At 38.1% G+C, this 1,153,433-nt stretch overlaps 21 protein-coding genes and 6 long non-coding RNA genes across 75 annotated transcripts; 18 read left to right on the plus strand and 9 right to left on the minus strand.

Moving 5' to 3' along the window:
* The first annotated feature begins 37,995 nt into the window (after positions 1-37,995).
* Positions 37,996-45,455, plus strand: HOXB13 (homeobox B13). The gene is made up of 2 exons (XM_034415524.2): positions 37,996-38,860; positions 44,580-45,455. Exons 1-2 carry the CDS (start codon positions 38,164-38,166, stop codon positions 44,861-44,863), a joined length of 981 nt encoding a protein of 326 aa, XP_034271415.1. The 5' UTR covers positions 37,996-38,163; the 3' UTR covers positions 44,864-45,455.
* Positions 45,456-94,778: 49,323 nt separating this feature from the next.
* On the plus strand, positions 94,779-95,474 carry LOC132711795 (uncharacterized). The gene is made up of 2 exons (XR_009622542.1): positions 94,779-94,846; positions 95,394-95,474. It is a non-coding gene; the product is annotated as an uncharacterized LOC132711795 (long non-coding RNA).
* Positions 95,475-104,642: 9,168 nt separating this feature from the next.
* On the minus strand, positions 104,643-135,221 carry LOC132711824 (uncharacterized). 3 transcript variants are annotated; one of them, XR_009622564.2, is made up of 6 exons: positions 134,738-135,221; positions 132,625-134,413; positions 132,414-132,524; positions 109,043-110,295; positions 106,543-106,688; positions 104,643-106,447 (listed from the first exon to the last, which is right to left on the minus strand). It is a non-coding gene; the product is annotated as an uncharacterized LOC132711824 (long non-coding RNA). The 3 variants fall into 3 exon arrangements; XR_015733786.1 differs by having other exon boundaries at positions 109,043-109,180; positions 132,414-134,413; XR_015733785.1 differs by having other exon boundaries at positions 132,414-134,413.
* On the plus strand, positions 106,238-110,069 carry LOC148114079 (uncharacterized). Its single transcript, XM_087892059.1, has 2 exons — positions 106,238-106,796; positions 109,983-110,069. Exons 1-2 carry the CDS (start codon positions 106,238-106,240, stop codon positions 110,027-110,029), a joined length of 606 nt encoding a protein of 201 aa, XP_087748185.1. The 3' UTR covers positions 110,030-110,069.
* A 5,190-nt stretch (positions 135,222-140,411) lies between the features above and the next one.
* Positions 140,412-148,148, plus strand: HOXB9 (homeobox B9). Of its 2 annotated transcripts, none has more exons than XM_034415526.3 (2): positions 140,412-141,418; positions 144,791-148,148. In XM_034415526.3, the coding sequence occupies exons 1-2, from the start codon at positions 140,905-140,907 to the stop codon at positions 145,024-145,026; spliced, it is 750 nt and encodes a 249-aa protein (XP_034271417.1). In that variant the 5' UTR covers positions 140,412-140,904; the 3' UTR covers positions 145,027-148,148. The 2 variants fall into 2 exon arrangements, 1 of the variants encoding a protein (XP_034271417.1); XR_004591093.3 differs by lacking the exon at positions 140,412-141,418 and adding an exon at positions 141,435-141,731 and having other exon boundaries at positions 144,791-144,881.
* A 5,637-nt stretch (positions 148,149-153,785) lies between these two features.
* HOXB8 (homeobox B8) lies at positions 153,786-157,106 on the plus strand. Of its 3 annotated transcripts, none has more exons than XM_034415549.3 (2): positions 153,786-154,873; positions 155,728-157,106. In XM_034415549.3, the coding sequence occupies exons 1-2, from the start codon at positions 154,447-154,449 to the stop codon at positions 156,033-156,035; spliced, it is 735 nt and encodes a 244-aa protein (XP_034271440.1). In that variant the 5' UTR covers positions 153,786-154,446; the 3' UTR covers positions 156,036-157,106. The 3 variants fall into 3 exon arrangements, 2 of the variants coding, with proteins under 2 accessions (XP_034271440.1, XP_034271441.1); XM_034415550.3 differs by having other exon boundaries at positions 153,837-154,873; positions 155,731-157,106; XR_004591097.3 differs by lacking the exon at positions 153,786-154,873 and adding an exon at positions 154,889-155,514 and having other exon boundaries at positions 155,728-155,834.
* Positions 157,107-157,175: 69 nt separating this feature from the next.
* On the plus strand, positions 157,176-164,217 carry HOXB7 (homeobox B7). The gene is made up of 2 exons (XM_034415552.3): positions 157,176-159,362; positions 163,108-164,217. Exons 1-2 carry the CDS (start codon positions 158,963-158,965, stop codon positions 163,359-163,361), a joined length of 654 nt encoding a protein of 217 aa, XP_034271443.1. The 5' UTR covers positions 157,176-158,962; the 3' UTR covers positions 163,362-164,217.
* LOC117664556 (uncharacterized) lies at positions 163,074-202,718 on the minus strand. Of its 2 annotated transcripts, none has more exons than XR_015733789.1 (4): positions 202,628-202,718; positions 167,785-167,917; positions 165,238-165,320; positions 163,074-164,077 (listed from the first exon to the last, which is right to left on the minus strand). It is a non-coding gene; the product is annotated as an uncharacterized LOC117664556 (long non-coding RNA). The 2 variants fall into 2 exon arrangements; XR_015733790.1 differs by lacking the exon at positions 202,628-202,718 and adding an exon at positions 184,546-184,932.
* HOXB6 (homeobox B6) lies at positions 165,872-177,896 on the plus strand. Of its 3 annotated transcripts, XM_087892068.1 has the most exons (4): positions 167,104-167,372; positions 167,761-167,874; positions 174,773-174,945; positions 176,989-177,896. In XM_087892068.1, exons 1-4 carry the CDS (start codon positions 167,104-167,106, stop codon positions 177,246-177,248), a joined length of 816 nt encoding a protein of 271 aa, XP_087748194.1. In that variant the 3' UTR covers positions 177,249-177,896. The 3 variants fall into 3 exon arrangements, with proteins under 3 accessions (XP_060547574.1, XP_087748194.1, XP_087748195.1); XM_060691591.2 differs by lacking the exon at positions 167,761-167,874 and having other exon boundaries at positions 165,872-167,372; XM_087892069.1 differs by lacking the exons at positions 167,104-167,372; positions 167,761-167,874 and adding an exon at positions 167,914-172,604 and having other exon boundaries at positions 174,568-174,945.
* On the plus strand, positions 167,153-246,750 carry HOXB3 (homeobox B3). Of its 17 annotated transcripts, none has more exons than XM_034415531.3 (7): positions 167,275-167,372; positions 208,596-208,795; positions 224,518-224,613; positions 226,994-227,044; positions 228,577-228,606; positions 238,422-239,027; positions 243,011-246,750. In XM_034415531.3, the coding sequence occupies exons 6-7, from the start codon at positions 238,553-238,555 to the stop codon at positions 243,775-243,777; spliced, it is 1,242 nt and encodes a 413-aa protein (XP_034271422.1). In that variant the 5' UTR covers positions 167,275-167,372; positions 208,596-208,795; positions 224,518-224,613; positions 226,994-227,044; positions 228,577-228,606; positions 238,422-238,552; the 3' UTR covers positions 243,778-246,750. The 17 variants fall into 17 exon arrangements, with proteins under 17 accessions (XP_034271427.1, XP_034271422.1, XP_087748187.1 ...); XM_087892061.1 differs by lacking the exon at positions 228,577-228,606 and adding an exon at positions 231,432-235,434; XM_034415536.3 differs by lacking the exons at positions 167,275-167,372; positions 228,577-228,606 and adding an exon at positions 167,153-167,241.
* On the plus strand, positions 177,942-183,579 carry HOXB5 (homeobox B5). Its single transcript, XM_034415547.2, has 2 exons — positions 177,942-180,922; positions 182,342-183,579. The coding sequence occupies exons 1-2, from the start codon at positions 180,277-180,279 to the stop codon at positions 182,587-182,589; spliced, it is 894 nt and encodes a 297-aa protein (XP_034271438.1). The 5' UTR covers positions 177,942-180,276; the 3' UTR covers positions 182,590-183,579.
* Positions 201,087-206,252, plus strand: HOXB4 (homeobox B4). Its single transcript, XM_034415548.3, has 2 exons — positions 201,087-202,952; positions 204,572-206,252. Exons 1-2 carry the CDS (start codon positions 202,544-202,546, stop codon positions 204,895-204,897), a joined length of 735 nt encoding a protein of 244 aa, XP_034271439.1. The 5' UTR covers positions 201,087-202,543; the 3' UTR covers positions 204,898-206,252.
* Positions 208,069-216,777, minus strand: LOC148114080 (uncharacterized). The gene is made up of 2 exons (XR_015733791.1): positions 216,328-216,777; positions 208,069-210,295 (listed from the first exon to the last, which is right to left on the minus strand). It is a non-coding gene; the product is annotated as an uncharacterized LOC148114080 (long non-coding RNA).
* A 3,971-nt stretch (positions 246,751-250,721) lies between the features above and the next one.
* HOXB2 (homeobox B2) lies at positions 250,722-256,899 on the plus strand. The gene is made up of 2 exons (XM_034415554.3): positions 250,722-254,165; positions 255,450-256,899. Exons 1-2 carry the CDS (start codon positions 253,793-253,795, stop codon positions 256,133-256,135), a joined length of 1,059 nt encoding a protein of 352 aa, XP_034271445.2. The 5' UTR covers positions 250,722-253,792; the 3' UTR covers positions 256,136-256,899.
* A 1,956-nt stretch (positions 256,900-258,855) lies between these two features.
* Positions 258,856-332,569, minus strand: LOC148114081 (uncharacterized). Its single transcript, XR_015733792.1, has 2 exons — positions 332,228-332,569; positions 258,856-259,144 (listed from the first exon to the last, which is right to left on the minus strand). It is a non-coding gene; the product is annotated as an uncharacterized LOC148114081 (long non-coding RNA).
* On the plus strand, positions 278,508-292,811 carry HOXB1 (homeobox B1). Of its 4 annotated transcripts, XR_004591102.3 has the most exons (4): positions 278,508-279,372; positions 281,804-282,604; positions 287,923-288,024; positions 289,119-292,811. XR_004591102.3 is itself a non-coding variant. In XM_034415555.3 (2 exons), the coding sequence occupies exons 1-2, from the start codon at positions 278,688-278,690 to the stop codon at positions 282,157-282,159; spliced, it is 1,041 nt and encodes a 346-aa protein (XP_034271446.2). In that variant the 5' UTR covers positions 278,508-278,687; the 3' UTR covers positions 282,160-282,984. The 4 variants fall into 4 exon arrangements, 2 of the variants coding, with proteins under 2 accessions (XP_034271446.2, XP_034271447.2); XR_004591101.3 differs by having other exon boundaries at positions 287,923-292,811; XM_034415555.3 differs by lacking the exons at positions 287,923-288,024; positions 289,119-292,811 and having other exon boundaries at positions 281,804-282,984.
* A 1,650-nt stretch (positions 332,570-334,219) lies between the features above and the next one.
* SKAP1 (src kinase associated phosphoprotein 1) lies at positions 334,220-777,326 on the plus strand. 3 transcript variants are annotated; one of them, XM_034415557.3, is made up of 12 exons: positions 354,483-354,613; positions 360,850-360,952; positions 393,005-393,030; positions 673,014-673,091; positions 675,267-675,350; positions 678,635-678,759; positions 681,988-682,051; positions 689,529-689,759; positions 726,073-726,126; positions 732,909-733,018; positions 772,523-772,637; positions 776,782-777,326. In XM_034415557.3, the coding sequence occupies exons 1-11, from the start codon at positions 354,562-354,564 to the stop codon at positions 772,619-772,621; spliced, it is 1,026 nt and encodes a 341-aa protein (XP_034271448.1). In that variant the 5' UTR covers positions 354,483-354,561; the 3' UTR covers positions 772,622-772,637; positions 776,782-777,326. The 3 variants fall into 3 exon arrangements, with proteins under 3 accessions (XP_034271449.1, XP_034271448.1, XP_087748202.1); XM_034415558.3 differs by lacking the exons at positions 354,483-354,613; positions 393,005-393,030 and adding an exon at positions 334,220-334,407; XM_087892076.1 differs by lacking the exon at positions 393,005-393,030.
* Positions 766,798-812,955, minus strand: SNX11 (sorting nexin 11). Of its 6 annotated transcripts, none has more exons than XM_087892077.1 (9): positions 812,617-812,885; positions 805,940-806,033; positions 804,243-804,312; positions 803,960-804,012; positions 800,992-801,078; positions 797,557-797,657; positions 796,312-796,410; positions 795,292-795,501; positions 766,798-767,162 (listed from the first exon to the last, which is right to left on the minus strand). In XM_087892077.1, exons 4-9 carry the CDS (start codon positions 803,981-803,983, stop codon positions 767,057-767,059), a joined length of 627 nt encoding a protein of 208 aa, XP_087748203.1. In that variant the 5' UTR covers positions 803,984-804,012; positions 804,243-804,312; positions 805,940-806,033; positions 812,617-812,885; the 3' UTR covers positions 766,798-767,056. The 6 variants fall into 6 exon arrangements, with proteins under 6 accessions (XP_087748203.1, XP_034271454.1, XP_034271457.1 ...); XM_034415563.2 differs by lacking the exon at positions 766,798-767,162 and adding an exon at positions 792,654-793,535 and having other exon boundaries at positions 812,875-812,955; XM_034415566.2 differs by lacking the exon at positions 766,798-767,162 and adding an exon at positions 792,654-793,535 and having other exon boundaries at positions 812,617-812,889.
* Positions 812,956-823,417: 10,462 nt separating this feature from the next.
* CBX1 (chromobox 1) lies at positions 823,418-837,116 on the plus strand. Of its 6 annotated transcripts, none has more exons than XM_087892071.1 (6): positions 823,512-823,702; positions 824,996-825,165; positions 830,668-830,838; positions 832,754-832,931; positions 834,007-834,101; positions 835,830-837,116. In XM_087892071.1, exons 3-6 carry the CDS (start codon positions 830,699-830,701, stop codon positions 835,972-835,974), a joined length of 558 nt encoding a protein of 185 aa, XP_087748197.1. In that variant the 5' UTR covers positions 823,512-823,702; positions 824,996-825,165; positions 830,668-830,698; the 3' UTR covers positions 835,975-837,116. The 6 variants fall into 6 exon arrangements, with proteins under 6 accessions (XP_034271461.1, XP_087748197.1, XP_034271462.1 ...); XM_034415571.3 differs by having other exon boundaries at positions 824,996-825,119; XM_034415572.3 differs by lacking the exon at positions 823,512-823,702 and adding an exon at positions 823,862-824,040 and having other exon boundaries at positions 824,996-825,119.
* A 2,612-nt stretch (positions 837,117-839,728) lies between these two features.
* NFE2L1 (NFE2 like bZIP transcription factor 1) lies at positions 839,729-877,238 on the minus strand. 6 transcript variants are annotated; one of them, XM_034415578.3, is made up of 8 exons: positions 877,088-877,238; positions 873,001-873,044; positions 867,951-868,150; positions 867,167-867,678; positions 852,314-852,532; positions 849,213-849,302; positions 848,266-848,427; positions 839,729-842,912 (listed from the first exon to the last, which is right to left on the minus strand). In XM_034415578.3, the coding sequence occupies exons 4-8, from the start codon at positions 867,674-867,676 to the stop codon at positions 841,599-841,601; spliced, it is 2,295 nt and encodes a 764-aa protein (XP_034271469.2). In that variant the 5' UTR covers positions 867,677-867,678; positions 867,951-868,150; positions 873,001-873,044; positions 877,088-877,238; the 3' UTR covers positions 839,729-841,598. The 6 variants fall into 6 exon arrangements, with proteins under 6 accessions (XP_034271469.2, XP_034271468.2, XP_034271467.2 ...); XM_034415577.3 differs by lacking the exons at positions 873,001-873,044; positions 877,088-877,238 and adding an exon at positions 871,381-871,872; XM_034415576.3 differs by lacking the exons at positions 873,001-873,044; positions 877,088-877,238 and adding an exon at positions 871,341-871,615.
* LOC148114082 (uncharacterized) lies at positions 871,991-873,104 on the plus strand. Its single transcript, XR_015733795.1, has 2 exons — positions 871,991-872,057; positions 873,026-873,104. It is a non-coding gene; the product is annotated as an uncharacterized LOC148114082 (long non-coding RNA).
* A 16,944-nt stretch (positions 877,239-894,182) lies between the features above and the next one.
* On the plus strand, positions 894,183-920,190 carry COPZ2 (coat protein complex I subunit zeta 2). 2 transcript variants are annotated; one of them, XR_004591103.3, is made up of 10 exons: positions 894,183-894,502; positions 896,249-896,317; positions 898,836-898,917; positions 900,216-900,307; positions 900,733-900,788; positions 902,474-902,551; positions 904,708-904,759; positions 904,886-905,013; positions 912,158-912,196; positions 920,114-920,190. XR_004591103.3 is itself a non-coding variant. In XM_034415583.3 (9 exons), exons 1-9 carry the CDS (start codon positions 894,359-894,361, stop codon positions 920,159-920,161), a joined length of 660 nt encoding a protein of 219 aa, XP_034271474.1. In that variant the 5' UTR covers positions 894,194-894,358; the 3' UTR covers positions 920,162-920,190. The 2 variants fall into 2 exon arrangements, 1 of the variants encoding a protein (XP_034271474.1); XM_034415583.3 differs by lacking the exon at positions 904,886-905,013 and having other exon boundaries at positions 894,194-894,502.
* Positions 920,191-984,648: 64,458 nt separating this feature from the next.
* CDK5RAP3 (CDK5 regulatory subunit associated protein 3) lies at positions 984,649-1,009,203 on the minus strand. Its single transcript, XM_034415584.3, has 14 exons — positions 1,009,050-1,009,203; positions 1,007,562-1,007,607; positions 1,007,292-1,007,423; positions 1,007,011-1,007,111; positions 1,004,696-1,004,744; positions 998,508-998,686; positions 997,840-997,976; positions 997,052-997,196; positions 995,556-995,681; positions 994,498-994,564; positions 991,678-991,766; positions 990,193-990,398; positions 987,153-987,324; positions 984,649-984,974 (listed from the first exon to the last, which is right to left on the minus strand). The coding sequence occupies exons 1-14, from the start codon at positions 1,009,053-1,009,055 to the stop codon at positions 984,843-984,845; spliced, it is 1,587 nt and encodes a 528-aa protein (XP_034271475.2). The 5' UTR covers positions 1,009,056-1,009,203; the 3' UTR covers positions 984,649-984,842.
* Positions 1,009,204-1,013,302: 4,099 nt separating this feature from the next.
* PRR15L (proline rich 15 like) lies at positions 1,013,303-1,017,501 on the plus strand. The gene is made up of 2 exons (XM_034415585.3): positions 1,013,303-1,013,428; positions 1,017,046-1,017,501. Exon 2 carries the CDS (start codon positions 1,017,072-1,017,074, stop codon positions 1,017,393-1,017,395), a length of 324 nt encoding a protein of 107 aa, XP_034271476.1. The 5' UTR covers positions 1,013,303-1,013,428; positions 1,017,046-1,017,071; the 3' UTR covers positions 1,017,396-1,017,501.
* Positions 1,017,502-1,030,078: 12,577 nt separating this feature from the next.
* PNPO (pyridoxamine 5'-phosphate oxidase) lies at positions 1,030,079-1,042,106 on the minus strand. 2 transcript variants are annotated; one of them, XM_034415588.3, is made up of 7 exons: positions 1,041,985-1,042,106; positions 1,039,816-1,039,940; positions 1,039,622-1,039,721; positions 1,037,475-1,037,528; positions 1,035,488-1,035,616; positions 1,034,296-1,034,366; positions 1,030,079-1,032,522 (listed from the first exon to the last, which is right to left on the minus strand). In XM_034415588.3, the coding sequence occupies exons 2-7, from the start codon at positions 1,039,836-1,039,838 to the stop codon at positions 1,032,357-1,032,359; spliced, it is 543 nt and encodes a 180-aa protein (XP_034271479.2). In that variant the 5' UTR covers positions 1,039,839-1,039,940; positions 1,041,985-1,042,106; the 3' UTR covers positions 1,030,079-1,032,356. The 2 variants fall into 2 exon arrangements, with proteins under 2 accessions (XP_034271479.2, XP_034271477.2); XM_034415586.3 differs by lacking the exon at positions 1,041,985-1,042,106 and adding an exon at positions 1,041,155-1,041,336.
* A 2,851-nt stretch (positions 1,042,107-1,044,957) lies between these two features.
* Positions 1,044,958-1,066,677, plus strand: LOC148114083 (uncharacterized). 3 transcript variants are annotated; one of them, XM_087892073.1, is made up of 8 exons: positions 1,044,958-1,045,065; positions 1,045,918-1,046,223; positions 1,049,316-1,049,378; positions 1,053,013-1,053,177; positions 1,058,888-1,058,980; positions 1,060,549-1,060,693; positions 1,062,712-1,062,774; positions 1,066,424-1,066,677. In XM_087892073.1, the coding sequence occupies exons 2-6, from the start codon at positions 1,046,124-1,046,126 to the stop codon at positions 1,060,611-1,060,613; spliced, it is 486 nt and encodes a 161-aa protein (XP_087748199.1). In that variant the 5' UTR covers positions 1,044,958-1,045,065; positions 1,045,918-1,046,123; the 3' UTR covers positions 1,060,614-1,060,693; positions 1,062,712-1,062,774; positions 1,066,424-1,066,677. The 3 variants fall into 3 exon arrangements, with proteins under 3 accessions (XP_087748199.1, XP_087748198.1, XP_087748200.1); XM_087892072.1 differs by lacking the exon at positions 1,066,424-1,066,677 and having other exon boundaries at positions 1,062,712-1,062,821; XM_087892074.1 differs by lacking the exon at positions 1,066,424-1,066,677 and having other exon boundaries at positions 1,044,960-1,045,065; positions 1,062,241-1,062,821.
* SP2 (Sp2 transcription factor) lies at positions 1,066,236-1,085,196 on the minus strand. The gene is made up of 7 exons (XM_034415589.3): positions 1,085,108-1,085,196; positions 1,080,220-1,080,295; positions 1,071,505-1,072,476; positions 1,070,799-1,071,120; positions 1,069,711-1,069,885; positions 1,067,137-1,067,330; positions 1,066,236-1,066,602 (listed from the first exon to the last, which is right to left on the minus strand). The coding sequence occupies exons 2-7, from the start codon at positions 1,080,280-1,080,282 to the stop codon at positions 1,066,502-1,066,504; spliced, it is 1,827 nt and encodes a 608-aa protein (XP_034271480.1). The 5' UTR covers positions 1,080,283-1,080,295; positions 1,085,108-1,085,196; the 3' UTR covers positions 1,066,236-1,066,501.
* Positions 1,085,197-1,153,433: the final 68,237 nt, after the last annotated feature.

Consider the following 1,153,433-nt stretch of genomic DNA (forward strand, 5'->3'; position numbering starts at 1 on the left):
GGGAAATGCCAGTATCATGCCTCCTGCACATGATACAGAAGAAGCCATGATCTGCAATGAGTGATTTTTGCAATGAGTGAAAAAAAGAAAGGTAGGGATATAATCCAAATAAGTTTCCTGCACAACTGCTGCTAGCAACTCACTTATCTTCAAAATTCATGCATGTTTTTTCAATCTTTTATTTAACATTATTATAGAATACTATGTAGGAGAAAGAACATACTCTTTCTCTGGAAAATACTGTTTGGTAGTTATTTGGAACAAACCAGTGGTGGGTTCCTCCTGGTTCGGTCCGGTTTGCCCGAGCCGGTAGCGGTGACGATATGATGTCACCGAACCGGTTCTCCCCCCACCCACCCACGTTATTCTTACCTTTTATTTGGTCCCACCCCCAATCTATTGCTGCGTCCTGAGTCCCAGCTGATGACTAGAGGGAAAAAAACTGTTTAAACTCTTGCCGCAGGGCTTCAAAGGGCCGTCCTACAGCTGATCAGTGTTAAAAGCAAACAAATGAGTTGGGTCGTAAGTGCGAGGACTGGTCGTAAGTGCGAGGACATTCCAGAAATGACTCTGACCAGGTAGCCATGCCCACCTAGTCACATGACCTCCAAGCCACACCCACAAAATAAGCCACGCCCACAGAACTGGTAGTAAAAAAAATTAGAACCCACCCCTGGAACAAACACAGTAAATCCAAACTAGGTAGCTATACAGGAAGCAGCAAATTTCATATCACTTATGTTTTCTACTGAGCCAAGGATGGGTAGAATGTACATTCAATTCAGCATTGGGGGAAAGTCCTTCATTGCAGCTGTATGGCTTATCCTCATTCCACTAACCAGAACATCACCACATCCAGTTCATCGTGCCTTGACTTTGTGACACTGCATTCACCCCATCCTCAGCCCACAATTAAAGACATCTTAAAAACATATTTAGATAGTCCAATTTTATGTCTTTTACTGATGCTCGTTTTGTCTTGGACATAGCGCAATTCATTAATGTTTGGAAGAGCATTAGCTTCGATTGCTAGACATGGATCAATTGAAACCAGATATGAGATCTGGTTGCACTACAGCCACTGTACCAGTGATTGTATTACATTTACATTTTCGCCACTGCTTCTACCACAAGATTAATGGGGCCAAATCTATATATATATATTTTAACTGTATTTTAATATTTGTAATTGATGTTTTTATTTGGCTGTTCACCGCCCTGAGTCCTCAGGGAGAAGGGCGGTATACAAATTCAAAATAAAATAAAAATAAAAATAAAAGATGCTTTGTGCAGTTTCTCTCCTTATTGTGTTATTACTTTATTTATTGAAAGTGGTAAGGAAATCAACATTTTTGCCTACGTGGTAGATTACTTCTAGGTGCTGTCAACAATGGCCACTTCTGGTTTGCACCCAGTTTCCTCTGCAGCATTTTTCAAGGACAGAGCTTGTTTGTTATCTATTGCCACCTCCCACTTCAGTCTTGTCCCATGCAAGTCAGCCTAACTGACTGGTCAAAGGGCAGAGAAGGGCATGAAGTGAAGTAGGAGACAACACCCCAATGTTTTGGGATTGTTGGTTTGTTGTTGTTTTTTTGCAAATTCTTCTTCACATCTCTGATATATTGCATTTCTTCTGTTTTATGCCATAACCCTCCTTTGTACCTGTGACTTGTCAACAAGGATGTATTTGAACATGGGCTTAATATTTTTTTCCAAAGAGTTTTTTTCCTAGACTCAGATTCAAAAACAGCAAATTCACAGATAGTAAATGTGGAGCCCCTCTATATCTGTGGCCAGCTAAGAAAGGCAGATCAAAATATTAATGTTGACCAGGATACTCCTCCAAAAATTAAGGAGAGTGATTGAAAATTGACACTTGGATGAAACAAAGCCAAAATAATCCATCAATCATTGTTCATTTTTTTTGTAAATATTTTTTTATTTTTTCAAACATAAACATAAAATATATCTTTCCAGAGTGAAGTCTTGATCCGGTCATAGATAGGTACACCGCTTACATTTCTTTAGCAGGCTCCAATCACAATTTTCCCATTACATTTTTTAAAATAACAATCAAAACATTGAAGAAAAAGAAATTTTTAACATAAATTCTAACATCTTAAACTAAACAATTCTATTATATCACCACAGATTTAATTTCCAGCTAAACTTAACTCATTTATATCCATGTATTAATTCAAATTATATCTGGTTCTTCTCCAGATTGCTTTCATTACATCTTTTAACATCAATATCAAAATATAATTTTTTTAAAAATATTCTAGCCTCTTAATCTAATTATTTACCTTACAATTTCATCACCACAAATCTTAATTTCAAATTCCATACAGCTCTATTTTTATTTCAGTTCATAGAGCAAAATTCTATCCATAATTCTCAATCTCTAGGCCCATTTCATCAAATCTTAAAATCAACCATTGTTCTTGACCTGTCCCAAAATAAGGGCAGACTCACTTATCAACTTTACTTCTAAAACAGAATTGTACTCACTCAATGGGGCAGCATATCTTATAACAGCATAATTTCCTACCAGCTCAAGAGGTGGTGAAATGCCCTTAGGTGTAGTTTCCAGACAGGCATACAGTGTCCTATCCTGTGCAAAGGTGGCATTAGCTAGCCCCAGATACTCTACCATGGCTCTACTTGGAAGAAGAAATCAGAAAATAATTATTATATTGGAAAATATTCACTTTGGCAAGGTTTTGATAGAACATGGTTCATAAACAATACTAACAAAGATCATATAGGTTTTGTTTTGCAGCAACAATCCTTGTTTTGATAATCCAGATAAAAAGGAGGAAAATAACAGGTGCTAAATACATGTGGAAATCACATCCATTTATTTACCTATTAATAAATGTAGTCAATGCAGTTTAAATTATAGAGTGATTTCAGTCATCTAGTATAAATTTAAGGGAGTCAGGATTCAACCTAAATCATCTTATTGTGATTATAGATTGGTGGGGTCACCTCCCCATATGTGGGATTCATCCCTGATGTCATTCGATATTAATTAAAGGGTCTTTAGGTTGATGGCTAGTGTAAAATCTTTCCCTGACAAAAAAAAATGCACATTCCTCTCTAGTGAAAGGGTTTTCCTCTATTCTTGTGCCAGCTCCCATTAATCTCTGACACCATTAAAAAGAGCCATTTTAAGATCTTATTTTTTGAGGAACTGGATTTTTTGAGAAGGATTCATGTGAGGGTGCTGGTCTGCTTCCTGTATCTCATCACCTGCTCTGGGCTCAGATTTCACACTAGAAGACTGTTTCACATTTTACAAGTACAGGAAAGATAAGCATCCCCCCCGCCCCCCCGAAAACCATTTACAAGGCATCAAGCCAAATGAAATACCAGCCTAAATTGCCTGGCTTGGCCAAATGTTCCCAGATTTTTTTTCTCTAAAGTAGAGATTATTCTGAATTTCAGCATCATCCTGAAACTAGCAGCTAGGTAGAAGCATGCCATGAAATACAAAAGTCACTTTATATAATTAAACTGAATCCATAACAATGAAAGTCTCACCAAGAGGTTCAAATTGATGATGTATAGCTCCCCAAATATATTAAGCAACATTTGTACAAAAGTATATGCTTCATGTGTACGCAGAACATATTTAATTACAACCAACTTTTATCCATTCTAACTTTCATTTCAACCCACCTGTAATTAGGAAGAAAAAGCATTTCTGGAGAAGCAATCTTGAACACCAGCATTTTAATTTTTATTCTCTGTGTCCCTCTGTCTCTGTCTCTGTCTCTCTCTCTCTCTGTCTCTCTCTCTGTCTCTCTCTCTCTGTCTCTCTCTCTCTCTCTCTCTAAAATGTGTTTGTGTGTGTGTGAATCTATGAATAAGATAATTCAAAAATTCAAGATCCTCACTCCTGAACCTTAAATTACAGAAGGTCAGTTTTGAGGATTGTATCTATAAAAGTAACTGATCCTTCTATTGTAACATTTCTATGAAGCAGAGATAGGGGATATTTCATACTATAGGCTTTGTTTGATTTTTTAAAAATCAATTTATATTTTAAAAGGGTTTCCAATCACACCTTTCTTCTAAAGTTTGTGCCAGGTAAATAAACACTACCACTTCTCACACCCACACCCACACAAACACACCCACACCCACACACAAAACATTGTAAGAACAAAGTCAAAAGTAACACGAGTTATTATTTAGTAAAATGCCTGAACGTCATTGGAAGTGTGTTTCCCTAAAATTTATACTGGAACCATGAACTTAAAAAACTAAGAATGTTACACTGCAACCCTGCTTTCACTTCAGTCCACTTTGGCGTTTTAAACCGTACCGAACCATCATTTGCTTCTGAGAAGAGACTCGCTTTGATAAGTCCTGCAAATATATATTACATCTGAATCCCGAACATAAAGCATTTGGGGAAAAGACGAGAGGGAAAAGTGAGAAATCTTTTATAACGAGCCGCGAATCAGCCCCTGAATAAAACACTTTTTAAAATGTACGTGTTTAAGGCAAATCTGTATTAAATCGAAATTTCTTTCTTCAAGTTCACGGAATCATTTACGAATTGTTCAGCATGGCATTAATAATTTGGAGTTCATTTTCATAATAGTCTGATTCAACTCTGCTGGAAAGAGAGTTGTATGCTGCTGTATGTATTATATGGTGTCTTGTTATGTCTTAGGTTTTATGTTATGTTATATGTTACAATTTATATAATTAAAATTTTATTTATTTATTTATTTATTTATTTATTTATTTGAAGCACTATTTAGATGATAAATTGGTGAGGAAGAGAGTTAAATAGAAAGAAGCGCCTGTTCTCAAAATCGAGGCTGCTGCGCGGGCGCTGCGGAATAAAAGGGAGAACAAAGTCTGCATATCGCCGAGTGACCAACACAGTGAAGATATGAATTCTTATCAAAGGATAAGCACTAAGCAAAAAGAGTAAAAAGTCTAACATACATTTATTCATGAGATGTTATGGAAAATACACACTTGTATTCGCGGACCGTTATAGGAGTGTGATTTAATTGTACTTTAAAGAAATCATACCCGGCAGCAATAATAGTTCTTTCTCGAAAGTCAATGGGTCGAACTGGATTGAACAAAAAACCGATAATTTTCTTTTTTGCCCAGGTCGAGTGTTCGCTGGAGAAAAGCAAATCGTTTTGTTGTTGTTGTTGTTGTTTACTTCTATGAAGGAGCAAGAGCTGCTTTCCTTCTTTTCTGAAGGAACTGGCCCCTTGCAAGAAAAATCCTTCCAAGAAAAATCAGCAGCAGCAGCAGCAGCCCAAATTGAGAGAAAAATGCAACGACTCGCTCGCAGGAAAAAAAAAGAAATAAATTTTCTTTAAAGCCCTGCTGGTAGGTACCTGGGAAACGGCAGCTCTATTTTTTAAAATCACGGTTATGGCAAAACGCCCGGAATTTCTCCTTGCTGTGCAGTAAATACTTGAGACAAGTCTGCAAAATGCCGGGAAAGGGGGGTGAGTGGGTGGGAGCATTTTATTTGCTCAATAGCATTTGCAGTAATCCACAATCAGCCCTTGCATTCCAACCTCTTCGAAATAATTTTAAAGGGGCAGCTGTATACAAATATTTTGAACAAAGACAAGTAAAGATGTATTTATCACAGGATCGACCTATAGTCAATTCTTTTAAAAGTAGGGGTAACAGTGGATGTGATTTGTTATTTTCTTAAAAATTCTAAAAAAATATTTGTTATCCTTGAGTCATTTCTCCCTTGACTTCTTTATTTATCAAGGATAGTTCAGGATCCAATTTAGAGACTTATCCTCCATAGAAACACTGAAAATTAAAGAGGATGGCAAAAGGATTTCATCTGCATTGCATTTAGGTTCTCTCAACTTTTTTATTTATTTATTTATTTATTTATTTATTTATTTATTTATTTATTCATAATCACAAAAATATGATTATGGGTCATGTACAATAAAAGCGAAAAACAATAACTACAACAATATGCTGAAATGAAAACATAAATATTATTATTATATTAAAAACCTTTAAAAGGGTAAGGACAGTGTGGATGTTACTACAATTTAGCCACCTCATTCAATTCCAAACAAGCCATTTGACTAGAAGATTTTGTCATAATTTATGAATACAACTATTTTTTCTGGACTTGGGTTTGAACAGGAGAACTTCCTGCTGTCTGCTGCTCCCTGTCTTTCATGGTTTGAGCCTGAGACATTTCTGTACATCTGCATTTCTTAACCTCAGCAACCAGAGAAATTCCAGGAGTTGAAGTCCACACATCTTGAAATTTCTGAAATTGGGAAATACTGATCTAGGCTACAAAAATCTATGAAGATCCTTGGCAATAGAAAAGAAAGCAAAGAATAGAAAAAGAGATGCAAAGGTTGTGTCTCTTCAAATGTTGAAATCTTCAAATGTTGAAATCTGTACAAATATATATAAAAGGAAGTTTCTTCTGAATTAAAAAAAAAAATAATCTGATAACCAAGCTATCCTAGATCAGGATCAAAGGACCACACCTAACAGAACACATCCTGAAATCCATGCCAGATCCAAGAGTTTCCTACGATCTTTCCCCACATGCACCCAACCATGGCCCAACATATGCTTTATCAACAACTTTTTTTCTGTTGTGTTCCTAGAGCTTGTCTTCATTTCCTTGCCCAAATGTGCCAGGTTTTAGTGGCCAGGTTGAGTCACCCATTATTTGGAAGTTAGTTGAAACAGAGGCAACGGTAGCAGGATAGAAGTTAGTGGTGGAAGACTAAATTTCATGTCAATATAGTTGACATTGCAGCTTCCTGATAGACTAAGGCTTATAGGAGCCCATGTGGTTTGCTAGATCCACCAATTTGAGCCAAATGCAGAAATGTGGGACAGATTAGAGGCTATAAACTAGTTATCAGGAGTTTCCTAGGGTGTGGTAAAAAAAGTCAAGATGACAGCTGTATGGGTGCAATCAAACTTCTCCCTGCCTTTATATGTATTATATGTGTGATTGACATAAAAATAGGTGGGCCTTCTATCACAGCATGTTAATTTTTTTGGCAATACCCTGCACCCAGCCCTGCTAAATGTATAGAAAAAGTTTGAAGGACTGTTCTGCTCAGGAACTTGTGATGAGCCCCACACTCAAACATAATTGTTTTTCTATTAAAAGTTTATTTCTAGCTTCTCATGCTTCCAGATCAACCAAAATCTTCACAAGGAAAACTCTTTAATTTTATTATCAGTTTTATTGATGGTATAATCTTGTGCACACCCATATATGGCTCATCACATTGAATGAGGTTTATTTCCAGGTAAGGTTTTATAAATTTATAGTCTTGAGCGTAATAAACTTTGTTAAAATATCCATACTGAATTTAAATAGATTTTGAAAGAAGATTGGGTTGCCCTCAAATTAAGCTTGGCTCCTGATGATCTCATGGAGTTTTCTTGCCAGTTTTGAAGAAGAATTTAGCTTCTTCGGAGATGCTTTCTTTTACATACCATCTAGCCTACAGTGCTGGATTGAGGTATTAATAAGGATAGATCTTTTTGGCCATAGTAGGCTAGATGCCTCTTGCTAAAACTTTAAATGTCCAGCTAACATACTTGAGGTTGACACCAATTCCCCTCTGATATAAATTAAAGCCACAAGATACTTGGTCTAGCAAGAGAATAAACTTCTGTTGCTTTAACCAATAAACCTGTTAAAGCAACAGGAAACATGGGATATGTATGGTAGTCCTACACACTTTTTTCCAGGCTAAAATATTTCTGCAGAATTGATCAGCTTTTTATCTTAAGATCTACAAATAATAAAAATATTGGCGATTCTAAAGCTACTTTCTCTTTTCACTCCTCTTCTCTGTCCACATTATAACAGTGACTAGGGTCACGTGTCATACCAACTAAGGATTTGCTTAACCATGCTTTTTTGAATAAACCTGAATTGATTTGGTGTGTAGACTGTGCCATAAACAAGACTTTTGAAGCTATAATTGCTGGGTTTTCTCTAAGGCAGAGGGTGGATTAGAATTAGGATGTCCCAATTCCCAGTTCATCCTTTCTCCATGAGAATCTACTGGTTATAAGGGACTACAACCATATCCCCAATTAGCATAAATGTGTGATGGCAATAGTTCCCCAACCCAAATAAAGGGCCCAGACTGAGAAAGGCTAGATTAGTGCAAAACCACAACCGCTACATTTTATATTATTAGCAAAATATAAAATGTTTTTATTTGACAGTAAATCCTGGCACTTAAAGTTTCATTCTTGGTGGGGGTCCTCCATTTGTTATATAACTGTAGCACATTCCAAGTGACAGAGAGATACAGTAAACATTCACTACTTTACAATCACAATAAAACAAGGAAAAGATGCCCTCGATTCAAATTTGATGCTTGGAAATCATGTGGGCACATTCATGCTTTGGGGGGGGCGGGGTGGGGGGGGCGGGAAGGTTTAACAAGACTAAAAGTTGACTATTACTCTCTTCTGGGATGTTTGTCTACTCCAACCCTAGTCTGCAGTTCTGGGATTCCAGATGGTCTCGTTTCCAAATATTGAGCAATCCCAGCTCTACTTCTATTTTGAGACCCAAAAAGAATGGCCTGATGCGCCACCTGCTGAGACTCTCATTCCAATAGATGCCCCAATGGTAAATATGTCACTGACATACAGCACTGTATTCATAAGGTAAAGGTTCCCCTCGCACATATGTGCTAGTCGTTCCCGACTCTAGGGGGCGGTGCTCATCTCCGTTTCAAAGCCAGCCCTGTTCAAAGTCATCTCCGAGGTCATGTGGCTGGTATGACTAAATGCCAAAGGCACATGGAACGCTGTTACCTTCCCACCAAAGATTATCCCTATTTTTCTACTTGCATTTTTTTACATGCTTTTGAACTGCTAGGTTCTCAGAAGCTGGGACAAGTAACGGGAGCTCACACTGTTACGTGGCACTAGGGATTCAAACCACTGAACTGCCAACCTTTATATCGACAAGCTCAGTGTCTTAGCCACTGGGCCACCATGTCCCCATTCATACCTTGATCCAAACTCTTAACTTTATGCTAGAGAAACACTTCTTTTCCTTTTAGTTATTTGTTCCCTTGAATCATTCTATCAATCACATCCCTGAGTTTCTAAGTGTCCATATGCTGTTTTCTCTGCAATAATTTATCAATTATATTAGAATTTGAATATTGTTTTGTGCATTGATGACATGCTACAGGGGGGGAAAAGACATAAACCTTTCCTCCATTGTCTTCCTGGCTGTACATTCTCCATTTTATGGAAGGGACTAAAGAGATAAAATTTCAGTCAGGCTAATAAAATTTAGGCCACCTGGGAATTCTAGGTGAAGATTTCCTTATTTCATCAATAAATAATCACAAACAACTCATTAAGGATTAGAAATAATATTAGGGTGGAGGGCAGTAGTTCCTGGCAGGGCTGTATTTCCCATGTCTTAGAGCAGTGTTTCTCAACCACAGCCACTTTGAGACTCTGGACCTCTGTCAACTCTGTCTACTCCCACAATTCCCCAGCCAATATGGGAACTCTCCCAAAATTTCTCTCTGATGAAATACATCTTTTGTGAAAGTTTGTCAAGTCTGAAGAGATTAATAATTGTTTTTCCTGCAATTTACTAGCATGGTTATCCGTCAAGGAAAAAAAGAATACCATAACATGAAATGGCAATAAAGGCAATAATATAGGTCAGATAAAATACAGTTAGCTCTTGACTTATAACAACAACTGAGCCCGAAATTTATGTAGTTAAGTGAGGTGGTTGTTAACTAAATTTTGCCCCATTTTATGACCTTTCTTGCCACAATTGTTCAGTGAATCACTGCATCTGTTAAATTAGTAACAGTTGTTAATTGAATCTGGGTTTCCCATTGATTTTTGCTTCTCAGAAGGTCACATAACCCCAGGACATTGCAATTGTAATAAATACGAATCAGTTGCCAAGTGCTTGAATTTTGATCATATGACCAGGAGGATACTAAGTGAACTGTTGTAAGTTGAGGACTACCTGTAGAAGACCAACAGCTTATTAAAAGTTACCACATCCCAGCATCAAAGATGAATAAATGTGAAGATCTGAAAGTACCTTGGAAAAGAAACAGTGATTCCTAAAGTAAAATAGACAAAAAGAGTATTAAGCCAATTTCTATTTTGGATGCACAGAAGAATTTTTCTTAGACTTGTTCCTTCAGAATTTTCTGTGCTGGAATAACAATTTACATGGTTTCTTCTTTTTAAATGAATTTTGGCATTTTTCTTTTTTTTTTAATTCTTTCAGAAATTTGATATTTTATACGACTTTGTGTCTCGTTCATAGCACATTAACTGTTTGCCAGAACTGTAACTAACATGAGGTTAGTAATAATGGAATGAGGCAGCAACAGCAGTGACTGTTACATGGAAGAGGGTTTTTTTGCAAAAAAAACAAGACAAAAGTTGCAAAATATATACTTTATTTCATTTGCACAATACTTTATGATAGTCCAAAGTTTCATCTGATTTCAGTTGCACATAAAGGTAGTTGTATATACTCCCATGTAGACATGAATGTGCAACTCTCCTCTCCTCTTTTAAGATCCAAGAGCTTTAAGACATAACATAACTCCAATATGTAATAAGTACTAATTCATAACAAAAACTTATCACATGAATAAGATTACATATTTATTATCGTATCATAGCGAAAGTACCTCAGGCTGCTATGCAAACCTTTGGATGTTTTCAACTTCAGGAAATATATTATTACATCATCATCATCATCATCATCATCATCATCATTATTATTATTATTATTATTATTATTATTATTATTATTGTTGTTGTTGTTGTTGAACAAATCCTGGCTCCCTGGATATCTAGATATCTGGGGGCAAATTTTGACTTAGGAACTTCTAAACAACTTGGTCCTCATATATTTAAGAAAATATGATTTCACTATATCTAAGATGGGTGGCATATACATTTAATATATTAAATAAATATATAGATAAAAATATTTAACATTGTCCAAATATATTTCAGGAATAACTAAGTAGCCTACTTTCCTATACAAGGTTGGTTCAAAAAATGATGTGAAGCAAGTTATCCCTCTTTCCATGACTCATGCATTGAGAAGAACCACCACCAATGGTACCCATGTTAATTTCCAATAAAATTGCATCAAGCAGGTCAAATACACAAAAACTATTTTCCGAACTTGCTGGAAACAGTAAAATTTCCAAAGTTTTAGTATGTAGGCACTACAACCAAAAACATTCTGATACATAAAGTCACAAATGGAATGCATTTCCTAACAAAAGGCACATAGAGCAGGATTACATTTGAAGATCTGAAAGCTTTAACTTCTCAAAGAAGAAGTCTTGGCCTAAAGATATAGACAAACAACATAATTTCCGATTTGTAAGGATATAAGGAAATTTTTATTAGATGAGACCCAAACAATAATTCACCATTTTGTTTTGATAGATCCAAATTTCTGTACAAAACTCAGAAGCAAGACATGCCAACAAATGATGCTGAAAAGGATTCCGTGTCATCTTGAAAGCTACTTATTGCTATCACAATTAAGATATTGGTTATCTATTGTAGAGGACATAGGGAATGGCCCTGGAGGACAGGAGGAAGAGTCACTATCAACTATCAGATAAGAGAGGCTCAAAGGTAGGCCAAGAAAATAACTTGAAAAAAACTCTCAGACAAACCCATCTCTAGTTCAGATGAAGTAGGCATGAGGGAGAAGGGAAGCACATTCAGATTTAGAAGATTCAGTTACTATACTTGTTACAATAAAAGTAGTCCTGATCTATATGTTATTTGTTTCTTAGACTGGTCTTCCTTGTAGGATTGAACATCAATCAACTGACATCAATCAAACAGCTTTTTCTTCTGTTCCTGAAGGCCATTCTCTATTCTTATCTTCAATGAGTTTGTACACTTTCCTTTAAATATGATAGTTACACATTTTACTATTTGATTTTACTATTTGAAGAGCAACTAAGATGATTAAAGGCCTGGAGACTAAAACATATGAAGAACGGTTGCAAGATTTGTGTTTAGCTAGTCTAGAGAAAAGAAGGACTGGGGGGGACATTATAGCAGTATTCCAGTATTTGAGAGGTTGCCACAAAGAGGAGGGAGTAAACTTATTTACCAAAGCACCTGTAAGCAGGACAAGAAACAACAGAGGGGAACTAATCAAGGAGAAAAGCAACCTGGAATTAAAGAAAAACTTCCCAATAGTGAGGACAATTAACCAGTGGAACAGCTTGCCTTCAGATGTTGTAGGTGCTTCATTAGTGGAGGTTTTTAAGAAGAGACTAGACAGTCACTTGTCTGACATGGTATAGGATCTCCTGCTTGAGCAGGGGCTGGATTAGAAGACCTCAAGGTCTCTTCCAACTCTATTCTGATTCTGATTATTAAGCAGCATTTTATCTGTCTTGAGTCTTCAATCATTCAATCTCATTAGTTGTAAATGGGAACATCTTCCTCAAGTTTTGCATCCTGGTGACAGTCAACCTTCCTGAATAAACCAGACAGAAAAGTAGCTTAATCTACTTTATTGAGTGGTCACAATAACATAATCTTGCAAGTCTGAAAGTATAGGAAAGCCCCCCTCTCTACTTTTAACTGCTTGACCTGTCCTCTACTTTTAATTGCCAATAGACCAGATCCTTCCTAAGTTTCTTTCACTGACTGTTAAGCCACTGGGACTTCTATCTATTTATCACATTGTTTTCTAAGCAGTTTCTCTTCCACTCATCCCCCAAGGTCATTCCCACATTCCTTTACAGTAATCTTATGAACACATCCATATGTAGCAGTTTTCTTGATAATAATATGGAAATGATTTTCCCTTGTTTTTTTTTCCTCCCCCCCTCCCCATCCTGCCTAAGCTGGATTTCCTGGTCTCTAATTCAAGAATTAATTAAATATTCAAGCCAGTTTAAATTTTAGATATCAAAGTTAGTTAAGTATTTGCTGTCATTTGCTATTTTGAAAAAATGAGAAAAATTCTGCATCCAAATTTCTTCCTAATGTGCAATTTTAAATACTTCTATAAATGACCCCACAGCTGCTTTCCTTAGCTAAAATTATAGTTTTTCATTATGAAGTATTCTGCCACTATGATTATTTGGGATTTCTACTGCTGAGTTTTTCTACTTGTACAATAACTCAATCTACTTTGAAGTATAGTAGAGCTTCAAATACTTTGTAGAGCTTCGTTGTCTTGACCGCTGTTAAAATGAGAGTTTTCCACTATTCGTGGCATTGACCATGAATAGGAAAAGTTTAAGCAGAGTCACTGAGCATCCATCACTTTGGCCTAAGTAGGCAAAATGAAGCCCTCTTTTAAAATTTACAGTAATACATTTATGTTTAATGGAATTCCATTATACTCTTATTTTCAATGTGATTTGCCGGATATTTGTCAAAACAAAAAAAATCATGTTGATGGTTGTGGCAGTGTGACTGACCTTAACAATGTTAGTTGCTTCTGCCACGACCATTTTCACTTTTTTTGACACTCCTCTTCCTCATTTCTTTTTTTTCATTCTTTACTCATTGGAAACTTTATCTCAATATATAAAAAGGCTTCAGTGTTCCTCCTCATTCCCTTCGCAGTTTCTGTGAGTTTGTGATTTCTGCATTTAATTGTTTACCTATGCTGTTAGATCATGCCTGGCCATTTCAGTTTCTTAGACCAACCTATGTCTAAGGTCAAGACACACCCTGAAAAAGTGTAAACTTTGCCTACTTTTACAGCATGAGGTGGAAACAGGAAAAAGATTGCTTTTGTCTTTCTCTTCCTTCCCTGGATCACTCTTTCAAACAAACAAGAATCACATGATAGGTGTATGCACCTTCCAGAAGCTGACTGAAAGCTTTTCCCTTTGACCTTTTAAAATTACTATTTGGCTGGCAGACTAGCTGCTGGTTTTATACATACACCTCTCTGTTGACATATCTCCAGCCATCTCTTTTAAAGGAGCCTGCAAACAGGCTAAAACTCTTTTCAGCTGATATTTGCTCAACACTGGTATTTGTGTTTGCGCCTCTGTGTTAAGCTAAGAGAAAGTACCTCTAAAACACTGTTATTTTTCAGGTTTCTCTTGTAAAAAGGATTTAGGATTTGCTTTGTCTATTATGTAAAAATGGAAGGGAGGGAAGGAGGGAGGGAGGGAGGGAGGGAGGAAGGAAGGAAGGAAGGAAGGAAGGAAGGAAAGAAGGAAGGAAAGAAGGAAGGAAAGAAGGAAGGAAAGTAACATAAACTAATAGTTAATTATATTGTTGTTTTTTGAGGGTCACTTTCATGATGAAATAGACTCCAACCTACAAAAGTTCACATCACAATCCATAAATTTCTATTCAACGATCCTCTCTCCTCTTAGACTAGAGCCCATAATATAATAAAGGGAAAACACGTCCACTGTTTTGCACTGCAAAGGCAACAAAAAATGTATTGACTGTAGCTGCTAAAAAAGGAAGTTTCCTTGGGCTACCCATATGTTTTGTTTATGTTGCATCTTTCATATCTTTTAAAGACAAATATATATTTCTAAATGATACTCTATTGAAGTACATTTCATGTTTTATTTGTTTATTTAAAAAAAGATGACAATGAACAAAGTTTAAGAAGTAAAATGCAGCTTTATGCTAGACCAAGGGGGGATGACGACTAGATTTTTCTTCATCAGTAAATCATAGAGAAATATATCAATGTGAGAAAGAAAGTTTATTGCACATTTATTGATTTAGAGAAATCATATGATAATGTGATAACTTGCATTATGGGATATTCTGTGTTAATAAGAGTTGAAGATAGACTCCTGAATGCAGCAAGAGAGTCTTATTATGTAAATTAAAGATGTGTAAAAATAAATCTATTCTTTAATGAATTTTTTAAAATGGAGCAGGTTTAATCAATCAGAGATATGTGGTGTTTCCTTGGTTGTTTAATTTATTTAGAAATAAACTTATAAGGAATGCTTGGGATAATTTTAGAAGTATGTTGTTTAGGAAAGTGAACATGTATGCATTTTTGTAAGTAGAGGATATAATTTTTGGTTGAGAAATTGAATGGAGTGATTATTTGCTAGATTATATAGTGCAACAAGACATATGGATCTGAACATTAAGGTATCAAAGAAGAAACTAGGTATGTTTTAACATGGACAATAGAATGAATGATAACAGGTTACATAAATATACTGAAAAACTAAAGTCGTTGATTGTAATTGTATTCCTTACTAAAGGAAATTTATTAGAGATGGGGAAAATCAGCAGATGAGAAAAGTAATTGTTCAAATGCTGGTAGAAATGTCATGTAATCTGTTGGGAAGAATAAAATAAATTAAAATAAGATGAGTATATATAAGAATGTGTTTCTCTTCACAGTGCTATATGGAATTGAGAGTTGAATATGTAAGAGAAACAAAAATAAGTTACATGCATTGAGAATAGATTATTTAAGAAATATTTTGTGTGTAAAACAAGAAGAAAAGCATTCAGAGCAACTGAATTAATGATTGATTGACTGACTGACTGACTGACTGTCTGTCTGAATAAATGAGGATTGTTTTTCAAAAGTGAGAGTATTTTGAGGTAGCTTGGAAATAAAAAGAGAATGGATGATTAAATTGCAAAATAAATATATGGAGGTTGACTGAATTGATTAAGAGAAAGAAAGACCCCAAACATTGTGGTTCAGCTGAGTTTCATTTACATATATGTAACAAAGAAGGGGATCTATTCAAAATTAAACCATTTAACATAAACTAAACTTTAACAAATTTAATTCAGAGGCTGAGACATGTATCAAGCATTCGTCTATATTATGTAGTAAGATACTATTTCATCTTTGGCTATGTAAGAAAAGTATTTTATTCCCTCTCCCGCATAACTTTTTGTGAAGTTTGGTTTACTAATTGTTTTAAAATTATTGGCATTAATCTGTTTTACTATAAAACAAGAATAAACAATCTTGAATATTTTAATGGTTGCAGATGAGTTATTTGTAACAAAAAAATAATAAAGGTAGGAAAATAAACAAGTAAACAAATAAATAATTTTTTGTCATTAACCATTAGTTATCCCTTAACAAGTGACTGCTCCATTTGTTGCAACCAAAGAAGCTATTTACCCCTTCGGAAATGGGCATTATATTTATGTATTTATTTCTAAATAAATACAGTAACTCTGAACAATATACAGATTGTAAATACTGGAAACAGAAAAGAAAGATGTTCATTTTACTGGAACTGATATAAGAACCTCTCACAAAAAATTTATATAACCCCTTCTATTTCAAAGCCTGAGGAAAGAGCCAGGTCTTCAGGACTCATTGAAGGGAACAAAAGTTGGGAAGATGCTGTTCGGGAGGACAGTTCCCATCAGATGGCATTGTTTAACAGAAGGGTCCTAGAGCATGCCAACTCTGAGGTAACAGGATGGTCTAAAACAATGGAGAGAGTCAGTTCTTAATTAATTAGGCCCATTTGTGGTAACTAACATCTTGAAGTGCACCAAATCTACTGAATGCAATTCATAAAGCAGAGGTATTACATGGGCAAAACGTGGCATATCCATAACTGCTCTCATTGTTGCATTCTGTACCAGTTGCACTTCTGAATGGAGGGCAGCCTCAGGAAAAGGGCATTGCAGTAGAGCACAAATGAGGAAGCCAAAGCATAAAGGACAAAGAAAGGACTCCAGGCATGGTGTGAATCTGAGTGAAGAGCGTCCGGGCTACAGGTATAATCTGTTCTTAAAGCAATATGTGAGAGTCCCAACTGGTTTCATCTGGAGAAGTTTAAACTTACTGAGAAGGAGAGATGGAGGTTTTCCATATCTGAGAGATACATGTAGATCTGGGAGATCCATCCAGCTATTCATTTTAATTCTGTTCCTCTCCATCCAGATCTTCACAGATTCCTGATACTAGGACAAGACATATATTGTCCTGGGGGGGGGGGCGGGCGTGGGGGGGGGACTGTCCTCAGAACAATTGAGTTTAGGATCACAGCCTGCAGTTTTTCATGGAAAGTTTTTAGATGGCTCCTACAATAACCTTTCAACCCCTGCGTTTTAAAACAATAAGCTGATTTCCTAGGGAACTAGGACAGCCACCCCATTCTTTCCTGAAATAATTGATTTAAGTCTTACTTCTTAATTCATTTTCCTATCCCTCCTTTCCTATTCAGCCAACAGAAAATAAAGTCGCAGCAACCACCCGACAAATATTGTCGCCGCTGTAAGGGAGGGAAGTCTATAATCCCTCTTTCCCCAAAACACACACACTCCCGAAGTGAAATCAAGCCCTTGCATCCTCTCTTCTCTCTTCTCCTGGAGAAGTAAAGTTTAGGACAGTGCCTTTTAAAATCAGCCTCTTTCATTGGTACCACCCGCATTTCAATCGCTTGCCCCCCTCGCAGTGCAAACTAGTCTCTGAAACCGTATGAATTAATTTCAATAACAGGAAAAGAGATACATAGTTCTGTATCAGATGTAGTAAAGGCGCATGAGGGTCCTTGGAACACTCGATGCCACAGAATGAGCTTTGCACGCACTCTAAGAAGGGAAGCTCGTCGACCGCATTTTGAACTCGAAGAGAAGTGGCACCTGTCGCTCGAAGACACATCTTCATTGCTCGAAAATATTGGGCTGTCGCTGTTTCCCTGTCTGACACACTCTAGAGCAATTACAACTTTGCGATGAAGACTGCAGTGTGGAAAGGCCTCGAGGAATGATTATTCAGAAGTAAACCTGCAGAGGATTGAGGCCGTTGTCTGCAAAAAACCCTCGGTTTGTGTTCTATAGTATTTAAGTGTTTGTGCTTGTAACTATGCCCGGACGATTAGCGCGGAAAATTCTCAGGATTTCCAAGAGGTCCCAAAGGTGCTTTTTTTCAAGAGGCAACTGGACTTTCTGGTTTTTCTTTGAAGATGTTTCGCTTCTCATCTGACTGGATGGTGGGGAGCTGAAGAAGCTTCTTGGATGAGAAGCGAAACGTCTTCAAAGAAAAACCAGAAAGTCAAGTTGTCTCTTGAAAAAGCACATTTGGGACTGCCATGGATGACTAAGAATGTCCAGAGACATTTAGGGGCATTCCAAGGAGCAAATTTTACCCCCAAGTCTTTATGGTTCAAATTCCAATAAATAATTTCCTTTTCTGAGTTTTTATTTTTTCTTTCTCTCAAAGCCAGAATGAAGGGAACGCCCAGTGGAACTAATATAGGAGATTAAGGAAATGTAGAGAGATTCCCTACATTTGATCTGTTATTTAGAAGGAGCAGATAAAAAATAACTTCCCCCTTCAGGGGTAATTTGTATTGTTGAAAAGGAGAACATCTGAGCATCCTGAAGTGAACCTAGCGCCTGTGCGCACTTCAGCCCGCGTGGATGAAAACTTCTGGCGCGTGCACACGAACGAATTCTGGGTCGCACTCGGTGATCCAAGTGCATTTCCTTGGCTATGGTCGGTGCAGAAGAAGTTGCAACAAAACCAAGTAGTGAAAAACACAAAAGAATTAAAATCTGCCCTCCCCTCCGGATCGTCTGTCATTTCAATGGCACCGCAGACGAAGATTATCCGGCCTCTGTCGCCACCAAATCTACTAGGCATCTCTAGTTTTCCTGTTCAGCTTGCAAAAACTTCGATGAGTGTAAGGGAGAAGTCAGACCTTGAAGATGGTCCCATCAATCCCAGCCAACAGGACCAATGCTAAGGCAGAGTTCTGTCCAAACATTTGGAGAATCTCAGGTTCCCTTAATGAGTTACAGCTTCATTAAGAGTATAACTCTCCGTCCGTTTTGTCAGGAATATGACTTTTGCAGGAGGTCAGTGTGTATGAGACAGATATTAGTTACTGTATTTTCTATTTCAACTTGGCATAGGAATATTACATTAATATTCACATATCCTACACCGTTTTTTTAAAAAATTGGATACATGAAGTGGGGGGGGAGAGGACAGGGTCCATCTCTTCGCTGCTTTTACCCCCTTCAAAAGTCAGCCCATTTCAGATTTAATCATAGGCATCCAAGTAAACAAATATGAATCCACAAAAATGAAATTGTATTGTATTTTTCTACAATGACAGGCTCTTGCTCTTCCTTCTTTCCTTCTTTCCTCCTTTCCTCCTTTCTTCTTTCCTTCCTTCCTTCCTTCCTTCTTTCCTTCCTTCCTTCCTTTCTTCCTAATTTGGAATCCAGCATCCCTAACATCTCTCCTGTCTAACCTGCGCATTTTAATTTTAATTTCCAAATGAGCCCCCAGTCAAAAAGCAAGAACAGAATTGTTTTAATCTAATATTTCTAAAAATATAGATTAGTCGTTCTAAGTACCTCTCTTCCAGGAAATATGCATAGTGAGTTATCTAATTTGGTACAATCCTGTTGTTTTGGATTACAATTTATATTTTTGCTGGCTACAGAATTAGGGAGCTTCTAGCCTTCTTTCAAAAGGAAAATTAAATAAAAGGATCCTTGTCTGCATTACTTTTAAGCTATCATTCTGATCCAATATGGTCAGTGTCTGTTTCATAGCTAGTGAGGTCTATCTATGGCACAACTATTTCAAATAAAATAAAATGGAATAGAAAGTTACTAAAAAAAAGAGATGACTTTCCCTCACTCCCCCCTCACTCCTCCCCCCCTCCTCCATCATCATCCCTAAAATCTAAACTTCCTCTCCCTCAGAAATAAATAAAGCTGTCCTTAGGACTGAAAGGAAACTAGGTCAGAAGCCTCAGCAGCAACTGCAAGGAAGAAGAGGTACAAAGTTGGTGCCAATGGATGGAGAAATGTATATTGGACTCAGGGCTTTCCAACAGCAGGGGTGAGAACAATTTAGTATCTCTTCAGATGTAGATATTATGTATATAATTTGTTTTGTCAAATTAAAAAGAATGCACATACATTCAAAATGCATACACACACACACACACACACACAACTGTAATGCAACACCAAAATTAGTAGGGAGAGAAGGAAGGCAGAATAAATGTATAAAATAACACATCTGGAGTCTATCTTAGATGGTCCCTATTTGGAGTGCTAATCTGTCAACATTGCCAGATTGTCCTATATTATTCCATTCCTGTGGTCCTTGGATATTCATTCCTCCCTTCTGCCGCAGTTAGCACCCGTGCCTTCAAAACATGTTCAGGCCTCACAGCACTTTTGTCCTTCTAAATATTTACTTCATATTTCAACAAGCCACACCGTTCCCCTGAGTTGCCCTTATGGATTTTAGAGGATTAAAAGATCATATATGGTCTTCATATACACGTTCAGAAACCATATACAGTCTTCTGGTCCCTTTTGTTGTTTTCAAGCCCCAACCTTTCAGGATTTACAGCACTGATTCTCTCACAGATTTTCATCTGAAAAGAAGATGTTCACTTTCCATGCCTAACAAAGTTTTCAAATAGAATTACAAACCCTTGCTACCTGCCAAATAAAATTAAAACAAAATTGGTTTGACATATTTGACCCAGCTTGACTTATGGCTCTTGCAGCCAAAAATAACCCCCCCAAAATGCATGCAATCCCAAGGATATATAGACTAGAAAACATAAGCTTAAAGATGGGGCAGATAATCCATTTTTATAGAAATACACTGGCCAATTCTTTTACCAAAATCCATCAATGCATTCAAAAGCTTATGTAGGGTCTGATAAACAGTCCCAATTTAACATTAGATACAAATTATCAAATTATCTTTGTTGTGTTCAATAATATGTCATGGTTTATGTTCAAGAAAATAAACCATATTATGATTGAATATGATGACTGAATTTACATAAAATACTAGGAGAGTAGAAGATTCCAACAATATGCTGAGTTACAAATAAACCAATCCCATTTTAGTCTGGGGGTATAATACTGTGTGAACCTATCCAATGAGGTTATCTAACTATAATACGTGACAGTTTATGATTTTAAGATTCCAATCCCATTCATACTAAATCCCACTTCAATCCCATTCATACTGAAAAGTCTGAATAAAAATAAATATGCTCTACAAAGCATATTCTTTGAATAGTTATGACTGTGGAAGTAATTTATTCCTTAAGACTGGAGTCTGTGGGTGTTAGAGAACATATAGCTAGTTATTATTATGAATGAGGTTTCTTCTCTAATCTTATACAAGCATTTATTTTATCATTAATTTGAACATCTTCTAACCTTCAAAATAACATTCTAACAATTACAAATGCCAGTTACTCACAATAATGGGACTTGGAATAAGTATTCTCATTTGTCACCAATTTGGAAATAAAAGCAGATTTATAGAAAACAGTTAAAACGTAATCAATCTTCCTTGAATCTCTTTCCACAGCTATTTCTTCCACAGCAAAATGAAACCTACAAGTGAAGGAATGTTTAGAAGAAAAACCACATTTACAAGGTACTATAATTGCTAGGTTTGAAACTTTGAAGATTTCATTCATGGACATCTGGTTTGAGATTGGCTTTCTCCAAAGAGTGTGAACTATTTTTTAAAACTTTCAGAGGAACACAGGTCCTAAATCTAATCTCAACTTTCCCAAACTAGACTAAAGCTCCTTTTATTTCCAAGCTAAGGACCATCAGTTTTTGACTGGTTTGAAGAAAACATAGGACACAATCCAACAATCTTTCAGCTCAAGAGTCAGATATAGAAAACACAGTCAAGAACTCTGCATTGAGAAGCACAATACAAAACTAATTCAGATTCAGAAAACATGCATTTTCTTCCAGATTTTGCATATTTTAAAACCAGCTGGAGTTTCTCAACAGTATGCAATCAACAATTGTTTATTTCTTGAGTTACTGAACCCAATTTAACAAAAAAACATAATTCATATATTAATATATCTTGATTTATTTGCTAAATATTAAGTTTTCCCATTATACTAAAGATAATATTTAAGTAAGTTATGTAAATAATTATAAATGAAAAAGGTCTTGCAGATGCTTTCTTTTCCCCATTGGGAAGAGCCAGTAGAAATCTGTCTAGATGACATGCAAAGTATTAATTGTAGTTTCTGGGAAGCACCAGGTTTCTTATTCCCCTTCCCAGCCTCTGTAATTACCAGATTGAATCTATGTTAATATATGGACATTTATTAAATGAAGTCATAACTAAGTGCATCACTATCTTCTGATCTGCATCTGCACCATTGACAATACAGTGTATCCCAATCCCATATTTCTTTCTGTCCAGGGATTCATGTAGATTTGTTCCTTTTCTTCTTTCTTTCTTTCTTTCTTTCTTTCTTTCTTTCTTTCTTTCTTTCTTTCTTTCTTTCTTTCTTTCTTCTTTCCTCTCTCCTTTTGTCATCCTTCATGTTAATATTATAAAAATTTCCAAAGATAATTAAGAGAAATTGATTCTGACCTTCCCAATCTGGATATCTTCCAAATTTAACCCCATCATAGATCTCCAGATAATAGAATGCTATTGTCATCACTCCACATATAATAAAAGTATTATGGTTCATTACAGCAGCTTTATTTAGATTCACATGGGGAATAACAGGCAAGAAATAATTGCCTTAAATACACTTGAGACTTTTTCCTCTTTTTTTATTTCAAGGGTGTTTATGAGAGTCTGCTTGCTGGCCACTGATTTGGCAAGTCCAGGGACTGGATCTTTTCAGTGATGGCCTACATTTTTAGAACTTTCTCCACATAGAATTAAATGGCTGTTTTAGTAGAAATTTCTGAAAGTGCTTCTATTTCTATTCTTATTTGGACATGATGGAAATCGGTTTATGGTGGATTAAAACAATTCCTCTTTTCCCAATTTACTATATTTTACTGTAACCAATGTAATGCTCTTTTAATTTTGTTTACGGTGTCAAAGAATTGTGAAAGACTTGACCTTTTAATCCATTCACTGATGAACTGAGGCTTTTTTATTAATGTTCTGTAGGTATCTTTAGAACAGACAACCTATGATACTATACATAGATGTTTTTTGGATTACATTTTCATCATCCTTGATTGTATACCATACTGGCTGGGCGGTTGGAAGTTGAGCCATGAATAAAGTTTTAAACAATTTATTTCATTTTTCAAAATATTTTAAATTTAAATAAACAGTAATAGCAAATAAAAAACTAAAATAGGATTGCAAAAACTAAACTAAATGAGAAGGAAAATCTATCTTATGTTATCAATAATCACTGATTTACTAATAAACTACTGTATAATCAACTATAATACTATTAGAATAAAATCTTATTGTAAAATAGCACAAAATCTCTGCCAAAATAGTACATATTGCTTCATCTTTTGATTAGTAGAAAATATTGTCTTTTTCAAAACAAAGAGATCATGCATTTCCAAAAACCATTCCTTAACATCTGGAATAATATCAGTTTTTTCAATTTTTCAATATTATACTTTTAGCCACTACTCGTGTTCAATACAACAATAATTCCTGAGAAACAAATGGTATATAATTCAATACCACATTAACATCTTAAAATTTAAAGATTTTGGCATAAATCTATTTGTATACATTAAAATATCATTCCAAAAGGATATCAGATAATCATATAACCTTATGTTCAATTAACTCTCACATTTGTATGCCTTGAACACAGACAATCTGATGTCTGTCCTTTCAAGTACATTATTTAGGAATCCAAAACCTTCTAAATACAATTTTTGATTAATCAACTTTATCCAAAATGTTGATTACATTCATCTTGCCCAAACCTAGTTCTTCCCTCTCTTCTCCCTACCCTACAATATCCTGAAGTCAGGCTGGGCCTATTGTTAAATAAATTAATGTAGTCACTTCAGATCAAGGATAATGAATTTGGAATAAAATCTCACCAGCTACCCTTTTGGGTTACCTCCTAGAATAAATTCTTCATGTTTGCCTAAGGCTCATGGCTCTGTTCTAATTGCCATCCTGTGTGCAGAGCTGCACTGGAGGTGGCCCTAATGTCTGTCTTTAAAGGTAATCGCCATCACAGCCATGATGCATTATTCTGAGGTCTGCCTTATAACAATGTTAACTGGCAAGCTGTCGGCTAAGTAGTAGTGCTGTTGTTACCAGAGATATGGTGTATGGAATTACCACATTAAAGGAATGGCAGAACGTCTTCCTACCTCTAGTGGTAAATCCTCAATCTTAGACATAATTACTCCTGAACTATTTCTGTCCGCAGAAGGAGATATCTCTCAACTGAAAAAATGGTATCTCTCAACTTCCTTGGGATATCAGATCTGCCATATGAAACTAGCTGCTAAGAGATATGGCAATCTCTAACACTTTATTGCCATCTAGTGGTCATCTGGATTATTGCAACCCAGTATCTATTTTTTACACCAGATTAATTATTGCTTTCAGTAGAAAGAAGCTTCCTATGTTCAAATGCCATAGTAATGTTATTACTGTGAAGTCCACTGGTTAAAATTTGAACACACACACACACACACACACACACACACACACACACACACATTCTATATATTTCTATATATTTTCTACATAGCCTCCAATGTGACTTAAATAAAAAATATACAAAAAATTAAAGTTGCTTAAATCTACATTACAGTGACAGATTAAAATAATAGAAGCATATTGACATTAATATACCTACAATCCCAAAGCTGCCCGATATTGAAAGTCTAGAGGATTGCATCGGTATTTCCTAGGAAAGAATTTGCCACCTCAGAGATTCCAGATGATAGTCTTCGAGAATATGAGAGCTACAACATTAGGGATTATTTTATCCTCAGGTTGTAGAGACAGGGAGTCAGATGAGAAATAATTATTTACTAGACCATATATTAAATGAAATTCACCAGCAGGAATTGAACCAAAAACTGCCTCAAACCTGATCCAGACATTAACCTATGCAAAATTGTATGCAATATGTATTAGAATTAGATGCATCATGTGTCAAAATAAGTGAATGGAAAGGAGAAGAAGGAAGAGAAATAGCTTCCTAGATTTTAAAAAATAGCATATATGGTAAATTATTGCTAAAGGCACATTCAAAACCTGAAAAACTCAAAGTTTATTGCAATTATTTATGACCAAAGTCTTAAAAAAAGATGGTTAAATTCAGGAAATTTTAGAAATCTGGCTTGGATTAACAGTGTGGTGTGAATGTGAATTTTTCATTAACAATTCCACAGCTGCAAATCACCTCTTTTGCAGAGGATGATCCATAAACCACAAAAGCATGCATCTTCCTACCCCCAATTTGCATCCCTCTCCAAGCATTAGAAAAGGAGGGTGCATGCTCCTGTCATGGATCATCTATTGCAAAAGGGTGTACTTAGGAATTGTTCATCAAAAATGCAAAAACAAATGAAACATATGCATGAGCTATTGTGCCACAAATTTCAGCTATTGTCATCTTTGAATACCACTAAACCTTCCTGAAAAAGAGGATTTCTCCCTCTTTTTCTTCCCCATCCCTAGTTACCTCCTTGTAGTGCAGAGCACAATTCTTTTGGCTCTCAAGCCCCTGATTAAATAAAAATTCTATTCCATTTCCACAGAAAACTTCCCCACGTGATTTAGAAAGTAAAACATTTTTCTGTTTGAAATGTGTTAAATGCTGCTGCATTTAATCCCTACTGCATTAAAGGGACTTCTTACACATTCCACCCAATGGGGCTTCTGGTTCCAAATCCAATCCTGATAGTAAGATCTGTACTTAAAATATTTTGTACCACATGAATAAAGGTGAGACTTTGAGACTATGATACTAACAGATGGAGATTTACTCCCATTTAGTAAGCCTGTGAGATTGAATGAAACATTTTCTGGCTTCCGGTGCATATATTTATGCATCCCAGGCCAATCTACTAATCTGAAAACTCAGTTGGTTTAGGTAGCATCTACACAACACACTAAGACATTCTGTTGCTTGAATCAGAATAACAAACAAACTCTCTCTCTGAAAATTAAGCTGTATAATACTCAAATCCAGCCAAATAGTTTTGGCATGTGAGGCATTCTTCCCTCACACTTAATTAAATAACTAACATTTTGCTTATTTTTCATGGCAAAAGAAATTTGCTACCCAAATCTGTTGTGTAAACCTATGCAGTGGTACCACTGGCCCATAGTAATTCCACAAGTGAGCCAGTACTGGCTTAATAAATTACCTTCTGCTATACAGTTCCAGAGCTTGGAATATAAGAAATGATATTAGTCTTTTACGGAATATGAAATGTACCCTTCATCATAAAAAAGCAAAATAATTTGAGATTAAATAATGTATATAATCAAACAATTTTCCTAGTTTAGAACAAACTGGTCACTAAATAGGGATGCTCATTAAATAGTAAACAAATTATTTCCACTAAACCTCCCTAAAAGAGGAAAGCAAAAAAGAGAAGATTGCTTTGAAAAGAATAGGTCTAATCATCTACTATTTTATAAATCTACATTTGCTCTCAGAATTGAATGTAGAGATGAAAATGTTTAGAAAATGTGACCACAAATGACATACTAAATGATTAGACAAATTCAACAACACTACCTGAAGTAATAAAACTACCTCAGCTACGAGATAGAGAAACAGAATTTATATGACTGCCCAACTCAAACAGTGTGACTTACAAGAGACTTTCAAGAAACAACCAAGACAAAAATAATACCAGATAACAACAACAATATGTTGAAAATTAGGGAGTGTCAGCAATATTTTAAAGTTGTTACCTTTATCCTTCAGGCAGCACAGATGTGTCCCTTGTTAAGATTTTACCATATTATTTTGCCCTCCTTCAGTTGTCCCATTTCTTTGGGTTTCTGGGACCTACCACAACAAGATACAAGTGGCATTTCTGAATGAAACAGTTCTTGAACAATTCCACTTTTATTTTTTTGGCAGATTTATGTATAAAATGTATACTTTCCTACTTTTTTCTATCTTTTTTTCTTACCAGATATTTTTAACAAAGAAAGACTGGAATTTTGACTTGGCAGAATTCCTTTTGAAATTATTGCTCATCTTCTCTAACTTTTAGGCATGTTGGATGGGATTTCTGGGAATTACATCCCAGAATACCCAGGCACTAAATTGAGGAAAGGTGGATTGTTGAATAGGACCCAACTATATTAAGAATCACTCTATTATTCTCCTTAGATAGGAGGTTTTTTTTTTTCTGAATTCAAAGTTAGAATTAAGGGAAGTCATGAGATGTTTCAGTTCATTTAATTCATTCAGTTATATTTCTACAAACCTTAGGAAAAATACTTAATGGCTGAGGATTTTGGAAGTCTGGGTGACACCAGATTGCTTGTTTGGTGTCAAAGCTATATTTAATTTCTTTTTTCTTCTTTTATGATTGAAATAAGTTTTCTCCCCTCTAAATATATACTGAATATTCAGACTTTCAGTAAAACTGGAGCAAATATTTTTATAATTGGCATTTGACATCTATTCTGTTTTTTCTTTTCTACTGAAATCAATTTTATTTAGGAAATATTTATTTAATTTAATAATTAAATTTAATTTAATATTTTTAGAAAAAAATATTCAGAATAGAACATCTCAGTGTCAAAATTTCTACATAATGTGAGGAGATACAAATGTCGAAATACTGTTGTCAGCCTCTTAAATTGCTCAACTTAAAATGAGTTCTAGAAAGCAACAGAATTTTATCCTTTACAATAATTATTATCATAACTTATAACTTTATTTCTAAAACATTGTCTGAATGCATCAGGAGGATTAAGCATCATTTAGAATATAGTTCACAGCAACCTTTCAAGAATTATTAAAAAATATAACATTAAGATACTATTATTTCTGTTATGAAATATTGTAATAATGCAAGTATTATTATCACCTCATTAAAAAGTCTAAGGGTGTTTATTTTTTGAAACAGGTAGTATTTTTAAAAGCAAGCCTTGTTTCATTTTAATCCCAGCAGAGCCCTTTGATTTTAGATCCAAATTATTTCCAGTTTGCAATTCATCATGAACAGTCATTTTATTTCACAACCTAATTCTACATTTGTTTACTTGGAAGTAAATTAGAGAGATATTTCCAGGTAATTATCTTCTGTTTGCATAGATAAGTGGATTAGCTCACCTATCTTTCTAAAGCTGCTAGGAAGAATCATGTGATTCTGTGATTTTATAGTCTTAGTCCAGTATCCTGATTTCAGTTGCAGACTGTCAAATGTGTGCTGGGCTCTTTCCCTTGAAGCACCTGGGGAAGCTGAATGGTGATGAAAATCTCAGTAAGTTTGAGAAATATTGAGATTTAAGCTTATTTTGTGCAAAAAATATCATGATCAAAGGACTGGCATTTACAATACTTGTGGACACCTGGTTTCTGATCTTAATTCTCTTAGTTGGTTTCAGGAAGTTCTCTAAAGATTTGCTGAAAAACAAGTCTCACTAGTTTCAGTCAAGTTTACTTTCAGATGAATGAATGTAATAGCATTAATCCTGTAAAATTACTCCAAGAACTACATGCAAATTAGATTGAAAACTTACATCACTCTTCCTCCCAGAACAGTTTCTATGGTTTGGAAACTGTTTCTAAATTCTATAATTCTGGTTTAGAATTCTGGGATTTGGTTTACCCTCCAGAATTTTGCAGTTTGCTCCTCATTGATTCATTGCAGTTTCCTTCTCGCTCATTCATTTAGGTTTTTTTTTTTCTTATGAAAATCTTCTAGATGGATAGATAGATTAGTTAGATTGGATAGATTAGATAGATTAATGGATAGATAGATGAAAGATAAATAGACAGACAAACAGAATGATAGATGATAGATGGATAGATAGATGATAGATGGATAGATAGATGATAGATGGATAAATGGAAGAGAAAGAGAGGGGGAGGGAAGGAGAGAGAGAAAGGGAGGGAGGCAGCCTATAGACACATACACTTCAAAATAAAAAAATAAAAAAATTCTGTACCCCTATGAATCTTAGACTCCCTCATACTTTCTCTGCCTGATTTCCATATATTTGTGGCATTTCAAAAATCACCTTTTTGAATCCAAGTTACATTGCAGTCCAACATATTGGATCACACTGGGAAGAAAGGCTGTTCTACATATTCTCCAATAGTTTTTACTTTGAATACTTAGACATTATAAAAATCGTGCATAGCTTTGTAAACTTTCATCTAGGAACATTGTTTTTTGAAGCAAATTTTGGGAAGAATGGATTAGAGCAAGCCTTCTGAAGAAAGTGCTGTTCCTACTTATGCTATGCACAGGTATTTTGGACAGTGATTGCCAAATATCTGATTTTCAGATTTAAGTACATCCTTATTAAATTAAACCTGAACTGCCAAATGTATGTGTGTGTATGACAGATTATAACAGTGGCAAAATGAAATTAATTACATTAATTATTAGACTGTAGAAGCGGCTCTGGTAAATCATATGTTTATTTCCAGTTACTTTATTATTATGTGCAGATGGAAGAGCCTAAGGGGAAGATTCCTTTCCCACATAAACTTTGTATTCGGTGAATTTAATTAATAACAAGACAGGATGAAGACAATTAGGAAATGCACAGTTACTTTTCATTAATTTATCGTCCAAAACACAGATTGTTTAAAAGGGAATCTTAAGATTTAAACCGTGAAAGCTTTTAGAAAGTAGAATGAAAAACTGAGAATATTCAAATATATTAATATATATTAATATTTGAATATTAATTTCATATTATATTTTACATTATAATTATATCTGTAAATCTAAACAAACAGACTCATAAATTTCTCCAGTGCATAGGGAAAATATTCTGCAGGAAACATCTTAATGGAAGTTTTCATTTATCAGTTAGGTATTTTTTGCAAAGAAAATATATGTCTGCAGGCGCTCACCCTTGAGTATGCAAAATGTTACAAATAAAAGCAGGAAATTGGTGTAAGGGTTATACCAACAGCTTGAATCCCATCTTTACTTCACTTTATACTGATGCAGCCATTTTAGCAGCAACATTCTTGCCACCCTTCCATTTTCAGAATTTCTCAGACTGCAATTGTCTCCCACTCTGCTTATACCACATACGAAGCTCCTTTCTTCTTCTTTTAATCGAGGTAACCTGCATTCATTAAGTTTCTGCCTTCCCAACCTGGTGCGTTTGGAAATTCGTTTTCCATCCTCCCCAGACTTCTCATGTTGGTTCGGGAAGGAGAGGAACACCGAATGGAAAAATGGTTTATTTTCTGCATGCTCAGAGTTCAGATCAATTAGAATTCAATGGGTAACTTTTCAATGGCAAGTGACTAATTTTTCTAGGGTCGCATCATTTTTCTAAATTAAGCAACACGACCAGGAAACTTGCTTTAGGAAACCAAATAAAATACATACTGTACTGAAAACTTCCCGCCCCGCCCCCAAAACAGATACACATTTCTGTGCATCCTATTCACAGGTAAGTAGAGGAGAGTTTAGGACTTAATGGTTCCTGGTTGCGATCTGATTACTTTCAGATACCTCGTTTCTGATTTAATCTGTTTGCATAGGAAAAGTGTGTTTTCAAGTTGGAAGAGACAGGAGATAAGTTTTTGTACTTCCAGTTTGTTTGGATTTTTCAAGATTGCATCTGAAAAGCATAACCTTTCAATCCGAAAGAAACCTAAGGGCAGACTGTACACCAGAAGCTTCGAAAAGTTATTTATTTATCAGATTTTAAAACCGCCCATCTCACTCTCTGTGTTATATTGGACCGAGGAGGGATAATTACCCTATACGTGGAAAATGGTTTCCCTCTCCAGCTCAGCTAGGAGAGCGTTGATTAAAATTGGCCTTGGAGATGGCCTTTCCCTCTGAGAAACCTGTAAAATAAGAACATGCGAGGGAACTTTCATAATGTTAACCCACAAACTGTAAAACGAAAGGACCTCCAAGCCAATCTCAAATGTTTATTTTGGCATGACGACTCAGAAAGGAAAGATCCAGTCTTAATTTCCTGAATCTGCTCTGTAATTCTCCGCTCGTTCGCTTGCCGTCTCCGTAGCCCTCCCTCGCAACTGCGAAGGCCAGGCAGGCATCTCGGCAAAGACCAGCAGCCTCTTGATTTCTATAGGGCTTCCTCTCTAACAATGCCCTCGCGTCGTAAACCTCCCCTCTGTGTCGCCATTGCATCTTGGAGCCCCCTCAACCCTCGGTTAATAGAATTGGGGCATAACTGCAAAACCTCTTCATTTGGCCGTCGGTGTTGTCTTCTTCTGAGCACATCGCACCATAACGACTTCTTTCCAAATCTCGTATGCCTCGCTTTACAATATCCCCATAAAATCACTTCTGGTTGTTTCGGCTTCCCCGAACAGATGGGGAAGGGGGAATCTTCAAAGTGCCCGGAGAATCTCCGGATGGGATTTAATGGGCAGCTCCCGACGGGGGGGAGCGGATGCAGCGGAAGGCAATAGACGCTTGACTTTCAACTTGACGTTGAACTCCCCTTCAAGGCTAAGGAAGGACGCCTCTCTAACCTTCCCGTTGCCTTCGAGCTAGATTGCCTGCAGGCTCTGATCAGGTCTCCGGCCCGAATATCTGAGCACTAAAAGTGGCCGCCCCAAAGGGAAATTTCCAGTTTCTGGGCACTGCTGCGTTCTACTCTTATCTTATGTGCCTAATGAAACGCACATTTTGGGGGCATACCATTTTTCATCCTTAGTAACGTACAAGCCACTATGAAAGAAATCCATTCTGTTTTTCTATCACAACTCATAACTTTTGGCTACAAAATCCGGACGAGCAAAGGGGGCAGTAAAGACGTACAAGACGTAATGGTCTATCACCCCATTAATTTCTGTTGGACACTAACTGAATAAGAGTGGATGAGTCAAAAACATAACATGCCTTTTTAAAGAAAGATTGTATTTTAGAGCATCATCTGCATACGTTTTCCCCATCGACTGGGATTAGGGCTGCAGTCAAGAGCCCATTTACTTGGGAGTAAAACCCATCAAATACAGTAAGATTAACGACAGAGGAGGTTAGGGCTGCACTGCTAGGCTCCCTGATAAGTAAGCATAACTGAAATCAAAAGAACTTTCTGTTGAGAAGACACATTTAGGATTTCTATTGTACAGTTCTATTTTTAAAATTTAAGAAGGAAAGTCTTAGGACTGTAACATTTTTCATGGAAGATGCACAACTTTGTTCCATAATTAGAAATGGGGAGGGGGAGGGATAGAGAGGTAATTTTGGAATGCCTTAGATTGTTAGAAGTAAAGAAAAATAGTTTAGTTAATCTGTTTTTGTAAATGCTCATGGAGGATTTGAAAATATATTTAAGTTCTGTCAGTTTGCACAGAGAAAGAAAGAAAAAGTGTTCTGGGTCTATAAGACAGGGGCTCACAAGCACAGCATAGGGAGAAGCAATAAATTATCCACTGTGAATTTGCAATCATAAGACCTAACTTATTCCTGTAACTGAAGCTTTTCCTAATATATGGTAAGTAAAGTGCAACATGCTGATTATATATTAGTATAGTCATGAAGGATGAAGGTAGAGAATTCTATAAATCTTCAATGGCCTAGACATTGCTAAAATAAATCATTTTGCTAATACACTATCCTTATTTCTGAAGAATCATTTGGTTAGGTTCAAATTATTATTTTTTCTTTTAAAAAATAAGGAGGAATAAGCCAATGTTCTTGAAAGTATGGACAATGACAGGGCAGGAGTGCACAAGTCTGGTAAGACCTTGCAAAACTGAATATGTGAGTCTCGGCCTGATCCCATTTCTCCAGGCAAACAAATGCCACTCATCGCCCCAACCATTTTGCCTTATTTTCTGGAGTGAGTAAGATTTGCCAGAGTTATTTAATGTCTTCTGCAGAATCTGAATCCATATATTCTGGCACCAGGAGCAGCATCTTTGTAGAAGCTGTCCATGAATGAAATCCTGTTTATATTCTTCCAGTTACAAAATAAAAATAATGGGTGTGTGATGAACAGCCTCCAAAGGATGAGACAGAGAAAGATGATGCTGGAGTTTGGTATTTATTTGTTTTATAATGATTTATATAAGCTCCCATATTGTAATACAGCTCTGTTTATGGTGCAGGACTGAATTGCATCGACCATCCACGATTATTTTGTGGCCTGAAACTTCATTTTGGTTGTGTGAAAGAGCTGATAGAAACAGGCTTTTGTTGTGGATTCAGCAGCACTGTTCAATTCAGGCAAATTCAATAATTGAAATCTATATATAACCCTACTATCTAACTCTACAGGTGGGTAGATTCACATAGGATTGGAATGCAAGCTTATTGGCAATGCAATTTTATGCACACCCTTTTTTTTGGGGGGGGGAAGGTCCTTTAGAGCTTTAACTTTGTACTTCCAAATAGCTAGAGAGTTTAATATTTAGACTTGAATGTCTTTGTACAACCCATGTCCTTTAACAAAAAACAACAAGGAATTGTAACATCTCAGAGACTAGCCGATGTATTATCTCATAACTACAGATATTGCCTCAAATAGATTTATCAGATTCTGTAGAGGTTTGGAGAGACAGGACTTGATCCCTTCTTCCACCAGCTGTCTGATATAAGATTCCTACCACCTCCTTTCCAGGAAGAAAATGAATCTCAAACAGTTTCTCCTCCTCCCTCTCCTCCCCCTCCCCCTCCTTTTAAATATTTTATTCTCTGCCAGTTCCAAAGTTGATTAGCTGCATAGTCCATTGTGTTACCTTGGTCAGCTCACTCATGGCTTGGAAAGGAATTATTTAAGGTCTTGACAAAAAAAAAAAAAGGAAAGAAAAAAGAAACAGGAAGGGGGAAGAGACAGATAGATGAAAAGAGGAAACGCTTTAATTTCTATTGACTTTACATCCAAATAAGCTCAAGCCATTGAGCTTACTTGGATGTAAAGGGAAGAATATTGTATGGGAAGAATGTTATCTAAATAACATCTGAAAATCAAAAGTTTCAGTTTTCAAGAAGATATATTGTTGATTAGTTTTACTGTTGGAGGTAATGGATCTCTGAGATTACTACCATAGTAATGCTTTTATACTGACAAGACTAATGTGTTATCTTCCTCGACTGCAGAAAGAAAAATCTAAATCTCTGACTTTTGGCTTAAAAATGTGCCGGGTTTGGTTTTTTTTAACCACTTACGATTTTTTTATTGCAGCAGTATAAATTAGAATGTTATCAACTTCTGGTTATACAAATGTGGTGCATCTATTTTGCTTAGATTACCACCCATTTTGCATGGGAAGAACTCTGGAACTTTCATGTGGAATCTGGAAAATCCCTTGCCGCTTTGTGCCCACTGCAGTAATTTCCAGAAAGAAGAGCAATGCTGTCCAGGAATGCAGAATGGTTGCAATCCAACGCATCTGGAAGGCATGGGCTGGGGAATTACTCTAGTGGGTCATGGACAGCTTTCCTCAGCTGACATCTTCCAGAAACATTAAGGAACAAACCCAGCCAATACTGACTGATTAATAGGGGACATCAAGCTAAGGAAAACAAGCACATTGTCTTCTGTACATTTTGCAACAGAACACATGTCTAGGGAATGTAATCTTTTGGCACCATTTCCTTACAACATGAAATGAAATAGTTACATCTTATGCATCACTGTCTTCAGCCACACTGCAGCACAACGTACTTGTGCTATTACTATAGCACAAGTAGGTTAAATATACAATATTTAATATTGCTATTAAAATACTTGTATTTTACACTGTCTATGAATGGTAAATAAATAAACATTCTCCCTGAGTAAATAAAATTTGTTATCTGTTTGAAATCTGAAAAACTATCCTAATGACTAGGATAAGTACTTATATATGTATATATCCAAATAAGAAACACAAATAATGTAATTCAGCTAACTGAAAAGAAAAAAATAAAAATAAAAGATGCATATTGTTTGTTTCTGTTTACTGTTTTTGAGGCTGACTTCATAAAAGACACTCCTGGTTATGAAATTAACCCATTTTCTGGGTTCACAGAAGACATTGGATCATAAGTAAAATCATTGGATCAGGACAAAAGGGGGAGGGAAGAGGAGGAGAGGAGAGGAGGAAGGGAGGGGAGGGGAGGGGAGAGGAGAGAAGAGGAAAGGAGAGGAAAGGAAAGGAAAGGAAAGGAAAGGAAAGGAAAGGAAAGGAAAGGAAAGGAAAGGAAAGGAAAGGAAAGGAAAGGAAAGGAAAGGAAAGGAAAGAAAAGGAAAGGAAAGGAAAGGAAAGGAAAACTAAACATAAGATACTATAAAAATGCAGACCATGACTTTAACAATCTGGTTAGGCATCTTATTCACCCTTAGCCCATCTGTCTAAGAAGAGGATGACAATTTAGTGCAGGATCAAATCCTCTCTAGCCACCCTGGGCATACTTGCTTGTAAGTATAACTTATTGGCATCAATTTCAAAAATTGGCCATGTGACTCTTTGGAAAATAAAAACAATGTAAAGGCAAGCAAGTAAATATTTGTCACAGCACACCATTGACGTTAATGAAGCTTACTTCTAGGTAACTATGCACTATAGCCTAAAGGGTTAGTTGAAATTGATTTATCTTCCTCCTCTGCTTTCTCACCATCCACCTCCAGTTTTCAAGGCAGAAGAGTGCAGCAGGCAATAGACACTGTTGGATGTTGTCTCTTCTGTATGCCAAATTAATTGTAAAATTAGAAACCTAGAAGCCAGCATCTATTTGCTGTTTCATCATCAAAACATGCTGAGTTTTGCTTGGCAATTTAAAGACAGAAAAGACTTTACTTCACAAGCATGCATTTGGAATTTGCGGGACTGCCATCACTTTAAAGTAATTTTTAGTTTTAATTTCAATTACTTTTGTTAGCCTTATGTTTACCTTTCAGTTGATTTAACTGTTATGGGTTTAAAGGAATTGTTGGGAGTTATATTTGATCTATTTATGAATCATCACAAATCTTATGGATTTGGAGGCAGAGGACATAAATCTTGTAATAAACAGAGAAATAAATCATTCCCTGCCAGCTGAATCCCTTCATTTACATCTGGAGCTTTTCACAGAGAAGCTTGCAAGTAAATAGCATGCAAAGTACCAGGCAAGAGTGAAAGTACAAGGAGAAAGTATATTAGGATAGTTATAGTTGGGTATTATCTTTCTCTTTTTGCACCTACCTGTTTTGGTGAATTTACTCTCTTTCCCTCCCCCTCCTCCTTGTGTGTGTATATGCGTGTGTATATGTGTGCATGTATCTCCTGCCCACAAGCTACTCTATACTAGCAATATTGTATGAAATCGAATAACTCCTAATTTATTCAGCAACTCCTCCATCTTCTCACAGAGAATAAATTTGGATCACTACCTGGATTTGGCCCACCTCTTTGACTTCTTGTGCCATTCATTAGAAAGCTTATTCATGCTAAAATATGGCAGAGTAATTAGTTGAAACAAGGATGCACCTTTGGATAGTAAAAAGGAAGGGGACAGGTAAAAGACACGAAGGAGATTTTAGTTGTGGGGAGGGATGGAACTGGGTTTTTTAATTTATTTTTTAAATTAGATTTCTATCCAGCCTTTCTTCCAGGAACTCAAGGAGGTGCCCTATGCTACCTCCAGAACTACAAACCTACGGTTGCATTGAGAGGAGATGACTGGTCAAAAGTCATCAATTACATTTTATTGCTTTCTGAGTGAGTGATATAAAGAGTATAAAGGAGGAATAAATCTGTAAGGATATTTCTGTTTTTGCTCCTTGCGTGATTAGCTGCAGCCAAAAAAGAGGCAAAGGCAATGCAGATACATAAGGAGATCTCTGATCTCCTCTGGTTCCCTGTGGTTTTTAGTTTCTTGAGAGATTAATAGAAATCAAGAAGACCAACTGTCCTCCATGCAGACAGATACTTTGGTGAGCCAAGAAATATAAGAAAGGGAGAGACAATTTTAGAAATCCAGCTGAATTTGCAAGGTGTGAGGAGCAGACTGATGTGAATGCAGAATACCCTGTTTGGCCTCACTTTGCTCTCTCCCCCTTCCTTTTTTACTACCCAAAGGTAGTCCTTGTTTCAACTAATTACCTGTCTGCAAGGACAGTCTGAGAGATTTCAGTAAATTGGCAAATCTGACCAAGACCTTGGACATGAAGGCATTATTTGAAATCGTAAAAGTCTCAGCTGCTAAATAAATACGATTGCTAGCCCTACACCAACATCTCCCCGCCAGTCGATTGCCCCAAAACCGTCCGCCTTTCAATTTCAGGGCAACCAATTACTCGTTCTCCCCTTCTGACAACTGGAGAAGGTCCCCAGGGATCTTTCGTTGTGTTCATTCAGCACTCCCTACTTCACAAACAAGTTGTAAATGTGTCAAACGGTTGCCTTCTGAAAGGCATTTCTTGAGGTGGAACTCAGGCGCCTATCTCCTTCCCATTCCATGGCGGCCAAAGCGAAAGTCTGACTCCTCAGACTTTCCTCCCCGATTAAGAGCAAAAAGGAAAACGATCTATCAACTATCGATCGATCGATTTGTCTTTCTGCCTATCCTCTTGAAAAGTTGTCACCGGGAGGGATACATTTCCAGGGTCGCCAGGATCCAAAAAGTACAGGGAACTGTTCACTACTTGGCCAAAGAATTAACAACTGAGACGGAAGGCAGAATGCTATAATGGAAACCCTGAAAACGTCTCACGATCCGAAGAGAGATAAAGGGTACCAAGTAGCATGCCCAAATCTTTCTTTGCTGGACGGGTAACTTTGGGGTTCGCCACCGTTTTTCCTTCTGCCCCTTGAATGGTACCCATTCTCTGGAGGGGGAGGGAACTTGGTATTCTTCCCACCCCCACAAGGGAAGGCGCCGCCACTACCACAGGCCGCCCCTTTGCCAAAGAGAAGACGGTCACGTGTGGGCGCTGCCCCTCCCGCTCTACTCCCCCCTTGCCACTACAGCATTTTCGCAATTGTTGCCCCCTCCCCCCGCACGTCCTCTGCCAACGCGCCTCAGCCAATGAGCGACCCGTTCTGGGAAGCCACGTCCTTCGCTTCGGGTGGGAGCGGGAGAGGGCAGAAGCGCTGCGGTCGGGCGCCCAGGCGACCCTCCTTCGGTTGCAGCCAGCCTTTTAAAGCGGTCCTTCCGGCCTTCCCCGCCTCCCAGTCCTCGCGCCCCGCTCGCTTCCATTCCCCGGCCAGAGCGAGGCGAGCAGCAGCCGCCCATGTGCCCTTCGGCCACCCTTTACTCTGGATGGAATCCGAGGCAGCCTTCGGAGGAGCCCGGAGGAGCCTGGACGAGGCTCCCGGTAAAAACCTGGATGGGTTGCTGAGCTTGCCTCCCTTCCCGGCCGGCGGCCCTTGCAGGAATGCAGCTCTCGCCGGGGCAGGCGGCGCATCCAGTCCCCCAGCGCACGGCCCCTCCGGTTACGCGCCCCTGGATGGGCCCCTGCCTCCCTTCGGCTCCGGGGAGCCTTCTTTGGCCAAACAGTACATCCCATGTCCGGCCGTCTCACAGACGCCTTCAGCCAGCAGCACTTCGCCCTTCCCTTACGGCTGTTTAGGCGGCGGCTGCTATTCGTACCGAGTGGCCCGCAGCGCCCTTAAGCCGTGTCCGGCCCCGCCCCAGGCCGCCTACACAGCCGAGAAGTACTTGGAGGTTTGCGGGGCTGCAGCCAACGCGCCCCCCGCCCCAGAGGATTATACGACCCGCCCCGCTGAGTTCGCTTTCTACCCGGGCTACGCTGGACCTTACCAGCCCATGACCAGCTACCTGGACGTTTCTGTGGTTCAGACCCTCGGAGGACCACCGGGAGACCCCAGGCACGAAACTCTCCTGCCCGTCGATCCTTACCACGACTCCTGGGCCTTGGCTGGGGGCTGGAACAACCAAGTGTGTTGCCCCAAGGAGCCCAACCCTCCAGGGCCCTTTTGGAAAACTGCCTTTACAGGTAAAGCTTGGTGCCTGGAGAGCAAAGAACACACTGCCACTCTCGCAGCTCTTGTGGGGGGGGGGCTGATGGTAAGGGGCTTAGGAACCAGTCCTGGAGCATCAGGAAAGTGTTTTGGGTCGATTCTGCTTGGAAGACCCAGTTTCCAGCTAGGGATGTGTTTTTTGTCCTGAGAAGCAGTTTTTTTAAAAATGTGGGAAAAGTAATTCAGTTAGGTAACATATTTGCATGGTAATTTCCCACAGATTGGGTAACTGGGAGGTAGGGGGGCAATTGCTGGCAACAGTCAGGATGTAATTTGTCCAGGATTGAATCCAGTGCCTCCATGAGATAGTAAAGGGTGCTTTTCCTCTTAGCATGAACACAAGTTTTCACTACAGAATTTAATTGAAGACATGTAAACTTCAACTTGGTATTTATTTAGTAGGCTTTGCCCTAATAAATCGTCTGTATAGAAGAACTGCAAACTAGAGGCAGAAGTGACATTTTGGAATTTTATATTTTCCATTCCTTGGTGTCTCTTTGGATGCCTTTGGTCTTCTCTTGATTTTTCATAATATTTGAAGAACCAGCTGTCCTGAAAACATGACTCATTTTGTTTTCCAAAGCATGGATATGACAGAGTGGCTTCAAACCCTTTTCAACAGTAAGAAAATTCTTGGTAGAGTACCTCGATATTATTAATCTGCTAGCAGAGTTTAGCCCAAATTTAAGACAGAGGCATGCAGGTTGGGGTATTCATTGCACCAAGGGGACTCTCTCAAACCATTTGCCCAGGAAGGAAGAGAAAAGGGAGTTTTGGAGATCCTGCCTCCCAAGATCTGCTGGGTTTTTAAGCATTGCTGTGTATACATCATCTAACTGATGCCACAGAAAAGAGGTTATAAAAACCACTGGGCTGCAATATTGCCCAGAACAATCTTTCCCAATTTAGTGCCTTTTTTGAGAACAACTCCCATCATCACCTGCAACCAGAATTTCCTGAAATGGCCAGAGCTTTATGACGGAGGTAGCTCAGACTAAGAATTCAAAAAACAGTCAAGACTTTCCTTGTGAAAACTATCCCTCCAACTCCCTATTCTGCATGATAGCCTGAAGATAACAATCCTGTCTTTTAGACTCCCTAGAGAGTTCTCTGATTTTGTGACTGCAAAATGTTTTCCCCTTCCCCTATGTGATGAATCTTCCTCCCCTCCCCTTTATTTCCCAGACTGATTTTAACAATGTCCCCCAAAAAAGGGGGGAGGAAGGGCACCTTAAATTGTTTTTTAAAGATAGTTTGGATCAGACAATCTTTCTTATGAAAAGAAAAAAGGAGGTGGGAGAGAATTTGGGGAGAAGCCTCTCTAAACAACATCCCCCTGCCCAGTGTTGTGATTCTCTTTGTGGTCTACAAGTGGCTGGGGGTGGGTGGGGGTTAAAATTATGTCTGATTTAGCCTTAAGAGATTGCGGGACCTCCCTCTTCCTGCTACTTTTAGTGCTGTCTCAAGGCCAGGCCAGCACAATTTATGGCTGCAACCCATCAAGCCATTACCGGCAGTTTAAGCTTGTAAAATTTGGTGAGAATTCTCAGGGAGTTCATGTGCTTCTCCATGCAACCCTGATTAGCAGTCACCAGGCAAGTGTTGGCTTAAAAGTTAGTTTGTTATTTTTATTGGCTATTCTGGAAGCTAATCTCCCAAGCCTAAATGATAGCAAGATAGCAAAACAGAACAAAAATAAAAATCTTTCAGTGAAAATCTCTGTATACTTCTAAATTTTAACATGCTTCTGTTTAAATTACCTCTGCATTAATTTTCTACTAATGTCAATGTATAAGAATATATATTTGCCCCAGCTCATGTTTAAAAGGTTATTACCAGCACTAGCCCAATATTTTTGAGTGTCAAGGGGGAAAAATGTTCTATAATGCAAGTGAATATTTTTATTTGAAAGATAATCAGTTTATTTTCAGTGCTGCTCTGACTAGCAACTACAAATCCAATAATGTTTTTTCCCATGTTGCTTAATTTTAATGTTTTTAAAAAGGCTTATGCTTTAACATGTTGCTTTTCCCCCACCCCCATTCAAATAAGTATTGACTCCTGAAATGTCATGGACAAATTCATGTAGTTGTCTAGGCAGGTTTTTTTAAAAAAGTGTTTTATCCATGCCATTTTCCTGTGATTAAGAGAAAGTGACTGACTCAAAATTATTCTGGGCCTAAAGCAGGACTAGAACTCAGGTCTCCCCAATTGTAATTCAGCATTTTAATCATTAGATCAAGATAACAGTCACTGCTTTAATTAACAATACACATATTTGAAAGAGTCTGCCCAAAATGCAGTATCAGGAAAGAAATTTGCCTGTTTCTATTGAGCTCAGTGTTGAAAATTCTTTCTCAACATTTAAATTAAGATTGACAATTCCTTGAAACAGTATTTCATTAATAGGTATCTGTTCTAACCCATAATATTAATTTCATTTTAGTAGCAATAAGAATTCCAGTATATTACCCAGGCAATATTTAAAAATACACTTTGTGCTGATATCATCATTTCATATTGAATTCTCTCACTTTTATTACTTTATAAAGTACAACTTTATTACTTTTAAAGTACAACTTTATTAAGCTTATCCAGTACAGTTCAAGATGAATATGATAACATATAAAAATACTATGTTGTAAAAATTATACACATTTCACAAGGTAACAAAAGTTTAGTATGTATCAAAGTTGTAAGTCACAATATAATGTTTTACAAATATATATATCCAATAGCTTACACCTTAGTGGTTCACCTTTCCAGAGATCACAAAATCACATTTCTTGAAAGTTTTTATTTTAAAATTGGCCATTCTTTGCGATATCTTACTTTGATTCAGTATTTCAAATTACTTACTATATCTATTATTTCAGAAAAAATAAAGGGTATAATAATGGGCTGTGCACATTAAAAAAAATCCATCAGAAAGGAATGGGATTAGTTAAATGGAGCATTTGCAGAACATTCTCTCTATTAATGGCTGTGGTCCCAGTGGTAGAATGAGGTAATTTTAGACTCAACTTATTCATTTTCTGAAGAGTGAAGAACCTTCTTAAACGGTAAGTGTGTTATTTTATTTATTTGCAAATGTAGTAAACTGATTGACTCTGTTATGACTGTCTTCTGATTGATTGTAGGTGATTTGAAAACCCATTTCTCTCCCGTACATCAATTCTGGCTTCTGCCACAGTCTTACTTTGAAAACATGACTGAGTTCCCCTCCCTCGACTGAGTTATTAAAACATATTGATACAGTTCTTGTTACTTGTTGAGGGATGTCTGTGTGTGTATGACTTCAAGTCCTGGTGAACTCCTGGTGATTGTCTGAACAGGTTCCTGAAGTTTTCCTGGCAAGATTTTGGAAGTGGTTTGCCATTGCCTCCTTCTTAGGACTGAGAGTGTGTGATTGGCCCAAGTCACCGAGTTGGTTTTATGACCTAAAATCTCCCAATTCCTAGCCTAGTGCTTTAACCACTACATAAAACTGGCTCTCATTATTGTTACTTACAGTTGCATAATTTTAAATAAATTAAAAGCTATTCACATTCTGTAATGCACAACAATTCATACTGCAGAAATGTGTGTTGCTTTTTGTTAATACATCACACCACATGTAGCTTACAAGAAGCATCTATATCCTGCATTAATATTTCAGCAGTACACATACTGCTGTGCAGTATACTTGCCAGCTTCTCTATATACTTGCAAGAAAGAGTGTTACTCCAGAGAGTAAAAAGAAAAAAAATGTATTAGAAAAAAGCAATCCTTGAATACAAACAAATCTTCCATATTATAGGCTTTAGTCAAGCATTTTCCAATATTTGTATGCAATTTAAAGCAATTTAAAATCTAATGAGTTACCATGCTTAGAGGATAAACACTGAAATTTAGAAAATTAATTAGTTCTGATTTTTAATTGTAAGAAGCATGAGTAATGATATTTAACTTAATTAATTCATTATGTGAACTCATGCTTTTTACAAAAAATACCATATATCATGTTCATGTGTTGTAGATTAGAATATCCAGTCACTGATTTAAATTGTATACACTGGCAATAATACATTTTATTTTAACTTATATAAGTGACAACTAAATTCCTAGAGTGAATCATTTCACATTAATGTCCAGATCTGTATTGATTTGTTTCATGCATAAACCATGAAAATATGAACACTGAAAGTAGACATTCTGAAATAATATTTATTTGTTGAAATCAACAGAAATAATTTTGAGTAAAATGTTTTCTCATTGCCTAAGCACATAGACATTTAGATTTTGCACATCAGTTGTGCTTTTTAAAAGGAGTGCATAGCTAGGAGTGACAGAAACAATTCTTATTTTAGGTTTATTTTCTTTCTTGTACTTGATTAAAAAATGCAGTCTGGGTAGTTTACAAGGGTAAGCTGGTGCGGACTATCTTGCAACATTAATATGGATTGTTTTGCTTTGCAATATTTAATATCAAAAGATTCTCCCAAATATACATTTATATAATGTAAATGTAAATATACATTTATATATTAATTTAGTTCGCTGCAAAATTGTACATTCCTGGATATGGAATTTGCCTTGTGACAGCACTATGATCTGTCTGGGTCCAAGATCTGTGTTGTTCTTATGTTTGGTTCTTTTCCTCGAATTTCAGTAAGAGAAGCAGTTTTAATAGCATTGTTAGCTACAATATACTCTTTCTCCAAAGAACCAAGGGGCAAGTATTGAATTTATTGAGCAGCAATTACCACAGCTCGAGTAGCTTTGTTTAAATTCAGTAATTCGGTGGAAGAAAAGAGTCTATTATTAATATTTGCTAATAATAATAATAATAATATTTGTTAATAAGGCACAGCCCCCATCACTTGTATCTGCAGATTTGTATGAATTAACAACTCCAAAGCCCTGGGAATACAATAGCATCGCTAAAACACAGGCCTGTGACCTTGAGTAATAGCCTAAAGGTTTATCCTGCTTTAAAAGTTTTACCTGGGAGTAAGGTCTTAGAGAAACAGATCTCTAAGGGCTTCACAACAGATCTTAGCTTCAAATCAATTCGCTTGCAAAGGTTTGAGCCCCCAACAAATATACTACCTAATTGGGACTCCTTTGTGATTTTGTTCTCTTTCATTATTATCAGAATAAATTAACCCCTATGCGTGGACTACTATGCATTGAGCTACTTTGCCTCGGGACAGAGAAAGTTGGAAAAATTTGGGGGTGGGATAATCGAAAATAACACTGATTACTTGGATGGGGAGGGGCGGGGGGAAGCCAGAGAAATTCCTCCTAAGCAAAGGCCGAAATACCCGTTTCCCCCAATGCTGAGGCCTTCTTGCAGCTATGGGCCTTGCTGCATTTTGCGCAGATGTTTTGACGAAAATTTAATATAAAAGGAGCAGGATTCCAGACTCTCTCCACCTCGGTCTTGGAGGATGGAATGTGAAAATAAGAAAAAATGATTAGGGGAGGGAGATAAACTGGGGGGGGGGACACAAACTAGCGAGCATGGGGGGGGGGGAAAGGGAGGTATTCCGACCCACCGCTGCCCTGTCCGGGGTCCCGGAGAAGCGGCCAACAAAGGGCTCGAAGGAGGTAGGGGAGGCTTTACTGAACATGTGCGCCTGCCAATCTGCCTGCTTGCCCCTCCACTCGCGGCTGCTTTAACCCGCTTCTCTCTTTCTTCCCTCCGGACAGACACTGTAAGTCAATCGCCACCCGAAGGCTGTACCTTCCGACGCGGCCGCAAGAAGCGAATCCCGTACAGCAAAGGGCAGCTGAAAGAGCTGGAGAAGGAATATTCCAACAGCAAGTTCATCACCAAGGACAAGAGGAGGAAGATTTCCGCCGCCACTAACCTTACCGAGAGACAGATCACCATCTGGTTTCAGAACCGGAGGGTGAAGGAGAAGAAAGTGGTGGCCAAAGTCAAAAGCGCCACCGCCAGCGGCAGTAGTGGAGGCGGTGACGACGCCTCTTGAGACACGCGCGAAGGAAGGAAGGTGGCCTGGAGGGAAGAGGCAAAGAAAAAACAAGGGGGGAGTAAGAACTCCCGCGGGGTCGCCCACGTGAGGCCTCCAAAGGCCCCCACCCTCCGAGGCCTTCTGCTAAGAGCCGGCGGCCCTATCTAGGGCCTCCGCTGATCTCTCGTCACCTTTTAAATTTGTTCTTAATAATATATTTTTAATTATTATGGTTGCTATTGCTGCTTTGTTTTCCCACGAAAAATTAATTAAATTAAATCACTGCGGGAACAGCCGATAATTTAAAAAACAAAACAAAACAAAAAAAAAAAAACCACACCAAGCGATACCCTCCTCGTTCTTTTCCTGATTTTATCAGAGCGGGAGGAGGAAGAAGAAGAGGAGAAGACGACACCGTGTGCAATTATTTTTCCTTTCTTTTCCTTGAAAAAGAAGGTGCCTTAGGGCTTTTATTCTGCGACCTTGCTTTCTTTGTCTGAAATTCAGTAATTCAGAGCTGCTTTAAGGGTGGGGGTGGGGAAGTAGCGAAAAGGCACCCAAGAAAAAAGAAAATCGACCCGAATGTAAAATAAATTTTCAGTGACCTCGATGGCTCGTTTGCTGTGGGATCCATTCGTCTCTTAGCTGAATGAAGATATAAAACAGAGGTGAATAATCTGTGTAATATTGTAGTGTATGTATGTACCCCTATACACACACACACTACAATATTATGCTATATACCTATATATATATACTGTGTGTGTACTCACCTATGGTCATCCATACTTACATAATCTGTTTTACGGAGGGGGTCAGATAATTGCCTATACTATAAAATTACCATTATATATTTTATTTTAAGACTTCGTGCCGCATATGAGGCCTGACTACCGCCTGAAGCTTTTGTTCTTGTTGATGATGATTCATACAGTATTTGCATACTACCAAAAACTAATTAAAAGTGCCTTTGAAGACACTGAAAAAAGCCGTGAGGGAATTTGCAATGTAATAAACACAAGTTACTGCATACCGAAGGAAAAGCCATCTTTAATGTTTCATATTATTTTTAATCCCCTCTTAGAGGTATCCATCAAAGTAAATTTTGTTGCTATAGTTCCGGGCTCAGATCTTGCCCTGGTCATTCTGGAATCATAACATTTTTGTCTATATATTTAAAAAGGGGACATAGAAACACGCCTACGCGCTTTTTTGCAAGTCGTGGGTTCCGCATCGTGCAACTTTTACGCTTCCCGCTTTCTATTGCCTTGAAAGTCTGCTCAGATCTTCAGACAGCTGGAAAGGAGATCCTTGCAATCCACGCGCCTTCAGAAATCGGGGGAGAAGAGCATTCGGCGATTTAGGAGCAGGTCCCATCATCTTAGTGGAGATTTACGGGGATTTATGGCGTCATTCAAAGGGTCGCGGAGCCCACAGAATAGCGATGATGTCATCGCTAAAACTTCCAATTGAGTGGTCTCCTGGTGACCACATGGAGTCTCCAAGTTGCCTTGGCAATAGGCAGGCTTTTTATTGCCGCAACAACGGCTGTCTGACGCTGGAAGATGCTGTAAATCGTTCGCCAAGAAGTGGCCATTCAGAGCAACTGATTTTTTCCGGTCAATACAACGAAAGAGATTTACGTTTCGAATATCTATTGTTTATATTGGATCTGGAGGCTGAGATTTTGAAATTGCCATGCCAAGTGTAGCATGAGGCTTGGTTAGCCTTCGGATCCCTGCACTTCCACTGGAATCCACCAGCCGCCCGCCCAAGCAAGCCAAACTCTGTGGGAGGAGCCTGAGAAGGGGAGTGAGGTGCTGCCCTCAAAGTCTCCCTAAACCGACGAAAATCTTTCCTAAAATTCTAATTTTGCAGAAGTGTTTAGAAACGTCTCTGGCGCTTACACTGATTATGATTCTATAGGAAAGGATACCCTACATATCTGACCGCACGTTGCTTCAGCGAAGAGTCTAATGCGAAGATGTGCAAGTATATCGCCTATTTATATATTTTTATATTGCATAGTACATTATCCAAAATAATACAGACATTGCATAAGCAGCACTGTATTTATTATTTGACACAATATGATCACGTAAAAACGAATGAATATGTGATATAAAATGCATGAGAAAACAAATATAAGACCGTGGTAACTTTTTTTTGAAACTTCCCGCCTTTTATTCTTTAGACTTTTCTTTCTCCGAAGAAACTTTAGAAACCTCAAAGAACAGAATGGAAATGGCTGGTTGGTTCATAAGCAACTTCCCAGACCACGTGGTCGCTCCTCGTTGGGGGGTCCAACTTCGACCTTTTAATCTGTAAGAGATTAAAAGATTTGCCGGTGGCAAATGACCGCCTCTTCTCCCACTCAGCGCGTCGATCATAAACCTCAAACAGAGGTCCCGGTTTCATTTTAGGGCTTCGATTTATTTCTCTCTGAATTGATAACCATACCCTTCAACTAGCAGGCTTACTTCGCACCCTCTCCGGGGTTGCTGTCTCGCAGAATTAAAATGCATAAAACTCAACGAGAGGTTGACGATCGCCAATAGAAAAGGCTCCGGGGCCAAGTTCAAGGATAGCTCTCTCGCGCCATGCCCTCTCTCAGAGATGCTCCGTAAGCCTCCAGGAGAGACTTAGACGTTTTAAAATGACTTCGCCTGTCAAGTGATTCGGATTTTACAGTCGGTAGCATCTGCTGTGCGTACTTACTTGGTAGGTGAGGGAGGGGACGAGGGGATACTCCGCCGTTATGCTTATAGCTTTTAACCATATGGTAGGAAGAATTACACTTGAAGCTGAAAACAAAGGAATGGGCAAACTACCAAGGGAAGCCAGGATTTTTTCGTCAATATTTTTTTTCTTCAGTTGAATGGTGTCGTCTCGGAGACTGCTTGGACAAGTCCCCAACTTTTCTTGGCAAGTTTTTTTTTTTTAATATAGAAGTGGTTTGCTATTGCCTCCTTCCTAGGGCAGAAAGTGACTGATCCAAGGTCATCCACCTAACTTTGTGCCTAAGGCAGGATCCAAACTCACCGTCTCTTGATGCCTTAACCACTACGCCAAACTGGCCCTGCATACTCCTCAATATGTACTTCTAAACTCGGGGAATTCGTAATCTTTATTTTATTGAGCATGATGATATGCCTGTTGATCCTCCGACCCAAAGACCTAGATATTTCTCCCCAGGCTTGCCGGAGATCAGCTAATACACATGTTTCGAGGCTTGACCCTAACTAAATCTGTCTAAAAAGAGGGATGCAGGAGCAAAAAGGAGGAACCAGTATATTTTGGACATGGAGAATACTGGATATCCTCCTCCGCCTCACTTTGGGATGATCTCTAGTTCTGAGTCTTCTGGAAAGGCCCTCATCTGTGAGCACATTTCCTCTCTTTCTCTTGTACCCCATATAATAAAAATGTCAGCCTGAGAATGCAAGCAGAAAGATTGGAGGGCGAGAGCTTACTTTAGAGATGCTTTTGCAACCAATATTTGCTATGTCCAGTAGCAAGGCAAGGGGAGAACCATTTTCCATCTACTTTAAATCATGATTTAATTTTGACTCTAGAAGTCAGGACTTGGTTTACTCCCAGCAGATAGGTCATTTTAACTTTTGACTCAGGTCTCTTGCTCTGGGAAGTAGAGGTTCTTAAAAGCCAAATAAGTTTAAGAGGTTCCCCATAGAGGAAAATGTAGTATATGTAGCTGTGGAGTCCTTGGTGCTCTCTGATCTTGTTTGCTTTCAGACTTTTCATTACCCAACTAGGTAACATCATCAGTGCTAGTGAGCTTGAGGTTGGCTCCCTGTTTACATAGCTTGTCCTGCCAGTGTTGATGGGTGTGGTTTTTAAAGGTTTGTTAAGGAAATGATGCTTGCTTTCAATATTAAGTCATGAGCGCCACCTTCCGGTTGTGAAGGTTTAGCACAGCCAGCAGTGTTTCCTTCCCTCCTCCCCATTCTCTTTCTTTTACTCCTTTTACTTATTGTGTTCCTAACACATTAATGAAGTTAGTCTACTCTACACGTATGTCTCCTTTTATGTTTCCTATCAATTTTGACGGATTAAATAAATCATTAAAAATTCCCTCCAAAAACTGAATTTTCTATTTTGTAGATCTGAATATAGGACAAAAATTAGGACAAACTTGATTTGCAGTGATTAATTTTACAAAACATGGAAATTAAATAGCCAAGCTTGCCCCTGCCATACTTTGAACTTAAAAATAAATAGTGAAAATTAGTAAGTTGCATGTTCAATAAGCTCTGTTATGTGTATTCTTCTCTCTCTCTCTTTTTTACAATAAACTTGTATGAATTACCTTTCGTGGACCTTCATGTGATTAATACCGTTCTGAACCAGGTGAACAAGAAATGTACCCAGGTGGATAACATTATATACATTAAAGAAGATGCGTTTATACAACATCACTTACCTATCCACACAATTTTAATGGGGGGGGGGGAGAGACAGCCTCTGTATATGTGAGATTTATTGTTTATTTCAATTTAGGTTGCTTCCAAATCAAATCAAAACCCAGCCCCATTCCCTTGTCTAAAATAAAATACCTTCATTGCTTGCCTTCTCTATTTCCAATTCATGGAATGTCCATTCGCCAAGTCTCCTTTTTGTCCCTGACTCAATTCTTCTAAAAAGGTGAATTCCTGAAGCCGAATGGAAGAGGCTTTGCCTTTTGTTCGCAGCCTGGAAAAAATAGGCGATTTGGAAGATATCAAACCTCTGTCTAGTTGTTTTTTCTAATTGCTGCCAAAAGAACCAGATGAACAAAATGGCTGGCATGCATCAAAAACACCAAGGGGAAGAATTGGGGGAAGGGCACGTCATCGGATTTACTCATGCTGATCTGAACAAGTGTACCAATGCTGATAATAATTTTACCATACCCTGCATAAAATTCGAACAACCCTACTAGCAAATCAAGTCCGCGATCGAAATTACCCATTTTTTCATTATCTGGACTTAAAAAGGGCTTAAGTTTGATTTTACTAGCGCGTTTTCTGTGTTCAGAGAGACCTGTGCAGAGACAAATGTTCAGCCAGCCAGGCGTGCCTCTACTCACACTTCTTCAGATGAACTCTGTTCAAATTCTGCTTTTAAAGCCCAATTAGTTTCAGCATCAGGAATTAATGCTACAGCAGAGTATCTCAGTTCATCCTATATTAACTTCAGAGGGATTGGCCTTTACAAGTTGGTGCCTCTAAATTCGCTAATGCTGATTCAGGATTAATGAGAATTGTAACAGTATTCTAGAAAGACTACTGGGTTAGATTTGGGAGTAGAGACCCTGTACCAGTTTATCTTAGAGAAAGCCTAATGAATCAAGGGAAATGTTGGTCTTTGTCTAGGCACTTTCTCTCTTCCATCTATACAAATGGTGTTTCATCTTTAAAGATTGCTTACAATTCAGGATCTTAAAGAAAAGTATTTTATACTGCAAAATCTTGAACACATTTACAAGGGAGTTAGTCTCACAGAGTTTAATAGCAATTAATTAAAGGAGGCTACATATTTAAGTGTATGTAAATCTACATATTTAAATTTTCTCTGAAATGTGTTATATCAGTATTAGTGTCACATACAAAAATCCCATGTTCTAATTTGAAAGAGCAGCAAATATCATCTAGGTAAATTCTTTCTGATTAGCCTGCATATTTGCAAGATTTGTTCATTGCCTAATAGCTTGTAAACATACAAGCTAACTCAATCATTATGTACAGTGGGAATTAGAAACTGAGATCTGGGAAACATTGCTATATACAACTTAGTGGAATGTTTATTGTGTATTCCCCTTTGCTTCTTGGAAACCAAAGTCTGAAAGATATTGGTAACATCTTTTTCTCTAATTTACGAATGTTATTAAAAGCCAGCTTTTATAAAAGGTGTTACTAGACTTTTCCTCCTGATTTTTGGATATTATAGACTAATGTGATTGGAGTTTAAAAAGTTTCTCAAAGTCTTCCTTCCTTCCTTCCTTCCTTCCTTCCTTCCTTCCTTCCTTCCTTCCTTCCTTCCTTCCTTCCCTCCCTCCCTCCTTCCTTTCTTCCCTCCTTCCTTCCTACCTTGCTTGACTTGAAATGAGATAGGTTCTTCCACTTCCTTCCCTTTTCCTCTTCCAAAGTACTTAGATTATTATGCATCTCATTCCTATAAATCACACAGCCTTTAATGACAGCTGTTTACCTTCCCTACTTGTGGAATACAGACATTGGTATGCATATAGATCCTTTTCTTTCTCTCCCCTCTCTTACCCATCCCACCCTCTTTCTTTTTTCTCACTCAGATTCACTTGGGAACCTGAGGTGGGGGAAGGAGCCAAGAGCAACTTTCCCAATGCTACAAAATGTTGAGGTGGGGGAAGGAAACCTATAAAAAAACCTTTCCTGCTGCTTGCGGAAGCATGCCTGAAATTCTTCTTTAAGGCCTTAGAAAGAAACAAACACACCATACTCATGCTTTCCCCTATACCAAAAGCATGGAAAGTGGCTGGGATTTGTCACAAAGGCATTTATGTTTTTCGTCTCTATCTCTGTGCTTCACCATCTTCTTAGCTATTTCTGCACTATTCAAAAATTATCTTTCCCTCCCAGTTCCCGTTTAGATGCCCCATTAACTAACCCCGATTTTTTCTTTTAACTCCTAGCCCTCCACCCAAATTTATGTTCCTGGGTGAGGTTTTGTAGAGACCTCCCACGTCCTAATACTCAAAGCTGTGTGGACAAAATAGGGGGCCTAAAATCAGTTCTTTTATTGTCAAGTTCAATGGCAAAACAGCAGTTGTTGCAGTTGTTTCCGGAGAAAGAGCTAACGTTCCAGTCTTTAAAATTAAGAGGGGGAGGGGAGGGGGGGACAAGCATGAAATGGCACAAGCATGAAATGTGTGTATGAGTGGGAGAGAAACTTAAATATACTAGTAAAACCTACTAGTAGTTTTTTTTTTTAATGGATGAAATATATTGTTTTAGCCTTTTTATTTGAAATTACCCAGTTAGTTTCTGGATGTGCTGGAAAACTGCCCTAGGTACAGAAATAATAAAAGTACTACCATAATCTATGACAATTTCTGCAACTCTTAGACATTTAAGTATGAATTTATTTATTGACATATTCCCTGCTTTTATACCACCTAATTTGATAAAAGTTTTGGAGAACTAAAAAGTTTATAACCTTCTATGACACAATTTGGCTAGTTTTAATAAGAACTATTTTTGCCTTGTTAAAATCAATCAGGGTGTAACTAAGTTTATCCTATTGCTCTCAATAGGATTTACTCTAATTATAATCCATCCCTAAATTCACAAAAGCTAAAACTAGGTTAACAAAACACAATTGCTGTGTCCACACAAGTTATGCCTTTCAATAAACATTATGGTTTAAGGCTGGCTTGTTTACTCAGCATTGGCCTCTTTAATATTCTTCAGGCCTAACTTTGAATGTTCAGTGAATCTATCTAACAAACTAATGTAACAGCGCTTTCTTCTTTTCTCCAACTAAAGAAAAAGTTTATCAAATATTCTACAAAGGTTTGTGCCCTTCATTTCAGTGAACTTGATATATAATCTTATGCATCTTCCTCTGTTCTTACATGAATCCAGTATTACTTCCAGTAAATTTTCAGTAATCATCTTTATTCTTTAATTTGTAGTTTACAGAGGCTTTAATTTTAAATGAATCCAAAAGGGACTGTTCAAGCTTTTGGGATCATATTTTTTGAAATGCTAGAAACAGTCATAATTTTAATTCAAATATATTTTTGGTAGAAAGCTTTTCCATATTATGTATTGCTAAACAAATAATTCTTATTGAAATATTAAACTGAAATAAATGGAATATCTTTCTCAGATTAGCCTGTACTGCAGCCTTTTTAAACTTTTTAAAATCAGATTAGCCTGTACTGCAGCCTTTTTAAACTTTTTTAAACCTCTGCTGAAGCTGCTATTTAATAAAGACAGGATCTGGGATCAGGACCCAATTTAGCAGAATGGAGTCCTTTCCCCTCAAACCTAAGTGAACTGACTTAGCTGTACACTACCACTTAAAGGAGCTTCTATCTCCCTATATATGTAGGTCCAAAATCTGAAATAACCTAACCTAGCTGTCATTCCTAGGTTTGATCTTGGGTTTGGTTACCATTTGGTCACTATTTCTTTGTGCTTGTTTATTTCATTTAACATACTTAGATTAGTCCCTTTTGCCTAGAGTGCAAATGGAAACACTTTGCTAACTGGATTTGATTGACCAAAGACTAGTTTGATGCAACTTTGGAGTGTTTGGAGGAGAAACCAAATTCTCAGTAGATTAGAAAGCAGATTCTCCCCCCCCCCCAAGTAATGTCAAACCACTTATGTAGTTTTGGTTTGCACACAGGCACACACAAACACAGCCCAACCAATAACAGTATCAGTAGAACTCCACTAGAAGACTTTCCTGTACCTTTGTTGACAATGTGAGTTCTTTGTGTTCAATATGCATGGCATTCATGCAATAGGTGTTGCTCATTCTGCTGGGATCCCACTCTAGATACATACTCCAAAATCCTGCCTAAATCTCCATTTATTCATTCCTTCTAGGAATTTTCATTCCTATCTTGCAGATTTCATACCTTCTCAGCTTTAAATATTGTCTATCTTGAAACTGACCTCAATCGTCTCCAAATCACCTTTTCTCTTTTCCCCAGTATATCTGGGTTCTCTCCAAAAACCTAAATTCCAGTTCTGCCTTTGATTAAATCTTCCCGAATCTGTACCAAACTTTTTTACCATGTAGTCTTCCCCCCAGATTATTTGACAATCTTGTGGTATCTGTGGCTTTGGGAAATCAAACATTTCCACAATGAATCATCTTATTGCCCGGCTGCCCTCCTTCCTCCCCCTTCCCTTCCTTTTCTTTGTCCCAAGTTCATGGCTACACCGTAAAAGGTTATACTGATTAGCGGGGAGGAGGTGGGCAAGAATTTTGCTACTGACCTTAAAATCCTCCTACTTGCCCGCTCCCTACCCACTAATAACACCCCCTCCCCACTTCAGTCTCCTCCAGCAAGTGCCTAGAGAGAACACTTAGAGAAAAGTGATCGTCTCCTGGGACGGTTGAGGGGGGGGGTATCGTGTGACCTTCCTCCTTTAGCACCAGCTTCTCATCAATACAAAACAAAAAAATGGAGAAATCCAAAAAATATAACCGGCCGGCTTTTTCTAAAAATAACATTGCACATACAAGCAAGACTATTACTGGCAGAGGCGTCAGAGCAAAGAGGAGGCGAAGCAATGGCTCTAGGACTTGTTCGAGATGATGCAAGAAATTTGGGCTATAGAATTGCCTGCTTCTCCTTCCCTCCCCCAGGCGAATGGTAAGTGAGAGCTACAAACCGCCTGTCCTGCGACAAACGGGGAGGGGGTGTCTCATTCACTGCATCATTGCTAAGCAACTGAAGGACGAGCCTCCGGGAAATTCTTCTGCGGAAACCTCCCTTGCGCAAGAAAATGGTTTTAATTGCGCAAAGTCCCTCCGTTTACTAACAAAATGGCAAATTTGAGCCTTGTTTATATTATATACAGAGTCTGTTGTACAGTAATGAATGGAAACGCGAGTGGAGTAGAGCTTTACGGCAAACTCAATGAAAGAGGTTGCTTTCCTCCGAGGGAATTTCTGAAAAGCCAAAAAGAGAAATGGAAAACTTGCCTACTTGTTTAAAGGGTGGAGGGGGGGGGTAGAATGAGCCCCACTCACATTTAGTTATGTTCGGGATAGACCACTGAAATCCTGGAGACTTTAGTAGTGATTCAGGTATTACTTTTAAAAAATTTTTTTAAAGAGTCTGCTCTAAATCCGTGTAGTCTGCCTTATTAAAGAGAAAAATACTGAAGGAAACTTCCCTGGATTTTTTCCAGACTGGCGTTTGTCCCAATTCTCCCTCTAATTTGCACACGCCACCAACTACAGGCACCCCTGATCCAAATAGAAACCTGTAAAGGGCCGAAATATCCTTTCTGCTCTCCCCCAGCTTCAGTTCTTCTCTGTGGAAGCTTTCAACCTTGCCAGAACACTTTCAAGCTGCCTGTTCATTCAGATCCCCTAGCTGGCTGCTTCCCTAAAAGAATCACTTTACGGTTCAGAAATTGTTTTTCCTGTTTGTCAGAGGAGCTTTGAAAATGTTGGTTGCTGCCTGAGATCCTGTGAGTGATCTTGTTGCCTCCTTAGAGTGCCAAGCGTGCTCAAGACAGGGATCCCAATGGAAGCACCCCAAGGCCTCTTCTACTTTCTGCTTGAAGGCATCCAGCCAAGGAGATCCATCCCGTGTCTAAGTAAATGGTTCCGTGGTCAAACCACTGTTTTAGAAAGGTTTTTCCCCCAATTTGATCTTTTATAACTTAAGTCCATTTCTGACCTTCATTCTAAGATGAAAGAGGACAGATCTTGACCTTCTCCAAGGTCACATCCCCACTTGTCTTCCCTTCTCCTCTCCAGCCAAAATATGCCCAGCTTGCTCAATCTGATTTCTGCGGCTAGTCATATCTTTCTTATTCCGGCAAAGTTTCTAAATCATCAACTTTTTACTTAATGGGAGTCATAAGGAGTCAGTAGCTAAGGGGGAGAGCAGAGTCCATGATCAGGCCCTGTAGACAGTACCCTTTCACATTTAAATCAGGAACTAGCTGTAAAGTACCTGATAAGTGAGCAAGGGGCCCGAATTAGGAGAACTTAGTTACCTTTGAAAAGATAAAACAAGGTAGTCAGAATTTGTCTCATTGATTTCAGTGGGACTTTTGTGCAATTTATAGGCTAGATTTGACCAATTGCTGCCTTAATTATTTGGCTTCAATAAATGCCCTTTTTTGTGTGTGTTCTTTAAATGTTAATAGTAATTGTCGATAACAAACAAAAACGTTCTCCCTCCCATTCCTCATATAGTGGTTTCTAAGAATTGAATGAATGTCAGATTTTAGATCAAAATAATACCCTAGAAAATAATTTTCTAGGCTTCATAATTAATGTAAATTAAATATTGAAATGAAGGGGCCTGAAACCTACAGATAATGATATGAATGAGCTTGGGATTCCCAACATAATCATGTGCTTTTTATAGGTGTTCTTCTTTCCGCTTCATCCTTGGTGTTATTTTTATATTGAAACTGAGGATTATTTAATTCAGATCCTTTTGTGTGAGGAGATACTATATTTATAAGAGAGTAGAACTGAATAAAAATAAAACCAATACAGCAAGTATAAAGTTAACAAAAAGAGTTTATAATTCTGCTCAGAAAGGCTAATATGATATCAAAAAGTTTCCTTCCGTCAAACCTTTAAATCACATTTAGCAATCTATACTTATTTGTCTTACTTTACATAACTCATAACCTTATCTAATACATAACCTTATCTAATTTGTTTTCTTTGCAGTGTAATGTGAAATTTAAATAGAGCTCATAACCTCTCCTGCAATTCAATATTCCTCTGAAATTAGAAGATAATAATAAAATTATGGTAGTTTTTAATGGGAGAAAGTGCTTTTTTAAAAAAAAGTGGCCAATTTAAACTAGGATGTTTTCTTTGCAACAGAAATCACAAATCTCCTGGATAACTTTTCAGGAGCACATTTAAATGTTTAGATCTGATTGTCAAAAACTGAATCACTTAAAGGCAGTTTGTTTGAATCAACTTGGGAAAGATCTGGAGGCTGAAGCTTTTTGGTAGCAAGAATGAAAGTTTAGCCAAATAATTGAAAAGGTTTTTGAATCTTAATCTTTCTGAAGGGGGAGAAAATGTTTAGAAAATAAAATATTATAATAAATAATGAAACTTTTAATAAAAATATTTTCTATCTTAGAAACTATATAATATATAATATCTTAGAAACTATGTTCCATATACATATCTATTTGAAGAAATATAAATATGTAAACATACAACCTATATAGTACATTCCTTCCTTGTACAAAACCCTTAGATCCGGGTTTTTTTCCCCCCAGCCTTCTGCTAAACAATTGATAGTGAGAAATCCTTGGCCATTTATTGCAAATAACAAAGAGTGATTCACTAGTATTTTTCATTCATTTCTGTTATATGCTTTACCTGTGAAATAACAACATCCTATATTTTATCATTACCACCCCATTTCAGTGTTTTCTCTTCTGTATGAGTCTATTTGCAAATATTCGTATTCACTGCTAATGAGAGTTAATGCATATCCTAAACAGAAATACTTGTGAATTAAAATTAGGCTGCAAGGAATATGAAATATTGTACTTCAATGTATGCCTCTCTGTGTATGCATGTTTCCCTATATTTTTGGAAGGCTATCTTGAATTTATATTGTTATCTTAAAATTATCCTGAATTGTACTGTATTAATAAATAAATTATATAATCAATAGATTGAAGGATGCCATTATTCCATTCACATAATATGCTTTTTTTTCATTCCCCCCCCCCATTTGTTTCAGCTCTTTGTCAATAAAGTAGGCAGCTTCAGTCATGTTCATTTAATCTGGAATACATCTGATTGAATTCAATTATCAATATTCTATATCCAAGTGAATGTATCCTTGCAGTCCCTTTCCACCTATACATATATTGGAATTCCACCAAATTCATTCTACCTTTCTTAAATCTAATCATTTTTAATATAGCAACCCTTAAAACAAGCTCAAAGCAGCCTTTAAATATCAGATCCAGATTCGTGGGTAGGCAGAGAGGAGAAGGTGTGGATTTGCTATCTTTTTCAGAAAACTAGAGAATGGACAAATTATTTGAGGAAGGAATGAGGGAAGGAGGCAGAGTGTGATTTCCTCCAAGTCTTGAGATTTTATTTATAAAAGAATGTAGACTAGAAATTAATTTTATGATGATGTAGTGGTTTAAATATTTATATCGAAAAAGCTTGTAAAATGCATCAGTCTTAGTCCAATTCAGATGGTATATATTCGATACAAATTATATGATGATTTAATTCAAGTACTCCAGACATAAAAGTGATAGTGAAACTTGAAAGCGAAAATCATTGTAATTACTGTAAATACTGTAATTAAAGCAAACTATATAAACTTTTTTTGGGGGGGGGGATTCTGGATTATCATGTGCCAGAGTTTCGGATCCTTGCGAAAGGCATCGTGATGATGAGAGTTAGAAAATAAAATGAACTCGTACGTTCAAAAACGAAAGGAGAAACAGTCACAGAACCCGGGTAAGAAAGAGGAGAGCTCAACCTACCTTGTTGCATACGCGCCGCGGCTTACTATCTGGTTAAACCTGTGACATCACAGCAGCCAATTAGAACACGGCATTTGTGTTTATCCTGAGTTTTATAACATTTTTGCCGAAGCTTACCGTGAGGGGATGAAGCAGGTTGTGAAAAACAGAGGGGTATCAAACCAGTGGATTAATGCAATACTTTCTTAATGTACTGAGATAATCCTACAACTTTTTCAGTTTCAGTTTTTGAATTGGCCAAGGTGCTAGAATATTTAACTGCAAGCTAAGAAGAGTGAGAAAGAAATTTTTATTTCTTAAATGTATTTAAGAAAACAATTGCTCTGAGATAACCATGACCTGGATGATTGAGAATCTCTACAAGCTCTGAGCTTGTATCCACCTTATTTTTTTGTTCTAGTTAATAATGATACTAGTATCAAGGGTTTGCCTGTAGGCTGGTTTATCATTTTCACTTGCTAAAACCGGAGATGGCTGAGATGATGGCGATGATAATGATGATATTAGAAGACTATTTAAGAATGAAGATCACCATCTGAAATCCTGCATGAAATCCTGAGGCATATAAATCCCAGTGTTTTTAGTAGAGGATTTTATTTTGCCAAATCCTATCTTATTCATAAAGGGTTATAGGAGCACCATCATCTTCCATTAGTGGCTGTTCAGTTCTCTATTGTATTAGAAAAATATATTAAGCTGAAAGAAAATTTATAGAGACTGGTAGAGCTAGTGTCAACAGAAAGAGAAGTTGGTTCTATACAAATCGTATGATTTGCTCAACCTTGAGTTGAATGAATCTTTTAATTAACAGAATTATTAAAAATAATCTGGCTAACAATATTAAATAGCTATGGAACTAACATTTTATCTTATGTTTAGAGGGAAATCATATTTATTCCCTAACATCACATAATTAAAATTTCCTAGCCAAATGCCTCTAGAAACAATATTTCCCTTAGTCTCTCTGTCACCCATTTCCTTAGACTAATGTACTGTGTAGAAAAAAAAATTTCTACAGATTGATTACCTGTACAGCTGTTGACTTAGCTATCTGTCAAATCTATTATGCTTACCCCAGGAAGAAAGCCTTAGTTATTTTTTTTATGATGATAGGAAATTACTGCATTCTGAGCTCTATCTGTTTTTTAGAGACTAAGAAGAGACAGAAATTCAAGCATACTTTATTATATTGGAACATTCCAGTAAATTCTCCTATTTCCAGTCCCTAATGCCTTTTAATAAAATTTGCAGCAATTGTGCCTTCGATTAAACTTATTGACTGTGATACTGCCACTGCACAAAGTCAGGGCCAAAATATCACATTTTCCTGAACTCTCCCTGACAGTTTTTAAAGAACATGTGTGCTCCACATAGCAAACTTTTTTTTCTCGATCAAACAATAGTTAGTTGCACTATCAGGACAACAACTGGAAGATATTTCAATCTCCCATACAAAAATGTGTTCAAATACAAAAATTGAACCCATATCCCATGTTCTACTAATATGTCCACTCTGTATATAATGGCAATTAAAATTTGCAACTTTAGTCATTACTGTACAAAGTTTAATTTCCCTCATGATGAGGAAATTATTGCTTTCCTTTAAAGTGGCTAATTTCTAAATGTACCATGGGTAGTGCCAACATTTTGCATCTATATCTTTAATCCACAGAGACCAGCTGGTGTTTTCTTCACAGTTTTGACTGTCTTTGACTTTTATGTAATCTATAAATACAAGTAGTCCTCAATTTACAACCACAATTGAGCCGAAAATTTCTGTTGTTAAGTGAGGCATTTGTTAAGTGAGGTTTGCTCCATTTTACTTGCCACAGTTGTTAAGCAAATCTCTGCAGTTAAGTCAGTAACACAATTGTTAAGTGAATCTGGCTTCCCCATTGACTTTGCTTGTCAGAAAGTTGCAAAAGGTGATCACATGACCTCAGGATACTGCAATCGTCTTAAATATGAGCGGGTTGCCAAGTGTCTGAATTTTGATCACGTGACCATGGGGGCGCTGCAATGATCATAAGTGTGAAAAATGGTCATAAGTCACTTTTTAAAACTGCTGATGCAACTTTGAATAGTCAAAAGCAAATAAGAACTTGCAAAAAAGAAAGAAAAAAGTAGGGAAAGCACCGACAGCATGGTTTTTCAAATTATTTCTCACCTCTTAGTAGTTAGAAGAACCAGCTCTACTTTCCTCTGTATAATAAAGTAATGTGTTACCTGTGTGTGTGTTGGGGGGGGACATTTTTGTGTACATGTGTGCACACAATTCCCAGGAATGTAATCATGGTGTATGCCTGTCAGTAGGTTCAGTGTGTTTTTTGCTTCTCTTGTATTACATTCCTCTCACCTTCTCCCTCTTGCTGTATATACGCATCAGTTGCATATACTCTGATCCAGGGGTGAAATGCTCCCGGTTCAGACTGGATCGGGCAATCTGGTAGTGATTGTGGCTGATGGTTCGGAGAACCGGTAGCGATGGCAGCATGAGGCTCCGCCCATCCACCCATGTGTTGTTACTTCCTGCTTTTAAAAGTTTTTTAAAAAAAGGCTCTGACGATCGCGCGCCACAGCTGTGATCGTTAGAGCCTTTTTTTTAACCTTTTAAAAGCATTTTTTACAACCTATTCACCCGAGCTGGTAGTTAAAAAATGCTTTTAAAAGGTAAAAAAAAAAGGCTCCGATGATCACAGCTGTGGCGCAAGATCGTCGGAACCTTTTTTTTTATGGGGATGGGGTGGGGTGTCCGTTTTTGCTCCTGCCAGAAATGGGAGGTATAGGCCAAAAACGGGGGGGTGGAGGGAGTCCATTTTTGAAAGAGAGAGAGAGAGAGAGAGAAAGAAAGAAATGAAAAAAGAAAAGAAAAGAAAAGAAAAAAGAAAAAAGGGAGGAAGGAACGAAGGAGAGAGAGAAAAAGGAGAGGAAGGAAGGACTACAAACTTGGCACTAGACGCAGCTTCATAGGATAATCCAGGGCTGGAAGGGACCTGGAGGTCATCTAGTCAACCCTGCTCCAGCAGGACATTGTTAGTGAGTTTCTGTCTTTTGATTCCCCCATCACATGATTACATAGCCACGCCCGCCCAGTCACATGACCCCCACCAAGCTACGCCCACAGAACTGGTAGGAAAGAAATTTAGATTTCAACACTGCTCTGAACTAGACCTCACCACCTGGAAAAAGGAAGGCTCAGAATGGGATGCTTAGGAGATTATTTTTTCTGGAACATTTTTCTCTGGAGCCTCTGGTTCAATTCAGTCCCTGGCAAATTTAGATTTCCTTTTGCCAGCTTGTCCTCCTGTATCCAATTGGGTCCCATTCTGTTCTGGTTTTGGAGTGTTATCTTGCCTATGGAGAGAGAAACAGATGGATGGAGTTCCAAGTTCTTTGCATTCCAACATTCTATTATTTGGAAAGAATAAAATAACAAGCATAGCTGGGTTGATCGTTAATGGAAAAAAATCCAACAAGAATAATTAGATGAAACTTTATATTAGCAAATATGAACCTTTTGGCGGATACCTGCAGTTGAACTTTGGATTTTCTCACTTTTTATCTATCCTCTGTGTAATCAATTGTATTAACTAGCCACAAATTAAATCCCTTCTCTTTCTTCAGCTCATATGTCCAGATCCAAGAGACAGAGTAAGCCACTAGGAATAAAAAAGGCTCGCTTCTTCTTGTATATAGGAAGATGTTCATGGAGAGCTAATTTTAGTTATGATACCAACATAATTTCATTTGGTTGTACAACTAAAATAATCCCCTTCTGCAACACTCCCCACACCCAAGTTGGGAAAAAATGATTAATTCAAAGCAAGATAACTCTTTCTGCAAAGTATGTTTTGCAGACAATATCCATGCACTAGCACAGAATTCTGCACACATGTTTGGCAAATGTTTGGTATTAATCTGAGCTCCATAACTGCTGATAATGGATATAAATCAATTTGCTCTGGGGAGCCATCCAAATATAGAAATCAAACCCCTTTTCATTCTAAAGGTTTATCCAGCTCTCATAAACCCTTTGATGCCTATAACAGAGATTTTTTTTTTTAAAATTAAGAAACTGTTAGATAATTGAAAAATTAATAGGACCTGCAGGAAATTGACAGTCTTAGTAATCATTAAAGAGGAAAAAGCCTGCCAATGTTACAGAATCATCCCAATCTAGTATATGAGTGCAACAGTGTATGAATTGGCAGATTTTCTGAAGCCATCTCTCCATGACATTGATATATCGATCTCCCCCTCTCTTTAATTTAATATAATTTAATTTGGTTTAATTTAATTAAAGGAGTCTAGGAGAAAATCCAATACTGAACATAACTCAGCAGGAAGAAGCTCTATTATATAGCAATAGCTTATCTGTTAACATATATTTATAAAGTTCACATGATGGATATAAAGTTAGTTTTTCTATTCTAAAATTATATTGGTTCCTGAAAAAGACAAGAGGGATATTAATGTTCACTGGTTAACTTCTGAAAAGAAAAGAGCTGAAATAAGGCTGTCTGTATGATGCTACAAACTTGGAATATTTGTCATTCAATTGTAAAGTGGTTCTAAACTAGTAGTTCCCAGCCCTAAAAAAGTAATTTCCCTCCCATTTTCAGTTATAAATGCCTATTCACTTTAAATGGTATGTCCTCATGATACTATCATCCTGAACCCAGCTTAAATTTGTTCTTAGTTGCTCCAGTCTTAAGAGTGTTTCCTCTTTTTCCAACACAATTTTGGACGTAATTAAGGACATTTCATTGAAGATACAGTTTGTGACACCACCGACAGGATCTGCCAAACTCTTACTGACATTTTAGGCTGCTGTGGGGACCCTCCCTCCCCTGTGATTGGTAGGCACTGCACTCCATGATCATTTGAGTTTGAGCTAGGGGAAACACAGGGTAGCAGTGGCCAAAGTAATGTCCACCTGGTGTATTCCAACTATAAATAAAGGCTTATGCTTTTTCTGAGTGAGCACTAAGCCTTTATTTAAAAATAGGGTCAGTGCTCCCTCTTCTCTAAGGGCCAATCCTCAAAGGTATGTGCATATCAGGGGTGGGTTCTACTCACTTTTACTACCGGTTCGCAATAGGGCTGCGCGCATGTGTGCTTTTCTGCACATGCGCAGAAGCATTCTGATGACATCGGGGTCAGTGGGTGGAGCCTCCCTCTGGTTTACTACTGGTTCTATAGAACCGGTCCGAACCCGGGGCAACCCACCACTGGTGCATAATATGCTCCAATGTCTATGTTCTTATCATTCAACATGGATCTGCTACATTCTTCCATCCTTATCTTCTCTTTCCCTTCTCTCCTCCTGCTCCCTCTCTGTAAATAGATGACATTGTGTGCAAACAAATGTAGACATTTGTGTTGCTCAGTCTTTGAAGAGATGAAGATGCTACCAGCAACTTTAGACAACCCCTCCCACTTTATTTTTTCTCCAGAATTTAGTGCTCTGGTTTAGTTTGGCTGAAAAGTCCAGGCAACCTGGAGGTACCCTTCTTTCCTGGCAAACCCTATCCATTTTATGGATCTTGCCATCTGTCAAAATTAATTTGCTCCCGAGCCTGATCCCACAAGAAAGAATAGATGCAGGTTTCAATTTGCCCCCTCCCCTAGAAGCAAGGGAATCCATAAACAGCTTTTCTTAACTTGCCTGGCATTAAATCTCTAAGGACAAGAGAACTTGCCAGTATAATGATTGAGGTGGAATAGGAACATTGGGGCAACAAATTTCATGTTGGCATATTATTTTGTCACTTCAAACTCTGGAATTTGTTTCTTGAGTTATGTTAAAGTGTAAAATTGGACAAATCAGTTTCCATTGCTGTGTTATCCACATATTTTATTCTATTGGAGCATCAGGGACCATGCCCTCACTAGTGATTTATAATATGTCTTATAGCATCATCATCCAACTACTTCTGTATTGATATATTATAATACAGTAATACTAATATACCGTATATAATACAGTATAATACAGTAATCCCCAATTTACAGTCATTTATTCAATCATTTATTCAGCAAATATTCGAAGTTATGATCCACTGAAAAAAATGACTTACGATGGGTCCTTGCACTTACAACCATCACAGTGGGCCTGCAGACATGTGGTCACAACTTGGGTGCTTGGCAATCAGTATGTATTTATGATGTTTGCAATAGCCCAAAGTCACATGATTGCCATTTATGACCTTCCTAGTCAGCTTCTGATAACAAAGTTAATGAGGAATCCCGATTTGCTTAATGGCCATATAATTTATTTTGCCTCCTCTTTTCTCTACAAAAACAACTCTGTGAGGTGGGCTGGGGTGTGAGAGAGCATGATTGGCCCAAAGTCACACAGCTGGCTTTCAGGGCTAGGGCAGAATTAGAATTCACAGTCATTCACAGTTAGAACTCCTGGTTTTAAGCTTGGTGCCTTAACTGCTAGATCAAACTGGCTCTCAATTCACTTAACATTAACGCAAAAGGGATAATAAAATGATATGTGAGTGATTTAATGGCTAAATTGCTTAGCTTCAATAATTCCAATCCCATTTGTGGTCATACGGATAGTCGAGGACTATCTGTAATGAGAACAGGCTTTTTCTTCCCAAAATAGTGCCTAGGGAATAATGTAAGATGCCATAAATTATTATTAAGAAAATGGTCAGAGAGAAGACATGTTTTCATGTTCACCAAAATTTATATGCAATGTTTCATTTACAGGTAGTCCTCGACTTATGACCATAATTGACCCCAAAATTTATATTGCTAAGTCAGACATTTGTTATGTGAGTTTAGCCCCATTTTACAACATTTCGTGCTACAGTTGTTAAGTGAATCACTGCAGTTGCTAAGTTAGGACCACTATTGTTAAATGAATCTCATTTCCTTACTGACTTTGCTTGTCAAAGCAGAGCAAAGCTCCCTGAACACTGCCACCGTCATAAATATGAATCAGTTGCCAAGCATATGAATTTTCATCACTTGACCATGGGAATGCTGCTATGGTTGTAAGTGTGGAAAACAGTCATAAGTCACTTTTGTCAGTGCAGTTGTAACTTCGAATGGTCACTCAATGAACTGTTGTAAGTTGAGGACTATTTGTATTTGTCTCTCACATCCATATTGTTTGCAAGGTAATTTCTTCAATATGTGTTTCTCTGAACCTACACATTTTTATGCATAGCCTCTGAAAACTGCATTGCAACATTCCAAGTCAATTTGGAGGATGGATTTAAGTGTTACGTTTTCTTAACAATGGAAAATGTATCCACATAAATTGGTGTTTCAGCTGCTGAATTTCAGTGGTGAAATATGTGCTGATTTAAGAATGCCCAAAATGGATGCTCTGAGTCATGTGTGTTGGAGATTTCCCAATTCCTGCTCTTCTAATTAATTTATATAACCAGAAGGAGCTAAGGGGGCAGGGCTGAAACACTTAAGAAAATACTACAGCCATTTTTGGTTGTCTCTGGTCTAATTCTGTAGGGTCTAATTCTGTGCACTCTGGGCTCTGGCATTGTTTATTGCCAGCATTTGATGTCCAAGTGACTATTTCCAAGAGAGTGTACAACTATCAACTTAGGGGAGATTTATATACCATGCCATTTGAAACATATTGTTTTTTTTCCCACTCAGTTGTGTCCAATTCATGGATACTGCTTGTACAACTCCTTGTAGTTTTTCTGGCAAAATTCTTCAGAACTTGTTTGCCTCCTCCCTAGGGCTGAGAGAAAGTGACCGGTTCAAGGTCAACCAGATTATTTTATGCTTAAAGTAGAACTAGAATTCATTGTCTCCCAGTTTCCAGCCAGATGCTCCAACTACTATGCCAAACTGGCTTCCATTTGACAGATCCTCAGAGACGGTGGAAGAAGCTTCAAAACTTCCTGCTCATGTAATCATCATCTTGATTACATAATAGTTCTCAAGATTGTTGGAAATGGTGGCCCTACATAATCCTAAAGCCAAATATCTGTACTTCCTACCACTGGAAGTTCAAAAGAGATCTGAACCAAATACATTGCTGGAAATCATGTTATGATTTAAAAAAAAAACATATAAGCATTTCAAAAGAAATATAGGCATGAGCAATGCTATTATCCCTTCATTGCACAAATTTTCCTTGTATATAAATAAGCCACAAATTCAATAGTTATTTAGGATGTTTTTGACAGAGTTGGAAGGAATCTTGTAGGTCATCTAGTCCAACCCCCGCCCAAGCAGGAGACCCTACACCAGTGATGGCTAACCTTTTTGCCATCACGTGCCAAAAGCGGGGGGAGCATGGGTGGGTTGCGTGCGTGCGTGCCCACACCCATAATTCAATGTGCCCTGCCCCCCTGCACATGCATGCGTGACACCCCCCCGCGCTCCCCCGCTTTTGGCATGCAATGGCTCGGTGGCCCATTTTTTTGCCCTCCCCAGGCTCCAGAGGCTTTCTTGGAGCCTGGGGAGGGCAAAAACAGCCTTCCACACCCCTCCCCCAGAAGCCCTCCAGAAGCCAGAAATGACCCATTTCCCGACTTCCGGTGGGACTGGAGGCCCATTTTTTGCCCTCTCCAGGCTCTCGAGGCTCCCCAGGAGGGCGAAAACAGCCTTCCCCACCCCCCTGGAGGCCCTCCGGAGGAGGAAACAGCCCATTTCCTGACTTCCAGTGGGCCTGGAAGACCTGAAAATCAGCTGGCTGGCTCACACATGCACACTGGAGTTGAGCTAGGGTAACGCTTGCGTGCCCACAGATATAGCTCCATAGGTTCGCCATCATGGCCCTACACCATTTCTGACAAATGGCAGTCCAATCTCTTCTTGAAAGCCTCCCCAGAACTTTTGAAGGCAAGCTGTTCCATTGATTGTTGATTGCTCTCACTGTCAGAAAATTTCTCCTTATTTCTAAGTTGAATATCTCCTTGATCAGTTTCCATCCATTATTCCTTGTCTGGCCCTCAGGTGCCTTGGAAAATAGTTTGACCCCTTCCTCTCTGTGGCAGCCTCTCACATATTGGAACACTGCTATCATGTCTCTCCTGGTCCTTCTCTTCACTAGACTAGCCATTCCCAGTTCCTGTAACCGTTATTCATATGTTTTAGTCTCCAATTCCCTAATAATCCTGGTTGTTCTTCTCTGCCCTTTTTTTAGAGTCTCAACATCTTTTTTATAGTATGGTGACCAAAATTGGATGCAGTATTCTAGGTGTGGTCTTACTAAGGTGTTATAGAGTGGTATTAGTACCTCACTTGATCTTGATTGTATCCCTTTGTTAATGCAGTTTAGGATTGCATTGGCTTTTTTGGCTGCCACTGCACACTGTTGGCTCATATTTAATTGGTTGTCCACTAAGACTCCAAGATCCCTCTCACAGTTACTGCTATTAAGTCCGGTTTCACCCAGTCTATATGTGTACTTTTGTTTTTTCTGCCTAAATGTAAGACTTTACTCTTCTCTACATTGAATTTCATTTTGTTAGATAGGGCCCAGTGTTCAAGTCTGTCAAGATCCATATGGAAGAGCCTGTAGTAGAGTGGACTAAAGCACTGTTATTAACAGATTATCATCTGCTGCTTGCAATTACTGCAAGTTCAAATCTCATCAAGCTCAAGGTTGACTCAGCCTTCCATCCTTTCTAAGGTAGGTTAAATGAGGACCCAGTTTGTGGGGGCAATAAGCTGACTTTGTATAAATATACAAAAGTATGAAGGCTATTGCTTAATGCATTGTAAGCCGCCCTGAGTCTCCGGAGAAGGGCGGCATATAAATTAAAGCAAAAAAAAAAAAAAAAAAAGGATCTTGAGCCTATCTTCTAGGGAATTAGCTATTCCTGCCAGCTTAGTATCATCTGCAAATTTGGTGAGTTCCCCTTTTATTCCCTCATCTAAGTCGTTTATGAAGATATTGAAGAGTACTGGGCCTAAGACGGAACCTTGTGGTTAAGGCATATATTTTCATTTATATCACTGGAAGTCCTTGACTTACAACCATAATTGAGCCCAAAATGTCTGTTGCTAAGCAAGACAGTTGTTAAATAAAATGGTACAGTTTTGTCCCATTTTACAAGCTTTCTTGCCACAATTGCTAAATAAATCAGTAAAGTTGATAAATTAGTAACATACCGGTATTGTTAAATGAATTTGGCTTCCACATTGGCTTTGAAGCAAGCCCATTACCTGATCCAGGGATACTGCAACTGTCATAAATATGTGCCAATTGCCAACTGTCCCAATTTTGATCACGTTAGCATGGGGATGCCACAATGTTCGTAAATGTGAAAAACAGTCATAAGTGACAGTAACTTTTTAGTAACTTCAAACAGTCACTAAACAAATAGTGTTAAATCGAGGATTAATTATGTTGTTTATTGTTTGTAGTATAGATAAAGAAGAATCAAAATTTAAACAAGAACATTTGAAAAGTTAAGGAGGTTTGGAATGGATATATTAAAGGTTACTTATAATAGAACTCTAGAAAGCTTTCATGCCAACTAAATTGAAATTTAAAATATTTACATACTCAATGCAAACTATTCGATAAAGTATATAAAACAGGGATACTGGAAATAAAGGAATAAAGATGGTAACATACAGGTAGTCCTTGACTTACAACAGTTCGTTTAATGACCATTCAAAATTACAAGTGATTCACTTAGCAACTGTAGCAAGAAAGATCGTAAAATGGACAAAACTCATTTAAATGTCTCACTTATCAACAAAAATTTTGGGCTCAATTGTGGTTATAAGTCAAGGCCTACCTGTATTGGTCTTTCAGTTGAAATAACAGAACAAGATCAAACTACTTTGATCTTAGGATATGCTACTTAGGATGCTCAGGGCAAAGTATGCAATGACTCTTATTTATTAAATTAACATGTTAAAATTATTATACTTAGTCTTTCAAAGGCTATTATACCTCCTGTCTTAATTAAGAGTTTTATATATATATACAATTAATAAACGGTTTCCATGCCTAGTATTATACTTTTAAAAATATGTCATATATACTTTTGTATACATACAAGATATATAAGGCCTTGAACAATACATCATAGTTTTATTTTGTGGGACATTTAGTTTTTAATTAACATTTTGGCTTGTTGTTTATTGAATTCATTGTTTTTGCTGAATGTATTATTGTTGAACATTGATTTGGAGGATTAAACAAAAGTAAAGCAATATAAATTAAAAGATTAAAATAGGATTACATAATTTTTGATGAGTGGGACTACAAGATTTCTAAATGGCAGAGGGCCACAATGGGTGACCCAGAGAGTTTATATATGGGCAAAAATGAAATTTAATGAGTTTTAGAAATATAAAAGTATACTCTCAAAAGATTATAATGAGGCTTTTAATAATAGCAACAACCAAAGGCATTTATAAGGACCAGAAAGATAAGATGATGGGTATAACCATGTGATCAAACCCCAACCTCTTTTTAATAGATATTGCACACATGTAAAAAAGGGGTGGAACTTTGATTGCATAGTGGCCCCTGACATCTTAAGTTTTTTGACCCCTCCCCTACAGATGCTCTTGGCAAAATTCCAGCAAAATTTGGACTTATTGCATGTATTTCATGGAAGGAAGAAACATTTATAAAGTAAGAAACAAGAAAGTAAGCAAGTATTGTTTACTTGCTTTTAACAAGAAATAATCTATTGGTTCCTGCTAAAAATATCCCAGCAATTTTTTATTTGAGAAACAGTATAAGATTAGGTAAATCTCTCTACTCTGATAAATCTTACATTCTTAATACATAAAATTGAATATTATTATTTTATCAAGCCTGGCAGGATTCTATGTGTTTTAAAAATGACACAATAAATATCTTTCAAGATATTTATTTCAATATCTTTCAATATAGACAACACAAATGATCCATTTTATGTTCAAGCTGTAATGTAATATAAATAATAATAATAATAAATGATATCTTTTTTAAAAGTACAGTACAAAACTTCACCACTGATTTTAAGTAGCTATACTACTGATAGTTAAGAGTTTAATATGAGGAGGGCTAGAAGAATGGGTTTATAGTACCTGCAGCAGTTTTGGTAAAGGTTATTCTCCCCTACATAAAATAAAGATTTTGGTCAAAGCATTTTACTGTATCTCTATGAAAATACAGTAGGTGTAAAAAATGTACAAGCAACAATTCATGAACAGGTGTTCCAGAACTACAATTCCCAGTAGCCCAACCAATAGGACTAATGATGAGTGAAGATGGCACTTTAGTAGTTAAGCACTCTCTGGAGAGTGATAGATATATCCATGACCCAGAGAAACTTTAGAAACAGGGACTTAAATAGAACATGAATACAGTATCTAGTATTAGTGAAGTGTATCAAACTATTTTTCTGATGGGAAAGAAGCCAATAAGTTTAAAAATTTGGCAATAGAGAAAGATAGATTTATTGCTAGCAAATTGCAGCAATGTTCAGCAAGAGAATGATTTGCAAAGCAAGTAATTTAAGCCTGTTTCTGAGGTTAAGTTCAGAGCAAAGGAGTTGCACATTTTGATCATTTAAAGCAGTGTTTCTCAAACTTAGCAATTTTAAGATAAATTTTAAATTTTAAAACTTAGCTATTTCAATTTAGCTCCCCAAATCCCCCAGCAACAGACTCCACTACTACTTTTACACAGCCCAGTCTTGCCTTGATAGCACCAATTTTCCTCTTGGCTTCATGACATTGCCGTCATATAATCCCTAGACTGGGAGTGCAATAGCCATAAGTCATCAATAAGTACTGTACTATCAATTTTAAAGTAGTTTTCCTCCCATTAAGCTGACCTACCTCATCACAATTTCAAGGATGTAAAATCTAATCTTGTGTGACCCATGATCTTGGAGATGAATTAATTGCTAAAACCTGATAGTTAAATACATAAATTAGGCAGCACATTTTAATGGTTATGTTTAGGAGAAATAAATCTGAGGAAAGTAGATATCTCTGTAGAGTGGGTGCATCTATTATTCTGAAGGAGAAAAAAGAACAACAAATTCCTCCCCCACACCCCAACATGTAACAATGTAGAAAATTTTAGCTCTTTTTTCTTCTGAACAAACCATTTTGGAGAAAGAGAAGAAAACATCAGCAAGCACTTTTATTACGTTGGTTTCAAACATCATCTTCCTACATATCTTATTAGGAATAAACAGTTGTCAAAGAGTAATTGAGTTTTACAAATAGGAACCCAAGCATGATTCTTTCAAACTTATTATTTTCCCTTCATATCAAAACAGGTCCATATGTGTTATTATTTATTTTCTCTCTGCATTTTGTTTATGCACTTTATTCTCTCTTGTTATGCATCTACATTAATCTCCATCTGGAAGGCACTCTTGTTTTTAAAAGATCTTTTTCTCTGGAGTAAGAGTTTGCATAAGTCCAAAAGAAAAGCAAAATTCACAAGAGACTGATATTATGTAGAAATTTAACTATGGCAAAAATCAATGCAATGTTGATGTATATTAGTTTCAAGTGCTTCACTATTTTCCATTTGATCCTGAAGAGCTAAAGGTCATTCTGTTCATATTTCCAAACTCAGCCACTCTGTGCATGGCTACGGAAAAAATAATGAGAATCTAGAATCAAGCAAGAATTGCCATCAAAGATTTTTTTGACTATACAAAAATCTCACAATATTTGCAATTGCATCATTTGGCAAATGATTTTCTTCAGAGTAGGTTTTGAGGAGATGCCTAACCAGCACAAAGTATATCCACACTCAACCTCTCAACTCTAATTTGCATATATAATATTGAACAATTACTTTAGTAGATGAATTCAGGGTTTACAAAATAGCACACAAATTTACAGTTTTTCGCAGGATATTTCATTCAGGCAAGATAATGGAAGTGTGTGGGGGGGGAGAAAGGGAGGGCAAAATTGAATATTATGACTGGAGCTTAAGCCATGTCTATACCAATTATAGCTGTAGAATCTGTCCCTCTGCTAAATTATCCACTCATACTTGAGTCAGCAGAAAAATATACCTGTGTAAAATTTATTATCTCTTAATTCATTCCTATCTTGCCACTATTGCCTTAGATTAACTGCCAAGTGATGTTGTCTTAATTTTGCATGTGCAAAATATGTTGTAAATCACCTTGATTCTTTTGAGGTAAGGCAATTGATAAATTTTTGCATATCTAAAAAAAGCAAAGCAATTGATTGGTTCCACTTCCTGAATCTTGGCAAACATAATCATTTTCCAGCCTATCATCTGCTCATATCTCATGCCTCAAATAGGTGAGTTTCTGCTTGCTGATCATTCCTCAAGGGAGCAGTCAACTTTTATTTGGTCCAGGATAGATTGATTAGTTTTTCTAGTAGTCAATGGTCATCTTAGTTTAGTGTTTCCAAATTCATAATTCAAAGACATCTAACTACTTTCTCTTGTTCTTTCTCTATGCTTTCACAGTCATACATTATCACAGGAAAGACCATTACTTTAATTATTCTGATTTTTGCTGTCATTGAAATATTCTTTTTTTTTCTCCAATTTTTATTTATAAATATAAACTAAACAGAACAATTTATTTTTATTTTATTTTATTTTAATTTGATTTATATGCCGCCCTTCTCCGGAGACTCAGGGCGGCTTACAATGCGTTAAGCAATAGCCTTCATACTTTTGTATATTTATACAAAGTCAGCTTATTGCCCCCACAAACTGGGTCCTCATTTAACCTACCTTAGAAAGGATGGAAGGCTGAGTCAACCTTGAGCCTGGTAAGATTCTGGTAACAATGAAATGTACAAAACATAAAAACATATAAACATCCATTTCAATACATGTCCAGTTTGTCGCAACTATAATATACATTTCTCTTTGTATTTTGACTCTTCCTTATTTGGTCATTCCCTTTTATCTATCTAATATTGATCTTTGTTAACCTATGTTTGTTCTTTGTTTCCATCATATTATATTTGGTCATTTTATTTACTTCCTATTGCTTCATCTCTTTCCTATCTTTCAACCAACTATACCACTTTTCCCATACTAAGTAAAAGTCATGTTCTTCCCTATTTTGTAATTCCTTTGTGAGTCTATCGAATTCCGCACATTCCATAATTTTATTGATTACTTTAGGTGGTGTTGGTATATCACTACTCTTCCAGTGTTGCGCGTATAGTATTCGTGCTGCTGTTATCATATGTATAATTAAATAGGTTGTTTCTTTTTCATAGTATCCATTCACTATGCCTAATAAGAAGCTTTCTGGTCTTAGTTCTATCTTTTGGTGTGTTATTTCCTCTATTTGTATTTTGATCCTTTGCCAATATTGTTTCGCCATTGGGCAGGTCCACCACATATGGTAATAGGTGCCTTTGTGGTGGTTGCATTTCCAACATGTTGATGGCGTGCCGGGGAACATTCTTGCCAATCTGGCTGGTGGCAAGTGCCACCTATAAAACATTTTATAGAGATTTTCTTTATAGGATACAGACATTGTCATTTTATAATTTATTTTCCATAGTTTTTCCCATTTGTCTAATTGAATACTATAACCGAAATTTTTTGCCCAGGTTATCATATTTTCTTTCACTACCTCTTCTTATAATTTATATCCTCGTAAGTAATTGTAAATTTTTTTGATCAGTTTGTCCTGTGTCCCTTGCAAAATTTTATCTAATTCTGTTTGACCTTTTTGAAATTCAAATTGAGCCAAATCTTAATTGTATCTTGATTTTATTTGTATATATGGCCACCAGTCAATGTCTGTACCCATCTCTTTTAGTTCTTGCCTCATTCTTAGTTCCCCCTGATTGTTTAACAGATCTTTATAAGTTTTCGTTTTGTTATAGTCCATGGCATTTGGATAGATCTGGGCTTCCATCGTTGACAATCACTCCGGGATTTTGTAATAATGTGCCTTTTTAATACTCTGCCATGTTTGGTATAATGTGTGTCTGATTGTATGTCTCTGAAAATATTCATGCCTTTTGTCTGTGCCCTCCCATAAGAAGGCATGCCATCCTCGCTAAAGATCGAATCCTTCCAAATTCAATAGTCTATGGTTTTTGAGTTCCATCCACTCCTTGATCCAAATTAATGCTGATGCTTTGTAATCGGGCAATGCCAATCCTCCTCTCTCTCTTGAGTCCTGTAGGTGTTTTAGTTTAATTCTTGCCTTCTTCCCTTGCCATATGTAGTCTGCAATTAGTTTATTAATATTGAAATATTCTTATTGTTTATTTATTTATTTTAAATGGGCTTCCTCCTTCAAATTAATTTCATCTATACTTTCCACCACATTGTTCATCTCTATCTACCGTATTTCCCCCAAAATAAGACCTTGTCTTATATTTCTTTGAACCTTGAAATTAGCGCTTGGCCTTATTTTGGGGGAGGTATTATTATTTTGGGGCATGTGGAGCAAGATGGGGCACCTCTTGCCATCTAACCTGATTTCCAGCTCTGCGTTTAAATATTTTAAGGGAGGGCTTATTTTCAGCAGGAGGCTTATTTTAGTGCATGTGCTCAGAAGCCCAATTGGGCTTATTATCAGTTTTATTTTCAGGGAAACAGGGTATACCTGAGACCAAGAAAACAGTCTACTTTACCCGTCAATTATAAGTTGACTGAATATAAAGACTTTGACATCTCAGTATTAATCCACATTGTTCACTTTCCATTTTTTTAGTTTTATTATTAATTTACTGAATCTTCTTTAATTTTGCCTAATAAAGCGGTATCTTCCACATGTTTTAAATTTTTAATGTTTCATCATCCAATTTAATTCCCAGTGATATTCTTTTCAATCCTGCCATTTTATAGTACTACTTGCTTTATAAATTGAACATCCTTATTTTAACTCCTTCTCTGTTTTGAATCATTCTATTTCTTCAAACACAGTTATTAAATTAGCTGCTTATTTACTGTAAAAGTTCTTCCAAAAACAAATATGATATTGTTGTATGCCCATTAGCCTTAATATAATCTATATTCTCATTTGAGGCACAACCTTCTCCCTCTCCCATGCAGTAAACACAAGGCTAAAATAAATATCTTCTTTGCATTCTCTTGCTTTTCCTTTACCCATTCTATATTTGCTAACTGATTTCATGCTCCTGATGCTTTTTTAAAAACCTTCCTGAAAACTGCCTCTTCTGCAACTTCAAGTAGTTCAAAGGGTACTTCATCTGCAGCTGGTGCTTTCCTATTTGACAACTGATTTATTGCTTTTCATACTTCACTTTCCAGTGGAGTCAATTTCTGAATATATTCTCTCTCTATAAATGTTTCTGTCATTCAATAATCCTGTTTGCAAAGGGCTACATTACAGTCTTTCCATCTTCCTGTAATCACATTTGCTCACTTTCATTTTCTTGTTTTATTCGTCTCCTTGTTAGTATTCTTGATTGAGATATTTTTCTTTATTCTTTTTTGCTTGACACTGAAGTCAGTCTTTGATTACTGAATCATTACATCATCTTGTTTTTGCTTATTGCCCAAAGTTTTAATGCTCACATTATCCCATGGGCTTATCTATGTAGTTACAAGGAGTTAAGAATGACTCAAAAAGAATCATCATCATCATTATCATCATGTTAATTTAATTCTCCAATGGCCCGTTTAGCAAGCCAGGGTTTATTTATACTGTTTGAAGCAAATCTTGCCTCTACAAAATTCTCTTTGTTAAACTTTATTAACCCATTTCCATTTTTTAATTTTCCTGATGCTCCAGCTTTTTTTCATTTCTCCAAATTTTATGTTCCTTGTCAATTTCAGAAGCTTTAAAAAATAAATATTCTACTAAATTTCACTTTCCAGTTGCCTTCACTTTTCTAAGTTTCTGGTCCAATATAAAGTACTAAAAGCACTTTAAAAAGAGGGAAGTAAATCAGAGGGCATGGAAGCAAATTTGTGCATAGCTGAAATGTCACAATGATGAAATTATACAAATTAAAAGTAGCATTAGGATAGAATTTTTGACTTCCGGCTGATGTCGCAACAGGATCAGTCACAGAGAGTGGATCTCCGCTGTCCTGGGCCGAGTTCTTCCCGTTGGTGGAGTCCAAAAGGAGCCAAAGCTATCCTGTAGGGGGTGGCAAAGCAAAGAGATGTGCCCTGTGAGGTTGCAGAGAGCTACATCTTTCCTGCCTGGCCCGGGGCTTTCTTTTCCCTCCCAGCCACAATAAGGAGAAGAGGCAGCCCAAAGATGGCTGCCATTAAGCTGGGACAGCCGAGAAACAGCTAAGACTGGTACTGGAGCTGAGTTAGTAAACCGGGTCTGGAACTGGGTGAGGCTTCCTTTTTACTCAAAATCTAACCCCAAAAGGAAAAATCCAGGAGAATTATTTGCTCAGAGTTACTTGTTAAGTAGCAAGTGAGCATTTTGAGAAAAATACTAGATTGGAAAGAAAAAGTCAAGGGAAGAAAACAAAAACAACTTTTTAAAAATACAGGAAATTGGATTCTGAAAGTGGGAAGGTGTTGTCTATAAAGACTGTAAAGTATATATTTATAGCTTTTAAGGACTAGAAAGCTAGGGAATTTGGAGGAATACTTCTGGAATTGACAAATTTTATTAATAATTGACTTTTTTGGAGTTTTTTAGATACTGGGCAATGGAATATTAGAGATATATTGAGCAATTTTAATATATTAATTTGGTATAAAATGACTCAGCAGGAGACAGTAAAGTTCTATTAAGAAATGTTAATGATGGCTAAAAGTTTTTTAGAAAAGAATCATAAGGAGATGATGGGATTGTACAAATATAAAGAAGTGAGTGTGGAAGATCCCCAACAAATAGTGGGAAAAGATGAACAAAATATTCAGAAAATAGATGAGAAATCAGAAGGAGTGGTGGAGAAGACAAATCAAAATAAGCTACAAATAAACAATAACAATAAAAACAATAACAATAAATACTAAGAATTGAATAGATAATTCCTTAAGAGCTTACAATAGCATAGAGAGAGAAAAAGACTTCCGAAAAATAATGAAAGGGTTATGGATGGGCATCCAAATGATGCAGTAGAAGGAGATAAGGGGTAAGGTAGAGGGAACATTCAGTTTATGTAAAAATATTAGAAAGAAATACTGGATTCCAAGAGAGAAATATAGAAGAATCACCAAAAAGTCAATAAATGATAAAATTCTAAAAAGGCTGAGAGATGACGGATAGAGACATACTATCTTGTAATACTGTGTTAGTATTATAAAATAATAAAAACAAATAGAAAGTATAAATTGGGGAAATAGTAACACATATATAGATATATAATAGAATTTATTATAACCATAAATATACTAAGGTTAGGAGGTGGAAGATTGTGATTAGGCATATTTAAATGTGTCATTATGATTAACTATGCAAAAAATGTATTGGAATTTATAGCTTTTACAGACTACAAATTCAGGGGACTCAGAGATATAATTAATTAACTAAATGTTATTAATAAATGGTTCTATTGGTGTTTATAGAAAACTGAGATATTGGAAATATGGTGGAATTTGAGTAATACTTAAAATATTATAATTGGTGACTTAACAGGAGTCAACACACTGTATGAAGAAATGTAATAGATGTTGAAATATATTTTTAGAGAAAGCGATAAAGGATTATAAAGAGAGAATAATATTTGTTTAAAGATAGATATGGAAGAACTCCAACGAATGGGGAAAAAAATAAGTACAAATTGGGAAAAAAAGTATTATACATATCGATACATAAAAGAATATATTATAATTATAATGAGCATGTTAAGGTTAGAAGTTGGAAAATATAAACTATGTATATGTAATTGTATTATTATTGTTAACACTGTGTAAAAAATGTACTGACACAGTCATTACACTGTCCACAAAATATGCCGGTTGTTAAAGGAAAATTGCAAATAAAACATATAGAAAAAATAAAAATAAAAATAGGAAGCGTATTAGTTAAATGGTTGATAAGTTTTTACTTTTCACATGTTATGATGACTTCTGGAGTTCCTTGCTTGTTTATTGTTTGTCCATCTGTAATATAAGTAATCACAATGATTATTCATCATTGCAGCTATTCCCATATGGCCAGCACCTGCAAAATTTGGGTAAATGCCAGAGCATTTTTCTCCAATCTGGATGTCTTCCAGATACCTGGAAGGAAATTCCTCAGTTTGCATTCCATTGCTAAGAATTCTAGGAGTTGAATGTTTACCTATTTGACTATCTGGTTATCTTGCCAGAGCAACAATGAGGCTCTTATTCCCATGTGGCATCCATTCAGAATTCATTTCATGGTCTTCGTTCTCTTCTAACTTTGCCTGTTGGATTGCCAAAAGGTTTCTTCACTGAGCTCAACTATCACTATGGTATTATATGAGACTCTGCCTTTCTCTTCTATTATTCATATAAATATTTCTTAGGTTTTTAAAAATCTAGATGTCAGATTATTACTTCAATCTTAGTATGTAGAAAGCAAAAATGTTTATTTCTATCTAAATCTTCATTTTTGCAATTGACTTTTATAGGGCAAAATATTAGTTTCATCTCAAAAAATTAAGATGTGAGATGTGATCTCTTCTCTTTTTTTTACTTCATATTATTTTTTTATTTCATAGTAGGGCTGTATTTCTACTATCCTTCTCATCTTTTCTACTACCTTCTCCTTATGATTATATTAGTTTATAGTTTGATAGCTTTTGCACCAGAGATAAATTTCTTATGTCACTTGGCTAAATAAAGTATTGTTCTGTTCTGTTCTGTTCATGTTTTATTCTTGCTCTAAGTAAGCATTCTCTGTTCATAATAGATCCACACCTTTACTTTATATACCTTATCACTTAGAATTAAGATTTGGCATAAATTTTGTTAATATATAGCGTTCTCAGTTTAAACATATTTCCGTTTCTCAGCTTTGCTATTAATCACACTTTTTCTTCATGTTCTGTAGCATCTTATTTTGCAGGCTTCTTCTAGTAATTTGTACCATGTTTAAATAATTCTTCACTTTAATCCTTTCCTAAATCTTCTAAACATCTATTTTGTCTTATGAAAAAGCCTTACTTTTATTAGTTTTTACTAGTTTAAACTTGCAATAACTGCATAGATCTTTTTTTATTGATATTTGGTGTGAAAACTACAAATGCAATATTTGGGGAGGACAAAAGAAACTAGAAAACAGAAGAATTAACCGTATCTACCATATTAAAAATAGGTCACTTCCATCTAGAGGTGGAATTTTAACAAGGAGCACCTGGCAGTTTCCTCTAGCATAACCAGCAGTTTATGGTTTTACACACCTTGTTAAATTTACCCAAGCACATCCATTTACTTATTTGCTTCTAATGATTAAGCTCTTTACAGATATTTCTATACAAATGGAATGTAGGTGGCTTTAGCCAAAGGACTAGATCCAGATTGAGTCATACTATACGTAATTGATTGGTGAAAGTGAATTTTGCTGACCCAGTTCAGGGAAAAATGCAAAGTGGGATAGAAAACTTGATGAATGGGATAAGCTATAGTGCAGACGGATGATGGGAAATCCATAAACAATGACAAAGATCTGTTTACAAAAAAATGCCTCTGTCTAATTCAGGGTGATTCTTATTTCCCTTACGTATAGCTTCCCTCACTCAGCAATCTCCCATGATTATCAGCAATGAGCAATGAAGCAATGAACGTTGGGGACATTTTACAAGTCTCATTCAGTATATCAAACTTTGGATACAACAGCCTTGAGTGGATTTAAAGATCAGCCTAAATCAATGTTTCTCAATCTTGGTTATTTCAAAATATATGGACTTCAGCTCCCAGATTTCCCCAGCCAACATAGCTGGCTGCATGATTCTGGAAGCGGAAATTCACACATCTTAAATTTACCAAGGTTGAGAAACACTGATCTAAATAATGATTTGCTTACTCAGTCCTTGGTGAAATACAGTGGGCTCAATTAAACAAAGTACAAACTACCATAGTTTAGTGTGGTATATGCATGAGCTGGCCAATTCATATGCATGCATATGTGCATGCATGTCTGTAGCAAAAAAACCCACAACTGAAGGAATGTGCATACTTATTGGTACCCTGGTTAACTCAGTACCATCAGGGAAGTAGAAGGGGAACTGAGTGAGAAGCGATGTACAAGAGATGTATCTAATTTAAAAGGCTAGAATTAACTCTACCACTATAGCCAAGCCCTCCTCAACACAGATACCCTCCATCTTAGGCCAGAGATTCCATTCAGGAAACTGAAGTCCACGTATCTTAAGGCTGCCAACTTTGAGACCAATAGAGATCGCAGGGCAAGTCTTAGGAACAATAGAATGAAAGCTCTTTTTTGCAGCTGCATTAACATGTATTCTTGCACTCCTTGAATTGGCAGAAAAATATAATGGGATAATTTGTATTGTCCCAAAGTCAAAATTTTAAACTTTTCCAGTACTAAGATTTGTGAGTGGTCCTGATTTAACAAATTTATTGCAGGATAATTTAAGGACAATGACTAGTGAATTTCTCTGGCTTACTTTCTGCTCTCATAATGGGAGAAACCACCACCAATTACTTTTCTTTAAGTGTAGTAGAACAGACATGGATATGCTTGGGTGAATGCCTAAGAAGAAGACTTTAGGTATGTATGCTGGTAATCTGTCACTTGGACTATTCTGAACACCCATCTACCAATTCCAAAGGAAGTAGGACTTTTTGTCCATCTGAAGTTTGTGAAATAACCTCATTAGCATCTTCAGGGATTTCCTCATGTTTTGCCTTCTAAATAAGTTATGCTTCAATTCCTATATGCATCTAGATGGCATAAGATTGTTCTAAAAAAGTGTGCCCACCCATAAGACAATTACGTCTTGAGCGTAAAATATCTAACTGCAACACTAAATGGATTATAGTTCCCAGCTAACAGGAACATAGTCCTTAGTTATGCTGCCTAGGAATTCTGGGAGTTATACTTTAAAAGCTCTATGTGATATAAATTAAAGAAGGAATAAAGTGATGGAACATAATAAATTATAAAACTGAAATGTATAATTGTATTCATAAAATAATTGTGGATGGAAAGCCAAGTTTTTTTAAAAAGAGGTGTTATGGTATTATAACAGAATTCCATGTTGTTCAAAAAATGGAATTTGGGGAGCTGAGATCAGAAGAAAATGTCATAAAAGTTAATTATTTCAACTATATAACTTTATAATACCTTCAACTTAATGTTAGGGAGTTTGGTTATGCCAGGTGGGGATGATGGAAGTAGTCTAACCCATTTGTGAACACCAGGTTTTAATTGATCTGCTGGAATTGCCATACTAAATTTGACATGGAGATTATTTTTATATTGAAGATAAATTGTAAAAATTAAATAAAACCTTAAACAAGAGGAAATGCGTTTGCAGATTGACTTAATAAATCAAGTAACACCCCCCTCCCCAAGTTATTGTCCTGTTGAACAAGTCTAATATAGTGTTAATTGTTTTCTTGGAAGCACCATTAATTTCAGTAAATTTATTCATAGGATTCCATCTTGAATAACTGTGATAAAAAAGATCAGTGTGTGTGTGTGTGTGTGTGTGTGTGTATTCCCAGGTCCAGAGGAATTCGCATAATTCAACGCTGTCAAACTCCCGGCCCTCAGGCCAGATGCGTCATGCGCTGGCAATGCCCACGCCTGAAATTGCCAGCACATATCAGGCATATCCGCATATCAGGCATATCAGTGCATATCCTTTAGGGAGGAAAAGTCCTGATATGTCACATGAGGCCACCATGACAACGTGAGTTTGACACCCCTGCCATAATCCTTCCAACAAGAGTGGGAAATTTAATCAAAATCCAGGTACACTTTATCTTCTTGTAAGTATGCAAAATCATATTGGATAAATATAATATTGACAGTGCAGAAAATATTTTGAATTACTAATGTTAATGAAACCTGAAGCTTTTCTTCTAGGTGTTATGGACAAACCAATAGAAAAACAGTTTGGGACATTATTTCTTTACATGGTGACTACTGTGAGGATTGTATAAGCACTGGAAGGAAAAGGGGTTTTTTCCTATGTAGATCAAGTTGTTAAATGGTCATAGTGGGGTGATATCTCAAATCACCACTTTAGGCTTGTCAGACATTTTGTGTTGTTTGTTCTGAGACTTATGGGAGACGGGGATAGCACTATTTCTGTCTTTTTGGACTTCATCGGCCAGCCACACCCATATTTTATGACTCCTCCCTGTAAAGGTCAAATATTTATTCTTTTAATTCATAGGTTCAAATGTATAATACTTTTGTAGTCAGGGTTTTTTCCTATGTAGATAAATATTTGATATATGTAGATAAATATAAACCCTGACTACAAAAGTATTATACATTTGAACCTCTGAATTAAAAGTATATACACACACACACACACTAGAATTCAAAGGGATGATTTTTTAAAATGTTTAATGTTAGATGTACTTGATGCTTGTTTTTTTTCTTTTTGTTCTTAGTTTTGAATGTTTGTCTGGTTTTTTTTCTTTTCTTTGTTTTGTATTTTATTTTTGGTATTAAAGAATAAATAAATATGGTTTTTAAAAAAGAGGAATTTTCACAATCAAATTCATATTATATAGATATTTACCATGGTATTTCCTTTTGGGAGTAAGCAATGCTATAAAGAGCATCAAAAAGACAAAATAAATTAAAGGCATAAGTTAAGAACAATAAAAGGAAAGATAACTATTGTTCCTATATCACTATTTGTTATCATGAACCCTCATTCAGTCATCACCTTCTGTCTTCCCCTGGATGGTACAATATTGCTGCTTTCAATAGAACTGTCCTTTGAGGTACATGTGCAATATCATAATGCAAATAAAATAGAGACACAGTTTACATTGTGAAGCCAAGACGCTGCTTTTGCTCCCCATCCTTTCTATCTCTCTTCTAAAAAGGATAGTCCCCATCTTTGCAGCAATCAAAAATCAAAATCACCCAGACAGAATTCTGTTGTCAATCAATTGTTCACTCAATCCAATTAACTAGCCAGGGATTTAGTGCGGCTCTAATTCTTCCTATATTCCCAACAAAATTTTCCAGACAATTTCTAAGCCCTCCAAAATTCTCTTGAGAGGAGCTAATCCTGGAATTTGAATAAGAAGTTTTCTCTGGTTTGTGGTCCAGAATTAAAGCTTCATTAAGTTTAAAAATGGATCACTTATTATTATTGACCTTATGTAGCCTACACTTTACTGCATTTTAAGTGGCAGACACAGTATTACTTCCTCCAATTTTATCTCCAAATACATAGAGAGGAAGAGACACTTCTGAAGAATCCCAAAACTGAGTAAAAAAAAAAAAGAAGCTTGAAGAAGGTAGCGGCAAATGTTGTCAGAAAACTTCATGCAAGAGTCCAGGAATCAAGCTGCACTTGGAGAATTTACATGTATTTATGTGCATGTGTCATCTTGTCCTTTCCTTCCTTCCTTCCTTCCTTCCTTCCTTCCTTCCTTCCTTCCTTCCTTCCTTCCTTCCTTCTTTCTCTCTCCCCCTCCATCTATGGAAGTTAATGGCTGGAAAAGGCCATTCTGCTGAAATACATATGTGTTTCATGTATATATGAGTAATTTATGCTATACAGTAGGTGGCAATTTAGCTCATTTGATAACTTATCATCATCCAACCAGTTTATGAGATTCAGAAAGCAGAAGCTCTTAATACGTCAGGAATAAAAAGTTAAGATAAGTCTAAAATAATAGTAAAGAAAATGAATGCACAAAGAAATTGCTTGTGTAACTTTGTTCTACAGCAGTATTATAGAGGTACAATAAAGAGAGAAAGAGACTAGGTTTTCTTTTACAATAATGCTCTGAAAATAAAGGCCACAAGATTTTAAGAACTTGCATTAGTTCACTGTACTCAAGGAAAGTACTCACATTTATGTATTAGCACATTACTAGCAGCTTTCTTATTTTTAGGGATATTTTAAAATGCACTTTAAAAATCTCTAAAGTGACTTAAGGCTGTGTTTTATTCTTCTCTTTCATTCACACAAGAACTCCCCTCCTTACATTTTCTAATGTCCCTAAAAATAAGAAAGCTTATTCTGCAGAAGGTAAGATTTTCAGATCTCTTTGCTTGTGTTAATTTCCCCGTCTCTACCAACCTCTGTCCATTACCAGCTGATGGTGGGGGGGGGCAGGAATGGGTACAGCGACCTCCTTCGCCCTTGGGAACTCGAAATATGATGAATTAAAAATAATATTATCACACCAAAGAAATGGGTTGTGGCTGTGGATAATAGTAGTAGTAGATTCCAACATTTTGGGAAGGCACACAGGTTGGGAGGACTGGAATACAACAAATAAACAATAAAGCATGGCCAAGCTTTTGACTGAACTGACTTGTTAGCTATTGCCTGCCTTCCTGCCTTCAGTATTTCATTAAGAGTAGCAGTTTATTATTAACAGGTCTTTTGAATAGTGGGAAGACCATTGTGTTCATGGAAAACTACATTCCTTCCTTCTTGATTAGCCTGTCTAAATTTAAATTATTCATCTTTTTAGCCCTTGCAGCACCATTTGAAAGTATATTTAAGTAACAACTCTATATTTTAAGACTGAAAAAAAAAAAAATTAAAATCCTCCTGCATAAAGAGAGAAAGGAAACGCTGAAAATTTCAGTTTCCCCAAAAAGTTGAATTTTTTTAGAGATATAATTTCATACTATAGGGATTTGTTTGGGTTATTAAGGAAGGGGAAAATCTCTTGTTAATATTTTCAGGCCTCTTTATTCTCTTTTTTCAGTTTTGTCTTGAAATTAAAATTGAAGGGATTGATTGTGACCATAGTTAAAACATCATTCAGAGGTTTGAGATCCTCCACCAGTTTCTTTGGTTTTTGGTGTTTACTGTGTTTACTGCGGTATGCATCTTCCGATTCTTACAGTGTGAAAACATTGCACATACCACTTGTATAAAACAACTAGTGACAGGGAAAATGTACTTAAAATTTCAGATGCTTCAAAATTCGTGGTTATTATATTTAATTTAAACAAAAAGCTTGGATTTGTGACTAAAGGGAACTTCAACTGTACAAATTAGTTAGGAAAAAGGAAAGTATATATATATATATATCCCAACATTTTCTATGCTTTGTGGTTTTATGCCTTTGGGTTTTCATAAGATATTTAACTCTGTTAAACTCTGAAAATGTTTTTATTTCATTGATTCTTTATATTGATATTAGTACACAATTTATCTGAAATAAGGTTTTGAATTTACACTGATATAAAAACCATGACTGAATTCACTATAGAATTTTAAAATATATTTAATTCATTTAATTTTCTTTAACCTAATCCAATTTTAACATTTTGGTGGAAAGACAGTGTAAAATGAAATATCTAGAGAAATATCTTCATAACTCATTTTGCTTTTCTTCAGTTACTGATTTTTGCTTAATTATTGATATATTTCAGAAGTGCCCAATAATGTTACAAATTGGAGACTTGAGCAACATCTGCATTCCTTTTTGTTCCAAATTTTGTATTGTATGTTGTATATAAATGGGAGTTTAATTAAATAATTATGTGGTATGAATACAAATTCTAAAGGTTAGCTTCAGGGCAGATTGCCTGATTGATGGCCAGTTATCTAACTATTTTACCTATCATATATTTTCTTCCATATTATAATTCTTCTTTCTTTTCCCTTTCCTTCTTTTATATGATTGCTTATAGATTTTTCACAACACTGTACCTGTTTGCATACTTAAAAAAGCAATTTAGTAATTTATCATAACATTTGGATGTTTTTTTTAAATGTTCAAAGACTTTGATTTGTACACAATTGTTGTGCTAATGGGAGTTTTGAGTGCTTTTTCCTCTGCTTAATAGGTTTCCTTCCAGACTGTCTTGCATATTATTACCCTTATTAATCTACATACTTAAAAAGACATAACAACATGATTAGCTTAGCTGGAGCCAGATTTATTGTTAAGTAGAGCAAACTTGTTCAAATGCTTGAGATTTACATAGATAAACATTAATTAAACATAATTAAATCATGTCAACTGTTGTCATGTATATGCAGAGCTTTTGAAAGAAATAACATAAAAACAGCACTTTATTCCTTTATTCCAGTTGAAAGTCACCTTTCAATACAATAGCTTATTTGAATACTTACCCCATCATTATTGCCTTGGTCCTTTTAATTCTTGTTATGACTGCATTGTTTAAAAAAATACAAATTCAGTAATAATATGCTTTTTTATTTAAATAATTATGAATACTTGAAATGAACTTTTTTTGTTGAAAGCATCTTGATGTTTTAAAAGAAATGGTTACTAGATAATCAAGCAAAAATGTTTATATATATGTGTGTGTGTGTGTGCATATGGGTATGTTATTATTTCAAAAGACACAAGTTTTGAATAATTTTTAAATTAATTTATTCTATATTGACAGCCTTTAGTGCACTGTGCCATGTAAAAGCTAAGAAACACTTTTTTTCTGAAATTACAGTCAGTTTACTAAGTAACTAATGAGTGAGGACTCTTAGTTGCAGAAAAAAAATGTTCACAGCAATAGATAAGTGTGTGTTTGTCTATACGTTTAATTTTTTTACATCATAAATGTCTGACGTGAGTTAGGTAGTACAAAACCCCACTATTCGTATTAGCACAGACACTCAAAACTCTCTTAACTGGAGGCTGCAGACGTTCGGGACCAGTTTTTGAAAGGATTAATCTTTTGTAAATAAGACCTGGATCTGGATTCCTATTTTTAAATGAATTTAAGGATTAGCCACCTTGAAAGGTGAGAAGGAAAAGCAAGGGATCTGCAACCCACAGAATTTTTGTGCTAACCTCGCTTGTTACTGATGCGAATGTCTCCTTTCCTTGGAGCTTAAGGAGCAGCCTCTCGTGCCGTAATCGGCGCTGGGTTTCACACATCTCTGGGCCACGACTCAGTTGGAAAGCGCGTCTCTAACTTTCCCAGCGTAAACTTAAAGGAAAAGAGGGAACCAGGAGCGGAAGGGGGGGGGGCAAAGTCTTATCCTCCTTTAGAAACCCGGGTTTCTCGTTTTTATGCAGCCGTCAGACAAACCCCTCAACCTATAAACCTTAAACCAGATTTCGGTCAACATACAGGCCGTGCTGTTGGCTTCTATTTACACACGTCTCCCTTTTTTACGGTGTGAAATAGTATTTTTTCCCCTCGGGGTGTGTTTGTTCAGTGAGAGCAGGGTTTTTATTTTCCTTTCAAGCTTTCTTTTCGGGAATAGTTTAAGGATGGTTGCAATCATGAAGGCAAGTTAAACCCAGATGAAAGGGCATCCAGTCAAGGACTCGGACAGAAACGTTAGGGGTGTATGTGTTTGTGAGTGTTGCCACAGGGAAGGGGAAACAACAATTTTCACCAAAGCAGAAGGCCACCTTGGCCTTGACAGAAATGACACTTCCAATCTTCACGGATGCTCTTTTAATTAAAGGAAAGGCTGTGATTCTGGGAACCACTAAGATACTTGTGACTTTCATTATTGTCTTATAGCATTTTCTCTCCTCCTCCTTTCCCCCTTTTCTCCTCCACTTCATTTTTTTTTCCCCTTGGTCCCTCCCGCCAATCAAGGACCACGCTTGCTTCAGGTTGGAAGACATGAAGACTTCAAAGGAGGTGGGGCTACAAAGCGTATCAGAAAGATCCAAGTGAGTCATCCATTAAAAAAAGAGTGGAGCTTCGTTTTTTATTTTATTTCTTTAACCACACCCTGCAGATTCTCCTGTAGTGATGCCTACTGTAGTTTTGAATTTAAAGAACAGATCCCAGTGAAAATGATAGAAATGGTGAAAAAATCTTTCCATTTTCAGTCATCCTGGTCAGAGAGCCATAAAAAATTGAGCCATCCCCGCCCTAGTAGAATCAGTAGTTTAAGTGGAGTTTTCAGATTATTGTTTATTTATTCTAGCAAAGATCAGAGTATTTGGACCATTGTGCTTCATGATGGCAGCATCTGTGACTCCCTCTCTGGAATACAAAGAACATTTAAAGCAGGACTTCACGCATCTGATAAAGTAAACTCCACAGACAATTACTGTTACTGTGGTACTGTTTGAAAGCAGTTAAACTCCTTAAATTTCCTGTTTGATAGAAAAGCCAAATATCAAACATTAAAATCCCCAGATTATTTAGGAGTTGTAATTGTAAAACACCTATAATCAAACTGAAAAGATAAGGAGAACACATACAAATGTGTTCTAATGTAAACTTATGTATATTTCTCCAGAAGGAGACCTGCAAGATTAGTGGGATTTATTGTTAGGTGAATTTAAAAATGGTATTAAAGACATCACATTCGTGTGTACCTTAAAGCTTACCAATCTTACTACAGCACATGTTTTCATGCACCATAATCTGCCTCATCATCTGCATAGAGTGATATTAGCCATTAAAGCAATACATGCCTTAGACTTCAAGGTGCCACAAAACTCTTTTGTTTGTTTTGCTGCAAAAAACAAAAACAGACAACCCTATAGAAAATTATAGGGTTTTCTATAGTAAATACTGGTAAATACTGTTTTATTTAAGTGACTTCACCGGATCTAACTAACTACATAATCAGGGAAAGCTCTGGCCCCCTCTTTTGTAGAGTTATTTTTGCCCTGGAATTAACATCACATTTATATATTTAACTGCTACGTATCCCCCCCCTCCTCAAATTAGGTTACGTTGATATGTATAAAGATTTGCAGCCAGAAAATAGCCATAGGTGGACATAACCAAATGATGAAAATTGGAAAGCCTTCAATTTTTTTCAATGCTAGCATAAGAAATATGATACCCTATCTCTTTTTATATTTGTTGAGCAAGACAATGTATCTTTCAAGATGGGAACTACTGGGAACTATGGTATATGACTCAGGTATGTATAACTCTTATAAACACTGAAAATCCTTAAAACAGCTGTTACAATTCAAGGTTCAAAGTATCAAACCCCTATCCATCTCAGAACTTTCAGGAAAATATTTTCCTCACTATTTTCAATTCCAGATTATGCCACAATCATGTGATTCTGGATCAACTTAATTATTTTCCTATTTATGCCCAAATGTGCCTAAGACCTTTCAAAGCTGAGGAAAACAGCCCCTGCTTACTATATGTTAACCCTATCATGCTTACAATGAGTGACATACCCATGAATATGGATAATATAGGTAGTCCTCCATTTACAACCACAATTGAGCCCAACATTTCTGTTGTTAAGTGAGACATCTGTTGTTAAGACAAAATGGAACTTTACTCCATTTCACTTTTACTTTCTTGCCACAATTGTTAAGTGAATCATTGCAGTTGATAAGTTAGTAACACGGATGTTAAGTGAATCTGGCTTCTCCATTGACTTTGCTTGTCAGAAGGTTGCAAAAGTTAACCACATGGCCCTGAGGCACAGCAATGATCATAAATATGAACCAGTTGCCAAGCATCTGAATTTTGATCACATGATCATGGGGATGCTGCAAAGGTCGCAACTATGAAAAACGGTCATAAGTCACATTTTTCAGTGCCATTGTAACTTTGAATGGTCACTAAATGAACTGTTGTAAGTCAAGGACTACCTGTACTCAAATAACTGAAAGGGATATAACAGATTCAAGGTAGATATTGGCAATGAATATAGCCATTTTTATGATGCCATTGTTTTGTACCAACTCTAGGAGGGGTGGGTAATACTTTAACTCAGCAGTGATGAAATTACTTTTCACTCTTTCTCTATTTGCAGTTTATAGGGGCCCCATAATGCCTTGACACCTCTATTCCTTTTTGATTTTACAGGGGTAGTCTCATCTAATCGTCCCCATTTTTATGTAATCTTCCCCAAATCTTATGTTGTCATCCACTTCCCTGTTTATTGCAGGTTTGCCCAACACCATTTCTAAATCTATAATACTTCACCACCCATTTTATGGTGATAAGATCATATGACCTATTTTGGATGTGATCCGGAGATGCATCTTTGACATATTGCTGGGCATAAACCGTTCCCTCCGGTCACAAGTCAACCTTCGCTGCTGCCATTACTCTCTCAGTCCTAAAATAGTAAGATGCATTCTCATGAAATTACTGGAAATTCCTACTATGTAAAAATTTGCCAAGTAGCTTACAGAAGTATAAAGATTTGGATACAAAGCCAAAATCTTGATTTAGCACAACATGTAAGTCAGTTGCTTGCAGTCCATCTAATTGGGTCAATCATAGAAACATTCCCCGGCATTGTTTTGTGCCATCACAAAGAGAGAAGAAATGATATTAGATTGTATTATCCACTAATTATACCTAGGCAGCTCCATTGTGTGCAGCTGAAACTATTCCAAATTTTTTTTGAAAGCCACTATAGATAGTTTGAGTGTTGCTTAGATAAATACATTATCATATTCTGTAGAAGTGAATTCAATGTATTATCTATGCTTACTCTTATTCTTGCACCACTCAGTTAAACCAATTCTAGTACTTAAAAGGGACAAAAAAAACCTTCTCTTTTTGTACTTTCTCTGTATGATTGTACACATAATTATGTCTTCCTTTAACTCTGTTCCTTTTAAAATAAAATAGCACAATATATCCTAGGCTTTGTACTAAGAATCACATGTGAAAATTTGGTACAGTGGTTAAACAGATCATTCTCAGTCTTTTTCCATGTATTGCTTCATACTTCAAATACAAGAAAATATGGGGTGTCCAAGGCTTTTTGGTTGCATCATCTGATCTGATACATCTGTGGTGTGACATCTTGATGAAGCAACAATGAAATAAGCTTATATATTACCTAATGAGAAAATATTTTTTTCTGTTAGAAAAAAAGGAATTGCTATGGTTGGCATAAAAATCAGCATTATCCTTTCCTTATTAATCAGCATATGCAATGTTGGACATTCCTGTTTCCTTTTATCGTTAATAACTCAATGCTGCATGGCAGCCAAAGCAGTGGGAGATGGGAACAAATTTGAAATACAGGGTTACTCGTTGAACGTGGCATTTTTCCCTTACACAACTTGCAATTGTCCCATCCATCTCTAATTTTATGTTCAAAAGGCAGTTTCATTTAGGGAGGCTTAGGAGGAACAGGCTTCTCTCTCATTTATTTCTGGTACTTTCTCATTCTCCTCCATCTTCACTATCTGACCTTAGAACTGATCACAGTTTGAGTCAATCCAAGATGCTTTCCTCTCTCAGGTGAAGAACAAGTTAACATCTTCTTCCTTGTTGCACATTTACAATCTAACAAGACAACCATGTTGATCTTATTGAGGCAAAAACAACCCTCATCACATGGCACACAAACACATTTCTAAAATAATCAAATGATTGATAAAGGTGTGTTGAAATGGAATCAAGAGAATTCTAGCCACAAGACAGTATTTAGTAATTGCTGAGCCAGTTTGATACAGCGGTAAAGTTGCTAGCCTAGAATGGAGGACACTGTGAGATCTAGATCTCCCTTATACACAAAAGCTAACTGGGTAAGTTTGGGCCAGTCACTTTTTCTCTCAGCCCAACCCATTTCACAGGGTTGTTGTTTTGGAAAATAGGAGACAGAGTATTAGATATGTTTGCTGGCTTGAGAAAGAGAGAGTGAGAGTAAGAGAAAAGGGATAAATAATTATTTATAAAAATAATGTGTTCTCATGATGGCTCTATCTATTCTAGCTAATGGTAGAGACGGTCCTGCACTGCTGATGCTAAATACAAAAGTAAACAGGAATTTATTATTATTATTTGTTTCATGCTGTACAATTGCCAACAAAACCTTGGTAGCATTCCTAATTATTTGATGATAAGAAATATTTTTTCTAACAAAGCTCATATGCTATTATTAAGTTTTCATATCAAGGAAACATTTTAACTTTGCTTGTATTATTCATCTATCCTGCCAATCAAAATTACTCTCTCTGGCTTATCTCTCGACTACAATGTAGATAAATCTAACTACTCTGAAGCAGAGCATTTCTTGCCACAGACATCTCAAGCTCTGTGATTTGTGATTTGCCATATCTCAGGTCCTGAGGTTTGGAGACATTCCTTTTCCTGGATTTCTGAGCAAATGAGAAAAAGTAACTTTTTGAGTCCTCAGAAATCCACTTCACACTTTTTCACCACTGTAAGGAACAAGACATGAATTACCTGAAGAGAATACTTAAATGGGCTTGTGGAATTTACTTTGACTTTTAGTAGCATTACAATATCCATTAATCTATGGTTGCCATTTGAGAAGGGAAAAAACTACAAAAGCAGAGTTTTTAAACATTTTCAGGTTGTAAGAGCTGTTGGTCAAAAATAATATATATCCTGGAATTCATGATCAAAAGGCATTTGCCTGTGTTCAAGTCATTTTTTAAAAAACTTACTGCATTTTATAAGCTATACACTATACTACTACACTACTTGTGTGTGTGTGCCTTAAAATCAGTGTTGACTCCTGATAATTGCCTATATTAGTCCTTGCAGTTTTCTTGGCATGATTTTGGAGGTGGTCTGTCATTGGCATGAAATGGCACTAGACCACAGTCATCTAACTGGCTTTATGCCAAAGGCAGGGCTAGAACTCATAGTCTGTAGTGGAATGTAATCTGGATTCCCAGGAGGGAAAGGATGCATTCCAGAAGAGCAAAGAAAAGAGGAAGAAGAAGATGGACTCATCTGAATTGTTGTGCTGGAAGAAGTTGCTTTGTGTTTGACAGACAGCCAAGAATGTCAATTCTTCAGTATTAGAGGAAATCAAGATTGGATAAAAAAATGCAAGGAAAGCAAAACAAAATGATCAGACTTTGAATATATCATGCCAGCTCATGTTTCTATGGAAACTATGATAATGCTGGGCAAGGGGGACAGGAAGAGAAGAGGCCAACAGCACCTGAAAAGGATCAGCAGTGGAAGCCACAGGACTACAACTGCAAGAAATTCAGCAAGGGACAAAACAGCTTGGAGAACTTCATTTTATTTTTATTTATTAAATGTATATAGACAAGCCCCCACCCACACACTGGGCAGCTTACAAAGTTAAAAATGCAGAAAACAGTACAAACCATCAAATCAGCAGGAATTGGCTACAATCCAAAGGAATATACTAACAAGGCATATTTCGTTGCCCCACCAATTTTGTTTCTGCGTTCCAGATCCTATTCCCAAATGCCACTTTGTTCCTGCTTCTTAGGGTATCATGTAGTGCAGTAAACTCCAGTGACATAATGGAATTTACAGGACTACTCTTATACATTACACAAATGTATCAAGTACTAATTGAAAGCATACATGGGCAAGTTCTGGGGCCCTACTAAATTCTGCTATTCTTTCATATTTGTCTTAAAAATTATTAGAATATGAAATATTGTTTCTTTAGTACACGGTCACACATATACTGTGCACATAAATATGTGTGTGTGAGAGAAGGTATGGTAAAAGCTTTATTTATTCTTTTGTCATTCACCCCCTCACACACCTTTTTTTTTTAAATCCCTGCTCTCTGAAACAGATTTTTTTTTTTTATTTGATTTATATGCCGCCCTTCTCCGGAGACTCAGGGCGGCTTACAATGCGCTAAGCAATAGCCTTCATTCTTTTGTATATTTATACAAAGTCAGCTAATTGCTCCCACAACTGGGTCCTCAATTTACCTACTTGACAATTATTTTGGAGCAATAGACCAAAAAAACAAAACAAAACTAGAGAATTTTGCTGCTTGAAGCTTTCCCTATAGGGACCGTAAAAATTCAAAAGCAATTAAACACTGCCCTCTACTGGAATTGGACATCCTTAGCATTTTGTGTTGCAGCAGCCAAGGTACCGTGTAGTTCCACTCCGTTTCCTCTTCGGTGATAAAACGTAAATCAATTATATTCTCAGAAATCCCCTTCGTTCTTTTTGAAAGTAGCTTTTTTAGTTGCTAGAAAGCTAGCAACTAATCCCTTTCTACCAGTTTAAGTTTGAAATGCACAAAGCCTTTCTGAATGAATCCATGAATCAATGAACGTAAGTACGGTAATTCCGAATTCTACTTAGAGACTTGGAAACACGAACTCAGAGATTCAAATCGGAGGGATTTCGTGGCGGCACAACAATTGCCGGAAGTTGGTGAAAGTTCTGAAAATGTATGGGGTTATTTAAATATGCCATGTTTTTATATTTACATTTGGCGTGGAGCATTGCATGTTGGGAGATGTAGTTTCCCGTTCCAGGAGTGATTTCTGAGAAGCTATGCAGTTTCGAGAGAAATAAAATAATATTACCATGCATGGGCTATTTTGGGAAATTAAAATTAATGAATATGGATCATTATTAATCTGGCAATATTCCAACGATTATAAACTTCGTTAACCTGATCAATAATTGCAGGTTTTTTTTACTCAGTAATTACTGAGTTAGATTAAAACGGATGTTGATTTCTGATGAGGATTCTTTGGATTAAAAACAGTACTGGGAAATTGGCATGCTCTTAAGCAAAATGTAAGGGTATGTACTGTCTACAGTTAGGGAATTCCTCTGGTCCTACATAAGTTCCATAGAAAGAAACAGCAGATATCTGTGGATCACCTTCTTTGGAAGTTTACCTATCTACAAATAAGTAAACAAATAAAAAAATAGCTGGGATGTTAAAAACTATGTCTTGTGGCCAGAGGTGCAGTGAAAGAAACATCTTGTACCTCGATTGCTTTTCTGACAATATATGTTTTGGTGACGGTTGTATCCACTTGTATTGCCATTTTAGGAGTATGGATGGTCACCTTGGCCTGTCACACCACACAGGAGCTGTTTTGTGAAGAATGCCCACATCATGCTTGCAAAATTCAAGTAATACAAAGGTGCCTAATCTCTGCAGTAGTTTGTAATCTGCAAGTACTTTTTTCACTTATAGTACATTTCCTGAGCCAAACAACAGACATAAATCCAGTAACAAATGTTTCATTTTGAATCAAGTTGTTTCCAGTTTTGTCTAATTGGTGAGAATCAGTTTTTAATTATGTGATTCTGAAAATCCTTACAAAAATATACATTTTATACACATTTCTCCTAATACACAATTTTGCTGCACAGTTTTGCCTGGCAATTTTCTTTGCCAGCAATTTCATTAATATAATTAATTTGGCTACGTGATGTTGTATATGCATTTTATATGCTATTTTCCCTAATGTAATTTTTAAAATTGAGAATTGTAATGTAAAATTCATAAAAATACTTTAAATATCATACTTTAATGATATTTTATATGAATATCATATAAAAGTATGAATGTCATAATATACCAATATCCTATAGGTGTAGTAAGATTTATCACTTGTTTGTATTTTATTATTTTTGATTGTATCTTACTATTTATGACTTATCACTTTGTTGTTTGTATGTACACAGAGAGTTTATGCACCGGAGACAAATTCCTTGTGTTTTCAATCACGCTGGTCAGTAAAGAATTGTATTCTGTTCTGTTCCATTCGTTCTGTTCCGTTCCGTTCTGTTCTGTCAACTATTTAAGCATTGGGAAGTATAACATGTTGAATTTCTTTCCAAACAGCTTCTGAATCCACAGGGCAAAGCCTGACAATTGTATACACTGATCATAGGGCTCCCTCTAGTGTTAGTCACATGCAGAACATGTAAATTATGAAAGTAGCATTATTTTCTTCTAGGCTGTTAAAAAAGTTAAATGTGTAGGTGAGTATATCTTCTCATGCTTTATGTGAATAGTTAAAATCCTTGCTACTATAAATTTCAACCTGCCATTAAAATAAAAATAAGAAAGGAGAGCCTTTTGTTAATCCACCCTCATATTTCTGATGATGATGTTATCCATTCAGTCATGTCCAACTCTTGCCAATTTTATGGACCAGTTGTGTTCACATCTTCTGATCTTCCACTATTTCTTTGAGTTTTTCTATGTTCTGACTGGTGTCAGCTTTTATGCTATGCAGCCACTGTGTTCTTCGATGGCCTGGTTTCCTGTTACTGCTAACTTCCAAACACAATTGCTTTTTCCAGTGAATTTCCCTGCATGATATGGTCAAAGTAAGTGAGACAGTTTCGTAATTTTGCTTTCTAGTGACATGTCTTGTGTATGTTTTCTCAGAAACCTCTCAGGACTGTTGATTACTTGTAGTTTATTGTGACAAAACTTTGCCAAACTCAGTATTCCCCTTATTCCCACAATATTTGTTTCATTTTGTTCTAAATTCCAACCCATGAATTAGACAGTCTTTTGTCATCACACTGCATCAAAGGAAGAAAAATACTTTTATTTTAGTAGTTCTCTTCTTTTAATTCATAACTATTCTGCTGTAAGTTCAAGGTGGGTCAAATTTACAATCCTTTGTCACCATTATCTTTCAGATTTGTTCAGATAACACACATTGCAGGAATGTCCACATGCATATTCTTAGTATGTTGGTCTCTGTACAACTTGAAATAAAATCTGAGTAGTTACAGTATCCTTGTTTTTTCCTATCCTTTTGAAAATAATGAAAGATGCTGAACTAGATTTTTTATTAAAAATCTGTCTGTGTCCTTGTTTCATTTCAATCACTTTCCCAATGAAGTAGGAGCTCTCCTCTCTGGGTCTGTTTTTATTCTGGTATCTTCCCAAGTTTGTCTCATTATATTGACTAAATGTGAATCTGTTTAATGCTGTTCAATAAATTGAAAACAAGGTGTTCTTTCATTTCAGGCTAGTTTTAAATAAATGCAATTAAAATATGTGAAGAGGGATAAAAAAAAAATCAACCTGGAGATGTCCAGGCAGAGTTCCCAAAAAGTAGAACTGAGCTGTAACATCAGCTGTAACACCCCTTCTTGATCATGGTCCCAATAGGTGGTTGATTCACTGCTGGCTAGTGATGTGCTGAAGGAAGACATCAGCAAGGCCAAAACAGAAAACTTATGGTGAGGCCTAGAATGACTATCACACAAAGCTGAACAAAAGAATTTGACAAGGAGGCCTAACAGATGAAACAGAGGCAGGATAGGAATTAACGGCCATCAGCCAATTTTCTGGTTGTTTTGTGCTGACACAAGGAAGGGTGGATAATGCCTTAACTCCATACTGGGAAAAGGCCTTAGATTGTTTTATGCCAAAGAAAACTTTGCTTTCCCAGGACCAAAAGCCAAAAGTGAAGTTGGCTGTGCAAGGCCAATGAAAGGACATAAACGAACTATTAGGACCCTACATAAAAATTCCAAACAACAAGATAATACTTTCACTTCCTCATCACATCTAATTAGGCCATAATTCACATTTTCATAAATTAATGGGTGGCAAGATGTTTCATATTTATGAACTAAACCCAGTTTTCTTTATTTAAATAGTTTCTTGCAATGTATAATACAAGGTTGATTGCCAGATGGCAGCTGTCTATCTTAGGTTACATTCCAAAACAATGTTCCTTGGGGTGTCCAATGTCCTTCATCCTAGAACAGGGGTCAGCAATCTGTGGCTCTGGAGCCGCATGTGGCTCTTTCACCCCTCTGCTGTGGCTCCCTGTCACTCAAAATATGCGTCACAACCGCCTATGTACGACACCCACCGGCACATTATTTATTGAGCTTTTCAACCCCTGGTAAGCCAACCATGGATAAATCCAAGAAAAGAAAAGTTTCAGAAGAAAACAGAATGTTTAATTCAACTACGTATGCTAGTATTGTGGCCGCTCAAGAAATAGTCAGGCACGGGAAGGGTTTTGTGGTTTCAGTGTTTAAGGTTGCAGACCGCTGGCCTAGAAGATCGCTAAAGTCAGTGCAAGAGGTATGGTTGTTTCCATTTTTCAGAGGTCCTATTCTATTCCTTGTCTTTCATTTCTAGAAATCATATTGAGAAACTGAAGATGCCAGCAGTAAAGATACCATTATTCTGCAATCCATTGAAGTTCTTTCAAAAGTTAATGGGAAATAATAATTAAAAAAACCCCATGCAAATGCCATTATCTAAAGTAGGAGAAAAGGAAGGCAGGAAAGCTAGGGGAAACAGTTCACCAGGTGATATGAGCAACTTGAGTGGGTTATGAACCCCTGAAAGCATGCTGTTCCCCTTAATCATAGCACTATGTATAAGTACTTGAAATTAAGAACTGTTACTCCAGTTCTTGACAGCTGGGTAAATCTGTGAGGGGGTCAGGATGGGCCAAAATAGCTTCTTGTTACAGATTGTGTACAGTTTTTATACTGGGAAGCATCCACACTTTTGTCTTTTGGCAAAGGAATAAGGAAATTTCCATGGTAGTAGCAGGTTACAGCTTGATATGCCCCATGTTGCTCTATCAGGATCTGAATTTGCAAGCAACGTAGGTCATACCCTAAATTCATTTTAATCAGTGGTTTTAGATAGGATAATTTGGAGAGAGGCAATTTTATATTGTGGGAGGAAGCACCATTTGGAATGTTTACTGTAGGTAACAAACTGTCTTGGGCTAGCCATGGACCATAATTCTTCCAGACAGGGAGTTAGCAGTATCCAGTCCTGAAAAGAACAAAGGAGCTACCTCTTCTTCATGCTGTGTTGTCTTCATTTCCTGATTTCTACTTGCATTCCAGGAAATCAGCCTGCCCCTAATACTCCAATTGCATATTCAAGGCAATGACATTTGACCTTCAAGGTCAAACTTCTCCCAATATAACATTTCTCTAACTGGCAGGAGAGATTTCCCTTCCCTTACAAATATTCAAACTGGCTTTTCTCAGTTAAGAAAAACTTCTATGGTAAGGCTTGTTATTTGGGGAAGGGATATAAATATTTTAAATAAATCCATTTCACACAAACAACTGCTTTACTGAAGATATGGTGAGACCCTTTGAGGTGGTTATGTAGTAGTTTATGACCATATTTTGGGAATACAGTTCATTTTTTGTGTGTGGAAAAGAATTCGTTTCAACCACAGTTGCCAAAAGACAATAGCATCATTCTCTTTAATTTAGGACATGGAAAACATACAAAACTTGTGATATTAGCTCTAAAATAACGCTAAATAGCTTTTTTTTTTTTTTTTTTACAAAGGATGAACCCATAATTTCCTCTGTTAACAGGAAAACAAAAAATTCTGATCCTGCCCACTTCTTGTCTCTGTTCTTCATCTCCTCCCACCCTGAGATGTCCCTTCTGCACTATAGAAATCAGATTTGACAGATGTTTGCTTCGCACAATCTAGTGGCCACCAGATGTTTCAGACTACAACTTCCCAGCATCTCCTGCAAAATATGGGAGATGCCATACTCTACCTCTGGAGGGAAAGCTATTCTAGATACCCAAAACAGAATTGCATTCCCTTTGCTGCAACTCTAACTGCTTGGGTGAGGGAGAACAAAGGAGGAGTTCCTTCCGCGGGCTCTTTCCCCCTTTCCTCAATTGTTTTGGATCAGCGCCTTCGCCTCTCTCTCTCTCTCTTTTTTTGTACCAGCAGATACAATTTCTGAAAATAAACAAACAATTAGAGAAGTTCAACATGGACCCAAACAAACCCACTTTCTCAAACAAGCGCTAAAGGAAGAGGAAGGGGAGATCTGGCCAAGGGTAGTAGATCCCGCCCTACAATAAAGAAGGGCGGGAGGCAGGGGGCGGCGGGGGGGGGGCAGAGACTTTGACATTGCACAGAAAAACACCATAAAACCTTTTGAGGGTAAAGCCTGGAGACCTAGACGGGCTTCAGATGTCTCCTTCGCTTTAAAATCGCCTTCTTCTGATTGGCGTTTTTGTGTCGGTGTTTTCTTTTTCTTTCTTTAGTTCTTTGTTCCTTTCTTGATTTATTTTCTCCCTTCCTTTTCCGGCGTTGGCTTCTCTTTTCTCTCCTTTGTCACCATCCCCCAAATCGGACCAATTGGTTCGTGTGGATTATTCCCATTTTTAGTTAGTTGTGTTGAAGTGATATTTTGTGGCGGTGGTGGACATACATATGAAAGTGGGGGGGGGGCATATTCTTCTCTCACTTTTGTTTTTAAAGTCTAAACCTAAAGTTTAAGCTTAAAGCCTAAGGAACCAGTTAATTAACTGCTTTGGTTTCGTTTCAAATATATACTTCTGGCCATGCCGATGTTGCAATGTCCCTCCCCAAAATCTGTATACAAGGGGATTTGAAATGTTGAAGTCCGTCATCTCTCGCGCGCACGAGTTTTCTCAAATCAAACCCTCTATCAGGGAGGAAAAGTGCAACATTGAAAAGGAGTTTTTATCTTCGCTGGCCATTCACCGTTTAGACCCATTCTTGATTTCTCAAAGTCTAGGAGAGCAACGCCTTGGTAAAATCGGCAGTAAGAAAGAAAGCCAAGTTTTTAGATGATCAGAGAGTCAGCTATCAAACTTCCTTCTTGAGAGATCGGACCTCCCAAGTCAGCCAGTGGTCTTATTTTGCCTTGCGTGAACAACTTTGCCTCTTTTAAAAGCCAAGAGCTTCAAACGTCATCGCTGATCTTCTTTTGGAACCAAAGCTAAAGAGATTTGGCATAAATGGGACGAAGGCTGGTTGAGTCAAAGGGCCAAGCCGGTTAAACTCTGAAGGATAAGATAGGAGTATTCTAAAAACAGCACTGTGGGATCATGTCCAGGTAGCAGAAGTCCTGATCTTATATTTCTTTTCTAGTCCAAGTTGCCATGACTGTGATCCCATTGATATCCAATTGCTACAAAATCCCTGAAAACGTTTGTGGAACCTTCAAGAATAAAAATGGTCATGGAATAAGCTTCCCTGAATTAGAGTCTAGTCATGGTTTTAATGATAACTGGGAAGTAAATTCAGGCAATTTTGTCGGAATCCAGCATGCTAAAAACCCCAAGAATAATTTATGTATCAGAGCTATCAAAATAACTATTTTGATTGTTTTCAAACCATGAAAAGTAAATAAGCGAGCTGTATATTAAGTTAGAGCAAGGATAAAAGAAATGAGATAACTAACAACCCCCTCTCCCGGAAATCAGCTTGATTAAATTCACTCAGGCAATTCTGGGAGGATCTAGACTCTAAAGAAGGAGAATGATATTGAAACTGATCCCACAATATCTCATAGGTTGCTAATGCTTGTAAAGGAGGCAGGAAGGATCTACTCTATTGTTTTTCCTAAACTATATAGATATGATGAAACAACCCTATGATCAAACAAAGTTATCCATCCAGGAATAATGAATTGCTGGATTTTGCTACAATTGAAAAGTGTCCTTAATATCAGTTAAGAATATTAACAGCAGCAGACTGTGGTCGCACTCATATGGAAGGAAGGCTCTTTGTCCATGTTCAAAAGCATTTGACTGCCTTTTAAAACTGGCATTGAACCCGTGTTTGTGGTTAAGAGTATTTAGGAAGTTTTGACCCAATTTAAGCCAGTTTCCCTTGCTTTTTTATTTTCTCCCAGAGATGGGGTACAGATATATTTTTTTTATTCAAAATTAGGGTGGGAGAAGAGAAAATAAATCCAGCTGCTACCACCATGTAATTCAGAGGGCTCCCTTTGAAAAAAGTACTGTACAGTAAATGACTCTAAATTTATTAATTAGTAATACTTGGGTACACTTTCTTGACCTGATGTTCTCCAGAGGTATTAAACATCAACTCCTGTTATCTGCAATAGGTACCAGTTTCGTAAAGGCCACTGTACTCAAAGTGCTTACTTTTAGTGCCCATGGTCTGAGAGCTAGGGACCGTAAAGTTTACTTCTCTCTCTCTCTCACATACACACCCCAAGTTCCCCATTGTAAAGGAAAAACTGGAACTAGCTATTGTCTGCATTACTGTGCGCAGTGAGCATACCTAGACCCAAAAGTGGGCATACTTAGATACAATGATAGTAGTGAGTACTTTTTAGATTTCTAGGACAGAGTTTTCCTTCAGTTGGTGTACTTCCTCCCTTTGTTCTTGGAGAGGGGAGAAGGATCCAAATTTCAACTGTTTTCTTTATTTAAAATAGTCTCCTTATTGCCCAGAAGGAGTTTGTTTTCCCTAGCCTTGCTTTCTCCACAACTTTAATCACCTCTTGGCCAGTAAAGATCCATTGGAAGGGAAGGCTGAGTGTTGCAGTCCATCATATTTGGAGGTAGGTTTAAGACCAAGAGAACTGTAATTTGATCTTCACCTGTACTTCATAGAGGCACTTTTTTTTTGTATTCAAGGCCTATGCAGATCAATGCCAAAGTTTCACTGAATTTCAGTGAATTCAAATCCTAAATTTGATCTTGTGGCTTGCTGCATTTATTTCCTAGTTTGAGCCCTTAAGGAAAAATTTCCCCAAAGGGAAAAAGACTTTGGATGGCATTTAGAATAATGTTCTCTGCATTCCCCCCCCACTTCCTCCCTCCTCTCTCACACACACCATAAATGTGCAAACATTATAAACATTTGTTTGTGTATTTCTGTGTAGGCAACCATTTTGTGTGTATGCTAATTAGGAAATTAGCATTAGTTAGATCGTCTCTTAGGCATACAGAACATTCCTCTGACTGCCCTTTAAAGTCTGCATTTGGTGAAAGCAGTTATGTTTCAGTACACATCAAGGTTGAGCCCCCCCCAAACTTTCTCCCAGGGTTATAAGAAAGGGAGCTTCCACATTACATTTTTGAGGCAAATTAGTGAGGTTAAAAATAAGATTCAGAAAATGGGATTCAGATCCAAATGTGATACAGACAGTCTTGGCTCATAACACATAAGATATTTCAGTGTGTTATGTGTAACTGCATAATGACCATGAATGCTCTTTAGGTATAATACTAGTAGTAAATCAAATAATTTATAATATATCACTATAGTTATCTCCTTAAAGACAAGTTCTCTTGATTTCAGTTTCTCCAGAGGAAGTCAATATAGGACTGTAACTTTACAATTCATCATATAGTTGGTTACTAAAAAGGAAATACCATTGAATTCAATGGAACTTTCCTCCAAAAATAGGGATACAGGATTGCCACCAAAATATTCTTACAGTTTTCAGGAAGGAGTCATATAAATTTTAAATTAACACCTGTAAAAAATGAAGTGCGCTTGATAGGTGCGCACTTAAAATTGTGTGTTTAATTTTCTTCCATTTTGAAAATCAAGATGTTAAAAGAAGTCAGTGGCTCTTTCCATTCTAGCCCACCCCACACTTGAGGGTAGAAAATATGGGAATTTTCTGAATTAATAGATTAGATCATTTTAATGATATTCAAACACTGATTTTTACTATCTATTATTTTCATAAGGAAATTTATTTTCATAAATTTCATAATTTATAGGTGCCATATTAACTTCAGCAGTGTTTTTCTTGAGAAATTAACATGATGCTTTTTTAGTGCTTATGTGATATAAGCCTAAATTCATTTATTCTGCAGTGCTGTATGTCTTGAGGCATTCAATGAACTTTCTCCCTAATCAACATCCTTTGGTCAAAAGTTCCTCAAAACATTTTCAACAAACAAACAAGCAAAAATAACCGTGCTGAACAATCTGTAACACACGGTTTTCTGTTCATATTCTGCAAAGCAAAGACTTTTGAATACAGTGTTGAATATGCCACAATATTTGACTTCGTATATAAAGATATTTGCCATCAGCTTAGCATTTAATGCAACTTGTTAGTCATGGTTTATATAGATGCATGAATCCAATTGAGATTTGCTCAGGAAACCATACTAACAACAAAACTTAATCATGATTTCAGTCTGACCTTGAATTCAAAGGGGAAAAAATTCAAAAGGAGAGAAAAGGCATTTAAAAATTGCAAGAAAGGAATGGGTTTAAAATGTAGGGCTGATCCACATTACTTTTGTTTTTTTGAGATGAAAAAAGGTCTCGCTCCACCAAAAAATTGTAATTGTTTGCATGATAGAAAATTTGCTGTCCAAAATCTACCATTTGCCAACCATGTCTAACAGTGGGATTAGCCTCTATAAATGAATGTGTACTTTTAAATGTGTGCCTTTCCTGTGTATCCTATGTAGCACATTTCACTATTATTAATCCGAATTGATATGGTTAATTAATTGATTGGCTGGTTTTACTTCATAGATTCTTTTGTTTGCTCAGCGTAGCAATATTCACAGCTTCTATGAACTTTAGGGTTCATTTCGCTATCATGGATTGAATGACTTCATTGACCTGTGCTTATCAGGAACTATTTTCCCATGAGATTGTGCCTTGTTTATGTAAAAGCAATTTTATATAAGTAGAACTTCCTTTCAGAGAAAGTTTGTTTATGATCCAAGACTGTTTCTTCCTGGAACAGTTGGAAAGTTCTGCGGGAAACTTCAGGCCCCTCCCCTAAAGGATCAGTAACAGTTTCAAGGTGAGGCAGTTGTTTTTCCAAGCCCAAGACAATGGAAGGAAAAACAGCCTCAGTTCCTTCATTGTTGTCGAACTGATGTTCCAAAAGGTTTAATTATTCCTAGAATTGGATTAGATTGCACATGTTTGGCAATGCTCAGTTAAACAAAACCTTAGAAAAGACAGCCCGAATTTCCTATAAATGTACATAGGGTGTTATTCCAAAAGATCAAAATAAATTATACCATTAGGAATGAGAGTTTTTCTAAGCACACAACCAAGAGCACATCTCACTTTCCTTGGAAATAAGTCTTACTTTGCTAAGTTGGGTTTATTTTCCTGCTAAGTGTAGGAAGAAGGTTAATATTAAATGGAGAAAAGATAAGCAGAAAATGAGTCTCCCTTTTCATCTGGTTCCAATTATTTTAATGGGAAATTATTCTCAATAGAACATGTCCTTCATGTAGTTTTTGGAAGTTGCACACATATATTTAATTGATGGATCAGTTTATAGGCTTGTAAATCATTGAATGCAATGAATAAGTAAGTAGATGGCTCTCAGACTTGTGCCTATGTTTAGAAAGTTGTTTAACACGTGCTTCAGACATTTCAGATTAACCCGCTACTTTTATTTCCATTCTTTTTTGTCTACATCACATTCTGGTTACAGAGAGCAAATAAGAGAAAGAGAGAAGGCAGTGATGGTGATCCAATGGAAGTTTTTAAGACAGACCACAGACTGGACTACAGCCTGAATTAAATGGTACAAACTTAGCCCTTCTTGGGCTAATACCAATTGTATAACTCTCTGAAGAACCATGTGAATTAACTGACTTATTTCTACATAGCAAGAACAATATGTGATCTGGTATAGGAAGAATATTGGACAGAAATCAATGGAAGCTGAATCCTCCAACTGAAAAATGGTCTTCTTGGCATCTCTTAAAGCACAACTTGATCTCCCTACCTTTTTTAAAATGCAAGAGCACATGCAATTAATTATAGATGTGCACATTTACACATTCAGTTGTTAAATACAATTATTTACATTTAACCATTGTTTGATTGCTTCAAACCCGTTCCTACTGCGCATCCTGCTTTCAGTAGCTGAGGAGGAATGGATAATCTGGACAAAGAAGGAATGGAAGAAATTGGCTTGTTTGTCCATTTAAAATATTCCACCAGGATGTGTGTTTTTTTTTTTTAAAAAACAGCTAAACTTAAACTTGATGGTGGTCCTGAGAGAAAAGGATGACAGACCGGTAGAATATACGCATTTGGTGGTGGTGTTTACAGCCATTGGTATGCAGTCTAGTCTTTCCATTCTAGGCCTCACGTTTGTGTCGCCGCCGGTTTTCTAAGAGCAGCGACGTGCAGAAGTGAGGTTCACAAAGGCGCAGATACTCAGACCAGGAATGCGGCACGGTAGATAAGGCCGGGTCAAGTGCCTATCAAAATGTTTGTGGCTCAGACAGGGCTGCGCAATTGGCACCTCCTTTAGATTACATGTCGGGTAAGTGGATGAGCGGCGGGAGGAGTGGCGCGACGGGGATGAATTGCAGCAGACGTCTGCCGCGAATGCACCCCCCACCCCCACCCCCTTTCCCGGCTTTCTTCCTTTCTTTTTAAAGAAAAGATGAATCCTTTGGCAAAGCAGTAAAGTTTGCCATTAAAATTGACACCGGGGGATGTCCGTAAAAGCCAAGTCCATCTAGGATTGGTTAGCCCGCCGGAAGTGGCTGGGAGCCCGGCGCATTTTCCAACAGATAAGTGCCCTGCTGGAGGCCTTTCCCTTGAAAGAGGCTCTTCCTCTCGCAGGCACGCACACGTGGGCACCTATCCTGGTGGGTGCAACCCCATTTGCTCTCCTGAGGATTTGGCTCTGGGCGACCTGTCGAAGGCAATAGCTGGGCTTTAGCACTAGGCGCACGGCATCCTCTGTTTGGGGAGGATTCGCCCTGCCGAGGGTTGAGGCGGAGGTTCGATGGGCAAAGAGGCATGAGTCACCCCTCGTCCGGACTTGGGTACCTTCCTCTCCCTTTTCATCATCCCGGTTGGCGAAGTTCTCCTCCTGATGACTTTTGCTCACATAAAAGCAGCTCTTCTTGTCTGTACGGTCCCGGATGCAAAGACCAGGATTCCTCCTGCTTGGAAGTAGAGGCCGATAAATTTTCTCCAAGTTGCCAGGGAGAAGGTCCTCTCCTAGAGCTGGAGAGGAAAGAACCGGTTGTTTTTATCCGCCAAAGTCGAACTCCGAAGTCAACTTTCCGGCCCATTTCCCTTCCAAAACTCTCTTTAACTACCTGTCCGAAACAGGTTTCTAGCCAAGCATCGTCTTCTGCCGATGGAAACCTATCCCGAAGTAGCTTCCCATCCTCTCCTTCATACTTTGCAGATGGAAGAAATTGCAAGATGTTTGTCCGGCTGAAACCTGGTTATGCACCTAGACCTGCGGGAAGCAAAAGAGAAGAAGGGGATAAGGAGGAAGAGGAAGCAGACAAGAAAGATGGCTTGCAAAAATCCTCCGACTTCTCTACACTTGATGAAACTTCACCAGGTGGGTCAATTACAGCGGGATAAGAAGGGGAAGAGGAGGTGGAATTCTGCAAAAGCAACAAGGGAGGAGAGGGAGAGGATAACCTTCAAAATAATTGTTTCAAGGTTTTTTTTTAAGTGTTTGTATGCTTTGACTCTCATTGTGCAGAACTTAACTACCGAGTTGTACATATAATCCCCAAAACTGGAGCTATGAGGCTAAAATTGTAAAAGCAAGTAGTCAGAAACAAATTTCCTCTTAGAAAATTAAAGGGGAGATAAGATTGGCTTTCTGATTCTGACAAGCAGGGTGAGAGGAAGGAGGCTGGTCAACTGCTACCCTATCCCCTCTGTGATCTCCAGGGAAGCAGCTGTTGAGGACCATATTGATATAAAAATACTATTTAAAAATATGCAATAAAAATGAGATGTGGAAACTAGAAAATGTGGGAGTGAAGGGAAAAATTTCAGTTAACATGCAGAATTGAAGATGATGATGATGATGATGAATTCCCAGGATTTGTTTTCAAGGCCTAAACCAGCTCTCTGCATTCCAGGATATGATGCAAAAATGAGACCTGTACTGGGTACAAAGAAAACTACAAAGGGCATCAATCTAAAGAGAGGCTCTCCTGTGCAAACTTGATAAAAATGCAGGAGAGCAAAATACCTGCGGCCCTGAAAATCTATGCCTTTCAGAAAATTCCTTTGATGCCCATCCTCTTCTAGTCCAGAGTCTGTTAAAAAAAAAAAGAATCTGGTATGTTATTCCTAAAGATATTTTCCTTGCCATTCACTATGATTGCATTCAAACAATATGCAGGCAATTGAATTAACTCAATTTTTGGCTTTTCATGATACACTGAGCCACCCACTATTGAAATGGGTTCGGTTTGCAGTACATGCTAATGCAAAACCCACCATCCACCCTTACCAACAGTTAGCCAGTTGGGCCAATGAATTTGCTATTTAGCTGACTTGGTTTAGTTATTGTGTGAATAACATCTTACAGACCTGGAAGAAGAACTCAAGTATCTTTAAACTTCCTCACAATATGTAAACATTTACTGCCCCTTACTTTCTATGTTATATAGTCAACTGAAGAAATAAAAAAAAAATCTGGATATTACAAATAATTGTAAAGAGCTTTTTAATTAAAACGTTAATGTCCACTTTTACAAATCATACCATAACAGTACTTAAGTATGCTTTAGTTAGGCAGGAATCTTTCATCCCAGCGGTGACTTGAAAATGAAATCAAAATGAGCTGAGCAATCCTAAGAAAATCATTCCTCCCTACCCAAGCCCTAATCAACCTTCAGGCAGCGGACTTGAACAGCTACCATTGCCCCAGGCCCAAGCGTAGGAGGCCGATTGCAATAGTGCAGTTCAAAATCAAAGAGAATTTTTAATTGCTGTTAACTTGAAAAGGAACTATTTGTCCCGCTCTCTGAGCAGCATTCATGTTTCTTACAAAACTAGAATCTAGAGCTGGGAATTTTGAAGGGCATTCAGAACTTTTTTTTTGTATAATAAGGGGATACAATATGTTGAAAATTGACTAGTAATTGTGATAATTTTGTAAATACAAACACACACACACATACAAAAAGAGATTGTGTAAAAGCAGTAAATAATATTTCAAATTAATAATATTAATAATAATAAATTAATTGTTATTAATTTATATAAATTATACTTTAATATTTATAAATATTTATAAATATATAATATTTATTTATGAACATTTATAAATATATAAACAAATTAATAATAATTACCAAAGGCAGCTTTATTTTGAATAGTTTATATCCTGTGACAATACCTTTAACACCATCAAACAACAAAATCTGCCTATTCCAGGTTCTTGGGAAGGAGTGACTGGGCAGACAAAAATGCCAAATTCAGCCTGAGCATCCAAGCTGACTGTGTGATGGACAATACAACCATAATAATAGTTTTTATGCGACCTGACTGTCAATGATTCTGGGTGATTGACAATTTTTAAAAAATATTTAAAAACAAAGAACAATTCAAAATTGATAAAACTAAAACAAAACAAAAAAGAACAATGACAAAGAATACAAACTCAGAGGGAAAGAGAAAAAAAGGGGCATCAGTTATCTTCTCCAAAGACCAGGGTAAAGAGGCAGACCTTTAAGGTCCTTCAAAATACCTGTAAGGCATTATCCAGGTATAGGTAATAAAAATAACTAATTCTTAATTTCCATTTCTAAGGAAATCTGTGTAAGTTTGGGCTGCACTTACTTTAGATTTTGATACGGCTGCTAGGTTCTGCGACTCTCTGGATTCTAAGTATAATCGGAAATTTGACTAATTGGGAATAATTGCTTTCCCAATTATTGCTAAGAGTTTTTGCTTCCTGGAATCCCAAGATTAAGTCTCCTGTGAAAGAAAGTAGAAAGAGAAAAACAGGCGGTAAGCAAGACCAGAGGGAAGGAGGAAATAATAATATCTTGCCTGCCTCCATTGTGATGGAGCTGATTTCTAAGGTGCCTCTCTTCTGGTAGGCCAGTTCAAGCTAAAAAGAAGCTGCTGCACAAGATCCTAATCCTAGTTACTTAAGAAGTAAATTCTATTAAATAGGATTCATTTCATTTGCAGGAATGAAATTCCTTTCATTAGGCGATAAACATTGGGACCAGACTGTAAGATGGACTTTCTCCTATCACCTTCCCTTCCCAAAATGAAAAACTGGAAGTAAAGTACAAGATATCTACAAATAAAGGGGTTTTCTTGTATGTTCGTGTTTGTGATCTATTTGTTTTACTTTCGATTTTAGTTTTTGTTCTTTGGTCTCCAAAATCTTTCTTCTAACAAAATCCTAAGAGGAAAAAAAAAAAGAAAAATTATGGAAAGAGCATATTATAAACATGTTAAGATTGATAAAAAGACACTTAAGGATATGGAAATATAAAACAAACTGCGAATTCAGCACTTCAGTTGGGCTGATTACATCAAGTTGGATTTCAACGTGAACTTCAGACTGCTCTAGAGCTGTCTGATTTAAAGGAAAAAAAATTGGGTGACATCATCCTCAGCTGTAGGTTACAATAGGAAATATGCTTTAATATATCATTCCTTATTTATTTAGAGATGAAATCAGTTAAATGTTTTCTTAGAAATCCTCCATCTCTTTCAGGTTTAAGAGAATGTTTTTAATTATCCTGATCTATGCTCTTGACAGGGATGCAGTGGCTCAGTGGCACTCAGTGCAGTGGTTCAGCGGAGTGAGCTCCCGTTACTTATCCCAGCTTCTGCCAACCTAGCAGTTCGAAAGCACGTAAAAAATGCAAGTAGAAAAATAGGGACCACCTTCAGCGTTTAGTCATGCCGGCCACATGACCACGGAGACATCTTCGGACAGTACTGGCTCTTCGGCTTTGAAACGGAGATGAGCACCACCCCCTAGAGTCGGGAACAACTAGCACATACATGTGAGGGAAACCTTTACCTTTACCTTTATGGTCTTGACTGAACGTCCCAAATTTTTGGAATTGCTGGCAAAATAAAAATTATAAGTTAGTTTTTTGTTACTATTTATCTCACTGAGGTTTATGTTACCTCTGTCTATTCAGAATATGCATAGAAACCTTGGAGCTAAAGGAATATAGCTGGTGCTATAAGTTCCCTTCCTCATAGACATAATTTATACCTTCGGCTAAAAAATTTCTCTACTCGCTGGTTGTTCTCCAAGCATTAACAAACCTGAAATAACCTTGGAATGCAATATGGTTATACTTGGTTAGCTAAAAACCAGTCTCTCTCGATCCAAACAGACTGGAAATAAGTTCCTCCATTATGGCTCCTCCAAGCGATGTGTGACTCAGCCATCCTTTAACGGGAAAAGGGGAGGAATCCAATTTAGGGAAGTTTAAAATGTTGTACAGATGGAGACCGCATTGGCTTCTTCGAATGAGTTGCTCAAAAACATTCTAGCAATTTATGGTGATGGAAGAAACATTCAAAGAAACAATTTTGCTTATTTTCTACCTGCTGTTAAATTACGTTGGTTTTTTTTTTTAAAAAGGGAAGGTTTTGCCCTTAACCATTTTGCTGCAGAATAACCAACAGCCTCATGCTTGCTAATTAAAGAAAGACTTAATTGCTTGAATCAGTAGCTTCCAAAGCATATGCAGAAAGCAATTTAATAGGATACTTTAAAAAACAAACAAACTACCATTAAAAAAACCAAACTACCATGAACCTTGAATCAAGCATAATTTCTTTCACTTTAAAATCTTCAAAACCTTGACACGTGTTGAATGCAATGCTATTGAATGGATCAATAAAGTGCTGTTTGAACAGTTTTAACAGCTGGCAGAATAGTGTTGGACTCATGTTAATCAAGAGATGTTTTTGATAAGTATACATAATCTGTCTCTATTTGCTTTAAAACATAAGTAAATATGCATGAATTTTAAATGCTTTCTTGAGTTATCTTCATAGTTTTCAGAGACGCAAAGCTTGTTTATCTATTTCTTAATTTCTCACCATACATCTAGATGTACAATAGCATTATAGCTACCGTCTTTAGGTCAGAAGGCAATTTAGTAAATAGGTTCTGGTCCTGCAAGGGAAGATTGAGACCTTGGATGAATATTTATTTGGAAGCAAGACTCACTTATTGTAATTCATACTGTCCAAATCTCCCTAAAGATAAAGTCTCCTTTGAGACAAGTTTGTGTCCTGGTAACTTCATGGACACATTAGTGTATTCTTTTTCACAACAATACTATCCAACAATACTAAATTGCCATTGCTGCTTTTGGGAATTTTTTCCCCTTTCCAAGTTTTCATTCCTGGTATTTCCTAGTGGTCTCCCATCCAAATATTAATCAGATCTGATTTTGCTTACCTCTTTGAGATCAGTTTTGGCTATGATATAGGAATGCAAATATAAGACAGAGTGGTGCCAAAAAGAAGCACATATAATAGTCACAGAACTGAAAGAAACATTAAGCATCTTATAATTCAACATCGTTCTTTGAACATCATACACATGACTTAAAGAATTTATCTTTGGTTAATATATGGCCTTTGTGTTACAAGTAGTGCAGGGCCTTTGGTTATCCTGATCTTTATCTTTGCAAACATTTTTTTGCACTTCTCCATCTTCTTTATTTTAGATAAATATTTCATCTCCTTCGTTAATTCAAATTTAATTTGAATAGGTTTTGGTCCTCATCCTTCCTTTAAAGATGTGCCCATTTAGGATTGGTATACTACAGCTTCACCTGTACATGATCCTTCAAATATAAAACCTATTGAGTTAAACAGAGTTTCCTCCTGCATAGAAGTGTGAATGCTTATAAAACCCAATCCTGTATCTCTTCATTTTGAAGCAACTTACTTCCAGCTGTACAGTTGACTTTATTTCTGAGTAATACTGCATAGATTTTCAATTCTGGGACTATAGCTTCAAAGGGGATCATAAACATAAAAAAAAAAATCAAAAATAATAAATACTCTTCAACTTGCTTTAAGAGCTGCTTTGTGAAGTCTTTTAGCTGCTACTATTAAATACACAGAGCTTTGATCTCAACCAGAAAAAAGTTCTTGTCCGATAAATAGATCCTGCTCTAGGCAGTTTCTATTTTTGAAAATAACCATTCATTTATCTAGGACTGGAAAAAAGATCAAAGAGTTATTGACATCCTAAATTTCCCTTGAAGCTGAATCTATCACTTTCTCTATCATACTTAATTGTAACTGCATTCTTCTATTGCAACGTATTTTTAACAATAATTGTTAAATTATTAACAATTTAATATTTTTTTGCATTAAAGGGAAGACTGATGCCCTGTTATAGTTCTTTATAAAAAAGAAAGGCTCCAAGGAATCACAAGAGAAAACTAAAAGTAAAACGAAAGCATCCTATTATGAGTCCCTCCATTCTCCTAACCTAAATGTACAATCACTACATATACAGGGCCTCTTTTGAGACAGTTTTAAAATCAGCCTTTTTTTTTTCACTGAAAACATTCTCTTCCTTGCAGTTGTATCTACAGTCAGAGATTCTGTACTAAATTTAAGGATTATTCCTGAAATCAAGTACAGGTTTATTATTTTAGACTGTAATAGATACAGGATTTATCTGGAAAATAGACCTATTAAACCTAATGGGTTATAATTCCTTGTAGAATTATTACAAGATTTAGAGTTCAACTTAAAAAAAAAAACTTAATTCATGAAAATGCACAGAAATGAAAAACCAAATATTACATCGTAAAATTTTGAATTTTAAATACTTAATCTTAAATATTAAATGTTTTAACATATCCTTTTAAAAATCATTAATTTAGTTTGAGAGAGTGCCGCCTAGAGGTCATCTTAAGTGTTAACTTGGACAGCAGTTTTGCAAACCATCAATATGTAAAACAATTGCCTAAAGGATTTGAAGTCACCCTTTGGAATTAACATCACAAGTAAGATGACATCAGAATGAGTTCTAATGAGAAATATGTAGCCAACCCTTAGGGCCTCACCTGTTTGCAATTTATTTTCAGTTTCTAGATCTATAATTTGCACAGGAGGTAGTGGTAATAGTAAGAAAACACTTCATTTCTATGAGTCTAGTTGCCTTGAATGTTACAATATTAATTTCCCCTTTTCCCCCAAGTATTGGCTTTATTGTCCTCTATAAGGAGGCAATACATCCACATTTTAAAAAGAGAGATGTTTAAATCTGTTCCTTTCCACTGCCCTACTAAATTCTTTTGCCAAACCAATTTTGCAGCCACTTCACTCTTAAAGCCATGAGTGGAACTTATTTGTTGCTCATTTTTTCCTATCAAAGTTGTAAAGGTACACAATGGCTATTGCTCTGTCACATGATGCTTACTTTAAACTATGTACTTTTTTTAACAGGGAGCAAACAAAAATCTAAAACAGGTTTCCCCACTGCCATACCCACCCTGCCATACTAGGGGTGGGTTCTAAATTTTTTACCAACGGTTTTGTGGGCGTGGCTTATTTTGTGGCAGTGGCTTGATGGTCATGTGACAATTCTTTAGGATTTAGCAGAGGTACTGGTCTACCAGGCTTTTAACTGCTTGGAGAGCTGTACCGGTCTACTCATTTGTTTTTGTACGCACCAGTCTACCCATTTGTTTTTGCAGGCACCGGTCTACTCATTTGTTTTTGGAGCACTGGTCTACCAATTTATTTTTGCAGGCACTGGTCTACCACCACACTGCCTTTTAACACTGATCTGCTGTAGGGCGGCCCTTTGAAGTCCCGCGGCAAGAGTTTAAACCGTTTTTTTCCTTCTAGCCAATCAGCTGGGACTTGGGAGGCAGCAATAGATTGGGGGTGAGGCCAAATAAAAAGTAAGAATAAGGCAGGGGGGGCACGATGGGGGCAGAACTGGTCATATCATCACCACTATCAGCTTGGCAGAACCGGACCGAACCAGGAGGAACCCACCACTGTGCCATACCCACTGGCTGTGTTAGATTATAGGTCTCCTAACTCCACACACCCCCGCCCCATGGCCAAAATCTGGGAAAGACTATTGGAACACATTTAAATAATGTGTTAAATAAACAACAAAATATTTTCAAAATATTGGAAAGACTTTGTGGAAGCATTTAAAAGCATAAAGTGCTTTTCAATTCTGTAAATTCCTACAGATTTTGGATGTGAGTTCCTAAAACAATAATTTGCCGGGACTTATAGAAATGTTATTGCTGTTTTATGCATCTAAACTTTTATTTAATTAATACTGTACTAAATAATCCTTATATGTGTCATAATATTATTCATATTGATTTAAAAGCAATGCTGATATTTAAGAGAATTAGGATCAGGATTCAATATCTTTGAAACCTAGCCAAATCACATCTAATGAACGAACAGTGTGTGTTTAAAGCTAAGTTTGTTTTATGCCATATATGTGAATTATATTTATTGTTTAGCAGAATAATCTCCAAGAGATAAATCCTTGCTTTCTTTGACTATGTGAAATAACCTAGAATTAAATTTTCAACATATTTCATTCAGATTAAAACGTGAGGAACATGTAACTTTCCATCTAGCTCTTGCTGAACTGTTGTCACTACTAGTCTAATAGCTGCTGAAGGCTATATTCCAAGCCCAAATGTGTAGACTTCAGCTCAGAATGTTCTCAATATTGACCATCCTGCCTGGAGAATTAGAAGACTTGAAATTCACGCATCCGAAAGTTGCTAAGATTGGAAAGTGCTATCCTCACAAATCCTTTTTAGTCTGGTTGTATAAATCTAACCTATGTGTACGATATAAAATATTAGAAATAAGTTACAAGGAAATTCTCTTCCAGTATACAATATATTGTCAGTATTTATGAAAATGTGGTTCTTTTTATTACATGAATATCAACATTGTTTTCTTTTGATGTTTATAGTTTTATTTTGTTTATATAATAATTTGTAGACTATTTTTTTTCTTCCCAAATGGAATCAGTTAAAATGAGTTGCAAAACATAAGCGCAAACATAAAAAATGAATAATTTATTGAAAACACCAAACTCAAAATTACAATAGGGAAAAAAAACTTAGAGAGCCAAAACCAAGACTCCAGCAATGGCGGCAGTATCTGTTTGAAAAATAAATATTTGCAGTTGGAAAGGATGAGAAATTGGATGAGAAAAGGAAGTGAGTTTCAAATAAAATGGGTAATTCTTCTTTTAACCATATTTTAATGTTGCCATTAAGTATTTCTCAAATGCAGACCATTAAAGAAAAGGAGACATAGGTGATCTTAAAGGATAGGTAGCTTTTCACAAAAAAAGATCTTATAATCAGAGTCTTTCAGATACTTATGCTACATTATTTAAAATTTCAAAAGTAACAGTATTATTTTTCACTGTTTGGCTTTGATTATTACTTTCAAAGAACCATCGGTGAAGATCAGGAACCATGTCAAGAAAATGGCTTGAATGTGACTATATGACCACCAGAAATCAACGTCAAGGTGAACATTATTTTAATGTATCTGCTAGAATAAAAACATTTTAAGATTTCAATCTTTGCCCCAATCAACATTTTAGCATCAGTATTCTGCACTACTTCAGATTTCTGGAAAACTTTTGGGGTCTGTTGAATGTGGAACACAGTTTAACAGTCTGTAAAATGTGTACCGTGTTTCCCAGAAAATAAGACCCTGTCTTATATTTTTTTGAACCCTGAAATAAGCGCTTGGCCTTATTGCCATGCGCTCAAAAGCCTGATTGGGCTTATTATCAGGGGATGTCTTATTTTGGGGGATGTCTTATTTTGGGGGTATGTGTGTAAGATCATACTTAGCATTGAATCAGAAGCACTAGGCAAACCAACCAAAGATAGGCTAAAAATTTTCAAGTCGCAGTTGACATCTAAACATCTAAAACAAGTCCAAGTCTCAAAAGCTTACACAATCTGCTTTGTGTGAAGAATAGTTATTATATGCAAATATATTTGCTTGGAAATTCTTAAGCACTGTCAAATATCAATAATAAAGCATGACAAATTGAAATATTACATCTTTAAACATAAAGCTCTAATTTAGAATGAGATTAAGTTCACCGTAGGCATAATTTAATTTAAATAATTCTTTCAGTGATTGCATTATCAGAATTATCATAGAAGAACTTTTATATGAATTTAGGAGAGTGGTACAATTAATTCTTTTTATAGAGCAAATCTTATGAACCAGAACAGTTTGAAAGCAAGTACTGTACTATAAGACTTGATATTGCTAATTTATTTTGGGAAGTATATGCACTATTATTGTATAACTATCTTTCCCAATCTGTGTACTTTCTGGATGGGCAGTGTAGACTTTCATTCCCAGACTTCTCAGCAATGAGAATTGAATGCAAAGAGTCAGAATAAGTTAGGTCATATAGTGAGTAGGCATTGAGTTATATAACAACATTACCCAGTTGCTGGGATGAAGAGGAATGAATAATAATTGACCTTCCACTTCTGAGAACATAAAATCAATGAATGAATTGACTTTCCATTTCTGGAAACGTAAAATCAAACTGTTATCCTTTGAACCTCTTCAGATTTAATTGAAGTTTATGTTACCAAAAGCTAGAGATAATTTTAGATGTTCTATTAAAGAAAAGTCAAGATAAGGCACACTGAATAATTTTATTGAGTAGATTTAAGATAAGTTACTTTCAGAGACTACAGCTTCATTATAATTAAATAATCTTTCCCTCCTATAAGATTTCACTCTAGATTAGCTGAATTCAGTATTTTCTGTTGCATGAAAGCAAACACAATCAAACCTAAGAAAAAAAATGATTAACTTTCATGGTTTGAACATTTCTTCTACATAACATATAATGTCAATGATGAATTCTCTATAATTTACGTATTACTTTTGTGACGTTGAATTACCTTTATTAACAGTGGAACTGGATGCTAATAGTTATTATTAAACTTGTGTTATTGAGATTTTTTTTGTTTGCTTATTGTTGTTACTTTGTTACCATAAGGTGGTCTAGAAGTGTAATAAGTAATAAACGCATTGAAAATTATTTGATTTCATCAGAAAGGGGAAAAACTGGCCAAGGAAGCCCTGGTTAACTTGGGGAGTTAATCAAAGATTATTAAAAGGAGTACAAATGCCCAGATGAATTCTTCATATCTCTCTTCATTGTAGAAAATCTAGGAGAGGAAGTAATGCTTGAGCAGACTTTCCCAGAAAGCAGAACTAAAGAACTGAAACAACTATCCTGATTAGATTAGCTTAGTAGATATGACTGAAGAATTGGCTAGCTTGAAAATCATACTAAATCAGAGATTGCTTAATAAATTACCATGTCTGTATTCGCAGAGAACATCAAGTCCTAAATTGGAATGGCTGAGTTCAGATGCTGCACTGTGTCAGAAACAAAGAAGTCACATTGTAGCTCAGATGGTATCCATTAAGAGTTAGGAATCCAAATGTGAATTTGCTTAACTTCTGACCAAAAAGAGAGCATACTGTCTTCTCTTTGTCCTAGGGTTACATTCCTTGGAAAGCTTATATAAAGCAAGATCAATTGAAAATGAAGAGTTGTGGATCATGGATTCTAATGTTGTAACCTATGTGCATTGACTGATATGTTTCTAAGTTTTAGAGCCTTTTTCTTAAACACTACATTTTTCAAACATGTTTTCTTCGTTGCCATATACTCTTCATATAGTGAAAGCATTTTTGTCATCTTTTCTGCAGCTGTATTTCTAATGTGCATCAGGGGTGAAATCCAGCAGGTTCTGACAGGTTCTGGAGAACTGTTAGCGGAAATTTTGAGCAGAAATTTTGAGTAGTTCAGAGAACCGGCAAATACCACCTCTGGCTGGCCCCAGATTGGGGTGGGAATGGAGATTTTGCAATATCCTTTCCCCAGGAGTGGGGAGGGAATGGGGATTTTGCAGTATCCTTCCACTGCCACGCCCACCAGGCCACGCCCACCAAGCCACACCATACCATACCCACAAAGCCACGCCCACAGAACAGGTAGTAAAAAAATTTGGATTTCACCACTGATGTGCATGATTATTATGACAAAGAGGTAGAATGCATCATGAATTATATTCACATTCTTTATTATTGTTGTCCACATAATGAAGAATTCTAGCTGATTTCCTGAGGTTAAAAGCTTATTCTAAGGCTCAGGATCCTTCACTCGCTTTAGTCCAACTAGGTTTCTAGTGTTACATAAGTCATTTTTCTTTTCATTTTGAGTAAGAGGGTTAGACACAACTTTTGGTGATAAAGTCCCATAGTAAGAGGAGCAGTTATTGCAGATGAAGAACTAGGTGAAAGATATGAGACAACACTAGGACAACTTTATAATAACACTAAGTGATAACCTGGCATTGCCTGGGTATTTATTTATCCAATCCTGTATTAGAAAGGAAGAGCAACTTCACCCTGAGCCCTGATTTCGGCAAAAATTAAATTAGTTAAAAATGTTTTCCCTGTGCCCCGAAGCATCAAGTAAAATGTTACTACCTTGTTGTTTTGCTAGTATTGATAATGGCCATACATTTGTCCTCAAGAATATGTCTGGACCAAACATAATTTCAAATGTAGGATTTTTCCCACTTACCAGAGAGAGCCCCCTTGTGGAGTATTGTGAAGCCGCTACCATGACAACTCCACTATGCTGTACAGTAGAACCCATTTTAAGGCAGTACAGTAGAAGCCATTTTAAGGCACAACAGGCTGTATCTTAACAGAACACACACCCTTAGAGGTCTTAGAGGTGTCTTACCCCCACAGTATTTTTTTCCAGAGAATAAGTATCTGTGTACTAAGTTTGGTTGAAATTGCTTGAGGTGTTCCAGAGTTATGCTGGAACACACACACACACACACACAGAGAGAGAGAGAGAGAGAGAGAGAGAGAGAGAGAGAGGGAGAGGGAGAGGGAGAGGGCGAGCGCCATTTATATATATAAATATAGATTTGAAATATGTGAGTGAGGACAGAAAAGGTTTGGCAGGAAAATATTCAAGTAATTTTGGCAAAAAGAAGTCTTGGCATATTTCTAGATCTTTGGTGCAAATTGATTTCACTGGTGTGAATCACACAATAAAAAGGATTTTTTAAATGTTTAGCAAATTCTTGTGCAAAAAAGTGATTAGTTTTTTTTTTCATGTTAAGCAAATTCTTGTGCAAAAAATGAATGTGAATGGCAAATTCACACAAGCCCAATTCATATAAAAGAAGGGAAATCAGTCTATAGAAAATGGGAAGGGGGTAGTTCACTAAAGAGCTATAGCCCAGCTTTTTTCAGGAAAGTTATTTTAAGTTAAAGGTAGTGAAAAACATTATTAATAATAAAATAGGGTTAGGTTTGTTCAAAAGAAAAGCAAAATAAATCAATAGACAAATACTCAGGAATGAGAGAAAAATGCTAGCTGTGTTATCAAAGAACAGACATAGCTATTCTACTACTGTTTTCTTTGACTTCTCCAACAAAAAAAGTAAATCTTCCACCAAGAAATTGCAAAATGGAGGATGTTGGGGAAAGATTGAATTTTGCAACTGATAAAAACATGATCAGCGATTTTAAAAAATTATTTTAAATGTATGTAAATTATAGTGTTGTAAAAATTGCACTCTACTACATTCTAATCTTACTACGGATTAACTGATGATCTGGTAGACTATTAGATTTTATTTTTGAAAATCCTAGAGGACCTGTGATCAGTCACAAGTGCCAGCTAACTGTAGGAATGATCTCTATTTTCAAGTATCACAGAAAGTAAACTTTAATAACCTATAGATAAATTAGTCAGACAGTGATACCCTGATGATTCTAGATCAGATAATTAAAGGCTTATTCTTTAAGCACCTTGAAAACAATGTTGTAATTAGATCAGCATGGAATTGTCAAGAACAAATCTTGCCAGGCAGTTAATTCATTTTTTTGATTGGATAATTTCATTAGTAGATTGTGGGAATACTGATGACATAAAATACCTTGACTTCAATAAACAAGCGACAGTAAACAAATACCCAAGACATGGTGCTGCTTAGCAAGCTAATTAAGTGTGTGCTGGATGACATGACAATTAAGTAGATGTATGGCTAACTCAAAGATCGTATTTAAAATGGTTCATTAATGGTTTCTCATCAAATCGGAGAGAGAGCTATCAAATTAAGTGACACAAGATTCAGTAATCAGTCCTTTGTTCTTCAATATTTTTAATGACTTGGTTGAAGAGGTAGAGGGTAAACTAATCATATCTTCAGGTAATACAAAATTGGGTAGTATATATAATCCCCAATTATAGGAATAAAATATTAAATGGCAGGGATGCTAAAAGACAGAAATGTCCTGATTGGTTGGAATCAAAAGCTGAAAATAAAAGAAGTGAAAGATGGAACTATTTACAACTTGCAAATCAGATATGCAAGTTATGTGTGGAGTATATGTGGCTTGGTAATAGTATCTGTGAAAGTGATCTTGGAACAGTTGATTTTAAGCCAAATATGAGCCAGCAATTTGATTTGGCTGCAAGAAAAATAGAAATACTACCACTTGATCATGCTCTAATTTCTCTCATATCAAGTCTGATGCTCAGAATTGCACTAGATATGTGTTCCGATGTTTCTCAACTTTGGCAACTTCAAGATATGTAGACTTCAACTCCCAGAATTCCCCAGCCAGTGTATCTGTGATTAAATTCAGAACAATGATAGGCTCATATTTTTTTTTTCTTGAAGTAAGTACTAGTACACTTAATTGTATTTAACAATTAAGCCATGGTTTCTCAAGCTTGGCCACTTTAAGATGTGTGGATTTCAACTCCCAACATGCTGGCTGGGAATTCTGGAAATTGTGCATAAGAGTTGCCAAGACTGAGAAACACTGAGTTAAACACATCTAGTGCAATTCTGAACATCTGAACATTGGACGTTATATGACAGAGCAGGATCAGAGAAGAAACAAATATAAACAGAGGGTAGAAATTAAATCCTAGGAAGAAAAACCAAAACAGCAGACAAAATAAGCATTTGCAATAAGCATTTGTATAACACTTTCTTCAAGATAATCAAGCAAAGCTGTATATATAGAAGCAAATTTGTCTCCTTTGTAATGTTTAATGAACAGAGAAGGGCCAATTCAGGTTATCCTGTCCAAGTCAGGTTGCCCTATACAAATTGTGATTTGATTAATCCTGAAGACATTGTGTAGCTGGATTTCTACAAAGTAAGAAATTGATCACTTTTCTCATCAAGGTGTTCTGATAGGTTGTGGAAAATATTAAGAACAGTTCACTTATTACACACATTAATGTGAATGAAGCAGTCACTTAAACCATATGAGTCTTGCAAAAGCGACCTTAGCTCTTGCAAGACTTATATGGTTATTTTAAAAACCCTCCTCCCTTCCATTGGTACCCTCAGCAAAGAAAGGTGTAGCCAATATTCATTCTGAATCATTGTTAAAAGAGTATTATTTTGCATATTTGACAATTATCCAAAATTAGGAGACATCTGTCGATATATATTTATTAATTTCAGATTTATAATGTAGTAGTTTGAATTGATCAGTTGATCATCAAAGGAAGGGAGGTTGATAATGTTGAATATTTGTTGAAATACCAAATAAGTGTAGAGCAGCTGTGAATGAAACAAAATTTATGCTTAGATCATTGATAACTAGACTGAAAACAAAGCTCTCAGTAACATAGTAATTTTACACAAATCAAGTGCAACCATCCTTGGTATTTGGGTGGGGCAACCTTTGGTTGTAACCTGGTAAACAACATGGAGTAGATGTTCAGGATGCTTCTTTTAAAACAATTAAAATGCCCGGTATCCTCCATTCCACCTCAATAATGGAATAGTTTAACTTTATTTTAAAACAAGATTTAAAAACTAGAGATAATCTACTTCAACAATTTTGTGAATGTAGCTAGCTAAGCAAATATGCCTAATTTGCTGCAGTCTAACAGAATGAAGTACATTCACTCATGAGGACAAGACTGAAGTTTTAGATCATTAGTCCTTGTCACTGATGGAGAGTTGAGTTTACATAATAGCTGCTGGGAAAGGACATTTCTCAGTATGGAAATACAATATTGTAATACAGTAATATTGAGGAGGGATAAAATTAGGAGGCTGCTTTGGGAACAGTTGCAGTTTCAGAATTTGGGAATAATAAGAAAATTTCTTCCTGTAGATTTTCACAATTAGATTCATGATGAGATAGATCAGGGGTGTCAAACTCACGTTGTCACAGCAGCGTCACGTGCAGAGGTGGGTTCCACTTACCTTTACTACTGGTTTGCAGATCACCCATGATGATGTCGTGGTGGGTGGGCGGAGCCTCCCACAGGTTTTACTACCAGTTCTATAGAACCGGATCAAACCGGGAGCAGCCCACCACTGGTCATATGACATATCGGGATTTTTTTCCCCTTTGCTAAACCAGGTTAAACCAGGCGTGGATGTGGCCAGTGTGTGATGCATCTGGCCCGCAGGCTGGAAGTTTGACAGCACTGAGATAGATGGTTTGTTAAATAGACTTTAAAGAGTTTTAACTAAGCCTGGGAAACAATTTGCATCTCAGAACAGATCTTTCAGCATTGGTGTAATATGTTCTTAATATGTTTGCCATCTCCATTTTGGCTGGTTCAGTCAGCTTAGAGTCAGTTTGGAGTAGTGGTTAAGAAATCTGGAAACCAGGACATTGTAAATTTTAGTTCCAGCTTAGAGGACTAAAAATAAACAGGATGACTTTGAGTGGGTTATTTTTTCAGAAGACTTCCTAGTCTCTAGGAAGCAGGCAATGGCAAACCACTTCTGAAAAACCTTGCCATGAAAACTGCAGGGACTTCAGTGGTAGGTTGTCCCTGGTCTGGTCCGGTTCTATAGAACCGGTAGTAAAGCTGGTGGGATGCTCCGCCCACCCACCACGACTTCATCATGGGTGATGTGCGCATGCGCAGAAGCTTCTAAAGAAAAGTTACCTCCTATGCTTATGCCACTCTCTGTACTATGGTGGAAATGGTGTCACAAAAGACATTTCATTATCTATTGAAATAGAAAATATTGGTTTCCTAATGAAAATACTGGTTTCCTAATGTATGAATAGGTACGAAATGCAACAAATATGTGAGCTTTTGCTTTAATGTAGCAAAAGCTACCAGTAGATTTCTGATGATGTGCAGATTAAGAATAATTCAACAACGGCAATTAAAATTATTCTGATTCCCAACAATTTGATAATAACAGGAACAGCATGCAAGGTAGAACTAAAGATTTCCTACCAAGGCTGGCTTTGAGGTACAATCTCAAACATATTTGGAGGGTAGTAGGTTGGAAAGATGGTAGGGAATCGTTAATTGTACTTCTTCATTTAAAATTTGCATCAATGTCTGCATATCCCAGCTCAGTTAGTACTTTACATGTGTTTCCAATTGGTGGATTTATTTATTCAGTTTTTGTGGCCACCATCTCAGACAAGGGACTGTGAGTGGCCAAGAATAAATTAAAAACAAAAACAAAATGAGTAGACAATTATAAGTTGACAAAGTTCCTCAAACCCCCCCCCCATCATCTAGAATACAAATGTTTCAATAAAAAAAAACTAGTAGGCTCCAATAGACATCCCAACACCACAGCCTATAAGGCAGCCATGTCTTTGGAGACTTGGAGAAGGTCAACAAGATTTGGGCCAATCTGAGCTCTGGGGAAGATGTTCCACGGGGCAGGAACAGTGACAGAAAAGACTATCGTTCTGGGTCCCATCGAGACACACTTTTTAATAGTTGAGACCAAAGCATACCTCTCTTGCCAGATCCTGAGACTGAGTTAGATAAACCAGAGAGAGATCCTGCAAATAAATGGCCCAAAGCCATCTTGGAGTTATTTATTTCATAAATTTGAATTTCGCCCACTTTTGCTTTATGATGAATGAGCAAGTTTATAAATATATGAGCCAAGGTGGCATAGTGGTTAAAGTGCAGTACTGCAGGCTACTTCTGCTGACTGCTGGCTGTCTACAATTTGGCAGTTCAAATGTCACCAGGCTCAAGGTTGACTCAGCCTTCCATCCTTCCGAGGTGGGTAAAATCTGGATCCAAATTGTTGGGGGCAATATGCTGACTCTGTAAACTGCTTAGAAAGGGCTGTAAAGCACTGGAAAGTGGTATATAAGTCTTAAGTGCTATTGCTATATCATCCTGGTACATTCATGGGTTATCTGAGAGTGAGATGGGTGGGTACATACATTTGACAAATAAAATAAATAACTATTTACATAAATAAATAACTATTTACAGTGCTGTGCTTAGGGTTGATTCAAGATTTTTTGCTGCTAGAAGCTGAGAAAGGAATGGTGCCTACATTTTCTCCATACAAATGCAAATATATTATATTCAAAGTATGTAAATGGTTTTAGCAAATGAAGGATAAATTCATACAGATATTTTTTTAATAACTCATTCTATCTCCACTTAAACAATGGGGTTCTTCAGGAAGCACCTATACAGTACAAATATAGCTTCCAAACTTCAGGAATATCTGTAAGGCTACAGTATATTACTATAACTAATAAGGTTAATCCTCTTTTTACTAGTCTGAGAATAAATCTGACTGAATTCATGTTTCAATAGAAATTATTTTAATTAAACATATATAGTGCTTTAGAACAATTGAAGAAAAATAATTGATGGGGAAAGAAATATATATATATATTTCTATATAGATTTCTGTACACATGCACCACTGGTGGGTTGCCCCCGGTTCAAACTGGTTCGCAAGAACTGGTAGTAAAACCAGCGGGAGGCTCCGCCCACTGACCCAGACATCATCAGGAAGCTTCTGTGCATGCGAACAAAGTGAGTGCGTGCGCGGCCCCATTGCAAACCGGTAGTAAAGGTAAGTAGAACCCACCCCTCACACACATAAATATATGTGTATGTGTGTGTGTGTGTGTGTGTGTGTGTGTGTGTGTGTGTATTCCTTTCCCCCCCAGTTATTTTTCTTAAATTGTTCTAAAGCACTATATATGTTTAATTAAAGTAATATATATATATATATATATATATATATATATATATATATATATATATATATATATATATATATATATATATATCAGGGCCAAAGGTCATATAAGTTTGCTTCCAAAAGTTAGTATTTATGCATAAGGATCATTATTTTATAAGATTACATTTGTACAGAATTTATCTTTCACATACTGCACTCCATCGGCACTGCAATCCAGTATGATATTTATTTTAAAAGTTCAAAAAAGTAATTTTACATAGAACTGTTCTAATATTGCCCTGTACATACCATTGATCACATAATTTATGACCACAATAAATTAAGGCAACTAAGTTTGGAATGCAAAAATCCAGATGTCTACTAGATGGCAGCAAAGAGACACAATGAACTCTAATTCTTATGTGCCATCTAAGATATCCAATTTAGTAGCTCCAAATAAATGCACAATGCGCAATTCAGTATAGATTCTTTCAAATCTGATGAATATGTTACGGAAATGCTAATATGTGAAGTTGACTGTTGATTGTTTTGATTAACTACTAATTGCATGGATAATATAGAGACGTAAATAATCTGGGTTATTATTCTCAAAGTAATATGGTAGATTTTGAGATTAACTCGGAACATATCTCTCCTTGGATAATTTTACATTAAATTAGAACCGTACAAGTACACAGACCTATTCAGAAAATGATCAGACTGACAGAATTTATGTTGTTAAGCTATTTTCTTGTCACAGTTGTTAAGTGAATCATTGCAATAATTAAGTTAGTAACATTGTTAAGTGAATCTAATTTCTCCATTGACTTTGCTTGTCAGGTCACAAAAGCTGATTACATGAATCCTGGACACTGCATCCATCTTAAATATGAAGCAATTGCCAATTTTGATCACATGACCAAAGGGATGCTGTGTGAAAAACTGTCATAAGTAATTTTTTTAGTGATGTTGAAATTTTGAATGGTCACTAAATGAACTGTTGTAAATTCAGGACTACTTGTATTTGTGCACAAACTTTGATGTGGGAAGCACTCAAGCCACACTTAAGTCATTAGTTAGAATAACTCATGGACAGATAACTAGTTCAGGTTTTATTGATCCCAAAAAGTCTTCCCTCAGTATGACTATGATGTGTGTTTGTGTTTTATTTTTATAGTTATAATGTACACTGAAGATGGCATTTAATTTTGTTGTACGGGGTGCAGTGACAATAAAGTAAAGTAAAGTAAACTAAACTAATTTGGATCTAATCTTGTAGATTTCCCTTATTACTATATCACCATTTTAAGTACTTTTTACAGCAACTTTTTTTTTTACAATTTAAGTGAATGAACTCGTTTCTTTGGAGATAATTTGACTGAATTTTCTTTTAAACATTATGCAGTGCAACTTGAAGAAGGCTGCACTTTTGTACATATCTAGGATTAAACCCCCTATATACATATATAGACACACAGACACATATCCACCTTAAGAAGGAACTGCTAGTTTCATTATGATTTGCATAGAACCTCCCACAAGACTGTGTCCTTATTGTGGTAGATTTGTGGTGCTATTCAAGAAATGTGATTATCATCTTTCTACATCAGCTAGTTTGGGTTTCTGCAATTTGTGTGTTGTAGAAGCATGGTTTTTATTCCTAATTATTGTTTGCCTTTAATCTCCCAAATCTGGACATTCATTTTACTATTAAGGTACTCAGTCTCTCTGGAAAAGAACTATACATTTTCTACTAAATTCTACCAAAGCCATTGATCAATGTATTAACAGTACCATTTGTAAAAAAAATGTCAGCAATTGCCCCCTCCTCCTCTTTCCTCCTAAAATCAAAAATAATGCATTGTTTTTCATAGTCAACAACATTTTTAGTGTCTACCGTGGTGCATTTGTCCTACTGAAGGAAACAATTTCAATAGTGGCGTGGGAAAAATGTAGGTGAGTTGTACATGTTTATGGTTTAAATTTGGGCCTTGACAGATTCTTTTTGAGCTATTTCCTAGCAACAATTTTCTATTATGGAATTAGAGCAAGAGAAACAATAAGAGTGCATGCGCAAAGGAGCATATTTGAGAACAAGCAAAATGGCCTTTCTGGGCAGGCACATGGGGGAAGTACCGTAACATTTTGGCACAGGAATGAACCACAACTGCTCTGTGAATTAGGTAGTTTCACGTTGTTGGGAATTCATTTTTAACACACAAGAACATAAAACTACCTGATTTACTCCAGTTTATTCATCTCAAGCTTTTTAAAATGTACATAGGTTATTCTTACAAAATCTAAATATAAAGAAAGGGAGTTTGTAATAAGCTGTAAAAATCTTTAGAACTCCTGAGAAGCAAAAGGGAGAGCAACTAGAATTGGTTTATTGTTCCCTGGAAACTGTACAGCAAATCTTGAAGTAATTGAACGTTTACTTCTCTCACCCCGTCCCCTCTGTATTTGCACAAGATGAAGTCACAGGACTTCTATTGAAGTATGTGCAGAAACCCATGGCTCTTGATTAGGATCTCCCAATCCGTGAATTCTCGGGGTGGGGTAGGTTTAAAAAGGGAGTCAGCCTAGCAATTTATAACCTACCAGATTAAGCAGCTGAAACGAGAGACACATTGTACATACAGCACCTTCCCCCAACCCGCTGGTCTCCAGACGTGAGTTGCACTGTAATTCTCAACATCCCATCAGTAGGCTGTGCTGAAATGGGGGTGGGTAACTGTGTCTGGAATTGGATTTCTGTGCATCTGAAGAAGATGGGAGGCTGTTCTGCACAGTGACAGCAAAACTGAACAGGCAATTCTTTGGCTAAAGCTTTTTTTTTAAAGAAAGGGGAAGCAGCACCTGCGCAGGAGAAGGTCCCTCCAGATTGTGCCTTTTAAGATTTTCTACAGGGAATTGGGGGGGGGGGGTGCTGATCCCTATGCCAATCCATCTTTTGCTGTCTGTTCCACGTTTAACTCATGCAACCAACGGAGTATATTGCTGCAAAACGTGTGCGTATTGCAAAATGAATTAAAAGGGCTTGTTGACATCTGGCACCATGCTTTGTCTCTGCCCTTTCCCAGCCCTGGAAGGCTCCTCTCCTCCACAGGAGCAGGTTAAAATATCCCCGTTGGCAAAATCTTGTCCTCTGGAGGCGTGGTGCATTCCTAGGGAATCTCGCCACTCAGAGAGGAAGCGCGCGAAGAATCAGCCGCTTGATTGTGGCTTGATCTTTGACAGGCGATCAGAGACCGGAAGTGCTCCTTTTAAAACAGTCCCCTTCTCCCGGATGGGGTGGCTTTTGTTTAGCGCCGTGCATCCCACGAGATCCTAATCCTGCGGCGCAATTCAGCGGGAGTGTTTCCTGCGCGAGCCTCCCCTCCTTCCACCTCTCTTGGCAAAGATGGCAATCGGTGCTCTGGTCCTACCCGTGCTAACTAGACGGTCCCCATCCGGATTGTTTTGAGCTTGCATTTAATTAGGGACAGGTTGCAAAAATTCACTTTAAGTTGAAAAAAAAAAAAAACTTAGTTTGCAACTTCTTGGGAATATTTGGACTCCGCCCTTCCAACCTCCCCCTCCCACACTCCATGGTTTAAGTGGATTTATTTCAGTTCTTAAGTAACCTTTTCTCTCTCTTCCTACGTCCCTTTCTCCCAATTCTACTGACAGTGTTAAGCCACTGCGTATTTCAAGCAGACTTACTCGTGGCTTAGTCTTTGTTCAGGATTTTTCAGCATTGAAAAGTGAATTCGATAAGATTGAAGTATATAAGACTCAGCTGTTTTTAAGGAGCTCGTTTTTCTATTCCTCCGTCCTGAAGTAGCACAACCTTTTGTAAATTTGTCAATAGAAGATCGACCAGGAAAGAAGATAGATGACAAAACCCACTATTCTTTAAGTAGACTGAGATCTGTGCAGGAGAGATTCCCCAATGGGCTTTATGAGCTTTATTTTGATCTTTTGTCAACTGGAACAGAAATGAACTTTCTCAAAGCTGGAGGGGGGAGGGATAAGGATAGATAAAAAAACCTCAAGCTTTATTTGCTGCTTTTGAAATATGAGTAAGCTTCTTTACATCTTTATTCCATTAAAAACATTTCATTTACAACTGACACAAAAAGGTAATCAGATCAGTATAAATCCAGGATTTGAGGTTGGAGCCAAATTTGCATTAGGAAATTTCACATTAGTCTTGTTTCCTTGGTGAAAACACATTTGTAATTCTTCTGCATTCAATACAATTTGTGTAACAGAAATTCTATCTGTTACACATACTTCTGTTTTCAGCATCCAGAAATATGTGCTGACCTGTAGAACTACAAATGTATTGTCTTCAAATCCACTTCTTTCAAAGCAGTACTTTTTATTTGCTATCTCTTACATACCATCCTAAACCAGCATTTAAACAGTAAGCACATGAGCAAAACTCTTACCTATTCCCATATCTATGATTTCTGAATTCAACTATCCATCCATCCATCCATCCATCCATCCATCCATCCATCCATCCATCAATAGGTAGTTTGCCTTGTCACCCTGGATAATAGTTATTTTCCATTTAAATCTGTATTCTGAAGATAGATTTGTGCTCTTCTATTAACAACTGGTAACTATTTGAAATTTCAGACTATGAGTTGATTTTTTTTTTATTGTAAGCCCACCAAATGAACTTTCAAGCTGGTCAATCACTTACGTGAATACCTAAGATCTTGATAGATAAAGTTAGATTTTTAGTTGTAGGGATTTGCCTCCAACTCTTTTGGCTTTATTTATTAATTATTTGTAATGTCTCCTGTTCATTCTGCTGAGGAAAGCCCTGAACTACTTCTCAAAGTCCTGCCCCTGCAAAGTCAAAAGCATTTTTACTCAGATGGCAGGAAAGTAGTCTACAGCAATGTTTCTTATGGTACTGTTGGCTTGCTCTTTGTCTACGCCACTGCAGTCAATTTTTCCCTTGGAATTAGAAACATTCAGGTTTAACCCAGATAATAAAGCTTTTTGATGTGATTTAAGAAAAATAGTATTCTTCTCTAAACTAGTCTCTACTAGTAGAATTTTGGATGATAAGCAGCTGGAATGGAACATGTTTAATAATAAAAACTTAAGTGTTTTGGAATTACGTTTCATGATAAAAATAAGTTTTTAGAAAATAAGTTAAATAAAAATCATTTGCTGAAAGCAGATTTTTTTTTTAGAGCAGACGTTTTCCTCCATGTAAAATAATATGAATTCATTTCTCATAATAAAATTGTTCTAGATCCAGTATAGGAGTACACTATTCCTTAATTCTACATATTTGTTGGATTTTTTTTACTTAGCATCTTCAAAGGAGACCAGTATGATGTGATTTTACAAACCTTGGCTTACTCTTGCCAAAACCAAAACAAATAACTCTGTTTACACTTCTATCCCATTACGTGGCACCTGGTTTGTATGGAGTTTGAGATTCTAACAAAAAGCAATCATAAAATCCTGGGAGTCTAGTCTGAGATGAACCAGATTTTGGGGCTTCTGTGTCCAAGTCTTGTATAGTTTCTAAGAACTGCAGCAGGGTTTGCACACCACAACTTCCATTCAATGTATGCCCTCTCTACCAATATTTTTTTTTCTAACAAGAATGTCAATTCATATTGCTCTAAGCATTCCAGTTATTCTAATGCACACCTGAACTCAGGACTTTATCCGACCATTGGTTGATGCAAGAATAATCTAAAGTTTGCTTTTAAAAAGAAACAACTGTAAAATATGTAAAGAAAGATGGTTGTCGCCAAACATTAATCTAGAATGAAAATTTTAACTGCATCTTTGTTCTTATTATATTTTTCAATAGCTTTCAATAAGTCTCAGACATTTCTAATAAATAATTCCACTACAAGGGTAGGTGGGGGAAACTTTCTGGTACTCTAGAAGGTAAGGAAGGCACTATTCTCCTTTTCTGTAGTCCGCAAACACGGATATGTTTTTCAGTTAATGAACATGAGTTCTTGAATGTCAAAACACATGAAAGTTGTGATGATCCTATAACTGCTTACCTGGGAGAGTGAATTTTTCAATCTGATTTACTTCTGAGTGTGTATGCATAGGAATGCATTTTTATTTAACAAGAGGGAAACTACTGCTTTATGGCTTCCTAACCTGGTCATTTGTCTATTTTCCAAGAAAGGGATACATTTATGCCCAGCAAAAAGACAAGGATGGGTGCCAGAAACGCTAGTATTTTGGCAGTATTTTCAATTTTAGAGGAAGAGAACAGCGGATACAGGAAAGGAAATGCCGTAGCAAAGAAAAGGATATCACATTTGTAGAGAAAGTTGTTCATATGATGCCTTGCCCTTTATCAAACTTGATTGTATAATCCAGAATTGAACTTGTTGAACTTGTTCTCAAATAACCTTGTTCAGATATAATAGAGCAAAACTATGATCCCTAGTTATGAAAATAAGTTACAAGGAAAAATTGGAATCCTCACTGGAAGTTTTATTTAAAACTTGTTAAGGATTCCTAGGATAGAAGTATGGTTACCCCAAAGCAAATAACATGGAAATCAGTGGGATTTATTTCTAAAACTACATGCTTCATATTGGGGCTGTAAATCTATGAATGTATATTGGCCGCAATTAACAACTCACTCCGGAACAGTCCAATTAGCAAGAGTAGGGCTTGGAGTAAATAGCTTGTAGATTGCAGAGCTGGCATTTGAATAACAACAGCAAGCCCTCACATTTCCCTGTTTGCACAGATTAATTCTAATAAATTAATGCATCCACATCTGACACGGCTCGACCCACAACCCAGTCAAATCAGAGCAGTTTATTTTAAGCAATTTGGAGTAATGCTCAGCTTCTAAATGCCTCTATACCATGATTCTGCATGTAACAGACCTGCTTCCTATGGCCTGCATCCTTAAATAGCCTTAGACAGTAAGTCCTTTAGTTACAACTGGAGCTAAAATATTCCTTCAAACTAAAGAATAGAAGAGTACACCTATACTCATGTCCTCTAAAACTACATTCAGGTAAATAATGAGTTGATACTAGGACAAGACCATACTAAGCAGTAACTTTCTTAAGCCTGTTGCTTTCCATTCAAGAAAAAGTTTAAGTCTTTCTGAACATCTCCAAGTAAGAAAATAAGATCAGTCTTACCTGAAGCTGAGTTCACTTCATAAAAGCCTACAATGCAGTCTCTGCAAACTGAAAAGTTCACACATTCTTGCTGGGGCCTAATGCTTATTTCTTCTTTCTTTGCCCTTTTTCCTACACACATGCCACATAAAAAAATAGTTTGATAAATCCAGTCAGTGGAATTCATCATTTTTCTTTCTATCCCTTGACTCCTGCACTCACAGTTCCTTACGTTTAAAATCTGATTTTTCATTTCATCCCATAACAGATGGTCCTTATGTCTCCAAATATTGCACAGTGTGAATAGAGGATTCAATTTGCTCCTTTGCCTCTTCTCCTCTCCTCCACTGTGTCACAGGGTACTGGAGCAATACTTCAAATATCAGTACGTATATTACCTGCCTCTCCATGCAAGCATCCTTTGATGAGGACATGCTAATGTGGCCAATCACTGCACATCCAGATTTGTTACACCAGTGCCTAGTCTTAAGAAAGTTTTAAATACAGTAATGTCTAGAAATGGGTCCTCTATATGTTAGAAAATTTTTGTAATGTTTTCTTCCTCTTTGCTTCTACCAATTAAGGTTACCAATCTGATAGCATAATCTTAGACACATAGTAAGAAATCTCAGAAATCTCTTTTCTTTAGTGGGGTTTACTCCCAAATAAATATGTGAAGAATTGTGCAGTAAGTGTCTTTTCCTGGGTTCTTAATGGAGATGGATCTCATGTTCATTTGCAGAATGGCCATATACACAAATTCATTCATAAGCAGAAGATAAACACAGGATCGTGGGTTAAGATATTTTTCAGTGGCTTAAAGGGGGAAACTGTTGTACCCATTATTCAAATGAATCAGAACAACAACAAAAAGTACAAAATGTATATTGCATCTCAAATCCTACTTGGAAGAAAGTCTCATCACAAATTTCAGAGGTTACCTCCTGAAATCTATGGAGTTGATTATGTTGCATTCTGCCTTGTAGTACTAATAGATTAATCAGAACTCACCTAAACTTTTTATTGGAATCAATTATAGTTGCAAATACACTTACGGTGTGCTTGTGTGAAGTAGAAATTTATGACTTCTACATAGTTAATCATTAAATTAGACCAAAGATTACAATGATGTTGCAATCAATAATAGTTTAGGTAATATAGTTGCTTCCTTTCTGAAACTGTATCCATTATTCTCCTAGTATTCTTTCTCATTCCATGAGCAGTAAAAGTAATTCTATCTGACTAAATGAAAGCTCCTATTCACCCAATTTTTCTGCAGTTATTATTCACAGCTAAACCAATGTAATTAGTGCTCCTTAATAAAAGGGATTAGCCCTCAACCTTCAGACTCATGGGTTTGTGGATTAAAGTTATTTAACTGTTGAAGGGCTTGGTTTATAAATTTATCTTTCAAATCAGGGGTTTTTGTCCTCTTCTCTTTGTTTTTCAAAGTAGAGTTTTTGTCTTCATCTCTGACTGACCTTGTCTAGATTCAGAAGCTAAGCAGGGTCAAGCCTGGTTGGTACTTGGATGGGAGATTTCTGGAGAATACCAGAGTCATAGGCTAGCCCTGTAAGGGGGTGGGGGGGGGCAGCCTTGAAAGACGGCAGTGGCAATCCACTTCTGAAAGACAAAACTGTGTGGATTGTCCATTAAGTCACCAGGAGTCAAGCTGGGCTCAAAGGCAGTAGTTTCAATGAAGGTGAGCCAATCTTATTCAATCAAAATTCAACATTTGCCTCTCCCTCCTCCTCCCTCCCCAAATTTTCTTAAAAGAGCCTTCTATCTTCTTCTGTGCCCAGATCTCAGGAAAAGATATCAAAGTGCTTTATTAACTGATAAGGAGATAAACCTGGCTTGGAACTTTCCTTTCCAATTTGAGTCCTCTAGCTTCAACTTCTGGGATCTTTTGTTGCATCTGCTCATCTGTTTCCTCTCTCTAGAAGGCACTTTCCCCTTGGCTCTTTTCTCTTCTCTGCACTTGTTTTCTTCTTCAAGAAACTTTTCAAACATTCAGAATCCTGGGTAGTATGAGAAATAGAGAAAGATTGTTTCCAACCTTCTAAAAAAAATTCTTACAAAGATATATTTTAGATAAATATAATACAGCTTTCAACCATCCCAAACCTCCCCTCTTTTCCTAAATTTACTGAACAAAGTTCACTGAACTTTGAAGTCTCATTCACAACCGAAAGGAGACGGTACAAAGATTTGTTTCTGAACTATTTACCCCCCCCTTTTTTTAAAAAAATATGGGGCGGGGTGGGTGGGTTGAATTGTTTTTTGGAGTTCTGTTTCCCGATTGATAATATTATTATTTTGAAAAAAATCAAATGATGTTGTACCTAGGAGTAATTTAATCTGTGAAGGAACAACTGCAATCGTCAAGAATTGACTCGATCCTAAGAGAAGGCTTTTAATTTAGAATCAGAAAACCCGGGAACTAGCAGACCGTCGGCTTCGATGTAAAAACGCCCGGATCTATCGCTTTAAGATTCCAGATCGAGCGCCTTGAAATTCGTCCTCTCCATTAATCCGAGCGTGTCAATGTCGGAGTAAGCGAAGGGATGCGAATCCTTTAGGAGCTGCGCGAATAGGTTGAAATCTTAGGCTATTTTTTCTGGGGAAGAAATCTCTGCCGAGGCGCAAATTTGTCAGAGTCGGTAGCCCTTCCCGGGGGAGAAAGTTCTTCATGGGTCCTTCGTCCCCTTAATCCAATTTGGCCTTTATTTGGCTACTTCGGATTGCAACTGAAGCCCAAATGCACTTCCTTGAAAGTTAGATCCATTATATCCGAAGGGAATTCTTTTGCAATCATCTGGATGGGGTGGGGGTGGGGGTGGGGGTGGGGTGTTTCAGGGAAAGTCACGTGTGTATAAACTTCCAGCTCCGGTTTTACAGAAGCTCCTTTCCTCTTTGAATAATTTAAATTTACCTATATGCAGTGTAGTCCTACACTGCCACTAAATTCACTGGATTCACTCCCAAGGTATGTAGACGGATGGTCTACATTTTGAATGGTGCTCACTTAAAAGTCTGAAAGACAAATTATTATTGGAATCTCCAGCACTTCCAATGAGCATTGTAATATTTGATAACAGTTTAATCAGGTAGATAGAAGCTGTTCAGAGATCCTGGTTGTAGTTGTTAGTTGTATGATATGAAAAGCATGGAAAAGGCAAACTGTTCGTTGGGAAAAGGGACAACTTTTTCCCACATGGTTTATAAAAAAAAATGTGGGGAGGGATTGCTAGTGATGTTTGTGATCTTTTAAAAGAAGTAATCACCAATTACCATTTATCAAGTATAAAAGTTAAAAAGTATTATAATCCCAAGTTTGCATGGTGAAATATCGTTTCTATGAAAAGTTGGTCAGACAGAAAAGGTATTGTCTCAACTGATAATGCAACAAACATAAATGAAAAAAGAAAGGGTGGGGGAGAAACCATGATTTGAAAGAAATTAAACCCCTAAATTTAATTAAGTTACTGGATATTTTCAGGAAAGTAATTCTCAGTATATGTAACACATTAAACAGAAGTCTAGAGATTGTGAAATGTGCAACTTGATAGTTATCAATTTTCTGAAATAAACATTGCTTGAACTTCTCTCCCCCAAAATAGTAAAGGTATTTTTGACAGCCAACTGTTGTCTACTTTGGGATAGATATTGTTCTGTGTTTAAAATGGAATGAGTCTTCTTAATTTTTTGGCTTTAAATGCCCCATCACTTTTTAAATAGGTCACAGATTTTGAAAGCCAGCTTTTAAAAAAAAAAATCAGAATGTCTTCTTTGCCTTAACAAGCAGAAATAAGTTTACACTCTCAAGCAAATTTGAGTATTTCAAACTTAGTCAAGAGATTTTTATTTATGTGTGCTGAGCCTTTTTGGCTTAAAGTTCTCTAGATTGGATAGTATCTGGAAATCTTGTTTAGTAATTACTCTTGTCTGTAATCTTCTTGCTATCCCTGCTGTGTTTAGTAGATGGCCTTGGAAAAATGCTTGAGATGAGGGAAGCTTGTTTAACACACCAGGGCTTTGGGAAACAGTTCTTCAGAAAGCAAAACTGTTTTCCAGACATTAGTCTGCATGATATTTTCAAAATGAAAAATGAAAAGTACCTCAATTTTTAAAAAATCTTTATATACTAAACGAACTAAAGTTGATCTCTCTATTTTAAACAGAATATCCAAAGAGTCTGTCTTGATAATGTGGATGGATGAGCACTGTGGCTTTTTTTTTTTTAATGAAAGAGAAGAAATTAAAATGAATATATCCCTGGATAAAACCCCCAGGACATGGGAAGGCAGATGGGTTTTGCAGGTCTTCTTGTGTGGTTTTTCCACTAGAGAAAGTTCTGGATTCAGTTTCAGGGAAACTCTTCTGATGACATTTGAGTATAAATTTATATACTCTACAAAATTATGTACTCAGCTGCTGGCATGCCTCATAATTATTTATAGGAGATGCCTGAGGATTTCCCAAGAATATATGCATTATAGGTAAAATGTGAAGAAATTCTCTTGCAAAAAAATAAATAAATACTGAACAGGTGTTTCCTTTCAATTAATTTTCAGTAAATTACATAGCTTTCTTCTTCTTTTTTTTAAAAAAACCTTCTAACCACTTCCAAAAAAGCTTGCTAATCCATTACTGATCTAAATTCTAGTCAGTGAGAAAGCCTGTCTTTCTATAATACCTTCAAATAGTCCATATATACTTTTGAATGCCCAAAGTGTAAGAGGATACTTCCAAATCTGATTTTGTAAAAATAAAAAATGCCATGCAACCGTATTTATTCTATGCTTTCTTTTTTATTTTAATTGTTGTGAAATGTCTATTTCACATAAAAATTCTGATTTATTTTCTAGTTTGATTATTATTAAACATGTTATTATTTAATATTATTAAATATTATCATTAAAATAAATCAAGGAAATCTACACATTGTCAGATGATCTTCCAAGAACATGTTCACAAAACTGAGTAGCAGTCACATTTTAAATAAGAGATTATTTAAAAGGAAACATTTTGATGCTTTTTCCTCTGCTTTGACTTAAAGTTTGCCTTAGAAGCAGCAAGAACAACAATGGTTCCTTGAGTCTAGAAGAAACTTAAAGAACCAACTTTATTAGCCCAAACCAAGCTGAATTGGATTATTCTGCATATTAACTCTGGAACAGAATTCTATTTCAAATGCTAAAGTATCATTTTCATATACCAGCTGTCAGATTTCATTCTAAAGGGTTCTATCCATCCATATTTACTCATTCTTCAGATTTCAGTCCTTAAATAGCCCACTGAACTCAAGGAGAAGTGCCCAGGTTTTTATTATTACTAAATCCATTGATTGCAGGGAGAAAAGGAAGACCTAGCTGAATTTGACTATTTATATTATTAGGTCAAAAATAATTTACATTTGACTGGACATGATCACAGCTGCAGTCCTCTAAAGATTTACTTGAAAATAATCTCAATTAACCTGCTTAGTGCAAAATATTTGTGCCTGAGGTTCAAACATAAAGTGTCTTCACTCTTCCAATTATCCACCTCTGCCTTCCTTTGAACTGCAAATAAAGAGCACAAGTTGGATAAGAACGGGGTGCAGGCTGGTTTTCCATGTGTTATTATATATATTACTCCAAGAAGAAATTAATTATTACAGCACTTGAATGTATCAGTTTTTCACTAGTTCAGATGACCCTAATTCTTGTCTCATCCTCCCCCATTTCTTTGTTTCCCAATACCTTTATTCTCAAATGAGGTCCCAGGATTTCTAAGGATTTTCTACTCGGGTTATTCTCAAAACTGTAGTGCCACGGCCCTCTTTTAATTAATATATTTTAATTTCTGCCAGAAAGAAAGGCTATTTCTGTTCTTCCTTTGAATGCCTCACTCTATCTATGCACGCATCTATCCTCCAATTTTCTGACCATTGATATATTTCTCAAGCCAGTTCAGATCTGCTTTACTATCTACCAACCCAACTATGGTCTTTGCAAACCCCACACTTACACACATCATCCTGGTCCATATCTTCATTATAGCCACTTCCACTCTGAAATAAGAAAATATATTTGAGCGAAAGGATGCTTCAGCATATAGTCTGTCATAGTTGTTATTGGGCTTCATTGCCAGAAGGACCTCTTCTAGAAGGACTAATGGAGTTCTCCAATGCCCCAGTGAGACCAATTACTCGGTCAAAGCCAGTGCTTAGAAAAGGGAGCTTTTTCTTCCAAAGTCACAGAATACAATCCCTTTTTCTGCATTCATATCGAATGTCTATTTGCACCGTTTTAAAGCTCTTTGCTGAAAACCTAAAGATCTCTCTTTTTCTTTTCATGTTGCTTTTATTTTTAGAAGAGTTGAATCTTGTTGAGAAAAAAACAACAACACAGGACACCCCCACCCCCAACACTTCCTGCTCCATTAGAAAGAAAACGGGATCTACCAGGTTACGGAAGAGGAATTTACGATCAGGCATTGTTGCGATGCTTGACGCAGACCGACAGCTAGCTTGGCAAGGCAGTTAAGCCGGAGCGTATTGGAATAATAAATCAATGCTGATATAACGAAAAATATTTACTTAGAAGTAAATGACACTAAACAATAATGAAAAGAGAACATAAACTTGCAATTATATGTTTTAGGATCTGTGCTGTCAATCTATACTCCACAGCCGCTGACCTGAACGGGAGAACTCTTCGGAAGCAAATGCATTGAGCGAGATTTAGTAATGGAAATCCATAAGGATCTGAATTGTGTTGGATTCATTCTGCAGCATTAAGAAGGTTGAACACCAGGAGGGCAAAAAGAGGGTTCTGTAAGGTTCAAGACATCACTCCCATCCCTGGCTTCTCTACCCCCCACCTCCAATACCCTCCCTTTCCACAGGCAGTAAATTCAAGGCTATAAAAATCAAAGAAAGCTAATGTAAGTTTTATTCAACTATTTAACCGTCTCAGGTCTAACGCCTTCTGTGAGGAAAGAAAAAGAAGCGGTACCGAATTGGACATTTTACAAGGGTAGTAAAATTAAAGTGCGTGTATATGGCGGGGAAGAAGGAGAGAGGGGAGGTGAGATTCAGCAGTGCAAATCCGTCTCCTCTCCCCCAAGCCTCCTCCGCCCCTCCATTGCTTTCCAAACAAACGGGGCTATTGCAGTCCGGAACCGGCATTTTTTTCTCTCTCTCTGTAGTTCACGCTCTGCCTGTTTAAAATCTTGACTATCAAAGCAACATATAACTCACAACGACTCTGCATGTAGATACACATGCTTAAAAATATATGGGAATGATAGATACGTGAGTGTGAATATATGTATCCGTGTGTAGATTTGCTTACCATATAAGCTACTGTTTTACTACAAGCTATAGATTTCATTCAGGCATCATCAGGTCACGCGCCTGTACATCCACACCGGCATATATAATGCACACGCGCGACAATGTTTAATATATAATCGTGGAGGGATTATATATACAAATCCTTGGCAGTTAATGTTGAACGGAGCACGGAAGGGGGACACGGGAAAAATCTTCCGGTATTAAAAGCTTTTGCAGTAGGTTACTCGCCATCTACAACCAGCTTTCAACGACAATAATAATGATAGTGGTAACCACCACCACCATGTGGAAAGCATCTCTCGCGTACGTGCATCCATACGCCTTGGACTTGTAAGCCGATTCATCTCCCGCCCTCTTCTGGAAAACTTTAGAGAAAAGAAAGCACAATTCATATTGCATTTTCCCGACTGAGATAAGTAGCCTTGACATATCGAAGGCGAGCAAAGGAGTCCAGAATGGCCGCTTATACATTTGGTAGTGGGGGCGGGAGGGGGGGGAGGAAGGAGAAATCCCCAGAAGAGCTTTAAGGAAGGAAAAGAGAGGACAAAACTCAGCATTTCTCTTTCATGTTTCGGGGGAGGGAATCGATCCCCCTCCCACATCGACATCGCTGCAGCATCCCTCCACCCCCAGCCCAGAGCCCCCACCCCTCCCATCCCCGTTTGCACTGTACGTTTCGCTTTCTGAACCCCCGACGTTTTGCAACATCGCCTCGACAGAACGCAATCCATCCTTGATATGGAATGCAGAGGGCGGTTGACAGCCTGGGCGCACACCCCACACACCCCCCCCGTCCGCCCGCCCGCCCCGCTCCGCCAGGATTGATTTACGCCTGCCCTGACGCTTTATCAGCCTCACGAAAAAAGTTTGACCAATCATTTTGCTGGAAGCTCCCAACCCGGCAGTCCCGACTGTACTTTTTCTTGGCTGGGAAGTTGATGCTGGAGGAGGAAAGGGGGTTAAGCGAGAGTGTCGCCTGGTTTGGTGTTTTGTTTTGTTTTGTGTTTTTTTTTCTCCAACCAGCTCCCCCCTCCCCTCTCCATATACTCTAATATCTGTACAGCAGCTTAACTAGAGATCTACTCCTTATTTTTTTATTGCTTGTTCGCTCGCTCGCTGGTTTGCTTTCCCCTTCATTGAACCGTGGTGCTCGTAGGATGTCCAAGAATGTCAATTTCTGGAACTCTTAGCAATTACTATGTCGACTCCATTATAAGCCATGACAACGAAGACTCTCCCGCCGCTAAATTCTCTTCCGGGCAGTACTCAAACTCCAGGCAAACTACCCACACTGAACACCTCGAGTTCCCCTCCTGTAGTTTCCAGCCCAAATCCTCCGTTTTCAGCGCTTCCTGGACGCCTCTGCCGCCACACACTGCTGCTACCCTTCCTTCGGTCTACCATCCCTACCTCCAGCATCAAAACATCCCTACCTCAGAGAGCAGGTATCTACGAAGCTGGCTGGACCCAGTGCCCAGAACAGAAAACATAGCAGCCGGGCAGGGACCAGTTAAAACAGAACCGCTGCTGGGACACCCCGGGGAGATCCGTAAACAGGGGACACAGGAGTACCACTTAGACCCTTCTGCTGGAAGGGAAGGGATCGCTTCCAGTCAAAGGCCCAGCTTCGAGGACAATAAAGTTTGTGAAGGAAGCGAGGACAAAAGCAGGCCAGATCAAAGTAAGTTATAAAAAGTGAGGAAGTAAACATCATAAAAACCTAAGAGGGGGTGTCATAAAAGACACAATGGGCAGGGGAAACTTTAAAAAAAAAATTTTTTTTTAAAAAAGAGAAATGTCCCCCTTCCCCTATTTAAGCCACTGGTGTTAATCTAGGGCTGGGGGTTCTGGAGTGGGTGGTTTGCTCGGCTTAGTGTATTGTTGAAAGTGATAAAAGCATGGAAATTGGACAGTGAGGGTTGGAAGAGACTCGATTCGACTTTGCTTGCAGCCGGTGGCTTGAGGAAGGGACGGTTGCTTCGCGGGATTCGGTTGTATGTATAAAATTTGGCGGTGGGGGAGGACAACGATAATAGATTGGGGGAGTATTGAATGAGCCTCGGTGTGTGTATCGTGTGCATGTTTGGAGAGAGACTAAAGGAAACGCGAAGGATGAAAATAGTGTGGAAACAGGGGTGCCTTTGAGAACTAAGAAGGGAGATTCAGTTCTCCAAGTGTCCTTATTTGCCTTGGAGGACCTCGATCCCTGGTAGCGTGCGCTATCTTCTTCCTTGTTTATTATTGTTTGGATATGAAATGTACATTCCGCGTGGCTATGAATATTTCAGAGCCAATGCCTTCCCTTGTCCCGCCCAAAAACAGAATAAATAAATAAAAGAAGCAAGCTTTATTAGGGGGTGTTTCTTTGTTTTAAATTTACTAAGAGAAATATAGTATAGAACTCTTAAGCTTAATCATGTTTGCTTCTGCAATTTCATCACTATTATCTCTCTTCTCTCTCCCCACCCCCTCCAAACACAGACACCTTCGAGGAAAAATATTGTGAAAAAAACTGGGGATAGGGCTGGAAGGGAGAGCGACAAAATTTAATTCGAATCCTCTTTTCTTTTTCTTTTTTCTTTTTCCTTATAATGCAAGGTCTTTTGCCTTGCCCTTTGCCCAATGCCGGGGATGTTTCCAATAAGAGAGTTGACTTCAGTATTGTGATATGTGCGAATTCCCTGATAGTTTCAAATCAGGATGTAGGTTATTTCATTCACAAGATGACTTCCCAAGAAGTTTATTTATTTCATTTCATTTCATTTTTGAAGGAAAGGGGGCGCCAATGATGGCGGTGATTTTTTATTTGAATTTTTCTCAAAATTAAAACCGGTGCATTTTGCTAGTGTCTTGATCTTGATAGTATTTCATGAACAACTCCTGCCCCGGAGCAGGAAAGAAAGATTTGTGTTGCAGAATTGGCAGAAAATCCAGATCAGAAGGAAGGAAACATTTGAAAAGAATGGGAAGATTGAAGAGAAAAACTTGTCTGCCCCCCCTGACTCCCCCCCCTCACCTTCTCACCAGCCCCGAAATGGAGAGACAGAGAGAGACCTTGCGAAGAAAAGGCTTAGTTCCTAGAGATCCAAACTGACCACCGGTGTCCGGCATCAAGTTCTGTGGGGTGAAAGTGCAGGGAAGGCAGAAATGGGGAAAAAGCAAAAGGAGAGAAGGACCCCATTTGCCCCAGACAGAAGCTGGGCTTTCCACCTCAGTGCAATTCAGCTTATTCCTGAACTTCTTTATTGACAGAAAAGCGTTATCTTGAGTCTAATACACACCCTGCTTTTGTATGTGCATGTATGTTTTTGTGTCTGTATTTATGAATGTGCATTTTGGGTTTAAGAATAGCCTGCTAACTAAATCTCCCTTCCCCCCCCTCCTTCTCCATACATCCACTCCCTCCCTCTTTTCTTCCTTCCTTCTCTTGTTTTGCTTTGTTGTCTTTTGTTTCCTGTTTGGGGAATTGTGCGAAATGAAAAATAAACTTGTTTTCCTGTGCCAAACCTCATGTTTCCATGAAATGCCAAGAAATCACACGCACATCCATATCCCTAAAAAGGGGACCATTGTGGAGACTGCCATTAAAGATAGGTAGCAGTATTAATTATTAACAGCAACGCCTCTCTTTAATATTTAATTTTTTGCTTATTAGAGTCAGCCACTTCTGTGAAGGAAGTAGTTGCTAAGATTAGGAAGAGAGTGGAAAGTAAGCTCTGTGTGTGTGTGTGTGTGTGTGTGTGTGTGTGAGAGAGAGAGAGAGAGAGATAGAGAGGGGGGGAGAGAGAGGGAGAGAGGGAAACAGAGAGAGACAGAGAGAGATTCAGAGAGAGGGAGGGAGGGTGGGAGGGAATGGATTTCATTTTACCCATGGAGAAATGGCGTCTGTACTCCCTCCTGCCATTCAACAAGAATTGAGGCTTGCAAGGCTGCTTTTAATTTCAGCAGGAGGCCAGGAAACCAGGCAAGAGCTGACTTTTCTGCTGCAGCACCCCCAGTCCTTTTCCTTGGTAGCAGAATTCCCTCTGTGTGAAAGAACCCAGTTACTAATGGATTAGGCTAGCTTGTCTTTACATGAACAGCACAACACACACAGACACACACTCACATCCAGCTGCCTTTTTGTTTTGTTTTGTTTTGTTTTGCCTTTGGTGGAGATGTGGCCACATCAGACCTACTATAGTCCTGTTTACTCACCTCTAGCATTTTATTGACTTGGCTTCTAGCCACAGTGCTTCTCCTTCTCTGCTCCTCATAAAAGGTCTCATGAATTCTCCAAATCAGGGCTGTTACTTCTGAAACTCTGCTTGGGGTAAAATAATATCCATAAGCAGAAGGGACTATATGCCACGGCTGGGGAGACTGTTGTGGCTTTCAAGAGAGGATATCCCCCTTCTCCGTTTGATCCCCTACTTTGCTGGATTAGGAAGCTCCATGATGAAAACACGGGTGCTCTAGACAACAGACAGGTAATTTGTTTCTCCCTTGTACCACAAAAAGAAAAAGAAAGAAAAAGAAAAAGAAGGAAGGAAGGAATTTCTATTTTATGTCAATACTGACAAAAAATATGCCTTTCACACCAATATTTAAAAGATATGTGTGGATTGTTTACCTATCCAAGTACCATATAAATAGATTCATTTAAAAATTTTGAATAAAGTGCCACTTTCCTCCTTCCTTCCTTCCTTCCTTCCTTCCTTCCTTCCTTCCTTCCTTCCTTCCTTCCTGTCTTTTATACCTAAATAAATATACTTTTCCATCTCTTAAATAAATTACTCATTTTCCTTTTCCCCCACCACCCTTCCTTTCCAAAGTCTTCTTTGTTATTTGCAGGTCAAACATGACTATTTTGATATGTGGCAGATATATTTTGTACATCTATTTTCCCAACATTATATTGTAGGTAAGACTTGGTAGGTCTCCACTGCACATGAGTTTGTCTTCAAATAATTAAAAAGTTCGTCTGTCCAAAGAGATTTTGAGAACCTTGGAGGATTTGGTGTCAATTCCTGAGTGACCCTGTTTTTTGGGTTTGTTTTTTTCCCCCCTCCAGGTAATCCAGCAGCCAACTGGTTGCACGCTCGTTCCTCCCGGAAGAAAAGATGCCCCTATACAAAGTACCAGACCCTGGAACTGGAGAAAGAATTTCTGTTCAACATGTACCTCACCAGGGACCGTAGACATGAAGTGGCCAGGCTTCTGAACCTGAGTGAAAGACAAGTCAAAATCTGGTTTCAGAATCGCAGGATGAAAATGAAGAAAATGAATAAGGAACAGGGAAAAGAGTGAAACTTCCTTCTTCTTCTTCTTCTTCTTCTTCTTCTTCTTCTTCTTCTTCTTCTTCTTCTTCTTCTTCTTCTTCTTCTTCCCCCTTTCTCTGTTCTACCCTAATTTTCATCCCTCCCAAACTTAGATGGTTTTTGATGGTCAATGACTTCCTTCTCAGCTTGAGATGACTTCAGAAGCAAGCAATCTAGAAAGAGGCCTCCTCTTGGGTGGCAGGCAAAGGATTCAGAAGACTACACATGCTTGTTTTCATTTGACATCCTCCCTACTTTTAAAATATATGTACTGATAACTCCAACAAGGAACAATAAGGGGGGGGGAATGCTATGCACAGAAAGGTAATTGTTGACAGGCAATATTCTGTAAGCATAGCTACTTTCTTCTGTTGGTTAGGCCTTCCCAAACTTGAAGTGTTCCAAACAGTGTGAGCTTCAGTGTGACCCCCCCTTGCCATAATAAATGAGAATGGGGAGAGTTGTGATGCAAGGCACTGGAAAGGCAGCCATTGCAGGAGGGTTGCTTTGAATGCTATTGATTAAGCCAAGAAAAGGAAAGGAAAGGAAAAGAAGGCTGACCTTAAACCTGCCCTCAACTAAGGGCATGTCCTCCCCCACCCATCCCCAGGCTGGAACTGGATTGATCCAGAATCAACAACTGTATAGATGCCCAAGTGAACCCAAATTCAACCTCCATACCACATTCTTTTTGTTAAGGTACATAAGATCTCTCCTCTATGGAGTACAAGGAGGAAAACTCCAGGAAAACCATTTATAAACCATGAACTTTTTGAGGGCTTGCATTCAGAAGGCATCTCTCTTTCCTCCCTTAGCCTGTTTGATGAGCAGCTTTTAGAAAGGAAAAAAAAAAAGGTTAGTCAGAACATTGCCCCAAGCAATGCCGAAAGCAAACTTTCACCAGCATCTGGGGAAGACCACACTCCCTGATTTGCTTATTCCTTTCCTTCTCTTTATTTGGCGTTGGAGAACTTTCCAGTTTGCTCGCATTTCTCCACTAAGACATTTTTAAGGAAATAAGGAGGGTCAGAAAGCAAAAGCCTTTTGAGCTGCATGTGAAGCTAGATATCTAAATTTGTAAAAGCAGGGGACTCTTTGCTTTTGGTATCTATAATATACTAAGGACAAGAGTTACCGGTATCCAGAAGGGCACTCAAAGTACCAAGCGTGACAGAGGGTCTCTGAGTCAACCCTCACTTATCCAGTTTCACAGAGAAGTTTTAATACTTGAATGTTGAGGGATCCACCTCCTTTCCTTGTCTTGGAGGATAAAGCCACATTTCACATTTATTCTAACGCAAACACAAAGTGATCCAAAAGGGTAGTTGATTGCTTTTGAGGTAGAAATTGCTTTCTTTGATTTTAAATACGTTTTATATCTCCTTTGTTTACAAACAGAAAAACAGTCCCATTAGATAAAAGGGGGGTTCCATGTCTTTGGTAGCCCCATTCTTCACTTTTAAATAATCAGGCTTGGGATTTTGTTTCCTTTATGATTATTGAAGTGCAACCCCACCGTTTGGAGGGCTTGGATGGAAGGGAGTTCAGGGAGGGGGGGTAGGTAAGTTACTTTAGTGCAAGAGGCTTATATGGTGTGGGAGGGCTGTTGTTTCTGTGGGGAGAACTGTTTGTGAATGTGCTCTTGTGAAGCTTCCTCTTGTTTTCTGTGGCTTATAAGAATGTAAAATGGGGCTTAAACCATTTTAAGCTTTTAAACAGTTGCAGAACCAGAAAAGGCTCCACATTTCTAAACTGATTTCCACTGCTATTATGCACTCCCACTTTTTAGATATAACACCATTCTACGGTGAGAAATTTTCATAACATAACAGGGGTGAGGAAGGGGGGAAATACTTGCCTAAATGTAAGGCTTTTTCTCTTTGTAGACAGGAGTCCCAGAAGAAAAATCTAATTTCATAGAGTGATGTACAGAATTTTTCTATCATTGTTTTTGTCTGCCGTCATTCTTTCAAATTTGATAGGCAGATTTTAACTTTACATTTCAAATAGCATTGCTTGGTTTGAAGGATTTTCTGAAATGGCAAGCAAATAAATCTTTTACTCCAGCACATTTTTTAATAATATTTTAGCGGGTTTTTGAAAAATTGCTTCCTGGGGGTGGGTGGGGGGAAACAAAAACTTGAAATGCCCACATCCTAGACAAGTTGTCTTGGATCAGGAGAGAAGGATTGCTGGGCAAATCCTCTACAAAGCAAACAAATTGTTGCTGTGGGAGAAAAATATAGGGTATAACCTAGGCTTAAATTCTGCTAACTTCATACTGTTTTCAAAACCAATTTTATATTGGGCTTTAAAGGAAAAAGTCGGAGCTTCTGCATTTATCTGTTTAACTTCTCCTAATAAAAAGAAAGCTGGAAGTATTGTTTGGTTTTTAGATAGCACTGCCAGCATTAGAGAGTCTATCGCACCAGCTAGGATATGGGAGGATTTGGGGTGGTTTGGTGGTTTATCCACGGCATTTATTTGCCTCCAGTAGTTCTCAAAGCCGACCAGACACCCTGAGCATTGCAGAAAACCTGCTCTGAAATTCTCTCCAGATTAATACGAACATTTTGTAAAGAAAAACATTCTCCACACATGTATTAGCATATTAACTGATTTTAGACATAGACGCGTTCCTAGACCTTATTAGTGAAGACAAGAGATGTTTTTGAAAGCTGCATTTTTGGTAATGCATGGATTAATAAGAGAAACTAGTTGATTTCATTAGAAAAAAGTCTCTTTGTAGAGGAAAAATGTTGAAAAAAATATTGTTTCTTCAGTTCTATAAGGTCAAAATGTATTTTCTACAGTTGTTTAATCCCACAGAATAAAAATCGATTTAAAGGGGACCCTGACCTATATCTCATTGTGTTATACTGCTTCTTCTAAAACTGCAGAAATATTTGCACTTGTGTTTGTTTTTCTTTAGTGGCTCTTTAGCGTGTATTATAAAGATATTTTAGGTTTGATTTGGTTTGTTGGAGATTCTCTCCTTTGTCCTTAGAAAAAGCTCATTCTCAGTGTATTTTTATTTCTTTCCGTGTGAAGTCGGCTCCATCTCTGAATCTCTTCAACAAAACAGAAATAAAGCAATTCTCTGTCTTTCAATTTAAAAGAGTCTTTCTTGTTACTTTTAGACCAGAAAACAAATCATAAAGGACTGATGAATGAATGGGAGAATATGCGTGAGAGAATGAATGAGATGTTTACCTGGTACAGGAAAGAGGTGTAGACACTGAAGGTTGTTTTCCCACAGGATGGAAGGGTGATGATCCAGAATTCTTCAGTTTCAGAGAAGGAAGGAAGAAAAGAAGGAAGACCAACTAAAAAATTTCCAATGCCCAGTAACTGTCTTGTAATTTTAACCAAAAAGTAATTCAGATTAAAAGAATAATATTTTAGATTTTGCCAAAGTCAATATCTGGATATCTTTATTCTCTACTCAAAAGAAAATCATGCATAGTTGCTTCCATTTTTGTTTATATCCACAATCCACGTAATTGTACAACTTCTTGAAAGATTATGAAGCCTTTTTTTAAAAAAACAAGCACATTATCTTCATTACCACAGACATGCATACGTGTATGTGTATGTACACACACACACAAATATATATATTCCAAAAGGAGAATGAAATGATTGCTAGATGCTGGATATTACTGGAGTAGAAGTGGGAGAGTAGCTTGTCATAAAAGAGAGAAGAAAAGTCTGTGCGGTAGGCTGCAATAAAAGAATATGACCGCCATAAAACTTTATAGGGTATAAATTTCTGAAGGTTAAGGAACTAAGCAACTGTAAAGCAAACAAGAGTAGGAAACTTTCAGAAGCTCCTAAATTACCAGAGTGTCTTTCTATGGTGGGGGAAGAGGATAAAGAAGGAGCAGGGATGTATTTTGTCCCAGAAATAAGAAACATTTTAAAAAAGGAGAAAAATTAAATAAAGGAGTGGGGGGGGGGGGAGAAAGAAAACATTTCTTAATTTATCCAAATCTTGTGGATTCTGTGAAAATCCTGTGTTCTGGATTGCTTCAGCCTTTGTCCGTCATTTCTTATCACTTTCAAGTTGCCAGCATCCTGGATCATAAACTCTCAGCAACATCCCCTTTTCTTCCCCCACCCCCACCCCAAATACCCTATCACCATCACCACCAAACGTAGACACACACTCCAAATCCTGGCCAGACGTCTGGTTTTGGAAAGCTTTTTCTGCCCTCTTTTTAATCTATCTACAGCCCAAGCTTTCCCTTCCAGAGCAGAATACTTCAATTGTTTTGTCTCGGGCTTTGAAACAATGGTGGTTTTTCAAAAGCAGAATCCCAGAATCTCTGTCATTTATTGTCCTGAAAACGACCGGATGGAAAGCAACGCAGTAGAACTAACCAAGAATTCTGAGGAGACAGTGGTCATTTTCCACTTAGAGTCATAGAAGAAATCTTATACACTCCTTCATGATTTATCATTGGTAACACTCGTTTAAAATGCACACAATGGAAAAGAAAAGATGGGATCCATAAAAGCATCACAACCAATCTCCCTAACCCATCTTTGCTTATTACCATCTATTATTTTTACGGGCGTCTTACTTCAAATGGTCGTTAGATGGTGCTATCACTCCATGGTAGAAATAACCAGACCGCAGTATCTTTCCCTCTTGAGTCTACAACACCTTGATTTCATTACGAACAATAAACGGAATTGTTGCTCGAAACCATTGTGAATAAATCCCCGAGCATAAAATATAGGACTAATCATGGCGATCTTTCTGGAGCGTTTCTTCTCAGAAGGTATAAATACTCGGTCCATTGGAAGGCGAGCAAAGAAGGAGAGATGAAAACTTGTCACACAAAGGCCGCCAGAAGATCCGCACACACCCCGAGCCAAAAAGGGGAGTTTGTATAATTGTTTCTGCGTAACTCCATTTGTCTTAACAGAGCTTTGTGGGAACAATTTAATGCTGAACTTGTTACCCAGAGTATGATTAAACGTGTGTGTTTGTTTGTTTGTGTGGGTGGGTGGGTGTGTATGTGCCTGCTTCCCACCCCCCTCTCTGCGTGTGATTTTAAGCAAATAGTTCTTTAACCGCATAAACGACACAATCCGAGCAATTTTCTTTGGCCCCGCTACTTGTTTTGTGATGTCAGAAGGATTTGATAGTTATACCGCTATTTTCAAAATGTAGGATTTATTTAGCTAGAGAGGAAAAATAGGTCACAAATTCTAGGAGATGTCATGCGTTGTCCAGCCAACAGAGATCTGGGCATACTTTGATGGGAATCATTGTAGATCATTATATAGTATGGCAATTTTATGAGAATCATCATAAATATCCTTAAATATTTGCAGTGTTGTCGAACAGTTTATTCTCCAGTGTATTTGTCCAGCTTTTGAAGAATGTGGAGGAATTGTCTGGCAACACAAATTCCAGAATATCTTGTGTTTGTGCTTAGTTACATTAGAAAAGGACAGGGACCTTCTACATGAATCAAAGACAAATTTACCTGTGGTTCTTTCAAAATACAGTTAGGACCAAGTAACTCCAACACCATCCTCTCTTTTTTTAAAAGGACACAGATGTGTGTTTGTAAAAGTATACATGAGTACTCATGCGCACCCATATTTATATACATGTTTCTCTGTGTGTAGGTGAAAGAAGTATTTTCCAATGTCCCATTCAAAAGCATTGTCAGCCCACAAAGGAACCCAATAACAAGGGAAAAAAGAGATTAAAAACTAGAATCAAACCCATTTTAATAAAGATATTTTATAAAGAAAAATATACAAAACCCCCCACAAAATGTCAGAAACAGTCAAAATTCCATAAACTGATTAAACAACACACAGCGGATTTTCTACATTGCGAAACTAAACTTCAAGGGAAAAAAGAGAGAGATTGGATGTGGGTAGTCAGAAAACAAGAAAACGGAGAGTCCCATCCTCCCTTTTCTACTGCAATTCCTGGCAATGTTCAGCAACTCTAAAATAGATAAAAGCTGCAATCTTTTAACCAGATGTACTTTGTGCTAATTAATAGAAAAAAGCCTTCTTTTTTTTTAATCCACTCACGGAGCTATAAAACAATGAGAACTTACAATTTACCAAGTGATGTATTTTGGGGCAAGATTTTCTAATAAATCTTTCCTCCGCTGGGTATTTGTAAATTATATTCTCACTTTCTCTAGTGGTTTTTTCCCCCCTTTCCCCTATCCCCTATAATAGAAACATTTGCCTTTCATCAGAGGCCCCAAGTACAGTATACCAATGATTTAATGCTGATGACAATTCTTCATAGGATATCAAACACTAAATTGCCCTGCACGTTGGTTAAAATGCTAACTTCCAGGATAACTCAACTATCTTATCTTGATTCTGGTTCCTCTTTCTCTCTTCTCTCTCTTTCATCCTCCCCATAAGCATACACACAGACACACACAGACACAGACACACACACACACACACACACACAAATGAGGACTAGGCGCATCCTGGTAGTAAGCATTTGCAGATTAACAAATGCCTTTGGAGATGTCAGCCAGGTAGATTTTTTTTTTTAATGCCAGCAAATTCTAAGTATTTGAGGACTGGTTGTAAATACATATTGGTTGTGGGGAATCATTTTTGAGAAAGCTTTTGGAACAATCCTTATTCAGAGATAATACCTATTATATTCAGTGGTGCAGGACTGCATTTCACAGGTAAATGTCAGAAAGTTTGTGGCTTAGTTGTTAAGGAAATACTGGGGCTAAGTTCTCAGTAAAGATCCCAAAGGTTGTCCTATAAATCTAAGAAAATATTGGAGAAGGAAAAAGCTGGCCCCTGTTTTGTTTTGTTATTTATGGATAGCAATAATCAAACTTTTTTTTTTTAAAAAAGCATTTCTTCCATTTAATGGACAGGAAAAGAAAATATAGAAATAAAAGCTCTATTTTTAAGCACTCATTTCAAGTATTTCAAGGAATTATTATCTTTTAGAGAGGGGAAAAGGGTTGGAGAAAAAAATAGCATTTAAACAAATGAAACAGACTTATTCTTACATTTAAAACATAATTTAAAGCCTTCTTCGTTTTGTTTCTTTCCTCCTCCTTCCCTCTCAGCTGAACACGTAGGTAATATGGCTTATTTTCCCCCACCAAAAGATATATCTCAGGATTTTGACTAAAAGAAGTACAGGACTTTGAAACGATTTCTTTTCAGAGGGCTCTTCTGTTTTGGAATGGAATTATTTGGATTCATCTTTGGGATGCTAACCAAATATAACTGTATGGTGGTGGGAAGGCGCTGGAAGAAGAGAAGCTGGAGTGCTGGGCCCTTTTCAAGATTCCCAATACAAAAAGTGAGATCACAGCACAAAAATCTGTAATTTCAGATAATGCAGAAATGACATCTCTCTATATCAGGGTGTGAAGGAGTGCCTGGAGAAACAAGCTTATATAGTAGGGAAACTATATTTGAGAATTAGGATTGGCATCTTTTGAAGCAGGGAGGACACAGAAAGCTCCAACAAAATAATTGCTGATAGAGCTAAAGGACTACTAGAATTTATTTTCTAGTAGTGGTCATATGGTGGTGGTGGGATTGTTGAGTTAGCAAAAGCTGAAAGCAAATTAAAGCGATGTCAGGAAAATAGGAAAAACTCCACCTTCCTCCCCTAATCTCACTCTTGTCATCCCCCATCGTCCTCCATTTTTCTCCAGCATCCTTCCCAGTTAAAAGCACCTTGTGGTTTGAACTAGCCTTTTTTGGGAGGGGGGGGGGCTACTTCTGTGGATGGCACATGTGAACGCTCAGTTAAGAAGACTCACAACTGTGTTGGTTGGGAGCTAAGGAGAGGTGGGAGATATCTTCCTCTCTGCTCTCTGGAACAGAAGAGGATGGGGGGGGGGAACATAACAGGAGAGTGTGGTAGGAGGGGTGATATCAGGGAGCTGAAAAGTCAATGTTATATATGAAAAACTATAATCATTTTAATCCAGTATTGACACCCCAACATCTTGCAATAATCGTGTTTAGGCGCCAATCGAAACCTGGGTTTTTATAGCTGTGGAAGAAAGAACTCATAAAAACCCTCTAACAGCTTTTTATGTAGTGCAATATAACCAGCAAGAACATCTTGGAGTGTGTGTGGTTTTGTTTTCCTTTTTTAAATATTTATTTGTTTGACTCTCTTTCTGTATGTATGTCTGTGTTTGTGTGTCACCACATCTTTTTACTTAGCTTTATTTTTTGTGTGCAGTGTAGTTTGTTAAACAGTTTAAGGCCCTATCTTTTTTGGGGAGGAGGCCGTTACAAATGGACCATTTCTTTCTTTTGGCGCTGATGCTTAAGCCTTTATCAATAATAAGGAAATTGATCATTAAAATGTTAAATCTGACTATCTCGTTTGTTTTAAAATATGTTGAGGCTATAGGACGCCGTAGGATTTGATAACTTGGTATTAAAATACCAATTACATTTATAGGAGGCTTTTAGAAAAAAAGGGATAGCAATTAAATCCGGCCTCTTTTTACAGTTTTCCAAAGCAACTCTGACATTTTCCAAAGGGCTAAAACTGCCTCGTTAAAATAAAATTAAAAAAAAAATGAAAATTAACGATGGGAGCAAAGCCTCTCTTTAATTTTTCAACCCTCCCCAAATATCAATCTTTTGGGTGGGCTTAGGTAGATGATTTGTCGCGAGGCGAAGGCGAGAGATATCTCATTAACGTAGATAGTTTAGCATATTTAATCTCTATATTTACCCCACCCACCCCCTCCCTCTCTCCCTCGCGCTCTCCTCTCTCTCTCTCTCTCTCACTCTCTCTCTCACTCTCTCTCTCTCTCTTTCCTTCTCTGTCTCCCACTCACTCTCCTTCCTGCTCGCAGGCTGTTCAGAGTCCGTGTGGAGTATGTGGAAACCAATAGGATGAGGGTTCCGTAATAGATGCAAATGATCCAGAAAAGACACTGCGAAATATGAACAAACTCATTTGCTCCGAAGTAAATCACGGAAAACTGTTTATGAACTGGCACCTCGCCTTGGAAATGTAAAGCGAGAACTTTTTTTAAGTGCCGATATATATACATATATATTTTAAGGGGGGGTTAAAGAAGAAGGTGGAAAAAAAGAAGAAAAAGGAGAAGAGAGAGAAAGAGAGACACACATACAGAGAGGAATAATAATAACAACAGTCACAAACAACAACAGCAGCAATTTTAAAAAGCGGAATCCGATACCATGTTCATTGGAAAAGAGTTTTGACTCCATCCTCAGGATTTTTTTTAAAAAAAATCTATGCATATCTGTATATATTCCTGGAAATCACAAAGATCCGTGGGTTGGCGTCTCTTCGTTATCTTCTAACATCCTGTGTTTTTTCATCTCCCCTAACCCTGGTACCTAGATCTAAACCTATTTAAAATAAGATATTTATATGACAATGAGCTCCTATTTTGTCAACTCCCTCTTCTCCAAGTACAAAACTGGGGACTCCCTGCGCCCCAACTTCTACGATTGTGGGTTCGCCCAGGAACTCGGAGGGAGACCGACCGTGGTGTACGGGCCGAGCACGGGGGGCACTTTCCAGCACCCCACCCAGATCCAGGAGTTCTACCACGGGGCGTCCTCTCTCTCCAGCTCCCCTTACCAACAGAATCCCTGCGCCGTAGCATGCCACGGAGATCCCAGCAACTTCTACGGCTATGACCCGTTGCAAAGACAAAGCCTCTTCAGCGCTCAGGAATCCGACCTGGTGCAGTATCCGGATTGCAAGCTAGCCTCCACCGGCCTGGGAGAGGACGCGGACAATTCGGAGCAGAGCCCGTCTCCCACACAACTCTTTCCCTGGATGAGACCGCAAGGTGAGGAGGCATCTCAGGAAGGGCCAGGCGTCCAGCCGCCGAGAAGGCATTTCCTGAATCCATAAAGCAATTTCGCCTTCCTTTTTTCCCACCTCTTCAACTATCTTTCATCCCCTCCCTCCTTCCCCCCTACCTCAACCCTTGGTTACTTTGTACTGTTTTATGAGCGCAAACTTTTGCACCTCTGAATTGCTTTATCGCTTAATTACCCTGAAAGGAACCTTTTCTCCTGAATGGAGAGAACTGGACTTCTCTCCCCTCCTTCTTTCAATCGGAGAAGCTTCCCCTAAAGTTTATGGTACTTTTACAACCTCCGAGACCCCCTTTTTGTGTCTCTCCTTGGCGTCCTCCGCCTCCTCCCTCCCTTCTCTCGCCGCTTTGGTTATTATCTTTTAAATCTCTGGAGATGCGAGGGGGGCAGGCGGCGGCGGCGGTTGTTTTAAGGGCCGGGGAGGGCTTTCTTGCCAGAAACCTGGGATGTCGGGAAGGGAATAATTTCCCCAAGAAAATGACAGGGATGGGAGGAAAGGAGAGAGCGAAGTGAGCTACCCAGGAACCCGGGTGAGGTTGGAGTTCGGGCTAACAGAGAGGGAGAGCATCTGTGGACCTCTTCGTCAGTGCCCCTCTCCATCCATAGCTGTGTAATTAACCTCCCCTTTGTACCGTACAAGAAGGGCAGTTCCGCCGCTGCCTTTGTGTGTCTGTCTGTGTGTGTGTCTGTGTGTCTGTGTGTGTGTGTGTGTATGTATGTGTGTGTGCCCGCGCGCGCGCGCGTCTTTCGTTCTCTCTCCCTCAGTCCCCTAACCTGGTGGCTGTGTCTTCTCAATCTCCTTTTTTATTTCCCCTCACCCCAGCAGCCGCTGGACGGAGGAGAGGCCGGCAAACCTACAGTCGCTACCAGACCCTGGAGCTGGAAAAAGAGTTCCTTTTTAATCCTTACCTGACCCGAAAGCGGAGAATTGAAGTCTCGCACGCCCTGGGACTGACCGAAAGGCAAGTGAAAATCTGGTTTCAAAACAGGAGGATGAAGTGGAAAAAGGAGAACAACAAAGATAAGTTCCCCAGCAGCAAATGTGAGCAAGAAGAATTGGAGAAACAGAAAATGGAAAGGGCTCAGGAGGTGGAAGAGGGCGGAGAAGCACAGACGGGGGACAAAAAGTAGGCGCTGGAAGACTGGACAGGCAAGCCTCAGAAAGCCGCTCCCCACCCCCGTCCTTCCATTAATTCCAGTTAATGTGAGCGGTGGTTCCGACGGGGGGAGGATAAATACTGTTTGGGGAGGGGAATCTCGCCTTTTATTGCTGTAAAACAATATAGCTGTGAGCGTCTTCTTCTCCTGATTGTCCTTTGATACATACAATGAACTATATATTTAAAAAAAAAAGAGACATCCTGGGGTCTTTTTAGCCTTGTTGTTTGTTATTTTTCATCTTCTGGCCAGTTAAGAATTAGTAATAGTGTAATGCAATAGCTTCTGTTAACCATGGCTGTGAAAAATTTCCCTCTCTCCCTCTCTCTCTTTTTTCTCCACCTCCCCTCCTTCTCTTCCCCTTCTCTTATTTGAGACCAGTGCTATGGAAATGATGTACAAAATATACACAACATTGCACTTTTGAAGACTTTCTTCCTTACTCCTATTTTTCTTTTTTCTCATCCCTCCTCTGAAACACCTCTCTCTCTCTCTCTCTCTCTGTGTGTGTGTGTGTGTGCGGGTGTCCCTCTCATTCCTTGTCTCTTTCTGCCTTTTTCTCGTGTTGTGGTTAAACTCCCCTTCTGCAGGTAGCTCTAAAAATATACCCAACAACATGAAACTGCCTATTTATGCTGTAGTTGTCTTCATTTTTGATTGTCACAGACCCTCTTACCTTTTGGATTCACATTTTGTTTTATTTATCTGTCTTTTTAAGTGTTTTTACCTTTTAAAAAAGAAAGAAAAAGGAAAACAAAATAAAAATAAAAAATGTGTTTCTCGTTTTCTCTCTTGCCTTTCCCATTTAGTTGGCATGCACACAGTGGAAGAAGTTGTAAAAAGTGTTTTTCCCTTCTGTTTTTTTTTTGTCTCCTCCCCCCTAGGTTTACTGTGAAAAAAGAGAATGTATACTGTATACGTGAATTACTTTATTGGGGGTGGGGAAACTAATGCTATATTTTGTTGTTCTCTCTTCACCTTGTTCTATTGTTGAAGCTGGAAACGGCAGAAGAAAGGAGTTAAAATAAAGTTTGCAAGCCACAATTTCCCCATGACATTGTTCTTTTTTCATTCTGCTTAACACTTCCTCCTGGACATCTAGAAGAGAAGGGTTGGGAAAATAAATACACATCCAAAACAGCTACTGCCATTCAGGAAAGCCTTCTAAGAGACACAGAAGAAACTTATGGCTTTCAGGGAAAAATACACCTGAAATTTTGGTGGAAGTTTGGGAAAAGGGAAGGAAGGCAGAGAGAGAAGATGGAGTTCTTTTCCTATGAAAGGTGTCTCAGACTTATCCTGGCTTCAGGTTAGGAGATTGGCTAAATATTTTTAGTTTCAGAAAAGTTATACTAATGATGTCTGCCTGTGCCTTTATTTTGCCACTGCTGAATTCCACCTTGTTGCTCCTAACAGGAGACTTAACCCCCCACCCCCCAGCCCAACAGACTCTGGAAGATTGTCAGTTTTGGTAACCCCCACCCTTCCATGAAGAACTTCGTGATATGTACATGCCCCTCCATATCCCTCCCCACTTTTCTTTTTTTGGGGGGGGCAATTTAACCTTGAAAAGAGGACCTCGGCCAATCTGCAAGGCCGGTTTTATTCTTATTTGTCACAGAGGGCTTTGATAAGTTTCAGTGCGCCTTTTAATCTCTCTTCCCTCTGCCCCCCCTTTTTTTCTGGAAGCTTTCCTTGCTTCCCCAACAAAAAAGCAGAGTAACCAGCTGGTCACATTTTCCTTCTCCCTATAATTGAGTCCAGCAGAAGAGCTGACACGCTTAAATAGAGATCTGTTGTAATCTTTCCTTCGCCCCCCCCCTTCGCTCCCCCTTCCGCCACCAGAAAAAGCAAAGCGAGCTCCGAGGCTCAACGCCTGTGGCAGTGGAATAAATTACATATAGAATTGAATGGCATTCAGAAGGGGAGCTACTGGAGCGGGGAGGGATGGGGAAGTAGCAACTGAAATAGTAAATAGTAAGTCTCCCAGTGCTCGGATGGGCGATGCTGGTGCGGGTCAGAGACTGTATCCTCGCGGGGGGTGGGGATGGGGAGCGGCGGCAGATGCCAGTGGAATGTGGGCTTATAAAACCCGCCCCGAGACCGCGAGTTAGGGCGGGCATCTCTCTTCGCTCTCTGACTCTCTCAAGCCCGCTTTTTCCTCTTGGGTACTAAGCAGGAGGGAGAACAGGGGTAGAAAGGAGAAAATTATATCTGTATGTGTATATCCAGTCTGGAGAGACTTCAAAGAGAGAGGGAACACAAAATCAAACCCGTGGAAAGAAATCTGCCTGTGTAATCCCTAAAGGCTGCCTTTCTTGCTTGGATCGACCAAGTGGGTGCGTTTCTCTGCTCCTGCATCTCACTTCTCACCGTTGATTTCGCGGCATTTCTTCTTCTCTCCTTGCCCTAGCTTGTAGCCACTACCCACTGCAAATCGTTCTTATTTGCTTTGCCACGCCGCCTCCCCCCCCTGCATCTTTCCCCTGCTAGCTTTACTTGAGAACTGATACAGCAGACGGTGGGTTCCTGACTCCGCGCGCATGATTTCGCTCCTTCCCGCTTCTAGCTTGGGAGATTCAGTATCTATCCTATCATCAATAATGCATCGTATTGTATAAATTCCGGCCACTACTCCATACATAGTGTTTTCCCCTTTTCCATATTACAAGGGGGGGGGGGTACAGTTTCAATTGGGGGGGGGAGGGAGAGTTAGAGGGGAGGAGGAAGGTCGGAACGGATTGGTGCTATTCGGATCACGTGGACTGGAGTCACGTGGCCAAGGGAGGAAAAAGGGGGTCCTTTTTGGTGTAAATCTGGAGTCTAATTCCGTAATATATCACGGTACCTCGTAAAACCGACACTAAAACGTCCCGGCCTACAAATCACCCGGCCAGATTATGAGTTCATTGTATTATGCGAATGCTTTATTTTCTAAATATCAGGCCGCAAATTCGGTTTTCCCCTCCGGAGTATTTCCCGAGCAAACTTCTTGCGCATTCGCTTCCAATGCCCAGCGCACCGGCTATGGCTCCAGCTCCACGGCCTCTTTCGCTGCTTCCATGCCTGGTCTGTACCCTAGCGGGGGAGGTATGCACCCCCAGCCCCCCGGCATGTATTCCAGCGGCTACGGTCTGGACACCAGCTCCTTCAACATGCACTGTTCCCCCTTTGAGCAAAACCTCTCCATGATGTGTCCGGGAGACGCGTCCAAGCCCAACTGTAACAAAAGCGACCAGAGGGACACGGACTTGCGGCACGAAAGCAACTTGCGAATATATCCTTGGATGCGAAGCACAGGTGAGATCCTTCGGGAGAATGGTGGAGGTGGCGGGAAAGCCTCGGGGAGAAACCAGGATCAGCGGCCGGGGAAAGGCGGGGGGGGGAGAGGTAATATTGGGGGTGGGGGAGGATAAGATGGTGCTGAACTCCTTTTATGACGTTTGCCTCCAAAGGAATCTCTCCCACCCCTCCCCCTTCTCTCGCTGAGATCCCCTACAAAAGTAATCCTTAAACAAACAAATGGTTAAATATTTATTTCTTCTGTTGTTTCTGCTTCTGGCTTCCTGTGTGCCGAAGACTGGCTGTTTTCGGAAAACCACGCTGTACTATTAGAAGGGAGGGTGGAAGAGAAGAAGGAGACAGACTATGAAAAAGTCGGTCTTGTTTCACTTTCCTTTCCTTTCCTTTCCTTTCCTTTCCTTTCCTTTCCTTTCCTTTCCTTTCCTTTCCTTTCCTTTCCTTTCCTTTCCTTTCCTTCCCTTCCCTTCCCTTCCCTTCCCTACCTTCCTTAGGGATTGCAAACACATAATCTCAGAAGTTTCTCTCAGATCCTGCTCTGGAGGTTGATTCTTGTTGATTTCAGAGCCATCAATTTCGATTTCACAGTAGAAATATTTTTAAACACACACACACACACACACACACACACACACACACACACACACGGTGGGGCTTGTTTTGTTTTCAAAAGGGCCATTCCATCAGAACAGGAATCCTAAGACACACACACACACTAACACACACACACACACACACACACTGCCCTTCCTCTCCTTAGGATGTGCAATTACAGATGCACTTCAGACTCACCAGATTCTGGAAATTGGAAAGAGAATCAGATCATTCCCCCCCACCCCTTATCAAATTAAAATATATGCGTATGTCAGATTTTGGAACGTGAATGTAGATAAGGGACTTGTGGAACCAAAGGAGTCCATAAGAGTAGAACAGATGCACCGGTTGAGCTTGTTACACCTAATATCCCCTTTCCCAATTGTGTGTAGTCTGTATTAAGTACCAGCAGTCTTACCTGCCTACTTTTCTCTGTCTTTTACCTAATGTTGTACTGTTGTTAGGAAAGGCAATGTAAGTTAAACTCTAAGGCACCTTGCAAAACCCAGAGGGAAGAAAGGAAGCTTCCATCACTGGGCTTTCTAAGCTCAACTGTCCTTAACCCGTTATAGCACCATTATCACATCCAGTAATAGCTCTGTGCTACTCTTGAGAGCCAGATTTCTCTTCCATGCTTGGTGGGATTGGTGATTCCCTTTCTTACTCCCACAAATCAACTCCATTATACCAATTACTGTTACAGGATCCCAGTAGAACAAGCACATTGTATTAAAACCAATAGAGGCAGACTTCTAAGGAGCACAGAAACTTCAAGCTTGAAGTGGAAGGGAAATATGTTTATGTTGCAATCCTATGCACTCATGTCTGAAGGGAAATAACTAGTATTTACCTATGAGTAATCATATGTAGGACCTACTGTAAAAGGTGATGTCTCTTAATATTGCCTTTTCAAGCTTATGCTTCTTAAGAACTAACAGGTGGAGGAAGGCATGAATCAACCATTGAGAGATCCTACCTCCCTAATAATTGAATGTAGAAAAATTGATTAGACTTTTGTTGGACCCAAATACTAAGGCTAGAGATAATGAGAACATTGCAAAGGACCAATTTCCCACATTCTTCTACAGCTAGAATGTTAGTGAAAGTGGTCATTTCAGTGTGAGAGGGAACAGTCTGAGGTTGTCCACAGATCAATAGGCAGAAAACTAAATGGATGTCTATAGGAATAGGAAGGGCTCCCTCTTTGGCAATTCTATCACCCATGACTATTTTGAAATCTGTCAATTTTCTAGTGATAGTCCAGTGCAGCTTTCCTCACTCCAATGCCCTTTGGATGTGTTGACTACATCTACCATCATGGTCAGCTACAATATAAGCTGTAGTCCCCGGCTTGTGGAGGCACCTGACTGATGCCCTGGTAAAGTTCTATTTAAAAGTACTATACGCCCGTGTAATTATTTGATACCTCTGGAATGGAAAGTGGGGATTGAGGCAAAAATTCAGGCTAGGTCTCTATCCAAATGGCATGAAAAGAGACCAAAGGGGATGAGGGGGAAACAAAGGCTGTGTGTGTATGAACATGAAGGCACGGTAGCTTCAGTAATTTCAGGGGCTACCATAATAGATTAACTTTTCTATTAGGTAATCCATAAACCATGGTTTAGAGATTGCTTGTCAAAGCCCAACTTTAGTGATTGTAGGGTGGGGTGGAGGAGAGGCAATCAACAAGAACTTTCTTTTTTCCCTCCACTTTATAGAAACCAGCAATATCAGCAGCTCCTGGTAGCAGGGCAAATTCTTCTTTATGCTTTGGTGCTGGAAGAAGACAAGACAATATTGAAGGACGGAGCACAAGCAGGACCACCACCACCCTTATTGAAAGAAGTCTGATGGCTTCTTTCTCCCTTTCGACAAATGCAATGAAAACTGGGGTTTATTTCCTCTGTCTCTTATCTCCCCCTCCCCCCTCATGCCCCCCATCTCCTGCATTTCCTTGCGCCTTGCCTGGAATTAGGAGATTCCACTGCCAAAGCAAAACTGGCCATTTACAGCCTTCCGTTCAGCAGAGTTTACAACTCACATCCCAGAGACAGCTTATTTTTTTCCCTCTTTATATCCGGCTTTATTGCTCTTTTTACAGAGTCAAAGACCTACACCCCCTCTCCCTTTTTTTGCTAAACAATAAACACACTAAGTTAATCAACACATTTCAGAGAGGTAAAGTGGGGGGTCTTTTAACTCTGGCAAGAACCGGTGATAAAATCCGTTTACTCAAAAGCCTTTAGTTGTATCAGGCCAGCAAGAAATGACTGCAGAATTGATTTCTGGTTTGAATCCAGATTCTTTGGATGCCGGAGTAAAATATTTGTGGTCAAAGACAGGACGCTTGCTTTGAGGAATTCCCATATCGACTAACTGAGCCCAGCAGCTTCCGAAATTCCTAATGAAAAAATCCAAATACCATTTTTTTCCCCCTCAGGGGAAGGCGTAGAATAAAATAAAACACAACCTGGAAAAGGAAGGAAGTAACTTTACCCTAACATTAACCTTCACTAACTTAAAGTTTACCAGATGTGGAAATTTTTGCAGGGAAGAAGCTTCCTTGTAATTTCATCCACCTCAATTCTTGCATGATTTAACTTTTATCACACATCTTATGAGAAAATAAGTAGCAAGCTTTTTATAGAACTTTTCATTCATGCTTGCGTTTTTCAACAATAATTTTTATTGATGTTTATTGGTAGTGACAGGAATCTTGACATTTAAAAAAATAATGCATTGAATATCCCTAAACAAAATTTGCATCACCATTAAATTTTCCCAAATTCCTTCAATCCTTGTCCTAAACTCAACCTGATATGCCTCCAAATAAGTATCAGTAAACTTAAATTGTGCATCTAATAATTGCATTATTTATTTGAACTATAGAACTGAATATTAAATTCCTGCCTACAGAAGCTGAAAAAGATTCAAAGTATGCCATATCATACTTTTCTATTAATTTGTTTTAATGGTGACAAAATACATACAGATTTTATATAAGGAAAATATGTTATTAAAACTAGGTAGTTTAAAACATATGTATATTGTGAATGTGCCTGCGGGTAAACATGTTAAAACACACACAGACGCACATAAAGAAGTGAAAAACCAAAATAAGCTTGTAAAATTCTATTTTATTATTTTTCAGGAACTGACAGAAAGAGAGGCCGCCAGACCTATACCAGATACCAGACCCTGGAACTGGAGAAGGAATTCCATTACAACCGTTACTTGACCAGAAGACGACGCATTGAGATAGCCCATGCTTTATGTCTTACAGAAAGACAGATCAAAATCTGGTTCCAGAACAGACGGATGAAGTGGAAAAAAGAAAACAAACCTGCAGGACCAGGCTCAAATAGCCAGGAAAAACCAGAGGCTGAAGAAGATGAAGAAGAGTGAAAGAAAAAGAAGGGATGAAAGTGGAAATGGAAGGGAGAGAATGGAACTGAATAGAAAGAGAGGGAAAGGAAAAAGGAAAGAAAAGAAAAGAAAAGAAAGAGGGAAAGAAAGAAAGTAATCTGACCGCACTGTTACACAAATTTAGAGGAAAATGTAAAAATTAACATAATAGACTATACATTGAAACAAGAAACAAACATCTAAGTAAACTGTTTCTTTCTTCTGCTTCTTGACACTTGGGAAACTACCTATATTAACATTACTCTCTTTTATTTTGTTTTTGTACAACAACAAAAAGAAATCTACCTATTAAATGTCTCTTTAGAATCAAATCTAGGTAACTGTTTTGTTTTTATGTGGGTATACATATAGTCCAAGTATTTGTAAATTTTCTTGTTTAAAACTTCTCTCTTTTTGATCCTCTTGTAATTTAAAAGAAATGGTTTATGAAGTAAAAATGTGGACGTGGTTAGCACTTTTCCTTAGAAAACCGTGAACTCCAAATGTATGAAGGGAACACAAAACTTAGCAGAAGAAGATTGTTGTATATAATTCTATAAGATTCCTGTCTTCCTCTTCGTAGGTTTGTGCCTCTACCGTCTGATTACTGGTGCTGTTTTTTTTTCTTGCTTATTTTATTTCATTCTGTTTTTTGTTGATGTATATTTTTACATGTTTGCCAATGGACCACTTCATTTTTACCGTCACTAGAGAATCTGAAATTAATATTGTGCTGAGTAAAACCAATGTATATGATAGATAGCAAATTCTTTAATAGTTTACCAACTTTTTTGATTTGTATTCTGTGATTACTATGCGTAGAAAAAGGGAAAATAATTAAAAATAACATTATGAATATTGTGTCCAGTAATGACTGTATTTTTTATTTATCTGTCAAACTTATATGGCGTTCATCTCACAGTGCGAAGTGACACTGAACTGCTTTACATGGGTAGGGGATATCATTTATTTAATCTGAACAGGGAAGCTTTCCTGTGTCCACCAACTGGTGCCTATGCTTTGAGAGAGCAGATTTCAAATATTCCTTCCCAATTCCTACTCCTATTTTCTTCCACGTATTGTTATGCATATTTTAAAATTCCTTTCAATTCTATTGCAAAAATCCAGCATCCTCCTCAGTTGACCACATCATGTTAAAATCACAAATTAATTTTATTCTCACTGCATATCGGGCATATGGGCTTACCAATGTCAGTAGTTTGGCCACTTTGGGGACAGAATGGAGGCTTAAAGTTTGTGGTTTTCTGCTTAAGGGTTCTACAAGACCCTTGGTTAAGAAAAGAAGAGAAACTCTGTTCTGCGAGTCCCTTTTTCTTAATCAGCTTCTTCAAAAGACAAAAGAACAGCAAAAAAGATACGCGGATGCTACTAATAATAACACTAACAAAATGAAATTCCAAACATGAATGTTCAGTTCCTTAGATTTATCTCAATTTGTACCTTTATTTAACCTTTCAGCTTTTTATAGGGGGACATCTATCTGTGGCAAGTAAAAGTTAACAATAAAAAATAATACAAATGAGAGTGATTTAACTCAGAAAGGCAACATAACTTTGTAACAAATTTCAGAAACATTCAACACATCATTTCAGTTTAGTTTTTCAGTTTTGTACTTTCACATCCTGGAACAGTAATTGCAGAACTAGAAGAGGAGTGGTATCTTAAATACTTAGTATTTTATTTTTTATGATTGAAAAATACAGAGTTGCTTTTGTTTTCATTGGTGGTAAGGTACTAAATGGTCAAAATGTAAAGATAAGTGACAAATAGGAAAAATCAAGGCGAAGCTTCACCCATCTCTTAATTAAACTTAAAGTAAAAATAAAGTGATGAGAAATAGATTATTTTTACTCACTCACACTTTCTGTAACATTATTTTGATGTTTAAAATTCTTCTTTCCAGTAGCTTTCAATTATATCTTTGGCTTCAACTGTACACTAATATTTCGGAGAAAGAATTTTTTAAAAATATTATTTATAGATTATGAAAAGAAATAGATAATATTTAGATAAGATCTTATTATATTGCATACAGTTACACTTATCCTCAACCATACCACACAGAAGAGATGTGTATTATTGGGCGTGAGTATGTGCGTGCAATAGAAAGATAGGTGAAATAGATACGCACATATAAAATTATCAAAATAAATTAGAAAATAATCGCTTTGCCCTGTTAATTGACGGTTGCATGACAAAAACATGTCAGTTATACCCGTCTGAATATATCCAGACAAATAAGGAGAGGGAATACTATAATTTCTTCTTTGAAATGGTTTGGATCTGAAAGACCAAATAAGCAGAAATCTATGTTCCCTTTTCAAGCAAAATAAGTCATTTCAGTGGATAAGTTCTAAGGACAGAAACAGAATTCCTGAACTGTCCTATCACTCACCTTATGAGATTTTGCTGCATTGGACCACTACTATTGTGTTCGTGGCATGTACCACTGCGGTAGTGTGTACGCCTTCAAAAACCTTAGTGCGCCTGTGCGGGTATACGCCCCGTCTTTCTTTCTTTCTTTCTTTCTTTCTTTCTTTCTTTCTTTCTTTCTTTCTTTCTTTCTTTCTTTCTTTCTTTCTTTTCTTTCTTTTTCTTTCTCTCTCCCTCTTTCTTTTTCTTTCCCTCCTTCTTGTATGTCTGTGTGTACACACACACACACACAAACACACACATGCATAGATATGTAAATATACATGTTCCACATGCATACATGCATGCAAATGCATACATATAATAACATCTATATGCCTGACTCCGTTAAATATGTTTCTTACGACCCGATTATACACTTGTTTCTTTTCTCCCATGTCTTGAAACTGGGGCATTTAATGTTTCAATTTAGTAGCGAATTTCCGGAAGAGAAATCGCGGGAGAGAATATTCTTCCCCACCCCAGTCCGATTAAGCTATGGAGAACTACTTTTGCTTTAAAGGAAACAAAACATAATTTAAGAACAAGTGCTTCTGTGCCTCCCTCTCGCATTTCCAGACTACTACAGGTATGGGGACAGTGGTGAATCCCTATAGCGAAAGAAGGGTGGAAAGCTTGGGAGGGCTTAGTGCAGAGAGGTGGCTTCGCAGAGGAGGTTCTTTTAACCTTTAATGAAAGAGGGGTCGTTTAAGGCCCCCCGCCGAGATGTGGAGCCCCCCCCCAATCTTCGTATATTCTTTTCTCTTCTACTCTCCCTCTTTTTTTAAAGAAAAGATGGCGGCTGAGAAAAAGACTGCTGTTAAAGCAGTCATGAAGAAATGCAATAAATTCCTTGTTGTTTTATGAAAATTTACAACTTTGTGATAGAACTTTATGAGTGGCTGGGTTCTGCGATTGGCCAGAGCTGGTCATGTGGACTGCTAACCGTGAACATGAACTTTTTATGATTTCCCATGTGGTTATTCTACCATTCTTTTGGCCGCTGTACCTTGGGTCGGATCACTGTCCTCTGTAGGACTGTCGTCTCTTTTAACATTTTTTTTTTACTTTCATGTATAAGCTCAATAGGGCTAAAAATAGAGGAGGAGCAGGGGAAGCGCCGGCACAAACACACACACACATACACACACACACACACACACACACAGTTTCTCTCTCATGCACACACACACACACTCGCACAGATGCACGCAGATATTTGGGACTCAGCTTAAATAGCTAATATTATTGATCCCCACCTATCCTTCCTTTTCCAATTCTCTCTGTACTGACTCGGGTTCTCTCTCGAATGATGGAGAGGGAAATGGAGAATCGGTGCCGGCTGGAGGCTTTGGTCATTTTTCAAAGAGGGAAGTTACTCCATTTTCTGTACAAAAGGACGCGGCAAAGGAAAAAGCTATCAGAAGTCGCAATGGACGGCTATCAGGTTGGGACAATATTTCTCAGCTTACATATAAAAGCAAACGCAATTCAATCTCTCCCCCCCCTCTTCCTCCTCCTTCGCCTCCTCCTCTTCATCCTCCTCCTCCCAATCCAGAGAAAGATGGGCGTCAAAAGGTAAGCTCACAATTTTCTAAAATTGAAGCTGATATTATTTGAAGGAGGCAAAGAACCGAATACAGATTTGCTTTATTTTTTATATGAATATATATAAATATATATATAAAATATGAAGTGGTAAAAACTATTGTTAAATGTATCATTGTATAAGAGAAGGAAGGAAGGAAGGAAGGAAAGGAAGGAAAGGAAGGAAGGAAGGAAGGAAGGAAGGGGGGAGGGGGAGGGCTTAAGGTATCCATGTCACCTAGAGAATTCGAGGTGTATACCTCAATAGTTACATATTTATATATATATATACATATATTTAACATATGGGGATAACAACCCCTTCTGTAGGCTTCTTTTCATTCTTTCTTTTACCCTTCAAATCTCTTCCCCATCCCAGGAAGAACGATTTATCGAGACTTACTTGTCAGCGAGCGAATCCACTCATTTTAAGAAGTTCTGTACAGCAGCCAGTTCGATTTAGATCCTTTTCTCCAGGGTGTTCTGTATGGACGTAGGTGATTTTTCTTCTAACGAACTGTTCCGTCTGTGTAAGGCTGGGAGGGTGAGGAGAGACAGAAGACAGAGAATGGTCACAACAGTTAATAAATACAATTAAGGGAAAATTTCAACTGCACTAGGTTTTAAACTAAAGATGTAAGAGACCCCAAAATTGTAATATAAGGGCGGTAACAGACTATAATCCACTGCCTACATTTGGGCGTTAACAGAAAATGCACGTGCTTGTATGTATGTGTGTTGCAAGATACGGCCCTACTGTATAAAGATGATAATAATGTTTGTACATGTTGTTCCATCAGTATTTAGAAATCTTGTTTTTCCTTTTGTTGCTCTATAAATAGTAATATTTTCTAATGGATTCTAATTGATATGCTTCTTTTTAAAAGAGGGAGGGATCCTTACAGAATAATTTAAAATGTTTCTTGGTTGATGTGTTCAATTAACCCTTTGCCAGTAAAGTGTTCAAGTATCTGAAAAATATTATTGAAAAATAATTACTATTACCTGGAACCGAATACTGCTTATACAGTTTGAAATGTATTCAACAGCTAGTTAAGCATTTTAAAAACAAAAATGATCTAACTTCCTAGCCTTTGAAGTTTCTTTATCAACGTTACCTTGCTGCAAATAAATCACAACGGCACAAAATAGAAAAGGGGGGAAATGAAAACGTGTGAATAATATGTCTTCTGCATTTTCCTATGTAGTTATGACTGTTGGATATAGATTTAATGTGGTCTTTCTGATTCTCTGTACTTTTCTTTTCTATCCACCAGACATTTGAGAGTTGAATCATGGTTGTTGTTGTTGTATTAATACAATAGGTTTTATTCCATTTTCAGACTAGTGGAATTTCTAAACGCTTGTTCTCGGATATTCATGTGTTCATTATGGCCTTTTTTTGCTCTTGTGGGGGAGTATCACTCTCAAGTTAAAAGATGGCCTGTAAGTGGGTTATGCCCATTTAGATAAAGGCCACTCGTGAAAGAATTCCTATTGCTTAAACAACACAGCTAAGTTGTTTATATGCGTGCAATTTCCCTCTCCCCAACCGAGCACCTATTCTTTTATTTTAACTGTTCGCCTTTTTACTCTTCCTCTGCCTTCTCATTCGGTGCTGTTTGCTGCCATCTACCGTCCAATTAAATAACTCTTCGAGTTGCTTTCCATGCTGTACAATGATTAATTTCCCATGAAAACTAGTTTAACTAGACCAAGATTTTCATTTTCTACAGTTAATGTATTTTTGTCATGTAATGGATTAGGCATGCCTTACAGAATCTGGAAACGGGACTGAAGAGAATTTCTACCCGTCTATTTTATTTAAGATTGTGTTAGTATATGTTAGAGTGCATTCATGGTAACAGATTATTCTTTTTAAATTGCACGAAGTATTTTTACAGCTTTCAGAATGTATAGGAATATTTCAGATGGGACCTGAGTGTGTTTGTAACAGTTAAAAAGAATATTTTTCCTAAGGAACTATGTAAGATATTTTGCTTAATTGTTTCTGGTAAACTGATAAAAATAAGGTACTTTTTGTCAATGTATGTCTGACAAACCTATTCCATTTTTCGACTAAAAGACATAGTTTGCTATTACTGTTCAAATTTTTTCTAGGGTTAGAGTGGGCTGGTCTGTAAGTATAAACCAAAATTTTATTAATCATAGACTATTGTGGAGTAGAACCTCCCCTCTTTTCTCTCTTTTTCTCTCTCACACACAAACTTAAATTATCAGAATCAGACTAAATATAATCATTTTATTTTTATGCCTCAATTATATGTAATTCTCCAGTTAATATAGACTATGATATTTATGTAAATATCATTATATTGGGGTAAATCCTCTTTCAGATAGAGGATTTTTGAGATACTTTTATTTTAGGATACCTCTCATTAAACAAAATAGCCAAGTGACAAATAGTTTCCACCTCTGTTACTTTTAAAGAGCTGGAAAACCTGTTAAAACATCATTTTGCAGCATTCTGTTTTTTTTTTTAAATCAAAGATTTCCAAAAAAATGTGGTGGCAGCAGCTAGTTTGTTTTGTTTTGTTTCTTAACTTTACTCCAAACACCCATTTCCCCTTCTAGTTAATTATTACCTAAACCCTTTTGATAAAGTAATGAAAGGTAGTTTCCCCATACTCTTTTTTTGAAAAAAATCCTCCGTGATCCCATTAAAAAGATAATTATACATTAGAGAGGAAGTCAGGTAAATTAAACACAAATGGCTGAAAATTAAAACTGAATGGTTATATGCATGAAAAGAGGAAATTGAGAGGATAAGACAAAATATTTGTGTGTGTGTGTGTGTTATGAGTTTTGTGCCTTTAGTAGGTTTTATAAGTGCCCACAATATAAACATCAGTTAGACTTGTGGTAAGACAAAAGAAGCTCATCTCTTGTGAATACTTTTATGATCCTAAATACATTTATGAGGCTATTCAATTCCCCTCCCTCCCTCCCTCCCTCCCTTCCTCCCTGTGTGTGTGTGTGTGTGTGTGTGTGTGTGTGTGTGTGTGTGTGTGCAGGGTGTGCTTAAAGGCCAATCTTAAGTTTATGGTATCAATTTTATTCTTCTGTCAAAGATCATGCTGTTTGCTGAATTCCAACACTCCCATTTACAAAGGAAAAATAAAATTCTTACTTGCTTGCCATTATATATCTTATTGAAAATTTTTTGATTGCTTAAGCTTGCTTCAACTCCCCCTCTCCTTTTGCCCCTAAATAATTCCCTGGCCTAACATCTGCCTAAAGAAATATTTAGGTGTAGGTTTTAATCCCTTCATTTATCTCCTACCACCAGCAGCAGCACTTTTCCTGGTGCTTTCTAAAGTTGGATTTTTGCTAAAGCAAAAAGACAGGAAAGAATGGAGAGGAAATAGGAGGGAGGGGATCAGAAACATGGGGCATTTTTTCAGTAAAACACCAGATACACACTTCTGTAAACAAATACTGTTAATCTTTATTAATTCTTCACATACTTATGCCATAAACTGGTCAAGATAAATTTTCTGAGCTTAAAGAAAGCCCTGTCAGTATCTTCTAACAATAACAGGGCATAGAAAAGAGTTTCTTTGCCCTACAGCTGACTCATGTTATTTTCAACTAATAAAAATATTAGTTGAAAAATATTTGCCCACCATAAAAGTTTGCCAAGGGACCTAAGAATAAGGTCCCCTATATTTTCACAGCAATAAGAGGGGGAAGGAGAAAGAAAATTATTAGATTTAGAAGAAAATAAAAGGAGGGTGGTGGGCTACGCATTAAAATAAATATTCTCAACTACCTATGGTATTATGTAATATCTGAGATGGGAGCTATAGAAATCAAACAAATAGATAAACAAATAGATAAATGGATAAACAAATAGATAAACAAATAGTTAGATAGATGATAAACAAACAAACAAACAAACAAATAGCAATAAACCGAGGAATTATTCTGGCACAAAATATTGATTACTGAAAACTGATCTCTCCCTACTACTAAAACATACATCCAACTTAAAAGGTAGAATAGCGTACAGTAGGCTTTCGGCTCATTTTCAGGTATTGATTTATTCTTTTTAAAAGCTATAAAATCAAAATACATGTGTTACACTGAAAGCAGTTATTATTTCCAGGATTTGGCACTGTGGGAAGTTTTTTTGTTTTCATATTTGAACAATAAATAACTACTAGCACAGGACAAATCAATCAGTGGATTAACTTTCGAGTTTACCTATTTTCAGATTTAAAGTTTCAAAAATTTTGCATCATTTAAAATGTTCCATCTGAATTGCGAAGTTTGAATAGTGAAACTTTTCTGCAATACACAAACAGGTTTGAAAAAGACTAGGCTTTTTCCATTGTAAAGAGTATACATTAAAGACTCTTTAATTATTTATTATATATTTCAATTTTAGCTATTTTCTGTTCCCTAAGCTATCCTTTACCAGACCAATGCCTCTTTGCCTACACTCACCCATCCACAATGTGTATTTCCAGTACCAGTTCTTAAGATTAAAAGTTCAGAAAGTAGCACATTTACTCACTTAACTAACCAAATAATCCATTTAGGGATTCTTGCCAATCTGTGAGATTTCCCTGTTATTAAGCAAGGAACAGAAGTATTGTGTGGATTTGAAATTAATTGGGGGGGGGGGGTGTTACTCAGATCCATTTTCTTACTCTTCTTCCGCCCAATTTTCTCCGTTTTTACATATCAGTAAAACAGATTAATTTAAAGTTAGAATGTACTCAGAACATAAAGGATCAGGGGGAAAGAATCAGCAGGAACACAAATCAAAGACCAGAGTAATTTGTGTGTGTGTGTGTGTGTGTGTGTGTGCGCGCGCGCGTGTGTGTAAGAGAGAGAAAAGAAAAGAGAGTGCCTTAAACAAACAAACAAAAATTATTCCCCCTGCTTGCAATTTCCTTTCATTCTAAGAGTTATATCATAGTGGTGTTGGGACCATGTGGGTTTTTATGCCATTAAAACAGAGGCCAACAAATTAGATAGTAAGCCAACATATTTTGTGGTTCCTTAAGCCTTGACAGAAAAAAATCGCATTGGTCATTGCAGGGATAGCATTGCCATGTAAATCCGGTCTGGGAGCAATTGAGGGTGTGTGGTGGAGAATTCTTATGAACAGATTGCACATCTGTAATCGAGGGATGATAGAGAGAGAGCTTGCATTACAGTTTCATTTGTCCAAAAGTGCAGGGAAATCCTGTGGTAGGTAAAGAGAATCAGGAGAATGGGTGAATTTAGAAAGAGGTGTGTATGTTTGTAGATTGGAGATGAAAGAAGTGAGCTAGGTAAACAGTGCTCCAAAGTTTTTGAGAATCGAAAACAGCACAGCTGTAATGGCTATTTTACGTGAAAAGATGGAACATGAGCTGGATGGATGAACGGATGGATAAATTGGTCGGTAAAACGGAGCAAGGGAGACAGAGATACACAGAGAGAATGAGATGACAATGGTGGGAAAATGATACACCCGGCAAGTAGCATTTTACAATTTGGAACTACTCCGAAGAAACTGGAACGTTGTTATAAATTGCTTGAATTCACAATTGCATAGAAAAGAAGTGGAATTGGGGAGAGGGGAGGAAAGGGGCACATCTCTTTTAAACTATCTGTCATAACCGCGCCAAAGGCAGGGTAATTTTATCGCTGGAGATCGAGGCTCGCCCGCCAAGTGTGAGAACTGGTGAGGCGAAGAGGAAGTCAAATGCCAAACTCCAGCCTTTGGGTCAACTTTTTCATTCCCTTCATAGTTATCTTTTTAAAAAGTTTTAAAGCAGATCAACGAATTAGAAGCGAGTTTAATTTTATTCCCGAATTTACTGCAAGCTCAAACGCACAAAAATAGAAAACCGGAATTTCCCCCTTTGCCTCCAAAATTCATATCAACCATCCTGACGTTTTTCACCCCGGGACTATCCCCTGCTTTAAATTTAATAATTTTTGATGTTAGGTGATCAATAAAGGCGGGGGGGGGAGTGTTTGGCAGTCAGACCAGCCGCTGCTTTTAACTCTAACCTGTCCAAAGATCCGGCCTGAACCGTAAAAACGCAAGAGGGCACCGTTCTTTGCGCAGAATGTCGCGGGAGCCGAGCTCAAACACCCGCAATGGCTCTCTCGGACTTCGGACACGGGGCCGCAAATTTACACGGGAGGGATTGGATTAGATCGGAGGGACAAAATAGGCGCGTGAGGGTAGAAACACATACCCGCGTGGGAGTAGGAGTTGGAGATGGGAGGGGTGTGCGGAGAATAAATCATAACCCCATCCTCCAGATGCCCAGTCGTACCTCCCGAGGAATTTAAAATTCTGAGCTCTGTCCTGAGCTCAGAAGACGCACCAAAAGACGCTCGCTGGAATTTATTTCCCTTCTCCAGATCCAGCAGTTGAGCGCTTGAACTGGCTGTACAGTAAAGGCTTCCCATTGCCCCCAATTGAACCCAAAGGTGTGTGTGGAGGAGGGAGATAATACGCCTTCCCATCCTCCTCCTCCTCCTCCTCCTCCTCCTCCTCCTCCAGGTACTTATATGAAAATCACAAACTTTTCAAGTTGAAAATATTTCCCATGGTTTCCTCCTCCCTCTCCAGGGTAGCAGCATGGATAAGATTGGTGTCATTTTTCATATCTTTCACTTTTCTCATGTTTGTTTATTACTACCAAATATGTGTATATATATATCCCCAAATAGCTTTGGATTTATCTTTTCCTAGATACTGAGTACGTGATAAAGGGGGTGGGGAGAGAAACAGGGGTAAAGAGTGGTGCATGGGGGGGGGGCGTTTCTGTTGTTTAAAGGTGATAGTGTTGGTGGCAGGGATGCTTTCACTGGTTTGTTCTGGGGGGTCCCCTGTGCAGAGCTAACCCCTCTAGGGTGCTATTTCGCAGCCTCCGACTCCTGCTATTGGTCAGCGCGTGATCAGATGGTTCTCTTCCCTTATGTCCCTGGTTGGCACGCGGCCATCCCCCTTCAGCTAAAACCCAATCTCCCATATACTGCTAATAGCTAAACCGCTTGGACTATAAAACGCAACAAATCATAAAGAGCAAGAGAAAGAACAGACGCTGTTCTTCTGGTTAACTATTATTATTGTTATTGTTATTATTATTGTTATTGTTATTATTTCCAATGAGTTCTTATTTTGTCAACTCTACTTTTCCGGTGAGCTTAGCCGGGGGTCAAGAACCGTTCCTGGGACAGCTCCCCTTATATTCCACGGGCTACGCGGATCCTTTAAGGCACTATCCCAGCACGTATGGAACTGGGGGCGGTGGGGTCCAGGAGAAAGGTTACGCGGGCGCGCCTTACTACCAGCAAACCAACGGAGCTTACAACCGGAGTCCAGCCTGCGATTACGGGACATCTGGTTTTTACAGGGAGAAAGAGACAGGCTGTTCTCTTTCGAGCCTAGAGGAGCCTGTTCAATTCGGCCAGGAACAAGCCCGGAAGTCAGAATGCTCACAGAGCAAGCACGTTTTCGGGGACAACGAGGATCAAAAGTGCTCCACGCCAGTATACCCTTGGATGCAGAGAATGAATTCCTGCAATAGTAAGTTGCTTTCCCCCCTCTCATTCTTCCCAATCACGTTAGGTGACAGATGGCTACCCAGATAGAGCAGGAAATGTTTTTCTTCTAATCTGAAGCTGCAGGCAGTACAGCCAGAAACTTCCTTCAAACTTTTTTGCACTGCTTACGCTGTGCTTCAAAGGCGCCGCCTGGCTTGTTTGTTTGTTTGTATGTTTGTCATATTATCTGCAGGAACTTCTCTAGAGTAAGTTCCTCTCTTACCCAACTTTCTGCAACTGAAAGCCCAGATATTTATTGACTGAGGGGTTCTCTCTTGTAGAAGGCAATGTTAGCTGTCACTCACTAGGGGTGATTTAGAAAGGTGTCTTGGCACTCGCACTCATCCGCGCGTGCACACACACTCACACGATGCAATTGCTATCAAACTGACCCCCTGTCCCCAATTGTTTTCAATATATCTGGATTTCAACTTCTTTTCCACACCTCTCTCTCTCCTCCTCCCCACAGTGATACAGACATGATACCCCTGTGCCAATTCAGCCAAAGGCATATTCAGCATATTCAGCCAGATGTATAATGTCAGGAGGGCTTAAATATTTGAAAAGAAAGAGCTACATTTTTAATGAAACTCAAGCGTAATTGAATGCCTGCCTGAAGAGGAAGTTATAGATAGTTTTTCTTTCATTCACTCTCCCCACCTTCTTTCTGATCAACGACTGCCTCCAGGTGCATAATTTCCATGAAAATTCATTTAAAGAATGATAAAGACCCAGCCACAGCTCCTCCTCCCATCCCTACATTCCAAAGGGAGGGGAAATTAAGGGAAATCAATACAGAGTGGTAGGTAGAAGATGGATAGGTAGATAGGTAGGTAGGTAGGTGTTTCAATTAAGTTCTGGAGACTAAAGCAATTAGAGCTGAATAGCGGAGGGGCAGAGAATATAGAAATAAAAGAGAGGACAGACTAAGAACTACATAAGGAAAGAAACTTGGTCAGAGGTGGCTGTCCAGAAAAAGTGAAGGGAACACAAGATAAAAAGAATTCTTAACTTTGGACATTAATTCTTTCCTAATGGAAGTGCGGGAAGGAAATGCACAGATAACTCTCTTAAACCAAATCTTGTCACTCTATTGCACACACACACACACACACACACACACACACTAATATATAGATAGATATACATATTAACCTTTATACCATTGCTCCTAGACACTCAATTGTGTGCAGGAGTGCTGTTACTTATCTTCGTTTAAATACCCCCCCCTTTTAAGTCACTTTTCGTGCTGCTGATTTTGAGAGCCCCACAGCGTGTTCAAAGCCTATTTCTCGGAGAACTGCAGCAGGCGAGGAATGGGATTTATTCCCAAGCAAGTGTCCCAGCGCAGCAATTTTAGTCCCTGTGAATACTGCTCAGGAGGGCACTCAGGAGAGTTTGCAGGGAGAAAAAGACCGAGAGAGTCTTTGGGTGAAGAAGCAGTTCGCTCAACTACCCACCCACCCCAACAAAACCAGAAACAGTAGGCTTCTGAGTTACAGCACTGTTTTCCAAAGTTTTCTCCTACCCTTCTTATTGAAAAAAGATAAACATGCAAGCAAACAAAACAGATTGTATGGTGGAGTTGCAAGTTTTCGAGCTGAGCTCTCTGGGCACCCAGTGGGACTCAGCTAGGGGCAGGCAAAGAACATCTGGGAAGTGTATCTCCAACTTTTCAATTCAAACGTGAAACAGAATTATTCTGGAAAAAGAAATGTTCCCAAAACACAAAGCTAAAACCTAATCAGATAGGAGTGGGTTCGATTTTCCCTTCTATTAGGTAGGACAGTGAGTTTTGATCGCTAAGGGTTGGAGACAAGAGAGCATGACCACTTGGAGTAGGGAGATTACTGCAGGGAAAGGGTCTTTTTCCCTCCCCCTCCCGCGCACACACACATATACACACGCACGCACAAACTCACAACAACACACTCTGGCGCGTAGCATAGACATTGGCATGTTGTATATGTGTAACTCCAGTAAATGTTCAGTAGCACACGTTTGCCTTCTTCTCCATCCCCACCAGGTTCCTCCTTTGGGCCGAGTGGCAGGCGAGGCCGGCAGACTTATACACGCTACCAGACTCTGGAGCTGGAGAAAGAATTCCATTTTAACCGTTACCTGACCAGGCGCCGACGCATCGAGATCGCTCACGCCCTGTGTCTGACGGAGCGCCAGATAAAAATCTGGTTTCAGAACCGAAGGATGAAATGGAAAAAGGAAAACAAGCTCCTTAACTCCACTCAGCTGAGCGCCGAGGAAGAAGAGGAGAAACCAACGGAATGAAAGAGCAGAACCGGGGAGGGGGGAGAAAGAAAGAGAGAGAGAGAGAGAAAGAGAGAGAGAGAAAAAGAGAGAGAGAGAGAATGAAAGCCGAGAGCCCGAATGAATGCAGAGTGAATGAATGAATGAATGAATGAATGGGGAAGAAAGCAGAATGTCAACAGTTGGGGAGCTCCAGAAATGACAACTCCTCCCACCCAAAAGGCACAACTGGGACAAACATTTTTGTAAAATATTTGAGACTGTATGGCGGTGTTGTCCTTTTACACCCTCACTTGCATTGGATTATTGAATTTGTCGTATCATAACCATGTTTCTAGTCCAATTTATTTTCCCACCCTCTTTATTGCCCCTTCCCTTTTCCACAGATGGGATTGTGGTTGTGTTTTGTTTTGTTTGATTTACCTTTGGGTGTCCTCCTTAGGATTCTTGTTAACCCTTGTATTTAAGTGGAGGTGCTGCAATATATGTGTCAGGTTTCGGGCTATTTGATTGTCTTTATTTTGTAAAACAGAAGTGTCATGCACGATTTTACTTATTTGTTTGCTTTTTTATATAAAATTAAGTTAATCAAGCCCTGGATTCTCTGTCATTTAAGGATTATTGTTTTAAGCAAAATTATATTAAAAAGGAACAATTGCAACCTAAAAAGTATGGTGGATTTTTTTAAAGAGTTTTTTTTTAAAATCGGTTTTATTTTATTACAATTTGTATAGTGTTGTATTTGTAGTTTGTGTTAGCTATGGAGATTTTAAAAGACCTATAAAAACAATAAAAAAGATAAAAACAAATACATTGAGAAAAACACTTGTTATGTTCATAATTTAGGATGTGTTTCCTTCTCCTCACATCGTTTCTGAGAAATATATCTATATCTACATGAGGTGTATGGTTGGTAGTAAAAAAGAAATTTAAAAATCTGCTTTAAAAAAATTGCAATTTCCTTAATAAGGAAACAATTCCTTAAACACTACAGAAGTTAGAGAATGAAAAATATATTCAACCCCCACCCCAGCACTTCCAGTTGCTTAGCCTAAACTTAAATAAAAGACCTTTTCATCAAGAATATATTGGAGCTGACATTTAACTTTAATATGGATTTTTTTTATTGTTACTGCACAAAAGAGTTATGTGGGGCGCACACCACACATATAATAAATCAAAGAAACAGGCATAATTCTCTGTCCCATTCTACATCTGCTAAAACATACATAACATTTTCATAGCCTTTCTCAAACGTTGGCTCAAGTTCCTCTTAGGTAAATCTCCCCAATCCCCTTTCCCAAGCCATCTAACCAAGCCTTAATATCTCACTCCAAATTAAGTTAAATTATGAGATTGTGAGCTATTAATGTTCTGTGATAAAAAGAAAAAGGGGTTAAATAAAGGAATTATTCAGGTGGTATTTAAAAAAAGAAGAGAACGCTGAATCTATTTTTCCTTTAACTCCCTTTCCTTTCCTTTCCTTTCCTTTCCTTTCCTTTCCTTTCCTTTCCTTTCCTTTCCTTTCCTTTCCTTTCCAACATTGATTACTTAAGGAAGGTTAACAGTTCTTTGCTGTTGTCCTTAGCAAACTCTTAACAGTTATCCCCCGTTTGTTTGTTTTTACTATTTTATATTATTTATTCTTTTTTTGAAAACAGAAAAAAGTGATGAAACAATAATTTCCTTTCTAATACACTCTCATCTCAAATGCCCTAGTATACATGCATTAATTCCTCCCCACCCCAAATACAATGAAATCATATACTCTGAAGTCTTGCAGCTGCATAATACTTATTCTTATTGCTACACTTTTTAGTAGCTGTGATTATTATGATTATGTACCAGTTTCAATATGGCTCATAATTTTCAATGAGCTGCAAGCTGGTTTTTGCAAATTCTTGTAGGTTGGCAGAAGAAGAATGGAAAAGAAAATAGTGACATGGCTGGACAAAAACAAAACATTCCAAATCCAAACCTGGCCCATCATTATAAAATTGATCATTACCAAACATTTTAGTAATTTATATGAACGTTGAGAAGCCTCTTCATTGGAAACAGTTCCCTCAAGAGATTGCCAGTTGTACAATTCATCATATTGCTGATTATTTGGGGGTAGGGGCACACATAATGTCAAGATAAGTGATTTTCCCTTCTGTTATTTGCACTGGTATTTTAGGTGTAGGAAAAGTAGTAGAAATAATACGATGATAATGATAATAATAATGCAAAAACATTCAAGCAAATTTTGATGTTGATAATGACTCCTAAGTAGGAGATGCAAATTAAAAAAAAAAAAAAAAAAGGGGGGGGGGACAGGAAAGGAAGAAGAATTGTCATCTTGATTTTCACCCGAATAAATTTTGCCCTGAATAACCGTTTCTAATATCAAAGCAAAATCATCACCGGGATTATTATTTGGTATTAAACAACTGTTATTCATAATAGTAATAGCAACAATTTTATACTGCATCTACTATAACAAGAAAATTTCTTTTCCGCATTAGAAAAGCATGTTCTCCTCTGGAAGAAAGAGAGAAAGTAGAGAAACAAAGACAGAAACGACACTTTTGGGGAAAAAATATTTTATTTCTAGAAAGGCAGAGGACACAAAAACTGAGCGCTTGACTGCTTAAAAAAAAAAAAAGGTGAGTGAGGTAACCTCCCTGTCGGCTACTTTTTTATTTGCCCAGTAGGTGGCGCACAATGCCAACAAGGAGCGATCTGTGCTGGTTGATTCCTCCCCCTTTTTTCCTCCCTCTTTGGAAGCCGCGCATTGACATGGGCCTAACGATTCTCGGATCGTCATTATTTGTAACCATAGAGCATGAATTGCCTCTTGAGGTCATCAGTGAGAATTTACGACTGGTCAACAAAAGCACGTGATTCCCAAACGCACCCCCACCCCACCCCCATATTTGGCCGCATACATAGCAAAAACGAAGTACAGTGCATCGCTATAATTCATTAATACATCATAAATCCTCAAGCACAGGGGTTATAACGACCACGAGCCCCACAAATCAAGCCCTCCAAAATACAAACCCAAATGAGTTCTTACTTTGTAAACTCGTTCTCAGGACGCTATCCTAATGCCCCAGACTATCAGCTGTTAAATTATGGGGCCGGCAGTTCCATGAACGGATCTTATAGAGATCCAGGCAACATGCACGCCGGCTCTTACGGGGGATACAACTACAATGGAATGGATCTGAGCATCAGCCGATCATCCTCCTCCTCCAGCCACTTTGGAGCGGTTGGGGAGAGCTCTCGCGCCTTCCCTGCCCAAGCAGCGCCCGAAAGCAGGTTCAGACAGGCGTCCAGCTGCTCCTTGTCTTCTCCCGAATCCCTTCCCTGCACCAGCAGCTCCAGCAGCACCAGCACCACCAGCAGCGGCGGCGGCGGCGGCAGCAGCGGCGGCGGTGGCGGCGGTGGCGGCGGTGGCGAAAGCCATGGAGGCAAGGCAGCCGGGTCTTCCCCTGCAGACCAGGCAGCCTCTGTCGGCGCGGCCAGCGCCACCGCGTTTGCCGAGATAGACGAGACCAGCGCGTCCTCGGGGCCCGAAGAGAGCGGCTCCCAAGTCAACAGCAACGGCGCCCGAGCTCAGGCGGAGCCGATCGCCACCTCCACGCCGGCCACGGAAGGACAAAGCCCGCAGATATTCCCCTGGATGCGAAAGCTTCACATTAGCCACGGTACAGACTTGTTCCTTTTTAATTTGGCTGGGGTGATCTATGCGATGTGTGCCTGCGCCTTCTGTCTGTCTGTCTCTCTCCGAGTCTGTAGTCTGTGTGTGTGTGTGCGTGCGTGCGCGTGTGTGCGTGTGTGTGTACATACATACACACACATACACATAAAATATAGGATTTTGGCAGGACGTATTTGCTTTGGCGACGGGAGAAGGAATCCACTCGCATTGTGAAACCACTTTCCTGTCTCTCTCTAGATGCCCTTTTCTATTTGCTTTCAGTGTCTTGTTTCTTTCACTGTAAACGTTCGATTCTTAAAGAGTATTTTCTTCTCTTTCAAAAAACAAAAAAAAAAAAAAAAACCAAAACAAAACAAAAAAACAACCACCCGTTTTTTTAAAAAAAATAAGAGTTTTATCAGCATGGCAAAAGTCAAGCTGCATTGATGGTAACAATAATAAGAGCGCTTGTAACAACCTTGTACCAGGAGAGCAGAAGGGTGGGAGATGGCTGAAAGTAGCAAGAATTGGAAAAACACAAGAAAAGAAATGGGAATGATAAGGCGAAGGGTTAAAACAGGAAGGCTGTTTGGGGCACAGATGTGCCTGCCAACCTCTCTTCCTCCCCCTCCCCCTCCGCCCCACATTTCCCCGTCTGCAAAGGGCGAAATGCGGCGGTGGCAAACTCTTTGCCTTTCCCTTCAACCCTTGGGGTAAAAATGAAAGAAGGGTGTGCGCCTCAGAGCTGGAAGCAGGAACTGCCTTCGCTTCGCACGCCGAGGCTAACTCTCTTTGGGTGGGAAAGCGAGCCCTTAAGGATTTCAGCGGAAGTCACTTCCAGTGAAATGTGGCCGAGACTGGAGGTGGGGAGGGTTAAGGTGCCTCGGAGAATTGCTTCTCAGTCTTCCAGGCGGCCTGTTTAGATCGCCAGTCGAATTGGACTGACGAGATGAAACAGGCCGAGGGAAGAGAGACACGAAGAGGCTGGGTTTCGGAGATTGTCTTCCGAGACCAGACTCCCTGAACTGCGAGACAGGCCCCCAGAGAAGCAGTTTCCTCCGAAGAAACCTGCGTAGAATCAGATTTGTTCTCGACTCCTGGAAATTATATATATATATATATATATATATATATATATATATATATATATTTAGAGGGCTGTAGGGAATGTGAGGAGAGTGGGGCATGGACTTAAATTAATTATAATTAAGGCTGGAGCCAGATTAAAACGAAGGATATTGACTTGGAGGAAATGGAGACGCAGAGAAGCCGTGTACTCAAATCGTTGGGGCATTTGTCTGCAGTGTAAGGCGACCGAGGAGGAAACAGTTGAAAGCGCGGTTTCTTTCTGTGCCTGTGATCTAAAAAGAGAAACCAGACCAACAAAAGGCATTTTTTCCCATGTCCTGTTGTTATTATTATTCAGATATGACCGGACCGGATGGCAAACGAGCCCGAACGGCGTATACTCGCTACCAGACCTTGGAGCTGGAGAAGGAGTTTCACTTTAACCGCTACCTCACCCGCAGAAGGCGAATAGAAATAGCCCACGCTTTGTGTCTCTCCGAAAGACAGATAAAAATCTGGTTCCAAAACAGGCGAATGAAGTGGAAGAAAGATAACAAACTCAAAAGTATGAGCTTAGCATCTGGTGGTAGTGCTTTTCAGCCATAAATTATATCAAGGAGGAATATTAAGAAATAGGAAAGAGGGGGCAGGAAGTAAGAAAGTTTAAAACAAGCAAGCAAACGAAAAGCAACAGCCAGATTTGTTTTTGTTAAGTTTGGAGTACTGTAAAGTGAAGCACTTTCCATTCAGCATGCTGTTGATTTTTTAATTATTATTATTATTATTAATAATAATAATAAACAATTTCATGGGTACTATTATTCCAGGATTGTGTCTTTTGCTGCAATCACCCCCTTTAAATTAAAATATAAAGTCCAGAGGCTTCTTTGATGCTTTAGATGTTCTAAATGTTTGTGTCCGTGCTATAATGATGCTTTCTGGAAGAAGTTAGCATGTCCTTTTCTTTTCTCTTTTCTTTTCTTTCTTTTAATGTGCTTTTTAAATGTTATAACTTATTTATAAGCCAGTATGGGGAAGGAAAGATGGGTTCTTAAAAGTTCACAACTTTGTGAGGAACCCTACCTCTTTTCCTTCTACTCACGTTGGGGGGCTCCTGCAGTTCAGTAGCAGGAAAAAAAAAAAGAAAAGAAAAGAAAGAAAATTAAAAACCATCAACCACAACAAACCTTTTTTTTTTTATAAAAAAAAAGAAACCCAGTATATCTCTCTATATAAGCTCATGTATCTGTCTTTGAAATTGTCAAGTCTGTGATTTGATTCCTGGCCTTGTTTTTATCCCAGGCCAGTTCTGCAACTTTCCTTCTTTCTTTTTTAAATAAATGTGAGTGAAGTTCACTTTAAAAGGGTATATGATTGGACCAACCATAGTATGTTTAAAATGTTTGTAAATACTAGAAATATTTCTACAGTGACTAATAGGAAGTTTTAGTGGGCAGGGTGAATTCAGTGTTTCTGTGTGTCTGAAATGGCATTTGTCATGTCTAGCTGCCTGTTCTCATCCTTGCCAAGACGCTGTTCGTATTGGTTTGTAGCCTTAACTTGAAGTCAAATAAACGTTTCTCCTGGCCAGAAAAATAGTGCCCTTCTTTGCATTTCTTTATTCCACCATTTTCACAAGTCACAGCATTAAAGTTACTCATCAGCAAAATCTACATTTTAAGAAGAGGCCCAGAGAGAAAGTGTATACTCTTCACCCACCGCTTGACCCAGCTTCCAGGTTCTCCTTAGGGGTCTTTGTTCCATTCCCCTAAAATCTCTAATGAGCCAAGGATACAAAATAATCTCCTGTAAGCGGTATTATATGCTGAACTAGCACAACTCAGAAAAAAGAAGAGAAACCAGTTGTTCAGTTCTCAAAAATTCCTTTTCTCCTTAGACTAAGGAGAAAAGAGCATTTTCTTGATTAAAAAAAAGTTCGATCTCATTTTAAGGCCTTTACTTTCAAGTAAATGTGATTCAGATTACAGCTTCAAAGACCACAGACCAAGCATTTAAGGAGCCACTGAAGTTATCACAGAATGACAACATGCCAGTGAAATTTTAGAACTAAGTACATATGTTATTATCTGTTCTGTTTGGTTCTATACAATCCTGCAAATACACACACACACACACACACACACACACACACACACACACACACACAAAATGCATTCAGGATGGAAAATCACAGTTGTCTCAACAGAGCTAAAATAAACAATGTGCATTAGCCAATTTTTCTTTTTCCCTTTAAAAATTAATCTGGTAATCTAACTTTCTTTTCTTTCCCTCCTCCCTTTAAATCACAGTGCTATGATTAAAGTCTGTTGCAACAGGGAAATAAGTAGTCTTTGAGATTCTTAAATTATAGCTTACAGCAATGTTCTCCTTCCCTCCCTCCCTCTCCCTCCCTCCCTTTTCTCCCTCTCTCTGTCTCTCTGTCTCTCTCTCTTGCTTTCTCTCTCTCCCTCCCTCCCTCCCTCTCTCTCTCTCTCTCTCTCTCTCACTCTCTCTTTCTCTCTGACACACTTGTAGTAAGTAAAATTGGTCTTACAAACTTACCCCAAACTCTTTGGTTACTTCTTAAAATGGTTTTGAGAGGGCTGGGGTGTGAGTTGTCATTTCCAAAACAACCCATTTTCTCGCCTTCTCTTGAATATACATAGACACACCACACTCGCCCTGTGCGCGCACACACATACATGCACGCATGTATATATTTTACCCGTAGTAAAGTAAGTAAGTATACCAAAAGTGGCTGTGACATTAAGATGTCAAATGGATAGGGTTTTATCTAGAAGTTAGATCGTAAAAATCGCCCAGACCTCAGCCAGATACCCCTCACTGGCTCTCAAAAGTCACGTGAGGTCCATAAAGTTAGTTTTATGGTTTTGGGGAGTTGACAATGTACAATATATTTCACATTCTCCAGAATGTTAAGTGACATTTTAACTGCCTGCTTTGGCTTGGAAGGGGGCAGGAAAGGGAGAACACTTTTCCAGGCAGATAAAGGCAGCTCCATTGCAGAAATAGGAAGCATTGATGGTGCACTGTTTACTCCAAAGAGGACTTAGGAGCTGCTAACGTTAAAGTAAGTTCTCTTGAAATACTATCTGCTTAAATGAGTTTTAAAGAACCAGGTTGTTACAGATGGGGCGGAGGGGGGGCGGGGAGCGGGGGCCTAGGGGGAGGGGTTTCCGTCTCCTTTAGAAACTTTCTTTTGCATAAAATCTCAGTGAGAACACTGTCGCCAAGGCCCCTGAATTACCTGAGTGTGGCCCACAATAATTTTTGTTTTAAAAGCATATGCCTTGCTGGAAACAAGAAAACAACAACAACAACAGAGTTAACTGTTAATAATGACATATTATTAGCATAGAGAAATACACCAATAGGGCTTTATATGTATTCACTCCAATTTATTAGCCTTATAAAGTACTTTGGGAATGTATTGAATTCTTGGGAGTGTTTTGATGTCAGAAGCTTAAGCATAACTGCTTAAGGACAGACTTCTATCAAAATGTGTGGGATTGACTTTTGTGAGCTACCTTTAGGAGTCAGAGGTGCAAGGGTGAGAATGGTTTAAACAATGTGTATTCCCTGAGACTTGCTTTATTATTGTTATTAGTAGTAGTAATCTGCAGATTCACAGTCTAGGGCTGGTGAAAATTTAATAATTAAAGTCCTAATCAAGGGTCTAAGAATTATTAAGGTAGCATCATAGATATAAGCAATTCCAAGCAGGGTTGTTGTTATCTTAAAAAGCTCTGTATAAATAATTTGACACTTTGCTTTTAATCCACACTTTCCCATTTCCTCCAGCTTCTACTCCCCCCCCCTTAAGCATTTGGTTTCAGGACTTTTTTTTTCTTGCTGTAACAATTATGTCATCCCCCTTTCTCTAGAATTCCTCTTTCCTTCCTTCTTTTTATCCACAGCATAGCGGCAAATATCCACTTGTTGTTGCCACAGGAAAGGCCACAGTTCATCAAAAAAAAATATCTTGTGAAAGTTTGTGGCCATAGAATAGAGTTTAGGATTTTCTGGTAGAAAATAAGTATGTGTACTTCTCCTTCCCTTTATTTACTTGGGCTATGTAAGCTATTTTGAGGGCATGCAACTCACACAAACATTGTGGGATGCATACAAGTACACTATGTATGTATGCCTTGTTTTATATTTAATTCACTTATGAGTTGAACTTCATTGACAGATACTTGATTCATAGGACAGGTTTTTTTAAAATCACTTCCGGAGCCTTTATAAAGACTAGATTTTTGAAATAGAAAAGGATGACACGGAGATCTGTTTCCCAAAAATATTTTTAAAGACTCCTATTTCTTTGATCTCCTCAAGAAAAGGAAAATTAGTAGATTAAATTCAAGGTAGCCTAATCTAGATGTTCACAATAAAAGTTTTTTTAAAAAATAATTTGATATTTCCTAATAAGGATCATCTAAGTAGAAAGTCCTGGCACTGAATTAATGATTTAACTTTAGAAGAGCTGGTTGGTGTAGTTATCTTTTTTGTCAGTGAAAACTAATATAAACATATTAGTCTATATTGGGGAAGATTGGGGAAATATCTGATTGGGATATTAAACTTTTTTCTTTTCTTTTCTTTTCTTTTCTTTTCTTTTCTTTTCTTCTCTTTCTTTTCTTTTCTTTTCTTGTCTTCTTTTCCTCCCTCCCTCCCTCCCTCCCTCCCTGGTTCATAAGAGCTTCCATTTGCAGTATAAGAGCATACAACTTTTTCGATCCATGATCTTGATAAAACAGGGCTTTAGGGTTTCATAGATGCCAATAGAACATGTTGTATAGTCCTCTGGTACCTAACCAACATACCTTGCTTGGAAATAAATCTCGTGTTTATTTCATGTGTTTATTTTCTAGTAAAATAGCATAGGATCTGGATTGTCATATTGTCGACCTAAATGGTTTGGGATTGTAGACTCAATTATCAGTAATTATCTGTTCTCTGCTTAACTTTGACCTCCCAAACCCACCACCTCAACTTTTCCCTTTTCAGTAAATGGTTCCCATTAACTTCAATTAAGATTATAGGAAATCAAAGAGTTCAGGAAGCTTTACTTCTCTATAAGCACCAAATTTCACTAATTTGCCACTGTAGCCCTTTACATTAAACCTTTCCCCTCAAAAGTACTGTATTGGTAGAAACTATTTCTGAATTTGAGCTGTAGAGTCATCTCAGAAATATGTTTACCATTTATTGGAGGTTTTTCTTCCAATAATGTTCAGAACTGTAGAAGACACCATTAAAAACAGTAACAAGCACCATCACACAGGGCAAAACCTTGAAAACCAGTACCTCTGGTTGATTTAAGAATTGAAAGAGGATAATCTTTGGGTGTAAGGGATCTTGTGCCAATTCCCTGCTGCTTTTTGGCTGTAAAGGTGAGAGAACTCTTGTCTTAACAATTTGTGGTGTTTACATTTTCTACTCATTTCCGCTCAAACCCTTCCCCCTTCAATCATTTAAACTAAGGTTTTATGACCATGCCATTTGGTAGACACATGTTTTGGGGGTTGTATAAGAGGGGGTAATTTCTATTGCTTCTTTTCTCCCCATTTAGACTATAAAGCATGTTGTTGGTTAAGGAAATTCTTATTGTTGCTTAAAATAATTCTTGTTACTAATTTTCTTATAAAAGGAGGTGATAATGTAGCCTTCTTTTTAGGAAATGTTGAGAAGATAATAATCTCTTTCAAATTTATTTTCAATGTGTTCTTTTTGTCACTGTATAACACACTTTTGATTATGTTTGTTTGTATCTGTATGCTCATGCAGTACGGAGAAGGAGGGAGGGCATACAGTGAGATGCGATCCAGCCATAGTTAGGTTCCTTGAAATCTGATTTCAATCAGAGAATGAAGTTCCACTGAATTCTGTAAAACATTTCTAAGTTAATGAACATAGCATTGGAATCTAAATCTCCTTTGAATTAAAGCAGGCTTGCATTAAACTCTTATACAAGTCTGCATAGAAATATATTGTACCTAACTGAGTGGAGCTTCTTAGGAAACAAATAGCATTGGGTGATTTGGATTGGAATCTTACAATAATAATAAATGCTCCAGTTTAGGATTAAATGTTATAGATTATGCACCAAATATGCAATTCTGTGTATGAAATACTATGATCTCTTCTCAGGAAGGAAAATAATGCATATGACATTATTTTCTACCAACACTAGCATCTTAAGGTAAACAATCAGATGATACTAACTAGAAGTGTTTTGATATTGAGTAAACTGTTGGCAACACTATCCAAGTCTTAAAAAGACATAATGTGATTGTGAAAGAAATATTCATAATCATTCCACAGGTTTAATTATTCTTACCCTCAACAACTTTTTTCTTACCATTCTCTACTTTGTTTTCTTCAGACAGTCATTTTTTTCTATGTTTCCAGCTTCTCTGTTCACTTCTTTGCATTTGTCCCTTATATGTGTACACTTGTGTCTTTCCAAATATAGCAACCACAGTGACCATATGCACAGTGAACTGAGAATTAAGTATTGCTAAACTCAGTATGAGATAATCTCAAGGATAGTGGCAAAAGACTGCACTGCGGACCCGCATAGCACTAATTGTTCCAACTAAGCTTGTTCCAACTAAGAATACCTGGAGTATCTCAAGAATCCAAGATCTGAACCAGAGGTTTTGATGTAAATATGGAGCATTGTCTACAGAGTGACCCTTCTCTTTTGTATTTGAACTAGCGCCAAGAAGGGATATCTGGTGTTGAAAGACAGCAAAGGTGGGGGCATTTGTGAACAAAGGGAAGTGGTGCTTTTGCTTCCTTCTAGTTCAGGTGAAGAAAATAAAGGAAAGGTAAAGTTTGAAAATGTTGCTGCAATCTTACATCATTCCATTCCAGCCCCTCCCCCCCCAAGGTAAATATATCTGAATAGTGTGAGTAAATAAGTGGTGAAACTGTCCTCATTTTCTTTTTTCTGCTACTTCTACATCTACTTCTACAATCTTTTCACTAAGTATCTTATTTTTAAGTCCCTTCTGTGGGACATTCATCTTATCCTGGTTACTTTTAATTCTCCACAAATATCTAATGGATCATAGCAATCACATCATAGTAAAGGAAAGCAAGAATTTATCTTTCTTTTGATTTCTTTCTTTCTTTCTTTCTTTTAAACTAATCATTCTTTTGAAAAAGACTGAGACAATTTGCAGAGCAGAATCAACAGGAAGACAATTCTATCTAGATAGCAGATGGTTCCTATGCAAAATTCCTTTCCTTGTTATAAACTGCACCATGCTATATCCTTAAAGCATTCAGTAGTGAATTGTTCTGGCATACAATATAAATAAGAAGCAAAAAACCTTGCATGCAGTCTATTTTTCTGCACAATAAAATTATCACAATCATAACTACTTTACCACAAGCAAAATCCTAATCCTCTTTATCTTTCTGAGGTTCTTCTGATGACTAGTCTAAGTTTGAAGGTATGGCATAGTGGAAGAATTTCTAAAACTGATGGAAGTATTTTTAAATCTTACATCTAAACATTAAAGAAATATTTCCCACGTGAAATATATTCAATAGGAAATATGGTGGCAAACTTCTATAGATGCTCTTGTTGCTAAAATGGCGATTTGCTATTAGTAAAGTGATTGGACTAAGATAACTAGCAATTGTAAATAAACTATGCATAGAAATATATAGTCATCCCCCCCCCGCCCCCGCTGCTGCCAGTTTTCCACCCTTGAATGATCCCGGACCATTTTCCTAAAGTAAAAATGGGCCAGTTTATTCATCACATTTTAATCTTTTTCCAATTAATGTTTCCAGTCCACCCATACACATTGTGAAGGGTGTAGGAGGGGGTGTTGAAGAAGAGGAGAAGGCAATCTGCTCCAAACCAGCCAATATACACCTCTCTAAGTAGTACATTTGTCAGGCAACAATAGCTGACTTCTTGACCACGAAAGGTCAGATCCAATGTTCTTTGAAGTCAATGCATAAACTCCCCTTGAACTCTATTGGCCTCATGATAACCAGTCTACCCTATTCATTGAAGGCGCATGTGTGGGTATAAACTATTGTAAGAATGCTTCTTTCATACTGGCTCACATACAAATACACAGTAGAAAGCTCACAGCCACAGTTCACAATGGCTTAGTATAACCCACATAAATATAAATATTTATACACATTTAAATAGATACAATTAATGCAGATTTACTGTGCAATTCACAAGCCACTGCCCTTTGGCTAAATCTGGAAAGGTACAATGAAATATTTGATTTGTGACTTGCAGACATCACATACCCTTCTTTGAAGCAATTGTCTTGAATGCAACTTTGTTCTAGTGATGGCCAATCAATGTGTAGGATATCACCTTCAGGCACCGCTCTGCATACAGATTGGGAGATGTTATACATATGTCCTTTCTCACACTCTTCTGTGCCCTCCAGAAATATAGTATTATCATTCTCGTTGTTTCCAGCCTGTTGTCATTTAGAGACCAAAAGAGACATAGGGACACATTTGTTTATCTACACCTATATCTGATATACAGTTAAGCAGCAAACAGTTCTGAGCTTCTTTGGAGACAGATAACTTACAGGATGAAGATTGGACAATATAGCTCTCATAACAAAGGGAACACCTTTCCTTAGTTTCTGAGTTGGAATTTCCTATTCAAAATTGGGTCCTAAACAGCCTATTTTTCGAAATCCTGTTGATGTGAGGAAGCAAATGAAACAAAAGGAATGTTATTTATCTCATTCAAGGATTTTGGCTTTCTAGCTGGTTTATAGGATGCTGTACAATGGCAGAGATCCCATGAAGTAGTTTTAAACATGTCGGTCTTTCTTTCTTTCTTTCTTTCTTTCTTTCTTTCTTTCTTTCTTTCTTTCTTTCTTTCTCTCTCTCTCTCTCTCTCTCTCTCTCTCTCTCTCTCTCTCTCTCTGTGTGTGTGTGTGTGTGTGTGTGTGTGTGTGTGTGTGCACAATTTGCTAGTTGTCCACAGACACAAACACATAGAGAGTTAAATACCCTGAAGATGGGCTCCAGCACTAATTTGAAAGCTTGGAAGACTAAATCTCTAGTTCTAGTGATCAACTCAGATTAGATCCTGCAAAAAACAAAAACAAAAACAAAACACACACACACGCACACATGATCACACACACGATCACACACACACACACACACACATTTAAGAACTGTCTATTTCCTTCACAGAGGGACTCTGGGTGGTATGCAATAAAATATTAAAAGCATAAAAATAGTAAGTAAAATTTAAAAAGAGGCAAGAAAACTTGTTAGGTGTGTGTGTGTGTGTGTGTGTAAACAACTTGCTAATAGAATTTTTAAAAAGGGTGCTAGTTGTGTATATGTTTAAATCCTCTTTATTTCAATAGGCGATATTTGCTTATTTCTCATTGAAATCAATGAGATTTCAATATATTTACCCTGAAATTGTCTTCATTCTAATTCTTTATATTTTTACTTTTAGAGATTAAACTTCAAATAACATTGCAGGACGTGAATAGAACTAAACACATGTTTCCCCCTCTTTTCTCTCAGTCTCAGTTTTTCCTGAATTCTCATCTATTTTCTCTTTTTCCCCCTCTAACATACCTTGTCACTGCTAAGGAAAGGTTACTGAATATTGCATCTAAAACATTTAATTAATAGGACAATAGTCAATGCTCATTTGTCCTTTTACTAAAAAGAATAATGGTAATACTATTTTTAAATTTGTTTAAATGGTATTATTTAAAATACAACATAGTTTTTTAAGGTGTGGAGTTCGGCTTTTTTCTTTCTCTTGTCCCCTTTTATATAGGGACAGAGAAAGGGAGAGGAGGAGGAGGAATTAAAATCTGTGAAAGGATTTTAATTAAGAAAATTAAATGAAAAGGGGGCACAAATGAGTTCTGTGGAGGGGCGGGAGAAGGGTGAGGAGGAAGCAAAGCAAAGCTATTCCAAACGATTAAATCGCCATTTTAACAGTGTAATGGGGTTTGCATACTGAAAAGTGGGGGACGGTTCTTATAGCTCATCAATAATTCATAGGCACTGGGGATCATTCCTAGGTCAGCAGACAGAGGTAAAGAGCAGGCATCTCTGAAGGGGAAGGACCTCCACTTCCCTGTACAAATGCAACGGGAAACTTCTCTTCAAGTGCTCTGGGAGTGTCCCATTTTAAGCCCTATTCATGTCACTAGACTTCCCCTTTCCCCCCTTTTTTTGCAAGCTTTCTTCCAACTTCTTTCATTCTTATCTTGCTGCATTGGTTGTTTATGTTTTTCTTTTAAAGTTTCCTTTTCCCCTCTAAGGCTTGTGTGTGTGATAACATCTTCAGACGCTTTCCTGGGCAGTTTTAGGCAAGTCCCTATCATTCAAGTCCCTATCGTTAAGTATCACCTTCAACCCCACAAACAATTTCCAAAACTGTAGAGTAATGGGAAGAACTTAGAATGTTGCAAACATTAAGGTTTTGCCTTGGAAACATCTCATTTCATCTCAGAAGTCCATTTCATAGGAAACCATCATTTTGTGGGAATTTGGGGACATACCCAGGGTTTCTTTGAAGATAAAATGAAAAATTGCCCTTCTCTCCTGTTGATAGTTGCAGCCCTTTAAACACCTTTTCTTTCTAACTGAGGAAAGCCACAGTTATGCCAGCCATTGCTTGAGATTTTACTTATTTTTCCTCTTCCTTCCTCTTCAACCCCCCCACCTTTTTTTGGTTAACCAACTGATTGCTAGGCAGGGTAAGCAGTTTTGAGAGAATAGTTCACTTAGGAAGATTTACTGGCTCTGCCAGTTTCTCTCTTACAATGTAGGTGAGGAAGATATGATCAATTTTGAGAAGATGGAGAACAGATCAAGCGATGAATTTGATTCGGCAGAATGCCGTTTTTGGGTGCAATTGACCTGTACTTGCCATGCCAAGATCCCATCCTTGGTTTTAAGTATCAAATACAAATTAACCATTGGAGAAGGTAGGGCTCTTTCTTGTAAGAAGTCAAGAAGTCCTCACTTGTTTCCTCTTTGAAATTGAAATTCAGACATTCTTTTCCTTTTCGAACAATTTCACCAAGTTGATCCTCCAAAACTGGCTCCCAGGCACCAGGTAGCCTTGGGAATAGCGGTTCCCCCCCGCCCCCCCTCATTCTACAGATGGCAAACTCTATGCAATTCAGCAGGTTTTTCCTGATCCTGTGAGCGGGCATACGATTTTACAATGCCAAGCCTCAGGGTTTTGAGGATGGATAGGCTGTTCCTGACAGGACTAATCTTCTGGAATTGATTTTCCACATTTTGTGAAAGGATTTGTTGTTTTTCACAAGAAACACAAACTGAAAATTTCTCCTAAAAATAACTTTATAGAAGTATCATATTGGTGGATTTAGGCTTGGGGAAAAAGAACTGGAGCTGAGGAAGACGAGTGAAACTCCGCGCTTGTAACAACGCGGTATTGCCAGCAGAGCTCGCTTCAGACCAATTCACAGCAGCTCTCCAGCCCTCCTCGGCGCTGCGCCTAGAGAGGGTCCTCCTTTCCTCGAGAAGCTTTGCCCTGAGAAGCCGGGTGGGTGGGTGTGAGGCTACTTTCCACCACTGCTGCCCGGCATTAAACAGAGGGAAGAAAAGCGACCTGCCCCCTACGATTCCAGCCGCCTCGTTCTTTCGACTTTTTTTCCCCTCCCAGAGGGCAAATATATTATGGAGAGGGGCATATTGCAAAATTGGGGAAGGAACGACGGCCGGAAGTATCGATCGGTATAGGTTCGGGAATCTGGCAAAGGACTAAGGCCGTCTAAGGCCGATTGGAGAGAGCAGCCATTATAGCGTTAAGGGTCAAAAAGGCGAGGGTCAAAAGTTTAGGTGGTGCGAGACCAGGTCTTGTGTTGGAGGCGGATAGACGGGATGTCAGCTCCAAAGAGGGCGGGAGGATGGGGGGGGGGAGGGAAGGGGAGGGGAGGGGAGGAAGAGGCTTTCTGGCGAGGGAGGAGGGAAGGTGAACGTGAGCGAAAGGAATTAGGAAGTGCAAAGGGAACTCCCGGCGTTAGGAGGAAACGTACCTGGGGCAAGTTGGACGGGCGCTTTTCTTTGGGGCTCTGGAGGATCTCCGCCCTCTCTCCCTCCCTCCTCTGCTCCGTTCCCTCGTTTTTCCAAGAAAAAGTGTCTCTGAACACCTTGGCCACAGCCCAGCGTCCTGAGCTTCCAGGGCAAACTCCGCGGAAATGAATGGCTTGGGCTGCTACCATCCCACGGCTAGCACGTTCTTTGATGGCAGCAGCTTTTAGCCATAAAACCTTGCCCTTGGAATGGTCATATTGACGTTTTTATATGAGCCACCTTACATGCAGTTTGACCAATTTAGTATCAATCCCATAGATTTAAAAAAATCAGCAAGCTGAGTTGGAATTCAAGAACATGAGTTGTTAGCAAGTATAACGTGTTCTAGATATAGAATGTAGAATAATATTAATATTACAATATTGCTGCAAGTCTTCCCTTGGTTAGAAATCTATGTCCTTAAGTGGTATTTTTTAATCACACAGAAAAATAGATTTGAAATTAAGAAATTACCTTTAATGGTGCATAATAATAATAGTAATCATCATAAATCTTAATTTATGTTGGCAGTAATGTTCTAAATCTTTCCCCACATTACTCCAAAATGAGGTTCCAAAGGATTTAGAACCTAATCCAGCTTCGAATGTATAGAGATTTAGAGCGGCAATTTGGAGGCAGTTTTCAGGGATTTACAGCAGAGTTTGCTAAACCTGGGTAAATTAACAAAAATTGAGTAAAAGTGATTTTTTAGGAGTGGGGTGGGGTGGGTAGGTAATACACACAGAACCATTACACAATCGGGACAGGGACATTTAAATTGACTTAATGTGTTTTACCTATATTGAGTAAAATGAACTTTCTGATAATCAGTGAAGGAAAAAGTTTGGAAAGTATTGCTTTAGAACAGGATGCAAGGGAAGAACTTCTGTAGGTACAAAAACATTCTTGAAAATAAATAAAGATTGCATTGAGTTATGGAATTTCTTTTTCTTCAACACATAAATATTCACTAAATATTCTTAGTTTATATATTAATATAATGTTCAAATATAAAGGGAGAATTCCACCAAGGGGTTGTCCCATACAATTTCCCAGTATGCTGAAAAAGTCATTTTGTGTCATTAATAGCGATTTGGTACATTTCCTCTATTAAACAAGAAATTTTTTAAAAGTTAAAAATTAAAAAAAAAATCAAAAATTCAGACCTGCTTACTCTTTTGTCAAATTAGCTTTTGAAATTCAATACTGAATATTGAACTTTTAATTTTGAAACTATTTTCAGTCAAGGTTCTCTTTGTTTATACATTTAGTTTGTGGATTTATATTCTCTCTTTATCTGTATTTAAGCAGATAATATTCTGTATTCCTGAATTTTATTTTTAAAAATGAATGCAGTTGCCTTATCCCGTTAATACCCTTCAGAACATATTGCCATTTAAATACAATTGCACACCAATATATGATGTAGTTAAATGACAGAGAAATTGAATATTCGATTGCTTGACAGAAGTACCTTTAAGATGCTAACCTAAGAATGGTCCAGGTGGGTTCTTTTTAGCTTTACACTAGGAATAGGTAACTCACATGCCTGTTTAGCAACTAGAGTTTCTGAATTTACATGGGGAAAATCCCTTCTCATTAGTATTGTTGCAGAATATACTTAGCAAAAATGAGGAATGAAAGAGGGGTGGATTAAATCCATTGTAAAAGGCCATTTAATTTCGAATGATAGGGAACCTTACTTCAACCTTCAAAAGAAAAAAATAATAGAATTATAATATTGAAAGAAAAAAACTCTTTGATTAAACTCAAATAATAATAACATCGCAACAACAAAGCAGCATTTCATTTCCATGTTTTTACTGTGTATTTATCAAACTTTGGATTTCAACCAATTTATTACAGTATACTGAAATCACTTATAGGAAGACTTGCTATATATTCTCTGCCATGGTTACAATCTCAAGTGAATATCAAAAATCTAAGTGAGTTAAAAACCATGTTTTTTTCACAAATACAAAAGTTAGAAGCAAATACTATTGAAATGATTCAATTTGTTTACAAAAAAGACTGTACAGGGTTATTGAGTGCCATTAAAGATAAAGAACCATTCCATTCTAGAGTCTCAGTCTCTCTTTCTCTCTCTCACCTTTAGGAGATGAATTGCTTGAGCCGAAATTTTAGTTTCCTTTGATTGGGTTATTAAAATTAAGTTGACCAAAGAAGTCAAGTACAAAATATTTATATTTAATAATATATGCAACATATTTAAGGATCTGTCTGGAATTAATTTCCAATTAGTGTTTTATTTCTCATGGAAATGTAAGAAAATATATTTGTGCATGTCGAAAAAAGGTAAAGGTTTAATTCTAATGGATGGCATAGGTTTTGCTTGGTATTTTATAAAATACCACTAAATAAATGACACTCTGTTTAGTTGGAACTTGGGTGATCCATTCCCTGGTACCTCTAATTAATTCAGTTATCTCTAAAGTGCAGTCATCTCTACTTAGTATGTTATTATGAAGGAATGTGTGTGTGAATGGATAACAGTCCCAAGTCTCTGTTCCTAGTATATAGGTTTACTTGGCTTCTAATAGGAACCTGTCCAATCTACCGCTTTCAGTTTTCATGCCCTCACATAACCCAGTCCTATAGAAATAGCCACTGAAGAAATATCAATTAGGGAAAAAAGGGAAGAAACCACTGAAGCTTGCTTGTTATTGGACAAAGCTTCTGTCCCATGTAGAGATAAAATGAAAGGGAATGGTTATTTCTACAAGGCAATCAATGTAATGACCTCTTCATAGCAATAATTTAATGGCAATTTGCCAGCTTTGTCAGTAACCTATGCAAAGCATTGCTCTGTTTGGGACCTGTAGAATAAGTGGCATATGCAAAAGAATAAATAAGATAGCACAATTAAAAAGGCCTTAAATCATTATAATACTAAAAATGTAACTTGGATGAGTTGGGCTAATACTGTGAAAGTTTCCACAAATATTATTTTCCTTTTGATTAGTATCTTTTAGAGGCATCTAAATATTTTGAAGGGGCCGCTGTACCAGATATAAATGAGATTTGACCTAAAATTTTTTTATTGTTTAGTGCCATTTTACTCAAATGTAAAGATAGCATATTTAGGAGAATTGTACAGACAATTCTCTTCCTTTCTGTTCCTCTTCCTCCCTTTGCTAGAGAGAGTATCACTCTCCTTCTCTGTGCCAAGTGTTTCCTACAATTCCTCCACTGTGACAAGTATACTTTCAACATAACCTCTAAGACCAAACAAAGAAAAAAAAAACCCTTCTCTTTCCCAAAAACAAAATAAAAAAGTTGTACAATTCTTGTCCTCTCTCTCTCTCTCTCTCATTGTCTTTTTGTCTGTACATATATTGTATTATATTGAGTGCATACTAATCTTATTATAAGTGTTGGGTGCATAATATAAGTGCGGATATACTGATATGGCTGTGCGTGTGGGCCGTATCCACAAGAATGTATTGTGCTATATTTAAAATATATATTAAAAGGGATGTATATTAAAAGGACTAAACAACAACTGCGGCCCCTATAAAGGGCAGGATTGCACTCATGAGCCTGGCCCTGGCATTCTCTCCACTTCTCTCCCATCCAAAGTAATGACCTGAGTAAAATTCAATATGACCGAGAGAACTATGCAAGCGTATTACAGAAATGCAAGGGGGAGAGCTTGGGAGTGGGGTGAAACTCAGGTCAGCGCGTCTAACAAATATTAAAATGTTGGAGGCGCTCGGGACACGCCTAGCTGTTTAACAAAGACTGACAAACTATGGAGATTAATACGAAAACTTGCCAGTATCCGAATCGAAAAGGCTCAGTTAGGCCTAAGGCTGCTTGAAAGCTAGTAGCCAAATATACTGTAAGCTTTAAAAGCTGAAAGAAATAAAAAAAGAAAGAAAGAAAGAAAGAAAGAAAGAAAAGGAGAAACACAAAGAAAGAGAAAGAGAAAAAGAAAGAAAGAGAAAAAGAAAGAAAGAAAAGAGAAAGAAAGAGAGAGAGAAAAAGACTTTTGGAGAAAATAATATCTGATATGGAGGAGGGGAAGATATAAGCGAAGGATCTACTTTTCTGGTTGGTATTAGGGTTGCATGGCAAGGGGGGGCTTGCGGCTGAAGTGGTTGGGATAGTCGGCTGCATTTTGTATCCTAGCTGGCAGTGAGCACACGGATTTTTGTAACTGTGGGAAAAGGGAACGCGGGGGAGTGACTTCGAGAATATTTAAGGAGCTTTGAGGACTATGAAATGGGAATTTGGGGTGAAGGCGCTTAGGGATCAATTCCTTGGATTCATACTGGCAAAGGGTGCTATGAATCGACCCTCCTCGGAAGTCAACATAGTTCTAGTCCGAAAGAGGACAGCCATAAGCATTGTGACTATTTTTGCGCAACCCACTCCCTCCGAAAATGGAAAAGGGCAAAAACTTTGTATATTAGAGTGACATTATGTACCAAGGTCTTAAGATGCAATGTTCTGGCAGGTGCTTTCTCTATATGTTGATGAGAGAGACTCCCCTTGGAATTCCCTTTTCTCACAGGATCCCGAAAAGTGAGCCCCTTTTGTAAGCAACCCTTCCCAACCATCCTCTCCCATCTACTTAATTTTATTGCATTTTGGAAACAGGAACCTTAGCCACGTTTGCGATGAGGTTGGTTTTTTTTTTTTTTTTAGCCTCATTAACTTTTCCTTTTGAAATGCAGAAGTCGCTTGACTAAATCTCTCTTTCCAAACTTCCGAAAAGTTAAGACACTTTTATTAGAGCAATCGAAAATGCTTCCCCTCCACCACCCAATTAAGCGCAGAAGGTTAGGGGGCGGGAAGGAATTGCGAATGGGCTGGGGTGGGGAAGAGACGGGGATGTTGTTGTTTCTTTTGATTTCGGGGTATGTGTGCTTTGGAAGAGCAAAGTGTGAACATTTCTGCTAAACGCTAGGGGTGCTGGTGACACTGGGATAACCCCCTCCCCCCATTTGTCTATTTGTACAAGGAATTTTTAAAACTTGTACCGACATTTCTGTTTTTGTTTGTTTGTTTTTTGTAAAAGATAGAATTATTTTCATTTTTCGTTTCCTGGAAAGCCTGTATCTTAAAGGAAGCCCATCTAGAATGTACATATAAACACCTCCCCTCCCAAAAACAGGCAAGGGAAAAATGGAAAAGACCCAAATCAGAAGAAAAACAAGAGTTAGTGTCTGAAAGATGTAACTAGTGTGCATCCATATTTGGTAAACTTTCTTGAAGAGAGCAGGAATTTCTTTTCTACTTTGATCACAAGAATTGAAAAAAGCTTACTTCGAAGTAAGCCTCACTCATTGATCTCTATTCTTCATTACGTTGGCTTTGATTTTTTTTTAAACTGAAGATTTGTAGCTTACTTCTGAATGCCCTTTTAATGTTCTTCTGTCAATGAGATTTGTATGCTTGGAAAGGTATATGTTCCCCATTATAAAGACAAAATGATATGTTGACACTCCATTTTTGGATGTAGATAGTCAATTTGGACATAGTTAAAAGAAAGTTCTGCTGAAAGTGCATTTAAAATATTTAAAATACTCTTATTTGTATTGAATAATTAAAATATTCAATATTATTATTGGAAATTTTATTTTTGGAAAAAAGGAACAAGAACACATTTCTTAGATGAGTTTTTTGGCTAGGAGGGTGGAGGGATATTGTTTGGTAGGAAGTTGGGAAGGAGGGAAAACCGGAAAATAATAATGATAAATTTAGTCACATTTCCTTTCAAATGTTTTGTTTTGTCTGAAATTAATACTGTATTTATTCCTGAAGTGAATAGTTTTGCTTTCCAAAATGCAATACATCCTACACAGTTTAGGTGAGAAAAAATTTGTATTAGTCAGTGAAAATTATTCCTAAAGGCATGTGTGTAGGATTGAATGTTGTGCTTACATGTTCTGCAGACAAAGAATATATCCGGAGAAGGCCACACAAATACTATATATCAGTATAAATATGTAGAATTCATCTACATATACTGATAATTTTATCCAAAGGAGCACACTTCAGATTCCAGTAGTTCAATCCTAACCTCAGAAGAAAATGAATAAATTGTTCTTCTGATAAATAAGCCTGGGTATCAGAAAAGCTTCTTTCTTTCTGCAGTAACAGTGAAAATCCTATGACCTACTTAAGAGTAGAGAACACTGAATTCAGAAAGGCTTAGGGACTATTAGTAACACATCCTAAAACAATACTGGAGTTATTTTATCTCTTTTAAACCTCTGCCTTCAGCTTTCCTCTTTCCTACCTAGGGAAGATGAATGGTTTACCCAGGATACATATTTTATTGTTTTATATTCCCATTTTGGTGGGAGGACTACAATTACATTTCTTTGATCTTTTCTCTTCTTCATTTTTCTGGGATTTAAAGGAAATGCGAAGGAAAAAGAACCACACCCTACTTCCCTGTCTACCTCTAAAATTGTTTCCAGATTTCTCTGCCTTTTCTTCTCTATTTCTCATTTTATGCAAATTAGTTGTCCTGATGCCTAAAAAATCTTTGTAATGTCTGGAAGTTATTCTTTAGTACCACAAAGTCATGCAAAGGAGTGATTTTCGTTCTAATGAAAGGATAAATCTTGTTGAATTAGATTCAAAATGAATTTCTTTTTACTTAATGTTTCTCTTTAATCCTCTTTTAACCCCTGGATTTCAGATTATGTTTCTAAAGATGCATGCCCTTTTGTGATGAATTATACTGTAATGGATTCTACTACAGATTCTGGCTAATTTGCACTATTTTACAAATGCCCACAATTCCATAGTTTCTTTTGAAACTGAACCATTGTTTTTCCAAATGCCAACCACTTTTGGCTGAAAACTAACATTTTTCTCCCTTTTTGGCAAAGGAGAAGGTCTCTCTGTCTTCTGTATGTACCCTGTAGATCCGAATTTGTGTAAAAGAAGCTGTCTCACAAATTCGCATCTAGGGGAATATGTAGTTGACACAAACCCTACGGAGCGGAGCCCAGCCTTAAAGAAAGAAGAAGGAGAGAAAGAAAGGAGAATAAATCGTTAAAGACATTTGTTTCTTAAGAAGATTTTTCCTTTTTTGTGTGTGTGGCCATTGGTGCACCTTCTTCGGTGAGGTTTTACATACATACATGTGTATACATATATACACATTTGTATATTTAAATATAAATTTATAATTTAAATTTATACAGTTATATAAATAGCACCTATCTTAGGTGTTTCCCCCCACTTTTTATTATCTAAAGTTTTTAATTTTTTTCCTATTGCATTGAAAGCTTATTGGGAAAGAAATCACAGTAGAAGGAACAGATCCCTGCCCCATGGAGTTTACAAAAGGAAAATGGGGCAACGCGGTATAATGAAAAGGGACACTCAGGATATGTGTGGGTTAGGGTATGTTTGTCGGTATACATACAAACACGCATGTACGTGCATTTGTTGTATATAGAAACCCTGTAACCTCTTTCTATACTTTTAAAAAAGCGGATTTGTTCAGTTAATGCCCATCACAATCTGATTAGTCCCAATTCTCTCTTCTTCTGCTTAAGGTTTATACGATTTTTATCTTGTAAACATGGGAAAGAGAACCAGTTTAAACCAGAATCTAGCTGTCATTTAAAGGATGGGTAACTCGAATTGGTTAATGATGTTTCTATCGATCCCAAATAACCTCTATCTATCTTTGCCACTGGTTTGACTCGCTCACAAAATTTAAGTAGAGGCAAGAAAATGAATATCTTACAAACCCATAGACCCCGTTCTTTTCACTCGTTTCATATTTGTTCTCAACAAACTTCCTTATTTGATTTTTAAAATTGATTTTAAATGAATCGAGGAGACGAAGAGACATTGGATGTATTGAGTTTTGACAAAATATCTGCGGACAAATCGGGCAGGAATGGGAGTTTAGGATTTTGTGCCTTCCTGATTTTGGAGAGATTATGGAATATCCGATTTTGATGTGTGTGTGTGAAATTAAAATATTACTATCGTTTTTAAAATATCAAAAAGGAATGCAGAGTGCCGATTATTCGTACCGCAGTGCAGAATCCTATTTATATCCCAATATATTTTACAGATAAAATAAATCCAACTGACTTCAAAGCAACTTGCTTTCAAGTTGAATGCGAGGTGGTAAACGGAAAGGCTAAAAGTGCGCCCCCACCCTTTCCTCCTCCTTGATTATTTCCTTATCCGGGAATCCCAGGCTACCCCTCCATTGGTTCATGGGGTCACATGGAGAGCTAACTTTGTTCAGTTGACGGCAAAAGTAGGAGGGCTCTGCGAAACAGGAAAACGAGAAGGGGAGGGGAAGGAAGGGCGAAGGGGGAAAAGGGGAGGGGGGCGAAGAAATAGGAATAAATTTTAGTATATTTTTGGGGTGTGCGTGTGTGTGAGTGAGCGAGAGTGTGCGTGCCGGCGCGCGCGCGCTCTTGCAATTCCAAAATTAATGGCCATGAGTTCTTTCTTGATCAACTCCAACTATGTGGACCCCAAATTCCCACCATGCGAAGAATATTCCCAGCACGATTACCTTCCCAGTCATACTCCGGAATATTTCAGCGGCCAGAGGCGACAGGAGAACTCTTTCCAACACGAGGCGTTGTACCCAGCGCGGTCCGCCTGTAACCAACCATCCTATCCTCCATGTCAGGGCTCTGGGCACCAGCCACCGGTCCTCTCCCCCAGGAGCCAACATGCTCCGGCTGGACTTCAGAACCATCTCTCCGAACCAAATCATACTTGCGAATCCATCACGCCAAGCCCACCGCCTTCCTGTAGCCAAAACTCTCTCAACCAAAGCCCTGGCAAAGAGCCGGTAGTTTATCCTTGGATGAAGAAGGTTCATGTTAGCACGGGTAAGTGAACCTTAAAGAGCTGTTCGCTTTATACTAACCTGCACCTCAAAGTCTCGTTGGGAAGAGAGGGAAAAAAGGCTTATTGCCCCCGTTGTAAAAGAACCATTCCCCTTGGAGATTTATGGTCTCCCTGTTTGCAGAGCGCTATAATTACATCCTCCATAAATTTTTATTGCTCTTCTTGGCCAACTGCCTTTGAAGTCCCTGTTAACATCCTTCTCCAGAATCTCTTTCTTCCTTTCCTTTCCTTTCCTTTCCTTTCCTTTCCTTTCCTTTCCTTTCCTTTCCTTTCCTTTCCTTTCCTTTCCTTTCCTTTCCTTTCATTCTTTCCACTGGAAAAATTTTGATGTGTGGGATTTTTAAAAGCTCAATTTGTACGTTTCTTTTCCCCCGAATCCCTCTCTTGAAAAGCCTCTCTCTTGACGGTTTTTCACAACCTCTTTTCAGAGCATTGAAGGTGGCTATATAGAGGAATTAGAGAAAAGACGATTTAGTATGAAAGAGTGTGTTACATGCCAGCAGAAACTTTATAGAACTTTGGGGTGCCCACTTAACTCTTCGGTACACGTGGATGAATATTATTTTGCTCTGGGGCACTTAAATTGCTGCCCCTGAGCTTATTAATGCTTGTTCACTGTGAGTGTTTTCGAGGTACTTATGCTGGTTATCAGTCCAATAAGACGAGATTTAACTGCACTCTACATTTCACTCCTATCTTTGATGGATTCGTTATGAGATAGTCGGCACGTGTAAATAGGGGCCTCTTTCTCTGATTTCTGCTTATAATTGCTGATAAATTTAAAAGTGGCCTGCTATCCATAATTTAAGGAAGAGAGTCTGCTGTCACTCTTTCTCAGCAGTGATACCAAACACTCTAACAATAGTAAATTAATGGATTTATTATAGATTAACTTTAAAGCCTTGTTGTTTAACTGCTTTGAAGAACTCAGCTACCCTGCTTTAGGGTGGGAATGAAGTGAAGTTTTTAAATTGCAGGATATATAAATTTTAAGGCTGTGCAAGGACGGAGGAAGAGGGGAGGTTCCAGTCTTTAATAGAGGAATTCAATGCCTCTATTAAAGGCGTTGAACTCCAGGAAGACAAAAAAATAAAAAATAGAATGATCGAACAGATATTCTACTTAAAAAATTCCAATTAAGCCTGTGATTCGTTCTCTGCACACACCCACACCCACGGATGTATTTCTGTAATCCTATCCTGCGTGGATTTATTCAAAAGTAAACTGTACTAAATGTAATGGGATGTGTCTAGTGGGCCGATAGAAATCTGAGTCTAGAATACCATCCTAGATATGTCAGTATGGCCCCGAGAGAAAGAAAGGAAGGAAGGAAGGAAGGAAGGAAGGAAGGAAGGAAGGAAGGAAGGAAGGAAGGAAGGAAGGAAGGATTCAAAATCTTGAGTAGGTTTGGGGCGGGGGACCTGCGGTTTGCGATTTGTTTTTGTGGTCTGCTTGACTATCACTTGCAAAAGATTGAGGGCAGCGAAGACCGTTCTTGTTTTGTTTTAAAGAGGCAGAAGAGTAACCTTCACACTCCCCCATTCCGCCCTTGTTCTTTTCTCCTCCCTCCTCCCCGCTTCTTTTGTGCCTCTTCTTCCAGTCAACCCCAACTACACCGGAGGGGAGCCCAAGCGCTCCAGGACAGCCTACACGCGGCAGCAAGTGCTGGAGCTGGAGAAAGAATTTCACTACAATCGCTACCTCACCCGGAGGCGAAGGGTGGAAATCGCTCACTCCCTTTGCCTGTCCGAGCGCCAGATCAAGATATGGTTTCAAAACCGGCGGATGAAATGGAAAAAAGACCACAAGTTACCCAATACTAAGATCCGGTCAAATGCTGCTGCCAACCTGCCGGTGCCAGGCGGAGCAGGAGGCCCTCAGGACCGAACCAATGGGCCGACCCCGAAACCCACCCCCAGCCTATAACCATCCTTGAGCGCAACCTGAGGGTGTGTGTGTGTGTGTTTGGGCGCGCGCACGCCTGTGCGCGCACGTGTGTGTGTGTGTGTGTGTGTGTGTAGGCGCGCGCGTGTGTTTGTGTGTGTGTGTGTGTGTGTGTGTGTTGGGGGGCGGGGTGTATATGAATGCGTGTGCTAAGAAGTGATTATGGAACGGAAGGTCGCTTTGTGGCTTTACTGTTCCCTGGGAAGAAAGATGGGGGCCATTGGGGATAGGGAGGGAGGTGGGTGGGATCACTATTTATACGAGGAAGAGGAAACAAAGGAGTAGGGGGGTGGTTTCTCACTGGCCGGGTTGTGTTTGGGGGTAGTTTCTCTGTTCTACTGTATAGGAGGTAGGGGTTTCCAGATTTGGCTAAGATGGATCCCTTCTTCATCCTTAATCAAGCCAAACTCGGGCCCATTTGTCATGTTTACTCTCCCGTACAAACGAAGGACCTTATGCCAGCCATTAGCTCGACAGCCAGAGTCATCTTTAATAAATGAGGCTTGGTTTCACCTAAGGAGGACTGGACTCTCTCTCTCCCTCCCTCTTCATCTTCCTTTCTTTCTGTCTCCTCTTTCGCACCCCATCCTTATTACTCCCTCTGCCCCCCCCCATCCATCCTCACCTACCACACTACCCATCCTACAGACAGAGGGCTGATCAAGACTACAGAAAGCTGTTTTAATGCAGTTATGGATGGAGGGAAGATTAGAAGTGGGGAGAGGGGGTAGGAGAGTGACATTTCCACAAACTCTCTAAGGATATAATTGGCTGGTGAATGTAGTAAGGAAAGAACCCAAAATGAACAAACAAAACGAGAAGAGCAACAAAAAATGGGGAGGGGGTCTTGAAATAATAAAGCCATTAAAAATGGGGGCTTCTTTGGGTTAATTACATAACGTGGGAAACATGGAAAGCCAAGAGTGCTGTGCATTTCAGTCCATAAAGTTGATTATAAGGCCATCTGCGTTCCAGTAGCCATTAAAATTGGAGGGGGGGCTTATAAATAAGGGCGCCCCTCTGGTGTCTTTATACCCGATTTTGGACCAAATAATGTATGCATAAGATGGGACTTCAGGGAATTCCCCTGGGAAGTGAAGGGAAGACATATATATGACCTCTGTACCTTCCCTGCATCCTTTTTTCACAGGCACAAATCCTTTCTTCCCTTCCCTCTAAGACATTCCAAAATGAGGTGATGCCACAGAACTCTGTGGAGGGAGAGAAGATGCCTCCTTCTTTTGCTTTTGTATAATTACTTCTTGCTGTTTTGTGTGATATCCATGCAAACATGTATATAGAATACCACAAAATAAAACATTTTATTGTGAACACGACTCTGCGTTTTTAGAATCTGTTAACAGCAGCTAGAATACTGATAGGGTTCCTTTGTTGTGATTGTTCACCTCCGCACTCAGTGTAAATTCCACCACTTTTGGATTGTAGCAGATTTTAACTGTCAATTTTAAAACCTAAACTTCTCTGACAAATGAAAAATGCTTGACCATAGGCTATACTTTCCTTTACTACAGCTCAGGCTTAGAAGGAATGATTTATTTTGTAAGTATGCATCAGAGTGGTTACATTTTGACTTTTAAACTGGTTCAAAAAAATACCACAGTATTAGATTTCTACCTGATAACTGATACTTAGAGGGCAGACTTACATTCTCCATGAAATTTATCCCTTCCCTCCACCCCCCCTTTTTTTTGTAAAAAAGCTACCTTCTTTAAGGTATTTACTGCATTTTATGATCATAATTTTTGCACAGATGTTTCTTGGTGTTTGCAGGTTTTTCTGTGTATTTTTATATTACAAAGGAGCCAGCCACTGCAATAGCTCAAACTCTGACAAGCAAATAGATAATCAAGAAGACAAATGACTTCTTTTGTGCTCCATAGCTCTTGTATTAATTTTCATTTTCTTTCCCATATAAAGTATCGAAAATACTGTTTAGGATGAAATAGCATTCCACTTCCAAGTTACAAACTCTGTGTGAGTGTTGTGTTTATGTGGGTGGATGGTGGTGATACAAGCTAGTGTAAAGAAAACTCTTAAATTCTTCTTAAAAGAGAGAGGGTAGAGAGAGAGAGAACACACAGAGTTATACCATTAATGTAGGTCCTAATTTATTTGATCATGTAGGTAGAATTCATCCAGAAATTCTCTACCAGAAGACCTGTAAAAATGAAGGTCACATTCATTTTAATGGAGTTTGTGCAAGAGAAATTCCGCTTGCTTTCTACCCTGAGAAATGCCTCAGAGAAAGTAATTTCCATGGGAGAGTTAACTATTCTATAACCTTCCTTTAGGCTATATTTTTTTATCCATTATTCAAACTGAGTGTTATTTTACTGCTTTATTGTATTATCAAAACATGCATCTCAGTAGGATTTATTCATAGTCCACATGTCTATTTTTAATTTAATTTTAATAGGTTGGATCCAAACTTGGTCATGCTTAGAGCAGATCAACTGAAATCAATGAGACTTAAACAACTCCTAACAAGCAGATCCCATTAGTTTCACAGAATCTACTATAATTGTATTGCCCATCTTTCATGTGACAGATAGACAGATAAATAAATAAATATTATATCAAAGTTGAAGCAAAAATTCCTGACCTCATGAGAATTTTGTTATATTTAAAGTCATTTAATTCTATGATAGCTCAGTTAATAATTGCAAACTTAAGTCTCATTGATTTTGGTGAGACTACTCTTAATGAAATTAAAATGGGTCAAGCCATACCCTCAATTAATCCTTTACTAAGAAATTTGAGATTGTTAAACACTGTGCACTGTCCAGTTAACCCACTGCTTTTTAATAGAACTACAACTCGAAAAACAGCCATAATGCTGTGAATCATGTACACCACCCAGGGTCATTCTGTGTGTGAGATGGAGCATTTCTAAATTTTATATATAAATAAAATAAATAAATAAACCTGCAACAGATCCTTTGTTATGGAAATCAATGGGACTAACTTATAAGTAAATATGGTGTCTCCAGGATGTCTTGGGACAGTTATATATGCATTAACAGAGTGAAGCACATGCACCATGCACCTACAGATAAGAGAATTTGTTTATAACAACACATTTAATTAACCCCCCCTCATTTCTTATGGATTAATACTTGAGGAAAATGTCAGTTCAAGTATTTGGTAGATTTTTTATTGTTTATGGAATATTCAGAACACATCTGGTGAAGACAGGCTTGAGGAAGGTTAAAAAAAATATATAATTGTATTCCATACTGATTTCATATTATAGCCATACTGAAGTGGAGCAAATGTTTTGTAAGCAATATTACGACCCCCACCCCCATCCCTGACTCCCCAGGACTGGTGGTAGCTAGACCACATTGTTTTAATTTCTCTTGATTCTGTGATGCTGGATGGGTTCTCTTCAATGTTTAGGGCTATCACAAGTCCTTCTCCCTTCTACCTTCCCCAAACAAAACTTTAAAGCATATACTGGTAAGAATGCAGCTCCTATAGAATCAAATCAAAGCTGGAGAGTGTGAATAGATTTTAGGGTGGGGATTTCTATAGCCTCCAAAAGTTCACAGGCATTGAAAGCAGACAGGAGCTGAGAAAAATGTGAGAATTATGCGGGAAAAATCATTAATCATTTCTTTTCTTCAAATACTTATCCTTTTCCTATTGTTATTCAACAGCAAACCTCTACAGACCTTCTGTTGGGAAAAAAAGAGAGCACCCGGGAGCCTTGAATCTTTTAAGATATCTTCCAGGAGATAATATTCTCTGAAATATACATTAAAAATTGAGCACATTTTATTTTAATGGAAGACTTGACTTCAAATATGAATATGACCAGCTTTAAACATCTGGAAAAAAATCCTGTGAAGCTAAAAAGGTAATATATGTAAAATAATATACCTATATATAGAATTATTTTAAAGCTTGGGTTGTTCTTTTGGAACTGCATATTGCTTGGGTTTTAAGAATGAAAGGGGGCAGAGACAATGTCAAATGTCTTCTCTTAAAATTGTGTCCTGTGAAGTAAAGAAGCTGGATTCTATGTCGACTTGTTCATTCCAAAGCAATGGCCTCCGAGTACTATGGTCTTACTTTTCCGTAAGTGTTTTCATAGAATTTGCAGTTCTGGATGAAGGCAGTTTTTATTTTCACCAAAAGAACAAAGAAAAAAATACAGTTAATTTAATTTGTTTCCTGATTATGTGAGATCTCTAGAATTTAGTTTTCTGTGCAAGGTTTATTTTGTTTTAATACAGTTTTCTTGATTTTGGTAGAGCTGATAACACAGAAGGCATCAGAATTAAGAAGCTCCCTGTTTTTATTTCTCTATAGATTTTGTGCTTCCTATAATTTTTTTTCCAGTTATAAGATCATACACTTCATAATTGCAATTTGGAGAAAGGAGGCGCAGCTAGTAAATTGCTTCTAAAATGCATGTGTCTGGTATGTTTTATATGAAGTTTTTAACATTTGTTGGAAGAGACATGAGCGATAGATTTTGCCTATCTATCTACCCATCCATCATCTATCTATCTATCTATCTATCTATCTATCTATCTATCTATCTATATCTATCCATCCATCCATCTCTATCTATCTATCTATCTATCTATCTATCTATCTATCTATCTATCTATCTATCCATCCATCCATCCATCCATCTCTATCTATCTATCTATCTATCTATCTATCTATCTATCATCTATCATCTATCCATGTGCATTTCAAGGTGGAGGACTTATATTAAACAAACACAGTTAAAATTTGACCCTGGTGAGCTGCGGAGTGAGTGCTGAGTTCATCCAAGGGACACATTTTCTGAATGATTAGCCCGGTATTGCAACTACAGAATGACCTCTCCAAACCCCTTGACCTTTTCAGGACTGGACATTGTGCCAAATAGTATGGCTCACACAGAAGCAGGGGTAGGTTAAATCAAACTCTGGAGATCAACCTGAAAACTCTCAGCAAAAACAGCCATTTCACAACACCTTTCCCACCCCCAGATTTCCTTCTGCTTCTTGTAGATCTTGTTAATTTTTCTGTAGTTGAATTATGTTGTCTGAAGGGTTTTTTTTGGTAGATTTTGCTGCTGGGGGCAGAATTCCAAGATAAGTCCTCCTTCACAATGAATGGGAGTTGTGGAAAAGTTAGGTTGGTTTGATTGATGGCAATTAATTTAATATGCTCTTATCTTACTTTGGTCTACTTGAATTTAATTATGAATAGAGACAATTTCTCTGTCCCAAAGTACCTGGATATTACTTTGTCATCATCAGATGTGGCAACAAGAATCACAGTGATGGTTGTAGAAGTAGCAATATTGTGGCTTTCCCTTGCTTCTCAGTTGGGTTGATTCTTTCACTTTTTTTCTTCCCTGCAAGAACAACAGACAGCATTTGATGACTGGATGTCTTTCATAACCCCCTTAAGGTTTGCCAACAAGAATGTAGAGGGAAGGTTTTTATCCTTCTCTCACTGTCTTCCTCATCCTTTTTGAGAAAGATTATCTCCAATACTTCACAAATGTTTTAACAACTCATTCTGTCTCTCCTGCCTGAAAAAGCTTTGGTGGTCCAGAGTTTGATAAATATATTTCTTGACTACTGAAGATAGCCAGGAGACTAGAATGGCAGTCTTACCATATTTTGTCTTTATTTCCCAATTTGATGTCCATTTTTCTCTGTTCCTTTTCTTTCCTTTCTTTTTCTTCTCTAATGAAATTGTGGAATGTCAGTTCAGAAATGCTTGTAAATGCTTGGAGATTTTACAAAATTTTGTAAAGAATTCAGGCATACATTCACCCATGAAATATAGCATCTTTATGTTGTTTCTGATACTCTAGCTATAAGGGAAAGTAGTAGAGGCACTTATTTTTCAAAGGAGTCTAAATAAATCAAATCAATGGATGATCTTAACCCTCCCAACCTGCAAGGCCAAGTGAGAGCTATAACTATGGAAATCCATGAAAGATTTGCCATAAAACATAAGACAGGCTGTAGACTAATCTTTGCCAATTGAGACTCCAAAATTGCTTTAAACTGGTCTAAGGCCATTTAAACCTATCTAAGTAAAAGGAAAGAAACTACAGGATTGCAGTCTGCACAGTTCCATCTAGGTACCTCAAAACCATGACCAAAATTGCTGCTTGCTTTGGGCTGCATAAAATGTTCTTTAAAGATTACCTACAAAGCTCCCTCCTCCTTCCATATCCCAAAGTTGGCATTCACAAGAAAAGCTAGCTTCCAGATAAGTAGTGATTAATAAAGGATTTTTTTTTTGCTGTATGCATTTTGTTGAATAGGGAAATAAAAAAAACAAAAACAAGAGAACCTCAGGCCAAATTCCAGATGTTTTGAAAGTACAAGTGATGGGAACTATAGCCCAAGACAGCTGGGGGATAGGCAATTGAGGCAAGCCAGAATATGTAGGAAAACTGATCGATGAGAGAGAGAACATATGTCCTCTACCCTCTCTCTCTCACACAACACACACACACAGAGTTCTGTTTGTCAGGCACATCTTATTCTTGTCTTTTGAAATACCATGAAAACTAGCTAGCGGGTGCCATGTGTAAAAATATGCCCTTGAATCCTCCAGAAGTGTTGGACTCCTGCCCTGTGCTTTGCTAATAGTTCTAGAAAGAAAACTTTCTAGATGCAGCCTACCAGTCTGGAGCCAAGAAGTTTTGGTGGTCAGGCCAAGGACACTGACTCACTCTCTCCCCTTTCTGCCATGTAGTGTAATTTCAGCCTCCCCGGGTGCTTTCACATGTTTTTTTTGTTTTTTTTTTTACTAAATTACTCTCTCCATTTACTTTGGAAATGATAGCTTAACACATTCAAAGGTGCATTCAAAGTTGGGAAATAAGAAAAAAGTTTGTGGGTGCCTGCACTCAACCCTGCTGCCTGTATGCATATATTTGCTTCAAACCAGGCTCAAAGCATGTATTTTCCCTTTCTTCAGATCTATGTCATGGTCCCTCCCTCCCTCCCTCCCTCTTTCTTTCTTTCTTTCTTTCTTTCTTTCTTTCTTTCTTTCTTTTTTCTTTCTTTCTTTCATAGGTCCTTTTTAAGGAGAGAGGAAGAAGTAGGTTGTTGAGGCTAGCCAGAGTGTGGGGTTTGGGAACATTCTCAGTTTGATCAGTAGCCCCCTTGACAGATTTATGATCCCCAATAAAACCAGTGTGTTTAAATTCGTAAATCAATCTGCCTTTCCCCCTATATAATGTTCATTTTATCTCCAGAGAGAGAAAAACCCTCTCGTTTCTCGCACCTACCAGGGTGAAGCAAAGACGCTTCCTTTCCTTTGAACTGTAAAAGACAGAAAGTCTTTTAAAATCAAAGTTGCTCTTTTTTAAAGAAAGACAGTGAGGGAGGGAGGGAGGAAGGAAGGAGGGAGAAGCAGATGGATTTTTTCTTCCTTCTTTGTACAAAGATTATAGAATCTTTTCTTGATTTTTCCTTGTTCTTTTTTATTTCTTATAAATAACTCTCCTTCCATCCCTTCCTCCCTTGCTCAGAAAGCTTGAAAATTCTATATTGTATACTGAGGTCAATTTAATTCTTTAAAATCCCTACTGCAGTTTTTTTTAATTAAAAAAAATGGTTACTTTTCAAATCAAAACTGGATTTCTCTTTGAATTTTACTTCCCACATCAAAATAAAATAGGATGAGAGACAATTGATATATTGATAGATTAGTAGAGGTGGATTAGGAATTACAATTGGCTACAACACTGATGTTTTTTGAATGTATGTTTGAGTGAAAACCACAATAATATTTAATAATATTGAATAAGCATATTTATATACATGGCAAAACCTTCTTGGACTAACATGTTTCTATGCAAATGAACTTTAAGGTCTTAGCCACACTTATAAGGAAGGGTTTCATGATCCAGCCATTATTTTCTATATTCTTTCAACCTGAATATTGCATTCTAAAAAAACCCCAAAAAACAATGCCTATTTATGACTCAAAATCAAGCAACCAACTCCCTCTCTTCCATTGTCAGCACCAGACTTGCTTCAGTAGAACCAGTGATGGTAGCCATCCTGAAAGGTTGAATACCTCATGCTTTTCATGATCCTTTTGTTACACAGATCTTAAGACCAAAGTGTTTTCTCAATCTTTTATTAAGTCCTGCATAAAATGCATTTCACTTTCAGAGAATTACTGCAGGTTACCATTGTCAAAAGCATTTACCAACCAAACAGAAAATGGAACTCAGTTGTTAAAGTATCATTTGTGTGTTCATCACAGACACATCTATGTGCATGCATGCACATGCATAAGCACACACACACACAGACAGAGAGAGACACAGATTTCTTTCTTTCTTTCTTGCAGAGAAAGTCCTTATTCCCCTCCCCCATCTCCTGCACCTTTGTTTGATTTGATTTTACTGTCTACTTACACCTCTAGTTTCCTGGCTGCTATCGAGCCTATTGTTTGGATAAAAGATATCATTATTGTCTTACCATCTGGAATAAGAGGGAAGGAGGGAATATTTTTTTAAAAAAATAATAACCTTGATCCTGTATAAAAGGGAACTGTCTTTTCTTGTATTTCTTATTATATACATAATACAACTGTTTTCAGACATTTGCACAAATACATAGGTATGCTTTAATATGGAGGATCATTTGTTCTATAGATTCTTCTAATAAATACAATTCCTGTTTGGGTTTAAACCTGTCCCTTCCAACTTGAACTCCCAAATTGTGTTTGGTTACAAGTGCAGTAATTCTCACCCTGACTGCTGAAAGCTAAATTAAATACTAATTTTCAGGCTTCCAACTCACGGAAGCTCATATTCTGTATAACTGATTATGGTCAGTTTGTACTTACTATTATGATTGTTGCTGTTATTATTTAATATTGACTTTGCTCTGGATATAGACAACAGATTAAATCCTTCTGGAATACTTAGTATTAGTGCTATAGCTACTGAGGAAAGGTAAGGGCACTCAGCATAGGTGAACATATAGAAAGAGAAAATGAGGAGAACAAAGGAATAAAAAATTAATAAAATAATGCAGGACAAAAAAAAGATATAAAGAAAGAAATTGAATATCTTTTTAAAAAGGTTTGTGAGCTCCTGAGAGTATTGAGCAAAAAGTATCTAAATGTGCATTTCCTTATCTGCTTAAATTTATGGATATGCTATTTGTAACATGTGTCTTTCTAATGAAGCCCTCCCATTGGTTTGCTAATGCTATATTCTCCCTCATATATTTCTACAAAACAATCGAACTAATGTGTATAAACAGAAATGCATACCTATGTATGAATGTACAGTATATTCATGTATATAGTGAAAGAAATGAGGCAAATGTATGTGTGTGTGTGTGTAGACAAAAGGACAACTTCAGCCTTCCAGGAGAAGGTCACAACGGCCCTTTCTCTGGCTAGGAAACGGGGGGGGGGATGTTGTAGGAGAGGGAGAGCTAGGGAAAGAGAACCCCATCCCTCCCCAAGTCATGTGATTCATTAAATAATTAATGCAGAGGTTGCAGAATAGATATGTATTCGTCAGGAAAATCGCAGACATGGACTCCTTGTGTCTGACGTGAAATTCAACTGTCCTTAAAAAAAATTTACCCCCTCCCTCCCTCTCTCTCTCTCTTTCTTGTACACAGACACACACACACAAACACAAAAGCGTATTCCAGAGGTGGGGGGAAAGGGAGAGAGAGAGAGAGAGAGAGAGAGAGAGAGAGAGAGAGAGAGAGAGAGAGAGAGGAAGTGTGTGTGAGAGAAAGAGAGAGAGAGAGGGAGGGAGAGAGAGAGAGGGAGAGAGAGAGAGAGCGCTGCAATAAAACATTTCTCAGGAAGCAAGAAGCCACGCCGAGGGCTGGACTTATTGTAAGTAGCGGGAGATCTCTTCTTGCCTCTCAGTCTGTATGTCCATGTAAATTTATTGTTTGTTATTAATGTTATTGTCGTAAAATGTGACAAATAGCCATCTTCATTTTCTCCCATTTCTCTTCACCCCGTGGTGGTGTGTATATTTATACCCATGTAGGCATTCATTGTGTGTGAGTGTGTGTGTGTGTGTGTGTGTGTGTGTGTGTGTGTGAGAGAGAGAGAGAGAGAGAGAGAGAGTATACATACACACATATCCTCAAACCTTTTCTTTTTGTCATTTCTCTCTCTCCCTTGATTTATTACAATAAACATGTCAGCAGCAACAGACCTTCTCCCATTGTGTGTGCGTGTGCGTGTGCGTGTCTTTGGGAGAGAGTTGTGTTGTTTATAGCACTGTCCGAGGTAAATCATTTCTCAAACGAAAATGATGTGTGATCTTTCAGAATTTCTCTCTTTCTCTCTCCCTCTCTCCTTCCTTCTCCCTCTCTCTCCCCCAGTTGATTATTTCAGACTATTTACTGTAATATATCAAAACCTAATGTGAAAACTGTATAGCTGGGAATCTTAAATTAAAGCAACTGTGATTACCAATTAAGAAGAGATTTGTATAAATTTTGAGCAATCCAGGAATTATGGAAAAATAACATTAAAGTACAGTTTGAAATCTTGGGGAGAGAAATTTTGTTTGCCAATTCTTAGAATTTTTTTTTTTTAAAAAAACACAAGATGGATCAGCGGGAGTGGGGGGGTGGGAGATAGGGGTTTGGCTGCCAGAGTTAAATTCTGTTATCTGTGCAAGAAGGACGAAGGGCCCAATCCATGGAGATGTTTGGTAATAAATGTCTCCGTTTACTTAAAAGTCTGGAGAAGATAGAAGTCCCTGTGGATTGTGCCTAAAGTGTTTTGAAAAATCTGACTTGAGAAATCAGACATAGGGTTTAAAGAACTCTTAATGTCAAATCTACAATTTATCCGGAAAGGACAATGGCAAACTAGCTGGGATGCAAAAATCTGCCTGAGTGTGAAATGTACCAAAACTTGCACCTAAAATAAGAGGTTGGGAAGGCTGGTTTAATATACTGGAATGAGCCGGATATATTTCTATGTGCGTGTGTGTGCGTTAATTCTTCATTCGAGGCTCCGGTAGAACAATAGACGGTCCCTTTCCAAATCCGCGGTAGAGACCCCGCGTTGAGACAACAATGGAAAACCCAGCATGAACTTTGTACCGGAGGCCTTCCCTTCTCCCTCGCCTCCAGTTTACAAATCATGTACTTGTTTCTGACAAGAATATTTTTTTCTCCCTTTATTTAAGGATATTTGCCCATAGGCGTATTCGTTTCTGGGCTGCGGAACAGCGATGCTCGGGACAGCACAGGACTCGTGTTCGGGACTCCTTAATAAGGCTGGCCTCTAAAATAATAAAGTGCTATAGCTTGGAGGATGGGGTGGGACTTTTCCTTGAAATCCCGAGGACTGGGCACTTGAACAGTAAACAGCTAAGGGGACTGAGGTCACCAACCTCTGCTCACTTACCTGAGAGAAAGATTCCTTAAATTTGCTAGGATTTCTTCCTGAACAGTCAATGCATACATATGCATTGTGAATGCAGGCGGTTGTTGTAGGCCTGATTCACTGGACTCAAGCAACCCCAAGCCTCCCGGATTGTTGCCGGCGAATTTTCTCTTGGCTTGCTTTCCTTTTCTTGGCTCTGTGGAAAGAAATTGAGGGGGTGGGGCGAGGGAGGGACTGCTGTAAAGCGCTTCTCCAGGCGCCATTGGCAGACAATGTATAGTCCTTGAAATCTCCGGCCAAAACAATCCTCGGCAGTTAATGCAGAGGGAAAAGCTGAAGAGCTCAAAAACTCCAAGCGAAGGTGGCCCTCCTTGAAATGCAGAAGTCCCAGAGCGAGGCTGGTCCAGCTCAGAGGGGAAAGTCGTAGAGCCCACCAGTGGCATTTCAGCTTGCTGGCTGACTCAAGGAGCTGGCCATTCCTCAAAGAGCTCAAACGGGGAAAGGTGAAAGTCAGACTGGGCGGAGTCCTTCAATGGGAAGTATGTTGCCACCATCACCAACAGTAACAACAACACCATGAGCAAGGCCAAGACTAGAAAGTCGGCCCGAGCAACTACTGGAAGGAAGAAGGAGAAAGCTGGCAGGCGAGGTTTGGAGGTTCCTCTGCCAGAACCCCGATTTGCTTTGCTCACCTATTGCCCTAATGATGCTCTTTTAGTCTTGTCTGCTAGGACAAGCCCCTAGATTAGGCCATTCGGTCAACCTGATGACTTCCATTAACCAGGAATAATGACAAGAAAGTATCTTCTTCCCCACCTTATTATTTCAAGGTAATATTTTGATTTGCGAATATGCAAGTGAGGTATAAAGGAAGGGAACTAAGAGAAAAATAAAGAAAAGCTATTTATGGTGCAATCCTATGCATGACTACTTAGAAACTGCTTTGTGAGACTTCCTTCAGTACAGTCCAATCTTGCTTGTAAGATAACAGTTCAGGTCTATTTTAAAAGTGCAAGTTTCTACAAAGTAATGTGATTTGACTAATTGCCCTTTCTAATTCTGCAGGAATTCTTGCATAATACACGGATCAAGTCCAGTTTCTCTCAGGGTTTTGGGGCATTTGACTTCTATTATGAAAAAGGAGAGGTGTGAATGGGCTCTAGAAGAATTGGGGTGATGAGAATGAGGGTTGAAACTGTTTTTCCTTCTGAGGTTCTTGCAGCAAATGGAAATCCAACCTCATCAAGCCTGGGAAACTTTAGAAAACACTTCAAAGAGTTTTTTTCTCATTTCCTTAGATTTGACTCCCAAGCGAAAACACACATTGATTTGGTTTATTTCCTGGGCTTAGGGCAAAAAATTCTCTGCTGGATTATGGCCAAAATATTTCTGAGATGGAAGCTAGGCAAATTTTGAAAAGGTGCAGAAGGTGCAGAAGATGCACAGTGCCTAGCACAAAATGAAGCAGCAAGGTGAATAACACAAACAGCCCTGGTAGGGATGTAGAGAGGTCAGTCCTTCCTCTTTTCTGTTCTTTCCAACACAACCATCCCCCACCTATAAATCTATTTCTTCTCCCCCCCCCATTCCTTTGTATCAGTTTTTCCTTCTGATATCATTTTCCTGGGGGAATCGACCTTGCCTCCTTTCCATCCCTCTCCTTTCCCATAAAAGCCTCACTGGGGTTTATTCTAACCTATATCTTTGTATTTGCTGGCCATCCTGCTTCATTAAATCATAACACATTTTCCTATTTGTGTTAATTATCGGTTTATTTATTGATTGGACACTATAATAACTTTGCTGCTGAAGTACTTTTCTGCAAACTGTAACAAAATCTGTAAAATCGTTATCATCTTCCTTTGTGTTATAGGTGCATACTTCTTTATTAGCTTGGTTGATCTCCAATACCCTGCTAAATTAGCACTACTGTTACAGAAGTTCAACATAGAAATGAGATATATACTATTTCACATACTTCCTAGTTTATTGATTACTTCTTCCATTGATGCATACAAGCAGACATCCACCTTTGTTGTTAGATTCAGAGTTCATTCCAAGTTTCTTTTTCTATCAACAGCACTTTAGAATTTTTCCATTAAACATAATTGAAAATAATCCTTCAGTGTAGGGGCTTCTTCCCTATGAATTGTTGTCCCCCCCCCCAAAGAGTAGGCTTAGGGAAGCATTCATTTCTTCCTCTCAATATTCTTTGAAAATTTGCAACCTTCATTTGGACAGGGTTACCTATGCAAGGTAACTTTCCTCTTAACTGTGGTCCAAAATAATAACCAAACTGAAACTAAATTGGCAGAGCAAAGCTACTAAAGAAAAACAATGTTTTCTTTGCAACATTTTAAAAATTCCTATTGGACTTCTTGGATTTTGTGTCTATAGAACATAGTTCCCCGGTTCTATATCCATTTAATTTTGAAGCAAGCCTCATTTAATATCCAAAGCATTTTTCCAACAGCTAAGATTACAATGCTTTACAGACTTATGCCCCACTGAGACAAATAGGCATATTTCTAACTATTTATACAGGATTACATTATAAGTGTTTTTGAAATCTCATCCTTAAGTTTAGTCACCATATTATAACAAAGGTAATTGTATTGAAATTCTTCTCCTGAATTATTTATAATCAGTATCTGTTTCTTAAATGCGAAGAACTAGGATAGCATACTTTCTTCTCCTAAGAACTGAATTAACAGTATAAGTGTATTTTAATAAACCAGCAATTTAAATAAATCTTCCTGCCCTCCTCCTAAACCACCTATTCTCAGTCATCCAGGTCATGGTTGTCCAAAGGTGCTTTTTCAAGAGGGAAATGGACTTTCTGGTTTTCTTTGAAGACATTTTGCTTCTCATCCAAGAAGTTTCTTCAGGTCCAAAGGTGCTTTTTAAAGAGGCAACTCTGAGCTGAAGAAGCTTCTTGGATGGCAAGCGAAATGTCTTCAAAGAAAAACCAGAAACTCCAGTTGTTTCTTGAAAAAGCACCTTTGGGACAATAGGGACTAAGATTCCTACTCAGTCTGTGTTTTTCAACTTTAATCTGTATGAAATTCAACCCCCAGAATTCCCCAGCCAACATACAGTACTTGTGGGGGAGTGGGGAATAGGAATTCTAGGAGTTGAAGTTTACATAGCTTAAAACTGCTGAAGTTGAGAACCATTGATCTAGATAAACTCGGGTCACAGCCTTCGTTCTTCAGCCTTAGTCTGAGAATAAAATAGGTCCTGTGCTGAGACATATGCCACCTATTGGGAGAAGCATTGGGACAAAAACACAATGTTAGAAACATATTAGCTTCTCAAAACATGGCAAATGTTTTTCTTTTGTTTCAATGTGTGATTTTCTATTATGTTAAAGAATCTTGAGTTTTATACTAAAATAATGTCAAGGGTAGGTAATCCAACAACAATTTGCCTTCTTGCCTGCTAACCTATGAAGAACAGTAGAATAACAGTAGAATAACAGAATAACAGAGCTGAAAGGGACTTTGGAGGTCGTCTAGTCCAACCCCCTGTTCAGATAGGAAGCCCTACTATTTCAGACAAATGGTTCTCCGGTCTATTCTTAAAAGCTTCCAGTGAGGGAGTTCCCACAACTTCTAGAGGCAAGTTGTTCCTCTGATTAATTGTTCTCATTGTTTAGGAAGTTTGTCCTCAGTTCTAGTTGCTTTCCTCCTTGATTAATCAGAATAAAGCTGATAGAGTAGGAAAATGTCTGAAACTCACTGCCTAAAAGGAAGAAGAGCTTGAGTAAGGGAGTTGTAGCAATAACATCTCTTTTAAGTTTCAATGGACATAAGCCACTTTCCAAATCCATAGGATATGATTCCTTTGAGATAATTTGCCAGAGATTCTAGCAATATGCACCTCAGTTTATTCCACTTGTTTCCAAAGCATATAAATATATTTTAAGGCCTTGGCAAAGTTGATCCATCAAATATTTCTGGATCACAGTACACCTTAAGGTAATCTTTCCCAACATACTAGAACACTCTACCATTAGCATCTGGAAATCTAGACTCTGGCTTAAGAAGAACTCCTGGGCTTCAGAGCCACACTAAACAAATCCAAACACAACCACAAGCCAGAATAAAGTGGAGAGAGCAGACATAGTTCATAGCTGACAGCTATAATTCTACCCGGTTCTCACTCTTTGTGTGCCCACAAACAGTTTTGTGGGCAAACTAAGAAACTCAGTAAGAGAAGCATTTTTCTGGTGATTGGTCTCTTAGAGACCAAGCAAACAAGGAGTAATTCCAAAATAAATACAGTAAAGTAATGCAGGGACTTCAGCATTAGATGCATTTGTGTGCTTCTCTTTAGATATGGGCAAATATTTCCAAATCAATCCTCTGACTTTCAGATAGCTTACTTCTAAGTAACTCTGAGACCTACATCTCCAATGAGAAAATAACAAGGGATTAAAGGGAGCCTACTCAACTTACTCTATTCACAAAATCATGATCTGACTTTCTAGTCCAATGACAGCGGGATGATTTCATATTAATGGGCTTTACAACCAAGTAAAGACTATTTAATACTGCAATTATTAAAAGTAGTCCAAGTAGCAATTTGGTCATCTGAGATCTATGTACTTCACCTTGCAAATTAGCACAATTTCTGTGTTTAATAAATGTAGCATTTGTGTAATAGCCCAAGGAACCATTCTTTTATTCCTTGGGTAGGATTCCATGAGAGGTTCTTTGCACAGATCCCACTTAAGCACAATAGAAGATAGTTAGAGATGCATTTCCAAGTCAGACATTACAATTCTGTGAGCTTTCTTAGAAATAAGTCCATTAACTTTAGTAAGACTTACCGGTACTCACAGGTAGGTTAATTTAATGTTGCAACTGTGATTGAAAAAATGCTGAAGAAGCCAAAGGGAATATTAACAGAGAAAAGCAAAATTGCTCTGCTTCATATAAAGTGATAAATTTATTTTTATATTAGAGTATGCCTTTTTAAACTAGAAGAATTGAAGTTAGTGTATCTGAGAATGAGTTACCAAGTTCCAGATGTAAGGCCATGACCCTGAGTATCTTGTATACAATTCAGCGGGAAGTTCTTGTAGGCAAGCTTCATCAAGTTGAATAATTCCCATTCAGTTCTACAAAGTTTGTGCAGGAGATTGCTTCATTGAGTCCTCCCTACCAACATTAAAACACCCTGGGGTGCTTTGCTTTGGGGTCATATTTTCCCAAAGTCTTGATTGATTGAATGTTTTAAGGGAATAATGAATTTGTTAAAAGTTGCAGAAGTAAGTATTCCTTAATGGAATCCTGGAAATAAAAATATCCTTGATTTGCAATAAGTCCACTTTGAATAGGATTTATTAAAGAATAAGGAAAGAAGGAAAGATGAAAGGTATTGCTGGATTATTAACAGAAGCAGACAAGTAAGTGACTGAAATCTGTGGTCCATTTGCTTTAATCCTGGAGTATTTGTGTTTAGGAAAACTAAATAATAATGTACCTAGTATGAGTATTAAAACATGATATGTGTTATCCAACATTGAGCAAAGTACATGTACAAGAAAGTAAATCATATATAAAAAGATAATATTTCCTTCAGTAAAGCAGAAAAGCATTCTTTGAGAAGAATGCTTTTTAAACACAGAAACTTTTTTTTTTAAAAAAAGGTTTACATTGCTCTCCTGTCCTTATTTCAAAGGAATTCATTTTCTTAAGAACAGTGAGGTCTACTGTGTTTGCATTTTACTTCCAGACATGAGAAAGGGGCGGGGGGGGGGAGGATAACAAATGAGCCACTCACTAATCAAAAAGACTTGAACCGGATTAACTTGAGATGGGTTCCAAATTTGGGGGTATTACAGGGAGGGGAGCTGGTGTGGTAAAATGGAAGACTAAAGCACCCTGAAGGATATTCTACAAAACCAGGAGAGCTCTTTGTTAGGAGACCACCACCTCTGAGCTCTTGGGGAGTCAGCGCCAGCTGCAGGCAGCTGCCGAGAGCAGGAGTTGAAGATGGGAGGTTGGCCTTCAGATCGCAGACTGCACATGAATCTCTTCCTTTGTCTCTGGTGTATTACCACCCAAAGACTAACATCTGAAGCAAGCCCATTTGAACCCTAATTCCAGGTTGATTTCAAAGTTAATCTGAGGAAGGAAGGAAGGAAGGAAGGAAGGAAGGAAGGGAGGGAGGGAGGGAGGGAGGGAGGGAGGGAGGGAGAGAAGGGAAGGATATTCATTTCTTAGCTAAAATAAAATTACGTGTGTGGTAAATATCACACAAGGAAGGCCAGTGGAGGAAGAAGTGCTTAACTGATTCATACAATAGTATCTTGTGCACCCCTGATAATGGAAAAACTGATTTAGAAAAGGAAGCTATTAAAATCATTATAGTGGGTGTTGGATAAATGGATGGAATTTAAAAAAAGAAGGAAGCCACTGCACTGTTCACAGGCTATAAAGACAGAGAAAAGGACGCCATGTAGGTATGCATGCTTCAGCAGATCGATAGATAGTTTGCTAACGACCACATTAAAATGTCGTGGTATGAGGCTTTCCTTCTTCAGGGGAATCTTTTGCTCGTCACCCTACCTTTGAAACATAAACCAGCAAGATCGGTTATCTAAAACATGAGCATCCGAGAGAGAATTTTCTAAATCTCTTTCCTTTTAATTGTTTTTGTTGTCGTTATGACTGTTAGTTACAAAAAATGAAAGCTGGATTATTCTTCGCTTTTCATTGACATCAATTTAAACAAATCATAAACACAACGAAAGAAAGAAAAAGAAAGAAAGAAAGAAAGAAAGAAAGAAAAGAAAAGAAAAGAAAAGAAAAGAAAGACAGACATATGGAATCAATTTCGTATCTTGATGTTGAGAGCCAGCCAGTTCCTGCTGGTCTCCTAAACCATAACCCATTTGGTTCTTTTCTCTCTGGCACCTCTTGTCATTCTGTAAAATCCCTTTCTTGCACGTTTTAAAGTCTTTATAAAGAGAACCAGCACTGCCTAGAGCATAGGGCTTTCCCCCCTTCTCCGGTAGAAGTGGGAAGATTTTCAAAGTCCTGCGTGTCTTCAACCCAGACCTGGTAAAAACTGGGTTTCCCTTGGAAATTGCAATTTTTTTTCTTCAGTCCAGTTGGAATGTAAAAAGGACCCCCCACCCCACCCCAACTTGGAAAAAAAAAGCGCATCCGTGCGGTAGGAATCAAAACTCCCCAAGCCACAAGCTCCACTGTAAGAGTTTAGCCGCAACATCTACAGAGCTCTATTTCCGCAGCCTCGCTCTTTCTTTCCGCTTCGCTTTCTTTGAATCCTTCTGAAGCTTTGGGCCGCTTTTCCCTCTCCACGGAAATCGTTACGCTGAGCATTTTTTCAGGTAAGAAGGTTTAATGGAAATTAAAAGAAAAACCGAATTTAATAGGAAAGCTCAATTCCGAAACAGAGAGGCAGCTTCGTCTGAGCTTGGCAGAGAGAGGCTTGGGCCGCGGAGATTTAATTAATAGCTCTGACAAAGCTTGGGAAGATGTCGATTGGTCGACCTGAATTCTACAAACCATTCCCCCCCTCCCCGCCAGAAAAACAAAACAAAACACAGCCATAATCCCGTCTTTTGATCAGAACAAACTGGATCCGATTCCGGTCATATATTAAATAAGTAATATTAATAATAGCCTAATAACGTTTGAATAGGGCTTTCCAATATAAATAAAATACGTGGGAGGCAGGTTGCTTTTTCGAAAGGGGATGCCCCCCCCCCTCCCCGCCATCCCTCTCGGTCCACATTTGTTAAAGGTTTAACGCCTCTAGGCTGTTTGAAAGGGAAAACTACAAACGCTTCTTTTTGGGAGGGGAAAGTCCGCTTGTTAAACAGAGGGATGTGATTTATGGCGATGAGAAAGTTGTGTTTATTTGAGGTGGCTGCTGTCGCGGCTAGTCTGTTTCCTAGAAGACCGAATCCGAATCTCTTCCTTCTCTCCCACCCACATTACTCTTTTTTGTGTGTTTGCTATTTGTGGTTAACAAATATCTTCCTGGTTTGTAGAGCCAGAAGGGACAAGAAAAGAAGACAAAGTTGGCTTGGTGGCCAATACATAAGCGATCCATTTAGCCTCTTAGATGTGGGAACACTTCACTAGCACAGTGTTTGCCTCTTTCTTTATAATTTGTAGGAATTAATTTGACCTATGAATATTCGGGAATGTCAGCCTGTCTATTTCTATACAGACGTACCTGGGATCAACTTTTAGAGGAGGCATTGATACTCCAGTCCTATGCCTATGAGAAGTCAGTCTCATTGATTTCTGTAAGATTTTCTAGCAGGTAAGTTACTCATAAAATTGCAATCAGAATCTTCTTACAAGGGAATGCATTTTGCTCCAGATCAACCCGCTGAGAGGTGGATGACTATAATAAACTGACTGACAATTTAAATCCATATAATTTTCTTTACCACTGGATAATCCTATATTTTTGAAAGATTGCAATGCTTGCATATCAAGTATAGAAAACCCTTATTTTCTGCTTGCCATGAGGGTCTCTTCTTTACCCCTCTTCCTTTCTTCAAATTGCTTCTTATAGATTATGTCTTCTACATTTCGGAGCAAAGAACTTTGCCAAGTTAGATCGTCCTGAAAACCAGAGTTTCATTAAAAAATATGAGCTAATTAAATGAATAATCACTGCTGAGGGATCAAATCAAAACAAAAAAGTCAGAATTGTTAAATAGATCAAGTCATCAAGTCATACATTTGCATCCTGGGCTGAGAATAGCAGTTATAAGAATGAGGATCTTGAGATGCTATATTATCTATAAACATATCCCTTATTACTTAAAAAGAAAACAAACTATCAAACCTTCAAACTACGTTGTTTAATATTTCCACTGGTAAAGTCAGACCATGTTGTGAGAGAATGGTAACTTGTTGAATGTATCTCTTCTTTCAAAATCTTCCTTGATGCAATGACATCCAAGAGGAAACCACGAAACCTTTAACTCACTGTAATTTAATCGATTTAATCATAAATCATCAACTTGATGAAGAACCAAAGTTTTCATTGATAGAAATTGATATTAATGGAGTAGCTGCTTCTTTAATTCACATTTATTGTTTTTCTCTGGTTTGAAGACAAATTCTGGGGGCATGATTGGGGCAGCATTTTTTAAAATCCTAATTGGAATGGTTTAGCTGGTAACTCCTCAAAGGACCACAAGTCCAATGACTTCAGCACAGCTTCACTGCAATGCTGAGGATCTCTAGAGTCACATTAGATCCTAATATATGCAGCACCAAAGATGAGATTTTGAATCTGGATAAGTGCTTCTCTTCAGAAGAAAAAAAGAAACGTGAAAATGTACTATTCCAGGCAAATGTGGGGGAGAAGAATTATATTTTAAACTTTAAATATATAATTGCAGTCTGCATTTATTTCCTCCTTTGTAAGTTTGTCTAATTTCTATTGCATACCAATGGCCAAGGCTTTTTTAATAGGATGCTTCAGCTTCCAAACAAGCCTGAGTAGAAGCATACTTTAAAGGATGACTTAACCCCAAACTCCTAAATCATGTCTCACAATGAGAGTCTGTTAAACATTGGCCATTTTGCAATGCTTCATTTTTGCAATTAAAAATTAACTCTTGGTTTCGGCACTTTCCCAGTCTGTTATGGATGCCTAGATTCTAATTAGCCTTAGGTATGCTGATGAATGCCCAGATCAAACATCCTTGAAGAATTTTCCAAGTAAAGCAAGAAAAAAAATGGGCCAAAAAACTGTTGGTTAATGTGAAACCTAGTTAGATGCAGAAACACATCCCAGCCCCAAAAAACAACAGCTTGGAATTAAGTTTCATTGGCCTCAGGGCAATTTATTTCTCCTTAAGCGAATGGAGGTAGAAATGAGTGGTGCAAGAAATTAGAAATATATTGGGATTAAAAACAGCAGCAAAAAAACAAAACAAAAAAAAACACTAATGAATGACTTGGAGCAATCTTAAACTTAGACTGACATGGTTTTCTAGATTTAATAGAGTTGCTCAGGAGAAAACTGAGTTGCAAAATCACAAATGAAGCAATAAAGAGCTGAAGGCCAGTAAGTTATAAACACAGGACATAGGTGTGCTATTCTGTGTTTTCTCTACCTCCACTCATTCTCTGCTATCCTTTCAATCATCCCCACTACATTGAACGAAGTAGAGAAGCCATAACATCCTTTGCTGCTGTTTCTGAGCAGTTCCCAGACCAGGGACATTGAACAGGGAACAGCATAAAACAGATATTTATTGCATTTGCCACTACATACTCGTTTATTCTTCCAAGGAGTTTATGTTCCTCCTTTATCTGGAAATCCATTATACTTGTTAAAAATAAAAGTCTGAACAGCGGTGGTCAATTATATGACTGGTTAAGTTTTTATGACAGATATAGATATATAGTTTTCTAGGCTTCTTTGGGAACAAGAGCATATAAAACTAAAATAAATAATAGATAGCAGATATTCTGTCTATCTCTGTGTGCAAGTGTGTATAACTTATTGATGCTAAGTGTAGGGAAAGTATATAAATGTTCTGGAGGTCTATCATATTTTTCAGGAATATCATTGTCTTAACTCTTGCCTACTTTGCCAACTCACAATTTAAGAATAATCAAAGTTGGGAAGTAAAATGCTTGCCTGTCTGAAAGGCCTTTCCTTTTTCATTCTCTAGGCATAATTCCATCCAGTGGGGTCAAATCATTGACTTCTTTTCCAAGAAGAAGTAAGTGGATTTCAAATTCAAACTTGTGTTGTTTTTTAAATATGTAGTTTGAAACTAATTCCATTTCCATTCTGTCAGAATTAAACATTCTTTTGTTGAGATTCTGTCTATTGGATTTTAGACTGCTCTTTCTATTCTAAGTTACACAATGTATATATACTGTGTTATAAATAATTAGTCATGTCTAATGCCACTTTTGCATGTAAATCAGTAAAGAGGTACATTTTGAGTATATGATTAACAAAACAGAAAGTTTAAAAGTAAATCATTTTGGCTTTTATCTTCTTCAGCTATTCTGAGGTGAATAACTCTCATGTGATGTTGGCCCTCTCTTTTTAATATGTCTGTCTGTCTGTCTGTCTCATTTCCTGTGTTTGACACTCACTGAGCTACCCAGTTCTGAACATACTGGTCTGTCTCTCTGTGTGAAAGTTCTTACATATCAGCATGGCCACCCTGCAGTCCTGCAGAAACCTTCGATTACAACTTCTATAATCTTCAGTCAGCACTGCATTATTTCCTGTGACTAAAGATACCAGTCAAGCTGGTATGTAAGAATTTTCACACAGACAGGGAGACCAGTACGTTCAGAGCTGGATAGCTCAGTGAGTATCAAGCACAGTAAATGATAGATAGATAAATGATAGATAGATAGATAGATAGATAGATAGATAGACAGACAGATAGATAATAAGAAGATAATAGATAGATAGATAGATAGATAGATAGATAGATAGACAGATAGATAGACAGATAGATAGACAGACAGATAGACAGCAGGCAGGTAGGCAGGCAGGCAGGCAGGCAGACATGATGGGATAGGAATTATAGTCCAACACAGCTGGAGGAGATCAAGTTAAAAACCCCAATATTTAGCAGTCTTACTTCCTTGCACAAATGCAGTGGATTGTTCCGTAAACTTACCTGACATTTTAGACATCAAGAGTGTGAATTTCACTTTCTAACTTCATTAAATCCTTACCAGATAGGTGTGTCAGGTCACATATCTCAATATATTTACTTTGAGGTAAATCACATTCAATTCAAAAAGATATTCTTGGTTTTTATTCTTGGTTACAGCAGGCTGTATTGCAATGTTGGTTAGATGAGCAGATCCCCCCCCCACCTGATGTAAAGTTTAAGGGAAATGAAGTTTAGATTGACCTCAAAATGCTACAATGATAAATGTTTTCTTCCAATATATGCCTTCATTAGAGGCCTTTCCTCATTCTTGAGATATTCTGAGTGGTGTTGAGATGAATTTTTTCCTTGAAATTTCAGAAGTAGGGACCACCTCTAAAAGCTGAGATGTTTCATTCCAACCAGAACAAAGTAGCATCCAGAGGGAGTAATGAGGGGCAATCTGGGGGAAAATGGGGCACTATTCTGGGATAAAGGAATAGAGCCCCATTTCTATGCTGGATCTCCCCTTTTTCCTGACTTTGTTGACAAGGCAATCCAGCTTAACGCACTGCAAAATGAGATGTCCCCTCTGGCATTTACCTCTTCCTCCCTCTTTTCTTTCCCCAAAGGCTGCTGCATCCTATTTCAGAGCAGCTAATGTAAGTGGAAGCCAAAGTATTTTACTTGTATATTTGAACTTTTATCTATATATTGATTTCTGCACAGTCCATACATACTGTGCACGTAAGTGAGTCATCTCAAATTTTTATAAATTATTGTTTGATACTTTAAATATTTTCTCTTCCTCCTTCCCCCATACTTTGAAATGTCTACAAACCCAATAGTAAGACTGACTAGGCTGTCATGTGGTAGGCCAGAGCCTAGATGGGAACCATAAAGAAAATTCTTCTTGGGAATTTAATTTTAATTCATAACGATTTAAGTAAAGGATTCCAAGGATTGGAGGAGGGAGGTGCCATCAATAGAAAAGTTATGATTCTGCATAGTATTAGACTTGTTATATGAAATTGATAGTATTTTATACCTTAAAGTCTAGTGCACATTAAGAAAGGACAACTCTACACTTTATTTTGCATTTTATCAAATGTATTATAGCTATGCTTGAGAAGAGCATTAAAACCTTTGGAAATAAGTCTCCTTGAAAGTTGGATGAGATTAGAAATCCAAAGATATAATCTTTGGCAGCGAGATTATTTCCCCCCCCTCTGAGCTCTGCTTTGAAAATGTTGCCAAGGTTGCTAACTGGTATTCAAATCTTTCCAGGGGATGGGGGTGCGATATGAAGGAAATTGGAATTCTGGGGATTTCTCCCTCTCCCTCTCCTCTCCCTTTTAGATGTTGTTGTGTTTATGTGTAATATTTTGGAAGTAATTCAGAACTACTTCTGTTGATTTGATCATTAATCCAGTGAGTTATTAAGCTTCTAAAACGAAAGGTCATGGGTAAGAAAGAGTTACAATTCAACAAGGAAAACAATTGGTTGAGATTGGCTTCTAGGTAGAATTTGTGTCTATCTTAGTTCAAAGAAGTTAAAAAGGGTCAGGTTTCATGGATAACATACCTACCTGATATAGATATCTTTCAATCACAGACATCTATTCATAAATCCTTTTAAATTTGGAACCATTCTAATATTATCATTAGAGATGTTCTTTAAGCAAGATCCAAAATATTTTTGTTCATGGATGTGTTTCATAATTACTTCAATAATCGTCTTTCACAATCTGACCCCCTACAAGGAAGAATCCAACATGAAAGATACCATGGTGAGGAAGATTGCCCCTCATTCCTAAAAGCTTTTGTTTCAGTAATGTTTCAGTAATAAAACATTTAAGGATTAGAAATATAAGCATATATAATATTTCCATACAGGGTTTGTGGATAAATGGGATTGAGATTTAGCAAAATTTAGGATGAGTTCCTGTAACTTAAAAGTCTGATTGACTTTAAGTTCATGTTTTGTCTCCAACTAGGAGTATTGCTAAGATTAGTTATAAATATAAGCCCTGTATTTATAATTAACTGAGACACAATCTACTTCCAACAAATGAAACAAACTATATAACTTCCATAGATGTTGTTTTCATATCCACAGAAGAAAGCTAGGATATAAAACAACAAATAGATAACATTACAGCAATTGCCACAGTAATTGCACTAATAAATAAAACAATAAACTGACCCACTCACATACCACTGGGAATAAATTATGTTGAGGAAAAGAAGACCAGGGCCACTCCTAAATAAGAGACAAAGAATTTGTAGCATTGTAGATATTGGAGAATTATAACTTCCAGCAGGCCTTATCACTGGCTGGCTGTGTCTGGAGGGAATTGGAGACATATTCCTCATCCCTGCACAGATGTGAAGGAACCACTGCAATATTAAATGAGGGAGCACCAGTTATTTTTACTGCATTTCCTAATCAGTTACTTATATGGTGTTTAATAGATGGATTCTGAATAGCAACTCTTCTGCACTGAATGAGATAGTAATACAAGAGCTGCAAGGCTCTTGTATATCAGCCATAAGGTTACTTTTTGCCACTGTCTAGATATTAATGCTGTAGATTATTACCTTAAGACAGTTCCATTTCAAATGTATTCTACTGAAACTCCAAAAAGCTCCAGCAGCCAGCATGCCTGTCCAACCTTCCTAGCCTCTCCCTGCCCCCTCCCCATATGGCTGGTTTACAACAGTCCTGACTACAACAGTCCTGACTATTAACAAACAATGATCAGTCACAGAGACTGGGACAGTGGGTGTTGTATATATTAAAAGGGCATAGGTAGGAGTATAACTCCTACCTATGCTGCCTTATCCTCACCTGTCAAAATCTAGCAGCTGTGATTTAAAGATTAAAAAAAAAGAACAATTCTCCAATTTACTTTGTAAAGGGCCCAGTCTACAGCCACTGAACCATTCTGAAACTGTATGGTTGAGGTGAAACCCTACATTTCACATTTAGTCATAAAACAGAAGCAATAATTGCCTGGGTGATTCTGCAGTTGCACATGAGGATCTCTCAAAGGTGCTAGAACTGAATAAGCTTTTGGAATGAGAAGTGAAACGTTTTCAAAGGGGAAAAAAAAACTAAGAAAGTCCTATGGTATTACTTTTTTGGAAAAGCACCTTTGGAACAATCATGACCTGGATGATAAGAGAATTTCCGTAGATAAATGTGTGGATTAACTTTCCTACACACCCTTTCAGCCATATTCAAGATATCCAGGAATGGATAGATGTATTCCACATTTCTAGTGGGCAATCAAATTGTCAAGGAAATGAAATGGAATAACAATATAGTAATTTTCAAATCTCCAGCTTTCTTGAGTTGCTTTAGCAAATGATGAACTCTATTAGCACAGAATTGGTATTAGCATTGCAATAATTCAGCTGTAACCTGTTGGATTTTTAAGAGTCTAGAAGCACTTTAAAAAATAGCCAATAATTTTATTTATAGAACGAAAGATTTCAGCTGGAAGCCAGAAATGGAGAACCCACGAGGATCTGGTATCCGTGGACTGGTGCCAACTCGGTGGCAGTTCAAACGGGCCGGCGCTTTTAGTAACAACAAGGAGCGCCCGGAATGAGGCTCAGATTGTTGCCAGAGGCCGCAGAACCGAGAAGGAGGTGCCGAGGCCTCCCGGCCGTGATTTATATTCTTGAGGTTGTGTGACATACGGGGATGCCGAGCCGGAGACTGTGGGTGGGTGGTTAGCGGACGTTTTTATTACAGATTAATAATATTAGCATTCAGAACGGGAAACGAGGTTACTGGAGCCAAGGAATGTTTCCCCAAACGAAAATATTTTAAAACGATCTCTCCTTTCATAAACGAAACCTTCTCCCCGTTTCAAAGATAGGTCTCTCGTTGTTCACCTCCCACTAATTCTGGGTCCATTACTTGGCGACGTCCTTTTCTCTTACCGTCACACGTGAAGGTCAACTGCCAAATAAATGTCCTTTTACACCTGAACGTACCGCGGTGAAATTATAGCTCTGTTCTCAGGCAGATTTTAAATTGAGAACGAGCGGCCCAGCCAATATTTTATCTGAAGAGTTCAGTCCCTGTCACAAAGGATCAAGAGCACAGGATTGTGTCCGCCCATTTTATGCTTAGAAAAATCTATCAGACTTCAAATTCGGGGATTAGGATTTACCTAATTCCTCTTTTCTTCCGCACGAAGATATTGTCTCACCTTCGCCTGCCGGAAAGCAACCACAAATGTTAAGAAACGCAAGTCTGCCTTGCGATTTCTTGTACTGTAAACGGGAAGAAGCCGCATTTGAGTGTCCGGGGTGGGGGGTGGGGGTTAAAGGATACATGAAGGCTTTGTTTCTCCTCAACGAAAATAAGTGATCTGGGTATCTGTTGTGCCATTTAAAAATTGAGAACTGGGCAATTCAATGCGCATAAAAAGTGTTAGGACAAAAAATCTCAAAAATCGCTTTTGGGTGATTGAGGATGAGTTAATCCAGAGACCCGCTGCTTTATTCAAATTAGTGGCTTTCAGGACTAAATATCGCGACGTGAGCTGGCGGCTTCAAGTACTGTACAGTATTGCGTTAATGATGGTAATAACAGCAACAATGAATTGGAAGTAATGCGGCTGAGAACAGAGGAGACTCTTAGTTTCTATTTGGAGTAATCCCTCCCCCCACTCCCATCGCAAACACATCTATTTTAAAGTAAAGGTTCTATACGTGCCCGCTTCCAACGTTTGCCCCTTGCCTCTTTCCCTTTCTTTAAACAGACCCCTCCTTTTTCAATTTGTTCTTTTCCATTATATCTTCTGGATCACTCGCCTGAGTTTTTAATAGTACATTTGTGACCTACTTGGCACACCCCAAGCTACTTCACTAGCACCACCACAAAGTGTGTAACCTTTAATTTTGCAGAGGAGGGTTGATTCATTGCCATAGCTTGCTTTGAGTTTATTCCTTCCAAAGCAATCCTATATATGCTACTCAGAAGAAAATGCCAAGGAGTTTTTTAGGATTTGTCCCCAGGTAAGATTTTGTAGGATTGCTAAGTAACTGCACAGTTATTCTGTGCATATTTATTCACCATCATGATCTATTGCATTCAGTATGGTTTAGTTCAAGAAAAGTGTACTTAAATCTTAAAGAAAAAAAAATCTGAAATAAAAATTGACCTGGTAAACCAAACTACAGATAATAAACAGAGGAAGAAATACAAATTTCAAATGTTAAATCTTGCTCTTTGTTTTTGAACTATCCTCCAATCTTGTCAGTTAGGCAAAGAGACTAAACTAGACTAAACTATATAAAAGTGCAGATTTTATCCTGGTAAAAGTTAGTTTACCGTCTGTGGTGGTCTAAAAGTAATTCTGCAGATGAAAAAAGATGTTTGGTATCCAATCTTGCAATGGTAGTCCAAATAAAAAAATAGCCTAATATTGCAAAAAAATCCTTCTTGGTTCCTTAAGAAAGCCTGACCAGAAAAAGCTAATATCCAAGTGAAGGTCCAAGAAGTTCATCTGTAATTTCTAGAACCGTTTGGTGCAAATCAAAGGTAAAGTTGGATTTAGCAAAAGATTCAGATGAAAAAAATTCTCTCTGCAAAAGTATCATAAAAAATTCCATGGGCCAAATATGATGTTTTCCGGTAGCCAGGGTCTATGAGGAAAGTAACCAGCCCATTCCAGCACTTCTTCCTTTTCTCAATGCCAGTTCTTGTGAATTCAGCAACCTAAAAGGCAGAACTGGGGAAGAAGTAACAATTGGTCTCTCATTTTGACATACTTACAGGACTAAAAATGTGCAGAGACCTCAACTTCTTCCTCCCACTCTCAGTAGTAATGGCAACTCTCTCTTTCCTGACAACAGCAAAAACTAGTGCGAACCTTTTGTCTTTGCAAGCAAAGCTCCCTTTGGACAGGACAGGGGTAATAAATCTTAAGTCACTTTGACATCATCTATCTATAGCTAAAGCTATAGCTATATCATCTATCTCTCTATATCTATCTATCTATCTATCTATCTATCTATCTATCTATCTATCTAATCTTATCCATCCATCCATCCATCCATCCATCCATCCATCCATCCATTGGTTTATTTTATTTTTCCCATTTCAAATTGTTTCATACATCCCCATTCCAACCTAATTTAGAAGTAATCTCAAATGGTTTTGTACCTTTGAACATGCACAGAATAAAATGATGGGCTTTCAGTAACACGCCTTTTTTATTTCTTAATACAGAGGCACCTCTTCCATGCTCAATCATACATTGCTAGAACATACAAACCCAATTACAAAATATGGCTTAATATATAAACTTGATTTGACTCTCCTTCTATTTTATACCCTCTTGAATGTTTAAATTTTCTCTTATACACGCACATACAAAACTTCATTACCATGATTCTGTTACCTTCCCTTGAAGAGTAGCCATCATAATTATGTCATATTCTCTATATATGACATCTAGTTTGCACCAGATGAAATAACAGAATATTGAAAGGCCTCTTCTGAAATCTCAGGAAAAGAGAAAAATGTAGGAAGAGGAAGAAAGAGAATAGGATGATAGAAAGAGGTGGGGGGATAGGATTCTCTTTCTGAAGATTTATTAGCATAACTTGACATGTAGTTGAGAAACATGTGGATCAATACAACTCCAGTTCTCCTGCTAGGCCTCTGTGTCCACCATGTCTCTATTTGCATATTGCTTTTTCCTTAACTGACACTGTCAGGAAGCAACCTTGGCGTTTGCCCAAGCTCTCCAAAGCCCACTCACTCACACTCACTCACACACACACACATCATCGCCTCTCCCCTTGCCAGATATAAAGTCTCTTTACGGTACATATATCTTTATTCTCTCCTCCCCCCCACCCATTCTCCCCTTAAATGGCAAGCAGGTTATTAGTATTAGAATTGGCACTAATATTAGTATTATGTTTAAACCTCTATCTAAGCATTGCCCTATTGAGGGTTTGATGTAAGCGGTTCTTTCTGTTTTCCCCTCCTTGGTACCCTGTCTGTCGGTTGGTCTGTCTATCCTTCTCTCGAGCTCTCTCTCCTCTCTTGCCTTCTGCTGTAAAGCCAGAGGCCATTGTTAACCGTGAACAGGGCGTAAGGAGAGTATAGGGCAGTCAGAATCCTCAACATCTTTGGAAGGCTGTCGAGAATCTTGTGATTTCTCCCTCTTCTCACCTTCCCCCTCCTCCCCAAACGGACAGAGAGAGGGGGAGAGGAGAGAGAGGGAGAGAGAGAGAGAGAGAGAGAGAGAACCGGAGCATCCCTCACCAGAGCTTCTATAGAGAGATTCCCCCCTCCCTTTGGCGTTATGACCGGATTTCTCTCTCTAGATATTCCTTGAACATTTTTTTTAACCAAGAGGAATGGGGGGAGCTCTCCTCGCTTATTGATTGCGTTGCTTGCTGGCTGCGAAAATATATTATGTCTGCTCGCCGCGCTGCTCTCGTCAGAGGCTAAGGTAAGGTGGACCGAAATAGGCTATCAGTTGTGAATGGCGGAGACCGTGTCTCCATGATTTATAGCTGTATGACTCGCATCGCGGTTCATGAAGAGTTCACAAGCTCTAAGCTTCCTTCCACGCAGCGACTCTCTCTCGCTCGCACGCTCTCTTCTCCTTCTTCTTCCCCCTCCTTCCCTTCCCTCCCCTTTTCTTCTACTCCCCTTTTGCTCTCTCTTTGCTATTCTTACTCCTTTATTTTCCTTCTCTTCATCCTTCCCTTTTTCACTCAGATTGTTTCTTTCTTTCTGTCTCCTTCTTTCCTTCTCTTTCTTTCCTTCCTTCCTTCTTTCCCCCCCCCTAATCTAGGGTCTAATGAATACAGTAGTTTTTTACTTTGAATTGTTATGTTGTTCATTACCATCTACTTTGGGAAACCAAGCTTTCAATTAAAAAAAAAAAAACTGATTAATTTTATTCTAGCAGAGCAATATAATTATGATTTTTCTCACCCATTATGGAAGTTAAAGGGAAAAAGGTTATGGATTTTTCCACCTTGGCCTTACAGCCTTCCTTCAATTTTATCACAAGCTTTTGGACTCTTCAGCTTGTTTTTGTTTTTGTTTCTTTAAATATACTTTATAAAAGACCTTAAGAAAAGAGGCATTTGTTTTGAAATATCCTTGGGAATAAAAATGAAACTTCCAAGTGGGCAAGAAACAACTTCAGGGTTGTGGTTGACATTTCAACAACTAATTGCAAAGGCACGATCTGATTTCTCATTCATTATTCCAATGGATATTTCTCTCTGTATGTATGTGTGTGCATGTGTTTAACTACCACAACAATTCCTTGGAGTAAATCATTTACGATTCCGCCCGTCTTAGACTAAGATAAATGACCGACATTTAGAAAGTGTTGAAAGATGAGGTACAAAAAGGGATCCAAATGTTAGCTACTGAGTGCATAGACTACTTTGGATTCCTTTTTTGGGTAAGAAAGGAGATTAATATTTTAAAGATGCAGCTTAATTTAAGCCAACAAAAGCTAAGGAGCAAAAACCCTTTGGTGCCTATTTTTCCTAGGCCTTCCAGCGCTCCCAGAAAATCCAAAACAAACTGGGAGGGCCTAAAAAGAAGATAATAATGGCTGAGTCAGGGTACTCAACCTTCCGCTTTCATCACATAATCCTTTTTTTTCTTTTCTTCTTCAAACCATTTGGAGAACAACGTTAGATTATCATGTTTGCTAAGAAATATTTCTTGGCTGCTGAATAAAAGCAGGGCAGCTGCCTTAATTCTTTCCAGGAACACCTGGCCAAGGAAGATTTTTAGATGCCTGCCCCTAGAGAGCAATGGCTACAGTTCCGAGGCCAGGGCAGAGAATGAAGAGGAAGAGGTGAGATATACCATAGATTTTGAATTGAATCAGTGTAGGGAAGGTTGGTCTATTTGTTATTCCCCGACAATGGAAAGAACTGAGTGGTGCCTTTCAATACTATTGTTTATGCCGAAAGGAAGAAAAATAGAACGAAGCTCTCTGGATTGAAATGAAGCACAGAAGGGCTGAAGAGAGAGAAAGAGAATTCCTTTCCAGAGATCCATGTTTTTACTCTATTAAATGTGTTATAGCTTTTATTATATTTATAAAATTAATTTTCCTACTGGTAAAGGGAGTTTTCCCTTTCTTTGGGAAACACATCACTTCCCATCTTAAATAAAATAAAATCCCAACATAAAAGTAAAAGGGAAACAAAAGCAAGGAACCAAATGGTATTGTGAGAAAAACGGGATTTGTTTTGTTCAAAGAGCAGTTGAGAAATGGGCTGTAGCTGGGTTTTAGGAAAGAGAGAGGCCAGCTCACACCTTGAGCAGCAACAAGACAAAATTTTAACGACTCAGGGAAGAGGAGTTTCCACAACCAATTTCAAACGCAGTCAGAGTTGCAAAAACAGCTTCAAAAGAACCAACATCAAAGAACTTGAGTTCATTCCTCTTTTGAAAGAAGCAGATTAAGTAAATCGAATCTGGAAATATTTCAGAAGTGTTAAAAATATTTTCAATATGTTAAATGTTTAATCTCAGAAGCATTTAAAGGTACGGTTAATTATAATTTTATCCAATTTATACTTAGGTTTGTTTTTTTCAAAGCTCCTCAATCCTGAATTGGAAAAATATTATATTTTAATTTTGTAGGTAACAGACACTTGGTAGTTCCATGCGGGTGCCTGAGCGTTGTTAAAAATACGCAAATGCTACTGAAATTCATTCCAAATAGATTTGCCAAGTGACTTTCCACTTTCTTTCATAGTTTATCTGTAATTTCCGGAATTTTAACTTGCAAGCCCCCTCCGGTCCCTGTTTTCTTCGTCTTCATTCAGTCCCTCTAAGAAGCAGTAGCGAGACTGAGATCTATTCATTTCTTTAGCACGTGGAAATAAAATACCTGGCCCTTGCACTGGAGCAAGTGTGCGTGCGTGTGTGAAAAGGCTGGTGTTTAGAGAGGTAGCTGGATTATACCCACGGCAGAGATTTTGGAGAATTGAGTTGAATGATCTAAAAGAAATCCTGCGACAGCGATATTCTCGGTCTACAGGAACTACATATATGGGTAATGGTGTAGTTAAAACAAATAAGAAGACGATCAAAAACAACTGAACTTTAGAACAACAGAAGGGGGAAAGGCCACTGAGGAATCGGTTTGGTGAACGGTTCGCCTGTACGAAGCCCCCTTTGTGTGTGTGTGTGTGTGTGGTGTGTGTGTGTCAGGGTGTGTGTGTGTGTGTGTGTGTATTATATGTATATATCTAGAAATCTTAGCCCAATGGAGAGAGGCGAGGTGCATCTCACAGCACCCGGCAAAAAGCTGGCGGCGGCGGCGGCGGCATCTGCTCCCTGATCCCCGCCCTCCTCCGTAGCCGGCCAGCTATTCATGTCACGCGCTTTTCAGCCGCTAAGATGGATTCGGAGGCCGAGCCGTATCATTGTGTGTGCCTTCTAACCTTTCAGGTCATCTTCCAAAAGACACCGGGGGAAGGGAAGGCCCCCTGTCACGTGACCTGGGGGGTGCCAATGTCCTTCCATGAGAGGGCCAACCGGAGCCTGGTAACAGCGAGCGAGCGCCTCGGGGAACCCCAGCCATGCAGAAGACCAGCTACTACGACACCTCCCCGCTCTTTGGGGCTTATTCCTATCCGGGGGCCAACGGCTTTGGTTACGAGGGCCCTTCTCCGCAGCCTTTCCAGCCCGCGGCTCATGTGGAGAGCGATTACCAGCGGCCCGCCTGCACCCTCCAGTCTCTGGGCAACGCGGCCCCACTGGCCAAGGCGAAGGACCTGAACGGGAGCTGCCTGCGCCCCAGCTTGCCTCAGGAGCACCACCCGCCCCCGCCCGTCTCACCACCCACCAACCCCATCACCGCCACCAGCGGGAGCGGCAGCACCACATCCAACAGCACCGGCGGCAGCAATAACCATAGCCAATCGGGGGCGGTCAAAAGTGTCCCAAGCAAATCCAGCCTGGCCTCTAGTAACGCGGCCCTCACCAAGCAGATTTTCCCCTGGATGAAAGAGTCGAGGCAAAACGCCAAGCAGAAAAACAGCTCCCCCTGTGCAGGTATCTTCTGCTTTTGGAAATAGCCCCACGCTCCCCATGCACCCACAGTGCCCATTACTCCCACCCTGGCACATACACAAGCAAGCCTGGTTTAGTTATAGAAAGCTGGTGGTGGGGTACAAGAAAGAGAAGTGGTGAAGGAGTGCAAGCCAATGCAGTATTTGCCTGTTTAAGAACCGGCAATGTTGGGCACTATGGGTGTTCTCCAACTACCCCCATCCCCACTTGAAAGGTTTAGGCTGGGGAGCCAGCCTGCTTGGCCCTGGAAGAACAACATTGGGGCAGCAACCTGGGTGGAACTACAATCCCCATCAGCAGAGTCATACTAGCTCAGGGTAATGGTGGCGGTCCTATTCTACCTATCCGGATTAGACGTAAGTAGGCGATTAAGATAGCTGAGGAAAAGGATCTGCTTGGAAATTAGATCTTGAGGGGTAAGCTTGTTATTGAGGTGAGAAATGGCTTGCAACAAAGGCAGGAAATTGTCCCAGAGACAGAGCTGAGAATGCCAGAAGGGAAATAGAACAAGGTATGGGTGCAGTAGGAGTGATTTTGTGAATTGTGCATGAACACAGAAGGGCTAAAGGTGGCAGTGGAGGAGCAAGAGGTTCCTCACTTCAGTTCTATGTATTAATAAATTCAACCTCCTTCCTACCTCCATTCCTTCAAAGGATATGGATTTTGATACTAATTACACATGATTAGTATCATCTACTTATATTGAAGTAATGATCTGTCTCTCAGACCTACATCTATGCAGAGGTCCTGCCACTAATAAAATTGGGACTCAAAACACTTCCCTTTTTGATGTTCAGAAAGTTAACTTCCATTAGTCCCAGCTGTTGGGCACACTGTAGGTTTCTACATGTGAGATGGTCATTCTGTAATGCTCTTTATTAAAAAAAAAGAGAAGAACATAAACCACTTCTCTGAAGGTAAAACACAATTGAATCCGAAAGCTTGCAGTTGTCTTTGTCTCATGACAGAGAGTCTTGCTGGTTTTGATGACTCTCCAAAGAGCTTCTATCCACCCTTCCACCATAGGGCTCTGTCATCTCTTTCCTCAGTCTGCTGGATGTAGAACATGTCTTCTTCAAACCAGACAGTCTGGGCAGAGCTGAGTTATGGTCTCCAGTTATAATGTCTGTTTTTTACACCTGACAAAATGTATTTCCATCAAAGTCCTGAGATGTGTGTTATACTCCATTTTATATGCCATTGGTTTAGCATGGATGCTCACTAATATCCAGCAGAGATTGTCTAATTTGTTGCAGGCATGAAGGCTACTGTTTCCCAATCTCCACCTTCTAATACCATATAAAATATATTTTGTCCATGTATAATGTAGTCATTTAATCCAAATCTTGCCTGGTAGGAAAAGAGGTTTGTTTGGGTTTTTTTGCTTGATATTTGAACTATAGAATTATTAGGGATAACAGGTTTTATAGAGGACAAAGTTTATAATAGCCACAAATGTCAATGGCTCCAGATTCATTTCTAAGCATGTTGGTGTCGAGATCCTAAAATCAAATAGAAGCAAGTGAGAATAATGTTATTAGAACTCAATTCTAAATATACTTAGGTTACAGTTCTTTTTTAGATATACATTCTTTGAAGTCAGTGACGTTCCTTTCCTAATATAAATAATTTTATTTGACAATTAAACTTCTTGTAGCCAATTTGCTATACTAAGTGGTTTTGAATCAGCAGTCCTATTCAAAGTTGTGTACTATGACACAGTTTAATTTGGATGAATAATTTGCATGAATGTGTTATTGCACAAAAGGTATAGAGCTAAGTCATGCTTGAATTAAGCAACCAGATTAATATGTTTGAGCATGTTAATATGGTCCCACTAAAAGGCAATAGCTGGAATCCCAGTGTGTCATCTATGTGCCTGGAGACATCACATCTGATAGACTTTTTACATTTAAAAAACCTTTCAATTAAAAATGAATTGGAAATTGGCATGCTGCATGAGCAAAGCACCATCCTCCAGCGTCACCTTTATTAACTCTAATGCCTTTGGGCCCCAATGGACTGCATTAGGTTGATTTATATATTTTTTAAGAAAATAAAAATGATAGGTGGCTGCAGCCCAGTACTATTTCTGGATGCATGTCCACTAGCTCAGAGTAAGGACAACAGCAAACAATGTTAAGTAGGGAGCACCCTACAGGGAAACAGCCACAGTGGATGGAGGGGTAGGTAACATTCTGATAAATCTGTATTGTTTTCCCCAATGGCAGTCATTTGGGGAAGGAATAAATTTCCAAGCAGCCATTCTGAGAGCACTCCACAGCATATTCTAAAATTCCAAATGTGCCACTGAAAACAAAAGGTGTGGAAACCCCTGGTATAGATTATATTCTAATTTTCATATAGTAATTCCTCTTGCTTAATCTTTAAATTCTTGAATAAAAATTTGCAAATGTTGCATCAACTAAATATTAATGGAATAATACCATAATAGAACAACTATATGAATTAGATCCAGTTTCACACATGCCTATAATTCAGAATTAAATGCAACAGCTTTCCTCCTTCACTGAAAAGTATAAATTTTAAGGAAATAACTTTGTAAATACAGCTTCATAAACCACTTGCCCTAAGGGGCATGTGAACTGACACCAACATTCACCAAATCTGCTTTAACTTCATCCTCAAATTCTGGTTTTGTCCCATGTAAAAACATTTTCTTAAAACTCTTACGCTTTCTTTACCTCTCTTCTCACTGCAAGATCACGGGGATTTTACCGTACATCACAACAGTGCAGGGAATGTTACAAATTTATTCAACAGATATTAACTATGGCTTCAAATTATCTGTGATTCCCCCAGGTACCATTTATCTCTGTATATATTCATGTATACACATATTTTGGGTATAGGTTTCTTACTTCATCCTGCAGTGGATAGACAATGGCTAAAATGATGATAATGAAGTTTCTTACAATGCAAATAAGGCAGAGAATAGGCGTATGGTTGAAGGGATGGTGGATTCTTGAGCAATAAAGTGGGGATTTTTTTCTGGTTCAGGTTGTATGTTGAAATCATTTGGAAAAAAAATACTTTTCATATTACACTTGCTTCTGTGATGCGGAATAAAAAGGATTTCTATAACGGGGGTGGGGAACTATTTATTATTAATGGCTCCCCCAATTGCAGTTTGAAATCATTAGTCCAGCTGCATTGCTTTAAATCTCTGTTAACATATTCTTTTGTATGTGTACCCTGGGTCTGAGTCTTTTTGCTTCACAGCCAATCTTTCTTGCAAGTCAGAATTGGAGGGTCGGGGAGCAATTCCCAGTTCCTTAAAAAACAAACACAATTCATATTTACTTTAAAGCACAAGGTAAATATCAGAACTTGGATTTATATGGAAACCTTGCTTCCCTTTCCTAAGTACATCTTTTGCATTTTTGATTGTAAAAATTTCTGGACACAATCCCATCAGAAGTTCTCCTATGCATTCCTTCCTTGGAATAAGTGGGAGCTTGCAATGGGCTTGTGCCTTTCAAAAGTGCAGTGTGTGTGTGTGTGTGTGTGTGTGTGTGTGTGTATACCCTGGAAGCAGACTTCTGAGTTACATCTCACAAAGCAAACAGACACCCACTTTTGTGGACTAATTCAGACTAGCACACCAGCCGAACTACATGCAGGGCAGGTCTATCTACCTAGATGCTTCATTTTGCCTTGCTAACCTCGCCCACATAATTTCCTCTGAAAGGGTCTGCTTCAAAATAATCGACTCCCAAATAAATTGCCCTGGATTTCTTTTCTGCATGACATGATCAAATTTTCATAAAGCGTGGGGCAGCTTTGGAGAACAGAACTCTTAATAAATGACATGATTATGGAGTGGGGACTGGGGGGAGAGTGTAGCCTTCTCGCCCATAGGAGGATTTATTAAGAAGCCTGTGCATTCAATTTTCTGCATGTAAGTAATTATCTTTGATTTCATTTCCCGACCTTCTTTCCAGAAAGCTGCAGCGGCGAGAAAAGCCCTCCAGGCTCCTCAGCTTCCAAGAGGGCCCGCACAGCTTACACCAGTGCCCAGCTGGTTGAGCTGGAGAAGGAATTCCATTTCAACCGCTATCTTTGCAGACCACGCCGAGTGGAGATGGCTAACCTGTTAAACCTCAGTGAGCGGCAGATCAAGATCTGGTTCCAGAATCGGAGGATGAAATACAAAAAGGATCAAAAGTCAAAAGGCCTTGGGTCATCCTCTGGGGGACCTTCCCCCACAGGGAGCCCACCCCAAGCTCTACAGTCCTCTGCAGGCTTCCTGAATGCCCTACACCCCATGACTTCAAACTACGAAGCTCCATCTCCACCCTCTTTCAACAAACCACACCAGAATGCCTATGCCATGCCCACTGCCTACCAAAACCCCATCAAAGGATGCCCCAGCCAACAGAAGTATGCCAACACAGCACCCGAGTACGATCCTCATGTCTTACAGGGTAATGGGAGTGGTAGCTACGGCCCCCCCAATATGCAAGGCAGCCCAGTCTATGTGGGTGGCAATTATGTGGATTCTATGCCCAACTCTGCTTCATCGCTTTATGGGCTGAACCCCCTTCAACATCACCAGCCCCCCAGCATGGAATACAATGGAGGCCCTCAGATGGCCTCCAACCAGCACCATGGGCCTTGTGAGGCTCACCCAACCTATACGGACCTTTCTTCTCACCATGCTTCTACTCAGGGTAGAATCCAAGAGGCACCCAAGCTGACCCATCTGTGATGAAAAGTAGGGCATACTCGGTGGGGAGTTAATAGAGAAGGGAGGTGGATGTGGGATTGGTGAGTCAGGGGACAGACTGGTTATGCAAAAAGAAATGGACAAACAAACATTTGTGTTGAAACCTTTTATGAAAGTCAAACCTATTGTTTCAGGGGCACAGTTTATGCATGCTGTGTCTTGCCATTCCTGCCAGATTTGACCCTAGGGTGATAAAGAGCTTAGGAGGCTTATGGCTAAGCCATACTCTCTGGAGTGGAAGTGTTCCTGTATATTCCCCTCTCAAAGAAAGGTGAATGCACCAGACAGCCTAGTGCCCTTCATATGATTGAGATAACAGTCTTTAGATTAAAATGAACAAATCCTAAGGATCAGCCCTGGTTGAGCTCTAAAAGGCCTGTTGTAAATCCAGGTTAGGAATGGCCAGACTAATGCAATCCCAAAGTGCAAAAAAGTCTATAAGGCTGTGGGAATCTATTCCTTTTTCTTCAGTGTGAGAAGTTACTTTAAGAAATGCATCTTAAACACACACTATCTTTTGTGTTCTTTAGGCAGAGGGAGCAGAGGGGGAGGGTCAGAGTAAACTTGCGCTTTCTTGGACCCACAACTCTTGTTGGTTTTGTGAATACACATGTGGGAACCATGTTTTTAACTAGTCATGATAACATCTTGAATGGAGCAGCACATTTTCATGAGATACAGACTTTCCACAGGCAGAATAGAGCATTTCTTCAATCTAAAGAAAAGCTGAAGAACTGCCTCAACTCACTATATATACCATAGGAAATTAACTTAAGTCCTTTTACATTTTTGGACTTAAACTCCCATCAGCCCCCATAAGCTAATACATAGAAAAGGGTTGTGGGAAATGCAGTCTGGATCATCTACACACTAACAGATGCATACCATTCTTCTATCACTCTCTTTTCATTACTGCTAAAATCTTAATTACTTCTAAGTAAATCTCTATCACATTGGAATTGAAATAATTTCAATGGGAAAAGAAGTCACCATTCTATTTGTTCACAAGTTGCATTCCCAGTCAGGAAGGTAATAAGGATTCTTAATGAGATTAGGAGCAAACTTCCCAGTCATGTGTATATGTCCTATACAGATCACAAAATAGCAGCCTATTTATACATAATAGATAGGTTCCTTAAATATAGATTGATTATTGATAGATTCATTAAGACTCCAATTTGATAGAAAGGGTTTGGACGTGTATAAGACTGCCCCATGAAAAAGACTTGCTGAAATCATTGATAAGATCCTTCCCCCACCCACCCAAAAAACTTTACAAACCATTTATTTCAATGCAGTTTGTGCAAGATAATTTTCTGCTGAAAGTTGTCTTGCTGTAGGATTTACTTCTATTCATTTCAAGTATTTTCTTTTCTTAAAAGTATGCAAATATTTTGTTTACAATTATAGAAGGGTATATAGGTGTTTGGAGACAATCAACCATGCAGGAACATATATTTACACATACACAACAGAGGGATTTAGTCAAACTCATTTTGATAAGGGGGAAAGGAAGATGTTACTAGTGAATTTCATCCCTTTTTAAAAAAAAATTTCAAGAATCTGTTTCAGATTTGTATTTCACATATGTATTTGGCCTGAGGTTTCGACACAAATGTTTTGAATGTATAAAAATGTTCTGATTCTTCTGAAATCAATTGAAATAGATAATTTCTGTGACATTTTTTTTTTAAAGTTCATACAACATGCACAAAAAGATCTGGGTGTAGATCTTAAATGCACCTCAATATTTCTTATATCTATGCTCTTCTCTCTTAGCTAAATACTAATCTTCACAATTCTTAAAAGGTTTATTTTACAAAGAAGAAAGAGAATTCTAAGGTATTGAATGGAAAACTGTCTTTTTCCATTCTCAGTGTATCTCCATCCATGTAAGGGTGTTTTGTCCAGTTTACCAACCCAATCCTTACAAATTATTATTCACTGATATATTCCCCTCCTTCTTCTTTAATTCTATCAGAGGCTTTGTTTTTCAGAATTGGGCAGTGGAGTGGTTTCTTTACCAAGTAAATTTAACAGCAAAATTGAGATTGCTTATGCAAATAAAAGTCTAACATCTGGAAGGAGAAAAATAGAGACCTCCCCTTTGTTCTTCCCATGATTATCTACCCTTCTTTATGATTTTGGTTTTAAGGTTGGTTAAGGACTGGGGGACTCTCTCACATATATAATATGTCTTTGCATTTGTCTGCATAACTTCTGTTGAACGTGAAAACAGGGTATATTTGATCAGAAACTGTTATGTCCTCCAAATGGAAGCAAAGTAAAAGATCCTTTGGGGAGAGGATTCCTTTACTGGTGCCTCTTCTTTGGCCTGACATTCTTGCACTTAGAGTTTACATTTTAATGGCTATATATACCAACATTTGAAGGACACACATTGGAATACTATTTTCAATGGAGGTGTGCCATGTTCCAGTAAACATTCATATATATAAATATATAAATATATATTATATTATATTATATTTATTGGTTATAGCCAGTTTTAAACTATTTTTTCTTTTGTTGCATTATTTATCCCCAACATTTATGTATTTATAAGGAAAATGTACTTTTTTTTATTTTAGTATTGACTTGTTATAAAGGACATTGGTCTTTGTCATTGTACAACCAAATTTTATTTTCCATTCTTCCTGCTCTCTCTGTTCTTTTTTAGTTATTGTAATTTAGGAAAAAGGCCAGTAGTTACCTTCGTACTTAAAATAATGTGTTTAGTTCTACTGGAGGCATGAAATCAGGCTGTAATTGTATAGTCCTCAGTTAGAAGAACTAGCTAATCCCCACCCCACCTAATTCTCCTCTTCCTTCACTACCACTTCCTTCTCTTTTTTGAAGCATCTTCCTTTGTTCTTTACAGTAGATAAGTTTATTTCTTTGCTGAAAGGGTTGTCTGTTGAACAATTCTTGAATAAACTTTCTGTTCTTAATTTATTCTTGTCCCATTTGTCAGATTTGAAAACAGGAAGAAAAATAAGGTATCAAATACTGTAGAATGAAGATGTTCAATTAAAAAAAAATAGATTTCTACATTTTTCAACCATTAATGAGGAAGGCATTTATCTGTCTTATCCCACCTTCTTTGATTCTGTTTATTCTTTTGGTTATGACAGTCACTGCTTTATTTTAGAGCTTATAAAAGGAGGACTATTCCCAGCTGATCATAATTATTTTAAAAGTTAATCAATGGGGGGGGGGGTGTTTCCCTCCCACTCTCCTCACAATGACCCCAGTCTCCCCCCATCCACTTGAAAAATCTTGTTCTAAGTAGTCTCACGCCAATTAAAATTACCCTTCATCTTCTGCACATACAAAGAAAGGTGATCATGTGCTGTCCAGACTAAACAGCCATTGGGCCTAAAATGAAAACAAAGGAAAATGATTAATCATAACAAAAGGCACAAGGGCTTTCTTGCTGAAATTAAGAGTGAGTGGGGGGAGAACTTATTGTGAAATTAAATCACTAAGTAAAGCAAGAAAAGAGTTGAAAGCAGATGCTGTTTGGAGCATTGAAAGTTAGGTGGGAGGGAGGGAAGGTGCTTAAAATAGAGACAGTTAAGAATTAAACTTGGTTTAATCTGCCTTGTAAACTCCCAACCTAGATGAGAATTTACTCTTTACAAAACTCTTACGAGACTGGAGCCTAATGTGAATGCCCTGTCAAATTAGAATATTACGTTTGTATGACAGAAGAATGATTCAGATCAGAAAAACATTACAAAAGAAAAGCTATTATTATTAAGAAGATGCTTTGTTAATTCTGCCATTCTAGGAAGGGATGTGGCAAAGGGTCCTTCAAGGCAGAATTTGGGGGCAGAAGGTTACCTCACCTGCATGATCTGCAAGAGGATCCCCAAACATTGCAAAATCAATAATATCACATGCTAAAATCAATAAGAGAACTGGTCTGGGATTAAGTTCAGGACTCCAAAATTGTTAAACCCAGAGATTCTAAAACTCTAGTATCAGCTAGGAAGTTTGTAGATTGTTGCCATCACTGCTGTTCTTCTATAGTATATTTTTAAATCATAGCAAACACTATCCTCTATGACTGAAGTCAAGTTTTTTGCCTTGCACTTATGAAATCTCTTGTGGGAGAGAAGAAGCTGAACATTTCATTCTGAATCTTGTTCTTTACTGGATTTGGCAAGTGGAAATAATTTTGTGTTTGGGGAATTTATGACTGGAAGTATTTTTTTTATTCAGCATAGTCAATGTGGGGATTTCATTTGTGCAACATCTATGACCCTCCCTGTTCAGAGTTATTTGTGTGATCCCTTGATAGGCCTCTGCACTTAGAGTATATTTCCTAAAGTAAAAACATAATGTAAAGTTAATGTTCCTGTTAGAAAGGGCAGTTGGGAACTGAAGTGGACTTTCTGTGGCACATCCCACTGTTTATTGGATGGTATAAAGAATCACATAGTACTTCTATGAATGTTCTAACCTTGAAGTTTAATTTCAAAACCCTTTTTCCAAGCAAGCAATTGAGACCTTGGGATCTGCCCTTTCCTCGGCAAGCCTATTGTCCAAGGAGAAAAATGAAAGGAGTGAGTCAGAAGCAGTGAGAATGATGACTTCACCCACTTCTTGATTCAACTCCATCCCTTGATGCAGTGGAATGTGGCCCCACATAGAGGAATATTCTCCATCAGAACAAAATGCCTGTTTATCTTTGGTCCCAAAAGTCTAACAGGAATATTGTATATTCACTGGCTAAATTAGAAAGGCACAACTAAATCAGTGGGCAATATGCTAACATTGGTTAGGATATGTTTATATATGAACAGTTTTGAGAACCAGATATGTTGGGTTAGTCTAAAATTCAATGTTCTGCATGAAGCTAGAAAATGAGTGAATTCAGTAGTGACTTTGGGTATGTTGATTGAAGACAGCTATTCTGGTATTGGTTTAAGTGAGCTGATACTACATATTTCCTGTAACAATCATATGCCATTGTTTTGTTCCCATCCCATTAAGTCCATCACTGTCTGTAATAATTCTGTGCAGGAGGAAACATATCTTTGTAAATCAAGTGCTGGAAAACAGTAGAAGAAGACTTCTGGCTTTATGTACTGCCTGTGAGGAATGGGAGCTTGGCCATTATAGAATAAAAGATGGTCAACTAATTAGATGCAACAGCAATTTTTTTGCTCTAATGTAGCTGATTAATACCAGTTTCAGAGAAAGGCATTTATCCAACTTCAGACTTGAGACTGTACAATCTCAGTGGGATGAACTGTAAATGAATTGTATGTTCTCTGATTTTATAAAGACATGGTTATAGGCCCAATACTACTGTTTTATGGACCTGCTACTATTTGTACTTCCCCTATGCCATAGAAATAAAGTGTTTAGGGTGGAACCATCTTAGCTGAATTCAGGTTGTGAATTCTTTCTGCAATAGCATCACTTCTAAAAGTTTTATGGGAAGGAACCAAAGCATTAGTTTGCCACAGCATTCTCCAACCTGATTTGTTGGACTGTAGTGCACATGAATCATACTGGTCACATTGATACAGAGATAGAATACTTGCTACAGTGTGTTGGCCATAAGTAAATATTTGCCCATATTAAAAAAAGGTCTCATCACATTGCCCATGTACATGCTATTTGAGCCACCTCATATGCTAAATATGTTGAAAAACTCTTACTCTGCAGATATTTTGATATCATGTGAGATAAAATATATACAGGACAAAGAGACCATAGGCCAGGTTCATAGAACTTTCTTCCTGCACTTCATTAACTTCTTACTGGAGTCGACAGGACTGGCTTGGCATAATTCTCCCTAGTCTATAGCTTCTTAAAAAGGCTGCTGCATATTGCTTTATATTACAGTGGATTGTTTATTGTAGTACAGTATAAGTATGATTTCAATTTGCTGTCAACTGAACTCCAAAGCAGCTTCATTGTCTTCAGCAGGATGACTAAAGACATTCTAGATGGCAACACTATTCTCACTGCTTTAAAGACATATCTTTGCATCTATTGTTGGTCTGGGGCTCTATCTTTAATGAATGTAAGGAGGAGAAAAATAGATTGCTTCCACAAACAGGCATGAATTCCAGGCCAGAGGGACTTAAAAAAATATTTGATTTTGTTTTGTTGGTATATTAAGTTCCACTGATAATTAAAGCTTTCATGCAATCATAAATAACATTTTTTTAAAAGCACCCGAAGCACCCTTTCTTGCATTCATGGTTGTAGCTGGGTTATGCTCATCCATCCAAGAAGTAATTTAATATTCTGTGGTGCTGTAATTTAAAAGCATAAGAGCGTGGAAAGTTTGATTGGGATCTGATCAAGCAACAATAGTCAAGAATGCAGTATCTCCCCCTCCCCCACGATCATTTCCTTGTCTGTGATTTTATGGATGATTTAACTGAACTAAAATATTGGCCCCCGTGTTATTCAGACCTTTGTGAAAGGGTTCCCTCAAATAAATTATTCTAGCAAAAAGACCTACTTACTGGCAAGCTACAACAAGAAAGAAATCTTAGAGAGTAAAAGTGCATTCTTTATCTTATATTAGTACTGCCACCATTATGTATAAATAAAGAAAGTTCCATTATGCTCAAAAACTTGGCTTTCAAAATCAAGAATTCAGTATCAGATTATAAATTTAAAATCAGTATTATTCTATGTGGGAGTGCCTCATATTCTCAGACACATTGAACTAAATCTATCAAACAGGGAAAACACTTTACTATTTTTAATACTTACATATTGCTCTTTTAGCAATTTATAATCCTATATTCAGAAATAATTCCTATCCAGTTAAAAGGCTGTTATTGCAGCCTGTTTCAAAATATTCAGGTCAAATGAAGATTAATTGGCCAGAAAATTTTAACTTTTGACAAAGCCCAAGAAAACTCACCTTTTAGCCATTCCTTCACCAATTAAAAAAAATCCCTCCCCTGCATGCTTGGTACATTTTTTCCAACAAATCTTCTCTATATTTAGTTGAATAAACTAACAACAGAATTCCATGTAAACAGATACTGAGAGCTATAATTTTTAAGATCTTCTCTTTTTTTATATATTAAAAACAATGGCAAGTGTTGTAAAAACAAAAATGCTTTCAGGAAAATTGTACAAATTTATTTTTCTTCTTAGCATTCAGTACTTTTATATCCCTAATCACTTGACTTTCATCCATTCTATTTTATAATATTTATATTTTTAAAAATATGCACTGATTTATAAAATAAACTTTTCTTTCATTCATAAAACTAAGTTTTCTCACAGTGAAATGTGTATTTAGATATTTATTTCTAAAACTTTCTAGCCATCTTAAAGTTATAGCTCTTAGGGCAACATACAGTTTAAAGAAAACTTTAGGTCATACACATACAGCAGATGATACCAATCCATTAGAATATTCTATAAAAGCAGCAAAAATTTAAAATAAGCAACAGAACAGAACTTAAAAGGCCATGAAAAATAGCAGAGTAGAATCAGATGGATCTTAAAGGGGAGAATATTCCAAAGCTGGAAGGGACTTCCTTTAAGGCTTCAGCATGTGAGGATATCTGGAGCAGGACCTCTCATGATAATCTCAGGGTTGGGACAGAATTTATTGCAAGTTAGTTATATTAGATACAACCATCTCTGTATCTGTGTCTAAAACATCAATTCATATAATCTTGCATCTGTATTACTACAAAACATTATTCATCATCACTCTAGATAAACCAGACAGACCAACAAAGTCAGTGGTTTTTAGTTGAAAACGAAGAATGGCACTAATATCGGCAGTGCAAATGCAGCTATATCAAATATGATCAGCTAAATGGACTTTATATGGAAAGGAGCATAGCATGAAAGGGAATTGAAGATGAAATTCTGTTGGCAACTTCTCTGCAGACTAAACTCAAGCACTGAAAGGAAACTTACAAGTACACTGATTTGTTTCTTTTTATTTTTTTTACCCCCCTGCTTTAGCAGTCTAATATAAATAGAAACACTCATTTTATTTCACTGTTTTTCTTTTACATTATGTCCCTTTCCAATTTGGAGGTTGTAACAGAAGTTAGTGGTTATTCAATTAAATAATAACCCAAAATAAAGTAATTTTACAAAGATGACTGTCACTTTGCAAAATGTAGAGAATAGATAATAACATTGCTACTCAGATCCATTGCTCTGTTGAAGTAGCATCCATTTCAATGGAATGTTTACTTTCAAATATGATGGTTTTAAAAAAAATAGGATTGAATCATGAGCAATGTTTCTCAAAATAAAATACATGCCATAATTTGGGGCAAGAAGTAGTAACTTTACTGCTTCCAAATAACATTTTCATTACAGATTTGAAATACTTAAAATTTAACAGTTCTACAAGACTCAGCAGCACAAACATCTTTCAAAATACTGGATTATTTTTGCTTTTGCCAATAATGTTAATTATTTACAGTACTGCAGTTTTAAGACCCCATCTGAAGTCTTCCCACATGGGCTTTTGGAAATAATGTTTTCCTCACTTAATTATTTCTCTCAGATTTAAGATTTTCATCCGACATGGATGTTTGAACTGACAAATATTCTAAGTTTTGCTTCTTCCCTCTACTGAAGTTTCCCATCTCTATTTTTTACTGTTTCTGAGGCTAGAGAGAAATGCAGCTTGAATAAACAAATGGTAAATAACATTTTAGGTTCTCAGATACACTTTGGTATTTATCTTTCTTAACCTCATCTCAATTTCCCACCCTGAACCTTCAAACTATTTTATTTAGTACCTTTACCAATCAAGTCCAAATTTGTGAAAAAAAAAATCTTCTTTCAGAAATTCTGATAAACATCCAAATTCTTTAAGAAGTAAGCAAAGCCTCGGCTGCCTGTCAGAAGTCTTTGGTGAGAAAAGATTGATCACTTTCCTCTCCCCCTCAATCCCTGCTCTTTACTTGCTCAGTTTGTGGGCAACTTTTAAAAAGAGGATGGGGGTGGAGGCCTACAAACATTCTTAGATACATCCTTAAGAACCAGTTTTGATATTTGAAGAAAAGCTTTTAAGATTAAATTGACGATTCCAGAAAATATTCATTTGAGAGGAGAAAAGTGATAAACTGTGAGGAGAGGGGAGAGTTATTCTTTCCTGTATTCTTAAAGAAGCTTTTTTTTTTAAATAGGTCCTGGTCCTGGGTTACTAATTCACATCTTTCCCCATCATCTCAAACATTCCAAGGTCTGCTCTAGAATGTATTATCGGAAACACTTTCCAAAGTCTTTTCATACAGATTTGAATTGGGCAGTTTGGAATGTTTTTAATTCAATCAGCTGTTTCACATGAGTTTGTTTCTCACTGTTTCAGTAGGGCTGGTTGTTAAATGAAAAGTGTCTTTAGAATAATGGGATATTTCTTCTGTATACCTTTCCTCTTTTTCAACACCTTTTCCCCCATCTTCATTCTTTCTTTTGCATTAGGCCTAACACCCAGGCCATTTGCCAGATAAACTTAAAAGACAAACTGTAACCTTCACTACCTGCTCATCACCTTCTCGCCCACTATTGCCTCCTCAGTCAAACGTTAAGGAGCATCTTCCTCTAGATTTAGCTTTTGTAATCAGGGTAAGAAATCTTCAAGCATGACAAGTGGGAGTATTATTGCTGTTATTATTGTCATGGTTGCAATTATTATTAGCTATGATGGGGGGGAACCCTAACCCTCTGTTTTCAACTAGAATGGCCCTGCTATTGGGCTAGCTAGGTCATGTGATGAGGAATTGGCTGCAATTTATCCCTGCTCGTCAGTTTAATAGAGCAAGGTCCCCATACGCCTGTTTTATCAGCAATATAAGATATTAAAAAATAAAAATAAAAAGGTGGGTAGAAAAGGGGGAGGAGACTGCAAATAATACTTACACTAAAAAGGATATAAAATATTGGAAGGGCCTGAAAGATCCAGCGTTCCTTCCCCACCCACCCACCCGCATCCCCCGCCCCCTCCTTTTGCACTGGGCCTCTGGAAAAAGCCATGAATTTTGAATTTGAGAGGGAGATAGGCTTCATAAACAGCCAGCCATCGCTAGCGGAGTGTCTGACGTCCCTTCCCGCTGTCCTGGAGACATTTCAAACTTCATCAATCAAGGAACCACCGACGTTAATTCCTCCTCCTTTGGAACAAACCCTCCTCGGCTTGGATCCTTGTTCCAGCAGCCAGCCTGCGCTGAGGAGCCAAAAGAAAGCAAGGCATGGGCAGGCCCAGAAAACCACGCTCCAGTCTTCTGCTCTGGGTGGAGAATTCCCCTGGATGAAGGAGAAGAAATCTTTTAAGAAAGCTAACCAGATCCCTGCCTCTTTGTCTCCCTCCTCTTCTGTGCCTGGATTTGTCCCGGCTTCTCCTGCAGGTCTGTAAAAGGGTGGGGGCGGGGGTGGGGAGGGTGAACATTTGGGTAGCTGGCAGGGTGGAGGGAAGAGACAAAAAAAATCTGCTATTTAAGAATCACTTGGAAAAAGGGGCAAAGGAATATCCGTCTTCCATTTCTAATCTTAGTTACTGAAAGATTAGGATGAATCCTTCCTTCCTTCCTTCCTTCCTTCCTTCCTTCCTTCCTTCCTTCCTTCCTTCTTTCCTTCCTTCCTTCCTTCCTTCCTTCCTTCTTTCCTTCCTTCCTCTTTTCCCCTGCCCAGCCAGTCTTCAGAACTAACTCCATTTCAATTTCCCCTATTTCACATCTTTTTTTATCTCTCTTGTATGCCATCTTCCTCTGTGATGACTGTTGATTCTAGGGATGAGAATGGAAGGCAATTTGGCTGCTGTGTTTTGGGAGGCATGGGGAATGGCATTGGCTATAAACTGCTCTGCTTCTATTTCCATTGTAGCGGAACGAGGAACAGAAAGAAGGCAGAAGGGAAAACCCAAAGTCTTTTTTTCCCCTTTCCCCTCTACAGTTCACCGAAGGAACCCTTCTTTAGGCAACCAGTCTAATGCTCCAAGGTTGAAACTAATGTCCCTCATCTACTAACCAACCTAATCAACCCATCTCTATCATGATGCCTTGAGGAAGGCAGGGTTTTTCAGGAGATATGAATCTAAGGACCTGGTCGAAAATCCCCCCCCCCCCAAATCGGCTAGTGGACAGGAGAGGCCAGCTTTTGGGGCTTTTCATCTTTTAGGTTGGTAATAGGGAGATAAATCTTTCAAGACATGTTGCCTTTTTCTCTCTGCTTTCTGTTTTTCTTATTCATAGTTTATGTTATTTGCTTACTTAGAGTTCGTTTTCGGTCACTTAGTTATGAATATCCTCCTCTTACACACATATATAGCGAGGTGAAGTACAAAGGAAAAGATAAGACACAGCGAACGAACCAGCCACTCTTGAATGTGGATTCCTCTATAGCTGAAGACAGCTTTTCCAGAATGCACCCCCACCCCACCCCGCCCGTATACGCATTTGGCATTAAGACCAAACCATTTTGTCTTGTGTGTCCCTGGGTCGAGGAAGACAGTGCCCAACAAAATTTAGCAATATGCCGAAACCATTTAAAATGGCTCTCTCCCCTCCCCTTTCCAATCCCGCAGCCCTACGTCCACCTCCAACCCTGCTAAAAAAACAAACAAACCCAGAGACGGGATCATTCGCTTAGCCGGTTGTGTTACTTTGTGTAATTTTGCTGTTTTCCTCCTCCAGACACGTGTTTAGACCACAGCGAAAAAGCTTCCCGACGGCTGAGGACGGCTTATACCAACACGCAGCTCTTGGAGTTGGAGAAGGAGTTCCATTTTAACAAATACCTCTGCAGACCCCGCCGGGTGGAGATCGCGGCTTTGCTGGACTTGACGGAAAGGCAAGTGAAGGTCTGGTTCCAGAACCGTCGGATGAAGCACAAGAGGCAAACGCAGCACAGCGCAGATCCCGCCGAAGAGGACCAAGGCAGCAGCCAGGAAACAGGGGAAGCCGAGAACGGCAGCTCTTCCTGCAGAGAAGCGCGGAAGATGCCTTGTCCCTACCCAGCCGGCAGCCACAGCCACAGCAGAGAGACTCGGAGTGCTCCAGCGCCTTACCCGATGCTCAGCCAGGGCAGAGCTCCTGCTGCAGAGCTCGGCGGAGCCGCCGGCGCTCGCACTATCTCCTCTTGCTCGTCCTCCTGCTCTGGCTCATCGCCGGGCGACGGGTTCCCGGAAAGTCAGAGGTCCCCTTTGCTGCCGCTGGACCCGAGCGGCTTCTCGGCGAATTCCTGCCCACAGGCCGCAGGAGAGCTTTCACCCAGCCTCCAGGGCTGCGCAGATAGCCCTTTAAGTTTCTCCCTAGAAGACCTAGACTTTTTTACCAGCACGCTGTGTGCGTTGGATTTGCCCCATTTCAATTTTCAGTAACCTCTCGAACCTCCAATTTATTATTTGCCTTGGGTAATATACCCCTATAAATAATACAAAGTGTATGCACACACCAGTTATGCCCAGTTAAGTGCAGTCATTTCAACCACGAAATTCCTATTCCCCCCCCCCCCCCAGTACTTCTTGGGGAAGAATATTTCCTTGGAGAGAAAGGTGTATCTCTTTAGTGAAATGATCACGTTAAATTATTTCGATCATTTTTTCCAAAGGGAATTTATATTTAAATAACATTAGGATTTTCCTTTATTGCACACTCTTTTGCAAATGCATAATGGAGCATTTGAGGTCAAGCAGGTGCCCTAGGTGTTAAAAATACAACATAATTGTATAAGGAGGTTTTGTTTTTCACTCAAGAAATTATGCCCTTTAGAGTTTGAAATATTTCAAACATCAGGTTCTTTCTTTTCCCATACCCGTATTTCAACCACCCCCCCATCCCATTTTGACAGAGTAGATATTAACAAATGCAGAACAAGAAAAAAAATGTCCTAATGAAATTCTCAGGAACCAAAGTAAGGCATTTAGATGTCTTAATTTAAAAAAGAAAGAAAGAAAGAAAGAAAGAAAGAAAGAAAGAAAGAAAGAAAGAAAGAGACAGACAGACAGACAGACAGACAGACAGAAAGAATTACCATTACCTTTTAGAAGTAGATTATTTATTTAAGTGTTTTAATAATAAAATGCAAATTATTTATTGTACATTATTTTCATAGATTAAATAAACGGCTTTATAGTCTCTAAAATGCCGCATTCTTGTTTTATAGGTATATTGAAAGAAAGAATCTAGTTTAGTTTTCTATCCTGTCAGTTCATTGAGATTTTATTCTTAGCAGTGTTTTAAGAATTATAGTGTAATATAAATTTTCTGGTATATTTTTTTATAAAAAGATACTGTATTTTTATCAGTTAATTTTGTAAGTTTTCAATACAACAAGAGATATTTTAGAATATTTGTAACAGTTAAAGGGAAATATTTTTAAAAAGCGGATTGAATAGTTGCAGATCACACATACAGACACACATGGAAGATATTATATACACTTCAGATTTGGGAAGAATTTAAATACCTGGAGCAAGACCAATTTGATGTCTCTGTAATATGCCTAGCATAGCTAGCATAAATCAGAAAGGAAGGGTAGAATGAAAAAAGGCAATATTTGTAAAAATGTTCGTAAAATGAACACGTATTGTCACCACCACTATCATCAACACAGCAGCAATTTTACGAGGTTTTTTGGAATCTTTATATTTTATTTTTGCTAACTTTGCTTTGTACCTATGGATTTCCTATTCACTAAAAAAGGCAGGAAATGAAACTGGAAAGAAGAATGGAAATACTAGTAAGAGAATGGTGTCCAGACTTTTGAATTCTGTTTCTCCAGGCTTACAGGAAAAAAAGCCAACTTTTCAAAAGTGGAAACATTCTGGATGATAAAAATACTTAATTAACCAAAAGTGGGAGGGGAAAAAAAAGAAGAAATATTGTTTTCACGAAACCAATTTTTGAACACTTTCCGTATAAAATGTCGATCTCTTGAGATCAATTCAAGTTAAAACAAACCGAAACAAAAGACTTTGGATAGACTCCTACGTGGGGAGGATTGGCTTGAAAGCAAGCAGCTGCGAATATGCTTCTTCGCCAATAGCGCTCACTTTATTATTTGCAACCCCGCATTTCTGAGATCAAAACCAAAAGAGTGATTTAAAATGTCTCGCGTTTGGGAAAGTTTGCTGGATTATGAAAGGGAAGCCCTAGAGAAGAAACGAAATGAAAACAGTAGCTCTCTGACAAACATATTGTTATACTCTCGCACACAGGCGGGCGCGTACACACAAATAAATCATATTACGTCTTTGTTAAGTCACGGGTATTTTCCCTAGCCTGGCAGAATTTTGGGAGGCATTCAAGTCGCAACGGTGGGCCAAAGTAATGGCCGATACCCGAGAGAGGAGCAGAAGGACGGAGAACCGGCGCCGGAAGGGGGATGGTGGTCGAGAATTGGAAACTCAAGATGGCGCAGGGACCTCAGCCTGCGCGCACGGGAGGGGGTTGGCGGCATTGCTGCAGACCCAGGCAGCCATTATAGATGGCAGAAATTGTTCTCTTACTGCGGGGGGAGCGTGGGCAGACAGGAATGCAGGCTGTGGATGAGCAGGCTGTGAGCTTCTGACATCCCAAATTCTCTATTCGTCAGATTGTGGCTCAAAAAGATTTGACAATTATGCAATGAGCTTAGATACCTAAGCGTTTCTTTGTTAACTGCATTTTAAGAAAAACGGGTATACATTTCCCTTTCCATGAAAATAGATATATTTCGTCTTCCTTCTTGCATTTAAAAAACAAACAAACCCTCAGAAAGGCTAATTAAAAGGGGTCCACATTTATGGGAGGAAAAAACAAACCCCTGTACCTTCGTTCTCTAAAGCCCTCTTGTATTTTGATAATATTATGTTTTAAAATTTATGTTCCAGCAAATTTTCTGCTCTGGGCAATACAATAAACTATCTTGCACTGGATATTAGTAAGCAGTAGGATAAATTCATATCCATTTTTCTATTCTGAAGAAGTAAAAAATGAATTCTGTAGCTGGGCAGAAGTAATCATGAGAAAGGAAGGTTTGTTTATTTTACACTTCCCAGATAAAGGGCAGTTTATTAAAACCAACCTTTTCACAAAAAGAGACAAACACACACAGAGATCATCTTGCTCTGGTTGGTATCTTTATTTCATTTTGCAGTAGTGTAGATTTAAAGATGACAGCTTTGTATTTGATCCTGCGTGGGATGATCTTTTCCATGGAAACAGTTCCCTGATTTTTGCCTGCTCTGGGAAAATCCTCTGCTTAGCAGTTGAGTAGAACAAACAAGAGTCTCATTTAGTGTGGACAAATCTGGCATATCTGCAGCAGGCTTTGACCCCAAAACTAGTTCTCGGTAATACAAGAGATTATGAGGTCTTCTTTTCAAATACCATTATTCTTCAGCACCCTAGAAGAATCAGTAATGGGATGTGTGAATACCCGAACATTTAAACCGATTTCACAAATCATGCCAATCAAGATATTTATTTGAATTCAAATAAATCAGAATTCAAGCATTTTCCATGGAGGCTTACTTGCATTTTAAACAGTTGAGTCAATCCAAATAGAATCAATTTAATTCAACAGTTTGGCCCAATACTATTGGAACATCTAAATCAATTCAGACTGATTTTCCAAATACATTTTGTAAGCTTACAAAATATTCAATTCAAATATCCCTGATAAACTGCATATTGTCCTATTTTGTTATTATATTCCTTCTTTCCTCCAGCCCTTTTATGGCCATAGTCTTGGCCTTCTCCCTTGTGGATTCATTTCTTACGGGACTCTGAATAGCAAACTGAGCATATAGAAGGTCTCATACTTTGGGGTTGTGCAGTCAAGGATTACCAAAGTTGCTATGAAAGTATTACTGCAGCATAAAGAGTAATTTATGAAATTTGCATGGATGAATCATATGAACAGTTAATTCATGTTCCCTTTGTCTTGGAGACTGGCTGCTGACATGTCACTCAGAAGCTAAATGTGGCTCCTATTTCAAAAAAGATTGTATATCTTGGTCTTCTACAGACAAGTATGTGGTATATAAACTACTGTTTCTTACTTATTCCTAAGTGTAAATGTAAAGACTTATATGAGTACAACTGGGATGTTTATGGAAGAATATACAAGGATACACAAATACAGGTAGTCCTTAATTTAACAGAATTCATTTAGTGATGGTTCAAAGATACAATGGCATTGAAAAAGTGACTTACAACCGACTCATACTTACAACTGCTGCAGCATCCCCACAGTCACACAATCAAAATGCAGGCGTTGGCAATGGGCATGTACTTAGGATAGTTGCAGCATCTTGGGGTCATGTGATCATCATTTGTGGCCTTCTCAGCTGGCTTCCAGAAGCAAAGTCAGTGGGGGAAGCTGGATTTGCTTAACAACTGCATGATTCACTTAGCAACTGCAGTGATTTGCATGAGAACTGTGGCAAAAAGGTCATAAAATTGGATGAAATCTACTTAACAATCACTTTGTTTAGCAACAGAAATTCACTTGTGATCGTAAGTTGAGGACTATCAATATTGCTTAATTATGTTTGCGCTTCCATCTTATTTCTTTCTCTATTTGACAACTTTTTTAAAAGGGAAATTAACAGTTGCATCAGTATTTATTGCAATTTATTCAAAGAACTCAGTTAATTCTACCCATGTTCTCTTAACACCAATTCTCTGAAGTTAAATAAGAGGCCTAAACTTGCCTGGCTGAAAGTCATCTTCAGGCTTTAGGTATCAGCAGTGTCTCAGATGTTTTTCTGTTAAACCCAACTGTATGTTCATGCGTGCATACATAGTTGTTTTTTTAAAAAGCCCTCTGCATATACAGTATTAAACTATAAGGTTTTCAATGCCAAAGCTGGGTGCTTGATCTAGGACAGTGATGGAAAATCTTTTGGGCTCCAGTGTGTCAAAAATTCAGCAACTGCCTAACCTGACTCTGCTGGCATGTCACCTCCACCCCTGAACAAAAGAGAAACAATTCTATATAATATCTCCCTATCACTGAACAATGGCATTTAATGTTCTCTGCTATTTTGAGACAAGAATCACATGCCGTGTAACTCTTGAATAATTGCTTAAAAATAAATATTTTTTTAAAAAAGAAAAACCCCCAATAAGTTTCAAAAAGAGTGGAAGGAACCTTTAGTAAAGATTGGGTAAGGGAAATAAAGACCTACAGAGTTGCCTTGAATGCTCAACCGTTGTAAGGCCATTGCATTACAGCAATGATCAGTGCTAAGTTTAGTATTACAAAACATGAGTTATTTAATTTGCTTTAAATGTATGTCTACTCCAAAGGGTCTCTTAGATGCTATTCCAAATTACCTAGCCATCTTGTGCATTTCAATTTTGCATATAGAAAAATATATATTATTTGCACTTCTGCCTCGAACAGCAGCATGCTTTGGAGCTCCAGACATATTGCACTAGATATTCTGGCAATCATTCTTAGGCATTCAGAGTGTACATGTACTTCATAAATGAACTCCTATTCATATTTACTTCAGAATAAATTGAATTTCTCTTAAATCCACTAAATTAAATGCATGTAATCCTGAATCTGTAGCCATAGGATTGCGTTTTTCATTATTGTACAAATAACATTTGCTGTACAGTTCATGTAACTTGGAAATATACTACTTTTAGTGACAGGAGTATAGTTAAACTTGCCTTCATATGCACATAATTATGATTAGTTTTTATATAGCCAATAATGGCAGCTGATAGTTCAGGGCTGAGCCTAGCATCAACAATTGTGTTCAGGCTGATCTTTTGATCAGTTTGGCTCAGGCTGATTCCTGACAAATATAGATAAGAAATCAGTAATGACCCCTCTCTGTCTGGTTCAGTCTGCAGCAATTAGGAAGAGAACTATATCACAGCTTCTTAGGAGACAGTGCCTAAGAACAAGATTTTGGTGAGAGAAAATTGTTGGAACAATCCTAAAGAAGCAAATATTTCTAATCAAGACAAAAACATAGTTACTTATTTAGCAGTAATTTTAGACTATGGATCTAATACCTATCTGAAACCAATTAAATACTCAATGCTGCTTGGGAATAAACACCAATAAAAGAAACCTTTTCTAAAAAAAATAAATAAAACAATGAGCCATAACTATATTCACATCCAGTCTTCCTTTGCCTACAGTTAATTTTTTTAAAAAATGAGAAATATTTTTTCTATAGGTTTTGGCAAGACTGTCTCAGCCCTGATATAGATGCCCAATTCATTTGCTTGTGTCTTTCTTAATCACTTGATGTTCTAGGTGGTCTTTTTTGGCATCCACTTGGATGCAGAGCTTTAGGTTTTAGCTTTGAAGTTCAAACCCAGCAGCTCTACTGCATAGATACACCTATAACACACTTAGAGATCTGCATAAGTAAAAATGACAGCTCCCTGTCTCCGATGTTCATACAGCCCTGACAGGAAAATGGGAGCTGCCACTTTACAAATGCAGTTATAGATACTCAAAGCTGATTATAGTTTGGGGGCAAGGATGAAGGGGTTAGGTGAAAAATATAATAGAAAAAGAGGAGGTTGGTAGAGAATGTGAAGGAGAGAATGCTATAATGCATTAGGTTCATGTATAACTCATGTTTAACTTTCCCTTAAGACCAAAATATGTGTTATGAAAAACCAATCCAAACTGCTATTAGTAGAAAGATGGAGTGGTGGAAAGCTGTTTATATACAGCCTGAGATACAGAATTTTCATGCCGTGTACTTTCCATGAAAGTATCTGCCTACAAATCCTATTGAAACAAACTGTATCATTATATAAGCATAATGTCATAGTTAATGAGATTTGGTAGGAATTTTTTTTTGAAGAGTTGCCATCAGGTTAAGTAGCCCTTAGTCACCACCAATAATCATAATTTCCCTTTTTTTAAATTTACTGCATTTAACCCAGCTCTTTAACTAAAGAAGCTTCCCTGAGCAGGGTTACCTACACAATTCAGAAATAATGCAATTTCTACTCATGAGAGTAGAGTTTAGATTCAGAAAGCAGGATTTGCATAATGGCAAAGGTGAAAGATACGATAATTGTATAAGAATCAGGCTCTGGATTCATAATAATAATAGTTCATTAGGATCATGAGGTCTTGACACTGGAGCCAAGCTTTAGCAATGACTGTTGCTATCTACCGGGAGGAAGATCACTTTCTTAAAGCTGTATTCAAATTTCAGAGAGATACACAAGTGCATTTAACAGAGATTAAGGTGGGACTTTCTGGTTGCCTAAATGCCTTGTCACTCATGCATTTATTTTAGAAACTGGGTACAAGTTTGGTATTGATATAGTCAATCAATGCTCCATAATGCTTCCATTTTGTGAAAAATTAGATTTCTAGTATCAATTTAATATATTATTGTTGTTCAATTTAATTTGATTTATGCTGTGTTAGTTACAACTCTTTAGTTTCAAGCTAAGTCAGGAATTTCAACTTAAAGTTATAGTTTATAAAAATGAATAAAATATATCAGACTTTATGATCTTTTAAATCTTTTCACCTATCTATTTACATTTCATTATTTGTACTTCTTTCTTTTGTTTCTTTTAGGATTTAGTAGAGGTAGATACTGCTAGTCATCAACTTATAACCACAGCAGGGACTGGAACATTTGTCATTAAGTGGTGTTATTATTAAGTGAGGCAACACATGATCTGATCCAACTTTATGAACTTTTTTTTTGCCAGAGTTAAGTGAAGCATGTGGCCATTAAATTAATCCTATGGTTCTCCATTGATTTTACTTGTTGGAAGCCAGCTGGGAAGATTGCAAATAGTGATCACATGACCCTGAGATACAACAACCATTGTAAATATGTGCCGGTTGCCATGTGCAATTTAGATCATGCAACCGAGGATATTGCAATGGTCATGAGTGTGAGGACCAGTTTTAAATCACTTTTTTCAGTGCCATCTTAACTTAAAACAGTCGCTTAATGAAATGGTCATACATCAAGCACTACCTATATCTCCTTTTGCTTAAATACTTTTCTAAAGATGTTCAATTAAAAAAAGAGCAATGTTTATGTTTATATTTTCACATCAGCTTCTGCAGCTGTTTCTTTATTAGTTGTCATTAGGGTTACCTAATGTGGGCTGGGAAAAAATATAGACAATCACTAGATAGCTGCAAAAGATAGTGCTTTTTGTATCTCATTGCTGTCAACTACTGATCATCCAGCTCATTGCAGCTGAGATATGGGGCATTATCCACCAGGAATGATTATATTTAAAATATAAAACTGTCAGCTACCATTGATTTCTGCCTTTCAATCCACTTGATACATCAGAATATTATTTTCTTCTGGTCTGTTGAATCTCCAGTGGGGTTGCATGGTGACCCTCAAATCTATGTTTCTCTAAACATGTGTTATATTTCCACAAGCTCCTGAATTAATGTAAACATTGAAATTATGAAGTGGGTCATATTTAATTTAACTGATGTTAACAGAACTCTAGGTACCCTCTCTAAAGTAATACCTTTCACAGTATCTTAGAATAACATGTTTGAGAATTCCCAAAACACTTTGGCAATTGTTGCCATAAGACATTTGTTGGCTGGGAACTCTGCATGTCACTGCCCCAATGTTTCTAGAAGGCACCAAGCTGAGGAAATCTATCTTGCAGGCCAAATAAATAAGGTATGGCATCTTTGCCTACTTATTTGGAAATAAGGTCCAGATCTTAGGGTCAGGTTCTAACATATTAGTATATCAAGAATTTGCCCAAGTTCTTGAGAAATTACTGCCAGCTAAAGTAAGCAGTACTGGCAAGATGGTAACTGTGCAAGAACTTCCTGTATTCTGATGCAGACTCCAAACTAAGAAATTGCTTTGCCAACTGTAAGTCAGGATTCACTTTATATTATCTCTGCAGACATACAGAGTATAGGAAAACCAGACTAGCCTAGCTTGTAATGGAATGATGTGCTTTTTTGTTCTGTTAAAATGCAACTCAAGGCCTACTTGGCCATTTCCTTATAAGGAAGAAGGTCCAGACAGAAAACTAAGGGAATTTGGAGACAGATACTTAAGAGAGGGAAAAAGGAGTTGATAATGGGACAGAGAAGAAAGTAGAAAGGAAAATCAAAGAAGCTAACCACCATATTTAAAGAGAAGCAAATGGACCACTTAGTAGCCTTAAAAGAATTTGGTTTATATATGTGTGTGTACATGTATGTATACTTGTATATACATACATATGTATGTGTGTATGTATGTATATATGTATGTATGTGTAGGTGCAGATGTAGGTATATGTACCATGTTTTCCCCAAAATAAGACATCCCCTGATAATAAGCCCAATCGGGCTTTTGAGTGCATGGCAATAAGGCCAAGCGCTTATTTCAGGGTTCAAAAAAATATAAGCCAAGGTCTTATTTTTGGGGAAACATGGTATATGTATATATTTAAAGAGAAGCAGCTTGTGTCTGGAGGAATTTAACAATAACATATAACGAAGAGAACATTTTAATTGTTTATGACCAATCGGTTCCCTAAATAAATTTCAAAATAAAATATGCACTCCAATCTAAAATACCGCTAGGAAAAAAATAAGTGGAATGTATTAATAGTTCAAGAGCTTTATAATTATTATTTTAGAGTGGTAATTGAAAGTTATGAAACTATACTTATTCCTAAAACAAACTTAGAAGACATCATTTCACTTCCAACCAACCAACCAAACCAGCTTTTATTATAGAACCTTCCTCAATTATCTTTGAGATGTATTGGATTATTTCTCATACAATCCTTTGCCAAAATCCTGCATGGAGGTTATGTATCTTTAGGGTGTTGGATTGAAAAAGATTGACTAACTCCAGTATTTTTACCTGAAAGCCAATGAAGAAGCTATTTCATATCATGGTAGCCAATTTTAATGAAGAAAGTAACAGATTCCCTTCTTAACTTCAGCTACAATGAAGTTGTATTATTGTTATAATTCCAGCTCCTTCATTCTCCTATTTGGACAAGCTGGTGGGATTGATGGGAGCTGTAATTCAGAAATATCCAGAGGGCTGTACCTCCCTTGCTCCTGCTAAAAAGAGACACATGGGAACAAATGGCTAATTTCTGGACAGCATCTGGCATTTCTCATGCCAAACTTGGGCATTGTCCAGAAGCCAGTAATATTAAATAAAATTGTGGGTAATGAATAGCTTTCTATGATATTTTAGACATGTTTGACCCCAGCAGGGAATTTGCTGGGAAGAAATGCGTGGTACTTAGAACAGAAATACATCTATTACATAGAAAGTTATGCACAAAACAAAACAAAACAAAACAAAACAAAACAAAACATACAATAGGCAGGATGCCAACAATGAGCATTTCTGTTTGGTCCATGACAGATTAAACTTCAAATTAAGTAACATTGTTAGAGAGCAATCAACTCTTATCATCATGGGTTTGAAAAGCAGCTGCAAAGGGATGAATTCAGATTTGGGAAGACACTTTTCTTACTGGAAAGTGATCAATAAGGAAAGAATTAAGCATTCCTACCCATGTCACTCCTCTGATTGAAGTCATATCCTGCAAGATTACTTTTCATTTTATAAGGACTTAGTTAATGCATTATGGATGCTGTAGTTTGCCTAAGGTATGGAACACAAACATGGTCATTTATTGACAGAGGGGCAAAAGTTTGCCTCCCTTGGATGCCATGATCACAGTCCCTGGTTCCAAATATGTGAGATCATGGTTGGTTTAATCATTCTGACTGAAAATTTTGTTATTAAGATACTTAGCAAACCATATTTTTCTGTAAAGCCAAATGGGATGATTATCTCCGATTATGTGATAAAAGTTCACTAAATTACGTGATCAAAACTATAAAATTCTTCACATACAGTGTTCCAGAGCCACAAAACACATTTTTTGTTTCATTCCTATTTCTCCTTTTGGGAGGATACAATAAGCAGATTACCTCTAATCCACAGTTTTTCTATTTTTAATAAACCCATACTGTTCTTCTTTTGTCATAAACATATATGCACAATATTTCTAGCTTTCGTGGTAACACAGTCACTGATTTAAAAAATGAGAATACACAACGCTATTGAAGAAAAATATTGTAGATCAAACTAGGAACAATTTCTATTTAATGTTGAACTAAACAGCCATACTCTCCGTGTATAGCTGGATTGGCTACATCAGTATGTAAGCGACTCCATCCCTTTGTTCCTCCCATTCTACTCCATCATTTAATCTGCAGATACAAAAAGCCAGCCTTCTCCACTCTAGGACCCTCCATAAGTGTTTGGCAAACCATATGGCACCAGTGGTTAAAATACTGAAATTGGAACAGAGAGAGCGTGGTTCCATTTCCATTCAATCAGGAAACCTTTTGATAGTTGTGATACTTTCTCTTTTAGCCCAACCTTTCTCATAGGGCTATTGTTGTCATGGGGATTAAATCAGGTAAACCTTCCTTGTATGCCACTTTAGATTTCCAGATAAAAGGCTAGATGTCAGTCAAACAATTCTTATAATGCCCTTTAGCAGACCAAAGTGTTGGGACTCGTAAATTGGAAATAACTGGCAAATCTCATGTTGGGGAGGGCTGCACTATAAAGAGGCAAAACTTCTGGTACTAAAGAATAGACCCTGTTGGGAGATAAGGGCCATTATAATGACAGACAATACATACATGTCTCCATTATTTTGCTTCCTGAAGAATGTTTTGCCAAGATCTTTAGCAGTCCAAGCCAAAGAACAGGATGGTGCCCTTTCCCCAAACTATGTACAGAAACTAAGTGCAAGAGTGGCTGAATTGTAGATCAACATCGGTGCTCAGGTAAAGGCAGTTTGAAGCGATAAACTAATTTAGGACATTCAGCAAATTTCATCTGGTTATACAACATGCTATGCATTAATATGGTTTAATTGATTAGGGGTAAATTGGCATTGTTTCTTGTAAGCCATTTTCTATGCTTAGTCTATAGAGTGTGATACCAAGAGTTATGGTCTACTCAATAAAACACAGTGAAGAAAACCATGATTTGTTTCTGTTGGATATCCCAGACACCATATAGCACACTTAGATGTATCTTTAACAGAGAGGAACAGCTAGAGTACATGAAGGCCACTACGTTTACACTGGATGTAAAAATTTCATCCAATGACATTTCTCACTCTGCCTAATGATAGGATTGGCCCAAGGAAACAGATGTTCTGTCTTAGGCATTAATAACTACTTATTATCTAGTTCAATAACTGCAAATAAGATATGGTTGATTAAAATCAGATATTTAGTCTGGTTCACATAGAACATTAAGTCATAAACTAAGGTTTACAACTGACATTAACAAGGTTCAGACTTTATTTATTTATTAAATTTCTATGCTGTCCATCTCAGTGATACAGTGATTCTGGGAACCTTACAATCTGATAAAAAATAAATCAAGTACTAAAATCAATTAAAATTGGAAGAATTAAATAGACTAGTTAGAAGACTTTATGCTAACTCAAACTAACAAAACAGTATTATGTTATAGTATAATGTATGAATATGGCCAAAATGCATAGTCCTGATCATGTCTGTTAAAGTATATTGCTTTTGGGCATTAGCCTTTTATTTGGGAATGTGCCAGCCCCTTATGTTGTTTCACACTTGAATTGGAAAGTTATTGGGGTGATTTTCACCTCTGGAAACAGAGACAAAGCAAGAGGGGTTAATTTTCCAAGACCAGTGCAAAGCAAGTGACACCTTATCAATACAAATCTCTAGCTAGGGCTCTTCTGCAGATCATAATGACCCTTCAAGTCACTACAGGTCTAGCCAGTATGCCACTCACAGGCACCAATCAATTCTCCACCCACGGAAAGTGACTTAATAAATGGGGGGCCTTGCCAGTTATTATCCTTGCTCACAGCAAACCCATCTTATTTGTCCTAATTAGCAAGACCAGAGTGTCAGAGGAAAGAAGGGAACATATTCAATAAAATCTAAATTATTGAATGACTGAAAGATTGCACCATTTGTTTAGCCCGATTTTTTTAGACTCTTCAAAATGTCAAATGCCAGAGGAAGCACATTTTCAATCTGATGTTCGCAGCAATCGGAAGATATACATTAAGCATCCAGTCACTGCCTCTGCATAAGATTGGAGATTATTAATGGGGAAATATGTAAACAAAGGAAACTAATGTGATGCAGTGACTTCAAAGCTGTATTCACCTGGTTAGATCTTGTAGGTGTTTTTGGACCAGAGTGCTATTTGACCAGATAAATATTGCATTTACAGATTCAATAAAGCAAATAAATCGAATCCAAAAGGGCTTGAAAGAAGATCAGATTAATAACTATAAGCCTGAAATAGAATTTATGAATGCCAGCTCAAAAGTAAGTGGCCCAGATCTTGGTACTATTCTATTTTCCTTGGCATTATTTGAATAATCAATGAATGGCAAGCTTACTGGTGAGCTACAAGTGGCATATTCATCCTCTTTCTATGGCCACAATAGCCTCACAAAATTATACTATCAATTTATTGTACTTTGTATTTTTCTTTTTTGGTAAAAAAACAACTTTTGGAAATCATGTAAGCCTTATTTTAGACTTAACACTGTCTCCCACAAGAAACAAATAATCCTTTAAGGGCTAACCCATGGGTCAGCAACCTGCGGCTCTGGAGCTGCATGTGGCTCTTTCACCCCTCTGCTGTGGCTCCCTGTCACTCAAAATATGTGTCACAACCGCCAATATGCGACACCTGCCGGCACACGATTTATTGAGCTTTTCAACCCCGGTAGGCCAGCCATGGATAAATCCAAGAAAAGAAAAGTTTCAGAAGAAAACAAAACATTTAATTCAACTACATATGCTAGTTTTGTGGCCACTCAAGAAATAGTCAGGCACAGGAAGTGTTTTGTGGCTCCCGGTGTTTTTTTTTTCTGTGGGAAATGGGTCCAAATAGCTCTTTGAGTGTTTAAGGTTGCAGACCTCTGGGCTAACCTTTCTATTAGAGACCCAGTTTTCAAGAGTGATTGATCATTATATAACTGCTCTGATTACTGAGGTTCTCAAATATATACATATATTTAAAATGCAAAGTGCTTAGCTCAATATGACCTACCTTCTTTCTTTGAGGAGTGTTGCTCAGGTGAATTCATGACAATTTGTTAAGACATTTGGAAGTGAATTTCTGAGGATAAGCAAAGTGATGCTTGTAGAGAAATTCTACTGGAAAGCTTTCCTGCTGTTTTTCATTCATTCAGATAAAACCACATTTGCTAATATACAGTAGTTTCCCCCGCCCAAAAGATAAAGTAATATCAGAGAAATGGGTGGAATGTGGCATTTTAAAAATTAGTTTAATTACAAGATGATTAAGGATTGAGTGTGAATCAGTGGTGGGTTGCCCCTGGTTCACAGTACGGTTTCACAGTAAAACCGGTGGGAGGCTCCACCCACCAACCCCGACGTCATCGAAATGCTTCTGCGCATGCAGAAAGGTAAAGATAAGTAGAACCCACCCCTGGTGTGAATATCTTATCATAAAACAGCCCTCAGCCATCCTAGTTTCCTGTGCTTCAATTAAATCTCAAGGAAAGGCATCATTGAAGGATTTTCTAACATTGGGCTTTTTTAGTACTGGTACAATGATCATTGCTAAAGAGCAGCCCTGACCATGGAAGTGTCTCCATCCATTAAAGAAGTTCTGAGAAATTCGCCATGCAGTTTGAAGAGCGCTAAAGGTTTTACACTCATTTAATGCCTTTATTAATGTCGGTAGTTATTAATGTAAAGTCAGACATTGTAGTAGACATGAAAGAAAAATGAAAATGGATTGTCCTCAAAAATAAGTTCAGCTGTAATTGATAGTGGGTAGCTCATCTAGATCCCTTCCAGGCTTTCCTTTTTATGAAAACAGAATTGTGGGTATAATAAGAGCCTAATCTGCACTATGTTAACTTATTGCTGTTGGTTTGCTAGCCAAATTCATCTGACAGTCTAGCTGTTTTTCCTACATGCGATACAATACCTAGTAATCAAGGAAAAATGCTATCAATCCCAGACAAATGTGTATAATTTTTTTTTAAAAAAATATGTTCTGCCTATCTACTCAAGTTAGTCCTCAAGAAAAACGTGTTGAGTTGGTTTTGACTTGTTGCCAGCTTCCATGAAAGAGATTTTGAAGAAAAAGTTCTGCCAAGAGTTCTGATCATCGATGCAGAAGTGTAATGAGGAGGAATAATGCAAAATGATTTATTGTGAAGTTTCTTCTCATTCTCAGTCGTGAGAATAAGAGAAACTTTAAAAAAAGATAATGCAGGGTATTTTTCTAACTGTCTTGAACCCAGACTAGATTCTTCAGTCCCTGAGCTTTCCTAAGGAGACTGTCGTAGAATTTTATACCACTAATAATAAAAAGTCTCACTGATTGCTTTTCTTCACAATAAAATTGGGGAGGGGAAAAAGCCTCATCAAGTCAAAGTGAGTATTAAGAGAGAGGTTTTTATCGGCTGCGCTTTAGGGGATAAGAATAATTAGTGTCACTATCGCCTCTCTAAATACACAAGTGAAAATGAAGCAGTAAATATAATTAAAGGCTAATGTCTAATTAAATATTTTTAGGAAGAAAAAAAGACTGATACTTGATGGAATACGCTATCTCTTTTAATTGCATTACGCTGATGGGATCCCATTATTTTTTTGATGTTTGGAACCTTCAAAATCTTCTCGAGTACACTAGCCAAAAAGAAAATAGCTAATTTGAAAGACAGTATCAAATGATAGAGGCACTAAGTGTGTCACAAATACCTTGTACTTTTCCACCAGTCAGTATGGCTTTTGCCTATTTTGCTTGGGAATTTTAAAAGCTGAAGCCCAACATAAATGAAGATTACTATGCAGTGAACAATTCTATTACATAAATAAACCATACACTTTAAATTAGTGTTAGAAGTGCTGAAGATAGAAAATGAAATCCAAAAGATATCATGTTACTACATACAGATTACAAAGATAGGAAAGAAAATTTTGAGCCTTATTGCTTTCTGAAAGATTAACCTATGACGGATTATAAAACATAATTTTCTTATTCCAAAATTATTGGAATTGGCTATTTCTATTCTACAATTTTTTAGCTGTGGATGTATTTTCCAACATGTAAAGCCATTAATGTATTAAAAAGCTTAAACTGATATTTAGTTGATTATTTTTAACTAATTAACTTTAAATACAGTTGCCTGTTATCCATCAACACTTTTTTGAGACATTTTGACCATTGCATATGTAATATTTTAGCTTTTTGGAAACTAGTTTCCTTTTTATATTTTCCATGTCTTTTAAAGACATTTCTTTTTTCTCAGTATTCCCTGTAATGTTGTATTAGGTTTGGATTACCGATCTGTTTAATGCATTTTGTATGTATTTGTGAAGTCAGGAGTTAAAGTTTGAAAGAGATTTTAGCTTTTTCATAAATAAGGAAAAAATGATCTTGCATGATGGAAACAGAGGAATGTGAGATAACAAGGTGAATCAAAGAAATTCCTGGAGATATAAATTCTGAGAATATGTTGGCACAACAAGCGTTTGTCCATTCAGTCATCAGGAATCAAGTGGAACAGTGTGCTATTGAGACATGTTAGAACTTAACTTTTTATATATAATTAGTTTACACATTTTAGAAAGTAAATTTATTTTTAATTTCCTGTTATAGTTATTGAGTTATACAATATAATCAAAAGCCTTAGAAATGCTTTTGAGGCCTAACCAATACAATTTACTGTTCTATATTGGAATGGATCCTGTGTTCTTTGATTAACCAATGCTCAGAATGTTTAGATTTGTTGACTACTTTGCATATTAGAAATGAAAAAATGCTATATTTTGTTATTTGCAAGTATATAGATCTTGGTGGAGAATTTTGGACAATGGGCCAAGCTAAATGACCATTTTAGAAGCTATGTTCTAGTTCACGGGTGTCAAACTTGATCACATCATGTGACATATCGTGATGTATCACAATGTTTTTTGCCTTTGCGGAGCTGGACTGGGTGTGGCCTATTTGTGACGCATTTGGCCCATGGGCTGCCACTTTGATAGGCCTGCGCCTAATCTATGAGCTGGCAGAAAAGTATATCAGTATAAGGACTGATAGAAATATAAGATCATAAGAGCAATTCATTGCTGTTCTTTGTTCTATCTCTGCAAAAAGGCCGGCAAGTGGTAGTACTGTCCTTACTGTTTTAATGCACTGGTTATTCCTCTCTGCTTGCATTTTCCCTCTGGCTGGTTGTCATTGCTAGTAGAAAAACAGCTACCATTTGCTGTCCATAAAGTGTAGTAGGTAAGGATAAATGAGTAAATGTGAGTGTTTCTGAATAAAGCATTAACCTTATGTCCAAAAAAATAACATGGCTGAAGGATCATAGGCATTGAAGAGGGGCACCAAGGAGGAAATTGAATTGACTTTACAATTAGACAATTTCTGAACATGAGTTTAGCAGTCTTCTGAAATTGCACTAAACCGGTATTCAAAAATCCAGTCCATCTGGAAGATAAGAGGTGGAGGGTATGGAGTGAAAAAGAAGGGGGTAATCAGCAAAGACTAATATCAAAAGGGAATTGTAGTACTGGCAGTGACTAACTAAAGCCGACAGTATAAAAATGACATAGGGTAAGAAAAATGAAGTTGTCCCCTTCCCCAAACTTATTAATGCAGTTAAAATGTAAAATTCCTTGGGGCAGGAGCAAGAGAATACCTTTAATATACTCACTGGTGACAGAAGTAGCAACATATAGCTGGCAGAACCCATATTCTTTTTCCCAGTTTAAATTTATCTTCTGAGCACAAAGAAGTAGCACTCTCTCAAGAGATCACTAGTACTATTTTTAAACACAGGTTTAGTGCTTTTTTAAAAGTGAAAAGCCCATGTTTAAAAACAGAGTGGTGGGCTCTTTGAAAAAAATCACTAACACTACGTATATAAGGACTCACATAACAACTGACAGTATCTTTGGAAAATGTCTGTCAGGCATTATGCATGCAGAGGTTTCTATGGAAGCCAGATGCCCAGTATTTCCTGAATCCCAAATGCCATGGAAGATGCAGTCCAGCAACCAGATGGAAGGAGCATGCAGCAGCAGCAGCCTGAAGTGCCTAACCACTGACTGCATCATAAACCACATAATCTGTGAAACTTGGTAGGTTATAAAACTTGTGTTGAAGAATAGGAAAAGCACCCCTTTAAAAGAAGAATTGCAAAAGGCTATTTTAAGCTGCCTCAACTATGGGCTGTGCATGAGACAAAGGACATGTATTTATAAAAACCCTTATTGGGGCATGGTCATGTCAGACTCTACACATATTAAATGAGAAAATAGTAAATTGCCTCATAAAGAAGAGGAGAGAGATCAAGAATATCTCCATCTTCCTTGGCTGGACTACTTTAGTTATCTTTTTAGTTAGTTCTTACTGCTCTTCCTGGTAGTGTAGTCTTCCCCAATAGGAACATCTCAACTTGAATGCTTTAAGTTCTGTATTTTTCGACAAGCATGGTTATTGCTAAGGAGATTTAAAGTTGAAATCCACACATATGTAAAGCACTCAGGTTGGATAAGCTGCAGATCCAGGGGAGAAACTGATGTAAAATATGACTTACCTCATTATAAGGTTGATGTCACAAGAAGAGCAAATAGCCAATAAATATATTGCAATATATCCATAAGAACTAGATGAACTTCTACTTTAGGACAGCACTGTCATTTGATACCATATCAACATTTAAGGCTGTCCAGATATTTTGAAATACAGCTTCCACAAACCCTTCTAAAATGGTTAATAATTAGAAAATTATTCAAATGATGATACTAATACTTAAACATATACTCTTCATTGATGCTCTGCCATTCATAATTGCCAATATTGTATTGGTTTTTGAAGGCACATATAATTAACCCTACATAATGTAGCTTTAAAATTAATTTAAATCTTTGTAATTTAATATTTAAAAATTTTGAAAATTTAGTGAGAAGGAATTTGGGTGTTCTTCTCTGAAGAGTATCTGAATTCAGATAAAATTCGTAACTGCCTGTTCTTGCCTGCCTTCAGAACGAACCTTTGCACCCACATTTCCTTTTTAAAAAGTCGTTATAAAACCTTTTTAGAAGGTGTCCACAGCTCTTTATGAAGGACCAGTTACAAACCTTTCTTAAGCAGAAAATAGACTTTTTTTTGTTCACTTGCAAGCATGCAGTGGCCGCCCAAGATTCTTGGGACACAAGATATTTTGCAAGGCATAAGAGGAGGTGACGGTGGAGGGTGGGAAAATCAGCACCATTCAGGAGCAGATGGTGAGCGGCCACTGGGCTCCAGAGGGAGGCAAACCTGGCGGTTCAGCAGCCAGTTGCTCGGACATGTGTGTGTGTGTGTGTGTGTGTGTGTGAGAGAGAGAGAGAGAGAGAGGGGGGGTGTGTGTGGATAGGAGAGAACTTTCTGGATCCAGAGATCAATCAACACTGAATGGTCTTTCCTGGATTATATTTCTGAAAGGAGAATTGTAATTACAACATATTCGAGGCGCCCAGGCCTGCTTTATATTTAGCACTTTAAACTGGACTAATGCAAACTAGTTAGTTTATGTGGCATGAATTTTAATATTCATAATTCTGTGAACCAAATGATTGCAGCAGGAAGAGCATGCCTTCCTTTCTCTCCTTAAACTATGCCCAACTGCCAGTATCCCTTGCCAGATGACAAACCATTGGTGGAGAAGATTGAAGGATTTAGGAAAAGCAAACCAACAAATGGAAAATCTGCAAATCGAGGAAGAGTTTGTTCGTGGGGCTAGGGATGGTGTTGCTGGACCTTCTGTTCCCTGCAAAACTGAGGCATTTTCCTGTTGAGTCAGAATTAAGATTTTATACCAGGAAATGGCACTCAGGATGTTGATTTAAACCAAGTGCTGACCATTTTCATCCTCTTTCTTGTATTCCCCTCCCTCCCTCCAATTCCTATCCTGCTTTTTTCGCTATGGTTTAATATGGAACCCAGAGCCCCGGTAGAATTTCCTTACCGAATGATTAGCCTTTCAGATTGCTTCTCCCAGCCTTTAAAAAACCTTCCCCCAACTGGAACAGGACTCAAAAGAACTCTTTGATTTTTTCCTGGAGTTTCTTAAAGCCTTAGTCAAATAATTCTTTAAAACCTTCCTTCCCCACCACCCCTTTAACTTCGAAAGCATTGACTGGATTTGATAAACAGTCCTGATTTTTATTTGGGCTTTAAATTGAAAAAAAAAATATTTATAACTTCTCCATGGCAGTAATTTGCCATCTCTTTTTAAGAGGCCAGGCTTCTAAAGGGAGTAGGGTGCAGGGTGGGGTGGGAAGGATAAATAGATACTTGCCATTAGTTTTATATTGCAAAGAGACTGGAGAGGGAGAGGGAGAAAAGAAAAGAATTCTCCCTGGACCCTTCCATTCTGCCAATGACAGGGCCATCATCCCTGGTAGCAAGCCTTCCCACTGAGGAAGGCTTGCTTCTCTCGAGAAGTCCCCTGGTAGCATTCAGATGATGTTACTATTCCTAATTCTTGAGCTGGACAAGGGTCTCATTGATGGCATCCACAGGTCTGGGGGCAGAAGCTTCCCAAGGTTTTCCCTGGCTTTAAAGACTTTGCACCTGAAGCTTTTAGTAATCCTTGGTTAGGAAATAATGAGGAAAGAAACAGGGATACAGATTTTCCAACCAAAAGCTTGTGATTTGTAATGCAGGAAACTTAATTTGGTCGGGATTTAAAGACCGGACTACACTACAAAACCTGAAGTTAACTCTTGTTACTGAGGGAATGACCCAAAATAAATTTATTATACATATTTTCTAGTGCAAATATTTTCTCATAAAATGCATTTTTATAAAAAAATGTAAAAGACTCTAATCCTTCCCGAGGTTTAATTTCAATTTTTCTCACTTGGTATGTCTTTCTTGATTTTCTTTCCTTGAACCCCTCATTTATTTCATTGTGTACAGACATCATTAGGATAGCCTCAGTGACACTTCTGTCTACAGTATATTATATGAAGATAAATCTCTCTGAGAGGTTGGTCTCCTTGTCTTTCATTTCCTGAAAGAAACTACAAAAATAAATGGGCGTTCTGATTCTCTCTCCAATCACATATACGATATTGGCACTCCATTTATATAGCCTTCTGGAGGACTCCAATGCCTTTCCACCACCCAGTTTCCCGTTTCTTCTTGGTTCTGCATGAGACATGAGTGTCCTTCATTTCTAGAGTTCATAAATGGGTAATTACGGACTTTCTTTTCCAAGGGAATCTCCTCCTTTGGCCCACGTGTATTGACAAAGAGGAAGAAGCTCAACCACTCTGGGATGCTGAATATAATGGAAAGCCAAGGCACCAACATTTATTTACTTGTTAGCACATGGAAGACAAGAGTAACTTACAGGCTGACGCCTACAGTCATTTGTTACTTGTCAGGATATTTACTGGCTGTACAGCCCTGGGGGAAAGCACCAGAGGTTGAAATAGGCCAAAAGTTCATTTAAGAGCCAGCTTCGCAACTCTGAGGATTTGGCTCTGATCAACATTTATCCGGAAGGTAAATGAAAAGGTGAAGTTTCTGTCTGCTCAACGAAAACAAAAACAGCTCATTTTCCTTTGCTTCCTAGAGCAATAAGCACCTATTTCAAAACACCTATTTTATTTACTTGCCATAAAAAAACGAAGGGACTCTTTGCTCTTCGTCTTGTGCAAAACAGGATTAAGAAATGGTGGCTCTGAAAGTGGCCTTTGGGAGTTGTTTGCTTGTCTTTATTTAAGTGTGAAGAATGATTTGCAACAATTAAAATTCCCCCCCTCCCAATAACAGAAAAATCAAAGTCCAGCAGCTACAAGCTTTTTATTGAATAAAAAAATAGAAGGGGATTGCAAATGATATCAGGGGGTAGAGATGGAAAATGGATGGCTAGTCAGAGCAAATAAATAACTAATAGATGGATAGGGTAGATCGAATTTCAATTTCATTTGCCTTTCTCTCCTTTCCCCTTTCAACAAAACACAATTGTGTTTCTAACTTTATTTCACAACTCATTAGAATGTTGATTGAATTAAATTGCTCTTAAGAACTCTGCTTCTAGACACAAAGGCGATATGCAAAGCAAAGCTATTTGGATTTTTTTAAGAGAAGGCAAAAGACATTTTAAGCAAACCCCATAAATGTTTAAGTATCTCTTCAGTGATTATTTTTTAATGAGGAAAAGGAACATTTTCTATCATAAAGAAGTCTTCAATACCTCTTACTCTGTTTCACACACACATACATTTCTTTCTCTGTTAGGTGAGTCCCTTATAGCAGAAATGGGGTGAAAGCTCTTTTTGTTTCAGTGAAGGAGAAAAGTTCTGATGATTTTTGTCACCGTCTTTTCTAACACATAGAATAGACTTTGAATAGTTTTAACTTTCCCCTTCTTTTCTTCCTCCCCCAACCTCTTTTCTATCACTTCCTTTTTCTACCCCTCTTCCAAAGTCTTTGAGGGAAAAACCTTTTGACGTATCCATGTTGTTAATCAGATCGATGGAGAAAAGTTTGATTGAAGTCCCTTTGTCATGCAAATGCCAAGGACTTGATGGATGATGGCAGATATCTGACAAAGTTTGGGAGGCATTTGCTCATTGGGCTTGAAGGGAACCACGTGGTTTAGATCCCCTTCCACCCCACCACCACCTTCTCCCATCCCCCATTCTGAAGCTTCAGGAAGGAGGGGGGGTTTAAGCCTGGAGATCCATAGATGGGAAGGGTGGTTCTCTTCATCTCCCTCTCTCTCTCTCTCTCTTCCCTTTTCCCCCCTGGTTAACTTTGACATACTATCTAAAGGTTGTAGGGCAGAAGGAATCCCCATAAAACAGGGCAACCCTCTTCCATCATTGGCAAAGGAACAATACCTAGAATGAACTTCTTTTTAGACTATGCAATTTGTAACCGTGGGATGAGCGCCTACCCGCCCAAGGAGTACCAGCACCTCGACCAAGGGACCACTTCCTACCCAGCCTGCTCAGGTACCACTCTAGCCTGTGACAGCTATCAGCCAGATGGGCGCTTTGGGGTGATAGGGGTGGGTGCTACTGGCCCCAATGCCCACCACCAACAGGGCCCCAGCTACCCTCCTCCTCTTCCTCACAGCCCAGCTAGCCTTGGTATCTCCTTCACCAGCTCCTCTCACCAAGGAGGAGGAGGGGGATACGCAAACTCGGGTTGCAACCCCAGCTTCACTAACCCTCAGTTCTACCATGGCTCCCCAGAGACGGATGGAGCTTATTTTCAAACCTCGGCCTACCCTGCCAGCTTGGCTGCAGCTTCCTCCCATTCCTCTTCCCATCTAGTGGGAAGTATACCTGATGCTTTTTGTGCAGCCACCCCGGGCCAATTCCCACCACACCAATATGGTTCTGATCAGGGGGGCTACTTGCAAGGGGCTTTGGGCAATCTTTCCCCACCTCTATCTGAGAACAAAGAATCGAGAGCTTGCCGGGCCCATCCATGTCCCACGGCGGCTGCTGCTGCTGCTGCCGCCACTGCTACCACCAGCCAGACCTTCGACTGGATGAAAGTGAAAAGGAATCCTCCCCGAACAGGTAAATCTCTAACACACCTGAACACCCAGAGAGATGAGTGAATGTTCATATTGCTGCCTTATCAGGATCCTATCAAAAAGGGGATTAGGAAGGGGACAAAGGAAGCAAGTGGGAATGAGGCTTCTGCACTGGCTCAGGATTCCCTCATCTACCTCACACTAGAGACTCCAGAGACATCTTCTGAGATGGCTGCTATTGAAAAGAGAATCTGCTCCTGGAAAGCAGGAATGTCACTCCATCATTAACTTTGGTCTGAGAAGGCAAACCATAAGATGGAGGGAGGGGTGGTAGGAAGAAGGAGGAAAGAAGGAAGTAAGGCCAGTTTGAGAATAGTAGAGATGGGAAACACTTATCTAAGTCCAGAATTGCCAAAAGGAAAAGAGAAGGCCAGACTCATTTGGTGATTGTGCAATTGATAGTTTTAGAAGTAATTGGTTCAAACTGCAGGAAGAGAGAAATGGAGGTATAATGATACATGTGAATTCACAAAAAAATAGGTGAAAGAGTTCCAGAAACTATGGTGCTGTGATGGGGCAGCTAATGCCATTGTATTATTTATTTTGTAATATGATAGATAAGGCAGAAAAAATAATATTTCCCAAAGCTGTTGAATCAGTAAAAAAATTCAGGTAGATCAGAGCAACTGCAAGCAAATGATAGATGCTTTGTAGAATTCTCAACATTTCTGACAATTCTGACTGAGGCTTATTACAGTGGAAGTCCCACCTCCCCCCCCCCAAAAAAACCCAACACCTGGAGGCAGAAGGTTGTCTAATCTTGATTTAGAGTTTGGGAAATGGAGAGTTTCTGAACATACAGGAGTTACAATAGCTGCTCTCATTTGATTCTGCTTCCATATTTTGATCATGGTTACCCAAAGAAATGTGGTCACTGGGGAGATTTAGTTTGTCTTATATTTCCTAGTGAAAATCAGAGTTGTCTTTTTATTCACAAGAACAGAATCCTTGTCCTAGATGGGCCCAGCCCTGATGAAGGAAACCTTCTTTCTACCATTATTAACCAGGGATTAAAAGCCAGAAAAAAGCATTTGCATGAAACAGATGAACATACATGCAGAAGAGCTGTTTGTTCATGGAAGACCAACCCAATTAGGATTTTACTAGGTGCTTATTCTTTGAATAGGGTCCTCTAATAGGAGTTGATTGAGATTAATTTTTATGCCATCACCTTCATCATTTGGGTTGCTTTTTGAATCCTTCAAAAGCCATACAGTAATCAATGATTCCCTCCCCTTTGAAATGAATTGGATTTATTTTAGACCTTGGCCCTCCCTAGAGTTGGTCCAGATTTTTCATTTTACCCAACTTTGATCAGATGCAGGGGAGGCAAATCAGGAACAGAACTAATGTCCCTCAATTCAGAAATTGGGATTGAAGTTAAGAAAGACCCTGGTCTGTACAGAATATGTTGAAACAGTTTGAGTGAGGTAGGTGAGTTCACACATAAGTCAAAGTGCAATTTATTTTGTATTGATATTGTAGTGGCTTGTGTGAACTGAGGGTTTACAAAGACTTGTTACATGGCTTATTGCTATGTAGAAATCCAATCATAGATAAGATATTGGACCATCAACTACCAGTAAAGCTGAGTTTCCTTCCTAATATTTTAGTATATAATAAGGTTGGTGGGAAATGTCTTTCTATAGACACAACATACTGTTGCCTCAGCATGAAACATATGGAATCTTGTCAGATCAGGATTTAGGATAAAAACTTTTAAATAGAGGCAGAAGTTTCTTTCAAGGCTAAACATTTCAGAGTGTCTTTTTCCAGGGCATTAAAAAGACTCTAGTGTTGTGGGCTGAAGGGGGTGAAGGTCTTATCAACCTGATCTGAGATTTTAAAAAAACTTTATTGTCCAATCTTTTCCTAGATCAGGTTATTTCCCTACTCATTCCAAATCAGCCTGACAGAGAACTGACTGATCTAGAATACAAATAACATTTTGTGCCAAAACCCTGCAGGAATTCTTTTATAAATATAAAGATCAGAACACAATCTGTATCATACAGATCAGAGCACAATCTTTCCTAAACCTAGAATTAGGGACTGAAAAATCTTAATGGGGAGTGAATGGATTGCCATGAAAGTTAAGCCCCCATTTCTGAAAGGCTCAAACTATGCCCACAATATATAGAGGAAGCTTTTCAAGTTGATGCCTTCCAAGGTGTGTTGTATCACGATTTCCATGTCAGCTTGTACAATATAATACATCTAAAGGTTACTAAGTAAAGTAAAGGAAAAGGTGCCACTCAACGTCTTCAAAGGGCTGGACTTTTGCGAGGCACATACCTGCTTCTATCTGGGTTTATATCAGATATTAATTAATATCAGCTGATTGCTGGTTTATTTTGGAAATAATTCTAACCAATGGTTTGATTGTTTCTTTCTCCGTTTCTGGTTCATCCCAGCAGCGAAAGTGACTGACTATGGATTAGCCGTCCATGCCAGCACGATCCGGACCAATTTCACCACCAAACAACTGACGGAACTGGAGAAAGAGTTTCACTTCAGCAAGTATCTCACTCGAGCTAGGCGGGTGGAGATCGCTGCTACTTTGGAGTTGAACGAGACTCAGGTAAAAATCTGGTTCCAGAATCGGAGGATGAAACAGAAGAAGAGGGAAAAGGAAGGATTGGCTGGTCCCCATCCCATTGCCGCGGCGGCTTTCCGCCACTCTACCAAGGAAAGCAGCGAGGCTGCGTCGTCGGACAGATCCAGCGGGCCCTCCACTCCCGAAGCTTCTCCGAGCTCGGTGTCCTCTTGAAGGGGAAGGAGGGCTAGTTAGGTCGAGTCCTGCCCACCGAAGTAACCTCCCCTTTCAAAGAGGCAGCTGCTCGGTTTGTAAAGTGAATAGACGGCCCTAAATTTATGGGCCCAAAAAGACAAACCCACCGAAAGAACCACGAACCACAAGCGCATATGATATCTATGCACACGCGCCCCTATTACGAAAAAGAAACGCGTATTTTCGAATGTAGAGATATAGGAACTTTTGCACAATTTTTTTTTCTGGATACTCAAGAGTTAGTTACAATTATACAAACGACTTCCAATAAGATTGCTCATAAAATGTAGATTTTGAAGTTCTCCCCCCTTAAGCTTGTGTTTCTACGCCTTTGCTGTCAGATTCATATATTATATGTTTCTTTGTTACTTCTAGCTTCGGAGTAGCAAGAATGTGAATGTAACATCACTAGAATACCAGCAAGGTATTATAATACCTCATTTTAAATATCTCATTTTCCTTCTTCCCTTCCTTTTTAAAAGCATGAAATAGAAGAGGGACTTTTCTACCGAGCTTTAAACCTTTCTCTCTTCTATGTCTTGCTATGCCCTTCTTTTATTTCTTATTCTCATAAGAACCGGAACAGTCTATATTTTAGTTTACTGCATCTAACATCTCAGGGACAATTTTTTTCCTTCTTCCATCTACTCCCTGAAAGTTAGGAAATACACTTTCAGTAATAGGAAATTTGGAGGGAGGGAATAACATTTTTTTTTCATAAAGAGCCAAGAGACTTTAATTACAGAGATAAGATTATTTTTGTCTGTCTTTTTTGCTGTTTGTTTTATATCCATTCTTACTAGTCTCACGGTAGTGAGTATTTTTTTTTTTAAATACTCACTACTGTAATTTTTTAAAAAACTAGTTTTTTTAAAAAAAATAGAGATGTATAGTAAGAGAAGAGAAACAAATGGCCTTGGACAAATAATTTTCCTTCCACCCAACTTCAATTTTGCATTAGAAGAAGATGATACCTCTGCATCTTAACTATTACATATCCACATTAATTTTTGGCTGAAATTGCTTTTATGTATTAGCTAGTCCATACTGACTGTGGGAATGAAAAATCCACTAAAGGGAAGTGAAAAAGTATGTGTTGTTTTTGATTTGCCTTTGAAGCCAACACCAAAGTTCTAAATTCACAACCATCACTGCATCAAGAGTATGATTGTGGGAATATGCCTGAATGCCCTATTTATACACTAGTGTCTTAGTTAGTTCATCCCTTCTTAAGTGGGTTTTAAGATAAAACAAAGGAAAAGGCAATTAATTCAGATTAATTTAGAAACATGCAAACCTATAAACTCACAGGTTTCTCAACCAGCCATTGAAAAACTTCCTTCCAAGGAGCCTGAGGATATAACTCTTGGAGGAGGGGAAAGGAAACCTTAAATCTGCAGGTGTGCATGCCAGTCCTACGGACTGAGTAGAGACAAGCCTTACTGAGTTCACTGACACTGACTTCAAATTAGAAGATGAGCCATAATGCCTGGGACTTCTTGGATGTCATATCTCAACACATGTAGAAAGCACTAAGATTTTCTACAGAAATTAACCATTTTGGAGAAGATATGCTTCAGGTCTCAGGTTTTGGAACCCAAATATTGAAATCTGCTTAAATCCATCAGCAGCCAAATAAAATAAGATGAAACCCCCAAATTCTACACATTCTTATTAGGGAAGTAAATTCCTTCCTTTGGACTTCATTTACTTTACTAAAAAAAAAAAACACCCCCGCCCCAAAGAATTGGTTTGAAATAATTCAGTGAATCCATTTCAACCTGAAAGGAGACTCCAATAGATTCCTTTGATATGCAAAGAATTTCAAAGAGGGGAGAATCCCAAAATATCTTTTCTTCTCTTTCCTGATATTCAGTCCAAATCTTTGTATATTTAAGCTAGTCCCATTTCCTTCAATGACACTTATTCAGATGACTGGAGCATTGCATCACTAAGCATGTCAGCTCTGAAGGAAGCCTCACTGAATTTAACAGGATTAGAGAGAGTGTGTCTAGGACTGCATCCTTATTGCTAGTGTATTCATGTGTGTGGGAAGGTGGGAGTGTTCTTCCAAACTGATGACCAAAAGGATGAAGGATATGCCCACCTTGGAGAATCATATTTTGACCTGTAAAGATGCTTTACAATCTATCAGCCTGTGAAACAGCTTGCTGCACAAACAGATCAAGGGTTAGAGGGATGCAAGTATAAAGCAAAGGAAGAGTTTCTCCAGGGAGGCAGTAGCTATCTAGTTCACGTTCAGACACTCACTATTGGAAGAGAATTGTTTTACTTGATGTATTAAATTGGAAAACAATTTCACTTTATAATTAGCAGAAATGATTTATAAAGCAGTGCTTGCTTCATATACTATATATAAAAGGCAGGAATCTCCCAGTTATGTATATCATGATGTCGCTTTTGATTTTTATGAAATAAATGGGATTTGTTAGTCATATCTAATTTTAGTTTAAATATGGCTCCAACCCTTTGAGATCTTACTTAAGACTTTATTTATGCAGGATGAATTTGGGTTGAATCTATTTATGTATACTAACAGATTCTCCTCTATTTATTGTATTTACCCTATAAACCTATCCTTTTTTCCTATGAATGTGGGTGGAAATGGAGCAGAGATGTTGGATTTCCCCCCCCCCAGTCCTACAAATATTAACTTTCAATACTCTTCCTCCATATTTTGCTTTTCATACTGGTTGAAAATGCTAAAAACCAGTAAAGAAGTAGCAAATTGGGGGCTGGGGGGCTGGTTTGGAATGAAACTTAAAAACTTGATTTTTTTCATTGCTACCTTTAATTAGTAGTATTATTTAGATTCTAATGCAATAATCTAGACTTTTAAGAAAGTGTCTCCTCCCCATGCTTTATATTTGGAACTAAAACTACCTCAAAATAAATAAAGTTTACTTTTTTCTCAGGACTTAGAACTAATGATTTGTTTATCTGCTCTTTTCTCACCCACTCCACTCCCTTTTCAGGGTAGTACCAATATCTCAGGAAAGGCCAGATCACTAGGCAACAAAGTGAGTTGCACTGTCCTGGGGGTCCCCACTTGCCATGTGTGTACATCTCACCCCTTACCAAGCAGGAGCAAAGGCAGTATAGTACGTTTTTCATTTGTATTTTAAGGAAAAAAATGTTGAACTGAACAAATGAAAACAGACCCAATATCTTAATTCCCTAGATAGTATCTTGCTTGGGGACCATCATTCCTAGCACAGCCATATCATGAATTGAGATTTTTCATACACCTCCGTGTCTTACCCAAAGTTGTCTGTCCCAGCAGTGGGGAATGTATGACTTTCTAAATGCTTCCTGGCATCCCAGACCATATGCCATGTTCTCTGTGACTAATGCAAGTTAGCAACATTTGCAGATCCACAGGTTTGCCTTCCATTATATTAACTAGAGGTGCTAGGAATTAAAGTTGGATCATTTATTTACTCAGTCATTGAACTGTGACTCAATGGCAGATATTAACAGCTTATTCAGGAGCATTCACTATGGTGCTACTATTATGTGAATAAAACTTTAGGGAAGAAATCAATGACTTTACTCAAGAGGGTGAGGTGGGGATGGAGGTTTCCAACTATAGAAAAGTTAATGTCACATTTTGAATGTGAATTAAGAAATATACTTAAAGTATCCCTATGGTCATGTCCAAGGCTAAAATCACTGTACCTTCAGTACCAACAAACATCAGAAAGCAAGAATAATTTCAGTGACAATGTATTGTTTACAGAAGACATTTCTGGTCTTTAAATGGACTGCTTAGGAGTTGCACTTCCCAAAATAGAACTATTACAAAATAGTTTGTCAATTAAGACAAATGCTTATAAATGGCTTGATTTAATAAATGTAAAAATAACATGCTGTATAAGCATTATGATCATTTAATAGTATTTCCACTTGGCCACATTAAGAATGACAATTTAGTAAACTTTCAGAGGGCTTGAGGGTTACACAATGCCCTGGGGCCTTAAAATTGTACACTCTGACAGAAAATGGTGTTAGTTTCTTTTGTCTTTCTCTCACTTTAAGTGGCTTCCATTTTCAGCAAAACTTCTAATGTAGATAAAGTTACTGACGAAGATGGATTTCCACACTGTACTTTAGATCTCATCTACTCATGGTTTTGATTTGTTAACCACTTTTTTTACAAAGCCCGATAGAATCAAGTAGCTAGAAAAGGTCATGCTTGTGTCAGCTTGTCCAGATACAAAACAACTCTTCTGGGCTTCATCTAAAATTCAAAGGAAATTGCTGGTATTTCTTTTCTTTTCTTTTCTTCTTTTTTCTTTTGCATATGTCAAGCTTTCCTTTCCTTCAGAAGCAGCAAAACTGGAGAGAATCTTTTCTTGTCCTCTTGTCTCCATTCAGTCTCAGGGTCACTGTTCCATTTTCTCCAGATAGCAGCTCTTGTCTTCTGTTAAATACCACTGCTTTTCTTAATCTCTGTCTTTCAGATTCAAGCCTTATTTATTATTATTTTTTTAGCTCTAAAGGAGCTCAAAATGATACAAATACCTTTCTGATCCATCTTGATTTCATAATTTATTCCTCTGAGGTATGCTAGGTTGACAAACAGGGATTGGCCCAAGGTTAATCCAGCACATTACACTATCACACTATCTCTCCTACATCTGTTTTCATAAAATGTAGCTAATATAGACATAGAGACATAAACAGAGTTCTGTAACTCCAAGAGACACACAAACAGGCACACATACACAAACACAGAAGCAAAACACCCCGCAGAGGAAACATTAGAAAAGAACACAGTGGTCATAGAATTTAATTGAATCTTTTATTTTGGTCAAAGACCAGACGTAACACAATGATCAAAGAATGCCAGTTAATTGTTGAAGGAGGAATTATGTACATAATTATGAATTATGTACATTTACCTATGAGTATTAGATCATTAAATGTGCAAAATTTCCATGTGAATAAATCTGCACAGAATTGTACTATTAAGCTACTGAAATTATTCTAAATCCTTGAATTCTATTTATTTAAATTGTTAAACAATGCCATACATTATTTGTGAGATCTGGCCTTCTTTTTGCCCATTATTTATTTTTTCTATTAATTCAGTTAAAATCCATTTTCATAAGCATTCCATCCAGTTATCTTCATTTGTTTTTTCTTTGCCCTTTTGTCCATCATAGTATTATTGCTTCATCTCATCTCGCTAATACCTCTCATTTTCATTTTATCTATTTTCTCATTATTTATTATCTCATCTTTTCTATTCACCACCTGCCTTATGTCTCCCATTCCTGTTTTCCTCTTTCCTAAAATAACAATGAAAATGGGGGAAATAGGACCGCCATACTCACTAAGTAGCTCTGTGTGCTATACAGGAGGGATTTTGTGTATAGATATCTGTGTGAGCACGAATGTGTAAGGCAAACATTTCTGACATGGATCTTGAGTTAAACTGTTAAAACCACAGTCTTTCTCAAAGCAGCTGCAGTTCCTTCATTATTACAAATTAAAATAAATTCCCAGGTTGTTTTTCTTTCTTTCTTTCTTTCTTTCTTTCTTTCTTTCTTTCTTTCTTTCTTTCTTTCTTTCTTTCTTTCTTTCTTTCTTCCCTCCTTCCTTCCTTCCTTCCTTCCTTCCTTCCTTCCTTCCTTCCTTCCTTCCTTCCTTCCTTCCTTCCTTCCTCTCAAAAGGCTTCTAAATAATTTATGACAGTGATTTGGCTGGTTCTTCTAGTCATGAAGATCTTCAGAAGGAATGTTGAGCAGTTTCCAGTCATTTCCTTAAAAGCGGCAGAGCAAGAAAAGACGTTCAAGAAACTGTGTGGCACCCTGGCAAGTATGTCAGTGACATCTGTTCTTAGCCCTTGGTGGGATTCCTCTCTCTTCCTTGCCTTAAAGCATTTGTTCTCGCCATGTGAAGCCTTTTGATCTCAGGAAACCACTTCCTATTTAAAGGGAAGAAAGAGAGGACTTTTGGTCAACATAACTTTTTCTCTGAACTAAAAGTTTAGCTTCCCAGCTTTTTTCTGGTGTTTGTGACAGTTTGTCTGAACAACAGGCAAGCATAATGAGAAATGGTGTTTTGCACACTGTCACTTTATATGCTGTTTCTTAAAGCAAACTCCTTAGAGTTTAATCAAAGAGCTAACCTTAAACAAGTCTCTGATCAGCCTGACAGTTGATGAAAATAATAACTTTTTGCTTGTGTAAAATGCATTTTGTTAAATAACAGCTATTTCTAGCCCACTTTTATTTATTACTTCCTTGACTACATCTTGGACAAAGACACCTTATTTCTTGTGTTTCATTATGAATGTTATAGTTGGTTGAATTAAGGTGCCAGATTTGGGTTGAAAAAATCCAGGTGACCCCTACATGGCAGCAAGTAGAACATTAGCTCTTTGCTGCTGTCCAGACATTGGCTGCTTGGATCTGGTAGCCTTCCTTGAAGGAATTTCAGAACACGAGTTATTTCCATATCTTCTGAGAATGGTGGGGGATGGCTAAAGAAAACTGGCACTTGTCTATCATAAAAGAAGAAACATGGCTGCCTTAGTTAACATATTGGGTTTTTGGAGGATGTAGCAAGAACTTGGAAGGCAGGTTTATATGTGATGAGAGGCAGTTTTGAGCAAGAACCTATCCTGTCTCTGGTACTACAGTCAATTTTATCTGTAAGCCCTTCAGTTCTGTCCCTCAAATAGGAGGTGTTGAGTTGACAGCTTCTCCTGAGCCAGGTCTGTCAGAAACATGTTTTGGTAATGATTACTTTCTTCATTAATTTCCAAACTGAAATGTCTTCAGATTTGAATTCTGAAATGCCAATAAATTTAGTTTTTCATTTAGTGTCATACTTAAAACATATAATTATGCATATCTACCACATTTCTACCAAAAGATTTATCAGAAGAAATGTGTATGTTTCTGCAGGACAACTTGGAAGAAAGTGAAATAAGGTACCCTAGAATATCTTTGTTAAGAGTGGAAGCTAACTTGGAAATTGGAATTTAGTTGATTTAGCTGCAACACTTTCCAGAGAAGAACTGCTTTCTCTACATTTATAATGCTTGGAGCTCATTCAGATGGCATGTGGTTCACAATAAATATACACATGTTACTCATTTATTAGATTGCAAATAACTTCCATCAAGACTGTATTGAATTATTAAGGATGGTGAATTTTTCTCTATTCAACATTTTTTCCATTAGAAAATGTCAAGTTTTACTTCCATTGTGATCATGAGAATAGGGTATAGAAACCCTCCTCAACTGAATGTGCCAAGACTATTGAATCCCATCATGCACAATGCATGTACTCAATTTACAACCATTCATTTAGTGAGCGACCAAAGTTACAATGACCCTGAAAAAATGACTTATCACTGATTTTCTCATGTACAACCATTTCAGCATCTCTGTGGTCACACAATCAACATTTGGACACTTGGCAATTGGCTCATATTTATGACAGTTTCAGCATCTAAGGGTCATGTGATCACTTTTTGTGACCTTCTGACAAGCAAAGCAAAGCCAATGGGGAAACCAAATTCACATAACAGCTGTGTTACTAACTTAACAACTGTAGTGATTCGCTTAACAACAGTGGCAAGAGTAGTTGTAAAATGGAACAAAACTAACTTAGCCAGCATCTTGCTTAACAACAGAAATTTTGGGCTCCATTGTAGTCATAAACTGAGAACTACTGTATTCTGGAAATTGCAGCCCTAATGCATCTGGAAGGGAAGACATTGCAGAAAGCTGGTATGAATTGTACTTGCCTGAAAATTTAAGTAAACTTGGAGAAAAATGTATGTATTTACAGGTAATCCTCGATTTACAACTTTTTGTTTAATGACCATTCAAAGTTAAAATGATTTATGACCAGTTCTCACACTTATGACCATTGAAGCATTCCCTACAGTCACATGATCAGACTTCAGGTGCCTGGCAATTGGTATATATTTGCGATGCTTGCAGCATCCTGGAGTCTTGGGATTGTCATTCGCAACATTCCTAGGGAGCTTCTGACAAGAAAAGTCAATGGGGGAAGCCAGATTTGCTTAATGATAGAATGACTCAATTGACAATTCTAGTGATTCATTTAACAGCCATGGCGTAAGGGTCATAAAATGGGCAATGACTCACTTAACAACTGCCTTGCTTAGCAACAGAAATTTTGGGCTCAATTGTGATTGTAAGTTGAGGATTATCTAGAAAACAAAATGTATTAAAATATAAGTGAAGTGATGTCTCCTAACACTGATCACAATACTATGAAATTTCTCATGTGCTGATTTTTTGTTTAAGCAGTAAATGTATCTCCTCAAGAAAGCAATCCTTTTTGAAACCCCTGGTTCTGTTTGATTAAGATAACATAACAGTGATAATTCTATGCGCCTGTTACTTCATCAGATTAAGTAAATCGGCTGACCGTTTCTGGCCCTTGCAACTGCAGGGAAGTATCAAAAGACAAAGTGCAGGGTTACTTTCTTGTTTGTTGCTCGCACAGGAATTCTTTAGCGGAACCCAAATTAAATCCCATGACTCACTCCCCACACCAACATACAGGGATGCAAATAATTCCCCTGTAGGTTTGAGCCTAGCCTTGCTGTACTTAGAATGAACTGGTGTCTTCTTTGTGGCTCAGAAAAATATACCTATCTTTTCTTCAGTTTACATATTAGTCTGACAGCTCCGTTTCAAATCTTCACGTGGTTTCATTCAATATTTACTCAGGTCTGATGGGTTTGCCTAGAGTTCTACTCTTCTGTCTGCCTTGTCCTGCTACCTCCTCTTCCTCTTGAGCTTTGGTTCACCGAAAGTTCAACCCTAAATGAATTCACCAAAGGACAGGCTTGGGCTGTCCAGAGGTCCAAGAATGGGGTCATGCATAGGTCTTCCCACACAACAACCCATGCTTTCCAAGGCCTGCCAGTCCATCAGCACTCCAGGCAAGAGGTCTGCTTTGAAAAATTATTTTGGGCTATAAGGGTGGGGTGGGGGAACAAACTGCAAGCTGGTAACAAGAGAACGCCAAACATATTCAGGGACAGGCTTTCAACAAACGGATCAGAGGTCAAGCCTACAGGGAAGGTGAGAAAAGTTCACAAATGTCCTTAATTGTAACAGAGCCCTAACCTAGGCGTTCTGAGCTTTTTGTAACCATGTACTGTACTGTACTGTACCATACAGACCAATATGATTGGTAGGGTGCAATAGCATAGGGTGTGTTTGATATGGTATATTTTGTTTACTCGGGTCTTAAATAATTGTTGATTTTGAATAGGAAGTAGAAAGCAAATATTACACACACACACACACACACATGTATGTATGTATGTATAGGTGTGGGTGTTGCGCGTGTGCACACACAGATAAATTGTATGTGTATTATATAGATAGATAGATAGATATAGATATATATAGAGAGATAAAGTTAGAGATATAGATAGATTGATAGATTGATAGATAGATAGATAGATATCCTCTGTCTGTCTGTCTGTCTGTCTATCTCTCCTTCCATCATTCTGCCTTGATTTAGTCCAGCCAAGAAAGAGAGTCCAAGATGTTGTTCTGCAGAAAGAAACAGGCTTGATCCATAGTGGTTGGGGTCACCAAGGGCAAGAACCAGGCTTACCTCAGAAATTCCCCTTTACTTTTATATAAGTGAATGACTGCTATTCATTCCTGCAAAAAAATGAAAGCACTGCAGTTGGAAAGAGTGGGTGACTAGGAGCTTGCTGACAGAGATCCAGTAGGCCCCTCTCCCTGAGCCTCCCTCCTTTATGATGACAGGTCTTTCACTAATGATATCATAAGCACTAGGATTGGTTTATGCAGCAAACTAAATTATAAACTCAGATTTGTAGAATATAATTGCTGTCTATTTGTTATGTGCTGTGTTCAATTAAATCAATAAATCATACTTGATTTTTGAGTGATATTTTACTTTGCAGAACATCTGAAAAGAATAAATTCCTACAAGAGACTCAGCTACAAAATAATACATCCTACTTTAACCTAGACTTGTGCAAACCTTGCCTAGAACATCTAAGTGGATATTGTACAACTGTTGGCTGAAATTGAGATTGCTACTTTCCACTGCTAAGTCTCTCCATTTGAATTAGCCTCTTATCTATTTCTGGGCCCAGTTCAGAAGTTCTGATATTGTCCCCAAAGCTATATATATAATATAGCATGTCTCCTGCTGTAGCCATCTGAGCTGGAGGGGGTGGTAGCCTAGCTGAGGAATGCTTTTCTTGAAGAGATTTTTCTTGATACTTCATTCCTTCTATTTTCAGCACTTTTACTTTCCCAGACCTTTTAATTAACTCTGAAACAGTCCTCATGCTATTTTAATGCTGTTTTTATTTATTGCCAAGTTTATAAGTGTTGTATATCTTAATGAATGGTGTTTTATTGATAGTTATAAACTGCCATGGGAAAAGGCATTTTGTACAGTATTGTAAATGTGAAAAATTAATCACTCAATCAAGTAAAAGTGATTAGTTTTGAAATTAGAGATGCCAGGACTCAAGTTTATCTGAATCACTCTCTTCTGCTTAATTTCATATGCTCAGGGTATATTTTTAAAATAATATTGAAAACCCACATTGATCAAAATTAGAGGCATGCATGTATTATTACTGATGTTATAATTATTATCCATGCTGAAAAATTTGACCAGCTCTTTTCAATCATTTATTGCCTGGTTGGATGGGAATGAATCAGTTTTTATGTTGCTCTCTCCCCCTCTCTCTCTCTCTCCCTCTCTCTCTCTCTCTCCCTCCCTCTCTCCCTCCCTCCCTCCCTCTCTCTCTCCCTCCCTCCCTCCCTCCCTCCCTCCCTCTCTCTCTCTCTCTCTGTGTGTGTGTGTGTGTGTAGGGAGAAGAAGTTGCTTTGAAATTTTCAGAATGGGTCTTATCACTTATCTTAATGTTATGATGTGGCTGGTGTTTTTCTCCTTGATTTATTAGCTGGAATCAAAATGCCAAACTACACTCTTGACAAATCAAAGATCCTTGCACCATTCATGTCAGCTGAATTTCCTATAATGTGAGTGACCTCTCTCCCTAATATTGATTATATATATACATATACAAATTAATAAATCCTGAAAAATAATCTGAACCTGTTCTACCTTTTAAACCTGTTAGAAAGCCAACACTTAGTCTGGGAATAAAGGAGGTAATTCCAAAACATGTCAGAGAATGTGCAGAGTGCACTTTTTTCACTACTTCATAATCACACTCTCTTTCTCCAACCTAGTGACAGAAAGGAAGGTGTGTCAAGGTCAGAGATGGAAATTTCTAGGCAAGCTTGAATTGTTTCCATCATTTTGTCTTTCCATCATAATTATATTTAAGCTCCCATTGTTCTTCCATGTTTAAATGCTTGAAAGCATTTCCTTTCTCCTAACTCTCTACTCCCACCCCCCATCCCACCTTCAACTATTATACACATACAAACACATACTGTGATGGTACTCTAGAAGACAAAACTCTTATTCTTCTATTATTGAAATTTTAGAAGGTAACCGTGTTGTACGATTTGCAACTTCTTTCACCTCTCAGCTGGAAGAACTGACGGATTTCATATTTATTTGCTAGTAGAGAAATGGATAAGAGTGGAGTAGCTGGGAGCAGCAGGGGAATTTTTGAGCAAGTTATAAAAAGAAGCATCCAGTTTCAAAGGCAAAATTCTTCTGTTTTCTCCTTCCAATTCCATGAACATGATCTGAGCACAGTTTCATTCAGAGCTACCACATGCTAAATACTGGAATTGCCTTAAGAAGCAACTCCTTAAAGCAAGCACTGACTAGGCATATTACAGTCTATAGGAATATAGATTGCATCTAGATATTGTCTCACGGTATTTAGATCAAAATTGATGTGATTTAAATTAGGCATTGAAAATTAAGGTCCTGGTCTAGAAACTAGGAGACTGTGAGTTTTAGTTCTGCCTTAGGCATGGAAAATCAGCTGGGTGATTTGGGTCAGTCATTCTCTCATTCTCCAACCCTCCTCACAGGGTTGTTGTTATGGGGAACATAGGAGGGAGAATTACTGTTAGGCATGCTGCCTTAAAAATCTAATAAATATATAAATAAATACATGTACTTCAAAAATATATAAACAGGTACAGAGTCTGGGCTTTGCATAATGCAGTAGACATAACTAATATGAAGTTCAACATGCTATAGGGATCAAGTCATTATTTTAGAATGGTGTGATAAACAAGTCCATCATATTGATACTGTATAAGTTGATTTGTTTAGGGATAATATGTGAACCCAGCTGTTTTATTTTCATAATTCAAGTTTAGAATTCAGAACATTTAAACAGTTCTGATTTACTCAGGCAAATGAGTAAATGAGGCCACCTGAGCAGGAAAGCAAAAGAGGACCTATTTCACTGAGAAGCAAGATATAAATTATTTTTTTGTAATAGATAATTTTTTTGTGATAAATGGCAGAAGTGGTTGCTTTTTGGTAAGAGAGAGAAAAAGGTTATGAAAGAAAACCCCTACAAGAATATGCATACAGGAATTAGAAATATCTAATTAAGTATCTGAATTTAAGAATACTACAGAGGCTTCAAAAATTGATTCATATTGGAATGTAAAGGTAAAGGTTCCCCTGCACCTGCGTGCTAGTCATTTCTGGCTCTAGGGGCAGTGCTCATCTCTGTTTCTAAGCCAAAGAACCAGCGCTGTCCAAAGACATCTCCGTGGTCATGTGGCCAGCATGACTAAATGCCGATGGCATATGGAGCGCTGTTACCTTCCTACCAAAGTGGTCCCTATTTTTCTACTTGCATTTTTTTTACGTGCTTTCGAACTGCTAGGTTGGCAGAACCTGGAACAAGTAACGGGAGCTCACTCCCGTAACGTTACGCGGCGCTAGGGATTCGAACCACTGAACTGCCAACCTTCTGATCGACAAGTTTAGCCACTGAGACACCATGTCCCTTTTTGTATTGGAATGACTGCATAATAATTAGTTATGTCTTTTAAAAATTAGAATATATTCAAATAATATTATTTATAAACCCTTTGAAATAAAGTTTAGGAATGTTTGGATACAAAAGTATATATCTAAGTTCAAGAAGCCGTCCCTGGATCCGGCAATATTGGCCAACTATCGTCCTGTCTCCAACCTTCGCTTTATGGCGAAGGTTGTTGAGAGTGTGGTCGCACGACAGTTTCCGCAATTCCTGGAGGAAACATCTTATCTAGATCCGTTCCAGTCGGGTTTCAGGTCTGGGCATAGCACAGAAACGGCATTGGTCGCGTTGGTTGATGATCTCTGGAGGGCTCGGGACAGGGGTTGTTCCTCTGTTCTGGTCCTGTTAGACCTCTCAGCGGCTTTTGATACCATCGACCATGGTATCATGCTGCACCGGCTGGAAGAGTTGGGGGTGGGAGGCACCGTGTTGCGGTGGTTCTCCTCCTTTCTCTCCGACCGGTCGCAGTTTGTGTTGGCAGGGGGGCAGAGGTCGACCTCGAGGCCTCTCATTTGTGGAGTGCCGCAGGGATCGGTCCTCTCGCCCCTTCTGTTCAACATTTATGTGAAGCCGCTGGGTGAGATCATCCGTGGCTTTGGGGTGAGATACCACCAGTACGCTGATGACACCCAGCTGTACATCTCCACCCCAGGCCACCCCAACGATGCCCTTGAAGTGATGTCCCAGTGCCTGGAGGCTGTACGGGTCTGGATGGGGAGGAACAGGCTCAAGCTCAACCCTTCCAAGACTGAGTGGCTGTGGCTCCCGGCATCCCGATATAGTCAGTTGACTCCATCACTGACTATTGGGGGCGAGTCATTGGCCCCCACAGAGAGGGCTCGCAATCTGGGAGTCCTCCTGGATATGCAGCTGTCCTTGGAGGAACATCTGACGGCTGTAACCAGGGGGACCTTTTGTCAGGTTCGCCTGATTCGCCAGTTGCGGCCCTTTCTTGATCGGGATTCCCTGTGCACAGTCACTCACGCCCTTGTCACCTCTCGCCTTGACTATTGCAACGCTCTCTACATGGGGCTCCCCTTGAGGAGCACCCGGAGGCTCCAGCTGGTCCAGAACGCAGCAGCGCGGGTAGTGACGGGAGCAGCATGGCGCTCCCATGTAACACCGCTCCTGCGCGAGCTGCACTGGCTCCCAGTTGTCTTCCGGGTGCGCTTCAAGGTGTTGGTTATCACCTTTAAAGCGCTCCATGGCATAGGGCCTAGCTATCTTCGAGACCGCCTGCTGCTACCAACGACCTCCCATCGACCCGTGCGCTCCCACAGAGAGGGCCTCCTCGGGGTGCCATCAGCCAGACAATGTAGGCTGGTGACCCCCAGGGGGAGAGCCTTCTCTGTGGGGGCACCTACCCTCTGGAATCAGCTCCCCCCAGAGATAAGGAGAATCCAAGACCTCAGTGCCTTCCGTCGCGCCCTTAAAACCCATTTATTTAAACAAGCCGGGCTGGCTTAAGATGAAATTTTTAACTGTTTTTAAATGTTTTAAACGTTTTTAATTGGTAAATGAGTTTTAATTGGGCCAAATTTATATATCTTTTAATTGTTTTTAATATTTGTTCTGCATGTTTTTTTTTTAATCTGGCTGTACACCGCCCTGAGTCCTTAGGGAGAAGGGCGGTATAGAAATCCAATATAAAATAAAAAAATAAAAATAAAAGAAGCTGATTAAATGATTTTCGATATGATAAACATCTCAATTGTTAAGAACTGAAATCTTGGTGTCCGAGTAAGGAAAATTATCCCTATCTTCCTTTTCCAGAGAGTTAAGATGGGGTATAAGTCTTACAAATTTCAGTAAATTCTGAGTACAACCTATATATTTCAATAAGTTTATCAAGAAAACTCCATAAAGGATTGTGCCTCATGAGCTGAACCTTGATCCTCCCAAACAATTGCCTGCTGTTACTTCCTCACTTTGCATTACATAATTCTAGTTCTGAATGAAAGAGGAAACGGAATGAAAATCTGGGGTTTGAGGGTATGGATATAACCTCACTTCAGGGAGATATTGCCTCTTGTTTCTACTTTTCCATAACTGTTATGAAGATATCCATCTCTCATTTTTTCTCTCTCCTTTTTCTCTTCTGCTTCCTCAGCAAACATTGTCAGCAGATCTTCAGATTGGGCCAGCAAACATAAGGCTTCCCTTGATGAATGAGGATTAACACTTTAAATCAATTCTCAACTGATACAAATTATTTTAGTGTGACCCTTTATGATTTACTAGGATTTTATGAGGTAGGCATTTATATTTTAAGACTCAATTATGAGCCTGGGCTGCCTTAAATGATTAATTCCCTCCAAGGACAAGTTTTATTATTATTATTATTATTATTATTATTATTATTATTATTATTATTATTTACTTTATTCATTAAACATGAAACTCAGTCAACTGAACATCCAAAAATGCATTACAAATACTATTGACTGGTGCTAATGGTTGATAAGGTTGCTGCCAGCATCCTAGGTATCAACCAAGTACCTTCTTAAGATGTACGATGTTCCAAGTAGCACAGTTTTTTGCAGTTCCACTAGTGTTATTGCAGGAAGCTACAATTTGTTGATGTATCTAATAATAATGATGTATAACAACAACAACAACAACAACAACAACAACAGTATTTTGATGATTCAGAAAATTTGTGAAAGATGAGCAGCTTGGATAAAAATAATAGAAACTTGCTATTTTAATTTTTTGGAAATGTGCAATATGTGTGTGCACACCCATCTATTACAAATAAACAGTGTGTTTATTTATACCCATGTACAATATATGTTTATCCCTCTCCCTCTCCCCCTCCCTCCCTCCCTCCCCTCCTCTCTCTCATCTATCTAATATTTTCCCCAAAACAATCTGTCCTCAACCTGGTCCTTCAGATTGCTACTATAAAGAAATCCACCCACTCAGCTGATGCATGTCCTCATCTTCTTCGTTCTACTTTTCTTAACATTAGAACCTTGTCTATTTGAGTTTGGCCATTTGCACCTGGAGTGATTTGTTTGATTATCTATTGCTTCATGTATGATTCCTGAAGACCCTGGGCAGCTTACAAAATCTATATAAAAGTAAAAATTAAAACTGACATAAAGAGGCAGCCTGGTCTAAAACAATTAGAACAACAAACAGTACAGATAATATAAATAACAGTACAACATGGGGTTGACTAATGGGCCACATCCATATTAACTCAGTCCTGGGATGAGAGCCAGGTCTTAAGGTTGCTGAGCACATTGTAAGCCGCCCTGAGTCTTCGGAGAAGGGCGGCATATAAATCAAATTTTAAAAAAAAAAAAAAGGGGTTTCCAGAATCTCAGGAGAGTGGGCATTCTCCATATTTCTGTGGGCCATGACAAAAATGGCAACTTTATTTGATCTTTTAGGTTAGAAGAATCTAATTGAAGGGTTGTAGACCAGACACTCTGTCCAAATATGCTAGACAGACAGAAACAATTGGGGAGAGGCAGTTCCTCAGATAGTCAGGCCTATGCCATGAAGGGCTTCATAAGAAATGATTAGCAATTTAAATTGCACCCCGAAGACTACTGGCAACCAATGCAGCTCACATAACAGTGATAATATTTGGGCATACATTGAAGTGACTGTTACTGCTCATGCCATTACCTTTTGTTTGTAACACTGCAGCTGATCTTCCAGGCAGCCCAAAGCTCATGTGAAGTTCATTGCAGTGGTCCAATTGTGAGATGACCAGTTTGAGTGACTTTATGAAGATCCTCATAGTTGAAGAAAAGGTGGAATTGGTGTACAAGATGAACCCATGCAAAGACCTGCCTGGCCATAGCTACCAACTACTCTTCAATCAGCTATAGGCTGAGGAGGGCCCCCAAGTGGTTCACCAGTTTTGAATGGGGAAGTATAACCTCATCCAAAATCAACAATGGAAACATTCCCACCACAGAGGAGCCAAACAGCCACAGACTCTTAATCTTGTCAGATCTAAATTGAAATCTATTCCTCTCCATCCAGAATGAAACAGCCTCCAGACACTGGATCACTACAGCATCAGTTTCACCTGTACAGCCTGGTGATATATACAGCTGAATATCATCAGCATTCTGATGATATCGAACTCCAGATAGACTTATGACCTCACCTGGTTTTGTGTAGATATTAAACCGAGGGAAGAGAAAACATAAAACCCTTAGGCACCCCACAAATGAGAGGCCATGGGCACATTCTCTCCTTTTCTACCAACTGAGATAGGACACTGAGGAAGAAGGTGAACCACTCTCAACCCATGTAGCTAATCCAGAAGGATATCACTGACAGTATTGAAAGAGGATGAAAGATCAAGGAGCACCAAGATGGATGGCTCATCCCAGCTCCACCAAAGGTCACCAATAAACATAACCAATGGGGTCTCTATACTGTACCCTGATCTGATTAAAATGGGTCTAGATAATCTGTTTCTTTTGAGATCGTCTACAACTGCTGTCTGACTACCTTTTCAATAACTTTCCCTCAAAATGGAAGATTGGAAGTCAGCTAATAATTATCCAGAATAGAGTGATCCAGGGATGGCCTCTTGAGAAAAAAGTGCAACACTGTCTCTTTCAAGGCTGGTGATACCATCCTATCTCTCAAAGAGGCTGTTTCCATTATATGGGCCAATCTCATGGACACCTCCCAGCCTGCATTAAAAACCCAGGGTTCTAACAGGCAGGTGATCAGACCTAAAGATTGGAAAACCTTATCCACATCCTCAGGAGTGACAGTGTCAAATTCAGTTGAGATAATTTCAGAAATTGGGCAGCTCTTCTGGGCCTATCCAGCTGGTTTAGGGTCTAAGGAGGGACTGAAAGTCATTGGTCTCCTGGGTTTCTAAACTAATACCTTTAATCAGTACACCAGACTGATATACATGCATGAAGACCTGTGCATGCACACATATACATATAGTGACCAAAAAGGGGATTAACATTTAGAATTTTGTGGAGGACTTGAAAATATTTATTGGGACAAAATTAAAAAGAACTGGGATGGCCAAGACATTCTATTGCCTGAGATTGTTCTCATCTCATTTACAGAATGAAATTGTCAGTAAGTTTAACCTTACTTAAATATTGGTAATGGATAATCTGAAAAAATGGCATGTACCCATAATTCTATTTGCTAACAATAATTTGCCTCCTGAAGCACTTATCTTCCTCTGTCTAATGATAGGGCCATCCCCTCCTCACCCAAAGTTTTAGGAAAAGTTACAGATATTTTATTCTAAGATACCCATTGCAACAGGTAAGGACCTGAAAATCTTTAGTAACTTTATAAAGTTTCCAGATTAGGTTCTACACTAGAGCTACTGAAGAAATACTGATTTCAGGAAAGGAAATCTTTCTGTCTTTCCCAATAATACTGTAAATATTATAGTTAAGGAAAGAACTGATTGCAACTTCAGTGCTTAAAAAAAAGAAAAGAAAGAATGTAGTCTCAACAACTTCTTTGAGAGTCAAAGAGGTTATCAAAATGTAAATGCCTTTGCTGGGGCTAAATGTTTGAGAAAGACCAGAAAACATTCTAGACATATTTATAGAGCCTGCCCTTTCCAGCTTCTGTATCTCTTTCATCTGAAGTTTCACAAGTAAAAGGTGTGATTGTAATCATCAAACTGATAATGCTAGTTTCAGGAAAGTCTATTGAAGTGGAAACCTGGCCAATGTCAGGTAAAAAAACAGGATGTGTGTATTTAATTTTATACATTCTTTCTTAAAATAAGCTCTAAGTAGCTGCAATAATATTCCTCCTAAGTAGCTAATTAATTTATTATATTCCATCTTTATAATTTTTATATATAACTCAAGGCAACAGACACACAAAATACTTCCTCCTCCTCCTAATTTTCCTAAGACAACAGCCCTGTGAGATGGGTTGAACTGAGAGAGAGTGCCTAGCTCAAAGTTAAGTCAACCAGTTTTCTCACCGAACGCACAGTCTTCTGGTTTCTGTTATGGGGTTGCAAGTATAATAGTTCTGGTTTCATAGTTTTATAAAGGAAAACTAACCAGGCTGATGTAGCATGAAAGACATTAGGCTAGAAACTGGGAGACTATGAGGTTTAGACCTGCTAAAGCCAGCTTCTTGGGACAGTCAGTAATCAGAAATGAGACAATGGTGAACATCTTCTGACAAATCTTGCCAAGAAAATTGTAGAAACTTGTCTAGGCAGTCTCTGAGAATTGGACACAACTAAATGGAAGAAAATTTAAAAAGGAAAAACATATTTTATTTCCACTGTGGCATCCAGGTTTTTATAATACAAGAGATTATTGAGTCCCATGCCTTAGATGTGGGGCTTAAACAGGAGTTTTGATAATCTGTTGTCCTGCAGACGTTTCATCTTCAATTCCCATCAGCTCCTTTATGGCCACTGACGAGGAATTGTGCAAACAGTCATCTAAAATATATTGAGGATACCCAGTTGCCTATCCCTGGCTGAAAGCTGTTAGCTGAAGCTTTTATTTTTCAAGGATTTCCTAAAAGCAAAGCATTTAATGGTAATATGACTCATGCCATTGGGAATACCTCTGAGGGGCAATAAAATATTTTTCTGCTAAACATAGGATCGAGGGATGAGCAATTTCAGTTGAGCTAACTGGACAAAATGAGAAGATATGGCAAAGCTTAAGTCAGCCTTTTCAAACCAAGTGCCTTCCAATTTTAAGATGCCAAAGTCAATAGGGCTGAGGGTTGAATTTCTGAGGTTTGGCAACGCATCTGAAGGACAGCATTCTGGGAAAGATTAATCTACATATATATGAATTTTCTAGAAAAAATAAACAGAGCAAAATTTATACTGAATAAAATATCAATGCTGCCCTGAGATATTAGGTAACTGCAGGCAAAAGGAAGAACTTTGTGCAAAATAACATTTGTTTGGAATCAGATGCATGGAACTCTTATAAGTGCCCATTAGCAAATGTGATCTGTCCAGATTTATCCATGGAAAATAAATATATTATTACAGATACCTGAAAATGGAAGTCTTGGTGTAGGTTCTTTTACAAAATTGAGCAAGGGGGTGGGGGAGAATGATAAGAAACTGACAATTTCCATCATATTTTGCCTGTAATTTCCTCAAGGTATTTAAATTGTCTTTGTTGAAATGCTATGTCAGTGACAGACTTTACCATAGAATCCTGAAACTGTGACCAAGACAACATTGTTTTTGGTGATACAGTCTTTTCCTGGGCTGGCATTCTCCAGAATGGCAGAGCTTTGCTGCTTTTGACATTCTGAAATCCTATTGCCTCTGGGGAATACTAGTTTTGGGGCTAGGATTAGAATAATGGCATGGTTGCTGGTCTGGTGGAAGCCCCTGAGGCAGGTTCTCACCCTGTTATCTGTTTGCTCCCTGTTGCTCCCAAGGAAGTGGACAGGATCCTAGGGAATATGCACACAAGCACCTGTGTTTTAGATTCATGTCCCTCCTGGCTTGTGAAAGCTGGAATACATCTGAGGAATATCTGGTGGTGATTAATGCTTCCCTACAGGAGGGGGCGGTGCCCCAGCACTTTATGGAGGTTGTGGTCCTCTTCTTAAGAAACCAACACTGGACTCCACCTGGTTGGATAATTTCCGACCTGTCTCCAATCTTCCCATTTTGGCGAAGGTGGTTGAGAAGGTGGTTGCGCGGCAGCTCCACAGGTTTCTGGATGAAATGGATTATCTCAACCCTTATCAATCAGAATTCAGGCCTGGATTTGGGACAGAAATGGCATTGGTTGCACTTTTGGATGATCTCTGGCAAAAGTCGGATGGGGTAGTGCATCCATTCTTGTTCTACTTGACCTCTTGGTGGCTTTCAATACCATCGACCATGGTATTCTCCTGGGGTGGCTTCGGGGGATGGAAGCGGGAGGCTTTGTGCTATCCTGGTTTACTTCCTTCGTCTGCGGCCGCTCTCAGTCAGTGTTGATAGGAGAAGAAAGATCCAGCCCTTGCCCACTGCTTTACAGGATTCTTCAGGGCTCGGTACTCTCTGCTCCTGTTCATATGAAGCCGCTGGGTGAGATAATCCATCACCACAGACTGAGGTATCACCAATATGCTGATGATACTCAGCTGTATGTCTCGGCCTGTGGTGAGTTAAGTGATGCTGTGTCCTCTCTCTCACAGTGCCTAGAGGCTGTTAGGGGCTGGATGGGGAGCAACGGGCTGAAACTAAACCCTTGCAAGTCTCTGGGTTTGGGATTGGTTGGCTCAGGGAGATTTGCCACCTTTGGTCTTGGATGGGGTGGCACTACCCAAACAGACACTGTGGTTTTCCTGGACTCACAACTCCTGCTCGAAGAGCAGGTGGTGGTCGTGGCCAGGAGGCCCTTTGTGCAACTGCAGGTTATGTACCAGTTACACCCTTTCCTGGACCAAGAGTCCCTACTCACAGTCACTCATGCCCTAGTCACTATTGCACATTGCAATAGTCTTGACTATTGCAATGTGCTCTACATGGGGCTGTCCTTGAAGAGCATCCAGAAGCTCCAGTTGGTGCAAAATGCAGCGGCCTGCATGGTTTTGTGCAGACCCCGGTGTGCACATGTATCACCTCTCCTGCATTGGAGCTGCATTGGTTGCCGATTTGCTTCTGGGTGCAATTCAAGGTGCTGGTTGTCACCTTTAAAGCACTTCATGGCTTGGGACAAGGTTATCTGAGGGACCATCTCTTGCCGGTCACATCTACCTGACCCATCAGAGCGGGGAGGCAGGGAATGTTGCGGGTCCCATCCCTGAGGGAGATACACCCAGTGGGACCCAGAAAAAGGGCCTTCTCCGTGGTGGCTCCCTCTCACTGGAAGGAGATTAGAATAGCCCCCACTCTAATACTCTTCCGGAAGGTTCTGAAGACCTGGATCTGCCAGTGGGTCTGGGAAACCCAGAGCGGGATGGAGCCCATTAAATGGCTTGTGTGATCTGCTGTCGCCTGAGCGGGGGGTGGGTGGGAGGTGGGGGTGATTTTGTTATATTATACTATATAAATTTATTTCATTCTTTTTGTTAGTTTTTATTGTTTTAAATGTGGTTTTATATTCTGTAAGCCACCTTGAGTCGCCATGGGTGAATAGGCGGCAAGATAAATTCAACAAACAAACAAACAAATAAATAAATAAATAATGCTCCTCAGTTCCTCAGGCAAGTCTGAACATCAAAACTCACGGAATTCTAACTTCAGTAATCAAATGGAAACAATCTGAATATTCATAAGGGTACCAAATACACTTTATCAAACACCAGCATCAAATATTTAGCTACTGAAGCTTCCATGGAGCCTTTTCAATATCATACGTTTTTTCTGTAGGCATAGTAAACCACTGTTGAGTAATGGCTAAATATCCTGAAGCATCTTATTTTTATCATCAGTGCTGCTGTTATCACCACTGTGTTTAGTTCTCCAAGCGACTAGGCAAGATAGAATCATTTTCCTAACCCCACACCTCAGCCTAAAGCTCTTTCACCTTAAAATGGCTGATTGTTTACAGAATGTGAAAAAGTCTTATACACCACCTGGTTTCTGTCTACAGTTACCCTGGACAAGAAGTGAAACTGCTGTTCCATTTATTCTATCCAGTTCCCTTTGGGTTTAAGATATTTCTGTTCTTTGTGAAGAAATAGTGAGAAAGTTTTGAGACAGAATGCTGTAAGCAATCAATATTCCCCCCAAATGCTCTAAAATAAATGAGGGGGTAAAAAATAACACATGTAGCAGTCAGGAATGTGGAACAGTTTTATGAAAACATCAGAAAGAACCTGTTGCTTTCTGGGGTCTTGGCTGTAGCTGACTGGGATCAGGATATGATATTAGTTCTTGTAAGATCTCCCTTGGCCCACATAGCCACTGGGCTTTCTCTTATCTGTCATCAGAGGAAGCAGGATGTTGAGTGGCATGGAACTGCACCCAGTACAATTTCCTCAAAATGATAGATTTTGTTCACACACAGAGACTGAGCAATCATTGTTGGAGGGGCGGTCAAGACAAAAAATATCTCTAGGGCATATTGATTACAGGCCCAGTATCTTTATTATGTTTTGCAAGGGAAAAGGGATAAAGGAGTTGTATTTTTCATTTTTCTTGTAATCATTCCCTTCTAGCACATGACTTTTGAATATAATTTGAAATGTTTTTGGTCCATAGTTGGTACCCTAACTGAGATGCACCTTTTCTATTCCTATTCGTTGTGCTCTGGATTGTGAGACTTTTGTATCTGTATTGTGGACAAGAAGATTATTATGGTTATTATGGAACTTTGAGCTCATAATGCCAATGGTTTCTTTTTTCAATGTTCCTCAATCTTCAATTCTAATGTTTTCAGCCACATCAGGAGTGAGGCAAGAAATTGTTTGTAAGGGACCTTTACTGGGCAGCTACAATCTAACAACAAAGCAGCACTAATGCTTTGCCCTGATGTATCTCATCCAGGCTGACAACTAGCTTTTGGAACACCTTGTTCTGCGGACAAGGCACAGATAAAAAACAAGCCCTCATAATGGACACTAAATTGTCACCAGATAAACTGTCAACATTAACATTTTCTGTGCTCCATCCAGACTCCTTTTCCATTCTAAATGGAATGGACTTATAAGAATGGGAGCAATGTGAATACTAATTGAGTAAATACTATTAATTGCTGCTTAAATAAAAATACATGTGTTGTGCAGCATTTACTTCATGTAAATTTCTGGTCTTGAGAAGTTGAATCCTTTTATGGCTGTATCCTTGAATATTTATCTTTAAAAAAAAAAGCAAAACAGTTATATATGTTAATTTTCAAATTCTTATTTTGATTTCGTTTTGAACAATCAAATATATTATATTAATAAGAGTGCTTTTTCATCTTTCATATATGTAAGTGTATATATGTAAGTAAGTTTCTATCAACAAATGGTGCTCAAGGTCATTTTGCTCAGGGCTTGAGGAAAGAATTCTCATTTAAAATGTGCACATTGTATTTTACCGTTATATTATGCACAATTCCTATTGATACTTAAAACAACTTTCTGAGTAATATCTGAATAGCTATGTATGATGATATTGCTTTCCAAATATCTGTGGAAGGATTGTGTAGAACAAGACAATGATTGTTCTATCTTGTTCTAGATTGCAAGCCACAGAATAAATGTCTTATGTTAGAGGAAGGCAAACTTAGGTTCAGTGACAGAGAAAGCTTTCTAAACCATAAGAATAGTTTGACAAACAGTGGAACCAACTACTAAGGTCTTTCCTTACTGGATTTATTCAAATAGAGGTTGAACAAGCATCTGTTACTTCTGCTTTAATTAAATTAATTTGGTCAGGTGTTTGTGTTTAATTTTATATATGTATTTTATGCAGTGGTGAAATCGAAATTTTTTTACTACCGGTTCTGTGGGCATGGCTTGGTGGGCATGGTGTGGCTTGGTGGGCATGGCAGGGGAAGGATACTGCAAAATCCCCATTGCCTCCCCACTCCTGGGGGAAGGATATTGCAAAATCTCCATCCCCACCCCACTCTGGGGCCAGCCAGAGGTGGTATTTGCCGGTTCCCCGAACTGCTCAAAATTTCCACTACCAGTTCTCCAGAACCTGTCAGAACCTGTTGCATTTTACCCCTGTATTTTATGTAATTGTTTATTAAACTTATTTCTATCCTACAACAATGAAAAATGACACTTGGCAGCTTAAATCACCTTTCTAACTTTAGAATTCATAGAAAATTTCATAGAATTTCATAGAATACTGCCCACCCCATTCCATTTTGGGGTGGGATGCAGTCTCATATAGACTTCTTCTGTGTACCCATACAGTAGAGGTAGCAGTTTTACCATGCTCTTGACAGGCCACTATAAAAAGGTGGTGGCCAACAAGTCACAGAAGTTATGAAGACATGGATTACCTACAATAGATACCTCAGCAAGCAAGAATCTGTTTTGTCCTGATAGACCGTGACTTTGCCAAGAACTCACAAGAGATGTGGGAAGTGGCTGTAAACTATAAATACTCACTTTAAAAATAAAGTTGCCCATAAATCTCCAGATATGCTGAGTGAGACAGTAGAGAGAAACATTAAACTTAAGACTGAAAATACTCCCCTGTCACCACGCAGGAGGGCTAGCTGAGCCGTCAGCCTGTCTGCTAGGCGTCTGTGTCTCCCCTGCTTTCTGTGGTTGCTTCTAACAGCTTTTAATTCACAAAACTGAAATGAAGCAATCAGTTTTCATTTCAAATGCAGCCAGGCTTTCAAAAGAATGAAGTCATTTCCCTTCTTTCCCTCCTCCCTATCTACATTTTTCTCCCTCTCTTTTCAGTCTCTCCAAAGTTCTTTTAAAAAAATATTGGAGAAGAGGAAGAAGAATAAAGAAAAGAAGGAAAAAACATACAAAAGATATTTCTCTGATGAAAACAGGCAGCTGGTAGTTGATTTATGAAGTGCTGAAAAGCATCTTCAGAACTGTCATTTATCTTAAAGTCTTCTGCCTAAGCAAACAAAGATACCTCCTCTTCCCTCCCCATACTAATTATAGTTACAGTAGAAACACAACCCTGAGGCCCATTAATGAGCAACTTAAAAAGGAAAGCACTTTGAAAACACATAAAGGCAACACCTATATTTAAGCATATATAGAATTCTGTAATATACTACGATACCTGATATATAAAGGAACTACACCTATGTTTGAGGTACACCAAAAAAAGAATGCAACGTATTAAGAAGAAAATATGGCCCAAATTTATATATATTATATATATATATATTTCAAAGATTTTGAATTTTAAATCAAAGATTGTGGAATTTTAGATGGCAGGTAAAACAAAATCCTGATTTTGGAATGTCCTAATACCATGAGAGATTGTCCCCTATGATCCCCCTCATCTCCTACAACCAGTGTAAGTAATCTAGTAGCTGGGGCCTGGACTTAATTTTTGGTGGGGCAAGGACAAGTGAATGTGGCAAAATGAGCAGATAGTATTATGCAGATGTGCAAGGCCTACTTTTTGATTTAAAAAAACAATAGAGAGAATGAGATTTTTATTCTTTAATTATTCTAAACCACATTAAATTTATAGAATGGCATTTTTCCAGAACAAAATGGCAAGAAACTGCATCACCAAGTTTTGGAGATTGTAGTCAGAGGGGAATCTAAGAGTTAGCTGATACTTTAGGAACAGATACTCTCCATCCTTGCCATAACATGTGGTTTTGGTTTCCTGAATCTTTCTGTGTGAAACCTGGTCTGCATGTGGGATTGGGGAGTTGGTGGTGACTAGATCATCCTTCCTTACAGAAGCTGGCCCAGATAGTTCTTTGATCTCATTCCTTTTCAATTAAAATTATTTAAACTCATTTGACAGCAACACTCTTAAATTATCAGTTACAAATAATGTGCACTGATCACATGGGATTTTCAACATAATTCAAAAAATATCATACATTGCATTTACACAGAAATGCTAAATAATGTTGCAATCCTATGAAAATTGGATGGAAAGCTACATTAAATATTGCCATTTTACTTTGGGAATCAATGTGCACAGAACTGCAGCATAAATATATAACTGAATGAGGACATTAGCTTTCACTTAAGAAAAAGAAGAACAAGCAACAGCAAAATTCCTCTCTGTGTGCCTTAATTTATATAAATGTCCTTCCTGATGCCTTTTAAGGGTTTGGGATTATATGTCCTGCCATTCTGTTACTATTGGACATGTTGATTGAAGTATGAAGTTTGTCTGATGAAAATATAGTCACCAAGCGACTAGGCAAGATAGAATCATTTTCCTAGCCCCACACTTCTGCCTAAAGCTAAGATGGTTTACAGAATATGAAAAATGTGCAGCCGGAACAATCTAGAGTTGAACATGCTTAAAACTGTAGAGTTGAGAGTGGATTTTAGGAGGACCCCGCCTGTTCTACCATTAGACAACACATTACTTATATTAGTCAAAGTTAGTTTCATGATATCGACAACTATAAGCAATAAGATTAGTCACCAGTTATTTTATAACGAAGAATTAGGGTAATGCTCTACTTAGAAGAGTTAGAATAACTTTATTGTTACTTTAAATGTACGCTAATCAGCATACATAAAAATGAAATTTCGTTGCATACAACTCTCAAAGGGTCACCATCCACAATATACACTACATAAACATGACTAAATGAATAAGTAAACAAGTAAATAAATAAAGTTAAATAAATATGCATATACTCACATACCCACATATATTAGTTTGTTGGTACCCTTGAAACAGAGTCAGACTTCTTCCTATTCCTTCAGCTGTGCTACCCTTCTTTTCCGTCACAACATCTGTCTAGATACCATCAGAGAGTTTTACAAATTGGAGAAGAAGGAGGATATGAACAAACCCCCTCCCTAAAACCTAGAGCTTCCTGCCATCTGTAGTAATATGGACCTGAGGTGGAAGTGGTATGCTATGGCTCCATGGAGCCCTGCAGCACCTCTTGAATATAATGCGCTTGTTATAAAGCTCATCGGGAATTTTCCAGCACACTGGGTAGCAATCATTGTCTCTTTCAACTGAGATAAGAAATAGCACTGAATCAGCAAGGTCTCCCTTGTGTCTGCCCCCTTTCTAAGCTTCCATCCTCCATGCTTGACCCCCATACTTATAGGAGCAGGTTCCAAATATTGGTAGTCAGATAAACACTGGCCTTCTTTTTAATATCAACTGATTTTAGCTATGGTTAAGAGATCAATTTTGAGCAGTTTCTAAGGTTGCATGTTATTGGGCAGGAATCACTGTTAATCACTTGAGCTCACTGGTTTTGTTGTTGTTGTTGATCCTTCTTATTCATGTTGCTCACTCATACTTGTTCCATCTGAGGAGCCAAAGGGAAAGTTTGGGCAAGTGGCAACCGAAAGCCTGGGCTGTAAAAATGCCAACTACTATGCAGCCACAAGGAATGAAAATTTTTAATTATCTCTGTTACCATTGAAGGGGTTATCTAGATTTCTATACTCGGTGAAACAAAGAATGCAAGAATTGCCTCTTCTCTTCAGGCAACAGCAGTGATCCAGTGACCAAATGAATGGATGATAATGTCAAGTGTGGGGTTATCTTTTACATGGTATTTTTCTAAAACTTGGATATATTATTTTTGGGAGATACTGTGCTATTTTGGGAGTGCTTTGGCTGTGGGTTTTTTTTTAATGTTAAAGCAAATGCAGGTTTTGTCATTTGTTGGATAAGACGTAGAAGGCATTATATTATATGGTATAGGGCATAATTATATATATGAAATAAGATAAACACCAATTTTTCAAATTTTAAACTATCTATGAAATCAGTGGTTGGTCTTAAGCTACTGTATGGTGTTTATTTTTGATGCAGATGAGGATCCTGATCTTATTATATACATGTGTTCCTGCTGACCTATTTCCTCTGTTTTTTCTCACTGATTAGCAGCCACAAAGAGTTATTTGATGTGTAAATTCTCTGAAATCTTGAAATACGATCATATAGTTGTCCCTTCTGTTCTATGTTACAGCAAGTTTGTTGTGGCCTTTGACGAAATGGACAGTTGTTATATGGCTTTCCTATATTTCCTGTTATAAACCTTTCCCTATAGGAAAGGTTTAAAGTAGATAAAAGATTTTATGGCTTTGCATAATGTAGGACTAAGTTTGAAATAGAATTACATAAAAATGTTGATCAACATGTTATTGCTAAAATGTATAAATCGTTATTGAAATATGAGACAGAAGAAGAACAAGTGACAGAATGAGTGATAAAATGGGCTAAAATTTTGGCTAAAATATATGGATCAATGGAAAAATATATGGGATTGAAATATACATTATGTTCTGTTTAAAACAGAATTTAAAAAACATTTTTTAATAAATAAAATGATGTATGCTAGTGTTTGTCTCTAGACTATATACAGGTACTTTGAATCTCTCATGGAAATGTGAATAACATGAAAAGATATTTTATCATATATGCAAGACATGTAAAAAAGCCAGAAACAAAAACAAAACTGGATACAAATAAATACACTAATTCAGAAGAATTAGTGTATTTATTTCGCCTCTCGCCTCTCCTGTTCAACATTTATGTGAAGCCGCTGGGTGAGATCATCCGTGGTTTTGGGGTGAAGTGTCATCTGTACGCTGATGATACTCAGCTGTACATCTCCACCCCAGACCACCCCAACGATGCCCTTGATGTGATGTCCCGCTGCCTGGAGGCCGTGCGGGCCTGGATGGGGAGGAACAGGCTCAGACTCAACCCCTCCAAGACCGAGTGGCTGTGGCTTCCGGCGCCCCGATATAGTCAGCAGGTGCCATCGCTGACTATTGGGGGTGAATCTTTGCCCCCCACAGAGAGGGCTCGCAATCTGGGTGTCCTCCTGGACGCACGGCTGTCTTTAGAAGAGCACATGACGGCCGTGGCCAGGGGGGCCTTTTATCAGGTTCGCCTGATTCGCCAGTTGCAGCCCTTTCTGGATCGGGACGCCTTGTGCACGGTCACTCACGCCCTTGTCACCTCCCGGTTGGACTATTGTAATGCTCTCTACATGGGGCTCCCCTTGAAGAGCACTCGGAGGCTCCAACTGGTCCAGAATGCGGCCGCGCGGGTGGTTATGGGTGCAACCCGTTGCGCCCACGTGACACCCCTCCTGCGCGAGCTGCACTGGCTCGCAGTGGTCTTCCGGGTGCGATTCAAGGTGTTGGTTACCACCTTTAAAGCGCTCCATGGCATAGGACCCGGGTACCTTCGAGACCGTCTTCTGCCACCAATAGCCTCCCACCGACCAGTCCGCTCCCACAGAGAGGGTCTCCTCCGGGTGCCATCAGCCAAGTTATGTCGGCTGGCGACATCCAGGGGGAGGGCCTTCTCTGTGGGAGCTCCAGCCCTGTGGAATGAACTGCCCCCCGAAATACGAAAGATTTCCGACCTCCGGGTGTTTCGCTGCGCTCTGAAGACCCTGTTGTTCCGCCAGGCAGGGTTACTAACATAACGTTTTAAATTGGGGTATTTTAAATTTCTGGGATTTTAATTGGAGCCTAATTATTTAATGATTTTAAATTTTAAATTGTTGTTGTGTTTTTTGTGTTTTTAAATAGGCTGTACACCGCCCTGAGTCCTTCGGGAGAAGGGCGGTATAGAAATAAAATTATTATTAAATTATTATTATTATTAAAAACATATTCAATTGAAACCAGAGACTTTTCTTTTAGGAATAATGGGCAAACAATTAGGAAAAATATGGAACTTTGTGTTTATTTATGATGACCAGGGGTGGGCTCCACTTACCTTTGCTACTGGTTCGCAACAGGAGTGTGTGCGTGCTTGCACGCTTTGCTCATACGTGGTGCTTTTGCACATGTGCAGAACATGCACAGAGCATCCGTGATGACGTCCGGGCGGGTGGGCAGAGCCTCCCGCTGCCATTACTACCGGTTTGCAATATCCGGACTGAACTGGTAGCAACCCACCACTGATGATGATGGAATTGAGATTACTATGTGCTCAAAAGGTTTGACACTATCCATTATAGAGGAGTCACTGGGGAAGATGATGGAACTTGCAGAGATAGCTGCAGAGATAGCTAAAATGACTTTCTTGATTAAAGAAAAGACAATATCTATTTATGGCTAACTGGAAACCCTTTGTAGACTTTGCATAAAATGGACGTTGACGTACCTGAATGCCCCTTTTCAGGATGCTGCGACTCCAATCCATTGGCTGGGTTCCTTCTTCATGTTGCTGGGAAACTGAGTGCAGATTTTTCTCTCTCCTCTGGCTGACCATGCCCACTCTGTGACACCCACGCCAGTCTTTCTTCACGAAGGTGCAGGAAACCATAAGTCTAGGAAACTGTAACAATAACAACAACAGATCAACAGGACTTCAGGAACAGGAAGCCCTAACAGGGTGGGCATGGATTGGAGTCGCAGCGTCCTGAAAAGGGACGTTCAGGTATGTCAACGTCCGTTTTCCAGCACGCTGCTCCTCCAATCCATTGGCTGGGATCTACCCAAGCTCAACATCCTGGATGTTGAGTCAGCGGGAGGCTGACTGCTTCCTGAGTCATGGAAGGTAGCCACTTGCTGTAAAACTCTACGGCCAAATGAAGCCTCCGCCGAGGCAAAAGAATCAATCTTATAATGTCGTATGAAAGAAGAAGCTGACGCCCACGTGGCTGCTCGGCAGATGTCAAGTACAGAAGCTTGTGTAGCCCAGGCTGCCGTTGTTGCTGCACTATGAGTCGAATGTGCATAAATTCTGCCCGGGATTGGCCTGGCCTTGATGTCATATGCGGTCAAAATGCAGGCTTTGATCCATCGACCGACTGTAGCTGACGACACCTTCTTCCCCATTGACGAAGGGTGAAAGGACACTAGCAAAGCCTCCATAAGTCGAAAAGATGCCGTTTGTCTAATGTATCAATGTAGTGTCCTCCTCACGTCCAGTGTTGACAACTCTTTTCTCAAGGATTCCGTGGATCGGGACAAAAGTTCAGAAGGATGAGCTCCTGGGCCCGGTGAAACCAGGAGTTCACTTTAGGTGTGAAGGAAGGATCTAACCGCATCACCACCCTGTCCGAATAGAATATGCAAAGGTCTTTACAGACCGACAAAGCCGTAAGCTTGGAAATTCGCCTCGCAGATGTGATGGTGAGCAGGAAGGTAAGTTTCAATGTGAGAAATTTAAGCAGGATGGAGCCCAGCGGTTCGAAGGGAGCAGAGGTAAGTGCCTGGAGCACCAGTGGCAAGTCCCAAGATGGATATCGATGGACTATCAGAGGAGATATGTTGGTGGCTCCGTGTAAAAACCCCTTGATACGAGGATTCTGTGACAGCGTTCGGTGTGGCTCACAAGTAAGTACTGTGGCGAGAGCCGTGACTTGTCATCTTAAGGTAGCCGAGGCCAGGCCTTTGGACAACCCATCCATCAAGAAATCCAACACATCCGGGATGTTGGCAAATGTGGGGTCCACATGGTGTGCTGAACACCAAATGCCCTCCGCGATGCTTGATAAATACGAGTTGTGGAGGGGTGCCTGGATGACTGAATGACCTCAATCACCTTGTTGGAGAGCCTGTCTTTCCTCAGCAGGACCCTCTCAAGTGCCAGACGGTCAACTGGAGCCACTGAGGCTCCGGATGGACGATGACCCCCTGGCTGAGAGAGATCATATGCTGAGGAATTGTCCATGGTGGAGAGACTGACAGGCTCACCAAGTCCACGTACCAGGGTCTGCGCGGGCAGAGAGGAGCCACCAATAGAATCTCCACTTGCTCCACCAACAACTTCCAAACCACTCGCAGTATCAGAGGAAGGTTGTGCACTGTTGGAGCCTTGTTGAAGACCAGCCACTAAAATTTTTGCCAAGGCATCTGATACCATTGACTGCAAGTCCAGCTGAGCGGCGGGTTCCTCTGGCCGGAGCCCTGCTGCCGTTGGAGTAAAGGTCACTTCAGGAGCACACCTGGATCACACAGGCTGGTCAATTTGAGACGCCAACAAGATATTAGGTAGGGACATTGAGACCCCCCGTGGTAGATTCTAGATTGGAGACAACAGGAGCCCGGTGGCCACAATAATCAGAGTTTTCCGACTGATGCAAGGAGACACTTTCTTTAGTCATAAATTGAGAAGAAGAGCCGGGATCTGTGACCCCTTCAGGACAGGTCAATGGGCCTGTAGCCTTTTTGGCCTTCTCAAATTGTTTTTCAAGTGCCTTGTGGCGCCGCAACTCAGATTTAGTATGAGCCGAGGTCTGTGAATGAGAGACTTTGGTTGTCCTGGCAGAGGCCTTGGCCTTGGCCCGCTTGTGCCCAGCCTGATGTTGATCTTGGATTATAGGAGGGTCAAACTCCTGCTCCAGATCCGAAGATAATTCAGAATCAGCCATCCTTGTTGCCAGCAAGAGAATAGAGATTGAGGCGGGCAGAAAGTGAATTGTTAGCTCCAATGTAGAGTGGTAGCTGCCAATTATCTACACCAACCAGTAATGGGGCCAAAGCCTATGCAGGGCCAGAAAGGCCTGACAATAGCAGTTAGTCTGCTCCAAGCCGGGCAGCTGCCCACGCCCTTCTATCACCCCCAAAACTGTCTGTTATCCAGGCACACTGGCAAGGCACTCAACGAGAGCCAGAAACGCCTTAACAGTTCAATTAGTAGCCTCATGCCGGATCGATACCTCAAATGTCGATTTGCGGATCCAAAATGGCAGCTGCCAGTGTCAAGTCCAACAAAATGGCGGCCACAACTGTCAAATGGCCTGAAAATGGGCCAGCTGTCCTCAGGAGATCGAAAATTACAGGGGCGCTGTAAGGCTAGCCTGGACCTCAGAGTGTGCCGGTCGACATCGGCAGTGACTCCGGAGCCGCCCGAAAGGGTTGGAGCTGAGGCGCTCGTGGCTGTACCGGCTCACCAGTAACCCAACGAGATGCCAGCGGCTAAACTGTCACAGATCCGCCCAGCCGGGTCGGAATCCGGATTGCTGCTTGAATCAAGCGTTGGTAACAGGAGCGGAACAGCCTGGAGCCCCAGACCCGTTACCGCCCCTCAGCAGCCACAATAATCCCACGGAGCAGCTCCTCGCACAGTAAAAAAGCACAACTTAAGAATTTAAAGAAATTAACAAAAATAACAAAAACTAAGTAAAATTAATGTCAGCCAAAGAATTCCAACGAGAGAAAAGCAGAATTGACAAGTTTCCTCAGTAACTGAGTGAGAAAGACTGGAGTGGGTGTCACAGAGTGGGCATGGTCAGCCAGAGGAGAGAGAAAAATCTGCACTCAGTTTCCCAGCAACATAAAGAAGGAACCCAGCCAATGGATTGGAGGAGCAGCGTGCTGGAAAACAAGAAAAATGCTCTTATGATGTAATTAGAAAAAAAATAGTAGAAAAACACGAGGTTTTTTTTTTTTTTTTGGTAATCATAGAGATAACTTTGTAATTGTATTTATATTGGTTGCAAAAAAAATCAGGAACTTCTTTGTATTTCTATTTTTTTTTGCACATGTGTTTTTTTAATTTTTCTTTCTCTTTGTTTTCTTTATTTATTCATTAGTTTTATTAGTTTTTATGTTCTCTTTAAACCTTTTAACAAAATTTTGACAAAAAAGAGAGTTTTTAATGTCACATATCTGCTTTTACAGATTGGGGGTGCGATGGAAATAGTGGTATTCAATGTTATTTGCTTTACTGTTATTCATAATCCAGATCTGGATTGAAGAATCAGATGATCACTAGATGGCAGCAAAGTGTTGGTGTTTTCTTTATCTCTTTGCTGCCATCTGTCAGTCATCCAGATATTTGTAACTCAGACCTGGTAGGCCAAAATTTTTCTGTGATGCAGAGGAGAAATATATACTTGATTTCAAGCATACCTGAATATTTGAGAATTTACAGAAGTATATGCAGGCATTGTAGAAAATAGCTGGTAATTTATTCTTTTGATCTGGGAACACTTTTCAGTTGTAGTTCATTGACATGCTTCTAAGCAACAGTGGACAGATCGGAAAAGCATTTATTTTCATTATGAATACTGATAACTGGTTCTTCTTATGAAATGCATAACTGTGATGGTATGTGGGAGTGACTTTGGAAGACAGGAGAAAGACTGCAATCCAGGCAATGTCTCATGAGTGGCAGTTCAATCTCCAGATGGGGAAAAAGCATGGGGAATGTTTCAGAAGGGGCTCTCCCTAGTTCTGGAGACTAAAAAGAAAGGAGGGGAAAAATTATTTCTGTCTTGCAAGGTACTGTTTAATGTAATTTTAACATGCTCTAAAGATAGTATTAATATTCCCAGTTGTGCTTCTTATCTGGACTACCTCACAGGGCTAACAATAACTTTGGTTATGAAAGCTTGATTACCCTTACTTGAGGTGTCTGAGTGCATCCATAATGATTATGTAGATTATGGCCATACTTGTCTTTATGCAAAATGAGGCATTTATCTTAAACAGAATTACCTTAATTCTACCAAATCTATAAAGGTTCTGGGCAATACATTTTTCTTATTTTTATTTCTCTGGGCACTTTTATAATCTTTTCTTACATCCATAATCGCATTAAAATCTCTGATCAAGCATACATTTTCCATTTTTTGTTCTATAATTTTCTCATGCACTTTTTTATAGAATTCTGATTGTCGACTATTTGGAGCATATATCACCACCAATAAAATAGAAGCTTTACTTCTATCATCTCTATTCTCCCTTCCAAGTCTACATATTTTAAATTACTCTCTATTTTTTCTTAACATATACCACAACTCCTCTTTTTTTTTCTTCAACTAATGCTGCATATGCTTTGCCTAACTTCTTGTATTGTACATATTTTTCGTCTTGTTTTCTTATGTGTACCTCCTGGAGGCACACAATATCTGTTTTTTGTTTCCAATTTTTTTTTAATGTTTGATGTCGCTTGGATGGTGAATTAAAACCGTTTACATTTAACGATAGAATTTTTAGATTCTGTTCCATTTCTTATTAGTTTTCCTGTTGTTTCTTTTTTGTTTCTTCCTGTTCCTTCCCCCCCGCTTGTTTGTACTCCTTCTTCCTCATGGATCTCTCCTTCCTCCTCTTTTTCTCCTTCCTTTAGAGGTCTTTCACGTTCTCATCTCTGTTTTCCTTTAGTGTTTCGTCCCACTTCCTCTTTACTGTTACTTGATGTTTCAATCATTTCATCATTTCATCATATAGATCTCTTGCTTTACTTTGTGAGTTCACCCTTATTTTCTTTCCCTGCCACGTTACCAACATTCCTTCCAGACTGATGGATGAGAAGCAGAAAGGCACTAGGACTGAGTGAACACAGTGTACCTGGTTTATGGATCAGTGTGCTTTGAGAACCCAGAAATTACTTTACTATGTTGTGTGAACTAGGCCATTATGTTAAGTCATAATATGATTAATTATTGGGGTATTACTTGTTAAGTAATGTTTAAGATTAGCATGTGAATTTAACCAGCATATCATGTAGTTTCCCTGCACCCTTGGCCAAACTGTTGGTGTTTGGGTGTGGTGGAAGATGTTTCCTTGTAAATCAGTTTTGCAGTGAAATTCAACTGCCAGTTTACTTGAAGGGAGATGACTGCATCTTGTCCTTTTCTCTAGATGTAGATTTATCTTTGAAAGTGATGTCTCTTCTATTGTTTGTTCTTTCTTTGCAGAAGCAACTGAGCACCCAAACTGTATTTGAGAAGAGGATGGCCTTTCATTTCAATTGGCCTCACTGTTGTGAAGGAAGATTACCTCCTCAGAAAAATGGAACACCAAGGTGGTTGAAGGAGATTGCCATAATGTCTTGCCTATGAACTTCCACGAGGCATCTTGCTAACTGATGCTATAAACATTAGAGTACTTGTTCTTCTGATCTGATCCTCCTACAAAATGGGAAATTACCTTCTATCAACAGGAAAGGCAGTAGTCTTTCCAGTTGTCTGCAGTGATTAGCAACAACTCTTCAGGTTTTCTGACAGGTATTTTTTACAGCCTTACTTGGAGATGGTGAAGCTGAAACTGGAATTGTCTACATACAAAGCTTGTTCTCTGTCAGTGAGGTATCACCCTCTTGACCATGTCTTTGTCTACCTTCACTTACACATTCATATTGTGGACAGGTCCAAAGCAACATTTTTTTGCGATTAAGCCATGCTGTCTGTTCATATACAAACACTGGCATAAGGTCTATTTTCAATCATTCCTGTCACAAACAGCCCACTGTAAAAATTCATTTCCTACACTTTTAATATTGCTTTGCTCTTTCCCCCCTCCTTTAATTGCTCTGAGACAAGTAGAGCATTTGTGTTAACAAAGCCATAGATTTTTGATCACATACTGCCCATGGACTCAATTGCACATAACAAAAATGCATGTTAATGCCTCTAGGTTTGGAGCCCAATCCAAAACACCAGATGCTTGTCAGCCACAGAGCTAGCTGGAATGAACAGATGAAAAGACATTGCCACTTCTGAGTGAATTCCATCAGATCATACACAGCTGCTCCTGGTGGCTCTGAAAGCACCAAATACTCATGAATAAATATTAAGCAACGGGTTGGGAGGAAGGGATTAAGCAGTCAAAGAACAAAAGGAGGAAAAATTGAAGATGCTGCCAAAAGAGACTCATTCTGGCAAGAATATATCAGCATTTTTATCAACACACAGGCACACAAGCACTTCACAGTTAAAGAATTTAGGATGGCTATAGGCAATGTATAGGGAAATAATACAATCCACTCACCTTCCAACTATCTGTGACTTTATGTAGCCTCCTAAATATCTTGGATGGATATAAAAGGGATATGCAAAAATCCCACTTTCCACCAGAAACCTATTACAATTTTCATTTTCTTTGACAACAGATGTACTATAAGAAAATCTGCATGGCTGCCAGATATTTTCCTCCAGCTACTCTACTTCTTTGTAATTCGGAGTCAATCAGATATAAATGCATGCATTCCTCTGGGTTGCACTGCATTGTGGATTGCACATTCTACATTTGCTGCATCCATAGTAACTACACTCCAAATGGGCAGAGCCCCTAATTTGATCTCTAATTCCAGTTTGAAGGAAGTCCAACTGCAGTCCTAAAATGTTAAAGCTGCTTTGCTGTGGCTCACTTCAGTTTATGGGCATTGCTACCATTAGATGGCAGCAAGGAGAATTCTTCTAGAAATAATCACTGGCACTGTCTAAATGGGTATTCGTGATTTTTTTTTCACAATTATGGTAGAAGAAGATTAAATATGTGTATGGTGCAGTTTTAATGAAGAAAAGATGGGCTTGTGCTTATTAATATACACCCCCTTCCTCTTATTTAATTAAAACATCATGTTTAGCTCAGCTCCAAATGTCTTAAGCCAGGGCTCCCAAAAACCACAAATCTAGCAGAGCCATCAGATGGACTACAACTTCCCTAATCTAACAAACTGGAAAGCACCAAAGGTCACTTTTTCAACAACAATGTCATTAAAGATTTCCAGAGATATAATGTCATAATACTAGAGCACTAAACTATCACCTAACTGAACACTTTTTCAGTTGGCACCAGTGATGATTCAAGCTTTACCATGGCTTGATACCCTATCCTCAAAAATGTGATCTTCAGTTTGAACTGTAATCTGAGGATCATTCTTATTTTTGTGAATAGACAGATATTGTTTGAAAAAAAATAACATTACCAGTGTTCATGTCTTCATAGCTGCCATATGTTGCAGCTGAGTAAAGGAGGTCCCTTGCCAATCACCTCAGCTCCTCCAGAGGAACTATACACGTTTAGATTTTTTTTTTAAATTCACAAATTGATTAGAATCAAGTACTGATTGATTGAAGTACTCTTTCTCTTTCTGTGCCTAACTGTGTCTTGTGTCTTGTTAATTCTCTGCAATAACCAGGAACAAACAATAGCTAGAAGGATTTTCAGAAAAGAACTAATCAGCCATTGGCCCTTAACTGGAATAATGATATAAGTGAAAGCTCCCCTGATTGCTTCTTTTTGAAAATAAAGGAAAACATATATTGAATAGCTGGCCCTTTATTCTCCCCTCTTCTGAACAACCTATCAAGTTATCAGATCCTTCTGTTTCCTAAAGGGTTATTCCTCCCCCTCCCTACTTTCCACTATTCTTTTTAGTTTTCTACACATCATTTCTTTAACAAATGAAATATGAATGCTTAATTTGTTCACCTTTGCTTAACTAGAGATGGTCTATTTTTTTCTGTTTGTGTGTGTGTGTGTGTATACTTATACAAACATACAGACACACACACAAACGCACATACACTGCAGTGGATATATTCCTGTAATTATATAGTAAAATTTTAATGCATTTTGATTTAGGAATAGTTGTTTTGAACATTTTATAAAATAACTCAGGAAAAGATCATTCAAAACCAAATAAATTCATTTCTGGATATGTTTGATAGTGAAAACACAACAACTATAGGAATTATGAATTGGCTCCTATTTGTTTTAGTTTATTATATCATATATTATATGTTCTGTCCCAAATAGAGGTTCCCAAGGTGATTTATACTGAAAACTATTAAAATATATTAAAAACCTCCACAGATTTTAAAAATAGAACATTAAAATATTAAATATCAAAGAAGAATATTTTGTTTGTTTTCATTTGCTAGATTTAAATACTGCTTTTCTTTGAATCAAATATAGCATATTACAATTAAAAACAATTGGATTTTATCTAGGAGATATGATAAACATGCAGAGGGGTTAAAGAAAGGGAGAATAATGTAAGAAATCAAAGAAGCAGCTCTAACTTAATATTCCATAATTTTATTTTGACTTTAAGCTTTATTCCACTGTGTCATTCATCTTGTCTCTATTATTTTGTCCCTAAAAACATAGGCTTATCCTTTGGATAACAGCCTACTTTTTGCTGTTTAATTGAGATCTTTCTAATCCAGGTGGATTTTAAGGCTCCAAAAGAGCAGAACATCATTTTCATGTGACTAATCCCTCTGTGTTATGAGAATATATTAAATACTGTCACTTTCTACCTCTGAGGTCATTTTCCAATGGCCAGGTGACAAGTGAAATGGGGAGCAAATATTCATTCATTTGTTTTATAATAAGCATATGAGTCCAACAAAATCTTTGCAGATCTAAAATATGCATGATTTGGTATCTGTTTTTTGAGGAATTACATCATTATTAGTCCCTCAAGGTTCTTGGTTCCCTTACTGCTGTTTCTTGTGTGTGCACCTGCCCTCCCCAAGCAAACAGGTAGCAAAACCAAAAGTATTCTCATTTTTGCCTTTTCCATGTGTGTACAAAGTGGATTCAGAAGGACAGGACTAGTAAATAGGCAGCGGAGAATGATATGAGGAGGCGAATTGTAATATAGCTCAGTGCATAATATGTAATTTGTATGCCAACCACACTGTTTTATCCCTAGTATTAGAAATAGATTATGGAGAGATTCTTGGCTGAAATGTTACCAAGCAGAGTAAATAAATATTGAAAAAGTATTATGTTTTCTAAAAAATTGGAGCATTCAAATTTAGGTAATCTGGAGGGCATCAGATTGGGGATGCCTGATTTAGAAAGATCTAGCAGCATAATCTCAAATGTTTTTTTCTTTGCGCTTCTTGCCACCTTCTTCTATCATTGTGAAGAACACCCCATGGTTTTCTTTTCAAAATGCAATGTTATAAATGTCTGTTCAGCTATAAGCCCGGTTGAGCTTCTTTTATTGCTGTATAGGATTTCTTGGAACAATATTATTTTGCAATAATTTACCAGTCCTCCTTTAACTGCTACATAGTATTAAGACATTGAATCTCTTGGCAAAACTCCAAACAATATTTTTAGCAACGTTTTTTAAAATTTATTTTAAACTCTCCATTCTCTAAGAAAACACAGATTTTTTTTGGCAGCTCAGCATCATGCAACTTCAACTTTGTGTTGCTCTGTTCAATTTTCTCCTCTTCCAAATCTTGTCAGGTTTAATAACAATAAATCAGCAGAATTGCTGCAATGCAACATGTTTAGCCTTTGCCTCTTACAGTCTCCCTTGTAAGAGTTTCCACATCTGGACTTCATTCAGTCCAAAGCGATGACAATCTCCAATAAATGTTAATGGGGAATCCTACACAGTCCATACATTGCTACCATAATTCAGTTTCTCTGTACACCTGTCAAATGTTATACAGATACATTGTTACTAGGAAGCTAAGTGAGGTACCATCTTAAAAATTTGGATTTGGGTATTATTAAGGATCTGTCAGAAAGGGAAACAGAGAGAACTGATTCACAGGGCAGTAGAACATTTTCTAATTGATATTTCTAGGAAATATATAAGAAAATTTAAGTAACTTATGCAGGAGACTTTCCCAACTGGTTATCTCTCTCTTTTTCCTTAATGTCAGTTTAGATTCTCTGCAATAAGAATTAACATTTGAATGCAGGGAATGAATCATCTCATGGGATAAATTTTAATATCTAGGTATTCCCTTCCAGTCCCACATAGTGGGGTTATCAATATATGACAGTTAGTGATGAAAACTCAGAAAGTATTTCAAGTGGTCAACAACTTTGCTAATTGGTAGAGGAACAACTTTTCTTCTGCAGCAATTAAGCTATTTAAGGTCAAAGTTCCTGGAATGCTGCTATGTGGATCTCAGATATGCATTTATAAAATCTTCTAAAACCTTGAATGAACACAAACATACAAACAAAATTCTTAAAATCAATAGTATATCTCAGCTTTTAACACAATTACCAGATTAGCACTACGATGCATCTCATAGCAAGGCTATATCAGTTTAGATTTTGCGCAAAACGAATCATCTCATTGATGCATTTCATTCTATATGATATACATCATATAGATTGATATACACCAATCTATTCTGCAAAAACAAATTAGCCAAAACCTAAGACAATGTGGATTGTTGATACCAATCCTACATGCTTTCAACCTAGAAAACAAAAACAAAAACTGTGGTGGAACTGGTAGAAGAGGAAGATTTGGAAGATGTTTTCTAACAGACCAGATTATTACACCATCCATCCAGATGGTGGCAGAGATGATGTAGAGGCTCCCAAACAAAGATTTTTCTCATATGGTAATTGCATATGTTGGGACTAAACTTTTAGCAATTCAGAACAAATAGTCTGTCACTGATTATGGAAGAAAAGGCATCAAAGTGAGGAAGTTTCTCACAATCTGAGAATCAAAAAAGTGATTCTCTATAATGTCTCTATCCTTTCTAGATACACCAGTTTTCTCCTTTATTGTATCTTAAGTAAAACCAAGGAGATGGGAATTGTTGCTACACCCAAAAGCTTCTAGATTGACCTCTCACAAGAAATCAAAAGAGAATTAACTGTTTTTATGTAGCTTTATCTTTAACTCTTTTGCTCAGAAAGACACCTGCACTTGGTATTCTTAGTCCAGGGAATTTATCTTCCCAGTGTCTAAACTTGCCTGCATGAGATTGTCTTTCTTTGACAGACCGTTGATCCCAGTAGAAACAATTTTATCCCATCTTCATCCCATAGCTACCTTGCAGCTTTATTCTGAGCATAAAGTAGGGGAAGGGGAACTGTGTACACAGCCTACTCTTTGTAGGGGGAAGAATGGCTTCAAAATTAAAAACATCACATTATTTAAAATGAAGGTTCGCTTAAAGTGCATCAAATTATATATAACAGATATTCAGATTTTAACAACAAAATAATAATTTCAAACATTTCAAACAGATATCTTTTAAAATGAACCTTAGGAGCAAGTGTGTCTTGAAAGGACAGTTTTCTTTTCCTCTGGTAACTTCTTACCTAATTTAGAATCAGATATTTTTATTTGTCTCAATTGATAAGAGGAGAAAGGAGCTTGGTCCTGTGTATGGTCATTGTGTACATAAAGCAGGTAATGAGGACAATAGAAGAAGGGGCAACCTCTATGAACTATATGATCTAACTCTGATAGGGAGGAGTTAAAAATAAGCTTGGAAGCAAAATAGGGATATACTAAAATTGTGTCATCAGCGGGCTCTTAACCATGTGAATAAAGTAAATTGGATTAGTAACTATTCAAGTTTAAATTGTAAAGAGATGGGGAATCCATTTCATATCCTTTATATTGTTTTTATTTGCATTATTACTGCAGGCCTCTGACTTCAAGTTAATAAAATCTAACTTGCCAGTTATTGTTGTCTGAAAATGAGTTATCTGCATCTTGAAAAATGAAAGGGAACAAATTGGATTGATTCAATATAAAGTTGAAAGCAAAATATGCATGTGCCTCTTCTGATAGAGAAAGGTTTTTGGTTTGTACTGATAGGGTTTATTTAGACATGTGTTTAAAATTCTACCTTAGTTGCTGGGACCACAGAAAATTTAAAATCAGAATCTTTGAAAATGTAATTCTTGGTTAGTTCACATTAGGCACATTAATTACTCATTAATTTCCAGGCACCTCTTTCTGGACATTAAACAGTGAAATCATATATGAAGAGAGGTACTGCTAGATATGGGGGTGGGGGGTGGGGGGTGGGGAATTTATTTCTGAAAATATGGCCAGGAGGACATATTTCTAAAGAATTATAAGTGTGTGTGTTTGTGTGTATAGATGCATATGTGTTTTTTTGTATACAGTATATGTCCTTGTATACACACACACACACAACCACATACACATTTTCTATAGCTGTGTGTGTCAAACGTGACTGGGTGGTGGACAATCATATATGAAAAATAAAATAGACGGACGTTTCATAAAACCTTAAAGTGGCTGCTTAAGACAGTCATTGTGCTGTACAAAATGGTAGAGTTATTCTTGTTTGAGAAATGCTGGCTATTGACATTTCTTCTCATTGTTATTGTTATTTGTTCTGCATAATAATCTTTGCTACTCTTAGTCACATGAATATTGGTTGCCTATTTAGCTTTGATTAACTCATATTTAGATAAACTATTGTACATTTCATATGAACCTTAAATCATATGTGTGTGTGTGTGTGTGTGTGTGTATGTATACACAAAGCCTCAAAAAGTAGGATTTTTGTTATAAGAAAAGAGTGGCAACTTAATGGATCTTTTCATTATCAGAGTGCTGGATTCTGTACCCAGCCAAACTGTATTTCTGGGTTTGCATAGAAAACAGAACAGGCAGCCAGTCAAACAGTGATTCAAACAGTGATATGGGTACTTAATTCAGCATGTAGTCAGTCATTCTTGTTTTCTGTAGGGAACTCCCCACTCATTACACTGAAAGAGGTTTGAACTTCTGCCTCATAGTTCTGTCCTAATGGCCTTACTGTGTGCAGCTCTGGACATTGCTCTCATTTCTACTGTGAAACACTTCCATTTCAGCTTGCTGATACTCAGAGACAATAAAAAGCTTCTTAAGGTACAGACTGAATTAAATAATTTCTTCAGTGTCTTCCTACCTAACATATTAATTTCAGATCCTGTTTATTTCCCCATTTCTCCCCATAGTGATTGAATCACTCAGCCTGTTTTTTAAATATATAGTTTAAAAAAACATTTGGCCATTTAATGAAGTTATAAGGAACTCCAAGAATGTTTTGCTTGTCTGTTTTTCTAAATAACTAAGATTCTGCCAGATTCTGCCTGAATGGCCAAAGGTCTCCTAGAAAGTTACAAAGATCCTGTTAAGAAGCTTTTGAACAAATAAGTTGAACAGAGATATGGAATGCTGGCATCAAAGATAGAATCTATGACTTGGTCAATAAGTCAGAAAAAAAATATCTGTCCCCAGACACCAAATCTGCCCTCCTCTCCTCCTCTCCCATACACCATGGCCTTAATTATGCTGGATGGAAAAGAAGAAAGATGAAATGCAACACATTTGCAAAACACTGGGCTAAAGGAAAGTGGCAGTAATCCCCCCCCCATGAATGATACTGTGTATCAGAAATATTTGTGTTACCTCTGCTTGAGAAGCTATAACATTGAAAGCAGGGACTTCACCTACTCATGAAGGGAATGCAACCAATATTGGCAGATAAAGTATCTGAAAGATCCTAGTGCTTTATGTTTTGCTGGATCTTTATTTTCTATGAAATATTTCAAAGTCTTCCAAAAGTGGGCACTCATGTTTATAAGTTTCTACCAAAAATGTTTCAGCTTGCCTGATACAACAACTTTGATGCTGACTGGAGAATGCAGAGGAAGTCACACAAACTCCCTGCTTCTAGTTTCACTCCCAACACCTGAGGCAAGGGAGTTAAACGGGAGTTTCTTTTCCTGCCCAGTTAAAATGACAAATTGGTACATGAGTGTTTAATGAAAGATGCTGGAAACGTTCATGAAGATCAGAAAAATCACCTCGTGGAGTTGACAGGCAGGCCATCTGCATTCCCACGTCCCTATTAATTCCCTAACGATAAACGACAGGATAGCCTAGAGGGTTAACAGCTTAATTCAATCTTCCTCAAACTCCCCTTCCAGGGCCCTGTCTGTATTTAGAATTAGAAAGGCATTTATAAAGTATTATTTGCAGACTGAGTATTTATTTTCATGTGGCTGTTTGTGTCAAATATCAATCACAGCCTTTGCTCTATCTTTGCTGTCACTCCCATATGAGGTCTTCCTTATCAGCACCAATGCAATTTTGTTGTGTATCACATCTTCTCCAAGGATACAAATGATTTGCCTCTTTGTGATAGCTCCTATCCAGATGGGTGACTTCAAAGATCTTACAGTACCTATTATATGACTATACTCACTAGTTACTCAATTTTATATTTCCTGGCAATTTACCCAGCCCAATATTTTGCAGGTTTAGTTGGGAAAGGAGAGAACTCCATGATGTTTGCATCTATGAAAGTATGCTTGGTACTGATCATCCTCAGCATCTAGATTACAGTATTAGTGACTCTATAACTGACAAATGCAATTATTGTGTTGTTTAAGTCTGGAAATATATTTTCAAATCAGAGCTAAATAGAGCTCATAGTTTTTCAGACAGTTCACTTCTTTGCTTCAACAGTTTAAAATTATTTTATTGTTGCTAAATATGTGAAAATCAGAAACTCTTGCAAATAGGCATATTACTCAGAGATCTTCCAGTGGCTTCCAAACTATCTTTCTAATAATACAGGTAGTTCTCAAGTTCCGACCTAAATTGAGCCCAAAATTTCCATTAATAATCAAGAGAGTTGCTAAATGAGTTTTATCTCAGCTTTCTTGCCACTATTGTTATGTGAAGGATTGCAAGTTGTTACATTAGTGACACAATCTGTAGCTAAGGGGAAGGGAATGAGGAACACCAGGATACAGTACAACTGAAAAGTAGAAGCTTCAGCAATTACAACAACGTATTGTGATAAATTATTTAATTATTTCTTCATTATTTAGTTGATTTATACTCAGTCATTCAGCTGAGATGACTTAAATCATTGATAAAAAGATATAGTATATAACATTCTATCCAACATGTCCCTTTCAGATTGGACTATAACGCCCATAATCCCTACTCATAGGTAGAATTATATACTGTCCATTTCTTTTTTAAAGTATAGTTTTTTAAGTATAGTTCTTTTTTTAAGTATAGTTCTTATCTACCATTCTGACTGGTTATGACTTTATATTAATTCTGTATTGCTTCAATTTTCATACATACCTATTAAGGATAGGGATGATGCTGTACATTATTCTTTTCTACTTCCCTTAATTACTCTTAATCTGGAGAGTAATTAATCAAAGTAAATAAAGACCCAGGTCTCGGCTACCTGGACTAATTGATCTAATGCCAGTGACTTTCTGTATACAGTAGTGGGCAAAATTGTGGAAACCTTTTGGGAAAAGTGTATTTTCTAAAACTAACTAATAACACCAATTTTTTTTGGAATAGTACCATAAAATTATATATCAATGGAAAGATAATTTAATCAAGAATGTAATGCAATCACTTTTATGAATGATTTGCTATTAGAATAGCAGTTACAGTATAAAGAAGAAAAATGAAACACGTAGAAAAAATGAGATACACAAAAATTATCACATTAGTTAATACTTAGTTCGGTAACCTTTAGCATGAATTACAGCCTTACAACATCTTCTCATGGAGTGAACCAAGTCTTTTAGTTCTGTGGCTATTATAATGTGAAACCAAGATTGAATGATTGCTTCTATTAACTGGGTTTTATTGCTGGGTCGCTTCTGACTAACAAGTTTCTTTAGTCGGCTTCATAGATTTTCTATGAAGGCCTGGGCTATTCCCAGGCCATTCCAGCAGTGGAAAATGATTATCTTGAAACTAAAAAAAAAGTGGTGTTATTAAACCTCAAAAATACACTTTTTCCAAAAGGTTTCCACAATTTTGACCACTACTGTAGCTATGGAGAACACCTTCCTTAGGTTGCAACAATTACTCAACTCTTCCTCCAATGTATATTGTGTATGTTATCTCTCCAACTCTAGGTTATGTAGGAATGTACCCAAAATACTTCAGGCATAAAATGTTTGCTATTATCAGGTTTTAGGGCTTTGGTTAGGGTGATTTTGGGGGTTCATCACTTCATGTACTACTAAGCTGAGCTTTGGCATTTGGTATAGAACCTAAGGTGAAGATCTGATTTAGCTGCTTGGAAAAGATCTATATAATCTTTTCCATTCTAGCGATTTTTGAGGGAAATATTTTCAAACCTTCCCTTATGCCATGTCATTTGAGTCACTTGCTTGAGACTCACCTGGAATTGTCGATTTAGCTAGAATCTACCAGTCCCCTGATTTCTGCTTAGATACATTTCTCAAGTTTATGAGACTGGAGCAATTTGTTTCTCTGCAAAGGATCTGATTGAATAACTACATTTATATTTCATTTTTTCTCAACTGAATTGAGGTAAGTAATCCTTGATTTTTGACCACAATAGGGACCAGAATTTCCATTGCTAAGACAGACAATTGTTAAGTGTCCAATTTTAGGACCTTTTTTGCCATGGTGAAGTGAATTACAGCAGTTGTTAAGTAGTGAATCATGTGATTGTTAAGGAAATCTGAGTTTCTCCGTTAACTTTGCTTGTTGAAAGCTGGCTGGGAAGGCTGCAAATGGCAAACATGTGATCTTGGAATCCTGTAACCATTGTAAATACATGACAGTTGCCAAGTGCCCAAATTTTGATCACATGACTGTGAGGAATGGTGTGATGGTGGTGAGGACTGATCATGTCACTTTTTTCAATGCCAGTGTAACTTTGGAGTTCAAAAATTTGTAATAATTTATCAAAGCATAAAATACAAAAATATAAAGAAAGATGAAAAAGATAAAATAGAGGAAGAAAAGGGGAATAGAGAAAAGAACAGGGTAGTGGGGGGAAAAACATTGATTTCCAACTATTTTGGGGGCAGTAGAATAACATGAAACCTCAACTTTTTACTTTTATATAATAATATATACTAGCCATTTATATAACATCAAACTATCTACTGTATTTTTCGGAGTATAAGACGCACAGGAGTATAAGATGCACCTACCTTTTTTGGTTGTTGTTTTTTTAAAAAAGTTTTTTTTTATTTTTTAGACAAACACACATACAAACATACAATGTATTTTCTTTGAACAGAGTATTTGGCTGGTTCACAAATTTAAACAGTGTTTAGTCATTTCAATTAAATTTACAATTTCTATATTTCCTTTTTGCCATATTTATTCCTCATCTATTTTTTTAAAAAAACCAATATTACCCTTCATTCTCATCTCTAATCTTAATCAAATTCAATTTTTCCCTTCAATTCTATATTATACCCCTTCCCATTGTCATCTATTTTTATATCCATCCTCACATTGGTTAATTATGTAATATTACAATTGTTTAATACAAATTCAACATTTTTATATAAATCAATTAGTTATATAATTATCTTTTTTGTATATTAATCAATATGAACATGAATATTCCAATTATTTCCATGCAATCCAATTTCTTACAAATCAATTAATTATATGTACCAATAATAATAATAAACTAAATAATTTCCCCTATATATTCCTCCAAACCACAACTTAACCATTTCTGCTTTCAACACAATATACAATTAATAGTATCTCAATTATTACAATTCCCTAGTTAAATGAAGCTTTCCCCTTATGTTACTCATTTTCACATCTTAAACTCTCCTAATAATCCAAAGTTTTGCCCATTTAGAAAAATATTCCAATTATTATTCATTTCATTTTTACAATCATGATTTCCCATTTATTTCTTACTTCAATTCTTACTTATTTCATATTTCAATTCTAAATATGTATAACATCTTTGTCTTTCATTTATTTTTCTCCCTTCCCATTTTTATTTTTGCCTTTTTTCTTTTGTGATTTAAAATCTTGAACTCTCCTCTTTTGCCCTAAATTTCCCATTGTTTGCACCTACCCTTTTTGGTGAGGAAAAAGAAAAAGAAATCTCTCTCTGTCTCTGAGCAATTTTGCCTCATTAGAACAAACAGCTTTACTTTCAGTTTTGTTTTTCAGCATAGCTAGGGGAAAAAAAAATCTGCTCCAGCACTCTTTCCAGCAAGCAACAGAGCCCTACACAAAACAGCTGAGAGCAAATCAGCTGAGAGTCGGGAGGCTGAACTAATCAACTTGTGCTAATTAACTTATGCTGAAGCTGAAAGGAGCTGTTTTTTCTTGCTGTTTGCTTGCAAGGAGGTAACTGCTGTCCCAAAGGGTGGGGGCCAGTGGGTGGGGAGGGCTACATTCGGTGTATAAGAAGCACCTAAATTTTCACCCCCTTTTGGGGGGGTAAAAAGGTGCGTCTTATACTCCAAAAAATATGGTAATTAGCAAAACCCTAAATCAAAGTTTCATTTTTTTCCACCTCAAGCACAAAGTCCAAAAACGATTTCCGAGTAGTAACAAAATTAATTGTATTTTTTTCTTTAACCAAAGCAGCCAATTTAGCCATCTCTGCTAACTCCATCAACTTTTGCAGCCATTTGTCGATTGTGAGATTCACATTGTGTCCATAAAAATGCACATATAATGCTGGTGTAACTTCAAACAATCACTAAATGAATGGTTGTATGAGGATTATTGTATTATACTTATCATCCAAATATATCCTCCCGATAACCTTGAGACATAAATTAGGCTAATAAGATACAAGTATACTTTTAATCATATTTAGCATGACAGTTTGAAATCCCACTGAGTTCATTGTATGCCGTGAATGACCAACTTAGAAACTAGTCTGTTGACATTAAACATTGATAGGGCATTTAAACCCAAGTTCCCTTAACTTCCCTGTCTCGAGATATGTTGGACTTCATCTCCCATGATCACCCAGTTATTATGGCCACAATAATTAAATACATCTGGACAAGATCAGATTTCAGACAGCTGCTTTATCTCTTTGCCCCTTAATAAATTTTGAGGTAATCTGAATGTTTACTTTTCCATTCCAGGTTTTTTTTTTTTTTTTTTTTTTACTCTACGGCTCCTTTTATCTGAATTTATTTTTAGCTTATCTCTTTGTTCTGAAACTGCAAAGTCTGAGGGTAGGGAAAGAGCAAAAGGTGGGCTCCTTCTGAGCTAAGTTAGTAAAGTCTCTTTACCTTTAAAGATGAGCCACCCATGGTGAAACAACTCTGACTCCATTTTGGCAGTGCAAGAGGTTTCCATAGAGACGGAAGTGCAGGTCACAACCTCTGTAAATGTAATCAGAACACTGGAGATGTTTGTGTGTGTGTAGACAGGTTTAATTCTCTCAGTAGTGGGAGTTCAGTAATGCGGTATGTTATGTATAAGCAGCACTTGGATGACTGACAACCTGTTATCTCCAAGATGGCTTAGCTCAGTGCATGGCTGCCAGTCCATCTTTTAGACCTGTCTTCTTGGCTGCTTTTTCATACACTAATTTCACCACTGAACCCCACTGGGCCTGCTTGTCAGCATGCAAGAGCTTGAAAATATAATAACCATTCCAGCTCTACTCCATTTGTCTAGGTTTACAGCTCCCTCTTCACAATGCCAATTTTATAAAATCAGATTTGGAAATACTTTCCCTCCTGCCCAATTGTTTCTGGGATTGACTGTTTATTTTACAAGATAAAGTGATGATGAGGGACACCGACACCACTGCCCCAGGATTGAGGCTTCCCTAACCACTTTTTCTTTCCTTTCCGTATGATTATTGTCCTTTTTTCCATAATTTCTTTCATCACTCTCTTGCCTTGACTAATAAGAGTATAAACCTCTTGAGGCTGTGATCTGTATATGAATGCTGCGTCTTCAATCTGTATGCATGCATGTTGCTTAATAATGGAAGTACTTGTGCTTGCAACTGTTCAGCCATACTGGAGCCAAATCCCACTTGTAGTTGTAAAACAGAGCTCGTTTATGTGGGGATTAAGGTGCTGGACTAAAAACTAAGTCCTCTAGTCCTCTTTTAGCCATGAAAGCTGGCTGGATGATTTTGGGCCGGTCTTGGCATCTTCTCTCTCTTCTAACCCACTACATAGGGTTGTTGTGGCAAAAAGAGAAAAGGGGGTGAAAACATTAAGAATGCTGCTTGGAATTACACAAAATCAAATTGGAATAAAAATCCAATATAAGAAGAAAACAATGTCTGATAAGTATTTCAAATACTATATGTTTATCATGGAACTTGATGTTGAAATAAAAAAACCCAAAGAAATTTCCAATAAAAAAAATAACTACGGTTTAATTATTTTTTTAATCTTCTAAAGTTTGTTTCTGTTTATAGCTCTACACAATCATCAGGATGTGCATTTGTACTTTATGGTTTTATAATTTCATATTGCCATTATATATGATAACACCTTGGAAATTCTTAGGGCATAACATGCTCATTGACTGCTTGATATTCTGGTGTTTTTTTTTTTTGGTTTTTTTTTTAGAAGAAATCCCAATGAGTTCAACTGGATTGCTTTCATCCTGGATAGGCTGGAAACCCCATAGCATTCAGTTACTTCTGAAGAGATATAGAGAGAGTTGTGCATTGTTAAGCCTTATGGGAAATAAGAGCAACAGATGCTTTAGATCCAACCAGCCATGGCAAGGGATTCTTGGAGATGTATTCTGAAATATCTGCCCTCTATTCCTGATGAACCATGCACTGTTGAGCATTAGTATACACTTCATGGAAAATTAATGGAAACTACAAGTGGTTAACTCAGTTATATTGGGCCTTTGATATTAAGCATACTAGTCTATGTAATCTGATTCACTACGCTATTTATTTACACTTTGCTTTTGTATAATTTGAAAGGAAAACTAGAAAAACAAACACCTAAAACATTAAATATGAGTTAGATGGGCAATTCTCCTACCTTTAATTGGACCCTTTCCATATAAGGCTGCACTAATTTGACTAGATTTCCTCGGCTCTAAATAGAAATAGGAAATATGGGATACAGAAAATGGGGAGAGGAAACACACTTTTCTATTTCTGGGTGCAGCTTTTGTGTAAAAAAATTGGTTGGCAGAAGAGAGGGGACCGGAATAGCAGGTGGATAGGAGATTTTTCCACCTTTGATCTCACACTGTCCTGTTCAGCTGAGTGGAATACAAAGTGAGGCTACCAGAAAACAAGCGTTTTACCTCCGCCGCGCCACCGACGGGGGAGAAGCACTGAGCGAGACCGACAGACTGTCACTGGCAAAATGAACTGTCACCTCCCATTTTTCAGAGGCGCGGAGGGATGAATTGCGGCTTTGAACCGCTTGGCCCGTGGTTGATTGAGTTCCGCTGTCTTCGAACCTCGGCGAACAAGGCAAGTTCATTTCAGGCTGACGTCCCCGCGCTGATCAATTTGGGAGCCCGAGAAATTAACCGCTTCAGAGCTGATTTCCTCCAGTTCGGACTTGCTTCTCCTCGCCAGACTGCTTTGGTCGTTTCGTTATTCAGTATAGCTGGCCAATGAGGGCGCCATGAGGGTGGTTGGGAAGATTTAAGGAGAGGGTACAGTGCCAGGCTACGAAGGACGCTACGAGCCATTCGGGTGCTATCAGGCATCAGCACGGAAGAGAGGCCTTCAGGGCGTGCACGGAAGGCAGAGATTGTAACCATCTTGTTTGGAGAAAAGCTACAGTCAGATGCTAGGAATTGAGGATGCACAGCATCATTTTCCTTTGGCATATTGATCCCTTGCTGGAAAACCTAAAGCTAAATTAAATGGGTCGATTACTGTTCCAGTATGGTTATGTTAGTATTTATCTAGCTTTTTAGGTTATGGGGTTTTTGGAGTGGTGGTGTATATTCCTCTTTTCTCCTTAAAGAACAGTTGATGAATGAGATAATTTAGGAAAGGTATCCAAAGAAATATTTTTTCCCTTGGAAAACATTCTTCTTAATGCAGATACTGTATGTAGATCAGGCTATGATTGTGAAAAGCACTCTGTTCATCTACCAAAGTCCTCTAATATTATTTCACAGACTTTGGGGGTTCATCAGTTACACTGAAGTAGATGAGGTAACACTCAGAAAGAATTGCACAGATGAAGATCTCTCTCTCTCCCTCCCTCCCCCCCTCCCCCCCTCTCTCTTTGGAAATTGGCATTATAATATCTTAGAATGCCCACACAATTTATGCTGTGCTGGCAGATTGCTGTACATGAATTTGATTTGCATATTAAAGCAACACAAGTGACACATCAAATTCATATAACTAAATTTGCCAGTATGCTAGAAATTGTTTGGATTAATGCTAATTTATTGATTGATATTTTTCCCTTTTGGGGTTCTTTGGAAAATAAAATATTGATGAGAATTTATCGAGAAATAGGACAAGGCTGAATCTTTCCCAATTATCTTTTTGTAACTATGGGAAGATACATTCAGGTCAAGACCAACCAAGTGGAAAGATGAAAAGTCAGGCACTTCAATGACTGAATGTTAAATATATTTCACATGACACTCTATACCAAAAATTAGTCAATGACATTTTATTTAGAAAGCTATATAAACCCAGTCAGTGTACTTCTTAGCTTATGCTTTGTTTATATCTTAATATGTGCTACAAATCCAGAAAAGTGAGTGAGTTGAGTAAACCATAGTTTAATTAATAATAAGTATATTGTGTGAACATAGATAGCATTTTTGGAGTGGACAGTGAGGATTGGAAAGATTCATAGCCCCTGAATCCTCTTTTAGCGAAACATCAGAGACAATTCTATGAATTCCTTCTCTCTAGTCATCTGTTGGGGAGGAAAGCAATATTAATACTATTGCTACACTGTTCAAAGTATACTGATCATAGGATCCCATTTTTTTTTTGAGAAAGGAAACTAGATAAAATATCAAGGATGCTATTAAAAGTAGCTAAGATTCCTCTCCCCCTCTAAAATTAGCACTTTTCAAAATCATAGAGAAGATGGAATAATAATGACAATTTAAGTGTGCAGTGTGAATACTTTTGTTCTGTATGGACATATTATCTTATAAATTATTACATGACTTCTATTAAAGTATATCAACATAGATTAAGAATGAAAACTATTAGTTGTGAAACCTATTTATTTTATGTGATTTGATACCAAGAATGAATAACTTGAATTGAAACTATAACTAATGCTGAAAACTTCTTTGTCTCTTGATACATTCTTACAAATGTTTTATGAAGTACGCCTCTTGTTTATTGGTACACATATGTTTTATAGATTTCTTTTTTATTTAATCAGTTACATAAGCAGAAAATAAAAATTATAAGGGTTAATTTTCCTAACACATTTAATCTTTAAACTCTGCCTTTCTATAAATTATCCTCTGGAATAATGAACATTAGTTTTAGTGTCATTTAAACATGTTTTACCCTTCTATATGTATAAAATGGTTTCTGTTTTTGCATATCTATACCTCCCTGTATTTCTGCAAACATATATGCACTGAGGAGCTAGCAAGGGTGTTGTGTTGGTTGGGTGTTTGCATAATGTTTATTTTAATTTTATTTATTTATTTGTATCCCATCTTTATTATTTTTACAAATAACTCAAGGGATGAACATATCCAGCACACCTTCTATTTTCCCTAAAACAACCACCCTTTGAGGTAGGTTGGATGGAGAAAAAGTGACTGGCCTAGATTCACCCAGCTGGTTCTCATGGCTAAAATGGGACTTTAACTCACAGTCTTGCATCTTCTAGCCTGCTGCATTAACCATTAGACCAGTGGTTCTCAACCTTCCTAAGGCCGCGACCCTTTAATACAGTTCCTCGTGGTGTGGTGACCCCCAACCATAAAATTGTTCCTAAGACCATTGAAAATATGTATTTTCCGATGGTCTTAGGCGACCCCTGTGAAAGGGTCGTTCGACCCCCAAAGGGGTCCCGACCCACAGATTGAGAACCACTGCACTAGACAAATGGACAAACTTGGAATAATATTGCAAGATATTCATTATTTATTTTACATATTTATTCTGTATTTCTGATTCCAGAACTTTCTATGAGATCAAGCAAGATAGCGATACATAGCTGTTGATCATTGGTTTGATTCACTGTGCACGTGTTTGTGCATTTGATTAGTTGTCATTTGAATATGAGTGTGGATGTATCAACTTTAATATAAAAATCAAATCTTCCAAACTTGCACTCTCCCACCAAAGGTTATTTTTTTCTGTTTTCCAGCTCTCCATATGTTACTCTTTATCAGTTAGACCAGAAGAAGAGCAACACCTGATCTACAGGTTTTATGCTGTATATCAGTTCTATTTTTGTGACTTTGGAACACCACAAAAATCATATTGCTGAATTCTGAATGAAAATTGAATGGTGTCAAACTTCACTAGAACAAAATGTAATTAGGTTTAAATAAAACTGATTATTTTAGTCCCTAGCATTCACATTTAGACTAATAATATTTCTCTTTCATATTCCCTAGGAATCTGAAGAATCATAATTTAGGAATAATTTAAGGGTAGGGATAGGAGTAATTGGGTTTCCAGTTACCTCCTATTTCAATTCTCATTATGATCCCTGGGGGAGGAGGGAACCTGATAATATTCTAATACTATTAAACACCTTCTTACAGTCCTAAAAAAAAAGTTGCGAGTTGTAGCCACAGACCCATTAAATAATGATTATTTTGTATTCTGGATTAAAGGAAAAAGCAACTGCAATTCCCATCCAGAAAAAAAAAGAATTATTTATTTATTTATTTATTTATTCAATTTGTATATCACCCCTCTCCAAAGACTCAGGGCGGCTCACAATGCATATAAAAAACATTTAAGAATTAAAAACATTAAAAACATTAAGACTCATTCATACCATTCATGACCGGATCTCGCAAGAGCAAGATCAACGGCCCCAGGCCTGCTGGAAAAGCCAGGTCTTCACCGCTTTTCGGAAGGCCAATAGGGTGGGGATGGTCCGGACCTCAGGAGGTAACTGGTTCCAGAGAACTGGGGCAGCCACAGAAAAGGCCCTCCCCCCCTGGGCCTGCCAGCCGGCATTGTTTAGCTGATGGGACCTGGAGGAGACCAACTCTGTGGATCTTATCGATCGTTGGGAGTTATGCGGTAGAAGGCGGTCTCAAAGATACCCTGGCCCTGAGCCATGTAGGGCTTTAAAGGTAATAACCAACACCTTGAATTGTGACCGGAGACCAATAGGGAGCCAGTGCAGCTCGCGGAGAATTGGTATAATGTGGGTGTACCTAGATGCACCCACGACAGCTCGCGCAGCTGCGTTCTGGACCAACTGTAGTCTCTTCTGCCTTGATGTATAATCTCTTCATATGTTGCCACTATTATAATTTTTAATGCGAAAGAAGAAGAAATTATTAAAGACCTAGAAAATTATATTAATTATATTTAACGAATCAAATTTACTAAATTTACTAAACTACAATTACTTATTTGATTTACTAAATCAATACATTTAGTATTTATCCTGTACTCACTCGCTTTAGGGAGAGCTATTCCAGCATGCCATTCACAGGTCAATACAGTCGTCAGCCACCAAATAATATGGATATTGTAAGAAAATAATAGACGAACCTTGGGGCTAGATTTTCTTTCCATTCTCAGTATGGCGGTTATACTCTTTGGATACATTTGGGATTAGGCTGCAAATGAAAAGTGCATTATCTAAGTAACTGTTGGGATTAGATTGTAAATGAAAAGTGTTATATCAAAGTAACTATTGTATTATTTATGTCTCATAATAATAAATACATGTCACTCACTCTTTTTCTTTTTAAGCAAAAGGATTTGTGGCTTTGGCATACCTAAATAGAGCCATTTATTATTTTTTATAGTCACACCAATATTTTATTATATAGAATTATAGAATGAGGGTAGGACTATTTAAACATTTAAATTTCTTCAAATATTTCCGCCTAAGTACTAGAATGGAGAGTAGTGTTTATAAAATACAAAACAGAAAACTGAATCCAATTACATTAAAGAAAAAAGATCAGTGTGGCATTGGGTTGCAGGTTGAGATGACTGTGGGGCAAAAAAAGGTTGTTTAAATGATTCCAGAGCTTTCAGTTAAATCAAGCCATATGCCATAACAAGTGTCTTGGTATGGAAGAACTCTGTAAAGGAAACAGAACAGAACAGTGGTTGATTTTTTCACAGATTGTAAAAAATGGATAGTGTGCTGGAATATTTGTTGACATAGGGCACTTAATTTATTTAAACCCAGTGTTAGCATAATAAGAAAAAAACCTTCTGTGCTTATTTTATGTTTGAACATAGCAAGTTGATATTTAACATTGTTGATTTAATAATCAGGAAGATTAATCGCACTAAGTCTATGATTTTTAGATTTCTACACTACATACCTAAGTATGATCTAAACATCAGTAATCAGGACCAGTTGCTTTCCGTTTCACATTACTCATGCTTTATATGCCAACTAATATAATATAGATTTAGAATGACTTTGTGAATTACATAAATGTGTTATTGCACTTTTTTTCCTCCTAGAATACATCTTGCTTTTGTAGGCCAACTGCACAAGACAAAAACCCGATGCAGTATTCTGCCCAATATTCCTTTATGTCTCTCTTCAATAGGGTTATCAGATCTGAGCTGCAAAAATTTGCATTATGACAAAATAGCAGGAAAATTTTGCATATATCTCTTTATTGGTATATAGTAATAATTCAAACTTTTCTAGCCCTGATTTAGCAGCCCTAATGTCCAAGGATGAATGAGAAGGCATGATTATTACATGGAAGAAGAAGGTCTATTCATGATGGAAAATGTTCTGCATTTGTACGTCTGAGTTTTGACTTTGTTCTCAGAAGTGCAATCTTATTTTGTATAGGAATGTAGGTTTGAAATTCCCAGGTACCTTTGGCTATCCTGCTAGGGCAAGAGCCGTGGTGCTGCAGTGGTTTGAATCCAATATTGTAGCCTAAGTCTGCTCACTGTTAGAGTTCAATCCTGACCGGCTCAAAGTTAAACCATCATTCCATCCTTCTGAGATCAGTAAAATGAGGAGCCAAATTTTGGGGGGCAATATGCTGATTTTGTAAATTGCTTAGAGAGGATAGAATGCTGTAAAGCACTATGAAATGGTATATAACTTTAAGTTCTGTTGCTATCCTGGAAGATTTTGCACTATTCAGGTGACCCTGAAGATACAGATAAACCTCCAATGACTTTCAAAAAGAGTGCTAAAGATCAGATGACTGCAAGGAATGTAAACCTTTCCATTCTTCACCATTCAGTCAGAACTGAAGAAACTTCTTGGATGAGAAGCGAAATATCTTTAAGGAAAAAACAAAAATCCAAAATTTGCCTTTTGAAAAAGCACCTTTGGGATATCCTGAGAGATATTATGCTAATATATAACAAGGGCACCAAATTAATGAAGATAGAAATAGGAATAATGTGATACTGGATATAATATTGGCAAAGGTAGTATTCTAGGTAACCAAGTTCCAGATGTAAGGACTTAAAAATCAGGTGTACCTAAATTAGAACATAGGAAATGCCTAGATGAAGCAACTAATTGAGCTGATATTTCCCAGATCTTTTTCTTCTCTACCACTTTTGTTCATAGTATTCTGCAAATACTCTATAAATCAACTCCTGCTTGTCGTGCTATAATGCTAGTTCTGTTCCTGATGCAAGTGTGAAAAGAAATTCTTCCTAAGCAGCCTTTAACAACATATATGGCATGGTAAACTTCCTCATTAAGACTCTGCCTTGTCAATAAAAAAGTCATTAGAGGAGATATTGGGAGAAAGTCTGCGGTGCTGAAGACATCCAAGGGACAAGGAGGTGTAGCTCCATTTCATATTCTGATGGCAAAGGGAAAGAATCAATAAACACTTCAGCTTTAAACCAAGAGCCATCTGTCAATGAAACGGTGGGGGAGAGGAATAAAAGGAACAAGAGCATATATTGTATCTTTACCTATTCTGGTGTGCATTTTCTCTGGACTTTTCCCTTTTGTCCCTCAAAAGCTGTGGCTAGTATCTGCACCCATCTCTCCTGATTTTCCTATTTACCTTTTCTGCTCCTCATATTTAGATACAGTTTGTCTCTTTGCTTTTGGTTGGCTAAAATTTTGGTTAGCTGAAGAAAAATAATATACCCATTTAGTAACTCATTTAATCTCCCCTTTCAACAGGTACATTGGAAAGAACATGACAATTGGGAATGTTTAGGATTCTTGCACCCTGTTTCAGTCTCTAGCATCTCCTACAGAGCCAGTTACTGAGTATGGCAAGGAGATTTTTTAAAAATCTGATGTTTGATACCAGCAAGAGGAGAGACTGATAGCAAATTCTACCTCTGATGTCCAACATCAGAGAGAAATCCACATAATCTCTGAACATCTATCCTAGGGTTTGTAAAATTTTAGAATAAGGATCTGGGCAGTATCTAATCCAGCATAAATATAGCTGAATAGTTCAATGGGCCTTACTCCTATTTAAGTATGTTAGGAGTGCTAGCCTCAAGCAATGTTAAAATATGTAAAAATATTACTTTTTGCAAGTTAATGTCTATATATTTAAAATATCAAACATGATTTTGTTTGATCTTCTCCACCATAAGTGGATTTTTCTTATTTGCTGAAATGAAATTTCCCCAGTTTCAAAAATGAAAACTGGAATCTTGTCAAAGTTTATATACTGAAAATTTGATTGATGAGAAGCTCTTAGAAAATCAAAAGTTTGCAACTATTATATAAGCTTTCAACTGCTCTAATACAGGTATTGCTTTGGTTTGTTTTTTTTTTCCTCACGGGAAGCATACTTTTTAAAAAGCACTACTAGCTATCACTCTCCTATTTGGACTACTGAAATTTATTCCATTAATTGCCCCCTCAAGAAGCATTGCCTTTGTGCAATTCTTCAGTAAGGTCAAGAAAAACATTAATCCTAGGTTCAAGATTTACAGGAAAAATGGTATTTCTAATATAGTAGCTGGCTTTGCACAATATGCATAAGCAAGAGAGTGAAAGATCTAATAATCGTATTTGCACAACGGAATAAGTTGCTTAGTTTTAACCTTAGGGTTCTTTTTCTTAATGGCACAATACATTGGATAAATCCATCCTGTTTAGTTTTTCATCAATTGAATTGTGTGAATTGAGAAAATGACTAATCCAGTTACGAAATTGCACGTATTATGCAAATTCAAATAGAAAGAGTCTGTTAGCAATAATAAAGAGGGAGACTTTAATTTGCAAGGATCACAATATAATCTCTATGTGTTCTGAATATAGAAATACTTTGCAAACCATATGGAATCACTCAGAGGTAGTTGTCACACACTTGGCCACCTAATAATGAACAGCGTTTCTCATATTACCATAATGTCTCCAAGATAAGAAAATATCACTCTTAGTACTTGGCACCAATAGGAAAGGGTTATATTTATACCTTTACAGAAGGTTTTCTCAACATGGAAACCTGAACAGCCAATGAAGCTGAATGGTAGAAGATACATTTGTACATGTAGCAAACAGTGCTTAGAAACTACCACAAGGTGTAATGATGGCAACCTAGCTGAGAGACTTATTTTCTTGGGAATAAAGAAGAAGTATTGTTTTGCCCTTATCTGTGACTTGCTGGCTTTCCAAAAATATCTGGCTGGCCACAAAGAGAACTGGACTAAATAAGCTGGACTAAATAATATGAGTGTTCCAATACTTAATTTTTGCATCTGTGATGTTCTCAGATCAATTGCTCAATTGACACAATTTATTTAAGTATATTTTAATCCTTACTTTCCATTTAAAAAGTACTTTTTTGAGGCAGATTAATTAAAAACAAAAAACAAAATTGTGTAGAGAAATATGTTTTTTGCATATATTTCTGTTGAAAATCAGGGAAAGAAGATATGTCCACAACCCTTTCCCTTCATTTAACTATTACTGTATTGGAAAGTTTAGTTTCCTGGAGAGATGAAATACAAGTTCCCCTGTTGCTGGGGTTCACTTCAATTAAAAATACTTCCCTTGCAGTGGAAACCACTACACCTAATCCTAGCTTATCTGGCACTTTACATATACTCAAAGGCACCTCTTTTCTTATTGAATGCTTTAGCCTTCCAAGGTTTCTGAGAAAGGTAAGAGTTGGCAGTTGTTGAAACCACAAGGAAGTGAGACATTGTGAAACCTCAAAATGAATGGAGATAACAAATCTCTCAGTGTGAATTCAAGCTGCATTCTACTGAAAAAAAAAATTGGAGAAATTGCTCACCATTATTTCTACAAAATAAGACACCTTAGTGCCCAGATCTAAATGGTGTCCCACATAGCATTAAAAATACATTATAAACTAAACTTTGTTATGTTTTAATGATTCTTCTTCTCAGATGGACTGCATGAAGCGAATTGCCAGATAGTTGCTTAATTGGGTTAGATTATCCTTTCTTCTGTGCAGGTATATACAAAATTGCAGGTATATAGCAAAGAATTGTTTGCTATTGTACTTCTTTATATCTTTCCTCAATTGTATTAAATCTGGATTAATATCAGAAATTGGCCACTGAGTTTGGTGCCTCAGTTTAACCTTGTCACACTTAGCTGTTAACCTTTTGGAAAAGGCTGGAAGAAAGCAGACATGCCAAGATTTGGATGTAGTCTGGACAGAAGAGGTGGGGGTGCCTTCAATACATTTGAGCATTTAGATATCCTTCCAGTTTATGACAAAGGATAAGTTGAACAAAAGTGTGTACCTCCCATGACAGGTCCTGGATCTCAGCCACAAAGAATACACCTCACAGAATCAGTTTTTGCAGCAAACCTTCCTGATCTGTTGATATTCTGATGGCAAAGTATTGCCTGACTTTTGATTATGTTTTTTTTTTTTAACCTTGCTGCTCTTTCAACTCTCTTCAAGTCTTTCCTCTCTCTCCTGAGCTTAGTTTCCATAGTTACCCCCAATCACATCTTCTGCATTTGCTGGGGAAAATTGGATTTCAAAATGAAGAGGAGACTTCAAAGGAATGTGTCTGTTTAATAGGCTATCACTAAAGAGAGAGCCTGGCTGTTGAACTCCAAGGAGCCTGAGCAAATAAGGTGGAGGTCTTATCATAGTATGTTTGGGCAGGCAGCCTGGCATCTCAGGCAAAGAACATATTGATGAGATATGGCAGCGATGTAGGAGGATTTGCCATTCACTACCAGTAACCAGAGGATGGTTTTTTTTGTTCCAATTGGTCCCTTCAATGATTCATTTCTAAAATGACAGGCACCAGACCGTTAAGTCTATAAGTGATATGCTATAACTTAAAAAAAAACGGTATACAAATGTAAGGGTGTGTTGGCTATGATGACAAAGTAAGGAAAAAAATACTTTGCATGTGCCAATATAATACCCATTTCAACTATTATGACTAAGGTCTGGTGGTAAAAAAAGTCCTGGAAAAAAAAACATCTCCCATCTTTATGCAAAAGTGGTGATCATAAATGTCACTTCCTTCCTCATTAAAAAGCATTCCTCTTTGTACTATTGTTATGTACAAATGCTAGATTTATGCACAATGGTTATATGTGTAATGTGTGTTTAAATATTTGGGGTTTGGAATGAGGGTGGATACTAGCCTCAGTAATAGACTCATTACTTTGCATCAACTGCCTGCTGCAGGTATTGCTATTGTTAGCTCGTAAGTAAACCCTTCTTAGGGTTATTGCAAATTTATATGTGACCAAGTTCACATATACTGTAATGTTAAACCTAGTTTGTGATTTGTTGAAAGAAATAGGGGATTGTAAAAGCCCCCATAGATTTATTAAAAACAGATCATGCCAAAGGAATCATATTGCTCTCTTTAACAAGGTAACTAGATTAGACTAGGGGAATATTATGGATGTATATTTAGATTTTATTTGCTAAAATAAACTACAGGCTCCTTCTGGAACTGGAATATGGGATAGATATAGGGATATATAGATATCCCCACAATCATAGGGATTTATAGTTGGCTGAACAACCATAATTAACATGTGGTCCTTAGTGAATCTATGTCCTACTTGGAAAACTATGCACTGGGATACTCTTTAACAGCTACAAAAGTGACAATAAAAGAATAGAAGGAATGCTCATATAATGTGTGAATGACAAAAAGCTGAGCTGCTTGTTAACACCCCAGAGGGCAAGCTCAAGATTCAAAAGAATTTTGATATTGATAATTTGGTTCTGTCCAACAAGAAGTTGTTCAGTGATAACATTCTGCACTTAGGCAGGAAAAAAAATGGATGCATAAGAAAGGATAGGCATTACATGGCTTAGTAGTAGTACTTGAAAAAAGGAACTTGGCTTCTTGACAGAACACAGATAAAGCATGAAACAGTAATATGCCAAAGCTGTCAAAGAAACCAAAGCTTCTTTGGGCCATATCAAGTACAGTGTGAAGTACATAGGAAGCAATAGTTGTTGCTATTTGCTGCACTGGTCAGATCTAGCTGGAATACTATGTCACCATCATACAAAAAGGACACTGAGGAACTGGAAAGAATGTAGAGAAGAACTCCAAAGTTGATAAAAGACTTGGAGGTTAAATCTTGTGAAGAATGGCTGAAGAAACTTGGAATGTTTAATCTAAAGAAGAGCAGACTAAGGGACATGTGATAACAGTCTTCCAATACGTGAAGGGATATTGTTAGGAAGAGATTCTGAATCCAGAGCGTCTGACGATAAGACACAATGTTTCCCAAGAAACAATGGATGGAAACTTTTCAGTGAGAGATCCAAATGTGAAATAAGGAAGAATTTCCTGACTTGTGAAAGTTATTAAACAATGCAACAACTTGCCTCCTGAAGTTATGGATGCTTTGTCACTGAAGGTTTTCAAGGAAAGGTTGGATAGCTATTTGAGATGGTGTGAGGATACCTGTGCTGTGCTGTCTTGGAATAAATAACCTGCAAGAGCCATTTCAACCCTATGATTTATGACTGACACCTGGTTCATGCAGTATGCTAAAATGATGATGATACTATCCATTCAATTGTGTCCAGTTCTTGGAGGTTTTATGGACCAGCTTTCTTCACATTTTCTGATATTGTATGGTTTCTATCACTTGTTTTATGCTCTACCCGGTGTCAGTTTTGATGGTGTCTAGTCACCATGTTTTTTTAGGGGCCTCATTTCCTTTTACCATTGACTATTCGAAACATGACTGCCGTTTGCAATGAGTTTGAGCACATGACATGGCTGAACTAATTTCTGAGTGAAGTGTTATTCATCAGGATATCAAAGATTATTGTTGTTCCTTCCTTGAATCTTTACTCTGATTTTTGATTCTTAAAGTTCTAGCTTTCTCATGATCACTTCAGCATACAGGTTGAATAAGAGTGGTGAAAGAATGCAACCTTGTTGTATTTCTTTCTCTTTCTTCAACCAATTAGTATTTCCCTAAGGTGTTTGCATATTTGCTTCTTGATTTGTGTACATGATTGCACTAACTTGACCAGATGAATTGGCACCTTCAGGTCTTCTAGGGCTCTCCACAACTTGTCATAATTAACATAAGCAATGACTTTCTTACAGTCAATAAAGTAGATGTGAATGTTCGTTTGATATTCTTGAGATTTTCTCATGATTTCGATAGATTTACAATATGGTCATAAATGCCACAACCTCCCTCTGAAGCCAGTATGAACGTCTGGTATTTCCCTTTTGATGGGAATGTCAGTTCCAGACATTACTGTATAATCTTAAGGAGAATCTTGCTAGCCTGAAAGATGAAGACAACTGTGCAGTAACTGTAGCAATCCTAGGAGTTGATCTTCTTTAGCAATGGAATGAATACTGATAATTTCCAGTTCTGTGGATGTATATTTCTTTCCTGTAGGCCCATGCCCAAATACAAGACAGTGAGATCCAGCTGAGTCCAATCCAATCCAATCCAATCCAATCCAATCCAATCCAATCCAATCCATTCCAATCCATTCCAATCCAAATCACTCAATAGATGGAATTTTGTTAAACTAAGATAGAAGTACTAAATATATATCCTGAGAGATTCTAGGAAGTGGCAACTTTAAACCTCTTCCCCCTTCCCCTATCGAGCTTGGGCAGTGCAGTTCCTTAATCTGGATTGCTTCTTGGGAAAGCTCTGAGTTGGCAAAATGCTCCTCCTTCTGTGTTCAGGTCCACATTCCATCACATTTCCCAATTTTTCTGGTATAACATTGTGATGGTTATGGGTGGTACAGGCCTCAGCAATTCTGTGGGGATAATATCTACAATATCAGTATTATTATTTGGCACTTGGCTGATTCCTACACAACAACTTCCTGAAGGATGGCTAGTTCTATTTTTGTTTCCCTTTCTTCATCATTCTGATGAGGCTGGGCCTCTTTGTTGACGGCATGCAGCTCTTTTGTATATTTTCGCTGTCTGATGCCCATTACATCATATTTTCCTGCTTCACTCTACCTTTTAGATAATAATATAGACATGACATAATATACAGATTAGATTATAATATACAACATCTAGGCCATGGAAACTTGGATGATTGCTAGATGGTAGCAAAGGGTGTGAATTTATGATAGGTGTTATGTATGTATCTATTTTGTGCGGGAAATTCAAATGTAAAGTGAATTCTGATTGGTTCTTGGTCGCCTCCGAAAGGTATATAAGGAAAGCTGTTGCCTGTGTTCTTTTGCTGAAGTCTCACCCTGAATTAAAGAGCTGTTGCCACTAGCTTGCTTGTGCCTCTCGTTATTCCTGCGCTACAACATTGGCGACGAAGGTGGGATAGAGGCCACAAGAAGCAATTCAAAAAGAGCTCTGAGTTTCAGCCAGGGTGACTAGCGAACATGGAGACACGGCATGTCTGCCTACGTTCTGCCAAAACCCTTCGACCCAACCCAAGAGAAGTGGGGATCGTATCTGACCAGGTTCGAGTGCTCCTTGGAAGCGAGCAAAATGCAAGGGCTCTCAGCAAACAGAAAAAGGGCCCTGTTCTTAAGCCACTGCAGGCCAGACGTATTCGAGATGGCCGAATCCCTCTGCGAGCCAACCCGAGTCCAGACGGTTCCCTGGGACGTCCCACAGGCCAACCTGAGAGCTCACTATGCTCCGGTTCTGTCCAAATTTGTACAGCGCTACGAACTCCGGCAATGAGTTCAAAAAGAAGGAGAGCCGGTCAGCGCTTATGTGGCCACACTTCGAAAAGCTGCAATGCATTGTGACTACAGAGATTTGGACAACGCACTGCTTGAACAATTGATTTGCGGGGTTCGAGATACCCGGTTACAAAGGCGTCTTCTAGCCAAGCCAGACCTAATGCTAGCCGGCGCGCTAGACTCAGCCCGAGCACACGAGGCATCAACGAAAGCTTCGGAAGCGGTGCAGTGACCAAGTTCAAGCAAAGACGGGCCGAAAACAGCCCCCGTTCACAGAGAAGAGGTGCGAACCAGCACAGAGGAAGAGTTGGACGAGGATGTCTTCCATACAGAAAAGAAATTGAGCGAACAAAGCCGCCGCCACGAGAACTGTCCTAGCTGCGGCGGGGATCATGAGAGACATTCATGTAAATACAGAGAAGCCATTTGCAGGCGTTGCGACAGGAAAGGCCACCTAGCACGAATTTGCAGAGCTCAATTTCCGCGTAGTCGAAAGCCATGTGACTACCGCGACCAACCAGAGCCGGCTCGTTCAAAACAGCCAATCAAAGATGACAGCGCGAGAAAACGGCGTGAACCTCAAAAGCGGGAGACCTACAGCACGAGAATCGGCCAAGCCAGCACAACCGACGATGAGAAAGTCTACACGAAAGTAGAAATCGATGGCAGACCGTGCGAAATGGAAATCAACACCGGGTCTACGTTATCGATCATGTCCTGGACAACACTCAAGGCGCTCCTGCCCAAGTTCCAGAAAACCCAGCTGTCCCATCAGAAAATCCGCCCCCTCGACTACCAGGGAAACCGAGTTCCCGTTGAAGGCGTAGGCACGTTCCGGGTCACCTACGGCAAGTTCCAGAAAGAGCTGCCCCTGACCGTTGTTAGCAAGCCCCTACCAAGTCTACTGGGCATGAAATGCTTCTGAGCCCTCGGCATGGGCTTCATGGGCGTTCACAGCATCAGTGGATCAAAGAAACCCTTCTCCACGAGTTTCGGGACATTTTTGAAGAGACTCTAGGCAACTACGTGGGGACCCCAATATCCTTTAATTTAGACCCCAATGTAGCGCCAATCAGACTGAAAGCAAGACGAGTGCCCTTTGCTTTAAAGCCCAAAATTGATGCGGAGCTCGACAAACTCATTAAGCAAGGAGTGCTAATTCCCGTAGATCATGCTAAGTGGGAAACCTCAATAGTCATGCCAGTCAAACCGGACAGCTCAATTAGAATTTGCGCTGACTATAAGTGTTCGATTAACAAGGCATTGCAACAGAGCGCCTATCCGGTTCTGATAGTCCACCATCTACTGCACTCCCTGGGGCCTGGCAAGCTATTCGCAAAACTAGACCTTGCGCAGGCATACCAACAACTGCCTGTAGATGACGCTACGGCAGAATCACAGACAATAGTAACTCACAGAGGTGCCTTTAAATGCACCAGACTTCAGTTTGGGGTCAGCATCGCCCCTGGGCTCTTTCAGAGCACAATGGAGCGCCTTCTACAAGGCCTCCCGGGTGTCGTCCCGTATTTCGATGACGTTTTGATTAGTGGCCAAAACGAGACTCAGTTAGGCCAGAGGGTTAGACAAGTCCTAACCAGATTCAGAGAAGCGGGACTTAAACTCAAATGAGCAAAATGCAAAATAGCGGTTCCATCAGTGGAATTCTTAGGCTACCGAATCGACGGCACAGGCATTCACCCCATAGAAAGCAAAGTCAGGGCCATCCGAAGCGCGCCCACCCCCAAGTCAAAATCCGAACTGCAGGCCTTTCTGGGCCTTCTCAATTTCTATACGATGTTTTTAAAACACAAAGCCACCGTTGCGGAGCCCCTGCACAGGCTCCTTGGAAAAAACATTCCGTGGGTTTGGGGCAAACGAGAAGTGGCTGCATTCAACGCAGTAAAGAGACTTTTGTCTGAGGACAGTTTCCTTATTCAATACAATGCTGAACTACCCCTAGTGTTGGTCTGTGACGCTTCCCCCTTTGGCGTAGGCCATAGACTGCCGAATGGGTTAGAGGCGCCCATCGCCTATTACTCTCGCACTTTGTCTAGTGCTGAAAGGAACTATAGGCAGCTAGATAGGGAGGCATTAGCGGCTGTAGCTGGGGTCAAAAAATTTCATGAGTATTTGTTTGGTCGCACCTTTGAACTCATTACGGACCACCAGCCTCTTTTGGGACTTTTGGCTGGAGATAAACCGACCCCGGCTGCTCTTTCCCCCCAGATGACCAGATGGTCCATTTTCTTAGCCGCTTATTCTTACAGACTACTCCACCGGCCGGGCAAAACCTTAGGACATGCTGATGCCCTCAGCTGATGCCCCTTGCCCGAATTGTTGGACAACCCGACTCCGGAAGCCCCGGTTTTACTTCTTGACATTGTTTCCCTGGGCCCCATCTCCTCAAACGAGGTGGCGAGGGTTTCTGCCAGAGACTCTGTCTTGCGCATTGTAATGGGCTGGGTAACGAGGGGTTGGCCTACCAAGGTGGACGGTGGTGACTTTCAATTGTACTTTAACAAAAAAAATGAACTGTCAATGTTGGGGGGTTGTTTGTTGTGGGGAGACAGGGTGGTCATTCCTTCACGGTTAAGGCACAGAGTTCTAGAAATGTTGCACGAGGGACACCCTGGTATTGTTCGCATGAAAGGCCTAGCTCGTAGCTATGTTTGGTGGCCACATCTCGACCAAGATGTCATTGAGTGGGTGGGGAAGTGCAGGCCCTGCCAGGAGTCCCACCCAGATCCTCCCATAGCTCCCGTTCGGGAATGGGAAAAACCAAAGGGGCCATGGGGGAGGATTCACATCAATTTCGTTGGCCCGTTCCATGGCCAGAACTTTCTTATTATTGTAGATGCATATTCTAAGTGGCTCGAAATTGCCTTGATGCCATCTACCACTTCTGAGGCCGTAATCAAAGTACTCAGAAAACCATTCACAACACACGGATTGCCGGACATCCTGGTATCCGACAATGGGCCCCAATTCACAGCAACTCAATTTGAGGGCTACCTGGCCGAATTAGGCATAAGACATGCATTATCTGCTCCTTTTCATCCGGCTTTGAATGGCCTTGTAGAAAGATTTGTAAGAACGGCCAAAGAAGCTCTTTCCTGGCTTGATGCAAGCTAGAATAGATGAGTTCTTAGCGGTACAGCACGCCACCCGTGCCCAACCTCGGGCCACAGCCCAGCCGAGCTCTTACTGGGCCGAAAGCTAAGATGCATTCTCGACTGATTGCATCCCAATTACTCCTCCGATAGCTTCACGGGAGAAGGGGGAGGACTAAGACAATTCCAAGTAGGAACACCAGTTTTTGCTAGAAGCTACACCAATGGGCCCTTATGGGTAGAGGGAACCATAGTAGGAATCACCGGTCCAAAGTCTTACACAGTTGATATAGGGCATGGTAAAATTTGGAGCAGACATATCGATCAATTGCGTAAACATTTACAAAATGAAAACTCTTGTCCTAACTATCAAAGTCTTCCTGACACAGCTACCTCAAGCCCGAGTAAGCCGGAATACTTATCTGGCAACCCAGAGTTCCAGCGCCGCCCCAGCGAGTCGACACTCTCAGCTGGAGATAGCCACACCTCCGGAGAAATCCAGGAGGTTCCATTGGCGGAGCCGGGAGAGACGGGAGGTCCCTCCGACTGGCTCGACGCCTCGCCAACAACTGAACTGCGCAGGTCAACCAGGATTAAGACACCCCCTGGTCACCTGTGTGATTTTGTATGTAAATATGTAAATAGATAGGATAAGTGCCTTCTGGGAGTGGAGGGGTGTTATGTATGTATCTATTTTGTGCGGGAAATTCAAATGTAAAGTGAATTCTGATTGGTTCTTGGTCGCCTCCGAAAGGTATATAAGGAAAGCTGTTGCCTGTGTTCTTTTGCTGAAGTCTCACCCTGAATTAAAGAGCTGTTGCCACTAGCTTGCTTGTGCCTCTCGTTATTCCCGTGCTACAACAATATGGTTTTCTGCCATCTGGTAATCCCTTGGAGTTTTGTAATACATATTGATAGTCTTAGGTTTGTGTGGTTTACGTATTGTGTGAATTTATCAATTTTGCTTGTAAATCATTATGTTTCTTACCACATTATGTAAACATAGCCAATTATGATATACTATAACTTCCGTTAATGTCACAGTAGATGCCTGAGTAGCTAATGTGAAAGCATCAACATGTGCAATGTGAACCTGCAAAAATGGTGAAGCTACTTCCTCTTGTTTTGTGATTAGTTCACCATCATAGCCATTTTGTGAATGGCAACCATGTTATGATCCACTAGATGCTTTTAACTTTCCAAATGTGCTCTGGCTCCAAAATGGTTGTTTACATGTTGCTTTATGGATTAGTGTTATGTGTAAATATGGCCATTGTGCTTTACTGAATAAATGACTATTAAAAGAAACAGTGATGTGTGAAGCAAGCCACAGAGTTAAATGGACTATACAAAGAGAAAATTAAATGCATAAGGAACAACCGTTCATGCATGCAATATAACAAAGAGAAGCCTGTTTATACCAAAGTCATAGATAACAAATTAGCAGATTAGTAATTTCTAAATAATATGGTGACAGAGTTTAAAAATGCTTGAAACTATTGAATTTTACCAATAAAATCAATATTTTCTAAGTTAATGAAGAAGAGTTGGCTTTAGTTTATACAGATACACAGGCTTGAAGTTTGAACATGTTTCCTCAGAATAATAACTTTTAAGAAAGGATATTACCTTTACCACCTCAGAGCCATCCAGCAATACATTCATAAACCCACTTCCTTTTTCCTTTTCTTTTTAAGCTCAAAAACAACCTAAAACAAAACTCTTAAAAAACTGGGTTACCTTTAGTTCACTGCAGCTGCTCATTTTAAAATATAAAGTCTTTGTCCTATTTATATTCATACTTACCAGCAGTATGTCTTGTGAAATACATGCTTTTCAATAAATGTGTTACTTTGCTAAAGTTATTTGCTGCTGCTCTTAATCTATTTAAATCTAAAAATGTAAACTGCAAAGACTAAGAATCTCTATTCATATCCAATGTTAAAAGCTTTGAGCATGTGTTACAAAGACACTTTCAAGATCAGACATATTTAACTACACAGGAAATCTGATATCAGAGATATTTGGAGCGTGTACAGATATATATATAATTTATATTTAAACTATACTGCTCTTTATAAATTAAAATATATTATAAATTGGATACATATTCCAAGCAAGATCACTTAGTTCAGGGGTTTCTAATCTTGGCAACTTTAAGATTTTTGGACTTCAACTCCCAGTATTCTTCTGCCATCTATGCTAGCTGTGGAATTCTGGCAGTTGAAGCCCATAAGTCTTAAAGTTGCCAAGGTGGAGACTCCTGGCCTAGCTGACCTTAGTTGATCCAGGAAACTAAGCAGAGCTACAGTAGATCTCATTATTGCTTGAGAAAGGGAGTCACCAAAAAAATCCCAACATGGTATATTAGATGGAGAAGTTGAAAAAACATCCCATAACGAATTGCAAAACCCTGGTGCACTGATACTCAGAAAATGTTGAGTCTGACAGAAAACTCAACTCAAGGAAATTATTTATTATTTATTTCATTTTTTAAAGCTCATCTACTCTGAAAGACAGAAAGTTACATCATCTCTAAGAAATGTTGAATTTTTTTAAATGAACCTCCACCACCACTACCACCAAGTGTTGGTTATTTTTGAATTAGATTACTTGGTGGATCTGTTAGAGAATCTTTGCAGAAGAACCAATGGGATGGTTCAACCAAGGGAACAGGACATATTCAGTCCCTGTTTTTGCAGAATTGTCTTTTCTGCCCTATTGCATGAATGTTGGATTTTCTGTTCTAATAAACAAGTTTAATTTGGTAATATTTAGGAAACATCCCAGATGTTAGGGTTTAATGCTAAAAAAAAATAACACTATACATCCAAACAACCGGCCCTTAAAAAGCAGCCTTTCTAAAAAGCTGGGCCCTTTTATGATATTCTACGGAAGTTTCTCTGGGCTGAGTCCAAACTTCTGTGAAAATTGTACACGCTAGAGACAGTAAAAACATATCCTTACTATCACTTTAGTTTAATCAAGGCAACATGGTTTGGATTACAGTGATGAGGAAGAAGGAAATGCTTCCTCCAAACAACTGAATTACAGCTGCATTTCTGACTCTTTCACAGGTGCCTGCTCAGCCTTTTCTGTTAGAGAAGGAGGGACTTGCAATTGTAAAGGAGACAAACAGGACCTTCCCTTTCTTTGTACAGTCTGCTGAATCTCCTTGCTTCCTTTTTCCTTCAGCAACTGCTAATAGTAGAAGAAGCAATAAATCCTAGCAGATTTTGTTTTGGTTCATTTGTTGTTTTTTTACTCTAATGAAAGCTGCAGCAGATATCCTTCCTGAGGACGTCCAGAAACTCTTTGGAGGTAACTATAAAGTTCCTTTCAATAACTAGGCATTTCGCCTATAACTCAGATGAGGGAAATAAAGGTCAAAAGATGGTGTCTTTAGTTAAAGAAACTTGAATACAGCTCCTCCTCGCTACACAATGTGGATTGTATATTATCTTGTTTTTAACCACTAATTATTATTGAGGTATTGGTAGATTCAATTATTATCTTATGAAGCAGTATCACATGGTTGACTTTTGGGAAAGCTGATTTCGTAGCAGGAACACTGACTTAAAATTGCAGCTTGATAAATAAATAGGCACCTCATATTTGAATGATGGTTATTACAAAAATGAAACTTGGGCATGAGTAGGTTAAAAAACAAGTCAATGTAAGGAATCCAAACTTTTGTTATAATAAAATCCTCAGATTACAATATGACTTACTGCTAAGTGAGATCATCAACCTGTCACTCCCTCTCCTGAGGACCTTAAAAATACTTATGGCTTCAGTGGAGATACAATCCATCTTGTAGTGATCTCTGGGTTGCCTGTGCTTCTTATATATGCTTCTTGGGAGTAGGTTCAATGAATGCCAACATATTTGAAATTGGGTTAAATAGGGCTTTTCCTTATGGCCACATTAACATGCATTCCTTAATTCCCTTTTAATTCTTTTAATCTGATTGGCAGAAAAGTGTGCTGACATATATTGCTTTTATCAAGTGCCCAACTAAGAATATTTAATATTCTAAGCCACCCAGAGTTGCCCTGTAATAAGATGGGCAGTTGATACATTTGATAAATAAATAAGAATGATGGAAGACCAATGTTCTTCCTTCAGATAGAACCAATGCATTTTATTTATTTTTTATTTACAAATTCTCAGGGGCTCCCATTGAGCTCAGTGAGATCAAGGTGGTAAATTGCTATATAGTGGAGTTTGTTAGAAGAGAGGTACTTGTGTGGTTCCAACCCCATCCCCCAACAAATTCATTAATAGATACTTTGACTGTAATTGGGTGATCATTTGCTGTTTCACATCCAAAAGCAGAATGATTTGAGCCAACCTTATACATGGATTTTAATCTGGAATATAGTTGAGATATTATGGAAACTGATTCTAATGCAGCCATTCAGTCTACCAGAGGCCCTGCAACAAATCCAAATATCAACTTTGGCCCCACATCAAGCCAAAAATACTATTACAGGTCCCAACAAGTACATAAATGGTTTGGGGTGACAGATGTCATCATCTGCTAACAATGCATCTCTACAGGACATATAAGACAATTTTGCTCAAAAGAATTAATGGACACAAGTTCATATGAGGACACATCTACTCAAAATAAGGACAAAGTGGTATTGGGGCATTTTAACCTCCCTGGGCACTCTCTTGCACATTTTAAAGTGATCCTTTTGTAAAAATGAGATTTTAACTGCACAGTTAATAAAAAGGTTGCTGAACTCACATACATTAAAATGTTTTAGGCTGAAAAGGTCTCAACAAATAATGGGTTTTTAACTGAGAAGGTAACATATAATCTGCCTCACATATAACCTTTATCTGCATAATCAACCTATCTCCATTTCCTTTCCCCAACTCTTTCCAATTTAAATCCTACATTAGTCAAGCCACTATCAAGCATTTGATGACTTTTAGTAACATTTATTAGTTGGAAAAAGTGCTATCAGACTCCTTCAAAGACAGGAAGGGTGTCTGCATTCTATTATTTTGCATTCTATATAAATTGTTTGCATAAATTCATTAAAAACAATAACAAAGCATTTCATTCATTGATTGTATGTGTGTGTATGTATTTAAATGTTGCAACGCACCTAATATTAGCTTATCTAATCTTTCAAAAATTGCAGAATGCTTATGTATTTTCTTTATTGATAATATAATGGTATGTTTTGGTCACTGACAAATATATGATAAAAGACTTAAAAGTTTACAATCATGCCATTAATGGTAACCTATGATTGCAAGTTTTGAAAAGAGTAAAAGTACTTGAGAAGTTACAAGATTAATTAAGATTAAAGCTACATCTAAGGAATGTTATATAGTGTATAATAATGTAATATTCTGTGGTCCAATCAAAAAAGAACTATAACAAGCTATAGTAGGATAAACAGTACTACATAACTATGAGTTAAGGACAACAGGACAGTTATAAGCTACCTAGGTCTGATTACTTCTAACAATGACTTCTCCACAAATTTTGCACAGTGCTGCATAAAACAGCAACATAATGTGTTAGAAATATAATTAGAAAGTGATATGGTGACATAAAATTACCCTGTATAGTCGGGCAATTTATAAGTAATGAAAAAAGATGAGTATTACAAGTATCTCTGTAAAATAAACAATATAGGAGGGTATGCTGGATGTTTTCATTTTTGCAAGGTGCAGTTGTTTAAAATGGGAGGGTACATATTTTCGAACCATGGGATACTACTGCTTAATGCTTATTCATTTCTGTTTCTTAATCTTTTTAAGCCAAGCCTCATTTAGGGTTATATAAACAATGACCTTGTAAGAAGTAGGTGACAAACTTGTTCCATTATGTAGAATTTCTCTAAACTAAGCCCTTTTGTAGCATCAGAAAAAGAATGAAAGAAAGAAAGAAAGAAAGAAAGAAAGAAAGAAAGAAAGAAAGAAAGAAAGAAAGAGAAGTGAGGAATGGATTTGATCATAAGGTTGGTGATCTTGACCACCTAATTGAGGGATGTCAAACACAAGGCCGTGGGCTGAATCTGGCCTGCAATGTGGTTAGATCTGCCCTCCCGGGCTATCCTGGAAAATGTAAGGGACTGGCCTGCATTGGCTTCCGCCCGGTCTACCCAATGTGAAGAGGAAACATTGGGCCAGGGTGGCTTTGGCCCAGTCTACCCAATGCGAAGAGGAAACATTGGGCCAGGATGGCTTCGGCCCAGTCTACTCAATGCAAAGAAGAAACATCCGGCCAATGTGGCTTTGGCCTGGTCTACCCAATACAAAGTGGAAACATGCCAGCAGTTTGGGGAGTGGTGTCAACTGGCCACACCCACCCAGTCAGCCTTGCCTGCCCGGCCCCCCAAGGTCAACCACAGCCCTAATGAGGCCCTCAATGAAATTGTGTTTGACACCCCTGATTTAGTTGCTCATCAAACGAGACAAGTCTAATCTTGTAAAATATGCTTAACACAAATAAACAATTTCATCAATAGACCTCAACTATTGCTATGTGTATTATCATCCATCCATTTAAGAATTTTAATTATAATAGTGAAATGTAGTACAAACTAAACTTAAACAAAGAAAAAAGAATAGAAAAGAGGGAAAAATGCAAGAAAAAAGAAAAAAAAATAGAGAAAAATAAGAATATAATAAAGGGAAAGAAAATATATAAAGTACTGACTTTAGTCCGCTCTAGTATCCCATTCTGAAATAATGAAATTGCCTATCTTTGCTTAAAAACCCAAATAGAATCTATTTCCTAAGAAAAGCTATTGATTTTTTTCTAATTCATTCCAAAAATCTTATTGTAAAAGTTTCAATATTTCAATTTTATCTGGATCCTTAGTCCTTTTATAATTTTTTAATATCAAAATGTTGCAGATGATGGTATATTTTAATGATTTATAAAGAAGGGATTTGTTAGACAAGGCCTTAGAGAAGGTGTAACATTTAGTTCATTTTGGTATTTGGTCTTCTGAATGCTAATCAAACAACTTTACAAAGATACATGTTGAAGGAAATAGGACTTTCAATGCCTTTAATTTATAAATTTATATTTCTCCCCACTCCCTTTTTAAGTTATATTCAGGTAAAAGTTTGACCATAACTTTGAACTGGAACGCTATTCTATAGTCTGTTTGCAATGCTAGCATACATTTGCAGAACATTTGACATTAAAAAATATCTCTCTATGTGTGTAGAATTGTACATACAAATGATGAGCAAGTTTCTAAAAATTAATAGCAGTATCACTTAGTCTCTTCTGATGCTTATACCCAGCTTCATGGTATTGATTTAACTTTTTCTCCCTTCATCTCATTTGTCAACCTACTTAAGTTAGTTTTGATTTTTGATATTTCTACTATAGTGTTAATTTTCAGTTGGTTTATCCAACTGAATATTGCAAGGATTTAGTCAGAAAAGATTTTAAAGAGTTACTTTATAACTTGATGACAAATACTTGATCACCATATGTGTGAATTAATGAGATGAAAGCTGCAGAGGCTTGTGGACATTCTTGTTAGTTCATATGTGCCAGAGTTGAAACAAGAAACTAAAAACAGCTTTTAAAAAGATTTTTAGCTCAAATATAAGTTTCAACATTTTGGGCTCTGGTTTAGAAACACTTTTTTTTTCTTACTGAATTATCTTCTCCATCTGAACATGTGGTCTTCTTTTCCTTTTTAAAATGGAGGATGTGATACTGTCAACTCATTTCATTTTGCTTCTTTTTAATGTTCAGTGCTTTATTGTTTTGAGCTGACATTTCTCGTAAACAGCTCATTTTCGGCACCTGCCACCTTTCCTTTAGCTTAGATTATTTTCTTGTTAGCTGACTCTTTTTAATTGAAGTCTTCAGATCTCCTTCTAAAGAAGGAGTCTTCTTTTCCTGACAAGTAGAGCAGGCTATGAATGGAGATTAATTGCATGTCATGCTCTCCTATTATCAAACTTGCCGCATTTTTTACAACCCAGAAAGTCTCTAGGCCTTCCAATAGTGAAGGCACATTCTATTAATATAAGCTAGAAAAACAGGCTGCAGTGTCAGCTACCATGTCTGTCTTATATGTCATCAGAAGTAATCATATTGTTTAGAAAACATAGATCAGAAATAGAAGTTGGATTGTCAAGTACTTCACCTACATATAGAGATGTTCATTTGTAAGTAAGAGTGTGTTACTTTACAACATCATCAGAATAATAACAAGAAATTAATTTATAAAAGAATAATTGCTAAGGCTTGAGGCTGCATGGAAAACTACTTCCTAATCTTGGCAGGTGTGAGGGGACAAGCTGTGTTTATTCAGTACTGAAAGAAATTTATTTAGTAAACATACTTAAAAGTATTTTCAGTACATCAGATTTTAACTCTAAGGTCCTCTGGCTAACAATAAACTAGGGCTAATCCAAAGCGCAGTTTTTAAACTGGCAGTCCAAAGGACCTTTTTCATTGGGTTTTTAAATATGACGTTCTGTGTCTTTCCAACTTTAAATAGGTTAAATTCTATTTAAATAGAATCTTACATTTGTAATTATATAATAGTTAATTTATTCTGTTTACAAGTTTTTCTAACCCTTCCTTCCCCATCCCACCTTTTAAATATATATTTGAATGAGAAGTACCAATCTTAGGTTGGGCAAGGCTGTTTCTGTCTTTCTTTGTTTTTCTCCTTTCCTGGGAAATGTTGGCATCTGAACTTGTTCACTTGTATTGTCTTTTCTGGATATTTTATAAGATCACAGATGTGCAGTAAAAATAAAGTAATTCAATTTTTTATGGTTTATGTACCACTCTTCCTGGTCTACTCTGCATTTTTTTTTGTCCAGGCATCCTATCTCATTTCCTATGAACATGGCTGATATCTGTGGAAATGTGAGGGAAAAGTTGTGTATTGGAGAAATTTGCAGAAGTGATTGGCATTTTTATTACATTGCATCCTATTGTTGATCTACTATAACACAGGAATTAGAATTAATTATGTACCTTTGGCTTTTTTATCAGTATAAAAAGTGTAGATGTACCAAGAAATAAGCCTTGTCATCCCTTTATATGTACATTTGGTGGTGCAAAACAGTTATTTATTGTAGAATAATATATGATCATATGTGATGAAATGGCTCAGATAGCAATCTCATATGCAGGAAATAAAATAAGTAAAAAAATAAGTTTCTACCTTTTATTTTTATTTATTTACTTTTCCTCCCTTCAGGAGCATTCTTTTTTTTTTTTTTTTAATGTGATTGATAAAATAATTCAAGAAATATTGAATTTTTGTGGACATTATATATCATAACAACAAACTAGATTTCTTCCTCTGTCTACACACATATAATATTTGTTTACTTCTGGTTTTCTAACTTGCTTTCTTTTATTTATTAATAAATTTAGCTTTGTTTTTTTCTTACTGTCTTTGTCAATGAATGGTCATTCACCTTTATTTTAAATGAGGTTATGTTTATTTGTCCTCAGTTTAATAATTTTCAGTATATTGTTCACATTTCTGAATAAAGTCTAATTATTTATTTCTTTGCAATCTTTTCCCCAACAGAAGTTGAAGATTATCTGGAAAACCTACAGAGTGAGAACCTTAGTGCTAGAGCACGGATACAGAGAGATGAAATCCTGTTTGATATTGAACAACTTAAAGAGAGGTGTGTACATCTGCATGTAATTCTCATGAGAGCAATTTCTGTGAGGGGAAGAGGACATTGTCTTTACTGATTTCACAATTATTTCTGGCAAGTTCATTAATCCATTCTCCTGTGTCTGACATATCCAAAAAAGATTGCTTCCATTGAGGCAATCCAGAGCTAACAATCTGATCGCCTTTTTCTATAGGTCTTTTGTGTTTTCCCAACCTGTGAGAGCCAAACTAGCATGACCAAACTATATGACCAATATATAACATGACCAATATATGAAAGTCATCAAAATACATTTTTAATAATAAAATATGGCTGCATGAGGAATGCAGGATCCTCTCTCCAACTGAAATTTAATTTCCTGAAGTTTGCCTCCTCAGTGTTTTTCTTTTCAAGCAGTGTTTAATACCAAGAGTGTGCTTGGATGAGAGAATTGTATTTGGATGAGAGAAAACTTGGAAATCCATCCTTATATATATTTTTCTTATGATTACTGTATATTAAATCCATACTTAAATGTATAGATCTCCTATATTCAGAAATACTTTGGCTTTTAAAATAGAAAAGAGGTAGGTAAGCTTGTTGTCTTCAAGATACTTCTGACTTCAACCTCCACTATGTATCTTGTATGGCAATGACAAGTAGTTCATAAAAACTTGGTGGGAATAAAATGTCTTCCTTTGGTATAGAACACATATGAACTGTAGAATAAGTAAAAAGAGTTTGCAGCCATGGAAATAATACAAATTGAGAATGCTTGCTTATTTTTGCCGTTTGTTCTATTTGTCTTAAGCAGAAAGTCAAATGTGTGCACAGTAGAAATATAAATTTTCATTTCAACCAAGCTTATTACTTGAGCTGACCTGACCTGCATCATGTACTATGCTTACTCATTTTTGAATGCATTTCTTATTTGTTACAGTGCAGTTTGTCTTTACGTAGCATATTATAACTGAATTCAATTGTATAGTAGGAATGCAGCCAAAACCTTTAACAATGTTAACGTATTGGTTGCTAGACTATTGGCATTAATAAGATAGGCCACTTAAGTTTTTTAGTGTTTGCAGGAGCAATCTGAGGTAATTTGAGGAAGCTTTCATTGGCAAATGGAAGTCTAATTTAGTGCCAATGTTTTTCTCCCCTAAGATTTCTTCAGACTCACATATCTCTTCAGAGCTGTAAAGATTAGACATTTGATATTATGAAATTACAATATATTTCCTTGTGGAACTGTGTCCAAATATTGCATTTTATGTTTGACTAGTATAGCCATGTAACACCTCTAAATGTGGCACAGGAGAAGGAAGAAGGTAGGCCTGTTATTGTGATGAGCTGTCTAACAGAGTCCGGGTATATGGAAGATGGAGCAAGACCTTTACACAAGAGAACTGGACTGTTACAAAAAAATCCTTAGTTGAGGGCAGGGGATAACATATATCAAGAAAGTAAGTCCACCTTTATGATGCTGCATATAAACTGAGATGGAGAACTGCTTTGGAAGGCTTTCAAAATTCTATTATATTTGCTATAGTGGCAAATATCTGTAGCTCAGGTGTAGGATGAGGGTGAAGGCTAGTTCTCCATGCTAATGGATTGGTTTCCGAACATTTCATTACCATGCTAGGTAGCATCTTCAGTGGAGTTTAGGGGATGTCAGTGTCAGTGTTCTCTTTATAAGGGCTTAGGTGTGAAGGGCTCAGCATTGATATTCAACCAACTCATGCAATTTCCCCCCCTCACACACACCAGCAATTCACTTCCCAACAACCCTAACCTGAAGCAATCTCCTTATCACAAGACCCATTACAAGAATCGGAGATGACTCACAGCTGACTCACAGCTGTCACAAGACCCTCACTTGACACACCCATACCTAAGTCCTTATAAACAGAACACTGACACTGACATCCCCTTACTCCACTGAAGATGTTACCTAGCCTGGTAATGAAACATTCGGAAACCAATCCATAAACTCAGAGAACCTTTACTTTCTTATTACTTATCTTATTTTGGAGGGGGGTGCAGACCTGGCAGATATTACAGAGATCTGGTTGGGCCATGGGGGGGGGTTTCCCCTCGTTGAAATGTGCCCACCAGGTTTCTGTGCATTTCACCAGCCAAGGGCCCAGGGGAGGGGTGGGGGAGTGGCGGCGATTATTAGGGAAAGTCTTAGTCCGAGGGAGACCACTGTTCCTCAGATAGCTGGATGTAAGTCTCTCCTCGTGAAGTGGGGCCATGGGAGGCAGATGGGTTTGCTGACTACGTACCTGACTCCCTGCCATGTGGTGGCAACCATGCCCGAGCTGCTCGACGTTATTGCTGGGGTGGCGGTTGATACCCCCAGACTTATTGTCATGGGGGATTTCAACCTGCCATCTGCAGGTGAGGCGTCAGAGGTGGCTTGGGAGTTCATGGCTTCCATGGCGGCCATGGACCTGATCCAATTAGTTCAGGGCCCCACTCACACAGGGGGACACACTCTGGACTTGATTTTTGTCTCTGGTCAGTGGTTGAATGATCTTGGTAGAGGGGATTTAGACATTAAACCCTTGTCATGGACAGATCATTCTCTTCTTCGCTTGGACTTTCCTGCCGTTTCCCCCCGCCGCAGGAGACGGAACTGATTAAATGGTTCCGTCCCAGGCACCTGATGGATCCTGAAAGGTTCCTGATGGAGCTTGGGCCATTTCCTGAGACCCTGGCACATGACTCGACTGAAGACCTGGTGGCCGCCTGGGAGAGGGCGGTCACCAGGGCTTTGGACCGTGTCGTGCCTTTGCGGCCTCTGACCCGATGCCGACCTCAATTGGCTCCTTGGTTCTCCAAGGAGCTGAGAGAGATGAAACGTCGGAAAAGATGCCTAGAGAGCATTTGGAGGACTAGTCAATCCGATTCCGACCGGACACTGGTGAGGTCTTATATCAAGACCTACCTAGTGGCGATAAAAGCGGCAAAATCTAACTATTTTTCCACTCTTATCGCATCTGCAGAGAACCGCCCAGCCACCTTGTTTAGGGTGACCCACTCCCTTCTTCGGGGGGGAGTGTGGGAAGATCCCTTGCAGGGTCAAGCTGAGGATTTTGTGCAATTCCTGCATGATAAAGTTGCTCAGATTTGGGAAGGCTTGGACTCTGACTGGGTGAGTCCAGGGGAGGAGACGAGGGTAGGTCTTGAGAATATTATCTGGGAGGAGTTTGATCCTGTGGCTCCCGAGGATGTGGACAGGGTTCTGGGTAGGATTAGTGCCGCCACATGTTTATTGGACCCGTGTCCCTCCTGGTTGGTACTGGCCTCCTGGGAGGTTACACAAGGCTGGCTCCAGAGGATTATAACTGCTTCTCTGAGTGAGGGTGCCTTTCCCGCTGTCTTGAAAGAGGCGGTGGTGCGGCCCCTCCTCAAAAAGCCTTTCCTGGACCCGGCTGAATTAGCCAACTACTGTCCGGTCTCCAACCTTCATTTTGTGGCGAAGGTTGTTGAGAGTGTGGTGGCATGACAACTGCCCAGGCACCTGGATGAAGCTATCTATCTGGACCTGTACCAGTTAGGCTTCAGGCAGTGGTACAACACAAAACGGATTGGTCGTGTTGGTGGATGATCTCTGGAGGGCTCGGGACAGGGGTTGCTCCTCTGTCCTGGTCCTGTTAGATCTCTCAGCGGCTTTTGATACCATCGACCATGGTATCATGCTGCAGTGGCTGAGGGGGTTAGGAATAGGGGGCACCATTTTACGGTGGTTCTCCTCCTTCCTCTCCGACCGCTCACAGTTTGTGTTGACAGGGGGGCAGAGGTCGACTTCGAGGCACTTTGCATGGGGAGTGCCGCAGGGGTCGGTCCTCTTGCCCCTTCTGTTCAACAGTTATGTGAAGCCGCTGGGTGAGATCATCCGTGGTTTTGGGGTGAGAGTCCATCTGTACGCTGATGATACTCAGCTGTACATCTCCACCACAGACCACCCCAACGATGCCCTTGATGTGATGTCTCGCTGCCTGGAGGCCGTGCGGGTCTGGATGGGGAGAAATAGGCTCAGACTCAACCCCTCCAAGACCGAGTGGCTGTGGTTCCCGGCGCCGTGATATAGTCAACTGGTGCCATCACTGACTATTGGGGGTGAGTCTTTACCCCCCACAGAGAGGGCCCGCAATCTGGGCATCCTCCTGGATGCATGGCTGTCTTTAGGAGAACATATGACGGCCGTGGCCAGGGGGGCTTTTTATCAGGTTCGCCTGATCCGCCAGTTGCGGCCCTTTCTGGACCGCGACACCTTGCGCACAGTCACTCACGCCCTTGTCACCTCCCGACTGGACTACTGCAATGCTCTCTACATGGGGCTCCCCTTGAAAAGCACTTGGAGGCTCTAACTGGTCCAGAATGCGACCGCGCAGGTGATTATGGGTGCAACTCGTTGTGCCCATGTGACACCCCTCCTGCGCGAGCTGCACTGGCTCCCAGTGGTCTTCCGGGTGCGATTCAAGGTGTTGGTTACCACCTTTAAAGCACTCCATGGCATTGGACCTGGATACCTTTGAGACCGTCTTCTGCCACCAGTAGCCTCCCACCGGCCAGTTCGCTCCCACAGAGAGGGTCTCCTCAGGGTGCCATCAGCCAAATTATGTCGGCTGGCGACACCCAGGGGGAGGGCCTTCTCTGTGGGAACCCCTGCCCTTTGGAATGAACTGCCCTCAGACATTTGTAAAATCTCTGATCTCCGTGTATTTCGCTGTGCCCTCAAAACCATGTTGTTCTGCCAGGCTGGGCTATCAATGTAAAGAGTTTAATTGGTTTTAAATGGGATTTTAAATTTGGGGTTTTATAAATTGGGCCTATTATTTAATAATTTTAATTATTTTTAAATTTTGTCTGTCTTTGTGTTTTTAATTAGGCTGTATACCGCCCTGAGTCCTTCGGGAGAATGGCGGTATAGAAATAAAATAAATAAATAAATAAATAAAATAAATTTCATTCTATTAGAATACTAGCAGTAAGTTCATTCCAGAAATCCAAATGGTTCTTTTCCAGCCTCAAAGGGTTTGACACTGTGAACCTTTCTGAGAAGTTACCTTCCTTAGGTTTTGCCTTTTCATTGGTCATTGATTCCAGAGAGATAAACTAAAATCCTTAACAATTGGTACCAGAATACTCTTGTGGCTTTTTTCTGCCATTATTTTTTCTTTTATGATTTGCCCTTTTTAGACTATAAGCTTCAGTGCATGATGATATTTTTGACAGAATTTACTAATTTAATAGATTGGAGAAATACTATGGACATAGTATAATTTGATTCTGGCAAATAACTCAGCAAATGATATTCTCACTTTTTCTTCTTCTTCAATCATGGAGAAAAGCCCTGATGAGTTTCTACAGTTTTTCTTGGCAAGATTCTTCAGAAGTGGTTTGCCATTGCCTCCTTTCTAGGGCTGAGAGAAAGTAACTGGCCCAAGATCAGCCAGTAGGTTTTCTGCCTAAGACAGTACCAGGTCTCTCAGTTTCTAGCATGATGCCTTACCACATAGTACACCAAACTGGCTCGAATTCCCATTAACACAATGGTAAAATATGGGCTACATGATGCAGCTGTTAAGATTAACTCATAATTAATTGAATGATTGAACCCAGTATTCATGAAAAGTGCTACATCAGCTTGGATGGTAATGTCAAAATGAATACCAAGGCTTTTATGCTGGGCCCTGTGTTTCTCAACATTTTTATTAATGTCTTGATTGAAAGGATTGCATCAAATATGCAGATGACACAAAATTATGCCAGCTTGAATAGCTGGCTGAAATAAACATGGAAATTTGATAGGGATAAATGTAAACGTAAATGTAAAGGGATACATGTAAATCTGGCTACCATAAGGATGAGTTCAAAGGAGAGCTCTCAAAACACCTGTTGGACCTAGAATCGTATTCAGTGGGGAATGGTTATAGTACTTGCTATTTTTAGTCTTCAAAGAGAAGATAGAGGGGGATATGTGAAGTAATTTTCAAGTATCTAAAGAATTGAAAAGAGGGAATGACCTTCTTTCTATTGTCTTAGAACAGTGTTTCTCAACCTTGGAAGCTTGAAGATGGGTGGACTTCAACTCCCAGAATCCCCCAGCCAGCGCTTCAAGCTACCAAGGTTGAGAAACACTGTCTTAGAAGGACAATCATCAATGGGTTGGCATTTTCTGTTAGTTCTGTAGGAACTGTTAAGCAGTAGAAAAGATTTTTTCAGGAAATTGTATCATCCCACCCCACTGAGGTACAGCAGTTACAAACTCATTATCCCTCCTTAATATTACAATAATCCCTTCAGCCTCTTATTTAATATTTTTTCAGTCATAAAATCCAGAAATCACTATTTCACTTTTTTTATTTTCAAGCAAAAAGTCTATTACAGATTTCCATTAAAGATAAAACTGTTTATTGTTCTGTCCTTGACCAAACAGATTACTTTTGTCATCTCTGCTAGTTCTACCATCTTCACAATCTATTCCTCTATTGGGATTCTTTTACTATTTCTCTATCTTTGTGAATATAATAATCTTGCTGCAGTTACCATATATAAAATAATGTTGTCAGTGTCTTTTCTGACTATCTGCAATCCCAATAAAAAGAGTTCCGGTATTAATATTAATGATTATAATTATTATAATCTTCCTTATATCATCACATCCATGTTTTCTTTATTATGTCACTTTTGTGCTTTTTCAGAAGATCACCAAACATGATAAAATGCACCTTTACTTTTTTCATATTTCCAACTTTGACTAGAAGTACGTTAATAGTGTACATCTTACATAATTCATTTGGTATCATATACCATTGGTATGTGATTTTGTAAAAGTTATCTCTTAAACTATAATACAATTTGAATTTTATCCACATTTTCTCCCATTTATCTATATATTATAACCAAAATTTGTAGGCCATTTTATCATACAGTCTTTAACTTGTTCATCTTCTACTTCAAATTTATTAAACGTTTATACATTTTTTGCTATCACATGTTTATGGTTTGCAGATGTGATTCATTTTCAAATTCTGTCTTTCAAATTCTCTTGAACAATTTTAAACTGTCCATTTCCTGTGTTACTAAGTCCTGATATGTTAGCCTGTTTTTTCTTTTCAGTAAAATGCTTGTTATGCTGAGACTGGTAAAGGTATTTTCAGGCACAACCTGGTTTATTTTTATTCCATATTCCTAATATGGCATTTCTCATATAATTATTTTCAAAATCTACAAAAATAACTTTATCATACCGTAAAAGCCCATGCCAACTAAACTCAAATTTTGACCTTCAAATTCTAACATTATCCTTAGGTTTGGACTAGAACTATGAGGCCCCTTTTAGCTTTATTCTAGAAAAAGACTGTATAATCTGCTTGGTGGTTCAGAGACTGACAGAGATAATTTTGGAGAAATTTTGTAGTTACAAAAACAAAACCATGCTTTAAACTGGGGAAAGCAGAAAGGTACAAAAACGAAATTGGAATTGGCTCCATCCTAACTATGGGATATAGGGGAAAGGAAGGGAATACACACAGGCTTTCAACATTCTGTTACTTACTGGACTATATCTGTAAGGTCAAAGCTGAGGGGTCTGTTTCCTGAGCTAGCTTACCTCATAGATATGATGGGTATGAAGAGCTATGGATAGATATGGATATCAGGCTTCTCCCAAATTAGGGTTAAAGTGGAAGCCTTTCAAATAGTTCAGTTGGAGCTTATCTGAATAAAACAACTATCACCAAAGTATAAGCAGTGGTGGGATCCTGTTGGTTCGCACAGGTTCTCCTGAACCATATGTCAATTTTCTGAGCAGTTCGGAGAACCGGTTGTTGGAAGAAATATTTTCCCACTTTACAGGGCTAATCCTGCAAGGAACACAGGAAGGAAAGATTCAAGTGTGCCTGTATTTCTAGCCTAATTCTTATCTTAATTGCTGCCCCTGCTCCTTTAAGTGTTTTCAGAAACTGCCTCTGGGTTAAGCTTTGTTACATTGTAACAGCCTTAAGGGTTCTTGGCAGTATGCCCAGATTTTCTGTCTGTAGCTGAGCTTCTCCGGATTACCCCCCCCCCTCCAGAGTTTTTTGTGGTACTTTTATTCCTGGGGCTTGAACAGCTATTTACAGAAGGGTTGGCATAGCCATAGAAGAAATGGCTGAGAGGTAGGATGCAAGCTTGGCATTATGTCTGATTTTTTTACTGCCTTTCTGAGGGCATGTGATTTTTCCTTAAATATGGATAATTACCTTAGGATATCTTGTGAGGTGAGTGAGACCAGATGGTATCTTTAAGTGGTGCAAATGGATCTAATGATTGCTTCTCCTGTGTGCTTTGTCAGTTCACTGAGCACAGGAGTCTCTTGTCTATGTGGATTCTTCAGTCATCCAGGTCATGGTTGTCCCAAAAGTGCTTTTTTCAAGAGGCAACTGGACTTCCTTGGTTTCCAGAAAGTCCAGCTGCCTCTTGAAAAAGCATCTTTGGGACAGGAGTCTCTTGCATTGCTTTAGAGTGGCCAAACTACATGATTGCTCACTGATAATAAGTGGATCCTCCTTCCAAATTGTTATAGTTTGCTCTCATGATAATATGGCATAGTAACATGGCACCAATTGTAAAAAGTTAGTGCCCACCCCTCTCCTAGAAGAATAAAATATTTTGAGAAATATTAAAAAGGAAGAATATATTTCCCTGGATGAGAAATGGAGAAATATGTTTTCTTAGAGGGAGAAAGCAGCCCCCACCTTCCTTAATAGCCCACAGCAGATGTCAGCACTTAAGAGATAAAGAGATAGATAGCTATATTCATAGACAAAAATTCCCTGCAGCAAGGTCTGAACAAAGACAGAATGGGATTAGCCCTCACTCAATAAGTTAATTTGTTAATTTGTCTCTTTAGCTGGGCATTTTGAAGCCCAAATATGCCCACCCACTTTTTGGAGAGCTTAAATGACCTCTCTGCTAAAGGGTTTCACTTTATGAGCAAGAGTTGGCTGTATTTTAACTATTTTAATTCCTCAATGTGCTCTGGAACCCTGCCTGATTTGTAACTCTGGGTTGCAGGTATTGCTGAGGAAAAGGAAGGTATTCAGACAGAATGGTTTAGCTTTCCATGACAGCTGTGACTCATTGATCTTCAGTGTGTATTTCCCCCATTTGTAATCTAATGATTGGTATTTAGGGCAACTTTTTGCAAGCAAAGAAGCTTTTTTTATTTTTATACAGGTAATCCTTGTACAGTTCATTTAGTGATTATTTAAAGTTACAATGGCACTGAAAAAAGTGCCATTGTGACTGTTTTTCACACTTACGACTGTTGCAGCATCCCCATGGTCATGAGAGGCCAGGTGAGGCTAAGCGCCCCTCGATGTGAGTGACAACAAGTTGGCCATGCCCATTCAGTCACATGACCACCCAGCCACACCTATCCAGGCGGTCATTAGGGCAGAGAACTGGTTGTTAAATTATTTGAAGTCCACCACTAATTATCTTATTATTTTAACTGGAAACTCTAAGGATTAACACTGAGATCTCCACAAAAAATTATGATCCTCCTGGGCAATGTACGGTAGTGTTAAGAGCTCAGATTTGCTAAAACCTGAGGAGTATTGTAGGAAAAAATCCCCCAGTCCTCCACAATAGAAATAGACATGTTCAGCCAGAATAACTGCATTTAAGAAAAGATAGATAACAACTTTCAAACTAACAAGAACTGAGGAAATATTTGGTTCAGGATAATTGAGCCTTCAAGGATACACATATTCATAAACAAATATTTTGGGTAAGGTTGGGTTTTAAAATCAAAATCTTATTAGTTAATTTGAAATGCTATGAAAAAAGATTATTTTAAGCAATCAATTCTATTCCATGTTCTAATTTGTGTATTTGTATACTTCTTGTACAAGAATGCATTCTAAAATTAGATATGCTGGAAGCTAAATAGAGTTTTGATATCAGAGTTGGGCAATATTTAATTACCTAAGTATTGCTGGATTCTAGCTGTGTTTAAGTGGTCTGGCAACATCTATAGTGTCATACTTTTCTATTCCTATTTTATGTTGTTACTGAATTCCAATAAATGAGTTGGGCCCATCATATTAAAAAACTGTGTTCAATTCACATGAACTTGCCTGGAACCTATTATTATTACATTTAAGATCCTTATTTCGTAGTTAGGGGGATGGAGAAACAAAAACAAGTATGTGCGATTTGGAATTCAAAATTAGGTTCCCCATTAAGTTTTGTAGACAGGCAATTGCATTTTTCTTCTGAACATCTAATGGATTAAAACATGTCTATGTTTTTCAGTTTCAAAGAGATGGAATATTACCTCACCTATTTATTGGATGGAAGGATAATTTATAAACATAATATCTCTAATAAATAATCCCAAATCACTATGGCTTTTACAGTACAAAATTTATATCCGTTTAGAGGAGCAAATTTAAATGTTATTTTTCTCTTTTTGGGTCATAGTTGGGTCATATTAATATACATAAAGATACTTAGCAAGATTACTAGCTTGAATACTGAGGCACATGTTATGTTTTTCAGTGTTCTGATACTTTTAATTCTTTATATTTTTAACTACAAGCGCTTTGAGATGTGAGAAAAAATGAGTTCTTAATAGTATCCATAAGAAACCACAATGATGTCACAATAATTATAAATGGGCCACATTACCATTTTATTTTTATTTTATTTCTTTTTTTAATCTTTAATTTTTTTATTATTTTTATAAATAATTTAAGGTGGGAAATATACCTAATTTCCTTTCCTCTTCTATTTTTTCGACAGCAATCTTTTGAGATAGGTTGAGCTGGGAGAAAGTGATTGGCTCAAGCCAGCTTTCAGGATTAAATTGGGACTAGAATTCAGTCTCCTGGTTTCTTGGAGAGCACCTTAAGCAGGGGTGGGATTCAGCCGGTTTGAACTAGTTCAGGAAAATCAGATGTTAATTTTAATCTGGTTCGCCAAACCGGTTGTTCCAAAGACTGGCTGACCCCTCCCTCCCAACCTGCCACATCCCTCCCAGGAGTCTCCACGTGGCTCATTTTGGATGCCAGGTAAGTACAGGGCACATGTGGAGGCTCTGGGAGGGTGAAAAACGGGCCAAAGGAAGTACGGAAACAGGCCTGTTTTCAGCCTTCAGAGGGCCTCCGGAACCAGGGGGAGGCCGTTTTTGAGCTCCTGGAGTCTCCAGGAAAGCCTCCGGAGCCTGGAGAGGGCGAAAACATCCCTCTACCATTGTGCAGGAGGCCAAGTAGGCCCAGCCCCCATGGCCATCAACTGGGCAGCGAACCGTTTGCTGAAATTTTTCAATCCTACCCTGACCTTAAGTACTATACCTTTATATCAATATCTGAATGCCATTATTGTATGGCTTTATGAATGACACAAATACGTAAATTATGGTATTTACATGATGACGTATTCCCTCTTTGCTTCCTTCCCACTCATATTCTTGTATATACTGCCTTACTAGAAGATCAGAGGAAAGACTAGAAGTTCAAGGGAAATTACTTTAGGAAACTGACTACAGGTTGGCCCTTGCAAGTGAAAAAATGTTTTGAAACCATCTTCTTCCTATTCTTTCATTCAGGTACTGTATAGGAATGTGCTTAGACTTTTTTAGATTTTAATAAATAAACAAACAAAAATTCATAAAAAACTTGGTGCAAACAAAGGTAGATTATTTCTTGCTGATGTCCATTATCATAAAATGCAACCTTGACAAATCCAACTTTTTAAATTCCCATTTTATGAATTGGCAATTCAGAGACTATGTATAGATTCTTCTAAGCAAGATGATTCCCTTAAGAAAATCTATTTTTTCTCCCATCTCTGATCCAGAAAGGAAAGTTTCTGTAGTTGGATGTACTGAATTAAATATGTAAAATGGAACTTGACTATGAATAAGGACTTGGTCTCAGAACCTCTCATTGATGCCTAGGTTGCATTTTTACACAAAGAATATTAAAGTACTACTATTTGCCTTTCCCTTGTTTGCAATATACATACATGCATTTTATATGCTTTCCTTTTTTTCTTCTTTTATAATTTTGTGCATTCTTTGTTTTTGCTTTTGTTTTATCTAGTTAATTAAAAAAATTAAAAATGCATAATGCCAATTCAGGGAAAGGGAAAACACTTTCATTTCTGACATACAATAGGGATTCTTCTGTGTCCCACATTTAAGTTCTGGGTACTAGTATGGTTACGTGGGTTCTATTTATGCATTCATTGTACAGAGGTGGAATATACTGTAGATTGCACTATGAAATTTCAATGGAGAGAAACTATGTGAAAAAGCTTGACGCAGTTCGTATAATTAAGATTCTTTAAACTGTAGTTGCTTTGTTTTAGAGGAGTGGCAGTGTAATCTCTGATGATTAACATTTCTCTGTTATAGGCTGGTTGAAACATCTAATCTTTATATCTCTATCTTTAAGTTCACTGAAATAGCAGACATTTTATCTTTCATAATGTCACAGTCAGATTATTCCTTGCAGAAGAACTTCTGTGATGCTTGCACTGTGGTCAAATCAATCTTTTCTGTTGCTTAATTAAGTAATTACAACTTGAGACGGTGTAATTAACAGCCCTGGTTGTTGTGAATAATGCAAAGCTAGAAGTGCTGAATGCAGGAGATAGATAGAAGCTTCTGGATAAATAAACAGGGTGACTTTTCTTCAGGTTAAAAAAATTTGTGGTTTCTGCTTTGTGAATGTGTTTTTTTTTCCCTATTGATGCAGGGAAGTGTGAATAAGTGCACAAAGGATAGCCCTGTCAAAAACTTCTTGATCATGCTGTATCTTCTTCCTTGAATATATTGCAGAAAGAAAGCTGTGTTGGTCTATGATAGCCGAAAATCAGGAAGAGTCAGATGACATCTTTTCATACTAATAAATTATAATTAAAAGGCATATGCTTTCATGAATCATGGCTGTATTTTAATCTCCCAAGATATTCCATTATAGATTCCAAAGCAGCCATTCTGGAACAAAGAAACTTCACCAGTACAATTGAAAGTGATACTACTGTACTTACATAAAACAAAAGGTTTCAGCCTATCTCAGACTGATACCAGTCTTAACAGGTATCATTTTTTGAATATGTTACTATTTTTATGATGAAATACTTGTTATCTGTCTCACATATAACCTTTATTTGCACTGATGCTGACTAGAAGCCAGGAGACTGTGTATTCTAGGCATCTCTTAGGCATAAAAGCTGTCTGGGTGTCTTTAGCCAATCATTTTCTCTCAACCCAGCTCACAGGATTGCTGTGGAGAATAAAAGTAGGAGCTTTCGGTATGTTTACCACCTTGAATTATAAATAAAAAAGTGGCCCGCTGATTTGGTGTCGTGGCTCCTCTGGAGGATTAATGTGTGTAGGGACTCTGGGATGTAGAGTTTCATCCCCTTTCATGCTAGGTCCTCTTTTTGTCAAGATGTGTTGGTTGTCATGGAACCAGCGATCTGCTAGTAGTTCGGTTTTGAATTTCATGGTTAGATTGCTTGTTGGTCTTGCTGGTTGTGGTGTTGCTGTCTGTTGGTCACTTGGACGGCTGTTTGGGTAGCGGGGATAATGGTATCTACTACCTCCTCCCATTTGCATTTGTACTGGGGCATGTGGGAGAGGGCGTCAGCTAGGAAATTCCTCCCCTCTGGGATGTGTTTTAGCATGAAATTGAATCAGTTGAAATATTGAGCCCAGCGGACTTGTTTGGGTGATAGTTTCCATGGGGTCCTAAGGGCCTCCAGATTTTTGTGGTCAGTCCAGGCTTCAAACATTTCTCCCCCCCCACTCCAGCAGGTGGTGCCAGGTTAGCAGTGACCATTTTACCGCAAAGACCTCTTTTTCCCATGTGGCCCAAAGCCTCTCTGTGTCCGTGAGTTTGTGGGAGGTGTAGGCGCAGGGCTGTAGTTTTCCTTGGCTGTTTCTTTGGAGTTTTTTGGAGTAGCACTGCTCCCACTGCCATGTTGCTGGCGTCTGCTTGAATAATGAAGGCTTGTTCATTAGGTCAGGATGCTTCAGCACTGGTTCCTTTGCAAAACGTTCTTTTAGTGTTTCGAATGCCTTTTGGCAGGTTAGGTCCCACTGTAGGGGGTGTCCCATATAGGGCTTTGTCCCTGGGCCCCCTGTCTTTAGGAGGTCTGTCATGGGTTTGGCAATCTTCACGAAGGAGGGGATGAATTGCCTGTAAAAGTTTGTGAATCCTAGGAAGCTTTGTAGCTGTATGCATGTGCGAGGGGGCTGCCAGCTTAGGATGGCTTGTATTTTGGTTGGGTCCATCTCTATACCTTCATTTGATACTCAGTAGCCCAGGTAGTCTAGCCGTGCATGGTGAAATTTACATTTTGACAGCTTGACATACAGATTTAATGCCAGACGTTTTTCCAGTACCTGATGGACTAGGGGTATGTGGTCTTCCATGGTCACAGTGTAGATGAGGATGTTGTTCAAGTAGATAAGAATGCCCTTATAAAGGTGCTTGTGCAGCACCTCATTTATTAACTGCTTACATCTCCCTCCCTAATGCGGACTCAGTAGTATATTTTTTTGAGGTCTAATTTAGTAAAGACTTTTCCCTTGGCTAGATGAGACTTAATGTCCTTCATGTGAGGGAGGGGGTATAGGTTGTGTACACATACTCAGTTTATTCCTCTAAAACCCATGCATAATTTCATGGTTCCATCTTTTTTTCTTTGAATAGGACTAGGGCTGCAACCTGTAGCTTGGCTGGCTCAATGAACCCCCTTGCTAGGTTTTTGTCTATGTATTTGTGCATTTCTTGAATTTCCCGGGCTGTCATGATGTACAGTTTGGGTTTGGGTAGTTTTACCGCAGGGATGATTTGGATGGCACAGTCCATCTTGCAATAGGGTGGTGGTGGTGTAGGGCGCCGCACTTGGCCTTGCTGAACACTTCTGCAAGGTCCTGATATTCTCCAGGGATCTGATTGGCCTTTGGGGTTTTGTCAGAAGTGGCTGCCAATTATTCTGCTGGGCCCTTTGGGGAGTTTTCCTGCATGGGCAATGCTCCTGTTTGCTGGTGCAGAGGGGGTTGGGGCCCTCTTGCTATCCTCAGCCTCTGGTTGCCCCCTTGCCACCAGATGGTTGGGCCCCACTTGGCTAGCCAGGAGAACCCCAGTATGACCACGTCTGTAATTTTGAGGGCTATTACAAATTATATTGTTTCCAAGTGGTTCACTAGCTCTAGCTTCACTGGTTTAGTCAGGTGGGTGGCGTAGGCTCCCCCCCATAGGGACACATCGACCTGTTTGAACCTGATCAGTGGGCCAGTCTTTTTGCTCTAACCCCCAGTTTTAGGACGCATGCCGATGCAATGTGGCCTATCCCTCCGCATCTGTAGTATTACAGCTGGCTTCATGGGAGAGTTGGTCTTGGGGCCAGTTGTGATGCTGTGGCCTCCTATCAGTCGGATAGTCTCTGGCCTGATTGTCCTCTCTTCTTGGTGTCCAGTTGTTTTCTCATATCTTTGGCGCACAATCCGCCATCAACTTTTATGGCTACTCAGAACCACTCAGAGTCGGTTCGGGATGTCCCAATAGGCCGTTATTTGGGCAATTTGCTTATCCAGGCTTAGGCCTTCCAGCAAAGTGGGTAGCCTTCCCACAACTCTCCTGAACTCATGGATGTGTTCCTTAATGGGTCGCCCTCTCTGCTTTAGGTTTCGGAGCTCATCTTCCATGTACTGATCCTCCTCCACCTCCTCAAATCTGACTTTTAGCTCTTGTAGGAAGTCGTCAATGTCTTGCAGCTGGGGGGCTCTCCTCTTGTGAAGGGCTGCTAGCCATTCCTTTGCTTCTCCCTATAGCCCCTCGGCATGGTATTCACTATGGCTCTGTGGGATGGATAGAGGTATCCGTAGCACTCTAAGAGGACTCCAGCTGAATCAAGAAATAGAGCTCGCTGGTCTGAGTCCCCATTGAATTTCCCCCTGAATCGGGTGGCTCGTTCAGCACTGCTCCTCCCTCTACATGTTGGCCCCATGTGCCTGGCTTGGTGGTCTCCCTCAGCTCTAGTTTGTAGAGAGGGGAGCGGCCACCTGCCTTGTGCGGCTTGCCTGTTGCTTGGGGGGAGGCACTGGCTGCATCCTTGGGCTTATTCTCCTAGTGGGTGGAGAAGGGGGGCTGCATTCCCATCTGTGTCTCCTCACTTCAAAGGGCTCAGTAGTAACCCCCCTCTCTTTTGGGCGGCTCAACAGTCCCTCATCATGAAGGGTAGCTTGGTCAAATTCCTCCCTCATCTGCTCTATGGATCTCCCCAAGGGTTCCATCAGAGTTTTTGGGAGTTTGGCCTTTTCCCAGTCCACATCCATTCCACTCTTCCTAGCTCACTCAGGAGTTTTCCCCAGCCTTGGAAACTAGGGTGGAGGAATTCAAACTCAGCTGCTTTAGGGACTTTTTTCCACCAATACTTATCCCTTTTTGTTTCAGTTGTTGGGGCAGGCGTCTTGGCTGTCTTGGTTTAGATGGTCAGGGAAAGTTGCACTCCAGTTCTGATTGGGCTGCTGGGTCCTGGAAGTCCCTGGGTGGAGGCAAGTTCTACTTCTTTTGGGTTGCCTGGAGCAGGCTCTGTTTGGATAGTCCACCCTCTGCCATGGTAGCTTGAGTTTCTCTCCATGCACCCTAGGGAGCAACTGGAGAGCCCAGGGCTCAGGAGTCCCGGTCATTTTGATTAGTTTTGAGAGAGTTAGCTTGCTGTCAGGGTTCCAACCGATGTCCTAATTAAATCATGAGCCCCAAGCCAAGCTTCAAAAGAAATCCAGTTATTTATTAGGAGTTTCATGTTGGCACGGACCAAGTGAAGCCAACCCTGACCTCACTTAATTTGCGTCCTGGTTCTGACCCTGTTTCCCCTTCCCCCAAGGTGTGTCATCAGTCACATTCTCCAATGAAGCAATTTCCGGCCACATGGATATGACCTTGACTTGGCCGGCTGGAATGTGCTTTGTTTTGACTGAAGTGCAAGTTCCTCAATGCAGCTGTGAGGCTCGATTCCCCATCCCCCTGTCTATGGCAACTTGAGAGCAGGTCAGGAATGCTTCGCGAGTTGACAGCCTGGGGTGCATTCGCCTCATTGCTATGGTAGCCTAGTTGGATTGTTGGTTTTGTCTGTTATAAACATGACAATTGGACACAGAGTTGTTCCACCAGTAGTTCATGTAAGAGAGTAGATCTTTTAAAAATAATCTTAGGCATCCTAAAAAGCACTAAACTGGGAGGTTGAATTTTGATGAGTTTATAATACGAACTAACTGACAGAAAAAGCTTTTTATTGTAGCTCACCAGGCATCACTTTGTCTATTTTTTTAGAGAATATTTGCATCAAAACCATTGTGTGATTGGGGAAAATCAAATTCTTCCCTCATTATTTCTATTTTTACATTGAGCTCTCCACAGTCATTGCCACATGCTTTATGTCTGTAAACTGAAAGGGTTAACTATGGATTTATCCCTGTTGATATTTGGTATAAGAATAGTGTGATCAAGGTGACTTAACCTAAAGCAAATCATAACTTAAAGTTACAGTTCTCTAGTTAAGGTGCTGTTCCATAGCATAAAAAGGAAATTGTTTCATTTCAGCACTCTTGTCATAATATCTAGTCATACTGGCCAGTGAATTCTGGGAGTTGAAGTCCATGTAAAACTGCCAAGATTTTGAAACTGCTCTATTCACTATCAAAATAATTTAATTTTGAAATGTGATGTTCAGTGGTTTTGGCAATTTGTATTTTAATTATATTTTAACTATATTTTTGTAAGGCTTCCTGAGGTGTTAAGAACATGAGTATTGCAGGGGTGAAATGCTCCTGGTTCAGAATGGATCGGGTGATCTGTTAATGATGGCGGTGGGTAGTTCGGAGAACCGGTAGCAAAAATCCTTGCCCCCCTCCCCGCCCATGCCCATCCAATCGCCTGGTCCCCACTTGCTTACTTGGCAGCTTGCTGCTTCTTTTGGGCTCGCTTGCTTTTCCTGCCTTGCTTCGGCTGCTGCAACTCAATCTGCCTGCCTGCAATCAATCCAGTCGGTGAGCAATCTGCCTGCCTGCCTGCCTTGTGCCTTCAATTTGGTAAGTAACTAGTTTTTTTTTTTTTCTGGGAGCTTTAAAAAAATAGTTAATTGGGTTTTTTTTTAAGGAGTTTTATTATTTTTTTTAGACATAGCAATTTAAAGTTAAGGAAGTTTTAAATTTAGTTACTTTTATCTAAAATATAAATAAAATAAAATAATAAAATAAAATAAAATAAAATATTTGTGCAGCTTTCTGAGATTTGGTGTGTTTCTGTAGTGTTTCACGCTAACTACACAAACACACAAAATCTCACAAAGCTGTATGTGGCATTTTGTGTGGAAAAAGTGTGAAAGTTGGTTTTTGAGCTTTTTGTGGCTGTGTGAGGTTCCTGCTTGTTGTAGGGGACATTTTGGGTGAAGTGCAGCTGCTTTTACATTGTGAGTCAGTTGTGTTATGTTGTGTTGTGTGTGTGTAAAGTGTAAAACTTGGTTTTTGAGCTTTTTGTGGCTGTATGAGGTTCCTGCTTGTTGCAGGGGCCATTTTGGGTCAAGTGCAGCTGCTTTTACATTATGTGTGAGTCAGTTGTGTTGCGTTGTGTGTGTGTAAAGTGTAAAAGTTGGTTTTTGGTACCTCTTATTGTTTTGTGTACTTTATTATTTTTATTATTTATTATTATTGATCATGCCCACCGGGTCACCTGACCACCAAGCCATGCCCACTGGGTCACCTGACCACCAAGCCACACCCACCAATTAAGCCACACCCACAGAACCAGTAGGGAAAATTTTTAGATTTCACCCCTGGAGTATTGTATAATTATGTCAAATAAATATGAAAATATTTGCTTCTAGCAGTAGAAATCTACATTGTACAAACAGAATGGCATTATCTCTCCTCATAAATGAAGATGACAAACATGTAGATAGCTCTACATATATACAAATTTAACATATTATTTATTCTGCTAATTAGTTTTGATTACACATAATTTAAGTTAGAGATCAAATAAATACAGTCTCTGATAAATTAATAAAAAGGACTCTGAAACTCATAGATTCTGTGAAGCTATGTTTTCTGATAGAAGTTTTATTGAGCTTTTGTTTAAATGAACTGAAGCTGGAATATCTTTTATTTTACTGGTTTTAAAACAACAACAACAAAAAACCCCACTTTAAAATTCTAAGTTTTTCAGTTTATCCAAATGTTTGTTTTTCAAATTATTCTTGAATATTCAGACATAATAATAAATGATAAAAAGGAATTTAAGAATAAGACATATCTCATTAGCTTAACTAAGGAATATACAATTTCCTAGCAATAAGGAGCTCATTAAATCAGATATTGTGATATTCAGATAAAAGTGGTATTTAAGAATGTGACTTTTTGATCAGTCAGGTAGCGGAGATCTCTATGTTAATAACCTATAATGTCCGCTGGGTTATCTTTAATTAGTTGCAGCATTAGTTTTTTATGATGAGCACTGATATTTTTTCTACCTGGAAATTGATACTTCTATTTAGCATAATTGTTCATGTTTTATCCAAGCTACTATGGTACTAATAGCTATGCTCCAACAATCTGTAAGGAGGGTTGTTTTACCACAATCCTTTTTGTCTTATTCCTTCTACTAGTCTTCATTTATGTTGTCCACCTCACTTTTTCTTGAGGAACACTCTATATAGCGTACAATGAACAGAATCATACTGTAGGTTTGGGCTGGATCTTCTTATAAATATAAACAGTTCTGTAAATAAGAGTTAGTAGAGATGTCTTGATACAATGCCTTTTTTTTTAAGATAGCAAAGGAATAGTGGCTGTGTTTCAGGAAGGAGGCTGGAGAGTCTATGATTACTTCATATTCTAGTTCCCCCCAAAGGAGAATAGGCAGGCAAGATATCAATCAATTAGAATAGAGCTGGAAGGAGATCTTTTAGTGCAACTCCTTGCTTAAGCAGAAGACTCTACACCATTTCTGACAAATGACTATCCAGTCTCTTCTTAAAGGCCCCCAGTTATGAAGCACCCACAACTTCTGAAGGCAAGCTGTTCTACTGTCAGTTTCCAAAAAGGCAGGAAAGACTCCAAACACAAACTTGGTTTTTTAATTCTTGTTTATTCCCCTTCTGGCACAAACTGACAATCACAGGAAAGAAACTCAATGAATTTCTTGTTAGGGCTACTTGCCCATGCTCCCCACCACCTTTTAACTACTCAGCACCAACCCACCCACTTACGTGCGTAGCTCCCTCCTACGTGACCTGGAAGTGCGAAGAAGCAGTCATCAGCCTGCCATCTGGCCCTTAGTTTCATGATGCCAGTTTGCTCAGCGTCCATGGTTCTGTCCCACCATCTGCCTCCCAGCTGGTTCAGCCACCACTCTTTGTCCAGGATGGGCTGAAACCGACGGGCTGCTTTCTGGCTGCTGCTGTCCCTCCATGGTTCTCCCTGATGATGTCAGCACTGAGCGACCACCTCTCAGCTGTTTGGCGGCCTGCATGTTCCTGGGCTTCCTGGGCTTCTCCGCTGCCCGGGGGTTGAGTGCTGGCCTGGCGACTTGAGTGGCGGCTCCTGGGTGGTGGTGCGGTGTGCCCCGGTTGGGTGGCAGCTTCGGGCTTGGCAGCTTGGCAGGCAGCTCCAGGGTGGCGGTACCTTGGCTGAATGGTAGCTCTGGGGTGGCTGGTGCGTCGGGGTTGACATCCACTGATTAATTGTTCTCAATGTTTTTAAAGTTTCTCTTTAATTCCAGGTTGCTTCTCTCCTTGATTAATTTCTATTCATTGTTTCTTGTCTTGCCTTCTGGTGCTTTGGAAAATAAGTTGACCTCCTTGTCTTTGTAGCGGCCCTTCAAATACTGGGATACTGCTGTCATGTCATCCCTAGCTCTTCTTTTCTCTAGACTAGCTATACCCAATTCCTGAAACCATTCTTCATAAGATTTAGTCTCCAGTTCCTTAATTCTCTTAGTTGCTCTTCTCTGCATGGGTCAATATAAAAGGGAAAAAGAATGATATTGCTATAGGCATATACTACAGGCAACCCAACCAAGCAGAAAAAAATAGATGAACTTTTTGCTAACCAATTAACAAATGTATATAAGAAACATATCACAGTAGTAATGGAAAATTTTAACTACCCTGATATCAAGTGGGAGATCGAACAGATTCCTAACCAATCTAGCTAACAACTTGTCATCCAAAAGGTAGAGGACAGAACTAGAGGGAAAGCTATACTGGACTTAATTCTTACTAATAGAGAAGAAGTGATAAAGGGAGTTGAAGCCAGAATTTTGGGGGAGTGTAACCACATCATATTAGAATTCAATATAATGCAAACACATGCAATAGAACATAATCCAACCAGTGTCTTAAACTTTAAAAGAGCCGTTTTTTAACAAACTCAGAGCTTAGGAAAGATTTCATGGATGAAAATGTCAAAGGGGAAAACAACTCAAGAAGCTTGGAAATCTCTGAAAAATACGATCATAAAAGTCCAGTCCAGGACAATATTACTGAAAAAGAAAAACAAGAAATCCATGAAAAAAACAACATGGTTACACAAAGATATCTCTGATAAACTGAAAGACAAAAAGGACAAGTACAAAAAATGGAAAGAGGTACACATAACTAAAGCAGAATATCAGCAGATAGCCCGAATCTACGAAGTCAGAATAGCAAAGGCTTAGAATGAAGTAAAACCTGCAGCAAAAATCAAAAGACAAGAAAAAAAATATTTCAACATATAAATAACAAGAAAAAAGTCAAGGAAACAATTGCAATGAAAGAAAACTTATTCTCTGTAATGTAAATCTTATTTCTTAGAAATACTGTTTAAATACTTAACGTTTAAGGAAATGAACTCTAAGTAGATGCTGAAACTCTTGAAATTTCTTATTATGGTACTTTGAAATATTGTGCATATGCATTTATTGATCAGTCATCATGTCTACTTCAGTGGTGTCTAACTAAGAAGTAGGAATTAATCTGTATATCAGACTATGTACAGCTGAATAGAATGAAAAGATTTCTACTTCCCAACTTTTTGAAATGTTCAATTAACACTCTTCTTTCTTCTCTGGCTCATGTTTTAAAATCCCATTAGTCTTCATGAAAAGTCTACAACGGAGGGGTTGAGGAAACAGAGGAAAGATTTGATTGCAGAATAGAATGCTACTCATTCAGTGAGTAGCTATGTGTCAACCCCAAAGGTGGGATATACAACTTTTTAAAAAATACTTTGGTTTTTAAGCAGCTTGTGAGGGTTACACTCCAGTTTTCAGGTTGGACTAGATGACCTCCAAGGTCTCTTCCAACCAGGGGTAGGTTCTACTTACCTTTACTACCGGAAACTACAAGATTATAGATGAAGAACCAGTTTTATTACAGGCCAAGCAGATTTCAATGCTTTATAATTCATAGTGCTATGGCTAATTTCAGCCTTTCCTAAATTTCTTCCATTCAAAATATTGACTGTAATTTTCATCAGTATTAGCTAGCATAGTGATGGAATAGTATGATGGGAGTTATTTTTCTGTTTTTTCTTATAGCTTACTAAATAATTTCCAAACTTGAAACTGTAAGTAATGAATACTGACTAGTTAGATTAGTTTCACATTTTCTCCACTTCACCCCAGTTACTGTGTCAGAAATGTACTTTAAATGGTTAAGACATCAATGACGCATTCTACGATTTTCCTTTGTACTTCCGGCCCCCTTTTCCCTCTTCCCTGCTTGTAAACCTGTTTAGCTTCAATTATTTTTCCTTGGGTGGACATTACAAGTTAAACCCAGATTTGTTGAGATCTAAGTTAAATACATGCTGTGTTGGTTTTAGTGTTCTCTGTTGGCCAGAAGTACAGGAGAGTGTAATTATACCTAGACTTTATGGATCTGTCTCATGGCTTGTTTATTTGAAACAGTTTTGCAGGGTAGAGGTTTTTACTAAATGGATTTCTTTACCTGCCAACTTTCTAAAATCCTTGGTGGCTCCTTGTCCTTAGTTTTTATATCACTGATGCTGTTCTGAGCTTGATAGAACTTTGCACTCAGAGCAAAAACCAAATGCTGACTGTATCCATATCTTCCATATCAAAGTAAGAAGTTGAACTTTGGGAAAGTATCAGCTGCAAAGTATCATATGTAAACCTCATGGAAAGTTTTTTTATGCTATTTGTGTGCAGCTTTCCTTTCATGTTAACAAGGATTTACTCAGGAAAATGTTCTACACTGGGGTCCCTAAACTCTTCAGCTTATTGATCGTTTCATGAAGTTTCAGATTGCTCATTGACCACCAAATATTTATTATATGAAAATAATTTTAAAAATACTATTTTAAATAATAGTAGTTTGAATAACAACATTGACCACAACAATAATAGCTTTAGAGAATCCTATGCTATACAATATTTTAGATGTTTTACCGTATTTGATAGATTTTTAAAGAAAACTTATAAATTCATTTTATTATTAGACTAGCTGAATACCCGTGGTCCACTACATAACTATGTGATCAGGCTTGATAAATCGACACTTACAGCTTGAAAATTAATTACCCTAACCCTACCCTATCCCCTTCTCTCCCTCAGCTTTGGCCCACAGAAGCCTATCCTATCTTATCCCCCTTCTCTCCCTCAGGCTTGCCTCATAGAAGCCTCCCCTATCCTATCCCCTGCTTGCTGCTGTGAAAGTAAAACTGAAACTCCTCTCCTCTGCTTGTGTTTTGCATTTGGAACATATTTTTTTCAGGTGGGGAGGGGGAGTAGAACTCCTTAGCATCAGAGGGCTGTTTGGACAGTGAAAAAGTATTTGCTGTGTGAGCAAGAAGGAGACAGGAAGGAGCCTGGCCATGGCTTAGCTCAACTGTTCTGTAGTAAATGCTTGCTGCTGTGAAAGTAAAACTGAAACTGAAACTGAAACTCCTCTCCTCTGCTTGTGTTTTGCATTTTGAACAGATTTCTTTTCAGGTGGGGAGGAGGAATAGAACTTAGCATCAGAGCTTGTTAATAATAATATAGGAAATACTAATGATCTGATGGTCATTTCGAAAAATCCTTTCTTAGTAAGCACCTAGAAGCCAAGAGGAACATACATGGCAAATTTCAAGTTTGTAGGCTTTACGGTTCTGGAGATTTTGTGATGATGTGTGAGAGAGGTGGGTTTCAGTAGGTTCTGACCAGTTCTGGAGAACCGGTAGTGGAAATTTTGAGTAGTTCGGAGAACCGGTAGTAAAAATTCTGACTGCCCCACTCCCATCTATTCTCTGCCTCCCAAATCCAAGTTGTTCGGGAGGAAATGGAGATTTTACAGTATTCTTCCCCTGCCATGCCCACCAAGCCATACCCACAAAACCGGTAGTAAAATTTTTTGAAACCCAGCACTGATGTGTAAATGGTTTTTTGCTTTTATATATATAGATTCATAGCATCAGGCTATTCAAGGCAGAAATATGGGTATTCTAAATCTAAATCATTATAGTATTTATAAAACTAAGCATGTGTTGTTAAATCTGCTGTTGGAAGTTAAAATATTAGATCAAGGCTAGTGGGAAGTTGAACAAATCAACTAGCAGTTGATATTTTATATATTAAAAAATCATGCCCTCTCATGAGCTGTGAATTGAGCTTAACAGTTGTGAGTTTGTAATGTTAGTTTTGTTTCCATCCAGTGCTACAAAATACTTTGCTTAATACACTGTGTCAGGGTTCCAAGTAATACACCCATAGCAAACAGAATTCCGAGGCAGGTAGATTCCTCAAAGAATAGTTTTATTGAATATATCATATTGGCACAGGCTGGCAAAAACTGATTCTGAATGTTCCCACAGATTTCACCTAATTAAAAGTTTTTCCCCTTTCCCAAATAATCAGTCACATGGTCCAATCATGATGCTGTCCAGTTGCTAGTAACTTCACTCCTCCTCTCTCCAGCCACCTGTGGGAATGTCTTGTGTTCCCATGAGTAAGTTTTTTGTTTTGCTTGCAAAACCCTAACTATTTCTATTCCCCCCTCCCTATCCTTCAGCTTCAGTGTGGCAACAATGAAGCTTCAAAATGGCTTCAGGGTTGACAGGTGCCCCCCCTTAATTGAAAAAGACGTACTGCAAAGAAAAGAAATCACAGAGAGGTTACTCAAGGTTCAGCCTAGCCTCCCCTTCCTCCCCCTAGAGGCCACTTAGATTTCTGGGGTATTCATCATGAAACTATTTGACCAACCTGTCTGCCATCACATCCCAACTCTTGATTCAGGTGGCTTCAGATAGTGAATATCCTTTCCATTGCACTAGGCACTGCAACCAGTCCCTATATAATCTATAATCCAGGATTTTCTTTACCTCGTAATGCGCTTGCACCGCTATTGGTTTTGGGGCTGCGAGATCTACTGGCCTGATGTGGGAGCCTACCACTGGCTTTAACAAGCAGCTGTGAAAGATCATATGCACTTTCCCTAACAAGCGAGGGAGTTTAAGCTGTACTATAACAGGGTTGATTACTTTCACTATAGGGAAAGGCCCTATGAACTTTGGTCCTAGTTTTTTGCAAGTGAGTTTTAACTTTAGGTACTTCGTTGAGAGGTAAACCTTACTGCCCATTCAGAAAGGCACTTGGAAGCTGCGGTGTTTGTTGGCTTGCATTTTATGGGTTTTTGCCACTTCTCGTAAAGCCCACTTGGTATTTTCCATGCCTCTTTCAGCGACTCTATCCATTCATTTAGTGACATGGATGAGGAGGGGTTCCCTGGGGAGTTCAGGCATGGGGATGAATTCCATGCCATTGGTGACCTGAAAAGGGGTCAGGCCGGTGCTGCTGTGCACCTCATTATTGTATGCCGCCTCAGTGAACGGCAGTAACTCTGCCCAATTAGATTGCTGATAGTTGACATACACCTCGAATACTGCTCCACCATTGTGTTTGCTCATTCCACGGCCCATTGGTACTCAGATGAAATGCTGAGCTAAATCCCTGTGAAGATCCAATGGACCTAATGAACTCCCTCCAGAATTTAGTGGTGAATTGGACTGTTTCAGGGTTGACACTAAGTTTTCATTATACAAAAGTAGTGAAGAATTGATTCCAATGAAATCATGATATGGATAAAGATTAAAAACCTCAATCTCCTCCCAATCTTAATTGAGTTTCTTTTTCCCACTATTTTAGCATTTATAAATAGTTACTCAAGGACAAATCATGTGAATATTACTTCCACTTTGGACCATAATTCTTGAAAAACATTTCATAAATACCTGTAAAATTTCCCCTTTTCTCTTCCTTTTTCTCCTCCTCTGTATGTTTATTCCACTTTTCAGATTATTCAGATTAATACAATAGACACAAACCCTATTCTCTGGCTTTACCTCCAAAAAGAGAACAGAAGTGGAAACTGTGAAGATAAAATGCTAGAATACAGATAAAATCAGGATATGAATTATAAAATGAGTGGGAGAAAAAATGAAATATCCTTGATACCATGCTGTGTCTATTTGCAAGTGAAGTGGTAAAATCAGTTGATTTCCATGATGAGTGTCTGCATTGAACCTATAGAATTATATAGGTTCTATAATTATAATCTATAATAATATAGAATTATAATAGAATTATAGTGTCCTACTGAAAATTTTTCTTGGCTAGTCTAATGTAACTAATGTAATGTAATGCAACTCAGATTTACTTTTGAAAACTATCCAATGTATTGTATTCAAAATGACAGGGGTTAGGGACGGATATACCAATCCTTTTGGTCAAACTGAAATTGAAAGTGACAGAAAATCATTTTTGGCACCTGGCATGATAAATGTTATGAAGAAGACACATTCAAGAGAGATTAAGCATCCCTCTCAAGAAAAGAAGACACAAATTCACTAAACAAAAAGTATTAGTGGCTTTTTCTGATTAAAAATCATTCAGTATAGAACAAAGAAAGACTCCCCACACTGGGAGAAAATAATCTTAACAAATGAGAAAATGCAACTGAACAAATTAATAAGTCAGTAAGAAAAAAAAGTTTTGTTAGAGATTGCAAAGAAAGGTTTGTAAAGAAGGGATGATAAAACTATTTTTGATAAAATTATTAAATCCATTATTGTGCAAAGAATCAGAACCATTTGTGTAGTTTGTAGTATAAACTATTGAAGCCTATACTCAAGAATCTGGTTGACCACTAAATTGGTGCTAGATAGGACAGTGGAGTTCAAGGGATTCTGGACTTGGATCCCTTGTGACAATGCAAAGACTCTAAACTGATGGCACATTTTATTCCACCCTCCAGTTATGCCTGCTGTTCTCTTAAATTGTGCCTGCAATTTCACATCCTCTATTTTTTTAAAAAGATTTGATTAGCAGCTATAGTTAGGCATACTGAATATTAAAGTTTAGGAACTGAAAGCCTAAAAACTTTTTGTCCCAAATGCCTTATAGAATTGTATTAAACCATGGTTTGTTTCATCATGGCTTACCAAATATATTAAAATTAATTAAATTCACATGTTGAAGCCAAAATCTAAACAGACCATATTTTGACTTAGTTACTGGGTCATTATCAGTGCAATCCCATGAAGCCTCTGGATTTGTAATGGGGTGTGTGTAAATATCTTTGAAGCAATATTCAGGCATTTTGTGAGCAGTATTCAACTCTCTTCTCTGAAATTCTGACAGTATGCAGTACACTAAATTATTAACAGAGAATCATATTTTAAGATTTCAAAAATACATACTAGTTATATGACATAACACTAGATTAAAGGTGTAATGTTGGAACCTTGTATTAGCAAGTTCTTTTTTTCTGTAGGTTTTTTCAAAAGAACATGTACATATACAACAAAAATGCATATAAAAATATAACATCACAGACAGTAAGGTATATATTTCTATTTTATCTGGTTTTGTATTTTATGTTTTATTCTACTGTTATCTGCTCAGAATCCAATGAATAGTGTGGAATGTAAGTAATAGAAAGTTAAAAAGAATGTATCATTTATTACAGTTTAATATTTAATAATATTTATTAAAGTAAATATTAAAGTATCATTTTTATTGCTGCTACAATAAAAATATTCTCAGAATTTTACATAGAACATATAAATTACAACAACTACAGTAGGAATAAAACTGCAATAAAAAATGGAAAAATAATCATGAAATAAACTGCAAATAAACATAAAGATGCAATATTTATATCAGGAAAAAGTTCTCTGAAAAAAAATTGGTCTTCAAGGAACTTCTGAAGGACCAACAGAGAATTAGCTGGTTTGATATCCATAGGGAGGCTGATCCACATGGTCAGCACTGCTAATAAGAAGCAGCATCACCTCTCCTCAACTCCCCAAATCTCCCCAAAATGCAAGATTTGCTGCAGTTTTTACTTGTTATGTCTAACTCGTTGAGCTTAATAATGATGGGAGAATGTAGTTTGAAAGCATATGTGTGCCAAGCCATATAAGGCTTTTATAGAACAACACCAGTGCCTTAAATTTGACCAGATACCAACTGGTTACCAATATAGGGACTACAAAACTGGTGCAATATGTTCCCAATGTTGATCATTCAAAGGATGTGGGTGTTTCATTTTGGGCTGCTTTAATTTCTGAAAACTCTTTAAGATCAGCCCCAAGTATAGAATACTACAATATTCTAACTGGGTGTTGAGAAGGGCATGGGTTACTGTAGCCAAGTAAATAAATCTGTTCTTAGTGTAGTTTGCTTCATAAACACACACGCGCGCACACACACACACACACACACACACACACACACACACACACAGAGAGAGAGCAGATTTCTTTATGTTTCTGTGATTATGTGTATTTCAGAGTTTATTTACTGCCTTTGTTATTTTTATAAATAACTTGTCAGCAAACATATCAAAAACTATTTCCTCCTATTTTTCTCATAATAACAAGCTTGTGAGGTGGGCTAATCCAAGTAACAGTAACACAGAGTTGGAAGGGACCTTGGAGGTCATCTAGTCCAACCCCCTGCTCATGCAGAAAGGAATCTTCATGCTTAATGTAGGATTAGAACTCACAGTTTCCCAGTATCTAGCCTGATGCCTTAGCCATTAGGCTTTATTTTCTCTTTAAAAGTATGGCAGAAATGTCATTTTTACTACTATTCCGAGCAATATTATTTGACAAGAAAATTCCTCAAAATATTTCAAAGCTTTAATCAAGCATATACTTGATTACCATTTTCTGACCCTGTCCTCTTATATCATTATGAAGCATCCTCTTGTAAAGTATTATCAGAATGAAAAAATAAAACCCTGAACGAAATCAAATATTGATCTTGTTACATTACTTTCCAGGACTAGATTCATGGAAATATTAACAGTAGGAACCCAGGAATTACATTCAAGCCAAAATAAGGAGGAAAAAGTACTATAATTTATTAGCAGTTTGTTAATGCTGAAGTGAAATTTGACAAAAGCCTTGAGGCCTATATAGTTTTATCCCATGGCTCAGTATAATTTTTATATCACACCTTTGCCTCTTAAACTAAGATCCAAGTCATACAGTATGTGTGCCATTGAATCAGCTTTTATATTGGGATAGATAACTAAATGATTGAAAGCATATGTTGAGAAATGCTTGTATGGCTCTAGAACCCTTCTTTATCGCTGCTGAAATTTCATCGTATGATTTCCTTTTGAAGTTCCCTTCCTCTACGTTTTGTTTTGTTATTTTTTAACTTTATTATATTGCTTAATGTTTTAAAAATTTCTGGTTGACTGATTTTGGTTGGGTTCTTTTAAATATTAAGTGCTACCTCTTAAATAAAATTCAAAAGTTGGCTCATTTTTGCTTTAGATAATTTGCAGGTGATTTTATTTTATTATTAGTTTTTTAAAAAAATTGATTTATATGCCGCCCTTCTCCAGAGACTCAGGGCGGCTTGCAATGCGTTAAGCAATAGCCTTCATACTTTTGTATATTTATACAAAGTCAGCTTATTGCCCCCACAATCTGGGTCCTCATTTTACCTACCTTAGAAAGGATGGAAGGCTGAGTCAACCTTGAGTCTGGTGAGATTTGAACTTGCAGTAATTGCAGGCAGCTGGTCTTAATAACACTGTTAATAACCGTGCTTTAGTCTGCTATGCCAGACCAGTTATGGCCAATTCTGTACTTCAGACAAAGTTACTTGTCTCCTGTACTGCTTCTAGCTGTTTTTAAAGCCAAGTTTAGAAATTCCGATCTGAATTACAGTGAGTTATCAACAGTGTCTGGCTGGTGCTTAGACTTGAACAATGGCCATTGCAAAACCTGATTGATGACATCTAGTTTTTTGTCTTTTCCACCCTTGCAGGAAAGGCAAATCTCACTGGCTGGACCCATCTACCAGTCTTCTTTTATCTCCTCACTAATCTCTGTGACTTTGCTTTACTTTCCCAGTTGTTTGCATACATGGATACCTTCACATCCCTTCCCACATAATTTTTTGGACACTAACACTGACTTTTTGTTTTTTTTCTCCCTTAGATGTTACAATAATCAAAGCATTGAGGGACAGGTTGTTCTTTCACTTTTACATTCTTTTGAAGGTCCACAGAAACTTCAAATCAAATCCTTATTATGGTCATAGGACCAGTACAGAACCTTTGTTACAAGGAAGAACAGATCGTTCAGTTTCTTAAAAACAAAATTGTTCATAACTTGCAACTTAAAAGACTAAAAAAAAAAACAAGTAAAGAGAAGTAAAGAGCTGCATAGGCAAGGAGTGTGAAAACAAAGGTAGCAGGTTTCACTCAATCTGGGCAGGAATGGAAAGGGTGCCCAGTGAGAGGCATCAGAGTTGAATACATGACCTTTTAGACTTGTAGATATTCATTGATTTAATGGGGCATCACAATATTATTTTTTAACAAAAACCAGCAATTGCCAACTAACAGAGAGCATAGCAGCCCAATAGTTCAAGGTAACCAACCAATTGCTGGAGGGAAATATTCCCAGCAGACAGTGCATTCAATTGGATTTAAGGCTGTTACTAAAATACATCCAGGTGCTGGAGTCCTTTCGCTGTAAAGTACTTAAGATTGTCTTGAAGGAGCCAACAGCAGATTTGAACTGCAGCTGGGAAATACAGGCATTTGCAATAGGCTTGCGATGGAATGAAGAAAAATTTCACCCATGTCTGCAGTCAGGAAGTGGTGATGGTCAGTACTGGGGATAGCCCAAGCAGGAAGTGTCAAGCTGCCCTAAACTGCACTTAATGTGACTGATGTAACTAATGGAGCTTCCTTCAACTGAAAGAACCTTTCCAGAAAAATCTTACTGTTAACACTACTTTTTCATCAGTTTTACAATTAGGAATCAAAAGATACTTGCTATTCATCTTTCATCATGGAAAGATGCTATAATTTTGAAAAAAAAAATTGTAAGATCGAAAATACAGATAGTCCTTGACTTATGATCACAATTGAACTCAAAATTTCTGTTGCAAAGTGAGACAGTTGTTAGGTGAATTCTGCTCTATTTTATGACCTTATTTACTGCAGTTGTTAAACAAGTCACTGCAGTTGTTAAGTTAGTAACACGGTTGTAAAGTGAATCTGGCTTCCCCATTTAATTTGTTTATCAGGAAATAGCAAAAGGTGACCATTTGACTTTGTGCCAGTGCAACATAAATATAGGCCAGTTGCCAAGCATCCAAATTTTGATTATGTGACCATGGGGATGCTGCAATGGTCATAAGTAACTTTGAATGGTCACAAAATGAAAGATTGTACGGTAAATTGAGGACTACCCATACAACAATGCTATTTAAATTGAACATTTTAAAAATCTCTATTTGTTTGATCAAGTTTTGCTAATTTTACTTCTCTAGATTTGGATTTGCTAAAAATACTAAAATAATAACAATGGAAAGATTGATTTCAGGTAAATGCATATAAAATGGAAATTTAAAAACTGCCTAATATACAATCTGTTAAGATGTTTAGAAATAACAGGGCAGTCAATAGAAAATACAAACTTTATATTATATACAAACATTTGTGTTGATTCTGTTTTTCAACAGGTCTTTGTCATTTGTTTCTTTTTAGGTATCAGTGGGGATTCCTACCAGGAGGTGAGTGTACATTTAATTTTTTTTTTAAAGAAAGTAGATGATGATGTAGACTAACAGTCTGTTTACAGATGACAGAGGGATAATATATTACATTGAAAATAAATCTGCAAACTTTATTAGCTAGCAAAAACTTTTTTCCTAACATGTTGGCCTGGAATCTCTGTTCCTCCCTCAACAATTTTATAGTTCATTATATAGCATAGACATGGATCTTCTATATTTTGGCAGCTTGCTTGAATTCCGTATAGTTTTGTTTAAGTCTCTGAAACTGGTTTGAAAAAAAATCTGAAATATTATATAGAGAATTAGGTTTTTTAAAGTAAAAATCTTGCTGACTCTTTTCCATCATATTCTTTAAAATCCATCTTTCCCCCTATTTCCTAGGGGTATTTTTCTTATTTTTTTTCTTCTTCTTTAATTTAGTATGTGATTCTTGCTTTTTTCCTCCTTACTTTAGGGCATTGGGGCACGGTTATTGTGAAGTATAAGAAGACAATTTTAAAAAGCTTTTTAATTGATGTAATATTAGAAACTGCTTTTTAAAGAATTATAACTTTTTACAATTCAATAAAAATGTACTTAATGTTCAGCCATTTTCAGTATAGTTTATACTAAAGTGCTACAGATTCATATGTGTTTCATTTTTGTGTATCTCAGTTCTTACATTTAGGAAATCAAATGGAATTCATGGTATTAAAATGGCTTGACGGGTTCAGCATGGTTCCTTACTTGGTAGATTTGTAGAAGGAAAATATTTTTAAGAGACATGACTTGCAGACTATGCGATTCAGATTTCAGGTTCTCTGTGGTACATTGCCAGTTACTTCTTGCCATAAAAAGAAATGATACCTATGTATACTATATACAGTAGGCTAAAATGTCCTCCAAAATTGATATTGGTGCAAGCTAATACAGGTAGTCATGGACTAATGATCACATTTGAGTCCAAAATTTCTGTTACTAAGATATTAAATGAGTTTTGGCCAATTTTATGACTTTTCTTGTCACAGTTGTTAAGTGAATCACTACAGTTAGATAAGATAAGATAACATTGTCACTTTTTTCTGTGAACACACTGGCACTGCCCGCTCTCAAAAGAATACACACATACAAACACAAATATACATATATAATTTAATTACAATCCAGGGGTGAAATGCTACTGGTTAGGGCCAGTTCGCCCAAACCAGTAGTAAAAATGCTACTGATTCGCCCTTTAAAAAGAAAAAGTTCTGACGATTGCATGGTACAGCTGATCGTCGGAATTTTTTTTAAAACCTTTTAAAGCATTTTTTTTACTACCGGTTCAGGTGAATAGGAGTAAAAAAAATGCTTTAAAAAAAGTTTTAAAAAAGTTTCCGACAATAAGCTGTGACAATCAACTGTGCTGCGCGATCTTGGGAACTTTTTTTTTCTTTTTAAAGCATTTTTTTACTACCTATTGCCTGAACCAGTATTTTTGTGTAAAGTGTGATAGTTTGTTTTTGAGCTCTCTGTGACTCTGTGAAGTTCCTGCTTGTTGCAGGGGCCATTCTCCATTGCAGTGGAGATAGCATCCAGGAATGGGTTGTCCTTGTCTGCTAGCCAATAGGACTGAGTCTGTCAAAGCTGTGAGGACACGCCTACCCCAACAGTTTCCAGCTTTTTGACTCAGTCCTAGCTAAAGACAGATGTGCTTTTACTGAGGGCTTCAAATTCCTGGATACTTCTCCAATTTTCCTTTTTGACAGCTATACTACCAATGTGACAGCTATACCACCAAAGCTGCTAGCTGTATCACCACTGAATTCCAGCGAGAAGAGCTTTTAGCTCGAGCCTGCTGAGGGCCGCATTGCGGCGGGTCAGATCTCTGGCACATGATCATGACAGGGCAACCAGGTCAGGCATTGCTCGGAATGCTGACCCAGGGACTTTATGGAGCTGGGGACAATGCTCTGTTTCTTTCTGGCTAGGCGAGAATTTCGCACTTCACTATTAGCCAAAGCCTTGGACTGTCAATCTGATAGCAGCGACCATGGCTGCCGCTGTCTTTGAAGAAACCGCTTTGATGGGGAAAGCTTCAGATTGTCATCTGGGAAGCGGTGGAGCTGCAGGGGCCTTGGGATCGAGGTCCGCCAGCCGGAAAGCCCTGACTAAGAACTCTAAGAGGTCAAAGGCATTTCAGAAGGCTTTAAAGGGCAGCAGACCGGGAGGCAGCCAGGTGCCAAAAGGCAATTAAGCAGGAGGTGGCCAAGCTCTTAAGGAAGCTAACCACAGGAGAGAGCCTCAGACTTCTGGCAAGGAGTCTTCCCACCAAAATGTGGGACAGGTGTTGCCTCAGCCTAAAGCTTGTAGAAGCAGGCCACCTCAGTCCCTATTGCCAGATGGCACTGCAGAGCAACATTCATCTATAGGAAGCAATCTGCCCAGCAACAGGGAGTCACACTTTGGCACCCTCCCTGATCCATTTGCAGCTTTAGTGGCCTGCCCACAGCCTTTCAGGAAAAGAGCTTCTTTTTCAGAGCTTCCTTTACCCCAGCTACAGCGGGGACCCTCTCAGGAGAGAGGCAAGACATCCATATCCCTGCTGGTATGGAAGCCTTAATTTCTGAGGCCATTAAGCAGGGCAGAGCAGCTGGCTTACAACGAAGCCAGACAGCTGCTTCTGTCAGATCTGGCCAGTCCTTACCTCTAGATCTGCCTCTTATGGACCAGGCTAAAGGGGACCTTCTGCCCACTCAGGAGACATATTCCCCTGGTTCTTCTCATCACTCCCTTTCAGAGGAAGGGATTTAGACCTGTCAGAGGATGGCTTGGCTCTTTTGTCCAGCATTATTCAAGCCCTTATTATATAAGGCTAGGAATATAACTCACTTGGCAGGCCATTTGCCAGCACTTGACCCACCACAGTGACCCATGGCTCGCTGTTCTCCAAACGGACAGCAGAGACTGAAGTGGTGCCTTCACCATGTTTATTTTTGGATGTGGTGCAGAAACAGTAGGCGGCCCCTGGGGTAGGGCCAAATCCCAGCACCCTGGATAAGAGATTCTATAACATGGGCCCAGACTTGTCCAAAGCACTTCAAGTGCCATTGGTGGACAGCCTAGTGGCAGCGTTGGTCACACTCTCTGTAATGACAGATTCACCAGAGGAGGCCCTCCGACCTGAAGACCGATGGGCAGAGCAGAAGCTAAGGAAAGCCCACCAGGCCACTGTTTGGGTGGTCAAGGCCTCCATGGTGGCCTCCTTTTTAAATAGGGCTTCCTTGATGTGGTTGCAGCAAATTCAGGACAGGATCCCTGCAGCAGACATACGGTCTCATCAAGACCTGAATAAGCTGTCCAACAGGACCAGCAACAGAATAGGGCAGGGAGGTATAAGCAGTTTCCCTCTAGAGGGCCCTTTTGAGGGGGAGGAAGCCATTCTTTCAGACGCCAGAAGTAATTCCATCATTGACTCTCTCATTGGGGGACGCTTGGCTATGTTTGCCAGGCAATGGGAGAGCATTACTATGGATGCATGGGTTCAGGAGATGGTCTGCTCGGGCCTCTCTTTAGAGTTCCTCTCCACACCCCTGAGGTTTTTCATTCGCTGTCCCATTTCAGGGAACAGAATCAAATGAGGTCTCATGGAAACTACTATTCAACATCTGTTGGAGATCCATGTGACCCAACCAGTTCCTGAGGACCAGCAGAGGATGGGATTCTATTCCATTCTCTTTGTGATTTTGAAATCCTCGGGGGGGGGTGGGTAATAGGACATTTCTGGACCTGTAAAGGCTGAACCGCCTTGGTTTTTTTTTTTTTATTTTAATTTTAATTTTTTAAAATTTGATTTATATGCTGCCTTTCTCCGGAAACTCAGGGCGGCTTATAATGCATTAAGCAATAGCCTTCATACTTTTGTATATTTTATACAAAGTCAGCTTATTGCTCCCACAATCTGGGTCCTCATTTTACCTATCTTAGAAAGGATGGAAGGCTGAGTCAACCTTGAGCCTGGTGAGATTTGAACTTACAGTAATTGCAAACAGCTTGATGTTAATAACAGTGCTTTAATCTGCTGAGCCACCAGGCTCCTTGTCATCTACAAGCAGTTCAAAATGCATTCACTTCAGTCCATCTTGGGCAGCATCAGAAAGGGTGACGTCTATTCGTCTTACAGAGGCTTATCTCCATGTCCCAATTTTATTAGGCCATAGACAATATCCATCGCCAGGTGGTTGCTCTGTCATTGGTCCTTACTTGTGGGGGGATGGACTCCCGTGCTCACCACTCGATCATCCGCAGGTACATCAGGGGCGCAACAAACCTATGGCCTCCAGTGGTTCACTGATACCCTACTTGGGACCTCACTAAGGTACTACAGGTGCTGACTGAGGCCCCATTTGAACCACTGAGAGAGGCCTCATTGCGTTTCCTGGTAGCATTCTTGGTGGCCATAATATCGTGTTCTACTTTAACAGAGTGATTTTTTATTTTTATTTTTGCTTTAATTTATATGCCGCCCTTCTCCGGAGACTCAGGGTGGCTTACAATGTATTAAGCAATAGCCTTCATACTTTTGTATATTGATACAAAGTCAGCTTATTGCCCCCACAATCTGGGTCCTCATTTTACCTACCTTTGAAAGGATGGAAGGCTGAGTCAACCTTGAGCCTGGTGAGATTTGAACTTGCAGTAATTGCAAGCAGCAGATGTTAATAACAGTGCTTTAGTCCACTGTACTATCAGGCTCTTTCATTTGGACCCTTCCTTCATACCAAAAGTGAACTCATGGTTCCATAAGGCCCAGGAACTTATCTTGCCCAACTTCTGCCCCAATCCAGTGCATGCCCTGGAAAAGAAATGGCACATGCTGGACCTCAGAATTTATATCAAATGAACTTCCACTTTCAGGAAGGTGAAGTCGATCTTTCTGTCATTCCAGCCTGCCTCCCTAGCAGCCAAGGTCTCACCATTGACCTGGGCCACTGGATTCTGGTATGTATCACCAAATCTTACGAGATACAGGCCCTTCCATTGCCCAAGAGTATAACAGCACACTCCACAAGGAGTGCGGCCACAAGTGCAGCATGGGCAACGCAAGCCTCTCTGAAAGAACCAGCTACCTGGTTTTCACTGTCTCCTTTATCAAGCACTAGAAAGTGGACAGCTATGCTGAGGCTGAGGCGGCCTTTGGTAGGCGGGTCCTCCAAAGAGTGCATGTGGATGAGGGGACCTCGGACCAGGCTGCGGCCCACCCATAAAGGCAACACCGCTTTGGTATGTCCCATTCCTGGATGCTATCTCCACTGCAATGGAGAAGGGGCGTTGGTCTTACCTGAGATGCTCCTTCTTGTTGAATGGAGATAGCATCCAGCCCTATCCTGATGCCAGGCTGGTCCTCGGCCCATCGGGGGAAGAACCGATGACCATGGCACATCGGGTCTGTCTCTATGCCTTCGCCAAAAGTTGGGGACCATTGGGGTAGGCGTGTCCTCACAGCTTTGACAGACTCAGTCCTATTGGCTAGCAGACAAGGACAACCCATTCTTGGATGCTATCTCCACTCAACAAGAAGGAGCGTATCAGGTAAAACCAACGTCCCTTTTTTGTGAAGTCCAGTTGCTTTTGCATTGTGTGTGAGCCAGTTTTGTAGCTTTTGTGTTATTTTTGTGTAAAGTGTGATAGTTGGTTTTCCTGGTTACATGACCACCAAGCCACGCCCACCAAGGCATGCCCACAGAACAGGTAGGGAAAATTTTTGAATTTTACCACTATTACAATCATATTGCATATATAGTGGAGAAAAGAATCTTGAGAGTTAACAAAGTTGATATTGTTTGGTACAAAACTATTACAGAATTTAGTTTTTCTGTTTTGGAAACTGCAGTGCCTCCTCTTAGAAGGCAACAAAGAAAACTGGTCATGGAGAGGATGTGACATCCCTGACAATCCTGTATACCCCGGTCAAGAATTGCTTATATGATATGTCGTAGATAGAAGGAAATGAACTTCCAATAATGTTTTCTGCCATCCTTACCACTCTCTGCACAGCCTTCCTGTCCGAAACAATAATACTTCCAAACCACACAGTAATACAATACAACAGGATATTTTCAATCGTCCCTTTATAGAAAGTGATAAGGATAGCGGCAGGAAGATTTGCTCTTCTCATATGACACAGAAAACACAGGTGCTGCTGTGACCACTTCACCAGTGTCTCACCGTTGAGCGACCAGGTTAACCTGCTCATCAGCTGCATACTCAGAAACTTGATATTATTAACCATCTCCACAATTGAATGGTTAATACACAGAGGTGTATGGCTATGCCTGCCTTTTCTGAAATCAACAATGATATTTTTTGTTTTTCCTACATTTAAAACCAGGCTGTTTCTGTTATACCATTTCATCAACCTCTCAACCTCCTCCTGGTAATCACCTTCATTATCATCCTGAATAAGGCCCACCACTGTTGTATCATCTGCATACTTCACAATATGGTTGGTAGCAGTGGTGGGTTGCCCTCGGTTCGCACCGGTTCTATAGAACCGGTAGTAAAACCGGTGGGAGGCTCCACCCACCGACCCCAACATCATCAAAATGCTTCTGTGCATGCGCAGAAGAGCGCGCACACGCACAAGTGAAGCAAACATGCACGCATGGCCCCGCTCCGAACCGGTAGTAAAGGTAAGTAGAACCCACCCCTGGTTGGTAGCAAACATCGCACAATAGTTATGGGTCAGCAAAGTGAACAACAGCCCTGAGGAGAATCTGTACTCAGAAACATGGTGTTAGAAATATTAGTCCCAACTCTCACAGTGAGGTTTATCAAAGTTGTTAAGTTAGAAGTACAATTGTTAACTGAATCTGGCTTCCCCATTGACTTGGTTGCAAAAGGTGATCACATGACCCTGGGACATGTTGCCTTCATAAATATGAACCAGTTCCCAAGCATCCAAATTCTGATCATATGACCATGGAGATGCTGCAATGGTCGTAAGTGTGGAAAACGTGTGTGGTCATAAGTCACTTTTTTCAATGCTGTTATAACTTTGAACAGTCATTAGACAAATGATTGTAAGTTGAGGACTATGTGTAATGATCTGCTTTTTAAGGTGAGATACATTTTTGCATAAATTGCTCCTTGCATGAAAAAAAGTTTATAAAACCATTGTAGAACACGACTGCTTCTAAACTAGATGTCACTAATCCTAATATCAGTCAGTTTGCAGTGGCACAAGACATGCCAGAGACTGGACAAAACAGTATTCATACTGCTATATACTTTTACATGGAAAAAATATATAAGAATAATAAGACCTTGCATGCTGATGGCTATGATGTTCTCCCATCTCACAGTGGAACTGGTTTGGTTAATATTTGCTTCATGTTCATGAAAAAAAATCTGGTTAAGGTAAAGCTTTTTTCTTCTTAAAAATAAATTTGAATACATGGAATATTTTAAAAAATGCCTTATATTAATTTAATTTCTTTCATTGGCTTCAGAAATAAAATTCCCACATGATAGCCACTCATCCTCATTCAGTGTCAAGGGAGGGGAAACTCCATTTCTAACACATGTTCATCTCTGGCAACACAGAAATGTCAAAAATGCAGTGGTGCCTTGAATTCCCACTAGGATGGTGTTATCACATTTTAATATGAGTCTCGCTTCTCCTAATTGCTTTCAAATCATTGTTTTCCTGCATTTTCTTGATGAACTGGGCATCTGGCGTCATTGGAGAGACAGTGAAGCAGACAGCTGTGTTCAGAATTTTTAAAAAAGACCTGATTAGAACACATAAAAGGATATTTTTGTTCTTCAAAGAAATGTTTACATTCATTAATATAAATTCTGCTGCTTGGGTTACTTTGATAAACAGTCACAGAGATCTTTACTCTATACCCATGAGCCAGTATTTTTAAAAATTCATTTGTACTGCATACTTGCTTTAAAAATTTGAGTTCACTCTTGCCTTTTTAGTTTGACAGGTCTATAGGGATTTCAAACCACAGCAGTTGGAATGGTTGCTAAGTCTGCTTTCCATTTTAAAGGCTAAATTAATCTCTCCCTTTCCCTTTCTCTATACTATATCTACTCTTTACTTCATAGACAATATATTTATGCGGGGCAGAATATATCCAGATCAAATTGTGTATAATGTGTATAAAACACGGATAACATATATATATATGTGTTGGCCAAGCCATATAATATCCCCCAATCCTTTTGCTAGGATTGTGCATCATTTCCAGATCTGTAGTAGAAATATGGTAATTTTGGTGTTGATTGGGGATTTTTTCTGGTAGCTAAGAATTTTTTTTTGGTATTTCTTCATATAGTTGTCCTACCACTCCTTGAAAAATTAACTCTGAAAATATAGCTTCATGATCATGTGTGGCTATTTAAAGGGCATTCTAAATCAACTGTTTTATTTCCCAGAAACATGAACAGAGGGCTTTTACTAAAGAAGAAAAATACTTTTTCCTCATATATTAAATTTTGCCCTTCCTCAAAGATTATTTTAAACAATTTCTTAATTTTTTTGTTTCTATAATATATGAATATGTAAAAAGTATATATACACACAATATATGAATATGTAAAACAAAATACATATATTTATTTAATAATTTTAAATTTTTAATTGATGTTTGTCTTGTTTTTTTAAATAGGCTGTACACTGCCCTGAGTCCTTCAGGAGAAGGGCAGTATAGAAATAAAATTATACTTATATGTATTACAATAGATATGTAAAATCAAATCCATTTTTGAAAAAGAAATTAAATCTTGCCCATTTGGAATCATATTAAATAATCTTTATATTATATTGATGTCCAGTTCAGAAGCTGAAAGGGAAATCATTCATTTATTTATTAATCAAATTTATATAACCATATTTAATAACTATAGAAAATTGATGTTAAAAATAATGCAGCTATCTCATCAAACCACCATTTCCTTTAGATCCTCAGGCCTGCTACTACAGCCATGTTTTTTTTTATTGAAAAGTTTTTTTTTTAAAAAAAATACACATATTTTCCCCTCCCTCCTCCCCCCTGCTGCCCCAACCCTCCCCCCCCTGGACTTCCCAAAGCCAATACAGGGTATAGCATTTAACAAACATAAAAATAACATAGGCTAACTATCTATAAATTTATCTCCCTCTTGCACTTTAACTCCCCTTGTTCAAATCTAAATATAACTAATTAAACCAATTATTGCTTAAAAGTAATCATTCCACCTTCGTTCTTGTCCATTCTTCAATAATAAGCAAGTCTTCTTTCTTCCAGTATTACACATTAGCCTAATTACAATTAACCATCACATTTCCAACCCTTACATATATTAACACATTAACAAAATATTTTAACCAATCTCAAATAAAATATATTGTAAGAACCTTATTTTTACTTTTTACCCCATACACTTATATTAATTCTTCCTGGAAACATTCCTTACTTAATAGCTTTACATAAACTTATTCATCTTATTCTCTACAAATCCACTACATGTAGTCAAATACCCTCTTCACTATTTAATATCTATAAAAGATATTGTAAAAACCTTCCCTCAACCCTTGCACCACTTATATTTTCCTTATAACCCACAAGTTTATATTTATTCTTCAAGAAAACATTCTTCAATATAACATTAATGTAATTTGAAACGAAGTATAAAAGTTTAAGTAATATCCTTCTTCTAATCCATAAACTTATATTAAACAATCTACACTATCCATAACTTTTACTTTCACAATATTTTAACCCATCAGTTTATATAAATTCTTCAACAAAGCATTCCTTGGAATATACTTCAAGACAAAAGTGAAAGTTTGGTCAGTAGCCCATAACAATTCAAACATAGCATTATTTAATATAACTTTTCAGAACAAATCATGTCCCTAAATATAAGTAAATCATTCATTTTCACTATAATATAGCTTTTCAAAGCAAATCATATCCCTAAATACAGGTATAGTCATTCATTTTCACTATTACTATCCTCCCGAACAAGGAGGGTTATAATTTTTCCATCTCCATTTTTTCCTGACTTTTTTGCGAACCTTCTTCTTCAGTCTTATTCCTCCACCTTCTTTTATTTTTATAAGTTCTTGAATTTGCTGAAATTGCTGTACTTTACAATCTTGTTCTCTTCGCAAAGTAGTTCCTTTCAGTAAACACACCTCTTTAACTGCGATTGAGAGTCCATTTTTAAGAAAAAGTTGTGACAATTTTCCAGTTAACTGTGTCATAGCCTCTGGAGAAATCTCTCTCAGTATTTCTTGGTTACACTCCTTCAAACCTCTCAGCCTTTCCTTCTTAATTTGAAAAACGTCCATTCCATTTTCCAAAGGCACATTGAACTGGATTGTTTCTCCCACCTCTTCATTCAACAACTCACTATTATTTGGCATCTGAAATACCGATACAGTATCTTCTCTTGTATCTTTATTGCGAGTTTGAGTAAAATCCTTCTTGAAAAACCCTTCCATTCTTTCCACTATCACGGAGGTAAATGATTCTAAAATTTCTTTAAAGAGATCCACAGTCAGAATTTGTGTATTTACTGATGTATATAGTGGTAAGCCTTCATCACTTTCAAAAAAGCCAGCAATTTTTTCCTTTTTTTCCCCTCCCAATAAAACTTTCACTTTATACTTTTCCAGCAACTAAATCAATTATTCCAGTCCTTAAGTGGTACAAGTCTTTTTTTTTTAAAATAATTTTTAAATCCTTCTCCTTTAAGATAAAATCCTCTTCTTTTAAACAGGGGCTTTCAACACAGCATAATACTTTGTATCTAACTTTCACTTCTTCATTCCCCGTTAGAGTCAAATGCCATCTTACTTTCTCTTTCTCCCATAGAAATTCAGAGGGAAGTGATAAGCTTTCCGGAGTTAAAGTTTAGTACTTGCAATTTTAGTTTCCCCTGTATTTGCTCTGCCAGCTTTCAAGTCCAAAATCTTTTTTTTTTAAATTGAGTTGCTGGGGTGGTCGCGGCATCTGGTTCTGCTTGAAGCAGAAACATCCTGGGTCTGGAGCAATGACGGGCTTCCCGGGGAGCTCTCACCCTTTAAGCCCCAGATTTAAAATGAAACCTGGGGCTCTTGGGGAGCTCTACCCACACCCGTCGGCTCTCTTTCTCCCCTTCTCCCAGGGGCAAAGTTTTCAAGCCGCTAGACAGCTGATTTTCGCTGTTCTAGCGACTCTAACCGAGTCCTGGCGCTCATCGAGGAGCGTCTTTCGGCGCCGGCGGAGCCACCGGAAGTCCCTACTACAGCCATGTTTTAAAAGACTTCTAAAAGAATGTCAAGGATGGGGCCAATCTCACATTGGGATGAAACAGAGTTCTACAGCGCAGTGCCATGGAGGAAAGGTCCATCTTCTGGCTCCTGCTGCTGTCTGAAGATGGGACTTGTAGCATAAGTCTTCTACTGGATCTGATGGGAAGAATATATTCAGGGGAGATAGTCCCTCAAATAACTTAGTTCCATGCCACGAGGCCTTTAAAGATCAGAATGAACAGCTTTAATTGGACCCAGAAGCAAACTGGCAACTAATGCAATTCATGGAACAGAGGTGTAATATACTAGGGGGCATATAGCTTTCCATTATGCATTTTAAAGCAGTTGAAACTCCCAGATATTCTTCAAGAGCAGCTTATGTTGAATACTCCATTTGGGAGTGACCAGGGCATGAATGATTATATGCAGAGCAGGAATGGGTACAATTGGTCATAACACAAAGCCAATAATCCAATAATTGTATTTAAATCCAATAATTCAATACAAGATTTTAAATTTAGATTTAAATTTCTTTTCAATAACACAAAATTGCCTTTCATTGCCTATTCCCTCAGGAGAAAGGCACCATATAAATCGCAATAATAAATAAATAAATAAATAACGGCTAACGAATATTAAAACAAGTATATATATATTTGCTTCTATAGAATTGAAATACATGGTAGATCTAAATTCCTCCAAAACATTTTCCAATTTAATAATTTGAAAGCTTCAGAAGCTACTATTCCATCAGATCCAAACTGAGAAATCAGAGTATGTTTAAGTTAGCAGGAAGTTTAGTTCTTATAATATATGTAGTATTTTGAAGGAATCTACTGTATTAATGCAATTTTTTTACCTAAGTGAAAAGGAATTAGCTTGCTATTTTAAAATTAAGCTTATGCTAAATTATCATTTTTTAAAATAAAAACAGAGCTCATTTATCTCAAAATTTTTAAAATATGTCTTTAAACTGAATTTAGGCTATCCACAAAGTTTAACACAATCTTTAGGAGTGGATTGTCTTTTCACTGCATTTCAAACCAGCAAATTAAATTTGCTGAATATATGTTACATTCATTTCAATAGGATTTAAGTATGACTAATTTATCCCATTTTCAGATCTCTGGTTGTAAATTTGCATATCAACTACTTTCCAGTAATATTGCCTTTAGTAGATTTCTGCTATGCTCATTTTGTTTTGACCTCCTGCTGATTTTCATGTCAGGACTGACTCCTTTGAATTTAATAGCTACCTTCATATGTCTGAAATTAATACCTGTTCAGAATTCTGTATTGAAGATTGCTTTCTCATTTTCCAGAAAAGGTAGGATAATTAAGAAATAGAGAGTATTTATATAGTATATTTATTTTATTCAGAATGCTTCATTAGTCATTATCCAGTAACACCATAGTGCAGTATAGCAGTTTCCATCTAAACTTTACATTTGACAGATCTCTCCATTTGTATAATGGTGAATATAGTTTTTTAGTTATGATAAAAGATAAAATGAAATTAATGCATAAAATAACACTCAGTCTATTTTGCTATTTTTGCAATATTGATAATAGTAATAGGAGGTTTAACCCATTTGTGTATAAATTTATTTTCTTGTATGCCATTAAGTATTATCAAATGCAAGCTGTTGCCTGTCTTCTTTCAAATCAGGCAGCACTGATAGTACTTTGCAGTTTTTCAGTTGAATTACAGCATATTTTGGTGCTTTTAATAAGTTTAATACAAATTCCATTTCTTATATCAGCACTCTCTCAGATAAGGTAGCACTTTTGTGTCATGAGAGAGATCTTCTCCTGCTGGTTTCCCAATAATTTTATATTAAAAGGCACTGTTGAAAAGAAAAAAGACAAGAAAATCTACATGATTCAAAAAACATCAGTTAGCCTGAAAAATGATTGTATATCTGTGTCTGGCAAAACAGACCAGGGAATGGATGTAATGGTTAAGCATAGTTAAACATATTTGCCTATGTTAGATTACGCCTATTATTTTGGGACAGAAACTCAGTGACTACTGTAACCTCTGCAGTTAATGGAAACATAAATACTGAATCCTGGCTAGGCAAAAATGACATTCTCCTCTATTGAAACATGACATTCCTTTCATTAGAAGAATTGGAGGTTAATTTTTGGTGTTACTGTTTTTACAAAAGTTAATTTAAGACAAATTACTAGTTTCATCTAGACAATTGGAGAGACTTAAACTTCAAAACATTCTTTATAGAATACTAGACTGTTTTCTTCTGTTGATAGATTGTTTCTTGAATGTCTAAATTCAGTTTCCCCCAACATTTTACAAACGTCGATTATATATATTCTAGCAGTTGTTCTAAATCAATTCCATTAATTTCCTAGTAAATATATTATTCTATTTTTATTACATTTGTCAAAATGTCTACAAAATCTGGCAGCTAAGGATCACAATATCTTTGCCCTCCCATCATATGTAGTTCAGAACCATTTCTTCAGAAATTCAATGCAGAATAGAAAGGGATTATGAGACTTGATTTTGATGTTGACTCCAGAGTCTTTTCTAAATCATTCCTCTGATAGGCATCAGAAATTCTTGGTTGGATCAGTCATACAAAGACTGAAGTCGCAGTTTAAAAAGAGGAGATCAAGCATATTTCCCTGTTACTTCTAAATATCACAATCTCCCCCTCCCCGCTCCCATACAATTTGTTACCAGAAGATTGATTGCATGCATGTTTAGGACAGGTAGGTAACAGGCGATCTCTATTAATGAAGTTATGCTACTCTACTTTTTTTTGAGGATAAACATGGTAATTTTACTTACTTTACCTTTCTTTTTCTATTTTGGGCTCCTGATCTGTGTGCTCTGGATGAGATGTAGTAGTTGCAATAAGCTTTGGAGTCTCGAATATGCCTTTTTCTTCTGAATTTGTTATAAACTCTAAAGATTAGGGAAGATTGTCTAAATTAAAAGATGACACATTTTGTAAAATGGCAGTTCTTAAGCTGATGTTCCCAATTCTTTAATTCTAACTGCATAATTCTTTCCTTGAGCCACTATTTTATATCTGGCTCCAGTTGATGGCCTTTATCTTTCACCTAGAAACATTGAGTAAACTGCAAATGTTTATCCATCCTTTACTCCAGAGGAGTCATAATAGATAGAATACTAGTAGAGGAAGAAAATGTTTCTTGTTTCAGAATTGTGAGCCATGGCTCAACCTTCAAGCCTAAGAATGAAATTGTTATGTATTGTACATAGTGTATAGTTGTTAGTTGAAGTTCTCATTCTGGTCCTTTGTTGGAGCAGGAAAATACTCTCTCCTCATTGGTTGTTGGCTAATCAGTTTCATATAAAAGGAGCTGTGTCAGCCAAGGAGAGAGATTGCCTCACAGACAGTTTTGAATAAAGAACTGTTAGAAATCACTCTGGCCTTGCCTCCATTCTTTGCCCAAAACTTAACACTGGCGATGAAAGTGGGATCGAATGGAAACTGAGGCTGCAAAGAGCTGATCACTGCGAGCTACCCACTCAGAGTTGAATCACCGGAACTGATCTACAGTTTATTAATTATTTATTTATTAGTCGCATTTTTATGCTGCCCAACTCCTGAGGGACTCTGGGCGGCTAACAACAAAGAATAAAACAGTGTGAACAATATCCCATACAAAAGTTAAAAAGAAAACATTAAAAAAAAAAACAGTTGCTGCCACTTCATTGACCATAGACCATATTCACCTCTGAGACTACCAGGGGAACAGCATTCCTGCCATTGGACCTGGCACTTTTAGAGTAACTTTCAAGGACTTCTCGGGCCCACTGCTACTGCTCATAGTGGACAGCTCCCTACTGAGTCTCCTAGGACTGGACTGGTTCTCCTTCCTGGATCTGGGAATCATTGGCATCAACTCTGTCAGTGATTCTGATATCGAGGCCTTAGTCTCTGATTTTGCAGATGTCTTTGACGGAAACCTGGGCAGGTATACGGGTACACCCATCTCATTCAACCTTGACCCCCAGGTTGCTCCAATCCAAATGAAGCCGCAAAGAGTACCGTTCACCTTGTGCTCAAAGGTTGATGAGCAACTCGACAAGCTCATCAACCAAGGAATCCTGGACCCTGTCGACCACGCTAAATGGGAAACTCCAATTGTGACCCGGATGGTTCTATCCACATCTGTGTAGACTATAAATGTACATTAAATAAAGCATTACAGCAAAATGCATACCTGGTGCCCATAGTCCAACACCTGTTGCACTCTCTGGGTGCAGGTTAGGTCTTCGCCAAACTGGACCTTGTCCAAGCCTACCAACAGCTACCAGTTGACGATGCCACAGCTGAGGCTCAGACGATTGTAACATATCGAGGAGCTTTTAGATGTCGCTGGCTGCAATTTGGGATGAGGGTGGCACCTGGACTTTTCCAAAGCCTGATGGAGCATCTCTTGCAAGGCATCCCAGGTGTCGTCCCCTATTTCGATGATGTCTTAGTGTCAGTGGCCAACAACGCTGAACTCCTCCACCATCTGCGAGTGGTACTCCTCTGTTTCCAGGAAGTTGGCCTCAAAGTTAAAAAAGAAATGTGCAAGATCGCTATTCCACAGGTAGCTGAGAGGTCCTTGGCTACCTTATCAATGCCTCTGGGTTACACCCTACACAGGCAAAGATCCAAGCCATCCAGGAAACTCCCGCACCCAAGAACAAGACCGAACTCCAGGTGTTCTTGGGACTCCTAAATTTCTATAGTGTCTTCTTGCCACACAAAGCTTCCATAGCTGAGCCCCTCCATCGCTTGCTCAACAAGATGTCAAGATGGGGTCAAAAAGAAACTGCTGCCTTCTCCCCTATTGAGGAGCTACTATCCTCAAATAGCATCCTGGTGCAGTGCATCGAGAATCTTCCCTTGGTTCTCATCTGCGACACTTCTCCATTCGGCATCGGCACTGTTTTAAGCCACTGATTCCCAAATAGAAGAGAGGCCCCGATCGCTTTCTTCTCATGGAGCTTGTCATCGACTGAATGAAACTATAGCCAGCTGGACAAGGAAGCTTTGGCTGCAGTTGCAGGAGTCAAATGGTTCCATGAATACCTCTACGGCAAACCATTTGACCTTGTGACTGATCATAAGCTACTACTGGGCCTGCTCGCCAGGGACTGCCAAATGCTGGTGGTTGTGGATGCCTACTCAAAATGGCTTGAGGTGGTACTCATGACATTTATCACCTTGGACACCGTGATCAAGGCCCTTGAAAGGCTGTTTGCGACCCACAGACTGCCAGATGTCCTTGTTTCGGATAACAGGCCACAGCTCACATCAAGCCAGTTCGAATTGTTCCTGGTGGGTCACGGCATTCATCATGCCCTGATTGCATCATTCCATCCTGCTAGCAATGGATAGGCTGAGCGGATGGGCCGATCAGCAAAGGAAGCACTGGCAAGGATGGGCCTGGGGACTGACAAACATGGATAGCCGAATATCTCCTGGTCCAGCACATCACCCCAAACTCCACCACCAACAGGAGTCTGGCTGAACTCCTAATGGGTCGTCGCCTGCGGACCGACTTGGACCGGCTACACCCAGACTACTCCTTGGAGGTCCCTGCAGACTCAACCAGCCAGCTTGGGTCATTCTCACCAGGAGACCTTGTCTATGCCCACAACTATGATAGGAGCCCTTCCTGGATTCCTACCTGGGTAGTGGATGTTTCTGGGCCGTGTTCCTATAGGGTGGCATTCGAAGATGGCAGGTTGTGGTGCTATCACATTGACCAACTGCGTGGTCACCTCAGAATCTCAGTCTGCAGTCATCCAGAATGGGGTCCATCAGAGACAACCCCGGCTAAGGACACGCCAATTCAGCCACCATCACCAATGGTACCAACAAGAGACTGTGGTAAGGTACAGATGCTTGCTGACTCAGTTACCCTTGTGTTAGAAGCACCAGTAACTGAGCTGTTGCTGCTGCCATAAGCTGCACCTGAAGCAGTGTCAGCCATTCTGCCTAGACAAGGCTCCAGAGCTATTGGTCTTGAGATGGAACCTCATAGGTCGGGATGGACACATCACCACCCTGCCTACCTAAAAGACTACATATGTTAAATTGTTATTTGATCACCATAATGTTCCGTCTTTCTGGGGAGGGGTGTTATGTATTGTATAGACTGTATAGTTGTCAGTTGAAGTTCTCATTCTGGTCCTCTGTTGGAGCAGGAAAATACTCTCTCCTCATTGGTTGTTTGGCTGATCAGTTTCACATAAAAGGAGCTGTGTCAGTCAGGGAGAGACATTGCCTCACAGGCAGTATTGAATAAAGAACTGTTAGAAATCACTCTGGCCTCACCTCCATTCTTTGCCCACAACTTAACAGAAATGTCTTTTTCTCTCACCTTCTCAGTGACTATGTAGGTGGTGAAGGTGAGGGTTAGTATGTACAACACATATATGTATTGTCCACCCACTTCTTCCATAACTGTTCTTTCTCTCTCAGTTTTGCTGTTCATATAGTTATGACAAGGATAAGTGGCAAGTCATTAAAGTAACAACCAAGAACTCAAGACTTTGCAATAAGAAAGGGACAGGTCAGCTTTGAAGAAAAAGAAGAGTGTTTTTGAATTAATAGAGTGTGCCCTGATTTCTTGGTTAAGTTCTGTTTACTCAAACATCTTTGTGCTTTTGACATGCTGAGGGGTTCTTGCATAACTTGTAAACAAAAATCAGAAACTCTTGCTTGCTTTGATTTTAAGATGTGATGTTAGCTGCCAGGGATAAATTACCAGATTATCAATATTTATACCTCACTGTTAAAATATATCTTACGTTGAGTACTTCAAATTTCTCTCTCTATGGAAGTGCCAGTAAGGATCTGGAACCTTTCATTCTCTAAATGAATTGTGATTTTTAAAAACATTTTTGTTCATACAGTTAGCATGTTATTGAAGAGCTTCATTTGAGCTATGACAGGATGTGTGAAGATGCACATCTTTGTGCATGGATGGAATGCATTTCCTTCCAAGACATAATTGCAGTCTGTCTTAATATTTGTGTTCAGGGACACAAGAATTAAAATGTGTCTGCACCCATCCAAATGCTTTTAAAATTCATAAGTTAGACTAAATGTACCCAAACATATGATCCAGTTTAATAATTATAAAAAGCATGTCTTTGTTAGTCTGGAATTCTGGAAATTATAATCTAATATAACAAGTATAAGAACTGGAAAAGTTGTTCTAATTATTTTAAAGACTTCATGCCTATCTACTTAAATTTATATTAATAAGGGGTTGAAGATTCAGAAGCAACTGAGCTTCTGGCAAGAAGCAACAACCAATAGCTTGGGGATTTATACTATAATCAAATGTAAAATATTTGAAAATATTTGTAAAAGATCAATCAGAATTGATCTTCATTTTAGGATATATCAGATCATTTTCTCTTCACTTTATTTTTTGGGAGAATTGGTGATCAGCAGTTGCTTAGCTTCCATCAAAAGTATCAAAAGATAACCTGTTATCCCTGACATCATATCTGGGGGAACTAGTATAATTAATGAAAAAAATGCTTTTTGCCTTGGTGGCCCTTCTGTAAAATGGGAGTAGTTGTGGGCTCTGGCCTGTAATTCTGGCAATGAGTAAAAATCTATGCAGTTTTATTTTAAAAGACTGCATCAGACTTCTACTGCTACTTAGTCTTGGATATGAATTACATATGCACAATTAGGCATTAGAAAAAACATATTCTGTACATGCTCAGATGTACCCATATAATTCCTGTAATTTACTAAACATTTTATTTGAGAGAACTGAACCACAACACTGGAAAAAAAAATTCAGCTCTTTAGAGCATTAAGTTTGGGTTTTGTATTTTTAGCTAACTGGCAACCTTTGTTCTTCAGTTTTATAGGTAGTCCTCATTAATGACTGGCCATTTTATAATCATTGAAGTCAGGCACTGCATGTTAAGCAGATCAGCTTTATGACCCTGGCATACTGCCATTTTGTGATCATGACAATAATTTGTAATGTTTTTGGTTGGTTTCTGGCAAAAATATGGCTGTCAAATGAATGGATTTGCTTAACAACTGCCATGAAGAAGGCTAGAAAATTTCCTTGACTTATGACCACAGCATACTTACAACTGTAATTCCAGACTCAGTTATGGTTGTAAGTCAAAGATTATCTGTATTTTTCTTTCTGAGTAGGAGAATGAAATGACATGATTTTATAAGCAACAGGGAATTATCTGGGATCATGGAAAAGCTGCCAAATGTGTAGCAGTTTGGAAATGTTAAGCATTCAAGAAGCTTTTGTAGATTTGATCTTTTAATGCAATTCCAGAATTGTGCTCTAAATATCTTGGCATGGTTTTGTAGGTTGAGGTTCTCAAACCTGCTGAGATCCAGGTGTACCAGGGGCTGACTTCAAGTCTGTGAAGATCTGGCTCTGATACGACTCCTTGCAGCTGCCTCTTCATTCCCATTGAAGTGAGAAGAAGAAGTAGGAATGCTATCTCCACAGATCTCATTTATTTCCTCCCCCTCCCTCCCCTCAGCTTTCCTTTTCTGTAGAAGGCATTTGGCCTGGAGAGAGAATTGAACAAATAAGCTGTGGCAAAGGGGATCAGTGCCTTCAAAAGTTCATATTGTTCAGGGATCTCTAAATCTGGAAATTATTACTCTTAAATGCATGTACATTTTCACAAATGGTCCAAAACAATTATCAGTTTATCTTGCAGAAGTGTTGATCCACCTGAAGAGCTTGCATAAAAATGGAATTACATTATGGTTTTCCCATTTGAAAGATTTCTAAGGGTTCATCTTCAGCTGTTGTGAGTCAGACACAGCCTTTATGCAAAACATTCAACTGACCTAACAAAAGCATTGTTCTCGAAGTTCTGATGGGCCACAATCCATTTTGACAGCTGCAAAATCAGTTAGCATTATAGCAAGCAGGAAGCACAAGTTATGGAAAGAACATGTCCACTCAAAGATGATGGAAAAGGTGCAAAGAGCATGACCTGCAAATATAAATCTACTTCCATTTATGTATTTATTTTTAGTATTTGTAATATGTTATTCTGTTAAAACCATCAAGTGCAACAAATCAGAAAGAATAAGGCATTATCATAAAATATACAACCGTGAAAAACACTACATTCTGTAAATATGCGCAGCACAAGATAAAATGACATGCAATTAATATCTCAGAAGGACATATAAAAAGTTCTGAGAAAGGACTAAAAGGCAATGCAATGATTGTGAAAATGTTAATTTTTCAGAGGACTGCAAACAAAGTATTATATGAATGTATAGAGATAACTGTTCTAACAGATATGATTGCCAGAAGGGAGATCCTAATAGATAAACACACAGCAACATGTGTATGCTTTAAATATTACTCTTTATTCCACAGACATCCTAGGAGTGGGTCAGTAATGTTTGGATTTCATTATAGTGCAAAGATATCCAATCTGCAGAATTTGAATCTGCAATATTCAAGCTATATATCTTCACTGAAATTCATAATTTTCTGCACTTTGTTCTTCAGCACACCAATCTGTAAAACATTGTTTGTACAAAAGGTGCATATAAGGAAAATGCTTCTCAAAACAGTACTGTTTTTTAAAAGTGTATACTGGGGGAAAATGCAAACAACAATAGATGCACATTTGTAGGCTGTATTTTTAGAAACACTCCCAAAGTGTTTGCCAAAGCAAACAGAAGGATTTAAAATGAGCCAAAAGGGTAGAGTCAAGCATCCTTACCTTACCTCTCCCAATTTAGCATTATTTTCCATAGCTGGTACAATAGATCAATATGTATTTATTTACATGCCCTGAAAATCTTACCCTTTTTTTGCCATCATTTCTAAATTCTTGTACAAATTGATTCATTCTTTCCCAAACATTATTTCCAAATTCTCTTCTTTTTCTGACTTCCTTACAGTCTGTTGAGTTTTAACAATAGCATCTCCCCACCCCCTCCTTCTGCAGGTCTTACATTTCCTTTTTTGAAGGCCTCTGTCACATTAGTTGCTTGCCATCTGCCTCCTTTATGATGCCAAGGAGCTTGTCATTGGCTGCAATAGGCTAGCATCTTAGCTCATACTAGCGTTTGTATATTGTCATTTAAGTATTTCCCTATTGTTAAGGGAAGATTTTCCTTCTTTTTAAAGAGAAATAAAAAAGCTGCACACTGCAGCTCTCCCTACTGGCCAATTCTGGCCAATGCAGCTTGGAAGAATACTATTCAGCAAAAGAATTACACTATTGAGTCTCTATTTGATAGTTTGCCTGCCAATAGCAGTGAAGACCCCTTTTGGGTTATGACTATGTAACAAATTTGCATCTCTCGTTTCCAGACATTGAAGAAAGAATGGTGCTCTAGAAAAGAACATGTATTTCTAAAGTCTTTTGATGACCTCTTAGTGAATAAAACAACATAAACATAACATTAGAAAAGCATAGGGCAAGGATATTAGTCAGTTGATACTAGCACTATATAATAATAATAATAATAATAATAATAATAATAATAATAATAATAATAATAATAATAATAATATATTACATTTATTAAATAAACATGCTTAAAATAATTTGTACATTTTATTTATTTAAAAATACTGTCTAACATGATCTAGTATTCTTTTTAAAACTTAAGTTTTTTGTATAGATTTATATTTTTGGTTTTTCTCTGTTGTGGGTTACGATTTGGAGAGTTGAGGTTTTTGTTTCATATCTAGTCCAGCAAGGCCAAATATACTATAACAAAAGTACATTTTAAGAGTTTCTTGTAAGTAAAAACTAAGGTAGCCTGAGTGACTGAGAATTCAAATTAGGAATCAGGATCCTGTTTCTTATTAGATGACCTCTTGGAAAGGATGCTTTTATGCTTGCCAAAGGGCACGTCTTCAAATTCGTCTACAGTACAAAGATATTATAAGAAAATATAAAATAGTTACATAGTTTTTAACATTTAAAAAGTACTATATATTTAAAGTACAGTATTTTTATTTATTAGTTTGCCTTATGGGAGTCATATAATTGGAAGAAACATTTCCATTGCACTATAGCCACTAAGAACCCCATGAGAACTTCTTTTTATTTGTTCCATGTCTGCCATCAGCTGAGCATTGCTGCAAATTTATGATTTCTTAGTAACTTGAAAAATATGCATATTATTAGCTCATAAAACATAAAGTTACCAGTTGCCACTTTTACTGATCTGTTCAGAAAAACATTGATCCTTATCAAACTATTTTCCTTGCCTCTGCTGCTGTACCTGTTTTTGCCAATCACATTGTATCAGGTTCCAACAAGTGGTGATTTGTTGCACACTTAAAACTCTACTTCCTCCCTGCCCTTGGAAAACAATATTTCTTGTTACATCAGAGACAAATGAAATTTGCATCCCAAATTCATTCAATATTTGAGGGCATTTGTTTTCTTCTTGGAAAAATTGCTTGTCACATTCCCTACCTCTGAACATTTCTCTCGGCCCAATTTTGCTAGTATGTCAGTTTTTCAGATACACAACACAGAATAACAGAGTTGGAAGGGACCTTGGAGGTTTTCTAGTCTGATCCCCTGCTCAGGCAGGAAACTCTAAATACTTATTTTGGACAAATGGTTGTCCAATCTCTTCTTAAAAACCTCTAGTGTTAGAGCACACACTTCCAGAACTAAGCTTCTGGAAGCAAGTCATTCTACTGATTAATTATTCTAACTGTTAGGAAATTTCTCCTTAGTTCTAGGCTGGTTCTCTCCTTGATTAGTTTTCATCCATTGCTTCTTATCCTGCCATCAGGTGCTTTGAAAACTAAATTTACCTCCTCTTTTTTATGGCAACCTGTTAGATAAGGTAATCACTGTTATCATGTCACCCCTCGTCCTTCTTTTCATTAAACTAAACATACTCAATTCCTGTAACCATTCTTCATATGTTTTAGCCTCCAGTCCTCTAGCCATCTTTGTTACTCTTCTCTGTACTCTTTCTGGAGTCTCAACATCTTTTTTATATCGTGGCGACCAAAACTGGAAGCAGTATTCCAAGTGTGGTCTTTCCAACACATTATAAAGTGATACTAACACTTCATGTTAATACCATCTTGATTGTATTCCTCTTTAATACAGCTTAGGACTGTGTTGGCTTTTTTGGTAGATGCAATATGACCCACTTCTGGGTCATATTTAAATAATTTTTCCACTAGGACTCCAAGATCCCTCTCACAGTTACTACTATTAAGCCAGGTATCACCTTTACTATGTGCATGTGGGTTTTTTTTTTTTTTGGCCTAAATATAGAACCTTACTTTTTTTACCTTTGAATTTCAGTTTTTTAGATAGGACCCAGTGTTCAAGCCTGTCAAGATACTTGTGAATTTAACCTATTTTCTGGAGTGTTGACAATTTCTGCTAGTTTGGTGTTGTCTGCAAATTTGATGAGTTTCCTATCTATCTCTTCATCTAAATCATTGATATTAAAGAGTACTGGGCCTAAGACAGAGCTTGGGATACCCCTCTGCATACTTCCCTCCATGTAGATGCAGTTCCATTAAGAATTACACATTGAGTGTGGTTGGTCAGCCAGTTACAAATCCATTGGTGGTTATGCTGTCTAACCCACATTTTTCTTTCTTAACAATAGGTTGTAGTCTACTTTATCAAATGCCTTACTCAAGTCCAAGTAAATTATATCCACATTTCTCTGGTCCACTAATTGTATCACTTTGTCAAAGAATGCAATAAGATTTATCTGGCATGATGTGTTTTTGACAAACCCATGTTGGCTTCTGGTTATGACTTTGTTTACCTCTAAATGTTCACAGATTCATTGTTTGATTATCTTTTCCAGAATCTTTCAAGATATTGATAGGTCTGTACTTTTTCCTTTTTTGAAGATGGAAACTACATCAGCTCTTTTCCAGTCCTCTGGTAGTTCCCTGGTGCTCCAGGAGCCTTGAAAGATATGGTTCAGTGGCTCTAAGATCACATCTGCCAGTTCCTTCAGAACCTTAGAGTGTAATCCATCTAGTCCTGGTGATTTGAACTTGTCTAGGATGGGCAGGTGTTCTCTTACCATTTTCTTGCCTATTTTAACTTGTATTTCTAATCTGTCTTTTACAGTACTGTTTTTGATAGGTTGAACTGTTTTTTCCCTTTTGTTTAAAGGCAGATGTAAAAAAACAAGTTGAGCAGTTCTGCTTTCTCCCTGTTGCTCGTGTCCTTCTTGCCATTTTCTCCCATTAATGGACCAATCATTTCCTTGACTTTTTTCTTGTTTTTTAGATGTTGAAAGAAGTGTTTTTGTTATTTTTGACTTTTGTCACAAGCCTTTGTTCATTTTCGGCCTTAGCTTTCCTGACTTTATCTTTGTAGCTCGAGCTATTTGCTGATATTCTACTTTGGTTATATGCCCCTCTTTCCATTTTTAATATTTGTCCTTTTTGTCTTTCAATTTATCAGAGAGTTTCTCATGCAGTCATGCTGATTTCTTTTGAGATATCTTATTTTTCTTTTTCATTGGAATTGTGCTAGACTGGGCTTTTATAATTTTGCTTTTCAAGGTTTCACAAGCTTCTTAAATTGTTTCTTGAAGTTTCTGATCCACAGAATCCTTCCCAAACCAAAAGTTTATTGAAATCAGCTCTTTTAAAGTCCAAGACTCTAATTTGTTCTATTACTTCTGCTTGCATAATGTTGAATTCCAATATTCCATGATCACTCTTTCCCAATAATTATTGGGAAAACATACTTTTCTGATTGCTCTGCTGCCATGGATAGAAGGTTTTTAAAGGATGATCAGTGTGTTTGACAAACTTTTTTTAAAAAAATCATTCCTATCTTTCAAACACTATCTTAATAGTGGAGGAGGAATGTTTGCAAATTAACAGGCAAATCTAGACAAAAAGCATGTTAACTGCATGGTTTTGTGTGTGTGTTTGTTAATGTATCACTTGAAGCTCTGGAAATAGTAGTCCAGTGTCTGGCAAGATTGATACAGAAAGAGTGCCATTCTCCATACTGAGCTATTGACTAATTGGGATGAACAATGATTGGTTGCAGTTCTTCTCTATAATTTTCCAACCCGTAAACACACAGATCACATGATCTTAGCCAAAAGGCTGAGAAGGCACACCATCATTGATTTTAAAAGCAGATGGTAAAGATAATTTGGAGGAATTGCAGGTTGGTCTTGAACAGCATTGAGAAAGATTTACAAATGGGAAGGGCAGAACTCTGTATTTTGATTGGCATTCAGTAATAGAATTTCAAAAGCCCATGACAGACAATTTTTATCCTGTTCTGGCAGAACTGAGCATGGTTTCAAATTTAACTTTCTTTTGCTTAGCTGTAGACTTACCTAACAGCTGTAGACTTACCTAACTGATTTGGGAATTCACTTATATTTAAAAGTTACAATAATGTCTTGAAGTGATTCAGTGATAGGTTCTTCAGATATTGTAAAAAAAAATATATATAGCATTGTTATCCATCTCCTCAAATCTTAACTGAATAATCAGGAAACTAAAATAATGGAGGTGATGTATTGACATACATATTAACATGGGCTTTGGGAGCTACTAGAATCTGTTGAGTGCTGACACCAATTACATTTCAAATGGAAAGTTGATCAGTCTAAGAAACTATCTACACTTGATTTGAAATAGAACATTTGGGTAAGGCACAGAGTATATTGATTTTTCCAATCAAAAGATAGACCATATATATTTTGGATTTTTTTTTCCTAATGAGTTTTACTTATGCAAAGGGAAAGAATGGAAGAATATCTGGAAAGCAGATAAAGGATTTAACTAGAAGACAGTTCATTAGTTGCACTCTTTCTCTACCCCTACATAAAATAAAATTCTGTGAATTAGGCAAAATAGTTATATGGTAACAGCTTTGGGTGGAAGCACCTAGAGTTTATAGAACTGAAAATGTTAACCTACTTAAGATCCTCAGTTAAGATCTTCCACCTTTATGCATTTTTGTAAAAATTGTTTATAGGTAGTCCTTGACTTACAACAATTCATTTAGTTACCATTTGATATTACAACAGCACTGAAAAAAGGGACTTATGACCATTTTTCACATTTATGACAATTGCAGCATTCCCGTGGTCATGTGATTTATATTTGGATGCTTGGCAACTGACTCACATTTATGATTGATGCAGTGTCCTTGGGTCATATGATTACCTTTTGTGATCTTCTGACAAGCAAAGTCAATGGGGAAATCAGATTCACTTAAAAACCGTGTTACTAATTTAACAACTGCAGTGATTCAGTTAACAAATGTGACAAGAAAAGTTGTAAAATAGGGTAAAACTCACTTAACAAATTTCTCACATAGTTTTTATTATTCAATTTTTGGTTGTAAGTATGGACTCCCTTTACTTATTTACCAAATCAAACTGCCATAGTGAGGATGGCCAATCAGAAAACATGCATTTAGCAGACAACAATGTGATAAAGATGATCCCCCACCCATAAGATACTCCTACCAGAGGTGGGTTTCAGCAGGTTCTGAACAATTCTGGAGAACCGGTAGCGGAAATTTTGAGTAGCCCAGAGAACCGGTAAATACCACCTCTGACTGGCCCCACCCCCATCTATTCTCTGCCTCCCGAGTCCCAGCTGATCTGGAAGAAATGGGGATTTTGCAGTAACCTTCCCCTGGAGTGGGGAGAGAATGGAAATTTTACATTATCCTTCCCCTGCCACACCCATCAAGCCATGCCCACCAAGCCATGCCACGTCCACCAAGCCACGCCCATAGAACCAGTAGTAAAAAAATTTGAATCCCACCACTGCAACTCACCCTTCTTTTGCTTTTCTTGGATAAATAGGCATCTTTGCTAACAAAGCAATAGAGTACCCATCTAATATTTATTTATTTATTTATTTATTTATTTATTTATTTATTTATTTATTTATTTATTTATTTATTTAGTCAGATTTATATGCTGCCCTTCTCCCATAGGACTCGGGGCGGCTCACAACAGTAGAAAAACCCGACAATAAGTAAAAATTAAATAGCATTAAAACCAAATTAAAAATCCCCAGATACCCAAATTAAAATCCGCGGCAGATCAGGGAAGTTGGTGGAAGAGCCATGTATTTAGGTCAGCACGGAAGATGCGGAGGTCAGGGGCCATCCGGAGGTCAGTGGGCAACCCATTCCAGAGGGTCGGTGCGGCCACAGAGAACGCCCTCATCCTGGGGACCGCCAGCCGACACTGTCTAGCTGAGGGGACCCGGAGGAGGGCAGCCCTATGTGAGCGCACTGGGCGGTGGGAGGCTGGTAGGAGGTAATCCTGCAAATACCCCAGGCCCATGCCATGAAGGGCTTTATAGTACCAGCACCCTGAAGCGGATCCAGAGGACCACCGTCAGCCAGTGCAGCTCGCACAATAGTGGTGTTATATGGAAGTAGCGGGACACACCCGTAACTACTCGCATGGCCACATTCTGGACCAGTTGGAGCCTCCAGGTACACCCCAAGGGCAGCCCCATGTAGAGGGCATTGAAGTAATCCAACCGAGAGATAATATTTGGCTAATATTTGGTTTATGGATGATCCTGGAGTATGATGCATTTAGTTTTGTACCATGTGAATTCTCTATTTTCTTTTTCAATTAAACAAGTCTAGACTTTTATTTTAAAATCCGGTCATGCATTGCACCTATGGACATCACACCCCCAATATTGCTCTAGAATAGTGATTCTCAAAGTATGAGTCTGCCACAGGGCCCAGAGTCACAGCCTGTTCAGTATCTTAATTCCTGCCTGCTCACTATTTCAGCGCCCAAATCCCCACATGCACAAAAGTAAGTCGACAAGACCTTGGTCATTGTCTCAATTTCTGATTCTTTGCATATCTCAACAGCCACCTAGCTTGTGAAAAAATATCACTAGCTGAAATCTGTTCACCGAAGCATGCTGATTTAAAATACAGGTAGCAATATGAATATGGCGATTCTCTGATTTATAAAATTCTCTGTGATTCAGAAAACTATCAATAGTGAAAGGATCTCATGTAGTTACTGACTGTGTGTCTACATGTGTGATGCTAAGTGGAACTGTGATCTTACACAAGCACATTCTCTCAAAAGGGTGAATAGGAAATTCAACGATGGATATCTGAAATGGAATTTAATTGAGTTGGAAAAATTTGCTCACCCTAGCCTCTCTGTACTCACAAATTTCTATTGAAGCACACTTTTGTGCTAATAATTATTATTATGGTATAAAGTGCATAGAATAGTTCAGGATAGAAATATTTAATTTTGGACTGATTTTGTATCAAAGTAATTAATTACATACCAAATTAATTGATTAAAATGTAAAATTAATTAATTTTGGAACAAAACTTATTTTTAAAAGATGTAAAAATCAAGAGTTGAATCTATAACTATTATTTTACAATACTTGCTGTACCTTCTATACTATCTATAGTTATTTTTTATCATATTTGCTAAAAACTGTGAGCTATTATGTCCTTAAAGATAAATTCAAAGAAAGTTGGATAAAATGATGCAAACAATACAGCTGAAAATTGTAATCGAAATGCTAATTATTGGCCTCCTCCCACCCCACCCTCTCCAAATGTATCCTACCTAGCATCTATTTTTGCACTAGTTGCAAGATGTACTGTATGCCTAGTGCTCACATTGCAAATATAGCAGAAACAGTGCGTGCCATGCAGTGGTGGGATTCAGCCAGTTCGCACCACTTTGGGAGAACCGGTTGTTAAATTTCTGAGCAGTTTGGTGAACTGGTTGTTGCAAGAAATCATTAGGGCAGAGAACTGGTTGTTAAATTAGTTGAATCCCACCACTGGTGCCATGTATCTATTAAGCAGCAATCACATTTTGGAAAACTGTGGCCAGTCAGTCAGATAAGAGTGACTTGATATTGAACTTGACTAAGTCATGCTGCAGTAGGATATAAGGTAATCACAAGAGACTTCATTCATTGATTTCAGTGGGATAAGTGTAACTATCTTAGGTTAGATCTAATTATTATCTTTGTCCCTAAGTTTGGGTTAAAGAATTGTCCTGTCTTATTGTTTCTAAAGCTCCTGTTGTTTGTTATACCTTCTAAAAACAAATTCATTATCTGCAAATTCAAATAAGTTTTCTACATATGAATTGTAACTCTAATAGGACAATGTTCTTAAATTCTAAAAAAATGGTCTTAGAAGTATATATTCTGCATTGATGCTGTTTATTCCACTTCTAATTGCATAGACCCACACAAAATAGGTGGAGAAAAAAATGCACTCTGTATTTGCTCAGAGCTGCTCTTTTTAATACTACTCCATTTGTTTCCATCAATAAGCCTTTGCAATTGAGAGCACTTTCTTGGCCTGAGATATGCTGGCTGAGTCCTGGGTGGTGCTGCCCCATAACGTTTGAATTGGTTCCAAGATTTGCACATATTGGTGTTGAAAGCTAGCTAACAGCACCATTCAAATGGGTATTTAGGAACCGATGAGGCCTACAAGCCATTCTTGCTGAGAAACAGTGTGCGTTTTTCTAGTTCATAAATGTGTTCAAAAAGGGTTGTAATTTATAATGGCAATGTTGACAGAGCCTTTAACTACAGCCTTGCAGAATGGAAGGCCACGATATCATTTTTATGTGCGAAAAAGGTTTACAAGTGCAGCTGCATTTCTTCTCGATAGCCAATAATTCAGGGGAACGGCTGCAGTAAGGAGTGTTAAGCTGCAGTATCAATAACACTTCTGTAAATCTGTTTTGGGAATGTGCATTATTGTTAAATTAGTCTCTGAAAATCTGAAGATACTGACACCATTGAGCATGAAGGCAGATGTACTCTGGATCATCAGCTTTTATTTCCATTGAGATACTTGAGGGTTCATTAGTTAGAAGCAGAATTTTTGGTTTTTTCATATAGACGTTCAAATATTTAACCAGAGTAAGGATTTTTTACCTCATTCTTGGCTGGAACTAGTTTATCATAAAAGCATAAACTCATTAAATACATTTTTTTTCTTAACCTAAAAAGGGTCTTATGGACATTTTATGTAATCCTTGAAATCCAGAAGTGGGAGTGAGAGAAATTATTTTTAATTGCCTCTTTCTTATTCATCTTCTGCAAGACAAGAAAGCATTTTTCAGTTCAAACCCTTTTCAGAAATCCAGAGAAATTATGAAGCCAGACTTCTTCAAGTGAAGATCAAGCACATATCTTGCAGGGGTGAATGAAAACTGTGCAAAAACATGACACACCATTTGCATGAACCCCTTTATTTCACTGGGACTTGTATAAAGGAACTAGAAGTTGGCTGTAGGTAATAGAGATAGTATTTTGGTTTTAAATGATAGAGGAGTGTATATTAATCTACATTTATAAAGACACAGGCTAGAAAAATCTCAAACGTTAAATGAGATGTAATTCTTGTTTCTATAAAAAAAATCATAATTTCAGCTTTGTTATTACCTTTTTTGCCTGTTTACCCATGCTATGCTCCATCCTCCGTTTGCATTCTACTGTATTTATCAAAACATATTATTCACAGAAGACATAGTCTATACTTACTTACAGAAAAATGGAAGCATGAAGTAGAATATGCATAGGTGCAGCTTCTATTATTTCTCAGAATTAAGTAACCAAAGATGTGAGCATACATTATCATAATTGTGGGAATTTTCTCTGCATCTTTCTGGAGATATTTCAACTTGTCTACATCAGTAGAATGTAAGTGATTATGTATAACTTGATAAAGGTTGCAGTGGGGTCATATCTGGGCAAGCAGAAGCTCTGGACATACAGAAAATCTAACTTTCAGCTTATGGCATCGCCAGCAACTGGAACTGATAGGTTAGTAGTTTTAAATTTGGGAAAAAGTGGTAGTTGAGGTTGGTATAAACAGTTTCCTGTGTGAACCAGCTGTGAGTTAGTAAACATGTGATCTGTTGTTGACCAACTTTTCTGATCCTAGATTAGTTGGAAATGAGTCATGGGCAAAAAAGAATTAAATACATTTTCAAATAAGGAAAAAATTGATTCAAATCCAGATAATGACTGTGCACTCAGTTGTTATGTGGGCTCCCCTAGGTTTCAAGCCATGGAGTGCCATCTGGTGGCATTTGCACAAAAAATGAAGAAGCAGAAATGAATCCATAAGCAAAAGACCTTTCTTTGTATTTTTTATTTGTATTTTAGTCCTGGACTATGTTGTTGTGCTGCAATAGTAAAACTGTTTTGTGTTCAGGATAACAAAATTATATGGCTAATACAAATTTACTAAGTCATTTTATCTGAACACATGCTTTAAAATACATATTTTGTATTTTTTACTATTTTTAATCTGTTTAATAATTAGAATTCTCTGAGTGGATTGAAAAGTTGTTAAAATATTACAAAAACACTAAAGATATCAACAAAGAAAATAAAATATGTAAGAACCCATCCTAATGTAATGCAAGCATTTTCACATTTAAAAAATGTTAATAACTGAAAGAATCTACTTGAGAACGTAAAAAAGCTTTGTTATATCTGGTGGGTATCTAGTAGATCAATTATTTTAACATGGAGTTTAGAAGATGCACATATGTGATTCAGCTTTATATTCATTGATATGTGATATATAATCTGTCTAAAATTCATCTAGTAATCTGGATTTACAAAAGAAAGAAAGAAAGAAAAGAAAACAGACATTCTGTATTCATTACCAAATGAATCCCCAAATAAATCTATGAAATATTCAATTTCCTTTCTCCTCCTTGCTCTTTGATTTTACTGCTCTGAAGGTTTTATTGAAAATTCTATTTCCCATCTCCATTTCAGGGGAACAGTCTTGGAATACAGTAACTCTTTCAACTCTTTCTAAATTTAATACCTTCTTGCATTGCATTGCATTGCATTGCATTGCATTGCATTGCATTGCATTGCATTGCATTGCATTGAATTGAATTGAATTGAATTGAATCGAAATGCTTGCTTAGGTCATGCAAGCTGGGAATCATGGTAGTTGCTAATAATGGTACTTGCCAACTAACCTATCTAGAAGTACCATATTTGAAGAAGGCTGATATATCCGAATGCAAATGAAGATGATTACAATCTCAATGGACTCTTTGTGGTGTTCCATAAAAATGTTCAGGACAGCTCAAGCTTATCTGAAGTTACCCTGTGGGCCTGGGAAATACAACTTCTGCTACTGCAAAATATTCAGGATCTAGTTGTATTGAGTGGTTGGTGAGACAGAGAAGCCATTCTGCTTATGGTGAAAATATTTTATTGCTTCTTACTACCAGGCATCAAGTTATGCAATATTATAACACTTCTCCCCTTCTTTACACAGCAGAATGGTTAAGTCTATTCTGGCTTGGAGTTTGTGCTTCTGCCATCTAGCTCTGTGTCACCAGAGATAGAATCCCAAACTAACACAGCTCGCCTTCAATCAATATATATCAAGCACTCTCTCTTCATTAATTACACATTGCACCTTTGGGCCTGTCGTTGCAGCATAGCAAGGACACAGTGGCCTTATAAAAAGCATGTTAGCTAATAGATACCATGGTTTGCTTCTGTCTTTCCCAGCCATGCTGTAAAAAATCAAAAGCAAGGTACAGCAAGGCTTAATATACTTCTGTGGAATTAATGCAGTCAATGCTAGACCTCCTTTGAGATATTTCAGCCTGCGTTGCCTTACTTGCTCCTTCCCTGGGACTTTGTCTTATTTTTGAACCTGTACCAAAGAATAATAGTTCAGGGGATTTGGGGGACAAGCTAATTACGGGTGCTTCTGTGCTATTAAATGTTTAATTCCCTGCATTTTCATTAAACACTAATGAGGCTCCCTGTTTCCTCCCACCCCCAAACAACTTGGGGACAATAGATTCTTAGAATCTGATAAAGTTGTTCCCTTGCATTGTTTTTTTTTTCTTTGCAACTTGGACTCATCTAATTGTAGCTGCTCCATAAACTTTATGGGAAAACAAATTGAATAATGAAAAGGAAAAAAAAGTTTATTTTTAAATTTGCTCCTTCATTTCAATTTGGAAAGGACCACATCTTCCAAAGCAAATAGTGATAGAGTGTTCTCTATGGAACTGTGATCTGAAGCTTCAAGGATGTCAGGTTCATGTATATAACTATTTCTCCTCACTCATGCTTTTTATTTATATACCTCAGTATTTATTGAATGGAACCTTGTTTCTCAAGAAAAAGGGCCAATACATAATGTGCTTAGATGAATATACTTTGCATTTATCAAACACTTGCAAAATTTATGCACAAGATTTTAAAAATTGTGTACATACTGCATTTGTAGATTTCTGTGGTATGAATATAAATCTATACATGCTACAACAGGAATAGGCTGTTAGATAGTCAAAATGCTTTGGACTACAACTCCCATGATGTCTCATATTTTGAAAGACATTAAATTATTTCTTTCTGTGATAAAATATAAAGTATGAATTGAGAAATAGCTTTTAGTTAACTTTGGCAGCATGAAGCTTTACATACTGTATCTTGGTGAATAAATCTTCCTTCTATGAATGCTGTAGTTTTTAAGATTGGCAGGTAACTGAAGTGGATTCTACAGTAGCTCATAAAAGAGTATGACATAATAACACTGTTATTCTTTAAGATGCCATAAGATTCTTGTTGAAACAGACTAACATGGTATATAAATGTGCCACATAAATAAGTGAAATGGCTACTCCTCTACAGATAAATAATTCAACTTTTTGGAAATTCATCAGTAAAAGAATTTAGATTAGTGTGTGCTAGTAGTAGAATACTTTTCCCTGCAATTGCTCCTCAGAATCTGGAATGAATTCTTGGTTGAAATATGGCAACATAACTCTTAATCAACATTTAATGGTCCTCTTCTTACTAAAGAATAAGTGCCATTGAACTTACGGGGACTTTCTGAGGAGACATTGTAGTATGTCTTAAGTGTGCTGTAAGAAAGATGCAGAAAGCTTGCACATTTAAGCAGATGTTTAATGTTCAAAGCTTTAGTTATAAATTGATTGTCTTTATTGTTTTATACAGGAAATTTCGGGGACTGTTTGTTCATAGGTGGCTTCCTGTGAGATGACTTTGATGAATAGATGTAATCTGATTGTTTACAAAAACACAAACCAAGCATGAGGATTATGCAGATATGTAGTGTTATCATCCACTGCAATATCTCCATGAAGCCCCACCAACCTATTTTTTAACAGTTATTTTAAAGTATCCTATTGTTTTACATTCCAGCTGTTAGATTATTTTTTTCTGGTTCCTATCCAAGCTGATTGGACATGTTTGGTAGCCTAATAGTTACCAGTTATCCAAGTGCTTAAACTGAATTATTGAACGGAAATGTCTTCTAATAAACTGTAACATCCATTGGAGATACATCTTTAGATTTTCACTAAGTAAAAATTTGAAAGCTATAAGAGATTCTGTTAGCTTTGCTACTTTTTGGTGAACTAAATTTTTGGTTAGTTTTGACAGTTGATTAAGAATTTAGTTCTTTTCATAACACTAACTGATGACCAAAGTAGCTTGCCATATTCTATATCTTGTCTAAAATTGAGTTAGTCCACTAATCCATTGTTTGCTTATGACAAAAACAGGCAATGTTGCTCTCATGTTCCTTGTTATTAGCCACATTAGTAAGCATAGTAGGAAATGTAGTCCAAAATATATGATTTGAACACATTTGGGGCTGCTCTTCCCAGTAAACAGATTTCCAGATTTCAGGCAGAAAGCTTTTCCTGTTCTATTTGAAAATGCCGGCTAGGAATGTATTTGATAAAATTATAGTATAAATAAATTTATTTATAGTCTAGTATAAATACAGGATCATTTTGGAGAAACTTGAATACTTGACCCCACCAAGTTTTATGAAAAACCATAAAATGTTTTGTAAATTGTCTTTTAGCAGACCAGAATGGTAGTAATCATGTTCTGTAATCAAGACTACAGAATTATGAATTTTTAGGAAATATTGTTCTGTAAGAGATGGATAGATGAGATTTAAAATGTGTGACTGCAGAACAGTATATCTAGAAGTAAAAAATAAAATTGGTTTATAGTTGCTGATGGACTCTGAATCGTATATGGGCTAATTCATTTAAAAATCTCAGTAAAAAATGAAAAAGGCAAATTACAATAACATTTTCATAGCGCTTCCAATATTGGAGCTTCTGAGGAATCTAAGACTATTGGCAACCTGGCAGGATGGGACAGAGAAATGAGGACAACATTCTTTATACAATGTCTAGATTCTAGAACATATATAAAATACTCTCTGTGTTACTGATATGCTACCTGGGGACTGAGGGAAGTTTACAAACAACTTTATATCCATTCTTTTCTAGCATGTTTCCTCTAGATTACTTCTGAAAATGAAGCTTTTGCCTTAAAAGTTCTAGACTGGAAATGAAGAGAAAGGCAACATCAGAACATTTCATGCTTATATTCTCTTCAATTTATAAGTTCTCTTTTTTATTTTAGAAAGCAAGGCTCAAGCAATCTTATGATTCCTGGCCTATTTACATAGAAATGATTAGTTTTCAGCCTTAATGTTTGGAAATGAAAAACAAATAACAACAACCAAATTCAGTCAGTATCATAACAGCATTATTTAGTTTATGATGAAGCCAGTTTTCAAATATTATATGCAATTATGACTCAACCATTCCTTTACAGTACCATATTTTTTGGAGTATAAGACACTCTGGAGTATAAGATGCACCTTAGTTTTTGGGGAGGAAAATAAGAAAAAAAAAATTCTGCCTACCAGCATCCATCGGTATTCATTTGGCTAGCGTCCTTGCAGCAAATAGCGAACAGCCAGGTCAGCTTCAACACATTATTCAGCATGAGCAGCTGATTGGTGTGTGGATCGGCCTCTTGGAATGCCCCCAATCAGCTGTTCCAGGCTGCAGGGATTGCCACAGACAATCGTCGCCTCTGTGCCTCATGTTTTTGGCCTCTGTGCGTCGCGTTTTTAGCCTCCAAACTCTGAATGCTGATGCCACCGCTCCCCGCTGCCTGGAACCGCCTGAAAATGCGAGGCACAGAGGCCAAAAATGGGGCATGTGGAGGCTGAAAACGTGATCTGCAGAAGCTGAAAACGCAATGCGCAGAGGTGGCGATCGGTGGCGATGTGCTCTGGTGATCCCCGCAGCCTTGAACGGGTGTGAAATGAAGCATTTGGAGGCTGAAAATGCAAGGCACAGAGGCCAAAAACGTGAGGCACAGAGGCAGCGATGGTCTGTGGCAATCCCTGCAGCCTGGAACAGGTCTAAAATGCAACGTTTGGAGGCCAAAAATGGCCAATAGGTGGGGGCCGGTGGGTAGGCGGAGCTACATTTGGTGTATAAGACGCACCCAAATTTTCACCCTCTTTTGGGGGGGGAAGTACGTCTTATACTCAGAACAATATGGTAATTCCTTTATTTTTAAATAGTTTATGCTGCTATTTCTCTCCAATTCTCTCCAATTAGGCTACAGGCTAGACTCTATAGTTCCAAAGTTTGGGCACACAAAATACACTTTCTCTGATACTTTGTCTAAGTACTTTCAGCAAAATGCTTATTTTTGTTATACTGAGAATTTTGGGATAAATTATATATTATAGGACAGTGGTACCTTGGTACTCAACTACTTTAAAACTCATCGAATTTGGTATTCAATGCACTTTGACATGAAAACTTTGTTCCAGTACTCATCATTTGTCTGGTACTCAATGCACAGCTAGAACTTGTCTATGTCAACTGCCTTGTGACTCACTACTTATGGGAAATGTTTGTTTGGTATCATTTTTAGTACTCATTGCGCCTCCCAGAACCAATTAACAATGAATAGTGAGGTACAACTGTGCTCAAGTTGGTAGAATTTGAGCAAGCAAATAGTGCATCCTGATTTTCTCAAGACAGAGAAAATATTTGATTGCAGGATGAAAAGGGTTCAGGGGGAGGGAAAAAGGTTCAAGGGTTTTTTTCTGCCTTTAAAGTGAGAGAGACCCAGTACATCACCCTAACTGAGGTGCTGAGGTATGAATATATACTTATTATTTTGCCTGCTTGAGTGAGATAGAGGTAATCTTTATGTCTCCAGTAGTCATTGGAACTGAATTTTCTGGAAGCTTTTCTGGTTCTAATTTTAATATGATGAACTATCAGTCCTCTAACATATTTTTTTTCTTTTTCTGTTATATATGTTTGAGGTTTCCAATTAAAAGTACATGTTTGCTCAGTTTGTTGAGATGGGAATGGAGTAAGCAGATAATAGCCTTGTGTTAAATTCCATGTTGAAATTAGATAAATCCCTCCTCCCATTTTAGCTTTCATTCCTGATTGTGTGTTGAGAGAGCTCAGCAGCTGCCTTTGTCCCTTTTATCAACTGCCTAGCATCTCTGAATGTGTATACATTCATGTGTATGTGCACACACATACTTACTATTAAACCTTTTCTGAAAGGATTCAAGTATGATGTTTGCACATCAGTTTCTCTCCCATCTCTCACCCAGTGGTGATTAATATAGTCTATCATCTGGGCCTGTTAACAGCACTGTCTCCATTTCTAACACAACTTAGCTGTGACACCTGCACAGGAGTATATGATTTCCCCCCCCCCTTCTGAATGGGAAATTCTCCACCTTTGTCATCATTTTCCCTCTTTCACCATTATCTTATCTCCAAGTTGTTACTGGTTGACTTTCTTTCATAGGCACACCCTGAACAGTATGTCAAGGGCCAGTTTTAAAAGGTATTTTTCAGATATAAATGGGCAATACAAGTTAGGAATCTCTCCTGGAGGATTTCTTAATGGTGTCATTCTCTGGAGAATGGCTGCAATTTACATTAATTAAATGGTGAAATCTATACTGTAAAGATTCCTTATATTACTCAGCTGCTAGGAACTTGAATTGTAGAAGATGATTCAGAAAAATCACCCTCATTTACTGTTGGAGTGTGTTAAATTCTATTTTAGTTTCTGTAACAACAACCATAAGACAATATAAGGATTGGCATATTGTAAGTCAATCAAATATATTGCTTGTAATAGTATTAGATTTCAAGCTAAAGGCTGATAGCACAGCAGTGCATACACACAAACACACCACATGTATATATCATCTTAGTCCTCATTTAATTCTCCAATAAGAGATGAACTACGGTATCTGGTAAATGGATTTAGAACTTCATGACTTTTCAGTTCAACATGCCCAGTCATAATGTGACTATAACTACATTGCAATGATCATAACTTTGTGAATAAAACTGATCTGAAGATCATGGACATTTCAGTTCCATAGGAGTAATGGTTCTTGAAATTTTAATGTATTCTTTAAATTAGTGAATTTTAGGTAACTTTATTCAAAAATTATTATGGTATAATGCACCATTTGGGCAACCTTGAGAGTACAAACAGACAAATACAATGAAAGTTATAGTAGTATATAGATTGGAGAAAAGTCAATAGTCTGTTAAACAGAATGCTTCCGGTTTTACTGGACATGTGTAGACTGCTTTGGATCTCAGTAACCATCAGTTCTAGCCAAAAGATAGTTGATAACAAATTATGGGAATAATAGTCCAAAATATCCCTACAGTATAAATATTCTTAGAAAATAAAAATGGGAAGTCTTTCAAAATGTGCCCACTTGGCACAAAAACACAAAAGTAAGCTGGACAACATCCTAGGTAATGGTAATAATGGGAAACAGCCTTAAAAGTTTGGCTTTTGAGAAATAAGTGTTTAGTACTGATCATACATATTATGGCAGTCTTTTATTTATTTCAACATCACCCAACTCCAGATGATATTAGGTGTTTCACAAATAATAACATACAAACAATACAAATCAAAATCAATAGTATCTAGGCACAGTATACAGACAAAAATAATAAAAAATGGTCTTCGGGAAATGGTAAATATTACACACAAAAGGCTGTGAGGAGTTCGAATGAATCCTTCATTCTGTAGATGAAATACTATCTGGATGAGTGGACAGAATACAGTTTCATTGGGAAGAAAAAAATGTTAGATAACATTAATTATGCTGGTTTGAACTCCTCTGGGGAAAAGAGAGAGGGATAGAACAAATTGATACTTAGTAAATAAATATGGCTCAGGTCCAACAATTTAAAAATTCTAGAATATCACTTATTAATGCCCATAATTAATGACCTTGAGATGGATTTTTTGTTACAGGTTGACCAAAAGAATCAATATTAATGAAAGATTTGGCCCCAAGTGGTTGCAATAAAAAGGATTTGTCCATTTTTTTGTGATTTAAAGCTAGTATTCAGCAGGTGGCAGCACTCACCTGACTTGGCTAATTTTAGAAACTGTAGGGTCCTCCTGGTTACTAAGTGAATTGGTATAGTGTGGAAATTCTATGGTTTGGCAAGATTTTTTTCAAAAAAACTTTTAAGAAAACAGTGATAAACCACTGATATAACACTAGAAGGAAAACTGCATAGATGCAGTGACCCGCAGGTGAGCTATATAACTTTTATTTAACACACAACATTTCCCTTGAAGAATAAGAGGGTGCTATCTGTAATATCCCAGTCAAATTAGGTACATTATCTCATTAGTAGATATGAAATCCTTCCTGATGATTTGACTGTACAGTGTGACCATTTCCAGTGGAATGAAGTTGTGAAGCAAAAATCTGCCTGTTACCTCAGACTTCAGAGGGGGCTTGTCTTATTCCTTGTGAAATACATAGTGATTTATGGGCTCTGCAAGGTAAAGATTTGTAGAACAAGACATACCAAGAACTAAACTTAGAAAAGTAAATGTTGCAAGACACTGATGCATTTTAATTAGCTTACTTTAAATATGCTATCTGTACAGAAGTAGTGAAAGAAAAAAAAGTAACACAATCATGCCTTCATGAATCAAGTAGGGCATATTTCTAGGAAATGGTGTGCTATCATTTGGAAGTAATAGTAAATAAAAGACCAAACACAATGGTTAAAAATTACCTTGATTCTGAAGAAAGAATAATGTGGATCACAGTGCAAATCTCTGTGATGAACTAAAAATGATCTTAAAAACATTTAATTGGGGAAAGTTGGTTAATTTTCAAAACCACAAACATATGGAGGGTGTTTCAGTAATGTAAACTAGCATGATAACTTTAGAAAAAATAGCTAGCATACACTATGTATAGATAGGCTCTTGTGTGTAGGCAAATAACTTTTTGTTGATCTGGTTTGAAAGGCTGTATTTTATTGGGCATCTGTACAATCCTTTCAACTGAATATGCAGGTTAGAATAGAAATTGTATAAATAAAAAGTGTAATCAGATAACCTAATATTATTTGTCATCTTCTATGGTAACATTGAAAAGTAATTATTTAGCTGTCATTTCCTAAAATTGGCTTGCTTATATTATCTTTCCTTTTTTCAAAATTTGGGAATGGGGATAACTCTGAAAGATCAGGATTTAAATGTTTCCTTTGGATCTAGTTACCTTGAAAATGGTGAGTCAATCTTGCTAAATGCTTTGTACAAGATTTATTATTGGCATTTTTATATGTTGGGAGAGGAATAAGTAGGAAGGGTTGTTGGCATAGGAATAAAAAGTATATGAATATTCCAGTGATTAGTACACAGGCCAAGCATTGTCTGTTTGGCACTGGAAGTAATATTCTATTTTATGATTAGAAAGTTGAATGTTGTGGTATATTTTCACATTGGTCTAACTGGAAAATAGAACTTGAATTTTGAGTTGTCTTGAACCCTTGGAAGGTACATAAGACCAGTACAGAAGAAGAGAAAAACTATAATGGCTACCCCTGGAAGAATAGACCATTGAGAAAAAATTACTGATGGTTATTATAAATCCTGCATAAATCATACCTGGATGCTGTTCCTTCACCAGAAATTGCATAATAGTGAAAGAATCTAATTTGAAGGCCCTGGTGCAGTTAGATTCTTATAGTCAATTTTTAAAATCTAATATTTAAACCACTTAGATATTTAATATACTGGATTTAGCTTAGTCAGGAATTGATGTTTAGAATGTTAGCATATGTAGGAAGCAAATGCTCACACATACATATATAAGTGAAATAAATAGATTTGTTCAGATTTATTAATTTATTTTATTAAACTTGTGTTAAAACTTCTTTTTGTGCATGAAAACTGAGAGGTGCAGGAGAATGTTTTTCTGTTCTGAAAATATTGGTCCGTATGCTTTAAATAATAAATGATTTGAAGCTGCTGTGCTGATTTAATTGTATTGTTTTGTGCTTCAAGTATCTGAAAATGATTCTTCTATCGTAATAAACTTGGATGAGTGAAGTGTAGCAGTTATATATCTGATTGATGTGATATATTGGCCTAACAATGCCAACAGTGTTGACTTTGGATACTTCATCCTTTTCATCACTTATAGGTATAAAAAAAGCGAGCCAGAAAGGCTGCAGATGGTAGATACCTGGAAATGTTTACTGAAAGTGAAAAACAGTTGAAATCTGGTGAGACCAAGATTTGTTGGTCTTTGCAATAAGTTCTTTACTTGGTATAATAGTGCACTCACACAGACAGCTTGGTAAGCAAGGTAGTATCAAATAAAATATTTTGCTACCAGTGAGATATTAAGGATTTCCTTTCCTTGCCTTTTTCAGTAGTCATAAAAGTAAAGACAATCACATGTTTCTGATATTATAGATTCTTCTTTGAAACTATGCTGCCCCCAGGGAAACTTTCTTGATGGAAAGAATCAGTTGAACTGGAAAGAGACCGAAGCCATTCCAGATGTAGATATGAAAGTTAATTTCCCTAGTAGCCTGCCTGCCTGCCTGCCTTCCCTCCCTCCCTCTCTCCTTCTCATTGTTTCTCATTCTCTTCTTCCCTTTCCTCCTCTCTCTCTTTAAAACTGCTTTGCCATTGGCAAATTCCCACTGAGAAGAAAAGAGGCTGTTGACTGGGAAAACATAAATATATGCAACTAAGCTAAGTGTCATAAATGTACAGGTGCAACCATATCAAGATTTGTCAACTGCTGATAGTCTCAAGAGAATTTTCTGACCTCAGAATAAAGGGTCCTATGTTAAAGTACATAATATAGTTTCTATAGTACTTTAGTAAGTAAGCTATTTCTTAAGGCTCAGTAATAACAATGTTCTACATGCTAATATTTGAAATATTTATCTACAACCTGTTTATATGTTATCTAACAGCAGGGTACAATTTTATTTATTTATTTTAAAGCAGTATGCATTCTGACTTCTCAGTTCAGCTATTTTAATACCATAGAAACAGCTGAGCAGCTTTAGACTGACTGATAGGAGACATAAGAGATGCAGAATTTAAATACCAAGGCTTGTAAATAGTTACTGTTAAGTCAATCAGTATATAAATAATATTAGTTAGACACTACTGGTATTTAAATTAAAGATATTAATCAGCAATGATTAGACAGCATGAGATTTTGAATGATATATTGGATTGCAAATTGGGTGACTGGTTTTAGTCTTTCTGTTCAGATAAAGATATACAGTTAACACTTGTGCTTATGGCAAGGGTTTACTTGACCTTCCATTCAATATCAGATTAAATGATATAGGCTCTCTCTCTCACTGTGTGTGTATGTGTCTATGCATTTAATATACATCTAGATATATCAGATATTTCACTTTATGTTAATATATGTAGTCCTCGATTTACAACAGTTCATTTAGTGACTGTTAAAGTTACAACAGCATTGAAAAAGTGACTTATGAAAGTTTTTCACGTACGACTGTTGCAGCATCTCCATGGTCATGTGATCAAAATTCAGACACTTGCCAAGTGACTCTTATTTATGACGGTTGCAGTGTCCCAGGTTTATGTGATCATTTTTTGCAACCTTCTAACAAACAAAGTCAATGGGGAAGCCAGATCCACTTAACAACCATGTTACTAACTTAACAACTGCAGTGATTCCCTTAACTGTGGCAAGAAGCATTGTAAAATGGGGCAAAACTCATTTAACAAATGTCTCACTTAGCAACAGAAATTTTGGGCTCAGTTGTGGTTGTAAGTTGAGGACTACATGTATTGTACTTTATAGTCATTCTATATAACAAAGTTTGTGCAGCAAAGCTTCCCAGCCAATTTCATGCATGTTATTTGAAAGAAAGCAGATTGTCACCCTGCATCAGGCACAAAGGTATTTGGGGCTAGTTATAACTTTTAACATTGCATTCTTGTATATTTGTGAAGTAGTATCTCTGGGTGACATTTTTACAGATTCCTCATTTCTTCAACATACAGCTTCTCTCTTTCTTTTATCCTCTATTTCTGGCAGAGGGAGATCATGATGAAGAGAGGCAATTCAACAAATTTGAGAGGGACGGCTTTATTCAATGAGCCACGACCATGTTCTAGATGATGGCCCCTAATGAGCTATTAAGGAACTAATGTTTGTATGGCACTGGGTGGTCCAGGGCTTTCTTAAATGCTAACTTATGTTACTGTGACAAAACCCTCAGATTTTCAATGCTCTGGGCTATGCAGGATCCTAGATTATATGTTTTTCTTAGTCATCTTTCTTTCATGTTTGTGTGTATATGTATGTATCTAATTGTAGGATGCAGCAATTCCAAAGTTTTTACTATCTTTATAGTAATAATATTTATTTTCAATTTCAGAATCTATTTTATTTAGATAAAGATTAAACATTGAAAATCAAATTGCTTCCAGAAACAAATAACAAAATAAATTGTTTGACAGAAAGCAGGGAAAAGACATTGCATAGAAGATGATCTGGCTTCAGTTCTTTATACAGCTATCTTTGAACTTTTAGATTAAAGTAGGCCATAAAACAATACTTTAAAAAGGGAAATATGTGTACTGGATATAGTACTGTTGAATAGTGTTTGGTGCAGACGAAACTGTGGAAAATATGAAGGAATTCCCACTGTGTTCATAGTGAAAGTAGCTTTTTTAAATGTGGGGGATCATGCTTGTAATCTTGATTCAGTGTCCCTTGGCCATAGCTCTGGGAATCAGTTTTAAAAGATAAATGTCAAGCAAATAGTTTGCTGTAATATTGTTTAGCATCAAATGTGGGGTTATGAATTTTTGATTGTATAAGTTGCTTATAGCAACTCATCCTAGCCCTTGTTCTAATTCTACTAAATCTGTTATAGTCCTCTGTGTTTCTATGAGCGACTACAGTGACCTGTATCAAGATACACTTTTGTTGGGATTCGTAGTTTTGATGATGAGGAGAAAAATCTAATTAAGATTTAATTCATACTTGGAGGAAAGACCATTAGGAAATGATAGTGCTGTAGGCTAGACTAAGAATCTGAATTTAAAAAACCCCAGAAGAAAACAGTGGCAATTCGTTTCCAAATCACTGCTAAAAAATTAGCATGGATTTGTGAATAGAGTCAACAGGAATTGAATTTATAGTTTATTTGATATTTTGAAAAGGAAGGCTGAAGAGTTTCTTTCTCATTCTACCTTGATATCAGATACGTGCACCCTTTTCTGTCTAATTTATGCATGTCTTTCTAAACAGAGTGCAGAACTTGTGTCTCTTTTCCAATTACTGATCTATAATGCCAAGCATCTTTGCCATTAGTTATGCTGACTGGAATTTTTAGAATCAAAAATGGTGTCTATTGAATCTGGAGTGCTATCAGTATTATATCCCTATATTTAACTTCCCAATTGTTTCTCCAGACCCAAGGTAGAATTTTTGGGGACATGATATGATTGAAAATGAGATACAATTGAGCATGTGAATCCAGTTGCTGCTTCAACTGAGGCAGCAGTTTGGAGGTAGGAAAACACTGAAAGAAAAAGGCCTGGTATGAATGCCTGGCAATGCAAAAGTCCTCAGAAGAGCTCTTTGAACTGTGGCCTTGTTTGTTTTGATTCCTGACAATGCAATAAAGAAGAAGTTTTCTATTGCCATGAAATGAAAGCCATCTACTATTTTGAATTATTTGGTTGTTCCTTTTGGAAAACCAGCCATGTAATGCGGTACTTGGCCCTTAGAAGTAATCCTGGGGCTATGCTGTGACAATATGTGGGCAGATATATGTTACATTAATGGCTTAACGCCTTGTGTTGTAATTGCCTATAAAGGAGCAGTTAAAGGAGGGGGATGGAACTGGAATTTATAGACCAGAGAAAGTAAGAAGAATTCTGCATCCCCCTCTTGTGGTAAAAGGGGATAAATACTGTTGACATTTGTTTTTCTTAAAAAGATCCTGGGAGAATGTAATATATTTTCATGCACATATATATAAGGGCCTTTGGCTAATATTGATGTCTCTTGTACAGTATTATGTCTTTCTAACAAGCAGTGCTCTCCCAAATTTTCAGAACTCTGTTTTTCAGGTAGAAATATTCTGTTCATAGCCTTGTCAGTGAGTCCTAATGGAAGTCATATAATGTCTTTCCAGATACATCTCTGAAGACTTTGATAAGAAGTCTTATCACCTGTCTCTGCAATACTCCATATATTGGAAACTGAATTTAGGTAGAAGAGAAACATCTGTATGTAGACTCTATGAAGGCTGAGAACCGTATGTACTTCAGGCTCTCAATTATGTAGGAAGTCTACCTGATCAGAGAAAGCTTCCTTCTGAAGAATTTAACTTCCAGTTCATGAAGGGCTATGGAGCTAATTTATCTAGAATGTGATTTAGAAGCATAGCAAAAAGCTTATTTTTGCTTTTCTCTTAGCATAATTCTAATTTTTATAATATTGATATATGAACAGGGCTATTTTGTTTGCTGCATTAAATATTAAATTTGTTTGGAATATTTGGAAAGAATTGAATATTATCAACTCTTTCAGTCTTTTATTCTGATTGAAGTCATAACTATTTGCTAAAAGTGCAATAAAAGTGACTATTCAAATAATGGCCTTACATTAAAGGATCTTACCTTTGTATCTTGTAATATGTTGCTTGTATCAGGAGTAGGTAGCATTGTCAAAAAATATGCTGCAAACTAGCATTTATTAGCGCAGGCATGAAAGAAAAGATATTCGAATGCTGGGATGTGTCAATATCTACAGAAATCAGTGTACAGTAAGAAATGCTACTTCTCTGTGGCATTCTATGGAAGTAAAAGTTGGACTTTGAAGAAGTGGGTTTGTACTGTTGAATTTTGGCATTGGGGAAGACTTCTAAAAATATCATGGAAAAATGGGTCAATGAACAAAGCAATCCAGAATCTCATTTGAGGCAGAAATGACCAGGCTGAAATTATCATATTATCCAAAGATTTAGCTCTCTGGGAAAGGGAAATGCTGGGAAAGGTAGAATGAATGAAAGGGAACAAGAGGATGACTATCAGAAAGGTGGATGGACTCAATTACAGTGTCGGTTCCAACAGATGCCCTAATTAAATCATGAGCCTCAAGTCAAGCTTCAAAAGAAATTCAGTTATTTATTAGGAGCTTCATGCTGGCAGCGACCAGGTGAAGCCAACTCTGACCCCAGTTAATTCATGCTTTGCCTCTGACTCTGTTTCTCCCTCCCCCAATATGTGTCATCAATCACATTACCCAACAAAGCAATTTCGCAGATTGTGAAAGTCACTCACTCCGGCCACTGTGGGTTTCTGTGGAGACAACCTTGGAGTAATGGTTGGAATGTACCTTGTTTTGACAGAGATACCAGCTCCTTGATGTGTCTGTGAAGTTCGCTTTCCCATCCCTCTTGCCTATGGCAATTCGAGAGCAGATCAGGGATGCTTTGCGAGTTGACATTCAGCTCCCCTCACTTCCTGAAGGCGACCTGTGAAAAGCAAAGACAGTTTGAGTACAGGTATAGATTTTAGGGTTGCGATTCCCCCCCCCAGGCTTGTTTGGGTTGTCTGCATGGAATTTGGCTATGAGGCTGTCAGCTCAGATGTTTTTACTCTTTACCCAAGATGCCTCTGGTAAGGGATAGCGCTTCTACTTGATTAAATATTGGAGCTGTCTCCTATGCCACCTCGAGTCAAGGATTCATTGCACCTCACAATGGGTTTGTTCCCCTATGATCACTAGGTCGAGGGGTTCATGGGGGTAGTGGTCTCAGGGTTGACCAGACCATGGGTTTTAAGCGGCTGCTATGGAATACAGTGTTATCTTCCCTAACATATGGGACAATTTTAATTGCACTATGACTGGGTTGATGATCTTCACTATAGAGAATGGCCCCATGAACTTGGGTCCCAGGCCCAGCTTCTTACTGAGGAGTTTTAACCTCAAGTATTTTGTGAAAGGTAGACTCCCCCCCCCAGCTGGAATGGTCATTATGGGGCTCAATGTTTGTCTGTCTACTTCTTATAGGTCTGTGCCGCTTTAGCTAGCACCTTCTTGACATTTTTCCATGCTGCTTTTAGCATCTACAGCCAGTCTGTCAAGCTAATTGAAGAGAGGGGATCCCTTGGGTATTCTGGCATTGGAACAAAGTCTATGCCACTCACTATTTTGAAAGGAGTTAGCCCCATGCTACTGTGAACAGCATTATTGTATGTAACCTCGGTGAAAGGCAAGAGGTTCACCCAATTGGACTGCTGATAGTTCACATAACACCTCAGGTACTGTTCTACCATTGTGTTCAGTTTCTCTACTCCCAGCCATCGGTGCTCAGATGAAAGGCCAAGCTAAGGCCTTGGGATGATCCAATGGACCATAGGAACTCCCTCCAGAACTTAGCAGTGAACTGGACCCCTCTGTCTGAGTTGATTCTTCATGGTACTCCATGCAGGAGGTAGATATGTTTTAGGAACAGTTTAACAGTCGCTGTGATGGGCCTCTCAGCTTTGATGTCCAGGGTGGGCTGCAATTTGGTTCGCTGGTTCCTGGAGTTCCCTGGGTGGAGCAAGTTCTACCCTGCTCAGGGTTACCTGGAGCAGGCTCTCCTCAGGTAGTCTGCCCTCTGCCAGGGTAGCCTGAGTTTCTCTCCATGCACCCCAGGTGTCAGAGAGTGGATAGAGATTCCGGGGCTCAGGAATCCTAGTCATTTTTATTAGTTTTGGGAAAGTTGGCTCACTGTCAGGGTTCCGACAGATACCCTAATTAAATCATGAGCCTCAAGCCAAGCTTCAAAAGAAATCCAGTTATTTATTAGGAGCTTCATGCCGGCATGGACCAGATGGACCTAACTCTGGCCTCAGTTAATTCATGCTTTGCCTCTGACCCTGTTTCCCCCTCCCTCCAATATGTATCATCAGTCACATTCTGCAATGAAGCAATTTCATGGGTTGTAGAAATCACTCCCTCCGGCCACTGTGGGTTTCCGTGGAGACGACCTCGGCATATCGGTTGGAATGTGCCTTGTTTTGACTGAGATACCAGCTCCTTGATGCACCTGCGAAGTTCGCTTTCCCATCCCTCTTGTCTATTGCAACTCAAGAGCAGGTCAGGAATGCTTTGTGAGTTGACATACAGCAGTGATGGATGCACCATTGGAAAAACTAAGGAACAGGTTAGATCAGAGGTGTCAAACTCGTGGACCAGATGTGTTACGCGCTGGCCAGCCCCACCCCCAGTTTAGCGAAGGGGGAAAAGTCACAATACATCATGTGATGACAACGTGATGGTGCGAGTTTGACCCCCCTGGGTTAGATTGTCATGGAGCAAATGTAACTATGAGGTCACTAAGAGTTGACATTATTGTAACTTGAAGTTGCAACAGGTGAAAAAACTAACTTACACATTTGTGATCATTGCACCCCATGGTCATGTGATCAAAATTTGGGAGCTTGGTAACAGGCATTTACATTGTATTTACAATGGTTGCAGTGTCCAGATTTACATTATTGCCATTTGCGATCTTTCCAACCAGTTTCCAGAGAACAAAGGCAATAGGCAAAGGTGGATTTGCTTAATGACTTCACAAGTCACATAACAACTACAATGATTCATTTAACTGTGGAAAGAGTCACTTAACAGCCATCTTGCTTAGCAACAGAAATTCTGGTCCCAATTTTGGTTGTAAGATCAGGAATATCTTAATCAATTAGGCAGCCTTGGGCCCATAGGCATGCATCTCACATTAAGCAAAACCACAGCCTAGAACCCCTAAGGACTCAAATAGTATAAAGCAGGAGATTCTGGTTGCAATTATCTTTCTTAAAAGACCTCCTTTCTAGGCAACAGATTGTAGTCATTTAGAGATTTAGAGTTTCTCCACTTCCATTGATTACCATTTTTAGAGGCCTATGCCTTTTCTTGAAGTTCAGGCAATGATGAGTGATTTTGGAAATGTTGAATACAATTAAGAATTACTTTTCTTTTTCCTTTATTTAAAGTCCATCCATTTTAAATCTCTAATAAATTTAAGTTCCCTGTTTAAAATCCCCCCAAAATCTAAAAATTCTGTCCCACATTACTGCATCATTGCTATATTCCCTATGATTGTTAATTTGCCTGAATATTTCTGTGTTTTTAATTTTTAAAGCAAACTGCTTCCCTATTGTGCAATAATCTGTTGCTCTTGACTGGCTAAGAATAAGTGAACTTGTGCTAGAACTTTCTTCAAAGTTGAGGATGAAGGGAGGGCTATGTCCTCAAGCCAACAACAAACTCACCCAGTTATGGGAAAGTCTATAAAATCTGCCTAAGGATCATACAAAATCTGTGAGCCTTATAAAAGAATGTACTGTTTATGATCTTCACAAGCGATATACTATGAGACAGCATCTTCTCCTGCTTCTTGGATGGGAAGATTTTGGCATAATGATATCTTGGGAGGGTTATAATTCCATAATAATTGGTATGGAAGACTGTTCTGGACTGAAGAAGTTAATAACTTTTTTTTCTAATCTATCTTGAAGAAGACAGGGAATTTAATATTTAAAATATTTTTTTCTGAAGTCCAGATAGTTAAAAAAATTCTTTGAGCATTAGTTTCTTTAAAAAAATATATAATATTCCAAATATGTGTTTAGTTAATTTTCTGCTTAATTGAAACAGTGGGTTTGATATGGTTGAAGGCAGTGACCTCATTTAGTTTAGTAGGGGAACTAATACTATTCCATTTTTCTGACAACTGCTATCCAAATGCACTCCTACACAGAGGTTAATAGAGTGAAATAACTTAAGAGTTAGGAGAGCTATGCCTTTTCACACAGCTCTCACCACTAACATTAGCAATGCTTTTGAGTCAAAGAACCATCCCAATAAGATGATTTATGGGTTTAAAGTGCTGGGAAACGGCTGGGTACTCATCTTAGACACACTTGCTGAGGCAAAATGTTATTTGAATAATACTCATTATATTAGTTATTATCTCCCAATAGGTAATTAGAGTAACCCCTTACCAGTTGGAAAGGCTCAAACTTAATATGCATACTTGAATTTTTAAGAGAAAAATTAGAAAAAAGAGATCTCTCGTGAGAGTAGAGTAGGAATAAATCTCTATGTGGAGATAGATTTAGGAAAACTGCTTCCTTAGATGAACAGGGCAAGCAATGCCTCAGGAAGTTCTGCTTTTCCTTTTCCTTGGACATTTCCAAACAAAGGAGGGAATACTTTCGTGCATAGGATATCCTGTCTGGGGCTAGGGAAGGTTGGTTTAGATGCTGATAATGTTACTTTTACACATGATGTCAACTGAAATACTTTAAAAAATAGTTGGCAATGGCTATGTTTTCATGTTTACATTTACTGAGAATTCTCCTTTATTGTATCTTAGCACCACATTTTTAAAGGAGAGGAAATAGCATTAATTAAAACACAGAGAGAATTAAAACACAAACAAATGCAAGAGCTCTTTTACAATCAAGTGTAGAAAGCAAAGACAATTATCTAAAAAAAGCAAGCTTGAAACTAAAGATCCTAACAGCATCTCCAAACTGCAGATTTTATCTGAGTGCTGAAAGCTTCTAGGTTTAGGATGATTAGCCACTGCTCCTTTTTCTACTCTGTAATCTCATACCTTTTAGCTGCACCCAGATGATTATCTATTGCAGCTTTCCCCATGCTGAAGCTCGATATTTTGGAATTTAACTTCTGCAACTCCCAAATTAGTTGAGACACAAAGTTCAACAGACCTGGACGGTATCAAGTTGGGGAAATCAACATTGGCATGTTTCAACCTTCCTGTTCTTATTACCTTGTATTAGTGATGTTGCTCTGTTCTTTTTCTGGAGATCCACGGTAGGTGCAGAACCCAAGGAAACTTGAGCAGAAATATCTACAGGTGAATTTTAAAACAGTGAATGTATCCAAAATTCAAATTAGGGATGGGGGTGCCAATGTAGTTGGGTGATAGAGATAGAATTACCGGTTTGCCTCTCGAATGTCCAGATGTCTCTTTTTGTTTTAACTGTATTGTCACATACTTGCTGTTGACATTCTTCTTACTCTACACAGGCAGTGTTCTGGAAGCATAGAGCATGCCAGTTGCAATTTAATATTGCTGTTCCAGCTGGCTTGTTTCCCTGAGATACTGGGCAGTACTACAGATGAGGCCAGGAAATAGTATGTAATGTACGTAAATAAGATATATGCAATTTCCATAATCTGGCATGAAAGCATTTTTTAGACAACCATTTCAAAAGAAGCCATGGATGAACCTTAATTATATATTATTCCTGAGTTCATATTATATCAATATGAAATATATTTTCAAAAGCTTAAAAGCAGAGACAGATTGTGACTTGGTTTTATGAGGAATGTTGACTATTTCAGGCATGCTGTTTAGTTACCTGTCTTTGAACAGCTTGTAAAGGATGCGACAGTTACATGACTTTTACTTCCAGCTGAACTAATAGCATCTGTGGAATGGTTAGATCATGGCTGGTGAGTAAACATATTTTTCTTGAACCAGTTTGGAGTTCCCTCACCTTGTAGTTGCATTTACTTTCTAAAAGAAGAATTGGGGAGCTCCACCTTCTCTGTGTCCTGAATAACTTTACCTTTGGGATCTTTGAGTACTTGTGCCAAAGGGAGCTCATCAATTATTCTTAAAGCTATGATGACAGAAAAAAAAATCAATTGATTGATACATTAATATAAACTTACCTTATTGCACTTTTAAATCAAGAAGTAAACTAAAAAACAGTGATCCATTTGATTTCTACACTTCATTTCTCACTATTGTCACTCACTGAAAATATTGAGAAACAAATGTTCATAAAGCATGAGTACAAAATATTATATGCAGTAATGTTAAGGAAAACTGGCTCCAATAATATATTTTAAAATATTGATAAGGATAGGCATATAAGGAAAATCAATGTGCAGGTGCAGATTGGGACAAATTTATAAAAGTTTTTAAACTAATTCACAAATGCAAAAACCAGAAAACAAAATAAAGATCCATCTATTTCTATAAAGCAAACAATTTGCAAGCTCCTATTTTACATTTTGAATGCTTTTTGTTGCAAGTCCTTTGAAGTGTCCTTAATAGATTATTGACACCATTATATTTTGCATAGATTTGTACCATCATGAATCCTTACAAACATTACATAAAGTAGGCCAATAAGTACTCTTTATTGAGTTCTGATCAGGGCCAGCAACTGTTTTGTAGCAGAGACATGGTTGGTAATACAGATACTCCTCAACCTATGACTACAATTGAGCCCAACATTTTTTGTTGCTAAGCGAGACATTTGTTAAGTGAATTTTGCCATATTTTACTACCTTTCTTCCCACAGTTGTTAAGTTAGTGACATAGTTGTTAAGTGAATCTGGCTTCCCCCCCCTTTTTTTTTTTGCTTTAATTTATATGCCGCCCTTCTCCGGAGACTCAGGGCGGCTTACAATGCATTAAGCAACAGCCTTCATATTTTGTATATTTATACAAAGCCAGCTTATTGCCCCCACAAACTGGGTCCTCATTTCACCTACCTTAGAAAGGATGGAAGGCTGAGTCAACCTTGAGCCTGGTGGGATTTGAACTTGCAGTAATTGCAAGCAGTAGATGTTAATAACAGTGCATTACTCCACTGTGCTACCAAGGCCCTTGACTTTGGTTGTCAGAAATTTGCAAAAGGAGATCCCATGACCCAGGGATACTACAACCATAAATATGATTCAATTGCCATCTGAATTTCGATCATATGACCCTGGGGATGCTGCAATGGTCAGGAGTGTGAAAAGCAGCCATGAGTCACTTTTTTCAGTGGTGTTGTAACTTTGAACAGTCACTAAATGAAATGTTGTAAGTTGACCTGTGTAGGGATGTCTCTGGAATAGACTTGGTGAAATATAAGCCCCTTTTGCATTTTCCTGGGAAGCTGGGGCTGCTATCAATTTCAGGGCCAGAATCACTTAGCTGAAAATGTGTTGCTGCATTTGGTCTGCATAATATGAGTGAAATATTTCCCAAGATTAGAATGAGAGCCACAGGGGTTGGTGCCCCAATATAAATCAGGAGATTAAACTGGGATTGCTTGGTTCCCAGTTTAATTCTCTGATTATAACAGGGAAGCAACCTAGAACTAAGGAGAAAATTAGTAACAGTGAGAGCAATCAGCCAATGGAATAGCTTGCCTTCAGACGTTCTGGGTGCTCATCACTGGAGCTTTCAAAATGAGTTTGGACAATTATTTGTCTGAAATAGATTTTCTGCTTGAGTGGTGGGTTGGATTAGAAGATCTCCAAGTTTCCTTCCAACTCTATTCTATGTTCTATGCATATGTATCACATTTTGGAACATATATTGAACTGCCAGCAATTTCCTCAGTTCTGTTTTGCATGAGGTAGGAGAATTTATGACATTTATCATATAAAATGCTTAATTCTTTAAACTTAGAGTACTCTTAAATATGGAAAGTAGATAGTATGAAAGTGAATCCATAGAGAGCTATATAAAAGAGTTGGGTTAAAATCTGAATGCAGTAAAACCTTGTTTTAACAGAGTGGGGTTAATGCCTGTTTATTAAATACAAATGTCCATTAAATCCCTATTTATATTATTTGTGTACTTTTACATCATTTGTCTAATTGTATGAGTATATAATATATGCAAAGGAGATAATTACACCAGTTGACAGTTTAAATTTAGATTAAGCTACTGCTAAATAAATGGTAGATTCTCCATTGTGGTGGAAATAGCATCCAGGAATGGGTTGACCTCATCTGCTAGCTGATTGGACTAAATCTGTCAGAGCTGTAAGGACACTCCTCCTTCACCAATGGTCCCCAGCTTTTGACTCAGTCCCTCAGCTAGGACAGACATGTCAAAAAAATCTCCATTCCTTCGAGTTTGAACACTTGGACTTCTACTCAGATCTCAGCACCTGGCTGGCTCCCAATCTGACTGGTGGAGCTGCCAGACATTCCAGTGTGAAGGGCTTTGGCTCAGACCCACTGAAGGCTGATGGATTGGCAAACATGGGAAGGTATTGTGCCGGCGATAGCGTGAACGAGCCTGGCTCCACGCTGCAACCAGCCCCGGTCTCAGAGGTGCAACAAGAACTTATAGCTTTGGCTTCACCAATGGCAGACTCCCAACATAAGTGGAGGCTCGCCTTGGCCCCTTTCAAAGGGGATAAGCTCTTGGCGATACCATCTTAGTAGAGTCGAGAGACAAAAGGAAGATCATGCTGTCCTGCTCTTGACATGGCGAATTTTGCTCTATGCTATATTTTCGCTGCCCATCTTTTTGGGTGATGGACGCAGGGATGGGGACCCTACATCCCCAGGCAAGAGCTGCAGCAGGACTGGTCAGGTAAAAATTTCAGGCCAAGCAGCTCTTTCATGGGGGAGGAATTTGTTCATATAGATGCCCAAAGTAACTGCACCACCAACCCTCCCATTGGGGGATGCCTGGCTAATTTTGCCAGTTGTTGGAAGGATATTACCACAGATTCCTGGGTCCTGGAGATGGTCTGGTTGGGCCTATCCCTGGACTTCCTCTCCATACCCCAAAGGTTTTTCATTCGCTGTCCCATTTCAAGGGACAAGTTGAAGAGGGTCCTCATGGAAACTGCTATTCAATATCTGTTGGATATTCATGCGATCCAACCAGTTCCAGAGAACCAACAGGGCATGGGATTCTATTCCATCCTCTTTGTGATTCCAAAGGCCTTGGGGGTGGGGTGGGGTGAGGGGGTTGGAGGGCAATTCTGGATTTGAAACAGCTGAATCACCTTCTAATCTACAGGCAGTTCAAGATGCAATCACTACAGTCCATTTTGGAAGGCATCTAGAGAAGTCAAATTCCTCACCTCCATTGACTTGACAGAAGCATACCTGCATGTCCCCATTTTACTGGTGCATAGACAATATCTCTCCTTTCATTATGCCGGTTGGCACTTCCAGTATAGGGCCTTGCCCTTCGGCCTCTCGTCGGTGCCTAGGGCATTCACGAAGCTCTTAGCCACATTAGCGGCACATCTTCGGGCTCTTCCTGTGTTTGTCCAGTGTTACCTGGATGATATCCTGATAAAGTCCTCCTCTGTCCCCCAGGTGAGAGAGGATATGAAGATCACCATCCAGGTGCTCCATGACTACGGATTTTCCATAAATGTAACTAAGAGCCATTTGTCACCAAAACCCGCTTGCTCCATTTAGGTACAGTAATAGACATCATAGTGTGCAAGGTCTATCTCTCCCAGGAGCGCCAGATGAGTCTAAGGGAATTAGTAAGTCATGTCAGAAGGGAACATACAGTACCACTGGCCCTTCTCTCACAGTTCCTGGACAAGATAGTTTCATGTATTTCCATCTTGCCTTGGCATGCCTGCATGCCAGGTACCTTTAGTGATTCCTCCTGCCTTACCAAAGAAAAGGCAGGAGCAATTCCCCAGCCAAGGTCAGGGTTCCACCGAAGGTGATCCGCTCCTTCTGGTGATGGGCTTTCCAGGCAATTTCTAGGGGAAGTCTATTCAAGGAACCAAACTGCCTGACGGTTACCACAGACACTAGTCTATTTGGCTGGGGGGCCACCTCCAACCAGGATGGTTCAGGGACAGTGGTCACAGACAGACCTGGGCCCCAATATAAACTGGCTGGAACTCAGGGCAGTCCACCTGTGTCAGAATATTTGTGACTGGGAAGACATAGTAACAAGGTCAGCCAATGAATAGCATAGGAACTAAGTCAGCCAATTGGGAGCTGAGACAGACTGGAGCCAAGGCATGTCTTAGTGTGCAGTTTCTGAGTCTGTAAAAGAGAAACTGAAACAAGTGTCTGTGCATGCTGTCTGTTCTGCTGAAATGAAACTGTGAATCTGCTGTTGGTATTGTAAACTTACTTCATGTATTATTCTTGTATATAAAGAAGTTAATGAATCCTGCTGAATCAGTTTATCTGTGTGTGCTTCTGGATTTGATTTTTGCAAGAAACTCTGACAGGTTATGGGCCCAGAGCACACAGAAGATTGCAATTGTAATTAAGCTAAAGGACTATCTGTGTTAAAAGAGAAACTGCAGGATGGCTGCTGTTAAATTGCAGGAGAGCTCTCTCCCTCAGTTGGGACAGAAGAACTATATTATTTAGGCTGCAAAGATGGAATATTTTCTGAAGGCTAAGGAGCTCTGGGATATGGTTATTAATCCACCATAGGTGCCATTTACAGCTGCAGAACAGAGGCAGCATGATAATGCAATAGCTTATATCATCTTGAGTTTAGAAGATGAACAATTCCTCAATGTAGCTGATTTAAAAACTGCAAAGGAGGTCTGGCTGAAATTAAGAAATGTGCATGTTAGTATGTCTGCATGCAATATTGTACAATTATCAAGAAAATTATACAGAGCCAGTTTGCAACCAGGAGAATCTATGGAACAGCATTTTATACAAATGCAAACTTTGTTTGTGGAATTGGAACAATGTGGATTGAAGTTTCCTGAATCCCAGAAGGTGTTGCTCATGTTAAACAGTCTTGATGAAACATGGGACATTATTTCTGCAGTGTTTGAGAGCAAAGCAGAGGAGGAGTTGCGTTTGGAGGCTTTAAAGGCTTGTTTGATTGCTGAGGAGAACAAGTATCACTTTAGAAAGAGCCACCAGGAGGAATTCCTGAGGTGGGGGCCCAAGGAGCAGAGAGAGAAGAATGGAAAAATCCACAGACTGGATGTCTCCAAAGAGAAATGTAGCAGCAGAAGATATCAGATTACAGCACAGCAACAATGGAGGTGTTTCGTTTGTGGTGAAAATACTTATTTAAAAAAGGACTGTTTACAAAGGACAAACCATTTACAAGGAAAAAGTTATTTTCAAGGCAGGAATTATTTGCAAGGAAAATTGCAAGATGGACAAATTACTGTTGCAAAAGTTTGCAATTGCAATAGCAGACACAAATGGTTGATTGACAGTGGGGCAAGTCAAACAATTATTAATAATTCAAAATTGTTTTACAGGTTGGATTCAGCTGCTAGAAATGCAGTAGCCTTGGCAAATGGCCAGAAGGCTAAAGTCATTGGAAGAGGCAATGTGCAAATTCCGAATCTGGAAAAGAGGTTTAATGATATAGTATGTGTGCCTGAAATGGAACATAATTTGCTGAGTGTCTCTTGTTTAGACAAGCAAGGATTTGAGACCACATTTGTTAATGGAAGGTGTTTCATAAAGAGAAATGGGAATGTATGTGCACAGGGCATTAAAGAGGATAATCTTTATGTGTTTCAGGGACAAAAGGTTCAATGTGCACAAACATTTGGAAATATACTCCAACATGTATCTTGATGCACAATACATGATCCTCTTGCACAGGAAGCTTGGCCATGCCAGCTTTAGAGTTTTGCAACAAATGCAACAGTTTGCAGAAGGGTTGAATTTAAAGGGATGTAAGGCTTATTTGGACTGTGCAGTATGCAAATCATCAAAGTCCAAAGCATTCCCAGTAAGTAAAAGTAGCACAAGGCAGACAACAAGAGCTCTAGAGCTGGTACATGCAGATTTCGTTGGCCCAATGCAAGCCAGTTTGGGAGGACCAGTATGCACTGTAGATGACTACAGCAGGTTTGGGTTCTGCTATTTACTAAAGAGTAAAACAGAGATGCTGCAAAAATTTAAGCAATGGGTAAGCTTCATAGAAAGAAGATATAAACAGCAGGTGTGTCAGCTGCAAACTGACAGAGGTTCAGAATTCATGTCAACAAGTTTTCAACAGTGGTTGGGACAGTTAGGAATAAAGCACAGACACACAAATCCATACACAGTACCTGAGAATGGTGTAGTTGAGAGGCAGAATGGTATCTTACAAATGATGAAGGACTCACTGCTGGAGGATTCTGGTCTGAGCAGGTCATATTGGGTTGAAGCCATGTTGACTGCTAACTATTTAATTAATAGGTTGGAATCATCCATTGATGATACTCCATATGCAGTGCTATATGGGAGGAAGCCATTTCTGGCACATTTAAGAGTTTTTGGAAGAAGTGTGTGGTGTATATTCCAAAAGCAGTTAGAAGGTCTGTTGGTGGCCAGACCTTGGAGGATACCACTGGGCAGAGTCTCCCTCAGCCAGGGGGCCTTGGTCCATCCAGACCCACAGTGGCTACAACTGACTGACTAGCATTTGAGCGGAGTTCTCTGAGCCAGGACAATTACTCTTCCAAGGTGAGCGAGACAATGTAGGTCTCCAGGAGACCTTCCACCAATCGGATATATGATGTAACCTGGAAAGCATTCTGCTCCTGGTGCTCCAGGTCAGGTTTGAACCCAGCATTGGTCTCCATGCCCCAGATACTGGAGTTCCTCCAAGAGGGGCTTGACAAAGGGCTCTCATCCAACATTATCTGTCATCAGGTGGCTGCCCTGTCCTTGGTTCTTTCTTGTGGGGATCTGGAGTCCCTCGCTTATCACCCAACCGTGCGCAGGTTCATTAGGGGCACAATGAACCTACAGCCTCCAATGGCTCACACATACCCTAATGGGACCTAACCAAGGTACTGCATTTGCTGACCGAGACCCCATTTGAACCAATGACATTGGCCACACTGAGCTTCATAACCTGCAAGGTGGCCTTCCTGGTAACCATCACATCGGCTAGGTGGATTTCAGAGCTGGTGGCACTCTCTGTCAGAAAGGACCTAATAGGGTGGTATTGCAGTTGGACCCTTTCTTCATTCCCATGGTGAACTCCTGGTTCCACAGGGCCCAGAAGTTATACTGCCTGACTTCTGCCTAGGCCAGTCCATGCCCTGGAGAAGAAATGGCACACCTTGGATGTGAGGAGGGTTCTCTGCATTTATATTAAGAGGACTTCCCCCTTCAGGAAGCTAGAGTTACTCTTCATGTCCTTCGAGCCTTCTGCCCTAGGCAACAAGGTCACTCCATCGATCTTGAGCCACTGGATTAGGGCGTGCATTGCCAAAACCTATGAACTACAGGCCCTTCCATTGCCTAAACAGATAAAAGCCCATTCCACAAGGAGTGTGGCCACAACAGCAGTGTGGACAATGCAAGCCTCTATTGAGGAAGTTTGTCGAGCAGCTACATGGTCCTCTCCATCCGCTTTCATCAGACACTATAAACTGGGCACATTTGCTAAAGTGTCCTTTGGCAGGCGGGTCCTTCAGAGGGCCCATTCTGATCAGGTGACCTTGGACCAGACTGCAGCCCACCCATAGGACAAGCCAGCTTTGGTATGTCCCATTCCTGGATGCTATCTCCACCACAATGGAGAAGGGGCATTGGTCTTACATGATACGCTCCTTCTCGTTGGGTGGAGATAGCATCCAGCCTCACCCTAAAGACCGTCTGGTCCTGGATCCTAGGGGAATAAAATCAGAACAAGACACATCAAGTCTGTCACTTCGTCTTCGCCAAAAGCTGGGGACTATTGGTGAAGGAGGCATAGCCTCACAGCTCTGACAGACTCAGTCTAATCAGCTTGCAGACAAGGTCAACCTATTCCTGGATGCTATCTCCACCCAACGAGAAGTAGCGTATCAGGTAAGACCAACACCCCATCTGGACTTGTTTTTTTTTTCCTATTAAATCCAAAATCTTGTAAATAGGATCCTTTAAATTTATATTCTACTGTGATTTTATTAAGCAACCTCATATTAAGATTTTTTTTTAAAAAAATTCAGCCAAATTTATTTAACCAGTAGGGAGGGAAGGTGAAAAACTAATTTGGTTCAGATACTGAGGTAAATTGAAATAAATTATAATTCTGTAGAAAAAGCGATTTTTTTAAAAAAAAAAGTAGTGTAGTTTTCTGTTGTCAACCCACATGTATGTATTAAAGAAAATACATACATGTGGCTTGACAACAGAAAACTACATTCCATTTTTTTTAAAAATTGCTTTTTCTATAGTAAAAGCATGCATTTTGGTGAAGATAACTCATAAAACATTTTAAAGGAAAATTTAAAATTTTCCTTTAAAAATTTTCCTTTAAATATTTCCTTTAAAATTCAAAAAGTGAACACAAAACTGTATACAATAAGAAAAACATGTGTAAAATACATAAACATATGAAGAAGAATTTTTCATAAATATTTACTGAGGTGGCAATTGAATATGAATCTACATATAGAAGTAGGATAAGATATTGATGTTTGTCCTCAGAATCTTACAATGAGGTTATTATTCCTTACTGGATTCATAAACAAATCCTCAATCAATTTCTTTGGGTAAAGCTATTCATATTGTTCCTTTCTCTGTATGATAGGATTGAAAATTGGATATTACAACAGATGTATCCTCTTAAGAAAGTGGGTAGTTTATTGAAAGGAAAGAGATAAGTGTGGGACAGGGATGAAAGTAGATGCATAGGTATTTAATGTAGCAAGTGTTGGAAGAAATAACCATTCTGCTTAAAGAATGGGTTGAGAAGAAGAACTTCTAAGAGAGTTGATGATATGAAAAGGGTTGGAGGAGAGTCAGACTGAGAAAGAAACAATGCAAAATCATTGATAAATGTTGGTTCTTCTGAACTTGTTCCAAATTCTGGGAGGTGTTTTGCTCTTTTAGATAATTCCTGATGCATGAGGTGAAAAGGAAGAGATAAGGAATGGAACAGAGAGGTGCACCTAGGGAACAGTTTTCTTTCACTAATTTGTAGTGTTTAAATATTGTGATAAAAGAAAGTACAAATACTTCCTTGTGTAATTTTGTCCACCTGGAATGAGAAGAAGACTTCTTCGTGCCCATATTCATTAAGAGAGTTTTTCTGCCCTATAGAATAGTTAAGAGGAGAGAGAAATTATACAGAAAGTGATTCAGATAAGACTATAACACAAAACAACTGTGCTGGAACATGCAGTTCAAGGATTTTAACAATTTTATACTGGGAAACAGTTCCTACCAATGCAGAATTTTTAAGTGTAGTTTTATACAGGCCATACTGATCTAGTTCAAATATAATATTAAACTTGATTCACACATTATGCCAAGCCAGATAATGGCTTAGTTTTATTGTGTATACCTTAGAGGAATCTATAAATGGTTTTGGCATTTGAAAATGTTGACTGGTCTGAATAAAACATTGCTTATTATTTTTCTTCCAATGTTAATTTTCTTTTCTAACATAACATAGTCAATCCTCACTGGCTATTGCTCCTTTTTTAGTAGCTGTTTCAACTTGGTTTCTATTTGCTGAAGAGTTGGTTATTAAAGTTGGTACTTCCTTCAAACCTTCTATGCCATTCTGCTGTTTGAGTGTCTTCAATAAATAACAGGTCTTACAGGGAATTGTTCCTGACTATTCTAATAGAATGTGTTCAAGATTAAGGGAAATGTTTAGTATTTGAAGATTATATTCTTTGTTAAGCCAAATGTCTGTAAATCCTATTGTTATCAATCATACTAAAGTCTAAAATAATTAAAAAGCAAAAGTGCTAAAAAAATTAAGGTGAACCAATCGATTATAATCTGAGATAAAGAAAGAAAAGTTAGTAAAAATCTGGAGTCCATTTGTTTCACATGACAGATGTCAAATAGGATCTTTTGATTGTTGATGTCTATGCTGTGGCAGAAGCTATTGGGGGATATTCCATGGATATTCCATGACAATGGATTTCTTTTACATGACTACCTAATTGTTATGTTTCCTAGTATATCCCTAGTATATTCAAAAACTGAAAGAAAATTTTGTATATTTAGCGCTTTCCAATTTTAGTATAGTTTTATTTTGCCTTTCATGAACATAAATAATTTCAGTGAATTACTGAACAACTGTGTGAATTATTACCGTATGAAAGATAAAAATATTTAGGCAGCTTGTTTCTTCTTCCTTGCATCCTCCTATCTAAGTAGTTGTTGCAAAAAAGTAACCTAGTAGATAGTATAGGGCTGATGTTTGTTCAAGCAAAAAGTTGTTGATTTGTGTTTGAGAGTAATCTCTGGATAATTTCAGTCTTTAAGCAAAATAAATCTTTCTTAAATACTAAGAAATTGACATTGAATATATTAAATTAAATAATTAATTTAACAACTTTTAAAATCTACTGAGCGTTAATAATTAATAATCTATACCTATATACATAAAATCTACCATATATAAAACCTGCATCATTCCTCTCAAATGTGTTACTGCTAATAGCATGTGGACAGACAGTAGTTCTTAATGCCCCAAGGGGGGCAATATACATCATTATTATGAAGATTTAGGGACTGAGCTATAGTCCAAAAGAGAAATGCTTTATAAGTATAATGCAGCAGTTAGATAAATGGTTCTTGATCTTTAACTTATTGCCATTCACCTAGTACGTAATATAAAAGCAGGGATATAAAAACAGTACTTAGGTCAAGGTAACTTTTAGTATGCAATAATTTATATATGAATACAATATTTAGATGTTAGCTATACACTCAGAATTTCATTTAGTCATGAAATTTGCCAGTTAATCTTTGGGGAGTCACTGTTTTTCAGATACTTTACTCCAGAACATTCTTGTATCAGATTTGCTGAATGAAGAGAACTATAGAGTTATTTGAAGGTAATATATAATATATTGGTATGATAATAATGGTAATAAAAACTTGTATACTGTACTGTAAGTATTCCTGACGTTTGTGAAAATGGCCAACTATTTATATGGAGATATATAAATCTGTTTAGAATCAGTAGAATACTGGAGGGGCATGGGAAGGAGAGTCCACCCTGGATGTACAAATAACACAAGAACTAAAGACACAAGAACATTGATAGCAGAACTCTAGTGGCAGGCATGGAGTCATGTCTATAGAGTCTATGTGTCAATCAGCTGTTTGGCTATTCTTTCTGGTGCTGCAAGTGAAGCAAAATGAGTGCTTTCACCCCTGCACTTTTCTGTATTTTTCAGAAATGGCTGGCCAGTTCCTAGGGCTGAGGGAGGTGACTAGCTCAATGTTACCCATCTAACTTTGTGCCTTAGGTGGTACTCAGTCTCCTATTTCTGGCTCGATGCTTTAACTACTATTCCAAAATGAGTGGTGGTGGTGTTAAAACCATCCTCTGGGTTTCAATACAGTGTGCTAGGTACATCAAGGTAGTAAGATTGGAAAACTATAGCATAATCAGTTTTAGCTTATCCGTTCATCAGAGGACTTATTGAGTCTGTTGTTTATTCTTCTATAACTGTTTTGGTATAGCAATCAAACAGGACAAGTACAGACTACAATGGATAGTTAGGACTGCAGAAAAAACAATTGCAACTAACTTACCTTCCATTGAGGACTTTTATATTGCATGGGTCAGAAGGAGAAAATATCTATAGATTCCTCATATTCTTGACATAACCTACTGTATTTCAATTCCTCCCCTTAGGATGCTGCAATAGGGCATTGCAACCAGACACAGAGACAGTTTTTTCCTTCATGCCATCTCTCTGCTGAACATCTAATTTTCACAGTACTGTTTTATGTATATTTTATGTAATATTTATAGTAATTTATAGTAGTAATAGTAATTACCCATTACTATTATTCTGCTCATTTTTTCTATTACCTTCTCTTATTGGTATCATCATCATCACCATTATTATTATTACTCTGTTGTTTTGCATGTAAACTGAGAGTTTATGCACTGGAGACAAATTGTTTGTGTGTCTAATCGCTTGGCTAAATGAAGTGTTATTCTATTCTATTCTATTCTATTCTATTCTATTCTATTCTATTCTATTCTATTCTATTCTATTCTATTCTATTCTATTCTACCCTACCCTACCCTACCCTACCCTACCCTACCCTACCCCACCCTACTTTACTCTATTCTCCATTCCACTCCATTCCATTCCATTTTTACTAATGGTAAGAACAATACTAGAGAGATTTATTTCTTTCTTTCTTTCTTTCTTTCTTTCTTTCTTTCTTTCTCTTTCTTTCTTTCTTTCTTTCTTTCTTTCTTTCTTTCTTTCTTTCCTTCCTTCCTTCCTTCCTTCCTTCCTTCCTTCTTTCTTTCTTTCTTTCTTTCTTTCTTTCTTTCTTTCTTTCTTTCGACAAGTTTTATTACATTTTTCTTTTACATACATATTTTATGAATAGAGTATTGACCGGGTCACATCTAATACAATTTATAATGTAATTATATATTATTTTTTATAATCTACTCCAATCTTCTTTTCTGTTTTTTCCAAATACAATTTACATATTTCAATTTCTGTCATGATATTCTTTTTCCCTACTTTTTTATCTTCTTAATCTCTTCTTAATACATAATGTATAAACAATATCACCATTCCCCCTTCAAATCCTAATTTCTTAGTATTACTTCAATTAATTATCTTATTTCTCCATTTATAAAGTACCATATTTTTCGGAGTATAAGACGAACCTTTTCTCCCCTAAAAGGGGGTGAAAATGTAGATGCATCTTATACACTGAATGTAGCCCCACCCACCCACTGGCCCCCACCCTTTGCCTCGCAGCAGTTACCTCCTTGCAAGCAAACAGCAAGAAAACAGCTCCTTTCAGTTTCAGCACAGCCTAATTAGCACAAGTTGATTGGATCAGCCTCCCGACTCTCAGCTGATTTGCTCTCAGATGTTTTGTGCAGGGTTCTGCTGCTTGCTGCAAAGAGATAAATTGCTGGAGCAGATTTTTTTCCCCCTTGTGCTAATCAAGCTATGCTGAAAACGAAAATGAAAGTAAAGCAGGCTGTTGGCTGTTTGCTGCAATGAGAAAAATTGCTCAGAGGCAGAAGCAGAGGCAGAAGGAGATTTTTTTCTTCTTTTCATACACAATATACATAATCATATTTACTTTTTACATTCACAATTACTAATGTTAATACAGTTCCCTTAGATCTACTAATATATACCTTATTTCCCTTCCTCCTTTCCACTATTCTTTCCCTTTTAACCATTTTCTCTTAGTCTCTCCAAAATTCCACTTCTTAATAATTTTCTCCCTTCATCCCATTCTCTTGTCTTCTCCTTCTCCTTCTCCTTCTCCTTCTCCTCCTTCTTCTTCTTTTTATATTTATTATATCTTTTTTCCTGAATCCTTTCTCTAACTTTTGAGTCTATTAATCGCATAATTTGCCCCAAGCTTTTACCTATTTTTCCCCCATTTTTTTCTCTTCCCTTTGATTGATTCTTTTTTGGAAAATATTTCCCCCTATCCATTCTTTTTTTGTCATTGTAAATCATCTAACTTTTTACAGTCAATTCCTTTAGCTTCAATATTAATTTCTTGCTTCTCGTTTATATTCTCTTTTTCCTTTTTAGTGTATTCTAACAAAGTTTCTAACTTTTTATTGCCCTTTATTGATTCCCGCATGTTTTTAAGCATCTCAATTAATTCCTCACACATCCAAGACTCCATATTGTCAATTTAAAAATTATTGATATTTTAATTTATGTTTAATTAAGATTTAAGTCCTTATAGTCTCTTTTTTATTTTCAGATGATATCCAATACAAATGTTTGTCCAATCCACTCCAAAATAAAGCTTTAATGTATCTTTTCTTTTATGTACTCCGAGAGCATATGCACCAAAACAAATTCCTTGTGTGTCCAATCACACTTGGCCAATAAAGAATTCAATTCAGTTCCGTTCCGTTCCGTTCCATTCCGTTCCGTTCCGTTCCGTTCCGTTCCATTCCATTCCATTCCATTCCATTCCATTCCATTCCATTTTATTCTATTCTTGTTATCCACCTCCTTTAGAAGTCGAGACCAAGCAGTTTAAGTAGAAACAAATACTCCTTAAAATTTCTCTCAGCTGTTGTAGTGATCAAGGTCACTGTTGTTATTTCTTTCAATTTTCAAGCCAGTCGTAGTGCTTTCTTTCCATCAACAGATGTCTCTCTCCAATCCACAATTCTCAGAACAGTATCCAACTTGAAAAAGTAATTAAATCCAAATAGAAAACACTTTCTCTCAAATTTCTTTTCCTTTTATTGTTTTTAATTTCTTCAAATTCAGTTTTAAATCCAGTTGTAAAATTTCCTTTCCTGGGTTTTAATATTTTAACCTCCTCTTTGTTCTTCCTTCAAATTTCAAAACTGTCAAAATTATTTCAAATCTTCATTAAAAAGTACTTTCCCTCGGGTTTCTTTTTCTTATATTAGTTTTAATTTCTCCAAATCCAATTTTAAATCCAAATATAAAGTTTTCTTTTCTGGGCTTTAGTACTTTTACTTCTTCTTTGTTCTTCTCCCATCATTAAAATTCACAAATGCCAATTGGCCGTTCGTTTCCTCGCCAGGACACATTTTAGAGTTTTTTTTTTTAAATCCCTTTTTACCTGTGAGTTGGCCAATCACTCACCGGGTACCAGTATTCTGTTCAAACACTGCTCCTGCACAAAGTCTTATTCAGTTGAATAAGCTTCAAAGCAGTCATTTTTAATGGCCGCTGCCCCCGCCGCTGGTTCAAAGAGCTGCCTCCAAATTTCGAGGAACTTGCCTGTTCCTCTTAGTCGTTTGAGGTGCCTCTCCTTCTTCACCATCCCTACAGGACGGTTCCAGTCTGAAGACCCCCCAACAGCAGTTTGTCTGGCTGGATTTTCACGAGGCTCATTGGAGCCCACTATTTTCCAGCCAGTCTTGCCATGACGCTTCCGGTTCTGTAGACAGTTTTCTTTGACCACTATGCCACAAGGTCAAGCAAAATCAGATACTCCAAAAATATTCAAGTTTTTGATACAAACTGGGATTTCTCATTAAAGAATAACCTGCAAGTTAACACACTGTTATCTGAATCTCACCAAGAGAAATATGCACTGACTTGACATAATGGACAATGTCTTAAAAAACCAGATACACGGTATATCTAGTGGTTTAATGAGGAAAGAAAAACCATTTCACACATTCAAGAAACTTTATTGTTCTCTTAAGTTTGCCAAAGCTTGAGCTTAGTGCTAGATCCAGATTCCTACCCAGTTTACCTAAATATAGTAACTTTCAGATGGCACTGGACCACACTTCCTGTAATTTCTAACCAGCATATTTTATTTATTGGTTCGATTTATATGCCGCCCTTCTCTGGAGACTCAGGGCGGCTTACAATGCGTTAAGCAATAGCCTTCATACTTTTGTATATATCTGCTTAGTAGGGCTTTCGCCCCCCCCCCCAGCGGTGTTCTTTTTTTATACAAAGTCATCTTATTGCCCCCACAATCCAGGTCCTCATTTTACCTAGCTCGAAAGGATGGAAGGCTGAGTCAACCTTGAGCCTGGTGAGATTTGAACTTGCAGTAATTGTAGGCAGCTGGTGCTACTTAACAGCACTTTAGTCTGCTGCACCACCAAGGCTCTTCCTGGGAGCATCCTGGGAGCATCCTATTAGCATAGCTTTCATCGTTGTGAAAGATTATTCCAGAGTTCAGCTAGCATCCTGGCTCAAATAAACTTGACAAGCAATGCTTTTTTTTACTACCATCATAAATTGTTATAATTTGACTTTTTAAAAATCTCTTTTACACTGATAGTATACAATGTGAACTTTCCACATTGGTGGTAGCTGGATATTTTTTTTTTTTTGCCTCATTAAATTGATATGAGAGTAATTTGTTAGTAGTTTTCTTGAAAAAACACAGGTTTATAAAATATATTTTAAGTCTTATGTATAATATACTTACATATAATACTTTGTACACTGCATTCAAAGATTTTGGGCTAACCATCATTTCCATAACCACTATCTTTACCTGTTTATTTCTCATGGTTTTGTAATTCAAGATAATAGATAAAAAGCACTCTTCTATAAATGCTTTCCTTCTTTTCTGTATCCTTGCTCAAAAACTGAACCTTCCCAAAATGCTTAAGTTTTGAACATGAGGTGGCTTGAAAAAGAATTCCCCAGGGAGCTTTGTTAACTCAAAGGACATATCCAACAATGATAGGCACAAAACAGTGAATCTGAACAAAGGATTGCTTAATAAGATGGAGAACCTGCTTTGTAATAATTAGAATAAAATTGGGGTATCAGGAATGCTGGGTCAATTTCACTTCGCACCAATCTGCTTTCACCTTGTAGAAAGAGGCCTGCACCAGGTAATTAGGTCAAATCAATGATTATATATCTTAAGGCCAAGTGGAAGGGGCAGTAATTGTGATGAAATTTGTCTGAAAGAGAGGGAAACACAGAGTTACTTGGGAAGCAACTTGCTTTAAAAAAAGGTAACAAGTTCAAAGGGGAAATTAAGTTCAAGGTTCAGTTCCTGTTCACTTCTCATACTTGAAAAAAAATACTGGAGGTTAATATTTCTATTTCTATTCTATTTCATGTTGTTTTATTTGGTGCTGAAGAGAGAAAGCAAGAGATTATATCAGAGTGACAGAAGACAATTAAAACAGAGACAAAGACCTCTAATTAGATTCCCCACCCCCACCATTAGAAGGGGAGAAGGGGCAAAGAAAATGCAGTGAATCTCCCTAGGTTGCTCACTGGTTTGTTCACATCCAGTTGTTAATGTACAAATATACCACATCTCTCAGCAAGATATGTCACTAATGTAGCTGGTTAGACCCAGGAACACTTTGCTCATGGTGTTGCAGAAAAATATGACTGCTTTAACAAGTAGATTGACTGAGATTATGAAACATCTTTTCTTTTCTTTTTTTGTTTTGTTTAATTTTGATAAAAAAATGGTGTGGCTAAACTATACAAACATTTAAAAAAATTTTTCATTGGATCCCACCCTCAGCACCGCTGGTTTCTCAGAGTTTCTTAGGCATCAATTTGTCAATACTGTTGACATTCCCCCCCCCCCACATGCCATCTGTGGGCTATTTTTTACATGCACTCGCCAGGTTTGCATGTTTGGTATCTTTTAAGACGCTATCATAGCAGCAAAAGAAAACTATATTATATACATTTATAAGATTATGTTTCTGTTAAATAGCATATGCCAAGTTTCTGCAAGTGAAAGCAATATTGCTTAATAATGGAGGCTTCACTCTTATTCAATAAGTATTATCTCTAGGTGGGCTGATAAAGACTATTCTCTCAAAACTGGAGAATCACTGCAAGTCAGTATATTTTAGACTAGGTTAACATATTAATGAACTGATATAACATTAGACAATTTATTACTGCCTAAATTCTAGGAAGCAAGGTAGAAATGAAGCAAAATGAAACAAATCAGTAATTAGGACCAAGGTTACTACCAGGGAATGAAACTCTATGCTGGAAGTGTTGAGGGGACAGGAATGAAATGAGTTAGTTGCCTTTCAGTTGCCATAAAGAAAGAAGGTAATTGGTTGAAATTATAATCCTGTAATACACTTGATCTGAGGATGTGGAACAGTAAAAGAAGCAAATATACTGTAGCTTATGATTTTAAGTTGACATGGAGTTATTTGCTTGTACTTCTTAGTATTCTGTTAATATCAGATCTATGGTTATGGCATTGAGATTTTTAAAATTAAACTTAGATTTGAGTTTAGCATATAAATTTTCCCATAACTGAGAGAAAGGCTTAACTGGTGACAGCATTTAATTTGTTCCCATAGAAATCCTCAAGTATGGGAGAAGCCATGGTAGGTCGATCATGAATCTAGATCTTGAAATTTATATGCAAAATCCCCACAAAATAATTTTCCATTTGATGCTTGATTTAAAAAATGGGAGTTGCAGCTTACAGACACGCTTATTACTCAGATAACTGGATTCCAGGTCAAAAAGATGTACATAGGAAAAATTATCTGGAAATTTCAGAAAATGATCATACATAACATGTAGTATCATTTTGGAATATAGAGATAACATCTGAAACATCAGATGTTTCAGATGTTTCAGCCTCTGCTCATCAGCTATTATTTCTTTGAGTGATTCTTATTTATGGTACTTTAAAAAAGGTTTTTTAAATGCTATTATAAATATAAATCCTTTTATAGTTTTCTTAATCAAAACCTGACTGAAAAGAATGATATGATAAATGATTGCCCCAATATTCTATATAGACTATTACAAATTTTTGAGGACTACCAGATAAACTTAATATGTACACAAACATGACACAGATGACTCCTCCATGGTATTTTATAACATATGAAAACTTATGGGATTTCTACATATCAACATTTTAATATTCTTCCTGAAAATATGTTGGCAAGGGTGCTAAAACTTCACAAGCTTTCAGGTGACAATATTAATAACTTGTGAGATATGGCAATTTCTTGAAATTCTTGACACTAAATCAAGGGATTTACAATATCCTTAAGGTTCATCAGTGTCCCAAGATCAGAAGTTTGAAAAGATTAGCATCTATAGTCTCGAAGAATCAGTTAGCTTGTACTTATCACATTAATTCCATTTATATTTTATTGGTCTTTTATTATTTCCCAATGTTGTACCTAGTCTAATAGGCAAAATGCTATGGTGAAGAAATAGAGTTTCCTACACTATTGCCCTTTTATTTTAAAAAATTCGCATTCCAGCAAATTACATTTTACAAATTACAAATTACATTTTTGTCAGCTTCCTCAAGGACTTCCCTTTTTGTTAAAAATGGTTCAAGGGATAACATCACGGCTTTTATGCAGACCAATGCTCTTCCTATTGATACTAGAGAAATGCTGAAATAGATGCACTGTAGATATTTCCAGGGAAAATGTGGTTTTCTATTCCAATTTTATGCATATTTTATAAGATAGTTGTTCTGAATGGCATAGAAGAATTTTGCATCACTAAATAGTTTCTCATAGATTTCCTCTGAAAGAAATCAAAATTAAGTTATTTTTAAAGGAAATTCAAATAATGCTCAAGTGGTCCTGGGTCCTATTGCTTGCCTTGCTTTTGCCTTTGACCTTCTTTTATAATGGACAGCATTTAGTATTCACATTTTGATGCTATTGATCTAGCTGTATAAAAAATCAACATAGCACTTTGTGGTGTCATAAAGCCATTATTAAAGGATTAGCTTTTATGGCATGTAGTTTACTTCAGCAAATTTTTGAAATATTATATATAGTTGTGTGTGCATGTGCGTGTGTGCATGTCTGCTTGTGCTAGTGGAATTTAAACAGAAAGCCCAAAGGGAAAGAAAACACATAGAAAATATACAACGAAATTGTAGTATTGTGTTCATACTTCAGAGTACTAGTTATCTGCTTTTTTCATTACCTATATATTTTCCATTATTTTTTCTCTTAGATTTTTCTGCCCATGTATTAAAGTTTAAACAGACTTTTAGAGTATTGTAGAAATATTTTGGCTTTTGAAACTGTAAACCTGATAATAAGTTCTTTTTGCAAAGCATTTTTAACCATCATTTTACCCACCTACTTGTTTACTGTATATAATAAAGGTTGATTTTGTCTAGTCTCCCCAATCCTAAATCCCAATAGGTTAAAAATACATTAAAACTTTATAGCTTTTGATTTGATAGCCTTAACAGATTATTAATACTGAACGCAATTGGAGGCTAACTAGACAGAAGGAGGAAAATTGTTACAGTAAGTAAAATCTCATGCTTTACACAACATGAGTAAATGGCAAAATTCACTAAAAGTTCATGGCCTAGCCTCAGTACAATATTAATGACCACTGAGGGCATATGAAGTTCAAAGTCCGTCTTTTATTTTACAATTTCTTTCTTTCTCAATAATTCCTCCCTCAATTTCCAATATAAATTTCCCCAACTTTCGCCTTCTCTCTTGTCACTTAAAATGACATCTATTTTGTTTTCTCAAATTATTTTTTAAGGGCAAATATCATTCACAATGTCCACAAATAACGTAAGTTTTATCTTTGGTGTAATAGATGAGAGGAATAGCAGTGGAGAAATGGAGAAAAGAAGGGGGCGATGGATCAGGCAAGGTTCATGCTTTGTTTGTGTGCCATAAAAAGTCCTCAGTTATCAGGTATTTAAACCCAAATCAGCAGTTCCGTAACCCAAGCCGAATGTTTTTCCACCTAATAACTGCGCTGCTGTCGTTTTGCACCAACTTGGGTGACACTCGATTTGTACTCTCTGACAGGAACAGATGGGCCTTCATTGTGAGACCCCGCCTGTATGCAAATGTGAACCTAGATTCACCCGATCCCGAGGCCTGACCTGACCGTGTCTATGCATTTTACACAACACGCTTCAGCCTTGCCAAACAGGGGGTGGGGTGGGGCAGTGTAGATAAAAAATGGCTGTCAGATAGTACCAGCGTCAGGTCAAGTTTATCATCTGTCTTTTCACAAGACCAAGATGGCAATACAGTTATTTAATTTTATTATCTGATGTTTTCTGTAATAAGTTCCGATTTCACCTGTTTTTGAACCTAACCTCTTCCCATGTTTGTTGGTTTTCTTATGAAATTGAACAGACCTGTAATACTGATTCCTTTATTTTCAACAACAGGGGGAACGTTAAGCATATGTAGACGCTGAGGCACTTTTTTTAAAAAACTTTCTCCCAAGTGCTGCATTTTGAAGCCTATTTCTTTTCCTCATTATTTGTGCATATTAATTTCTTCCCTCTGGAAGCAGTGAGAAATCCTGTCTGCTTCAAATTGGTAGCAGCATGGAAGTGGTAGGTTATACACAGGCACATCCACATATTAACACCAATATATATATATTTACTATACATACATATATATATATATATATATATATATATATATATATATATATATATATAAAACTTACATAAACATATGTATATATGTATATATGTATATATACACACACATATACTCTTACCCCACCATTTCTTTTTTCTTTTAAATTAAAATAGAGAAAAATGATAATTGATGTCAAAATAAACAAGAAGCATTTTAGACATCAATTAACAGTTTTGCCTCTACACAGACGTTACAGACTTGCACCATAAATCTCACTATTTAAATGCACAACCCTTCATTAGAGTGAAAATATGAACAGCTGTAATGTAATCGCACATTTATGCCAGTGACAGAGAGAAATCTGGCTGGGGTTATCATTTTTCATGCTGATGAAGAGCTGGAAGCGGATTCAAGATACGGTGATTCTAGAGCTCTGGCAGACATCCCTCACTTGTTTACTTTAACTCTAATATACACGTGTGTGCACACACATTCTCCTAGAGTGTGGCAAATTGACAGTCTTTGCTTCCAGCGTTTTCTATTTTATGTTGTTTTTCAGTTTGCCATAAAACAAAGTAAGTTTCCCCCTTTATTCTACATCTCTAGGCCAGAAAGTCTTCGGGGACAAGGCCCCTAAACTGTATTTAGGATGAATTGTTGTAATCCTTTCTTTCTTCTTTCTGTTTCTTTGCTGTTCAGCGATATTTTTGTAGCTGGTCTGTAACCAGAAGAGTAGAACTATTTATTTGAAAGAGTAAAAGCAATTTTCTTCAACAATCTTGCATCTTGCCTTCAGGCATGCCAATACTACATTGTGAATGGAAAGGTATCACACCTAATTTCATTTATAGCACAAAATTTGAGGGGCAATTTAGAAAGTACTTTTTTGTAAAAAAAATTGAAAGTCTGCTAAAAGATTTTAAAAATATTTTTTATGAAAATTGTTTCATGTAATTAAGCCATACTAAATAATTCTTCATTCAAATATAATAGCATAGAATACAATTACAGAGTTGAAAGGGACCTTGGAGGTCTTGTAGTCCAACCCCTTCTTAGGCATATGAGAAATGATTTCAACAGTAAGAAACTATTACTGTATATATTATCAAATATAGGAGAAACTAATCCTTACTTACTTTTTCTTTCTTTGTAGTTATCAAAACCATGCTCCATTAGGAATATCTGGGAAAGGACATATTAATTTCAGAACAAAATTATGTTCACTATGTGTCTGTCTCTATATGCTCTGTATGCGCAAGCATCCACATGTGTACTATTGTTAAACATACTGTACTGTTGTATTACTATAGATGTTTGGTTATCAATTACAAACAGAGAAATCAGAAAGAAAGTTGTGGTTGTGTGTGTGTACATGTACATATGTACATGTACATATTTGTATAAAGAATAGACCTCACTATTCCTCTTAAGAGAATTTAGTTTCAAACTGTGATTTGGGCTGCTTTAGGGTTCTCAGAGGTTAATGAAGGTTCCATAATAAGACAATTATTGAAGGTAAACAAAGAACTTGAAGAGCAGCTTGTTTATTACAAGTGACCTTTCCCTGAATGTTTCAGCTGTAAGGAAGGATATTGGAAATACTGTAAGTCTTATGGCGTATACCTGTTCACATAAAACAGTGAAGCATTTGGCACCATCCTTTATAATATTCAAAAAAGTTTGTAATAAATATAATTTCCTTAGCAGATAAGTTACAAAAGGAATGAATGTCTGAAGGAAAAACCTTTGAATTTTCTAGGATAATTGTTTGACCAGTTTTCTTCATTTCTAGTAATTTCAACAGCTTCTAGAGTTCTTAGAGTTTCCACAATAAATCTATATGGGGATAGTTACTTCCCATGTGATACTGCAAAAATATTTTGATAGAGAATTCTTTTAGAACATCTAACATGGGAATTTTAATAGAAAGGAGACTAGGAGCGCTGGTGTAGCAAATGTAGTTTTTATAAATAAAAAAGTTTATGCAGGTGGAAGTGTAGAAAAGGACAGCTTGAAAAGTTTGTGTTGAGCCATGAAAAGATGCATATGACATTGGATAATTTGCCTCATAGGAATCCTATATCCATCTCAAATTGGCCCTACAATATATTGACCTGCTCATAAAACTACTTTGGCGTAACAAAGATGAGACAGTAAGAAGGTTCTTACTAGAACGGATCAAAGATCATTCTGGTCCAGCATCCTATTTCCCAGAGTGACCAACCAGATGCTTCTGTGAAGCCTACAGGCAGTACATGAAAGTAATAGCCCTTGTCTGTTGTTCTGTTCAGCAGCTGTTACTTAGAGCCATATTGCTTCTGAAAACCATAATGTGATCTGTTTTCTTTTAAAACCCATCTAACCTATATCCTATGGCACCCTATCTTATGATACAACTTCCATAAATTTGTTATGATTGGTATAAGTATTTTATATCTTATCTCACCTCATTCTTGTGCCATTCAGTTTAATTGGATAATTCTTAGTGCCAGTTTTATGATAGAGGGGTAAAAAACTAAAAGCAAATTAAGCTGTTTCAGAATGAGGCTATGTTTCATAAGCAGACATTTCATTTATGACAAATTAGCTTTTTTGCCTTTGGTGAAAAGTTTTCTGTTTTTGATAAAGGTAAGACATTACCTTCATTTTATAAGCAAATATCACTTGAAGACTGATTTTAAAAGAGAACTAAATATGACAAAGCATCAGCTGCTTGATTTTTGAATATCAGCAAAATGTCAAGGGAGATGCATATTTCTGAGAATATTTTCAGAAACATTTCATGTCTATAAAAAGTCTTATAGGAAAAGAATATTTGGGTTTATCTTAGGGCTTTTTCCCGCTGTTGAGTTGAAAACTGTACAGGCATGACATTTGCTGTTCTTCTTGCCAATCCTTATTCTGTTGCTCTAGCCTCTGTTTTGAGTCACTAAAGTCAGTTGACTTTCTCCCAAGGAAATGGGTGAGAAAGCTTAACAAATTTTGCCTATATTGAGCTGTTCTTGGGTCATTACAAAACAAGGGAGGAAATTCTGCTTTAACTGTCACTAAATATGATTGAAGTAGGCTGTCTCACTCATGGTATGGCAATAAAATGGAGGCAACCTCCCAGGACAAGACAGAAAAAAGACTTACAGAACATGTTTGTGCTGTGATTTGCACAAGAAGGGAAAGGGCCATAAATGATCATCATCAGCCTTTCATCAACCTTAAGGCTGATTATACAGCATTAGCCTTATCAATGAGCATAGAAAAATTTCTAGTGTGCTAAAACTTCAGTGGCTTGTATAAATTAATAAGAGGAGGATAAAGCTTCCTTCCCTTAAAAACTTGATTTCTCCACTGGGCACAAATGAGAGAGAGTATACTACACCTCTTCTCTACCAGCCTGCTCCTGACAGGAATTAGTATTATTCACAGTTTCAAGTAAGACAATGCTTAAATACAGAGACATAATAATTGAACATTTATTTCTTTTTGAACTTGTATTTCACATAATAAATAGAACAAATGCTTTTTCATGCATATAATCCCTTAATGCAGTCAAATATAAGAAGTTGGAACATTGGAAGTCTTTGGAAGAAAGATAAGAGAAGCATCTGTTAGCAATATTCTGTATATTGGAAGATGGCATATGATGGGAAAATCAAAACTATTTTGAATCTCTTTCTGCAATTCACATTAAAGTTTCCCTTAACTGAACATGAAATTAAAAGTCTTAATATTGTATTCTCTGCCATGGTCTTGCTTCTTTATTTACCCGTGCTGTGTTGCCCAATAGCTAAAATAATACAGAAAATTCCCATATGGAACAGAAAAAGCTGTCTATTGTAAACTGTAAAATATTTGGTTGCTAATATTTTCCTGTATAACTTTCTAGGCATCAGACTTTTTGTTCTACCTTTACAGGTAGTGAGTGGCTTGGCAGGTCTGCTTATTCTTTTTGTAGATCTTACATTATAGACATCTTTTTATACTGAATCAGTTTCTTGTGTCTCAAGTATTGCATAGGTGTATGATATGTCAAAACATTTTGCTGCCTCAAACTAAAGAGAAAATTATCTTATTTCCAAGTCTTAGTATACAGCAATAATATGTCAAAGCCAACTGGCAACTTAGAAAAATATTCTTACTTTCCCAGGCAATAATACAATAATAAATTATTTAGCTAATACTTTGTTGTCCTTTCATGACCTTTCAAATCAGCTGAGGTAGACTGGCCCTGTAGGTTGCTAAATTTGCTAAATTTGTATCTGGATTTTACCAAATCAGATTGTGGAAAGCGCTCATTTAACATTATTCCTTAACCATGAAAAAAAAAATAAGGTGTATTTTCCTTTATAATATGCAAAATATATTTTTATATGGAAGAATATTAAGGCATTCCTGTTCCTGTATGCGGTTTCAGAGGTAGTTCAGACCCAGTTTTGACAACTTTACTACTGAAAAATTAGCCAGTGGTAGAAATTGGGTAGTCTGCCTTATATCAGTGTGGTCAATCTGAATAATAACTTTTTAGTTCCTTCTGTTTCTCTTTTTCTTGGCATATAATCTATTTTCTTTCATTTTTACAGCAGCAAGTAAAATATTTTATGGTACTATATAGGAAGATGGATTTATGAGGAAAGTTAGTGTCAAGCACATCATGGCTGATCTGTGTTCTTTTGCATTCCGGCTTATTGCATCAGTTACTATGCTGTGGTGTATTTAAGTCACAAGAAAATATCATGGCATTTATGAATCATAGTTGGATCCGTCCATTGTTATTTTAACAGAAACTTTAGCCACAGTATGTTTTCCAGTCTGAAACCAGGTGAAGGAAGGGGTACAGGGAGCCATCTTGTGGTTGATTTTGCATCTAACATCTTGGTTTTATGAAGATTTTATGTTTTGGGAGAATGGGATGAATTTTGAAGGTTAGTTATCAAAGAGAGAAAACACTAGTTCAGGTGATGAAGGTTGTCTGAAATAAAAAACAAGAGGGGGATAAATCCAAATAAAATTCAGAACAATCAAATAATTATAAATTTGGAGAAAATGGCATGGAGTATAAATAGGAATTGGAACAACATTATTTTAAATATTTTTAATTGGGTGTAGTAGCATTTTTTCCTTGAAATCAGTTAAAAGAAAATTCCCAGATATACAATGATGTTTCAATTTGATTTTAAAAACAAGAATACAAGTTATCAAGTATTTAGATGTTCTCTCCCTCAAATTCTGAAGCCAAATAGGAATGTCCTAGTTTCCCTTCCATCCCTGGACATCTGGTTGCGTAGGCTTGGGTGTCAACCCGCATGAGATCTGAATAGAATTTATTTAAATTTTATACGCATGGGTTGATGTAAATTGAAATATATTGTACAGCATACCCCTCACTGCCGACATATTGGTTTTTCCACTGCTGCTTGAACTTTTAACCTTAGGGTTTCCAGCCGGTCACATGCTGACCTGTCTGAACTCTGCTGGTACAAGCCAAGTCTAGAAGGCACGCTGAGCAGCCATGGCAACCAATTCAGCATCTCCCCCAATTTTACCTCTTCTTTCCCCCACCCTTTTTCCTTCCCTTCCTTAAACAATTAAAGAGGTTTACAGTCATCATTTAGAACACTTGGGAATCAATTAAAAACAAACAAACCCAAAATTGTCACTTTTGGTACAGCTCTCCTGTTTAGCAATAAGAAACTTTTTTGTATAGCTATTTCCAAATCACACTTTCTTTATGAATAGATTGTTGCACAACTGTAGGAGAGGGATGAAATTTAGATTTCAAACAGGTATTCGTTTAAGCCAACATTTACAAAGGCTAAAGTATGGAACATATTCTGAATAGGGATGGGATTCATTCAATTTATAATTTCATGCAAAATTATGTAATTCATATTTTTTGAATAAATATGAATGAAAATGCAGGTATATGATATTTTAACCTTTTCACAATCTTTCAGTTGAAAACTATTGAACTATTGTATTAAAAATTGACCAATAAATCCAGTCATAATGAAAATAATGTTTTACAACTATTAGATACAAAACTACAATTATAATGAATATAAAATGTTTTACAACTATTAGATACATTTCTTGCAAAAAGTTTTAAAAAGTGCAATTTGGAGAAATAACCAAACTGATGTGAAAATAACATAAAATAAAACAAGCTAAAATTGATAAGTCATTCACATCCAGTTTAAAGGTTAGAATTTAAGTTTGAAATATGGAAATAATAAAAAAGTTAGCATATGCAAGCTTACTCTATTCCCCCATCAAATTTGACCACAAACTCTTTGCTAGGTAGAATTTCTTTGTAATGTTATGACTTTAAGAAAACATGAGCATGTTGGATACAGGTGGCTCAGCATGTGACCTGAGAATTGTGCATTCTTAGTGGAACATTCACTTTAGTCTAATCACTAGTGACTATAAAACAAACTGTAATCCAAACAGAATTTTGCAGTGGGTTCATAAGATTGGCTTGTAAAAATTACTGGGCTAGTAAGTGAAACATTTTGAGCATTTGGAATCAGAGTTTACACCACAAATATAACTATAACCAGCTTTAACAAAACTCTGTTAATATGTTCATTTAACATGTTATATCCAAACAAATAAATTGTGTTAAGACTTAATGCAATTACTTGGTTCATATGACTTGCTGGAACAATGACTTCCCACTACCCAAAGACATTTTAGCCTAGTACAATGAGTGTATGAATACAGTCAGTATGCAGTGTACAAGGTCAAATAGTTATGAGCAAGGTGACATTTTTCCTAGGATTGATTTTTCTTAGGGGATTACTATAGTTCCAGTTCCACTTGGGAGAATTTTATGTGGGAAATGGAGGGGAGATGGTTCTCCATCCCAAACTGCTTTCTCAAGCACACTTGCCCATGCTTGATTTTAGATCCCCATGGCTGGAGAAGTCACTGTGGGGTATGATTTAGAGTGAAGACATGGCAAGCAAAGAAGTTTTAAGCTTCTACTTTCTACCTCATTGCATTTCATAAGGCTCTTTTTCCTAAGCAAATATTTACTTTTTCAATTTTTTAAATGAGACCAGGTTACAGTTAAGTTTTATTCACTTGTAAGATGAATATAGCCTTTTAGCATGGGTACAACTTTTACCTGACTTCATAACAGTATAAATTATACTAGATTATAACCAGCTAAGTGGAATTTGTACTTGAAAAAATGGAAATGCTATTAAAACTTACAGAGACCACTTAACATATCCATTCCATTTTCAACTATATCCATAAAATACAAGAACTTAAAATTCTTTTTTTCTTTTAAAAAATACTGGAGTTGTCTTTCAGAAAGCCAAGATCTCTGCACAATACCAAATATTACCTACAAATAATAGTTAGGCAGAATTCAATGCTGTGGATATGTGGAACCCTATTCTAGGAATGGCTCCTTCTGTGGTATTTCCCAACATAAAACATGGTATAAAAACTCAATGCTGTCTTTATATAAACCCTGTGAAATAGACTAGATTAGATTACAGCAACTTTCCTAAAGTATACATCATGTTAAGCACCATTGTATTTCAATTTCATACAATCATGCCCAATATTCTGTATTAGTACAAAACACAAATTTGCATACATTTGCCAATATTTAAGATTCCTCTCCATAGAAATCAAGGAGGGACAAGTGACAAACTGTGAATTTTATGATGGGTTATGATGCAAACTCCAACCTATTGATAATACAAGTCTGACTTTACAATGTACATTTTGGCATTATCATACTCAGGATTGGATGTCTATATCTTAGATACCTAGATGTCTATGCTTGGATGCTTTAGTTAATTAGTGTAATCAAAGATAAATGGAGCCCTATCCATGTGTGGAATACTGTACATGGGAGTTTCTGCCTTTAATGTTCTCATCAGTTAACAGTTTGTAAGGGTTTGTTTCTTTGGTAAACATTTCTGAGATGTCCTGAGATGTGGTAGATCTATATAAGTTTAAGGCATGAGTCCTCTTAGTCAAACATATTTTCTTTTATCTTGTTAATTTTTATAGAATAAAACAAAGGCTGAAAGATGAGTTCTTCCTGAGTATGCATTTAAGAGGATTTTTTTTTCTCTCCTTCAAATGAATGACAGACTGTTTTTCACACAGGTCTGCAACATGCTTAATGTTGATGCTTAATTGATGCTTAAATTTGCCCAAACTTAGAAATAATATCCATACCATTTCAAGATGCAGTAGATCACAATCTGTTTGTAGTCTGTAGAACTTCATGTGGCACTAGGAAAAAAAAGGACATGGGTCGTACATTATAGTCAAATGTATATTATATAACTTTAAAATTATGAATTAGCTTTAGAATAAATTATTTGAAACTATGTAATGAATTACACAACTTAATTTCTATTTAAGTAAATGGGACAATGCAACTTTCATCTCTATATTAGGAATTTTTATTTTGTTTATAATCAAAGACTGTTACATAAACTATATCTACACAATTATTATTTTAAAACAATCCTTATATTGGTATTACTTTGCATACTATGATCTAGTTGCAAGTGACCCAATAAATTAAATGTTTATAGATGGTATAAAATCTCTCTCTCTCTCTCTCCCTCTCTCCCTCTCTCTCTCTCTCCCTCCCCCTTTCTCTCTCTCTCTCTCTCTCTCTCTCTCTCTCTCTCTCTCTCTCTCTCTCTCTCTATATATATATATATATATATATATATATATATGTGTGTGTGTGTGTGTGTGTGTTTGTGTGTGTGTGTGTGTGTGTGTGTGTGTCTATATTTGGAGGAGCCCTAGGCTCAGGTTTTTCTGTTTTCTTCTTGAGTGAAAATAAATGACATTTTGATACTTCAACAACTCTTAAGGTCCAGGTTCAAGTCTGTTTTCAAGGTTTAGATTGAAGGTATCTTGGGGGTCATCTGTGTTCAGCCGGAGAGCAAGAGGTTCCCATGGTACAAAGCTGGCTTATGTAAAAGTGGAATGTGTTCAAGGAAAATATCTGTTTTTGAAAGAATCTGGAAATGCGTTCGGGAAAACAAATGGCTCTTTTTGCCCCTTTAGAAAAACGTATGGGTCTTTCAAGTTCAGCAGTTGAGGTCATTTGGGGGGCAGTCTTGGTAAGTTTACAATTCATCTACAAACTCCCAAGACCAGGGGTGTCGGGGGGTGGGGGTGGAGCAGCTTGAGAATGTGGCAAGAGATAATGAAGGAAAGTAATTTTGCCTAAGTTTATCACAGTATGCTCACAATTCACTATGCATTTAGTTTATTGCTTGTTTCTCAAAACATTTAATGATAGACTCATGATAATTTGTCCAGTGGATTTACACTATAGTTTTAAAGCATCAAATCAAGAATATCACATATAATTTTGTATTTGTCTAAAACACCAAAATCTTACACAATAAAAACATTTTTATATAGTATGTAAATAAATACCATTTAACATAATGACCTAATTCATATGGCTGGTTAATACAATGGCCAGCTTTTCAAAGCAATGTTGACCTACCACCATATTAACCGAGCTTAATAAGTAGTTTAAATTCATTTATAGACTAAACACAACATGTTTATTTGATTAAGCTTAAATGAACATGTGCACACTTAGAAATATCATTTTTAAGATATAGTAGAAGACAATCTGTAGTCTGTAGAATTTCATGTGGGATTGAAAAAAATACCAAGTGTCAGGTATCACAATCAAATGTATAATATATAGTTTTAAAATCACAAATTGACTCCAGAATAAGTTACTTGAAACTGTGCAATGAATTACATGACTTAATTTCTATTTAAATCAATGGGGCTTAAATAAAAGATCAAAAGACATTTTCTTGCTGCTAAAATGACTGAATTGTTGGGCAAATTTCAAAGAGGAAGAACAGATCAAGCTGACATGACAGAAAAATGTTTATTTACACACATACACAAACACAAGCATGCATACACACACACACAAGTCACTGAATATTACCTTTTTTGTGTATTTTGTAAAGGATTCCTAAAATTATGTATTACTATGTTTTATAGCTTTTATGTGCCATGAACTAATATAAGATCTTCCAGAAACTAATACATAAAAAGAAAAAAACATGTAAATATCACAGCAAAAAGACAGTCATAGTCAGTGTATTATGCACAACTGAAATAAATTATCTGTATTCTGATATAGTTGTACCTGGAACAATAACTGCTGAAGATTGCTACCAGTCTTGTGATCAAATCTGTCTTCCTTTCTGAATATGGATCATGTCTATGAAGTATTAATTTAGGATGATTTTCTCAATTTATTGCTCTCCAAGTTGTGAGGTGTTGAGAATTCCCAGACAGGATGGATTTGGGCATCAGCTAAGAAAAAGTTGTTTTAGCATAAGAGTAAACAATCTTTCTGAATAGGTGTCTGCATTTAGAATTGTGAGAAATACTTTGCAAATATTTTTGGAAATTTGCTGCTATAAATCACAAATTTATTACCCATATATTAAATGGCAAATTGATTTTATTGTTTCACTTCACCTCTTTCAGCCTTTTCCCTCCCCTGGATGATTTTTACAGCCTACCTGTCTCTTGTTTCAAAGAATATGGTACTTTTCCAAAAAGGCTTCAGTGGCAATTTACCATAATATTCTGGAAAGCCAGTGTATTCAGAGGTTCACCTGGAAATTCATATTACAGTAGAGGTTTTGATTGTAGTTTTCCATTTAAATCTTAACTTTCTTTTTGCTTAACTTTCAATTTAATTCTTAAATTAAAATAATCCACCTATTTAAAAATCTATTGGACAGAGAAGTTCAAAGAGTATGATTGGTTGACTGTAATCCCTTTACAACAAACTGATTTCCCTTATTTTGCTAGATACATTATCCAACAGCACCATCTTCTTTACCTTAATCTTCAATTTATTGACAACTGTTTGTTCACAGTCACATCCAAGTGTTTATTTAGCATTGCTAATTCTTTATTGGCTCTGCAGGAATAGTAAGTATTGGTCTATTGGTGAAGGGGAAAATTCTTCATTGCTCTTACTGATTTTTTAAGAACTACGATTTCAGCATGATTTTATAAGCTTTGATAGGCAACCAATTGTACCCATACTTAGGACTAATTTCTAGTATTGCTAAGGCTGTTGAACTGGTCTAGTTTTTATTCCATATGATCCTATTTTGTTCTTTGTCCTGAGGTAACTAAGCAACTATAAAGTACAGGCATTTTACAGAACAAGAATGGATGTATTGGCAGTTCTGTGAACAAATGCTGTTTTTATTGAATTGCTCTTGTGTGATTCAAGATATGTTGGAAGTGTTTTTGTGTCTCAGACAGTATTCTGTCAATTAAAATGGGAACCAATTCATCAGAAGTTTTCCTGTACAAGATGTCTTTTATTTCATAGGAGTTCCCATAGAAGAATGCTTGATTTTATTCTTAATCTATAATGTGCTGCCTGTAGTGGGTTAAAAAAATTAAAAGAGCCTTGGTGTTGTGCCTGTTGGTTAAACTATTTTAGGAGAAGGGCTATAGCTTAGTGATAAGCTATAGCTTTATTTGTATGTTTGGATTTAGTTGAACTGTAAAAGGTTTCTGTCCAAAACTTCGGAGGGCAACTCCTAGTCTGAGTAAAAAGGAGTAAGTTAGATAGATCAATGATTCTACATAAGTAAGATAATGTCCAGTATGACGGATAGTTTATATAATTTTCTGTTTATTTTTGGAAAATTAAACTCTATTACTAGTGGAACATTTCTGAAATTGCCAAGTAAGATTTTATGCAGGGGATAAAGAAGACATGTCACAGTTATTTTATTATTTATTTATTTTTATTTATTAAATTTATTTGCTGTCCATCTTGGTCTTGCAACTCTGGATGGCTTACAATAAAATAATATTGTAAAGGATTGAAACACTAAGATAATAAATACATTAAAGATTCTACAGTACAGATGATTTTATAGCATCTCAATTTTAGTCCAAGCGAAATCTTATAAAATTTTTATTAATTTTAGAAGCGGTATATCCTTTTCTTTTTGCAACTGGGAAATGCAACAAAATATCTTGAAGGTCTATTGATATTTGAAAAGTTGTCTTTTATTTTAAAGCACATAAATTAATCAGTTTTCCATCATTTTCTTTGCTCTTTTCCAAAGCCATCTTGAATTGTGAAAAACAATGCAATTAATTTTCTCCCAGTGCAATCATGCATAGATTTAATAAGCATCCAAAGGTGGGATCCATCTGTAACGTATGTGCTGCATGCTAAATTACTTTGCTTCTGCTATTTTTTCCCCTTTCCAAACCTTAATTAATTGAGAAAAAAATTGTTTATTAAAGTGGGAACAGGCTGGGCTCTGTCTTTGAGTATCTGGTTCAAAAGTTCATATAAATCCCTAAAGACTCATCTGTGTGTGTGTGTGTGTGTGCGTGCATGTGGTGTGTGTGTGTGTGTGAGAGAGAGAGAGGGAGGGAGGGAGGGAGGGAGGGAGGGAGGGAGGGGGAAAGAGAGAAGGCAAGGGAAAGAAGAGAGATTTGTTTTTGGGTGTCTGCTTCCAGATTCTTTGCTGAGGATTCCTCCACCTTCCCCACAAATTCTACCTTGGGTTTTCTGCTTGTAAAGTATCTATTCCCAATACTTATTTTTTTCTATAAACATGTTGCTTTACATTCTTCATCTTAAACTGTCATTATGTTGTATAAAATAAAATATGTACATTGTTGGAATAGCGCTAAACAAGCTTGGTATCAACTTGGTACCTCAACTTGGTACCAATACTAAGATAAGACTGAACTGATCATGTTAACTCAGAAAAACGTCTGTGTCTTCAGGTACATAGAATAGGAGAACATGTTTTATGAACCCAAGTGGTTATGAAGTTTGTAAGTATAGCGTCAGCTGCCACTTCATTCTTGTCTTTTGCTATCACTCAGTGGCAGACTGCCATGAACTGTAGGGGGACTGGATGGGAGGGGGAGAATTCAAGGAAAATGAAAGTTCACTGTATCTTCCTGAGATGCAGTTTCAAGGTTGACAGTCTGGGAATGGAATACAACTGCATTCCAACCCACACCTGAAGTGACCATTCTGAAAACATCATTTTTGACTTTGATTGGACATTGGGGCCCAGCATGTAGATGCACCTAAAGGAAGGGAAGTTAGATTTGGAGATTTTGATGCATGAATTTAAATTCTGGCTTTTCTCTACTGTATTTCACCTAACCTTTAATAAACTATACCTTTCTCAACAAATGGAGTTAAAGATTATTCTTAAGGATTCAAGTTGAGGTGGGTCTGACATATAGTATTGAAATCTGTTCTTCATAAGATAGGGGAATAAAGAGATTCCGCAGAACATTTTAATAGATGTTTTCATTTGTTTCCTTAGATGCACATGCTTGAAATAAGGATAACAAACCCACACTTTATATCATAAATTGTGAACATTTCATATGAAATAAATACATTTTAAAGATAATTTAAAGACTTCCAGTCTGAGTTGGAACAAATCTCAGTCCTTCTTGGTTTGGTACTTGGGTATCTGCAGGACTGTCCTCTCCAACCAACTCTCCTACACTATTAGACTGTACAAAATAGCTGCTGATGGTCTTAAACTTCATGGAAATAACGGGGCCTAAAATGAGATTTAATTGTTTTTCTGTTGAGTGGTGCTACTCTGGAAGAGACAAGTCTTGGAGATTAGAATTGTCATCCCACCCATTACTATCCTTTAGGAAATTGCCCCCCAAATGAACTATTCTGACAGGTGTTTTCTTGGTTTAATGCATTGCCACCATATTTTCCTTTTGATTCCTTTGAGTCAGGTGTGGTGACTGTCTGGACTAGTCCCTGCAGTTTTCTTGGCTAAGTTTTTTTTGGAAATAGTTTGCCATGCCTTCTTCCTAAATTTGAGAAAGAGTGACTGGCCCAAAGTCACCCAGCTAGCTTTATGCCTAAGACAGAACTTGAATTCACACTCTCCATTTTTAGCCTGTTGTCTTAACTACTATATCAAAGTGGCTCTTTTGAACCATTTGTATTACTTTATTTACCTTTATGTTTATTGTAATTTACATTTCTGTTTGACCATAGATGCTTTAACTATACTTTTAAAGAGTTGGTTGCAGTTGAGGGTATAACCTGAACCAATCAATTAATCAAATTTCTCTTTTGGAGTCTGAATACATCATGCTTTATTCTCTTCCTAACCATAGAAAGTAAATAGAGGGCATCATTTAGTGGTGTGTTTATGAAGAGAATGTAGTCCCTGAATATTTATCCAGTAATACAGGTAATCATTTTAAAATGCCATGAAACTGTTTTGTTCTCACAAGGTTGGCTGGAGATGGACAAGGCTCATAAATATAAAATTATTCCAAAAGATATATGGCTCTGCTAGGCTTTGAACATTGTATCCTAGAAGATAATATCAGAGCCCAACAAAAATATTTAGTAGATGATACTATTGTCTATCTATATATTTTCAAAAGAGGATTAAGGAATTATTAACTCAATTTATTTATTTAGGGTAATAACGGTGTCTTGCTTTCTAGTGCAGAAAATACCATATGATTGAAGGGAATGTAGACCATGTATGAATGAGGATTTTCTAGGCAAACACACTTTTCATTCCATTGATTCCAGCATTTTAATGTAGCTACTTCTTGAAGGGGCAACTAGTAAAGAATAATAAGTACTGGAACATTCTTGTAATACATTTCCTTAATATCCATTCTTCAAAACATGATTGGATAGTTGTCAAAAATATTGCTGTAATTGAAAAAATGGAAAAATTGAGAAGGAGAGAAAAAAATACAATTTTTGGATTAACATTTCTAACACAACATTTTCCTCCCCCTCCCCCATTTCTCTACCTTCCTGCTTTTTTCTAACCCTAATCCAACCCTGTTTGCTTGTTTGCTGTACATTGAGTCTTTGACCTATTTAGTTGCTGTCTCTGAATTAAGGAAATGCCATTGACCAATTTCTAATAACTTTGTTGCTGTTACAGAATAATCCTCCTCCCCCACAAACTTCTAAAAATGCAAAAAAAAAGTTTACCTTTTCTCTTCTCATCTCTTTGTGGCTGATCTACTTTTCCCTTCTTAATGACTGAAGCTGTCTTCTTATAAAATTCACTTGCACAAAAAAAAAAACCTTTTGTTAAACGCAGAGGCTTAATGAAATGAGTTTTGCAAACCACAATTGTATAATAGTGTAATACGCAAATGTACCAGTAAGTATTTTATGCAAGCAAATAGTATCCAATAATTGTGCTGAGCCCCTCACTTAAATTACCTGTACTTACATTCCTGTCTATAAATAATACCAATCTCACTCTGTGTATCCATTCCTATGCTACAATAGAGAAATATGAATTTTAAAAAATAAATGCAGAAGATGAAATTTTACAACCATCTATTCTTACTGTCCCATAAAAGAAAAGTTTATATTATGGTTTCTTTCTAGCTTTATAGTGAATTCTTATTTTTAGCCAGCCAGCTTGTTGCCAATTAGGGGGGTAATAGCCTAGCAAATGCCTGCAGTCACACATAGGAAAATTATGAAAAAGCTTTCTGCAGGCAGTACCCAAGAAAATATCTCACTTGTCCTCCATTCACATGTTCAAGGGTAAACACTATTCACTGAGTGTACAAAAATCAAAGAAGTATCTTTCTACTGTTGAATCAGTAGATAAACACTAATGTAGTCATACTTTCAAGTCTCATTAAAATCAGTAAGACATGAAAAATGATTTCAGCAGAACTGATATGCAAAATAAATTGGATATAACTACACATAAACTAGTTTATTCAACCTATAGAGTTTGCTAGTTTCATTATTTGAAATCCTGGGCTAATGTTTTCATAGTGCATTGCATTGCATGAATTCATCTAATTGTGTATGATTATATACATATGTGAATATAGATATTTCTGCTATTGTGGTCACAGAAGACTGAATCCAAGTAAGGAATTAATACTGCCTTTTTAAAGGAATGATAGTTGGATCTAGATATCTCAGGCTGATTTTTTGGCAGTCTCTTCCGTATTATAATCCCATGTTTCAAATGCTATGTGAGAGGTTGGAAAAACAGAAGTAGCTAAATAGAGAAGTTGTCAAAAGCTTGAGCCTTTCCCAAACCCATGCATTTGTGTCCAGTTAAACTTTGCTTTGTCTCTTAAATGTTTTGGAGCATGGTCTGACTCCCTGCCCCAAAGAAATAGTGGCTTACTTTATTTTTAATGTTGTTCCTTTTTATTTCTGGCCAACACTTTTATGAAGGTCTTTGAAACCCCCACCTGTTTAAAAAGTCCACTCTTCAAGATTGCCAATTTGGAGTGGGCTTCTTCCCATTCATCTATTTGGAAATTAACAGTGAACTACACAAAGGGTAGTATGCTGTCTCTTTTCTCTTTATCTGAAATGTACTGTATATTCACTGACATCCAGTCACTAAATGCCATCTTTGAGACTGTGAAAACTCCCCCCTCCCACATTTTTTTAAGACAACCCCCACCATTCGCAGTGAAGTGCCCAGCAATGTTGCTTGCATTCAGAGATTGCTAGTTAGGAACAGTGTGCTAACAGGGAGAAATGAAAGAGGAGGAGGGGAGACTGAGAGGAAAAAAAATGTTGTGGCCTCTAGCTGTAATCAGCCTTGTTGCTGTCTGATTTCTCAGACTAATAGCTGAGCAATAGAAGTCTGGGAGTTCAACCAGAGGTTATCTTTCCCAGGTAGCATCTCGCTCAACGAGAATTTGATTTTTTTTCTATAGGACTTTACTCCATTAGATTAATGAAATTTCAATGAGAGCCCGGCACCCCCCGAAGCTTTGTTAACAAAACAAATGGCAAATCTGTAGGTGAGACAGCTTGTGAGGGAGACAGACGCGAAGGTGAAATTCTTCTCCTCTATCTGCCCGTCCGGCCTGAAAACCACATTGATCTCTATTTAAAACCACCAATTGGATTTTTTTTGTTAATTATAAATGATTGATTGGCAGGGTTTTGCCTCCCTCATACATGTTCTCTCTGCCACTCCTGCCAGCTCCCCCTTCCTTTGCTTCTGCACTCATGCTTGAAAGCTTGAAACTTGGCATGCAGCTGTGTGTGGATGGAGGCTTTTAGAGTTTTTTTTTTTTATTAGTGTTAAAGAGAAAGAGAACTTAAGCTGGCTTGGTGTCATAGTTGTGAGCTTTTATGATCTAATAGATGGTACTGCTCTTTACTGTTCAGATATAATGATAGTTTAATTCTTTTTTGGACATAAACTTTATATATAAGCTTTGCCATAAATTGTTATATTCTTCCTGAATATACTGAGACTTAAACATGTCTTTGAATGAAGTTTGCTAATAGATTTTTAAAAAATTTTTTCTTCTTTTGATTTGGAAACTGGAACATGTTTAATTCTTTATAAACGCAACTATTTTGTAGTTGTGAACTGATATGTTTAAAGGTCCCCTTTTCTGTATAATTTATCAGACAATTGTTAAAGTATGTACTCATGTTCATAAGTTTGGAGTTCCAGTCTCCAATAAAACAAAAACTCTAATCAGGAATTAAACAGCCGTAGATGAAAAGACAAAGAAGAGTGTGGGGGCAGGATGAGGACGGCAAAGAAACCACATTTAGTTTGTATAAGATTCTGTATCAAGAAAATTAGGAAGTAAACTTGCTGTTGTAGGTTGTTAAAGGATGAAATTGTGGTATAAATAGCCTCACACTTCTTTCTAATTACATAAGAAAAAAAAGTTGTTTCAGTAGATTAAGTTTAACTAATTGCATCCTTATTAATCTGTGGTAATCCATTGTACTTGCTCTTGAGTACATGCCTAATAATAAATAAGACTGGGGACAGATAAACATCTGCACACAGTAGAAAGATATTGATGACTCCAGATATTCTGATAATTCTATTAGTCTTACTGAAATATAATGTATGTGTTTCTATGATAGCATATATTGTATAACCACAGTACTACATTTGATAAAACCATAATAGAGTATTGTGGAGTATAAAAATAAACAATTCCTTGGTTTTTAAAGTGGAACAAGCTTCTTAATTCTTTTAGTCTAGTTGAGATTTGAAATTCCATGCTACCTTGTATTTTCAAAATATTTTATATTTTATAGTTTTGTGCAACATCTACATTTAATATAGCTTTATTTCTGTTATTAATTATTGGTCTAAATATATTTTAGTTGTATAAGTAGATGTCATAACCGGTCAAGTAGCACAGAATATGCTGCATTGAAACAACCATATCTATTTTTACTCAGATGTAAGCCACACAGATTTTATATGTGAGGTTTCTGCATTACAAAGTTATCTGTGCATGACTGTTCATTTCTAATGTTGAGAATGGGATATAAAAATTAGTTTTCAGACTGTCTCTGCTTCATCTTGAAGGATCTCTCTTATATTTTCAGTTTGCCTTAATAACATTTAGGGTATTGATGGTTGATGCTGTCCTTTATCTTGCACTGATTTGACTTTAAAATTCAAACTTCTTTTATATTTTCCATTTTCTTCTCCCCCCCTCTCTCTCTCTGTGTGTGTGTGTGTGTGTGTGTGTGTGTGTTTAAATATCTGTCTAACTTGCCTCAGTATGTTCCTGAATTAAAATTTCACGTCTACATTAACCCTTTTGCTATTTAGGCATTGTGCTGTTATTTATTTTAAATACTGCTCTGGAAGTATATGTTAATAAATGCTGCACATCTACTCTGCTTTTAACATAATTGTATCCAGGCTTTTTTTGTGCGTGATACATGCCACCTTAAGCATTGCAGTTGTAAATACCTGCACAACTTTGCAATAATGTAGATTGCTCTGTAAGAACCCTCACTTTTCAGAAATGTCTTTCCAGTAATTAATGACACAGGAAAGAAGATGTAACATAGAGGACAGTCTACATCTTAAAAGAGTGGCTTGCTGCTTTATCACTAGAACCTGCAAACATCTACACATGTTTTTCTTCACTTAAAAGATGTCATCCAGTGATATCGTTGTTGGCATTAACCTACTACAATTTAGAAAGTAGATTAAAATATTAAAGATTGAAGTACCAAAAGGATTTCATACATATAGCATATCAATGAAATGATAATTCAAATTCTGCACTTGTTGCTTCTCCAGGTAATGTAGTTCTATCTGATTCACATCACTTGAAAAATTGTAGAATTTAATGAGAGAGAGAAAAAATTGAACATCTGAATCCAGCCAGTGAATTTCGGAATAAGAAGATAAATAGCATATTAGTGGTCTGAACATGAAATCTAAAAGGGAAAAATGTAATCTATCCCAAGTTTCAAATGGGAGTTAAGCATTGCAGTCAGGTTTGATGGCTTTCACTGGATGGTACTCAGCATTTCCCCCATTTATTCCTACCTCCAATTATTGGAAAATATATGACTGAGAATCAGTTTCCATCCATGGCTCATTGGGTTAGGCTGACTCCTCTGACTTCCCCTTCAACCTTTTTAATTTTGTGTGGTTTTAATAGCTAAACTCTGTGTAAATGACGGGGGCGGGGGAGTATTCTAGTCTTTGGACAAAAGCATTCTTCTTCCCTGATGCAGAATAAATGATATTTTCCTCCTTGAATTAAGGATTTAGCTACATTATGGGGTAAATGGTGATTTTAAAAAGGAGGACATTCTATGTACTATGTCCCTTGCATTTTGCATAAAGGCTTCAACTATCTGGTCATTGTGAAATTCCTGGAGAAGTTAGCTGTGTTTTTTATATCTGCCTTCTTTTTGTTGCAACAAAATATGTAATGTCTTTTCAAGTTGTTTTTTATTCTGCCTTTATTATTATTAAAAATAACTCAAAGTGGTGAATATACCTGATACTTCTTCCTCCTCCTATTTTCCCCATAACAACAACTCTATAAAATAAGTTGGACTGAGAGAAGGTGACTCAGTTGGTTTTCATTGCTAAAGTGAGATTAGAACTCACAACGTCCTGATGTTTAACCTCAACCACTAGACCACACTGGCTTACTCTCTCATCAGGTTGTTGTGAAACTCTCTGGGTTTCTTCGTGAACAAATGTCTATCCTAGGTTTTTCTAAATTGTAAGAAAAATATAGAGCATTAATAAACACGTTGAAAACAATAACTTTCACTGGTTTTTAAAGTACTAAATTTTGGACATAAGATTAAATAGCAAATCTCATAGAAGAATGAGAAGCTGCTCTGTGCATTGCAGACAATGATTCTTCTTGACTGGAACTTCTACCCCACTCTGAATACTCAAGATTGTCTTACTTAGTTAGTTATTTTCGCCCAGACTTAACTATCCATCTGTCAAGTAGAACCTTGAAATACCAACTTCCTAGAGGGGTGCACAGGGGAAATTATTGTAATCATAGAGTTAAAAAATATTTTATTACATACTACTACTCTAATATAAAACAGACTTTTAGAATGATCTCAGCATTCTGTATCAGTCCTGTGTAAAACTGGAAATTTGATAAAAATATGAATACTACATATTTCATGAGGGTGTTATGAAGCAATGAATTGATTACAGTCCTAGATAAGACAAGGTAACTCCATCAAATATAATAGTTTTGCTTCCAAGTAAAGGTAACAGACTTTAACATCTCTAATGTGGCCTTGCTAATAAGGAAAAGCTGCTTTTGGATGTTACTTTTTACAAGCATGGATAAAAACTTTCTAATCTTGCAGTTCAATGAGAGTGAGATGCTTGATGATTTTATGTTAATTTCCCTCCTGGAGACTGAGATTCTTTAGAAAAGCTTGCCTGGAAGTGAAATGCTCATGAAATAGACATACCATACATCAATTTACAGAAATATCATGGACACTGATCTGGAATATAATTTCTCAAGGATGATCACCATTTCATATGTTAATGGTTGTATGTGTGTGTGTTTGTGTTTCTGTTACCACTAGCTGCTACATGGCTGCTAACTCTCAGGCATATTTCTTACTTGAGAGATGCAGGTGGAAGGTTATATGCTACCTGGATGCACAATTATTCTATGGGTACCTATAACATGTTTTGAATATACTCCATAAAAATATGTGATCTTAAACAAAGTTCTCACAAGATCCCCTCTGAGGGGACAACATTCATGAACATTGCTACATATATTTTGTTGGTGATATTTGTGTGCAGCTTATAGTACTACAGAGCATGGTATGATTTCATGCAATGTTTTCTAGATGGGATAATAATCTGACACTATAAAATAACCTATGGGTACAAAAACTCAGCATGGGAATTAGATTGTACCTGCCGTATTAAATATTAGAAGGAAATGTTGCCCTATTAAATATTGGAAGGAAATGCCTTAAATAGATTTGAGTTTAACAATTGGAATCCTTTTTTTAAAATAGCTGACTATGTGATATCTTGCTGAATTCAGAGTAGTCACATTTTTATTTATTCTTAACCTTAAAGGGGAAAAGAAGAGAGAGAAAGAAAAAGTCATTCATAAAAGGTAGGCATTTTCCACTTATGTGACTGTTCAGCTTCAAGCTGATATCGTTGGTGGAAGAATTATTATTGCTGTTCTTCATGTGATACTTAGTGGGGGAGAGCCTAAATTAAACATGCAATGTTTATTACTTAATGGTTGAATAACAGCCCACAGCAAATGTATTTAATTTGACATTCTACACACAGATATACACACAGATAAACATAAACATGCATGCACATATACACTACCACTTCACTTTTTACCAAGTCTGATTTTTCTCTGAGTTTATATTTTATCTTCTAGCAACTTCAGGATCAATATAAGTGATTTTTTAAAAAGATGATAATACTGTACAGAAATATTGCTGCTTTTGATATGCAAATTTTATTCTTTGATTCACTTGTTATGTCTGGTCAGACTAATTTTGCAGGTTTTGAATCAGTGCAAAGACCTACAATATCTGTTTACAAAAGGTGGGAGAGATACTTTTAATGTATCCTCCTAGGTTACCTAAAAGGAATTTCCTAAACAGCTGCTGTCTTTAGTTCAAGGTACAATTGTTATATTTTATCTTTTCTTCAATCACATTCCTTTTGTCTTAGTCCTTAATAAATGTATATGTCCATAAGCAGATTGAGACTTCCCATTTAATACAAATCTTGTTTTGAGACACTTTCCCTTTAATTTTGAATCATTCTAACGTGGGTAATGATTGCTGTATCAACATTTGAAAGATGTTTAAATTCTAAGAATAGAATTTGAGTTTCAGTTACTGGCTTAAAAAACAGCATTTAAAAAAATATAAATGAAAAGATATAATGTTTCAAAGGCAAGGCATTGGTCAGTTTACATTTCAGTTGGTTCTGCTTCCTTTCTTTGATCCTCATCAGCAAAAACTTTGGATCTGTATATGCACATGACTGCATTTATAAATCTGACAAATTCTGAGTTTTGTAGAGGGCTATTTGGGGTTACAATAGATAAGTACAGTAAGTCCCTGACTTACAACCAATCATTTAGCAATTGCTTGAAATTACAATGACAGTGACTGAAAAAAGTGACTTACAACTGGTCCTTGTACTTGCTACTATGACAGCATCCCTATAATGATGTAATCAAAATTTGGAAGCTTGTCAACCAGCATTTATTTACGATAGTTGCAGCATGCTGGAGTCATGTGATCACCATTTGCAATCTTCCCAGCCAGCTTCCAACAAACAAAATCAATGGGGGGAATCTGGATTTGCTTAACGACCATGTGATTCACTTAACTACAGTGATTTGCATAATAACTACAGCAAAAAAAAAAGTCACAGAATTGACCATGGCTCACTTAACAACCAGAAATTCTGATCCCAATGGTGGTTGTAAGTTTAGGACTACCTGTATATTCAGAGATATGGCATTATTTATTTTATTTTATTTTGAATTTGTATACCGCCCTTCTCCCTGAGGACTCAGGGCGGTGAACAGCCAAGTAAAAACATCAAGTACAAATATTAAAATACAGTTAAAATATACATATATAAATTTGGCCCCATTAATTAAAAACAATAAACAAAACACTTAAAAACACTTAAAAAATTAGGCCAGCCCGGCTTGCTGGAAAAGGAAGGTTTTAAGGGCACGGCGGAAGGCACTGAGGTCTTGGATTCTCCTTATCTCTGGAGGCAGCTGATTCCAGAGGGTAGGTGCCCCCACAGAGAAGGCCCTCCCCCTGGGGGTCACCAGCCTGCACTGTTTGGCTGATGGCACCCCGAGGAGGCCCTCTCTGTGGGAGCGCACGGGTCGATGGGAGATCGTCGGTGGCAGCAGGCGGTCTCGAAGATAGCTAGGCCCTATGCCATGGAGCGCTTTAAAGGTGATAACCAACACCTTGAAGCGCACCCGGAAGACCACTGGGAGCCAGTGCAGCTCGCGCAGGAGCGGTGTTACATGGGAGCGCCAGGCTGCTCCCGTCACTACCCGCGCTACTGCATTCTGGACCAGTTGGAGCCTCCGGGTGCTCCTCAAGCATTATAAAGCTTTTAAGGACCATGCTATCTTAAATATCACGTTAGTTCAGAAATCTAATGATATGAGATTGTAAGTTTAGAAGGCAAGCAAGAATAAAAGTTAAAATGAAACAAAATGGTAAAATAGTCAGGCTTTTCTTCACTATTGAGTTGAAGTTCTAGTTACTCACCTTTGAGTCAGCAGAAAATTATACGAAATTATACGAAATGATATGAAATTTGCCATCCCCACCCATTGCTGATTCCTAGCCTTCCTTTATTGACTCTGAAATCAGTTGACTACTCTCAAAAGTAATGAATGACAATGCATAACAGATTTTATATAGATTGGTTTCACAATATACGTCCATATAATATTAATATTGTGACATAGTGAATGTTGTCTTAATATACATGTGGTAACTTCAGACTTAAGGTTTATTGCTCAGTATTTCCATCAGTCTGTAAGAACAAAATATTGTAGTCTTTAAAAATGGCTTATAAAGGGAAGTGATGAAAAAATGAAAAGCAGCTATCTCCTTGTGCTGGATTTTTATAAACATACATTTATGAAGTATAAAACTCCCCAAAGGAAATGAAAGAATTTGGGAGATAATAAAATATGCAACCAACATTAAGTGTTTTTTCTGACAGTCAAGGTCAGAGCATCATTTTGGTTAATAGATCAAATGCATATGAGAATGGATATTATTAGCAGCAATCTATGCCAATTTTTAATGGGTGGCTGTGATTTGATGATTATTATGTAATTAATGAAATTGACCATTTGTATCATTCAGCAACAAGAAAAGTTCTCTTTCTAGAATTCTATAAATATAACAGAAGTTGTCATTTTGTCTAATTAACTTGATTACAACACTGCTAGATAGAGTAGTGTATTTACTGAATGACCTAGTTAAAATGAACAAAATTTTGGATAAGGAGATATCATTTTTTCTCTTTTTTACATTACTTTTTTTTTTTAATAAACCTTGTTTCTCTCTTGCTTGTCTTTTTTCTTTAAGAATAACCTAACTAATGTTTTTCATTAGCATGTTTTATAATTTATGTGGTCCCAATGGGCTCTGCCACGGTTAAATAATTTAAAGAAATAAACTCCCCCTCCTCCAAGCTTATCTAGCTTAGTGGAGTACAAGCTGCCTCGTTCTCTTACATAAAATACATCTGAGAAAAGCATGAGCAGGCAGCAGCCCCAAGCCTACAAATCTCAACATAAATATATAGCAAGATGTTGTGAATTTTATTTTATCTCTCCTTTTAAAAATAAAATAAAAAAAGGGGGGGGAAGCCCATAAAAACAGATTATTCAGTAGTACGGTAGTTCCGGCTGTTTTGGATTACAAAAGGATATTATGGGAATGCACTTGACGTTCCCATAAATTAAAAATCAATTCTTAATGATGAAGCCAACTTGTTTTAGCACATTACCCAGGTTAAATGGGAGCGTGCGGAAACATCAAGCTCAATAAGATGAGGAGAATCTGTGTATATTAATATGATTTAGAGGATGGTCTACCTCGATGGAATAATTGTTATTATATCTATACAGCCAGATGGTACTTGGGGAAACAGTCACTAAACACCTCAGATAGAAAGCCTGTTGGCATTCCTTTCATGTGTTCACTCTGTATCTATTGTGTTGTATTTTCAATAAAGGGGGGGAAAAAGTCATTTTGATGGTTTAATTTTTGAAATCTTTTTCAAAAGATATATAGTTTCATCTTTTTCCTTAAACTGCATTTCATTGTTATAATGATTTTTCTCAATAAAAATGCATTTTCTCTTTGAGCTGAGGCATGTTGAAATGCAGATGTTTTCTAACAACACATTTTGAATTTAACAATTCAGTCCTATGTATCAGGAGCGAGCAATTAAGTTTCCCAAAGGACTGCATGAGAAATTGGGGCTGTTGTGGAGAGTCAAACCAATAGGGCTGTGAAGGTGCATAGGCACACACACACACACACACACACACACACACACACGTAAATTGAAAAAAAAAATACAGTCGCTTTCAAAATTAAAGAAATGCAATTCTATTGCATACATGGGATACATTTACATTTGATTTCCAATTTCTGATTGATCTCATGCAGGCCAGACAGAACAGCCAAAGTGCTGGATGTGACCCGGAAGCCATGAAATGTCCAGGTTTGCAATATGTTCATATGCAAAAATAAGTCAGTCTAAATATGTTCAAATTCAGTGAGACATTATAATTTTAATATGGTTTGGTATATATTCAAATATTTGAAAGATATATCTAGTCTAGACTATCTGAAATGCAGAATGATTCACAATTAGTACACATAAATTTATTTTTAATAAGGAAACTTGCATGGAAAAATTGCCAAAGGAATTACTTCTAAATCTATTTATCTGAGTGCAAAGACAACCTACTGCATCTGAAGTTTAACTGGTAAAGGATGTTTATTTGTTTATACAATTTGAGACAGAATCATTGATAAACACACATAGAAGTTTATTCAGAATTGAAGTTATGAAAATTTGTTTATTCATGATATTATTTGATAATGGAAATTCCTTTATTTAAATATAACATTGTTGAATAGAAGAATGATAGATAATTGGGCTAGAATAGAATGCACAGTGCAGTTAGAATCTTCTGTTAGGTTTACAATATTATTGCTTGCTTTGAATGTAAAACTATATTTAATATTAGGCACCTATTTTTCTTTTTTGTCCACATCCACATGGTGTGTTTGACAAATACTGGTATATGAAAGAATCTACTGATTAAGAGATGGTGATTGCACATTATTTATTTATTTCCATTACTTCTATATTTTTTTACTTCATAAAGATTCATAGTGGCTTACATTACAGGGTATTAGAAGTCTGGATTTCATAAACCAGATTGTACTTCACCAAGTGGTAAATTCTCACTTATTCTCTATGTGGACTTTCAGGAAAATAGTCCCAAAACTATCAGTGGAATTTAGAAATTAAGGGGGAAAGCTTTAGTGAGGCGCCAGTAGGCTCCTTTGATTATAGTGCAAAGGTTTCCATTGCTAGTTAAATTCCTGAATACTTTAGCTGCTTCTGCTTATAGCAGTAATATGAGAGCATATGTGTTTCTTAGTATCAATAAGCCATCACTACAACAATTCTGGCTTATAATTTTGGACAAAACAATCAATGGCTGTATTAAATAATAACCCAAGGACCTGCAAGCCTTCAGTTTATGCATTTCTCCTTGTGCTTTCTTCTTCTAGACGGGCTTCAAGAAGCACATATATCCTACTTTTGTTTAAATCAAACATAAACTATTATATTTGTGTGTGATTAATCCAAACTATACTTAAATCAAGCTACTTAATTTTATGAGCTATTGTATATCCAGAGCTGTTTCATTTCAACAAACCTTTGTTAAAATGAGCTATATTTTGTGTGGATTTAGAAGAAGTGTAAGGTTTGGTTAATCTAAAACAGAAATAAGAGTTTCTGAATTGTTTGTGGCCTTGCCAGAAAAGTTATACATGAACTGAATTTCAGTAGGGTCATTTTGTAATGCTAAATTATTACTTACTGTTATATTCTTAAAGATACATTTTGGCATGTAACCATCCAAAGCTGAGAAGGGTTTTTCTTTATCAATTCAAAAAGCAAAGAGGCTTCAATGCGCCTTTTCGATAAAACTAATTCCTGCATCAAGTTTTGCAGTTGTATATCAAACAGTTGGTCACATAAAAAGCCCAGTAATCTGCTATTCTGTAACCAAAATGCTGAATTACCAGCCATTTTGATAGATTATTTTAATTCCTAAAGGGACTCTTTGAGAACTGTCTATACAAACAGGACTTTTATTGTTAAAATTATTTTTTTTTAGAAAATTCAGCCTTTAAGAAGAATGGATAATTCCTAAATTTAGGAGGGAGCTGAGGAATTTTCCATCCTAACATCCCATTTTGGCCTACTAGTCCTGCACATTTTCTCTCAATTAAAGTAGTTTGTGTTCTGCTACTGCATGTTTTTATGGTGTCTCTCATGATTCTAATTGACACTCTGATAAGGTCAGTTGGTTGCCAATTTTCCATCTAGGTTGCTAAGGGATACAAAGCTTCTGTTGCTTTAAAATGGGTAGAAGATACCCATTGCATGTTTAAAAAAAAGTTATTTTCTTTCCCTTTAAACTATAGATAGCTAACAGGTTTTTCATGTGTTGTTTATATCGTAAATGAACCTTTGGTTGTAGTAATACTGAAAAAAGAAATGATTTTAATGAAACCGAAAAAGTTATGACAAATGTTTAGAAGAGAACAGAATAGAATATTGTCACTTTGATTGTACACTAATCGGCATACTTTAAAATGAAATTTCACTGCATACAGTTCTTATATTGTATTTGTGAGTGTACATATATGTATATGAAGGAATGATAAATGGTATGATATATGTACTGTATATGATTCAAAATAGTTGATATGTTTATCTAACTTTTGTGTATTTAAAACACATTGAATGTATAGAATAGAATAACAGAGTTGGAAGGGACCTTGGAGGTCTTCTAGTCCAACCCCCTGCTTAGGCAAGAAACCCTACACTACTTCAGACAAATGGTTATCTAATCTCTTTTTAAAAACTTCCAGTGTTGGAGCATTTACACCTTCTGGAGGCAAGTTGTTCCACTGATTAATTATTCTAACTGTCAGGAAATTTCTCCGTAGTTCTAAGTTGCTTCTCCCCTTGATTAGTTTTCACTGATTGCTTCTTGTTCTGCCCTCAGATGCTTTGGGGATTAGTGTGACTCCCTCTTCTTTGTGCCAGCCCCTGAGATATAGGAATACTGCTATCATATCACCCCTAATCCTTCTTTTCACAAGACTAGACATATCCAGTTCCAGCAACCGTTCTTTATATGTTTTATCCTCGAGTCCCCTAATCATCTTTGTTGCTCTTCTCTGCACTCTTCCTAGAGTCTCAACATCCTTTTTATACCATGTATTAAAACATATTAAAGCATGCTTGCATTTTATCTAAAGAAGGATAAATAATTAAATCTAAACTTACAAACAGCAAAATAAAAGTGCATCAGATTAGAGCAATTAAAACTAAAATGAAAAGGGATAAAGTTTAAAAGTTCTAACCCATATTAAAAACCAAAAATAAGCAAACACACTCCCACTGTTTTCATTGATAACCTTAATCCTTTCAGAAATAGATATAGTTGGAGAGCATTCCATAACTTGACAGTAAAAAATATGATTTCTGTAATAGAGTTGTCAAAGTGTGGAATGCCCTACCTAATTCAGTTGTCTCAGCTACACATTTTCACAGTTTCAGTCACAAATTGACTTCCATGGACCTTACTTCATACTTAAGTGGTCAGTAAAGGGGGCGTTGCACTAACATGCCTATCATCCCTGTCATTGTATTTTTATTCTCTTATTCCTGTTCTTGTTTTTGTTTGACAAATTCAAACAAACAAACAAACAAATATTGCTATCATAGCAAATCCAACATTCAGTCAAATATTTTTAATATTAAGACATGTAACCAGGCCTTAGAAGCGAAATCAGTTTCCAGGCAGTTTCAAGGCAAATGATTCTGGTATCCTGGCCTTGAACTCTTTATCCAGAAATATATAAAAGATCCATAACAAAATGTTGCAATTGGAATGCAATCATTTACTGTTCACCCTTTTTCAACATTGCCCATCAAATGCATTAAGACTTCTATAATTCACCATGAAGAATGGTGAATGCTAATAAGGAATGATGGTACTTGTTTCCTAACACACAAGGATGTTTTTTCTTTGAAAGATCCTCCCATTACTTTTTCCTTTATTTGAATTTCCCTCAATCTAAATACCTCCTGTTATGTGTGAAATATATGTTTTTGGTTATTCGTATGTGAATATTTCAAATAGTATAAACCTAACTGTTTAGATTCTAGAAGCTCTGCTTACTATCAGAAACAATAACTATTGCCAGGCCTATATTTCCTAAATCTTTCAAATCATTCTGTAAGACATCATCAAAGTACAGATTATTTCTATATCTTCTACTAATAAATTCCATGTATTAATTGGATGTTACACAAAATACTTTCTTTGTACCATACTTTATCAATTATCAATTTAATTTAATGAATATAAATTTTAGTATTCCAAGAAAAGAAAACCGTATTTTTACTTCTTATTCCCCACCATTCATAACTATATGTACCTCTATCAGATTTTCCCTTAGGAATCAGTTTCTTAAATGTCATTTCTAAAACCTATTTAGCTGTTTCAGGGCTCAATTGTTTAGACAAACCTTCATCCAGAAGTGGTTTCATCGCCAGCTTATCAAAGGTTTTCAAACATGACATTAAATTGCCTTTGAGCCTTTTCTTCCTAATATTTATGTGAATATATGATCAATCTTAGTATGCAACAAAAAGTGATGGAGAAGAAACATCTGTAATTCAAATGAGCATTCAGCACAATGTGTTTTCACATTTGCATTATCAAGTGATTTAGACAAAAGATTTTGTGAGTCTCATGTGTGAAAGGGAAATAGTACACCTACAACCCAAAGCAGCAGTGCTTCATCTTATTCTCCACTGCTCCTTGACAACACCTGAGCCCTATTCAGATATTATTAAAAGTGATTGACCCAGTAAGATAGCAAGAAGTGGAACTGTTAGTCAAGCTGTGACTTGAGATCTGAGAGCTGGAACTTTACAACTGCAGCCTGGTAGGTGGAAAGCAGATGATTTGGAGGCTTACTAAACAAGGCAGATGAAAGATTTGATTTCTAGATTTGAAGCTCTGTCTCTTAATTTGGTTTGAATCTATATATGTAGTCAGGGTTATTTGCAATCCTTCCTACGTGCAGAATTTTCTCTATGAGCATCAATGTATGCAGGTACATTTGACAGGAGATTTTCCCTGCTGGCTACCTATAGGTATGTACATGTATGCATGCAATGCAGACGCTTTTCCACATCCTATACTCAGTAATAATTCTTAAAGAGACAGTTTGTATTCCTAATTCTGCCAACTCTCCTTCTCTTCCAACCCCTCAGTGATAACACGGAGAACATATTTAGAACATATATACAACCATGTGCACCCATGAATCTTTTTGGGTGCTTTTGCAGCCCCTAAAACTTGCTTTGTCCTCAAATGCCAACAATTGATGGCGTAGTTGTCCATCCTTTTGAGAATTAGGAGAATTTTTGTTTTAAAAAAGGCTCCAATAAAGCAAAGAAAAACCCCTTGGCCCTGTCAATCTCAATGAGCTGATGCCATCCACTTTACATTGTCACCCTGAACATGGTTTGCCTAGCTTTGGTTTAAATTGTATTATAACTTTTAAACCCTCTTTGTCATATACCTTTGAAGAAATATGTCTTAAAAAAAATGTATAAATGAATAAAACAAATATGAATAAGGATGTCTGGATTGTTTGAATGGAAGAGTAACTATTTTTCCAGACAAATCTTTTATTATGCTATTGTACTTCTTGTTTCTAGTTTTTTCATATGATCTCCATTTCTCTGCCTTCCTTCCTGTTTTTTAACTCCTCCTTCACTTAACATCAAAACGTCAAAAATATGTGTTATGATTTAATTAGAAAAGAAAAGGTGGGGTGGAAATGCTATATTTTTTTTACTTTAACACTAAGAGACAAGTTAATTCAAAAGCATCCCAAGTAATAATACCTCCCATGTTCATATCATTATGTAGTAGTAACAATTTTAATTTGCAAAGTGCTTTGCAATCTTTTATGAGGTATGTGTGTATGTCAGAGAGCACATTTGACTTTCCTGCCTTCACTCAATGAATCCTTGGTATTGGTAATCTTCCAATTATCTAATAACGTGATCATACATTTTAAAGAGAGGAGATTCAGCAGCCAGATAACTAAGAAGGGTGCCCAAAGCAGCATTTCTTAAAGCTTACATAAAATATTGCAGAAGAGAAAATAGCTAGATTGTATAAACGTGTCTATACAGTGGCCTGTGACAATTCCAATTTATGGGATGGGGTTTCTCAAGAGCTGCTCACCTCCAGGCGACAGAACCGAGAAACCGAGCTGAACGAAGCAACCAATCTGAGACGGCAGAGCCTTTTATGACACACAACTCAGGTTCCCCCTTGGGGCACTGGGCTAAAATTACATTGCAATGAAACCAACAAGCTAAGTTAATTTTATTGAAATTAACATTTGAGTTCCCCTTTTCCCTTTAGTGCATAGTTAAGGTGCAGTCAGTATTGTAATACTGGGAATGCTCAGGAAGATAGTGAATGATCAAATAATATGTGCATACATATTTCTGTTTGTTCTGAAACATCCTCATATACATATTGATTCAGTTTTAGTGTGTGTGTGTGTGTGTGTGTGTGTGTGTGTGTGTGTGTGTCAAAAACACAAACTCACAAACCCAGAGGTTTGTTTACATTGTTCTAGGTAATGATAGTTCTTTTTTAGCTGCAGTTATTTTAACTGATGTAAATGCTGAATATAAAATACTTAGCTTTTGTCAAAATATTTTTTAAAAAAATAAAATGCAAGGCTGAATGACCCCTAACTAGAATTTCCAGATTTCTTTTATGGCATTTTGCAAGCTACTATCTCAAAGATTTGAGATAAAGTTTTAAATAATTAAATTATAGATACAGGCTATCTGGTTGGACCCAGGTTTTGTTAAATTAGACTAGACCCAATGAGAGTAGTTAAAATATTGAACTGGGGAAACTTCCTCAGATTTGGAAGTTCCTGAATGATTTTTGAGTCAGTCCCTGTCTTTCAGGGCAATCTACCTCACAGTGGGTTTATTTGTGAGGTAAAATTGGAGAAGAAAATGTTATACACTAAAAAAAAAAAATCATCAATTTCAGATGTATTTTTGGTGGTCACACAGATCCAACTCTTCAGTTATCTTAGCAACAGTAGGAAAGTATTTTGATATTCCCATGCAAGTACAAACTGAGTGCATCTTTGTATTACTTTCAAGTCCAGTTGAGGTAATTCAGATGCTGCAGTATCTAAATCTGAAAAATAATGAATAAAAATAATGAAGTGTTTAATAAAATCACTTAAGACCCACTGACTTTAATGAGTTTACTTTATGAGCTGTTGATATTATCTTGTGAAACATACCCTTCCTATATTATCCTTCTCCCCACCTTTTTAAGATTCTCATCATCCAGAGTATCTAGAGGTAATCAGACTCATGATTTCATTTAGAGAGCAATGTGTAGCAGTCTCTGTGTGGCAGACCTTTTCTGCTGTGTCACCCATGTTGTGGAATCTTCGCCTTCAGAGATAAAGTTGGCCTCATCACTTGTGAACTTCCAAAGACCCCCCAAGACTGGTTTTTAAAGGGCATGTGTGTTCTACAAAGGCATACACAATCACTAAAATCACTTCACATCTTAGCAGGTTGAACTCAGACAATAAAAATAAGTCACTTAATGAGATTCAATCTTCCTTTTTTTTAAATGCAATGAAGAGCAATATTGTTCAGGAAAAGAGTTGAATTTGACCATTGGGCAACATCCTAATGCCTGCACTGCGAAAGTGGACAAGCCCAGTGGTGGGATTCAGCCAGTTTGCACCACTTCGGGAGAATTGGTTGTTAACTTTCTGAACAGTTTGGTGAACTGGTTGTTGGAAGAAATCATTAGGGCAGAGAACTGGTTGTTAAATTATTTGAATCCCACCACTGGACAAACCCCAACACAAGTAGGTTGACAAGATTAAAAGATGGAGCAAAGGCAAAAATTCCACCAATCCACCAATTTAAAAAATACATGCGATACTTTTATATCAACCAGGAAAAAAATTCCCTGCAAAGCTTTGTAAAATAAATTTGCTATCATGTTGTTGAACATAATAAACTTTGTCAAAATTTGCTACTAGTGTGGCCCATGTTAAGGGTAAAGTAAATATCACCAATTATCTTGCAAAAAGAATTACATTTTGAATAAAAAACAATTCAAGACTTTATTAAGTGACCTTTGGATTAAAAGATAGCAACCTGCTTAAGTAATCTCTGGTCATCCTTGTTTTTTCTCTTCATGTGATTGAGCACCACTTGGGGTCATTGCTGCTGATCCACAGCTTTTCTTTATTCCTGTCTCCTCCCCCTATTTTTTTAAGCAGGACTCAGGGAGACTTGATCTTCCATTAAAAAGTCCAGACAACCATAGAGGATTTTTAAATAGGCCTGTTAGGTTCTGGCAGCTTCTTGCAGAGAAAACTCGTGAGCCAAACAAGAGGCTGCGTGTTCAAAAATTGGTAATTTGTTTTAGATCAAATAATATGGCTTTTTAAAAAGTGACTTGGTACTCTTTAGCAGGATTCTTAGATAAAAGTAATCAAATATTTAAATAAAACACAGGACACCATTCAATAGAAGGAAATGAAAGTTTGAAAATTATGTGACTTGAACTAATCTAGAAAAAGGTACCAACTTGGAAAGATAGTTAGAGCACATTGTTCAATATAGGTCCTAATTGAGTTCCTGAATTAAAAGAATCAGCACCACCTAGGCAAAAACTGAAATATAGGAGTACTAAACTATTTTATGAAAGCCAGTTTGATGTAATGGTTAAGGCATCAGGATAAAGACTTGGAGACCATGACATTCTAGTTCTACCTTAGGTATGAAGCCAGCAGGGTAGGGTTGAAATGCTACCGGTTTGAACCGGTTCGGGTGAACCGGTAGCGATGGTGGCATGTGGTTCGGAGAACTGGGAGCGACGGGAGTGGGAGGCTCCGCCCACCCGCCAACTTCCTGGTTTTAACCAGAAAGTAATCTGCTATTTACCCTCTGCGCATGCACAGAAGGTTTGCACGTAGGCAGAGGGTCACGTGCGCATGTGACACGTGCATGCACTTCTGAACCAGTACGGAAGGTAAGTAGATTTCACCCCTGCAGCAGGGTTACCTTAAGTCAGTCACACACTCTCTCAGCCCTTGGCTGCAGGCAAAGGCAAACCACTTCTGAAATCATGCCAGGGAAACTACAGGAGCTAGTCAACACAGTCAACAGGAGTCAACACTGATATAGGCACAAAAGAATAACAACTTAAACTGTATATATTTCTAAATGTTTACAGTATTGTAAAATCCAGCAGCAGCATTGGGACATTCTACTATAACCGTTTTTTTAATACCTCCTACCCAATCCTTTTATGGAAGATGTTGTAATTGAATCTAGTACATGAATGGTATTCTGCCCCAGCTTCGGATTCCCAGAGAATGTGACACACACCAAGCTTTGCAAACACTGTTTAATTCCAAACAAACCCCTTTCAAGAATGCAGGCTTTCCATGCAAAGGGTCCTTATCAAAGTTATTAAGAACAAAGTCCGACAAAGGTTGGCAACCAGCCCAGAAAACCAGACATGAGAAGTCGCTCGCTCTCCAAGATGCTCTGTAGTAATGAGACGTTGTTTCTAGCAAGAAAGCACTAGCTGTGTGCGACTTAAATATGTTAAGGGAGTGGCCAATTATCCTCAAGCCCTACTCTCGAGTAGACCTCCTCCTCCTGAGTAGCCACCCCTGCCTTTTGGCAGCCCTGCGTGCCCGAGCATTGAGGAGAGGCTCCTCCACTTTGCTCTCTCCATTGGTAGGAGCCTCTGAAGGTTCTGAAGGCCCTGATTGAGTCTCTGCCTCTGGCATCACATCCTCTTTGGCCTCCTCACTGTCCGACACGAGCGCCGGCTGTGCCGGCTGCTGGCATGACACCACACCAGCCTCCTTGTCATCGGGATCAGCCACGATCTGCGCAGGCTGCTGGCGGGCCACAACAAATTTATTTATTTTATTTATTTATTTATTATCAAATTTATATACCGCCCTTCTCCCAAAGGACTCAGGGCGGTGTACAGCCAAAGTAAAAAACATAGATACAAACATTAAAATACAGTTAAAAAGATATATATGCGTTTGGCCCCATAATTAAAAGAACAATAACAGACCTATTAAAAACATTTTAAAAAGTGTTAAGCCAGCTTGCTGAAAAAGAAAGGTCTTCAGGGCACAGCGGAAGACGAAGTCATGAATTCTTCGTAATTCTGGGGGCAGTTGATTCCAGAGGGCAGGTGCCCCCACAGAGAAGGCCCTCCCCCTGGGGGCAACCAGTCTACATTGATTGGCCGATGGCACCCTGAGGAGGCCCTCTCTGTGGGAATGCACAGGTCGGTGGGAGGCCATTGGAAGCAGCAGGCGGTCTCGAAGATATCCAGGTCCTATGCCATGGAGCGCTTTAAAGGTGATAACCAACCCTTGAAGCGTACCCGGAAGACCACTGGGAGCCAGTGCAGCTCACGCCGGAGAGGTGTTATGTGGGAGCGCCATGCAGTTCCCGTAACTACCCGCGTGGCCACATTCTGGACCAGTTGGAGTCTCCGGGTACTCTTCAAGGGGAGCCCATGTAGAGAGCATTACCGTAGTCCAGGCGAGAGGTGACGAGGGCATGAGTGACTGTGCACAAGGAATCCCAATCTAGGAAGAGCTGCAACTGGCGGATCAGGCGAACCTGATAAAAGGTCCCCCTGGCTACAGCCATCAGATGTTCCTCCAAGGACAGCTGCATATCCAGGAGGACACCCAAATTGCGAGCCCTCTCCGTGGGGGGCAAGGACTCGCCCCCAATAGTCAGTGATGGAGTCAACTGACTATATTGGGATGCCGGAAACCACAGCCACTCAGTCTTGGATGGGTTGAGCCTGAGCCTGTTCCTCCCCATCCAGATCCGCATGGCCTCCAGGCACCGGGACATCACTTCAAGGGCATCATTGGGGTGGCCCAGGGTGGAGATGTACAGCTGGGTGTCGTCAGCGTACTGGTGGTACTTCACCCCGAAGCCACGGATAATCTCACCCAGCGGCTTCACATAGATGTTGAACAAAAGGGGCAAAAGAACTGATCCCTGAGGCACCCCACATATGAGGCGTCTCGAGGTTGACCTCTGCCTCCCTGCCAACACAAACTGCAATCGGTCCGAGAGAAAGGAGGAGAACCACCGTAACACGGTGCCCCCCATGGCCACAGATCTTCTGCAAATGTTGCTCAAAAGCAGGGAGACATTTAAAGGTTTCTTATGACCAAAAATACACCAATAGATGCTAGAAAAATCAGTTTCTACAAATAGGTAACAAAACTGTCCTGGCCTTAATTATAATAAATACAACTGGATGAACAGTATGTCTCAATATCACTCAACAGGTAATAACAGACTAAGAGTATTGGGATTTAGAGGGAGGGAGGATGTTAAGAAGAGAATTCTGGAGTGAGTAAAGAAAACTATTGACCAACATTTATTGAAAAAGAATCCAATGCATATTTGAAATCTTGAGTTCAACTTAGAAATCACTTCACTTTATATTTTAGTTTTCAAAGAGATCTCAACAATTGATATATTCTTTTGGAAAATTAATGGTTGATCCCCCTTTGTCAAGAAATTATAAGGTGCCTTGAAAATTTGTTACTTAATTTGTTATTTACTTACAAATTAAAACTCAAAAATTAATAAATAAAAACATTCCAGAACACTTTGATATCTTGCTTTCTCCTTTCCTTTTAAAAAACATTCTATTGTATCAAAGCACTATAGTAAGTGTTCATAAAGGCTTCTATGTATTATTAGTTAAATAATCATAAATTTATTGCACTATTGCCATCTTCCTGCTGCATATCAGTGCCCTATTCTGTTTTTCCTCATCAGTACAAAATCAAATTTGATGCAAAGTTATTGTTGCAAGCTCCTCTTTTGTATTAATGCTAAGTTATAGCCACAACTATGATTATTGGTGAGGCTAACTTAGTACCATACTAATTGGCTTGTGTTGTTCCACAGGGCTTAGTGTTATCGCCAATGCTGTTAAATATCTAGCCATTGGGAGAGATCATCTTGAGCTTTGGGGCTATCAACTCATCAATATGCTGATGATATCGAGTTCTATTAACTAAACATTAACTATTAACACTATCTCAGTTGTAAACCAGAGTCTGGAGGCTACAGCAGAATGTATTAAGTAAAACAGCTGAAGCTGAATTTTGTCAAAATGCTGGTAGGAAATCCCAATGCTGTAGATGACTTTTTTATGCCAGTGATAAAGGAATAGCAGTTTCCTCTAACTGAATGGTTTGAAACTTGGAAGTGCTGTTTGAGCCTGTCTAGCCTTTGAATAAGCAGATAACAGCTTCTCTCTGTTTATCTGTTTCATCAGTTCTATTTATTGTAGAGATGGGATCTTTTGAAAATAGTTATATTTTAGGATGACCACTGCAATACATTTTACATGGAGCTGCACTTAAGGGTGACTTGTAGCTAGCTAGCTTGATGCTGTAATGTCCCTTTTCTATAATGCTCACTGTCCATAGATTTTGCTGGGGATATGGCGCCTGCACTGATTTCTGTCTGAGATTTGATAATTTCTATTATTTCAAGTACAATGGAATGTAGGAGATTTAATTTCAGCAAGACATTATAGACCAGTATCATTATGAGTAATGACTACAAGTGGTTTGCAACAATTTTAGCTGAAAGGGTGAACATTTTTGCAAGAATTAATTTTGCAAAAATTTATTCATGAGGATCAATGTGGATTTTTTATATAAAACACAGTTGAAAGTTAATGTAAGAACTGTATTGGTTATGTTAGAATATTTGGAACGCCATAATGAAAAACAAGCTACATTGATCATTTTAGATGCAGAGAAGGCTTTTGACAATTGAAACTGGACTTTCTTCTTTAAGGTTTTGTAAGATGTGAATTTTGGAGATAATTTTATAAAATGTGTAAAATCAATTTGTATTTCACAGAGGGCACAAATAATTGCTAATAGAAATTTAACCAAATCATGTGAAACAAAATAGATCAAGAAAAGGTTGCCCACTGTCACCTCTTTTGTTTATTTTAGTTCTTGAGCTATTGAATAGAAATTATAAAATGGGATGAGAGGATTGTGAGGATAAAGATTAAAACAATTTATACAAGTTAAGAGTTTTTGTGGATGACTAGGGTCTGGTTCTTCAATTTCTTTAAAGGGAACTAAACTTTTAATGAATAAATTAAAAGAATTTGGGGGGTCAGAAGATTTCAAGATTAATAAACAAAAAAAGTTGTTATAAAAAACATGAAAATACAAGATCAGAGAATAAAACAAGTTTTAAGATTGAAAAGAAGGTAAAATATTTGGATAAACCTATAACAAATATGAATCATATGTTATTTCAAAATAATTATGTTAATTTGTTGTAGACTGCCCAGAGTCACCTTGGCAGTGAGATGGGTGGGAAACAATTAATTAAATAAAATGTTAAAAGATATATTCAGATGGAATAAATTACAGTTGTCACTGTTGGACAGAATTTCTGTGAATAAGATTAATATTTTATCGAGAATGTTATTTTTGTTTCAGGCAACATATATTTTGACAAGTAATTTACCATTTAAATGGTAAATTGTTTAAATTTATCATTTAAACAATAGTAGAAGGATATATCTAAATTTGCATGACAATGAAAAAAAACATGAGTTAAATACAAGGTAATACAAGATACAAAGAAAAAAGAAGGATTGGGCCAGCTAGATTTGAAATTATATTTTGCTGTCTAATGTCTAGCTTGGATAAAGAAGTTGGTGTTTTTTAAAAACAGAAGCTTATCTAAATTAGAAAGACCTGATCAGAGATGAGGGGTGTGTGTGGTATAAATATGACAAATATCAGGATAATTTAAAATTTAAAAACCATTATGTTATGTGGACTATTCTTAGAATACAGAATAAATAACTTTAACTTGTGCCCAAAACCATCTTTATGACTTTCAACACAAGAACAATTTTATAGACAAGAACTGATGAGTAAACATAAATGGTTAACTTACCATGATAGTAGAATATTCTCAAGAGGATTGTAAAATAAAATCAAGAGTAGATTTGACAACAGAAGGATGTACTTGTCAATGGTTTTCTTATATACAAATCATCACAAAGGTTTAAAAGTGGATAAAAGATTTTATGTGTTTGAAAAATGTAAAAATGAATTTGAAACAGAAGTATATACCAGTGATGAACATGTTATTGCTAAAATGTATATGGTCTCATTGAAATATGAGACAGAAGATGTAATAAGGAATGTATGATAAAATAGGCTAAAAAATTTTGTTACAATATCAAATGGGTTGATAGGAAAATATGTGGTTGAAAGGATTGAAATTTATCTTATGTTCTAATCTTATAGAGAAGTTTTACAAAATGATGTATTGTTGGTATCTTTCATTAGAGAAATTTTCTAGAATGTATAAAAAATCTTTGTTGAAAATGTGAATAATATGAAGGGACTTTCTACCATGTAAAAAAGATAAAAAACAAACAAACCTGAATACAAATACATCAGTGGTGGGTTCCTCCCAGTTCGGTCCGGTTCGGCCGAGCCGGTAGCGGTGACGATATGACATCACCAAACCGGTTCTCCCCCCCGCCCTCCCATCCCCCACCCCCCACGTTATTCTTACCTTTTATTTGGTCCCACCCCCAATCTATTGCTGCCTCCTGAGTTCCAGCTGATGACTAGAGGGAAAAAAACTTTAAACTCTTGCTGCGGGACTTCAAAGGGCCGTCCTACATCTGATCAGTGTTAAAAGCAAACAAATGAGTTGGGTCGTAAGTGCGAGGACTGGTCGTAAGTGCGAGGACCTTCCAGAAATGACTCTGACCAGTTAGCCACGCCCACCTAGTCACATGACCTCCAAGCCACACCCACAAAATAAGCCACGCCCACAGAACCGGTAGTAAAAAAATTTAGAACCCACCCCTGAAATACATGCATTAATTCAGAATATTTTAAAGTACTATTAAAACTAGATATTTTTTCTTTTGGGACTAATAAACAGGCAAATAGAAAAATCATGTAACTTTATTTTTATATATGACAATTGCAGCAAAATTATTATATGTTCAAACTTGGAAAGGTTCAACAGTATTCACCACCGTGGTGAAGATGATAGAACTTGCACAAATACATTAACTTCTTTGATTAGAAAAAGAAAATATCTATATTCATAGCTGACTGGAAATTCCTTTTTTGTATGAAACAACAAAAATGTCCTTATGACTTGTGGTTTTGATGATTAGGAAAAAAAAGAGCTTTTAATTGCAATCCTAGAGTAAGAGATAAATTTGTAACCATATTCACATTTGCTGCAAAAGAATTTGGAAGCTTCTTCTATTCTTTTTTTCTCCACTTATATTTTATTATTATTTGTTTCTTATTTATAAAATTTATTTGCTACCCATCTCATGTCCAACAACTCTGGCCTTAAAACAACAATTTTGTCTTTTCTTTCTTCTTCCTGTTTGCTTTTTTTAGTCTATATTAGTTGGTATTGGTTGTTATATTGGTATTGGCTTTTATGTTCTCTTCAAAACTTTTAATAAAATTTTTGAATATATTTTTATATGTAAATATATATAAAAAGAAAATGGGCTAAATCCAGCCAACAGAAGTTACACCATTCAGTTGCAAACCAGCAATACAATTTCTGAGAAGAGAACAAGTTAATAAGTGTATGAAGTATATTCTAAGCAAATTAAAAAGGGAAAACAAAGCAAAATAATTAACAAAGCTGAAATAAAACAAATAAAATATAATGTTTAACATATTAAAACAAAATAAAAAAGAAACCTCCCACAAAAACAGAATGAAAATAGAAATCGTGGTTGTCCTTATATGATGACTACTGCAGTTCTCTCTCACACATATGCACAGATCTAATTGGTCTCCAGTGACTGAATAGTTGCTCATCCTTTGCTGTGTGTAATCACATTGAGTTATAACCACATGTTCTCTGAGCATGTGGTGGAATACAGAGCAAGCACATGTCTACCTAAATGTCATTAATGCTCATAAAATATGAACTGACATAGGAATGAGGGAGAAAATGTGAGGAGGGAGGGAAGGATTCTTAAGGTCCATAGGACAGGGCAGTATGTGGAAAATGTGTGGATGTAAATATTTCTCACCCAAAATATTGGCTGTAGGTGCTCAAATGAGTGTTCAAATGCCTTACTGCTCAATGGCTATCTTCTGAAAATGCTTCCAGCCTAACTGTCTTCTGCTTGTGAGATCTACAAAAAATGGGGGAAGAAGAAAGGATTTCTAGAATGTGCAGAACTATTCTCAATGGTCTGTGACATGCAAGTAAATCGGAGCTCTAATGTAAAAGGCAATAAGCCGTTTGCTGGCAATGAATTCGCAATTAAAGTGGTTATAGTTAATTTAAATGGTAGAAAATGAGGTTGATTTAATGCTTATTGATTTGAGGATGAGTGTCTGCCACACATGACCGAGAGACTCTGGGTCAGCTGTGGGGCAGCTAAATGAGGATATAATTCTCTCTAAGAACAGGCATACCTTAAAGCTCCAAAACTAAAAGTATCCTTTGATAAAGGCAGCTAGATAATATGCCAACCCTTTTTTTCTCTGAGTTGTATGTTGTCCTTAGGTTTGTTAAGGTTAATTGAATAATATATATATTCAGTTTTATTGTTTTGTCTACAACAACTTATATGTATACAGTATATTGTATAAATAGTCAATAACTAAGATCTTTTTGTTGCGGCTTGTTGGTGTAATAATTCTAGTGTTGGACTAGGATCTAGGAAATGTGAATTCACACCTATTTTCAGCTTTAAAAACTCATTGGGTGAGTTTAGATTTGGACTATCCCTCACTTCACATATGAAGAAAAATAGTAAGAGGGAATGCTCTGAACTTCTCATTGATCTGGAGAAAAAGTGGATTAGAAATGGAATAAATGAATAACTTAGTATCTTGTGACACTCGAAAGGTGAAAACATTTTTCAGTATTACTTCCAAATACATTTATATAATCTGTTTGTACATAAATGATACACTGTGAATTAGAATGATTAACCTTCAATAGGCAATACAGTGCAATTTCTTTGGTAGAAGAAAAACCGCATAAAACTTTTGTTAAATTTAAATACATAAATAAATTAGCAGCATTAGTAACTGACTTTAACTTGAATTTAGGCATTTGCATTGTGAATTGAATAAAGTAACACATGGCTACATTATCCATAAAACATTTGACTAAGATTTCCAGTGGTAGATCTTGAGCACATTTTAACAACATGAAATAAGAAACAAGTCTGGCATATGAGTTACGGTCTACTGGGAAATTCTTTTGCTCCAACTATTGTGAAGCTACAGTTAATTTCAGTGAGACTTAGAATAACTTTTTGATTGCACTTATAGTAATTAGGAGGAAGAAACAGACCATTTACATTGTGAGCCTTGAACACCAAAATGTTTTGGGCAGGACATGCCACTAGTAGTAACATATCTGTGGAGTTATTTTAATTAAAATTGATTTTTGCCTTAAATCTCTAACTACTATTTGGATTGTTTCATGGTTGGCTTTTTTGTTTCCTTTTCATTGTGGAAATTATTAAGGGCAAGCCAGACTTGTTTTTCCGACAAGAAGTTACTTTTATTTATCTCCCTATTCTATTTCATAGTCATGTTATATTAATTTATTTAAATAAAGCACTTATATCCTGCTCTTCAGTCTGAAAGTTTCATATCATAGCATGTATAATAATGAAAATAGACAACTCTGATTTATCACCTAGAAAGTTGTGACAAAGGAAGAAAATAAGATGAGGAGAGCAAAGGAAAACTAAATTGAAATATCTGTACTTAAATGTTTAATCTTTCCTATATTTGCCAGTTGTGATGGAAAAGGAATGCTCAAGAAATCCATATTACCCTATCTCTTCTGGAATCCCTATTGAACTTTTCAGAGGGCATTTGGCCTCCGTGAAGAAAGGGTCTCAATCTACCTTGACCCAACAATAGCCATTGAGGATGAAAAGTCTCCTCTTTAATTATTTTTCCTTATGATGTTACTGGTTCCAATGGCATTTGTGAAGAAGGCAGAAGAGTCCTCAGCTCAACTATTCACAGGTCTTCGGTGTACTTGTTTCTTCATTGCATTGTTTATTTTTTTTTTACTGCAACTTTATTTAAACATGAGGCTAAATGCATGAATGTCTCTTTACTCAATTAGAGGTTGAAGACACATTGAAGGCTAGGAGAAGGTAGAAATTGCTTGTAAATATAACCATATGTTTGTACATACTATAGTTATATTGCTTGTACGTATGATCAGGCTGTCTAGAGATTTTCATAAGAGATCCTTACTATCTTTATTCAAGTTATTATTATTATTGTTATTATTGTTTAGACTTCTATACTGCTTCATAGTGCTTTACAGCCCTCTCTAAGCGGTTTACAAAGTTAGCATATAGCATATTGCATATTAGCATATTGCATTAGCATTAGCATATTGCCCCCAACAATCTGGGTCCTCATTTTACCCACCTCGGAAGGATGGAAGGCTGAGTCAACCTTGAGCCGGTGAAATTTGATCTGCTGATCTGTTGAACCAGCAGTCAGCTGAAGTAGCTGCAGTACTGCACTCTAACCACTGCGCCACCTCGGCTCTTTCTTGCAAGTTGTTGATTGATTGATTTCTCTGATATTTTTGGTGATCTCTGTACATCTTTTGGTTTGTGAAATTTTTTTTACAAATAATTTGAGTTAGATACCTCTGTTTTAAAAGATTGCTAAATACACATTAAGTCTTTGCATATCAGGTTGAGGTAACAATGACCTACGGCTAAAATAAAATTGATTGCATGAAAACTTTTTATGCACAGGTGTAGCAACATTGATTAAAATTCCTGAATTTAACACTGTACTATATGATTTTCAGCTTGGAAAAATAATTTCTATCTTATCAACCTCTCATTTAATTACATGTTTAATTGTCAATTGAAACATTGGACAATGATGATCTCGCTCCCTGAACACTTTTGGATGTATCTATAAGTATCCATACTTTTGGATGCTAATCATGAAAATAAGTTGTAATTTAACCAATAACATACAGTTTTATATAAATTGTCTGCTTTTACATAATGACAACATGCACCTTATCAGCTTTGCTGCACACATAAGAGAAATATGAAATCATAGAACTGTTGTTGAAGCATATCCAGTACACCTGGGTATATCTATGGAGGGATATCTATGGAAATCTAAAAGTAGTGGCTCTGCTACTTGGAATGCAGCTCAGATATACCAAGTACCATTGTTACATATGCAAATAGGACAGCCATGCAAGAAAGTCTTATTACATTACAAAGAAATGACCAAAATAATTATTCCAGGGCAGAAAAACATGGCACATGAACTACCTGTTGACCCAATAAAAACATTTTTGCTTCTACTTCACATAAACTTGGACTGATGAAAAACTTTGTGAAAGCGATGAATAAAGAAGGTGAGGGTTTTTGTTATGTGAGGCAGATGTTTCCAAAAATAACTGATTAAGGAAGGTGGTTTGGTCCACAGATCAGATACTCTATGTTATTAATGACAAATAGTTCAAAGATCTGCTAGTGGGGCCAGAGAAAATTGTCTGGAAAGCATTCAAGGATGTCTTTGAGAATTTTCTTGGCAACTACAGAACATCAAACTACATTCAGTTGGTTGACAGACATCTTAAAGCATACAAAACCACAAAGTGTAACATGTTACTGAAAATTCATTTTCTGCATTTGCAGTAGGACTTGTTTTCTGAAAATCCAAGTGTAAGTCAATGACAAACTTGGTCATTTCATTATGACATTGCCATGGAAAAACAGTATTAGGCTAACTGGAATCAATCAATGCTAGCTGATTATTGTTGTCTACTGCCAGAAGATACATCAGATACTGAAAATCAACAGCATGGCATTTTTGGCCCTGTTGAATTCATGTACCCTGTTTCCCCCAAAATAAGACATCCCTGATAATAAGCCCAATTGGGCTTTTGAGTGCATGGCAATAAGGCCAAGCGCTTATTTCAGGGTTCAAAAAAAATATAAGACAGGGTCTTATTTTCGGGGAATACAGTAGCTTGTCAGAAACACGTGATTAAATACATTATAATCAGTAAAAGTTAATTTCATATTTCTCAAGATTCCTATGTGATGCAGTGATTCTGAAAATATATTTGTGCTCAGTTTGAAGTGGTCTGTTGTAATCACCAATTTTTTTTCAGAAAGCAATTTTTTTGAAAAAAAATGTTGTCCAGTATAATGGGGAGGGTAAACCGTAAATAATAAATAATTAGTCTCTGTTCTAGGGGGAAGCAGAAATCTATAAAAGGCTTAGTATGCTTGAGAATGAGATTACTTATTAGTGGGACTGTCTTGTTCAACTTGTCATCTCACCTTTGCATGTTTTGTGCAACAGAAGTATATATGAAAATTTATTTCATTCTTAGAACACATTTTTTCTGACATGTAATTTCAGTGTAGATCTGTGTGAGTGTTATTGTATTTTCCACAACTTTCGTTGTCTACTAAAGCAGGAGAGCTGCAGCTGGTAATCTCCTTGTGTAGATTGTCCAGAAGTAAGATTTTCTACATGCTTTATGTATGAGTTTTAAGACAGAAGGTGGTGGGGAGACAGGGGAAGAGGCCTGAGGTCATCCATGTGCAATCAGGTGAAAAGGTTACAGTCTGGAACATTAGATGGACCCCCAAGCTGAAGCAGCAAAGGTCAGGAGTACAGTATTGTACAGCAAAAGAAAACAGAGCAGTGGACCAAATGATAGGCCAGATGTGAAACTGCTGTTCCTTTCAAAGTTTTGTATGGCTTTCTCAAATGTTACCTAGCACTGAATCTTATTTCAACTCAGGTTCATTGTTATTTATCTTTTCTTCTTGTCTCTCAATGAACAGTTCATTTAAAAATGTCAGGAACAGTATGTGGGGCAGAGGACAAAGTGGACTTTTGTTGTTGTTGTTGTTTAGCAATAAAATTTGGGAGGTCAAATTTTTGGTTCTGGAACTATTTTTCAAATCTCTGTGAACATTAACCAGCAATAATAATAAAAAAATTGAACGGCACTGAATTGGAAAGAAAAGTAATGAGCCTAGAGTGCTACAGTTAGCACCCATCCCAAGCCTTCCCTAGACATATTTATTTGGAGTGGCTAGGATGATTTCTTGTTAGGGAATGTGATTTCCAGACAGGCTATCTTTTTTGTTGTTAATGAGATTATGCATGGAAGTGACTTTGTGAAGTGGTTTTCAATCTAGCTCCAGCTCCTACTCTAATCAGCTTGCATATATATCATGTACACAATATATTGTATTCCAGGTTAATTAGCCTGCTTACCAACCATGCCTATGTGAATTAACATTATGCATTTTTGCAATAGCTGACTTGTCTCAATATTTCATCCTTTTTATCTTAGTATTATAAATAAAGAATTATATAGTGCCCAGATATGTTAATCTTGCCATTTTAACCTTCTTGGCATAAGAGCTATATAGGCAGGTGAGTAGACCAACAGCTAGGATTTTGTATGTTGTTCTGAAAGTTGATTCAAAGGAATCTAGGGAACGTGATATAGAAAATAGCTAAATAATGAAGAGTGAGGTAATTTTTAGTACTTACAACAAGTAGCTTTTAATATCTGGAACATTTGGAAATAAAGTACTAAAGTAGATCATGTGAGGGATATATAAATTTGCCATTGACTTGGCAAAAACAAATGAAGATAATTGGTGTATCTATTTGAACTATGAGGCAAAGGATAATCATTTGAGAAAATAATCATGTTCAGATAAAATGGATATGCTAAATTGAGGCTTTCTACCAATAGTGTCTCCAATGGTGTATCAACCATTAAGCACACTAAGCACATGCTTAGGGCACCAGGAACAAAGGGGGCACTACAAAGTTTTATGTAGCCTAAGTTTGGCTTTGTTTGTATAGTATGTACAAAGGAGGGGAGGCACCAAGATTTGTCAGTGCTTAGGGCACCAGTGAGCCTTAATCCGCCACTGGGTGTCTCCTTACTTTTCCTTCTCCCTTACTGTTTGCAATGTTGCTTAAGGCAGAGACTAAAGGGTGGGGGCCAGTGGGTGGTGGGGCTGCATTCGGTGTATAACACGCACCTAAATTTTCACCCCCTTTAGGGGGAAAAAGGTGCGTCTTACACTCATAAAAATATGATATATTGTCTGTTGGTCATGTGAGTGTCTTAGAAATGGAAAGATGAAATACTAAATAAAGAAAATAAACAAAACTGAAACCTGATAATAAATAGGGTAAAATTAATTTAAGATTGGAAATATATGAAAATTGTAGCAACTAAGTTTAGCATGTGTTCTATAACTTGGTACAAAAAGAAAACAGAAATTGGTTATCTGTGCAATATAATGCATTTTTAATGCCAATTTGGATAAGGTAGTTTGGACAAGTTAACCAAAAGAACAATTCAAGAAAAGAATACTCCTACATACCAGAAATAATAAATTGCAACTTGAGTGAATTTTCTTGCGCTATGAGGAAAATAACATTATGTATTGAATTGATAATTTGGTGCAAAATGGAGAGTAATTCTTACAGAGAAGAAATTCATCTCCCAAAAGAAAAGAAAACATTTTAATATATATAGAGATTAACAAGTACTATGAAGCAGGATATTAGGTTCTGGGAAGAGGAATTTTTTTTTTTTCCTGTTTCAACTATAACAGAATTTTCATTGGGAAACCATTGTTTCCTTCTCTTCCTTCCCTCTTAAAAGGTCAGGTTGCTTCAGTGGTTTATTTCTGTACAGATTCCCCTTATTGTGAAATAAAAAAAAATAATGCTATTTTCTTCTCAGACTTTGCAATGATAGAATTTTTCAGGCTTTCATGAAGGTCAATTTGTCATGTTCCTTTATCCCCAGATGAATTCCCCTCCCCAAGCTACTTGCTTTAATCTTGGATTATATCCCAGCAGAGTAAGGTCATAGCTCAGTCTAATCAAAAGGTAAGTAAACCAACTAGAATGTATAATTTCAGAAAAAAATAATGCGCAGAGAAAGAATTGAGAGAGCAGATTGTCTATCAGGACAAGCAGCCATGAGGTCACCTGGCGGTCAAAAGCAACTAATTTCAACCTAGTTCGGAGGATCTAGGCTCAGAGCATGCAATTCATTGTCTCTTGCAATTTCAGCAACCTTTCCCTTTTGTTATAATTTCCCCTTCTCTTCTTTCAAAAAGAAGAAAAGAAAAGGAAAAAAAAAAAGCCCTGGGAAAATATTTCCACCTTAGCAACTGATGTTTACTCAGCACCAGCACTAAAAAGCTGGTTAGTAATTTTCCCCATACTCTTACAATGGGTGTTTACATCCTGAAGCTAATAAGCCTTTTGTATACAGTACCTTTTTCTTTGTCATTATTAAATCCACATTGGCAAGATTGTGTATCATTTGCCTTATCTTCTGAACTAAGAATATTTACATGTTACATATTCAAACAAGAAAGTACAAGAAAGTAAGGCTCAAAATTAAATTTTATCTAGTGTGAAAATTCCTGTATAGTTTAAAGTATGAACAGCTGTAAAACATATGTTCAGCAGGTCCAGTCTGAAGAGAAGAAAAGGTGTGCAGGGTTAAGTACTGTGATTAACAAGGCCGCATGGAGGCATGGTTGGCAAGGCAATTTAGATTTTTGTAAATGATTTTGCTTTGTGCAAGTGAGATGGTTGCAGTGAGTTGGCTGTGGTGAGTTGTCCCATTTCCTGTCAGAGAACCATGGCTCAATAGTAAAATACATGATTTACATGCAGAGAATCCCAGTTAACCATTGGCTGTGAAGTATTTCCTTCAGTTATAAGCACAATTCTAGTTGTGCTGGTATAATATGGTTTAATTTTGAGCCATGTCATTAAACCTAAATATTGAGCCTGCCAATATGGGAAACCATCATAATAAATAAAAGGTAACCCTTTTCTTTATCATTGAAGAAGAACTAGCCATTCACCCTCAAATAAACCTGGAAGTAGGAATGAGAGCTTTTCCCCCTGATCATATGACTATTAGACATGTTTCTTTTTTAAGTATAGGTTTGGTGTCTCCTACTTGAGCAAGGGATTGGATTAGAAGATTTCCAAGGTCCTTTCCAACTCTTATTATTCTATTAAGTTAATCATTTCTGTTAATAGACTTCCACATTGCCCACAATATTAAAATTCTGCTATGCAAACTAGATGCCAAATGGCTCAGCAAGGGATCCTTGAATAGGCAGATCCTATCTTCATCTATTAAAAGTAGTGAAGCAGATTTTTATTTTAAAGATTAACCAAACATAGAGATCTTCAGTCCAGATTTAAATTGTGAAGTTGTGAAGAAAGTGTGTTAATCTTTATATCTGTTCTTTTTGTATTTGTGTATATATGTGCATTTCTATGTACTGGGTGGGGAGATTACTTGACCCATATAGAATTTGAAATCTTACCTCCACATTTGGAAATTATAATTGGGTAGTGTGGAATGGGCCCCATACATTTCATTTGCAAATCGAACCATACATAGGCTAGTCTTGGAGGCTCATGGTTTTATCTCACCAGCCATACATTCCAACAAGTTTAGCATGGTATGCTATCCATATGTGGAGCTTGCAGGGAGCTTAACTCACTATGTGAAACAGTAAGAGATTCTGTAAGAAGCAGGCAGACTTGCAACTACAAGGCACCTCCTTGTTCTTCCTCTCCTTTATCCATGCCACAAACATAACATAGCTTTGGAAGTATAAAATGGGGAATTTTCTGGGTACATGATTACCAGTTGGGTCTCATGGCTGCAAACCTCTGTTCCCAGCAGTATCCTTGCATTAGTTTACAGATCCAGGAAATATTCTGTGAGCTCCAAATAGCTATGCACTTGTTTATGGAATTAGTGGACAACTGGCCACGTAGGAGTCTCTTTGCTCCTTATGCTTTCCTTATTTTCCTCCTCTCATATCTATCTTGCCACTCCGTGTCACTACCACTGGTTTCTCATGAATTTGAGCCTGTGAAAGGTGTTCAAGCAATTCCATAGGCAGTTCTTTTTTCAGAGAGCAAAAGGCTAAATTCTGAAGTAAACTGTCCTCTGCCAATTTTAGGGATGAGATAGTGATTTTAAAAAGTCCTGATTTTCTTAGGAGTATCCAGAAGTCACACATTTTCCTCTTGACAGTGCATCAGTCTAGGTTTGTAGCTATGTGTTGTAAACCACAAATCGTAAGTATTCCATCAGAAAGTTGTAGTAATTTCCTCATCTGGTAAGGCTCATTACCAATGAGGAGCTGGGGAAGGAGAAGCAGCTAGTGATGGATACTTTCAATCCTTTATCACTTTCTATTATAGTTGTAATGTGTTCAAAAGTAGACTTATTTTATTCCACATTTATATGACTATTGCTATTTAGTATGGGAATTTGTATTACTGTCTATGTAGTTTCTTCTAATATTTTTATACACCCCCAATGTGTATGTATTTCCTACTCACATACCCCCTAATGAAAGAACTATATTACAAAAATCAGATTAAAGGATAACTATGTTTAATTTGTATATTAGTTCAAAAATGTGAATTAGGTGATTTGCATTCAAAGGTGAACAAAATATATTTCTCCCCATTCCAATTATCTGCTCTACCTATCTAAATTAACTTCCTTTCCCCTCATGTCTAATAAACGCTTTAAAAACGGGTTTTCCATATATATTTTGGCCATAGAATTAGATTGTAGATGGCAATATTTATATATTTGATATTTGGATTATTTTAGTTTCATTTATAATTGTCGAGTTGCCTAGATTTTCTAAATACCAAGCATTATTTATTCCTTTTTGGGTAGCATTCTAAATGGTCCATTAAAATTCCTGATGATATTTCCATGTTATTGGTATCTCTTATTAGTACAGTTTTGCCATGGCACAGCATGTTTTACAATTCAAAGAGTATATCTGGTGTTTGTGTTGCTCCAGTATCAAATCTGTACCTCTGTGTTCAGCATAGGAGAGATGAAATAGACTGGAGTTCTAACCAGGACAAAGTTCCAGGAAATGGAGGCTACAATGGAAAAACTTTGTCTCTGAATTCATGACAGATGAAAATCTTACAGAGATGGCATCTGGAGATAGATGACCCTGTGAGAGCTGGTTGCACAAGTGGATGAATGCCAGAGGAGATGATTTCTTGGATAAGTAGAATCAGTGTCATATAATGCTATACACTCTGAATCACACCTAGGGGTATGCCAGCTACCAGTAGAGTTCCCAAACCTGAAGAGTCTTCTGTACCAGCTATAATTTCCAGATGGTTTTTAAGTTCTGCCCCATGTAGAATTCATTAGAGAAACATTTTTAAGTCTACAACAATAACATTTGGAAGTAGCTCCCTAATTCATTATAGTATAAAAAAGAAGAGAAGGTACAGTACAATCAAACTTGAAATATTATGTTATTATAGCCAATAACAATAAAAGTAATTTTAGACAACCTATAGAGCTAATTTTCTGTTCTACTATACCTTATGGGACTGATGGATTCAATCGCTATCCGTTCCATCAAGACCTTGATAGATGTCAGGTTTTGGGTTAGCACTTTTAAGACACTGCTTGTTCAAATGAGGTCTAGGATGTATAGCTGGGCATCATTAGCATATTGATGACACTAATATTCCATGCTGAAGAATAACCTCTTGCAGTAGTTTCATAAAAATGTTGAAAAATGAGAAGAAGGATCTCTAAGGCACACAACAAAGTAGAAATCTCTTCTCTTCCACTACCACCATTGACTGAAATGACCCCATTTGGAAGAATAATTTCTGCAAAACTGCAATCCCTTAGAAGTGGTTCAGAGGAATACCATGATTAGTGGCTTTGAGAGCCATTGAGAGAACATGGAAGATCAGGATGTTGCACTCCCCTGATTCCCATCTCTTAAAAGTAATAAATAAGTAGAATCAATGTTCTTGTGCAATCTAGGCAATATCTCATTTTGAACCTTGTTTGCCAAGAGTCCTGAACTCCTGAAGAACTAAGGAGCAACAGAAGAACTACCCACAGGGAAAAGCTGTGTTTGCGCCCCAACATCTTATTCTAATGGGTGACCAGAATCTTGACTGAACTGCCTTCCGGATCCCCGGATCCAACATTTTCTGTTGTTCTATTTTTAGTTTTAGAAGTTTTCTCCTCTTTTAGTAATGGCATTGATTTTTACATATTGTATGACCAAACAAAATTACACCTGTGTGCATGTGACAGGGAGGCAGAGTGCTGGCTGGATAAATTTTTTTATATTTCCCCATTCTTTGGTTTATGTGGGCTTCTCAAAGTGCTGAAGTGGTGGTACTTTGGCACTCCAATGGTGACTCTTGTAGCTCAGTTCAAAAGTCTCTATAAGGTTAGGAAAGTGAAAATAGCAACATTCTGGAAATGATAGAAGCCTTTTTAAAAGCAGAGCTAAAAATCATGAGCATGTATCTTTTACCACCCTGTCTAACCTTAGAAACCAAATTTAGGAAAATTTATTGGACAACATATAGCAGATGAAATACGGGAAAACAATCCCTTTCAAGCTTTTTAGGGTACATGTATTGAAAGAAACTAGGCAGTATGTTTGCATTTTGTGTATTATAATATCATACTTAACCCATTCTCCTTAATTCAACTGATATTAATTATGGTATATTAAGAGAACCTTGATGGTAATGCTTTTCCATAAGGACTTCTATCTATGTATATCATTTTAACTCTGGTAGCGTTGCTTAATAATGGCCCTGTGGGAAAAAAATTACTAATGGCTTGTGTGATGTAAAAATGCTTCCCCCCTTCCTCTTAACGCCCCAGAAGCCAATTCTGAAATTTCACAAGGAGAACAGCTGATGTTTGGATCCACAAGCTTTTTTGTATAGCTAAAAACAGATCAATTTTTCTTTCTTCTGTGATGGCTTTCATGGCTTCCATTTATCTGTTCTTTTTTTCTTTGTAATAATCTGATACAGGCAGAAGAGTTAACATTTGAAAGACCTATTTGTTTTCCATGTTTGTCACTGCTGGAAGACAATTTCCCATTTCCCCCCTCCCCCTACTGTCAGCTTTTTGCTTTTTTTGTGTGTGTATTAGAAAATTCTTCCAGCAATGACTACAGTGCCATCTACTTGTTGCTTGAAGGTTTGCAAGTGTTTCTTGTGTTAAAATTCAAGTTGCTGCTTTTCATAAAGATCATTTCTGTGGAGTAAAGAAGAGTAAAATACTTTTTTTCCAGAGGTATGTATGGCAGTGAAAGCTGGGCATTGAGAAAAATCAAGGGATCCTCCAAATTACAAATTTGGAGACAATTATTAATTAGCATCATGGACTGTAAAATGAACCAATTAGTCCTTGATGAAATAAAGACTAACTTTCCTTTTCAGACAATAATTAGTAAGATGGAATTCATATACTTTGGGTATAATGGACTAAAAAAGTAAGAATATTCACTAAGTTTGAAGGAAATAGAAGAAGGGAAAGGCAACACGTAAGATGTACAGACAGGATCTAGATTTCTGAAATGTCCTTAGAATACATATTGAACAGGTTGAATTCACAAAGATTTACATTTGGTGGCACTTAAGCAACCAATATTATTTTACATAAATGAACAAATGATTGACTATGAATTGCTATTCTGCAAGGAACTGAAGCATAGATTACATAAGGTAACCTTTGATAATGCTATTCTATCATGATTATCTTTCTTTGGACAGTACTGTAAGAATTTTTGTTATCACACACACACACACACACACACACACATTGTTCATAGCACTATGGTAGAGATCCCACTTAGTAATAAAAAATAGTAATTCATCTGCAACATTTTTAAGTGGCAAACAGATTTTGGGATGGAGTAGAGGAATTATATGGAAATTAAGTTGTGCCCCACAAAATGGGCTCCATCCAATATGACAATTTCAAAGCAATAAAACAATTAATTTAAGATTTAAGATTTCCTTATGAGTGCCTATTTACTGGGCCACTGAAAGTGGGAATATTTAAGTATTCTGCCTCTGGGCCTCTCAGATTCTTAAGAAGGTTTGTGGGCAGCAGTTCTTCCATCCTACATTTAGATGATACTATGTTTTGCTGTTTATTTAATTATAATTTTCCTAGAAATAAAAAGTATATTGGAGAAAAGAAAATATCAGATGAAAGGCAAGATACACTAGCAAGCATTGGTTTAAACTACAATATTATATTACCAATTAACTTGAGCCCATTATATATTTATTTATTAAATTTGTATTCCACCCTTCTGATTGTCAAACAAGATATAATGATATATTTTTACCAGCATATCTAAAGCCTGGAAACTGCTTTATATCAAGTCAGAATACTTGCGCCTCTAGCCCTGCATTGCTTACTGTGATTGATTGTGTCTTGTTGGATCTGTTGAGCAATGAGACAAAGAAGTACTGTGTATCAGTGGTGGGTTTCAAACATTTTTACCACAGGTTCTGTGGGTGTGGCTTGGTGGGCGTGGCAGGGGAAGGATACTGTAAAATCTCCATTCTGTCCCCAATCCAGGGGAAGGTTACTGCAAAATCCCCATTTCCTCCCAATTAGCTAGAACTTGGGAGGCAGAGAATAGATGGGGGCGGGGCCAGTCAGAATTTTTACTATCAGTTCTCTGAACTACTCAAAATTTCCGCTACCGGTTCTCCAGAACTGGTCAGAACCTGCTGTGTATACACTTTCCTTCTTTCTTTAGCTCTGACATTATTTGATTCCTCAATGGTTGATTAAGATATACTTTAATAATCAAAAGCCAAGTATGTAAGCTGGATCCATGAAAAATGTTGCACTTGTCATACTATGCCTGCAGTTTTGCATTTAGGCGTTTATGGCATTTTTATTTGTATAAAGAGTAATTATTTCCCCCCCTTCCCATATCTCCTTATGAATAAAATCCAAACTTTTGTTTTGTTTTGTCTTCAAACTATCGTGTTTCCCTGAAAATAAGACATGCCCAGATAATAAACCCAATTGGGCTTTTCAGCGCATGCGATAATATAAGCCACCCCTGCAAAATAAGCCCCCCCACAGCTCTGGTTGTTTGCTGTGCAACCAAAATGAGTTGAGGAGGTGAGGCTGGAGGTGGGAAAGGGGGGGACATGCCCTCCCCTCCTTGTTCTTCATGCCAGCTGAGTGGCCCAACACGTCCCACCCAACCCCAATGGCAACAGCAGCATGGTTCCTTCCCTGCCGTCTCTTTATCGAGAGGAATGGCAGGTGGGGTGGGGGATATGGTGGAGCAAGACGTGGTCTTCTCCGCCACCCTCGCTGGGCATGGCAGGGCTCGTGCCCTTGCTTAGCCATCTGCCCCCTTTAGGGATGCAATTTGGGGGTTGCAGGTGGGGCGAGTGAGAAGCGGGATGCAGGTCTTACCTTTCAAGCTCCATTGCTTTCCTCACCATTGTGTCCAGGGAAACACGCTGTAAAAGAAAACCTTCTCATGAGTTCAATCAAACTTCTCAAATTCTTTCTTTGTTCAGATTATAGGACGCAAAAATAACAACAGGAACAGGAACATGAAAGAATTGGTTGAGAAGTAAAGGTGGCTGTCATTCTGTAGAGAAGATTATGTAATCACTGAATGTGTGATGTCTACAGAAGTTGGTTTGGTTCAGTTTCTTTATTTGTTGTCCAAGACCAGTAATAAAAATATATCAAGTATATTCTCTCTCTTTCACTCTGTATATACATATTTAAAAATGGAAATATAAAATTTCAATATAAGACCCAAACAGTTAACAATATGAAGACACAAAATGACTTTTATTAAGCCATAGTTATTGGTAAAATTTTTGAACTGTTCTTGGAAATATTTGGAAACTGGTTTCAAAAGAAAACAATAATCACACAATCATAAAAACAAGTTTTCAGACAATTAGTAATATGAGATTGGTTTGCTATTGAGTGTAGAGTGGCTATTTTAGTATGCATATCAGAGTATACAAAAGTGAGTTTTTATTAGGGGAAGTCTACCTTGATCAAATCTACCATTTGTCACCAAAATGGGCAGTGCCCCATTCTGAGACAGGGATAAAACTCCTGTGTGGGTCATGTAAAATGTTTTCTGTTTCTTTTCCTCCCTCCCTCCGTCCCTCCCTCCCTCCTCCCACTACCCTTATTCATAAAATGGCAACATAGCAGTCTGTCTCTTTCCTTCTAATTCAAGGAAAAATACCCATTGTAAAGAAAAAGTGGAAAGGAGTTATATCAAAGAAACTATTTAATTTTCTAGTGAGAGAACTGCAGCTTAGGACAAATAAGTAGATAATAAGAAATAATTTAGCTAATTTAAATCAAATCAAGTCTCCAGGACCAAATGGATTACACCCAAAGGCATTGAAGGAACTGGTTGAGGTAATAGAAATACTCTCAATAATCTTTGAGAACTGGACGACTGTGAGATCCCAGAAAACTGGAGGGGAACAAATGTCATATCCATTATGAAAAATGAAAAAAGATGGTTTGGGAAACTACAAAATCTGTCATATAATATTGGCAGGATCTAAATAGATTATCAAACACCATATTTGTGAGCATTCAATAGGAATTAATAGGAGTAGATCTGGGTGCATAGTGTATCTTTACCTCAGTAGAGACTTTAACATAGCTCCTCCATAAAATGGTAAAATATGGAGTAGGTGATACTACTGTTAGATAGACTCATAGTTGGCTGAATGGATTTATCCAAAAGAGCGTTCCTTAATGGCTCTGCTTTAGCTTGGTGGGAAGTATTGAGTGGAGGGATACAGTATGTCTTGTTCTGTTCAAGATTTTTATTAATGACTTGGATGAGGGAATTGAGGAAACATTTATAATGTTTACACATGACACAAAATTGTGAGGATAATCCATAAAAGAGAGACAATTCAAAAAAGATCTAGATAGGCTTGAGTAATGATCTGATGAACAGTAAAGAATCTATATGGAAAATGTAGTTTTTCATGGAGACAGGAAAAAATTAAGACACAAGTACAGAATGACTTGGCAGTAGTATGTGGGAATGGGATCTGAGTGTCCTTAATGACTACAAGTTAAAGATGAGCAATGTAGCTGTCAAAAAGGCAAAAATTGACTTGGGGAACATTAATGAGATCATAGAGTCCAGATCACAGAGTGTAATTCTTCTATTCTATTCTGTCCGGTCAGACTCTATTTGGATTACTATGTCAAATTTTGGATACAACTGGTCAAAGAGGATAGGGACAAATTACAGCAAATTTGGAGGGCTACCAAGGTGGTGAAGTGTCTGAAAAGTGACATCAATAAAGAATGATGACAGAATATAGGTATGTTTGGCCTATATAGATTAAAAATAGGTAAGAGAAGTTATGGTACTTACTATATTGCAAAAGCCTTTTGATCAAAAAACAGTACAAAAATCAGTATTCAGTTACCCTGATTAATAAAACTGCTATCACAATTGCCCAAAGTGAAATGTGGTTTTCAGAGAGTGATAATGTCTCAAAATTTGCATCTATTTAACATTTCTACATATAAGCTGTATGGTACCCCTGAATTTGTGCCCCACCTTTGTAGTTCTCAATCACATGTTTGGTTTTGTAATAGAAACACTGGAACACCCCAGAGCACAAAAGTAGATCATTTTCTCACTCTTAGTAAACTTTAACTCATAAAATTTATCCCTTCCCATTTCCAGCTATAATGGCATGAAGTGACATTCTTGTATTTCACTTTGTGAAGCAGAAGGATGGTTTCTTCCATTACAGGATCCTTCCTTCCTTCCTTCCTTCCTTCCTTCCTTCCTTCCTTCCTTCCTTCCTTCCTTCCTTCCTTCCTTTTCATAGCATGGGGCAGGGAGGCTGGTAATCTGCCAGTTTGAAGTGAAATTAAATTTTTTAAGTCCCTTGTATAATATATTTTATTTTACATAGGTTGTTACTATAATAAATATAGCAGAGAAAGCGTTTCAATGATCTAAAAGAGAAAATATACTGATGATCACACAAGTGTTACCTCATAGGGTGCCTGTACTGTCAGCGTATCTCAGTTCAGCTTAAACTACTCAAAGCCCCCATTCTTTGCTATTGAGAATGGAAAGTTTAAACAACAGAATCTCTTTTGAAATAATAAGCAATATTGTTAGAGTCACTATCCGTAGCAAGAATTGCAGGTCTTTCAATATTAGTTTTTCTATTTTAATATGTCTGGCAATTCTCAGTACATTATGATTATTCTCTCTCTCTCTCTCACCCTCAGAAATACATGCTTTCTTTTTCTTTATTAATTCATATTTTTTTTCAGAATTTGGTTACATATAAACATCTAAATCTGTCCTAACCCACTTTCCCCCCCACTATAAATGCTGTAACATAACTACTGTGATATTTCTCCATCACACATGCACACATACAAACACACACACTCCCCACAAGTCTTTGTTTATAATTTCTACTGCTCTCCAGTTAACCGTCTAAATAAAAGGACCATTTCATAAAATGCCTTATTCATATTAGACAGCAATTACCATCCCTTGCCATATTCCTTAATAACCTCTTATAAAGCAGGTTATAAAAGTCACTAGTAATGATAGCCGGCGGGCGGATAGCGTTTTCTAAGCAAAGCATACAAGCTAATTATGGTTTATATGCACATCAGTAACCTAAAGAGAAAAAAAATACTGGTAACTCTTTACCAACTTAAGAATGGGTGTATTAATTGATTAATAAGTATGTTAATTGACAAATTCATTGGCAGCAATATTATGTGCGTTTTCTCTTGATTTCAATTGGAGTTGCTATAATATAAACTAAACTCAAAAATAATTGCTTTGGGTTAATTTGAATGATTTATTGCTAAATAAAGTATATTCGGTATGCTCTGTTTTCAAAGAAATGTATGATAATTTTGATTTTACAATTGCTTTTCTTTCCTTTTTTGTATGTGACTGCAGCATTAGAGCATATGCAGACACGTTTATTTAAACTGAAGCATTACTATAACACCCGTATTCTTTGATATGTAGCTAAGAAGTCTTGTGGAAATGTCTCTATCATTATATTCCTTTCCAAAGTATACTGAATAATTGGAGTGTTTAAGAACTTTAACAAAGTGCCAAACTACAATGGATGTTGAATTTGGCCACCAAAAGCAAGGATTGATCAGGTTAAATTGTATTATTACTATACTGTATATCTGAAAAAGACACTGTATTAAAAAAAAAAATGATTTATGCATTGATTCAAGAACAATGAAACCTAAAAGTATTTGCATGTAACACATAGTTGAGTCCTGAAATAAGAAAATGAAATTTACCTGCTCCTGGGAATCTAAAGACTATTTCCATATAGGTTTGGTGCTGCTTTGGAATCAGCATTTCACCTTGTGCTCCCACATCATTGCTACTTGGCTGAGGCTATTTACTTGTGCGATTCAATCCACTTAGCAACATTTGTATTTTCCAGCTTCTTCTACAGAACTTGGGGATTTATTTGTTTAATTAATTCAGTTTAGATTGTGCCTGACTTCAAACTGACTCTAGATGGCTCACAATATAATGAGGAAACAAATAAAACTTAATACAGAACAAGATGTGAGCCAGTCATTTTGTACAAAAACAGACAAAAACATATCCAACAAAGGAGCTACAGTAATCATAATCCAATGTCTAGGAAAACAACCAGATTTTCAAGGCCTTACAGAATGTGAGCAGTGTGGGAATGGCATAGATTTCAAGGGGATCTCATTCCCAGGGGCAGGTGCTGTGATAGAGAAGTCATGTTTCCAGGGTCCTAATAGATGGCATTGTTTAATTAAAGGGACCTGGAGTGTGTCAGTTCTGCCTGCTTCCTTCAATGTTGAATACACCATCTGTTCTCTCAACAAGGCTGACACCACACCATCAACCCAAATACAGATCATCTCCTTGGCTGACTAAACTCAAGAAGAACTTGGGTCCAATAAACAGGTGGCTAAACTACAGTTCAGAAACCCTGTCCACTTTCTCAGAAATCACTAACTCAAATTTATCCTAAATCATACCACAAAACTGGGTCCCAGATATCTTAATCTGGGTTCTGTGCAGTTAGAGTCCAGTTCACAGCAACTTTATCCACCAAATAGCCAGAATATGCATAGCAGCCTTGCAGATGTTCCAGTAGCCTACCTTTCTTCAGTAGGAACTTGGTAATCCCAAACGAGCTTCTTAGACAGTAGGATAGAGAAATATTGATATTTGGCACAAGGCAATTCCAAAGATGCAGAGCATGGACTGGTATTTTAGCTAATGAGAAGGGAGGGGGAGGATACTTCTAATAAGAAGTGACATGACTTGGTAATGTTTGAAAAGGAATTATACATAGCGATAGTATATAGTTTTACATTAAAGTTCAGTCTAGATAAGCTTGGGAGAAACAGAAACCTTCATCCTGCCCCTGAAAAAATTACTCAGCCTCTGACTTGCAGCACATCTGCATGACATCCAAGAGACCAGCATAAGCTCACCTTTTTAACCAAGAATGTGGCTAGGTGGTTTGCTTCCACCAGAGATCCTTGTTTCATTGGCTTCCTCTCCCATCACAATATCATATTGGTTCAGGAAAGGTGAACTGTTGACAAACTGATATTAAATGGTTTTCACTCATTCTCAATTGGGGTCAAACCAGATGCAAATCACAGAAGAGTGAAATGGGGCCTGGGAATTCTAATGTACATGCCATACCAAGCTCCTCTCCCTTATTCAAGTCATATACAGTGTTAATCCAATTGAGTTGCCATGCCCTGTTGATAATAAATGCCCATAGACCCTCAAATAGGAACTGTGTGCTGTACTGCAGACTTATGCTGCTAATCATATATTGTAGAATGCAAACGCCTTCGTAGTCCTGGGAGAGGATCTCAATACTAGATTACACTCCAGTGAAACCACCTTCTATATGCAGCACAAATGCCCCCCACTCAGCCCTGAAGATGATGAACTCCTCATCCGTTGCCCCAAAACCTCAAATCAAACTATGTGAGTCTCTGCTTGGCTTAAGCAATTTTGAGATTAAATCCTTGCATCTTAAAAGGTGTTCTTGAAAGTTATCATCCAGTTGAACTCAGTTATCTTTTTGGCTCCAGAATGAATACTATTGACAATATAATTATCTCTAGGGACTTTCTCCTATATGCCAAGACCTAGAAATCTAAGTTTGGCAACAATAATTTTCCAGTCCTGCTCCAGTTAAGTCCTTTTACCTTTTACTCAGGGAACACATACCACAGGCCTCTACCAATCTAATACCAGCAGGAAGAACTTACTGTTGACTCAAGTGGACCTCCCAACTAAATCAAAAATAACTGAGATAGTTTGCCCCGATATCTGCACCTATCCACCTTTGGAGAATTATGACAACTTTATCCAAGAGCTCCACCACCAGCTAACATATACTAATAGTACTTCTTCCATTCAGCTAGTGAAATTCAAAGACTCAAGACTGTTCTGGTATATCATATATCATAATATATCACCAAAGCATTGGTCTGTCCATAATAGATTGCCACATCCTCCCAGGGATCTTTTAGAAATTATACATGGACATCCAAATATGCTTTTCAAAAGGCAGCTGAACTTCCTTGGTTTTTTCTTTTGAAAAAATGTTACTTCTCACCCAAGAAGCTTCCTCAAGGAAAAAAGAAATCAAGAAAGTCAACTTGCCTTTTGAAAATAACTTTTGAGACAACCATGACCTGGATGATTAAGAATCTCCATAGACATATATATTTGGACATCTTTGCAAATGCCCTAGTAAAACAATAGAAAAGCTGCCAATGTGGGCACTAGAGTTAGTGACCAAGATTAAAAAAAAATACCACTTGTTGCTCAACTAAGACTAGGAAAGTCCGGAAAAAAATCAAATTCATTTTCTCCCTATACAAATAAGGGAAAAAGGATAATCCTGTACAATGTCTACATAATCAGCACACTCTATGGAAGAAACCTACAATGAAAATTCCAGGACTGGCTGGAACAAGGAATTCACACTTGCAGAAGAGCAAGCTGACTTTCTATCATCCTAGACTAAGAGAATCAATATATAATTAAGGAAACTTTTCCTGTCAGTTAGAACAATTAATCAGTGAGATGAATTGCCTCCAAAAGTTGTGGGTGCTCCAACACTGGAGGTTTTTAAGAGGAGATTGGATAACTATTTGTATGAAATGGTATAATTTTCTGCTTGAGTAGGGGGATAGATTAGAGACCTCCAAGGTCCCTTACCATTGATCAGTGTCTAGAACTCCATCATCTCATTCAAAAAAATACTCCTCCCGCAATACAACCTATTTCCAAGAATACCTACTGGCCTTAAAAAAGCATTCAAAACACTAGCAAAGTATTGCAGGAAAGACTAGTTAGAATTCAGTTATCAAAAAAACTAAAATCATGGCATTTACTGAAAGGCCCAAGAACCCAAAGACCCAAGCAGGATTTCTGTTTCAAATACCTGAGAATTATCCTTCACTCTGCTAACAGTAGGAAACCTTATACTATTTTAGACAAAAGACTACCTTGCTGAAAATGCAAAGCGGATTTGCTATCCTCTGAGAGAATATGCTATCCTCAAATTTCTCATGACAACTTTGCACCATTAGAAGTTGTTCAATCCAAAGATCAACCCTACAACTCCAAAAATGTGTTTCTAATGCCTCTCTGAGATTGGACATAAACCTCATGAAAGTGAAGTTAGTGGGTGAATGATTATATTGAACTATTGGCTAAAACTTTCATTATTTCCCTCTGGTCTTTCCCCACTAACTATGATGTTCAATCCACATGGAAAAGTAGTAGCAACTAAAATCTAATTTTTTGGCTTCTATCCAGGTCTTTTATTTACCATGGGATATGATGAGGGCAAAGCTCTCATAGCAGATAGAGGATGCCAGTTAGACCCAGCCAAGTCCCTAGCCTGTATTTCCAGTGAATCCAACAGGTACTCTGCCTTTCCCATGGCATATTTAATCAAACTCAAATTACTTAGCCACTAGACTAGATGACCTTTCCATGATGTTTTGCCTTCCCTTAGCTGTCCTGGAGGGCTGACAAAGGAAAATTCCCTGCCAAAAGAGACATTGCCCCTGTGATCATGAACACACAGAAACAACAAAGCATGTGCTTCTTCAGGCCCTATATTACAGAGTCAGTTGTCCTAGCTTGTTTTACCATTAATGTATATATCCAGGGTGCACAGGACAATTTTATATTTCTTCTTCTTTTTTTCAAATGGAATGCTTCACGAATTTGCATGTTTCTGTGCTGCTTGCAAACACTAATTCTGCCACAACATACAATAGTACCAGGTTCCTTGAAACAGGGCTTAAAATCCTTGAGATGATGACCTATGCCTCAAACTAGCCTTAATGGACATTTAAAATTTTAATTAAAAGTGATTTTTATTGTTTTAGTTAACCAAGTTTTTATAATTTTTTACTTAATGTTTTATCCTTTACAATAGATGTTTTAGACTTTTGTTTTTTATATACATATGCATATATAGGGCTTTTTGCAATTCAGATTCAAAGGAGAAATAGTGGCCGTGTGATCAAAGGACAACATACCTTTGATTTAAAGAAATAGTGACACATGTGAAGTATGTGACACATGCACTCTAAATCACCTTTTCTCTTTCAAAACTCGATTAGCAATAATAAAAAGCACCTTCCTTCCTCCATTCCTCTTCTATAGCCCTCTTGTACAACAAAACTTTATGCTTATCCAACAAAGGGAGGACTTGAAAAGAAAGACAGGTTGAATTTCTCTTGTAATACTACAGCTCGCATCAATGTTTTCTTTCTTTAACAATTATATTTGGTTGTTCATTAAAAAATTCTTAAACATTTACCATATCACTTTAATATTATTTTAAGATTACTTGCATCTTTAATGTTACATTAAGATTAAGATTACCTTTAAGAATTTACAGGATATTCTCTCTCATTTTAGAGAGTTGAGCAATGAGGTATGTAGATGTTCTTGCAATGAACAAAGAGACAAAATGTTATGTGGCCATCTAGCCTGAAGCTGGAGTACCTTGTCTCCAAACTACATTAAACCTCATTATAATTATTTTCTTAATAACATTCACTTCATTGCAGCATGTGAAATGCTTGTTTTTACCGCTGTGGAAAGCCTGTAATACTTCATTTTCATATAGCAGTTATATTACTGTGTATTAAATTGAACAAAGTCTACTTTCACAATATATTTATTGTAATTATGAAAACATTCCAACTATATATCTATATCTGTGTGTGTACTGTATGTGTGTGTGTGTATGTATATGTGTGTGTCTGTGTGTCTGTGTGTGTGTATATCTATATATCTATATCTATATCATCTATATCTATATCTATCTATCTATCTATCTATCTATCTATCTATCTATCTATCTATGTTTTTCTTTCTTTTTCGTAGGTTTTATGTGTATTTCTCTTTAGCCAGTTTCTACCTACGTAAACCAAGATATTATGCAGCCCTAGTTCAGTGAAATCACAATTCACTAGTTTCTGGGCTTTTTTTTTTTCTTCTGGCAGCCAGCAGACCCTTTGCTGCCCATTGGGAGACTAAGATAGATCTATTTCGGCCTTATAAGGCCTCATTAGTTAGCCACACCCTCATCTCATGTATCCTCCCTGTAAAGGTACAATATTTGTTTTTCTTTCTTTTTCGTAGGTTTTATGTGTATTTCTTTTTAGCCAGGTTCTACCTACATAAACCAAGATATTATGCAGCCCTAGTTCAGTGAAATCAAATTGTACCTTTACAGGGAGGATACATGAGATGAGGGTGTGGCTAACTGATGAGGCCTTATAAGGCCGAAATAGATCTATCTTAGTCTCCCAATGGGCAGCAAAGGGTCTGCTGGCTGCCAGGAAAAAAAAAAAACTCAGAAACTTGTGAATGAGATTTCACAGAACTAGGGCTGTGGAACAACTTAGCTTACGTAGGTAAAACCTGGCTAGAAAGAATATGCCCATAAAAGCCTACGAAAAAGAAAAAGACACATTGTACCTTTACAGGAAGGATACTTGAGAAGAGGGTGTGGCTCACTGATGACGCCTTATAAGGCAGAAATAGCTATTTGAGTCTCCCAAATTGCAGCACAGAGTTGTTGCTTTTCAGCAAGTTGCAAAAAGCCCAGAAACTTGTGAATGAGATTTCACAGAACTAGGGCTGTGGAACAACTTAGCTTACGTAGGTAAAACCTGGCTAGAAAGAATATGCCCATAAAAGCCTACGAAAAAGAAAAAGAAAGATTTTTTTTATATATATATATATATATATATATATATATATATATATATATATATATGTATGTATGTATGTATATATGTGTGTGTGTGTGTGTGTGTGTGTGTGTGTGTGTACTGGCAGTTAAAAGGAAGAAACAGCTGCGGTCACACATTGCTCCTTGAAGCACGAAGCCGAAAACACCAGCCTGAAGATGACGAATGAGACTTCGTTGAAACGTCGCCAAGACACTTCCAATTTTACGCGGGAGAAAACCCAAATAACCAAAGACCTACATACAAACACCAGAACCTGGCTAAAGAGAAATACACATAAAGGCCTATGAAAAGAAAAGAAAACATATATATATATATACACACACACATATATATATATACACACACACACACATACATATAATAATTGGGTTAGGTCTTTAGATTGAAAACTTTAGATAGTCTAGAGGAGAGATTATATTATTATATTATATTATTAAATATAATAATAAATAGAAATATAATAATAAATAAATAAATAGATGTGGTTTCTCTTATAGCAATAGCACTTAGACTTACATACCGCTTCACAGTGATTTACAGCCCTCTCTAAGCAGTTTAGAGAGTCAGCATATTGCCCCCAACAATCTGGGTCCTCATTTTACCAACCTCGAAAGGATGGAAAGCTCAATCAACCTTGAGCCTGGTGAGATTCAAACTTCCAAATTGCAGTTAGCCGGCAGTCAGCAGAAGTAGTCTGCAGTACTGCATTCTAACACTGCGCTACCACTGCTCTTATCCACTGTACATCCTGCTTGGGTTGAAAGGAATAAGAAGAAGTAATCAGTAAGAGATTGGCTGAGCTTGCAAGTAGTACTTTGCATGATTGGGAATCATCAAGGTTGGAGGGGACTGCAGTGTTTATTCTCTATGTCCTATCTTCCCTTATGTCCTATGTCCTATCTCCCTTTCATTCTGTTGATTTAAAATACCTGAATAAGATTGAAGATTTAGTATTGTTGATGGATTTACATTTAATTCACTTCTTTTTTCCATAAGATGTTCGATCAGCCATTATATCTGTTATATTGCCATTATTATCTTTCCAGCAGTAAAAAAAATGGTAGAGATTGGAAAGTGTGAAGAACTCTCTGTTTCCAGCTATGTGGTTAAATTTCTCCACCCTAATGGAGCAATGATGCAGTTGAGGAGAGAGGTCCTTCCTTTTTCAGTCTCCAACACTTTTTCAAGAGAATTTGTTTTTATGCTCTCAAGAAACCTCAGAATACATATGTCCCCAAAGTGCTAAATTCTGTGCTATGTTTGTAATTTGTAAAATATAAGTCCAATTTCCCAGGTAAGGTGAATTAAAGTTAATAGAAATTTAATTAAAAGTAAGGAGAAATAATGTTTATCCACATGGGCAAATTTTGATTTTTTCAGGATCCACTCTGGGTCAGTCACTGGAACCAGAGGTTTTGTCTTCCAAGATTTCAGACTTGTGCTAGAGCCCATCTTCGGGGAACTTCTCACTAGCAGAATGTGTGCTGTTCTGTGTGTGGTATTTATAGTGCCTGTTGTACAGTCTGTAACCTTTTAGATGTTGATTGGGATATGTTGATGGTTGGTTTTTAAGTTGTTGGCTATCATTTGCTCATGCTGCCCAGCCCTAGCCTTCTAAGTACTTGATAGGCTAATGATAAATCAGCACTCCTGTTGACTGACAAGGGGCCTGTTTCCCAATCTTCACTCACTCCCCTGACTATTTTTTGCCTGCTCATCCAACAATTTTATTAGCTGCAAAATTGAATGTGTGTCCTTGTTCATTGCAGTGTGAGTCCACTGAGTTCGGGTCTCCTTGTCTGAACTGCTTGCTTGCCTTCTTGTAATCTGATGGTTAGCTTCCTCCCCATCTACATAGTCACAGGGGCAATCCATGCAGGGCATTTGATAGATTACATTGGAAATATCTCCTACCTCCAAGTGATCTTTACAATGCATAATTTATCCTCGTATGGTCACCTCTGGGTGGTATGCAATGCCCACTTGCAGATTTTGAAAACTGCCTTCTATAGCTCCGAAAAGTTTTTGACGTATGGCAGGCGTACCTGTGGTTGGTCTTCCTTTCTCTCCCCACCATATTGTGCAGACATCTTGTGACAAATAATAATAATAATAATAATAATAATAATAATAATAATAATAATAATAATAATAATAATAATAATAATAATAATAATTTTATTTCTATACCGCCCTTCTCCCGAAGGACTCAGGGCGGTGTACAGCCTATTTAAAAACACAGACAAAACAATGATATAAAATTTAAAATAATTAAATAAGTGGCTCAAATTTAAAACCCCAATAAATTTAAATACCCCAATTTAAAACTATTGTGTTGATAGTCCGGCCTGGCGGAACAACAGGGTCTTCAATGCGCAGCGAAACACCCGGAGGTCGGAGATCTTACGAATTTCCGGGGGCAGTTCATTCCACAGGGCTGGGGCTCCCACAGAGAAGGCCCTCCCCCTGGGCGTCACCAGCCGACATAACTTGGCCGATGGCACCCTGAGGAGGCCCTCTCTGTGGGAACGAACTGGTCGGTGGGAGGCTATTGGTGGCAGAAGACGGTCTCGGAGGTACCCGGGTCCTATGCCATGGAGCGCTTTAAAGGTGGTAACCAACACCTTGAATCGCACCCGGAAGACCACCGGGAGCCAGTGCAGCTCGCGCAGGAGGGGTGTCACATGGGCATAATGGGTTGCGCCCATAACCACCCGCGCGGCCGCATTCTGGACCAGCTGGAGCCTCCGAGTGCTCTTCAAGGGGAGCCCCATGTAGAGAGCATTACAATAGTCCAACTGGGAGGTGACAAGGGCATGAGTGACCGTGCGCAAGGCGTCCCGGTCCAGAAAGGGCTGCAACTGGCGAATCAGGCGAACCTGATAAAAGGCCCCCCTGGCCACGGCCGTCATGTGCTCTTCTAAAGACAGCCGTGCGTCCAGGAGGACACCCAGATTGCGAGCCCTCTCTGTGGGGGGCAAAGATTCACCCCCAATAGTCAGCGATGGCACCTGCTGACTATATCGGGGCGCCGGAAGCCACAGCCACTCGGTCTTGGAGGGGTTGAGTCTGAGCCTGTTCATCCCCATCCAGACCCGCACGGCCTCCAGGCAGCGGGACATCACATCAAGGGCATCGTTGGGGTGGTCTGGGGTGGAGATGTACAGCTGAGTATCGTCAGCATACAGATGACACTTCACCCCAAAACCACGGATGATCTCACCCAGCGGCTTCACATAAATGTTGAACAGGAGGGGCGAGAGGACCGACCCTTGCGGCACTCCCCATGCGAGACGCCTCGAGGTCGACCTCTGCCCCCCTGCCAACACGAACTGCGAGCGGTCGGAGAGGAAGGAGAAGAACCACCGCAAAACGGTGCCCCCTATTCCTAACCCCCTCAACCGCTGCAGCATGATACCATGGTCGATGGTATCAAAAGCCGCTGAGAGGTCTAATAGGACCAGGACAGAGGAACAACCCCTGTCCCGAGCCCTCCAGAGATCATCCACCAACGCGACCAATGCCGTTTCTGTGCTGTACCCCCGCCTGAAGCCCGACTGGTACGGGTCTAGATAGATAGCTTCATCCAGGTGCCGGGGAAGTTGTCGTGCCACCACGCTCTCAACAACCTTCGCCACAAAACGAAGGTTGGAGACTGGACGATAGTTGGCTAATTCAGCCGGGTCCAGGGAAGGCTTCTTGAGGAGGGGCCTCACTACTGCCTCTTTCAAGGCAGCAGGAAAGGCACCCTCACCCAGAGAAGCACCTATAATCCCCTGGAGCCAGCCTCGTGTAACCTCCCGGGAGGCCAGTACCAACCAGGAGGGACACGGGTCCAATAAACACGTGGCGGCACTAATCTTACCCAGGACCCTGTCCACATCCTCGGGAGTCACAGGATCAAACTCCTCCCAGATAACATTCTCAAGACCTGCCCTGGTCTCCTCCCGTGGACTCATCCAATCGGAGTCCAAGCCATCCCGAATCCGAGCGACTTTATCGTGCAGGAATTGCACAAAATCCTCAGCACGACCCTGCAAGGGATCTTCCCGCACTCCCCCCCGAAGAAGGGAGTGGGTCACCCTAAACAGGGCGGCTGGGCGGTTCTCTGCAGATGCGATAAGAGCGGAAAAATGATTAGATTTTGCCGCTTTTATCGCCACTAGGTAGGTCTTGATATAAGACCTCACCTGTGTCCGGTCGGAATCGGATTGACTAGTCCTCCAAATGCTCTCTAGGCGTCTTTTCCGACGCTTCATCTCTCTCAGCTCCTCAGAGAACCAAGGAGCTAATTGAGATCGGCATCGGGTCAGAGGCCGCAAAGGCACGACGCGGTCCAAAACTCCAGCGGCCGCCCTTTCCCAGGCGGCCACCAGCTCTTCAGTCGAGTCGTGTGTTAGAGTCTCAGGAAACGGCCCAAGCTCCATCAGGAACCTTTCGGGATCCATCAGGCGCCTGGGACGGAACCATCTGGTCGGTTCCGTCTCCCTGCGGTGGGGGGAGGCGGTAGGAAAGTCTAGTTGAAGGAGTGAATGATCTGTCCATGACAAGGGTTTAATATCTAGGTCCCCTCTACCAAGATCATTCAACCACTGACCAGAGATAAAAATCAGGTCCAGAGTGTGTCCCCCTATGTGAGTGGGGCCTTGAACTAACTGGGTCAGGTCCAAGGCCGTCATGGAAGCCATGAACTCCCGAGCCACCTCTGACGCCTCACCTGCGGATGGGAGGTTGAAATCCCCCATGACAATAAGTCTGGGGGTATCGACCGCCACCCCGGCAATGACGTCGAGTAGCTTGGGCAGGGTCGCTGCCATGTGGCAGGGAGCCAGGTACGTAGTCAGCAAACCCATCTGCACCCCACAGCCCCACTTCACACAAAGGGACTCACATCCGGCTATCTGAGGAACAGTGGTCTCCCTCGGACAAAGACTCTCCCTAATGATCACCGCCACTCCCCCACCCCTCCCCTGGGCCCTTGGCTGATGAAATGCACGGAAATGATTGTGGGTACCAATTCTGCTTGAATTGTTCATATAGGTACCTGTTCTCAAGCTGTTTGGCTTGCTGGGTACCACAGTGGGTTCACAAAATTTAGATTTTGTTCATATCTAATGTAGTAAGATCTTTTTGAACAAGAGATGGGGGGGGAGGATAAAAGGGCAACTATGTATACAATCATAAGTATTTGTCCATTCTCTGGTTTGAAATTAAAGAACAATAAAAAGGATAAAATTTGTAGCAAATGAACTTATTAAAAAGGAACCTGAAAACAAATTTACAATAAATCTGTAGTAAATTGGGCAAACTATATGGTGCAAAATGAAGGTTACATAATGATTAAATATTGTTTAAAATGATTATATAGGATTATTCTCCCAAGTGGTATTTATTTGTTGATATAAGTACACATGCCCTTCACCTTACAGAAGCATTTGAAAAGTTATAAAAACAGTTGAGAATTACTCCATTGGAGAAAAGTGTAATATTGGTGAAGACATACCGTAGGTGTTAGTTATAAGTGGCTCTTGAACCTAATTTTCTCTTGCTCACTTAGATACAGTTGAAGACTTGCAGTTCCCCCCCCCCACTAACTTGTCTAATAATTTGTATTTAGACAATATACCACAGATACAAACAGTCCCATAATGCTCTTTTATATTTTGCATTACTGCTGTATTTTACTACTGTAGCAGCTTCTAGTGTTTTCCTTCTTAAAGATAGAAAAAGATGAAGAAGTATGTGGAAGAAAATGGATGTCAACTGCTGAACTGCCTCTCTAATTTGCAGGCTAGGTAGAAAATACGGTGGTGTCAGTCCGATTTCATTTATACACTTTATTTTATTGAGAAATATTGGTAAAAATAAATTTCCTAAACAAATGTTATGGCCTTCTCTGTTGTCTTCTCTCTCTTTTCCCTTTCTCCCCTCTTTTTTTTTTTCTTTTCTGCTTCCTCCCTCTCTTCCTTTGGGAAGGAGGGAATAATTGCAAATCACTTATCTAAACAAACTCTAGAACACAGAGGTGTGTGTGTATGTATACATGCACACATAAGAAGGACGGATTTTAAGAACATTAGAATAACAATGGGGCATTTCTTTAAAGCTTATGCTATCTGATCATGCTATTATTTTTTACTGTTATTAATATTACCGCTGAGGGCAATAAAGTGCAAGGCCGTAGATGGAATGTGCCGCCATCCTAGCATGGTAGGGGGAAATGTGTGATAAATTTCTTAGAGGAATGGCTCTACATTTATGCAAGTCCCCTTCTGTACAGCTAAGCCCGTATTTCTGCAGTTTATTTAGCCATATATTTGTATTTATAAGGATGGGCACATATACTAGCTGTAAATAGGCTAATCTGTTTTAGTGGTGTGAAACCACTGTGATGGGCAGCCAGCCAGCCAGAAAGCTTAGGAAAGAATCTAACTAGAACTTAGAAAGTATGTTCTACAGCATGCTTTTATCTAACTGCTTTTTATTTTTTATAATCAAATACTCTGATTATGATTTTTTTTTAAATTATCAGGTACTTATCAGGCCTACTAATTATTATGAGACGAAGGAAGTATTGATACTAAGTCTTGAGCTTCTGTAAGAAAGACAGGGTACAAATCTAGCATATAAAAAAATGAGAAAATCCTATCATTTAAAGTTCATCAAAATATAACTTGATGAATATAACGTGCTATCAAATATAACTTCCTACTGTACAGAAATTCAAATTCACTCTATAGGTGATTTTCTAGTCATTACTTGAATGCATCCAGAAAAAGAATATTCAACACTTTCCTAAATAATTGTTTCCATTGTTAAGTAATTCTTGTCACTTAAAAATTTCCCATAATTTGCCCAGAATGTCTTCCTATATTTTAATACCGTTATTCCAGGCCCTGCATTCTGGATGACAGACAACAGGTTGTGATTGTCTTCTGTGTAATACTTCTTCAATATTTGAAGAGTGCAGTCAATTTTGCTCAAGTTTCAAGATACCCATTTTCCTCAATCTGTTCAGGGGACTTAGTTTTTAAACCCCAGTTGGTCTTTTTGTACTATTCTGATTTGTCTGCCATCACTTAAAATGTTCTGCCTAGAAAATAAATAATTTGAGGAAAGTTTTGATTAATCAATCCAGAATAAATAAAACTATTACCTCCCATGATTTGGAGACTTCTATTAACACAACTTAAAATTCCACTTTATTTGCGGCCTTATCACACTGCTGACTCAGCTAATTTGTGATCAACTAAGTTGCCAAAATTCTTTTCACAAGTATTATTACCAAGCCAAGACTTATCAAGATCAAGTTGTAATTCTATTACTCCAGCTTGTTCTTCACAATTATTCAGTGGAACACACAACCTTGTCTTTGAGACAAGTCAAGATCTGAATAAATTTGAAAACATTCAGTATTAAGTTTGCAATGGTGATGGAAAACATAAATTAGCAGCATAAATTTAGCAGCATAAATTGAAAGCTACTTCATATGAATGTGTTCTATTCGAGATAAAGAAAACCACTGTCATTTAATTTCATCTCTAGTATAATGCTTCTTATGGCACAAGACAAAGTTTCTTGTCCTATAGAATAACTTCTATTTCTTTGCCTATTATTTGCTTTTATCAATATCTCATGATTATTTTAAATCTCAATATGATCCAGATTCCACAGTATACAAAATATGTGGGCACAATAAAGGATCTCCTATATTCCAAATTATATTTAAGCATTCTAAATGTTTTCTATGATTCTGAAGTACAATATTTCAGTGTGAATTTCTCTGGGGCAATTTAAAGCAGTATTTTATATACTATGGAATATAACTCAATATTCCCTATACATGAGAGGTAGGTAATCCTTGTTATTTGTGTGAGTGCCAAATCCTGTGAGGGAAATCATGTAAAATCTCCCTTAATCACTGGGTGGATAGTGGATCTAGTTTCCAAATAAATGGTGCACTATAGCAATCCCTTCTCTGAAAGCTTGAGAATAGGAAAGAAAAGGTCAGTGGACTGGTGGGGAAAAATATAATAAGAAAAATATTAGTGTTTTCTTATGAGGAAAATATTATGAGTTCCTTCCCTCCTTTTTCAGCTTTTATGGAAGGAAATTCTGCCAGTTCTCCTAGAAAAAAAAGAAGAAAAAGGAGTTTTAAAATGAGATTATGCACCTTCAGGGTGCCATTTGGAAGTTTTACTGTACTGAGATGACATGAGAGCTCTGGAATTAATATCCTGGAGATGCTTGAAACCTGCAATAGCAATTATTGTAGTACGTGTCCCTGGATAAATAATAGGGCCATTCAACTAATTAGCTCCAGTGATTTCAGCTCCCTGTAAATCCTTTCTCACCCAGCTATAAAAATAAGGCTAGGCAAACTTTTGGTAACAGAGAGGAAACTTCTTCAGCTGGAAGCAAGAAAAGGAAGGAGGGCTTCCCCCTTTCGGTTTTAATTCACAATTGCCGTCATAACAACAGTGCGATAGCAAGAACTCGAAATATTAACAGGCTATTATATATATAAAGCCAGATATTAATTGCCACTTAGTGGTAATAAAGCTATCATAGAAAGGGCCACCCTCACGCATGCGCATCACTATTACATATTAATGGGAGACCTGCACATGTAAATTGACAGCAGGATTTTGTCGTTATTATTTTTTTTGCTCTACAGACTATATTGAATAGATCAGTTTTCTGGATAATTTCAAAACATGTGAAAAATAATAGCCACAAAAGATCTTTGCTATTACAAAACTAAAACTGAATAGGAGAAAAACAAATTCCTTACAGATTCGCTTCCTGAATTCAAATATAAAGAAGTCCTAATAAACCAGAGAGAAAATAATGATTACCTTCCTGCCCTTACTCTATATTTCCACTAATGTATCACTACATATGTCACTTACATTGTCTGGAGATGCTGAAAATGAATAAGTAATCTGACAATTTATGGCAATGTTTGCTTAAATCAAGACATATGTACATCAGACCATTGTTTTGGACCTAATGTCATTATTTTTGCCAGCAGTATACATTTAAACAGTTCTAGTAACAGTTAATGCAAATCTTATAAAGTTCATCTGGCAGTTCTGTGCAGCCTTCAACTCTCCATGTATTGAATTTTTCTGATTCTAAACATCCATTTATCAATCAATTAATTTTATTATGGCCACAGACCCAGCATTCCAACATCCATTTAAGGGCTAATCCTCACATCCCTCTATCCATGCTATAAATTTTATTTATTAGTATTATATTTGTACCTCATCTTTATCAACAATTCAAGGCAGCAAATGTATCTAATATTCCTTCATTCCACTATTTTCCCCATCACAACAACCCTATAAAGAGAGTGGGACTGAGAAAGAGTGACTGGCCCAAAGTCACCTAGCCAGCTTTTATGGCTAAGATGAAACTCAGTCTCTCATTTTTTAAAGAGTAGCTGTCATGATGTTGTGTTCATTTAATTTCAGCTCAGCTATTAGTTGCTTAGATTATGAACTTGGACTTTTGCACTTGACAGATAGCTGGCTTCTGTGTTACTGCTTTTAAAAAAATCACTAGCCCTATACTGCACAGTTTTAAAGAGAGCTGGATTATGCCATGTGTGCAATGCTGGGACCATTACATATTTTTCTACTGCTTCTGCTAATAACAGACCATATTTGTTATTATTTTGTTACTTTGGTGGAGGCTACTTCGATAAGGTCCAAACACAAGAACAGGATTGAACTCACTGCCAAGATTGTAATTTTCTTGCAACATTAGTTGAACATTAGGATTGTTCATAATCCATCACTTCCTCCTGTTTCACTTTGTGCCTCTTTTGTTTCGGTGACTCATTGGCCATGCTATTTGGTACATGAATTTAACCTTTTCAAAAGACAGATCTTTGTTCAGAAGTAATTTGACTACTGGATCATAAGCACAAAGTATATCTATGCCTGTAATCTCTTAATTAAGCACTTAACAGGTGGCTAAAAACACAATTCCAAGTACCAGTAGGCCAGGGGTTGATAACCTATAACCAATGGGCTGGAGATGGCCTGCTTCTTTAGGTGGCCATTCTAACCAACCATCTTGATGAAGGCAGAGCAATGTTCCCAGAAATGGCAATAGCAGTGGTGGCATTGTCTCTGGCTAGTTGCTAACCTCTGCACTTAGATGTGCAGTTTGTGGAAACAAAGCCATTGGAAGCCACTAATTACATTCCTACTTAATTTTTCTTATGTTAAAACAGTAAAAACAGCAACCGTTGTTGATTCTGCCATTACTATGGCAGGTCAACAACTGAGGCAGTAAACATTGTGATATTTTTCTGCTGGGCTGCTGAAGAACCCTAACAATGTGGTCTTGAGGTCTCCTAGACTCTTTTATAGTAATAGGCACTCATAGCAAGTATAGTTGGATTTAAGGCTTTTGAATCATGTTCTACTTGTGAGTCAAGCAAACAGGTAGAAAGATTGGACATTTAGATTAATCTGATAAGCCAGAGAGAAATGCAACATTGTCTAGGATAGCATTTCTATCAAAGAAACATCTTAAACATCTTAACATGTTTCTACAGTTTAAAGAATCTTTGAAATTAAACTTAAAGATTTTCTCTAAAATATGATGCAAAACTTCATCTAAAATCACCCATTCTTTTAGAGGCCACTTATATTTGCTGATGATTCAGATGCATTAGCACAATTAGCACTGAGGACCCAGTTTGTGGGGGCAATAAGCTGACTTTGTATAAATATACAAAAGTATGAAGGCTATTGCTTAACGCATTGTAAGCCACTCTGAGTCTCCGGAGAACGGCGGCATATAAATCAATTTTTTTTTTAAAAAATTAAAAAAATTACTCCAATCAAGGGATTCCATTTTGTTTGCTTCTGTAAGGATTATTCCAGTCAGAAATGGAAGTGATGATAAAGTTCAATTTGGCTGTATCTCTTTCTTGTTTACATGTAAGATACAGTATGTATACTATAATGGTTAAAATTTTGTATGTGTTTGGGTATAAGAGGCATGCATACACACAAACTATGTATGTATCCTATAAAACAAGAGGATGAATAATAATCCTTTCACTTTCTTCAGTGTAATATCCATGTAGGGATAGTACTGTTACAAAATGCTTCAGGTGATAACATGGTTAATGAGAGGTCCAATAAGATGAATATATGTTTTTTCCTCCATAATTACTAAATTGGGAGAGGCAGTGGAATTTGTTTGAAATTAACCAAGAAATCTGGTTTTGAGGGTCCACCAAGTGCTGAATCAAATCCTTGAGCACTTTACAGAGAGAGAGAGAGAGAGAGAGAGAGAGAGAGAGAGAGAGAGAGAATTTAAAAACATAAAAAGTAGAGTGCAACCATATATAGTTCTATCAATATGGAATCTGAAGCAGAATGTTGAGAATTTTACTTTTCTTTACTACTATCATGGGAGAATAACTGACCTCTTTGAATAACTAGTTTAGTTTGTAATGTCTACATGCATATAAACCACAGAATCATGTGAGGTAAAGCTAACCCCATCTTAATCCTAACTCTTTGGCAGATATAATCATCTAATGTATTGTGATATGATGTGACATAACATAATAGTGCTAAATTTAACCAGTTGGATATTTTTTGGTAGCTTAGCATGTGTGAACCAAGCTGATATTACCAAGCCTTGTTTCTTTGGGAGGAAATGGTGTCAGTTTTGTTAGGTCATAGCACTTTTTTGAAAATGTTTGGTAGTTTTTATCAGATTTTATTGAGTTGTATGGTTTTTATAAAAGGTAAAGGTAAAGGTTCCCCTTGCACATATGTGCTAGTCGTTCCTGACTCTAGGGGCAGTGCTCACCTCCGTTTCAAAGCCGAAGAGCCAGTACTGTCTGAAGACATCTCGGTGATCATGTGGCCGGCATGACTAAATGCCAAAGGCACATGGAACACTGTTACCTTCCCAACAGATGGTCCCTATTTTTCTACTTGCATTTTTTACATGCCTTCGAACTGCTAGGTTGGCAGAAGCTGGGACAAGTAATGGGAGCTCACTCTATTACGCGGTATTAGGGATTTAAACTGCTGAACTGCTGAGCTTTCGATCGACAAGCTCAGCATCTTAGCCACTGAGCCACCGTGTCCATATGGTTCTTATAAATTTGATCAAATACATACATGACAAATAGAGTATGTAATCTTTATTATGGCACCATATGGAAAGTGCAAACACCCCACCCCCCCATATTCTCCAACAGTTGATTGAGGAAAACAGATGATGTTATTTATATGAACAAAAGATTCATGGCATAACAGTGAACAAGAAAGCAGAGCAAGTTTTTCCCAGAATATCTAGTGAGATAAAGTATTGGATTACAATCCAGAATATATATTTTAATGGTTGCTTGTTCATATTTTAATTTTTTTTTAGTTTATTTGCATTGGGATTTTTTTAAAAAAAAATATTCAGCTTTATTGTAAGAGCATCTCAGTTTACAAATGATACTTGTAATTCAGAGAGACTTCTGTCAGTTAAACATTAGGCAGTTGGACTCCAGATTAGAAATGTTTTTAGAATATACTATCAGCCTGTATAACCGGAACAAATAGGTACAAAACTCATCCAATACATATCAAGAACTAGGGTTTGTGATTGATTAATACACCTATTAACTATTTTGACAGCTTCTCATATCCCACAAGGCAATAAACCATATACATCCCATCAGACTTTAAAAAATTAAGAAGTCAAATGGAAATGAAAATAAAGATTGTAATATTTGCATGACTAATATTTTTTCTTGGTAATTAAATGACACTGGCATCCCATATAGCAAGATATTTTCTCTTTTTCATTTCTCTCTGATTTTATCATTTGTCCATTCCCATATCAATGTGTTCTTTAAGATAATTATTTATGAATATTATGGCATGGATTTTAACCAACAAATGTTACAGGATCATAAATAAGTTAGTCTTTAAGTTTTAAAAAAGATGTAGTTATTTTCACTACAGTAACTAAACTAATCCTCTGGCCATATATTCAAAATAGGTGTTCTATGTTGTAATAAAATCATAGAATGTTAGAGAGTGCTGGAAGCTGCATTTACATTCCCAAAAACTCTGTTTAAGTATTGCAATGATAAAAAGTTCACTATTGCTCAAGGCATTCTATTCCTTTGCTGAATGACTCTTAGCATTAAAGATTCTTACAAATGTCCTACCAAAACTTATTTCTGTGTAATTGTTCTGTCTTCTGGAACAAATCTTCAAATACCTGAAGAAGCTATTATGTTCCTTTCCAGTTGTCTTCTTTTTTTCCCTCCATATCCAGTGCTTCCAACTAAAATCATAAGATTTTTCTTCTAGGCCCCTTTATAATTTTGTTTACTGTCTTCTGGATATGCTCCAATCTGTCAATGTCCTTCCTAAACTATGATGCCTAGAACTGGACGTAGTATTTTAGAGAAAGGAAAGGCAACTATTATTGAGTTTGGCAAATGTTTTTAAATGTATTTAAGCTGATTACAAATAAGATTAACAAAAATAAATCTATATCTATCAATAATAGTTATATTTTAAGATTTCATTTTGGTGCCAGTCTTAATTGTTATAAACAATTATGAACAATTTATTCAAGAAATAAATGTATGTATGGCTATAGCTGTAAAATTGCAAATTTCATTTCAGGAGTGGACAATCTATAGTCTATCGGCAACCTATAATCTATGGACATATTAAGTTTCCAATGCCATTATTACTGATTTGAATAATCAAATTGTGCAACTGCAGTTTGGTTATTGCAGTACAGGCAGGAAGAAACTCAAATTTCTACTCATCTGTGAAACTTACTAGCTAAATTTGGGCACTGATTTCCTTGATGATCATAGCTTACTTCACAGGAATGTTAGAAGAAAGACGATAGCTTAATGCTATCAATACCAAGATATAATTTGTGAAATTTCAGCTTTGGTTTCTTTGTATCTATTGATTCTAGTGAATGGATTATTATTGTACTGAGTATAGAATATTACTGTGCAAACAGGCTCCCAAAATAAGGCTTCCAGAATTAAGGTCTCCTGGACATGGAACTGGATTTTTCCATTCTCGTTAACAGCTACATTAAACTCCAACCTAGGATACCCATTTTAATGCTGTTCATACCTTATTAATAATGGAATCAATGAAAGATAGGCAAGTGGTAGAAAAATTTTCTCTATCTTTGTGGCCTACATATATGTTGCAACTCTAACCCTCAGAATTATTAGCCAGATGATTTTAAAAGTCTCAGAACTCAAACTTTGTGAGAGAAACTGCTTACTTTGTATGACCTCTGTCCATGGTTCTACTACATTTTGTCTTATACTGTACCATATCAATCAACTTGATCCAGATTTTATCTGCATTGTGTTGCAAGCTGATAAGTATTTGTGTCTTAGAATAGAATAACAGAGTTGGAAGGGACCTTGGAAGTCTTCTAGTCCAACCCACTGCTTAGGCAGGAAACCCTACACCCTACACTTCAGACAAATTATCCAACATCTTCTTAAAAACTTCCAGTATTGGAGCATTCACAACTTCTGGAGGCAAGCTATTACACTGATTAATTGTTCTAACTGTCAGGAAATTTCTCCTTAGTTCTAGATTGCTCCTCTCCTTGATTAGTTTCCACTTATTGCTTCTTGTCCTACCCTCAGGTGCTTTGGAGAATAACTTGACTCCCTCTTCTTTGTGGCAGCCCTTGAGATATTGGAACACTGCTATCATGTCTCCCCTAGTCCTTCTTTTCATTAAACTAGACATACCCAGTTCCTGCAACTGTTTTTCATATGTTTTAGCCTCCAGTCCCTTAATCATTTTTGTTGCTCTTCTCTGCACTCTTTCTAGAATCTCAACATCTTTTTTACATTGTGTCGACCAAAACTGAATGCAGTATTCCAAGTGTGGCCTTACCAAGGCATTATAAAGTGGTATTAACACTTCATGTGATCTTGATTTTATCCCTCTGTTTATGCAGCCTAGAACTGTGTTGACCTTCTGTGATGAGAGGTTTGAGCTGGACTATCTACTAGGCTGGGCAGTAGTTTGGATTCAGTTCTAAAAAGACATTTTATTTATTTATTTATTTTATTTGTTTCCATTTTTATACCGCCCTTCTTCAAATAGGACTCAGGGCGGTGAACAGCCAAAGTAAAAAACAGAACATACAAAATTTAAAAACAGTTTAAAATAATTAAATATTTTGGCCGTAAATTAAAACAACCCAATTTAAAATCGATTTAAAATTTAACTCAAGCCAGCCCAGCTAGTTGAAATAAATAGGTTTTCAGGGCCCGACGAAAAATCCGGAGGTCTGTTATTGTACGTATCTTTGGGGGGAGGTTGTTCCAGAGGGTGGGCGCCGCCACAGAGAAGGCTCTCCCCCTGGGGGTTGCCAGCCGACATTGTCTGGCGGACGGCACCCTGAGGTGGCCCACTCTGTGCGAGCGTACTGGCCGGTGGGAGGCTATTGGTGGCAGAAGATGGTCTTGTAAGTACCCCGGCCCTAAGGCATGGAGCGCTTTAAAGGTGGTCACCAACACCTTGAAGCGCACCCGGAAGACCACCTGGAGCCAGTGCAACTCGCGCAGGAGAGGTGTCACATGGGAGCACCTCGTCGCCCCCATAATCCCCCGCGTGGCCACATTCTGGACCAGCTGGAGCCTCCGGGTGCACCCCAGGGGGAGCCCCATGTAGAGAGTGTTGCAGTAGTCCCGGCGGGAAGTGACAAGTGCCTGAGTGACTGTGCGTAGGGAGTCCCAATCTAGAAAGGGGCGCAACTGGTGTATCAGGCGAACCTGATAAAAAGCCCCCCTGGCCACGGCCGTCAAATGATCTTCTAAAGACAGCCATGCATCCAGGAGGATGCCCAAGTTACGAGCCCTCTTTGTGGGGGCGAGTGATTCGCCCCCAATAGCCAGCGATGGCGTCAGCTGGCTATATCGGGACGCCGGAAGCCACAGCCACTCGGTCTTGGAGGGGTTGAGTCGGAGCCTGTTTTTCCCATCCAGGCCCGCATGACCTCCAGGCACTGGGACATCACTTCAAGGGCATCGTTGGGGTGGCCTGGGGTGGAGATGTACAGCTGGGTGTCATCAGCGTACTGATGGAACTCCACCCCGAAGCCACGGATGATCTTACCCAGCGGCTTTAAATAAATGTTGAACAGAAGGGGCGAGAGGGCCGACTCTTGTGGCACCCTATAAGCAAGGTGCCTCGGGGTCGACCACTGCCCCCCTGTCAACACAGATTGCGACTGGTCAGAGAGGTAGGAGGAGAACCACCGCAGAACGGTGCCCCCCACCCCCAACCCCGCCAACCGGTGCAACATGATACCATGGTCGATGGTATCAAAAGCTGCTGAGAGGTCTAACAGGACCAGGATAGAGGAGCAACCCCTATCCCGAACCCTCCAGAGATCATCCACCAACGCGACCAATGCCGTTTCCGTGCTGTGCCCAGGCCAGAAGCCGGACTGGAGCGGGTCTAGATAGACAGCTTCATCCAGGTACCGGGGAAGCTGTTGCGCTACCACACTCAAATGCGAAGGTTGGAGACTGGACGATAGTTAGCCAAAACAGCCGGATCCAGAGAGGGCTTCTTGAGGAGGAGCCCCACAACCGCTTCTTTCAAAGCGGCCGGCAGGACCCCCTCACTCAAAGAAGCGTTAACAATCTTCTGGAGCCAGCCTCGTGTCACCTCCCGGGAAGCCAGTACCAACCAGGAGGGACACGGGTCCAATAAACATGTGGTCGCGTTCAGCCATCCCAGGACCCTGTCCATGTCCTCGGGAGCCACAGGATCAAACTCCCCCCAGATAACACTCTCAAGACCTGCCTCAGTCATCCCGTCCGGACATACCCAGTCAGAGGCCAGCCCTTCCCGAATCTGAGCGATTTTGTCATACAGATACTGCACAAAATCCTCAGCTCGGCCCTGCAAGGGGTCATCCCGCACTTCCAGGTGGAGGAGGGAGCGGGTCACCCTAAACAGGGCGGCCGGGCAATTATCTGATGTCGCGATAAGAGCGGCAAAATAGCTAGATTTTGCCACTTTTATCGCCACTAGGTGGGTCTTAATATGAGACCTCACCAGTGTTCAGTCGGATTCGGAGCGGCTGGTCCTCCAACTACTCTCCAGGCATCTTTTCCGGTGCTTCATCTCCCTGAGCTCCTCGGAGAACCAAGGAGCTAGGTGAGTTCAGTGCCAGGTCAGAGGCCGCAAAAGCACGACACGGTCCAAGGCCCCGGCAGCCGCACTATCCCAGGCGGCCACCAGGTCTTCAGCCGAGTCATGAGCCAAAGTCTCAGGAAATGGCCCAAGCTCCATCTGGAACCTATCAGGGTCCATCAGGCGCCTGGGGCAGAACCACCTGATCGGTCCCGCCTCCCTGCGGCGGGGTGCAGCGGTTAGAAAGTCCAGTCGAAGGAGCGAGTGGTCAGACCATGACAAGGGTTCGATGGCTATATCCCCTATATCAAGGCCACTCAACCACTGACCAGACAAAAACTAAGTCCAGAGTGTGTCCCCCTGTGTGAGTGGGGTCATGAATTAACTGAGTAAGGTCCATGGCCGTCATGGAAACCATGAACTCTCGAGCCACCTCAGACGTTTCACCGATAGATGGCAGGTTGAAATCCCCCATGATAACAAGTCTGGGGGTGTCCACCGCCACCTCGGCTATAACGTTAAGCAGCTCAGGCAGGGCTGTTGCCACGTGGCAGGGAGCCAGGTACGTGACCAACAAGCCCATCTGTACTCCACGACCCCACTTCACAAACAGGGACTCACATCCGGCTATCTGTGGAACAGTGGCCTCCCTTGGATCCAGACCTTCCTTTATAATAACCGCCACCCCCCCCGCCCCTGCCCTGAGCCCTCGGCTGATGAAATGCACGGAAGCCTGGTGGGCATATATCCACGAGGGGAACTCCCCCCTCCTGGCCCAACCAGGTCTCCATAATGCCCGCTAGTCCGCCTCCCCCTCTTGAATAAGATTGTGAATGAGGGGGGCTTTATTAACAACGGACCTGGCATTGCGTAACATCAGCCGAAGGCTCTGGCCCTGAGAATCTGGACAGCCTGGGGAACGAGGAAAGCACGAGGAAAGCTCTAAGATAGCGAGTGCGCATTCCCCGAACATGATGTGGTCCCCAGCTTCCACCATATCTGCCCCTCCCACTCACTATACTGATGGAACAGCCCTCTTTAAATCGAACTCCAACCCCCTCCCCGACCTCCGGTTCTACATCCCTAGTGTCACAGCCCTTCGCTGAGGCTGGTCTTGAACCCGGTGGATTTCCCCCAGAACCCACCCTAATCCCCCCCGAACCCCTTAAATTTTTTGTTAAAAACCCACTAAGAAACCCACTTAAAAAACCCCTCAAACTCTTCTTTGCTGCATGCCATCTCTTGGGGCTCCAACGCCCGTCATCAAGATAGGCCCTCAATAACGAAGAGGGCCAAACCTGCGAGAGGGGGGAATCTCGCAGGGCACGAAGGTCATTCACCGAGTACATCTGGACATCAAGAGGAGGTGATATCCATGGCCAATAGCCAGGGGACAATTTGATGTTATCACAGTCAGAAGGAGTGAATGCCGGGCTTCAATAGAATTCCAATGGGACACGTAGGACCTCATTGCTCTCTCATGGCAATGGCAGGAGTAAGATGCTGTTTTGGACTGGTAAAGGGTGACCCAGCCCCCCTCTCATGGCGGCTGGTCAACCACGATCGTCCAAGAACTGGAATTGAGACAGCAGCTGTAGACCCACTCCACCAAGACTTGAATCCCCAGATTTAAACCTCCATTCAATGGAGGGAAAGAATGGGATCAGGTCAGTCTACATAGTCCAGGGCAGGCTCAAATGGTGGAGATCATAGCAGTCAAAACTCCAGGGAGGTCAAGATGACACCTAGTCCAGGAGATGATTGTTCAGCAGGCATGCGCAGCATGGCATCACCACAATCAGGGGAATGGGAGGGGAAAGAGGAGAGCCAAGGCAACAAACGCCAGAGGGGGAAAACCCTCAGTCATGGTCCAGCTCTCCCCCATCCCTCCAGATCTTCCTTATAACCATGCTGCTCATCTCGCCAGCCTTCATAAATCATCATGGAGGCCTCTGGGACGACCAAGGGGCCAAACAGCACCCCACGATCACCCAGGAGATCTAACGCCACGAGTAAGCAGCTGCCACCATCTCCAATGCTCCCACACACCAAACTGCGGCGGCCCCTTCCTTGACCCGGCGGCCGCCATTTCCATGCCGCCAGCATCGCTGCCGCCGCCGTCGCCAGCCTCCCCGTCCTCACCTCGCCCCCCCCCTCCGCCCTAGCACATGTCCAGGGGGCGGATTGGGCTGGTGAGGATCCCGACGAGGGTGCTGCACCGCTGCGGTGCTGATGCCGTCTTCCTGGCTCTGCCGCCTTCGCCATGGGAGGTCTGCCGCCGCCCCTCCTCCTTGCCTCCGTGAGCCTCCAGGACGTTCTAAGAAGCCGGAGACCCCTCAACAGAGAGCCCCGACACTCCTCCAGCTGGGCCAGGGCTGCAATGATCGAAATTCAGCCCTCCAAAGGCCCCCTGAAGCCATAATCACCCCCCCCAAAACACCGGAGTCACAGGGAAGTCGCCATCTTGTGCATGCGCAGAAGAAAAAAACGTTTTTGCCATTTTCATATGTTATGAAGCAAGTTTGAGGATTTAATTAATCTAGACATTTATTATATGTAAAACACAGTCACAGATCACACCTAGGATATATTTCTTTTTAGGTAAAATAGTATTTCCATTTAGAATTTTCAACTGAACATAACCATCATTAATGGAAGAAAGGGTATAATCAATGTGCATGCTCCTTTCACTATTCAGTTTAAAGACTTCACATATTCAGGCAAATCCTGAGGAGAACTGTAATAACTGACCCAAACCACCTGTGACTGATATCCAACCAGCGTCTTAACCTTAATAATTCATTATTCTTATATCATGACATGCTAAGATATAAAGTTAAAAACCCACATTACAAATTACTGCATTCTCTTTTTGGAACAGCTGCTTCTAGGTAACAGCTTTTAAGTATGCATGTATGATTTTAGTAATACTGTGATGCTAATAAATGCATTTATTTATTAAGAACAATGAAATGACATTGGACAGGATTTGTAATGTAAAATGTTTAGGAACAAACATGAAAATAGTACACATGATTGGAATATACTCTGTAGGGCACAACTGGATTTAACAGGAACAATTTTAATGAAAAACAAAATTGATTGAAATGTTGGGAGAAAATAATCATGTTACCACTGAATTTATAATTTCAAGAGCTAGAGGAATAAAGAAGAATCAGACTTGTTTAGTGGATTTTAGAAGTGTGCATTTTGATAAAATAAGATAGAAGGTAGATATATCCAACTATTAGAAATCCAAAAACGAGAAGAATGTATGGGAAGGATTGAAAATCCTGTGAAATAAGATATTGAAGTCATGACTGCAAACTATTTCTGCTAAAAGAAAAATGGAAGACATCTGAAAAGATCACTGTGGATACACCAAGGTGTTACAAGATTATCTGTGGGGAATCAAGGCTGGATGTAGGATGTGTCTCTGTTCATGGATGTAGCAGTGAGGACCCAAAGGAGAGACATACCTGTGGCAATGCATCCAACTAAAATAGAAGGACACTTTGAGTCCCACAATGAATGAATGACTGCAAAAGTTGATGGAGTTAGCAGAGATGGCCAAATTGACTGCTCTGAAAAGAACTCTGTTTCTACTTGGACCACTTTGGGACATTTTGCTTGAGGTGAAAAAGAAACAAAACTTTGAATTGGGTTTTGCTGATTAGATAGATTTGATGTTACTGAAATGGCTAGTTTATATTATTATATAAAAGTAAAAAATTGAGGTTTGAGACTATTATCTTATTCTACTGTACCAAAAGGGGTCGGAAGTCAACAGTTTTTCTTTCTTTTTTCGCTTTGTTCTACACTTTCCCCTTCCCTTTCCCTACCTTATTTTTACATTATTTTCTTTTGTATTTTTGTATTTTATATTGTATTTGGATAAACTAATAAAATTTTGAATTCGATCCAAATGCATCCAGTGGTGTTATTGATGTGTGCGTGTGTATATGTGTAAGTAGCATACACACACACACACACACACACACACACACACACACACACACAAATGTGATGCTTATTCTTTTCTGTCCCTTTTAATTTGTTTTAATTGTGGAGTTCCTTGAGTGTTTATATGTTACTAGGATTAACTGCTAAATCTGGTGTGCTCCATTTTGTAAATCATCTTGTTTCTACTAAACATCCGCTCCCTTGAAAGAACTCTGTAGAATCCCATAAAACATTATTTATCTATGTGCGTTAGCAACACGCCACTGTAATTTCCAAAATAAATGCTGGGTGTAAATTGTTGTTTATGTCAGAGTCTGACTGTCTTTATGAAAAACAAAAGTGAAAATGGGAAATATTCACAGGTTTTTTATTTCTTCCGCTGAAGCCTCTCCTGCATGAAGAGAGGAATGCAAGTGGGACTATATGGGTGGTGAAGTACTATATTGAAAAGCTGCATAAAGATAGTGATAAAAAATCAAATACATATTAGGGAATCTGCTTAGAGGACCATCTGAAAACTGGAACCCCAATTTTCAAATTCAGTTTAAATTCATTTGTTTATATTCAAGAACCTTTCTCTACCACAGAATCATTTTTGATATCTTAAAAAAACAAAGACTCATAAAGCCACAAAAACATATGCCACATTAATTTTGCCACAAAAATAGACGAACATAGTTTCTTCTTTAGAATCATGAAGATGAAAGTGCCCATTTAAGTCATGGAGTTCATCCCTCTGCAGAAATCTATGAGACAGTTTCAAGCCTCCACCTCATTTCATCCAGTGACGGGAGGAGTCCATCATGTGCTTGCATTATTCTGACTACTTTTATTGCTAGGAATCTTTCTTTTGTATCCCAGATCCATAATTTTGTATAATAGGAACAAGTGAGGGAACAACAGAAATTGATCCTTTTCTATACAGCATCTTTTCATCTGTTACTTCCCTCTCAGCCTTTTCTTCCCAGAGCTAAGTATTTCCAATTGCTAGGAATTCTTATCACAGGATTTCATTTCCTGTCCCTGATCAAAATAACAGAATTGGAAGGGATCTTGGAGATCTTCTAATCCAACCCCATGCACAAGCAGGAGACGCCATACCATTCTAGACAAGTATCTACTTAAAAGCTTCCAGTGGTAGACCACCCATAACTTATGAAAGCAAGCCATTCAATTGCTTGATTGTTCACATTGTTAGGAAATTTTTCCTTAGTTCTAGGCTGCCTCTCTCCTTGATTAATTTCCATTCATTGTTTCTTGTCTTGCCTTCTGGTGCTTTGGAAAATAGCATGACATCATCTTCTTTGTGGCAGCCCTCAAATATTGGAACAGTGCTATCATACGCATCCCTAGTTCTTCTTTTCACTAGACTAGACAAACCTTACAAACTTCTTGCAACAGTTCTTCATATATTTTAGCCTCTATCCCAGGGGTGTCAAACCGATTTCATTGAGGGCCGCATCTAAGTTGTGTTTGACCTTGAGAGGGGCGGGGGGGAGCTTGACATAACTCGTGTCAGGGACATCTATGATGGCCAAAAGCAGGGTTTCCCTCAGACCCTCCCTCATTCTCATTATAATCTCCTTCCTTCCTTCCTTCCTTCCTTCCTTCCTTCCTTCCTTCCTTCCTTCCTTCCTTCCCACCCTCCCTCCCTCCCTCCCTCCCTCCTTCCTTCCTTCCTTCCTTTTCTTCTTTTTCCTTCCCTCTTCATTCTCCTTTCTTCTTTCTCCCCCTCTTTCCTTATTTTTCCTTCCTTGCTCTCTTTCCATTTTCCCATCTTTTTGTCTTTCCTCTTTTCCTTTCTCCTTTCCTGTCCCTTCTTGCATGCGCAAATGCAAAAGGGGAAACATTTCTCCTTTTGTTTTGTTTTTACTTTGTTTTGCTAGCCTTCTGCCAGCAAAAACAGAGCTCGGGTGGTGCCCCGTGACCCTCCCGAGCTCAATTTTTGCTTGCAGAGGCACTGTGGGCCGGTCCTTTCCTGTTTCCAGGGCAGCTCTGTGGGCCAGATCTAAGCACCCCCGTGGGCCATATCCAGGCCCCAGGCCTTGAGTTTGACAGCCCTACTCTAGCTTCCTAGTCCTCTTTGTTTAGGACTAATTCTATCATTGCTTCCTTTGTTATTTTTGCAGCTGTTGACTTGGCTTAAAAATTGAGTTTAAGGAAACAAACTGGCCTGAGTGTGAGCTATTTTGTGTGTGTGTGCACATAGGGATGAATCTAAAGCCTGCATCTAAGAGGTGTTGGGAGTGAGGAAGTGTTTATTGCTCCCTCTGATGGCATTTTCACTACAATGGTATCTACATTTATAAGAACAACTTCCACTGCAACTTCTTTCAATTTGGGAAATTTCCGTACTCATTGCAAGAAGTTCTCAAACAATATGTGATAAATTGCCTCTTTGAATGGAGAAGTTGCTGTTATTATTCAACTGAAATAAGCTACATCTGAGTATATAGTTCAGACATCAGTTCATCTTGGTCTTTAGTTGAATTTGAAATAAATTATATTCTTTTTCAACTATTAATGGGAAATATGTAAACTGCATGCAAACTGGGCTGTTTCCATTTGGACCAGGCATTTAGGCAACCTCTGCTGCTGATATGGTTTTAAGATTGGAATGTATAGTATGGGTCATAGGCCATTTATTCTTGTATTAATCCTTGTTATGCCATCAAGGGTCACTGTTATGAGATGGTTGGCCATATAAATTATTTAAAATAAGTTGAAACTTCTCTTCAGCCACAGTTCTTGGGTGCATATGAAAGTCAATTCAGCTTTATCAGATATTCTGCTGAAAAACTCTTCTTCTTCCTCAAGAATGACACTATTAGATCTACTACTGTTGCTGTTATCTCTTCTTTCAGTGGAAACTAAGTTAGCCCACAATGCATGCATTTGAACATGTAGATATATATATGATAATTGTGTTTAAGTTGAATTTCACTTAAAAAGTTGATATTTGATCTTTATTTTATTTAAAGTTTTATTTTATATAGTGTATTTTTATATATTAGTTGATGACTTGAATAGGTTTTCAGTCCAGTCTAATATCCATGCTGTACTTCCAATTTCATCAGTCACTTTGAAATATATCTGCAATACTAGAGGCATGCTAGGAATGAGGAGACATGATGTTGACTATAGTTACTGCAGTTTTGATTTTAAATATAGGTTGGAGAACAAGAAAAAGAAAGGAGTTCTGCTATTTCAAAGGCAATTATTTTTCAGATGACTTGTTTGATTTTATTCAAGGGAAAAAACATTTTTCTCAAAAACATTTTTCTCAGATCAGTTCCTTGATCTGAACAAGGAAACAGATACAAACAAATAAGACTTGGAAGATCTGATTTACTATACTACAGTAGAAGCATAGACAAAATAGTTGAGTGTGCCTATTGAGGAAAAATAGCAAATAGAAGTTTCCCAGAGAAATTTAGTTGATTTTTCCATAGAAATTAGGATGTTCTATTAAAGAGACCTTGCTCTGATACCAAGAGATTTTTTTTAATGTTATTCATTCTGTGGATTTCTTTAAACAATCTAGAATGACCTGTATCTTATTTTACAGAGGGTCATTCTTTATTTGAAAGATTTCCAGTCCAAATAGTTATAGTCTTTCCTAGGAATAATGTGTGGTGTTTTTTTATTTAAATTATAGTTATTATATATACATAATTATAGCACAATATTATAGTACATAATTAAGCTTATGTACTGTTCATGGGTTTTTTTGTTGATATAAATCTATATTTTTCTCTAGTTCTCTTTTGCCTTCAGTAATAATTCCAGAAGATGTTCCTTGAAAGATATGCAGCAGAACTAACCTAAATTGTTCCTTTTTCCTATTTCCTGTTAACTTCTTTTCTTTATTAACGTTTCTACTGTGTAGTGGAGAATTGCAGGTTGAATGGAGATGGTTTCTTCCTTGCATTTGAAAGGAGCTTTAGCTTTTCTCCAACCCCTCCTTTGAGGATTACTGTTAATGGGCTCCGTAAATTTGGTTGAATCAGGGTCAGCCCCATGCATTAAGCTCTTTAATAGCAGGAAAAGATTATACCATAAAACTGTGCACTTGGAGAATTATCTTTCTTTCATCCAGTGGCTTTACAGGAAGCAAGCTGGGTTTTGAATACTCTAATTTATACAAGTTGGTGGTGGATGGCAGCACTAAGGCTGGATCCTAGAATAAGGCAATTATGGATGAGTGGACCAAAGCCAGAGCCTAGGACAAGAAAAACAAAGGGGTGTGAAGGATTACAACAGAAGGAGGCACCAAGTGCCAAGAAAAACTGCATCAATCTATTCTGTTTGAACTATAATAATAAACAAACAAATAAAAAATTCATTGCATTTTGTTTCAGAAATGGAATGTTTCACTTGGATACTTTATTTTTAGACAAAATAATTATTTGCTTGTCAAAATCTTGTCAAACTTCTGCCTTTTCCCAGTTTGTTTTGGATTTACACTTTTGCTGTGTTCAAACCAACAGTTCTCATTTTCCCTCTCACTTTATAACTTTTCATGATCCTGGAGATACTATAGATTAAGATCACTGTAGTGGTGTTTTGTATCTGTTCCTATATAATGTTTACCCAAGAGAGCAGCAGATTGCAAAGTCCACTCAAATAAGGAATAAAAAAGAGTGGAACTGATTGATAATCCTTGAATGCTGTGTTGTTAGCTCCGAAGAACAGATCTACCATCTTATTCCACTCAACCAGAATAGCTGATAAGGAGCCCTGCATGTTTCATCATTTCTGAGGCATTATAACTCCTCTTGAGTTCCTTTTCTTATTGTTTAAATTATTATGACTGTTGCCTTGTTATGTATGAATATATGTATGTATGTATGTATGTATGTATGTATGTATGTATGTATGTATGTAATTTATATGTCTTCCCCGCCCAATAAGGCGACTCTGATCCTGCCCAATAAGACTCTAAGGCTTACAAAATATAAAAAAGATAAATATAGAAACAATTGCAACGCTATATAAAAACTTGAACCAAAGAGATGGACAGCATGGGGATGAGATATTCTTACCTTCCAGAAGTGAGCACCTCCTGAGGGTCCCAAGCTAACTGACAAAACCAGGTTTTGATGCTCTTCCAGAAGGCAGAAAGGGTGGTAGAATATTCCACAAGGCTGGGAGAACAACAGAAAGAGCTCTTCTTAACCCCACCAGCCGGAATTCTTTGCCCAACAAAGTCTGCAGCAGCACCCTTCTGCTGGAATGAGTTGGGTGGGCTAGTCTTAATGGAGTGAGATGGTTCCTCCTTTCCTTGGATTGGGAAATTCTGGATGAGGCTGATCAGAGACAGGCAGGAGTCTGGCCCTGGCTCCTCATATAAATTTCTGACCATTTAAACTATTCTTTTATTCAAGCCATTTTCCAGATGTTTGTGGTCTTTAAATAGGTAGAAATAATTGGTAATGGAACTTTGAAACAGAATTATTACAAATGATACTTTAAGTATCTTTCATCCATTATGTAATTACAATTTCACATATTCTATAGATTGATTCTCCAGTATCAGTGTGGAAAAGTCATTACTTTTTCTTCTTCTTCAAGACTCCTTCAACCTGCATTAAAAAGGATTCACAAGTTCTCATTTACAATTACAACTTTTCAAATCATTAAAAGTTGGATTTCCTTCATTTTGATATTTTAATTGTTGAGTAGGAATCTATTATGATGGTAAATATCTGACAATCAGAGGACCAGTATCAGAAATTTTGAGTAGTTTGGAGAACCGGTAGTAAAAATTCTGACTGGCCCTGCCCCCATCTATTCTCTTGCCTCCCAAGTCCCAGGTGATAGGGAGGGAATGGAGATTTTACAGTATCCTTCCCCTGCCACGCCCACCAAGCCACGCCCACCAAGCCACACCCACAGAATCAGTAGTAAAAATTTTTGAAACCCACCACTGCTGACAATGCATTGATATTTTGTCAATGTGTGGGCATCTGTGTGTTACAATTACACAATTCAGCTAACTTATCATATACTGTAAATAAAGGGCATTTTCATGTAAGGATTCTGTATCCAGTGAAAACAATTCTAGTTTTTTGCATTTTCTCAAGAACAGATTTTTAGATCTGTTGTTTTGGACCTGAAATCTCTTTGAAATCTATGTGAAGTTTGTTATTTCAAGATATGAAAGCATATTTTTTTCCCATTGGACAGAACTCAGAATAACAGAATAATAGAATTGGAAGGGACCTTGGAGGTCTTCTAGTCCAACCCCCTGCACAAGCAGAAGACCCTGTACCATTCCAGAAAAGTGGCTGTCCAGTCTCTTGTTAAAAGACTCTATTGTCCTATGTTTTGAAACATAGGACATAGGGGAGAGCAAGACTTCACCTTTTTCTATGCAGGATCTTTTCATCTGTTACTTCCCTCTCAGCCCTCTCTTTTCAAAGCTTAAGCGTTCCCAGTTGCTTCAAATTCTTATAACAGGATTTCATTCCCTGATCAGAATAACAGAATCAGAAAAGACCTTGGAGATCTTCTAATCCAACTCCCTGCACAAGCAGGAGACTCTATACCATTCCAGACAAGTGGCCATCCAGTCTCTTCTTTAAAGCTTTCAGTGGTAGACCACCCACAAATAATGAAAGCAAGCCATTCCACTGCTTGATTGTTAGGAAATTTTTCCTTAGTTCTAGGTTGCCTCTCTCCTTGACTAGTTTCCATTCATTGTTTCTTGTCTTGCCTTCTGGTGCTTTGGAAAATAGCTTGACCCCCTCTTCTTTGTGGCAGCCCCTCAAATATTGGAACACTGCTATCATGTCACACTTTGTCCTTCTTTTCACTAGACTAGACAACTTCCTGCAATCATTCTTCATATGTTTTAGCATCCAGCCCCCTAATCATCTTTGTTGCTCTTTTCTGCAGTCTTTCCAGAGTCTCTATATATTTTTCTTAAGGTGTAAAACCTTAAGAACCTTAAAGTGTAAAACCTTATTTTCTCTACATTGAATTTCATTTTGTTAGAGAGAACCGGTCTGTCAAGATCCATCTGATCTTGAGCCTAACTTCTGGGATATTAGTTGTTCCTGGTAGTTTAGTGTCATCTGAAAATTATAATTATTGTTATTAGTATTGTGTATAATATATTTTGACCCAGACAATTCACTATTCACTAAGCACTTATGGATGTTAAAGAAAAAAACTATCAATAAAATTACACACAAAAAAAGAAGAAGAATAACTTTGGTTTCAAAATAGTGCAATTTACTCCTCTGTTTCAACATAAAATAAGAAAAAATAAAGCAGCAATTAAAACAGGGGAAAAAAATCCACCTGGATCTTGAGCCTATCTTCTGGGATATTAGCTGTTCCTGCCAACTTAGTGTCATCTGCAAATTTGTTGAGTTCCCGTTCTATTTCCTCATCTAAATTGTTTATGAAGATATTAAAGAGTATTGGGCCTAAAATGGTACCTTGGGGTACTACCACTTACTTCCCTCCATGTAGTTGTAATTCCATTAAACACTACTATTGAGTGCAGTTTGTCATTCAGTTACAAATTCACCTGGTGTTGATGCTGTCTATCCCACATTTTTCTAGCTTACCAGGAAGTAGATTGTGGTCTACTTTGTCAGATGCCTTATTGAAATCCAAATATACTATGTCTATAGCATTTCCCTGGTCCCCTAATTAAGTCACTTTGTAAAGAATAAAATAACATTGGTTTGGCGTGATCTGTTTTTGACAAACCTGTCTGACTTCTAGTTATAGCTTTATTTGTTTCTAGATGTTTGCAGTTCTGTTTTTTTATTATCTTTCCCATGATCTTCCCAGGTATTGATGTCAGGCTGATTAGTCTGCAGTTTTCTGGATCTGTTTTTTTCTCCAGTGCTCCAGGGTCTTTGAAATATATGGTTTAATAGTTCTGATATCATTTTTGCCAGTTTCTTCAGAATTCTGAGATGTGAACCATCAAATCCCAGTGATTTGAACTTATCTAGAGCAGACAGGTGTTCTCTTACTATTTTCTTGCTTATTTTAATTTGTATTCCTAGTCTGTCTTTTACTGTTATGTTTTTGGTAGGTTGGGCTATATTTTCTTTTTGTGTGAAGACTGATGCAAATAATGAATTAAGCAGTTGTGCTTTCTCTCTACTGCCCATTACTTCCTTGCCATCTTCTCTCAATACTGAACTGATTGGTTCCTTGACTTTTTCTTGTTTTTTATATGTTGAAAGGAACTTTTTATTATTATTTTTGACACTTATTGCACATCTTACTTCATTCTGAGCCTTAGCTTTCCTGACTTTATCTTGGACTTTTTGCTTTTCTTTTTCAGTGGTATTGAGCTGAATTGGGCTTTTATGATCATATTTTTGAGAGTTTCCCAAGCTTCTTGGATTGTTTTCTCCTTTAAGATTTTCATCCATTTAACTCTTCCCAAGCTATGTTTGTTAAAGTCAGCACTTTTAAAGTCTGAGACACTCAGACTGTTTTGATTATATTCATGTCTCACTCTTCCTTCCAAACTCCAAATTCTGAAGGGGAAATGTATGCGTGGTCACTTTGCAACTCATCAGATAGAATGGTGAAATTGACAAAAAGTTTGTCAGTTTGAGTTTCTGCTTTCTTCTCCATAACAGTGGGAACAGCAGTCAGGAATGGTTTAACTAAGGGGTGGGCAAATGTGGCTCTTTTACAACCTGTGGACTTCAATTCCCAGAATTCCTGAGACAGCCAAGCTGGCTCAGGAATTCTGGGAGTTGAAGTCCATAGGTTGTAAAAGAGCCACATTTGCCCACCCCTGGTTTAACTCCATCTGTTAGCTGCTAGGACTGAGCCTACAAACTGTTAAGCCACACCTCTTCCTCTTGCTTCCCAGTTTTTAGACTCAGTCTAGCTGGACAGACATGTTTCATTGAGCTGACCATTCCTGACTGTTTTCTAACAAGCAAATTCAACATTTATTTACAAATTTTGCAGGGACAGTTCCCAGTTTGGCTGGAGGAGCCTCCCTTAATGTTCCAGCATGAAGGGCGATTTAGCCCAAGCTCGCTGAAGGCTGCGTGGGTGGTGAGAGGTCTGCCAGCCAGCAGATCTCAGGGTGGCGCTCACGGGCATAGCTCCGAACCACTGACCCGCAGGGGATCTGAGGATTCAGCCCCATTTACCCCATGAAGGCAGCACCCATGAGCCTGACTCCATAGCGCTAGCCTGGCGGGTACAGCAAGGAAGATTTCCAGCCTAGGGATTCCAAGATGGCCACCACATTTCCTGGGCACCCCCATCCCAGCTCTAAGTCAGATTTCCCTGACCAAGACAGTGAGCATTAGGCAGGGCCTTCAGGTTCCAGGCCTCAAAGCGGGGCAAGGCTCGGTCTCGAGCAAGTAAACCATCAAAAAGGGCCTCTAAGTCTTCCGAACGGGAGGCTCAGCAGAGGCACAAAGCCATTGAGTGAAGCATCCAGAAGGCCCAAAAGGTGGCTGACAAGAAGAAAAGGAGCCTCCAGAGTAAGGAGCCTGCAGGAGCACAGCTTTCTGCTGCAGGGCATCTGAGCTACCGGATATTCCAGACGAGTTACCTTCAACAGCATGGTCCCCAGATGGTGACATAGATCAAACTCCTGTTCTGCCCAGCAACAGTGAGTTGCTTTTGGTGCTATGCCAGCCCCAGGGCTAACTGAGCTCCCTTGGGAGCAACCTGTGGAACATACGGCATCCTCAGCTGAGGCAACCTTCATGCCCACTGCAGCAGGCCTGGTGCCTGAGCAGCACTGTGAACCACAATTCCCATCCAGTATGACTGCTTTGATTTCTGAGGCAATAAGACAGGGCATTGCAGCTGGGTTGCAACAGAGGGCAGCTTCCGTAACCTCTGATCTTTCCAGGGCCCATGTTTATCATCAAAGGCCTCAAATGTTGGGAGACACCCTACCATTCAATGACCCAGACTGCTCAGCTGCATCATCCAGCCAGGCATCTCTGTCAGGGTAGGAGATGCAGTGTGATATAGACTTGTCTGACAACAAAGGCCTTATGCCTGACCAGCCAGACTTTGTGGGTCTGTTTCATCCTCAACTTTTTAAGTCCTTGCTTCACAAAGCTAAGATAACTACCCGACAGGGCACTGTCCAGACAAATCCTGATACTGCAATGGAATTTACTGATCCTGCAGACCCCTTGTTTGCAGAACCTACCATAGAGTTGGAGGAAGTCCCAGCCCCCAAGCTCTTTCTGGACATTGTGCAAAGACAATGGTCCTCTCCCAGATCTGGGCCCAAACCCAACAGTTTGGACAGGCACTTTTACAATATGGGCTCAGACCTTGCCAAAGCTCTGCAAGTGACCAGTGTTGACGCCCCGAAGGTGGCTCTGTCCACACAGTCCACTTTACCAGGACCCCCAGAGGAACACCTCCGACCTGAGGATAAGAGATCAGAGCAGTCTCTGGTTAAGGCCCATCAGGCTTCGGCCTGGGCCATCATGGCAGCCACTGCTGCATCCTTTTTTAACAGAGCTTCACTGCTCTGGTTAAGGCAATTGCAAGACCGACTGCCAATTGCTGATACAAGGTCTCACTAAGACCTCAACAAAATAATGACGGTGATAGAATTCTCTGTGCATACTACACTAAATGCATCCAGATTTGCAGCAAAAGCCATTGGGTCTTCTGTCACAACTCGGCGCTTCCTTTGGCTATGCCAGTGATAGGCCAATGCCAGGAATAAGTGGCAGCTTGCATCCTTCCCATATACCGGGCATAAATTGTTTGGAGACTCCCTAGACCCTATTTTAGTCGAGTCCAGGGACAAATGCAAAATCGTGCCTAGCATGTCCAGATGGGCAGAATCACACCCGGCCCCATACCTTTGTCCTTCCTCCTTTCGGGGACCAGACAGCGGATTTGGGGCACAACGGGCACAAAGATTCTTTCCCGTCACACAAGGGACAGGACAGGCAGAGCAGACAGGGACAAGTCCTTTCAGGGTGGGAGGGGTCATCCCTTTCAATGCTCAAAATGACTGTTCATCCAATCCTCCCATAGGGGGCCGTCTGGCATTATTTGCCAACCAGTGGGATGACACCACTTTGGATGCTTGGGTCAGGGAGATGGTGAGGTCGAATTCCTCTCTAACCCCCTCAAGGCTCTTTATCCGCTGTCCTGTGTCACAGGGTCGGACAAAGCGGCACCTCATGGTATCAGCCATATAACATCTCTTGGACAGGGGGCATTGGTCCATCCGGACCCCCAGTGGTTCCAACTAACTGCCTGGTGCTTGAGCGGAGCCTGCTGAGTGGAGACAAGTTTTCCTTCAGGGTCATCAAAATTATCCAGGCCTCCCGTAGGGCTTCCACCAACCGTATCTATAATGCCACATGGAGGGACTTTTACCGCTGATGCATGAAACATGGCCTGGTCCCCATGGACGTTTCTATAGCTCATATCTTGGACTTCTTACAAGATAGTTTAGACGATGGGCTAGCCCCAAATACCCTTCGGAGACAGATAGCAGCCCTGTCCTCTATTTTGACTTGTGGAACCAGGGATTTCCTTTCTCAGCACCTAGTGGTCTACCAGTTCCTCAGAGGGGCCACTAATCTTAGACAGCATATGGTACACTCGTTTCCCACGTGAAGCTTAAACAGAGTTTTAAATGCCCTCACTCAGAGTCCTTTCGAGCTCCTGAGGGAGGTCAGTCTACACTTCCTGTCATATAAGGTGGCGTTCCTGGCAGCTATCACTTCCGGCAGGCAAATATCTGATCTGGCAGCTCTGTCAATCCGGGAGGACCTGTGCGTCTTCCATGTTGACAGAGTGATTTTATGCCTGGACCCAACATTCCTTCCCAAGGTCAACACGTGGTTCAACAGAGCTCAAGAACTTGTATTACCCAACTTTTGTCCTGAGCCAATCCACCAATCCAGCCAATCCATGGAAAATATAGTATGAAGTGTTAATAAAACAAAAAGGGGTCAGGAGGACCATGATTTCAAATTTAGATTAATAAATCAAATGCCTAGAAAACAAATCCAATACATCCTAGTTATTCTTAGTCCAGAAACCTGAAGTGGTTATTTTTATGAAAATAATTCCAGCTTCAAAATTTACCTATATTTGGTTAGTAATGTTGTATGTGCTCTTGCTTCTTCAGTATCTGTCACAGAATACATTATTGCCATAGCAACTAAAAGGGGTGGGAAAATGATTACAGGTGCAATAACTTGATGGGATTTTTCAACAATTCTTTTTTCCAAGACTCTTTGGCACTTAATAATATTAACAGTGTAAATATTTGTGAAAGCCACTGCTGAATTTAAAGCTAGTAAAAACATTATTTACAGAAACTGAAAGGTAGATTTTTTTATTTCCATGAGCCCTGTTATTGAGGAGCCAGAAATGCAGTTGCCTAAAAGGAGGTGGACTCTTCTTTCGCCTCCTTTTCTTTCTATAGATTTCAAGAGCTATTTCACCCTTTAGTGCCATGCCACTTACTGCCCTTTTATATTTGCAACTGTGCATGTAGTTTAAAATTTGGGCACTTTCATGCAAGAGTTTATGCCACTTCAAATTCAATGTTAGATCTATGGGCTTTCATGGCATTAGCTGGCTCTGATAACCAAGTCAGGTTATATAATCGTTGAAATTATATAAAAGCAGGTGGATTTATTTTTGTGTTGCAACAGTATAGTTCTGCAAAGCTTCTGAAGTGTCAGTTTTCTCATTGGCGAGAACTGTTGCCTCATCCCAACTCTTGGCTCTTGGATTCAGTCTTTCCTATTCGATTATTAAACCTTCATTATCCTGGTCTTGGTACCTACTGTTTAGAACACATCTTTACTCTCTTCCAGCATAGCCAACAAGTATCACTGCAATTACTAAATGTCTGGTTGCAAAAGATATGGGAATACTATTATTTTATCATATCAACTCACACTAAATGTTACATATGTCTGATTGATGATGGCATTATACCTTCACATCAATCATTCAGATTTTTTAACAGTATGCCAGACAAATGCACATCCTATTTCATGAAAATGTGGAATGATGTTAGGGAAGGTTTCTAACTTTTTTTTAAAATTCCCTTTTTTGGGTAGAACATGGATGAAGGATCATTTATTATTCCAGGTGAGCAGGGGTTTTTTTTGGAGAAACTAATTGGCTTTTTGTTAGCTGCAGGGAAAGGAGTGAAGGATGAAAGGTTTGTAGCAGGGGTGGGTTCTACTTACCTTTACTACTGATTCACAATGGGGCCACGCTTTCTCAAACTCGCAATAAATAAATAAAATAAAATAAATAAATAATTTTATTTCTATACCGCCCTTCTCCCGAAGGCCTCAGGGCGGTGTACAGCCTATTAAAAACACAAGACAACATCAGTTAAAATAGTTTAAAATTATTAAATGAATTCGGCTCAATTTAAAACCCCAGGAATTTAAAACCCAATTTAAAATTGTTATGTTGATAGACCAGCCTGGCGGAACAACAGGGTCTTGAGTGCACAACAAAATACCCGGAGGTCGGAGATCTTACGCATTTCCAGGGGCAGTTCATTCCACAGGGCTGGGGCTCCCACAGAGAAGGCCCTCCCCCTGGGTGTCGCCAGCCGACATAACTTGGCTGATGGCACCTTGAGGAGACCCTCTCTGTGGGAGCGAACTGGCCGGTGGGAGGCTATTGGTGGCAGAAGTCGGTCTCGAAGGTACTCGGGTCCCATGCCATGGAGCACTTTAAAGGTGGTGACCAACACCTTGAATCGCACCCGGAAGACCACTGGGAGCCAGTGCAGCTCGCGCTGCACTGGGGTATCACGTGAAGGGGTGTCACGTGGGCACAACGAGTTGCACCCATAACCACCCGCGCAGCCGCATTCTGGACCAGCTGGAGCCTCCTAGTGCTCTTCAAGGGGAGCCCCATGTAGAGAGCATTACAATAATCCAGCCGGGAGGTGACAAGGGCGTGAGTGACCGTGCGCAAGGCGTCCCGGTCCAGAAAGGGCTGCAACTGGCAAATCAGGCGAACCTGATAAAAGGCCCCCCTGGCCACGGCCGTCATATGCTCTTCTAAAGACAGCCGTGCATCCAGGAGGACACCCAGATTGCGAGCCCTCTCTGTGGGGGGCAAAGATTCACCCCCAATAGTCAGTGATGGCACCTGCTGACTATATCGGGACGCCGGAAGCCACAGCCACTCAGTCTTGGAAGGGTTGAGTCTGAGCCTGTTCCTCCCCATCCAGACCCGCACGGCCTCCAGGCAGTGAGACATCACATCAAGGGCATTGTTGGGGTGGTCTGGGGTGGAGATGTACAGCTGAGTATCATCAGCATACAGATGACCCTTCACCCCAAAACCATGGATGATCTCACCCAGCGGCTTCACATAAATGTTGAACAGAAGGGGCAAGAGGACTGACCCTTGCGGCACTCCCCATGCGTGGCGCCTCGAGGTCAACCTCTGCTCCCCTGCCAACACAAACTGTGAGCGGTCGGAGAGGAAGGAGGAGAACCACCGCAGAACGGTGCCCCCTATTCCTAACCCTCTCAACCGCTGCAGCATGATACCATGGTCAATGGTATCAAAAGCTGCTAAGAGATCTAATAGGACTAGGACAGAGGAGCAACCCCTGTGCCGAGCCCTCCAGAGATCATCCACCAACGCGACCAATGCCATTTCAGTGCTGTACCCCTGCCTGAAGCCCGACTGGTACGGGTCCAAATAGATAGCTTTATCCAGGTGCCGGGGAAGCTGTCGTGCCACCACGTTCTCAACAACCTTCGCCACAAAACAAAGGTTGGAGACTGGACGGTAGTTGGCTAATTCAGCCAGGTCCAGGGAAGGCTTCTTGAGTAGGGGCCTCACTACCGCCTCTTTCAAGGCGGCAGGAAAGGCACCCTCACTCAGAGAAGCACTTATAATTCCCTGGAGCCAGCCTCGTGTAACCTCCCAGGAGGCCAGTACCAACCAGGAGGGACACGGGTCCAATAAACACGTGACAGCACTAATCTTACCCAGGACCCTGTTCACATCCTCAGGAGCCACAGGATCAAACTCCTCCCCGATAATATTCTCAAGACCTACCCTCGTCTCCTCCCCTGGACACATCCAATTGGAGTCCAAGCCATTCCGAATCCAAGCAACTTTATCATGCAGGAATTGCACAAAATCCTCAGCACGACCCTGCAAGGGATCTTCCCGCACTCCCCCCACCCCCGAAGAAGGGAGTGCCCTAAACAGGGCGGCTTGGTGGTTCTCTGCAGATGCGATAAGAGCGGAAAATGGTTAGATTTTGCCGCTTTTATTGCCACTAGGTAAGTCTTGATATAAGACCTCACCTGTGTCCGGTCGGAATCGGATTGACTAGTCCTCCAAATGCTCTCTAGGCATCTTTTCCGACGCTTCATCTCTCTCAGCTCCTCAGAGAACCAAGGAGCCAATTGAGATCGGCATCGGGTCAGAGGCCGCAAAGGCACAATGCGGTCCAAAGCTCCAGCGGCCGCACTCTCCCAGGCGGCCACCAGCTCTTCAGTCGAGTCGTGTGCCAGAGTCTCAGGAAACGGCCCAAGCTCCATCAGGAACCTTTTGGGGTCCACCAGGCACCTGGGACGGAACCATTTGGTCAGTTCTGTCTCCCTGCGGTAGGGTAAAGCAGTAGGAAAGTCCAAGTGAAGGAGCGAATGATCTATCCATGACAAGGGTTTGATGTCTAGGTCCCCTCTACCAAGATCATTCAACCACTGACCAGAGACAAAAATCAGGTCCAGAGTGTGTCCCCCTATGTGAGTTGGGCCTTGAACTAATTGGGTCAGGTCCATGGCCATCATGGAAGCCATGAACTTCCGAGCCACCTCTGACGCCTCACCCGCAGACGGAAGGTTGAAATCCCCCATGACAATAAGTCTGGGGGTATCAATCGCCAATACTTTCACAGCGTATTTACCTGGACACAATGGTGAGGAATGCGATGGAGCTTGAAAGGTAAGACCTGTGACCCGCTTCTCGCCCGCCCCAACTGCCACCCCCAAATTGCATCCCTAAAGGGGGTGCGTGGCTAAGTGAGGGGCAGGAGCCCTGTCATGCCCAGCGAGGGGGGTGGGGAGAAGAGACGGCAAGGGGAGCCACGTCTCGCTCTAGGCGTTTTGCTTCTCTCCTGCCCCACCTGCCACCCCTCTTGATAAAGAGACAGCGGGGAAGGGAAGCAGCTGTTGCAATTGGGGTGGAGTGGCTAAGACACTGAGCTTGTCAACCAGAAAGGTTGGCAGTTCGGCGGTTCGAATCCCTAGTACAGGTCTCCTGTATGAGCAGGGGGTTGGACTACATGACCTCCAAGGTCCCTTCCAACTCTGTTACTGTTAGCCTATGTTTCATTTATTTTATTCTGTTTCCAATTAGAAAAAATGAAGATAAAAGTATCTCCCAGAAATTATGAAAAATATGCATAAATCTTTAACTTTGTCCACTTAACTTTGTCCACAATCTGAGTATTACCTTGTTGCTATGATCAAAATGCTAATTAAGTAAATTAAGTAAGATAAAGTAAAAGATGAGATAGTCAGATAATCACAGTCTATAGATGATAGCAGATATAGTTTGGAAAATCAGTTTAAATGGTAAATACATAAGCTCCTTTTGTAGCATTTCAGGTTGTGGATGGGGAAATGATTCACTGTATATATATTGATTTGCAATAAATCAATAAAGGTTTCTGACTCTCAAAAGATTATTAACAAAAACAATTACTTGAAGAAGCAGCAAAGGAGTTTTCTTTGATAGACTTGAGAATTTGGTTCCAGTAAAGACCACAAATTAGAAAAAAAAATCTGGGATACGCCGGGATCCTGTACTTAAGTCTGTTCTGAGTATGGAGGTTTGTAGTTAGTTCAGATTGGTGGTGCGATGATTGTGATGATTAAATATTTAAAGAAACAATCAGGATTCTAAAATAAAGTTCTCAGGATATTAAACCTTTCTGTGTTAATAACGGTCAGATCTACCTGAATATATTGAATATGACAGGGTTCTCATATTACAATTAAGAACTGTGGCTTATCTTTTGAATATACTAATACTAAGGTTTCATTAAAACAAGCCTGTAAAAGTTATAAGAGAATTAAGTCTGCCCAGAGCTTTATTTAGATAACCATAACTTCACAGTTTCTTTGTTGATTCATAACCATTTCTAATGGATTACCTGTAGATTTTGTTCTTGAGGGCCTGCTATTTGACTATTAGATGTGGCAAGTTCAGATGGATCTATCTACTTTGAAAAAACGATGTACAGCTCTTCAGACTTCTAACTCGAAGAAGAGAATAATAGAGAATAATAACAGATTATTCCGAAGTATCAAAACCATTCTTTATCATAGAAGATAAGGACAATATGAAAGATGTATGATTTGCAACAAAATAGATGAGGTGTTTTTATATGTTTGTTTGCTTATTAATTTTTTACATTACTCAGATCCAAAGTAATTCTGGATACCCACATAAGATTGAATTATTTCTACTAGTTATATCAGCTGGGAGCTAGCCAGTGGTGGGATTCAATTTTTTTAACAACCGGCTTAGTTGGGGTGTGTGGCTTGGTGGTCATGTGACTGGGTGGGCGTGGGTAGCTGGTCATGTGACTGGGTGGGCGTGGCTAGCTAGTCATGTGACCGGGTGGGCGTGCCTATGTGCATAGGGACTACTCAGAGGGCTGAAAAAAGTCATTTCTGACTGATCCTTGCACTTTTGACCGGTCCTTGCACTTATGACCATCCTCACATTTATGCCCATTGTGGCATTCTTAACAACCGTGTCAATCATTTCACCACTATTTCTCTTCACCACGGTGACAAGATAGGATGCAAAACATAAAATGTGAGGACAGTCGTAAGTTCAAGGACTGGTCAAAAGTGCCAGGACCGGTCAAAAATAACTTTTTCAGCCCTCTGAGTAGTCCATATGCACATAGGGACTCCCAGAGGGCTGAAAAAAGTGATTTCTGACAGGTCGTCGCACTTTTGACCGGTCATCATTTATGCCATCATTTATCTTCTAGTCCAGAGCTATGCTGGGAGTTGAAGTCCACAAGTCTTAAAACTGCCAAGTTTGAAGACCTCTGAGCTAGGACTTTGGGGCCAGCCTTTTGGGGAGGGGGTCCCATTCGGAGAGACCCCCTGCCTCTCAGGAAGCATCAGGCCCAGGCAGAGAAAGTTGCCAAGGTTGGAGATCTCTGGACTAGAAGACCTCCAAAGGTCCCTTCCAACTCTGTAATTCTGGTATCGGCAAGCAAGCACAGTTAAGCTGCTTAAATCCTCCACAGCAGGGGTCCCCAACCTTTTGGACCTCAGGGACCACCAAGTTCATAATTTTAAATTTCGCGGACCACTAATACAAATCCAGCGTGCCCTTGCTGAAGCACCTGGACTCCCAGTGATGGAATAGGGTCCTTCACGCACTCTCCTCCCCTCTTTCTCTCTCTCTCTCTCCCTCTCTCATTCTCTCTTTCTCTCCCCCCTCTTTCTCTCCCCCCCTCTTTCTCTCTCTCCCCCCGTCTTTCTCTCTCTCTCCTCCCTCTCTAATTCTCTTTCTCTCCCCCTCTTTATCTCTCCCCCATCTTTCTCTCTTTCTCTCTCCCCCTCTTTTTCTCTCTCTCCCACTCTTTCTCTCATTCTCTTTCTCTCCACCCTCTCTCTCATTCTTTCTCTCTCCCCCTCTTTCTCTCTCTCTCCCCCTCTCTCCCACTCTTTCCCTCTCATTCTCTCTTTCTCTCTCCCCTCTCTTTCTTTCCCTCTCTCCCCCCTCTCTCTCATTCTCTCTTTCTCTCCCCCCTTCTCTCTCTCCCCAACTCTCTCTCTCATTCTCTCTTTCTCTCCCCCTTCTCTCTCTCCCCCACTCTTTCTCTTTTTCTCTCTTTCCCCCCTCTTTCTCTCTCCCCCCTCTTTCTCTCTCTCTCCCCCACTCTCCCCCACTTTCTGTCTCTCATTCTCTTGCAGGGGGCCAATCTGGTGTCTGCAATGGAGAGCAAAATCCAGCTTCTCTCTGATGTAAGTACAGCATCATGATTCTGCCTTGGTATATTTGCGGCACAAGGCAGCTCTCGTTTCCTGCCGACTTGGAGCGGTAAACAGCGTCTGGTTTGGGGAGCAGCCGGATTTTGCTCTCCATTGTTCTCTCAGCCCCCTGCAAGCTCTCATCTCTCAAGAAGCCCAACCAAAGTTTCCTGCACCATTTCAGGGAGTGCTCCTCGAGAGACGAGAGCTTGCAGGGGGCCGAGAGAGCAATGGAGAGCAAAATCCAGCTGCTCCCCGAACCAAACACTGTTTACCGCTCCGAGTCCCAAGCGGCAGGAGACCAGGGCTGCCTTGTGCCGCAAATATACCAAGGTGGAATCCTGATGCCGCACTTACAGCGGAGAGAAGAAGCCATTTGCTCTCCATTGCAGACACCAGATCGTTTTGCACCACCTGCAAAAATGCAAAAATTTCCAAATGTAGCCCTGCCCTCTAACAGGCCTCCTGATGTTCAACTGTTGTCTCTCAAGGAGTATACTTGGCCATCTTCATGCTTGAAAGGATTCTACAGTGTAACAGCAGATGTCTCCCACCTTGGCAGCTTTAAGACTTGTGGACTTCAACTCCCAGAATTCTCCACAATTCCCCAGAATGGGCTAGGCGGGAGTTGAAGTCCACAGGTTGTAAAAGAGCCACAATTGCCCAGCCCTGAGCTAGGGTAGGCTGACGCCGTGTGGGTAGGAGGTGGGGCAGGGCGAGGGGCGGGCGAGCCAGCAATCTAACAAACGGTTTAGTGTGCTGCGAGGCCAATAAATTGCAAAAAAACACTGAACCGTTTGTTAAATTACTGGCTCGCCCACCTCTCGCCCTGCCCCACTCCGCCCCCACTATTTATTGGCAAGGGGCGGGGCGAGCCAGCAATTTAACGGTTCGGCCGAACCTCCTAGGACCGGCAGAATCCCACCACTGGAGCTAGCTAAGAGTACCACCCACATTTTACTCCAGTTTGTTTTTTATTTTATCAGATTTCCCATTTTCCTCTAAAGGTCAAGTTTCTTGTTTTTATGCCTTTTCATCTCTCCTCTTAGAAATTCATTCCTCAGAAAATGAATTTCTTGAAAGAAGGGAAGGGAACTTATATATATATGTAGCGCATTAAGCTTCCCATTATTTTCATTTTGGTGTGTATAAACAATATTTTGATTGTGTAAAATATAGACAGATTATCTTCAAGTGGTGTAAATAGCTGGATGTAGGGAAAGGAGAGGATAGCTCTCTGACCAGCTTCATCCCTAACCCATCACCTTTTGTACTGACTGGAAAACCTACACCAAGGTTTTCTTGCACAGTAGTAAACTCAGCAGGCCAGGCCTTCGATCAGGCCTGTAATAGGTTTAAGATGGGAGAAGGGAGAGAGATAAAAAATGTTGAGTGTTTAAATTGTTAATGGGTTTCATGTTCTTGTCACTGTCGAAGGTTTGTTCCCCTTTTATAAACTCATAGTTTTCGGCTGACATTGCCTTTATGTGAGCTATCAACCAGGCAGTGATGGTGTTCCCGTGTTAGACCGTTACTGCCAGATTGTATTTGCAGTAAAGGAAGAGAATAGAGGCAGTAAATCCTATAAGTAGAGATTTAGGGTCCTGCTAAGCAGTGCAGTTTTAAGCCCATGTTCCAAGAAAGCCCATTCTCCTCCATGAGAATTACACATCTCAGAATATTTCTTTTCTGATCACCAATCAACAATATTCATGGATCAGATGTTTATTTTTCCAAAGGCACTTTATGCTGTTAATTTATTTTAAAGTAGCTACACAAGAGTGATGGAGATGAGAAGATCTTTTCTATATGTCAAAGTCCAAATTCAGCTACAGTTCAATTATTATTATTATTTGTTGTGAGTGGGGAAGAGGAAGGAACGGCTCTTCTTTTTCTTCAGTCAAAAATAAAAAAAACAAAGAGCTATAGTAAATCAGAAAACAAAGTAGTGGATTCCTAGTTGCAAAGAGAGAAAGAGCTTGCTCAAATCACTGCTTAATGGGAGTAATATTTTTTTTTTTTTAATTTGATTTATATGCCGCCCTTCTCCGGAGACTCAGGGCGGCTTACAATGCGTTAAGCAATAGCCTTCATCCTTTTGTATATTTATACAAAGTCAGCTTATTGCCCCCACAAACTGGGTCCTCAATTTACCTACCTTATAAAGGATGGAAGGCTGAGTCGACCTTGAGCCTGGCGAGAGTCGAACCTGCAGTAATTGCAGGCAGCTGTTCTTAATAACAGGGTGCATTAGACCACCGTACTATCAAGGCTATTTGTTGCTTTTTATAAAAGGACCTGCTTTACATTTAATGTAACACAGAACAGTTGAAATATTTTGCATTTTTTGAGTAAACATTTTCTACTCAAGGAAAAATCTGACTTACTGAAATGTTACATCTTTTTTAAAAAAATTGAAAACATATTAATCCTTAGCTTAATGATGCTGCCATTTAAACTAGATGACTATGACTACTATTTTTACTACTACTACTGTATTACTACTGTTTGGAATTGCCAGAAATAGTAGATAAACTGAGAAGTAGCTCTTAGCTATGAAGAAAATAAAGTTAGTTTTTAGCTGCACAATGTTTTAAAATAAATATTTTGAAATAACTGAAAAACAGAGACATTTTGTATTTGAATATTATGTTAGTTGAATTCTTATGTATTCCAAGACTGGATACCAGGAATTTTTTTAAAACATGGAAGGATCAGTGAACATACTTTCTTATTATGTGTGTCCCTATGATTTTCTGGGCTGTAACCTTATTTACAGTAAGCCTAATTGGGTAGGTTGCTAAAAGCTTATCAAAATAATGTTATATTTTTCTGGATCATTTCCAGATATAACAGTTAAAATATTAATGTTTTTTTATAATATTATTAAATAGAAAGCCTTATTTATAGAAGCAGCATGATGGCCTAGTGGTAAAGGCATTCCAAGTGAAAGTTAAGAGTTCGATGCTAGGTAGCACCAGATGCTGTTCTCCTATGACTGAAAAAAACAATATCTGCTGCGAACTCCAAGTAGATGTCAGGAAGGACATTCAGCCAGTAAATGCTCAATTCCATCCAGTTGCCCTGACTCTACCCCAAAAATAGGGACTACAGGATTGTTTGTCACATCTGAGTGCACCTGGTTATGCATCAATGTTTGTTGGTGTATACGGGCCCACTGGGAATTAGTTTGCATATATTCTATTTTTCCCTCTTATAAAGTTTATTTCATTTATTTACAATCCCCCTAACAGTATATCTAAAATAATACTCATTTTATGTTGCTTAACTTGTCTTTGTAACTTTTGTTTTTTTTCCCCCCTCCTATACTTATTTTATTAAATTGTATGATCCTGGTCAGTAAAAGTCCATTAATAGTTACCAGAGATAACAACGTATCTGCTTTAACCTTAGTCAAATAAACCAACTTTATATTAATTTCTGTTATTTTTAACAATCACTATCTTTACATATTGCTTTTCTTTACTTTTGACCCTATATATACTCAAATAAAGTCATAGCATTTGATTCATTCTCATTTTTTTCTTTTCCCTTCTCACAGAATTCTTCACAACTTTAAGTCTCATTTGTGAATCCAGTATAAAAAAGTTATCCAGGTCACTCTTTTGTAAGAGTCGTAAGACATCAACCAGTTTCATTCCTAAATAGAGTGTGGCATCTCCTTCCACATTTTTCCATGGCTTGTAATTTTTAGATCCACTTTCAAGTCTGCTTTAGTCCTATGCAGTAAAACTTGCACCTGTTCCATATCATCTTCCCAATGCAGTTTAAAATAGCAAACATTTTTAAAGTAAACTTCTGGGATTATTGTTCAAAATCATCTTCTCAGGAGCACTTGTAAGTGGTCCCAGTCCCCTTCCTGTCCAGAGAGGCCATTCACTGACTCTTCATTCCACTGTATTCCACTGAGAGAGGAGCCATCTTCAGTTCACCATTTCTTCCCTAGAAGTCTTCTTCTCTCAATCATGTGACCAGGAGAAAGAGAATGTGATTAAGAAAGAAGGAATCAGCCATTTCCAAGTTATTCCCTAATTCCATCTCTCAAAGAGGTGGATTGGGAAAACTATCTCTGCTACTTCTGGCTGAAACCTGTCCCTTTTTTAGACAAGATCTTTTGCTGAACTTTCCTATCACATCAGATTTGGCCGATTCTATTTCATTTTCAAAAAGTCATCCTGCTGATAAAGAACATCTTGGTTATATAACTGCTTTCCAACCTTCTGTTGGATTGGAAAAAAACAGTTGTGTTCAAATGTCACCTTATCAGCTTTTCCCCTCAAATCATTCTTTTAATACTAGCATTACAATTACATTAGGAGTATGGTATGGTATGGTATGGTATGGTATGGTATGGTATGGTATGGTATGGTATGGTATGGTATGGTATGGTATGGTATAGCCTTTATTGTCATTGTACATCATATATATAATGAAATTGTAGTATATATAAGTTATATATACCTTATAAATATGTGCCTCTTTAAACTCTTCTAGATGTGTTGGGAAACTAGGGCTATTTATCACTTCTCAGCTTGTATAATCTAGGAAATAGATATCTGCATATTTGTCACTCCTAATGGAATATAACTCCTTACTTTTGAATGTAAGAATTTCATCTCCGTTCTTTGAAAAAGTATGAAAACACTTTCTTGGTTCAGCTCTCTCTAGCTTGCCTAAAGCTGTCCCATCCCCAGGCTTCCTGTCATCAGCTGCATCTTAAATATTTGTAATGTGCACAGCAATACAACAGCTCGTTAAGCCATTTGCTCTGGACAACCTTCCTTTCAAGCTGTCAGCTGGTGAGCCTAGGGCCTGATGTTTAAGAGAGCTAATTTTCATAATTACACTCTTCTGTTCTCTTTGCTACCTCAACTCCCCCAGTTCATGAGTACATACAGAAGGATTTGCTGTCCTGGGACCCATCATTCCCTTTGCCTAAAGAAATAGCGAAAGTTCATCACAGGGTCACAGTTAGATTCTGCTTCCTGTTTAGGAAGTGTGGTGTGCTCACTGAGCCAAAATGGATGCATATTGTTGAAGAGGAAAGGAAATTAGTTGGGGGACCTTTTGCTTCTATGCAACTGTGTCGTCATCATCATCATCAAAACAGCTTTAATGGGTGTGGCTGATAATTATTTGTGCTTATGCATTCCAAATATATGTGCATACAGGCTAAATTTGCGTACAGGCTGAATGTGCATACAGGCTGAAACAAGACAGTTTAATACTTGAAAAAAAGCTGGAAGCTTGCCTCACTTCAGTTCCTGGTTTTCAGATTACTTAGAATGCTTGGCTATAAATAAATTAAAAAGCCAGTGGAAAGATTTCAGGTGCCTACTGAATAAAATAACATTGTAAGATTTCAAGAGCACCAACATAATGTGTTAGGTAGACTTAAGTTGGCAGAGCTTGGTTATAGATTTAATTCTCCTGTCTGAGAATTAGTTCAGTGACAAAGAAGAGTGAATGGCTTTAACATAAGTTACTGTTTCACTATCCAAATATAGCTTTAAAAACCAAGAGGACAACACTTTTATTCGGCTTTTAATAGACTCATATGATGTATGTTCATCTTATTATAAGATGATGTATCTCATCCTATTATATTGCCTAATATCTAGAATTTTATCTATCTTAAGAAAAAGGGTGGGGGATGAGAGCTATGAGTTCTTGTTACAATACTGTTCTGTAAGAAAACCTAGGGCGCCATCTGCTGGTGGAGGTACAATATAGTTCCACTTTAAAATGTTGACAACTTTGACGGAGGGAGGGCTTGCTTAATACTTTCCTTAAGAATTACATATGCCCTTCAAATAGCAGCCCAAGAAGCTTTTCTATTATAGGACATAAGGCAGAGAATTTTAATATTGAGGAATAGTAGAGAGTGGATGAATTAGAAGAAGCAATAAAGAGTTAAACAACCTTTTCTCTGCTTTTCTTTTTCTCCCACAGTTCCTCCACTCAAAATCTCTGCTTCTAAACATTTTTAAATTGGCAAATCAAAGTTATTTTTAAACATCTACACATCATAAACATATTATTTTAATAATAGAAAATGATGCTTGCAAACAGGTTTGCAACATCTGTTGAGTTTTAAAAGTTGGTTTTAGTGAATGGAAAATGCACACATAAGGCTCTTTAACGAATATTAGTAATCTTCTTGTTGCATCATAGCAAGATCCCACCTTTTTAAAATGTATGATTGTATTTCTTTAAAAAATACTTTCTTTAAACCTTGTATACTTCATCTTGCATCGGTGCATTACTGTTTCTTTGAAATATTTAAAATCTAATCTTAATTTTAAACATTCCTCTGAGTTTACGGAGTTTCACATTGTTACCACATTTGCATCCATTGCATCCATATGATTAGAATAAAACTGAGTTTCCATCTATCTCCGTAATTTAAAAACATTTATTTGTGAATGAAGTTTCATTGGAATATTGCATTTTTAACTTTAAAAAAGATCCCTGGCTAATATTCTTTAAAAAATAAGAAAGGTTTTGTGAAAGCAGTGTCAATACTGCTGAATCCTAACATGGCTGTCTCCAAATGTTGATTTGTGGATTGAATGTTTCTATCACCACTTGCTCTGACTTCACTTCCTTTCTACTATGAGATTTGTATGAAAGCATGTGCTCATATCCTTGTTAATATTTAATCCCAAGAAGTTGTGCAATATGTCACAAACTCTACAAACCCTTTCAAGTACATTTGCAGCAATACACTCCATTTTAATACATAAATGACCTACCTGAAGATTAAACTCACTCTACTATGTCCCTAATACTAATTACCTAGTAAACATAAGATTAATTCATTTTTTTGTTTGTATGAATACGTCATTCATATTTTTTTTTTGAGAAACTCAAAAGAGCCATAATAAATTATTATGTTCTACATCTGTATGCCAATCAAATCCATAGGATTCATTCTAACAGTATTTCAACTGTAGCACAGATGATTTATTAATTATTGTTAAGTAACTTCCCTCTATTCTTGTCCCAAGGCCACTATAGAAGTAACCTAAAGTTATATTTAGTTTTTTGCTGTTAAAGTGATATTTTTTTTCCTTTTGCTAAAACATTTATATCATATAAACAATCTACAATATCTTGGCAATATTAATAATGATGTGGTTATGGAGTGAGATCTTTAATCCCAGAAACAAACTTGGAGAATCTTTTCCTTCAGCCTATTACCCTATGGAATGTATAACTGTAAAGGAGATAGTAGGTCTGCTATTAAAACTGCATCCTTCTCCTTTAAGAGATTTTCTTCTGAGATATGTTCATCATCAAGAAACAATAATATTTGAGAAAGTGGACCAAGGATCAATACACAGAATTGCCAGGGGCCGGACAGCAATTAATGCATCTTTGTCCTAGCTGATGCCCAGCAGGTTCATATGCCCTTTAAATTTTCCAGACAATTCTTAGAATAAAGGGTTGTTTGGGACATAGGCAACTGACTCATTTCTCCTTGGCTGTGAAAGAATTGAAAAGCAGCTATTTGTTTTTGCCGCTTTGTAACTCTTGCATTACTAAGCTTGGAGAAAGAAAGAAGCAATACTGCCTCTAAGAATTATAGAAAAGTAAAAAGATTGAGTTCCTTACACACACACACACACACACACACACACACACACACACACACACACACACATATATATATATATATATATATATATATATATATATATATATATATATATATATTCGTAGATTTTCACGGGTAGAGGTATGCAAGTTTTGGTGTATTCGGGTCTTTTCCCATATAAGATTGAGAGTATCTTGGCGATGTTTTGACGAGGTCCCACTCCTCATCTCAGGCTGGTGTCTTTGGCTTCGTGCTTGTGCGAGGAAAGCTTTCCTCGCACAAGCATGAAGCCAAAGACACCAGCCTGAAGATGAGGAGTGGGACCTCGTCGAAACGTCACCAAGATACTCTCAATCTTATACGGGAAAAGACCTGAATACACCAAAACTTGCATGTAATATATATATATATATATATACTGTGTGTATATGTTTGTTTGTTTGTGTGTGTGTGTGTGTGTGTGTGTGTGTGTATACTGTAATAAACTTGAGTCTTTGAAGTTTTTCACTATTTTGACTGAAGTCATTATATATAAATCCCAGTTGTTGTTTTAACTTCAAGAATTGTTTTGGACACTCTGAATATTACAATTCTAAGAATAAAATATTAAAATGGCTTTAGTCATTAACTTCCTACAGTAATGACATTATCTTTGTATGAGAAATTGAATTGTCATGTAACAATTGCATTTGTCGATGGAGTATATACTGTGCAATTCTATACATAATTACCCAGATATAATTGAGATAAGAATGCATTGTTGTTTATTTAATTTCATAGATATATGTTGATGACTTATAAACATGATGATATTAAAATACCTTCTTCTGTTTTTATTCTGATTCATAATACCAATTTATACTTTTTTCTGATAGTCGTATCTTTGCCTGCTTTAACTCCAATCCTAATTCAAGATTAAATCTAGATAAAATTAACTGAATTCAGCCTCAGAAGGAACTAGTAATTAATTATGGTGGAAAATGTGTGAATAATTTATTCTGTACCCAAGTATAAACTATAAGAAGCTGCTATCTGCTAGGAAACATATCATTCAGGAAGTATAATTTTGTTCAGTTACGCTGAACTAATACTTGAACTATACAACAGTGCAATTATGGGGGAAAATATACTGTTGATTGAGGAGTTGCGTCTGTAAATAAACAACTCATGCATGTTCATTCAATAGACAGATTTGAAAATGTAATAGCATGTTTTATGTGTGTCACAAAATGGCCGCCTTGGGAAAGCTTGTCTATTCACCAGAAGATAAGCTGGCATGCCCTACACACTATGTCCCACTTACTTTATTTTTACATCTTGTGGTGAGAGAAAAGACATTTCGGCTTATTAGAAGCAAAACATTGCCTACAGTTACTTGCCTTCTTTTATAAAAACAACAACAACAATAACAACAACAACAACAATAATAGGTAATAATGGTAATAATAATCTTTGAAACTCATGTGGTTCTTTTAGAAATAAACCGAAAAGTTGTAACCAGTTGTAGTATCACCTAGGCTTTTATGGGTGATATCTTTTAGAATGCCATCATTCTATTTTCCCCCACCTGCTCCCTAGTTTTACTTATTTATGCTGCAAGGGACTGCTTTGACTATCTTTGACTGTTTTGAAATGGAAAAGAATGCAGATGAAGCCCAGACAATAAGGAGTACCAGTGGAAGTCAGAATGCCCTATTTGGGGCTCCCAATCTATAGTGATCCTTGGGCATAGCAAATCATTTTTATTGTCCTTTATGAGTTTCATTCTTTATTTTTAAATTCAGATTTGGATATATGCAATGATAGAAGTATTAGGATATTTTATAGTTCTGTTAAATATCCAACATTAGATATTGCTAGTAACCTCAATGCCCTGCTATAATTTATATTTTCAGCAGAATAGATTGGTAGAAAACTGAAATAGTAAAATGGGGTAGATAACTTTAGTCTGTAGGGAGAAATCTAAAATACTGTAAAAAATCAGAAGCACACCTCCATAGAAAGAAAGTTAACATAATAGAAAAGTGTTGGGTTTTTTTGCCTAATATTTCTCTTTAAAACTTAGTGCTTCTCTTGCAGATTAAAAAAAATTACACTTTACACTTTTTCAAATGTTTATTATTCACTTGCAGTTTAGGCTATACTACGACCTCTATTCTTACATAAGCTATACAGGCTTATATGACCAGTGAGAGCTTCCTGTGAGAACTCTTATTGTGATCCTCAATGAATCAAAGCATTTCAACTGATTACCCAAGCTAATAAAAATATGTAAAAACAGGGGGGGAGTAATTTGAAATGTCAAAATATGTTTTAAGTTATTGTTTTTACTTTTCCAATAAAATGCAAGCACTTTTTTGTAAGGAATAGAATAGAATAGAATAGAATAGAATAGAATAGAATAGAATAGAATAGAATAGAATAGAATAGAATAGAATAACAGAGTTGGAAGGGACCTTGGAGGTCTTCTAGTCCAACCCCCTACTTAGGCAGGATACCCTAGGCAGGCATGTAGGAAATTAAATCAATCTATGTGCATGGTTTGCAGATCAAGAGGACCAGGCAATGGTGGGATTCAGCCAGTTCGCACCACTTCGGGAGAACCGGTTGTTAACTTTCTGAACAGTTTGGTGAACTGGTTGTTGGAAGAAATCATTAGGGCAGAGAATTGGTTGTTAAATTATTTGAATCCCACCGCTGGGACCAGGTATATCCTTTTATTTTAATGGCGAAAACCTCATGAGATTGCTAAATTATATGAGATTTCTGTATTATTTTATGAAATATTAAAGAGATTTCATACAGAATTCTGAAATTGAGATTACAGTAGAGTACAATAGTTTTCTCATGAGTTAAGCCCTCTTTCTGAGTAAACCAAAATTTTAGAATTTAAATATAACATATAGAGATACAAATATGTTAAATCTTATAACTCATTCTCTCATCCCTGTGCACATTTTTTCAAAAGTGGTTAACATTTGTGCATTGCTTCTGTATCAAATCAGTTCACTCTCGTTCTTGCTGATATAGCCCTCATGTCACCCATAAAGTTTTCTAAGATTTAATCATCAAAAGATTCATTTTATTTATTTATACCTCACCTTTATTATTTTTGTAAGTAACCCAAGGCAATTAACATATCTAATACTCCTTCCTCCTTTCCCAAAACAACTACTCTGTGAAATAAGTTGAACTGAAAAAGAGTGACTCCCCCCAAATCACCTAGCAGCTTTCATGCCTAAGGCAGAATTAGAACTCAGTCTCCTGATTTCTAGCCTGGGGCCTTAATCACTAGATCATACTAGTGTAGTGAGAAAGAAACATTCTTTATCTTTTCCTTTATATAAAATAATGTGTGTTGTACTCCACATCTCAAAAGTTTGAAGACTCTTCTAGTATAAGGAATGTATCATGTGATTGTTAATGATACAACAATATTTTGCAAAGGGTTATATTATGTGACAATATCATTACAGAAGTTACATTTTGTTGTGTTCTATAACAGACATATGTGACTATTACCTGTGAAAATGTCTTCAATTTGCATGCACAAATGTTATGGAACTGGTATTTGGTATTAGATTTAGTCATGCTTTGGATTTTTTTTAATAATGAAAAGCAAGATATAAATTCATTTCAATTATGATTATACTCTATGTCCATGACATAATAATTCCTGATCACATGAAGTTTGAAAAATGACTATGGAGAATTTCATGTCTGATGCCTAAACTCTTGATTTGAATAGTCAGGCAAAAATGCAGGCTTTTTTAAAAATTGATCTTTGGTTTCAACTTCCCACCTTCTCAACTGCATTCGAAATTGATCCGTGATCTGCCATCCTCAAACACTGAGAGCAAGAAGCAAATCCTAATTCTACCCTAATCCTGGCTCCAGGTCTTGCAATAACAATATTCTTACTTTGCACAAACAGAAAATAAATTTGTGGCATGTATAAGGCCTTATGTCGTATAAAGACCAGACTGCTAGTCTAAACAATTCTTGAGAATTATAAAAGAGGTATGGTAGTTGAAAAGATATCAAGTCACTTGAGAGACTTGAAGTTTTGGAACATTTTTTTCTTACAGAATAACTGCAATCAAACATACACATACAAAATTAGTCCGTATATTTGGGGAGAAGGTGTCTCTGCAGTGGCTGCCAAGGAAACAGCAGTTTCTTCTGTTCTTATTGCTTCCTTTGAAAAATAAGACGAGGCTAAGAGGAGCTAAGATCTTGAAGAAGGATGTCAAGCTCTTTAGTGTAGAACATGTTTTCCACAATGAAGCTTTTGGCTTTATCTATCTGTCTGTCTGTAAGTCTGTCTGTCTATTTCATTCTTTGACAAATTGACTAAATTAGTAGATCAACGAAATGCTGTGGACATAGGATACTGAGACCTCATCAAGGCATTCAAAGAAGTAGACCACAACCTACTTCTTGGTAAACTAAAAAACGTGGATGGATTTGTAACTAGCTGAAAAAACTTACTCAATGAGTAGTCCTTAATGGTACTACATCTACATGGAAGGAAGTGAAGTACCACAAGGCCCAGTACTCTTCAATATCTTCATAAATGACTTAGATGAGAGAATAGAAAGGGAACTCATCAAATTTGCAGATGACACTAAGCTGACAAGTTCAGGATCCAAAAAGATCTTGACAGACTTGAACAATGGATCCTATCCAATAAAATGAAATTTAATGTGGAGAAACTTACCTACCTACCTACCTACCTACCTACCTACCTACCTACCTACCTACCTATCTTCCTTGTTGCTTGTAATCTTTATACCTTAGTGACTTAGATAGCTTCCCTCAACCTGTGCTCTCTGTTATTTATTTATTTTTTACTACAGCTCCCAGAATTCCAAGCCAAAAGAACTGGAAGATAAAGCTTGGAGGACAGTTTGCTTAAGGTCTTTGACTTAAAATCCATATTAAAATATATTCAAGGAAATTTGGATTTCATAGCTGTGAAGGACCACTACCAAAGATTGAAGATTGCTATTTTTCAATGTGCAGAGTATGGGTCGCAGGCACCAGTTATTTAGATCCTTATCATATGATTTGATAGAAGCACCCCTTCTTTCATCTTCCTACCCATTTCATTCCCCCCCCCTTTTCCTTTTCTTAATTCACTGACTAGTGAGTTTCTGATTGACTCAAAGACCAATTAAAGTAAAATTTAATGGGAGAATAGATTAACTCCCTGAGGTTTCCCTCCCATCCATCACATTTTTATAGCAGGAGCTGCGTGGAGGCTCATAACTTCATGCTGTGAGTGTGATAATAAAGGGGGCACGGAGAGGATTCCAATTTACTGCCGCGCTGATGCGCTCTGGGGATGGGATTTACTGCCCTGTCCCTTCCTCTTTTTATTCAGAGGGAGGTCACTGGATCCGTGGCCGGCGATGGGCTGCTGACAGATGAGATGTCAGGCAAAGAGATCATGACAGGGAAGGAGGGGGTTATGTGTAAATGTAATTGTGTCCAGAGTATGGGGATGTGGAACGTTCACCTTTCGCGCTCGAGAGGCTGCGATTACTGTAGGGCAGAAAGGCGCTTGTTGTGCAGAAATTTAGGAGCTAGCAGACAAATTGAGAAGGACGGGAAACAATTCACTTTTTCTAAAGCTGGAGAAGGAATGGTTGAATTGAAAATGGTTTGAGAGAGGCATCGTTTATCATGGCCCATGACTACAATTCTTTTGTCATCTCCAGACAAACAAGTTTTGCCATTTGTACAGACCACTTTTTTAAATTAAAAAAAAAAAAAAGCTTACCAAACCTGTCTGATGCAATCCCACAAGCATTGAGTTTGTCTCTTCTAAAATCCTTGCCCAACTCTTCAGATTTGCTAGGCAGATTTGCTATTTGTTGCCAACAAATATTCTTCTGCAGAAATAGAATGTGTTGCTCTTTCATATGAGATGACAGTAGAATTTTTTTTTTTTTAGGATTTTGCATCAGCTGACGTGAAGAGCAACTTTTAACAGATCTTCAGTGTCCTTTCCACGTATATCAATACATTTTTTGTTTTTAAAAAAACACTGAGATGTAGCATCTCAGTGATTCACTTTGCTTTTGTGTCTCAAGTTTTGAATGCTTTGTTATTTCTATCTGCTGATTGAACCCCATCATTCACTTGCAGACAATGATTTTAAAGAGAGTTGAAAATGGTTTTATAAACTTTCTAGAATAGGGGTGAGCCCTCTGCACGCCTATGGTAGCACCTAATTTCATGCAGCCTTCAGCTTAATTTCAGAAGTCCTTTGCAATTAATCAGTTTAGACCTCCAGGGAAAGCAGTTTGTCTGATCCTTAAGAGTTTGCTTGTTATATGAAGAAGAAGAGAAAAAGAGGGGACTCTTATCAGAGAAGCAGACACAAAGAAATTCACAGAGAAGGGAGAGAAAAGAGGTCCAGGAAGAGAGAAAAAGATAGTTCTGATCATCTTTTATACTGTGGCTTCACTCAGCATTGGCTTCAGACCCAACTTTGATATATGATGTGGGCTCCATAGATTATTTTGTTTCCTGTGATATTGTCACCTTCAACTGATAAAAGGTTGTCTCCTTCTCTCTGCAGTGTACACAGGCATTTCTTCTGCACTGGTACCGTATTTTTCTGAGTATAACACACACCTTTTTCCACCCTAAAAGGGGGTGAAAATTTAGGTGCGTCTTATACACCGAATGTAACCCTGCCCACCCACTGGCCCCCACCTTTTGGCCTCTGCCTCGCAGCAGTTACCTCCTTGCAAGCAAACAGCAAGAAAAAACAGCTCCTTTCAGCTTCAGCACAGCCTAATTAGCACAAGTTGATTGGCTCGGCCTCCCTTCGCTCTCAGCTGTTTTGCCAGGGCTCTGCTGCTTGCTGCAAAGAGGTAAATTGATGGAGCAGATTTTTTTTTTCCTTGTGCTAATCAAGCTATGCTGAAAACGAAAATGAAAGTAAAGCAGGCTGTTTGCTGTTTGCTGCAACGAGGTAAAATTGATCAGAGGCAGAGGGAGATTTCTTTTTCTTCTTTTCCAAAAAAGATAAGCGCTTCTTATATTCCGAAAAATATGGTACTTGTTTAGACCAAACACATTTTGCAAAGTTTTGATGGGCCTGAGTGTTGATTCTTTCATATGACATTTGTTTTATTTGTTATCATGCCAAACCATACTAATTTTGCTATAGGTAGTCATTAACTTAATGGAGGCTGCCCATTTTGTTAGATGGTCATTGTGTGGGTCATCGTGTGATTGGTCTAGATTTTACAACCTTCTTTGTCATTGTTATTAAGCAATTACCACAGTTGTTAAACAAATGCCATGGTCGCTAAGCGAACCCATTGTTCACTATGGGATGTTTTTGCCGAAAACCAGAAGTAAATGCTAGTTTGAGGCAAAAATGTTGTAAATCTCAGTCATATGACTGCAGGATGTTGCAAACAGTAAATGGAGTCCAATTGCCAAGCACCTGAAATGTGACTATAGATGGTGGGGCCCTCAAAACTTTGGAATCAGGTAGTACTTTTTGGAGAGTTGTCATAACTTTGAACTGTCACTAAGCAACTGGCTGTAAGTTGAGGACTACCTGTACTTTTAATTTAGTGATACTTAGTACATAGATGCAATCACAATTGACTACCATACATGTGGCATATCCTGCCTCAGCAGTTTGACATCCTTTTGCTAGTTGCACATAGTAAAACAATTGTAACTCACTGTAAATTCTCATATACTAGTATCTTTTGAAAAACAAGGTTTCTTTTATCCTACTCTCACTTCCACTCTTGCAGGTGTCGATTTTCTGACTAAACACTCACCTCACCTTTCCATCTTATAGCTCATGATTCTTTCAAACAAGAGGGGAAAAATATAGAGTGACTCAAACAGACAATCTTCGTATAAGAGGGAAGAAAAGAAAATGCTGTTAGGCTTTCATGAATCAAGTCAGTTGGTCTGAGTTAATTCTGAACAAAGGTTTATCATTCTTTTGGAACAGTTCAAAAGAAGGTCTTAGATGATAGTCAGGTCCCATTTGAAAGCATCATATGAAACATTTGTGTAAATCAGAATGGGTTTTGACAGATAGCTAAAATCCCTGATGTAGCCAGCTGTCAAAACCTATCCCCTCCCACAGTAAGAATACCATCTGACTTTAAGGAGAATGATTAGTAAATGTTTTCCTATCAAATGTTGACATTTGGGAAAGGGTAGGAAACCTCATTTAATATGCTCTGTACATCATAAATAAAGATTGTATCACATGCCAGCATTGTAGCTGTAGGAAGATAGGGATTGTCAGTGAGACAAGCAAATTTTATGCTGATGCAGTTTTTGAAAGCTTAAAGACTGATGGATTGTCTCTGGATAGTACACAAGTTTTTAAGATATAATTGAAAAAACTAAATGATAAAAATATCAACTAACTATGTCAGCCACCCACACAGAGCAAAAAGTCAAAGGCTCACTGGAACAATACCAATTTAAATAGCTTCTTAAAAGCAAAGAGAGTTGGAACTGCTAATGGTAGTGGACACCATTGAGAGGGCCTATGACTGCTCCACATTGCATCAGCCTCACAGAGCTTATCTCTTGCTCTTCAAAACCTCAATCCTTAAAGCTTTCCTACTACATTAGCCAAAGAGTCAGATAGCTGCCATGATTCCTTTTGTCTTAAGATATTTTGATCCAGACATTACGGTGATTCTATACATTCTCATTTGGAAGACGGGCTCATTAAACTCAGCAGACCTAGCTTCTAAGAAGATTTATATATAATTGTGCTGTACACTAGCTGTTCATTGACATCAGTAAGATGTGTTAGTCTTGAAATCAATAGAGTTTTAGCACTTACTTGGGAATAGGACTGAACTAAATGGGATGGTAAAAATGAATGAATAAGTGAACATGTGCATAGGTGTCCACTAGAAAACATGATAAAAAAAAGTAAAAACTTTTTTTTATCATTCTTATATTTCAACTTTGGACAGAAATATATAAGTCATTGGTGTGTGTTAAGCATAACAGTGCATGTTATGAGAGAGAGGGGGGAGGGAGGAAGGGAGAGAGAGAGATAATAATAACAACGGTGGGATAAAAAACAAATAAATAAATAAATAAATAAATAAATGTATTTTATACATATACACACATATCAAATCAAAAGAGAGATCAGGATAATTTTCTTATTTTGGATTTGTGATTCTTGAGTGTATCTTGATGAGTGCATCTTGTCTTTTTATGTACACTGAGAGCATATGCACCATATGCACACAAATTCCTTGTGTGTCCAATCACACTTGGCCAATAAAGAATTCTATTCTATTCTATTCTATTCTATTCTATTCTATTCTATTCTATTCTATTCTATTCTATTCTATTCTACTCTACTCTACTCTACTCTACTCTACTCTATTCTGCTCTGCTCTGCTCTGCTCTACTCTATTCTACTCTATTCATTTTCTATTCTATTCTGTTCTGTTCTGTTCTATTTATTTTCTATTCTATTCTGTTCTGTTCTGTTCTGTTCTGTTCTGTTCTTATTCTATTCTATTTATTTTCTCTTCTATTCTATTTACAAAAACTCTTGTTAAGATTTTGAAGAATTTTGACAGAAAGGAAAAAATAAAAAAATAAACTAAGTTCTAGGACATTATTTGAAGGGATCAAAGATTTTAAAAAAGAGATGGCTAGAGGCAGCATAGCAAATAAGTGGCTTACAGTCAATGCAGAACATGGAAGATTGGAGGCTGGGATGGTATGGCTGGCAGCCAGCAGCTGGAAACAGCTCAGCTAGAGGCAGCATGGCGGCTAGGAACAGATAGGCAATGGACCATCATGGCCAGAGTCTGGCGATAAGGGCAGCAAGAGGAGCGGCGGGGCAAGGGACCAGTGTGCCTGGAAGGAGTGGACCATTACAGCCAGAAGCAGGCGATTAGGGGCAGTGGGGGCAGTGGCAGAGCAAAGGACCAGCGTGCCTGGAAGGAGCACACATCATGGCCGGAGGCAGGCAATTAGGGACAGTGAGGGTAGCAGTGGAGCAAAGGACCACCTTGCCCAGAGGCAACAGACCAGGGGTCCTATTCAGCAGGTTCTGACAGGTTCTGGAGAACCGGTAGTGGAAATTTTGAGTAGTTTGGAGAACCGTCAAATACCATCTCTGGCTGGCCCCAGAGAGGGGTGGGAATGGAGATTTTGCAGTATCCTTCCCCTGCCATGCCCACCAAGCCACATCATACCCACCAAGCCACGCCCACAGAACCAATAGTAAAAAAAATTGAATTCCACCACTGCAACAGACCATCACAGCTGGAGACAGCTGAGGACCCTGGCAAGAAGGAAATGGAGGCCTGGGCCCCCCACAATGGCAGGCACTAAGGAGGAGAAGAAAGGCAGGGAAGAAGGGGACAAGCACAGAGCACAAGAAGGTAGGGAGGAAATAGGGAGGATAGGAAGTTTTTTTTTTTTTTTAATCAAGGCAGGAAACAAGCAAAGCATATCCTAAAAGTAGCCTGATAATTCCGCACTTTTTGTGGAGAAAAAGCAGCCCCATTTCAGTAGCAAAACAAACATAGTCATTGAAACAGAAGCTGATACGTGTGTGTGTGTGATTGTATACATGTATATATAAACTCTAACCACTCTGAAACTAAACCTACAAAATGAGAAACTCCAAACTAAACAAGAAGGCCAAATTGAACATAATAAGCAACAACTTCTAAAAGAAATGAACCTGTATATGGATTTTTAGAGGAGGACCATTGGAAACATGTCACTCATAGGAAAAAAAAAACAGCAACCCCAAATGCCCCTGCTACTGTCTAATCCAGCCCATTCCAATGCAGCCCCACTGTATCTGAGCAATTCCCCTGGAAAACAGCATGCAGAACCTAGAAAAGAGGCATCATGAAGGGTCCCTAAAAAAGAAGTATCATTAAGTGCTCCTGTAATAGGAAGTAAAGTAACCCAAACATCCCTAGGAAAAAAAGACGATTGTTGGTGATAGAAGATTCAATTCTCAGGGGAATAGAACCAGCAATCTGCAGACTGGATATTCAATCTAGGGAAAGTATGTTATCTTCCTGAAGTAAAAAAAAAATTGAAGATGTAGTTGAAAGCCTTACTAAAATAATCAAGCCCACAGATTACTATCCCTTTCTCCTCCTTCATGGGGACGAACAACCTAACAATCTAAAAACAATATCGAGAAGTAGATAGGCAAGAGAGTTAAGGAGTTAAGAGCACAAGTGGTGATTTCATATGTACTTCCAATGATAGGTCAACATCCAATGAGAGAATAAAGGATTTTAAAAATGAACTATGACTCAAGGGTTAGTGCTGCCATAGATTCCTTGATCATGGTCTGCATTAACTCTACGAAAGGCTTCTGGCAAGGGATGGGCTGCACTTCACATGCACTGGGAAGAATGTTTTTGGGAAATGACTGGCTCAATTTATCAAGAGAGCTTTAAACCAAAAACGATGGGGGAGGGTGATTATTAGGATCACTAGGACAATCTTTAGATTTTTGGGCTTTAATTCCAAACAGAAATCCCAATACAACCAACTAAACAATGAGATATAGAGTGATAGGAAGGATGGGAAACCCAGTTACAAAGTAGGAGATATAGGAAACATATCCAAGACTACCCATAAAGGACTCAAATGCCTATACACTAACATTCAAAGTTTAGGGATCAAACAGAGTGACCATGAAGTACTAGTACATTATAATTAATTAGAATTAGAATTCTTTATTGGCCAAGTGTGATTGGAAATACAAGGAATTTGTCTTTGGTGCATATGCTCCCAGTGTACATAAAAAGACAAGATACAATCATCACGAATCACAAGACACAAGACACAGTGACAGTCATACGGTACAATCAGCAATCAAATCATACTAGGAAACAATAAATATAAGTCTCAAGGATATAAGCAACAAAGTTATAGTCATGCAGTCACAAGTGAGAGGAGATGGGTGATAGGAACAATGAGAAAACCAATAGCAATAGTAATACAGCCTTAGTGAATAGTTTGACAGTTTGAGGGAATTATTTGTGTAGCAGAGTGATGGTGTTCGGGAAAAAACTGTTCTTGTAGCTAGTTGTCTTGGTGTACAGTGCTCTATAGCATCGTTTTGAGGGTAGGAGTTGAAATAATTTATGTCCAGGATGTGAGGGGTCTGTAAATATTTTCACAGCCCTCTTTTTGACTTCTGCAGTATACAGGTCTTCAGTGGAAGGCAGGTTGGTAGTAATAGTTTTTTCTGCAGTTCTAATTATCCTCTGAAGTCTGTGTCTGTCTTGTTGGATTGCAGAACCAAACCAGACAGTTATAGAGGTACAGATGACAGATTCAATAGTTCCTCTGTAGAACTGTATCAGCAGCTCCTTGGGCAGTTTGAGCTTCCTGAGTTGGTGCAGAAAGAATATTCTTTGTTGTGCTTTTTTGATGACATTTTTGATGTTAGGCGTCCATTTTAAGTCTTGAGATATGATAGAACCTAGAAATTTGAATGTCTCTACAGTTGATACTGTGTTGTCTAGTATTGTAAGAGGTGGTAGTATGGGATGGTCTACCACCATTTCTACGGTTTTGAGTGTGTTCAGTTCCAGATTGTTCCAGTCATACCATGAGGCTAGTTGTTCAACCTCCCGTCTGTATGCAGAGTCATCATTGTCTCGAATGAGACCAATCAATGTTGTATCATCTGCAAACATCAGTAGTTTAACAGATGGATCGTTTGAAATGCAATCATTGGTATATAGAGGGAAGAGAAATGGAGAAAGAACACATCCTTGGGGGGCCCCTGTGCTAATTGTACAGGTATCTGATGTGATTTTGCTTAGCTTCACCTGCTGCGTCCTGTCTGTTAGGAAGCTTGTGATCCACTTTCAAGTGTGTTCAGGTACCGCTAACTGATTTAGTTTAGTTAGAAGAATGTCCAGTATGATGGTATTGAATGCTAAACCAAAGTCTACAAAGAGGAGCCTTGCATAGATCTTTGGAGATTCAAGATGTTGTAGGATGTAGTGCAGAGCCATAATAGCATCATCTGTTGATCTATTTGCTCGGTATGCAAATTGCAGGCAGTCTAACAGCGGATCCGTGATGGTTTTCAGGTGGGACATCACTAACCTTTCAAAGTTTTTCATAACTACAGATATTAGAGCAACTGGTCTGTAGTTATTCAGTTCCTTGATGGTGAGCTTCTTCAGCTCTGGAATGATAGTGGAGTGTTTGAAGCAAGAAGGAACATGGCACATCTCTAGTGATTTATTGAAGATATGGGTGAAGATGGAGGCCAATTGGCCAGCATAGACTTTTAAGCAAGAATAAGTTATATTATCTGGGCCTGGTACTTTTCCTGGCTTTTGTCTATGAAATAGGTCTTGCACTTCCTTTTCTGTGATCACCAGAGGTTGTGAACCCAATGAGATGGGGTCAGTTGTAGGAGGTTTGGCTGTTATTGGTGTGTCTGAGATGGGGTCAGTTGCAGGAGGCTTGGTTGTTGTTGGTGTGTCTGGGATGGGGGTTGTGGAGATAGGTGGCTGTAGTTTCCTTTCAAACCTGCAGTAAAACACATTCAGGTCATCTGCCAGTTGTTGATTTCCTTCAGCCTGGGAAGGAGGTTTACTATAACTGGTGATATTTTTAAGAGTTTTCCACATGTTTGCTGGTTCATTTGTTGACAACTGATTTCTTAGCTTTTTAGAATAGCTTCTTTTTGCTGCTCTGATCTCCCTTGTTAATACATTTCTGGCCTGATGGTACAGCATTCTATCACCTTTTCTGTAGGCTTCCTCTTTGGTACGACACAGCTGCTTAAGTTTAGCTGTGAACCAAGGTTTATTGTTACTGAATAATTGCAAGTTCCTGGTCGGTACACATAGGTCTTCACAGAAGCTGATATATGATGTTACAGTATCTGTGAGTTCATCTAAGTCTGCAGAGGTATTTTCGAAAACATTCCAATCAGTGCAGCCAAGGCCTGTAGCTTTAACGTTGCCTCCTCAGTCCAAGTCCTCACTGATTTAATTGTTGGTTTCATGGTTTTAAGTTTTTGCCTGTAGGCAGGTACAAGGGGAATCATGCAATGATCAGAATGTCCCACAGCTGCTTGTGGTAAGGACCAATAAGCATATTTTAGTGTTTTGTAGCAATGGTCTAAAGTATTCTTACCTCTAGTGGGACAATTGACATGCTGAAAATATTTTGGAAGCTCTTTCCTTAAGTTACCTTTATTGAAATCACCTAAAATAATGGCCAATGAATCTGGGTATTTGGCTTCACCGTCCATAATCTGGTCAGCTAGAGTTCGTAATGCCTTGTTTACACAGGCTTGTGGTGGAACATACACAGCAATTAGGAGGAATGAGGAGAACTCACATGGAGAGTAAAATGGTTTACAGTTGATAAGACTGTAAGACTGTAAGACTGTAAAACTTACAGTTTTCATCACAGAATTTATGTATTATAGTTATATCCTGAGACCAGCAGTTGTTGATATATATACATAAGCCTCCTCCCTTCTTTTTACCTGATAATTCTGCAATTCTGTCTGCTCTTATTATCTGAAACCCTGGCATGCTGTTGTCATCAACTTCCTCATTTAGCCAGGATTCAATGAAGCATAGGGCTGCTGCATTGTAAAAATCAGAATTGCATTTGTTTAAAAGGAGTAGTTCATCCATCTTATTAGCAAGTGAATGTAAATTAGTTAGAAAGATTGAAGGGAGCGGGTTTTTTTATTTCCCCTCTTCCTTAGTCTATTCAAAATTCCCGCTCTTTTATCTCTTTTACGGCGTCTCCTGCGCTTGCTCTTGGTGATCCATAGCTCCGGGAATTTGCTTCTTCCTATATTAGAATCTCCTTCACATTTGTAAAGAGAGTGGGGGGTAAGGTTACAGAAAACTGCTCCTTAAAGAAACACTGCTTAATTCTTAGCAGATGGCCTCATGAGTATGAAATCCATAGAGAATCGCAGAGAATAAAAAATAAAAAAAACCATTAGAGAACATTTCACCGAGGCAGCCGTTGGCGGCACCATCTTGTGGTGTAAAACCTGAGGGCAGGTATGATATGGTTGCCATTGCTGAAACTTGGTGGGATGAAGCTTGGACTGGAATGTACTGATGAAAGGATACAATACAATACAATACAATAGCATACCATACAATTCTTTATTGGCCAAGTGTGATTGGACCACCAAGGAATTTGTCTTTGGTGCATATGCTCTCAGTGTACATAAAAAGAAAAGATATATTCATTAAGAATCATAAGGTACAACACAATGATAGTCATAGAAATAAACAATCAAATCATACTAGGAAACAATCAATATAAATCGTAAGGATACAGCAACAAGTTACAGTCATACAATCATAAGTGGGAGATGGGTGATAGGAACGATGAGAAGATTAATAGTAATAGTAATGCAGATTTAGTGAATAGTTTTGACAGTGTTGAGGGAATTATTTGTTTACATGGAGGGAAGTAAGATTCTGTCTTAGGCCCTGTACTGCTCAATATTGTTAATAAACGACTTAGATGAGGGAATAGATAGGGAACTCATCAAATTTGCAGATGACACTATGTTGGCAGGAATAGCCAACATACTATAAGATAAGATAAGGATCCAAAAAGATCTCGACAGGCTTGAACAATGGATTGTATCCAATAAAATGAAATTTAATATAGAGAAAAGCAAGGTTTTACACTTAAGAAGGAAAAACAAATGTTACAAATACAGATTAGGTAAAACCTGGCTCACAGATAGTAAGTATGATAGTGATCTTGGATTGTCCTAGTCAACCATCATGTAGATATGAGCCAGCAGTGTGCAGCTGCTGCCAAAAAAGCTAATGCAATCCTTGTTTGTACAAACAGAAAGTCAAGATCACATAAAGTATTAGTACTGCTTTATAAAACTTTAGTAAGATCACACCTGGAATACTGCATCCAGTTTTGGTCACCACATTACAAAAAAGATGAGATTTTGGAAAAAGTGCAGAGAAGAGCAACTAAGATGACTAAGGGCCTGGAGACTAAAACATATGAAGAATGGTTGCAAGAATTGGATATGGTTAGTCTAGAGAAAAGAAGAACTAGGGGTGACATGGTAGCTCTGTTCTAGTATTTGAGGGGTTGCCATAAAGAAGAGGGGGTCAACTTATTTTCCATAGCACCAGAAGGCCAGGAAAATAACAATGGATGGAAACTAATCAAGGAGAGAAGTAAGCTAAATTAAGGAGAAACTTCCTAACAGTGAAATGGAACAACTTGTCTTCAAAAGTTGTGGGTGCTTCATCACTGGAGGTATTTAAGGTATTGTCTGACATAGTATAGGTTCTCCTGCTTGAGCAGGGGCTTGGCCTGGAAGACCTCCAAGGTCCCTTCCAACTCTATTCTGTAAAGATTGCCAAAAGGAAGGAATATAAAGTTGATTTATTTGATCAAGGTTAAAATATATATGTTGTTATCTCTAGTAACTCTTAATGGACTTTTCCTAATTAGGACTGAATGCCAGGTTTTAAGGATTGTTTATCGATAACAGATGAAATAAGGGAACAAAAGATTTTTATTTATTTATTATCAGATTTATATACCGCCCTTCTCCCGAAGGACTCAGGGTGATGCACAGCCAAAGTAAAAACATAAATATAAACATAAATACAAACATTAAAATACTGTTAAAAAGGCAGCTGTTCTATCAGCAATGAGTGATTGGATGAATTTAACAGAAGAAAGAATATTGAATATTGAGGGATATGATTTGGTTTATGGGTGGCATGATTATTTATTATATGATAAGAAAGTGGACAAGACTTTTAAAAGTCATATATTAAGGAATGCTCTATTGCATGTCTGAAAAAAGTACAACTATAAACTAAACGAGGAGTTACCATTGTGGGCAATACCCAGACACACGATAGAGAATATAAGTGTAGAGCAAAGGCAGGATGTGATTATATATACAGAGCTTCTTAACAAGGAAAGAGGTATACTACAATTAAAATCTTTGAATCAACTAAGAGAAGAAAAGACAATTCGAACATGGTTTCAATATGTACAGTTGCAAGCTAGATGGAGCGAAGATCAAAAAATTGGTTTTCTGCAAAATGAGGAGAACTTGGTAAAACAGATTAGAGATCAAAGTCAAATGCATATAAAAAGGTTGTATAATGCGTTGGTAGAAACAGATTCAGAAACGGAGTTAGTTAAGGACTGTATGATAAAGTGGGCATGCAGCTGTCCTTGGAGGAACATCTGACGGCTGTAGCCAGGTTTGCCTGATCCGCCAGTTGCGGCCCTTCCTAGATCGGGATTCCTTGTGCACAGTCACTCATGCCCTCGTCACCTCTCACCTGGACTACGGCAATGCTCTCTACATGAGGCTCCCCTTGAAGAGCACCTGGAGGCTCCAACTGGTCCAGAACGTGGCCGCGCGGGTAGTTACGGGAGCCGCATGGCGCTCCCACATAACACCTCTCCTGCGTGAGCTGCACTGGCTTCCAGTGGTCTTCCGGTGCGCTTCAAGGTGTTGGTTATCACCTTTAAAGCACTCCATGGCATAGGACCTGGATATCTTTGAGACCGCCTGCTGCTACCAATGGCCTCACCGACCTGTGTGCTCCCACAGAGAGGGCCTCCTCAGGGTGCCATTGGCCAAGCAATGTAGACCGGTGGCCCCCAGGGGGAGGGCCTTTTCTGTGGGGGCACCTGCCCTCTGGAATCAGGTGCCCCCAGAGATACAAAGAATCCAAGACCTTGGTGCCTTCCGCCGTGCCCTTAAGACCTTTCTTTTTCAGCAAGCCGGGCTGGCTTAATACTTTTTAAAATGTTTTTAATACGTTTGTTATTGTTTTTTTAACTATGGGGCCAAACACATATATATCTTTTTACTGTATTTTTTTTTATTTAAAAAGTTTTAACAATCATTACAACAATTTTTCCCCCTCCCATGCCCCCATCCCCCCTCTTCCTCCAATCCCCCTCCCCCCCAACACCCACCCCCCGGACTTCCCAGAGCAAAAACAGGGTATAGCATAACAAACATAAGCTAAAATAAGCTAACTTTCTGTGTTCTCCAAACTCCCCTTTGCTCTTTAACTCCCCTTTCAACTAACTAAACATATTCAAAAAGAAAATATAGATTTCATTCATAAGCTATTTGAAACTTTTTAGTCCGATATTTGTTTTGAATATAGTCAATCCATCTTCTCCATTCCAATATGTATCTTTCATTTGAATGGTCCTTCAAATACGCTGACATTTTAGCCATCTCTGCTAAATTCACTACTTTTAGTGTCCATTCTTCAATAGTAGGCAAGTCTTCCTTCTTCCAGTACTGTGCCACCAAGAGTCTGGCTGCTGTTTTTAAATTTAAAATCAATTTAATCTCTATAACAGTACAATCTGTGATTATGCCTAACAAAAAGAACTGTGGAGTAAATTTTATCTTCTTTTTGAGAATATTTTGAATAATCCACCATATTTTTATCCAAAATGCCTTAATTTTTTTACATGTCCACCATATATAATAATACGTGGCATCATCACATTCACATCTCCAACACTTAGGTTGCACACTTGGACACATACAGGCTAGCTTTTTAGGATCCAGATGCCATCTATAAAACATTTTATAAAAATTCTCTCTTAAATTTTGGGCTTGCGTGAACTTCACATTTCTAACCCATATATTTTCCCATGTTTCCATCATTATTGGTTCTTCAATATTTTGTGCCCACTTTATCATACAGTCCTTAACTAACTCCGTTTCTGAATCTATTTCTACCAACGCATTATACAACCTTTTTATATGCATTTGACTTTGATCTCTAATCTGTTTTACCAAGTTCTCCTCATTTTGCAGAAAACCAATTTTTTGATCTTCTCTCCATCTAGCTTGCAACTGTACATAACCTAAGTGTCATAGATGTTGAACAAAAGGGGCGAGAGGAACGACCCCTAAGGCACCCCACATATGAGGCATCTCGAGGTCAACCTCTGCCCCCCTGCCAACACAAACTGCGACCGGTCCGAGAGAAAGGAAGAGAACCACCGTAACACCGTGCCTCCCATCCCCAACTCTTCCAACCGGCGTAGCATGATATCATGGTCGATGGTATCAAAAGTCGCTGAGAGGTCTAACAGGACCAGAACAGAGGAGCAACCCCTGTCCCGAGCCCTCCAGAGATCATCTACCAATGCGACCAATGCCGTTTCCGTGCTGTACCCGGGCCTGAAACCCGACTGGAATGGATAAGACGTTTCCTCCAGGTATTGTGGAAACTGTCATGCAATCACACTCTCAACAACCTTCGCCATAAAGCGAAGGTTGGAGACGGGACGGTAGTTGGCTAATACTGCCGGGTCTAGGGAAGGCTTTTTGAGGAGAGGCCTCACCACCGCCTCTTTCAAGGCCGTGGGGAAGTAACCCTCACTCAATGAAGCGTTGATAATTCCCTGGAGCCAGCCTCATATAACCTCTCGGGAAGCCAATACTAACCAGGAGGGACACGTGTGGCCCTCCAACAAACATGTGGCCGCACAAGTCTCCCCAAAGTCCTGTCCATGTCATCAGGGGTCACAGAGTCAAACTCTTACCAGATAATATTCTCAAGACTATTCCTCGCCACCCTGCCCGAATCTACCCAGTCAGAGTCCAAATCCCCCCGAATCTGTGCGATTTTGTCATACAGATATTGTCCGAAATCCTCAGCCCTGCCTTCCAGGGTGTCCTTCCGCACTCCCGGATGAAGCAGGTAACGGGTCACCGTGAACAGGGCGGCCGGACAATTATCTGATGATGCAATAAGAACTGAAAAGTAATTAAACTTTGCCGCCTTTATCGACACTAAGTAGGTCTTAATATGCGACCTTACCAGTGTTCGGTCAGATTCAGTGAGACTGGCCCTCCAACCGCTCTCCAGGCATCTTTTCCGGCGCTTCATCTCCCTCAGCTCCTCGGTAAACCATGGAGCCACATGGGATCGGCACCGAGTCAGAGGCCGCAAAGGTACGACTCGATCTAAAGCCCCACCAGCTGCCCGATCCCAGGCAGCTACCAGGTCTTTGGCCGAGTCATGTGCCAGACCCTCAGGAAATGGCCCAAGCTCCATCTGGAACCTATCAGGATCCATCATTTATCAGTTTTTATATTTGAAGAAAAGGTGACATGTAACTAAAATTGTTCCTATTTGTGATGAAAGAGTCACAAGTCATTTATTTTTTTCTTTAACTTTACTGTATTCTTATTTTTTCTCTTTTCTTTTCTTTTTTTTTTGCAGTTTCTATTTTTCTTTTTCTTTTGTTTTTAAATGCATTTTGAATTGTTTTTAATCTTTTCATTTATAATAAAATAACAATTAAAAAAGAAGTTGGATTCTTGTTATAGCTTCTCAAAATGAGGATTTTCTTTCCCTTATGAACTAAACTCCCTTAACAGAAAAAAAGGAAAGAAGCTTATTTTTCCTTTTTGTCACAAATTTATTGATGATGATGATGAGCCATAAATGGAAAAGAGGCCTTAGTTTATTCATGGAGTTTAAACATTAATTCTGCTCAGAGAGGAGTGGGCCTGTTGTTATGCAAAGAATAATTTTTAGCACTTACTATTTAATAACTGGCTAGCATTTAAAGTTCCTAGCCTTTAGCTGAATTATCATGTCATGGGAAGATCATAGGAACCACATTGAAAGGGAAAGGTCAGTAACAAACGTGGAGACCCAGATCTGTCATAAAATCAGTTCCAGCCTTCCTATTGTTGATGTAATCCTATGTTCCACAGATTCCAGATTCTTCTTCCCACACACAGCTACACCTAACTTGAACCAATCTGCCAAATTGATGGCTTTCTTCAAAGAAGATTTCAGAAGGGTTTGAAAGATATGTTTCCTATGGGACACATTATACCATACCATGGGGCCTACGAGAAAATGTGTCTTTTTCCCTAGCAAGTATCATTCTCAAAAGATGCTGCCCAAAACAATAACAGAAGAGGGAGAAGAATATATTTGGAAATAATAGTCACTATTTGCTGAGGCACTCCTCATACGCTTTACCTACTGTGAAGGTCTAGAGTTAATCATTGTTTTGTAAAATCATGAAAGATGTTCTTTGTGGTTCCTCTACACTAAGAGTATCCCAGCGGGAATGCTACTGACAGTGTTTTGTTGGGCACATTCAGCAGTATTGAGCCAGCCTGAGCAATCTGTTATTAATCCTTTTTTCTTGGTGACATGACTGGCAATTGATGCTCTGAACAAGCCATTGAAATTGCAGCAATCAGGCAGCCATCAGCTAATCAGATGGGTTATGTACCTGCAAGTGTTTGGCTGAAAATGCAAAGTGGGCAGAGAATAAAATGCTTTGGATAAGAGGACTGTGAGTTGAATGTAGCTGTTCTGAAATAATCTGTAAAAGATCTCTCAGCATTGTCAATATCTTTGGTATCTGTAATAGCAAGTAACTTTTCAAAAATCAACTAGTAAAAAGCTGTTGTTGTGCAGTGAATGCATATATATGGAGTCTTGTAGGTGATGCGGTTTGTTTCTGACTGTGCTAAGCACAGAAAGATTTCTTGATTATGTTCTTTATTTAAAATACTTATGAACTATCTTTCATAGAATATATCTCCAAAGTACAGGAGTAAAAATAAATACAAAATACAATAATATGAAAAGAATAAATATATAGTAATAAGAACATGTTGTAAAATTAGCCATATTAATTTGGATTCATTTTCATGGTCCCTCAAATACAGAAATAAATAAAAATATTTTCATCAAAAGCTGCTTGGAACTACTATTAGCAAGTGGTGCTTAAAAATTTGAACCCTTCTGAATATTTCTGCAAAAAGATGACCTAAATGTTATCTGTCCTGCACAGATGTAAGTTCTAAAATTAGATAAAGAGAAGCCAATTAAACAAATTAGTCAAAAAAATAAAGTCGTTTGCTTTATTCCATGCTTTATTCCCATAGGGGAATCACTAAATGTTATGGAGAAGTCTGTTAATATTACAGCATCCATTAAAGCAAATTTCAGTTTGGTACTGTGACATTATAGCCTAATGGAAATTGGCTTTTCTATCTATATAATTTTTTTTTAACATATTGTAAGTCTATTCATAAAGCCAACTAGTAAAACCATTCTATGGACAGAGGCGTGGAGAAACATTTGCTTAGTTCTTATGCAGTCCTAACTCAGTAGAAATAAGTTTATGCCAATTTATAGGGCAATTCAGTAATGCTAACTAAAGTTCATGAAAGTGATTCTCAGATTTCCAAACCTTGCTTATATATATCAGAAGCTGACTCTCCAAAGCTTGCCCCAGGCACAGCTGCAAATTATTAGGTTCATGGAATGTTTACTAATAAGCCTGGTCATTAGGGCAGATCTGTGATGAATGGCTTTGAGCCATGTGTCTCAGTTCCAGGTATGCTCAGACAGTTTGTGATCAGTAGCCATCGGAACAGCTGCCTTGTTAAAGGGCTCCTCTCATTGAAATCAGCTATATATCAGCCAAATTGATATCCTGGATTATTTAGACTTCTTGTAGCTTGATGGATTATGCCAATTGATCTCTCTCTCCTCTTCTTTCTTCCCACTCGGTGACTTTGCCAGTCCTCACTCCTTCCAGTGTGCAAATGATACAATCCCTTTTCGTATTCTCAGTCAAGTTTTTAAAATTAAAAAAAGGTCACTACTTATTTCTTCACCCTTCTTTATATATTCATCCCTTTTCATGAATGTTTGGGGAATATGTAAGAGGGATAAGGAATAGCAACCTTATGAAATAGGCTAAATTGATTAATTAGAGATTAGAATAATCTAAGAATTATTAGTAAGCAGGTTTGAAATCCAAGTCTTTACTACCTATGTGGTAATTTAGATTTTAGCTACTCTTATTTGGGACTAAATGAATTTGAAACTTGGGTTTCTTGTGTCCATTCCTTGTGTCTTTTCATTATCTACATATAAAAGGGGAGGAAACCTGGGGTGATAATTAAGAGTTGAATTTTCTAAGTATGTTGCAAAAATTTTTTTTTCATAGAACCATTTTAGATGGTACAACAATTTTAGTAAAATATTCTTAATTTTAGCCATTTCCTACTTACTGTTTACTGACAGAGTACTGAGTTTTTGCTGCATGTTTGGATAAGTCACATCCAAGAGTTTACTGAGTTTTAAAATATTGGGTTTTTTTCCTGTAGAGTAGCCCAAATATAATATAAAATATATTTTATTGATATTAAAAGTACAGATCTGAAGCATTTGTGTGAGCATAGCCTACCTATGACTTGGGAATTATGTGGATTTGCTTCTGCTTTGTCCCAACATTCTGATGGAATAACAAAAAGGCAAGTCTTTCTCCAACACCATTAGATGAATATAGTTCAACATTGAAGCCCTTTTTATTGAGCCAAACACATTCCTTATTCCTGAAATGCTGATCTGGTAAGACTTTTTCTAGTAATATAATACCTTAGTAAAGATGAGTTTGATGTAACCATTTCTGGCTGACTTTTATTCCAGTAGATTCTGGCACTCATTTAGGTATTCATTATTAAGTTATTCTTGTAGTTATTTCTGTGTGGAGAAGCTGTGCAACTTTAGTGGATGAAGCCTGGGAATGGCTTCAGCCATAAAAACAAGTTTGACAAGCTTTTTTTTCTCACTTTCATCTTTCAACATTTGGGAGAAGCAAATGGCCATGTGGGAAAAAATAAGAGGACTCTCTCTGTTTTCACTGATGAAGACACATCCTCAGCTTTAATTTATTTAACAGTTTAAGTAGCACTTGACAAAACTGCAGTATTGTCACAAATGGAGCATTTTTTTCTATTACATAGTCTGTGACAAAGCTGCAGAACAGTGCACAACAGAAGTTCCACAAGTAGGAAAAATAGCTGCTCTAAGGAGAAGGAATAACAACAGCAGCTGCCTTTTCTTTCAGGCATGAGGGCACAAATCAGCCTTTCTGGGCAATTTCCCATCTTCCTCTGAAGGAAGGTCTCTTCCTCTCTTTCTGACTCATTTAATAAAATGAAAAATGAACTCAGTGTTGCTTACCTCACTCCCATTCTCATTTGGAAGAAATAAAGTTTTGAATATCTTTTAAAGCTTCCCAGTTGTCCCCATTTCATTTTCCCACTGCAAAGCATTAGACACAAACTAATAATGTAATGCCATGGAACATTAAAAAAAAATAAAACAGAACACTGAAGGCAAATAGCCAACTTTTTTTTTTTTTTTAATTTGATTTATATGCCGCCCTTCTCTGGGAGACTCAGGGTGGCTTACAATGTGTTAAGCAATAGCCTTCATACTTTTATATATTTATACAAAATCAGCTTATTGCCCCCACAATCTGGGTCCTCATTTCACCTACCTTAGAAAGGATGGAAGGCTGAGTCAACCTTGAGCCTGGTGAGATTCTGTTTATTCAATGGTTTATTTAACAGTTTATTCAACTGTTTATTCAATGGTTATTGAATACTTTCAACTCTACAAGAAAGAAGAATCCTGAACAAAGATTTGTATAAGAGCTATAAAGTGGGAAACTCTGGGGGATCTGATTTATTGGCAACTTTTGGGAAAGATCCTTGTCCACAAACGTAAGATTATCTCTATTGTTAGCAAAACTATAGATTTTGTAGAATGTCCTGAAGTAATCAGTTGAATTTCCCTGGAATACTGAGGTTTTTCACCCAGTTAGTAGGTTGTATGCAGTTCCCTTATTAGAGCTGTCCTATGAGGCTTTTATTCTGTAGTTTAGATAGCATTTCAGGGGCTTTGTCTGAATGCAGGGAGGGTTGGAAAGGATTAGGCAACAAGGGGAGCCAGGTTTGATTTTTGTCACATCAAAAAGACAGGGAAGAAAAAGTTGTACTCTCCATTTGGTTTGTCACATTTTTTCACCACAAGTAAGTAGTATTATTTTCAGGGAATCTTATTGCTGGCTATTTCTGTATGGTAGTTGCTAAACAAGTATGTGTCCCTGAGATGTGATAATTGGATAACAGGGAGAAGATATTGACTTTTATTTTTTTTATTTTTTATTTATTTCTATTTGTTGTTTGGTTATTTCTTCTAATTGTGATCTGATTCTACTCCAATATTGTTTCGCTTTATGGCAGCTATTGACTTTTATATTGGGTGATTTTGTTGGAGAAGGAGAAATGAACATGTGGAAAAGAGGAAAGAGAAATAACTTTTGACATTAAGTACCAATAAGGAACAGCAAGATTTGGGAGGAAGTGTAATATTCTGAAATGCAAAAAGAGAAAGAAGACGGTTTTCTACACTGCAGCCTTAAACTGCGCAAGTCCTGTATGAAAATTGCAAAAAATAAAGCTGTCTTTAGAACTATTTTTCTGAATTTCACCTTTTCCTCAGCTTTGGGCACAGTGATGCCTCGATAGTCTGTCTAGGCTATATTTGCCGTGATCCTGGTTGGTAGATTCACTTACTTCTTTACCCATTCTGGACAATTAAAACAATGAAGGAAAACATCACGCTTTTGCCATTTTTCTTCACACTAGGGCTAAAAGGAGAAAATGGCAGACCTCTTGTCAATAAACGATAGATGCATTGTTCCACTGAGCTGCTGTTCCATGAAAACAAACAAAAGAAAAAAGGTTCCTTATTTTGCTGTTCTTGAGCCTGAAAGAAAAAGAAAAAAGAATGCCAGTTTTTCATCTCTATTAGATGTGTTTAAAATGGCTCTGATTGGGAAGGAAAGTTCATTCCTGCCCTTAAGAATTGACTAGTGGCCCCTATTTGTCCTGGGGCAAGTGGGTAGTACAAATCATCCCTGAGACTAATGAGAGAAAAGACAAAATTTGGAACTACTTTCTAAATATACGGAGTAAAGATTTGGGTAATTTATCGTGGAGCAAGAGGTATATCAGGTTTGAGTGATACTAAAGAGTTAAGGTCCTGGCTTGTTTGAATTAGTCTGATTCAGTCCGTTTAACCAGGGTGGGAAAATGGAATCTAAAGGAAATTTAGTGGGGAGGGGGTTTCATGCAGTCTAGCTCTGCCTACCTAGAAACCTGGTCAAAGGCAATCACTTTATTTGCAATGCTGAAGTTTTGCAGTGCTGTGTGGGCAGTTGTTTTTTATTGGTGAGATCTTGTTTTGCTCCATCTTCTACTCAGGTCAAGCCAGTCTCTCCTCCCTCCACCTGGAGTTTGGCTGCTGTGGCATTATATTGAGAGAATATTTCACTGGTCTTGTATGCAATAGGACAGTGTCTTGCTGGGTTTTTTTTCCCTCATGGTGAAAACTATAATTTTTGGGTTGAGGAATCAGGCTAATATATTCAACATAAATTAATAATGTGAATGGTGGTCATGCACTGATTGAATTGTATGTTCCAGTATTGAAAACAAAGTTTTCACTGGCTTATACTGTTCAAATTCAAGACTGGTGGTGATTTTGAGTTCTGATCCTGGAAAAATGGCTATGGTTCCAAAGGGAGAAAGCTATGAGTTGAGTGTTTCACAGGAAGAAATAGTATAGCAAGAGAATCCCAAGAAAATATTTGGATCAGTAGCAGAACATTTAAATGCTCAAAAATGTTTGGTCAGCAGGCTTCTGGAAGAAACACAAATATGCCAGTTTAGTCACAACAGGGATATGGAAAAGCAAGGTTTCAAAAGTTTTACTCGAGTGAATAAAGTCTTCAGAGACCCCCCCTTTTTTAAAATAAATTTATGTAAATTAATTAAAAGTAACAAAAAGCTAAACTACCAAGGGATGCAAAAGAAACTATGATGAATTCCCAAATGTTCTTAATGACCTATTAATTTACCTTGATAGGAAGATACTTTAGTCTTGGAAACTATTTTCTCCTATGACTTTAGATTGGTCAATTTGGTGAGTACCTAATGGAATACTGTTCTAGATATCAATTTAAAGGTCAGGAAAGCATTTGCACTTATCTGATTGTTTATCTATTCACATAGATCAATTTATATTAATTTAATTACAGTAGATAATTTTTTAAAATTACAGTAGATAAAAAACTGGGTTTACAAAATCAGAAATTAGGAGGTAATAAGCCGCCTGGGAAAGCCAAGCGAAATCATCAAAACCATTAAAAAGTGAAAGTTAGAATATTTTGGACATGTGATGCGACACCCAGGAAAATACGGCATACTTCACTTAATCCTCCAAGGAAAGATTGAAGGCAAACGAGGTCCAGGCAGAAGAAGAACATCATGGCTTCAAAATCTAAGGAACTAGTTGGACAAAACTCAGCAGCACTTTTTCGTGCGGCTGCTGATAAAAATAGGATTGCCAATATGACCGCCGATGTCTGATGATGGACATGGCACAAGAAGAAGTAGAAGATAACATTTACATTGTCCATGCAGCTTTTTGTAGATCAAAAGTCATATTGGGCAAACAGTAGAATGTGATGACAATGAAATGAATGGGCAAAAGCCATTGTGAGATACTCTGTAACAAATGAAGGAAATAGGGAACAATCCCTGGGGTCCATCAGTCCATTCTGTCTTCATCCACTGGCAAAAGAACAAGAGCCATCAATTGCTATTCAAGCAAGACCATCAAAAAGAAAAAAATCAGACTGGCTCAAATTGGATAAAAATGTCCACTTACAGTTCACCACTTTGTTTTAGCCTTGAAGAAGTGATGGCTTTCCTCTATCTTTTTACCACTCCCCTTCCTTTCTTGTCCTTTTAGTTTATGAATCTTTTTTTTTAGTTAGTGGCCGCCCTTGTCTCTCTTTCTCACTTTTTACTGACATGAGCTGGTTTGGAGGTAATATGTGTCCAGTGCGAGACAAAAATACAATATCCATTTATTTACTTTATTCAGAGAAGTCTGCAGAACAATATTGTTCCTTTTGCAAATCAACAGGACAAAATGAAAAATATATTAAAATACAATATAAAATAATAATTTGCAGTAAAATATTTTCTAGTAGAGGGAAGACTAAAAGGAGATAATTCCAGATACATTTTATATACAGATTGTGACCCAGAACATAATGTTATATATGGTAGTTATTGAAATCACAAAATTTTAAAATACGTATGAGAATAAACATTATTCAATTTCTATGAAAATTACATTAAAAAGGCACCAGGTATGTTTCAGTTACTCTTCATAGCTAAAAACTGCAAAAGATGAAGCAATCCTACAATTATATTACACGATTGTTTTTAAACTATTCAAAGTTTAAAACCCACTTTTTCCAGCAAGCCGGGCTGGCTTAAGAAGAAATTTTAAATGTTTTAATTGGTTTGTATTTTTAATTTTGGGCCAAATTTATATATATTTTAATTGTTTTTAATATTTGTATTCCATGTTTTTTAATTCTGGCTGTACACCACCCTGAGTCCTCAGGGAGAAGGGCGGTATATAAATTTAAAATAAAATAAAAATAAATAAAATAAAAAGGAAGAATCGTTTAAATAATAAAGGGAAGAAGAAGCCATATTTAAGAAGATAGTACAACAAATTCTGCACTGAATAAACGTGAGAGAAAAAGTGCTTTCATCCAAAACAGCAAAAGATTTTGCTGCTTACTGGTAGCGGTTAATAATATTAATGGTCATTTTAATAGTCTGTGCAGAAGGAATTATAGTTTTCTTATTTACTTTGCAAGAAATCAGTGGTGAAGAAAAAAATATTACCATTTCTATTCCATGGAGGAAATTTTGGTTTGCATTAACTACTTTGAACCTTCCCACCTTTTTCCAAAAAGTACATTTCTTCTTCCTTACTCTAAGCAACTGTTTACAATTCAATGGGCACTTGAAAAAAAGAGGTGGAAAAGAAAGCTTCCCCTTTGAAATTCATCTGGGAAATGGAAAAAACTTTAAAATACCTTATTTCAAGCAGAACAAAATAATAAAAGTAACAGGTTAATGATTTTTTGTTCAGCCTAGATATTAGAAGCTCCAGTATTGATTGGTTGGTTTCCCTTGTCGTTCTAACCTCTGGTGGAACTGATTTTTTCTTTGACAGGGAGTGTAATAAAATGTACAGTTTCCAATTTGAGAGCCCTATAAATGTCATCCTGACATGCAAGTTACAAATTCTTTGTGTGGCGTCAGCAATAGTACCATCTTTTCCAGTGTGCCAAGAGGTACTTATGTTGGTTAAAGAGCCTGACTGGCATTTGCTGCTCTATTCCTCCTTTGAAAGGACAAAAAGTTCATGTTGGAACTGAAATATTTTCTTCCAAAAATATTGAGCTGACTTAATGCTCTGTGTCTATTTTCTGCTGTCTGGGGGTTTTGGTATTATCTTGTTTTTAAATCAAAAAGAATGAAATTCATAAAACCAACAGCAGCAGCAACAAAGCAGAGTTTCTGTCCAAATTTATTTATTACAAAGTTTTTTTATCCTGCTGCTGGAGTAAAATCTTCAAACCAATCACAGCTTAATATTAAAGTACAATAAAATATAAAGGGACAGTAGCAGTAATAGATGAAAAAGGAGACAAATGAAATGCATTCTTAAAATTAGAGAAATGCCAAGAGAAGTGAAATTAAGAAGTGAAAAAGGCAAACATTGTCTTAAAAAGAAAAGAGTTTGAAGAACTCTGGAAGCCCAACAGAAATGTAGTAAGGCAGATGAAGTGGGAAGCAGCTGCCCTTCAAATAACAAACTGTTAAGTGCCCAGAGGTTCTTTAAAAGTTCTTTTTTAAAAAAGTACTAAAACACATCAAGGAAGCCCTCAGAACATGTGGCTATCCCAAGTGGGCCTGCATCAAATCTCAAAAAAGACCCTATAGAAGCTCTTGCATAACAGACAACCAAGAGAACAATAAATGAAACAATATTGACATTCCATACATTGCAGAAATATGGGGAAAGCTCAGGAGGATCTTCAGCCAATATAACATACGTGCACACTTCAAACCCAAGAATACTCTAAGGCAGAAGGTTGTCCATACAAAGGATAAAACACCCAGACATAAACTGAGCAATGTGGTATATGCAGTACAATGCAGTAAGCCATGTGCAGATTTGTACATTGGGGAAACAAAACAATCACTTCATAAACGTATGGCACAACGTTTATGCCATAAACGTAGGAGAACATAGGAGAACAAACTCATCAGGACTAGATTCAGCAGTCCATCTGCATTTAAAAGCCAAAGGCTACTCTTTTGAAGGTAGGACAGTCCACATTTTGGACAGAGGAGATTGCTGCTTTGAAAGAGGGGTCAAAGAGGCCATCTATGTTAAAATTGAACAGCCATCTCTCAACAGGGTGGGAGGGATATGACATCATCTATCTCCAGTCTACAACACAGTCCTTTCAACAAGAAGGCTCCACACCCATTTGCATTACTCAGTGACCTTAACAACAGATAAACTTCCAGGTGGCCTCAACAACTCATTAAAAGAATGCAATTGATCAGCTGTCTTCAAGAAATATAAATCCTTCCATTCCCCACCATCCGGTCAGAGTTGAAAAAGCTTCTTGGATGAGAAGCGAAATGTCTTCAAAGAAAGTCCAGTTGCCTCTTGAAAAAGCATCTTTGGGACAACCATGACCTGGATGACTGACAATTTCCATAGACATTTAGGCTTAGTTAGAAAGTGTTCTTATTTTTTAAAGATTTTTTAGTCTAGGAATTTTAATAAAAATTGACTTCTTGAAAATCTAACTCAGGATAAAAATCCTCTTACAAAATTGATCAGCTATATTGTAGTGCTTTTGAAAAAGACTACTGCAGTTGCAACTGCAGATTGGTAGGTTCAAAAAATTGTTAATGCAATAACTAGCTGCAAACTACCCCTTATCAGAAAAGAAATAATCCTTTTTGCTAGTTCATCAAAAGGCTATTAGAAAGAGGGGATATGGAGATATATTGGTTCTAAATTGAGAATGGTTCAATTGCTGGAAGTCTTTTGAGCCCATCCCACCCATGTCAATAACTTTTGCTAAAGAGAACTGAGATGTAGACTTGATGTATATTTTTTCTATTTTCCTCTTTTTTTCACAATCTCTATAGTTTTGTTTTGTTTTTAATTTAGATTTATATGCCCCCTTCTCCAGAGACTCAGGGCGGCTTACAATGCGCTAAGCAATAGCCTTCATTCTTTTGTATATTTATACAAAGTCAGCTTATTGCCCCCACAACTGGGTCCTCAATTTACCTACCTTAGAAAGGATGGAAGGCTGAGTCAATCTTGAGCCTTGGCGAGATTCGAACCTGCAGTAATTGCAGGCAGTTGGTCTTAATAACCAGCTTAATAACAGGGTGCCTTAGACCACTGTACTACCAAGGCTCAACTACTAGTTGTGCAGTGGCGCTTATTAGAATTAGAATTAGAAAAGAATAGGCAGGATTCTTCTGTTCCAATTGTCACAAAACATTAGGGAATCTACATCATACTAAAGTATGTTTCTTTTACCCTCTTAAAATGTCTTGGACTTATGTGACAGAACAGAGCTACTGTGTTTTCCCGAAAATAAAACCCTGTCTTATATTTTTTTTGAACCCTAAAATAAGCGCTTAGTCTTATATGCCTTTTATGGAGTCATTTTTCATTGTTTGGCTTATCATTTCTACTGTATTTCCATGATGGCTATGCTCTCTATCTTTTAAACCACAATTTCTTTATTTCCCAATGTTTCTCCATGGATTTTTTTTCTTTTTGTCCCCTGCCTGGATCTTTCATCTCCTCTAGTATTCCATTTCTATAATCACAAAGACTCAAATTTCTTTATTTTCAAATTTCAACCAATTATTCTAATACACTAAACAATTTATGTTCTCACAATGGTATTGTTTTGTTTATTTAGTTAATTCAAAAATCTTAGAAAAATTCTAATATTTCCATTTTTTCTAGCCCCTTTAAAACTTTTAAAAACATTTAAAACTTTCTTGAATTAAATTCTTATTTTGCTCTGTTGCCATTTATTTTATTTTATTTAATTTTTTAAAGTTTTTCTCTATTTTGGGATAGAGAACTACCTATTCTCTAGGTAGTTTTCAAATTTATTAGTTTTTAAATAATTATAAGTCCAGAAATGTTCAAAAAGTAAGGTTACATGAACCCAGTTCCTTAAAGGCCTTGTCATAGTTGAGGATTTGATGGCTTTCCTTCAGTGGTGGTATTCATTTTTTTTTTACTACCAATTCTGTGGGCTTGGCTTGTTTGGTGGGCATGGCTTGGTGGTCATGTGCCTGGGTGGGCATGGCTTTATTATGTCACTGGGTAGGCATAGCTAGGTGGTCACGTGACTAGGTGGGCGTGGCTAGGTGGTCATGTGACTGGGTGGGTGTGGCTAGTGGTCATGATCCTAGTTCCCCCTACGAGGATCTCCCCATCCGGATCTTTTGCAATCCCCCAAAGGGTCATAGGAAACCAGATTCCATACAGCTCTGAACCCTTAAGACAAATCAAATACAAGTGGTCCTCGCTTAATGGCTAGTTGCTTAGCAAGTGTTCTGACCTCCCCAGAGCTACTTGACCTGTTTTTGGAGTTTTGACAGCCATGCACACAAACACACACATTTATGACCAGTTACAACTGTCAGGGCGCTGATTAATCCCATTCTGCTTTTGGGATAATCGCATCTTGATTACGAGGGGTGGATCGAGACCTTTCCTTGCAAGTATACTTTAAGAAAACAAAACCCGAAGATATTTCTTCTAAGAAAACTCATTTTATTTGTTATAAAGAAAATAAAACATCTCACTAATCTAATTAGTTACATTTTGAAAAAGTTCGTGCTGGCTATTTCTCAGCTGGACCTTTCTGGCAAGAGAAACAAAGGAAAGTGTGTGAAGTCAAAGAAAGGAATGCGGATACACGTAATATCAGTTACTGATAACAAAAGTTGGCAAGCTACGGAAAGTCTGACAGTCCAGAAATAATGAGCTCTGCTGGTAAATACAAAAACGCAGTGACAACAACATCCCACACAGTCATGTGACTGAGGTTTTTTATGTTTTTTGCCAGTTTCCAATAATTCCTTCTGGTTTCTGGTTAAAAATGCCCATTGGAGAAAATGGACTTGTTTAACAACCACAGTGTTCACTTAATGACCACAAGGTTCACTTAAACAGGTCTCTCTTTCTCTCAATCTTTCTTTTTCATCTCTCTGTCTTCCCTCCCTCTTTCTCTCTCTCATTTTTCTCCCTTTCTTTCTCTCTCTTATTCTCTCTTTCTCCATCTCTCTCTCTGTTTCTCATCTCTCTCTTTCTCCCCCCTCTCTCTTGTGCGTGTGCGTGCGTGCACGTGCGCAAGCCTGATAGAGGACTGAGCCATCCACTTCCCCAGCACAGGAAGGGGTTTGAGACCATGTTGTGGCCCTGAGCGCCAACTTCACAACTGCCCCTTCCTCTTTCCCCCCCTCTTGTTGTGGTCTCACTCTCTTCTTCTTTCCCATGAGCTTGCCATTCCCCTCGTGGTGCCTGCAAGGCTCGAGACTTTCCCCTCTTCCTTTCCCAAGGTGCAGGCTTTAACAGAGGGAAAGCAAAAGTGACCAAATGGCACATGTCCTCCCAGAGCAGTAGCTATTTGGCTTGCCCTGACAAATCGCCTTTTTTTTTTCTCCCCTTGCCTCGTTTTTTTAACTCACCGCTTTAGAGGCAGCGTATACAAGCAAAGCCCGGAAGGCACACACACACAAGGTGCCCTGCCCCCTCCCCCTTTTTTTGCCCTCCTTTTTGCTCGATGGCCTTTGAACTGTGCTTCACTCCTGCACAGTAAGGCTTTAGCCGTCATTAGTGCTACTTTGGCCTACCTGTGCTGCCCCTCACATTGATGCCACAGCACCATTACCTTTAGGGAGAGCCGCAGTCTCAAAGATTGTGCAGCAAGAAAAAAGGCAGATGAGTTTGCTGCCGCTGCCATTCCAGACAGCTGCCTCGGGAGGGAGGGGAAATAAAGAAGCCAGCCAGCAGATAAAGGTTCACTTACTTGCTTTGCTCACCTGCCTCTGCTGTCTTTTCTCAGCTCCCCTCATCTTGCAGCCAGCTTTCTGGCAGTCTCAAAGATCGGGAGGGCCGCACAGCAATAGAAAGGGCAGTGAAACTTGCAGGAGCTGAGATGGGAGAGCAAAGTCAACAATGCTTTGGGCTGCTGGCTGGCCTCTTTATCCCACTCGCTCCTGAGGCAGCCAGTTACAACACGAGGCTGTTTCTGCCCTCTTCCAGAGCTGCTGCTGCCATTCCAGAGGGCAAGGGGGCAGTTGGAGGCCAGGCACTCCCACACTGTGACCGGGCAGGTGAGTTTGGGCCAGCTGGCAGAGGGCGATCGTTCCTTGGCTTGCAGCCCCCGGGGGACTGGTCAGGAGCACCTGGTGGGCTTGGGCTAGATGGGCTGGCTCACATGACAGGGATCACCGCTCTAGGGTGGGGGTGCTGCCGGGCCTGGATGCAGTGGGCTGCCCTTGCCCGAGTGACTCCAAAATTAAATGAGGAAAGCAGCATACCATGGGAGGGAGACCCACTCTGGACCTGCCCGTTTGACTGAAGGGCTGCCTCGGGGGCAACATGGCAACACTTGGTCTCCTTTCAGGCCCAACTCTGCAGTTGTGAGCTGTGAGCACCATTGGCCTTTCTCCCTGCCTCTCCCAGCCAATGCGCTAATGAGTAAACTATAGCTAGGATCTCCCACGTGCTTCCCTCTCAGGCCAGGCCAACTTGAGGAAACACATGGGAAGGGCTCTGGTGCCACAATCTCCTGTGTGCTTCCCTCCCTCCCTGCGCACATTGGTCCACCCATCACTGGTATCACCCCTCCGCCAGCTCTCTCTCCCACCCACCCATTGGCCCGTGCCCTTCAGCCTTAAGTTTGCCAAGTACATGGCTGCAAGTAGTGGCTGGGCAGGGCGAGGTGGGGCAGGCGGGGTAGGGCAGGTGGGGTGAACGAGCGGGGACCAAGCGACCCGGTTTGGGGGCATTGCCAAGAGGTCATTACCAGTTTGGTAAACCATCCAAATTTGCGCTAACAGTTCTCCCGAACCGGTGCAAACCAGCTGAATATCACCTCTGCTTTTCTTGTATCCTGGCACTCAAGAGACCTATGGATCAGACCTACTGTCTGATCTCCTGTCTGATCTCCTTGTGATGAACAGTTTTGGGAGCACATGTGGGCAGTCTCTCATCTTTTCCTTGCCTTGAGTGGTTCCATTCAACCAGACTTGTTGCCATTCCATTGGTCTTACCCCTATCCTTGTCTCAATTCCTTCAGAAATGTCTTAGCTTGCCATTGGCTCGTCTAGAAAATTGTTTTATTTTTTTATTTCTTCATTCATTTGCTCTCATCATTTGGTCAAAATTTGTTTCAACACTTATCTTCAAGTCAAGATAATTTCCTTTAATCTCCCTATTTCATGCCTTCACTCTTCTTATGCTTAATTTTTTGCACATCATCTTCCTTAAAAGGTATTGTTCCCAGTTCCAAGCTTCTAGGTTTCAGTTGCCTTAACAGGTATTTCAAGGAGGAGGAGGATTTGACATTTGGAACATTCTTTTCATAAGATTCATTTAGGATTTTTTTTTTCATACAGCCCAGACAAGCCCACAAAGCCTGAAATAAACGGTTTGGAGGGAGGATTGCAAGAAATGTATTTTTTCTACATAATTGCTGATGTTTTTATAGGTTTTGTGGCATCTCAACATAGGGCAGTAAGTTATATTACAAAATTAATATTGCAGAGTTAGGCGGATGGATGCAAATTATCTTTTGAGAGATTGAGGATCTCTCAATCTAGGGGTAGCTGATAGATAGATAGATAGATAGATAGATAGATAGATAGATAGATAGATAGATAGAAAGAAGATAGATAGATAGATAGATAGATAGATAGATAGATAGATAGATAGATAGATTCTCTTCTCCTGCCATCAGAAACTATTTCTTTACTTCTTTTAATTGTACTGGATTTGCGTAACATTAATTTTCCTGCCTATAGGCATGCACTAGGGTAATGTTTCCTTCCCATTTTTCAACTTTGGGAAGAGTAAGCTAACAAGCTCCCAATTTGGAACAGTTTAAAAACATGGCATCTTTTTCCTATGTAAGATCATGATCCTTCTGGCCAACAACCTGAGTTCTCAGACAGAAAAGTTTTGCAGCATTATTTCTTGAGATGTTTTAAAATAGAAATGGCTAACTTTGAATGTAGGATCTTCTTTATATAGAGTATTATCTGGCTGTTGAGCTGTTTTCTGCTCTGTCAACCCTTTTTACTTTTCTCCCTTTTCAAAAACTAGTGAATAAATTCCATCAAGTAGAAAAATGCACAAACTGAACACTTGAGATATTCACATGATAATTTGCACCAAGTCTTTAGAACTATGCAAACAGATGCTTGGAGCTCTGTTTTGATTAGATAGACTTGGTTTAGTGACTAGGAAGTTCATGTTAGTGCACAAATTTAAGGTGCATGGAGATTCCAGATGTCTTAATTAGATTGCTTTTGTAATTACCCACCCTTAATGGATTGTTGTGAACCCAGTGCAGCAGATACGAGAGAGAGTGGAGGGGAGGAGGGAGGGAGAGAAGGCTTGTCTGAACTATATAGCAGAATAGCATGGGAAATTTATTTAATACTGTACCATCTTTTAGGATCTATTATCGGGATGTGACCTATTCAGTTGTACAGAAGTGTGTGTATGTACGTGTGTGTACTATGGAAATCCTATGGGAAACTTGGAAAAATAGAGTGTGTTACTTTTCAAGCAGTATAAAAATTTGACTCTGGACACATATTTGAAGGCTTAGCTTAAAACAAGAAAATGACACAATAAGTTTCTATAGTCTAGATTTAATGACAAGCTTAAGGATTTAATTAATTTTTTGTATTACATGGACTTTTTCTGTTAGTTTTTGGGGGCTGTTGTTCACATTTAATTGATTTTAATCATGATAATATAATTTTTCTTTCATCACATTTAATCTCTCTTTTTTTTGGTAGTGTAACTATACTTCACTATTTAAAAAGTTATTATTTAATTAAAACTCAGCTATTCCTCCTAGATATCATCTGACAAATTTGAAATCTTGAATAAAATGCTGATTTGTGAGTTCTGGCAGTTTTTCATTGTGGTAGCTATATATCTGAATGCCTTATATCTTATAATAACTACTGATTTATTACATTATTCTAGATTTATTATGTTATCAGGAGTTGAACAGGTAATAGGAAGAACTGTTTCAGAATCTACTTTTATTTATGCAGGCTTGTCATTTACTTACATGTTTTGAAGTAGGTCTCAGAAAATAAGATCAATATTTTTATTGCCTTTTGCTGATAAATGTTTTGCCTTTAATCAGAGTCTTTACACTTATCTTCCTCCTCTACTCCTAGGATTTGGTTAGATAAGTATAGGAAAGAAAGCTGAATTCAGTTTATGAGGTATATTTAAAGAGGCAAAAATGCTATAGCCTCTGTTCAAGATTTCATTCAAGCCCTCCTCTTGGGCCTGGCCAGCTGGAATAATTGGGCTGATGGAAACCCATAGCATAACTGCTCTGATGGTATGAGTGGGAAGCACCAATCCCAATGCAGTGAGACAATTTCTCAAGTAACCTGGAATTATGCCATGAAGGGCTTTGAAGGTAATCACCAACCCCTTGAATTGCACCTGGAAACAGATCAGCAACCAATGCAGCTCACAAAGCAGTAGTGTTGGAGCCCCCCCCCCCCCAACATCTTGAGCAGGAGATGCGAATCTATGAGAACCCCCCAAGCTACTGAGTAGATTTGTCTGGGGCAGTGCCACTCCATCCAGAGTGAAAGATGACAAATCCCAGATCCTGGAGCCCCATGTACCCAAAGCCAGGGTTCAGACAAAGCCTGTTGTCTCCCATCCAGGCCCCCACAGCCTCCAGGCACCACAAGAGGGCGGCCACAGCATCACTTCAATGTATCAATCAGCTTAAAATTTTTATTCTAAGCAGCATTGGCTAGAATATGCTTGAACCATAATGCTTTCTTCATGTATGGAAAGGTATGAGAACAATAATTTTAGTCCCTGCTGTTGAATTTTCTACATCTGATAGCAATACTGTAAGGAAATTGACCTTTTGATTTTGTCCAATTAAAAAGAGCGAACAGCTTCCATGGGAATTCTAATATTTGTTTTGATTTGTTGTTAAATGTCCTCCAACAATTTTTTTTTTCTTGAACAAATAATCATGATTACAATATATCTGGTAATAGCATATCAATAGTCCATAGTATGGACATACACTCTTTGCCAGAGGTCAAAGACTATTACACTACTTTACCCTACTTCAGATTGCTAAATAATTTATATACTGGGGAGATTCCCAAGGTCAGGAGTTTCTTCTTTCTTTCCTTGGTCAGAGGTCTGTAAGATAATGTCACTAGAAGGATAACAACACAGAAAGTTGTGGTGTCTTTTTTGGCTTGGGGATTTAATGGTAGGAAAGAAAGCAAGAACTTTGAGATTTGCTCCCAATCTCAACCAACAAATGCTCTGTTTTACACATTGGCAAAAGAAATCAGAACACAAAATACAAGCTAGACAGATAGGACCTAACAGACGACCCTCACTCTGTCAAAGACCTTGGACTACTCATCTCAAATGATCTAAGTGCCAGAGCTCACTGTAACAGCATTGCTAAAAATGCATTAATAATTGTTAACCTAATCTTGCATAGCTTCTTCTTCAGTTATATTGAACTGCAAACTAGAGCATACAAAACTTTTGCCAGACCAATTCTTGAACACAATTCATCAGTCTGGAACCCACACTGCATATCGGACATTAACACAATCGAATGAGTCCAGAGATATTTCACAAGAAGAGTCCTCCACTCCTCTGCTTGCAACAAAATACCTTATGCCACCAGATTTGAAATTTTGGACTTAGACAACTTAGAACTTCGCGGTCTTTGGTCTGACCTAAGCATAGTACATAAAATCATCTGCTACAATGACCTACCAGCCAATGAATACTTCAGCTTCAACCAAAACAATACAAGAGCACACAATAGATACAAACTCATGGTAAAACAATCCAAACTAGACTGCAGAAAACATGACTTCAGTAAGAGAGTTGTCAACGCCTGGAATGTACTATCTGACTCTGTGGTTTCTTCTCCAAACCCCCAAAACTTTAACCTTAGACTGTCTACTGTAGACCTCATCCCATTCTTAAGAGGTCTTTAAGTGGTGTGCTTAAGCACGCCAGCATGTCTACTGTCCCTGTCCTAATGTTTTCTTTTATTCATATCCTTTTCATGTATTTATAATTATGTTTACACTTGTATCTGTCATAAAATACATCCTTGATGAAAAGTACAAAATAAATAAAATAAAATAAAATAATAATAAAATAAAATAAAATAAAATAAAATAAAATAAAAAAATAAAATAAAATAAAATAAAATAAAATAATAAAATAAAATAATAAAATAAAATAAATAAAATAAATAAAATAAATAAAATAAAAATAAATAATAAAATAAAATAAAATAAAAATAAACTATCTAGGAGCCAGAATGTTCTTAGTTCCACCTTGAAAAGCCTCCAATGCTTCCCTCCAATGACTTAAATTTAATGCCATCAAAAGAATTGGGACATGTTTGGGGGTATAAGGGTGGAAATGAAATGAAATTCTTTGCTTTCTACTATCTTATAATTTACACTAAAAAGCTATATGAATCTGTTAATGACTTCGTACCCTTATAGTGAAGAAGCATAACCAGGCATGAAAATATGCTGTGAAAGCATAACAACAGCAGTAGCATTAATTAGCAAAATATTAGTTCTCTACTTGTGCTATTGTAATAATTTCTCCCTGTTACAATACTTTAAAACAGAATTTCCATACTTAATTGGTACTAGATTTTATTCTTATAGCTATATTTCACAGTTTTACATTTTGAATTAATTTATTTTGGCTATAGACATATTTTAAATCCTGAATTAGAATATAGAGGACAGCTGTACATAACTAGCATTAAGGGACAAGACAGTGTGCATATTCTATAGGATGCTTATTATCTTGATAACAACTAGAAACAGGGACAGTTTTTCCCTTGTGCTGTCACTCTGCTGAATACTTAATTTTTACAGTGCTGTCTAATGTCTATGTGTATTTATTCATGCAGTATGGCTGAAGTATTATTATTTATCCTTCTTATTATGTTCTTTATTCCTCCCGCTTATTGGGATGATGATGATGATGACGACGACGACGACGATGATGATGATGATGATGATGATGATTTTGTTGCTTTGTATGTATGGTGAGAGCTTCCGCACCCAATACAAATTCCTTGTGTGTCTAGTGACACTTGGCCAAATAAAGAATTCAATTCAATTCATTCTCATTTATTTATGGGGGTACAACTTCAAAATGAAAGGTTATAATATTTATGTAGACTTGAGCCTCACTACTGGCATATAAATTGAATAAATAAATAAATAAATAAATACTGTTAATGTTGACAATTTGCTTAAGCTGTTGTGTCCCCCACCCCCACCCATGGGAAATTTCTGACTAACTTGAGGATTTCATTTTCTTACATCAACAGGAGATGATCTAATAAATAATATTGCCTTATATATTTTGAAGTCTCCCAGGAATTGATGGAAGAGAACTGAGGTTCTAATATTATTTACACACACTCACACACACACACACACACACACACACACACACACACACACAAATCTTACAGTGCATCCCTGTGGCAATATGTTGGAATTACATCTTTTTGGTGTAAAATTGTCTCTTTAAGACCGAGACCATTTTCACCTCAAAATAAAAATAAAGAAAGGAAGATACTTTGAGCAGACTGGAAACAATTCTATAGGCAACATGCTCAGTTTCAAACTATACATTTGAGCTGAATTAAAATGAATGTTTATTCAATTCTCACTGATGGGGAGAACTCGTTCTGGCCTGTACCAGTTTAGTGCAATGGAGTTCGTGGAATAGATGCAGAAAACTAGCATTCAAACATGAAGGGTAAGCTTTCCTAATATAGCCTTTTCCCTGCTGTATGAACTATCTATGAGTTGGAACCTTTTGTTCATTGTGGAGCATTCAATTACATAAAGCCCCACCTGCAATAAAATTGGTACAGGCCATGCACAAGATTACTATCTTGATGAAAACTAGTCTGTAACAAGTAAGAAAAGAAATTTCACCCTTGTACTGACCTTTTGCTTGTCTCCTTATAAGTCAGTCAGATTTCTGCCCATAAGCTCTTCCCAGTGACCATAAATATGCCAAAGGAGCCCATGGAACTACTTGATTTCCTACAGATGTGTTTTTAAAGACTTGAAGTGCAGCCCTCGTGTCAGTTTGGGAAGGCATGCCATATTTATGGTGGTTCTCTGTCTCCATGCCCCCACTGGCTCTAATTGAATTCAAGTAGATTTTTATAAGTGTTTGTGGAATCCCCTTCTCTAGAAAAGCATTTCTTGAGAACATTTTCTAAACCGTGTGGATTTCAATAGGAGTATCAGTTATAAAATAATATTTGGAGAAAAGAAACCACTTCGACATGAATTCTATATTTGTAAATGTAGGGAATAACAAAAATAAACATACAAGCATCATGATAATAAAACCAGACAATTAAAATATGCAAGCCACCAAAATTCAATCCTTCAGGGAAAAAAAGTAAGCAATATGAGAAATTACCAGTTTGCTCTTGTTTCATATATATATATTGTTAGCTTTTAGGTAAAGCGAGGTTATTCAATACATTATATACTCAATATGTCTATTGTCAATATGTCAAGTGACTATTAAGGACTGGTACAAAATAACTAACATTTAGATCTTGCAAGAATTCAATATGCTTATAGCCTTATTATACTTGATTTGCAGACTTATGAACCTTCTCCCTTAATGTATATAGTATAAATGAGACCAAAAAAGTATGAGGAGTAACCAATCTTTCAAAAATAGTAACTTCTTTTGCTTCAGATCAAATTACCAGATTGTATCTTTATACTACCAAGCTTTTAGCTGTATTATGAAATACTTCTGGGAGATGAGGAGCACTTTTCTACAAAATGCATATAAGCATGGTTAAAACCTAGAACTAAAAACACAGCAACAGCATGGAAACAGATGTTCCTAGTTTTGAGGCAGAGGTTCAGAAAATAAGCTTATTCTTCAAAATCCCTGCCCAAAAATCCTTTTTAAATCTTGTCAACAAGATTTCTGTGGACACCTAAAGTCTTGTGCATGAAAATTATTTAAATGTAACCCACTAATCCACATATTAAAATGTTAAATTTTATGATTCCAGCATGCTAGGTAGACTATCTGTAATCTCTAATTCATCTAGAGATTATTTTTCTCAGTAAATGATTGCTGTTTCTATTTGTGTCAGTTTTTTCCAGTTTGTAAACTAGGACTTGTGGTTAATAGAATCTGTTAAGAATAGCTGGACTTTTAGCGGCATTAACTTTGTCCCAGAATTTGTTGGCAAGCTGATTTCACCATTTCTTGAAATTACTCTGATTAAGAAGGATTTTGGAATTAGTTACAAGGTTTTTTGGTATTATTATTCATCTTGACTATTCCATTGTTGAACTGAACAGTATAGGCTCAAACATACTGTTTCTGTTTCTGGTTATTTGTTTTCTAATTTGAATTTGTGATCCTAACTGTAATTCTAGCAAAGCAAGCATTAATTCCATGTGGCAATATTTATCATTAGATTTCTTGAGAAACATCTCTTTTTTTTTTATTTGTACCTTCCCCAAATCTTTGCAATTTATCAGTAGAACAAATGGCTTACAGTCTGTGTACAACTGGAATAGTTCCAGTTGTACACAGGGACTCTGAGAATTGTTCACATATCTATAGGCTTTCTCACTTTGTGCTGAGTGTTTAGCTCTATGAGTGTTCTGGAACAATAGGTTGTTGACTTCAGCTGTTCCTCATGAATTGGAAGAAATGCTCCATCTAATTCTATAGATGCTGGTTGTAACATTCAGTAATACGCCAATTGACATCACAGAATATCAGCACTGGAGAAATTGTTAGATCTGTTTTTGTTTATATTTGCAATGTCAAATTGTATCTGCTTTGAAATTTGTAAAGGGTGTAGTCCTCTGCCAATAGTGGCACAAATTTTAAAAGATACTGCACTATTTCCCACCCTATCCCATCTCTTTGGTTTAACTACAGATTTAGGGGGGGAAACAGCATTAATTCTAAAATAGTCAGATCCTTATTTATATTAGACTCATTCCATTGTCATTTATTTTATGTCCAAAATATTCAAGCATAAGAAGTATTTGCTTCAGTGAGGATATTAAGATCTCATGGGATTGATAGTCATTAAATTTTTATCCCTGTTTTTAAAACCTTTAAGAACGTTTATTTATTTGTTTATGTGCTTGCATCATTTTTAAAAACTGCATAATGGCAATTGTGACCTGAAAAGATTGCCAACCATTTCATGTAAGTATTGACTCTTCCATCTATTCATTGATTTCGGATCACATTTCAGTACACTGCTTTTATTAGACACTACAGAAAAATCAACAATAATAAATTATAACATAAGTTACCCAACAATTTACTTATTCTTCCAGAGACTAATTTGGCTGCTGAATTTTATATCAGTTTAACTTTTTAGACTAAACATGGGCCTGAAAAAGCACATTGCAATAATGAAACCTGTATGCCTTGTGTTTAAGGGAATGTACTTTCAGGATCTTCTATTTCTGGAAAGCCTAATACCATCTAGATTAGGAAGGATTATGACATCTCACAATGAATATCTAACTATTTTGTCAGTTTCAATTTTTTATTGAAACCCATTACTGATTGCAGGGTATCAGTGAAGCCATACCATTTTCTGAAGATGTTTCAAAGGAGATAGAGTGAATGCCTTCAACATATTGAAAGCATCCAGTTATAAATCCAGTAGTTTCATATAGATATTGGAAAACTTTGAAGCAGGGGTGAAATCTAATTTTTTTTGCTACCGGTTCTGTGGGCGTGGCTTGGTCATGTGACTGGGTGGGCATGGCCAGTTTGATGTCATTCACGTCACTCTGCTGTGCATGGGGCACTTGGAGAGCAAGTGAGCAAGAGAGCTTTCCAACCTCTGTGTATCTGTGTGTGTGTGAGGGAAGGAGGGAGGGAGGGAGGGAGGGAGGGAGGGAGCAATCTGAAGCCGAGGCACCCAAACTTCTGGCAGCAGCAGGGCAACTTCTGAGCAGCCAGCTCCACCTGACCTACTCCCTGAGTCTTGCTGTTCTCCTGCGCCCCCCCCACCAGCTCAAGCAGCGGCTTCCCTGCTCAGCCCCAACAAGCTATGCATCCATGGTGCCTGCACCAGCATCCCGAGAGAAGCAGAGAAGATCATCGCTTGCAAGCAGACAAGCAGAGGTAGCAAGCGTACGCCGTGCTGTGGGAAAAATGAGAGGTCCTGTTGTCCCACAGAGCCTGCTGTGTGTGGGAGGGGGGCAGGAGAACAGCGAGACTCAGGGAGTAGGTCAGGTGGAGCTGGCTGCTCAGAAGCTGCCCCGCTGCTGCCAGAAGTTTGGGTGCCTCAGCTTCAGATTGCTCCCTCCCTCACACACACACACACACAGGTTGGAGAGCTCTCTTGCTCGCTCGCTTTCCAAGTGCCCCATGCACAGCCCATTTGAGGAAAGGGCACAGACGGCTGGGCACGTTTGGCTACAGAAGGAGGTGCAGCGCAATGGGGTTGTTTTGTTCACTGAGGTGGTACTTTGGGAGGGCAGGTGGACGTCTGCAGCTGACAACTATAATGAATGTGTCCACTTGCCCTCCCGAAGCACCACCGTGGCGAACAAAACAATCCCATTGCTATGGATGCATAGCTTGTGGGGCTGAGCAAGGAAGCCACTGCTTGAGTGGGGGGGGGCAGTAAGCTGCTAGCTCCTTCCCCACAGCCCTGCCGTGCTTGCCTGCCTTCCACGTGGACTTCTGCCTGCCTGCCTTCACAAGCTGGCCACCGGGACACCAGGAAGGCAGCATGGAAGGCAGGCAAGCATGGCAGGACTGTGGGCCGTGGATCGGTTCAGGGGTGTGGCCAGCCAGCCATTGCTCTGGTTCAGCGAACTAGCCTCAATCTCCACTACCTACTCGCCCGAGCCAGTCCAAACCGAGAGCATTTCACCCCTGCTTTGAAGGATGTCATATAATAGTTCCAGAGTCCAAATGACACTATCAGTGCCTATTTTTAAATTGCTCAATGAATTCTAAGGGTGGATGAGGATTCCATCAATCATGGTGGATGGAATCGAAAATCATGAAGTCAAGACGAACCAATGGAATCACACCCCAGTTTTCATTTAAATATCCATCAAGCCAGGAAAGGATATTTTGGTTACGTAACCCACTCTGAATTCAGATTGAAATGGGATAGAATAATGTTCCTTCCAAGACTGTCTGCAACTATGAAGCCACTAGATCAGTGATGGCTAAACTTTTTGCCGTTGTGTGCCAAAAGCGGGGGAAATGGGGGGGTCGCACACATGTGCCCACACCCATAATTCAATGCACCCCCCGTGCATGTGCACGTGACCCCTCCATGCTCCCCCCGCTTTTGGCACGTGATGGCCCGGTGGGCCCGGTAGGCCTGTTTTTCGCCTTCCTCAGGCTCCAGAGGTTTTCTTGTAGCCTAGGGAGGGTGAAAATGGCCTTCCCCACCCTCCCTGGAGGCCCTCCGGAGGCTGGAAACAACCTGTTTCCTGACTTACAGTGGGCCCAGAAGGCCCAAAAATCAGCTGGCTGGCATGCACATGCATGCTGGAGCTGACCTAGGACAATACTCGCGTGCCCACCAATATGGCTCCATGTGCCACCTGTGGAACACCATAGGTTCCCCATCACGGCATAGATTCTCCCACACTTTATTCAAACATGGAAGATTACAACTTTTTAATATTGGTCTAATATTTTGCCTCCTTTAAATAAGAAGGCACCTCTTCTCAGAGAAGCATTTGTAATATTAACTAAAGTATTACTGATAACCTCTGAGTAAAAATTACAAGATAAATTAGACACTAAGTAGTGGAATGTTTCACTCCAAGCAGCTTGTCTACATCTTCTAGGACAGAAATTGAAATTGATTCTAAGTATTCAAGGAGAATTCTAGACTTTCTGTAATTAACTCTGCATTGGCAGTCACAAATAGTCAAGCCCATGTGCAAAAGATTTTATCCACCAAAAAACTAATTAAAAACATTAAAAAAACATTAAAAAGAATTTTTGATAGTTTTGTAACTGCAATCTGAGAAGCAGCAGCAGTGGTATATACAACAACCTGAGAACTCATTAGGTTCAATGTAGGCAGAAAACAACTGTTGTTTTCTCACAAGGGTTGGTATAGTATAATACTTCAGATTGGCTTTGTGCTTTATCACATTCAATATGAATCTTCCTCCATCCATACCCCAATGATCAGTCTCTCCATCTCAGCCCTTGAGTACATTCATTCAGTTCATCTTTCAAGCAGGTTAGATTGGGCAATTTGATTTGAAGATAATGTAGATAATGTATTTTGTCAAGTAAAATGATGTAATATGAGATTACAGTCTTGGGCACAGCAGTCTGAGAGTGAAGTACCAGAAGCTGATGCAAAGCCAGATGGAGTCTAGTCTGATATTTATGAACTTGATAATCAGGAATTCCAGGAAAGTGGTAATATTTCTTTTGTGGATGTTTTTACTGTTTTGATGTGTTTCATTGTTTTAGAATTTTAGAATTGTAAACTGAGTTCTTGGTTAAGTTGGGTGGCTATGGAAATTGATTGATTGATTGATCGATCGATCGATCGATCGAATGAATGAATGAATGGGCCATGGCAAAAGGTTAATTTTCTGTGTCCCTTTTCTGCCAATTTATTTCATTTATTTCTGTGCTAACTAGGAAGGGGAAAACCTCCCAAAAAATCTTCCTCAAACATTTCATAAATCAAACAGTTTGATGAATTGCTCCATCCTTTGTCTAGTTAACACTTGATAGAAGCCTTTCCTTTCCTTTCTCCTTTCCCTTTCCCTTTCCTTTTCCCTTTCTCTTATCCTTACCCTTACCCTTATCCTTTCTATTATACTAAGTCTTCATAGTTTGCATTTTCACACTGATTGAAGATGTTACCAACACGGAAGCACAGATTGATTGATTGATTGATTGATTGATTGATTCTATTTATATGCCGCCCTTCTCCGGAGACTCAGGGCGGCTTACAATACATTAAGCAATAGCTTTCATACTTTTGTATATACCTGCTTAGTAGGGCTTTCGGCCCCCCTCCAAGCGGTGTTCTTTTTTATACAAAGTCAGCTTATTGCCCCCCACATTCCGGGTCCTCATTTTACCTACCTTGGAAGGATGGAAGGCTGAATCAACCTTGAGCCTGGTGAGATTTGAACTCGCAGTAATTGCAGGCAGCTGGCAGCTAAGTGCTACTTAACAGCACTTTAGTCTGCTGCACCACCAAGGCTCCAGATCATGTCTCTTAACAAGCTATCCAATTTTTTGGCAGGTCAATTATTTTAGACTTTTTTTATAAGGTTGGGTGAGTGAAGAAACTTATAGCAAATGTTTTGGCAAGCATTATCTACAGACAGTTTTGTTAAGAAATGGGATCTGGAAAAAAACAAATTAAGAGTTTTGGGGGGAGAAAAGGCAATCACAGTAAAAAAAAAAAGTGGCATTTAAGGAAGCAAAGGTATCCAAGAACCTTGTCATGATACACGGCTCAAAAAGTTCTTGAAAGCTTTAATGTGGCTTGTAGAAAGAAGGGCATTTTTTTTTTGCTGCAAAATAAATGCTTAAAAATCACCCTTACTAAATGTATTGATTGATCACAGTTATATGGTTGCCCATGTCATAAAAAGTTATTCTTAATGGCATACAACAATCAATAGGACAGCAAATATATAAAAATTGAAGTTATCTTAGAATATTTCTGATTCCCCAGACCTAAAGACATAACCAGGTCTTGAGGGACTTTCAGATCATAGCAGGATGGAGCTAATCTAATTTGGGGGGGGGAGAATGTTCGAGAGGGCCGGTGCCATGGCAGAGAAGCACCACTTCTTGCCATCCACCAAATATAGGTTCCTACCATATGGTACCCACAATATGCCTTCTCTGATAAATTTATGAGACAGAGACAGACTAACTGGGAAGCATTGTTACATGTTTCAATAAACTGGTTATCCAAATACTTAAATTACTTTACTTGTTCAACCTCCTTACCATCTAGAGTCCATCTATGTCTCTTTAGCCTTTTAGCAAATACTACTTCCTTGATTTTGTAATAGTTTATCTGTAAGTATTATTTCCTAGAGTAGGTGCCAAATTCTGTCAGGATTCTTCTCATTCCAATTATTGTTGTTACATCAGTTGGCAAATCGTGTTCTTCCTCCTTAAGCCAATGAGCTGTTAAAGCCGCACAATATTTTTATGAACCACTGAAGCTACACATTTTTAATATTTTTTAGATGTTTATGGAAACATTGACTTGAAGGAGACCACCATCAACCATTTCTAGTAATAATAGGAAATCTATTTTTAAGTATTGGTGGTTCACAAGTCAGATGTTCTTGGGGATTGCCTGTATAAGTAAACACTATCTTGATACTGAGATTTATTCAATTAGTTTATCCTAACTGAAAGAAATGACATGTTTCAATTTCTTTAAGATTTTGCCCTACAAGTCCTGGAATGCTGTGTTTAGGAAAAGATTTGCTTTTTTGGAGGACAAGAAATCTAAGAAAAATTATGGCACTCAGATGTAAACTTGTGCTCTAGATCAATGGTATAGAAACAACTACAAATGAAATAATGGCAAGGTAAGGTTAGAGAAGAAGGTGTAAATTACATGCACTTTACTTTCCACATTTTCTCTCATGTCCTCTTCCTTTAGGGGCTATAGGGCGAAGGCTGAAAGTTGAAGAGTCCAAGTCTATCACCCTCTCCTCTCTTGTGATCGTAAATGAAAATATTTGGATAAGGCATAATACAGAGGCCATTTTTATTTACATATGGGAGACCTATCTACACATACATCAAAAGCCTCCTTCTTTTATTCAACCCTCCTGCAGCACTCCTCTTGTCTTTCAAGCAGCTAAATACATTATTTAATGTTCCACTTTGCCATGTTTACATTAATTAGGGTGGTTAAATCAATATTGTCAGACTTTCTGTACTCCTCACTCCCAAGCTTGGAAAAAGCACAATAGATCACAGACAGGAGTGTTTGGAGGGTGGGAGTGAAAACTATCAAGACACACCTTGTGCAGATGTCCACTGCCCTTTCCCCCATGCCCTTTCAATATGTTTTCACAGTATTTACAGATAAAAACTTCACATTTACTCCAGAATCAAGTGAGCGGGCCATGTATTTCTTTATAATATTTGGAAATCAGTGTAAAATTATGTATGTGTGAGAAAAGTAGACTAATAATGAATTAAATAAAATATGGCACTTTAGGAATATTCAAAATGCTTAATATGAGTTCTTTCATAATCTTTCTAGCAGGCAGGTCAATATTATACCCATCCTTTGGAAGCAAGAGGCTTAGAATCTGTGAAAATATCAATTAGCCTTAGACTGAATACTAAGTCCTTGCCAATATTTTGAAATGAAGTAGTTTACAACTCAAAGGCTCTTCTCACAGTAACTAGCTTTGCTCCTCTTATTCTGTGCTATAATTGTGCTACTTTCATTAAAGCAACCTGTAGCTTTGGTAGATGAGAAAGGGAGATGATTGAAGGGCCATTCACTGCCAATGGGACAGCAGAAAACCATCATTTTTGCTACCTTGATCTTGTTTCCTTGCTACAAATGAAAGGAGGAAATGTTGCCTTTCTGACTGACCTTGAAATGGGTGATGGTAGCAAGATGATGGTTTGCCACCCTCTTAGATGCCATAGTAATAGCAGCCGCCCACTCTGTAATTCATGGCAATATTTGTTCTGCAGTGGGAATTGAGCTATTAATTAATTGGTTCATCTTTCCATTGTCAATACTATCCTTCCATTATGATGGGAATGTAAGAGGTAGTTCTGACCAATTGGTCTCCAATTATTATTTCAAATAACAGCATGTAGTTCCATTAATGAACTTTGCTTCTGTTATAATATCACAAGAATAGTACTGAAGATACACAAATTGAAGATGTAAAAATTCTTGTTCATTTGAAAAATTCTTTTTCATTTGAAAAATTCTTTTTCATTTTAGACGTTGTGATAAAATCATACAGGGTTGCTTGTTACAGGTAGTCATTACTTAAAAATAATAGGGTCCAATCGGAGGGTTTGGACTCCGACTGGGTAGATCAAGATCCAGATGGGGTGATGGAGGTGAGTCTTGAGAATGTTAGCTGGGAGGAGTTTGACCTTGTGACTCCTGAGGACATGGACAGGGTTCTGGGTAGGTTGAACGAAGCCACATGTTTATTGGACCCCATGTCCCTCCTGGTTGGTGCTGGCTTCCCGGGAGGTTACACGAGGCTGGCTCCAGGGGATTGTCAATGCTTCTTTGAGTGAGGGTTTCTTTCCCACCACCTTGAAAGAGGCGGTGGTGAGGCCCCTCCTCAAGAAGCCTTTTCTGGACCAGCTGTTTTATCAAACTATCGTCCAGTCTCCAACCTTTGCTTTGTGGCAAAGGTTGTTGAGAGTGTGGTGGTGCGATAGCTTCCCCAGTACCTGGATGAAGCGGACTATCTGGATCCGTTCCAGTCAGGCTTCAGGCCTGGGTAGCACAGAAACGGCATTGGTCGCATTGGTTGATGATCTCTGGAGGGCTCGGGACAGGGGTTGTTCCTCTGTCCTGGTCCTATTAGATCTCTCAGTGGCTTTTGATACCATCAACCATGGTATCATGCTGCACCGGTTGGAGGGGTTAGGGGTGGGGGGCACCGTGTTACAGTGGTTCTCCTCCTTCCTTTCTGACTGTACGCAGCCTGTGCTGACAGGGGTGCAGAGGTTGACCCCGAGGCACCTAGTTTGTGGGGTGCCGCAGGGGTTGGTCCTCTTGCACCTCCTATTCAACATTTATGTGAAGCTGCTGGGTGAGATCATCCATGGCTTTGGGGTGGATTTCCATCAGTACGCTGATGATACTCAGCTGTACATTTCCACCCCGGGCCACCCCAATGATGTCCTTGAAGTGATGACCCAGTGCCTGGAGGCCGTACGGATCTGGATGGGGAGAAACAAGGTCAGATTCAACCCCTCCAAGACCGAGTGGCTGTGGTTTCCGGCATCCCGCAATAGTCAGTTGGTTCCATCACTGACTATAGGGGGTGAGATCTTGGCCTCCTCAGAGAGGGTTCACAACTTGGGTGTCCTCATGGACTCACAGCTGTCTTTAGAAGACCATCTGACGGCTGTGGCCAGGGAGGTTTTATCAGGTTCGCCTGATCCACCAGTTGTGTCCCTTTCTGGACCGGGACGCCTTGCGCACAGTCACTCATACCGTCATCACTTCCCGTCTGGACTACTGTAACGCTCTCCACATGGGGCTCCCCTTGAAGAGCACCCGGAGGCTCCAGCTGGTCCAGAATGCAGTTGCGCAGGTGATTATGCAGGCGACTCAATGCTCCCATGTAACACAGTTCCTGCGCGAGCTGCACTGGCTCCCGGTGGTCTTCCGGGTGCGATTCAAGGTGTTGGTCGCCACCTTTAAAGCGCTCCATGGCATAGGACCTGGGGACTTACAAGACCACCTTCTGCCTCCGATAGCCTCCCATCGACCAGTACGCTCCCACAGAGAGGGTCTCCTCAGGGTGCCGTCGGTTAGACAGTGTCGACTGGCGACAAGCAGGGGGAGAGCCTTCTCTGTGGGAGCACCTGCCCTCTGGAACGAGCTGCCCCTGGAGATTCATTGGATTCCCGACCTTCGTACCTTTCGCCGCGCCCTTAAAACACTATTATTCCATCAAGCAGGGCTGGCCTAAAATATTATTTTAATGGGTTATTTTATTATTTTATTTTAGATTATTGGCCAAACTATTTAATAATTTTAAATTGTTTTTAACTTTTATATTGTTGGTTTTTTATCTTGGCTGTACACCGCCCTGAGTCCTTCGGGAGAAGGGTGGTATAAAAATTTAAGAAAGAAAAGAAAAGAAAAGAAAGAAAGAAAGAATTGGAATCAAGAATTCCATTGCTAAGCAACACAGTTGTTAAGCAAGACATCATGTGACTGTGACTTGCCAATTTTGCTGCTGGCTTTTCCATTGACTCTACTTGTCAGAAGCCAACTGAAATGCACAGATGGTAATCACATGATTCAGAACACTGTGATGGTCATAAGTGCGAAAGACCAGTTGTAAAGTTTCTTCTTCAGCACTGTTGTGATTTTTGAACAGTTGTTAAAGAGGAAAGTTTTTAAGCAAGGTCTACCTCTATATCTTTTCTGGCGGTGCTTGAGTTCTCAAATAATTGGGGGGAGGAACTGAAAAATGAAAGTTGTGCTGACTTAACTATGAATTTTTAACTCCTACATCTTGATGTCCACAAAACTTATTAATGTACACTATTCTTTATTATGTCTTCATTCTACAAGTTTTTAACTGAATTTTATGATGAGCAATAAGAATAGCAGCACCTCAGATTGAGGGATAGATTCAAAGTCAACTTCAGGGACTTTCACAGCAAGCTGAGATTTTGTCAAAATGTTGAAGCAACCATTCCAGTCACAATACACTTTTGCACCTTGTGTACTTGAGGACAGTATTGTGATCAAGCACTAAAAAGGTGGGGCTTGTATTGCAGTACAAGTTTTTATCTTGTTTATCTCTGCAAACATCTACATACAATTATGGAAGCAAGCTGAGAAATAGATCTTCAATTATATTGCTTCATGTATAAAACTTAGGCTTTAATTATGAGCTGCAATTTTACTCATGTGAAGCGATGCTTATGCATAAACATATAAGTGTACTGTCTATCTAAATAACGACACTATTGCAAGACCCATATCATGAATGTACATTAACATTAAAATGTTAAAATTAATTGAAATTAAGATGGGAATTGAAATTGAAATGTAAAATTGAATGAAAATGAAATGTTAGTAAATGATGTAAATGACAGACTTGTAAGAAGTAAATACATTGTTAAAGGGAAAAAAGCAAGGGTCGGAAGATTATTTTAACAAAGATTTCAAAGAAAAAATGCAATAAGTTGAAATATTTGTTAATAATTAAAAAGAGGAGGGGAATTTCGAGTAATATTTTTAATAAATGAGAAAGACCAGGGTTGCCTGGACACCATAATGGAAAATATTAAATTGAAAATGAATACAGCAATAGAGAGAGATGAAAGAGGAGTAGAGAGTAGAGAGATGGAATAGAAGGGGAGAAGAGAGAGGGATGGAAGAGAGGGGAGGAAGGAAGAGAAGGGAAATCAGAGTAGGAGAGAGGGCTAGACAGGGAGGAAGAAAGGAGGAGAAGGAGAAAGGAAGAGGAAGTAGAGAGGAACAGGAGAGGAGGGAAAAAGAAAGTAAGAAGAAAAGAAGAGAGAGAGATGGCAGGAGTGAGAAGAAAGATTGCTGTACAACAAAAAAGATGAAATGGAAGAAAGACAACCCCGAACATATATAAATATACTAAGATAAAGAATGAATGGTTAAAAAATAAAAGAGAATAAATATGAATAAGCAGGAAAATTAGAATTTGAGGGCGAATGAAGATGTTGTTTATATAAGTAAGCAAAGAAATATTGAGATATGATTTAAAAAAAGGGAAAAAAGAATATTGTGGCAAAAATTGTAATTGAGTAAAATGTATTTGAATTTGATAAATTGTATAAGAGAAGATATGGCCAATACTCTGTTCAAAAAAGATGTAGGTGAATGTATGTGGGGTGGGGGGACCAATAAAACTTGATTTTAAAAAAAACATTAAAATGTTTCCTCCATCAACTGAATGGAAAAGAAAACTTAGCGACTTCAATAACACTACAATATCATTAATGCAAAAGTTAAATAAGGACATAAGTAAACAGTTCTGCTTGAATCTGACAAAGATTGTTGTGGGCCCATTCTTACTCTGCCTGTAATATCAATATATTTCAGAAGGTGCCTATGGATCACTGTTTTCTGTGGGGGGGTTTTCCATAGTCAAGTTGAATCAGTGACAGAGGTAAGAACAAAAATGCATAGAATTGTTTTATAAGTCCACTGAAATAGAACCTTCAAAGTGGCACACAGATATACTGTGTTTGTTCTTTTTGAAATCCAGCCTTCTCTGGAATGAAGAATTTTGTTTCTTCCTCCCAAACTTCCAATTTATTCAGATATCTGATATAAAGCTTAGAAGAAATAACTGGCAGACTAATTAGCAGGTTCTTGCCTTTTGCCCTTTTTGAACATCGGACATAATATACTTTGCTTCTAGTTGAGATACTTTTATCTATTTCTAAGAAATGTGTAATCAGGATGGTGACCTACCAGGACTCATTCATTTTTAGAGGTATCAGACATATGTTATCTAGGGTAGGGTTGAAATAAGTTCCTTACACTAAGATTTTGTATTAGCTGGCTACTCTGTTAATATATTTAATTAAATAGAAGCTGTTGTTGGCTCAGTATGCAGGCAATTATAAATAGAGTGAAAATATTGAGTCCAGTTTTGTGCTGAAATGCATGCATGGGGTAGTATACAGAAATATCTTCACTAGAATTTATTTCTTTTCTTTTTTTAAGTAAAGGGATGCCAAGTTTTCTCCATTGATCCCTATGATAAAAGAATTTCTTAGTCTTTAATATGTTGTATTGGGATCAGGAACTGGATCAATAACTGAATTTGTCCTTTCCTTCCTAAATATACTCTGTAGCATTCTCAAAGTTTGCCTTTTATTGTTACATCTTCATTATATCATCATTCCTTATATTATTCTTACCGTATATTATATTAGTAGTAATGATTAGCTGGAAGCATAGCATGCTATTGATTAATCTAAAAATATAATATACATTGGAATTAGATTGCAATGCAAAATGCCTTTGATTCAACATCTGTGAGATATTTTTAAAAAGTAGTGATTTTCTTGCTGAGGTTAGGGTTCCATCTGAGGAAACATTTAACCTGAATGATGCCGTTATGATAATGATACAGTGAGGAGAGCCTTATAAGCAAAACAGGTCAAAACGAAAGATAGGTAGTCATTCTCTGCTTTAGACATCAGTGGTAGCGAACCTATGGCACACGTGCCAGAGGTGGCACCCAGAGCCCTCTTTGTGGGCATGTGCACTGTCACCCTAGCCCAGCTCCATTGCATTTCTCCATCATGTTTTTCGCCATCGTTTACAGGGAAACAAAAGTTTGTGGGATTAAAAAAATTCGCGAAACAGCATTCCGGCTTTGTCGCAGTACATTTTCTGTTGTTGCCTCCATGGCCTGTCCGCTGCTCTCGCAGTACCTTGCCCAGCACTGTGAAATTTAGTGCCCTTCACAATGGGGGAGATGGGGTCCCCTCCTCCTGTATCCCATTATGACACGGAGTCACAATGCGACCCTGCGTCATCATCAGCTAGTTCTCGCCTCCCGTGTGTCAGACGTCAGATTCCTACCACCCAGCACCAGTTCAGGGGTTCCTTCCCCCTTCGGGGGGGGGGAGAGAGAGAAACATAGAGAGAGAGAGAGAAAGAGAGAGAGGGGGGAGGGAGGGAGGGAGGGAAAAAGAGAGAGAAACAGAGAAAGGCAGAGAGAGGGGGAGGGAGGGAGGGAAAGAGAGGGAGGGAAAGAGAGAGAGAAAGAGAGAGCGAGAAAGAGAGAGGGAGGGATAGAAAGAGGGAGGGAGAGAAAGAGAGAGAAAGAGGGGGGAAAGAGAAATTATATTACAAAAGTTTTTTTATAGTCACTAAACATAATATTTCAAAAGCAGAAAAAAAATGAAGGGGCATAATAGTGCATTTATCACGTTTTTCTTAGAACAATTAGCTGAACTCTGCCTTGTTTATCATTATTTTAGTTGTGTTGGCACTTTGTGATAAATAAGTGGGTCTTGGGTTGCAGTTTTGGCACTCGGTCTCTAAAAGGTTCGCCATTACTGCATCAGAAGAATCAACCCAGGGAAGGGATGCAGATGAGTTTAGAAAGCTGAGATTCCCATTTGAACTATCAAACTTAGAATGATGGATACACCCTATATCTATATTTTCTAATAGAAAACCCCTTGTTTGTTTACTATGTATCCATTTGGGACCATAGCAGATAGCATACATCCTTTGGATTTCTGCAGTATCATCAAAACTCTCAGCAATTCTTAAGTTCTGCCTTTCCTTAATATCTCTATACTAAGAGATTGGAGAAAGCAGTCTCCTTCTTCTCTTATGACCATACATCTAAGACATCATGAATTAGGAATAATAATAGTAATCTGCCCACCAGAATCACTCTGATTGGAATGATGCTCTGACTCTTGTGTCAGACCAACAGAGATATTAAGGAAAGAGTCACTCTCAGCTAAGAGTATACCTGCTGATCACTGAAATAAATATTTTTCCTTTGTCCCCTCCCCACCATGGCTGTTTACATAGCACAACATAAATGTATTTATTTTCTTTCTGGCATATGTGTTTAACAGTGTCTGTCTAACTAGAATGACATTGGAGCTTTGTAAGGGCTGTTGAATCAGATCAGAATGGGCTGCAGCTTTCTATTATTTTATTTTATTTGCTTGTTTGTTAACTTTATTTGCCGCCCATCTTGTTTCAAAGTGATTCTTTTATATAAATGAAAATCTAAGCCAAAGTACTTAATTTTATTCCATGGCATCTGCAAGAAGGAATAAAAGAGGCAAGTGGACTGTTATATCAGATCCAAGCTCCATCCCTTTGAATATTTCGGCAGTGATCATAGTACTGCAAATGCCATTTTGCTTTTTTTAACCTCCACTTTCAGAAATATGACTGAATCGGGTGTATCCAGGAGCACAGCCGAAGCCATTGTTTTAAAAGCAAATAACTTGAATGTTTTTCAGAAGATCGTGTAATATTTCCTCCATATTTAAACCTGAATAGTAAAATCTTAAGTCTCTTACTGCAAAGCATTGTTTATAAACTACAGTATTTGGCTTCACATCATGTGCTGTTAAAACCAATCAAATCACATTGTAACTTTGCATACTTATGAGATAGTTCAGACAGGAAACCCAAACCCTGAGTACTAATGCTACATTTATTGTAAGTTTAGAATAACAGAATCTTACAAATCTGAAAGCATATTATCCCTACCCTGCCTTTACTTTCCAGGAAATGAGGGGGGGGGTCCCTTTTGAGATCTTTTCTCTACCCCCATTCTTTTTTGTATGCTCAGATTTCTCATATTGTTGTTTAGGCTGAGGCTCTTTCTCTATCTCTCAAGGTTATTCTCAAGCCTATTTCAGCATGATATGTGAACCCAGAATTTGAAAAGTGAGTTGCAGATACTGTTAAATTAATGGAAACTGTATATATTTATGCTGATATATAATTATTCCAAGATTAGTCAAATTAAGTTGAGTTTTTAAAAAACTTGAATAGTCTTGGTATAAAACTGATAATGAATACGAGAATCTCTGGTTTATAATTTTCTTCTACACTATGGTAGAGGGCTGGAATCTCAGCGTTATCAACTGCGGTTCATGCAAGAATTTTTTTGTTGTTATTTAAACCAACCAAAATGCAGGATTAGGCTGGATTGGGATTTTGATGTGGAAGGAAGAAGGGTTTTGCACTACCTTGCTCTAATTTTGATTAGAATTTTATTTCTCTCATGCCTACTATTTCTCATGGAAGAAAAATGTTGCTTAATTTAGCCCTTTTGGAAGCCTGTCCAAGTCAGTCATCCATCTGCAGTAAGGAATATTAATACTAATTTTTAATGGGATATTAAATGTGTTCAGAGACCTGTCTGTTATTAAAAGTACTGATATGCTATTTCACTAGCTTCATCCTTTTACTGTCAAGGTTTTGAAAGCAAGTTGAGTAATAGTATAGTTAGCATTGGGTCAAGGAGTATGTCAGATAAACAGCAAAATCAATAAATACCTAAGAAATAATTTATATTATTAACCACTCATAGTAACAGATTGTGGCAAGAAGGGATGTACTATAAATGAGTTGTATCCCTATTTATCCACAAATGAAATTCCACTGATAATTCCATTGATAATAAAAAATGACACTATATGGGGAGATGTAAGTAATGCACTAGAATCATATGAACATGTTTGGGTAAATCTGGGCTTTGGCTGCATATACTGGTCCAAATATGCCAAAAACTACCAGTATTATTCTTACCCTTAGCAGGGATGCTGTATATGGCACAGACAAATAAGGTTAATAACCTACTGTATCCTTTCTCAGTTTTACAAAAAAAGTCTATGTGAAAGCCTCAATTGAACAGAGCCATGATGGGAGGTAGAGGTTAATATCTATGAGCTCATTTAATGACAAAATTGATTTATGAAAGAGTATAAATTGGAGTGTAAGAGATAAAGAGCATAAATTAACAACTAAAATGAATGAAAGAAAAATAATGACTATAGAAATTATCTTGGAGAAAGAATGTGGCACTTAGAAATACTCCTTTTTTAATTTTCTTTGACATAAGAAGAAGGGAGGAGACAGTCCAGATGTTGTTTCTATAGTCTACATCAATAAAGTAGAGCTCAATATTTTATCTCCTGTCCTGGCCAACCTAGAATGTTTTCCAGATAGATACTCCATGTGCCTGAAATATAGAGAAAAGGATTAATTAGGAATTTATAAAGTAAATGATGGATTTATATATGAAAACACAATGTAGTTTTAATGAAAACACAATGTAGTTTTAATTATAAATGAAAGGGTTAATTTCCCAAAATGTGAATTAGTGCCATATGCTTGGAAAGGTGCCAGAATTATGATTTAGGTCAGTATGAGAGTTGACAATTAGCAAAACATTAGTATTATGGTACAACTTTATACTGGGGAGGGAATGTATAGATCGTATTTTTCTCTTCAGCAGGTCCTTGAAAATACATAAATGTGAGAAATAAAATATATTTTACATTTGTTGACTTAGAGGAAGTATATGTTAAAATGAATAAGTTAAATTTATGGAATGTTCCATGTAACAATTGAGTTGGAGAGAGATTACAGAATGTGATTAAGAATATAACACATATACTCCTTTTCATTCTTTTTTATGGTAATAAAAAATAATTAAATATAACAAGGGTGAGAATAAATATAAAGAATAAAAAGAAGAAAGTGTGATATCCCTTTAGGTAAAAATATAAGGAATGCTTATGGGGATGTTAGACTTGTGTTGGTTGAGGATATTAATGTGTATGAACTTTGGTATGCAGATGATGTTGTATTGATGACTGAGAACCTGAATGATTTGCAAAAAATAAGATAAGATAAGATAACCTTTATTAGATAGATTACATGATATATTGAGAAATATGGAACTGGAAATGGAACAAAGTATTTATCTGAGCAACGACAGGTTTTATATAAATATCATTAAATCATAGCAAGCAAACTCATTTCAGAATCTTGGTGGAATATTTACTAAATATGAGAAAAATATGAAAAATGTGCAAATCCTAGTAGAAAAATAGAAGATACAGTCTCTATGGCAATAGTAATCTGGTGTAGGTCACTGAGGCCCTGATTTACTAAGGCAAGTCAACATTGTTTCTGATTTTGTTTTGTTTTGTTTGTTTTTTGTCTTGGGATAGTTATAGTCTTATCTGTGGGGGGACATTAACATCGGTTCTTTGGTCAGGTCATTCTGATTGACTTGTAATTTATTGTGGGAAAATGGACCCTATTTGATTAGTCCATCCAAAGTCCATCCAATGTCTTATGATGACTTTTTATATTCTTACTTTTTATATAATGTTTTGCACTTTTCAGAGTCACTTCGGCTGAAATGGGTGGCAATATACTGTAAATTTGATTAATAAATAAATAAAAACTAAATTAAAAGAATTAAAAAATAGAAGGTACACAAAAGAAAATAGAAGGTAAAACTGAAAAGGATAATAAAGAATAAAGAAAAGAAATATATGAAAATGACTTTGTCCTTCATTGTACCAGTTTAAATAATTTTAGTAACTTATCACCTTCTCTTAAAATACAACCAATGATCTCTTCTTCTCATATCCCATCCATTATCTATTTTAAAAATCCTAATTTTTAAAGCCTCATTTCAGTAAAGGTCCATTAAGGGTTACCAGAGACAGCAACATAGTTATTTTAATCTTGATCAAATAAACCAACTTTGTATTCCATCCTTTTATTTTTAACAATCTTGTTTTTTGTCCCTTCAAATAATGTTGATTTCTTTTAATATTTTCTTTGTCTCTTCTCACATAATTGTTCAAGCTTTTAAAAATCCTTGTTTGCAACTTTTGAATTGCATCCAGAAACCAACTATAATCAGTGCAGCTAATGAACTGGAAGTTCCAGACAACCGAGATGTTTCCCTAACCATTCATGCAGGCACATTCTGTGTCAGTTGTAATTCTCAAGTGGTCTTTCACTGGTCTGATGAGTGAGAGTTTTGTCAACTCTCTCTGCTTATCCTATAAAATCTGGTAGGATAAGCATGTTCTCAATCCTATCAACTAAATAATTGCATCTAGTAGGACTCTGGCAAGGATTTTATGTCACTGCATTCCCCCCCCCCCCACTTCAAAGATATAGTTAACACTGACTATTCCTATTTTGGGAGAATGTTCTTTTTCTATATATTTTCCCAATATATTGATATTACTGTTATTTCATTATTTTGTTTATTGTGATGTTTTTAATAATCTGTACATCAATGCCTTGAGTCATTTTTGATCAGGTGACCTTATAAATTGAATACATCTCCATGATCATCATTATCATCCACCATTACCTAGTTTGATTCAAGTAATTAAATATGGGTATGTATAAGAACATGCTTTATGCATTTTGTTGCAAGGAAGTGAGAGCTGGGTATATTAGGAAAAACATGAAAATAGTTAAATATAAAGGTGATAAATTAAGAATAATGCTTGATAAAATGCAAAGAGATAGGCTCAAGAATGTATATTTCAAAATGGTTGCAGACTGAACTAAAAATGAATGAATGCCGTGAAAAAAATATCTTGAGACAGTTTGATAATGAAGATTGAATTATAGAACAAATATATGAAGTAAGAGTAAAGGGACTGGGAGGAAGGAGAAGACTGAAAATATTATGGATAGTGAGACATGATGAAATCCTGGGGGAATTCTTTCAAAAAAAGAATTTAAGACAATACATAAAAAAGTGTAAAAACATGGAAGATACAAGAATGGAACAAACATAGTTGCAAGAATAAATATGGAAAGGTATAATAAATACCGTAGTACTGCTAAAAACAATTTTAGCTAGTTTTTCTTTTCTCTTATCTCCTATCTTTACATTCTTTTGTCCGCTGCTTACCTCAAAAAGGAATAGCACAAGGAATATGTGCATAGTATGTTGATGTTACAAAGAAATAGATTTCTTTCCTTTGGGATATACCATCAGCTAATTCCAAACAAATGTGACATTAAGAAAAAGGTCTTCCGGTAAAGATGAATTCCCATCAAACCTGCTCATATATCAGAAAGTAATGTTTCTAATTCAGTGAGCCTAAAACTTTCCAAAGTAGAGTATTAAACACAAATACAGTTGCTATGGGAAAGCTGTTTTTAATGTATTCTGTTTTTTCACAGTTAAAAGCAAAGAAAGCTATTTCTAAACTTTGTTAATATTTTCTGTCTTCTTACAAGGTTTATTGAGATTCAGCTCTGTGAAAAGAAGTATAAATATTTATATTCCTATCCATGACTCAGTGAAGAGGTGAGGTCAGATACAGGCATCTTTCATGTCCTTTGCAGTGCTCAGCATATCCCTTGAGGAGGGACAGAATAGAGTCAATATGTCTTAAATGGAAGAGGTCACTTGAGACATATGTCTGGAAAGACAAGGCCAGATGACACATATGTATCTTCATGTTACCAATGTTTCTATGTGACAAATGGCATATTGCTAGTTGTGCCTTTTAACTTTGCCTCTGACCAATCTTGTCTTCATCTTGAACTTTGGTCTTCTACCATGTCCAACAGGAATTAATTGCAATCAATTAAACAGTATAAAATGATTTGGATAGGGGAGAAGAAGTAAACTAAATGTAAAAGGTTCTAAATCAATAGGTGTCACTCTGGAAAACTATAAAGAGAGTACAAAGATTGAAACTGAATTTTGGAACTTGCCGTCACTGGTTTGGGGCTTCTAGTGAAATATTGAAAGCAAATCCAAATCTAGAAATCTGGATTTGGCCTGAACAATAACTAGGGAGTAAAGGGAATGTGCAGTTTGCTATATGAAAATATAGATCTCTTTCTAGGATGCTTCTTCCTTTGTCAACTTTCCACATGCCCTTCAACTGTTGATATCCTGTTTCCAACTACTAGGGTAGAGATGGGTCCAGGCTGGAAACAACAGGGGCAATAGGGCAATCATAAGGAATTAATAAAAGACTACATGCAAACTTCAGAAAGAGTATAATGTAGGTAGGTGGTCAGAAATCTCACAAATGCTGCATGCATATTTGAGATTCACTTGAATTCTTCCTGACATCAATTTGAAAGGTGAGATATTTTCCACAGTCAAAATGTAACTATATCTACCTCTGCATCCTAGTCAGTTGTTAAAGCCTAGAGGAAAAACGTCTCAACTCAAATCTCAATTGTCATAGTAGGCTTGAAAAGCATTTTTCCTTCACATATGTATATTTGGAAGATTTCTGATAGGTCTTTCTATCAACTTTCTAATTGGCTGGGTTTTCCTAATCATTCTGCTAGAGGTGTATTAATCTCAACTGTGGAAGCATATTTGAAAATTGAGATTAATTGTATGAACAATGGATGCAACCAAAGTGGCCAAAATAAGAATCCTAAAAATTCCAACTGTTCAAGTTTCACTATGATTATATTTTGTACAAGCAATGTGATTTTGTGGTAGAGATTAAGGTATATGTAAAGAAAGTCTATGAGTGTGGCATGTAAGGTCATAAGATAGCCACAATCCACTGAACTCTGACAAGGTGCTTCAATTAGGATTGGTAATGATGAAGCACAAAGCATTTCAAGGAAGTGAAATACAGATTCTTTAAGGAAAAACATGAACTGGAATAGCAGATACTCAATAAACTTGATTATTAGAGTCCTTTTAAGCATATATCTTTAGAATACATCCTCCCCAAGTTGTGCTGTGGGGGAGAGTGTTCCTGAGAGGAATGAGTGAAGAATTCCAGGAATGTATGCCAAAAATATATATTCTCAGGAAGATCCCTCAAGGCCTGTAGGTCAACCCAGCTGCACAGATAAAGTTAACAAGAATCTATATTGCTCAGTAGTAATATAGAAATATGCTGAATATAGATAATTGGAATATGCTGCCAGGGGAAGGCAATATAGTATACCTGTATTTTTATCAAGAAAAATAAATGGACAGAAAATATAAAATGTTTGATAATACAGTGATTGATATTGAGAGCCTCAACACTCAACATGCTACTGAAGAGCTGAGAAACTTTTAGAGTATTAATTAGATTTCATGGATATCCCTTTAATATGACAATTATCCAGGTGTATGGTCCAACCATTGACACAGAAGAAGAGGATATTTTTATAATCAAATTCAGTTTGAAACTGAGAGAACATGCAAGCAAGGTTTGTTGCTTATAATTGGAGACTGGAATCCCAAATTTAAAAATCTTAAAGAGGAAAATACCAAAACAAGCTGTGGGAATTATTAAGAAGAGATAAGACAAAAAAAGGAATTTAACAAAAAAATTCCGCCTGGACTACTGTAATGCTCTCTACATGGGGTTCCCCTTGAGGAGCACCCGGAGGCTCTAACTGGTACAGAATGCAGCCGTGCGGGGGATTATGGGAGCGATGGGGCACTCCCATGTGACTCGCCTCCTGCACGAGCTGCACTGGCTTCCAGTGATCTTCCGGGTGCACTTCAAGGTGTTGGTTACCACCTTTAAAGCACTCCATGGCTTAGGGCCTGGGTACTTACGGGACCGCCTTCTGCCACCAATAGCCTCCCACCGGCTAGTACACTCCCACAGAGAGGGACTCTTCAGGGTGCCGTCGGCCAGACAATGTTGGCTGGCGACCCCCAGGGGGAGGGCCTTCTCTGTGGCAGCACCTGTCCTTTGGAACGACCTGCCCCCGGAGATACATAGGATCCCAGATCTCCATGCTTTTCGCAGTGCCCTTAAAACTTTTTTATTTCATCAAGCCAGGCTGGCTTAAACCCCCCCCCCTCGTTAGATATTTTTAATTGTTAATTTGATTTTAGTTGGGGTGTTTTAAATTTATTGGGCCAAAATTTGTTTAATTCTTTTTTTAAAAAAATTAAATTTTTTATGTGATGTTTTTATTCTTGGCTGTTCACCGCCCTGAGTCCAGTTGGGAGAAGAGTGATATAAAAATGTAATAAAATAAATAAATAAACAAAAAAAATGCAGAGTAGAGACAATAAGCAGCATTACAAAAACTTATACATACATTAAAGAGTGAAATAGATACAGAAAAAGAAGGAAAGTTTTCCAAAAGATCTCTGAACTCAGAAAGAGGTTCCAAACTTGATAAAACATTTCAGAACAGATTAGCGCCAAATTGGCAAAACTCCAGTTGAGATAAGGCTGTATACTCTCCCCTTGTTTAGGCAGCCTATATTAGTGGTGGCTTGCTCCGGGTTCTGTCCGGTTCTTGTGAACCAATAGTAAAAGCCGTGGAAGGCTCCGCCCGCCCACCCGGGTGTCATAATGGATGATCTGCGCATGCGCCAAAGCATGCGCGTGCGAGCAAAGCAAACATGTGTGCGCGCTCCCGTTGTGAACCGGTAGTAAAGGTAAGTAGAACCCACCCCTGGCCTATATGCACTATATACAATATATTGAAGGAAGCTGAATTGGAAGAATAGTGTAATTTTTAAAATAGAGGAAGGAAATGGATAACTTACGCAAATGCCAATGAACTTCTAGGAGAAGGGAGTCAAACACAAATGCATGCTGGGGTTTTTTGCAGAGGGGAGAAAGAAGAAGAGCGGTATATTAGGAAGAGTGTTTTGTGTGCAATTACGTGAGATTTGTAGCCGTGTTTGCCTAGTCTGGCTGAAAAACCTTTTTTGTTGTTTTGTTTTTTGGTGAGAACATTGGTCATTGCCTAAGGAATGAGTCTAGAAGCTGGATGTAGGAATCAGAAGCGCTAATTGAGAGCGGTCCGAGTTACCCTATATAATGCTTCTCTTTGCCTCTCTTTTATGGAGCTACTGATTTACTAAATTTACCTACAAGGAGCCTCCAATTGGTAATGGATATCTGTATTATGTACAGTCTTAAATTAGAAGGCAAAAATACTGTGTGTAGCAAGCATCACAATGCATAGGACAGAAATATAAGATTCCTAAGCAATGCAATGGGTGTTGAGAGGATGTGAGTCAATTCAGAATAAAAAATTACTGATGGAAATTTGGGAGAGTATCTTCTGTTTTGGGGGCATCCTATAGTGGCTGAGGGTTGTGTCCCTAGGTACCAACAATCCCAAATCTTGAACTTTCAGATGGTCTTAGCAAATGTTCAGCAAAAAGACATCAGTCGTGTCATTGCACAGCTTGCCCATATGTTATCATTTATACATCAACCCTCTTTGAATAATGGCCTAAGGCCAAGGCAAAGCCAGCTTTTGCTAAACATATATTTCAAGAGAGTTTAAATAAACCCAGCAAGACGTATGTCACGTGAACCTGCCTCTCCCATCCATCTGCTCCAAGCTGCCTGCAGAACAAAATGAATAAAGAGGTAGGGGGAAGGCTCTTTGAACCTGTCTCTCTCCTTTGGAAAATGAGCCAGTCTAATTTAACAATAAATGGTGACCAGTTTAAGAGTGCACATAACCAGTCTAGTGAAGATTGAGCAAAGTAAGTTGAGCTTAATGAAGTCCCATGTCTTCTGGACAGGAAAGGACGGGTGTTTTATAACTGTTTATCGGAGTTAATGGTAATAAATTCCTCACTTATGATGCATTAACTTTAATCTTTCATTATGAGTGATATAGGGCTTGCCTTTTAACATAGTAAATCATGTTGCCCAATAACATGGTGTGTTCAACAGCTGACATAATGTTATGTTAGGAGAAAAGCAGAAGAAATGAAATATATACATCACTGGAATAAAAAGCTTGATTCTCAGTATATTCTTAACATTGTCAATAAAAATTCACACCATCAGATAGATCGTAGCAGAACTTTTTAAATATTATTTTGCCATTAAATGTTTTTTTCTTAATATAAAATACAAATGAAAATAAAACAAGGAAAAAAGGTAGAGGGAAAAGGAGAAGGGAAAAGAGTGAGGAAAAGGGAAAGAAAAAAGGCAGTGATTGAAACTTTTTAAGGGACAATAAATTACATAGCAAAATTATAATCTCAACTATTTACTTATAGAGAACCTATTAATCATCAAAATCCAATTATCAAATTTTAAGCAGAAAATCCAGAAGTGGTTTCCAGATGGAAAAACAAAGCTAATTACATCCTTTCCCTTATTAAAACAGTTAACTTTGCCATCTCTGTCAATTCCATCACTTTTTCAATCCATTCTTCTACTGACACTTCTTTCCATTTTTGTGCATATTTGTGCATATTAAATTCTTGTATATATAAAGCTCAATTATTTTTCAGTTATTTATCCTATAATCCTAAAAACAAATTATGATTGTATATTTATTTCAATAATCTTTTGAATTAAAGCATAAATCTGGCCTGAAACTTTTTTGCAAGTCTGCCACATATGATTAAAAAGCACCTTCTTTACAGTAACATTTCCAACAAACATTTGAAACACCCTGTATATCCCAAAGGTGTTTTTTTCAAGAGGCAACTGGACTTTCTGGTTTTTCTTTGAAGATGTTCGTTTTTCATAAGCGAAGAAAAACCAGAAAGTCCAGTTGCCTCTTGAAAAAAACACCTTTGGGACAACCATGACCTGGATGACTGAGAATCTCCATAGACAACACCCTGTATACATCTTTGACAATTTATCAGGCATCACATACATTTTATAGGTTTTCTTTAAGGTTGCAATTCAATGTAACTTTCAATCTTTTAGTCCAGCAGTCCTGAATCTTTCCGGCTTTGCAGCCTGGCAGCGGTGGTAGTGGTGGTGGGGATGGTTTAGCACAAGCAGTACCTGCACGCATGCACGCACATCTCCATTTGCACAAGTGGAGTGGCCATGGCCATGGAGTTAGGGACTCCTGTTCACATGCTTTTTACACTGCTCAAGCATTGTATTATAATCAATCATTTTTGCCCATTGAATCATACAATATTCACATATTCACATAGATTCAGCTTCAACAACATTTTGTAAATTTTGGGTGGATCAGACAGATCAGAGCAGAACTTTTAAATTGGAGTTGCTAAGTCACATGGTGGAAATTGTCAGAACCAGACAAAACATATTCTGTTTGAGTGTCCTGATTGTTCTTTTTTTATTCCTTTCGTCTTCTTTCATTTTGTGTTGCAAGGTAGGTTCATTTATACATATCAAGCTAAACGAACAAAAAGTGAAGTGTTTTTGAAGTGAAGTATACCACACTTTGAAATAAATCATGCTGGCTGGGAAATTCTAAATGTTGAAGTCCACACATGTTAAAGTTGCCGAGATTGAGAAACACTGCACTTGGCATTATAGGAAACTGCGGTCATCACTGAACCTTGACAGTCTGAAAGTTATTGTCCTTCCAGAAAGCTTTCAATAACATGGTCACAACTGCAGTCAGAACTCACCAGAAAAGATCACTTTGATCCTCCTTCTGATACCAAAACTGTCATGGATTTTTCCCCAAATAAAAGAGCACAAAACTGAGAAGAAATGGCCAAATGATCACTACGTGCTACTTTGAAAGAAAGATTCTGAATAAAAGAAAAGCAAAGACCTATATATATATTGGATTGAGTGGCAGGAAATCTGAAGGAATTGATTCATGGATACATTTTAAGCCAGAGAGATAAATTCTTAACAAAAGGAAAATGTATTTGGAAAGTTAAGCTTCTAAGAATCTCAGAGTTAAAGAGAATGGAATGTTGAGACAATCAAGTATGCACACTTAATTAGGATGGAATATCTGTGATTTCTCACCTGCTGCTTTCTAGATGATAGGATTAAAGGCTATTTTGGCAGCAGAAACTCTCAGATCTCTTAACAACTTATACTATGATTGAAAATATCCTTTTGCTCCCTCCCCTCTGGGACAACTAAGCCTTTGGGTACTGCTGTACAGGGTCCTGTTTCTTGTCATTAGGCTATATCCAGAAGGTGATACTGAAGAATTGTTTAACATCTAGATACTGTTCAGTGATGTCCCATAGGATTCTTTCTCTCCCCCACCCCCCCATCCTGTTCAACATGTACATGAAACTACTAAGGAAGATTATCTAGAATTTTGTCATGCGGTATCATCAGTATGTTGATGATACTGGCTTACTATTTATATTTATTTATTTATTTAATTTTTATACCGCCCTTCTCCCAAAGGACTCAGGGCGGTGAACAGTTAAAATAACATACATATAAAATGTGAATATAAGATGATTAAGCCAATTTGGTTCATCGGTTAAGAATCTTCAGCATAAAGATTTAGAACAATTAGAAGAGAATTATGCCAGCCTGGCTTGATGAAATAGAAAGGTCTTAAGTGCACGACGGAAAGTACGAAGATCTGGGATCATTCATATCCCTGGGGGTAACCTGTTCCAAAAGGTAGGTGCCCCCACAGAAAAAGCTCTTTCTCTGGGAACCACCAGTTGACATTGCTTTAGTGACGGCACCCTGAGGAGGCCCACTCTGTGGGAGTGTGCTGGTTGGTGGAAGGTTATCAGTTGCAGAAGGTGGTTTTGTAGGTACCCAGGTCCTAAGCCATGGAGCGCTTTAAAGGTAAGAACCAACACCTTGAAGTGCACTCGGAAGGCCACCAGGAGCCAGTGCAGCTCGCGTAGGAGAGGTGTTACATGTGAGCGCCATGTCGCTCCCAATATCACCCACGCAGCTGCATTCTGGACCAGTTGGAGCCTCCGCATGCACCTCAAGGGGAGACCCATGTAGAGAGCATTACAGTAGTCCAGACGGGAAGTGATGAGGGCATGAGTGACTGTGCGTAAGGAGTCCCGATCTAGAAAGGGTCGCAACTGGTGAATCAGGCGAACCTGATAGAAAGCTCCCCTGGCCACGGCTGTCATATGTTTTTCTAAAGACAGCCGCATGTCCAGGAGGACACCTAAGTTGCAAGCCCTCTCCGTGGGGGCCAATGACTCGCCCCTAATAGTCAGCGATGGTATCAGCTGGCTATATCGGGACGCCAGCAGCCACAGCCACTCGGTCTTGGAAGGGTTGAGTCAGTTTTCCCCATCCAGATCCGCACGGCTTTGAGGCACCGGGACATCACCGGGTACTTACGAGACCGCCTACTGCCACCAATAGCCTCCCACCGGCCAGTACGCTCGCACAGAGTGGGCCTCCTCAGGGTGCCGTCTGCCAGACAATGTCGGCTGGCGACCCCCAGGGGGAGAGCCTTCTCTGTGACAGCGCCCACCCTCTGGAATAACCTTCCCCCAGAGTTACGTATAATAACAGACCTCCGGATTTTTCGTCGGGCCCTGAAAACCTATTTATTTCAACTAGCTGGCCTGGCTTGAGCTAAATTTTAAATTGATTTTAAATTGGGTTGTTTTAATTTATGGCCAGAATATTTAATTATTTTAATACTGTTTTTTAAATTTTGTATGCTTTGTTTTTACTTAGGCTGTGCACCGCCCTGAGTCCTATTTGGAGAAGGGCGGTATAGAAATTTAAACAAATAAATAAATAAATAAATCACTGCAAGGGCATCATGGGGTGGTCTGGGGTGGAGATGTACAGCTGAGTATCATCAGTGTAAAGATGGCACTGCACCCCAAAACCACGGATGAGCTCACCCAGCAGTTTCACATAAATGTTGAACAGAAGAGGTGAGAGGACCGACCCCTGCGGCACCCCACAAATAAGGTGTCTTGAAGTCGACCTCTGCCCTCCTGCCAACACAGACTGCGACCGGTCAGAGAAATAGGTAGAGAACCACCGTAGAACAGTGCCTCCCACTCCTAGCCCCTCCAGCTGGCGCAGCAAGATACCATGGTCAATGGTGTCAAAAGCTGCTGAGAGATCTAATAGAACCAGGATAGACGAGCAACCCCTATCTCGAGCTCTCCAGAGATCATCAACCAATGCGACCAATGCCGTTTCAGTGCTGTAACCAGGCCTGAAGCCGGACTGGAACGGATCTAAGTAGACAGTTTCATCCAGGTACTGCAGGAGTTGCTGTGCCACCACACTCTCAACAACCTTTGCCACAAAGTGAAGGTTGGAGACAGGACGGTAGTTTGCTAGAATAGCCAGGTCCAGAGAGGGCTTCTTGAGGAGGGGCCTCACCACCGCCTCTTTCAAGGCGGAAGGCAAGAAACCCTCACACAGAGATGCGTTTATAATCTTCTGGAGCCAGCCTCGTGTAACCTCTCGGGAAGCCAGTACCAACCAGGAGGGACACGGATCCAATAAACATGTGGTTGCGTTCAACTTCCCCAGTAACCTGTCCATGTCTTCAGGGGTCACAGAGTCAAACTCATCCCAAATAACATCCTCAAGACTCACCTCCATCACTTCGTCTGAACTTACCCAGTCAGACTCCAAGTCTTCCCGAATTTGAGAGATTTTATCATGTAGATATTGTGCAAAATCCTCAGCTCGACTTTGCAAGGGATCTTCCCATGCTCCCGGATGGAGGAGGGAGCGGGTTACCCCAAACAAGGCGGCTGGGCGATTATCTGCTGATGCAATAATAGCGGGAAAATAGTTATATTTTGCCGCTGCTATCGCCACTAAGTAGGTCTTAATATATGACCTCACTAGTGTTTGGTCAGATTCGGAATGACTGGCTCTCCAACTACTCTCTAAGCATCTTTGAGGATCCATCAGGCGCCTGGGGCGGAACCATTTAATCAGTTCTGCCTCCCTGCGGTGGGGTGTAGCGGACAGAAAGTCAAGCCTAAGGAGAGAATGGTCTGACCATGACAAGAGTTCGATGACTATATCCCCTATATCTAGGCCATTCAACCACTGGTCAGATACAAAAATCAAGTCCAGAGTGTGTCCCCCGTGTGAATAGGGCCATGAACTAACTGGGTCAGGTCCATGGCCATCATGGAAGCCATGAACTCCCGAGCTACCTCAGATGTTTCACCGATGGACTATGCAGTTCAAAGGAAGAAATTGGTATCCTTGAATGTTGCTTAAATTAGATAATGGGCTCAATGAAAGAGAAAGCCAAGTTAAATCCATACAACACAGAGGTGCTATTGGTAAATTTTAAAAAAGCCTTAGAGATTAAGATTAAGCTTGTTTTTGTAGGGTTTCATAACCCCTGAAAAAGGGGCTTTGTAGACTGGAAATATTTCTTAACCTTAACTGTTGCTAGTGGCATTTATATCAAGGAATACTTTTATACCATCAAGTGCACAATTTATGTCCTTTTCTGAGTTAGTTAATATGCAACAATTATATCTCAACTACTGCAACACTAATTGCAACACTCTGCACATGAGCTTCTTTTGAAAAGTTGCAGTTGGCTCAAATTGTCCAATCAGGTTCCTAAGGTACATTAACTGACAGGACACAAATTATAGTTCCGAACTTAGCCATCATTTGGAGATGTACGATCTTCGTTTCCTCAGTTGTTATTTAAAGACTAGAAATATAGAAAGTAATAATATCAAAGGAATTATAGTTTCATAATGCAAAATACAGGTAGTCCTTGACTTACGACCACCATTGAGCCCAAAATTTATGTTGCTAAGTGAGACATATGTTAAGTGAGTTTTGCCCCATTTTACGACTTTTCTTGCCACAGTTGTTAAGTAAACCACTGCAGTTGTTAAGTTAGTCACACAATTATTAAATGAATCTGGCTTCCCTATTGACTTTGGTAGTCAGAAGGTCCCAAAAGGTCATCACGTGACCCTGGGACACAACAACTGTCATAAATATGAGTCAGTTGCCAAGTGTCTGGATTTGATCACATGACCATGGGGATGCTGCAATAGTCTTAAGTGTGATAAATGGTCATTGTAACTTCAAACGGTCCTAAATGAACTGATGTAAGTCAAGGACTACTTGTACTACTTACCAGCTGCAAAAGAACAGAGGGTCTCTTTGGAAACTTGTGTGGATACATGACAGGTTTATAAGAAGGCATGGATTATTGCAGACAGTTGCAGATATTTTTCAGAGAACATATTATATGTGTTTCATTTGTTTAACCTAATAGCCTTCCTGTGCTAAAGACTTAGGCAGATCCATGGCCCTTTCATAAAACTACAGCATCCAGAATTTTCTAAGCAGAAAGAATTATTATCAAAGCAGCTGATATTCTATGGTACAGAATATCACACAGCTTGTTTTGCTGTTTCAGTAATCAGTAGGTACTATAACACTAGTGATATGTGGTGTGTTATAAGCAGATATGTTGAATCTGCACAACAGAAGCCTTAAAATTGTTGTGTGTCTTTGTAATTTATTGGGAATTTTTTGATATATAATTTTGTAAAAATAAATAAAATATTTGAACCTACTTTTCGAAATGCAAATGACCTCATTTAGGCAATAATTCCATCAGCTGAATAACTCTTCCCCAATTGATTTGCTGCCATTGATTGCTGCTCCAGCATTGACACAATGTAGTTAGCTTCCTGTTGATGCCCACACTTTCTGAATTTTTGCTTACTAGCTTCTTACAAAAATGTCCACATAAAATATTTCTGCTTAATCCCTTCACATACACTTTTCTTATTTACTCCAGTGAACAATGCAATAAAATTAATTTTATGTAGGATCAATTTGAGGAGATCCATATGCTGACAATTGTATTAAATTTCTCAACTACTTCCTGCCATTATTTCTTCTCTGAAATATTTTTTTTATCTTGTTTTCTCTTCTCCGTGAAGAGTTTCTGCAGTAAGTAAGGGGATAGTAGTAATACTTAAAACTTTTTTAGAATTATTCAGCTGAAGAGTAATACAAAATACAGATGACAAAGCAAGGGTTGTAAGACCTTACTGATAAATAACAAATGGAGAAACTTGGGTTTTGTAAAATTATTACAATCAACTTTCTTATTGGAATATTGGAAAGTAGCCAATGAAATAAAAAAACTTTTTTAAAATCATATAAGGATTTACCAATTCACCAGTTACTGTCCCAAATAAATTGGTGGAAAACATTATCAAGCATACAGCAAAACAAGAGTGCTTAGCCTTCATTTATAAAATGAAGTTTTTTTTAACCCAAATTAGATGACTGAACTCAGACAGATCATAGATTCACTGAAATCAGAGTTTAGATTAGCCATGAACAATTACTTAGTTTACTTATATTTATTTAAATAGTTCTATTCTAAATATAATTAATTCAGAATTAGTGGAGCTAATATCAAAATTTTTAGAATTTTTGATTTTGGAATTTTGTAAGTATTATGGTAAGGGATCTCTTCTTGAGCAGGGGGTTGGACTAGAAGATATCCAACATCCCTTCCAACCAGGGGCAGGTTTCAAAACCCATCGCTACCGGTTCGCTCGTGGGTGGGTGTGCATTCACACCTGCGCGTGACACTTCTAAGCATGCGCTGAAGCTTCTGCGCATATGCAGAAGCTCCCAGGCAAGTGGGCAGAGCCTCCCGCCATCGCCACTACCGGTTCGTCTGGGGCAAACCGGTAACAACCCACCACTGCTTCCAACTCTGTTATTCTGTTATATCTCTTCTTCCAGTCCCTTTTTCTCCCTTGATGTCTAATGCATCTAAAGTAGTATGGAATATTGCCATCCAAAAATAATAACAAGAGTGAAAACATCAACCAGGAAAAACTTATCAAATGTCCAAGGGATCTTAATTTAAAAGAGGAGGGGGAGAAGTTACTGGGTAAGGTAAATACTGCTACTGTGCAAATGATAGTCATTTGATAGGCAAATTGGCTTATATTTTCTATATATAATCTCATCTAGTTGAAAACCAACTGAATCCTTTCTTTTTCAACTTCCACACATGCTTGGGGGAATAGAAAAAGGAAAGGAAAAATGCAGAAGCGGAGGAAAAAGAACACAACTCATTGGGATTCTTAAAAACCAAACCAAGCAAGGGATAAACACTTTAAATTGTTTAAGTCATGATAGCTATTTAAGTCGTAATATTTGAAAGGTTATATACTGATAATGACTAATCTGACCAATCCATTTAGCACTATATATAGTTAAAATATGTAAGAAAAAAATAGTGGTCCAGATACTCTAACAATTTTAGACTCCTGGGATCTCTAAGAAATACTGCATAAAAGTTTACATTTTATATGAAATTTTAAAAATGGAGTGAAAGTTAACATTGGTAAGATATGTGAAAGGTGAAATGAAGAACTGCGATATTCAGTTTTGGAAAATCAATGGGTCTGAGTTTTAAGCAGTGGAAAATACAGGTAGTTGTCAACTTACAACCACAATTGAGCCCAAAATTTATGTTGCTAAGTGAGAAATTTGTTAGAGTTTTGTCCAATTTTATGACTTTTCATGCCACATTTGTTAAGTGAATCACTGCAGTAGTTAAATTAGTAACAATTGTTAAGTCAATCTGGTTTCCCCAATGACTTTGCTTGTCAGAAGGTTTTAAAAGGTAACCCCCATACCCCAGGACACTGCAACCGTCATAAATGTGAGTCAGTTGTCAAGCATCCGAATGTAAATCATATGACCATGGGGATGCTGCAACACATGTGAAAGGTATATGTGTGAAATATGTGTGGAAAATGGTCATAAGTCACTTTTTAAAGTGCCTTTGTAACTTTGAATGGTCACTACATGAACTGTTGTAAGTCAAGGACTACCTGTGTACGTCTTCTGACTCAGGAAAAAATCTTTCATTCTTATTAGATGCCTCAGAGAATTTATATAAAAGATTGGAAATCAAATTGTTTATACTGATATAAGAAACTTGAGGATTCTCTGATTCATAACTTGGTCATATCCAATCACAGCTCCTTTTTGGTTTAAAGTCATGATACATAGTAATATAGCTGTAGGAATCTGTAATATAGCTGTAGCCTATACCTGTAATAAATATTCTCAAAATATGCCATTTGCCTATACATACATACATATACATACATACATACATAGGGTCTACATGTATGAAAGAGAGGAGGGGGATAGATAGATAGATAGATAGATAGATAGATAGATAGATAGATAGATAGATAGATAGATAAAAAGAGCACTTAGGCCTGGGGTGAAATGCTCCCGGTTTGGACCAGCTCCAGCGAGTAGGTAGCGATTGCGGCGGGCAGTTCGGAGAACCGGTAGCAAAAATCCCTGCCCCCACCCTCCATGCCCAGCTGAGCCACGTGATCATCAGAGGAATTTTTTCTTTTAAATGCCTCTGACGAGCCAAGCTCTGACGACCCCAGCTGAGTTGCCTGCCAATCAGGCAACTCAGCTTGGATCGTCAGAGCCATTTAAAAGAAAAAAAGTTTTTTTCTTTTAAATGGCTCTGACGATCCAAGCTCTGACGATCGTCAGAGGGTTTTTAAAAAACCATCTGCCAATCAGGCAACTCAGCTGGGATCGTCAGAGCCTTTTGAAAGCATTTTTTTACATGGTTTTACATGTAAAAAATGGTTTTAAAAGAAAAAAAATGGCCACGCCCACCCAGTCACATTACCCCACCACCACCAAGCCACACCCATAGAACCAGTAGTAACAAATTTTAGATTTCACCACTGACTTAGACTTATATACCGCTTCACAGTCTTTATAGCCCTCTCTAGGCAGTTTATAGAGTAAGAATATTGCCCCCAACAATCTGGGTCCTCATTTTATCAACCACATAATTATGGAAGGCTGAGAGGTAGATAGATCTTAATATCTAGGGAAAACACAATATTCTTTTTTTGGAATGAAGGGCAATGATTCACTCATGTGCAGTGTCAGTAAAGTAGCAGAACCAAGGGAGAATGTGGTGTTGTAGGATTAATCACCCTTGACAGAGAACGGATTTTCCACACTATGCTGTTATATAGTCACACAAAGGTGCTTAACCATGCTATTGCAACATGTTGTTCATGATTTAAAGAGATGTTTTCTGTTGATATACACCCAGATTCCTCATGATTTCTCGGCAGAAAGGAGAAATCAATAAGAAGAAAGTTTCATCCTCATATGTGGATAGCCATAGAACCACAATGGAGTTCAAAAAATGGTGCCACCTCCTTACAGGCATTTAAAACAGTAAAAAGTAAAAAAAAAGTACACAAAATTGCTTGTTGATAACAGCAATGTTTATTGTTAATGTATCAATGGTGACCAAATTAGCAATCCATAGCTATCTTAACTTTCTTTCCCAGTTTAAATAGACTTTCTCAAAACTAGCACTATCTCAAGAGAACAAGGACTCTGCTTTTTTAACACAGATCTAGCATTCTTTTAAAAAAGTGCTAAATCTATGTTTACAAAATAGGTTTCATAGTTTTTTTTTCAAAAGAATATGAAGTCCTGTTTATTAGAAGCCTGTGTTAGACTTGACAAATGCTTCAAAAACTACCAGTTATGCATTATATGGACAGATGCCTTTGTGGAAGCCAGATGTCGGTGGCTACTTATAGTAACCCAAGAAGCATGCACAGAGCAGTCTAGAGTGGCCAATAGGAGCTGAACAGATTCCAGTTCTCAACATGTAACCAGTTGTTGATGAAGTATGTTAGATTGTACCCATGTCAAAAACAGCACTGGGGATAGAGAAAAAGCATTAAAATGTCAATTTCAACTGAACGGCTAATGACAACTCAAAATTCCTCAGCAGGAATGGGGATGAAAAGAAAGGATCATCCTGTGGACATGCCATAAAAAATAATCACTGTACATGGGAATCAAAGTGATTGTTTTTACCATGATTAAGGAAATGTGAGTTTAAATACAATAGTATGAAGACATGGCATAACGTTTATTAGGGCATTCTCATGATACAATTAGGATATGTGAGGATGATCCATAAAATGGCAAACCTATCTAATACATGTGTACCATGGACATACCACAGAGGTCTTTTTCTTGAAAATAAATTGTTTTTAAAATAGTTCCATCATCTTAAAGAAAAATGTTCTGAAGTTCTCAGAAGAAAATGCTCCTAAGCTCTTACTGAGTTTTATATTGACTAATATAAAATTGCTTCTGTTAAATATGATGATAAAATTTCTTTGGGAGAAGAATAATACCTTTTGGTTGAAATGCTGTATCTTTTGTTTTTAAAAACTATGACATCTCAGTTTTTTCACCCTATTGTAAATGCAAAAGAAAACCTAAAAATCAGCAATATTTTTCTACAGTATATAAAGTAGGGGACTGAGCCAATGGTAATATAGAGCAGAAACAGGTAACATAGAACTTTTTACTGTTCTCAACATGTAATGTAATCTCTTATCATTGGTCATGTGATTAGAGTTTATATGAATTATAGGTTTTTGCAATAATAATTAGATCTATTTTAAAGAATTGTGGGGAAAGTGTGTGCATTACCCAACACATTCATATTATGGGCAATACTGAATACTGAGTCTAATGGTCTGGCTCAAGGGTTGCTTTCTATTAAATTTAGAATATTTTGCAGAAAACCCAACTGAATAAGATTACCAATACTCAGAACATTTATTTTAAAAATATCTTTCTACTAGATTCTATTCACAGATGTAGCTGCTCAGCAGATACCAATGTTAAATGACAATAGGGACCAAGAGGGACAATTCCTCATGATTTAGCTGAAATCTATTCCTTAAAACACTCATTTCAGTTGGGCTGAGCTTGACTTGCCATCTATGGCATTAACTAATAAAAAAAAAAAACAGGTGTGGGGAAGAACATCATAACAAATATTCCAAGAATAAAGATTTATGATTATGGGAAGAAAGTTGTAACTAATTTGTCATCATTTGGTGATCTGTCCTTTCACTTTCTTAATGTTCTTCTTCATATCCTCTTAATTGTGGAACAAATATGTTGTGCTAACAGTTTCAGAGGAGATGTTTTGTAATCTTTTTGTCATTTCCAATCAACTACATGCCTAAATTCATCCATAACTATTTCAATTTTAAAATAATGTTTTTCATCATTTAATAACACATGTTCCACCAAAAAAAGTGATCCATGAAGCTGTTGTGGCCCATCAGTGGCCTGCGCAAATTGTAGCTGATTCTGACAACGAGGAGGCTGGTGTGGTGCTGCACCAGCAGCCTGTGCAGCTGGCACTCAAATCAGACAATGAGGAGGCTGGAGAAGATGTGGTGCCAGAGGCAGAGACTCAGCCAGGGCCTTCAGAACCTCCAGAAGCTCCTTTAAATGAAGAGGACGAAGAGGAGGAGCCTCTTCTCAATGCATGGGCGCACAGAGCTGCCAAAAGGCAGGGGTGGCTCCTCAGGAGGAGGTCTCCTAGAGAGTAAGGCTTGGGGCTAATTAGCCACTCCCTTAGCCTATTTAAAGAGGAATGCTGACTGAAGCAATTTGCAGGGAACAACTTTAGTTCACTCTCCTTCGCGTCTAGATTCTCTGCAAATTGCTTCTGGGCTTTCTGCCAACAATAGTAAGATTGTGATTACTTTATTTTTGGTTTCTTGTAGGCTGTTAAGAAAGTTTATTAACAGCCTTTGTTTGAGAAAGACTGAGTTATTTTAGTAAATTAAGTTTTGTACAGACTTTGTGTGTGCTGCGTTCTTTGGGGTCCGTAGCTGGGGCAGAACAAAAGCTTTATTTATAATCTTGGTTAAGTTGTAGTCAGGGACTGGCAGCTGCTGTGTTCTCATTGTTCTGTGGTAGAGAACCATAGAGAAGAACTTAAGGAAATTATTACATAAAGAGGGGTAAAACAAATCTTGAGAAGCAAAATAGTATTCAGGAGAGACTCGGGAAAAATCCTTTCTAATTCACTGAGTTCTAACAGGGAAGGAAGGTAAAGCACAATCAGGCTTGTGAGATTTTGTTACTAGAACCCATCTCAATAAATTATAGTTCTAATCTTCCTGTGGCCTCTTCAGTCACTGGGCACTGTTTTCCTTGGCCATTTTGCATGAACTGCAGGAGAGACTGAATATCTCATTTCCATAGAAGCAACTGCTAGCATATTGCTTGACTTCCACATCACAGAACACCAAGCAGACACTGTATTGACTCCTTATACACACTGGGAGATTATAGACTTCTTATTAAGTACAGGGTCAGCAATCTTTAAAGAGACTTCTGACTTGTTTGGAAAAAAAGGGGCTATTAGTCAATTTAAACTTGGAAAGTAGATGTCTCTGGTTTTCTCCCAAAAGAATATATTGCAGGTTTTTCCCTACTTCTGCTGTCAAGATCCTTCATGCAACCATGCTTCCTACTGTTTCCCTTTCTTTCATGGAGAAGTGGAGAATAGACATGTTGTCTATTCCAGTACCACTTTGCTTACTTTATAGGATAATATACTATATCCTGTGGTACATTCCCTACTATTTCTTTGCAACTCTTATATATTTGGGATACGTTTAAGTTGGGATGAAATTGACAAGAGTGATGATAGTTGTTCCTTCTAGCTAGGTAAAGCCCTGTCCAAAATTGGCTGATAGGTAGGTGTTGCAGAGGCCTGGCCAGGTCTGAACTGGGAGGGAGTTATCTTGATGTGCTGTTAAAGTTCCCTTCTGCTTTATCTTTCAACCTCTTCCATGTCAGCCAGGCTATTTTTAGAGATAAAGTCAGAGGGCCACTATTATCTGCCAGAGAATTACTAGAGTTTCTGAACAGAGATAACCCAAGTCTTGGGTAGTACAGTGGTTTAATGCACCCTGTTATTAACACAGCTGCCTGCAATTTCTGCAGGTTCGAATCTTACCAGGCTCAAGGTTGACTCAGCCTTCCATCCTTTCTAAGGTAGGTTAAATGAGGACCCAGTTTGTGGGGGCAATAAGCTGACTTTGTATAAATATACAAAAGTATGAAGGCTATTGCTTAACACATTGTAAGCTGCCCTGAGTCTCCGGAGAAGGGCGGCATATAAATCATTTTTTTTTTAAAAAAAGTCCTAAGTGAAAAGATTACTGGACAGAATTCAGGCAAATGAGTAACTAAAGCCTTTGTTCTAGGCATACCCACCAAGAGCCAAGCCTATTTACCTCACAAAAGGAGAATAGTTAGTGGATTTTTTCCCTACTAGCTAGTGATAGGTGAGAGGGAAAAAGAAGTTAGGGGAATCCACCAATTACTGCCTTTAAATTGTACCACAGTAAAGCTATGAGGATAGGACCACTCAAAAGCCTCATTACTGAGGTAGATTAGAGTTTGGCCATGGGGACAGTGCAAATTATGCTGGCATACTTTTCTGCCAACTCAAGCACTAAAGGAACACACATTAATGCAACCACGAGGAAGAGCCCCTACAGACAAATTTGTGGAAACTACTAAGAAATGTTCTGCAGTTTGTTAAGATTCCATACCAGCTTTTCACTAAAGACTAAAATTTGTTTCACTATGAATTGTTTGGAGCTTTTTGCATCTAAAAAGTACTTACTCCTTAACAATGATCTTATAAATTAGGATAGATGGAGCAATGGCAACTTGTTATATCATCCAGTGACTTTGCAGAGTGATGACATATAAAAAGAAAAATATCAGAGAGCACTGGTACCTAACTGGAAACCATTCTGCAGTTAAGATACATAGAGAAAGAGAATGAAAGTGAGCAACTATTACATTAAATGACCAGCTGATACCTACCTTTTGATTAAGCAAAATTCTAATTGTTCGCTTTTGCAAAAGGAATGAGTCTAGACCATTTTTCTGCAGCTTATTTCTAGGAATGGAGACAAGGGGAAACCCCATGCTGACAATGTACTGATAGTAAATGAGATTAAATAAGCATGGCAACTCACTGTCAGCTCCCTGCCTTCCCCCTGGTGTAATTCAATTCGAGCACAAGCAGTGATAGGAACGCACAGGGGCTGCCTCTGTCACCCCTGCTGAGGCTCGGAATCTTTTAACATCTAAATAAAAGTTTAACTCAAGCATTTTTATACTCCTGCCAGCGGGATCGGCAAGCTGGCATTGGGCACATTAATGTTAATATTCATAGTGGCAGATTTCTCTCCATGTCCCAGGCCTGCTATGGTAATTATAAATGTGTGCTGCAAAACGACATTTAAATTTGCAGGCCTCAACACAAGGGGCATGGGGATAGAATTCAATAAAGTAGTCGACAGTAATGCAAACCTGGTCCTTCCAAGAGGGAAGCCAAAAGAGGCTGAGACTGAGTTTGAGCTTGGTCAATGTTGACAGAAATCCAAAATTGTTTTGTTTTAATTGTGGAGCAGGGTGGGTTTCTGCTCGGGGGTGGGCCTCTAATAATATTCATACAGTGCTCTGTTGTGATTTGTGCAAACATCAGGCTGAGCTGGCTAACATCTGGAGGCCATTGTCCAGCCTTGACTTCTTGTAAAAGAAGAGATCTGTCTTCCCAACACCTGCTCAGAAAGTTTGGGAACAAAATGAAATGAAATGATACAGCTAGGTCTGAACTAGCATTGCAGTATAACTTTTAATAATGCTTGTAATACCTTGTAATGAACACACAGTTCCTACAAAATAGGGCAGGAAACAAGGCAATCCTCATGCTAATACTTCCTACTTATCACCAATTGTTTTATAAAGTATCTCACCATGAACAGTCTACCAGTTTAGGCTTATAGTTTACACAGACAGTGAAAAAAGAGTTTGTATGAGATTCTTTTAAACATTTTGAAATTTTCATATCATGTGAACAGAAAATTTTTGAGGCTTCTCAATTAAATTTATTAATGTATATAATTTGTAACCATCTGCAACCATGTATTTGCTAAATCCCAGTAAATATTCACAAATATCTATAGCCAAAAATGTGTGTGTGTGTGTGTTTGTGTGAGAGAGAGGGAGGGGGGGAGGGCTGGCTTATTTTGTGAAGAAATATGAAAGGTTTTTTTTTTTTTCATTTCACAGCACTGTAAAGTATGAGGACAGTGCTCTCAGCAACTGACATGTTGAATGATTGGCAAATAGAAAGATTGATGATGGAACAGACCTGCATCTCTGTGCCTTGCCCAACATGGGTAGGAAAAATTAGGGGATGACTGAATCCTTGGGGGAAGGGAAATATTAATTCAAGAGTTATAGTATTAATTATATTACAACCTGCAACTATATTTAGAACTATTGTGAAAAGTGCTTAATTAAAAAATATTATCCAAACTATGCTTCCTAAATCAATGCTGTTTCCTTGTGACTCTGTAACAATTGCTTTTTCCAACTAATTAATTTGAAATATTTAATTATTCATTTGCAAATGGAAAAAAAATGCTTCCCAACATTTACTAATTACATGGAAAGGCAGGGTGCTAGCAATTTATTTTCTTGAATGCATGTTGAATGAGGCAATTTCTTCATTGGTACTGATTGGTACTGAGTGAGTTCTTTGGGGGAGGGGGATTATCCATGGGCTTATTAGAGGAAGAACTGATCGGTTATGTTATTGCCTCAACAAGGCATGAGTCCCCTTGCTTATTTCAAAGATAGTAGAAACAAAGACAATTGAAGGTTGACTTCAAATTGTCATCATAACTAGACGAAACTGCTTTTCATTGGGAGGTAAGGTTTTGCACATCTGAAAGCCATTGGTTGGGAAATACTTATTTAGTTCCTATATTATTAATAATTCATTGTGATTATGATCACAAATCTGAACCTGGATATATAATATTATAATACATATATATTAGGTTAATTTGTGTGATGAAAAAGGAATGAAAATTGTGCTTTATGAAAATTTCTCCAAATTACATGGCAGATGATTTTGGGAAGATGAATGGGGTAGTTTTGCAAATTTTCTCTTATAGTAATTCAATCTTCTTCAATCTGGTGGACTTTAATTGTCATCATATTTAGACGGAACTGCTTTTCATTGGGAGGTAAGGTTTTGCACATCTGAAAGCCATTGGTTGGGAAATACTTATTTAGTTCCTATATTATTAATAGTTCATTGTGATTATGATCACAAATCTGAACCTGGATATATAATATTATAATACATATATATTAGGTTAATTCTATATTAGAAATCTATTGTCTTGCATCAGAAGATTACTGAGAACAAATCTGAATGAAAATTGGTCAGCCTCTCCTTTTTTTGTTCCATACTTGGATGCTTTAATTGGCTTGAAGTCCTCATTTTCCAGCCCATTATTTCAGCTTTCTTTTTTAAATAATTTTTCTAACATCCCACCTTTCTGTTCTGTACCTGCTATGACCTTGCAAGAAGATATCCCAGTCAAACTCATGATTTTTAATCAAATTGTTCCTCTTATAAAGCCTGCATTAGTTTGATATTTGGTGAGAATACTGTAATAGCAGTGATTCAATCAGTGGCAAGAAAGACATATATAGAAAGTGGGAAATTTTTTATTCATTCAGTATAAAAATCTGAAACTTGCAACAAAGTCACTGACCAGTTGGACATTTTCAGCTCCACTTTACAAAAGTCATTTGTTCTCATGCTTAGTTTCCCTGTAAAGAGAGCAGTTTCCAGAATTTTTCACACTTTTCTTTCCATGGCTCTAATGTTCAATCCTGAATATAGGCAGTGACTTACACGTCTCAGGAAATCCTTAGTTATGAAAATAGAATTAAGCATTATATATCTTGCTTGGGGAGAAAGAAAAGTTCCTATCTCTCTAATAAAAGAGCTGAGCATGGGGTAGTCTGGGGGAATTTGCACAAATGAACTCTTATGTTTGGCGGCTGCAGTTGTGCCTCATGCTCACCTTGAGACACATTTGCAAGGATTTATGTCCACCCCCAGAGTTTTCCAGAGTCATAAAACTCTAAAATGAAAATAGTTCAGTGAAGGAAGAAAAGAATAGGGAAGGAAAAATTTGACAACATGGATGAATTGGCATATTAAGAGAGACTGCTTAGCAAAACAAGAAGGAACCCCTTCTGGTAAAGGATTCATACTTTAAAAGCTAGGAAAATGGCCACTGGGGACATGCTCAGTAGCACTTTTATATAGTTATGGGGGAGGGGAGGATTGATTCACTATAAATTAGGTAGTACGTGGAGCAGTGCCAAGTTTCCAACACAATTCTGGTATCCTTTCTAATCAATTGGCATCATGCTCCAGAAGGTAGAATTTATTACCCTCTAGCATTGGGGAAGGTGATGCTGGTTCTTTTGATCACTCTAACAAGTTCCGAAGTAATTTTGAAAGTTTCACAAGCTTGCTTTATTAATACCTTTGGCAAGGTTTCATCATAATCATCATCATTTCCTTTTTCATTACCATAGGACACGCACCAAACCACTATATTCTTAAAGTTCGTTTGCCAGTCAGATCCCTAAACTTTACCTTCAGTTTTCTTTTATAATTATGTTTCAATGGCTAATTACTACTTTTTTGCTACACAATCTATGCTTGTTTTTTCTTTGTGCTATTTATGCAGTTTCTATTCTATTTCAGAAAAGCTGACTATACTATGTGGGAATTTCATTATTTTTTAAGTCATGCTTTCTTATTTCATATCCATAGGCAAATAATATTATATGATTAACAATGTCATCATGCAAATGGTGAATTTGATGATACCAACATGTACATGTCATTTTGATTTCACTCTAATTTGCTATAGATAGCATTGTAAACATCTTCTCTGTTAATTCTGTTCTCCATCTTCTCATTCTCAAAATGTTATATTTTTAATTTATTTTTTCACCTGGTTTTCCTAATTTTTTATTCATCCTTTTTATTTTGTCCAAAATTTTATTCACCATTTTCTATAATTCATTCCTCTCCACCCCCATTTCTCTTTTCTTCGTTTTATTAGAATTTCTTACATTTTCTTGTTTGACCCAGTTTCTCTTGTGATTTTGCTTTTCTTTTTTAATTAAACTAAAATATTTTTTGTTTCTGTTCCCTCCCCTTTCCCCTTTTCTCTGTTATCTAATTTTTATATGAGGGCTTTGAAAAATTTGGAAACAGCTGCAGACCTGTGTTATTGCGTGAAGTTAATTGGTTTTAAGGATAAATAAGGTGTGTGTTTGTGGGTTTCTCGGGTCCGCTGCTGTTTGTTTGATACAGATGCAAAGCTTGTGCTTTTCTTTCAATGCTTTAGCTCTGTTAGGTTTGCAAATGTTCTGTTTTCTTGATGGCAAGATTCACATTGTCTCTTGCGTCCTAGTCTCTCTGACTTCCACCAGAATGCTATCTTTTACTTTTAGAGACTTGAAAAATAATAAAGAAATTATACCAAGATGGTTTGTATACTTCTTTTTATATCAAAGATCCCCATCATAGTAACATGAATGAAAGGTGTGACTACCTATTTAATTTTCATGAAAACCTTTATTTTAACAGGCATTCAGTGGAAAGGATGTCCCTTGTTCGCAACTGCTGTTTAAATCAGAGAGTATGTCAAGCCAAATTCATTCTATCACTGGCAAACTGAGCTTTCACTGTATTTCTGTATACAGAATATCTGACTAATAACTTCTTCAGCATAAGTTACCTAGTCAGATAACAAAATGCCTGCCAGCAAACAAGCAAGCTTAGAGAATATAAACAATTTAACCAGAATTTAACCTATATTCTATTTTATTGTTACATTACTTTTTGTCAGTTAAAAAAATCATTGATTGGTTTATACTCATATTTTCACTGAGTTTGATTAATGTAAAGATGGTGACAAATTCACTTTATAATCTTTCTTAGGGATAGGAGAACAGAAATTCTGAGATATGGAAGTGGCCTTGATGTTTTGTGTGTTAGCTTTGAAAATGGAATTCTTTTCTCAATTGTAAAAAAAAAAAGAAAAGGCCCATATATTTTCATCTCTTCCCAAGGGTGATCTTGTTTCTCTTCTTTCTAAACAGTTCTCCTTTAAAATATGAAGAAACAAAAATATTATACCAATACGGTTTTTTGTTTCATTGTTAATCTGCGTTAAATTTGAACACTTTATGTGAACCTTCAAACCTCTCCATGAGTTTGTATTTTCTCATCTTTCTCATATTATTAAATTTCTTATTTCTACTGCTGTTTCTTATCTTTTTTCTTTCATGATCTCACAAGTATATAGCTCTCTTGGTCTAAATATTTGCCTGGTCTCTTTAGTTCCACTTAAATAAATTATTAAAAGTTAATATTTTCTACCTTGTGTTTCCCCCTTGATATTCATTTTATTATATTTTGCTTTCCTACTTCAAAGTTATTTATTATATTGACTCTATTTCCTTTTTTTTCCCCTCCTTTCCCCAGTTAAAATTTCCTCTTACCTTCCAGCACATATAACTTGAAAATCACAATTGCTATGAAAGCTGTCATAAATATACTTTGGGAAGAATGGATTTTAGAAATCGGAGAATACATCATATGCCATGTGAACAAGCCAAGGTGCAATAAATCAAAACAGCCATTAGAATCTGTTGTTAATTCTGATTATTTATTTACTTAAAGGTCTGCCCAACTCATAAAACCATAATTCCATGCTGCATACAGCAACTAAAGCAGTATTACAAAATGCCTCATATCAAAGCAACCAGAAATCAACAACAACAAAACACATATCTTACACCTCTTAGGACAAACTCTTCAAACATTCTGGCCCCAATGCCAAGTCTTCAAAGACTTCCTGAAGGTTAACAGGCTTGAGTTTGTAATTTTTTTTCCTGGACAAGGATGCAGCTTTACATGTGGAAATAAATATTAATTAGCAATTCATTCTAAAACCAGGAATTCTTGTGTTCTGAATATTTTTGTTATTTTTTAAACTCTTATTTGCAATGAAAAAGAAGAAAAAAGGAAAAATGTATTTATCATTTTGAATTTAGTCTTGCATATGTTCATATACTACAGAATTAGTTTCTTTACCTCTGAAGAGGAAAATGATTGATTAAGCATATAAGTAATGCAAGCAAATCTAGTTTCTAAACACAAATTGAGGACAATAGGATGTTTGCTATTATATAAGAAACCAAAGATTCTATCAGTGAGAATCTCATATAATACAGGGGTGAAATGCTGCTGGTTTGGACCACTTCGGGCGAACCATTACTGGAGATTGGGGCTGGTTTGCCGAACCAGTAGCAGCCACTGGCTGGCCATGCCCCCAAACTGGCCCGCGGCCTGCAGCCCTGCCATGCTTGCCTGTCTTTCATGTGGCCTTCCCGGAATCCCCATAGCAGCTTGAGGAGGCAGGCAAGTGGAAGTCCGTGTGGAAGGCAGGCAAGCATGGCAGGGCTGCAGGAAAGGGAGCTAGCAGCCTACTCCCTTCCCCGCAGCCTGCCATGCTTCCCTGCCTTCCATGCAGCCTTCCCAGTGGTCCCCGAGGCCTGCTTGCCTTCTGAGGTTGGCATCCAGCCCGGCCAGTGGGTTGGCAGGCAGCCCTTGGCGGAAACGCAGATGCTGAGCTGGGGCTGAGAGTGGTGGCAGCGGTGCTCCAGGCGGACAAGCGGACATCCCTGGGCTGCTGCACATGTGCCCAGCTCATTTCTGCAAAGGCAGAGCCCCCCAGGCAGGGTGAGCCAAAGAGGGGAGGGGGATGCTGCAGAAAAGGCTGCCTTCCACCTGGGCCTGCGTGCCTCCTGTGCTGGCTCCGCGGGGCTTGGGGCTCCAAAGCAGTCCACTGGCTTCCCACCCAGCCACCTGCCTGCTCTCCTTTACTGCTGGTACCACTCCAGGAACTTGGCCTGTAGGGTCCAGCGCTCTGGGGGAAAGAGGCTTGGCCGCGGTGCCACTTCCGTCCAGTGAAGAACCGGAGCGAGAGGTGCAGAAGCCTCCGGCAGCCAGTAGGGTGACAGCTCCCCATATGGGAAGAGGGCCAGGCCCGGCCATGCTATCGAGGAGCCCGCAGCACTTTCACTTTGGCCTGGGCAGTGGCGCTTAGTCAGTCAGGCCAGTGCGTGTAGCCCTTCATGTTGCTGAAGAGCAGGTCGCCGCATTTATAGTCACATGGCCGGCCAGAGTGGGATATGGTGTGGATGGAGAGGCAAATGCAGTCCCCGCTGAGGCCGCCCTGGCTGAGCAATCACAGTGCCTCTGCAGCAACAGGCACACCATGGCCGCCTTGGCAGCCTTCGCCTCCATGCGCTGCACTTGGAAGGGGCCACCGCTGCTGCTGCTCTCCCTCCTCACTTGGCTTCACAGTGTGCACCCGTCCACCTGCCCTCCCAGAGCAACCCACCACTGTTTGCTTTCACTTCACAGCAGGACAAGAAAGGAAGCGAACAATGGCGGTGCAGCACATGCAAGATGCTCCCCTTCTTAAATGCACACTGTTGCCAGCTGTGGCTGATGAAAGCAAACGGCAGTGCTGCGGCAGTGGTCCATGAGGGCAGGCTGGCCATGGATGTCAATGGGCTGCTCCACATGCATATATGCATGTGCTACAGCACCGCCATTGACTTTCTTTCTTCTCCTGCATGAAATGAAAGCGAACAGTGGTGGGATTGCTTCAGGAGGCCAGGCAGGGAGGGAGCGAAGCGGCAGCCCCTTCCAAGTGCAGCCATCTCCCCACGCTTTTAAGAAGGGGAGCTCCGGTAAGTTTCACTACAAGAAGCCTGCAGCCGCTGCATCTTTCAGCTCCAGGCACACTGAAAAAAAGAGGCTGCAGCTGCAGGTTTTTTGCGACAGGGGAAAATAGGATTTTAGAATAGAAAATAAAAATTACATTTTTTCCCTACCAGGTTCTGTGGGCGTGGCTTGATGGGGGTGTGGTCATTTGAGTGGGCATGACTATGAGTGGCATCAAGTTGATCACACTCCCTCAGTCACAGGAACCCCCCACCAAGCCATGCCTACAGAACCGGTAGGGAAAATTTTTAGATTTCACCACTGATATAATGGTCATTTCTTTGGCCATTATTCTTTACAGTATCATGTAGTATGATGAGTATACATTTATTGTTTTAATTTTTTGCATATATGTAGTCTTTGACGTACAACCACAATTAAGTCTGGAATTTAGTTCGTATGTCATTCCAGTCATCAAGTGAAATGCCCAAATGACAACCTTGCTCAACAACTGCAATCCCTGCTTTCCTCATTGCAGTTGTTAAGCAGATAGAGCAAAAGAGCAAAGATTCTTTCCTGCAGTCCAGTGCTGCAGTTTGTCTGCCCTTCATGGAAAGGAATTCCATCTGAAAATTCAAGCAGGAGTTTGCGTCATTGGGCAATCTCTGGAGGTTGGTTGCAAATACCCCATGCGGCAAATGGTCTGTGCCAAAATCTTGCTTGGATTTTGGGAGAGACTTTTTCAGCCAGCCTTTTGGAAAGTAAAATGCTCTTTGGCAGAGAGACTCTGACCTGTGTGTGGCAAAATCAATCTGGCAGGCAGTGCTTAAAGAGAATTTTTATAAGATAATGTATCCTTGATATTTGTCCACAGAGAAATTGTTTAGAATAAAGGTACTTGGAAATTTTTGCTGGAAATGTGTACAACATGAAGAGACATTTCATCATGTTTGGTGGACATGTAAAAAGGCCAAAATAATTAATTCAGAAAATGTTAAAGGTTAAAGTACAACTGAAACCATAAACTTTTTGTGTGGGACTAAGGGACAAGAGCTAGAAAAAGTCACGGAACTTTGTTTTTATATATGGCAATTGCACCAAGGCTATTAAATGCTCAGAAATGGAAAGTCTCAATTATACCAACACAGAGAAATGGTTGATAAAGATGATGGAACTTACAGAGAAGGTTAATGAACCTTTTTGAAGAGAGAAAAATAATATTCACATTTATGATTGACTGGAAATCCTAAGACATTTTCTATGAAACAGAAAAACACAGTTTTCATTAGTGGTTTTGATGAGTAGGGAAAAAATGGATAATATAAAAAGTTGAGGGCTTTTTGTAAACGTACAATAAGAGAGCAATTTGTAAATGTACTTATAATTGCTGCAAATAAAATTCTTTCTATTTTTTTCCTTTTTTATTCTTTCTGCACTTTTTCCTTCCTTCCTTCCTTCCTTCCTTCCTTCCTTCCTTCCTTCCTTCCTTCCTCCCTGCCTGCCTCTGCTCTTTATTAGTTTTTGTTTTATTTGTTTACTAACACTTTAATTAAAACTATTATAAAACAAAAAACTACCTGAAAAACTACCTACTGAGTAAAACCACATCCCAAAATAAAATAAAAGCTAACTAGCACTTTAAAGATTTAAAGAATATAAAACAAGTGGCATCCTTGCTGCTCTCTGAACTTGGTTGTTAGCTTGCAAATATATTGAATTAGATAACAACATCAGTGGTAGTGAATGTGGACTTTGCTCCCTGTTTATAGACACAATATTGTTGCTTATTGTTGATAGTTTGTCTGGCATTCCGCACAGGTGAAAGAGTATTGAAATTGCCATAATGGAGGAATGGATAGCAAAATGTGAGAACAGGTAGAGATGGCAAAGCTGACCTATGGGACCAGGAAGGAAACAAATGCTGTTTAAAAGACTTATACGGAACCTTATATGGACTTTGTGCTATAAGAAGAAAAAAGAGAAATGATTTTTGGATTTAATGATTGAAAAAGATGAAAAATAAACAAGGAGCTGAAAAGATTTTTAAAATACTTAAATAGGAGAAAAGACAATTCTTCAATATCTGTTGAAGAAAAAGTTGGAAATATATATTTCTTTAGTTTCTTTCATTTTTCTTGAGCCTTTTTTTTAACTTTAGGTTTGATTTTTACTATATACAAAATTTTAATAAATACATATTTTTAAAAGATCAATTATTATGTGGGTATCTCTAAAATATTCTAGAGATGACTGGACTGCATGAAACTGTTTGAAATCTCGCAGTAAATTCTGAGAGGCAATACACTGCACATGTACCATGAGCCAGATATCTGCCTTCTTTGCAACCTTCTATGGATCCTCAAATCATTCATCATAGATCATGTCACCAGAGACATCTAGAATGGGCACTGTTTTTTCTCTGAACTCTCACAGAAAAATTGAAAGAATTCACTGACTCTGTGTTTCTAGTTTTCTGCTAATTAACAAGAAATATAAGTAGAGGAGGCAACAGGTTATGTAAATATCTGAGTGAGTGAACGTAAATCTCTAGTGAGCATGCCTGAAAATCAAGGCCGGGTTCAGTACATCCACAATATGATGCATCTTGAAGTGAGGTTATATTTGTTTGATTAAATATCCAAAGTTCAAAACCAGTCTGATATTAATGCCAGAATTTATTTGATTCTTATTTTCAGTGCCGCAATTTCTTGTAATTTCACCTCAGAAGATATACTATGTATAGTATCATCTTTACTACTGAAATACTCAAATATCTGAAACTGAAGTGTTTTGGAACAACAGATATAGAACTCATATGAAATACATCCTCAGCAATTCTCATTTATGTAGTTAACTATTAATCTTTTCCTGATTTATTTCAGGGTCAGGGTAGGGTCCTTTTTACAGAAAGACCCAGAAGAATCAAATGAGAGGAACATACAGAGTTGCTATATCAATGAGATGGGCGACATAGAAATTTAATAAATAATTTTTTCCTGTAATGCATAGGCTGTCTGAAAATGTTCTGCCTTTTTGCAGAAAGTGGGATAGAATGATAGGAACTGGGATTATTTAGAAATCTTAGTCTGTGTTGCTCCTGATCCATAAAACAGAGGCCTTCATGTGGCCCTGCATAGTTGAGTCATCAGATTTTCATACACATGCTTCCTTTTCCATTTAATGGTACTATACACAATAGATTATTGATATATTACTAATTTGTCACATCTTGTTGATCCTTGGCATTTGGACCATTTATGATTGGAATAAGCAAGTAAGATCTCATGCTGGAATTTATATAAGAATCTACCACTTCTGGAAGTTATCCACATTTCATGCTAGGAGATTGTACCGAGCCTAAGGGTGGATTGAGAAAAACACTGATGACAAATCTAATTTTATATGACACCAAATCTCTTTTAAAGCTGTAAACAATATATTTCTATACTATTTCTTTACTACTCTTCCTCCCAAACTGCCCAAAGCAATTTACAAAGAACAATTAAAAGAATCTTAAATGTAACCATCAACAATAAAACCAACAATCCTAAGAATCAATAAAAATTCAAAAATTAAAACAAGATTCTTTTTTTTAAAAAAAAGCAATTAAAAAGGCAATTGGGGAAAAAAAAAAACTTGCCCTGGAGCAATTGTTATTCTACAAATGCCTTAGTGAACCAATATGTCTTCAATGGGCTTTCATTGAATCCATTTGTTGGTGCTTAAGGCAGCACTTGTACACCATCTTTCTGAAAGTAAGTTCTGTTAACGCTACCAGTTTTGCCACGAAAATGAGTGGTTTATTGTATGACTAGATGAGATTCTGAGTTATTATGCATCGAAAATTTCTAATTTAGCAACTCTCGTTAAAGGTGCATTTATTAAAAATATGTGTGATTTTTAAAGAAAATAAAGCATAAAAACTGACTAGTTTAATTTAGCAGAAATTCTGAAGTATAATCAATTCAAGCCTGATTTTCATAGATGCTCTTGCGTTTTTCAAGCCTGAGTTCCATAGATGCAAGTGAGCCAGATAGTATGTTTCTAAGCTAATAAGAAAAGAAGTATTTTTTAAACTCATTGCTGACTTAAATACCATTTTAAATATGCTGGCTTTCTCATATCTATCTTGACATCAGCATGAAAAATTAGTTGACTAGTGCAAAGAGGAATCAATTATAGAATTTTTTCCCCTTCCCCCCCAATCATTAGTTTGCATTGAAAGTTTTCTTTGGAGATTATAGCAAACAAAGGTCAGAAATACAGTCTTTAGGGCAGTGATGTAGCTGTCTGCAGCATTATATGGGTTAATCATTCCATCATGAGAACTTGTAAACCAACTGGTCAGGTCTAATCTCAGACCTGAACTTTAAGCACAAAGCTTTGCATTTTCAATAGTGTTCATGCACAATGATATTGTACTGGCTAATCATCACATTGTGTCAAATTTTTTTCCCTCTTTCTCTTTTATTTTAATCAGAAATAGATATTTTTTTTCCAGTGTATAATCTATCTTGTGTTGCACTGCAAGAACTCACACAGCTTATCAATATAACCAATATGAACCTTACTGTTATGTTACTGTCATGAAAGTAATTACCAGCCTCATCATTTAAGCTTTGTGAATTTGGTAGTAATCAAGAATAGATATAACATACAGTACATACTGGCTTTTTTATTTTTATTTAGTAAAAATTTTTGAATGGCTCAGTAGCCATAGCTCTCTGGGCTGGTTACAACAAAAACAAATGTGTTCCGTCTTGGGATAGTTGTAAATTTTTATTATTATTATTATTTTTAGATGAGAACAATATACAGAAGGCTATTGAAGATCAAGGAATCGTTTTAAAACAAGGCTATTTGGAAAAGAGAGCTAAAGGTGAACATCTACTAATTGATTATTTATTTATTTGTGTATTTATTAATCAAATCAATATGGCTACTTATCTCATGGAAAATTACACTGGGTGGTTGATAACACCCCAATAAAACAATAAATATAAAACAATTGTTACCTAAATCTCTTATAAGTTAAAACATTGAGAACTATAAAATATCACAAAATAACAGGGTTGGAATCAGTGGTGGGTTTCAAAAATTTTTACTACCGGTTCTGTGGGTGTGGCTTGGTGGGTGTGGCATGGCTTGGTGGGCATGGCTTGGTGAGCATGACAGGGGAAGGATACTGTAATATCTCCATTCCCACCCCACACCAGGGGAAGGTTCCTGCAAATTCCCCATTTCCTCCCAATCAGCTGGGAATTGGGAGGCAGAGAATAGATGGGGGTGGGGCCAGTCAGAATTTTTACTACCGGTTCTCCGAACTACTCAAAATTTCTGCTACCAGTTCTCCAGAACTGGTCAGAACCTGCTGAAGCCCACCTCTGGTTGGAATGGATATTGGAGGCCTTCAAGTCCAACTCTGCTCAAGCAGGAGACCCTATACCATTTCAGACAAATGGTTGTCCAATCTCTTCTTAAAATCCTCCAGTTTTAGAGCACCCACAACTTCTGAAGGTAAGCCATCCCACTGATTCATTGTTCCTACTGTCAGGAAATTTCTCCTTAGTTCTAGTTTGTTAATCAGAACTAAATAAGAAAATAAAGTAGTAGATGGAAGGATGTTAATAATAAGGGAGTCACCTCACAAGTTCATCTGGCCCTTGGGGTCCTCAGGCCTGCTGGCATAACCAGGTTTTGAAGGACCTTTGAAAGCTCAGGAATGGTGAGGTCGACCTAATCTTTGTGGGGAGAAGATCCACAAAGCAGAAAAAGCCTGCCATCTACAGCTTGCCAAATGAAGCTCCCTAGATGAGAGAATTGGTAACATGATGATTCTGTTGGATTTGGTGAGGCAGATGAAATTAGCAAATTAGCCTTGTCCTTTGCCATGGTAGAGCTTTAAAGGTCAACACCAGCACCTTGAATTGGACCCAGAATAAGCTGGTAACCAATGCAATTCCCCCAACAGAGGATGAATATACATATAACTGCTTGTGCTTTTGCATTTTGCATCAGCTGACGTTTCCAGAAAGTTTTTAAGGCGTAAGATCCCTTGGCATAAGTAAGATCCTTACCATTATTAAAATCAACTGTTGTTGATTTATGAATTCACATTTCTGTATTCCTATGTTGTCCATGCTTTAAAACTTGTAACCCTCTGAGCAAAAATTATGGTTAACTTTTCATGCAGACATTTGGTGCTGAGAGAAGTACATAACTCAAAGTACAACATCAATTGATAGAAGTGATTGCATTTGTTTCTACCCATTTCAATATGATTATTATTGTATGTTTAATACCATGTATTAAACAGATTTTTCTCTTGTTGTCACATGTCATCATATACCAAGTCTATAGACATACTCTTAATGGAAGCCAAGGTCTGGAAAATAATTAAAATGTATCAAAATATCCTGCTTGCATCAGTCCATCAATTTGCCATTCCTTCGGTTAGATGAAGATAAGGTGTTAATAGAAACAATATTGGAGCAGAGAAAGAGAGCAGCAAAGAGAGAAAGAAAAAAAAGGGAGAATTAATATCATTATCCCTGGAATTTCTTATTCTTTAAAGAATTGTAACAATACATAGAAAAGGATATTCCATGCTTTATCAAATGTCACTTACCTATTTGGCACAAGAGGCAAATAAATCACTGGGCCCTGGAAATTAGAGAAAGTGACCACATTTTTTATACTTTGGAATAAGATTTAACCCCTGCCAAATTAATTAAAATATTCAGCGAATAGGTCCTCAATGAGAGTTTTCTAGATGTTTTCAGCTTTAAAACATATAGAAAGTGCCACAAGTCTATGGAAAGACTTATCTACATGACTTGTCAAGTGTTATGTAAACTGGGAATTGTCATAGTTGAAATCCAGCATATTTTTTTCAGGTTGGAAAAGACTGCAGTAAACAGACAAAAAAAGTATCTTGTATACACAAAATGCCTTGGAGCAATATGTATTAATACTAGAAATAATTGTGATTGATATTCCAGCCTTTTCAGAAATACAGAATCCTTACTCATTCCACCTCCTTTCTTTTTCACAGACTCCAAAATCTTTGGTTCTGAGTGGCAAAGGAGATGGTGTGTTCTTGACAATACAGCTTTCTACTATTATGCAAATGAAAAAAGTAGGTGATACCACACCCATGCTTTCTGTTCCTTCACTGCATCCTTTGAACTGAGGTTTTAAAAAAGCTGTTCTCTTTTTAGGAGACTGTGCTCATGAGTGGTCCTAAATCTCCAGTGGATCAACTGGAGAAGACAGCGGTAAAAGAAATACTGTTGTCCAAAATTCATTTTTACATTGTAGCTTATTTATTCTCTGATATTTTCTGCATTTATTACAAACATTAAAGCAGTTCTACACACAAGGAACCCAGGGAGATGAAAATCAAATTGTTAAATCTCCTATAAATCATGTAAAATTGAGGGGAGGGAAATATCCACTAAAGTTTGCAACCAGTTGGAAGTTGAATATAGATATTCCTGATCCAAATGTAACAGAAGAAGCATTACATCATATTGGCTCTTTTAGCTGGGTGATGAATTAGCCACCATACAATGTGGGATAATGCCATTAGAGGCAGCCTTAAGACAAAGAAAACTGCCTGGTTGAATTCTAACACCCTTGTCAGTTAAAGATGAGAGAAAAGGAGAAATAGAGACACAAGGCCCTGTGTATATAAAATAGACCCCATTTTTCCCCCATTAGTTGTCAGATGGGTTTTAATCCTCCCCTAAATGTCCATATATAATCTTGTGTGTCAGCATGTATAAATATTTTTCGGTTATGCTCGATCAGATGCATATAAACAGGCTAATACTTCCAAATGACTTTAGCATGGGTTAGATAGATGGGCTCCGATTTCATTGTGCTACTATGCAGAAAAATTGAATGTAGGTTAAATATGCAGTATATGTATGCATGTATATGTGTGTGTGTGTGTATACACAAACATAAAGAGGGGGGAGGGAGAGGAAGGGAGGGAGAGGGAGAAAGTGTGTGGGGGGGGGAAGAGAGAGAGAATAGACCAAGAAAGGATTGTGTTGGACTTTCTGAACTGGTGATGTGTATTTTTCTACCATAATTCTTGAGATGACAGATGCTGCATCTAGGAAACTGTAGATATATATACCTGCATACAAGTGCATATCCATAAAGCCAATCCCCATGTTCCCAAACACACTGTAGTTTGACTGAGAAAAAGGAGTATGGAAGAGGGTGATGGAACAAGAAGACATTTAATTCTCAGAAGCTAATATTATTGACATCACAGGAACAAAATGCATGTGTATCAGGTGACTGGATCTATAAGGCTGGTGTTTGGAAGTCTCAAAACTCATATCTCAGAATCCAACACTGTCTTTTGGTGTAGCAGCTTAGGAATTCCTGCTGCCACTGGAGGCACCACATCCAGCCCACAACCCCAGTGTGTGTGTGAGAGAGATGGCTCACTCATACTGCGCTGCCTTAGTGGTCATTATAATGCCTATGGCACAACCTCCTACTCATGTAACATAGAAAAATGTAGCTAGAGGATTCATCACTTCCTTTTGGGGTAGGGGGCGGAGACAGAGTAATTTCAGAAGAAATGAACTAAATCAAAATTTTAGAAATAAAATGGAAAAATATTTTTTAAACTTCACATTGACTTTAACTTTCCAAACATTCATTTTCAGAAAAAGATAATTTACAGTGGTGCTCAAGTCATGAGAGAAACAGCCAGTAATTTAGAAAAACAAATATAAAAAATTTGGGAAAAAAAATACAGTGCTCCAGTTAAGCAACAATATAGTGATGGTCTACTGCATAAGGAGATGAAAAAGAATATCAAATTAATGTTATCAGTTACAAGGAAATTCTACAGAGAAAAATGTATTTTTGGCATCCAGCCTGAAGTATTTAATACAAATTCACACTGTGAGTTGAGCATCCAATTTCATACATTGCACAAAGAAAAAAGAAATTCAGTATCACATAAAAACATATATCAATAATCTGTTGCAAAATCCTGGCTAGATATAGATAGGAATTTCTGTAAAAATAGTCTTCTCTTAGCAAAAGTTCTATGTTTCTGTTTTACTTATGGTATCTTTTCACCAAACGGTGGAACTTGGAAATTTTATCTCTCCCTCATGAGAATATGTTTCATGAATGTCTACGCCTGCTTTCTATTCTACCTCTGTAGTTCTCCTGAATCACTAATGGACAATCATATCATCCCAACTGCTATTTTGTTCCTGTGAGATCACAATGTCAATATTAAATGGCTAATCACTGTACATTAGTGATTTTCTGATAATTCTGGGTAGGAAGTAAAAAAGAAAGGGTTCATAGCACCTGTAAAATGGGGGGGGGGTTGAAATATTTCATCTATCCACTGGTGTGATATCATAAAATAATCCTTCCTATAGCAACCAAAACCCCTTCCCCACTAAAATAGATGTGCTTTAATAGAACAGCATCTTCCAGCAGTCCTAATCAATGACTTAATTGGGAGGGCAGGGAGAACTTTTGAGTGAGGGCAGAATCTGCCTTCTGATCCTGCAACATGGATCCTGTGGAATGATCCTCCCTTTTTATCACCCTCCTGCATATTAGCTTGAAGCAAATGCATATGTCAAGTCTGCCATATGGAGACAGCTTTAAATTGCTTCATCCAGCAGCTGTTCAGAAGTGGAGAGTTATTTCTGTTCAATTTTTTCCAAGCTGTTGCAAACTTGAGGAAGGGTTGTTGATGCCAGAATGAGGAAAATCTAAAATGAAAATCGTTGCACTCAGATCAAGTAATCCATAAAATAAAATGCACTTTGAAAGAGTATAGGTAGTCCTTGACTTACAACAGTTCATTTAGTGACCATTCAAAGTTACAATGGCACTGAAAAATGTGACTTTTGACAGTTTTTTACAGTTATGCTACTTTGCAGCAACCCCATGATCATATGATAAAAATTCAGATGCTTGGCAACTGGTTCATATTATGACCATAGCTGTGTCCCAAAGTTATGAGATCCCCTTTTGCGAGCTTCTGACAAGCAAAGTCAATGGGGAAAGCAGTTTCACTTAACAGCCGGGTTACTAACTTAACAACTGCAGTGATTTATTTAACAGTTGTGGCAAGAAAGGTCATAAAATGGGGCAAAACTCACAGAAGTTTTGGGCTCAGTTGTAATTGTAAAGCAAGGACTGCCTCGATGGCAGGAATAAAAGAATGATTAAATTCTTCTCTGCTATCCATAGTTCAGTCATCATTCTATAAGCTGCCCAAAGTCACTTTGGATAATGATATGGCTGGCATAAAATTTAATAATAAATAAAATAAGTAAAAAATAAATATAAGGAATCTTGAAGACCTTAGGGTCCTGTGTTGAATACCAATAATGACTCATCATTGCTATTGCTATTGAACAGGCAAACAACCAAAAGGCATGTTTGCTATTGAGAACTATCATGCTCAGTTGGCTCCCTATCTGCGCAAGGATTCCCGAAGAGATTGCTGCTTTGAACTGACTTCTCCTGGTAAACGAACCTATGAGGTATGATTAACAGACATGGAAAGTGTTCTTTCTGCCAACATGAACTGTAGGAAGAGTTTTCATCACAAAATTTAATCACAATATGTGTTTAATGAGGGGAAAGATAACATTCTATATTCTGTATTTCAGAAAATACTCAGTGAAATGTTTGGGCTTCCTTTGTCGTTGATCATGTTTATAGAGGTTCATCCAAGTAGAATTTTACAAATAGCACTCTCTATCTGTTTATTTAGCCATCCATTTATTTTAGTTAGTTGTAAAATTCTAATATCCCGACTTAAAGAATATTTTGCTATACAGTATAAAGCTTAAAATGTTTTTCAGCTGCTCTGTAATGCTTGCCACAGAATTTAGCTAGAAAGTCAGCATGGCATGCCATGACAAAAAGTTTCATTATGATTCTTTTTGTTTACCACATATATATTTCATTGCTGTATTTTTAACCTATTTTATCCTGGAATTATTTCATTTGACATGGTTATAAGAACAATCAAGAATAATCAACTACTATTACTGCTATTACTTATGAAGCTGTTTTACAGAGTTGATTGCCCTCTGCCAGTGTGAGATACAGTTCCTTTTTATATCCATTTAAATCCATTTCCTCTCTTTCCCATGATTCAACAAATGCCTTGCTTTACATTCCTCAGGCTTGGTGCTGTCTGATAGTTATTGACATAACCAGTGCTTTTGTTCTGGGAAATTCTGGCTCTCGGCATGAGTCCTATATTCTCCTATGCACAATATGCAAACCCTATAATTTTTTGTTAAGGGAATGGGATATCCCTCTTTCTTTCTACTAATATATGTTCAACACTTATATTAAAATATGTAGAATTAAAAACCAAACTAAAAACTACTGTAATCCCCCTGCACTATTTTTTTTTATCATTCTGCTCGATTTAACTTATCCTGGCATTTATAAAAGTGGAAGGGGCCTAAACATTGCTGCTTCAGAGCTGATATGGATTAATTTATGCTGAGTTTGAAGTTGATACAACCCAATCAACATGTGAAAATCCCACCCGGTAAAATTAATCGAGATTCAGGTCTGTTCAAAATATCTAAAGTGAACCAGACCTTGTTCTTTAGCTCTAATAGATTGCTGCTTCTCATTCCCATACCTTTTCTCCCTGGTTAGCCTGTTAGCTATTCTTCTGACCCTTCTTTCAGTGTTTATCTCTGCATCCTTCCTTCAGTGATCTTGAGCAAGCTTTTTACACCAAAGTGATATTGAAGCAAAATATTCTCTGCCTCATTAGGAGAGTGAAATAATTACCCTAGAGCAGGGGTGTCAAACTCAATTTCATTGAGGGTCACCTCAGCATTGTGTTTGACTTTGGGAGGGTGGAGTGGGTGTAGCCAGCTCAACTTCACTCATGTTGGGGGCGCCTGTGGTGGGCCAAGCACTGTGCCAGCGAAAACAGACTCCTGAGCTCCGTTTTTGGCTGCGACAGCCTCCTGCAGCCCATTGCCAGTGAAAACAGATCTCCGCCTGTGGCCCCCATTAGCTCCATTTTTGCTGGCAGAGGCACGGCAGACCCATTCTTCCAGGGCGGCCCTGCGGGCCAGATCTAAGCACCCTGTGGGCCGGATCTGGGCTATTCCAACACCTGTGTACTCCTGTGACAGAGTTTGCAATTTAATCTGATGTATCTCCAATCATTACACATTCTCCATTGTTTTGTTTCCTTTCAATATATATCTGGACAGCCTCTTCTTAGAAAAGTGGTATACCCTTTTATGATTATTTTAAAAATACTCACATGTTCTATATGAATAATGTGAATTTCATGAGGTGATCAAAAAATGTGTGCTTTCTGAGCAGTGGTGGGTTGCTACCGGTTCTGGGCAGTGGTGGGTTGCAAACCGGTAGCAGCGGTGACAGGAGGCTCCACCCACCTGCCCAGACATCATCAAATACAATCTGTGCATGCACGAGCGACAGTGGTGGGTTCCTCCCAGTTCGGTCTGGTTCGGCCGAGCCGGTAGCGGTGACGATATGACATCACCAAACCGGTTCTTCCCCCCCCCGCCCTCCCACCCCCCCCACCTACCCTCATTATTCTTACCTTTTATTTGGTCCCACCCCCAATCTATTGCTGACTCCTGAGTCCCAGCTGATGACTAGAGGGAAAAAAACTGTTTAAACTCTTGCCGCGGGGCTTCAAAGGGCCGTCCTACAGCTAATCAGTGTTAAAAGCAAACAAATGAGTTGGGTCGTAAGTGTGAGGACTGGTCGTAAGTGCGGGGACCTTCCAGAAATGACTCTGACCAGCTAGCCACGCCCACCTAGTCACATGACCTCTAAACCACACCCACAAAATAAGCCATGCCCACAGAACCGGTAGTAAAAAAATTTAGGACCCACCCCTGACAAGCGAACCGGGTAAGGTAAGTGAAACCCACCCCTGTTTCTGGGATTCCAAAATAAATTCGGACATGCAGAAAAGTTCAATTCCTCATTCCTCAATGAGTCTATTTAGATTTTTAAAATAAGTGAACAAATGTAAGAATCACATTTTTTAAAAAAGGGGGGAAATTATTTTACACAGAATGAGAAGAAGTGAACAGTGGTGGAAATGAAAGACATTCTGATATTTATCCAGACAAAAAGATTACAGAATAAGGCTTACTTGCCTATTCATTACCTTTCTTATTGTTCACTGATTCAGCAACTGAATGAGTAAACTGTCCTAAAAAACCCTACTGCATTTCAAATGATCCTAAGGAATAATATATATTATTATTGCATGCTGTTCTGAATTCATTCTTAATAATGACTTATGGATGGATGGATGAATGGATGGATACAGGTAGTCCTCAATTTACAACAGTTCATTTAGTGATAATTTGAAGTTACAACGGCACTGAAAAATGTGACTAATTACCATTTTTCACACTTAGGACTACCGTAGCAGCCACTTGATAAAAATTCAGACACTTTACTTGTGTTTATGATAGTTTTAGTGTCTTTGAGTCATGTGATCCCCTTTTACGACCTTCTGACAAAGTCAATGGGGAAGCCAGATTCATTTTACAACCATATTACTAATTTAGGAACTGCAGTGATTTGCTTAACAACTGTAGCAAGAAAAGTTGTGAAATGGGGCAAAATTCACCTAACAAATGTCTTGCTTAGCAACAGAAATTTTGGGCTCAATTATGGTCATAAATCAAGAACTATTTATATGTATTTGGCATTCTGATTTTTTATTTCTTTTGCAGTTCACAGCTGCTAATCCTGCAGAAGCTACAGACTGGGTGGATCATATCACATTTCTGCTGAAAGGTGAGTCCCTTAGGAAGGATCAAACCCATACTTTAATTCTAAGAATTAATCAATGAATCAATTACATATTTATCAATCAATTATGGACATCAATAACCTTAGCTAATCCACCAATTTGTGGATTAGTCATTCTCTTCAGCTTTCACAAAGTGGAAGGAGAAGAAATAATCTCCTAAATGTTCTTCAAGTGAACGTGAAAGGAAAAAGCAGACATTCATACTCAGTGTCACAAGTATGAACATATCTGTCCTGTTCTTCTGGACTTTTGACAATATATGTTCTCACTCTCCTGTATCTCTTCGTTCTCTGAAGATACCCGCTTTTATATCAGTCCTGGGGGTGGATACTGGTAGAGTCCAAACTGGTAACAACTTTGTAATGTTCTTCTTTATTTTATTTATTTGTTTGTTTGTTTATATTTCATATTTCTTAATCACCCATCTCCCTTGGAGATTTTTGAAGGAGATATTTAAAGATTCTTCTCCAGTCAAAGTTATGCTTGCCATTCTTACACCCAATGATTACAAGACCATTTCCATTTATCTCCAGCAGTCCACAGGATTTCAAGAGCTATTTATTTTTCTGATTATTATTATCAAGATTTTCCACATAAGTGTTGCCAGTATTATAATACTGTACCTATCTTTTTCAAAATTCATGCCCTTATTCTTCCTTCAGATATAGGCATGCTGCATTTATGGATACCAATCAAATCAACAGGACTTTCTTTCTCTGCCACATATTGTTTGTCATCACTTTCCCTTCCATGGCTCTCAACTTATTTATCAACAGATTATTTCTATCCTGAATGAAGGGTATCCTCTTGAGAGCATACCTCAGTTCCACAAACTTCAGTTAATGTATCAGGTATTGTATACCTTAGAATCATAGAATCATAGGAGTAGAAAAGACCTTGGAGGCCTTTTAGTCTAACCCCTTGTCCAAGGCAGGGGTTAGACTGCTTATTCAATTCTGGACAAATGGCTGCCCAATCCTTTTCTTAAAAATCTCCAGCAATAGAGCACCCACAAATCTGGGAAACAAGCTAGTAATGTTTCACACACACTTTCAGGAAACTTTTGCTTAGTTCCAGGTTGGATCTGTCTTTAACGAGCTTCCACCCATTGTTTTTTGTTCTGCCCTCAGGTGCTTTGAAGAATAAGTCAATTCCCTTTTCTCTGTATTAGCGCCTGAAGTATTGGAAGATAGCTATCATGTCACCCCTAATCTCTTTTTGTTAGGCTAGTTCCCTTAACCATTCATCATATGGTTTAGCCTCCAGACCTTTGTCATCCTTATTGCTCTTCTTTGCACTCTTTCTAAGGCTGCAGCATCTTTGTTGTGTTGTGGTGACTAGATCTGGACACTGTATTCCAACTGTAGCCTCAGTAATGCAGTATAGTGCAGTGATATACCTTCTGTATTCTTGATGCTTTCACTCTATTGATGCAGACTGCATTGACTTTTTTTGCAGCTGCAGCAAACTGCTGGCTCATACTTATGAGTCCTATGGTCCTTTAGGACCCCTAGATCCTTCTCACAATTACTACTAGGTACCCAGGTACCCAGTGTTCTACTCTGTGCATTTCTGTTCTGACCTAGGCTTCCTGATATAGTAAAAAGCACACAATTAGTCCCAAAACTCCTTTTTTTATTTTAATGGCTGTGAATTCCTTTCATTCACAGCAGGTGCTGAATCACAAAGTGTTTATGAATAGTCCAACAGAAGTCTGCCGCAGTCCTTTGGATAAACACCCACCTTTATCTTCTTTGACATGCTGCCAAAGACCTAATTGGCAATTATCTTGGCAAGGCCAAATAGAAACACAGAGTCAAAAACAGAGCTTCAAAGTGCAAACTGACACCATCCACAAAGTTGCTTCCTGAAAAGGCCCACATGCCTTTGCTCTTCCTTTATGTTTTATGGGAGGGGCCAATCATCTCCAAGCCTTACTCCTGAGTCGTCCCTTTTGTTTTAACTGTTTTTGCTTTCTGGCAGCTCTGCACATGTGCGCACTAGGAACAGGCTCCCCCTGTTTCTCTGCCTCTCTGATGTCCGGATTCTGAAGGCTCCAGAGTTGGCACAAAACTCCCAGATGGCCCTGTCCCCATCTCTGCCTCTGATGCAGAGCCCTCATCTGAGCCTTCCCCAGACTCCAGGATTGGCCCACGTTCCTCCCCAGCCTCCTCACTGTCCAACTCTGCTACTGGCTCCACAGGCTGCTGGTGGATCACAACAATTTGTTTTTTCTTGCCGAAATGAAGAACCTTACTTTTCTCACCACTGAATTGCATCTTATTGGATAGGGCCCAAAGCTGTCAAAGTCTTCTAAATCTTGAGTCTATTTTCCAAGGTGTTGCCAATTTCCCCAGCTTGGTGTGGTCTGCAAATTTGATTAGTTTCCCTTCTATTGTCTTATAGATAGATAGATAGAATAGACAGAATTTTTTATTGGCCGATGTGATTGGACACACAAGGAATTTGTCTTTGGTACATATGCTCTCAGTGTACAGAAAATATACATTTGTTAAGAATCATAAGGTACAACACTTAATGATAGTCATTGGGTACAAATAAGCAGTCAGATCATACTAGGAAACAATTAATATAAATCGTAAGGATACAGCAACAAATTACAGTCATACAGTCATAAGTGGAAGGAGATGAGTGATAGGAACGATGAGAAGATTAATAGTAATAGTAATGCAGACTTAGTGAATAGTTTGATTGTGTTGAGGGAATTATTTGTAGAGCAAAGAGATGGTGTTCGGGGAAAAACTGTTCTTGTGTCTAGTTGTTCTAGTGTGCACTGCTCTATAGTGTTGTTTTGAGGGTAGGAGTTGAAACCATTTATGTCCAGGATGCGAGGGGCCTGTAAATATTTTCACAGCCCACTTTTTGACTTGTGAAGTATACAGATCCTCAATGGAAGGCAGGTTGGTAGTAACTGTTTTTTTCTGCAGTTCTAATTATCCTCTGAACTCTTTGTCTGTCTTGTTGGATTGCAGAACCAAACCAGACAGTTATAGAAGTGCAGATGACAGATTCAATAATTCCTCTGTAGAACTGTATCAGCAGCTCCTTGGGCAGTTTGAGCTTCCTAAGATAGCACAGAAAGAACATTCTTTGTTGTGCTTTTTTGATGACGTTTTTCATGTTAGGTATCCATTTTAGGTCTTGAGATATGATAGAACCTAGAAATTTAAAGGTCTCTACTGTTGATACTGTGTTGTCTAGTATTGTAAGAGGTGGTAGTATGGGAGGGTTTCTCCTAAAGTCTACCACCATTTCTACGGTTTTGAGTGTGTTCCATTCCAGATTGTTCCGGTCACATCACGAGGCTAGTTGTTCAACCTCCCATCTGTATGCGGATTCATCATTGTCTCGAATGAGACCGATCACTTTATTAAAAAAGGCAACAAGGTTTGCCTCTAAATTCTCCACCTTCTCTTCCACCAATCCAGTCAGTTTACACTTGATGCAGATATAATTTGAGTTCTCCATAAGCAGAAAAACAAGCATGGCACAAACCTTGCAGGACACTATGGTGCTAGCCTCTTTACCCATGACTTTGTTATTGTCCATATAAATGCTGCAAATAAATCCAAGGCAAACTGAATACTGTTATCTATATTTACCATACTTTTCAAGTCTTTCCCTTGTTGTGAAAGATAATTCAACTTTTTAAAAAAATATTCTTCTGCTCCTTCTAAAGGAATAGAAAAAGCAAAGGCGAAGTTCTCTAGTTCTTCATATGGTGGCTAAGAGAGCTATGCTCCTGCCCTCTCTTTCCTTAAGTTTGTTCAGGAAGAATTTGACCTATTTGACCAACAGAAGATCAATCTGTCATCCAGACTTTGTATATTTCCACCTCATAGCTTTATTCTTAAAAACCACATAGATAGATTTTCTCCAGAACTATCTGTCCCTAATCTGGCCTATTCAGGTCATCCAATAGGGCACCCATTCCAAGGTTTTTATAATTACCCTATCAAGTGCTAATCTGTGGTATATTTCTTGACTGCTACTTCATTTATTGTTGATAGCTTGATCCTCAAAGGCAGAAGCTACTCACTATTTATTGATTTAAGGGTGGCTACTGTAATTATTATCAGTATAATTATTAGTATGGTCTTTTTATATTTAATCTTAGCATATTTTTCACTGTACTCCTTTTATTATTAGAGCTTCCAAATCATTTCCATTTTCAACTGTTAGAGTAGTCTCATAAGCATAGAGCATCTTACTGATGTTTCTTACTCAATTCAATCGATTTATTACAGTCTTAGACCAGAGACCAGAACAAATAAAAACACTCAGTATATATAGAATTAAAAATTCTAGTATAAAATAATAAATAATGATTAAAAATTATAATAAAACCCAGTCTGTCAATTATACATGGTCTGACTATACTACAGTTATAATCCATAAACTGTGTGGCCCGTTGTAGGTTCAATGCTAAAAGGGAAAGGACTAAGCAGTGCAAGGATTTGCCACAATTGTTATATAACATCACTATGGTGGAGAAGACACGTGTTTGCAATGAATCCCGAGTGCTGCTGTGCAGAATCTGGCCACCAGCACTGTAATTATGGACTGTTCATCCTTGATGCAGCCACTGAAGATTGATAGTGAGGAACAGCCTGGATACCTAGCAGTTATTGGCAGAATATGTTTTTTCCTAATCTCCATATAAATACTACAAATTCAAAATCTTGTTCATCTTCTTCCAGTTCAGCCTCTTTCAATATACATTCAGCATACACATTGAATGAATAGAGAATATACAGCCTTCACTCACTTATTTTTTTACCTAAAGCCAATCTTTTTGCCATATTCTGTCAGGACTGTGGGTTCCTAACTATATATAGATTTGACATGAGGACAATGATATTTTAAAAACTTATTCCACATGGTCAACATGACTGAAGAGCTTTCTGTAATTAGCAAAGTACATGTTAACTTTTTTGTATTCTTTGGTTTTCTCAATTATTGAGCAATTAGCAGTAATTGTTCTTGTTCCTTGGCCTTTTCCAAAACTAGGGTGAGAATCTGATATCTCCCTTTCCACTTACAGCTCTAATTTGCATTAGATGATCATGCCAGAAATTGTTTGGGTAGAACTGTGTGACCAGTGAGCTTAAATTCCTAAGAAGTTTGGATATGTGTCTGTATTTAAAATAGATTCCCTATCATCATACAAAAACATCTGCATACACTTCTAAGAATCTTCGTTATGGATCTATTTTTCAATAGATATCTTGAACTCATTCAGAACAATCATAAAAACACAGTGATAAGCTTGTCTGAAAGTCACAGAAAAATTAAGGCAAGTTTAGTCAAAACCTCCAAATTGGGCGACTTTGTTCTAAGAGTTTCCTTACTAATTTTGAGGCTTTTGTCAACTAAAGACTAACATCAAAGATAATCCCATTTATCCTTAAAAAATACATCACCTAAGTAGAGAAATCCTGATTGACCCAAAGTTATGTAAGAAGTTTAATGACGAACAGATTTCAATCAGATGTTTTTGGATAAAATCCAGTACTTTATCTCCACATACACACAGTATTGTTCCCCCCCCCTACATTCACACACTATTGTGAGATATACAGGTTGCTCTGGAGCTCTTCTTAGTATGGTTCAATCAGGGTTTTCTATTACATGGAAGAATTTGGTGGTGAATACATTGATGTGCAATGCACCTAGTCTTCTGACCTCTTTATTCTTGCAGTGAACATGAGAATAATTTGAACCTTCACCAATCAAATGGCAATATTTGGTAGTTATTGAACTTCCAACAGGTTGTTACATGGCTAGTTATGATAGTACCTGTCCAATAAACATACTTAAAAGAAAAGAAAACCAGGTGATGTGTGGAAACTATAAACAAAATGAATTTAGGGAAATTTAGGTTTTGCTGAAGAAATAGAGAGAGAAGTTTAAAGAATACATAACTAAGAAGAAGAGGTTTTTTAAAGCACAGGCAAGGATAACTATGGTAGAAAAGCAATGAGCTTCTAAAAGTACACCCTCATATCCAAATCATGATATACAAGTTAGCACATTTTGATCATAATTTAATGCTCAAGATGGGGATAATGATTAAAGATATTTCTCCCACATTTTTCCTTGTTTAAAGGAAATGTATATAAGCCTTAATCCACTTTCAATATTCATAGATTAGTTGATTATTTTAGACATGATTAAAAATTCCAGATCTATGATCTTGTCATCTGAACTGAGACAAATCTACTCGAAATCCAAAACATGACATCTTCTTCTCTTCTCTTGTTTTTGTTTTATTTTATTTTGTACTTTTTTCAGGGTTTATTCCTCCCAACTTCCTGGATACCTTTTAGGCATATAAACCAACCTGATAATAGTGAAACTTAGTGTGTGGGATGGATTAATCAAAACCTAAAATCACATTTCCACTTTGGTAAAGACATTTTCTGAGTTATAAACAATGCATGCTCTCAAAGCGTCCTCTGCTGGTCAGGATGCAAAGACCGTATTGTGAATGCTATTTAAGGTGCTACGATAGAAAATAAAAATTATTATTGCTTTGTTGTTTTTGTTAGTAATCTACATTTTTCACTCTAAAAATTCATTGATGAGGGGACCAAATTTCATTTATAGGTTGTTATGTTTATAGATACTCTGAATAATATCCTCCTAACACCCTGCCTGTGAGAATTACAGATTCAAGATGTATCTGCATTAATATTTAAGACTCTCTTATCTGTTATGGGATTCCCTTGCACTGAATTGCATAGTTAGTTCTAGTTTCAACTCACAAATGTATAAATATAATAGGAGATGGCATGTTAACATTTCATGCTATGTTAATAAATTTATAACAAGTAACTCTGCTGGCTTTACTGCTGCCACCATGCCACATCAGAAACTGCCAAACAGCTAATCAGTGCACTGGGCACCATGGTTGAACTCTGCTTTCAACTGGGTTGCAAAATTCAGAAAATATAACAATTTCATGAACCAGAACAAGTCAGCTGCAGCGCACCACTGATTGTGTGGTATGTGTACTATATGCATAGCAGAGGTTGTTTTATTACATTTTTAAAGTTTTATGTGTCTTCATGAATTTGCAATACTGTAATGGGAATAAGGATCTCAGCAGAGTGTGGTCTACTAGGCTGTTAGAGTTAAGTTACTTCCTTTCAGAACATTTATTTTGATTGTTATGGGGGGATGAAAGTTGTATCCTTTCGTTTTTCTTTATGATTGTGCATGGATTTGGCCACCTGATGAAATTCCAGAGGGGTATTGCTAACCTTATTTTTAGCAAGCAAGTAGTAATGTTATTGAATCTGCCAAGTACATGGTAGATTCTTAGCTCTCTCTCTCTTTCCCTGTCTCTCTCCCTCTCTCTCTCTCTCTCTTTCTCTCTTCCTCCCTCCCTCCCTCTCTCTTTTCATAGGTTATTTTTTCTTCTTTTTTATCTTTCAGATATGAACTCCTTCATTATCCCCTGTGAGGAAGAAGAGGAGGAGGAGGAAGAAGAGGAAGAAGAAGAAGAGAAAGAAAAGGACTACCATAACACTGATAAAGAAGAGGCCTATGATGACATAGAGAGTTTTGATACCCCAAGTGTAACATTTAATCAGGATTCCACTTTGGACCTGGAAAAAGAGGAGACCATGATGCAGGGCAAAGAGGGCATTTATGAAGTTCTTCCAGGTGAGCCATTCAATTTAGGAATACTGGAAGTCTTAGTTTTAACACATTTGTAGGGCAGTACTTTGGAGACGACTAAGTTTACTTATATTTTAAAGAACCCGTATAACTCTTTTGTCAATGAAATATTTTACTCAAACTAATTTATACAAAATACCAGGCTTATACCAATTTGCAACTGAAAGTCAGTAAAAAAAAGTCAGATTAGAAATATGTATGAATTATCTCAATTGGCTGGAAAAATAATTAGATTATTTGAAAGGACAGAATGACATATATCACCAGATTATTTTCTCTGCTCTTCATTTTATATGTGACAGGCTTTTCTACAAATTCTGGGCCTAATACACCTAAGCTATATGCTGACAATGACTACTTGCCACCAGGTTTAATTTTGGTGCATTCTAGTTTCCTGAACCTATTGATCCTTTCAGTTTTATGTTATTTTCAGCATATAGCATGAAAACAGAAGTATAATCAGGAGGATTCTATGAAACAACCTTTCAATCTCCCATTTGTAAAATACATCTAAAATTGTTTTGACTATTTGCAGATCAGGTATCAAGAACATGTCTATACTTCTATGTTGGCATGTCTAGAGTAAAGAGCTGTCAGCCAGTTGGTGCTTGTCTTATGCAAATAAAATAAGGCAGTTTTTTCAGCCAAAAATTGAGTATCTCATCCCAATCACAAGTTCCACTCAATTCATTCCAAAAACAAGCATTCCCTCCCTCTGTTTATTAAAACAAAAAGTAAATTGTTAAAATATTCCCTCTCCTGCAGTTCATGTATTTCTGCATGAATGTTTATCCACTGCTTTGCAAAAACATACCATAGGTAAATTGAGGAAATGTTTTTCGGTGCAGAAATATAAGGGCTTACAAATATAAATAATTGCACTGAAAAGCCTCCAATGCTTCCCCATCATGGCAGCAAATCTCTATTATCTTTCAAAACCAACATGTATTATCACTATGTCTCAAAGGTGCTTTTTCAAAAGGCAACTGTACTGTTTATTTTGTTTTGTTTTGTTTTTTGAGAAGACGTTTTGCTTCTCATTCAAGAAGCTTCATTGGTTCTGGCAGGATGGTACCGCCAATGGAAAGATTAGTTCTGACAGGAGGGGGGGAGCAGGTTGGAAGGATCATATTTCTTTGCAGTCATCTGGTCATTAGCACTCTGAGAGCTCTTGAAGCCACTTGGGGGTTTATTTGTGCCCTCAGGGTCACATGTATCAGAGTGCAAATAGGGGTTGAATCTTCTTGAAACTGTTGAAAGGACTGCATTGTAGACAGGAGATAGGTGGTATCTTATTCTTCCTCCTCTTTTGAGAGAGGGCTGCTCAATGTTAATGTAAATTTCTGGGCTGAAAGAGTATGTCCCTGTTCAAGGATAAAAAAAGTATTGTTACAAGGTTAGGTCATGTTCTTAAATTCCCAGTGTTGATATCATGCGATTGACAGGATGGGGTTCATATGGTACCAGTGCCAAAATATTAATACTAAGACTTAGCTGTTCTTTGGAAGGCCTCTGGAAAGACTGTGTTGTTCCAGAGCAAGGAAGTGTACTTCATCCTCATACAAATTCAATATCACTTGAAAACTGATTGTAAAAAAAAGGTTTCAGATTAGGGATTTTGAAAGCTGAGATTCATGAGATACTGAATTCTGTGAAGTTTATTTGTATCAATATCTGGTGGACTCAAAAAATAAATGGAACTCTTGGGGTAAGCAACACATAGAGACATAGATCTATCTGTACAAATGAGTAATGTCTTTATAAGCAAAGGCAATGTAGAAGCCAAGGCAGTAAAAAAGTCTGAAGAATAATACAGGAGTTAATTTTCTTAAAAGGGAGAAAGTTACCTTTACAATCTTTGTTTTCACATTGTGTGAGGAGAACTTATTTGAAATAATAGGTTGCTAAATTAGGCAACAAAACTATTGATCATACATCAATTAAATAAAGAGAGCAACTATTTGAGCCTGCAAGCAGAGCTTTTTGCCTCTTCTGTCTCAAAACCTGTTATAAATCATTCCTCTGCCCCTTCTGCTTCTTCTGGTAGCTGTTACATTTCAAATGCAAGGGAGAGAGATTTCTAGGTCATTAAGAAAAACATTCCCTGTCATTAAAGCTACTTCATCAATTCCCTGATTACTCATAAGGCTATAAGGTGAAATCATAATGATAGGTTCATTCATGCTAATCAGCACACAACCAAATTCATAGGAATGTTCATTCACTTTTCTCACTGTTAAAATGAGGGGGCCAATCTGAGACAATAGGATTAGTAATCCATACTAAATCATAATTCTGCCCAGTGCACATGGAGAACGGCAAATTTGTTCCACCAGTCTGATTGGGATTTCTTAGTGTTTTGATGCAGGATAATCTGCATATCAGTTTCATTCTGCATATAGAAAGAACTTACCTTTCTATACATGCTCATATCTTTTCTTGTGCGTGTAACACAATCACACAAAAGGTCTAGACATGTTCTTCATTTATGAAATACCTTACTATTCCTAAATGAGGACTCCAGGATCATTGTGGAAAGTCTATTTTGAAGCTCCTTGGGGGTTATAACTTCTTCTTTGTAAAGATATTTATTGAAATAAAAAAATAAGAAAGATAGCAACCATATGAGAATTTTATTTTTTTTTATTTTTTTGGCTAGGATTGCAATGGATCCAGACTCCTTGTACCTACAAACTCTTTGCAAAGTCTAAAGTATCTGGTATACAAATCACTGCACATACTTAAAAAGAGAAACCCAAGCCATACATTGCTAAACTCGATGGTCTCCTCAGACAAATATTCTGGGCAAAAATAGCAATTCGATAAGGATAAAGAATCTGGCAACCTCATTTCTGAGATCCAGGGACTAGCTTTCAAGCCTTGGCAGCATTCCTTTCTGTCATTCCCAATCCTTCAGACATGATGCAGAGTCACTGCCATAAAGTTCACAAGAGTACTGCATCTCTGAATTGAATACCAAAGAATGGTGAGATGGATAGGAACCATGCTTTTTTGAATATTGATTCATGTAAAAGTGATAGATTATTATCTTTTTCATCTAGCTCCTTTTCAATGTCTCATATTTCTCAGAGGGTTTTCTCCCTCTCCCCGAGGCCATGACTAGAAAAAAGGGAAAGAGAGATTCTAAGTGCTATCAGCATCCGAAGAAGACAAGATAGAAAAAGCTTTAGAAAATCTTTCAGAGAAAATTCTTTCCCTGATCCCAGTGCAAAAGATAATTAATAAAGGACAGTGGAGTTTTGTCCTTTGAGTATTCTATTCCTCATGGGTTAGGATTTTCCAATTTTGCATAAATATTAATATCTAAATACCAAACTATGTTAAAAGGCAGGGCAGGCACTTTACAATATCTTTGCCAGAGTCTTTTTTAATGATTGCAACATAGAAAAAACATTTTTTCCCAAGGTATTAGTTTACCATCTGATGCAAACTTCAGAAGAAAGATTCTGGAAAAGAAATTGGTTACTTCCATCCTGTATTTGAGTCTTTAAGTTATGAACCACCGTTGGAAATACAAAAATTATTATGAACATGATTTTCTATTCTTACATTATTCTTGGTTCATTCTTATAAGATAAAAATGTCTAATCAATAGTTTATTTATTTATTTAATTCCTTAGTTAGGATCCTCAGTTTGAAAATTTCTATGCGTTCTATGGAAGCACTAGCTACCATATTTTTCGGAGTATAAGTTGAACCTTTTTCCCCCCAAAATGAGGGTGAAAATCTGGGTGTGTCTTATACTCCGAATGTAGCCCTGCCCAGCCTCTCAAACGGAGGTTTCAGAGGCTGAAAAAAGGCTCAGAAATGAAGCCTCAGAAAAAAAGCCTTCAAACAGAGCTTCAGGGAAAAAATCCTCTGAAAGGAAGCTTCAGGAAAAAAAGCCTCTGAAACAGCGCTTCAGAAAAAAATGAAGTTTCAGAGGTTTTTTTTCTAAAGCTCTGTTTCGGAGGCTTTCAGAGGCAGGAAAAAAAGTTTTTCAGAAGAGTTTCAGAAGTTTCAGAAGCTGAAAAAAAAGCAATACACAGAGCTCACAACCAACAAACCTTTTGCTAAAATTCACGTCTGGGAACAGCTGATTGGGGATATTCCGGGAGGCCAATCCACCCACCAATCAGCTTTTTTTTTTTATTTTCCTCCCCAAAACCTAAGATGCATCTTATACTCTGAAAAATATGGTATTTTAAATTCAGGAATGATCTCAGTGAGATTTGATAAATAAAAACATAGACACTTCTTCCCCTGCTTTTTTTATAGAATCTACACTTTCTGAGGTCAGCAATCTAACTGATAGATCAAACAATTATTTAATAATTCAGTGCCTGTAAACCTACCTTCCTAAAAAGTGTACCCTAGAGTTAATAAGTAGTAGCAAACCTGACATCTCTCCAAGAATACCATTGTGTAAAACAATCAACCATCTGATTGTCAAGCTCATGCATGGACTTTCACATCAGCTATACTGTATATGTATGTGGAGGATAAAACTGTGGATAATAACATTTCACATCAGTTTTTATTTCACAATCAAATTACTTCATTTACTGGGACAAGAGATAACCTAGTATAACTTTAAAAATAAAATACTCTAAAGATGCTCAGAAGCACTCAGTTTGTTAATCTCTCATACATGCCAGCTCAGATTTAGGTTTAAAGAAGGTCTGGTAGTTGTGGCAAATTAAATCCCTCCCATGATCTGATTGAAGAAGATTTCTCATCCTTCTCCTCACCCCACTTTGTTTGGTATCCTATCCACCCCTCTCTTCAACTTGCAGATTCTAAAGATATTGTGAAGCCATATGTCCATGCTGTGTACAACTGCACAGTTCTTCCATTCATACAGTATATCCCTTCCCCCAAGTCGCCAACTGATATACTGAAGTAGGCCTGCATTTGGGGCAGATCCTCCAAGGAGCTGTGTTTTAATGTTGCAATTTGATTCAATTTTCCACTCTATAAAATTACCCATCATTGTTCGTTGCTTCCTAACAGACACCTTCACTCTTAATTTAACAATCCTATCGAATTCTGCCTCGGAAATTGGAAAAATTTATCACCTGTGAAATTTTATTTTTCCTTGGTTGTATCTGTTTTTGTAAAACTTCATTAGCGACGATGACTTGCTGAGGAAATTATCTTTCTGACTCTCTCCTTCTTCTAAGCAGTTCATTCTGTTCCATTCTTAAAAAAACACTCAAACACAACTGAGAATTTTATTTGCATAATAAAAAGCATGCCATACAAACCCAGAAACAAATAAAAAATGTATCTGCTGAGTTTTTGGGGTTCCTGCGATAGATCAGATCAATGGCTCATTTCAAATTTCATCCTTTCTTCTGATGACTAACCAGGTACATTCATGGTAGGATGGTAATTTCCAGGCTCTATTTAGCCCCTCGTCATAGCCAGCAAATACTAAGCAAGTAAATTTTGTCTGGGCACTTTTTCAGTCTGCTGTTCTCTGTATCCATGCAGCTCTTGAATGGTGACAATTTCAAAATCCTGTGGCAATGAGTTTCAGAGATTGCTTGAAAATCCTGCCTTATTTATGGATACAAAATCCTGCCTTATTTTGGATACAAAATGTATCCAAAATCTGGGACCTATGACTCAAAAGGGAATGAAATTTGGGGAAGTTGTAGCTACTTCAGGGCTACTGGGTAGTGCTGCACTGCTGGGCTATTGCTGTGATTACATGAACTTTATTTTCGATGTTTTTTGACAGTTTCCCAACCGGTCTCACATTCCCTTGCTCCCTTTCCCACCCATTTACCTCCTTACTGGATAAGATAGGGAAGGGAAGAGTAAAGGAAAGAGGAACAAGAAAGGAAGAAAAAAGGACGCAACCATGGCACTCCCTTCCTGGTCCATGCCACCCCCTCACTAGTTTCCCTATCTGTGCCACTTCAGGCACACTCTCCATTCTCCACTGCCCTCCTGCCTTATCATGCAGCATCTCTTGTATATCCCTATGTATCCACCCTGATCCACACTGCCCCCCATACGCCTTCTGTGACCCATAGCTGACATCTCGTTTGTCCCCATGAATTCTTTCCAACCCACACAGCTCACCATAAACATTCTCTGCTTATGAGCACCTCTTTGATAACCTCCATACACCCTTCCCAAACTGTGCCATTGCTTCATTTGCTGTCCCTGACCTGCACAGCACCTCTTGCACATTACCAAGCACTCCTAGGCATCCTTCTCAACCCACACTACTCCTGGCATGCCATCCCCCCTGGCATGGCACCTTTCCCATACACCCAGGTAACTCCCATGTATTCTTCTTCTCCCATGCTGCTTCTGCGCACCCTATCTGACCTGCACAGCACCTCTCACGGATCCCCGGACTACCATTCGTGATCTAAACCATATCCCATGCTCTCCTTGACCCCCACAGCATCTCTGGTGCACACCCATATAGCCTTTCCAATTCACATGGCACCTCTTGCAGACACCCATGTATCATTTTTAACCCCTGGTTCCCCACACCCCCTCACTTCCTTCCCAACTAAGAGCAACCACTTACCTGGCTGCTAGCCTTGGAATTGCAACTTCCTGTTGACTTTTTCTTGCATTGAAAGTAAATGGGAAAACTAGCAGAAATTTGAAGAAGGAAGAGAGGGAGAATATTTCCAATATTCCTTGCCAACTGTCCATAAGGAAACTTAATGAAGAAGTTAGTAGGAAGATGGAAATTGCTCCCATTCCCACTGCTTGTTTGCCCAGCAGCGGTCATTCTGCTTCTCTATTTAGGTAAGGAAATATCTCTCAGCAGGGCATGGATTATCTAGTGTTAACCTTAAAACTGAGAATAATATAAATGTGTTGGGTTTGTATACTGGAAGTTGGTATGAAAGAGATCTTAGTGTAGTAACAAACCACATGCCTTGAATGTACAAGGCTCCAGTTTATTCCAATATCTCCTTATAGGATATTTGAAATGTATTTGAAAAGGAATATTTTTGCCACTGAGTCTTAATCTACTAAGTGTAAGAACCTAATTTAAAACATCACAGATACATGGCAATCTGGCCTCCAGTTCAAAGACTTCCAATAAAAGAAAGCCCATCACAGTTCTAGATAATTCAACATGTGGTCAAACTGATCTTATTATTAAGAATTGTTTTATAATATTAAAATGGGATTAGCCTTGCTGTAATTTATAGCCTTGTTATAATTTAAAGCCATCATTCTGTATTCTACATTCTGGGATGTTAGGTGATGGCTTATTTTTTTTCAGGTATTTGAGTACTATCATATACCTCTTCAAGTCTTCTCAGAGCTATGCATGCTTCCAGCTCCTTCAGTCTCTCTTCACATGGCTTACTTTCTACTTTCATTATTATTCTTGTTTACTATCTCTTAAGGTGTTTAAAACATTTTAAAATGTATTGTCCAGCACTGGGCACAGTAATCAATCAAGGTTATTTTTTCAAGATGGAATAAATTGAAATTTATTAAATAAATTCTAATTTACAACAAATAAATTAATTCCTATAACTTGAAATCTAAGCTTCCATTGTTGATACCCAGCATCAAACTTTGTAACACCCAACCCAATATCTGTTCTGCCCCAGCTACGGACCCCAAAGAACACACACACACAAAGTTTGTAAAAACTTAATTTACTAAAATAACTCAGTCTTTTTCAAAACAAAGGCTGTTAATAAACTTTCTTAACAGCCTACAAGAAACCAAAGATAAAATAATCACAATCTTACTAAGGATGGCAGAAAGCCCAGAAGCAATTTGCAGAGAATCCAGACATGAAGGAGAGTGAACTAAAGTTGTTCTCTACTAATTCCTCCTTAAATAGGCTAAGGGAATGGCCAATTAGTCCCAAGCCTTTTCCCAAGCCACTCCTGCCTTTTGGCAGCTCTGCACACCTGTGCATCGAGAAGAGGCTCCTCCTCTTCATCCTCTTCACTTAAAGGAGCTTCTGGCTCCACATCTTCTCCAGCCTCCTCATTGTCTGACTCGAGTGCCAGCTGCACAGGCTGCTGGCGCAGCACCACACCAGCCTCCTTTTTGTCAGAATCAGCTACAATCCACACAGGCTGCTGACGGGCCACAATACCTCTCTCCACTAATGAGTTATCTTTTAGATATGATTTTAAAGCCATATATGTATATCACACAACTTGTGTGTGTCGGTTGGCTAGGGAATTCTGGGAAGCCTTGTTTGTTTTGTTTTGTTTTGTTTCATTTTTTAATATCGCACCCATCTCACTCTCAAGTGACTTCATCCTCTGAATTGGAATCTACCCATCTTAAAGTGGTTAAGGTTGAAAAACACTGCAGTAGATGATGATTGAGGTGATGAAATAATGACTAGTAGCGTATATATAACCAACATAAATAATTTTAAAAATAGACATGATTTCAATAATAAAAATAAAATTTATCTACCTATATAAAGACTAGGAATGTTAGCTACATTAAACAATTATTCCAACATCTATGAAACAACATTAGAATATCCCAGCCTTTCATGCCAACTGGAATGCAGTAGCAAAATTTTACTGGTTTTCTTAATGACAAAAGGACAGATATTCAGAATGCCAAGAGAAACTATTTCCAGAAGAAGGGCAATACGTAATTAAGAGTAGGCTGTCCCACAGCTACCCAGATCTGGATCCCTATAATTATCTTAACTATTAGGCCATCCCATCCATACCTCTGGATTGTTTATTCTTCAACAGCCCCACCCCGTTTATCTTAAAAATAAATGGTTTTCTGCAATTAATTTTCACCTACAACCATGTTCAAACTGTCATAATTCCCACCCCTATTTCTGTCATTTTTGCCCAGCATTTTTATAGAGGGTAAATCCTTTTTTCAATTTCCAAGTAGATACTAGACCAGTTAACACTTTTGTGATTGTATCTTCCAGAAGAAAAGCGTAACTGAATTTCTTCCAGAAAGTCTCCACCCATTATGAATTTTTGAGGCATGCAACTGGGAAAGCCTGGCATTTAATTACAATATCATGGTTTCAGCTGAAATGCTGCACTTTGTCTTAGATTCCATTATTTTAATCAACTGCAGTGCAGCTAGAGCCTGACTAGCTAACATCAATTAAAACAATGCTGCAATAGTATTAACTACAATACTGGACTACTGCAGTGCATTTTATATAGGGTTGCTCTTGTATGTAATTTGAAACTCCAGTTAAATCAAAATGTGGAAGCCAGTTTTATCCTTGGGGCTACTTATACGATACTGTGCATGTTCTTAAATATTGGATCTGGCTGTACATAGGTTTCAAGCAAAATATAAAGTACTGTTTTTCACTTTTAAAACCTAAATTGTAGAGATGTGCAAAATGTTTTGAATTTGAAACATTTTGAACTCAAAACTTCATATTCAAATTATGTTATGCTGACTTACCAGAAATACTAACTATTTCAGAAGTGTTTCAAAGTCAAAATAGCACTATTTCTGACTTGGACATACTTTCAGAATACTTAGAACAGAGGTCGGCAATCTTAAATACTCAAAGAGCCACAAAGGTCCTAACCGGAACCTCCCTGTTCAATTCTGGAGCTGACCAGAAGTCCGGTTCCCCCACCATAGAGTCTCCTCCTAGTGCGATGTCCTTTTTCTTCTACCAGTCCTAACCAAAAGCCTTATCAATTGTGGAGCTGACCAGAAAACCCGCCCCTTTCCATAGAGTCTCCTCCTGGCACGCCCTGCTTTCCCCACCCCCAACCGGAAGCTCCTCTCAAAATTGTGGTGCCGATCAGTGACAGACAGCAGAGGCATGAAAGAGCCACATGCAGCTCCAGAGCCGCTGGTTGCTGACCCCTGACCTAGAATCGTGTCAGAACTCTTTTAATAAGCTTAGAGTAACTGCTCAAACTAGAAACATTGTTTGAAGTAAGGTGTTTGTGTTAAATTGTTGCAATATATACTGAGGCAACTCACGATTGTAACTGTAACTCTTTATTGCTTCACCATGTAATTGTAACTGTAACGGCTCAGCTAGAAAATGGCAATTGACAGCTCTTATATATGAACAGCTCAACCGCTCCAGCCAATGGCTAACAAAGAATCTCCCGTGCGCATGACGTCATCGGTTTCATCCAATAACAACACTCCAACTATAACTAAACCCTGATAGACATAACACCCCTCCCCTCCTGGATCACGCAAGTGTAATCATTAAGGTACGCCGGGCGCCTGCGTATTTGTCCGGACTGCCATAGTTCAGGTTCGATAACAGGTGCAGCTGATTCCGGCATGGATGGAGAAAACAATGGTACAATTGACGGAGTGTTCCCTGGAACAGACTTCCCAGCCTCGGACTCGACCTCAGGTAAGTTGAGCCACTGCTGGCTCCTCGCGGCGCCCCGCGTTAAGTTTTCATTTGCTTGTGAACTTAGCGTTGGACCTGGCACAGAACTTAGCGGTGTTGTAGGAGATGGACTCACGACCTCTGCCAGGTTTTTTTCTAACACACGTTTCCGTAACTGGTCCACGTGTCTCCGCCAGGTTCTGCCATCAACGAGCAGGACCCTGTAAGAACAGGGACCCGATACTTGTATAATCTGTCCCGGCAACCAAAGGGGGTCGCCCCCATAGTTTCATGCAAAAACCTGGTCCCCCTCTTTAAACACCCTAGATGGCAAATAGCCTGCTGTAGGCCGGTCTGAGTTGTATAAAGGATGCAGACGGTCAAGTGTTGTTCGTAAACGGCGGCCCATCAGCATCTCAGCAGGACTTCGATTAGTGCTTGAACAAGGTGTTGTGTGCTGAGAAAGCAAATATGTGGAAACCCTTTCTTGCCACTCCCGTGGTCCTAGTCTTGCCAGCGCTTCTTTAGTTGACCTCACAGCCCTTTCTGCCAAACCATTACTAGAGGGACAATAAGGGGCAATCTGGGCATGGCGTATTCCTAAACTGGCCAGGAACATTTGAAATGGGGCGGATATCAGTTGTGGGCCATTATCGGACACCAGAACATCCGGAAGGCCATGTGTAGCAAATAATTTATTTAAAACACATATGACGGCCTCTGATGTGATGGATGGCATTATTTCCCCCTCGACCCACCTTGAATACGCGTCCACCACAATAAGGAACTGGCGGCCCATAAAGGGACCAGCAAAATCCAGATGTAGCCGCGACCATGGAGCCCTTGGGAATTCCCACTCCCTGGGAGGAACAGATGGTGCTGCTGGCCTCGACAGCTGACAAGTTTGGCATTTTGCTACCCAATCTGTTATATCCTGATTGATCCCTGGCCACCACACATAACTTCGGCTAAGCCCCTTCATCCTTATGATACCAGGGTGGGCTTCATGCAAACACTCCAAAATAGAGTTACGCAATTTTGGGGGAATAACGACCCTATGACCCCACAAAAGGCAACCCCGGAGGACAGAAAGTTCGTGTTGCCTGAGCCGGAACGGCTTGAACTGCTCGGCCACTTGTCCCAATGGCCACCCCCTTGCCACCCAGTCGAGCACCTGCGCTAACAAAGGGTCAAGTGCCAAGTGGGCGGCAACGTCGATTGCAGATAAGGGAATGGGCAGCTCCTCTACAAGGAGGACAGAAGAGGTCAGTGCAGGGTCCTCCACGGGCAAGGGCAACGGACAGCGGCTCAACGCATCAGCATGCACGATCTCCTTACCCAGGCGGTATCTTAAGGTGTAATTATAAGCTGCTAAAAACTCAGTCCAACAGGACATCCTGGGGGAAAGTATCAAAGGAGTCTGACGGTCCCCAGCTAAGAGCCCCAGAAGAGGCTTATGGTCAGTGACCAAATCAAAATGGCGGCCATAAATATAATCGTGGAACTTCTTTACAGAAGCCACTGCGGCTAGGGCCTCCCTATCTAATTGACTATACTTGTGTTCTGTGGAGGAAAGAGTACGGGAATAATAGGCAATAGGTGCTTCTATTCCATTTGGAAACCTATGGCTAAGGACGGCACCGATGCCAAAAGGGGATGCATCAACTGTTATTACCAGAGGAATGTGAGAACTATATTGTACCAGGACAGCAGAGGATGTTAGTAGGTCTTGGATAGCCCGGAAAGAACAGTTTTCAGCCTCGCCCCAGGACCATGGCGTATTTTTGTCCAATAAATGGGGAAGAGGCTCCACCAAGGTGGCTTTATGGGATAAAAATATGCTATAAAAATTGAGGAGCCCCAGAAATGCTTGCAGGTCAGCTTTGCACGTTGGAACGGCAGCATTTTTATAGCTGCCACCTTTGAGGGAGTAGGGTGGATACCTGTGGCATCAATTAAATACCCCAAAAATTCAACCTGTGGCACACCAATAAAACATTTAGATTTCTTCAATTTTAGGCCGGCCTTCCTGAAGCATAGAAGAATGGCCCTAACACGGCCAACAAGCTCATCCCACGAAGACGCGGAGATGAGCACGTCATCAAAATATGGGACTACGCTGGGAAGTCCTTGTAGGAGGCGCTCCATTAAATTTTGAAATAACCCCGGGGCTATGCTAATACCGAATTGAAGCCATTTGCACTTAAAAGCTCCCCAGTGGGTTACAATCATTTGGGCCTCAGCTGAGGCCTCATCCACTGGAAGCTGCTGATACGCTTGAGCTAGATCAAGCTTAGCAAAAATGGAGCCTGAACCCAGGGAGTGGAGCAAGTGTTGGACTACCGGAACAGGATAGGGGTTGGCTTGTAATGCCCGGTTCAACGTACTTTTAAAATCCGCGCAGATGCGGACCGACCCGTCCGGCTTGATATGAATGACTATTGGGGTCTCCCACCGGGAATGGTCAGTGGGTTCTAAAACTCCCTGGGCAATCAACTTATCTAACTCGGCTTCTACTTTTGGACGGAGGGCCAAAGGTACTCTCCGGGGTTTGAGCCTAATAGGGGCAACGTTCGGGTCTAAGTTCAGTGAAATTGGGAACCCACATATTTACCCAGAGCATCGTTGAACACATCTTTGAATTCACTAGCCAAACTATCGAAATCGCTCTCTGAGGTTGTTGAGTGGATGCCTGTGATGGCAAGGCCAAGGGATCCAAACCAATCTAAGCCTAACAGACTGGGAAGGGAGCCATCCACCACGATTAAGGGGAGGCGGCCAGTGAAACTATCATATTCAACTAGGAAATGACCGTGCCCAATAATTGGAATTCGGTTTCCCCGATAATCTCTAAGTTTAACAGGGCTGGGGTGAAGCTGATTTTTCTGCAGGCTAGGCATCATTTCTTTGATGGTGGTCCAGGAGACAATGGATTTAGATGAGCCGGTGTCGACTTCCATCCTGCAAGGAACACCTTCGATCTTCACAGTCAGGAAAAGCTTGTTTGAACGTGTAGTGGAGTCACGGGGGGTTGTTATTTCAGTGACCCGCTGGCCGCGGAATATCGCAAAACAGTCTTCACTATTGACTGCAACACCTTTTGGTCGAAACATAGATTGCCTCTGGCGACCCGAGCGGCAGACACGTGCGAGGTGGCCAAGTTTGCTGCAACGTCGACATGTCACTGAATGGAACCGGCAAGTTGCTCGGGGGTGCTGATCGCCGCAGCTGAGGCAGGAGGATGGAGGAGGATTTTTTCCAGTTGGCTGCCCACCTTTTTCAGTAAACGTCTTAATACGACTGACCTCCGGCTCTTCTTCATCGTCTTCGGAAACAACCTCCTCCATATGGACAGCCGTGTCTTGATTAGCAGAGGAATGGCACTTACGGATGTCCGCGGTGGATTTATCTGACATCTCCGCCGCCTGGGCCTCTTCCATGGCCGTTTGAAGATCTAGGGTTTTTTTCGCTAACAAACGCCTCTGTAAGTTTATGTCGCATACCCCACAAAGCAACTGTTCGACCAAAGCATCATCTAAATCCCGAAACTCACAGTCGAGGGCGGCTGTACGCAGACGGGCGACATAACGGTTGACAGGCTCCCCTTCCTCTTGCAGTATTTGCCTTAAATTAAACCTATGGGCTATACGAGACGGAGTTGGAGCGTAGTGAGCCCTCAATTTCTGCCTCAAAACTTCCCAGGAAGTAGTATGCATAGGCTGGGGAGCGAGTAACGCTCGGGCAGTAGCAAATACTTCAGGGCCACAAGCATTTAAAAAATGAGCCCTTTTCTTATTGCTTGAGAGGTCAGTAAAATCGTTGGCTTCTAAAAAAACATTCAAACTGCTCTTCATACGCATCCCACGTCTCAGCGGCAGCGTTGTATGGGGTGAAAGTTGGAGGAGCCATTTCGTGGATTGGTGGTTTGTGTATTGGGTGACTCACACTCTCTGAATGTTGATTCTGCTCTCAATTCGCCTCAGGAAGATCCCATCCAAAGGTGTTTGTGTTAAATTGTTGCAATATATACTGAGGCAACTCACGATTGTAACTGTAACTCTTTATTGCTTCACCGTGTAACTGTAACTGTAACGGCTCAGCTAGAAAATGGCAGTTGACAGCTCTTATATATGAACAGCTCAACCGCTCCAGCCAATGACTAACAAAGAATCTCCCGTGTGCATGACGTCATCGGTTTCATCCAATAACAACACTCCAACTATTACTAAACCCTGCTAGACATAACAGTTTGAAACTCAAAATATTTCTGTTTCAAACTTCTGCACTGTTATGTCCCTGTTAGGGACGAACAGACTGAGGCAAGACAGTTTAAGGTAAAAGCTAACAGGATTTATTTCACTAACATTGTTCTAACAGATTTGCTAGCATTGCGACCAGCAATGGCTGCTCAGTTAACAGGAGCAGCAGCTATCAGCCTTTGACAGCTCCTTATATACTAGTGCCTGAATACGAGCAGCCAATCAGAGCACAGCTGCATTTGTATACTGGGAGGGGAGCCTGGATACAGCATGCACATACCAAAAAAAGTTTAGATCCAAGTTATCTGGAAGAATACCATTTTTGTGACATTCCTTAGTTTTTATTAAGGAGAGTTTGTCTTTGGGGAGCCACTGGCTTCTCTGATGAAGATTTTGGCTAGGTCTTTTCAGATCTTCCCAAGGTAATGAAAGATATTTCATGCAGCTTTCCAGAGACTACCATCTTTTGAGATCTTCAAGAAAGCAGTAAAGACTTATGTTTCAGCTGGCTTTTCATAATATTTAGCAGTTTTAGACTAATTTAATATACAGCTTCCTTGTTTTTAATAAACACTTTAAATTTTTAATAAAGGTGGCCCTGAATCATTAAGAGGGCAGTATTAAAATGAAATTAATAATAGTAAAAAGGCAGTACAGTATAGTACAGTTGAATATACAGTACTATACAAAAGAAAAGCCTTTTTATCCTATCTTGAAAAAAAATCATAGAGCAATTGAATCATATGTAGGTTAAAAAATACCTCTATTCAAATTGATTGGATACAAAAGAAACTCTGCCTGAGATTCTGGAGAGTTGCACCTTTGATTTCTCACATCAATAAAGCCTACATTCCTGGTGCCATTTGCATGCAGGCCAAGATGATATCTCAAACAAATAATCCAAGCCACATTTCTGAATCAAGACATCCAGTGTCAGAACTACAATATTTATTCTACTTCATGCACCACATATTCTACTGTAAGGCATCTAGGTTAGTGAGTAATCCAGCAATGAGAAATCAAGCCTTGGACTTTGTCTCTGTTGATGCAATAAAACTATATTGAAGCAGGCCCAAATCACTGGTAGCCTTCACAAAGGCCTAGAACAGTTTGGAAGTTGCACTTTGTGATATAGATCTAAACATTAGCTCAAAATTATGGTCGTAAAAGGGAAGAAAACCATTCATATCAGGGCATTGAACAAATCTTGTGTCATTTTCTCCTAACAACATTCTTAATTAAATAAGACTGGACGATAGTAACCTTAAGTTACTGCATGGCTGAATGGATTCTTAAAGATGGTTTATTTGTTTTCATCCAAATTCAATATTCTAGGCATTGCTAATAAAAATGCATGTTCATCTTTAATGAATGTTGAGTCCAGGATTTGGTTCATGGAAACACAGGACTGCTTTACAATTTTATCCGCATCATACTACATGCTAAAGCTTAAATTTGGGTTAACAAATTACAACTATTTTCATAGCAACAAAATAAACTATAATAAGCAAACAAACATATTAAGCTTCATGTCATGTTCTAACTCATTGAACATGCTCAGACTATGGCTCAGTTTTCCCAATATGTTCAATCACTAATTGCCCATCCACATTTTAGCCTAGTTGGTCTAACCCATCCTACTTTTCTATCTATTCATGTGTTAGTTTGACTGAATATCTATAGAGATTTTCAATCATACAGATCATGGTTATCCTAAAGGTGTTTTTCCAAAAGGCAACTGGACTCTCAAAAAAATCAAATGGCCTTTTGGAAAATCACTTTTGAAATTGACTGCTTTTTCACAAAATGCCCAATTAATAGTTTTCTTACTACTTACAAATTGATTCTTTTAGCAGGAAAAGCCAGCGATTTCTGCATACACACACAGCAAGTGCTCTATTGGTGATTTAGATCTGTTTTAGTATAGTTTATGGTGTTTTATTGCATCAATGCAGACCTGGGACACACAGAGACAAAGTCCAAAACTTGATTTCTCATTGCTGGATTACTCACTTATCATCCCTAAATGCTTTATAGTAGAATATGTGTTGCATGAAGTAGAATGAATATTCTAGTTCTGGCACTAGATGTCTTGATCCATTTTATTTACAAATGCAAACCATCAATTGATGTTACAATCACTGAACTAGCCCAAAGGCTGACCAATATCATCATAATATACAGATATATCACAGGAGCTCAGTTTGAGCCAAAAGACCTGAATGTAAAGATTTAGAATTTGACCTGTGGCTTAAAAAAAAAAAAAAACTTTTCTTGTAGCATTTTTAACCTATTCTTCAGCATGTAAATACATACCCTCACATATTGAAAGAGATAGGGAGAACAGCCTACAGAAATTAATAATATAGTAGATCTTGTTCTCATAATTCAGTCAATCAGTACAATTAATGGCATAGAAGAAGGAAGAGAACAGGGCAAATCTAGCATACTAATTGTACTGGAGAGGACACATTCCTCCCAAAATCCTGCTGGATGACTTAGAGTAGAGGGTGGCTTAGAGTAGACTTAGAGTAGAGGGCAGGGAGAGACATCCCAATACTGATGGGCATGAGAAGTTTTGGTGAAACATGAAACATGATCTTGGGATTGAGGACACATTTCATGTCCTTATGTTCTGCTTCAAGATCTGGGCATTGGAGCTTCAATGACCTCTCGTTTTTGTCACCTGTTGCTGAATGGCAGATCAGTTTGTAGTTTAAGGCCTTCCATCAATGGATTACACCTTTAATGTAATTATGGATGAGAGGGCCCAATCTGGCATGCATTATCAAGACCTGGTTGGGTGCAGAGGAAGTACTTTTATAGGATTGTTTTAATAGAGGAAAAAAAATGGAGAAAGGATTGATATGTATCTTGCCTGAAGCTCCTGGAGGTAAGGTGGCAAATAAATCTAACCAATTATAATAAATAAAATTATCTTTCTACTATCCTTCTTCTATTTCCAAAAAGAAGATAAATATATTGGGTGTTTTTTTTAGCAAAATATGGCTGTTTTTGGGGCTGGGGACTTAGACATAGCAAACTACTATAGACCCATTAGGAAAGGTTTGCTAATGTGGTTAGCACAGCAACCTAAAATGGGGGGGGGGAGCATTCCATTTCCAGTAAAGCAGAGAGAAAAAGTGAGACACAGGAGTCTCCTTGGGGGAATGTCTGGAATTCACTCTGCTACACAGCTCTGCCAAGCAATTTGAGCTGCCGGACTGGGAGTAAAATAGGACAAAATACATACTGCACTGATGTTGATTTGGGGGAGGGGGGGACTTGGGTCAGTATTTTCTAGCAAAGTGCCAGAGATTCTAGGGTTTAAGTTACAAACCTTTTTATCCTGAGACCTAATTCAGTGTTCTTTCTGCGACTGTCTATTTAGTATTTGATCCTGTGGTTGGCAGGCTAGATAAAACCTCTGAATGAGCCAAGTATTTCCATTTGTTTTACAGATATGGGAAATGCAAATGCTTTTCCCCCCACCTTTCTTGTAAAATTGAGGAAAACAAGCTATACTACCTCTCTTTGGAAGAATTATATATTCTCACATTTTTGGACCATTTTCAGGACCCAGTATAACATGGAATCCATCAAATAGTTTCCAAAGCCTAGTGTAAATATTAAGTGCCTGGCATTGTTCCTTTGCTTGATTAACAGGATGGTATTTTTTGCTTGTTTTGCTTTTGACTTTGGTTATTGACCCGAAGGACCCCAAAGAGGGAATATTCTGTCCAAGACTCATTGTAAATTTGTAAACAATGTCCTTTTGGCTCTGGAAGTGTCCCACAATCTGATTCAGTATCAGTTGATTATACTTTGGGCAGCTACCAAGCACTAACAACTGAGTCCCCACTTCTATAGTGCCCTGGATGAGATTCAGGATTACTTTATTTAACTTCTTGGTACTTATCAAAAGTGGATTGTTGCTATCGCCTGTGAATCTCTTCTGTGCATATATAGGAAATATTGGGAACACCAGGATGGGGACAGTACCATATGAACAAGCCCTGTCCATAAAAGACCTTGAGGAAATCACTGTATACTGAAGTTACTAAATAAGGCATCCTGCATTTTGAACAATTTCAGACTTTTAAAATTAGTATTTTTATAACAGTGTTTGAATTTCAGTGATGCTTTAAATCATACTGAAGTCTTGTATGCGTGTTATGACATCTTGTATGCAATCAGTACATTTCTAATTGAAAAAGGCTCTATTGGTGTAAAATATTAAGCCTTTGCCAAACAAAAGCCATTCAAAGGGATTGAACTACAACTCCCTATCAGTATCATCAGCCATAATGACTGAAGATTATGAGAAATTGTTGAGTTTTAAAAGAATGGCCAAAACTGCCTAGTTTGTTTCTTGCCAGTTAGGTCTCTACAAATACCTCTCAGATATCTGTGTTAATTGCCTTGAATTTCACAGAGAAAGGACATGATGTAAAACACAGAACATACATGAAAAATGTACAAAGAGGACATGTTGAAAACTGGGAACAGAATCCAGTGGGACATTATCTGTAAGATGAATTAAAACAATATGAACTGAGGCAAATTTCTTGTTACATTGGCAAAAAAGGCATTAGGATTACAATTAGTTTACTGCTCATTGAGTATAACCGTTCTGGCCTTGTTGGTGATGAGTCATTCTTAATGCTTTTAGGAATCTGAGAGCAACGCAGTAGGCAGGAAATGGCGTTAATATTGGCATGGTTTAGTTCTTTTCTTCACTTGATTTTAAGACAAGATTTGGGAATCTTTGATTTTAAATATACAAAATATATTTTATTATTAGGTTACAGTTTTTCTGCACATTTCCTGCTTCAAAACGGTGGGAAACGAACATTCGTTATACATTTGGAGTACATTCTGGGTCTGCAAAAATAGGGATCTGGGCTGAAGTGCAAAGATTTGCTTTTGCTATATTTAAAAAGTAAATTGGATCGGGGAGGAGTGAAGGAATGCATTTCAGAAGTGTTTGATATTTTGAAAACAAATGGTGAGATTTGCAATAAGGCGTTCTAAGCTAAGGAATTCCATATACTGAACCACAGATTCCTGGTGAATAATCATAAACATTTTGAAACATGAATAAAAAATGCTTAGCTGTCTTCTGCATCTCTGATACAGATCTTCTGGAGCAGGTGTTCTAGGAAGCCTGCACAGTGTCTTCTACCTTCTGAAATCCCTGTAAGAAAATTTGGGTGTAAGGTACAAGGAGGGGGAGGAAGTACCAGAAGCAACATTTTTGCTTCCGTCAGAGTCTAACTCTAACTCTAACTCCAATCAACAGCTAAAAGTGCAGTGAGGCAGGAATAATCCTAAATGTTTCATTTCTTTTTCACAAAGTATTCTCTGGAGCAATATTAATTGATTGTTCCATTATTTTCGGATTCCCCCCTCCTTTTTTCCTTTTACTAATCACGGTAAGCAGATTAGAGTTTTTCTTTGCAGATTCACAGAGTAGAGAAGTGGGATGGGGAAAGCACTCTCAATAATTTATTTTAAAATCAATGCTAATGAGATTTGTCTCCTCATTGGCTTGAGCTCTACAATCAAGACTGATTTATTTAGAAAAGATCTTTGGTGCCACTTTCCCGTCTAATAGCAAGGGTGGAGCAGGGCAGTCAGAGCTGCTTTCTTTGACCCTACAACTTCAGATTCAATTCTGAATTCACAAAGGGATAGCCTGACCATGTTTGCATTGATTTGAATGGAGGGGAAGAGACAGCTGTGCCCTAGACAAAGTCATGGTAAGGAAGAAAAAAGCTTTGACTTCCAAAAATTGAAGCATGGCAGGTTGTCTAGTACACTCTGCAGATAGGATATCAGAAAAAAATAATATTTTCATAGCTGGCTGGTTTTCTATCTAAATAACCTGTCAGATATTCCTTTCCTTTGCAGAAAAGAGATCTAGGCCCGAAAAGTATTAGATTTCCAATTAAAAAGAAAATTCAGAATCCTATTAGGGTACTGGCTTTAAAAACAAAAACAAAACAGGTTTCCGGTCCTTAAGACAACAAAGATAAGCTGGAAATATCTATTAAATTGTTCAAACTTCTGACTGGAACATAAGTAAATTAATTAGGCTACTACATAGCTTCTTTTCCACCTGGTTAGCCAAAGTAAAAGAAATGGTTGAATTCCTACATTTGCTATTCCATTATTTGCCTATCTGTGATACAGTGAATTAATAATTGTTGGTTGAGTTCAGATAACATTTTCAGCAATGAACTATATTTGCAAACCATAATGACTTACATAGCAAGTCAAAATAAACTACATTGTAGCATAACATTTTGTAAACAATGCATAAAATAAAGATGCTTTTCTCAATATATCCAAGTTGTAGTTGATATAAGAGGATATATATCTGATTAATTTTGAGACTTTCATTTTATTTCCTGCGCCACTAGATATGTATTACTTGCCCACACACATATGCATGTCCGTATGTATGCACACATACACACACATAAAGAATAGTGAAGAATGCAGGATAAGGGGTTAGGATTGTGCACTAAAGCAGCTCTTATAAGATCTTTTCCCCTTTTTGAAAGAAGCATGTTTTGACCGATAAAATGAAATTTTGGGCAATTTTGTCTTTAGTACTATGTATCAGTTTACTTTTAGTATTACTTTTCTAGTTACTCATTCTAAAAATGTTTTATTTTTTTTTAAATCTGTGCTATTTTTCTTTTAAAAAGGTATTTAATATCTACACAAGAATGTTCCTATGAAAAAGTATTTTAATGCAATTAAAAGATGGCTCAAAAATTAAGTACCCTTTCAGTACCACTTTACTCTTCCCTTTAATGTTTTATGTTGATTTTGTATATAGTACTAATAATTTATAGACTTTATTTTTTAAAAAAAATGCTTTTAATCGAAAAGTATGTTAGTGCAATTTTATGTTTTAAAACTCATAAGCTGATAAAATGGCTTCCTTTATGCCAATGCCATTCCCCATCTCATGTAGATACATCAGTATGGTACAGAAGTATGGACATATGTAACAGGATATAGACAGAAAAGCATGAATGATAGCCTTCAGTGTCAAAAGTCACTTTCAATATCTACTGAAAAGCCAAAAATGTAGCCATTCTGGACCGATTTTCAGTCTTCTGTGTCTCATGTGAGCACATAGATCAAAAGGTTCCTAGAATGATTGGTTGCACTGTGACAGCCAAAGACAGAGATGATGGTTGACATCAAATAGCACCCTAATTAAAGTTGAAAAGATACCTTTCAAAATCTTCTGGATTGAGAAAAAATTTCCCCACAATAATGTGAAAATGGTTTAACTTCTTTATATTTATACAAGTAATAATGTCTGCTGTTCTTTTTCTCCAGTAAGCTGAGCTTAGAGATCCTAAAGATATCTCTATCGAGTTTATTATATACATGTGCAGCATGTACCCACTTTTCGGTCAGTTTTTGACTACTGTTGACTGACTGGACAAATTCCTGCAGTTTTCTTGTCATGATTTCAGAAGTGGTTTGCCATTGGCTCCTTCCCATGGGGTGTGAAACAGTGGTGGGTTGCTCCCGGTTCTGTCCAGTTCTTGAGAACCGGTAGTAAAAGCGGCGGGAGGCTCCGCCTACCCCGTCATAAGGTATGATCTGCACTCGTGCAGAAGCGCGTGTACATGAGCAAAGCAAGCACGCATGTGCACTCCCATTGCGAACCAGTAGTAAAGGTAAGTAGAACCCAGCTCTGATGTGAGAGAGTGATTGGATCAAAGCCTCCCAGTTTTCATGCCTAAAGTGGGACTAGATTTAATGATCTCCCAGTTTCTAGCTTGGCACCATAACTGCTACACCAAACTGGTCCTCAACAGGTTCATTGCCCCTGATGAGCAGAATGATCTGTTGCAATATTTTCAGGATCAGACTCAATAAAGATAATAGGAGTTAGAGCTTTAAATATATTTCTTTTTAATTATGATAGGCATTCTATATTCACTGAATATTCAAGGTAGAAGCGACGAGAATGGTGAGGGTGGCTCCTTATATATACAAGGGGTGGAGCTAGGAATGGGAGTGGTAAGTTATGAATACATTAAAGTTCAAAGAATAAGTTAACCTCTGATGTTCCATATATACATTATTTACACATTGGAGAATAAGGCATTTACATCTGACAAATCCCTCTCTAAATGCCGGTTCGTTACACAACACCAATTACATTCTGATTCAGGACAATATAATACATATAATTTAGAAGTTAAATATTTGTGTTGTTTAGAAGGTAAGGGTTTTGTTAATATGTCAGCTAATTGTTCAGAAGTATCGCAATGTATTGCTTTAATGAATCCGTCTTGAGACAGTTGTCTCACATGCTTAAACTTTATATCAATATGCCTGGACCTTTGTCCAATTGCATCGGATCTGGATATTTCAATGGCCGCTTTATTGTCTTCATGCATAATAAATGGTAAAGTGGGTTTCTTCCAAACATCAGTGATCAGATCATTGAACCATACAAGGTTATTTGCAGCCTTGGACAAACAAACATATTCCGCTTCTGTAGTAGAAGTGGCTACTAGTTCTTGTTTACCAGTATACCAGTAAACTGGACAATCATTCAATAGAAAAACATAACCAGAAGTACTCTTTCTGCATGATGTATCACCAGCCCAATCTGCATCAGCATAACAAGTAATTCTTGGTTCTCTGTCATTATTGGGTTCCAACATTAAACAAAAATCTAATGTACCCTTCAGATATCTTAGAATTCTTTTGACAGCTTCCCAATGATACAAGGTTGGTTTACTAACATATCTTGACAATAGATTGAGAGGTAATGCAATATCTGGCCTAGTCCAATTAGATATATAAAGGAGTGAACCTATAACTGATCTGTAAAATGTGTTGTCTTTAAACTCAGGGGAAGATTCATCAGTGTTTCTAAGAAAATCAGTTTGCATAGGGGTGTCACAGGTTTTGGCATTATTTAAGTTACATTTGTTTAGGAGTTCGATGATTTTATCTTTCTGTGTAAGTTTGAATCCCCTTTTAGTTTTGTTAATTTGCACACCAAGGTATTTATTCACTTTACCCAGAGATTTCAGTGAGAAGTGTTCATTTAACTTATTTACAAAGATTTCCCTGCTCTCTTTATGCTTTCCAATGTATAAAATATCGTCCACGTAAATTAATACAAATTCAATATGATCATTACTCTTTTTTACAAAGAAACAGTTATCAGCAGTGGTGGCGTTGAAATCCATGGTCTTAAGTACTTTTATCAAGCAATCGTACCATCTTTTGCCGGATTGCTTTAATCCGTACAGACTCTTATTTAATAACCAAATTTCGTTCTTATTAGTGTATTGACTGTGTGGTGCTCTTACATATATTTCCTTATCTAATTTTGCATGTAAGTATGCGGTCTGTATGTCATATTGGAATACGTCCAGATTGAGTGCAGATGCTACTACAAGGGCTGTTTTGACACTCTCTGTTCTCACTGTGGGTGAATATGTATCAGTATAGTCTTCTGGATATTTTTGTGCATAGCCTTGTGCAACTAGTCTAGCCTTGTATAAGGTATTGCCTCCTTCTAAGTTCTTAATTTTATAAATCCACCTGGTACCTATAATTGTTTTATCCTTAGGTGCGATCGCAGGTGTGAATACATTTAATCCTTGTAAACTTTCCATCTCTTTTTCCATAGCTAGTTCCCATTTTTCTCTTTCTTCATGTGGAAGTTTCAATACTTCTTCATATGTATTAGGTGTTATTTGTTCTCCATTCATATGCATTACGTAATCTTTGTATTTATTTGGTATTTGGTTTCTATTGTTTCTAATAGTTCTTTCAGGCTTGCTATGGTTATCATGCAAATATCTAGCTTCCTTTTTTGTTAATGTGTCTGTCTTTATTTTATGCTGACTATTAGTCCAAGTTTTGGTTTTGTTCTTACTTTTGTTAATATTTTGATTTTCTGTTGTTCCTTCCTCGCAAGATATCGTATCTTTACATTTATTAGGAAATATTTCATTAAGGTGCAATTTTGACCAATTGGCCTGTTCATGGAACACAGCTGTTCTGGATACTATAAATTTGTTATTACTATCAATAAATCTGTACCCTTTGGTCCCAGTTTCGTATCCCATGAATCTTAATCTCCTGGATACGTTTTCTCCCTTTCTCCTCAATTGTTTAGGTATGTGTACGTCTGCAGTGACTCCAAATATGTGCATGTGTGATAATTTGGGTTTTCTATTGTACATCACCTCATATGGTGTCTTATTCACAATACTGGACCAGGTTCTATTTTGAGTGTAATTCGAATAATGTAATGCCTCTGACCAAAATTGTTTGCCTAAACCAGCATCCTCTAATGTGCACCTAATCATGGTTTGTAGTGTGGAATTTTTCCTCTCTGCAACTCCATTTTGAAATGCAGAAAAAGGATTGGACGTGAAATGTAACATTCCTCTATCCTTTAACCATTGGGAGAATTCTTTAGACATGAATTCACATCCCCTATCTGTCATAATTTGCTTTATTCTGATATTATGTTGTGTTTCTATACGTTTGTAGAATTCCTTAAATTTCTGAAATGTTTCATCCTTGTGCTTTAATGTGTAAACAAAACCATATCGGCTGTAGTCATCCACTATTGTTAGGAAGTAACGTTTTCTATAGGTAATTGAGGGACTTAATGGGCCAACTAAGTCCATATGTACCAAATCAAAAATATTGTTAGTTGATCTGTTAGATTTTTTTGGTCTGGGACTGGTTTTTAGTTTGGTGGATTTACATACTGAGCATTCCAAATAATTTTCACAATTTTTTATTTTGACACCTTCTGCGTGTTCAGTCATTTTTTGTACTACAGGAAAGCTTGCATGTCCTAACTTCCTGTGTAAGATGTGAGCACACTCATCATGAATTGGTTTACCTATTTTTGGTTTCTTTTCCTTGTATGTATTTTTGTGATCATGAGTTATTCTACACTCATCATTGTCACTGTTACTGACATTTTCATCATCTGCTTCAATACAATCTTCCATATTTGAATCAATGTTATGTAAACATCTTTCTTTAGTTATCAGATAAGGTAGACCTCCTTTTATCATTACAGTACCTACATTTGTTTTGTTCTTTTCTATAGTTGCTTTCCCCTTTGAGAAAACTATATTGATATCAGATTCTCTGCTTAATTTTATGGCACTTAGTATGTTGTGAGGTATTTCTGGGATTAATAATACCCCCTCTATTTTCCCTAGACCAGGCAAGGTCACATTTCCTTTGCCTAGTACTTGAACCTTTTCTTGATTAGCTACCTTTATCACAAACTTATCTTCTATAAATGAAGATAATATACTTTTGTTGTTGGTGGTGTGATTTGTTGCACCAGAATCAATAAGCCAATTGTTATTCTCATCCTGCTGTGTTCTGGTGCTGTCTTGTTTATTTAGCCCATTCAGTGACCCAGATTTCCTCTCTTTTGAATTTTCTCTACCCCCTCTACCTTCTTTGTAATTTGGTGGACCTCTATATTTGTGTCTATCTGTGGAAGATTGTCTGTAATTATATTTGCTCCTATATTCTGGTCTATGTCTCTCTCTTGAGACTTTGGGGCAGTCTCTTCTACTATGTTCCCTGGATCCACAATTGTAGCATCTAAAGGCCTCATTATGTTTATCTTGAAAGACTACTTTCCTAAAAGGTTTGTGGTCTGTTTGGTTACTGGATCGATTTTTTCTTGAATTGTCTTCTGCTATCAATTTGTTAGATAGACTTTCTATGGATAAATATCCCAAATTAATGGTATCTAAGTGTGACATAAAGCTATCCCATGATGGATCAAGTGAATTGATAATAACACTTTTCATTGTTTGATCTGAAATCACTTCCCCCCTCAATTGTAGCTCAGCTCTTATTTTGTTTAGATTTATCAAATGCTCACTTATAGAAACCCCTGGTTTTACTCTAGAGGAAAAGAAATCCTTAGACATTCTTGTGGTTGTAGCTACGCTATCGCTGTGAAATAGATTAAACATGCATTGAATTATTTCTGATACAGTTAGGTTTGGTTTGATGCTATGATACATTGCAGGAGACACGCTAGATATTATTATGAAAAATGCTCTATGATGTAAACAATCTATTTTTAAAGTCCAAGGTCTTCTTGGAGGGCTAGTTATAAAGAATAGTAAATTTTCTTTCATGAAAATAACCTGAAGCTGTTGGTACCACTCTTGTAAATTAATGCCATCAATTCTAAGTTTTGGGAAGTCACTGGGTAAGTTACCTACATTATTCTGTCCATTACTTACAACCTGGGGCAGTCCGTGATCTCTCAAGTGCAGGAAATTACAGAACGGCATTGGGATGCTTGCAATGAGTCTGCGCGGTTCTCTGGCCAGTTCAAGTCCTTCTGGGTCGTCTACGTAGTTTCGCACATGCGCGTTGCTCATTTCTTCTTTGGTGGCGTCGTGGAAGGTTCTCTCCCTTTCAGCTCTCTCGATCCGCTCCTCCTCAGATGAGTTGGTCTCTGGCTCGGTTTTTGGGGTTCTGGTGGTGGCGACGGTTCTTTTCTTCTTTTTGTGTGCGTTGGTATTCGATCTTGTCTGTGGTGTAGGGCGAAATCGGCATGGCTCTCTGGGTTCGGGCGTCGTCGCTTTCGAAGTCAGGATGGGAGCGTGCAGGTCTTGAGTCGCCGGTTTGATTTCTTGCTTCTTCGTAGATGTCTTGGTAATTTTCAGTCTTGGCCCAAAAGCAGCAAAAAGCGTTTTCATTGCTGATTTTACTTGAGATTTTGTTAAATCGTCTTCACTTTCTGATTTTGGATCATCTGAAGAGTTTGAGACTTCTTTCTCACTTTCTTCGTCTGATAGTGTTTTTCGCGCCAGAAATTTTGAACTGAGCGTTTTGATTGGCTCTGCTCCATTCTCTTTTGAAGTTCGTTGAAACCAAGATGGCTGCCATTCAAAATTTCGCGCGGGATCACATCTTTTCTTTTTAATAACTATTTTCTCAGTAGTCATCTCACTTACGGTTTTTTGATCTTTAGGTTTTTCTTTAATGACGTTTTTCTCTCTCGCTGCTCCGCTGTTCTTCAGCATCTCCTGGAGGTCCGCGATGAGACTTTCATCATTCTTTTGGCTTTTTAGTATCTTTAATATTTCTGACCTGAGTTCGTTATTTTCTATTTCGATTTCTTTCTGGTCATTATTTTCACTCATTAGTTCTTCTTCTTCAGTGGTGTATTCTTCGGATTCTCTCGAAATCGCATTGGTGGATTCGTTGATCATCTCTTGATCAGTTTCTATTTCTTTGCTGTAGGCCCTGGTGTTGGGCCTATCTTTCTTGGACATTTTTAATTACTTATTGAGTCAATTAACCATCCTCTGCTACCAGCTTGTTGCAATATTTTCAGGATCAGACTCAATAAAGATAATAGGAGTTAGAGCTTTAAATATATTTCTTTTTAATTATGATAGGCATTCTATATTCACTGAATATTCAAGGTAGAAGCGACGAGAATGGTGAGGGTGGCTCCTTATATATACAAGGGGTGGAGCTAGGAATGGGAGTGGTAAGTTATGAATACATTAAAGTTCAAAGAATAAGTTAACCTCTGATGTTCCATATATACATTATTTACACATTGGAGAATAAGGCATTTACATCTGACATGATCACTAAAATCAGCAGCTTTCTACAATGATTTGATAAAGAAATACTCTCTGTTGCTGCTGGCTATGACAACTCAAAATCTAATCTTCATTTTCAAAGGAAAATCAAGGCTCAAGCTGAGTGATGCTAAAGCACAGCAACCTATAAGTTATCATTTCCTTTTGCCAAATAATATTTTCTTGGGCTTATGTAATTACTACTATGCATTGCCATTTAATTAAAAATTGGTGAAGGAGAGAAATAATAAAATCTTTGGCTACAATTTGACAGGCTAATAAGAAATAATTAGCTTTCAGAGTGATTACGTGCACTGCAAAAAAATTAATACTTTTGTTTGACCTTTGGGTTTTTTTGTTCGTCTCTTAACCCTCACTTCCTTTTGGAATCCGAACTGCCCTTCTGCTAAGTCTGTCTTGCCGCCCAAACATCCCTCTCCTCCTCCCTCCCTTTTCCTCTTCCCCTGGCCTCCATCATGTCCTGACAGCATGTTTCGTTCATTGTCTTCTCTTTAGTGAGACCGGAGATACTTGTCAAAGCTAAGGAAGCTTTCCTGCCTGTGTTATACTTATAAAGTGCCATGTAAATTTACGATGCTATAACAAGTGATTGCTATTACTGTCTTAAATAACAATTGATAGGTTTATGGGGCACGGTTAAAATATGACCACCCTTTTCCTCTTTTATATTGTTACACTTTGCTTATATAGGCTGCTATTGCTGGACAGTATTGGATTATAGCCTGATTTCACTGTTATTACTTTAAAATATTGCCACCCAAAAATTTTTATTGTACACAGGTAGTTGTGCTAACATCTGAAATGACTGGCTGATTACATGAAAAATGTCAAGTATCATATGGTTAGGAGATGAAATGTGTGTGGGAGTTTAGCCCCCCAATGTCATCTAACCAAAATCAGACATCTTAGAACTGGCAATTTTCATTGCCGCAAAGCTATCTTGATTGTGAAAAAACAAGTTTTGACAGAAGCCACAACACTGAAATTACATTTTATCTGATCTACTGGATTACTTTATTTCTAAGGATTGGTGGTGCTAACAATAACTTAATAGTTGTGGTAAGAGAATAAGAAAGAGTCCACTCCTTCAGCTTAGTTAAATCTATTGCCATTTGATACTTTCCCTGAAACTTTACTATAACAGCTATTTTACAACTGCAAGATTCTCTGTTAATTTGACAGAAAGGCCAGTTATCATGGGGCTTCTACCATCACTGACCTATTCCTTGTAGTTAATTGACATAAGAATAAAAGTAAAGGTAAAGGTTCCCCTTGCACATATGTGCTAGTTATTCCCGACTCTAGGGGGCAGTGCTCATCTCCGTTTCAAAGCTGAAGAGCCAGCACTGTCTGAAGACATCTCCATAGTCATGTGGCTGGCAAAGGTGCATGGAAAGCTGTTACCTTCCCCACCCAAGGTGGTCCCTATTTTTCTACTTGCATTTTTATGTGCTTTCGAACTGCTAGATTGGCAGAAGCTGGGACAAGTAACGGGAGCTCACCCTGTTACACAGCACTAGGGATTTGAACTGCTGAACTGCCGACCTTTATATCGACAAATTCAGCATCTTAGCCACTGAGCCATCGCATCCCTCTGACATAAGAATAGCTAGTGGCAATACCCAGCTGCCATTGGATGCTCTTGAAAAAGGTTTGGTGGGTACTAATTGAAATTTGAATTCTTGTGTGAGAGATCAAAAGAAAATTCCAGGGTTATAAATTAGACTGGGAAGTTGAAAAAAAAAAATCCCCAAAAAGGGCAGTAGGAAAGATTACTATACTTCTGCCAAGAAAACAACATGGATATACCTATAGAATGCCAAATGAAGTTGTAAACTTAACTTATAGAACAAGAATCTCAAACTTATAAAGAACCCTCACACAGTATAGCAAATCTGTACTCAATTATTTATTTCAGTATTCACCTTCCTCAAAAACAGGCTATTGTTCTGGGTCAATTCCATCCTTCTAGGCTTTGCTAGGTGATGTTGCCACATTATATCTTTAATTGTCCTTTATACTCAATCTGTTAATAAAACTCCCCTTTTACAATCCTATTAGGGATAGAATTGGAGCAACTAGATCTGAGTGTTTACTGGCTGACGCCTATGCGGAGATCACAGCAGATATTTTTCTTTGCGCCCTAAGGGAGAAACATCTGCTGCTAAAGAGGATTGAATGCTTGCCTCCAAGTAGGAGGCAAGCATCTTCATGGCTAGGCCACCACTCCCCTCATACGCAGTCTGTTAATATTCAGTTTAAACAAAAAGACTTACAGTCTACAAGGTAGTATACAACTATATTTCCTTTTTCCAAACATTCTTGCACTAGCTGGAGTGAGACAGTTTCAGTACATTTGCTTCTCTTCTAGTTGTTGCCAATCTCCAGGTCAAACTTCAATCTCTGCTCTTAGAGTGTTGCTTTTGAGAACACCAGTTAAGCTCCCAAGCCAAGCTCCAGAAATCCCATTAGAATTTGCTGATCCCCTTAGCTTGTGACATATGACTGATAGTCATCTGCTGTCAGTCTTCACTTGTCACCTCCCACTTCCTTGCCTGTGTGCGTTTTACTACTTCCTACATTCTAGTTTAGCATTTTCTTTTGTAAGCTAAGGGTCTAGGTGGGGTGAACCCACCTCTGGGTGTTTAGGAAAGACCAAACATTTCCTCACTAGCAATCAACATCCATATGAGCAGATATTAACACTAAGATTAACACTAGACCAACAATCAAGTAAACAGTACCCCAATCAAGAAACAATACAGATGAACAATATAACAGTAAACAACAGCCTTATCAAGGAACTATCAAGAACACTTCCACCAATATGTGACAACCAGCCATGAGATTGGTAGCTCAGGCAAGGCAACAGAAGGGCGAGGCTTTATATATTGATTTCAAGTTGTTGTTGGTAGATGTGGATTGGAACGAAGCATCCTTGATTGACCAGTTCAGGCAAGGTCTGCATACTGACTGTGCTGGTTAGGCAAAGAATTCCATGAAATCTGGAACAATTGTACTAACTATGTGTATATATAGACTCCCAATTGAAGGAACTGCAGGATAATCAAACGAGCCTAGATCTTGTTTTGTGAAGTTTCCCCTCCCTCATGCCACCCACAGCTGATTCAGGAGAGGGAAAGTCCATGCACTTGGCGGTAGCAAGAAGTACAGCAGTTGCTGAAGGAAACAAAGTGTGATTGTTGATCAAATTTTTGGCTTCTATTAGATCCTAGAAAAATGTGATCAAAGTTTGAATTCCTTTAAGGTTCTACAGTGTGTAAATACTGTGGCCTTTTGCTTGCAATTGGCACCATCTACAGAGATCCATCCAGTTTTCTATCATTCATTGCTAGTCAGAGAGAGGCCACCAAGCCTTTTATGATCACCATTAACAATGAGTGCCATTAACGCACTCATGCCCAAACACACTGATTGTTCAAGGCAAGAAAGAGTTCAAGGTAAAAGAAATATTGAACTCAAGGAGACAGAGTAAAGGCATATAGTATTTGATTCACTGGAAATGCTATCCAGAAGCAGAACTTTCATGGGAAAATGCCAAGTATGTGCAATATATTGTGCATGCTCCTGAATTAGTGTAGCAAAGATTTACCAAAGATTCCCAGACAAGCCAAGACCTTCTAAACTTCCAGTCGCGAATTCCATCTCAGAGCCTAAGAGGGAATCAGTGAATGAAAGAGTTAATTAGGCAGAGGAGGAACCTCTAGAGGGAAGCATTGGAGCAGATGAGACATGATTTTCATCTTCTGGACTTCAGTTCCTGAGGGAAAGCAGGGAGGAATTCTCAAACCATCTGGATGTTTTGCAGGATGCACTGCCTGGCTGGAAATAGTCTTCAGACTCGGGGGAGGGAACTCCTTTGAGTTGGCATTGCTCCCACCCACCCTCCCAAGTTCCTGTGAGATCCCAGACAATGAACATGACATGGTAGATGATGTGGGGAGTGTGATGTTGGATCATTCCAAGCCAGGCAATGAAGAGGAATCAAGCAGAAAGATAGTTTTCTTGCACAGCCACAAGAGACTTATACCTGACCTCCCCTAAATTGCATGGGACCTTATCTAGGGAGATTCTTGCATTATAGATAGAACATAATAAAGTAGTTATCTCGAACCCTTCACATGTAGACCTGGTTGTTTGCTCCATCTGGTGATGTCCACATACTTTATTTTTGTTGTTGGAAAGCTGTTTTAGCAATGAAGAAATCATTGGATTGTAGCAATTAATAAATCATTATATCGTTTTTTAAGCCATTTAGTCCAACTAAATGTTCCTCCTTAGCATGTCCAACTTTGGCATTCTCATCTCCAGCCACAAGCTACAGGTCTTGCTTGCATGTTCTATGCAATTTAAATCAACATTTATATATAACATTTGTCATCCTTCTCTTTTGCATCAGTGGTTGGAACATAAAGTTGAATAATCATCATATTAAAGAGTTGTCTGCACAGTCTAATTGCATTCTGCCAAGTGCTGTGTAGTACCCTAGTTGTTTTACCCTTCCTGACTATGAAAGTAATGCCATTCCTTCTTTGTTTTTGCATCCCAAGTAATATGTAGTATAATCTTCTGGTAGAAAGTATCCAATTCCAGTCTATTTCAATTTACCAATTCCTAAGATGTTAATTTTTAGTCAGTTCATTCCATCTTTCAGTGAACTGAATTTCCTTGTTCATGCTTCTTACATTTTACAGGCCCACTGTAATTCTAGAATTGCAGAATTAGGTCTTATTTTCCTGGGTGACAACATCAGGAACTAGATGCCCCAAAGACTTTAACCTAGGTGCCTTATAAACCTCATTTATACTTTGAAAGTTCCTGAGCTTGTTGAGCATTAAAGCACCAATATTTTCAATCATTTTATCTGGTCTACTCATATGGTTTTCTTGATAAAATACAGAAGTGGTTTACCATTGCCTTCTCCTATACAAAATGATATTATACCTTTGCCATCTATAATACAATGATCATTCATATCTAGCATCTTTGTGTATTGCTGCTACCCATTGCTGATACTAGCTTGCTTTGGTTTTAGAACATCCACATCCAACATCCAACATGCACTATAAGGCAACAGAGCAGGACTGGAGCAGGAGTTTACCATTCTAAATTATTTTTAAAAAACTGACCAAAATTAACACTAACCTAACTTAGCATGTTGTGCAAATAAAGCTACAAGTGTCAAGCGCAGAAAATCAGAAATCCAGGCAGTTCAAATGAATTTATAGTTTTATTTCAATCTTAAGCCCTCCACAAGAATTTGAACTGCTAATGGTCAGAGCATATTGGCTGTAGATAAAAGCAGGGGTGAAATCTAAAAATTTTCGCTACCGGTTCTGTGGACGTGGCTTAATTAGTGGGTGTGGCTTGGTCAGGTGACTGGGTGAGCGTAACTTGGTGGTCAGGTGGGCGTGACCAAGTCAACTTCACTTCTTTGCCCTTTTTTAACTTACAAAATACAACAAAACACAACTGGCTCACCCACAATGTAAAAGCAGCTGTGCTAGACCCAAGATGGCCCCTGCAACAAGCAGGAACCTCACACAGCCACAAAAAGCCCAAAAAACCAACTTTCACACTTTACACACACACAACACAACACAACACAACTGGCTCACCCACAATGTAAAAGCAGCTGTGCTAGACCCAAAATGGCCCCTGCAACAAGCAGGAACTTCACACAGCCACAAAAAGTCCAAAAAACCAACTTTCACACTTTACACACACAAAATTCCACATACAGCTTTGTGAGATTTTGTGTGTTTGTGTAGTTAGAGTGAAACACTACAGAAACACACAAAATCTCAGAAAGCTGCACAAATATTATTTTATTTTATTTTTATTTTTATATAAAAGCAGCTAAATTTAAAACTTCCTAAACTTTAAATGGCTAGGTCTAAAAAAAGAACAACTAAAAAAAAACCCAATTAACTTTTTTTTTTTAAGCTCCCAAAGGGGAAAAAAACTTACAGGCAGGCAGGCAGATAGAGCTGCTCACTAATGAGCTTGATTGCAGGCAGAGAGATTCAATTGCTTGCTGATGCAATGGATTGCAGAGATTATAGCAAGCGAAGCAAGGCAGGCATTGCAACCAGCGGCTCAGGATTCAGTCCGAAGGGCGAAGCTGGAGGCTGGGGGGGGAAGGGAATTTTGCTACCAGTTCTCCAAACTGCCCGCCACCATCGCTACCTACTCACCCGAGCTGGTCGGAACTGGGAGCATTTCACCCCTGGATAAAAGTCTATGGAATTCAAGGTTGGCTGCACTTAGAGCTTGTGGGCACAAAGGAACTAGAGACTTATAACATCCTTAACCCTTCCCTCAGGCTCATCCTGGTCATCTCCTACATCTAGTCTTTTATCAAACCTGATTGTGTTGTATGAACTCAGCTGGTCAGAAATAAATTGTTTCAACACACTCAAGTCTTTAAAATTGTCTACTTAAGTGCTAATTATAATGAAATCATAGTAAAACATAAATTAGATACTAGTACAGTTCACAGCTGCACTCTTAATCTTTACATTATGAAGAAATTAAAGAAGGTATTCTTTCAATTTGGTCATAATATGATTATATTGTTTGAACATATCTGCATTGGTAAACAGCAGGGTATGTCTCATTCTAACTTTAGGGTCATTAGAAAGGTTGCAAGATTCCTAAAATCAGTAAAATGTGAAAATCCAATTAGTATTTTTGCTGTGATTATATTTCACACAAATACAGAGCTGCTTGTTTATGATAAACAAATATCAGTTTATGTACAGCTATATAGATGCCATCTAGATCCTAGTTAATCCTCCTTTGGAGTGATTCCATATGAGCATTTTGCAACATTTTGCAACATTTTAAAACAGCTTTTCCAACCTGAACTCCTACATACAGTATGTGTTGAGGCTTCTGTGGCAGCCAAAAAACGCTGTTGTTTGGATATTTGGCAGCTGTGGCTCAAAACATTTGAAAACATCAGATTGAGCAAAACTGTTTTAAAACCAGGAAGAATACAGTGAGATTCATTATGCGGACTAAATGAATAATAGCACCAAGAAGGTTTTTAAAATAGCTAATGGCAAAGATTTGGGGAGGGAGGATAGGATGGACTTTGTTAGTTATTAGTTCTGTGCTGTGACTGAGATTTAACCTTTTCTTCTCATACCCTTTTTCTAATCACCTTCCTTTAATCTAATCTGTCATATTTTATAGTATAGAGGAATGGGAGGTTATGGTGGCAACAAATACTTAGTAAAATATTTACAATCATCTTTCTTTCAAAAGCAACAAAAATACATCATACCATGCAAAAACTATTTTGTGGGAAGTAGACTGAACTCTTCAATCTGGCCAATATTTGTGTGCTGCTGGGAAACAAAAAAAAATAAAGTTTTACATGCTTTTTAAAAGAGTTTGCTATTTCTAGATAAACCTGATATGCACCCTTTCTTTCTTAATGGGATTATGCAAACAGGATGTATTTTAATATGATTTTAACAAAAGCATTATATCTACCATATTTGAATTTTATATCTTAATACACATTTCTTATTACAAGTAGGTATTTTAAGTAACGTTATATGGCATTTTAGGCAGCTCCTGACAGCCACTCTTCAAACTGACTCATGAGCATCCTCATCTTTTAGCTGCTGAGGATTATTTTATATTGGCCAGCAATTCCCTTCATTTACTAAAGCAGCTTCCAATCACTCCTTCTATGTCACCTTACTGGTTTTGCAGTGAACAAAAATCACAAATGGCCCGTAGAGACAGAAAAACTTTTGTCATGGGAAAGTTTCATTTCTATTAGAAACCAGGGCAGGATTCTCACAAAATACTGTCTTATAGTCTTTCCCAGCTTCTTCTTTAGGGGGTGGGGTTATTAACTGCCATCCTGACAAATGTACATGGATTATAATTGGGAGAAAAATGTATACTTTTTCTGCAATGTAAATGATGATACGTTTTGTGGCACAATTAGTCTGCCAGTAGACATTTTATATTCATGTCACTTATTATTGTAGATGAGGACTTCAACATGTTTGCTCAGGATGACAGGGAAAATGCTGGAAATAAAGGTAAATACACTATATCCTTTATATATAAATAGGTGCTATACCATGCCATTTCCCCCAAAGCAATTGGTTGCCCGGTTTTACCATGGGATTGTTGCTAAAATACGTGTACAAAGTCTGTCAGCCAGGAATTTTTAAATGATATTTCTATTGAACTAAAAAATGCACAATCAATTGACCTTATTGATGCTAGTGTCAATATATGTTTCAATCATGAATCATATTCAGTATTGATAGATGCTAGGTGTGTCTAAATCTAAGCCTTATTAGAGTCATCTTCTAGAATCAAATATAATAAGTAAACTCCTATACATAATAAAACATAGGAGTGTCTCTTTCTGGAAGATTTTTAAAACATTGTAATATATTACTGTATGAGTCATAATTTCTTTCCCACAGATTCTAAGGAAAGCAAAATGCATTGTTGCTTCTCTATCTATGAAATTTTATCAACTAACACACATTAGTGGCCCTTTGCAGTCCTTTGAATTCAAAGATTTTAAGGAATTTTGGAAAAGGTTTACATTCATACTCTTGTGTTCTCCAAAATATTTGAATCAAAAGCACTGGACAGCCCTACCAGTTAATACTTGGAAGAGAAACCACCAGGAAACTTCAGGACTATAGGTTACTTAGGTGACCCATAGGTTGGGAAGTTGTAAAAATTCTGGAAGAAGACAATGGCAGAACATTTCTATATTGTTACCAACATAATTATATACTGTTGCTCTATCCATGAAGCTACCAGGAGTCAACAGAAAACTCAAGCAGCAAAAGAACTGCCGTGGAACTAGGAAAGCAAACAAGAAAGAGGTCATGAAATCAAGGGAGAGACAAGAAAGTAGACAGAAACCCATGGAAAAACTAAAAATTAGAGAGAGAAGAATTGCATGCCAAAAGGAAGGGAGAGCAGTGAAGGTCTGTTTACTGGGAACTTGACCTTCTCAATTACTGCTTCTAGACATCTTCAAAGGGAAACTTGTCCTTCCAGAGTGCATAGGGAGGGAACCTTCCTTCCCCAGCTTTTTCCTTGAGACTTTAGGCTGAAAGCGGAAAGCCTGTTTCCTGGACCATTCCTGTCCACCTGCTCTCTGCCCTCAGTCCCTCTTCCCCACCAGACCACCTGATTCTTTCTCTGCCAGAACCTACATATCCAGTTCAGGAAAAAAACACTTAGGTGGAGCTGCTTGAATTTCCTGCAGTTCTGGGTGCTGCATTTGCTCATAGTTCAGGAAACATCCTCATATGATAAATTGTGGTTAACAGAATAACAGAGTTGGAAGGCACCTCAGAGATCTTCTAGTCCAACCCCCTGCCCAAGCAGGAGATCCTATACCATTCTGGACAAACCACTCTTTTTAAAAACATCCAGTGATGGAGCATCCACAATTTCTAAAGGCAAGCCATTCCACTGACTGTGTGATGGACCATAATATATTAAATATATATGCCACCTGACTCCTGGCGACTCTGGATAGTTTACAATTTGCTAAAATATTTTTTAACAGTAACAACATAAGGCATAAAACAAATAAACAAAGAAAACAAATCCAGATGGGAACAAGGGAAAGGAAGAAAAGAGGTATTGGTCTTTCCAATATTCTATAAAACATCATTTTTTCTTAAAATAAACACTACAGTGTTGGATTAGATTTTTCCTTCTTCCTAACATTGCTTTAAAAATTACTATAATGGTTTCTAATATGCTTTTATTGTTTTTACTATATACTCATAAATCACAGTAAGTGAAGGGAAGGACACTATATAAGTAAATTATTATAATCATTTTGTTTTTCGTATTCCTCTCAGACATTCTGATAACTGTGTATAAAATGCCTGAATTAGGAACTGGTATATACATACCTCTATGCCACAAAATATGCTCCCAACCATTCTAAATCATTCATCTCAATTTATATAGGGATAAAATTAATGCCCTCTGTTTTTTTATTCATAACTCTATTGGCAATGATCGGCATGAGAATATTATACTTGGGAATGATTCAATTAAGAATGAACCTTCAGAATGGAGTCAAAATATCTTGGACAATTTAGCAGTTGTGGCAAGTTTATGATATAGAATAGCAGAGAACTCATTTTGGAGATATGCTATAGTCTTATTCAGGCTGTACATCTAATTCTGTGTTGCATAATCATCTAGGAACCAAAATCCAACAATATCTGGTTTAATTGTTAGTAGTAATACGCTTATGCTTACTGCTTGCTGTAAGTCAAGTAATATTGCACCTTTACTTGGCTTTCAGTACAGGTAGTCCTCATTTGGTGACCATAATTAGAATTGTCCATTAAGCAAATGGTTGCTAAATGAAATTATGACTATGATAATAATAATAATAATAATAATAATAATAATAATAATAATAATAATAATAATAATAATAATAATAATAATAATAATTTTATTTCTATACCGCCCCTCTCCCGAAGGACTCGGGGAGGTGTACAGCCATTTTAAAACAAAAAATATACAAATATCAAAATTTAAAATTATTAAAAATATTACACAATTTCAGCCCGGATTAAAACCCCCAATTTAAAACTCCCAATTTAAAATAATTACATAGTTAGCCCTGCCTGGTGAAACAGTAGGGTCTTAAGGGCACAGTGAAACACACGGAGGTTGGAGATCTTGCGTATTTCCAGGGGCAGTTCGTTCCAAAGGGCAGGAGCTCCCACAGAAAAGGCTCTCCCCCTGGGTGTCGCCAGCCAACATAACTTGGCCAATAGCACCCTGAGGAGTCCCTCTCTGTGTGAGCGGACTGGCCGGTAGGAGGCTATTGGTGGCAGAAGTCGGTCTCGCAAGTACCCGGGTCCTAATCCATAGAGCACTTTAAAGGTGGTAACCAACACCTTGAATCACACCCGGAAGACCACTGGGAGCCAGTGCAGCTCGCGCAATGAGTCACGCAACGAGTCGCGCCCATAACCACCTGTGCGGCTGCATTCTGGACCAGTTGGAGCCTCGGAGTGCTCTTCAAGGGGAGCCCCATGTAGAGAGCATTGCAGTAGTCCAGACGTGACGTGACAAGGGCATGAATGACCGTGTGCAAGGCATCCCGATCCAGAAAGGGCCGCAACTGGCGTATCAGGCGAACTTGATAAAAAGCCCCCCTGGCCACGGCCATCATATGCTCTTCTAAAGATAGCCATGCATCCAAAAGGACACCCAGATTGTGAGCCCTCTCTGTGGGGGGCAAAGATTCACCCCCAATAGTCAGCAATGGCACCAGCTGACTATACCGGGATGCCAGGAGCCACAGCCACTTGGTCTTGGAAGGGTTGAGCCTGAGCCTATTTCTCCCCATCCAGACCCGCACGGCCTCCAGGCAGCGGGACATCACATCAGGGGCATCATTGGGGTGATCTGGGGTGGAGATGTACAGTTGGGTGTCATCAGCGTGTTGATGGACTCTCACCCCAAAACCATGGATGATCTCACCCAGCGGCTTCACATAAATGTTGAACAGAAGGTGCGAGAGACTGACCCTTGCAGCACTCCCCAAGTGAGGCGCCTCAAGGTCGACTTTTGCCCCCCTGCCAACACAAACTGTGAGCGGTCGGAAAGGAAGGAGGAGAACCACCGCAGCACGGTGCCTCCTATTCCTAACCCTCTCAACCGCTGCAGCATGATACCATGGTCGATGGTATCAAAAGCCGCTGAGAGATCTAATAGGACTAGGACAGAGGAGCAACCCTTGTCCCAAGCCCTCCAGAAATCATCCACCAATGCAACCAATGCCGTTTCTGTGCTGTACCCCTGCCTGAAGCCCGACTGGTATGGGTCTAGATAGACAGCTTCATCCAGGTGCTGGGGAAGCCGTCGTGCCACCACACTCTCAACAACCTTCGCCACAAAATGAAGTTTGGAGACTGGATGGTAGTTTGCTAGTACAGCCGGGTCCAGGGAGGGCTTCTTGACGAGGGGCCTCACCACCGCCTCTTTCAAGGTCTTACTTCAGCTTTCCTTTGCTCTACAGATTTGCGAAGGTCATAAATGAAGGATTAGTCGTAAGGTTACTTTTTCATCATGGTTACTGTATGAGGCAGTCACTAAATGAGGACTACCTGAATAAGCTCTTTTATCTCACACAAAAGAAGCAGATCTATTTTCTTTCCAACTATTACCAAGATTTGTGTTCTGTCTGTAGAGTACCATCTCCACAAATCTTTCTTGCATATTATGATGATGTATGCGGTTTTATTCATCTAAACATTTTCTTATCAGGACGTTCCTTTCTTCCAATTCAAAATGGGTAATGTCCTTTCTGTCTTCCCCCTTGTTGTGGCTCCAGTGGACAGTTACAGCGGTGCTTAAAAAATTGTGAACCCTTTGAATTTTGAAAATGATCAAAAACATGATCTGTTATTCACACAAATCCTAAAACTGAAGAGGACCCAATTAAGCAGATGAATAAAAAATATTGTACTTGTCAATTTATTTATTGAGGAGATAATCCAAAGCTTCCTGTTTGGGTATGGCAAAAGTATATAAACCTCTAGGATTATGAATTCATTTGAAGAGAAAATTAAATGTTTCAATCAAGGAAGGACCTGCCTTATTTAAATAACAGAATTCTGGATGCACTATCAAGTCTGATCTTCCCAATATAAATATTTAGAAGTGTGTTATGGCTCAAACTAAATAAATTTCTCAGGACCTCAAAAAAAAAAAGTTGCTTATAGTCACCTGACTTTTTCCTCTTTCCAAAGTATTTGGACTCTACTAGTTCACTGTCAGGCAAATCTGTATATAAATGGAATATATTCAACACTATTGTCACCCTCCCAGAAGTGATTGGTTAACCAAAATCACATCAAGAGCAAGCCATGTAATACTCAGAACATTTCAAAGAATCCCAGGGTAATGTTTAAGAAACTAAAGGTGTCCATAACTCCACCTTCAACAGAATCCAGAAGTAAAATGGTATGTGTGGCACAGATACAAGGAGAAAGCCGCAACTCTCCAAAAAAGATTAAGAGCCAGAAGGCTGTTGGAAGAGTATTCTGTGGATATATGAGACCAAAATAGAACTTTTTGACTTGAATGATAAGCGTTGTTTGGCAAAGGGCAAATCTTGCCTTCCAGCATAGGAACTTTCTCCAATCTGCGATATATGGTGGTGGTTTTGTACTGCTTTGCTGTTTCTGGACCAGGACAGTTTGCCAACATTATGGATTTAGAAGTTATTGATTTCGAATTATACCAGCAATTTCTACAGGAAAATGTCAGGATATCTGTCCAGAAAACGAAGCTCAAGAGAAAGTGGATTATGCAGCAAGACAATGAGTCAAATCATACAAATCATACCACCAAAGAATAAGTAAAGCAGAAGAAAATTAATTTTTGGAATTGTTGAATAGTGGGTGCAGACAGAGGACATAGGACACATTCGGCAAGTTACAGGTTTATTCAGTTCCAGTAACAGTAATGGCAAGGTGAGCCGTGGCAGCCCTTTTTAAACCGGAGTTGTCCGTGGCTTCAGCCACTGACACACGTTTAATTTTCCCACTCTGGCTACTGGCTCCTGATGGGTTCCTGCGCCTGCCTATTCAATACTTAACAGAATGGCCAAATCAAAGTCCTGACCTTAATCCTATAGAAATGCTGTGAAAAGATAAAGGAGGCCGTTCATATGAGGAAGCCCACCAGCAGTCTTTAGATTTTCTGAAAGGTGGAATAGCCAATGTTCCTCTGATCAACTGTTATTAGAAGCAATTATTGCTGCTGAGGGGTAGTGTGGAAAATACATCATGTTATAAGTTATCTTTTTACAGGAATATTGAAATTTAAAAGGGTCCATGAACTTTTATCTGTGGTATCTAAGCCCTAAATGTTGAGCAGGACAATTAAGATGGAGTCTTGCATAGACAGATAATCATATAAATATTACTAGCATGCCAAATAAAATGATCCTGAAAACTGACAATTCATGATAGCATATATTTGGTATTAAGTAAGGGCAATTCATTATTCTGAGAATTGTTTAATTTTTAAAAAATAGTTTCCTAGCCTTATAGCATAGATAAACATGAAAACCTGTGGAAAAAGTCTGATAAATAGGGATGGACAAATGCATATAATTTCAATATTCTAGCTGTGGAAAATACCTATTGGTATTGAGACCCATATGTAATCTTCTTGCCTAGAGTTGAAGAGAAAGCTATTTTCATTCATATATTCTTATCATTCATCCTACATTTAAAAAAAAAATACTTGTAAAGCCTATCCAATAATTCGAATAACTTTGATTGATCTTCACTATCAATCATGTGTGCGTGCATGTGTGTGTATGTCACTTATATATAAAAGTGACTTAGACCATTTTTCACACTTACGACCATTGCAGCATCCCTATGGTCATGTGATCAAAATTCAGATGCTTGGCAACTGGATGTATTTATGACTGTAGCAGTATCCTGGGCTCATGTGGTCGCCTTTTGTGACCTTCTGAGATGCAAAGTCAATGGGTAAGCTAGATTCATTTAATAACTATGTTACTAACTTAACAACTTCAGTGATTCTTTTAACAACTGTGGTAAGAAAGATCATAAAATGGGTAAAAATTCATTTAACTATTTTGCTTAGCAATGGAAATTTGGGCTCAATTGTGTAGTCGAGGACTACAATGTGTGTGTATGTGTGTATGCGTTTTAAACAAAATGATTTAAACTATAATTCTGTTTGTTTGTCTGTATTTCTGTCAATCCCTTGAATGGAATTCAGAAACTGTTTGAGAACTTTTTCAATGAAATTTCTCTCTTAGGATTCATAAGGTGTTATGCAAATTATTATCAAAGCCCATGGGACTGCACAGGGGCCCACCCAGATGAACTTTCCTTTCAAAGGGGAGATTTGATATACATTATTAGTAAGGTAAGTGCTATTATTCACGTATTCATTTGTCTTATTCATAAGTTGTTGAAATCAGCTAGGAGGCAAGTAACACAATCACTACACATAGTTAAAATCACAATATAATGTCCAAACAAATAACTATAAAGAAATATATCAGGACAAACTAGGAGCTGAATACCTGCTAGAATACCTGGTTTTAATTGCCTTTCTAAATACTAGCAGAGATGGAGTCCATTCTCACTTCCAGATCCAAAGAGTTAGAGTTACCATTGAGGAGGCCTTTGATGAGACCCATCTCTCTCAGCCCTCACAGAGTGAGAGGCTGTCAACAGACACCCTCTAGGTGTTCATACTGGTCAGGTAGATGTTGCATGATGTAATATGAAGCAGTGCTATGAAGATCCTTAAAAAGATGATAAGTGCTTTGAATTAAACCTGAAAGTCAATCAGGAGCCATTTCAGTGAATACACTAAATACAGTGAATACATTGAATTCTACACTAATTGATTTGTCCCTTCAGGAGTCATTTGGAACCATCTCTAAATGCAGTCCCATATAGAATACATTATAGTGTCTGGCTGTGATAATCAGGGCATGAGTCATCTTGATTAAAGTAGGGGTGTTAATGATGCAGCAGCTAGAGCTGAGCAAATCCCCTTCCCACCACCACCACAATTTCCACCTGCTAATTCAGCTGAAGGACTCCCAGATCATATACCAACTCCTTAGCTGGGAACACTACCATGTCAAGAGTAATTACTGGGTCAATTCTAAAAAAATGCTGTCATGTTTATTAGAAGCAAGTAGTGTAATTTCAGTTTAGTTTTAGTTGTCTTGATTTGTCCCAGTAATATCCTGACCTTCTCCAGGTACCAATGCATGACTTCCACAGCATCTCCACCTCAATCTAGCAATATATAATTGGGCATTATCAGCATACTAATGATCTTTCATCCTGAATCAGCAAATGATTTCTTCGACTGGTGAATGATTAAATACAGGCGAGAGTATCAAACTCTGGAGAACTCCACATTAGATCTTTTAAAAGCCTAATTGCTATTCTCACAGCACCACCAAGTAGGGCAACTCATAAGGCAGGATTGGAACTACTGAAAATGGTGTCCCCTAATGGATCTTGCAGAATTTCAAGGGAACTTTGTCTGTAATTTGAAAAGAAAGTGATCTGATCATGGCAGAAGAAAATATCTACGTCATCTATCTTCCAATTACATTTCAACTTCTCTGAAGTCCTATATTACTATGTGTCATATATTTGGATCACCAAGACCAAATTGGCATGAAGCTTGGAATCTCCCAGAACCTACAGCAATTTTACTATATATATTTTTGTGCCAAAAACCCCGAAACCAAGATAAACAAAGGGTATATCCAAACTATATGAGAGCAGGTTGTGATTTCAGCTGTTCTGAACATGCAGTCAAACTGTGATGCAATTTAATTTTAAAGTGCCTGAGATAATTCCAATAATTTTTGGATGGCATAAATATTGCATCAGCTGCCCATGACATTCTTCTAATTTATTAGCTTTGCTAATAAACTTGCTGCACAAACAATACTGCGCAGTTACCATTTTAAACTCTAAACAGACGTGGATTCCAGTGGAGGGGAAGGTGTGTAAGTTACAAAATGACAGAGTTTAGTATGGCAGTAGAGAAAGAAGTAACTGGTTTTACTATTGCCTTGTTTTAAAATCTTTAAATAAATATTAGTGCATTTAGGATGTTGAAGAAAGGGAGGTATGAAAGAGAACACAGGTAGTTTGTGGAGGAATATATTCATCAATGGTTAGGTTGACCAATGTAAGGAGGATGTCAAAAAGGAAAATTATATTCTAGGATTCAACCTTCTTATTTGACCGCAGCTAGTGGTTTTATCCCATGAGGATGCTGTAAAATATGTAAAAATGAGTAATATCTGCAATGCACGAGTCCTGCTATGGACTCTCAATAATCATTATGGAAAATTTTTGAAACTAGAATATATTGAAAACTGCAGTTCTATGTAATAAAAACACCCATGTCTTTCTGTTCTCCTTTCTACACCCAAATCTCCCTCTCTAGTTCAGAAAGTTGCTCCTGGAAATTCTTCTTTTGTTTCATGTAAATATGCTTTGCAATAGTTTGTCTCTATAACAGGCTGAGCATGTGTTTTATCATTCAAGAATCACATAGTTAATTGAGCTGCTTGGTCAGATGCAGTGGTGGGATTCAAATAATTTAACAACCGGTTCTCTGCCCTAATGATTTCTTCCAACAACCAGTTCACCAAACTGCTCAACTGGTTAACAACTGGTTTTCCCGAAGTGGTGCGAACTGGCTGAATCCCACCACTGGTCAGATGTGAGATAGGAGCACGAAACTGCAGAAGTGTAGGATGAAGAATTGGTAGGAATACAAAGTACTTTCTTTACCACAGATATGCAAATGATGAATGCACCCTAAGTAAGGATCTAGCTCCAAGAAGCTGGATATCAGATGACAAAAACCTGACTTCCTATGTAATTGCTTATATCAGAGCAATCAAAGAAAAGAGTAGGAACTTCAGAGCTGAGTCTACATAAGAAAGACTTACTTCTGAACTGAGACTTAAGTCTTTTTGGGTGCTAATGATTTAAGATTGGTCTTGAAAGTTAGTTCATGAAGATACAAACATGCTACTACCACAGTCTAGGTTGTCTTCCTCAAGCCCTTTCTAATACTGTAATATAGACCAGTACTTGCTAGCACCTTAAAGATGTCCCATTTATAAGAACAATTATTTGAAACAAATTTCAGCTCAGCCATGTGGTTACAGAGCACTATCGAGGCAATTGGGTTATACATTTTCTATGCTAAAATTAAAATGCAAGCTTCATAGAAGTTTATTTTTTCTTATTTTGTATAGTTCCTGGGACTTATATTGTATAATATATTGACTTTGTATTTTGCTGGGAATGGGGAAGAACAAAGTGATATGCTCAATAATGGAGTGACCCAACTTCTGTAATCATTCAAAAGCCTATTCTACCTTCTCTTCCTTGTACTATATAGTGTATGAAGTATATTTCGTAACATTTAGTTATGAAGTAAAAATAAAGAAATAAAAAAACTGAGATTTGCTTTCTCCCCATGTAGCTGCAAAATTTTGGTTATAGGACATTTCTCTATAAACTTTCCTAATCCTGGAGGAACCCTTGAAATAATGTTGCATAAAATAGCAAAAAATATAAACATTCCACAATGGAATTCTTCTTTAATGTACGCAATCCACAACAGCAAAGCGACAGGCCAATAACTGAGTTACAGTGCATAAAGATACTCACCATTTTGAGTGCTAGCATCAGAAGTTAAAAATGCAAGAGTATGGTTGTACTTTTTTGTTCTTTATATGCTTTCCCTTACATTGTCCAGGAGATTAATTAATTTTGATGAAAATTTCATTTTGATGAAATTTTACAGCAAATACCACCTCACACACAAAAAAATCAACATATCACATAAGCCAAATTTCTCTATAATACTTTATAGGAAGGTGCTCAAATGCAAATATGGAATTTTGCCCAGAAGCCACAGTTGACAATGATTTTTGATCTTTTTTTTTCTTGCAGCAAAAAATATTATACTTTGGAAACACATTTTTTACAATGAAAAAGAATAGTTTCCCAAAGCTACTCAATTTTAAAATAGGATGATCATTTAAGTTTTATTGAAAATCTTGTAACAGAGGACAGAATTCTTTCTCTCTAATCTTTTGTGAGGATGAAGTACATCTTAAATTCATTACTATCAATATGAATGCTTCTTATTCTTTGAGTTACGTGCAAATATTTACTGGAAATATTTTAACAATTTTCCAGTTCTTACAATTCCAGGGGATGAACCTTTTCAAATAATGAAATGACGGCTTTTTAATAATCAGATTCATCTTGTTTTCAAAATGTACTTTCAAGAATATGCTATCACAAAATGCACTCTTAAACCCTTCCATATTTATAATATTAACTTATCTATTAAATGTAATGCCCTGAGGAAGACATTTTTATCAATGTAGATCAATGTTTCTCAGCCATGGAAACTTTAAGATGGTGGACTTCAACAAACTGACTGGAAAGTTATGGGAGTTGAAGTTCACCCATTTTAAACTTGCCAAGGTTGAGAAGTAGACACTGGACGTCTTCCTGTTGCCTTCCTGCCTTTCTTCTCTTAGCACCCAAGAATATGACCTGGTTTTGATTTCATTGAATGGAGCTCTATCACCTCCTGTTTGGGAATAACCAAGTGCTCCTGGGTGTTTTCCTTTCAAAAAAGATTTTATGAGGCAATAGTGCTCACCTATGATTATTGAAGAAGCAAAGGTAAAATAAAGCTTGGCAGGGTTGCTGAGGGTGGCAAGCAAGTGGGTTGGGAGAAGAAGAGAAAAAGGTGTTTGAAAAGCCTGTTCACTCAGCTGCATTTTAATTTCCTTCTCAATCTTGTCCCAATTAATTTTGCAAAATTAATCTTGCCGAAGCAAGTGTGGCAGAGGCGCCGAGGCTTGCTTTTTCTTTTCTTTTCTTTAAAAAAAAATGCAGTACGGTTGCTGTGCCTTGAACATGAAATAGTAGCTAATATAAAAATCCATCTGGTGTTATTTGGAATGCATGTGTCTGCTGCTAAGGTCCTGTCTGACATTTCATGCATCAGCCGTGGGGAGATGTGATTTTGGGATGGGAAAGAAGGGGGGAGGCTTAGTTGGCTATGATTCAACAGCAAATAGGAAAGAGTTATTCAATTATGGTATAGGGCAAGGGGGGGCCTGACTAAATTAACCTCGTATATTTACTATAACTTTAGATTTTATGGAAGGTAGATTCTTTCTTTTCAGCATTAAGGTAAACCCAATCAAATAATAATAAAAATAACAAGCTGTTCTACTGCTGAAATTTGAAATTGCATCCCACAATACTAAATTCAATAAACAAGATAGAGATATGAAGATTCAAATTCTGTGCTTTGTATGCACTTTTCTGTGCACACAATAATGTGATCTTTTTCCCAATAACATGAGTTGTTTTTCATATCAATGATTCTTGCTTAGCCACCAAATGGCTATTTGACAAGGGAGTCTTTACACAATATCAGCTTTTCCCAACTTGGTGCCTCTAAATATGTGGAATTTATATTTTAAATATCCTAGAAATTGTATACAGTATATTCGAAGTATCTGAAAGGCTCCGTATTAGTGAAAACTGAATTAAAATGTGCAGCAAATATTTTAATAGTCCTTTTAAAACTCAAAAATAATCCTGTTGAGAAAAAGCACTGGGAAGGGGTGGAATTTTAGTTCCCTCTCCCCTTACTTAGTTTCTCTGCAATTGATGCAGGTTTTCAGATTGAAAAAGGTCTTTGCATTTTTGTTCCCTGCATATAACGTGCAGTTTAGTCAACATCATAACCTTATTTTGCAGTTCAGTTAACTGAACATGATGTTACATAAGAATTGGTATGTGAAACATTGGCATGAGAATTGGTAGGGACGTCATACCAACATCCTTTTAAACATTATGCATCTGTATCTAAAAAGTAGATTAGTCCAAATGTAGCCATTTTTTAGAATAAAAAAAAATAGCAACTAAGTTTGCTAGGATCCATTCTAACTAAATCTGAATCCAGTCCAATATTGAATATTTGAGGAGAAGTAGGAAAAATATTTCCCAAGGTCTCTGATCCTTAAATGTTTGCATTTCCACTAAATAGTGGAATCTATTGGCAAATCAAATAGTGGAATAAAGGCAAATCAAGGTATAAAATATAAAAGTTATATTTGGCAAAAAATATGGGAATAATAAAATAATAATGCATTATTACTTATTTTATAAAATAAATCTTTAAATAAAAAATAACATAAGTATTCAAATCCTGAAATATATTGACTTTTTCCACCCAGTATCTGGATGTCATTTGTCCATGTTAATGTGACATAAACAGTGTATCTCCTTATAATGATGATTTTAATTTTGCATTATTGACATAGAAAATGCAAAATTAGAATGTAGCTGCAAGGGTTTTGATAATTTTCTGATTGTTAAGAGTTTTTATTTTATATTATATTATAATTTCCTTTAAAAGCTTCATATTCAGTCTCCACCTAAAAGAGCCATTATACCTTTTGAAAGTTAAAGTCACTGCATTGTGATCCAAAATTGTATTTGGTATCTACCCTTTTAATAGCATCTATATTCAAATCATATCTATTCTTGAAAAAGATATATGTCTTTCACAAAAACCACAATTTTTATATTTCCATACATCAACAAATTACAAATTTAATTTCATTAAATTTAAAAAATGGTAATTTACCGTGCATATTTTATTTTTTTTCTCACAATGTATCTTGTATATTTTTTAAAAACAATTCTCCAAAGTTCTATCCTTTTTGTGGGGAAGCAATCTCACTGCAATCTCACAGGAAACACCAATTTTCATGCAGAAAATCCAATAATTTGTCCATGTTCCTTATAAAATATTATTTAATCTTGATAGTGTACATAAATTCCTAATATCAAATTCTTAGTCTCTTGTAGATTAATGTCCACTCCAACATATCTGCCATGATCATCAGTCAATATGAGTTTTGGATATAGATGACGATTTATATACAAACAACTTCTTCTGTTTCATTCCTGTTGAAATAAATTCGTCAGCCAGATTTTTGTGATTTGAATATTTTATATCTTTTTTTCTAATTCGTGTTTTTGTAAGTAAATCACATAGTTTTAACTTTTTCAAATAATGATTTTTTTTTCATTTTCATACTTTAAAAAGTCAATCCCTATTGCCCCCAATGTGGAATTCTCTTCAGTGTTTTATTGTATCTGTTATAGCATTTGTTTAATTGTATTCTGTCATTGTCACTTCCGTTGTATTTCCTCCAATTCTTTAAATTTCCCCAAAAATATCTCTTGTTTTCTGCATAGAGTTCAGTTTAAAAGGAAAAAATCCCTTTTCTCATCCAGATGAAATCTTCTGCTTAAGTTTATCAGGAAAACAATCTCTTTTCACCTATACAGTATTGTAGTTGGAATTTACTTAAGAACAATCACTTTATCAATCCCCAATCTAGTATTAAAATGTTGCTGCACACTTGATATCTATTATTTTTCCTAACAAACTGCACAAGGATCTTTTGGAATCTTTCTTAATTTTGCAAAATATGTATTAATCATATAAACATTATCAGTCTCTGCCACAATGTCATTTCCCCCCCCCCCCAATCCAGGAAATTAGATAGGCTTAACAAGCTTTTGTTTTATATCTTCTCCATGTTTTTTAAGGAATTGCTTCTGTCTTACTTCCCAAAACTTCCACTATGTTAGTAATTTGTCTTAGATCTCCAACCAATTGTCCTACAGATTCTTCAACCTTACTGACTTCTTCTTTCCTATCTTTTTTACAAATCCTACTTCTATTTCCTGTTTAAAAGTATTGGCAACCATTAAAGTCATTTCTTTTGCCATATTGCCCAAACATTTTCTGCAACAAATCTGGTGAAATAGCTTTCCCTTTTAAGTTATTCTAAGTGAATCCCTCCTTCCTTCTCATAAATTTGCAGCTTTTCTTGTGATTGCCATGAGAAGGGGAAAGTACATTAATTAGGCTTTAAATGTATACTCCATCTTTAAACCTTTTCCCTATTAAATCTCTGTGGTTATAATCACACAATCTCTTAGATACTACTTATCAGAGGCCTCAAATAACTTGAGAAAAATAGCTTAAGATCAGTAGAAAAAACTTTCCTTATACAGTAGGGTACATTTGAGTCTCTGTGATTTATCTAGGCTCTTAATCACTGGAAAATATCATTCAGAAATCAGCAGAAAATTAGGACATGTTAGCTGTTGAACAATTTAAAAGTTGGACTGCATGGGAAGGAAGGAGCAAAGCAATCTCCTATGCTTGGAGTTTGGAGTATATATTTGCTTTTTAAGATTCCCAATTAGTGGCATTTCAGGCAGGTTGTATGACATAAAATGGATTTTGCTTCAGTTTGGGTCATAGTCTTCTGACAAAACTGTTTTTGGCTCAACATTTCCTAATAAGTATATAATTACTGTAAGTATCCTTTGTAAAACCTTTATAAGAAACTCCTAGCATTTTTACCTAATGTGGTCCTTAAGATCTCAGAATTATATTGCTTGTTTTAAGAAAGGCATGCCCTGCAAATGTTTGACAATATCATGTGCTTCAGTTTTGGTTTGATATTTTCCCCCTTTAAATAATGTTATTCATTCCTTTTTATTGCTGAGGTTCCAGCATTAAAACCTGGACAATTTCACTGAGCACAGCCAAGCTGGAGGTGTTAAGCCATCAGCATATCTCTTGTGCCATTGATAATGCTGTTCTGGAGCTCCTCACTAGCACCATTAACAGAACAGTCAGTGGTTATGCTCAACAACTTGAGTCAGCTTGCATTCTCAGGTGCTTTTAAATGACACTGGGGGCTTGTAGCAAAGCTTGCCAGTGTTGGCAGCTGGGCTTGGCCTGGTGTTACCAGATGTCCCTGGTTTTTTTTTCTTTAAAGAACCATCTCTTTCATTTTATCCTTACACTGCTTACAACTGCATTGCATTAAGAGTTGCTTAGTACAACTATGACCTGCTCTGCATTCCTCCAGGTAGTTTTACAATAGAACAACAGTTTGATATATTGCTATAAGTGTTCATTTCTATATCTTTTGGGGAGTTCAATAACGCTTTGCAAATCACTCATTCAGATATCAATGTCTGGCATCTATTACAAGGATTATGAACTAGAAAGGAACCAGAGTATTACTGGCACAGAGTGATGAGGCTCATGAATTAGGCAAGCAATGATTTCCCTACAGGTATCCAGTGTACCTATGTCTAAGGAATTTATTAATATCACATGCAATTGACTTCAGCCAAGCCCTCAGAATTGTAGAGAGCTCGAATCCTGGGAATTACAAATAGATCCCTGTAGTTTTCTTGGCAGCATTTTGTTACTATTGCTTTCTTCTGTTTGCCACCCCTTAACTCCCAAACACCCTTCCCAGTTTAGCTCACAGCTCTGGTATTTCCTGATGGTCTTCCATCCAGATACTAAATCATACTTTATTTAAATTTTCAAGATCAGATGAAATTAGGTAAGTATTATAACTTACTGGGGCCATTTTTAAAAAATAATAAAAATCAGAACAAAGCAATTATATTCTCACATAATTCCCCAGTTCTTATAGCCATCATTGAGACAATGTAAGTTCATCTTCATTATCATTATTTTATGATATTTGGATGACTTTAGAAAACAGTCTTTGTCACTAGTTGGGATACTATCAATGGCTGATGGGATCCACCATGAATACACTTCTAACTACGTTTTCTTTTTAACTATGTATCCTAAAGTTGATAGTTAAATGAATCTGGGTGCCAGGAGTGATTGCAATTCTAGGCCAATGCCTAGTTGTACTTTGCTTGAGATCATATATAGAATAGTTTTCAATCACGTGTTTTGTGCATGTTCAGAGTGGAGTGACTGGGAATTTTGTAGTCAAGAAGATGTTCTTCACAAATCAGGATGGCTTGTGACCCTGAAAGCTCTATTTTGAATATCTTTGTAAAATGTTGAATGGCTTGCTTGAACGGTATAGAACAGGGGTGTCAAGCCCGCAGCCCGGATGCATCACATGCTAGTCCCGTCCCCACCCGGTTTAGCAAAGGGGGGAAAATCCTGATACGTCACGTGATGACACTGTGACACTATGAGTTTGACACCCTTGATCTAGAATGTGGTGTTCTGGAGTGCTATTTAATGTGTCAAAGGAGATTATTTTATTCCACCAGAATTCTGAGAAGTAGCAGGCTGCATTTTGTTAAGTAATCTTTAGAATGGCCAGAGACTGATAAATGGGTCGTTATGTTTTGTGGCAAGCAGATGGTTTGGCCTTCATCTCTTTTCCCATTGTATGATTCTGTATATCATATATTGGAAGGCTCCTGATTGTCGTTCCAGGCCACTCTCATTTTTTAAAATCCTCAGCCAGCCATCAAAAATTAAGGAAGTAGTAGAGTTCAAGAAACTCAAATGTTTGTATTTGGAGACAATTTTCCATGGCAAAATTGTGAATCTGATATATCTAAAATGTAAAAGGAAAACAACAGATAAAATCTAATGATGATACTCAGACTATTCCTATCATCTCTAGTAACAACCACACTGGCTGGGGATGAGGGGAACTGTAATTCAACACTAGAGGGCACCAGTTTAATGAACTCAGAGAATGCCAGTCATTCTCAGTCATGGAGCATCCTTTTTCCCCACCCCATAAATCAAGATAGAAGATTTTTATATTTGAATAATTATCTCAAAATCTATCTATCTATCTATCTATCTATCTATCTATCTATCTATCTATCTATCTCTATCTCTCTGTTGGAAGTGATAAGACAAACAAAACATTTCAGTGTTATTAATTCTGAACTGTTGCTTTAAAGTACAATCCTATTTTCATAGATCCTGAAGTGAAAGGAGGAGGCGGGTGACATCTAGTGGTCTTTTTGTGGGAATGTGGGGAGTCAGATGCAAAGAGAAAAAGAGAAAAAGGCAGGAGTGAAAGAACGATCAGATGATGCTATGAACCTTCATTTCAACTCAGACCATTTTGGCAAGTGGCTTTAAAAACCCACATATATTTCCTCTTCCTTCTACCTTTCCTTCTTCTCCCATCATGTCATTATTAATAAGCTGCATTGCAATGAAAAGATGGCTAGGATGTTGGGTTTTTTTTTCCATTAATAACCCCCATGGGGACAGGAGACTATAGAATCAGAAATGCTTGGGAATAGATTCTGAGGTCAGCTAGAAGGCAACGGTCATACACCGGTCAAATTCAGGCTTAAGGCTATTTCCCCACCCATGTTCCCCCCTTCAGAGAGCTTCCCCTATCACAGCCCCCTTCATCTTCACCCTCAGACAAGAATCAACCATCCAGAAATAAGCCCCCCAGACGATTCATTTCTCCCATGTAATTTTCTACACATATATAGTTTTCTATAAGGACATAAAGGTTATGTAGTGCCAGGTTGGGCAAAGATGAAATAATGTAATCCCACGCCAGTAATAACCCATTGATATCCTATGGGTGTGGCATTCTAAAATTAATATCTGTCTATAACATTGAAATCCCCTTCTTTCCCTTTAACTCCGGTTTTGTTTTATGCCATGAACAGTAAATTGACTATTCTTCTGAAAAATATAAGCATTCTTATTATTATTTTTGCCTCCCAAATTGTCAGATTATTCCATTGTATTTAAGAAGAGGAATGCTGTTTACTCCATACATGTTAACTGATCCAGAAGAAACACCCTTCGCTAGCTTTGCATTTTTACAAATGTGGCCCTGGTCGTCATCCCCATCCCAATTTAACATGAAAGGAAGAGCATTGAAAAAATGGAGAATCCATGTTTTTAATCCATGTTTTTCTCTGATTACAACTATATTTTTCAATATTTTCTGAAGATTACTTCATATTTTTGAACTGCATGATATAGTTGTAAACAGAGAAAAACATGGATTCTCCATTTTCAAGGACTCACATAGCTTCTATCTCTTTCATACTGATGTCAAAACCTATACTTTCAGCTATCTTGGATATACTGAACATTTCATTGGCATTCAAATAATAAGCAACAAAGCTATACAATACACATGCAAATGATATTGTATATTAATTAATATGGAGAAACTACTACCACCTGCTTTTATAATCAGTAATTTGGATTGTAGTCCCCATTTCACTAATAAAAAGCACAGAAAATCTTGGGGAAAATCCATCCTTTATTATTTGGCTTTGACAGAGGGCTTAAAGCCTGTTAAAACTAATCTCCCATCTATGATCTTCAAGTATGAACCCTAGGTCAGAGATGGCCCTATCATGAGGCAGTGAAGTAACAGATTTTAGTTACCATTAAGGATGGCTGGGTGAGATATTTATAGGTCTGACATATTGAGGAAATCTCTGCCTCCTAATGAGTAAGATATGTGTTTAAGAAGTGGTTTGTCCTTTTTTTCACTTCCTAAACCCCATCTCCTTTGAGTTGGAATAGAATACCAGAATCCAGAAAATTAATGATGTGACTTTCTCTGAAGTTTTCCTCCTGTCTCCAGAGAAGATGGAATTGTAATTTATAATTGATCTCAGCTGGCTAAAACTATGCCAAATTGTGTCTACTCTATTATCCTTTTCTAATAACACACAAACATCTTAATATCCAGATATTGTAAGGATTGCATGTTATTTCTAGACACAATTTTTCATTTAAAGAACTCTTCTAGAATATAATAGTGCCTTATACTGTATAATAAAATACTTTTCTTTCAGTCAGTTCATTTCTAAATTTTCTTCTTCATTGTGGTAGGTAATCTTTAGTTTTGTATTTCAAATGCAAAACCATGCACAATTTTCTTGTGTTAATGCAATATTTAGCTATAATATATGTGTAGCTGCATGTATGCAATTCCACCACCCTGTTTGTTTTATGCAGAAATTTATCATGGACCCTGTAAAAGTCTTTATTCTTTGTCAGAGGTAATAATAAATGCACTGCTAAAGACAGTAGTTTAATTCCTTATACCTCCCAATCTGGCACAGAATAAACTCCATTCATCTCTGAGTAATTTTTATCACATAAATCTTTAAAACGAATCATTGTAGGCTGTTGAGGCTGAAATATTGCAAATTTATTAGTTATGCTAGTGTATGTAGTGGATTCAATGCATTTCCATTTGAATATATTATCAAGGAAATGTGTGTCTTTAAATGTGACATTCCTTCCATTTTCCAAAAACAGGTTTATAACAAGCTCTTGGCTAGAACCAACTTTGCTTTTATTAGACAAAGATTTAGTTCTAAATACTTTACTAATCTTCCCAGGTTGGTTATGAAGAGCGAAGAGGACTATATTCTAAATTGACAATAGAAATGTCACTAATTAGTCATGCTGATTATTTCTTAGGAAGATGATACCGGTAGAAGTAAATGTTTTTGTTTAAGATACTAGGTCAGAAACATGTGCAACACTGTTTCCGCCCAATCTTTAGCCAGAAAAATCTCACATTTGCTTGATAATTTCTTCTGATATTTATTTTGCAGTAACCTGTTATTTTCTAATTACAGTTGTGCAAAAATATTTTAAAACCATCTTTTAGAATCTCTTTTTTTAACCTACCAGAGCTGCCTGTGCATAGTCACAAAACTTGCTTTCTTGTAAAATTATTTATTTATTTAATCAATCTCTTATAGCTTCAGAATATAAATATATATTGTTATTTAATTTGGCTGTGATCAAGAAATTCTTAAAAGAATAACAATGTGAAAATCTCTCCGTGAGTTTAGAGAGCAGGAGATAATTATAAAACCATTTCCTGATCCGTATGAGATGCAAGTAACATTTAAAAACCCGATTGATGTCAGTAACATTTAAAGTGGTTGGTGCCACGAAATGTCACATACGGCCTTGGCTTTTCATTAGCAGAGAAGCAAATAGATTGATGGGATCGGGGGTTACATTTCTGGGAATAAAATAAGTTTGCCTTAGCCCCATAACTCTTTTCAAGTTTACTGGTGTAGTCAAAGGTGGGGGGTGGGGGGGGGAATAGAAGGGGCAGCTGATACTGGAGAAACTGCTTTCGCTTCATTTGCTATAATCAAGAATAAAATTTGTATGAACTTTCAAGAGCTGCTATTGTGTCAAAGTGGTAACGAATCAACAGTTGAAAAAAAATTAAAAGCTGGCTATTAAATGCTACACAAAGGAAGCTAAATCCCACAGCCGTGAGAACTATCATTTACAAGGAGCCGGGTCTGAAAGATAAGAGTCACAAACACAATTAATATTCAAACACTTTCCCATCAAAGGAATTCTTCCTGCTATCAGAGAATCCGCAGAAGAGAGTTTGTGGTAGAGTTGTATGAATATAACGTATCTTTTTCTTTTCTTCCTTTCTTTTCCCTTTTCTTTTTCCCTTGCCTACTCCATCTATAAATGAACAAACATCTTGATTTTATGGCTCTTTTCTTTGTTAAACTGAAAGATGGAGGGTGAGGAATAAAAAAGGAAAAATAATATATGAAGAGACAAAACAGAAAAGATCCCCAAATATTATGATACTGAAAGCCTAACTAACACTTTAATTCCACATTCATTTGTGCTTTAGCAATGAAGTTGTCACAAGCCATAATGCAGTATTTAATTAAACTAGCATAACGAATCTAGATATATCCTGCTATTGCTATCTCCAAATTATAGCTTGTGCTGTCAATTTTTTTAATGAAATGACAGTTTTGAAGGTGCAGTTGAGCTGATACAAAAAAATAACTACTGTTGTCAAAAAAAGACCCCCCAAAATGTTATTTTTGTTTTTTCTTTGCTCTGTTTCCTTTGCCACTCCTCAAATTGTCCTTGAGTTCTTCCTTGTGCAACTGAATCATCGTGATTTTCAGAAGGGAAAAGCTGCAAAGAATTGGGGAGTACTCCTATTTTTTCCTCTTTCATTTGACTTACAAAATCCTGGGAAATATGATGAGAATACCTATTGTATAGGACAATGTTGACATATAACTGAATGTAAGGGAAGGAAAATGTGAAGATATTTCCAGATGATAGATTATTATGCATAAACATGTGAGTTCAAAAAAAGTCAGATGGCTTACTTCTCATGGTTAGTGAGTTACCCATGAGAATGTTTTTGACTCTGTAGTCTTTATCTGATGTGTGGGCTGTTGGGGAAAAACTATAATGGGAGTATCCTATGTGTCTAGGCCACAAGGATCAAAGTGTTGCATCAGAATACCTCATCTTTGAAATTATGAACATCTGGATTTTGGTAAGACTCTCTTTAAAGCTAAAAGACAAAGAGAAATAGGGTGCTTGGAACATTTCTGGATACTTATGCTAGCATCCGTTCTTTCTATTAGAACTTTTTGTTCTAACTGAAATGAGATTAAATATAGTATCATACTTTTTGGGCATTTCTAGCATCATAACCCCAGCTTGTCTCAGATATAAAACTATTGGAGGACATCAAGCTGGGAAAGGAGCATAAAAAATTCACATTTTTCAGAAAAGGGCTTCAGAAGCCTAATATTCAACTGTTACCATTGCTGTCATCTCAGAAGTATTGGCTTGTAGAGCTGTAATTGAAAAGTAAGTTTGTCCAATACATAAATTTTAGACATTGAAAGATTATTATCATGTATACCTAAATAATATTAACATTGTTATTAGTATTGTGTTTGAAGTAAATTGACCCAGACAATACACTGTTCACTAAGCACTCATGTATATTAAAGAAAAAACTATAAATACAATTATATATATCAAAAAAAAAAGAAAAGTAAGTTTGCTTTGAACTTGCCCTACCTCAGTAGGTCTTTGATAAAAAATGATACAATAGGCCAGAGAATGAAGTTCTAAACATATAGCACATAAGTATTTGTCCTTAAACAGGAACTTAACAATATTTCCCATTAAATTTGTTCTTACATGTAGAAGGATCATAAATAATTTAAGCATGCCTAACTTTTGGTCCCATGATATTCCCTTGTATGTCAATACCTTCTGCTATTCCCTTCTCTTTTGCTCCTTTCCATTCCTTTTTTCATCCCTACTTTTGTCATTATCTGACAATTTGTAAAGTACTGTTAATTAGTACTGTTAGAGTTATTCTTCTTAACTCTCTCATAAACATGTGTATATATTGTGTCATAGATATGCATAACAGCTATGTAATGCATGCATTTTATACCTGCTGCCACTATACCACAGACTGAACTGTTGGTAAATTATTGTAGAGCAGTTTGGTTTTTCTTCAGTGCTTTTTCACAATCAAAAGAAAAGAGCCCTATACTAATATTTAAAGGAATCTTGAAATTAATGGGGTTGAAATATTTTTTTTCCAGTTTCAAGTTCTGCTGATTTATAATAAAGCTACTGTGGATAGGACCATAGAAATCTGTTAATTTCAGAGGATGGAAAAGATGTAGAAAATATTATTGTGCAGTTGTTTTCTTATTTTTCCTCTTTTCATATGCTTTCACCTCCTTTTTTTAGGCAACAGAAGATCCCAACTATTTTGGGAAAGAAGTGGAATGTTAATGTAATTTTCATTATAATATATAAACTTGGCCCTTGTTTTCTACCTTTTTAGAAAATTACTGTTTTTCTACATTATAATGAGTAGTGATCTACTGAATGACAACATACATTGTATGGTGTATAGAGAATATCTACAAATCAGTATTTGTGTTTGAATTAAAAGTTCCAGCATAATTTTGAAAATTTGGGGGGGGGGAGCTGCAATTTTTTTCATTATTACAGTTTCTCCACAGAAGGCCTGCACCCAGCTCAGTTTTCTAGATTTCCCTGAAGTAATTAATGTTTACATATCCTGAAATAATTCAAATTTCAATATACTAAAAATCATACTTAAAAGCCACTTGGGCCAAATTTAATTTTTTTTAATGTGAATAGGAAAAAAGTGGTTAAAGCAACGTCATGTTTGGAAAATTGACTTATAGGAATATAGAAATATGGATATCTGTGTGCTGCACTAATTGCCCATCTGTTCCAACAATGTCAACATGGAATGATTTTTTCTAGCCTTAGGAGGAGGTAGGAGTTTTTGTAGTTCCATCTAGAGATGGAAGAAATGGTAACTGGAAGTCTGGGTAAAATACAATAGAAACCATAAAAAGACTTAAATCTTCAACCTCAGTGAGGTAGAATAGTAATAGCAATACTGCTTGAAGACTACAGTGCAAGAGATCCAAATAGATAGAGCTAGGACCTACTAATGTGGAAATATTACTACTGTGCCTTTACTACTATTACTTGCCTTTACTTTACTGTGCCTATGCTACTCTTAATTTGCTATGCCAATTACTATGCCTTTAGTAGCATTTAAAAGATTAAGGGCACTTCCACATGAGGGTTCTATGCCAGTTTGAAAGCAGATCCAGTGTGATCCCATGACATCAACTGCATTCAAGATTTATTTCTGGTTCAGTTGCAGTATATTTGAATTTAGTGAAGTAGTTCTGTCTTTGAAATACTACTGCTTTAAAGAACTTATAGCTGGACTGTTTTCTACTACACATGTGTTATTTATTTATGTTTTATTATATATTTATCTCTTTTCTGACTTTTGTAAATAAATAAAATATAGGCCCTTCTCAGGTTTGCAGTCTAGTTTAATGTATCCAATTTGGTCTTCCTGGTGAGCTTTTAAAATTCTCATTGCCAGAAATTAATCCATATTGAAGCTCAATTTATTTCACAGATGTTTTCAATGATAGTGAATCTTCAATACATACAGAAGAATACTTTGAATATACTCCAAGTTCACCAAATATATATATACTTTGGCTTTTTCATGATATCAATATTTATTTAGTTGCATATGTCAAGGGGTGGTGGTGATAGATATGTATCATTGTTATACAACAATTGCACTTAAATGACTATAAGAAGAAAAACCCGTTTTATTTATTTATTTAAAGAACTCTCTGGCTCAAATGCAGTTTAGTGATAAAGAGCCATGAAAAAAGAGAAAAAATAACTTGAAATAGATAAATCAGTGGTCAGTAACTGGATAGCAGATGGAGTAGCAGGAACACAGATCACCTGATCAGAGTATTCCCCAAGATGTACTGATTTGTATTTACATTATAGTACATATTTTCAGTTTCTATATCTTATATTATATATAAATCAACATTCTCTCTTGGGTAACGTGCGAGTAGGGATCCTGTTCAAAAGTGATTTTAGTAAATATGGAATAATGCCTATAGAATTATTGGAGATATTATAACTATGGTGAAAAATCCAAATACTACTCTTCCCATATTATCACAGGAAAATCTTCAGATGAATCATTATTTTTAGTTGATCAAAAAGAGTTGATAAGTGATTATCAATTATTTAACAAAAACTGTTTATTCAAATTATCAAAATAATTTTGGATTTGAATTAATATGTATTTGTGTATGTAGATTGTTGTAATATATGGTTCATGATGTGCTGATTGTTAACCCACAATGAAAGCCCAGCTTCTTCTTGGCATCATAGTTATATGACAAATATTTGAGGAAAGTGCAGTTATTTATGCATGTGTTAATGTGGAAAGAAAGTAGACAAAACAGCACTGGAACTTACAGAAAAGGTGGTGATAGTACAGTTATTAGCCAATTAAATCCATCATAGATAGATAGGTAGGTAGATAGGCAGGCAGGCAGGCAGGCAGGCAGATTTTATGCATAGCTTTTTGTTTTTTCCTAAATTAATATTGGAGATGAAAAGTGGTATTCATTCAAAAAAAGGGGGTGAGCAAAGGCATTTCCAAACAGCTCTATCAATCTACAAATTTACATTCGGAATTCCAAATTCGGATAATGATACAGTTATATATTCTAAGTGATACAGATTTTAGAGAAAATTGCAGCATTGCACCTTTAATATGAAATTGCCCATAGTATATCAGCAGAATAGTTATAGTTCTGGTGAAAACTATAATTGAACATTATTATGGCTCCTAGGATTACTTTTCATCAACCTTTGGCTAGGGCCTTGTGGCAGCAGAATGCACAAATTCTATCCATGCAGCCCACATGCTGATGCAGTCAGACAGAGACTTGCAGTGTTATATAATACAGACTGAAAAATAAGTTGGCAAATTATTGTGGCTAAGAGTGGAAGCAGTGTACCAGAAACCTCTAGTTCAGTCTTGGCGTCCGGCAAAATCCTTGTTTTCAGACGCAGTTCATATGCCATTAATTGAACATGTTGAAATAAACATTGGTCCCCACAAGGATAAACCAAAATACTCTTCATTAATATTGACAGCTTGAGGAAACCAAGAATGCATTCTCTTTTTATAATTCTTTCTATTATCTACCTGCCAAGCCGAGTTTTAAGAAATAAATAATTAAAAGAAAGTAAAAATGAGGGCTGTAGAATGCCTATGAACACCAAACTGTTCTAAGGAAAACTAAGTAGGCAAGGAGTTAAGGATATATTGTATCATATTTTTATTTAAATTTTAATAGTCATTTCTAAATGTGCAAATTTTCTGCTACTATTTTGGTTTTGTTTTAGCTGTATATAAATGGCAACAATAAGTCATGGAGAAAATAATTATTCTAGTAATCAGATTTTATACTGATGAGGCATTCCAGGTTCTTGATTTCACTAGCATGGATCATCATCAAATAACTGGATTGAAGCATGTGTTTTGAACTTCTGATATGATATGAAATATCATCAGATGAAAATGCTCTAATGCCATTCTCCTTTCTATAATCTGGAAATAATAATATATTGCTGATAAAAAGAGGAAGGAAGAATTATGTAGAGGACTGTACCAAATTAACCAGTCATTAGAGAATCTCATGTTTAGTGCTATTCTCTACATACATGAATGCAAAACAATTCCTGCAGGAAGAGCACCAGCCAAGTTCTTTTGCTTGATGCTCTCGATTTAATTGTTAAGAAGTATTTAACAAAAACCTAGGGAAGTATTCAGAAGCAGCATCCTTTGTTAGAGTAATATGCATGCTGTTGCATCAAGGAAGCACTATATAAATTATTTCACTGTTATTCAAATCAGTTCTCTGCATGCTTTTTCAAATAGTCACAGATATACTTTTACCAAAAAAAATGATGCATGCTTATAGAATTCTGCAGGTAGCTTCAAATGTTTCACAGAGCCTTGGTAGTACAGTGGTCTAAAGCACCCTGTTATTAAGACCAGCTGCCTGCAATTACTGCAAGTTTGAATCTCGTCAGGCTCAAGGTTCACTCAGGCTTCCATCCTTTCTAAGGTAGGTAAATTGAGGACCCAGTTGTGAGGGCAATAAGCTGACTTTGTATAAATATACAAAAGGATGAAGGCTATTGCTTAGCGCATTGTAAGCCGCCCTGAGTCTCCAGAGAAGGGCGGCATATAAATCAAATTAAAAAAAAAAAAGTAGACTTAACACTTAGTAGTGAATGCTGGGAGTGAAAGAAAAGAAGCATCAGAGATGTGGGTCTGGTCAGTAAGCTGTTGTTTTCAGGTCAGATTCCACCCACAAACTGTACTACCAACTTTAAAATTTATGGGACTGTCTCATATGTTTAAACTGCTGTTTCATAATATGTATTATGAATAAATTAATAAATAGCCATGTATGGTGATCAAGAGACAAGGAGTAATAATTTGAGCCTTTGAAACTCACAAAAAAAAGGGCATGGCATGAGTTCATAGACTCATAAATAGTTGAATAGAATAGAATAGCAGAATTGGAAGGGACCTTAGAGGTCTTCTAGTCCAACCCCCTGCTCAGGCAGGAAACCCTATGCCATTTCAGACAAGTGGTTCTCTAATCTCTTCTTTAACACTTCCAGTTTTGGAGCATTCACAACTTCTGGATGGTTCTGGTTTATAATACTGTTTAAAATAATTACCGGTAGATTTAATTCTTAGAAGAAGGCATGACGCCTAAAAAAAAAAAAGAACCTCCTCAGACACAGAGTCAGACCTAGACGATTAGCTGCATGAGATGAAAGAGAGTGGACTTTATTTCTTTGTACCATCTGCTCTCTGACTGACTCGTAGGTCAGTACCTCTGACAGAGCAGAACCCAACCCCTTTTTTATCTGAGTTGATAACTTATACGGCTCAGAAGAAGCAGGGTGGCAGAGATAGCTTCAGTAGAAGGAAACAGATGGTAACTTCCCCCCCCCCATGCCATCTATTTTCTCTTGCCTAAGGCAGCCTCCTCATTTGCTTGAACCCTACAAATACAGCATGCCACAGCCAGAAACAATGGGTTCCTCCATGATCCTTTTCTTAGGAGCTTTCCCAAGAACATTTACGGTACTTAGGAGTAAGTTCTATTGACAAAGTGCTGCTTATTTCTTCATAAACAAACATAGGATAGTGTGCTACAAATGAATGTTATGTCTGACTATACAAAATCCTGACATTTTAAAAACAGTCACTGATCCTTGTTGAAAACGAATGGGTGTGATCCCCTTATTCTACATGCTTTGTCACCCTTTCAGTTGCAAAATTGACCATTTGAGGTTGATCAAGGTGGGGAGGGTGGAAAAATTACTCCACGTAGGGAGTAATTCTCAAAGAATGAAAAGACAAGAAAATAATTGGAGTGACCTTTTTAAAAGAAGTAGCTCTCTGGGGGGTTCTATTCAAGAGATATTTTTATAATTCTAATCATCTAATCAGCGTTGGATTCTTTTAATTTTTCCACCCTTCTTACTTTTCTTTTTTCTTTTGGATGGTTCTTCCAGCCAGGGGAATCTAAAATAAATTGAGTCCTTTACGTAATTATTCCAAACCCCTTCACAGGTCACTTCCAAAGTTTAAATCTGATGGCTGCTCATTTTCATCAGATGCGAGCAGCTCAAGACGTTAACGCTGAAAATAATTGGCTGCTGAACAAATTTAGGAAATCGAGTGTGTGATAAAGCAAATAGAAATGTTTCCTTTAGCTCCTTCCACCCTCACCCCCCACCCCCATACACTCTCTGTCATTTCTTTCCTGGCACAATGGTGCTGTGTGTGTGTGTGTGTGTGTGTGTGTGTGTGTGTGTGTGTGTGTGTTTATGGAACATGGACCTGTTCCTATGCCACCTTCACAGATCTGCTATTAAAGTTCCACCTACGGCTAAAGAAGTTTTTGTCCGTGAAAAACGGTCATTTTGTTCCCTGTGCCCCTCCACCCATCCTTGCTGGATAGAATGTTATTAAAATGCTAATTTAAAAGGAAAAAAGAGTTAAATATCTAGCAATGGTGAAGTCTAATTGGACCCATAATGAGTTTACTAAATGTGAGCGCCCCTGACACTCCCGGAGAATAAACAGCCAGCAAACAGATCATTAGCAACGACGTTCATTTATTTTGGCGACCTTAAGATGACCCCACCGAGGGTAGGGTAAAAGAGCAGGTGGATCCGGCTGTGACACCCCCCTGGGGGGTATCCAGGAAATGAAGCTATAAGCAGCTGCTATAGCAACACCTCTGTTGAACTGATGATGTAACAAACAGCATCAGTCTCCGCCTGAATATCTTGGCAAACCAGAATGTGTCCAATTTTCCCCTTACATCTCCTAGATACACGTTTACATATACAGGCACCTAAACACACACACAGGGAGAGGATTTCTTGAAACAATCACACCTCTTAACTTGATTTATTCATTCCTTTTCAATATATACCACTAGAATGTTTTTTTTTTATCCTTTGAGTTTCAAAATGAGGTATTAAAATCTCTCAAAAGTAAATTATTTCAGCATGCTTTTTTTCCTCTGAGACTCATTGCTATCCCAAAAGCTGCTAGTTCATTGGCAGTGGCAAGATCAGGCAATAACCTGGAATATTGGAAGGTAATGAGTAATGCTAAAGATTGTTCATGATTTTCAATCCCGTCCTCCTTGATTCCCTTACAATACTCAGGTAAATAGTGGAAGGGAGGGATTAAGGATAGCAGAAAAGAGGATGCTTGGGCCTCTTGAAAAAAAGTCAATTGAAGACACCTTAGTGCCTGAGCAGAAGGGGAAAAGTTCTCTTACTTATTTCCAGATCTGGCCAGTTGAACTTAATCTCAACACTGGTGGTGACTCTTTATCTTCTACCTAACAGAGGATAGAAGGAAAGAAGACTTGATTTTAAGAAAGGATTTTAAGAAATCCTGTCTGTTACTGCTCCAGGAAACATTGTCTGAAGTCTCTCTAAGAGGAGGACAGCCCTAAAAATATATTTTGTTACTTTTGTTTGTTTCTCCTTTAATTCCTGAACATTTCCATGAATCACTGGAGAGGGACAGCCATGGAGTGCATCATTAGATTCCTTACCCAAGCAGGTTTAAGATCATCTGTCTTTCTCAGGAAATTCAAAAACATTAAAAAGTCAGAAAACCCTAGGTTTATATTAATTATTTTCTGAGTTTCAAAGCCCACAGATTAGATAATTCTACAAATTCAGTAGCAAAGATTAATACCTTCATCAAAATCAATGGCTTTCTTTAGAACTACTCTATACTTGATTTATTTAAATTTGGTGTTTGACTTGTTTGATTAATTTCTGTCTTCACCACATATACTTTCTTTCACCAAGCACACTTTTTCTCACACACAACAGGATACACATACTAAGATATAGATCCTCAATAATCATTAGTTGCAGCTGTGGGCAAATTCAAAACAAGACAACTAGATGGGAAAATCAGGGAGACTGTGAAGGACAAATTAAAATTTTAAGTTCATGTCCGGGTCATTCCTGACACCTCGGGGGGCCTTGAATTGTATGCCTGTTAAAAATTCACATTTGGTCTAAATGCTTTACAAAGTAAGAAGCAATAATTTACAGATGAAATTTAGGCTTTATCAAATCAAAAGATGAGGACATCATCGTCTGATCAAAAATGAATATGGACAGTCATATGTTACATGTTGAGGGGCCAAACTTGAATAAGATTTGATTTTTTAAAAAATCATAAATAGAAGTATTATTTCAAGTTTCTAACAACTACAATATGGATTTTGGAACTGAAAATCCTTTACTTCTAAAAATTATGGTACTCATTCTAAAAACTGCCATATTGTCATAAAATGATATTTTCAGTTGTGTGTTTATGAGCAACCATTATATATCATTTCATTAGTCCAATCTTTACACAAACCCCTTGTCATGTGTCTGGAACTTCAGTCATGCTACTATAAGATTGAAACAGTCATCAGGTAAATATGCCCACAAGCAAAATATGCATGTGTAAAAATATCTGGAACTTTTAGCTGAAAGATGAGTTCAGAAGGAATAGAATCAAAAATTGAATTGGCTGAAATTTGAATGAAAGACTAGTATCATGTTGAGGTCTGGTTGAGAAAACGGAACAGAAAACACAATGCTCTTCCCATGCTCTTCTCATTTCCAATAAAGATAGCTTCATAATTTGATTAATGCAGATGAAGGTACCCCTATATTGAGCCGAAGGAGAACTCTTAGCAAAATATCAACTCTTCATGGGTTTTTTTTAAAAGATCCAAAGCCACATATGAAATTTTTATTACCTGGCTGTAGACGGAAGGTCTCAGTTATATGTCATTCTTTGTGCTCCCTGTTGTTTACCTGGATTGTGCTGACAGTGTTTGTGAGTGACTGCAGTAGGATAAATACAGGTCAGATTTAAACTGTTCATACCAGTTTGAAGAGTGAAAATAATGTCAGGTTCCCTTGATTTTATTGGATATATTTTGAAGATGTAACTTTTGATCTGAAAAGCTTTATTCCTGCATGCCCAGTTGTCAGTCTTCTACCAAATGTCTCAGGGGTGAGGTCTTTATGATCACTAGAGCCACTCAATTTCTAAAATTCAGGGAGTGAATTTACAGAAGTCATTTGCCCAGTTTTCTCCATATGTCTAGATTTACCTTTCAAGACTTATCAAAGCCTGAGCAACTCCTGATAGTTATAGGAATTTTCCAATAGCAAAATTTCAGAAGCCAAGATATTATTATATTTAAAATGTGGTGCATTTCAGTGGTTTGCTTTTAGAAGTCTATTTTCGGAGCTATAATTTAATGTCATATAATTATGTCCAAACTTTATATGTTGCAATACTCTCTACTTCTAAAGGTTAGGTAAGTGCTGTTATATATAGAAATTTATTACTTTTATTATCATTTGGGTTCTACAGTATCTCTGAAGAGCTCAAGTACTGCATCTGGGGATCTTATACAAATATCTGTAAGGTTATTGGTCAAGTCAACCTTTTAGGTCATTGATTTGGCTATTGTGTGGATATAGGCTTTTCTCTAAGGTTAGAAATTATTATATTTGCACTTATCTTTCTGTTTATTCTATATATAATAGAGCTTTACATTAAATAGATTTGATAGTTTTTCTTGTCTTGTGAGGACATTTAGAAATTTCCATAAGATCTACCTCAATTCAAGATCCAGAACTAGCAGGAATCTTTGAATGTTCTGTTGGGTATGAGAACTAGCTATTCTTAGTGATCAGATTTGGAACAGGAGGAGTTCCCTATAAGACAATCATTGCTTTATTAATTCAGGGAATACTGTTAAATTTCACACATTTGACTGTATTGAAGACCTATGTGCTCATTTGATACATGGATGCTTATGAGGCTCATATAAGCAAATTGCTCCAAGAATGTCTGCCTTGGACAGCAGTGGAAAAAGCACCCCTCCCCCATTGCAAAATCACATTCATCTTTTTCATATACTTAGTGGGAACTGCCAAATCTGTTGATCACAGACATTCCTACTGAAAACTAAAGGGCAGACCATTGTCCCATGCCCTGAAATTGGAAGGCTGATTATAGCTAGGCTCCTAGGAAATCATGTTTCCCCACATTCCCAATCAGCTTGCGCTGACACAACTTTCCTGCAGCCTGCAGCTTGATGTCCTTATTAAGGGTAAGTTCCCACTGCCTTTTCCAAATGGCATGAGGCATGAGCAAGAGTTATCCAAAGAATATATATGAAAAGAATCCCAGCAACTAATGCCCTGTTACCTCAGGTTCTCTTCCCACCCCAAGAACATCCTCCTCCCTCCTCAGTGCACTTTCTTTGAACCTGTGAAATTGTAGCAATGGCCCTTAAAGTGCAATGGGGGGAATGATTTAGGAGAATATTAAAGGCGGTGTGGAGATTCAGAGGCGCCTCTCTCGGGGAGATGTGGAAAAATACGCAGCACAGATGGGCTGCACAGATTAAACATTTCCGTCACATGGTTTCCAAATTGTGTTGTGGTGCCTGAGGGTTGGCACTGCGGTCAAAACAGTGCAGCAGAGTGGTACAAAGCAGCCACATTTTTATGGAATAAATATTAATATAACCGTGTCATGTGATTTTGCAATTCCATTGGCTCTGGGAGATGGGCGGAGGGAGAGGAGGAGTGCTGCAACCATAGCTATTGTCTCCGAATTCAGTTCAGGTTCTTTGTCATTGGTGTTTTGAGGGGCAAATAATATTAGGATTGCAAAGTATTTTGTATAAATCAAAATTAGTACAATTTGACTGTAGAATTATAACATTGGGGTCATAATCATAACCAAAATGATCAGGTACCTCTTCCCTTTAAGACAGCAAAACTAAACATCTGTCCACCTGACCATAATCACATTAACATGAATGTTCACCCTCTCTGGGATTTTATTAAGGTGAAACTGCCACTGCTTTTTGTTAAAAAAAATAAATAAAAACATTCTTCAGAGTAAATTAAAGAATTTAGCTGATAAATCCAGATTTTAAGGCAAGCATATGAAACTATTCAACCTATGATTCTTTCATGAATTCTCCATGTGGAAGTTAGAGGAAAAGATTAACAAAAGAAAATACTTGAAAGTGAATAGTTTAAAGAAAACATTGTACATACTAGTGATTTAACCCTATAGGAAGACAGCTGTGTTAGTCTACAGTAGCTAAAAAGCAGGACTCAGTTAGCACTTCAGTAACCAATTTAATTAAAAGGCATAAACTTTCATGAACTGTAACTCATGAAAGCATATGCTATTTAATACAATTGATTAGTCTGAAAAAGTGCTACTAAATCCCTTTTGATTTGTAATTTAACACAGGGGTCCCTAACCCCAGGCCGTTGCCCACTACTGGGCCTTGACCCGTTTAAAACTGGGCCACGGAAGTAGTGGGTGAGTGTGCCTGCGCTGCTGCACTTGCATGAGCAACTGCACTTGTGCAAATGAAGCTGCTCATGCACACTCACCTGCTGCTCACACCATCCCAACCCTGCTGGTCCACAAAGCCGGAAAAGTTAGGGAATGCTGCTCTAATAGTGTAACAGAGCATCAGCAATCTTAGGGAAATTCTCAATTTTTACAGACATAAATAAATATTTTAATGCAATTTCCTTGTTATGTTTTCGGCTTTAGGAATTTTAAGAAGGAAAACAAGTTTGAAAATGGTAGAAGTGGACTTAAAATTCATCAAGATTTTAGCTTTTGATTCATATGTTCTTTAGCAGTACTATACTGCTCTATGGGGGGCACATTGGGGGTGGTTGATAGATTAATAAACAGATCCCACCTCCGTCTCCATCTTTTGGCTAAGGCTGTGTATTGTACTTTGTATTTTTGTTGCATTTTATTTATATAATTTTATATTTTTTAATATTGTAATCCACTCAGAGTTACCCTGTGGTAAGATGGGCGGCCAATAAATTTAATAATAATAATAGTATAGACTTCCCCTCCCCATTCCCTATCTCCACCCAAGATTTAGAAAAGTTTAAGCTATAAATTATACTTCTCCTGAGATTATTTTCCCTGCTCCTCTAAATCAGAGATCCTCAATCCCCAGGCCACAGACTGGTACCTGTCCATGTAGTCCAGTTAGAAACTGGACTACACAGCTGGAGGTGAGCAGTGGGCAAATGAACAAAATCTGTGGAAAAATTGGTCCATGGTGCCCAAAAACGTTGGAGACTGCTGCTCTAAATGACGAGAATAAACAACCTCAGCAACCTAATAGGCGTAGACTTCAACTCCCAGAATTCCCCAACAAGTATCGTTTTAAAGTTGCTGAGATTGAGAAACACTAGCCTGAAGAACAGGTCAAACTTTAACTGAGAACAGGTGTGTGAAGAAAGAGGAGACTGGTTATGCTGAAAGCGATCCAGGCCACATTTTACAGGAAGCTTTGCATCCATATTTTTTCACATAACCCAGCTCATATTATTGTGATGTCTGAGATGAAAATATAATTAATGTACTTGTTTGCACTAATAAATGAGGTACAATGAAGAGCTGTCCTGAAATGAATGGAAGCAGCAAAAATCAGGCAGCTGAGAAGGCCTTGCCTCCTGGTAAGAAGACAATCTCTGAGGTCACAACTCCTGGAAATAAACTGCTTATTTTGCCTCTCTCTCTTAAAGCTAATTATGGGGTTTTGAGCATCCTGTGAAGCAATGATATAGAGAGGAACATTCATTTTAATTCTGATTTACACAAGGAAAGACCTCCTTCGGTTTGACCTAAGCGTAGTACATAAAATTATCTGCTACAATGTCCTTCCTGTCAATGACTACTTCAGCTTCCTCCGCAACTGGCGTATCAGGCGAACCTGATAGAAAGCCCCCCTGGCCACGGCCGTCATATGCTCTTCTAAAGACAGCCGTGCATCCAGGAGGACACCCAAGTTACGAACCCTCTCCGTGGGGGCCAATGACTTGCCCCCAATAGCCAGCGATGGCACCAGCTGGCTATATTGGGACGCCGGCATCCACAGCCACTCAGTCTTGGAAGGGTTGAGTCAAAGCCTGTTCCTCCCCATCCAGATCCGCACGGCCTCCAAGCACCAGGACATCACTTCAAAGGCATCGTTGGGGTGGTCTGGGGTGGAAATGTACAGCTGAATATCATCAGCGTACAGATGGCATCGCACCCCAAAGCCACGGATGATCTCACCCAGCGGCTTCACATAAATGTTGTTGTTGTTCTTGTATAGAAAATAATAGGAAGCTGTGCTGGATATGTCTGCAACCTTGAGTTATTTGTAAAAATAATAAAGGTGGGATACGAATAAATAAATATTCTGCAGTATTTTAGTGCAAAAGGGAAAGCAATCCCAAAGCCTATTTACAGTAAATTTGAAATTAAAATTAAAGGCATAGTTATAACCATTACAAACTTGGATTACGGTACATATATATTTCTGCTTTTTTTTTTTTTTTTTATGGAATGGGTCTTGATCTATAAGCACCCTACATATATTTTGCCTTTTTCCAGTTCTTAGAAATAGCATTCTTTTGATACATTGGTTTTCTTGAGAAAGAAAGAATGGCATGTGATCCAAAGCACAGATGGAATCATTTCCTTCTCCCCCTTTCTTCCGACATGGTATTATTGAAGTAAAATTAAGATGAATTATCAAGACTGGAACCTTCAGCAACTGGAATAAAATTGAGGAAGAGAAAAATCTAAGGTTGACTGTATGTCAGAACAAGCTCAAGAATGAAAGAAAATATTTTCCACTGTATTAAACTACCAGATTTAAATAGGCCAATTGCCCTGTTCTTCCATTTCTGTAAGTGACTGCCAAACACTCACATGTCCTAATAAATTGAATACCGATCTGGAAGGGTAACTAAATCCCTGATCCCAAAGATTAGACAAATCCTGAGTACAAAAAGAACCTATATTAATTTTCTTCCATATTACACTGCAAAACGAAGACAGCATTCAATATTGTATAGTCAAAGATAGGGCTTATAGACCAAGAAGTGTATACCTCTTATCGAGTTGGATTAAAAGTTACGCCTTGCTGGCTGAAATTGTAGGAGTTGGTCCAATGTATCTTTAAGACAACAGCTAAGAAAGGCTGATAGTTCAATCTATTCAGGAAACCTGGAATTGCTGAGCTACAATAGATGTTGTTTATCCTATATAAACATCTACACTAAGCTAGAGCCCATTACCCTTTTGGCTAATGTTTCTTGTGTATAGTTCTAATGTATCCTTAATTACTATTAGCTTCACCTAGTGTTCAGTTTGAATCCTCATCCTATAACTTAAGCACATTCAGTGTACTCAATGGCAAGAGAGAACACTGATCCTTAACCCTAACCCTAACCTTTCTCTTCTGCAGGTTAAAACATATCTAATTTCCTCTTGGGTTTTTATTTCAGTTTTCCTACATACCATCTCTGCTGAACCCATCTCTATTTCTCTATATCTTATTTTAAAATAAACACCAAGAACTAGATTCTGTACTCATCTGTGCTGAGCCAGTAGAAGGAAACACTGAATTATATTAAATGAGAATCCATTGTTTACTAATATAGTCAAAAAATCCAGCATTTTTGAAGATAAATTCATAACTGATGTGTTTTCCAATTGTGATAAGTCACAATCCTGAAGTTTTGTTCATATATTTTGTTTGTGAAGCCAGAGTGTCTCCCATCCTCTAGTTCATTTTATGTTGTGGTTACTCTTGTTTCCCTCCTAAATATCACTTATTTATCTTTAGTTTCATCCCAGTTTACTATTCTATAAAGTTAACTTGAATTATATTAGATTTAATCTTCTGAGGTATTAGTCTATCTCTTTCAATTTGTATCATCTACACTTAAGGACACGGTGGCTCAGTGGCTAAGATGCTGAGCTTATTGATCGAAAGGTTGGTAGTTCAGTAGTTCGAGTCCCATGTAATGGGGTGAGCTCCCGTTACTTGTCCCAGCTTCTGCCAACCTAGTGGTTCAAAATGCAAGTAGAAAAATAGGGACCATCTTTGGTGGGAAGGTAACAGTGTTCCATGCACCTTTGGCATTTAGTCATGCCGGCCACATGATCATGGCGACGTCTTCTGACAGCGCTGGCTCTTCGGCTTTAAAACAGAGATGAGCACCGCCCCCTAAAGTCAGGAACAACTAACACATATGTGTGAGGAGAACCTTTACCTTTATGTTACACTTCTTTATTTAAGATAGATGTAAACCAACTCCAAGTCCATATGTACTTCTTTTTGCAGCTTTGGTGCCTCATTTGATAATGATTAATTTGATAATGATTAATTATTGCATAGCATATTTTCTTTTGTTCTATGAAAAATATCTGTATAAATATAAAATATGTAACCTAATTCTATGTACTTTGAGTCTTCTCTCATCAATGTTCAGTTTTGATCTTTGATCAATCTAGAATTAGGAAATCATTGATAAAAATATTGAAAAGTGCTAGATTTTGAGCAAAGTTCTGAAGCATCTAATTCAGAAATGTTCTTCATTAAGTGAGAAGATAATGATATCTTTTTGAATAGTTTTAATTTCTTCTTTCAAACCATCATTTAATCTACATCCAATTAGTTTACTAAACCAAACATCATAAAAATTCTTCCTAAACAATCTGTTGAAATCAAGATAAATTATTTCCATGTAAATTTAACAAGTTACTAAGTTAGTAAACAGTTTATAAATTCTCTATAGGATTTGTTCATAATACACTAATTAGTAAACACTAATCTTAGGGCAGAAAGAGACCTTCAAGTCTTCTAATGATTCTAATCTAACCTCATGCCCAAGGCAAGAGACCTTGTTTCCCTTTATTTTCCCTTTATTCTACCAGATATCATCAGCTATTGGGAAAACATCTACCAGTCACTCTCCCTAGTGTGGGTCTGGGATTGGGGAGTAGGTTGACAGATTGGCTGACATTTTAATGACATTCTAATGTTTTCTGCAAGAATTTTGATATCAGGTTGGTTGTTTTGGAATATGGATTTAGTACTTTTTCAGAAGTGTGCTAAACCCACATTCAAAACCAGCCTGAACATTAGGCATCTAGCAGTACAGAGAGAACAGCCTCTCACTCTATCCTGTTTCACTGTGTAACAATCCCGCCCCCTCAAAAAAGCAACAATCTGTCAATGGTCAATTGTTGTTTAAACTGCCCCAGATTTTTAAGCTGAAGGTCAATTTGAGGCCTGGAAAATTCAAGGGAAGAGCCCAGTTTGAAAGAAGCAGATCTTTCCACTGCCCAAAGTAGAATATAATTGAAAGACAGCACAAGAAACAGAGGGGAAGGAGCATGGTCATATCATCTAAGGTAGCTAATAGGTGCTGGGCTACTTCCACCCATTAGATATTATTTAACTACTATATGAACAAAGGGTGGAGCCCATCAGATTGCGCCCACAGCAAGCAAACTTGCTATAACTTACTTAAGGGAGAAAACACTATTTTAATATCAAGGCAGTTAAGGATGACTTTAAATTGCTTCATGAATGCTTGGAGATTAAATGAAGATAACCTGATAAGGAAGGTCTTGACAAAAAAAAAAAAGATGTCAGATTATGTCAATGCCATACAGTAATTTGCTGAAAGTAGCTAATTTGGCCTAGTAGAAGGAAAGATTATTTAAGAAGTGGAGGTCTTTTATTGGCTCCAGGATTAGACCCAGACTTTCAGTTCATCTACTACTTCCATGTCACTGTTTCAAGATTCATTGATAAATCTGTTTTGAGCATACCTACTCTAAGATTAAAGATAACAAATTTCAATGGGAAAAAATTCAGCTTCTTGGCATCATATTATAGCTTTCTATAGGGCAAAGTGACATTACAATCTTAGCGGGGAGATATTGAGCAATACTGCAAGAAGAATATAATACAGGGAGCTGTGAAGTTTCCCTGTTGAAAAATGTGAATGTCATGGAAATATCTAGGAAAAGTGGGGCTGTTATTGAGGGTTCTGGGAAGACAATCCACCTTTCTTTAATTTCTAAAAATTAGCAAACAAGCTCAGGTTTCTTTGTTTCCAATGAGAAGCCCTAAATTTTATTCTGAGTTGGCTTATGGCCGTGGGCCAATTTTTGAGGTAAACAGATGTCTGCAGCGACGCAATATAAAACCCTTCTATGTCACATAACCTTCCAATAATGCATGTCACAGCTCACCTATGAATTAGAGGACTCCATTTTACTAACAATAATGTACGACACTCGGGCACTAATAATGGGTCCAAGCAATCATATACCGATAAGCCAGTGATTGATTTTGGCTTTTCTCCTCAGACATCCGTCATCCCGCCATTGATCTTCTGTGAGTGACTGGAGCTGATTAACTGCATCACCAAAGAAGGATTGGGGTTGTTTATGAGAAGCTTGGACTGTAACTAGAGCTAAAGTGGAGCTGAAGAGCAAATAGTGCTAGCTCAGCATTGGCAAGATGGCCTGTGGAGCCAGCTCCTCTTTTATCCCCCCCACAAAAAAACCCCCCAGAATATAACACTACAGAGAAAAGGCACAGGCTCCTAAGCTTGTAATCTCTCCCCTGACTTAATTGGGAACTAGAATGTATCAGTCTCAGAACCTACTTTTAATGCCAAAGTTCAGTTACAGAATATGCAAGGTATCTAAAGAAAGAATAATTTTGATCATATGCCGTGCTACTTTCTCTTAAAATAGAAGTCAGAATCAGGCACTGGAACAGAGAGCTGCTAATCCACAGAGTACACTTTGCTAAGTTCTTCTTGTCTTCTTCTTAATGTATCATAAAATGTAACTGATCTGTTTGCATTGTATGTTTCTTCCAATCACATTATCAACAAAATGAACCATGCAATGTGATGACATCAGGAGGTCATGTGATTAATTTTAATACAAGTTAGAGGAGGGAGCTTGCTGATTTTTATTTTTATTTTATTTTTGTGCCTGTTTTTTAATTTCCACAGGATCAGTGCATACTTATCTTGGGAAGAATGTTTTTAAGAGCATTGATTGCAGGCATTTGTTAAATTCCACTTTACCTTTGCATTGTTTTTTTTCTTTTCAAACATTCTTTCAGATGTTTGGTTACTATTTTCTACTCTAGCCACATTTCCTACTCCTTGGTTGTAAGTTCTTATCAACAACAATCTTGCAGTATGTCACTAAACTTGAAATGCTGTAAATAATATTCTTTTTGTTAGTTATCATACCTGTAAGAATCATATACAGTACAAACTCTTCCACCCAGCTCTTAGGCAGAAGTTTCTATGATGACTATATCTTTAAAAAAATATTCAAGATTATAGGAAGTAGCATACCTGACTATAGTCAGGTAATCAATCCAATCATATATTATATGGAAGGCAGCCAATTCGCCACCACAGCGTAATTTAATGCCTCTCTGCAAGCCCTTGTTCTGGCAACAAGTATCTCGTTTAGTATCCTAGATAGTTGTTGTCAAGCCCTGTGAGATTAGGAAGAAGAAACCAGAACTGCTTGGGTTTATGGAAACATCTTTATTGCTAGTAGAGTAATGTAACAGAATCTTAAATGTCTGCCAAATTGATGTTTCGGATCGACATATACTTTCCATGATTAAGGTGGAGTTACTTTGAGTTTCATTCTCCATTTTAACTTTTTTATTAGTTTAAAATACAAAGAAAAAAAAACCATGGAAAAGTAAGAAGAGAGGAAGGGAAAAAGAGAGAGTTGGAAGTTTTTCCTTTTTTTCTGCTATTACGCTTTGAGTTTCATTCTCATGGGATTCCCGTCCCTGGATTTAAGAATCTTGTCTGCGGTGGTCCAACTTTCACCTTTAATTGTCTTCTTTTTGCTTCTATGTTTCCAGGTTTGTTAGACATGCTATTGCAGATATGGAGATGGAAAAAGATAGGGGAAATAAGAATATTACAAATAGTACGGAATAAAAAGTAACAGAAAATGGCTGTAGTCACAATGCCGGGCCTGTAGCCTGACCTAAAGAGCATTCAAGATAGCATAACATACTTCTCTGGGTCAATTAAAACTCTAGAACTGCATTCACGCAACTTTCTAAACTTATTCATTGCTCAGTGTATAGTGTAAACCAAGGCTATTTGGTTAGCTTATTGCCAATTTTGCACAAAATGGATTACTTCAATAATAACATTAAACATGTTGTATGAATCCAACTGATTCCAACTTTTAGCATTAAATCCATTTACCATTTGTTTCAGCTCTACTTACTATTGATATGAAACTCTCTATAGAATCCTTCCAAAGAAATTAGATTAGAAAAAAATAGAGGATAAACAATGTTCTTTCCAGTTGTGAGAGTTAGAAGCATATAATACAACAATTTATCATCAATTAAAGCATTGCTTCAAATAATGACTTTCTTTTGCCTGTATCTAATATTTGAACTAGTCCTAACCAACGCAAGTTTACAGAGAGTTAGCTCAGTGGAAAATCATAAGAACCAGAGTTTTCATATCAGGAAGCAATCTAGAGAAGAAGTCTTGTTGGAAAGGTCTATTTGCCACTGACAATGCACAGCAATGGAATAGATAGATTCATAGTCTGACTGAGTATAGGGAGATTAGCAGAGTTCCCATGACCATTGAATTACTGCAACAGACAGCTGCAGCTGTGTGTATAGAGAGGCTTCCCAGTCAATCGAGGATAGTTTACACTTGAGCCCTGGCACCTGTTTTATTTATATAGAAGCTAAGTATGCCTGCAGTTCTGAAAATGCATCTGTCCTGCCCTTTAAGGACATCTCAGTGGTCATCTGGGTAGTTGCTGAGCTATCATGCAGAACGTTTCACAAATAGGGAAACAGTGGGGATGGGGGCAGACGGAAATTAAAAGCAAGCAGTTTTGTAGCAGGGGTCTTCATTCTCTTTTCCAGCTTATGAGAGCTGCCTGCTGTTTCCTCCTAGTCTCACTCCTTCAACCCCCCGCTGCTACCTGCTTGCTAAGGCATTTTCTCCTGGCATGGAAGAGAGAGTCCAGATATTGAGACAGGAGATATGCAAAGGACACCCAGGATGCTGTAGAAAAGCAGTAAAATAGTAACAGGGAAGTCTGTAAGATAAGGATATTTTATCCATGATGTTTCTCAATTATCTTTTACTTTGGATCATATCCTATGCTTTTTCTTATAGTTCTAGATGTCATTTTATTGATTGGTCTCACCAACATAAATTTTTCCAAGTCTGCACATGTGGAACTCCAGTATGAAATAATATAGGGGGGGCGGGGGGAGAGGGAGAGAGAGAGAGAGAGAGAGAGAGAGAGAGAGAGAGAGAGAGAGAGAGAGAGAGAGATGTGCCCTTCCCATTTTGATGCTCACATGGAATTTAGAAACTCAGGTCCACAGGGCTCGCTAAGACAAATTGTGTTTTTAATTATTACGTTCCTTACATGTTTTTGGAATTTATTTTAAATTGGAGGGTATATCACCTTGGGGCTATGCTTATCTTGAGATAATTGAATGTTCACTTGCTAATATACTCTCTCATTCTTCTATATACTCAGGGTAGATGAAAATGCATGTAGTCCTGTCTCGGAGCCAAAATATAACATTTTTCCTTCTCTTTTTTCTTATCCCTCAATTTGATTATGCAATCTGTAAATTTATGTAATGGCTTCAAAGTTACTCTTTTTCTCTCCTTTCCTAAAAATAAATCTGGGAGTGAGGTCTTTTGATCAGGATTTACTGCCTCAAGGAAAGGATGTGAGCAAGAATTCTGTTTCATACACTTCCCAAAGCCCTTGTTCTTCTTTTCAGACTGTATCACCATTCAAAACAATTAACACATTAAAGTCACATAATCTTTCCTACCGAATGCTTTTTTAAGTGATTATGAAAAGAAGGGGGAGAGGGGGGGATCTGCACAACAATAGGTCTGCTCATTGTTGCTGAACTTCCTACAGCAAGGACTTCCAAAATTAACAAAGAGCTGAAACTTTACGCAACTGTTGGGATTACAATTCCTCATAAGGATGCAGGAGTAATATAATTCTGAGCCTTCCTTTAAAAGCAATCTAATACAGCACTCTGAGCAGAGCTCAGTTGCCATAATTTTCATAATGCCATGAATATAGTACCATTCGTGGACATACTGCAAAATGTAAATAGTAGACTGAGCCAGCCATTTGGTACTGCTTCTCAATATTTTTGCTGACTTCTATTCTTCCTTCCTCCCTCTATGAGGGAGGGAGATGATTTCTCAATACTCTGTTTTGATCTTGATGCACTATTAAAGCCACATTGAGAGGGTGGAGAATTTGAGCTACATTTGCTAGAAGTGAAAATTGGCCACCTCCACCGCACTGTCTTAAGTTAATATGGGTGGCCAGTTGCCAGAGAAAGTAAGTGGTCTTTCTGCCTGACTTAGAAGAAGACAGAGGTAATTTTATCAGCCCTGATCAACACTACATGAGGCAGAGACTCCAGGAGGCACCAGATTTCACAAAAAGAGGCCAACAGAACTGGCTTCCTTAGAGTTCCTTGAATGGGAGCACTCTAGAACATTGCCTCATCTGCCCCTTATGGTAAGGACACAACAGATTGCTAATGCCTCGGATCTCGCTAACAGTGCTAGACTTTTCCTTGACAGTTTTCTGCTGAAGAAGTAATCCTCTCCATCTCCCCCACACACAAAAATTTTCCCCTCGCTAAGCAAAGCACAAACCTCCAGCATCAGCAGCTTATTAAGGGGAGCTGGCAAATAAGCACCTCCAGACGCAAGACAGGGTTCACCTCGGGCCGGGGCTCTGCCAGTGCAACTTCCTCCATTTTAATAGTTTAATAAAAATTAGCATAATTAACGAACATCTGTATGATCCAGAGCGGTGCAATTTGGCACTTGGAAACGAGAGCTTAAACATTATTGCTGGGAGTTTAATGTTGTTTTAATTCTTTTTGGCACAGTGCAGGGAAATAAAGCACCAGTGCCGATGGTTCTCGGCTTGTGCTCATTTGCATTCCATTCTTCCTTTCTTGATTATGAGCAATCGCCAGCTCCCCAGCAATCCATCAAAGCTGAAATTGTTTTAAAATACCTCACGGTGCTCGGGCCAAGGCAATGTATGGAAAATGGATTGGGTCTTAATCTTTGCTTTGCCATCCAGCCATATAGTGCCGTTACCTTTTCTCTGCGACTTCCTCCAATCTTGGATTTCACTTACACACACATGGGTTGGTTCATGATTAAAGTCTGGTGACTGGAGTAGAATGTGCGAATAGACTTAGCTGAAAACCATCATGCCTGAAAGAACATCAGGTGAGATGAAAGATGTGCGTATCTGTGCCAATTAATCTGTAATGACTCATTTGCCAAGTTGGTTGCCATGTTATGAATCAACAAGTGACGAACATAGATGCCTAGAAACAACCCATAATGTTTATGCTAGTGACTGGTGAAATAAAACTTGTGTGGAAACTTCCTTTTCTTTTGGTGTTTCATTTGTACTACCTGTATGAGGGAGATGGATCTGAAGAGAAAACCCTCTGAACATACTCAGATGAACTCTCATATTGACCATTATGTCAAATATCATTGTAGCTATTCAAGGAGCAAATTGCAGAGCAGCATAATTTCACCATTAACCAGCAATTTTTAGGAATATATTCTCACAGGCAGGAAGAAATCCAGTGGTAAAAATGCCACAGATGAAAAGGCCATCACAAATAGAGTATTTCTTTATTTGGGACTTTGGCCATAGAACAGTATATATGATTTTACATTCTGTTCTTTTAGCCTGCAGGTGGAGGAATGTATGGTTGGATTTCTGAAAAATTCTTTTCTCATAGAAAACTAATATATCAGGGTGTAGTCTGGTTTACACTGTTTCCCTAACATGCTTACTCTGTGTGCAGATAATTTTATCTATACAGGACAATAACTTGCAGTACTATGCTCTAAGAAAAGCATTATTTATGCATCTGGTGGTAATGTAAACTTATTCCATTTTGCTCTTTTATTATTTGAAGAATTGCCCTTTTTTTCTAAAATGAAAATTTCCAAATATATGCTTCTGAATCTGATATATAAAGTTGACTACATATAAATGGACTTGGGCTGGAGGCCATGGCTAAAACTAACTCTGGTGATATCATTCCTGTTATATTCCCTTTGAAGGAATTTATGTTTGCTGTTGTGTAAATCATAACCTAGAAAGCCAGTTTGACCTAATGGTTAAGACACCAGGCTAGAAACCAGGAGAACATGAGTTCTAATCCTTTGGCCCATAGCAGCCAGATGACTTTCAGCCAGTCATTCTCTCTCAGCTCTAGGAAACAGGCAATGGCAAACCATTTTTGGAAATTTCATAGAAAATACAGTTTTCCACAAAAACTGTAGGATGAGTCCAGACAATTGCCAGAAGGCAATGCTGATTCAAAGGTACTAAAAATTGTTAAAATATCATTGGTTAGTTTATTTCAGACCTGAGGAGAAAGCCTAGAAAAATCATTCTCCAGTAAGCCTCTTAGGGAGTTCTGGCAGTAAAAGCAATACACAATCCAAACAACCCTTTGACATGATTTTTTCCCATCCATTTGGTCATCACAATGTAAAAAAGATGTGGAGACTCTAGAAAGAGTGCAGAGAAGTGCAACAAAGATGATTTGGGTTCTGGAGGCTAAAACATATGAAGAACAGTTGCAGGAACTGGGTATGTCTAGTTTAATGAAAAGAAGGACTAAGGGAGACATGATAGCAGTGTTCCAATATCTCAGGGGCTGCCACAAAGAAGAGGGAGTCAAGCTATTCTCCAAAGCACCTGAAGGTAGGACAAGAAGCAATGGATGGAAACTAATCAAGGAGAGAAGCAACTTAGAACTAAGGAGAAATTTCCTGACAGTTAGAACAATTAATTAGTGGAACAACTTGCCTCCAGAAGTTGTGAATGCTCCAACACTGGAAATTTTTAAGATGTTGGATAACCATTTGTCTGAAGTGGTGTAGGGCTTCCTGCCTAAGCAGGTTGTTGGACTAGAAGACCTCCAAGGTCCCTTCCAACTTTGTTATTCTATTATCCCCATATTTAGACAATATATATGGAAATGGATAATATTTTGGCCTATTTAAAAATTTTAAAAATTCTATTAAAAAGACAGGTGGTGGAAAGAAGTATGCATAAAATGATCTGTGCCAGAGACAGAAATCTTACCCCTATCCATCAAGTCCCTATACTCCATTATTTCATGAGTGCTACTGATGCTTTCTTTCCAGGAATATAACATGTACGGTTGGTGGGTCGGAGAGCTGAACAATGTGGTAGGAATTGTTCCAAGTAACCATCTCATGCCTGCCTATGATTTGGAAGAATGAGGAACAGCAGAACAAGGTAAGGAAAATAAGGAAAGCAGTGCTTATAGTGCTATGCTTCAGCTTTGATCATGTCATTCTGGATGATTCTCCTTTGCAAGATGCTTTCCATGCTCTGTCATAAGTTCCATTTATCTCTTTGAAGCACTAGAATTTTCCAGTGAACTGTTCCATGGATCCAATAGTTTTTTCAGATCCAAACTTCACATTTCATTAACTACCACTGCTGTCCTAAAATCAGGACCTCAATGTGGGTAGAAGGCAGTTCTTTAAACACTTTGCACTAGACTGTAATTCCAATGAAAATTCATATACGCCCACAGAGTCCTAGTGGGAAAATGCTGTTGATAATCAAAATATATTCCTTCACTCCCTGGAAATGATTAGTATATAACAGCATTCCTAACCCAATTAGACCAATATATTCTATACAATATATTGTCTGGTGGTAGCTATCCAGAATTTTCTAGCTCAATTTGGTTAAGACTGAATTTGGATTTTCTAGATGCAGAGCATGTGACCACTGAGTATGATTTCTTCATAAGTTATGTTGTGGCGCCACTTGAATTTCAACCTCCCTCCCCAGTGGTTCATAATTTATAAGCACATAATAATTGTAGGTCTGTATTTGTAATATGTAGTATGACCATACCTTTGCAGCATGTAATAGGATCTGAAATCCTTTAATAGTAGTGGCTGCCTTATCTTTTTCAAAGTAAGGCAATATAGAATGTACACGGTAGAACATATAGCCTCACAGAAGGAATGATTAAATTAGCTACTTAGGCTTTCCCTCTGCATTCTGGTATCGGCAATGTAAATACTGTGCCTCTGTCTTTAGCTGGTTACTAAACATTCTCTTGCCAAAGCTATTAATGCTTCATCAGCTTTCAGTCTTCCCTCAGGTACTTTACAGTAAAGTGAACAACGCTTAAGAGACTTGAAAGACATAGTATAATGTTTTAATAACTACCAAGAGGTGGTGCTAATAGTAAACTATGTTTGTAAGAAACATGACCCAGAGAAAAGAAGTGGCCTAGAATGGTGGACATTTGATAAGAAATTACTGAATTAAGGCTAGCCAGTTGCACATCTGTTTTCTGTTGACAATCTGGTTTCAAGATTCCTTAGATACTGCGGAGTTACAATAACATTGTCTTCCACTACTGAGAGAAAACACTTTGTTTCTTTTTTAAAAAGACTTGTTCTACTTAGAAGGAGCAAATTATTGACTGTCAACTAAAGAACTGACCCTGATTAATCAAGTCTAGTGAAGAGCACCATGTAAATCTAAAAACTTGCCTCTATTCTCATTAATAGAAACTGGCTCAATATAAGTGATTGATCACCTTCCTAATCACATATGTCTTCTAGAAAATTCAGATATGTCTACAATTGCTTTATAAAAGAGATAAGTCATGATTAGAAGGGAGATTGTATACTTACCAAGTGCTGAAAATTACCCTGAAGTGGAAGTTCGGGCCATAATTCCAGATATTCTGGAATGGCTGATAGATAAGAAAAGAATGCTATCCATGCTCAGAAGTATAAGCACACTTACTGTATTGCACAATCCAGATCCAAATCTTGGCACTGAAAAGAAATTCTGGACCTAAATTTTAGTCAGTTATGGTTCAGTTGAACTTTGATTTCTTTGGCTTTGCATTATTAAGAACAATTTTTTCCAGTCCAGGAGGGAAGGCCAGAATCCAAACATGGAAAAGCCATAACCTCTTACTGTTTTTCAGTTTCAGTTTGAATTAAACCAGGAGGAATATTGTCTCTGGCTCCATCTTCTGGCCTCTTTTCTTTGCAGAAGAGAGTCAGAAAGTCCCCATGTTTGGAGAAATAATTGAGTATTGAGATAGACCTGAAAAGAGTCTAGTAAGTCCCAAGAGACACTCAAGTATCAGTGTCCACAGTGGATGGAAGAGGGCAAGAGACAAAACATGAATCATGTCAGATGTTGGGATACAAGTACACAAAGGCAGGATTCGCATTGTGTCATGACCATGTGCCTTTTGTTTTTAGGTTACATTGGTTTGTTGCATTTTTGTGGCCTGAAGATAGAATAATTGACTCTGCAATAATTCTAAAAAATATATTAAAAAATAGGGAGACATAAAGAATAGCAGTTTCAAAGGTCCATTAAAAATGTTATTGAATGTGCTCAACCTGTGACAGGGATACTACAATTAATACTGGCAATTGGGATCTGTAATGTTCCTGGACAGGAGAGGGTTCTGTAGAATTGACTGTGGCATAGGATCGTAAGTTCTTCTCTCTGTTCTCAATTTGCTAGCCTAAGAATTCAGACCACTACCTTAGGAGTCTACCTCATATCTGCTTTCACGTACATTCTTCCTGTCCTATAGAGTTCCCCAATCTTTCTAGGTTTCCAGACCAACAGGAAGGGGAGAGGGAATGATTCTGCATGAGCAGCCGAGAAGCATCTGCGCACATGCAACTTCATTTACGTGAGTGGTGGGAACACATGCTCACTGCTCAAGCAAATGGAGCATGCACATATGCTCGCCTGTCACTTCTGCGGCCCAGTTCCAAATGGCTTAAGGCCCAATAGTTGGCCATGGCCTGGAGGTTGGGGACCCCTGCTCTAGACGGCAGAAAATAATGTTGATACATGCTTTGCACTGCCCCCCATGACCAAATTTTAGAGAGTCTCAACAATGAGGCGTGTTCTGTGCTTACAATTAAAGGTCAACAACTTGTGAATTCTCCAGTTTCATTTCTTCTCACACTTAAGAGTCACTTGCCAACAGAAAAAAATACCCCACTAACTGCATTTTTAATGTAAAATGGGACAGGGTTGGGTGACTATGGATGGGTATCTAGAGTGAAAGGGTTTAGCCCAGTGGTGGGATTCAAGTAATTTAACAACCGGTTCTCTGCCCTAATGATTTCTTCCAACAACCAGTTCACCAAACTGCTCAGAAAGTTAACTACTGGTTCTCCCAAAGTGGTGTGAACTGGCTGAATCCCACCCCTGGTTTAGCCACCATTTCAAATATGGCAGTCCGTACATCAGAGAGAATGTTACAATCTCCAGAATTATATTTACATCTGCATGGAAAAGTTTGATCAGAATCTGAGCATGAAATAAAAATGTTCTAGAGGGGTCAGCTGGACATAAGCATCAGCGCAGCACAAGTGGATGAAGGAGATCTCTCTCCACATCTCCAGCAGAGCTGGTGAATGACCAAGGAGAATTTGTGCAATATTGGGACTGGCTCACCTATAACAACAATGCTCATCCCCTACAACTGCCATTAAAATAAAAAACAAAAAGGTCCTGATTTGACCATGAAGCCCAGATTTGACCCGAGGTTCATGGCAACAAAAAATGGGATATAGGTCTGTCTCGGTGGTGGATTGCTATCGGTTCGTCCTGGATCGGGTGAACCGGTAGCGGTGGTGGCCGAAGGCTCCGCCCACTCACCCAGATGCTTCTGTGCATGTGCAGAATTGTGCGCACACTTGCGAGTGAGTGCACCCACAAGCAAACCGGTAGCAACGGGTTTTGAAATCTGCCCCTCATCTTGCAGTAAGCAAAATTATCCACCAGCTGCACAAGGTAATGAAACTATTAACTAGCAAGGCTAAGTAAAGCCCCTTATCAGAAGATCAGTGATTTTTTACCAAACTGGTAACAAATAGCTGGTAGTATGCAGTCCCCTTTCATGCTTTAGATAAACTTTTTTTTATGAAGAGAGTGCTAGTCTATTTTTTAAAAACAAGGTTCTGTTGTTCCTTCAAAGGGCCACTAAACACATTTAAAACCAGATATATTTTTCCAGAAAAACAACAGATCTATGTGGGTTAGAAACTTATGCAGGGTGAAACATAACTACAGTCGTGGGCTAAATCAGTGGTGGGTTGCCCCCGGTTCGGACCGGTTTGCAAGAACCGGTAGTAAAACCAGCAGGAAGCCCCGCCCACCGCCCCGGATGTCGTCATCCGCGATCTGCGCATGCGCAGAAACTTCCTGTTGCGAATCAGTAGTAAAGGTAAGTAGAACCCACCCCTGGGCTAAATGTATGAGAAAGACCATGAATGATCAACCTACCTGTTATGAATTCCTTTTCCATATTATATATTTGTTCTTCGCAAATGAATATTCAAATTGATTTTACATTTATTCCTAGATTATGTGCATTTCTCTTTCCATCTCTTTGCTTTGTCATCACAATGAAGATAATTCCTGGGACCTCTTGGCTATTCACAAGAAACAGATGCACACCTGCAGAAGTTGAATCCATCAATCCTTTGTCCCCCTTTATATGAAAATATAGCGCTTTTGTCCCTTAAACTTTAGCCATTGTGTTTTTTCATTCTCCTGGAATTTTAGTCACAGCTTACAGTCATCAGGCTGTATACTGTACTTCTGATTTGTCACGATCATTTCTGTTTTCTCAGAACTATCAAAAAGTCTAAAGGATGTCTTGCTGATATTCCAGAATAAATACAACTGTCACTTTCAGACTGGAAAGTGTTTATTATGCTGAAGTGTTGCTTTTTAATCAGCTGGTCAATTTTTATTGTAGCCAAGGGCCACAACACACCAGCAGTGAATATAATTATTAGAATAAAATACCCAAATACAATGACTGAAAAGGAAGAAATTTAATTCAGATCAGAGAAATGCTCAGGGTCATTTTCAATAAATATAAGTACGAACAAAGTTTAAAGGCAATCTGCTTGGGTGTATGTTTGGTTTTTTAAAAATTCAACAGAATCTTTAGAATAAAACTATAGTCAACATTTTCCTGCCCGTAAAATTGGATGTAATTGTTGATAATACACAGTTCTTAAACTGAAAAAAAGTTTTTTTAGTGTTGTTATTCCTTATGCCGTTTATTATTCAGTTTACACATGTACTCTTATCTTTCTGTAAATGTATCTAAGATAATAACAGTAAAATTCAAAATAAAAGTGTAACATCAGAAATAATTTTACCTTTTACATTTTCTTAATAATTTAAAATTTTAATTTTAAATAATTGAAATATATATAAAAATAAAATAGCTTAGTTAAAATAATATTAACATTAAAATGCAAGTTACAAACATAGCACAGCAGAAAAAATAAAGGAGTTAAATGTGTAAAACATCAATTTATATAAAAGTGAAGTAGTGTTTTTCAAACTTGGAAACTTTAAAATGAATCAATTTCAATGCCCACAATTCCCCAACAGCATGCTTTGGAATTTTATGTATGGATTTTATGTATTTCATGCTGGCTGGAGAATTCTGGGAGCTGAGGTCCACACATCTTAAAACTGCCAAGTTTGAAAAATATTGAAATACAGTAAATCAACCTCTCTTGATAAGGAATTCCAGAATCTGACCATAGCTGGTAAATTCTTTTTTCAATTTTCACCAAACACACATCTCATAGTGTCAGGAAAAGAATATTTTTGTGAAATTTTGAAATACTGACAAGTTTGCACTGTATGGCAGAGAGGCTATCCTCTACATACTGTATTTTTCGGACTATAAGACACACTTCTCTCCCCCGCCCAAGTGGGTGAAATGTCTGTGCGTCTTATAGAGCGAATATTTTGGATGGGGGGAGGGGTTGGTGCAGTGCCAATCAGCTGTTCTAGGTGGTGGGAATCGCTGCTGCCACCTATCGCCACTGCCCATTTGCCGTCGCCCGTTTACCCCCACCCATTTGCCACTGATCACAATCACAGGCGGATAGACGACAGCGAACAGGTGGCACTAGGTGGCGGTGAATGGCCACAGTGGCAAACGGGATGCAGCGGCAAAAGGGCCACGGCGGCAAACGGGCCGCAGTGGTGAATGGGCCACGGCAGCGAATGGATGAATGGGCTGCAGTGGCGAATGGGCTGTGGCTAGTAACAGGCAGCGGCAGCAAACAGGCGGTGGTGATAAAGTGCTGAAGCTGACCACGCTGTTTCCTGTTTGCTGCAGGGATGCTAGCCAGATGAATCCCGGATGGATACTGGGAGGCATAGGCAGATTTTTTTTTCTTGTTTTCCTCCTCTAAAGCTAATGTGCATCTTATAGTCTGAAAAATACGGTAATTATCACTGCCTTACAGTTAACTGCCTATGCTGACCTTCAAAGGAATTTATGCATATACGTCATGCTTTCTCTCATATATACATACATATCCAGAGAGATTTTTTTTTCTTCTCTGCAGCAGACATGGTTACTTCTGATGTTCACCCCAAGCAGATCATAGCTCTCAGGCTTAGCAGAATTGGATTGTAAAAATCTGAACCATCACCAGATGGAAGCAAAGAGTTAACTTTTTCTCTATATCTTTTATGTCAGTGGTCCCCCAACTTTGCAGTTTGGTGGCTCGGCTGTGGAGGTAGAGGGGAACCGAGTTGTGTGAGGGGGGGCGGGACACACGCAGTTCCATTCACATCAGAGAGAAGAGAATGCTTTGGGGCGCAGTCTAAGCTACTTCAGGCTTCTCCATGCCAAAAGCGAAGCTGAATAGGATACACTCATCCCCTCAATCTACTCTCACCACTCTGTTTTTGGAGCATTGGGAACTGATTGCTTGGTTGCTCGGCTGGAGGAGGAGAGAGGAACTGGGCTGCATGAGCAGTGGACTGGCACGCATGCACACGCAACTACACTCATGCAAAGGAGAAGCCCTTATTGCACTGCTTGCGTGAATGTGGCTGTGAGCACCGGCACCTGCCATTGGTGTAAGTGGGGCTACACACACGCTGGACCACCACCCACGCAGCCCAGTTGCGAATAGGCCACAGCCCGGTAGTGTGCCATGGCCCCCCTGTTTTATGTCACCTAAAGGGATCTTCCAGATCTGCAACTCATAATTGCGAGTTCAAGGCAAGATGTTTGAATAAACTGTGGTATACACAATTTGAGGCAAACAGTGAAGGCAAACATCCTCAATGGATGTGACAATCCATTGCTTTTTTTTTTTAATTGCTAGATTAATAAATAAGTAAATATATTTGGACAAAAATATAATTTTGTTAAACCTTCTGTTTTTATTCCAAAATCAAATGAAACCCCAAAGTAATCTGGCTGCGTGCAAAATATAATTGCAGCCAGTTCCTATCAGGTTTATTTTCTAAAAATAAAACTGGGATTCCCAGTTTGTTTAGAAGTCATATTCTATCCCATGGGAATTCAACCATTATGGTTAAAGATTAGCTGCACGTATTTGGTAATAAAAGATATGTACTATGTGCCCGAAGACACTACTTTTCTTCACTGTTGCCTCTAACTTTCTCATTCTAGCTCTAAGTCCACACATAGTTATGCATGAATGCAAGATCTAAATAGGTTACAGATGCCTTAGGTATTTTTCCCTCCCTACATCTAGATATATGGTAGTCTTTCTTGTTTTAAGAAGGCACACTGCTATGCAGTTCAGCTGGGGACACAGAGAAGGCTGTGCAATCGCAGTCTGGAAACACAGAGTCTGGCACAATGGCTGTGGAAGTCCATTGTTGCAGTAACCATGGGTGCTAATCTGTGACAATTGAGATTATAAAGGGGACAGTTCCTTACCTGTCTAATTTTGAATCTGGCAATATGCACTTTATTGAATTGTGTTTGAACTGGGAAAGCAGAGTTAAGGGAGTGAAAAGTATCTGTCACACAGAGAATCCCCTAGCTGGCCTGTCTCTGTTTTCCAGGTATATAGGTCATGAAAACCACAAGATGGCGGTAGCTAACTGCTCAGCTAAGGTATCTGAATTCCCACTGGAAAAGAATGGGAGGGGGGCATTCCACACTCCCCAGGGATCATGGTACCTGGAAAATAATTAACAGATGCTAAATAAAGTACTGTATTTTTGAGTTCTGGGTTAACAAATCCAGTATACAAAATCCAAAAAGCTGCAAACTAAGTATAGTTTGCATACGTTAGTTGAAATGCATGGCAAATTTGTACTTTGCCCATGTGCAAATTTGCATTCTTGGTGGCTCAGATCACATTAATTGGGAAAAGGAGCAGCTAAAGCACATTTGTTTCACTCAAATATTAACCAATGGTATTAATCAGCAGAGATACATAGATGATAGATAAGATGATAGAGGTAGAAGAAGGATGGAGACATGATAAGACAGACAGACAGATGGACAAATGCATAGATGGATGATAGGTGGATGATAGGAACCATCACCATGTCAGAAACTATCCTTCTAACCCCGCTCCATCCAGTGGTGGGATTCTATCGATTCGGACCAGTTTGGCTGAACTGATAGTTCCCACTTCCTGCTGAGAGCGAACTAGTTTTCTGTTGCTGTGAAAGTGGGCCCGCCTGCCCCTGGGTTATACTAACCTTTATTTCTGCTTCTGAAGCTCAGCTGATTGGGGGCGGCAGATTGAATTAGCCTTCCTCAGCTGTTTTCCTTGCTCCTTTCCTTGTTTGCAATGCGGAAGTTTAATTTTATGGAAACTGTGCATGTGTGCAAAGCGTGCACTCAGCGAACTGGTTTCCCCCCTGCCTCCATCCAGTCTCAACTGTTAGTACCAATCCTTTCACTCCCTCCCCACACCCCATCACAACTGATTAAGTTTCTTGGTTGAAAAGCAAAAAACTTCTTGTTCTTCAAGGAAAAAACAGTCCGTTTGCCTTTTGAAAAAAGCACCTTTGAGACAACTATGACCTGGATGACTTGGAATCTTCACAAATACCAAGAGCCTACGTTTGGAAAGTGATCCATGAACTGCCATATTTGATTCAGATGAAATGATACTTATGTTTTGTTTATATATGTGTGTAGAAGTGACTGCTACAGCAAAAGATTGCAGGATCCAATGCTACCATTCAAGATTCCAGTTATTTGTTCAGTCCTGTTCTCTTAACTTCTTCCCCTCCTTGCAACAGACTGAATTCCATAGACACACACATCACTGTGCTATTATTTTAGGTTCTGCTCTGCACTTTTTCTAAAAATTTGTGTAACTTCAGCATTCAGGGTCCTCCTTTCTCTTATGCATAAGATGAATCATACTTGCAATAAGCAGCATTGTTTATAATTTAAACACACAGAGATAATACTAGTATTATTCTAGAATACTTGAATAGACATATAGTTTTACAAATATTCCTCTAGGTTAACCTCATATCAGTGGTGGGTTGCTACCGGTTCTCCCCGGTTCTTGCGAACCAGTAGTGGAAATTTTGAGTAGTTCAGAGAACCGATAAATACCACCTCTGCCTGGCCCCGCCCCCAATCTATTCGCTGCCTCCCGAGTCCCAGCTGATCAGCTAGAAGGAAAAAAACTGTTTAAACTCTTGCCACGGCACTTCAAAGGGCCACCCTACAGCTGATCAGCGGTAAAAGGCAGTATAGTGGTAGACCAGTGTGCTCCAAAAACAAATGGGTAGACCGGTGCGCTCCAAAAATAAATAGGTAGACTGGAATGCTCCAAAAACAAATGGATAGACTGGTATGGCTCTGCAAGCAGTTAAAAGCCTGGTAGACCAGTACCTCTGCTAAATCCTGAAGAATTGTCACATGACCATCAAACCACGCCTACAAAATAAGCCATGCCCACAGAACCAGTAGTAAAAATTTTAGAACCTACCCCTGCCTCATAAAATGTCCAGAGTTCCTTGGAGCCAATGTAATTACAAAGCAATCATACATATAGTTACTATAAAGTAGACCCAAACAGAACAATAAGTAGAAAGCCTACTGAAAGTCAGAGTGAATGTCCTGATGAGTGAGATACTTTGCAATTTCAATATTATTTCTGAGGCTAAAAATGCCAAGAAGTCTCATAAATACTTGTCAGTTGCCAAGCCCCCAAATTTTCATCATGAGTTTTGCAGATGCTGCAACTGTCATAAGTGCAAAGATCAATTGTGAGTCACTTTTTTCAGTGCCATCAAAACTTTGGTTATTAAGTAGTCCTAAATCAAAGATATTTGTTTTTAGGGTTAGCCATCATTGAATGATCAGCTTGTGCAATCTAGTGATATTATATTTGATGGTCATTTGTTTAGTAAGAATTTTTAAAGGCAGATTCATCTATGAACAGTCTTTTATAGTGTTATAAATATTGCACATGTGCAATGAGAATGTGTCTTTGAGAATGAAATGCTTGGCCAACATCCCCCATGTCCCAAATTAGAAGGGTCTTATGTGTTTCCGGAGACATTTGGTTGGTCAGTTGAGAAACAGAGCTGGGGTTGTTCTTTGGGTCTGAAATGTTATGATCATTCTTAAGTTCTGGTTTGTGTAGACCTAGTCATGACCTTGTGGGCCAAATGACTCCATCCTCCAGAAAGAATGGCTGAAATGGACTTGCCCTGCATTATAAGACTTTGCCTGCACTTTCTGCAAGCCACATTTTGCTGTCACTGAGACCACTTGGGCATGGAGAGAGAGAAAAGCACCTGGCGGGGTTATTACAAAACTTGGAGTTCATTCTTCTGCAGGGACCAACTCATAATTACAGTCATTTTCTAGCTGTGCGATGAGTGTTTCATCAGGACCTGCTGGGCTCTCTCTCTCTCTCTCTAACCCTCATCAGTCACTACAAGGGCTCTTTAAAGAGACAGCAGCTCTACCAGCAGCAGCCCTCTCCAGTTCATTTTGAACAGATGTGCTTTAATTGGGAAGACATATTTGAACCTCTCAGCTCACAGGAAGCAGGGATCACTGCTTGCCACAAATTGTTTGCTCTCTTTCAGAACTGTGTTCCCAGCAGAGGAAAAAATAAAGGTCACGGTGCCCTGAGAAGTTTTCCTGCACTGGTGCCACTGAAATAAATGGGAGAGTTGTCCCAGTTTATTCGAACCTGGAACAAAATTTCCTATTTCCAAAATAAAGTAACTATCTGTTAGTATCTTCTTGTGCATACAGTGCAAATATGCCATATTCCACTCCACATGCTGCTACATTCCCCATTTTTCAACGGGTGTCTTCCCGGTGTATTGGTCCTGATACATCAGGAGGCCACCCAGTTGGAAAGGACTGCCTCAAAGCGATAAAAGAATATGAATGCTGAGCTGCCTTGATTCTCAATAGCTTCCAGTAAAGAGAAGTAGATGATCAGGAGATTCTGTCCTGCTACAATTTCCATTCTGATAATGTTCAAGAATATTTAAGGATGCAATTGATTTCACCCATGATTTTTTTTTCTTGCATTTTCCCTGGGAAAAATATCTGACTTGAAGGGATTGTGATCTTAGGAGAGGAAAAGTATATCACCCATTGTCTCCTTCTTTCCAGCTTCCAAATTCAGCAAGCTGGAAGGCACTAAAAGGCAAAGGAAATGTGCTGGGGAAGGGTCATGGATCTGTTGGATCTAATAGTCTCCCAGACCCTTTCAATACAAGAAGAACCTGTCTTGATTTTGGTTTAAAGCAGGGCTGTTAAACTTGCGGCCCACGGGCCAGATGGCCATGCCCATGCTCCATTTAGCGAAGGGGGAAAAAGTCACGATACATCATATGACGACACCATGACGATGCAAGTTTGACACCCCTGGCTTAAAGGATTCCAAACCATCTCCACTCTCCAACCCCTGAAGAAAAAGCATTTAAAAAACCATTTCCTCCTCATTTTGGCTGTACTTGCACAGCTGTACTTTAAATAACTCACAGGTTCCAAAGTCAGACTTGGATTTGAATGGCAGCCTTGCTTGGTTCCACATATATAGCCCATTAGAGCCTTCAAAGTGTTTCTCATTAATTAATCCAGTTTTACACGGTGGTTAGATTATTGTTCTCATATTGCAAGTGCAAAAGGGCAACTGTGGTTGGAAGGGAAGGAAACTTATTTTAGTAATTGAACAACTTTGGAGTAAACTTAAAATTACATCTCTTACACCATGGCCAATCAACCCTGATGAGTTGGAGGTGAGGTCTTTATTATTCTATAGAGTGTGGAACAGAGATTTTTGGCCCAACCTGATGGCCTTGTCATCTTAAAGCCTCTGATGAGGAAATGGAAAACCCATTTCGATTAAGAGTCACTTTCCAATTACAGAACTCTGCCAGGGCTAAAGCTGACAATGAGTAGAACCACTTCTTTCTTCCTTTCCCCTTTTGACTTCTGCTATTCCCTCCTCCCCACTTGTCCTTTTTCTCCCCACTTAGACAGTTGCCAGGGAGAGACAGATGGTTATTGCCAGAGGTCTGAGCTGATTACTCACAATGGAATTTGAAAATTAGAGTAAGGGCCACAGGTTTTCCAACCCTGATCAAGCAAGTTCATGGTTGATGTGAGAAATGAGTCCAGATCTCCTTTGTTCTCTATACTTCTGTTGTATCTTGTGTCAAAGACAAAAACCAGGAAGCATGTAATTGGCCAAGAATTAAAGCCATCTCACTTTGTCCTACCCCATCCCATTTTATACACGCAATATCCACACACTACAATGGACTACTTTAATCCCTTTGAGATCACTCTATGACAATAGCTATGCTCAAGCTCCAGTAAGACTCTCTTTATAAAATGTGTTAAAGATATTCATCAGGAGAAGAGTTTCAAGAAAAACTGCAGGAACATGCTTTCCAGGCCTTGTGCCCCTAGTTGTTTCTTGCTTGAGAATGAATACTTGGCAGAAGAGGAATCCCAACAAGACCTGGCAGTTTGGTGGGCCTTTGTTTCTCTCACTAATATAAAGGGACCCAAGGCCATTCAGGTAGCTGGTGCCACAAACGTCCAGATGAATATTGACTGGTGATCTTAAGTAATGTTCAGTTCTCCTAGTGGTAAAATAATCTGCCAGGTTTCTCCAATGCAATATAACTTATAATTGGTTGCTGCTGACTGGAAATGACACCAAAGAGGATAACCCTGTGTATTGCTATTGATCTCTCATTGCAATTAAACATTAACACATTTAAAGCAGTTTAGTAATCCTTACAATAACCCAGCAAGGTAGTTCAAGGCACCTCAAGGCACTATTTTACTCTTAGCCTTAAGACCTCAGTAGAGACTAATCATCAATAAAATGTATAAATTAACATTCTTATTTCTAGAATTGCAACCTATTTGGAGAGGGAATTTCATTCCCTTGGGAAATTACATATTAGGACATGACTGAAGAATAAAGAATTCCCCTTGAAAGTGGAATGGGTCTCTGGCCCCAAGTCTGAGAGAGTATTCCAAGTATTTGGAGCTTGGATTTCTTAGTATAAAAATGGAGACTGTGGTGGCTATTTTCTATATACCAATATATCCCAGATAGTTACGAAAGCACATTAAAAAAAAGCAACTATAAAAATATCTTTCTTTGGAAAGCATATTCCTGAGCTTGAAAACTCTGTGTCCCAGACTATATATATCTGGCCATGAAAAAAATGCACTCTGCACATGCTGAGTGGAATCTTCATTATTTTGCAACTTTAGTGGCCTCTGTGGGGGAAAGTGCCACATTCACATTTAAGTTTAGGTTTAAGTATCTTTAGAGTTAATTATGTTCCTAGCATATTTTATTTTAGAGTAGGGTTGCGCACACACACAAAAAATGCCAGTTTACTCAGAACTGAAATTATTTGAGTTAACATATGAATTAATTACTCTATAATGATGCATTTATTAATTTGCCCCTTTGTGTTGCAACTGAGTTTTTTAGAAATCTCTCTGTGATGCTCCTAAACTTTCAGAAGGCTGCATTTGATGCTGTCGGCTGGGCTCAACTCTGCATTTGTATGTCAGATCCAAACAACAGAGGTTGGTATTAGGAAAAGGCAAAACATGAAACAAAATGTTGTCAAAGAAAATATCAAATGAAAACATCCCAATCCAGGTGAGTTGTGGCAGATTCTGGTGCTGGAAAGTTCTGACCGAAATCTTGGTTGAAACCAAGTCTGGTGGTTTCTCTCACTCCCTGGCAGGAGCTGCCCATGGAGCATCAAAGCACAGGATTCATGTCCAGGCCTTGATGGAGAGATGCATCTCTTTTTCTCTCGGCGTCTCAGATGGCTGCCCACATCTCGATCCACAGCTGCCACCCTGCCACCCTGAGCTTAATGAGCCTGTTATAGCACAGCACTCAACCTCCCTCCCTCCTTCTTTCCCTCCCTTTTCCCCTCTTTTTTCCCCTAATCACCACCCTGAAATTCCAGGCTGCTGGCAGGCGCAGCAGAAATCACTTTCTCTATTTTAAAACAACAACAACAACAAAAGGGCAAACGACTGCCAAGAGAAACTTGGAATGGAGCAGAAGGCAGAGAGACTTGGGGAGCCTTAATGATGCTCTGTCAGAAATCCAGCCAACAGCAGGGGAAAAAGAGAGAAAGAAACAAGCTGGGGGAGATGTTCATGTCTCCAACACTAGATCCAGCTATCAGCTTGTTGTTGTGGGGGGTGTCATCTTCACACACCCAGAAAATCATAGTTTGAAACAACCAGTCAGGAAAAGGCAACCCTTCAATGAGGCTTCTTAGCACCTTTTGAGGTAGGAAGGTGAATGAAGAAAACCGGCCTTCAGATATGGAGCATCCTTCCAAGAGTTTCTCTTAGAAGAACCCAGCAGAAATGAGAATCACCTGAGCATGTGCAATTCTATTTCCTCTTTCCTTATATAATCAAGGATTCAAAGAAGATTCTCAGCTCCAAGCTATCATTTTCAGCCTCTGAAATTTGACACTGCATAAGAATGATCAAGTAAAGGCCTAAAAAAGGGAAAGACAGACCAGCACTTGAGCTAAGAACTCATTATGAATAAAAGAACTGCCAAGCCATTAGTCCTTTGCAGGGAGCCTAATAAATGGATCCCAGGGCAGCAGGAAGATTAAATCAGCTTAAACCTAAAAATAAAGCATGCAGATGTTGATATTGCTCTTACTCCAGCAGGGAATCATGTTTTTTTTTTCTTTTTAACTCATGAAATGCCACACATTTGTAATATGTGATGAAAGTAACAGAGATTACAATTCTGCATATGTTCAGTGGTATTTTAACAGGACAGCTTGTTTGCAAAGCTACTGAGAAATAAAATTCATACTTTCAGAATTTGTATATGATTGGAAGTTAAGAAGAATTGGAGATTTTCTTCTTGCACACTGAATGATATATTCCAAGGATGAACAAATCAGAAGCTCAGCATGACTGAATCTTGCTCCTAGGATCCTTTGTGAAGTGTCAGGCTAACAAAGCCTTGTACAAGCACAGCAGTCATGTTATCATTTCTCTGAGCAAACATTAAAAAGAAAGACTTTCTAGCCAGCTCAAGACTCTTTATAGAGAGACTCTAGCCAGCTCCCAACTGTAAGAGAAAAAATTCCACTGACTTTAATACAGAACATATATAGCATTATTTTAAAATCAGATAACACAGCTGTAGCTAGGCAATGCCTCTGGAAGATATTACTAGCACTGTGATTCCAAAGCAACATTATGAGGATGAAATCCTGATACAAATGAAAGTCCCCAGATTAGGAAAGAATTGAACCTCTTTTATTTGACATCAAAAATTGGTGTTGAGAGAGAGGCAGGTTCTAATTACTCCACTTATTGATCCACTTTAATAGTAATGGACAGACTACACCATGTGAATTTGTCTAACCCTATTTGTAAAATACCTATAGGGCTCTCTTCTTGCTGAGTAAGTCCTGGCTTCCATTGACTTGTGATAAACTGGAGATATTATGGGCCATTGGCTAAGGGGGAGGAATAGAAATTCTGAGCTAAAACCTGCAACTGGGCTGGACTGTATTATACTCCCTTGCATTAGAAAAGAACTCCGATGGAGAAGAGATCAAACTGAATACAGCTCTCCTAACAGTCCTTGCCTTGCTATGTTAGATTTATACTTGCGATCATTATACAGTATACCAGTAGCTGCTTTTTTTTAAAAAAAAAAAAACTAATGGGAATGTTCAAACATAAACATTAACACTTGCAGTTTGAGATTAATACTACCTTATGTGCCTCCATCGGTTGTTGTTATTTCATTTTGCAGAATGTACTAGAAGAAATAGTCCACACAGTTTGGAGCAAGTCAAATGCTAGTTGAATAAAGGCAATCATCTTTTTATATGTCCTGATTCTATATACTATCTCATACTGGAAATAAATGTAAAAACTGAACTTGGATAAAAGTAAAATTGTTTAAATTGCATTGATTCCTCTGGTTATCACCTCCTTACATCTCTCCTAACCAGAAAAGAAAGGATGGCTTCAGTCAAAAGAGGACAAGAAGATTGGTGTGGAGTTTTCAAGAGGGTGGGAAATCAAATCTCCCAAAAGCTCCAAGCAACTCTCTGGAAGCTTCGAAAGCTAAGCTGGCAAGGGCAGGTGGTTGCACAGCTGTGCCATTTGGATCATGCGTTCCCATCAATATTCATGAGGCAGCCTGGCCAATCAGCAGAGTAGCTGTCATTAGTGAGCATCTGGCTAGTGAGAAGAGGCTTGTTCTCTTTTGAGTTTTTCTTTAAAGTGAACTTCTTTTGACATTTTGAGAATGTTCCTCCATAGGTTTCAAAGTCCTCTTCCCATGCCCTCCACCTGTGTGCTTGGCTTAGTCCCTTATGCAACAGAGGTCCAAAATGCCCCCGAAATGTAGAACTACAATCTGAGGAGGTTGACAACCAGAATCACATTCTGATACTTTCAAAACATATTGAGTTCCAAATTCCAGTATTGTTTTGTACATATCCTTCTAACACAATACCCCACAAGATACAGCAGTATATTGGGACTATGTTTCCCTAAATTCCCAGCTAGTATGCTGGTTAGAAATTTCATAGTTCATAGTCCAGCACCTTGAGAAAACAGATTTAGAAAGCTTTCCAATTTTGAATCTCTATACTCCATTGGTCCCATCATCAAGCAAAACTGTCCAAGAATCTTATCTGGTCCAAGTTCCAAACACAAAATAAGTCTGCATACTCCGCTTTGGCCCATATGCTATCCTCATCTATATCAAAATCTACTATTCCATAAGCAATGGGAAAGTCCATTGTAGGAAACTTACATTTTGTAAGGCAGAAGTGGGTGACCTCCTACAAAGTTCTTATGTAACAATTAAGTGATAATTGTTACCTAAGTATTCCCTGCTAGAAACACCTATCTTCCCTTAGTAGTGATGAAGCAGGAAGATATCCATTTTTTTTTTGTATCTCCAATTAACGGTTGCTTTAATTTTGACCATCACAGAGTTTACAACAAATTATCTTTGAGGTAACTAAGTCATCTGAGGAGAAAAATATTGCCTTAGTATCAGGGCCAGCTCAAAGGAATATGGCATCCCTCAATCACATTGACTGAAAGTGCCACCTCTAGCAAATGCAAAGATTTGCATTTTTAGAATAGGAAGGAGATATGGTATTGCCTATTGGGTCTTAGCTATTTCAAGTCAATCTATTGCAGCACAAGAACTCATTTGTGTGTGAATGTGGGTGTGTCTGTCTAAAACAATCCTTGATGAAACTAATAGTGTATTTTGTTTGTCTTCAGGAAAGACAGGTGCCATGTTTACAGATAATACAAGACTTACATTCTCTGATAACAGATGTGATTGAAAACAAAGAATTAGCCCTAAATGCATCCATTAGATAGGATAACACATGCCTGTTTTTGATGTTTAGCCTAAAGATTACTTGAGGCTTGAAAAGGGCTATTTGTGTGGTGAATTTAATCCTGCCTGAAAAGGGAGCTTTTCTATTTTCTTTCAGTTGGTTATGATTCTTCAAACTCATCTAGTTTTTTGCTTCACTTTTTTTTCTTTTCTTCATAACATATCCTTTTTTTCCTCTTATATCAGCTACATCTTTTTTCCCCAGGTTTTCCATATTTTGCTAGAAGAAAGGCACATAAGGGTGTACATATGCAACTATATGTTTCTCTATGCGAGAACAGTTGAAATGTGGGATCTGATTTATTTGTATCCCTTTATTTTTACAAATAAGTCAAAGCAGCAAACATATCCAACACACCCTTCCTCCTCCCATTTTCCTCACAACAACCCTCTGAAGTGAGTTGGGCTGAGACAGTCTAACTGACCCAGTCACCCAGCTGACTTTCTGCCTAAATTCAACTAGATCTTATGGTCCCCCCCATTTCTTTTTGCCTGAACCACTAGACCGAATGCTGAAACAGGAATGCGCATGCACATGGAGAAAAGCACAGGAAACCAGAAGAGCAGCTCCCTGGCATGCATGTGTGGGAGCACAAGAAACCGGAAGAGCAATTCACCGGCACGCGTGTGCGCACCAGGAAGCTGAGTTTCCGATTTGCGGCGTGCACATGGACACCGGTCACCTGGTCTTCTGGTTTCTGGCACCCATGAACACGCAAAGACCAACTAGGACCCTGGAAGAGGAACAGGCGACGGCTGGCGTGCCCAGAAAGATGGCTCTGCGTGCCACTTCCAGCACGTGTGCCATAGGTTCGCCATCACGGCACTAGACCAAACTGGCTATCAGTTAATTGTATTAATATGGTAACTTATCTTACAGTTAATTTTAATTAGTAATTATGGTAACATTCCTTGTCCTGACCATGCCATTTTATAAGAGTGGGGATTTTGGCAATATACTGTATATATGAGAGTGTAACATGCATATATTTACGGGCAGCAGAGAATCTGAATCTGAAATATTGATTCCAAATGAATTTGACAACTCTTGGCTGACAAGATGAACTTGGATCAAGTTTGGTGTGAGAAAGAAGCATAGCTGGTTTGCGAACAGGGTGTGTTCTTTTAAAAAATAAATTCAGGGATTTCTTATAAGCATAACGCACTTATCATAGGATTGGCATGTTGTAATTTTATGACAGTACGTTATGGATACAACTGCGGAAACTGCTGCTGAATATTACCATTTTACAACCTGTTGCAGTTTTCTTGATGATCTACATACTGAGAAACATCAACTAAAGGCAATTCTAGTATGGGTTTACTTTATTCTTACTCTACAAAATGTAATATCATGAAAGAAAAGGTGATTCATTTTCTCCCCAGGTCCTCATCACAAACATTGAAGAAGCTTGAGTAAATCCTCCAATGACGGGAACAGCAGTGAAATCAATGCTTTGATTAAATATATGTTTATACAGGGTCCTATAAAGGTTCCATTGGGGAAAGAAATATGTATTAAGTCAATTTTGAGTCAAGATTTAATATTTCCGGATATTCATTTTGAACCATATTCTTATGCATATAAAGAAAGTAGATTCTCTGTTTATATTAAAAGATTTCAGCATTGGAAAAATAAATATATGGTCCCAACAATTTAGAAGTCTACAGGATTAATATTTTACAAGCAAATCACTTACTGATTTGCAAGCAGTTTAGATATAAGCTATATCTAAGAGTTTATATTTAAACTATGGATAATTATAAAATATGGCAACCATTCAGTGAAATGGTTTGTGTGGGTTTATGCATACATGTATGTGTACTGTATATTTCACACATACATAAAAACAGGCCATTTTTTAAATTTTTTATTTTATTTATTTGTTTTACTTAGTTTTTCCTAGAGCTTTAAGTATTGTTCCTTTGTGTGTTCTGTAATAAAAGTAAAATTCAAATTAAAAATGACAATCACAAGGTAGAGTGGGAAGAGAAGAATAGACAATGTACTAGTTCTTTTTAAGTAATAATTGTTCTGCTGTCATGTACATTTGTTAAGATTGTCATCACAAGAGAAGGGAACACAAAGAAGACAAAAAAAACCCTTCAAGTACTTTAGTTAAACAAACAAACAAAACAAAAAAAAGCCGCTGCCCTTAGGATAAATATTTACTTGTGGCAAAAATTCCTGTTTCTCTGCCCAGTTTAAAAGACAAAAACTGGGTGAGAGATAACATAGGCCTGATATTTAGCATCTATTGTGTAGTGTGTGGAAATGCAGGGGGAAGGGAAGAAAAAGGAAAGGACTGAAACATCTCAAGCAGGCTCTTGCAGACTCTTCCAGGCTCTTCAAAATCCATTGATTTCAATTCTGTTATTTTGCTCAAAGATCAAACAAGTCAAGTAAGAAATCTGCAAACTAAAATATCTAGACTTACAGAATTGCTGTTTTGCTGCTGCTATAACAATGATACTAATAAGAGGACTTAAAGGCAGACAAGTACAATTCTTATTTAGTATATTAGATAGGGTTTATTACTGTCTCCTTGTCAAATTGTGCTGTGTCAAAGCAATGAAATATAGCAAGAATGACTCTTCCCAGGATGTGCATCTAACAACTAAGAAGAATACAGACTATCATTCCTCATTTATCTTGTATATTTATAACATGCTCCTCTTAGCAGCACCAGCAATAATGAATTGGGGAGGGAGTCTGGCCATTTGTCCCAGCTGTGTATATCTACCAAAGAACCCAGATGTGGATTTGGCATTCATGGCAAGCAAGTGGACCTTGTGGCACCATCTTAAAAAGAAGTTGTACTACAGGCAAATAGTTTTGATACACCTACAAAAGACAGCTGGGGTTTTGCAACAAGCATTATCAGTTATAGATATGGAAGATGAGGGAAGAAAACATAGTCAACAAGCTAGAGCACTTTCCTATACAGGATAATTTGTCAAAATATACAAAAAGTTGAGGAAGACTTGAGGATGGATCAAGATGGAAGAACAGAAAAAAGCACACTGGAAAACTACTTCATAAGCTTCCATTCTAATTGTTCAAACATTTCACTGGTCCAGGCTTGTTCACACCCAAGCCACTAGGAATACTCCAAACACTTCCGCCTGGAGTTCTAATAATCCAAATAATTTTAAACAAAGTGGCAAAAGTTTATGCTGAGCTCCAAAGCACATCCTGAATGGGCTTTTTTATTCTCGCTAATTGTTGTTGTGGTGACTTGATGCTGTGGAACCAGCCTGTAGCAGTCCTGTTGGTTCATGGCCATCTTCCTCAGAACACGGACTCTCCAATTTGTTGCCATCTATGCTGACATCACTCCAATGAGAGAGTGCTTCTACGGAGCTTTGGACAAATTGGCTTTCTTCATCAAAACTTGAGCACATACCAGGAGAGTTGAGAGCAATAGAGAAAGAAAGAGATATTTAATTTAAAGCTGCTGATTCATTCCCAGAATTCTACTGTTCAGAGTTTCATGGTCTAGAACCATGACCAGAGGTCTATGAGCTTTTTCTGATGTCCAAGTGTTATGCCCCAGTTTCTGAGATGGCACCAATATCAATGCCAGAATAATGTGCCATATAATGATCTATATTTTCTTCTGCAATAGCACTATACCTGCTCAGTTCCAGGGGAATACTGGAAGAGATCAGGTTGGTAAGAACTGCTTAAATCAGAACATACTAACAGTAGTGTACAGATCTAATAGGAAAGTTGACATAACCACAACAACCTAAGTGGCCAATAGGTTTCAAGCTAGAGATTCCCTGGCTGTGTCACAGAATGATTAATAAAGCACATTAGATTGTATCCATGGCAAAACATCTATCAGGATAAGGGGGAAAGTACTAATTTAACAATGATATAGTTAATGACAACAGGTATGGGCTGGGGAATCAGATGAAGGTAACATCTTGAGGAGATAGAAAAGGATGTTGTCCGAAGTTTGCTTAGCACATTGTAAGCCGCTTAGCACATTGCTTAGCACATTGTAAGCCGCCCTGAGTCTCCGGAGAAGGGCGGCATATAAATCAAATTAAATAAAAAATAAAAATAAATAAAAAGTTTGTTGTTTGTGCTATAATTTGATGCAACTACTGAAATGTCTGGACGGTAAACACATATCTAAAACTGTCTTCACCATGCATAACTAACTCAGTTTCTTACAGAAACAAACTACCACATTTAACAGATATATATATAAGAATCCCTTAAAAGATAATAGATGCTAGGATACTAGACAATGTGACAAAACCATTTTAACATCTGCTACTCCAAATTCTACATGCAAATAAAACTTGGGACATGGAATAAAAAAGAATGATGATATATTTTTCCTTATGGACTGGATACAAATCATAATCAAATCTGAATGTATTTGGAAATTCCATTAAAATTCCATAGAATCAAAGAAGAAAATGCTGCCATAAATTATGGTACAAAAAAGTGAGAAATTGGGAGCTTTTTCTGCTAAAAAAAATCACATATTTGCCAAAATAATACCTGACTGTCATAACTGTTTAATCAAAAGTTCTAGAAGTGATTCTTCATTAAGAAGGAAACAACCAGTGTGAGAGAAAGACAGACAGACACGGCAGACATGACAAACAGAAAGTCAACAGTTGAACAGATAAACAACGAATTTCCAGCCAAGTAGTGATCTCCCACTTCCATTTCCTATTAGGTGGGTTAAGAGAAAGAGGAGATTAGCTGTTGGATTCAGCACCAAATGTCTGTGGTTAATCCTTTTGGCTCTACATTCACATTTATTGCTGTGTTTTGAGCCCTAGCATACATGCACATTCCAAAGCTCAGATTGTACATGCAATCATACTCCAAGCACATACTTCCCCATCTCATTCATACCTATGCCCCTGTCATTTCCATGCAACTGACATTATTACAGAGAAGTTAAAGTCCCATATCTAAGTGTCCCCTCCAGAACTGATTTTGGAATCTGGAAAGCTTTATTTCTACAGCTCTAGCACAATCTGTATCAGAGATTTTGCAAACAAGGACTGATAAGAAGAGAGGGAAGCCATGGGCAAGCATAGAAGACAGGAAGTACAAAATATCCTGGAAAAGAAATTGTGATTACTGTCTTCTGGACCATTACATCCATTCCACTCACCTGTTGCCAAAGTCATGCACAGCCAGCAAAGCTGAATGACTGTCCTCTTGGATCCAACCACAGTTGGACCTGGCATAGTGGAGAATGGCATCAGTGACACTCATAGGGCCTCGACCCTGCACATAAGCTTCAATTTCCGGTACAGAGAGCTGGCTTTGTAGGAAAAGGTGCAGCTGACTATCTGAAAGGAGTACAACGTTCTGTACTGTCCTAGAATATGAATAGAAAAATTGGAAATTCTAAGCACAAACGCTACAACAATCAGACCTTAAGAAACAACACTTTTTACTTAAGGTCTTAATACCTTTCCTGCTGAAGCACAACTGAGGTTCTTATAGACAGAGTAACTCTCAAGGTCAGAAGTGAGAATCTACAGTAGAAGAAACACCCCCACCCCCACCTTTCTTTTTTAAATAATCTGCTGGCAGCCTTGGCCAGCCTTTGTTCATTTCCACTGCAATGTTTCCATTGAGAGGGGGAAAGAATGTGCCAACTATAGTGCTACATATAATTCTTCCTGTACTGAAGGAAAGGAAAGAAGTTTTTGTAGCAAATCTATGGCTTTCTCCATCCACGCTGGCATGCTTTTCTCACCATTGTTAGAGTCCTAATAGTAGAGCTGCTGTGGCATCAAAGCTTTCTGCCACTGTAATGGGAATACTGTCAATTATTGATTTGTTCCAACAGCTGCAGAAGGGGAGATCAATATCACTCCTAGGAGATTCCTAAGAAATTTGCCAGGACCATTGAACTATATTTGAGATCTGTCTTTTTTGACAGGCTTTGGGTTTTCCAAGATTTTCTACCTATATGTCAACTTTTTCTTGTCATATTTTTTATTTTGCTCTTTTTTAAAAAAAAACAACCAAGCTATAAATTTGGTTGTTCACATAAATTGAAACTATCTTGATTATGTTATCGTTCCGCCACCATTATAAACTTGATGATAAATTCTAATCGGGTGGGATCCAGAAAACCTTCTATCTCCAATAATAATCCTGTTCCCCAGTTTTCACTCACTTCTCCAAGAACTGTTGCAATCCTTGTCTTCGTTTCTCAATGAATTCATCAGTGTTGCCTGCGAAGAAAGTAGATTTCCCTGGAAGTTCTGGCACAGGCCTAGAGGATATGAGGGACAGGTTTACATACATATAAAAATATATCTCTCCTTGAGGATGCATCCACAATAAAAAGTAATTAGCAATCTTCTGCTACTCCATGAGCTTGTTCTTCACTAAAATAGGTGTTACCATTCTATTAAAAGCCTATTTCCATCAAGGTTTGGAGCCTACAGTGAAGCTAATTTAATTCCGCAGCAATGCTGATGAAGACGAATGTATCTTCTCCACTGCAAAAATTCAAATCCTCTGCAAGCTCAAGCAGTACCTTCAAACAGTATTGTGCTATATCCATATGATGGATTTATGAAAAAGTTTCTGGTGATGGTTCCAAGATGATAGGTCAAGGTTAGGGATCTTCTCCCCTGAAAGTTTATAAATTGCATTTTGCAATAAAATCAACAAGCTCATTAAGCTTTCTTGGAAATGCATAAAATGAAAAGTAAAATCCAAAATATAAAACCATCATTATCTTTTGGATTGCCAATAGTCCTCCATGAAAGACCTCAATTTACTAAATTTTCACCTCAGAAATTGACTCTACGTCTGTCTATATGCAGATCATGTACTCTGACAATGAGCTACAGCTCTTTGCTAAGGTCTATTCAGTTTTAATACAAAGTTATATATGTATTCAAGCATATTTTCAACATTGACATTTCTAAGGTAAGTTTAAAAGTGTCAGCGTTAGCACCAGTGCAAAAAATTATATTCGTTTTATCATTGAAATATTTTCAAATGATGTGCAAATGTCCTTTGATGGTTTAGACCAGGGGTCAGCAACCTGTGGCTCTGGAGCCGCATGTGGCTCTTTCATCCCTCTGCTGCGGCTCCCTGTCGCTCAAAATATGTGTCACAACCACCAATGTGTGATACCCGCCTGGCACATGATTTATTGAGCTCTTCAACCCCCGGTAGGCCAACCACGGATAAATCCAAGAAAAGAAAAGTTTCAGAAGAAGACAGAATGTTTAATTCCAACTACATTTGCTAGTTTTGTGGCTGCTCAAGAAATAGTCAGGCACGGGAAGGGTTTTGTGGCTCCCGGTGTTTTCTGTGGGAAATGGGTCCAAATGGCTCTTTGTGTGTTTAAGATTGCAGACCCCTGGTTTAGGCCACTATTAAAAAAACACAATCTCACACTTACACCAAGCCAGCATTTTTTTGGAGCTGTTTCTTTAACCACACAAACTCACGATATCGTCTGCGCACACAAGATGTCTTGGCTGTGAAAGCTTTACTATTAGTCTGTAGAATAAGAAGAAAGATTGTTGTTGATACAAGGTTTATCCCGCCTGTTTTTTTTTTCTCTCCAAATCCTTTTCTATACTGTCTCCCTCTGCTGGCTGCTGTGTTAATAGAGAATTGCTATGATAAACATCTTTTATCATAGCATGTTTTGGTTTTAAGAGTGAATTTTGATTAAAAGACTTTTTTTTAAAAAAAAATCATTTGATTTTCCTTTTTTAATTGATTTTTATTGAAGATTTTTATGCAGCAATAAAAGGAATACAAATTTAAGAAAAACGAGTAAAGAAAACTGGTGAATAAAGAAAAAGAAAAAAGTATAAAAGTAGCTTTCAGTTTTGTTTATATCAGTTACAAATACATGCATTGCCTGTCTTCCTCTTTAAAGTTACATAATGATTCTCTTCTTGTCATGTTTTACTCTATTTAATTTGATTTTCAAAGAGTTTCATACTGTGCAATGTAAGAAGTGGGGAAACAATAGATTAAAGTTGGTTGCAATTTCTAGTAATAATTCAAGGAAAGGTCCATGAAACCAAAGTTCTGTCTATTCCAGTCAGTCAGACGCTGTAGGGAAGTTCACAACTGGAACATAACAATACAGATAGTCCTTGACTTAAAACCATTCATTTATTGACCATTCAAAGTTACAATGGCACTGAAAATAGTGACTTATTACTATTTTTCACACTTATGACATAACCATGATCATGCAATCAAAATTCAGATGCTTGGCAAGTGGCATGTATTTATGATGGCTGCAATGTTGCTGGTTCATGAGATCACCTTTTATAACCTTCTGACAAGCGAAGTCAAGGGGGAAGCAAGATTCATTTAACAACCGTATTACTAACTTAAAAACTGCAATGATTCACTTAACAACTGTGACAGGAAAGGTCATAAAATGCGGCAAAACTTACTTAACAACTTGTCTTGCTTAGCAACAGAAATTTTGGGCTCAATTGTGGTCGAAAATCCAGGAGTACCTGTATCGTCTCCCATTCTTCTTTAACTGCATGAGGGACTAATAGTCCAATCCCTGTTTCTACCCCTAAGGCTAGCCAGCTTCTCTGTCCACACTGAAACTAAGCATATTGACTTCTCTTCCTTTAAAGCTCATTCAGAAGACAATGGGGTAGTCTGCATCAAGCCCCATTCCCTGTTTCATGGTTCCTAGTTAGCCATTAAATAACAACAGCAATAGTACTTAGATTTATATACCACTTCACAGCGCTTTACAGCACTCTCTTAGCATTTACAGGGTCAACATATTGCCCCCAAAAATCTGGGTCCTCATTTTACCTTTACTGACCTCAGAAGGATGGAAGGCTGAGTCAATTTTAAATCAGTCAGAATTGAAGGAATTGAACTTCTGGCAACGTAAGCAGAGTTAGCCTGCAATAATGTATTCACACATCCAATACAATACTGTATTGGATGCGTGAACCACCATGGCTCAGTGGTTCACGCACCCAAAAAATGCCAGAAAATATCAGTTTTATGATTTTCAGGGGGAACCAAGGAAAATAGTTGCAGTATACCTCAAGTAGGCATAGCAGTATACCTCAAGTAGGCATTTCCCTACCAAATGGGTGGAAAAAGAAATGGGTCAAAAATGACTGTCTCCCCGGCCTCAGCAATGTTAAGATGTGGGAACTTCAACTCCCAGAATTCTTTCTCTTCTGGGAGCTGAACGCCACACATTTTAAAAGTTGCTCTAAAGAGAAGCAATTTTCCCATGCGTGTAAAGTACAACAGTTTGCAGAAAGAAAGAATAATGGGGAGTTCCCACTGTTTTTTGCTACTTCTGCAGTAAGTAAGTCACAGGTAATAGGATGACTTTTCCACAGAAGTAAAAAATCAAGCACAAGTTTTTTCCCTATATCAATAGCAGCTGTTTGTTTCATATCTGGTGCTCTGCAAAGCATGCAAGAAAATATTTTTTCATCAAAGAGAGACGTAACCTAGAACTAAGGAGAAATTTCCTAACAATGAGAACAATTAACAAGCTTCCCTTCAAAAGTTGTGAGACTTTCATCCCTGCAGGTTTTTTAGATAGATACAGTGGTGGGATTCATCTGGTTAGCACCAATTCGGTACAACCGATAGTTAATTTTTTGCTGAGTTTGGTGAACCGGTTAGACGTGTTCCAGAAAATCTGTGTTTTCCAGGACACGTCTGGTTTTCGTTCAACTTCCTTCTAGGTGGGGGGAAAAAAAACCCTCCCCAAAAGTCCAAGAGAGGAGCGGCGGAAACCTTCAATCACATTACTCAGTCGAAAACTGTTTCAGGCAGTGAGGGCAGGGCCTGCACATAAGGCGGCAGCCCAGGGCCAAAACACCAGCAGAGCATCAGTGGGTCGGGGAGGGTGCTGAAGTGAGCAGGCATCCTGCCTGCAGCGCCCATGCCAGCTGCCCCTTCCCAGCCAGAGCTGGAATGCCGCTGTGTTTAAGTGCCAGTAGATGCCAGCCTTTCCTCCAGTGGGCCTGGGCACTGCTGGAGATGGGCCCATTTCAGCACCCAGAGGCCCTCACTTTCCCCAAGCATTTCTTTGCCTACCTGATTTCCAGGTCCGTTGCATTTCTCCATCGCATTTCTCGCTGTTGCATGCAGGAAACAAACGTTTGTGGGAGTAAAAAAAAAAAATCAATCAATTCCAACTTCTTGTGGAAAAAAAAAGATCTCGTGAAGTTGGAATTGATTGATTGAACTTTTTTTTAGTTCCACAAACTTGTTTCCCTGCACAAGACGGCAAGAAACGTGATGGAGAAATGCAACGGACCTGGAAATCAGATAGGCAAAGAAATGCTTGGGGGAAACGAGGGCATCTGGGTGGTGGTGGGTGGGGCAAGCTCTACAGCGCAACACTGCAATGGAGAAACAGGAAATGGAGCAGCCAGCCAAGGGAAGGAGGATGCCACTTTCCCTCTTTCTTTTCCCTGCTCTTCCTTCTCTTGTGCCAGCCGCTCCATTGCCCGTTTCTCCATTGCAGCGTAGCACCATGATCCACTTCGATAGTGGGGTGGGATGGGGGGGTGTAATTTAACAACTGGTTTGCCCAGGGTCAAGTTGGCCATTGCTGGAGGCTCGTCCCATGTGTGGTGGAGCTGGAGGATGGGGATGGACCACGCCTCCCACAACAGCCAACCTGACCCTGGGCGAACCAGTTGTTAAATTATTTGAATCACACCACTGGATAGCTACTTGTGTGGATTGCTACAGGGTCTCCTGCTTGTGCAGATGGTTGGACTAGAAGACCTCAAAAGGTCTCTGCCTACTATGTTAATCTGTTCTGTTACTTACTGCTGTTTTTTTCCAGTGTTTCTATACTTACATGGAGAAATATTTTGTAATCCACATAAGAATTCCATGAGCCCTCATTTTGTATGCGAGGATCTTGGACACGCACAGTAGTCAGCTCCTGGGTTCAGACCCAGAGGGAAAAAATACATCTTTAGAGTCCACTTAATTTGTAACACTTCTCTAAATGTTAGGGCCTAAATCAGAGAGATTTCCCCCTTTTTCAGCCAAAAGAATTAAATGCATAAACAGAAGTTCATTATGATTGTACAAAAGCTTTACTATATTAAGATCAAAAGGCTGTAAAAAGACTCAGGCAGATTTCTCAAGCATTGGAAAAAAGAAATAAATATACGAAGTTTAATAACTATTTGATAAACACGATTATGCTTTTCAAATAGTTATTATGGGGAATCTATGACTTTCTAGATGTCATTAGGACTCCAAACCCATCCTAACCCAGCCAGAAAGGCCAATGATCAGAGAGAAGAATATTTACAGGGCCACACCTAGCCTAATTAAACTTATGCAAGCTAAACACAGCTAAACTCAACAGGACTTGATCTATTGCCTCAGGGATAAAACAGAGAAATAATGCAGTGTTCAGCCCAGCCATTACCAAACTTGTACGCTTCAGAACAAAATGCTTAGCCACCTTCTGAAAGTTGCACATATAAAGGATGAGTGGATAAGGAAAGCTTGGCTAACGTACACAAAGCATAATTTGTTCAACTATATTTATTTTGAATATTCAAAACTTAGGGTGAAGTTGAGCTGTGGGCAATCGTTGTGTGAGAATGAATCGTTGTGAGAGAAATCGTTGTGTAAGTTTCTGTCCTCGTGTCTGTGGTAAAAAGACAGCCAGAGAGATATAAATACATACTATGAGGATGGCATTCAGGCTAAACAACATGTCTTATTCAAAATATCTCACCATGGTCTCATGTATATTTAGGTACTTTTTCTCCAGGGGCATTTGCATGATTCAGCTTTCTGCCACCATATAAATCAGTGCACATACAGTCAGGTCCAGAAATATTGGGACATCAACACAATTCTAACATCTTTGGCTCTATACACCACCACAATGGAATTGGAATGAATCAAACACAATGTGCGTTAACTGCAGACTGTCAGCTTTAATTTGAGGGTATGTACATCCAACTCAGTGTAGGACTTACAGCAGTTTGTATATGTGCCTCCCACTTGTTAAGGGACCAAAAGTAATGGGACAATTGGCTTCTCAGCTGTTCCATGGCCATGTGTGTGATATTCCCTCATTACCCCAATTACAATGTGCATATAAAAGGCCCAGAATTCATTTCAAGTGTGCTATTTGCATTTGGAATCTGTTGCTGTCAATTCTCAAGATAAGATCCAAAGAGCTGTCACTATCAGTGAAGCAAGCCATCATTAGGCTGAAGAAACAAAACAAACCCATCAGAGAGATAGCAAGAACATTAGGCGTGGCCAAAACAACTGTTTGAAACATTCTCAAAAAGAAGGAATGCACCGGTGAACTCAGCAACACCAAAAGAACCAGGAGACCACGGAAAACAAGTGTGGTGGATGACCGAAGAATTCTTTCCCTGGTGAAGAAAACACCCTTCACAACAGTTGGCCAGATCAAGAACACTCTCCAGGAGGTAGGTGTATGTGTGTCAAAGTCAACAATCAAGAGAAGACTTCACCAGAGTGAATACAGAGGGTTCACCACAAGATGTAAACCATTGGTGAGCCTCAAAAACAGGAAGGCCAGATTAGAGTTTGCCAAACAACATCTAACAAAGCCTTCACAGTTCTGGAACAAGATCCTATGGACAGATGAGACCAAGATCAACTTGTACCAGAGTGATGAGAAGAGAAGAATATGGAGAAGGAAAGGAACTGCTCATGATCCTAAGCATACCACCTCATCAGTGAAGCATGGTGGTGGCAGTGTTATGGCGTGGGCATGTATGGCTGCCAATGGAACTGGTTCTCTTGTATTTATTGATGATGTGACTGCTGACAAAAGCAGCAAGATGAATTCTGAAGTGTTTCGGGCAATATTATCTGCTCACATTCAGCCAAATGCTGCAGAACTCATTGGACAGCGCTTCACAGCGCAGATGGACAATGACCCAAAGCATACTGCAAAAGCAACCAAAGAGTTTTTGAAGGGACAGAAGTGGAATGTTATGCAATGGCCAAGTCAATCACCTGACCTGAATCCCATTGAGCATGCATTTTACTTGCTGAAGACAAAACTGAAGGGAAAATGCCCCAAGAACAAGCAGGAACTGAAGACAGTTGCAGTAGAGGCCTGGCAGAGCATCACCAGGGATGAAACCCAGCGTCTGGTGGTGTCTATGCATTCCAGACTTCAGGCTGTGATTGACTGCAAAGGATTTGCAACCAAGTATTAAGAAGGGAAAGTTTGATTTATGATTATTATTCTGTCCCATTACTTTTGGTCCCTTAACAAGTGGGAGGCACATATGCAAACTGCTGTAAGTCCTACACCGTTCACCTGAGTTGGACGTACATACCCTTAAATTAAAGCTGACAGTCTGCAGTTAAAGCACATTGTGTTTGTTTCATTCCAACTCCATTGTGGTGGTGTATAGAGCCAAAGATGTTAGAACTGTGTTGATGTCCCAATATTTCTGGACCTGACTGTATATGTAGGTGTAGGTGGGAGGAGCTTTTATAGATTCTGACTTGAGCTATAGATCCTGAAACTTTTCTATGGGTCTGCACAGAAGTTTTCATATTTCAAATTACTTGCTTTAAGCATGACTATAAAGTAGGAAACAATGCTTGGAAATAAAGTGTCCTCACATTTTGGAGCAACTTTTGCCAATATTGCTTTAGCCTCTATCTATCTTTCACCATATTCAATCAAACCTGGAGGCTTTAAAAACTATCTTCCTTTTTGGAGACTGACTGCAGATATTTTCAGAATGGGTGAAATAGAAAATAGCTCATATGGTCATGTCTGCTAATACCAATAGTCTTACCTCTTGTTCTTGATATTCCAACATATTACTATCACAATTTAAGAGAGAAACATCTGTGGCGGGGGGGAGAGAGAAAGGGCATACAATTAATACCAGAGCATGAATTACCCATGAACTATCTGCATTTCATCCACCTATTTATTAAATAAAATCAGATCCTGCTCTGGAGATGGAGTAATGGAGAGTAAATGGAATATTTCAGATAAACATTAGTTTCTAGAACAGAAGAACAAAGCTGTATTCAGGTTATATTCCAAAGCTGTCCACTAAAGAGTTAGCTTACCTGCTTTTATTGAAACAAGGACAGGAACAAGGGAATTTCACTTTGGGCTTTTTTTTAAATTTAATTTTTACTGTTTAAAAAAAAGAGAGAAAAGAGAAAAACACAAAGATAGTTATAATGCAAATACTTACACAACTACATATAAAAATGTGCCTAATATGAAAAAATGTAGCAATTAACTTACAATTTTATATATACTTATTTAATGTAAGTTTTATGAAGCACACATAAATTTTTAATACATTTGTATAACATCATTTTCTAAGTTACTGTATTTTGTGCAAATGAGTTCCATATTTCATTATAACTGACCCTAGAAAGTCTATCAGCAATCCATTCATGGATGGCAAGTGCCCTCAGATCTTCAATCCATTGAATGAATGGGCCAAACTTGGGTTTAGTACATATAAAATTCTTTTGGCAAGTCAGAAGAAAACTGCCTGGCCAGTTATGAATCAGGCAGAGAAAACTTGTGCCAATTCAAAGGTTGCTGAGTAACAACTCCCAGCATTCTTTACCATTGGCCAACCTGACTGGGTGTAGTGAAAATTGCAATCACAAATATCCAGAGGACCACAATCTTCCTCTTATGTTCTAAAATAATATTTTTCTATATTCACTCCACTTTCCTACATTTCTTTCTTTTTTATAGTAATTGGAAAGCAATGTCTGCATCTAATTTGTTGCTACTTTGGAAGACAATAGAGCACTGAAGAACAGATTAAGTTAGGAAGATAAGCGAAGAGATAAGGTCTAAGAGAGATGCCTGGTGTATTTCAAGATAAAGTGGGAAGAAGGGAGGGGGGTTGGGGTGGGATAGAAGAGAGAGAGGAAACAATGCTATTGGGATAACCTACAATTACTTACAAAAAGAAAATAATTGTTTCAATCTGAATAATTCAATTCAGTCTTGCAAGGCCAAGATTTTTTTCACGACAGAATTTGATAGAGCCCAAAACTAACTTGCGCATCCTCCATAAACCCAGTAGTTCTCCAGAAACAGATTCAGTCTCAACATCTTAATGCTTTCATTTCTAGAGACCAAGAAGAATGCAACCACTTGTTCTAGCTTGACAGATACAAGGGAAGTTTGTTAAGGAGACATTTTCCAATGCAAACAAGTGTCAACATGTATTCCATACATTTTTTTGCATCTGATTCAAAAGATTGCAGGAGTGCACACAAATCCTAATCCTCATTTATTCAGCCATACAAACAAGAAAGCAAAACATAAAGTTGGCTAAATTAAGCTTAACAGAATTTGCTTTAACTTGAATTCTGGCATTTAAGGGGATAAGGAATGGGGTGGAAAAGGTAACAGACCCAATAATTCATGACTTTATGACTCTAAAAAAAAGTAAAGGGAAAACCATAAGCATCCCATTGAGAAAAATTGAAAAAAACTATGCATGCCCATGTTTATCTTAAGTCGTCCTATACTTGGCTTCATTGCATGATCCCTATCAGCCTTGCCTTGGGATTCTCAGCACAAAGTTCCAGAAAATTACTGTTAAATCATAATCTCGATTAGCAGTGCCCTTGCTTACTTTCTGACATATTCGGGTTTTGTTTTCAATCCTTGAATGTACAAAATACATGCATTGTTGGTGCTAAACCTCATTCTTTCTACTGAAATTCAATGGCAACCACATATAGTTTTAAGATGTTCATCCATAAGAGTAGTGAGAAAAGCATACCACAAGTGTGCTGCAGCAGGTAAAAATTGCTTCCTTCTGGTTAATATCCTACATGGTGGAAGTAGCAGCATTTGGAATCCGTTTCCCTGTGAGCCTGAAAGATACAATATAATAAACCCCAATGCTATTAGATCTCATGGGAGATTTAATACTGATGTGTTTTCTTACCATTTGAGCTGGAAAAAAAAACACATTTAACTATAGTTACGTGTGTCTGAAGAACATAGAGATAGAGCTCAACTCAGGAGGGTTTTGGGATGGGGCAGGGATTTGGATTAGGCAAAATGGCTTGCATGAGCCTTCTCCCCTTATTACTGCTGTCATCACTACCCATTCACTTGTCCTTCTTCACTGTTCCAGATGGGGAAAATGAGCAGGAGTTGTTATTCTTTGCTCCTACCAGTATTTCCTTCTTTAAAATAAATAAAGAGGAATAACAAAGGGGTCCCAAATTTAGTAGTAGCGCTATTGAGCATTAAAGTGATTCCAAGCCCTCATATTAGGATTATACAGAAGCCATTTTCAGTCCTCACTATCTAGGTACGTATAGATCTGGATTGGCCATTAAATAGTGCCTTTTGACATTATTTAGAAACATAGGTCATTAGGTATTATTGAAAAGTTGAAAATATTTTTAAAGAGATTGTACAAGTTGCCTGGGAAACCTGATTGACCGAAGTAGGGGTAGGCTGGTAGAAGCCCTTCCTAGGTTTTGAACACCCTGTAGGAAGTTAGCACCCACCCCTCTCCTAGAAGGTTGAATTTTTCTACGAAATATTAAAAAGGCAGGATATTATACCTCCCTGGATGAGAAAAGGAGAAACATGTTCTTGGAAAGCAGCCCCCACCCCAGAAAGACTGGTGCCAACTTATTTACAAGACAAAAGAATGAGCCAGTCTATCTACAAAACAAAAGACCTTCACCCTCAGGACAAGATAGGATTAGCCCTCACTCAAGATCCAAACCAGGACAAAACCATTAAGCCATAATAGGAATTGTCCAAAGCCTCTTCATTACATTACCCAGCAAGATTCAACCAAGCCTGGAACTCAAGACAACCTACAAAGGTAGCCCTGCATGGCCCCATGGAAGTCTAACAACCAATCAGAATACATTTCTTACACAGGAACAGGAAGCTCCAAGGCAGGTCCCAAGAGAGGGTATAAATCTCTCTCTCTCTTACCCATGTGCTCAATTGCCTAGGACCTCAAACCATGTGGTCCTGTCCACCATTAAACCATCTTTCCAAACAGTCTCCATATTTCCAGTGTCTTCCTTCCCACTTGGAACTGAACCCGGGTGGACATTTCTTCCAACACCCCATAGCCAGTCCAATCAATGCCAAGAAACCTTGTAATTTTTTTTACATATAGGGAGGGCATCCAGTTACATACTCTTGAATTAGAAAGAATTTTTATATTCTTGTTTTTCAGACTTGACACATAAACTTCAACTCCTAGAATTCTGGGAGTTGAAGTTCACACATCTTAAAAGTTGTTGAGGTTGAGAAACACTACATTGTATGTTCCCCAGTGTGGTGTTCTCCATTATCCAAGTCAGTATAGCTATGCAGAACAGGACTTCTGGCGTTAAGTTTCTCAAGAGCCTCAATTCTTTAGAATTCCCCAGATCAGAAAATGGTATTCTGGATTTAAATAGACAAAACATAAAATACTTTAAAGCCAGTAAATAGCTTCTAAGGTTAACTAAGAGGGACTTTTATTCTTCCTGTACCCTCAGTTAAGTGCAAATTAGGTTGTTCTGCCCTTCAATTGACTTGCAAAATACTTCATTATGCCAGCTAATCTCCCAGTTGGACTATTAAGTAGGACAAACTGACCAATTTTATTTTCAAGTGTTCTCTGCCAATAAAGACAATGCTGACAGAAATGATATTATGGGGAACATGAGCTCCCCAAAATAAAGAATGAGGGAGATACATGAAGATTTAATCCCCAAGCTGCAGATAAGAATTTAAACCAGCCTTCTCACAACCATTTCCCTTCTGATGTGCTGGACTTCCAGTTCTCCTAATTACCAGCCAGCAGCCTGTTGGCCTTCCTGCCTGGGAATTAGAGAAGTTGAAATCCACATGTAAAGTACCAGTTTGAAAAGGCAGCTTAAAGCTTGGGCTGTCAGTGCCAATCTGCCTGTAGACTGTTTTCTTTGCACCTGCAAATCTCCTTGCCTCAGCCAATATTATTTTTTATGTTATTTTAATTAAACTATATAAATTGGATGCAAAGCAGTGCACCAGCCTAAAACATAATTTGTTTCCAACCATGCATTGCAGTCCCACATAGATCTCAGAAAATTGTTTATAAAATATAAAAAAGAGAGAGAGAGATGGGGGGGAAGCCCAGCACTGCACGGCTCTTTGCTTGAATGAGAGTATCCAAAAGAAATAAGCAAACAGGGTAGGCTAAAGTAATAGAGAGAAACTTGAGAGAGAAGAATGGCTGATGGAAAGCAGCCTTCTGAAAAACAGGTATTTTCTGTTTAGCCAAATGCGAATCACAACAACCTTTCTGAGTATGTCTCTGACATGCACTCAAAAACTTCAAGTACTTCCACTGGCCTAAAAATGTGGGCTTGGCTTAAAGAAGGAGTTCTTACTTGAGGTCTACCAACTCTTTTACGGAATCTGGATAAGGGGGGGGAATTACACAAGTTTATTTTCTGTACCCTCTTCCTGAAATTTACCTTTTCATTCAAACGTTTTAAGTAGGCAACAAAATAATGTATGGACTTGAGACTCCAAAAACATCTAACGGGCGAACCGGTAGTGGCGGTGGCGGGAGGCTTCACCCACCCGCCTGGACATTATCATGGATGCTCTGCGATTGCGCAGAAGCGCGATGAGAGCTCCCGATTCTGAACCGGTAGCGAAGGTAAGTGAAACCCACTACTGTCTTACAATATACTGTCTTGTAATTGATTTAGTTGAATATTATTATATTTAGTTTTTTGCAAAAATGGGGCGCGCAGAAGGTTTGGGTGGCCTGCAGAGTACTCCTGGGGGCCCTAGAGGGCAAAAACGTGATGCATGGTGGGTTTGGGAAGCCAAAAACAGGCCTGTTTTCACGCATAGCGTTTTTGCCCTCCCCAGCCCCCAGGAGCATTCTGCAGGCCACCCAAACCCTCTGCACGCCCTGTTTTTGGCCTCCCAAACCCTCTGCATCAGGGGTGAAATCTAAAATTTTTTGCTACCGGTTCTGTGGGCATGGCTTAATTAGTGGGCGTGGCTTGGTGGTAAGGTGACTGGGAGGGCGTGGCTTGTTGGTCAGGTGGGCATGGCCAAGTCAATGTCACTTCTTTGCCCTTTTTTAACCTACACAACAGAACACAACACAACTGGCTCACCCACAATATAAAAGCAGCTGTGCTAGATCCAAAATGGTCCCTGCAACAAGCAGGAACTCACACAGCCACAAAAAGTCCAAAAAACCAACTTTCACACTTTACACACACAAAATTCCACATACAGCTTTGTGAGATTTTGTGTGTTTGTGTAGTTGGAATGAAACACTACAGAAATACACAAAATCTCAGAAAGCTGCACAAATATTATTTTATTTCATTTTATTTTTATATAAAAGCAGCTAAATTTAAAATTTCCTAAACTTTAAATGGCTAGCTCTAAAAAAAGAACAACTAAAAAAAACCCCAATTAACTATTTTTTTTAAAACTCCCAAAGGAGAAAAAAACTTACCCAATAGAATAGGGGTCTCCAACCTTGGCAACTTTAAGACTTGTAGACTTCAACTCCCAGAATTCCTCAGCCAGCTTTATTTTGCTGGCTGAGGAATTCTGGGAGTTGAAGTCCACAACTCTCTGCCTGCTTGATTGCAGGCAGGGAGATTCAGTTGCTTGCTGATGCAATGGATTGCAGGGATCACAGCAAGGCGTTGCGACCAGCAGCTAAGGTAAGCAAACTGAGGGGGAGAGGGGGAGGGATTTTTGCTACCAATTAGCAGGCAACAGCTGAGATCGTCAGAGCTGGGCTCTCAGAGCCATTTAAAAGAAAAAAAGGCTCTGATAATCATGGGGCTCAGCTGGGCATGGGGGGTGGGGGCAGGGATTTTTGCTACCAGTTCTCCGAACTGCCCGCCGCCATTGCTACCTACTCACCCGAGCTGGTCCGAACTGGGAGCATTTCACCCCTGCTCTGCATGCCCCATTTTTGTGAAAAACGGGCCCGTTTTGGCAAAAACGGGACACACAGAGGGTTTGGGAGGCCTGCAGTGTGCTCCGGGGGCTGAGGAGGGCAAAATGCGATGTGTGGGGGAGGGTGGGTGGGAGACTAAAAATGGGCCCATTTTTCACAAAAACAGGGTGCGCAGAGGGTTTGGGAGGCCTGCAGAGTGCTCTGCAGGGCTGGGAAGGGCAAAAATGCAATGCGTGGGGGGGTTGGGAGGCCAAAACCAGGCCCGTTTTTCGTGAAAACTGGCCCATTTTTGCAAATACGGAGCACGCAGAGGGTTTGGATGGCCTGCAGAGTGCTTCTGGGGGCTGGGGAGGACAAAAACGTGACTCATGAAAAACGGGTCCGTTTTTGCCTTCCCCAGCCCCAGGAGCACTCTGCAGGCCTCCCAAACCTTCTGTGCATCCCATTTTTGCAAAAAAACGGGCCTGTTTTTGGCAAAAATAGGACCTGCGGGGCGGGCTTTTGGGAGGCTAAAAATGGCTGTATTCAGTGTATTAGACACACAAACATTTCCACCCTCTTTTAGGAGGGGAAAAAGTGTGTCTTATACTCCGAAAAATACGGTACTTCCAGTATGACCACAATATGTCACCTTTACAATTACACTACTTCTATTGGATCTCTGAATACCTACTTCAATATCAATTCATTTCCAAAGCTGAAGAAAAAAAGAAGCATATAGCCAAACACAGGTTTCCTTTAATTACTGAAAAAAACAACAAATGCCCCCCAACTTCCTATTAGAGGTAAAAAATGCAAATCAAAATTCACACAAGGAATGGAATTCAGCATTCCTTTTAAGCCCTCCCTAGCTTCAGCTTCCATTTACCTTTATTGCCTGGATTTGTTCAGTAAGATGTATTAAGCTGAAATAGAACAGGAAAGATATGGCACAAGATATTGTAGAAATTCAACTCCTGTTGCAATATGTTATGCAAACTGTGCCATCTCCCTATACCTCTATATGGTTCACCTGGCTGGAAACAACAGTATGCAATGTGAATATAACTATAGTTTGTTGACTTACAACTATTCATTTAGTCACAGTTTGAAGTTATAACAGCATTGAAAAAGGAACTTATGACCATATTTCACACTTATGACTGTTGCGGCATGCCCACATGATAAAAATTAAGACATGTGTCAACTGTCATAAAATTTGACATTTGCAATGTGTATGAGTCATGTGATCACCTTTTGTGACCTTCTGACAAACGAAGTCAATGGGGAAGCCAGATTCACTTAACCACCATGTTATTAATGTAACAACTACAATGATTCACTTCACAATTGTGGCAAGAAAGTTCAAAAAATGGTGCAAAGTTCACTTAACAACTTGTCTTGCTTAGCAATGGAAATTATGGGCTCAATTGTGGTGATAAGTCAAGGACACTTTGTAGTTTAGGATTTTGGTTGTAAGAACCCAGTTACTAAATATATCCCATTGAGAGCATAAACCAGCCCTTTCCAGGTTGTTATTTTTCCATTTCTTGGCCTACAATGATCCAACCAGCAATTAGGGGAAAACATGCCCTTTGTTCAAATGTGAGTTTTAGTAGATGCTCACTGACTTCCCTCAGGACAATATTAGCCAAGATGTTAACACATCCTGGCAGTTAAATGAAGGGGAAGGAATTCACACTGCACTGCTAATCCCTTTAACAACCCGGTTTAGAGTTCTTTTTATTCACTTTGGGCATTGTGTGCCCTACCCCACAATGCTTGATAAAAAGAGAACCCAAGGATCCCTGCTGATTGCTCCCACCAAAAGTTAGGCATTTACCCATCAGTGTTCCAACTTCCAGGAACATAAACTGTCTGTTTTTGAGACAAATGTCCCCTTTCAATTGCCTGTTAGTAGCAGCTTCTCAGAATCTGAGAACAATCAGCTGTTGCCTTTTCTGAACACCAAAATAAACAGGTTGGATTTCTGGAAAATTTTCTGCCCTTTCCAGCAGGACCCGGGGAGTCCCTTCTTGCCTATGTGCAGTTATTTCCATCCTGGCCTTTTCCTCCTCCAATCTGTCACCAACAGGTGGAAACCCCCCCCCCCCGTGAGTGGGATTAGCTTCAAGAGGAGGGCAGGGGGAAAGCTTTCGTAGGGCCATCTGCCTGCCAGGAAAAAGAAGGGAAGCCCACGCAATGCCCACCGCCTTTTTGCGGAAAAGCCACCGTCAGGGCCCTCTGAGTAACCCCACCCACTCGTCCTGGCGAACTTTAGTCCCCAGTAGGAAAAAGGGCTGCTTAGTAGCAAATAGTGGGACAACTTTTCCCCTTCAGGCATACTGGGCTGCAGCCGACACGACCTGTTTGAAGAAAGCTGTGTCCAAGTGTGAAACTAGGTTTCTGCCACTCAATGATACTTCTTTGCGCTTGCCGGCTTAAGATAGCCACCCCCATAACCATCACCTCTCCAACACACCCTTCCCTATAGCCCATCTGTCCTATGTGCTAAACTGTCGACATACATGCTCTGGATTCTCTCCAAAAGGCACCACCTGCACTGACAACCACTTTTATATTCGCTCTGCTGCTGCCGCCTCGTTTCGTCGGGAACAGCCTTTCTTTACTCACGTTCTCCACACTTTTTTTTTTTCCTCCCTCGCTATTTCTGCATTTTCTTAAAAACAAATAATGGGAATTACTGTGCTAATTCTTGTGTTTCAGATCCTGGAACCTGCAACCAGGTTTCCTCTTACTTTTTGCAACCTTCCCGCTTTTCTTACCAAAGCTTCTGAATTAGATGCGTCCCCTTTAAGACAACCCAAGCTCCACTGCTGGCTTCCTCTCGTAGTTTTTTTAAAATCATCTTTCCAATGACCTAGCTTCCGTTTAAAGATAAAAGCCGCAGGGGCTGTTGGGAAACGTAGTTCTGATTCTGAGCCAAAGGTAGTAACTTGTACGAATAAACTTTCATCTCTGTGTTTTGGTTTTCTTGAATCTTATTAATCCACGTTCAGGATTTTGCTTAGTTACTAAATATACCTGCTTGAGAGCATAAACCAGTGTTTTCCATTTTGCTGTTTTCCCATTTCTTGGCCTACAGAATTAAATCCTGTTTATCTTCCACTTTCCCTGCTAGTCGATATTAAAATCATACTTGTAGCGCTCGATACAAATAGAAAATCTACCATCCCAATTTTGTTAGGATTGAAGAAATTGGATTTGGAATATAAACATCTACAGGAATGTATGCTCTTATTAAACAGCAAACCTATATCCTTACAGTAATTGAAAGTAAATGCTGTGGAAAATAGTCAAGATTTCTGAGTAAATGTCAATCAAAGGAAGCAAGGAATAAACTTGCTTCCCCGTGTATTAGAGAAGGAAATGTACTAAAACGAATAACAGAGCAAATGGCCATTTAAATCAGGCTTCTTAATAAACACTGCAACTGCCTGCGTACATTTTTATATTGTTTTCCTAGGCTATTGGGAAATGTTTTCATGGGAGAAGGGAGCTATATTTTATGTTAGAAGCATTTTTCTCAGCAACTCTCTTATTTAGAGAGGAGCTGAGCATTTTTATTCTGCCAACCCACTCAGTTGCCTGCATGGCATGTAATTCTTTCATGTAATTCCTAATCTTAAAAAAAGAAAGAAAGCTGGCACTTAAACATAGACTGAATTGAAATAAACTGATTTCTATATAATGCGTAAGAAAACATTTTACTTTAGAATGAACACGGGGGTATATTTATATAGGAGTCACTAGCAAAATATAGTGCATGTCGTGACTATGTATGAAGGAAAAAAGCATTATCTGTAAATGCTCATAGGAGTGATTTGGTGTGTTGGATCCTATTTCAAATAAAAGGCATATTATACAATCTGTTTTAGAAATGTAACTGGAATGGGCTGAATTCTGCATCCTAGTCCCCAAATCTCACAATCAAAAACATTCTATTATAAAGTCACTTTAATTGATAATTTAATTTTTGAGTATTTTCAATTTATTCCAAACTTCTTGTATATTCTAATACCAAAAAGAGCAATACTGAGAAGTATTCAAACTACTCAAAATACTAATAAAATGACACTAAAAATTATAGGATGATACTCAAGAGTCAACAATTTATTGAAGGAGAAATTTGAGGTCATAAGAATGATAATCAGAAAGCAACTGTTTGAGCTACATGACATTTTGATTATGAATTGAAAGGAAACACAACAAAATCTAATTTATCTGTACTACTGTACCATGTAGTAGATAAAATAGTTTGAAATATGTAAGTAAAACTAATCGTATTCCTTTGATCTATTCCTCCAAACCAGTTTACTTAAAGCCATCCCTACTCCATATCCTACACTTGATTAGAAAATCCTTGCAGTATTGCAAATGTCTCCAAATTCAGCTGTATCCAGACACTTTTTATTCTTGTCCTTTTCCCTGATAAGAAACATTCTGACTCTTCATGATTTGTAAATTAACTTAACCTTCCATTGTCTAGAATTTACTGTATCCCTCTGTTTCTCCAAGCCACAGTGTCAGGGAAATACTTGTAAGAGCTGACCAGCTGTTACAATGATATAAGGCAGGGAATGAGTCAGCAAGGTTTTTTGGCTGATACGACTTTAAGAGTAGGGATGGGATTCTACCGGTTAAGACTGGTTTGGGCGAACTGGTAGTTCCAACGATCAGCTGAACCAGCCCGCCGGCCCCTGCGCTTTACTTACCTTTATCTATGCAGATGATTAGTTGCCACACCTCAGCTAATTCCCTAGCACTAACGTGGAAGGTGATTTTTTTGTTGAACTGCGCGCACATGTGGAGTATGTGATCACTGAATTAGTTGTTAAACCAGAAGGATCCCACTACTGTTTAAGAGGCTGTATATATAAGAGAGGCCCTGTGAGGGCATCTCTCTCCTGTGTGCTTCCGTGCTGTAGTTGATGATTTATTGCCTGACTTTGCCTGGTATGTGTATGTATATATTCCTTGTAGATAAACCGTCTTTTGAAAGACAAACCCCTGTTTACTGTATTTTGCTCCTGGGTTGTCTCAAAATAGTCACACTGTACGCACTCTGACACACAGGGCTAATGAAAATGGTTGTGACTGTTAGAGAATATTATGTCTTCAAAATGAGTCAGGATTTGGGACTAAGAACTTAGTAACTATTTAAAATGAGTCAAGTTTTGTGTTTATATCTTTCAATTATCCATGTAGGAGAACCCATGTCAAGAATTAAGATTCAGACTGAACCTTACTATGTTCCATTTGCCTCCTTGAGTTACCAACTATCCTTCCTCTGCACTTTCCTCTTTAGACATTAGCAAATTTCTGCAGATTGGTAATAAAATTTAGATTGCATCCTATAAAGCCTTGTACTTAATTTGGCTTTCTCATGATGGGATATTTTGATGAGCCAGGAGAAATAATTAGGGATTGGGCCCTAAAGTTATGCCCAGTTTCTTCCTGTTTTAACTGTTTATTTTATTTTCCCATTGCTTTATAGAATTGTTTGGAAGGCAGGAAAATTGCTGTCATAATTGCCTCAATTTATCACTTTTACATTGAGAGCTGTTGGTATTTAAAAATGGGGGGGAGGGGGGGAGAGATATGTCATACCTGGACAAGTATCTTTACTATCCAGATCAGTTCTTTGCTCATTTATTCTATATTGATTTTTCTGAAGCTGGAATAATTCTTTATATAGTTACTGCAGTTGTTTAAAGGTAGATAGACCTATGCCAATCTCTGCGTAATGAGAAATTTATGTAATTTTAAGGACTCCTTCTCTTAACACTTATCACAAGAATTATAAATTTTACACTTTTCTATATAAATTTTCAATAATGTGCTCTTTTCATGTCAATAGAAACACTCTCAAGCTTGCCAAAAATTACTGTCAGGTTCATGTGACTCATGATGTTTTTCCATAGAACTCTTGCAGAATGATATTTTTTTGCCCGCAGTAGGCAAGATAGCCTTAACTACTATGATATTCCTTACATTTACAGGCCTTTTGCTTTTATTTGCAGACCAGGCTTTGAAAAATATTTGTGTATGCACTTGGAGGTGCATCGTGCTATGAAAGTACGCTAGTTTTGTAATTTTGTTGTTCTGCAGTGAGATGTACTTCATCAAAACAATTCACCTGATCTTCTTGAACTCCTGATCCCCAATGAGAAGAATAGGTAGGTGTGACTTGCTAAAGTAAGAGCTTTTCCATTACAATATCAGATCTCAATGATGAAGTTATTATGGTATACTAAGAAGTTTTCTCATAATTATCTCAATTGGCCTTTGATTTCACTTTTATTTCGTGTAAGGATATAACTGAAAATCCTCCACATCAAATACTGTCATCAGCAGCACCTTTTCTATTTGACCATATTTTTGTTCTGTTTTTAACAGGATTCTGCATTTTCAGTTGCTTGCTCTTCTACATATTGTACAGATCTGCTCTGTTGGAATCTGTTGGGCAAACCCTATTTTTGCATGGCCTTGTCCTGTTACCTTGAGGAAGTTTCATTGTTTAAGTTTAAAGGAAATTGACATTTTTCTTGGACAAGTTTATTCTTGGACAGGGTTATTCTTGTACAAAGTTATTCTTGGAGCTATTACTATGAACCCACACATATTTTCCCATCCCTCCTAGATGTTAAGTTTGCCCAAGAGACAATGAAGAGCAGTTTGGTCTAGTGATCCAAACAAATGGCTATCCAGTCTCTTCTTGAAAACCTCCAGTGATGTAGCATCCAAAATTCTGGAGGTAAGCTGTTCCACTGATTAATGTTTACATGCCACCTAGAATCACCATGAGGTGCAATGGTGACAAATAAGTCAGCCAACCAACCAACCAATCAGTAAATCAGTAAAATTGTTCCCACTGTCAGGAAATTTCTGTTTAATTCTAAGTAGGATCTCTCTTAATGATTTTGTTCTGCCCCCGGCTGCTTTGGAGAATAGGTTGATCCCCACTTCTCTGTGAAAACTGTTATCATGTCACCCTTAGTCTTTCTCTTTGTTGGACTACATATACCTATTCCCTCGTTCATCATATGGTTTAGCTTCCAGACCTTTTTCATCTTTGTTGCTTTTCTCTCACTTTTTCTAGAGTCCCAACACATTTTTTGTATCATGGTGATCAGCATGGGATGCAGCATTCCAAGCTTGGTCTGACCAGTGTAGTATAAAATGGTATTATCACCTGACATGATCCTGAAACTACCACTTTGTTGATGCAGCCTAGGACTGCATTAGCCTTTTTGGCAGTTGCAGTACGCTTCTGGCTCATACTTAAGTGGTGGTTACTAGGACACCTAGATCCCTCTCACAGTTCCTACTGTTAATCCAGGTACCAGCTCTTCTATATTTGTGTATATTCCCCCCAGCCCCAGCTTAGTGAACTTCTAATTTGTCTGATTTTTTTTTATTATTATTATGAGAATATTGCATATCTGATGTTAGATTCTTCTGCAATAATGATACCCCTTATTTGGAAGCTGACTACTTTCTTACAAACAGGCTCATCCAGTCCTAGAAAAAAAAGTCCTCCATAAGCAAACTGGATTAACAAGTGGATATTTTTCCCCCAAAAAACCTTTCACCCTTAAAACATCTAAATTGGGAGGATTGTAAAATTCTAATCATATCCATTGCTAAAATGGTTGTTGCCTAAAAGAAGATTGAGTATTTGAATATTACAACTTAATTTAACAATTCCACGTTTTGTTACACAGCTGTATTTTATACTTATACTTATTCAGCATGGGTTTATACAACTGTTGACTATTAAAAAAAAGAAAATGAGAACTCAAAAATTGCCACAGTAAAGAATAATGTGTAGCTCAAGATTGGCATGTTGTGCTGTTAGAGTTCTCTGAGTTAGGTTCCTAGGTTGCAAAATTCCATTGCCATGTTAGGTAATATCAGCAATGGAAGAGATGTGAAGAAATAAATTTCCTTGATTGGCAAGATTATGTATATATTTCTGTCATGTCAGTTAATATTCATGATAGAGTGGATGAGTTCCCTGTGTGGCAGTTAGTTTATATGCCAATGAATTTATATGTGAGTTTCCTGCATGCCAGTTAATTTATATGTGAATATCTTTTGATAAATTCATAGATAAGAGTTTAAGTCCTATGCTGTTGATTGCAGCATAGTTGGAGTGCCAGGCTTCTAGGAATTCTCTTACATTTTTCATTCTGAATGGTTTCAAAACTTCTACTTCTAACTCCAGAAGTTGCATGAGAAAACTGTGCTCTTGTGTGGCCTTTAGACCCGCCCAGAATCAGTTTTTTTATATAATATATAAAACCATATATGATTGGAGTGTATTTTTTAAACAAATAAATATGTAGATGATTTATATATATAATTTATTCAGAGGTGGGAGGTGACACACCAGCAGAATCAAGTTAGGTATTTTCTGAATTTTTAACATGCCAAGCCCAAAAGTTTTGCCATCCATGGCCTAGAACCGTGATGACGAACCTATGACACACGTGCCACAGGTGGCACGCGGAGCCATGTCACTTGGCACACCAGCTCAGCTCTCAGCCTCTCCAGGAGTCTTTGGAGGCTGGGGACAACAAAAAAGTCACTTCCTGTCCAACCAAAACTTAGAAAACTGGCCATTTTGGGCCTCCGGAGGGCCTCCGAGGGGTGGGGAAGGCTGTTTTTGCCCTTCCCAGATGCATAGAGAGGATCTGGAGCCAGGTGAGAAAGAAAAACGGACCTACTGGGCCATCGTGTGCCAGGAGTGGGGGGAGGGGGTTGCATGTGCAGGAGCAGGGCGGGGCACATAGAATTATGGGTATGTGCACATGTGCACGCAAATCTCCCCCACCCTCCCTTCCTGGCACGCAATGGCAAAAAGGTTAGCCATCTCCATGGATTTATTGGTGTAGTTAGTCTAGTAACCTGGTGGTGGTCTTTGAAATTGCAGTCCTTTGGTAAACTGAGATGGTTGTGCTATTTCAATTGAGTGATATTAATTTTTGATGAAGTTCTGAGAGTATCTATTATGTTGACAGATCCCTTATGTTGTTGCTCTACTTATTGTAATTCTGATGTACTGTATTTTGCTATAACTTACCTGAGTAGGGATTTTTCACAGTTCTTTTTATATCATCAGGCTTCACGATCTCAGGGAATCCCGTGAGATTCTGAGGTAGCATCATTGCTGATAAAATCACTTGTATGTTCAATATGATTCGATTTGACATGTTTATTGCTTTCATACATTTATGCCATCCAGTTACTTCTTATGAGATGAGTGGACGTATAAATTTTATAAATGAACTAACTAAATAAAAGTGTTATAGGACTACTAGTTTGTGGGAGGCTTTGATTTATGTGTTGTTGTTTTTCCAGGAGACTTGAGTTTGTAGTATGTTGTTGCTTTCTTTGCTGATAAGCATTTAGAAAAAAAGTAGTTTTCCCCCTTTTATTGTGAATTTGATTCTTTGTGGTTAATTGAGAATAGAATAGAACAGAACAGAACTTTATTATGATCATTGACCAGCAATAGACATATAATATATTAAAAAAATAAAACTGACATTAATAGTGGATAATAACATCCCTGTTAAGAAAATACATGATCTCAAACCATTAGGGTCACTTCCTAATTTACGTGAGTGGAGAGCCGATAAATATGTGAGTAAATATTTTTCCCCAGAAATTAGGTTTAGGTTTAGGTTTATTTGATTTGTATACCGCCCTACTCCCGAAGGACTCAGGGCGGTCAACAGCCAACAATAAAATACATAAATACAAAAAATTTAAAAACCAGATAAAATCAAATTAAATCATTTTGGCCCAGACAGATTAAAACACCCCAATAATTTAAAAACAGATTAAAATTTACATATTTAAAAAGGGAAGAAATTAGGCCAAGCCCGCCTGATGGAATAAAAAGGTCTTCACAGCATGGCGGAAGGAGCGCAGATCCGGGATCCTCCGTATCTCCAGGGGGAGCTCATTCCAGATGGTAGGTGCTCCCACAGAGAAGGCTCTCCCCCTAGGGGCCGCCAGTCGACACTGTTTGGCTGACGGCACCCGGAGGAGTCCCTCTCTATGAGAGCGTACTGGCCGGTGGGAGGCTATTGGTGGTAGTAGGCGGTCCCGTAAATAACCAGGTCCTAAACCATGGAGCGCTTTAAAGGTGGTAACCAAAACCTTGAAGCGCACCCGGAAGACCACCGGGAGCCAGTGCAGCTTGCGCAGGAGAGGTGTTACATGGGAGCGCCATGTCGCTCCCATTACCACCCGCGCGGCTGCACTCTGCGCCAGTTGGAGCCTCCGGGTGCTCCTCAAGGGGAGCCCCATGTAGAGAGCATTACAATAGTCCAGGCGGGAGGTGACGAGGGCATGAGTGACCGTGCGTAACGAGTCCCGATCCAGAAAGGGACACAACTGGCGAATCAGGCGAACCTGATAAAAAATCCTCCCGGTCACGGCCGTCAAGTGCTCTTCTAAAGACAGCCGTGAATCCAGGAGGACGCCCAAGTTGCGAGCCCTCTCCGTGGGGCCAATGATTCGCCCCCAATAGTCAGTGATGGCGTCAACTGACTATATCGGGACGTCGGAAACCACAGCCACTCGGTCTTGGATGGGTTGAGCCTGAGCCTGTTCCTCCCCATCCAGATCCGTACGGCCTCCAGGCACCGGGACATCACTTCAAGGGCATTGTTGGGGTGATCCGGGGTGGAGATGTACAGCTGGGTGTCGTCAGCATACTGATGGTACTCCACCCCGAAACCATGGATGATCTCGCCCAGCGGCTTCACATAAATGTTGAACAGGAGAGGCGAGAGGACCGACCCTTGCGGCACCCCACATATGAGGGGCCTCGGGGTCGACCTCTGTCCCCCTGTCAACACAGACTGCGACCTGTCAGAGAGAAAGGAGGAGAACCACCGCAACACAGTGCCTCCCACCCCTAACTCTTCCAACCGGTGCAGCATGATACCATGGTCGATGGTATCAAAAGCCGCTGAGAGATCTAACAGGACCAGGACAGAGGAGCACCCCCTGTCCCGAGCCCTCCAGAGGTCATCAACCAACGCGACCAATGCCGTTTCCGTGCTGTACCCGGGCCTGAAGCCCAACTGGAACGGATCCAGATACGTCGTTTCATCCAGGTGCTGGGGGAGCTGTTGCGCAACCACACTCTCAACAACCTTCGCCACAAAACGAAGGTTGGAGACCGGACGATAATTGTTATAGATATCACCAAAAAATTGGCACAAGTTGACAGCTATAATTCTGTAACCAATTTTTTTCTTGTGGACATTGCAGCGACACAGAATTTTGCCATTGCACACGTGGTAGCCGAGTTTGAGTCTTGGAGGAGAAAGCCTACATAAAAGGCCCTCCCTGGCAATCTGTCTAGTAAGGGGAGAATATATACTGACCTAAAAACTCTATATAACTCACAGTACAGTAAAACATGTGAGATATCCTCGACTTCTCTTTTACCACATATATACCTGTTCTGCTATTGGTGTTCTCTTATACCTACCCTGGAGACATGCTGAGGGGAGAATATTAAATCTGGCACTGAAGAAAGCTATTCTTTGTTTTGGAAAGATCAGATAATTTAGATATCTTGCTGATTCCCACACACCCAGTTTGATTCTGTCTCTATTGTGGAGAGGCAACCTATTTAGTTCTTGGAACTCTATGTCCTTCATTCTATCAATTACTACTTGCTTTGCTTTGTCAAAGCCAAGGGACATTAAGAATCCCAGTGAGAGCCCATAAGAGCCCAGCTTATGGTCTATCGCCTGTTTCCAGGGGGAGGGAAAGTTGTCAGTCAACACTAGCACTGGCAACCCCAGTGTTGACTGGGGACAGTCAACACTGTCCCCAGAGGGGACAGTCCCTCTGGAAAGAAATGCATTTTTAGCCAATAAATGATCATCATCTTCCAGGCTCTTACCTGAATTTGAGGCATACCTGTCTCAATTCTTAACTGGGCATTTGAAATTCCTTTGGATACAGCTAAGATGGCTCACAGGAATTTGGTTTGTATGGTTTCTAGAAGTCTTTCTTTGCAAGGATTCCTAATGGTGCCCCATAAAGCATTGACGCCAATGTTTTGGCCTCCAAAAGTTTTAAGGCAGCAGGTACTAATTGACCTCTGCCTGTATAAAATAAATGTTTAATTGCATTTGAGAACCTATTGGCTGCTTGCAATGAATGCTTCAGGTGTGCCTTCTATGTCCCTTGTGAATGGAAAACCATCCCAAGGTATCTAAATGTCCTAACCTGTTCCAATCTATGTCCTTCAATTTTCCAGGAGTATTGGCTGGGTCTTTTAGCAAAAACTAAATTTTTTGATTTATCAAAGTTAAGGACCAACTTGTTCTGTCTACAATAGCCAAGTGTTGCCCTAATTACGCTCTTCAGTCCTATGGGAGTTTGTGAAATAAAAGCAATATCATTGGTATATAGGAGAATCGGAATTTTGTGTTGTGCTAGGTTAGGAGGATGTAGATCAGGGTTTTGTAAGAGATCGATCAGGGAGTTAATATAGAAGTTAAAAAGGGAGGGGGACAGGATACAACCCTGGCGTACCCCTTTTTGAACCCTTACTAGGCCAATTAAAGTCCCTTGAGGATTACACCTCACTTTCAAGTTAATTGAGTTATATTTGTTTTGTCTTCTAATCCATATTTTGGATCGCATTTCTAGTTATTGCATTACTGCTTCCGAGTCCTATAATTATTATATGTTTGATTTGTTTTCATATGAAAAAGATAGCTCAATAATTTCAGAGGTTTTTAATGTGGGGAAAAAATCAGTTGTTTTAATATTTCTTTTTAAAAAATATTCCTGCTGTTATAGATGTGATGTTTACTACATTAACATCATACGCCAATAGAATATTGTTTTGAATTTCTACAAAAAATCATTTTATAAAACCATTCCTCAGGAAATAATTATTTCGTTTCAGAAATAATTTCAGATACGTTTGCAGCACAAGGCTTTTCTTCCACTGCTTACTACAACTTTATTAAGGCTGCAGTAAGAACATTTTTCTCCAAACTAAACTCTAGTAGAATCAAATTGTATAAGATGAAACTATTAAAATTTAAACACTATTAAAAACAAAATCATTACAACAGTGTAATGAAACAAAAATCGGCTCTTTGGGAAAGGTAATACGTTGAACCTGATCAGCCATAGTTGGCTAAAATTCTTTGTTTTCATGAACAAGTCTCGTTTTTCATTCAAAAAAAAAAAAGATCTGTGGACTGATTTAGGTTAAGTCTATGAGCAGGGTAGGAAAAAACAACATCCGGTCCCAGGATGCCGCGGGCTAGGATAGCTTCGAGAGGCTTGAAAAAAAAAGGGGGGCGTAGAGTTGCAGAAGAGCATGCGCATTGGATCTCGGCGGGTTAGAGGGGTTTCAGCGCTCTTTTGTTTGGCGGAGGCGGATCGACCGCGGGAGGCCCTTTTCCCAACCGTTACTCTCTTACTTCCAAAGCAGGCCTGCTTTTTCGACTGCTGCAGCCGAGGCTCCTCTGCTTCTCCGTGCTTGTTTTTAATCTTTACATTTCCACTCGAGGATTCTTGGCGGGGCTAACCAAGGTAAAGAGGGGAGAAGGGAACAGGGTGGAGGGCTCCCAGATAACTCGCGCGCGGTTTATGAGGGTGAAGCGGCCATATTGGGGGTGGGCTGGAAAGGTTTCAAGCGGGGGGGGGGTTTCTGGAGATCTCGAGATCTTGCAGGATTCGCAACGGTCTTCCGCGGACGGGGTGGGGGGGGGGGTGGGGAAGAAACGGAAAGTATAGTATGGGAATTAGGAGTGGGCTGAGATTAGAAACCTAATTTGGCCTTAAGGGGGAAGGACAAGCAACTGATACGCGACTGAGTATGGGGGGCACTTTGCCTGAAGAAGTAGCATAGGCTGAGTAAGGCAGATGCGGTATGTATACGACTGTATTCAGACAGGCCGAATGTACCGTAAAATATAACAGGCGGGTTTTGGGGCGGGGGGGTGGTGGATGGGTGTTGGAGGACTGTACAGGTTATCATTTGTGGGACGTGCTTTTCAGAAAACAAACATTGAATGTGTAATTGGAAATGCTAAATATGTGTGCTTCATATCGGTGAAATGGAAGGGGATATGTAAAAGAGTTAGGGAATGGTGGGGTGGGGAGAAGATGAAAATGTTGGGTTCCAAATAGATACACACCTGATTGGCGGGGGGGGGGGGAAATCCAGTCTTTCTGACTGAGAAAGATGCTCCAAAAGAAAATTAGGGAGTTCTTTGGAGGCTTCTTTTTTTTTTTTTTATTGGAAAGAAATATAAGCAGGGACGGAGTAGATTTGTATCCTCAGGAATCAAGTCAGATTTTTTGACCTTAAGATTGGTGGAAGATAACATGCACACTATGGAGACTTGCATAGCCCCAGACATTCGCAAAAGCTATTGATAGTGAGAAGAATCTGTTCAGTGAATACATGATGTTATTTAGAGCATAGTCAAGCCACTTATTGCTGGTTAGCAAGAAGTCAGTAGATCTTGAAAGAATTGGTGGAAAAAAACCTTCAGGTCTATGCCTTAAAAAATTGATATGCAATTTATTTGTGATGATGGAATATTATTAAAAACACATTTATGAAGCTACACTTAGGATATATTAAGTGTTTGTGATAGGTTATGTTGGAAAATACCAACTTGTATTTTTTTTATTACATTTTTGTCAGGAGTTTGGTTTTATCATACTTTATCATCAGTACAAATCAGGCAAACATGTACTATATTAACTGGCTTAAGGTAACTTGTAATATTCTTACCTGACTTGAGCCTAGGTTTCCCCAGTTCAGGTTTAATACTCTATTCGTTTACCACATTGATGTATGTTTAATGCACCTAGGTATGCAGATCCAAAGAGTTAAACAGACACTGTCAGTGATGCTGATAAGAGCAGTATCTGCAACCCTGCTCAATTGTTTCAGGAGCCCTTCATTGAACACTCAATCATTTTGCTGCTCCTGATAGTAAGTACTTGCTCCTGGGATTTCAGTACTAATTCATGTTCACAAGGTTAGTTTACAGTATAATAAACCATGAAACACTAAATTGCAAATGTAACAGTATGAACTTGAATATAATGTGTTATGGTTAAGAAGGTTGGACAAGAACCAGAGAGACCCAGGTTCAAGTCAACATTCATTGGGTAGATAGTTACTGACCTTGGTCAGGACTTGATAGTTACTGACCTTGATCAGGATGTGAAAATAAAACGGGGTGAGAGTACAAGTAGTCCTCAACTTAAAATCACAATTGAGCCCAAAATTTCCATTGCTAGCAATTAAGTGAGTGGTGTTCCATTTTATAACCTTTTTTGCCACAGTTGTTAAGCTGTAAGTGAATTATGAGTTATTAAGTGAATCATATGGTTAAGTGAATCTGGCTTCCCCCATGAAATTTGCTTGTTGGAAATGAGCCGGGAAAATTACAAATGGTGATTACATGGCAATAAAACTATCATAGTATATGATATCCAGTTACGTTGTTGGTTTGAGCTCCAAGTTTGACAATTTGGTTGCAAACATTTTGTCCCCATTTGAGGAGACATCTTCAGTGCACTTTGGAGTGTGCTTGTCTGGGGGAGCGCTGGCCTTTAAATTCCTTTCTGAGTCCTGGTCTGATTTCAGGTTGTGTGATTGGCTGACTATAGTTGCTAAGTCATAGTCCTTGGTTTTAAGTACCATCCGTGTTATCCAGTACCTAAGTTTTGATCATGTGACCATGGGATGCAGCAATGGTTGTAAGTGTGTAAACTTATCATAAATCGCCATTTTCAATGCCATTGTAATTTCAAACACTCATCAAATAAATGAAATAGTCAAGGATTATCTGTATTATGTGTATCAATTTGAACTACCAAAGAAAAAGTGATATTCACATTCCAGATACACAGGAATTCTATAAATACCTCACTTTGAACTCTGTCAGCCTACAGAAGTTTAATCCAATCCATTAGTTGCTCTCTTGCTTTGTTATGAGTTAATATTTTTTTCCTCTTAACATAGCCAGGTTTCAAATGAAAACTTAGGTTAATATACACATAGTCCATTAGAACTGATATCCTTATGAAAGATTACAGCACTTTTATCTGCAAAAAACAAGCAAGGAAAACAGATCACTCATTATCCAATATAATTGTTTATGGCTTAATAGTATGGACCAAGAACTAGTAACCTATTACCAATATGCAGTATTTAATGCATTTTATGCTTAGAAACTTAATAATTGAAAATGACTTCATTGTTGTATTAACAATAAATATTATGCCCTCTTCACTTTTCTATTTAACTGCCCAGATACTATAACCAGGTCTTGATACATCTGGCAATATTTTTGAGATTGGTGAAAAGAAAATTTTTAGGATAGTAATTAAATGAAAATATGTTTGCATTGAATATCTAATGGGGATTTAATTGTGGTGCAATGTAGGGTGATGAAAGTGAAATTACTAAACGATTTGTAGGGCTCCCCCCGTAATAATAAAAATAAATGAACTCCACATACTGCACATTCTGAAATTTTATGAAGCCTAAGCTTTGTTAAATTGTTATAACCTTGATACAGCAATCATTATTTATTTTGAAAATAAATTGCAAATATTTGACTTAATTATCCATTTTTAGAGTTATTTACATACTTACTTCGATTGTCTTGACGCCTTAAATACAACCTACTTGAACTATACATTTTTGCTTTTGTTCGGTTTCTATTACAGGTAGTCCTCGGCTTGCAGCCATTTTCTTAGTGACCATTCAAAGTTGCAATGGCATTGAAAAGAGTGACTTATGACTGTTTTTCACACATACAACCGCTGCAGCATCTCCTTGGTCATGTGATCAAAATTCAGATGCTTGGCAACTGGTCATATTTATGACAGTTGCCATGTGCCGGGATCATGTGGTCACATTTTGTGAGTCAATAGGAAAGCCAAATTCACTTTACAGCTCTGTAACTAACTTAAAAACTGCAGTGATTCACTTAACTGTGGCAAGAAAGGTCATAAAATGGAAAAGAACTCATTTAACTGTCTCATTTAGCAACATAAATTTTGGGCTCAATTGTGGTCATAAGTCAAGGTCTACCTGTATATGAATAAGGAAATTAATTGCTTTTTCAGTTATGTGTATTGATCAAATAACCTCAATGCATTTTGAGGTATTGGTTTTGGTGGTAAGGAAATTAATTTATTAGAGAATTGTAAGGTAGCAAATGGATATAAAGGAGAAGAGAGATAATAAAACATGTAGAAAGGATAATTTCATAATAAAAGGATATAGTTGAAGCAAAAAAGGGAAATAATTAAAATACTGTTTTTGTAACGCTAAGATGAAATATATTGGGAGGAGGAAGTTTTGCCAACATACATACCCTATGGCAGTGATGGCTAACCTTTTTGCCATTGCGTGCCAGGAGTGGGGGGGGGATCGTGCACACGTGTGCCCATACCCATAATTCTATGTGCTTCACGCATGTGTGCACTCCCACCCTGCTCCTGGCATGCAATGGCCCAGTGGGTCTAGTAGGCCCATTTTTCTCCCCAGGCTCCAGAGCCTTTCTAGGACCTTGGGGAGGGCAAAAACAGCCTTCCACACACCCCCTGGAAGCCCTCCCGTTTGTCAACTTGAAATGGCCCGTTTGTCAACTTGAATCCTCCTTGAGCTTTTCTTCCTCATTCAAGAATCTGGAGGAGGCAGATGAGGAAATGGAAGCTAAGTAAGGAAAAAATATTTTTACATCTTTCTTTCTGTACAATTATGCTCCTTCTGATTAACAGCATTTTTGATTGAAAGGTATGTGGCATATCACTGTTAAAAGAAAGATAAATTTGTTTTTATAAATATAACATGAGTCCTTGAAAAGCGCAATCACATTAGAATAATCAAAGATGAACTAGGAGCCAGGCAGAGAGGAGTGATTAAGCAAGGAACTAGCCTTGAGTCCTTGTGCAACTTCAAGAGATAAACCTGACCCTCCTTGAATTTCATGGAACCATATCTAATTCTTAAGAGAAGTCAGGTAGTCTGGATACATTCTTATACTGGTGAAACATAAACCTGCTAAATTGGGCCCTTCCTGAGTCCAATTTCATTGATTGCGTCTGACAGTGAGAATTTCATAGAATTCCATTTTAAAAAATATCAATACTTAAAGCCAATAAGGAATATATACTTGTTGGAAAAGACAAATAATACTCAAATCTCATCTTGTACAAATTCTTGATTATTAGAATGAATGTAATTGAGCATACAGTTTCAGATTTGAATCAGTTTGTAGTATTTGAAGAGGGGATAAATCAAATGCTTGCCTGCAGTTCCCTGTATTTCACTTAAGAGATATCTTTTTTCCAAGAACTTAATTGTTTTCTAGGATATCCATCTCATTATGCCTTTGGACTATTCTGAGTTTTGGCATCATATAAGACTATTAAAATCTATATAAAATCGTATGTTCTTCCCTTTCCTGTTTGAGGGGGATATGTATATGATAGAAATAGAAATAAGCCTTAATTCAAGGAAATTTGGATTCTCTCAGTTAAATCCATATGCAAGTACTGTAGAAAGTTAATTCTGTTTTCACTTAATTGCCATTAATTTGAATTATTGTATTTTTTGGTGTATAAGATGCACTTCCCCCCCCCCCCCCCAAAAAGTGGGTGGAAATGTCTGTGTATCGTATAGAGCGAATGTTGCCAAACGCCCACCCGCCAGCTTCTGCCTCCCAGCAATTTGCCTCCTTGCAGCAAACAGACTGGTCAGCTTTAGCAAGAGAAGCCAATTGGCGGTTGAATCTGCCTCCCAAAATACCGCCTATCACTTGTTCCAGGCTGTGCGGATCGCCACCACCACCTATTGCCACCTCCGCGTGCCCCATTTTCGGCCCGTTCCAGGTGGCAGGGATAGGCGGCGGCAATCCCCTCCGCCTGGAACAGGCCGAAAATGGGGTGTACAGTAATTCCCACAGCCTGGAACAGCTGATAGGTGGTATTCCTGGAGGCCTATCCAATCAGCTGCTCGCGCTAAATCAGGCTGTACTGAAGCTTACTTTGCTGTTTGTTGCAAGGAGGCAAATTGCTGGGAGGCAGAGGCAGATTTTTTTTTCTTGTTTTCCTCCCCAAAAGCTAGGTGCATCTTATAGTCTGAAAAATACGGTAGTTTTGATGTAGCGCCATAATTTACTTATTTTAATCATGTATATTTTATTCTGCTTTTCAAATAGAAATGCATGAAAGGAACTCTCATACTAAAAAAAAAAAAAAAGACACTGGCTTCAAGTTTACAAATTGAAAAGACCAAGTACAGACAGAAAAAAGATTCGTTGGTGTGCCAAGAATGTTAAGAACCCATATTACACTCAGAATAGCTCAAAACTAGAGCTCCCACCATTTGGAAGCCAGTTTAAGCTTAGTAAAATGTGTTTAGAAATTTCCCTTCCTTCTCAGCCCCTGTTCATAGGCATCTCCCTAGCCAACCATTCTTCATTACAAACTAGACCCTTTTCTAAATCCTAGCTGTGCTTTTGTCTGTTTTTATCAGACCCCAACTGAGACAAGTGTATCCTCCTGCTGTGACATGCTTTGCCTGCAGGAGGCCTTTTCTTTTTCCAGTAGACTGTAATTCTTCATTTCCAGGAGACACAAGCTGTTTAATCTAACTTGCTTGCTGGATGCACTTATGCTGTTCCTACTACTTGATAATGTTATCTTCCTCTGTTCTTATCAAACTATTGTTCTATCATATGTAGAGAACCTGTTGGTTTTTCTGAGAGTAGCAAAAGAGAATGTGATGGCTAATATTTCTTGCTTTAAACATAAAGATTCATTCTGAGAAATTTAAAGTTGAAACATAATGCTCTGTTTCCTGCAGTGTATTCTGTTCTTGGAATAAAAACTTAAGTTGCATAGAACTTGTTATAGTTATCTGTCTGTAACTGCTATCTTAGGTTGCATGTGCCATTCTGGTAAAATCAGATCCCAGAGTTGATCTGGATGTTCTATTAATTAAAAAGACTATGTTATTGAATTGAATCATCACAGATAATGGACATATGAATGCCATTCAGCAAGGCTTGGGTTTGTGTCCTAGTGGTCAGAATCCTGTATTGCAGGCTAACTCTGCCCATAGCCTGGAGTTTGATCCTGAAGGGCTCAAGGTTAATTCAGCTTTTCATCCTTCCGAGGTTGGTAAAATGAGGGCCCAGAATGTTGGGGGTAATATGCTGACATTGTAAACTGCCCAGAGAGTGCTGTAAAGACTGTAGGTGCTAGCTGCTATTGCTATTATGTGGATATTTGTAGACCATAGATATTGATAGGACTTACATATTTCATGTGTATTCTTGTGATTGTATTTCTATCCATGTAAGCATCTTTGGGTTTAATTTTTTCCATTATTGTTTTATGGTTGAACACTGGGTAGAAAAGAATATAGCAACTTCTATTTAGTATTGCTGATGTAGTTCCAAAAGATTTCCAATCAGCATTTTAATTCCTGATGTCTCTTTCATTTTCTGCAACAGCCTCCTTTAAACTGCAAAACTGGCGAGCACAATGGGAAAAAAGCAAAACAAGAAGAAAGTGGAGGAGGTCTTGGAAGAGGAAGAGGAGGAATACGTGGTGGAGAAAGTTCTTGACAGGCGGGTAGTGAAAGGGAAAGTGGAATACCTGCTCAAGTGGAAAGGCTTTTCAGAGTAAGGCTACTTTCCTTTATTTTGTAGTTCTGTTGAAAGGAAAGATCAGCTGACCAGTTTTTCAGACCTTGAATGATGGCTTTTTAAAAATCCAGTTCAACTTTTAAAAAATCTTACCTTGTGGTAATGTACTGTATTTTTCGGAGTATAAGTTTTTTCCCAAATGCCATCACTCTGCTAAACAAATAATTCCCTCAACACTGTCAAACTATTTACTAAGTCTGCACTACTATTAATCTTCTCATCGTTCCCACCACCGATCTCCTTCCACCTATGACTACATGACTGTAATTTTGTTGCTTGTATCATTTGTACCCTACTACTATCATTAAGTGTTGTATCTTATGATTCTTGATGAACGTATCTTTTCTTTTATGTACACTGAGAGCATATGCACCAAGAAAAATTCCTTGTGTGTCCAATCACACTTGGCCAATAAAAAATTCTATTCTATTCTATTCTAAGATGCACATTAGTTTTTGGGGAGGAAAACAAGAAAAACAAATTCTGCCTACCAGCACCCATCAGTATTCATCTGGCTAGCATCCTTGCAGCAAACAGCGTGGTCAGTGTCAGCATGTTATCACAGTCTGATTTAGCACGAGCAACTGATTGGTGGTTGGCTCAGCCTCCTGGAATACTGGCAATCAGGGCTGTGGAGATCGCCAGAGCCCATCACTGCTTCCGCGCATCACGTTTTTGGCCTTCACCTGCTCCGTTTTAGACCTGTTCCAGGCTGCGGGGATTGCCACAGCACATCGCCAATCACTGCATTTTTGGTCTCCATGCGTTGCATTTTTGGCCGGTTCCAGATGGGGATCGGCGGTGGTGGCAATCCCCCCTGCCTGGAACAGGCCAAAAATGCAATGAATGGAGGCCGAAAGGGCATGCGGAGGCCAAAAACATGACACGTGGAGGTGGGTGGGGAGGACTTCGGCAATATTCAGTGTATAAGACACACCATAATTTTCACCCACTTTTAGTGGGGTGGAAGTACGTCTTATACTCCGAAAAGTATGGTACTTCAACTGGTAGATTGAGCTTTAAAATCTATCCCACTGTTTTTTAAAACATTTTATATTTGTTTGTTATCTTAGTTATACCTTTTGGCAGACTTCAGGTAAATGTGACACTTTAGGAAAAGATATGGTAATATGAACTATACATTCCTGCAGGATAACAATATTTAAAAATCAGATGTAGATTGTTTTTCCCCAAAAAGTACTTTCTGATTTGGACAGTTTTTTGCTTACATTTTAGTTAGGTTGGTGACATATGCAGATGTTTCTATATGTTTTTTCAGGGATATATTTACTGTCCCTGCCATACGTTATGCCTTCTCTGAGGGGCACTTGTATACATGGGCTATCCAAAACTGCTTGCCTTCCAAGAGCTTTACCTGAACTATGTATTTATTAGTAATGAGGAAAATGAAAAACTGTTCTGCATTAGTTATTAATGCTCAGAAGCTTGAGCTTGCTATCCGCCCCCCCCCCCGCCCCAAATAATCCGTATTTTAATTCTCACTTCACAAAACCAAGACTCACATAGAATAACAAAACCAGTGAAATCCTGGTATTTTGGTTCTGTTTGTCATTATATATCCTGTGTATATCATGCAACATTCCTTCTGCTTTAGTTCAAATTAAGCCATATTCCCAGGTTTTGTAACTTGCTTATGTATAGGAAAAATTTTTTTATGTACTTGTAAAAATGTCAGCAATTACAACAGATTTCAAATATAAGGCTTATGCAAGCACTATAGATTTAATACTTTTCCATTTATAGAAAGTTGCTCTTAAATTATGCCAAGAATTTTCAGGTCTCATAATCAGTCAAGTATCTTTTTCTGATTATATATGATAGAAATATAAAAACGATAGTTACAAACTTTGGTATTTTGGCTGCATTGCAGTGAAGATAATACATGGGAGCCAGAGGAGAATCTCGATTGTCCTGACCTAATTGCAGAATTCCTGCAATCCCAGAAAACAGCACATGAAACTGACAAGTCAGAGGGAAGCAAGCGCAAGGCTGAGTCAGATTCTGAGGATAGGGGAGAAGAAAGCAGACCAAAGAAAAAAAGAGAAGAGGTAAGGCAGATTCCTTCAACATGTGATCCACTCAAGATTTCTTATGTTAAAGAGACTATTTCTTTATAGTTAAAGAAAAAAAAAGAGATAGACATTTTAAACATTTTAATTCTAGTTTACAGATCAGGTATACAATATACATCTTTGAGATGCATAAATATCTTAAAATAACTTTTGCTGCCTGTAATTTTGAAGAACTTTATTCATTCCCCCAGATTGATTGCTTTATCTTGTTTAATATTCTTTTAGGTACTTAGCATTTTTATTTCAGTTTTTACATCCTTTTGTGGTTTTTTCTGTTTATACTTAGATTTTTCCCCATTCATCCTTGGGAGTGTAGCTAAACTCCCAATTTATAGCTGTAAAACTTTAATTGCAATAAAATGTAGGGTTTTTATCCCATTAATATTTATCTATAACCCATTGTTTCATTAGTGCCTAGAATTTCAAAGAATGCACAATCTCTGGTAGCTGCCATTAAGGAAGAAATCAATTCATAGAAATAACAGCTCAACTTTATTTAATTTTTTTAAAGGTCTGTCCTTAAAATTACATGAGATTAGGGTTCATGAAATCAAACAGTTTTGAGCAATATAAATTCCATAGTTTAATAGTGTATGTGTGTATATATATATATATAATTTTTTTTCTTTTTTTAAATTTGATTTATATGCCGCCTTTCTCCGGAGACTCAGGGCGGCTTACAATGTGTTAAGCAATAGCCTTCATACTTTTGTATATTTATACAAAGTCAGTTTATTGCCCCCATAATCTGGGTCCTCATTTTACCTACCTTAGAAAGGATGGAAGGCTGAGTCAACCTGGTGAGATTTGAACTTGCAGTAATTGCAGGCAGCAGATGTAAGTGGGTGTTAATAATAGTGCTTTAGTCTGCTGAGCCACCAGAGCTCCTAATTCTTAATTTAGGATTCCCTCATTTCTAGAGTATAGCAGAAGCCATTTTCTGGAAGTAATGTCTTGTGTTATCTGATAGGTCCATATTAAATTCAGTGCTTAATCTGTTTGTGCTAAACTCTAAAAGCAGCAATATTAACATTTCTATTTTGCTGTTTAGGCTGAAAAGCCTCGAGGGTTTGCAAGAGGGTTTGAGCCAGAACGGATTATTGGTGCCACAGATTCCAGTGGGGAGCTCATGTTCCTAATGAAATGGTAAATTAGTTCTTTAGTTTTTGAAGCTCTCATTGCACATCTTCAAATAGAAATATGTATAAATGTTGAGGAAATGCTGTGATGTAATGTCAGACTGTAGATCAGGAAGAATAAATTCAAGCTAAAAGCTAAATCCCAGCAAGACAGTGGCTATAAGTTTGGAAGCAATCTGATTCCATCTCTGGTTCTGGATAAGGCCATACTCACTTTACCAAAATTAGTCCCCTCTGTTTGGATTATTGCCATGCACTTCCATCTGGACTGCCTTTGAGAAGGCAGTTTATCTGATCCAAAAAGAAGCAGAATAACAGCTCAAGTTATTCTAGCAGGCCCATGTAATCACCACCATCTGATTAGTTTCAAGGTACAAATTGTCACTTTATACTTCAGAGTTTTAAAACTATGGGGCTATCTGTTCCTAATGATGTCCACCTGCCCAGTTAGATCAGGAAGATAGGCTTCCTCCTGGATTTCCTCTTTTTTTTTTTTTTTTTAAAAAAATGTTATTTATTGTGACATATGTTCTGAGAGGCAGGTCTTTTCCATTGCTCCTCCCCCCCATTTGACTTGCCCTAACATTACTGAGATTTTTATTATTGTAATCTTGTTTGCCCCTGGCAGAATCTAAGCTCTTGAGTTGGTTGACAATTGGAATGGCATATAAACTTATCTGCCTCTATGCTGTCCTGAATTAGTTTGTTTGTTTAGCATTAAAATTAGGTGCATAGTCTGTGGATGGTACTATTTTTTTTGTGTACTTTATCTATACAAGTAGTCCTCGACTATCAGTCATTCATTTAATGACTGTTCAAAGTGGTTGAAAAAAGTGACTTATGATCGGTTCCCACTTTTATGATTGGTTCTCACATTGCAGCATCCCCATGGTCACACGATCAATATTTTGGGACTTGGCAACTAGCATGTATAAATGACAATTGCATTTATCAGGAGTGATGTGATCACCATTTGCGACCTTCCCAATTGGCTTTTGACAAGCAAAGTCAATGGGAGAAGCCAGATTCACTTAATGACCACAATTCACTTAATAACTGCAGTAATTAGCTTAACAACCATGGCAAAAATGAGGTATTTAGTTTTGGTTTCCAGAAAAATTGCCCATTGGGGAAAATGGATTTGCTTAATAACTGTGTTTGCCTAATGACCACCATTAAAAAAAAGAGTTGTAAGTTTGAATCTAGTCACATGATATCTTAATTTACGACCTCAACTATTTAACAACTTTAATTCCAGGCTCAATTGTGGCCATAAGTCAAGAACTACTTGTACAGTTTCTAGCATCTCATTGATAGCCACACTGAAAACCCAATAAAAGTCCAAATAATCTTTACTTTTGCAATCTGAGGGTCACAATTTACTTCTGTGGTCTAAAAAGACAGTTACAGCTGCACATATCTTGCCCATCAGAGGTTGAAGTATGATGTCATAATGTTGTTGCACTTTAATGGGATGCTCATCGATCCCTACAATTATACAATATCCAGTGAGTTATCTTTTAAATTAGAGGGGGGAAATAAAAATGGTTGTACTTGCTGCCAGAAAACATTGACATTGATATGTTACAACTTTAGACAATACATTGCATCGATTATCATTTAGATGACAGGGCATGATGACCATCTATATTTTAAAAAAGGATTTTAACACGAATAGATCTTTATCATTCCCAGTGATATTAAATGTTAAACTTTTTTTCTCTTGATTATATAGGAAAAACTCAGATGAAGCTGATCTGGTTCCTGCCAAGGAAGCTAACATCAAGTGTCCACAAGTGGTCATCTCATTTTATGAGGAAAGGCTCACATGGCACTCTTATCCCTCAGAGGACGATGATAAGAAGGATGACAAGAATTAATCTGCTTGTCCTTCTGTCCTCATCCCTCCTTTGGCTGACTTTTGTATTAAAATACCAGACTGTGGGTTTGAACATAAGGGAGAAGTGAAGAAGCTCTTGGCTGAGGAGGATGCCCTCTGTAGAAACAGGACAAGATTTCTCCCTATGACAGTGTGTTTATGTTTATATATATATGTATATGTATAAAACATATATATTCATATAACATATATATTCATAATCTGTCACCTTGATTGGAAGAATGAAGGCCACCAACAGAAACAGCAAGTGGAGGTGGCATGTTCCCTAAAGATCACCTGAAATTTGCAGCCTTTTTCTCAAATAGTGTTAACTGCCTTTTTAGCATGTATGTGTAGGTTTCATGCCTTTTTTGGATATTATTTGTGTATTGTTGGGGTGGGAAGTGTAGGTATGTTCCAACTGACTTGAGACAAAGAGTGGTTCACAGTATTCTATAGCCAGAGTCATTTTTTTAAAAAAACAAAACAAAACTGCATCTTACTGCAATTAAATTAAGTTACTCTTAATTGAGTAAGATTACTCGATTTTGAAATGCTGGAGCAAAAATGTCTTAAATGTTAAAATTAACAGTTGAGACTGCTAATACAAGAATTATCATTGCATCTAAAATTAGAAAAGATGAAAATTTAGACCCTGTAGTTGATCTGGCAACACCTTGTTCTAAATAAGTTTTCTTGTATGCATCTTTCTAATTTCTTTTCCCACAAAATTACTATTTTTTAACTTTCCTGTATGTATGTGAACTTGAGAATCTAAATGAGTGGCGTCGAGAAGAAATCAAAAGAAAAACTTTCTACAGCACAAATAAGTTACAGAATATTCTGTAAACATTTTCTGTCAGACTTGGGCATTAATTATTACTTTCTTTGTCTTGCCCAGCAATTTCAATTTTAATAAGACTTCTGTTTTTACAAAGGACATAATTTTACCAATGACTTTGCTCAATTCCTAGTAAGCCACCAACTCCTTCACAGAGCAGTATGTACGTAGAATTGTATTGTACAAATCTTTTTTAAGATACAGCATGTGTAGGCTTCTGTGAAAATGTCTAAAACTTAAGTGTTTGGTTTTAACTTCATAATGACCTGTCTTTTTGTCTTAATAAAATTTTAGATTTATAATCCTGATCTTTCTTTTTCTTTTCCCTCTAGGCAAGGTCTTCCTTGCAAATATTACATAATGGGACATGACTCTAGAATTTAGGGGAAACATACATGGCTTTAAATTTGTTCATGACATTGTAAAGTATACATCATGTAGACAATTATGTCCTGTTACTATAGTAAGATATGGAGTGACAAAATATCCTGTTTAGTGTACTACAAATGGCACATCTTAAACATCTTAAAGCTAAGACATTTAAGCCATTTCTCATCCTTGCTTCTAATTAGTTAAGTAGTATCCTGTTTCCCTGAAAATAAGACCCAACTGGAAAATAAACCCTAGCATTTTTCAGGATGCTCGTAATGTAAGCTCTATCCCAAAAATAAGCCTGTTAAGATTGCCAGTCAGATGGGACACATTTAGCACTATGTGTGAAGGTTCCAACAGATGCCATAATTAACATGTTTCCCTGAAAATAAGACCTAACTGGAAAATAAGCCCTAATGCATCTTTTGGAGCAAAAGTTAATATAAGACCTGGTCTTATTTTGGGGACATGGGTAGCTATATTACCCATGTATATAACTAATATGTGAGTGTTGTAATGCCCTTCTGGTTTTTTTTACTTTTTTATTAATTTACATTACCTTTTATTTTAATTACTAGCTTCTGCATTTTCTCTGGAGAAAACTAAGACTCTTACACACAGCTTAATATGCTACTTATAACCACCACCTCCTCTATGAGCTAGAAAGCTAGTAAACAAGCAAGGAAAAACCATAATCTTAAAGCATTAGTAAGATTTCTTTTTGTATCTTTTTTTCTTAAATGGCAGTAGAGAAATCAGAGCCTGCCCAAGTCCTGGGGGATTTGCAAATTTGTATCCAAAGCACATCTTTGCTAGCTTGCTGTCATGCAACAAACTGAACAAGAGAACAGAATGTTAATATTGGAACAGTTCTTCATGCCTACTGAACTTGTTCTATAAGTGACACAAACATTAATGGGGTTAAATGAAGAGACAATACACCTGAAAAGTGTATGTTAAGACATGGGAACATCCGACTTTTCCAGGACCTAACCATGGGTAAATTGCATTACAATTCAGCAAATCTATGCTAAAAGCTTTTTAATATTTGTTTTCTACACAATAAGTTGTCTGATAACACATGTTAGTGAAGATACAAACTGAATTGAAAATGTGGTTGACCCCAGCTAATGGAATCAAACTGGAAGTTGTGATCTAAATGTCTACAGGGAACACGGTTAGCATTGGAGAAGGAAGTATTGCACATTCAGCATATCCCTGGATACATTATTCCAGGAACAACACTATTTTTAGTGCAAAACAAAGCTAGAAGCCAGGAATGTACCATATGTGGGCTACTTTTACAATAAATTTTACTTCAAATACATTCTGAAAATGGCTTGTTCTAATTGTACCATGAACATTTTGTGATAGTTCTTTTAAACAATCGAGTTCTTGGCTAGCTCAGATTTTTTTAGAGTACCAAATTATAATTCATTAATTTTTGCAAACGGAATTCACATGAAGTCAATTCACTAGATCAGTGGTTCTCAGCCTATGGTCCGTAGACCCTTGGGGAACCTGCAATGTTATTACAGGTTTGCAAAGACTTGGAGAAATGTTACCATTTTGAATTAAGTCTTGGAGGGCCATGGCCACGGTCTGGCCACAAAAGGTATTTAAAAGGGATCAGTGGTGAAGAAAATGTTGAGAACTGCACTAGATGAAACATTCTAAAGAAGAGGCCCAAATATCTTACTGAAAAATCCCCTTTCCCCCCCAATACATATTGCTGTAGCCCAATTACTATAGTAGATGTTTTCAAATAGGTATTCTTTTCTTGTGCCTCCATATCATAATCAGAAGCAATGCTGCACTATATCAGCTGGTTGAAAGTCTGAACTGCAGTTCTATTAAGTGTAAGATAGTTACTAATTTTATGTGCAGGTATTAATCCAATATGATTCTTTTGGTTACCAAAACTATCAGTATCTGATTATCGATACTATTCCATATAATTTCAGCTATTTGGGGGGAATTATGTACAATATTACTTAACAATATTACTACTTACTACACAAAGTTTCCTTAACGAACACTACTTTATGGCAATGCATTGTTCTATCTCATATAACATTTGACATAACATAGCTTGTTTGTCTGATGTTTAAACTCAAACATATGAAACCTCTGCTGAATTCCCTTTATATAATCTTCCCAAGAGGTTTTTCAATCAGTTGCTCCAGCTAAAATTTGCTTCTTTCTACAAATGTGAGAGTGGTACACACTGTTTTACAGAATTTGTTAAAGAAAATAAATCAATCTGTAAGGAGATATGACTATATATACTTACACAAAACTAACCAGCAGATTCTTCATTCATGGTCTTGAAAGCATACAAGATTAGTTTCACAAAAGGAAAGTTTTAATAACCACTAATGCACTCCTATTATCACAGCTAATGCTATCTGTGCATTTACTGTGACTATAATTTAAGGCAGCAGAGTTTCATCAGCCTACAGAAGAGTAATAAGAGCATTGCTATAAATATATACATTAGGTTTAGTCCTAGGTAAAGAAGACACACAAAACAATGTTCAAATAGTGAATAAGCCATTTTATTTTTGTCCTGTGCTCACACTCTCCTCACTTTCCCAATAGCTCATAGTAGAAACCATTCAGAACAAAACCTCAGAAATAAATTAACACATGCACGCAACAGGGCTCCATCCTACCCATCCAACTACTCACAGCTCCAACACATTTTGTGCTTCAAATTTCATGCTCTTAATTCCAAAAGCATGAGAAATGGAGAAGGCTTCATACATATGCTTAGTATCCACTCTCATGTTTTTTCTGGAAAAGGTCTTGGCCTTCAAAAAAACCTAATATGTTTGCAAACATTGCTTTATACCATTTAAACCAATGCACTCCATCTACAATCCTCAGGAGGATGCCCATTTCAGTGTTATTCCCTCACATATCATCACATACACAGGACTGAGTGGCTGGAAAAAAACCAAAGCCATTTAGCTCTACAGTTGCTGGTCAAGTCAGTAATACTTCCAGCTGTGCTATACTGCAAGTTAACAGCTTCGGGGATGGCCTCAGAGCTTGAGGCTAGCTGTGTTCAAGGCACTACCCTCACCCTTCGCCTTATTTATTTTTTTCAATGGAGGAAGGGGGAAGTTGGAATGACATCCAAGGACAGAAGGGAAGCCAGCTGTGGAATCACCGTTAACACATTTTGAGTCTTTATGGCAGAAAAAACTTTCAGTAGCTTTGATCTTCGGGGGAAGTACCACCCTTCTATCCTACATGCATACTATTAAGTTCATTCTATAGCCCTACAGGGGAGAGGAAACAATATAGGAACCTAGAGTTCTAAAAACATAATAAATTAAAATCAAAGTGCCCATTCAAAAAGAGGCTTGCTGTAGATGGCTTTTAACACAGCATGCCCACTTAATAGAAGCAAAACCCGCTGTGGTGTAGACCAAATGGTGATGGTCACACACCTTGCAGACTCTAGTCAAATGAAGATCTATACTTTTGGCCCTACACTTCCCTTCACCCAAAGCAGTCTCTCTAAGCCAATCAATGGGAAAAGACAGCTTTATAGCATGCAATTTTACCATGCACCATCATGTTGTAATGCATCTTGATATTGGCCCAGAATTAATGCTGGCTCCTCACTGGGGGCAAGTAACATCTTTAAAGTATTCAATTGGTAAGGGATGATAAAGATGCATTTCTATAGTAATCCTATTAACACTTTCCACTCCTACCCTGCCAAATAATTGTGGTAATTGCTGAAGTACAAAATGGTAGTACATATAAACTCCTTGAAGGGGAAATTCTTACTTTCAGCTTGAAGGAAATGTTTCTTTTCTCTAGTACAATTTTCTGTGCTCCCTCTGTAGTTAAGTACATAAAGATTTACGAAGAAATCATGGCTAAGTATTCAGATTTAGGCATGGTTTTGAACTGCATATAATTGATGCCAAATTAGTTTTAAAAAATCCAACCAGCTACCTGAAATATCCAAGACTTGTGAATTCAAAGGAAAAAAAATACTCTTAGGTCTTCTCAAGCTATCCATTTAACATTTCTTCCTTTACAAAAAGCCAGCCTTAACAATTCAATTTTTTTTTATCCTCTGCTGATATTTCCCCCCTCCCCCCTGCAAACACACATTATGCCAGCTAATTCACACTCTCATAATGTTCAATTGGTTTGAGGCTTTTGGAAGCACAGGTCTTTCCCAACATGCTTTGCCATTCCGCCTCACAAGACTTGTAGGCCCCCTGCCCAGCAGTCTGCTCCTATACACTGGCTGGCAGCTATCATGGTTTGAGAAGATATATTGGATAAGAAGGCATGAAAGTTCCTCCAAATTCTTCTGGGCTCAGCCCTTCTTGAAGTTGCAGATTCAGCAAGTTTTATGCTTTCCAAATGATATTCATCATTTTTCACTTCCTCCTGTCTTTCTGTTTCCTCTCTTGACGCCGTCCCTGCTGGTCAGCCAAGGAACGTGGTATTAGAATAACACTGCCATTACTGGCATGCTGTAGAGCATATTGATTTGGAGAATAGGGCTGGCCATTCTCATCACGCAGACGGCCAAATACCTCCTGGTAAAGGGTCTGCATCTTTTGCTTCATTTGGCGGATGGACCTGAGGAATTCCACCTTCTCCCTGAGGAGCTTTGATTTGTCTCTCTGCAAATCATCTACATCCCGCTCCAGATTGAGGATAGTGTCCAGTTTTCTTTTACGACAATTCTGGGCTGCCATCTTATTCTTACCCCTTCTGCGAATGTCACGGATTAGACTCAGCTGTGCTTCACTTAACTGATACTTGGACAGGAGTTCATTGAATTCCTCTACTGGTAAATTGATGATCTTTTCATTGGGAAAAGGAATCTTCATGGCTCTGGCTCTATGTTCATCTCTACTCATCTGCTTATCTAGAAAATCTGCTTGCTTTTCTTTGGAACTCTTCTTTCCCACACTAGCTCGCTGGGACTCATCAGTGTCTAAGGTCCTGGGGGCCATGTTATATGTGTGATTGTGACCCACATGCTCAAGATAAGGCAGGTACTGCAACTGAGGAGGATTCTGGTAGCTCATCCGACAGAACTTGCTATATTCTGGCTGATACCCAACAGCTCCTTCTGTATCTTCAAAGTCCACATTTTCAGTATCAGAATTGTAGCCCACAGCTCCCTCCTCAGAAAAGGAGGAAGAGGCAGAAGAGGATGATGATGCTTCTGAGCTGCTGAGAGAAGCAGGGCTGTGACTGGAGTCGAGAGAGAGCCCTGAGTCTGAATCAAATTCCTCTTCCAAGCGGGATGCCTGCACTGGGTTGAATCCTTCTTCAATAGCCAAATCCATTAAACTAATCTCATCCAACATGGCTTCATCAAGAAGCCCTCCAAGAGGGTCTGGGAGTTCAGGCCCAGATGTTTCATTTGAAGTGCAGTTTAGCTGGGGAGGAAAAAAAATTCCACTTAGGTTGGTAGAGCCAAACGTGGTGTTGAAGCCAGTGGAGTTATCAGGAACCAGCTGCAGCAAAGCTGAGCCTCCAGCCACTGAGGGACTTTCAATTTCAGAGCTGAATAGGGAAGGAAAATCTTGTGTGCAGCCAGCTAGCGATGCCTGATGCAGGCTGACATTCTGGTTAATAGGGGTAGATGGAGCAAGGCTGTAGTTGGCTGTCAAAAGATCTGAATTTGGGTTGTTGTATAGAGTTTCTACAGCTATAGTGCTATTTACCTCCATGCTCTGCAAAGGAAAAAGAGATTGTTTAGATTTTGCAGATCTCAATATTGTCCAATTCGATCAACATCATAAAATATAAAGAGTCCCAAAAAAAAGTAACAATGGATTATGTTTCCATTAGCAGAATGGATATTATTGGTGGATCAAATTTACCCCATTTACAATTTTATTTTATTTTTATTTTATTTATTTATTTATTTTGGATTTATATACCACCCTACTCCCAAAGGACTCAGGGCGGTGAACAGCCAAAAAGATAAAACACACAAACTACAAAATTTAAAAGACAATATAAAAACCCATTAAATAATTTGGCCCAAAACAAATTAAAACACCCCTAATGTTTTAAAACAAATTTACAATTTACAATTAAAAGGAAAGTTAGGCCAGGCCAGCCTGTGAAAATAAAAAGGTCTTGAGGGCACGGCGGAAGGTGCGTAAATCCAGGATCCTCCGTATCTCCGGGGGAGCTCATTCCAGATGGCAGGTGTCCCCTCAGAGAAGGCTCTCCCTCGGCGGGCTGCCAGTCGACACTGTTTGGCCGACAGCACCCTGAGGAGCCCCTCTGTATGTGAGCGTACTGGCCGGTGAGAGGCTACTAGTGGCAGAAGGCGGTCCCGTAAGTACCCAGGTCCTAAGCCATGGAGCGCTCTAAAGGTGGTAACCAAAATCTTGAAGCGCACCCGGAAGACCACCGGGAGCCAGTGCAGCTTGCGCAGGAGTGGTGTTACATGGGAACGCTATGTCGCTCCCATAACCACCTGCGCGGCCACACTCTGAACCAGTTGGAGCCTCCGGGTGCTCCTCAAGGGGAGCCCCATGTAGAGAGCATTACAGTAGTCCAGGCGGGAGGTGACGAGGGCATGAGTGACCATGCGTAAGGAGTCCCGATCCAGAAAGGGATGCAACTAGCGGATCAGGCGGACCTGATAGAAAGTCCTCCCGCCACAGCCGTCAAATGCTCTTCTAAAGACAGCCGTGAATCCAGGAGGACACCCAAGTTGCGAGCCCTCTCCATGGGGGCCAACAACTCGCCCCCAATAGTCAGTGATGGCACCAACTGACTATATTGGGACGCCGGAAACCACAGCCACTCGGTGTTGGATGGGTTGAGCCTGAGTCTGTTTCTCCCCATCCAGATCCGCATGGCCTCCAGGCACTGGGATATCACTTCAAGGGCATCATTGGGGTGGTCCGGGGTGGAGATGTACAGCTGAGTATCATCAGCGTACTGATGGTACTTCACCCCGAAACCACGGATGATCTCACCCAGTGGTTTCACATAAATGTTGAACAGAAGGGACGAGAGGACCAACCCCTGTGGCACACCACATATAAGGCGCCTTGGGGTCGACCTCTGCCCCCCTGCCAACACAGACTGCGACTGGTCGGAGAGAAGCACGGTGTCCCCCACCCTCAACTCTTCCAACTGGTGCAGCATGATAGCATTGGTCGATGGTATCAAAAGCCGCTGAGAGATCTAATAGGACCAGGACAGAGGAACAACCCGTCCAGAGCCCTCCAAAGATCATCAACCAACGCGACCAATGCAGTTTCTGTGCTGTACCCAGGTCTGAAGCCCGACTGGAACGGATCCAGATAAACCATTTCATCCAGGTACTGGGGAAGCTGTCACGCCACCACACTCTCAACAACCTTCGCCACAAAGCAAAGGTTGGAGACTGGACAATAGTTTGCTAACGCTGCCGGGTCCTGTGTTACAATACCTAACACAGAGATAAAATCTGATCCAGTGGACCCTCCCATCTCCCAGAGCTTGGGGCACAGAACATAGTAGGGGGAGTATATTGGATTTAATTCCAAACCTAGAATCTTAGCACATTGGCCTGAAAACATGTACAGGTAGTCCTCGAGTTACAAATGGAATGGAGTCTGTCCATTCCATTTGTAACCCAAGGATTCGTGGGAGTGAATCTCGTACCTTGAACAGAATCACTCCCTCCTTTTGCCCATATATTCGCTAATCAAATGCATGGTTTGTTAAGTGCACATGAGGTATTTCAAGGTGGGGAAGGCCTTAAGGGGGCCTAGTGATGGAACAGGTCACCTGCTTTAAACCACCCAGGGTCCCCCCGACCCACTGAAATACCTCATATTCCCCACAATTGTTTCCGCCCAACCTGCCACACCAGATCACTTAGTGTACGAAGATCTAGCAAGCTATCTCTTCTCCAGCCTCCCAGCCATGTATGCCCCTCTGATGCTCTGTTTAGGCCTGTGCAGGTCTTTCCTGACACTTTGCCGGCCAAAACAGAGCTTCAGAGGGGCTGGCCCACCCATCCGGCACTCCATTTAGGTCTGAGGAGGCCTCGCCCAGTACTTTGCAAGTAAATGGAGCTTAGGATAACCACCCTAGTCTTTATGAATAAGTCCCAAACTATGAATCATGCAGCACCACGGCAGTTGTTTGCCCTTACAAACAAACGCAAAGGCTCTGCAACATTCATCCTGCACTTTGTTGGCCAAAATGGAGCTTCAGAGGGCCTAGCTGGCCCCACCGACGCTCCATTTAGGCCTGCGCAGGCCTCACATGGCACTTTGTAGGCCAAAATGGAGGTTTGGAGGGACAGGCCCACCCATCTGAAGCTCCATTTTGGCCGACAAAGTGCCAGACAAGGCGTGCACACACCACAACAGAATGTTAGATGGGCAGGCCCGCCCATCCGAAACTCTGTTTTGGCCAGAAAAATGCCAGGTGAGACCTGTGCAGGCCTAAATGGAGCATCAGAGGGCCTCCGAATCTCCCTTTTGGCCTGCAAAGTGCTGGGTGAGGCCTGCATAGACCTAAATGGAGCATCGATGGAGCAGGTCAGGCGCTCTGAAGCTCCGTACTGGCCAACAAAGTGCAGGACGAATGTTGCAGAGCCTCTGTGTTTGTTCATAAGGGCGAACAACTGCCGTGGTGCTGAAAAATTCATAGTTTCGGGTGTTTGTTCATAGTTCATTGTTCACAAAATTCATAGTGTTTGTTCATAAACACTAGGGAGCACTTATCGCGTAACATCGAATGTTTGCTTAGGGAACGCTCATAACCCAAGGATTACCTGTATACCTCATCCACTTAAATGGACAGAAAACTCAGATATGGAATTTACTGTAAACAAACAGGAAGTAAATACCATGTTCTTAAATAACAATCTTATTGGTTACTGCCCTCTAATAATCAAGAAAGCATCTAGGAAGACCTAGCTATTGTTTTTCCTCAAGATATTTTCTACATACAAATGCACATCCTACCCAATTTTCCCCTCTAGCCACCAAATTTTTGGCAAAATAAAAAAGTGGGAGGAGAGGGGTTAATTACCTGTTATATAAATGAAACACTGCTACTACGAGATTCCTGGGCAAAAACTAAACATCTAGCACAATGTTATTGATCATGCTGCTGCCAGACCAGTAGCTATTTGATCTAAACACATTAGTATGTTCTAGAAATTAAAGAAATTTTAAAAGAAATTCCAGGGAAATCATCCATTACTGGCAGATATTTTTTTTTTGAAATCCTGGCAAGAACAAACGCTATGTGATACAATTTAAGTAGAGGCAAGCTGCATGGTTGTGCATATGAAGGATTTATTCCTAGGTTGCACTGAATTATTAGAATCCTGAAGATTGTTTGGATTTCCTCTCTAACAAATGGTTTGGAAGTGTCTCTGTTTCACTGTCTTGCTGGCAATCGTTTAGTGCCACTCATTTTTCTGATTTTGATGAATACATTCAACAAGATGGTTTTAAGAAAGTTAAACTGTACAGAATTTTGCTTTTATCCTTTTTGTGATGAGTGTTCCATTCTATTGTCCTATCAAATGCTACAGGAAAAAAAGTCCTAGCAAGAGTAAAGAAAGTGCTCTGCACTACAGATACTACAAAGAAAATAAAATGTTCCGTTTTACATTTGACTGAAGCCTTGCAACACAACATCAATTCAATAGCAATATTAATTCTCTGATCCAAACTGAAGCCTAGAACTATGTTATGGGAAGATCCAACTTTCTTCCATTTCTAGAACTATACCTATAGGTCAATGGTGGCAAACCTATGGCACATGTGCCAGAGGTGGCACTCATCGGCCACTCTGTGGGTATACGCACCATCACCCCAGCCAGCTCCGTCGCGTTTCTCTGTCACGTTTCTTGCCTTCATTTGCAGGGAAACAAAAGTTTATGGGACTAAAAAAATGTGTGAAACAGCATTCCGCCTTCGTCATAGTACATTTGCTGTTTCTTTCTCCATGGCCTGCCCGCTGCTCTTGCAGCACTTTGTACAGCACAGTGAAATTTAGCATGCTTCACAATGGGGGAGATGGGGTTCCCTTCCCCTTGAGCCCATTAGGATGTGGAGCCACAATACGACCCTGCGTTGTCTTGGCTTGCTCTTGCATCCCGGATGTCAGTTGCTCTTCCTGCAGACCTTCCAGTGTTGGGATGCAATGCCTCCCCGCCGGCCAGCTGGTCTTTGGCTCTCCGCAGACCAGCTGAGCGTGGGTGTGCTGCTCCTGGGCTCATCAGCCTCTGAATGTCAGATTCCCACCACCCAGCACCAGTTCAGAGGTTCCTTCCCCCCACCAGGAGAGACGGGGGGGGGGGCTGAGAGGGAAAGAGAGGGAGGGAGGAAAAGAGAGAGAGAGAGAAACAGAGAGAAGCAGAGAGGGGGAGGGAAAGAGAGAGAGACAGAGAGAAAGGGAGGGAGGAAGGAGAGATGGGGAGGGTGAGAGAGAAACAGAGAGAGGCAGAGAGAGGGGGAAGAGAGAGAGAGACAGAGACAGAGAGAGAAAGAGGGAGGGAGGGAAAGAGAGAGAGAAAGAAAGAGAAAGAGGAAAGGAGGGAAAGAGAGAGGGGAGGGAGACAGAGAGAGAGATGGAGGGAAAGAGAGAGATGGAGAGAGAGAGGGAAAAAGAGAGAGAAAAAAGAGAGGGAGGGTGGGAAAGAAAGAGGGGGAGGGAGGGAGGGGGAGGGAAAGAGAAATGATATTACAAAAGCTTTTCTTTTTTATTGTTGCTAAACATAATATTTCAAAAGCAGACAAAAAAATGAAGGGCCATAGAAGTGCATTATCACATTTTTCTTAGAACAATTAGCGGAACTCTGCCTTGTTTATCATTATTTTAGGTAGTAAAACCTCATTATTCAGAGTAAATTGCTGTGTTGGCACTTTGCAATAAATAAGTGGGTTTTGGGTTGCAGTCTGGGCACTTGGTTTCTAAAAGGTTCACCATTACTGCTATAGGTTGTGGCAAACTGATGCAAGCAGGACAAAGAGCAGCGCTAAATCCAGCAAGCATAAGAGATTATATTGTCCTGGAGAAACCAACACATGAAGAAATTGCCTTCCTCACCTGTGTTTCCATGATAGACATGAGGTCCTGCCACTGCTGCTCCAGATCAAAGGGCAGCTCTGTCTCTGTCAGAAGGGGAGACAGGAGCCCGTCTGACACGACAGAAGGCCCACCCTCGTTAGGCAGAGAGTCAGCTAGGCTGGGAACATCTGCAGCTGGAAACTAAAACAAAACAGCAGAGTGAATGAATAAAGTTTTAGGTGGTGTTAAAACAGTAATAAATCATTTTTCTTTCGTTTCAGTGTATGAAATTTAGAGGTTCTTTTGTCACATGCTCTAGCAATCCCTTCTCTTTCCTAAGATTTATTATTTACTTAAATATATTTAGCACTTATATAAAGACATGAATAAATAGTAGCTCAAGATATTATACATTATATTCCTACACAGAAATCATGTGAAGAGATTGGAATAAAGGATAAAGTTTAGCAAAGATGTTCTTAGAGAACCTCATGAAACAGTGAAAATAAGTGAGATTCAGTCTGTATTCTATTAACCTCCCTAAGACTACACTAGAATAAGGCCATGCAAAGGGGAGGGGGGAGATAAAGAGGATTCAATTTGCAAGACATACAATGCCATCATTTTAAAACAGACAAGGCATTTAGGTTAGTGGGTGAGCAAATTCCTTGATTATTCAAAACATTCTATTCTTCTCAAAGCATAGCAGACTTGCCTATCGCACAAGGTTATTGCAAGGACATGAGATGGAAACTCAGTCTATTGTTAAATTGGAATGATCACTGGAACTGACAAATAGAGTGAACACTAGCTAACTTTCTCCAACTGATGCCCTCCAGATGTGTTGGGTCCCAGCTACCACAATTCCACTTACCATTGCTGCCGATTGAAAATTACTGGAGTTGAAATCTGATATATCTAGAAGGCACAGCATTGCGGTAGGCAACCAAACTGTTCAGCTCTACTTCCAAAGTGAAAATATGTACCTCTGAATTTTCTCCAAAAGGAAATGTAGCCTCCAGCAATCTAAGACACTCCTCCAAAGACAAGGTTGTCTGATCCTCCACCCCAGGCGCCTAGGAAAAAAAACAATATAACGGCCGTTTTACTGACACAAGGCCAGACTATGAAGATAATCTATTCCTGTGGTTTTCTAGTGTTTAATATTTATGTTATTTTTCCTTTACTTCTTTTTTTCCTGACCCTTAGTATGTGATATCTAAACTAAACCAGGGACAGAGTGGCCAGTGTTTTGGTACACAGAATCTGCTTTTTAATTTTTGTTATCAGAAGCTTCAGTGGTGATGATTTCAACTGAATAGAAAAAGAATTTTTTGCTTTCAGGGAATTGCAAGGTTGATGGCAAATATGGTTTAACTGTCATTATGTGTCTTTTAGAGTTTATAGTTTTTAGGTCTTCTCTCTTAAAATGTCAATGAATTACATAATCATTTTTAGTCACATTTATATATCAAAATTTGGAGACCACCCATATCACACACAAAGTGGCTCTGCGCAATTTTAGTCAGAAGGTACTCTGGAGGACAGGTGGAAAAAACCCCATATGTGGCCATGTGCAAAGCTGTGGCTTAAGGTGTTCCATCCGAGTCCAAAATAGCATCATCTGCTCAAAAATTATTATTCTCAACAAACATTAAATATATAGTTAATCCAAAAGGCAGAATTTCAAGTGGCCTGTCCAATTTGTACAGGTAGTTCTCAACTTATGAGCACAACTGAGCCCCAAATTTATGTTAAGTGAAAAATTTGTTAAGTGAGTTTTGCCCCATTTTACAACTTTTCCCACCCAGTTTGTTAAATAAATCACTGCAGTTCTTAAATAGTCACATAGTTGTTAAGTAAATTAGGTTTCCCCATTGACTTTGCTTGTCAGAAGATCGCAAAAGGGATTGCGTGACCCTAGGAACTGTCATAAATGTGAGTCAGTTGTCAAGTATTCAAATGTAAATCACGTGATCACAAGGAATGCTGCAATGGTCATAAGTGTGAAAACTGGTCATAAGTCACTTTTTCCAGTGCCGTTGTAACTTCAAATGGTCACTAAATGAACTGTTTTAAGTCAAGAACTATCTGTATTTCATGCCCATCTCAAGTACATATATCTCATAACCTATCCCAGTAAAAAACAGAAGCAGCAAACGAATTGTAGAAAAAGTTAAGTGCTACAATTAAGATAAAACTTCCATTTACAGGCAGTCTTCAACTTACATTCGACCACAATTGAGCCCAAAATTTATATTGCTAAGTGAAACATTTATTAAGTGAGTTTTGCCCCATTTTATGACTTTTCTTCCCACAATTGTTAAGTGAATCACCGCAGTTGTTAAATTAGTAACAATGTCGTTAAGTGAATCTGGCTTCCCCATTGACTTTGGTCATCAGAAGGTCACAAAAGGTGATCAAATGACCCAAGACACTGCAACCGTCATAAATATGAATCAGTTGTTAAACATCTGAGTGTAAATCATATGGCCACGGGGAATGCTGCTATGATCATAAGCGTGAAAAATGGTCATAAATCACTTTTTTCAATGCTGTTGTAACTTCAAACAGCCACTAAACAAACTGTTGTAAATCAAGGTCTACCTGTACTTCTTGTTAGATGAAACCTACAAAAAGTGCAGCAGAAAATTGTTCTGAATGCCTGCTTCCCAAAAGAACAGTGCAGCTGAGACCTTAAGTATCATTGAAACAGAGCCTATTCTGCCCTCTTGAGGGCTATTCTCTTCCCTGCATATGAAGCAGAAGAAGATATTGGAAAGACTGAACTTGACAGTCAGCAGACTGGATATACAGATCACAAGAATTTGGGCAACAAACTCCATGTAGCCTCTATCCTCTATCCATTGAGGTCCAACTAATAAGGCCCCGTGTCTGTCTCTGTGTGTGTGTGTGTGTGTGTGTGTGTGTGTGTGTGTGTGTATCAAATTTATATTTCACTGATAAAAAAATAAAGGGAGACCAATACAGATCTATTTCAAGCTATTTAGCTCTCATCAACTAGCTATACCTTTACTTGGATTTGAACTTGGGCTGCCTCCATGTAGCCAGTTGTATTAACCTCTGAGCCACAAGTATAAAATGGTTTTATAATGGTTCTGATATAAAATGGCTTGTCATGAATGCGACTGCTTGAGGGCTCCTGGATTGGAGCTGAAAGGCAAAAGGGATGCAGTACGCTTCCTCCCACATGCTGGGGCACACATATACACACAGAACCTTATTAGTTGGATCTGTGTGTGTGTGTGTGTGTGTGTATAGATACACACACACACACATATATATCCATCCACTGAGTTCCAACTAATAAGGTTCCGTGTGTTTGTGTGAGTGTGTGTATATGTGAGTATATGTATGTATGTGTGTACACACACACGGAAACTTATTAGTTGGATCTCAGTGGATGGATGTGTGTGTGTGTGTGTGTGTACACACACACATATATATCTCCATCCACTGAGGTCTAACTAAGGTTCTGTGTGTGCGTGTGTGTGTGTGCGCGCACGTGCGTATATGTGTGTATGTACGTATATGCGTATGTATGTATGTATGTATGTATGTATGTATGTATGTATGTGTTTATATATATATGTGGGTGTGGGTGTATATCAAATTTATATTTGCTACCAAATATAAATTTGGTATAAAATGGTTTGTCGTGAATGCGACTGCTTGAGGGCTCCTGGACTGGAGCTGAAAGGCGAAAGGGAAGCAGGATGCTCCCTCCCATATTGGGGTAGACGAGGTGCTTCGGCAGAAAAACACTTATATATATATATATCCATCCACTGAGGTCCAACTAATAAGGTTCCAAGTTTATTTATTTATATATATAATTTATTTAAAAATAAAAAGCTCAGTTTAGTTTAGTGTGTAAGCACATTAAAACACATAAATAATTTGAGAAGATATAAAAATAGCACCCAAAAGAAAAATATGGTAGACAGTCTACTTCTCGGAAAATGAACTGAACTACAGGTTGCAATCTTCTTTACTGGACTGGTATGGAGTAGAATGTCAGAATGGTAGGAGAGAAATCTGTGCTTCCCCATCAGGGTGTTTTTACCTGCGCAGGGAAGCTCTCCCCTGTCTCGCCATCCACTACCTCAGTTCTGTCAGCGATGCTGCTGTCCCCTCTGTTTCTCCAGCCATCCCCACATTCTTCACCGTTACTTGGTTCTTTATCCACGTCGTTTTCTTTCTGGCGGTGGCTGTAGTCAAAAATTTCACGTCCAGCACCAAGGTCAATATCCTGTCTCCACAGGATATCAATTAAATCTATATCCTAAAAGAAAAAAACAGGGAGAAAGAAACACCACTGTCTCTCTTCATCAAAAAGACTTATTCAGGAGGATGACCTCTCCTACAAAACTTCCAGGACAAATGCCTCCAGCTTCTATACCCAAAGGACCACCATAACTTCATCCATTCTGTGACATAGGCCCCACACCATCATTTGACCCCACTCACCTCTAAGTGCCGCCCTTCATTCTGAATGGGGTGTGGTCCCTCCTCCCCTGATCCTTCCCTCGACCATCTCTGCTGCCGTGATGCTCCAGACATCTCCCCCCCCCCTACAGCCATCCTGCACAGGGAGCTTGCCAAGAGTGGCTCTGCAAAGGGGCTGCTCCAGGGCCCAAACAAGGGACTCCATGGACAGCAACTGAGCTGTCTCCTCCTCCCTGCCCATGCTACGCAGTAATGTTCTCTCTGTCCAGGCAGGAGTCTGCAGCTTTAACTGCTCAGACGGCTGGCTGGGTGAGAGAGAGGGAGGGCCAATTGTCATTCCGGATTGCTGCTCCATAGCGGGCTTGCATCAGCCTGTGGTGCCATTCTGTCTATTTGCATAAAGGGGTGGAGATTCTCTGCATTTTCAGCCACCTGATGCAACTTGAGAACCCGGCTTGCCATGCGTCCTATGCCTTGCCAGCTCCCTCAGCTCCACACAGCTGAGTTGCCTACCTTAACCAGTCCTTTAAACTGAAAACAATCACTCTGATGAATGCACTCTAAAAAATCTGCCTGCTTCTAACCGTAAAGCAGTGAACAGGCCTCCTCTACAACAGACTTTAAACAAGATTTATCATACCTTAAATTTTTCTTTTTCATCCCAAGCCCTACAATATCCTACAAATTCTTCTACTACAAAGCAAAGATCACCCAAAGCTATATTCATTCACATACTGCAGCAGGATGTTCCTTTCATTCAGGCCCAGAAATGCCTTCCCATTCTTTGGGATTTTTTTTTTTTTTTTAATATTGCAAACAAACCTTCTGGCTGAATGGGGCTGATGGTCAGCACTTGGGGCTCCACCCTTCTACATTTCCATTTCCAGTGAAAATCACATCGAATTATCATTATCCCTATATAATACATAAGTAGCAAAGAAGTCTCAGATTAGGGATGGCAAGTGTACTCATTTCAAGTTATTTCTCCTTGTTCCAGACAGGAACATAACAAATTAAATCACCCTTCATTTCAGAATACCAGGGAATATAAAATACAGCAATATTATAGTATTTCTGATTTGTCCACCCAATTTCAAAGCACTGATTATTCCATCTATCTATATAAGCAATAATTCAGAATAAGCTTGTTTCTAATATTTCTATCTTAATTTAATCATTCTAGTATTCACTCAAATCATTGGTTTAGTATTTCAGAACTAATTTACAAACAGACTGTTCTGCAACTGCTAGCTCCTCTTTCCAACCTCAGACTGATTGCCCTAGATCTCCCTAGACTTTCAGCATCTTCAGCTTCAAAAGACTCAATTGTTTTTTCATGGCCTAACTGATCATAAACATGCATTTGGATATTTTCTTCTTCTTCTCCCTATCTGTCATTCATTCAAATTAATTTAAATAATCCCCTCCCTAACTGCAAAATACAAGCTTTCTTCCATGGAACATTCAATGCAAATAAATTTTTTAAACGAAACAATCTTTCCCTCTCCTTTAACCCTTTCACCAACTATTTCTTCAAATTGAAGATCCTAATCCAAATATATGCCTATTCTAGTTACTTCCAGACTATGAGTATTTGGAAGTGATTGGGCAGTATGGATGGAAAGACCTGATAATGCTTCATAAGGTACACCCTTTGCTCACCCCAACTTCCATTGTAAAGCAGGCCACAACACCCCATGGGTCAAAGACATTCTTAATTTCAAACACTGCTATCTATTTTTCTCAATTGCCTGCTCCCTCTTACAAGTATTCTTATTTTAGAATTCTGTCAATCTCCCTCCTCCTCCTGTGAAAATCACTGGCACAAAATACATAATCATCAACATAATTTTCTTTCTATAACTAAAGCATCATTGAAACTAAAATCCACATAAATTAAGGATTCAAGCCATGATTATACCTCTTCCTCATATATGTATGATATTTTCCAATCTATCCCTCAGCCAAGGTATGGCACATTCTTTCCTACTGCACATCTTTCCAGTACATTGTACCTGAGCTTTATCTGGCCTGAATCTATCATAAAAGCAAGCGGCAGACAGGCGTGAGGGATGAGAAAAGAGTTAAAAAGAAAGGATACCTTTCTCATGTCCCCAGCTGCCGCTCCCAGAGCTGTCCACCCAGATCATGGTCTATGTAGAGCGTAGATTCCGGGCAGGCAGAGCTGGGTGACCCGAGCTGAGTGCCGGACAGACATCTCCAGTTTCAGTTAGCAGTTGCTCTTTTTTTTTGGCAAGCTTGCTATCTGCCCCCAAATTGTTTGAAAGCCCCCCTCCTTTCCAGCATGTGACCCACAGGTGCTGTGCTATAGCCAGTCCTCCTCCCTCCCCTCACTCCAGCATGAGATCCAATCCTCAGCTCTCTTCTGCTTGTCGTTTAAAGAGAGGAGTTCCGTCAAATCCCCACCCCCTGCTCAATGCCCAAGCTGCAGAGATGGAATCCCCACCCCATGTGTTGTGCTGTGGCTGCAGTGAGACTGAGACAACACCCCCACACACGCCCGTTACCTAGGCTGCAGCCGGAGGCAGTCCCCTCCCCCAGGTCACCGCGGAGGATGCAGAGGGAGCCAGACTCCGCCCTGTGCTGGTTACCTAGGTTGCAGAAAGAACCAATCCCTTGCCTCTGGTCCCTGCTGAGGATGCAGGAGAAAGTGCTCCTCCTTGCATTCGTCACCTAGGATGCAAAGCACACAGCCAATTGCTTTTTAAGCTTCCACCCCACCCAAGCCGCCCTGGGAGCTGCAGCAGCATTCAGGTCTCTGTCTCCTTGAAAAGCTCCCATGCCTGGATGCCCCACCCAAATCAGGCAATGATGGTTGCGATGGTGCAGGGGGAACAACATTAAAGAAGCCTTTCCAGATAGACCTGAATATTTTCTTTCTCTCCCTCGGAGATTACCTAAAGTTCTCTTTCTCATCAACTGAGATTTCATTCACTCTCCAAAAGAAGCAGAAGAGTGGCAGGCAACAAAGTAGAGTGTTTTATACAGGTAAGAGATGAAAATCAACTTACAAGGAACTTTTTGACCCTATAAATCAGGATTAGAGCCCCCTTCCTCCCCAAATCCCCCCAATCAATAATTATCCTGGAATTTTAGTTTCTGATTTACAGCTTTCAGAAAACAGATATAAAATAATGGAATAAGAAATGCAATCTCTCTTTTTACTCAAGTAATTTTCTTCCAATTCCACTAATAATGAATGAGACATCACTGGAAGACAGGTGGAGAAGTCACCAGATACAAGAAATGCATACTAGAATAAACACCATACATTAAATGAAATTTTCTTATTTTTAGGAAAAGAAAGAAAATGTCGACCAAAAGCTTTCCACCACTGAAGATTCAGTTTATAAATTCCATTTGTTCACAAGTTATTATGATTGCACCACATTTACAACACTAGCTTTGCAGACATGAAAGAGAGGCTTTGTTTGGTTCAATACAGGAATCTTAGCAGAAATTAATGCTATACTTTGCTAGATGTTATATTCCAAGAATAATGCATTTTTCCCAGCTATAGGGTGTTCTTCCACAATAAATACAACTCTAAGTATGAGTGTTTTCCAATATGGCTGAATATCTATAAATCCTATAGTGCAGCAATGCATTTTTGTTTTTGTGTTGTCCCAAGTTAGGCCACTAGATTAGGGCAACTAGATAATTAGACATCTTCTAGCTTGTAAAAAATAAAACAAAACAAAAAAAGAACTGTGTATTGGACTGAGAATAAGAAAGCCTCTTCTTTGACAAAAAGAGCTTTTGAAAGCCACAATCATATCAGCTATTGAAGCTGACCTCCACTTTCAAAGAGGTCTTAGTAAAGAGGAAGATGCTGACATAGTATATCTTCAGCCTATTTAATTTAATAATTGGTTGTTTTCATTTATATCTCCTTCCATAGTTACTTATCCGAATATCAATTCTGAGTTTCTGGCCTTTATACTTTAGCAACACATAAACAACAGGCTACGTTAGTAAATACAGAATAATTAATCTTTAAGAAGTATTTTTTCTGTATGAAAAACAATTCTTTTCAATTCAAGTTTTATTCTGGGCATCAGTTTTTAAAATATTGTTTCAAGAAACCTTCCGGGACTTCTGGACCTATATTCAACATAGCCTGTCTGCATCCAGGACAAATCATATACTTTCCAACAACAGGGGAATATTATTTAAATGATCACAGAAAGATTAATCTGTTACTATAGGAAAAAGTACATTTAACAAAATAGTAGTAAAAATAAAAGCAAAAAAACCAAACTCTACCAAACCAAAACTGAGGGTTTTTTTAGAATTAGTTCAACATTTCAGCTAGTACTTCACATTATATTCTGACAGCTTGTCAAAAGCTTACATCAGGATTTGGCTCCTTCAGAGTTCAAACATAGAGCCCTCTTTTCAATCAGATGCAACAGATGGTAATAATAAAATATTTTCACAATTTAGCCTCAAGCTATTGTACAACTCATGACTTTCACGTGTAGAAACAGTAATAACACTTTAATAAAAAATGTGTCACAGTATCATACTCCTTGAGATATGGCACCGTTTTTGTAAAAACCATGTCCTTGGTTAACAATCCCAATTAGGAGTAAACTTTCCATCACTAAAGCAGTTGTTAGGTGAAACATCATATACCACAGTGCTTAGCATCAGCAGTTCCAATAGTCCTGGTTACAGTTGTTAGGTCCAAACCACACTGGTATTTAGGCAAGGACATCAAATTTCTGACCTACTTGCCATGCTCGCCTCTGCTTCAAATCCTCAGCCTGCTTATTTCCCACCCATCTCTGCCTTTTCAGCCACCCTGCACTTTTCTGCCTAGTCCTACCATCCTATTGACTATCACCATCATTTTCCTCCCATTGATACCATCTTCTTCCTCCCACGGGCAAAGCAACTTCTGGCCCTTTACAAGGCTTTTAAGCCTAGGTAGGCTGCCGAACATCTGAATTTTGAACATGTGACCATGGGGCTACAACAGCTGTAACTTTGAAGACCAGTCGTAACTACTTCATTCATCACCTGCGTAACTTTGATCAGTCACTGAATGAATGGTTAAGCAAGATCTAGCTGTATAGGCTATCTACAGCAAGGGTCCCCAACTTCTGCCATGCAAGGGAGCAAAACCCCATTCCCACAAACGCTGGATCCAGGCAGCATGGGAAACAACGTTCTCCTGGTCCACAGAAAAACTCCCTCCATGGAACTGGTCCCTGGTGCCCAAAAGGTTGGGGCCCGTTGATCTAGAGTTCTTGAGACATACATCAAATGGAAACATTGTATTAAAAGAGAACTTGAGTATTAAAATTGAAGTCTCAAGCAAAAGCAAAGGGGTACAGTTGGATCAAAGCTGCACAGCAAGATCAGCAAAAACTACTACTGTATTCCATATGGAAAGGAGGCAGAGTTGCTTCTAGGTTTTGGAGGAGGCAAAATAGGAAAATACCTAGAGGACCTACATGACTTGTTGATGCAGATACAGTTTCTTCTATTTCTTCCTGACAGAACTTGGTGACAACAGTTTTTGCCATTCTTGTCGTAAAAAAGAAATGCAAAATAGTATCACGGGAATAAGCAAATAATAACAAATAAGAAAATGGTATGACATATGCTGTTACATGGCAGTGAAGGATGGATAGACAGCAGGCTGGCTTGTTGGTAAAGTCTAATCCCACAGAAAAGTTACAGCTGCTCAACAATGTCAAACCATGACAATCCCTAAAAATCCCTAAAATAAGACCTATAGTAAAAGCATCACTGTAGTATCAAACTGAAACATTAAAAGATGCTAAACTGCATTCTTGCTCAAACATATATGTTTTATTTTTGGAAATGTAATGTTTTAAAGATTTGTGCTTTCCTTTACTAAATGTATTTTAATATATTTCAGTCTCAATTCTTTGCATCCTAGTTTATCATCTTAATTCTATGCTAAACAGCTTGACCTTGTTCAAAGTCATTCTAGACATCATCACAAGATCATGAAGAAGTTCAACTGTGGTCTCAAAAAATCTCTGTCTGTATATTAGGATATGTTACTTAAACTTCATTAACTTTTAAATGTTGGAAAGAACAGGGACACTTGAGACAAAAAAAAAAAATCAGGATATTCTCAATTGCTGATGTTTACAATCTAGGCTGTCCAAATAGACAGACTTGAAATGAGGAAGGCTACTGTAAGACAACACAAACTCTAGCAATTCTCATCACATGTTGCCTGAGCTAGACATTTATTTTTATCCCTTGTTGTAGAAATATTACAGTATAATTAAAATAATAAGCTTTCTGGAAGAACAAGCCACCTGTAATATTCACCCTACAAAAGTATAAAAGGTAAAAGGTATAAGGTAATATATATATATATATATATAAATCCAAAAGACAAAGCCAGAGAAATATTGCAATGGTTCTTAGAGGTATTAGCAACAGTGGTGGTATTCAGCCGGTTCGGACTGGTTCAGGTGAACCGGTAGTGGCGACCTGTGGGTGGAGCTGGGGGTTAGGCACCTGCCCCGGTGCTATGCCGTCCTATTTAGCCACGTTTTCTAAGCTGCGCACATGCATGCAAGTTGCACGCACGAGAAAAATGCATGTGCGGAAAGCCGCGTCCATGTGCGGAAGGCATGCGCTCCCATTTTTGGTGCTCAACGAATCGATGGTAAAATTATGTGAAACCCACCTTTGAGCAGCAGCATCAAGTCTTTAGACTCATACACATAAATACCTTTTAAGCTAACCCTATTCCTATCACTTAATTTTTTTAAAAAAAACCCATCCCATTTAATGGGCAGCTGTAACTTCCTAGTTTTTTAATCACCCAATCCCAGGACACACAGAAACAATGAGGATATAAGCATATGAAAGCTGAAGCAGGACTGAAAAAGCAAGTCCAGAAACAGTAAAACAAAGATGCCAATTAGAGAGGCAGCAAGTTTAAGGGAATGACTCAAGTGTCTGAAGAGAAGTAGGAACACAGAGTCCCACAAAGGTATGTTCCAGAGAACCGTTGGAAGGAAATGCAGAATGTAATCTTGGAACATGATTTAATTTCTTTACTTAAAATCAAGGCTGATAGAAAAAACTTAGTTAATAATAACTGGAAATTCATAGGTTCATAAACTTTCCTTAGTTTAAGAATATCTAAATAATATACAGAAAGCAGTTGCATACATTTTCTGCATTTACAAAACTGCAAAGCATAGCTATTTTCCCATTTATAGCATTTTCTAGAAATAGCCAGCCATTGTTGTGCTGATATAATAGTAATAACAGTAGGCTTTGTTACACCTGGGTAACTCTAGAAAAGTGCTTCTCAAACTATCTGTTGTTAAAGACCAGGTTTTTTAAAATTTTCAATCCATTATGAACATAAAGACTTTGTATTTATATATAATAACAATGAATTAGAAAAATAAAATTTAAAAAGGCATACAAAATATAATTGTTATTGTTGAATTTAATAGACATAACTGTTAAATTTTAATAAATCCAAGCAGAACAAACATCATAGGAAAAAAAGAATTACAAAAACTGTACCTGTTGTTCATTAAAAGTATGTGTATAGGCAATTAATATAGAGAATCGCTATTATACTAACTTTTCCTCATTCTGCAATTATAAATAAATCAAAAGGTATGAATAAACTAGCAATGTCCTGTATTAAATAGCTATAAGACACTTTGAACAAACATTACATATCAATATTTATAGTTTTTAATATGATAAATGAGCTTGATTCTTACTTATTAACTTACCTAATGGCAAATTGCTATAAACGATTCTACACACTCTTGAATTCTGTACTTAAATCATTGTGAACTAGTAATCAAACGGTTGGTGGACCGGACATGATCTCAACAATAGAACTACTCTAGTCATTATAAGTCGCTAATGGGGAAAGGAACCTTAGTCTAGTTTTCCCTCATAGAAAATGTCAAGTAAAAAAAAAAATTAAGAACTTTAAGTAAATGTGCATGTGTGAGGATTTATTATAACATGTATAACCATCACCAAACAAAATAAAAAAAGATATTATGTAATAGATAATTCACATTTTAATTAAGCTTTAATAATACTTTCCAGAGCTATACTTCTAGCTAAATAATGTTTTCTATATGAGTCCCTAAAGGATGGGAAATAATAACTACCGGTAAGTAGCACTAACTACCAAACTCAGGGCAGACAGTGGTCTAGTCAGACCTCTAACAAATTCTGAATACCAAGGAAACATAGGAGAAACATATCCTTAATAACTAAGAAAAGCTCATTTGTTCTTAAATTCTAGATTCTAGATTAAGATAAAGCAGAATAACCACTGAGTGAAGACATAATGGAAGGCAGCTATTTACTGCAGTTTAATCTCCTCCATTGTAAAGAAATGTTAGCCAAGATATAAAAGTAAATACAATATCATATTGCATTATGGTTGCTAAGAAATAGATGCCTACTCTATCCAGCAGCAGAAATACTGAAAACTGAATTGGCATGTGACATTTTTTTGTCAATAATTTAATTTAAAACATGATTACAATTAATTTTAGGGATAGTTTTATGCCTATGACATTTAAAAAGAACTATGATGTTCAATATGTTAAAAATGCAAGTAGATAAATAGGTACCACTTTGGTGGGAAGGTAACAGCGCTCCGTGACATGACCATGGCCACATGACCATAGAAACGTCTTTGGACAGTGCTTACTCAATGGACTTGAAACAGAGATGAGCACTGCCCCCTATAGTCGGCAACAACTAGCAGAGTAAATTTTGCAGGAACTTCTTTACCATTTTTTATGATGTGAAATAAAAAAAAAATAGGCTCCTCATACTATTCTTTACCTCCTGCCCCAAAATAGCTAGAATGGCAGGTACCCTCTATGTTAATAATGCAATGTTTTCATGGCATCTCAAACTTTCTCTTATGTGTTTCAGTATTTTCCAGAAAAAAATTTGAAAGGCTGTTTTAAAATAAAGTTTATTTTGCCAGCAAATAGGGATTTGCATATTTCCAAGGGAGCTATGGGAATATGCCTAGATAGTTAAATAAACAGACTGTACCTTGTTAGGAAAAAATGGTCTAGTGGAGAGCATGAAATACTGGATGGAAGTTCTAGAACTGATAAATTCCAGGAAATGCTATGGAGCTCTATTTTAGAAAAATCCAAGCTATAAAAAATTATTGTAAGTTTCAAAAAAGCTACAAGACATTAGCATATTAAATTTAATAAATAATTTTTAAAAGTTTCATAATGGTGAACACCTATTGTTATAAAAGCCAGAAGTTTGGAAGCTCCTTTTCCAGCTAACAAATTCTATCAAAAGGTAAAAGCTTTGGTGAACTTATAATATATATATGATATTTTTGTAATCAGGGTTTTTTTCCCTATGTAGATAAAGTTGTTAAATGGCCATGGTGGGATTTAACAACTTTATCTACATAGGAAAAGAAAAAAGAAAAAAACCCTGATTACAAAAATATCATACATTTAAACCTATGAATTAAAAAGTATATATATATATATATATATATATATATATATATATATATATATATATATATATATATATGCTAACAGACCTTGTTCCCCTCTAGATATGTTATTTGTGATTTAAAATTCTTAAAAGGAATTATACTTTTTTTTTCAATTTATAGACTAAAAACTACTAAAGTTTTTTATAACAGTGCAGAAATTAATTTTCAACTGTCAACAGGAAATTATTTTTTTCGATTTTCAAATAGCAATCAGAAATAAAACAATTAAACCTGACATAAATTTGTGTGTGCATGCGCGGGGAAGTGTTGGAAACCGGAAGAGCAGTTTCCCCAGTGTGCATGCGTGCACACCTGTCACCTTGTCTTCCAGTTTTCAAAGACCAGTTGGCCGGCGTGCGTGTGCACGCCAGAAACCAGAAGCTGTTTCCCGGTGTGCACATGCATGCCAGGAAGCTGCTCTTCTGGTTTCCAGCGCTACTGCGCATGTGAAGACCAGCAGGCATATGTGCGCCAGAACCCGGAAGAGCAACAGGCGACGGCTGGTGTGCCCGGAGAGATGGCTCTGCATGCCGCTTCCAGCACCTGTGCCATAGGTTCCCCATCACGGCAATAAACCATCCCATCTAGCAATGTCTTCAGGAATACCTATGTGGTTATTGTAAGAGATAGACTTTTCCTTGGAAACTGTAAGGGAAAAAAATGTTCTAAGGCCTGAATAATGCTTACCTGTCATATTTGGATTAGAATTAATTCCTTTCTGTCCAGACTAAGCACTTAAAACCCTCAATTTACTACATCCAATAGTAAAGAAAATATACTAAAAATGAGTTTTTAAAATACACATATTAGAATTCATTTGGAAGCTGTATGAATTTGGGGGGAGAAAAAGGAAAAGAACACCTTAGATTTACCCCAAAATAATCCCAGCATTCACGCCTAGTACTTTGTAATAATACAACAGTCATCAAAATCCTAAAACTCAGATCTATATTGGGGTGGGTTCTTTTATCCAGAAGCCCTTTTTACTGCAGTCTAACCATTTTTATAGTAAGAATGTTCTATACATAAAGCGATTCAATAATACTCTGTGAGGTGGGTAACTTTTCCCGTTCCCCGACATTTTAAGAGGAAGCAAGAGAAAGTCTAAAGCCACACAGTAGATTTATACTCTCAGATAGGAACAGCATAGCTCTATTCCATTGTTCTTATAACAATAATCTATTGGTTATTGACATATCCTGCATTCCCCCTCACAACTATCAATTAAGCCGAGTTAGGTTTACCCAACATGTTACGCAATTGTTTGTTTAATAAGTCATAAATGACTGAATTCACATAATACATTTTTTTAGAACTAAACAAATTGTAGTAATAAAAGCCTGTGAACTTAGCCAATTTAGACAAGCTACAAATGTTAGTTTCAAAGCTAAGTGAATACTTGACCTTTTTTATCTAAAGCAGTACCCAACTCCTTAAAAAACTTCTGTAAATTGTGAGACTGCAGTGGAATACAAATTGAATAAATAAAAACAAATTCAAATACATCTAATTCCTATAACAGTAATTTCATGATAGAGCTTATTAAAACTTTGATACCATTCTGATAATTGAGGCCCACATTTCATATCTAGGCCATGAGGCCGAGGATGCAAATTACCCCAAAGAATAAGGGACATGTTCATCTTGGTTCTTCAGGAAATTCAAGGGTGTTAAGAGTTTTGTTTTGATTTGGGAGGGAGGTATTAACTATGTAAACAAAATTCCTGTTTTCAGGTATCAAATGTTGCAGGACACTGCAAAATTTTCAGTGATGTCACTGAAATTCAATGATACTCCAATGGGCAGAAAAAAAGATGGGGTTCTGGGAACTATGGCCAATTGTATTTTAAAAGTTCAAGAATTCATGCCCCACCATTAAGTTTTGTTGGATGGATAACCCATTGCACTCATTTCACCTCTACTTTTAAAAAGATATCCTGTTCACTGGACTGAAAAGAGATTGCTTATATTGGCAAAGTGCCAATCCATTATACAACAATAATAATTTCAGTAATAAACTTGAAAGATGTGGAAAACATAATTGATAAATATTGTATAAAAACTAATTATGTACAGGATTAGCACATTCTGTTAGTTTTATATGTATTCTCAGATTCTGATAGGGTATATTATAAAAATATAAATACATATTAAAAATAAAAAATGTACAACCATCAGGCAAGCATCCAGTTGAAGATGTATATATTTTAGAAAGCTTTTCTAAGTAACTTATTTCCTCCACAGAATTTCTGTTCATTTATATGTAGTCTGTATATACAAAACAGCCAGAGCTCAAGAATAAATGTATTAAGTCATCTATTTTGAATTCCATGTTATATTTTCAGGGAGTTCCTGATTAAGATTGAACTGAATCCAATCTTCCATCTCATAATTTTTTAAATTATCTATTTATACTCCAAACTACATGTATTTTTAGTCTTCTGCACTCCTGAAAAGAGAGCAATATATTGCCTCAATGAATCTAAATATTATGCCCATATCACTGCCCTATAGATTTGTGTTCCCTGTATCTAGATTCCAATACAGAAGCATATAAAATTAATTCCTTTGGCTAGTAAGCAAACAAAAAAGAATCTTATCAGCATGTACTATATATTAAATAATTTATTATAGAAATTCTTAACAGTTATATATAGAGCTCAAGTTTGTCATGAATTTATTCTAAGGAAAACCACTTTCTAGTTGTTTGCCATAATACATATTATACTGCATAAGATTACAGATCAAATGCTCAACTGCTTCTGTAATGTGAAAAATTACAGTGCCTGTACATAACTGCCATAAAAGGATGAGCAGTCTAAGAGAATGAAAGGACCAATAAGGACCAAAATACTTAGCTATAAAAGTATAGTATACTAACTTTTTGTTTGTCCTATATGTCAAAATGAACCACAGATTCATTCTCTAATTTGTACTAATCATAAAACGCCATTGCGCTATAATCAGTGATAACTTCAAACTAAATCATGGAAATATACTTTATTTATGACAGCATAATTCCAGAGGAGGAGCTCCTAAGCAGGTTTATCACTAAATCAAATGTTAGACTTTATCAATCAGAGTTTGATGGAAATCTAAATCAGATGAGCTTTAACAAATTCATCTTTACCACTAAAATATTTTGCAGGCCTCATGAATTTAGAACGGCAAACAAGTATTCATTTTCAGATTCATGACCAAGGGCTATCAAATATCTTGGCTTCAAATCTGTAAAAACATAACAACCCCAATACAAATAGTTTTTGACTTACGACCACAACTGAACTCAAAATTTCTCTTTTTAAATGACCTTTAGTCTAGACAACTTTTCATATTAGTCAGCCTCATAATTATACTTGGGAAGGGTTATCTCATTTTTAAATTTTAAATTTTATTAAAATGGCATTTATTATTGCCATTTTAGATTTAAGTGCCTTTAAGACATGAGGGTTGAAAGATCTACAAAAGTGGCTTGATTTCTTGTTCTAAAAAATACAGTATTTATATTTTCATAACAAAATGATTTTCTCAGCTTGCTACTGACTTACTTTTACTTCAACTGAAAGCCTCCCATGCAAAGCAAATGTCACTTTTATATGTCGTTTTTATATTCTCAAGGGCAAAACTTCTGAAATCTTTACTCTATATTTGCCTATGAAAGAGATGAGGCAACATGACAAGAGAGGAAGATAGTCACAACAGCTGCTTCAACACCCCCCCAGCCTAGATACCAGCTCTAGTAACACAGTCCACTTGCAACATAAACTAACAGGGATTAAGGATGGTCTGGAAGTAGTTCTATATCACCATGTGTTTGAGAAAGACTTCAGCATCCATGTAAATAACTGAACTCATCACTAAATAAAACACAAGTACAGTACAAACAAAGCAAACCAGAACAGACCCTTATAAAGTAAATAACATAGGACAGCAGAAAGAGAAAAAAGGAGAAAACTGCAAATAATAGTTTTTATTGCTTAGTAAGAATATAAAGCATTCGCTTTCTTAAATACATACTAGAAAAATTCCTTGGAAAGAATTTAAAATTGATTAACTCATCACCAACTTAAAACATGCAATCAAATTATCTATTACTACAAATTAAGCAGATGATATTATTAACTGAGATGCCTCCATCTAAAAAAGTATTTAACAAAACTAAAAGACAAAATAAAACATTTAACCTAAGGTAACATATCCAAGGTGTACCAAAAATGATGCCCCATAAGATTATTGTATTCCTTTCCTAAAAAGAAAATTTCATGGTTCTTAGAAATGTTCAAAGGTCATTTGTCAAACAAATAAGAAAATGTTTAGAACATTTCTCAAATCCATATAATTTACCCAAAATTGGATTAAGAGTTTTTCTTCGTATTTTTCTTTTGCCTGAACTCATTTCCTATCACAAAAGATGGTTACGTGTATCAAAAATAATCAAAAATCTCCCAAAGTATTCCTATTAAGATGATAATCAATGAAATTATCAACGGTAATTTGCTGAAATAATATAAAGATCATTGAATTGTGTTTTTAATTCAGATAGTCCTTGAATCACAAGCAAGCATTCAGTAACCATTCAAGGTTATGATGATGCTGAACAAAGTGACTTATGACCTGTCCTCAAAATTCAACTTTCTAAAAAGTAGCTTTGGGTAATGAAGGAAAAAGTTTGGGAACCATTGGTTTAGAAGAAAATAGCAACATTTAATGTATTTTATATAATAAATTGTTTATGAGGTCTGACTTTTGGATATACACCATGTATCAACATAGATTACTAATACTGTTGTTGCACTCTTATCAAAGAAATGTTAAATATTGGCAATAATCAATATATTTATTAATGAAAGTTACAGAGATCCTCAAACAATTATTTTCTTTCTCTTAGCTTATCCCATAGAATATTGCTATACATACCTCTTTAGTTAGATCACCATTTAGTGGAGGAGCCACTGCACCTAGGTCTTCCAACTCTTCACTATATGCTTGTTCCATTGCATTTTCTCTGACTACATTGTCTGAAGCAGTTCCATTTTGCAAGCTACTGCCATTCTCAAGGGAAATGCCTGTATTGGGTTGGGCACCAGAGACAGAACCTTCAGGATCGCGATGTACCAGCCAAGCACTGACTTCAGTGGTGGGCACCTGAAACCTGTCCAAGGCCCTAACTTGGTTGAGAAGCCGTCGAGCTGTAAAATAGTAGTCCAGATCTACACTTTTGGGATGTATAACATAGCCATCTAGGGTGTTTCGAAGGTTGTGAAACTGTGTTTGAGTGTATGCAGAGCTCTGGCCCAGAAAGATCTCCCGCAAGGGAGGGAGATGTGAATTTAGGTAAGTATCTACATCCACCCTCACTCCGATCAAGCTGAGAAGAATGGTGAACTGAATGAGTCCTTCAGTAAAATATTTCTTCAGAGAAAGCATTTCTAGAAAGAAAAAGTATATTTAGAATAAATATAAAAATATTCAAATATCTCTAGTGAGATATCATTCTATATACTATACAACAAATGTTGTATAGTTTCCTTTAAAATATTCCATTTTAAAGGAAAATCTAAATGAATTCAGATTATGAATAAATTTGAGAAATCTCCAGAATAAAAAACTCTCATTAAGTGGACTTTTATTCTGGAACAGCTTATTCAGAATACAAAATTGTTTTACAATGAAACAAAGCATATTAACTTGTGTGACTTACTGCCTTAATGAATCCACACAGCAACTTCCTTGAATCTTCGCAACTGCAAGATGGAACAAGTTTTCTAGAACAGCTGCAAGTTTGATCTTCCCCTCTTTCTTCCTTTCTCTCTAAAAGGCTTCCTGAAGGAGCAGTTAAAGAGTACAGGGTTCCAGAATAGGGAAGACTTTTCTGCTGCTTGCTGCAAGTTTCATCAGAAACTGAAACACACCCAAAAAAATCAAACAGAGGCATTAAAAGGCACCGTATTTTAAATCAGTTCAAGACTTTTTTATTTTGTACAGCCTAGAAATATGATGCAGACTGCACATTTAATTTAACAAAAAATATGACCAAAAAAGCCAAATAATTTAGCATTATCCTACAGTTGGGGGAACCAATTTAGTGTAGTAGTTAAGGCATTAGGCTAGAAACCAGGAGACCTGGAGTTCTAGTCCTGTGTTAGGTACAAAGGCAACTGGATGACCTTGGGATAGTCGTTTTCTCTTAGCCCTAGGAAAGAGGCAATGGCAAACCACTTCTGGAAAACTTTGCCAAGAAAGCTACAAGGACTTGTCCAGACAGTCTCTAAGAATCAGAAACGTCTGAACATAAGAGGGGTGGGTGGGGGGGGACAGTTCAAGGAAATATCAATTTGGCTTCTGGTATCTAATTACCCAGCAAGAGACAAATATCAACACTCCAAACAATACTGGTGCTTGCCTCCTTTTATTCTCTCACCACTGAGACCTTACTGTACAGGTGATGTTTAAACTTGCTGATTATGCCTTCATTCAGCATAAATTTCTGAGTAATTTAAAAGGACTTTAAATTCATTTTGAGCATTAGGGATGTTGCAATTTATCAGCACAAGAGCTATGTCTGCAACTATTTCTCCCAAGTCATGCCTATAACTTCATGCCTACTGAAGAAATTACTGGATTTAATAAAGAGTATAGCTTCTAATATATGCATGGATCTTTGCTTTAGCTATTCAGATTCTTTTAGCTCTTTTCCTTACTCCAGGAACTGCCAGGGCTTATGATTCTACACTCTTGCATTACTAATACCTACAGGTATTCCCAGTGACCTCTGCCCATCTTTTTCCCTGATTCCCGATCATTGAGCATTCTGATTCTCAATCAGTTTGATTGTCAATATTTATAGAAAGCATATGTTGCCTTCCTTCTTGAAAGAGGAGATATAACTGCTGGCAGGTCAGTATTTGGCAGATTCATTTAAATTTTAGAACTTATTTGGGAAAAATAGAGCTTCTTTCATTTCCCCAATTATCTATCCAATGAAAATTATGGATAAGATGGCATTTACAATCAAATACTTTACTTATACTTATACTTTCATATGTAAGTGTACAGCAAGCTTCAAGCAATAAAATCTCTGTACACTCAATATTAAATTGCCATTAAAGTGCATATATCAAAATGAATTAAACATTGAAAACATATAAAACCATTTTCTGATAAAAGTTAGAAATATGAGGATAAGGAAGATCAATACCCCATCACAATAATTCTACATATATTATCAGAAAACATTGCTAGCTCAAATTTTTAGAATTAAATATAAAGCCACAAGATGGATTTTTTGGCTTTCGTGTCTTGAGCTTTTCAATACATTTTTTCCTTCAATTAATTTGAAATTGTTTTTAAAATCTACATCACAACTATTGCATCATCTGCTCCCATTTCAAATTAAATAGAATATAAGAATTCCAAAAGCCATACCTTGATCTATTGAGAACAGCAACCATATACACAGACTAATCCAATCTATGCTTCTACTATCATATTTCAGCACCTTTTTCTATTTCCATCAGAGACGCCTGATTTCTAAGTAGTAGTTGTTTTGAAAGACATGAGAGCCAAAATTCTCCACCAGACAGTTTCTTTCTTATGTTCCCTCATTAATCCTACTTTCTCAATCGCTAAGACTTTCTGGACTCTCACTACAATCTCAATTAAAAATTTAAACTCTTCAAAATGCAAACTAATGACATAAGAGAGAACTTAGAGAATTCTACCACAAATCTTTTCACACAAGAGCCTGAACTTTGTCCTATTTACAGCACACAGAACAATGAGGAAGTACAACTCCAACAAAAGTAAACCTTTTTACTTTAGCTGTCATTTTTAAAATAATATCTCTTTATAATGTGATATACAAAAGTTAACATTATCTCGTTTCAAAAGCATTATTTTCCTATCCAGTAGGGAGTGCAACCCATTTAATGAGATTCTAAACAAGAGATCAACAGGCAAGATTTTTTCCCTTAATTAATTAATCCATGATCTAGTGTATATATTTTCTTAAGATTTTATATAATCCCACATTTCAATTTTTATTTTTTGTCTTGGATTTCAAATATAAGAACCCTGAAAAAAATAGGTCAGGATTGCTAACTCCCACAAGCTAATTATTAAGTCACAGAATACTATGCAAATGTTCTTTTAATTAAACAGAACAGCTCTTGGCCTGCAACACATCCATTAACTACACACAGGCCTGAGAATACAATTAAATATCAAACTGCTTCTATTCTAGAAACAATTCCCCACCCATTACTTTTGCTAGGCTCGCATTTCCTCCACTATCTGGTTTTACTCCATTTCTACTTCTATAGGACCAACCTCATTCCGTTTCTTATGTTCTAGGAGTGCCTCACCCACTCAGAAACCCCCTCCCCCATTTCGTTTTTCAGCAAATCCTGCCTATCCCACATCCCCTTATCGAATTTCTCTTACAAGAAGGGGAAAGCACTTCCCCGATCCTCACTTTCTCAGGTTAACTTTTTACCTCCTAACTTTTCCCATTTTTTTAAATTCTCTCCCAGTCCACCTAGTGCCCTTTAAATTCCTTATACCGGTATTACCCCATCTATTCGCTCTTTCCACAGCCCACCCACGCCTGAACTCATTTACCTTGTTCCCTCCCGACCCTCCTTCCACTCATCTCTTTCCTTCCACGAGGCTCCTCTGGACTCAAAACCCCACCTCGTTTCTGCCCAGCCTGCATCTGATCCCCGTTTCCCCCGCAGTCGCCTTTCTTCGATTCATATTATTCGTTCAGTCCTGTTCTTCCCAGCCCCCTCCTTTACCTGGCCCTCCCGTCTTTCGTCTCGTGTTTTTTACCTCCATCTTCTTCTCAACCATCCCCGCCAACGCCTCTCAATTCTCCTCCCCCCCCACCCCACCCCACCCCACCCCACCATATATATTGCAGGCTGCCTCTCTGGGTCACCCCCTCCACCTCTTTTCTCCCCAGATTTCACCCCCACCCCCAAGTATGCAATCCTTTCTTTTATTCTCCAGCACTCCTCCCCTTTATCCTTTCCCCGCTTAGGCTTTCTCCATCAACTTCCCGTCGTAGAAATCCATCATTTCATCTGTATACCTTCCCTGTCCAGCGACCACCGTCCAGCACGCACGATTACCTTCAGGAGGCCTTGCCTCAATGCCGGTGTTAAGCCCATACAGCGGCATTCGACTGCTACCACAAGGTTTCCTGCCTTCTGTGTAGCTTTGCCCAATCGTTTTTAACGATTGTGATGAATGACAGCTTGTTTGTCCACTCAGAAAGTAAACATTATTTCCTAACCACGAACCTCACAGCGACTGACAGCTTAACGGCCAGTCAGAATCCACACAGATAAAAATGTTAACAGAGGCAAAAAAAAAAAAAAAAAAACCGTCAAGAGGAAAAGCCAATCACGATGGTTAGAGGGCCGGCTACGGTGCTCGTTGATTGACAACATAAATTACCCAATCCGTTTAATGTTCGCTTGGCTCCTTGAACCAGATGATTTGATTGACAGAGGAAACAACCAACTGTGGCTCGATAATGTAATCGCCTCTTGCCATTATCTTTGGACTCTAGGCTCCAAAGCTGCAGTTAGTTTCTTTACCATTCCCCACCCGATTACGTAATCGTATAACCGCCTAATGACGGGCCTATTACCCTTGCGAAATGGCGCCATATTGAGAGTGTTGCCATTGACAACCAAGTGACGTCTTCAGAAGTTCCTGTTCATGTATGGATTTTAAACATTCGGTACTACTTTGGAAGTTTTGGTGAATACTTCTTTGCTCGTTCTGAAATCACATCTACAACGTAATTTTACATTTAATAGATTGTATTTTGTATAATTTTTAAGTCGCTGCAAATAATTCAGGTTTAGTGACATTTTATCTATCTGTGTAACGATTTATCTTCCTTTACTCCTCTTAAACTTGAAATTCATCAAAAATATGCTCAGGTATGCTGAATATAATAAGATACAAAATTGAACATGTAAAAATCATTTTATATTCTAAATGTTCTTTACAATCAGAATGTGATGATGGTAGCACAGCAAGCATGAGCAGCTACTTCTATTTACACTTCCACATTTCCATTTCCAATGTTAGAAGTGTGGGTTTTGCTAATATAGCTTTCAGCACTTGGGAACTTATTTGTCAGGAGCCAGAATAGAATTCAAAAGTACTTCAAGCTTATTTCATGCTACCTATACACAAGAATCTGAACTGACCTAATGGTTAACGCACATCGGTGCCAGAGAAGACTCAATGGACTTCAAGAGGGCTGGACTTACATCTCTTGGGGACAGGTAGAGACTCCAAACTGATGATGGATTTGATCCCACCCTCTGGCTCAGCTTGGTCATCTACAATTTGTAATTTGGGATATACCACAGTTACTGATTTTTCCCCATTGAAATCCAACAATAATAAAACATATAATATGTTTTATCATGATCACCACTGGGATCACAAAACTGAGTAGCGCACTGTTTTTTTAAAAAAAGCACTAAAAAAGAAAGTATAAGTAAACCCTTCATTCAAAATTGTTCTGTCTGCATCCCAACCAGAAATAAAGACATCAAATACATTTTTCATATTTAAATTTAAAAATTCCCCCTTCCCCTCTCAAGTTTTGACATAGTATATTTTCAAAAATTGTTACGGAACTATAATTTTTAGTACCGTAGAAGAGAAATGTATTATTTATATGAGGAATATTTCATCAAATTTAATGTAAATTAAATCAAACTTACTTTTTGTTTAACTCATATTTTGCAGCATGTCTCCTGGCAAAAAACTGAAAAAGAAGTGTAATCCTCAGCAAGAAGGGCAGATCAAGAATAATATACACACACCATATATAAATACATACATACAGGTAGTCCTTGACTTATGACTACAATTGAGCTCAAAATTTCTGTTGTTAAGTGAGACATTTGTTCAGTGAGTTTTGTCCCATTTTACGACCTTTCTTGCCTTTTCTTGTTAATTGAATCTTTGCAGTAGATAAGTTAGTTACCCATAAGTATGAACCAGTTGCCAAGCATCTGAATTTTGATTACATGACCATCGGGATCTTGCAGTGGTTGTAAGGTGAGAAATGGTCATAAATCCCTTTTTTCAATCCTGTTGTAACTTCAAACAGTCATTAAATGAACTGTTGTAAGTCGAGGACTACCTCTATTTGTTAACATTTAACTTTATAAACAAGCTGCAAAATAAATGTCTATTCCTGTACAATTTCTTCACTCCTAAAATGTGAGAATGAGACAAGGGAGTTACACAATTTTAATCTGGGAACACCTATAATCTCTGAATTAATATGTTAGGCCACCAAACATTAGCTAATATCTGTCCTTTAAGATAAAGTAATGGCGTAATCATAATTACTATTTTTCATTTCTCATATCATTATAAGACATATGCCAGTTCTTTCAACTCTCTATTGAAACACCCATCACCCCACTGTTATATGCCTTTGACAGCTTGTCCCAAATTTGGAATTATTGGATGAATTTAAAAGGTATTTTTGAGAAAAATATTGTATGTTCTAAGGGCATTGTTGGAGACTTATGACTCCAAATCTTGACATCACTAGTTAATTGTTTATTACCTAATCCCTACAAACTGATTGTGAGTTGATTAGGTAGGTATACTTTATTAAAGTCAGCAACCAGTACAGTAGAGGAAAAAAAGAAAAAAATGTAATAAATATCCATATAGTAACCCTAACCTCTAAATCATATGTATTAGGTAAGCACCTACATTTAATGTAATGTAAAAATTGTAGACATAGAATCTATACAATCTATAAACAAGTTGACCTTGCCAATTTAAGGATTAATTTTAGTTTTTCATTTAAAGGAAGATCATATAAACAGTTTTTCAATCAGAATTTTAGACTAAGTGAGAGATGGAAATTTAGCTGAAGCTGAAGCATCCTTGAAATACAGCTGTATGATGACCTGTTGAACTCATTTCCATGTGCTCATTTGGCAGTTGAATTCTACAAAGACATACCTTTCCCATTTTCTTTCAGCAAAAAAATAATAATGACACTTTCGGTTTCTTTTACTGCCAGCCATGTAGTATGTTATTGTTCTATTTGTACTGAACTCTTACAAATCATATATATTTTGTTAAAAGTAAATCAGTTTGAACCTTATCAGTAATCAATTGTGACAGAAACTGAGAATTTGTTTTTCAGTGTTTAACTTATGTGAGAAGTATCTGTTATTTACCTAACATAATAACTACAGTATGATGATTCTATAAATATGCAACACCTAATTTACTTTGTCTGAAGGGTTAGCAGTTCTTTACTACAAAATTCAAAACAAGAAAACTAGAAATACTTCAGAAATATCAGTCCAGAAATCCTCAATATGTTCAAACTTTGAAAACAAACAAAAGCAAAAAACATTTTTTGAACAAACAGCCAGAAACATTAAAGAATAGTTAGTTTATTATAAATTATCTCAAAAAAGTAGCCTCAGTTGAGAAGTGAATGATCAACCTTGGCATATCTTGTATCAAGTATGTGTTTGTGGTATTCATTTTGAAACCCATTGCATCACGAGATCTATTTAATACTGTAATTTAATGCTGTGTTTGAAGAGAGAAAGAGCCAACTGCCTGAACAGGTGTGTTGGGTAAGGCTGTGCCCACATAAACATAGGCGTAAACGGCTTGACAAAGCTATTAATTGGGTTAAAGTGGTAAAGAACTTTTTCTTTAGAAATGAGGCATCTGAAAATGCTTGTTTGGTAACTTAAAAGAGTATAGCAAATGACTTCATGTTTCTTTCACACCCTCCTTGCAATTTTACTTTCTCTAAACAGGTTTTTTGGTGAAACCCTAAATGAGTCAGACAAGTTTTTCAGCTGCTGGCAACAGGGTAGAAAATATTTTCTGCCTTCAAAAGGAATTGTTTCTGCTTTTTTGAAGGTTGAAGATTTTTAAAGGCAAGATAAATATATTAAAACTCTTGTGGCATGTATGCTGTAATTTTACTGTATTAAGGAGAGAAATAGCATTGAAAACTGACATTTTTATACTTATTTTTAATAGCAGAATTTGGGTGCTCTGGAAGCCTCAAAATGCAGGTGTGGGCCCAAATTGCATCTGTGAGCAAAAACGAAAGAAGCCCCCCTCCAGCATGTTGTGTAGAATGGTGCCTCCAGAAAATCAAAAAGGCGATGTGGGTATTAGCCATTTCAGCATTTAAAGCAAAGTATGGGAGTACACCAAAGATGAATTAATCAAAACATATGTAACCTTAATGTGTACTGACATGCAATACAGGAGCTGCAGGGCAGTAGCTTTAAAGATCCTTGATTTTCTTGCTCCTCTTTTTCAGTCATATTGCTGTCCATTAATGTTTGCCTAATCTGATTACAAATGTGGAGATAGTTACCACACATGTGCTACATTTCCTTCTGCAGTGTGTGTGTGTGTTTCTTATATTTTAGACCTTATGGCTTAGGAATGCTTCACTATATGAATAGTCAATTTTTGTAGGCCTCTCACTCTTTCGGAGATCAGAGTTATAATAAGTTAGGCTAACGTATAGGTATCAATGTAGTCACCTTTCCTTGCAATACTACCACAAAATTATGGCTTTTATATTCACACTCATTTTAATTATGACTTGTCTTGCCTTTACATTTTGGATATGATGGTGATAGCTCCATACTAGCAAAGATTCTGCTTCCTGCAGGTTTCCCATTGATGTGATGCACTGTTTTTTGCAACTTTTAAGCAAAGATCCCAACCCAATAATACCAACCAATCATTAAAATATTGATACAGCTACTGCTCTATTAGTTAACTTCTTGGAACAATCCAGTGTTTACAAACTGACAAGAAAAATGTCCACATATGAGTTGCATTGCTCAAAGAAATAAACTGCACTTGATAGTGCTGCCCTTTGGATTTCTTCTGGTGATAGAAAATATAATACTGTGCTATTACCAAAGTACATTTCAGGTACTTTTTAGAAAATGTGGAATGAAATGTGAATGTGCTGCTAGCTAGGAGAAGGAAAGGGGGAAGGAATTGCCTATGACCTGGATCCTTATTTTAAGAAGGGTCAGGAAATAAATATGCACTTGATAGCATTAATGATATTACCATCATTAGATATTATTACCTAGTCCTAGTCAGATAATGAAATGTCTGCAAGCAAACAACCAAGCTCAGAGAGCACCAAGGTTGCCAAAACCAAATATTTTCTGCATCTCTTCCACTACATTCCAGTTTTACTTATAAGAACAACCTGACCTTCCAGAAAGCTTTTAAGCAGGAGGGAAAGAAGTGGCAGTAATATATGACATTGGAGGTGATAAGTATTTGTACACTCTTCCCATGTCACGCAGACATGAAAAAAATCTAAGTAAAGTGTTAGTTCCTTTTTAAAAACAAGTAGGAGATCAATGTCAATGTAATATTGTATCTGTTCCTTTGTAAATCAGAAGACAGCAGCCTTTGGGAGGCCATTATTTTAATTTTAATTCTTTGGCAGTTCAGGGCAGTGATTTCCCCCTTTCAAAAATACTTTATAGATGCCTATTGGAGGTTATATATTTTAAAACTGGACAAATATTTGAATTAGTTAAATGTGATGTTTTAAATAAAGTTTTTTTACTGGTAGATCTATTCTATACGTAGCCTGCTGCACAAGTGATATTGTATTATTGCAGACTGACTATATCCTGTACTAACACAAATCAGATTCATACTACCAGGTTTCTCCAAAAAGAAAGCCGAGTCTTATTTTCTTTTGACACCCGAAAAAACCGGCTAGACCTTCTTTTTGGAGAGTTCTAATTATTGACTAACCTCGTGGTGATGGCACCAACAGCCCTGCCCAGCAGGAGCCCACTTCTTCTGCGGCCGCTTGCCACCACTCACTCACATTGCCCCGGCCTCGTTTTGCCTTCAGATGCCTTCCAGAAAGCCTTTTGCCGATAATAGAGCTCTGGAGAAGAAGGCAAAGCAGGTGTTGTGTGCAAGGCCTGGTAAGTAGGGCAGCTCCACCCCCCATCCCCACCCTAGTTTATTTTTTACCTGTATGCCTCACCCTACCCCCTGCACCCTGGGGTGGGAGGGTCTTACTTAGGGTTAATTTTGTGGATGGGGTTTAACTTGATCACATGCACATAAAAACTTGATAGGGCTTCTTTTCAAGGTGGGTTGTCTTTTTGGAGAAACATGGTACATAGTTCTAGTTAATTCAGAAAACATTTTTAATAAATTCTTTATTTTATTTTACATATACATATCAATGCATGAACAGTGTGGCACCTGGGTGTCATACATTCTAATACAAATAAAACTAGTAAAATTAATCATAGTTAATATATTCAACCAACTTATACGTTTCTAATAATAATACATATTTATATTAAGTTGTACTTTATCATTAGTTAATTATTCCATATTTTTATATATTGATTTAATGCCATTCACCATATTATTTGATCATACATAATAAATTAAAGGTAAAGGTTCCCCTCGCACATATGTGCTTGTTGTCCCCAACTCTAGGGGGCAGTGCTCATCTCTGTTTCAAAGCCAAAGAGCCAGCGCTGTCCGAAGATGTCTCCGTGGTAATGTGGCCAGCATGACTAAATGCCAAAGGTGCATGGAACACTTGCCTTCCCACCAAATAGGGTCCCTATTTTTCTACTTGCATTTTTTACGTATTTTCGAACTGCTAGGTTGGCAGAAGCTGGGACAAGTAATGGGAGCTCACCCTGTTATGCGGCACTAGGGATATAATAATACCGCCATTCAATTTCTAAGCTTCCCTCTTATTACTGCTTTTGTTTTATGTAAAGATGTATACCCTGATATTCCTCCTTTCTCTTATTTCTATCTCTATTCTAACTTCTAAACATATTACCCTTTTATTAAAAGACATTTTCTTTCTATCCAACATTGCCCATTTTAGAACTTTGAATCATGTTCATTTTTAACTAAACTTCCATATTTCACTCTTTACATCTATTTGTATTAAGATACAATCATTCATTATTTCATTATTCGATGTTTCAATACACAATTCTAATACCAATCCCAATATTATTTAGGCATATAAAATTATTCTAATCGTATTCTTTACAATCCTCAAATCTATATAATTCTGTTAGTAATACACATGTTTATATTAAAATTTATTCTTTCATTATTTAATTGCTTAGTGTTTCAATATATTATTGCAATGCCAGTCACATTTTATTAATGCCAGTTATATTATTAAAACATACTTAATAATAACATCATTCAATCTCTAGTTTTCCCATTTTATTGTTACTTTCATTCCATTATATAGAGGTATGTATATACAAATATTTCCCCCTTCTCTTATTTCTAACAAACTTCTAATCATGCCACACCATTCTAAAGAGAAGGGAAAGAAAGAGAAAAAGAAAAGAAAATCAAAACATCAAAGAGAATCCCTTTCCTTTTTAACCGTCATCTCTTGCCAGCTTCAGTACTTTAGTTGCTATGCTTTTTTTTGACTTGCCACCCATATTCCTCTCTTGGATCTTTATCTTTGTCTGCATCTACTTCTTGACTATACAATCTAAATATTTCTCCCATCTCTACCCTTTTTCACTGCCTAGCTTCCAAAGTATCTGCCCAAACTTCTATTTCCCATTCAAAAGTATCTTCCTGTATCTCCAAATCTCTTTTCAACTTTCTTAAAATTTGTTTTCCCCCGGTTTAATTCATCAGTCACTGTTATTTTTATTATTATCTCCTCGTCTTCTTTTGTTCACTGATTCTTCAGTTCTATCTTTTCCTCCATTCCTTCTCTTGGCTCCTCCCTTTTCTGAGCATCTAGATCTTTACTCATTATCCCATGTATAGTATTTTCCATTTTTTCCATAATCTCCTTAAACCTTTTCTCCATTATATCCTTTGTGCTTTGGAAAATCAACACCATCTCCTTCAAAGTGCCACTCATTTCTTCCTTTTGCATCTTATTTTGTTTTGTTTTGTTTTTTAAAAATCCACTTTTATCCAGCAGTCCAAGAATCTTTTATTCAGACCTAAAATTGCCCTTCAAGAAGTACACTGATCACAGCTCTTTGTATCCCATAGGAAATCAATCAGTTCCATTTAAATAGTCCCAAGAGTTACCAAAAGCCTCTTTACATCTCTTTTACATGTTCAATCTTCTAGCATAACTTTCAGGGGTCACTTTAATTAAATAACTTCCTTGTTCTCATATTTGAGTCTCTAGTAGTCATGGGATAGTTAGATATAACCAGGGGTGGGTTCTACTTACCTTTACTACCGGTTCACAACGGGATCGTGTGCGCTTGCTTCGCTCGCACGTGCGCCTTGCTTCTGCGCATGCACAGATTGCTGATGATGACATCCGGGATGGTGGGTGGCACCTCCTGCCAGTTTTACTACTGGTTCTTGCAAACCAGTCTGAACCAGGGGCAACCCACCACTGGATATTTATTTTATTTATTTATTTATTTTATTTTATTTTATTTCTATACCTCCCTACTCCCAAAGGACTCAGGGCGGTGCACCCAGATCTTTTCACAATCTTTTATATAAGTATTCTCAGACTTGTATATTTTCCTTTCACCAGCAGGTGGCGCTCTCAACTTAAATTTCAATGTTGCCATTAGTCAGTCTGATTTTTATTTTGATCGTAATTTTAATTGTAATTCAATTATTGAAACAGGATAAGTTTTTTAAGTAAAAATTTCCAGCATTTTAAAATACCTTCCCATTACCATGTCTTCTCAGTTTAAGAGTACAATCTTCTGTATTTTTAGAAATGTATTGTTTTCTCTCTTTAGATCTTTTCCTTTCAGTCTGGTATTTTTCTCAGAATGCTTAATTGCCGCTTTAACAAGCAATTCTGAGCAGATAGTTCTCAATTGTTCCTTGGGGTTAGGTTTAAAGTAAAAAGGAATCCTCTTCCCAAGTTCCAATCACTGTTCACCTACTTCGCTCCAGCGCCAGTCTTAGTTGTTCCTTGGTTGTCCCAGCTTCGTGGCAGTCATCTTTCGGCTGCCTCTTCTCCTCACCATGGCTAAGAGGGAAAAAGAACCCTGGGTCAGACAGGAGAGCTACAAGTCTCCGCAACCTCACAGGGCACCCCTCTTTGCTTCACCGCCCCTACAGAGCGGCTGGCTCCTTTCGGAGCCCACCAGCAGGGAGAACTCGGCACGGGAGCACGGAGACCCACTTCTTGTGTCCGATCTCACCGCGACATCAGTCCTGAAAACATTTGAGATCTAGTTTCACCTAGATATTCTTTGTCTAGTTTCGCCTAGATATTTTCTATTAAATGAGATTTGTTTGTTTGTTTGTTTGTTCTCTTCATCCTAATTGACAGTATATCCAATTCATTATCCTATACACTATTGGTTCAGCTTCTCATTAGCACACTTCTATTTCATGTGTTGAAAAGCTCAAGGAAAGTTTATTCCTGGCATTTCATAAAAGCTTCAGTAGTACCAAATGATATAAGCTTATGCTGCTATTTCAAGGCTATTTTTAAAAAAGAACAATCGAAGGACAATTAAAATTTTAATTATATCTGAAATAGCCATTTTAAAAATCAGGGCTCTTCGTCCATTTCATCCATTTCATTATCAATAGTGACTCACAACAAATCTCCAAGGTTTCAGGAAGGACTTTTCAGCTCTGCCTCTGAAGCTTGTGACTTTCTTCAGGTTTTTATTGAGCTATAGTAATGTCTGTCTCTGACAAATAAAAGTATATTATTGATTGTTATGAGGCAAAATGCCTTGGTGATTATTGACAAAGTATGCAGATTTTAGTTAAACTGAATGCATTGGGTCACTCTCCCAATTGGAGTTTGTCCAATCACTAAATTGTATCCGACTGTTTGTGACCTCATAGACCATAACACACCAGGCCCCCTGTCCTCCACTATCTCCCTGAGTCTGCCCAAACTCATATCTACTGCATTGGGTATGATATACTATCTAACCATCTCATCTTCTGCCATCCCCTTCTCCATCTGTCTTCAATTTTTTTCCAACATCAGGGTCTTTTCCAATATGTTCTCTCTTCTCATTTAGGAGCCAAAGTATTTGAACTTTCAGCTTCACTATCTGTCCTTTTTAAGAACAGTCAGGATTTATTTCCTTTAGGATTGACTGATTTGATCTCCTTGCAGTCCAAGGGACTCTCAAGAGGCTTCTCCAACACCAGAGTTTGAAAGCATCGATTCTTCAGCACGCAGCCTTCCTCATGGACCAACTCTCACAGCCATACAGTACTACTTGGAAAACCATAGCTTTGACTACAAGATCTTTGTCAGCAAGGTGATGTCTCTGCTTTTTAATATGCTTTCTGGGTTTGTCATAACTTTTCTCCCAAGGAGCAAACATCTTTTAATTTCATGGCTGCAGTTGCTGCCTGCAATGATCTTGGAGCTCAAGAAAATAAAACTTGTCATTGCTTTCATTCCAGTATGACTAGGCAGCATCAAATGAAAAGCAGTGAAACTATCCTGTTCTGATCACTGAAGTGTAAACAAGAAAACTGTCAACATCTGGATATAAATATCTGCATCTGAAATAAGAGTCACATAATTAAAATTAAGAATTTAATGCTATTACTACATGCCACTTTTGCATCCTTGTCAATGTGTCCTAAGTAACCAAAGTTTACTGAGCATTATATATCTGCTCAGCAAGCATATAGAAATACTGCAGCACAATATCCAGTATCCAGCCTTCCTCATCCTGAGTGCCTTTGAGATTTTTGAACTTTAATTTCCAGAATTCCCAGCTAGTAAGGTTATTGTTGGTAATTCTGCAAAGTTGGGTTTAGAAGAAAATCTTGTGAGATATTTCTAAAAAAGCCCTGGTTGGTGAATCTAGTGTACCACATTTGCAAATACTAGGTAGTTATATTTTAGTTTTGTTCTTTCAGTGCAATTTTATTTCTCTAAATATGAAGAGATTTATGCATTTGTTCTTTCATTCAATGTTTTCCTAATCAAAATCCCTTGGGGCAGCAGAAATCAGGAACACTTCTCTATTCTATCCTTCTTTTAGTGCTAAGAGACCTGTAGTCCAAAAGTGAGCAAGCCAAGGGCTGTTCTTTATGGCCTTTATTATTGTTGTTGTTGTTGTTAGTTGCGAAATTGTATCCAACGCATTGCAACCCCATGGACAACATTCCTCCAGGCCTTCCTGTCCTCTACCATCCTCTGGAGTCCATTTAAGCTCATGCCTATTGCTTCAGTGACTCCATCCAGCCACTGCGTTCTCTGTCATCCTGTTCTTCTTTTGCCCTCAATCTTTCCAGCATTAGGCTCTTCTCCAGTGAGTCCTTCCTTCTCATTAGGTGGCCAAAGTATTTGAGTTTCATCTTCAGGATCTGGCCTTCTAAAGAGCAGTCAGGGTTGATCTCCTTTAGCACTGACCGGTTTGATTGCCTTGCAGTCCAAGGGACTCACAGGAGCCTTCTCCAGCACCATAGTTCAAAGGCCTCAATTCTTTGGCGCTCAGTCTTTCTTATGGTCCAATTTTCACAGCCATACATTGCAACTGGGAAAACCATAGCCTTGACTATACACATTTTTGTTGGCAGGGTGATGTCTCTGCTTTTTAGTGAGCTATCTAGATTTGCCATAGCTTTCCTCCCCAGGGGCAATCGTCTTTTAATTTCTTGGCTGCAGTCCCAATCTGCAGTGATCTTGGAGCCCAGGAAAATAAAATCTGTCACTACCTCCATTTCTTCCCCATCTATTTGCCAGGTATTGAGAGGGCCGGATGCCATGATCAAGTGGCCTTTATAGCCTCCTCAAATCATTGTTACTGAATATTGGTAGTACAGTTCATCACTAGTGTGAACATGAAACAAATAAAAAAGTAATATAGGACTAATAACAATATCAACATAATTATAAAGCTAAGAATTGCCATCAAAGTTCACCCCAGCCACTTTGCATCATTAGCCCACTTTGGCTACCAAAGCTTCCTTCCAGATTGCCCTTCCATATTCTAGTCAGTATCATATTATAATCATGCAATTTTTTTCATGATATAGTCCAGTTTATGGAGTAATAAGATAAGTTCCAATCTGGATTTAGCTTATTACTCCATAAATAGTATACAATACAATATACAATTTCCATGTGTTCACAGGAATTTCCAGAAATAAGAATGAAAGTATTAATGCAATATGGAATGTGTTGAACTTGCTGGAGACAAAAGTCACAATAGTTCAAAATATTCCCCATAAAAGTGATTGAAAATACATTTTTAAAGAAAAATAGCATCAGTAGGAAGAAATTGTGCATTATGTTCAAGAGTGAGATAATCATCATACTGGTGGAAGGTATAATGGGTATATAGATCTAACCCAACATTTTTTTTCAACTGTACAAAGTGGCAGTGCTAAATGCTATTACAAATTCAAGATAGGTTACAATGCTGAAATAGAGAGAGCTGTCTAGATGTACAAAGCCTGTCAGAATTAACTAAAGTCCTTTCAAAGCTCCCCTTTTCTTAACTTCCACAGGACTTTGGTGAAGAATCTAAGTTAATTAATTGCCCCCTTTATGCACTAATTGAAACTTTTCCAGTAGCCTGTTTATCCTCAACAACTTCTCATAGGTACTTAGTATTCCCTTCCATGGAAGCAATTAGTAGCGAAGCATCTGGACCCTTTTCAGATGAACTAATCATCATTAACATGTTGATTAGATATTGTCCCAAACAATAAAGGAGGTATTGTACAGTACCAAAGATGCACATCTTACGAATGAACTAGAACACAGCTTTACCTGAAGATGAACAAAATTTTAAAAATGTATAAAATTATAATCCAGCAGTACTTAGACATAGCCACTCAAAGAAACTAAGGCAGTTAAATGTATCTGTTATGATTTGGCTGTGCTCACAAACCTAGTTAAATGCACACCTTGGCTTTTCTATTATTAGGTTGTGTCATGTTTGTCTTTTTGGAAGGACAGATACTGAAGCTGAAATGCAAATACTTTGGCCACTTAATGAGAAGAGAGGAGTCATTGGAAAAGACTCTGATTTTGGACAAGATTGAAGGCAAAAGGGGAAAGAGCTGACAGAGGATAAGGTGGTTAGATAGCGTTATCAATGCAATGAACATAAATTTGAGAAACTCTGGTAGACAGTGGAAGATAGGGTGGCCTGTGTCACTGCGTTATTTTATTTACCAGCTGAGTTCATTATTTCTGGACTATCTGACTCTCCGTACCTTGCCAAGAATTGTTATCAAAAGCTACTACGCATGTCCATCCACCCACATTCCTTCACTTGCTCTTCACACACTCTTTCCTTTGTTCTCTTTCCAGAAAGGTCCGGCTAAGAGATAGCCGGCCCGAATTACCTTCAAAAATGTAACAATTAACTTTTCTTAGTTAGTGAGGTGTTTTATTTTCTTTATAACAAATAAATGAATTTTATTAGAAACTTTTCCTCGCGTTTCTTTTCAGATTATTGCAAACAAGGATAAGCCTCGATTCATCTCCTCTAAACCAGGGTAATTAGTCCCAGAGCCAAACATGGGATTAATAAATGCCCTGACATCTGATAGCACAAGGATGGTTGATTTATGGCTTTTTTTCCCCTTGTTTTGTTATTTCTGATAAGAGCGCATAGGCAATTAGTTTTTAGCTACTGAGGTACGCTAATTATATTGCTGAGATGCCAAAACAGAAGTAAAACAAATACAAAATGTATTTTGCTGAGGTGGCGGCAGAAAGGAGATTTTCAGATTTCCAGCCCCTTACTACAGCCACACGCCTAGAACAAGAAGAAGCCGTGGGAACAGAAATGGAGGGAGATAAGACAGAAGCTGTTTTTGAAGATGATGATTTACGACTGAGGTCAATAACATTTTCTTCTGATCTTCCAAGCTCTGAAAAAGTCTTCCCAGAACCTTCTGAATTTGTAACGCTCGGTGCAAGGCTAAAGCAAACTGCTGAGCAAAATTCCTCCCACGCAGAGAGAGAAACAATTCATTATTCTCCTCGAAGCTCTAAGCTCACCCTGGATGAGCTGGCTATGAAAGCCTATCGTGACCGTATAAAACTCTATGAACAGCAGCTATCCCAGGCAAAAATGGCTATATCTATGCTTGAGCAAGATAAGGGAGACAACTTAAGATTTTCAAAAAGTGCCATATTGCCTTCTTCTCCGGAGCCAAAGACACTCCCCCTGGTGGATTCTGTGTCAGGCCAATTAAGGCAGAGGGCACTGCATACGTCACATGAAAGTCTCCCTGATCAAGTTACACATGTCTTACATAACCACTCCTACTCTAAAGCATACAATGCCCCGTATGCAAAGCTGCCTGAAGCTAAAGGTGCAGCACCATCTGCTGGCAAAAGTAATTTACTACAGGAAGCTGAAATGCCACAAGTGTTTCCACAGGCCCAAACTCAAACACCCCCTGGCGGTGTTGGTGTCCTTTTAGATGGAACACAGCAAAGGCAAATGACTGCATCTCCAGCAGGTCATGCCAATATTGCAGCTCAAGCACAAATGGCAACTGGAATACAGCAGATTCCAGTGCATCAGCCACAGCAGTTACAAATGCCTGCGTATGTGCCCCAGCCACAAGTGCAAATAGGGCCACCTCCTGGCCCACCTCCAATGGCACAACCAAGACCATTTTTAGGTCCACAACAGGCACAGCAAATACCACAGGCATTCCTGTCAGCACAGCCAGCATACCAAGTGCAGGCTCCTCACCAGACACTTTCTGTCTCTCCACTAACTGGTGAGTCAAAACTAAAAATGTCAGGACACAATTACAAAGCCTGGGTCAGTGAGATTACACTATTGCTTCTTAGAGAAGGCACGCACTGTATGGTATTTAACCCACCTGCTCCACCTTGGACTTATGCAATAAGAGATTTAGAGATAAGGGCTCGCACAACATTATTGATGTCCATGGATACTGAACTGCAGGTCACTTTTCCACCAAATACAACAGCCCGACAAATTTGGGCTGAATTGGAAAATTGCTACAGGCCTATCTCAATTGAATCTTCATGTTTACTCATGTCTGAACTCCACGGTTCGAGATTGAAACCTGGTGAACAAATTGGAGGACATTTGACCAAACTGAAAGGTCTGAGAACAGAATTGAGAGAAAGAGGCCATAACATTGAAGATATTCAAATGATCAGCATCATTATTAACTCTTTGAATTATGAATGGAAAGATGCTGTTACAAAAATTAACCAAGTCCCAATTGCTCAACGCACAGTGGACAATGTCTGTAGACTTTTAATTGAAGAAGAGGCATTCATGCTGGCCACACCACACTTGAGAGGACCACCCGCATCAAGAGCTCCAGCTAGGCGCCCCTTCCGAGGAAGGACCTATGCTCCAAGGATGCCAAGATGCAACACCTGCAATCGTGTGGGACATGCCACCCGGGATTGTCCCCAACGAGTTCCAGCTCCCGTCACGTACCAGCCCAGAGGAACAGACTCCAGAGGCAGAGGCAGAGGCGGTAGACAAGGTCGTCATGGTCCCCGGCGTGATCCACAAACTCCACTCGCCACACTGGCTTTAATCAATGATCCACAACCTCAACCAGAGTACGACAGACGACTCCTGTGGACTTTGGACAGTGGTGCAGCATTGCATGTTACCTACAGAAAGGAACTTTTCACAGAGATGCACGAGCCTGAACCAGAACTACGTGAACTTTATTCTTTTTCAAATCATCCTTGTCAGGTCAAAGGAAAAGGAACTGTTTATGTTGAAGAGCTCGATGCATTCATTCCTGATGTTTATTACATACCAACAGCAACCTGTAATTTGCTTAGTCAGTGTCACTTGTCTAGAATGTTAAAGTTCCAAGTTCACCACCTTGAAAAAGCAAGTTACATAGTTAAAGATGGAGATATTGTTGCTGAAACCATATTAATTGGTGGTGTTTATTACTTAAAGCCAAAGCCTAAACCACAAACACAGGCAAGTCTGCAAACTCCAAAAAGGGAACGCACAGGCCCAGATAGAGATGCTCCAGAGAGAGATCCTGTTGCTACCCCTAAGGCTCCTAAAGCCAACAAAAATAGAATTGGTAAACAGGTTGCTCAGAGCAAGCCTGAGGTTCCGCATAAAAATGTTAATGTTGAGAATTCACTAACAGGTAAACCTTTGCATTCCAGGTGTATCCACAAATGGCATAGAAGATTGGGGCATGTCAGTTTCCGTGTTCTTAGGAAGATGCCGGAGTTCGCAAAAGGTTTGGATCTAAAGGGGTGTAAGGTGTTTTTGGATTGTGCTGTATGCAAGAAGACCAAATCCAAAGCAGCAGCCATTCCCAAACGCGCTACACGCCTGTCAACACACATTTTTGATTTGGTTCACATTGACATAGTTGGTCCTTTCCCGCCATCATTTGGTGGTAGAAAATATTTTCTAACAATTGTTGATAATTACTCTAGATATGATATGTATATCCTATGAAAGAAAAATCAGAGACCTTTCAGATCTTTAAAGACTTTGCAACCCTTGTTTCTACCCAACACCAAGTTCGCATCGCCAGAATCCAGAGTGATCGTGGTGCCGAATTCATGTCTCAGCGTTTCCAGGACTGGATGCGTAAGAATAGAATTATTCATCAGACTTCACCCCCTGACATACCGGCTCACAACGGAGAGGTACTGCAAACCATGATGCGTTGTCTCCTAGAAGACGCCAACCTTGGTAAGATATACTGGGGTGAAGCTATCAAGTATGCAAATTACATTGTCAACCGTACTTGGAGCAGTGTAACAAATCAGACTCCTTTCTTCATGTTGTATGGCTACAAGCCCGATCTTAAAAACATCCATATTTTTGGTTCATATGCTATGGTGAACATTCCCTTAGCTCAAAGAAGAAAAGGAAGTCCAGCAGCAAAGAGACTGAGATTTATGGGTATTGATGATAACTCAAAATGGAGCAGATTTATTGACTCTAAACATGCAATTGTGATTTCCCAATCTGCTAATTTTGAAGAAGATATTGACTGGTCCAGGATTCATTCAAATGATCCTGGAGTTTATTTTCCTAGAGATGATACCGCTGATGCTACGCAGATTGATGATCAAGATTCCACTGATTCTTCTCAACCCGATGTTCCGTCTTCGCAAGCCGCAGATGCTGACGCTAGCGACGAAAGTGAGGACGAGGACGAAGCAGAAGAAGACTGGACAGTTGTTCCGAGACGTTCCAAGAGGGCCACAAAAGGAATTCCTCCACAACGGTATTCTTGGCAACTGACAAAAGCACCCTTGCCTTTGATTTGCAATGTCACACTTCCACCTGATAATTTCACACAAATCAAGCAACTCCCTGATTCAGAGCAAGACAAATGGTATGATGCAATGCAGGTTGAAATGGACAGTCTAAAGAAACTTAAAGTATTTACACCTGCAAAACCTCCAGCAAACAAAAAGGTCATTGGCACTCGATGGGTCTACAGAATCAAAAAGAAACCAAATGGTGAGTCATTGTACAAGGCCAGACTTGTAGCTCAGGGTTTCGCTCAACGTTATCCTGAGGACTACACAAATACTTACTCACCGACAGTCAGAACTGAGAGTGTAAAAATTGCTTTAGCAACTGCAACTATCCTTGGTTTAGAAGTTTTCCAGTTTGATGTTGACACGGCTTATCTACATGCAGACCTAGACGAAGAGATCTATGTGAAAAGTCCTCCAGGATTCCAACAGCAAGAAGGGGATACCTGGTTCCTAAACAAAAGTCTTTATGGTCTGAAACAATCTGGTTTAATGTGGTATTTATGTCTTACTGACAAACTAAATTCAATGGGCTTTATTAAGTCCGAAACTGATGAGTGCGTGTTCACAAAAAGATCTAACAATGCATATGAGATAGTTCTTGTTTATGTTGATGATATTGTTTATATTGGTCCAAATAAGCAAATGAGTGAAATTTTTGCCAAAGCTTTGCAGAGATACTTCACATTGAAATCATTAGGTCACATTAGCACTTATTTAGGTGTTCAGATTGAAAAAACACAGAAGGGGTTTAGTCTTTCACAAGAAGATAAAATTGAACAAGTTTTGCATCATTGCAACATGAAGGATGCTAACACAACAAAGACACCCATGCAAACAGATTTTCATAACTTGACACAAGAAGAAAGTCCTGAGTTCGAGGATCAAACACTTTATCGTTCAGTCATTGGGTCACTGTTATACATTAGTAGTTGGACCAGACCCGACATTGCACTTAGTGTTAATCTCTTATCACGACACGTAGGTAAGGCAAAACAGTTTCATTGGACATGTATTAAGAAATTACTGAGATACCTAAAATACACTAAACATTTGAAGTTATTGTTAGAACCAACACATACTGATTATGCAGAATTATGTTGTTATGCAGATTCTGATTGGGCAAGTGATAAGAAATCACGTAAAAGTACTTCAGGTTATATGATGTTCTTAAATGGATGTCCTGTTTATTGGCAAGTACGTAAACAGAATTTTGTTTCTTGTTCATCTACTGAAGCTGAATATGCTTGTGTTTCAGATGCATGTAATTCTCTAACTTGGTTTGATGTTTTAGTCACAGATATCTGGACACACCCGATCCGACCAATCACCGTGATGGAAGACAATGAATCGGCGGTTTATATTTCTGAATCTCATTTCACAGGTTCTAGGTCCAGACACATTGACATCCGTTACCAAAACATAAAACATTTAGTGAAAAAAGGTTTTGTCAAAATGCAATATGTATCTACACATGATCAAATTGCTGATATGCTCAACAAACCACTTCCAGCAGCTCAACACGAGTATCTGCGCGAGAAGATGTGCCTTATTAGATGATGAACTGATATTCGCTCAACTGGCAAAGAAGGGAAATGTCACTGCGTTATTTTATTTACCAGCTGAGCTCATTATTTCTGGACTATCTGACTCTCCGTACCTTGCCAAGAATTGTTATCAAAAGCTACTACGCATGTCCATCCACCCACATTCCTTCACTTGCTCTTCACACACTCTTTCCTTTGTTCTCTTTCCAGAAAGGTCCGGCTAAGAGATAGCCGGCCCGAATTACCTTCAAAAATGTAACAATTAACTTTTCTTAGTTAGTGAGGTGTTTTATTTTCTTTATAACAAATAAATGAGTTTTATTAGAAACTTTTCCTCGCGTTTCTTTTCAGATTATTGCAAACAAGGATAAGCCTCGATTCATCTCCTCTAAACCAGGGTAATTAGTCCCAGAGCCAAACATGGGATTAATAAATGCCCTGACATCCTGGCATGCTGTGGTCCATGGGGTCACGAAGAGTCAGATATGACTTAGTGACTGAATAACAGCAACAATCATTTTACTGAGTATGCTTCACAAAGCATAAAGGAAATGTATTGCACTTGGCTATATAGCCAAGAATTTTGGGTAGTCTTCTCCAACTGCTATCATCCATATACGTTAATCTTTAGTTTTAGAAAATGCTTTTCAGGATTTGGAATTATAGGGAGCTGAAATCCAAAACACTTAGAAAGTACTAGCTGAAGACATTTCTGTTGGGAGTATGCATTATGGATTATGTCATAGCGGAGATTCATTCATCAACTATAATTTCTAGTAGAATGCCCAAATTCGTTAGCCAAGTATACAACTGTAGCAGAGGGAAAGAGACTCTGTAAACGTAATGCAATTTATTTCTTCAGAATAATCTGCTTTCTATATGATCCAGACTTTCTCACATTTCTTCCTTCAGAAAGAGGTTTGTTTTCTGAGAAATAATGGCTGGATTTTCTAGCTCTGGGCCTTTTCAGTACCAGATAGAAGCAGTACTGCTAAGGATGAAGTGATACTAAATTAGATGTCTCTCTTAAATACAGTGTGCTCCAGCCTTTCTTTCCATCCCTTTCTCCCCAAATTCATTCCAGTTCCTTCTTTCTATTCTTTTCCTACCCTATCCCACCTATGTTGTACCAAGTAACAACACAACACCTCTGTTTCCTAAATACTGTACATTAAGAAGCGAATTTCAGACTATCTGATCTGTGAGGAACAGGTCTGTACCAATTATCCCAACACTAATGGCACCATTAGACACCATTATAAAATCCACTTGCCATCTCAAAGTCATCTCAAAAGAAGTCAGTAGCAAACTCATATTGCTATGAAAACCACATGGATGCCACCAGACTCAGGACTGATTTAAAGATGGTACTTTTAGAGGGGATTTCAACCTTTTACATTGTAATCTGTAGGACATCTTTAAATGGGTTATGTTAGAACATTTATCATTTTCTCAATTTTTTTCTTCTATAGAATTATACTTTAATAATACTGGATCAAGTATCCCACATAGAGAGACAGACCTATCTTAAAAGTATTATAATTTGCAATAGTGGCAAATATCTGTAGCTCGGGTGTAGGATGAGGGTGAAGGTTCGTTCTCAGAGCTTGTGAGTTGGTTTCCAAACATTTCATTACCAGGCTAGGTAACATCTTAAACTCTAAACTCTGCTGAGGATGTTATCTAGGCTGGTTTGGAAATTTGGAAATCAACCCACAAGCTCGGAGAACGAATCTTCACGCTCAGTATTATAATTCCTTTCCGCTATAATATTAAACATAAATTAGATATATAGATATTTATAATCATATGTTTCAGAATGGGGAAAAGTGTGACTGGGCACCACAAAACTCATTAGGAGAATTTTGCTGTGGACAATATAAAATTAAGGATGAAAAGAGCTCTATAGTCTCATAGTTGTTCAAATTTAGAATTTTAGCACAGTCTACCATCAATTGGAAAAGAAAAAACACCCCAAAGTGCCCAGAAAACATTTTTCTCATAACAAAATGATGATTGAAATGGAAATTTTAGTTCAACAGGTCCAATTCTTAAAAAATGTATTCTTGAACATTAGAATATGAATACTGAAAGAAAAAAACATTTTTAAAAAATTAAAAGCTATAAACACAAATGTCTTCTATGAAGAGTATGGATTTAGCTCAACTATTAATACATTCACTACATCTAGATTTAATAAGAAATATACGAGCTAGGAAAACCTTATTGCTATTTAAATTACAGTACAGTACATCTTAAAAAGAGACAAGAAAAACAGGAATTTATTTTACTAATAATTGGCCACATCACAGTCAAACACAGGCTGGGGTGAAAATCCTTCTCCTTTATTTGCCTTTTCCCTAATGGCTAAGGAACTTACAACAGTTCATCTAGTGGCCATTCAAAGTTACAACAACCCTGAAAAAAGTGATTTATGACCATTTTTCACACTTATGACCATTGTAGCATCCTCATGGTCATAGGATTTACATTTGGATGCTTGACAAGTGGTTCATATTTATGACAGTTGCAGTGTCCTGAGATCATGGGATCAGCTTTTGTAACTTTCTGACAAGGAAGATCAATGGGGAAGCCAGATTCACTTAACAACTGTGTTATTAATTTAACAACTGCAGTGATTTACTTAACAGATGTGGCAGGAAAAGTCGTAAAATGGGAGCAAAACTCACCTAACAAATTTCTCACTTAGCAACATAAATTTTGGATTCCATTGTGGTCATAATTCGAGGACTACCTGTACATGATTGAAAAGAAATGCTGCAATCTCTACTGAAATTCTATGGCTTATTTCTCACCAAATGGACACAAAGCTAAGAAAAGCAACATTAAATTCTAAACTCCTCTTATAAAATCTGTCTTCTGCCATAAATATATATCATGGTCTGAAATATACCCATTTTATTCAATTTCTAGCCATCTGCAATGTGAAACTATTACCTGATGCATCTTACAAAGTTATGGAAAGAAAGAAAGAGAAAGAAAAGAAAGAAAGAAAGAAAGCTTTCAAAATATTTTCAAAGATTTGCTAGTTAAGTTTCATTGGGTTTAAATTTACTCCTAATAATACCAACAAGCTCAACAACTATGGATATCAGGAGTGGGAGGAAAGAAGAGAAAAATAGAAATGGGTTGATAATCCAGGGACCATCAGACGGCTGTCCAATCCTTCCACAGTGCCTATATGTGAGGCTGTGGGTTTCTACCCAAAGTATTTTGAATAATGGCAAAGATCATGAGTTGAGAAATATTTTCCCATTTTTCAGATCCTGGGAAGGATTTCCATCTCCTGAAAAACTAAAATGATCTGCTCATAGCAGATGACTGCAAAGTCAGTAAACTGTGTGGCCAGTTGTGAAGACAAACAAAATTCAAGGATATGTCACTACAGGAACACATGTTTCCTGCAGGAAAAAGGAGATCCTAATTCCACTATATAGGACTTTAATCAGATGCCATTTGGAATACTTTCTCCAGTTCTGGAGACCTCACTTATAAAAATATATTGATATGACTGAGCAGGTCCAAAAATGAGCAAAAAAAATGGTGCAATGTCTGAGGGACAAAATGTAACCGGAGAGATTGGAGGAACTGAATATGTACAGCCGCACAGCAGGGAAAAGGGGTGACAGGATTAAAACCTTTAAATATATTAAGGGTGTGAATAGGGTTCTAGAAGGCAGTGCTTTCAATATTAAGCAAATATCAAAAACACGGGCATAACCTCAAACTGAGAAGATTTATCTTTTAAAAGCATTATGTCACCGTGGAAGCTTGGAAACAACTTTCAGTGGAAGTAGTGGATCAATCCTCAGTAATTTAGTTTAAACAAACTTGGGATAAACAAATGTCCATCATCCAAAATAAAATAATAAATAAAAATAATAATTAAAATTAATAAATAAAAATATCGAAAACAAAAACAAACAAACAACCTCAAAGGGTCAGACCCGATGGACCAGCGAGTCTTTTCCTGCTGTCGGTTTTCTATGTTTCTATCAAATCCTTGGCTGCCCTTTTTCTTCTCACTACAGATTGGCAGAACTTCGCTTCCCACACTTCCCGCCCCTCTCTTCCGCCCCTTCTTCCCTGCGTGGACATTTTAAGAAGTGGTCCTTCATTCTATACTTAGAGGCCGGGAAGGCGGGGTGGGGGGGGGGAGCGTTGCAGCCCACCCAATGCTCGAATGGGGCGGAGCAGTTCAGTTGATCTGAACTGAGCTCTGGCGTTAAGCGACCCGAGATGAGAAAAGCAGAGGCCCGGCCACGTCAGCACGACCACCTCGGGAACGCTGCTAGGGGATCCGGTGGAGGAGGAGGTGGAGGTACGGATCGCGCCGGCGGAGTGCCGTCTGGAGCCATGGAAATCCCCTCTGGTCTGATACTGGTAAGCGGTTGGGGAAGCAGCTGCAAGGAAGGCGGGCGCCACGGGGGAGGGGGAAGGCATCACAACAAATGCCTACGTAAGAACTTCGGTCTCTAAAGTTTTGGCACGCGTTCGGCCAGGCAGAAAAAAGAGTACTGGGATACTGGAAGGAAAAATTTTCCTGAAAGGGATAGAAACAGAATGAAGTGGTCTTAACAGTGGCCTGATTTTCATTGGGTTGAGTCCTTGGGACTACAGGTGGAGTGAGGGGGGAGCTGAGGAAAACACCAATTTGACCTAAAGCATTACCCAGAGTAGGGGTGGATAGGATTGTGAAGGGAAGGAGACCCAAAGGGAAAAATATATATTGAAATAATTTATACACATTTGTACTGTTAACTATCTTGAGCAAATTCTGATTTGATGTTTGCTTATTATGCTGTCAGGGCAGAATCCTTGTAATGTAAAATTTGCTACATATTGGCATATACTTAAACTAATTTACAATAGTAGCAAAAAATGTTTCTATATGGATAATGCTATTCAGGTTTTGGTGTTTACTGGCTGGGAGAAAAGAAGGAAGCTTTTCTCCCAGCCTATTCATACCTTCCTATTGTGCTTTTGGTTTGATTAGAAATGTAATAGAATCCAGAACATTAGTACAGAAATTTTAAAAAATGATAGATTGTGATGAGAATTAAGCATGTTAACTATAGATATGTAGAAATATTATTTGAAATAATGCAAAGAAAAGTTTCAGAAAAGCCTGTTGAATAGATGTTGAACGTCAGGGACCTCATTTTCACCTACTCAATATACCACCAACCCAATATACCACAAACACAAACAACCCAAGCGTAAGAAGCATAACACTGCCACACATCAAAAACATCTCAGAAATCATCAACAGACTATTACAACTACATGGCATTGATGTAGGACACAAACCAAATAAAGCCCTCCAAAACATCCTAAGTAAGCCAAAAGACCAAACAGCCCTAGAAGGAAAAAAAAGAGTCATCTAAAACATTCAGTATAATGATTGCAACAGCCATTACATAGGGGAAATGGGCAGAAGACTAGGAGAACGCATCCATGAAAACCAACTAGCTCAAGACATGATGAAAACGCATTAATTTTCACACAAAATGGACAGACTTAACCATAACTTTAACTGGGAAATTGTGATCATCTTAAATCAAGCCAAATTAAAAAATGCTAGAGAACTCCTGGAATCCTGACACTCTGACAAATCAGCCATCAATAGTCTCATAGACATGACATCTACATTCTGTGCAAAAGAAACTATCAACAAGTCAAAAGGGCCAAAATACCTCTTCACCAGCAATCAACACCCAGATGAGCATAGATTAATACCAAGATTGACATCAGAGCAACAGTCAAGAAGTGAACAATATTCCAATCAAGGAACTGCCAAACAAACCCAACAGTAAATAGCCCATCCCCACATACACACACCACAAAAACCACCACAAGACCACTCCCATGAACACTGACACGACAAGCCGCTAGAGTGTAAATTGAGAGCAAATTCCACTCCCTAGCAGCATTGGTGATGTTGCCTACCAAGGGAAATGAAACCTCTGCAAGAAAATAACCATGTTCAGAGAGCACCACAGATCCCTCATTTCAACCCTGAAATACAAACATTCTCCTTTCTTAGTGCCTCTCTTTCCAATTTATTTGTTTAATTATTTTGTTTTCTGAATCTTGCAGTAAAATAAAACCAATTAATGTTGATCTTAGGAACCATCTCTGTATACCATTAAAGCAATTTTCATCTTGGACAGCTTTGGGCAGCGACTTTTGGCTAAGGTAAGATACTTCCAGCAATTTTATTTGACATTTTGCTTACTTATTGAAGGTTTGATAAACCCAAGGTTAGGGAGAGTTAAGAAAACTGTCTAAGGTGGAGAATATGATTTCCTTCTTTTGACTTCCACTCCTTCCTTCTCCTATTTTCTCCACAACAACCCTCTGAGGTGGATTGGGCTAAGCGAGAGTGATTGAGAATGACCCAATTTCATCCCACCAGCTTTCATAACTAAAGACTAGTAGTTCATCACTGGACCAAAGTGGCTGTTTAATTCCTAGGATTACCCCCTTTGCATATATATAGTTCATAATTTCCCCCCTCTATTTCCATATATCTATATAATATTGTGTTTACAAAAAATGCATTTGAGGCATCTGAGTGTCATTCTGTGGGCGTCTGAAATTATCCAAGAGAATTCCTCATTATCTACTCTTTTTAAACCATTTTTGCTGCTTGCAGCCAAATATCTTATGATTTCTGCCAATTGCTCCTTACAATAGGAAGATTTTTCGCTCTCTTATATGTCAGCTTTGGTCAGTGTCCCTGCACTATAGTAGTCTGACAGGGAAAACATTTTCACTCCCAATTTATCACTTATGCCTCATTCAATTCATTTCCCCCTCAATGCTGTTTTTATAAAGCTCCATTAAGTGTCCCAGCTGCCTCAGCTGTCTACTTCCTATAATAAAAAGCCCAATTGTCCATGCAGTTCTTTGGAATAAAAGTAATCTACTAGTCACTCTTATTCTGCATTTTCTGCTACATAGTTTTGGAGGCCAAGGGAGCAGAATTGCTGTCAGATCACATATAAACAATAAGGTTTTTGAGGATATATTGAAGTTCTTAAATTCTAGCCATCCTATAGAATAAGTAGATGAATAATTTTACTTTGAAATCAGTTTCACGTATTCCAACAGGGATCACAACTTAAGGCTGGAATGTCCATTATCATTATTGTAATTGTTATTACTGCTATCAATCATTCACTATCTTTCATCTAGAGTGATTTTGTCATCAAGGATAAAATACCAATAATTAAAATACCAATAATTAAAATATAAAATAATTATCTAAAGCAATTGTTGATTAACTCCACTGAAAGTACAGGTAAATAAGCTACTTGAATAAGTTATCTTTATTTTAAGTAATCATGATAAGTTTGGCTGTCTGCATTGATTAGGTAGGGAACCGAATATAGGCAATTGCTTTATAAGAAGTCAAATTATAGATCTTACTCATTGTTCAGTACTTATAATGGTCTATGCCAATTGCTATCTATCATTGGTGCTACTGGCCCCATCTGGAGTTTGAACATCATCAGTCTAAAATAAAGATTAAGAACTCCTTCAAATTAGACACAACTGTTGGTGAGATGGGCAGGTCAAAATACTTTCTTTGGTACCAATAGGGAGAGAGTTTGCTAATGTCTTTCTCTCAGATTTTTTTTTAACTCCCAGTATAGTCCTCAATTTATGAACATTTGTTTAAAGCATTGTTTAACAATTTTAACATGATTGCATTTTGGCACTTGATAACCAGTTTTCATTTACAATTGGTTGTAGCATCTTGCAGAACTGTGATTTTTTTACCAATTTCTGTCAAAAAAAATACCCATTGAGAAAGCTTGATTAGTTTATTGTCCACAGCAATTTGCTTGACCACTGTAAAAATTGTAATAAAATTGGGTCTCACCTGATTTATGGTGAAAATTCTACTCCCAGTTGCACTTGTAATTTGAGGACTATTTGTAGTTCTTAATTTCCTGATAAACTCCTATCAAGAATTAACCACTATCAACACTATTCATCCTGACAAAACCAGCCAAAGCCAATTAGGAGTTGTCAACAACTATAGACTATTCCAGACACTGGGGTGTTGTCTCTGAGGATGGAAATCCTAATTGATCATGATTTGTATCATCCTGGAGAGAAGCCTATGTGCGTGCAGTGGTGCTCTTGAGGCCAGAATTTAGGTCACAGATATCAAGACCCTATTAAAGAAATCTTCAAAATGTATGTCCACTTTATTTATCACACACACACACTCCCATAACTCAATTTAGCACCTAAATTTACCAGTGCAAAGATTACAAGTTAGAGAGAATCACAGAGATGAACTTAGAAAGGAATGAGATGGCAGTTAAAACGCAATTTAAGCCAAGTACGGGAAGAGAACAAATAAGAGAACATTAGGAAAAAAGAAGATAGGTGATAAACATGTTGCATTATTAAAGGCCATAAGAAGAAGAAATTATATATGATGAAATTCTGTATTTTTTACATTTATTTTCACCTGAATGTTTTTGGAAGGCTATGGTACCCCATTTTCCATAATCAACACAGCCAATGATGAGGAATGATGGAAACTATAATCAACAACATTTGTTGGGCCAAAGTCCTCTCCACTGATTTAAGAAGTATGATGGTCTTGGATAAACATAACTCCAATTTGCCAATCATTTTCCATCCCTCTGTTGTTTCAACCCTATTTTAAATCTCCTCTTCTGGCTGTCCACAGTATTACGACAACACATTTTCATCAACAAAAGAACAGAAGAGCTTTGAGAGAAATGTCTTCAACAAAACTCATAAGACAGAAAGTGAGTAAAAATATATCTCAAAACTTAGCAACTGGACCATTTGGTCTGCTGAACAGAAACCCTTGATTTAGCACTTCTGATCTCCTTCCTGTGTCACAAAATGTATTTCAAGCAGCCAGGGATAACAAAGAGCATACAGAATACACTTATGCAACACACTTGAGTAGGCTAAAATGAAGTTGTGTAGTTTGTGGTTCAGAGTTTATGAGAAATCCTTAGCCTATTGTATGAACACACTTTTATGATAAACTTAATATGGTTCATTTAAGGGCATGGCATGTATGCAATTGTAGCAATTATGTTTTGTTAATCTGAGTTTGGGATTAAACCTGTCATATGAACTCAGTCTAGCAGAAACAAAGAATCAAGCAGTGTGTGAAATGGGTTTAAAAGGCCTCTTTCATAAACTTACATACCCAGGGCATTATACCTTACAGAAAAAACCCTCAAGGGCAACATTTGATTGTGATCATGAGGGCAAACATATTTTTCACCTAAGTTTAGGATTGGGAATGCTTTGAGAATGATTCAAAATTCAGTGTTTTAGACCAGGGGTCCCCAAACCCCAGTCTACAGCCCACTAGTGGGTCGCTGCCCATTCAGAACCAGGCTGCGTAAGTGACAGGCAAGCACATGCACAGTTCCACTTGTGTGAGTGGTGGGCACTTGAGCTCACACATATGATTACCATTCACATGGAACCATTCCCTCCCCCCACATCCAGACCATCAAGTTGAAAAAGTTAGGGATCACTGCTTTGAACCTTATACAGACATGAACACAGCATATCTCTGCTATTCACTAAATCAGCCAATCTTTTCTGAGACTTCTTTGCAAATCTGAGAAAGGGCAATTGTTTGAAGGAGTTGATTTATTAAAGTTAACCCAATTCTTAAATTTTTTAAATTAAAAAAAGGGGGGGGGTTTTCAGGCAGGACTTGAAGATAGAAAAAAAGGACTGCATTAACAAGTAGCAAAAAGAGGCTGCATTCATGGTTGGATAATTTCCAAATCACAGAATTCTGAATTATTTTCATAACAGGCACAATTCTACTGTTACCAAATTAATTGTAGGTCTCGTTGCCAGTAACACAAATTTGAAAGGTTTTGTTTTTTAAAACCATATCAATAATGACTAGGGTCAATGGAAAGCTTCCTTTTGAATCACAATACTTGAATTATGCAGATGTTAGAAGGGTACAGTCAAAATAAGATACGGCAAATCATCAGTCTCTCAGTTTTTAGATACTTTGAACACAATGTTGATATAATTTTCTCTTTCTCTTTTTCCCCCACAGGTGAGATTGCTTTCTTAGAAGGCTTAACTATAGTTTATAAAAGCAGTATTGATCTTTTTTTTTATGTGGTTGGGAGTTCCCATGAAAATGAGGTAATGTGTCCTTTAAAAATAATTTTTAAACCATAGGCAAATGAGGAAAAAGTGGCAAAATAATATTCTAGATTTCGTATTTGTATTTAGTTTCTATTTGGTGCATGCTTCCTTTTCTCAAAATTTATTTCTTTGGCAAGACAAGGTTAAATACGAAGCAAAGAAATAAATAAACTACAGGGAGGAAGCTTCTGATTGAGCTTCTGAGACTCATCTTGATTGGACGGGACCCCAAATAATGATTTACACAAAATAATTTTTGTGCAGAAAGCTAGTATGTTGCTAGGTGAAAGAGCCTTGTGGAAACCACAATTTGATTCTGCTTCCGATTGATTTCTGAAGTACTTAGGCAGAAATATATGCTTAGACCAAATATTGACTGTTATTGATAAGAGTTTCTTTTCTGAATCCTATTTTTTTTCCAGTTAATGCTGATGTCAGTTCTTTCCTGTCTCTTTGAATCCCTCAATCATATGCTGCGGTGAGTTACCTTTGTTGCTTCTGTTGGGCATTAAGGATCACTTTATCAAGCACTGAAGTTATAGACTGGAGAGCAGAAATTATCAGAACTGATTGAACCTATCCATAACCCAGGGGTGAAATCCAGCAGGTTCTGATAGGTTCTGGAGAACCGGTAGCAGAAATTTTGAGTAGTTCAGAGAACCGGCAAATAGCACCTCTGGCTGGCCCCAGAGTGGGGTGGGAATGGAGATTTTGCAATATCCTTCCCCTGCCATGTCCACCAAGCCACACCCACAGAACTGGTAGGGAAAAAAATTTGGATTTCACCCCTGCCATAACCTTTATGTGTATAAATATATATGGATAATCCCAGTTGCACATTGCTGCCTGGTACATGGCAAGAAACATTGTCTTTAGAAGGAAGGATTTTGGTTAGTCTAAGCATGCAAGCCAAATTGCAAGCTCTTAAGAAAATCAAATCTCCCAAGAAATATAGTTTTCTTGGGTTCCTCTGGCATTTTAATAGTGTTATTTTTTGTTTGTTTAAAAGATTTATATGGCTATCAATCTTAAGTAATTCTGGGTGGGCTATTGAAAATGATCACTTCTAACCTAACCTTGGCTGTGTTGAATTGACATTACAGTATATTTTCCCCAAAGGAGTTCCTTGTAAGCAAATTCAACTTGTCCTCTGAATTATGCTCTCCATTATTGGCCTTCCATTGCATAGAAGTAAATATGTAATCACTATCTGATTGGTGTCTACATAGAGAATAATATCTGAGGTTCTTCTTCAGGAACTTTAATAAAAGTACAATAAGTAGCAACTAGAGAGTTAGTTGCTATTTTTGGCACCGATATCTCAACTTTGGAATATCTCACCTGTAAAGATTTATCTATAATGTTGACACAAAATAAAGGCCTTTGTATTTGTTTTCAAAGCCTTTTAAGAAGTGCTTTTAACAAGTGTATATCATTGACTTTTTAAAAAGTCATTCTTTGCTATTTTGAATTCTCTTGGAAGCTATTTCTGGAAGGCAAAAGTTCATTACGGAGAGATGTATGGTACATATTTCAGAAGAGATTGAATAGTGTATCACCTGGGTATTGAAATTCAGAAAAAGATTGCATTCTACCAGAGTACCATATATCAAAATCCAGGGAATAGAATCCAGTCTTTGACCTCTACTCTCTAGATACTCTAACTAAGATCTACTGGGATCAAAGCTCTATTTGCTACTGCAATTTCTCAAAATTTAGACCACATGGTCCAAATCATTGGCAACAAACAAACGAAAGCTAGGTGTTGTAAAAAAGAATATCCCCAACTAAACAATCACTTAGGCCATGGAATTCCCATACTTAACTCCTGAATTAAACAATGATTTATAACCAATATTATCTTTGGAAAGAAGTGCCCGTTTTCAGAAACATTTTCTGTTTTCATAGGTTTTTTTTAAAAAATAACCTATTTTCCTTTGGGAAGCATCTGTTTTACCAATCTATATAATTTTATCGCATAATTTTTATCCTGGTTTCTTCCAGTGAATTCTGGAAGTTGTAATTTGACAAGGAGAATTCTTTATTTTAAAGATCTTTTGTGTTTAGAAATTCTGGGGAATGTAGAGGTCAGGAAATCATGGAAAGCAAATGTAGATAATGCATCCTAGAATTAACATTGCTGTCATTTTCTCTTTTATCTAGAAAGAATGTGGAGAAGCGAATTCTGATAGAAAACATGGATGGGGTATTCCTTGTAGTGGATGAGATTGTTGATGGAGGGTGAGATTTCTGTGGAAGGAAAAACATTATATGCAAAGACTCACAGGGAAAAACTACAATAAAATACATTTCATACCAACACTACCTGGTGTTCTTTAAATACAATCTTGGATTTACCGTATTTTTCAGTGTATAAGATGCACTTTAGTCGTCCCCCCCCCCCGCCCCAAAAGTGGATGGAAATGACTGTGTGTCTTATACAGCGAATGTTGCTGAAGCACTGCCCACCACCGGCCCCCACCCTTCGGCCTCTGTGTCCCAGCAATTTACCTCCTTGCAACAAACACAAACAGCCTGGTTAGCTTCAGCACAGCCTGATTTAGCACAGCCTAATTGGCAGTTGGATCAGCCTCCTGGAATACTGCCTATTAGCTGTTCCAGGCTGCAGGGATCCCCATCGCCTGTTGCCACGCATCGCTACTACCACCTATTGCTGCCTCTGCGCACCCCATTTTTGGCCTCCATGTGCCCCATTTTTGGCCTCTGTGCATCCCATCTTTGGCCTGTTCCAGGTGGCAGGGATAGGCGGACATGGCAGCGATCCCTGCCGCCTGGAACAGGCCAAAAATGGGATGCACAGAGGCCAAAAACAGGTGTGCAGAGGCTGAAAATGGGGTGCAGAAGTGAAAAATGGGACATGCGGAGGTAGCGATAGGTGGCAGCAGCGATGGGCCATGGCAATGGGCAGTGGCGATCCCCGCGGCCTGGAACAGCTGATAGGCGGTATTCCGGGAGGCCAACCCAACCACCAATCAGCTGCTTGTGCTAAATCAGGCTGTGCTGAAGCTGACCAGGCTGTTTGCTTTTTGCTGCAAGGAGGTAAATTGCTGGGAGGCAGAGGCAAAGGCAGAGGCAGATTTTTTTTCCTTGTGTTTTCCTCTGCAAAAGCTAGGTGTGTCTTATATTTCCGAGCGCCTTATACTTCAAAAAATACCGTAAGTATGTATAATACAGTGAACTCTATGTGTAGTGCACAATATCGTACAGTTTAAATACAATATTATTCAAAACCTCTTTCTGCTATAAAATACATTTAGCAAATCTTGGCAAACTAGCTAATCATATTACTCTCAAATTTTAATCAGGATATAAAAATAATTTCGGTGATTCATAAACTGCTTAGAATCACCTTGAACCATGAAAAGAAGGCATATAAATTTGATAAATAAATAAATCATACTGATTTAAAGTAGTTGAGACATACTATGTGTGTATGTCACATTAAGAAAGCCAGTTGAATAGTAAAAATAAGGGATACCTTAAATTCACATTTCAAAATTTGTCTTTATTTACTTCTGAATTGGACTTATCGCTTTCTTGAGACAGAGAGTGATTATCTACATTTGTAATCAGAAGCAAATTTCTCTTGAGTTCAGCAATCTTTGTTCTAGGTAAAAGTATATGCTGACAAGGGCTTCAGGCCCATAGTGTTAATGTAAGGTGGGAGATGCTGGTGATAGGCAGAGCTGTAGCTACTGTAGTAAGGTCAAAACCAGGGTAGAAGCAGATGTGGTAAGCCTTTTTTAAATATTTCCATTCTTCCCAATTGTGTGGATGATTCTTCAAAAAGGGGACATTTCAGTTGGAATGTGAAAGAAGTTACATGCAATTAGATTGAAGGCTGAATGTGGCTTATGGATGAGAACTGCTTACCCTGGGATATAAATTGCTCAGACTGAGATTTATAAGCAAAGGAAAATTCACTTCAGTAGGAGACAGGACTACTGAAATCAGACAAGAAAGGGGGAAGAAATAAAGATAAATACTGAGGAATATCTTATACAGAAAGGCAGTGACTATGCTCACACTTTTGCAAAACAGATAGGAAGATCAGAATAAAATTTAGAATAAAAAATTTAAAACCACAAAATAAATATCTGAAAGCTGACCAGGAAATCTCATAACAGGCATCAGCACTGACTTAACTGATTCTTATGGCATTTTAACCCTAAAAATCTACACAAAATATTGCATTAAAGAAAAATTGCTTCAACGGAACAATGCCTCTTTCTATGCAAGGTGATCACTGTTAATGAGGACACAAGAAACGTATCTGATAACTCTTACTGTCATTTGCAGGATTTTTTAGCGTTATGAACAAAACTGAAAATTCTTTTTCCTAAGATGTATAATTTCTTTCTTTTTTTAAATTCTAGTGTGATTATGGAAAGTGATTCCCAGCAAGTCATCCAGAAGCTGAATTTTAGAGTGAGTCTACTGCCCTTTTCTATTTTTTTTTATTTTTTTTTTTGTATTTCTTACTCTTTGGTGATTCTTGCATCATCCTTGCTTTTATTCCAACTTACTTTACTCATAAAACTTTTTCCATCTCAGACAAATCCGGAGCCTGCAGCTTATGGCTTCATTCTCTTTGATTATATCACCAGCAATTCGGATCACAGTGAAATTATATCGGAAAAGTTGTACAAATATTGAAACATCTTCCAAAGTGGGAAGCAGAAGTAAGACATCAGTTCCCTTTAAGCATGTTAAGTGTGGCATGTTGAATAGCTGAGCTGAAATATTTACCTTGGACCTCATTTATGGTTGTCCAGAGATATAGCCCCTTCACAAGCCCAAAGTATGGAATAACTGCTCAGTTTATTATTATAAGTGATTGGAATTATTGCCTTGAAAGAAAAGTGTTGGTCTTTTTGATCACTTCAAATATTACAAGACACATTAACTGGGATCTTTTCTCTGTGGGGTTTTAAATGCACCATCACTGTTTGCCAAACTGTCTCTTTAAATGCAGAATAGAGGAAGGATTACCTGGTGCCCCTCTTTTATCTCTGTTTAGCAGTGGTTTATATATAAGGGTTAAAAACAAACTTAATATGTGAGGAAAATAAATTCTCCACAATCTTTTATGTTTTGATTTGATGTTAATTTGATCAATATTCCTTTGGGAACGTATTTTTCTCATAAATAGCCATGTTATCTATAGAGACTAAATTTGTGCTGCAGAGCAAGCATGCAGAGAACTTAAAAGGCTGCACAAACTGTTCCTAAATTTTAAGAGAAAAGAACTAATCCCAACTACATTATCCGAGGGCAACCTGGGAGGTATAAGAATTGCAGACAAAGCAGAAACTATCTATAAAAGGATTAAAATTGGAAACACCAAAAGTGGCTTCCTTTGGACTGTCCATGCTAATTATTGTTTCCAGTGACTCTAAAAATGTTTGATGCTTTTTGTTGTACTTAATTTCTTAGATCATGTAAACTCTTGCTTTTGTTCATATCTCTCCCTGTTTTTGCCTGCTTTTTGTCCCATTTTGCCACTTTACTCCTTAATGCTTGCTGATACTTAATAAATACCCATCAACCTACATTTTTGCTGGCTAAACTGAGTTATGTGCGTGTTCACACTGATCTAGATATAAGAATTGACTGGGAATGGGTGCAAACTAAACTATCCACAGTAGGTTTCCAACTTATGGGCCCTGGTGCAATTCTACTCTGTAAAAAGCTGGTAGTTGCTAGCATTTTCTTTTTATCAGAGAGAATTTGAGACATGTCCAGCAAATAATTCTAAAATACATTGATCTTGGGGAGATCTCAGAGCAAGCCTCAGAGTTGCTCTGGGATCAAGTACAGATTAGGTGAAACTTGACTCAATATCAGTAACTGTGAGAGGGATCTTGGAGTGCTAGTAGATAAATTCTTACATTTGAGCCGGAAGTGTGCTGTAGCTGCCAAAAAAGCCAGTGTAATCTTGGACTGCATTAACAGAGGGATAGAATCAAGATCACATGTTATACTTTATAAGGCTTTGGTAAGACCACACTTGGAATACTGCACCCAGTTTTGGTTACTATGATATAAAAAGATGTTGAGATTCTGGAATGCAAAGAACAACAAAGATGATTAGGGAGCTGGAGGCTAAAACATTGAACTGGTTAAGTCTGGTCTAGTAAAAAGAAGGACTAGGGGTGTTATGATAGCAGTGTTCTAATATTTGAGATGCTACTAAAAACAAGAAGGGGTGAACATATTTTCCAAAGCACTAGAAGGCAAGACAAGAAACAATGGATGGAAACTAACCAAGAAGAGAAGCAACCTAGAACTAAGGAGAAATTTCCTGACAGTGAGAACGATCAACCAGTGGAATGGCTCGCCTTCAGAAGTTGTGGATGCTCTATCATTGGAGTTTTTAAGAAGAGACTGAATAGCTATTTGTCTGAAATGGTATAGGGCAGTGATGGCTAACTTTTTATGTCACAGCGTGCTGGCCTGCGTACTGGAATTGGAACGCGAAACCATCCACCTGCCTTGCTGGCCTTCACACATGCGGGAGCATCGAAACCCGGAAGACCAGCGTTCCATTGCACATGCGCGAGTCAGCACCCGAACCTCCGGTTTCTGGCACAGACCCGCGCCCGACAAAAAGCTGGTTGTCGCGCATGCATGTGATGTAAACCCGGAAGTTTGGGTGCCTGCTTGCACATGTGCGATGGAATGTTGCTCTTCCGGGTTTCGGCGATCCCATATTCATGAAGGCAAGCTGACTGGCGCACGTGTCTGTACAGGAATGTGGACGAGGAGCCACTGAGGCCGCTCATCCCTCGCGGGATGGTTCTGCATGCCGCTTCTGGCACGCGTTCCCTAGGTTTGCGAACATGGGTATAGGGTCTCCTGCTTGAGTAGGGTGTTGGACTAGAGGACCTCCAAGGTGTTCTGACCGAGGCTTCCCGAGTCATTAAAACACACAAGTAGTCCCAAAGGCCTCTTTTATTGCAACAGCTGTGAATTCTGTTCACTCACAGATAAGTCCCAATTAGTTATAAAGAGTCCTTCGGGAGAAGTCCTTTGGGATAATCACCCACCTTTATCTCCCTTGACACGCTGCCAAGGACCTAATTTGGCAAAACCACACGGAGTCCAGAATCAAACAGAGCTTCAGGCTTTAAGCTGAACTGAATGAACAAACATTGCTTCCTGCAAAGGCCCACGTGACTTTGCTCCTCTTTTAAGTCTTATGGGAGGGGCCAATCATGTCCCAGCCCTACTCTCGAGTCGTCCCTTTTGTTTTAGCTGTTCTTGCCTTCTGGCAGCTCTGCGCATGCGCATACTGGGAACAGTCTCCCCCTGTTCCTCTGCCTCACTGAGGTCCGGCTCTGGAGGCAGCACGTACCTCCCAGATGGCCCTTTCTCTGCCTCCAATGCAGAGCCCTCGTCTGAGCCTTCCCCAGACTCCAGGACTGGCCCATGGTCCTCCCCAGCCTCCTCACTGTCCGACTCTGCTGCCAACTCCGCAGGCTCCTGGCGGACCACAATACAAGGTCCCTTCCAACTCTGATGATATTCTATGTTCTTTTTAAAATTCTAACCCAAAACATATTTCAGATTGATTCCTAGCCTATTATATATTATGGGAATCTGTTTGATAGGCTTGGTGACTTGTATGTGAAAATGTCAAATAAAAACACAAGTTTAAGAAATGGTAGAAAAATATGAGATCAGATAGTTAACATAAGACAAATAATGAAGAAACAAAAGAATTTACAGAGGTTTACCTTTATTTTATTGACCACAGCAAGACTTAATATAATGCCAGAATATGAAATCTATTACAGGTAATAAGCATGTGGAGTGCCAATATGGTACAGTTCTTAAAGCAACAAGCTAAAAAAACTGCAAGGACTAATCCAGGCAGTCAACGGGAGTCCCCACTTATTAAAGGCATAAAAAAATTAAAAGCTATCTGAAAATTTCTGATGATTCCTCTGAAGAAAGTTTGCAGTGATTAGGAATTTAGATCTACTTCAAGAAGAGCTAGCGTGCCTGGGACAGATCAAGGACAACTCTGCACAACCAGCTCTCATTGCCAAGTTGCCTCTGCCGACTCACTACCATCCAAGTCACCACAGTTCCACATGGCCAGCTCGGCATAGGGACAGTTCATTGTGGGTGGCTGGAGGGAGAGCCGGACAGGCAGGAAAGTGAGGGGGTGGGCAGAGCGCAGAGTGGTGGTGCTTCCCATTTTCATAACCTTTGCCATCACCATATTGAGCTCCAGCCTGAAGAAATGGCAACAGTGGCAGTGGTGGATAGTGCAGGCAGCAAGGAGTGGGGCAGGGGCATCCCATTTTCACACACCCCACCATCACCAGTGTGCATGGCCTCTTTGGCCTGGACCTTGGCACAGCAGCAGCGGTGGCAGTGGTGGCAGCAGCAGCGGCATGTATATGTGTGTGTGTGTGAAAATGGGAAGCCCATTGCCACTGCTCTGTGTTCTGCTCATCTGCTCACTTGCCCACCTGTCCATCTCTCACTCTGATTGCCCATGGTGAGTTGTTCCCTTGGTGAGTTAGTCATGTGGAGCTCCTCTGTGGCAACTTGGCAGTGATGAGTTGGTAGAGGCAAGTTGGCAGTGGCAAGCTGGAAGTGGTGAGCAGACTGCAGCAATTTGTCCCATTCTGGCCTGGGGCAGAAGAGACAGTGTAATCTAAGTGCCAAAGCCCACTGTAACAACATTGCCAAAAAGGCATTAAGAGTTGTTCACCTAATCTTGCGTAGCTTCTTCTCTGGTAATATTGTACTACTAACTAGAACATACAAAACATTTGCTAGACTAATTCTTGAATAAGGCTCATCTGTCTGGAACCCGCACTGCATATCGGACATAAATACAATTGAGAGAGGCCAGAGATATTTTACGAGAAGAGTTCTCCATTCCTCTACCCGCAATAAAATACCTTACGCCAACAGATAACTTAGAACTATGCCGACTTCGGTCTGACTTAAGTGTAGCACATAAAATTATCTGCCACAATGTCCTACCTCTCAATGACTACTTCAGCTTCAACCACAACAATACACAACAGGGGTGGGTTCCACTTACCTTTACTACCAGTTCACAGCGGTAAAAATAGTAAAAATAAGAATAGGGAAGGTAGACAAGAATATTTTCTCTAAATTTGCATCACTTGAAAAACAAATACATTATAAAAATATCAGAATTTGAAGAACTAACAGCCAGAATTAAAATTAGAGGTTAAAACACTATTTCAAATGGTCAGATGGTATGACTTTGTTAGAAGAAGCAAATACTTAGAACCTGTCATTAAGAAAATAAAAATATGAAATCAAAAAATCTTGGTTAATATGAAATATTAAGAAATCAAAGTAATTTTGCTTGTATGAAGAACTAGCATGTTTGATAACCTGAACATTTTTTGTACTTTATGAATCAATACACCTACTACCCTTTATTACATATACTGCATTTTTCAGTCTCCAAACTGCACAACCTTGTAACAAAGAAAATTTGTAGTTCAGGGTTGAAATGAGGGGTCATAGATGTTATCTGAGTTTGGATGTTTTCTTGCAGGTATTTCATTAGGATGTTACCTAATTTGGGTAATGAAAGGTCTGAAGAAAACAACAAAGGTCATAGAGCACCAAGGACCCCCATACAATCTTGTTCTACATTTGTTTAAATAGTTAGTAGCTCTTTAGCCTTTTCTTTGCAGTTTAAAACAATTCATTGGGTAATGTGATGCCTTTCTATATGATTATTGGTCTTTTTTCCTTACCTCTGGTTCTATTAGAGTTATTTCCTGAAATAGTTTATCTTTCATTGTGTAATCCCATTCGTAATAGTATTTATGGGAATTGATAGGTTAGTATTATTATTCCCATCTTTCTTTAACTTTCTTTAACTTCTTTTGCCTCTACTAGATCTTGTTGAGGATTATTCTTGTGTCCCATTATATGGAAAATGTCCTGATTGCTCTGATCTTTTTTTGAAGAAGAAAAAAACCTTTTGTGGTTTTTTTTATCGTTTTTCTCTATTTGTTGACCATCTTGGTTGATTTTCTTTCCTTAACTTTTCCTTCTTCACAATGAAAACTTATATTTAGTTGTACATTCTTATTGCCATGCTGTATGTATCATGACCTGAATAATGCAATATATAGTCCATAAAGAACAGACTTTCAATCTTCATCGCAAGTATAAAAAATTTAGTGACTCTTTAGCCCTCTAATGTTACAAACATTTATTTTTCTATTCCCTATCCTACCTATAAAGTATTATGTTTTCTATTCTGTGTTAATAGAAAGTCCATAAGAGCTTGCCAGAAATAATAAACATATCTTGTTCTAACCTTGATCAAATATACCGTGTATCATGTAATCATCTGATTTATCATCTGATTTAAAATTATCCATTCTGGATTACTCATATTCATTTATTTGTAGGATATTCATTTTAGTATGCTTCATTTTTCTTCTGGTAAGTTTAAACTTTTCCCAAAGGTGATTTTATTATTACTTTGGCAATAATAGGCTCATTTTGTTCTTGAAAATTAACAGAGAAATTTGAAAATAATAATAATAAACCATTTCTTCTAGTTGTCGAGGGTACATAGAAAGTCATCAGGAGTCAAACTTGACTTGAAGAAGATTTGACTTTAATTTTGCATATTAGTTTTAGATGACCCAACTGTTTCATCTGAGGATTTTAAAAATATTTGTCAGGATACTCTTCCCTAGATAGTTAATTTGCAAATTGTCAATTAGTATAAGTTATATTTATATTCCATCTGATTTAATTGATCATTGCTTAAGATGTCCATCTTTATAGCCTTTGTCCATATAATTTCACAATCTTTATTTCTTCTCATATATGAGCACAACCTTCCTAGAATTTACCCCAGAGGCTCTTGTTATTTGAATCTCTCATATATTTGCATGCTTGCTGATGTGGCTTCAGCAACAAACAATAGATATAGGGGTTTTTGTTTTCATGTGAGAAAGAGAAATCCCATAGGCCATCTCTGTATCTTACAAATCTCCCCACTGGGTTTGGAAAGCATTAAATCCAGAGAAGCTGTGGTTTCTTTCCTAGCATGCTTAATTTCAATTCCCTCTGATGACAAATTAGAATGAACATGACTTAGCAGCCCTGGATGAGTCAGAAGAGGTTTTCTGATGGTGGATATTCCCCTTCTGAACAGAATTTCTGTCTCTGAAAACTTGGAAGTGAAACTTGGAGGTCTCTGAGGCACATTCCCACAAACAAAATTATTCCATGGAGGCAGACATCCTTGAATCTTTCCTAGTGGCATTTCCTGATGGACTTCCATATAAGTATTAATCAGATCCCACCTGCTTAGCTTTTCAAAATCAACCGAAGTTGGTTAGACATTGCTATCTAGTTAGATATTATATTGCATACTACAAGACAATTTTATGAGATTGGCTCCAGATTTAGGCATATTTAGACTAGACTCATTGGACTCAGTAGGATATAAGATAATCATTAATAATTCAGAAGTCATTGATTTTAATGGATATACTCTAAGTATGACTAATTCTAAATGGAAAAAATTCTATGACTAAATCAAGAACCATCTCTTTGTCTTTGCGTCATTAGCAATTTGCTTCTCAAATTCATTATTTGTGTGCTGAATTGTCAATATATATTGGCTTTGTGTCTTTTCTCCCCCTCAAATCCATTTAGTCAAGACTCTCTCCTTTTTAAATAAGCCTTATTTATTTTTATAGATTTCTTGACTTAGCTATCAGCATTCTATTTATCTCTCTCCTGGCTAATCTTTATCTTCCTTAACTATCTGAATCTCTTTTCCTATTTTAGGTGGATGACAGCTCTTTAGCAGAGCACAGTGTCACTCAGGTAAGACTGCTCGAATCATCTGAAGTTTGGCTTCTGCAGACATTGCTTTCTCAAATGTGATAGAGTTGGATGGCTTAGCCAGATAAGTGGAATCTGTGGCAAAATGTCACTACCTGAATTATGTTCCCTGGAGCTCAGCCAGGAAATGTCTTTTTAAAAGATAACAGTGCTGTGTTCCATTTTCATTTAAATATTCTATCCTCTGAGTTCGTTTTCTTAAAAAAATAGGCACAGGTAGTCCTAGACTTACAAAAGTTCAATTAGTGACAGTTCAAAGTTACAGTGGCATTGAAAAAAGTGACTTACACTGTCTTTCACACTTATGATCGTTGCAGCATCCCTATGATCATGTGGTCAAAATTGAGACGGCTTGGCAACTGACTCATACTTATGATAGTTACCCAGTGTCCTAGGTCATCTGATCATTTTTGGCAAACTTCTGATAAGCAAAGTCAATGAGGAAGCCAGATTCACTTAACAACTGTGTTACTAATCTAACAACTGCAGTCGTTCATTTAACAACTGTGTCAAGAAAGGTCATAAAATGGGGCAAAACTTACTTAACAAATGTCTCACTTAGCAACAGAAATTTTGGGCTCAATTGTAGTCTTAAATCAAGGACTACGTGTAGTTTTGCCATACTTGAGATGTCCATAAATCTGTTAATACTTCCATGTTCTGCATGGACAGTGCTGACTTAGTTTAGTAAAGAATGAAGCATCATTTGAATAACCAACCATTTATTAGGATCCATACCTTTTGCTTGTCAGTTTTGGAAGACATTTTTTTTTTTTTTTTGCTTCTAAACTGCCATATATTTTAGCTGGGGAAGTTGGGAGGGGGTTGTTGTTGGAGCGATAGAAAGTTAGTCATAACAACATTCCATACTCAAGGACTTTTGCCCGTATCTGATGCAGACTGCATGAAGATTGTATCCGGTGGAGTGTGAAGAGTTGATTGGACAATGTGATGAACCTGTGGGTGTGGGGCAGGGCTGTGAATTCTTAGGTGGGTGGGAGAAACCTGGAAGCTTTCAGATTCAGGTTTTCCCAGATGTGCCAACATGACATCTCTAATAAATTGGAACTTTGAGGAACCTCAAGCCTCAGAGCTTTATTTCGTTGGGGGTGTTCCTTGGAACCCTGACATTGCCATTTTGTATGAAACCTATTACAAATATTGCTTGCCTTTATAACATGAATCTGAAAATTTTCAAGTGAAAAAAATTAGAAAATAATCAGAGATGCGTGCTCAGTTTCCTCGTTTCATCCTTATAAAATTATAAAAGCAAGATTCTTATATATGCCTTTGCACATTGCCTGCATTTATTAAGTTAATTAGCCATGATCTTGTGTTAGAGATATTATAAGATACTAAACATGAAGCCAAATATCACTCTTTTTTCTGTTGCTTCAAGTTGCCTATCTGTAAATAGACATTATTCTATTAGAAATAGAAATATATTTTATATATTGGGAATTGTACACACATAGACATCACACTTCTCCCCCCTCCTCCATGTTACAAGCTGTTATTCTAATACTATGGTTTACTCATTCCAGGACCTGAGGTCCCAAAATATCAAAAAGGACATTAGTTTAGAAAAAGTGAGTGACTCTCAGTATAGATAGTTCTTGACTGATGACCACAATTGGTATCAGAATTTCCATTGCTAAACAAGGTATTTTGTTAAGTGACTCACACCCGCTTTTACAGCCTTTTTTGGTTGCTAAGCAAATCACTGCATGGTTAAGTGAATCTTAATGACCATAAGTGGTCATTAAGTGAATCCAGCTTCCGTCTTTTATTTTGCTTGTTGGAAGCCTGCTGGAAAGTTGCAGATGGTGACCATGTGACCCCAGGATGCTACAATTGTTCTAATTATATGCCAGATGTCAAAGGGGCCAAATTTTGATCATGTCAACATAGGAATGCTGTGACGGTCAATAGTACGAGGACCAGTCATAAGTCTTTTTTTTTTTCAATATTGTAACTTCAAATGCACATTAAATGAATGGTTGTAAGTTGGACTCCTGTATTGTGTGAGGTAAAAAAGTAAAGATTCCCTCAAGTAAAGACCCCCAGCTCCTGGAGGTGACACAGATGATCTATGCTGTTTTCTTGACAACAACACAAATGTCATTAGATACTTTCTTTTGGGATGCTTTTTGATGCATCTAATAGCCTAAAACCGTGATGGCAAACCTATGGCGCGCATGCCTGAGGTGGCACGCAGCGCTCTCTCTGTGAGCACACACGCCATTGCCTCAATTCAGCTCCGCCGCGCATGTGCGCATGCCTCCTGATAGCCAGCTGGTTGTCGGATCTCTGCTGCGCATGTGGGGGGCGGGGCACATGCAGAGGGCCTGAGCGTGCATGCATGGGGGATGGGGCATGTGCAGTAGAGGCCACTCGCACATTGCATTTTGTGGGTTTGGTGCACACTTTGGGCACTCAGTTCAGAAAAGGCTAGCCATCACTGGCCTAGTATTTTCCTGATGGTCTGATCTAGAGATATTAATCAGGCCTGATCCTGCATATCTTTTTAAATTATCTGTGATATTTTTCACAGTAAAATAAAACCTTGTTCAGGACAGTTTAAGTTTCTTATATTTCCTTGCACTAATTTCACATGCATATTATTCATCAATCCTTTGTAACTGCTTATTTCTCTACTCTGCAGCATTGGGACAAAATAGCCAGGGATTATGCAACCAGGATAATGCTTATCTAGTTATTATAAAGGAAGTACATTTCAAAATATTATGAAACCTAATAAATGATAGCAGGAAGTATTGTTGCTTTGAATAGGCTCTCTAGTAATCATATGCATTTAGGACACATTGCAATAGAGCAAAAACAATAGGTATATCATGGTGTCTCAATGAAAATTGTGTGACTTTTGTATTTAAAACCTTATATTGAACACTACTTAAGTCACAATGTTGTAATATATAATTTTCATTGGCACTTTTGTGATCCTCTGAATGCCCAAGTTAGCAATCTATGTAATTAATCAGGCTTTGCAATTTATAATATCAGAAAGCCAAATCAAAACTATGGTAAGTCAATGTTTTCTGCCATCAATAACTGAGATAATATTTCTTCTGAATAAATGCCAAAATATAGGGAGGCAAATATATTTCTGAGGAAAAGTAGTTTTTATGCAGTATGTCTAACCACAACTTCAGCTCAGCTGCAGACAACACTTTGAAATGGATTTTGTATCCATTAATTGTAATTACAGGTAGTCCTAGAGTTACTAATGAAGTGGAGCCTGCCCATTCCATTTGTAACCCGAGGACTCGTAGGAGTGAGTCTAGTATCTTGAACGAGATCACTCCAGGGGTGAAATCTAACAATTTTGCTACCGGTTCTGTGGGCGTGGCTTAATTAGTGGGTGGGGCTTGATGGTAAGATGAATGGGAGGGCATGGCTTGTTGGTCAGGTGGGCGTGGCCAAGTCAATGTCACTTCTTTGCCCTTTTTTAACCTACAAAACACAACACAACACAACTGGCTCACCCACAATATAAAAGCAGCTGTGCTAGACCCAAAATGGCCCCTGCAACAAGCAGGAACCTCACACAGTCACAAAAAGCCCAAAAAACCAACTTTCACACTTTACACACAGAAAATTTCACATATAGCTTTGTGAGATTTTGTGTATTTGTGTAGTTAGAGTGAAACACTACAGAAACACACTAAATCTCAGAAAGCTGCACAAATATTATTTTATTTTAATTTATTTTAATTTTTATATAAAAGCAACTAAATTTAAAACTTCCTAAACTTTAAATGGCTAGGTCTAAAAAAAGAACAACTAAAAAAAAAAACCCCAATTAACTATTTTTTTAAAGCTCCCAAAGGGGGAAAAAACTTACCCAATAGAACAGGGGTCTCCAACCTTGGCAACTTTAAGAATTGTAGACTTCAACTCCCAGAATTCCTCAGCCAGCTTTGCTTTGCTGGCTGAGGAATTCTGGGAGTTGAAGTCCACAACTCCCTGCCTGCTTGATTGCAGGCAGGGAGATTCAGTTGCTTGCTGATGCAATGGATTGCAGGGATTACAGCAAGGCGTTACGACCAGCAGCTAAGGTAAGCAAGCTGAGGGGGAGGGGGAGGGATTTTTGCTACCGATTAGCAGGCAACTGAGCTGGGATCGTCAGAGCTTGGCTCGTCAGAGCCATTTAAAAGAAAAAAAAGGCTCTGATGATCGCGCGGCTCAGCTGGGCATGGGGGGCGGGGGCAGGAATTTTTGCTACCGTTCTCCGAATTGCCCACTGCCATCACTACCTACTCACCCGAGCCGGTCCGAACCAGGAGCATTTCACCCCTGGATCACTCCCTGCTTTCGCCCACGCATTTGCTAATCAAATGCATGGTTCATTAAATGCACATGAGATATCTCTGGGTGGGAAAGGCTATGGAGGGGCTAGTGATGAAATAGGCCACCTAGGGCAGATCACCCAAGGTGTCTCCTGGCCCACAGATACCTCATTTTCCTTCCTCTGGGGTCTCCACAATTGCTCCCCTCCATCCTGCTGTGCCGGGTGACTTAGCTTATAAAGATCTGTCTCCTCTCCAGCCTGTTTCTTTGCCTCCTTCCTCCTTTCTCATCAGCAAAGAGCTTGAAGAAACCTTCTGCTATGAAAAAGGGGGCCCGGAGGTCTGCATGTGCCCTTCTGGGCCTCCTTTCTCGCCAGCAAACTGCTCGAGTTGGTCTTCGGCGATAAAAAAGGAGGCCTGTAGGGACACATGCCCCTCCAGGTCTCCTTTCTCATCAGCAGAGCACTTGAGCATTGTGTCCTTGTAGGCTTTGGCAGCCCTTTGCAAAAAGCCTTTGCTGGTAGGAACAGAGCTTCAGAGGGAGGTGTCCGCTCCTCCAAGCTCCACTGGTGCCAACAAAGGCTTTTTGCAAAGGGTTGCCAAAGCCTACAGGAACATAATCTCCTGGCAATGAAACAGCAAATGGAGGAAAGGCTGAAAGTACCAAAGCCTTACCTATATTTGCAAACATCCAGGCCTCAATTCGCAGAAAATAGAGGCCTAAAGTGTGAGATCACATGAAATCAGTAACACGAGATCTCGCGCTACTGATCTTGCATGATCTCATGGTACGTTAGACCTCTGTTCTTTGTGAATGCACTGAAAGCCTGAAGCAATGAAGCAGGCAAAGAAACCGCAAGAGGAGATCTTTGCGTGGTAAGAGAGTCTCCACAGGTGAAGTGCTTCTGAAGACCCGGCCGGTGGGGGTGGAAATAGGCGGGGTGAATGTTGCAGAGCCTCTGTGGTCATTCGTAAGAGCGAACAACTGCTGTGGTGCTGCAACATTCGTAATTTTGGGACTTGTTCGTAAATGCTAGGGGGAGCTGATCACGTAACTTTGAATGTTCACTAAGGGAATTTCCGTAACCTTGGCATTACCTGTAAACTGTAATTTGGTAGAATAGAAAAAATTTCTGTTTAATAATCAGAGCTTTCTTCATAGAAGTACATTTCCCAGAATTCATCAAGAAGATAGAGTGAAATATTAAACCAATTAAAATCTCAATTAGCCCAAACAAACAAACAATTGAACAAACAAACAAAACAAAACAAGCTCTTTGAAAGTGTTTTCTTTCCCTGAAAAAATGCTCAATGTGTTCAGTTTTGCAGAAATCAAGGGATTATGAAATTATTTAAAATTAATTTGGATTACATCCCATTTAAGAACTCCTCCAGTGTTATGTTTAGATGTGTAGTGGTTTCTTCAAAGCTATTTGATACAAGCAGACTAGATTTGTTACCTGTCATGAGGTAATCTCCTACAAGGTTGGGCTAATCATGAATAAAAGAATCAAAAAGTAAATGAATTGAACATTGTGTCCTGGTTTCTTAAGATCAGTGCAAACTCCAGAGCTCTTTCTCTTCCTCTGGGCCAGAAAACACTGCTGTAGGCTTGTATTAAGAACCTTTTCTTGGAGCTGCTTGGGATCATGTAAAATAAATCATTTAAATCATCAGCTTTTGGATCAAGACTAAATTTTATCATCAAGATTTAATATATAAATGAACAATTAAAAAGAATAGCATAACTGAAGGCAGTGTGTCAAAATATCTTTTTATCCACAGAATATTGCAATTGACTCAAACCTACTTTTTCATTTAATGAACTTTCCTTCTGGTCAGTGTTGTTTATTTAAAAGAGATGTCTGCCATCTAGTGTTCAGAATAGGAAGACTAAGGGTCAGGTAATCTAGGGCAGTGATGGTGAACCTTTTAGGCACCGAGTGCCCAAACTGTGCATGTGCATGCCCAAAATGAAAGGTGCGCATAGATGCGCAAATGTGCGGTGGACATGTGCATGTGTGCATGCACTGACGCAGCAGAGACCCAAAGACCAGCTGGCCAGCGGCAGGTGGGCCATCCCAACACCGGCAGCATGGCAAAAGGTAAGATCTTTTTCTTTCATGAGCTTCTGTTTCGTCGTTTGCAGGGAAACAGAAGCTCACGAAAGAAAAACCATGGAGACCTGACCTGGGGCGACAGTATGTGTGCCAGGAGAGAGAGTGTGCCATAGGGTTGCCATCATGGATCAAGGGCAGTGATGGCTAACCTTTTTGCCATCATGTGCCAGAAGCGGGGGGAGCACGGGGGGGGGGTGTTGTGCATGCGCGTGCCCACACCCGTAATTCTATGTGCCCCACCCCCGCATGCAATGGCCCGGTGGGACCAGAAGGCCTGTTTTTTGTTCTCCCAGGCTCCAGAGCCTTTCTAGGAACCTGGGGAAGGTGAAAATGGCCTCCCCCCCAAAAAAAAGCCCCCTGGAGGCCGAAAATGGCCTGTTTGCCAACTTCTAGTGGGACCAGAAGGCCCATTATTTGCTCTCCCCAGACTCCTAGAAAGGCTCTCGAGCCTGGGGAGAGAGAAAAACGGGCCTTCCCCACCACCCCCCGAGGCCCTCCGGAGGCAGGAAACAGCCTGTTTCCCTACTTCTAGTGTGCCCAGAAGGCCTGAAAATCAGCTGGCTGGCACCCGCATGCGCACTGGAGCTGAGCTTGTGTGCCCACCAATATGACACGTGCCATAGGTTTGCTATCATGGATCTAGGGAATTCTTTCAATATTTCTAAAATGTTTTCCCCTTTCACAGGCTTGATTTTTAAAAAACTCAAAAACTTAATTTGCATCAAGGTTCACCAGAATTAAGTTTATGTATTGAGGAAGGCTGGGTTTTGGGAGGAGAGAGGGTCTTTCTGGACAATATCATCAGGTGCTGGACAGGAATGTTTTGGTAGCAATTTGGTTCTCTAGCTTAGTCAACAATTTAATCCTGTTGTCTGCAGAGTTCATAAAAGTGAACATGCTGAATGGCTGGCTAGTTTATTGAACTATTTTTATAATGCCTTTCAAATAACAGCCTGAGGACAGTATCAAACCAAACATTTAAGAACAAATCTCATCAATAGATTTTTTTTTTAAGAGCAAAGCAATGGCAGCAAATAATATAGTGCTGAAATGAGTAATCCCATTTTCATTAACAAACTGAATGCTGAGCAAAGCATAACTGGTCTTATCCATAGTACATCCTATGAAGTGACAGCCCTTGCCTGATGTTGACCTACATCAGACTTTTCCAACCTGATGCTCTTCAGATACACTGAAATAGAGCTCCTATGATTAAAGAGAGCAGAGCTGGAGTCCTAATCTCTCATAGTGGCACATTTGTCTTGATGCAGTTAAATGAAAAAAAACACCCAGGCAAACCTTCCAGATGAATTTTAGCATGGTTGAACACTCTTTTGCATAAGAGATGGGTCAACAAAGTTGGCAGGAGATTTTCTGCAAAAGAAGTAGAAGAGTTATGTCTGTTCTTTGGGCAGAATGTCAGATAAAAGGAATGGTTCTCATATCTTTCTCATTTTGTTTCTTTGTAGGTGCTGCAATCTGCCAAAGAACAAATTAAGTGGTCCTTATTAAAATAAAATATCCCAAATATTGTCTGGGAACATTTTCAGTTTCTCACATTACTTTGTTTCCCCAAAGAATGAAAACCTTGCAATGCTATGTGATGGCTACTCAGATCAGTTGGAAGAACTTGTTATAGGTAACCTCTTTAATGGCCCCTGCAACAAGCAGGAACCTCACAGAGCCACAAAAATCCCCCAAAAAAACAACTTTCACACTTTACACACACACAACACAACACAACTGGCTCACCCACAATGTAAAAGCAGCTGTGCTAGACCCAAAATGGCCCCTGCAACAAGCAGGAACCTCACAGAGCCACAAAAATCCCCCCAAAAAACAACTTTCACACTTTACACACACACAACACAACACAACTGGCTCACCCACAATGTAAAAGCAGCTGTGCTAGACCCAAAATGGCCCCTACAACAAGCAGGAACCTCACACAGCCACAAAAAGCCGAAAAACCCAACTTTCACACTTTATACAAAATTCCACATATAGCTTTGTGAGATTTTGTGTGTTTGTATAGTTAGAGTGAAACACTACAGAAACACATTAAATCTCAGAAAGCAGCACAAATATTATTTTATTTTATTTTATTTTTATTTTTATATGAAAGCTAAATTTAAAACTTCCTAAACTTTAAATGGCTAGGTCTAAAAAAAGAACAACTAAAAAAAAACCCAATTAACTATTTTTTTTAAAGCTCCCAAAGGGGGAAAAAACTTACCCAATAGAACAGGGGTCTCCAACCTTGGCAACTTTAAGACTTGTAGACTTCAACTCCCAGAATTCCTCAGCCAGCTTTGATTTGCTGGCTGAGGAATTCTGGGAGTTGAAGTCCACAACTCCCTGCCTGCTTGATTGCAGGCAGGGAGTTGCTTGCTGATGGAATGGATTCAGGCAAGCGAAGCAAGGCAAGCGTTGCGACTAGCAGCTAGGATGGTCAGAGCTTGGCTTGTCAGAGCCTTTCGGGCTGGTCTGCCTGGTTACAGGAGAACGACACCCAGCGTATAAGACGACCCCTGACTTTTAAGAAGATTTTCATGTGTTAAAAAGTCGTCTTATACGCCGGAAAATACGGTAGTCAACATGATGACTAATTTAGTCACTAAATTAGTAGGCCAGCGAAATACTGTCAACATAATATACTTAGACTTCAGCAAGGCATTTGACAAAGTAGACCACAACCTACTTTTTCGTAAGCTAGAAAAAAGTGGGATAGATAGCTTCACCATCAGATGGATTTGCAACTGGCTGACAAACTTAACAAGTAGTCTTTAATGAGTCTAAGTCTACATGGAGAGAAGTAAGCAGTCACAAAGTTCCGTCTTAGGCCCAGTACTCTTCAATATCTTCATAAATGACTTAGATGAGGGAGTAGAAGAGGAACTCACCAAATTTGCAGATGATACTAAGCTGGCAGGAATAGCTAACGCCCTAGAAGATAGGCTCAAGATCCAGATGGATCTTGACAGACTTGAACACTGGGCCCTACCTAACAAAATGAAATTCAATGTAGAGAAAAGTAAAGCCTTACACTTAGATAAGAAAAACCAAAAGCACACATATAAACTGGGGGAAACCTGACTCAATAGCAGTGACTGTGAGAGGGATCTTGGAGTCTTAGTGGACAATCAGCTAAATATGAGCCAGCAGTGTGCAGTGGCAGCTTAAAAAGCCAATGCAATTCTAAATTGCATTAAAAGAGGGATACAATCAAAATCAAGTGAGGTACTAATACTACTCTATAAAGCACTAGTAAGACCACACCTAGAGTACTGCATCTAGTTTTGGTCACTATGCACCTTAAAAAAGATGTTGAGACTAGAAAAAATGCAAAGGAGAGCAACCAGGATGATTAGGGGACTGGAGATTAAAACATGAAGAACAGTTACATGAACTGGGCATGGCTAGTCTAGTGAAGAGGCAGACCAGGGGAGACATGATAATAGTGTTCCAATATTTGAGGGGCTACCACATAGAGGAGGGGGTCAAACTGTTTTCCAAAGCACCTGAAGGCCAGACAAGGAATAATGGATGGAAACTGACCAAGAAAGATTCAACCTAGAAATGAGGAGGAACTTTCTGAAAGTGAGAACAATCAACCAATGGAACAGAAGTTGCCTTTGGAAGTTGTGGGAGCTTCATCACTTAGGACTTTCAAGAAAAGATTGGACTACCATTTGTCAGAAATGGTATAGGGTCTTCTACTTGAGCGGGGGGTTGGACTAGATGACCTATAAGATCCCTTCCAACTTTGTTAATCTATTAAATATCTGTTAAATGTCTGCAAGCAAACAACCAAGGTCAGATAGCACCAAGGACTTCACAGTTCTGTTCCAAGCTACATATATTCTCTATTGTAAACCTCTTGTTGGTTCACCAGGACAGCATACCAGTGGTGGGTTGCTACTGGTTTGCCCCAGATCTGGCAAACCAGTAGCAGCAGCAGTGGGGGGCTCCACCCAACCACCTGGATATCTCTGCGCATGCACAGAAGTGTTGCATGCACGCATGCACACTCACGAGCGAACCGGTAGCGGCTGAAATTGAAACCCGCTACTGCAGCATGCCCCCTCTTATGACCAATCAATATTTAGATTTCTTTGCCTGTGCAGGTATCAGAGGCTTGGAAGTAAGGTGAGCCAACTACACCCTGGAATGGCTCTGCAGAGTATCCTGCACAAGGCATTTCAAATTGTTCCTCCTCTGTCCTGAGGCTTGCTGGTTCAAAATAGGAGTTTACCAAAACTTTACAATTACAAAAGGAAGAGAATTGGATAGAGCATGACGGGGAGCATGCAGTGATGGCATCAAGCAACCAGCATGGGACTTAGTTCAATTTCATGTTGCTAAGCACACATTCTGGAAGATCCCTCTGCATTTTACTGTTTTTAAAATATTTTTGCACTGACACCTCTAAAACTGCTATAAATTGTCAGCTCTATTTTCTTAGCCTGACTTCTTCTAGGATGAAATTACACTAAAGTCCCATAACATCCATCCCCCATTATTTCCAATTTGTTTATGTTACAATGAGATTTTGCTTTCATAAAGGATCCATACCTTCATAGGTTAATGAATGCCAGATTTGCCCAATCCATCAGTTTCTAGTTGGATTTCAGATCTTTACATCGTAGGATTTTAAAGTTGGAAAGGATCACAATAACCATCTAGTCCAATCCTGTAGAGGGAAACTGTTTAAACCTAGCCTGTAATGGTTATACTGGTTAGATTTACCTTTGGTGAGGCCAAGGGAAGTGACCAACACTAAAAATACTGTATGTCAAATATGAAAATTTACTAACCTGGCCGCCTGCAGATGCACTGGAAAAGCTATATAGAATTCCCACTGGTTATACTGGCTGGGATCTATGAGAACAGTAATACGATACATTTGAGAGCTTTAGATTGGAAAACATTGATTTATTTACCCATTCATAGACTATTTTCATATTTAAAACTATATTATTTTTACCACAATTCTATGGTGCTCATGAGAATATTTTAGGGACCTCAGAATAGGTACCTTAGATTTTGCCCTTCAGTGATGAGAAAAATTCATCATTCAGTAAGAGGGCAATCTCAGGTGCCTTCTTCCCAGCCTCAATGGTAGTCTTTCTTTTTTGGACACCTTCCAGATGTATGGGCTTCAACTTCAAAAAATTTTAACACTGACCATGGTAGCTGGAAAATTCTGGAAGTTAATATACACATCTGAAGGGCACTCAAGCTGGAGAAGGATGCTCTAAGGAAACATTTTTCTTTCTTACGTTTGAATTTTCTTTTATAGAAAGTATGACTGACCCACCTGTTGATCCAATTATTTTTTAATATTATTGTTTAAAATGCAGATTAGTTTCTTCTCTACCCAGGATGGAATATCTCTTCTGTGCCTGCTGTAAAGCACACTGGAATTTAATTTTGATGACATGTGGGATGTAAATGGCACTCTCCAAAGATACATGCTTGCTAGAGCCAAGCACATCTTGCTCTGGAAAAATTGATTAAGTAGAAAAAGACAGACTAGCTGCACAATATATTTTGATTAGCAGCATGAAGAGCTATCCATCTGGAAGCACACAAAGGGCCTTTCTCCATTGCCGAGTGAAACTGCTACCCAGCCATCCTTGAATTGGCAGACAATTATACTGGCATGAAATTTGCTATCAGAACTCTATCCTCGGTAGTGCCTCTGTTTGAAGTCACTGAATCACCTAACTTCCCTCTAAGATAATGCGTGACAAAGACAAATCTTGACAATCACCTTGGATGGTGGTTGAATAAGGCAAAAATACTACTTTAACACCAGCCCAGCCAAGGATAACTTCTTACTCATAGGCTGGGCTTGAGATGAAGACAAAGCCATGAGGAGATGATGAGGGGAAAATAAATATTTATTTGTGTGTTTATGACAGGATGAGGTATGAGGAACAGACTGAAGAAAATATTTTCCCCTTTCAAAAATCACTGGGTTATTAAAACAAATGTAAGCAGATTTATTCCCCCCAAAAGCAGATGATTTTATTCCCAAAAAACAATTGTCCCTCCCTTTATTCTTTTAGGTGTATTTTTTCAGTTTTTGTAAGTAAATCTTGGGGGATTAACCATTTTAAACAAGCCCCAATATGCTACTTTTTAATCTCTTAATGCAGGAAAATACTGGCAATATTTTCTGCCACAGCCTAAGAGGACATCTGCAGCAGATATCAGAGTCTTCAGCTGCTTAGATGTCCAGTAGCCCTTTACTCATTTTTGCTAGGAACTTGGAATGCTTTTAAAAATAAATGATTATCAGCATCAATTCATTGCTACCTCATTAAATCAGCAGATTAAAATACGGGAGGATTTTTTTTTCATGAAATGAATAAGTGCAGAAAAATCTGCGGGGAATACTAGGAAGGAATTGGGCTGGAACACCTATTGAAGGGAAGCAGGACCACAAAAATTGGAGATGAGAATATGGCTGCTAATATTTACATATTGGCTCAAATGCCACTTTTTCCCATCAAGACTGACTCCATTAGTCCTAACACAGTAATTTCAACCATCACAGCAACAATGGGGAAATGTACTCATTATAGCCCGCCATTTGAGCATCTGCTTTTTTGGGAATATACTCAAGCTAAAGGAAGCATTTGACAAAGGGCCTGAGATATGGAATTCCAGAACAAAGTCATCTATATTCCAGCACATGTTACAGCTTGTATAACAGTGATGGCTAACCTTTTCAGGACCAAGTGCCCAAAGCGTGTGCACCCGAACCCCCAAAATGCAATGTGCGCGTTGCTCCCATGCATATGCCCCACCCCCTGTGCATGTGTGCACAGCCCTGCATGCGCCCTGTGCATGTGTGCACAGCCCTGGCATGCACCCCACCCCCGTGCATGCGCCTCACCCCCTGTGCAGGTGTGGCAGAGACCCGAAGACCAGCTGGTCAGTGGGAGGTGTGCGCGCATGCACAGCGGACCTGAACTGGGGCGACTGCTTCTGTGCCATCAGAGAGGGCACTGCATTCCACCTCTGGCACACATGTCATAGATTCACCATCATAGGTTCTATAAGATGGGAACCAGGAATCTTTTTAACTTCCCTGCACAGCAAAATCCCCTTCTTAGGTCATTTTTCCCTCTTCCCTCTTAATGGGAGATTTATCAAAGTCCCCAAGAGTATGACAGCCTACTCATGTAGCAATAGCAATAGCATTTAGATTTACATACCACTCCATAGTGCTTTACAGTATTCTCTGGGCAGTTTACAGTATAAGCATTATATTCATATTGCCCCCAACAATCTGATTCCTTATTTTAGCAACACAAATACTATTTAGATCATCACACTTGTGTTTTGGTACTGCTGCTATTATCAGTGTAGTCAAGAAACTTTCTTCCCTTATTAACACATGTTATAGATCATAATGAGTCCCTTTTCTCCTTTCAGATAAGGAACCATATTACATATAAAATTGCTATATTTTGCCTGGCAGCAATTGACATTAACAAAAAATAATTAAGCATACTGGGCATGGGTCAATTTACTAATAATTTTTTTATGTATTGATTTTTCCCTACTCTTTGTTTTTTATACCTTTAGTCTCTAGTCTTAGTGTTATTATTAAGCATTTTAGAGATATTTTAGTATTTTAAGTTGTACTGTGTTTCAATAAGCCTACTTTTAATTATCTTTGATTGCTTTTAAATTTCAGGTGATATTATTAAAATGGATGTAATTTTCCTTGTTTGCATTTTATGCTATTTTATCATCACTGTGAATGATAAAGCTGAAGTGCAAAAAACTGGAAGCACCTTACAATTATTTAAGTGTCATAATTTCATACCCCTTTCTCAATTGCCCTTTTCTTACAGCGGAATTTGTTATAATATTACATTTCCTCTCAATGTAAAAAATGTTAATCATAAGAAGCACTTTTATTATCTTTATTGATTAGCATTGCTCACTTTTTTCTCTCCCTTCCCTCCCCCAGTTCCTTTTTCTTAGAATTCATTCTAAATTGTTTTAGTTTGGGAGGCATTGAGAATAATTTGTGATCTTGCATCTCCACCTACTGGCAAAAGTTGATAATACTTTGTTGAAATTGCTTAAAAATTTTCAGCAGTGTTCACCAGACTGGAGTTTCAGAAATTTTTAGAGCCTCTTCTAAAATCAAGAGTCCATGGCATTCTGTATGTCAAATATCAAAGTTACAGGAGTTCCTTCTGAGTTAGAACCAAAAGATTCACATGGCTAAGCATTATCCTCTGGAACATTTTAAAAACAATGGTTCTGAATAAACACACAATATTTTCTTTTCACTATGAGCAACCTGCATTGCTGTATTTAAGGGACAACTGAGCATTCATAGCCAGGGAAGAGCATCTACACTGTCTTAAACTAAAGCATACTTCTGAGGAGAGGATTGAAATAATGAAGTTTTTTTAAAAAAAGTGTTCCAAGCTCCTTTTGATATAAGGTAATTGTTGAGGAAAAAAGGCTTTCCTATAGAATTGCTCAGCAACACTGTAATCCCATCTGTTTTTTTGTGGAATCATTTTTGGTCTAGTAGTTGAAAAATATGGGGATTACATCCAATATATCTGAGGGACACAAGGCTGTGAAAGTCTGATATATTTCAGCACATTTGAATTTGAAGTGCATTTGCAAATAACTTTCTTCCTTCTATCATACAGGTCATATTCTACTTCCAAAAGTTTCATTTCCTCCCTACAGTTCTCTCTTCCTCTGTAGACACACCATTTTTAACATGTGCTTTTATATGCTTTCTACCAAGAACAGAATTATTTGGTACCAGAAAAATTTAGAATGTTTTGTGAGCATTGTAATATTTGATTCCTTTATAGATATAAAAATACAGTATAATGGCAAGCAAAAGCAAATCCTCAGCAGGCAGCAGATAGCAAGAAACTAATTTTCACTTGTGTGATATCTTTATCAGTACTGCACTTCATGCTTTAAAATCTCTCTCACACACATACGGCCATTCTGTTCAGAAACCTGATTGGAAATGAAGTATGAATGGTCTGTTCTAATAACTACCCATAATGGATTTGATGTGAACTAAATTATTTGTAGTTGCAATCCATAGAAAGCAATGAGGATAGGTTAATCACGATAGAAGTCTCATTATTTGAGACAGAAGTATGTGCTGCTAAAAAAAAAGCTACAATTCAGTCTTTGGATTGTGCTGCTGTGCAGGACTAAAACTCATAGCCAGTTATGGAGAAAGCTTGACATAATTTTCATCAAATCTCTCACTTTAATCTGTAAGACTTAAATATCCATTATGTCAAAACTATTCATAAGTCAAATGCCCAACATGCAATACTGAAGCATTTACTCGACTGTCATTAACAGCAAATATTTGTGAAGAATAGTAGTATTTCTTCAAAATTAATATCAGGAGAGAAAGAAAATATTGATTATAAGTAAGTGCAAATCATATAGCAACCTCTAACTACTCTGAAGCCAGTATTAAATCCAGCTAAAGTATATTGCTTATGTTAGTTTGGAAACCAATGGGAAATGAGATACAAAGTTTTAGGAGATTTCCTCAAGCTTAGACTTGGGTGGTGATGACTGGATCTCTATAGCAGTATGCCCTCTGCTGGCCTTTGAATTATGATCAATTTTTCCACCCGCTGCAACTAGTCTTAGTTCCATTCTCAAAAAGTAACCTACACTTTCTTCCAGCACATCTGTTTCCCAGTCCTCTTCAAGCACTGTGACTCAAACCAGATCAAATTATTTTTGACTGTCAGGCATTCACATATTTCTATTGATGAGGAAGAAAAGGGAATCAACCAGAGCTATCAGAAGATGAAGGGATCATCTTGACAACTTTATTTATTTATTTATTTATTTGTTGAAATTGTATGCCGCCTTTCTCCGAAGACTCAAGGCGGCTTACAATGCATTTAAAAACCATATATAAAAACATTAAAAATTAAAACATTAAAAACAATTAAAACCCATTCACACTAACTTAATGCCATATATTATGGTTGATTCCCTTTGTCTTCTACTCTTGTTAAGGGCTCAAGAATGGAGAAAAAAGCATGCAATTTGTCTACAATGTTATTACTACAGTTTGAAAGTAAGTTATGGAAGTTTTATCAAGGAGGTTTTTGGTCTTGGATCATAAATAAAATTTTGATTTGATTTGATTTATTAAGATGAACTCATAGCAGATAGTTTTAAAATCACTCAAGGATTATTTGAAGTTCTTCAGTCACATCTAACATGAATTAGCAAGTCTATTCAAGAAAATTAAAAAATAAAAGGGTATAGAGAAACGTAATCAATACTACTGTACTACTAATATCTACTGTAACATTTTGAATATTTACAGAATTATGCTCCCCACAATCTTTCTAAGAAGTTTGCAACAACACTTTTGTTTTAAAAACATGCATTGCATATATACAATCCATGAACAGTAAATTATTCCTTTAGCTTGAGTCCTAATGATTACATGTTCAAGTGTCTTGGCAACAGTACATACTGTAAATGCTTGCTGTTGCTTTCTGAGATACCTTCTTCCTTTTAACTTTCCAGTCTAATTTGCAGGTCTAAATCTCATCTGATTTTGCTTGACTTTTTAAAGATCACCCATCTAAACTGCACATAGACACACAGTATGGTTTTCAATAAGACAGCCATGTTGATATCCAAGGTGTGGGGGGGAATCCAAAATCAATAATGAGGTAAGACCTTTATTAAAGATAAGAATATCATGTGGAAGCATTCAGATTCTTCTTAAAGCTTTATTAAGAATGGTGATCAGCCCCTTCTTTCCATGACTATTTTGTCTGATGAAAAATTTGCATTTTTTTATATTTCCAATAAAGATATGATCTATACTCTTACTATAGAGTATTCTATAATTTCATTGAGGCAAAATGATGTAATGTCTATACATACACTTGATGTATATTCCTGTGAGGGGAGGAAAAGATTTTGAACTAGGGATTATTCTAGGGCAGGGATGTCAAATTGGCGGCCCACAAGCTGGATGTGTCACATGCACACCATGTCAACCCCACATCTATGAAGGGGAAAAAGTCACAAAATGTCATGTGGCAGCAATGTGATGCCACGAGTTTGACACCTGTGTTCTAGGACATCTTTCAAAGAGACCGGATAATCTATTGATAGATGTAAGGTCATCATTAGGGATGATACATGTTGTAGTCCAACATACCTGGAGGGCATTCCTTTCCCCAATTTTGATCTCCACATTTGTGGCCTATCGTGAAAGTCAACCAATATTAAAAAGATAATTCTTAATTGTGTACGGATTGCACAATGTTTATAACTGCATATATGTGATACATGCATTGAATTCTTCTGTCCTGTTCTTTAAAAATCACATATTGCTCTCTCCACAGACATCCTACAGCATTTGCCAGATAAAAACCATATGGAGGGTGTGGAGGCAAAATAACTAGTTGTAATTGTGAGCTCCAAAACAGGTTGTAGCAATTATTCTGTATAACTTGAGTTTACTTTTTTTTTACTTTACTTTTATTTGATTTATATACCACCCTACTCCCGAAGAACTCAGGGTGGTGAACAGCCAACAATAAAATACATACATACAAAATTTAAAAAGCAGAAATAAAATCGAATTAAATAGTTAAAGAGTTAATAGATAAACTCAAGAAACAAAGTATACAGTTAATCTGTTTTCCTTTGATGGCAAGTAGGAGACAGCTGGCTGAAGAAGAGTCAGTTGACAGTTCATACTATGAAAAATATTTGGATAATGTATCTGCTGCATCTTTCTTAACTTCAAACACCACGGAAGAATTAACATGTTTCCTTTTTTGAAATCTGCAAATGGCATCAAAGCCACACACTTATATTATTTTTGGCTGTGGACTTTATTTGAATTACTCTATAATTATTCTTTTTAGACTTTACATTGTGATGTTGTATTTGAGTGCTGTACATTGCTTACCTTTACTTGTGTAAAGGTCAAAGAGCTTTTGCTCTTAGGTGGTATAGAAATGCAACATGTCATATAAAATAATTAGGTGTCAAGCACTATATTAACAGCAAACATCAAAAACATGAGATTATTGGCACTGTCAGCATTTGCTGGAAAAACAATTACTGGGTGAATGTTGACAATTCCTGGAGGTAGGATTGACTGCATTTGCTGGGGAATGCTGACAGTCTCCAATTTCTGACATTTACAGTATGATTTGCTACATGCACCTTCTTACAATAAAAGCTTACAACGCTTACTATTTAATTCATTTGCCAATCTTCCCCCAGAATAAGCCTGTATAGCATGGCATGTATTCACTAAAATACATTGTGCAAAGAAATGTATTACAGTGTTTCAAGGATAATTTTTAATTAGGATATTGCCCTTCAGTCCAAAATAATTATACCTTATTATAAAAACTATGACAAAATATCACACTTTTAGGAGTCCTTGGTGCTCTCTAGCTTGCTCAGAGAGCCCAAAGGATCCCTCATTTCAATCCTGAGCTACAAATATTCTCCTTTATTGGCATTACATTTTACATTTTTAATTCCTGGGCCACATCTCATATAAAAGAAAGAACTTTTTGGAGATGCAACCTCTTTTTTCATTTCTGAGAGGTGCATTTCTGAAAACTACTGAATGTTGTATTTAAAACCCATTCTTCAACTTTCTCGCCCAAAATTTTCCAGAACCATATTTTGGAGTTCATATAATTTGCCAAGTTGCCATGAAAGTGTATTAAATCATTCCATGACATCCACAGAAGCAGTAAGGATATTTTAAAAGTTCTTCTCAAGACTATTTTGTATCCAATCAAATATTATTTTAAAAATCTTCTAAATGAATTTTGTATTGCTTCCAAATCGTATTATATGAGTTTAGACTAAATGTAAATTATCCTTGTCTAAATTTGAAGAATTTTTTTGGGGAAGTTTTATTTTAGAACCCTATCCCCAAAAACTACAGTATTTTCTCTCAAAAATCTAAATTTGCCTTTCAGAGTAATCCCTTAGTGTATCCTATTGTTATCAACATTTGAACTGTAACTTTTCTAGCAATGCAATAATACATCTTTGCTCATAAATGCATTCCTTTGAGATAAACTGGACTTAGTCACATGTGCATGAATATAGGATTTCACAGTTAACATATTTTAGCAAGTTATATATTTGTGTGTATATATGTTTATAGCTTTTTATTCAGTTCCCGAGACAGATAATATGCACAAAATAAATAACTAAATGCAATTTAATTTCAGATTTTGCAAAGTTTTCATTTCCAAACAATTGAATTCTGAAAATTAACTGAAATTGGCATGGATTCTGAAAACAGAATAAGAATTTCCTTAGTCTTTGAAAGTTAAAAAAAAAAGTGGTCTTTCCTTTCAATTTGTTTTTGCAAATTCAATACTAAAGAAATCAACAAATAAATTATCTCTAACAGACTCTTTAGTTTTGTACTTTCTACCTTCAATTTAGACATTTACCATTGGTTAACTGTTTGAAAGATTTCTTTTCATGGGTTGGTCCTTGGTAAAGCTGTGATGGATAGCTATCCTAATGACTGGCTAAGATTACATCTGGCTATGCCTACCAAAAAAGCCTGATAATTAATTAAGCAATTTATGCCCCCTTGAGAAAATCAGTAGCATTATTCACATATCCCTCACTTCTTCCCCCTCACACATTTCTGATGCATGTTCCCAAGACAAGGTCTCAAATCAATGGATGAAGTTCTTCAAAGAATCAAGATGAGAGCAATGACCCCATGCTTTATTCTGTCTTCAGCCTCCATGTGAAGCATATTAGCCTTTGCCAATTCATTTCCCTTGTGGTTTTTCTTGATGTAGTTTTCCCATTGTTTAATCAGACTTTTTTTTCTTTTCAGCACTGGTGTAATGTACACTCCAGATTAACAAATCAAATCAGTATAAGTAAGAACAGATTTCTATAGACAGATTTATTTATTTCACACATTATATGGCCACCCATCTCATATACCGGTATGTGACTCTGAGTGGCTGATACTTAAAATAAATAGAATAAAAACACAACCAACAATTATAAAATTAATTTATAAGATCTAGGGACTGGAGGCGTGGCCCAACCCTGTTACATGATAGAAATGAGACATGTTAGACTTGATTGCATCATGACAAAGCCTAGGTAAAACAGTGGTTACAATGTATAGGCAAACATTTTATATCTCCATATTAAATTGGGCAGCCCGAGCAGCAAATCAGTCTTTAAAGATCTGGTGGCTTTAGAAACAACAATTCATGCTTAGATCTGCTTTCTTTAAGCAGCTTAGCAATATCTAGCAATACATGTGGCCCTCATTTCTGATTTCTTTTGTGGGAAGGGAGATGAAAGGAAAGGTTTCAGTCTTGGAGACATCACAATATTTAAGTTCATATTTGACTTTATATAGAATTAAACCCAATTTTTCACTCTTTCAAATCATATTTATTTAACCACCAACCTATAGCAAAATGCCATGAGCTTGAAATCCTGCCCCTCCTAGCTCCTAAGTTAAGTAATTTCTACTGAAGAACTCTCTTGACCAGCAATTTTTGCTAAAAGCTATTGTTTTTATCATATGATGTACATAAAATACTTAGTAGTTATTAAGGTTTTAGGGAGGGAGAAAAAAAAATTTAATTTTAAATGGCTTTTTAAAAGTGAAGGTCATAGGAAGATTTAGACAAACGCAACTATTATTCTTTTATTTGTTGAAAACTAGGAACTGGTGCTCAGGGGGATGGTCTCTTGAAAGAAAGAGAACTTTCACAGTTCTCAACTCATAAACAAAAGAGGGAGGAAAAACATTTCCTTAATGCTACATGGATTTCCTTCCTTCCCTCCCTCCCTCCCTCCTCCTTCCCTCCCTCCCTTCCTTCTTCTTTTCTTTCTTTCTTTCTTTCTTTCTTTCTTTCTTCTTTCCTTCCTTCCTTCTTTCAGATCATTTAATGCAAAAATAATAATTATAGGTGATTTATTTAACATATGGGATTTTATGCTTATGACATGCATTGACATGGGAGTTGGAAGGTGGGTAGCTAAATGGGAAATAGGGACTTACTGTAGGAGATGACAAGGCTGAGCCCAAGGGAGGAGTCAAATGCATCATAAGTCACAAGTCCCTATGGGCCTGCGAGAGATCTAAGTCCAACCACCTTGAATGCCTGTTTTATTTCCCACACATTTCCCTTGACCATTAGTTGGTCAGATTCTTGTAGACAACTTAAGCTTGCAATAAATCTTCACACTTATTTGAACTGCCTGAATCTCCTGATTTCCCTGGTGTTTGACATTTACTCTTTTATTCAGAACTGACCTTTACTAACTATAATTCAGAAGATGTTGTAAAAATAAAAGTCTGTAAAGAACGTATCTATAAAAAATGAGAGAAATAACAAAGAAACTTTGAAAGTTTGGTGAAATAGTCCCTTCTTGTAATATATATGGCTTCAACTTTTGAAAACAACAGAAAATTAAAATTAAAAATCAGAACAAAGATGATTTGCCTAATTTTGCATTAATTTGGCTCAGGGAAGAAGTGTCAAAAGGAACAATGAGATAACAGAAATAACTACATATTTCAAGGAAAATGCTATTTCTGTCAAATCAGTGACAACCTTCTTAAAGATTATGGAAGGATATCAGCCCATGATAATTTATTTGGGTTCTTGCTATAGAGCCATATTTAGAATAGATCCATTAACTTAGCTAATTAAAAGTTTATTAGCTAGATGTACATAGATATTATTATGTCTACATCCAACTCATGTATTCTGTCCCAAATATATCTGAGAGGTTTTCCAATTTATATATTTTTGTTTAGCAGAGAAGCTAGAAAAATGTATAAATATTCCTCCCATAGCCATCCTTCTTTCAAATCATATTCAGCATAGGTTATTGCAATTTTTTTTCTTATTTCTGTATTTCTGCTGTATAGAAATTAAGAAAGTAAAACATTATCTTAACAAGGAGGAGTTAATTTAAGATCTGCCAGTAAAATTTTAAAAATAGAATGAAGTGTATTTTTTAAAGTAACATGGTCTACTTATTTGGATGTGCTTAATTCTCTTCTTATTTATACATGACAAAACTGACATGTGAATTATTAATAAAATAATACTGATGATTACAATATCAGAAAGGAAAAGTCCCTTCTTGTAAACCTGTTCACCGGTGTTTTCTGATGCATGATGGCTTCTACCAACAGAGGGCATCCAAAGACTATTGGCTGATAAACGAAAGTGAGAGTCTGAGAGAATAGTGTCCACATTCATGATCCAAAAAGCAACAGTATGAAGACATCTGGATTTTGACATACCAGGAAAAGAATTAAAACCTTATTTAGTTATTTATTTAAAATCATGTCCTACTCCCTCCCTCCCTATCTCCCTCCCCCCCCCACATCTCTCTCACACACACACACATTCTCCTTTATTGGTTCACACACTATTATGTGTAACTGACCCCTGGGCCATTACCAAGCAAATAGTAGTAGTCAGTGGTGGGATTCAAGTAATTTAACAACCGGTTCTCTGCCCTAATGATTTCTTCCAACAACCAGTTTACCAAACTGCTCAGAAAGTTAACAACCGGCTCTCCCAAAGTGGTGCAAACTGGCTGAATCCCATCAGTGGTAGTAGTGAAGAAACACAAAAGTATGCCAAAAGGAAATTTATTCTCTCCAAATAAAACTTCCAGACCAGGATTCCCATTTAACTAAAATTAGAAATCGAAAGGCCTAATTATAATGTGGCAGTATTAATTACAAATTATTATAAACACAATTGATTCTGGATGTAGCAAGGGAAGAGACATCTTTAACTAGCATATTGCTGTATATTTAACAGAAGTAAGCTCACATATGTCAGAATTGTTAATAGCCTTATTAAAAGCATAGTATTAATAAATATTCAGAAGCATAAAGATAGACTATAATTAGATAAATTGAAAGTAAGGGTAAAAAAACAAACTGTTTAATAAGCTGTGAATAGTAAAATTGAATGAACACTAAAAATGATCTCTGAGTTATAGTAAATTCTATCAAATGGAGGAAAGGTTATTTCTTCACTGAATGGTTAATCTGATTTATTATATATAGTGTTTAAGTGCTACTTCACTTTGGCACAAGATTCTTGGCAGGACTTCTACAATTAAATCCCTCCTCTTCCATTGTCATATACATGCAGATATTCAAATCTCTGGGAAACAGTATAAGTAAAAAAAGTAAATATAGTCTGGAATTGCCAGTTGATTGCTGATTTTTAATGTTTGTTCATTAAAAACCACTGTTACAATTTGCCATGGATACTCTTGGTGAAATGCTAAGTTCTCACTTTGCTAAGACTGTTTCTCTTCTACAATATCACAGCTCAGAAGCTGTTTGCAGAATAGAGACAAATTTGGAATGCTTCCATAAATTTTTCATCTGGTGTAATCACACTTTGTTTACTCACATTTACATAGTCTATGTGGTTTTTTTAAAAAATCACATCATAAAATTCAGCCAACAGGAACTTTCAGAAACACAAGTATTAAAATTTTAAAAGGGATAAAATTCTGTAAATCAAATAATTAAGCTAAAACATTATTTAATTATTAACACTAATTTAAGCTAAGAAAAAGACATCTGATTGCTGGATTTGCAGAATACATTAAGGTGGGCTACAATAATTTTCACAATTGATGGTTCAGTGCGTCCATTGTTTTAACAATGCTTTGTGAAGTAGGCCATCACATCAATCCATAATATGGATATGGCCATATACAGACATATATGTTATGTGAACATAGAAGTTATGTTTGGTAAAAAATGGATTATAGTTTAGCTTGCTATGTGTATCCAACTATAAAATAAGAAATACATTTGCTTATACTGGCCATCTAACTATAGAAACAATTATGAACCTTTTTAGAAAATGATGAAAACAAAATAAATATTTTGAGGCTATTTATTTGTTTGTTTGTTTATATCTGTTTAAAGTTTGTCCACTTCACAAAGCCCCCCTCTTTATGGTTAACATTTTTTTAAAAAAAAATAACATAAACAAGAATAAAATATAGTATAGCAGGCAAGAACATCTTAACCAACCCAATTGCATAAAAATAACACAAACAGAATGTACAGTGATTTGCATAATAATTAACCATATTTAGACTTAATGAAATGAATAAGGTTTAAGTTAATCATGTCTAGTCTATATTGTTCCTAAATTTTGTTTACTCTTAAAGCTGAGTCTAACCCATTTCCTCCCCATTTGTCTGATCCAAAATAATTTCATCTTCAGGTAGTTCCAGTGGGTGTGCAAAAAATTTATTACATTTTCCTTTATCAAAATGTATAGATGGATAACAAAGCAAGCAGCTTTTGATAAGATTGAATACCATTGAAAAATTATGATACACCATGATAAAATGTAAATATAGACTCATTGAGTTGAGCTTGAGTCCTATTAACTTCATGTAGCGAACCATGTAGTTTTCTTGACAATGATATGGAAATATTTTGCCATTTTATTTATTTCCAGTCATTCTATTGTATTTCCTATATTAACCAAGTTTGATACAACTGCTTACTATTTCAGCCAGGAGTGCTGCCATTTACTGTAGCTAGGCTGATAATCAGTAATGTTGAACAAAATAAGTGTTCATACACACAAATACCGACAGAAAAACATTTGATTTTTCAAATAACTAAAAATGTGAGTCAATTACTTTTTTTGTCTGGAGAGAATATTTTTTAAAATGGTATTAAGACACTTTTTATGGTTTTCACACTGCAGTATGCTATATTTTCTGCATCAAAGTAGCATAGAATCATCACAATCCTGATTTCCAGTGATGATGCCATTGTCCTCCAGCAGCCCAGCTGAAAGAGCTCTGGAGCCAGACAAAAGGATCTGGCATACATATTGCCTGAACTCTGTTTTAAAGTATGATCTGACTGCCTTGCATACTTTGATCAACGTATCAAATAAAGTGAGACTATTAGTGATAGGAGCACTTTTCTTGGGTATAAAAGGTATGAAATATTTGATATATTGATGATTGTTAACATAAGATTTATATGGGCAATCTTGTTCAGAGAGCAATAGATTGTCAGCTCAGTTTTCATATCCTAATGCTATCAGTATTGTTCTGAGAAAAATATATATAAAATATGTAAAAAGACAAATATGGCAAACAATAGATTGTGTAACAGAGACAATCCTGGGGCATCTTGCATTACATTTGTGCAAATCAGTTCTTCTGTACAAGCGTATATCTTCAAAGCTGAGTATGGTGGCTTTCTCCAGAAAATACAGTGAATGAACCATCTGGATCAATAGAGAGAACTTGCCACTGTTCCCATTTGGGAAAAAAATCCTTATGTGGATTATTGAAAAGATTGCTCTACTCTGGGATTTCAATAAGACATCTGTTGGCATCACTTATGAGACTCTATATAAAAAGCATGTAAAGAACAAAGACTGAAGAGGAACAGAGGGCAATAACCCCAAGGCAATCTATGTATTGCTGAATGTTTTCTTTCTTTCTTTGCTGCTGTAACCTAATATGTGAGTCTTCTCTTTGCGGCCTCATCCTCCCATGCCCTAAGAGCCACACCCCCTCATCCTTTTTTCAACCTCTGCCTGACAGGATGACAAAGACAGAGCTACAGTCAATAGACTCAAGAAAGAAATGTACAAAAGGTCCATCAAGTACATGTGAAATTAAAGAGGGCTTTGGTGGAGTAGCGTTCTGTCATAGATGGGGGTATCATGTTGACAGTAGTTTCTTTTTCATCCCACATTCTACCCTGGGGATTCCAAGTGTTTCCAAAAAAGGTGAGTGTCTTGTAATTTGAGAAATATAATAGAAACACTGACAATATTCACATCAATATTTCAATTCTCTGGCCCTAATCAATAATAGTCAGCCATTGGGTAGAATTTATAACATAAGTCCTTCCACGTATGAAACAAAATGATATTTTATAAAATAAAATTGCTGCTTAGTGGTGGTAAGCACATTAAAAACAGTATAGCATAAACTCTGTTGTGTTTATAACAGAAGAGGCGCTATAAAAGCTAGCTGGCTTTTTATTACTATTCAGAATGCTGTTGCAGGATACACTTGTTTTCATGTGTATTTATTTTGGGTCCACAAAGCAAAATTAAATCCAGTGTCTTTTGCTTGGGACCTTTTGAAATGTGCAGGGCAAAATTCTTATTCATTTTAGCAAAAGATCCCAGTCAGTTGTTTCAGTGGATTGGTGAAAGCTCTAGAGGATTTTCTTCCTCAGGCATTCAAACATTCTGAGAATGCTAATGACAAGAACCCATAATAAATGAGTTAAAGCCGGCTCATCATAAAAGAATTGCCATGCAGTCACTGCTTGAAATTACATTTCTGTTAGCTGGAGACTTGCTAATTTGCATTTATGTAATCACAAAACATTTTGTCTTACTTGTTTGCAATGCAAAAGGGAAAATATTGTTTGATGGCTTTGATCTAGGTAGATGCATGTCTAGACTCACCATCTAAAGCAGTCTTCTACCACAAAATACAGATTAAATTGTGTATCATCAAACAATAGCTATTTTATGATAAATAGCGACATAGAATAATGCTACTGGGTTATGTGAAAAATGCAAACACACACACACACACACACACACACACACACACACACACAATATGTATGTTTAATATTTGGATCCAAAGAATGGTCTGCTAATTGCCAGCAATTTTTGAGTGGTTGGTGGAAAGTAATCCAATTTAGAACTGGTTTTTTGTATAGCATTAGTATTTAGTTACTACACCAATACATTGGGATTAGACTGCTGGTCCAATGTTGGGGTTTTGCTTGTTTGCTTAAAAGACATTGTATGTTTGGGTCAATGTGATCACTAAGAACTGAGCTTGATTCAAAGGTGTTTTTCAGCTTTTATATATTGTATAAAAAATAAACAATATGTATATGTATAGGTTGTTATTATTTAGTGACAATTTAGTGAACACAATATAGCATCCAACATTCTGACTCCTGCTGTACTTTATAAACTGAACCAATAAAAGCCAATTCTTTTATAGTAAGAAAGGCAGGAACTTTATCTTTCTTTCCATAAAATCAGCATGGAGAGATAAGACAGATATATACTGTAAAGTAATCAATCAATATTGGATACCAGGTTGTGGCAGGTTAGTGTTAACTATGGTATCTGGTTGGAAAAAATACACAATAAAACATTTTTTATTCCTGGAGGGAATAAACGCTAAAGAGGAAACAAGTTGAGCCAACTCTTCCGTGGAGTGGCTAAAAGAGATGAGGATGCTTAGTGTGAAGAAAAGATAATTAAAAGGCAATATATCAGCCATCTTCAAGTACTTGAAGGGCTATTAGGTAGAAGATAGAGTAAATTTATTTTCTGTTACTCCAGAGAATAGAACTTGAACTATCATGTTCAAATTCTAAGAAACAGGATTTTGCCAGAAAATTAGAAAGAAATTCTCAATTGTGTGAATTGTGAACCAGATGGTTCTAAAAGGTGGTGGACTCTCATAGACTTTTTAGCAGAAGCTGAAGGGACACTTGGTGTGGATGCTGTAACAGGGAGCATCTTGCATTTGGCATGGGGTTCCTCTTGATGATCTTTAATGACTTTATCTTTTCAACCCTAGAAACAATTGATTTTTACAGGAAAATCTAACCAAGCCTCTGTCAACCTCTGTCCAGAGTCTCCCTCCAGATGTGTTGGACTTTCTCTCCTAATCTTATACATTATGCATTGATTAATTCATTATGTGCCATCAAATAATTTTTGACTCCTAGCAACCACCTAGGCAGATTTTCTCCATGAGAAAAGAATTGACGTTGAGAAAAATGGATTTTAGGTCTGATATGGCTGAAGACGATCAGGCTGAAAGACTTAACAGAGAACAGAAACAGGGGCTGATCTTCCACTGTCCATCTCTAGAAAGGTCTTCATTCTTCATCCTTCTTTCCTCAGGCAGGTCCACACTGGATGCCTATGAAAATAAATTATGCACAGTAAAGCACATGGGCATGCTCTTCTACGGTTTGTCCCTGTCTGCTCCCGCCATTTCCACTCCAACTCGAATGGAAACTCCAGAGTAATAAAGGCTCCTAATAAAAGGCTTGCTCATGTATCTGCATTCTGATCGTGGGGGCACGGAGAAAGCGGTGAAATCGGTGTGTGGCTCTCTGGAGGGGATGAACAGAGGGGATTTGATTATAGCCCAGGCCGTATGGCGAGGGCTGCTGAGATGGAGATAATCACTGAGCCAGCAAGACAAGGCACAAGGCAGCCAGCAGGCGGTCTCCTCAGTCGCCATGGCAACCAAGGCCTACTGGGCTGCTCCAGCCTCAGCCTGGCTCTGTTTGGGCTGCCTAACATCTGCTTTCTCAAGGGCTGCTGGGAGTTGGGGGGTGACGAGGGAGAAATGGGCAAGGATTTCACTTTTGGAAAGAGGAGAGGGTGGGGGGGGGGAGAATCCAGAGGAGAAACAAATTAGGACAAGCATCCAATAAAGAGGAGGGAAATGTATTTATTAACACTGGGAAAGGCTGTTCAACCAGCTGCCTTGATTAATGGGCCAGGCTCCATCTTGCCATATATTTTTGGCTAGTGAAGAGGGGGGAGGGGAAACACGAGCGAGAGAGGGTTGGAGCTGTTTATGCAAGCAGAACCCTATTCTTCCCATCTCACCCCTGCACGTTTCTTTGAGCTGCCACACTTGATTGATAGTTGAGACAACAATTGGATGGCAAGGGACTGGTTGCTTTATCCAGAGCATCTTCAGCCAGCCTTCTGCACATTTTGGGGGGGAGGGCGGAGGGAGGCAGAGAAATTATTATTGAGCATGGTAGCTGAGCAGAAAGGAGAAGCAATTAAAGCACAATTATTGTTCAGCAGGGCTATCTCTACTTGCTGCTTACCTGAGCAACTCTGAGGTAGGGAAGGAAAAACAGGCTGTCCCAGGAAAAGTCCATTTCTAATGTTTGCTAGGTGATATTGGGATCAGGATGATAGAGGCAGACAAATCAAACTCTTTAATTCCCACTTTGAAATGTGGAGTAATTCAGAATATGGCACATTACCCTCATAATTCTGGATATCTTTTTTTAATCAGCTAGCAGAATATCCCATCTACTCGCCAATTTGATAATATCAAAATAGCCTTGTTTTTAAATCAACATTTCATCATCTCTTTCTAACCATTTTCCCTACCAAGAAAACTGTATTTTCCTTTGAAATATGTGATGTTGACTGAATTCCTCTACCTTTGGTTGCTCTGTAATATCTCTGCAGTTCATAAAGGTAATTTATTTCTTATGGAAAGGATTTCTTACCGCAAGTTACTTTTCATCTCTAGAGCATAATTTTGTCATTTTCTTTCTATCTAATATCAGTGTGGGTAAAGTACTTGCATTTGATCTTCTTCTCCAGCATATAGTTTACAGAGCTAAAATTATCACTGGTTTCGATATGTAATTTTACAGATTATATACAGATTCCCACATACTTGCTCCACTTAAATATTTCAAATGCAGATATAGAATAGGACAGGACAGGACAGGACAGGACAGAACAGAACAGAACAGAACAGCTTTATTGGCTAATTGTGATTGCACATACAAGGAATTTGTCTCTAGTACATAAGGTTCAGATTATACACATATAAGTACACATACCGGCAGTACACATTGGATTTCAGTAAGGCATCCAACAAAGTAGACCACAACCTATTTCTTGTTAAGCTAAAAATGTAGGATAGGCAGCATCACCACCAGATGGATTTATTTCCATCTGGTGGGAAAAAAAGATGGATTTGTAACTGGCTGACAAATCCCACTCAACATGTAATCCTCAATGGAATTACATCTACATAGAAGGAAAGAAGCAGTGGAGTATCCCAAGGTTCTATTTTAGGTCCAGTACTCTTCAGCATCTTCATAAATGATTTAGATGAGGGAATAGAAGGGGCACTCATCAGATTTGCAGCTGACACTAAACTGGCAGGAATAGCCAACACTCCAGAAGATAGGTTCAAGATCTAGATAGATCTCGACAGACTTAAACACTGGGCCCTATCTACCAAAATGAAATTCAATGTAAAGAAAAGTAAAGTCTTACATTTAGATAAGAAAAACCAAAAGCACACATATAAACTGGGGGAAACCTGACTCAATAGCAGTAATGGTGAGAGGGGTTTTGGAGTCCTAGTGGACAATCAATCAAATATGAGCCAGCAGTGTGTTGAAGCAGCCAAAAAAGCCAATGCAATCCTAGCTTTCATTAACAGAGGGATAGAATCAAGATCACATGAAGTATTAGTACTGCTTTATAAAGTCTTAATAAGACCAGGCTTGGAATACTGCATCCAGTTTTGATCACCATATGATAAAAAATCAGACTATCTCCATATTATAAAAAGATGGAAAGAGTACAGAAAAGAGCAAGAAAGATGATTAGAGGGCTGGAGGAGAAAATATATGAAGAACAGTTGTAGGTTTGTCTAATCTACTGTAGTGAAGAGAAGAAGTTGGGGTAACATCATAGCAGTATTCTAATATTTGGGGTGCTGCCACAAAGAAAAGGAAGTCAACCTACTTTCCAAAACAATAGAATGCAAGAATAGAAACATTGGATGACAACTATCAAGGAGAGAAGCAACCTAGAACTAAGGAGAAATTTCCTAAGAATAATTAACCAGTGGCTTGCCTTCAGAAGTTGTGGGTGCTCCATCAATGGAGACTTTTAAGAAGAGACTGGACAGCCATTTGTCTGGAATGGTATAGGGTCTCCTGCTTGAGCAAGGGGTTGGATTAGAAGACCTCCAAGGTCCCTTCCAACTCTGTTATTCTGTTACTATCTCTCAGTGTACATATAAACAATAAAGTAATATAATCATAAGGTACCAAGAGGAGAAGGTAGTATAAAAGATGAGAAAGATAATAGTAATACAGCCATACTACATAGATAAATATCCTTAGATATAAGACAGTACTGTACTGTGATAATTAGGTGTTCAGCAGAGTGATGGCATGAGGGTTTAAAATAGTCTGTGTCTAGTTGTTTTGGCATGCAATGCCTACCATACCTCTATGATTTAGACCAGGGGTGTCAAACTCAATTTCATTGAGGGTCACATCAAGGTTGTGTTTGACCTCAGGTGGCTGGGGTGAGCATTACCAAGGTGGGCATGACCAGTTCAACATCACTCATGTTGGGGATGCCTGTGGTGGCCTGAGCAATCTGCCAGAGAAAATGGGCTGCCAAGCTCTGTTTTCACCTGTGATGGCCTCCTATAACCCTCTGCCAGGGAAAATGGAACTTGGGAGGGCTGTCCGCAGCCCTCCTGAGCTCCGTTTTCACTGGCACGGGCTGATCCTTCACTGATCTGGCTCCTGGGCCTTGAGTTTGACACCACTGATTTAGACCATTTGCAACAGCTTTTGCATGCACGTTTACCATTATGTTGGGACATGCAACATTTGCTATATTTTACCTGCATATTACTTTATATTTTTTTGCAATTAACCATTTGCCATTACTATACATTCATCCTATTTTTTTTCTTGCAAACCTCATATATTTAGATAAAGTATGGCTCAGGAGATGGAATGCATATGATCAAGGTATTTTCTTGCTGTGGAGACATTGATTAAAGAGATTTTTGTTAATTCATAACCTGATGCACGGTGGGCTTAACTTTGCATGCTGGCTCATAGAATCCTTAGGTACTGACCAGCTTTGATGAAGCCAAGGTAGATACTGATTAATTGGCATTCTATGTAGGTCTTGAGGTTTATTTGATGATCCTATAGATTAATTAAATCTAGAAATTCATTCTTGAACTTACATTGAACTTATAAAACTCAGTCCTGAAAATTAAAAGAGTAATAATAATAGTTCTCCTGACTTGTCCAATAACTTTATCAGAGCCAACTGAGATGGTTTCAATGTGCTCTTTCATTTCCCACTGAAGTATTTCAATGTGGATTAAGTGTACAATTGGAGTGCCCTATTTCCATTGGCTTGAAGGCATATCAAAGGCCAAACTCCAAAAGCAGATTCAGCTAAGTCCCAAAATAGATGGTATCATGCTTATTTTTTAGTTATCATTTTAAATAGTTTTCTTTCTCTATAATGTAATGCAAAACTTATTTGTTGACTTGAAGGCTGGTAGTTTGAGACCCAAGGATCATACAAAGGGGTGAGCTCTCATTCTTGCTCCACCTCCTGCCAACGTACCAATCTGAAAACAAGTAAATAAATAGGTATCACTTTGGTGGGAAGGTAACAGCATTCCATGTAGCTCGCTGTATAGTCATGCTTAGTCACATAACCAGGGAATGCTGGCTCCCTTGGCTAGGAAAACGGAGATGAGCACCACCCCTTAGAGTCAACTGGAAAGGGGAAACCTTGACCTTTTTATATGCATATCCTTTGTATATAAAGGTAGTCCTCAATTTACGACCACAATTGAGCTCAAAATGTTGGTTGTTAAGTGAGACGTGTTAAGTGAGTTTTGCTCTACTTTATAACCTTCCTTGTCAAAGTTGTAAAGTGGATCATTGCAGTTGATAAATTAATAACCCATTACTGTTAAGTGAATCTGGCTTCTCCACTGACTTTACTTGTGAAAAGGTTGCAAAAGGTGATCACATAACCTTGAGACACAGCAACAGTCATAAATATCACTGGGATGCTGCAAAGGTCGTGAAAAATGGTCAAAAGTCAAATTTTTTAGTGCCACTGTAATTTTGCACAGTCACTAAACAAGTCAAGGACTCGCTGTATATCCTTGCATACTTGTACTTTCTTAAAAAGATATAACCATCACTAAATATTATCATTACATGGACTGAGTGGAGGATTCAGCAGTGTGGACATCATGGGCCACATTAGACATTTTTCTCATCCCATTCAATCCCCAGACTGCATTTTGGTCCTGGGTTAAGGATATGAACCTGGAGTTTTTAAATACACAGTAAAATAATTAATGGATCTGTCCACTGAAAGTATCTCAATTCTCATGGCAAAATTGCATGAAGGTTATCCACAACTCTCCAAATCAAATTCTATTAGATAGAAGAGGAAACTTCATTATTATAGTTTTAAATAATGTTGAATTCAGTGCACATGGTATTCAGCACTTTGTAGATCTACATAGCCATTGAGGAGCGCACAAAATACTCTTTTTATGACATAAGTAAAGGAGTTAAGCATATTCATGTGTCCTTAATTGTAAATATTTGTTGAACACAATTTTAATTTTATATCTTATAAGGACCAATTGTCCTTACCTATCTAATTAAAAAAATACTTGGAAGGTGGGTGCTGAATATATGCATTACAATAAACTTTTCAAAGTGATGTTGACTTCAATTGCTTTTATGGCTGTGACTGTATTTTGCAATGCAGCTGTCCCAAGGTGCACTGGGGCATCTGTTGAGCAGTTAAGTATTGTTTAACAGAGAGATTTAGAGATCTTTAAGCAGCTGCACTGTATATGCTTAAGAAAGCAAAGACAAAGTAAATGTTACCAGGGGGGCAAGATGAGAGGCAATGGAAATAAACCATGATGAGAAGGAGGTGGAAGAGACAGTGATGAGATTTGACTCCTGTAGTTCCAGAAGTACTGTAGCAATAGAGGCATTTCTGTGAGCTTTTTTTTGCTAAATATGAGCAACTTTTTCTTAACAGGAAACTATAAATATATATAATTGGCAGTTGTTAAATGTTGGAAATATTTTTAATTTCTTTAATTTCTATTTATTTGATTATTTTACAGCTGCCACATTTTTTTTCTCTTCCATCAAAACTGTAGCTTACAAAATGTTGTGCATGTGTGTGCTGCAATCCAGAAATAGAAAATGTGCATCTGTGCAGTACTATAGCTGGGAATAAAATACCTAACAGGTGACTATCTAGGAAGTAGCTAGCATGGGAAACAGTGGCAAACTAATCCAAACTATTCTCTTTGCCTGTCATAGACATGGCAGAAGCTACTGGTATCTTACAAATATACTTAATTGGTTAGGTGGAGATATATACATTTAGTCCTCAACTTACTGCCACAATTTCTGTTGCTAAGTGAGACATTTGTTATGTGAGATTTGCCCCATTTTACGATCTTTCTTGTTAAGTAAATCACAGCATTTGTTAAATTAGAAACATGGTTGTTAAGTGAGCCTGGATTCCCCATTGACTTTGCTTGTCAGAAGGTTGCAAAAGGTTGCAAAAGATGATCACATGACCCCTAGGCACTGCAACTGTCATAAATATGAGTCAGTTGACAGGCATCTGAATTTTAATCACATGATCATGGGAATGCTGTAATGGTTGTAAGTGTGAAAAACAGTCATGGGTCACTTTTTCAGTGACGTTATAACTTCAGTCACTAAATGAACTGTTGTAAGTCGAGACTATCTGTACCATTATTTTATATTGAAATATATTACTTTCTATAAGTTCTGTATTCGTAAGTAAAATGTTTTATTCAAAAACACATTTACTTAGGAATGAGAACCTTTTGTTATGGAAAACTATATTTTTAAAGTTAAAAATAAGTTTAGAATTTACAGGACTATAAAAACCAGTTTGATTTCAGCACTATGAATAACCTGAGTTTCAGTTGGAAGATATTGTGCTTAACACACACACACATATACACACGCACAAATCTGTATATATTTAATTTGGGAAGCAACTCATATATTTTCTATTTAAATGTCTTTCTATTAGGAACATAGAAGAAAGAATGTAAGAGTGGATGGGGAAAATCTATTCTTACAACCAAGAAATGTATGTGACCATATAGAAGGGGAAGATTGGGGGATAAGACCATTATTGCAGGATCCAATCTTGGTCAGTTACCAGGACCAGAGGTTTGTCTTCTGAGCCTTCAGACTCATGCTGGAGCCCATCCTCAGGGAACTTCTTTGTGCTTTGAACTGTTCAATGTGTAATATTTATATGATGGCTGTTGTGTGTAGCTTTTTAGATGTAGATTGTTGAGAAAAAAAACAGTTCTCTGAGGACGGTCTCCAGCATCTGGAGTCTGAAAGCTAGGAAAACAAAACCTCTGGTTCCGGTGACCAACTAAGATTGGATCCTGCAACACTATCCTGGGACACATATATTCGCCTTCATTCTTAAGACCATTATTGTATACAGTCCAAAACTATTTAGCCAATTCCTTGTATGTGAAGTTGGTTCATTCCTTCTTTTTAATTCAGTACTGTAACTTACCCATTTGAGAAATAAATGTTCATCAGGTATAAAATGTACAAAGCATAACACTATGAGATTGCTTGGAGTACTTTTATAAAAACAAAATAGAAACATTGTTTATGAATTACCATCACATAAAGTTGACAGTTAAAATGCAACAGATCCATGTATAGTTCAGAACCACTACATTGGGTAAATATACTAATATACCCAAGTGCCAAGAATGGATACTTATTTTAAAAGGAAAAAAAATCCAGTTTATGAAATCAATACTTTTAATTTAGAAAAAAATTACAAAAATTAGATAATGATATAGACATAAGCGAGGAAATAATTTTATTGAGAGTATCCAATATGATCTTATGATACTTGCACAACCAGATTCCATACAACTGACACAATATTAGTGGAATTTGTATCAGATTAAAGAGAAATGATAAAACATAGTCTGAATATTGGAAAAATCATAAGAGAAACGTGAGATTTCTACTTAGGGATTCTTTGAATAACTAATTCCTTACTATGACAACATAAGAGTAATATGCCATCCTGACTCTATATATTGTCCTAAAATATGTGGTCTTCCATAGCGAGGGGAATATTTTGAAGATTATTAATAAATAATAAGTAACCCACTCACCTGCAACTCCCAAGAATCTAAGTACGATAAACTAGACTGATCTGGTCCCATGAATACATCTTTTTGTAATGCAGGGTGGAATGGGAAGTATAATAAAATTTGCACACCATGATTCAATATCAGATTAAGAGGAACAATTAGTTATTTTTATGGTACAAAGAGGACTGCAGAAGACTATTTGAGGGATGGACATGGCATAAAGCCAGTGCAATACAATCAGGTTTGCTTGTAGTTCTGGTATCACTATCAAGTATGTCAAAGGAACGTGAAATAACATGCTCTCTTCCTCATTTTGAAATATAATCAGGTTCGGACATCATCTAATTTAGCAGCTAGCATGCTTATAAATCCCATGTAAAAATTATACCTTTTAAAAAACCTTTAGGGAAAAATAGTCTTTGCTGATAATCTTGAAAGGATGCAACCAGAAGTTGGTAAATATTCTAAACAAAACTGAGAAAGAGAGGGGGGGGAAGGAAGGAGGGAGGGAGGGAGGGAGGAAGGAAGGAAGGAAGGAAGAAAGAAAGAAAGAAAGAAAGAAAGAAAGAAAGAAAGAAAGAAAGAAAGAAAGAAAGAAAGAAAGAAAGAACCTTTCACTCACCCATATAGAGGGAGGGGGGAAAGTAGATAGGAGTGGAACACTTAATTGAATACCCAGATGGCCAGATTGCAGTGGGACCCCAAACCCATTGTGCTATCCTGGGTTTGGGCAACTAATTGTGTGAAATTGTTATCAGGAATGCAATTAGAGTATAGTGCATGTTCCTTGGCAGGTCTCAACCAAATGGAAGGCTCTTAATTGGTAATTTAATTGCTTCCGAGCAGGTGAAGTTTTCTTCTCCTCTGGGGCCAGCACTGTGTATAGCAGCCTATCTTACTGAGCAAAGCAGCGCAGTTCCCATTCTTGTTAGCACAGAAAGGAAGAAAAAGCAACTTACCATTTTTTAAAAAGGAATTTTTAAAAAACCCTTCCTATTCCTTATGCCTGTCCAAGGATAAAGACAATCGTAAAATGTTAAAAGGAGTGGAGTTGATTTGATTGTGCTTCTGGTGTTCTATAGACAAACATATGTTTTTCTCTCATGGGGAGAATTCTGTCAAAATTAGTTATGTGGATTTTCACAATAGTTCAGCTGGAATGGGAAAGTAAATTCAGCAGGGGAAAGCACCTATTGGCTAGCACTTGTGTATCACCAATACACATATGTGTAAATCCCTAAAGGAGTTTTACAACTGTTATCAATGCTTACTTTTTTTTTCTTTTACTGAAAGTCAAAAAAATAATATATAATGACTATGTACAGTGCATCTTTTACAAAAAGCAGCCCCTTTGATGCGTAAGATAAGTACAAGATTGGCAAGATATATGCACAAATATTTTGTGTTGTCTTTGTCTTAGCAGTTTATTGCTAAAACAACTGTCTCTGCTTGGGGAAAGAAGGAGGTGAAAAAGGATGGCAAAGAATGAGGGAGAGACACTTAAATGATCTTTGCTTGTACTATTACAAAAAAGGAAAAAGCAATACAATGGATTGAGAGGTGATAGTTACTTCATTATTTGTCACAAGGAAAATATATGGCACATATATGTTTATATGTGCCATATAAACCCCAATCTCTTATATGGCCCCCAGACAAGATGGTTGGTTAGAGCCACAGTTAGACATAAACTAAATAACTTCATCTTAGAGCCTTCCAATTTGAAGAGGGCTTTCAAAATTTTATAGTTTTTTTTTAAACTTGTTATAGAGTTATTATAATTTCATATATGAATGGCTCCATAAAGTAAGCCCTCCTATTCTTCATTAGCGTTTAACAAATGGAGTCTCTACCACTTCTCATATTTGAAGGTCTCACAAAGTCTAAATCCAGCCATGTAGCTGCTACTGTGGCTGGCCAGTCCTGGATATCACTAAGGTTGATTAGTGATAATTTGATGTTAAATTACTATTCTACAATCCAGTGGTAAACATTTGCACAATTAGAGCCTGTGCCTAATTGTGCAGAAGTGAACTAGACAGACTAGAATATATTATTATGCTGTGTTATACATAAAATGCTTCTTTGAAAAATGATTACAAAGCTTCAATTTATGCTGCAGTAGCATCTGGAATTCTCAGCAGTTTATCTAGAGAAGCCAAATGGCTTTTTTTTTTTTTTAAGGAAGTATGTTGGTGCCTGCGACCAGGATGAATTCAAGAGGTGCTGATAATTTTTAAAAATTATACTACATTAAATTTAAATTAAAAGTAGTGCCATCTACCATATTCATTGTCAAATAATTAACTCTGTCATGGAAGTCCAATGTTAACTCTAACTACAGTCTTTGCTAATTAGATGCTTAAGAAGTCACATTTGTAACAGTGATTACACTGATGATACTGAAGAGTAGGGATTCCAAAGCAAAATCTCATATTTAACCAATCCACCTTCTATAGCAAGATTTAAAAGTCTTGTATTGGCACTTCAGCAACATTTGCTTTACATGCATAATATTCTAGTATAAATATCTGAGAAGATGCTGGGAGCCAGCGGGGATAATACTGAATCATAATATGACTTAGAATAAGAAAGCTCCAGATATTTTGCACATGCACAGACATGAAGATTGCTTAAAGAGACTGGCGAATATGCATGCCTTTTATCATAGATTTTTAAATTTGGTAGCAATTGTGGAGGGCTTTCACTTAGCTGGTGTTCAGTGCAAGGAATGCATTATTATTGCACATTCTATTTCTAAAAGAGTATCAATGTTTAAAGAATAGCTTAAGAAACAAATATGTAAAATAAGTGGGCAACCTTTTGGACCTCCAGAACAATGAATGTCTAAAATTGGCAATAAATGTAGAAAAGCATATTCATGACATGGGGGGGAGTGGGGAGAAGAATTTTAAAACTATGTGGTTTCTAAGAAATTTTCCATCTCAACTCTGACATATTTTCTAGAATTCATGAGTAAACTCTTTCATCTTTAAATCTGTCCTATATAATCAGACCCTGTGTAATAGGTTAAATGGTGGGGAAATCTTTCTGTATATTCATAGGCACTTCTTGCCTTTATTGTTGTATAGATTTGAAGCCCAGCAGCTTGTTTTAGCAACAGATTCCAGAGCTGAAACATGAACTATGTTACACTAATATCTATGCATATACAATGATCTGCACACCTGTCCAGATTCGGACAGGGAATGACATTGCCTAAGCAGGGACAATCTCCCAGCTACTATCAGCTGACTGACCTCTTTCATCCTTCTCATGCAGGACATTCTTCCCATCCATCATCTGCCATTCAGAACTGGATGTCCCAGAATCGATCAACCATTTGTCCCTGCTGCCCTTTAACAAGATTTTGTTCAAGAGGGTTGGGTATTTTATTTTGGTTTATCAGAAAGCCACAGCAGTGCCTAGCTGATAACAGGCTGTTGTATATAACCACACAATTCAGCTCCTCTGGGACAAATAGAACAAGAGGCAAAAAAAGCAGACAATCTTGGAATGAAGGGAGGAGAAAGCAGAGTACTTCTGTGTTGTATAGATCCTGTTCAGAACTTATACAGGAGAAGTTGGTGGTTTGACATATGGACTCAGCTGGCTTATTCTATTGTTCTTTAATGGTACCCCAAATCCATTGCATTTTGCTTCATAGAAAGAACATTCCTGCACAAATGGAATAATTAAATAATAGCTAAAGGGTAGGTTATCCGGTTATGATGTTAATAATGAGTCAAAGTAAATAGAATATTAAACTTAAAGCATTCTTGGGGCTACTTTATTGCCAATTGTGTACAAAATGGAAGTGTGTTTTCTAACCATTATAGCAGTTATGTGGTTTTATTACATTTATTGTATATAAAATCTAATCTCTAATCCTGGTCAAGTAGATGATCAACAGTTCTGATCAGAAGAAAATTAAAATAATTTAGAAACAAAAACAATTACAAGAAAAGATTATTTAGTGAAAACAAATAGGTGCAGAAAATAGGACCTTACATCTAATGAAATTTACATTCAAATTAAATGCCTTAACCAGATGGTAAATAATACTGGAGAGCTCAGCTGTGATTCCCATCATGCTGTTGCCAGAATCTGTAACCAAACAAGGATCTTTCCTTTAGAGCTGAATAATTTTATGTTCTCTCACTCTTTTGATGATGATGTATACTCATTTAATTCAATATATCAACAATTAGCCTTGCTCTTAATTCTATTTAATAGTACCCTTATTTCATAATATTTAATAGAATTGCCCCAAAGATTTGCTATGATATTACAAATTGTTTCAGGTACAGTTTAATATTGTACAACTGTTAAAATCATGGTTTAGGCCTGGAGTGGCAAGTTCTTCCCATCACCCCTTTTTTCCCAATCCCTAGTATCCTGAAATTGTGCTGCTAACATTTTTTTGGGAAATAGCCAATTTTAGGCAGCACCCCCCACAAAGGTGGAAATAAGTCTGGGAGACACATGATTTGAACAATTTGGATATATGTTAAAGGTAGAAATATGAATGATTTTCATATTTCAGAAGCATCTGTTCCATTCTCACTTTAAAGACTTTCAAAAATATTAGCATGGAGTTGGTTTCACAAAATGGATCCAAAAAGCACTGTGTTTGTCCTCACTCAGAGGACAGAATGAGTGTAGTGTACAACAAAGAGGGTAATAAATAAGTAAATAAATGATAATAAAACAATGGTTGATGTATAGAAGTGTTGGATGAATGCATCATATGATGTATGTGAAATATGTTGGTATTTCAGAGGAAAAAAACAATTTATCTGAGCCCTTCATTAGTTGTCATACTTTCTAACAATATTATTATTGGCAGCACAAATGCTTATATTATGAATTCAGGAGCTCCTGGCTGGGAAAGTGCTGCAAACAAAAATCTGTTCAAGATGCTGACCAAGAGTGATTATCTTTCCAAAATAAATAAAGGACCTGTCATTTGGTTGAGTTCTTGAAGTAGCTGATTTTGATGTTATGGAAGAGAAAAATTCAACCTATTTATTTAATGTATTGTAATTATTACTGTAAGAGCAGTATTTGTGCTGATAGTTTTGACCATCAGTATGCCTTCTACTGCTAAAGAAAATGTTGCAAGGATAGGATTGTGGTATTTTTCTTGGAACTGTAAAGCAGGCAGTTTCTCATAGTAGTAACTAGGGCTATCTGCAAGAAATGGTCAAAACAATCAAAATAGCAGGCACAATAATGCAATCTTGCATTTATGTTCAATGCACATAAAAAACAGAACTTCAACTCACAGTTTTAGCCACTATCTTAATCTTTTTAACAATATCTTTTTAACTTTCACTTCACAGTGCCTCCAATGATACTCCAAGTCCAAGGCGGGGTGGATCATAGGCTAGAGTGGTAATTTTCATGCTCACCTACTGGCCAGCTGGAAGAATTAATGAGATTTCTTGGCAACCAATAGTGAGGATAACATAGGATGGCATGAATGTGATTCTGACCATTGGGGACAATGTTCAAGTGGAAATAGTCCAGCAAATGTAGTATCTTCCAGAAGTACATGGAATTCTGATGAAACAACTTCTAAATCACATTAGCCAGAAATAACATATTTTGAGATGTACCAATACTTTCCCAGCACTTTTAATTAAAGGAAAATTCCTTTTAAAAATGGCTTTATCATTGCCTTCTTTAGGCAAAATTGAGCTTTTTAAATAGAGAATGTCTTTAAACAGAGGACTGTTTTGCCTGAAGACAAACAGATGGTTAGCCTAGAACAGATATACAAAAAATACCTTATTTCTTAGATGCAGGAACTGGGCAGAAAAAGGTTATAACTGTTTTTCCTGAAAGTATACTGACAAGATATTGAATGAAATTCTAGCACATGAAACATCCTGGGGTAAGAAAGACTAAGGGTGTTTGTGATACTCTTTGGAGAGCATCAATGGAGAGTAAACCATAGCAACCATCTGGCAAGCTATGGCAAGTTGTGCTGTAGGCCCATGTTGAATGAGGGTTTGAATTGTTCATCATTCTGCTCTCAGGCATCAAGGGACCAAAACCCAACTCCCAGTTGGAGAAGGAGAGAGGGGAGATTATCTCCTGAGGAAATACAAATAGCTCAACCTCTCCCAGGTCTTCTGAGCGGAGTTTTTGCTTTGCTGGGCGGCGATCTTCTCCATTAGCTCCTCAATCTTGCGAAGATAATGCATTGCCGGCATGAAGCTGTGCTGTTCATTTGGGGAAAGGTGGGGGGAGCTGGAAGGAGCTGAGAAATGAGGATGGAATGCTAGGTGCTTAGATGAATGCAAATGAGCACCCAGCTTATAATAGTCATAGCTGTAGGAAGTGAGTGACTTGGACCACTTCTACTCCAGGCACTCAAAGGTCTACTAAGGAAATCTGAGTGGAAAGGAGGCAGAACTAAAAGGCTCAGCCCCTAGGGACTGTTGAATCCCTCCCACTTTAAATCCACAGCTTAAATACTGCCTTGAAAATCTTGTATTTTAACCAATTCTTGATTTCCTTTCTTTAAAAAAAAAAAACATGTATCTTCAGTCATGGAATGAACAGAGAATGGGGGCAAGTAGGAATTTAATCACCTCAATTTGAAAAATGGAAGGAAAAGAACAGACATGTAGGGGGGGGGATTAGTTAGAAAGAGACTCTTCTGGGGATTTAGAGATCTGTTGGAAATAAATAGAAATGGAAAGCAGTTGAGATAATATATTTTCTCTGAAAACACCCAAAACAGTATTTGCCTTATGGGGATGAGTATATAGATGAATAAAGATGTCTAAATGAAGAAAGACCTTGAATCTGATTTTCCTTGTTGTGTATCACTCTCTTGGATCTACACTTTTCCATATCATTATGGAAATAATAATCCCATTCTCTGTGCTTGTTCCATGAATTGTTAATCACATATATTTTTCTTCTAAATACACAGGCTCTACTTTTAGTTTGACAGTGGCCATTGACAGACTTATCTCCTGAAAGAATAATCCATTTCTTTTTTCTTTCTTTTAAAGTAAGCTATAACAAATGAGTTTATTGACTGAATAAACCCTATACGAAGGGCTTGCTATACTATTTTCTTTTCCTTATTGTGAATAGTACATATCTCTGATTGTGGGAAAGTTCAGAAGTTATTTATATTATTATCTCTCATTACCAGCATGTACAACAGCATATAATGTTCACACTGATTGGCACTTGAGATCAATAGATAAGAAATATCATGCAGGGAATTCATACATTTATATTGATAAAAGAACAAGATAGATAGTTTTCTTTCAGAAAAAAGCATCTCTCCCTTTCCAAGTGATGTATTTGGATTAAAAAAGGAGGCATAGATTATTAGAACATTCTCTATATATAATATGTACACTGAGTAGTTGCTAATTGTCATTAACAATAGTAAAGTGAGTTGTAAAGTGAGAAAAACAAAAATTTACCAACTCTATGGATGAGGAGAGAGACAGAGAGGGAGGGAAGGAAAGAGGGAGGGTGGGAGGGAGGGAGGGAGAGAAGATCTGTACAGAGAGAGGACAGAAAGAAAAACTATGGGCCAAAAATTAAGTGGATGGATGAAAAGTATAAGAAACTGACAAATTAGAAAGGAAAATGAAGATGATAGAAATTATATAGAGACATATTTAAGAAGTATAAGAATAAATAAGTAATTACTAATAGTAATTAGTAATTTCAGTATCACATCTAAGAAAAGGTAAATAAAGAAAGAATAATAAGAGCAAGGAAGGAAGGAAGGAAGGAAGGAAGGAAGGAAGGAAGGAAGGAAGGAAGGAAGGAAGGAAGGAAGGAAGGAAGGAAGGAGGAAGGATTTTGCAAAATATAAGGAGAGCGAGAGAGAAAATGAATGAATGAATGAATGAGATGAATAGAACATAAGGCAAGATAAAAGGTCAGGCAGAAGCCCACAGCTTCTCAGCAACCTACACCAATGTACAAAGACTCTTTTATTTACCCATTACCACAACACACACCACTCAACCACCCCCTTCCTTTTGGACTCATTTTTCTTCCTGTCAGTCCCAGGGCTGACTGATCCTTGTCAGGGAAGTTCTGACCCTTGCTCCCCTGTTTCTCCGAGGTCACTGCTTGACCTCCTGACTCAAGGATGAGGCCCAGGTGGAGCAGCTGCAGCACCTCAGGGGCCAGCAATGGTGGCGCTGGGTCACAGGAGGTGGCACAAGGGGCTGTGTGAAACCTTCTTCTTTACTGTCCCTTTCACAAGCCCTGCAGCTGAGGTTACATTAGTTCCACTGCATGTGAGGAGAAAGGCCTATTATAGATAGGAATAAAATAGTCTTCAGGATGCAAGTTTCTTGGGGTTGCCATGAGAACCAGGAAACTCTCTGGCTCTGCTTCGGGATGAAGTTGCCTTTTGCTATTTCCAGTGCCTCCAAAACAACCCAAATGAAACAAATATACATTGCCTTTCTGGCACCTGACAAAGTATATCAGCTTCAAAATGAAACAGACATGGATCTATAACACAGAGCTGACCAAGGCATCCATGAGGATCCTGCTATAAAATGGTTTTCTGTTGACCACAGCAATTTATTCTTCCTACTCCTTTTTGTGGTTGAATCATGATCAGTTATATTTTGAGATTAGAATACTATTTTTATGCATGTTTCCAAGGAAGGTTTGAGTCATATAGCCATTTTCTGGTTTTCTAGGGGAAAAAAACTTGAGCCAACTTTGAGGCATGGTAACAAGCTGCTTCATATGGCAAATATTGCAGGAAAGCCTAGGTGAAATAGTCATTGAATTAGATGACTTGGCACCAGGTAATCTAAAAGATGCTGACTGATTGTCAATATTACCTGAAAAGCTTCTGTGTGTAAAAGTAGAGCATCCAGTCCTTTATGTGACACAAGAATTTTTTTTTACCAGAATTATCTACTCTTGTTCTTTTCATGGAACATAGCAAAATGTAACATGGTTCTTTCCTTTTCCACTACTGCTTTATTCTTGTATCATTTTTCTGAAATAAGCAATAATCAGCCTCATGGTTGATTGTGGTTTTTGGTTCAAATCTCCCAAGACCTTGGTCTACACTAACTTTAGCAACCCATTGATTTTCCTAACTTTAGACACACCCATTGTGTGTCTCTTTTTGCACAGAATATTGTATCTATTGTTTTTTTCCGAAAGGAAGATTGGAGTAGAAATGAAGTATGGTCATTAATGCTTTGTTAATGTATTGACGTTAGTAAGGGAGACAAATGTTATAATTTAAGAAGATCAATGTGAATGCAACTTGAATGTTGTATAGCTATTCATTTTTATTATTCTCCCCCAATATTAATATGTAAAACAATCTTATGCCTGCTAGCCAAAACAGTTTTAGTTGAAAAAGCAAAAGCTGGTAAATTTAAGAAATATTTTTCAAATACAATTTTAAAAATGTAAAAGACAAAACTCAAAACTATCTCATAGTTGCGATAATGGCCTAATATTATGAACTTTCTCCACTAAGGTATTCTAAATTCTAAAGAAAGTGTAGTGTAGTAATATAAATATCATACATTATTCAATTTGTACAAATTTGCATAATTTCTTTTATTAAATTACAAATTCTTTTGTCAGAATTTATTATCTTTTTACTAATTGTGGAAAGCTAAACAAAGACCTTTTGCAAATGCAAATACAATGTTAACTGACTCTCAACACCATATCTCTATATTTCCAAGATGCTACAGAATTTTTGTGGATCTCTGGAAAATGTGAATTAACTAAAGGTTCAGTCCCTGCTCCTGAAAAAACACCATGAAGACAGTTTTGCAATGTGTGATACAAACTTCCACCTCTCCATCATTATCCTCACCCTCCTGTAGAGAAAGTGTCATGGCTTCCTGCCACCAAATTCCCATCCTCAGCAATTGCTCTGATGGACAGCTTTGCCATTCCTCCCACAGCATCTAGTTGAGGAAGAGCTGTGTGTGTGTGTGTGTGTGTGTGTGTGTGTGTGTGTGTGTGTGCAAAAGCAAATAAAATAGGCAGGGGAATGTCAGCTGATTGCCATATTTGGTGACTCTTCTTTGTCCAATTTAAGAATGAGCACTGGCAGCATGGGAAGACCAAGAAAGAATGTGTCATGTTAATATTATATTATGTGGCATGTCTGGGCTTCAGACTCTTCACCCAATATTCAATGCTATAAATTGCTATCCACCCGATCCTACACTGACACAGAACAAAGCTGGTATAAAGTTTGCTATTCCAATTGCCAATCTGTAATTGCTTCTACTGTGCCTGTTCTGCCTCACTGCTAATTTGTGAGGGTGCTACTTGTTAAAGGCAAACTGAATAGTTTTTGGCTCTGACTTTGCTGTTACCCTATTTCAGCACATTACCAAACAGCAGGAAGGATACTCATCAATCAGGGAACTGTAGTAGTGAAGAGGAAGACCTAAATTCAGATTCTGATTGAGCTTCCCTAAATGGTTTTGTCTGCCCTTTTGTCATGTCTAATTTGGGCAAAACAAAATAATGAACAGAAATAACCTCAGAGAGAAAGGAGGCAAACCTTATTATGATTATCCTACTAGTTAGATTTAGTAGAAGGAGAGAACTGACCAGCTGCTGAACAACTACATCTCCTCCTTCAGGTAAAGGAAGAGGAACATGATTGCAGTGATAAATACAAAGAAATTGGCAAAGTATCAGTACACACTACTTTTCCTCCTCAAATGATGTAAATCTGCTCCTCTCCCATTTATCCTGCTAGAAATTTGATAAAAGTAGGGAAGTGGGTATAAAATGAGTTTAGAAACAGAAGTAGGCAAACAGTGGGAAAGAAAGGGCTCAATGGCCAAGATTAACAGATTTGCATACCTTGGGACTATTGTTGGGTAAATTTTTCCATGTATTCTATCTCTTCACCGTCAATTTCTATTTTGATGTTTCTCTTCCTTGCAGGGCCGGATTTAGATGAAAAGAGGCCCTAGGCTATTCCACTTGTGAGGCCCTTTCACCTATAGTGAAAGTGTAATTTTAATTTTGCTAACAATTTGAATGTAGGCCCCTCTTGATCTTGAGGCCCTAGGCTGAAGCCTAGTTAGCCTATAAGAAAATCCGGCCCTGCTTCCTTGCAGTGGTCATGAACTTGGTCTTTTTGATATTCAGAAAGAGACCAACATTCTCTATATCAAAATCATTTGATTTTCTTGATCAGGTGTTCCAGGCCTTCTTTGGTTTATACCTGTTCAGATAATGATGTATTAGGGCTCTCTAACTCATGGGATGAAGGCAAGATAAGGGGAAAATCATGGGGCATAAAAACCATGTTGCAGTGTTAAGTACAAGTGGAAATAGGTCCCAAGCTCACCCCTACTGCCAATTTTCTCTAAAAGAAAATGACAAAAAGGGATCTCATTACATTCAAATCCATTTTTCCTGTTTACTTTCTGTTACTCCAGATTGCTATGAAATATAGCAGCATTGAGAAATTGTGCTTGCTCAGAAATACTTCATTTATAAGTACATCATAGTTCCGTTCTTACAGTGATTTAGAGTGCTGCTGATCTCTTGAATTTTGCATCTTATCTACCTGAAAAATTTTAAAGGACAAAGTAAAGCACTTACATGCATAGTATACAATCTCTTTAAAGACTAACTACTGTACACTTTTAGCATACTTCATGGCAGTCCAGCCTAGCCCTCAGAGAAGACAGAGAGAAGCACCAAGCCACTGTTCAAACCTGCCAACTGGGCATCAATACAAGTTTCTGTCATCAAGCAGAGATTGGCCAAGGCACCTGCAGCCCACTCCCTCTCTCTGCTAAATCCAGTCAGTACCCAGTAGGTATTTATGATTGCTTTAAAGAGGAGTGACAAGGTCTTTTAATAACCCTGACAGGCCTGTATGTTTTAATAGATTGGGGAGATGGAGGAGAGAGAAGCAAGCTGAATTGTCAAAGCCCGCTTTCCTTTACAGTTCCCCCCATTGACAATATGACACAATAAAAGATGGGATGTGATCCTTTCTTTTCTCCTTCACTTTAATGGACAGCCTGTCATCTTTCACTGCTAAACAAGCTCCTTGACCACTAAGTGCTACTTACCTCTTCTGGCCAAATGACAGATGCCGAAGACTTAGATTGTGGAAATTCCTTCTGCATGTAAATACATTTCTGTCATATGGGATTTTCTAACCTTTGTCTAAAACCTTGAAGGTAAGAGCTGGATTGTACAACAGACAAATAGGACATTTGAGATAAATAATTCTACCTGTATCTTTCATGTGTTTTACATAATGCTGTGTCAGTTCATTTCTGTCTTAGTGAAACTATAATAAATTTTTCCAATGGGTTTTCACTCCTCCTGTTAGCAATTTTGGCATGTTTTAAAAACCCCATCCAACCACTCCCTAGCAATGGACAGTATTAGTTCTAACATGTAGCATATGTCAATAGGCTGATAGCATTTGTGGAAGGAACACATGTTCCTTAGGAAAGTTTTCCTATACACACTGTACTGAAATCAAAGGAGTGATAGAAAAGTGGAACTTTGAGGTAATTTCCTTGAATAAGAAAGACAATTTCTTATATTTCATATAAAATTTAATAAACTTGTATCTGATTGACTATATCCCTTTATATTGCAGGCAAAAGGTGTTACTTTCTATATTTAAAAATGTAAAGAGCCTGTCAGAAGGATTCTGACATGTCGTTTTTTGTGTTAAATCAGTGTTTTTGAAACTTGGCAACTTCCCAGAATTTCCCAGCCTGCTAGAAGTTGAAGTCCACACATCTTAAAGTTGGCAAGTTTGAAAAACACTCCATTAAATCCATCCATGCAAAGTAAGAATTGGAGGAAAGCTCTCCATGTGAGTGCTGAGCAGCTGCATTAGAGGCACCACATGTTGTCTTTGTTGCCAGGACATGAACAATCCAGACTTCTCCTTTCCCAGTCAGTTGATTTGACTTTTGTGTCAACAGGAGATAATATATGATGGTTGGAGATACAGTTTTGTGCGGCAGCCATTTTTTACAGTAGGCTGGCACTTATTGGACTACTTCTCTTTCTCTCTCTCTCTCTCTCTCTCTCTCTCTCTCTCTCTCTCTCCCCCAAAGATGCTTTTCATAAGGCAACTGGACTTTCTTAGTTTTTTTCTTTTAATGTTTTGCTTCTAATTCTCATCCCTTCTCATCATAGACTGAAAAGCAAAACATTTTCAAGAAAGCACCTTTGGGACAACCATGACACCTGGATGATTGAGAATTTCCATAGACTGACTGACTGACAATCTCTCTCTCCCCCCCCCCCACTCTCCCTCCCTCCCTGCCTCCCTCTCTCTCTCTTTCTTTCTCCATGCTACACAGAAACAGCATAACTGGGGTATACCATGGGTAGGTACAGGGAAGAATGCCCCACCCCATCCTTTCGATTTTTCCCACTACCTGACTCATGTGGCCATCAGAAGTGTACTGAAGAACTATGAAAAGGACTACATTCTTTAGTTTTCCTGATCCTCTCTATGATATTTTCTCAATCACAGAAAACAATTAGTTAACTCCCTGGGCATCTGTTTGCCCAACATGGTGATGGAGAAGTTATTTTAACATCCAAGACCAGATCTATTTGAAGATAAATCTAACTACTACAGAATTAAAAAGTTGGGTCAGTGAACTATTGCTTTCAGTGGTGGGTTACTACCGGTTCGCCCCAGATCGGGCAAACTTGTAGCAGCGGCAGTGTCAAGCTCTGTCCACCTGCCTAGACATCTCTGCGCATGCACAGAAGTGGCACGTACATGAGTGCGCACGCATCCACAAGCAAACCGGTAGTGACAGGATTTGAAACCCACTATTGATTGCTTTCCTGTTTATATAATGCATTAGCCATCTTTCCATGACCCCAGTCAAACACTTTGATCTTATAACATTTTTTGCACATTCATGCTTTCTCTTGATGCTTCCTTTACAAATGATCCCTGAGTAGTTGAAAACACATATGTACATATATCACAGTCTTGCCCATAGGATTTCCTAACTTCTGAAATAACTTTCAGAAAAATGCCATCAAATAAAAGATTACAGGTGGCAGAATTCAGAGCTCAGTGTGTTTTGGATGCTGTTGTTCTATCCCAAAGGATCAATATTGTAATCAAAGAATATTCCTTATTTACTCAACTGTCATTGGGTGGCTGTGACAAGGAATACTTTTGCACAGTTATGTTAGTATGCTAACTGAGGTTCTTTCACAGCTGCTCAATTTCCCCATGTCCTGATTATATCCCATGAAAACCACTGCAACATGCTCAATATGGACTAACTTTGAAAAGTGTATGGGAGTTGTGCATGCTGCAAGATACAATACAGTACTGGATCCTGTATTGCCAGTAGTGTAAAATCTGCTCTGACTGCCATTTCTTTGCCAGAGATATTTTAGGGTTTTTAAAGTCTTACACAGATCTTTTAAATCCTACACAGTTTAGGGTCAGATTACCTGAAGAATTACTTCTTCAGTTTAAATTTACCTCTCCGCTTGATAAAATCTATAGGAGACTGGACATGCCTCCAGTATCAGATGCCATCTTTCTAAGCACAGTGATGGCTAGAGAGCCATTGACATCATAACATTTTGGGCGAAATGCCAGCATTGACCAACACCTGACAGCTATTATCAAAAGAACACCCTGTTCTTGCACAATTGTTTCTCTTTTGTTGCTCTCTGAGGAGAACAACATGCCAGCTGAATCAAGTTAGGCATTTTCTGAATTTTTGACATGCCAAGCTCAAAAGGTTTACCATAAACTGTTCTTATGTTGCTCCCAGTTTATGGAACATATGCCCTTAGTTATTTTAGAAATGATTTTATCACTTACTGTTCATTTTAAGTTGTCTTTTTAACATGTCATGTTCAAATTTTGCTTTTTAAGTTTTCATAACTGCTTTGAATACTTGCCAGTAAAATTTCAGTAGTAACATATGTAATTGTCTTATTTTTCTTATACTTAAGCTTTAGTTATCATATATTGTATTTTTTTTTAAAAAAATGGCCATTCTATTCCACTGTTCTTCTTTAAACTGTGTATATAATTATATTCATCTGTATCAAACATCTCCAAACTATTGTCTCAAGGACTCTGAATTTCAGCTCCAGTAATTCCCATCCAGAACATTAAGGCTGATTTATATTTGTATTCGTGAAATCTGAGATACACATCTTGCATCTAATGAAATAGACTGTGGTCTACAAAAGGTTATTTGTAACAGACTTTAAGACTTCTTGTTATGGGTATGCATGATGTGACAATAAAAATGTGTGCTTCACTATGCAGCCTTTAGCATGCTAAACATTCATGATCATAAATTTTCCTCTCTGGCACAGTACCAACAAAACAAAAACTGCTGCATCTAGCTACTGAATGAATTCATGTATGTTCCCCCTTATTTAAATACAAATAATATTTCTGTTATTTCCAGGTTAACATAGGGATTATGGAAATGGAATCAAAGATTTCATGAGGATAACACATGGAAGAAAACTTGCATTCACTATCACAAACGGGAGGTGAAGGTTTTGGGAAAGAAGTGAAATATCACAGAAAATATATATTTTAATTTAACTGATTCATTAACAAAATGAAATTTTGTGAACATGAATGGTGAAAAATGTAATGTTTTACATTTAGGCAAGAAAAACAAAATGCATAGGTACAGTATATGTGGTACCTTGCTCAATACTAGTAACTGTGAGAGGGATCTTGGAGTCCTGGTGGACAATCATTTAAACATGAGCCAGTAGTCTGCTGTAGCTGTAGCTGCCAAAAAAGCCAACACAGTTATAGACTGCATAAACAGAGGGATAAAATCAAGATCATGTGAAGTGTTAATACCAATTTATAATGCCTTGGTAAGGCCACACTTGGAATACTGCATCCAGTTTTGGTCGCCCCGATGTAAAAAAGATGTGGAGACTCTAGAAAGAGTGCAGAGAAGAGCAACAAAGATGATTAGGGGATTGGAGGCTAAAACATAAAGAATGGTTGCTGAAACTGGGTATGTCTAGTTTGATGAAAAGGACTAGGGGTGACATGACAGCAGTGTTCCAATATCTCAGGGTCTGCCACAAAGAAGAGGGAGTCAAGCTATTCTCCAAAGCACCTGAGGGTAGGACAAGAAGCAATTGGTGGAAACTAACCAAGGAGAGAAGCAATTTAGAACTAAGGAGAAATTTCCTGACAGTTAAAACAATTAATCAGTGGAACAACTTGCCTCCAGAAGTTGTAAATGCTCCAACACTGGAATTTTTTAAGAAGAGATTGGATAACCATTTGTCTGAAATGGTACAGGGTTTCCTGCCTAAGCGGGGGATTGGATTAGAAGATCTCCGGGTCTCTTCCAACTATTATTCTATTCTATTCTATTCTGTTCTGTTCTGTTCTATTCTATTCTATTCTATTCTATTCTATTCTATTCTATTCTATTCTATTCTATTCTATTCTATTCTATTCTATTCTATTCTAGCACTGATTTCTACAGTTGCTTTATAGTAGCTGAATAGATGATTCTCTGAGAGATTGTAGCTAGCTAGCAATCTAGATACTAAATACTAATGCTAGATACTATAAGAGACAGGTAGCCCTTGATTTACAAACATTTGTTTAGTGACAATGGGGAATCCAGATTCTCTTATTACTAATTTAACAATTGCAGGGATCTACTTAACAATGGGGCAAAAAATAGGGCAAAGCTTACTTAATAATTGTCTTGCTTAGGAATGGAAATTTTGGGACTCAATTTTGATTGTAAGTGGAGGATTTATCTGTATGCACATTTTGTATAGATACGTGCCAGAGGCGGGTTTCAGCAGGTTCTGGCGAGTTCTGAATAACCGGTAGCAGAAATTTTGAGTAGTTCGGAGAACCGGTAGTAAAAATGGCCCCACCCCCATCTATTCTCTGCCTTCCAAGTCCCAGTTGATCAGGAGGGAATGGAAATTTTATAGTTTCCTTCCCCTGGAGTGGAGTGGGAATGGAGATTTTACAGTATCCTTCCCCTGCCATACCCACCAAGCCACGCCCACCAAGCCATGCCACGCCCACCAAGCCACACCCACAGAACCGGTAGTAAAAAAATTTGAAAACCACCACTGATATGTGCTTTCCATCATTCCTTTCCATCCATTATTCATGGATAGAAAGCCAGAGTGGCTAATCAGAGAGAGAACAGAAGCTTATTTCTGAGCCCAGTAAAAATTTTGTTCCTAAAGTAAAAAGGCAAAGTTTTCCCCAATTTAGCCCCATAAGCAAATTGGCTTGATCTGAAAACCATTCTTCAAATTTTGTTCTGAGGAGATATATGTTTATTCATAGCACAATTTTTGATTATTCAACTGTCACTACATATCTGAGTTTTGTCACTGAATGCAATGTATTCATTTTATTTCTACATCTGGTGATCAGCGTCATCCTCCCACTCCCACCCCCCTATTACTTAGCACTATTAGATTAGAATGGAAGTAGCTGTTGCTTTGCATGCTGATCTTTGAAATCCATAGAGTGGCAACAGAGCAATATTATGACTTTTCTGAGCACTTTTGCCTTTGTGGGCTCTTCCTTCCATAAAAATAATAGTATTAAAATTATATAATTCTTGACTTATGACAACAATTGGGACCAGAATTTTCACTGTTGAAGAAAGTGGTTAAGTGAGTCATACCTGATTTTACTACTTTTTTTGCCACAGTTTTTAAGTGAATCACAGTCGTTAAGGAGATCTGGCCTTCCCCATTGACTTTGTTAGTCAGAAGTCGGCTGGGAAGGTCGCAGATGATGATCACATGATCCCAAGACACTGCAACCGTTGTAAATATATGTCAGTTGTCAATCCTTACTCTTGACCACAAGTGGGATACCTTCAAGCAGTGGCAAGAAGGCTATTTTGCTGAGCCCTTAGCGGTAATAAGTAGGCCTTCAACAAAATTGACAAATATTCAGAGATACTACAAGGCTGCCATATTCTTCTTTAGCATGGCTGCACAAAAGCAAACTAAATCAGTTTACCACAGCTTCTCCTCAGTTTCCCATTTTTATTTTCCAGGTGACATTCCGTGCTTTGTGTTTATAGAATATGCTCAGTCTTCCTTTCTCTATTTATCTGTAGACCATAGGAAGGTAATTCACTTACTTTTAAAACAAACAAACAAAATAACTGTACATCTGAACATTTAACTTTTTCTCCAAGTTTGGTGACATTTCCTTCTTTCTTCTTGGTAGCCTGTTTTGACCCCATTTCTATGGGCATTTATTACCTGATTTTAGAGTTTGAGCGACAGATATGAGGTGTGATGCTCATTCGTGCACTTGAGTTGTTCCTCACTTGGGTGATCATCAGCTAATAAACTACAATGTGTGACATTACCTTTGATGGATGACACCTGAACCTTCTCTTCGGGATACATTAGGCCAGGAATAGGCAGCCTTTTTGGACCGGTGGGTATATTTTAGAATTTTGAGAAGATGTCATGGGCATTCTCACAAAATGACCAGTCACAAACTACACATTGACTAGGAGGCAAATTAAGAAGGTTGCTCCCTGCCACCCTTTTTAGCTTCTCTGAAAGTTTTCTTCCACCCATGCTTACCTTGGTCTTTTTGTTTTTTGCTCTGGTGGACACATTTCCAAACAAAGCACTGCAGCCACCCACCATTTTTATTTTCCAAGAATGCCTATGAGGCCTATGTGAATCGCAGAAGCATTATTGTAAATAAAGATGATGCTTCAGCTTGGTGCTTTGGTTTGCACATACCAGCTTCCCATTGTTTTTTAAATTGAAATAATCTAAAAATAACTAAAGTCTGGCAGGGAGACTGCAGGTACCAGAGAAGGAATGTTGGTACTGACTCCTCTATCTCAGTCAGGCACCTCTTATCCTTAAAGGCATCGTGAATATAGAAAAGTTGGGCTTTTAATTCCATTCCTGAATTTGTACATATGTTCCTAGTTTTTCACATTCATAGAAGTCACTTCTGCAGTGGAAAAAGTTTTACATTTTTAGATACCCCCATGTGATTAACTATAAAAAAACATTAAGCGTTGTCAATTGCACAAATAGAAAAATCTTGCTGGGGCAAAGTTAGTTGTTTAGCCATGTTACATCAGAGCTGACATTAAAGATAACATCCCAACATATATTCGTAATGTGGCATGTCCTTACTTGAAGAGTAAGCCTTATAACATCCATTCATGCACATATAAAATCCATCATCTTCTCCTTTTTCAGTGTTTGGATCTAGATAACATGCTAAATCTTAAGCCACTAGCTCATATAACATGCTATTCTGAAATGAGCTAACTGTATTATAGGACTTAACATGATGATCTCATTCATATAACATGTCCCACAGCACAGTGAAGCACAATCTATCTATTGAGACTAATCTTGTGCAGTGTATAAACCAGCAGTGAAATCCACTTTCCTTCGCTACCGGTTTGGGAACGGGAGTGCATGGGAGCGCGCACATGCGCACCTCTTCTACACATGCACAGAGCCTTCTGCATATGTGCAGAGGGTCAAAAACAGGACATAATGATGTCCCGGCGAGTGGGTGGAGCCTCACGCCGCCAGTGCTACCGGTTTGCACGAGCCGGATAGATCCGGCCAGATTTCACTGTTGGTATAAACCTTTGACAGACTTGATAAAAGCCAAATCCTCTGCACAGACTGGGGAAAAAAATGGTGCAACTCTTGCTTCAAGGCAGAATTTCCCTAAATAGTGCTGGTATCCAAGAACTTTTAGAACAGGCCTTTCGTAAAGGACGCACGGTTCTATATAGCACATCTTTTGGCCAGTAAAGAAAGTGTTAAAGGTGCTGCTTAATTCATCCGTTAATCACAGTTAAGAGGAGTGATGAGTAGCTCTCTGGAGCCTGGGTGTTTCTCCACAGATTAAGCACCAATTTACATAGTGCTTTTATTCATGTTCACCTTCCCCTGCAGTGGCACGGTGTCCTTTCAGAAACAGCCAAGCAGAGCTCACGGGAATGTTTGACAAATGGCTTTGCAGTGCTAAAGCTTCCCCCCACCCCCGCTTTCTTTCCTTCTTTGCTCTTTTTTTTCCAGTAAAAAAAGGGGGAAGTAGTGAAGTGTGGATGGTGCATTTGCAAGAAAAGGGACATTTCGGAGGTACTGGGTATTAATGGACGAGGGTGGTAAATCGGAATCACTTTTCATCTTTTTTTTAATGGCTAAACCTCCATTCAAACATGTACATGCTCCATTTCCCAGTACAATATAAAGAACAGGGAGTAGAAAACCCATTGCTTTGTTTGTCAATATGAATGTAGCAATGATACATAATCATGGTGAGACTTATAAGGAAGAGTATGAAGGGAGAGAAAAGTATTTGAATAAAGTTTTCATAAGTCCAAATGATTTTAATACTGCATTATCTAGTTACACCAATCCTATAAAGTTAGAGGTGAGTACCAATAACCCATATGGACACACAAAGCACATTCATTTTTATATGTTTTCTCTTGTTTTTTTAAAAAGTATGTAAACAAAATGTCCCTGAATGGCAAATTGCTTCAATCTTCACTCTTAAACTTCCCTCCAAAACACCTTGGAAAAGTTTGACATTATACCACCCAATTTGGAAATGGTTTACAAATATAAACGGGAACCAACATACTATACCCTCCAGAGGAGTTCCATATATATTCCCATATTTCCCATCCTATTTGTTTGAAGTTATATAAAATTCACCTCCTCAGCCTTCTGGTGGTTTCTGGCAAGTACGAAGTTTCTGATTCTTTGCACTCCTGCTTTGGGGGCAAAGGAATTGTTACAGATGCAAAGCCTGCAAAAGTTGATCAGACATGTTTCATGAACAGGCAGAGTGACATTCACGGCTACTTGAAAAAACAAACTTGAACATTATTATCATCTCAAACCCTTCACATTTATCCTTCACATTTTAGGCCCCCATTTCAAACATATTAGACATCTATCTATGTTTACTTAGTAGTCATTGTATGACTTTTTTAAAAAATTAAGAGCAATCAAAATAACACAAGAAAGCTGGTTTAGTGGAAGTTCTCCCTGCGCATTCAGGATTCTAGAAGACACAGTTATGTAAATGATAGAGCTGTCCTTGGTCCTCTGACTAATCTGCTGTCTTCAGATATGATACAGAATGTTTCTTGATTGTCGAAGCAGAACCAACACTGCATACAGATTGGGTACTACATTGATGTTTGCTTGTGCCTGCAAGTTGATCATGATGTTATTGCCACGTCTGGAGTTTATAATAATCTGAAGTACTAGTGAAGTTATAAAGACCTCACACATCCTCCAACTTTTCATCTTTCCGGAAAGTAACATGTCCAACATGCCCTGTAGGATTTTATTTTATTTTAATGATTCATTTCTTCTACTTCCTTCTCTATATCTTCTGCCTCTTCCTGATTTTCACTTGACATCCACTTTGATGAAAAGTATTGGTGAAATCGAGTCCATGCGTATTGCTTTGGAGTGTGTAAATTGTATGTATTTCTTCCTTTAAAGAAACTTTTTTAAATTAAAAAAACAGCAAGGGCAATTTTGGGTGAAGATTATATTGCTAAACTGTGTCAAGAAAATAAATAAGGCTATAATCCTGTATTCATTTACCTCAGAATAAGCCTCATTAAACTCAGAGGTTTAATGGGACTGTACTGCATATAGATAATAAGGAGTATAATTCCACGGGAGACTTCTCATGCACAATCTCATTGAAATTAGTGAATTAATAAAGTTAATAGAGATGTATAAAATATAACATTGGGCTAGTACAGGTGAATGACAACTAATAATTGTCAGTTGTACAACAAAATAAAATATCAAAATATATAATTAATCTGGAAACAAACTGCTTTGAATGTACCTCAGGAAGTGTTTGAAATGCCAGTCTGAATTATACAAAGTATGATTTTAAAAAAAATAAACTTAGTCTTTTTATTTTTGGTATTCTCTTCATCTTGAGTCATCAATGTGATTGGCCGACGAATGCTGTTTTTAACATCACACAACTTCTGTGCTTCAACTCAGCTTTTTTCAAAACTGGTTTTAGCATGATTTTTAATTTTGAAATACCTATGGACTCCATAAACATTGTTAGAAAAATGAAGATTAATTTCAGTTCGGGCTTTTGTTTGACATTATCCAGCAAAAGAAAGGGGGAAAAAAAGAAAGAATGGTATGAAGTGGTATGACTGTGGTGGTCATACATTTGCCTTCTAATAAAATGGATGCTTTTATGACTGAGTCTCTCATGGCACTCATTTTGAGAAAGTGCCAGCAATATGCTCTTGAAGTTCTATCTGTGTCTATTTGCCAAGAAAGATCAGGTGACATCTGTGGCATATGATAATATAAAATAATAGAGGATAGTAACTTTGTCCATCTCATAGAATAATTACATTCTAGATTTGACTAATTTGAAAATATCCTATCATTAAAACAGCACTGCTGAATTGTTATGTACATCTCCTCTCAATTCCCGGGACGTTCCCCCCCACTTCCTTAACTTACCTTTGTCTTTTTTTTGGGGGGGGGGCGGAATATTAAACCCAGCACTGAGTGCAACCACATCACAGTTCACATCACAGTCTATAGAGAGATATTATTGGAAATAGTATTATCTTTAAAGCCAACCCTTATTTTTCAAATTATGTTTCAAATATATTAATTCTCCATTTCTCCAATTCTCCATAAATTCTCCATTTATTGTTTACAAAAATCAGTGAAAGCAGAGTACCTACTTGACATCTGTAAAAATGGCTGTGGGGATATGAGTGCTCAAAGGCATCATTTGAAAACCCAAGTAATGTGAACATACTTGGGTAATATAGCTTTTGCAAAACATAATTTAAATTTTATTTTTTTAAAAAGAACACTGAAAGAGAGTACCCCTATTCTCTCTATATCAAAACACAGGAACATGTTTATCCCATAAAACTTTTAAGGGCAAGGGAAAGAGAAACACAATGCATTACTATCAAAATGAGGTGATGCTCACTAAATTTAAAAGATTAGATTAATTTACAGAGGATAAATTATATTTTATGCATATCTATATACAATATGGCTAGTCAGTATATGTGATTGGGAAACAATCTAGCAGAGTGGTAGTCCAGATATTCTTCTATGCAAAATATTTTTTCAAATCTTCAGTTAAAGCTTTGGCAAAATAGATTATAATAGATTTGATGGAGAAATAATTTATCCTGGAATAATAAAATTCGTTAATTGTGAGAACACTTTTTCTCACAAAAGTGTTTTGCTCTTAAATTGGGTGATATCTATGTTTTATCTGTAAAGTGGTTAATCTGTGACAGTTCTTTCACAGTTTATATCGTAGACCACAGCTGCGATATAAGGATATCTGCAAGAGGGACCTAAAGGCCCTGGGAATGGACATTAACAACTGGGAAACCTTGACCTCCGATTGTTCAGCTTGGAGGCTAAAGACACAGCATGGCCTTCTCCAATTTGAAGAGACACTTGTTCAGCAGGCAGTCCCGGAACCAGCGAAATCTGGGAGCTGGGCAGGGGACAGACTGTATCTGCCCTCTGTGTGGAAGGGATTGCCACTCTCAAATTGGCCTTTTTAGTCACACTAGATGCTGTTTTAGGATCTCTTTCCAGAGCACGATACCAGAGTCTTTTGAGACTGAAAGATGCCAATGAATGATTCTTTCACACAAACATAGAAAAAGGGGCAATCTTACTATCTTTCTGAACTGCTGCACTCAGTTCAGCTCCCACGTTTTCCAACCAACAAGGCTACCAAGTGAATAAAGAAAGATGGAAGTTACAGTTCAACGTATATAGAGAGAACCAGGATTCAGAATGCTGAACTAGAGCATTGAAAGTTTTCAAATATTTTACCTGTAAAAATAAAAACTCCTCATGTGTTATTCCACATGAGATATAAAGTGAATGGATTCATACTTTTGAAATGAAAAACTAGTAACACAGAAAATTCCTTATTTTGTATTTTTATTTCATTTTCATTTTGCAATTAAAAATAAATTTTAAAATATCATACTTGGATGAATTTCTTATCATGCCTTATTAACAATTCTGGTATTAGTCCAGAGGGTGCTAATTAGTCTAGATTAATTAATTCTGAATAAAGGTATGGTAATTAATACATTTCCTCAGGTCACTGCTTTTGTTCAAGCATGGCAACAGATGTCTGGCGAACATATGAATGTGAGAAAAGGCTAGATGTGTGAATGTGCTATGTAAATGTTTGTAAATGTCCTGCTCACTTTTAGCATTTTCCATTTAGTAATATCAGGCCATATGAAATCCTGCCAATAATTCTGTATAGAAGTATGTTCAATTGATGCTCTATTTTGGGAAATGCCCTTCCTATGAACACCTTATTGCAAAATAGTGCAGGAAATATTTCCAATATTGTACTAGTACATGCATAATCAATCAATCAATGCACCATATGTCATAAAGAACAACTTCTAAAATGCAGCTTCCATAGATCATTAAAAAGATCCTGAGAAAAAACAAGTAAAGAATATAACAATGAAACAAACAAAGCAAAATATAAAATACAGTGGAACCTGTAAAAATGACTGCACTTTTTGATATCTAAAGTAAAATAAAACACTAAAATATTCATGACGTTTTCTTGGTAATAATATGATATACAAATGTACAGGTAGTCCTCAACTTACAATAGTTCATTTAGTGACCGTTCAAAGTTACAAGGGCACTGAAAAAAGTGACTTATTACCATTTTTCACAGTTACAACCTTTGCAGTGTCCCCATAATCATGTGATCAAAATTCAGATGCTTAGCAATTGGTTCATGTTTATGACTGTTGCAGTGTCCCAGGATCATGTGATTCTCCTTTTGCAATCTTCTGACAAGCAAAGTCAATGGGGAAGCCAGATTCACTTAACAACCAGGTTATTAACTTATCAATTGCAGTGATTCACTTAACAACTGTGGCAAGGAATGTTGAATTAATAAAACTCACTTAAGAAATGTCTCAGAACAGAAATTTTGGACTCAATTGTCATTACAAGTTGGGACAACCTGTAGTTTAGAATAATAATAATAATAATAATAATAATAATAATAATAATAACAACAACAACAACAACAACAACAACAATAACAACAACAACAACAACAACAACAACAACACCCCAAGGCGCCTTGTTTGTGGGGTGCCGCAAAGGTCGGTCCTCTTGCCCCTTCTGTTCAACATTTATGTAAAGCCGCTGGGTGAGATCATCCATGGCTTTGGGGTGAAGTTCCATCAGTACGCTGATGACACCCAGCTGTACATCTCCACCCCAGGCCACCCCAACGATGCCCTTGAAGTGATGTTCCGGTGCCTGGCGGCCATGCGGGCTTGGATGGGGAGAAACAGGCTCCGACTCAACCCTTCCAAGACTGAGTGGCTGTGGCTTCCGGCGTCCCGATATAGCCAGCTGGCGCCATCGCTTGTTATTGGGGGTGAGTCATTGGTCCCCATGGAGAGGGCTCGCAACTTGGGCATCCTCCTGGATGCACGGCTGTCTTTAGAAGAAGATATGACGACAGTGGCCGGGGGGGGGGGTTTATCAGGTTCGCCTGATACACCAATTGCATCTCTTTCTGGATTGGGACTCCCTACGCACGGTCACTCAAGCACTCGTCACTTCCCGCCTGGACTATTGCAATGCTCTCTACATGGGGCTCCCCTTGGGGTGCACCCGGAGGCTCCAACTGGTCCAGAATGCGGCCGCGCGGGGGATTATAGGAGCGACGGGGCGCTCCCATGTGACACCTCTCCTGCACGAGCTGCACTGGCTCCCGGTGGTCTTCTGGGTGTGCTTCAAGGTGTTGGTGACCACCTTTAAAGCGCTGCATGGCTTAGGGCCTGGATATTTACGAGACCGCCTTCTGCCGCCAAGTGCCTCCCACTGGCCAGTATGCTCGCACAGATAGGCCTCCTCAGGGTGCCGTCGGCCAGACAATGTCGCCTGGTGACCCCCAGGGGGAGAGCCTTCTCTGTGGCGGCACCCGTCCTCTGGAACAACCTACCCCCAGAGATACGCACGATACCGGACCTCTGGACTTTTTGTCGGGCCCATAAAACTCACTAATTTCATCTAGCCGGGCTGGCTTGATCCCATCCTTTGGTTTTAATTTGAACTTAATTTTAACTGGGTTGTTTTAAATTGTGGGCCGACATTATTTAATATCTTTTAAACTGTTTTAATTTTTGTATGCTGTGTTTTTACTTTGGCTGTCCACCGCCCTGAGTCCTGCTGGAGAAGGGTGGTATAAAAATCAAATCAAATAAAAAATAAATAAATAAATAAATAAACAGCTGGATGACAGATTAAATAGATGGAAAACCAAAGCTTTGCATGGACAGCACTTGAAAAACATTGAAGGAAAATGTGATGACAACTTTATATGGGCATGGTTTAAGATGGGAACCATCAAGAAAGAAATGGAAGGTTTAATACTCGCTGCTCAGCACTGCAAACTAATGCCATGAAAGCGAAGATATAAAAATCCATCGACAATCCAAACTGCCGACTTTGCAACAACAAAGTCAAAACTGTTTCACATTTAATATGTGAATGCAGCAAAATCGCACAAACTGATTACAAAGCTAGGCATGACCGAGTTCTTAAATTAATCCACTGGTCATTATGTAAAAAATACGACTTACCTGTATCCAAAAAGTCATGGGAACATAAAGAGGAAAAAGTTATAGAAAATGAAAGGTGAAGATCTTGTGGGACTTTTGAATACAGACGGATCATCATTTGGAATACAACACGCCAGATATCACAGTTGTCGAAAACTGAAACAAACAATTTATTGACATTACGGTACCAGGAGATGCCAGAGTTGAAGAAAAAGAACTGGAAAAAATCACGAAATATTGTGACCTGGCCATTCAAATTACGCGATTATGGATGAAACATGTAACAGTGATACCCATTGTCATCGGGGCACTTGGTACCATGTCCAAGAATTTTATAAGATGCATCAACAAATTGCAGCTTCCTGCAATAACACCAGCAGAACTGCAAAAAACTGCGCTACTTGGAACATCATACATCTTAAGAAGGTGGAGGATTTGGACTTGGAAAATGTGCTATACTATCCATGCAGCGAGAAAAAATCGAAAAAATAGAAGGACTAGAACTGGGAAATGGAAGCATCATAAAAGCATTAGCAAAGGATGACGGTTACAAATACCTAGGTATATTGGAAGCAGATAACATCTTGAATGGAAAAGTCAAAGAGACAATGCGAAAGGAATACATCAAGAGAGTCCGCAAAATATTAAAATCAAAACTGAATGCTGGAAACATAATTAAAGCCATTAATACATGGGCAGTTCCAGTGATACGCTATCTAGCTGGAATCATCAACTGGACTGTGGCTGAACTGGAAAACCTGGACCGGAAAATGCATAAATTTTTGAATATGTACCACACTTTACATCCACGAAGTGACACCGACAAGTTGTACCTGCCAAGAAGAATAGGGGGCAGAGGGCTATTGCAAATCCATCAAACTGTAGAAGAAGAAAAATGAAGTTTGAATGATGTGAACCAAAGCAGAGAAAGATTTCTGCAGGCTGTGAAAACGAAGAACATTATAAAAACAACAAAAACAAAGGCAGAATATAAGGAAAAACAGTTGGAAACCATTAGCACCAGTAAATGATATTTGTGACACATTTTTTAATGTTCAGTTGACTGAGTTTCATGTTTAATGAATAAAAGAGGATAGTATACTAAAATAATAAGAGGATTTTTATTGCTTTTTTCCATAATGTTTTCAAGTTCATCGATTGTCTGTCAAACTCTCATTCAACTATCAACCAGGTCTGGCATGGTTTTTATTCTAAAGTCTAGAGAAAAATCAACCAGATTTTATCACTTAAATCAGGGAGAAAATCTATATATGTGGTTGCTTAAGAAATGACAATGAATTGATGACATGTAAACAATCAATCAATCAAAACATTTAAAATAAGGAAAAACAAATAGACAAGCTACAAACTAAAGGACTGCCTTTGTGGGAGCACTCATAATGTGTACAACTTGGGGGGAGAGATAAAATGATGGTATAGGTGTGGGATCTTTTTCAATTCATTAGATTGGGTTTTCTGTTGATTCTGTAATTTCTATTATTTCCATCAAATTATTCCCTACTTTTCTGTATGAAGCATTCTCAAGTGTCACTTTAAGGGAAAGAACAAAACGAAGTCAAGTGAGTGACTGAAATCCAGAGATTATAGGTAAACTAAGAAATTAATTTAGAAAACTTCCATGTTTTGCAAGTAATAGCAAAAAAACCCTTGTTATTGGCATCTTTGTGGCATTTATTCTTGTTTATAAGAAGCTTAAACATAGACTACGGTCTCTTATCACTTGAAGATATTTCAGATCATGAAAGTTTTTAATCATACAAAAATGTTCTAAAAGTCATAAAAATGTCCAACTTTGGTATTTGTGGTATTATCACAGTATTTTTTTAAAAAAATGCTTCTGCGCCTACATGGAACCCAGAGATATATCATTGGAAATATTGTTATGTGTGTATTGTGTTATCTTCAGTTGCCTAATATACCTCCATGCATCTTTGCAAATAAAGTACATTTCAAGTAAGTTCCGCAGGATGGATCTGGTTTACTAACATCTGAATTGTGGACCAGAAGTTTCTGCAGGCTTTTGAAATGGCTGTTTCTGAGGGGTATTCTCTAGTATCATTAACCTGAGTTTAATTGCAGCTCATCTCACACATTCTCTCCTCCCCCCTCCCCCCAAGAAAAGATTCTGGAACTAGATATGTCCATGGCAAGGACTTGAAGAAAACTGCTATACCTACCATGTAAAACAGTATCTTTTTCATACATGTCTTTTCATGCATGGGAGGGAGGGAGGGAGGGAGGGAGGGAGGGAGGGAGGGAGGGAGGGAAGGAAGGAAGGAAGGAAGGAAGGAAGGAAGGAAGGAAGGAAGGAAGGAAGGAAGGATCTAAATTTACTTTTATTGTAAGTTAACAGAGACTATTGTTTTCTTAAACTATTAACAGAAACCTGGAAATTATAAATGCTAAATAGGCATTTAGCTCATAACTCCTTCCGCTAGTGTACTAGCTATTGCTTTAACTACCCACTTCATTCATCTCCAGTACCTCAACAGATGTTGATGGTGACTCAGACAGATTCTATTCAGTGAAAAAGTCTGCACATTTTTTTCCATCTAGGACTCTGAAATATGAAAAGAGCCTTAGATAATGGCAACAAAAAACCCTTTCCAATCTTAGAAAACTATCAGAATTCTGGAATCACTACTATATGTATTGGACTATTTTAAATTGCTTTATTCCCTCTGCAGAGGGACAATGTCACTCTAAAGCACAGTAATTATGACCTAATTTAAAAGTTGTCAAGAGAAATATAAGACATTGTATGTGAAATACCTTGAAAGTGTGATATAAAAATATACAAAACATTAAGCAATTATCACAATTGATCTGGTTTTTCAGCACAACCATTTATCAAGGTTTTCCCTTAACTTTCCTTTCAGATCACTTTGCATTTGATAAGTAATATACGTTTATAGAATTATTGCTAGTGTACTTAAATATCTGGGTTTACAGTTTAGTCAAAAGGAGCACCTAATTCTGCCTGATTATGGAAATATTTACAAAAAACAGTAACAGGATTAAAGCCAGAATATTATGAGCCATGGTGGTGCAGTGGTTAGAATGCAGTACTGAAAGCTACTTCTGCTGACTGCCGATTGCCAGCAGTTTGGCAGTTCCAATCTCACCAACTCAAGGTTGATTCAGTCTTCCATCCATCCGAGGTTGGTAAAATGAGGACCCAGATTGTTGGGGACAATATGCTGACTCTGTAAACTGCTTAGAGAGGACCCTAAAACACTGTGAAGTGGTATATAAGTCTAAATGCTATTGGTATTGCTATTATGATCTATTTTAGAAAAGAAAACTGTTACTATGTAAATTTTCAGGTAAAGGTAGTTTCATTTGAAATCTCCACATCCATTTAGAATAAGCTCTGAATCCATATAAATTAACATTAGCTGGATCCATACAAGCACGAATATTTGTTGGCACAGCGAACGTCTTTATATTTACATTTATAAAACCTTTATAAAACTGATGAGTAGGTTGTTTCCATATTGATGGGGAATCTTATCTCAATCATCTCCTGGCTCTATTTCACAAAGTCTTTTTAAGCAACCTAGGTGGAGATGAAACAGTGTACAGGGGGGAGGTTCAAAAACTATCCACATGGTGCTTTAAAAACAACCTGCACATGAACATCATCAAGACCAAGGAGATGGTGTTCGACTTCCGGAGGAAGAAAGAGGAACCTGTCCCACTTTACATCAAGAGGAGCTGTGTAGAGAGAGTTTCCTCCTTTAAATTCCTGGGAGTCCATCTCAGCGAAGACCTCACCTGGAAAAACAACACAATCCAACAGAGACTCCATTTCCTTAGGGTCTTGCATAAAAACAGGGTGGAACATCAACTGATGACCTCCTTTTACCGGTCCACAATAGAAAGTGTCCTCACTTATTGCATCACGGTATGGCATGGTGGTTTGACAGCCACGGATAGAAAAACATTACAGAGGGTGGTAAGCTCAGCACAAAACATCGTGGGCTGTTCCCTGATACCACTAGATGAGATCGCTAGGGATCGCTGCCTTAGAAGAGTGAGGAAAATCCTTAGGGATGACTCACACCCTGGTCATCACTTCTTTATCCTCTTACCATTGGGAAGGAGATATAGAAGCATAGCCAGCCGCACAAACAGGCTGAAGAACAGTTTTTATCCATGGGCTGTCAGATTCTTGAATGTGAAATAACATCATAACTATGTAGTACGATGAACTTGCAGGGCCGGCGCAACGTGTAACATGTTCACACTGGTGCAATAGGACTGGAGAGTTGTTAATATGATTTATTGGGTTAGGAATTTTCTTTTTTTTTAATTTTTTTTTTAAGACAGACAAAAACATTTAATACATCAATCCTCCCTTCCCTGTGGCGCCTTGGTGTTATCTTCTAGGCTTTTTTTCCATCTTCCATGACTTTCTTCTATCTTCACATTCATCCAGACTATTCTAACATTTCATTTCTAAATCAATATTATAGTCATCATTTGTACACAATTATAGTATCGATCATTTATATCTCTTTTCCAACCAACTATAAAAATAATTCCATGTTTTAAAATATTCTGATTCCACCTTATCTTTAATCATCAAAGTTAATCTATTCATTTCTGCAGTCTAAAATTTTTTTTATTACTTCTTCTTCCAAAGGTATTTTCTCTGATTTCCAATTTTGAGCATACACAATTCTTGCAGCTGTTATTACTTGTATAATCAAATATACATTTTCCTTACTAATTTTTTCTGAAAAGATACCTAGTAGGAACAACTCTGGTTTAAATTCAATACATTGTTGTATCATTTCTTCCAGACAGATTTTAATCTTGTATGGATTAGGGATTTTCTATCTTCACTGTGAGTTGTATTGTGTTGGTGGGGGGTTGGAGTGCACTGAGGAAACTCAACCAATCTCATTGTACATATGCTGTGCACTGACAATAAATATTAGAATTGAATTTGAATTGAATTGAATAGTTCTGGCGGATCATTACTTCTGCTCTTGTAACTGCTCTGATCATCTGTGTATAACCAGAGAAGTGCATAGAATATGAACAAAAATGTGGAGAAAACAATGTGCTATCTTTTATTTTTGTGTGAAATGTGCATAAGAGAAGTTTCTTTACTTTGGGACCGGGCACTTGTTCATTAGCAAAGCATTAACTGAAAGCCGTTCTTTGCATATTCTTATTGATCAACTGGAGAGAACAGTGATTATCTCTCAATTTTCTCAATATTTCAAGACCGGTACACTTGAAGATGAACACAGATTAGTTTTTGAGAGATTTGAAAGTAAAAATAGGGATGGCATGCAACTGGTCAGAAGAGGGAAGAGAATCAAGAATTGAGCTAAGACAAATTACAAGATAAATATTAATAAATTAATACAGCTAGTGAAAATTAAGAGTACTAATGGTACAGCTCTGAAATGAAAGGATTACTGATTAATGTTTGGAATATATACATATTTTTGTATTCCACAAACAGTAACAATTTGTAGAAATAGAAGAACTTGAATAATAGTATTTGTGACACCAGAGAAGATTTTCTTAAATGTGTTTATACACATTTAAAAGTTTATACTTTTAACCACATGAGACATTTCAAATGGTGACATGTTTAAAGTCAGCTGCCACATTAGTCGCAAGATCTAATTGGTGATACAATTTAAATTTTTGGAGTTCTGTGGAATTGAAAGGGGTTTTCTATCTCTGCTTAAACTCTTAAGAAACAGATATTTTTATTAAGTCTTAATTTATAAAGTCTTAAATTACAAGTCCTGTTTTGTCTTCTAAGTCTGCTGCTAGCCAAAGTCTTTATTTTTATAATGGTGGAATTTTAGCACCAAATTAGACCTGACATTAAATGTAATATCCAAAAATAAAATGAAGTTTTTTATTTTAGCAACAGCTAGTAAGGTGCTTTTTGCTGGATTGCAGCACAAAAGAAATTATAACAATATAAATCCAACAATAAGTGCAATTGTAAATTGTTGTTGTTGTTACATATTGGTTTTCTTTTTGTATCTACTACACTCCAATTAATTTCAATGTACCCCACCAAATCTGTAATTACTGAATGATGCAATTTTAGTGTCTCTCCCAAAATGAACATGTAAATCATTGTATGATTTAGTGGACAAGAAATTTTGGATATAATGTGATGCTTGAACAATGGGAAAATATGTGGACAAAGGGTAAATTTACATTAAATTATAATCTAAAAGTAAATTTCTATAAGATGATGTATCATTGGTATTTAACACTAGATAAATTATCTAAGATGTATAAAGGTATGTCAAATGATTGTTGGAAGTGTAAAAGTGAAGAAGGGACTTTTTATCATCTATGGTGGGCATGCGATAAAGCACAAGAATTTTGGAATATGATTCATATTTTAATACAGAAAATTTTGAAGATAAAAATGGAACCAGAACTTTTCCTTTTGGGCCTAATGGAAAAAACTGGGGGGGGGGAGGATTGAAACTTTGTTATTATATATGTTGACAGTAGCAAGACTATTGTATGCACATAAATGGAAGGACACTTCGATTCCTACTATGGACAAATGGTTGCAGAAGTTGATGGACTTGTCTGAAATGGCAAAATTGACTACTTTGATTTAAAAAAAAGAACATAAGTACTTTTGTTTCCACTTGGAGACCGCTTCTGAACTTTGTGCTTGAAGTAGTAAAGAATGAAACTTTGATTTTGGGTTTTACTGAGGAGATTGATAGATCTTTACAGAAATGGCTTGTTCATATTATTATGAAAAAGCAAAAAGTTGTGATTTGATGTTCATGCCTTATTTTACTGCAAAAGAGAGTTGGAAGTCAATGCTTCTTTTTCTTTTTTTTTCTTATCCTTCCTCACTTCCCTTCCCCCTTTTGCTCCCCACTGCTTTTCTATTTACTTTTCTATTTTACAATATTTTATAACTCAATAAAATGTTAAACTATTAATTTTAGTCTCCCTTAATTAAGATTTTTGAGGGATGTATTTAGGGTCACGTTTGGCTGTGTATATTAATAACCACCACCTGTTAAACAATTTTTACACTTTATATTATTCCTAGTATTTCTGCATCAAAGCATTAAGCCAATGACATATGTGACAAAATATAATTAATTAAATTCCAACAGCATAAAGTAAAAGTATAGCAAATTTTCGGAAGGAATATAGGTAAAATAAGAGCACATAGGCCTAGCCAATTGCAAACCAGTGTCACATTGTGTTCAGTTGGCTTTTATCTTAAATACAGTATATACTCATACCTCGATACAGGAATCATTCCACATTATCCAAGAAATTCATTTTTAGCTGCAAATTTTGGGGATTCTGCCAAACATATTTGTAAGTCACCAGACTGGGCACAGGTGAAATGCATCAACCAAGAGGTGCAATCACGCAAGAGTTAGAATGTGTTTGCAGTTGGCAATGAATTTAAGAGAGGTATGTCAACAAAAAGAGGTCTTGGAGGTGGCAAATAAGATGGCAAAACAGAAACCTTTCCTTTTGGGTAGCCATAGCAATGGCGATCCAATTACAAGGTTTGGCTCTAAACAACCCAGAAGGCTACTGAGCTTTGATGAAAAAAGTAAGGTCTTTGCTCAGTTTCCAGCTGATGGTCCAAAAGGGTAGAGCCCGTTTGCTTTTCCCCTCTCGCTCCTCCCCACCCCACCCCATCCCAAGACAACCACATCTATAGCCATAAGAGGGTGAAAGCAAAGAATGAAGGAGGGGCCAGAGTCCCACTTGACGTTAATGGATTGTAGCGGCTGTTGGTGCCTTATCTCTCTCTCCTTCTCTGCCGGGTAGCGTGTGTCCACCAGAGTCCGCAGGGTCGGTGATTAATAGGGCCCATCACTCACTGTCCAGGATGGCTGAAAGGCTGCGTGGGGGGGAGGGGGTAGCCCTCCCCCCACTGCTGAGATAACAAGCAGCAGGAATAATGAACGCTGTCATTCCACTTTTCATTTTGATGGGAAGTCATTACGAGAGTCAACACCACCGACAAAGAGCAATGAATCAACTGCTCTCCTATGAAATTAAAATCGAATCACCTCCCCCCCACACCCCAAAACGATCTCACTCTCTTCATCTCCACCCCCAACAAATAAGAGGGGGAAAGGGGGTGGTACTGGTACTCTTCTCTTATCATCTGCCAGGGGGAAAGACAATGGGCACAGACTTGAGGCCACTCACACAGTGACTTGCTGGCATCGCTGTCTATCCACAGCTTAGAGATGACTTGATTTAGCATCTTCCAGGGTGCCAACTTTGAACGGAAAAAAGGGAAGGGCTGATTCACTATGTGACTGGCTACTGTACCATTTAGTTATCATTCAAAGCTGAATCACAGATGGATAACATGGAAATGGGAGACTTGACAGAAAAACATCTGTTGATCTCTTCACTTGATGCAAATATTTCAGAGAAACAGCAGGAATAGAAGGTATATACCTAGGGCTTTGTCTCACAGTTTAGGGCACACCCTGTATGCCAGATGCATTGTATGTATGAACAGATGCTATTTGGAGTTAGGTGTGCACCTGGAATCATGAAGTATAAATGTAGCAACCCAAAATGCATTTGCTTCCTGTGCAGTCTCTTGAAAAGTGGAAGTAACTTGAATAACAGCCAAACTCTTTTCTACAATCAAAACTGGAACTATAAAATTAAGAATTTATAACTGAAAGTAGTTGAATGCAAATTCCTTCATAGTCCCAAAAGTGCTTTTTCCAAAAGAGAACTGGCCCTTCTTGGATTTGCTTGGGGTTTTTTGGATAATGTTTCACTTCTCATCCAAGAAGCTTTCTCAGTTCTTAATACGAATTGAAGAAGCTTCTTAGTTAAGAAGTGAAATGTTTTTTGTTTGTTTGTTTTTTAAAATCAAGGTAGTCCAGTTGCCTTTTGGAGAAAATACCTTTGGAAGAACCATGACCTGGATGATTGGAGAATTTCCACAGATACAAGCTCTTTCATACTTTATGTGAAGACACTGAAATAAGTGGCAGTCTAAAAGTATAGAGGACAATGACATGGATATTACTCACAGAAGTTTCTTCCTTAGGATAACTGAAAGTTGATTAAATATCACACAAATAGAGGCAGGCAACTTATTTGTTAAAGATATTAAGCAAGAGAAATAACAGATGACTTGATAACAATGGTTACAGTATTTTCCTCAGTTCTTTGATCAAGCAAAAAACTGATCACTTACTGGCATTCACAGAATATTCCTGCTGCCAAGTAGTGGGTGCAGAAAATTTTCCTCAGAAAGCAAGGAAAAATTAAAAATGCAATTAGTACTCCAGAGAAACAATAACAGGGAGATAGTTTTTATCTTCCTCAACCAGAGAATACATAAGATAAACAAGAAATTTCGTATTGAAACATCAGCTTTATTGACTCTTTTGAAATTATTAAGTGTTTATAGCTGATACAAAATGGAATCAGAGCATCTTTTCCACTACAGGTCCCAAACTCCTGGAGCTTGGTCAGCGGTAGCCCTTGTCCTCAATTATTACAATTTTTGATACTTGTCCTTTTTCCCAATTATCTTCTTCTTCTTCTTTCATTTGAGGTGATGCTTAACACTTTGCTGCTTGGAAGGCTGACTCTGGCATGTTTGAGGAGGAAGAATCAAAGGCACACCCATCAAGTTCACAGGTCGACCATTATACCGCTTAGAGATGTCAGCTTTTATCTGAAACAAGGCTTCTATCAATTATAAAATATCCTGGATTTTAAACATACAAATTGTATACCTATTGCTACTGAATTAAAAAGGCACAATTTTTCATAAAATTATGGCTGCCATACTTAACCAATTGCCATCTCTCAGGCTCCGATTTGTATGTCCCACCCTTCCTTTCAACCGTGCAACACTATTCTCCAACTCAAATAATCATGAGGGACATATGAATTTAGATTTGGTAAGCAGAACTATGCAGTGGTTTGGAATCACTCTGGAAGATGAGCTTCCGAATTAGAACAAAGCTTCCTGCAATGGCACAATCCTGGCAAATGACATGGTTGTTTTGAATGGGTCTCAAAGTGGAACTGCCTTAATACTCCCACATATTCTGATTCACCTCTTATAAGTCAAATTCAAACACTGAACAGCCCTAATGAGCAGCATACCATGAGCCTACATATATACAGGTAGTCCTCAACTTACGAGCACAATTGAGCCCAAAGTTTATGCTGCTATGTGGAAAATTTGTTAATTGCTCCATTTTATGGCTTTTCTTGCCACGTTTGTTAAGTGAATCACTGTGGTTGTTAAATTAGTAACACAGTTGTTAAATGAATCTGGTTTCCCCACTGACTTTGCTTATCAGAAGTTTGTAAAAGGGGATCACATGACACTGGCATGCTGCAACCATCATAAATGAGAGTTAGCTGTCAAGCATCCAAATGTAAATCACATAACCATGGGGATCATGGTCATAAGTTCCCATAAGTTCCTTAAGAATGCTCATATGTTCCTTTTTTCAATGCCATTGTAATTTCAATGGTCCCTAAGCGAACTGTTGAAAGTCAAGGGCTACCTGTATTAATAATGATCTTCAGCAATAATGGATATTTATATAATAAAAATCAGCAAAACCTATACAGAGAAAGAAAATACTAGCAATCTTAGTAGAGTCTTGAGTATCACTATAATTAAAATAAATATTGAATAAAACTCAGGAAAGGGGGAAAAAAGCAATATAAGAATGAATTTCTAAATGACAACTTATCTACATTCTTATTTTTGTGGAAAATAGATTAGCACAAGTATACATCAGTAACTCTCAGACATACTACTAATATAAACTTTTATTATATCAGGTTTCTATATTTAACAGACCCAGAAGAAGCTGGTCAGATTAATGGTCTAAATTATTCACTGTGGTACAATCATTCAATTGTAGTTTCTAAAAAAAATAATAGTTGGAAAACTGAATTCAGCCTAAAGATTTTTCACATACTTCCCACCCCCCAAATTTGTCCTTTTCCTCCTGAGATCTCTGCTGAAAAGAAAACAAATATTTGTTACAAGCAAGGGTCATGAAAATATCTGGCAGAACTTGTGTGTGAAAGGGCAGATCAAAGGAGTCAAGGCACATGTGGTCTTGCAGCCTGCCATCAATTCGTTAATCATGATTAAATATATTTTCTCCAGAGGCAACAGCATGTGTTCAGAGAGGGCCAATTTTCAGTAATAAATAAGTGCATAAATAAACAAATAAATGATGAGGCAGGGTTAATTCGAATTCTAATTCAAACTACCCCAATAATTTCTTCAGAAAACATAAAGGAATTTTTATTTTTTTAAAATGTCATTTCAGCCCAAGTATTTAATCTTTCATATTGAAGGCAAAACTGCTCTGAGACTGGCATATCACTTCCCAGATTCTCAACTTTACATTTATACATCCACACTTAGCAGTGGTGGGTTGCCCCGTTTGCACCGGTTCTATAGAACCGGTAGTAAAACCGGTAGGAGGCCCCGCCCACTGACCCCGACGTCGCATGCGCAGAAGAGCACTTGTGTATGGCCCCACTGCGAACCGGTAGTAAAGGTAAGTAGAAGCCATCCCTGACACTTAGTCACATACTAACATCCTTACTTATTGCATTTCAAATTTCTGTTCTTCATGGTCTAATAGAATACCTTCTGTTTGCAAAGCTTTCCTGAAAATGTCAGGTGATGTTGATTTATATTTTCTTTCACGTTTTCAGGGACAGTATGACACAGGAGGAAGATGCAATTTACGGCATAAATGTAACATATACTGAATCAAGAAATAAACTGTATGCTGAACTACACAAAACAGAAATGATCTAAAGATCTTATCACATGAAAAACTGTGCAAATGACTTCCTGGGTACTCACCAGTTTCTGCAAATCTCTGGTTTTCTCTACAAGTAAGTCAAGTTTTGGCTCCAGGTTAGCTTGCTCTTCCAGTGCCTCCTTCTGCTTCTGCACCATTACCTCCTTCTTCAGGAGCAATAGATTTGCTTGTTTCAATTTTTGGTGGAGAAGCTCAGTCACTCGGTCCACATACCTGAATCAAAATGGCATCCATGTAATACCTACAAACCAATTCTTATCTGCTGTTTGCCTAACCACTTAGAGAATGAAATCTCAATTTAATGGACCTCCATTTACCAGACTTTGGATTCAATGGGCCAAATGTCTGTTCCAGTGGTGAAATCCTCCGAGGTTTGCGGTGCGCACATGCGCGGTACATGCCAAATGTGTGGTGCGCGCATGTGCGGTGCACGCCAAGCACACACTTCGCAAGGAAAAAGGAGGCTTAAGAAGGCAAGTAGAACAATGGGGGGGGGAACAGCTGTGCCGCGCGATTTAATTTATCACATTTCTAAATCCTGCTTTCTAGTGAATATAAATCACGCGGCACAGCTAATCATCGGAAATACCGGTTTGGATGAACTGGTAGCATTTTTTTTACTACTGGTTCGCCCGAACCGGTAGCTTTTATTACTATCGGTTCATCTGAAGCGGTGCGAACCAGTAGCATTTCACCCCTGGTCTGTTCTGATGTCATCAAAATTACAGACAATTTTTTATTTGAAATGGTCTGAAAAAAGCAGCTATATTTGCATTATTTTTATTTTAACACAATATGCATATAATGACATCACATACATAACATAAAATAATGCATTGACCCAATGTGTAATTAATAGACATCCTCTGCTGTGGCTTCTTGCCTTATGGAACATTCTCCCCACCTCCCCAAAGTTCAATCCCCTTTAATGTTTAGAACAGGGGTCAGCAACCTGTGGCTCCGAAGCCACATGCGGCTCTTTGGGCCCTCTGCTGTGGCTCCTTGTCGGGTGATCCCACCGCTGGCCCCGCCCCTCACCCTTTCCTACCTTTCACTCCTCACCTGGCCTGAGAAGTAAGGGCGAGGGCAGGGGATGAGAAGTGGCCAGAGCAGAGAGAGAGAGATAGGGGAGAGAGGGGGAGAGAGGGGGGAGGGAAGGGAGAGAGAGAAATGCCAAAAGGGTTTTGTGATTCCCGGTGTTTTTTAACAACTGGTTCCCTGTCCTAATGACCGGTTGGGTAAGCGTGGCTGGGGGAGGGGGTGTCATGTGACTGGTGGAAGTGAGTGGCATTGAGTTGGCCATGCCCACCCAGGTTTTGTGGGTCCTGGTGTTTCCTTTTCTGTGGGAAACAGGTCCAAATGGCTCTTTTGTGTGCTTAAGGTTGCAGACCCCTGGTTTAGAAAGTCCCTCAAGACCCGATTATGTCATCAGGCTTGGGAGTCCCAGGAAACCAGCAACACTTTGAAGTGACTCCCCTATTGAGGATGATGTGGTTGATATGCTTACTCTCTCCATTTATGACTTACATACCTTATTTTTAAATAATATTTTAATGTTTAATAACAATGGTTCATATTTTTATGTTGATCATTTTTATATCATTATTTTATCGCACTGTTGTATGCTGCCCAGCGTCATGTCTGGTGAGATAGGTGGCTATATACCTTTGATAAATAAATTCAGTAGTAGTAGACAACCCCCATCCATTGTATCATTGTGATATCTCAGAATCAGAGTATTTGACAAGTCTGGCTGATCAGTCTCACCATAAAACTATCAGTGGACATCAGACCATTCAATTTAAGTGTGGGAACCATGTCATGTTTTTGTTTTGTTTCATAGAAGTGATAAAATAAATAACTTGATAGCTGAAAAAAGGCAGGCGATGGTCTTAGAGAAGTAACCTATTCTGGAATAATTTCTTTTGAAGTAGCTATGAGAGCAAAGGAGAAGGAGAGGAAATGCATAAAATGTTGATTTAGTATTTGGAATGGAAAAACATTTTCCATTTTATGGAATGGAACATTTTAATCTATTGATTGAGATAATCCAATGAACTAATAACTTGACCATAAAGATGTTTACACCAATATAAGATCTACTTAGTTCACCAGAATGTATTTCTAGCCAAGTATATGTTAATGCTGAATAACTGGCAGCACAGGTTGTTTCCAGTTCATGACTTGGCAGAAACTCAAGATGCCGGCCACTCTTCCAAGAAAACAGAGTACATATGGTTAACGGATTGTCACATATGCACTGCAATTTGTTATCCGAAACAAAATACACAGCAATGCACACAAGTAAGAGATTGTGGCACACTGTTTACCAATGCTTTATTTGTCTGAGGGTGTACAGGTAGTTTTCAATTTTCAACTATTTGTTTAGCTACTGTTCAATGTTACAACAGCGCTGAAAAAAGTGACTTACTTACAATTATTTCAGCATCCCCATGGTCACATGATCAAAATCCGGGTACTTGCAACTTGCATGTATTTATGAGTGTTGCAGCACCCTGGATCACATGATCTCCATTTGTGATCTTCCCAGTGGGCTTCTGATAAGCAAAGCCAATGGGGAAGCCAGATTCGTTTAATGATGATGTGATTCAATTAATAACTGAGGTGATTCACTTAATAATCATGGCAAAAATGTCATTAAAATGGGGATAATTCACTTAACAACTATCTCACTTAGAAGTTCTAGTCCCAATTGTGGTCATAAGCTGAGGACTCCCTGTACCATTTGTATCAGAAAAAAATCCTCTTGCCATAAAGCAGACTTTTAAAAAATTTGAGTCAGAAGCACAAAGCCATATAAATCACAATTCAGTTCCATAACACACAGGACTCTCCTAAGTAACCTTGTATTTTTTCCCAACAATATCAATGGATACCAGAAAGTTATTTTCCCCCCCATAATACCAGAACTTCTACTGATATCTAAATTCCAGATTATAGAAATATTTGATCTGCATTTAGCTATTATCTCAACGAAAGTTTAACTGTGAGAACATTAAGCACAGTTAGTTTTACCAACCCTTATTATCAGGATTGGAGTGAAAACATTAGTTTACCTACCTTGGAGAAGCAAGGATCATAAAAAGATGTTGCATTCTCAGGTTCGTTAGCTGTCCTATTAGATTCTGGATGACTGCCATCATGGCTTCTAACCTCTCTTTGGTCTGATCTTGCAAGATAGGTGGCGCTCGCTGGAACTGACTCACAGATAGAATATCTGCCTCTTCACTCATCTCAGCAATGCGCTGGGAAAGGAAGATCTCCAGCTGGGAAAGCAAAAGAGAAGTAATAATTTTTTTAAAAAAGACACTGCTCTTATAAGAAGTTTTTCACATTTGATTCAATTCTTAGAAATAAAGCATACAGTGAATTTCAATTTAGTTTGCTACTAGTTCACTTGTGCGCTCACGCTTGCGACACTTCTGCACATGTGCAAAAGCATTTGCACATGCGCAGAAGCATCCGGGCAGGTGGACAGAGCCTCCCACTGACACCGCTACTGGTTCACCTGATCCGGGGCGAACCGGTAGCAACCCACCACTGATACAGTGTGACTGAGGTGGACAGATGTGGAAGATGACATTCTCTTTCTCTACTGCATGCATTTTTTTTCTCCATGGTGGAGGGAAAAAAAATGCTCTTGCCAGACATTTGAACAATATTCAAATATTAAGTTGAACAGTATTCAACTTAAGCTTGCCTTAAGTTGCCATTCTCAAATTCTCTTCTATGATCTTGGGGATGGGCACTGCTTTGTTCAAAAGAATTGAACCAGTGCATACAACCTCACAAAGAGTGATGGAAAAGGGAAAAGGTAACCTTTTATTAACCTATTAACCTTTAATTTTGTCAGGCCGCCTACCACCAGCAAACTGGAAATTCAACTAGAGATGTCAAGTACCTGACTGCATGTTGAAGTCATTTTGACTTTAAAGTCAGGATTTTATGCACCGATTCCTAAGTCCTCATTCACATGACTGGCAAGTAAAAACATATCCTAGCTGTTTTTGCATAAATCATCTCCATTTCATTTCACTGAGAATTATGCTATGAGAAGATTAAAATAAGAAAAGACAAAAGGGTTTTTCAGAGGTTGATACAGAAGGAATTGGGAAGCAATATTCTTGAATTTCCTTCAGAATAATGAACAAAAAGGGACCTTTATGCTCCGTGCTTTACCCAAAGATTAACATTTTCAGATACCCTCATGCAACATCACACAGTCTGTCAAAATATTCCAATAGGTGCAAGAAAACAATCATCTAACATTCTAACTTTTCATAACCTATGTGACTTCTTTTTTAAAAAAAATCCAGTGAGATTTGTATGAATGCCATAGATTTCATAGGATTTGGCAATACTATGAAATTGGAGCCATTTTAAAAAATAAAATTGAATCCCAGATATATTTATCTTAGGGCATCTTGGACATCACTTATCTTGAAAGGCAAGGAAATCTAAGAAACTAGGAAAGTGAGACACAAATGGCTTTACAACATTAAAGACTGGAGGCAAAAGGAATAAACTAAATGTATCAATCATTACCTCCATGAGTTCATCAATGAACTGATTACGAGTCTCTGGCATTTCCAGAAGGGTGAAAGCATCAGGACCTCGTGCAACTCCTTCAAGGTCTAGATAGAAATAACAAGGGACATAGGTGAAAGAGAAAAATACCATTTGTTGTTTTTTTATATATATAAAATCACAAAAGCTATGAGGCAAAGACTTAGTTTCCTTCTCTGTCCGTTTCCCACAATCAAACAAATTCAGAACAAATTCATTCTAAAAGGTCCCAAGCAATTTCAGTATTCTACCTAACTCCATGCCCCTCTAAATTGCCAAATGAAGTTGCAGACAGCAAGTGCTGTACAAAGATGGGAACTAATATGAATGCAGAATTACTCTGTCTGAGCTTACTGCCTAATATCTAATTCTCATGAAAATCATATACATCTGTTTAAAGCTTCTAGTGCAGTGATGGTTAACCTTTCCGGCACCAACTGTGAAAACTGGAGTGCGCACACCGGAACTCAGCAGAGAACAGCTGGCTGGTGTGTATGCATGCGGCGGCCAGTTGCTCTTCCGGTTTCTGTTGGAACGCCAGACAGCGGGTCTAGCACGCATGTGCACTGGACAGCTGCTCTCTTCTGGGTTCCGCTGCATACATGCCCAGAAGAGAGCAGTTGACCAGTGCACATGTGCCGGACCAACTGTCTGGCATGCATGCGCATGATTGAACCCAGAAGAGCAGCTGGTGACGGTGCCTATGCCCACAGAGAGGGCACGCGTGCCATAGGTTCACCATCATGGCTCTAGTGAATATTAGAAACCAAATGAAGTGGGTTATGAAGCTTTTTCCATTCACATGTAATGTAAAACAAATGTAACAATATATAAACAAATGTAAAAATAAATGTAACAATATATAACATTTGTTCAATTCTGTATCATAAGGATTGTGGATTCCAGTTTTCTTGGTGTGGGGCCTGAATTAACATAATATTATGTACTGTATAAAGAACAATTTTGATTATCATAAAAAGAAAGCACAAGGAAATCCGATTTCTACATAGTAACTGGGAAGGATTTTGTATAGATTTTAGATTTTCTCTGCAAACATCGCATGAAAGCTAGCTGGGTAACTTTGGGCCAGTCACTCCGTGTCAATCCAATCCATTTTACAGGATTGTTATTATAAGGAAGGAATATTATGCATGTTCGCCACCTTGAGTTACTTACAAACCAATAAAAGTGGGATAAAAATATAATAAAATAAATAAAACCTGCTACTAATTCAGATAGAAACTTGTATAACTGGATAATAGATATCAGAAGTGAATAACAGAGTTGATAAGGACCTTCAAGGTATTCTAGTCCAACTCCCAGTGCTCAAATAGCAAACCCTATTCAATTTCAGACAAGTGGCTGTCTAATATCTTTTTAAAAGCTTCCGGTTTTGAGCATCCACAACTTCTGAGGCAAGTCATTCCAGTGATTGTTCTAAATGTCAGGATTTTTTTTTTTTTTAGTTCTAGGTTGCTTCTCTCCTTGATTAGTTTCCACCCATTGCTTCTTGTCCTGCCCTCAGGTGCTTTGGAGAATAGGCTGACCCTCTCTTCTTTCTGGCAGTCCTTTAGATATTGGAAGACTGCTATCATGCCACCCCTAGTGCTTCTTTTCATTAAACTAGATATAGCCAATTCCTGCTATCATTCTTCATATGTTTTAGTCTCCAGCCCCCTAAGTGATACCAATAAGTTATCTGTGATTGGTGATACCAATAAGTTATCCAACCTACAGAGCTTTTCTCCCTTCCTCCAACATTGCCTATGTCAATGGTCCATCTGCCAAATTTTAACCTAGAAAAAGTGTTCCATTCTCAAATTGTGAGAAAACATCAATATCAAATCAACTCCACTTCAAGTAGTAGGCTCAGGCCTACCTTCCACATTTTGGGGGTGGGGAGAAAACCAATATCTCAATATAAACGTTTGCATTTTTGGCAAGTCTTCTATGATTGCAAATTAGCTAGTATAAGGAACGTTGACCTCTATTTGACCTTGTTTTCAGATTCATTTGAATTCAGATTTATTTCTCAGGCTGCTGTTTTAAGAGGCAAATTAACAGATTAATCAATCTACGTATGACTGGGAACCTACCCTGTTCTTAACCAATCAGCTATCTCTACCTGGTGACCTCCAGATGTGGTTGAATCTATCATCCCTAACCATCATAGTCAAAGACAAGTGGAACTATATCATAGCCTTGTATATTATGAATGATGGCTTCATGTAATAAATCCAGCACTGAAAGAAGCAGCCTCCAAACAACTCAATTAGATGTTTCTAGTTCATATGTTGGCAAAGTCCATTTTGATAAGTCAAAGTGTTACCACCTGCAATTTAAAACCACCAGCACTAGCATTGACAGTTACATCTATGTATCACCAATGGATAAAGCAAGGAACAACCAGCACAACTTGAAGACAAATAGAAGAAATCCAAAAAGGGATAAGTATGAACTAAAGCCTGATCTTTGGATAAGGATCCCACAACAGGAACAAGAATCACATATCCAATACCGCCCTCTTGTGTCTAACATTTTCACCTCTCTTTCACATCAGGCCCTCTTCAATTACAGATGGGATAAAACTTCATAATATATTTGCAGAAACAGCTTTTCTGTGAAAGCTGAAGGGCCCCAAGAAAGGATAAATTGTTCAAGGAAATGGTTGTCAATATCTAATTTCCTCACTGAGGCCAGTTTTGGAGGGGGAAGACTTTTTCAGCTTATTCCCCAATGAGTTTCACTCTAGTTCACATGAACGCATATTGCTCTTCTCCTAACAAAACAAACACTTACCTTCACTTAACATTTGAGCCATATCATTCTTCATATCTCCCCAGTCAACGCCTGAAGAACTGCTCTCCTATGGGAAGGAAGGCATAGGCTATTTCAGTGGATCTGGTTCTGCAAAATTGGCACAAGCAGGTGATGGTGACATGTGGCAACAATACACAAAGTTAACAGATTCACGATCCAAAATGTTAGTTTGCATTCCTGGCCCATTACTATATGGATGCACATAATGGCTGCATGAAATATGGGCTGGTTCATATGTAGAAACAAGGTCTCTGTCAGAAATTTAACTTTAACTACACAAAAAGTGTGAATTCGGTTCATCCAAAAAGATTAAGTCTTCCATGATTGCAATTTAAATCTATTGTCCTTTACAAATCTTGATCCAGTTTTAAGTATGGCTTAGGTGAGAGGTGAGAGGTGTCAAACTCAAAGCCTGGGGGCCAGACCCGACCCTCGGGGTGCATAGATCTGGCCCTCGGGGCTGCCTTGGAAACAGCAAAGGACTGGCCCGCGGTGCTTCTGCCAGTGAAAATGGAGCTCGGGAGGGCCGCCCAAGGCCCTCTTGAGCTCTGTTTTCACTGGCAGAAGGGTGCAGGAGGCCATCGCAATTGAAAATGGAGCTCAGGAGCTCATTTTCACTGGCAGAGCACTCGTCCGGTATCCCCGACATGAGTGATGTCGAGCTGACCCTGGCCGGGCCCACCCCAGCCCCCCAAGGTCAAACAACCCTGATGCAGACCTCAATGAAATTAAGTTTGATACCCCTGGCTTAGGTATATTACATTCTAGCTTAATTCTGGCTTGTTTTTGTTATTTCACCCATAAATATATTAGCAATCCCAATCCCTGACTGTCCCAAAGGATATTTGCAGCTTATTTAATAAACATGGTTAAAATCCCAGCCTAGTGCTCTATTTGAATACATTCCCACTTAAATTTGTGTGGCTATGCACCAACATCATCCACATATAATGTACAGTCAACATGTTTTGACACAGTACTTCTGAAACTCTAATACAGACTTAATATACAAGCATGCAGATATGGAAGATACCCACTTGAGCTTCTGGCTCCAAAGAAATTCCGCAATCTATCTCCTCACTTCCTCCTTCAACTGAGATACCATAATCTGCTGCCTCAGAGATAGATACTGTTTCTTCTGTTCCAAAGTCACCCCAGTCAATCTGCAACGGGAAAACAAAGCACAGGGTCTGTCACTAAATAATTTGGGAGATATCTCATGATTTTAAGGTGTTTTTTCCCTTTCAGATCAACTCCTATGCTTTAATATCTTGTGTCTTTTTTTTGAACTCCTAAACACAGTTACATGGTCATGAATTTCACGCTTCTTATTCTTGTTTACAGAACATGAAAGTAGAAAATACATCCCTTAACATTTGAAAGTATGGGACTTTCTATGCTGGCCACTTAGAATGTTGATTATCTGGGCACCCATCTGGCCAATAAAATGAGACAAATTTCAGATATATGAGGACAACATGGGACTATTTTAGGATAATTATTTCTACAGATGCTGCATTTCTGTTACAGTAAGGATTCTTCTTTGTGAAATACCATTTCCTTAGAGATTAAACCCTCTACCATTTTTATTACAATTCTGGCACATATTTTTATTCATTTCCGCATCTGATACCTCATGGTGGTAATCCTCTGTTAGTCATAACTACTGATTTATATTGTTTGCATATTTTAATATATTTTAGTCTCTTTAATGCTGCATCAGTTTTAGGACATTTTAAATTATGAAACAATTAGTATAAATACCTTTTTTGTGCAAAACATATTTTAATATTTAATAGTGCCTGGAACTGTATGGCTGGCCGTATCATAGGTAAACATGGCTGGGCTGAAATCCTGCATTCTTCTTCTTTTTCCCATTAGCAGATGTATATAAATCAATAAAAATGTGCAAAAGTTTCCATTCACATTTAATCTAAACACAGAGCTGAAACATGTAGGCATTGAAGGATTGAGAGACCAGGTAAAAGGGCAGATCAATAGAAATGGCAGCTAAAGAAACACAGGAAGAATTGGATGGCCAATGGCACATTCAACATCTAACAGCAGCATGGTGAGTGCAAAGGTGGAGGTCATGTGAAGGAGGGGAAGGAGCAGTGAGGGCCGAGATGTTCAAGCCTTTCAAGGATTTATTATCACCAATGCACAGAAAAACAAAGATATTTTGGGTTTAAGTTTGACCAGACTGCAATCCCCTCTCAGAATTCTCTGGCCAAACTTCTGAGCCCTAATAGATATATTTTCTCAAAGGAACAAAACACATTTTTGTATTTGTAGGCATACTCCAACAAATCATTCATTGTATTTTAGTGAAAAAAGAAGAAAATTCTGAATATAAGGCAGACCCTCAAAATGGACAGAAAAGAATTGTACGATTCCATTATCATATTCTCAAAGAATCTGAGGTAAAGCTTTTATATTAAAAACGTAATATTTTGTGGAGAGAGAGAAAAAGTTGGTTTTCAGATTGATTCAGTATATGTTATGGTGTCCCTTTGGTCCCCTTCATACATACCGCCTCCTCCTCGACCATTTCCTTCACTTCCCCTGTCTTTGCCTGTTCCACCAAAATTGGTTTGACTCCTCGCCTCCACTCGTACACAGTGGTGTTGCCTTGAGCCTGCACATGTCTCAGCAATGGGACTACTTGTTCTGTAGAACTAGAATGCACAAAAGAAGCCTCAGTTTGCACTTTGCTAGAGTTTGTAGAAGCAAAGATGATCTTCACCCTCTTGAAAATGCATCTAACTTTACAAATCGAAGTAGCTTTAAAAAGAACTCTATGTGTGGGTTGTGAGGTGCTTGCAAACTTCATCCTAGGATCACAGGGATTTATTACAGGGCTCAATTAAATGGAGCAGCTTTCGGGGGGGGGGAGAAATCTCTGACAAATCCATGTTTATCTGACTAATTACTAAATCATTGACCATGTCAATATTTCCCAGGGATTCTGACAAGAGCTTTTCTAGCTCAGCTTGAAGATGCATATATTATTCCTCTGAAGTTCAGCCTCTCTTCAACCACATATATTACATCATACAACCTGACCTATCTGAATTATACCACTGGATTACCTAAATCTATGCAGTCTTTTCCAGCCAGCCTCTTCAAGACGGAGATCTTTTGTAGTCCTCTTAATACAGATTTTTCTCTTTTTTTACATGGAGGGCCACATTTGGCACCTCGTGTTTTGGCATAGAGCTACTATCCCTTTCCAGTTCATCATCAGATTTTAAATAGAGAGGAAGACCTCACTACCTCTCCCAAAGTTATTCTAGACCTTTTCATCTTACAAGCACCTACCCATCGCAAACAAATTGTACACAGGCCTGGTATAAATTGATGGCTTCCAAAAGTCCCTTGGCACCAGCTCCAATCTCTTCCAGTTGTGATGGCAAATCTTTCACTAAAGCTAGGAGCTCTTGATGTACATCATCACCCTGGTAAAAATGGGACATATAAAAACAAATGGACAATGTTCAAAAGAAGGTTTGCCAAGGCCCCATGGGTTTAGGAACTTAATTTTGAGATAATTAATCCCCTGAGCATTATTCACTCATGAGAAATAAATGTGATCCCTGAACTTTTTGCCTTATCTCCAATTTGTTAATGGGAAGGGAACCTGAAGAAAGGTGACTGTGGGATTATGGCACATGTCTACAGGGAGTCCAGAGTTTCCAATCAGCCCTATATTCTAAATGTAATTTACTTATTTTTTAAATATATATATATATATATATAAAATCTGTGCCACCTTCAACACACCCAGACACATCACAAGAAGAGGATGCAATCAAATTTAAAAATCCATCAAGAGCCATTTTTCTCTACTGCAGAAAGACATTCACAACAAGTCAACAAATTAGTTGAACTGGGGATAAACTTTAAAGGTCTTAAGCAGCCTCCATCTTCTGCCAAAATGTTTAAGGTAGACTAAAAGTCTCGGCTTGATGGAAAGCACCCCTTTATACCGAAATTCCATACTGCTTGCAGGAGACGCAGAAACGCTCCCTCATCTCAGCCGCCGCCAGCTGACAGTCTTCCTCCTTCCGGATGTATTCTTGTTGCATTTGCTGACATTTGCTGATCTGTTTCTTGAGGGAGGGAATCTCATAGCTGACATTTCGCACCAGAAGGCTGGCCAGTTCCACTGCAGGACATAATAAAAAAGAGGCAGTGTGTTTCACCCTGCTTCTGCGTATGAGCAAATGTCTGAAGACATTATGGTACACGAACTGTACAAACCCAATCAAAGCAGGAACAGGCAACTTTTCATTGACCAGGAAATATATCTATGAAAAGTACCATGCTTTTCAGCTGAAGGCCACAGCAGGTAGAGTGCAGATATATTGATTTACCAGAAAGGAAGACCACTCTGATGTTAAGTTCACCATTACTCCAAAAAAACGAAGAGTGTAGGAAAAAAATGATAAACAGAAAAAAGTACAACTTCCCTAACTTGTCAAAACTAGATTGCCAAGGCTAAATGCAACTAATATTAGAGATTCCTAATCAAGGGAAAAGTGTACATTTGTATATAGATATTTATAAATGCATGCGTGAACATTCCAGAAAGCCATGCCCAAAAAAGGGCAAAGCTGGACCAACATACAAGTACCCTCCCACACACATGAATTAATAACTACCAATTAAAATTAATTGCCTATAAATAATACACTCCCTTTATAGAATTAATTGATCTCCATCTGTATATAACAACCTACTCTCATAGTCTACTCACATGGCTATGCATAAACACCTTCTAGTATAAAGGAGCAATAAAAAGAATGGATAGTTGCATTGAGACAGGAAAGAAAAGAGATTGTAGGAATGGAGGTGAAGCAAGGGAAGCGTAACTGGACTGGGAGAAAAAACAGGGAGAAAAGCTCTGTCCATATGGTATGCAAGAAATTCAAATTTACAGCATAATCATCCCCCGCCAAGCAAAGACTAATCTTCAAGGGAGTCATACTTTTCAGTACTGGTAATTTGAACCTCCTACCCATGACAGTTGGTTAATATAAACAACTGAATACAGAACTAGCCATTTGGTAAGAATAAAACAGATGCTGCTTTAACTTCCATGACAAGCATACTAGAAAAAGAATTGAGGTGGGTTAATTTAAGTCTGCCTATTTTTTCTTCTTTGAAGAAACAAACTTTGTTAATGAGAATTTGGGGAGGGGGCAGCTAAGCCATGAAGATTACTTTTAACCAATATATTAAATTCCCAAATATATTTCTAGAAAGGAAAAGTCACCTTCTAAACTCGAGGCAGTAGCTGACTCATGGTAAGATACACAAAATACAGCTCTCATAAATTTACATTGAATTGTTTCTAAGGCTTTTAAATCCTTGAACGCACACACAACTATTTGATATAAACCAAAGGCTCAATACTTTGGTCTTAAAGAATTTTGTTGCTGCAGGGAGAAAATTAATACCTCTGCAAAGCATTGGATATTTCTGAGGCTTGAATGAATCTTTCATTCAACCTGCCTTCCATTGAGGATTTGTATACTGCACATGTCAAAAAGAGGGCTGTGAAAATATCTATAGACACCTCACATTCTTAACATAAATTGTTTCAACTTCTACCCTCAAAAAGGCGCTATAGGGCACTGCACACCAAAACAACTTAGACACAAGGACAGTTTTTTCCCGAATGCCATCACTCTGCTTAACAATTAATTCCCACAACACTGTCAAATAATTTACTAAGACTGTATTACTATTATTATTCTTTTCCTTACTAGTATCTATCTCTTCCCACTTATTACTATAACCATGTTGCTTGTATCTTTCAATTATATTGTTTTTGTTTCCTAGTATAATTTGATAGCTTATTAGTAACCTTGACTATCACTAAGTGTTGTATCTTTTTATTTTTGATAAATCTATTCTATTCTATTCTATTCTATTCTATTCTATTCTACTCTACTCTACTCTACTCTACTCTACTCTACTCTACTCTATTCTATTCTTATGTACACTGAGAGCATATACATTTAAGACAAATTCCTTGTGTGTCCAATCACACTTGGTCAGTAAAAAATTCTATCTATTCTATTATATTTCATTTGGTTCTTCAAATATTAAGGAAGATTGGAAGGTAACTCCAAATATTTGAATTGTTTATTCATTCAATACTGATTCAGTTATCTTATAATTACAGTTGCAAGAAAAAGTATGTGAACCCCTTGGGATTACGTGGAGTTTTGGTCATAAAATGTGCTCTGAACTTCATTTAAGTCACAACAATAGAAACACAGTCTGCTTAAAATAATACTACACAAACATTAGATGTTGCCATGCTTTAATTGAACATAACATGTAAACATTCACAGTGCAGGGAGGAAAAAGTATGTGAGCCCCTAGCCTAATGACTTCTCCAAGAGCTAATTGGAGCCAGGAGTGAGCCAACCTTGACTCCAATCAGTGCGATGATATTGGATGTGTTGCTGACAGCTGTCCTGCCCTTTAAAAACACACACACGTTTTGGGTTTACTGGTTCCAAGAAGCACTGACTGATGTGAACCATGCCTCGCAGAAAAGAGCTCTCAGAAGACCTACGATCAAGAATTGTTGACTTGCATGAAACTGGAAAGGGTTACAAAAGTATCTCCAAAAGCCTTGATGTTCATGTGTCCATGGTAAGACAGAGTGTCTACAAATGGAGAAAGTTTAACACTGTTGCTACTCTCCCTAGGCGTGGTCGTCCTGTAAAAATGACTGCAAGAGCACAACGCAGAATGCTTCATGAGGTAAAGAAGAATCCTAGAGTGTCAGCTAAAGACCTACAGAAATCTCTGGCACATGCTAACATTTTTGTTGACACATCTACAATAAGGAAAACATTAAACAAGAATGGAGTACATGGGAGGACACCGCGGAGGAAGCCATTGCTGTCCAAAAAAAATATTGCAGCACGTTTGAAGTTTGCAAAAGAGCACCTGGATGTTCCACAGCACTAGTGGCAAAATATACTGTGGACAGATAACACCAAAATTGAGTTGTTTGGGAAGAACACACAACACTGTGTGTGGAGAAAAAAAGGCACAGCACACCAACATCAAAACCTCATCCCCACTGTAAAACATGGCAGAGAGAGCATCATGGTTTGGGACTGCTTTGCTGCCTCAGGGCCTGGACAGATTGTTGTCATTGATGGGAAAATGAATTCCAGATTTTATCAAGACATTTTGCAGGAAAACGTACGACCATCTGTCCACCAACTGAAGCTCCGCAGAGGATGGGTGATGCAACAGGACAGTGACCCAAAGCATACAAGTAATTCAACAAAAAAATGGCTTCAACAGCACAGAATACGCCTTTTGGAGTGGCCCAGTCAGAGTCCTGACCTCAACCCGATTGAAATGCTGTGGCATGACCTTAAGAGAGCGATTCACACCAGACATCCCAAGAATATTGCTACACTGAAACAGTTTTGTGAAGAGGAGTGGTCCAAAATTACTCCAGATCATTGTGCAGGTCTGATCTGCAACTACAGGAAATGTTTGGTTGAGGTTATTGCTGCCAAAGGAGGGTCAACCAGTTATTAAGGCCCAAGGTTCACATACTTTTTCCTCCCTGCACTTTGAATGTTTACATGTTATGTTCAATTAAAGCATGGCAACATCTAATGTTTGTGTAGTATTATTTTAAGCAGACTGTGTTTTTCTATTGTTGTGACTTAGATGAAGTTCAGAGCACATTTTATGACCAATTCATGCAAAACTCCACGTAATCCCAAGGGGTTCACATACTTTTTCTTGCAACTGTATGTCTACAGTTCTCCTTGGAACAGAATTGGGAACAATAATTTTAGTTCTGGAATAATTAATGACCAATTTTGCTTTCCTTAGGCCTATCTGACTCAAAAATAAAATAACGGCTTTGTCAATATATAAAAATATTAAAAGGGTTTACCTGCCAAACACGGAGTATGGACTATGGTTTTTTGCTAGTATGCATGCAGAATGACTGTAATAATTAATAATAACAGTAATAAGAAAAGAAACCTTATTTAAAATTTGGGAGCTCTACTGAGTTGTATAAGTTTTCAACTCAAGAGAGGCACATTAATGGCAAGTGGGATATCTTTAAGGATTAAATTCTGGATTTGTTGTCAAGACACTCAAATTCTAAATTAATCCTTCCTGATGAATTACCTTCTTCACTCCCATTGTAATAATTTACACCTCTTGATCAACATTCCCCCATACTTTAGGACATTTAATGCAAAGGACAATGAAAGAATAGAGGTTGGCTTTACTGACTGTGCAAGTTGGTCTCCTTATCCTAAATAAGTAGATTATTTTGGATGCTGAAGGGAAACATCTAGAGCCAATCAGTGAGAAGGGGACCAAAGGACTGACAAAGGGAAATGAGAATCATCTATATATTTTATGTATCACCTCCATAACCAGGATTGAATTGTCAACTGCAACTTCTCATATGGGGCTTATTATTTATAAATCTTTTAATATTAATTAAAATATGTCTTCAGCGACACATAGTCCCGCTTAGAAAATCTCCACCCTTTTGAACTGCTGTCCCCCAGACATATTGGAACAATACTCATAGTTCTTGTTTAATGTGGTTGACTTGAACAATATGTTCCAGATGATACAATATATCTAAGGAGCTTTCCCCACACTGGGGGAAATTTTCTCAGAAATCAAAAGAATCCATGTGACAATGATTCAGCTAGGTAACATAATAGTTAGTACTATTCTAATACTATGGTTATTACAGTTAATACTGTAATTAGTAGTTAATACTATTGTAATACTATAGTTAGTACTCCATAGGAAATATCAATCACCTAAGGTTGATATTCCCTATGGAAAACAATCATTCATATGTAAACTGCACAAACCTGTAGGATCCCAACTACAGATAATATGACAAAAATAGTGAAGGAATGACAGAATGACAGAGTTGGAAGGGAGCTTGGAGGTCTTCTAGGCTAACCCCCTACTCAGGTAGGAAGCACTATATCATTTCAGACAAATGGTTGTCCAATCTCTTCTTAAAACTTGTGTTTTCAAGGAATTGGGAGTTGTTCAAGGAATTTAAATATGTATTCATGTATGTATGTATACATATGTATATATGTATTCAGTAACATAAAGAATGCCACAGAATTTTCCTACTCTGATGCAGAACTTTAGTAACAAGAATCAGAGGCTTGAAGCTAATGAAAATATTCTGGAAATGTGCAGATTTGCAACATTATAAACATCTAGTTATCTCTATTGAAGATATACTGTATTTCTACTCTGGCTAGGAATTTACAAAAACCACTTGGGATTGGTCACTAACAAGACATATAAGACCTGCGAACAAATATTGAGCCTGGAAAGGAAATGTATAGGCTGATATAAAACAATATACAAGAAAAAGCTAAAACTCAAGCCCTATAACTTTCAGGTAGGGTAGAAGGGCTCTTGCCAGTGACTCTAGAACAGCCTTCTCTAGTCTGGGATCCTACCAGATAGCAACAGCACTTAGATTTATATACCGCTTCAAAGTGCTTAACAGCCCTCTCTAAGAGGTTTACAGAGTCAGCATACTGCCCTCAACCTCCCCAACAATCTGGCTCCTCATTTTACCAATCTCAGAAGGACAGAAGGCCGAGTCAACTTTAAACCGGTGAGATTTGAACTGCCGAACTGCTGGCAATCTGCAGTCAGCAGAATTAGCCAGCAATACTGCATTCTAAGCACTGCGCCGTCACAGCTCTTATATATAAATTCCCTATTCAGGGTGGATGTAGGAGATGATTTGGAAAGCTAATGTTTAATACAGGCACCTAGATTGTGAAGGGCTGCTCTAAAACCCTTGTATCTTTTTGAAGCCTCAAACTCCTTTGTGCTTAGGGACTGCAGACATTGAGAAAACGCTACCGAGTGAGAGAATATACTCTAGATTAAGAAAGGACAATGTGAATATGGAACGCTTTTACGTTAGAGTGATCTTCAAATGTTAAGCCTTCTGATCTCTGAAGGTGTTTCTGAGAGGAGGAAGAGGGATTTTAATTGCTGATAGGCAAGCAGTGTAAATACTGAATTTAAAAGAAAGGAGTGGACTTAGACTCATTATGAGAATTCTGTAAATTTCTATGCAATGCAGGAAGGCTGTCTTTTGCCTTACCCAAGTAAGTGTTATCCTTTTCATATAGTGTTACAATTTCTTGCCAATCCTGTAAAAGAGGAGCAGAAAAGACAATGAAAGGAGGAGACTACTGCTGTGATATACAGGTTGCAACCCATTTTCCAATCACTGTAAGGGCCAGAATGCCGTCTCTCAGAGATGAGAAAGTATAGATACTACAGCATCTCATGCACTTTGCCCTTGAGGTAGAGGCCTTTGCACACATACACTCTTGAGAGCCTGTTGCCCCTTCTTGGTTGGGAGGTACTGCTCAGTCACCTATGGATTCATCTAACCCAACTTGCTTTACAAGTGGTTCTCGACTTTCAACCACAATTGAGCCCAAAATTTTCATTGTTAAGCAAGGAGGCTGAATTTTGCGCCATTTTATAACCTTTCTTGCTACAGTTAAGTGAATCAGTTCAATTGTTAATAACACAATTGTTAAGTGAATCTGGCTTTCTGCTGACTTTATTTGACAGAAGGTTGTGAAAAGTGATCACATGAGCCCAGGATACTGCAACCATCACAGAATATATAAGTTGCCAAGCAACTGAATTCTGATTACATGACCATGGAGATGTCCAAATGTAAAATGATCATAACTCACTTTTCCCAGTGCTGTTGTAAGCTCAGTCACTAAATGAATTGTTGCTAAGTCGAGGACTACCTATACATGTGACTACCATTCAAGATCATTTGGAAGCTGCATCTGGTCCAGAATGCAGTGACATAAACCGGTGATCCCCAACCTCTGTGGCTTGGTGGCCCAGAAGAGGGGGAAAGAGAGGGGAACCAGGCCACAGAAGCATGTGCAGACCTACTCAAGCAAGAGAGAAGCCTTTCGGGCAGTTTCATGCTCCTTCAGGCTTCTCTGTGCCAAAAGCTTTCACAAAGGGACGGAAGGCCTGAAACAGCGTGAAATCACTTCCCTGAAGCTTTTCGTCCATTTGGAAAAGCTTTTGGTGCAGAGAAACCTTTGGAGGCATGGTCTCGTGCCTCTTCAGATCACCAAGGCTGCTTGACACTCCAAAAGCGGATTGGGTGTTCTACACAGGCAGCCTCAATTGAGTCAGCAAAGCTGAGCAGGGTGCGCTCATCTCACTCAGCCTCTGCTCTCACTGCTTCACTTTTGGAGCATTGAGAGCAGGCAGCTTGGTGGGCTGGGGTGGTGGTGAAGAGGGGAAATGGGCCGCGTGAGCAGCAGGTCGGCATGTACACATGCAGCTCTACTCATGCAAGAGAGAAGCCACTGCTTGCTCAAGTGGAGTTGTGCGCACGCAGACGTGCATATGGTCCGCCTTTTGTGCGGCCCGGTTCTGAATAGGCCATGGCCGGGGGGGGTTGGGACCTCTGACATAAGCAGTAGTGAGCACATTACAGCACATCCACATAACTGTTGAATGAGCAGCAATGGCTCCCATTAAGCTTCCAGATGCAATTCAAGGAGTTGATCATCACCTTTAAAACCTTACATGTTATGAGGCCAGGCTAGTTTTAGGACCACTTATCTCCAGTAGTTTCTGCCTGTCACACCAGATCTGTGAGGGTTGACATGCTCCAAGACCCCTTAGTATTACCTGTTGAGGCCTGGAAAGCATGTTTTCTCTGACATGGCATATGCCCCATGAAACAATCTCCTGCAGAGATACAGATAGCTCCAATTTCTTGGCCTTCAGGAAACCAAAGAAAACCTGGCTTTTACCCCTGATACTGGGTCCAAGATTTGATGGGCCAGGCTATTATGATTAATGAATGCAAGTTTTACTTGTGTCTCAGTGTTGTCAGGTTTTTTGTTCTAATTTTATTGTGTTTCTTATTTTTAACATAGATGAACCATATAAATTTGCTTAATAATAAATCCTGTATAAATAATATTTCAGATGCAAAAGTTCTCCACACTGTGTTCTGAAAGACAGGAGTTTTAGAAGATGTTACATTTTGGTATACTACTCCTTGGACAGTATTCCACAATCTCCGATTCAATTTAACCAATACTTTTGTTGGAAGTGGATAAGAACATGGAAACCTGGTATTCTTCAACTGTTGAAAAATCCAAGGATTAGTAAATTGCTCACCTATTGAAGAAACTTTAACAATCAATAGAGTTCATATGTCATGTTAAACTATATGAGGTTGTTTTGGTTTACCACAAAGAAATGAACCTTAATTAATTAAACTTTAATGTTTTGTAATTCATGGGTATAGGTTTGCATAAGTAATATAGAGGGGAATAGCCAACTCTTGGAAAATGTGGAGTTTATTGAACAGTATGGAATGCAAAATATGCTGTTCTCCTCTTCTGGTTCACTCACCTTCATTCGCTGTGAAGAATAGCGACCAAATATGTTTTTAGAAGAGGCTTCAGTCCTTTTGAGGATTTCCACAATTCTGAGGCAATGAAAATAGTGAATATCTGGAATCAGAGACAGAAGGACTATGAGAATTTGATTAAATACATTTTATTCTGTAAATCTCTTATTTTTCTTTTAAAAAATGAACAGCAAAAATCCCAAGCTTATTATTTAAGGTTAATTATATATTCTAAATACAAGGTTAATTATACATTCATTTAACAACTTTCATAAATACTCACAAGCACCAGACAGAAGACATTTGATCTCTTCATTTTCTGGCATGTCCTGGATAGCCAAAGCAATTTTTTCACGGATGATACGAACCTGAACCTGCCATTTCAGGCTGCAGTGTCGCCTATCCACCAGCCAATCTTCAAAAAGAAAAAATACACATCAAAAGAAAAGCCAGAAAGATCACATATCTATTCCAAGTCATATTTATGCATGTAGTATTTTTAAAGCAGCAACTTGTTTTAACAGGGCAAATAAAGAACACAAAAGAGACCTACCAAGCAACTTGCTGGTCTGTATATCAATTGGCAAGTTCTGATAGTCCTGTTGAAACAGAAACAGAGTGATTTAACTAGAGTCTCAAAGACATTTAACTCAGTGAAATTACTATGTCAATAATATGTTAAACCCCCAACATATGAACTCAGTGAAGATCTAAAGCAAATAACATGTCCAATAATATTAGTCTATTAAAATACTAAAATATATTGAACTAAAATGACCGTTTCATGCTTAATTCTTGCTCCAATTACAATTACTGGTTTTACAAACCACAATATGCCAGGGTTTTTTTTAGCAATGTTGACTTCAGTGGGTTACAATTAGTTGGGCTTACACAACACACAACCTATACCCATGGCTTACCATGGTTCACCTCTTTGTGCTAAACCAAAACCTTATATGGTTTAACATGACATGTGAACTCTATTGATGATTAAAGATTTTACATTATTCATAAAAAAATCTGAAATATTTTAAACAACACTTTGATGGAGTTAAGTCATTGCTATAGGATGCAGTAATAAAAGTAAATTTAGCAAAATCATGTCTAACTCTTCAGTTCTGTGCTTGTCAAAATCAAAACCCTAAATTACACCTTCAAAGTTTATGACAGAAACATCTTTAGTTAAATAGCTGTATACATAGATTTTTAATATCTTGAAATTCATATGTGCTAAAGAAGGTTGTAGGTTACATCCACTGCGTAGATTATCAAATGCCTTAGATTTCTGTGACCACGTTAACAACCCACATGCTTACACCAGTGTCTCACAACCTCAGCAACTTTAAGTTGGGTGGATTTCAACTCTCAGAATTTCCTAGTCAGAATTCTCTCCTAGACAGCAATTTGGAGGATTGAAGTTCGCACATTTTAGAGACTTTGGTTGACAACCCAAACTGTATTACACAAATGTGAATAAAATCTTTTAAGAATCTGCAGCTTCCAAGGTACGATGTTTTAAAATAAATAAAAGCAGGATGTCTCTCTCACAGACAATAAAATAGCCATTTTAAAAAGTAAAGTGGCTTTGAAACAGATACAGGAAAGGCTTTGGAGCCTCCAAGTGGAGGACTCCCTCTACAGATAAAAAAAAAACCGTGAATGAAATCAAAGGTAATAAGCGAGAGCCTTCTTTAGACTTTCTGAAAGATTTGTTTTATGAGTCAATGTTTCCTAAAATGTTATATTCACTCTTGGTGACTGCATCCAGGAAGCTAGAATTAGAAGAATTAACGGAGGAAAGTACGTGGCATTCGTTTTAGAATTAAACAAGGGGTTTTAATATAGGTGCAAAATAGGGTCTCCTGCATGAGAGTTGGGTTAGAGGACCTCTAAAGGTCCCTTCCTTCCAACTCCATTATTCTCAAGCCTAGAAAGAGTGATTGCGAAGCAATCTCAGGACGAGGTGTCTACCCCCGCCCCAATAAGCCAAGTGCTGTTTCCCACCGACTCCCCCTCTTATCATTAACATGTTCTTTCCCACCTGCATAATTTCTATTGCCTCCGCCGCCAAAAGAACTCGCCTCTCTTCGCGATGCTACTCTTCCGCCTCGAGAGCCAATCGGAGCAGACGCAGGACAGAGTTCTTCCGCCGTAGCCAATAACGAATGCAAGTTCCAATATGCGGAGCCCGCCTTCTGTGGGAAGTGAGACGAGAGAGCTGTACAAGGCCACGCATCGTTTCTATGATTGGCCAGCAGAAACTCACACCGAAAAAAATACACTTATAGCAGAAGCGGCGGGGCTGGGAGGGCGGGGGGCCAGCGAGTGAGGGCAGAGGAAAGGAGTTAGGGACCGATAGTGGTCGGCAGGTGGCGCTCGAAATTTGCACACAGATTCAGATTCTTTGACGAGGCTACTTTTGTACGAGCGAATTGTGCACATGCAAATTTGAACCCTAATGTAGATGAATCGGAAATGCTTAAACCGTTTCAGCATAAGGACATGACCAGTGGTAAAAGGATTACCTGCAGACTGAAGGTTTTAAACCCATCTGCAAATTCTCTAACGCTAAACAATTATCTTTATTCCATCCTAGAAAACCTGTTCAGAGAATATTCGACAGCTCGAAGTAAAATAGAGTAGTCTAATTCCTTCATGTTGTATAGTAATCCAAACCAAGGCTGCCCATTACATCAGCTATTTATTACTTGGATGGTGAGAAATGATTACACAATGAGACTGCCTTCAAGTCATTTAAAGGATAGCAGGACTGTAAGGTCACATTGGAAAATAACTTACAGTATTTTTGTTTTTCAAAATTAGCCATTTCTTCCAACCAAAAGTTAATGTTGGAGTTGCATAACCTAGTAATAGTAATAGCAAACAATGTAAAAACATCTATTCTCCAAGTCAAATTGTCCAGCAATTCTAATATTTTATGTACATGATAGAATATTTGGCACCAAAGTGTATAATAAATTTCTAAACTGAATTGTGAATATTTTCAGCTTTTGTTTAGTAATACTATTTTAAAATGAGACTGCCTTTGATAAAAAGGTGAAATTACAGAGCTTGGCATTCAGTCCATGTGTTTGCTTATAGCGAAGGTCATAAACCTTTCATAAATGACTTACTAGACGACATACAAGAAATATTGTTATAAGCAATTGTTTTATGTTCCAGAGTCTGAATGATTTGAATGAGAATTAGGTATGTTCTGACAATCTCACTACTATTTATAACTTTTAAGCAGGTGATGAGAAGATGGATTACCTTATATGACATGTGTCAGTTTTCTCCAGGCATGCTCCCCTGTAGATTATATATTTATTAGATTATAGAATCTTTGCCTCTTAAAAGCTCTAATCTAACAATATCTAGGGCATCAGATTGTGGAAAACAAGTTTACAGTAACAAAAACATTTTGCCAATTATTGATATATTCCAGATTGTTGATGTTGAGTTTGGACTTAGACATGCCTAGAAAATATATCTTATAATCAGTGGAACTTCCACTTGATTTGGAAGGGCCTCCTCTAAAAGGTTTGGATTTAACCCATTAAACATACTTACTGTCCAGGGCCTAGAGAATTTTGGTAATATTATATTTAATTAAAGCCCCAATCTTTTGAATGGAACATAAATGGAGTTAAATTTGTCTGGAATGAGGGTAAATTCAAGTGGCACACAAATTTAAGAATGCTTAAATAAAATCCAACCTGGAAATAAATAGTAAATTAGTATGTGGGTTATAAATGAGTGAAGGAAGCCCAACTGTTCTCACATTATCTTTGCCCTGTGTCTAGTTTTAGAAGTTATAAGAGTCATGATTTCATTATGACTAGGAATGGGTAACCAAGTGAGTTTGGAATTTCACGAAGACTCAGTCCCAAAATGGTGCACTGATATAAACTTGAATTATGGGAAATAGATTCAGTTATGAACAATTACAATTACAGATTCTTTTCCACTCTAAATATTGTACAATGTTCATCTCTTGGAAAGATTTGCTGTTTTGGGATAATGATTCGCTGGGAAAAACAACTGAATGGTCTCTAACCTGGATTACTGGAAGCTGTTGGCAGCTGAACAGGAAAAGGAACAAATTATTCCCCTTCACCTCAACACAGAAAGAAAAAGAAAAGAAAAGAAGTCTAAACCGGTCTGATGAGTGCCTGAGCCAGAGTCTAGTCTGACTAATCCTCCAAAGAAAAGAATAGATGTAAAAGAACCAAACTAGTAAGAACTAGAGATGTTAACCCTTTGGTTTCAGTGAAGGATAAAGAAATAGACATTAGAAGATTGTTTGGCACTGGTAAGAACTGGAACCAGGAAGTTCCACCTGTTCATATCAAATTAAATGTCAGTTTAAGAGTTATTTTGTTTTATTTTAACAAGGAGTTCTTTGTAAAGTAGATTAACCTGAGAATTAGTAGCTGCTAGTTTTTCAGTGGGTATACAACCTGCTCTCCCCATATTGCTTTGACGTCTAGAAAATTACATTTTGTATCCCACAAAATTGGATTTAGAGGATTACATAGATGAATAAATTGGTCCGCATGTACCAGGACCTTTTACTGGACTTATCCGTCCTGGGAATTTTAGCCAGGAAAGAATTGGGGTTTTTTTTCCCCTGTTGTCCAATTTAGACTGGAAATACTTTGGAAACCCAAATCTATATTTTTTATTTGTATATTTATACTGTTCCACAAAGAACCAGTATCTTTGAGACACTGTATAAATAACAAATAGTCACAATTGTTGAAAGCTTTGCAAACATCATGGTAATAGTAGGCAAGACTATTTCATTATTATTTTTTTAAGAAAACTCCAGTTAACCTTGCCCAGCGTTACAGAGGCCCAAGCCTCAGCATGAACTGAAGCAAAGCACTTGGCAATCCAGATATACCTCTGGAAGGGAAATTTTTCTCTCTTTCTTAAAATCTGCAGGTGATAAAATTATTTTAGGAAGAAGTTTTCCATGTGATAAATCAGTTTAATATTTATTTAAAAATGAATTAATATAAAATTAGACCCTTCCCATCTACCGTGAAGCCTTTATTATAAAAACTTAAAACTTCAGTAAAGCTTTTTGGAATACCCGAAATACTAAATGCAAGTTTTCAAAGATATTTCTTACTCCAACAATTCATGAATAGAACTATGTGATCTCTAAATTTTGCCCTCAAACATTTTGTTTATTTTAAAAAAATATGACCAATAGGAGGTTTACACATTATGCTGCAACTATAAATACCTAACACATTATCTTTCATTTACTTGCCTACCTATATTGCTGGGTGATTATAAGGATAAAAGAAGTGTCTAAATATAATAAATACAGTAACTGGAACTAGAAGTCACAAAACAAGTATTTAAAAAACACTAGTACGCACGTCGTTTATTGTTTGATTACTGTGATATAAAATTATATGTATAGTATATGTGACTCTGAGGATTAAAACTCATAGAAGAATTTTTGTGAATTTTCAGTTAACTTTATAGTTGACATGTTTTTCAGTGGTTGATTCCCACATTTGATTCCGGCAGGAAAAAATAAATAAACTAGCCAGATCACCAAAAATTGACCTTGAGGGAAATTATCTTCAGTAAGTTGACAGTGTACAGTATTATGAATGAAAATTCTTGGTTTTACTTCTTGTAGAATAATAAGTGTCCTCATGTGAGAATTTGCACCCTGCAGGACCAGTCACTTATCAGGGTGTAATTCTTTACAATCTAGGTGTTTTAAATTTTGCCTTGTTAACTTAGTTTGAATTATAAAGTCTAAGCCTCTGTGGGCATGTGCATTCAGTAATGCATTTATTGCCAGTGGTTATCAACATAATCCACCTAAGGAAGTAAAGTGTTTATCTTTTTAAAACTTTGACTCAGTAAATAAACCTTTAAGGCTTCATGGATGCATTCCCAACATTGAACAGGCTGAAATTCTGGAACTTAACTCCCCCCACTTAAACACCTCCTCCTCCTCCTCCTCCTCCTCCTCCTCCTCCTCCTCCTCCTCCTCCGCAGGTAAAATCAAATGGAATTGCTCTAAAGCAGCAAAAGGTCTCAGCTTAGATTTCCCTCATCATGAATATTCAAATCTGTCCCTGCTCAGCCACTATTCGCTCATGTTTACTTTAGGCAGGAGTGGCTCAGTCCCTGGTTAACCTTGACATACAGAGGGAGGGAGAGAGAAGTGAAGCACAAATAGGTATGTGGCACCTCCACACACCTGAGATGTGAGAATCACATTTTTACTGGTTGCCAAAGCCATCTCTGCCAGTTTTGCACAAAAGTAACTCAACGTCTAGCTCAGTGTCTCGTTCTACCTCACGTCTTCTCCATATTGGTCTTTGCCTACAAGAGTTGAAGATACTGTTCAGTGACGGACAAATCAGACATCAGACAAAGCAGGTATGTTGTTAATTGCACTTTTAAGGGAAGAGGGAAAGGAAACTCACTCCACACCTGGGAATGCTATGTTTTGTAGTCTTCACGAATGTTTAATTGATCATCACAGCAGATGTAAAGATAAAATGAGTAGAACTTCAGTGGGCAGAGTTATGAATCTAGATGGGGCAAACACATGTTTTTATCCATACTTATTCCTAATTTCTGGATGATCCCAGACCAAGATACAATTTCTTGCTCTAATCTTTTGCAAGATTGTTGTAAGCATAGAATAACAAGGAACAACTTTATTTGGCTTTCAAATAAGATAGGGAAACAAAAAAAATCTCAGACGGCCCACTGAGTAGCTGCCTGTTTTGCATATTTCACTTTTGCAAACCTGAGTTACTGCTAAAAGACACTTAACAGAGATAGGGTCTGATTCTTTAGCTCAGAGGTCAGGCAAATTGATAAAATTTTGAATTTCAGTTCTCATTCACCTCCAACCAAAATAGCAAATTACAAGGAATCATAAGAACTGTAGTCCAAAACGTGAAGAACATTAGTTTGCTCAATTCTATTCTAAGAATTGGGAGACATAAGAAATGTATGTCTTGATACATTTATTTATTTTACTGCCTATTTCAAAGGTGTCCATCACCTTTCTGTTATCCATGTAAAACATTGGATTACTGTCAAATATTATGCCATTCCAGTAATAGGGTTTTTTTTTTCCTTCTGGCAAATGAATCCTCTTTTTTTCTCTACATGGAGAAAAGGAAGGAGAAAATGAAAAGATACATCTGTGCAGAATATTTCAGTTTCTGATCTCTTAAAACTGCCTTGCTCCCAACCTATTAGATTCCTCTCAAGGATGGATGAAATCAAATGCTAAATTGGGCACCAAAGGGCACATCTAACACTCTACTCCATGAACTGTATTAGGTGCCAGTTTGCTTCGATTCAAAATGGTGCTTATGACCTATAAAGCCCTACGTAGAATAGAACCAGACTGCCTACAGACCCAGCTTCATTCCACTCAGGCAAGGAATATATGTTGCAGACCCCCTCCCAATCAAGGAACTCTGACTAACAGGGTCTAGGAGAAAACCTTCTCTGCCATTATCTCCACTCTATGGAAGTAGTTAATATGTGGTGTGAGGACATGGTAGACAGTTTATCTAGTTATCTATGATTCCCAATAAAAGATGGGCCATGGACCCCTCCTTTCTTCCTTTCCCCAACCTGCTTTCCTTGTCGTTTGTTGGAACAACTCCCATAATTCTGAGCCAGCATTGATATCTGACATACTGAGGGAGGACATTTCCAGGTTGATGGACAAAGAGAACATGACTCAAAAAAATAAGGGGGGGGGAATGCAGTAGACCGTGTGCTTCAGAGAAACATTAAATGACTTAAAATAAAGAGTAAGCATGGTTTTGGAGACAGCATATTTGAATCTGTAACTTAGTGATCGAGCTTAAAAAGAATGTAACGCATCTGGAGGAAGTACTTGGTTGAAGAAAGCTGGTGCTGAGTGATATAGCAGTTGTTAGACTAGAGATTACCATTCATTTATGTATCTAATATCTCTCTCTGGTTCCACTTCTGAGCTGGAAGATAAGGTTGGATTTTAACAGCTCCCACAGAAATCTATGGACACAGTGAATGGTCTCCAATATAGGACATACATGGGATGGGAGAGAGGCTGCCTCTCTTCTTTTTGCTTGGCTCACAGGGAATAGACAGGCCTTCAAACAGAGGGTTGAGTTCAGTCTGTTTTTCTGTGAGGTATTGTAAACTATTATCATGGTATCTCAAGCTACAGTATCCTTAGATCATACAGGAAACAAATGTTTTAATTTAGAATAAACAAATTCACTTACATATAGTTCCTGCCCTTGCTCTTGATCCGAATAGATTCAAAACAAGAAGTTACACCTTGAGCAAATATAAAATCCTGAGATGCTAGAAGCTGAAAAATAATAATCAATGCATAATAATCATTTAAAGATACTCTTCCAAGTTGAGTTCTCCTGCTGACTTAATAAGCATTCCATGCAGTTTTCTTTCCTATTCCATTTTAAGGATTTTTTTCAATATTCCACAGTCTAGCCTTAAAGTATTTTGGTGGTCTCTAAATGCTAACCAATTGTAATGCTACTTAATTTTTCAAATTTCACCTAGATGAAAAGAATAAAAATACTTGGAGTTCTTTATGGACAATTTTTATTCAGCAAGAAGATATAACTATAGCCTATTTTCCTCTTATCCAAGGCTGGCCCATGTGGATCATTTAAACTGACTCATAAGACACACTGGGGTTAGCACTTCAAGGTACACCAGATTAGGAAACTAAAGTCATGTATGCCAACACTACTTTTATTGGTTATAGAAACAGAATATTGCAATGTCTTCCTCCTTCCTTTCTTATTATTGTGAGAACTCAGAAGAATCTTATCTTCAGATGATTTCTCAATTCTGGCAGAGCCTCAGATTTCTTATATCTGACTGTTGTTTTGATTATTCCTCAAGGTTATTCCTTCTGCCCATTACAACTGGTTTGAGTTATTTAGCTTGGCATAATGCATTAATTCAATCAGCATGGTTCTTGGGAATACTGTAAATTGTTCTCAAACCAAGTAAAAATAAATGTGGCTTCGTAAAATGCATGGATCCAAGAACAGGATTCTCAGAAGCACATTCGGCAGTTCCTAAGCACCAGAACAAGCTTTGCTCTACCCGCAATGCAGCATTTATATAGTGCATTTAATTTTTTTTAGAATGATATCAATAAGTTCATGAACAGATGGAAGAATTTAGGCACAGATGAATTGACTGAGCTAAGATCATTCAGATGTATACAAATAAGATAACCTTTATCCAATCTTTTCCTGACTTAATATTGATACTTTAACAGTATGTATACTGTGTCTCTGCTACCATCAGCAGGGATAAACAAAACTAGGGTGTGAAGCAACTGAAAACAACCAGAGGGGGGGGGGGAAAGATGCTCCATATTCTAAAGGGAAAGCTTAAATGCAGTATTTGGTTTTTCTAACATTTTGGAAAAGAAAGTGGGGGGGAGACATTCATTCAAACCAAGTAATCTTTTAAGCAGCATCTCATCATTTCAGGTACTCGCTGCAAGGAATATATGTTAGCACTGTGGTAGTTGTAGGCTTTATAAAGTTGTCTTTAAAGTTGTCTTTTAAAGTTGCCCAGGAGTTTCCATTCTTTACAGGTAACCTTGGTAAAGAAACTATTCTCAATTTCAATCTCTCCTTTCCAAGTGAAGCTTCAACAACTGCACCTTAAACATAAAAAATATATCTTTCCCACATACATGGAATTTGATTTTGTCCTCATCATTTGTATTACACATTTTCTTCTCTAAAGTACTAAGGGCATAGGCACAGATCAAGAGTTTCTTAGTTCCTTGCTTATGTTATCCATCTAACTTGCATAATTTATTTTTGAAATGAAAATAGGGATTTCAGGTGAGGTCTTTTTTATGTGTACATGAGGAATATGAAGCTCAGAATTCTAAATATAGTCTTATTGACCATTTATGGAAGGGAAAAGAATTAGCCAATGTCACAAGATCATAACAGATATGTGCTTTTTTTCCTTTTCCCAAGGGTGACTGATCGTTCCTGTTGGCTCCATGGCAGAAAATAATTATAGTTGGTGGAAGTTAACCTTCCTCCGAAAGAAAAAATCAACTCCAAAGGTATTGTATGAAAGTCCAGATATTTATGGAGTGGCCAATGATGAGAGTCTACAAGAGGGCATGCCAGCAGATGGGAGCAGTGGAAGCCGCAATGAGCAGGAATTCAATGCTCGGCTAGAGAAAATCGTGGACAAAAGCACCAAAGGGAAACATGTCAAAGTTTCCAATTCTGGACGCTTCAAAGAAAAGAAGAAAATCAGGGCTACTTTGCCCGAAAACCCCAATTTCTTTTCTGATGGGGAACGGGATGAAAAATAATGGCCAAGTGAAAGAGATGCTTTTCATAAGCCCTTTTTTGAGGACATTTCTCAGCTGAAGAGAAGCTGATATTGACAGATCAGGTTCATTACATTTGCTAATGAAGTTAACGAGGGAGCCATCTGAAACTCTAGGATCGGGCCCTGATTTTCACGTGAAGTTTCCCCAAAGGATGAACATTATGTTTTATTTTGTTTTCCTCTTTTTTAATTTAAGAAATAAACAGTGCAAGACTTGCATTAAACACAGGCTTATGAAGGACTTATAAATGAGAAAGGAAAATTGAGAGGTAGAGCACAGAAGAGGGAACATACACAGTACTGCTAAATTCAGATCAATTACCCCTCCTTAGCTACCTTGTTAACCTTCTAATCGGAGTAAATAGAAAATGTTTGTTTTACCTCTCAGGCCTGCCCAGCTCTTGGCACACTTGGGCAGCTGCTCCAATAGGCCTCATTGGTACTGGCACCTGCTTTCGTCTTCCTACCTCCTCCCTGCTGTAAGCTTTCTTATCAACAACAGTTGAATCTAATCATCACTGAAAATTATCCAAACATTCACCTTATATAGTTTTATTCTACGTCATGATAGAAAATTTAGATAGGAAGTGTTTTTTTATCAATTAAGTTGCTTCTTATAGGTAAGCTATAGTGGTCTTTTAGATATCAATAACTAAGGCCAATCAATCTGATGTCAGTACATGCAAAGATTCTACAGCAGATCATACAAATCTTTATTTTTAAGAAACTTGAAAACAATCTGATAATTACCAGCAGTCAGCATGACGTGTCAAAAATAGATCTTGCCAAATGAACTTAAACAATGGTTTTGTTTGGATAGAATCCTTAGATTAAGGGAATGCTGGAGATGTAATTTAACTTAATTTCAGAAAAGCACTTTACAAAACAGCCCGTATTCTGCTTTGTATGCTACTTGAGTGTGAGCGGGATGGGTGGCTACACACCTGACTCAAAAATTTAGCTCAGAGTACTAATAAGTGGTTCCTTATAAAATTGGAATAAGGTACTGTAGGAAGAAAAATCCAGTCCGGTTCTAAGCCAGGAGAATGGCACTGGAAATAAAATGGAGGCTGACTGGCTGCAAGGAAAGGTTTATTTGGTTTCCAGAACCTTCAGTGACAACAGCAATGTTTCTGGGTTGGCTGACCCCTTAGCTGGGTGAATGGATGGACCTTTATAGGGTTCTGGGATTTTGTGATTAAGATGCTCTAAGCTAGGGGGGTTGGGCAATGTAGTGTCTTTTGCTATTCTAATGATGGTGGGTTAATCCTAAAGGTCATGTCCTGTCTTTAGAATTTGAATGGGGAATGTAAATTCTTAATCCGATCAGCTATAAGGGCAGAAGGTGTTTTGTTTATGAATAGATTGGCCCAGTCTTTCTTAATAGGCACAAAATATCCATCTCTAAAGACTTGAGACTTCTGCTTGAGGCTATTAAGAAAGACTGGAGCTATTTTTTGCCTTTGTTAAGATTTTTTTCTGCATTTCTTCCTTGGGGAAATATAATATTCTGCCTCTTTTTAATATTAAAAATACAGAATATTTTAATTTGGGGAGGGAGGGCTTCCTACAGTACCATGTGGGTGGGGTCAATATCCTAGGTCCGTGATGGCAAACCTATGGCACACATGCCAGAGGTGACACACAGAGTCCTCTCTGTGGTCATTCACACCATCGCCCCAGCTCAGCCAGCTGGTCGTCGGATTTCCAAGGCGTGCATGTGCATCGGCCAGCTGGTTATCGGGTTTCCGGTGCTCTGGCGTGCATGTGCAGGCGTGCCTGCGGGCATGCACCTTCTGGTTTTGGCACTCTGTGCCTAAAAGGTTCACCATCACTGTCCTAGGTCCTAAATTCTGAAACATCATTTATTACTTGGATAAAGAGACGAAGGGAATGCTTTCCTGAATTTGCTGATGATATAAAACTGGATAGGATATCTTTCAGAACGGAAATAAAATTTAGTAGTTTTTATAAAAGAAATGGAATAAAAATATAAATATTATTTAAGAGAGATGATTGCAAAATTATTTTCTAAGGAAGCAAAAATTCTATGGACAAATTGCAGTACTAATAAATTAAAAACTGAATATGGGATTTGGGTCAATAATGTGATATGCTTGAGGGGAGGAAAAAACCAAAACCAAAAGGCAAATATAATTTTAGGTAGCATATACAGAAATACAGTTTTTAAATAAAAATTCTACCTGCCCTTTGTTCTGCATTTGATATGACCACTCTACCTTGAATACCATGACTAGTTTTGGGTTCTGATTCAGGCAATCTTTAACATTTTAAAGTATAGCAATGAGGATAACAGGTGGCTGAGAAGTGAGATATAATCAGTGATTTTCAAACTATTAGACATGTGGACTTCAGCTCCCAGAATGGACTTGGTATATTTGCGAATTCTGGGAGTTGAAGTCCATACATCATGAAGTTGCCAAATTTGAAAAACACTGGATTAAATGAAGAGGGATGGTTATCTTTGAGAAGAGACCAACAAGAGCTATGATTATGTTTTTCAAATACTTGACAGCATGTAACATTAAATAGGGAACTGAATAATGGATTTAAATTACAGGAACAGAGATTCTGATTGAATATGTATGAGAGAAAAAATTACTTCTGAATTGTAAGTGCTGTTTGACAGTGGAACCATTACTCAGAGACGTAGTGCCTCCCCTTTGTTGGATGCCTTCAGGTGAAGATTAGATAAATGATCTATCAGATGAAGATTAGAGAAAATCATCTATAATTGGAACAATGGACTGGAACCTGTTGGCTTAATAGCACCTATCATAGTATGGCTCTTGAACTTTATGTGGACAGCATCATTTTACCAATTTACTAAAAAGCAAAGGAGATTCTTTTAGTGATTTTTAGTATAGTCTTCGACTTATGACATACTACATAATGAAGCCTGTTCATAATGTCATTGACAGTCATTTAGCAGGTTGATCATATAACCAATACAAATTTACAACTTTTTTTGTGGCAATCATTAAACAAACATCATGGTCATTAAGTAAATCAATGGTTTTCTATGGGCTCATTTAGAAGTAAATGAGAGTGGAGGTTCTTTCTCTGAGTTTGAGGGTTGGTTTCGTTACCAGGCTAGGTAACATCTTCAGCAGAGTTTATGGAATTCCCTAAATTTCACTAAAGAAGTTACCTAGCCTGGCAATGAAACATTTGGAAGCCAATCCACAAGCTCAGAGAAAGAACCTCCACCCTCACATTCCATCCAAGCTACAGATATTCATCACCAAAAGTAAATGCTGGTTTTCAGCAAAATTATCATAAAACGTAATTATATGACTCTAAGATCCTAGAAACATAAATGGGGCCAAGCTGTTGAGCACCCAAAGTTCTATCACATGATTGTTGGAACTTTGAATCCAGGTCGTACATAGCCCTGAGGTAGGTCCATTATAACTTTGAATGATCACTAAGCTACTGATCATAAGTCAAGGGCAACCTGTACTTAATTATGTTTTCTGGTACACGAGCTGTCTAAGTGTGAAGTCCACAAACCCAGTTGTTCAATCCATATTGTGCACTGCAATGTATATACAATGCTATTTATGTTTTGTATCCCTAACAAAAAAAGAGGGATACTGATTTTAATGCAGGCCAACAAATAAGTAGTGTCATGGGGATACTGGTCCCCAAAATATTTGAACTTGCACTCAAATAAAATGGGGTGAAACTGTGGCCACACTTTTATGTTCCCCAAGGCCAGTGTTTTTGTAAGACAAAATGATGGCTTGCCTCAAACAATAGCCAGGTTTCATATAACCCACTAAGTGATGTGATTGTTTTAACACAATCTCTGAACCAAGACACAATAACTTATAAACCATGCTTTATAGTACAAAATCAACCAGTAGGCGTTTATTCAATAACTATGGCTTAATACAATATATGAATCACTATGAGATTAAGATTAGTAGTAGGATCTCTTAAGAGGGCAGATATATGGTTTCATTTTATTTATTAATCACATTTACAGAGAAATGAGATACTGTTTTGGGATCCCACTAAACTTGTCTGCTGTCCTATATTATGATGAAATTTGCTATTCTTCCTCCAGCTTTGAAGTAAAAATTTAACTGTAAAACCTATTGGATCTAGTCTATAAACAGGGAAGAGAAGGCTCTTATGCTCTGCATCAGGTGGGGAAAATGCTGGATTTGTCCTGCAGAATTACATGGATCAGATACAAATCACCATCCTGATATCAATGTATAAATAATATTCATATTTAAGATGCATTAGCTTCTCATATTATTTTTTATTCAGACAATGCTCTATATTGGAACAGATCCAAATGTGACTCAACAGATTATCAGGGATTTATATCAACACCACATGAAAAAAAGCCAGCTAAAAAGGGAACTGTAATAGGTGAATTGGTGCCCCATTAAAATTCCCCTAACTTTGACTACAAAGTTCTCTTTTATGATCTTCAGTTTTCTTCTAGTGCAGCATTACATTATTTTAAGCTGTTAAAATATTCCATTGTTTTAACATTTCTGATTTACTGGCTGTGGAATTCTTGGAGTTGAAGTCCACTAAAACACTGGTATATAGCAAGTTCCCCTCCAGCTCAAACTGAACAGTAATCTCCATGTAAAAAGATTTCGTCCTCCTCTAAAGTATAATGTATTTTATTAACTTCATCAAAGACTACTTTTGCAAATCTTTCCTAATTTTTTACCACAGTATGTCCAAGGTTGAATAGCTTATGTGGGTTTTTTTTTCCTGTTGTGGCAGTGAAAATTCTGAGGTGAGTGGGTTGGTGTTGGACTGGCTGTTCCTTCTCAGAAGAATTATACAGAAAGTTAATAGGAACTTTATATTGTAATTCATTTGCTATATTCCAGAAAGGGTGTTGTTAAATATAAGGAAACAAAAATAGCTTACTTCTTTGTTTTTGTTTCTCTCAGTCTGTAACTCAAAACTTTTTAACACTACTTAGAATAACTTCTTCAGAATTTCCCCAATATCTCTTGTTAGGTAAGAATCAGCAAGAATAATATTTGAAAAGAAGATTTGAACATTTTCCCATGCATTTATAAATTCAGCCTCAATGTTTATTTTTATTCCATATTCACATCTGAAATTCCATCCGCTATGAGTCATTTCAATAATGGCAAACATTAATTTGCCTCTGATTTTGTAATTCTGATCTACTAAATCAGCAGAAATGCCTTTAAAATATTTGCTTGCTTCATATGTTCAAGGTTGTTCTTTTCCCACATTTACTGCAATAACCTTCAGGCTATTTCCTTTCAAATTTGTCTAGCAAGCCACATGAACTTTAGCTGCCAAGAACTACTGGTACATTAATAACTCATCCATCAACCTCATTTTGTGCTTGTAAAAATTACAATTTTGATAAACTTTGAACAGCAGTTTTGTTGAACTCTGTAACAGTTTCTCTTGTGATCTAGCAAAAATCACCTGCTATGTAATTTATTCCAATTGTCCTAAATTGGATTTATTAAGCAAACAATTAAAAAATGACCTATTTCATCAGAATTATTAATGCAAACTCCAAAATCAGCTGTTTTTTCCAATAAAAGGGAATGTCTGTACCTCGGGTTCAAATGAAAGGTCCTTGGTGCTCTCTGAGCTTGGTTATTTTCTTGCAGATGTTTCATTACCAAACCATAACATTATCAGTGCTAGTTGGGAGTGGGGTGTGCTCTCAATTTATATTCTACTGACTTGCCCTGCCAAACCATTGGTGGGGGTTTTTTGGGGGGCTGTTTGGTGTTGGTTTGTTTCGAGGTTCTTTGAGTGGGATATTGTTCACTTCTTGACTGTTGATCTGATGTTAATTTTGGTGTTAATCTATGCCCATCTAGCCCTCAATTGCTTTGGGGATGTATTTTGGTCTTTTTGCTCCTTTTTTTGGCCTATTGATTATGCCTTTTGCACAGCATGTAGATGTTGTTGAAGTCTGTTGATGGCTCAATTTCCAGAATGCCAGGCTTCCAGGAATTCTCTAATGTTTTTGGATTTGGCTTGGTCTAGAATGGTCACAATTTCCATGAAGAACTACTTTAGATTTAAGAAAATTATATGGAGAGACTCAGTACGAAAGCCCTTTGATGTGGTGGTTAAGGTGCTGGATTAGAACTGGAGAAACCCAGTTTTAATCCTCTCTAAAAGCCAGCTTGGTGACCTTGGCCAGTCATTTCTTTCAGCCCAAAACAGGGCTGGCTATGACAAACTGGCTGAAAAACAAAACACCTACAATATTCATCAGGTATTGATGACTTTGTTGTACAAACTGAGCAACTGTGGTACAAACAAGCAGACTCTGCAATTGAGTGGGACAAACATAAGAGAAGGAAGGGAAACATAGTCAAGGATGTCTACACTTAATATCAAGTCCTGCCTTAAGTTATACTCCACATGTCAATATTGCATTTATCTACAGGTGGTGATACTTAAGCAAATTTACCTGATCTCAAAAACTTAAGCCAAGTTGGGCATGGTTGGGATTTCAACAGGATATTGCCAGGAAATCCTAAACTGTAGGGAAATTGAAGTGTGAAATAATTCCTGGAAGAGGGCAAGGGAATCATATCCTGTAATAGCTATACAACTGGTTTGATTCTTATAACAATGAAAGGGAAGAAAATATCAGTCTAATTAAGAATGTATAGAGTGTTTTTCTGTGAACACAGGTCTCACATTTCTGTCTGAATTTTTCAGAATTTCTCCACTGAGAAATAGCAAGGGCTGTATGTTTCTTACTGAGTTGGCAGGGGGTGGCATGGCATAGAGGGATAGTGCTGATGCTAAAAAAATGAAATGGATTGTATGGCAAGCAGATGGCAGCAAAGATATTCTGTAGACTTTGCTACATTCTGGTGGTTGTTTGGATTTTGACAGCCCAATTGTGGTCACCCTAAGCATAATTATAATCTAACTTTCACAAGTCTGCCAAAATTTAATGCAACAGATTAAGCCAAGTGTTTTTAGGAGCATGGTTTATAGTTTAGCACAATCTAGGAACCTTCCCTTTTAAGCAATGACCTGCTGGCACTAATTCTGTGTCACTATAATACAGGAGATACTAGGTACCCAAGCTCCGGTCATTTCTTATGCTTTGTAAAATATGTTTTAATTTGTTCACTCACTCAACTCTAACCAAAAGAGGCTACATTTCCATGCAGTAAAGAATGAGGATGGGCTCATTCTGGGACAAAATAATCTCTTATTTTGTAAAGGTTAAGAAGGAGAGTGGGAAATAAAGGAAATACATTTCCCTTGGGGCAAACTTGGATCCAGTAAAAAACTCAAGTCCATACAATGTAGTCTTTCTTCATCCTGAAATATCCCTGCTTTATTGCTCATTCATTTCAGAAATTGATGCACTGAGGTGTTTAAAAATAGGCTCTTTATGTAGCTATTCCTGTTTTGAATCAGTGCTTATAAAGGAACCTATTCACTTGCATAGGGAATTATCTTCCTACTTATTTCCCTTCTCTATTTTGATCAAAAAGCATCTAGGCTATCAGCAATATGATGCTTTTCAATGGTCACGTTGGATAAGGATAATGACATTATTTCTTGTTCATTTACCGAAGACAGTGGTTTAGGCAAGCTTATTTCACAGCCATTTCTTATCCTAAGAGAAGACAACTATTAAGCTTCTGGAAGGTTTTCTTAGAAAGAAAAATAAAAGCCACCAGTGACCAATCCCTCAGTTAGAATCAAGCCACTACCCCAAGGTCTGACAACTATGTTTAACCATGTATTTACTTGAAAGGAAATGCATAGAGTCCCCACCTTATCCACTACTGCCTGGCCATTTACTTCTAAAATTCTTGTATTTTCTGATACATTGCACACAGATTAGCTTTTTTGCTTTTCTTTTTCAAGGAGTGGGAAGAATTGTCTTCAATTAAATTTAGAGTAATCTTTCTTTCATTCATAATAACACACAGTTATGAATCCTTTACGAATCTAAAGTGTATTATTGTCCTTTGCAATGGATTCAGTCACTTATATTCAAGGCACCTGATCTGATTAAAAATCTCCCACTCAGATGTAAAATGCCACCTGTGTTTCTGCTTCACAGATCCAGTTACACAGGGATACAATAACTCAAGGGCAAATGGGATCTTTATACCACATGTCACTGTTTTTTAACTGTAATTTTACATTTTAAACCTAATCTTGTAAAGTTGAGTTTCACTCCAAAGTTGTCTTGTTAAGCAGACATTTAGTGATGAAGAATTCTACAGTCAAAATCCAAGACAGATTGAATTTCCAAGTGGCATAAATTAAAACAAGATTCCTCCTCCCTATCAAAATAAGATTTTTTTAAAAAAAAAATCTGTCAAATTTCATGACAATAGGGTTGAAGGTCATTAGTTGGGCTTTTAAAGATTGCTTTTTCTTTTGAATTGCATCTAATCCCATCAACTATCAAGAAAGGGGTGGAAAGCATTAAATACCCCAAGTTATAGAATCCAGTTTGAAGAGCCTATTCATGCCATTCGATTAGTCTACATCCTTGCCCAAAATGTAGTACCATCTCCCAACCCATAATTGAAATCTTTCTTTCCAAAATAGGACTCCCTTGGTATAGAGCAGAGGTATGGACTTCATCTCCTAGGATTCCACAGTTAACCATTCTGGGAGTTGAAGTCCACATACAGAGGCTCTGAGATTTGGGTGGATAAGTGATAAAATTGTTTTTTTTTTAAAGGGATTCAAAAGAGAATGGGGAAACCTATTACATTTAATTGGGGGGAAATCTCATCTGGTTTTTTTGTGGGGAAGATATATTGGATTTGGAGATTGGATTTATTGTATTTAATCAATCAGCAATTGAAAAGAAATGGCATTAAGAAATGTGGGTATTTGATCCAGGACCAATTAGGTTTAATTATTTTGGGATGATTTTGGATTGAAGAACATGGTAAATTTTCTACAAGTCAATTATATTGACAGTTTGTTAACAGAGTTTTGGAATTTTAAATTGTCTTTTTTTCATTATTATTAATAATCTTTATTATTTTTTATATTTCTATATATTATTATTATTATTATTACTATTGCTTTTCATCTACTTTGTTATTGATATAGTATATAGATGATAGGCTAACAATTTGTAAACAGATTTAATAGTTGGGTAATTTAAAATTCTTTTGGCCTTTTTGTAAGTGGTAGGAGATTAATATTGTTGTATTATATTAATCAGCATTCAGCTAGGGAGGATATTATGTGTAAATATGTTAATTTTTTTTTCAAGACACTTTTTAAATGTTTGTTGTGTTTTTTCTTTTTTGTTTTGGTGTTTTGTATTTTAACTTTTCTTGAATAAACTAAATTCTATTCTTAAAGTCTCTGAGATTGAGAATCATGATATATAGCAGGGTTGTCAAACTCGCGGCCCGCGGCCCAGATGCATCACGCGCTGGCCGTGCCCATGCCGAGTTTAGTGAAGGGGGGAAAAGTCATGATATGTCATGTGATGACACCATAACGATGCAGGTTTGTCACCTCTTGTATAGAGGAACCACAGTTCTCAAAATTCCAAAAGGAAGATCACCAGATTGGGGAAGCAGATTGGCTGGGGAATTCTGGGAGTTGAAGTCCACACCTCTTAAAGACTCTGAGAAGGAGAAATACTGATATAGAACTTCAACTCTCAAAATGCGGAGATGAAGATTACCAGATTAGGGAAGTCATTATCTCTTATCACTATGATAATTCCTTGACAGTGCTGGGAAAGACAGAAAAATTGTTGTAGCCCAATACTTGGGGACTCAAACTTGAAATAGGTTCCCCAGTGAGCTTCTGATATGCTTAGTATAAGAAAAAAAGTTGATCAATGGAAAAGCTGACATCACAGCAAATGACTCAAGGTTCACACCCCTCTGTAAACCACAAACCAACCCCACAGGCGTTTGCACAGACTAACAAGTGATTGGTTTGTTTGTGTTCCTACCTGTCAGAGTACAGCCGATATGTTCCTTTCTAAAATCAATAGCACTAGCTCAAGTTGGAAGCCAGACAGGGGCCTCTTTTGCAATCCACAGTATATAATGGAGGAGGTGAGAACTGCTTCCAATTGCTCAGCTGCTTAATTGTTCTGCACATGGGCAGAGGCAGCGTTTACTTCCTTGCTATGAATACAAGATTCACTTGCAAGTTTCAGACATGGTAATGAGCTAAGAAGCCACAGGCTTAAAGAGGAAAATAGGTATCCAGGGAACATTCCACAAAGCAGGGGACTCACCTGGCCTTTAGGGAATCCCATCATTCAAATGACTTACTGCAAGAGATCCTGACTCGTGATTAGAAAACAAAAGAGCAGTGACTCAGAAGGCAAATACATTCCGGAAGCTCAGCAAGGGCAAAAGGTTATCAGAGCTGCAGTTTCACTGGGATGCAACCCAAGAGAACCGATACTTGAACAGTCCTTAGAAATCTTCTTCTAGCGCCTCCTGGTGGAAAGCAAATTTAAAGCACTCTTTTACCCTTTTCTCTAAGGAAGATGTTACAGATAGTCCTCGACTTACGATCACAACTGAGCCCAAAATTTCTGTTGTTAAATGAGACATTTGCTAAGTGACTTTTGCCCTATTTTACAACCTTTCTTGTCACCGTTGTTAAGTGAATCATTGCAATTGATAAGTTAGTAATTTGGTTGTTAAATCTGGCTTCCCCATTGACTTCGCTTGTCAGGTTGCAAAAGATGATCACATGACCTTGGGACACAGCAATGGTCATAAGTATGAACCAGTTGCCAACATCTGAATTTTGATTACATGATCATGGGAATGTTGCAAAGGTCATAACTCTGAAAAATGGTCATAAGTCACTTTTTTCAGTGTGCTGTAATTTTGAATGGTCACTAAATGAACTGTTGTAAGTCAAGGACTATCTGTATTAAAATAACCATTTTCTATATTTTTCTTTTTGGACCTCAGTTTCAGAACGTTCTGCAAGAACACAAAAAGCACTGTGGTTGTTCCATTCTTTTGCCCTTCTCAGGTTCCAAATCCCAAATTCTAGATGTATCTTAGAAGACAATTTAAAGAGCTAGAAGTAACAACTTGATTTTTGCCCTTCATACTGTACTTTGCCAAATAGGTTTCTATAACTGTGGGAGAGGTGGCTGCATCAGTGGTGGGTTGCTCCCAGTTCACACTGGTTCGCAAGAACCGGTAGTAAAAATTTGTAGTAGTTCGGAGAACCAGTAATAACATTGGCTGGCCATGCCCCCAAACCAGTCCCCAGCCCGGCCGCCGCTCGCTTACCCCGCCCACCTCATCAGAGGCTTTTTTTTTTTACTTTTAAAAGCATTTTTTCTACAACCTCTTTGGTCGAAAAAATGCTTTTAAAAGTAAAAAAAAAAAGCCTCTGATGATCGTGTGGCTCAGTTGGGATCGTCAGAGGCTTTTAAAGGCATTTTTTTTCTGCAACCTCTTTAGCCAAAAAGGTTATAAGAAAAAAAAGCCTTTAAAAGCCTCTGGCGATCCCAGCTGAGTTGCCTGATCTTTTTCTGCAACTTCTTAAGGTTGTAGAAAAAATGCTTTTAAAAGTAAAAAAAAAAAAAAAAAGTTGGTGACGCCTACCCAGTCGCATTACCCTACCACCAAACCATGCCCACACAATAAGCCATGCCCACAGAACCAGTAGTAAAAAAAATTAGAACTCACCCCTGGGCTGCATCCTCCAGGAGTTAAAACTGGTAACTTCTATCAGCTGCCTGACATTTTAGAACTATTGTGCTGCTGAGATTCTAAGACTGTTCCTTAGTAGATAGATCAATGGATAGATAGGTCTGTTTAGAACAGGACTATCAAACTCCCGGACCAGTTGCATTATATGCTGGCCATGCCTAGTTTAGCAACGAGGAAAAAAGCCCCAATATATCACGTGATGCTGCCGTGACGACATGAGTTTGACACCCCTGCTTTAGAATGTAAGTAGCTTACTTATTTTAGGTAAAACCATTTATCCTTCTGCTCCAATGTTGTCTTATTCTTACTAGCAGCATTTTTCCAGAACTCTGTAATAGAAATATTAGTTTCACCAGCTTCTAGGTCTTCTTTTCTTGGAAGAAATCTAGGATTGGATTTCACCCAAAATTTGGAGCATTCTATGGACAAGACACCTTACCTTTGAGCCTTTCTCTGGAGAAAATTTTGTGAAAATGATACTAGTTAAAAATGTAAGAAAGGCAAATGTTTTTAGAATATGGATATCTAAAATATGAATCTGATATTCTTAGTATGCTGGCTGGGAAATACTGGAAGTTGAAGTCCACACATCTTAAAAGATTCCAAGGTTTAGAAATATTGCTCTATTATAAGAAAGGAAACAAAAAAAATATTGTTAATAGTAGCTGATCCAGCTGAGTTTAGTTGGGAGTATGGCTGATGTAAAGTCTTAGAGCAGAGGTAGGCAATTAATTTTCCCAACAGGCCCCATGAGAAACAGGTTGTGGAGGGCTACTTCTGCCTTCCCTGCTTCAGTGAAAGGGACGATGTGACCTATGGGCCATAAAATGTCCAAATCCATCTTAGAGCATATGAAATACAGAAAGACATCCTACTGTACTGAGAAAATTGAGAAAGCAATAAAACAGGACAAAGTTAATATTAAACTATGCTCACCTTCAACTATCATTCACTAACTTTTATTGTCCAAATGTACATAGTCACAGAATCAACTAAGTACATAAGAGCACAAAGATAGGTCAGTCAGACAGAACAACAATTATTAAGGTAATGACACCACTTAAATATTTTTTTACAAATAACATTAACACAAAGTGCACACAACCCCGTTTCTGATCCACAATAACTGCTTGTTGATGTAGAACTTGGCACATCCAGTTCTAGTATGAAAGAATCACATTTCTGAAAACAAAAGTGTACACAGTGCTTATCATAGTGGAGACAAAAGTATCTGGAGACAAAAGCAGCAGATTTCCTTGTTAACTATTATTACAGGCTGGATTCAGTGATTGTGATTCTAATTTTCCTATGCAAATTGAACACAACTGTTCAGAAAATGAGGCTCACCTTTCATGTTGTAATTTCCAACATCAATGAAAAACTCTTGGGCTTAGAAAGCACTCTGAGTGATGCAACACAAATAGTCCTCAACTTACAACTACACTTGGGGCAGGAATTTTTGTTGTAAGTCATTGTGGATGTAGGTTAAGTAGGACCCAATTTTACAATAATTTTTACAGTAGTCATTACAGAATCCAGCTTCTCCAATGGGTGCATTTTATCAGAAATGGGGGGGGGAGCACAAATTGCAATTGTGACCACATTAGTCTTAAATGTGAACTGGTTGCCAAGATTCTGAATTGCAATTATTTGACTTGGGGGTGGTGGGATGGCAGTTAAGTGCGAGTACAGATCATAAGTCAATTTTTCTAAGGCTGTCATAATTTTGAAACATTATTAAAGTCTTAAGTCGAGGACAATCTGTATGATTTGCAGATAGAATCAGATGGGACACATTTTTTCTCCCATAATGCAAGCAGAGATGCAAGTTCTATCTTTGCATATTGTTTCCAAAGAAGAACTAGAAATTATAGAAATTGAATATCCATTTTCACTTTTCAATGCCTCTATTTTTTAAGAAAGCATCTCTCTTCTAAACCATAGTCAGCTGAATAAACTGTCAGTGGCCAACAGCTACCTCTAATAAAACTGAAGACTACGGGTGGCAGGCTAATGATGCAAAACGCACAAACATGCCACATATATTGCCAAAGTTGGAAATTCCTGCTTTTTCTAGGTTTGAGAAGATTTATCTTTTTAAAAGTATGCTATACCTATTTTGAATTTATATTACTGTGTGTGTATATATTTCTTAATTCAGACTGGTAGGAAACTGTGATCAATCTTCAGCAATTCTAGTGAGAAGGGATTTGATTATCTCAACCATCTCATTTTACAGGTTGAAAAGTTTAAAAACACAGGCAGTGAAAGTTCAGAGCAAAAAGACTGACCTTTCAGCTGTGATTCCCACCCCTGATATTCTTATGTTTACAGCTAGTTATAGTCTTGTTTATTTTATAAATGCCAATTGTTGCATTTGGCACCGATGATCTGAGCTTGTTTTTTCATTAGTTCTAATTATGGCTCCAGAGTCCACATTGCTTGCAATGCATCTTAACTGCTGGATTGAGTCAAAAGACATATTTTGTGCAAGTGCTATAGAAATGATTTTTTTTCTTTTAATATCTTCCAGTAAATCCTGACTTCCAGGAATTACCTGGATAAGTCTATGCATTTTTCTTGACAACATTTTCAGAAATGTTTTTTCCATTGCTTTCTTCCTAGGACTGAGTAAAAGTGACTAGCGCCAAGTCACCAACTAGTTTCTCCTAGTTTCTGGCTCAGAAACCACTTTAACCACTAGATCAAACTGCCTCTCTAGTACAGAATGCTTTAAATATCCTAGATAATGTAATGAAGTTTTCAAAAACAAAATCCAATCTATTTAATTATTAAAACTGAGTGCAGAATTTTATAGATTTAACTGCAAAATATAAACTACAAAACTAGGCCACTCTGTTATGTTCACCCACCAGTGCTACTCCCCATCTCTGGAAAGTATTTTTTTTGGGTGTGTGTGCGTGTGTTTATGTTTGTTGAGAATTAAATCCTTTTCATTAAGATTCCGCCATTCTTACACATCCTCAGGATAGTTTGCACTGAAGAAACCCTCAATTTGTCCTCACAAAAACTGTGACATGAAATAGGTGGATAGTTAAGGACTAGTCCAAAGTTACTTATGGTTGGCAGAAATCGGAATACAGGCCTTCTTATTGCAGACCCAGGATCTTATTCTCTTGGTTCTTCATCTTCTCTGTCTCGGGGAGGGTTGGGATCAGAGATGTTGCCATGTATGTTTAAAGACAAATCCTGCAAGCTGTTTAAGGAGAGAGTCTCTCATATATCCAATTGCCCTCCCCTCTGTGAGTCATAGGGTCCAAGGATGTGCTGCTGTCCTGGAGATATCGGAAGACGATGCGATCATGCAAGCGGTTGGTCTGGCCCTGCCAGAACTCTATGACTTCTGGCTTTAAGATGTATCCTCCCCTGGAAAAAAGAGGACCACAGCAAGTTGCTGGACAATAAAAGTTAGACTGATCTACAAACTACAAGTCCAGACTAGGTTGAACAATTCAGGCCAGAAGGTCACATCCAATAAGACAATGGGTTGAAGGCAGCAGTGGGTTCTACTTACCTTTACTACCGGTTTGCAACGGGATCGCGCTCGCTCGCTTCACTCTCGCGCGCGCCAAGCTTCTGCACATGCGCAGATCGCTATGATATCTGGGGCAGTGGGTGGAGTCTCCCGCCGGTTTTACTACCGGTTCTTGCGAACCGGTCCAAACCAGGGGCAACCCACCACTGGTTGAAGGCCAAATAAATATGCCCACAAAGTCGTCCTTGGTTCAAGCAGGGAAAACTTATCTCCTTTTAACAGAGATGGGCCAAGAGGTGGGACATAAGCAGGGAGGAAATGGCCATCTTATCAGGATCTCTGGACAAGAATAGATATTTCAGCATTACCCCTCTTGGCAATCCTAAGGAAAATATTTTGTAGTCTCTTACTCAATAACAGCTAAAGTAGCAAGGAAAAGAATGTAGAGGGAGGGAGAAGCATAAAAAAAGTCCAAAGTCTGCACTCAGTCAGCAGATTGTCCATGGCATAAAGGGCAAGCCTCATAAAATAATTGGTCTTAACTTAATAAAATCAAGCCAGGACAATATTACTTTCTCACTCATCGTTAGAGTGAGAACTAGAGGCATGGCTCACAAAAACACTTGTCAATGACAATAAGGAACCCTGGAGAAAAACATAGTATCTATCCAAGAATCACTGACTGTATTGCTGGACACAGAATATTGCACTAAGCCTAGAACTCAGTTTTCCATTAACTTCAAATTCCTATTTTGAAATAAAATAGTTTTCTGGTCCCTGTGGTGAAAAAAAAAATATTTGAAAGAGATGACAGTCAGTGCCATGCTTACTTATGAATTAGAATAAATTGGAATTTGTTTTTATACTTCTCTTATGGCTAGCATAAAATTATGCAAAACAGAAATGACAGAGTTATATAAATAAGATATGTTAATTTGACATAATTATAAAAGTTTGTAGCTTCCTCTGAAGTGGAATCTGAATTGCAAAAATATGGAGTTGAGGACTCTATCTAGGAAGTACACATATACCCAAATGACAATCCAAGAGAATGGCTATGGCACAATTTTTCATGTTAGCTTAAAATCAAAAGAGATATATATGAGTGGTGTTAACAATGGAAAGCCATTTCGGTTTGTTTCACTCCACACTTGTCTTGTCACAGGCTAAAGTTGACAGCTATCCATTGTTATAAAGTAGTCCTTAACCACAACTGGGATCATAATTTCTGTTGCTAGCAAGGAGATTGTTTAAGTGAGTCATGTCCAATTTTATGACCTTTTCTGCCAAGGTTGTTAAACAAATCACTGCAGCTGTTACGTGAATCACGGACACATTAAGAAAATCAGGCTCTCCCCCATTGACTTATTGGAAGGGAAGGTTGTAAATGGAAATCATATGACCCACAATACTAAAATCTTTAAAAATATATGCCAGTTGCCAAGCACCCAAATTTCTATGATTTGATTATGGGAAATGGTTGTAAGTATGAAGATACAAGTCGTAAGTCATTTTTTTCAGTGCAGTTGTAACTAAACAGTCACTAAACAAACAGTAACCATTCAGGTTTCAGAAACCACAATGAATTCTTGCTGACAGTGAATTAATGATGAATTCAGAGTAGAAACACCCATTGGCATAATGCACATGAAGGTCCAACTCACCAATATGATGGCTTAGGTACTTTGGCATCTCGATATATCTCCTCTAGTTCTGCATTCTTCTTCCTTAAATACTAACAGAAAGGACAGTACTATGAAGTCCTCAAGCAAAAAAGAAGAAGCTTGCTATTATATTTTAGTTGCTAACCGAGCCTTCTACATACTACTCTCATAGATTAGTGAGGTGCAGATTTACTGTATTTTTCAAGACTGTGGTCCATCATAGAGGAACTTACATCTACTCTGCAAAAGCATATATGTGCTCATTCTTTTGCATAGATTTCCTGGCCACTGATGGTGAGCAAGCATGTTGTGCTATCAACAGGTCTTGGTATATTTTTAACTTTTGAAAGGCTGACTAACAGAATTAAATCTGTTTGCATTAAATTCAACATTAAATTCAGCTTTCTAATTGGGGGGGAGTCTTATACATGAAAAATTATATTTCTCAATGGTTTATGGCAGGTTTCATGGTTAGTCTGTCTTTCTAATGTTCCACACATTACCTATAACAGAGTTACAGTGACTATCTACACAAGCACAGATAGTCAACCTTTCATTCATGTTTTGGATATAACTCCCATCACATCCAACCAACAAAGGACTATTTAGGTTATAACATCTGAAGGGTGTCAGATTACCAACTGTATCACAAAGTGATTCAGATTTCATCATTTTTTCCATAGACTGATGTTTAAAATGTAATTCAACTGTTCTGATGAAGAATATTCACTCTGAATAACTCCACATTTATATCCATTTGATGTCTATCCAGTTTGCTTTTGGGATTACCTCAATTCTTCAAGCTTAATATAATCAGTTTTTATCCCATTTTTTAAAATCCATACTTCTTCCTCCTATTTTCCCACAGCATCAACTCTCTCAGAGGGGTTGGGCCAAGAAGAAGAATGACTTGCCCACCCAGAGTAACTGAGCTGGCTTTCAATGCCTATGGGAGACCCAGAATTTAGTCTCATGGTTTGTAAGCGAACAGTTTCACCACTACACGAAATTGGCTCTCTTATTATCAAAGTTTTACAATGAAAAGAATCATGGCAAACAAATTTAAGGAGACTGACTGAATTTGTGATTGGGGAAAATGTATCGTAATCCTACATGTAAAGGCAGAAATGTTGGTTGTCCCTTTTTTCCTCAAAAATATGAACTGAAAAACATAGCACTACCCATTCCTCACCTCTCTGTCTGCAATCACTGTACTTTGACGGCTCACAACAGCCCCAATTTGACTACTTTTTGGACGCGAATGAAAGTATTTCTCCGATTCCTGCTCTGGAAGCCTTTCTACAGAGCCTTCAATCCGTACCTGCAAGAAGTACAGTTCAAGGGATGAAAGAGAAGCAAAGTAAGGATGTGCTTCTGTTACAGGACAGGGAGATTTCTATAGGGCTAAAATTATAGCTCACCTCAAGTTTTCTCACTACTGCGAATTAAAAGAAAAGGGAACACCAGAGCTTAGGTAATTAAGTAGGAAAACCCATTGAGATCAAACTTTAATCTTTATAATCCTTAAAAATTACAATGGTAATAGCACCAGAATTTCCATCAATAATCATTGTACTCATAAAGCTTGATGCCACATGACCATATCATTTAGGAAGAGCAGAATCCCTGTTGCCATTGTTAACTGAATCCCACTGGTCATTAGCTGAAGACTCTTCTCAATCCGGACCATTTCTGGCTTGATCCTTCCCAGCCTCAACCTTCTCTTCTTCCCACGTAAGGAACTACATCTCTTACTTCAACCCCCATAAACTGCCTATTCCCCCTAACCATCTCTGGCCTTCTGGTTATCTGCATCCTGTTTTGCAGGGTGGAATGCAGCCACAGAAACCTATGGCTCTGGGACTGTATGCCACACTGCAGTTCAGGGGATTCTTGGTCCACCTGGTCTTTGGGGCTGCAAGACACTTCTGAGCCAAAGCTGCCCCAAGAAGCTGCAGCCCCCCCCCCCCTGAAGCTCAGCCAAGCTGTTAATGTGAACCCTCAGCTACCCAAGCCGAACAGTTTGGTGCAAAACCCCAGTCCTAGCATCCCTATGCTCTGTAGTCCCATATGACTTTTGTTGTCTTCCTTCTTCCACTGCTGATGAAGAATGCCCAACCAGGCACTCAGCGAGGAAGCTGCTGGGTATGTGAAGCCTTCTTCCCCAGGCATTGTGAGGAAACTGCCACATATGAAGGGGCCAGCAGTTGCTTCACAAAAGCAGGCCAAGCCAGGGACGCCAAGTCAGCATGGAAAGAAGAAGATGGGAAGGTCAGTTGGGGATGGTGTAGTAGAGGGCAGCAGAGGCTGTATAGTGCAGGGGGACCAAAAGGAAAGAAATGGGGGAGAGATAGGTGTGTGCAGGGGTGGAGAAGGTACATCCCTGTGGTCATAAGTGAAGGCAGGTGGCCAGGTGCCCAAAGTTTGATCACATGACCACTGAAATTTCCATAATTTCAGGGACCAGGCTAAGTACCATACATTCAGCACCACCATAACTTTGAATTGTTGCTGAACAAATGGTTGTAACTCAAGGACTAATCATTTTGCCACAGAGAAATATCCTTTGTTTCTAAATTGATTCCCTAAAATGAACTAACATATTCATACTCCAAAGCTCCGGACTATCAATTATGGATACTATCTCTTGGCTTCTTATGTTTTCAGGCCAAAGGAAGTTAAAATAAAAAGTTCTTTAGTCCCATACACTTTCTGAAGATTAACATTAGATCCAATCAGCAGAATCATTACTCTATTCAGCAGAATCATTACTCTATTCCCCCAATCAGATCAAAAGAGAAAGAAGTTTCTTCCCATATTTTTCTTAAATGATGATTTCATTGGCACCAAGCTGAGAAATTCTGAAACAATCTGAAGTATTAATACCTCAGACTCATCACCATCTCCAGGTCTTGTGGAAACACAAATGCAATTCCCTAATAAGATTAGGAGTCAACTTTCCACATTAATAAATCAGAGGGAACCAAATACTGGCTGCAGCAAGATTTAACCATCTGCTCAAGTCTTCACTTTATACAGTGAAACTACAAAGGTAAGATTGAAAGGACGATCTGTGATAACCTTTCCTGAAATTTTAGCTTCTAAAAAGTATGGTATGACAACGAGAGTCTTCTCTCTCCCCTGCTACATATATTAAAATTAAAAAATACACACTTTACCTGGCGATTGAGAGGCTCCCAATAGAATACCATTGAAGCAAATGGGTTGGAATCCTGTAAAAAATGTAGAAAAGAGCAATACAAAATAATTGGGAGGGGAAACTATTATTGCCTTTGAATAAAAAACACCTCTGAAATCTCTAAAAATGAGACTGAGAAAATGATTTTTTTTTTTTTTGATGGAGGACTTGTGCTAATAAATATAAGAAGAAAAATAGAATATAATCTTTAGTTATCTGCCTTTCTTCAGATGTTCCTTGTTGCCTGAACTGCCTGAACTGCTTGTTTTGCACTAATAGGAAAATCCTTGCTGTTAGAAAATAATATTATCTTTGGTCAGCTCTAGTTAGTTTAGGGATACCTCGAACATATTATAAAGTGCAAGGGTTCAAAAGACCAAAATGGTTTCTCTGATACCTCCAATAGCGCTGCAGCCTCTTTGTTTCGGGTGTTTACAACCCAGAAAGACACAGGAGATGTTGGGCCTGAACTCAGCACTAGTGTGGACATGTCAATTCATTGAAGCCTCTCTTCCTCTCTGTCTTCCATGCAACCACGTGATATGTTTGTTAAGATTTCTGGCTTCCCTCATCTGAAGTTAACTGAGATTTATGGTGCTTCAAAGGGGAATTAAGAATAAAAGGTTCAGAGCAGTGGTGAAATGTAAAATTTGTTACTATCTGTTCTGTGGGTGAGGCCTGGTTGGGGGGGGTGTAATCTGACTGGGTGGGCATGGCCAACTTTTTATTTTTTACTTTTAAAAGCATTTTTTCTACAACCTTAAGAGGTTGTAGAAAAAAATGCTTTTAAAAGCCTCTGACGATCAGGCAACTCAGCTGGGATCGCAGAGGCTTTTAAAGGCATTTTTTTTCCTACAACCTCTTTTAAAAGCATTTTTTCGGCCGAAGAGGTTGTAGAAAAAATGCTTTTAAAAGTAAAAAAAAAAAGCCTCTGATGATCATGCGGCTCAGCTGGGCATGGGGGGGGGCGCGCTGCAGGGATTTTTGCTACCAGTTCTCCGAACCACCCGCCATCACTACTGGATCGGCCGATCCGGTCCGAACCAAGAGTATTTCACCCCTGGCTCAGAGTCACACTTCCAAGTTTGCTTGCAAGCCAGGAATGCTCGAGCTGTGTCACTACTTTTCTTGCCTTCCTGAATTAAAGGATCCCTTTTCTGGCAGCTGCTTCCATGTCTATTTCTTCTCAGCATTGGTGACTACTTCCTAACTGGGAACGAACACAGGAAATTTTCTTTCAACAATTGTTAAAGGCCACTGGCCAGCCAGTACATCCATGCTTATTTTATTATATTTAAATGCTTCTGTCACACATCTTAAGTAAGTTTAGCATCTGTGAAACTAGAGCAAACATCCATAGAAGTAATTTAAATTCTTAACATTGTAAGCACCTACTCAGAACACAGCTCCCCACTATGTGTTGTTCAAGTACATTTGGACAACCCCCATTACAACTAGCCAAGCTTGAAATTACAAGAACTGTGATCCAATGCATCTGTAGTCCAGCATGCCGCAGAAAGGCTGTTAAAACTATAGAAATAAGATAAATAAATCTCACAACTTCAATAATAACAAATGGGGGAAGCTCTGGTAAGACCATTACCATCCAGGTTCTAGAGCAGGTATATCCAACCCATGACCCACAGACCTCATAAGGCCCTGATGCTTACATGGAGTTCACCGCAGATATTTTTATTTTCTGCCCTAGGAGAAAAACATCTATCCCTACCTAGGATTGAACTTTCAGCCTTCTGATTGGGAGGCAAGTGTCTTCACCACTAGGCCACCATGCTGCTCTTGTGATTTATATATAAATTATATTATATATTTTATATACGACCCAAGATAATTCCTCTTCATTCAATGTGGCCCAGGCTAGCCAAAAGGCTGAACATTCATGTTCTTCATGGAATCATGACTAACAAAAGCAGAAATATGCAAAATAAGCAAAGTTCTCACTTTTCCTTGAACTGCATTCAATAACTGGAATAAAATTCTGACTAATTTGTTGCTTCCCTTCCTCATCCCTGTCCCCAATGCATAGATCATTTTTATACATAACTAAGACTTTCAGCATTTGAGCTTCAGTCTTTCTCTAATAATCATTCTTCATAAGGCAACACTCACCAGTTCCCTTCCTTTTCGGCTCTCATGGTTGGTAAAGAAAAGAAAACCTTCCTGGTTAAATCCTTTCAAAAGCAGCATCCGAGCAGAAGGTCTCCCCTCCCTGAGAAGATGTAAAAATCAGATAACAGAAAGAAATATAAAAACACAGATAGATAACAAATCAGAAGGACAAGCCATGAGGATGCAAACCTTACCTGGTACAAGTGGCTAAACACATAGCATTGACTTCTCCAATGGATGGACATTTCAGGGCCTCTTCAAACCATGCAGAGAATTGTTGAATGGGATTAAGGGAGGTGAGATGTTTCTCCTCAAAAGCCTAGAAGGGTAGAAGTAGAAAGCAAGTGTGTTTAGCAAACCCTTTCAATCTCAAGTACCAATTTCCTTTTCCTTGAAATGAGGTTGATTCATCCTCTTTCATCCATTCCTATTGCTTTTTCTATTTTGATGCAGTACATGCTTTCCAGTGATGTCGAGATATCAAAAATCTGAACTGCTCCCCCCCTTACAATTGACAGGTTTCTATAATTTTCTATAATGTCACCTTCTACAAGAAAACAAGACTTTGCTGTAGTAGTTAAGGTGTTGGCTAGAATCTAAGAGACTAACTATTCTTGCTTTAGGCATGAAAACAGGCTGGGCAACTTTGAGTCAGTCATTCTCAGTAAAACTCATCTCATAGCCTTGTTGTGGAGAAAATAAGAGGAAAATGGAATATTGGTAAGTTTGTCACCTTGAGTTGTATATGAAAAAAGCCGTAATAAAAATCGAAGCAATATAAATTTGTTGTTGTTGACCAAGAGAAACATAGATGCAATTGTAAAGTGACAAGGAAAGGAAAAGGGGAACTGAATCCTTCATAATAGAAAAAAAAAATGCACAAAGCGGTTTAAAGACTCCTCTCCTATAAGTTATTCAGTCCCAAACCTAAAATTATCTAGCGGCACCACTGCTCCAGCTTTAGCTTTTCTTATCACAACCTGCAGTTATTCCATTGCTGCCTTTTTTGGGTTATAACTGTTCTCAAACATTTCCACTTATACATCCCTGTTCGATCTGTACACATTTGAGATCCAACCATCTCACTCTTATTTTAAGTAAAAAGCAAACTTCAGTACTTAGTTTCAGGAGCTACCTCCTATCCAAACATTTGAAAGATACATATTTTTCAGCCATTTTAATTTGACACACAGCATTTGCTTTAATTATTTCATCTCATTGTTTATTTTACTATTGCAAAACTATAAAATGGTTGTATGCGATCCTGAAATCCTGCGCCCGAGACCCATTTATCCAGCAGAAACATTCCCGAGATTCGATCTCTCACTAAAGAAAATAAGGGTACTTTGTAAAACATCATCTTTAGTATCCCGTTGTTATTTTTGGCAGAACAAAGCATCGGTCCTGAGAGCAGATCCCAGGATTACGGCTGTAAATAACGCCACGCACTTTGCACAAATTCAGAGGCTGTCGCCAATCCCTTGCTTGCATTTTCCCTATGCGGAATCCTTGAAATACATCGAGATGTCTCACCTCTTCATCCCCCCTGTAGTTTTTCCGAAGAGATCCTAAATCCATGGCATGAGAAGATTTTTGAACTTGACCAGAACTACCAGGGATGATTGAATTCCAAGCCCGAAGCCACAGAAGACCCCTGAACCTAAACATTAAGGACACATTTCACCCACAGAGCGCATGCGCGAACAGCAGACTCTAACATTCTAAGCTGTCTTTACCTTCACTCGTCAGAAATTGAGGGGCGGGGAAAAATGTCTAAACTCCAATTAGAAATATTGCCGCAGTATTCAATCCCTCTCCCGTCTGCTTTCTCTTGTTGGAAGATATGAGAAACTCAGTATGAAAAGAGCAGGGAAATTCCCCTAAAAGAAATAAGCAGAAACTCAGGCAGAGTTTCAGCCCCCACCTTTATCAATGGGCCATTAAGAAGCTGAAGCCACCCTATTTTCCACAACAAAGGAAGGACAAAATTACAGGGGCCTGCAGATATGGGACACAGGAAAGAAAAACAAACACCCAAAAAGGAAAAGAAATCAAGCCAAAGTAATTTAAACACATGAGAAAAAGGAGAAAACACAGAAATAGCAAGCTGAATAATTATAGGGAACGAACAACTACAAAGGGCTGGGAAAAACAGAGAGTGGACTATAAAACAATTATTTATTTGCCAGATCCAGGATGGAAGAACCCAATCACAAACAAAAACAGGATTTCAACACCATAAAACAATCACACACACAAATCAAAGGATTCACCACGCCAAATCAAAAGAATTTCAAAAGACTTTAAAGGGTCACATAGAAAATCAAAAGACGTTTTAGGATATAAAAAAGGGTTACTCTTACAGTGCAAACAGGCTAGCCTCGGAACACTGTGCTTGTATTTGTTTCTTGCCTGCCTTCCTATAAACAATAAACTAATTCTGCTCTCAAGCAGCTGACCTCCAATCATTTCGAAGTATTCTCCCAGCCGGGAGTTTTGAATTTAAGAAGAGAAAGCTCTGCCTTCCAACAATCCTTAAAGGGAAAGGCTTCTTTTTCCTTCCAACACTCTCATCACGGCAAACTAAAGAGAAGAACTACAACGTTACAAATAGGAAGATAGAAGGTGGGGTCCGTGAACCCAATGAAAAGCGAGCATTTTTCATTATTATTATTGTGAAAGATTTAAAGTCTTGTGTCTGTCTGAAATATTGACTCTCAGCCAATAAGAATACAACCCAAAATTTCTAAAAGGAGAATTCGAGGAATTTAGAAACAGCAAAAGGGCAGGGTAAAACTATGTTAACAGTTAACAGAGTTGGAAGGGACCTTGGACGTCCTGCTCACAGAGACCTGTACTAGGGATTCAAACCACCGACCTTTCTCATCGACAAGCTCAGTGTCTTAGCCACTGAGCCATCTAGCCAGGTATTGTCTGGAAGGTTAGCAACCAATTTATACCAAAGTCTGGCAAAGAGAAGAGGTGAACCCTAGTTGTTTAAGGAGTTAATAAATTAAAATTATTGGATTAGAATTGGTAACACAAAACTCTAATCTGCCATGTACAAATCTAGACCTTTGCACCTCCATAGTGTTAGCAGCCTATTCAGATTTCTGAGTCTACATTAAGTGAACTGAAGATTTACCGCTTTCAGATTTCTCCAATCAACAATATGGTGACAAAAAAGGGGCGGGGAATGTAACTCCTATTTATGCATTTAAATGCTGAAATCATGAAAAGTAACTGCAGGTATATATAGTGGACCCATGAAGTAGAGAACTGATAGTAGGTTATACTAAGGACTTTGCAAAAATTTTGCTGACTAAAAGTAAACAGTTCTTACTTCCACATGTCTAAAAATAAAATAAAATTCGATTGTTAAACTGAAGCTCTTTTAAGTGAAAAAAAGGCCAACTAGACATTTTATCAGTGTATCTCAACCTTGGCAACTTTAAGATGCCTGGTTTTCAATTCCCAAAACTCCCCAGCCAGCATACTGAGAAATGCTGCGATATATTAAAGCATTCTGTAAAAGGTTGCATATTCTGGAGACAGGCAGTTTATATAAAGTGCTTACTTTGTGCAATGCACACTTTTTATTCAAATTCTCCCTTGCATTCGCTGTATATTCTGTGCCAGGGAGCCTATGACTAAACTCTTCTGAGAACATATATGGATTGCGAGAGTACTGAATCCTGTATTTTGCTATGGCAACCCAAGTGGATTAACTGTAGAGATGATTGTGTTTAATTCTATTTTCTCTTTCACAATTCAAATTCTCCAGATTTGCCAAATCTGAAGCTGATACTCTTATGAAGAGCCGAGAACAAGAGAGTCTTCCATGTGGAATTAGGTTGTTCCTAATAATGCTCTTTGAAACTAAGTGCAGGGAGATAGAGGACCAACAGAAGAAAATACTAAATTGGAATTCATTGTCAGCAACAGTGGCACAGTTTTAGGGATAAGGCTACCATTAGCTAGTAGCTACTTTCTATATTATAGGTATTGTGCTTTAAATGCTGGTTGATAGAAGCAACAGTTGGAAGGGGGCTATCATTTTGCAGCCCATTCCTGAACATGCATTGAGTTGGCTCCTGTGGTGATACACCAAATCAAACTATGAAGCTTTTGTATAATATCTGACAGAGCAGGTCTCCAAATCAGTAATAACTAGAGCACTATAGTACAAGAGTAAAATTTCCCAACTTTTATGCATACATATAACCTTCCCTAGAAAGATATGTGTTGCTATCACATATAAAAAGAGCTTGATGATACAAAAACAGCACTGTGGTTTTTCTTGGTGTATGGGCACTGTCATATATTATTTTATGGAGCCCTTCCCATTATATGGCATGACCTCCCAGTTCTGTAAACTGAACACTGAACAGCCAAGCAATTCTAGCTCATCTCAGAAGCAAGGGGGTAAATAAAACAGGCTGAAAGAATTAAAAGCTATAAAAATGCTTATGGCTGAGACAGGTTGCTAAGGTAACAGTGACATGGCCTCCATTGTGATACTTTTCCCTGCTGGTTCATAAGTCAGATAGCCAGAGCTCCTTTCAGGAAGTAAGTATTTGATATTTTTATCTTCTGTGTTACCAATTTCCAGGGATGATATTCTTGGAGCCTAACTTCATAATGTACTAATTATTCTGGAAGTAATTTTGGTCTGTGATTTCATAATAATGCAAGACTAAGAAGCATTACTTACATAGATGTATTAATCACTGTCAAACTATTTTTATTCTTGACTAAGCATCAGACTTTAGATACCGTAATTGCTTGGAAAAAACATGGAAACTTTGTATCTATTCCATATTCTGAGTATGGTGTATCTAACATAATTTAACTTAATTGTACCAACAATTACTGCCACCAAAATCTGAGGTTCTTCTAACTCCACAAATTTTCAGCAAAACTAATTCTATCTAAACCAAACAACAAGCCACAGTGTACAATTTCATATCAGGTAAACCCAATGTTTTCTCCTTCATGTCTTGTAATATCTTATGTTTAAGGAGGTGTTTCCTCCTCCATCATACAAATTTGGATACAGTATATCTTTCTGCCTTGCATCATTTCAGATAAAACAAGTGTTATCTGAAACCAAAAGAACACTCTAGGCAAAACATTCATTTTAATCGCAGAAATTCTTGCTAACAAAGGCAGTTGTAATTTCTCCTGTCTTGACATATCTCTGTAATTGTATTCAGTGTTTTAAAATAATCTGAAATAACATACAATTCGTATTTGTCATAGTGATACACAAGTATTTTACATGCTTCTCAATCTTAAAGCCTGTTTTATCACAGTTTTATTTCACTTTGTATTCTCACCTTATCCAGGTCCAAGTATAAATATCAGCAGACGCTTTCTAGAAGAAAGCAAGAAAGCAAATGAGAGCACGGGAAGGAAGGAAGCAACATTACAAATTTGGGGGTGTAAGATGAATTTTATATAAGCTTTTGAATCCTAGTTCTTTATTTACTCTCTGTATTACACTCTGCTCTGTGAGACCAGCCCACCATTGAGCCAACTACTCTAGTAATATTTAAAATTTTGGACTTGGATAGGGAGATTCTGGTTTGTATTTCCCACTTAATCATGTTCATTAGTTTGTTCCATCTCAGTTCATCTATCTCAGAAGAAGTTGTGAGGATAAAATGGAATACTGTATCATTTCTCCCCCCCCCTCAATTTTTAGTTTCAACAACCTTTACAGTTTTCTCAAACTAATACTTTCCTTAAGTATAGAACCAGGCCCCTTTGCTGTGCAGCTGAGAAAGATTTGGGCTGCGTTTGTGTAATTTTTCACAGTGTGTGTTAAATGAACCTCCTTTTGGGAATTTGTGTGACAACTTGAATTCTAAAATAATCATGTAGGCTGAATGATTACATAACATGTTGGGCTAAAATATGGTTGCCTAGTTTGGGGCTCAGTGTGTTGGATGACCAGAACCTGAATCAATGTTTCTCAACTTCAATGTCTTTAAGATATGTGGACTTCATGTGACTGTGGAATTCTTAAGAGTTGAAGTCCACAAAACTTAAAGGTACCAAAATTGAGAAACACTGGTGTAAATAAAGCAACTGTTTAGGGGCCCACAATAAAGGCAAGAAACATTGAACTCTAAGAAAGCGATATATTCTTTGGTTCAGGAGAAAGAATGGAGTTTTCCAGCATTTGCCTTCTCAAACAATGTTTGTTTCATGGGAGGCTTAAGGGGAATGTACTCTCTAGCGTTGGGAGTCACTAGCTGCCCTATGTCTCACTTTTCTATACTCTGTTCTAGGCTGGAAAAGCTGCATATCCCCATTCACAGTAAGAATGTCAAGGCTATCCAGAAGAAGTGTGAAGCAGTAGTCTCCAGGAACCCTCCCCTGGGGTTGGGAGTTAGTGATTTTTCCCTAGACGATAGCTCCTTATCAGAAGACCAAAGGGGTTCTTTTCTGCTCAGAAAATAAGGACTTATCTCTGAAGGACTGGGAACATACGGATATGTCCTGGAGTTGCTGCAAGGATGAACTCTCAGAACCTCAACATCCAAAAGTGGAAGAAAGAAGACCAATTCCCAGAGAAAATCGTTTAGATGTCCCAGGTACAAACATCATTTTTCTCCCTGCTCTTGAAGTAGAATGCTGGCTAAACCATGATATGCTTGAACATGGCTTATGGAATATGCTATGGTTAGCTAGGCGCAGGGGTGGGCAATTGTGGCTCTTTTACAACCTGTGGACTTCAACTCCCAGAATTCCTGAAACAGCCAAGCTTGGCTGTCTCAGGAATTTTGGGAATTGAAGTCCACAGGTTGTAAAAGAGCCACAATTGCCCACCCTGAGCTAGGGTGATGCAGGACCCCAAACTTTAACCCCAGTGAATGGGTTCACACTGTACTCTAAACCACAAACAAGTAAACCACATTAAATCTGGGCTTGTTATATGAACCCAGCCACTGTACTTACTGGATTTTCAATGAAGGCACTTTCCTTCTTAAAATAGCCCTGAAAGATTATTGAACATTTTCATGGAACTCCAGATATCAGCTAGGACTGTGATAGTGAACCTATGGCACACGTGCCAGAAGTGTGGGAGTGGGAGTGGGAGGCACCGTACTAAGGTGGTTCTCCTCCTTTCTCTCCAACCGGTCGCAGTCTGTGTTGACAGGGGGGCAGAGGTTGACCCCGAGGCCCCTCATATGTGGGGTGCCGCAGGGATCGATCCTCTCGCCCCTTTTGTTCAACATTTATGTAAAGCCGCTGGGCGAGATCATCCGTGGTTTTGGGGTGAAGCACCATCAGTACGCGGATGACACCCAGCTGTACATCTCCACCCCGGACCACCCCAACGATGCCCTTGAAGTGATGTCCCAGTGCCTGGAGGCCGTACGGATCTGGATGGGGAGGAACAGGCTCAGGCTCAACCCATCCAAGACCGAGTGGCTGTGGTTTCCGACGTCCCGATATAGTCAGCTAATGCCATCGCTGACTATTGGGGGCGAATCATTGGCCCCCACGGATAGGGCTCGCAACTTGGGTGTCCTCCTGGATTCACGGCTGTCGTTAGAAGAGCATGTGACGGCCGTGTCCGGGAGGATTTTTCATCAGGTTCGTCTGATCCGCCAGTTGCGTCCCTATCTAGATCGGGACTCCCTACACACAGTCACTCATGCCCTCGTTACTTCTCGTCTGGATTACTGCAACGCTCTCTACATGGGGCTCCCCTTGAGGTGCACTCGGAGGCTCCAACTGGTGCAGAGTGCGGCCGCGCGGGTGGTGATGGGAGCGACATGGAGTTCCCATGTGACACCTCTCCTGCGCGAGCTGCACTGGCTCCCGGTGGTCTTCCGAGTGCGCTTCAAGGTTCTGGTTATCACCTTCAAAGCGCTCCATGGCTTAGGACCTGGTTATTTATGGGACCGCCTGCTACCACCAATAGCCTCCCACCGGCCAGTACGCTCCCATAGAGAGGGGCTCCTCCGGGTGCCGTCGGCCAAACAATGTCGGCTGTCGGCCCCTAGGGGGAGAGCCTTCTCTGTGGGGGCACCTACGATTTGGAACGAGCTCCCCCCGGAGATACGTAGGATCCCGGATCTGCGCACCTTCCGCCGCGCGCTTAAGACCTTTCTATTTTATCAAGCTGGCCTGGCCTAAATCTTCCCCCTTTTTAAATGTGGAAATTTTAAATTTTTAAATTTTAAATTCGTCTTTTTATAGGGGTATGGGTAAGGCATTTTAAATTGGGGAGCCATTTTAGATTTAATTCTGTTTTAAACGTATTTTAATTGTTTGTATTGTGTGTTTTTAACTTTGGCTGTTCACCGCCCCGAGTCCTTCGGGAGAGGGGGCGGTATAAAAATCTAATAAATAAATAAATAAATAAATAAGTGGCATGCAGAGCCATCTCTCCAGGCACGCCAGCTGTGGCCCGTTGCTCTTCCGGATTCCAGCTGGTCTTTATTCACAGAAAGCACTGGAAACTAGAAGAGCAGCTCCCTGGCGCACATGTGCATGCCAGGAAGCTGAGCTTCTGGTTTATGGCACGCGCCTATGCACTGGCCAGCTGGTCTTCACGTGTGCATGTGCACCAGAAACCAGTAGACCAGGTGACTGACACGTATGTGCATGCTGGAAACCAGAAGCTCAGCTTCCCGGCAAGCGCATATGCATTTGGTAACTCCTCTTCCGGTTTCTGGCACTCCCACACGTGTGCGCCAGGGAGCTGCTCTTCCGGTTTTTGGTGTTCCCCTGCGCATGATTCTGTTTCAACACGAAAATGTTTGCCAACACTGAGCTAGGATATCCATTACTTGCTGAACTGTAGGATTTTTCTTTGTTGACACCAAATGCTGTGGTACAAGGATCCGTGGATTTTTTGCATCCTTGTACTATAATCTTGATATATTTCACCTCACATTTCATGAGTTTGAATTATGCCATAGGATTTCTCAGAGAACAGTTTGTAAATAAAATTATTTTTTTCATAATTTTCTTATCTGTCATGTCCCCCCTCAAAATGGAACCCAAAAGGTAGTTTTTTGTTAATGGTGGGAAGAGATGATGAATAAACTTTCTGGCCTATCCTGTGGGAAAATGTGAGACAAACACCTGCCCAGAGAAGGGTTTATGGCTGAGGCCAAATCAAAATAAATAGGAATCACATCGCAATTTTTGTTCTGCACTTATGTTTGTCCACATGATTCACCTAAGAGAAAAACTGGGTGACATCAAGTAAGTATAATGCAGTAGACAAGTTGGATAGTACATTGTTTAGAAAGCTCACTATTTTTGCCTTTATATACAATGTAAAGCTTTAATTCACACAGGTACTATTGTATTGATATGTCACAGAGATCCATCCAACTATATCCACTGAAGGCACATGCCAGCTATGGGCAGGATGAGAATAAAAACTGTATAGAATCAGCCCTATTTTCCCATCTCCTTTCTTTCCTTTCCCTCTCCACTTTATGGGATGCAAGGAGGGCTCCCTTTTGCCAGAGGCCTGAATTTATCACTTCCGGAGAGTTTTCAGGCTATGTTTTATATATTGCCCATCACCTTTATAAGACTTAATTACTTATTTCACAAATGCTATCTTTGTATGCATAATGACATGGTCATATATAGTTTGATATGTTCAATAGAAAGTAAGACAGGTGACTTATTCAGTTATCCTTGCTGTTTTGAACAGTTGCCTACATATTTCGACATGAGGAAGACGATGACCAAGAACAGCCAGGATCATCCGGTCAAGGTATGTACCCCAAATCAACAAAACAGTTACTGTGTAAAGCTTTGTGTAATAAAATATCCTACCTCTACCAATGAAATAACTATTCCAGCACCATAGATCAATATTACAACAATAAGAAATTCCGTTGGAACTATTCTGAAAGCAAAGGTTTCTATAGTCAGTGTTCCATTCTGTCATGCAACAATGAAGCTCCAGTCAGATAGATTGGTGAAGACCAGACTGATGGCAGTACTGCATCCATGGGTTTCCTTTACCATGAAGATAGGTCTGTGGTTGAATGAACCCATACTTTTATTTAAATAAAACCCGGATGCAAACCCTGATATCTGTAGGTTGAAAAAGGATTAAATCAAGGGTAATGAGAAAAATTCAGGTTATTGGTTTATGCAGTTAATATATATGAGTCAAAATAAGGTACTGTAATTTTTTATTGAGCTTTATGTTTCTCTTGAGCTTTTAATAAAAGACCTTGTTGTTATTTTGTAATAGTTCGAACATCAGAACTAGAACATAAATTGCAGGAAAGCAGATTTCAGCCAGTTATTAGGGTAAAAAAAAATTGTGGAGAAGTTATTTAGAAACAAAGAATGGGTTGATTTTATAGGAAGTATTTAAGTAGATAGTGAATCATCCTTTGCTTTGGATATTGTAAAATACATTCAAAAAGGAGGTTTAACATGCTTTCTTCCTGTCCATGAGGTGGTATTTATTTTTCTGCATAGCTAATCTATACTTGCCTTAGAAATTTGACTGGGAGCGGTACTACCCTAACATTTACTATAAGGTAAATGATAACAGTGACAAATATAATATATTTTTATTTATAGTCAAAGGCCAAATAATAAGAGTAGTATAAATTCCAAAATAAGACAAAAGATTGAACTAAAAATGAGAAAGGTAAAGGAAAATGCAAGAACATAAGTAGCTAGTAAAGGGAAATAGTTTAACTTAAAAAATTAAAATTGTTTAACGTTACGATGGCTTAGGAAAGATAAATATAAAGATACGTAATGTACGGTAGCAGAAAAAACTCTAAACTGTCAATCTCCTAATAACAACAGTAATTGCACAGAATTTAGTTGCCTTTCTAGATACTTTGCTAAATGTGTTGGCCATCATGAGTTCAACCATAGCAGTTTGTCATTCAGATTTAATAATTCAATTGTCAAGCTATGTAAAAGGGCCAGTTCTGTGAATGTCATGGAAGGACTCAATATTCCCCACTTGCCATATCTAATTATGTATTGTGGAGAAATAGATTCTTTCAAGGAAAAATGCGTCACTCTCTCTCAGCCCTACTCCCTCCATGGGGCTGCTGTTGTGAAAAAAGAGGAGAATGGTATGTTCACCGCCTTGAGTTATTTGTAAAAATTATGAGGATATGATACAAATAAATAAATAAAATATTGATTAGTTGTTAGGTAGTTGTAAATGGCCTTCCACCTGGCCATCTCTATAGTACAGGAAAGCAGGGCCTGATGAGATGCTGCATTTTCCTTGATATCTCAGCCATCTGAAAAAATGTCAGTCAGTTGCTCCTTCTAATGTTGCTTCAGGGAACGGGGAAGCAAGCTTTGGCCATTCATAGAGTGGCAGGCTCAACCTTCTGTTGAAATCATTAAGATTTGTTTTTCAAAGGTGCTGCGTTATCAGCACCTGACATCACTGGACTATTGATATCTGACATCAATAGTCCAGATCAGTATCTGTATGGTTAGAAAAAGTGATGGATGAGAATCTCTACCACTTTCTGTAGCTTTTTGGTATTATTAGACAAAGTAGGAGACTGGGACAACTCTACTTTGAAAGTTTCTAGTCTACCTATTCTAACAATAGCAGTACAAAAAAGTGCTTGGAGAGCTTTTTCTAATGTTATTGTTGGTGCTGCTTTTATCACAATTCATATCAATCCAGTCTAGTCCGTCCAACATGAATGCCATGGAGACCCCCATACTAGCTGATTATCAGCCAACAGGAATTGGGTAGAATCCAGCTCTGCCACATCATCTTCTCAGCCATTGCTGTAGCATCCTATGTTATTTATATTAGGGAAAGATGGAAAATACTACTTCCATTTTAGACTTAAAATACAGCTGGGGATGAGAGGAAGGATGTATTATGCAGCCCTTAAGGAATAGTTATCACAGCTGAAGTTAAAGAACATGTAGATGTGTCCATCGATGCTAGTTTCCTGCACTGAGCAAGAAATTGGATCACCACTTGATATCCATAGCAATATATGTAAAGGTTTCCTTTACATGGCTATACAATCAGCATTGCATTTTTGTTGTTGCCATGAATTATTAAGAATATTATGTTTCAGAAGCACTGAATTCTGCTTTATCAGACAGCAACAAAATACAACCAGCTAATTTGTTGTGGCTGAATTCATACAATACATTTACCTATAAACCATGATTTACAAGCCCCAATGCCTAGAATCTTATGTCAATTTAAGCCAAACACCCCCACCCCCATGAATGTGGATAGATCTTAGGTCTATAAAATATCTTTGAAGGGTTCTCTTGCAACACAAGAAAGCATATATGAAGTACTTCTTATTACCTTAGAAGCTCTCCTGTTCTCTCCATGAAGGAAGTGCATACAAGTTTATCAGAGCAGCCTCTGAAACAACCATAGAGTCTTGAAGAAAAGATTTGGCTGCTTGAATAATTTGAGAAGATGTTCTTTGTTTGATTACTGCATATAGTGAAATATCTTTTTAGAAGATACTAAGGAACAGCCTTTCTGGATTCCAAGCTCTCCAATAATGTATACCAGAGTTTTCTGTAAGGAAAACATTTGAAAAGAAGCCTTACTGTGACCCAAACTAAGCAGTTCTCTTGAACTGATAAAAGAACCCAAGTCTAGAAGGATGAGCATGACTACTTCAAATATTTGTCCCGTTTGTCTGCATACAAATAGTCCTTGGCTAACAATAGTAATTAAGACCAGCAATTCTGTTGCCAAACCATGCAGTTGTAAAGTGCAATATCACAAAACCACACTGCCTTACAACAGCAGTTCCAGTTCCGGTTGTTAAGTGATTCCCACACAGTCAGTAAGTGTGATATCATATTTCCATGACTTGTGACTTCTGCCTCATTTAGTTTGCTTGTTGGAAATTGGCAGTGAAGCTCACAAATGGCAATTGTATAGTTGTATGAGAAATCCTGCTGTTGTCATAATTGTCAGCTGGTTGAAAAGCACCTGAATCGCAATCCTATCACTGCCATAACTTCAAGAACTGGCCATAATTCTCATTCAGCACTGTGGTGACTTGAAATAGTCACTGAACAAATGGTTGTTAACTGAGGACTACCTGTATACACATACTTCCACAACCATTTTTCTTCATTGATCATCCCATTAGTAGCATTGTTAATGTAGAAGAAAAGTTGTGCAGAAAAATTCCAGCAGCACTGGTATCAAAAGCCTTTAGCAGTTGCAGCAAGATTGGGGAGGGGGGAGGTTGCATTCTCCAATCCAGTTTCACTAGATTTCATCAAACAGTATAATCACTGTGTGTCTGGTCCTGAACTCAGACCTAAATCCTCATTGATAGAGGTATAAATAATCCATTTCTTCTAGGAGAAATTAATTACTGTGCTATTAATTTTTCCTCCCTTGGAAGATGATGGTATTGAATACCCACTCGCCTCAACCAACAATGATTTTGGAGCAAAAGAGATAGGAACACAAACCAATCCACGATATTTCAGTAGATCTCCAATGAAGATTACATTGGATGAAATCCAAGCTGGGCTGCAGAACATCCAGATAACCTTGGATTGCACAAGTAAGCTAAAATATGATTTGATCAAAAAGTTAAGGGCAAACATTGTTGAAGAAAGGTTGGGGGAAATTTATTTTTAATTAAATTTTTGTTCTATATTGAGCTTTTTTTGTTTCCTACCTGTGCACTTCAGTCCCTGTGAAATCAGCTAATATGCTATAGTAAATATGCTAAGGCCATATTGTAGTACAGATAGTCAACTGTTCATTTAGCGATTACATTTATACTAAAGGCATAAAAAATGGTTGGTGCTTGCACTTATGACCATCACAGCATCCCCATGATCACATGATCAAAATATGGGTGCTTGACAGATGAGCAACATATGAATTAATTAAACAAATAAATGTATTTAACTATAGTTGCAGCATCCCAGATTCCTGCAATTGCCATTTGTGACCTTCCCAAACTGCCTTCTGACAAGTAAAGGGAATGGGGGAAGCTAGCAACATCATGATTCAACTCCAGTAATTTGCTTCACAACCATGGTAAAAAGATTGTAAAATTGGGTGCAATTCAACAACTGTCTTGTTTAGCAATAGAAATTCTTGTCCTGATTGTGATCATAGGTTGAGGACTACTGTAACTTAAACACCTGATACATTTTTTATTATTATTATTATTATTATTATTATTATTATTATTATTATTATTTAATCTTTAGTGAGATTCACAGTCTTTGAGGCTGGTTAATAGCTCAGCAGCTCGACTCCTAATCAAGGACCTAGGAACTGTTAAGATATCGTCGGAGGATGTAAGCTGTTCTGAGTAAGGTGGTTTTTTGTAAAGTCAAAATGTTCAAGTCCGGTAAATTTAGAATTTCTAAATAGCGGGGTAGCCCTTTGGGTATTGCTCCAAGGGCTCCAATTATTATTATTATTATTATTATTATTATTATTATTATTATTATTATTATTTAATCTTTAGTGAGATTTACAGCCTTTGAGGCTGGTTAATAGCTCAGCAGCTCGAGTCCTAACCAAGGACCTAGGAACTGTTAAGGTATCGTCGGAGGATGTAAGCTGTTCTGAGTAAGGTGGTTTTTTGTAGAGTCAAAATGTTCAAGTCTGGCAAATTTAGAATTTCTAAATAGCGGGATAGCCCTTTGGGTATTGCTCCAAGGGCTCCAATTACAATCGGGACAACACACGATTTCTTTTTCCACAGTCGCTCAACTTCAATTTGCAAATCCCGGTACTTTGTGATTTTTTCTTGCTGCTTATCTTCAATCCGTGCATCACCAGGTATTGCAATGTCAATGAGCCATACTTTTTTCTTTTCAACTATTGTTATGTCAGGTGTGTTGTGGACCAAGTGCCTGTCAGTCTGAATCCTAAAATCCCACAAGATCTTGAGTTTCTCATTCTCTAAAACTGTCTCAACCTGATGTTCCCAGTGGTTTTTGCTGTACTCAAATCCAAACTTCTGGCACAATTTCCAGTGAATGATCTTAGCAACACGGTCATGGCGTTGTAGATAGTCAGTTTGTGAAATTTTGCTGCACCCACTGATCAGGTGGTCAACTGTCTCATCTTTCTCATTGCAGAGGCGGCATTTGCTGTTGGTGGTAACATGTTGAATTTTTGCCTTCATGCAGTTTGTGGCTAGGGCTTGTTCTTGAGCTGCCAAAATAAAGCTTTCTGTTTCTTTTTTCAGTACTCCTGATATTAACCAGTTCCAAGTTAGTTTCTGGTCAGCTTTGCCTTCAATACTTTTCAAGTATTGGCCATGCAGAGCTTTGTGTGTCCAATTTTCAGCTCACTGCTCAATTATTTCTTTCTTATATTCTGCTTTTGTTTTAGTTGTCTTTAAAAGGCCTCCTTTATTTACTTCCTTAATCATTGGTTCTTCACTTTTCTGGATGTAATCATTCAAGCTGCATTTTTCTTCTTCCACAGTCTGCTTTACTTGTAGGAGTCCTCGACCACCCTCTGCTCTTGGTAAATATAATCGATCAACATCACTTTTAGGGTGCAAGACATGATTCATTGTCATAAGCTTCCTTGTTTTTCTCTCCAAATTGTCTAACTCCATCTGGGTCCAGTCAATTATTCCTGCAGAGTATCTAATCACAGGTATAGCCCAGGTATTTATGGCTTTTATGATGTTTCCTCCACTCAATTTGGACATTAATACCTTACGAATTCTCCGAATGTACTTGGCTGAAGTTAATTCCTTGACTTTATTATGCAGTAAGTCAGAGACTTCTAAAATCCCCAAGTACTTGTAGCCTTCTTCTGATTTTACTGCCTTTATCATTTCTTCATTCTCTAGTTCTATTCCATCCTCTTCTATGATTTTGCCTGCTTTGGTTGCTATTGTTGCACATTTGTCAATTCCAAACTGCATACCAATGTCTTGGCTGAATTCTTTTGTGTTTTCAATTAATAAATTCAGTTCAGGTTTTGTTTTACCAAACAGCTTCAAATCATCCATGTACATCAAGTGTGAGATTTTCAGTCCTTTCTTTGCAAGTTCGTATCCACAGTTCATCTTCTTCAAAATGATTGTCAATGGTAGCATTGAGAGTATAAAAAGTAGGGGTGAAAGGGAATCGCCCTGGAAAATGCCTCGTTTAATTTCAACTTCACCCAGTTCTTCTTCTTAGCCATAAGTTTCGTTTTCCAGAGGTTCATTGAAGATTCCATGAATTTTTGTATGTTGCTGCTGATGCCTAAGATTTCCAGGCATTTCTTGATCCAGCTATGGGGAACTAAATCAAACGCTTTCTTATAGTCTATCCGAGCCATGAACAGGTTGGTTTGTCTTTTCTTTGAGTTCTTTAGGATTAGCTTGTCGATCAGCAATTGATCCTTTGTTCCTCTTGAGTTTTTGCAGCATCCTTTCTGTTCTACAGGAAGCAAGTTATTTCTTTCCAGGTATCCATAGATTTGGTTTGCAATGATACCAGTAAGAAGCTTGTATGTTGTTGTTGGCAAACAGGTGATTGGCTTATAATTTCCAGGGTCCTTTCCTTTTTCTTTATCTTTTTGGATCAAAAATGTCCTTCCAATTGTCATCCATTCATCATTTTCAGGTGTTTTTAGGATCTGGTTCATCTGGGTTGCCAATCTTTTGTGCAGACTTGTAAGTGCCTTTAACCAGAAGCCATGCAGCTCATCCGGTCCAGGTGCACTCCAGTTCTTCACTTTTCTTGACTGTCTTTGCACCATTGCTTTTGTTATTTTCACATCTTCCATTTTATGCACTTTAATAGAGTCCTCAACCTGTTTGATTCATTTTGCATTTCTGTTGTGCTTCTTGTTGTTTTCCCACAAATTCTTTCAGAATTTCAGAGCTTTCTTTTTATCAGGCTTTTCATTTGTTGTTACTCCGTTTCCATTTTCTAAACTCTTATAAAACTGGTGCTGATTTGCTCTGAACTGTGAGTTTTCCTTGAACTGAGTTACTCGGTTTTCATACCTTTTAATTTTTTCAGCGATGGCAACAACCCTCTGCTTCAGCTCTTCAATTACTACCGCAATCTCCTTATTCCTCAGATCGTATCTTGCTTCCAGGCTGCTTTTGACCTGCTTGTTCTTTAGCTGACCTTGCCTTAGGCTCTTCAAGTTGCTCAAATCTCCACGTACTTTTTTGATCTTCAATTCTAACTGAATTTTCCACTTAGGCTTCCCCTTCTTGCCTTTTTGGTTCTTTTGTATTTTCAACCCCAGTTCTTTGGTGGTTATGACGGCTGCTGCATACATCAGTTGGTTTGTTTCGGCTAATGTAGTGGTTCAAATAGTTTGCACAGCCTCATTGACCTTTTTTAGTACATTTCTCAATTCTTTCCGGTTCACTTGGTTCAGCTTTGGCAAACGTGTTCTTTCAGCATCTTCCATTTGGTGCTTTATTTTTCCAGCTAATTGAGCACTATCTGTTGGTGTTTGTTCTTTAGTGCTTCCTTGTTCTTTATCTTCATCCATTTCAGTATCCTCTTCTTCCCTTTCTTCCTCAATTTGCTTTTGAGTCTGGAAATCATTCTTGATGTTACTCTTCTTTGTTGATGTACTCAGACCATTAATTGCTTTCTCTTCTATTGCTATTAATTCTTCTGTAGTGAAAAATTTGTGGTTTAGGATTACACGTCGTTGGTCCATTAACCTTTGTTCACTGGTGTCACAGTCCATATGGTTCATCTTCCAAATCTGATACATTCTTTTTTGAAATCCATGTTTTGCTGGCTCAGACTGATAGTAAGTTTCCATAATAGAGCTGTTTTCTTCCCTGGTCCAGATTTTTCGCTTTTTGGGTTTTTCTTCCAGTAGCTTGTCAGCTCCATGCCCTGGTTGCCTAGCAGAGGGAGCTGAGCCCTGTAACTCATTTTGCGTAGAATGCCCAGGAACCATAGCATCCAACGGAACCCTTGTTAATCCGGGCGACGGTTCAGCCAGCATAAATTTCATTTTTTTCTGTATTCACCATGTTTGAATGGGTTGTGGAGCAGATTTTGTCTGGCCCTTCACCTAAGGTCTGTCTGATATGGTTGCACCTGTTCAGCATAGCCCTTAGGATCACTAGAGCACGCAAGCCCCTCCACCATGACAAGGTAGAGCTCCTCGGAGGGTTATTATTACTATTACTATTATTATTATTATTATTATTATTATTATTATTTCAAATTTATTGGCCACCCAACTCTAGTGGACTCTGAAGTTGGGAGATCAGCGAATTTAAATATAGTAGAATGTGAATTCATCTGGCCTAGAGTTATTTTGAACAGGAAAATGAGCTGACTTTAATATTGAACAAAGAAGTTTCAAAAGGGAACAAATCTGAATACCAATCTTCAAGAAATTCTTCCACTAAGTCTGATCTGAGATAATTAAACTGATTCCAGTTGATAAATTAATTCACCAATAATAGTGTATTGGTAATAACTTTAATACTGCTTTATTAACAGTTGTAATTTTGCAGACATGTTGACTTCTATATGATTATCACAACTTGTATAAATACATTCAATTTCTCTCTTAGTTTCTTGTAAACCTTCAGCTCACAGATATCTAGGTCTTGTCAATCAAGAATACTTCTGATTCTAGCTTAAACCATAAAAAAAGGTTAAAACTTCAATCTTTTTATCTTATCACTGAGCCATAAAAACATCAGGCAAAAATAACCAGGAACAGGAGTTGGCAGAAATAAAATCAAGTCACAAGAAGTTTTGCTTAACAACTACTTCACTTAATGTGCAAGTGGGAACTCAAGTCATGAATCCAGCATGTGAATTTGGGAGCATGTTATTTTCTGCTATGCTTTTAGCAGTGGAGTTTCTGTCCCAATTGTGGTCACTAAGTGAGGACTACTTGTATTACTACACTGTACATACAAATTTTTGATAAACCCAAATAAAGGCCAGCTTCTGAGGAAAAAAAGGACTATAAATTTGTTACATGTACCTACCTGTACACAAGAACATGATCTACTAACGGCCAAAGCAAATTGGCTAACTGAATTCACAGAAGTCTGGAACTTAGGTCTCTTTTGGGAGCAAAGTTTTAGCATAGACTCCAAACTGATGATGCATTTGATGATGATAACCTACTTTTAGTTCATCTCCTACAGAAAAAGCACCAAACTACTTAGGTTGATTCATTTCTGGAATAACAAATATAAGATTGCACTATAATTTTATGCTGAGTACGTTGGCTGAATGAATGCCTTTGAAAATAGTTCTGGCTACTAAAAATAACCTCTATGCTGTTTTTTACAGTGAAAGATTTGGAGCAGCGTATATCCCGCTTGGAGCGTGTTGTTTTAAAAATGAGGAATACATGGGTCCATCACAGAACTGGCCATTTAAAAGGTCTGGAATTTGATGATAAACAGGAAAAATAATTTTTAAATTGTATTTCTTACAGTTGAATTGGTTTTGTAATGGCTTTGCATGCTTGTAAATTAACATCCTTTCCTGCCCTTAATAAACCTTGTGTATTTAGCAATTCATGAGTTTATACTTTTCTGTTAAAAACATACCATTCAGTAGAAAAAACCCTTTATAATATTTTATTAAGAAAATTAAATTATTAATTAATTTAATAAACTATATTTCATTATTTATCAAGATGACTTTTGATTGGTTTGAAATGTAGGTTACATACAGATAGTCCTGTTTTAACAATTACCTCATTTAGTGACTGTTTATATTTGCAACAGTGTATAAAAATAGCTTTGTTACCAATATTCACATTTACAATATGTTGTAGTATTCTGTGGTTGCATGATTGCTGTTCCTGTGCTTTGCAACTACCATGCATTTACAACCATTGTAGTGTCCCACAGTCATGTGATCTTCAATTGTGCATTTAGCAATTGGGTTGTAGCAAGCTGAATTAAATAGAGTTTGCAGAAATAAAATCATCAAGCACATGAAGTTTTGCTTAACAACTGCTTCAGTTAATAAACAAGTAGAAGTAAAGTCATAAATCCATTGGGATCATGTGATTTTCTGTTATGATGACTTTCTGGTCCCAATTGTGGTCACTAAGTGAGGATTGCTTGTATTTGTACACTGTGCATGCTGATTTTTTATGAACCCAGACCAGGGACAACTTCTGAGGAAAATAAGTAGGAATCCTAGTGGACTTAAATATGAGCCAGCATTGTGCAGCAGCAGCCAAAACAGTTAATGCAATCCTTGTTGTATAAACAGAGGCACAGAATCAAAATCAGGTGAAGTATTAGTACTGCTTTATAAAACTTTAGTATGACCACACCTGGAATACTGCATCCAGTTTTGATCATCTCATTTCAAAAAAAGATGTTGAAACTTTGGAAAAAGTGCAGAGAAGAGCAACTAAGATGATTACAGGCCTGGAGACTATAACATATGAAGAACGGTTGGAGGAAGTGGATATGGCTAGTCTGGAGAAAAGAAGGACTAGGGGTAACATGATAGCAGTATTCCGGTATTTGAGGGGCTCCCACAAAAATGAGGGGGTCAACTTATTTTCCAAAGCACCAGAAGGCAACACAAGAAACAATGAATGGAAACTAATCAAGGAGAGAAGCAACCTGGAATTAAATAAAAACTTCCTAATAGTGAGAACAATTAACCAGGGGAACAGATTGCCTTCAGAAGTTGTGGGTGCTTCATCACCGGAGGTTTTTAAGAAGAGACTGGACAGCCACTTGTCTGAAAATGGTATAGAGTCTTCTGCTTAAGCAGGGAGTTGGATTAGAAGACCTCCAAGGTCCCTTCCAGATCTATTCTGATTGATTGAAATACTAAATAAAATGTACGTCTGTTATTGGTAACAAGGGCTTCTATCTGCAAATGAACCAAATGTCATTTTCTATTTGGTTGCTTATTTCTAGTGACCTAAGAGGCTTGCTTGTTTGCTTCCTCCTCCCTCTATACTGTTCTATTTCCAGAAATTGAGCAGCTTTCCAGTGAAAACCTTATCCCACAGGATGAGTTATTTGACAATTTATCTTGATGCATAATAACAAGAATGCTGCCATCTCATCAGCTATTCAGAGCAAGATGAAGATACCTCAGAACTTTGCTCTTCTTGATGTGAGTATGAATAGAGAGGGTTAAACTCATTTCTGAATAAATCTGCCATTGACTAGCAACTATCTTGGTAAGCTTGGTAATGCCATCCACTAAGATAGTGATGGGGACTCAAAGTTACAAGCTCATTTTTGCAGGATTCAGAATTACATCTGAGATGTAGATGTTGAGGAGTAGTGGCATAGTTTTTAATATTTTGAGATAAACATTCAGAAAATCCCAAAATAAGCTTAACCTTTAAAAAAATGACAAGTTAAATACTCTCCTTAGTCCAGAAAAAAAAGCAGTAAAACACTCTGCTTTTCAAATGCTAGCATACTGCATTAAGCCCATCATATAGCAAACATTCAGCTCAGAGCTTGTTCTACCATTATTTAGGGAGCTGGCTGATAGAGGCAGACAATACCAAATATCCTGAATATGCAGGGAGATTTTAGTTATTTAATTTTTAGTGTATTTTTACTGACAGCAATAGAAGAAAAAAAAATACAATTTTCTGCCTTGTGCCAAAAAAAAATATTTAGGTTGTCTTTGTATACTGTACTGTGAATCTTGCCTAGGGCAAGTGGGAAATTTCATTTGCTCTTGCTTAGACAACACATCATCTTGGTCTCATCCTGATTTCTGCCACCTTTCCCTTCATGGATTTTATGAATTTACCAAGTCTTTGCTGGTAAAGTCATTTCCATCAATTGCTGGGTTAGACGTATGAGATCTCTTGCTTACATTGCTGGTCAAAACTTAAATTTACTGCTTCTTTCTTTTCCTGCCTTTCTTCTGGGTCCTCCTTTTCCATGGATATAATCTGGATGTATGTGTCCCTTGTTTTGTCAATTCTTTGAATCTGCAGAGGGCAATTTTTAGAGCTACTGAATCCATAACTATTGACTGTCATTTCATTTATATCGTATTGCATTCTTGGGAGAATGTGTTGTATGAGGACTTGAAACCCAAATCCCTTGATCCCAGAATCACTATAGATAGTTCTTGTTTATCAACAACTGGGATTAGCGTCTCTGTCTCTAAGAAACAAGATGGTAAAATGTGATGTCTGTGATCATGCCAACTTACAATGGCATTTGCAGATGTTCTGGTTGTTCCCATTAAGTGAATCCCATACAATCATTGAGCATGACATCACATGATCACCATTTGCAACTCCTGCCAGCTTCTCCCTAGATTTTGCTTTTCAGACTGCTCAAAGTTGCAAGAATCACATGATTCTGAAGTGCTGTTACCATTGTAATTGCGAGCTGGTTGCCAAGTACACAAATTGTGAACACATAAAAGTTATAACTATGAGGACTAGTCATATGTCTTTTTGTTCAATGCCATTGTAACTTTGAACAATTGCTGAACGAGTAGTCCATCAATTAGGATTACCTGTGATGCACTGAAATTGGCAGAATAGCCCTACCCGTCAGTCAGTGTAATTAATTTGCCTCATTTCAGTGACCCAAAGGAAGAAAGAAAAATAGTAACGTATTGCTTTCTGTTGCCTGGATGATGAAGTAAAATATTATTATTCTTTCCTATTATTTCTTCCATAGCTGGAGATTTGTTCCACAAGGATTGTTCAGAAAAGTTTTTCTGAGAAAAAATGTTGGATTCACTCAACGTCTTTCTAAAATTCTGGTATCATCTCTAGAGGCAGAATTTAAGTTGCTCTGGTGAGCAATGGCTTCTGTAAAAAGCATCCGTTGTGCCAGAAATCCCACGCTATTCCTTTTGCCCAGATTAGACATGATTGGCTTCACATAACTAGATTCACCTAAAAGAGATTGGATAATTTATTGTTCTGGACTGTGGGATCCCAACTATTATTTTAGCATGCTGCCAAACTACCTCACCACATAAAATTGTAATATGGATTATTTGCTTCAACAAAAGCATATGTGAATCACAGCAATTGCTTTTTGATGACATGGATGGACTTAGACAATAAGCTAAACTCAAGGATTTCATTTGTGCCCCTTTATGATTTTTTATCTGTGGTCTTGATTATTATGTTCTTTCCTTAGAGACATTCTTATGATGACATTGCTGACTATCTTTGGAGATGAGGCAGGCTGCGAGTCTTTAAAGTCAATAACAGTAACATGAAATTTGAAATAAATGGAAAAAAGGGGAACGAATGGGTTGGAAATGTGGTTTGCTCTACCATGCTGAACCCTCACAGTGCAGGAACTGAAGCCAGGCTGAAGCAAGTAAAATAATTCATTAACAGTATTATGATGAGTCTAGATCACAGTATTAACAATTTGTATCAGATGGTAATTTGCAAGCTTGCAATGGAATATTGCAAGGTGTGTTATTTTGATAATTAGGGCTAAATTAGTAACAGATAAAATATCTACCCTATCCAGGACAGTTTAATTTGATCAGATGAATTTACGTTTTCTAGTTATATTAGTGCTAAGGACAGTCATATATGTTATATGATAGTTACAGAGACAGAGTTTATGAGTACATTCTGAGAAGAGCCAGTGTAATGCGGTGGTTAAAACTGTGTTTGTGTATGAGGATGATCTGTGACATCTGCCTCCAAATGAATTGCCAGAGTTGATCCAGCTGACTATCCCTTTCCTCTCTCACAACTCCATGTGTATCTGCTCAAGATCTATATTGTTCTTTGGTCAAGAATATACAGTAGCTATGCTTGAACTTCCAATCACACTCTATGTTATAGAAATCGCAGATTCACTTTTCAACATGTGCAAGTGCTGAGAAAGATCTTGTGGAACCACTGCCATTGCCAATCACAAGTCAATAAATATTGGGCTTGAGGAATAATTTGATCTGGTATACTTTCCTTACACCTGAGGTAAAACTGGATTTATTAAGAATAGCTACAATAGGAAAGCTTTCTTTGAAACGAGAGACAGGAAAGCCCCTATTCTCTTGGTCCCTTTATAATAATAGTTCAAATAAGAAAACTAATCTGTGATCAAAAGGTTTATACGTGTAAATCAACTAAAGAATTTAAGTGATGATTGATACTGAAATGATTAAATGTGGCAAAATCCCTCACCCAAAAGGATTTTCTCAACATCTCATTCAACACCTTGTAAAGTTTGATCAATTCAGGAAAGTATGATCCTGGTATTCTTTCTCAATAGATCAAATAATAATGGATCCAGAAACAGATCTTATCTGCCATATCCTTGTGCAGTATGCTGGCCTCTAAAATCTGTATGGGCTCCATACTCCTGATTTTATGCAGCATTGCTCCTTTATAAAGTATTTGAGAGCAAAATCTGCAATATGAATTATCCCTAACTCTTGCTGTTCTTTACCTTTTTCTTATCTTGGTATTATTGTGATATTTATGTGGTAATTTTATTTGGATGTTAGCTATTTTGTGTGTTGGAACCGAACAAGATATGTTAATGTTCTTCAGGCCTTTCGTATAAATTAATACAGCCACCAATCACTCTTACTTTTTACCATTTCAGGACTTCAGCTTTTAATATGGGATTGCTTACACATAATATTAATTTCAAAACTGGAGTATAGCGATATGGATTTATTTTTCTTTCTTGCCTGCCTGCCTGCCTGTCTGCTACTTAAATTATTGCTTTTCCCCTCAGAATAGGAAAAAAGTAAAATGTGTGAGCATTTCAATAGAGTAAAACTTTTTGCTGGATGGTACTACAAATCCTTGATAAAGCCTTTACTTTATAGAACAGGGGTGTCAAACTGGCAGATGTGCCTCTTCTTCCCTTGATCCCCCAACTTACAAAGAAAGAAAAACAGAAAAACAGTGTTCTTAATGCATCACGCGCAGGCCACGCCCACTCCAGCTGTGAATGGAGACATGCAAAATGTCACATGACATGGCGAGTTTGACACCCGTTGCTATAGAACAAGGCAACTTTCTACTACGATTCTTTCTCACTATGGATAAAGCATGACAGAAGCATAATGATTACCATTATAAACCTAACAGCATTGCATGCTGTTATGGAATGAATATAACAGGTCAAAGATCATTTTCATATACAAAGTTTGCAAGTGTATTTTTGAAAGTTGTTACTTCTTTATGGAGGGAATGAGAGGGTAATGAAAGAGACATAATAAAATCAAAACATTCTGACCAACTTTTTATATCTGCATGACAAAACAATCGGAGCATGAAAACGCCTTTGAGCAGTCCTTAAGGAGTAAAAATACTTCTCTCTTACATTTTTATTGTCAACAAGCCACCTAAACAACCCATTTTTCCATTCTTTCCTCTTAAGAAAAATAACCTTTTGTTCCCAAATGATGGTTCAGTGTGAGATTCTAACATTTCAGTTCATCAAGAAATGCATGGTTCTCCCCCAACCTAGCACTCCCTTTTAGGCAAGCTACATGCAGCTCTGCCAAGTTACACCATTAATTGAAAACAAGAATGATTTGTCACTTAAAGAAACATACGTCAAGCAGTTACAACTAAAAAATAAAATGGATTTTTGTTTTAATTTAAAAGGTCAAAAATAACAAATGGTATATTTTTGAAACAAACGAACACTTAAAACGCAATATATAGCTTATGATACAATATACACTATAGTACACGAAAAGAGCTGCATTGGATATAAAAAAAAAAGGCGACAGAGGGAATCCAGTGAAGTAAACAAAATTTTTAAAAAGGGAAAAACTGTATTCTATTTTTGAAAAGTATTTTTTTCATTTCACCTGCCAAATCATTAATAACGTCTAATAGAGCTTGACAGTGCAAATCTGCACTGGACTTTTAACTCTATTTATGTAACCAAGCAATGCAGAATAGCAAACAGATTGCCCTAGATTTTCCATATGGCTCATACATAGCTTTTGCCTGCACTTTTTACTATCTACACCAGAGCTTGTGGGCCACAGTCCCACAGCTCTGCTTCATATATACATGGGAGATTCCCTTCTTTTCTTGAACAAAGTGCTGTTGCTGCTGCTGCTGCTGCTACACATACCCTAGAAATCCCTGTTCTAAATGCAGGGCATATCTAGTTTATAGACCATGATCAGATCACAGACTCTGCATTTTGATAGGGACTTTAGCCTTTGCCAGCACTGTTAGGCAAAGGATTGTTTTGTTTATAAAGAAATCATTAAATTAAAAAAATGCTCACAATACATAATCTGAACCTGGGGTAAAATATAAGGCAACATTCTCCATAGAAAAGACATGAAGCTTCCTAAGGAGGTTATTTTATATGTGTATATATATATAGAGAGAGAGATATATTTATATATATTTATATTTTTAAATATAAAGTAGGAATGTGCTAGGGGAACTGAGTCCCATTTTGGATGGTTTCCCTGCCTCTCATTCAAAAGCTTCACAAGCACATGGGAGCGAGTGGGAAGAGGAACCCAATTACAAGTGGGGTACAGTTTCGCTGGTGCTACTCTCAAACCCATAAGAAGTTCCTTTGGTGCAGCAGAGGAGGGCCCTGGCTCTGCAAGCTCCTGAGGAAGGTGCATAAATGGGTTTTGCCTTGCTTTTCCAGGTCTGCCACTGGGCTTGTGCTGATTTGAGCTTATTTGGAAATGGCATTGCTGCCCCATCTCAGGTTCAAGCCTTGAAGTTTGATGCATTCATCAAGAAGTTCCAAAGGAGTATGCCAGTCTGAAGGCAGTTTGATTGAAGAAGCAGCAGCCATTCCATTTTTCCTTGGGCAGATGTGGCTGGGAAAGCTGTCACATAGTCAGGACAATTATTTGGGTATTTTTTTTTTCTGTCCTTTGCAGAGACCATCTTTCATGATGAGGGGTGAAAAGTTGCTCATCACCATTCCGCTTCCTTACTTTTCCTGCTTGCATCCCAACCTACAAGTTCTTGGTGACCAAATGGGTTTTATAATGCTTTGTCAGATGATCGCTCCTAATGAAGCGCTTTTGGCACTGGGCACACTCAAAACGTTTGTCACCTGGTCAGAGAAAGGAACAAGAACAACAATGAGCACACATGACAACGGCCATATAATAAAAAGCTAATGCACAAATAGCTTACAGAGATTGCTTTTTTAAAAAAATTAGGTGCATGATAAAACTAAATCCAGAACTAAAACTAAAACATTATATAGTATATATCTATCTCTATCTCCCTATCTAATGTGTTTGTGTGTGTGAATTTATATACATATATAAAAATTATATATATATATTGTTTTTTATTGTGCTTTCAATTCTGTTATCCATCCAGAACCACTGTTTTAGAGGGAGATGGACATATTTAATTTATGACTTACCTAAATTAACTTAACTGACTTCCTTTTTGAAATCAAGTCTTTCAGCATTAAATCAAACGAACACATCTTTATTATAAAGGTAACCAAGTTGAGATGAAATGCCTTTTAAATATTCAGTATTTACATTCTCCTCCCCCTCCCCCCCATCCATTATATGGGTAGAACAAGAACTGGGATACAAGGGAAGAGAAGCAGAGAAATGACTTGACAGACCTGTGTGTGTTCGAGCATGCCGTTGCAGTTCATCACTGCGTGTAAATCTTTTTCCGCAAAAGACCCAGTTGCAAACAAAAGGCCTCTCGCCTGTGTGTAGACGTACGTGGGCCCGCAGAAGGGAAGTCTTGCGGAAGGTCTTTCCACATTCAGGCACGTGGCAGATGTGCCTCTTCTTCCCTTGATCCCCCAACCTACAAAGAAAGAAAAACAGAAAAAGGGTGTTCTTAATCTAGATTAATAAAGGTATGGATATCTTTACTGGATTTTACTGTGGTGGGATCTTAGAGATCAGATCAATTATTGTATCCTGCAATGATGACTCAAGAAATAGAACTATTCAAAACTATTGAAAACATCAAACTAATTTCATATTGATTATCCTATATGGTTTCTGGGAAAGGATCCAACAATGATTCATAAGTACTTTCTATAAAAATACATTGGCTATTCTGGCATTTACCAAGAATCCACTTCAGTCTTCCAAGCAAAGATGCAAGACTGCTTGAATAAGTCAACCCCAATACATTAACCTTTCAATAATTCAGACCTGCCTCCCAATTTAGCAAGGAAGGTACAACCTTTTCAGGTCTTGAGATCACATCAATTGTTAGTTTTACACACGTGCATATGGATGCAAGTTTGCATCAATTCAAACATCACCCACAGACAGAATCACAGAATTTCAGAAAGCAGATTTATTCCCTTCAGTTCAACCTGCTGAAGATGGTCACCTAGTGCAATATGAAAGAAACTATTTGTTTTCTGTCACTGAACTGATCCTTTTTAATAAGCTGATCAGTTTGGTTCTGAAAAAAAGCAGACAAAACTCCAAGTCTTTCTGTTCAATAAAAAAACAGATCCATTATTAAGCCCATCCATTAAGATGTATATCTCTGTACTGTCCCAGGAAACAATTCAATACTCTTTCAATTTTTTCAAATATAAGCAATTTGGGAATAACCCTGTCTCTTTTTCATGCAGTTATTTTATTCAACATAAAAACCTGCAAAAAGTGTTATAGGAGACAACGTACACATATTCAATTATTGGTGCTATATTTCTAAAAGACTGAAAACATTGTATGATGCCAAAGAATCTCTGGACAAAAAAACAACACCCCCCTTTTTTCTGAACAGCTTTCCCCAGATCATATTTTAACAACTAGGCAATAGAATACCATTATTATAGAATATCTTTCATATTTAATGATTTGTGTCCTGCTTGATAGAAAATTGATCTTTTCATCACCTACATATCAATCACTTTACCACAAGCTATGCTCAAAACTATGCAGTTTTTATAGGCAACTAATGGAATAGGAAGATATGCACTAACAATATCCATTTTTAAAACTTGTATATCTAAGGGGCAATGCATCAGAAACCATTCTTATGACACTTTATCTTGGTATTTTAAAATTCTGATTTCACGGTTCAAAATCATATTACCATGTTTTCCCGAAAATAAGACCCGGTTTTATTTTCTTTTGAGCTTGAAAATCAAGCCCAAAATTGGGCTTGATTTTGGGAAGGTATTAGGACTGACAGGAGTGGGAGCATAGCTACCGCTGGCCCCGCCCTCTCCATCCGACTTTCTGCTTGCCCGCGGCTGCAACAGGCCAAGCTCTCGGCATGCCCTGGCCTCCACCCACCCTGCCTGCTGGCCCAGCTGCTACCGGAACACATCTTGGCCATGGCAGCTGCCGATGCTGGCCACCAAGCTGCTGCCCATGCTGCTGCTGGCCTCGCGGGGGCTCTTTGCCCTGCCGGCGGGGTGGGTGGAGGCTGGGGCATGCCGAGACCTTGGCCTCGATTGAGGCCACGGGCAAGCAAACTGGGGGACGGAAAGGGCGAGGACAGTGGTAATTGCCCAAACACTTTTCGCCCAGAGAGAGACAAAGCTTTGTGTGCTTGCAAAGGGGACGCTTTGAAATGCAGCTAATCGCTCTGATTCAAACTGTCCCGTTTGCAAGCACACAAAGCTTTGAATCTCCATCATTTCTCCGTCTAGGCGAAAAGTGTTTGGTTGCCTATGGGGTGCTTGGGAAGGGAGCAAATTGCAAGCACAAGAAGCTTTGTCTCTCTCTGGGTGAAAAGTGTGCAGCAAAACCAGGCGGAGGTAGAGGCGATCCTAATGCGCCACCCACTCCATCCCACTGTCTCCCGGCTTGCCTGCAGCTGCGCCAAGCAGTCACCTATGCGTGGCTTTGGGATCACCTGCCTCTCCCATTCCTCATGCCTCTGCCTACTGCTGGTGCCGCCGCACAAGTCTCCCGCAAGCCTCTCATGAGTCAGGCAGCGACACAGCATGTCTGGATCGCCTGTCATGGAAATTTCCTTAATCTCAAATAAAAAGCAAGCAAGGCTTCTACTAAATAAATTGGCTTGTTCAGTAGGAGTTATCCATGTTTAACTGTTTAAAATGCTGCTTTTGTTGTTATAAGGGACTGAATACTATTTATTGATAGCAAGAGGGGAAGGATATGAATTAAATAATTATAGAAAGCAGGAACTGAAGTTGGCACCCTTTGGGATTTAAAGTTCCTTTTTGCTCCTAATCCCCACACATTACCTTTTTTCCCCATCCTTGCAATTCGGACAGGTGCAAGCCATCCGCCGTCTTTTTTCTCCAGGCTGCATGTCCCCCAAGAGTGCTTGTTCCATTTGCAATTGAATCTGGGTAGGGTTCAGGCCACTGATGGTTAGATTGTTGCCTGAAACATTCTGCACCGTTAACTGCTGTTGGCCTGCAGAAAGAACGATGAAGAAATTATGGCTTGGGAATTTCCACTATTAAAATATGGAGACTCAATTATTCCAGGAAATCTCTAGGCAAACTCAGACTAAAATACCATGTAATATGAGTTCCATTTTCTCTTCTTGCCTTTTTGGATGTCAGAATTGCACGAGGCTTGAAATAAAACCCAGTTCAAGGTTCCAACATTTCATTCCTGCCTGGATCCAGAAGCCCAACTTCTCTTCCCAAATTATTAACATTTATATTATTCCTTGTGTTTACTTCTCTTTACAATATTGCTATCCCACTCGAAAACACATTTTCAAATTTGCTACGTTATGAGGGGTTTTCATACCTTTTCCACCCTCAGGAAGATAGAAAGTATAGAATCCTTCACTGCCATCTCCCCAGCAACCAATAATATACAGAACAGAAAGAATGCAATGTTTATGATTACAAATTACAATTACTCAGAAAATAAGCAAGGCATTTCCTAGAAATGATGTCATAGCGATATAATCTGCCATTGTATTTGGGCATGTCCCCTATTATTAGAATGTAGCAAGAAGAAATCAGTCTTTGGGGAATGCAAAAGTTAAAATGAACACAAAATGTTTCACACTTTTCTTCAAGTGTGTCCATTCCTCAAGACCTGGCTCTTTCCCTAAGAATTGGGCCAGGATAGAATTTGAACTGGTTTAGCACCTTTGAGGAAGAATACTTCAGGTTTTTAAAAAAATTGTTATGAGCAGTCTAGAATCTTTATGAAGATGATGTCATATAATAAATCTACACATAACCCTACTTATACATTACTCTTCCTTGTTACTGATAACATTCCAAGCAATTTAAAAAATGAATGTGTTATTATATCATAAACTGAAATATTGCACAACACAGGTTTGTTACATCATATTTCCCACCTCCGGTATTGGTGATGGTAACAGGAACACCTTGAACCTGCACACCATTGATGCTGATAGTTTGCATTGCCTGGGCAGCTGCAGCGAGCTGGGCAGCATTGAGGCTGATGATACCTCCAGCAGGGGCAATCTTTGGCAGAGCACGCTCTTTACGAGCCCCCGTCTTTTTGGTACTCCCCCCCGACTGGGAACTGCGGGGTACAGGGCTGCTGCAGGTTGTGGCTGAGGAGACCGCAGGGGAAGATGCCATAGTTAGGCCCCCTCCTGAGGCGTCTTGGAGTAGTATTGTCTGTAGCTCACCAGAAGGCGTCTTAAAATAGACCTAAAAAAATGAGACAAAATTGAATCACAGGATGCACCTGTGCATGGAAGGAATGTAGAATTTGACCTCCAAGTAGAGCCTCCCCCTCCCCCAAGTTCTGATAGATTACAAATCACTGTACCAAAATAAATGCATGCCAAATTGTTTATATCTCTTGAATGCTTCTATAGGAAATTGACACTTAAATAACATATTTATAGGGAAAAAAGTAATTGGGCAAATTGTTTTTCCTATTAGAAGAACCCCTAGCTTGTTTGCCCCCAAGAATTCTAGTAATTATGTATTACTTGATAACTCCAAATTGACGGTTAGTTTTAATTAATAAAAATATTTTTTTAAAACTAAAAAAAAAAAAAAGAGGGGGGAGAACTTTCAATGAAATACCTGAGTGGGAACTGGCTCCGTTGTCTGGATCTGGAAGTTTTGTTGGGACTTTTGGGGAACTGTAGGGAGTGTGGCTGAGGCTGCTTGGACTACCCTTAGGGCTTGCTGTGGTATCTGAACTACCTGTTGCTCTTGTTTAGGCTGAACTACTTGCACCTGTTGGACCACAGCTGGCTGCCCAGACCCAGGACTCTGCACAATCAACAGATTGTTTCCTGCCTGGATGATGTTGTCAGCTGTAGTTTCTATTAAGACTGTTTCCACTTGCTCTGCCATAGCCATTGCAGTTGTCTGAGCTTGTGATACCATTTTCTTTCGGGATTTTCTGCTTGGTTTAGAGGGGCTGTCGGGCACAACTTGAGTTTGAGAATTAGTCTCCCCAGCAGTTACAAGATTGCTCACTGGAAGAGTAAGTGTAACATTGCCACTGGTGCCAGTTAACTTGACAACACTACTTGTGTTGTGGAGACTGGATGCTGATGACTTATGAGCTGGAGCTGGCTTTATTGGCACAGGTTTATGAGCTGAAGAAGAGGACGATGAGGAGGCGGAGGAGGAAGAAGGGGTGATATTGCTGGGAATAATCTGTATTTGATTGCCCAAATTTTGCTGCACCTGAATCGTCTGTCCTGATGCTGTTTGGATCTGTGGTACAGTCTGATACTGGATATTGGCAGGAGAGCGGGTTCCTTTGCTGATTACAGTTGGGTTCTGGATTGTAAATACTAGCTGTCCACCAGGATATGATGTCCCCAATTGGGAACCTTGGATTTGAAAGAGATTTCCTTTTGATGATAGGATTCCAATGCTGTTCTTATTAGAGCTTAATGGGAGTGGAGCAGGTTTAATAGGAACCAATTTCCGAGGAGCAGGCTGAGGAGGAGCAGGAGAAGTAATTGCTGCTTCTACAGCTGGAGGACCAATTTTGCTACATGTGGCTGCAAGTAGGGCTAATGGAGATGGCTGAGAATCCTACAGGAATGGAAGAGAAAAGGCTTGGGTCAAAGGCAGTAGACACAAATAGTTTGTTCCAGATATAATACAAGCCAGCTGAAGAATGAGAAAACCCAGATTTTTATAATATAGAATTTGGATTTTGTATTAAAATAGCACAATAGAGTATCAATAGAATTGGATCCAGACTAATTAAGAAGTGCTATAGGCTCATCAAGTGCAAAAGAACTAAAACTTGTCTAGTTTAGGATCTATTCCACTGAATTTAAGTTCAGCAAACATTCCAGCTAACATGTATTCAAAATATGAATTATAAGTGTATATGATAGTTTGAGAGATCCAAAATATTCTGTATGTAACACGCATACAAGGAAGAAATGAAGCATTCCCAAATATTTTAAAAGCTATCATTATATATTCTTATTTTCTTATTCATTCTGAATTTAATACTTTTACCATTTTCAGCAATCAATACCTCAAACTGAATATCCATGATAAATATTTTATAAACAAAAATTAGTACTCTGTATTAGACTCATACACAATAACTTATATTGGTATCGTACACAATGATGGTCATTCACTGACTTTGAATGGAGTTTGGGTGCCAAGAGAGAACAGACTTATTTAGAAGATAGTCCATTAGTTCTCTCAAGGAATGATTTGAACCTGATTTTTATCAAAATGAGAGAAAACACAATTTATTTACATGAAGTAAATAAGAAGCAGACTTTTCCTAACATTGTCCACTTCCTTTGTTGCAAGGATGGAGGATCTTTCTCTTTCTTTCTCTTTTTTTTACCTATAATATAGGAAAATAGATAAGGCAGCCCTTTCCTAACTTGAAAGTAGATCAAACCTTTTTATTGAGACCTGGCCTGCTGCTGTATTTTACAGTTACATTGTGACCTCTCATAATGCTTTGTAAGTTTTATTCAATTCTGCCATAAAGAAAAAGTTACAGTCAAATGGATATAAGGAAGTAAAATTATGTGACAAAATACTGCAGAAGTTGGTTAAGTTTCCCACTGGAAGTATGTAAGTGATGCTTTGTGGAAAAATGAAGGGAATACAGAATGTAGATGACAAAATAAGTTAGAGAAAGCATGTTGATGAAGGATTCTTAATTATTTTGTTTACAAATCCTTTATCAGAAGAAAGCATCTATATTTCCTTTTATGTTCTGTTTGTGTATGCAGTTTTGTGCTTTTCCTTTTCATCGCATTTGTGTTTGCAGGCTGTACATGCTCCACTCTGGGTCACATGATCAGAAGGAATAAGAATTTAGAACAGAGCAATCAGCAGCATTCTTACTTGCTGCCCAACTGCCTCTCCAACAAGCTTAAAGGGTATAAGCTTCCTCTCTGCAGCCCCAAGCCAGATAGGGCTCATTTTTTAAAAAATTGATCCTTCTTTTATTATTTCTCCTATCACATGAATTTTGGTTTCTTTCTGTTTAGTTTTTTACAGACTTATGTTTTGGATGGATAGATCATCTGTTCAATCCAGGAGAATAGGGAATGCCTGATGGAGGTCCTGCCCTATCAGGAGGTATGATGAAGAGACACTTGAGCTCAGCATTCTTAGTAATTGCTTTCCTTTGATGACCTTCCAGAGAAGAGTTAAAACCTGATTCATTAGCCACTTTATATACCATATTTTTCGGACTATAACGCTCCGAAGTATAAGATGCACCTAGCTTTTAGGGAGGAAAACAAGGGACAAAAATCTGCCTCTGCCTCCCAGAAATTTACCTCCTTGCAGCAAATAGCAAGGTCAGCTTCAACACAGCCTGATTTAGCATAAGCAGCTGATTGGCGGTTGGATTGGCCTCCCGGAATACCGCCTATCAGCTGTTCCAGGCTGCGGGGATCACCACTGCCCATCGCTGCTGCTATCACCGCCTTGTGCGCCCCCTTTTTGGCCTCCACACATCCTGTTTTTGGCCTCCGTGGTCCCGTTTTCGGCCTCTGTGTGCCCCGTTTTCAGCTTCCATGAGCCCCATTTTCAGCCTCTGCGTGTCCCGTTTTTGGCAGCCTATCCCCACCACCTGGAACGGGCCAAAAACAGGATGCAAGGAGGCCAAAAATGGGGCATGCTGAGGCTGAAAATGGGACGCGCAGAGGTGGTGATAGGTGGCGACAGGTGGTGGCAATCCCTGCAGCCTGGTGTCAGAGTTCCAAGTCACAGCCCCAACAAAATTAAACTCCGGGGCTTGAAGTTTCTCAAAGCTAACTTTGAAAGATGGCTTCCAGGTCTGACACCTGGAACAGTTGATAGGCGGTATTCTGGGAGGCCGATCCAACTGCCAATCAGCTGCTAGTGTTAAATCAGGCTGTGCTGAAGCTGACCAGGCTGTTTGCTGTAAGGAGGTAAATTGCTGGGAATCGAATGGATGTGATTCTATTGAGCTAAGGCTGCAGAAAAACCTTGGTTATGTAGGAAAAACCTGGTTAGAGGAAAAACACACATAAATCCTACGAAGAAGTCAGAAAATATAAATATAAATATAAATATAAATATAAATATAAATATATATATATATATATATATATATATATATATATATATATACACACATACATACATACATACATACATAGAAAAGAAAATATAGCTAGAAGAAAATATGAAAGAAGCATTAGTACAATATGTACACACAGGAAAATATATCTATTAAGAAGGTATGTCAAAGAAAATAAGGTCTGGTTAAGATTAAGAGGCACAGGAAATATAGAGTGGTTCTGAAAGGAAGTGAAGAAGTCTAAATGTGCATAAAGTGAAACCAGTGAGAGAATGCGGGAGGAAGCATTTAGAGATATATATGGGGCTGACACTGGTATATCAAGTAGTGAAGTTGCAATGAATGCTAAATGTTAGTATCAAAAAAAAAAGTAAGAAAAAAAAAGATGCCATAAATGCTGTGCCTATGCTCAAATCTAAAATTGCAATTATTTAAAGAGTAGCTATGGAACAGTGTGTGTTGTCCATGTGTGTGTAGAGAGAGACTGAGACTCCATCTGTGCCTGATGAGTGGAACAATGCCGTACTATTCCCTCTATAAAGGGAAAGGGAAATGCAGAAACTATCTGTTAAGTGTGCCCAGAAAGGAGTTTAGCAGAATTATAATTACAAATGATGCGACAGGTGACAATGAACAATATTTGGGAAACAAAATGTTCTTATGTTAGGTAGGAGTATTCTGACCTGACTACTGGTGTTTAGTAGGTAATTGTGAAATATGTCAAAGTAAGACAGTTTATTGTGCATTCATTAATTTAGAGAAGGTATATAATAAAGTGAATACACAGGATGGATATAAAGTTTTGCACAAATGTAGAGTTAAAAGTTGTTTACTGAATGCACGAGAGGGTATATTATCTAACAAATGTATGCATAAGAATAAATGGAATACATAGCAAATGGTTTATTCTTGAATAAGAGAAGAATAAATGTTATTCTTAGTTGTTTAATGTATTTATGAATAAATGGATAAGGAATGTGTTAGCAAATATTAAATGGTATATTGCAGTGAAAAAAATAGATCTGAACTTTAATATAATGAAGGCAATTGTATCTAACAGAGAAAATGGAATGATTAATAGCTAATTATATGCAAATGCCAAAAATCTGGAACAAATTGATGAATTTATGTAGTTTGGTAGAATAATTACAAAAGATTAGAAAATGGACAGTGAAATTGTTAGGACATACAAATAAATGTTAGTAGGAAGGTAACAGGTAATCTATTATCAGGAGAACTGTAGAAAGAAGAAACAGCTGTGTCTCGGACTTCATTTCTGCTCAGCTTAGTTTATGAAAGTAAAAGGCTGATATGTCAGGATAAAAAGTTACTTGAATGCAGGACAAATATCGTGCATATTATTGTGAAACAGAATAGGGTACAAAAATGAGTGACAAGTATAAAAAATATATTTTGGTAGTTTGTTCCTGGAGAAAACAAATTAGAACTGATTTACATGGCAAATATATGAAATAATAATGCAGTTGATGAGTTCTTTAAAAAGTGAGGATTTTAAAGAATAAAAACCAAAAAACAAAGCCATGTGTGGACATGATAGATTTCCAAGGGCAGAAAGAATATAGTGAATGGTAGTGGTATAAACTAAATTTAATCATATTTTTCTTTTCTTATCTCATGACTTAGAGGCACCTGGTCTACCCCAGCATGTTGGAGGGAGCATACTGCATCCCTTTTCCTTTCAGCTCCAATCCAGGATCCAATAAATGCTGGGGTGAACCAAGTGCCTCGATAGAAAAACACTTAATCTCTCCCCTGGCTCAAGCTGATGAAAGGAGGAGAACTTGTGGCTCAGAGGTTAATAAAACTGCCTAACATTGCAGGCAGCCCAAGTTTGAATCCAAGTAAGGGTTTGGCTAGCTGATGAGTTTTGTGAAAGTGAGCCTGTTATCTTAAGATAACTTAAAGTTGTTACATAGAAATATCAATCCTAAAACATAAGCAATTCCCATTTCCCCATTTGATTATTTTACTATCTTTCTATTCCAAAATGAAGATAGAAAAGGACACAACCAGGGTGAAATGCTCCCGGTTTGGACCGGATCACCTGATCCGGTAGCGATGGAGGTGGGTGGATCGGAAAACCGGTAGCAAAAATCCCTGCACCCCCCCAGCCCCCACCATGTCCAGCTGAGCCACACAATCATCAGAGGCTTTTTTTTTAAAACTTTTAAAAGCATTTTTTCTACAACCTCTTCTGACGAAAAAGTACTTTTAAAAGTAAAAAAAAAGTCTCTGATGATCGCGCAGCTCAGCTGGGATCATCAGAGGTTTTTCAAAGCATTTTTTTTCTGCAACCTCTTGGCCGAAGAGGTGGTAAAAAAAATGCTTTGAAAAGTCTCTGACGATCCCAGCTGAGTTGCCTGATCGGCAGAGAGGCTTTTCAAAGCATTAGAAAAAATGCTTTGAAAAGTTTAAAAAAAAAAAAAGTTGGCAACGCCCACCCAGTCACATTACCACCACCACCACCAAGCCACGCCCACAGAACCAGTAGTAACATATTTTATATTTCACAGGCTCAACCCACCCAAGACCGAGTGGCTGTGGTTTCCGACGTCCCGATATACTCAGTTGACGCTATCACTGACTATTGGGGGTGAATCGCTGGCCCCCACGGAGAGGGCTTGCAACTTGGGTGTCCTCCTGGATTCACGGCTGTCTTTAGAAGAGCACTTGACGGCCGTGACCGAGAGGATTTTTCATCAGGTTCGCCTGATTCGCCAGTTGCGTCCCTTTCTGGATCAGGACTCCCTACACACAGTCACTCATGCCCTCGTCACTTCCCGCCTGGACTACTGCAACGCTCTCTACATGGGGCTCCCCTTGAGGAGCACCCGGAGGCTCCAACTGGCGCCGAGTGCGGCCGCGCGGGTGGTTATGGGAGCAACATGGCGCTCCCGTGTGACACCTCTCCTGCGCGAGCTGCACTGGCTCCCGGTGGTCTTCCGGGTGCGCTTCAAGGTTCTGGTTACCACCTTTAGAGTGCTCTGTGGCTTAGGACCTGGTTATTTATGGGACCGCCTACTACCACAAGCAGTCTCCCACCGGCCGGTACGCTCTCATAGAGAGGGGCTCCTCCGGGTGCCGTCAGCTAAACAATGTTGACTGGCGGCCCCCAGGGGGAGGGCCTTCTCTGTGGGGGCACCCACTATCTGGAACGAGCTCCCCCAAAGATACGGAGGATCCCGGATCTACGCACTTTCCGCCGTGCTCTTAAGATTCTCCTATTCCAGCAAGCCGGTCTGGCCTAATTTTCTCCCCTGTTTTAAAATTCTTTTACATCGAAATTTTAATTTGTTTTAAATTTTGGGATTTTTAATTGTCTTGGGCTAAATTATTTAATCTGGTTTTAATTATATCTTTTAACTTTTGTATTTATGTATTTTATTTTGTGCCTGTTCACCGCCCTGAGTCCTTCGAGAGTAGGGCGGTATATAAATCTAATAAAAGACAAAGACAAAAGACTCCTGGACACAACCCATATCTAGCAGAAGTGTTGTACATATGTCCACTATGTCAACTAGGAACAGGAAGGTTCCTAGTTAATGAAAGTTGGATTAAATAGCATTCCAAGTTCTTAATGGAACCCAGAATTTCTTAGATGCTTGACAAAGGCTGAAGGTGGGATCTCCCCTTCTTTTTTTATTGTCCAGTACTTGTTTCACATGTATTTTCTGCTTCTCTTCTCTGGTAGCCAATAGCATATAAAAGAAAATACTTTTAGTTTCTACCAAATTTTGTAGCCAACATGCTTTCACATATAGTTGACCTCTGGAAGATTAACAAATAAGTTATTGTCCTAGTAAAAGGAAATTCAAAATAAATAATATAGTTTATTAATGAGTTTTCCAGTTAAAATCATTTTCTTTTATGGGGAGAAAGCAAAGAAACATTTTTCATTACAATGCTTTATTAACTTGATTCTTTGTAAAACAGAGAGTTCTATGTTATTATGAGAGTTCATAATCTCATATTTTCTATGTTCCTAAGAGAAATTATTGCACTGACCTTGTGAATCCTTCTGTGTATTTTCAATGATTGTTAATCATTAAAACTGTGCATACTTCTTGCTTCAAAAATGATATTGAAGATGTGCTTCATGTTGTGTAGTATAGCATCTCTTTAACTTTCAGACTTCTGCTCAAGCTTGAAAACAAATGTGGCTACTTTAAGGAGTTGCATTAAAGGTGCAGTCCTTAAAGCAGTTGTGCCTCTTTTCAAGCTCACATGGAAGCCAAAGAAGACACAGCTACTTCAAAGAGATACTGAATTCATGCTCCAGCACAATTGGAAGTGTATCTTCCAGATCATTTTCAAAGCATGCACATTCCTACCAGTTATTTCTCTGAAAATTCCATTTATAAATACACTGAATAGTAGCCATAAATTTTTATCTATGTTATTCTCCAGCAAATATTTATATCATCTATACTACTGGTTGTCACAATAAGTGAATTATACATCTTTTATTGGTCCTAAATTATATACTTGGGTTGAGGGCAATCCCAGTTGACTCTTTGGACATCCCAAGAATAGTTTTCTTGAATGCAAAAAGAGAAACGGTTTGTCACTGTCTTCTTTTGGGATTTTTTTTCAACTTTTTAGTTTAACATACATAACAGCCCTAGGAACATCTGATGGACACCATTTATGTATTAACCAAGTCTAAACTTTTTTTTTTTAGTAGATGTTGCCACTTGTGAATAATAACACATGGTAAAAAACTCAACTGTTCTCTTATTTTTTTCATTTCCGCCACATGTACTTTGTCACCTGCTCTGCCAAATTAAATATATTTTCACATGCAAGAAATCTTTTTAAAAATCAAGAAATTGCTTAGTCCACCAAACCATTTCTAGACAAAGTTTTTAACTGATTGGCAAGTATCATGACATGTTGTTCCAAATATGAATGTTTACAAATGTATATGAAATAGTATAATACCTAATAATCCATACTGGAATATTAACACAAGAACCTAAAACACCGACTTTAGCAGGCAAACATCTTACACAGCATTATAATATAAAGTTACATTCAAGAACAGTACTGGAATTTGAAATATAATAGCATTATGTGCAATAATACCTGAACTTTTAGGTAAACTAATTCTTCTCTATAGTAAACACTTTCATCAGAGAATTTTCCACATTGCAAGATTCTAGGCTAAACATTTATATTTTTTTAATACAACAATACCATCAACAGAAACAACCCACCTGAGCTGCTGAAGCAGCAGGCTGTAAGTAATCACTGGGGCTAACTGCAGCAGTGGCAGCCATAATGTCTCTAAATCTGAAAAAAAAAGTTTGGTTAATCAATTAATAATCTAAACTGTTTTTCAATATTGATAGTAAGATTTATAGTGTGTGCAAGAAAGAGATATTGATACAGAATTTGTCATAATATACCAGTCTCAGTTAAAATTATTCACAGTATAAAACTGGAGTACTGAATTGTACCCACAACTAAAGTATTTATTTAAATCTATCTTAAGCATTTTTTTGCTAGTGGAGCTGACAGATATCAGAGCAATAAAAAGAAAATTGGATTATAAAGGTAGTGTAAAAACTATTAGAATGGAAAAAAATGCAACATATTTGAGAGAATTTGACAGTGATGTCATCAATACTTAGTAGGACTACTTTTGGGCATATTTATCACATCTGGAAAGAAAAAAATATGTTCTGACCTTCTGCTACCTCATCATAATCAGAAACAATCAATCAACAAAAAATAACTTTCAGCCTTCTAAGCACTGTTTTGTGCATCCTGCAGTCATATGACTACAATTCTAAAGAGAAAAGGTCATTCAGAGCATGTATGCGAGTACATTATATCTGTCAACATCTCCTCAAACTGAACATATCTTTAAGGCCTAGAAAAAGGTAGGTTAAAAATTTGCCACCAGGTATAATATAAATGTCCCTGTGCATTTGGAATTACCTCTTCTTCACCACCCTAATAACACCATACTTGTCCATATCAAGTATTAGCCTACCCAATACCCATTTAGTTCTTCAAAAAAGTAGTTCAATTGCCAAAGAGTGATATGTTGATCAATTAGCAGAGTCACAAGCAGAAGGCTCAATATGGATCCAAGTAGACTATAAAAATAATATGGCTCACCAATGTTTCCTACATCCATAAGGGAAGCATGTTTATAAGAAATACAACCAAAATTACAATCAGTTCCTTTAATAATAGGCACAGACATCTTAGATGGCAAATCTAGATGAACGCATTTCTTTGCATAGTTCTTCATCAACAATTGTTACCTTTTCAATGGAAGCAAATGTAAAGCTGATAACTATGACTCATTCTGTTAACTACATAAGATTAGGCAAAATGAGATAAGGTTTTGAAAGAGGATGAGAAAGAGAAAAATATCCCACTCTGATCATTACTTTTAACAGACAATTCGGTTTCTAGATATATTTATTTAAATCGTAAGATTTGTATGGCTGTCCTTTTTAAACAACTCTGGGCATCTTGCAACAGTAATAATGTTCATGTTATGTCAATTGTTCATGTGACATAAATTGAAATGATGGTTCATAGGGCTTTCAAAACGACAATGGAGTAAGAAAATTATATGATTTGTTTTGACAGGATTTTCTATATTCTAACTTACATTCATAGTGCATGATGGCTTTCACAGTTTAGATTAAACATGGTGTGCTGAAAGCCCACACCAGAAGCTCTAATATAGGTAGTCCATGAGTTACAATAGCCCAAAATTTCTTTGCTAAGTGAATTTTGCTCTATTTTATGACCTTTCTTGCCACATTTAAGTGAATTTACTGCAGTTCTTAAGTTAGTAAATGTTAAATGAATCTGGTTTCCCCATTGACTTTGTTTGTCAGAAGGCCATAAAAGAAGGCCAGGGTCACATGACCCTGTGACAGTACAACCATAATATAATCAGATGCCATGTCTCAACTTTGATGATGAGGCCATAGGGATGCTGTAATAGTTGTGTGAATAAATGGTCATAAGTCACTTCTTTTCAGTCGTCGTAAATTTGAACAGTCACTAAATGAACTGTTGTAAGTCAAGGAATCTCTTTATAGCAAATTCTTATTTGCAAGATCAAGGTTAAATATCATTCAACCAGTGAGGAAGGATTAAAAGACTTAAAAGCAAGTTTTGACTCAAAGACAAAAAAACCTCAGCCACAAAAAAATCTCAGCTACAAGTAACCAACTTTTAATGTCATTTTTAAAACTTAAAATATTTATATTGTATGAAGTCCCTACTTTTTAATTCGAGGAATCATTATTACTGAGATCTTTAAATCCTAGAAAGCAGTATTTTGGGTTGTTGAACTCATTTTCTTAAAAAGAGAAGAATGAACACAAGCTATGGGCTTGTAGTCACCATTTTTCTCCCTAAAATTAGGATATAGTTACATCAGCACAGAGGGACATAAATAAACAATCAGAATATATAATCAGGTAATTTTTCGGTAACATTTTTCCAGATTAAAATACACTAGAGTATATGGATATGGATTTTAAGGAGGGTGAGGATTATCACTAAGCTCTTCCAGAGTATCCATTCTTTTTCTTTATATTTAACTTTCTATTAGCCCCACTCCATTTAGCATTGCTGGTAAATCTTATTCTGCTTTTTCCACAATTTTCCCCTTTCCCTAAAAAGTAGGGACTTCAGCATAAAATATAAAAGCAAGTTTTGACTCAAAGAGAGAAAACCGCCAGCCACAAATAACTCAAGTATTTTTAATGTCAATTTTAAAACTTGACATTAAAAATTGACATTAAAAATACTTGAGTTACTTGTGGCTGGGGTTTTTCTCTCTCTGAGTCAAAACTTGCTTTTAAGTCTTTTATGTGATTTAGGACCTATAGCCAATTTGGAATAGTAATTAAGATGTTGGATAGAAATCAGGAAACTTCAGTTTTAAGCTTCCCTTAGGCCAGTTGCATCACTTTGGGTCAATCACTCTTAGAGAGCTGTGACCCTTCAGGCCACTCACTCTCTCAGCCCAGCTCACAAATTAAATAAGTTCACCAAAAATATTTTTAAAGGTTTATGTGTGTTTATTTAATGTTGATTCTCTGTATATATTGTGCACACTTTCTTATTTTCCTTTCTTTTTTTTTTGTCTGTAATTTGTCTTTTTTATTGTCTTTGCAGTTATTTATTTAATTTATCTTTGAAATAATTCAGAAAAATTTAAGAAAAAAATATTTTAATGATGGGATCCAAAATAATACATTTAGGATTTACTTAAAGGTTAGTCACCATTGGAAATCAGAATCATATCCAATAACTGCAATAACAACCACAGTACAATAAATAAAACATGCCTTGTTGCTAGATTGTTTAGACTTTTTAACTGGCTGCCTAGTACTGATCTCTGAAGAGTAAACAAAGCCTTCTGATTCAACATACCAAGCATTTAGCCCCATGATCTGTGCTACATCTTCAGTGGAAGATGTCTTTTTCTGGTTGTTCTTTAGGATCCTATGGACCACAATTTATTTTTCAAGTCCACTGGTTAGGTCTGCAGAACACACTGCCCTAAACTACAGTTGGCTATTTTTTGTGTTTCAAAGTGTTGTGTGAGCAACCTGATTATATTACCATATAAAAAAGGTAAAGCAGAATAATCAAAATTGGAAAGGGATTTTATATACATGTTTTACATATCTGAAGCATACATACAATAGCAATTGGGATTTTACACATGCACAGCAGTATACAGTACATGAATCGATTTTGTTCACTGCATTCAAAGTCAACTAAACTGAGGTCAGTTAAATCGAGGGGGTTCTATAACTACTGGTAGTTTAGACTTCTATGTGCTTGTAAACTAAACACTTGTAACTAAGCCTGTATTAATTCAAAAAAAAAAAATCATTGTGCAAATACAGTATGGCTATTGCAGCAAGCAATCTAAAGCACAGCAAGGGATCGTGTTATCATTCCTTGTAGCCCCACCAATTATATTTTATTCTCAGCACATCTGAATATAGTACTGATACTTGAGGAAACTTGCCTGTTACTTGTCCAAGGTTTGAAATGCTAAGTCTGACTTAACCTGATAGTCTTGTGAATTTCCTCCATCACTTAGTCATCTACTACATCTCTTTCTTTCTTTCTCTCTCTGTCCTATACCTTTATGCTGAGCATCTGTCCCATGAGGAGAGACAGAATTATCTCAGTCCATTTTTTTCCTTCTCTTTAAAATCTCACACCCATCTCTTTTCCCTTCCAAGCACCCACCATTCTGATTCTGCATGACCCTCAGGCATTTAACAGTAACAAGAGTTGGAAGGGACCTTGGAGGTCATCTAGTCCAACCCCCTGCTCACGCAGGAGACCTGTACTAGGGAGTGGAACCGCTGAACTGCCAACCTTTCTGATTGACAAGTTCAGTGTCTTAGCCACTGAGCTACCTAGCCAGGCTTGTCCCAAGTGCCCTATAACCACTTATTCTCACTGTCCTCTGGGTTAGATGATTATCTCAACTCTTTTCATGCACACATTCTCTACTGTAATTTGACAGGACTGTCACTGTCCATCCTCCAGCTCTTCTCCATTCTTATACCATTTTCTTAATCTACAGGCGTTCATAACCCCGCATCTTTCAAAAATAGCCTGGCATCAGGGGGAAAAAAAAAAAAACACAAGTCAAGATATATTTGAAGCAACAATATTACACAAAGGTCCAGTTGTTTGCTGTCAGGTTACAGTTATATAATTATAGTTAGAAATTACAGGAATACCGCCATTAAAAAAAAAACTCGAGCAACAACGCAAAAACTGTCCAAAATTGTATCCCGTCGTTTCCCGCCTCCCGCTCTCCTGAGCACGAGAATAATGAATGGACATTCTCCCCCGTCACCCATGCCTGTTTTTCTTATGGGTCCCCGGAGGCGGGCTCTCACCTTAGCCCCGCCTCCTTCCGGTCCCAGTTGCTTCAGCCCTGTTCGCGCGCTCGGGGGGGCCCCTCCCAACAAAGGCCCCCTACTCGCTTTACAGATCCCACCTCTTCCTCCATTTATCACCCCACTCCATTTCTTGATTTCTCCTCCCATTTCTCCCCGAGCACGAACTCGCTTCTTCGAGCTCGCTCACCTGCTAGAAAGGAATCGGCAGCGGTACGGACCCCCCTCAAGGCGCCATTTTCATCCTCAGCAGACCGGGCACCGCCCTGTAATCCCCGCCTCTCGGACCGAGATGTGACCAATCGCCGTTCAAGGATTACACTGTTTGATCAATCAAAGTACACGTTGTTCGTTCGGATAACCGCCTCCAAATGATTGGCATCCGTTCTCGCCAATCTTTCCTGCCTACTGAAACGTCCAAGTTTAGCCAATGTAAAAGAACGGGTTTGACAATGATGGACGTCAATGGAAAGTCCAATCGCTTGGACGGATTCACAAATTGACTAGAATCCTCACCAATTGGTGTCCAGGATAGTGTCACGCTTATAATTGATTGATAGGCAAGAACCTGGGAGAAGAAGAGGAAAAACAAACAGAAATACAGAGCTCAATAAAAGGGGAGGGATTCTTTCGCAGAGAACTTTCATTGGTCAAGCAAAAATAATTTCCTGAGAAGCCAATAGCAAGCACGCACACTCATGTACGCCATAAGGGGTTTTTTTTGTTTTTTGTTTTTTTGATTATTGCTGGTGTTTGGATTTAGGTAGAGCTGTCCAACCTTGGGCTGCAAATCCCGGAAGACCGCTGGGGGGCAGCAGCGGGCCAGACTTTCCTCTGTTTGTTGTTTTCGTTCTCCAGGTTATGCAGCCCCCCGTTCTAGGATGCGGGATGAGAACCAACCTCTGCAATGTGCAGGGAATCTCTTCTTAGATGGTGCTGTGTGGTCAGAAAGCATCGCAGTTAGAGCTATGTTACCCTTGCGAGGTAACCAGGCTGGAGCTCAGCGTGCAACCTTTTAACCTATGAAACCTGTTCTGACTCACCCACATCTTTCTTAGTTTGCCCGTGGAACCTTGGTATCTTTTTTTTTCTTAACAAGGCAAAACATATTATTTGACAAATATGCAAAACGTAGAACTAATTGGCAGTGATGCCTTTGTTTAATTTGGATAGAAGACACAATTTAATAAACACTTAAGTTATTGCCAGCCTATATCCAATCAGTAAAGGTTATTTGACATTTCAACAGGTTGTGGTTAAGCAGAATAGCAAAAAGCACTTTAGGCTTACATATCGCTTTACAGCAGTGGTGGGTTGCTCCCGGTTCGGCCAAGCCGGTAGCGGTGACGCTATTACTGAACCGGTTCTCTTTCTTCGGGAGCTGGGCCCTCCCACCTGCCCCCGCGTTATTCCGACCTTATATTTCTTTTTTCGCCCAGCTGAGAGGTGCGGCAGAGCGGATTGCCGCACCTCAGCTGGGCAGATTCACAACGTTCTTGTGCAAAGCGCAAGTTTGGCGTGCAGGCGAGCGAAGAGGCGATCGTGCGCAAAGCGCGCGCACAAAGAGAACCGGTAGTAAAGCCAGTTAGAACCCACCCCTGCTTTACAGCCCTCTCTAAGCGGTTTACAGAGGCAGCTTATTGCCCCCAACAATCTGGATTCTCATATTGTAATGAATATAATAGGGAAGTGGAAAATCCCTGTCATTTATATTCTATATCTGCAACCTGCTCCCTTAATGGCAATGAATAGTTTAAAAAAATGTAGCGAAGATACCTATTAAAAATAATTCAAATTAAAACAAAACATAACATTACAGCTAAGACAGTGAGCATTGCAAGAACTGAGAAAATACATTTTGAGGCCCAAATTTAAGGATATGCCCTGCCTCAATTCCATAGGAAATTTATCCCATAAAATGAATTCCGTAATTGAGAAAGCTACATTGGATGCCAACATTTTCGGTATGAGCCTCATTAAAAATGCTTCATTGATGAGATAAGGTGTAAGGACTATGCCACAAATAGACTATGCCTTCCCATAAGAATACATGTGTAAGACTTTAAACATCACTATGACAATGTAGAATAGCTCTGGAGAAGAATTTTTCAAAATGGGTTAATGAAAGACCTCAGGGAGGTATCAATCACCATCCATCCATAGTGCCACATTCTCCATGTCTCTAATTTCTGGACTGTCTTCAAGAATCATCCTACAAAATCTGTATCGGTCTTATACATTTACTTTTATACTTTTAGCATTTGTTTTATTGGCCACTTATGATTAAAAGAATCTACTTGCCATTGATGTCAGTCCTTGTATTATATAAATTGGCTAGCAAAAAATAATTCCATTTTTTTCTTCAGTGATATCCAATTCTCAGAAAATACCTGGAGAAGTCTATACAGTTTTGTTGGCAAGGTTTTTCAGAAGTAATTTGCCATTTTCTCCTTCCTAGAGCTGAAAGTGACTGGTCCAAGATCACCCAACTGGCTTTGTGCTGAAGACAGAATTAGAACTCACAGTCTTCCAATTTGTAGCCTGATGCCTTAACCATTGCAGCTTCATAAAAAGGAGCTGTAATTACTGTATTTTTCAGACTATAAGACCCATCTAGCTTTTGGGAAGGAAAACAAGAAAAGAAAATCTGCCTCTGCCTCACAGCAATTTGCATCCTTGCAGCAAACAGCAAACGGTCTGGTCAGCTTCAGCACAGCCTGATTTAGCGCGAGCAGCTGATTGGTGGTTGGATCTGCCTCCCAGAATACCACTGATCAGCTGTTCTAGGCTATGGGGATCGCCACCGCTCATCAGCACTGGCGCCGCCCATCACCGCTGCCACCTATTATTGCCTCTGTGTGCCTCATTTTTGACTTCTGCGCATCTTCAGCCTGTTTTCATCCACCTATCCCTGCCACCTGGAATGGGCTGAAAATGGGGTGTGTGGAGTGGCAATAGGTGGCTAGTGGTGATGGCAGCGCCGGTGTTGATGGGCGGTGGCAATCCCTGTAGCCTGGAACAGTTGATCAGTGGTATTCAGGGAGGCAGATCCAACCGCCAATCAGCTAGTAGAATGTTAGAAGTAGAATGTTCAAACCAATAAATTACTTCAACCATAATGGGATTTGAACTCCAATACATTTGGAAAGCATCAGAAGAAGAAAGCTGTTCTCACTAGCCAAAGTTAATTCAAGAGACAAGCTGCTATTTTACATTATTACATTGCAGCCCATCTTAAAAATAAGAGAATATTCCAAAAGGATATTCCCCAATGCAGAGGTTATTAAAATGAATAGGGTTTCATGCAGTGGTGGGTTTCTCCCGGTTCCCCCGAGCCAGTAGCAGTGACGATATGACATCACCGAACCAGTTCTGCCCCCCTGCCCCCCTCCCGCATTATTCTTACCTTTTATTTGGCCCCACCCCCAATCTATTGCTGCCTCCTGAGTCCAGCTGATGGGCTATAAGGAAAAAAACTGTTTAAACTCTTGCCACGGGGCTTCAAAGGGCCGCCCTACACCTGATCAATGGTAAAAGGTAGTTTGGTGGTAGACCGGTGCCTGCAAAAATAAATGGGTAGACCAGTGCCTGCAAAAATACATGAGTAGACTGGTGCCTGCAAAAATAAATGTGTAGACCAGTGCCTGCAAAAATAAATGGGTAGACCAGTGCCTGCAAAAATAAATGAGTAGACCATTACAGCTCTGCAAGCAGTTAAAAGCCTGGTGGACCAGTACTTCTGCTAAATCCTAAAGAATTGTCACATGACCATCAAGCCACACCCACAAAATAAGCCACGCCCACAGAACCGGTAGTAAAAAAATTTACAACCCACCCCTGGTTTCATGTTTCTTTTCCATAGTCCTCATTCATTAAAAAAAGTTGTACATAAGATAACTTTTAGAAATGTCCCTGGCCTTTATTTTCAGTTTTTCTTTTTAAATACCTTTATTTCAAAAGTCCCATATACTTATTTTTTAACACTGAGGATATACATTTAGATGCTGGTATTTTGAGCAAAAGATGTGTGAAATTTCTCACATGTACTAATGTATAGGACAGTGATGGCTAACTTTTTTGCCATCACGTGCCAGGAATGGGGGGGGGTGTCGCGTGTGCGCATGCCCACACCCATAATTTTATGTGCCCCGCCCACACACATGCAATGTGACCCCCAAGCTCCCCCCCCGCTCCTGGCATGCAATGGCCCAGTAGGCCCGTTTTTCTCTCTCACCAGGCTCCAGAGCCTTTTTAGGAGTCTGGGGAGGGCAAAAACGGCCTTCCCCACCCCACCCCCTGGAGGCCCTCCAGAGGCCGGAAATGGCTTGTTTGCCATCTTCTGGTGGGACCGGAAGGCCTGTCAGAAGTAGGCAAATGGACCATTTTCACCCTCCCCAGGCTCCTAGAAAGGCTCTGGAGCCCGGGAACAGCAAAAAACAGGTCCTTCCGGAAGTTGGCAAATGGGCCATTTCCGGCCTCCGAAGGGCCTCTGGGTGGTGGGGAAGGCTATTTTTGCCCTCCCCAGAGTCCTAGAAAGGCTCTGGAGCTTGAGGAGAGAGAAAAACGGGCCTTCCCCACCACCACCCGAGGCTCTCCGGTGGCAGGAAACAGCCTGTTTCCCTACTTCTGGTGGGCCCAGAAGCCCTGAAAATCAGCTGGTACATGCCAGAGCTGAACTCGCATGCCCATTGTGCCACCAGTTTGCCATCACGGGTATAGGAGTTACAGGAGTTCATTAGGAAGGCAAATGATAACTTTCCTGAATACAATTGTGTTTAGAGTGACCTAGATTGACATCCTATCTATTCCATGTAACCAATGTTTTATACCTCTAGAGGGCGCCAAATACTTGAAGAATAAGTAAATAGTCTTTAAAAAATTGTGTAGATTCTCTTTGACATTTACTAATGGCATTATTATTTAAATTACTGTTAGTAGTATCATGGAGCTTAGTTAGCATTTGACTATCAAAGCTAGACCTAGGTTTTGGAATGCAGCCTGTAGAATGAATGCTAGAAAAATGACTTGGGTTGAAGGAGTCTATTTTCCATAAAGAGGGGACTGTGCTTCTTAGCTGAGGCAAAATTAATCCTATTTGAATGCTGCATTTTTGCCTGTTCTGTGATTCAGCCAACTGTAAGTTAAGGATGGAGATCTTGTGACTTTGACAGTGTTACTGAACTATAATTCCTACTGTGACAGAGGATCATTATAGTGAGAGATGTTGGAAATAGTCTTTCAGAAAAATCTTGATGACAACAGTTACCCATGTGTATGCATTTGTGTGTGGAACAAACAGGAAATAAACATAATTGTGTGTGTCCCTTGAGGACACATAGTTGCTCTTCTGAAACTGAAGTCCATTTGGAAAATATGTATTGAGGCTGGGTAGTGCATAGATTCAAAGGCAGAAGTTCAGAGTATGCAGAGGCACAATGTAGCAACTGTTAAATTACAACTCATTAAACCAAACTCACGTAGCTACAAGAGGCAGTTGTACAATGTTTAGAAAATACTCAGCTGCTTTTATACAGACATTACAGAACATATCACATGTGCAGAAGACAGGGTGGGGGGAGTTAAACATGTCAGCAGCTAAGAGCTGCTATATTTTATTTATTTATTTATTTATTTATTTATTTATTTATTTATTTATTTATTTATTTATTTAATTGCAATTTATATGTCGCCCTTCTCCCGAAGGACTCAGGGTGGCTTACAAGATAAAAATTCAACAATATGAATTAAATATAAATAAAAATCCAATTAAAATTAATTACAATTGTTACAATGTAAAAACCCCCCTCAACAGATCAGTCCATTTGATGAAAAAGCCACGTCTTCAGTTCGCAGCGAAAGGAGAGGAGGTCAGGGGCTGTCCTAAGCCCGGTGGGCAAACCGTTCCAGAGGGTCGGCGCTCCCACAGAGAACGCTCTCCCCCTGGGGGCCGCCAGCCAACATTGTCTGACTGACGGCACCCTGAGGTGGCCCACTCTGTGAGAGCACACAGAACGATGGGAGGATGGCAGAAGATGGTCCTGCAAGTATCCCGGGCCTAAGCCATGTAGGGCTTTAAAGGTGGTAACCAGCACCTTGAAACAAACCCGGAGGACCACCGGCAGCCAGTGCAGCTTGCGCAGGAGAGGTGTTACACGGGAGGTAACGAGAGGCTACATTGCTACAAATGGTCCAAGTCCAATCCCTTTTCAATTCTGTTGACCCTTATCTGGTGCCAATTTAGTACTGAACTTTAATTGACTAGATTCTTATGTATAGCTTGAGCAATAAATCTTTTGAACTGCAACTAAACAATGGTCTTGATCCTATGTGCCCAACACAAAGCACCTTTTTAAAAAATCTGTGTATCCAAAGTACTACACAACTCTACTGGCAACGGGCCTTGTATGCTTTTTCTGTGTCACTCAGATCTAAGAGGGACATAATCTCTGTAAATGGTAGCTACATTTCAGTGGTTGTATTCCCATATTATGCTAAAACATAGTATACTTAATTTACTGAATCAGTTATAAATAGTTAGGGTGTTATGAAGTGGATCAGATTCACCGTAATCACCAGATCTGATTTTAAAAAGATTTTAAAAACATCTCTAACTTTCTAAAATGGGATTAATTATAAATGGAATAGTCATTCTTTTACCCAATCTATAAGAAAGGCCAGTTTGAATCATTATTTAACCAATGAGTTCAGGGGTGAAATCCAGCAGGCTCTGACAAGTTCTGGAGAATCGGTATTTTGAGCAGTTCAGAGAACCGGCAAATACCACCTCTGGCTGGCCTCAGAGTGGGGTGGCAATGGGATTTTGCAGTATCCTTCCCCTGGAGTGAGGTGGGAATGGAGATTTTGCAGTATCCTTTCCCAGCCACGCCCACCAAGCCATGTCACGCCCACCAAGCCATGCCCACAGAACCGGTAGTAAAAAAATTTGGAATTTATCACTGAATGAGTTTCAAAGTATCATTAAATACATATTATTAGAAGTCCAAATTATGGCACTGTACATCAATGTATCTATCCAAAAGCAAAAAGCAGGAACAAAGACAAGAATTTGGGATTATATTTTACATTTTTAAAAAATGCTTATTTTTCTTCATTTTAACATTTTAAAAATAAGGACATTTCTCCTGAAAACTTTAGAGAACTCAGATATCCAACTCCCTTGTGTATTAATTAGAGAGGAGAGAGGGATCCAAAAAGGAGATCAATTGACGTAAAGTAGGTGAAGATAACCAAAGGAAATACTCATTTTAAACCTGCCTTTCCCTCCAAAATGATATTGATCTGCCTTTGACTGACAAGGTATCCTGTGTGAATAAGACGATATGGATATAACTGGTCATGGTGTAGAATTCTATTTCCTTTCACATTGTTGATCTATTAGTTTTTATTGTTTTCATTACTCAGCCTCCTGGAAGGCACCTTTCCTCATCTACTGGCCATTTCCAAGCACTGCTGGCCACTGCCACTGAAGTGCATTTGGTCAGCATTGTCCACTGTCAATACCAATATAGCTGGCATACTCAAAGAAATGAGAACTACACAGATCTCAGAAAAGTATCATTAATACCAGTTAGGGGTAAAACCATAATCTTGTAAATTATGCAAGTAAATTCCCAGGCAGATCTAGAGCAAGCCAGTTAAGGAGTCTTTTAAAAGCGGTTCCTCCAATGATTCCACATCTGGTCTTGGCTTTCTTTTCTAACTCCAAATGAACCCCTTATAATGCCTACTTCCAATGGTCTTTCTCACACTGCTGTTGCCTTGTAGGCTTTTTGAGGATAGAGCTCAATACCCCCTGCCCATTCTCTATGCCCAACAGTTTAATGGATGGGTTACAGACTTGGAAAGGGGCATGGCTTGAAACAGAAGGGAGTGTGCCATGATGCTTCTTGCAGCTCCTCTTCCCAGAGGTCTCGAAAAGGGAACAAAGAAAATTTGATTGTTAGAAGCAGCTTCATGGAATTATGACATAAGCCCCAGCCTTTCTCTATACATATTGCAAGGTTGTCTTCATGCCCACTGCCTCCTGGGAAACATATAAGGTATATCAATTCTTTACCTCAAGCTCCCACTGTGTTCCACCTCATGTTACCTTAAGGAGAACAATTGGTGACTTTTCCCCCCCTCATAAGCTGGCAGAATCGAATAATCATTTTCCTGGTCTCACATTAAAACTGTCAGGAAAATACTACTCACTGGCCTCGTTGCATAGCGATAGGCCTCGACAGTTGGGATTGTGCAATTTATTCTAGCATACCTTTATTCTCTACATAAGAATTGGAGGGATAGCATGTTGATATGATCCTCTGGCTGTACTGTGCTCTCTGAATATTGAGAAAATGTTTCGGCCCTGAGGGCCAATTTCATCTATACATTTCTGAAAGGAAATGTTTCCAAACCATCTACCTGCCTTTGGCCAGTTACCTTGAGGTAGCTGGAAGCTGAGACTACTGTAATAATTTCCTATCCCAATGGGTGGCAGTAACTGCTAGCTTTGAAATATTCACCTTTCTGTGTGGGGAGAAGGATGGACAGACTGAGGTAATCCTAGGAATCGTACCATTTCAGGTTTATATTATATTATTCATCCATCCATCCATCCATCCATCCATCCATCCATCCATCTCATGTATGTGACTCTGGAAAGCTCACAACAATTAAAAACAACAGCAAAACAAAAATCCAAATACAATACAAATAAGACAATGAAATCATATAAAATTATTAAAAACCACATTGAAATCATAGTCAGTGGCAGAACTACAGTTTTTAACTATCAATAAAGCCTTTGAACAGTCTCCAGTTCACAGTTGGATAAGCATGATGGCAAAATTATATCTTCAAAACCTTCCAAAAGGCCATTAGGGTCAAGGTCAACCTGATATTCAGGCAGATAAAGTTTTGAAGATAGAACATCACCATAGAAAAGACTCTCCTTTGGAGCCCCATCAGATGATATGCCCAAACCTAGAACATGCTGCTGCTTCTGGATCTAGCAGAGAGGTAGATGTAATTGGAGAGAGATGGTTCTTCAGATATCATGGTCCTATGACATGAAGAGTTTTCTGGGTCATCACCAGCATCTTGAATTTGAAAGCATATTGATAAACAATGCAACTATGGAGGAGAAGTGTAATGTGCACTGATGGAGGAGATTGCAGGAGGAGTGATAGGCATGATGCAACTTAGAAAATTGTATTTGGCTGAAATACTCTATAGGGGTTTTGCCTTTTTATAGGGTAATTCTTTTCTAAAATAAAGAAGGTTACAACCCATCACTGGCAGCTTAAAATTGTATTTTTTATCCGCCATTGTGTCATGTCTATATAAATATTTAAATTGATTTAAAAAAAAACATTTAGAATACTTTAGAATATTGATTAGTTATATGAGGTTTACAGCTCCAAGTTTGAATTTTTTAGAAAGAAAACGTCCTGCTTTTGGGTTTTTAACCAACTCTTCTAAGGGTAGAGAAAAATGCTTTTTATTATTTCTGCATTTATATTCCATCTTTTCTTAGTTCTAATTGGTACACATAGGGATTTCCTTCATTTTATTCTTATAGCAACAATCCTGTAAGGTAGATTTGGCTAATTATTCTTTCTCAGCTCAAATCATTCCAAGTTGATTCAGTGGCCTTCAACTTGCCCTTTCTTTATATATTTCTTATGTAACCCAGTGGTGAAATCTGAACCGGTTTGCTACCGGTTTGCTGGCTGCACATGCACAGTATGCGCCAAAAGGAGGCTTGGGAAGGTAAGTAGAACAGTGAAGGGAGAATCAGCTGTGCCGTGAGATTTAGCTTCGCTAGAAAGCAGAATTTCCTGCTTTCTAGCAAAGCTAAACCGCGCGGCACAGCTGATCGTCGGAAATACCGGAAATACCTTCGGAGGAACCGGTACCTTTTTTAAATTACCGGTTTGACCGAACCCGTAGCTAACTACCGGTTCAACTGAACCTGTAGCTTTTTAAACTACTGGTTCAACCAAACCAGTAGCTAACTACTGGCTTGCCCTAGCAATAGTAAAACTATGTGCCCCCAGATTTCTTTCCAGCACAGAGATGCATCTCTAGCCAGGGATGAAGAAAGCAATGAAAGCAGCAGGCAAGCAAGACTGTAGTGGTGTCACATCTGGGCCCAGAGATAAGAGAGGAATGGACTTAGGGTGGAAAGAAACAGAGAAGTGAGAAGAAAAAAAAAGCTAGGAGAGCATTCAAGCACAGACAGAAAGTTTAGGAAGCACGGCCCTTGAGAAGCTTTTTAAAAGTACTCTAACCAAGCAATCCTAGACATTTTAAATCTTTGGAGATTTCCAGTTTGAAAAATGGTACGTACTTGAATTGAATACTGAATTGAATACTAAAAGAGAATATAATACTTAAATAGTAGCAAGTCTCATTCAAACAGAAAAGGCTTGCTATTTATTTGTTTGCTTAAGTATTTTATCCTCTATTATTTTCAATCTAACCAAGTACTATAGATAGATAGATAGATAGATAGATAGATAGATAGATAGATAGATAATGCTCCTGTGTCCTATTGCCACACAACATCTCTATGGGATGGGTTGAGTTAGAGACAATGACAGATTGTCACCCAGCTGGTTTCCAGTGCCTAAGGAAATAATATAGTTCTCTTGGAAGCTGAGCATGGTTTTTGGCCAACTATCAATGAATTTGAAACAAAAGATTTATTAAGAAATGCATGGGATAGGAGAACCTTGCTTCTATCTAAGCCACATTTTACTGAGGAAAAACAAGGGAAGTGAGAATTTCCCTTTATGTCTCTTGAAGTCAGAGGCACATTTTACTAAAATGCACCACAAGGAAGACAGACAGAGGGATAACATAAATACTTTTTTCCTCATTTATCACAGGTGCAATATACAATACTATAAAAGAGTACTCCCAAGCAAAACCCAAAATACTAAATTGTGTATAGGCCATTTCTGTAGAAGGTTCTGGAAGCCAAGGCAGTCAATTTGGTTGCTGAATGCCTTTGTTCCCACAAAGAAGCAAAAGAATAATTGCAACTTGCTTAATGAAGTTCCAATTTTGCCAAAACACTCCAAATTGCTTTTTAAGAGGAAATCTCAGTAGAGAAAAAAAAACAACAGCAAAGGTAAAACAGAACATGTTCAGCAATCATAAAAAGTTGAGCTGGAAAAGGAATTTGATGAAAAGAGAAAATAGAATGGGGGAGGGAAGGAGGAAAGGAGAAAGTAATTGATTGGACTGCAAAAGAGGTGGAATTGCATTGCAGGTATTTTTGTGCCAGACCTAAGTATTTAAGATGATTTATTTTATCTGTCAATTTGTATACATGTGTTCTTATTATATCTTTTATATCTTATATCAAATAAACCCCATTTGATCAGAGAAGCCCCTAAGAGCATATTTGTATCTATGCCCTTGGTATCTCCCGGTCTCCTTATTCACTCTGATTTTATTTTTTTAGAAATGGGAAGCTATGTGCTAATAAGCAAAGCACCAGCCTCTAATATTTATTTACAAGAATGCCTCTGGATCTCATATAGGTCTAATATTATTTTAGGAAATAATAGGGTTACTGCAGCTCTATGCTTTAAGTCATTTCGTCTGCCTAAAAAAAAAAAAGAACAAAGGTAAGCTAGGATGGCAGGGAGCATTTTGAGAAGGTAGGGGTCAGTGGTTGGCTACTCTAGTATTTAACCATCAAAAGTTGATTCATTTATACAGAAATGAATCTCATGAGTAGGATATGTTCTTCTCATTTCACTTCTGGTCTGGAATGAGTTGGGTTGGGGTGTAAGTCAAGGCCTTAACATCCAGGGCAGTAGCAAGATGGCTTTATTGATAACCTTGCCTTCTCATAATGTCTCAATGGCAGTGCTACTAAGAAACTTTGATCTACCTTCAAAGAAAAGGGAAGGTAGAGTGTCTTCCCTTTTTCTCTTTATGGACTTCCCCTCCCCCATCATCCTCACAGGTTCTAGCCTGTCCCAGAGCCATAGGGCTGGTACATACATGACTTGCAATGGAAAAATGACAAAGACTAAGGCGGTGAGACCAGCCAGGTACAAGTGATTCAGACTGATTGCATGCATGGCATTTTATAGAACTGTCAAGGAAAATATACAATGTTGTGATGACGGGGAGTCTTACGCCTTTCTCTGTGTTGCTGAATTGTAAATGCAAACCTTGCCTGCTGGAAAGTGCGGTTTAGCAACATCTAGACAGCAACAGTTTCTTTTTCTATGCTCTGTATACACACAAATGTTGTATTTGTGTGACGTATTTGTCAATGGTTAAATAATTGTTTATAGAATTAATCCAATTACTTGCTTCAGACAATACAATGAACCATAAACCACACCACTGAGACTAAATTGTGGTTGCTAGTTTGTTGTCCAACAGGTCATTAAAACAGCCAAAAACAACACAAAATTTTACATTTATGATGTTTATCAGGAGCCACAGCAGAGTTGTATCACACTAAATAATGCTTTGTTTAATCATAGTTTATTGAATAAACTAAAACGGGCTGGATTTATAAATCATGGTCTATAATCATGTTTGATTTATAAAACAGCTCCCCAGGATGATAAGGCTACATCAAATGCTTTAAAGATTCAGTTATGCCACTAATCAGAAAGTTGATATTTTCAAAGTATTTCACATTCAAATAAAAATGCCCACACCATCTATTTTTCATTAATAATTTTACTGAGACCCCAGAAAATGGCATTTCCTATCCACACTTTGTAATATGTAACAGCTGCTGACTGGAGGCTGTGAAGGCTCCACTGAATATAGTTAAACATGGATTTGCTCACTTTCCCACTTAAGGAGTTTTTCTGTGCAAGTCCAAGAGAAATGGAAGCTGTGCATGAGCATATCACAAATGCTTTTTTTTCCTGTTAAAATAATATTCATATCTAACATATCATACAAAGTTATTTTTTTTTCAAATTTGGCAACGTTAAGGTATGTGGACTTTGACTCTCAGAATTCTCCATACCTTCAATTTTTGCTTTGCATGTTAACTAGGGAATTCTGGGAGTTGAAGTCCACACATTTTAAAAATGCCAAGTCTGGGAAGAAAACCTGATCTAAAGATTAATTTTTGCATTTTAATAGAGGGGTAAAGAAAAAGTTGTAAATTTCAGATCGCTTGTCTGGAAATAAATCACTACTAGGCAACAGCAGTGGTCTTCTGCTATTTTTCCCAAGCAGAGTTAGTTACCTTGAAGAGGCAAAGCAGCTCCTCTACCAAGGAAAAAGCAATGGAACTGAAGCAAGTGAGCAGACAGAGATTTTCCCAGCTGGAAAAATACCAGCTCTATTCAAAAACTCCAGGGAAAAGAAAAAGGGCCTTTAAAGGGTTATACCTCCCAGTTCTACTGAAAAAATAGGGGAGGGACTCTTTATCTGACAGTTAATGTTTGCGAAAAAGAAAGGTGCCAGAGCTGAAAGTCCCTTGAAAAAAACCTTTCCCTCCTCCCCTAACACACCTATCCCTAAAGGCCAGAACAGATACATTCCTCAATATATGCTTGTTACTATAAATTTACCACACCTACAGAACTGCCAGGCTTTGACCTCTCCCTTTCCAGAGGGTAGGAAGCTGATCCAATAGTAAATTTTTTCAGCTTCCTTGGAGCTATTCTGCAGGGCAGAGTTTAAGAGCAGGTCAGCCACCATGACTATGTCAAAACAGGCTAGTATTGGGTTGAACATTCTCCTCTCTTGATGGGGAATTCTGGAACTATATTGCGTGAAAGTGTATGGGTAATTAACATAGGACCTTCCAAAAAATACTTTTCCCAAGAATCCTCTTTAACATGCAGCACAGGCATCAAATGGGCCTAGAAAGCTAAGATTCATCTGAGTTGAATCTGAGTTAGACTTAAGAGTCTAACTGGATTTGAACAGACTTTTTTGTATACATATGAAGTAGGGTCCTTCTAATAAAAAAGAGGGATACCTATTGTATATCCTTCAGCGTTTTGAATTTTAATTGCCATTTTTATGAGACAGCATCACTGCCAATCAGAAATACTTTTCCAGCTATTCACAAGTTGCCAGAAACTGGGAAGCATACCCCAAATTGTGTCAAGTCTTAATGAAGAAAAGAAAAGTTGATAACCTTAAATTTATTGTGGAATGATTTGCCACACATTAAGCACTTGCCATGGATTATACCAAGCAGAAGTTGAAAAATGGCATTTAGAAGTAGGGCAAGAAAAAAAAATAGTGGAGGTTGGTATGGTTTGAGTATGCAATTGTGCATTCATGTCCTCAATCTTCAAGTTAAGCAAATTGCATATGTGAACAAACACGTTAAGTAAGTAGAACATGTGAAAGATTCCAAGGGACTTGACTTAATTTCTGGACTAGTGTTTCATCTCTCTGGTTTTATGCCATCAACAGTGTTGAGCAACTGAGCAACATTTATTTCTAGCTTACCTGCAGATCAAATGGCAAAGATTCAGCTTTTCAGGACTGGAGTTCTATAGGGTACAGTGGGGCAGGTCATCTTTGCACAGATGAGAATGAAGCTTCCGATCTCCTTAGCAATTCTTCAATCCTGCAGTTGTAAAACCATGATGTTTATTATAACACCATGGTGTTTTCATCTCAGTAGAAGAGAAGGGCATATGACTAGTTTTTATTTGATTGTTTGTTTCCTCCCTCCACCAAATGCAGCACAGGAAGGATAGGGAGAGGGTTTATTTAGTATATCAATTCGAGAAATATAGTCACTCATCTGTTCAAGAACTCTGGGCCGTGAACATAACAAAGAACTTAACCAAAAAACCCAACCATAATTGTATTGTTTCTTTATAACAACACAAAACATACACATATATCACTGCTGGAACTCCCATGCTAATATTCTAACCTCATATAGAATATCATTTGTATATTGATTTTGTTCTCTCTAATTGCTCAACTGAGAGAGAATTGGTGGGCTAGTCTAGAGCACCTAGAAGGTGCAGGTAGGACAATTGCTAAGTTGTTACATGAATGTTTCAGATGATTGTGGAACTGATAATAATGAGTACATGGAATGGAAATAACCCTAGTGTAAAACTTGTGGGGAATTGCATGTTGTCTTATACCTTATTTATTCAGGACTCAACTACAGTATATAACAGTGATAGCATCCTTTCCTTACATCAATGCAGATGTAACACACTTCTCAAAGTCTGAGAAAAAGAATGATGATTTGCAAAGTATTAATAGATCAGAATATCTGGTAGTTAGCAAAAGGATAAAAAATCCATAGTTAATAACATTATGAAAAAGTATGTTACATTAATTTCCCAAAATTCTGTATTCTAAACCCTCTTTTCTTTTTCATATATTTGGCTAATTAGACTCAGTGAGAATCTAGCCTTTTTTATTGTGAGGAACTACTGGAGACTTTAAAATAGTACTTTCAAGTCAGCAACTGGTAGCTTTCCAGCCATCCTCCCCCCTCCCCACTAACTGTTATTTACTTGTCCTTTGTCCTGAATTTGAAGTAGTTTGTCTGCCATCATGGACCAATTCTGTTAGTGTCACTGTGAATGATTCTCATAGCACCCTGTTAAATAAAAATTGCTTGTCCCCCTCCCCCTTTCCTTTTTGTCCCTTAAAACTGTTTCCTCTCAAGCTATTGTTGGTCTTGTAAGGAGAATCCCTTCCAATAAGATCATACACCTGTTTATTCATCAGGGTAAGAGTAATCCAAGGTAAGAGTAATTCAAGGTTACCTCCTCATCCACTGATTCAAGCCAGGTGTAATACTTTTCTTTCTGATAGCTTAGGATCTGTTCTACTACTATTCCGGCTAGATACTTTGCTAGAGACATTAGTAGCAAACCTCACATTTTGTGCAGCTCTGGACATACCAAGCTGTAGCCTTTTAATTTTGAGCCAGGATTGAAAATCATTCACCTTTTTTTAAGCTGCACCATAAGAATATCAACTTCTCACATTCCTAAGGGTAGAACTTCGAAAAAAAATAATTAAAGTGGCCTATCCAACTCCTTTGGCAAACCCAGGAAAAATGGTTTTGGAGGCAGAGAACCCAATGACTAGATGGGAGGGGAAAAGCCTGTAATAGGTCCACTCATAAAAGCAAATTTATGATCTCCAGAAGCTGCTAGAGGCTTTCAATTGTTGTAACACAGAAGATGCTACTTACATGAATGCTGGGACAACTTAGATTTCAGCCTGACTCAAGGGTAATATAGAGATGAGATGGAGGCTTTATCATCAGTACATGTCCTTGGCATTGGTCTTTGTATCGCAGGCAGGAATTGTCAGTGAGTTCAGCGACAGCCAATTCTTCATAAAGGATTCAGGTGGGAATATCTTCTACTTAATTCAGCATCTTCCACAGGAGTGTGATTTTACTGCAACAAGTAAAGTGTTTTAAGTGCAACAAAAATAGCCAGTGGAAGATACTTTGCTCTTAAGAAAGATCAATGGTTATCCCTTTTGCTAATTAATCATTTGGTGATTAAGCATAAATTAACTCACGAATCATCACAAAGAGCTGAGATGTCAACTGTTTAGAGCTGAAGCCAAGAATCAGCCTAAAAAAATTGAAAATGGGCTTTTGATATATTTCATATCTCTGTGAGAATATTTCCAGGCTACATTCAGGAAGATTATTTGCTTTATTAGAATAAAAATAGCATTAAAAAAGGGTGGATGTAACATTGAATTCTACATTGTGTTATGCCTAATCCACTATTCTTGCAAAGCATTTTTGAAGCAAACTATGACTGTTTTCCTCAACTAGAATCTTTCCTTGGCACACATTTTGAAAGAAGCCCATAGAATCCAGCATAATAAATCCACCCTTTTACTTTTTGTTGGCACATGTTGTATCTATCCTGGCAATGAATGTACACTTGGTTCAAATGACAAGGGCTGGTTCTGTGAATCTGGGGCTGACTATAAATGTTTTCAGAGTCTTAATTGCAGTAAATCATCAGATTATAGGAGGATTCAGCTGGCTCTCAGACCAGACAAGAGTCACTGCATCACTGAAATAATTGACCTGGAGATTATTGTATAGCTGGATACACACCTGAAATGGCACTCTTTGTTCAGTTGCATTCAGTCCCATAGAACTAGAAATGTTGTGAGAAAAGGAGGCATCATTCACTGGAGAGGTGAGAATGTGGTCATGCATTTTAAAATAATAAAGATACAGATCAATAAAAATTGCAAAAATCCTTTTTCACATATAAAAATCCTTATATGTGAAACTTCTTGAGAGAAATTTCAATATTAGTATCATCTAGTAATGCCTGGTATGTTGCATGCTATGCAGATATTTGAAATAAAAAATAAAGTTTTGTTAACTGATTGAGCTCATTTTTATAGTAGACAGGCACAGGATTAAGTTCATATATGAAATCATTTTAATTAAATGTATATTTTTTAAAGAATTCAAAGTGTTTATCAGTAATTCTTTTGCCTCGGTACATATTGGTCAAAATATGGGAAAATTGTAGCAGACTAATTAATATGGAAAAATTCAGCTTGCAAAGTTTTTGTTAATAAGGAGTATTATTGGAAATTTTGAGAACCAAAATCTAAACAACATATCTTATATGTTCCTCTTTCTTATTCATAGATGCACATATTATGGGAGGACCAGATACTACCTGGATTTCAGCAAACTTTGTTTCTTCTTATTAGTAAATAAAAATGACTAATAAAAGTTAAAATGTATATGGTAAATGCAAAGTTAGAAATAATTAGTCTGGCATACCACCAAAAATGCCAATCTTCATCAACATCTAATGATACAAAATAATTTTATTTTAAGAAGATGAAATTAATTCAAGAGAAACATGATTTTTAAAATCAAGACAATTTAACATAAAATCAGAAACACTGGTGATGTTCCTAGTTTGGGTAATGAAATATCTGCTAGAAAGCAACCAAGGACCCCACATAAAACCTTAGGCTCATACCTTGCATAATCTTTAATTTTATATGGAATTCTTTATTGGCCAAGTGTGATTGGACATATAAGGAATTTGTCTTGGTGCATATGCTCTCGGTGTACATAAAAGACAAGATACTATACATTCGTCAAGAATCATAAGGTACAACACTTAATGATAGTCATAGGGAAACAGTCAATATAAATCTTAAGGATACCAGCAACAAGGTAACAGTCATACAGTCATAAGTGGGAGGAGATGGGTGATAGGAACGATGAGAAGATTAATAGTAATACAGACTTAGTAACTAGTTTGACAGTGTTGAGGGAATTATTTGTTTAGCAGGGTGATGGCATTCGGGAAAAAACTGTTCTTGTGACTAGTTGTTCTAGTGTGCAGTGCTCTATAGCGTCGTTTTGAGGGTAAGAATCGAAACAGTTTATGTCCAGGAAACGAGGGGTCTGTAAATATTTTCACAGCTCTCTTTTTGACTCGTGCAGTATACAGATCCTCAATGGAAGGCAGGTTGGTAGCAATTGTTTTTTCTGCAGTTCTAATTATCCTCTGAAGTCTGTGTCTATCTTGTTGGGTTGCAGAACCAAACCAGACAGTTATAGAGGTGCAGATGTCAGACTCAGTAATTCCTCTATGGAACTGTACGAGCAGCTCCTTGGGAAGTTTGAGCTTTCTGAGTTGGCGCAGAAAGAACATTCTTTGTTGTGCTTTTTTGATGACGTTTTTGATGTTGGGTGTCCATTTTAGGTCATGAGATATGGTAGAACCTAGAAATTTGAAGGTCTCTACTGTTGATACTGTGTGGTCTAGTATTGTAAGAGGTGGTAGTATGGGAGGGTTTCTCCTAAAGTCCACCATTAATATATCATTAAACCATAGTTTATGAATTTTTACAATTGATTACAGGGATGTTTGGGATAAAGGGGTCATAATGGCAGCTACTACTGTGCAGAATTGCACCTTTTTTGAAGTGTGCAATATTTTTTGATTACTTGGATTTTATTTTGCACTCCTGGAACCATGTGGTTGTATGTGAAAACAGAAATCTTTGATTTTACTTGTATCTTATGCAATATATAGATTTCCCCCTAGTTCTCTGTTTTTCTTGGCCCAGAGGCATCTGCAGGAGTAGATAAAAAAAGTCAAGATGATGCCATAGATACATTGCATGTAAAAAAAGGGACAAAACATCAATTCCACAGTTACAATCACAATCTTAACTTTTTTGGGCCACTTTGTGGCCACCCATGATTGGTTAATGTCAAAACAAAGCAAATACATTATGGCTTAGTGACAAGTTTAAAATGAATATTTGATAATAAAATGTTAATTAATTTGCTACATATTGAAAATTATGTGAAAATATTCGTTCCAGGAGAACTTTTCCTATTGTGGAAAAGTATTATTAACCAATCTGATGTCATTCCATTATTATTTGAGTCATATTTTAAATGAATGCTTAATAGACTTAATATTAATAGAGCCAGTTTGTTGTAGTGATTAAGGTGCTGGCCTAGAAATCAGGAGAATGTGAATTCTAGTCTCGCTTTAGACATGAAAGTTGGCTAGGTGACTTTGGGCCAGTCATCGTCTCTCAATCCAACTCAAGTCACAGGGTTATTGTTGTGAGGAAAATGGGAAGAGTAAGTATGTTTGCTGCTTTCATTTATTTATAAAATCAATAAAGGCGAGATATAAATAAACACAAAATACATAAATGAATTTTTAAATGCCTTTTTTTGTTTTAATCGCAATAATATGTGCGCTAACAACCACTTTAAACTCAATGTAAATTGTTCTAAATTTATAGAGTTGTCAAAGTCTGGAATGGTCTACCTTTTTCAGTTGTTTCAGCTACAAATTTTCACAGTTTCAGTCACAAATTGACTTCTGTGGACCTGACATCATACTTAAGTGGTCAGTAGAGGGGGCGTGCATAAGTGCACTAACATGCCTATCGTCCCTGTCATTGTATTTGTATTCTTTTATTCTTGTTCTCATTCCTGTTTGACAAATTCTAATAAATAAATAAATAAATAAATAATTTGATCTAGAAAGCTTCCATTCTGAGGCCAACAAATGTCTTCACTGTTGAAAAAAGTTAAGTACCACCTTAGAATGAAACCCTATATATCATCCCCTTAAGACGATGCAATGGCAACTTTCCAGAAACAATTATGGGCTGGGAAACAGAGCTCCTCTGCATTGACAGAACTATTATGTAAATACTCAACTGACATATCTGAATTCAAGGTTGGGAAAAAGAAAAGCTATGGTAAATTCCTGTTGATTTGAAAAGAGTTGAAAAGAAAACAGGATGTATATTTCTGCATTTTACAGTAGGTTGGTTCTACTGCATGTACATGGTTTCCATCTAGTCCAAAATATATAGCTTATGTGTGTTTTGTTTGTGAGCTTTTGTTGTAAGCAGGTTCCTGAATGTGGGATTATGTATCTGGAGAGTTGGGATTTATCCCCATCCCATGGCTGGTTTAACGAAAAGAGAGATGGCATGAGGTAAGTGTGCTGTAAGGCTACAAGGGAGAAAGAACAGAGTTTTAATGGAGAATGTGACTTCCAGCAAATGGAGGTGAAGAAACAAAAATCTAGGGAATACCTTTCTTGGAATTTAAGGATGAAGAATAAGGAAGAAAGAAGGTTGGGCTGGGAGTGAAAGTGCCTGGACTGGCCCAAAATCACCCACTCAGCTTCCATGCCTAAGGAAGGACTAGAACTCAGTGTTCTCTTGGTTTCTGGCCCAGCACCTTATAGCCACTATGACAAACTGGCCGTCTTTATGCCAGATGGCATCTAAAGCAGCCAAAAAACTCATCAACATCAGCTCTTGTCTATTCCTTCTTTCCATTTGATAGTATTTTAAGGACAACCAGGAAAGAAAGAAAGGGGAAGGGAAGGGAAGATTTTTTTAAAAAAAAAACCTTAATGAGGAAGTTGCATTCCAGGGTTTTTAATATTCTTACTTATGTTCCAGGATATAGGTAGGCTTTGCAATTATCCCAACTTCTGAGAATACTCCCTGTATATATCAAGGAATAGTAGTACAGTAAAAAGACTCTACTTTTTTATTTATTTGTACATCTGTTGTTTTTGTAAGCCTTTATACAAGCTCTTAATAAATCACCATCGCTACAGAAATAGATAAGAATAAGAATAAGAATAATTTTATTTCTATACCGCCCTTCTCCTGAAGAACTCAGGGCGGTGTACAGCCTATTAAAAACACAAGACAACATCAGTTAAAATAGTTTAAAATTATTAAATGAATTCGGCTCAATTTAAAACCCCAGAAATTTAAAACCCAATTTAAAATTGTTATGTTGATAGACCAGCCTGGCGGAACAACAGGGTCTTGAGTGCACAACGAAACACCCAGAGGTCGGAGATCTTATGTATTTCCGGGGGCAGTTCGTTCCACAGGGCTGGGGCTCCCACAGAGAAGGCCCTCCCCCTGGGTGTCGCCAGCCGACATAACTTGCCGATGGCACCCTAAGGAGACCCTCTCTGTGGGAGCGAACTGGCCGGTGGGAGGCTATTGGTGGCAGAAGTCGGTCTCGAAGGTACCCGGGTCCTGTGCCATGGAGCGCTTTAAAGGTGGTGACCAACACCTTGAATCTAATAATTATGATTTCTATTATCTATTTCTATTATCTTCATTTCTAGATAAACAGGTTGTAGCCAGTCGAGAAGTAGCAGTTTCTGGCCATACCCTCTCTTTTCATCCTTTAAGATGAGGACAAGGTTATTATCTGTTGGGAAACTGAGGCATAAAGCTCACCAAAGACAACTCTGTGGCTAATATAAAAGAAATGTGGAACAAAATGAGAAATTGCACCTGGATCATCTTCCAAGGCCTACAGCTAACTTCTTTCTAACCACAAAGGTACGAATGGGGTAAAGAACAATTTCAAAATAATTCACTTAATATTCCAAGGAAATGATGACTTGGCACTGGATTAAAACTTTTCAGACCATGCAGCTGCCGGCAGGGGACGCTTGTGGTTTCTGAACTTTCAGTTAAAATTGCTTATATGGTTTTTGGGGTTTCCTTTCCCACCCTCAAGGCTAGAAACTTGCACAGGAAAAAGCAAAAGAATGAAAGGCAGGAAGGCATTCTCAGGTTTCTCATAGCCAGATTCCACTGAGATGAGAGGCTCAGTTTTTGCAGCTGTTTGTCTTAATAAAGCAAATGAGTCAGTACCTATATGGAATCAGCGAACTAACTAGCAAGAGTTTTTAACCCAGTTTTCATATTCCTTTCTCAATGCAGTATGTCTCTCTCGTTCTGACAACAGACGAACGATATCAACGTAAGCCAAAAGGAAGCAGGAAGCCTGTTGCAGATAGTCCTTGCTTAATGACGGTCACTTAGCAACTGTTTGAAGTTTATTTATTTATTTGGTAAATTTATTCAGGAAGCTTTTGGATTCACCAAAAGCTTCCTATTTCCTGTTTCTGGAATTCTGATGGCTGCACACAAATGCACAATACACACTATAGTCATATGACAATCACTACAAAAAAGGACAGAAAATCTATGACTGTTGTAATTCAACTGTAATCAATAGAGTGTGATGCTGGAGACCATCTTCATCTGGCCAGAGGTGGGGAACTATGGCCCCTTTATGAGTTGTGGACTTCAACTCCCAGAATTCAGAGTTGAATTATGACCACAAGTCATAAAAGGGCCATAGTTCCCCACCCCTGATCTAGGCCATTCTTTTACATTTGGTGCCTTCCGGATGTGCTAATGTTACTGCATTCAGAATTCTTCTCAGTATAACCAGTGCTGATTAGAAATTCTGGAAGGTGTAATTGGAAGTTACAAATAAAGACCTGGACTGTATTTTGAAAACCATCTGGAAAATACTGCAGGATGAAATTTAATTTAATTTAGAACCTCCTTTGCAAGATTGTTATGATCATGCTAAATATAAAAGTCATCATCTTGTAATCATTTTCTCAACCCGAAAGCTCAGTTTTTAGAATGAAATGGAAGCTGGTCTTTTGCTGTGGCCTTTTCTTTTGGAGTTTGACAGAAACAATTAACAGTTGAATTAGGGGTTTAATTGTCTCATAAATATAGTATACCAAAGACAACTCCTGAATTTAAATAGCAAAGAATAAGATAATTTGAGGGTTGAAATAAAAGGCAAGCTATTAGCAGCCTAGTTGACCTGGCTCTATTTTATCAAAGTCCCTTTCAAAATTCACTGGATTTAGATTTGCTTGACTTTCATTAGATTCAGATTAGGTTTTTTTTCAAGAAGGCATTTGAGAACAGTTGCTTCAGGCAAAAGATTCCAAGCAGGGCACCATGTTTCTGCTTACAGCTTTCTTTTTTGAGTATGTGTTATTGCTGAGTATGCATTCCTTGCATTATTCTCTCACAGGTGCAGAGTTTGTGCCACAAGAAAGGTGATCTTGCAAGTTTGACCCACAAGATCAAACTAGGTATGAGTCCTTTTAAAGGATACTACTGTGTTTTCTTCCAGGCATACCGGGAGTGTGGCTTAGCTAGAAGCTCAGTAATGACCCATAATGAAAACCTTGAAGCATATTTATAATGAATAATGAGTAGTTCTTGTTTACCTTGATTAGAAGAACTAGTTCAGGGTTGAAAGTTACTAGCAATAGCACTAGCTAGAAAATAACATACCAGGGAAGTGAGGGGAAATGACAGGATATATTTTGTTGCTTCCTTTCTAACATGGAAGTTTTGGGTGAGTGATCTGTGCTTCTCTTCATTTCAACTGACTTGTAATGCAGAGAATGGGAAAAAAGACCAATATCCCATTTCTGGATGCTGGGGGTATTGCATTAATAAAAATCTTACAAGAAGAAGAGGCTTGATAACTTGGCATTTTGCATGCCTACTCATCCTTTTCTTATTTATTTATCAATCAATCATATTTATATGGCTGCCCATCTCACAAGAGCATGACTCTGGTTGATATTCTTATGATAACCAAAGGGAGAAAAGTGATGAAACCATGTTTTGTCTGGGCAACTGAGAGGGAGATGGAAAGCCCCCAAGCTAACATTTCCATTATTAGACTTAAAATTCAACATTCCAATCCCACCAAACTCCTCCATTTGCAACAGGTTTGAATAAATTGCAGCTGAGCTATATCAACTCAACACTTTAGCTTTCCAAACAATGTAAGACTTTTTGAACTGCTTTCAGACTGGCACTAAATCTTCATGTACAAGTGTCATCAGATCAGACATTCATGGGCTGAGATATTCCTTCTAATTTTCTTTTTTTCCTTTGATATTAATAGCATTCCTGGCAGTAAAGGGAATTCTACACATGCTCATAATCATAATAGCAGCTTATATAAATATATTACAAAACAAATGGTTCACCCTTCTCAAGAGTGAGATAATAGTGGAAACATATGGTTCTGCCTCTTTAAAAAGCACCCGAAGGCCAGATGAATAATAGATGGAAACTGATCAAGGAGAGATTCAACCTAGAAATAAGGAGAAATTTTCTGATAGTGAGAACGATCAACCAATGGAACAGAAGTTGCCTTCGGAAGTTGTGGGAGCTTCATCACTGGAAGCTTTCAAGAAGAGACTGGACTGCCATTTGTCAGAAATGGTGTAGGATCTCCTGCTTGGGCAGTGGGTTGCAGTAGAAGACCTACAAGCTCCCTTTCAACTCCGTTAATCTGTAAATCTGTACACTTTTAGAAGGTGACAGAGATATTTTCCAACTTTCTTTACTGCTCACTTTTCTAATTGATCTATTAATGCAGAATATAAATGCTGTGCAGAGTTCACTATAGTAATTGATGAATCTTCAGAAAAAGGAAACTGTGGAGTGATATATAAATCTAGGTGCTATTGCTACTATATATCAAGGTTTTGATTCTAATATAAAAGCACAATATAAAAGGGTATTGGTTGTAATTTAATGGATGATTATATTCAGTCCCTGTCCTGTGACAATCACAATATTCTGACTGCTGGAGAATTAGTATAATCCAAGGTTCAGTTTCAGAATCTGTTATGAATCTTCTTCATGAACTACACTACACATGTATTTGTCTCTTTTTCATTATGAAATCCTTCACTGCCAAGGAGTTATAGCAAGGGTGATTTATCCTATGCATATGCACATATGACCTAGATTAAGATTTCAGAAAAGAAAAGTTTTAAGCAAATTCAAATCTCGAAAGTATTTGCAAACCAAACATGTATTCTCCTTTACTTTTCATCTACTTTAAAAATTAATCTGTAGCAACTACAAGTGCAAGCAAGGAGAACCTCCTCTATTTTGACTGGCAGAATAGAAGAAGAAATTGCTCACTAATTTGTATTTTTGGAGTGGGCACCCATGGATTTGGAAGGATGGAGAATCAGAAAATACTGCCTCTCCTTAAAGCTAATGACCAATGGAGGAAATATATTTTGTCTTTCTTCAGATGAGTAGGCTGGAAAATAAACACCAAAATAAACACCAGAATCAATTCAATGAATACTTGTGAAATTGCATTATGACTTCCTATGTGCTTTGCTATGCCATGCTAAAGTATTTTCCCATTTTTTGAGATATATATACACATCTCTATCTGGGCAGTCTTTTCTTCTCTACAGATAGACCTCAATTTGCAATTATGCATTTAATGACCAGGAGCCCTGGTGGTGCAGTGGTTAGAATGCAGACTAATTTTAAATAGATAAATTTAGGAAGTCAAATAGAAATAAAAGGTAAAACCCATACAGCATCAGCACTTTTACATATGTATTCTAAAAACAGATTTTTCATAAAACAGGCTCCCAATCTCAAAAAACCCCAAAACTCAGCCTTCCATCCTTCTGAGGCCAGTAAAATGAGGACCCAGATTGTTGGGGGCAATATGCTGACATTGTAAACCATTCAGAGTGTTATAAAATCACTCTGGGGTAATATGTACTGTAAGTCTAAGTGCTATTTCTTTTGCTATTCGAAGTCACAACACCACTGAAAAAAAGTGACATGACCAGTTTTCATATTTATGACTGTTGCAGCATCGCAATGATCACATAATTAAAATTCAGGTGCTTGCAATGGGCATGTATTTATGAGCAGTTGCACTGTTCCAGAGTCCCATGATCACCACTTGTAACCTTCCCAGCCAGCTTCTGACAAGCAAAGTCAATGGGGGAAGCCAAATTCATTTAACAACTGCATGATTCACTTAATACTGGCCAAAAAGGTTAATAAAATGGATCAAAACTCGCTGAACAGATGCCTTGCTTAGCAACATAAATTTTGGGCTCAGTTGTGGTCATAAATTGAGGATTACCTATATATCAAGGGTGAAATTCAGCAGGTTCTGACAGGTTCTGGAGAACCGGTAGCGGGAATTTTGAGTAGTTCAGAGAACCAGCGAATACCACCTCTGGCTGGCCCCAGAGTGGGGTAGGAATGGAGATTTTGCAATATCCTTCCCTCAGAAATGAGGAGGGAATGGGGATTTTGCAGTATTCTTCCCCTGCCATGCCCACCAAGCCACACCATGCCCACCAAGCCACGCCCCCAGAATCGGTAGTAAAAAAAATTGAATTTCACCACTGCTATATATGCTTCAAATATAAAATAAACCATAAAGGGAAAAGATATATATGGTTGAGGGGAAAGAGAAGGTTGCCTTCTTCCTTTGTTGGAACATCTCTTGCATCAGTTATGTTTCAAGGAGGCTAAGCATGGAGAAAAGAAAGGAGGGCTTATTGTTGACCAGTCTTGACATCAGTGTCCTTGGGTGGAGAAAGTTTATTCTGTGCAGCATGTACATAAAATGTTGGACAGCTAAAGAACATCTTGTAAATTTTACAAGTTAAAACTACAACACAGTGAAATAGTTGGAATATACCTGGATAAAGAAAGCATATATTTTATATGGAGGAGAGGTTAGTAAGAAACAATTAAGTTATAGCCAATTTGAAAAATGTGAGCAAAAAGAATAGGGAGAACTTTATTTAGCCAGAGTTAAAAATGAAACACATTAAAAATAAAAGTAGGAAAAGAACAATACAATTGGTGGATTCATCAGTGGGCAATCAACAAGCAGCATAAAAAATTGACTATGTTCAAAGAAACTAAATTGTATTGATCTGGTAACTGTACCTTTAAAAAAAAAAAAAATTCCTGGGTATTTTACTAGGAAAAGAGGTCCTAGGGTACTTTTAGAGGCTATAGAATATGAGCTGTTTTCAATGGTCCCTTTCCACAATTTCAGTGATCTCATAAAAATGTTTAATATTGGTCTTTCAATATGCTGTTGAGGAGAGTAATGAAGCATGCTAGAATTAGTGCTCTTTGGGATTTGGAAATGGATATATAAGGAAGTATCTTATTGGTTTGAAAGTGGGACTTGACTGCTCAGAAAAATATGTTTGGATAGAGCAAATTGATCCTTTTGGGCTTCCAAGTCTTCAGTATCTTTTTGAAATGCTCCAAGTAACCAATCAGAACAAATGTTAGGGCAGATCACTAGCACACTGGAGCACCAACCTTAATATCTTATATTTTAGGTTACCATTAACACTATTTTTCACTGTTCTCAGGAAGAACAGTCCTATTTGATGTAGAACAAATTGCTTCAAAAGCTGGGGTCTTCTCCTCCCTTAATAATTTTTTGCCATATAGTTACATCATACCTTTTATTTTAAGAAAGTTGTCCTCCAGATTTATTTTTCAAAAACTCATTTATTTTGGTAATTTAACTTTTACCATAGAAATGGCACCACTTAATCTACAATTTCCAAATATTAAACTGTCTTTTTAAAAATAAAGCTCTATATACTTTTTGATTTTAGATATTTTCATTAGAATATGCATTTTTGTAAAGTTTTTGTGGTTTTGCTGTTGAATTTTTCATTTGAAAAGCAAGGTTATAAATTCATGCAATTATACATTTTTATTCTTGTGCATCTTTTTCAGATTTGCCCCTTTTCAGTTTGCCCTTTATTTTTTCCAAGAAAATATGCTCACCGTACGTATAGTTACTTATTAGCAAATACCATAATAGTCCATTTCTTGCATCAGCAGCAAGTCGAACTAAATTATCTTTGAAATCCCCTCCAATTTTTATTGGTGGATGTATTTTGAAAACATCAAAGAAATGATACTCAAAGTGCCATATCTATTGTTTAATCAAGATTTGACGTATTTTGCGTTGGTTTCCTGTGGCGTGGACACTGATAACCTAAGGTTAGAAATAGAGCAGAAGTATATTTTGCCATATGAGTGTAAAAAGAGAATCAAATCAGTGGCCAGATAGCCCTCAGTAGTGTGGAGAAATGTTTCTCCTTTTTGTCCTGTTTAGCTTAAAGCTAAAACAGAATGAATGGAGACTTGCTTCCGACTGGACAGATTAGGGACTGTAATGTAGGAATCCTGTCGTCGCCATGGGTGGATTCCGAACCATAAATAAACTAGTGCTCATACTCAGTTCCGCACCTGTGTTTATCCGTCTGTTTCTCGGCTTCCGTTCAGCTGTGTCTGTGTGAAGGGAGGGAAATGGGCATAGAGGAAATAATGGGAAAATCTTCAGTTGCTTGAGCAGACTTGTGTGGTGCTAAAAAACAAATAGAAATGCAAAGGGCAAGCTAAAAGAAAAAGCTGTATGCAAGTTCATGACGGGAATCCAGGCTTCAGGGAAAACATAGCAGTAAAATATATATGTCCTACAAAATAGTATTATTTTGTATGATTTACTGCAAGGATGCAAACTAAGTTTGTATGGTTGCTGCTGAAGCTGTCCATCATTAGGAATGGATTCAGGAGTATTTAATGTGTACTTTCTTTGATAGAAGAAAGGGATTTGTTATGAGGCTACACTAAGAGCTGAGCATTTTGATAAGCTTGCAATATATATCAGCAGTCTTAGGCTTGGCCTTAGGTTGCTGAGTTGTGATAAGTGCTCTATGTATCTAGGATCACAATTAAACCATTTTTAGATCAGCTTAATCTTAATGGCTACCAATTAAAGACAATTAAATTATATAACTCCACTATTTGCAATAATATCAAATTCCCAGAGTTCTTTGGAAGAAATTATATTGAACCAGATTGGATTCTGCAGTATAGGAATGGTTCAGAGAGAATAATAATCATGATCAGATTGCGATATGGGTAGTCCTTGACTTATGAGTCCTTGTCATATTTGAGGCTGGCAATTACAGTCCTAAGTATGACAGCTGTATAGCAGGTCATCATGTGTCTGACCTGATTTTATGAACTATTTTTGCATCAGTCATGAAGAAAATGCTAAAGTTGTTAAAGTGAACCCATTATTCGCTATGGGCAGTTTTTGCCAGAAACTGGAAGCAAACAACGTAAAAATTTCAGTAAAAATGTCATAAATCATGGTCATGCAACTATAGGATTCTGCAACTGCCTGTAAATTCATGTCTGTAACCAAGCACCCAAAATGCAATCATGTGACTGCTAGGGAGGACAGCTATTGGAACTTCAGAACCTCAGTTGTAAGTACCATACTTTTCGGAGTATAAGACGCACTTTCCCCATATAGCGAATGTTGCCGAAGCCCCGTCCACCTGCCAGCCCCCACTCTTCGGCCTCTGCCTCCCAGCAATTTACCTCCTTGCAGCAAACAGCAAACAGCGTGGTCAGCTTCAGCACAGCCTGATATAGCACAAACAGCTAATTGGTGGTTGGATCTGCTTCCCGGAATACCACCAATCAGCTGTTCCAGGTTGTGGGGATTACCGCCGCCCATCAGTGCTGTTGCCGCCCATCGCCTCTGTCACCTATCACTGCCTCCATGCACCCTATTTTCGGCCTCCAAGCATCCTATTTTCAGCCTCCATATGCCCCATTTTTGGCCCGTTCCAGGTGGCAGGGATAGGCGGTGGCTAAAATGGGGTGTGGAGGCCAAAAATGGGGTGTGTGGAGGCAGAAATAGGTGACAACGGTGATGGGCGGCGGTGCCACCAATGGGCAGCAGCGATCCCCTCAGCCTGGAACAGCTGATAGGAAATATTCCGGGAAGCAGATCCAACTGCCAATCAGCTGCTTGTGCTAAATCAGGGTGTGCTGAAGCTGACCATGCTGTTTGCTGCAAGGAGGCAAATTGCTGGAAGGCAGAGGCAGATTTTTTTTTTCTTGTTTTCCTCCCTAAAAGCTAGGTGCGTCTTATACTTTGGAGCATTTTATTGTCCATTGTAACTTTGAAAAATTGCTAAAAGACGGTCATAAGTCAAGGACTAGCAATAATATAGATGCAGTACATCTAGGAATACAAGGGCTCTTCTTCAAGGTCTTTCAAGAAAGAAAAGTGACTTTAGGCTCTAAAGATTTGTGTAAGGTGCTGTTGCCGCATCTAATGAGAATTAGTAGGGGGGTTATTTTAAGGCAGAACTGCATGGTGAAAGACAAGCATAGGTTTACTAATTTTAAATCAGGGAATCGCAAGGAAGGATTATTAACTGAAAAGCATTCCTTAATTCCTTAATTCCTTAATTTTTATGACCAGTTGGCCTGGTCCCCAACTCTGGTTCAGTATTTAAAATAATAGGCTGATCTATTTCAGTAAAAGCCATGAAATGGAACAGCTGAATTGTTTCAGAATTTTGAGCTTTCCCACATACTCACGGATACTGAGCTATTTAGCTGATGCCAGTGACCAAAAGCAGTGGAGAAATGTCTATATAATCCAATATCTTTTTAATTCTAAGATTGTGTGCAAATTTATGATTGGAATCCAAGATATGGAGGAACTGTCTATAGAAAAGCAACCTTTATATAATATGGACAGTCCTGTGCCAGAGTTGCAATCCAATTTGTATGAACAGTAACACCACTGCAAAGCCTGATATCGCCAACCTTTCGGACCTCAGGAACCACTAAATTCATAATTTTAAATCCTGCAGACCACTAATATGAATCCTTTAAAAGATAACCTGCCCTCTGGAATCAGCTGCCCCCAGAGATACGAAGAATCCAAGACCTTGGTGCCTTCCACCATGCCCTTAAGACCTTCCTTTTTTGCAAGCCGGGCTGGCTTAACACTTTTTAAAATGTTTTAATAGGTTTGTTATTGTTTTTTTTAACTATGGGCCAAACGCATATATATCTTTTTAACTGTATTTTAATGTTTGTATTTACGTTTTTACTTTGGCTGTGCAGCGCCCTGAGTCCTTCGGGAGAAGGGCGGTATATAAATCTGATAATAAATAAATAAATAAATAAATAAATAAATAAATAAATAGTATTTAGTGCAATATAAAAATGCAAATAATTTTTCTGCAGATCACCAACATTTTCTCACGGACCACCTGTGGTCCGCGGATCACCAGTTGGTGATCACTGGTCTAGAAGACTGTATAATAAGTAAGTCAGATAACCCTTTTGTGCAGGACAATGTAAAACAGGACTTTAGGGCAAGTCAATAAGGTGTGTATTTCTGTGTGTGAAGTTTCATTGTGGCAAGTCTGGGCATGGTTACCATATAGTATATTGTCTGCAAAAATCCAGACATCCAGTAGATTCCAGCCAAGAAAGACATAACACTCTAAATCTTTGCTGCCTTCCACTGATTACTCATATTTTTGCAGCTCTGATATGATAGTTCTGAGTTCTTGATCCATTAATGTTTGCAGAATAGAACAGAACAGAACAGTATAGAATGGAAACTTTAATGATTTAGTCAATTGTCTATATGCAAGAAAACAGTAAGAATTTTCATAAAAAGTAATAATACTTTCTGTAGGAAATGAGCAGTCTGAGCTAGAGGGCAGAGTTAAATGTGGCATTAGTTTGGAGTCATTGCACAGCCACAAGAGATTCTAAACTAGCCCCCCCCCCCCATGAATTCTGTTGATCTTTAACTAGTGCCAGTTTAGCTTGGACAATTACTTGCTCAGATTCTTGTGAATAAGTGGCAAAAATAAATTCAGTGCTTTGAACCCAACTCTTGTTCCTGATTATTTGAGCCTGACATTGAATTCCCTGTTCCCAGAGAGCCTACTGCTCCATGCACACAACCACTGCAATTACAATATTTTTTTTTATTACATGTAATGTATTTATAAACACATTGGAGGCTTCATTTATGAATCTCCCTTTCTACATGTAAAACAGGGACACAATTGTATTTGCTGTATAATAACTACGACACTGGTACAAGCTTTGCTGCATTGCCATCTCCCCTGCCCCCCTGATCATGCTTGCCACCCCCTCTGCCAAACCTCAGCATTGCCCCAGGGTGGCCAGCTATAACCAGCTCGTTGCTGGGACCAGCACCTTCCACTGGAGCCAAATAATTGCTTGGTCCTTTGTTGTTTGGTGTCTACAGCCTCGGGGCCTTCATTTGTGGGAACTTGCTGTGGCTAGTGCCTCCCTCTTTAATTACCTTCTCCTCCTGTTCATGTACCCGCTCCCTTGGCTTACTCACTCCCTGGCAGCCGGGTGCAACTCCCAAAACCATTGGTCCTTAAAATTGAGCCTTGGCAGATGCTCACCCTCCCTTCTGGACCCTACCCCTCACCCACAAGGTCTTTATATCAAAGCACTTAACAGAAATGGTGCGAACTGCTTTAAAGCAAGAGCTTTGGAGTTGTAGCTAGGTTTGACTAAGTTTCAGATGTGGCTTTATGAAACAAAAGCAGAGCCCTGCTGGATTAGGACACCGGTCCATTATTCCTGCATCCTGGTTCCATCATTAGCTCATGTTTTGAGCATAATATTCCTGGTTTTTCTTTTTTTTAAAGATTTTCTCCATAGTTTGAAGTATGATTATTATTTAAAATGTATATTTATAAACTAAACGTACAAAGGCAGGAGAGCACATGCTAGAATTGTTTTTTAATACTTGTAAATAAATCAACTTTGTTACTGTGTGAGCATCTGTTATTTAGAGATATAGTGCTATTGAAAAAGGAGATTTCATCTTGTATCCAATAGTTCTCAATTGATCTGCTTTCTCTATAAAAGATTAGGTGGCTACACTATCTCTTTATTCTACAACACAGAATCCCACAAGTTAAATATGCAAAATACAATACTGTATTTTTCTATTCTGGATCTCTAATGAAATCAAGTGGAAAATATTTTTTACCACCAGATCTATTAGGGTGGATTCTTCTTAAGTTTCTTTTTCTGACTGTTAAGCCACTTGGGTGTCTCATGCGTCTTCTTGCCTGATTTTTTTTCTTATGCAGCATCTCTTCTCCATGTTCCCTAAGGTCATCCACATATTCCATTACACTATCATACTATCATTCATATTTTGATATGAAGAAAATAGAACTGTAATATATTTTAAATCAGTAGGTTAGGTTATTTAGAATGTTAGGTTAGGTTATCAGTAGGTTAGGTTATTTAAAATGAAACATGGCCACAGATTTATTCAAGGCATTATTATTATACTAAAATTTTAATTTCAGTTCCTCTCCTAATAATTCTGCACTGACTTTGCGAACCACAAAGCATACCAATGAATCTAGGTAATTAAAAAAAAAAAAAACTTTAATAGCTATGTCTAGTGGTTAGAGGTTTCTGTTATTAGTTCTGAAAAAGGATTTGCGATTTCTTCTAGTGAGTTAAAAGAGAAATCTCAAGGCAATTTCAAAATGATGTTGGTTATGCCTCGAACAGTTTTGAGAAACAGTATTTAAAGCCAATACTGAGAAACAATACCTAAAGCCAAACATCATAGCACATCAATGATGTTTTAGTACATGTTGTGTAGGTAGCCAGGAAAGTTGTAAGATACTTGAGACTTTTATTGGTTTTCATGTTTGTCGATTAGAATTATATCCAAATATTAGAATTGTATACAAATTTCTTTGCTGGCATATAGTTGTCATATCCTTGTGTAGTCGCAAAAAAATAGATTATGTGAGGGAAGATTCCCATAGAAATTAAAAGTAGGTTTTGCTGAGACAGTGTCTGGTTCAAAGCCAGTATACTGTACTTCTATTACCAAATGTGAATTTGAACCTGAATCATCGCAGTCCTAGCCCTAACCATTGTACAGATTTTCTCGGTGAAAGCATAGTTCATTCTTAGTACAAGATCAGCTGGTGGAGGCAATAACCTCTGAACTGTCTTCATTCTTTTTTAAAAAAAGTTTTTTATTAAATATACAATTAAAAACACTGAACATAGGGCGACTTCTCTGGTTCCAACATTTCCATCAAATTTTTCCTTACAACAACTACAATTCATATTCAATATATACCTTTGTACAATCTATCAAAATTCAGCTACATAAATCTCTTTGTCTATACAATTTACATTCAATACCAATGCAATTCCTACCTATCACATAATACTAACATAATAATTCTTAAACTCTTGATTTATCCATATTTCTCTATCCTGACATTTCTCCTCCAACCATTGATACATTTTATTTCAGATTTCATGATATTCTGTTTCAGGTTCTGACCAGTTGTGGAGAACCAGTAGCGGAACTTTTGAGTAGTTTGGAGAACCGGTAGTAAAAATTCTGACTGGCCCCGCCCCCATCTATTCTCTGCCTCCCAAGACCCAGCTGATCGGGAGGAAATGGTCAGAGTCAAAACAGAGATTATGTGGGCAGGTTTGAATTGGGACTAAAAGTCCCAATCAACTATTGTCACTTGAACTAGCAATCTCTGTAAGTGATTTTCAAGATAATCTGGGCCAATTTATTTTATTTCTATTACTTCTCAAACTTGTCCTAAAGCTCTGTGTTGTGTTAGCAACACTACCTTCTCAACTTCCTGAGCATTTGACCAGCATCTGAAAAATTATATCCTTCCATTGGGGAGGTGTAAATCCTATTTTGGTCCTGTTATTAAAACCCACAAATTGACTCTGGAAATACCAATAAAAACTTGGAAGATGCATTCCATTTGACTTCACAAGTTTGTGGGGAAATAAATCCCAAACCACAACTCCAAAAGTACTCATGAGATCCAACCCTACATATTCCCTTGAGCAGGAATAGGCAATACAGAACTATTCCTCACTTGCACCTAACCACAACACAATAATCTTTCTTTCTTTTTTTTCTCCCTGAATTCATGATGTCAATTTCACCTGGTCCTGGGCACATATCAGAGGCAGCTTTAATTCATATTTAGCTGTTCTGGATTCAAAGTAGACTTTTCTTTATCTTCACATAACTTTTTCTATAGATTTACTATTCTGTCAATTCACTGACCATTCTCCTAATGATGTGGTGAGGTGATTTTCAGCCTGGTTAATTTAGGCCAATGCTAGCAGATTCTTTTCTCTCTAGTGGATGGGGGATTGTTTTCCAGAGCCATTTTTCTTCCCCTGATCAATCTCTACCTTGAACTCTTGGGTCAGTTTGAATAACAGCTGTCCAATTAGTGTTTTGTTTGTGTGTGCATATTAAAGTGGCAAAGGGGAAAAAACTGCCTTGTTTGCATGGTTTTTACATGGTTGTATCCTTTTTTTGAAATACTGTAAAGTCATGTTCTGCTTCTTCCAAACAGGGATTTAGTGCTCTTGGAGAATAGCACAAACCTTTCTTCAAAATCAATCCAATTATAAACAGATATTATACCCTTTCAATACACTTACTCAAAAGTTAGACCATAGCTAAGCCTTCTGGTCTTCTTTAGACCATTGGTCAACATTTGCATCCTTTCCAGCTGCAATCTAATATTGTATTAAGGAGAATGATTGGCAAGTATTTTTCTACCACCATCTGATTTTTTCTTATGGAGAAGAAAACAAAGCTGGATAATCCACCAGCTCTCTCCTTAGTATAAATAAAGCCAACCATTTGCCTGAATTATGAATAAGGATTGCCAATGGGAGCTGGGCATTTCAAGCCAAATAGTTTTAGGCTGGCACAGAAACTGATGGATACTGCTTTTATATAGCAGTATAGAAGCTCCCATAGTATCATTCAGGCATCTTGACTCATAAACCCATAAATATTACTAGGTTAATAGTTGTTGAAAATTTGGGAATGGACACTATATTGCTATGGCAGCTTTTTAAGATGTAGAAGTCAGACCTCAGGATTTGATACAGAATATCTTGGAATCCATGGCATCTAAAACACTCCTTTCTTTTCTATATGAATTTGCCAGTTTGTTTTATTTATTTACATTTTAAATTATTTATTTATTTATTATTACAAATATATGTAGCCATCCATCTCACAAAACAAATGATTCTGACCAGTATTCAATATAGTTAAAAACAATAATACACAAAAAATAATAATTAAAAACATGAAAACTTAAAAATTCTGCTGAAACAGCTTAAAATATTAAAATGCAGAGCACTCTTTTCCTTCTTTTATTACAAATCAGGTACTACATCTCCTTTTCCAATTCCACACTCTCTTGAAACTGAATTTGAAAACTTCAGTGAAGCTCTGTTTTGATGATTTTTAATTGAATTATTCTTTTTATTTAGCTGCTAGGAATACTCCAGTTCTGCATTTCTTATTCTGAGCATACATTTAAACTAGGTATCTCAAGGAACCCCACTTATTTTTGTATGATACTAATTATTACTATTCAACACAGACGTATTACTTTTGCATTGGAGTAATGGGAGTATGCCAAATCAAATCCTGCCTACTCTAACCTAATTTGTTGTCTTAAGATGTTGTCCCACTTAAGATGTTGTCCCACTATTGCTATTGTTAATGAAAGGTTCATCTGCTTCATATATAAAATAAAAAGAGTACCATCCTGTCTTTGATTCAAATTGCAGAATACTGTAGGGCAAAATATTTGTCTAATTAACTATCCAATGGTGGTGTTAATCTGTACAGTGTAACAGCTGGAGTCCTTAGATTACTCGCAAACAATGTTCTTCATATGACATCATATTAATTCTGCCTTCCCACAAATTTTGTACAATTAAGAGCTAACAATGTGACATAATGAAGGCAAATATATTGCTAATAGGCATAAAGAACAGGAAAGACGAGTGGTTTATGCTTACTCTGCTGCAGCAATGCAACATTGAGCACTAAAACATTTATTTTCCATTAATGCTTTTTGTGCCAATGTGACCTGACATGGGAGGAGTTCAAAGGACTCAGATTATTTTAATTTGCAAGTAATGTATATAAACACATGAATGAGGAAACTGAGTTACATGAGTTTGATGGAGTGGGGGAGTGAATTGTCTAATGCCAATCATAAGGAATGCTACTTTGGTGCCTGGGATTTTATGGATTTTTCAAATAAAAATGGAGTCTCAATAATGGAGATATTCACTTGAGCCCATTATACTATAGGTAGGGCTGGCAATTACAAGTTTATATTCCTGTGCCAGTTGTAAAGTGTCCATAGACAGAGAAATGCCACCATAAGACAATGAATTTGAGTTTGAAGGGAAGAATTGTCTTCTTGCTTTGGCCTCTCTTGTCTCTCAGTTGCTGGGATGATTAAGAAATGAAACTCAAATGCAAAATTGTTGGCTTGCCAGTATTAAAAGTTTGAAAGATAATAGAGTTGTACCATATTGAAAATACTGAAATTAAAGGAAAAACTAGCAATTGTTTTTTGTGTGTGAATGGATAAAATAGATATCTGGATAGATTTGATTTCAACTGGGTAGTATAAAATGCTTAGTTACTATCCAGGGGAGTGCTGATTTATAATTAATTATCTGTGATCAGTTGTTAGCCAAAATGGCAAACATTGTCATCTTCCTTAGACTAAATTATAAACCTGTTTGTACTCAGAGGTTTTCCTGAGATCTAAACATATCTGAAAATGGTCAAATAATCCAGAACAATTTTGGTGCCTTTTAAATTAGTTTTACAGAGGGTGATCTTTTGGAAGCCTGTAATCTGTTTTAACAGAATAAAAGAATAGAATAACAGAGTTGGAAGGGACCTTGGAGGTCTTCTAGTTCAAACTGATTAGATCAACAAGCTCAGTGGCTATGACACTGAGCTTGTTGATCAGAAAGATTCTAATCCCTAGTACAGGTCTCCTGCATAAATAGGGGTTGGACTAGATGACCTCCAACTCTGTTACTGTTAACCCCTGTTGAAGCAGGAAACCCTATTTCAGACAAATGGTTGCCTTCTTAAAAACAGAACAAAACAGAAATCATTTGAACAGATATGTAAAGAATATACAGAGTAGAGCATTATGTCTACAAATATAAAAAATCACATCAGTAAGTAAAAAAGTTCAATGTTTCATTTTCAATTTCTGGATTCCTGAACTTGATAAATTCTTGTTTGTGAATTTTGTTGAGTTCATTCAAGCTTTTTAAAAGAGAGTTGTACAGAACTGTATTGCTGGTCTCATCCTTTACAACTGGAAATAGAATGTTAATGTTCAGTCTCATAATCTAGCTCTCTTCTTCTAGTCTATCATGTCTCCTTCTAAACTCATATTACTTTTGTTTCCCTCCCAGAGAAAATAGGAACTACTTTTAGAAATATAATTACCCTATGTGAATATTTCTAACCCTATGGATATCACTAAATATTACTATACTTTATAATGCATTTTAAAAAACCAGGTGTTGAAGTAATGCCATACATCTGATTTTTTTTCTTTTCTTCATCAGCTGTTCTATATAGAATATTTGTCTTTATTGCAGACATACTGACTTTAATCCCTTAGGCAATGAACCGCTGTTGATTAGAGATGATACATCTTCATGAAGCTTTTGAATTTCATTCACCACCTGCCTTTGTAATTTGCATTACTTTTTAAAGGCTTACTTCTAATGGGCTACAAATTATTTATTCCTTCATTAAGGTTTTCTGAACAATGATATAAAGTCTAACAATTAAGATGCATAAGATATGATGCTAATTCTAATAATATTAGTATTTCTATAATTCTTTCCAAGAGAAAAACAAAGAAAGAAAGAAAGAAAGAAAGAAGGAAGGAAGGAAGGAAGGAAGGAAGGAAGGAAGGAAGGAAGAAAGAAAGAAAGAAAGAAAGAAAGAAAGAAAGAAAGAAAGAAAGAAAGAAAGAAAGAAAGAAAGATAGATAGATAGATAGATAGATATGCTAAGGGTAAGAAAAAGTCCCAGGTTCCCAAAACAATCTACTACAGTAGATATCCTCACAGTAGTGGGTTTCAATTTCGGCTGCTACCGGTTCATTCATGGGTGTGCGTGCGCTTGTGTGCACGCATGACACTTCTGCACATGTGCAGAGATGTCTGGGCAGATGGGTGGAGCCTCCCGCTACCACCACTACCAGTTCGCCCGATTCGGCACAAACCGGTAGCAACCCACCACTGTTTTCTCACCTGGTGCATTATAGTATGCAAAACTGACTTTGTAAATATTCATTTCCAAGTGAAAAAAATATTCTTGGTGAAAAACCAAACTCATATCTGATAGCATTTTTTTATACTGACTGGCTGAAGAATGCCATACTGTTAATTTAAAAAATCATATCAAATTTTTAAAAGATTAATTTCTATAAGATTTAAACTGGGCATCCTCTAAACAGATTAAAGCAGTTTTCAACAACCAATCTATGGATATAAAAGAGCCACTAGTATTACTGCCACCATAAAAGATTATGTGACTTTTAAATAATTCAGTGCAAGTTTGATTATCTATAACCATCATTCCATTCCAGCTTCAAAGTAATCTTTTTGGTACCTTATAATTATAGTGCATCATACACTGACTGGACTAAAGTCCACATCTAGATTTTGAAGTGGCTTCCTAATTTGACAAGTAATTTACTGAGAGGAATAAGTTATAAAAAAAAAGTCAATAGCCAGAATAAAATGCAAGAGGCATAATAGCATTTAAGATAAAATCAGAGTATTCAATTTCCTACTACCGCTTCTCACAAAAAATTAACATAAGAATGATAATAACGTTATATGAAAACGTACACAAACATAGCAAATATAATAGGATCGAACTTGCAACTGAATTCTAATTAAGCAGGAAATAAATATACAGGTAGGTACGAATGAATAGTCTTCCCATAAAGACCAAGACAAAGCAGTCACAAATGATTATATTATTATGGTTGGTCACAGGGGTGAAATTTACTTACCTTCCCTACCAGTTCGCGAGTGTATGCACACCGTCATCTGCACGTGCGCAGAGGCTTAAAATGTTGCAAAAAAGCAATGTCATGACATCCACATGGGTGGCCGCAACCTCCTGCAGCCGTCACTACTGGTTCGCCGGAGCCAGAGGGAACTGGCTGGATTTCGCCCCGGTTGGTCACAGAGTCACCCAGATGTTTAGACTAAATCTGGCATTTTTGTCCATCTATCAAGTCATTCCCAAGAACCTTGGATGGGCAGATGTTGTTGCTTAATAATATTAAAGGTATCAGTGCAGGATTTAAACTGTTTAAATCCCACCACAGTTTAAGGAAATCTATCCTAACTCCCCTTACTAAAGTTTATTTTTTCTGCCCTAGGTTCTGTTGCATAACTCCCATCTCAAGTTTTATAGTCTGAGGTCTAAAAACCTGTATAAAAGAACAAACACTAAATATTGAACACAACTCTGCAATAGGTTCACAGTCTTTCAGAAATCTCATCACTAGCTTATCTTATAGGATTGTTGCAAAGATCTGAGCAATGAAGCTTTTACATTCTTGGAGAATTTTCATAAACTTAAACAGTTATTTTCATGCTGCTGAATCAAAATGCTATACCCGTGATGGCGAACCTATGGCATGGGTGCCACAGGTGGCACACGGAGCCATACCTGTGGGCACGTGAGCGTTGCCCTAGCTCAGCTCCAGCGCACATGTGCGCACCGGCCAGTTGATTTTTGGGCCTTCCAGGCCCACTGGAAGTCAGGAAATGGGCCATTTCCGGCTTCCGGAGGGCCTCGGGGTGGGGGGGGAAGGCTGTTTTCACTCCAAGAAAGCCTTTGGAGTCTGGGGAGGGCAAATAATGGGCCTACCGGGCCTACTGGGCCCACCATTAACCTTTTTTGCCACCATGTGCCAAAAGCGGGGGTAGCACAGGGGGTCGCGTGCGCATGCGCGGGGGTGTGGGGTGTTATTGAATTATGGGTGTGGACACGCGCACACACAATCCCCCCAAGCTCCCCATGCTTTTGGCACGTGATAGCAAAAAGGTTAGCCATCACTCTGCTATACCTTGTGTCAGCAGAATAATATACTAGCATGAAAACTTCTACCTATATTTCTGATTCCTATACTGCTTCTGTTTCATATTACTGCAGTCATCTGCAGTAACTATGCAGTCAACCCTCATAGTTAAAGGGTTAAAAACATTTAACATTGAATAAATATGAAGTATGTTTGATACAGATAAGGTTCTGCTCTTGGAGATAAAAAAGGAGTTCTAATAAAAGTAAGCCCTCAAGAATCTCGCCGTTCAACCCTCTTTATATTCCAAGTTTTAAATCTTATATCTCTTTCTCCTGCTCCCACATGACAATGGACTTTTTTCTGCTTGTTTCTTACATTTGGATGTGGAGGGCACCTGCACCATGTTTTAACAATCATTCTGTCTGGTCTCAGGTTGTTTGTCTCTGGCCTTAGTACCTTTAGCCCACACACCTGGATGGTATTGCAGTAATGACGAAAATACCACTTTAATTCCTGTGCCAACTAGCAGCTTAATTGTGTCTCACTCGAGGGGAGGAGATGAAAGCAATCTCAGAAATGCATACAATGAAGAAAGATATTGGTTGTGTCATGGTACAGGTAAGATAAGGCCCTACATTTTGAGCAGCGATTATGAACAAATAAATAAACTTACAGGCATTGGAATTTAAAAGACACATCTGTCGTAGATCTATGAGCTATGGATTATGGAAACAAGTACCTGTAATAAATAAATATTGTAAGTTTTAGGGATAAAAGGAAATGTCCTTTCTTCTAAGCAGTCAATGCTGTAGAAATTTGTGAAAGGTTTGAAATCTGAACCATCATTCCTATTTTCTAAACAAACAAAAAACAAAAAATAAGAATTATGCATATGGCTACCCTTTCCTGAAATATAAGGAAAGGGCCGGGATACCTGAAAGACCACCTATCTTCAACTGTTTCTGCTTAGCTGGTATATTCTGGCAGGATGAGTACAACTCAGCTTCCTTATATTAAACTATTATGGGAACAAGGATATATGCCTCCTCTGGAACATCATCTCCCTAGAGATACGAATACCACCTTCTTTCCTGGGGTTTTGGAAAGCCCTGAAGAGCTGTATTTGGTCTAAGACCTGGAGTTAAGGTGATTGTGGGGCCTTGGTTTGCTTTGTGATTGTTAAGATTCTTTTAGTCTGGTCTGCCACAGGCCAAAATATGTTTTTAACTGCTTTTATTGTTTTTGTATTTGTAAGCTACCTAGAATCTATGGGAGTGGGCAGCTATAATTAAATAATGATCATCAACAACAACAACAACAACAAGGGGATAGTATAGTAGAACACTAATCACTGGACAAAATAACAAAATATCAAGACTGAAAATTGAAATTAAAAAATTATAGCATAAATGGGCCCCAGTGATTATTGGCACCATGGGTGCCATACCATAAAATATTGGATGGTACTTAGAATATCTATCTCGTGAGAACATTTACAATTACAAAAGGGCATGCTGCTGGATCCACATCTTATATGCTACACTGATAAAATAAAGCATCCAAAACATCTTTTGAAAGAACTCAATGCACAGGAGGCCCAATGCCTGTTAAAGAACTGGCAGCTTTGATTTCACATTATTGTATATATAATAATAATATACTTAATATTATTAAACTATAACATTTGCCTATCCCAGGCCTTGGGAAGGCTGGTTTGTGACAAACCATAATAATAATAATAATAATAATAATAATAATAATAATAATAATAATAATGAAGCTTATGACAATGAATCATGCCTTGCACCCTAAAAGTGATGTTGACCGATTATATTTACCAAGAGCAGAGGGTGGTCGAGGACTCCTACAAGTAAAGCAGACTGTGGAAGAAGAAAAATGCAGCTTGAATAGTTACATCCAGAAAAGTGAAGAACCAATGATTAAGGAAGTAAATAAAAGAGGCCTTTTAAAGACAACTAAAACAAAAGCAGAATATAAGAAAGAAGTAACTGAGCAGCGAGCTGAAAATTGGAAACACAAAGCTCTGCATGGCCAATACTTGAAAAGTATTGAAGGCAAAGCTGACCAGAAACTAACTTGGAACTGGTTAAGATCAGGAGTACTGAAAAAAGAAACAGAAAGCTTTATTTTGGCAGCTCAAGAACAAGCCCTAGCCACAAACTGTATGAAGGCAAAAATTCAACATGTTACCACCAACAGCAAATGCCGCCTCTGCAATGAAAAAGAGACAGTTGACCACCTGATCAGTGGGTGCAGCAAAATTTCACAAACTGACTACCTACAACGCCATGACCGTGTTGCTAAAATCATTCACTGGAAATTGTGCCAGAAGTTTGGATTTGAGTACAGCAAAAACCACTGGGAACATCAGGTTGAGAAAGTTTTAGAGAATGAGAAACTCAAGATCTTGTGGGACTTTAGGATTCAGACTGACAGGCACTTGATCCACAACACACCTGACATAACAATAGTTGAAAAGAAAAAAGTATGGTTCATTGACATTGCAATACCTGGTGATGCACGAATTGAAGATAAGCAGCAAGAAAAAATCACAAAGTACCGGGACTTACAAATTGAAGTTGAGCGACTGTGGAAAAAGAAATCGTGTGTTGTCCCGATTGTAATTGGAGCCCTCGGAGCAATACCCAAAGGGCTACCCCGCTATTTAGAAATTCTAAATTTGCTGGACTTGAACATTTTGACTCTACAAAAAACCACCTTACTCAGAACAGCTTACATCCTCCGACGATACCTTAACAGTTCCTAGGTCCTTGGTTAGGACTCGAGCTGCTGAGCTATTAACCAGCCTCAAAGGCTGTGAATCTCACTAAAGATTAACCAATAAATAATAATAATAATAATATTAGAGCAATACCCAAAGGGCTACCCCGCTATTTAGAAATTCTAAATTTGCCGGACTTGAACATTTTGACTCTACAAAAAACCACCTTACTTGGAACAGCTTACATCCTCCGATGATACCTTAACAGTTCCTAGGTCCTGGGTTAGGACTCGAGCTGCTGAGCTATTAACCAGCCTCAAAGGCTGTGTATCTCACTAAAGATTAATAATAATAATAATAATAAACAACCACTGGGAACATCAGGTTGAGAAAGTTTTAGAGAATGAGAAACTCAAGATCTTGTGGGACTTCAGGATTCAGACTGACAGGTACTTGGTCCACAACACACCTGACATAACAATAATTGAAAAGAAAAAAGTATGGTTCATTGACAGTGCAATACCTGGTGATGCACGGATTGAAGATAAGCAGCAAGAAAAAATCACAAAGTACCGGGACTTGCAAATTGAAGTTGAGCGACTGTGGAAAAAGAAATCGTGTATTGTCCCGATTGTAATTGGAGCCCTTGGAGCAATACCCTAGGTCCTTGGTTAGGACTCGAGCTGCTGAGCTATTAACCAGCCTCAAAAGCTGTGAATCTCACCAAAGATTTAATAATAATAATAATAATAATAATAATAATAATAATAATAATGCAAATGCCATCTCTGCGAGCAAACTGAAAAAACAGTGGACCACCTGCACAGGGATCCCACAGATTGATTATAATCAACAACATGAAAAAATAGCAACAATGGTGTATTGGACTATCTGTAAGAAATACCACTTCCCTGCAAGCAAGAACTGTTGGGAAAACAAAATATAGTATTATTAAAAGTTATAAAAAAATGAAGAAGCCAAAGTGCTCTGGGACAAACAGAGGAGCATGTGCTACACAATACCCCAGATTTAACCATTGTTAATAAGAAAAACAAAAAAAGGCAGGACAGTGAATGTTGCAGTACCCAGAGACAACAGAATAGAAGAGAAAGAACTGAAGAAAAATCACAAAAAATAAAGAATAGAAGTAGAATAATTATGGCATAAGAAAGCAAAGACAGTACTAGCAGTAATAGGTGCCTTGGCTGAAATTCCAAACCATCACTACTTGATGGTAGTACCAGTAGTAATAGGCGCCTTGCAGAAGTGGGTTTCAACAGATTCTGACCAGTTCTGGACAACCGATAGTGAAAATTTTGAGTAGTTCGGAGAATCGGTAGTAAAAATTCTGACTGGCCCCACCCCCATTCCCAGCTGCCTCCCAAGTCCCAGCTGATCGGAAGGAAATGGGGATTTTACAGTATCCTTCCCCTGGAGTGGGGTGGGAATGGAGATTTTACAGTATCCTTCCCCTGCCACGCCCAAGCCATGCCACACCCACCAAGACACACCCACAGAGCCAGTAGTAAAAAATTTTGAAATCCACCACTGGCGCCTTGGCTGCACTACTTGAACACCATTAGCATTGACAAAATGACCATTGGAGGAACTCCAATAGATTCCATGGTGGAAATCTCCAAATGGATGGTGACTGGGGATCTAAACTTGCCTTCCCTGGGTCTGGAGCTGAAAGTAGTTTGGATGTTTGTGTCCACTATTGCAGCCATGGACCTGGTCCAACTTAAGTAACAGCCTGACTCATGGCAAAATGGTGATGATGGTCACATATTGGATCTGGTGTTTGTCCAGCACATAGCAACTGTGACCAGGAGGTCTTTTGCACAATTAATCTTGCTCCACCAGGAAGCCTGGACACCTCCTATTTGGTTTATTGCAATACACTCTTTTGGGGATTGCCTTTGAAGAAAATCCATAAGCTTCTAATAGCACAGAATGCAGTTTTCCATAATTTTCCAGTTTTTGATGTTCCATAATTCACTGGAATAATACCACTGCTGTGTTATTACCTTTCAGACCACAACTCTCAGAACACCCTTTCAGAACACAACTCTCTTCATTACATCATCACCCAGTGAGATTCAACCAAGCCTAGGACTCAAGACAACCTACAACATTACCTCTGCATGGTCCCATGGCAGTCTGACAAGCGATCAGAATACCTGCCCTTACACAGGAACAGGAAGCTCAAAGGCGTGGCCCAAGAGAGGGTATAAATCTCTCTCTCTCTTTCTCTCCCTCCCTCCTTCCCTCCCCCCTCTCTCTTCCATGTGCTCAGGACCTCAAACCATGTGGTCCTGTCCACCATGAAACCATCTTTCCAAACAGCCTCCATGTTTCCAGTGTTTTTCTCCCCACTTGGAACTGAACCCAGATGGACATTTCTTCCAAAATGGGGATGGGGATCTTCTCTATCCCATCAGCCCCAATGTAGCAGTCTCTGTCAGCGACCCTACACCTGGTGGCAGAACTAAATTTTCAGGCTCTTCCAGAAGGCCAGGAATGTGGGGGCAGACCTCACCTCAGTGGGAGAATATTCGGGGTGGGGGTGGGGATAGGAGAAAAGACTCTTACTAGATTGTTGGACTCAGTCCAGTATTATAGGAATTCTGAAGAAAAGAGCTGATTTTGATTCATTTAGGACTCTATTTGAAAGAAACATTTTGAAAAATTTACTTCAACTTTAACAGTATATCTTAAATGGATGATACGTATTACTGCTCATACAGCTCAATATACCGATAGTTCATTTTCAGAAGCTATATAGTATTTCTGATCCCACTAGAAAACGATGTAATTTTTGATAGTAAAGCAGTAATCTGGTAATCTGATCTGGGAATAAGGTGGAACCCAATAGATATATATTTTTAATAAATAAATAATAAACTATATTGTTTGATTTAATGTATTTTATATAATACTCAACATTATAATTACTGCACATCTGTTAACTCAAGCAGCATTCATTAGCTAATAAAACTATTACTGGATTTTTTTTTTTGTAAATACAAATAGTATTATTTTCTGTAATACTGTACCTCAGTACTCTTTTTATTTAAGAGAGGAGAGGCCAATTACAATTATTAAGTAGGATTTGACCTGAGGAGAATGGAACTTTGCTTTTCCCATTTAACATATTCATTTAGCTTCACTATTTTGTTGATTTTGTTGATTTGAATTCACAAATACTATCAAAATTTTATCTCGGGTTTTTCTTTATTATACACAGTTCTTTATATCAGTCAGATTTAACTGAAGTTTACCCTGCAAAATTGAGGTAAATGATTTTGCAGTACAATATTTTGGATCATTAATATTGCTGTAGCAATAGCAATAGCACTAGGTTTATACTACCTCATAGTGCTTTACATCCCTCTCTAAGTGGTTTACAGAATCAATCAGCATAATGCCTCCAACAATCTGGGTCCTCATTTTACTGACCTTGGAAGGATAGAAGGATGAGTCAGCCTTGAGCTGGTGAGAATCAAACTGCTGGAGTGAGCAGTGAGTTAGCCTGCAATATTCCATTTTAACCACTGCGCCGCCACCACCTCAGCAAGTCCTGTTTGAGTTTTTGAAATACTTATAAAACTATAATTGATAACAATTTAAATGAAAGCAGCCATTTCAAAGCTAAACCATAGTAATAATTTCCCTAATAACACTTAAAAAAGCAAGAAATGTTCACTTGTGCATTTTCATCAAGCATTTGTTCTTCATCATAATTTCATACATATAATTTCCCTATCTAAATTTGTTTCTTGTTTTCTATGTTTACTGTGATGTCAGAGTTACCTCTAGCTTGAGGACCTTGGCACCGTTGAAAGTAGTAATAGCATCATAAAACATTATATCATCCAGAGCACTATGAATAACCTCCATTATCTGCTGACATCATTCTAAATCTATTTGCATGTTAGAAAGCCAGCATGCATACAATTTTACAGATTTTCTTCTTGGTTGAACCCTCAATTACCCACTGAAAATCAATGTTATCTGGATAAATTATTCAAAGCTCTCACAAGGTACTTAATCAAGTTAAGAACAGTTCAGCTACTATAAAATTTGTGGTATCATCACCAATTCATCATATAGAGAAAAATTGAAGGTGTAAAATTCTCAACCATATCTGTAAGATATGCACACACAATGAAGCGTACTCATTATTAACTGAACCATAGACCAGTTCCTACTGTCTGAGCTTGTCTCACAATCAACCAACTTCACTTTTTCAACACAGCCTGAAATAAACTAGCTGATAGCATATTAGCCTAGGGTGGTATATATAAACACAGCCATATACTGCTTTCTTGGTTCTCTCAAATTGTTCCTTTCATCTGTCCTATGCATTTTAAAGAAGTATACGTGTAATATAGAAATGTGGGGGATATAAGTATAGAAAAAAATTAACCACCCCTCTCAAAAAAAAAAAAAACTTTGTGCAAACAGTTCTTGGATGGCTTTAGAGAGCAAGGATGCACTATTATCATATGATCAACAGTTGGCTGGCATGGGGGAGATGTGTTGCTCGTTAGAATTTTTTGCCATGGGCATTACTAAAGGTATTGAGCCAGCCTTGCATTTTTTAAAATGATCAAAAGCACTTATTGGAAAGGTTGTACCTTCTTGACTCATTTCTAAGCTGTCAGCTTTCCTTTCCATTCTCAGAAAACCATGACACCAAGATCTTCAGGTTTTAGGCAACCAGACAGGTTTTTGGAAGAAGGGCAGCTGGTCTGACAGGTTTGGGGAGAAGATGGAGTTGGAAAGAACACAGACACAGACCATGATATCTCTGTCTCCACAATGGAGGTGGGAGGAGGAGAGACACACACAATCCGAGAATGCAAGTATTGTATGTCATTGATGTGATTCATTGGCCCGCCCCTACAGAAGACAGTGGCAAAATGCAGAATTCTGTAGATATTTTTTAAACAGCCATTTAGATATGTATGGAAAATATTGCCTTGACTGTTATGGAATAGTGAACATATTTAGACATCTAAGAGGTTGAATTTTCATGAGGAGATAAACCAAGAAGAAGTTTCAGTACTAAATCAAACTAATCACTTTTTAAAAAAATATCTACATCTTTAAGTTTTCCTGCAAATGGGAAAAAATCATTTCCAACAGGGACTTGTTTCTTCAGAAGTGCTAGCATTTTGCTGCAGTATGAGTGATCAGTTTTGATTAAGCCCCACCTCCCTATCATCTGAGATCTCACTATGGCACAGCAGTAGCATGGTTAGCAGGGGCTCATCTATAGAAAGCAGCATAAAGATGTGCAAGTATGGTAATCATACAGATTCTCTCTCTCTCTCCTTCCCTCCCCCCTCCCCCCTCCCTCTCTCTCTCTCTGTGTTTGTGTGTGTATGGTATGATACTAAAGTTCTGGAATCTCTAGTTACATGAAACTTAATCAAAATGGACAAATTGTACTCAATAGGTTCTATGGACTCATAGACATGCATACTTGCATTCTGATATCCTAATAAATGTGAAAATATTTAGAACAGCTATATTTGATTATGTATCAGGACAGTGGAATGACAGGGAAAAGAACAGCCATTTATAAATGAAATATGCTCAGAACCCAGGAATACATGATACCCCTTATTGTATCATATACAAGTAGTCCTTGACTTACAACCATTTATTTAGTGACTGTTTGAAGTTACAATAGCACTGAGAAAAGTGATTTAAGATCATTTTTCACCCTTATTACTGTTTTTCACACTTAGAACTGTTGCATCATCCCCATGGTCAAAGGGTTAAAATCCAGACCTTTGGCAATCGGCTCATATTTATGACAGTTACAGTCATGGGATTAACTTTTTCAACATTCTGAAAAACAGGGTTAATGGGAAGCCAGATTCACTTAACAGCTGTAATACTATCTTAACTTCAGCTATTCACGTAACATGTGTGGCAAGAAAGGTCGTAAAATGGGGCAAAATTCAGTTACCTATTGTCTCACTTACCAACATGGGCTCAATGATGGTTGAGATATCTGTTGTGTCTTGCCATCATGTGACTCAGGATTTTTAAGGATTTTTAAAGCAATTTTTTCCCTGGAAAATACAATTCTAAGAAGTGCAAAAAAGATGGAAACCTGTATCTTTGTAAAGATTAATAGACCTTTCATTTGAACCTTAATTCAAACAGTAGGAATGGCTAATGGCTTTGAAGAATTAAAAATTGGCTTGTGAACTTCATTTTTAAGGCCTTGTAACCCACAGGAGATATAATTTATGGAGCACTAATCTGACTCTGGTGGCATCATTCTTGCCCCAGGTGTCTGTGACGTTGTTTGAGTTGACTCATTCATAATTTCATTTTCCTTTGATCTTCCCCAATAAACAAACCTTTTCTATCATTTATTCCTGGGTGGGCAAGATATTTACATTGTGTACATAAAATATGAGAGACCAAACTACCTTAGCTAACAAGTGCATATTAATTCATTTTCTGAAACATATCTGGGGTTATCTATCAGTACATCTATCTGTATGGAATAAAAAAAAAAAAGGAAAGAGGAGAAGCAATGGGGATGAAATAGAGAGAAAAAAGGAAAATGAAAAGCTGAGTGTATATATGCATATTTCAAAAGGAATATGTTGGTATGTAATAAAGTGACACAGAGATAATGGGTTGATCCATTTATTGCAGGCAACCCCCAGAGAGAGTTTTCCCAGAGCAATGCAGCCCAAAGGACTGATGTTCCACCTCTGTGTTTGAGCTATCCATCTTTCCTTGCTATTCCTGCTTGTCAATTTCAGTGCTCAATTAATATATTCCTTTATTGCAGATGTACAGAACTTTTTTCTGGATCAAGGACTGTGCTTAGCATTTTGAGGGAAGTGGCAAGGGATCATCCTCTGAAAGATAGTGAGTGGAACTAAGGGGGAAAAAGTGATTTTTATTTTATTTCGTTTATAACTGAATGCCATTATAAGTGAAGGACGGAGGGAGGGAGGGAGAGAGGGAAGGAGGGAAGGATGGGGGGGGAAGGAGGGAGGGGGGAGGAAGAAAAATGCAACCAAAAGTATTTGTATCCTTTACTTTTCCCCAAAGAATCCGAACATGCTATGAAATAATTTGAAACTGATATAAGTAAATGGGAGCCACGCAGTGGTGGTATTCAGCCGGTTCTATCCGATTCGGCTGAACTGGTAGCAGCGGCTGCGGGAGGCTCCAGCCAGACATCATCACATCCTGTTTTTGACACTATGCATGTGCAGAGATGTTATGCATGAGCGAAGCGAGCGAGCACGCTCCCTCCCATTTGCGAACCGGTAGCAAGGGTAAGTCAATACCATCCCTGGAGCCACTATTCTGTACTCTGTAGTCAACAAAGCAGACATTTTGTTTTTGATGTATGACTTAATATATTCTACTAAATAATAAAACAATTGGCTGCATCTGCATATATAATCATGTTCTCATCATGTAGGTAATAATATTCTTTTCAATCAGATTAAAAATTACAATCTTATATCTAAGGCTGTGGAGGATACAGTTCTACAGCTTTAAACTTTGCAATTCTGATTTATCACGTCTACTCTATTTCTATTTAAGATTTCCACTAATTCTCTCAATCACATTTCATGCCTGTTCAACTTTAATAATATAACAGTATTTGAATCGGGGTGAAATCTAAAATTTGTTACTACCAATTCTGTGGGCGTGGCTTGGTGGGGGATGGTAATGTGACTGGGTGGGCGTGGCCAACTTTTCTTTTTTTTTTTACTTTTAAAAGCAGTTTTCTGCCGAAGAGGTTGTAGAAAAAATGCTTTTAAAAGTAAAAAAAACAGCCTCTGATGATCGCGTGGCTCAGCTGGGCATGGGGGGGCGGCGGGCGCAGGGGTTTTTGCTACCGGTTCTCCGAACCACCTGCCACCATCGCTACCGGATCGGGCGATCCAGTCCAAACCGGGAGCATTTCACCCCTGGTTTGAATCCCCTTTAACTAATAAAAATAACAATAGCCAGTACATAAAAATATGCAGGCAAAGTAGAAATGCAGAGGATTAGGAAGACCTCCAAGATCCTTTCCATCTCTTATTCTCTTAGATAACAGCAAGACATGGCAATGGCTACAAGCAAGAAAATTGGAGAAAGAGACAGAGATACTAATTCTGGCTGCACAAGACAAAGACTTAAGAACAAATGCGTAAGTCAGAATTGAGAAGACAGAAACAGACAGTGAATGCCAGTTCTGCAAAGAAACTGAAGAAACAGTGGACCACCTAGGTAGCTGTTTTAGCATGTGTTTATTTATTAAATTTTTATGCAACCCATCTCACTGATACAATTATTCTGGGAAGCTTACAATAAAAAAAAAGTTTTTTTTTTAAAAAAAGTTAATACAAGACAATTAAAGTTAGGAGACTAGATAGAAAAGCTAGAATTAAAAACCAAGACAATGGGTGACCTGTGGGTAGGAAGCTTCTCAATCCTGTCAGCCATCTCCAATATAGCAGGCCCCTATCCATGGCCCCAGGCCTGGAAACAGAGCCATGTTTTACGCTCTTCCAGAAGGCCAGGAATGTGAGAATGATCTCACCTCCAGTGGGAGAATATTCCTAAGGCAGGGTCCAGTACATTAAAAAAAAAAAAAAAAGCCAGGCAAAGATCATACAAACTGACTATAAACAACAGCATGACAAAGTAACAACAATGGTGTATTGGAAGGCTCCCAAGAAATGTCATTTGCCTCCAAGTAAGAATTGGCCACACCACAAAAATAGACAAAGTTAATGGGAAATGAAGAAGCCAAAGTGCTCTGGGACTTTTTTTACAGGCAAGCACCTGCCACAACACTCAGATTTAACAATTGTTGAGAAGAAAGACACACACACACAAAAATCAGTTAGTGACTATTGCAATACAAGTTTGGCAAGTAATAAAAAAGGAAAGAGAGAACCAATAGCAATAGGTGCAGAGCAGTGGTGGGTTGCCCCAGATTCGGACTGGTTCTATAGAACCAGTAGTAAAACTGGTGGGAGGCTCCTCCCACTGACCCTGACGTCATTAGAAGCAATCTGTCCATGTGTAGAAGCTTTTGTGAATGCACAGAAGCTTCTGTGCATGCGCAGAAGCCAGGTGCGTGCGCGAATGAAGTGAGCACGTGTGCGCGATCCCGTTGTGAACTGGTAGTAAAGGTAAGTAGAACCCACCCCTGGTGCAGAGGGTACAATCCCAGAACATCTGCAACCACCATTTGTAGAGCATCAGCACTGATAAAATTACCATCAGTCAAATGCAAAAGGTAGCTTTACTTGGAACAGCTTACATCCTGCAATGATACACTTAACACTATCAAACAGCAATATCTGCCTACCCTAGGTCCTTAGGAAGGACTCGCTGGGTGGATAAAAATTCCAGTTTCTGCCTAAACATTTGGCTGATAATATTTATTATTAATATTCACCACAATAATTTATTATGTATTATTGATAACCATACTGAACCCTATTATTAAATGGCATTGTAAATGAAATACTGACAAAGAAAACTTACAAGAATTGTCAGAAGATTTCTAATCATGTATATTAAGAAGTACCCCATAATTGTTGCAAGTTGAAAGCAAGTGCTTTGGGGATATTCTTAAAATTACACACAAGCTCTACTATGGGCCTGGTGTTGTTCCTACCTTTTAAAATACCTTTATTCTTTCCACTGTTTTATTAATAGTAGAGTCTCTATATCCAAGGTTTGGTTCCTGAAATTGTTTATATATATTTCATTCTATAATATTTCTGATTATTCAAAGTGTATCTTTGTAAGTTAGAAGATTACAAGATCTTAGTGCAATGAATTAATATCTGCAATACATTATAATTGTGAACATAGCTGTACATACAGAATATGAATGAGGTGATTTACTATGCTTTTTAACATTATCCCATGGTCTTCCAATGAAAGCTAAGTTTAATGGTCTAATAGAGGATTTGACTGATGAACAATGTCTTACAATTGAAGATCAGAGTATTTCTGAGCATGTACTGAACCGAGGAAATCATTAGTAATATCCAGACATTGTTTTAAATTTTATACAAAAGCACACTCTAGTTTTATCCTAAATAACTTTTTTCAGTACTGTAGTATAAATAAGAATATATGCAATTGTTCAAAAGTTGGCCAAGAGAAGCCATTTTAGTAGTTTCTACCAATGGGGAAACTACCTGTATCTTACATTGAAAAAATGAAAATTTGTGATGTGATATTTTAAGCACCCAAGCCAGAACAAATGTGGCTTAGCTACATGAACACTGCTGTTCAAATGGCACCAGAATCCCATATAGAAGTATACCTACCAAGGCTTATGTCAAATGCGGAAAATTGGACTCAAGGCGGTTCAAAGAAATACAGGTTTATTGCAAGCTAATGCTCTCTGAACTACTCTCTGAATCTGAACTACTAACGATCGAAGCAAATTGGTGGTAGGTCAGAGTCAATGGAGTTAAAAATGGATTGGACTTAAATCTCTTGTGGGTATGAAGGGACTCGAAACTGATGATGTAGTTGACCCCTCCCTTGGGCTCAGGCTGGTCATCTCCTACATCTTGTTCATCTGCTTATTATACTTAAATATTGGATGTAAATTTCTTAACCTTTCAGATCTAGTTTATTAGAGAGAAGTAGTAAGTGGTTATTATCTATCTCATTACTGACATGGATATCTTATAAATTTAATAAATAAATAAATGGAGATATTCTTCTTCCTTAAAAAGATAAAGGTTCCCCTTGCACATATGTGCTAGTCATTCCCGACTCTAGGGGGCAATCCTCATTTCCATTTCAAAGCTGAAGAGCCAGTGCTGTCCGAAGACGTCTCCATGGTCATGTGGCCGGCATGACTAAATGCCAAAGGTGCACAGAATGCTGTTATTTTCCCACCAAAGGTGGTTCCTATTTTTCTACTTGCATTTTTTACATGCTTTCAAACTGCTAGGTTGGCAGAAGCTGAGACAAATAACGGGAGCTCACCCCATTATGCTAAACTGCCGAACTTTCGATCAACAAGCTCAGTGTCTTAGCCAAGGACCCACCCTGTTCCTCCTCACACTTCCAAAAAAACATCTCCAGCAGAAATTTTTGAATGTGACCATGCAACAATTAAATCCAAGCGTTTCTACTCCCTTGAGAATAAAAGCATTTGAAAAAAATATTGGGATGGAAATCAAATTATATACCATTTCCTCTAGCAGGCATAAAAAGTACAATGATATAATTGCATATTCTATGCATTCAAATAGAAATTCTATAGAACAGTGTTATCAGCTCTGTTTATTTCTTGTTGATATAAAGCTACTTATCTTAACCAGTGGTGGGTTTCAAAATTTTTTACTACCAGTTCTGTGGGTGTGGCTTGTTGGGCGTGGCATAGCTTGGTGGGCCCGACTTGTTGGGCGTGGTAGGGAAAGGATACTGTAAAATCTACATTCCCTCCCTAATCCAGGGGAAGGTTACTGCAAAATCCCCATTTTCTCCCGATCAGCTGGGACCTGGGAGGCAGAGAATAGATGGGGGCAGGGCCAGTCAGAATTTTTACTACTAGTTCTCCGAACTACTCAAAATTTCCACTATTGGTTCTCCAGAACTGGTCAGAACCTGCTGAAACCCACTTCTGATCTTAACACATACTATATATAAAGTGGCCTTTACCTCCTCAGAATGCTCTGTATGACTTTTATTTTTACATACAATAAAATTGTTATTGTGTCAAATTAGAAAAGGTTAAAATATAGTTATGTAGGTGGCCATTTGCACCAAGTATCACATATGGATAGAACATGCCTAGCAATCTCCATTTCTTTTATGATTTCCCAAGTTGATAAGAAGTGGACTAACCTTAGTAACAGACAGACTTAGATTCTGACTCAAAACCTCAAAAACCCAAACTCAAGAATGACTTTACATGATATCTTTGTGGACATACACAATTAGTTGTTTGCAAAACATTGTCTGTTTTATGTTAACGAGCTAAAATAAGTCCCAAGATGATGAAATTTAGGTGTGGGTTGGGCAGCAATTCCTGTTTCTGTTTCTATCATCACTTTTATTTGTCTTTAAATCTTGAAAACTTTCCTTCAATAGCTTTAAATTTGGTCAGACAGGTTCTCCCCTCCCTAGATGACAATATATGTTTTCTAATGAGACTAGGGAGGGAAAGGAAGTTGTGGTAATTAAAAATCAGACATGAATTATTCAAGGTTGTCAACTGACTGTTTTAGAAAACGTTAGGAAAGGTGAGGTTTTCTTCTTCTAAAACTAGAACTATTCAGAGACTTTTTAAAGACTTGTAATGATAAATACAATTTAAGCAGAAACAAAGTGCAATAGGAAGATTAAAGGAAAACTGGGAAAACACACTAACAATTTCTAAATATATTCAAGAGAAATTTATATAAAATTATGCTTAAGAACCATGATAGCTTAGCTATAAAAACAAATAGAGTATTTGACCCTATTTCAATTTCTCATCCTCCAAGTGCAGGGGTGTCAAACTTGATTTTATTGAGGGCCGCATCAGGATTGTTTGACCTTGGGGGGCGGGGGGACATGACCAGCTTGACGTCACTTGTGTTGGGTGCCCCTGTGGTGACCCAAGCACTCTGCCAGCAAAAATGGGGTCCCGAGCTCTCTTTTCAGCTGTGACGGCCTCCTGCAACCGTCTGCCAGTGAAAAATGGAGCTCGGAAGGGCCGCGTGCAGCCCTCGCAAGCTCCATTTTCACTGGCAGAGGGTTGCAGGAGACTGTCACTGCTGAAAACAGAGGTGGGCCAGATGTGGGCCTCCCGAAATATTTTTTTTGCTGGCAGAAGCACTGCAGGCCAGTCCTTTGCTATTTCCAGGGCAGCCCCGCGGGCCAGATCTAAGCACCCCACAGGCCAGATCCAAGCCCCAGGCCTTGAGTTTGATACCCCTGTCCTATTGCCTTGTATCAAAACCCTTAATTTTACACATACTTCAAGGGATCCGGAATCATGAGAACATAGAAATAATCTAATTTATATGATTTATTTTCATATAATCACACATTTGATCTTCTAATGTCCTACTATCTCCATTTCCTTCCATTTTTAAATTTTTTTCAAATACTTACATTAAACATTTCTGTTGTAGAACTTGAGATGTGTCACTTGATTTATTTATAGAGACATCTAAACTGATTCACTACTTGCAGCATGCTCTGAATTGTTGAGGACATTTGGAGGCCACTAATATGTGAAACAGCTTCTTGAGAGTTGAGAGAATTGAGAGCTGGACTTCTTGTGATCTTCTAATATTTGGAAGCATCATACTTCATATATCATGAATGAATTGACTAGAATAATGTTTCATACAAGTCTAAAATGATAAAATATGAAGAGAATTAAGAATCAAATGAAAAGGTAAAATAGATGAAGGCTGTAAAAGGAGTTACCGGAGTATAAAATGCACTTCCCCCCCCTAAAAGTGGGTCTTATACACCAAATGTTGCCGAAGCGCCACCCCCCCCCACCCTTCAGCCATTTTCGGACTCCATGTGTCGCATTTTTGGCCTACGCATGCTGCATTTTAGACCTGTTCCAGGCTGCGGGAATTGGCACAGCACATAGCCATCTCCTCACGTCATGTTTTTGGCCTCTATGAGTCTCATTTTCGGCCTGTTCCAGGCGGTGGGGATCAGCAGCACACGAAGGCGGTGATGGACTGTGGTGATCCCCACAGCCTGGAACAGCTGATTGGCGGTATTCCGGGAGGCCGATCCAACCGCTAATCAGCTGCTCGGGCTGCAATCAGGCTTCAGCATAACGTGCTGAAGCTTACCAGGCTGTTTGCTGCTTGCTGCAAGGACGCTAGCCAGATGAATACTGATGGATGCTGGTAGGCAGAGGCAGAATTTTTTTTCTTGTTTTCCTCCCCAAAAACTAATGTGCATCTTGTACTCTGGAGTATCTTATACTCCGAAAAATACAGTAAATAGAATCCTTAAGATACTAAAAAGAAAATGAAATAATATTGTAAGGAAATAAAGATATTAACAATAGCACATTAATTAAATTTAATTAATTGAGTATTAAAGGCTAAGTGAAGAACCTCCCCCCCAACCAACTTTTACAAACTATAGTCAGAAGAATCAGAGGTGATAGTGAGTTTTCATAAAATCGTTTTAAAAAGCAATGGAGGAGGGAATAAGTTTAATTACCTAACTTTTGAAAGAAATTGTTCTTCACTTTAAGTTCAGACCATCAGTAATTCAGTGGTGGGATTCAGCCAGTTCGCACCACTTCGGGAGAACCGGTTGTTAACTTTCTGAGCAGTTTGGTGAACTGGTTGTTGGAAGAAATCATTAGGGCAGGGAACCAGTTGTTAAATTACTTGAATCCCACTGCTGCGGTAATTGCGATAGTTACTGAAGATTGTGAAAGTATCATAAGGCATAAAATCCTTAGTTGGCTTCAGTTATAATTTATGATCTGTGAAAGAGCATCTTAGAGGTCATAAGATTCTTTGGCTTCCTTTTCAAAAAGTGGAAGAAATATTCGAATTTCAGACAAGATCTTTGATATAGAAACACCTTTGTGGTCCCAGTGGAAGCTCTTGAGATAGCCTTTTCTTTTCTTACATTCCAAAATTAAAACAAGGAAAATGGAGCATGAAAATAATCAGCAAGGGAGCTGAAGTTATAGAACTGTTATATCAAACTTTTGAGACCTCAACTCTATTTCTAAAAAAAATTCTAATTTACGACAATCCTAAAATTGTTGTAGATTAATTCTATCATATTTTAAGATCAAGTGATTTTTTTAAAATGGCTGCTGAATTAATTGGATCTTGTTGTTCCATGTCCTCTTTATCATATCCACAATAGAATATATATGCAAGAAAAGTACATTTTTTTCCTGTTTCCTGCCTTTACAGGAAAAACAATAAGATTTATTCACACCCACATATCTTTGATAGCTCTTCCGCTGAAAGAATTTCTGAGAAGCAGGACATAGGATCATCCCAAAAGAAACACACCCAGTTTTTATACTAATATTTTAAATTACGGGGAGTGATCACAACCTCTGGGTCATTAAAGCCCCCCAACTTTCATTTTCTGGCTGCCAAGATTGCATCACATAAATTCAGATAGACTTTACAGCCCTAAAATGACAGCACTCCCAAAGGGACCCCTGAAAGCTTCATGCCAAAAAAAATGGGGATATCTATCTTCCTAGAATATACCCTTCTGTGGCCACTGAGCATGCTTAGATTTCATTGAAGTGTTTGGATTTTTTCACCCTTGAGATATTATCCCCCCCGCCGCCTTTTTTTTTTTTAAAAAAAAGTACTTTTTCAAGACAAAAGTTTTTCTGAACCCACCAATACTTCCCCACTGTATATGAATACTGTTATTTTGTCTATCATAAAATCAGGCTACTAGGCATGGTTTGCCAAAATCAGCACAGGCATTAGATAATGGTAGTGATTTAGTGTTTATTGTAATCTCTTTAGTGTTATCCACTGGTGGGATTCAAGTAATTTAACAACCAGTTCTCTGCCCTAATGATTTCTTCCAACAACCAGTTTGCCAAACTACTCAGAAAGTTAACAATCGGTTCTCCCGAAGTGGTGCAAACTGGCTGAATCCCACCACTGGTGTTATCTCTTAGTGTTTAACAAAAATACTAAGTTTACTGCTTATTCAGTGGGAGTCTGGAATTTTTATAATGGAGATTTGATAACTCAATCTAAAAATCAGCAATTGAAACACTTATTTCTTATTAATATAAAGAAGTGGAGTTCTGGTCAATAATAGTTCTGAAATCTCATGTATTTAGGGAGAAGTAAAAATCTTGCCAAGAAAGCTTCAGGGACTTGTCCAGGCAATCTCCAAGAATTGGGCAGGATTGAATGGAAGCAAAAAGAAAAAAAATTGGTTTGGGAAGAACAGGTCATGTGGAACCAACAGTAAGTAGATGTGCTTATGTAAGTTGGCTTTATTGTTTTATTATAGTATTTTTTTAAAGAGTAACAAAGTTTTAATATGAATTCATCTGGAAATGAAGCTACTGGGTTAAGAAATCCCTTCCAATTCCAACCTACTGTGCTGTGGCCAAAGCAATGTCTTGCTCTTCTGTCTGGGCTGCACCTAATATGCCCTCCAATTGGTGAACTCACCGCTTCTTTAGGTCTCCCACTTATTCCCCCTGAAAATCAAGAACCTGCAGTTTTCCCTTCCCATTGTTTCAAGGAATGTTGTTTCCATTAAGAGCTTTTAATATGAGCAGCCCTCTATCAATTTCCCCTTGTACTGTCCCATCTGTCAGCATAGCTTTCTCATTCTTTTTTGTTTCTTGGGCTAGAAGGGGAAACTATGAAACCACTTATCCATTTCACCTGGAAAGGAAGAAAAGAAGGAAGGACAGCAGTCTTTTAATCACATCATGAGAAATTGGGGAAGGTTACTAGTTGAAGTTCCTTCAAAGGCGGTAGATAGCATAACAGCCCAGGATAAAAAAGCTATGAATACTATCTGTTTTTGTAGACAACTGTGGTGGAGATATTTGCACAAATAAAATAAAATGTGAATAGGACAATACTACTTGTACTGAAATTGGAAAATAATTATGCATAGCAGAAGTAGAAAGAAAGAGGTTGCCTTATTAGTTGTCTGGAAGCAAATAAGTAAGCTAATGTACATTGAATGTACATGATCCATATTTGTATGGTGGAAACTGAATCATGCAAATTATCTCTGAACAACTTTTTGCTTAGAGAAGAAACCATTCTCAGTGATCAACACTCCACATATGTTTTATAATACTTAAAGAATTGTTGTATAAAAGTATGAATTTATATTATTTGAATGAATATGTATATTCATTAGATTCACGCACACACACACACACACACATTACTAATTAACTCTTAATCTGAATTTTTCGTTTTCCTGTTGTAATAGCAGTTAGGTTTGCAGAATTATGTAGAAATTTCTGACTTATAGCACATAATGCAGTTAAAAGATGACTCTCCCAATGGATTATCTCCATTCAGTAATGCACTTGCAGGGCTATTGCTGGTTTTAGTGGGACTAATTTCAGAGAAAAAGGTTATCTTATATATAAAAAAGAAATTTTAATGTAATGGCCCTAGCTCTATGTTTTAGACTAGCTTTCGTGAACTTGATGTCCTCTAGATCATTGGACCTCCCAATGATCGTTGTTGAAGACCAGCAAATCTATAAAATGCCAGATTGAAGAAGGCTGTATTAGGCTCATCTAAATTTTATGGACCCCCAAAACCATTTTCTGATTTTAGGAAACCTCAGAATATTCACAAAAAGAAATGTCCTATGATTCTGAGCCTCTCTTCCCTTCTGATAAGCTTTGTGTATCAGCCACAACCATTATATATCTTCTCCCTATGCTAAGGTCCCAGCACAATACACCCAGGCTGTAGGGCACAGCATGCACATGGCACACCACAACCAGCTAACCTGCTTTCCTGACAAATAACAATTTGTTTTATGACAGAAGAGGAAATTGCCATCAGTTTCACAAGAGCCAGCTTGAGTTGTTTGATGTGCTCTGCCCTGAGGGAATAAGAGACCTTTCCCTCTCTCTCTCTCCCTTTGCCTCTCCTCTCCTTCCTTCTATATTGCTCCCCATTCTTAATTAAGGTTTAAGAAGTTCCCCAGCACCTGCAAGGAAGCAGCCTTGAAAGAAGAGGAGAAACAGCAGCTGGAAAAGGGAAGCCAAGCCAGATAGGCACCCAAGATTCACAGAGAGTTTCGCTTACAACCTTTGAATATTTTCCAAGATAGAAGTCAAGAAAGTGAGGGTAGCTGACATTGTGTATGATGCGGGGATCAGAAGAAGAGAAACGACTAGAATAAAAAGCTGGCTCCAGCTACTAATTAACTCTTTTTTAAAGCATTGAGCAGTTAAAAAAACATTCTGTTTATTTTTTAGAGATTTATATGCTATTTCCCATAAAATATCACGAAGCAATTTTCAATTAAATTTAAAAATAAGAAGTTGAAATAGTTACTTTAAGATATATGTTTAGAAAAATGCTAATGTTCCATTTGATAATATATAATAGATACAAATTTAGGTGGTGCCTTTGAAACATTTTATAGACAAGAAATAATAGGTAAAAGGGCTATTATGGTGAGATATTAGAATTTTGTCAAGAACAATGTAAAATAAAATCAGGAGGATTGATGACATAAGGATAAAGTGGTTGATGCTTTTTTTATTTATAATTATTAGAAACATTTAAAGTAAACAAGAATTTATTGTTTTGATCATTGTAAGACCAAATTTGATATGAACTGTATAGCATTGATGAATATGTAATTGCTAAAATGTATTAATTCTTATTGAAATGTAAAACAGAACAACAAAGAATGTATGATAAAGCGGGTTAAATTTCAGTCATAATATACAAATGAAATGATGGGAAACATGATTGAAAGGATTGAAATTTACACTTTTTATAATCTGAAAGAAAATTTTTATGAAATGATAAGTACCGTCGGCCAAGTTATGTCGGCTGACGATACCCAGGAGGAGAGACTTCTCTGTCGGAGCTCCTGCCCTTTGGAATGAATTGCCCCCGGATATTCGTAACATCTCTGACCTCCGGGTCTTTCGCTGTGCCTTCAAGACCCTACTGTTCTGACAGGCGGGGCTGTCTAACTGAATGATTTTAAATTGGGTTTTAATATTGGGTTTTAAAATTTGGCCAAAACTATTTAATGATTTTAATTAATTTTAACTATGATATTGTATATTTATGTTTTTAATCTTGGCTGTACACTGCCCCGAGTCCTTCGGGAGAAGGGGGTATATAAATAAAATTATTATTATTATTATTATTATTATTATTATTATTATTATTATTATTATTATTATTATTAAATGATTGGTGTATGTCACAGTTTTGGATTCAAATAAACACACTAATTCAGAGGATTGTTAAGATTAATATACAATTGAGACCAGAGGTTTTTCTTTTGGAATTAATTGACAATGGTTGGAAAAAAGATATAGAACTTTGTTTTTGTATATGATATCTACAATGTGAGATTATTTTATGCACAAAGATGAAAAGATTCAGCATTATTCACAATGGAGGAATGATGGGGGAAGATGATGGAACTTGCTGAGATGGCCAAATTGACTTCAGAAAAAAGATAATATCTATGTTTATTACTGACTGGAAACTCCCTATGGGCTTTGTGCATAAAACAGAAAAAATGAATTTATGATTTATGCTTTTTATCTCATTTTTCAAAAAATAATAATAACAAAGAAATATGAAGACATCCTTAAAAAATGACATTTATGGCAACACTTCATATGTAGCCAGTAGACTGAGTTAAGCTCTCCTGTTGTGTCTTAGATATAAGATGTTGGTAAGATAATGAACTGCCCAAAGAAGTTTAATACATAAATAAGAATATTGTAGACTAGCATTTGTATGTTGGCTCTCAAAATCTAACAAGCTCAGATATTGAACAGTGGGCCCACAGAAAATTAAACCCAAATTTATTTATTTAACAATGAAGATTTAATGTTATTTCACAAAATCAAAGAAGCCAGAGGATTCTCAAATTAGCTTAAACTCAATAATTTAGGCTGCATAGAAATCTCAGTAGAAATCAAGCCAACTCCAACCCTAACAGGTTGGATACATTGCAGGTCAACCTAACAGGGCCTTAAGAACTGGTTGCCATTACAAAATGTAACAGGCTTTGTGAAATTTTTATAGATAGAATTCTTATCTGTTCTTTGCAGGATGTTGATACAAAGAAAGAAAGCCTAAGATGTCTAATGGATTTAGCCTGATTATTACCGATACCGTTAATTTTCCAGAAGTGATGGAAGACATAAAAGAGTTTCTTGAGAAAAGTACTTTAGCTTTATTTGGACTGATGCAAGGCCATCACAATGTACTATTCTATGTATTCTGGGCTTGACACACACCAATGAATTTATATTATAAAGTAAAACATAGGTGGTAGAATGCAGATGTATGTCACATCTTCCAGGATAAGTGTAGAAACTGTGAACATATACCAAACTACCATATTTTTTGGAGTATAAGTATCCCCCCTCAAAAGTGGGTGGAAATGTCTGTGTATCTTATACAGCTAATGTTACCGAAGTCCTGCCCACCCACCAGCCCCCACCCTTCAGCCATTTTCAGCCTCCGCACGTTGTGTTTTCAGCCTCCATATGCCCCATTTTAAACCTGTTCCAGGCTGCTGGGATCGCCACAGCACATCACTGCTGATCGCCACCTCAGCGCGTCACGTTTTTGGCCTCCATCCATCATGTTTTCGGCCCATTCCAGGCAGCAGGGATCGCTGCCACCACTGATCCCCGGCACCTGGAACCGGCCAAAAACGCGATGTGCTGAGGCTGAAAATGCAATGCACTGAGGCCGAAAACATGATACCCAGAGGCCGAAAACACGACGTGCAAAGGCAGCAATTGGCGGCAATGTGCTGTGGCGATCTCCGCAGCCTGGAACAGGTCTAAAATGGAGAGTGTGGAGGCCGAAAATGCAATGTGCGGAGGCCAAAAATGTGATGTGTGGAGGCCAAGAAATGTGATGCGCAGAGGCCAAAAATGCGACACACAGAGATGGCAATGGGCTGTGGCGATCCCTGCAGCCTGGAACAGCTGATTGGCGGTATTCTGTGAGGTCGATCCAACCGGCAATCAGTTGCTCATGCTGAATCAGGTTGCAATAACGTGCTGAAGCTGGCCAGACTGTCTGCTGTTTGCTGCAAGGACGCTAGCCAGATGAATACCGATGGATGCTGGTAGGCAGAGGCAGAATTTTTTTTCTTGTTTTCCTCCCCAAAAGCTACTGTGTGTCTTATACTCCGGAGAGTCTTATACTCTGAAAAATATAATATATTTTCCAGTTAAATGTGATTAGTGTTGATCCTCTTCTTTAAAACCATCTTGTCACTTCATTAAGATTTTATTTTGCAACATCCAGCACTTTGCACAATTCTCTGCTTGAATGGCCAAAGGACAGCAAGTTGAAATGAGCTACACTAGAGAAATCTATAGTGATTTGAAATGTCATATTCTATTAGCTGCAGAGCAACCCAAAGACGGAATCAATGTATCCAGCTCAATTTTCCTGATTGGATACTGAAATCTGGAAACTAAACTGAGGAGTTTTTATATGCAAAATAAGATGCTCTATAGTTGAGGAATTGTGTTTGGGTATTTGGCTATTTAAAAACTATGCAAACCACTGAATAGAATTTACCATGTTTTCATCACTCTCTAACTTATTAGACATTTCCAAGAGTTATATGCTGCTTATATGAGACATATGAGACTATCTCATATAATGATTCTAAGTGGCTTACCCAGATTCATAAAACCACAAAAGTACCCTTCCTCCAGATGTCGCACCAAATAACCCACGAGGTTGAGGTACATGAATTCCATCATTTCAGAACATGTCTTCAGCTGAGATTAGGAAAAACAGGAGAAGAGAAAGGTCAAAAATAAAGAAGCAAAAAAAAAAAAATTCTCCTGTTTGGAGTATATGAATTAAATGAACCACCAAATGATTTTTTATTTAGGAATTAAGAAGATGGAGAGGTTGGCCAGAAGTTGACAGGTAGGGAGGAAAAGGTTCTTACCAATAGAAAAATTACTCATCCAGAGCTCTGTAGAACCTCCAGTGTGAAATATCATTTTTTTTTTGCAAATTCAGACATACTACTATTAATGACAAAAGTACATAGGCATTACTTCCAGAACAATAAAATACCGCAATCCTATTTTCCTGTGCTTCTATTTTTATTCTTATTTTTAAGTTAATGTTTTACTGTTTCATATTTAAATGTAAACTGACTGCTAAATTTGTGAACAGAGTAAACAAAAGCCCTTTTTAAATATTAGCTTTCCAGAAAACTGAATCTTGGAGGAGAAAGGAATAATGTAACTATGCAACTATTCTGGCATGGCAGCCTTTTAGTTTCTGTCCCATGAATTAGGAAGGATACTGTCAGATGTAAATGCCTTATTCTCCAATGTGTAAATAATGTATATATGGAACATCAGAGGTTAACTTATTCTTTGGACTTTAATGTATTCATAACTTACCACTCCCATTCCTAGCTCCACCCCTTGTATATATAAGGAGCCACCCTCACCATTCTCGTCGCTTCTACCTTGAATATTCAGTGAATATAGAATGTCTATCATAATTAAAAAGAAATATATTTAAAGCTCTAACTCCTATTATCTTTATTGAGTCTGATCCTGAAAATATTGCAACAAGCTGGTAGCAGAGGATGGTTAATTGACTCAATAAGTAATTAAAAATGTCCAAGAAAGATAGGCCCAACACCAGGGCCTACAGCAAAGAAATAGAAACTGATCAAGAGATGGTCAACGAATCCACCAATGCGATTTCGAGAAAATCCGAAGAATACACCACTGAAGAAGAAGAACTAATGAGTGAAAATAATAACCAGAAAGAAATCGAAATAGAAAATAACGAACTCAAGTCAGAGATATTAAAGATACTAAAAAGCCAAAAGAATGATGAAAGTCTCATCGCGGACCTCCAGGAGATGCTGAAGAACAGCGGAGCAGCGAGAGAGAAAAACGTCATTAAAGAAAAACCCAAAGATCAAAAAACCGTAAGTGAGATGACTACTGAGAAAATAGTTGTTAAAAAGAAAAGATGTGATCCCGCGCGAAATTTTGAATGGCAGCCATCTTGGTTTCAACGAACTTCAAAAGAGAATGAAGCAGAGCCAATCAAAACGCTCAGTTCAAAATTTCTGGCGCGAGAAACACTATCAGACGAAGAAAGTGAGAAAGAAGTCTCAAACTCTTCAGATGATCCAAAATCAGAAAGTGAAGACGATTTAACAAAATCTCAAGTAAAATCAGCAATGAAAACGCTTTTTGCTGCTTTTGGGCCAAGACTGAAAATTACCAAGACATCTACGAAGAAGCAAGAAATCAAACCGGCGACTCAAGACCTGCACGCTCCCATCCTGACTTCGAAAGCGACGACGCCCGAGCCCAGAGAGCCATGCCGATTTCGCCCTACACCACAGACAAAATCGAATACCAACGCACACAAAAAGAAGAAAAGAACCGTCACCACCACCAGAACCCCAAAAACCGAGCCAGAGACCGACTCATCTGAGGAGGAGCGGATCGAGAGAGCTGAAAGGGAGAGAACCTTCCACGACGCCACCAAAGAAGAAATGAGCAACGCGCATGTGCGAAACTACGTAGACGACCCAGAAGGACTTGAACTGGCCAGAGAACCGCGCAGACTCATTGCAAGCATCCCAATGCCGTTCTGTAATTTCCTGCACTTGAGAGATCACGGACTGCCCCAGGTTGTAAGTAATGGACAGAATAATGTAGGTAACTTACCCAGTGACTTCCCAAAACTTAGAATTGATGGCATTAATTTACAAGAGTGGTACCAACAGCTTCAGGTTATTTTCATGAAAGAAAATTTACTATTCTTTATAACTAGCCCTCCAAGAAGACCTTGGACTTTAAAAATAGATTGTTTACATCATAGAGCATTTTTCATAATAATATCTAGCGTGTCTCCTGCAATGTATCATAGCATCAAACCAAACCTAACTGTATCAGAAATAATTCAATGCATGTTTAATCTATTTCACAGCGATAGCGTAGCTACAACCACAAGAATGTCTAAGGATTTCTTTTCCTCTAGAGTAAAACCAGGGGTTTCTATAAGTGAGCATTTGATAAATCTAAACAAAATAAGAGCTGAGCTACAATTGAGGGGGGAAGTGATTTCAGATCAAACAATGAAAAGTGTTATTATCAATTCACTTGATCCATCATGGGATAGCTTTATGTCACACTTAGATACCATTAATTTGGGATATTTATCCATAGAAAGTCTATCTAACAAATTGATAGCAGAAGACAATTCAAGAAAAAATCGATCCAGTAACCAAACAGACCACAAACCTTTTAGGAAAGTAGTCTTTCAAGATAAACATAATGAGGCCTTTAGATGCTACAATTGTGGATCCAGGGAACATAGTAGAAGAGACTGCCCCAAAGTCTCAAGAGAGAGACATAGACCAGAATATAGGAGCAAATATAATTACAGACAATCTTCCACAGATAGACACAAATATAGAAGCCCACCAAATTACAAAGAAGGTAGAGGGGGTAGAGAAAATTCAAAAGAGAGGAAATCTGGGTCACTGAATGGGCTAAATAAACAAGACAGCACCAGAACACAGCAGGATGAGAATAACAATTGGCTTATTGATTCTGGTGCAACAAATCACACCACCAACAACAAAAGTATATTATCTTCATTTATAGAAGATAAGTTTGTGATAAAGGTAGCTAATCAAGAAAAGGTTCAAGTACTAGGCAAAGGAAATGTGACCTTGCCTGGTCTAGGGAAAATAGAGGGGGTATTATTAATCCCAGAAATACCTCACAACATACTAAGTGCCATAAAATTAAGCAGAGAATCTGATATCAATATAGTTTTCTCAAAGGGGAAAGCAACTATAGAAAAGAACAAAACAAATGTAGGTACTGTAATGATAAAAGGAGGTCTACCCTATCTGATAACTATAGAAAGATGTTTACATAACATTGATTCAAATATGGAAGATTGTATTGAAGCAGATGATGAAAATGTCAGTAACAGTGACAATGATGAGTGTAGAATAACTCATGATCACAAAAATACATACAA

Source organism: Pantherophis guttatus, chromosome 4, assembly GCF_059756535.1.
Source record: "Pantherophis guttatus breed Tessera chromosome 4, ASM5975653v1, whole genome shotgun sequence".
Lineage (NCBI taxonomy): Eukaryota > Metazoa > Chordata > Lepidosauria > Squamata > Colubridae > Pantherophis > Pantherophis guttatus.

Excerpts from the sequence above, each read along its gene's own strand:
- HOXB13 (XM_034415524.2), top strand. The coding sequence starts at position 38,164 with ATGGAATCCGAGGCAGCCTTCGGAGGAGCCCGGAGGAGCCTGGACGAG. Across the intron at positions 38,861-44,579 it reads TTGGAAAACTGCCTTTACAG|ACACTGTAAGTCAATCGCCA; the intron begins GTAAAGCTTGGT and ends CCCTCCGGACAG.
- LOC148114079 (XM_087892059.1), top strand. The coding sequence starts at position 106,238 with ATGAGTCACCCCTCGTCCGGACTTGGGTACCTTCCTCTCCCTTTTCAT. Across the intron at positions 106,797-109,982 it reads ACTTGATGAAACTTCACCAG|GGATGCAGTGGCTCAGTGGC; the intron begins GTGGGTCAATTA and ends TGCTCTTGACAG.
- HOXB9 (XM_034415526.3), top strand. The coding sequence starts at position 140,905 with ATGTCAATTTCTGGAACTCTTAGCAATTACTATGTCGACTCCATTATA. Across the intron at positions 141,419-144,790 it reads CAAAAGCAGGCCAGATCAAA|GTAATCCAGCAGCCAACTGG; the intron begins GTAAGTTATAAA and ends TCCCCCCTCCAG.
- HOXB8 (XM_034415549.3), top strand. The coding sequence starts at position 154,447 with ATGACAATGAGCTCCTATTTTGTCAACTCCCTCTTCTCCAAGTACAAA. Across the intron at positions 154,874-155,727 it reads TCCCTGGATGAGACCGCAAG|CAGCCGCTGGACGGAGGAGA; the intron begins GTGAGGAGGCAT and ends CCCTCACCCCAG.
- HOXB7 (XM_034415552.3), top strand. The coding sequence starts at position 158,963 with ATGAGTTCATTGTATTATGCGAATGCTTTATTTTCTAAATATCAGGCC. Across the intron at positions 159,363-163,107 it reads TCCTTGGATGCGAAGCACAG|GAACTGACAGAAAGAGAGGC; the intron begins GTGAGATCCTTC and ends ATTATTTTTCAG.
- HOXB6 (XM_087892068.1), top strand. The coding sequence starts at position 167,104 with ATGATGGAGAGGGAAATGGAGAATCGGTGCCGGCTGGAGGCTTTGGTC. Across the intron at positions 167,373-167,760 it reads AGAAAGATGGGCGTCAAAAG|GAAGAACGATTTATCGAGAC; the intron begins GTAAGCTCACAA and ends TCCCCATCCCAG. Across the intron at positions 167,875-174,772 it reads CCAGGGTGTTCTGTATGGAC|GGAGAAAGAGACAGGCTGTT; the intron begins GTAGGTGATTTT and ends TGGTTTTTACAG.
- HOXB5 (XM_034415547.2), top strand. The coding sequence starts at position 180,277 with ATGAGTTCTTACTTTGTAAACTCGTTCTCAGGACGCTATCCTAATGCC. Across the intron at positions 180,923-182,341 it reads AAAGCTTCACATTAGCCACG|ATATGACCGGACCGGATGGC; the intron begins GTACAGACTTGT and ends ATTATTATTCAG.
- HOXB4 (XM_034415548.3), top strand. The coding sequence starts at position 202,544 with ATGGCCATGAGTTCTTTCTTGATCAACTCCAACTATGTGGACCCCAAA. Across the intron at positions 202,953-204,571 it reads GAAGGTTCATGTTAGCACGG|TCAACCCCAACTACACCGGA; the intron begins GTAAGTGAACCT and ends CTCTTCTTCCAG.
- HOXB3 (XM_034415536.3), top strand. The coding sequence starts at position 238,553 with ATGCAGAAGACCAGCTACTACGACACCTCCCCGCTCTTTGGGGCTTAT. Across the intron at positions 239,028-243,010 it reads AAACAGCTCCCCCTGTGCAG|AAAGCTGCAGCGGCGAGAAA; the intron begins GTATCTTCTGCT and ends CCTTCTTTCCAG.
- HOXB2 (XM_034415554.3), top strand. The coding sequence starts at position 253,793 with ATGAATTTTGAATTTGAGAGGGAGATAGGCTTCATAAACAGCCAGCCA. Across the intron at positions 254,166-255,449 it reads TGTCCCGGCTTCTCCTGCAG|ACACGTGTTTAGACCACAGC; the intron begins GTCTGTAAAAGG and ends TTCCTCCTCCAG.
- HOXB1 (XM_034415555.3), top strand. The coding sequence starts at position 278,688 with ATGAACTTCTTTTTAGACTATGCAATTTGTAACCGTGGGATGAGCGCC. Across the intron at positions 279,373-281,803 it reads AAGGAATCCTCCCCGAACAG|CAGCGAAAGTGACTGACTAT; the intron begins GTAAATCTCTAA and ends GGTTCATCCCAG.
- SKAP1 (XM_034415557.3), top strand. The coding sequence starts at position 354,562 with ATGAAAGCTGCAGCAGATATCCTTCCTGAGGACGTCCAGAAACTCTTT. Across the intron at positions 360,953-393,004 it reads ATTGAACAACTTAAAGAGAG|GTATCAGTGGGGATTCCTAC; the intron begins GTGTGTACATCT and ends GTTTCTTTTTAG. Across the intron at positions 733,019-772,522 it reads TGATATACATTATTAGTAAG|GAATATAACATGTACGGTTG; the intron begins GTAAGTGCTATT and ends CTTTCTTTCCAG.
- SNX11 (XM_034415563.2), bottom strand. The coding sequence starts at position 803,983 with ATGTTGGAATATCAAGAACAAGAG. Across the intron at positions 801,079-803,959 it reads TGGAATATCAAGAACAAGAG|GAGCTGACTACTGTGCGTGT; the intron begins GTAAGACTATTG and ends GTCTGAACCCAG. Across the intron at positions 796,411-797,556 it reads CAAAAAAATGCTGGCTTGGT|GCCTGTGCCAGAACTTCCAG; the intron begins GTAAGTGTGAGA and ends CATATCCTCTAG.
- CBX1 (XM_034415570.3), top strand. The coding sequence starts at position 830,699 with ATGGGAAAAAAGCAAAACAAGAAGAAAGTGGAGGAGGTCTTGGAAGAG. Across the intron at positions 832,932-834,006 it reads CAAAGAAAAAAAGAGAAGAG|GCTGAAAAGCCTCGAGGGTT; the intron begins GTAAGGCAGATT and ends TTTGCTGTTTAG. Across the intron at positions 834,102-835,829 it reads CTCATGTTCCTAATGAAATG|GAAAAACTCAGATGAAGCTG; the intron begins GTAAATTAGTTC and ends TTGATTATATAG.
- NFE2L1 (XM_034415578.3), bottom strand. The coding sequence starts at position 867,676 with ATGCTTTCTCTGAAGAAATATTTTACTGAAGGACTCATTCAGTTCACC. Across the intron at positions 849,303-852,313 it reads GGGAGAGCTTCCCTGCGCAG|GCGCCTGGGGTGGAGGATCA; the intron begins GTAAAAACACCC and ends TTTTTTTCCTAG. Across the intron at positions 842,913-848,265 it reads TGTCTATCATGGAAACACAG|AGCATGGAGGTAAATAGCAC; the intron begins GTGAGGAAGGCA and ends TTTCCTTTGCAG.
- COPZ2 (XM_034415583.3), top strand. The coding sequence starts at position 894,359 with ATGAGAAAAGCAGAGGCCCGGCCACGTCAGCACGACCACCTCGGGAAC. Across the intron at positions 900,308-900,732 it reads GGAGTTCCCATGAAAATGAG|TTAATGCTGATGTCAGTTCT; the intron begins GTAATGTGTCCT and ends TTTTTTTTCCAG. Across the intron at positions 900,789-902,473 it reads TCCCTCAATCATATGCTGCG|AAAGAATGTGGAGAAGCGAA; the intron begins GTGAGTTACCTT and ends TCTTTTATCTAG.
- CDK5RAP3 (XM_034415584.3), bottom strand. Across the intron at positions 997,977-998,507 it reads GCAAGCAGTATGGAATTTCG|GGTGATGATGTACATCAAGA; the intron begins GTATAAAGGGGT and ends CATTTTTACCAG. Across the intron at positions 994,565-995,555 it reads CTTTGGAGCCAGAAGCTCAA|GAGAGCAGTTCTTCAGGCGT; the intron begins GTGGGTATCTTC and ends TCCTTCCCATAG.
- PRR15L (XM_034415585.3), top strand. The coding sequence starts at position 1,017,072 with ATGGCAGAAAATAATTATAGTTGGTGGAAGTTAACCTTCCTCCGAAAG.
- PNPO (XM_034415586.3), bottom strand. The coding sequence starts at position 1,041,289 with ATGTTTAGGTTCAGGGGTCTTCTGTGGCTTCGGGCTTGGAATTCAATC. Across the intron at positions 1,039,941-1,041,154 it reads ACTACAGGGGGGATGAAGAG|GCTTTTGAGGAGAAACATCT; the intron begins GTGAGACATCTC and ends CTACCCTTCTAG. Across the intron at positions 1,035,617-1,037,474 it reads GGGAGCCTCTCAATCGCCAG|GTACGGATTGAAGGCTCTGT; the intron begins GTAAAGTGTGTA and ends TACTTCTTGCAG.
- LOC148114083 (XM_087892073.1), top strand. The coding sequence starts at position 1,046,124 with ATGTCCTGGAGTTGCTGCAAGGATGAACTCTCAGAACCTCAACATCCA. Across the intron at positions 1,049,379-1,053,012 it reads GCCAGGATCATCCGGTCAAG|ATGATGGTATTGAATACCCA; the intron begins GTATGTACCCCA and ends CTCCCTTGGAAG. Across the intron at positions 1,058,981-1,060,548 it reads CAGAACTGGCCATTTAAAAG|AAATTGAGCAGCTTTCCAGT; the intron begins GTCTGGAATTTG and ends TTCTATTTCCAG.
- SP2 (XM_034415589.3), bottom strand. The coding sequence starts at position 1,080,282 with ATGGCTGCCACTGCTGCAGTTAGCCCCAGTGATTACTTACAGCCTGCT. Across the intron at positions 1,072,477-1,080,219 it reads CTGCTGCTTCAGCAGCTCAG|GATTCTCAGCCATCTCCATT; the intron begins GTGGGTTGTTTC and ends CCATTCCTGTAG. Across the intron at positions 1,066,603-1,067,136 it reads GCATGCTCGAACACACACAG|GTGACAAACGTTTTGAGTGT; the intron begins GTCTGTCAAGTC and ends TTCTCTGACCAG.